This window comes from Saccoglossus kowalevskii, chromosome 5 (assembly GCF_978046115.1).
Source record: "Saccoglossus kowalevskii chromosome 5, keSacKowa6.1, whole genome shotgun sequence".
NCBI lineage: Eukaryota > Metazoa > Hemichordata > Enteropneusta > Harrimaniidae > Saccoglossus > Saccoglossus kowalevskii.
Genome location: NC_140645.1, coordinates 677,599 through 1,684,598, shown reverse-complemented (window position 1 = coordinate 1,684,598; position 1,007,000 = coordinate 677,599). Strand labels below are relative to the sequence as shown.

Below are 1,007,000 nucleotides of genomic sequence, written 5' to 3'. Positions count from 1 at the left end.
CGTAGTAATTTTAGTAGGAACAAACTAGCTTGGTGAGATTATATACTAAAAACCTTCAAGTAACCTTTAAATCTTGGTGTGTTTCCTGTGTCTGTACATAATTCTAATTGAATGGGTGTACATCAACGATCACTGTACCTCCACTGCTGAGTGAGTTTCCCCGACTCGAAGAATCCCACTCCCGATATCCCGACCACACAGCGAACAACACACACCCGACTCCTCATTACATTTACAATTGTGACAACGTGGATATGTAATAGATAACTGCTTTTAGCAAGGTGATATTGAGAACACATTGCTCACTTGCCACGCTCTCGGCATTCAGGCTTGATATTATGGCGTCGAGACGGAAGATAAAAGTTGTTTGTACCGTGTGCTGTTCCTGTCCTTAGTATACGTAAACAATAACAACATTCTTGTCGCAACGAGTAGCGCATCATATACATTTTGTAAATGTAATCTTTGCATATTAAACTGCGTAATAAATAAAATCAAATATATACAGATACATAATTACATGTTTGGTTTGTTTGAAAAACTCGAGTATCATTACGGCTGCCTGTCAATTTGCTTCTTCAACAGTTACTGCATAGTGTTGTTTACTTCGAACTGTTTACTATAGAAACGCAAGATTTATTTTTATTATTGTAATTATATAATCATACAATGATCGAAATCATTTTTGTATGTTGTAATATGTTGGTTATTAAGCCATATTACGAGTGCATTTGTTTCTGTCTAAATGCTCCAAGCCTGCTAGTTCGCTAGTCTATTGTGAGTGATAATAAATGGCGATAACCTGACTTGGTGGGTACGACGAGTGGTGGCGTCGTTTGGCCACCATAATCGTGGGTCATTTGTTATTTTCCTCACACATATAGGAGTAAGATACTTCCATGAAATACCTTTAGCAGTCGTAAAACCTTTGCTGACAGTTTTTTTTTTAATTAAAAATATATGACTCTTTAATTGTCGCTCTGTTGTCTAATAGGTTACAAGAGTATTCTCCGAGATCTCGTTCATTCCAATAACTACACACGACCCGTGCCTAGTAAGTAGAACGAAGTCACCCCAACCAACGCAAACCTAACCTTTTATTCACTTAAACTCTCAACGAAATCATTTAACATTATTCATTTGGAAGACTGACATAAAAATGCACTCACCAATCGCATGTTAGAACTCATCATTAGCATCCTTCAACATTAAAACAATCATAAACACTTTGTTGCCATTGTTAAAAGGCGGTAGTCGTCGTGCCACGCATACTTTGATTGTTGTGCAGATCAACGAGTACAAACTAAGATGTTACCCAGCTTTAATTAAATATGTTTTAGGTGATTGGATCACCGGCAGTAATTAGTGTAAGTTGCGGTAAAACATCTTACTTGTGACTCATTAGAAGAGCTCGTTATATTGTGGGAAAATCAATGTTTATCAAAGCAAATCTCGCACACGTGCAGCGCGACGTCCGCCGCCCTTTAAAAGCATATGATGTAACCTCTGAGATTTGTATTTACTTTACATATTGAACAGCATCTCAAATTTGACATAGAAAATGATGACAGCACATGTCAAACAATGACATCAAATCACACGAACAAATATATTGTTTAACTATCAAAATAATTATCATCACAAAATTTAAAGATTCCTTTCTGATGGACTTGAAATTTGGTATAGACTATCTATACATTGAGAGCACACTCTAAACTACAAGTCACGTGCTCATTAAAAGGTAACAAATTGTCAATATCTACTGCTACGTCTTCTCACATGTTACGCAGGTAACATTCACATCATCGAATAGGCGGAAACATTTTCGAGCAGTAGTATATTTTGCTGACGTAGTATGGTTCATATGTGACACATGTCATCGGTATATATGTTACATTAGCCTCTCTTCTTAAATTTCATACCATGTATCAGTGAGGAATGCGATATTGCGTATTTTGTCAAGAATAAACAAAACTCAGATACATTTATATTTTTCTATACCAGGTTTTGGTCCTTTTTTAATATCTGCATAATTTTAGATGCCTCTCAAATATTTGAGAAAACTTCATGTTCCAAACTCATATATGCTAATGTGTAAATGAATTCAGGGTAAATATTATTCAATCGCACACCTTTATTTTAGTCCAATGATAGAACGTTTCGCCGCACCTAGAGAAATCGCATCATATCAATCATACCAATACATTTATCAGTTTCTCAGTAGTTTTGACAGCTCAGGATGACAATTATCGAACATACTTTCCATCGGAAATACTTTTCTGAAAGGAAATTAAAACGTGTACTGAAATTCTCAACAACAAGCACCGCTGTCCTTTGATGAAAGTTTAAAGGTATCAGTCGTTTTTTTAAAAAATAAGACATTTCGAATATATTCCTACAAGATCAAACATAAACAAAAAGCTAATTTTAACAGCCACAGAAACCTAGAATTCAGTCTTCAAATGCACCTAAAATATACTGTTTATATGTTGATACATATGGTGAATGAAGGTGTGTATTTTGTATTATTGTCATATAAACTGTAGTATTTTTATGTTAAAGGGATTGTGTCTAAGTGTCTAAGCCACTCATCATTTGGCAGTTTGTAAGCAGTTAATAGGAAAAACACATGATGATATTTTGTTATACTCTCTATTATTAAAACTGGATTCCAAACACTTTTTTATTTAAATATTTGTGAATTTACGTCATCACTACTGTATATATAAAACTCGATGTTGATTGGTCCAGTGCAGTCATTGTTCAAGGGATTAACATACTGTATTATACCTTTACGAACGATGCCAATTATTAGTCAAATCTGTAACGAGAGCTCAATCCGACTCATCTAGTCCTCAAACATTGGTTAGAACTGTTCAGTGGCCTTGTTGTTCTTATGAACTTGTGTGACTAGGATTATGATCACTGTCTAGTTGAATAAAGGATTCAGTTTAACGCCTGACACTTGCTCGGATTGTTTACTTCTACTTTAATGTCCAATTTCCCGTGAGGGTTGAACTCGGGAAATTGCGATCAAAAGTCTTGACAACTACTACTATACCCACGGTGATTACCATAGTCTTCTAAGATCGCTGTGACGAATTAAATGACAATGGGTAATTTGATTCAAAGTGAAATGGTAATGACATTCGTTCTCTAATTACAAACACTGTCACGTGATTTAACTATGAGAGTGTCTTTCATACTATATCATTGGCCGAAGCCGCGCATGCGTTGATGTGATTTAACATTAATGTATTTCACTCACTATATCCAAGAGTTTCAGGGATCTGTATAACCTGCTCCACTGTCATAGCCGAGGTTTGTATACAAAAAGTGTCATCACAGATGAAGTGAAAGGTAAGCTTTTTACGCGACAATCAGTGACTTCATCTGACTTTTTGTTGTGAACATTCGGATTTGTAGGTGACACCACATACATTACGATAAATACCCGCTATTTCGGTGTACAAGTAGTATAGTCATTACTGTGATGTTCGCTGCTTTAATAAAATTACTTCTTTGTGACTGGTATCATTACTGCGACCACGCATATCAGCACGAGTTCCATTCTTGTTTTTTCTCGTTGTATCTTTCAACATGATTTGATGGTCGGTGATTGATGGCTTTAAATCTCCTGGCTTTAATACCTCTCAAAATAATTACAAGAAATAAAGCACAGAAAATTACAATGAATAAAGTCACTAAAATAGGGGATTGCTTAGGAAGTGTGCTAGTAAACACGTACTGCGAGCGTGACTGCACGTAATAAGCTCCGTTATTAGGCATCCTTTTTTGGGGATGCCCGGTGGCCGAGGGGAAGACGTGTAGTGGCGTGACGCTAGGCGATTAGGTGCAGTACGCGAGCGCCGGTTCGAGTCACGCACGCAGTACGTGTTTACTATAATTAGACATAGTCTTTACCTTGCCGTTTATTCGGTGTTATTTGCTTACCTTACTTCCTATGTCGACAGCAACTATGAGTTTAAAATTATTTCTCAGTACTTATTAACTTGCATGTTGTAGTGATTGATACACAATAACTCATCTGGTTTCCAGTTAAAGCGAATATTTACAGCTCCGCAGCCTTTGTTTACGTTAAAACAACCGTTTAGCGAGTAAAACTACTTAAGAGTTGTGGGAAACTGTATGAAACTAACTGTAAATATTTTACAGAGCGATGTAACTACGTTGTTACACCCTAAACGCCCTCTAGCGACCATTTTACGATGTTCCCCGGGATTACGTGACCAGTGTCCTGCAGTAGATATTCATTGATTTCATAATTTTCTCTAAAATTGAACACAAAATGTGCACGTGATCATCGAGTTATATATCTTATACAACAAATATTTCTATATTTAAAATTATTGTCCGTTTTGAAAAAAAAAAACATTTATTGTAACGTAATTTTATATTTTGCCTTTTTCGCACCAAAACTGATTTAGAATATCAATGAGGTAAATGGATGGGTACCTGACAGCACTATCATAGTGTGCTGACTTCATAGGTCAAGCTAATTTGAAATGTTATATGCATAACATAAGCCTCTTTTGTTAGAAATATTGCAGTGAACAAGATAAGAATTAGCTACAAAAATGAATTGTATGTGTATACACATTATACAGACCGTGAGTGTGTTCAGTTAATCGTAAATTGTGAACTATTGGAATAGACATGAGTTACTGAGTCTTCTATGTAGATATCTACTCCGTGTATGTGACAATGTAGTTCAGTTGGACATTACACGGTTGAGAAGACATCGCTTGTGGAACTCTATCCATATTTTGCATTCAATTATCTTTGAAACATATGGAAATGTACATTTCGAAAACAAACAAAAGTGTGTTCACTCGTTGTGTGCCAATGCATGACAGAAAGATTGTCTATAGCTATGTAACTTGTGTACGACTTACGGGTTGCTGAGATTCGTGTTTAGCATTTAATTGCGCGACATCGACAACGGTTGAATTAAACTGGAGTATTCCATTTTAAGATCATTGAGAACTAACATTAAGTAAGTACATGAAATAAATAATACTGTCTATTTGTTTATTTATTATTCGGGTTCATGAATGCTGCAACGTTTGAAACAACATATATCGTACGAACATTAATTTGAATTGTTGCTATGCGTTACAGCGTGGTATGTATCGTCATATATATAGCAATGGGATTGAACGAGTCAGTTATCACAGGTCGTTTAATTGAACAACAAATAAATTGCTATTAATGTCGGATCAACCTTTTATCCAATTTAATCTATAAATGCACATGTTCGTGACATTAACCTTGCCTTACTTAATTAATATCAATTATACACGACTTATCTAGATGGAGAGAAAAGAACGTACTCTCTTAAATCATGGGAAAGTGGCTCTTATTGTCGTTGACTATCTCAACATTGACAGTCACTAATCTTAAGATAGTAAATCCAATATATCTATGATAAATACAGAACATCCATTCTGTAATGTAGCTTGTACCACTTTGTTTCCTATACGTTGCTTGGCAACACTGTCCAAATACCATGCTCATTGCAACGCTACGCATGCATCTATAAATCCAAATATAGTGATGTCACACAAAGTGGGGATTATTAATTATGTCAAAAATATACCACATCATATTAATTCTTTGCGAGATAGACAAACACCTTAGTCATATTAAAATCATATATGCTATAAATATTGTATTTATTATTAATGTGCTAAAAGCCTTCGGTCTATAATAGGTATTTTAAGAGGCGCTAATAACAAATACATTTCGTGGTATGTGAATAAATTTAGCAAAATTGTGAAGAATCATATTTTGTGATTTCATAAGAGTGAATTATATAATTGGATTATTTAATAATGATGATGGATTGTCTGTGTTTGTAATATTCATATCTGTATTTATATCTTAAGTTATAATAAAAAAATGCATACCAGGTCGACATCAAATTCAGTGCAGATCCGACATGATCTCAATTCACGGTGAATATTCAGACTCCAGTCGAAGCTTCTTTGCAGAGACTCTGAATCTAGTGAACATGTGTGTATGCATATCGTGTGTGTTATGCAGTATCACACGTGTCTAAATAGTCTACGTGCTTTTCAGTACCACACATGCTATAATAACGTACATGCTTTGCGCCCTAAGTGCTAGCAATATAAAAACAAGTGAACATCTTAAATGGAAAAAAGTGTTTTTACACTATAGAACACTATAGATAATTAATTATAATTGATGTGATTGAAAACAAGCTACACCGACTCGTGTTTCACACAATAAGTCCATTCCATGGACGAACATGGTTCCTAGCATTCAGAAATGTACTAGTACTTGAATACAATAAATAGTATTGATGTCCTAACAAAGTTAATTACAGTACATAGCATTCGCCGATAGATTTGACTATGACATAGCAAGGATGTGTTTACACTAGTCAATTTATGAGACAACACCTTACGAGAATGCTATGCTATGATATGTATATGATATAATTGCATTGACAGTACGTCATCATTTCGTTTTTTCGTATACACAGTTGACTGATTTTGATCTCCGATTTGATTTATTTATTATGATTTATTTGTATTGCATATACAAATCACAACATACTAATAGTAAAATTGAAATGAATATATATCTATATATGTGAATATACACAAATAGATTTTCTCTCTACGTTTCTGTAACGCATTACACGCAAAGAAACGCATTTATAAACTACAATTACACTTGTAGTCCAAATATTGGGCACAATGAAGTTGATTTGTGAGACGCCATTGTACCTGCTTCATCATTATGTCGTACGGTGTATTCTGAATTTAACGATGAGATGCACCTTTTTAGGCATCCTAATGGCCCATGTATTCTAAACAACTAATTTAGTGCTTTATCGAATCGAACTGAAACATTTCTAAAATTACCCATAATACTCGTCCGAGTGAATAATAATAAATAATCAAACCTTACCCAACCGTAAATCCTGAATTCGTTTTCAAAATAGTATTTAGGTTATTTATATTTAATTGCCCAACTCATTTTCGTAAAATAAAACGACCTCTTGAAGGTTTATCAGTTTTATTGGTCGGATATTCCTTATTATGAGAAGTAATGTTAACTGAAATTCAAAATCGATTTTTGTTGCAATTCAGGTCTGTAATTTAGTATTCATTTAAAAATAGATGGAACGCTCATCAGATTAAATTATCAAAATTAATGTTAGTGTAGTACAAATAGCCAACATTCACCTATAATATACATCCAGAGTTAAACGATTGAAATTACACGGCAACGAATAGGCAATACGAGTGTCTTCTGCCAATGCATGGCTACGTTTGTTGTCCTTATTTGAACTGAACATGAACAATCTGACAACACATTATACAGTGATGTGAACTGATTATTGCCAGTTGTCGTTCCCACTTATTTAACAGATCACCAACGATCAACCAATCAGAAAACTATTTAATATCATTCAATGTATATACCGTACAATATATTAACTGTGTCCTCTATTCATAAAAAGGATGACAAGAATAATCCAAGTAACTATAGAAGCATCACTTTAATAAACACATCCGAGGAAGTAAATTAATTATCAATGAACAAATTGAATTTATTTAAATATTTAGTATACATGACGTCATATAATGTTTTGAAGCAGATTCTTACAAAGTAAGAATTAAGAGTTTAAAAGGAAATAAACCATTGCAGTTCCATTGACTTCAAAAACTGAATCTCAGGGAAACTGTAAAACCTACTATTATTTAGGCATAGAACTAAGTGTTTCGGGTAATCACAAAGTTGCATTGACAAAGAGAGAGTCATGAAAGAATGTTTTAAATTAAAACCTTTTTTCTGAGTCAAAAATGCCAGTCATTTTATGATTATTTTACACAGTGTAATCCACCATGGGTATGTGCAGATGACGCTTTGATGACGTCATACGTTGTAGTAGATATCATTCCCCTAATGACTCCACTCATTTCGTGATTAGATTTCCCCTACTATTCATTGCTTGTCATTTTACACGATATGTTTGAATGGACGTGACGGCAATGTTACATCCAATATGTTATAATACATTTTACTTGCAATCAATTACTATAAGTAGTGATAACACATGCAAACCATTGTCGTGAAGTGAATATCCACATGGCAACTAACTGTACCTGATCATCCCATTCACTGTACGAAATACAACATCCTATGAAAGAATTTAATCATAGGTTTAAGGAGAAGTAAATAATAATGACCAGCAAGAATGATACATTTAGTTTCATGAATTTTAAAACTCGAATTTATTGAAACGGTTGTTAGAAGATACACACTAGTTATTACTAATGCATAATGCATTCAAAACTTCATTAAAACTTGGGAGCTAAAATGTTGTGAAGCTGATTGAGGTGACATAGTTACTTGAACTTAACTGAGTTACTCGACATGCACTTTTAGTTTGAATATGCAAATGAACAGTACGCAAATCTGCCCTGTGCAATGATGTTAACTAACATTGAGCAGGTATGCCTAAGGGAGTCAGGACGCTCATCAAGGTCTATCCATGTTAGATAACTGTAATCAGACAATGACCTGGATAGCTCCAATTGAGCGTCTTTTGTTCAAAGAAGTCGATGACAAAACGCTATTTCTGTATCAATTCATGTCACGGGCGTGTGATATAACACAAGTTGCGTATGTATTAAAAAAACGAGTTACATCCGGAAAAATACCTATTACTTAATTCTAATCCTAAATTATTTAAGCTATGGCATACCTCCGTTATTTATGTTTACCGCTACATGTTAAAGTGGGACGACTTGAAAACATTGTTACCTTTTTTTCTTCAAACATGACCCATCTGTCGGGATTTGCGAATAAAATATTTAATGTGTCAGTATAGCAACAATCCAAACACAAGTAAATTGATATCTATATTACGCACTACAGATGCTAGTATGTGATGCGTTATTAGTTCTAAACTTTAACTGTCTGTCTGTGTATATTCACTTATATATGTCAATTGTACTATGTATGGACTGAAAGTCTTGCAATACAAATACATGATATTACACCACTAACGCGAGTCCCCCCCACGGGAGTTCTAGAGTAGAGAGTTCTATTAGTAGGAAGTATTTATGGGTGATACTTAAATCTTTTCATTCCACGCAATTCTACGTATTTTATGTATGACAGCCTATCAATGGTTTTAGTAAGTATGACGGTATATGTATAATAATAAAGCAGTACAACGATGACAAGAGCTGTTTAAATCCTATTTTATATTTGTACAAAATATTGCCGAGGTCACGTCAGCCATCAAATACATTTTTTACTTATTTTTGTTTAACGACCAATAGTTTTAATGTGAAAAACAAGGGTTGACTCATTGCCAGTACAGTGACAAGATTACATGAGCTACCTGTCTGACATTAATTCCTTTAATGTGCAATAGGATTTAATCTCCGTGTTATTGTCATGGTGACCAATATATCTAATACATTATGCATTTTAACTTATAAGGGCCATATAAAAAATATGTAAATTACAGTATGATAATCGCCAAACAATTAACAATTATAATTATATACAGTTAATATTGATGACCGATAAATGACGGCCCAAGACGTTGCTAATACACCAAAAACAGGTAAATTTATAACTAAATTTCTTAAAATTCAAAGAAAAAAGATGATGCATGGTTTGGGAAGAATGCAGCATTTTGGATTAGGGACGCATCTTTTGTAAATGGCCTGTTTGTGTAACGGCGCCCTCGCTAAATCCTAAACCGAGAGTTACCATGGATAGTTTGTTTGTCACTTCAAATGGTATGACGTCAAATTTTACCTGAGATTGCACCTAATCCAATCCAAAGTTACTTTCGTTTGTAAATTGATTCAATCCGTACTTATCCGGTGATTGACTATTGTCCCTCACTGTTCTTCTTGATGTATGACAAAGTACTGTAAAATGACTAATTTTCACTGGGTTTAAATTTCACTGATTTACCATTTCAGGCATATTCAGTGGGTTTTAAATTCACACGGTTTTATCATTTAGATAATATGTTTTATGCTAAATTTTACATATTCACTGGGTTTTAATTTAGCGCATTTTCCAGTCAGCGAAATAAGCCAAATTAAAACCCAGTGAATAATTAACCATTTTACAGTACATGGATCTATGCAAACATTTCAGCATTCCTACACATGTTCTAAACCTAATATTGTATCAGTAGTATATACGACTTGCCGTATATGTTTCAAGAAATTATTGTTCATGTTTCTGAGCGGTTTCTCTGAAAGAGCGTCTATTTTAAATCGTGTAATACTCGTTTTTACTGGTGTGTGGGGATATTTTAGTAGCTCTGTTAATAACTTCATCAATTCTTTTGATTTTACCCTTGTCCTCTTAACTTTGGAGAACAAATTGTTTCACTAATATTTTTGTGTAGTATTTTTGTTTTTGTTTTTTAATGTATTGTTCATTTGTCCAATTTGGCTATTTTTCTATTGGAACAATTACGAATAAAACCATAGACCCTCCGGAGGATCTATGATAAAACAAAGGGATTGCAGTTGTTTGTGCCATACGGTCTCCACTCCAGCGTTGTATTCAGAACAGTATGTAACACTATATAGAATATGCAAACTTAAGTTAAACTATGATAAGCACATGTCAACAAACAATAAGAATTCGCCAATTATTAATTAACTCCTCCGTCTCAGGCACTAACTAAAGTTCCATTGATAGAGACCTGTGTTCGACAATTTGAACTTTTCCACACAAATACCATTGCTATTTTAAAATTGTTTCGTCAAACGGATGTCCAACAAAATTAAAATCTCCAGTACAATAAGAACATTGTATATAGCAGTCATTAGAAGTCAGTTTGAGTTTGGTCTCCTAGCAACAGTACATCGTTAATACAATAGAGAGTATCTGAAATAAACACTATTACACACAAACTGCGTCGATTAGTAGGCCAAACTACTTCGACTTTTGTAAACTATTTAAACTTTTTTTTTATATGAAAGTTTATGATACAAATGCATTTTTCTCATTACCCTGTTCATGCCCTAGCATCCTTTCTGCAGTCATTTTACAGCGAAAACTGATGACACTATATTTTATGTATTTTACAATTATATTTTTACTTTTTTATTCATCAAGTTAATTTTAGTGTTGTAATTTTGTTAACTGGAACTGCAATTGTGCCTATGAGAAAAAATAGATTTTCTAATTAGATTAATTTCTTATTTTTTTAATTAATATATAATTTGCCTCTACCTGAATTTATTTGATAATATAGGTTTGGGTGTCACATGATTCATATGAACTACTTTAGATGACGAGTGAATCCATTTTACACAATTCGAATTCAATGTTCGAAATATGATTTATCTGTAAAACTGCCCAAACCCATAAGTAAGTATGGGCCTTATTTCACCGATAAACCGTTGATGTTGTTGATGTTGTCGATGTTGTTGTTATATTTATATTTGTTGGTTTTTATAATATTCTTTTTTAATATAGAAACGAGCTTTTAATTGTAAATGTTCTTTATCAAATCAAACTTTCTACTTCTCAGTAAATTCTATATTTAATATGTAATACCACTATACTTATGGTTTAATATTTTTTTTATTAAAAATCATGATTTTTGTTGTTGATGTATTTACTCTATTATACCGCAAGACGTCCACTTATACGTGGTCTGACATTGGTTTAGAATGTCATTTCCCTAAATATATAATTATGTTTAATCTATTATTTAATACAATTCGGTGGCTAACAAAATAATCCTTGACCCTGGCTACTTTAATAACATCAATGGCATCCAGAATTGTGCCGAGCAAGGTTTAGCAATGTGTATACTATAATATAGCACACTGGGTATAACCAGAGTTAGCGGGACCAGCGCAATATAAACGTGACCTTGATAATGGGATTCTGCTTTCTTGAGTGTTCAAATAATAGAAGCTGACATTTTTGGACTAACGTTTTGTAATTGAAACACAAGCCACAAGTATTAGATGGCTTACAAAAGAGGCTATAGTTAATATGGGCAAATGATTTGCTTGAGCCATTGGTAAATTTATGGAATTGATTTTACTGTGATAATGTATACATGTATGAACAATTATGTGAATATGGTGTTGTGTGTTATAGGAATTAGGTGATGTCTTAAGTCTCTGGTTATGTCATTTGAATCAAGAGGGGGAGGTTAAATGAATTGATCGGAAAGAATGATTATATTTGTTCTTTGGCAGTGAACGGCTTATTTGTACTTGACTGTGACCCACCCACCACTCGATTGTAATTTGGCCAGTTGCTATTAGACATCACTAGCATGACTAGTTGGAAGACAACCATGTAAAAATAGTGTGAATAAAATAATCGTCTGTAATGGACAAGGAAATAATAAAGTTTATATTTTTTATTTAAACCAACAATAAACAACAAGTTTAAAAAAACATTCGAGTAAAAATAAAGTAAAAATAATTATCAAGTTTAACCAGTAGGAGGTACAGGTGCTGGTTGAATTATCTCACCTGGAAGAAAATAAAAAACAAGTGGTAAGGATTATATAAAGGTAATGAATGATTTGAGTAAGGTGTTGATGTTCAATAGGAAGAACATTGTTGAAATAGATAATGCTTTAGAAATGAATGGACTTCCATAATTAAATCTTGAGGCACATTGTAAATAACTGGCGAGAGGATGCTGAAAACACTGCCGTGCATTCAAGCATCCTCTCATTGAAAATTAACATTATAATGAGGTAAATTAGTGTTGTCAACAGAGTTTCATGATTAAATCTCGTATGATGTGCATGAAACGACTCATGGTGCAAAAGCACACAAGTGTTGACGGAAGACCAAAATGATAGGTATCACCACCAACAACCAATTTGGTAGTAGTCATATTGCCGAAAATACTATATCTTGTTGTCTGTATATATGCAGCAACAATAAACTGTACAAAAGCAGTAGTTAACTGTTTACAACATTGTACAAGACAGTATTATAGACCCATATCATGCAAAGTTGCAGGGTGTCATACAAATATACCCCTTTACTTTTAGGGTATTGTATGTTCATGCAACTGTCCATTCAGAATGAATAAGAAATAAAGTAGGTGCAAAGAGACTATATGGAATGTAATTGTACTTCATGGGAATATCATTGATGATATCAATCCAATCAGACTGATATAACTCAGAAAAGTAATGAATTTAACGCATGGCAAAGGCAATGTGCCATCTGACATATAACCCAAGTCAATTGACCATGTGCAAAGACAGCATTGTTGGTTTGCATAAGACAGCCCACACATGCTGTAAGGAGTAAAATCCTGGTATCACCAATGACAGGGCTGTAAATGAGTCAACATCAAACCAGAAACATAGAATGTAAATGCATGGACCTGTTTGTACAGAATACCAGTTTATCTCTCATTATTTATGTGGACCATGTTGAAAAGATCTCAAACCATTATGAGGCCAATGAAAAACAAATTTGGTGTTTCCAGTATTAGAGTAAAAAATATTGGGTAGTTAGGCAGGGATTTTATTATTTTAGATTTATTTTTCCCCAACATGTTCAGTCTACATCAAATACAATCATTTTAAACAATTGTTTTTTTACATAATGATATTAATATCAACTTTTGTTCATTTTAGAAAAAGGTAACTCATTTCCATAAAAATAAAATTTGGCCTTAATAACAAATGACAACACATGTCTTTGTTTAAGGTTGAGATGAGTGGCATGAACTGTTGATCAATGGCACCATTTCAAGAATGGCAGCTGGTGACAGCAAAACTTTCACTGACGTACATGTGTATGTAGACATCAGCACAAGGAATTGGCCCCTATCAGTTACTGCCTGATAAATGACAGTTATGTACATTCCTGCTGTGGCCATTTACCTACAATAGCAACATCACAAGCATGATAAGAGCATTTTTGATGTACACATTGCAACTCTTGCTGTTTCTTGCATGTGACAAAAATCCGCCTAAATCACAAGAAAATTGTAGTGGGCCAAACAATGGTCATGAAAAAGTAAGAATGAGTACAGCCAGCCATGCCAATGTGGTGAATGAAATGCAGTTTTTACATGGCTTTCTGCTCAATATTATAGTGTGTGGTAGCCTATATAATCAATGGCGTGGTCACAAATGATTAATGATGATCACATACTTCATAGACACTATAACATTACATTAGTGTGTGACGACTATAAATCATATCCATGCCCTAGACATGGCTACATCCAAGGTCATCATTTTGCCAATGCCATTCTTGCATGTCATTATTGCTGGCTGCATAGACCAGACTAATTTACAAGTATTTACACATATCGGCCTTATTTTGGTTTTAGATGCTATTTTATTGAGATGCATCGTGACAACTACCGGTATGACGTGAAGGACCGCTAGGTTAGGTAATTGTTACTAGTCGCACCGTGCATGTGCACATTGCACAAATCATACGAGTTCACAGGCCATAGGCCTTGTAAATCGCTGTCATCATTTATGTACGATGCAATATTTGGCGATTTATTTTTGCCCATTAGATTCCCTGATTCCTGACATCATGTGCCAATAAATCCTGAAAATCGACTTTGCTAAGCGATGAGTCGTTTAGTTCAAAACACTGAATGATCATGGCACAGATCTAGAAGCAGTACCTACACACGAATTGGTGACGTCATAAAATACATGACCTTCAATCGGGGTCGTTTCCTCGGTATATACGAATTGGTATATACAAATTACAATAAAGATACTTAAGACATTACACATAAGGTAAAACAAATCACGTGACAATATAATGATAATAACGGTAATAAATCCTAGCTTAACAGTTGAAGAGAACGCTCATATAGTCAGTCGGGTGACGCCGAGGGTCACGAACTGTGTTGCAAAAGGGCCGTGTGGTTGAAACTGGGTCATGGCGTGACGGGTGAGGAAGACATCATTAAACACTCAAAATCACAATAAAACGGGGAAGTGGTTGCATATTACGGCGTAGCTACCATGGGAAATAAAAAAACGCCCAATACAAACGACATGGGTTCGAATCACACTAGATACACACTCACCAGAACCGAAGCAATCAGAAACCAGCAATCGTTTTGGCTTTTCCGTTCAACTCATCGGAACACTGGAGTAGTTAGAAAAATGAACACCACTTAACGACCAACGTCGTAGCGTGGTACACAAGCGTGCCATCAAAATAAAACAAAATTAGCTTGAAAAGACAGTGGGTTCGAGTCTCGCTCAGAGCTACCGTAAAAACGTAAATCAAATAAACTGAAATCTCTCAAACCGTAAACAAGTAAACAAAGAACGTCGCAAAAAATAATAAACCTCACAAAACTGCACCATACAAAACTGAATGAATAAATAATAAAATAACTAACGTCTTAAACTGGACGACGCGCAATTTGTTCAACAGTTTCCAGATTGTGACAAGAGATAAACAAGACCCAAGTCAAGGTAAGTTTTGTTAAAGTGTCGATGGCGTTCCCTATATTACGAAAACAATTCAGGCAACAGACGAATATCTTCTGTGGTGTTGTTGAATTTATACCGTGTCTGCGGAATTGTTGATTGAGGGTTCGAAGCCAGCAGTTAACGTTTTGTTAGAAAGTTTCACAATTAAATCAAATATCCAATGATACCAGTATATTTATTTCATTATTTTAACAACTTGCAATGGTGGAAGTTGGTCAAACACGAGTTCTTACACCTAAATAAGTATCAAATATTTGTCGACACATTTATTCTCTCAACCTTGTAGAGGTGGAAATTAATTAAACAACAGGTATTTACTCACAAATATAATGGTCAATATTTGTCCATACATTCATTCTGTCAATTTAAGAACTAGTAATTGTTGAAATTAATCAAATGAGAGTTGTCTACACCAAAATAAGTTTCAAATACTTGTCCATACATTTATTCTGTCAATTTAACAACTTGTAATGGTGTAAAATAATTAAACGAGAGTTGTCTACACCAAAATAAGTCTAAAATATTTGTCCGCACATTTATTCTCTCAATTTAACAACTTGTAATGGTGTAAAATAATTAAACGAGAGCTGTCTACACCAAAATAAGTCTAAAATATTTGTCCGCACATTTATTCTCTCAATTTAACAACTTGTAATGGTGTAAAATAATTAAACGAGAGCTGTCTACACCAAAATAAGTCTAAAATATTTGTCCGCACATTTATTCTCTCAATTTAACAACTTGTAATTGTGGGAATTAATCAAACGAGAGCTGTCTACACCAAAATAAGTCTAAAATATTTGTCCGCACACTTATTCTCTCAACCTTGTAGAGGTGGAAATTAATTAAACAACAGGTATTTACTCACAAATATAATGGTCAATATTTGTCCATACATTCATTCTGTCAATTTAAGAACTTGTAATTGTTGGAATTAATCAAATGAGAGTTGTCTACACCAAAATAAGTTTCAAATACTTGTCCATACATTTATTCTCTCAATTTAACAACTTGTAATGGTGTAAAATTATTAAATGAGAGTTGTCTACACCAAAATCAGTCTAAAATATTTGTCCATACATTTATTCTCTCAATTTAACAACTTGTAATGGTGTAAAATAATTAAACGAGAGCTGTCTACACCAAAATAAGTCTAAAATATTTGTCCGCACATTTAGTCTCTCAATTTAACAACATGTAATTGTGGGAATTAATCAAACGAGAGATGTCTACACAAAAATAAGTCTAAAATATTTGTCCGCACATTTATTCTCTCAATTTAACAACTTTTAATTGTGGGAATTAATCAAACGAGAGCTGTCTACACCAAAATAAGTCTAAAATATTTGTCTGCACACTTATTCTCTCAATTTAACAACTTGTAATGGTGTAAAACAATTAAACGAGAGCTGTCTACACCAAAATAAGTCTAAAATATTTGTCCACACATTTATTCTCTCAATTTAACAACTTGTAATGGTGTAAAATAATTAAACGAGAGCTGTCTACACCAAAATAAGTCTAAAATATTTGTCCGCACATTTATTCTTTCAATTTAACAACCTGTAATTGTGGGAATTAATCAAACGTGAGTTGTTTACATCAAACTAAGTATTAAATATTTGTTGAGACATTTATTCTCTCAATTTAACAACTTGTAATGGTGTAAAATAATTAAACGAGAGTTGTCTACACCAAAATTAATCTCAAATATTTGTCCACACATTTATTGTCACAATTTAACCACTTGTTAATAGTGGAAATTACTTAAACGCGACTTGTTTAATCAGTTGACATCAATGCAACTTACTCGCAGACAGTGCACAACAGAGTATCATTATTGAGCAATTATAAACAGGAACGTGTCTTGGCATTAGGGTAAGGGTCGGGTCAGGTATGGGCAACGGAATTATTAACAGGAACGTGTCTTGGCATTAGGGTTAGGGTCGGGTCAGGTATGGGCAACGCAAATGGCAAACACCCAATTGGCAAGATGTACACTAATGGGTTATGGCATGCATATAGTTTACACAAGTAAAAACACAAAATTGGCAATTTTTTGGACAATTGTAACTCAATAATAGAAATATGTTGTATTTCTATATATATATACACACTATATAGTCTTATCAAATGCAAATACATCCAGTCAATCCATTGTGGTCTTGTGGGTCAGTTCTCTACATAGTGATCAGGAGGACCTGGGTTCAATTCCCTTGCCTGCCCATCTTTTTTTCGCAAACACCATTTGGCAATAAAGCTAAATACAGTGGCCCCTCGCTAAGTCGCGCCTCGGTAAGTCGCGATTCGGCTAAGTCGCGGGTACTTGGATGGCTCCCAAAATTTCTATTGTGTTTTGACAGCAATTTTGAAGTACAAAGACTAATGTTTCGTGGCATAGTGTTTTTAACTAACCGTTAAAGAGACAACTTAACACCCACTGTCCGTCAATTGCTGAGATGCAATGGGTGACGGCGGCCTTACTCAAGGTGTCAACAGGGGTGTCGAGTAGTGACCGTACGTACTTCTTGGCCGGTCCCATTTTGGTATACCTCTACAAAAACTCGCTACAATGAGTTGAATTCATAGAATTCTGATCTCTATTTCTCAATTGAGCAGCATGTCAAAGCGAAAGCTATACAGCCTGTTCGTACGCCATAAATTCACGGCGATCGACCGTGTCAAACCAAGTTAAGGGTTGCACGTGGTTGAGCCCACTATTCGTGGGTGGGTAAAAAATGAAAAGTAAATTTGTTTTCAAAGTTGACCAAGAGGCGGGACTGAACAGAAAAACAAGCGAAAGTGTCCGACAATGATGACACCGATAAAGCTGTTTACGTTTCTTTAAGAACGGTCTCCCGGAACTCCACTATCTGGTCCCATCACCCAATGCAAAGCATACAACTCAGATATGACGACTTTGAATTTGAGGCCAGTTCAGGGTGGTTCTTGCGATGGCAAAGAAGACACGCTATCGACACACGCAGTCTCAATCCAAGGCGAAGCTCGATCTGGGAACATTGACGCTGTCGGAACTTTTCCCGAAAAACTGAGAGAAATTATCTATGAAGGTGGTTATTTTGACGAACATGTTTATAATTGCGATGAAACTGGTTTATGTTGGAAGCTGTTACCGTCGAAGTCGCAAGCAACAGCAAGCGGCCCACATAATATCAGACACAAACAAAATAATCAACGCAATGTTTACAGCAAACATAATCATGATTTTATTCGAATACTGCCTGACACATGTGATGATACATCAATTAACTAAACCGAGGGTTTATATGTGCTTTTTATATGTTTTTCAATGCACGACCTCCCTCTTTCACGACGTCCCTCGGTAAGTCGCGGCCCTCGATAAGTCGCGGTTTTTGCTTGGATCCCAACACCCGCGACTTAGCGAGGGGCCACTGTATGACAACAAATTATTTAGTTTGCATGACTACCCACATAGCTCAGTTGATTTGTACTATGTCAGCAATGTGAGCGATCGCTGGTTCGAATCCAGTATGTTTAGTTAGATTTTTGAATGCTAGTGAAGACAGTGTCCTATGAATAGGACTTAAATCCTAACTCCTGTGTGAAGACACTCGTGGTACAGTGGACAAGACAGTGCGCTGGGAACTCAAAGATCGCAAGTTCGAATCACGGATTGGACACTCCTACAAAAGACATGAAAGACGTTAAAATCATAAACAGCGGATTCAAAAACTCAAGTCAGGAAAACAGAACACAAGAATACTACCCCACGTGGAAGCCAGCCGAAGTCGTCGAAGAACGAACACAGTTGACAGCTGTAGGTCACGTGCAACAACAGACACGAGGAGCATGGCTGCTCTCCAAATGGGTCCCTTCTTTTGTATTGACCCCCTAAGGATTGCTAATCCCCCTTTCTAACTCTTCCCCCAAAAATAATATATCGCCCCTTTTAAAATGTAATGACCCACAAATTAATGAATATTCATGAGCACAGAAACTGCTACGTCATGAATAAATTAGCATAATTTTTAAAAAATTTGCATAAAGTGTAGGTACTCCTTCTGGAGCTCTGCCATGATCATAGCATGGTGTTCAGAGTTTTATAGGTAAAGCAATTGTTAAGAATATATTAAAATTTGTGGAAAAGGGCAAGAGCTCTTACCTTCTATTAGTACAATGTCTGTACGGCGCGGCGTCCTGGGCTGGCTAGAAAAATAACCTACGTCATCGAAAGATGCGTGTACGTGTACTGTAGACAATTTCCATGACGCTGCATTGCATGCGTAGAGTCGACGTCACGATTTGTGCGTATCAATTTTTCTCCGCTATTTTCAACAAATAATTCACTTTTTTCTCCTGGGAAAACGTCGTCAATTTCATTTTATTAACCTGAACTTTGTCTTGACAGCGCAAATTATACCGAAATAAGCGTCTTTGGTTGATTTCTGACACCCAAAATTGATTCTCGTCTCAGTCCTAATTACGCGTTTAGGAATGACCTGGTGATCCAAAATTGACCTCGCATGAAAATACTGCCGCCTACGGCGGATCCCGGGATCATTGCGTCGAGAGCCTGAGAGTCACGTGGCTACTTGTTCCTGTATACTAAAAGTCGCTTGTTCGAATCCCACACAAGGTGACTAGTAAAGTTTCACTTCTCATCTTCTTAATATGTTGTATTCTCATTCTGGATCTCTGTATTAACGATGAATCGTTTTTTACTTTTCTTGGTCAAATCTGAGAAAATATCCAATTTATGACAAAAATTATGTATTAATAACTCTGTTTGATTATTCGTTAATATAAAAAACTATGGACGACTAATTATGTATGCATATCACGTCACGTCCAATACCGTACTGTTGACACTAGTTTGTGGACAAATACAAGCCATTCAAATCGGAATGTTTAGAAAGACGTAATCAACTCTGGCGAACCATGGTTATAAATCTGCATAAATCAAGCCTGCATGGACTTCCAGGGGCTAATGAGAAGAAACGTTCAAAGACATTCGCCGGTCACAGAATAATGTATTAGTATATTTATAAACTATTAACAAAGTATGGTCCCCTACACAATGAACGTCCTTTTCGTCAATGACATTTTATCAACTGCGAAAATAGTTTGTGTACTTAGTAACCATGGTTACTAAGTCTGTGTGAATCGGAATTACAATTTTATGACACTAATAGTGACCGTTTTTATACAGATGTTTTGGTATAGTGTGCTGTTGATGATAGTAACTTTTATACATGGCGTCGTACCAGGTAACACATCATATTGTTCAGTATATACTCATACTACAAGTTCCCTTTTTTTTATAGCAAAACTTTGTTTGTAAATTTGTTGCGCAATAAATTTGTAATCACGTGACTGAGAATCTCCGGATATCAAGTTATATTGGGGATGCGTTATAACTGAACATGTTATAGATTGAGATGTAAATTAACCATTTCAATTCAACGCTTTTCTTATTATATATGTCCACTCTTCTCGCTAGAACCTGGGTTTCTACTGGAGCCGTCTAGTAGATCGCCCCCTACGGCCAGTACAGTTATATTGCAATGTGTTGTTGAAAATCTGCCCTCTAATTACCATGTGGTGTGGATAAAGGATAATGCGATAATTGCATACGATGCTTCGGGACTACTTCAACGACATTCAGTTTTCGGTGACCAATCACAAGGCGAGTACCACCTACAGATAGAAAACTCTCAAGTGGGTGATTCAGGAGAGTTTAACTGCGCTATCACTAATGAATTCAACACTCCCATTAAATGGGCCGAAGTTGCAATTATCACGTTTTATGGTAAGTGGAATCATATAAGTTGTTAAATAGCAGCTCCAGTGGCACCAATATAGTTAAATGTGAGATGCAGTGTACAATCAGAAACGTAGCAATGATTTTTATCCCAGATATCCCTTATTTATTGATTGACACCTTGGATCTAAGATAGCGCATTTAAGTCACTATCGCCGTCACAGCGGACATAATAAACATTGAGTGACACAGTAATGTGATATTCAAAGGTTGACAAAGTGGATATAATGAATAATAGTCGCCCGACGCCAATGCCAAATGTCGGTAGCATTGTCGAACTCCCTTAGTATACAAAAAAAAACATTATTTTTTTTATACAGCCGCAGCTATAACACAAAATATTATGTAGTCTATGTCATCAAATACAAAGTACTTTGCAGGTTTCAAAATCGTCACAAAACCCGGAACGACCACCAATATGTATTGTTATATTCTAGAGCATGGATTTCTGGAAGAACCAACCAATACTGAAATCAATTCAAGCAGTACTGTTACCTTACCATGTGTAGTATCCAGCATCCCTTTAGCAGGTCATGTAATCTGGATGATGAATGAAACATTGGTTGCCATGGATTCCAGTGGTGTGATTCCACGTTACTCTGTAGTAGGAGACCAGGGTTCTGGTCAGTATAATTTGCAAATATTAGACACAGTGACGTCAGATAGCGGTACATATACTTGTCGAATTCAGGATTCGTCCAATGTCATCGTTGCTACGTCAGTCGCTGCATTTCTTGATGTTCAAGGTGAGGTTCAGTAGTTTGACAAGGACTTTGTTTGTTTCTATATTCATATGCGTTCAAGCTACGTGTGCCCGTATACAAACTAAATAGAAATGTAAGTGTGTTAACAAAACCCAGGAAATAAAAAGTGGCAAAAAAGAAAACGAAGAAAAATCCAACTGTACACAGCACAATCAAAAGTAAGAAAACAAATAAAATACCATTCAAATATAAATATTATTCAGATGTAAGAAATATGGGAAGCACGGTAACAATGCATGTCAGAATACTACCAATAAAGCTGACAAGCACACGTAGAGATAATGAAACGACTAGGATTATTAGGATTGGAAAAGATAAAAACGTGCACAAAGAAGATGTGCAATAATGAGTGACTTAAAATACGTGATTAATGATCGTATTAAGAGTACCAGAGAGATCTTAAAAATCATGTTCATAAAACGAGAGAGTTGGCGATAGAGGTCTCCACACCATACAAAGACGGCACTCTTTATCCACACTCTTAAAGACTAATTTCTGATTACGTGACAAGGTACATAGCACATTAATATAACAAAAATTCAAAACACGACTATGGCCAGCTGGCGATGTCCAAAATGAGATTATTTGGATACAGGGACAGATGGTTCAGATAAGATCTGCTGTATTGTGACAGTTAAAAGATACTAACCGTAAGTGTCGCTGTCACGGTTGCCTGGCAACGAGTTATGTAAAATCTAACTCTTCTTATAATCCTTGGTTATTCCAACTGTACGTCGAACAAATACTGCTGTTGGGTTTTATTCCATACAGATCAAATAACTGATAATTGCAAGTACTACTCCATTCAATACAATATGGCCATCGCTCATTTTATGTATTTCCAGAGGCATTCAATTTCATAAAGAACGCAATTATAGAATTGTTCTTATAGCTATTTAATTCGGGGCAGTTCTATCTATAACTGCACAATGGTATAATACAACTGGCGATCCTTATCTGTTTAATTTACGGTGTATGAATTTAATTATACAGCTTAAAAATGGTAAGTGATATGTTTGTCATTTGCAGCAATGACTGTCACAGAGGGGCCGAACACATCGCCAGCAGAAATCTACACAAGTACCAAACTAGATGCCACTATGTCAATGTTATCAACTCAACTTTTGTATCACAATGAAACTATAACAACCAGAGGTGAATACATGTCGAGTTATAATTATTACTAAAAGTAAACAGTATATCATGGTTTTATTTATGCGTGTTATATACGGTAATATAAGCATTGTCTCTGCATGGTGGATATAATCGTAAATTTGTATTTTGTTCTGACCTTGAAATACTTATTCTGTTTAATACAAAAATGCCCATTGCATGTTGTTTGTGACGTCAGAGATTCAACTTATATCTGGTCACTGTAAGTCCGTGTTTGTTACACGCTATTTGATCTCATCTTGTTTGGAATGGTTACTGTGATGTAGCAGGGAACGTGTCCGCTTACAGTGGCAAGATGCTTGCCGTGGCCGTGACTTATATATATATATATATATATATATATAATTTATCCTAACGTAATTATTATATATATCGTTCATTTGTAGACGTGCCCACCCTTTCCAGTTTGCTTGTTCAGGTATGTTAATATCAGTAGAGCCAGCCAATACTGTCCATCAATAAACAAATGTTTTTAATAATACTATTTGGATTGCTCATTTGGTCTAGTCAGCAAAGCTAGCCATCGAGCCTAGTCTCTAATAGCAGTTATTTGGTCCAAACTATCGTCGCGCTACGCATGTTCAACAATTGTGTTGATAGACACCAATTTTCTCACAATCCAATGTTTTTTTCTAATGAAATCACGAATATGAGTTTTGACATAGGCGCAACGTACACTATTTGCAGTCGGCGACCTTTCAATCACCAACAAATAACTAATTAAAGGTTGGTAACGTCGCGTCAATGTATAAGAGACCCATATCTCGCGCATGCGTGGCGCGACGACCACCGCCCTTTAACCTTTTCAATGGAATCTGTCAATAGTAAATACCCGGTCTGTATGGTCAGTTTGCTATTGCTGCTGTTGTTAATAAATATATTTATTTCTAGCGTACACTACATTATTATAGTCACTGAAACCAAACTGACCTGTCCTTCTATACAGGTACAATCAGCGGGTGTGAATATCTCCATTCTGTCATCATCTAGTTTTATTGTTGCGTTGAATAATATTTTGGAAAGCGGTACTGTAGATGACAGTGATGAACTCAGTATTGTCACTATTGTCATGGCAACACTTGTGGATAACACACACATTCATGTTAATGTGGACCAAACTGATGTACACGATTTTATTAAGGTATTAATACTTCAAAACTGTCTGTGTATAATTGTGTTCGCTAATTTATTTTAATTGTAATGTTAAAGTGACAACATCTCCTTGAGACACGTGGTCTTCTTATGCTAAATAACTTGACAATTTGAATTATATTTAGGTTCCTTTGTTATATAGGAATTTAAGTCTTGTCGTGTAAAATTAGTCACTTCAATTTTCAAAAATATTGCCTGGTTGATCCTAACAAGCCAAAGTCACAATTTCAGCAGTTAATAGTTTGGTTTAGATGGGTAAGGGTTTTCATACTGTAGCACCATCAATCACTGGTGTTTCCATAGTGATCATTCTATCTTTCTGCTTATTATTATCAGGAAACCATGGAGATGAATAATTTATTAATAGACGCCACCTTTAGAAAACTCTGGGATTTGAACAATCAAGTAAGCAGTTACCTTGGTAATGTAGTGTCGTATTAGATTATTAATACAACGCTGTTATGTGATAGATCTGAGTAACTGTTTTTGGTTGTGTAAGTGTCTGCCTTTAAGCTATATATTTATTATTGGAATTGTCTTCTTCTTTTACTTTCTATTGATACCGCTTGCACTTGTTTGAAAAAAAAAACGCTGATAAGAATGTTTATTAATGTATTATAATGAATTGTCGTTCTGCGAAAAAAAACACGTTTCAAAACTTATCAGAGCTCATTCGAACGATCGAATGTTCCACAATGTGGAGGTAAACTATGTCACCAATGATTTTGGCGCGTTTCGGGTTTATTAACGTCACATGTCATTCGATACGATCCCCGTACTGTCTGTGTATATACATTGCTGTATTCTCGTGACAACTTTATAGTATGTACAGGTACTTTATAAAATTGTTAATGCTCACATGCTTCAGTGACCGTATTTGTTTTAGATTAGAAAAAAACGATATATTTTCAAAATGTCTTGCAATAGCTGCAAATTAGAAACTTTAATTTAAATAGTTCTATATATCCTACCACCTACCTACTACTTTCACATGAAAGACAAAATTCTATTTGAATGTAGTTTTTAGTATAGGATAACGTTGATCGGACTGAAATAAAAATATTGAAAAATACTTCAACGAAAAAAATGCGTAACAAATTATTATTTTTAACTCCTAAATTTGTTATTAGAATAGTATAAATGTATTAAATTATGTAAATAAGTATTTGAAGCAGTCGCATCATTTGGTAGTGTTCACCGCTTTATGCACACTAGAGAACTGTCGTACACTGGAAATACATGGTGTAATGATACATGATGTGATTAGATATGACGACATGTTTTACTATCAGTCACATATAAATTTAATTATGCCACTAATTGTATTTATATTATAAAGAACGTAAGTGTCATTGTATGCAATTAATTAACATTCGATTCGTATCATTCCATAGGATATTGTGTTGGATGGTGGAATGGTGGAAGAACGAGTGCCAATCATTGATCTCATTTTGGCCATTGACAGATTTATTAACACGATATCAGACTACTTGTATCACGTGATAGAAGACTCACTCATTTTACATTTATCTAACATTGGTATGTGAACACATATTTCAGCGAATCAAAATAAATACATTTTGTCATGATCTTAAAATTGAGCGACATTGAAATATGGCAATCAATAAATTAGACAAACATAAATGAATAACATAGTATAATAAGATGCCCAATGATTTGGAACATACTAATAAAATCATTGAAAGCTGATAAACCCATCCCGTCAAATATTAACATTGAGGGCGATGTCACAGATGTTATTTCTACAATGTCATATAAAAAAATGGTACAAATGGAAGTCTTATGTATACATTTGTTTTATTAATAGTCGTCTACAGTAGAAAATATGCCATACATGAACACTCAGACCCATTGGATATTGTCATATCGGACACAGCGACAATCAGTGTTCCAAAACATCTGCTACTGACTACAGGTATTGTCCATCTATTGTATTCAAAGTTATCATAATATCCTATGGACACACATCATGGTACTAGTATTGGGGATAGTATTGTTTTACAACAACATCAATTCCTAGTAAAATACATACAATTTTGCCAGTTTAACTTAATGTAACAAATGCTTAAAGTTTGTGATAGAAATGAGACAGTGTTCCATAGAAATACTATGGTGTTTAACCACGGTAAGAATTCATACGTGGTACCTTGTGTTTACAATTATAACCTTTTCTTTGTTCTTAGATATTAGGCACAGTGACGGTTACAATGATTTCGTCTGTGGATTGAGTGGAAGGGAAAAGTTCTGACCTAAGGAAAATTTAAACTTAACGCACACGCATGACACTGCTGAATTCAATATAAATTTGTATCAAAATGAATGAAAATGAAAAGATACTTATAGAAAGATCCCCTAATTAATATTCAACGAAATGTAACTCTGTTTGGATTTCATTAAAATTGATAACATATCAAAGTTATTATAACAAAAAGATTCCTGATAACAAATTGGTTGATATATCCAATTTAAAAGTGATTTTAAGTGATATCAAATTGGTTGATATATCCAATTTAAAAGTGATTTTAAGTGATATCAAATTGGTTGATATATTCAATTTAAAAGTGATTTTAAGTGATATCAAATTGGTTGATATATTCAATTTAAAAGTGATTTTAAGTGATATCAAATTGGTTGATATATCCAATTTAAAAGAGATTTTAAGTGATATCAAATTGGTTGATATATCTAATTTAAAAGTGATTTTAAGTGATATCAAATTGGTTGATATATCCAATTTAAAAGTGATTTTAAGTGATATCAAATTGGTTGATATATCCAATTTAAAAGTGATTTTAAGTGATATCAAATTGGTTGATATATCCAATTTAAAAGTGATTTTAAGTGATATCAATTTGGTTGATATATCCAATTTAAAAGTGATTTTAATTTTTAAAGGTATTTCTCTCTTCATATACTATACACAATTGACAGAAAAAATACTAATCAAATTTTAGACGGAAAATATAGTGATCCGAAATAATATGTCAGGTGCACAATCTAAATAACATCTTGGACAGAAAATGTTAGCCACATTATCCATATATTACGAATTATTTGTATGTGGAAGACACAAAAAATAAACTTGTTCAAAAGTTCATACTGATTAACAACAAATAAAAATCTTTTGAGTTATTGTCACCAAATGAAAAAATGCTTTTACTTTATTTGCTACACACAAGGTTCAACCAATTAAATTGTATAAATAAAGGAAATATGATTTGGAAATTTACATAAGTAAATGTTTCACATATACAATTTTTTATGTTTCACCGGTAGAAGTCGATGAAGTTATAATCACATACATTGAATATGACAGTATAAATGATATCATGCCCCAAAATTACTCATTGCTTGTGGAAGGCACAACTCATACGGTGGAAATTGGGAGCAAGCTAATAGCAATATCGATGTCTCCTATGCCCGAAGTACCTTTTACTGAAGCAATCACAGTTCGTTTCACCAAACTAACCGTAAGTTTATTTGAACTTTTATATTTCATATTTATTGTATGAATGTTAACATAGATGGTTATATTATGGGCGATGACGCAAATGTTTTTAAAAGCTATGATTTATGCAAATAAAATATATACAGACAGTTCCGTAAATGAGAATATTGATCCAATACATTAAGACATATTATTAAGACAGGGACTGTATAGTATACTCGCGTATAGTCTGGGAATAAACTGTGTTATTTTAAAGAATATATTTATTAGATTTCAATTTTCTGTCTTAGGGAAATGATGACATCTTCTGTGCGTTCATTGATGTATCGCATCCAAGCAGGTAACCTATATTTCTTACAAACTTAATTAAATTTTATTCACAGTTAAAAAAAAGAAAGAAATCAATTTTCTCCCAACATTGCCTTATTATATTATACACTAAACATTTGACTCACAAGCGAGAATCCGTTTTTCAGTAAGCATGTTAAGAATTTCCATTTCTTTAGAACGTTTTCTAATATAGGCTTAAGTAAAGCAAAAAACTGTCACCCAGCGAATTTGCTGTGATTATTTTCTCTAATGTGTAATAATTATTAAACTCACACCGTTGGCATCCCCTTTATGTACCTGAAATCAAACATGTGTATACTGAATTCAGTCTTCATCTACTTTCACTGCATCTCGCATTCATTTGAAATTTAATTCGACTCTGGCGTATCTACAACTGTACCCAGTGACATAATCAACTGGTGTGTCCAATCAAATATCACACTTTCTATCTTGGTGAAGCAACTTGGCTTTGGTCAGGCTTGGTTTTACATGACCATATTTTAGGTATAGACAATGTCCTCTTCTAATGTGTCATTATATTCATAGCTTATGGAGCACTGATGGGTGTGTTACAATCGTCCTGGATGATGTTGTTAACTGCCAATGTAATCATCTCACTAACTTTGCTCTTCTCGTTCAAGTTGTAGATTTTCAGGTGAATATTGTAGTAATAATAATAATAATAATTAAATCACACAGATATATCAATATAATCGATAATATATAATCCCGTCATTACAACTAGTGTATAATATAATACTAGTATAGGTTTAATGCAACTCACGGTTCTTCATTCTTGCCTTCAGACTGATAATTCACATGTACAAGCACTGTCTATCATAAGTCAGGTGGGATGTGCTATTTCAATTACGTGTCTTCTAATAACATTCATCACCATGGTGTGTTTAAGGTTTGTATTGTCATTACATGTGTGTTACAGTCTCGGTACTGTGTAACATCTAACTGACTCGGTCACTAGATGACGAATATAATGTTACTTTGACGCACGCACGACCACCTCGTCACTTCAGCATATTGCATGCCACGCATACACTCTCACCTCGTCACTTCAGAATATTGCATGCCACGTACATACGCCCACCTCGTCGCTTCAGCATATTGCATGCCACGCATACACGCCCACCTCGTCACTTCAACATATTGCATGCCACGCATACACGCCCACCTCGTCACTTCAGCATATTGCATGCCACGCATACACGCCCACCTCGTCACTTCAGCATATTGCATGCCACGCATACACGCCCACCTCGTCACTTCAACATATTGCATGCCACACATACACGCCCACCTCGTCACTTCAACATATTGCATGCCCCACATACACGCCCACCTCGTCACTTCAACATATTGCATGCCACACATACACGCCCACCTCGTCACTTCAACATATTGCATGCCACACATACACGCCCACCTCGTCACTTCAACATATTGCATGCCACGCACACACGTCCACCTCGTCACTTCAGCATATTGCATGCCACGCATACACGCCCACCTCGTCACTTCAACATATTGCATGCCACGCACACACGTCCACCTCGTCACTTCAGCATATTGCATGCCACGCACACACGTCCACCTCGTCACTTCAGCATATTGAATGTCACGCACACACGCCCCTCGTCACTTCAGCATAATGCATGCCACATATACACGCCAACCTCGTCACTTCAGCACATTGCATGCCACGCACACACGCCCACCTCGTCACTTCAGCATATTGAATGTCACGCACACACGCCTCCTCGTCACTTCAGCACATTGCATGCCACGCCCACCTCGTTACTTCAGCATATTGCATGCCATGCCCACACGCCCACCTCGTCACTTCAGCATATTGCATGCCAGGCCCACCTCGTCACTTCAGCATATTGCATGCCACGCATACACGCCCACCTCGTCACTTCAGCATATTGCATGCCACGCACACACGTCCACCTCGTCACTTCAGCATATTGCATGCAACGCATGCACGCCAACCCCGTCACTTCAGAATATTGCATGCCACGCCCACCTCGTCACTTCAGCATATTGCATGCCACACGTACACGCCCACCTCGTTACTTCAGCATATTGCATGCCACGCATACACGCCCACCCCATCACTTCAGAATATTGCATGCCACGCCCACCTCGTCACTTCAGTATATTGCATGCCACGCATACACGCCCACCTCGTCACTTCAGCATCTTGCATGCCACGCGTACACGTCCACCTCGTCACGTCAGCATCTTGCATGCCACGCATACACGCCCACCTCGTTACTTCAGCATATTGCATGCCGCGCATACACGCCCACCTCGTCACTTCAGCATATTGCATGCCACGCACACACGTCCACCTCGTCACTTCAGCATATTGCATGCAACGCATGCACGCCAACCCCGTCACTTCAGAATATTGCATGCCACGCCCACCTCGTCACTTCAGCATATTGCATGCCACACGTACACGCCCACCTCGTCACTTCAGCATATTGCATGCCACGCATACACGCCCACCCGTCACTTCAGAATATTGCATGCCACGCCCACCTCGTCACTTCAGCATATTGCATGCCGCACGTACACGCCCACCTCGTCACTTCAGCATCTTGCATGCCACGCATACACGTCCACCTCGTCACTTCAGCATCTTGCATGCCACGCATACACGTCCACTTCGTCACTTCAGAATATTGCATGCCACGCATACACGCCCACTTCGTCGCTTCAGAATATTTCATGCCACGCATACACGCCCACCTCGTCGCTTCAGCATATTGCATGCCAGGAATACACACCCACCTCGTCGTTTCAGCATATTGCATGCCACGCATACACGCCCACCTCGTCACTTCAGAATATAGCATGCCACGCATACACGCCCACCTCGTCGCTTCAGCATATTGCATGCCACGCATACACGCCAACCTCGTCACTTCAGCATCTTGCATGCCACACATACACGCCCACCTCGTCACTTCAACATATTGCATGCCACACATACACGCCCACCTCGTCACTTCAACATATTGCATGCCACGCACACACGTCCACCTCGTCACTTCAGCATATTGCATGCCACGCACACACGTCCACCTCGTCACTTCAGCATATTGAATGTCACGCATACACGCCCACCTCGTCACTTCAGCATCTTGCATGCCACACATACACGCCCACCTCGTCACTTCAACATATTGCATGCCACATATACACGCCAACCTCGTCACTTCAGCACATTGCATGCCACGCACACACGCCCACCTCGTCACTTCAGCATATTGAATGTCACGCACACACGCCTCCTCGCCACTTCAGCACATTGCATGCCACGCCCACCTCGTTACTTCAGCATATTGCATGCCATGCCCACACGCCCACCTCGTCACTTCAGCATATTGCATGCCAGGCCCACCTCGTTACTTCAGCATATTGCATGCCACGCATACACGCCCACCTCGTCACTTCAGCATATTGCATGCCACGCACACACGTCCACCTCGTCACTTCAGCATATTGCATGCAACGCATGCACGCCAACCCCGTCACTTCAGAATATTGCATGCCACGCCCACCTCGTCACTTCAGCATATTGCATGCCACACGTACACGTCCACCTCGTTACTTCAGCATATTGCATGCCACGCATACACGCCCACCCCATCACTTCAGAATATTGCATGCCACGCCCACCTCGTCACTTCAGTATACGCCCACCTCGTCACTTCAGCATATTGCATGCCACGCATACACGCCCACTTCGTCGCTTCAGAATATTGCATGCCACGCATACACGCCCACCTCGTCGCTTCAGCATATTGCATGCCAGGAATACACACCCACCTCGTCACTTCAACATATTGCATGCCACGCATACACGCCCACCTCGTCACTTCAGCATATTGCATGCCACGCATACACGCCCACCTCGTCACTTCAGCATCTTGCATGCCACGCATACACGCCCACCTCGTCACTTCAACATATTGCATGCCACACATACACGCCCACCTCGTCACTTCAACATATTGCATGTCACGCACACACGCCCCCTCGTCACTTCAGCATAATGCATGCCACATATACACGCCAACCTCGTCACTTCAGCACATTGCATGCCACGCACACACGCCCACCTCGTCACTTCAGCATATTGAATGTCACGCACACACGCCTCCTCGTCACTTCAGCACATTGCATGCCACGCCCACCTCGTTACTTCAGCATATTGCATGCCATGCCCACACGCCCACCTCGTCACTTCAGCATATTGCATGCCAGGACCACCTCGTCACTTCAGCATATTGCATGCCACGCATACACGCCCACCTCGTCACTTCAACATATTGCATGCCACGCATACACGCCCACCTCGTCACTTCAGTATATTGCATGCCACGCATACACGTCCACTTCGTCACTTCAGAATATTGCATGCCACGCATACACGCCCACTTCGTCACTTCAGCATATTGCATGCAACGCATGCACGCCAACCCCGTCACTTCAGAATATTGCATGCCACGCCCACCTCGTCACTTCAGCATATTGCATGCCACATATACACGCCCACCTCGTTACTTCAGCATATTGCATGCCACGCATACACGCCCACCCCATCACTTCAGAATATTGCATGCCACGCCCACCTCGTCACTTCAGTATATTGCATGCCACGCATACACGCCCACCTCGTCACTTCAGCATATTGCATGCCACGCATACACGCCCACCTCGTCACTTCAGCATCTTGCATGCCACGCACACATGTCCACCTCGTCACTTCAGCATATTGCATGCAACGCATGCACGCCAACCCCGTCACTTCAGAATATTGCATGCCACGCCCACCTCGTCACTTCAGCATATTGCATGCCACACGTACACGCCCACCTCGTCACTTCAGCATATTGCATGCCACACATACACGCCCACCCGTCACTTCAGAATATTGCATGCCACGCCCACCTCGTCACTTCAGCATATTGCATGCCGCACGTACACGCCCACCTCGTCACTTCAGCATCTTGCATGCCACGCATACACGTCCACCTCGTCACTTCAGCATCTTGCATGCCACGCATACACGTCCACTTCGTCACTTCAGAATATTGCATGCCACGCATACACGCCCACTTCGTCGCTTCAGAATATTGCATGCCACGCATACACGCCCACCTCGTCGCTTCAGCATATTGCATGCCAGGAATACACACCCACCTCGTCGTTTCAGCATATTGCATGCCACGCATACACGCCCACCTCGTCACTTCAGAATATAGCATGCCACGCATACACGCCCACCTCGTCGCTTCAGCATATTGCATGCCACGCATACACGCCAACCTCGTCACTTCAGCATCTTGCATGCCACACATACATGCCCACCTCGTCACTTCAACATATTGCATGCCACACATACACGCCCACCTCGTCACTTCAACATATTGCATGCCACGCACACACGTCCACCTCGTCACTTCAGCATATTGCATGCCACGCACACACGTCCACCTCGTCACTTCAGCATATTGAATGTCACGCATACACGCCCACCTCGTCGCTTCAGCATATTGCATGCCACGCATACACGCCAGCCTCGTCACTTCAGCATCTTGCATGCCACACATACACGCCCACCTCGTCACTTCAACATATTGCATGCCACATATACACGCCAACCTCGTCACTTCAGCACATTGCATGCCACGCACACACGCCCACCTCGTCACTTCAGCATATTGAATGTCACGCACACACGCCTCCTCGCCACTTCAGCACATTGCATGCCACGCCCTCCTCGTTACTTCAGCATATTGCATGCCATGCCCACACGCCCACCTCGTCACTTCAGCATATTGCATGCCAGGCCCACCTCGTTACTTCAGCATATTGCATGCCACGCATACACGCCCACCTCGTCACTTCAGCATATTGCATGCCACGCACACACGTCCACCTCGTCACTTCAGCATATTGCATGCAACGCATGCACGCCAACCCCGTCACTTCAGAATATTGCATGCCACGCCCACCTCGTCACTTCAGCATATTGCATGCCACACGTACACGTCCACCTCGTTACTTCAGCATATTGCATGCCACGCATACACGCCCACCCCATCACTTCAGAATATTGCATGCCACGCCCACCTCGTCACTTCAGTATACGCCCACCTCGTCACTTCAGCATATTGCATGCCACGCATACACGCCCACTTCGTCGCTTCAGAATATTGCATGCCACGCATACACGCCCACCTCGTCGCTTCAGCATATTGCATGCCAGGAATACACACCCACCTCGTCACTTCAACATATTGCATGCCACGCATACACGCCCACCTCGTCACTTCAGCATATTGCATGCCACGCATACACGCCCACCTCGTCACTTCAACATATTGCATGCCACACATACACGCCCACCTCGTCACTTCAACATATTGCATGTCACGCACACACGCCCCCTCGTCACTTCAGCATAATGCATGCCACATATACACGCCAACCTCGTCACTTCAGCACATTGCATGCCACGCACACACGCCCACCTCGTCACTTCAGCATATTGAATGTCACGCACACACGCCTCCTCGTCACTTCAGCACATTGCATGCCACGCCCACCTCGTTACTTCAGCATATTGCATGCCATGCCCACACGCCCACCTCGTCACTTCAGCATATTGCATGCCAGGCCCACCTCGTCACTTCAGCATATTGCATGCCACGCATACACGCCCACCTCGTCACTTCAGCATATTGCATGCCACGCACACACGTCCACCTCGTCACTTCAGCATATTGCATGCAACGCATGCACGCCAACCCCGTCACTTCAGAATATTGCATGCCACGCCCACCTCGTCACTTCAGCATATTGCATGCCACACGTACACGCCCACCTAGTTACTTCAGCATATTGCATGCCACGCATACACGCCCACCCCATCACTTCAGAATATTTCATGCCACGCCCACCTCGTCACTTCAGTATATTGCATGCCACGCATACACGCCCACCTCGTCACTTCAGCATATTGCATGCCACGCATACACGCCCACCTCGTCACTTCAGCATCTTGCATGCCACGCGTACACGTCCACCTCGTCACGTCAGCATCTTGCATGCCACGCATACACGCCCACCTCGTTACTTCAGCATATTGCATGCCGCGCATACACGCCCACCTCGTCACTTCAGCATATTGCATGCCACGCACACACGTCCACCTCGTCACTTCAGCATATTGCATGCACGCCAACCCCGTCTCTTCAGAATATTGCATGCCACGCCCACCTCGTCACTTCAGCATATTGCATGCCACACGTACACGCCCACCTCGTCACTTCAGCATATTGCATGCCATGCATACACGCCCACCCGTCACTTCAGAATATTGCATGCCACGCCCACCTCGTCACTTCAGCATATTGCATGCCGCACGTACACGCCCACCTCGTCACTTCAGCATCTTGCATGCCACGCATACACGTCCACCTCGTCACTTCAGCATCTTGCATGCCACGCATACACGTCCACTTCGTCACTTCAGAATATTGCATGCCACGCATACACGTCCACCTCGTCGCTTCAGCATATTGCATGCCAGGAATACACACCCACCTCGTCGTTTCAGCATATTGCATGCCACGCATACACGCCCACCTCGTCACTTCAGAATATTGCATGCCACGCATACACGCCCACTTCGTCGCTTCAGAATATTGCATGCCACGCATACACGTCCACCTCGTCGCTTCAGCATATTGCATGCCAGGAATACACACCCACCTCGTCGTTTCAGCATATTGCATGCCACGCATACACGCCCACCTCGTCACTTCAGAATATTGCATGCCACGCATACATGCCCACCTCGTCGCTTCAGCATATTGCATGCCACGCATACACGCCAACCTCGTCACTTCAGCATCTTGCATGCCACACATACACGCCCACCTCGTCACTTCAACATATTGCATGCCACACATACACGCCCACCTCGTCACTTCAACATATTGCATGCCACGCACACACGTCCACCTCATCACTTCAGCATATTGCATGCCACGCACATACGTCCACCTCGTCACTTCAGCATATTGAATGTCACGCACACACGCCCCCTCGTCACTTCAGCATAATGCATGCCACATATACACGCCAACCTCGTCACTTCAGCACATTGCATGCCACGCACACACGCCCACCTCGTCACTTCAGCATATTGAATGTCACGCACACACGCCTCCTCGCCACTTCAGCACATTGCATGCCACGCCCACCTCGTTACTTCAGCATATTGCATGCCATGCCCACACGCCCACCTCGTCACTTCAGCATATTGCATGCCAGGCCCACCTCGTTACTTCAGCATATTGCATGCCACGCATACACACCCACCTCGTCACTTCAGCATATTGCATGCCACGCACACACGTCCACCTCGTCACTTCAGCATATTGCATGCAACGCATGCACGCCAACCCCATCACTTCAGAAAATTGCATGCCACGCCCACCTCGTCACTTCAGCATATTGCATGCCACACGTACACGCCCACCTCGTTACTTCAGCATATTGCATGCCACGCATACACGCCCACCCCATCACTTCAGAATATTGCATGCCACGCCCACCTCGTCACTTCAGTATACGCACACCTCGTCACTTCAGCATATTGCATGCCACGCATACACGCCCACCTCGTCACTTCAGCATCTTGCATGCCACGCATACACGTCCACCTCGTCACGTCAGCATCTTGCATGCCACGCATACACGCCCACCTCGTTACTTCAGCATATTGCATGCCACGCATACACGCCCACCTCGTCACTTCAGCATCTTGCATGCCACGCATACACGTCCACCTCGTCACGTCAGCATCTTGCATGCCACGCATACACGTCCACCTCGTCACGTCAGCATCTTGCATGCCGCGCATACATGCCCACCTCGTCACTTCAGCATATTGCATGCCACGCACACACGTCTACCTCGTCACTTCAGCATCTTGCATGCCACGCATACACGTCCACCTCGTCACGTCAGCATCTTGCATGCCGCGCATACACGCCCACCTCGTCACTTCAGCATATTGCATGCCACGCACACACGTCTACCTCGTCACTTCAGCATCTTGCATGCCACGCATACACGTCCACCTCGTCACGTCAGCATCTTGCATGCCGCGCATACATGCCCACCTCGTCACTTCAGCATATTGCATGCCACGCACACACGTCTACCTCGTCACTTCAGCATCTTGCATGCCACGCATACACGTCCACCTCGTCACGTCAGCATCTTGCATGCCGCGCATACACGCCCACCTCGTCACTTCAGCATATTGCATGCCACGCATACACGTCCACCTCGTCACGTCAGCATCTTGCATGCCGCGCATACATGCCCACCTCGTCACTTCAGCATATTGCATGCCACGCACACACGTCTACCTCGTCACTTCAGCATCTTGCATGCCGCGCATACACGCCCACCTCGTCACTTCAGCATATTGCATGCCACGCACACACGTCTACCTCGTCACTTCAGCATATTGCATGCAACGCATGCACGCCAACCCCGTCACTTCAGAATATTGCATGCCACGCCCACCTCGTCACTTCAGCATATTGCATGCCACACGTACACGCCCACCTCGTCACTTCAGCATATTGCATGCCACGCATACACGCCCACCCGTCACTTCAGAATATTGCATGCCACGCCCACCTCGTCACTTCAGCATATTGCATGCCGCACGTACACGCCCACCTCGTCACTTCAGCATCTTGCATGCCACGCACACACGCCCACCTCGTCACTTCAGCATATTGAATGTCACGCACACACGCCTCCTCGTCACTTCAGCACATTGCATGCCACGCCCACCTCGTTACTTCAGCATATTGCATGCCATGCCCACACGCCCACCTCGTCACTTCAGCATATTGCATGCCAGGCCCACCTCGTTACTTCAGCATATTGCATGCCACGCATACACGCCCACCTCGTCACTTCAGCATATTGCATGCCACGCACACACGTCCACCTCGTCACTTCAGCATATTGCATGCAACGCATGCACGCCAACCCCGTCACTTCAGAATATTGCATGCTACGCCCACCTCGTCACTTCAGCATATTGCATGCCACACATACACGCCCACCTCGTTACTTCAGCATATTGCATGCCACGCATACACGCCCACCCCATCACTTCAATATATTGCATGCCACGCGCACCTCGTCACTTCAGTATATTGCATGCCACACATACACGGCCACCTCGTCACTTCAGCATATTGCATGCCACGCATACACGCCCACCTCGTCACTTCAGCATCTTGCATGCCACGCATACACGTCCACCTCGTCACGTCAGCATCTTGCATGCCATGCATACACGCCCACCTCGTTACTTCAGCATATTGCATGCCGCGCATACACGCCCACCTCGTCACTTCAGCATATTGCATGCCACGCACACACGTCCACCTCGTCACTTCAGCATATTGCATGCAACGCATGCACGCCAACCCTGTCACTTCAGAATTTTGCATGCCACGCCCACCTCGTCACTTCAGCTTATTGCATGCCACACGTACACGCCCACCTCGTCACTTCAGCATATTGCATGCCACGCATACACGCCCACCCGTCACTTCAGAATATTGCATGCCACGCCCACCTCGTCACTTCAGCATATTGCATGCCGCACGTACACGCCCACCTCGTCACTTCAGCATCTTGCATGCCACGCATACACGTCCACCTCGTCACTTCAGCATCTTGCATGCCACGCATACACGCCCACTTCGTCACTTCAGAATATTGCATGCCACGCATACACGCCCACTTCATCGCTTCAGAATATTGCATGCCACGCATACACGCCCACCTCGTCGCTTCAGCATATTGCATGCCACGAATACACACCCACCTCGTCGTTTCAGCATATTGCATGCCACGCATACACGCCCACCTCGTCACTTCAGAATATTGCATGCCATGCATACATGCCCACCTCGTCGCTTCAGCATATTGCATGCCACGAATACACACCCACCTCGTCGTTTCAGCATATTGCATGCCACGCATACACGCCCACCTCGTCACTTCAGAATATTGCATGCCACGCATACATGCCCACCTCGTCGCTTCAGCATATTGCATGCCACGCATACACGCCAACCTCGTCACTTCAGCATCTTGCATGCCACACATACACGCCCACCTCGTCACTTCAACATATTGCATGCCACACATACACGCCCACCTCGTCACTTCAACATATTGCATGTCACGCACACACGCCCCCTCGTCACTTCAGCATAATGCATGCCACATATACACGCCAACCTCGTCACTTCAGCACATTGCACACGCCCACCTCGTCACTTCAGCATATTGAATGTCACGCATACACGCCTCCTCGTCACTTCAGCACATTGCATGCCACGCCCACCTCGTTACTTCAGCATATTGCATGCCATGCCCACACGCCCACCTCGTCACTTCAGCATATTGCATGCCAGGCCCACCTCGTTACTTCAGCATATTGCATGCCACGCATACACGCCCACCTCGTCACTTCAGCATATTGCATGCCATGCACACACGTCCACCTCGTCACTTCAGCATATTGCATGCAACACATGCACGCCAACCCCGTCACTTCAGAATATTGCATGCCACGCCCACCTCGTCACTTCAGCATATTGCATGCCACACGTACACGCCCACCTCGTTACTTCAGCATATTGCATGCCACGCATACACGCCCACCCCATCACTTCAGAATATTGCATGCCACGCCCACCTCATCACTTCAGTATATTGCATGCCACGCATACACGCCCACCTCGTTACTTCAGCATATTGCATGCCATGCATACACGCCCACCCCATCACTTCAGAATATTGCATGCCACGCCCACCTCGTCACTTCAGTATACGCCCACCTCGTCACTTCAGCATATTGCATGCCACGCATACACGCCCACCTCGTCACTTCAGCATCTTGCATGCCACGCATACACGTCCACCTCGTCACGTCAGCATCTTGCATGCCACGCATACACGCCCACCTTGTTACTTCAGCATATTGCATGCCGCACATACATGCCCACCTCGTCACTTCAGCATATTGCATGCCACGCACACACGACCACCTCGTCACTTCAGCATATTGCATGCAACGCATGCACGCCAACCCCGTCACTTCAGAATATTGCATGCCACGCCCACCTCGTCACTTCAGCATATTGCATGCCACGCATACACGCCCACCCCATCACTTCAGAATATTGCATGCCACGCCCACCTCATCACTTCAGTATATTGCATGCCACGCATACACGCCCACCTCGTTACTTCAGCATATTGCATGCCACGCATACACGCCCACCCCATCACTTCAGAATATTGCATGCCACGCCCACCTCATCACTTCAGTATATTGCATGCCACGCATACACGCCCACCTCGTTACTTCAGCATATTGCATGCCATGCATACACGCCCACCCCATCACTTCAGAATATTGCATGCCACGCCCACCTCGTCACTTCAGTATACGCCCACCTCGTCACTTCAGCATATTGCATGCCACGCATACACGCCCACCTCGTCACTTCAGCATCTTGCATGCCACGCATACACGTCCACCTCGTCACGTCAGCATCTTGCATGCCACGCATACACGCCCACCTTGTTACTTCAGCATATTGCATGCCGCACATACATGCCCACCTCGTCACTTCAGCATATTGCATGCCACGCACACACGACCACCTCGTCACTTCAGCATATTGCATGCAACGCATGCACGCCAACCCCGTCACTTCAGAATATTGCATGCCACGCCCACCTCGTCACTTCAGCATATTGCATGCCACGCATACACGCCCACCCGTCACTTCAGAATATTGCATGCCACGCCCACCTCGTCACTTCAGCATATTGCATGCCGCACGTACACGCCCACCTCGTCACTTCAGCATCTTGCATGCCACGCACACACGCCCACCTCGTCACTTCAGCATATTGAATGTCACGCACACACGCCTCCTCGTCACTTCAGCACATTGCATGCCACGCCCACCTCGTTACTTCAGCATATTGCATGCCATGCCCACACGCCCACCTCGTCACTTCAGCATATTGCATGCCAGGCCCACCTCGTTACTTCAGCATATTGCATGCCACGCATACACGCCCACCTCGTCACTTCAGCATATTGCATGCCACGCACACACATCCACCTCGTCACTTCAGCATATTGCATACAACGCATGCACGCCAACCCCGTCACTTCAGAATATTGCATGCTACGCCCACCTCGTCACTTCAGCATATTGCATGCCACACGTACACGCCCACCTCGTTACTTCAGCATATTGCATGCCACGCATACACGCCCACCCCATCACTTCAGAATATTGCATGCCACGCCCACCTCGTCACTTCAGTATATTGCATGCCACACATACACGGCCACCTCGTCACTTCAGCATATTGCATGCCACGCATACACGCCCACCTCGTCACTTCAGCATCTTGCATGCCACGCATACATGTCCACCTCGTCACTTCAGCATCTTGCATGCCACGCATACACGCCCACCTCGTTACTTCAGCATATTGCATGCCGCGCATACACGCCCACCTCGTCAGTTCAGCATATTGCATGCCACGCACACACGTCCACCTTGTCACTTCAGCATATTGCATGCAACGCATGCACGCCAACCCCGTCACTTCAGAATATTGCATGCCACGCCGACCTCGTCACTTCAGCATATTGCATGCCACACGTACACGCCCACCTCATCACTTCAGCATATTGCATGCCACGCATACACGCCCACCCGTCACTTCAGAATATTGCATGCCACGCCCACCTCATCACTTCAGCATATTGCATGCCGCACGTACATGCCCACCTCGTCACTTCAGCATCTTGCATGCCACGCATACACATCCACCTCGTCACTTCAGCATCCTGCATGCCACGCATACACGCCCACTTCGTCACTTCAGAATATTGCATGCTACGCATACACGCCCACTTCGTTGCTTCAGAATATTGCATGCCACGCATACACGCCCACCTCGTCGCTTCAGCATATTGCATGCCACGAATACACACCCACCTCGTCGTTTCAGCATATTGCATGCCACGCATACACGCCCACCTCGTCACTTCAGAATATTGCATGCCACGCATACACGCCCACCTCGTCGCTTCAGCATATTGCATGCCACGCATACACGCCAACCTTGTCACTTCAGCATCTTGCATGCCACACATACACGCCCACCTCGTCACTTCAACATATTGCATGCCACACATACACGCCCACCTCGTCACTTCAACATATTCATGTCACGCACACACGCCCCCTCGTCACTTCAGCATAATGCATGCCACATATACACGCCAACCTCGTCACTTCAGCACATTGCACACGCCCACCTCGTCACTTCAGCATATTGAATGTCACGCACACACGCCTCCTCGTCACTTCAGCACATTGCATGCCATGCCCACCTCGTTACTTCAGCATATTGCATGCCATGCCCACACGCCCACCTCGTCACTTCAGCATATTGCATGCCAGGCCCACCTCGTTACTTCAGCATATTGCATGCCACGCATACACGCCCACCTCGTCACTTCAGCATATTGCATGCCATGCACACACGTCCACCTCGTCACTTCAGCATATTGCATGCAACGCATGCACGCCAACCCCGTCACTTCAGAATATTGCATGCCACGGCCACCTCGTCACTTCAGCATATTGCATGCCACACGTACACGCCCACCTCGTTACTTCAGCATATTGCATGCCACGCATACACGCCCACCCCATCACTTCAGAATATTGCATGCCACGCCCACCTCGTCACTTCAGTATATTGCATGCCACGCATACACGCCCACCTCGTCACTTCAGCATATTGCATGCCACGCATACACGCCCACCTCGTCACTTCAGCATCTTGCATGCCACGCATACACGTCCACCTCGTCACATCAGCATCTTGCATGCCACGCATACACGCCCACCTCGTTACTTCAGCATATTGCATGCCGCGCATACACGCCCACCTCGTCACTTCAGCATATTGCATGCCACGCACACACGTCCACCTCGTCACTTCAGCATATTGCATGCAACGCATGCACGCCAACCCCGTCTCTTCAGAATATTGCATGACACGCCCACCTCGTCACTTCAGCATATTGCATGCCACACGTAGACGCCCACCTCGTTACTTCAGCATATTGCATGCCACGCATACACGCCCACCCCATCACTTCAGAATATTGCATGCCACGCCCACCTCGTCACTTCAGTATATTGCATGCCACACATACACGGCCACCTCGTCACTTCAGCATATTGCATGCCATGCATACACGCCCACCTCGTCACTTCAGCATCTTGCATGCCACGCATACACGCCCACCTCGTTACTTCAGCATATTGCATGCCACGCATACACGCCCACCCCATCACTTCAGAATATTGCATGCCACGCCCACCTCGTCACTTCAGTATATTGCATGCCACACATACACGGCCACCTCGTCACTTCAGCATATTGCATGCCATGCATACACGCCCACCTCGTCACTTCAGCATCTTGCATGCCACGCATACACGCCCACCTCGTTACTTCAGCATATTGCATGCCACGCATACACGTCCACCTCGTCACGTCAGCATCTTGCATGCCACGCATACACGCCCACCTCGTTACTTCAGCATATTGCATGCCGCGCATACACGCCCACCTCGTCACTTCAGCATATTGCATGCCACGCACACACGTCCACCTCGTCACTTCAGCATATTGCATGCAACGCATGCACGCCAACCCCGTCACTTCAGAATATTGCATGACACGCCCACCTCGTCACTTCAGCATATTGCATGCCACACGTAGACGCCCACCTCGTTACTTCAGCATATTGCATGCCACGCATACACGCCCACCCCATCACTTCAGAATATTGCATGCCACGCCCACCTCGTCACTTCAGTATATTGCATGCCACACATACACGGCCACCTCGTCACTTCAGCATATTGCATGCCATGCATACACGCCCACCTCGTCACTTCAGCATCTTGCATGCCACGCATACACGTCCACCTCGTCACGTCAGCATCTTGCATGCCACGCATACACGCCCACCTCGTTACTTCAGCATATTGCATGCCGCGCATACACGCCCACCTCGTCACTTCAGCATATTGCATGCCACGCACACACGTCCACCTCGTCACTTCAGCATATTGCATGCAACGCATGCACGCCAACCCCGTCACTTCAGAATATTGCATGCCACGCCCACCTCGTCACTTCAGCATATTGCATGCCACACGTACACGCCCACCTCGTCACTTCAGCATATTGCATGCCACGCATACACGCCCACCCGTCACTTCAGAATATTGCATGCCACGCCCACCTCGTCACTTCAGCATATTGCATGCCGCACGTACATGCCCACCTCGTCACTTCAGCATCTTGCATGCCACGCATACACGCCCACTTCGTCACTTCAGAATATTGCATGCCACGCATACACGCCCACTTGGTCGCTTCAGAATATTGCATGCCACGCATACACGCCCACCTCGTCGCTTCAGCATATTGCATGCCACGAATACACACCCACCTCGTCGTTTCAGCATATTGCATGCCACGCATACACGCCCACCTCGTCACTTCAGAATATTGCATGCCTTGCATACACGCCCACCACGTCGCTTCAGCATATTGCATGCCACGCATACACACCAACCTCGTCACTTCAGCATCTTGCATGCCACACATACACGCCCACCTCGTCACTTCAACATATTGCATGCCACACATACACGCCCACCTCGTCACTTCAACATATTGCATGTCACGCACACACGCCCCCTCGTCACTTCAGCATAATGCATGCCACATATACACGCCAACCTCGTCACTTCAGCACATTGCACACGCCCACCTCGTCACTTCAGCATATTGAATGTCACGCACACACGCCTCCTCGTCACTTCAGCACATTGCATGCCACGCCCACCTCGTTACTTCAGCATATTGCATGCCATGCCCACACGCCCACCTCGTCACTTCAGCATATTGCATGCCAGGCCCACCTCGTTACTTCAGCATATTGCATGCCACGCATACACGCCCACCTCGTCACTTCAACATATTGCATGCCACACATACACGCCCACCTCGTCACTTCAACATATTTCATGCCACACATACACGCCCACCTCGTCACTTCAACATATTGCATGCCACACATACACGCCCACCTCGTCACTTCAGCATATTGCATGCCACACGTACACGCCCACCTTGTTACTTCAGCATATTGCATGCCACGCATACACGCCCACCCCATCACTTCAGAATATTGCATGCCACGCCCACCTCGTCACTTCAGTATATTGCATGCCACGCATACACGCCCACCTCGTCACTTCAGCATATTGCATGCCACGCATACACGCCCACCTCGTCACTTCAGCATCTTGCATGCCACGCATACACGTCCACCTCGTCACGTCAGCATCTTGCATGCCACGCATACATGCCCACCTCGTTACTTCAGCATATTGCATGCCGCGCATACACGCCCACCTCGTCACTTCAGCATATTGCATGCCACGCACACACGTCCACCTCGTCACTTCAGCATATTGCATGCAACGCATGCACGCCAACCCCGTCTCTTCAGAATATTGCATGCCACGCCCACCTCGTCACTTCAGCATATTGCATGCCACACGTACACGCCCACCTCGTCACTTCAGCATATTGCATGCCACGCATACACGCCCACCCGTCACTTCAGAATATTGCATGCCACGCCCACCTCGTCACTTCAGCATATTGCATGCCGCACATACACGCCCACCTCGTCACTTCAGCATCTTGCATGCCACACATACACGTCCACCTCGTCACTTCAGCATCTTGCATGCCACGCATACACGCCCACTTCGTTACTTCAGAATATTGCATGCCACGCATACACGCCCACTTCGTCGCTTCAGAATATTGCATGCCACGCATACACGCCCACCTCGTCGCTTCAGCATATTGCATGCCGCGCATACACACCCACCTCATCGTTTCAGCATATTGCATGCCACGCATACACGCCCACCTCGTCACTTCAGAATATTGCATGCCACGCATACACGCCAACCTCGTCACTTCAGCACATTGCACACGCCCACCTCGTCACTTCAGCATATTGAATGTCACGCACACACGCCTCCTCGTCACTTCAGCACATTGCATGCCACGCCCACCTCGTTACTTCAGCATATTGCATGCCATGCCCACACGCCCACCTCATCACTTCAGCATATTGCATGCCAGGCCCACCTCGTTACTTCAGCATATTGCATGCCACGCATACACGCCCACCTCGTCACTTCAACATATTGCATGCCACACATACACGCCCACCTCGTCACTTCAACATATTTCATGCCACACATACACGCCCACCTCGTCACTTCAACATATTGCATGCCACACATACACGCCCACCTCGTCACTTCAGCATATTGCATGCCACACGTACACGCCCACCTTGTTACTTCAGCATATTGCATGCCACGCATACACGCCCACCCCATCACTTCAGAATATTGCATGCCACGCCCACCTCGTCACTTCAGTATATTGCATGCCACGCATACACGCCCACCTCGTCACTTCAGCATATTGCATGCCACGCATACACGCCCACCTCGTCACTTCAGCATCTTGCATGCCACGCATACACGTCCACCTCGTCACGTCAGCATCTTGCATGCCACGCATACATGCCCACCTCGTTACTTCAGCATATTGCATGCCGCGCATACACGCCCACCTCGTCACTTCAGCATATTGCATGCCACGCACACACGTCCACCTCGTCACTTCAGCATATTGCATGCAACGCATGCACGCCAACCCCGTCTCTTCAGAATATTGCATGCCACGCCCACCTCGTCACTTCAGCATATTGCATGCCACACGTACACGCCCACCTCGTCACTTCAGCATATTGCATGCCACGCATACACGCCCACCCGTCACTTCAGAATATTGCATGCCACGCCCACCTCGTCACTTCAGCATATTGCATGCCGCACATACACGCCCACCTCGTCACTTCAGCATCTTGCATGCCACACATACACGTCCACCTCGTCACTTCAGCATCTTGCATGCCACGCATACACGCCCACTTCGTTACTTCAGAATATTGCATGCCACGCATACACGCCCACTTCGTCGCTTCAGAATATTGCATGCCACGCATACACGCCCACCTCGTCGCTTCAGCATATTGCATGCCACGAATACACACCCACCTCGTCGTTTCAGCATATTGCATGCCACGCATACACGCCCACCTCGTCACTTCAGAATATTGCATGCCACGCATACACGCCCACCTCGTCGCTTCAGCATATTGCATGCCACGCATACACGCCAACCTCGTCACTTCAGCATCTTGCATGCCACACATATACGCCCACCTCGTCACTTCAACATATTGCATGCCACACATACACGCCCACCTCGTCACTTCAACATATTGCATGTCACGCACACACGCTCCCTCGTCACTTCAGCATAATGCATGCCACATATACACGCCAACCTCGTCACTTCAGCACATTGCACACGCCCACCTCTTCACTTCAGCATATTGAATGTCACGCACACACGCCTCCTCGTCACTTCAGCACATTGCATGCCACGCCCACCTCCTTACTTCAGCATATTGCATGCCATGCCCACACGCCCACCTCGTCACTTCAGCATATTGCATGCCAGGCCCACCTCGTTACTTCAGCATATTGCATGCCACGCATACACGCCCACCTCGTCACTTCAGCATATTGCATGCCACGCACACACGTCCACCTCGTCACTTCAGCATATTGCATGCAACGCATGCACGCCAACCCCGTCACTTCAGAATATTGCATGCCACGCCCACCTTGTCACTTCAGCATATTGCATGCCACACGTACACGCCCACCTCGTTACTTCAGCATATTGCATGCCACGCATACACGCCCACCCCATCACTTCAGAATATTGCATGCCACGCCCACCTCGTCACTTCAGTATATTGCATGCCACGCATACACGCCCACCTCGTCACTTCAGCATATTGCATGCCATGCATACATGCCCACCTCGTCACTTCAGCATCTTGCATGCCACGCATACACGTCCACCTCGTCACGTCAGCATCTTGCATGCCACGCATACACGCCCACCTCGTTACTTCAGCATATTGCATGCCGCGCATACATGCCCACCTCGTCACTTCAGCATATTGCATGCCACGCACACACGTCCACCTCGTCACTTCAGCATATTGCATGCAACGCATGCACGCCAACCCCGTCACTTCAGAATATTGCATGCCACGCCCACCTCGTCACTTCAGCATATTGCATGCCACACGTACACGCCCACCTCGTCACTTCAGCATATTGCATGCCACGCATACACGCCCACCCGTCACTTCAGAATATTGCATGCCACGCCCACCTCGTCACTTCAGCATATTGCATGCCGCACATACACGCCCACCTCGTCACTTCAGCATCTTGCACGCCACGCATACACGTCCACCTCGTCACTTCAGCATCTTGCATGCCATGCATACACGCCCACTTCGTCACTTCAGAATATTGCATGCCACGCATACACGCCCACTTCGTCGCTTCAGAATATTGCATGCCACGCATACACGCCAACCTCGTCGCTTCAGCATATTGCATGCCACGAATACACGGCCACCTCGTCGTTTCAGCATATTGCATGCCACGCATACACGCCCACCTCGTCACTTCAGAATATTGCATGCCACGCATACACGCCCACCTCGTCGCTTCAGCATATTGCATGCCACCCATACACGTCCACCTCGTCACTTCAGCATCTTGCATGCCACGCACACACGCCCACCTTGTCACATCAGCATATTGCATGCCACATACACATGCCCACCTCGTCACTTCAGAATATTGCATGCCACGAATACACACCCACCTCGTCGTTTCAGCATATTGCATGCCACGCATACACGCCCACCTCGTCACTTCAGAATATTGCATGCCACGCATACACGCCCACCTCGTCGCTTCAGCATATTGCATGCCACGCATACACGCCAACCTCGTCACTTCAGCATCTTGCATGCCACACATATACGCCCACCTCGTCACTTCAACATATTGCATGCCACACATACACGCCCACCTCGTCACTTCAACATATTGCATGTCACGCACACACGCTCCCTCGTCACTTCAGCATAATGCATGCCACATATACACGCCAACCTCGTCACTTCAGCACATTGCACACGCCCACCTCTTCACTTCAGCATATTGAATGTCACGCACACACGCCTCCTCGTCACTTCAGCACATTGCATGCCACGCCCACCTCGTTACTTCAGCATATTGCATGCCATGCCCACACGCCCACCTCGTCACTTCAGCATATTGCATGCCAGGCCCACCTCGTTACTTCAGCATATTGCATGCCACGCATACACGCCCACCTCGTCACTTCAGCATATTGCATGCCACGCACACACGTCCACCTCGTCACTTCAGCATATTGCATGCAACGCATGCACGCCAACCCCGTCACTTCAGAATATTGCATGCCACGCCCACCTTGTCACTTCAGCATATTGCATGCCACACGTACACGCCCACCTCGTTACTTCAGCATATTGCATGCCACGCATACACGCCCACCCCATCACTTCAGAATATTGCATGCCACGCCCACCTCGTCACTTCAGTATATTGCATGCCACGCATACACGCCCACCTCGTCACTTCAGCATATTGCATGCCACGCATACATGCCCACCTCGTCACTTCAGCATCTTGCATGCCACGCATACACGTCCACCTCGTCACGTCAGCATCTTGCATGCCACGCATACACGCCCACCTCGTTACTTCAGCATATTGCATGCCGCGCATACATGCCCACCTCGTCACTTCAGCATATTGCATGCCACGCACACACGTCCACCTCGTCACTTCAGCATATTGCATGCAACGCATGCACGCCAACCCCGTCACTTCAGAATATTGCATGCCACGCCCACCTCGTCACTTCAGCATATTGCATGCCACACGTACACGCCCACCTCGTCACTTCAGCATATTGCATGCCACGCATACACGCCCACCCGTCACTTCAGAATATTGCATGCCACGCCCACCTCGTCACTTCAGCATATTGCATGCCGCACATACACGCCCACCTCGTCACTTCAGCATCTTGCATGCCACGCATACACGTCCACCTCGTCACTTCAGCATCTTGCATGCCATGCATACACGCCCACTTCGTCACTTCAGAATATTGCATGCCACGCATACACGCCCACTTCGTCGCTTCAGAATATTGCATGCCACGCATACACGCCAACCTCGTCGCTTCAGCATATTGCATGCCACGAATACACGGCCACCTCGTCGTTTCAGCATATTGCATGCCACGCATACACGCCCACCTCGTCACTTCAGAATATTGCATGCCACGCATACACGCCCACCTCGTCGCTTCAGCATATTGCATGCCACCCATACACGTCCACCTCGTCACTTCAGCATCTTGCATGCCACGCACACACGCCCACCTTGTCACATCAGCATATTGCATGCCACATACACATGCCCACCTCGTCACTTCAGAATATTGCATGCCACGCACACACGCCCACCTCGTCACTTCAGAATATTGCATGCCACGCACACACGCCCACCTTGTCACTTCAGAATATTGCATGCCACGCACACATGCCCACATCGTCACTTCAGCATATTGCAAGAGACGCTGTCTTCAGCTAACTTACTTCATACTGGCATGCAGAATTTATTTAATGTATTTATTTACGCAGCCCTATTAAACCACAACATCATTTATTATGATTTATTGTAGACTCAAGTCTGACCGTGCTATCATACTATTAAATCTTGTTGGTGCATTGTCTTTAGCACAGTTACTCTTTTTAGCTGGAGGCTCTGCTACTAAGAATGTGGTATGTTTTCCCATGCCTTGTATCAGAAAAATATTCCTGAAAATTATCAGTAAATTGTTTACATTTGCCCTGTAAAGTCAAGTGTCATAAATATTTGTAGATTTCTATAGAATTGTGTTATTGATAGAAATAGACATGTAGTATTGAGATTTTTGATGTTCAAAATATATTTGCTTACAGATGTTATGTCGAGTGATTGCCATTGCTTTACATTATCTATTCCTTGCCACATTTTTCTGGATGTTATCGGAAGGTATACAATTGTATATCAAAGTAAGCAGTGTATTTGCATCGTCACAGAATCTTTTGACATATTATGGAATTATTGGATGGATTCTGCCTATTATAATAGTGGTGGTCACAGCTGCTATGAAGTTTGAATTCTATGGTACACCATATATGTGAGTTTACATTCCTAATACACCATATATGTGAGTTTACATTCCTAATACACCATATATGTGAGTTTACATTCCTAATACACCATATATGTGAGTTTACATTCCTAATACACCATATATGTGAGTTTACATTCCTAATACACCATATATGTGAGTTTACATTTCTAATACACCATATATGTGAGTTTACATTCCTAATACACCATATATGTGAGTTTACATTCCTAATACACATATATGTGAGTTTACATTCCTAATACACCATATATGTGAGTTTACATTCCTAATACACTATATATGTGAGTTTACATTCCTAATACACCATATATGTGAGTTTACATTCCTAATACACCATATATGTGAGTTTACATTCCTAATAACCATATGTGGGAGTTTACATTCCTAATAACCCATATGTGGGAGTTTACATTCCTAATACCCCATATGTGTGAGTTTACATTCCCAATACACCATATGTGTGAGTTTACATTCCCAATACACCATATATGTGAGTTTACATTCATAATACCCCATATGTGTGAGTTTACATTCCGAATACACCATATGTGTGAGTTTAAATTCCCAATACACTATATGTGTGAGTTTACATTCCTAATACGCCATACGTGTGAGTTTACATTCCTAATACCCCATATATGTGAGTTTACATTCCTAATAACCCAAATGTGTGAGTTTACATTCCTAATACACCATATATGTGAGTTTACATTCATAATACCCCATATGTGTGAGTTTACATTCCTAATACCCCATATATGTGAGTTTACATTCCTAATAACCCAAATGTGTGAGTTTACATTCCTAATACACCATATATGTGAGTTTACATTCCTAATACGCCATACGTGTGAGTTTACATTCCTAATACCCCATATATGTGAGTTTACATTCCTAATAACCCAAATGTGTGAGTTTACATTCCCAATACACCATATATGTGAGTTTACATTCATAATACCCCATATGTGTGAGTTTACATTCCGAATACACCATATGTGTGAGTTTAAATTCCCAATACACTATATGTGTGAGTTTACATTCCTAATACGCCATACGTGTGAGTTTACATTCCTAATACCCCAAATGTGTGAGTTTACATTCCTAATACCCCAAATGTGTGAGTTTACATTCCTAATACACCATATATGTGAGTTTACATTCCTAATACACCATATATGTGAGTTGACATTCCTAATACACCATATGTGTGAGTTTACATTCCCAATACACCATATATGTGAGTTTACATTCATAATACCCCATATGTGTGAGTTTACATTCCGAATACACCATATGTGTGAGTTTAAATTCCCAATACACTATATGTGTGAGTTTACATTCCTAATACGCCATACGTGTGAGTTTACATTCCTAATACCCCATATATGTGAGTTTACATTCCTAATAACCCAAATGTGTGAGTTTACATTCCTAATACACCATATATGTGAGTTGACATTCCTAATACACCATATATGTGAGTTGACATTCCTAATACACCATATATGTGAGTTGACATTCCTAATACACTATATATGTGATATGACATTCCTAATACACCATATATGTGAGTTTACATTCCTAATACACCATATATGTGAGTTTACATTCCTAATACACCATATATGTGAGTTTACATTCCTAATACACCATATATGTGAGTTTACATTCCTAATACACCATATATGTGAGTTTACATTCCCAATACACCATATATGTGAGTTTACATTCCTAATACACCATATATGTGAATTTACATTCCTAATACACCATATACTAGTATGTGAGTTTACCTTGCTAATACACCATATATGTGAGTTTACATTCCTAATACACCATATATGTGAGTTTACATTCCTAATACACCATATATGTGAGTTTACATTTCTAATACCATATGTGTGAGTTTACATTCCTAATACCCCATATATGTGAGTTTACATTCCTAATACCCCATATGTGTGAGTTTACATTCCTAATACACCATATATGTGAGTTTACATTCCTAATGCACCATATGTGTGAGTTTACATTCCCAATACACCATATATGTGAGTTTACATTCCTAATACACCATATGTGTGAGTTTACATTCCCAATACACCATATATGTGAGTTTACATTCCTAATACCCCTTATGTGTGAGTTTACATTCCTAATACACCATATATGTGAGTTTACATTCCCAATACACCATATGTGTGAGTTTACATTCCCAATACACCATATATGTGAGTTTACATTCCTAATACCCCTTATGTGTGAGTTTACATTCCTAATACCCCATATGTGTGAGTTTACATTCCTAATACCCATATATGTGAGTTTACATTCCTAATACCCCAAATGTGTGAGTTTACATTCCTAATACACCATATATGTGAGTTTACATTCCTAATACCCCAAATGTGTGAGTTTACATTCCTAATACACCATATATGTGAGTTTACATTCCTAATACACCATATATGTGAGTTTACATTCCCAATAAACCATATATGTGAGTTTACATTCCTAATACACCATATATGTGAGTTTACATTCCCAATACACCATATATGTGAGTTTACATTCCTAATACACCATATATGTGAGTTTACATTCCTAATACACCATATATGTGAATTTACATTCCTAATACACCATATACTAGTATGTGAGTTTACCTTGCTAATACACCATATATGTGAGTTTACCTTGCTAATACACCATATATGTGAGTTTACATTCCTAATACACCATATATGTGAGTTTACATTCCTAATACCGTATGTGTGAGTTTACATTCCTAATACCCCATATATGTGAGTTTACATTCCTAATACCCCATATGTGTGAGTTTACATTCCTAATACACTATATATGTGAGTTTACATTCCCAATACACCATATATGTGAGTTTACATTCATAATACTCCATATGTGTGAGTTTACATTCCTAATACCCCTTATGTGTGAGTTTACATTCCTAATACCCATATGTGTGAGATAACATTCCTAATACCCCATATGTGTGAGTTTACATTCCTAATACCCCATATGTGGGAGTTTACATTCCTAATACACCATATATGTGAGTTTACATTCCCAATACACCATATGTGTGAGTTTACATTCCGAATACCCCATATGTGTGAGTTTACATTCCTAATACACCATATATGTGAGTTTACATTCCTAATACCCCATATGTGTAAGTTTGCTTTCCTAATACACCATATATGTGAGTTTACATTCCTAATACCCATATGTGTGAGTTTACATTCCTAATACCCCATATGTGTGAGTTTACATTCTTAATACACCATATGTGTGAGTTTACATTCCTAATACCCCATATGTGTGAGTTTACATTCCTAATACACCATATATGTGAGTGTACATTCCCAATACACCATATGTGTGAGTTTACATTCCCAATACACCATATATGTGAGTTTACATTCATAATACCCCATATGTGTGAGTTTACATTCCGAATACACCATATGTGTGAGTTTAAATTCCCAATACACTATATGTGTGAGTTTACATTCCTAATACACCATATATGTGAGTTTACATTCCTAATACACCATATATGTGAGTTTACATTCCCAATACACCATATATGTGAGTTTACATTCCCAATACACCATATGTGTGAGTTTACATTCCTAATACCCCATATGTGTGAGGTTACATTCCTAATACCCCATATGTGTGAGTTTACATTCCTAATACACCTTATGTGTGAGTTTACATTCCTAATACCCATATATGTGAGTTTACATTCCTAATACCCATAATGTGTGAGTTTACATTCCTAATACACCATATATGTGAGTTTACATTCCTAATACCCCAAATGTGTGAGTTTACATTCCTAATACACCATATATGTGAGTTTACATTCCTAATACACCATATATGTGAGTTTACATTCCCAATAAACCATATATGTGAGTTTACATTCCTAATACACCATATATGTGAGTTTACATTCCCAATACACCATATATGTGAGTTTACATTCCTAATACACCATATATGTGAGTTTACATTCCTAATACACCATATATGTGAATTTACATTCCTAATACACCATATACTAGTATGTGAGTTTACCTTGCTAATACACCATATATGTGAGTTTACATTCCTAATACACCATATATGTGAGTTTACATTCTTAATACACCATATATGTGAGTTTACATTCCTAATACCATATGTGTGAGTTTACATTCCTAATACCCCATATATGTGAGTTTACATTCCTAATACCCCATATGTGTGAGTTTACATTCCTAATACACTATACATGTGAGTTTACATTCCCAATACACCATATGTGTGAGTTTACATTCCCAATACACCATATATGTGAGTTTACATTCATAATACTCCATATGTGTGAGTTTACATTCCTAATACCCCTTATGTGTGAGTTTACATTCCTAATACCCATATGTGTGAGTTTACATTCCTAATACCCCATATGTGTGAGTTTACATTCCTAATACCCCATATGTGGGAGTTTACATTCCTAATACACCATATATGTGAGTTTACATTCCCAATACACCATATGTGTGAGTTTACATTCCGAATACCCCATATGTGTGAGTTTACATTCCTAATACACCATATATGTGAGTTTACATTCCTAATACCCCATATGTGTAAGTTTGCTTTCCTAATACACATTATATGTGAGTTTACATTCCTAATACACCGTGTATGTGAGTTTACATTCCTAATACCCCATATGTGTGAGTTTACATTCCTAATACACCATATATGTGAGTTTACATTCCTAATACGCATATGTGTGAGTTTACATTCCTAATACCCCATATGTGTGAGTTTACATTCCTAATACCCCATATGTGTGAGTTTACATTCCTAATACCCCATATGTGTGAGTTTACATTCCTAATACCCCATATGTGTGAGTTTACATTCCTAATACCCCATATGTGTGAGTTTACATTCCGAATACCCCATATGTGTGAGTTTACATTCCTAATACACCATATATGTGAGTTTACATTCCTAATACCCATATGTGTGAGTTTACATTCCTAATACCCCATATGTGTGAGTTTACATTCCTAATACCCCATATGTGTGAGTTTACATTCCTAATACACCATATATGTGAGTTTACATTCCCAATACACCATATGTGTGAGTTTACATTCCCAATACACCATATATGTGAGTTTACATTCAGAATACACCATATGTGTGAGTTTACATTCCTAATACACCATATGTGTGAGTTTACATTCCCAATACACCATATATGTGAGTTTACATTCCGAATACACCATATGTGTGAGTTGACATTCCTAATACACCATACGTGTGAGTTTAAATTCCCAATACACTATATGTGTGAGTTTACATTCCTAATACACCATACGTGTGAGTTTACATTCCTAATACCCCTTATGTGTGAGTTTACATTCCTAATACCCATATGTGTGAGTTTACATTCCTAATACCCCATATATGTGAGTTTACATTCCTAATACACCATATATGTGAGTTTACATTCCTAATTCCCCAAATGTGTGAGTTTACATTCCGAATACCAAATATGTGTGAGTTTAAATTCCCAATACACTATATGTGTGAGTTTAAATTCCCAATACACCATATGTGTGAGTTTACATTCCTAATACCCCTTATGTGTGAGTTTACATTCCTAATACCCATATGTGTGAGTTTACATTCCTAATACCCCATATATGTGAGTTTACATTCCTAATACACCATATGTGTGAGTTTACATTCCTAATACCCCAAATGTGTGAGTTTACATTCCTAATACCCATATGTGTGAGTTTACATTCCTAATATCCATATGTGTGAGTTTACATTCCTAATACCCCAAATGTGTGAGTTTACATTCCTAATACACCATATATGTGAGTTTACATTCCCAATACACCATATGTGTGAGTTTACATTCCGAATACCAAATATGTGTGAGTTTATATTCCTAATACACCATATATGTGAGTTTACATTCCTAATACCCCATATGTGTAAGTTTACATTCCTAATACACCATATATGTGAGTTTACATTCCTAACACACCATATATGTGAGTTTACATTCCTAATACACCATATATGAGTTTACATTCCTAATACACCATATATGTGAGTTTACATTCGTAATACACCATATATGTGAGTTTACATTCCTAATACACCATATATGTGAGTTTACATTCCTAATACCCATATGTGTGAGTTTACATTCCTAATACCCCATATGTGTGAGTTTACATTCCTAATACCCCATATGTGTGAGTTTACATTCCTAATACACCATATATGTGAGTTTACATTCCCAATACACCATATGTGTGAGTTTACATTCCTAATACACCATACGTGTGACTTTACATTCCTAATACCCCATACGTGTGAGTTTACATTCCTAATACCCCTTATGTGTGAGTTTACATTCCTAATACCCATATATGTGAGTTTACATTCCTAATACCCCAAATGTGTGAGTTTACATTCCTACTACATCATATATGTGAGTTTACATTCCTAATACACCATATATGTGAGTTTACATTCCTAATACACCATATATGTGAGTTTACATTCCTAATACACCATATATGTGAGTTTACATTCCTAATACACCATATATGTGAGTTTACATTCCTAATACCCCATATGTGTGAGTTTACATTCCTAATACCCCATATATGTGAGTTTACATTCCTAATACACCATATGTGTGAGTTTACATTCCTAATACACCATATATGTGAGTTTACATTCCTAATACACCATATGTGTGAGTTTACATTCCTAATACCCCAAATGTGTGAGTTTACATTCCTAAAACACCATTTGTGTGAGTTTACATTCCTAATACACCATATATGTGAGTTTACATTCCTAATACACTATATGTGTGAGTTTACATTCCTAATACCCCAAATGTGTGAGTTTACATTCCTAATACCCATATGTGTGAGTTTACATTCCTAATATCCATATGTGTGAGTTTACATTCCTAATACCCCAAATGTGTGAGTTTACATTCCTAATACACCATATATGTGAGTTTACATTCCCAATACACCATATGTGTGAGTTTACATTCCGAATACCAAATATGTGTGAGTTTATATTCCTAATACACCATATATGTGAGTTTACATTCCTAATACCCCATATGTGTAAGTTTACATTCCTAATACACCATATATGTGAGTTTACATTCCTAACACACCATATATGTGAGTTTACATTCCTAATACACCATATATGAGTTTACATTCCTAATACACCATATATGTGAGTTTACATTCGTAATACACCATATATGTGAGTTTACATTCCTAATACACCATATATGTGAGTTTACATTCCTAATACCCATATGTGTGAGTTTACATTCCTAATACCCCATATGTGTGAGTTTACATTCCTAATACCCCATATGTGTGAGTTTACATTCCTAATACACCATATATGTGAGTTTACATTCCCAATACACCATATGTGTGAGTTTACATTCCTAATACACCATACGTGTGACTTTACATTCCTAATACCCCATACGTGTGAGTTTACATTCCTAATACCCCTTATGTGTGAGTTTACATTCCTAATACCCATATATGTGAGTTTACATTCCTAATACCCCAAATGTGTGAGTTTACATTCCTACTACACCATATATGTGAGTTTACATTCCTAATACACCATATATGTGAGTTTACATTCCTAATACACCATATATGTGAGTTTACATTCCTAATACACCATATATGTGAGTTTACATTCCTAATACACCATATATGTGAGTTTACATTCCTAATACCCCATATGTGTGAGTTTACATTCCTAATACCCCATATATGTGAGTTTACATTCCTAATACACCATATGTGTGAGTTTACATTCCTAATACACCATATATGTGAGTTTACATTCCTAATACACCATATGTGTGAGTTTACATTCCTAATACCCCAAATGTGTGAGTTTACATTCCTAAAACACCATTTGTGTGAGTTTACATTCCTAATACACCATATATGTGAGTTTACATTCCTAATACACTATATGTGTGAGTTTACATTCCTAATACCCCAAATGTGTGAGTTTACATTCCTAATACCCCAAATGTGTGAGTTTACATTCCTAATACCCCTTATGTGTGAGTTTACATTCCTAATACCCATATGTGTGAGTTTACATTCCTAATACCCCTTATGTGTGAGTTTACAATCCTAATACCCCTTATGTGTGAGTTTACATTCCTAATACCCCAAATGTGTGAGTTTACATTCCTAATACCCATATGTGTGAGTTTACATTCCTAATATCCATATGTGTGAGTTTACATTCCTAATACCCCAAATGTGTGAGTTTACATTCCTAATACACCATATATGTGAGTTTACATTCCCAATACACCATATGTGTGAGTTTACATTCCGAATACCAAATATGTGTGAGTTTATATTCCTAATACACCATATATGTGAGTTTACATTCCTAATACCCATATGTGTGAGTTTACATTCCTAATACACCATATGTGTGAGTTTACATTCCTAATACCCCATATGTGGGAGTTTACATTCCTAATACACCATATGTGTGAGTTTACATTCCCAATACACCATATGTGTGAGTTTACATTCCGAATACACCATGTGTGAGTTTACATTCCTAATACACCATATATGTGAGTGTACATTCCCAATACACCATATGTGTGAGTATACATTCCCAATACACCATATATGTGAGTTTACATTCATAATACCCCATATGTGTGAGTTTACATTCCGAATACACCATGTGTGAGTTTACATTCCTAATACACCATATATGTGAGTGTACATTCCCAATACACCATATGTGTGAGTATACATTCCCAATACACCATATATGTGAGTTTACATTCCTAATACCCCATATGTGTAAGTTTGCTTTCCTAATACACCATATATGTGAGTTTACATTCCTAATACCCATATGTGTGAGTTTACATTCCTAATACCCCATATGTGTGAGTTTACATTCTTAATACACCATATGTGTGAGTTTACATTCCTAATACCCCATATGTGTGAGTTTACATTCCTAATACACCATATATGTGAGTGTACATTCCCAATACACCATATGTGTGAGTTTACATTCCCAATACACCATATATGTGAGTTTACATTCATAATACCCCATATGTGTGAGTTTACATTCCGAATACACCATATGTGTGAGTTTACATTCCCAATACACTATATGTGTGAGTTTACATTCCTAATACACCATATATGTGAGTTTACATTCCTAATACACCATATATGTGAGTTTACATTCCTAATACACCATATATATGAGTTTACATTCCTAATACCCCATATGTGTGAGTTTACATTCCTAATACACCATATATGTGAGTGTACATTCCCAATACACCATATGTGTGAGTTTACATTCCCAATACACCATATATGTGAGTTTACATTCATAATACCCCATATGTGTGAGTTTACATTCCCAATACACCATATATGTGAGTTTACATTCCCAATACACCATATGTGTGAGTTTACATTCCTAATACCCCATATGTGTGAGGTTACATTCCTAATACCCCATATGTGTGAGTTTACATTCCTAATACACCTTATGTGTGAGTTTACATTCCTAATACCCATATATGTGAGTTTACATTCCTAATACCCCTAATGTGTGAGTTTACATTCCTAATACACCATATATGTGAGTTTACATTCCTAATACCCCAAATGTGTGAGTTTACATTCCTAATACACCATATATGTGAGTTTACATTCCTAATACACCATATATGTGAGTTTACATTCCCAATAAACCATATATGTGAGTTTACATTCCTAATACACCATATATGTGAGTTTACATTCCCAATACACCATATATGTGAGTTTACATTCCTAATACACCATATATGTGAGTTTACATTCCTAATACACCATATATGTGAATTTACATTCCTAATACACCATATACTAGTATGTGAGTTTACCTTGCTAATACACCATATATGTGAGTTTACATTCCTAATACACCATATATGTGAGTTTACATTCTTAATACACCATATATGTGAGTTTACATTCCTAATACCATATGTGTGAGTTTACATTCCTAATACCCCATATATGTGAGTTTACATTCCTAATACCCCATATGTGTGAGTTTACATTCCTAATACACTATACATGTGAGTTTACATTCCCAATACACCATATGTGTGAGTTTACATTCCCAATACACCATATATGTGAGTTTACATTCATAATACTCCATATGTGTGAGTTTACATTCCTAATACCCCTTATGTGTGAGTTTACATTCCTAATACCCATATGTGTGAGTTTACATTCCTAATACCCCATATGTGTGAGTTTACATTCCTAATACCCCATATGTGGGAGTTTACATTCCTAATACACCATATATGTGAGTTTACATTCCCAATACACCATATGTGTGAGTTTACATTCCGAATACCCCATATGTGTGAGTTTACATTCCTAATACACCATATATGTGAGTTTACATTCCTAATACCCCATATGTGTAAGTTTGCTTTCCTAATACACATTATATGTGAGTTTACATTCCTAATACACCGTGTATGTGAGTTTACATTCCTAATACCCCATATGTGTGAGTTTACATTCCTAATACACCATATATGTGAGTTTACATTCCTAATACGCATATGTGTGAGTTTACATTCCTAATACCCCATATGTGTGAGTTTACATTCCTAATACCCCATATGTGTGAGTTTACATTCCTAATACCCTATATGTGTGAGTTTACATTCCTAATACCCCATATGTGTGAGTTTACATTCCTAATACCCCATATGTGTGAGTTTACATTCCGAATACCCCATATGTGTGAGTTTACATTCCTAATACACCATATATGTGAGTTTACATTCCTAATACCCATATGTGTGAGTTTACATTCCTAATACCCCATATGTGTGAGTTTACATTCCTAATACCCCATATGTGTGAGTTTACATTCCTAATACACCATATATGTGAGTTTACATTCCCAATACACCATATGTGTGAGTTTACATTCCCAATACACCATATATGTGAGTTTACATTCAGAATACACCATATGTGTGAGTTTACATTCCTAATACACCATATGTGTGAGTTTACATTCCCAATACACCATATATGTGAGTTTACATTCCGAATACACCATATGTGTGAGTTTACATTCCTAATACACCATACGTGTGAGTTTAAATTCCCAATACACTATATGTGTGAGTTTACATTCCTAATACACCATACGTGTGAGTTTACATTCCTAATACCCCTTATGTGTGAGTTTACATTCCTAATACCCATATGTGTGAGTTTACATTCCTAATACCCCATATATGTGAGTTTACATTCCTAATACACCATATATGTGAGTTTACATTCCTAATTCCCCAAATGTGTGAGTTTACATTCCGAATACCAAATATGTGTGAGTTTAAATTCCCAATACACTATATGTGTGAGTTTAAATTCCCAATACACCATATGTGTGAGTTTACATTCCTAATACCCCTTATGTGTGAGTTTACATTCCTAATACCCATATGTGTGAGTTTACATTCCTAATACCCCATATATGTGAGTTTACATTCCTAATACACCATATGTGTGAGTTTACATTCCTAATACCCCAAATGTGTGAGTTTACATTCCTAATACCCATATGTGTGAGTTTACATTCCTAATATCCATATGTGTGAGTTTACATTCCTAATACCCCAAATGTGTGAGTTTACATTCCTAATACACCATATATGTGAGTTTACATTCCCAATACACCATATGTGTGAGTTTACATTCCGAATACCAAATATGTGTGAGTTTATATTCCTAATACACCATATATGTGAGTTTACATTCCTAATACCCCATATGTGTAAGTTTACATTCCTAATACACCATATATGTGAGTTTACATTCCTAACACACCATATATGTGAGTTTACATTCCTAATACACCATATATGAGTTTACATTCCTAATACACCATATATGTGAGTTTACATTCGTAATACACCATATATGTGAGTTTACATTCCTAATACACCATATATGTGAGTTTACATTCCTAATACCCATATGTGTGAGTTTACATTCCTAATACCCCATATGTGTGAGTTTACATTCCTAATACCCCATATGTGTGAGTTTACATTCCTAATACACCATATATGTGAGTTTACATTCCCAATACACCATATGTGTGAGTTTACATTCCTAATACACCATACGTGTGACTTCACATTCCTAATACCCCATACGTGTGAGTTTACATTCCTAATACCCCTTATGTGTGAGTTTACATTCCTAATACCCATATATGTGAGTTTACATTCCTAATACCCCAAATGTGTGAGTTTACATTCCTACTACACCATATATGTGAGTTTACATTCCTAATACACCATATATGTGAGTTTACATTCCTAATACACCATATATGTGAGTTTACATTCCTAATACACCATATATGTGAGTTTACATTCCTAATACACCATATATGTGAGTTTACATTCCTAATACCCCATATGTGTGAGTTTACATTCCTAATACCCCATATATGTGAGTTTACATTCCTAATACACCATATGTGTGAGTTTACATTCCTAATACCCCAAATGTGTGAGTTTACATTCCTAATACACCATATGTGTGAGTTTACATTCCGAATACCAAATATGTGTGAGTTTATATTCCTAATACACCATATATGTGAGTTTACATTCCTAATACCCCATATATGTGAGTTTACATTCCTAACACACCATATATGTGAGTTTACATTCCTAATACACCATATATGAGTTTACATTCCTAATACACCATATATGTGAGTTTACATTCGTAATACACCATATATGTGAGTTTACATTCCTAATACACCATATATGTGAGTTTACATTCCTAATACCCATATGTGTGAGTTTACATTCCTAATACCCCATATGTGTGAGTTTACATTCCTAATACCCCATATGTGTGAGTTTACATTCCTAATACACCATATATGTGAGTTTACATTCCCAATACACCATATGTGTGAGTTTACATTCCTAATACACCATACGTGTGACTTCACATTCCTAATACCCCATACGTGTGAGTTTACATTCCTAATACCCCTTATGTGTGAGTTTACATTCCTAATACCCATATATGTGAGTTTACATTCCTAATACCCCAAATGTGTGAGTTTACATTCCTACTACACCATATATGTGAGTTTACATTCCTAATACACCATATATGTGAGTTTACATTCCTAATACACCATATATGTGAGTTTACATTCCTAATACACCATATATGTGAGTTTACATTCCTAATACACCATATATGTGAGTTTACATTCCTAATACCCCATATGTGTGAGTTTACATTCCTAATACCCCATATATGTGAGTTTACATTCCTAATACACCATATGTGTGAGTTTACATTCCTAATACCCCAAATGTGTGAGTTTACATTCCTAATACACCATATGTGTGAGTTTACATTCCTAATACACCATATATGTGAGTTTACATTCCTAATACACCATATATGTGAGTTTACATTCCTAATACCCCAAATGTGTGAGTTTACATTCCTAATACCCAAATGTGTGAGTTTACATTCCTAATACACCATATGTGTGAGTTTACATTCCTAATACCCCAAATGTGTGAGTTTACATTCCTAATACACCATTTGTGTGAGTTTACATTCCTAATACACCATATATGTGAGTTTACATTCCTAATACACTATATGTGTGAGTTTACATTCCTAATACCCCAAATGTGTGAGTTTACATTCCTAATACCCCAAATGTGTGAGTTTACATTCCTAATACCCCTTATGTGTGAGTTTACATTCCTAATACCCATATGTGTGAGTTTACATTCCTAATACCCCTTATGTGTGAGTTTACAATCCTAATACCCCTTATGTGTGAGTTTACATTCCTAATACCCCAAATGTGTGAGTTTACATTCCTAATACCCATATGTGTGAGTTTACATTCCTAATATCCATATGTGTGAGTTTACATTCCTAATACCCCAAATGTGTGAGTTTACATTCCTAATACACCATATATGTGAGTTTACATTCCCAATACACCATATGTGTGAGTTTACATTCCGAATACCAAATATGTGTGAGTTTATATTCCTAATACACCATATATGTGAGTTTACATTCCTAATACCCATATGTGTGAGTTTACATTCCTAATACACCATATGTGTGAGTTTACATTCCTAATACCCCATATGTGGGAGTTTACATTCCTAATACACCATATGTGTGAGTTTACATTCCCAATACACCATATGTGTGAGTTTACATTCCGAATACACCATGTGTGAGTTTACATTCCTAATACACCATATATGTGAGTGTACATTCCCAATACACCATATGTGTGAGTATACATTCCCAATACACCATATATGTGAGTTTACATTCATAATACCCCATATGTGTGAGTTTACATTCCGAATACACCATATGTCTGAGTTTAAATTCCCAATACACTATATGTGTGAGTTTACATTCCTAATACACCATATATGTGAGTTTACATTCCTAGTACACCATATATGTGAGTTTACATTCCTAATACACCATATATATGAGTTTACATTCCTAATACCCCATATGTGTGAGTTTACATTCCTAATACACCATATATGTGAGTGTACATTCCCAATACACCATATGTGTGAGTTTACATTCCCAATACACCATATATGTGAGTTTACATTCATAATACCCCATATGTGTGAGTTTACATTCCCAATACACCATATATGTGAGTTTACATTCCCAATACACCATATGTGTGAGTTTACATTCCTAATACCCCATATGTGTGAGGTTACATTCCTAATACCCCATATGTGTGAGTTTACATTCCTAATACACCTTATGTGTGAGTTTACATTCCTAATACCCATATATGTGAGTTTACATTCCTAATACCCCTAATGTGTGAGTTTACATTCCTAATACACCATATATGTGAGTTTACATTCCTAATACCCCAAATGTGTGAGTTTACATTCCTAATACACCATATATGTGAGTTTACATTCCTAATACACCATATATGTGAGTTTACATTCCCAATAAACCATATATGTGAGTTTACATTCCTAATACACCATATATGTGAGTTTACATTCCCAATACACCATATATGTGAGTTTACATTCCTAATACACCATATATGTGAGTTTACATTCCTAATACACCATATATGTGAATTTACATTCCTAATACACCGTATACTAGTATGTGAGTTTACCTTGCTAATACACCATATATGTGAGTTTACATTCCTAATACACCATATATGTGAGTTTACATTCTTAATACACCATATATGTGAGTTTACATTCCTAATACCATATGTGTGAGTTTACATTCCTAATACCCCATATATGTGAGTTTACATTCCTAATACCCCATATGTGTGAGTTTACATTCCTAATACACTATACATGTGAGTTTACATTCCCAATACACCATATGTGTGAGTTTACATTCCCAATACACCATATATGTGAGTTTACATTCATAATACTCCATATGTGTGAGTTTACATTCCTAATACCCCTTATGTGTGAGTTTACATTCCTAATACCCATATGTGTGAGTTTACATTCCTAATACCCCATATGTGTGAGTTTACATTCCTAATACCCCATATGTGGAAGTTTACATTCCTAATACACCATATATGTGAGTTTACATTCCCAATACACCATATGTGTGAGTTTACATTCCGAATACCCCATATGTGTGAGTTTACATTCCTAATACACCATATATGTGAGTTTACATTCCTAATACCCCATATGTGTAAGTTTGCTTTCCTAATACACATTATATGTGAGTTTACATTCCTAATACACCGTGTATGTGAGTTTACATTCCTAATACCCCATATGTGTGAGTTTACATTCCTAATACACCATATATGTGAGTTTACATTCCTAATACGCATATGTGTGAGTTTACATTCCTAATACCCCATATGTGTGAGTTTACATTCCTAATACCCCATATGTGTGAGTTTACATTCCTAATACCCCATATGTGTGAGTTTACATTCCTAATACCCCATATGTGTGAGTTTACATTCCTAATACCCCATATGTGTGAGTTTACATTCCGAATACCCCATATGTGTGAGTTTACATTCCTAATACACCATATATGTGAGTTTACATTCCTAATACCCATATGTGTGAGTTTACATTCCTAATACCCCATATGTGTGAGTTTACATTCCTAATACCCCATATGTGTGAGTTTACATTCCTAATACACCATATATGTGAGTTTACATTCCCAATACACCATATGTGTGAGTTTACATTCCCAATACACCATATATGTGAGTTTACATTCCGAATACACCATATGTGTGAGTTTACATTCCTAATACACCATATGTGTGAGTTTACATTCCCAATACACCATATATGTGAGTTTACATTCCGAATACACCATATGTGTGAGTTTACATTCCTAATACACCATACGTGTGAGTTTAAATTCCCAATACACCATATATGTGAGTTTACATTCCTAATACCCCTTATGTGTGAGTTTACATTCCTAATACCCATATGTGTGAGTTTACATTCCTAATACCCCATATATGTGAGTTTACATTCCTAATACACCATATATGTGAGTTTACATTCCTAATTCCCCAAATGTGTGAGTTTACATTCCGAATACCAAATATGTGTGAGTTTAAATTCCCAATACACTATATGTGTGAGTTTAAATTCCCAATACACCATATGTGTGAGTTTACATTCCTAATACCCCTTATGTGTGAGTTTACATTCCTAATACCCATATGTGTGAGTTTACATTCCTAATACCCCATATATGTGAGTTTACATTCCTAATACACCATATGTGTGAGTTTACATTCCTAATACCCCAAATGTGTGAGTTTACATTCCTAATACCCATATGTGTGAGTTTACATTCCTAATATCCATATGTGTGAGTTTACATTCCTAATACCCCAAATGTGTGAGTTTACATTCCTAATACACCATATATGTGAGTTTACATTCCCAATACACCATATGTGTGAGTTTACATTCCGAATACCAAATATGTGTGAGTTTATATTCCTAATACACCATATATGTGAGTTTACATTCCTAATACCCCATATGTGTAAGTTTACATTCCTAATACACCATATATGTGAGTTTACATTCCTAACACACCATATATGTGAGTTTACATTCCTAATACACCATATATGAGTTTACATTCCTAATACACCATATATGTGAGTTTACATTCGTAATACACCATATATGTGAGTTTACATTCCTAATACACCATATATGTGAGTTTACATTCCTAATACCCATATGTGTGAGTTTACATTCCTAATACCCCATATGTGTGAGTTTACATTCCTAATACCCCATATGTGTGAGTTTACATTCCTAATACACCATATATGTGAGTTTACATTCCCAATACACCATATGTGTGAGTTTACATTCCTAATACACCATACGTGTGACTTTACATTCCTAATACCCCATACGTGTGAGTTTACATTCCTAATACCCCTTATGTGTGAGTTTACATTCCTAATACCCATATATGTGAGTTTACATTCCTAATACCCCAAATGTGTGAGTTTACATTCCTACTACACCATATATGTGAGTTTACATTCCTAATACACCATATATGTGAGTTTACATTCCTAATACACCATATATGTGAGTTTACATTCCTAATACACCATATATGTGAGTTTACATTCCTAATACACCATATATGTGAGTTTACATTCCTAATACCCCATATGTGTGAGTTTACATTCCTAATACCCCATATATGTGAGTTTACATTCCTAATACACCATATGTGTGAGTTTACATTCCTAATACCCCAAATGTGTGAGTTTACATTCCTAATACACCATATGTGTGAGTTTACATTCCTAATACACCATATATGTGAGTTTACATTCCTAATACACCATATATGTGAGTTTACATTCCTAATACCCCAAATGTGTGAGTTTACATTCCTAATACCCAAATGTGTGAGTTTACATTCCTAATACACCATATGTGTGAGTTTACATTCCTAATACCCCAAATGTGTGAGTTTACATTCCTAATACACCATTTGTGTGAGTTTACATTCCTAATACACCATATATGTGAGTTTACATTCCTAATACACTATATGTGTGAGTTTACATTCCTAATACCCCAAATGTGTGAGTTTACATTCCTAATACCCCAAATGTGTGAGTTTACATTCCTAATACCCCTTATGTGTGAGTTTACATTCCTAATACCCATATGTGTGAGTTTACATTCCTAATACCCCTTATGTGTGAGTTTACAATCCTAATACCCCTTATGTGTGAGTTTACATTCCTAATACCCCAAATGTGTGAGTTTACATTCCTAATACCCATATGTGTGAGTTTACATTCCTAATATCCATATGTGTGAGTTTACATTCCTAATACCCCAAATGTGTGAGTTTACATTCCTAATACACCATATATGTGAGTTTACATTCCCAATACACCATATGTGTGAGTTTACATTCCGAATACCAAATATGTGTGAGTTTATATTCCTAATACACCATATATGTGAGTTTACATTCCTAATACCCATATGTGTGAGTTTACATTCCTAATACACCATATGTGTGAGTTTACATTCCTAATACCCCATATGTGGGAGTTTACATTCCTAATACACCATATGTGTGAGTTTACATTCCCAATACACCATATGTGTGAGTTTACATTCCGAATACACCATGTGTGAGTTTACATTCCTAATACACCATATATGTGAGTTTACATTCCTAATACCCCATATGTGTAAGTTTACATTCCTAATGCACCATATATGTGAGTTTACATTCCTAATACACAATATATGTGAGTTAACATTCCCAATACACCATATGTGTGAGTTTACATTCCTAATACACCATATATGTGAGTTTACATTCCTAATACACCATATATGTGAGTTTACATTCCTAATACACCATATATGTGAGTTTACATTCCTAATACACAATATATGTGAGTTAACATTCCCAATACACCATATGTGTGAGTTTACATTCCTAATATCCATATGTGTGAGTTTACATTCCTAATACCCCATATGTGTGAGTTTACATTCCTAATACCCCATATGTGTGAGTTTACATTCCTAATACCCCATATATGTGAGTTTACATTCCTAATACACCATATGTGTGAGTTTACATTCCCAATACCCCAAATGTGTGAGTTTACATTCCTAATACCCCTTATGTGTGAGTTTACATTCCTAATACCCATATATGTGAGTTTACATTCCTAATACACCATATATGTGAGTTTACATTCCTAATACACCATATATGTGAGTTTACATTCCTAATACCCCATATGTGTGAGTTTACATTCCTAATACCCCATATATGTGAGTTTACATTCCTAATACACCATATGTGTGAGTTTACATTCCTAATACCCCAAATGTGTGAGTTTACATTCCTAATACACCATATGTGTGAGTTTACATTCCTAATACACCATATATGTGAGTTTACATTCCTAATACACCATATATGTGAGTTTACATTCCTAATACCCCAAATGTGTGAGTTTACATTCCTAATACCCCTTATGTGTGAGTTTACATTCCTAATACCCAAATGTGTGAGTTTACATTCCTAATACACCATATGTGTGAGTTTACATTCCTAATACCCCAAATGTGTGAGTTTACATTCCTAATACACCATTTCTGTGAGTTTACATTCCTAATACACCATATATGTGAGTTTACATTCCTAATACACTATATGTGTGAGTTTACATTCCTAATACCCCAAATGTGTGAGTTTACATTCCTAATACCCCAAATGTGTGAGTTTACATTCCTAATACCCCTTATTTGTGAGTTTACATTCCTAATACCCATATGTGTGAGTTTACATTCCTAATACCCCTTATGTGTGAGTTTACAATCCTAATACCCCTTATGTGTGAGTTTACATTCCTAATACCCCATATATGTGAGTTTACATTCCTAATACACCATATATGTGAGTTTACATTCCTAATACCCATATGTGTGAGTTTACATTCCTAATACACCATATGTGTGAGTTTACATTCCTAATACCCCATATGTGGGAGTTTACATTCCTAATACACCATATGTGTGAGTTTACATTCCCAATACACCATATGTGTGAGTTTACATTCCGAATACACCATATGTGTGAGTTTACATTCCTAATACACCATATATGTGAGTTTACATTCCTAATACCCCATATGTGTAAGTTTACATTCCTAATGCACCATATATGTGAGTTTACATTCATAATACACCATATATGTGAGTTTACATTCCTAATACACAATATATGTGAGTTAACATTCCCAATACACCATATGTGTGAGTTTACATTCCTAATACACCATATGTGTGAGTTTACATTCCTAATACACCATATATGTGAGTTTACATTCCTAATACCCCATATATGCGAGTTTACATTCCTAATACCCATATGTGTGAGTTTACATTCCTAATATCCATATATGTGAGTTTACATTCCTAATACCCCTTATGTGTGAGTTTACATTCCTAATACACCATATATGTGAGTTTACATTCCTAATACACCATATGTGTGTGTTTAAATTCCCAATACACCATATGTGTGAGTTTACATTCCTAATACACCATATATGTGAGTTTACATTCCTAATACCCCAAATGTGTGAGTTTACATTCCTAATACCCATATATGTGAGTTTACATTCCTAATACCCCTTATGTGTGAGTTTACATTCCTAATACACCATATGTGTGTGTTTAAATTCCCAATACACCATATGTGTGAGTTTACATTCCTAATACACCATATATGTGAGTTTACATTCCTAATACCCCAAATGTGTGAGTTTACATTCCTAATACCCATATATGTGAGTTTACATTCCTAATACACCATATGTGTGAGTTTACATTCCTAATACACCATATGTGTGAGTTTACATTCCCAATACACCATATGAATGTACCGGTACATTGAGAGCCATTAGTACATCTGCATTGCTTCTTGTATGAAGTAATTGGTGACTGTGATTTTACCACAACCATCAACAGGTAATCAAATATTCATCATTTGGTTTTATATCACTTTCTATTGTCATTCATTTCTATTTCTGAAAATAAATTTTGTTGACTTTTTAATTTAGATGTTGGTTGTCTACTGCTGATGGTGTAATATATTCATTTGTTGGCCCAGTACTCGTGATAACCATGGTAACTATACCCAAACATTCATGTCTTTTTTAGTCCCCGTTCGGACGCAGTCCGAAAACGGGGACTTATATTTTGCCGTGTGCGTCCGTCCGTGCGTCCGTCCGTCCGTGATCACCTGTATCTCGAACATGCATGGACCGATTAAGTTCAAACTTCACTCATACATCACACATTATATGGGACATATGCACATGCATTTTTTTCATGATCCGATTAACGATAGCCGAATAGCGGCCATTTTAAGGCCGAAAATGCATCAAAATCGCACATTTTCACCATTCCGGACCCGGATCTCAGTTATGCATGGACGGATTTTGTTCAAATTTGGTACATACATTAAACATAATAGGACCTTGATGCACGTCATTTTTTTGGGGGATCGGGTTCGAAATGGCCGACTGGCGGCCATTTTGTTTTAAAGAATTCAGTTCTGGATCCGTATCTGAGACATGCTTGGATTGATCGAGTTCAAACTTCACACACACAATGTACATCATGTCACAAATATGTATGTGCATTTGTTTCATGATCTCATTAACGATAGCCAAATGGCGGCCGCTTTAAGGCCGAAAATGCATTGAAATCACACATTTTCACCATTCCGGACCCGGATCTCAGTTATGCATGGACGGATTTTATTCAAATTTGGTACATACATTAAACATAATAGGACCTTGATGCACATCATTTCTTTTTTCGGATCAAGTTCGAAATAGCCGACTGGCGGCCATTTTGTTTTAAAGAATTCAGTTCTGGATCCGTATCCGAGACATGTCTGGATTGATCAAGTTCAAACTTCACACACACAAGGTACATCATGTCACAAATATGTATGTGCATTTGTTTCATGATCTCATTAACGATAGCCAAATGGGGGCCGCTTTAAGGCCGAAAATGCATTGAAATCGCACATTTTCACCATTCCGGACCCGTATCTCAGTTATGCATGGATGGATTTTGTTCAAATTTGGTACATACATTAAACATAATAGGACCTTGATGCACGTCTTTTTTTTTCCCGGATCAAGTTCGAAATGGCCGACTGGCGGCCATTTTGTTAAAGAATTCAGTTCTGGATCCGTATCCAAGACATGTCTGGATTGATCAAGTTCAAACTTCACACACACATGGTACATCATGTCACAAATAGATATGTGCATTTGTTTCATGATCTGCTTAACAATAGCGGAATGATGGCCATTTTAAGGCCGAAAATGCATCAAAATCACGTATTTTCACAATTCCAGAACTGGATCTCAGTCATGCATGGATGGATTTTGTTCAGATTTAGCACAATGTGTTGTACATATGCAGGTGCATTTCGGTCATGATCTGCTTTGAATGTATATGTCACTCAAATATGAACGGAACGGGGATGTGTCATTGACAATGACTTGTTATTTTTTTATTCAAATTGTTTAGAAAATATCAATTTTAGATGTATTCTTATATACAGGTTACAGAAAATAAAAACTGCATTTTACATTTATAGTAAAAAAATAGGTTTTTACACTTTACGGATAAAGCAAATTCCTAAATACATTTTAGGTTTTTATAATTTTTTTGGATAATTTGAGTTTAAGAATCAAAATGGAAAAATAAGACATTTAACTTGGAAAATGCTTTATACGCTTACAAAAATTAATATCTTTGTACAAATTACAGACCTTACACCTTGCCCATGTCTACAAATTACGTTTTTTATTTATTTAAATTACATTATTACGAAAATATAAACAATTGAAAATACACTTTGCCTTATACACTTAAATACTTTTGATTTCTTGATACCCAAGGTGAATTTGTTTGTACTCGGTGCTGTCATGAGGGCGTTCTTCTCTGTACGTCTAAATGCCAAGAAAACAGAAATGCAGAAAGTCAAGTGAGTTATTAACTTTCTATAAACTTCTGAGCTAGTAAATTATATACAAAGTTATATATTACTGTGCATCCAGTGTGCCATGGGTTGCATTTCATGCACATGAGACAAATGGTACTGGAATTGCACTTTTTGTAACTACTCTTAATTGTGTGAATGCCTATGAGTGACTTACGTGGTAGTTATTGTGTGTACAGCTCAACAGTACTTGTTTGGTGTGTTAAAGCAGGGGAGTCATCACCTGCGCATGAGTCAGATGGCCATAGCTTGTCATTGTTTACAAACAAGCGTCTACCCATGACTTTACATTTTTAGCGTGTGTTTTTATTGTCACTTGGGACTTAATTCCCTTGTGCACAGGTGACGACCCTCCCGCTTTAATAAAATATAATTGAATTACACGGCTTTATATAATTATTATAGTACCTGTTCTACAGGGCTGGACTCCGTGCAAGCTTAATTCTAATACCTCTGCTTGGTGTCACATGGTTATTTGGTATATTTGCTGTCAATGAATCAACAATATTATTTCAATATGTGTTTGCTATACTCAACTCTCTGCAGGTAAGTAATGTCTTGAAGGGTTTACATCATGTGTACTATGCATAGATACCAGAAAAGGGTTTACAAGGTATTTTCAGAGGAAACCATCATGTGTACTATGCATAGATACCAGAAAAGGGTTTACAAGGTATTTTCAGAGAAAACCATCATGTGTACTATGCATAGATACCAGAAAAGGGTTTACAAGGTATTTTCAGAGAAAACCATCATGTGTACTATGCATAGATACCAGAAAAGGGTTTACAAGGTATTTTCAGAGAAAACCATCATGTGTACTATGCATAGATACCAGAAAAGGGTTTACAAGGTATTTTCAGAGAAAACCATCATGTGTACTATTGCATAGATACCAGAAAAGGGTTTACAAGGTATTTTCAGAGGAAACCATCATGTGTACTATGCATAGATACCAGAAAAGGGTTTACAAGGTATTTTCAGAGAAAACCATCATGTGTACTATGCATAGATACCAGAAAAGGGTTTACAAGGTATTTTCAGAGAAAACCATCATGTGTACTATGCATAGATACCAGAAAAGGGTTTACAAGGTATTTTCAGAGAAAACCATCATGTGTACTATGCATAGATACCAGAAAAGGGTTTACAAGGTATTTTCAGAGGAAACCATCATGTGTACTATGCATAGATACCAGAAAAGGGTTTACAAGGTATTTTCAGAGAAAACCATCATGTGTACTATGCATAGATACCAGAAAAGGGTTTACAAGGTATTTTCAGAGAAAACCATCATGTGTACTATGCATAGATACCAGAAAAGGGTTTACAAGGTATTTTCAGAGGAAACCATCATGTGTACTATGCATAGATACCAGAAAAGGGTTTACAAGGTATTTTCAGAGAAAACCATCATGTGTACTATGCATAGATACCAGAAAAGAGTTTACAAGGTATTTTCAGAGAAAACCATCATGTGTATTATGCATAGATACCAGAAAAGGGTTTACAAGGTATTTTTAGAGGAAACCATTATGTGTACTATGCATAGATACCAGAAAAGGGTTTACAAGGTATTTTCAGAGAAAACCATCATGTGTACTATGCATAGATACCAGAAAAGGGTTTACAAGGTATTTTCAGAGAAAACCATCATGTGTACTATGCATAGATACCAGAAAAGGGTTTACAAGGTATTTTCAGAGAAAACCATCATGTGTACTATGCATAGATACCAGAAAAGGGTTTACAAGGTATTTTTAGAGGAAACCATTATGTGTACTATGCATAGATACCAGAAAAGGGTTTACAAGGTATTTTCAGAGAAAACCATCATGAGTACTATGCATAGATACCAGAAAAGGGTTTACAAGGTATTTTCAGAGGAAACCATTATGTGTACTATGCATAGATACGAGAAAAGGGCTTACAAGGTATTTTCAGAGAAACCATCATGTGTACTATGCATAGATACCAGAAAAGGGTTTACAAGGTATTTTCAGAGAAAACCATCATGTGTACTATGCATAGATACCAGAAAAGGGTTTACAAGGTATTTTCAGAGAAAACCATCATGTGTACTATGCATAGATACCAGAAAAGGGCTTACAAGGTATTTTCAGAGAAAACCATCACGTGTACTATGCATAGATATGAGAAAAGGGTTTACAATGTATTTTCAGAGAAAACCATCATGTGTACTATGCATAGATACCAGAAAAGGGCTTACAAGGTATTTTCAGAGAAAACCATCATGTGTACTATGCATAGATACCAGAAAAGGGTTTACAACGTATTTTCAGAGAAAACCATCATGTGCACTATGCATAGATACCAGAAAATGGTTTACAAGGTATTTTCAGAGAAAACCATCATGTGTACTATGCATAGATACCAGAAAAGGGTTTACAAGGTATTTTCAGAGGAAACCATCATGAGTACTATGCATAGATACCAGAAAAGGGTTTACAAGGTATTTTCAGAGAAAACCATCATGTGTACTATGCATAGATACCAGAAAAGGGTTTACAAGGTATTTTCAGAGAAAACCATCATGTGTACTATGCATAGATACCAGAAAAGGGTTTACAAGGTAATTGCAGAGAAACCATCATGTGTACTATGCATAGATACCAGAAAAGGGTTTACAAGGTATTTTCAGAGAAAACCATCATGAGTACTATGCATAGATACCAGAAAAGGGTTTACAAGGTATTTTCAGAGGAAACCATTATGTGTAAGCTATGATATTTATTTATTTATTTATTTATTTTTATTTACTTATTGACTCTTACACAATCCCCGGAGGGAAAGAAAATGGTCACAAAGTACAAGGAGAAATATATATATAAAAAAACAAAACAAAAACACAATATACTAAATAACAAATAACAAATACAATCACTAAATTACTAAATAATACAAAATCTCTAAAATACAATCTAATATAAAATTACAAAATTGACAGCAGGCATTAAGATGTCAAGTAAGACCCTGCTTCCTGACTTCAAAGCTTTTACTTATGAACTGTGCTACTGGTATAATAATGTTTTCATTCTGTAACAATTCCATGAATTTTTTCTCTGCAGGTTTATTTTCAAATGCTGGGATCATATCCTTAGCTTTATTGAACAGTTTGGCACGCAACTCATTATATTTGTTGCATTCCAGCAGAAAATGCATTTCATCCTCAATTAGACCTTTGTTACACATGTCACAAACCCTGTTGTTTAGTGGGATTTTTTTATGACGACCCATTTCAATTTTGAGACTATGGTCACTAAGACGGAATTTGGTAAGCACACTACGCAGTTCAAAGTTTTTTAGCTTGACTAAATATGGCTCAAGGTTTAAATCTGATTTGATTAGCCGATATGTTCTTAGTTTGTTTTTCTCATTTGCTTTGGTGCGGTTATCATTATGGACCTCACCTTTCCATCTTGTTAGAAATAAATCCTTGATGCCCAAATCAATTTGTTTCATTTGTGCCGAGGTTAATTTATCACAGTTGTTAACTGAATGATATTGTTGGATATTGTTTAATAATGATGTCACTTCTAGATACCATTTACTTTTAATGCTTTGGTTAACCACAAAAGCTTCCTTGAGTAACGCATTATTAGAATTCATGGCCCGACTGTAATATTTAATTATTTGTTTTTTTTATAAATACGTCTAGGGGGTATCTGCCTAACTCGCTATACATGGCCATAATTGGTGTGTGTTGTGACACCCCCAGTAGATACCGACAATAACTTAATTGAACGTCTTCAATAGGTGATTTAGTGGAGAACTCATCACCCCAAACATCACAACCATAAATGAGGATAGGTCTGATGAGTTTGTCAAAAAGGGAAATTGAAACTTTTATACTTATGTTTTGTATTGAGCCAAGCTTTGCTTTCATTGAAAACAGAGCTTTTTGAGCCTTACGTTTAAGGTTTTTTAGGCCATCCTTAAATTTACCATTGGCACTAATGACTAGTCCTAGATAGTTATAAGATTTAACTGTATCAAGTTCGATACCTCCAAGAAAAAATGTATCATTATTCAAACGTCTGTTTGATTTATTGAAAATTAAAATTTTGGTTTTGTCAGTGTTGACAGAGAGCTTCCACGTTTTAGCATACAATGCCAAACTATCAAGACATGTCTGTAATCCTTGTTTAGTTTTAGAAAGTATCACAATATCATCGGCATAGAGTAGACAGCTGACATGCGAGTTTTCTAAATAAGGAGGATCACAGGTATTAGGATTGAAAATAGTGGGCAGGTCATTTAAAAAAAGATTGAAGAGAGTTGGACTAAGATTACATCCCTGTTTAACACCAATATTGGACTGAAATTGTTTTGTTAAGCCTTCTTTACATTTAACTTTATATTTTACTTTACTGTACATGTTTTTGATAGTTTTATACATTTTTCCAGTTATACCATATTTGATTAATTTTTTGAATAGACCATCATGCCAGACACTGTCAAAGGCCTTTCTAAGGTCAATAAAGCAGGCATATAATTTTTTTGATTTTTTAATATTTGTGTTATTTTGTTTATTGGCGCACTCTGACTTACCACTGTAGAGATATTTATTTACCAGGGTTTTTAGTATGAAAAGATTGTCTGTAGTTCGACAATCATGCCTGAATCCGAACTGTCGACCGGAAAGAATGTTATTAGAGTCTAAAAATGATGTCAGCCTAATATTTAGAATACTATTGAATAACTTGCCAAGACAGCTAGAGATGGCAATTCCCCTGTGGTTGGCCGGGTTATTTTTCGACCCAGATTTGTGGATTGGTACCAACAGGCCAGTGCTCCAAGAATGTGGATAGTTATTTGAACTATAAACAATATTAAAGAGTTTATATATTGCATCTAATAAGTGATGTTCACCGTATTTTAACAATTCATTGCAAATTCTATCTTCTGCCGAAGCCTTGTTACTTTTAAGAAGTCTAATGGCTTTAGTTATTTCATTTTTTAAGATTGGTCTGTCTAAATAGAGGTTGCTACTTGCAATCTTTTCACTATTCTCCAGTTCATTCGCAATCTCAGTGTTTGATGTACTGCTATCAGTATTAAGTAGGTTCTTAAAGTAAACCAACCAATCACCAGGTTGAACATTCCCATTATTATTACTGGGGTTCTCGCCATTCATATCACGAAGAATCTTCCAAAATTTAGATGTGTCTGATTTAGAATTTTCCAATTCTTTGAGTTGTGCAATCATTTTCTGATTACTTTTATGTTTGATTAGTTTTTTATACTGTTTACGGGTTTGAAAGAATTTCCCTCGGATATATGGATCTTGAGGATACTTTTGTAATAAACGTGATAGGCTCCTTAACTCCTTACGAAGGGACCAACAATCCTGGTCAAACCAGTTTTTTTGTTTACTTTTGCGTTTATTTTTTTTAAGTTTAGGAGTAATTTTCTTTAGACATTTGTCTGCAATATTTGTAATTAAATTTTCAAAATCTGTGACTGCAGTTTGTGACTCATAAATGCTATAAGGTTTGCTCATAAAATTCTTAATTTCATTATTAAACATGTACTATGCATAGATACGAGAAAAGGGCTTACAAGGTATTTTCAAAGAAACCATCATGTGTACTATGCATAGATACCAGAAAAGGGTTTACAAGGTATTTTCAGAGAAAACCATCATGTGTACTATGCATAGATACCAGAAAAGGGCTTACAAGGTATTTTCAGAGAAAACCATCATGTGTACTATGCATAGATATGAGAAAAGGGTTTACAAGGTATTTTCAGAGAAAACCATCATGTGTACTATGCATAGATACCAGAAAAGGGTTTACAAGGTATTTTCAGAGAACACCATCATGTGTACTATGCATAGATACCAGAAAAGGGTTTACAAGGTATTTTCAGAGAAACCATCATGTGTACTATGCATAGATACCAGAAAAGGGTTTACAAGGTATTTTCAGAGAAAACCATCATGTGTACTATGCATAGATACCAGAAAAGGGTTTACAAGGTATTTTCAGAGAAAACCATCATGTGTACTATGCATAGATACCAGAAAAGGGTTTACAAGGTATTTTCAGAGGAAACCATCATGTGTACTATGCATAGATACCAGAAAAGGGCTTACAAGGTATTTTCAGACGAAACCATCATGTGTACTATGCATAGATACCAGAAAAGGGTTTAAAATAATAACATTAATGAGACTGAGTAAATAATTGCCATTTTAAACAATAAAGTTCCATTGAAAAAACTGACTTTATACGCCAGAACAGCACTAATCAGAACTATACCCTGATTATTAACGCAACTTGGAATTTATGTTAAATTTCTTTCACCTTTAAAAATGCTCGATTATACTGTATTTATTTTATTTTCATTGACTTTTAAATGGTCTTTGATCATTTTATTACATTGTAAAAGTGTGGTAGCGACATATTTTGAATTGTATTTCATTTCAGGGGCTGTTTATCTTTATATTCCACTGTGCAATGAATGACGAGGTAAGTTAGTCATTATCTGAATCAGATATAAGTCTTGCAAAGTATTAAATTTTATCTTTAAAAAAACAATTTTAAAAATCTTGTGTGTGGTATAGGCAAACACCTGTCATATATATCACTTTACAATACGTGTCATGAGTGAATGTGGTACAATGTTATTAAACATGGTGCTCTATCAAGAAAATGTAACTGGCATACACATACTTATGTCGAATACACATGCGTCAAATACAAACTACTAATATATTGATTTAAATGATGCTAGGTTAAAAATGGCTGTCGCCGTCGACTTGGATCAAAGTTCCATTCCACTTCCTCAAGAACACATACATCATCAGCTTGGACAGAAGATTCCAAATCCAAGAAAACGACAACATCAAGAATTACATCGCCCTCGGTGAGTTTATTTATATAGCAAAATAGATTGATGAATGAAGTTACATAACATTATGATTATGATATCCCAATATCATAGAGGGATAACTAATGGAAACTTAATGCTATATCAATAAGAAAATACCACGTGAACTGAATTGATTCGAATCAGCCACATGGAACTTTCTTTTATTACGTTTCCCGGTATTTAGCAATTTGACTATGACCATCACAATTATATGGTATATTCTCTCCACGCAAATTCAACTTGGAAACACTATTATACTAGGAGATTTTAATAGTAGGACAGGGAGACTTGTTGACTTTATATACAATAGTGATGAATTCACATCCTTGCCACGTTATTTTCAAAATGATATCACTGATACATTCCGAAATAACAGATGTTATAACCAATACTTTGACAGACCTATGTAAAACTTTGACAGACCTATGTAAAACTTTGACAGACCTATGTAAAACTTTGACAGACCTATGTAAAACTTGTGATGTTAGAATTCTGAATGGCAGAATACCAGGTGATTGTAGTGGGAACTTCACATGTTATCATTACAACGGGGCTAGCATGGTAGATTATGCAATAGCTGGATCTAAACTCATTGAGGAATTTCTTTACTTTAAAGTACATAATTTTACTTATATGTCAGACCACTGCCAGATTTCCTGCCTTCTTAGACTTGATAAAAACATTAAACTAGATAGAATTAGTACAAATACAAATACTCTAAATAATCTGCCAAATAGTTATATATGGGATAAACTATCAGTGTTTAATTATCAAGATACCCTAGCCTCTAAAGCTATTCAAGATAAAATCAAAACTTTCCTAAATAATAATTACAATGAAGATAAAGACATAAATAAAGCAGTGGATGATTTTAACTCAATAGTCACCAGTTCAGCTAATCAGGTATTTCGTAGGAAAAATAATAAAAATAACAATAAAAAATTTAAACCAAGGAATAACAAAAGATGGTTTGATAAGGAGTGTAAAATTCTCAAAAAAGATGTATCTGAAACAGACAAACTACTTAATAAATTCCCTTATGACACTAAACTAAGAGAAGCATTTTTTGGCAAGAAAAAGAAATTCAAAAAAATGATTAAATACAAAAGAAAAAAGGAGGAAAATATAATCGTTAACAAATTGAAACAACTTAACAATAACAACCCTATAGAATTCTGGAAAATCATTAACAATTTAAGAGACTCAAATAAGGATCAGGATAATCCAATCTCACCAGAGAAATGGGTTGATTATTATAAAAAGTTAAACAGCAATGACAATATGAATGACTTTCAAAATCAATCTAATCCAATTCCACCAAAATGGAAAGAATTCTATGGACAATTAAATAATAATGCTATTGATTATAATAATACTGTTTTTCAAAAACAGATAATCTGTAACATCTCAGCTATGGAAGAAAAAGAACATTTTAAAAATTATAATTTAAATAATGAGATATCTGAAAAAGAAATTAGGCTGGCCATTAAAAAACTAAAGAGTAAAAAATCATCAGGATATGATGGTTATTGCCCAGAATTACTTAAATACAGTTCAGACTTCCTAATTCAGCCACTACATAAACTATTTAATATAATCCTGGACTCAGGTATTTATCCAGATCTTTGGAACATTAGTATTTAATCTCTCATATTTTCAAGAAAGGAGACAAAACTGACCCAGAAAATTATAGAGGAATAGCTGTATCTAGTTGTGTAGGTAAAACTTTCTGTAGTATAATTAACACTAGAATTAGTCAATATACTGAAGATAATAACATTATAAATAATAACCAGGCAGGATTTCGTAAGGGATATCGTACTACAGATCAGATATTTGTATTGAAAACTATTGTCAACAAATACTTGAAATCAAAGGGAAAATTGTATTCATGTTTCATAGACTTTCGAAAAGCATTTGATAAAATCTGGAGACAGGGGCTTTTCTATAAATTACTTAATAATGGTATAAATGGTAAAATCTATAACATCATTAAAAATATGTATCTAAATACAAAATCATGCATTCGTTTCAAAAATAAAATTACACCCTTATTTGAAACGACCAAGGGTGTTAGGCAGGGTTGTGTCATTAGCCCAATGCTTTTTAATTTGTTTGTTAATGACTTAAATAATTCACTAGAAGATGAATCATTAGATCCGGTTACATTGAATAACTGTAAAATTAGTTCCCTTTTCTATGCAGATGATCTAGTGTTAATATCTGAAACAAAAAATGGTCTACAAAATCCACTAAATAGTTTAGAAGTTTATTGTCATAAATGGAAACTTCAGGTAAATTTGACAAAAACAAAAGTTGTTATTTTCAGACGAGGAACACTAAAAAATACAGAAAAATTCTATTATAATGAACAAAATATTACCTGTGTAGACATGTACAACTACCTGGGTATAAACATAAAGTCAAATGGCTGCTACACTGAAGCCAAACAAAATTTAGCAGATAAAGCAGCCCGAGCAATGTATGCATTGAAACAGTTCCTACCACCAGAAACAAATTGTAGAACTTTCATCCATCTTTTTAAAAGGTGTATTCAACCAATATTATTGTACGGGTCTGAAATCTGGGGTCATGAAATTCAAGATTACAACAAATGGGACAAAACAATAACAGAGAAAACACAATTGAATTTTTACAAACAACCACTAGGATTGAACAAATTTGTGACAAACATTGCATGCAGAGCTGAAGTAGGAGAATTCCCACTCTTAGTAGACATTAGGATCAATTTAATAAAATACTGGACTCGTATCAGTAAATTACCAGGCAATAATATCACAAAACAAGCATACCTTGAACAAAAGAAATCAAATTTACAATGGTATTCTTCAATACAAAAAATTATGAACAACATGAATTTTTCACGAGAACAACAGAATGATTTGTTAACAAAACATATACAGCAAATTGGCAAAGTTGTCAAACAAAAATACATAAATTTCTGGAGAAAAAATATAACCGAAAAAACAAAACTGAGAACTTATGAAAAATTCAAAGACTCTTATAATTTTGAAAAATACTTGTATGTGTTGAATTTGAAGCAAAGAATTTCAATGACAAAATTTCGAACTAGTAATCACAATCTAGCAATAGAAAAAGGGAGGCATATGCAACCAAAAATACCCACTGAAAATAGAATTTGCAAACAATGTACACAGAATAAAATAGAAGATGAACTGCACTTTGTCATGATATGTCCACAATATAAAGTAATACGCCAACAAATCATTCAAGACATTACATTTCCAGAAGAAACACAGGATGATCTCCAGAAATTTAAGTTCTTGATGACTTCAAAAGATGATGTAATAATAAAAAAGATTGGCAATTATATTCATAACGCATTTCAATCAAGGAATGAAAATGCCATTTGATATGTAACACTTGCTTTATCCTATTAACAACTAACTTTCTTTTTGTAGTAGTAGTTATCACAACTAATCTTTATTGCTATTAACTGATAGAAACATTGTATTTCTAAGGATGCAATAAAGTTATTATTATTATTAAGTACCATAATATATTATATACTGAGTGTATGTGTTTCTATTATAGTACCATAATATATTATATACTGAGTGTATGTGTTTCTATTAAAGTACCATAATATATTATATACTGAGTGTATGTGTTTCTATTATAGTACCATAATATATCATATACTGAGTGTATGTGTTTCTCTTAAAGTACCATAATATATTATATACTGAGTGTATGTGTTTCTATTAAAGTACCATAATATATTATATACTGAGTGTATGTGTTTCTATTATAGTACCATAATATATTATATACTATAGTACCATAATATATTATATACTGAGTGTATGTGTTTCTATTATAGTACCATAATATATTATATACTATAGTACCATAATATATTATATACTGAGTGTGTGTGTTTCTATTAAAGTACCATAATATATTATATACTGAATGTGTGTGTTTCTATTAAAGTACCATAATATATCATGTACTGAGTGTATGTGTTTCTCTTAAAGTACCATAATATATTATATACTGAGTGTATGTGTTTCTATTATAGTACCATAATATATTATATACTGAGTGTATGTGTTTCTATTATAGTACCATAATACATCATATACTGAGTGTATGTGTTTCTCTTAAAGTACCATAATATATTATATACTGAGTGTATGTGTTTCTATTAAAGTACCATAATATATTATATACTGAGTGTATGTGTTTCTATTATAGTACCATAATATATCATATACTGAGTGTATGTGTTTCTCTTAAAGTACCATAATATATTATATACTGAGTGTATGTGTTTCTATTAAAGTACCATAATATATTATATACTGAGTGTATGTGTTTCTATTATAGTACCATAATATATTATATACTATAGTACCATAATATATTATATACTGAGTGTATGTGTTTCTATTATAGTACCATAATATATTATATACTATAGTACCATAATATATTATATACTGAGTGTGTGTGTTTCTATTAAAGTACCATAATATATTATATACTGAATGTGTGTGTTTCTATTAAAGTACCATAATATATCATGTACTGAGTGTATGTGTTTCTCTTAAAGTACCATAATATATTATATACTGAGTGTATGTGTTTCTATTATAGTACCATAATATATTATATACTGAGTGTATGTGTTTCTATTATAGTACCATAATACATCATATACTGAGTGTATGTGTTTCTCTTAAAGTACCATAATATATTATATACTGAGTGTATGTGTTTCTATTAAAGTACCATAATATATTATATACTGAGTGTATGTGTTTCTATTATAGTACCATAATATATCATATACTGAGTGTATGTGTTTCTCTTAAAGTACCATAATATATTATATACTGAGTGTATGTGTTTCTATTAAAGTACCATAATATATTATATACTGAGTGTATGTGTTTCTATTATAGTACCATAATATATTATATACTATAGTACCATAATATATTATATACTGAGTGTATGTGTTTCTATTATAGTACCATAATATATTATATACTATAGTACCATAATATATTATATACTGAGTGTATGTGTTTCTATTATAGTACCATAATACATCATATACTGAGTGTATGTGTTTCTCTTAAAGTACCATAATATATTATATACTGAGTGTATGTGTTTCTATTAAAGTACCATAATATATTATATACTGAGTGTATGTGTTTCTATTATAGTACCATAATATATTATATACTATAGTACCATAATATATTATATACTGAGTGTATGTGTTTCTATTATAGTACCATAATATATTATATACTATAGTACCATAATATATTATATACTGAGTGTATGTGTTTCTATTATAGTACCATAATACATCATATACTGAGTGTATGTGTTTCTCTTAAAGTACCATAATATATTATATACTGAGTGTATGTGTTTCTATTATAGTACCATAATATATTATATACTGAGTGTGTGTGTTTCTATTAAAGTACCATAATATATTATATACTGAGTGTGTGTGTTTCTATTAAAGTACCATAATATATTATATACTGAGTGTGTGTGTTTCTATTAAAGTACCATAATATATTATATACTGAGTGTATGTGTTTCTATTATAGTACCATAATACATCATATACTGAGTGTATGTGTTTCTCTTAAAGTACCATAATATATTATATACTGAGTGTATGTGTTTCTATTAAAGTACCATAATATATTATATACTGGTGTATGTGTTTCTCTTAAAGTACCATAATATATTATATACTGAGTGTATGTGTTTCTATTATAGTACCATAATATATTATATACTGAGTGTGTGTGTTTCTATTAAAGTACCATAATATATTATATACTGAGTGTATGTGTTTCTATTATAGTACCATAATATATTATATACTGAGTGTGTGTGTTTCTATTAAAGTACCATAATATATTATATACTGAGTGTGTGTGTTTCTATTAAAGTACCATAATATATTATATACTGAGTGTGTGTGTTTCTATTAAAGTACCATAATATATCATATACTGAGTGTACATGTTTCTCTTAAAGTACCATAATATATTATATACTGAGTGTATGTGTTTCTATTTTTCTACAGCACACCAAGGTTGCACCCATTGAGATTACCAAGGTGGACTTGGCATTGAGGTCAAAGCTGCGGAAACAGTGAAAATCTTCACTCATATACTCATTCTATCAATAATTACATCATAATTTACTGCACTAATATTATTATTGGATTCATACATTGTATGTATAGATTTATATCAAACTATAAGCTTCTAAGTGTGTATTGTATTTTATTTTATTACACTTATGACTTGAGATAGTATTTGCGTCTCACGATATTATACGCACATTGTGGATAACTGTTATTATGTACACACCCTGGCCCATCACACACACTACTGTTGTATACACGTGTTCATACCCAGAAGTTTAAGGTAATTTGCTATATGACAAGGAACACTAAATCTGTATTCTAAAAAAACAAGCAATTAACACATATAGGAAATATAACATAAACAGAATACCATTATTTTGATTAAATGCACTGCAAACAATACTGCTGAGGAATGTTATTATGAAACAAACAAACAAACATATCTCAACTAGTAATGATTCCGTTTGAAATCAACCATAAATGAAATTGTCATGTTTGATTTTCAATACAAAACAGTCAGGTTTATAGTAGATATAAACACGACTACAGTGTAGTGTAATGTTAAATGTACTTCTCAGAATGTTGTAAATATTTGTAAATCTTATGTATAAATTATAATAAATTGAATTGTAGATTATTGTTGTTTTACTCCTTCATTTACCGATTCTTCACAAACAAGTTTTCATTGTGCTTCGTCAATTTCCGACGCATTTATCTTAACTTTAAATAAATCTTTTTTTTTTTTAAATATATTTTTGTGCCAGGTGACAGTTTCATACATTGAGTGTCTCTCCTGACTTTTTTTTTCTGTATGTGCAAATTGCAAGTGCTAGTGACGACACATAGTGCATTTTGCCACAAAAGTCATATTCATGTTTGGCACTACATGACAGGGCTGTGTGGCCATCTCTCTGTCAAATGGCAATTTGTAATGCGCTATCCTGGTGTCAACCAGGCCTGGTCGCATTCGTAAGTGAATGAATCTCGGCCAGTGGAATTGGTCTGCCCATTGAGTTTGTGGCACACTCACCCAGGGTAGGGGGTTGACCCTTTGATGTTCAGCCTAAGGTAGGATTTGAACTTGGGTCTACCGATCATGAGTCTGGTGCAACAACCACTATGCTACCAGTGACCGGTTTTAAATAAATATTGTATGTTGAATGTGTGTTGCGGAAAAATGATATGTTGTGAAAAGTTGATAGTATGTTGTGGAAAGCCAATATGTTGTAGAAAGTCGATAGTATGTTGTGGAAAGTCGATAATGTGTTGTAGAGAGTCGATAGTATGTTGTGGAAAGCCAATATGTTGTGGAAAGTCGATAATATGTTGTGTAAAGTCGATAATGTGTTGTAGAGAGTCGATAGTATGTTGTGGAAAGTCAATAGTATGTTGTAGAATGTCGATAATATGTTGTGGAAAGTCGATAATGTGTTGTGTAGAATCGATAGTATGTTGTGGAAAGTATGTTGTGGAAAGTCGGTAGTATGTTGTGGAGAGTCGATAATGTGTTGTGGAAAGTCGATAATATGTTGTGGAAAGTCGATAATGTGTTGTGGAAAGTCGATAATATGTTGTGTAAAGTCAATGATGTGTTGTGTGGAGTCGATAGTATGTTGTAGAAAGTCAATATGTTGTAGAAAGTAAATATGTTGTGGAAAGTCGATAATGTGTTGTGGAAAGTCGATAATGTGTTGTGGAAAGTCGATAATATGTTGTGTAAAGTCAATGATGTGCTGTGGAAAGTCGATAGTATGTTGTGGAAAGTCGATAATGTGTTGTGTAAAGTCAATGATGTGTTGTGTGGAGTCGATAGTATGTTGTAGAAAGTCAATATGTTGTAGAAAGTAAATATGTTGTGGAAAGTCGATAATGTGTTGTGGAAAGTCGATAATATGTTGTGGAAAGTCGATAATGTGTTGTAGAGAGTCGATAATATGTTGTGGAAAGTCGATAATGTGTTGTGGAAAGTCGGTAGTATGTTGTGGAGAGTCGATAATGTGTTGTGGAAAGTCGATAATGTGTTGTGGAAAGTCGATAATGTGTTGTGGAAAGTCGATAATATGTTGTGGAAAGTCGATAATGTGTTGTGGAAAGTATGTTGTGGAAAGTCGATAGTATGTTGTGGAAAGTCGATAAAATGTTGTAGGAAGTCGATAATGTGTTGTGAAAAGTCAGTGTGTTGTGGAAAGTCGATAAAATGTTGTGTAAAGTCAATGATGTGTTGTGTGGAGTCGATAGTATGTTGTGGAAAGTCAATATGTTGTGAAAAGTCGATAATATGTTGCAGAAAGTCGATAATGTGTTGTGAAAAGTCGATAATGTGTTGTGAAAAGTCGATATTATGTTGTGGAAAGTCGATAATGTGTTGTGGAAAGTCGATAATGTGTTGTGAAAAGTCGATAATGTGTTGTGGAAAGTCGATAAAATGTTGTAGAAAGTCGATAATGCATTGTGAAAAGCTGATATGTTGTAGAAAGTAGATAATATGTTGTGGAAAGTCGATAATATGTTGTGGAAAGTCGATAATATGTTGTGGAAAGTCGATAATGTGTTGTGGAAAGTCGATAATGTGTTGTGGAAAGTCGATAATATGTTGTAGAAAGTCGATAATGTGTTGTAGAGAGTCGATAGTATGTTGTGGAAAGTATGTTGTGGAAAGTCGATAATATGCTGTGGAAAGTCGGTAGTATGTTGTGGAGAGTCGATAATATGTTGTGGAAAGTCGATAATGTGTTGTGGAAAGTCGATAATGTGTTGTGGAAAGTCGATATGTTGTAGAAAGTCGATAGTATGTTGTAGAATGTCGATAGTATGTTGTAGAATGTCGATAATATGTTGTGGAAAGTCGATAATGTGTTGTGTCGAATCGATAGTATGTTGTGGAAAGTCAATATGTTGTGAAAAGTCGATAATATGTTGCAGAAAGTCGATAATGTGTTGTGAAAAGTCGATAGTATGTTGTGGAAAGTCGATATGTTGTAGAAAGTCGATAATATGTTGTAAAAAGTCGATAATGTGTTGTGGAAAGTCGATAATATGTTGTGGAAAGTCAATAGTATGTTGTTGAGTCGATAGTATGTTGTAGAATGTCGATAATATGTTGTGGAAAGTCGATAATGTGTTGTGTCGAATCGATAGTATGTTGTAGAAAGTCGATAATATGTTGTGGAAAGTCGATAATGTGTTGTGGAAAGTCGATAAAATGTTGTAGAAAGTCGATAATGCATTGTGAAAAGCTGATATGTTGTAGAAAGTAGATAATATGTTGTGGAAAGTCGATAATATGTTGTGAAAAGTCGATAATGTGCTGTGTAAAGTCAATGATGTGTTGTGTGGAGTCGATAGTATGTTGTGGAAAGTAAATATGTTGTGGAAAGTCGATAATGTGTTGTGGAAAGTAAATATGTTGTGGAAAGTCGATAATATGTTGTGGAAAGTCGATAATGTGTTGTGGAAAGTCGATAATATGTTGTAGAAAGTCGATAATGTGTTGTAGAGAGTCGATAGTATGTTGTGGAAAGTATGTTGTGGAAAGTCGATAATATGCTGTGGAAAGTCGGTAGTATGTTGTGGAGAGTCGATAATATGTTGTGGAAAGTCGATAATGTGTTGTGGAAAGTCGATAATGTGTTGTGGAAAGTCGATATGTTGTAGAAAGTCGATAGTATGTTGTAGAATGTCGATAGTATGTTGTAGAATGTCGATAATATGTTGTGGAAAGTCGATAATGTGTTGTGTCGAATCGATAGTATGTTGTGGAAAGTCAATATGTTGTGAAAAGTCGATAATATGTTGCAGAAAGTCGATAATGTGTTGTGAAAAGTCGATAGTATGTTGTGGAAAGTCGATATGTTGTAGAAAGTCGATAATATGTTGTAAAAAGTCGATAATGTGTTGTGGAAAGTCGATAATATGTTGTGGAAAGTCAATAGTATGTTGTTGAGTCGATAGTATGTTGTAGAATGTCGATAATATGTTGTGGAAAGTCGATAATGTGTTGTGTCGAATCGATAGTATGTTGTAGAAAGTCGATAATATGTTGTGGAAAGTCGATAATGTGTTGTGGAAAGTCGATAAAATGTTGTAGAAAGTCGATAATGCATTGTGAAAAGCTGATATGTTGTAGAAAGTAGATAATATGTTGTGGAAAGTCGATAATATGTTGTGAAAAGTCGATAATGTGCTGTGGAGAGTCGATAGTATGTTGTAGAAAGTCGATAGTATTTGTGGAAAATTGATAATGTGTTATGAAAAGTTAATAGTATGCTGTGGAGAGTCGATAGTATGTTGTGGAAAGTCGATAGTATGTTGTAGGAAGTCGATAATGTGTTGTGAAAAGTCAGTGTGTTGTGGAAAGTCGATAAAATGTTGTAGAAAGTCGATAATGCGTTGTGAAAAGTCAATATGTTGTAGAAAGTCGATAATATGTTGTGGAAAGTCGATAATATGTTGTGGAAAGTCGATAATATGTTGTGGAAAGTCAGTGTGTTGTGGAAAGTCGATAAAATGTTGTAGAAAGTCGATAATGCGTTGTGAAAAGTCAATATGTTGTAGAAAGTCGATAGTATGTTGTGGAAAGTCGATAAAATGTTGTAGGAAGTCGATAATGTGTTGTGAAAAGTCAGTGTGTTGTGGAAAGTCGATAAAATGTTGTAGAAAGTCGATAATGCGTTGTGGAAAGTCGATAATATGTTGTAGAAAGTCGATAATGTGTTGTGGAAAGTCGATAAAATGTTGTAGAAAGTCGATAATGCATTGTGAAAAGCTGATATGTTGTAGAAAGTAGATAATATGTTGTAGAAAGTCGATAATATGTTGTGGAAAGTCGATAATGTGTTGTGGAAAGTCGATAAAATGTTGTAGAAAGTCGATAATGCATTGTGAAAAGCTGATATGTTGTAGAAAGTAGATAATATGTTGTGGAAAGTCGATAATATGTTGTGAAAAGTCGATAATGTGCTGTGGAGAGTCGATAGTATGTTGTAGAAAGTCGATAGTATTTGTGGAAAATTGATAATGTGTTATGAAAAGTTAATAGTATGCTGTGGAGAGTCGATAGTATGTTGTGGAAAGTCGATAGTATGTTGTAGGAAGTCGATAATGTGTTGTGAAAAGTCAGTGTGTTGTGGAAAGTCGATAAAATGTTGTAGAAAGTCGATAATGCGTTGTGAAAAGTCAATATGTTGTAGAAAGTCGATAATATGTTGTGGAAAGTCGATAATATGTTGTGGAAAGTCAGTGTGTTGTGGAAAGTCGATAAAATGTTGTAGAAAGTCGATAATGCGTTGTGAAAAGTCAATATGTTGTAGAAAGTCGATAGTATGTTGTGGAAAGTCGATAAAATGTTGTAGGAAGTCGATAATGTGTTGTGAAAAGTCAGTGTGTTGTGGAAAGTCGATAAAATGTTGTAGAAAGTCGATAATGCGTTGTGGAAAGTCGATAGTATGTTGTGGAAAGTCGATAGTATGTTGTGGAAAGTCGATAGTATGTTGTAGAAAGTCGATAATGTGTTGTGGAAAGTCGATAGTGTGTTGTGGAAAGTCGATAATATGTTGTGGAAAGTCGATAATATGTTGTGGAAAGTCAGTGTGTTGTGGAAAGTCGATAAAATGTTGTAGAAAGTCGATAATGCGTTGTGAAAAGTCAATATGTTGTAGAAAGTCGATAGTATGTTGTGGAAAGTCGATAAAATGTTGTAGGAAGTCGATAATGTGTTGTGAAAAGTCAGTGTGTTGTGGAAAGTCGATAAAATGTTGTAGAAAGTCGATAATGCGTTGTGAAAAGTCAATATGTTGTAGAAAGTCGATAATATGTTGTGAAAAGTCGATAATATGTTGTGAAAAGTCGATAATATGTTGTGGAGAGTGGATAGTATGTTGTGGAAAATCGATAGTGTGTTGTGGAAAGTCAATAATGTGTCGTAGAAAGTCAATAATGTGTTGTAGAAATTTGATAATGTGTTTTAGAAAGTCGATAATGTATTGTGGAAAGTCGATAATGTGTTGTAGAAAGTCGATAATGTGTTGTACAATGTATTCCTGTCAGGAATGACTTCACAGTCTATTTTAAATTGTTCAACTTCTGAGTCAAAACTTTAGACTTACAACAAACTGTTGCCACTCATTTTTAAGACTTTCTAAACAATTTATTTCACATTTTCATATTTCAACCATTTTCACTTTGAACCAAATGTTCACCAGCCAATTGTTGCTACATTTTACTAACTTTCCCTATTATTTCCAGGCTTTTCTACTACTTTCCATTTACTTTATTGAATTGGCAAAAAACTTTTAACATTTTCATCTTTTTCAACAACCTTTCCAGGTAACTTTTACAAAATTTCAACTACATATTTTGAATATCCATGCAACTTTTACTTCTTTCCAGCAAACATTTTGAATTTCTCAAGAATATTTACAACCCGCTGTATAATGCATTACTTTCAGGAATCCAAACGATGACTTGTAAAGACTGTAAGTCTATTTCAACAAATGTTCAGGTAAAGAACTTTTACAACATCTATACAATATTTACAATTTGATCGCTGTCTAGTTCAGTTCAACTTTCCGGGTAACTTTTCATTCTCCAAAATTTCATGTACCTCATCTCAATATTTACTGGCCAACAATTTGGATATTATTGATATTTTTGATATTACCGGTATCAGAGGTACATTACTTGGGGTTTGTTACTACGGTGACATGATACCAAGATCCTGTTACAATCTCGCTCTCGCATAAGCGTTCCAACTCAAAAAAATGCGAATGCGCATGCCCGAGGTAACTAGGATACTGGGATGTCCAGTTGGATCAAAATAGCTGCTCACGATATGATGGATTACGATAACTATATTTTCTATACATTTTCGATGTATTACATTTTTTCACTATGAATGTGGTAATACATGTTTTATTGTCATGTCAGAAGGTCGTAGCATCAGTCTCGCTATCTACGAGATGAGACTTGAATGTGATCTTGGCATGATGTCACCATACAGTACTATGCGCGTTGCAAACCCCAAGTAATGTACCTCTGCTGGTATTGATTCTGTACGTCATCAACTCAAACACAAAGCATGTACACCACACATTTAAAAATAAGTATACTAAATGTAATATTTATAAAGAATATTTATTAAAAAATATCTGGCTTTAGAAGCCATTGTCATCTTTTAAATTAGTGATCACTTAATAAAATAAAGTACATATACATATAAATCAATCAAAGAAAAATCAATGTCCCATGTTCATATGTAATAACACTGTGAAATTTACATACATGCAGGATATACCATTAACAGTGACATCTTTCAAAGCATGTTCAGTGTTAAAGTATAGTTTTATGCAAGGATACACACAACTCAGTTCACTATTATGAAGATTTAACACACATCTGGTTTAGGGAATACAAGCAAAGATTTACTGAAGACATGAGAGGCCATGAAATAATATACTAATATAAATCATACTACAATATCTATTATAATTACATATGCCTTGAATTGATGGGGTGTTTGTTCATTTCAGAAAACTCATCATTGACTGGTGATATCAACCATCAGTGACTGACTGACTACAGTAACTAGTCACTTATGATATCAACCATCAGTGACTGACTGACTACCGTAACTAGTCACTTATGATATCAACCATCAGTGACTGACTGACTACAATAACTATCAACCATCAGTGACTGACTGACTGACTACAATAACTACTCACTGATGATATCAACCATCAGTGACTGACTGACTACAGTAACTAATCACTTATGCTATCAACCATCAGTGACTGACTGACTGACTACAATAACTAGTCACTGATGATATCAACCATCAGTGACTGACTGACTGACTACAGTAACTAGTCACTTATGATATCAACCATCAGTGACTGACTGACTACAATAACTAGTCACTGATGATATCAACCATCAGTGACTGACTGACTACAGTAACTAGTCACTTATGATATCAACCATCAGTGACTGACTGACTACAGTAACTAGTCACTTATGATATCAACCATCAGTGACTGACTGACTACAATAACTAGTCACTGGTGATATCAACCATCAGTGACTGACTGACTACAGTAACTAGTCACTTATGATATCAACCATCAGTGACTGACTGACTACAATAACTAGTCACTTATGATATCAACCATCAGTGACTGACTGACTACAATAACTAGTCACTTATGATATCAACCATCAGTGACTGACTGACTACAATAACTAGTCACTTATGATATCAACCATCAGTGACTGACTGACTACAGTAACTAGTCACTTATGATATCAACCATCAGTGACTGACTGACTACAATAACTAGTCACTGATGATATCAACCATCAGTGACTGACTGACTACAATAACTAGTCACTGATGATATCAACCATCAGTGACTGACTGACTACAATAACTAGTCACTGATGATATCAACCATCAGTGACTGACTGACTACAATAACTAGTCACTGATGATATCAACCATCAGTGACTGACTGACTACAATAACTAGTCACTGATGATATCAACCACCAGTGACTGACTGACTACAATAACTAGTCACTTATGATATCAACCATCAGTGACTGACTACAATAACTAGTCACTGATGATGAATTGATGGGGTGTTTGTCTATTTCAGAAAACTCATCATTGACTGGTGATATCAGCCATCAGTGACTGACTGACTACAATAACTAGTCACTTATGATATCAACCATCAGTGACTAACTGACTACAATAACTAGTCACTGATGATATCAACCATCAGTGACTGACTGACTACAATAACTAGTCACTGATGATATCAACCATCAGTGACTGACTGACTGACTACAATAACTAGTCACTGATGATATCAACCATCAGTGACTGACTGACTACAGTAACTAGTCACTTATGATATCAACCATCAGTGGCTGACTGACTACAGTAACTAGTCACTTATGATATCAACCATCAGTGACTGACTGACCACAGTAACTAGTCACTGATGATATCAACCATCAGTGACTGACTGACTACAGTAACTAGTCACTTATGATATCAACCATCAGTGACTGACTGACTGCAATAACTAGTCACTGATGATATCAACCATCAGTGACTGACTGACTACAATAACTAGTCACTGATGATATCAACCATCAGTGACTGACTGACTACAATAACTAGTCACTGATGATATCAACCATCAGTGACTGACTGACTACAATAACTAGTCACTGGTGATATCAACCATCAGTGACTGACTGACTACAATAACTAGTCACTGATGATATCAACCATCAGTGACTGACTGACTACAATAACTAGTCACTGATGATATCAACCATCAGTGACTGACTGACTACAATAACTAGTCACTGATGATATCAACCATCAGTAACTGACTGACTGACTACAATAACTAGTCACTGATGATATCAACCATCAGTGACTGACTGGCTACAATAACTAGTCACTGATGATATCAACCATCAGTGACTGACTGACTACAATAACTAGTCACTTATGGTATCAACCATCAGTGACTGACTGACTACAATAACTAGTCACTTATGATATCAACCATCAGTGACTGACTGACTGACTACAATAACTAGTCACTGATGATATCAACCATCAGTGACTGACTGACTGACTACAATAACTAGTCACTGATGATATCAACCATCAGTGACTGACTAACTACAATAACTAGTCACTGATGATATCAACCATCAGTGACTGACTGACTACACTAGTCACTTATGGTATCAACCATCAGTGACTGACTGACTACAATAACTAGTCACTGATGATATCAACCATCAGTGACTGACTGACTACAATAACTAGTCACTGATGATATCAACCATCAGTGACTGACTGACTACAATAACTAGTCACTGACGATATCAACCATCAGTGACTGACTGACTACAATAACTAGTCACTGACGATATCAACCATCAGTGACTGACTGACTACAATAACTAGTCACTGACGATATCAACCACAGTGACTGACTGACTACAATAACTAGTCACTGACGATATCAACCATCAGTGACTGACTGACTACAATAACTAGTCACTGATGATATCAACCATCAGTGACTGACTGACTACAATAACTAGTCACTGATGATATCAACCATCAGTGACTGACTGACTACAATAACTAGTCACTGATGATATCAACCATCAGTGACTGACTGACTACAATAACTAATCACTGATGATATCAACCATCAGTGACTGACTGACTACAATAACTAGTCACTGATGATATCAACCATCAGTAACTGACTGACTACAATAACTAGTCACTGATGATATCAACCATCAGTGACTAACTGACTACAATAACTAGTCACTTATGATATCAACCATCAGTGACTGACTGACTACAATAACTAGTCACTGATAATGAATTGATGGGGTGTTTGTCTATTTCAGAAAACTCATCATTGACTGGTGATATCAACCATCAGTGACTGACTGACTACAATAACTAGTCACTTATGATATCAACCATCAGTGACTGACTGACTACAATAACTAGTCACTTATGATATCAACCATCAGTGACTGACTGACTACAGTAACTAGTCACTTATGATATCAACCATCAGTGACTGACTGACTACAATAACTAGTCACTTATGATATCAACCATCAGTGACTGACTGACTACAATAACTAGTCACTGATGATATCAACCATCAGTGACTGACTGACTACAGTAACTAGTCACTTATGATATCAACCATCAGTGACTGACTGACTACAGTAACTAGTCACTTATGATATCAACCATCAGTGACTGACTGACTATAATAACTAGTCACTGATGATATCAACCATCAGTGACTGACTGACTACAATAACTAGTCACTTATGGTATCAACCATCAGTGACTGACTGACTACAATAACTAGTCACTTATGATATCTACCATCAGTGACTGATTGACTACACCAATTTTTCACTGATTGACTACACCAACTAGTCACTGACAATATCAACCATCAGTGACTGACTACCTTAAACTAATCACACTCTTTTGGATTACTCCTAGGGCAGCTACGTATCAAGTTGAGTTGTTTTTGAGATATTTTTGAAAATGCTAATTTATGCAAGTTAGACATTTAATATACACAGATTTCATGCACAAAACACAGTGGCCCTGTGGAGTATCCCAGAAAACCTATGAACCAAATATCATTGAAATGAGATGATTATTTCTCAAGACATCAGTAAAGGGCTAAAAATTGGCTTATTATGATAATTAAAATAATAATAAGTGCACATTTCAATCAAAAACTAATCACGTCTTCACACAAGGAACTAAGCTTCATTAAAAAAGAGTTTCATTAAGAAAAGAACGTAAATTTTACATCTGAATCTCATTACCACCAGTATAAATGTCTGTGCACTTAATTCTAAGTATTTTATTTTAGCCAAAGTTTAACTCATGGCATGAAAATTATACATGCTAGTCAGGCACAAATTGAACTTTTTTGTGACTAGTAAAATTTCAGAATTTTTTTTTTAATTAATTGTGACCAGAAGAAATATTTTACTTGAAATTTCACTGATATTTGAAATATATACATACAACACATGCCAAAATGTAACTTGGCCAAAACCTGGTTTATAAAATATTCAAGCTTAAAACAGATCAGATAAAAACTGTTTGAGTTATTGTAACCACAAGAGATGATAAGAACAATGGCAAAATTTACAAGGAGATATTACCTTTAATAAACATTGCCCTTCATCAATGTTTCAGGAATGCTAAAAGCTTGGCTACAAGAGCTTTCCAGTATCAGACACCTCCAGTGCATCCTGAGGATAACTGGATCTTTCCTGGCCTACTAACTGGTCCATATTAAATGTTGCCATGGAAACAGCCCTGCCCATCTGCTTAGTATAGTGATCTAGCATTGATATGACTTCATCCGTATTTAAAATTGATAAATCTATCATTTGTGAGCGTGCACCACACTGCATGGCAGTATTTCCTGACTGATTGGCTGACCTGTCATCAAACAGCTTTCTGTCTTTAACAGGACCAAGATTTGTTCTATCATGCATTCTGATTGGCTGATGAAATCCTGGTATTTGATTGGTTGTATGTTCCATAGTTCCATTGCCAAATGCATTCATAGTTGATGAATATAAGATTGTTAACCTCTTTGTCAGTTCTTCTTGACACAACCTATTGTGAAAATAATAAGACTTAGTGTGATTGTTTGACATTATTGGAAATTGGAAAAGGTGGAAAGGGGGGAAAATGGTTATAGCGGTGAACATTTGAATTTAGGGGAAAATAGTGAGGTGTGATATGCATAGAAGGTAGTTGAGTGGGAATGCATGGAGGAGGAGGAAGTTGGTGGTGGAATGGGGGCATAATGTGAAAGTGGTTGTTGGAGGAAAGAGGTGGAGTGGGGAGTGGTGTTAATAATAGTGGTGGGAGGAAAGAGGTGGAGTGGGGAGGTGTGTTAATAATGGTGGTGGGAGGAAGATTGTAGAGAGGGGACAGGGTCTATAGCACCAAGAGCCAAATGATTTCCAAGACACTTCCAGACCTTTTCTCAAACTTTCTTGCATTTTTCCCAAAATATTTTGACCCTTAATTCGGGCAAAAATCATCACCAAAGCTCATCAAAGTTCTGAGGATATGGTAGTTCCCAGGAGAAAACGAGCCTTTCTAAAATGAATTAATAACTATAAAGAAATTTAAGAAAACGACGGAGTAGGGGAGGTGTGATGTAAAGGTGGTGGAAGAAAGATGTTGGCAGATAGGAGAGGTGTGATAATAATGGTGGTAGGGAGAAAATGGCGAAGTGGGGGTGGTGTGCTGTAAAGGTGGTGGGAGAAAGATGTTGGTGGAGTGGGGAGGTGTGATAATAATGGTGGCGGGGAGAAAATGGCAGAGTGGGGAGGTGTGATGTAAAGGTGGTGGGAGAAAGATGTTGGTGGAGTGGGGAGGTGTGATAATAATGGTGGTGGGGAGAAAATGGCAGAGTGGGGAGGTGTGATGTAAAGGTGGTGGGAGAAAGATGTTGGTGGAGTGGGGAGGTGTGATAATAATGGTGGTGGGGAGAAAATGACGGAGTGGGGAGGTGTGATGTAAAGGTGGTGGGAGAAAGATGTTGGTGGAGTGGGGAGGTGTGATAATAATAGTGGTGGGGAGAAATGGCGGAGTGGGGAGGTGTGATGTAAAGGTGGTGGGAGAAAGACGTTGGTGGATAGGGGAGGTGCGATAATAATGGTGGTGGGGAGAAAATGGCGGAGTGGGAAGGTGTGATGTAAAGGTGGTGGGGAGAAAATGACGGAGTGGGGAGGTGTGATGTAAAGGTGGTAGAAGAAAGATGTTGGTTGAGTGGGGAGGTGTGATAATAATGGTGGTGGGGAGAAAATGACGGAGTGGGGAGGTGTGATGTAAAGGTGGTAGAAGAAAGATGTTGGTGGATTGGGGAGGTGTGATAACAATGGTGGTGGGGAGAAAATGGCGGAGTGGGGGTGGTGTGCTGTAAAGGTGGTGGGAGAAAGATGTTGGTGGAGTGGGGAGGTGTGATAATAATGGTGGCAGGGAGAAAATGGCAGAGTGGGGAGGTGTGATGTAAAGGTGGTGGGAGAAAGATGTTGGTGGAGTGGGGAGGTGTGATAATAATGGTGGTGGGGAGAAAATGACGGAGTGGGGAGGTGTGATGTAAAGGTGGTGGGAGAAAGATGTTGGTGGAGTGGAGAGGTGTGATAATAATGGTGGTGGGGAGAAAATGGCAGAGTGGGGAGGTGTGATGTAAAGGTGGTGGGAGAAAGATGTTGGTGGAGTGGGGAGGTGTGATAATAATGGTGGTGGGGAGAAAATGACGGAGTGGGGAGGTGTGATGTAAAGGTGGTGGGAGAAAGATGTTGGTGGAGTGGGGAGGTGTGATAATAATGGTGGTGGGGAGAAAATGGCAGAGTGGGGAGGTGTGATGTAAAGGTGGTGGGAGAAAGATGTTGGTGGAGTGGGGAGGTGTGATAATAATGGTGGTGGGGAGAAAATGACGGAGTGGGGAGGTGTGATGTAAAGGTGGTGGGAGAAAGATGTTGGTGGAGTGGGGAGGTGTGATAATAATAGTGGTGGGGAGAAATGGCGGAGTGGGGAGGTGTGATGTAAAGGTGGTGGGAGAAAGACGTTGGTGGATAGGGGAGGTGCGATAATAATGGTGGTGGGGAGAAAATGGCGGAGTGGGAAGGTGTGATGTAAAGGTGGTGGGGAGAAAATGACGGAGTGGGGAGGTGTGATGTAAAGGTGGTAGAAGAAAGATGTTGGTTGAGTGGGGAGGTGTGATAATAATGGTGGTGGGGAGAAAATGACGGAGTGGGGAGGTGTGATGTAAAGGTGGTAGAAGAAAGATGTTGGTGGATTGGGGAGGTGTGATAACAATGGTGGTGGGGAGAAAATGGCGGAGTGGGGGTGGTGTGCTGTAAAGGTGGTGGGAGAAAGATGTTGGTGGAGTGGGGAGGTGTGATAATAATGGTGGCAGGGAGAAAATGGCAGAGTGGGGAGGTGTGATGTAAAGGTGGTGGGAGAAAGATGTTGGTGGAGTGGGGAGGTGTGATAATAATGGTGGTGGGGAGAAAATGACGGAGTGGGGAGGTGTGATGTAAAGGTGGTGGGAGAAAGATGTTGGTGGAGTGGAGAGGTGTGATAATAATGGTGGTGGGGAGAAAATGGCAGAGTGGGGAGGTGTGATGTAAAGGTGGTGGGAGAAAGATGTTGGTGGAGTGGGGAGGTGTGATAATAATGGTGGTGGGGAGAAAATGACGGAGTGGGGAGGTGTGATGTAAAGGTGGTGGGAGAAAAATGTTGGTGGAGTGGGGAGGTGTGATAATAATGGTGGTGGGGAGAAATGGCGGAGTGGGGAGGTGTGATGTAAAGGTGGTGGGAGAAAGACGTTGGTGGATGGGGGAGGTGCGATAATAATGGTGGTGGGGAGAAAATGGCGGAGTGGGGAGGTGTGATGTAAAGGTGGTGGGGAGAAAATGACGGAGTGGGGAGGTGTGATGTAAAGGTGGTAGAAGAAAGATGTTGGTTGAGTGGGGAGGTGTGATAATAATGGTGGTGGGGAGAAAATGACGGAGTGGGGAGGTGTGATGTAAAGGTGGTAGAAGAAAGATGTTGGTGGATTGGGGAGGTGTAATAACAATGGTGGTGGGGAGAAAATGGCGGAGTGGGGGTGGTGTGCTGTAAAGGTGGTGGGAGAAAGATGTTGGTGGAGTGGGGAGGTGTGATAATAATGGTGGCAGGGAGAAAATGGCAGAGTGGGGAGGTGTGATGTAAAGGTGGTGGGAGAAAGATGTTGGTGGAGTGGGGAGGTGTGATAATAATGGTGGTGGGGAGAAAATAACGGAGTGGGGAGGTGTGATGTAAAGGTGGTGGGAGAAAGATGTTGGTGGAGTGGAGAGGTGTGATAATAATGGTGGTGGGGAGAAAATGGCAGAGTGGGGAGGTGTGATGTAAAGGTGGTGGGAGAAAGATGTTGGTGGAGTGGGGAGGTGTGATAATAATGGTGGTGGGGAGAAAATGACGGAGTGGGGAGGTGTGATGTAAAGGTGGTGGGAGAAAGATGTTGGTGGAGTGGGGAGGTGTGATAATAATGGTGGTGGGGAGAAATGGCGGAGTGGGGAGGTGTGATGTAAAGGTGGTGGGGAGAAAATGACGGAGTGGGGAGGTGTGATGTAAAGGTGGTAGAAGAAAGATGTTGGTTGAGTGGGGAGGTGTGATAATAATGGTGGTGGGGAGAAAATGACGGAGTGGGGAGGTGTGATGTAAAGGTGGTTGAAGAAAGATGTTGGTGGATTGGGGAGGTGTGATAACAATGGTGGTGGAGAGAAAATGGCGGAGTGGGGGTGGTGTGCTGTAAAGGTGGTGGAAGAAAGATGTTGGTGGAGTGGGGAGGTGTGATAATAATGGTGGCAGGGAGAAAATGGCAGAGTGGGGAGGTGTGATGTAAAGGTGGTGGGAGAAAGATGTTGGTGGAGTGGGGAGGTGTGATAATAATGGTGGTGGGGAGAAAATGGCAGAGTGGGGAGGTGTGATGTAAAGGTGGTGGGAGAAAGATGTTGGTGGAGTGGGGAGGTGTGATAATAATGGAGGTGGGGAGAAAATGACGGAGTGGGGAGGTGTGATGTAAATGTGGTGGGAGAAAGATGTTGGTGGAGTGGGGAGGTGTGATAATAATGGTGGTGGGGAGAAATGGCGGAGTGGGGGGAGGTGTGATGTAAAGGTGGTGGGAGAAAGACGTTGGTGGATGGGGGAGGTGCGATAATAATGGTGGTGGGGAGAAAATGGCGGAGTAGGGAGGTGTGATGTAAAGGTGGTGGGGAGAAAATGACGGAGTGGGGGAGGTGTGATGTAAAGGTGGTAGAAGAAAGATGTTGGTTGAGTGGGGAGGTGTGATAATAATGGTGGTGGGGAGAAAATGGCGGAGTGGGGAGGTGTGATAATAATGGTGGTGGGGAGAAAATGACGGAGTGGGGAGGTGTGATGTAAAGGTGGTTGAAGAAAGATGTTGGTGGAGTGGGGAGGTGTTATAATAATGGTGGTGGGGAGAAAATGGCGGAGTGGGGGTGGTGTGCTGTAAAGGTGGTGGGAGAAAGATGTTGGTGGAGTGGGGAGGTGTGATAATAATGGTGGCAGGGAGAAAATGGCAGAGTGGGGAGGTGTGATGTAAAGGTGGTGGGAGGAAGATGTTGGTGGAGTGGGGAGGTGTGATAATAATGGTGGTGGGGAGAAAATGACGGAGTGGGGAGGTGTGATGTAAAGGTGGTGGGAGAAAGATGTTGGTGGAGTGGAGAGGTGTGATAATAATGGTGGTGGGGAGAAATGGCGGAGTGGGGAGGTGTGATGTAAAGGTGGTGGGAGAAAGATGTTGGTGGATGGGGGAGGTGTGATAATAATGGTGGTGGGGAGAAAATGACGGAGTGGGGAGGTGTGATGTAAAGGTGGTGGGAGAAAGATGTTGGTGGAGTGGGGAGGTGTGATAATAATGGTGGTGGGGAGAAAATGACGGAGTGGGGAGGTGTGATGTAAAGGTGGTGGGAGAAAGATGTTGGTGGAGTGGGGAGGTGTGATAATAATGGTGGTGGGGAGAAATGGCGGAGTGGGGAGGTGTGATGTAAAGGTGGTGGGGAGAAAATGACGGAGTGGGGAGGTGTGATGTAAAGGTGGTAGAAGAAAGATGTTGGTTGAGTGGGGAGGTGTGATAATAATGGTGGTGGGGAGAAAATGACGGAGTGGGGAGGTGTGATGTAAAGGTGGTTGAAGAAAGATGTTGGTGGATTGGGGAGGTGTGATAACAATGGTGGTGGAGAGAAAATGGCGGAGTGGGGGTGGTGTGCTGTAAAGGTGGTGGAAGAAAGATGTTGGTGGAGTGGGGAGGTGTGATAATAATGGTGGCAGGGAGAAAATGGCAGAGTGGGGAGGTGTGATGTAAAGGTGGTGGGAGAAAGATGTTGGTGGAGTGGGGAGGTGTGATAATAATGGTGGTGGGGAGAAAATGGCAGAGTGGGGAGGTGTGATGTAAAGGTGGTGGGAGAAAGATGTTGGTGGAGTGGGGAGGTGTGATAATAATGGAGGTGGGGAGAAAATGACGGAGTGGGGAGGTGTGATGTAAATGTGGTGGGAGAAAGATGTTGGTGGAGTGGGGAGGTGTGATAATAATGGTGGTGGGGAGAAATGGCGGAGTGGGGGGAGGTGTGATGTAAAGGTGGTGGGAGAAAGACGTTGGTGGATGGGGGAGGTGCGATAATAATGGTTGTGGGGAGAAAATGGCGGAGTAGGGAGGTGTGATGTAAAGGTGGTGGGGAGAAAATGACGGAGTGGGGGAGGTGTGATGTAAAGGTGGTAGAAGAAAGATGTTGGTTGAGTGGGGAGGTGTGATAATAATGGTGGTGGGGAGAAAATGGCGGAGTGGGGAGGTGTGATAATAATGGTGGTGGGGAGAAAATGACGGAGTGGGGAGGTGTGATGTAAAGGTGGTTGAAGAAAGATGTTGGTGGAGTGGGGAGGTGTGATAATAATGGTGGTGGGGAGAAAATGGCGGAGTGGGGGTGGTGTGCTGTAAAGGTGGTGGGAGAAAGATGTTGGTGGAGTGGGGAGGTGTGATAATAATGGTGGCAGGGAGAAAATGGCAGAGTGGGGAGGTGTGATGTAAAGGTGGTGGGAGGAAGATGTTGGTGGAGTGGGGAGGTGTGATAATAATGGTGGTGGGGAGAAAATGACGGAGTGGGGAGGTGTGATGTAAAGGTGGTGGGAGAAAGATGTTGGTGGAGTGGAGAGGTGTGATAATAATGGTGGTGGGGAGAAATGGCGGAGTGGGGAGGTGTGATGTAAAGGTGGTGGGAGAAAGATGTTGGTGGATGGGGGAGGTGTGATAATAATGGTGGTGGGGAGAAAACGACGGAGTAGGGGAGGTGTGATGTAAAGGTTGTGGAAGAAAGATGTTGGTGGAGTGGGGAGGTGTAATAATAATGGTGGTGGGGAGAAAATGGCGGAGTAGGGGAGGTGTAATATAAAGGTGGTGGGAGAACGATGTTGGCAGATAGGGGAGGTGTGATAATAATGGTGGCGGGGAGAAAATGACGGAGTGGGGAGGTGTGATGTAAAGGTGGTGGAAGAAAGATGTTGGTGGAGTGGGGAGGTGTGATAATAATGGTGGTGGGGAGAAAACGATGGAGTAGGCGAGGTGTGATGTAAAGGTGGTGGAAGAAAGATGTTGGTGGAGTGGGGAGGTGTGATAACAATGGTGGTGGGGAGAAAATGGCGGAGTGGGGAGGTGTGATGTAAAGGTGGTGGGAGAAAGAAGTTGGTGGATGGGGGAGATGTGATAATAATGGTGGTGGGGAGAAAATGGCGAAGTGGGGAGGTGTGGTGTAAAGGTGGTGGGGAGAAAATGACGGAGTGGGGAGGTGTGATGTAAAGGTGGTAGAAGAAAGATGTTGGTTGAGTGGGGAGGTGTGATAATAATGGTGGTGGGGAGAAAATGGCGGAGTAGGGGAGGTGTGATGTAAAGGTGGTGGAAGAAATATGTTGGCAGATAGGGGAGGTGTGATAACAATGGTGGTGGGGAGAAAATGGCAGAATGGGGGAGGCGTGATATTAAGGTGGTGGAAGAAAGATGTTGGCAGATAGGGGAGGTGTGATAATAATGGTCGTGGGAAGAAAATGACAGAGTAGGGGAGGTGTGATGTAAAGGTGGTGGAAGAAAGATGTTGGCAGATAGGGGAGGTGTGATAACAATGGTGGTGGGGAGAAAATGGCAGAATGGGGGAGGCGTGATATTAAGGTGGTGGAAGAAAGATGTTGGCAGATAGGGGAGGTGTGATAATAATGGTCGTGGGAAGAAAATGACAGAGTAGGGGAGGTGTGATGTAAAGGTGGTGGAAGAAAGATGTTGGCAGATAGGGGAGGTGTGCTAACAATGGTGGTGGGGAGAAAATGGCGGAATGGGGGAGGTGTGATATAAAGGTGGTGGAAGAAAGATGTTGGTGGAGTGGGGAGGTGTGATAATAATGGTGGTGGGGAGAAAACGACGGAGTAGGGGAGGTGTGATGTAAAGGTGGTGGAAGAAAGATGTTGGTGGAGTGAGGAGGTGTGATAACAATGGTGGTGGGGAGAAAATGGCGGAGTGGGGGAGGCGTGATATAAAGGTGGTGGAAGAAAGATGTTGGCAGATAGGGGAGGTGTGATAATAATGGTGGTGGGGAGAAAATGACGGAGTGGGGAGGTGTGATGTAAAGGTGGTGGAAGAAAGATGTTGGTGGAGTGGAAAGGTATGATAACAATGGTGGTGGGGAGAAAATGGCGGAGTGGGGGAGGCGTGATATAAAGGTGGTGGAAGAAAGATGTTGGCAGATAGGGGAGGTGTGATAATAATGGTGGTGGGGAGAAAATGACGGAGTGGGGAGGTGTGATGTAAAGGTGGTGGAAGAAAGATGTTGGTGGAGTGGGGAGGTGTGATAATAATGGTGGTGGGGAGAAAACGACGGAGTAGGGGAGGTGTGATGTAAAGGTGGTGGAAGAAAGATGTTGGTGGAGTGGGGAGGTGTGATAACAATGGTGGTGGGGAGAAAATGGCTGAGTGGGGGAGGCGTGATATAAAGGTGGTGGAAGAAAGATGTTGGCAGATAGGGGAGGTGTGATAATAATGGTGGTGGGGAGAAAATGGCAGAGTGGGGAGGTGTGATGTAAAGGTGGTGGAAGAAAGATGTTGGTGGAGTGGGGAGGTGTGATAATAATGGTGGTGGGGAGAAAACGACGGAGTAGGGGAGGTGTGATGTAAAGGTGGTGGAAGAAAGATGTTGGTGGAGTGGGGAGGTGTGATAACAATGGTGGTGGGGAGAAAATGGCGGAATGGGGGAGGCATGATATAAAGGTGGTGGGAGAACGATGTTGGCGGAGTGGGGAGGTGTGATAATAATGCTGGTGGGGAGAAAATGACGGAGTGGGGAGGTGTGATGTAAAGGTGGTGGAAGAAAGATGTTGGTGGAGTGGGGAGGTGTGATAATAATGGTGGTGGGGAGAAAACGACGGAGTAGGGGAGGTGTGATGTAAAGGTGGTGGAAGAAAGATGTTGGTGGAGTGGGGAGGTGTGATAACAATGGTGGTGGGGAGAAAATGGCGGAGTGGGGGAGGCGTGATATAAAGGTGGTGGAAGAAAGATGTTGGCAGATAGGGGAGGTGTGATAATAATGGTGGTGGGGAGAAAATGGCAGAGTGGGGAGGTGTGATGTAAAGGTGGTGGAAGAAAGATTTTGGCAGATAGGGGAGGTGTGATAATAATGGTGGTGGGAAGAAAATGGCGGAGGGGGAGATGTGATAACAATGGTGGTGGGAGAAAGATGATGAACATATTTAGTTTATAATCTTCTAGTACCTTATACTTTCATAAAGTAGTTTAATATCATAACATATTTTTCGTGTATCTGTGGCTAGTCCATGTACATGCTGCCAGGCTCTTTTATCTTCCATCAAGCATCCCTCAACAACATTCCGTAATTCCTTTTCTTGTAGTACCTGTGCAGTAGCTGTCTCTGTGTCTTTGATTGCCTGAATGAATCAAATTTATAATATTGTATACATTAGTATAGGGTGTGATGACACTGAGAATACAATGAATAGATGTCAATTATCACCTTATGTAATTGTATAGCCATTTCCTGCATCTCTGTTTCCACTCTGTCAGCATAGGCTTGTTCCAAGGAGTCACTAAATGGTCTTGATTGACTATGCCATCGGGCTATAGCTGATGTCATCTTTCGTCTTGGACCAAATAGCCTATAAATACACAATATTTTATTCATTGTCTTAATATCACATGTACAAACAAAGTTATTCTCATTGAACAGGAAAATTAGTTTCATCTCTCATAAATTATTAAAACAAACAAAAATAAGAAGTAATACATATAATAATAAGGTTATCACAAGAATACCACTACACAATCAATGCAACAATAATACACAATGAATGCTACATAGTGAATAATACACAATGAATGCTACACAGTGAATGCTACAGTGAATACTACACAATGAATGCTACACAATGAATGCTACACAGAGAATGCTACACAGTGAATGCTACAGTGAATACTACACAGTGAATGCTACACAATGAATGCTACACAGTGAATGCTACAGTGAATAATACACAGCGAATGCTACACAGTGAATGCTACATAGTGAATAATACACAATGAATGCTACACAGTGAATGCTACACAGTGAATGCTACACAGAGAATAATACACGGTGAATACTACACGGTGAATACTATACAGTGAATGCTACACAGTGAATGCTACACAGTGAATGCTACACAGTGAATAATACACAGTGAATACTACACGGTGAATACTATACAGTGAATGCTATACAATGAATGCTACACAGTGAGTGCTACACAGTAAATGCTACACAGTGAATAATACACAGTGAATGCTACAGTGAATGCTACTGAGCGAATGCTACACAGAATAGTACACTGTGAATGCTACACAGTGAATACTACACAGTGAATGCTACAGTGAATGCTACACAGTGAATGCTACACAGTGAATGCTACACTGAATGCTACACAATGAGTGCTACACAGTGAATACTACACTGAATACTACAGTGAATACTACACAGTGAATGCTACACAGTGAATGCTACACAGTGAGTGCTACACAGTGAATAATACACAGTGAATGCTACACAGTGAATGCTACACAGTGAATGCTACACAATGAGTGCTACACAGTGAATACTACACTGCATACTACACTGTGAATGCTACACAGTGAATGCTACACAGTGAATACTAGACTGTGAATACTACACGGTGAATACTACACAGTGAATACTACACAATGAATACTACACAGTGAATACTACACAATGAATACTACACAGTGAATACTATACAGTGAATGCTACACAGTGAATACTACACAGTGAATACTACACAGTGAATGCTACACAATGAGTGCTACACAGTGAATACTACACTGAATACTACACTGTGAATGTTACACAGTGAATGCTACACAGTGAATGCTACACAGTGAATACTAGACTGTGAATACTACACAGTGAATACTACACAGTGAATACTACACAGTGAATACTACACAGTGAATGTTACACAGTGAATACTACACAGTGAATGCTACACAGTGAGTACTAGACTGTGAATACTACACAGTGAATACTACACAGTGAATACTACACAGTGAATACTACACAGTGAATACTATACAGTGAATACTATAAAGTGAATGCTACACAGTGAATACTACACAGTGAATACTACACAGTGAATGTTACACAGTGAATGCTACACAGTGAATGCTACACAGTGAATGCTACACAGTGAATACTACACAGTGAATGCTACACAGTGAATACTACACAGTGAATGCTACACAGTGAATACTACACAGTGAATACTACACAGTGAATACTACACAGTGAATACTACACAGTGAATACTACACAGTGAATGCTACACAGTGAATGCTACACAGTGAATACTACACAGTAAATGCTACACAGTGAATGCTACACAGTGAATGCTACACAGTGAATACTACACAGTGAATACTACACAGTGAATGCTATACAGTGAATGCTACACAGTGAATGTTACACAGTGAATACTACACAGTGAATGCTACACAGTGAATGCTACACAATGAATACTACACAGTGAATGCTACACAATGAATGCTACACAGTGAATGCTACACAATGAGTGCTACACAGTGAATGCTACACAATGAGTGCTACACAGTGAATACTAGTGAATACTACACCGTGAATGCTACACAGTGAATGCTACACAGTGAATGCTACACAGTGAATACTAGACTGTGAATACTACACGATGAATACTACACAGTGAATACTACACAGTGAATGCTACAGTGAATGCTACACAGTGAATGCTACACAGTGAATGCTACATAATACACAATGAATAATACACAGTGAACGCTACAGTGAATACTACACAATGAATGCTACATAGTGAATAATACACAATGAATGCTACACAGTGAACGCTACAGTGAATACTACACAATGAATGCTACACAATGAATGCTACACAGAGAATGCTACACAGTGAATGCTACAGTGAATACTACACAGTGAATGCTACACAGTGAATGCTACACAGTGAATGCTACAGTGAATAATACACAGTGAATGCTACACAGTGAATGCTACATAGTGAATAATACACAATGAATGCTACACAGTGAATGCTACACAGTGAATGCTACACAGTGAATAATACATGGTGAATACTACACGGTGAATACTATACAGTGAATGCTACACAGTGAATGCTACACAGTGAATAATACACAGTGAATACTACACAGTGAATGCTACAGTGAATGCTACTGAGTGAATGCTACACAGAATAGTACACTGTGAATGCTACACAGTGAATACTACACAGTGAATGCTACAGTGAATGCTACACAGTGAATACTACACAGTGAATGCTACACAGTGAATGCTACACTGAATGCTACACAATGAGTGCTACACAGTGAATACTACACTGAATACTACAGTGAATACTACACAGTGAATGCTACACAGTGAATGCTACACAGTGAATGCTACACAGTGAGTGCTACACAGTGAATAATACACAGTGAATGCTACACAGTGAATGCTACACAGTGAATGCTACACTGCATACTACACTGTGAATGCTACACAGTGAATACTAGACTGTGAATACTACACGGTGAATACTACACAGTGAATACTACACAATGAATACTACACAGTGAATACTACACAGTGAATGCTACACAGTGAATACTACACAGTGAATACTACACAGTGAATGCTACACAATGAATGCTACACAGTGAATGCTACACAATGAGTGCTACACAGTGAATGCTACACAGTGAATGCTACACAGTGAATACTAGACTGTGAATACTACACAGTGAATGCTACACAGTGAATACTAGACTGTGAATACTACACAGTGAATACTACACAGTGAATACTACACAGTGAATGTTACACAGTGAATACTGTACTACACAGTGAATGCTACACAGTGAATACTAGACTGTGAATACTACACAGTGAATACTAGACTGTGAATACTACACAGTGAATACTACACAGTGAATACTATACAGTGAATACTATACAGTGAATGCTACACAGTGAATACTACACAGTGAATACTACACAGTGAATACTACACAGTGAATACTACACAGTGAATGCTATACAATGGATGCTACACCGTGGATGCTACACAGCGAATACTACACAATGAATGCTACACAATGAATGGTACAGTGAATGCTACACAGTGAATGCTACACAGTGAATGCTACACAGTGAATGCTACACAGTGAATACTACACAGTGAATACTACACAGTGAATGCTACACATTGAATGCTACACATTGAATGCTACACAGTGAATGCTACACAGTGAATGCTACACAGTGGATGCTACACAGTGAATGCTACACAGTGATTGCTACACAGTGAATGCTACACAGTGAATGCTACACAGTGAATGCTACACAGTGAATGCTACACAGTGAATACTACACAGTGAATGCTATACAGTGAATGCTACACAGTGAATGTTACACAGTGAATACTACACAGTGAATGCTACACAGTGAATGCTACACAATGAATACTACACAGTGAATGCTACACAATGAATACTACACAGTGAATACTACACAATGAATACTACACAGTGAATACTACACAGTGAATACTACACAATGAATACTACACAGTGAATACTACACAGTGAATACTACACAGTGAATGCTATACAATGGATGCTACACAGTGAATGCTACACAATGAATGCTATACAATGAATGCTACACAGTGAATGCTACACAGTGAATGCTACACAGTGAATGCTACACAGTGAATACTACACAGTGAATACTACACAGTGAATACTACACAGTGAATGCTACACAGTGAATGCTACACAGTGAATGCTACACAGTGAATGCTACACAGTGGATGCTACACAGCGAATACTACACAGTGAATACTACACAGTGAATGCTACACAGTGAATGCTACACAGTGAATACGACACAGTGAATACTACACAGTGAATACTACACAGTGAATGCTACACAGTGAATACTACCCAGTGAATGCTACACAGTGAATACTACACAGTGAATGCTACACAGTGAATGCTACACAGTGAATGCTACACAGTGAATACTACACAGTGAATACTACACAGTAAATGCTATACAGTGAATGTTACACAGTGAATACTACACAGTAAATGCTACACAGTGAATGCTTCACAATGAATACTACACAGTGAATGCTACACAATGAATGCTACACAGTGAATGCTACACAATGAGTGCTACACAGTGAATACTACACTGAATACTACACCGTGAATGCTACACAGTGAATGCTACACAGTGAATGCTACACAGTGAATACTAGACTGTGAACACTACACGGTGAATACTACACAGTGAATACTACACAGTGAATACTACACAGTGAATACTACACAGTGAATACTACACAGTGAATGCTACACAGTGAATGCTACACAGTGAATGCTACACAGTGAATACTACACAGTGAATGCTACACAGTGAATACTACACAGTGAATGCTACACAGTGAATGCTACACAGTGAATACTACACAGTGAATACTACACAGTGAATGCTACACAGTTAATACTACACAGTCGATGCTACACAGTGAATACTACACAGTGAATACTACACAGTGAATGCTACACAGTGAATGAATGCTACATAGTGAATACTACACAGTGAATGCTACACAGCGAATGCTACACAGTGAATACTACACAGTGAATACTACATAGTGAATACTACACAGTGAATGCTACACAGTGAATGAATGCTACACAGTGAATACTACACAGTGAATGCTACACAGTGAATGCTACAGTGAATACTATACAGTGAATACTACATAGTGAATACTACAGTGAATGCTACACAGTGAATACTACAGTGAATGCTACACAGTGAATGCTACATAGTTAATGCTACACAATGAATGCTACACAGTGAATGCTACACAATGAGTGCTACACAGTGAATGCTACACAATGAGTGCTACACAGTGAATACTAGTGAATACTACACCGTGAATGCTACACAGTGAATGCTACACAGTGAATGCTACACAGTGAATACTAGACTGTGAATACTACACGATGAATACTACACAGTGAATACTACACAGTGAATGCTACAATGAATGCTACACAGTGAATGCTACACAGTGAATGCTACATAATACACAATGAATAATACACAGTGAACGCTACAGTGAATACTACACAATGAATGCTACATAGTGAATAATACACAGTGAACGCTACAGTGAATACTACACAATGAATGCTACACAATGAATGCTACACAGAGAATGCTACACAGTGAATGCTACAGTGAATACTACACAGTGAATGCTACACAGTGAATGCTACACAGTGAATGCTACAGTGAATAATACACAGTGAATGCTACACAGTGAATGCTACATAGTGAATAATACACAATGAATGCTACACAGTGAATGCTACACAGTGAATGCTACACAGTGAATAATACATGGTGAATACTACACGGTGAATACTATACAGTGAATGCTACACAGTGAATGCTACACAGTGAATAATACACAGTGAATACTACACAGTGAATACTACAGTGAATGCTACTGAGTGAATGCTACACAGAATAGTACACTGTGAATGCTACACAGTGAATACTACACAGTGAATGCTACAGTGAATGCTACACAGTGAATACTACACAGTGAATGCTACACAGTGAATGCTACACTGAATGCTACACAATGAGTGCTACACAGTGAATACTACACTGAATACTACAGTGAATACTACACAGTGAATGCTACACAGTGAATGCTACACAGTGAATGCTACACAGTGAGTGCTACACAGTGAATAATACACAGTGAATGCTACACAGTGAATGCTACACAGTGAATGCTACACTGCATACTACACTGTGAATGCTACACAGTGAATACTAGACTGTGAATACTACACGGTGAATACTACACAGTGAATACTACACAATGAATACTACACAGTGAATACTACACAGTGAATGCTACACAGTGAATACTACACAGTGAATACTACACAGTGAATGCTACACAATGAATGCTACACAGTGAATGCTACACAATGAGTGCTACACAGTGAATGCTACACAGTGAATGCTACACAGTGAATACTAGACTGTGAATACTACACAGTGAATGCTACACAGTGAATACTAGACTGTGAATACTACACAGTGAATACTACACAGTGAATACTACACAGTGAATGTTACACAGTGAATACTGTACTACACAGTGAATGCTACACAGTGAATACTAGACTGTGAATACTACACAGTGAATACTAGACTGTGAATACTACACAGTGAATACTACACAGTGAATACTATACAGTGAATACTATACAGTGAATGCTACACAGTGAATACTACACAGTGAATACTACACAGTGAATACTACACAGTGAATACTACACAGTGAATGCTATACAATGGATGCTACACCGTGGATGCTACACAGCGAATACTACACAATGAATGCTACACAATGAATGGTACAGTGAATGCTACACAGTGAATGCTACACAGTGAATGCTACACAGTGAATGCTACACAGTGAATACTACACAGTGAATACTACACAGTGAATGCTACACATTGAATGCTACACATTGAATGCTACACAGTGAATGCTACACAGTGAATGCTACACAGTGGATGCTACACAGTGAATGCTACACAGTGATTGCTACACAGTGAATGCTACACAGTGAATGCTACACAGTGAATGCTACACAGTGAATGCTACACAGTGAATACTACACAGTGAATGCTATACAGTGAATGCTACACAGTGAATGTTACACAGTGAATACTACACAGTGAATGCTACACAGTGAATGCTACACAATGAATACTACACAGTGAATGCTACACAATGAATACTACACAGTGAATACTACACAATGAATACTACACAGTGAATACTACACAGTGAATACTACACAATGAATACTACACAGTGAATACTACACAGTGAATACTACACAGTGAATGCTATACAATGGATGCTACACAGTGAATGCTACACAATGAATGCTATACAATGAATGCTACACAGTGAATGCTACACAGTGAATGCTACACAGTGAATGCTACACAGTGAATACTACACAGTGAATACTACACAGTGAATACTACACAGTGAATGCTACACAGTGAATGCTACACAGTGAATGCTACACAGTGAATGCTACACAGTGGATGCTACACAGCGAATACTACACAGTGAATACTACACAGTGAATGCTACACAGTGAATGCTACACAGTGAATACGACACAGTGAATACTACACAGTGAATACTACACAGTGAATGCTACACAGTGAATACTACCCAGTGAATGCTACACAGTGAATACTACACAGTGAATGCTACACAGTGAATGCTACACAGTGAATGCTACACAGTGAATACTACACAGTGAATACTACACAGTAAATGCTATACAGTGAATGTTACACAGTGAATACTACACAGTAAATGCTACACAGTGAATGCTTCACAATGAATACTACACAGTGAATGCTACACAATGAATGCTACACAGTGAATGCTACACAATGAGTGCTACACAGTGAATACTACACTGAATACTACACCGTGAATGCTACACAGTGAATGCTACACAGTGAATGCTACACAGTGAATACTAGACTGTGAACACTACACGGTGAATACTACACAGTGAATACTACACAGTGAATACTACACAGTGAATACTACACAGTGAATACTACACAGTGAATGCTACACAGTGAATGCTACACAGTGAATGCTACACAGTGAATACTACACAGTGAATGCTACACAGTGAATACTACACAGTGAATGCTACACAGTGAATGCTACACAGTGAATACTACACAGTGAATACTACACAGTGAATGCTACACAGTTAATACTACACAGTCGATGCTACACAGTGAATACTACACAGTGAATACTACACAGTGAATGCTACACAGTGAATGAATGCTACATAGTGAATACTACACAGTGAATGCTACACAGCGAATGCTACACAGTGAATACTACACAGTGAATACTACATAGTGAATACTACACAGTGAATGCTACACAGTGAATGAATGCTACACAGTGAATACTACACAGTGAATGCTACACAGTGAATGCTACAGTGAATACTATACAGTGAATACTACATAGTGAATACTACAGTGAATGCTACACAGTGAATACTACAGTGAATGCTACACAGTGAATGCTACATAGTTAATGCTACACAATGAATGCTACACAGTGAATGCTACACAATGAGTGCTACACAGTGAATGCTACACAATGAGTGCTACACAGTGAATACTAGTGAATACTACACCGTGAATGCTACACAGTGAATGCTACACAGTGAATGCTACACAGTGAATACTAGACTGTGAATACTACACGATGAATACTACACAGTGAATACTACACAGTGAATGCTACAATGAATGCTACACAGTGAATGCTACACAGTGAATGCTACATAATACACAATGAATAATACACAGTGAACGCTACAGTGAATACTACACAATGAATGCTACATAGTGAATAATACACAGTGAACGCTACAGTGAATACTACACAATGAATGCTACACAATGAATGCTACACAGAGAATGCTACACAGTGAATGCTACAGTGAATACTACACAGTGAATGCTACACAGTGAATGCTACAGTGAATGCTACAGTGAATAATACACAGTGAATGCTACACAGTGAATGCTACATAGTGAATAATACACAATGAATGCTACACAGTGAATGCTACACAGTGAATGCTACACAGTGAATAATACATGGTGAATACTACACGGTGAATACTATACAGTGAATGCTACACAGTGAATGCTACACAGTGAATAATACACAGTGAATACTACACGGTGAATACTATACAGTGAATGCTATACAATGAAAGCTACACAGTGAGTGCTACACAGTGAATGCTACACAGTGAATACTACACAGTGAATGCTACAGTGAATGCTACTGAGTGAATGCTACACAGAATAGTACACTGTGAATGCTACACAGTGAATACTACACAGTGAATGCTACAGTGAATGCTACACAGTGAATACTACACAGTGAATGCTACACAGTGAATGCTACACTGAATGCTACACAATGAGTGCTACACAGTGAATACTACACTGAATACTACTGTGAATACTACACAGTGAATGCTACACAGTGAATGCTACACAGTGAATGCTACACAGTGAGTGCTACACAGTGAATAATACACAGTGAATGCAACACAGTGAATGCTACACAGTGAATGCTACACTGCATACTACACTGTGAATGCTACACAGTGAATACTAGACTGTGAATACTACACGGTGAATACTACACAGTGAATACTACACAATGAATACTACACAGTGAATACTACACAGTGAATACTATACAGTGAATGCTACACAGTGAATACTACACAGTGAATACTACACAGTGAATGCTACACAATGAATGCTACACAGTGAATACTACACAGTGAATGCTACAGTGAATGCTACACAGTGAGTGCTACACAGTGAATGCTACATAATACACAATGAATAATACACAGTGAACGCTACAGTGAATACTACACAATGAATGCTACATAGTGAATAATACACAATGAATGCTACACAGTGAACGCTACAGTGAATACTATACAATGAATGCTACACAATGAATGCTACACAGAGAATGCTACACAGTGAATGCTACAGTGAATACTACACAGTGAATGCTACACAGTGAATGCTACAGTGAATGCTACACAGTGAATGCTACAGTGAATAATACACAGTGAATGCTACACAGTGAATGCTACATAGTGAATAATACACAATGAATGCTACACAGTGAATGCTACACAGTGAATGCTACACAGTGAATAATACATGGTGAATACTACACGGTGAATACTATACAGTGAATGCTACACAGTGAATGCTACACAGTGAATAATACACAGTGAATACTACACGGTGAATACTATACAGTGAATGCTATACAATGAATGCTACACAGTGAGTGCTACACAGTGAATGCTACACAGTGAATACTACACAGTGAATGCTACAGTGAATGCTACTGAGTGAATGCTACACAGAATAGTACACTGTGAATGCTACACAGTGAATACTACACAGTGAATGCTACAGTGAATGCTACACAGTGAATACTACACAGTGAATGCTACACAGTGAATGCTACACTGAATGCTACACAATGAGTGCTACACAGTGAATACTACACTGAATACTACTGTGAATACTACACAGTGAATGCTACACAGTGAATGCTACACAGTGAATGCTACACAGTGAGTGCTACACAGTGAATAATACACAGTGAATGCAACACAGTGAATGCTACACAGTGAATGCTACACTGCATACTACACTGTGAATGCTACACAGTGAATACTAGACTGTGAATACTACACGGTGAATACTACACAGTGAATACTACACAATGAATACTACACAGTGAATACTACACAGTGAATACTACACAGTGAATACTACACAGTGAATGTTACACAGTGAATACTACACAGTGAATGCTACACAGTGAATACTAGACTGTGAATACTACACAGTGAATACTAGACTGTGAATACTACACAGTGAATACTACACAGTGAATACTATACAGTGAATACTATACAGTGAATGCTACACAGTGAATACTACACAGTGAATACTACACAGTGAATACTACACAGTGAATACTACACAGTGAATACTACACAGTGAATGCTATACAATGGATGCTACACCGTGGATGCTACACAGCGAATACTACACAATGAATGCTACACAATGAATGCTACACAGTGAATGCTACACAGTGAATGCTACACAGTGAATGCTACACAGTGAATGCTACACAGTGAATACTACACAGTGAATACTACACAGTGAATGCTACACATTGAATGCTACACAGTGAATGCTACACAGTGAATGCTACACAGTGGATGCTACACAGTGAATGCTACACAGTGATTGCTACACAGTGAATGCTACACAGTGAATGCTACACAGTGAATGCTACACAGTGAATACTACACAGTGAATGCTATACAGTGAATGCTACACAGTGAATGTTACACAGTGAATACTACACAGTGAATGCTACACAGTGAATGCTACACAATGAATACTACACAGTGAATGCTACACAATGAATACTACACAGTGAATACTACACAATGAATACTACACAGTGAATACTACACAGTGAATACTACACAGTGAATACTACACAATGAATACTACACAGTGAATACTACACAGTGAATACTACACAGTGAATGCTATACAATGGATGCTACACAGTGAATGCTACACAATGAATGCTATACAATGAATGCTACACAGTGAATGCTACACAGTGAATGCTACACAGTGAATGCTACACAGTGAATACTACACAGTGAATACTACACAGTGAATACTACACAGTGAATGCTACACAGTGAATGCTACACAGTGAATGCTACACAGTGAATGCTACACAGTGGATGCTACACAGCGAATACTACACAGTGAATACTACACAGTGAATGCTACACAGTGAATGCTACACAGTGAATACGACACAGTGAATACTACACAGTGAATACTACACAGTGAATGCTACACAGTGAATACTACCCAGTGAATGCTACACAGTGAATACTACACAGTGAATGCTACACAGTGAATGCTACACAGTGAATGCTACACAGTGAATACTACACAGTGAATACTACACAGTAAATGCTATACAGTGAATGTTACACAGTGAATACTACACAGTGAATGCTACACAGTGAATGCTTCACAATGAATACTACACAGTGAATGCTACACAATGAATGCTACACAGTGAATGCTACACAATGAGTGCTACACAGTGAATACTACACTGAATACTACACCGTGAATGCTACACAGTGAATGCTACACAGTGAATGCTACACAGTGAATACTAGACTGTGAACACTACACGGTGAATACTACACAGTGAATACTACACAGTGAATACTACACAGTGAATACTACACAGTGAATACTACACAGTGAATGCTACACAGTGAATGCTACACAGTGAATGCTATACAGTGAATACTACACAGTGAATGCTACACAGTGAATACTACACAGTGAATGCTACACAGTGAATGCTACACAGTGAATGCTACACAGTGAATACTACACAGTGAATACTACACAGTGAATGCTACACAGTTAATCCTCTTATGACCATTTGGTGTTTATTGTGATCACCAGAAAATTCAAGATGTTTCAACTCATTTGAAACCACTCTTGATTTAGTGTGATTGAGCCAAAAGTGAACATTAGACCTATAGTGATTAAGTGTGAACATATGTGGGAGTGGGGAATATGACACTGCTTTTATGATATCAGATTGAATTTCACTGTCCTTGAGCAGGAATGTTTAGTGTGAGCTAGTTGTTGTTTGACAGGAGTGCAGTCAATTTCCCTGTGTGCAAAAGTGGCAAAAAGAAGCATTTTCGCAATCCAGTGGAGAAAAATATTGGATTTAAAATATCATTTTCAGTCACAGTCGGACAATCATCCATTGACAGTAAGTACCAAATGGCTTGTATTCTAATCACAGTAAGTTGCAATCGGACAAGTTTACAATCACAGTGTATGTAGTGTGGGCACTGATTGAGTCACAGTAATGCCTATGCGGACAGTCCTTGAGTTCACAGTAAATACCATATGGACGGCAACTGATCACACAGAATAATAAATGGACAGAAGCAATTTCACAGTAAATGACAAATGGATAGACATACAAAATAAATCATGTTAATAACAAGCTTGTTTTTCAATTATTTTTTTTACTTAAATTTTCAGTGCCTTCCAGGAGAAAGAAAAAGCATATTGCCACTTTGGGTGAAAACATGACTCTGAGAGATTTAGCAGCCCTAAACCTTACTCAAGCCGAAAATACTCTGCTGATGGAGGGGAAAAGGACCAGATCAGGTGAGGTATCAAGGTTATATATGCATAAAGCTGATGCAACTGCTGATGCAACTGATGATGCCTCTCATGGCCCCTCAAGCAGTGGTAATTATAGTGCCTCAGTCAGTACTGCCAACACACAGTCAGATAATAAGAGAAAAAGTAGAAAAAGAAGGCGTGAGAAGAAAAAAGAAAAACGTATGGCGAGTACCACCTCACAGTCAGAAAGAGAGGAGAGTGAGCATAGGAGAAAAAAACATCGTAAGAAGAAAAAAAGTAGAAAAACAACAAAAAATGAATGCAGTAGTGTCCCTGAGCCAGACAGGGTAGAGGGTAGTGAAGGGCAAATTTATGACAGGAAAGATGGGGAAATTGTCTCAGAAGGAGACTATGACAAGCACCAGACAGGGGGAGAGTCAATGGACATTGATGAGTCGGGTAATGAAGAATTTAACCAAACTAAAATAGTGCAACATGGAGAGACTGAACATGGTGATGGGAAAGCAGGTGAAAAACCAAACCATAAAGAGCCTGAGCTTTGTGATGGGGAAGCAATTGAACAACCAGATAATGGGGAGGCTGAACATAGTGAAGGGGAAGTAAATACACAAACAGAAGCAGCAGAGACCACAGAAATAGAGTACGATACTGATGCTGGCAGTCTTGTTTTCCCCAGTGACTCAGGGGAATCAGAAGGATCTGATATGGATACAGTTAACCCCTATATTGGACTAAGCAATAGATCCAGGCAACGTATAGGCAAAAATATTGCTGTTAGAAGAATAGAAGACACATGGACACATAAATATAGGTATGATGAGCCACAGGAATATCCTAATGATAGCAGTGATGATGATGCAGATGATGAGGGGTGGTCATCACATTTGCATCGCCATTCAGAAAAACCATTCACTGGCCCTGAGCCTGGGCCAAACATACACATTGCTGAGAATAGCACTCCCCTTGATGCATTTCATACAATTTTCACTCATCGCTTAATGAAAAGACTTCGCAAAGAAACTAACAAGTATGCTGAATGGAAGCAAAATAAAAAACGCAAAAAAGATGTATCATGGTATCCTGTTACTGATGAGGAGATGCAAGCATTTTTGGGAATAGTCATAACCATGGGTGTTGATCCGAAAATGGCACTTAATGATTATTGGTCTACCACAGAAAGCCTAAGAAATGAATTTGTAGCCAAAACCATGTCCCGTAACAGATTTAAAAAAATAATGCAGTATTTTCACTGCAATGATGCTGACAAGGATCCAGCCAATATATCCATGCCTTTATTACGTGATGCTGGTAGACGGGCACAGCCATTGTACAAGGTAGCACCAGTGATGGATGAAATTATGGAAAAGTCATGTTCATCATACAACCTCCACAGACAAATTTCAATTGATGAAGCCATAGTGGGCTATAAAGGGAGCAAATCTGGTATTCCCACTGTATTCATCCATGGTAAACCTCGGGCCAAGGGGTTCAAAGTGTATGTAATGGCTGATGCAGTATCCAGCTATGTAGGTGCAATTGAGTTCATGACCACAACTGCAGCTGACCACACTAGAGCTGACAAAGTAACACTCAATTTATGTGTTGACTTGATTAGACATATCGGTGGACGTAACCACATCTTGTACACCGATAGTTATTACTCAAGCCCAGAGCTTGCAATGACCATGTTGAATGAACATGCTGTACTCACCATTGGTAGCACTCGCCAATCAAGGATAGGATTTCCTACTTGCCTCAGAGGGGAAAAAAAAAACCCAAACATGGCTAAAATAGAGCATTTAGAGCGGGGTCAGTTTGAAGCCAGACAAAAAGGAGAATTGGTTGCAGTGGTTTGGAAAGACTCCAAACTATTCAGTGCCCTAACAACATGCCATGATGGATTTCGCCATGGAGATAGTCGGGTAGTTAGATATGTGAAGGATAAGACGACTAGAAGACGTGTTGCATTTACTCTGCCTGCACCTGATATGATAGAAAACTACAATGAATATATGGGTGGAGTTGACAGGGCAAACCAGCTGAGATCATACTTTTCTGCACAGCGCCAGGCTCAGAAATGGTGGAAGTATGTTTTCTACTTTTTCTTGGATATTGCTCTGGTCAATAGTTTTGTAATATACAAGGAGGTGACAAAGAGCAAAATGGCACACAAGCAATACCAAGCTGAAGTGGGTATTTCTCTGGTAGGTGGTTATACATCTCGAAAACGACTGGTCCGAAATGCTGAACAAACCATTACAACATACAAAAACCATGTATTGGTGAAATTAGCAGGACGTGGCCACAGCTGCAGATTTTGTATAAAAATGGGGCGCAAGACAAGGGCTGGAGGATACCACATTACTAAGTACCTATGCAGGGAGTGTGGCATCAATCTGTGCAAAGATTGTTTTTTGCCATATCACCACGTATCCACAGGAAAAAGTACCATAACCTGTGAGACACAGTATGATGAAGCAGACCAAGCGCAGGCACAACAACTATGGGCAGATAGAAGACTCACGACAGGCAGAGGAAGAAACCCCACAGTGAGAGGAAGACCAACACTGAGAGATGCAGGCAAAAGGGGACAAAGACAGCGAGGAAGAGGAAAAAAAACATAAACCAGGATGGGCTCATTGGGGTGGGGGGACATGAACAAAAACATGGAGTAGGAACAAGGAGGTGGGGGATGGGGTTAGTGTTGGGGGCATATGAAAAAAAATTACCAAGAAAGTTGGGTTTTGGAGCAGGGACTTGGTCAGTATTATATAATCCTGACCATGTGCACTTATATTTTGCAGGATTTGAAGAAACGAAAAAGATACATCTGCCATAGTTGAAATTTAGCCTGTAGATACTAGGTAATAGCATTTATTTGTGGCAAAGCAAACATTATTTATTCAGTAAAAATTTATAATTTTGTGTGATTTAGTGTTCAAATTTGACTAACCATCTATTAACGTATCTAGTGATAACTTTTGACTAACCAATTGTGATTCACCATGATTTAGTGCCTGTCCAATTGTCATTTACTGTGATTCAATGCCTCCGATTGAGATTTACTGTGAATGAGTGACTGGCCACTCAAGATTTATTGTGACTCGATGTATGTCCAATTGGGTTTCACTGTGAAAATTTACCTGACCAGTTGTGACTCACTGTGAAGCCAAAAAGTCAAATGTAATAAAGTGTCTGCCTATTGTGATTTACTGTGATTCATTGCCTCTCCGATTGAGATTTACTGTGAATGGGTGTCTGTCCGATTGCGATTTACTGTGAATGAGTGACCGTCCGATTGAGATTTACTGTGAATGAGTGACAGTCCATTTGAGATTTACTGTGAAGCAACATAGGTAAGTGGAATACAGTGACTGCCTATCGTGATTTACTGTGATTCAATGCCTCTCCGATTGAGATTTACTGTGAATGAGTGACCGTCCGTTTGAGATTTACTGTGAATGAGTGACCGTCCGTTTGAGATTTACTGTGAAGCAACATAGGCAAGTGTGATACAATGACTGCCTATTGTGATTTACTGTGCCTGATGCCTGACCATTCAAAATTTACTGTGATTCAGCGTCTGTCCGATTGTGAATAATTGTGAGTTTGCCTGCCCAGTTGTGAATAAATGTGAACCATGTACAATGCCCGGTTGTGATTTAGTGTGTCGGTCTACAAGGCTCAAAAACCGGCCAGCCAAATCCCATTCACATTAAATCACAACTGGGCTAGAAAGAGTCTTACCCCCTGGTCATAAGAGAATTAATACTACACAGTCGATGCTACACAGTGAATACTACACAGTGAATACTACACAGTGAATGAATGCTACACAGTGAATACTACACAGTGAATGCTACACAGTGAATGCTACACAGTGAATACTACACAGTGAATACTACATAGTGAATACTACACAGTGAATGCTACACAGTGAATGAATGCTACACAGTGAATACTACACAGTGAATGCTACACAGTGAATGCTACACAGTGAATACTACACAGTGAATACTACATAGTGAATACTACAGTGAATGCTACACAGTGAATACTACAGTGAATACTACACAGTGAATGCTATACAGTGAATGCTACACAGTGAATGTTACACAGTGAATACTACACAGTGAATGCTACACAGTGAATGCTACACAGTGAATGCTTCAAAATGAATACTACACAGTGAATGCTACACAATGAATGCTACACAGTGAATGCTACACAATGAGTGCTACACAGTGAATACTACACTGAATACTACACCGTGAATGCTACACAGTGAATGCTACACAGTGAATGCTACACAGTGAATACTAGACAGTGAATACTACACGGTGAATACTACACAGTGAATACTACACAGTGAATACTACACAGTGAATACTACACAGTGAATGCTACACAGTGAATGCTACACAGTGAATGCTACACAGTGAATACTACACAGTGAATGCTACACAGTGAATGCTACACAGTGAATGTTACACAGTGAATGTTACACAGTGAATACTACACAGTGAATGCTACACAATGAATGCTACACAGTGAATGCTATACAATGAATACTACACAGTGAATGCTGCACAGTGAATACTACACAGTGAATGCTACACAATGAATGCTGCACAGTGAATGCTATACAATGAATGTTACACAGTGAATGCTACACAGTGAATACTACACAGTGAATGCTACACAGTGAATGTTACACAGTGAATGCTACAACAATACACAATGAATAATACAAAGTGAACGCTACAGTGAATACTACACAATGAATGCTACATAGTGAATAATACACAATGAATGCTACACAGTGAACGCTACAGTGAATACTACACAATGAATGCTACACAATGAATGCTACACAGAGAATGCTACACAGTGAATGCTACAGTGAATACTACACAGTGAATGCTACACAGTGAATGCTACAGTGAATGCTACACAGTGAATGCTACAGTGAATAATACACAGTGAATGCTACACAGTGAATGCTACATAGTGAATAATACACAATGAATGCTACACAGTGAATGCTACACAGTGAATGCTACACAGTGAATAATACACGGTGAATACTACACGGTGAATACTATACAGTGAATGCTACACAGTGAATGCTAGACAGTGAATGCTACACAGTGAATAATACACAGTGAATACTACACGGTGAATACTATACAGTGAATGCTATACAATGAATGATACACAGTGAGTGCTACACAGTGAATGCTACACAGTGAATACTACACAGTGAATGCCATAGTGAATGCTACTGAGTGAATGCTACACAGAATAGTACACTGTGAATGCTACACAGTGAATACTACACAGTGAATGCTACAGTGAATGCTACACAGTGAATACTACACAGTGAATGCTACACAGTGAATGCTACACTGAATGCTACACAATGAGTGCTACACAGTGAATACTACACTGAATACTACAGTGAATACTACACAGTGCATGCTACACAGTGAATGCTACACAGTGAGTGCTACACTGCATACTACACTGTGAATGCTACACAGTGAATGCTACACAGTGAATACTAGACTGTGAATACTACACGGTGAATACTACACAGTGAATACTACACAATGAATACTAGACAGTGAATACTACACAGTGAATAAAATACAGTGAATGCTACACAGTGAATACTACACAGTGAATACTACACAGTGAATGCTACACAATGAATGCTACACAGTGAATGCTACACAATGAGTGCTACACAGTGAATACTACACTGAATACTACACTGTGAATGTTACACAGTGAATGCTACACGGTGAATGCTACACAGTGAATACTACACAGTGAATACTACACAGTGAATGCTACACAGTGAATGCTACACTGTGAATGCTACACAGTGAATACTACACAGTGAATGCTACACAGTGAATGCTACACAATGAATGCTACACAGTGAATGCTACACAGTGAATGCTATACAATGAATACTACACAGTGAATGCTGCACAGTGAATACTACACAGTGAATGCTACACAGTGAATGTTACACAGTGAATACTACACAGTGAATACTACACAGTGAATACTACACAGTGAATACTACACAGTGAATGCTACACAGTGAATACTACACAGTGAATAATACACAGTGAATAATACACAGTGAATAATACACAGTGAATGCTACACAGTGAATGCTACACAGTGAATGCTACACAGTGAATGCTACACTGTGAATGCTACACAGTGAATACTACACAGTGAATGCTACACAGTGAATACTACACTGTGAATGCTACACAGTGAATACTACACAGTGAATGCTACACGGTGAATACTACACGGTGAATACTACACGGTGAATACTACACAGTGAATACTACACAATGAATACTACACAGTGAATACTATACAGTGATTGCTACACAGTGAATACTACACAGTGAATACTACACAGTGAATGCTACACAATGAATGCTACACAGTGAATGCTACACAGTGAATGCTACACAGTGAATACTAGACTGTGAATACTACACAGTGAATACTACACAGTGAATACTACACAGTGAATACTACACAGTGAATGTTACACAGTGAATACTACACAGTGAATGCTACACAGTGAATACTAGACTGTGAATACTACACAGTGAATACTACACAGTGAATACTACACAGTGAATACTACACAGTGAATACTACACAGTGAATACTATACAGTGAATGCTACACAGTGGATGCTACACACTGAATGCTACACAGTGAATGCTACACAGTGGATGCTACACAGTGAATGCTACACAGTGAATGCTACACAGTGAATGCTACACAGTGAATACTACACAGTGAATACTACACAGTGAATACTACACAGTGAATGCTACACATTGAATGCTACACATTGAATGCTACACAGTGAATGCTACACAGTGAATGCTACACAATGAATACTACACAGTGAATACTACACAGTGAATGCTACACAATGAATGCTACACAGTGAATGCTACACAGTGAATGCTACACAGTGAATACTACACAGTGAATGTTACACAGTGAATACTACACAGTGAATGCTACACAGTGAATACTAGACTGTGAATACTACACAGTGAATATTACACAGTGAATGCTACACAGTGAATACTACACAGTGAATACTACACAATACTACACAGTGAATGCTACACAGTAAATACTACACAGTGAATACTATACAGTGAATGATACACAGTGAATACTACACACTGAATGCTACACAGTGAATACTACACAGTGAATGCTACACTGAATGCTACACAGTGAATGCTACACAATGAATACTACACAGTGAATGCTATACAATGAATGCTACACATTGAATGCTACACAGTGAATACTACACAGTGAATACTACACAGTGAATACTACACAGTGAATGCTACACAGTGAATGCAAGACAGTGAATGCTACACAGTGAATATTACACAGTGAATATTACACAGTGAATGCTACACAGTGAATGCTACACAGTGAATGCTACACAGTGAATACTACACAGTGAATGCTACAGTGAATACTACACTGTGAATGCTACACAGTGAATACTACACAGTGAATGTTACACAGTGAATACTACACAGTGAATGCTACACAATGAATGCTACACAGTGAATGCTACACAGTGAATGCTATACAATGAATACTACACAGTGAATGCTGCACAGTGAATACTACACAGTAAATGCTACACAGTGAATGCTACACAGTGAATGTTACACAGTGAATACTACACAGTGAATACTACACAGTGAATGCTACACAGTGAATACTACACAGTGAATAATACACAGTGAATAATACACAGTGAATGCTATACAGTGAATGCTACACAGTTAATACTACACAGTGAATGCTACACAGTGAATACTACAGTGAATGCTACACTGAATGCTACACAGTGATTGCTACACAGTGAATGCCACACAGTGAATGCTACACAGTGAATACTACACTGTGAATGCTACACAGTGAATACTACACTGTGAATGCTACACTGTGAATGCTACACAATGAATACTACACAGTGAATGCTACACAGTGAATACTACTGTAAATGCTACACAGTGAATGCTACACAGTGAATACTACACAGTGAATGCTACACTGAATGCTACACAGTGAATGCTACACAGTGAATACTACACAATGAATACTACACAGTGAATGCTATACAATGAATGCTACACATTGAATGCTACACAGTGAATACTACACAGTGCATGCTACACAGTGAATACTACACAGTGAATGCTACACAAATAATACACAGTGAATGCTACACAGTGAATATTACACAGTGAATGCTACACAGTGAATGCTACACAGTGAATACTACACAGTGAATACTACACAGTGAATGCTACACAGTGACTGCTACACTGTGAATGCTACACAGTGAATACTACACAGTGAATGCTACACAGTGAATGCTACACTGTGAATGCTACACAGTGAATACTACACAGTGAATGCTACACAGTGAATACTACACGGTGAATACTACACAGTGAATACTACACAGTGAATGCTACACTGTGAATGCTACACAGTGAACACTACACAGTGAATGCTACACAGTGAATACTACACGGTGAATACTACACAGTGAATACTACACAATGAATACTACACAGTGAATGCTACACAATGAGTGCTACACAGTGAATACTACACTGAATACTACACTGTGAATGTTACACAGTGAATGCTACACAGTGAATGCTACACAGTGAATACTAGACTGTGAATACTACACAGTGAATACTACACTGAATACTACACTGTGAATGTTACACAGTGAATGCTACACAGTGAATGCTACACAGTGAACACTAGACTGTGAATACTACACAGTGAATACTACACAGTGAATACTACACAGTGAATACTACACAGTGAATGTTACACAGTGAATACTACACAGTGAATGCTACACAGTGAATACTAGACTGAATACTACACAGTGAATACTACACAGTGAATACTACACAGTGAATACTATACAGTGAATGCTACACAGTGAATGCTACACAGTGAATACTACACAGTGAATACTACACAGTGAATAGTACACAGTGAATACTACACAGTGAATGCTATACAGTGGATGCTACACAGTGGATGCTACACAGCGAATACTACACAATGAATGCTACACAGTGAATGCTACACAGTGAATACTAGACTGTGAACACTACACGGTGAATACTACACAGTGAATACTACACAGTGAATACTACACAGTGAATACTACACAGTGAATACTACACAGTGAATGCTACACAGTGAATGCTACACAGTGAATGCTACACAGTGAATACTACACAGTGAATGCTACACAGTGAATACTACACAGTGAATGCTACACAGTGAATGCTACACAGTGAATGCTACACAATGAATACTACACAGTGAATACTACACAGTGAATGCTACACAGTTAATACTACACAGTCGATGCTACACAGTGAATACTACACAGTGAATACTACACAGTGAATGCTACACAGTGAATGAATGCTACATAGTGAATACTACACAGTGAATGCTACACAGCGAATGCTACACAGTGAATACTACACAGTGAATACTACATAGTGAATACTACACAGTGAATGCTACACAGTGAATGAATGCTACACAGTGAATACTACACAGTGAATGCTACACAGTGAATGCTACACAGTGAATACTATACAGTGAATACTACATAGTGAATACTACAGTGAATGCTACACAGTGAATACTACAGTGAATGCTACACAGTGAATGCTACATAGTGAATGCTACACAATGAATGCTACACAGTGAATGCTACACAATGAGTGCTACACAGTGAATGCTACACAATGAGTGCTACACAGTGAATACTAGTGAATACTACACCGTGAATGCTACACAGTGAATGCTACACAGTGAATGCTACACAGTGAATACTAGACTGTGAATACTACACGATGAATACTACACAGTGAATACTACACAGTGAATGCTACAATGAATGCTACACAGTGAATGCTACACAGTGAATGCTACATAATACACAATGAATAATACACAGTGAACGCTACAGTGAATACTACACAATGAATGCTACATAGTGAATAATACACAGTGAACGCTACAGTGAATACTACACAATGAATGCTACACAATGAATGCTACACAGAGAATGCTACACAGTGAATGCTACAGTGAATACTACACAGTGAATGCTACACAGTGAATGCTACAGTGAATGCTACACAGTGAATGCTACAGTGAATAATACACAGTGAATGCTACACAGTGAATGCTACATAGTGAATAATACACAATGAATGCTACACAGTGAATGCTACACAGTGAATGCTACACAGTGAATAATACATGGTGAATACTACACGGTGAATACTATACAGTGAATGCTACACAGTGAATGCTACACAGTGAATAATACACAGTGAATACTACACGGTGAATACTATACAGTGAATGCTATACAATGAAAGCTACACAGTGAGTGCTACACAGTGAATGCTACACAGTGAATACTACACAGTGAATGCTACAGTGAATGCTACTGAGTGAATGCTACACAGAATAGTACACTGTGAATGCTACACAGTGAATACTACACAGTGAATGCTACAGTGAATGCTACACAGTGAATACTACACAGTGAATGCTACACAGTGAATGCTACACTGAATGCTACACAATGAGTGCTACACAGTGAATACTACACTGAATACTACTGTGAATACTACACAGTGAATGCTACACAGTGAATGCTACACAGTGAATGCTACACAGTGAGTGCTACACAGTGAATAATACACAGTGAATGCAACACAGTGAATGCTACACAGTGAATGCTACACTGCATACTACACTGTGAATGCTACACAGTGAATACTAGACTGTGAATACTACACGGTGAATACTACACAGTGAATACTACACAATGAATACTACACAGTGAATACTACACAGTGAATACTATACAGTGAATGCTACACAGTGAATACTACACAGTGAATACTACACAGTGAATGCTACACAATGAATGCTACACAGTGAATACTACACAGTGAATGCTACAGTGAATGCTACACAGTGAGTGCTACACAGTGAATGCTACATAATACACAATGAATAATACACAGTGAACGCTACAGTGAATACTACACAATGAATGCTACATAGTGAATAATACACAATGAATGCTACACAGTGAACGCTACAGTGAATACTATACAATGAATGCTACACAATGAATGCTACACAGAGAATGCTACACAGTGAATGCTACAGTGAATACTACACAGTGAATGCTACACAGTGAATGCTACAGTGAATGCTACACAGTGAATGCTACAGTGAATAATACACAGTGAATGCTACACAGTGAATGCTACATAGTGAATAATACACAATGAATGCTACACAGTGAATGCTACACAGTGAATGCTACACAGTGAATAATACATGGTGAATACTACACGGTGAATACTATACAGTGAATGCTACACAGTGAATGCTACACAGTGAATGCTACACAGTGAATACTACACGGTGAATACTATACAGTGAATGCTATACAATGAATGCTACACAGTGAGTGCTACACAGTGAATGCTACACAGTGAATACTACACAGTGAATGCTACAGTGAATGCTACTGAGTGAATGCTACACAGAATAGTACACTGTGAATGCTACACAGTGAATACTACACAGTGAATGCTACAGTGAATGCTACACAGTGAATACTACACAGTGAATGCTACACAGTGAATGCTACACTGAATGCTACACAATGAGTGCTACACAGTGAATACTACACTGAATACTACTGTGAATACTACACAGTGAATGCTACACAGTGAATGCTACACAGTGAATGCTACACAGTGAGTGCTACACAGTGAATAATACACAGTGAATGCAACACAGTGAATGCTACACAGTGAATGCTACACTGCATACTACACTGTGAATGCTACACAGTGAATACTAGACTGTGAATACTACACGGTGAATACTACACAGTGAATACTACACAATGAATACTACACAGTGAATACTACACAGTGAATACTATACAGTGAATGCTACACAGTGAATACTACACAGTGAATACTACACAGTGAATGCTACACAATGAATGCTACACAGTGAATGCTACACAATGAGTGCTACACAGTGAATGCTACACAGTGAATGCTACACAGTGAATACTAGACTGTGAATACTACACAGTGAATGCTACACAGTGAATACTAGACTGTGAATACTACACAGTGAATACTACACAGTGAATACTACACAGTGAATACTACACAGTGAATGTTACACAGTGAATACTACACAGTGAATGCTACACAGTGAATACTAGACTGTGAATACTACACAGTGAATACTAGACTGTGAATACTACACAGTGAATACTACACAGTGAATACTATACAGTGAATACTATACAGTGAATGCTACACAGTGAATACTACACAGTGAATACTACACAGTGAATACTACACAGTGAATACTACACAGTGAATACTACACAGTGAATGCTATACAATGGATGCTACACCGTGGATGCTACACAGCGAATACTACACAATGAATGCTACACAATGAATGCTACACAGTGAATGCTACACAGTGAATGCTACACAGTGAATGCTACACAGTGAATGCTACACAGTGAATACTACACAGTGAATACTACACAGTGAATGCTACACATTGAATGCTACACAGTGAATGCTACACAGTGAATGCTACACAGTGGATGCTACACAGTGAATGCTACACAGTGATTGCTACACAGTGAATGCTACACAGTGAATGCTACACAGTGAATGCTACACAGTGAATACTACACAGTGAATGCTATACAGTGAATGCTACACAGTGAATGTTACACAGTGAATACTACACAGTGAATGCTACACAGTGAATGCTACACAATGAATACTACACAGTGAATGCTACACAATGAATACTACACAGTGAATACTACACAATGAATACTACACAGTGAATACTACACAGTGAATACTACACAGTGAATACTACACAATGAATACTACACAGTGAATACTACACAGTGAATACTACACAGTGAATGCTATACAATGGATGCTACACAGTGAATGCTACACAATGAATGCTATACAATGAATGCTACACAGTGAATGCTACACAGTGAATGCTACACAGTGAATGCTACACAGTGAATACTACACAGTGAATACTACACAGTGAATACTACACAGTGAATGCTACACAGTGAATGCTACACAGTGAATGCTACACAGTGAATGCTACACAGTGAATGCTACACAATGAATACTACACAGTGAATGCTACACAATGAATACTACACAGTGAATACTACACAATGAATACTACACAGTGAATACTACACAGTGAATACTACACAGTGAATACTACACAATGAATGCTACACAGTGAATGCTACACTGTGGATGCTACACAGCGAATACTACACAATGAATGCTACACAATGAATGCTACACAGTGAATGCTACACAGTGAATGCTACACAGTGAATACTACACAGTGAATACTACACAGTGAATGCTACACATTGAATGCTACACAGTGAATGCTACACAGTGAATGCTACACAGTGAATACTACACAGTGAATGCTATACAGTGAATGCTACACAGTGAATGTTACACAGTGAATACTACACAGTGAATGCTACACAGTGAATGCTACACAATGAATACTACACAGTGAATGCTACACAATGAATACTACACAGTGAATACTACACAATGAATACTACACAGTGAATACTACACAGTGAATACTACACAGTGAATACTACACAATGAATACTACACAGTGAATACTACACAGTGAATACTACACAGTGAATGCTATACAATGGATGCTACACAGTGAATGCTACACAATGAATGCTATACAATGAATGCTACACAGTGAATGCTACACAGTGAATGCTACACAGTGAATACTACACAGTGAATACTACACAGTGAATGCTACACAGTGAATGCTACACAGTGAATGCTACACAGTGAATGCTACACAGTGAATGCTACACAATGAATACTACACAGTGAATGCTACACAATGAATACTACACAGTGAATACTACACAATGAATACTACACAGTGAATACTACACAGTGAATACTACACAGTGAATACTACACAATGAATGCTACACAGTGAATGCTACACAGTGAATACTACACAGTGAATACTACACAGTGAATGCTATACAATGGATGCTACACAGTGAATGCTACACAATGAATGCTATACAATGAATGCTACACAGTGAATGCTACACAGTGAATGCTACACAGTGAATGCTACACAGTGAATACTACACAGTGAATACTACACAGTGAATACTACACAGTGAATGCTACACAGTGAATGCTACACAGTGAATGCTACACAGTGAATGCTACACAGTGGATGCTACACAGCGAATACTACACAGTGAATACTACACAGTGAATGCTACACAGTGAATGCTACACAGTGAATACGACACAGTGAATACTACACAGTGAATACTACACAGTGAATGCTACACAGTGAATACTACCCAGTGAATGCTACACAGTGAATACTACACAGTGAATGCTACACAGTGAATGCTACACAGTGAATGCTACACAGTGAATACTACACAGTGAATACTACACAGTAAATGCTATACAGTGAATGTTACACAGTGAATACTACACAGTGAATGCTACACAGTGAATGCTTCACAATGAATACTACACAGTGAATGCTACACAATGAATGCTACACAGTGAATGCTACACAATGAGTGCTACACAGTGAATACTACACTGAATACTACACCGTGAATGCTACACAGTGAATGCTACACAGTGAATGCTACACAGTGAATACTAGACTGTGAACACTACACGGTGAATACTACACAGTGAATACTACACAGTGAATACTACACAGTGAATACTACACAGTGAATACTACACAGTGAATGCTACACAGTGAATGCTACACAGTGAATGCTACACAGTGAATACTACACAGTGAATGCTACACAGTGAATACTACACAGTGAATGCTACACAGTGAATGCTACACAGTGAATGCTACACAGTGAATACTACACAGTGAATACTACACAGTGAATGCTACACAGTTAATACTACACAGTCGATGCTACACAGTGAATACTACACAGTGAATACTACACAGTGAATGAATGCTACACAGTGAATACTACACAGTGAATGCTACACAGTGAATGCTACACAGTGAATACTACACAGTGAATACTACATAGTGAATACTACACAGTGAATGCTACACAGTGAATGAATGCTACACAGTGAATACTACACAGTGAATGCTACACAGTGAATGCTACACAGTGAATACTACACAGTGAATACTACATAGTGAATACTACAGTGAATGCTACACAGTGAATACTACAGTGAATGCTACACAGTGAATGCTACATAGTGAATGCTACACAGTGAATGCTACGCAGTGAATGCTACGCAGTGAACACTACACAGTGAATACTACACAGTGAATGCTATACAGTGAATGCTACACAGTGAATGTTACACAGTGAATACTACACAGTGAATGCTACACAGTGAATGCTACACAGTGAATGCTTCAAAATGAATACTACACAGTGAATGCTACACAATGAATGCTACACAGTGAATGCTACACAATGAGTGCTACACAGTGAATACTACACTGAATACTACACCGTGAATGCTACACAGTGAATGCTACACAGTGAATGCTACACAGTGAATACTAGACAGTGAATACTACACGGTGAATACTACACAGTGAATACTACACAGTGAATACTACACAGTGAATGCTACACAGTGAATGCTACACAGTGAATGCTACACAGTGAATACTACACAGTGAATGCTACACAGTGAATGCTACACAGTGAATGTTACACAGTGAATGTTACACAGTGAATACTACACAGTGAATGCTACACAATGAATGCTACACAGTGAATGCTATACAATGAATACTACACAGTGAATGCTGCACAGTGAATACTACACAGTGAATGCTACACAATGAATGCTGCACAGTGAATGCTATACAATGAATGTTACACAGTGAATGCTACACAGTGAATACTACACAGTGAATGCTACACAGTGAATGTTACACAGTGAATGCTACACAGTGAATGCTACACAGTGAATGCTACACAGTGAATACTACACAGTGAATACTACACAGTAAATGCTATACAGTGAATGTTACACAGTGAATACTACACAGTGAATGCTACACAGTGAATGCTTCACAATGAATACTACACAGTGAATGCTACACAATGAATGCTACACAGTGAATGCTACACAATGAGTGCTACACAGTGAATACTACACTGAATACTACACCGTGAATGCTACACAGTGAATGCTACACAGTGAATGCTACACAGTGAATACTAGACTGTGAACACTACACGGTGAATACTACACAGTGAATACTACACAGTGAATACTACACAGTGAATACTACACAGTGAATACTACACAGTGAATGCTACACAGTGAATGCTACACAGTGAATGCTACACAGTGAATACTACACAGTGAATGCTACACAGTGAATACTACACAGTGAATGCTACACAGTGAATGCTACACAGTGAATGCTACACAGTGAATACTACACAGTGAATACTACACAGTGAATGCTACACAGTTAATACTACACAGTCGATGCTACACAGTGAATACTACACAGTGAATACTACACAGTGAATGAATGCTACACAGTGAATACTACACAGTGAATGCTACACAGTGAATGCTACACAGTGAATACTACACAGTGAATACTACATAGTGAATACTACACAGTGAATGCTACACAGTGAATGAATGCTACACAGTGAATACTACACAGTGAATGCTACACAGTGAATGCTACACAGTGAATACTACACAGTGAATACTACATAGTGAATACTACAGTGAATGCTACACAGTGAATACTACAGTGAATGCTACACAGTGAATGCTACATAGTGAATGCTACACAGTGAATGCTACGCAGTGAATGCTACGCAGTGAACACTACACAGTGAATACTACACAGTGAATGCTATACAGTGAATGCTACACAGTGAATGTTACACAGTGAATACTACACAGTGAATGCTACACAGTGAATGCTACACAGTGAATGCTTCAAAATGAATACTACACAGTGAATGCTACACAATGAATGCTACACAGTGAATGCTACACAATGAGTGCTACACAGTGAATACTACACTGAATACTACACCGTGAATGCTACACAGTGAATGCTACACAGTGAATGCTACACAGTGAATACTAGACAGTGAATACTACACGGTGAATACTACACAGTGAATACTACACAGTGAATACTACACAGTGAATACTACACAGTGAATGCTACACAGTGAATGCTACACAGTGAATGCTACACAGTGAATACTACACAGTGAATGCTACACAGTGAATGCTACACAGTGAATGTTACACAGTGAATGTTACACAGTGAATACTACACAGTGAATGCTACACAATGAATGCTACACAGTGAATGCTATACAATGAATACTACACAGTGAATGCTGCACAGTGAATACTACACAGTGAATGCTACACAATGAATGCTGCACAGTGAATGCTATACAATGAATGTTACACAGTGAATGCTACACAGTGAATACTACACAGTGAATGCTACACAGTGAATGTTACACAGTGAATGCTACAACAATACACAATGAATAATACAAAGTGAACGCAACAGTGAATACTACACAATGAATGCTACATAGTGAATAATACACAATGAATGCTACACAGTGAACGCTACAGTGAATACTACACAATGAATGCTACACAATGAATGCTACACAGAGAATGCTACACAGTGAATGCTACAGTGAATACTACACAGTGAATGCTACACAGTGAATGCTACAGTGAATGCTACACAGTGAATGCTACAGTGAATAATACACAGTGAATGCTACACAGTGAATGCTACATAGTGAATAATACACAATGAATGCTACACAGTGAATGCTACACAGTGAATGCTACACAGTGAATAATACACGGTGAATACTACACGGTGAATACTATACAGTGAATGCTACACAGTGAATGCTAGACAGTGAATGCTACACAGTGAATAATACACAGTGAATACTACACGGTGAATACTATACAGTGAATGCTATACAATGAATGATACACAGTGAGTGCTACACAGTGAATGCTACACAGTGAATACTACACAGTGAATGCTATAGTGAATGCTACTGAGTGAATGCTACACAGAATAGTACACTGTGAATGCTACACAGTGAATACTACACAGTGAATGCTACAGTGAATGCTACACAGTGAATACTACACAGTGAATGCTACACAGTGAATGCTACACTGAATGCTACACAATGAGTGCTACACAGTGAATACTATACTGAATACTACAGTGAATACTACACAGTGCATGCTACACAGTGAATGCTACACAGTGAGTGCTACACTGCATACTACACTGTGAATGCTACACAGTGAATGCTACACAGTGAATACTAGACTGTGAATACTACACGGTGAATACTACACAGTGAATACTACACAATGAATACTAGACAGTGAATACTACACAGTGAATAAAATACAGTGAATGCTACACAGTGAATACTACACAGTGAATACTACACAGTGAATGCTACACAATGAATGCTACACAGTGAATGCTACACAATGAGTGCTACACAGTGAATACTACACTGAATACTACACTGTGAATGTTACACAGTGAATGCTACACAGTGAATGCTACACAGTGAATATTACACAGTGAATGCTACACGGTGAATGCTACACAGTGAATACTACACAGTGAATACTACACAGTGAATGCTACACAGTGAATGCTACACTGTGAATGCTACACAGTGAATACTACACAGTGAATGCTACACAGTGAATGCTACACAATGAATGCTACACAGTGAATGCTACACAGTGAATGCTATACAATGAATACTACACAGTGAATGCTGCACAGTGAATACTACACAGTGAATGCTACACAGTGAATGTCACACAGTGAATACTACACAGTGAATACTACACAGTGAATACTACACAGTGAATACTACACAGTGAATGCTACACAGTGAATACTACACAGTGAATAATACACAGTGAATAATACACAGTGAATAATACACAGTGAATGCTACACAGTGAATGCTACACAGTGAATGCTACACAGTGAATGCTACACTGTGAATGCTACACAGTGAATACTACACAGTGAATGCTACACAGTGAATACTACACTGTGAATGCTACACAGTGAATACTACACAGTGAATGCTACACGGTGAATACTACACGGTGAATACTACACGGTGAATACTACACAGTGAATACTACACAATGAATACTACACAGTGAATACTATACAGTGAATGCTACACAGTGAATACTACACAGTGAATACTACACAGTGAATGCTACACAATGAATGCTACACAGTGAATGCTACACAGTGAATGCTACACAGTGAATACTAGACTGTGAATACTACACAGTGAATACTACACAGTGAATACTACACAGTGAATACTACACAGTGAATGTTACACAGTGAATACTACACAGTGAATGCTACACAGTGAATACTAGACTGTGAATGCTACACAGTGAATACTACACAGTGAATACTACACAGTGAATACTACACAGTGAATACTACACAGTGAATACTATACAGTGAATGCTACACAGTGGATGCTACACACTGAATGCTACACAGTGAATGCTACACAGTGGATGCTACACAGTGAATGCTACACAGTGAATGCTACACAGTGAATGCTACACAGTGAATACTACACAGTGAATACTACACAGTGAATACTACACAGTGAATGCTACACATTGAATGCTACACATTGAATGCTACACAGTGAATGCTACACAGTGAATGCTACACAGTGAATGCTACACAATGAATACTACACAGTGAATACTACACAGTGAATGCTACACAATGAATGCTACACAATGAATGCTACACAGTGAATGCTACACAGTGAATACTACACAGTGAATGTTACACAGTGAATACTACACAGTGAATGCTACACAGTGAATACTAGACTGTGAATACTACACAGTGAATATTACACAGTGAATGCTACACAGTGAATACTACACAGTGAATACTACACAATACTACACAGTGAATGCTACACAGTAAATACTACACAGTGAATACTATACAGTGAATGATACACAGTGAATACTACACACTGAATGCTACACAGTGAATACTACACAGTGAATGCTACACTGAATGCTACACAGTGAATGCTACACAATGAATACTACACAGTGAATGCTATACAATGAATGCTACACATTGAATGCTACACAGTGAATACTACACAGTGAATACTACACAGTGAATACTACACAGTGAATGCAAGACAGTGAATGCTACACAGTGAATATTACACAGTGAATATTACACAGTGAATGCTACACAGTGAATGCTACACAGTGAATGCTACACAGTGAATACTACACAGTGAATGCTACAGTGAATACTACACTGTGAATGCTACACAGTGAATACTACACAGTGAATGTTACACAGTGAATACTACACAGTGAATGCTACACAATGAATGCTACACAGTGAATGCTACACAGTGAATGCTATACAATGAATACTACACAGTGAATGCTGCACAGTGAATACTACACAGTAAATGCTACACAGTGAATGCTACACAGTGAATGTTACACAGTGAATACTACACAGTGAATACTACACAGTGAATGCTACACAGTGAATACTACACAGTGAATAATACACAGTGAATAATACACAGTGAATGCTATACAGTGAATGCTACACAGTTAATACTACACAGTGAATGCTACACAGTGAATACTACAGTGAATGCTACACTGAATGCTACACAGTGATTGCTACACAGTGAATGCCACACAGTGAATGCTACACAGTGAATACTACACTGTGAATGCTACACAGTGAATACTACACTGTGAATGCTACACTGTGAATGCTACACAATGAATACTACACAGTGAATGCTACACAGTGAATACTACTGTAAATGCTACACAGTGAATGCTACACAGTGAATGCTACACAGTGAATACTACACAGTGAATGCTACACAGTGAATACTACACAATGAATACTACACAGTGAATGCTATACAATGAATGCTACACATTGAATGCTACACAGTGAATACTACACAGTGCATGCTACACAGTGAATACTACACAGTGAATGCTACACAAATAATACACAGTGAATGCTACACAGTGAATATTACACAGTGAATGCTACACAGTGAATGCTACACAGTGAATACTACACAGTGAATACTACACAGTGAATGCTACACAGTGACTGCTACACTGTGAATGCTACACAGTGAATACTACACAGTGAATGCTACACAGTGAATGCTACACTGTGAATGCTACACAGTGAATACTACACAGTGAATGCTACACAGTGAATACTACACGGTGAATACTACACAGTGAATACTACACAGTGAATGCTACACTGTGAATGCTACACAGTGAATACTACACAGTGAATGCTACACAGTGAATACTACACGGTGAATACTACACAGTGAATACTACACAATGAATACTACACAGTGAATGCTACACAATGAATACTACACAGTGAATACTACACTGAATACTACACTGTGAATACTACACAGTGAATACTACACTGAATACTACACTGTGAATGTTACACAGTGAATGCTACACAGTGAATGCTACACAGTGAACACTAGACTGTGAATACTACACAGTGAATACTACACAGTGAATACTACACAGTGAATGCTACACAGTGAATACTAGACTGAATACTACACAGTGAATACTACACAGTGAATACTACACAGTGAATACTATACAGTGAATGCTACACAGTGAATGCTACACAGTGAATACTACAGTGAATACTACACAGTGAATAGTACACAGTGAATACTACACAGTGAATGCTATACAGTGGATGCTACACAGTGGATGCTACACAGCGAATACTACACAATGAATGCTACACAGTGAATGCTACACAGTGAATGCTACACAGTAGATGCTACACAGTGAATGCTACACAGTGAATGCTACACAGTGAATACTACACAGTGAATACTACACAGTGAATACTACACAGTGAATGCTACACATTGAATGCTACACAGTGAATGCTACACAGTGAATGCTACACAGTGAATGCTACACAGTGAATGCTACACAATGAATACTACACAGTGAATACTACACAGTGAATGCTACACAATGAATGCTACACAGTGAATGCTACACAGTGAATGCTACACAGTGAATACTACACAGTGAATGTTACACAGTGAATACTACACAGTGAATGCTACACAGTGAACACTAGACTGTGAATACTACACAGTGAATATTACACAGTGAATGCTACACAGTGAATACTACACAGTGAATACTACACAATGAATACTACACAGTGAATGCTACACAGTAAATACTACACAGTGAATACTATACAGTGAATGATACAGTGAATACTACACAATGAATGCTACACAGTGAATACTACACAGTGAATGCTACACTGAATGCTACACAGTGAATGCTACACAATGAATACTACACAGTGAATGCTATACAATGAATGCTACACATTGAATGCTACACAGTGAATGCTATACAATGAATGCTACACAATGAATACTACACAGTGAATGCTATACAATGAATGTTATACAATGAATGCTACACAGTGAATACTACACAGTGAATACTACACAGTGAATACTACACAGTGAATGCTACACAGTGAATACTACACAGTGAATAATACACAGTGAATAATACACAGTGAATAATACACAGTGAATGCTACACAGTGAATGCTACACAGTGAATACTACACAGTGAATACGACACAGTGAATGCTATACAGTGAATGCTACACAGTGAATACTACACAGTGAATGCTACACAGTGAATACTACACAGTGAATGCTACACTGAATGCTACACAGTGATTGCTACACAGTGAATGCCACACAGTGAATGCTACACAGTGAATACTACACTGTGAATGCTACACAGTGAATACTACACTGTGAATGCTACACTGTGAATGCTACATGTACACAATGAATACTACACAGTGAATGCTACACAGTGAATACTACTGTAAATGCTACACAGTGAATGCTATACAGCGAATACTACACAGTGAATGCTACACAGTGAATACTACACAGTGAATGCTACACAGTGAATACTACACAGTGAATAATACACAGTGAATACTACACAGTGAGTGCTATACAGTGAATACTACACAGTGCATGCTACACAGTGAATACTACACAGTGAATGCTACACAGTGAATGCTACACTGAATGCTACACAATGAATACTACACAGTGAATACTACACAGTGAATAATACACAGTGAATACTACACAGTGAATAATACACAGTGAATACTACACAGTGAGTGCTACACAGTGAATACTACACAGTGAATTCTACACAGTGAATACTACACAGTGAATACTACACAGTGAATGCTACACAAATAATACACAGTGAATACTACACAGTGAATGCTACACACAATGAATACTACACAATGAATACTACACAGTGAATGCTATACAATGAATGCTACACATTGAACGCTACACAGTGAATACTACACAGTGAATGCTACACAGTGAATACTACACAGTGAATGCTACACAAATAATACACAGTGAATAATACACAGTGAATGCCACACAGTGAATGCTACACACAATGAATACTACACAGTGAATACTGCACAGTGAATACTACACAATGAATGCTATACAATGAATACTACACAGTGAATGCTAGACAGTGAATACTACACAATGAATGCTATACAATGAATACTACACAGTGAATGCTGCACAGTGAATACTACACAGTGAATGCTACACAGTGAATACTACACAGTGAATGCTACACAGTGCATACTACACAGTGAATGCTACACAGTGAATGCTACACAGTGAATGCTATACAGTGAATACTACACAGTGAATAATACACAGTGAATAATACACAGTGAATGCTACACAGTGAATACTACACAGTGAATACTACACAGTGAATGCTACACTGTGAATGCTACACAGTGAATACTACACAGTGAATACTACACAGTGAATGCTACACAGTGCATACTACACAGTGAATGCTACACAGTGAATGCTACACAGTGAATGCTATACAGTGAATACTACACAGTGAATGCTGCACAGTGAATACTACACAGTGAATGCTACACAATGAATGCTATACAATGAATACTACACAGTGAATGCTACACAGTGAATGCTACACAGTGAATGCTATACAATGAATGTTACACAGTGAATGCTACACAGTAAATACTACACAGTGAATGCTACACAGTGAATGTTACACAGTGAATACTACACAGTGAATACTACAGTGAATGCTACACAGTGAATACTACAGTGAATACTACACAGTGAATACTACAGTGAATACTACACAGTGAATACTACACAGTGAATGCTACACATTGAATACTACACAGAGAATACTACACAGTGAATGCTACACAGTGAATGCTACACAGTGAATACTACACAGTGAATGCTACACAGTGAATACTACAGTGAATGCTACACTGAATGCTACACAGTGAATGCTACACAGTGAAAACTACACAGTGAATGCTACACAGTGAATGCTACACAATGAATGCTACACAGTGAATGCTACACAGTGAATACTACACAGTGAATACTACACAGTGAATGTTATACAATGAATGCTATACAATGAATACTACACAGTGAATGCTGCACAGTGAATGATACAGTGAATGCTACACAGTGAATACTACACAATGAATACTACACAATGAATACTACACAGTGAATACTACACAGTGAATGCTATACAATACTACACAGTGAATACTACACATTGAATACTACAGTGAATGCTATACAATGAATACTACACCGTGAATACTACACAGTGAATGCTACACAGTGAATGCTACACAGTGAATGCTACACAGTGAATGCTACACAGTGAATACTACACAGTGAATACTACACTGTGAATGCTACACTGTGAATGCTACACAATGAATACTACGCAGTGAATACTACACAGTGAATACTACACAGTGAATACTACACATTGAATACTACGCAGTGAATGCTACACAATGAATACTACACAGTGAATACTGCACAGTGAATACTACACTGTGAATACTAGACTGTGAATACTACACGGTGAATACTACACAGTGAATACTACACAATGAATACTACACAGTGAATACTACACAGTGAATACTACACAATGAATACTACACAGTGAATACTATACAGTGAATGCTACACAGTGAATATTACACAGTGAATGCTACACAGTGAATGCTACACAGTGAATGCTACACAGTGAATCCTACACAGTGAATACTACACAGTGAATGCTATACAGTGAATGCTACACAGTGAATATTACACAGTGAATGCTACACAGTGAATACTACACAGTGAATGCTATACAGTGATTACTACACAGTGAATACTACACAGTGAATGCTACACAGTGAATACTACACAGTGAATGCTACACAGTGAATGCTACAGTGAATGCTACACAGTGAATACTACACAATGAATACTACACAGTGAATGCTATACAATGAATACTACACAGTGAATGCTACACAATGAATGCTACACAGTGAAAACTACACAGTGAATGCTACAGTGAATGCTACACAGTGAATGCTACACAATGAATGCTACAGTGAATGCTACACAGTGAATACTACACAGTGAATGTTATACAATGAATACTACACAGTGAATGCTATACAATGACTACTACACAGTGAATGCTGCACAGTGAATGCTACAGTGAATGCTACACAGTGAATACTACACAATGAATACTACACAGTGAATACTACACAGTGAATGCTATACAATACTACACAGTGAAAACTACACATTGAATACTACAGTGAATGCTATACAATGAATACTACATCGTGAATACTACACAGTGAATGCTACACAGTGAATGCTACACAGTGAATGCTACACAGTGAATGCTACACAGTGAATACTACACAGTGAATGCTATACAATGAATACTACACAGTGAATGCTGCACAGTGAATACTACACAGTGAATGCTACACAATGAATGCTATACAATGAATACTACACAGTGAATGCTACACAGTGAATGCTATACAATGAATGTTACACAGTGAATGCTACACAGTGAATACTACACAGTGAATGCTACACAGTGAATGTTACACAGTGAATACTACACAGTGAATACTACACAGTGAATGCTACACAGTGAATACTACAGTGAATACTACACAGTGAATACTACACAGTGAATACTACACAGTGAATGCTGCACAGTGAATACTACACAGTGAATGCTACACAATGAATGCTATACAATGAATACTACACAGTGAATGCTACACAGTGAATGCTATACAATGAATGTTACACAGTGAATGCTACACAGTGAATGCTACACAGTGAATACTACACAGTGAATGCTACACAGTGAATGTTACACAGTGAATACTACACAGTGAATACTACACAGTGAATGCTACACAGTGAATACTACAGTGAATACTACACAGTGAATGCTATACAATGAATGCTACACAGTGAATGCTACACAGTGAATGCTACACAGTGAATACTACAGTGAATACTACAGTGAATGCTACACTGTGAATACTACAGTGAATACTACACAGTGAATGCTACACAGTGAATACTACACAGTGAATGCTAAACAGTGAATGCTACACAGTGAATGATACACAGAATACTACAGTGAATGCTACACTGTGAATACTACAGTGAATACTACACAGTGAATGCTACACAGTGAATACTACACAGTGAATGCTACACAGTGAATACTACACAGTGAATACTACACAGTGAATGCTACACAGTGAATACTACAGTGAATACTACACAGTGAATGCTATACAATGAATGCTACACAGTGAATGCTACACAGTGAATACTACAGTGAATGCTATACTGTGAATACTACAGTGAATGTTACACAGTGAATACTACACAGTGAATGCTACACAGTGAATACTACAGTGAATGCTACACTGTGAATACTACACAGTGGATGCTACACAGTGAATACTACAGTGAATGTTACACAGTGAATACTACAGTGAATGCTACACTGTGAATACTACACAGTGAATGCTACACAGTGAATACTACAGTGAATGTTACACAGTGAATACTACACAGTGGATGCTACACAGTGAATGCTACACCGTGTATGCTACACTGTGAATACTACAGTGAATGCTATACTGTGAAAACTACACAGTGAATAATACACAGTGAATGCTACACAGTGAATAATACAGTGAATACTACACAGTGAATGCTACACAGTAAGTGCTATACAGTGAATACTACACAGTGAATTCTACACAGTGAATACTACACAGTGAATGCTACACAGTGAATACTACACAGTGAATGCTGCACAGTGAATACTACACAGTGAATGCTACACAATGAATGCTATACAATGAATACTACACAGTGAATGCTACACAGTGAATGCTATACAATGAATGTTACACAGTGAATGCTACACAGTGAATACTACACAGTGAATGCTACACAGTGAATGTTACACAGTGAATACTACACAGTGAATACTACACAGTGAATGCTACAGTGAATACTACAGTGAATACTACACAGTGAATACTACACAGTGAATGCTATACAATGAATACTACACAGTGAATGCTGCAGTGAATACTACACAGTGAATGCTACACAATGAATGCTATACAATGAATACTACACAGTGAATGCTATACAGTGAATGCTATACAATGAATTTTACACAGTGAATGCTACACAGTGAACACTACACAGTGAATGCTACACAGTGAATGTTACACAGTGAATACTACACAGTGAATACTACACAGTGAATGCTACACAGTGAATACTACAGTGAATACTACACAGTGAATGCTATACAATGAATGCTACACAGTGAATGCTACACAGTGAATGCTACACAGTGAATACTACAGTGAATACTATACAGTGAATGCTACACTGTGAATACTACAGTGAATACTACACAGTGAATGCTACACAGTGAATACTACACAGTGAATGCTACACAGAATACTACACAGTGAATGCTATACTGTGAATACTACACAGTGAATGTTACACAGTGAAAACTACAGTGAATACTACACAATGAATACTACACAGTGAATACTACACAGTGAATAATACACAGTGAATGCTACACAGTGAATAATACAGTGAATACTACAGTGAATACTACACAGTGAATGCTACACCGTGAATGCTACACTGTGAATGCTACACCGTGAATACTACACAGTGAATAATACACAGTGAATGCTACACAGTGAATAATACAGTGAATACTACAGTGAATACTACACAGTGAATACTACAGTGAATACTACACAGTGAATGCTACACCGTGAATGCTACACCGTGAATGCTACACTGTGAATACTACAGTGAATGTTACACAGTGAAAACTACACAGTGAATAATACACAGTGAATGCTACACAGTGAATAATACAGTGAATACTACAGTGAATACTACACAGTGAATGCTACACAGTGAATACTACACAGTGAATGCTACACAGTGAATACTACAGTGAATGCTACACAGTGAATACTACAGTGAATACTACACTGTGAATGCTACACTGTGAATACAATACAGTGAATACAACAGTTAATACTACACTGTGAATGCTATACAGTGAATGCTACACAGTGAATACTACACAGTGAATGCTACTGTGAATACTACACAGTAAATACTACACAGTGAATGCTACACAGTGAATGCAGGAATGAAACAATTAAATATCTTACTTGATTCCTACTTCTTTGAGATCCATATCTGTCAATGTCAGGAATAACCTAAGATCCACATCTTGTTCATCAAACACACGATGATATTTTGAAAGATTCAGACTTTCTAAGAGTTCAGATAAATCTTTATAATGCAGTGTCTGTCCTTTATTTTTTCCAGGGAGGTTGAAATTTTCACAATAAGCGTCTAAATTGATCCCTTCAAGAGGGTTTCCTCCACTTGCTGTTTCTTGAAGAGTATTGGCAGTAGATAGTACTGGTTTATTCTGGTTTGCAGTAGTTACAAGTGGTTTATTCTGGTTTGTACTGGTTACAAGTGATTTATTCTGGTTTGAACTGGTTACAAGTGGTTTATTTTGATTTTCAGTAGTTACAAGTGGTTTATTCTGGTTTGTAGCATCATTGACCTCACATTTAACAATCTGCTGTGATGTTTGTACTGATGTTTGTTCCCCATCTACAGAATGGGATGACTCTATATTGTCTGACTTGTCATACAGTTGTGTTTGTTTCTTCTCCTCACAATATTTCGCATGCATTACCATATCATCAGAAGTTGTGTCCATTGCAGTAGACTCCCTCTCTATACTTGGTGCTGCAGCATCATCTGCACTATCCACACTCAGCTGCTGTAACCCCAAAACTGCAGCAAGTCCTCCTGTACTACTACTACAACTACTGCTGGCACTTTTGATTGTAACAGCTCCAGAAACACAGAATGGCTCCTCGTCACCTCCACCATATTTCTCCAACCATAAACTATCTGTAACATACAAACTTCAATTACAAGCATCATACAGAATACATTAAGTAAAAGTAAAAATAATCCCTTGAGATACCATCACAACAATACAACGATTCGACAAACCAGACAATTAAATTAAATATAAGCAAATTGATGATAAAGGCCTATTTAAGAACATTTCTGAACAGAAATAGGATTGTTTTAACACTAGACAAAATGAAATTAATAAAAATGTATTTTTGTTTACATTTTATATGCATGTGGTATTATTTATTTTGCGATTGTACTATTGTTTGACTGTATTGTACTATTGTTTGACTGTATTGTACTATTGTTTGACTGCATTGTACTATTGTTTGACTTGACTGTATTGTCAATTTGTTTGTGCATAAAGTAATGTTATAAATAGCCTCCAAAGATAGACAACATGAATGGGAAAAACATGGGACTCTACTGGCAATGGGCTGATTTCATTTGGGCTTTCATGGGACTCCACTGGCAATGGGCTGATATCATTTGGGCTTTCATGGGACTCCACTGGCAATGGGCTGATTTCATTTGGGCTTTCATGGGCCATTCTTTGTATGGATATGTCCTTTATATTATGTTTTTTTGCTTGTAAGAAGCATATGATTTTAAATTTTATGCTCATACTGAAAAAACTACCAGTAAAGTGTAATCAAAGAAAGCTTAAAAAGAACTCTTGTGTGCAGAGAGTATTGAAGACACATTAAAAATTACTTTAAAATTACTTGTACTTGAGATATTGATGGAATAGCTGAAAACTAATTATGTAAATCAGGTAACTGATATGAACAGATTTGAGTGCCTGCCTGCGTAATGTAATATATATGTACTAAGTTTCATTGAAATGTGATTAGAACAAAAAAACTATGAATTATTATTAGAGAATTAATATGAACAAATTTCAACCCAAAATTAATCGGGCCTGTCTATTGTTCTAGAGCATTTATGTACCAAATTTTGAGGTATGTACGGTACCCTCTAGAAGGCATTTGAGACCAGTTTTGAGACTCTCCCACAGAGGAAGATGCCATTTGAGACCGTGTTTGAGACCGATTTAGAGACTCTCGGATGCCACATAGACCGGGAATGAGACCGTGTCTGAGACCAGCTTTAGAGACTCGCGGATGCCCCGCAGACCGGAAATGAGACCGTGTCTGAGACCAGCTTTAATGCCTTCTAGAGGGTACCGTACATACCTCAAATTTTATTCAAATGTGATGATCAGTAATTGAGATATCAGTGTTAATTAATTATTTTAATTAGGTGATTAATAAGCATAAATATTTACCAAAAACTAATTGGGTCTCTGCATAGTCCTAGGTTCATTGAAATGTGATGATGAATACTCTATAAAAGTTTCATTAAAATGCAATTAGTGGTTCTTTATATATCAGTGGAACATTCATTGAAAAAAATAACTAATTATGCGAATTAGCTAATTAATATCCACAATTATTTACTCTAAAACTAACCAGGTCTCTGCATAGTCCTAGAGGATCTATGTAGCAAGTCTCATTGAAATCAGTACTTGAGTTATCAGGCGAAAAGCTGAAAATGAACTAATTATGCACAAATATTTACCAAAAACTAATCAGGTCTGCACAGTCCTTAAGTAACTATGTACCAAGTTTCATTGAAATGTGATGATTACTACTTGAAAAAACAAAAGCTGAAAATTAATTAATTATGAAAATTAGGTAATTAATATGTACTGATATTACAGTAAAAACTATCAGGTCTGTATAGTGTCCTATGACATCTATGTACCAAGTTTTATTGAAATGTGATGATTACTAGTTGAGAAATCAAAAGCTGAAAATTAATTAATTATGCAAATTAGGTAATTAATATGTACTGATATTACACTAAAAACTATCAGGTCTGTACAGTGTCCTATGACATCTATGTACCAAGTTTTATTGAAATGTGATGATTACTAGTTGAGAAATCAAAAGCTGAAAATTAATTAATTATGCAAATTAGGTAATTAATATGTACTGATATTACACTAAAAACTATCAGGTCTGTACAGTGTCCTATGGCATCTATGTACCAAGTTTTATTGAAATGTGATGATTACTACTTGAGAAATCAAAAGCTGAAAATTAATTAATTATGCAAATTAGGTAATTAATATATACTGATATTACACTAAAAACTATCAGGTCTGTACAGTGTCCTATGACATCTATGTACCAAGTTTTATTGAAATGTGATGATTACTACTTGAGAAATCAAAAGCTGAAAATTAATTAATTATGCAAATTAGGTAATTAATATGTACTGATATTACACTAAAAACTATCAGGTCTGTACAGTGTCCTATGACATCTATGTACCAAGTTTTATTGAAATGTGATGATCACTACTTGAAATATCAAAAGCTGAAAATTAATTAATTATGCAAATTAGGTAATTAATATGTACTGATATTACCCTGAAAACTATCAGGTCTGTGCAGTGTCCTATGACATCTATGTACCAAGTTTTATTAAAATGTGATGATTACTACTTGAGAAATCAAAAGCTGAAAATTAATTAATTATGCAAATTAGGTAATTAATATGTACTGATATTACACTAATAACTATCAGGTCTGTACAGTGTCCTATGACATCTATGTACCAAGTTTTATTGAAATGTGATGATTAGTACTTGAGAAATCAAAAGCTGAAAATAAATTAATTATGCAAATTAGGTAATTAATATGTACCCATATTACCCTAAAACCTATTAGGTCTGTGCAGTGTCCTATGATATTTATGTACCAAGTTTTATTGAAATGTGATGATTAGTACTTAAGATATCAGTGGAAAAGCCAAAAATTGATTACTGTAAAATGACTAATTTTCACTGGGTTTAAATTTCACTGATTTACTATTTCAGGCATATTCAGTGGGTTTTAAATTCATGGTTTCGTCATTTAGATAATGTGTTCTATGCTAAATTTTACATATTCACTGGGTTTTAATTTAGCGCATTTTCCAGTCAGCGAATTAGGCTAAATTAAAACCCAGTGAATAATTAGCCCCTTTACAACTCATTATGCAAATTAGGTAATTAATCAGCATGGATTTTTACCAAAATCTAATCAAATCTGCCCATTGGCCCAGAGCATCTATGCACCAAGTTTCATCAAAAATCAATGTATGGTTCTTGAGATATCAGGGGAACAGACACACACACACACAGACACACACACAGACAGACAAACAGACACACACACTACTGCAAAGACTCCCTTTTTGTGCTTCGCACACAGGAGTCAAAAAATGAAATACAATACCTTTCCCAGTAGAGCTATCCAAGTCATGTTCACTGGGACTGATGGGGGAAGTGACATCACGATGCCGAATTGCATCCTGGGAAACAGAACCATCATCCTGAAAGGTCATGTAACCACTGGGTACAATAGGATCTAATGAAATCAAACAAAAGCAATGCATCGAAAGTGAATGTTTAAATCACACTGAATATGAAAAAGGCTGGCCCTGTCAGGTGAATAAAGTTCATTATTACATATGTACTGCAGTTTATTTTGATTCGTCCCTGGAATCAAAATCGGTATTTCCACACTCCATATCTAAATGAGGTCTGAGAGCAAACAAAGTAGTCCTTTCAGGAGTACCGTTTTTCAAAACATAGCAGAAATAAACAATATTTAGAAGTACGATATTTTTCCTTTGAGGTACATGAAAATACTTGCCGAGTGAAATGAAATTTGAACAACAGTAATGGTACTTTTAGGCAGTCACTTATTTTGACTAAAACTAATTTGCATATCACCCATGCAATAAATAATAATGTTTTTGGTATTTTCACGGTCTATATGCAAATGAACATGGTATTCCCAATAGCAACTATTTTTATTTTGTAAAAAAAAAATTTCCTCTTCTATTTGTATCTGGTTCAAATCGTTCAGCAACATTTTTGGCACATTTAGGTTTACATCACATGGAATTACGATTGGGAGAACTTAGTATGTGTTGACCACATCGAGGTATCAGGAGGTTTCTGCTGGCGATGTTGCGGCATTACTTGTGAAAGTACGGCCGGAGGATACACCTCATTACTCATGAAATTAACTTCTCTACGCAAAGAAAGCCATGGGGAGGGTGTGGGGTTCTGTCATATTATTATACATCTGTCACCGTAACGCCATAAGTTACAGCATGCCGTAATTTTGCTGTATTTTATGGGGAATTTTCATCCTACCATATTAAGAAATGCAAATCCCAAATATGGAATGTTTAAGCGTGTAAGTTTTAATAATAAAAACAAACCACTAGGGTTTGACCGGACTTCATACAGAGAAGTTCGCTGATTCTGTTCGGCATTCCCATGATGTATCCTTGGAAGAAAAAGATGTATAATAATAAGGTTATTACGAGGATACCTCAAAGTATGCACTCAGACAGTACACTATCGCATGAACCTCTGCTACAGGTCGGTTGATACTCTCGCTTGTACTGTCTTTGTGTATACTTTGAGGTATCCTTGTAATAACTTTATTACTATAATAAGTAATAAGAATATAATACTGTCCCTTCAAGATGAAACAAACATCTCGTTATTTGGGAAATATGTACAAATTATTTATTTCAAACAAAATTAAAATGACGCCCAGGTTTTTATATTTGTAATGATTCAGATTGCAATGCAGTTTGCCGGTGAAATGTACCGCTGTCTGCAGACTGTACGCCATCTCTCCGCCATCTCTCCGCTTCATGTTTGGTACAAAGTAACAGCAAGGTTGCATGAATCCACATCTACCGTTGGTTGACTGTCGGCATACCTTTGATGGTTCACACGATGTTTTGAAACTGTTTTCTATTTTCCACTGCAGCAATGCATTCACAGTGTAGCATTCACTGTGTAGCATTCACTGTGTAGTATTCACTGTGTAGTATTCACTGTGTAGCATTCACTGTGTAGCATTCACTGTGTAGTATTCACTGTGTAGTATTCACTGTGTAGCATTCACTGTGTAGTATTCACTGTGTATTATTCACTGTGTATTACTCACTATGTATTATTCACTGTGTAGTATTCACTGTGTATTATTCACTGTGTAGTATTCACTGTGTAGCATTCACTGTGTAGTATTCACTGTGTAGCATTCACTGTGTAGTATTCACTGTGTAGTATTCACTGTGTAGAATTCACTGTATAGCACTCACTGTGTAGTATTCACTGTGTAGTATTCACTGTGTAGCATTCACTGTGTAGTATTCACTGTGTATTATTCACTGTGTATTATTCACTGTGTAGTATTCACTGTGTAGTATTCACTGTGTATTATTCACTGTGTAGCATTCACTGTGTAGTATTCACTGTAGTATTCACTGTGTAGCATTCACTGTGTAGCATTCACTGTGTAGTATTCACTGTGTATTATTCACTGTGTAGTATTCACTGTGTAGTATTCACTGTGGAGTATTCACTGTGTATTATTCACTGTGGAGTATTCACTGTGTATTATTCACTGTGTAGCATTCACTGTGTAGTATTCACTGTATAGCACTCACTGTGTAGTATTCACTGTGTATTATTCACTGTGTAGTATTCACTGTGTAGCATTCACTGTGTAGTATTCACTGTGTATTATTCACTGTGTATTATTCACTGTGTATTATTCACTGTGTAGTATTCACTGTGTAGCATTCACTGTGTAGAATTCACTGTGTAGTATTCACTGTGTAGCATTCACTGTGTAGTATTCACTGTGTAGTATTCACTGTGTAGCATTCACTGTGTAGCATTCACTGTGTAGTATTCACTGTATAGCACTCACTGTGTAGTATTCACTGTGTAGTATTCACTGTGTAGTATTCACTGTGTAGTATTCACTGTGTAGCATTCACTGTGTATTATTCACTGTGTATTATTCACTGTGTATTATTCACTGTGTAGTATTGACTGTGTAGTATTCACTGTGTAGTATTCACTGTGTAGTATTCACTGTGTAGCATTCACTGTGTAGTATTCACTGTGTAGCACTCACTGTGTAGTATTCACTGTGTATTATTCACTGTGTAGTATTCACTGTGTATTATTCACTGTGTAGTATTCACTGTGTAGTATTCATTGTGTAGCATTCAGTGTAGCATTCACTGTGTAGCATTCACTGTGTAGTATTCACTGTGTAGCATTCACTGTGTAGCATTCACTGTGTAGTATTCACTGTATAGCACTCACTGTGTAGTATTCACTGTGTATTATTCACTGTGTAGTATTCACTGTGTATTATTCACTGTATAGCATTCACTGTGTAGCATTCACTGTGTAGAATTCACTGTGTAGTATTCACTGTGTAGCACTCACTGTGTAGTATTCACTGTGTATTATTCACTGTGTAGTATTCACTGTGTAGTATTCACTGTGTAGTATTCACTGTGTAGTATTCATTGTGTAGCATTCAGTGTAGCATTCACTGTGTAGCATTCACTGTGTAGTATTCACTGTGTAGCATTCACTGTGTAGTATTCACTGTATAGCACTCACTGTGTAGTATTCACTGTGTATTATTCACTGTGTATTATTCACTGTATAGCAGTCACTGTGTAGCATTCACTGTGTAGTATTCACTGTATAGCACTCACTGTGTAGTATTCACTGTATAGCACTCACTGTGTAGTATTCACTGTGTATTATTCACTGTGTATTATTCACTGTGTAGTATTCACTGTGTAGTATTCACTGTGTAGCATTCACTGTGTAGAATTCACTGTGTAGTATTCACTGTGTAGCATTCACTGTGTAGTATTCACTGTGTAGTATTCACTGTGTAGCATTCACTGTGTAGCATTCACTGTGTAGTATTCACTGTATAGCACTCACTGTGTAGTATTCACTGTGTAGTATTCACTGTGTAGCATTCACTGTGTATTATTCACTGTGTATTATTCACTGTGTAGTATTCACTGTGTAGTATTCACTGTGTAGTATTCACTGTGTAGTATTCACTGTGTAGTATTCACTGTGTAGAATTCACTGTGTAGTATTCACTGTGTAGCACTCACTGTGTAGTATTCACTGTGTAGTATTCACTGTGTAGTATTCACTGTGTAGTATTGACTGTGTAGTATTCACTGTGTAGCATTCACTGTGTAGTATTCACTGTGTAGAATTCACTGTGTAGTATTCACTGTGTAGCACTCACTGTGTAGTATACACTGTGTATTATTCACTGTGTAGTATTCACTGTGTATTACTCACTGTGTAGTATTCACTGTGTAGTATTCATTGTGTAGCATTCAGTGTAGCATTCACTGTGTAGCATTCACTGTGTAGTATTCACTGTGTAGCATTCACTGTGTAGTTTTCACTGTGTAGCATTCACTGTGTAGTATTCACTGTGTAGCATTCACTGAGCAGTTTTCACTGTATAGCACTCACTGTGTAGTATTCACTGTGTATTATTCACTGTGTAGTATTCACTGTGTATTATTCACTGTATAGCATTCACTGTGTAGCATTCACTGTGTAGAATTCACTGTGTAGTATTCACTGTGTAGCACTCACTGTGTATTATTCACTGTGTAGTATTCACTGTGTATTATTCACTGTGTAGTATTCACTGTGTAGTATTCATTGTGTAGCATTCAGTGTAGCATTCACTGTGTAGCATTCACTGTGTAGTATTCACTGTGTAGCATTCACTGTGTAGCATTCACTGTGTAGTATTCACTGTATAGCACTCACTGTGTAGTATTCACTGTGTATTATTCACTGTGTAGTATTCACTGTGTATTATTCACTGTATAGCATTCACTGTGTAGCATTCACTGTGTAGAATTCACTGTGTAGTATTCACTGTGTAGCACTCACTGTGTAGTATTCACTGTGTATTATTCACTGTGTAGTATTCACTGTGTAGTATTCACTGTGTAGTATTCACTGTGTAGTATTCATTGTGTAGCATTCAGTGTAGCATTCACTGTGTAGCATTCACTGTGTAGTATTCACTGTGTAGCATTCACTGTGTAGTATTCACTGTATAGCACTCACTGTGTAGTATTCACTGTGTATTATTCACTGTGTATTATTCACTGTATAGCAGTCACTGTGTAGCATTCACTGTGTAGTATTCACTGTATAGCACTCACTGTGTAGTATTCACTGTATAGCACTCACTGTGTAGTATTCACTGTGTATTATTCACTGTGTATTATTCACTGTGTAGTATTCACTGTGTAGTATTCACTGTGTAGCATTCACTGTGTAGAATTCACTGTGTAGTATTCACTGTGTAGCATTCACTGTGTAGTATTCACTGTGTAGTATTCACTGTGTAGCATTCACTGTGTATTATTCACTGTATAGCATTCACTGTGTAGCATTCACTGTGTAGAATTCACTGTGTAGTATTCACTGTGTAGCACTCACTGTGTAGTATTCACTGTGTATTATTCACTGTGTAGTATTCACTGTGTAGTATTCACTGTGTAGTATTCACTGTGTAGTATTCATTGTGTAGCATTCAGTGTAGCATTCACTGTGTAGCATTCACTGTGTAGTATTCACTGTGTAGCATTCACTGTGTAGTATTCACTGTATAGCACTCACTGTGTAGTATTCACTGTGTATTATTCACTGTGTATTATTCACTGTATAGCAGTCACTGTGTAGCATTCACTGTGTAGTATTCACTGTATAGCACTCACTGTGTAGTATTCACTGTATAGCACTCACTGTGTAGTATTCACTGTGTATTATTCACTGTGTATTATTCACTGTGTAGTATTCACTGTGTAGTATTCACTGTGTAGCATTCACTGTGTAGAATTCACTGTGTAGTATTCACTGTGTATTATTCACTGTGTAGTATTCACTGTGTAGTATTCACTGTGTAGCATTCACTGTGTAGAATTCACTGTGTAGTATTCACTGTGTAGCATTCACTGTGTAGTATTCACTGTGTAGTATTCACTGTGTAGCATTCACTGTGTAGCATTCACTGTGTAGTATTCACTGTATAGCACTCACTGTGTAGTATTCACTGTGTAGTATTCACTGTAGCATTCACTGTGTATTATTCACTGTGTATTATTCACTGTGTAGTATTCACTGTGTAGTATTCACTGTGTAGTATTCACTGTGTAGTATTCACTGTGTAGTATTCACTGTGTAGAATTCACTGTGTAGTATTCACTGTGTAGCACTCACTGTGTAGTATTCACTGTGTAGTATTCACTGTGTAGTATTCACTGTGTAGTATTGACTGTGTAGTATTCACTGTGTAGCATTCACTGTGTAGTATTCACTGTGTAGAATTCACTGTGTAGTATTCACTGTGTAGCACTCACTGTGTAGTATACACTGTGTATTATTCACTGTGTAGTATTCACTGTGTATTACTCACTGTGTAGTATTCACTGTGTAGTATTCATTGTGTAGCATTCAGTGTAGCATTCACTGTGTAGCATTCACTGTGTAGTATTCACTGTGTAGCATTCACTGTGTAGTTTTCACTGTGTAGCATTCACTGTGTAGTATTCACTGTGTAGCATTCACTGTGTAGTTTTCACTGTATAGCACTCACTGTGTAGTATTCACTGTGTATTATTCACTGTGTAGTATTCACTGTGTATTATTCACTGTATAGCATTCACTGTGTAGCATTCACTGTGTAGTATTCACTGTGTAGCACTCACTGTGTAGTATTCACTGTGTATTATTCACTGTGTAGTATTCACTGTGTATTATTCACTGTGTAGTATTCACTGTGTAGTATTCATTGTGTAGCATTCAGTGTAGCATTCACTGTGTAGCATTCACTGTGTAGTATTCACTGTGTAGCATTCACTGTGTAGCATTCACTGTGTAGTATTCACTGTATAGCACTCACTGTGTAGTATTCACTGTGTATTATTCACTGTGTAGTATTCACTGTGTATTATTCACTGTATAGCATTCACTGTGTAGCATTCACTGTGTAGAATTCACTGTGTAGTATTCACTGTGTAGCACTCACTGTGTAGTATTCACTGTGTATTATTCACTGTGTAGTATTCACTGTGTAGTATTCACTGTGTAGTATTCACTGTGTAGTATTCATTGTGTAGCATTCAGTGTAGCATTCACTGTGTAGCATTCACTGTGTAGTATTCACTGTGTAGCATTCACTGTGTAGTATTCACTGTATAGCACTCACTGTGTAGTATTCACTGTGTATTATTCACTGTGTATTATTCACTGTATAGCAGTCACTGTGTAGCATTCACTGTGTAGTATTCACTGTATAGCACTCACTGTGTAGTATTCACTGTATAGCACTCACTGTGTAGTATTCACTGTGTATTATTCACTGTGTATTATTCACTGTGTAGTATTCACTGTGTAGTATTCACTGTGTAGCATTCACTGTGTAGAATTCACTGTGTAGTATTCACTGTGTAGCATTCACTGTGTAGTATTCACTGTGTAGTATTCACTGTGTAGCATTCACTGTGTAGCATTCACTGTGTAGTATTCACTGTATAGCACTCACTGTGTAGTATTCACTGTGTAGTATTCACTGTGTAGCATTCACTGTGTATTATTCACTGTGTATTATTCACTGTGTAGTATTCACTGTGTAGTATTCACTGTGTAGTATTCACTGTGTAGTATTCACTGTGTAGTATTCACTGTGTAGAATTCACTGTGTAGTATTCACTGTGTAGCACTCACTGTGTAGTATTCACTGTGTAGTATTCACTGTGTAGTATTCACTGTGTAGTATTGACTGTGTAGTATTCACTGTGTAGCATTCACTGTGTAGTATTCACTGTGTAGAATTCACTGTGTAGTATTCACTGTGTAGCACTCACTGTGTAGTATACACTGTGTATTATTCACTGTGTAGTATTCACTGTGTATTACTCACTGTGTAGTATTCACTGTGTAGTATTCATTGTGTAGCATTCAGTGTAGCATTCACTGTGTAGCATTCACTGTGTAGTATTCACTGTGTAGCATTCACTGTGTAGTTTTCACTGTGTAGCATTCACTGTGTAGTATTCACTGTGTAGCATTCACTGTGTAGTTTTCACTGTATAGCACTCACTGTGTAGTATTCACTGTGTATTATTCACTGTGTAGTATTCACTGTGTATTATTCACTGTATAGCATTCACTGTGTAGCATTCACTGTGTAGAATTCACTGTGTAGTATTCACTGTGTAGCACTCACTGTGTAGTATTCACTGTGTATTATTCACTGTGTAGTATTCACTGTGTATTATTCACTGTGTAGTATTCACTGTGTAGTATTCATTGTGTAGCATTCAGTGTAGCATTCACTGTGTAGTATTCACTGTGTAGCATTCACTGTGTAGTATTCACTGTATAGCACTTACTGTGTAGTATTCACTGTGTATTATTCACTGTGTAGTATTCACTGTGTATTATTCACAGTATAGCAGTCACTGTGTAGCATTCACTGTGTAGTATTCACTGTATAGCACTCACTGTGTAGTATTCACTGTGTAGTATTCACTGTATAGCACTCACTGTGTAGTATTCACTGTGTATTATTCACTGTGTAGTATTCACTGTGTAGTATTCACTGTGTAGCATTCACTGTGTAGTATTCACTGTGTAGAATTCACTGTGTAGCATTCACTGTGTAGTATTCACTGTGTAGTATTCACTGTGTAGCATTCACTGTGTAGCATTCACTGTGTAGTATTCACTGTATAGCACTCACCGTGTAGTATTCACTGTGTAGTATTCACTGTGTAGTATTCACTGTGTAGTATTCACTGTGTAGTATTCACTGTGTATTATTCACTGTGTATTATTCACTGTGTAGTATTCACTGTGTAGTATTCACTGTGTAGCATTCACTGTGTAGTATTCACTGTGTAGAATTCACTGTGTAGTATTCACTGTGTAGCACTCACTGTGTAGTATTCACTGTGTATTATTCACTGTGTAGTATTCACTGTGTATTATTCACTGTGTAGTATTCACTGTGTAGTATTCATTGTGTAGCATTCAGTGTAGCATTCACTGTGTAGCATTCACTGTGTAGTATTCACTGTGTAGCATTCACTGTGTAGTATTCACTGTATAGCACTCACTGTGTAGTATTCACTGTGTATTATTCACTGTGTAGTATTCACTGTGTAGCATTCACTGTGTAGTATTCACTGTATAGCATTCACTGTGTAGCATTCACTGTGTAGTATTCACTGTATAGCACTCACTGTGTAGTATTCACTGTGTAGTATTCACTGTATAGCACTTACTGTGTAGTATTCACTGTATAGTATTCACTGTGTATTAATCACTGTGTAGTATTCACTGTATAGTATTCACTGTGTAGTATTCACTGTGTAGTATTCACTGTATAGCACTTACTGTGTAGTATTCACTGTATAGTATTCACTGTGTATTATTCACTGTATAGTATTCACTGTGTATTATTCACTATGTAGTATTCACTGTATAGTATTCACTGTGTATTATTCACTGTATAGTATTCACTGTGTATTATTCACTGTGTAGTATTCACTGTATAGTATTCACTGTGTAGTATTCACTGTATAGCACTTACTGTGTAGTATTCACTGTATAGTATTCACTGTGTATTATTCACTGTATAGTATTCACTGTGTATTATTCACTGTGTAGTATTCACTGTATAGCACTCACTGTGTAGTATTCACTGTGTATTATTCACTGTCACTGTGTAGTATTCACTGTGTAGTATTCACTGTGTAGTATTCACTGTGTAGCACTCACTGTATAGCACTTACTGTGTAGTATTCACTGTATAGTATTCACTGTGTATTATTCACTGTATAGTATTCACTGTGTATTATTCACTGTGTAGTATTCACTGTGTATTATTCACTGTGTAGCATTGCAATGGCTGTTTTTCCGTACATTTACATACCTGTACTTTAAGGTATTATCATACTGGTTGGTGAAGCTCATCAAATATGATAATTACTGTCACCACTTGTTTGGAACAGCAAAACAACAACAGTGTCGTTAAGTCGCTGACTGGTTTGTTATGCATGTCTTGAGAATGTTACATGATTAGAATTGGTTAGTTCGAACCACTTCTATGAGAGAGCGCCGTTCAGCTAAATGCACTTATTTATAACACACACCAGATACATCATCGATTGAATCCTGACAATTTGTACTGTATCAGTCTAAACATTTTGTTTGGATAACATTTATTATATACAAATTTATAGAATTAAATGAAATACATTGAAAGGCAAACACAATGAGATTGAGTTTGATTTCTCCGGTTTGTTTGACCCAGCTTGTTTTAATCCTGTAACGATCTCCAGGCACGCATAACAAATCAGTCAGTAACTCAGTTGGCAATGTTGCTGTTCTGGTGTTTGGAACAATATGGCGGTGACTGTAATATATGATTAGTTTACTAACTTGAGAATGCTAATTTATTGTCAGTGATGGCTTTAGATCTTGATTCATTCAATAACCTCGCCATTGCTTCTGGTGCATCCCGTATACTGGGACCTGTATTGTTAGCATGTTTTGAGCGACAACGTTGACTTTTAGTCGGGGGCCTTGTTGGTCTACGGTAGTATTCATCTGAGGAGCTGAGATCTTCATCCACATGAAGGCCTGCAATATATTGACAATCCATTATACGGTGACAGTCAAGAAATTGGATCATATTTGCTCAATTAGTAGAGATACACTTATATGTAAATGTATTTATGGTAAGCATACATAATGGCAATTGTAGGTTCATGTGTGCTACTAATAGAGCAAATATGGTTAGTAGTGTGAGCCCATGAGTGATATATAAAGTGCTCTGTAGACACTCTGCATACCTGGCTCAGCTCTGAGTAATGTCAATGGCAATGTCTGGTTATCAATTAAACTAACAATCTTCATATGTCCATTTAACAACGCCAATGACCGTGCTGTGTCACCATTATAATTCTTGGCTTCAATTTCAATTCCCTAGAAATAACAACAGATAGTTATTTTTATGCAATAGTGTTACATGATACTTTGAATTACAATCCATAGAAATGCAGTATCTTGTTAAAAGTACCGGTATGCTGTAAATGTTTTTGGTTTTCATTGGTAGCATTCACATTTTCTAAATCGATTTTCCACATACAATATTTACTGAACCATACAAAGCTATATATTTATGGAAAGCTAGATGTGAAGTCAACAAGATAATTGTGTGTGGAGGCATTTAGTCATGTGATCTCTGTGTTTACAAAAAGAAATTTCAGTAAAAAATAATTGAACCAAAAAAATAATTTAGTGGAACATTTGTAATAAAACGAATAGAACAGTATTTCCTGGTTAATGTCAAGATGCATATTTCAGTTTTGGTTTCAGTTTCACATTTAGAGACAACCAATGCTTTTTTACTGTAGACTTAAAAAGTTACATTCAAACAGAGAGACGCCATTGTAATTATTATAAACAGGATAACAGTAAGAACAGGATTTCCATAATATATGATAATTGTGTGACATTTTTACTTACATATTGAAGAAGGTTTTGAACAATAATTTCATGTCCTTCAGCCGCTGCCATCATCAAAGCAGTATTACCCACAGATGGCTCTCTATGGGAAAGACAAATATGACATATAAATAAAAAATGTATTGTCTGTAGGAAATGAAAACATGCCATATAAGTCAAACTATATATATACACCAGGGATGGAAGCAGGATGTTCTGTTTGGCCTTTACAATGACATGATTGCCACATTGTGGGATAAATTTGTATGAGTGAGGACAGTTTTAGGGGGTGATCGCCTAAACTTCCCTCTAAGTATGCCCCTCTTTTCTATGGAAATGATAAACTTTTTAGACATGTCAAATGTAGTTTTTACAGAAATGACATTTCTGCATACACTCACCTATGGTTGGCATTGCCATCATTGTTAAGAAGAAACTTTACCATATTCTGATGGCCAGCATTTGTTGCATGGAATAATGCAGTCCAACCACGGTTATCAACAGACTCTATATCTGCACCAGCCTATTATATTGAATAAATAAACATTTCAATGGTAAATAAGAGTTACTTTTTATAAATAATAACTTTATTACACTACTGAATCAATCTGAGAGTTTTACGCTCCTAGTGTTGTAGCACAAGTACACATCAATATTGTTGAGAAAAACATATTGTTGAAATAATTAATACTTGACGACACAAGAGATGTTGTAACTCTGTCCTTAGTTCAGCCAGTTCAGAATTTAGGTGGGAAGTTATAATTATTTTATTTTTTGAGTACACATTGGTAGGAGATGATATGTATGTCTAATTTCCATGAATGATTATCAAGTTGTTTTCTCTTATTTAAGTACTTTTCAAATGCGGACATATAGCACATTTTGCCACATAAACCATGTTTGGGACTACATGACAGGGCTGGGTGACCGTCTTCCTGTCATAATGGCATTTTAATGCCTTATCACAGTGTCAACCAGGCTTGGTCAAACACAGGCACTGCAGAGCATAGTTCCCACAAGGTAAAAAACCTGTTATTGAATAAATCTCATCCAAGCCATCCTAATGAGCCTTTGGCATACCTTTGGCATGACTACAATGTAACCACATAGCAACACAGTAACACATTGGTGACTACAATGTAACTAATAGCAACACAGTAACACATTGATGACTACAATGTAACCACATAGCAACACAGTAACACACTGGCGACTACAATGTAACTAATAGCAACACAGTAACACATTGGTGACTACAATGTAACCACATAGCAACACAGTAACACAATGGTGACTAAAATGTAACCACATAAGCAACGTAGTAACACATTGGTGACTACTATGTAACCACACAGCAACACAGTAACACATTGGTGACTACAATTTAACCACATAGCAACACAGTTACACATTGGTGACTACAATGTAACCACACAGCAACACAGTAACACATTGGTGACAACAATTTAACCACATAGCAACACAGTAACACATTGGTGACTACAATGTAACCACACAGCAACACATCGATGACTACAATGTAACCACATAGCAACACAGTAACACATTGGTGACTACAATGTAACTACATAGCAACACAGTAACACATTGATGACTACAATGTAACCACATAGCAACACAGTAACACAGTAACACAATGGTGACTAAAATGTAACCACATAAGCAACATAGTAACACATTGGTGACTACTATGTAACCACATAGCAACACAGTAACACATTGGTGACTACAATTTAACCACATAACAACACAGTAACACATTGGTGACTATAATGTAACCACATAGCAACACAGTAACACATTGGTGACTACAATGTAACCACACAGCAACACAGTAACACATTGGTGACTAAAATGTAACCACATAGCAACACAGTAACACATTGGTGACTATAATTTAACCACATAGCAACACAGTAACACAATACTGACTGAGATCTTCTTACCTGTAATAGAAAAAACACTACACTTTCATTACCACAACTTGCAGCTAACATCAATGCTGTACGTCCTTTATTTGATTTGATATTTACATCTACTCCAGCATCTAACAGTAAATTTACAATATTATCATGTCCAATATAACATGCATACATCAATGTTGTCCATCCACCAATATTCTTCTTGTTTAGATCTACCTCTCCACTGAAAAATAAATCATAAGAACATGGGAGGATGGTAACATTTAATGCAGATATTTTCTTAAAACAAATTTGTAAAAAAAAACAACTCAGTTGCATGCTGTTGCCCTGGAAATAAAAAAACACACTAAAGTATCCCACTTTCCATCAATAAATGAACTCAGTGGCCTTGTTTCACTAGAAACTCAAGACTCAAGGAAGTTTCTGTTTTATTCAAAGGACATATTTTTTAAGGCAAGTAATTCAAAACATTATATGGTCATTCAATAATAAGTGTGAAATTATGATGGATATTTACCTCACACTAAAATTAACACAATCATATTGACCAATAGATGATGCAGTGTATAGATCAGTGTGACATTATGATGGATATTTACCTCACACTAAAATTAACACAATCATATTGACCAATAGATGATGCAGTGTATAGATCAGTGTGACATTATGATGGATATTTACCTCACACTAAAATTAACACAATCATATTGACCAATAGATGATGCAGTGTATAGATCAGTGTGAGATTATGATGGATATTTACCTCACAATAATAGAATTAACACAATCATATTGACCAATAGATAATGCAGTGTATAGATCAGTGTGACATTATGATGGATATTTACCTCACAATAATAGAATGAACACAATTATATTGACCAATAGATGATGCAGTATACAGATCAGTGTGACATTATGATGGATATTTACCTCACAATAATAGAATTAACACAATCATATTGACCAATAGATGATGCAGTATATAGATCAGTGTGACATTATGATGGATATTTACCTCACAATAATAGAATTAACACAATCATATTGACCAATAGATGATGCAGTGTATAGATCAGTGTGACATTATGATGGATATTTACCTCACACTAAAATTAACACAATCATATTGACCAATAGATGATGCAGTATATAGATCAGTGTGACATTATGATGAATATTTACCTCACAATAATAGAATTAACACAATCATATTGACCAATAGATGATGCAGTATATAGATCAGTGTGACATTATGATGGATATTTAGCTCACACTAAAATTAACACAATCATATTGACCCATAGATGATGCATTGTATAGATCAGTGTGACATTATGATGGATATTTACCTCACACTAAAATTAACACAATCATATTGACCAATAGATGATGCAGTGTATAGATCAGTGTGACATTATGATGGATATTTACCTCACACTAAAATTAACACAATCATATTGACCAATAGATGATGCAGTGTATAGATCAGTGTGACATTATGATGGATATTTACCTCACACTAAAATTAACACAATCATATTGACCAATAGATGATGCATGTGTATAGATCAGTGTGAGATTATGATGGATATTTACCTCACAATAATAGAATTAACACAATCATATTGACCAATAGATAATGCAGTGTATAGATCAGTGTGACATTATGATGGATATTTACCTCACAATAATAGAATAAACACAATTATATTGACCAATAGATGATGCAGTATACAGATCAGTGTGACATTATGATGGATATTTACCTCACAATAATAGAATTAACACAATCATATTGACCAATAGATGATGCAGTATATAGATCAGTGTGACATTATGATGGATATTTACCTCACAATAATAGAATTAACACAATCATATTGACCAATAGATGATGCAGTATATAGATCAGTGTGACATTATGATGGATATTTAGCTCACAATAATAGAATTAACACAATCATATTGACCAATAGATGATGCAGTGTATAGATCAGTGTGACATTATGATGGATATTTACCTCACACTAAAATTAACACAATCATATTGACCAATAGATGATGCAGTGTATAGATCAGTGTGACATTATGATGGATATTTACCTCACACTAAAATTAACACAATCATATTGACCAATAGATGATGCAGTGTATAGATCAGTGTGACATTATGATGGATATTTACCTCACACTAAAATTAACACAATCATATTGACCAATAGATGATGCAGTGTATAGATCAGTGTGACATTATGATGGATATTTACCTCACAATAATAGAATTAACACAATCATATTGACCAATAGATAATGCAGTGTATAGATCAGTGTGACATTATGATGGATATTTACCTCACAATAATAGAATAAACACAATTATATTGACCAATAGATGATGCAGTATACAGATCAGTGTGACATTATGATGGATATTTACCTCACAATAATAGAATTAACACAATCATATTGACCAATAGATGATGCAGTATATAGATCAGTGTGACATTATGATGGATATTTACCTCACAATAATAGAATTAACACAATCATATTGACCAATAGATGATGCAGTGTATAGATCAGTGTGACATTATGATGGATATTTACCTCACACTAAAATTAACACAATCATATTGACCAATAGATGATGCAGTATATAGATCAGTGTGACATTATGATGGATACATGTATTTACCTCACAATAATAGAATTAACACAAACATATTGACCAATAGATGATGCAGTGTATAGATCAGTGTGACATTATGATGGATATTTACCTCACACTAAAATTAACACAATCATATTGACCAATAGATGATGCAGTGTATAGATCAGTGTGACATTATGATGGATATTTACTTCACAATAATAGAATTAACACAATCATATTGACCAATAGATGATGCAGTGTATAGATCAGTGTGACATTATGATGGATATTTACCTCACAATAATAGAATTAACACAATCATATTGACCAATAGATAATGCAGTGTATAGATCAGTGTGACATTATGATGGATATTTACCTCACAATAATAGAATTAACACAATCATGTTGACCAATAGATGATGCAGTATATAGATCAGTGTGACATTATGATGGATATTTACCTCACAATAATAGAATTAACACAATCATATTGACCAATAGATGATGCAGTGTATAGATCAGTGTGACATTATGATGGATATTTACCTCACAATAATAGAATTAACACAATCATATTGACCAATAGATAATGCAGTGTATAGATCAGTGTGACATTATGATGGATATTTACCTCACAATAATAGAATTAACACAATCATGTTGACCAATAGATGATGCAGCATATAGATCAGTGTGACATTATGATGGATATTTACCTCACAATAATAGAATTAACACAATCATATTGACCAATAGATGATGCAGTGTATAGATCAGTGTGACATTATGATGGATATTTACCTCACAATAATAGAATTAACACAATCATATTGACCAATAGATAATGCAGTGTATAGATCAGTGTGACATTATGATGGATATTTACCTCACAATAATAGAATTAACACAATCATGTTGACCAATAGATGATGCAGTATATAGATCAGTGTGACATTATGATGGATATTTACCTCACAATAATAGAATTAACACAATCATATTGACCAATAGATGATGCAGTGTATAGATCAGTGTGACATTATGATGGATATTTACCTCACACTAAAATTAACACAATCATATTGACCAATAGGTGATGCAGTATATAGATCAGTGTGACATTATGATGGATATTTACCTCACTATAATAGAATTAACACAATCATATTGACCAATAGATGATGCAGTGTATAGATCAGTGTGACATTATGATGGATATTTACCTCACACTAAAATTAACACAATCATATTGACCCATAGATGATGCAGTGTATATAGATCAGTGTGACATGATGGATATTTACCTCACAATAATAGAATTAACACAATAATATTGACCAATAGATGATGCAGTGTATAGATCAGTGTGACATTATGATGGATATTTACCTCACAATAATAGAATTAACACAATCATATTGACCAATAGATGATGCAGTGTATAGATCAGTGTGACATTATGATGGATATTTACCTCACACTAAAATTAACACAATCATATTGACCAATAGGTGATGCAGTATATAGATCAGTGTGACATTATGATGGATATTTACCTCACTATAATAGAATTAACACAATCATATTGACCAATAGATGATGCAGTGTATAGATCAGTGTGACATTATGATGGATATTTACCTCACACTAAAATTAACACAATCATATTGACCCATAGATGATGCAGTGTATATAGATCAGTGTGACATGATGGATATTTACCTCACAATAATAGAATTAACACAATAATATTGACCAATAGATGATGCAGTGTATAGATCAGTGTGACATTATGATGGATATTTACCTCACAATAATAGAATTAACACAATCATATTGACCAATAGATGATGCAGTGTATAGATCAGTGTGACATTATGATGGATATTTACCTCACACTAAAATTAACACAATCATATTGACCAATAGGTGATGCAGTATATAGATCAGTGTGACATTATGATGGATATTTACCTCACTATAATAGAATTAACACAATCATATTGACCAATAGATGATGCAGTGTATAGATCAGTGTGACATTATGATGGATATTTACCTCACACTAAAATTAACACAATCATATTGACCCATAGATGATGCAGTGTATAGATCAGTGTGACATTATGATGGATATTTACCTCACACTAAAATTAACACAATCATATTGACCCATAGATGATGCAGTATATAGATCAGTGTGACATTATGATGGATATTTACCTCACAATAATAGAATTAACACAATCATATTGACCAATAGATGATGCAGTGTATAGATCAGTGTGACATTATGATGGATATTTACCTCACACTAAAATTAACACAATCATATTGACCCATAGATGATGCAGTATATAGATCAGTGTGACATTATGATGGATATTTACCTCACAATAATAGAATTAACACATTCAATCATATTGACCCATAGATGATGCAGTATACAGATCAGTGTGACATTATGATGAATATTTACCTCACACTAAAATTAACACAATCATATTGACCAATAGATGATGCAGTGTACAGATCAGTGTGACATTGATGGATATTTACCTCACAATAATAGAATTAACACAATCATATTGACCCATAGATGATGCAGTGTGATCAGTATATAGATCAGTGTGACATTATGATGGATATTTACCTCACAATAATAGAATTAACACAATCATATTGACCAATAGATGACGCTGTACATAGATCAGTGTGACATTATGATGGATATTTACCTCACAATAATAGGATTAACACAATCATATTGACCAATACATGATGCAGTATACAGATCAGTGTGACATTATGATGGATATTTACCTCACACTAAAATTAACACAATCATATTGACCAATAGATGATGCAGTGTATAGATCAGTGTGACATTATGATGGATATTTACCTCACAATAATAGAATTAACACAATCATATTGACCAATAGATGATGCAGTATACAGATCAAGAGGTATGGGATCAAAGATCTCTTTTGACTCCAATGGATGCCAACCACCTCGCCATCTTGACAAACTGCTATCTAATAATTCAGACTCACTGGCTTCATCCGATGCTTCATATGGATAATCCATCACTGGCAAGAAACATCTGTATATAAATATGATATAATAATTTATTTAATAATGCATTATAGGTCATTGGCATTTTGTGCCAAAATACTCAGCAAAGATTATATACACTTTAGTAGGTTATTGTAAGTAAACAAATGTACAATGCATAGTATAAAAAAACAGGTTTATGAAGTACTTATTTCAACTTATCTCTTAAAGCATTTTTTTCTTGAGCGACAAATTATTGGGAAACAGTATTCTCTGACTTTATAGTAGTTCAGCAAGAACCCTAAATAACCCACATCCTGCAACGTTCTGGGGTAGTAACTGCACAATTTCCAATTATATACATTAATTTTTGTCATTTTGTATTCTAGGGGGAAGGGAATTTTTATTGATACATGTAGTGAATTTGTAACCCCAGTATGTTGCATGATGTACCTTTAGGAGGTGATACACAAGAGTATTGAGTTAGCTGGTCTTCCATCAACCTACTCATTCAGACATCATTTTACCTTTAATAAAACCCAAGTTTGCATTTCACCACAATGTGAGATGTTTAGACCCAGCTCCATTATTATTTATGCAGTAGAGTATTTAAAGGAGATACTGTATCTGTTTTATCATACTGGTTTGCATTAGTAAATACAGTGACCTCCCATATAGTCTGGTCATACATATAACTTAACTTTCAAGTTGGCTATCGACTGGCTTTCCCTTTCATAAAAACTTAATTATAAATTTAATTTAAATAATTTTTAACATTTATCTGGTCAAGTCGTTATGTGAAAGTACACAGAGCTGGCGGGATAAGGAGTACCATTGTCATTGTATTATTTCCCAACCTTACTAATATAAGACATATGTAGACAGATTACGCTGAATGCAAAGTAAACTAACTAAAAGTTGTGCTGAGAACATACAGTACGTATCTTAGATGCATAAATAATCAAAGAAAGCTTAGAAAGAACTCCCGTGTGCTGAGAGTATTGAAGACACATTAAAAATTAATTCAAAATTACTTGTACTTGAGATATTGATGGAATAGCTGAAAACTAATTATGTAAATCAGGTAACTGATATGAACAGATTTATGTGTAAAACTAATAAGGTCTGCACAATGTACCAAGTTTCATTGAAATGTGATTAGAACCCCAAAAATATTAATTATTATGCTAATTAGAGAGTTAATATGAACAGGAACAGATTTTAACCCAAAATTAATCAAGCTGTCTATTGTCCTAGAGCATTTATGCACCAAGTTTTATTCAAATGTGATGATCAATACTTGAGATATCAGTATTAATTAATTATGTTAATTAAGTGATTAAGAAGCATACATATTTACCAAAAACTAATATGGTGTATAGTCCTAGGTTCATTGAAATGTGATGGGTACTCTTTAAAAGTTTCATTGAAATCCAATGAGTGGTTTGTAGACATCAGTGCAACAGCCATAGAACAGCAAAAAATTAACTAATTATGCAAATTAGGTAATTAATAGGCACAATTATTTATCCCAAAATTAATCAGGTCTCTGCATAGTCCTAGAAAATGTCGCAAGTCTCATTGAAATGTGATGATTAGTAATTGAGATATCAGGTGAAAAGCTGAAAATTAACTAATTATGCTAATAAGGTGATTAATATGCACAAATATTTACCCAAAAAATAATTAGGTCTCTGCACAGTCCTCAAGTAACTATGTACCAAGTTTCATTGAAATGTGATCATTATTACTCGAAATATCAAAAGCTGAAAATTAATTAATTATGCAAATTAGGTAATTAATATGTACTGATATTACCCTAAACACTACCAGGTCTGTGCAGTGTCATATGACATCTATGTACCAAGTTTTATTGAAATGTTATGATTAGTACTTGAGATATCAGTGGAAAAGCCGAAAATTGATTAATCATTATGTAAATTAGGTAATTAATAATATTAACAGATTTTTACCCAAAACTAATCAAATCTGCGCATTAGTTCACAGAGCATCCATGTGCCAAGTTTCATTGAAATCCAATGAGTGGTTCTTCAAAAATCAGTGGAACAGTCATGGAACAGCTTGAAATCAGTTAATTGTCATTCAAATTAGATAATTAATATTTATAGATTTTTACCCAAAACTAATCAAATCTGCGCACTAGTTCAGAGCATCCATGTGCCAAGTTTCATCAAAAACCAATGAGTGGTTCTTCAAATATCAGTGGAACAGTCATGGAACAGCTTGAAATCAGTTAATTGTCATTCAAATTAGATAATTAATATTCATAGATTTTTACCCAAAACTAATCAAATCTGCGCACTAGTTCAGAGCATCCATGTGCCAAGTTTCATCAAAATCCAATGAGTGGTTCTTCAGATATCAGTGGAACAGTCTTGGAACAGCTAAAAATCAGCTAATTATCATGCAAATTAGGTAATTAATATTCATAGATTTTTACCAAAACCTAATCAACTCTGCGCATTATCCCAAAGCATCTATGTACCAAGTTTCACCAAAATTTGATTAGTGGTTCTTGAGATAACGGTGGAACAAAAAAAGTGACATACATACATACATACATACATACATACAGACATACAGACATACAGACAGGGTAACTGCAAAGACTCCCTTTTGTGCTTCGCACACGGGAGTCAAAAATTAGTGGTAGTATAATAAGATTAAATATCAAATAAATTGGATTTAATTTTAGTATTTAGGTTGCGGAAGGAAAATTTCAATATTTTTGGGGATTTTTCAAATATTGATAAAACTGTTACTTTAGACCTTTCAACCGATGACGGCACCGATACATCAGATAAGGAAGTGAGTGCCGGAAATCTGTTGCTCATTGATGTCTGCAAATAAATGAAGCCATTGTTTCCATTTACGCAGAGAACAAGCACCCATCTAATTTTCCTTTGACACCACCGTTTTAGTTTTCTATACTCAGCAGTGGTTTCAATCATATAGCTTTGATTGCCTCGATACAGTTTGATTCGGAGTTCAAAGTAATTAAAAGTAGTCATAACACATTATACTAAGTACATGCTAATGCTGAAGAAAGAACGTAACAGAAAAAAAACAGTAAACGTTTTAATTGAGAAACTGCAATCTTCATACTAATTTTGCGAAACAAACTTTGTAATCCATGAGAAAGCCCTAGTAACTGAGCGATACTTATCTTATGTACCAAGAAGAAAACAACATCATTCACCCAAATCAAGAAGGATTTCGTTCGAACCATAGAACAACAGACCACATTTTAACATTACACACAATTATCAAAAAGTATCAAACAAACAGCAAAAAGCTTTACTGCAGTCTTATAGATCTTAAGAAATGTTTTGACACTGTCTGGACAGAAGGACTTATGTACAAGCTGCAAACAAACAATATACAAGGTCATCAAACATATGTATCAGAACACACAGTGTGCAGTTAAACTATGCAAGAAAACATATGTATCAGAACACACAGTGTGCAGTTAAACTATGCAAGAAAACATATGTATCAGAACACATAGTGTGCAGTTAAACTATGCAAGAAAACATATGTATCAGAACACACAGTGTGCAGTTAAACTATGCAAGAAAACATATGTATCAGAACACATAGTGTGCAGTTAAACTATGCAAGAAAACATATGTATCAGAACACACAGTGTGCAGTTAACTATGCAAGAAAACATATGTATCAGAACACACAGTGTGCAGTTAACTATGCAAGAAAACATATGTATCAGAACACACAGTGTGCAGTTAACTATGCAAGAAAACATATGTATCAGAACACACAGTGTGCAGTTAACTATGCAAGAAAACATATGTATCAGAACACACAGTGTGCAGTTAACTATGCAAGAAAACATATGTATCAGAACACACAGTGTGCAGTTAACTATGCAAGAAAACATATGTATCAGAACACACAGTGTGCAGTTAACTATGCAAGAAAACATATGTATCAGAACACACAGTGTGCAGTTAACTATGCAAGAAAACATATGTATCAGAACACACAGTGTGCAGTTAACTATGCAAGAAAACATATGTATCAGAACACACAGTGTGCAGTTAACTATGCAAGAAAACATATGTATCAGAACACACAGTGTGCAGTTAAACTATGCAAGAAAACATATGTATCAGAACACACAGTGTGCAGTTAAACTATGCAAGAAAACATATGTATCAGAACACACAGTGTGCAGTTAAACTATGCAAGAAAACATATGTATCAGAACACATAGTGTGCAGTTAAACTATGCAAGAAAACATATGTATCAGAACACACAGTGTGCAGTTAAACTATGCAAGAAAACATATGTATCAGAACACACAGTGTGCAGTTAAACTATGCAAGAAAACATATGTATCAGAACACACAGTGTGCAGTTAAACTATGCAAGAAAACATATGTATCAGAACACATAGTGTGCAGTTAAACTATGCAAGAAAACATATGTATCAGAACACACAGTGTGCAGTTAAACTATGCAAGAAAACATATGTATCAGAACACATAGTGTGCAGTTAAACTATGCAAGAAAACATATGTATCAGAACACACAGTGTGCAGTTAAACTATGCAAGAAAACATATGTATCAGAACACACAGTGTGCAGTTAAACTATGCAAGAAAACATATGTATCAGAACACACAGTGTGCAGTTAAACTATGCAAGAAAATATATGTATCAGAACACACAGTGTGCAGTTAAACTATGCAAGAAAACATATGTATCAGAACACACAGTGTGCAGTTAAACTATGCAAGAAAACATATGTATCAGAACACACAGTGTGCAGTTAAACTATGCAAGAAAACATATGTATCAGAACACATAGTGTGCAGTTAAACTATGCAAGAAAACATATGTATCAGAACACACAGTGTGCAGTTAAACTATGCAAGAAAACATATGTATCAGAACACATAGTGTGCAGTTAAACTATGCAAGAAAACATATGTATCAGAACACACAGTGTGCAGTTAAACTATGCAAGAAAACATATGTATCAGAACACACAGTGTGCAGTTAAACTATGCAAGAAAATATATGTATCAGAACACATAGTGTGCAGTTAAACTATGCAAGAAAACATATGTATCAGAACACACAGTGTGCAGTTAAACTATGCAAGAAAACATATGTATCAGAACACATAGTGTGCAGTTAAACTATGCAAGAAAACATATGTATCAGAACACATAGTGTGCAGTTAAACTATGCAAGAAAACATATGTATCAGAACACACAGTGTGCAGTTAAACTATGCAAGAAAACATATGTATCAGAACACATAGTGTGCAGTTAAACTATGCAAGAAAACATATGTATCAGAACACATAGTGTGCAGTTAAACTATGCAAGAAAATATATGTATCAGAACACATAGTGTGCAGTTAAACTATGCAAGAAAATATATGTATCAGAACACATAGTGTGCAGTTAAACTATGCAAGAAAATATATGTATCAGAACACACAGTGTGCAGTTAAACTATGCAAGAAAACATATGTATCAGAACACACAGTGTGCAGTTAAACTATGCAAGAAAACATATGTATCAGAACACACAGTGTGCAGTTAAACTATGCAAGAAAACATATGTATCAGAACACACAGTGTGCAGTTAAACTATGCAAGAAAACATATGTATCAGAACACACAGTGTGCAGTTAAACTATGCAAGAAAACATATGTATCAGAACACATAGTGTGCAGTTAAACTATGCAAGAAAACATATGTATCAGAACACATAGTGTGCAGTTAAACTATGCAAGAAAATATATGTATCAGAACACATAGTGTGCAGTTAAACTATGCAAGAAAATATATGTATCAGAACACACAGTGTGCAGTTAAACTATGCAAGAAAACATATGTATCAGAACACACAGTGTGCAGTTAAACTATGCAAGAAAACATATGTATCAGAACACACAGTGTGCAGTTAAACTATGCAAGAAAACATATGTATCAGAACACACAGTGTGCAGTTAAACTATGCAAGAAAATATATGTATCAGAACACACAGTGTGCAGTTAAACTATGCAAGAAAATATATGTATCAGAACACACAGTGTGCAGTTAAACTATGCAAGAAAACATATGTATCAGAACACACAGTGTGCAGTTAAACTATGCAAGAAAATATATGTATCAGAACACATAGTGTGCAGTTAAACTATGCAAGAAAATATATGTATCAGAACACACAGTGTGCAGTTAAACTATGCAAGAAAATATATGTATCAGAACACATAGTGTGCAGTTAAACTATGCAAGAAAACATATATATCAGAACACATAGTGTGCAGTTAAACTATGCAAGAAAATATATGTATCAGAACACACAGTGTGCAGTTAAACTATGCAAGAAAATATATGTATCAGAACACATAGTGTGCAGTTAAACTATGCAAGAAAATATATGTATCAGAACACACAGTGTGCAGTTAAACTATGCAAGAAAATATATGTATCAGAACACACAGTGTGCAGTTAAACTATGCAAGAAAATATATGTATCAGAACACATAGTGTGCAGTTAAACTATGCAAGAAAACATATGTATCAGAACACACAGTGTGCAGTTAAACTATGCAAGAAAATATATGTATCAGAACACATAGTGTGCAGTTAAACTATGCAAGAAAACATATGTATCAGAACACACAGTGTGCAGTTAAACTATGCAAGAAAATATATGTATCAGAACACACAGTGTGCAGTTAAACTATGCAAGAAAATATATGTATCAGAACACATAGTGTGCAGTTAAACTATGCAAGAAAACATATGTATCAGAACACACAGTGTGCAGTTAAACTATGCAAGAAAATATATGTATCAGAACACACAGTGTGCAGTTAAACTATGCAAGAAAATATATGTATCAGAACACATAGTGTGCAGTTAAACTATGCAAGAAAACATATGTATCAGAACACACAGTGTGCAGTTAAACTATGCAAGAAAACATATGTATCAGAACACACAGTGTGCAGTTAAACTATGCAAGAAAACATATGTATCAGAACACACAGTGTGCAGTTAAACTATGCAAGAAAACATATGTATCAGAACACACAGTGTGCAGTTAAACTATGCAAGAAAATATATGTATCAGAACACACAGTGTGCAGTTAAACTATGCAAGAAAACATATGTATCAGAACACATAGTGTGCAGTTAAACTATGCAAGAAAATATATGTATCAGAACACACAGTGTGCAGTTAAACTATGCAAGAAAACATATGTATCAGAACACACAGTGTGCAGTTAAACTATGCAAGAAAACATATGTATCAGAACACACAGTGTGCAGTTAAACTATGCAAGAAAACATATGTATCAGAACACACAGTGTGCAGTTAAACTATGCAAGAAAACATATGTATCAGAACACATAGTGTGCAGTTAAACTATGCAAGAAAACATATGTATCAGAACACATAGTGTGCAGTTAAACTATGCAAGAAAACATATGTATCAGAACACATAGTGTGCAGTTAAACTATGCAAGAAAATATATGTATCAGAACACATAGTGTGCAGTTAAACTATGCAAGAAAACATATGTATCAGAACACACAGTGTGCAGTTAAACTATGCAAGAAAACATATGTATCAGAACACACAGTGTGCAGTTAAACTATGCAAGAAAACATATGTATCAGAACACATAGTGTGCAGTTAAACTATGCAAGAAAACATATGTATCAGAACACACAGTGTGCAGTTAAACTATGCAAGAAAATATATGTATCAGAACACACAGTGTGCAGTTAAACTATGCAAGAAAACATATGTATCAGAACACATAGTGTGCAGTTAAACTATGCAAGAAAACATATGTATCAGAACACACAGTGTGCAGTTAAACTATGCAAGAAAACATATGTATCAGAACACACAGTGTGCAGTTAAACTATGCAAGAAAACATATGTATCAGAACACACAGTGTGCAGTTAAACTATGCAAGAAAATATATGTATCAGAACACATAGTGTGCAGTTAAACTATGCAAGAAAACATATGTATCAGAACACATAGTGTGCAGTTAAACTATGCAAGAAAACATATGTATCAGAACACACAGTGTGCAGTTAAACTATGCAAGAAAATATATGTATCAGAACACACAGTGTGCAGTTAAACTATGCAAGAAAACATATGTATCAGAACACATAGTGTGCAGTTAAACTATGCAAGAAAATATATGTATCAGAACACACAGTGTGCAGTTAAACTATGCAAGAAAACATATGTATCAGAACACACAGTGTGCAGTTAAACTATGCAAGAAAACATATGTATCAGAACACACAGTGTGCAGTTAAACTATGCAAGAAAACATATGTATCAGAACACATAGTGTGCAGTTAAACTATGCAAGAAAACATATGTATCAGAACACACAGTGTGCAGTTAAACTATGCAAGAAAACATATGTATCAGAACACATAGTGTGCAGTTAAACTATGCAAGAAAACATATGTATCAGAACACATAGTGTGCAGTTAAACTATGCAAGAAAATATATGTATCAGAACACACAGTGTGCAGTTAAACTATGCAAGAAAACATATGTATCAGAACACATAGTGTGCAGTTAAACTATGCAAGAAAATATATGTATCAGAACACACAGTGTGCAGTTAAACTATGCAAGAAAACATATGTATCAGAACACATAGTGTGCAGTTAAACTATGCAAGAAAATATATGTATCAGAACACATAGTGTGCAGTTAAACTATGCAAGAAAACATATGTATCAGAACACACAGTGTGCAGTTAAACTATGCAAGAAAACATATGTATCAGAACACACAGTGTGCAGTTAAACTATGCAAGAAAATATATGTATCAGAACACACAGTGTGCAGTTAAACTATGCAAGAAAACATATGTATCAGAACACACAGTGTGCAGTTAAACTATGCAAGAAAACATATGTATCAGAACACATAGTGTGCAGTTAAACTATGCAAGAAAACATATGTATCAGAACACACAGTGTGCAGTTAACTATGCAAGAAAACATATGTATCAGAACACATAGTGTGCAGTTAAACTATGCAAGAAAACATATGTATCAGAACACACAGTGTGCAGTTAAACTATGCAAGAAAACATATGTATCAGAACACACAGTGTGCAGTTAAACTATGCAAGAAAATATATGTATCAGAACACATAGTGTGCAGTTAAACTATGCAAGAAAACATATGTATCAGAACACATAGTGTGCAGTTAAACTATGCAAGAAAATATATGTATCAGAACACACAGTGTGCAGTTAAACTATGCAAGAAAACATATGTATCAGAACACATAGTGTGCAGTTAAACTATGCAAGAAAACATATGTATCAGAACACATAGTGTGCAGTTAAACTATGCAAGAAAACATATGTATCAGAACACACAGTGTGCAGTTAAACTATGCAAGAAAACATATGTATCAGAACACATAGTGTGCAGTTAAACTATGCAAGAAAACATATGTATCAGAACACACAGTGTGCAGTTAAACTATGCAAGAAAACATATGTATCAGAACACACAGTGTGCAGTTAAACTATGCAAGAAAACATATGTATCAGAACACATAGTGTGCAGTTAACTATGCAAGAAAACATATGTATCAGAACACATAGTGTGCAGTTAAACTATGCAAGAAAACATATGTATCGGAACACACAGTGTGCAGTTAACTATGCAAGAAAACATATGTATCAGAACACATAGTGTGCAGTTAAACTATGCAAGAAAACATATGTATCGGAACACACAGTGTGCAGTTAAACTATGCAAGAAAACATATGTATCAGAACACATAGTGTGCAGTTAAACTATGCAAGAAAACATATGTATCGGAACACACAGTGTGCAGTTAAACTATGCAAGAAAACATATGTATCAGAACACACAGTGTGCAGTTAAACTATGCAAGAAAACATATGTATCAGAACACATAGTGTGCAGTTAAACTATGCAAGAAAACATATGTATCAGAACACATAGTGTGCAGTTAACTATGCAAGAAAACATATGTATCAGAACACATAGTGTGCAGTTAAACTATGCAAGAAAACATATGTATCGGAACACACAGTGTGCAGTTAAACTATGCAAGAAAACATATGTATCAGAACACATAGTGTGCAGTTAAACTATGCAAGAAAACATATGTATCGGAACACACAGTGTGCAGTTAAACTATGCAAGAAAACATATGTATCAGAACACATAGTGTGCAGTTAAACTATGCAAGAAAATATATGTATCGGAACACACAGTGTGCAGTTAAACTATGCAAGAAAACATATGTATCAGAACACACAGTGTGCAGTTAAACTATGCAAGAAAACATATGTATCAGAACACATAGTGTGCAGTTAAACTATGCAAGAAAACATATGTATCAGAACACACAGTGTGCAGTTAACTATGCAAGAAAACATATGTATCAGAACACATAGTGTGCAGTTAAACTATGCAAGAAAACATATGTATCAGAACACACAGTGTGCAGTTAAACTATGCAAGAAAATATATGTATCAGAACACATAGTGTGCAGTTAAACTATGCAAGAAAACATATGTATCAGAACACACAGTGTGCAGTTAACTATGCAAGAAAACATATGTATCAGAACACATAGTGTGCAGTTAAACTATGCAAGAAAACATATGTATCGGAACACACAGTGTGCAGTTAAACTATGCAAGAAAACATATGTATCAGAACACATAGTGTGCAGTTAAACTATGCAAGAAAACATATGTATCGGAACACACAGTGTGCAGTTAAACTATGCAAGAAAACATATGTATCAGAACACATAGTGTGCAGTTAAACTATGCAAGAAAATATATGTATCAGAACACACAGTGTGCAGTTAAACTATGCAAGAAAACATATGTATCAGAACACACAGTGTGCAGTTAAACTATGCAAGAAAACATATGTATCAGAACACATAGTGTGCAGTTAAACTATGCAAGAAAACATATGTATCAGAACACACAGTGTGCAGTTAAACTATGCAAGAAAACATATGTATCAGAACACACAGTGTGCAGTTAACTATGCAAGAAAACATATGTATCAGAACACATAGTGTGCAGTTAAACTATGCAAGAAAACATATGTATCGGAACACACAGTGTGCAGTTAAACTATGCAAGAAAACATATGTATCAGAACACACAGTGTGCAGTTAAACTATGCAAGAAAACATATGTATCAGAACACACAGTGTGCAGTTAAACTATGCAAGAAAACATATGTATCAGAACACATAGTGTGCAGTTAAACTATGCAAGAAAACATATGTATCAGAACACATAGTGTGCAGTTAAACTATGCAAGAAAACATATGTATCGGAACACACAGTGTGCAGTTAAACTATGCAAGAAAACATATGTATCAGAACACATAGTGTGCAGTTAAACTATGCAAGAAAACATATGTATCGGAACACACAGTGTGCAGTTAAACTATGCAAGAAAACATATGTATCAGAACACACAGTGTGCAGTTAAACTATGCAAGAAAACATATGTATCAGAACACACAGTGTGCAGTTAACTATGCAAGAAAACATATGTATCAGAACACACAGTGTGCAGTTAAACTATGCAAGAAAACATATGTATCAGAACACATAGTGTGCAGTTAAACTATGCAAGAAAACATATGTATCGGAACACACAGTGTGCAGTTAAACTATGCAAGAAAACATATGTATCAGAACACACAGTGTGCAGTTAAACTATGCAAGAAAACATATGTATCAGAACACACAGTGTGCAGTTAACTATGCAAGAAAACATATGTATCAGAACACATAGTGTGCAGTTAAACTATGCAAGAAAACATATGTATCGGAACACACAGTGTGCAGTTAAACTATGCAAGAAAACATATGTATCAGAACACATAGTGTGCAGTTAAACTATGCAAGAAAACATATGTATCGGAACACACAGTGTGCAGTTAAACTATGCAAGAAAACATATGTATCAGAACACACAGTGTGCAGTTAAACTATGCAAGAAAACATATGTATCAGAACACACAGTGTGCAGTTAACTATGCAAGAAAACATATGTATCAGAACACATAGTGTGCAGTTAAACTATGCAAGAAAACATATGTATCGGAACACACAGTGTGCAGTTAAACTATGCAAGAAAACATATGTATCAGAACACACAGTGTGCAGTTAAACTATGCAAGAAAACATATGTATCAGAACACACAGTGTGCAGTTAAACTATGCAAGAAAACATATGTATCAGAACACACAGTGTGCAGTTAACTATGCAAGAAAACATATGTATCAGAACACACAGTGTGCAGTTAAACTATGCAAGAAAATATATGTATCAGAACACACAGTGTGCAGTTAAACTATGCAAGAAAACATATGTATCAGAACACATAGTGTGCAGTTAAACTATGCAAGAAAACATATGTATCAGAACACATAGTGTGCAGTTAAACTATGCAAGAAAACATATGTATCAGAACACATAGTGTGCAGTTAAACTATGCAAGAAAACATATGTATCAGAACACATAGTGTGCAGTTAAACTATGCAAGAAAACATATGTATCAGAACACACAGTGTGCAGTTAAACTATGCAAGAAAACATATGTATCAGAACACACAGTGTGCAGTTAAACTATGCAAGAAAACATATGTATCAGAACACATAGTGTGCAGTTAAACTATGCAAGAAAACATATGTATCGGAACACACAGTGTGCAGTTAAACTATGCAAGAAAACATATGTATCAGAACACACAGTGTGCAGTTAAACTATGCAAGAAAACATATGTATCAGAACACATAGTGTGCAGTTAAACTATGCAAGAAAACATATGTATCAGAACACATAGTGTGCAGTTAAACTATGCAAGAAAACATATGTATCAGAACACATAGTGTGCAGTTAAACTATGCAAGAAAACATATGTATCAGAACACACAGTGTGCAGTTAAACTATGCAAGAAAACATATGTATCAGAACACACAGTGTGCAGTTAAACTATGCAAGAAAATATATGTATCAGAACACACAGTGTGCAGTTAAACTATGCAAGAAAACATATGTATCAGAACACACAGTGTGCAGTTAAACTATGCAAGAAAACATATGTATCAGAACACACAGTGTGCAGTTAACTATGCAAGAAAACATATGTATCAGAACACACAGTGTGCAGTTAAACTATGCAAGAAAACATATGTATCAGAACACATAGTGTGCAGTTAAACTATGCAAGAAAACATATGTATCAGAACACACAGTGTGCAGTTAAACTATGCAAGAAAACATATGTATCAGAACACACAGTGTGCAGTTAAACTATGCAAGAAAACATATGTATCAGAACACACAGTGTGCAGTTAACTATGCAAGAAAACATATGTATCAGAACACACAGTGTGCAGTTAAACTATGCAAGAAAACATATGTATCAGAACACATAGTGTGCAGTTAAACTATGCAAGAAAACATATGTATCAGAACACATAGTGTGCAGTTAAACTATGCAAGAAAACATATGTATCAGAACACACAGTGTGCAGTTAAACTATGCAAGAAAACATATGTATCAGAACACATAGTGTGCAGTTAACTATGCAAGAAAACATATGTATCAGAACACATAGTGTGCAGTTAAACTATGCAAGAAAACATATGTATCAGAACACATAGTGTGCAGTTAACTATGCAAGAAAACATATGTATCAGAACACATAGTGTGCAGTTAAACTATGCAAGAAAATATATGTATCAGAACACACAGTGTGCAGTTAAACTATGCAAGAAAACATATGTATCAGAACACACAGTGTGCAGTTAAACTATGCAAGAAAATAACACCAAGATTCAACCTGGAAAATGGTGTTAGGCAGTGATAGCCATTATAGCTGTGCTGAGAATTATTCGGACAGTCAGTTAGCAATATATCTTAGAACTTTGCAAAACACTTAGGTCTTTTCCAATCTAGACTTGATGGCACCATTGTCTTGTCCACAATTGGGATCATTCCATTATTTTGCTAGATGCGGGTAAAATTTGTTTTTTTTCAAAACAATACGCGTTGATTACCATACATTAACAGGTTGTATGTGCATTCAAAGTGTTATTTTAAATTGTTATAACCATACGAGTCCACCTGACATAACACAATTTACAAAACAACTCCCGAGTGTTGAGTAACCCCAGGTATTAATGAACTCGTCGTTGGCAGGAAGGCTCAATATAAAGTTTTTTAGCATTGGATGCGCTGCAGTTTTGCGAGTTGTTTTTACATTACTGGTGCTTTGTTTCAAATTCAGATTTTATAATAATAACTTTATTACACTACTAAAAACCTTCAGAGGGTTTTTGTATGGTAAGGAACATAAATACATACAATACATAAGAGATAAAAATAAAATGTTAGTAAAATAAAAGAAAAAAATAAATTAATTACTTTCTGTGGTTTTAAAAATTGTGCTCTTTAAGTATTTTGCTAAAGCTGTATTATTCTCCATAATCTTTTTAAATATGGAATTCACATCCACTGTGTATATTTTTATTGCACACTCATCAAACAGTTTTTTTCTTTGTTCTATATAGCCAGTACAAAATAGCAGGAAATGTTTTTCATCTCCTAATGCTTTAGTGTTACATTTATTACAGTGTTTATTTTCTAATTCTATTTTGGGCTTTGTTCTTCTACCTAATTCTATTTCTAAGTTGTGGTCACTCAGACGGAATTTTGAAAGCATTTTCCTGAGGCTGAAATTTGAAATGTTTTGCAAATAATTTTCCATATTATAGCTTACTTTGAATAGTTTGTATGTTCTCAGTTTTGTTCCCCTATTTTCATTGGTTTCACTGAAATTTAGTTCTTCTCTCCATCTTTGAATATAAATCTCAGATAGTCTGAGTTTTACTTTTTTTAGTATTTGATTCCAATTTTCCATATTGTGATCATTTTCTATTTTAATTAGATCATGTCCCAGTGTAGCATTAATAGTCCTTACCCAGTTTGAATTAATTTTTATCATTTCATCCAGGGCTAATTTTAAAATGTGATTATCTGGCAGACTATATAGTCTATGGCAGTATTTAATTTGAGCCAAATTAATTTTTAATTTTACTGGTAACCTACCAAGTTCTGCTTTCAAACCACTAATTGGCGTCATTTTACTCACTCCTAGGATAAACCTGTAAAAATGACTGCAAACTTGCTCTAAACTGTTACTGTCAGTTGTGATTTCATTGGCCCAGATTTCTGCACCATACGTGAGTATACGTGAAATTAATTGGTCGAATTATATCGAGGTGGGAGAGTACGTCAGGGACACATGGGCGGAAAACTTGATTATAACGGTTTGATGGACTTTGTCAAATCAAAAGTGCCTTCCTTGAGCGAATCACTTTTTCAACTGCAGTTTGAAAATGACGAGGGTAAAACGCCCGTTATTATGTCTAGTCCATTTTAGTAATAGGTACAACTGACCTGAATGAGCGAGGGGTTGACATTTTCAGACAAATTTAAATTTGCAATTTCTAAAATTACTGAAAACAAGCCATGGCACAGTCCCCATTAGTTATCAAACTTAAGATATATAATTTTTTTTATAGTAATATAGTTCAAACATAAACATGTCAAAGATATGGATCCAGAAGCTGATGCTCGATTATGGTGATTTTTTAACACTGAAATGATTGACATTCAGTCATCTTGTACCTGATTGTCACACAAGTACTTGTCCATATTGAGAGATATTACTGTGGAGCAGCATTAATTAAAACAAAATAGCCACCAGTCATTCATTTTGAATACATCTGTATATCTATAACATGCTGTAGAATGAATATATAAAAATTTAGCATAATCAGTGAAATCATGTCAGAGATACGGCTCCAGAACCACATTCAATAAAACAAAATGGCCACCAGTCAGCCATTTTGAATCAGATTTGAAAAAATAAAATGATGTGCATCAGGGACCCATAATGTCTTATATGAAATCCATCCATAAACGATCAAGATCCAGTTCCACAATGCCAGAAATGCTTTATTTTTGTTGATTTTTCAGCAGGCAAATGGCCACCATTTTGAATCAGATCGTCAAACAAATATATCTGTACATCTATGACATGATCTATAATGAATATATAAAATTTGAACATAATCAGTCAACGCATGGCAGAGATATAGCACTAGAACTGCATTCAAAATGGCCACCAGTCGGCCATTTTAAATCGGATCTGAAAAATAAAATGACGTGCATCAGGGTCCCATAATATCCAGTGTATGCACCAATTTTAAACAAAATCCATCAATAAATGCTTGATTTTGAATCTTGAATCAGATCGTGAAACAAATTGATGTGCATATGTATAATATCATGTATGATGTATGTGTGAAGTTTGATTGTGATTGGTCCAGGCATTTCTAAGACCATTTCCAGACGCACACAGGCACGCACGCACTGAGGTCAAAACATAAGTCCCCATTTTCGAACTGTGTTCGAACAAGGACTAATAATCACAATATAAATATAAAAAATAAATAATGGTTTGCTGTATGTTAAATAATACATGCAATTCACAATGCAGTTAACCCCTATGAAATAGTGAATCCCAAACCATGTGTCTGTCACTCAAATGGCGACAACAAGTCTAGATTTGGTAAAGACCAAAGTGTTATGCGAAGTTGCAAGTCATTTTGCTATCTGACTGTCTGAATAATTCTCAGAATGGCTGTAAGTCCTACACTTTTTAACATCTAAACTAGTAGCTTTGCAGTGAGTGGCTTTCGCGGTAATTGGGTTTCGTATCCGTAAGGTTTCACGGGTAGTAGGGCTTTGTCTCAGTAACTGGTCCATTCATCCTTGTTGAGAATTAAAGTTTTATGTTTCTTTAACCACTGGCGCTATTCTGGGAATATCATCCTAGCAGGAGTTCCAAAATGAGACCCATGCTCTGATAATAGCTCTAGTTTCAAAGACCAATAAACATTACCATTATAATCTTATTGGTGTTGGAAAAGATAGTTGAATATTGTTTATTGAAATTATCAATCCCCATAACTGTTTTCCAATATAGATAAATTGTAGTACGTAACAAACTGTATAACTCAGTTTCAACAATGAAATAAAAGAATGTATACATTTACATTATTTATACTTATTTATTATACATTTATTGCTACTGTACTTAGAAAAATACTGTATTTCTAAAGATGCAATAAATATTATTATTATTATTACTACTACTAATGCATTGCAATACAACTAATTCAAATTAAAAGAAATTGCCATATAAAGTATTCACCAGTAATACTTCTCAAAGGTGTATTTCATTTATAAACTTGCTTGGCAATACCCACCCCTAATTAGATATAATGTGTACATATTTTAATAAACAAGTCATTGAAAATGACACAGTCCCCGTTAAGTTCTCTTTGTGCTCGTCATATTAAAGCGAAGGGGTTGTCGCGAGTGTGTCCTTGAAACTTGAGTTCCAAGTGGCGTATACAACAGATTGTTTATTTACATCAAAACACGTGTTTCGTGTCATAGTAATATGGCCAAAATAAAAACAGCCGTTATTCGGCCATCTTTGATCTGATTATGAAACACACTGATATGTATGATGTGCCAAATACGAATGAAAATGGTACATAAATTGTGGAAATATAGTAGTAAGGCCAAAAAGTCAGATGGCTGTTAATCGGCCATCCTTGACCAGATTTTGAAACAAATTGTCATGGACATGCATCCTAACATGTATAAAGTACATGTATGTGCCAAATTTGAATGAAAACTGACAGAGCACGTCCAAGATACCGCATAAAAAAACAAAAACAAGATGCCTGCCAGTCGACCATCTTTGATCCAATTGTGAAATAAACCGTCATGGACATGTATCCTAATATGTATAATCTATGTACCAAGTTTGAATGACAACTGACAAAGCATGTCCAAAATACAACATTTTCAAAAAACAAGATGGCTGCCAGTCGGCCATTTTGAATCGAATCGCTAAACTACTGCATGTGCATATGTCCCACATAAGGTACTAGGCACATGCAAAGAATGAACGGAATCGGTCCACAGGATTCTAAAATATGACGGACAGACTGACGCACGGACAGACTGACACACGGACGGTCGGACGGACGGACAGACTCAGGAACTCACGGATGGTCGGGAACATGTATCCTAACATGTATGATCTATGTACTAAATTTGAATGAAAACTGACAAAGCATGTCCAAAATATTACATTTTCAAAAAACAAGATGGCTGCCAGTCGGCCATCTTTGATCCAATTGTGAAATAAATCATCATGGACATGTATCCTAACATGTATAATCTATGTACCAAGTTTGAATGAAAACTGACAAAGCATGTCCAAAATACAACATTTTCAAAAAACAAGATGGCTGCCAGTCGGCCATTTTGAATCGAATCGCTAAACTACTGCATGTGCATATGTCCCACATAAGGTACTAGGCACATGCAAAGAATGAACGGAATCGGTCCACAGGATTCTAAAATATGACGGACAGACTGACGCACGGACAGACTGACACACGGACGGTCGGACGGACGGACAGACTCAGGAACTCACGGATGGTCGGGAACATGTATCCTAACATGTATGATCTATGTACTAAATTTGAATGAAAACTGACAAAGCATGTCCAAAATATTACATTTTCAAAAAACAAGATGGCTGCCAGTCGGCCATCTTTGATCCAATTGTGAAATAAATCATCATGGACATGTATCCTAACATGTATAATCTATGTACCAAGTTTGAATGAAAACTGACAAAGCATGTCCAAAATACAACATTTTCAAAAAACAAGATGGCTGCCAGTCGGCCATTTTGAATCAAATCGCTAAACCACTGCATGTGCATATGTCCCACATAAAGTACTAGGCACATGCAAAGAATGAACGGAATCGGTCCATAGGATTCTGAGATATGACTCCGGACGGATGCACAGACGCACGGACACACGGACGGACGGAGACCGAATTATAAGTCCCCGTTTTCGGATTTCGTCCGAACGGGGAATAATAAAAATATACTAACAAAAATGAAATATTGATTATTTCATATTTTATTATATAACCTGCACAACAGTAATCAATATTTTTCCTTGCTAGAATGATGTTTAACTTCATACAGGAATCCTGATAAAGCTCACAACTGGCGATTTAGCAGTATTAGGAATTGTCAACTTCCTACATGAATTTGATTACCTAACATGCTGCAAGAGCCGATTTGGTTCAAACCTGGCAGGCAAATAATTATGGGATGATTTGTAGGCATAAGATTGTTATGTGAACTTCGTTCATTAATGGAATACTGTGCGATGACGCTATTTTCAGGGCCTAATTCAGACTCCTATATTGACTATGTCCCGGGCTGTTTACTAGTACAACCTACTTACTTGTCAGTGTCTGTTATATACAGCCCAGAACCATCAGAATAGTAAAAAAAAAGTCAGCTAATGTCAGTTGCCCCTGCCATGAGAGCCGGCCACAGAACCAAAACAATCTGTCAGCCTTCGCCGCCCACAGCATCGATATGATTTTATATTGCATAGAAATGAACACTAAATGCAGCTATCCCGGTCAGCAATCGAATTATCAATCTTAGAGGTTCGTAAGGGAATGTTGTCAAGTTCGAGAGTGTGTTTTACCGTACTTATCCGGGTAAGAGCCCATGCCTGGGCAAACGCCCACCCCCCACTTTTGACACAATAAAGAAGTTGAGGTCATATCCGGGCACACGCCCAGGGGTCTTTTTCAACACAAAAAAAAATATTTTCTATTCGTTGACTGTGGTTGTATTAACAGTTGACTTTCTTGAAGTCTCTCGTGATGCTTATAAAAATTCAAAATATAAAGGCTTTCTGCCTTCAGGGCAGCGCGTTCACCGTTGTTTTTTTTTCAGAATCATAACAGTCAGCAAGTCTATAAGAATATATATTAAAGCAGAAACGGTAGTTCTCTTTTTGAAATATGTCGTGGCCCTAAAAAGGGCCGGCCGTTTGGTTTGTGCTTCCTTAGAAACGATTCAAGCAAATCGTATAAGGAGAGCCGCTAAGCAAGTGTCGCACTCGTTCGGCTTTAGGGTCGTCAACAATGAAACCAATGTTGCAATATTGTAGCCAAGCGTACCTGGGAGAGTGGTTGAAATCACGTTATTTTGGCTTTATAAAATATTTTGTAGCAGCTTGCGAATCCATAACTGGGGCCAGCAATTTTGCAATGTCACGCCGAAGACTGTCAACTTTTTTACCATCTTTCATCACCGCTATTGCATTTCTGTCATGAAAACTATTCTTCTGTCGTTGGATAAAAAAAAACTTCCTATTTCGAGTCCACCGCAATATCCATATAATGAAACATTCCAGTCGCCGGAACTTGCTGAATGATAACTTTCACCGTGATTGATAAGCGTTGAGTCTGATAAGGAAGCAATGTCACGATTTGACGTTTTATGATGAAATACTAGTAGTGATGTCATTCTTAGCCAATCACTAAAGCAGATGCATAAAGGTAAAAGATGATTGCTAGACTGTAAACAAAAAGCATTGTGTGCCATCACTGCAGAGCGACCCAATTTTTCTTGTCTCTTTATTATGATTAGACATGAATGAAAAGTGCCAAGCTGACAGACTGCGAAATCCGTGGATTAAAAGTGCTAAGTCAGGGATTGAAATAGAATTTTTTCCCTGCATGCATAGTATGCATGTTGAATTTGAAATTTACCTGCACTAACTTGTTGTGAAATGCACCATTTTTAAAGTTTAAATAACATTTATGGGTTCTCAATTGATGCAATCATGAAAGAATTTGATTTTTTTTAGTTGTCTCACAATCTTGGTTGAACTTAATTTAGACTTAGTGAATATAATGAGAAAATGTTGTGTTAACTTCTACATGCACAGCGTGCACATTATATTTTGAGTTTACTTGCACAAGCTAATAATCTATGTGCATAGTGCAGTGCGCACCAGGGTATTTCGATCCCTGTAAGTCCAGATTGTGTGAGATATCGACGAACTTCAGGAATAAGTTGTAGGGATTTTGTTTTTCAAACAACTATGAATTTTTATAATTTTTAATGTGTAAATTTGTAAATTAGTATTGTTCTTGTATGACGGTTGATTCGCAATTTGTCGAGATCGGAAATCATTTTACGCAATTTAACCCCTGCATTTTTAGTTCACGCGTACGGCAGCAACAAAACGCAGGTTACAGGTCAGGTTGCAGGTCAGGTTACAGGTCAGGTTACAGGTCAGGTTACAGGTCAGGTTACAGGTTGTCAATCAATAAAATTTTTCTCAATATTTAACTTTAAAAATATTTTTTGAAATAAAAGAATGTGCATTGATTTATCATCGACGTACTAGATCAAGGGACCTCCATGGTTACTTATTAAAGTTACATACAAACCCCAATACAAACCCGGCCAACTGAATCATACCAAATGTACAGCGCCACCACACATCGTATGGAGTAAACTTTCCCGCCGCGAATACAAAATAATAAATGAAATGAAAGATTATTCTTATTTTCATTAAACTGTTTTCTATTTACACCTCCTTAAAAACTAATACATATTTTTCTAATTCATTTGTCTATCAGTCATGCTAAATTTTCAACAATAAATTTTTGTTTGAATTCCTAACTACAAGTTGACAACCTACTAAATAGACAGACACTTCAAACACATGAGGGCGCTCTTACTCGAGTTCAGTTTCAAACTTTGTTTCGTTTTGGAAGAAACCTAACAAACGACACATTAAAATTAGAAGTAATTAAAAACATTGAATTAAACTCAAATTAGAATCGTTAAGCTTACACATTCTTTCCCGCCATAAATCTTTGAATATTGCACTATCCTATGCATTTTGGACGACTTGTTGTTGTAAACATATTGAAAATTGTTGCTAATAAAAAAACAGACTCTAAAACTGTAGTTCAAAATAATCCAACAACCATGTGGAATACAACCGGAGTTACACAGTACAACGTGTCAGCAGTATTACGATGCGATAAAATACTATTTTGTAAGGTACAAAATAGTACAACTAGGGATTGTGGATAAGGTGCGGAATATTTGCAATCCGGGAAGGGGGGGGGGGGGGGGTTTGGAAGATTTTGGACAAACAAATGTCCATATCAATCCAAGTAGAAAAAATAGAACGTAATGATCATTTTAGGAAGCATAGGTATTAATGTAAAATAAAAAAGACACAAGATTTATACGAGAAAAAATTACAAACTTTTTATTTTCCAAGCCCTCCCCAAGATCTCAAATGGTTCACCCCTAAAGGCCGACTCAGACAGCTTCGCCCGACGTTCACAGGCGAATACGGATGTCGCGTCGCTTCAATGTGAGTTTTATGTTTATTTTAACTTCAAATTTTACAATCAATAGCAAATAGAATCCCTCAATTATGAACTCTTTATGAGACTTTAAAATTTACCTTTGTGCTGTTTTGATAACAGTTCATATTTATTTTACATTTTCTTAATTAACATTGAATACCACAAATCAGTGGTACAACTTATTTCCAATACGTTACATCTACCTTATTTTTTTTACCATGTCAAGACATGTATTATTATATTAATACTAATATGTTTAAAAACACACTTTTTCTATCGGTGCATAGCAATATGTATACATGTACATATGAATAGAATTGAGAAAGAATTGTGAATAAAATTACTTTTATCACTACTAGTCATTGTGTCGCATACGACTTGTTTACCACTTCCGTGTGACTGAGAATGTTCTAGAACCGTACTGTGTCTGGGTGGAATTTTTAGAAGTTGATTGAATAGGTAATAGGACACTGTAGAAGGCAATAGAAGGTAATGGAACATTCTAGAAATTTGTAGTAAGTTCCAGACTCATTATGTATGCTGATGTAATGGTCTATTTATAGACAGTGTGAGTATATATAGGGGAGTTGTTCAGCACTGAGATCAGATCGGAGATCTCGTTGAATTGTATTGGAGTTTAAGTATCTAGTTATTGGAGTAGTGGAGTTTTACCGCGTTATTGTACTTGATGTTTGCAGAGTATAATAATACCAGCACCAGTTGAAACCTCATCTGTTGGCTCTGTGTTCGTATTTTATCATCTCCGCCAGGGAAGTCTTTTTGTTACTGTTGCCATTTTGGTATTTGAACCATCAAACCTGTACTATACCAATTACGGTAATATTATGTTGCGTGTGACACATTGAATAAATGTAATAAATTGCTAAAGATTAGTGTTGGTTTCTTCGGGTATATTATTTTGAAACAAGTCATTGTCAATGACACGTCCCCGTTCCGTTCATATTTGAGTGACATATACATTCAAAGCAGATCATGACCGAAATGCACCTGCATATGTACAACACATTGTGCTAAATCTGAACAAAATCCATCCATGCATGACTGAGATCCGGTTCTGGAATTGTGAAAATACGTGATTTTGATGCATTTTCGGCCTTAAAATGGCCATCATTCCGCTATTGTTAAGCAGATCATGAAACAAATGCACATATCTATTTGTGACATGATGTACCATGTGTGTGTGAAGTTTGAACTTGATCAATTCAGACATGTCTTGGATACGGATCCAGAACTGAATTCTTTAACAAAATGGCCGCCAGTCGGCCATTTTGAACTTGATCCGGAAAAAAAAAAAGACGTGCATCAAGGTCCTATTATGTTTAATGTATGTACCAAATTTGAACAAAATCCATCCATGCATAACTGAGATACGGGTCCGGAATGGTGAAAATGTGCGATTTCAATGCATTTTCGGCCTTAAAGCGGCCGCCATTTGGCTATCGTTAATGAGATCATGAAACAAATGCACATACATATTTGTGACATGATGTACCTTGTGTGTGTGAAGTTTGAACTCGATCAATCCAAGCATGTGTCAGATACGGATCCAGAACTGAATTCTTTAAAACAAAATGGCCGCCAGTCGGCCATTTCGAACCCGATCCAAAAAAAAAAATGACGTGCATCAAGGTCCTATTATGTTTAATGTATGTACCAAATTTGAACAAAATCCGTCCATGCATAACTGAGATCCGGGTCCGGAATGGTGAAAATGTGTGATTTTGATGCATTTTCGGCCTTAAAATGGCCGCTATTCGGCTATCGTTAATCGGATCATGAAACAAATGCACATACATATTTGTGACATGATGTACCTTGTGTGTGTGAAGTTTGAACTTGATCAATCCAGACATGTCTCGGATACGGATCCAGAACTGAATTCTTTAAAACAAAATGGCCGCCAGTCGGCTATTTCGAACTTGATCCGGAAAAAAAATGACGTGCATCAAGGTCCTATTATGTTTAATGTATGTACCAAATTTGAATGAAATCCGTCCATGCATAACTGAGATCCGGGTCCGGAATGGTGAAAATGTGCGATTTCAATGCATTTTCGGCCTTAAAGCGGCCCCCATTTGGCTATCGTTAATGAGATCATGAAACAAATGCACATACATATTTGTGACATGATGTACCTTGTGTGTGTGAAGTTTGAACTCGATCAATCCAAGCATGTCTCAGATACGGATCCAGAACTGAATTCTTTAAAACAAAATGGCCGCCAGTCGGCCATTTCGAACCCGATCCCAAAAAAAAAATGACGTGCATCAAGGTCCTATTATGTTTAATGTATGTACCAAATTTGAACAAAATCCGTCCATGCATAACTGAGATCCGGGTCCGGAATGGTGAAAATGTGTGATTTTGATGCATTTTCGGCCTTAAAATGGCCGCTATTCGGCTATCGTTAATCGGATCATGAAAAAAATGCATGTGCATATGTCCCATATAATGTGCGATGTATGAGTGAAGTTTGAACTTAATCGGTCCATGCATGTTCGAGATACAGGTGATCACAGACGCACGGGCGGACGGACAGACGGACGGACGCACGGACGCACACAGGGCAAAACATAAGTCCCCGTTTTCGGACTGCGTCCGAACGGGGACTAAAAAACTTTCCTTAGGCGGGTTTGATAATTTGGACATTCTAACAATTTTCCATTTAGCTGAAGATATTTTAAACAATTGTTGCACAGTCCCTCTATAAAGGGACTGTGATTGTTGTCAGTGCAAAAATGTGAACTAGTTGTTGCTTTTACAGAAGCCAGCCTAGGTACTTATGATTTTATTTGTTTATGTACTAAGCTCACTTAACTTTTATAAACAAATCGTTTAAATTTTATAGTCCTGACTCTAAGATAAGTTAAATAGTTTATGTTATTATTAAGTAATCTACGCTGTATTTTGAACATTCAGGACATAAGCCATCACATCTTGTTGGTTTCTTTACTCTGAAGTTTCTTAGTACCGGTAACAGTTTTAATTTCTTTTTCTGTAATTATATACCCTATATATAAAATATGTTTTTGAAATGCAGTCCCTCGCCCCCTTGGACATTTTCGCCGATTTTTAGTCGCCGGAGTGATTCATGTCCCAAATTTTGGTTCTCCGGGCATCTCTAATAAATACCCTATCTAACCGTTGGACTGAATTAGCGAAATTATGAAAAATTCATAGAAAATTGGGCGAAAATCGATCGTTTTTTGGCTCAGAAACGCAAGGGCGATAAGACTCGATTTTCAAGAACGCAGGTCGCTCGGATCGGACGGTTTCTATTGTTTCGAGTCTGTTGTGTGTCTAGAAACATAACAACTTTGTTTTTTGGTGAATACAGAACATGCTCTGTTCCAATAAAGGATTTTGATATGCAAATCGAACAATTTTAATAGTTTCTTATTGTAACGTCTCCTACATAAATAGTCCTCTACTCCCCAGAATTTGACAATGGTACTAGCCCGGAATGGACTTTCTGCTCAGCGCGTCTTTGATTGTAGCAATGTTTACGCCACTGTACGAAAATACGCACACTCGCGAATTTGACAACATTCACTTTAGCGTTTTAGGATAGTGGGAATATAAGCAAATAGATGGAAATGCCAGTTACATCACTCATGAAGATTGATGATTCGATTGCTGGCCGGGATAGATGTATTAAGTGTCTATTTCTAACAATATGTCTACACATGCGATTCTCAATTTCGATGGGTAAAATCATATCGCTGCTGTGGACGGCAAAAGATTGTTTTGGTTTTGCGGCTCTCTTGGCATGGGCAACTGATTTTTAGGTTTCTGTTTTTATATATTCTGACGTTTACTTGGTCGTATTTTGTATATACCACTCAGACACTGACAACAAGTGAGTAAACGGACCGGGACATAGTCAACATGGGACTCTGAAGGCCCGGAGAAAGCGTCATCTTACAACATTAATAAACGAAATTTACAATATCATTCTTCCGAACAATCTGATATTTATGCTGGATAACAAAGTATACAAGTACTGTCTACGATATACTGCAAAATGGAAATAACATACTGTAGAATACTTTATTTTCGCTTGGAATTTATTTTCGCTATTTTCGCTGAAGCGATGATTCTGTGAAAATAAAATCCAGCGAATATACTTTTTTTCCTATATTTCACATTAAACTCATCAAAAATCAGTGAAAATAAATTCCAAGCAAAACGCCCAAAAAGCCTTTTCAGCGAAAATTTATTCCAGCGAAAATAAAGTATTCCACAGTACCTATTTAACCGTTGTTGATTTTTTTTACAAAATCCCAAGAACACAAAACAAACAACTGAGAACAATCGACAAAACAAAAATACTTCACAGTCACTGTAGCCACACCAGTAAGAAAAAGATACTGTGGAAACTCATTGCAAATGTAAATACAAAATAAATGTCAGTGAATACAATATTTATTAATTCAGCTTCCATGGACAAGTTCACAGAAGAATTAATACGTGAAAACACTGGAAATCACACATACAGACACACAAAATTGATTTATCCTAAATTTGTAGGAGATACATTTGGCACGAAGCTATCCAGTTTTTTGGCTGTTACTATGGCAACGGTGTGACCTGCTTGCCAAGTTTGAGGGAAATAGGCCAAGCCAAAAAACAATCACAGAAGAATTAATACGTGAAAACACTGAAAATCACACACACAGACACACAAAATTGATTTTAAGGGCAATCCTAGCGGAGCGGATCGTCAATAGTGAACAAAAATGTTCGTAAATATTACTGGCCGCAAAAGACGCTCATCGCGAAGTGACTTGTATTATCAAATGATATGTTTTACTACGGTAACCGTGCAGGTTTTACTGTATGAATGATAGCCCTGCGTACAGTGCTGTGTGTAAGGGGACGCGTTTGGTTGATAGATGCCCTGTCAACCAAACGCGTCCCCGTACACACAGCACTGTACGCAGAGCTATATGAATGAGTATTTTCACTTCCGGGATCGTCGTGAGCCGAACATACGAGATAAGGACATGTTTTCTCAGCTACATGGTATTGATTTGCATTGTAATACCAACCACACCACAACAAAATATCGAGAGAAACTTACATTATCTAGTGGAACTGAAAAGAACTCCCACTAAATCCATTTACGTCAAGTTTTGGATAGGAAGGCAGACATCTTGGAAGTGTAGCCTTTTTCGAGTTTCTAGTATTAATAACAATTTGTTTCATCGTAAGTTTATTCCAATGAGATATATTATCGAATGTGGGCTAATATGCAGTTCAAATAATTTGAATATGTTACGAACAATGAGTGAATAATGAAATAGTATTCAGATTTCAACGAGCGAGGATGTAAAAACAGGTTAAGGGTCAACTCGTTTCCCAGGCTGCAATGCAGCGTTCATCCGGGTTCTTACAATGGCGACTGAAATTCCTGAACTTTTCGGCTGACACTTTAAGTTGAATATTTTTCTTCAATCTCCGTCCAAAATATTGATGCGAATACAGAGTTTCACAAGGTTAGTGATAGCCCAGTAAGTATTGTTGCTGTCAAATAATATTGACATTCGCACTTGATACCAGATATTGTCTGGACTAAAACTGTTTACATCGGAAGTTGTTTGTAATGTTCATGGCGTATCGCAGACGTCTGCTCTATCAGCTGATTGTCATGTTGAGATTTCAACAACATACATAACAATGCAATACTTATCTGTTACGACCCTCTCCTCCATCGACGAGTCAGAAGATTTGTTTAACATTATTTCAAAAATTATATATATTATTTTACTATGACCGATATCACGAGTCGTGATTTTTTTTCGCTTCATAAAACTAAACTTTACTTTTAAACAATCAGTTGGATTTTTAACGTGGACCAACACACATATTTTAAAAAAAGCACATATATATATATATAAGTTCTATACAGAATTCGATATTTGAGTACCCGATTGGATATCAGTAATCGGATATGAAGTTAACATTTTAAAATGTCAGATGTCCTCACTTTAAACAATAAGTGAAATTTTACACTGGAATCGAAGCCATATACATTAATGAATTATAAACTCAAATTGCAGTTACACGCCAGTGATATTTTTCTTAAACTTAACACAAATCAGTAGGTAAACAGAGACTGCTTGAATGAAAAGAATAGCGTAAACATTTTCATAAAAAAAGTATACCAAGTGGTTCTTTAAGTCGTGAAAACAGGATTTGGCACCTCACAAGGTAACATGAATTTGGGCAGTTTTTTTAAACATTTCAAAAAGGACGGTTTAATAATTCAAGAATAACTGCAAACTGCCAATGATGTTAGTTTCTAATTTAATTTACATTTGTGAGAAGAAAACCCTGACTGTTATTGTTTAGACACACAAGGATTGTAATATTATTTGATCATGGTTGAGAAAGTGTCAACCAATCACCTGGCTATCTGATCAATGAATCAAATACCTCGTAGAATGAAATGAGGCACCTGCCTAGCCATTCTAATCATCAGTAATAAATTGCTAAACTGCCCAACATAACTTTACACAGAATTTACTGGGGTACTCCAAAGATTGATATCATTTTATTTAATTTTCTCTCATAAGTTTCATAAAATCAGTTCCATTAGGACACTCTGCAATACATATTTACTAAATAATTTTGCTGGAGGCTGCACAGTATGTGTATTTATGAGGTGCTGGATTGAAACACACACATTTACACCTATTCATCTACATTTCACAATTGCCACTTTCTAACCAGCAAGTACAGACACATCTCTTCTTCAGATCATTGAGTTATGCACCAAAGTATATATTGAGATGTAACCTTAGTAGACTTGAAAAGTGACAACAGTTTTTTTTATGTTCTTGTTTCGTTTCTTCTTGAAGGTAAAGTTTTGGTAAAATGTCTGGTAATAATCACACAATGGAGTTTGTCTCTTTGCCAGAAGGCACTGGATTGAAACCACAGTTAGATTCTATATTTGCCGAAGTACAAGCTAATCTTCCGTCCATTGACTTTGAACTCTCAGATGTAAGTACCGATATACCTCTTTACAAATTCATCTACTTGTACACAGTTACAGATTTACAAATTTTAACTACACCAAGCAAATTTTAATAAACTATGTTGGCCAAATTCCTAATTTTCAAGTTGTTAGTTTTCTACGGAATTCAGCTAGAGGGCGCATCCAAAATACCCGGATGACGAGCCTGAGTGGGGTTGTTTTTATTGAAGTTCTGTTTTCTTACATGCGTAAATCAATAGATTGGAAAAGCAAAAAAGTTCCAGAACTTCGCAAATTTCTTCAGGATTGTGGTATAACTTGCAGCAATGTTCGTAAAGCTAAACTTTTTGAACTTGTTGAGTTAGCAAACGAGTTAAATGTTCGCCAAAAATTAAACAATCGTCATCGTACTGTAAAACACAGTGAGTCGACGATGACTCTGGTAGATCCGTGTAACGTAAAAACTTGGCAAAAAAACCTTCATACTTTGCCTTTGTTTGAAATAGCTGATATGTTCGCATATTTGTTGCATCAAAGTGACTGGACAACAGCCAGACTGAAAGAATATTTACTTGATAATGGTTATTTACTTTCTGTAAAGCTTCATCATGTGCAGAATACAGAATTTAATTTCATTATGGCAGAGTGTATTCGGCAATGATCCATGAAGGAAAATCCTTACAAGCCATGGTTTATTATTAAATCAAACTCTAAAATAGTTTCTGGTGTTTGTAACTGTGTAGCGTAAGTTTGATTTAATATGATTCACCAGGCGATCAGCAGATGCAGTTATCATAAATGGACACACGTTTTTTCCTTCCTTAGTTATTTTAACATCAACTTCGAAACAAAAGCCATCATAAGGATTCTGAACAAAAAGATCAATCGGCAACGAGCGAATTTTCCATCAAATCCGGCTCAATGTTTTCGTTTGCGCTCGTCTCGGGAAGCTGACAGAGTCTTCGTTTTTCAATCGATGTATAACTGCGGTTGAAAGACGGCTATCTCCAATTATTGAACTAAAAAAATACTGGCGCTGGATGGAAAATGCCGTGAACAAACCCAGGAATATAGTTTGGCGTCCACTCAGGTTCCCGACGACGCATTCGAATCCACTGGCGTTGAGTATATTGCTTACAGCAGACGCCGCTCAAATTTCAACCCCACCACGAACGCTGAACGGACTGTCATCCAGGTACTTTGAGAACGACCTCTATCGAATTTCGTGAGAAAAATAGTAACTCGGAAATTAGGAATTAATGTTATTTTCCTATGAATTTGAAGCCCTGATAACTCAAGGAGTTGGTTGCTAAAGCACATTCCTTAAATTATTCAATCAGGATCGAGAGACATGGATTTTCAATGTTGGCAAAAACAAGTCAACAACTGCTAGAAACTGGACCAATATAAAAAATTTAAGCTTATTTTTCTGCAATAAATTCGAATTATGCAGATAATTTATTACATAGAATTGCTCTGACCAGAGTTTGACTGTCTCCACATAATTTAAAAAGGAAATCAGGAAGTCCATTTTGTATAAATAACTTCATTGAGGAAAAATACAATTCTTTCATGTTTCTGACCTTTTGTTAACCTTATATATCCAGTATATCCAATTAGATTATTGTCCACTATACCTAAAACAGCTTAATTTGTTTACCTCGCTTTAAGAAATGAAACACGTTTCTTATGAGTATAATAATTATTTTGTATATAGTGTGCTCCCTCTACTATTGTCTAATGATACCACTATTTTACTTTGGGGTCTATAGTATGAAATAAACATTATGACAGATTTAATGAGCTTGCCAATATTCATGTTTGTAAATCTGAACATACTAGTAGCAATGCACAGTATTCATGTCTGTTAAACTAAACACAGAACAGTATCCATAGAACTGTAGAGCATTACTCAATCACGTAAAATACCTGTATGGTATATGATTTCATACATTTTGTTGCAGGCCAGTTCTGATGAGGAGGTTTCAATATTCAGCAGATCATTAAAGGGAGATCTTGATATGCAAGATGGAGATGGGGTAACATGGGATTCACAAAAAGAACAGAATGACATATGTGATGGTTTTGAGTACATGCAAAGTTGGAATCATCATAATGATGGAGAGGTGAAAGAAAAGATGAAAAGCAAAGGAGTTGGAACTGAACAAATGCATGTAGTAGATGAAGACAAGGATGTGGTTAGCGAGGAGGAGGAAGTGGAGCAGGAAAAAGATTCATGTCAAGATGAAATCATTTTCACCAATAAATCATCACAGGAAGCCAAAATAAAAGAGAATCATTCAAACTCAACGTGGTATTGCACCTACCTGCCATCAGAGGCCCCAAAATTATCTCTGCAGGGATTGGGTAATGTTGATTTAGATGTACTGTTAGAAGAGATTAAACAGGAGAAGGGCAGCTCAGAAACAATAGAGGGAAGCAAAGAATCTACAATGATGTCAACTAATGTTGATAATTTTTCACCTAAAGAAGGTACGTGGTATGATGGCTTTCTTTCTGTTTTGAAATTTTTATTTTTAAGCAGATATTGTGTATTCAAAGCAAAAAATATTATCTGCTCAAATTTAATTAAAAGTGTGCACAGCAAACATAATCTCTTTGTTAAAAATTCACTCTTCCCTCAGAAACGAAAGTGTGATATAAGTGCACCAAACTACTATAGAATTATGCACTGTATTTAATTTTAGTATATTTGAAGTTGCAGAGATGTTTACTAGGTTTTAAATTCTCTGGATTATTTGTTGCGTTTGAATATTCAGAGGCTTTTGATTTAAGCTCATTTAGTCATTTAGCAAAATAACCTGTACACTGGGCAATTTGATGTTTGTGCTCAGTATTTGAAATCATTTTCAAACCAGCCCTATCCTAACAAAGATTACATGATGTGCCCACATTTTACTCGCACACCCCTAAAGTGGCTGTTCCTGCTAACACTAAATGTTATGTAGTAGTTTATTTTCTGACTTCAACACTCATTTGAAAAGGTAAAGTCACTAACGATTATAAAACAAATGTAAATTGAACATGTTGATTTGTAATGATTGTGTTCTAGTCTCAATTCTTGATTGAAAGTGAGGACTGCATGTTCTAATTTTAACTACATGTACCATATGTGCATGCTTGTCAGATCAGAATTTTTTTAATTTGATATCACATTTGCATTTTACTAGTCAATTCTTTAATATGCATCAAATAAATATCATATTTGTCATATTGGAAGCACTATAAACCAAAAATTTGCAACACACCTGTAACATACACAAATGCATGCCCTACTAATAAAGCAACTGCAGTGCCATATTTTCTAAAATAGAAGAGTTACTTTGATAGGGACACTTTACACAAAAGAAGATTTATTTGTCATATGCAAATACAGACTTCAGTAATTGTCAGTGACTGTTTTCCTGTGTTACAGATTATAAAAAAGACAGTGAATCATTGATGGACAAATTAACACAGCTATGTATACAACAATCAGGTGGTACATTAACACAAGACCAGTTACAACCACAACACCATTATGTCAGAACTATAAAAGAGGCATGGACTGAAGATACAAAGAAACCAACTGATTCTGGTGATGCTACACCAACACAAAGGTAAATCAGTTATCACATACTAGCTACTAAATATTTATTTGTAGAGTTGATTACATGAGTAGCAGTGCTCTTGCAAATGTAACAGCTACCAGTGTTCTCCACAACCCGAAAAAGCTGGTGGGCGGCCTAATTAGCATAAATTTGCATACTAATTTGCATATCATTTATGTACAACATTCTAGCATTTATGTCATGAACTGCAATACACACTAAGTTATTTACAATTTTTTAAAATTTAATTGAAACATGTTACAATCTTTTAAAATACAAACAGATTGGTCAATATCAATATTTACGAGATGCAAAGTTTGAAATCAGTGATTTATACGTTCTCAAAATATTCTGCATTCATGAAATGCAATTCGAGTAACGAAGAGCAAGTACAAAACATAATTGAGTTATAATGTAGAAAATATACGAGGTGATTTGTCCCCGAAGTCAAAACGAACGATTTGTCAAAATAAAACCCATATTTTTTTTTATTTATGGCATCAGTACTCACCCGTGCCGACGGACAGTACATTTTACGCATGTACGGTAACGACACGTTGCGTTTTCACACGTTGTTTTGGAATTCAAGAAAAAATGCTAGCAACCGGCAAAATAAAAGAATCTGCTATGTTCTCGAAAGATGATTCGGCATAAAAAATTGATAAATTGAAAAAAGTACGTGGAAAAGATAACTAAAATATGTATTCAATTACAAATACTTGCTGTAAACTTATCCGACAGCCATGTTTGATGTTTTTTACCGCTTTCCGAATTCAGTACACGAACACCCAGAATGCGCTGTTTCCCTATGCATCCTAGATACTAAATCGTTACAGCGCCAACAGCGGATGGATGGCCGACGGTCGCTGAATGGGGTAGGCCAAAAGGTCATCAGCTTGCCTTCTCCATGCTGTTTTCACGATGAAAATCGAGTGAACGTTGTAAATACGGCTAGAATTTTAATTTTTTTCGAGTTTACATGCAATCTGCTAATATATTTGTTTATTTTCTGTGCATATACATTTCGTTCGTATTTACTTCCTTCTTTCGTGATCGGAAGACGATTATTAAAAATACAGCTGTAAATTGAAACCACCGTAGTTGCGTATTGTGAGCATTAAGTGGCAACAATGTCGGGCGACAATGAATTCAAGCGATTGACACATTGCCATGAATACACTTGATAACTGCTTGCAGACTTCCAGTGGTCATTGTTTATGTCTGGACTCTTGAAACAATAGCAAAATAAAGGGTTGGGCAACTACTCTTTTGTTTAGCCTTGGGAAGAACAATGCAAGCTTTTTACAAATAATTTCAGCTGGATGTACATTGGTGGGCGGGTGTTGAGAGTAACTAGGCGGCCGTGAAACTTGATGGGCAGGCCGCCCGCCTAAAACCCCTTGTGGAGAACACTGAGCTACACTTAAACAGCATGGCTTCATTAATGACTTAAACCAGTCCAGTCTGACGAAAACATTAAATGAATACACACACTGCTTAATTAAATTGCTGTCAGTTGACTGGTATCATCTGCATGAACACAAAAAAAACGTCTCAAAAATACTATGTGCAAACAAACAAACACCACAAAGTAAATAAATACATGACAATTTCAATATTCTTTTGAGTAAAAATTTTAATTTAATGTAATAATAAAAATTGATTCAGTAAACAAAACACATTTGTTTTTGTCTTTTAATTATTACATTTTTCTTTTTTACTAGTGTTTTACAGACCACTCCAGATACAGTAATACCAGATGCACATACACAAAATGAGGAAAGAGAAACTGTATACTTAGATTTACGAAATTTTGGGAAAACAAATTCTGAGCAGGTAAGGTCTTACAGCTTATATATGGTGGAACTTGCATGTACAGTCAAAAGGTGCTGTGGAATTTGAAGTGGAAATGTTGCAGAACCTACATTGTACTTATATGAAAAATCTATCAAAAAGCTTTAACCTACAAATAAACACAAACTAGAAAAATGACAGACATGTTTGTACTTGTTATGCCAATGAAATAATTTAGAAAGAATTTTTTTGGTTCAGGTAATGAACTTCCACGGGTTGAATATTGCTTTTACTGTATATTTAATACTAACTCTGCGACATGATTGTACGACTCGCCGAATGTCGATTATCTGCGAAAGGGTCACAGTATTACTCAGTCTGCAAAGAGCATTCTAATTGGTTGGTTGGATGAAAAGTGTGAATCACAATGGTTGATCGATGCCCATATTACTTCTTTATTGCTGGGAAAGGATTGACCAGCTTTGTTATAGAAATTTGTTTAGCTTGGAATGTGTCTGAACCCCTCATTAGTATGCAAGAATGTAGGAATGTACCAAGAAAATTGTTTTTCTGGAGTAAATTGTAGTGTATTTTACTTATGAAAGGTCAAAAAGTGCATGGAGATTTTATGATAATTTGTGGATGTTAACAGAATGATGTCGTTTGGTCTCAGTTGCGCAATAAATGATTGACTATTTTGGGCATAGCTATAAAATGTGTCACCGAAGTACTCACACGTGTGCATGATTCCAATAGTTTGTGCTATGAAGAAACTCCGTTAGAAAATAAGTATTGTGTTATTTGTAGTGAGAATGTATTCAAATAGATTTATGTTTATGAATCTTGTTTCTTTTCGAATTGTATTTATATAATAAAAATTGTTTCGATGCATTGAATTTACCAATGATGAGTTATTTTGTTATACCGTCACTCAAATTATGTGTTACGAATTTCTGATAGTTTAGACTTGTGTTCTTGCGAACGGGAAGACATTTACTGGTGTACAGTGGACATCAATAAAAGCGAACGTGTTTCGAAAGTTGTGAAATCATGGTACTGTTTTGGCATTATACAACTTGCATTTCCCTTTTGATGGATTTTGTGTGACTGGCCGAGTTATCGAACTGTAGTATTATGGAAATCTGCAAGCAAAGTTATAACATGGAGTCGTCATCAAAGTATGCACAATTGTTCGTCTCGTGTTTCCCAATGCATTTAAAAATTCTGCAGACTGCAGGCAAGTCTAAATTAGTAAATACAATGTATGACCCTGTGTACTGTTGTTTTGTGGACCTCAAAAAGTGTTTTGACACAATTTGGAGGAAAGCATTGTACTATAAACTACTATGTAACAACATCAACGGAAAAGTATACAACATGATTAAGAACATGTACACTAATATGGATTTAGTAGTCAAATTAGGTGATGTAATAACAGAACAATTTAAAACTAAAAATGGAGTTAAGCAAGGTTGCCCTCTGAGTCCAACCCTGTTCAACATCTTTATAAATGACTTTATCACAGGACTCACAGAAATTGAAACAAATGCACCAGAACTGGATAATAAAACTATCAATAGCCTATTGTACGCCAATGACATTGCACTACTTTCAAAATCATATGAAGGATTACAAACTGCAAATAGACTTTCTCCATAAATACACTTCAGACTGGGGGCTACAAGTAAACACAAACAAAACGCAAGTGATGATATTCAGGAATTCGGGATGCAAACCAGATACAAGGCGATTTACATGTGGCAATGAAGAAATAAAAACTACAGGATTATACACATATCTTGGAGTAACATTTAAGGCCAATGGATCAATAACCTCTACTGCAGACAGACTGGCAGACAAGACCTACAAATCTGCAAGGATCCAGTCACACATATATCCAACAAACATGAACAGTATAAGGATAAAGGAAAAACTCCTAAATGTAACACAACTACCCATATTAACATATGCAGGTGAGATATGGGGAATTTTCCAAAATCAGACTAATTGGGACCAAACAGCAACAGAAAAATATCATCTACGCTTTTGTCGTCAAATTCTTAACATTGGCAACAGAGTGAGCAAAATTGGATGCAGAATGGAACTGGGAAGAGAGCCACTGATAAGCAGAATATACTGCTCAGCAATTAACTATTACAAACACCTCAAAGCGATAGACAATGACAATTTAGCTTTTTATGCTATAAAAGACATGGAAAACAATACTTACACAGGAGCATGGTTGACTACCTTAGAACGAAACTTGAAACTTTACAACAAAAACAATGTCACAGATTTCACAAAACAAAAACTAAATAATTCAATTAGACAATATTACATTAACAAATGGAATATAGACAACAAAAGGGAAAGTGCCAAATTACGCACATACAGAACATTCAAAGACTCCTTGGAACAAGAAGATTACATAAAAGTGATGAACAACCCACAACATGTCAAAACAATAGCTCAATTTAGATTAAGTTGCCATAAACTTGCCATCGAAAAAGGTCGTTATACAAAACCAAAAACACCAGTGGAAGACAGGTTATGCTCCCATTGTAATGAAGTTGAAAATGAGGAACATCATTTAATACATTGTAAATTGTACACAAAACAAAGAGACGCAATGTTTCACACTATCAACAGTGTAAATGCAAATTTCCTGAATTTGGATGAAGAAAAACAATTTAAACATATCTTACAATCAAAAGATAAAGATACTATTATAGCCCTCTATGTGTACTTGAGTAACAGTAAATGAACAAACAAAAGAATACACTCAGTCACACTTATTTAACTTTTTATTTACTCAACTTTCGCCTACTTACTTTTTTAGTTATTCATTATTAACTTTATTACATTTTAAACACCAAATTAGAAATGTAAAATTTTCTACACGGTTGTAATAAAGCTGTTATCTTATGAGTGATTGTTTGTCCAGTGTCCGTCGTCCGTGTCAATGTTTTACTTTTTCGACTTCTTCTTGAAAACTACAAGCTTGAATGCTTTGATACTTGGTGTATATGTACCTTGGGTAGACCTTTCTCAGATTTGTTCATTTCATGATCATATCTTCAATTCTCTAATTTTGGTGAATATTTTTGTCATTTTTGGTAAAAAGTGATATTTTCGACTTCTTATTAAAAACCACAAGTCCAATTGCTTTGATATTACATATATAGGTACTACATGTGGACCACTCTCAAATTTGTTCATTTTATGATGATATCTTCAATTCTCTAATTTTGATGAATATTTTTGTCATTTTTGGTAAAAAGTGTTATTTTCTTCTTGTTAAAAACCATAATAATTTGTGGTGAAAAATGATATTTTTGAATTCTGGTTGAAAACAGCAAGTCCCATTGCATTGATACTATGCACATTGTTAATTTTCTAATGATATCTTCTGTTCTTTAATTGAAATGTGCATTGCTAACAGCGGAGCTATCTCAGCCGAGAGGCTGCTTGTTTACTTTTTGACTCAGTGTGCGAAGCACAAAAACGGAGTTTTTGCAGTTAGTGTGTGTGTCTGTGTCTGTTCCACTGATATCTCAAGAACCATACATTGATTTTTGATGAAACTTGGTGCATAGATTTGATTAGGTTTTGGTAAAAATCCATGCATAATAATTACCTAATTTGCATGATAATTAGCTAATTTTTAACTGTTCCAGTTCCACTGATTTCTAAAGAACCACTCATTGGATTTTGATGAAACTTAGCACACAGATGCTCCTAACTAATGCACAGATTTGATTAGTTTTGGGTAAAAATCTGTGCAATATTAATTACCTAATTTGCATAACGATTAATCAATTTTGGGCTTTTCCACTGATATCTCAAGTACTGATCATCACATTTCAATAAAACTGGGTACATAGATGTCATAGGACACTGCAAAACCTGATAGTTTTTAGAGTAATATAGTACATATTAATTATCTAATTTGCATAATTAATTAATTTTCAGCTTTTGATATTTCAAGTAGTAATCATTACATTACAGCACTCAGGAGTTCTTTCTAAGCTTTCTTTGATTACAACTGTTACAAAGTATTTCATTTCTGATGGTTAAAATATCAGCTGATCGTAGACCACAAGTGTTTATTTTCATGTTTCGAGTCCATTTATGATCTAAACGAATGCAGACTCTTGCTAACAACTGTTGTCATGGCAAAACGTCAGCAGTGTGATGTGTCTAATCACTGTAAACCATGTGACATTTGTTTGGTCCCACAATTTGTCTTCCATGTGCTTGCCGATCACCGAACAGTGCGGCATGTCGCCGGTACATAGTCTTTATACACTTTTTTTACTGTACCATTTAAAACTTAATTTTTCTATAAGGCATATGATGAACCCTTGTACTGTCAATAAAAAGTAATATTATGGGCATCGACCATTGGAATCCACGCTTTTCGACCGACCAACCAAAGGGAATCGTGCTCTTCGCAGAGTGCAATAATCGACATTCGGCGAGTCGCACAATCGCGTTGCAGAGTTAGTTTTTTGACCCCCTTACATACATGAGGCCACTTAAAGAACAAATACTGTATTCTGTAAAGCAGAAAGCTTAACTGTCAGTAAACTGTGTTTAACGGAATGCCGTTTCTGTAATAAAATTAGGTAAAGTATTGCAATAACAGATTTTGAATTTTAGTAATATATTTCTTTTTACATTCAGTCACCAGGAGTTGATGCAATTCAAAGAATATTAGGTATTCAACAAGAAGGGTAAGATATCAGTTTTATTTCCTCTTTTTGAATGATTTTTTTGTTTAAACCAGTTCCATCAAGGATTGAATAAATTTAGAATGTCATTATTGTAACATTTATCATAAAAAAAACTTATTTAACATCAGCAATATAATTACTTTAAAATTTGGTAATTTTAGTAAATAATGAAACCTCATATTCAGGTAGAATAATTATCCCCATAGAATATGATGGCTTATATTATATACTGCATATGCTAAATATATTAAATATATTTTGTAAGTATGATGTCACTATGACATCATTTGTAAATCTTTTCAACTAACAATGTCTTGTTTTGTATGATCTTTCTATTGATAAAACATGTACCACACCATATGAATGTGTTATCAGTTTAGGAAATGTGGAAAAATGCTGCTTACTGTTTTGTTGCTCTGCAAATACATCAAATAGTATTGTTGTTTACGAGTGAATCAAAAGACAGTATTTTGAAAAAATAGATTAAAAAGATTGAATATTGGCTGCTAGACTGAGGTAAAAAATTTGGTTGCCGTCTGGGGAGGGGAAACAATTTTGCAATTTTCCAATGGTCTAAGCTTGCTTTGCGTAAAAACAAAAAAAAACAATGTATGATGTTTTGTTTTGTGATTTAATTAAAAATAGCCAGTCTCACCTACAAACGAAGACTACAGATATGTCATTGACAATGTTCGTTAACTTTTTAGTGATGATGTATCAGATGATAGTGATGATGACCATAATGATGCTATTTTATGGCATGAGCAGAGAAAACAGATCCGTGATAGAATCGTTCAAGGTCAAGTACCACCACCTGAAATGTGGGCAGCAAGACGACCTGCTGCTAATTATAAACCTACAAGGTAAATCATTGCAATCATTATATGTTGTGTAGCAATCTGAATGTATGTTTGACTACCATGATATGGTACTAATAACCCCAAAAAACTGTATCTCTCGATGAACAATACCTTCCCCAGTCAGTCTATCAGGTGGTTATTATCATGATCAACAACTACCAGCTACCCCCTTTTATGTAAATTCATGCATAGGATTCCATGGCGATGGTTGTCATTGCCATATTACTCTCTTAAAGGTTGACATTTTTACTTTGAGCTATAAAAAAAGAAATTCAAGTTCAAAATATTTTTTTATTGTGCTAGAGATTCAGTTCTTTCATGCAATATGCAAAATATTGTTGTAAATAGAAAATGTTGTCCGTTTACACCTATTTAATAAGAACACCAGGAAACTCTCATTATAACATCTCTTTATTTTCAGAAAAGTAACAAAAACCAGAACTAGTGAGTTACTTGCCAAGCAACAGAAAGAAAGAGAAATGGAGCCAGAAGAAAGTAGACCTGAAGACAAAGTGAGTTCTACTATATTATTACCTTTGACCAGTTAGACTTACTATATAATAATTTAATATAATCAGAAAAGTGATATACAAGTAGCTGGCTATAATTATGGAGTTAATTTAACATAAAAAGGCATGCATGCATACAGCATTCTTCATAACATTAATGATATCTGCAATTATTTGAGACGTATATAGTTATTGACTTCGAGAATATTACACTTGTGATGGTGTTTGTTTGAGAAAGTTGTCATAGGGTTGTGTAACACAATTACTTTTTGATTGACTGCTGAGACTGAATTCAGATAATAAAAATAAGTTTATATAAGTTTGTACACATAATGAACACTTTTGATTTAATAATTAGTGATTCATTTTTGGGGGGGTGTAAACGATAATTTAGCAGTTGTTATGATTCAAAATAGCGCCAACAGGTGACTGATGATGAAGTTTTTCAGACTGTTTACAGTAAGTAGCTTTAAAAAATGAAGTGGATACATGAATTAATAAAGACCACAAATTAATCAAGTTTTCAGAGCTAGAAGGATTGAGAAATTATTCTAATTAAAATGTTTATAGATTGTGGTAACTACTTCAACACTTGAACTGAAGTCACCGTTATCTGCACCAACTGAGCTAAAAAAGGAGGAAGAAAAAAAGGAAAGAATTGAAGCTGCTAAGAAATTACGTGAACAAAGAGAACAGGAAAGACAAACACGACTCCGATTACAACGTCAGTTGGAAACATTGCGGCCAAGATGTTCAGCTTCAGGAAAGAATACCAGTGCAGATTGTACACCAATAGTATTTGATATGGTAAGATACATCAGTATGTTTACTGGCTTAGTTATTTCTATAATTATTCGTTGGATATAGTCCTAAATTGGAACTATCTTTTGGATTTGCTTTTGTTCATATTCATGTGAAACCTTGATATCTTTATCATATTAACCTGTCCTAGCTATGATCTACCTGTCTGGGACAGATGGACAGGCTTCAATTTCACTCCTACATAATAGCCTGTGACAAGATATTTGTTTTTTTATTCACTTCACCAGATCATTGAGCTTTTGAATGCTTGGCACACCATCCAAGCTCAGCAATTGATACATATTACTTAATACCCTTCTTTGTCTATAATTGACACAGTTTCTAAAAACTGGGTGGGAGTATACTATTGACAATGACTTGGTATTATGACAGATACACAGTGTATTTTTAGCTCCGCTGTCGACTTCGTCAAGCAGAGCTTATCATATGAATGATTGTCCGTGTCAATGTTTTACTTTTTCGACTTCTTCTTGAAAACTACAAGCCTGAATGTTTTGATACTTGGTGTATATGTACTTTGGGTGGCCCTCTTTTAGATTTGTTCATTTCATGATGATATCTTCAATTCTCTAATTTTGGTGAATATTTTTGTCATTTTTGGTAAAAAGTGATATTTTCAACTTCTTGTTAAAAACAGCAAGTCCAATTGCTTTGATATTACATATATAGGTACTACTCTCAGATTTGTTCATTTTGTAATGATATCTTTAATTCTCTAATTTTGGTGAATGTTTTTGTCATTTTTGGTAAAAAGTGATATTTTCAACTTCTTGTTAAAAACCGCAAGTCCAATTGCTTTGATATTACATATATGTGTACTACATAAGATTTGTTCATTTTGTAATGATATCTTCAATTCTCTAATTTGGGTGAATATTTTTGTCATTTTTGGTAAAAAGTGATATTTTCCACTTCTTGTTGAAAACCGCAAGTCTGATTGTTTTGATACTATACATATTGTTCATTTTCTAATGATATCTTCTGTTCTTTAATTGAAATGTGCATTGCTAACAGCGGAGCTATCTCAGCTGAGAGGCTGCTTGTTAATATTTTGTTCAAAGATGATACAGTTCACATGTGTTGCCTCAGTTGTTTTCTCAGCCTAAGTGTCCCAAAATAATTCCTACAACAAATATGGTAGAAAGCTAAAATAGCTCTGTCATCGTGCACAGTGTCACTGATGGAGAGATTTATTGTCTAATTTCTTGCCTAATCTAGGAAGTACTAGTATGTGATCAGATTTTGGTGTTTATATTGCAGGAATCATCTTATGAACCATCACCAGAGACATTACCATCCATATTAAAGAAAGAACAAGAATGTCTTTTGTTAACAATTCATATGTCCAGCAATGGTGCAGTTATTGCACACCGTGGTAGTGGTAATAAAAGTATTGATAGTAACACAAGTATATCATCTACTCATGCTACACTGATTACCTGGCTATTATCATTAGTACCTGACAATTATGATTTCTTGCAACATGAAGTACTATCTGTCAAACCAGAAATATCAGAAGTTGCACCGTTTTATGTGATTGGTTTACAACAACTTTGGCAGGAAAACTATCTATCTTTGGTTGTTGCCATCACACCACGAGATAAATCCAAAATTAAAAACATACCAGCTAAAAAGAAATCCCGACTGAGAGATGAAATCAAAGATATTTCACCGTTCCAACATAGTGTTATGAAATATTTGACAACACACACATTGCATACAGTTTGTCCATGGTTGCAAGGTATATTTGCATGTGAAGTTAGTGCCAAAGGTGAACTGAAAGCAGCTGCACTTGATAACAGTGGAGTTCAAAGTGATGGTTCATATATTACATCTCTACCTGTAGTCACAAGCAAACCACTGTCTACGTTTATTGCCATAAGTCCTTATACACAGGCTATGTGGAAGATATTTAATGCTCCTGTTGGTTTCTTCTGGCAAACTGTAGATTCAGATGAAAATATTTTAGATCAAGATGTATGTAATGATTACAACAGTAATCCTGCTGTACAAATGACAATGAGTCTAATTTATAAGCATATCTACCGTACACCTGATGCTATGATGGGTATCATGCAAAGAGTTTTACAGGAAGGATTGGATTTAGCTGGTATTCGATTACTTTATCCTACTGGCAACTTGATACCTAGTATGCATGCCATACCCAGGAAAGAAGATACAAGTAATGACTTGGATATGCTCAATAATGTTGGTGGTATCATTGCATTAGCTTTACGTGGTCATTGTGCTAGAAGTAAATGGCTTGATGCAGTTGGGCCTTCAGATCCACAACTTGCCAGAAGAACTGATCCCAACTCACTGTGTGCTAAGTATGGTGGACAGAGTAGGGATGAATCGTGGCTTTTCTGTCCACGCAATCCTGCCAGGATCAATTCTGAATTGTCTCGCTGGTTTGGTGGCCGAGTGCCATCTAGTGGGTCCATTGATGTTGGTGTCACCAATCCAGTCGTGTCTGCTAAAGCTAAGAAAACTGCTCGTACTCAGAGCCCATCAAGGAGGAAGTCCAAGAAAGGCAATGTTAGTGAGGATCAATTGATGTGTTTACCAAACCGCCGTCCACCAGCCACCTTGACTGCTACAACACAAGGAGATATATTTCTTACAGTATCTCCTCTCATACCAACACATTGTATTGGTACTATTATTACTGTCTGTCACAATAGAGGATTTCAATTACGTGGTATTCGTAGGATGAGATTAAGTGTCAAAAGAGCCAACAGTATAGGTAAGCCTATAGAATACAAGTATTTTATGCTGGATCATAGATGCTTTTTTGCAAATATGCTACACTATTTTTGACAATGACACACCTATGTCACTTAAGTGAAGCGCTGCTCGAAAAATTACAGTTTGACACATTTCAGCTAAACACATCTATGTTATTTACATAAGCACATGTGCTACTAATGCTTGTAGAACAAATATGGTATGAACTATTCTTTATTATTATACATCTGTCACTGTAACGCCGTAAGTTACAGTGTGCCGTAATTTAGCAGTATTGCTCTGGGTATTTTCATCCTACTATATTACGAATCACAAATTCCAAATATGGAATTATTACGCGCGTAAGCGTTCTCTAATGATAAAAAACAAAGATGGCTGCTCCAAGGGTTTGACCGGACCCCACACAAAGAAGTTTGCTAAATCTTTTCTGAGCGTTTTAGCGCATTCTCATGATGTATTCCTAGGAGGGAAAGATGTATAATAAGGTTATTACGAGGATACTGCAAAATACACGATCGCATCAACTTCCGCTGCACTTCGGTCGATACTTTGCTGTACTGTCTCCATGCATACTTTGCAGTATCCTCGTAATAACCTCATATTGTAACTAGTTATTACAAACTTTTTTCTTTACAAACTTTTTTTACTAGGTATTGTTGGATCGCAGTTGTATGCATTCTGTCCAGTAGCATTTCATGAACCAGTGACACCAAAGAACTTAGATGATGCAATCTATGAACAGTTACATAATGGTAGCAGTGGATCTTATCGCCCTCCAAGACCAGCTACTATACTGTTACTAAGAAAAGAAAATGCTGCATACTTAATGTCTTCACTCAATGAGGCATTAATGGTTACTTTCTCTCTCATGGGTAAGTTCACAGTTTTAAATCAGACTAAGGTTTACAATCTGCTTAAAATATATTGTAGGTGTTTAGCTGGTTGATTGTAGATGCATGTAATATATAGTATGTATAGCTTTTTAGCATTTATTGCTTACCTCATTGCTTGCTCATTTGTATTTTTGTTGATTTTCTAATTTTACATTGTATGTACTTTATGTGGTTGTCACATCCCACAATCCAATCCAATTTATAAATGAAAATCAACTATGGACGCATTCGACCTGGGTGCAACATGCACTAATTACCGCTGGTGACTCCTTTGATACCTTCCAATCACCAAGGAAATTACCTAGGTAAAAGTTCGGGTAATGTCTTAGTTTGAGAAATAATCAGTCACCATATTTGTTTATTGTGTCTCACACATGCCTGGCGCAGCGACCACCACCCTTTAACTGTTACTACACTAATATTGAATTATTATTTCAAAGGTGTAGTTGATTTTAATTTTGATCTTGGTGAATAAATAAATGAAAAAGCTATCCTTGCCTACTTTCCAATTAGTATGTGTCTTGTTAGCTGTATCCAGTTAAACCACTGTCCTCTAATCAAAACTGTGATCTCTACCGACTCCTCGTGAAATAATGCCAGGGTATCTACCATCTGTGGTAGCTTTCTTGTTCAGTAAAGCCAGTAAAATGGGAATTGGATAAAAAAAAGTTTTGGGCTGGTTGAAACCATGATACTTAAACATGTGAATGTACCAACACAATATTTTGGGTGTTCAGCTGATGACAACTAATAATGTGTTTTTATTTGTATTTCAGGTTTACTAAGTGAAATTCAAAGTAGTTATGATGAAAGAATACAGTGCCATCATTGTTTTCATTCCACTCCATACACTGATAGTCTATTGCAGATCTTTGGAGGTGATTTTAGTCGTACACCGCATGAAGAATCCAGAACCATTATGCCCTCATCTGGTCATTTCTATTCTAATGCTGAGTTAGAACAAATAGTCGTGATCACATTAACTGGTGTTCAAGTCATGACAGATATTGGAAATACATTAAGACGTATACTAAGTGTCACAGATAAGGTATCATCATCAATAGTAATATAAGGTTATCACAAGAATACCGCAAAGTATGCACTCTGGCAGTACAGCTGAGCGTATGTTGTGATCCTGCACTGCCTGAGTGCATAGATTGCGGTATTATTGTGATCACATGATAGATCTTTTTCCTGCTTGTAGTCATAATTTAAGGATATTATAGTCTAAAACGACAACGTAAAATGTTTTGCACTGTGTAAATGTTTGCATTCGGAGACAGGATTATATTACTAATAGAAACAAAGAAAAGTGTTTGAATTTGATGTCAATGAACTTGAGCATGTCAAGGTTTGTGATGTGGTTTACCCCAATGTAGAGAGAAATTAGAACATTTCAATAAATGCTGATTTATTTTGTAACAAGTTTTTTTATAGAACAAAATTTTATATTGAAATGAAACAATGGAATATTTTATTGTACAGTGTTCAGACACATACATTTGTAGTGATCATAACCTCCATGTTACATAACATTTTAGAAATTTTTATTCCAAGGTGTTCTAAAATTTATAACTAATGTATTACAATTGATCTTTTATTTCCTAGAATATGGTAGTATTTCCTTTTTTGGCAGTGCAAAAATAAGTCAAATCAAATAAGTCCTAATAAGTCTATGTTCAAAATAAGCCAAATCTACGGTCATACTGAGTCTATGTTCAAAATAAGTCAAATCTATGGTCATAATGAGTCTATGTTCAAAATGAGTCAAATCTATGGTCATAATGAGTCTATGTTCAAAATGAGTCAAATCTGTGGTCATAATGAGTCTTATGTTCAAAATGAGTCAAATCTATGGTCATAATGAGTCTATGGTCAAAATGAGTCAAATCTATGGTCATAATGAGTCAAATCTATGGTCATAATGAGTCTATGTTCAAAATGAGTCAAATCTATGGTCATAATGAGTCTATGGTCAAAATGAGTCAAATCTATGGTCATAATGAGTCTATGTTCAAAATGAGTCAAATCTATGGTCATAATGAGTCTATGTTCAAAATGAGTCAAATCTATGGTCATAATGAGTCTATGTTCAAAATGAGTCAAATCTATGGTTATAATGAGTCAAATCTATAGTCATAATGAGTCAAATCTATGGTCATAATGAGTCTATGTTCAAAATAAGTCAAATCTATGGTCATGAGTCTATGGTCATAATGAGTCAAATCTATGGTCATAATGAGTCTATGCTCAAAATGAGTCAAATCTATGGTCATAATGAGTCTATGTTCAAAATGAGTCAAATCTGGTCATAATGAGTCTATGGTCATAATAAGTCAAATCTATGGTCATAATGAGTCTATGTTCAAAATGAGTCAAATCTATGGTCATAATGAGTCTATGTTCAAAATGAGTCAAATCTATGGTCATAATGAGTCTATGGTCAAAATAAGTCAAATCTATGGTTCTAATGAGTCTATGTTCAAAATGAGTCAAATCTATGGTCATAATAAGTCTATGGTCATAATAAGTCAAATCTATGGTCATAATGAGTCTATGGTCATAATGAGTCAAATCTAAGGTCATAATGAGTCTATGTTCAAAATGAGTCAAATCTATGGTCATAATGAGTCTATGTTCAAAATGAGTCAAATCTATGGTCATAATGAGTCTATGGTCAAAATAAGTCAAATCTATGGTTCTAATGAGTCTATGTTCAAAATGAGTCAAATCTATGGTCATAATAAGTCTATGGTCATAATAAGTCAAATCTATGGTCATAATGAGTCTATGGTCATAATGAGTCAAATCTAAGGTCATAATGAGTCTATGTTCAAAATGAGTCAAATCTATGGTCATAATGAGTCTATGTTCAAAATGAGTCAAATCTGTAGTCATAATGAGTCTATGGTCATAATAAGTCAAATCTATGGTCATAATGAGTCAAATCTATAGTCATAATGAGTCTATGTTCAAAATGAGTCAAATCTGTGGTCATAATGAGTCTGGTCATAATAAGTCAAATCTATGGTCATAATGAGTCAAATCTAAGGTCATAATGAGTATGTTCAAAATGAGTCAAATCTATGGTCATAATGAGTCTATGGTCATAATGAGTCAAATCTATGGTCATAATGAGTCTATGTTCAAAATGAGTCAAATCTATGGTCATAATGAGTCTATGTTCAAAATGAGTCAAATCTATGGTCATAATGAGTCTATGTTCAAAATGAGTCAAATCTGGTCATAATGAGTCTATGGTCAAAATGAGTCAAATCTATGGTTCTAATGAGTCTATGTTCAAAATGAGTCAAATCTATGGTCATAATAAGTCTATGGTCATAATAAGTCAAATCTATGGTCATAATGAGTCTATGGTCATAATGAGTCAAATCTATGGTCATAATGAGTCAAATCTATGGTCATAATGAGTCAAATCTATGGTCATAATGAGTCTATGTTCAAAATGAGTCAAATCTGTGGTCATAATGAGTCTATGGTCATAATAAGTCAAATCTATGGTCATAATGAGTCAAATCTAAGGTCATAATGAGTCTATGTTCAAAATGAGTCAAATCTATGGTCATAATGAGTCTATGTTCAAAATGAGTCAAATCTGTAGTCATAATGAGTCTATGGTCATAATAAGTCAAATCTATGGTCATAATGAGTCAAATCTATGGTCATAATGAGTCTATGTTCAAAATGAGTCAAATCTGTGGTCATAATGAGTCTATGGTCATAATAAGTCAAATCTATGGTCATAATGAGTCAAATCTAAGGTCATAATGAGTATGTTCAAAATGAGTCAAATCTATGGTCATAATGAGTCTATGGTCATAATGAGTCAAATCTATGGTCATAATGAGTCTATGGTCATAATGAGTCAAATCTATGGTCATAATGAGTCTATGGTCATAATGAGTCAAATCTATGGTCATAATGAGTCTATGTTCAAAATGAGTCAAATCTATGGTCATAATGAGTCTATGTTCAAAATGAGTCAAATCTATGGTCATAATGAGTCTATGTTCAAAATGAGTCAAATCTGGTCATAATGAGTCTATGGTCAAAATGAGTCAAATCTATGGTTCTAATGAGTCTATGTTCAAAATGAGTCAAATCTATGGTCATAATAAGTCTATGGTCATAATAAGTCAAATCTATGGTCATAATGAGTCTATGGTCATAATGAGTCAAATCTATGGTCATAATGAGTCAAATCTATGGTCATAATGAGTCAAATCTATGGTCATAATGAGTCTATGTTCAAAATGAGTCAAATCTGTGGTCATAATGAGTCTATGGTCATAATAAGTCAAATCTATGGTCATAATGAGTCAAATCTAAGGTCATAATGAGTCTATGTTCAAAATGAGTCAAATCTATGGTCATAATGAGTCTATGTTCAAAATGAGTCAAATCTGTAGTCATAATGAGTCTATGGTCATAATAAGTCAAATCTATGGTCATAATGAGTCAAATCTATGGTCATAATGAGTCTATGTTCAAAATGAGTCAAATCTGTGGTCATAATGAGTCTATGGTCATAATAAGTCAAATCTATGGTCATAATGAGTCAAATCTAAGGTCATAATGAGTATGTTCAAAATGAGTCAAATCTATGGTCATAATGAGTCTATGGTCATAATGAGTCAAATCTATGGTCATAATGAGTCTATGGTCATAATGAGTCAAATCTATGGTCATAATGAGTCTATGGTCATAATGAGTCAAATCTATGGTCATAATGAGTCTATGTTCAAAATGAGTCGAGTCTATGTTCAAAATGAGTCAAATCTGTGGTCATAATGAGTCTATGGTCATAATAAGTCAAATCTATGGTCATAATGAGTCAAATCTATGGTCATAATGAGTCTATGTTCAAAATGAGTTAATGTTCAAAATGAGTCAAATCTATGGTCATAATGAGTCAAATCTATGGTCATAATGAGTCTATGGTCATAATGAGTCAAATCTATGGTCATAATGAGTCTATGTTCAAAATGAGTCAAATCTATGGTCATAATGAGTCTATGTTCAAAATGAGTCAAATCTGTGGTCATAATGAGTCTATGGTCATAATAAGTCAAATCTATGGTCATAATGAGTCAAATCTATGGTCATAATGAGTCTATGTTCAAAATGAGTTAATGTTCAAAATGAGTCAAATCTATGGTCATAATGAGTCTATGGTCAAAATGAGTCAAATCTATGGTTCTAATGAGTCTATGTTCAAAATGAGTCAAATCTATGGTCATAATGAGTCAAATCTATGGTCCTAATGAGTCTATGTTCAAAATGAGTCAAATCTATGGTCATAATAAGTCAAAGCTATGGTCATAATGAGTCTATGGTCATAATGAGTCAAATCTATGGTCCTAATGAGTCTATGTTCAAAATAAGTCAAATCTATGGTCATAATGAGTCTATGGTCATAATGAGTCAAATCTATGGTCATAATGAGTCTATGTTCAAAATGAGTCAAATCTATGGTCATAATGAGTCTATGTTCAAAATGAGTCAAATCTATGGTCATAATGTGTCTATGGTCATAATAAGTCAAATCTATGGTCATAATGAGTCAAATCTAAGGTCATAATGAGTCTATGTTCAGAATGAGTTAAATCTATGGTCATAATGAGTCTATGTTCAAAATGAGTCAAATCTATGGTCATAATGAGTCTATGGTCAAAATGAGTCAAATCTATGGTTCTAATGAGTCTATGTTCAAAATGAGTCAAATCTATGGTCATAATGAGTCTATGGTCAAAATGAGATATATTTCTATTTAATTCTTGCTTTAAGTGTGCTTTTATTGGAGATGTGCTTCTTGTGGAGCAAATATTGTAATCTGATTTCTTTTTCTTTAATTCAGGGGTCAACTGCAGACACTGCTGATTGGTTTGAACTACTGGGTATTAAATGGCTACCTTCATTGTCTACTGTACAGGCTAAAGAGATTACACCATTTGAAGTTGGTGATAAGCAATGGCATCCAAGTATTAAAACACTGATGTCATCACCAGCATTGGTTTGTGTGTTAAGAGGAATTAATGCATTTCATAAATTACAGAGCCTGCTATCAATTCCGAGAACATATAGTAGTTTTTCAGGTAATCCATTAAATGTCTTGATGTCACCATCAGCTGAGGTTGCATACAGACAAACTGTTATGTTCTTCCATGATAAGGAGTGTTATGCCGATCCGACTATGAGACCCAATTTATGTTATCTACCACCTGTGAGGTCTGGTCATCTTGTAACACCTGGTACACCAGGAAGTCCCACTGATCTTTGGAATGATGATATGTCATTAAGTAAAGTACCCAAGAAAAGACGTAAAAGAAAATCACCAGAAGTTGTCTATATTGAGGAGTCCATATTTGGTACTATGTTGTCAGGTATGTACTTTGGATGCAGTATTCCAATTGCAATCTTGTCTTGTAATTCATTATCTCTTTCAACTTATCTTGTTTAGTATGATTATGAACGAATTATACTGGTGTTGTTTAATTTTCAAAAACTAAGTTTTTTTAGGTACTTTCATGTTATATTATTCTGTAAGGGACATTGAGATTAATACAGTATATGCAGTATTAATTAAGGAATACACAAATGTACATTAGCTAGTATTTTTCTTTTAAATTTTGCTAGATATGTTGCTGAACATATTTTTTTTATTGTGAATAATATGGTACATGTATTATTTGAGGAACATGAATTTCAATAAATGAAATTAGAATGAGCCTTTTAGCTAGTACTACAGTATGTTCTGTATATATTATAAATTTATAAATAAACCTACCAATAAAATAGTAACAACAAACTAAATGTCAGATAATGTAGAATACTTTATTTTCGCTGAAGGGATGATTCCGTGAAAATAAAATCCAGCGAATATACTTTTTTCCTATATTTCACATTAAACTCATCAAAAATCAGTGAAAATAAATTCCATACAAAACACCCAAAAAGCTGTTTCAGCGAAAATTAATTCCAGCGAAAATAAAGTATTTTACAGTAGTTGATATAATCAAAAACTTGTATTTTGTATTTGACAAACAGTTCATTTGAAAAAACATTTTTAGCTCCGCTGTCGACTTTGGCGAGCGGCGCTTATCATATGAGTGATTGTCCGTCGTCTGTCGTCCGTGTCAATGTTTTACTTTTTTGACTTCTTGAAAACTACGAGCCTGAATGTTTTGATACTTGGTGTATATGTACCTTGGGTAGACCTCTCTCAGATTTGTTCATTTCATGATCATATCTTCAATTCTTTAATTTGGGTGAATATTTTTGTCATTTTTGGTAAAAAATGATATTTTCGACTTCTTGTTAAAAACCGCAAGTGCAATTGCTTTGATATTACATATATAGGTGCTACATGTGGACCTCTCTCAGATTTGTTCATTTTGTAATGATATCTTCAATTCTCTAATTTTGGTGAATATTTTTGTCATTTTTGGTAAAAAGTGATATTTTCAACTTCTTGTTAAAAACCGCAAGTCCAATTGCATTGATATTACATATATAGGTGCTACATGTGGACCTCTCTCAGATTTGTTCATTTTGTAATGATATTTTTAATTTTGGTGAATATTTTTGTAATTTTTGGTAAAAAGTGATATTTTCAACTTCTTGTTAAAAACCGCAACTCCAATTGCTTTGATATTACATATATAGGTACTACATGGTGACCCCTCTAAGATTTGTTCATTTTGTAATGATATCTTTAATTCTCTAATTTTGATGAATATTTTTGGTAAAAAGTGATATTTTCGACTTCTTGTTAAAAACCACAATCATTTATGGTGAAAAATGATATTTTTGAATTCTTGTTGAAAACAGCAAGTCCCATAGCATTGATACTATGCATATTTTTCATTTTCTAATGATATTTTCTGTTATTTAATTGAAATGTGCATTGCTAACAGCGGAGCTATCTCAGCCGAGAGGCTGCTTGTTCTAATTTTGCTATTTTAAGAAAAATTTGCTAAATTAAATTTATGTGAAAATTTAAAATACCAATAAAACTCATTATTTCCTTGACAAATCCGCGAAATTAAAACACAATCAATATGCTCAAAACTGAAAATAGTGAAATTAAATGTCAGTAAAAATAAATGGTTTTACAGTAGGCTTTCAGTGGGCAAAGCTGTAATAGTTACTCTATGTTTTACTAAATGTTTATTTATAGGTGCTAGAATGTTGACAACAGTAGCTGTTATTAAACCTGATGCATTGCGTAAACATCTTGGAAAGATACTCAAAAGAATATGTCAAGAAGGATTTAATGTTGTTGGTATGAGATTAGATCTCTTGACTGAAGATGAAGCCAAATTATTGATTCCTAAGAGTGATCTACCGGTTAGTTTATTCCCACTGTACTGTACTGTTAAATGAACCTGTCTTAAATGCTAATGGTAGACTGCTGTTCCTGTCCTCAGTGCATATTAAAAATAACTGTATCATTTAGATGCCAACAAATGAACATATTCTGAATTGTATGTATTAATTTATTGGCAGAATGAAGTATTATGTAAGATGCATTGTGATTACCTAACATCAGGAGCAGTGTTGATATTATGTTTACAACGAGAAAATGCTGTCAAGAAACTATTAGATTTAATGGGACCATCCAATCCGCAGGAAGCAAAGAAGATGAATCAATTCTTGTGGAGAAGTTTGTTTGGTGTTGATCCAATCAACAATGGACTATATGGTATGTAGGCTTTATATGGCATCACAGTTTATTGACTGCTGCATGAAAAAATGTAATCCTCTCTGTTTTGAAAGCAACAACTTGATAACTCACAGGGGTTGTGTTACTTGTTTGGACTGGATTTCAGACATTGATAAATGGATTTTGTTCAAAGTAGACATATAAAATTAAGCATATGATAAAGTGTCTATTGATATGTGAATACACACTGCATCAATTGATATTAAAAAAATGTGTATAGATATATATATATATATATATATATATATCAGGGTTCTCCACGGTTTGAAAATTAAACAGGGCGCGCCAATGTGAAGTGGGCGTGGCACATTTGTAACGTGCATCATTGGCAAGGATGTTGAAAAATAGAAACCAAAAAATCTATTAATCTACATATTATTACATATGCATAATATATATTTATTATTACAAAATGAATAGGAATTTTGAAGAGCTATTATTAAGTAAACGTCAGCACGTACAATCAGCTGATTTTAGCTGCACGATTCCTCAAGCGGCGACATCAGTTGTTTACAAGTAATGATCGCGTCCAGAAAAAAACGTAACAAGTTTGTTAATTTATTTTCCCAAATAGATACATACATGCTTTATTTAATTATTAGCAAAAATTTATATTGATGATTATATTTTATTTTATTTTATATATTTTATTTTGCTTCGTCCAAATAAATATATGTCGCACAAACGTTCGCAATTGGTTCATTAAAAAACTTGCATGAATGGCACCAAAAACCAAGGTGATCAAACGAAATAAAATATACACAATAGAAGATTTTCGATCTGCAGTTAACAGTTACTATCAAAAATAATAGAATTAGGTATAAAAAAAACAAAATACATATTTAAAAGAATAATTTTCATTCGAATCGAAAGTTTGTTGATGTCTGCTTCGTTGAAAACATCTATGACCCGGAAACAGTTCATTTTACTGTGTGCACCCTGATACTATGCAACGATGCTTTTGATTGGCCAAAGCCACGCATTGACGCGAAAAACAACCAATCAGAATATTTGTTCCAAAAGAACACAAGTAAATTTATTTCTTCCACTTATGATGCGAGTTGAAAGCATGGCCGTTTTACCGGGGTTTTTAAATCGTGATTTAAAGAAAATTCAACTTTAAATAGTGACATTTAAATGTAAACATTTACATGTTCAAGCAAGCATTCGTGTGGACTTCTTGGTGATCAGCAATGTCTGTGATGGTACGTCGGCTGCGCTGGTCGTTTACCGATCATGCAAGTGCATAGCTGCCCAGTTGCTGCCTTTGTTCCACTCGGCGGTGACGATGTTGCCGCTACCTAGTCACGGCGTGAACTTGGGTTTAACCATAGACCTTATGTTTAACGAATGGTTTTACCGATAACAATTTTATATATTTGACGTCACCCTGGCAGTAAAAATATGGGCACGGTAATGCACTTTTCTGGGCCACATTATCATTTTTAATCGTGTTGAAACAACTTGTAACTTTTTGTTTGGTGGTGTTATCACCTCACGGTGACCTGCTACGATAACAAACCGGAATTTTCACAGTTGCACCTTAAAACAATGAACCAGTTACCCTGAGCACGATGAATCATCTTCGGAAGACAATGAGTGTTGGCCTGTTTTGTAAACAATTCTTTGTATGGGACCATGCAAGGGCGCACAGGAAATATAACAGGGCGCTGACAATTTAACCAGGGCGCCAGTTTATTACAGAGTATTGCATACTAACCCCTTTGGTTAATGAAATTTTAATTTCATAAACAAATGGGATAATTGCCAATTATCATATAATACTGGTTAAATAAAATCGAAATAACAGTGGATAGCTCCCGTAGGGGGCGTCCTTCCCCTGTCATCTGATTTGCATACTTCCACTTCCATTTTTAACCACGAGATTGATTCACGGTTGAAATTTGGGCTTGCCAAAATATCATTGTTTTTGCGGTGGAAATACATTGTTACCACCCATCAACACAGCCACCGAACTATTAGTGTGTCAGGAAGCTCTTGTGGACATCAAGAACTTCGTACTTAGTCACCTTGAGTAAAAAATTGTAGTTTTAGTAACGAAACTCAAAAGCCCGCCTTCAGTTTCAAGATGGCGGAAAATATGGATACCGGAGAATTGAACACCGTTCATCCCAGCACTTCGGATTCAAACACTTTCGGACGAAAGTGTGAAGAGTGCCATATATCGATGCTCACTTACGATGATCACCGTATTTGCATTCCATGTGGCAGAAAATGTAATGGGCACATCAACTGCGGTGTTTGCCTCGCCTGGCCGATAGAAACTTGGAACTGGGATTCCCGCCTACGCAAGTCAACGGGAAAATCAGGAAAGAAGAAATCCAAAAAACATCATTTGGAGGAGTCTTCGGTTTCATCGGTACCAACCAACGCTGAGGACGAACTATTGGCAGACGAACCCAGCCAAAAACGTCCAAAGGAGACTGACAATGAGCAAAGTGTTATAGCTCATTTACAGAACAAGGTGGATCTACTGACCAGAAAAATTAAAGTTTTGGAAAACCCAGTAGACGAAGAGGTACCACCAAAAGCATGGAGTGTCAGCGCTCTCCAGGCGGAAAAGAAAAAATCCTACACAACAGTGGTGCGAGAAAATGTTGAAGACGCACTGGCTGAGGCAGGCGTGATTTTTTCTACTGAAGATGCTACAAGCAACGCGGGGGAGGCCGGCTCGTCGAAAACCACAACAGCGAGTGGTACCGACAAGGAGGACCCCGAATTCAAAATCCGCTCCGATGCTATCACGAAAGGTTCGGTTATGGTCAAGAAAATCTTACCTCTACCGATTCCACCGATGGCGGACGCCCCACGTTTCTCGATCGGTTTGTCTACACTGCCAAAAAAGGACACTTTTACGACTTCAGCAATGCTACCATGGTCTCCCCGACTGACACAGGGCGCTGCTATAACACAACGCGTGATCGGAGGAGGCAAATGGGATCGTGAAGTTACCGAGAAAACCGCTACAGCCACCAAGGACGACTTCTTGGGGACGATTGGAGCAGACGCTACCAAAAAGTCATACCGCCCGCTGATGAGTGGAAAACACCGGTCGGTACCGACGCCAGCCTGCACGAACGACCTCTCGGCGTACAACCACCAGAACTGGAGCCATGCGTCCGGGAAATGGTCGCCGAAGGAAGTATAACGAAACATCCACTCGGCAAACCACAAGTTTACATCCCGTATTGCCTGTCCCAGTCAACGCTATGTAGATTGGAAAACAACGTTTGGGACACTTCTCTTGCATTAAGCCATAGAGAATTTTTCACTACTACTACACAAATTCAGTTAGCGAAATTCAAAACGGGCAACATCACCAAGGATGAACTGTTTAGCACATTAGAGCCGCTGTTGGTCGCGACTAACGTCGTCGACGCTGACATAATACAGAGTCACCTCCAGTTACGAGCGACTATTCAACACTCTCGCCGTGCAGCAGTTTGGTCCGCTATGCTAAAGACAGCCGCCAACGCTGAAATCAAGAACGAATTGGCGACGATCGATTTCAGAGGGACCAAATTATTCGACGGAAAACTCAGCGCTGTGAATTCTAAGTTGAATGAGAAAGCAGCGGCAAAAGTTAACCGTGTGATGATCGAAGGCGCCTTTAAAGCCAAGCAAGCCGCTAATAACAAACAGAGCATCGCGACCAAGGCGAAGCCAGTTAACCAAGCTACTACGGGTCAGCCCAAGGGAAACGCAAAGGCAAACCCGAATCAGGCAAAAGGAAAAAGTGAAAACCAGCAGCGACAGAATAAACAATTCTCGAAACAGACTGGTAACACTAAAAAGTCTTCCTGACTATACGTCAGCAAATATGGTAATGTATCAAAACAAGGTGCGATTAAACATGTCAAATATTACTCAAGTCTCCGAGTATTTTTGTCAAACAAATCAAACCACAGATCCCCTTACACATATACCACTTGCATTAAACGATTCGGTTCAGTGCCCAGGTCGGCGGGAACCAAGTCGTGCAAAACATCGTGCATTAAGCGATTTTGTTCAGTGCCCAGGATGGCGGGAACTCAATCGTGCACAACAAAAACACGGTCGGCCGCACCTCAGGTCGGTGGGCGATCGTATAAACAAACAACCGGCCGAATGCGTGGACCTAGGGAGAATGACGCATCGACCAGTGAAAAAACAGAAACCCGTAAGGCAGAGTCCCTACTCCCCTCCAGGTTTGAAAAAAAGGGGGGGAAGGACGTTAAACGGGGATATAACGCCGCATTCACTCCAGGGGGAAATGGAGAAATCGGCGATGTCAATGTATACCGCCACAAGCGACCGAGGGTTGGTGAGTCCCTCGACGCCGGTGGCACTGCGTCTGCAGAAATGTATTCCCCGGTGGAAAGAAACTATAAACGATCCGTATGTGATATCGATAATAACACACGGGTATCGAATACCGTTGATAAAAGAACCGAAATGCAAAAAAAGAACATGTATTTCGGGGAAACTGGGCTCTACTCAGTCAACAATACTGAAAGAAAGCGTGGAAATACTACTCGAAAAAAAAGGTAATTCAGCGGGTACAAAACCCGAAAAATTCTTTCATCTCGAGGTTATTTCCCGTCAAGAAATCCAACGGTGGGTACAGGCTTGTGCTGGATTTAAAGGAGTTGAACAAATTTGTGAAGAAAGAAACGTTCAAAATGTTAACTCCGGCACTAGTGAGAGCGTCAATTCAAAAAGGGGACTGGATGACGTCCCTCGACTTGGCCGACGCTTACCTGCCCATACCAATACACACAGAAAGCAGGCGCTTGTTACGATTCGTGGTGAACGGTGTAACGTATCAGTACACCGTCCTACCTTTCGGCCTGACGTCAGCCCCACTTCTGTTTACAAAAGTTCTACGCACAGTGGTGGCGTTACTGCACAAGAACGCAGCAGACGTCAACCCCTACTTAGACGACTGGCTGATAAAAAGTCAAAATCGGAACCTGATTTGTCAATCAACCGAGCGGACTGTCAGTCTACTGTTAAAGCTAGGTTTTCTGATAAATATGGAAAAATCAGAATTAATACCGACGCAGAAAATAGTCTTTCTGGGCATGGAACTGGATGCGGAGAAAGGCATGATCCGACCAGCCCAGCACAGAATCGACAATGTACAAAAAATGATACAATCATTTCTAAAACAAAAACAAGCCACACTACGCCAGGTAATGCGACTAGTGGGGATGTTAACTTCGATGAGGGGCTTAGTACCGAGAGTGGCGCTACAGTCCAGACCGATCCAACGCCTAGTGTTAGACGCACAGTTAAAAATGCGACTATCAAAGGACGGGATAAAATACGAAAAACCGGTACTGTTCACACCGGCCTTTCTGGAATCACTTCCGTGGTGGGGCAACCTCAAGAACCTCACGGCGGGGATTCCCATGGACAAGGCGAAACCGACAGTAACGTTGGTGACGGACGCATCCATGACGGGCTGGGGAGGGCACTGCATGGACGGGATTGCACACGGTCAGTGGAACGAAAAACAAAGGAAATTTCACATAAACCGACTGGGAATGCTAGCGGTGCAGTTCTCCCTGCAATCCTTCAAAAAAGCGGTAAAAAACCGGGCCGTGTTAATAAGATCCGACAATCAGACTGTAGTAGCTTACCTCAACAAGGAAGGGGGAACGAAATCACAGTCGTTAAACGACCATGCTGTAGCAGTGCTAAAGTGGTGTGCACAAAACAAAGTCGAGCTGATGTGCAAACATATACCGGGAGTCCAAAACGGTGTAGCGGACTCGCTATCCCGGGGGAAACCCTACGACGACACAGAATGGGAGCTGTCACAGACGGCAGTAAACCTAGTGTTCGACATGTGGGGGGAACCCCAGGTAGATCTGTTTGCAACACCGGAAAACAAAAAACGTCCCGTTTTTGTGACGCGTTATCCGGACAAACAGTCACTGACGTGGGACGCACTTCAGATGGAGTGGGGCGGAATGTTCAGTTACGCATTCCCACCATTTCCATTGATCCACCGAACGTTACAAAAACTGGAACAATCGGAGAACTCGCACATGATTCTAGTGGCACCGAACTGGCCGTCTCAGACTTGGTTTCCGTTACTGCTGTCTCTGCTAACGGACCATCCGAGAAGCCTGCCACAAGAAATCACGTTGACACAACCCGGCGGTTATACACCAACCAACCCGGAGCTGTACCAACTTCACGTGTGGAAACTATCCAGCAATTTAGAATTGCGCAAGGGTTTTCAAGCCAAGTGTCGCAAACAACGACGGCCGGGCTTAGGGATTCCTCAAATGGATTGTATCAATACCACTGGGAAAAATTTCGTAATTGGTGTCTTGCAGGGGATATACATCCACTCTATCCCTCTTTGCCCCAAGTAGCGGAGTTTTTTTTCTTATTTGATCAACGAAAAAAAGTTGAAACCGGGGACAGTAGAAAACTATAAATCGGCGATCAACTCTGTACTCAAACTAAGCCTAGACAAAAACATTTCGGATGACCCGACAATCTCCGATCTGTTCAAGGGCTTTATTACACAGGCGGGCCCCATTGAGAGGTACAAAGCACCTGCATGGAGCTTGTCAGTAGTCCTTGAAGCGCTACGACAATTCCCATACGAACCGAAGGAATTGGCGTCACTACAGGACTGGACGAAAAAGACTGTTTTTCTGCTAGCACTCGCTTCAGGGAGGCGAGTTAGCGAAATACACGCTCTGTCATTTGAAGACAATTTTACGGTGTTTTATCCCGATAAAGCGATTTTAATGACATCAGTAAAATTCAGAGGAAAAAATCAGAAACTGCACGAGACGGCGACTCCGATCGTTATCCCGGCACTGAGCAATATTTCCAATGAAAAACAAGACAGAATTCTTTGTCCGGTACGTGCGCTAGCTTATTATAAGAAACGTACTTCCGGGGTCAGAAGGGGTCAAAGGTCGATGTTCGTTTGTTACCAAAAAGGTAAACAAAGCTCAGCGGCGTCGAAATTCACGTTAGCGAGATGGGTAAAAGAGACGGTTTACCACGCTTACAGTGATAAGTATTTGAGCACAGAGGCAGGCAAAGTCACTGCCAAGATGCATGACTTAAGAGGCATAGGTAATACACTGGCATTTGCTAGCGGAGCTTCTTTAGCCCAGGTGCTAGCAGCCGGGTCCTGGAAAACTAGCAACACTTTTCTCTCTTATTACCTGAAAGACCTAGCGGCCGAGTCACAGGGCCTACACTTGTTAGGCTACCTAGTGACAGGCCAAGTTGTAACGAAACAATAGGGCATGTAACTTTCCGCAACTGCAAGAATTATTCAGTTAGCGGGAGTTATACAGTTGGGGGGATGGAATTTTTTCAATTCCATAATCAGGTGGGGTAGTATTTATCTGCCAAGAGATATTCTCTGGTAATCTGTCCCATTTGTTTATGAAATTAAAATTTCATTAACCAAAGGGGTTAGTATGCAATACTCTGTAATAAACTTTTAAAACTAGCGCCGAAGGCGCATATTAGTTTTTATGTTTATATAAGAGATTGCATACTTACCTTCCCACCCAAAACCACCCCAGATAAATAGCTACGAATCAATATCGTGGTCAAAAAGATCTGGAAGTATGCAAATCAGATGACAGGGGAAGGACGCCCCCTACGGGAGCTATCCACTGTTATTTCGATTTTATTTAACCAGTATTATATGATAATTGGCAATTATCCCATTTGTTTATGAAATTAAAATTTCATTAACCAAAGGTAAGTATGCAATCTCTTATATAAACATAAAAACTAATATGCGCCTTCGGCGCTAGTTTTAAAAATTTCAGATAACAGGGCGCGGCGCCCTGTAAAAACCCCTCGTGGAGAACCCTGTATATGCTGCTTTGTTATCTCAAGTTTTGGCTGTAAATAACCTCTATGGTATCTGATACTGTGAATATTAATACATTTCATATTTTTTCCTTTTAGCCTCGTGTAATTATGCATGTTCAGTGGTGGAACAGAAGTTACTTTTTTCAAACGGTTTATGCTGCCAAGAGACTCCCGAACTAAAATCAGAAAAGGTACAATTTATTATTTTGGTTAACTAGGGTGTCCACAATCTGTGCTGGGCTCTGGTTAGCTCACAAATTATGGTTTCCTTTACTTGATGTTCATAGTCTGTGTAGATTATTGGTTATACAGTAAAACCTGTCAAAACCGACCATGACTGGGACTGGGATCTATGGTCGGTTTTCAGAGGGAGTCGGTTTATTCAGGGTGGGCATAACTTCGATTGAAACAACAATTACATGTGCTGTAAACACGGGACAAATGAAAGACACCGGAGTTTGCCTCCGGTGATTATACATGTATTTACATTTATTGTATTGTTTCAATAAAATAATTTACCAAACAAGACAAGAATATTATGGTATGTACATGAAATCAATAAACATTAAAATAACTGTTGGAACAGACCGGGTAAGTATCGCGTATCGTAACTGAAGGCGTCCATTTTGAATGACATCACAACGTAAGTTCACGTGAGCTACATGTAATTATTATAATTTATGCAGACAGTTGATTTTGCTGTTAAGTCAATGAATCAAATTACGATGTAAAAAAATCATCAAGTTTTCACCGCTTTAAAGAACATCTTTTTTCAACGATTTTATTCGTTCGAATTATGAAATTTTGGATATCTGTCAAGTAGCTGGAGTCTTTGTTTATTGCGAAGTTTTGTAATCTTGTTAACATGTCTAGCACATCGCCATGCGTCAAGTCACGGTCATCGTGGGGGTCAATAATTTGACTATCGTTGTCTGTAGATTCATGGTTTTCTTTGTCTGCAATAAAATTCTCAACAATCTGTTGCTCCCACTCGCCGTCATACATTGCTTCAGTCAGTATACGTTCATCAAAGTGGAGGTATTCTACAACGCTATACTGTGTTTGCGGCTCTGCAACATGCTAAATAAGGTTTCCGAATTCTTTGTCATCGTCTGCTTCTTCGTCATCATAAATTTTAATCTTGAAGCCCCCTTTACGGAAACATTCGAAAGCACAAAATTGTCGATCAGAATCGTTATGGAAAGAAGAAAACTCAATGTTTTGATCGTTGAAGAAGTGATAATGCAGTGTGCTTCACCGCAATTGAAGTTGATGACCCCGATCATTTGTTTATATCCGGGGTCATTACACTGTCCAGACATCACGCGATGCGATGGCGTGTGGTGTGAAAAACTTAATCAGTTGCTATTGTTTTACACGGGACGTTACTTGTAGTGTGAGATTTGATATTGTTTCTGTGACGTTCACGGTAAATTCAACACAATGCACACTTTTTAGGTCGGGCAGACCGGATTACTAGACAGCGGACGTGGTGCAACTGGTCGGATGGTCGATGTATTCAGTGTGAATATTGGACTTGGGGCCGATCAATGCGGTCGGTGTTCGGAGTAGACAGTGGTCGGATTTCACAGGTTGTTTTAACATAGGCGTCTATGGAGAAATTTCGGGACTACATAAATCGGTCGGTTCTGACAGTAGGTCGGTTTATCCAGGGGTCGGTTTTGACAGGTTTTACTGTACTTCACAGGGTATATCTTCTAGTTTTCACATGCATAATGTATCTCCACAATGTTTGGAGTTTCTGACTTTTTATACTGCCCACTAACTACTGATTGTGGTAAAATTAGTTCATTTTAGCATACTCATGTGTGTATTTTTGGAATTATTATTCAGTCCCTTCAAAATATTGGTTGAAATTAAAAAAATTGTTATCCAATTAACAGCAAATATAATGAACAAGCTGAATTGCTACACAGCATACACAAAGCTAGACTATGCTTAAAGCGCGGCTCCGCAATCCCAGGAATTGCACCAGTGCATCATGGGAAATGTAATTTGCATGGTCCGCCCAGTTGTTTACTTGGTACACAGCTGTTATAATTTCAACTGAAGGCGTTAATTCCGTAAGCTAACGTCATGCATTACGCTATTATCTGATTTGAAAGGACTTGCTGAATCCCGTTGTTCGACGTTCACTGGGCCTACGCACTCTTTTGAAAGCCGTTTTCTGTGTTTGTTTCGCTCGTGGTCGACTGTAAAGCACAATTTCTGTAAATGGCGTGACGGCATTGTAAGGTTCTCTCTGAATTGAGCTCATGCCTTTGCTTTCTTGCTATTGTACTAATATGTTACAAGTGCGACCTTTTTATACAATGTATTTATTCATTCACTCGTACGTTACGAGTGCGACGTATTCATACTACGTACTGTGCTATGTTGCCGTGGGTTTATTTATAAATATAATTAGTACGTAGTTGCAACAAGCCAATTATTATTAAAAATCTAAATAGGCAAAGTTATGAGTAAATCAATATAGATACATCGAACATGCAACGTGCGGTTCATGAATAAATAGTTATAAGTAAACTTTTGGCAAAAATCCGTTGCCGAAAAGTCGGGGTATTAAATGGTGACCGAAACTTTCATTCACCACTTCTAACTTTAACAGATCAAAACAACATGGTAATTGTTGCCATTGCTTCCGCAAAATGGCTGACACAATAAAACAATGGACTACTCTGTTATATTAACTGTACATGTATTTTTTATTTAAAATTATCTTTACATCGTTTATGTTTTACTTGTTTTGTCTAAAACATTTGCTGCATCAATCTGTTCCAAATATTCGCACGCCAAATATACGTCTTCGAAGTCAGGTTTCGTTTACCCGACCTCCTCCTCGGACTGTATCCCAATCTTCCAGGCGTGCCTTATATGGGTCATCTCTGGTACTGCAAAAATATGTGTCTTTCATTGATACAAACGAACCAAACGGCCCTTTTCAGGGCCAAGAAATATTCCAAAAAGAGAACTACCGTATTGTCAATTACTTGCATCATGAAAAAAACTGTAGTTTATTTGAATGACCTACACAATGTAGTTGTCGTACAACGTTCGCCATAATGTGTCTTGTCGGCTCGGCAATAATGACGTTATGCAACGTCAAAAAAACAAAAACAAAAAAAAACTGTATTATACGTATACGGCTGTGCGGCACGGGTCCGACACCAAATATACATAAATATATGCGCGGCTCATACTAGTACGTGACAAAAAGGGCTAAATATTTCACTGCGGGGACATGTTTCAGGGAACATTATAATTTTTTGTGAGACCTTTCAATTTATTTATTTCGAGAACGAAGAGAAATTTGAGAAGCATACTCGACATATTGTAGGGGACGTATTTGGGACTCCCTCGACTCTTTTCATCGATATCAGAGTGAAACCCATTTTTTTTACAGCCCTGTAACCGCGAAATGTCTTTCTTTGCGCACACACACTACAGAAATTATTGGTATGTTTACGCAAAGTACCTCCCCTCTCGCGCACACCCCAGCTCGTGCGATTCGCACTCGCTCGGGTCGGACCGCATCGTGGAGCGCCGACGATGTCCCCTGAGATGAACGGACGGACAAACAGCTCACAGCATATCATTTCTTATTAGCTCCACGATATCACTTACATGATCAACTCCGTAATTACATAAACATACCTAGAGATTGAACAAATAACTCGGGATTAACACCTTACATTTGCATAAACCCATGACTGACAGCCAGTTTGAGCAGTCAAAACGACTGTTTGAATCATGCTTTTCCGTCGCTTTTACGCGGAAATCGCACTGACATCGCACCGAACTCGTAAATTAACATCGCAGTTGTATCGCGGACATATTCATGTTTGTGTACGACATGAAAATAAAGCACCACAGGCGTTAAGATTGCCGAAAAGAGTGATTTTGCGGAGCACCCCGAAGAGATGTTTCACGCTTGAGTGTCATTTGCATACTGAAAAGTGGCGGCCATCTTTCCTTTTATACACCCAGACCCGCGGTTTAATGGCACCAACGTAATTGTCATACAAGGCTGGTGTGATTTTTGTTTGTTTTCTTTTTGTTTTTTAATAATTCCACTTAACATTCCCCATTTAAAGGGGCACCTTCCAGTTAAGCCTAATCTCACAACAAATTTACTTCCTGGATTAAAATAACAATGGATAACAAAAGATAGATTAACATTGTAAACAACATAAACAATAGTGTCCCATAATTCTTTGGTGCAATCCATGGGATTGAGCAGTTCCCCTTTAACTTTTTTGGACTGCGGGAATATTCATGTGATAAATATATAATCCCATAATATTTTTTTTCAGATTGATGCTAGCAGACACACTGAGTGGCATCAATTCTTGTCTGTGACTCAGATTGATTCAAAATTGTGGCAGTAATCACTCATGTATGCTGACATCAACCTAAGAAAAAATATTATGAGATTATATAAAAAGCCAATAACATTGTGATTAAATAGAAGCACATATAAACCAAAACAGATTTGTATACTGAAACTTTAAATTATTAACCTATTTTGACCATAAAAACACCTCTGTAATTTATGGAAGTGTATGTGTTACTAATTATAGGAAATAAGTGCAAAATATAGGACAGAATGTTTGTGAAGTATGCACATGTTCAGATGTTTCTCAGACAGCATTTCCATTATCTACCAGTCACTCATATTATCTTGCAGATTATGTGTCCAGCTCATGATCCTATTGTTGATGACGGAATGAATTCCCAGCATAAATTTGAAATAAAAAGTAGTACAGAATGTGTTAATGGTAGCTCAATGAATGGTGAAGATACTTCCCCAACAACTACTAGAAGTATGGGTAAGATATTCTGACTGTTTATTTTCATGTCTGTAATAATAATGAATGCCAGGTGTTGTCATTACCATGTCTGTTCTTGTCAGCATTAACCATGGCCATAATAACACATAGTTCAGAACAAGGCTTGTTCTCAAATTTTGTACAAAGGCAAAATATATATATATATAATATTTTGTTTACCCCTATTTTGCAGGTACAAGTACTACAAAAAGTCATTTACTACCAATTCTTAGTAAACTAAGCCAGACCAACTGTCTTGTGTTCATGTCACAGTTACTTTTATCAACAAGTAAAACGCGTAAAGGTTATGTTCAGATTATTGATGGAATGTTATCAATGGGTTTTGATATAGTTGGATTACGAATGGTATGGTTAACATTACAACAAGCGCAGTATTTATTAAAGATCTCATCACTCACAAACCCTCATATGGTAAGATATAATAAACACATTACATGTTCTGTCTTGTTATTATATTTAGAGACAGACTTCCTACAAAAGAGCACATATGCATCATAGTATGCACATATATTGGCCTTAAACAGAGGCAAAATATTATTACCGGATTCGGCTGATACCCCGCCCTGGGCGATCTTATGGAGGATTTGATTTTTTTTTTTTTAAAATGGGGACCAAAAGATCGTCCGGGTGATGTTATGGCAGATATTACGAAGCGCATCTAGTCTGGAAAAATAACCCTGCATTGATAAAAATGGTCTCAAAGTCGAAACTGGGTGTATCATGGACATGACACAACACACGCTGCGACAACTGAGTGATCAGCGACATCATTTTGGGACGCAACTGAACTGAACTGGCACGTTACCTTAGCAACTTTTTAGCTCCGCTGTCGACTTTGTCGAGCGGAGCTTATCATATGAGTGATTGTCCGTCGTCGTCGTCCATGTCAATGTTTTACTTTTTTGACTTCTTCTTGAAAACTACAAGCCTGAATGCTTTGATACTTGGTGTATATGTACTTTGGGTAGACCTCTCTGAGGTTTGTTCATTTCATGTTGATATCTTCAAGTCTCTAATTTTGGTGAATATTTTTGTCATTTTTGGTAAAAAGTGATATTTTCGACTTCTTGTTAAAAACCGCAAGTGCAATTGCTTTGATATTACATATATAGGTACTACATGTGGATCTCTCTCAGATTTGTTCATTTTGTGATGATATCTTCAATTCTCTAATTTTGGTGAATATTTTTGTCATTTTTGGTAGAAAGTGATATTTTCGACTTCTTGTTAAAAACTGTAAGTCTGATTGCTTTGATACTATACATATTGTCCATTTTCTAATGATGTCTTTAGTTCTTTAATTGAAATGTGCTCCGTGCGTCGATCTAGTAAAATTATTATATCCGACGGTACTGTAATTGCGCAACTTGTATGCAACTCTGTACTGGCTTTGAATATATCAACGTCATTTACTTAGTGCACTGCTTTTCTAATTACGCAAATTTGTTTACAATATTGTACCGGCTGATTACGCAAACTCAAGTTATTTTTTACTGTTGTTAGGCCACTGACCCGGGATATTGGGTCTGTGAATATTTCAATATTACCGACTTGATAATGCGTTGCATTCGTAATAATTACGCAAACATAAACATGGGCGCATTCAAATCATTAAAAAGGATAGTAGTCAAGTATCTACGGAAATTCAATAAAATATTTTAAATACTTGTGATTCATCGATGTTCCAATGGTGAATTATTTTATTTGAAATGAAGTGAACATGTAATATAAACCATACCATGCGTCAAGTTAAATTTTACTATAATATAATAAACTCTGGGCAGCGCACTTCGATCGCATTATTCGCGTACATTTCGACTGAACTCTAATAACTACGTGTTTAAATTACTTGCGGCATTGGGCAATGATCTCCAGAGATCACGCACTGATATTTAAATTCGGGCCACCCAGCTTGACACAAATCAATATAGTTACTTGTCATTTGTTCAAAAAATCTTTCAACTCTCACAAATACCATGAACGCAAAGAGTTAACTGAAAGGGAACGTCACGCCGCATGTGAAACGCAGGAGACAATTTAGTTCGCCCATTTCTTGTTTACCGATCTTGAACTTTTTGTCTGGAATACAGACAAAGATTGAACATTACTGATACCTACCGTTGTTAAATCAACCAAGAAGCTCAGCTCAAATCAGGAAGTCTTGGCTATTTTAAACTAAATAGCATTCTTTTCAAGCGTAGACTTTATTCAAGTTTAATAAACGTAAGTGAAATGTATTAACGAGTCATAATACGCAACAACAATTCGAATACAGCATTGGATTTATTGGAGTTTTATGTTTTTCGACTTCACAGTGAATTATTTTTAGCGTCATATTTGATTTCGGACGGGAAAATTGGGGTCTGTAAAAATGTTTGTTGGTTCAGTCAGGCAATGTGTGGACCAAAACATCGCCCACTATTTGAAACATCACCCATCGGCGAAGTTTAGAATGGGCGGGTATCAGCTGAATCCGGTATATCATTATCAGAAATGTGAGCCACTTAGGATATGGATTAATGGGTAGCCACTCATTCACTGCCAGCAGTCAATGCTGCTCAGTTTTATAAATATCAAAGTAGTAAACTGATTGAAAATGTTTGAGGTTATTTTTTATTAAAATGGTACAAACAAAACATGATAGCCGGCATTGAAAGGTTCAAAATGGAAAACGCCACAATATTCAACATTTCAGTCATGTTTTCATTTCAGTTTTTCAGTGTATGTACACTATTATAATAATATTGTGTGAAAAATAAAAAATAAATATTTTAAAAAAAAGTATGCAAATATAGTCTTTCACTTTGACTTATTTGTTTTTACAGGCTGAAGTACTGTGTCAAGGTGCCTGTATTGTGATGGCTGTACAAAGAGATAATGCAATCACATGTTTTGATTCCTTACTAGATAGGTAAGTTACTATACTGTCTAGAAATATTTATGATAAGCACAATATTATTTGGTATTTTAACCGTCTCTTCTTGTCTTTTTTAAAGTCCGTACCAAGGTGATTCCTTACTTAAGAAATATGGTAAACTTATTATCAGACCAAAAGACTCCATTCAGGTTAGTTTATTCAAACATTATTACTGATCTAAATATAGAAAATAATGTTATTACACTTCATGATGGTATCACTATTTGGACAGAAAATGGTGCAGCCCTCAAAATGTTGTACAAACCAGGTGTAAACTAGCTGGCTTAGCATTTCTAGACTAAAATACAAACTAGAATAAGACTGAAAAATTTGGTTGGTGCAGCATAACTACGTGATGTTAAAATGGAATGGCAGATTGCAGCATGACTGCAACTGGAAGGTATAGGCAGCGAGTGCTGCAGCTACACCCTGGTTAGACAGCGGAGACTGCCTTTATCAACCAGTCAATATATGATGACTGTGTGTGGAGGAATATTAATTAGGCTGTTTCCTTTTATGGTTATTGATGTATCACCCTGTGTAGTACAAGCTAGCCATATTCAGTTAGTGATGTGATGCAAACAAGCTAAAATGTGTGTAGTCAAGCTATGCGAATAGCTAAAATAAAGCCACCTTTTATGTATGTGAAAACAGTGACATGTTAGCCATATTTAACTATGATTCATTTATTCACTATGTAACATTATCAGTCCCTGCACTTATATAATTCAGTCTCTATTAGTCTGTCCATTCGTCATATTTCAGAATCCTTTGGACCCTCTTCACATGGGCCTAGTACTTTATGTGAGAAATATTCCCATGCAGTGGTTCAGCGATTCGATCCAAATGGCCGACTGGCAGCCATTATTAGTCTCTGTTAGAACAAAATTTGTAATAGGGACTTATAATTCAATCTCCATCTGTCCAAAGTCATATTTCAGAACCCTGTGGTATCTTATGCATGCTTTGTCAGTTTTTGTTCAAATTTTGTACATACATTGTGTTAGGATACATGTCTACGGTGTATGAGGATTCGTTTTGTGATAAAGATGGCCGACTGGCAGTCATTTTTTTTTTTTTGAAAATGTGGTATCTTATGCATGCTTTGTCATTTTTTGTTAAAATACATAAATACACAAAATAGATTATATGTCCATTACCATTTGTTTTACAATCAGATCAAAAATGGCTTACTGGTGACCATCTTGATTTTGGACCATACTATTATATCTCCAAGGCTTATGGACCATTTTCATTCATATTTGGCACATACATCATACATGTTTGTGTCAGTTTGTTTCATAATCAGATCAAAGATTGCCAACCGGCATACATCTTGTTTTTTTCAAACTGAAGTTTGGCACCAAGTCACGTGCTGAACGGGCGCGTTACCTTAACAACCTTTTTCTTTCATGCAGCGCACATCGATCTAGTAAAATTGTTATATTGGCCGGTACTGTAATTACGCAACTTATAACTCTGTACTGGTTTTGAATACTTATTTCAATATCATTTACTTAGTGCGCTGCTTTTCTAATTAAGCAAATTTACCCGCTCTGAGTATTTCAACGTTGTAATGTATTGCTTTCATAATTATTACGCAAACTTATTAGACTTTTGTTTTGACCTTTGTGTGTCCATGCATCTGTGCGTGCGTCCGGACATGTATCATAGAAATGCCTGGACAAATCATAATCAAACTTCACACATACATCATACATGATATTATACATGTGCACATCAATTTGTTTCACAATCTGATTCAAGATGGCCGAATGGCGGCCATTTTTGTGCTAAAAAATCATCATAATTAAAGTGCATGTGAAATGGCTGCTATTTTCACGCCTAAAATTATCCATTGATACATAAATATTATTATTTTTTATGTTTCTAAGCATGAATTATTTTTTTAAGTGAAAAAGTGTTTTAAACTCAGTCTACGGCAACTTTATTTTTGTGTATTTTAAAACGAGGTTCCTCATTAGCTTCTCATTTGCATACAGAAATTCCCCTTGTGACATCAGAAGGGGAAGTCGCATGGCAGCTTGCATTGCCGATAAGTCTAAATAAGGCAAATTTCTTGTGCAGTTTTCTCGTCTTTGACTAAATTGTCTCTTATGTACTTGTTCGTCGAGGAAGAATGGACCATAATTAACACATAGTATCAATTTTTGTTACATGGGGTTGAGTTAGATGCGAAATATGTCCGTTCTGGTGTAGCTGGTCACCGTGATCGTCACCGACACCGGCGCACGTTTGTACACTGTCGCTGGACAAAATAGAATTTGACGTCAGAATTATCTCGTTATTTAGCAGGTTACTAGGCACGTCACTACACTGTTTTATTTCAATTAAAATAAAAGAGAACATTCTAAACATTAGACTATAGTGAAAAATGACCAATCACAGTTACTAAATAAATGACAGCCGCGTGGAAATAAATTGACATTTTGTTGAAATAGGTGAACGCGTCGGGTCACGACGAGGGCAAGAGCGTTTAAAAGTGGCGTTTAATTGGATAACAAAAATAATCGAGATCGACACACATACAGATAAATTCAGAGTGGACTCGAGTTAGCATGATCCATGGCGTGATTGTCATAATTATAACATCATATTAACACTTTACTTGGTGGTGGATTCTTATTTTATAAATTATTACGCAGATCAAGCTGCAAGCATGGAGGTAAAAAAAGAATAGAGGTGTGAATTCGACATTCAACACCAATCACCAAACAATTCAGAAACTTTTAGCCTTCGAAAATGAAAACAATTAGCAGTGTGTAAGGCTATGTAATTTCCTGTTTGTCCGATGCTTCATTTTCGTGTCACTGTCAAAACAGGGACTAAATGGTCTCTATAAAACGATAATCAGGATCGCAAAAAAACTCATTTGAAACACTTCTCTCTCTCTTCTGAAATCCGCCTCGGTGATCATTGCTGGTCCGGAATCTATTTATTTCAAAAGTGTTGTGCCAGGTTAACATTGTCGGCGTTTCTCTTTAAACCTAGTTGTTTTTTCATGAACGAGGACAGTTTTTTCAACAAAAAAAAGAATCTGAGGTTAAGTGACTTTCATCCACTGATGTCGCACCTTCGGATCGATTAGAAACGTATGAATACTTACACTATGACTATACGTTTCACTGCAACTGCCCACAACACAACATTAAAAAACTCCCTCTCAAAAAAAATAAAATAGACCGAAAAATGTATATCGTTTAAAAGTACAAATGTATACTAAATGACCAGTGTTATTATGGCTCAGGGGTATGACTTCCTCTCACATTTTGTCATTTGGTGGCGCACTTTCGGCGAGAGTCGGAAATCCGGAAACTGTCGACCGTTTCAGGATAGGTGGGCGTGGCTACAACACGAGAAATATCCCAAATTTACTTGGATACGAGTAATCATTTTCAGCAAAAAAATCATTAACTGCCCATTTCAGTGGGACACAGATCTAAAATGGGAAACGTGAGGGTGGGCATTGCACCGGCACTTTAAGCATTTCTCAGCTGTTTACAGATGGATTTTGTTCAAACTTGTTACTGTAAAATCTGTATTAGAAACCGCGGCTTCTATTAAAATGGTACAATGCAACAGAGGAAATGTGGCTTCTATTAGAGCATCTACACGTATGAGAAATGATGAATTTTTTGTTCTCAATTATTCAAAAAGAATGGGTGCGACTTCTATTAGGGATGCAGCTTGTAATACAGATTTTACGGTATATACATTAGACATTATGGGGCGTTGATGCAATCAATTTTATTTTTCAGATCGGATTCAAAATGGCTGACTGGCGGTCATTTTTAGTCCCCGTTCAGACGCAGTCTGAAAACGAGGACTTATGTTTTGCCCTGTGTGCGTCCGTCCGTCCGTGCGTCCGTCCGTCCATGATCACCTGTATCTCGAACATGCACGGACCGATTAAGTTCAAGCTTCACTCATACATCACACATTATATGGGACATATGCACATGCATTTTTTTCATGATCCGATTAACGATAGCCGAATAGCGGCCATTTTAAGGCCGAAAATGCATCAAAATCGCACATTTTCACCATTCCGGACCCGGATCTCAGTTATGCATGGACGGATTTTGTTCAAATTTGGTACATACATTAAACATAATAGGACCTTGATGCACGTCATTTTTTTGGGGGGGATCGGGTTCGAAATGGCCGACTGGCGGCCATTTTGTTTTAAAGAATTCAGTTCTGAATCCGTATCTGAGACATGCTTGGATTGATCGAGTTCAAACTTCATACACACAAGGTACATCATGTCACAAATATGTATGTGCATTTGTTTCATGATTTCATTAACGATAGCCAAATGGCGGCCGCTTTAAGGCCGAAAATGCATTGAAATCGCACATTTTCACCATTCCGAACCCGGATCTCAGTTATGCATGGACGGATTTCATTCAAATTTGGTACATACATTAAACATAATAGGACCTTGATGCACGTCACTTTTTTTTTCGGATCAAGTTCGAAATAGCCGACTGGCGGCCATTTTGTTTTCAAGAATTCAGTTCTGGATCCGTATCCGAGACATGTCTGGATTGATCAAGTTCAAACTTCACACACACAAGGTACATCATGTCACAAATATGTATGTGCATTTGTTTCATGATCTCATTAACGATAGCCAAATGGGGGCCGCTTTAAGGCCGAAAATGCATTGAAATCGCACATTTTCACCATTCCGGACCCGTATCTCAGTTATGCATGGATGGATTTTGTTCAAATTTGGTACATACATTAAACATAATAGGACTTTGATGCACGTCTTTTTTTTTTCGGATCAAGTTCGAAATGGCCGACTGGCGGCCATTTTGTTAAAGAATTCAGTTCTGGATCCGTATCCAAGACATGTCTGGATTGATCAAGTTCAAACTTCACACACACATGGTACATCATGTCAAAAATAGATATGTGCATTTGTTTCATGATCTGCTTAACAATAGCGGAATGATGGCCATTTTAAGGCCGAAAATGCATCAAAATCACGTATTTTCACAATTCCAGACTGAGATCCGGATCTCAGTCATGCATGGATGGATTTTGTTCAGATTTAGCACAATGTGTTGTACATATGCAGGTGCATTTCGGTCATGATCTGCTTTGAATGTATATGTCACTCAAATATGAACGGAACAGGGACGTGTCATTGACAATGACTTGTGTTTTAATAAATGGGCTTCTAGACCCATATCTCTGACTTGCTTTGATTGATTATGTTCAAATTTTTTTATATTCATTATACATCATGTCATAGATATACAGATATATTGGTTTTACGATTCTATTCAAAATGGCCAAATGGTAACCATTTTTGTGCTAAAAGAATCATCAAATATCAAGCATTTCTGGCATTTATGGATGGATTTCATTCAAACTTGATACATACATTAGACATTACGGGTTTCTGATGCACGTCGTTTTATTTTTCAGATCCTATTCAAAATGGCTGACTGGCAGCTATTTTGTTTTAATGATTGGGCTTCTAGAGCCATATCTCTGACATGCTTTGACTGATTATGTTCAAATTTGATATTTGTTATACATCATGTTATAGATGTTATAGATGTATACATGTATTCAAAATGGCTGATTTTTAATGCTGTTCCATATCTCCCAATATGGACAAGTCCTTGTTTGACCATCAGATACAAATGTCAATCATTTTAATGTTAAACAATCATCATATTCATATTCCTGACATGGTTATATTCCAGCTATATTACTATAAACAAAACTATATATCTTAAATTTGATAACTACGGGGACCGTGCCATGCATGGCTTGTTTTTACTATTGTTAGGGCACTGACCCGGGGTATTGGGTCTGTGAATATTTCAATATAACCGACTTGATAATGTGTTGCATTCATAATAATTATGCAAACATAAAAATTGACGCATTTAAATCTCTGAAAAAAATAGTACATGTAGTCAGGTGTTTACCGAAAGTCAAGAAAATATTTTTAATATTTGTGATTTGATGTTCCCATGGTGAATTATTTTATTTGACATGAAGTGAATATATAATATAAACCATACAATAACTTACCATGCGTAATGTTCAATTTTACTATAATATAATAGACTCGATCACATTATTCATGTGTTTGAATTATGTGCGGCAATGGGCAATGACCTCCAGAGTTCAGAGTTCGATTTTATACATCTAATTTCTGTTGAAACTGGACCAGCCAATTATTCACTCTCAATTACAAACTATGCTTTTGTAATAGCTTATTACTTTATTTTTGGCATGAATAAAATTTCCCATAATTCCAATAGGGACTATGTCATTAACAGTGACTCGTGTTTTTTTTTTTAAATGAGGTTGTTTTAGACATCCTTTGGCATTTTTTAGTACATTATTCATGTTAGGACTAATGTCTTTGACAATTTGTTTCATAATCAGATCAAAAATGGCCAACTGGCAGCCATCTTGGTTTTTGAAAATGCATTATTAGTCCCCTTCAGACACAGTCCGAAAACTTCATTTGGTTTCACGATCTGATTCAAGATGGCCAAATAGCGGCCATTTTTTTTCTAAAAATCATCAAAATCAAACATTTCTCAGCTGTTTACAGATGGATTTTGTTCAAACTTGGTATATACGTTGGACATTATAGGACCTTGATGCACATCTTTTTTTTTCAGATAAGATTCAAAATGGCCGCCAGTCGGCCATTTTGTTTTAATGAATGTGGTTCTAGTGCCATATCTCTGACTTGCTGTGACTGATTATGTTCAAATTTTGAATATTCATTATACATGTATTCAAAATGGCTGATTTTGTTTTAATTAATGCTGTTCCAGAGCAATATGTCTCAATACTCGTTTGACGATCAGATACAAATGTCAATCATTTAAATGTTAAACAATCATCATAATCATATTTCTTACATGTTTATAATCCAGCTATATTATTATAAACAAAACTATATATCTTAAATTCGATAACTAACAGGGACTGTGTCATGCATGGCTTGTTTTTGTATAATTTATTCTATTGCATCACATGCATCATAATACACACACATGTTTATATTTTTTAAAAGTGGTATTTAATGTTCATAGTCAAAAAATAAAAATTCCTCCTGAAATACATATAAGCTCCTACAACAGATTACGACTATGAGTGTGATTTTAGCTGACACACCACAAGTTGGGTATTCTATTTTGTATGTTAGTCACCTGATACATGTTCATAATTTGACTTATGATTCATAAAGTGCCTTAATTTCCCGTCATAATTTGCATATCTAATTTTATTGCATATATTATGCATGTAGCAATACATGTCTATAACAGTTTAAATTGTGTTTAAATAAAAAACGACAGACTTGCAGCCATCTTGCTTTTTGGCCATGATACTTTATCTTAGGAATGAATAATTTTATTGCGATGGAGACTGTGTCATTAACAATGACTTGTTCATTTTATTGCAGGCTACAAAGTTCCTGGAGTTGTTCTTTGACAAGTTAATGCCACATTGCCAGGGTCAAATAACATATACACACTGAGTGCACATTGATGGACATTGCATCATTCTAGAACAATTGTCTTCCATTGAACATTAATTTGCTCACTATATATAGCTGTATATTTGCTGATTTTAATATTTCTCAACAATGAAAACAGTACATCACATCAGTACATTATTTATAGAATTTTTTGAGGACACTTAAGTTCCCTTCCATTTGCAACTATTTCAGAGGATTGCTTAATGTGCAATAATGAAGTTGAAATGTACATTTTGTTATTTGTTGTATATATTTACATTTCCAAATTAATTTTACATAATTAATTAATTAGCTTTGCTAACAAGTTAAGCATGCAGTATTTGACAGCTCAATGATTTCAATGTTTTTATGTGTATGTACATTTAACAGTTGACTATAGAGAGAAGACCTCTTACTTTGTTGTAATTCACCAGAACAGTTCAAAATGATAAAAACATTTATTGTATAAATCTGACATAAATGTACTGTATTGTGAGTATCCCAGATTTAAAATAGATATGAAAGGTTATCAAATCAAAGAAATCAATTTAACCAGTTCACCCTCTCAATTTAGTAAAAAAAAACTGTCCCAATGAAACTAAATTCTAAGTGTATGTGACTATGGTACAGTACATAGATCATTGCTGACCTAGTTCACACAATATGTTACAGGCTGTTGTATTTATACATGAATGTACAAACCTTGTTATTATAATTGTGCCAATCTGCCTCTCTATAATCTGGTAATCTTGTGTGCTGGTTTAATTAGTTCAGCCATGCATCTACAGGAATAGCTATTACTGTATGTTATTACCTCAAAACTTATCATAGAATTATTTTCACACACCGAATCTGCATCCTTATTTAACACTGTAAAATAAACCTTGGTTCAGGATGACCAAATAATTTGAGATATTTCACATTTAGTATTTGTATGAATTCCTTGTAATTACAAATGTATTCATTCTTGTATTATATTATTGTACAGGTTGATTTTTATAATTTTAAATATTAAAATTTGGAAATAAATTTGTTTGTGTATGTGAATATATAAGCATGTTAGATTGGTGAAGTTAGTAAAGGAATTTTATTTTAATTTTTAATTAAGGTTAATTTACATAAAACATAAGGTTAATTTACATAAAACAAAAGGTCACTTGTATGATATGTTGTTTGCTCATTATAAATTCCATACATACCACGTGACCTAGAACCTCCATTGGAATTCACAATACCCAGGCATTATCTGTTTTATCTGATGTGATTGAACCCAACTCTTGCCAACTTGTTAAACAGTGATGAATTGTCTGGTGCAAGACGATCTACTGGTTTGCCATTACCTGCACACGTATTATTTGCTTCAATGCCAATAGATGTTAACAGTAAAGTATATATACTAGTATACATCTAAAATAATACATGTTACTTTCTGATGTACGTAGTCACTGTTCTTATAATTCTAAATATTTTGTCTTTTGTTTGTGAAAAATTTGTTCAACTTTGTTATATATGCGGATATCGTAGTATAATGCTTTATACACTTCATTATCATTAATGAGTTGTTTCCTTAATTCATCTACCATGTCCGTCTTAGTAACTGTAGAATTGTAACGCGTGTTCTCATTGTGTTTACTACTGGGATCACACAGGGTAGCGAACGGTAGCTTGACAGCTTCCTGTAGTAGAGTCAGTGTCATGCTGTATTCATTTAACAAACCAACAACCGTAAACCAGTCTTCTAAATGTTCGAGTACATATTGCAACATTGCTTCATGTTCTGATGACGTCATATAATAATCTAGGTATAATTTGTGTTTATACCAACATTGCATTTCAGCCATGTTTAATTGTGTAGTTGTAGATATAAGTTCACCTCTCACAGTCCTGGCATATGGTAATCCAAGTGCTGCCTTTCTGATATAGTGCTCATAATTTGTAGTACACAGCAAAACATTGTTAAATAATTGTCTAAAGACATAACTTCCAACGTGTATGGCCCACTGTTTAACAGTCACCTCCTTGGCATTCATATGCAAACATATATGGTCTTTGGTATTACGTGTACGGCAGTGTTCGTAATGGGAAATAATCCGATCGTACGGTTCTCTCAGCACAAGAAAATAAGCAAACGACAAATTACTAATATCAGCCAACCCAAATGAAAAGCCACCGAGTACAAGTGGTGGAAAAGGTTTTTCAAGAGTTCGATATTTCATGTATTTTTCTGGTATGTCCTTATAGGTAAATGTTGCCATAGTTAAAGACATATTCTTTTTTATTTTCCTCATACAACCCTTCATTGTACCACTGGCTATTTTGGGTACCTGCATGTAATCCACTGTGTGTATGTGCAGTGGCTTCCCGTGTCCTGTGTAGTAATTGTGCAAGGTATTGTTTCGTTTCATCCAGGGACATTTTAAAAGTAATCCAGGTAGTATATTATCGTGACTGCAAGACAAAATATTATAAACTTGTAAATAAATATAAGAGCAAAAAGTATTTGCAAAGTATTTCAGAAAGCCATGAGCAATTATTATGATTTATAAAACGTTTGCCGCGAAGAACCCTCGCGCTACATTCAAATCAGCAAAAAGTTTCCATTGGCTAGAAGATTCTTTTGTAATAACAATTATTGTCATTGCTTCTGCCCATTTATGCGAAACATAAATTATTGAACAAATTCATTTTCAGATAGCAAGAACAATGTTTTGATGGGTCAAACGTCACATTGACTTGCATACCGGCAGTATTTATGGCATAGTGATCGATCAAGTAGTTTTCAACCTTGAAATTTATAAAACATTTATTAATATTTATATAGAAACGACATTCGCGGCTTTATGAAATGCATTATATTCATTGTCAAGTAAATAAACCACATATAGTCTATCACTAATTTAAATAACATGTTCTGGCATAAGTGGAGTTTAGTCAACATATTCGTAAACGAGTAAACATTTAAACTGTACCTGCTGTTCATTATCAGCCGATGCTTTGATCTGTTATCACGTGACTCTTTGTTGTGCCATTCTATGAGAGTAATAGTGCAAATCATGCTACAAACAATGAGAGCATATACACAACATCGAATACATTGCATCATTCTTGTCTTTATGTGCAGTCCCTTTGAATAAAATAAATCCATATATTATATTGTGTCTATGAAGCAGTGTGCCCGGCGTCAAAGTCAGGTCTGGACAAGTGTGAAGCACATCGCTGACTGTCATGGAGCGTCATTAAAAATAATCAGAAGTCTGATTGCACAGCCCATTTGCTAATTGTGATGAAACAACGCACACAAGTTAGTAAATACCAACCAAAATGTCCACCTTCAAATTTATTTCAGCGAAAACGTCATATTTGGGCGAAATTGTCAAATACAGTCAGTCTAAATCTTGCGTTCCAATATTACAATCTGCGTTTTTTTTTTATTGCTAGGACATAGAAAGAACAAAAAATCAGCAAAAATATGTGCTTTTAAGGTTCCAGGAGAAACTCTATAAATCTAAAAAACGAAAACACGGTCACACAAATAATGTATCTACGAGTACTTAACATGTCCTCAATAAATTATGTAAGAAGTTGAATATATTAAAAAGTATTGTCATCTTGAGTGGTTTCAAAGATAAAAAGGTGGCCATAAAAAGTCTGTAAAGGACCCCCTCCCAGAAATGTAGTTTTGCTTAGCTTTGTTCTGCTTATTTTTTTAATTAACATCATTGTAATATATTTCTTGAGAATGTGTGAACTACTATCTTATTTTCAAACTTCTGTTGTTGTTTTTTTGTAATACTTTACAGATTTTTCGGGAAGGCACATCGATTGTGCACCTGCTGTGTCTTTAGAAGATCTACAGCTTGGGATGTCCATTGGTCTTACTCACCTAGAGCTTATTCACGTCAATTTCCACAACAGCAATATGCCTGTCAAAGTCAGGCCTAGCTAAGCAATTAGTCTCCTTGTTATTTGAATGACACTGAGTTCAATATGGGTTAATAATTTATGAGAATGAACATGCCTGTTTTAAACTTAGTATTGAAACTAACTGTTTTCTATTAGTCGACCTACAATGCTGTTATAAATTATTCATCAATCTAAATAATTGTAAACTCAAACGTAAGTTACCATCGACACAACAAACTAATTTCCTGCATGTTTAACTTATCTGTGACATCGTTATTGATCTCGGCCTAGTTCGAATTTGATATATGGTATATGTATATTTTTCAAGATATTTATTAAATCTCACTTCAAATTTCTTTTTTTGAGTGGTTACAATAACTCAACCAATTTTTATCTTCAAATTTAGGAACTTATTAATCGTTTGTTTAATTTTGATGTAACTAGCAAATGTAATAGTATGTTTAGAATGTTTTTCAAGATTTGTCAAGTAGATATAAATAAAAAATGAAACAAATATAGTGTACTTTTCTCGCTCTTTTCAAAACTGGCTAGTATTTATTTAGCTTATATATATATATATTATATATTATTGCACACTTATCTTATGTACAACTCATGTTCTATTACTCGTATTCAATATAGGGCATTGGGATTAATAGAGTATATGTAGTATTATTTGTGGAATACATTGGTTAGTATTTTGCTGCGCTCGTTTATTAGCTTGTTTGGATTGTTGTGTTAATGGTGCATGAGTATATTCACCTTCATTTAAACAATAATATGTAATTGTGAGTGTCTGTACACCTATCACGATGACAGCAGGCACAGGTTGAATATCAAGGGCAAATATAATATATATATCATTTAATCAACACTATCATTTGTATGTAACAATTGTTTGCAGCTATCATATTAATGAACACATCATACAAATTGCACGTACGAGTCCAATGCCGCAGCGAGTAACAACAGTCATGTTAATTAATCGGTTTAATTATATTTCGACTTATACATGGTGAAATCTATGCAGTATAAACATATATACTACGGTATAGTATACAATAGAATATAATAGAATTGCTACTATACCTGCTATGTTGACGTGTAAGACTGTAATATACACTGTATTGTAGATAGCGTGACGTACTTATTATGGTAATGTACGTACACGTTGTGACGTATTAGGTTGGGGGCATTTGTAGCTACCGTCAATGTTGTTGTTTGTTTTCGATTGACGAGATCATACATAACTGTAGCATAGACAAGTTTCACATTTATGAAAATAGAAAGTGTACAACATTCAGGTATGTACACACTGAACGGTTATTAGTGAACCATGTGAACTGTAAAACGAATAACGAGACAACGTACACACATGTGTTACGACCTGCTTTGTGTGTATTAATATCCCCAGGAGAAGATAAAAAATTATCATACAATATAATAGCAGCAAATAAATGAAAACACGGATTTAAACAAAAATCTATAAGAAAGTGGATGTCTCTGTCTGATATTAAGGACGACCTTTGAACTATTGGATCATACGTACGTCTGCTGCTCACTATCACTACTGAGCACAATTGTTTATGTTTTCCTCTTCGTTGAATAAGTGCAGTCTATGTTCCCTGTATGCTGGGCAACTTATAACAAAGAATTTATTCGAACAAATTTATCACACGTTCTAGTATTTTTTTATTTACAGTATGGACATCATTGATTAAAATATTTGATGATTTACTGAATCTATTAAATGAATTACTGAATCTATTAAATGAATTACTGAATCTATTAAATGATTGACTGAATCTATTAAAAGAATTACTGAATCTATTAAATGATTTACTGAATCTATTAAATGAATTACTGAATCTATTAAATGATTTACTGAATCTATTAAATGATTTACTGAATCTATTAAATGAATTACTGAATCTATTAAATGATTTACTGAATCTATTAAATGAATTACTGAATCTATTAAATGATTTACTGAAATGTTTTAATGAATATGTCAAATGAGTATCTCACCTTGTTCACCGCACATGATATGTGTTTAGAAGATACAAAGTAAAAATCTGTAGAATGATACAGTCGCTCCCCCAAATTGCTCACACAACGTCACACCGAATATACCCTGGGCACCCAGCAAACCTGGTGAATGGACACTTGGGTATAGCATAGCATCGCTCACACAACGCCACAGCGAATATACCCTGAGCACCCAGCAAACCTGGTGAATGGACACTCGGGTATAGCATAGCATCGCTCACACAACGCCACAGCGAATATACCCTGAGCACCCAGCAAACCTGGTGAATGGACACACGGGTATAGCATAGCATCGCTCACACAACGCCACAGCGAATATACCCTGAGCACCCAGCAAACCTGGTGAATGGACACTCGGGTATAGCATAGCATCGCTCACACAACGTCACACCGAATATACCCTGGGCACCCAGCAAACCTGGTGAATGGACACTCGGGTATAGCATAGCATCGCTTACACAACGCCACAGCGAATATACCCTGGGCACCCAGCAAACCTGGTGAATGGACACTCGGGTATAGCATAGCATCGCTCACACAACGTCACACCGAATATACCCTGGGCACCCAGCAAACCTGGTGAATGGACACTCGGGTATAGCATAGCATCGCTCACACAACGCCACAGCGAATATACCCTGAGCACCCAGCAAACCTGGTGAATGGACACTCGGGTATAGCATAGCATGGCTCACACAACGCCACACCGAATATACCCTGAGCATCCAGCAAACCTGGTGAATGGACACTCGGGTATAGCATAGCATCGCTCACACAACGTCACACCGAATATACCCTGGGCACCCAGCAAACCTGGTGAATGGACACTCGGGTATAGCATAGCATCGCTCACACAACGTCACACCGAATATACCCTGGGCACCCAGCAAACCTGGTGAATGGACACTCGGGTATAGCATCGCTCACACAACGTCACAGCAAATAAACCCTGAGCACCCAGCAAACCTGGTGAATGGACACTCGGGTATAGCATTGCTCACACAACGTCACAGCGAATATACTATCAGGGGTAAATTCTCCTCTATGGGGATCTCCACACGTGTCAGGGGGGAATCTCGTATCGTCTCTATATCGCGTCCCTTTGAGGTATGGGATCGGGAAAGTCACTTAAGCTTTACAGTCAAATAAGACACACACAACGAAATACGTTTCAGCTCTTGTCTTAGTCGATCAGTCGAGCACTCTATAAGACACAGCGCCCTGGGGAAAAATCCCCAAGACTATCACAAGGCTGACCCAAGACTCTTTTAGACTGCGTCAAGGCTCGCCCCAAGTCTCTCCAGGACCGGACTCTCGACTGCGTCTATCGTGCTGTGCTCCCAAAGACCAACTCAAACTCTCTTTATTCATTTTCAAAACTCTAACCAATTACAAAACAGTAAAAAGATTCTAGGGCGTAACCTTCAATCATAAAGCCAATCACACTAAGTACTGAATACGTCATATCTTTTGATTAATCGTTCACTACATTAATAACTACAAATACTAACTGTCAGAATGAGTAGTCAGAATAGCGACGGTTATCTCGTAATTAGTTCCAAATCACTGAGCCAAGTTCCGTCCAGGACCTCGCCTGCCTAAACGATGACAGACATAACACAGCAATTCGCTCGTAATCAGTTAATTAAGTCGACCAACAGATACGCAAAAACAAATTCATGACAATACCCTGAGTACCCAGCAAACATGGTGAATGGACACTCGGGTATAGCATCGCTCACACAACGCCACAACGGATATACCCTGAGCACCCAGCAAACATGGTGAATGGACACTCAGGTATAGCATAGCATCGCTCACACAACGCCACAGCGAATATACCCTGAGCACCCAGCAAACCTGGTGAATGGACACTCGGGTATAGCATTGCTCACACAACGTCACACCGAATATACCCTGAGCACCCAGCAAACATGGTGAATGGACACTCGGGTATAGCATTGCTCACACAACGTCACACCACAGGGAGCCCAGGAACTATAATCAACTGTAATACGGAGTCTCTATGAGCGGGGGGGGGGGGGGGTATCGGCTGGTATCTAGTGTAAGAAATAGACAAGGGATGAAGGTTCCAGCCAGCTCACATTTTTTAAACTCGGAAAAAACAGACGAAAAAAATAAAAAATAAAATCTAAAAAAAATACCAGGTTGAAGAATATTAGTTGCTCCTTCGAATTTCGCCAAAGCCTTACCTACATTTTACCGATATCTGCAGAATAAATCAAGAAAACTACACAAATTTACTCCATTTAGGAATTCCTAACGGTTAGTCCGAACGCACGACACCGTTGGAGGCGTGGCCTGGTCAGCATTTGTCAACAACCAATCACAAGATTGGTTACGAACCAGTTGAGCAAGGCTAACCGAGTCGTGACCTCGATGTGGTTCGTAACCAGTCTTGTGATTGGTTGTTGATAAATGCTGAACAGGCCACGCCTCCAACTATGCCATGCGTTCGGGCAAACCGTTAGGAATTCCTAAATGGAGTAAATTTGTGTAGTTTTCTTGATTTATTCTGCAGATATCGGTAAAATGTAGGTAGGGCTTTGGCGAAATTTGAAGAAGCAACTAATATTCTTCAACCTGGTATTTTTGTTATATTTTATTTTTCATTCTTTTCGTCTGTTTTTTCGAGTTTAAAAAATGTGAGCTGGCTGGAGCCTTCATCCCTTGTCTATTTCTTACACTAGATACAAGCCGATACCCCCCCCCCCCCCGCTCATAGAGACTCCGTATTACAGTTGATTATAGTTCCTGGGCTCCCTGTGGTCCATATACGTGTGTTGTGTACCGGTATCTCAAGTTATTGTCGTGATGTTGAATATGACTGTAAAATAGAATGGCGTGATGATAATATTTACGAAACCATTCGTTTACAGAGCAATGTCATATTCATTCCAACTCAGATTAAACAACCAATAACTATTGCATCCTAGCACTACTAATTATCTATGTATGACACAAGCAATTATAACGTTTTGGTTAATCACAGCAGCCGTGTGTTTAGAGTAACGAACGCCATGAAATTAACACTGACAACAGCTGTGCGCAATGCCACATGTTGTCATACGTACAACGCTTAACAATGGCTAGAATAAAAGTAATTTTTATGTCTAGCGCTGTTCTCATTGCGTTTATCACCTTGATAACTCACAGTAGGCTGCTCATGAAAAGTGATACTTTACCACGTGATACATTAGCACACATTACGTAAGTATTCTATATCATTTACTATAACAGTAACACACCAATGTCACACTGCATGCATACACGTATTCTATATCTGACACTTACTATAACAGTAACACACCAAATGTCATGTACACACGTCACAGTATACATACAAAGCTTTACAATGAAACTTCTTAACGTGATTCTGATTAGGTCATTACGTTAATGTCTCTTGGAATGGTACGGATTATTCCCCGGGGGGGGGGGCTACTTGCATAGAAGTGCAATACGGTTATGTGCTGCCCGACTGGGGTGTCATTTCACGTTATTTTGTTTAGAAGTGGGTAGTCATTTATCAATGGTTTGGTTTAGAAGTGTGTAGAATTTATTTACTTTTTCACAGGTCCTTATATTAAAAGCCAAATACCGGAAAATGCTGAATAAAACGCATCGCCCGGATGCGCTCACTGGTTGTGAAAGTTCGGGTGTTTTTTTTTTGTTGCTGAAAACACTTGTGTTTAGAAGTGGGTATATAAATAGAAAAAATGGTTTAGAAGTGAGTATGGTTTACGAGAGGTGGGCTGCACACCCTTACCCACTTAATGCGGAAGTAGCCCCCTCCCCGGCGGATTATGTGTTTCATCCACACTGGATACCAAGTTTACAAATCAAATCAATTCAGTATGGTTCGTGAAATGATGTCAATATAGGCCACAAGCTCGTGTTGTTATATTATTTTCGCCTTGAACTATATACCTTTCAGACTCCATGCCTAAGACAACACCGGTTTACATAATTAGTTGGAACTGTTAAACTAGACATGATTTTCTCCTTCGCAGGTTACAAACAATGTTGATCCACGATGACACATCGATCCAATCGCATAGCGGCGATGAATTAGAAAGTGTCTTGCGGAAATATCCGTGGCTGGAACGGAAGTACTGGCAACCAAATGTGTTTATTAACATTGGCGAGCTTGACAGATTTCCGTCACATTGCAGAGGAAGAAATATCGTGTTCTTTCATAATCCTAAATCAGGTGGAACCACAGTTAAAAGGTGTAGCAGAAAGATGGACGAACAGGGTTTGATACGACTTGGACAGCCCTATGTTGGTAACTGGAATTCGCTGCATCTCCAAAAAGTAGAACCGTCGACTGTCAGCGGACTGTGTACACTGTATATTGGAGAAGCATCCATGGGCGTGTGTGACTTCATAGATGACCCTGCGTGTTCCTACTTTGCCATTTTAAGGGATCCATATGAACGGGCTATTTCCAGTTACAGATACTGTTCTTCGAGGAAAGGTGACAGAGACCCACTGTGTGTGACAACTGACGCTTCCAGTATAACATTGAAAGAATGGATTGTACATCAGGGCAGTTACGTATTTCGTCAACTACAATTTAATTATGTTGATATATGCTCTGTTGCGACACTGAAACAAGTAATCCTGCCAATTATGGAGAATATTACATACGGAGGACGGCACAAATCCTATCCGCCGTGCTGGTTTAGACATAAACTCCTCCTGGACGATATGAGTCGCCATGAAAAAGATTTGCTCTTACAATATTTTCTGGACAATTTAGAAAACTGGTTTGCAGTGATTGGAATTCTAGATGAATACAACCTTTCGCTGAAACTACTGCAATACGTATACGGGATCAACTATTTTGACCGTTGCAAGGGTAAGGTATTTAGAAAATCCTTCTACCCAGACAGTCTTACAGCTACATCCGGGAAACAAACTAAGACAAATTATGTGAATGATCTTAAACGTGAGATTGAATCCGATCCAGACATTGCCAATATATTAAGGTACGATGTAGAAATTTATAAGAAAGCTGTAGAGATTTTTCAGCGACAAAAGAGTGCATACAGACATATGCGCTTATCTAACTGGACGAAATAAATAAATAAATAAATAGCGCCCCCAGGAGTGCATCAACCACAATATCGTCAATGCAATTGTTCTGCAACACATACGGGTAAGCAAGTAACAGTTAAGACATTACGAAATTGCGTTGAAGCCACCAGGATACGAATTCAGTGAAGGCTCGTGTGATTTTTAGTTGAGAAAACGAATGGTGTCCAGTCATCCTTATCCCAAATCGAATCAGATAAACCGTGGTATACCTGTAACTTGCTTCACAGCAGTTATTAGTGTACCATCATTAAATAAAGCAAGTTACCCACAAACGTGTGCTTTATCCACAAATTCTGGTGAAAAAATATTATTCACAACAAATTGTATAATGACATTTTTTATTTATTTGTGATCCCTTATTTTTAGCTTAATGAAATGATTTTTTTGCAAAATTGAATTTGTTTTAACACATTGGCACTGCTAACTTCATTGTTTCAGTGAAGTGTGATACATTTCAGATATTATTTTGGATTATCAATAGTATTGTTTTAGTGTGATGTTATAATTGTTATTGCATATTTCATAATATACTTGAACGTGTATTTTATTATTTTATTTTTTATTTATTTTAGTAGATGATACAGGTTTTTTGCATAATGTGATTTTGCTTTTCTTATGTATCTTCCTTATTCGATACGGAATGCGAATTTCTATATACTATATACTATATGCGATATTTGAATAATACATAAATATAACAAGAAAATGGTGTAAAGTCTAAAGATACACATTGTGACGGATGTATTATGTTCAAACACCATTATATTATGTACATTCGCAATGTTATTGAAATTAAATGCGATTATATTATGTACATTCGCTATGTTATTGGAATTAAATACGATTATATTATGTACATTCGCTATGTTATTAGAATTAAATGCGATTATATTATGTACATTCGCTATGTTATTGAAATTAAATGCGATTATATTATGTACATTCGCTATGTTATTGGAATTAAATACGATTATATTATGTACATTCGCTATGTTATTGGAATTAAATGCGATTATATTATGTACATTCGCTATGTTATTGAAATTAAATGCGATTATATTATGTACATTCGCTATGTTATTGGAATTAAATACGATTATATTATGTACATTCGCTATGTTATTGGAATTAAATGCGATTATATTATGTACATTCGCTATGTTATTGGAATTTAATGCGCTTATATTATGTACATTCGCTATGTTATTGGAATTAAACACGATTATATTATGTACATTCGCTATGTTATTGGAATTAAACACGATTATATTATGTACATTCGCTATGTTATTGGAATTAAATGCGATTATATTATTACATTCGCTATGTTATTGGAATTAAACACGATTATATTATGTACATTCGCTTTGTTATTGGAATTAAACACGATTATTTTATGTACATTCGCTATGTTATTGAAATTAAATGCGATTATATTATGTACATTCGCTATGTTATTGGAATTAAACACGATTATATTATGTACATTCGCTATGTTATTGGAATTAAATGCGATTATATTATGTACATTCGCTATGTTATTGGAATTAAACACGATTATATTATGTACATTCGCTATGTTATTGGAATTAAACACGATTATATTATGTACATTCGCTATGTTATTGGAATTAAACACGATTATATTATGTACATTCGCTTTGTTATTGGAATTAAACACGATTATATTATGTACATTCGCTATGTTATTGAAATTAAATGCGATTATATTATGTACATTCGCTTTGTTATTGGAATTAAACACGATTATATTATGTACATTCGCTATGTTATTGGAATTAAATGCGATTATAATATGTACATTCGCTATGTTATTGGAATTAAACACGATTATATTATGTACATTCGCTATGTTATTGGAATTAAATGCGATTATATTATGTACATTCGCTATGTTATTGGAATTAAACACGATTATATTATGTACATTCGCTATGTTATTGGAATTAAATGCGATTATATTATGTACATTCGCTATGTTATTGGAATTAAACACGATTATATTATGTACATTCGCTTTGTTATTGGAATTAAACACGATTATATTATGTACATTCGCTATATTATTGGAATTAAATGCGATTATATTATGTACATTCGCTATGTTATTGAAATTAAATGCGATTATATTATGTACATTCGCTTTGTTATTGGAATTAAACACGATTATATTATGTACATTCGCTATGTTATTGGAATTAAATGCGATTATATTATGTACATTCGCTATGTTATTGGAATTAAACACGATTATATTATGTACATTCGCTTTGTTATTGGAATTAAACACGATTATATTATGTACATTCGTTATGTTATTAGAATTAAATGCGATTATATTATGTACATTCGCTTTGTTATTGGAATTAAACACGATTATATTATGTACATTCGCTATGTTATTGGAATTAAACACGATTATATTATGTACATTCGCTTTGTTATTGGAATTAAACACGATTATATTATGTACATTCGCTATGTTATTGGAATTAAATGCGATTATATTATGTACATTCGCTATGTTATTGAAATTAAATGCGATTATATTATGTACATTCGCTATGTTATTGAAATTAAATGCGATTATATTATGTACATTCGCTTTGTTATTGGAATTAAACACGATTATATTATGTACATTCGCTATGTTATTGGAATTAAATGCGATTATATTATGTACATTCGCTATGTTATTGGAATTAAACACGATTATATTATGTACATTCGCTTTGTTATTGGAATTAAACACGATTATATTATGTACATTCGTTATGTTATTGGAATTAAATGCGATTATATTATGTACATTCGCTATGTTATTGGAATTAAATGCGATTATATTATGTACATTCGCTATGTTATTGGAATTAAACACGATTATATTATGTACATTCGCTTTGTTATTGGAATTAAACACGATTATATTATGTACATTCGCTATGTTATTGGAATTAAACACGATTATATTATGTACATTCGCTTTGTTATTGGAATTAAACACGATTATATTATGTACATTCGCTATGTTATTGGAATTAAACACGATTATATTATGTACATTCGCTTTGTTATTGGAATTAAACACGATTATGTTATGTACATTCGCTATGTTATTGGAATTAAATGCGATTATATTATGTACATTCGCTATGTTATTGAAATTAAATGCGATTATATTATGTACATTCGCTTTGTTATTGGAATTAAACACGATTATATTATGTACATTCGCTATGTTATTGGAATTAAACACGATTATATTATGTACATTCGCTTTGTTATTGGAATTAAACACGATTATATTATGTACATTCGTTATGTTATTGGAATTAAATGCGATTATATTATGTACATTCGCTATGTTATTGGAATTAAACACGATTATATTATGTACATTCGCTATGTTAAGGGAATTAAACACGATTATATTATGTACATTCGCTATGTTATTGGAATTAAACACGATTATATTATGTACAATCGCTTTGTTATTGGAATTAAACACGATTATATTATGTACATTCGCTATGTTATTGGAATTAAACACGATTATATTATGTACATTCGCTATGTTATTGGAATTAAATGCGATTATATTATGTACATTCGCTATGTTATTGGAATTAAACACGATTATATTATGTACATTCGCTTTGTTATTGGAATTAAACACGATTATATTATGTACATTCGCTATGTTATTGAAATTAAATGCGATTATATTATGTACATTCGCTTTGTTATTGGAATTAAACACGATAATATTATGTACATTCGCTATGTTATTGGAATTAAATGCGATTATATTATGTACATTCGCTATGTTATTGGAATTAAACACGATTATATTATGTACATTCGCTTTGTTATTGGAATTAAACACGATTATATTATGTACATTCGCTATGTTATTGGAATTAAATGCGATTATATTATGTACATTCGCTATGTTATTGAAATTAAATGCGATTATATTATGTACATTCGCTTTGTTATTGGAATTAAACACGATTATATTATGTACATTCGCTATGTTATTGGAATTAAATGCGATTATATTATGTACATTTGCTATGTTATTGGAATTAAACACGATTATATTATGTACATTCGCTTTGTTATTGGAATTAAACACGATTATATTATGTACATTCGTTATGTTATTGGAATTAAACACGATTATATTATGTACATTCGCTTTGTTATTGGAATTAAACACGATTATATTATGTACATTCGCTATGTTATTGGAATTAAACACGATTATATTATGTACATTCGCTTTGTTATTGGAATTAAACACGATTATATTATGTACATTCGTTATGTTATTGGAATTAAATGCGATTATATTATGTACATTCGCTTTGTTATTGGAATTAAACACGATTATATTATGTACATTCGCTTTGTTATTGGAATTAAACACGATTATATTATGTACATTCGTTATGTTATTGGAATTAAATGCGATTATATTATGTACATTCGCTTTGTTATTGGAATTAAACACGATTATATTATGTACATTCGCTATGTTATTGGAATTAAACACGATTATATTATGTACATTCGCTTTGTTATTGGAATTAAACACGATTATATTATGTACATTCGTTCTGTTATTGGAATTAAACACGATTATATTATGTACATTCGCTTTGTTATTGGAATTAAACACGATTATATTATGTACATTCGCTATGTTATTGGAATTAAACACGATTATATTATGTACATTCGCTTTGTTATTGGAATTAAACACGATTATATTATGTACATTCGTTATGTTATTGGAATTAAATGCGATTATATTATGTACATTCGCTTTGTTATTGGAATTAAACACGATTATATTATGTACATTCGCTATGTTATTGGAATTAAACACGATTATATTATGTACATTCGCTTTGTTATTGGAATTAAACACGATTATATTATGTACATTCGCTATGTTATTGGAATTAAATGCGATTATATTATGTACATTCGCTATGTTATTGAAATTAAATGCGATTATATTATGTACATTCGCTATGTTATTGAAATTAAATGCGATTATATTATGTACATTCGCTTTGTTATTGGAATTAAACACGATTATATTATGTACATTCGCTATGTTATTGGAATTAAATGCGATTATATTATGTACATTCGCTATGTTATTGGAATTAAACACGATTATATTATGTACATTCGCTTTGTTATTGGAATTAAACACGATTATATTATGTACATTCGTTATGTTATTGGAATTAAATGCGATTATATTATGTACATTCGCTATGTTATTGAAATTAAATGCGATTATATTATGTACATTCGCTATGTTATTGGAATTAAACACGATTATATTATGTACATTCGCTTTGTTATTGGAATTAAACACGATTATATTATGTACATTCGCTATGTTATTGGAATTAAACACGATTATATTATGTACATTCGCTTTGTTATTGGAATTAAACACGATTATATTATGTACATTCGCTATGTTATTGGAATTAAATGCGATTATATTATGTACATTCGCTATGTTATTGGAATTAAACACGATTATATTATGTACATTCGCTATGTTATTGGAATTAAACACGATTATATTATGTACATTCGCTTTGTTATTGGAATTAAACACGATTATATTATGTACATTCGCTATGTTATTGAAATTAAATGCGATTATATTATGTACATTCGCTTTGTTATTGGAATTAAACACGATTATATTATGTACATTCGCTATGTTATTGGAATTAAATGCGATTATAATATGTACATTCGCTATGTTATTGGAATTAAACACGATTATATTATGTACATTCGCTATGTTATTGGAATTAAATGCGATTATATTATGTACATTCGCTATGTTATTGGAATTAAACACGATTATATTATGTACATTCGCTATGTTATTGGAATTAAATGCGATTATATTATGTACATTCGCTATGTTATTGGAATTAAACACGATTATATTATGTACATTCGCTTTGTTATTGGAATTAAACACGATTATATTATGTACATTCGCTATATTATTGGAATTAAATGCGATTATATTATGTACATTCGCTATGTTATTGAAATTAAATGCGATTATATTATGTACATTCGCTTTGTTATTGGAATTAAACACGATTATATTATGTACATTCGCTATGTTATTGGAATTAAATGCGATTATATTATGTACATTCGCTATGTTATTGGAATTAAACACGATTATATTATGTACATTCGCTTTGTTATTGGAATTAAACACGATTATATTATGTACATTCGTTATGTTATTAGAATTAAATGCGATTATATTATGTACATTCGCTTTGTTATTGGAATTAAACACGATTATATTATGTACATTCGCTATGTTATTGGAATTAAACACGATTATATTATGTACATTCGCTTTGTTATTGGAATTAAACACGATTATATTATGTACATTCGCTATGTTATTGGAATTAAATGCGATTATATTATGTACATTCGCTATGTTATTGAAATTAAATGCGATTATATTATGTACATTCGCTATGTTATTGAAATTAAATGCGATTATATTATGTACATTCGCTTTGTTATTGGAATTAAACACGATTATATTATGTACATTCGCTATGTTATTGGAATTAAATGCGATTATATTATGTACATTCGCTATGTTATTGGAATTAAACACGATTATATTATGTACATTCGCTTTGTTATTGGAATTAAACACGATTATATTATGTACATTCGTTATGTTATTGGAATTAAATGCGATTATATTATGTACATTCGCTATGTTATTGGAATTAAATGCGATTATATTATGTACATTCGCTATGTTATTGGAATTAAACACGATTATATTATGTACATTCGCTTTGTTATTGGAATTAAACACGATTATATTATGTACATTCGCTATGTTATTGGAATTAAACACGATTATATTATGTACATTCGCTTTGTTATTGGAATTAAACACGATTATATTATGTACATTCGCTATGTTATTGGAATTAAACACGATTATATTATGTACATTCGCTTTGTTATTGGAATTAAACACGATTATGTTATGTACATTCGCTATGTTATTGGAATTAAATGCGATTATATTATGTACATTCGCTATGTTATTGAAATTAAATGCGATTATATTATGTACATTCGCTTTGTTATTGGAATTAAACACGATTATATTATGTACATTCGCTATGTTATTGGAATTAAACACGATTATATTATGTACATTCGCTTTGTTATTGGAATTAAACACGATTATATTATGTACATTCGTTATGTTATTGGAATTAAATGCGATTATATTATGTACATTCGCTATGTTATTGGAATTAAACACGATTATATTATGTACATTCGCTATGTTAAGGGAATTAAACACGATTATATTATGTACATTCGCTATGTTATTGGAATTAAACACGATTATATTATGTACAATCGCTTTGTTATTGGAATTAAACACGATTATATTATGTACATTCGCTATGTTATTGGAATTAAACACGATTATATTATGTACATTCGCTATGTTATTGGAATTAAATGCGATTATATTATGTACATTCGCTATGTTATTGGAATTAAACACGATTATATTATGTACATTCGCTTTGTTATTGGAATTAAACACGATTATATTATGTACATTCGCTATGTTATTGAAATTAAATGCGATTATATTATGTACATTCGCTTTGTTATTGGAATTAAACACGATAATATTATGTACATTCGCTATGTTATTGGAATTAAATGCGATTATATTATGTACATTCGCTATGTTATTGGAATTAAACACGATTATATTATGTACATTCGCTTTGTTATTGGAATTAAACACGATTATATTATGTACATTCGCTATGTTATTGGAATTAAATGCGATTATATTATGTACATTCGCTATGTTATTGAAATTAAATGCGATTATATTATGTACATTCGCTTTGTTATTGGAATTAAACACGATTATATTATGTACATTCGCTATGTTATTGGAATTAAATGCGATTATATTATGTACATTTGCTATGTTATTGGAATTAAACACGATTATATTATGTACATTCGCTTTGTTATTGGAATTAAACACGATTATATTATGTACATTCGTTATGTTATTGGAATTAAACACGATTATATTATGTACATTCGCTTTGTTATTGGAATTAAACACGATTATATTATGTACATTCGCTATGTTATTGGAATTAAACACGATTATATTATGTACATTCGCTTTGTTATTGGAATTAAACACGATTATATTATGTACATTCGTTATGTTATTGGAATTAAATGCGATTATATTATGTACATTCGTTATGTTATTGGAATTAAATGCGATTATATTATGTACATTCGCTTTGTTATTGGAATTAAACACGATTATATTATGTACATTCGCTATGTTATTGGAATTAAACACGATTATATTATGTACATTCGCTTTGTTATTGGAATTAAACACGATTATATTATGTACATTCGTTCTGTTATTGGAATTAAACACGATTATATTATGTACATTCGCTTTGTTATTGGAATTAAACACGATTATATTATGTACATTCGCTATGTTATTGGAATTAAACACGATTATATTATGTACATTCGCTTTGTTATTGGAATTAAACACGATTATATTATGTACATTCGTTATGTTATTGGAATTAAATGCGATTATATTATGTACATTCGCTTTGTTATTGGAATTAAACACGATTATATTATGTACATTCGCTATGTTATTGGAATTAAACACGATTATATTATGTACATTCGCTTTGTTATTGGAATTAAACACGATTATATTATGTACATTCGCTTTGTTATTGGAATTAAACACGATTATATTATGTACATTCGTTATGTTATTGGAATTAAATGCGATTATATTATGTACATTCGCTTTGTTATTGGAATTAAACACGATTATATTATGTACATTCGCTATGTTATTGGAATTAAACACGATTATATTATGTACATTCGCTTTGTTATTGGAATTAAACACGATTATATTATGTACATTCGTTCTGTTATTGGAATTAAACACGATTATATTATGTACATTCGCTTTGTTATTGGAATTAAACACGATTATATTATGTACATTCGCTATGTTATTGGAATTAAACACGATTATATTATGTACATTCGCTTTGTTATTGGAATTAAACACGATTATATTATGTACATTCGTTATGTTATTGGAATTAAATGCGATTATATTATGTACATTCGCTTTGTTATTGGAATTAAACACGATTATATTATGTACATTCGCTATGTTATTGGAATTAAACACGATTATATTATGTACATTCGCTTTGTTATTGGAATTAAACACGATTATATTATGTACATTCGCTATGTTATTGGAATTAAATGCGATTATATTATGTACATTCGCTATGTTATTGAAATTAAATGCGATTATATTATGTACATTCGCTATGTTATTGAAATTAAATGCGATTATATTATGTACATTCGCTTTGTTATTGGAATTAAACACGATTATATTATGTACATTCGCTATGTTATTGGAATTAAATGCGATTATATTATGTACATTCGCTATGTTATTGGAATTAAACACGATTATATTATGTACATTCGCTTTGTTATTGGAATTAAACACGATTATATTATGTACATTCGTTATGTTATTGGAATTAAATGCGATTATATTATGTACATTCGCTATGTTATTGGAATTAAATGCGATTATATTATGTACATTCGCTATGTTATTGGAATTAAACACGATTATATTATGTACATTCGCTTTGTTATTGGAATTAAACACGATTATATTATGTACATTCGCTATGTTATTGGAATTAAACACGATTATATTATGTACATTCGCTTTGTTATTGGAATTAAACACGATTATATTATGTACATTCGCTATGTTATTGGAATTAAACACGATTATATTATGTACATTCGCTTTGTTATTGGAATTAAACACGATTATATTATGTACATTCGCTATGTTATTGGAATTAAATGCGATTATATTATGTACATTCGCTATGTTATTGAAATTAAATGCGATTATATTATGTACATTCGCTTTGTTATTGGAATTAAACACGATTATATTATGTACATTCGCTATGTTATTGGAATTAAACACGATTATATTATGTACATTCGCTTTGTTATTGGAATTAAACACGATTATATTATGTACATTCGTTATGTTATTGGAATTAAATGCGATTATATTATGTACATTCGCTATGTTATTGGAATTAAACACGATTATATTATGTACATTCGCTATGTTATTGGAATTAAATGCGATTATATTATGTACATTCGCTATGTTATTGAAATTAAATGCGATTATATTATGTACATTCGCTATGTTATTGAAATTAAATGCGATTATATTATGTACATTCGCTTTGTTATTGGAATTAAACACGATTATATTATGTACATTCGCTATGTTATTGGAATTAAATGCGATTATATTATGTACATTCGCTATGTTATTGGAATTAAACACGATTATATTATGTACATTCGCTTTGTTATTGGAATTAAACACGATTATATTATGTACATTCGCTATGTTATTGGAATTAAACACGATTATATTATGTACATTCGCTTTGTTATTGGAATTAAACACGATTATATTATGTACATTCGCTATGTTATTGGAATTAAACACGATTATATTATGTACATTCGCTATGTTAGTGGAATTAAATGCGATTATATTATGTACATTCGCTATGTTATTGAAATTAAATGCGATTATATTATGTACATTCGCTTTGTTATTGGAATTAAACACGATTATATTATGTACATTCGCTATGTTATTGGAATTAAACACGATTATATTATGTACATTCGCTTTGTTATTGGAATTAAACACGATTATATTATGTACATTCGTTATGTTATTGGAATTAAATGCGATTATATTATGTACATTCGCTATGTTATTGGAATTAAACACGATTATATTATGTACATTCGCTATGTTAAGGGAATTAAACACGATTATATTATGTACATTCGCTATGTTATTGGAATTAAACACGATTATATTATGTACAATCGCTTTGTTATTGGAATTAAACACGATTATATTATGTACATTCGCTATGTTATTGGAATTAAACACGATTATATTATGTACATTCGCTATGTTATTGGAATTAAATGCGATTATATTATGTACATTCGCTATGTTATTGGAATTAAACACGATTATATTATGTACATTCGCTTTGTTATTGGAATTAAACACGATTATATTATGTACATTCGCTATGTTATTGAAATTAAATGCGATTATATTATGTACATTCGCTTTGTTATTGGAATTAAACACGATAATATTATGTACATTCGCTATGTTATTGGAATTAAATGCGATTATATTATGTACATTCGCTATGTTATTGGAATTAAACACGATTATATTATGTACATTCGCTTTGTTATTGGAATTAAACACGATTATATTATGTACATTCGCTATGTTATTGGAATTAAATGCGATTATATTATGTACATTCGCTATGTTATTGAAATTAAATGCGATTATAGTATGTACATTCGCTTTGTTATTGGAATTAAACACGATTATATTATGTACATTCGCTATGTTATTGGAATTAAATGCGATTATATTATGTACATTTGCTATGTTATTGGAATTAAACACGATTATATTATGTACATTCGCTTTGTTATTGGAATTAAACACGATTATATTATGTACATTCGTTATGTTATTGGAATTAAACACGATTATATTATGTACATTCGCTTTCTTATTGGAATTAAACACGATTATATTATGTACATTCGCTATGTTATTGGAATTAAACACGATTATATTATGTACATTCGCTTTGTTATTGGAATTAAACACGATTATATTATGTACATTCGCTATGTTATTGGAATTAAACACGATTATATTATGTACATTCGCTATGTTATTGAAATTAAATGCGATTATATTATGTACATTCGCTTTGTTATTGGAATTAAACACGATTATATTATGTGTATTCGCTATGTTATTGGAATTAAATGCCATTATATTATGTACATTCGCTATGTTATTGGAATTAAATACGATTATATTATGTATATTCGCTATGTTATTGGAATTAAACACGATTATATTATGTACATTCGCTTTGTTATTGGAATTAAACACGATTATGTTATGTGCATGCGCTATGTTATTGGAATTAAATGCGATTATATTATGTACATTCGCTATGTTATTGGAATTACATACGATTATATTATGTACATTCGCTATGTTATTGGAATTAAATACGATTATATTATGTACATTCGCTATGTTATTGGAATTAAACACGATTATATTATGTACATTCGCTATGTTATTGGAATTGAACACGATTATATTATGTACATTCGCTATGTTATTGGAATTAAACACGATTATGTTATGTACATTCGCTATGTTATTGGAATTAAATGCGATTATATTATGTACATTCGCTATGTTATTGGAATTAAATGCGATTATATTATGTACATTCGCTATGTTATTGGAATTAAACACGATTATATTATGTACATTCGCTATGTTATTGTAATTAAGCACGATTATATTATGTACATTCGCTATGTTATTGGAATTAAACACGATTATATTATGTACATTCGCTATGTTATTGGAATTAAATGCGATTATATTATGTACATTCGCTATGTTATTGGAATTAAATGCGATTATATTATGTACATTCGCTATGTTATTGGAATTAAACACGATTATATTATGTACATTCGCTATGTTATTGGAATTAAACACGATTATATTATGTACATTCGCTTTGTTATTGGAATTAAACACGATTATATTATGTACATTCGTTATGTTATTGGAATTAAATGCGATTATATTATGTACATTCGCTATGTTATTGGAATTAAACACGATTATATTATGTACATTCGCTATGTTAATGGAATTAAATACGATTATATTATGTACATTCGCTATGTTATTGGAATTAAACACGATTATATTATGTACATTCGCTTTGTTATTGGAATTAAACACGATTATATTATGTACATTCGCTTTGTTATTGGAATTAAACACGATTATATTATGTACATTCGCTTTGTTATTGGAATTAAACACGATTATATTATGTACATTCGCTATGTTATTGGAATTAAACACGATTATATTATGTACATTCGCTATGTTATTGGAATTAAATGCGATTATATTATGTACATTCGCTATGTTATTGGAATTAAACACGATTATATTATGTACATTCGCTTTGTTATTGGAATTAAATGCGATTATATTATGTACATTCGCTATGTTTTTGGAATTAAATACGATTATATTATGTACATTCGCTATGTTATTGGAATTAAATGCGATTATATTATGTACATTCGCTATGTTATTGGAATTAAATGCGATTATATTATGTACATTCGCTTTGTTATTGGAATTAAACACGATTATATTATGTACATTCGCTATGTTATTGGAATTAAATGCGATTATATTATGTACATTCGCTATGTTATTGAAATTAAATGCGATTATATTATGTACATTCGCTTTGTTATTGGAATTAAACACGGTTATATTATGTACATTCGCTGTGTTATTGGAATTAAATGCGATTATATTATGTACATTCGCTATGTTATTGGAATTAAACACGATTATATTATGTACATTCGCTATGTTATTGGAATTTAATGCGATTATATTATGTACATTCGCTATGTTATTGGAATTAAATGCGATTATATTATGTACATTCGCTATGTTATTGGAATTAAACACGATTATATTATGTACATTCGCTATGTTAATGGAATTAAATACGATTATATTATGTACATTCGCTATGTTATTGGAATTAAACACGATTATATTATGTACATTCGCTTTGTTATTGGAATTAAACACGATTATATTATGTACATTCGCTTTGTTATTGGAATTAAACACGATTATATTATGTACATTCGCTTTGTTATTGGAATTAAACACGATTATATTATGTACATTCACTATGTTATTGGAATTAAACACGATTATATTATGTACATTCGCTATGTTATTGAAATTAAATGCGATTATATTATGTACATTCGCTATGTTATTGGAATTACATACGATTATATTATGTACATTCGCTATGTTATTGGAATTAAATACGATTATATTATGTACATTCGCTATGTTATTGGAATTAAACACGATTATATTATGTACATTCGCTATGTTATTGGAATTGAACACGATTATATTATGTACATTCGCTATGTTATTGGAATTAAACACGATTATGTTATGTACATTCGCTATGTTATTGGAATTAAATGCGATTATATTATGTACATTCGCTATGTTATTGGAATTAAATGCGATTATATTATGTACATTCGCTATGTTATTGGAATTAAACACGATTATATTATGTACATTCGCTATGTTATTGTAATTAAGCACGATTATATTATGTACATTCGCTATGTTATTGGAATTAAACACGATTATATTATGTACATTCGCTATGTTATTGGAATTAAATGCGATTATATTATGTACATTCGCTATGTTATTGGAATTAAATGCGATTATATTATGTACATTCGCTATGTTATTGGAATTAAACACGATTATATTATGTACATTCGCTATGTTATTGGAATTAAACACGATTATATTATGTACATTCGCTTTGTTATTGGAATTAAACACGATTATATTATGTACATTCGTTATGTTATTGGAATTAAATGCGATTATATTATGTACATTCGCTATGTTATTGGAATTAAACACGATTATATTATGTACATTCGCTATGTTAATGGAATTAAATACGATTATATTATGTACATTCGCTATGTTATTGGAATTAAACACGATTATATTATGTACATTCGCTTTGTTATTGGAATTAAACACGATTATATTATGTACATTCGCTTTGTTATTGGAATTAAACACGATTATATTATGTACATTCGCTTTGTTATTGGAATTAAACACGATTATATTATGTACATTCGCTATGTTATTGGAATTAAACACGATTATATTATGTACATTCGCTATGTTATTGGAATTAAATGCGATTATATTATGTACATTCGCTATGTTATTGGAATTAAACACGATTATATTATGTACATTCGCTTTGTTATTGGAATTAAATGCGATTATATTATGTACATTCGCTATGTTTTTGGAATTAAATACGATTATATTATGTACATTCGCTATGTTATTGGAATTAAATGCGATTATATTATGTACATTCGCTATGTTATTGGAATTAAATGCGATTATATTATGTACATTCGCTTTGTTATTGGAATTAAACACGATTATATTATGTACATTCGCTATGTTATTGGAATTAAATGCGATTATATTATGTACATTCGCTATGTTATTGAAATTAAATGCGATTATATTATGTACATTCGCTTTGTTATTGGAATTAAACACGGTTATATTATGTACATTCGCTGTGTTATTGGAATTAAATGCGATTATATTATGTACATTCGCTATGTTATTGGAATTAAACACGATTATATTATGTACATTCGCTATGTTATTGGAATTTAATGCGATTATATTATGTACATTCGCTATGTTATTGGAATTAAATGCGATTATATTATGTACATTCGCTATGTTATTGGAATTAAACACGATTATATTATGTACATTCGCTATGTTAATGGAATTAAATACGATTATATTATGTACATTCGCTATGTTATTGGAATTAAACACGATTATATTATGTACATTCGCTTTGTTATTGGAATTAAACACGATTATATTATGTACATTCGCTTTGTTATTGGAATTAAACACGATTATATTATGTACATTCGCTTTGTTATTGGAATTAAACACGATTATATTATGTACATTCACTATGTTATTGGAATTAAACACGATTATATTATGTACATTCGCTATGTTATTGAAATTAAATGCGATTATATTATGTACATTCGCTTTGTTATTGGAATTAAACACGATAATATTATGTACATTCGCTATGTTATTGGAATTAAATGCGATTATATTATGTACATTCGCTATGTTATTGGAATTAAACACGATTATATTATGTACATTCGCTTTGTTATTGGAATTAAACACGATTATATTATGTACATTCGCTATGTTATTGGAATTAAATGCGATTATATTATGTACATTCGCTATGTTATTGAAATTAAATGCGATTATATTATGTACATTCGCTTTGTTATTGGAATTAAACACGATTATATTATGTACATTCGCTATGTTATTGGAATTAAATGCGATTATATTATGTACATTTGCTATGTTATTGGAATTAAACACGATTATATTATGTACATTCGCTTTGTTATTGGAATTAAACACGATTATATTATGTACATTCGTTATGTTATTGGAATTAAACACGATTATATTATGTACATTCGCTATGTTATTGGAATTAAACACGATTATATTATGTACATTCGCTTTGTTATTGGAATTAAACACGATTATATTATGTACATTCGTTATGTTATTGGAATTAAACACGATTATATTATGTACATTCGCTATGTTATTGGAATTAAATACGATTATATTATGTATATTCGCTATGTTATTGGAATTAAACACGATTATATTATGTACATTCGCTTTGTTATTGGAATTAAACACGATTATGTTATGTGCATGCGCTATGTTATTGGAATTAAATGCGATTATATTATGTACATTCGCTATGTTATTGGAATTACATACGATTATATTATGTACATTCGCTATGTTATTGGAATTAAATACGATTATATTATGTACATTCGCTATGTTATTGGAATTAAACACGATTATATTATGTACATTCGCTATGTTATTGGAATTGAACACGATTATATTATGTACATTCGCTATGTTATTGGAATTAAACACGATTATGTTATGTTCATTCGCTATGTTATTGGAATTAAATGCGATTATATTATGTACATTCGCTATGTTATTGGAATTAAATGCGATTATATTATGTACATTCGCTATGTTATTGGAATTAAACACGATTATATTATGTACATTCGCTATGTTATTGTAATTAAGCACGATTATGTTATGTACATTCGCTATGTTATTGGAATTAAACACGATTATATTATGTACATTCGCTATGTTATTGGAATTAAATGCGATTATATTATGTACATTCGCTATGTTATTGGAATTAAATGCGATTATATTATGTACATTCGCTATGTTATTGGAATTAAACACGATTATATTATGTACATTCGCTATGTTATTGGAATTAAACACGATTATATTATGTACATTCGCTTTGTTATTGGAATTAAACACGATTATATTATGTACATTCGTTATGTTATTGGAATTAAATGCGATTATATTATGTACATTCGCTATGTTATTGGAATTAAACACGATTATATTATGTACATTCGCTATGTTAATGGAATTAAATACGATTATATTATGTACATTCGCTATGTTATTGGAATTAAACACGATTATATTATGTACATTCGCTTTGTTATTGGAATTAAACACGATTATATTATGTACATTCGCTTTGTTATTGGAATTAAACACGATTATATTATGTACATTCGCTTTGTTATTGGAATTAAACACGATTATATTATGTACATTCGCTATGTTATTGGAATTAAACACGATTATATTATGTACATTCGCTATGTTATTGGAATTAAATGCGATTATATTATGTACATTCGCTATGTTATTGGAATTAAACACGATTATATTATGTACATTCGCTTTGTTATTGGAATTAAATGCGATTATATTATGTACATTCGCTATGTTTTTGGAATTAAATACGATTATATTATGTACATTCGCTATGTTATTGGAATTAAATGCGATTATATTATGTACATTCGCTATGTTATTGGAATTAAATGCGATTATATTATGTACATTCGCTTTGTTATTGGAATTAAACACGATTATATTATGTACATTCGCTATGTTATTGGAATTAAATGCGATTATATTATGTACATTCGCTATGTTATTGAAATTAAATGCGATTATATTATGTACATTCGCTTTGTTATTGGAATTAAACACGGTTATATTATGTACATTCGCTGTGTTATTGGAATTAAATGCGATTATATTATGTACATTCGCTATGTTATTGGAATTAAACACGATTATATTATGTACATTCGCTATGTTATTGGAATTTAATGCGATTATATTATGTACATTCGCTATGTTATTGGAATTAAATGCGATTATATTATGTACATTCGCTATGTTATTGGAATTAAACACGATTATATTATGTACATTCGCTATGTTAATGGAATTAAATACGATTATATTATGTACATTCGCTATGTTATTGGAATTAAACACGATTATATTATGTACATTCGCTTTGTTATTGGAATTAAACACGATTATATTATGTACATTCGCTTTGTTATTGGAATTAAACACGATTATATTATGTACATTCGCTTTGTTATTGGAATTAAACACGATTATATTATGTACATTCACTATGTTATTGGAATTAAACACGATTATATTATGTACATTCGCTATGTTAATGGAATTAAATACGATTATATTATGTACATTCGCTATGTTATTGGAATTAAACACGATTATATTATGTACATTCGCTTTGTTATTGGAATTAAACACGATTATATTATGTACATTCGCTTTGTTATTGGAATTAAACACGATTATATTATGTACATTCGCTTTGTTATTGGAATTAAACACGATTATATTATGTACATTCGCTATGTTATTGGAATTAAACACGATTATATTATGTACATTCGCTATGTTAATGGAATTAAATACGATTATATTATGTACATTCGCTATGTTATTGGAATTAAACACGATTATATTATGTACATTCGCTTTGTTATTGGAATTAAACACGATTATATTATGTACATTCGCTTTGTTATTGGAATTAAACACGATTATATTATGTACATTCGCTTTGTTATTGGAATTAAACACGATTATATTATGTACATTCACTATGTTATTGGAATTAAACACGATTATATTATGTACATTCGCTATGTTATTGGAATTAAATGCGATTATATTATGTACATTCGCTATGTTATTGGAATTAAACACGATTATATTATGTACATTCGCTATGTTATTGGAATTAAACACGATTATATTATGTACATTCGCTATGTTAATGGAATTAAATACGATTATATTATGTACATTCGCTATGTTATTGGAATTAAACACGATTATATTATGTACATTCGCTTTGTTATTGGAATTAAACACGATTATATTATGTACATTCGCTTTGTTATTGGAATTAAACACGATTATATTATGTACATTCGCTTTGTTATTGGAATTAAACACGATTATATTATGTACATTCGTTATGTTATTGGAATTAAATGCGATTATATTATGTACATTCGCTATGTTATTGGAATTAAACACGATTATATTATGTACATTCGCTATGTTATTGGAATTAAATGCGATTATATTATGTACATTCGCTATGTTATTGAAATTAAATGCGATTATATTATGTACATTCGCTATGTTATTGAAATTAAATGCGATTATATTATGTACATTCGCTTTGTTATTGGAATTAAACACGATTATATTATGTACATTCGCTATGTTATTGGAATTAAATGCGATTATATTATGTACATTCGCTATGTTATTGGAATTAAACACGATTATATTATGTACATTCGCTTTGTTATTGGAATTAAACACGATTATATTATGCACATTCGTTATGTTATTGGAATTAAATGCGATTATATTATGTACATTCGCTATGTTATTGGAATTAAATGCGATTATATTATGTACATTCGCTATGTTATTGGAATTAAACACGATTATATTATGTACATTCGCTTTGTTATTGGAATTAAACACGATTATATTATGTACATTCGCTATGTTATTGGAATTAAACACGATTATATTATGTACATTCGCTTTGTTATTGGAATTAAACACGATTATATTATGTACATTCGCTATGTTATTGGAATTAAACACGATTATATTATGTACATTCGCTATGTTAGTGGAATTAAATGCGATTATATTATGTACATTCGCTATGTTATTGAAATTAAATGCGATTATATTATGTACATTCGCTTTGTTATTGGAATTAAACACGATTATATTATGTACATTCGCTATGTTATTGGAATTAAACACGATTATATTATGTACATTCGCTTTGTTATTGGAATTAAACACGATTATATTATGTACATTCGTTATGTTATTGGAATTAAATGCGATTATATTATGTACATTCGCTATGTTATTGGAATTAAACACGATTATATTATGTACATTCGCTATGTTAAGGGAATTAAACACGATTATATTATGTACATTCGCTATGTTATTGGAATTAAACACGATTATATTATGTACAATCGCTTTGTTATTGGAATTAAACACGATTATATTATGTACATTCGCTATGTTATTGGAATTAAACACGATTATATTATGTACATTCGCTATGTTATTGGAATTAAATGCGATTATATTATGTACATTCGCTATGTTATTGGAATTAAACACGATTATATTATGTACATTCGCTTTGTTATTGGAATTAAACACGATTATATTATGTACATTCGCTATGTTATTGAAATTAAATGCGATTATATTATGTACATTCGCTTTGTTATTGGAATTAAACACGATAATATTATGTACATTCGCTATGTTATTGGAATTAAATGCGATTATATTATGTACATTCGCTATGTTATTGGAATTAAACACGATTATATTATGTACATTCGCTTTGTTATTGGAATTAAACACGATTATATTATGTACATTCGCTATGTTATTGGAATTAAATGCGATTATATTATGTACATTTGCTATGTTATTGGAATTAAACACGATTATATTATGTACATTCGCTTTGTTATTGGAATTAAACACGATTATATTATGTACATTCGTTATGTTATTGGAATTAAACACGATTATATTATGTACATTCGCTTTCTTATTGGAATTAAACACGATTATATTATGTACATTCGCTATGTTATTGGAATTAAACACGATTATATTATGTACATTCGCTTTGTTATTGGAATTAAACACGATTATATTATGTACATTCGCTATGTTATTGGAATTAAACACGATTATATTATGTACATTCGCTATGTTATTGAAATTAAATGCGATTATATTATGTACATTCGCTTTGTTATTGGAATTAAACACGATTATATTATGTGTATTCGCTATGTTATTGGAATTAAATGCCATTATATTATGTACATTCGCTATGTTATTGGAATTAAATACGATTATATTATGTATATTCGCTATGTTATTGGAATTAAACACGATTATATTATGTACATTCGCTTTGTTATTGGAATTAAACACGATTATGTTATGTGCATGCGCTATGTTATTGGAATTAAATGCGATTATATTATGTACATTCGCTATGTTATTGGAATTACATACGATTATATTATGTACATTCGCTATGTTATTGGAATTAAATACGATTATATTATGTACATTCGCTATGTTATTGGAATTAAACACGATTATATTATGTACATTCGCTATGTTATTGGAATTGAACACGATTATATTATGTACATTCGCTATGTTATTGGAATTAAACACGATTATGTTATGTACATTCGCTATGTTATTGGAATTAAATGCGATTATATTATGTACATTCGCTATGTTATTGGAATTAAATGCGATTATATTATGTACATTCGCTATGTTATTGGAATTAAACACGATTATATTATGTACATTCGCTATGTTATTGTAATTAAGCACGATTATATTATGTACATTCGCTATGTTATTGGAATTAAACACGATTATATTATGTACATTCGCTATGTTATTGGAATTAAATGCGATTATATTATGTACATTCGCTATGTTATTGGAATTAAATGCGATTATATTATGTACATTCGCTATGTTATTGGAATTAAACACGATTATATTATGTACATTCGCTATGTTATTGGAATTAAACACGATTATATTATGTACATTCGCTTTGTTATTGGAATTAAACACGATTATATTATGTACATTCGTTATGTTATTGGAATTAAATGCGATTATATTATGTACATTCGCTATGTTATTGGAATTAAACACGATTATATTATGTACATTCGCTATGTTAATGGAATTAAATACGATTATATTATGTACATTCGCTATGTTATTGGAATTAAACACGATTATATTATGTACATTCGCTTTGTTATTGGAATTAAACACGATTATATTATGTACATTCGCTTTGTTATTGGAATTAAACACGATTATATTATGTACATTCGCTTTGTTATTGGAATTAAACACGATTATATTATGTACATTCGCTATGTTATTGGAATTAAACACGATTATATTATGTACATTCGCTATGTTATTGGAATTAAATGCGATTATATTATGTACATTCGCTATGTTATTGGAATTAAACACGATTATATTATGTACATTCGCTTTGTTATTGGAATTAAATGCGATTATATTATGTACATTCGCTATGTTTTTGGAATTAAATACGATTATATTATGTACATTCGCTATGTTATTGGAATTAAATGCGATTATATTATGTACATTCGCTATGTTATTGGAATTAAATGCGATTATATTATGTACATTCGCTTTGTTATTGGAATTAAACACGATTATATTATGTACATTCGCTATGTTATTGGAATTAAATGCGATTATATTATGTACATTCGCTATGTTATTGAAATTAAATGCGATTATATTATGTACATTCGCTTTGTTATTGGAATTAAACACGGTTATATTATGTACATTCGCTGTGTTATTGGAATTAAATGCGATTATATTATGTACATTCGCTATGTTATTGGAATTAAACACGATTATATTATGTACATTCGCTATGTTATTGGAATTTAATGCGATTATATTATGTACATTCGCTATGTTATTGGAATTAAATGCGATTATATTATGTACATTCGCTATGTTATTGGAATTAAACACGATTATATTATGTACATTCGCTATGTTAATGGAATTAAATACGATTATATTATGTACATTCGCTATGTTATTGGAATTAAACACGATTATATTATGTACATTCGCTTTGTTATTGGAATTAAACACGATTATATTATGTACATTCGCTTTGTTATTGGAATTAAACACGATTATATTATGTACATTCGCTTTGTTATTGGAATTAAACACGATTATATTATGTACATTCACTATGTTATTGGAATTAAACACGATTATATTATGTACATTCGCTATGTTATTGAAATTAAATGCGATTATATTATGTACATTCGCTTTGTTATTGGAATTAAACACGATAATATTATGTACATTCGCTATGTTATTGGAATTAAATGCGATTATATTATGTACATTCGCTATGTTATTGGAATTAAACACGATTATATTATGTACATTCGCTTTGTTATTGGAATTAAACACGATTATATTATGTACATTCGCTATGTTATTGGAATTAAATGCGATTATATTATGTACATTCGCTATGTTATTGAAATTAAATGCGATTATATTATGTACATTCGCTTTGTTATTGGAATTAAACACGATTATATTATGTACATTCGCTATGTTATTGGAATTAAATGCGATTATATTATGTACATTTGCTATGTTATTGGAATTAAACACGATTATATTATGTACATTCGCTATGTTATTGAATTAAATGCGATTATATTATGTACATTTGCTATGTTATTGGAATTAAACACGATTATATTATGTACATTCGCTTTGTTATTGGAATTAAACACGATTATATTATGTACATTCGTTATGTTATTGGAATTAAACACGATTATATTATGTACATTCGCTATGTTATTGGAATTAAACACGATTATATTATGTACATTCGCTTTGTTATTGGAATTAAACACGATTATATTATGTACATTCGTTATGTTATTGGAATTAAACACGATTATATTATGTACATTCGCTATGTTATTGGAATTAAATACGATTATATTATGTATATTCGCTATGTTATTGGAATTAAACACGATTATATTATGTACATTCGCTTTGTTATTGGAATTACACACGATTATGTTATGTGCATGCGCTATGTTATTGGAATTAAATGCGATTATATTATGTACATTCGCTATGTTATTGGAATTACATACGATTATATTATGTACATTCGCTATGTTATTGGAATTAAATACGATTATATTATGTACATTCGCTATGTTATTGGAATTAAACACGATTATATTATGTACATTCGCTATGTTATTGGAATTGAACACGATTATATTATGTACATTCGCTATGTTATTGGAATTAAACACGATTATGTTATGTTCATTCGCTATGTTATTGGAATTAAATGCGATTATATTATGTACATTCGCTATGTTATTGGAATTAAATGCGATTATATTATGTACATTCGCTATGTTATTGGAATTAAACACGATTATATTATGTACATTCGCTATGTTATTGTAATTAAGCACGATTATATTATGTACATTCGCTATGTTATTGGAATTAAACACGATTATATTATGTACATTCGCTATGTTATTGGAATTAAATGCGATTATATTATGTACATTCGCTATGTTATTGGAATTAAATGCGATTATATTATGTACATTCGCTATGTTATTGGAATTAAACACGATTATATTATGTACATTCGCTATGTTATTGGAATTAAACACGATTATATTATGTACATTCGCTTTGTTATTGGAATTAAACACGATTATATTATGTACATTCGTTATGTTATTGGAATTAAATGCGATTATATTATGTACATTCGCTATGTTATTGGAATTAAACACGATTATATTATGTACATTCGCTATGTTAATGGAATTAAATACGATTATATTATGTACATTCGCTATGTTATTGGAATTAAACACGATTATATTATGTACATTCGCTTTGTTATTGGAATTAAACTCGATTATATTATGTACATTCGCTTTGTTATTGGAATTAAACACGATTATATTATGTACATTCGCTTTGTTATTGGAATTAAACACGATTATATTATGTACATTCGCTATGTTATTGGAATTAAACACGATTATATTATGTACATTCGCTATGTTATTGGAATTAAATGCGATTATATTATGTACATTCGCTATGTTATTGGAATTAAACACGATTATATTATGTACATTCGCTTTGTTATTGGAATTAAATGCGATTATATTATGTACATTCGCTATGTTTTTGGAATTAAATACGATTATATTATGTACATTCGCTATGTTATTGGAATTAAATGCGATTATATTATGTACATTCGCTATGTTATTGGAATTAAATGCGATTATATTATGTACATTCGCTTTGTTATTGGAATTAAACACGATTATATTATGTACATTCGCTATGTTATTGGAATTAAATGCGATTATATTATGTACATTCGCTATGTTATTGAAATTAAATGCGATTATATTATGTACATTCGCTTTGTTATTGGAATTAAACACGGTTATATTATGTACATTCGCTGTGTTATTGGAATTAAATGCGATTATATTATGTACATTCGCTATGTTATTGGAATTAAACACGATTATATTATGTACATTCGCTATGTTATTGGAATTTAATGCGATTATATTATGTACATTCGCTATGTTATTGGAATTAAATGCGATTATATTATGTACATTCGCTATGTTATTGGAATTAAACACGATTATATTATGTACATTCGCTATGTTAATGGAATTAAATACGATTATATTATGTACATTCGCTATGTTATTGGAATTAAACACGATTATATTATGTACATTCGCTTTGTTATTGGAATTAAACACGATTATATTATGTACATTCGCTTTGTTATTGGAATTAAACACGATTATATTATGTACATTCGCTTTGTTATTGGAATTAAACACGATTATATTATGTACATTCACTATGTTATTGGAATTAAACACGATTATATTATGTACATTCGCTATGTTAATGGAATTAAATACGATTATATTATGTACATTCGCTATGTTATTGGAATTAAACACGATTATATTATGTACATTCGCTTTGTTATTGGAATTAAACACGATTATATTATGTACATTCGCTTTGTTATTGGAATTAAACACGATTATATTATGTACATTCGCTTTGTTATTGGAATTAAACACGATTATATTATGTACATTCGCTATGTTATTGGAATTAAACACGATTATATTATGTACATTCGCTATGTTAATGGAATTAAATACGATTATATTATGTACATTCGCTATGTTATTGGAATTAAACACGATTATATTATGTACATTCGCTTTGTTATTGGAATTAAACACGATTATATTATGTACATTCGCTTTGTTATTGGAATTAAACACGATTATATTATGTACATTCGCTTTGTTATTGGAATTAAACACGATTATATTATGTACATTCACTATGTTATTGGAATTAAACACGATTATATTATGTACATTCGCTATGTTATTGGAATTAAATGCGATTATATTATGTACATTCGCTATGTTATTGGAATTAAACACGATTATATTATGTACATTCGCTTTGTTATTGGAATTAAATGCGATTATATTATGTACATTCGCTATGTTTTTGGAATTAAATACGATTATATTATGTACATTCGCTATGTTATTGGAATTAAATGCGATTATATTATGTACATTCGCTTTGTTATTGGAATTAAACACGATTATATTATGTACATTCGCTATGTTATTGGAATTAAATGCGATTATATTATGTACATTCGCTATGTTATTGAAATTAAATGCGATTATATTATGTACATTCGCTTTGTTATTGGAATTAAACACGGTTATATTATGTACATTCGCTGTGTTATTGGAATTAAATGCGATTATATTATGTACATTCGCTATGTTATTGGAATTAAACACGATTATATTATGTACATTCGCTATGTTATTGGAATTTAATGCGATTATATTATGTACATTCGCTATGTTATTGGAATTAAATGCGATTATATTATGTACATTCGCTATGTTATTGGAATTAAACACGATTATATTATGTACATTCGCTATGTTAATGGAATTAAATACGATTATATTATGTACATTCGCTATGTTATTGGAATTAAACACGATTATATTATGTACATTCGCTTTGTTATTGGAATTAAACACGATTATATTATGTACATTCGCTATGTTATTGTAATTAAGCACGATTATATTATGTACATTCGCTATGTTATTGGAATTAAACACGATTATATTATGTACATTCGCTATGTTATTGGAATTAAATGCGATTATATTATGTACATTCGCTATGTTATTGGAATTAAATGCGATTATATTATGTACATTCGCTATGTTATTGGAATTAAACACGATTATATTATGTACATTCGCTATGTTATTGGAATTAAACACGATTATATTATGTACATTCGCTTTGTTATTGGAATTAAACACGATTATATTATGTACATTCGTTATGTTATTGGAATTAAATGCGATTATATTATGTACATTCGCTATGTTATTGGAATTAAACACGATTATATTATGTACATTCGCTATATTAATGGAATTAAATACGATTATATTATGTACATTCGCTATGTTATTGGAATTAAACACGATTATATTATGTACATTCGCTTTGTTATTGGAATTAAACACGATTATATTATGTACATTCGCTTTGTTATTGGAATTAAACACGATTATATTATGTACATTCGCTTTGTTATTGGAATTAAACACGATTATATTATGTACATTCGCTATGTTATTGGAATTAAACACGATTATATTATGTACATTCGCTATGTTATTGGAATTAAATGCGATTATATTATGTACATTCGCTATGTTATTGGAATTAAACACGATTATATTATGTACATTCGCTTTGTTATTGGAATTAAATGCGATTATATTATGTACATTCGCTATGTTTTTGGAATTAAATACGATTATATTATGTACATTCGCTATGTTATTGGAATTAAATACGATTATATTATGTACATTCGCTATGTTATTGGAATTAAATGCGATTATATTATGTACATTCGCTTTGTTATTGGAATTAAACACGATTATATTATGTACATTCGCTATGTTATTGGAATTAAATGCGATTATATTATGTACATTCGCTATGTTATTGAAATTAAATGCGATTATATTATGTACATTCGCTTTGTTATTGGAATTAAACACGGTTATATTATGTACATTCGCTGTGTTATTGGAATTAAATGCGATTATATTATGTACATTCGCTATGTTATTGGAATTAAACACGATTATATTATGTACATTCGCTATGTTATTGGAATTTAATGCGATTATATTATGTACATTCGCTATGTTATTGGAATTAAATGCGATTATATTATGTACATTCGCTATGTTATTGGAATTAAACACGATTATATTATGTACATTCGCTATGTTAATGGAATTAAATACGATTATATTATGTACATTCGCTATGTTATTGGAATTAAACACGATTATATTATGTACATTCGCTTTGTTATTGGAATTAAACACGATTATATTATGTACATTCGCTTTGTTATTGGAATTAAACACGATTATATTATGTACATTCGCTTTGTTATTGGAATTAAACACGATTATATTATGTACATTCACTATGTTATTGGAATTAAACACGATTATATTATGTACATTCGCTATGTTAATGGAATTAAATACGATTATATTATGTACATTCGCTATGTTATTGGAATTAAACACGATTATATTATGTACATTCGCTTTGTTATTGGAATTAAACACGATTATATTATGTACATTCGCTTTGTTATTGGAATTAAACACGATTATATTATGTACATTCGCTTTGTTATTGGAATTAAACACGATTATATTATGTACATTCGCTATGTTATTGGAATTAAACACGATTATATTATGTACATTCGCTATGTTAATGGAATTAAATACGATTATATTATGTACATTCGCTATGTTATTGGAATTAAACACGATTATATTATGTACATTCGCTTTGTTATTGGAATTAAACACGATTATATTATGTACATTCGCTTTGTTATTGGAATTAAACACGATTATATTATGTACATTCGCTTTGTTATTGGAATTAAACACGATTATATTATGTACATTCACTATGTTATTGGAATTAAACACGATTATATTATGTACATTCGCTATGTTATTGGAATTAAATGCGATTATATTATGTACATTCGCTATGTTATTGGAATTAAACACGATTATATTATGTACATTCGCTTTGTTATTGGAATTAAATGCGATTATATTATGTACATTCGCTATGTTTTTGGAATTAAATACGATTATATTATGTACATTCGCTATGTTATTGGAATTAAATGCGATTATATTATGTACATTCGCTTTGTTATTGGAATTAAACACGATTATATTATGTACATTCGCTATGTTATTGGAATTAAATGCGATTATATTATGTACATTCGCTATGTTATTGAAATTAAATGCGATTATATTATGTACATTCGCTTTGTTATTGGAATTAAACACGGTTATATTATGTACATTCGCTGTGTTATTGGAATTAAATGCGATTATATTATGTACATTCGCTATGTTATTGGAATTAAACACGATTATATTATGTACATTCGCTATGTTATTGGAATTTAATGCGATTATATTATGTACATTCGCTATGTTATTGGAATTAAATGCGATTATATTATGTACATTCGCTATGTTATTGGAATTAAACACGATTATATTATGTACATTCGCTATGTTAATGGAATTAAATACGATTATATTATGTACATTCGCTATGTTATTGGAATTAAACACGATTATATTATGTACATTCGCTTTGTTATTGGAATTAAACACGATTATATTATGTACATTCGCTTTGTTATTGGAATTAAACACGATTATATTATGTACATTCGCTTTGTTATTGGAATTAAACACGATTATATTATGTACATTCACTATGTTATTGGAATTAAACACGATTATATTATGTACATTCGCTATGTTATTGGAATTAAATGCGATTATATTATGTACATTCGCTATGTTATTGGAATTAAACACGATTATATTATGTACATTCGCTTTGTTATTGGAATTAAATGCGATTATATTATGTACATTCGCTATGTTATTGGAATTAAACACGATTATATTATGTACATTCGCTATGTTAATGGAATTAAATACGATTATATTATGTACATTCGCTATGTTATTGGAATTAAACACGATTATATTATGTACATTCGCTTTGTTATTGGAATTAAACACGATTATATTATGTACATTCGCTTTGTTATTGGAATTAAACACGATTATATTATGTACATTCGCTTTGTTATTGGAATTAAACACGATTATATTATGTACATTCACTATGTTATTGGAATTAAACACGATTATATTATGTACATTCGCTATGTTATTGGAATTAAATGCGATTATATTATGTACATTCGCTATGTTATTGGAATTAAACACGATTATATTATGTACATTCGCTTTGTTATTGGAATTAAATGCGATTATATTATGTACATTCGCTATGTTTTTGGAATTAAATACGATTATATTATGTACATTCGCTATGTTATTGGAATTAAATGCGATTATATTATGTACATTCGCTATGTTATTGGAATTAAATGCGATTATATTATGTACATTCGCTTTGTTATTGGAATTAAACACGATTATATTATGTACATTCGCTATGTTATTGGAATTAAATGCGATTATATTATGTACATTCGCTATGTTATTGGAATTAAACACGATTATATTATGTACATTCGCTTTCTTATTGGAATTAAACACGATTATATTATGTACATTCGCTATGTTAATGGAATTAAATACGATTATATTACGTACATTCGCTATGTTATTGGAATTAAACACGATTATATTATGTACATTCGCTTTGTTATTGGAATTAAACACGATTATAGTATGTACATTCGCTATGTTATTGGAATTAAACACGATTATATTATGTACATTCGCTATGTTATGGGAATTAAACACGATTATATTATGTACATTCGCTATGTTATTGGAATTTAATGCGATTATATTATGTACATTCGCTATGTTATTGGAATTAAATGCGATTATATTATGTACATTCGCTATGTTATTGGAATTAAATGCGATTATATTATGTACATTCCCTATGTTATTGGAATTAAATACGATTATATTATGTACATTCGCTATGTTATTGGAATTAAACACGATTATATTATGTACATTCGTTATGTTATTTAAATTAAATACGATTATATTATGTACATTCGCTATGTTAATGGAATTTAATGCGATTATATTATGTACATTCGCTATGTTGTTGGAATTAAACACGATTATATTATGTACATTCGCTATGTTATTGGAATTAAATGCGATTATATTATGTACATTCGCTATGTTATTGGAATTAAATGCGATTATATTATGTATATTCGCTATGTTATTGGAATTAAATGCGATTATATTATGTACATTCGCTATGTTATTGGAATTAAATACGATCATATTATGTACATTCGCTATGTTATTGGAATTAAATGCGATTATATTATGTACATTCGCTATGTTATTGGAATTAAATGCGATTATATTATGTACATTCGCTATGTTATTGGAATTAAATACGATTATATTATGTACATTCGCTATGTTAATTGAATTAAATACGATTATATTATGTACATTCGCTTTGTTATTGGAATTAAACACGATTATATTATGTGCGATCGCTATGTTATTGGAATTAAATGCCATTATATTATGTACATTCGCTATATTATTGGAATTAAATACGATTATATTATGTACATTCGCTATGTTAATGGAATTAAATACGATTATATTATGTACATACGCTTTGTTATTGGAATTAAACACGATTATATTATGTGTATTCGCTATGTTATTGGAATTAAATGCCATTATATTATGTACATTCGCTATGTTATTGGAATTAAATACGATTATATTATGTATATTCGCTATGTTATTGGAATTAAACACGATTATATTATGTACATTCGCTTTGTTATTGGAATTAAACACGATTATATTATGTGCATGCGCTATGTTATTGGAATTAAATGCGATTATATTATGTACATTCGCTATGTTATTGGAATTACATACGATTATATTATGTACATTCGCTATGTTATTGGAATTAAATACGATTATATTATGTACATTCGCTATGTTATTGGAATTAAACACGATTATATTATGTACATTCGCTATGTTATTGGAATTGAACACGATTATATTATGTACATTCGCTATGTTATTGGAATTAAACACGATTATGTTATGTACATTCGCTATGTTATTGGAATTAAATGCGATTATATTATGTACATTCGCTATGTTATTGGAATTAAATGCGATTATATTATGTACATTCGCTATGTTATTGGAATTAAACACGATTATATTATGTACATTCGCTATGTTATTGTAATTAAGCACGATTATATTATGTACATTCGCTATGTTATTGGAATTAAACACGATTATATTATGTACATTCGCTATGTTATTGGAATTAAATGCGATTATATTATGTACATTCGCTATGTTATTGGAATTAAATACGATTATATTATGTACATTCGCTATGTTATTGGAATTAAATGCGATTATATTATGTACATTCGCTATGTTATTGGAATTAAACACGATTATATTATGTACATTCGCTATGTTAATGGAATTAAATACGATTATATTATGTACATTCGCTATGTTATTGGAATTAAACACGATTATATTATGTACATTCGCTTTGTTATTGGAATTAAACACGATTATATTATGTACATTCGCTATGTTATTGGAATTAAACACGATTATATTATGTACATTCGCTATGTTATTGGAATTAAATACGATTATATTATGTACATTCGCTATGTTATTGGAATTAAATGCGATTATATTATGTACATTCGCTATGTTATTGGAATTAAATACGATTATATTATGTACATTCGCTATGTTAATTGAATTAAATACGATTATATTATGTACATTCGCTTTGTTATTGGAATTAAACACGATTATATTATGTGCGATCGCTATGTTATTGGAATTAAATGCCATTATATTATGTACATTTGCTATATTATTGGAATTAAATACGATTATATTATGTACATTCGCTATGTTAATGGAATTAAATACGATTACATTATGTACATTCGCTTTGTTATTGGAATTAAACACGATTATATTATGTGTATTCGCTATGTTATTGGAATTAAATGCCATTATATTATGTACATTCGCTATGTTATTGGAATTAAATACGATTATATTATGTATATTCGCTATGTTATTGGAATTAAACACGATTATATTATGTACATTCGCTTTGTTATTGGAATTAAACACGATTATATTATGTGCATGCGCTATGTTATTGGAATTAAATGCAATTATATTATGTACATTCGCTATGTTATTGGAATTACATACGATTATATTATGTACATTCGCTATGTTATTGGAATTAAATACGATTATATTATGTACATTCGCTATGTTATTGGAATTAAACACGATTATATTATGTACATTCGCTATGTTATTGGAATTGAACACGATTATATTATGTACATTCGCTATGTTATTGGAATTAAACACGATTATGTTATGTACATTCGCTATGTTATTGGAATTAAATGCGATTATATTATGTACATTCGCTATGTTATTGGAATTAAATGCGATTATATTATGTACATTCGCTATGTTATTGGAATTAAACACGATTATATTATGTACATTCGCTATGTTATTGTAATTAAGCACGATTATATTATGTACATTCGCTATGTTATTGGAATTAAACACGATTATATTATGTACATTCGCTATGTTATTGGAATTAAATGCGATTATATTATGTACATTCGCTATGTTATTGGAATTAAATACGATTATATTATGTACATTCGCTATGTTATTAGAATTAAATGCGATTATATTATGTACATTCGCTATGTTATTGGAATTAAATGCGATTATATTATGTACATTCGCTATGTTATTGGAATTAAATGCGATTATATTATGTACATTCGCTATGTTATTGGAATTGAATACGATTATATTATGTACATTCGCTATGTTATTGGAATTAAACACAATTATATTATGTACATTCGCTATGTTATTGGAATTAAACACGATTATATTATGTACATTCGCTATGTTATTGGAATTAAATACGATTATATTATGTACATTCGCTATGTTATTGGAATTAAACACAATTATATTATGTACATTCGCTATGTTATTGGAATTAAACACGATTATATTATGTACATTCACTATGTTATTGGAATTGAATGCGATTATATTATGTACATTCGCTATTTATTGGAATTAAATGCGATTATATTGTGTAATATTATGTTCTCCATTTTCTTAGTTTCAAATTATATTTTATCGTCGATCATTTATAATGTACATCAAAAACGACAATATTCACTGTCTGTAGTGTATATACGCTGTACACATTCTAATATACCGAGGGCGTATATCATGTTTACATGTGCATCGAATATTTATTCATATTTTTAACAAAGGATGGTCGATAACGAACAAACGTGTTTTTTTTTCTAGGGGGCGCCCTTTTTCATTAAGTTAGCTTTTTGTTCGAGTGTGCTCGCTGTTTGCACGATGTAAACAGCTCTTGGACGCCTTGGCTTAGCGACTTTGTTCAAACGAGTTGTCAGCGTGGAATTTTAAGGCTGATACAGTGTTGTGCATTACAGATGATGAGTTATGAATCAGTCTGGAGTAAGATGCATGAATATTTTGTCAAAACAATATTATTATGATTATTATATGTACATTTTATGTAATATACATAGTATTTTCAAATATATCAATGCCACAAGTTCCCAAAATGCATCCCATGCTTTATTTTATTGAAATCAAATACCATTATATTATGGTGGTGTGTGTTATCGCGTTTTCGTTGCTCTGCTCATTGTCTCAGGATTGGAACCGACAGGGAAAATGGTATTGAAAGTACAATGACCTACTGACTCCCTAGCACAAGTGTCATTCTTAATATATTACATTTCTCCTTCCTTAATTTGTAATTGCCCGAACTGAAAATATAATTTATATACGTCTTATCTTAATCGAAAAATGCCTATTAAAATTAAATCTTATTATTACAAACCTATACAAGTTACGTTACTCAAATACATCATTCCCATGAATGGCCCAGCAAAATCAACGTGAATTCTTTGCCACACTTTAGTAGGCCAATTCCATGGATGCAAAGGTTGTGCCGGTGGGTTGTTTCTGACAACTTGACAAGCAGGACACCCTTTTATTAACTCTTCAATGTCTCTATCAATACCTGGCCACCAAACATGTATTCTTGCAAGCGATTTCATCTTTACAATTCCAAGGTGACCTTGATGGAGTTCTTCTAACACACGATGACGAAATTTTGCTGGGATTACTACCCGAATACCCCAGAACAAACAATTAGTTTCCACAGTCAATTCGTATTTCCTTCTAAAATATGGTTGCAATTCTTCACTAACTCTATTTGGCCAACCATTCTGTGTAAAATGCCGTACTTTAGACAAAATTGGATCTGATCTGGTAGACTGTTGTATTTGTTTTTCAGTAACTGGTAACAATTCAATTTGCTGAATGTTCAACATGCTTGACTCTGACAATTTTGAGTTGCAGTACATATTTAGTGGTAACCGTGATAATGCATCTGCATTTGCATTTTTCGCAGTTGGTTTGTATTCAATGGTGTAATTATAGGCCGAAAGTTGAATAGCCCACCATTGTAATCTAGCGTCTTTGGCCCAAGAATTTTAATTAACGGTTGATGATCTGTAATTAGTACAAATTCTCTACCATAAAGATATTGGTGAAATTTCTTAATTCCAAACACTAATGCGAGTGCTTCTTTTTCTATTTGAGAATAATTTTTCTCTGACTGTGAAAGTGTTGTAGATGCAAAAGCGATGGGTCTTTCTTCGCCATTTATAACATGCGATATAACAGCCCCCACACCATATGGTGAGGCATCACAAGCTAATTTCAATGGCAGTTTTTCACTGTAATGGACTAAGACATGGGCTGAACTCAGTTCATCTTTCAGTGATCGAAAGGAAGCATCGCACTCATCTGTCCATTTCCAGGGCACATTTTTCTCCAGTAGATGGTTGAGTGGATGGGCTAACATTGCCAAATTTGGAATGAATTTGCCATAATAGTTTAAAATTCCTAGAAAGGATTTCAATTGGTGTAAATTCTGTGGTTTAGGTGCGTTGTTTATCGCCTCGACTTTCTTCCTCGTAGTGTGAATACCTTCAGCATCAAATATATACCCCATAAATTCAACACTATCTTTCATAAATTGACACTTACTTTTGTTAAGTCGCAAACCATAATCTTGCAGTCGTTGTAAAACTGTATTCAGGTTGTCTATGTGTTCCGCGTCATCCTTTCCAGTTATTAACAAATCAATTCGACACACCACTCCAGTTAACCCTTGTAGTATTTTTTCCATAGTTTTCTGAAACAACGCTGGGGCAGAAGCAACTCCAAACGGCAACCGTGTATAGCTATAAAGTCCTTTATGAGTGTTGATGGTTACATATGCTTTTGATTTATCATCAAGTGGTATTTGTTGATATGCATGGGTTAAATCTAATTTAGTAAATTTCTTTCCGCCATTCAAGGTTGCAAACATATCCTCTGGGCTAGGTAGTGGATATTGGTCGATACATAATACAGGGTTGATTGTTACTTTATAGTCACCACATATTCTAATGGCACCATTGGGTTTTGGTACAGGAACAATCGGTGCTGCCCAATCACTATAATCAACTTTTTCAATTACTTTCATTCTTTCCAACCTATTCAAGTCGTTCTCAATTGCCGTTCGCAAGGCATATGGAACAGGTCTAGGTTTGAAAAATGTAGGCGTAGCATCTGACTGTACGACCAATTCAGCTTTAATACCCTTTAGTGTACCTAATTCATCCTGAAACAATACTTGGTACTGATCTAACACACTTCCAATATCGCTTGATACGCGATTAACACTTGACCAATCTATCTTTAATTTTGACAACCAGTCTCTGCCGAATAAAGAAGGACTCGAACCCCGAATTACGGTAAGTGGTAAATATACTTGCTGTTCATTATACTGTACTTTCGCTGTCATCTGACCAAGTATTTTCAATGGCTCTCCAGTATACGTTTTAAGCGACACTGTGGGTTTGTTTAATTTGACACTGCCCAACCTGTGTTTCCATGTTTCTTCAGAAATAATAGAGACGGAAGCACCAGTGTTCAATTCCATTCCAAGTTTAACACCATTCACTTCTGGATGTAAAACTATATTAGCTGTAGAATTATTAGTATTATGAACACAACCAATATAATATTCAGGAATATCGTCCCCCTCAGTATCACTGTCCGAAGAAAGTGAATTATCTTGCCAAACACATTTTATACGCGAATTCCTTTTGTTCACTGATGTACGTGATTGAGTGGCACGGCAAACAATGGCTATGTGACCTCTTTTGTTACACTTCCTGCACAACTTCTCTTTGTAATAACACTTGTCTGGAAAATGGTTTGTCTTGCCACAACAAAAACAGGGTTTTTTAGCATAGCTCTTTGTTTTGGAATACACTGCACATACTTCATGCTCTTTTGTATTGGCTTGCAACTCACTGGCTTGTTTATTTGCAGTTTCATAACTCTGAGCAAGTTCAAACGCACGATCATAGGTTAGACCTGACACAGTTAACAATTTCTTTTGTGTAACAGAATCCCGCATTCCACACACAAACCTGTCACGCAGAGCTTCATTCAAAAAGGTTCCGAATTCACATTTTTCAGCAAGGTGTCTGAGCTCGGCTAAAAATTTAGTAACAGATTCTCCAACCAGTTGGTTGCGACCATGGAATTTAAATCGCTCCGCAATTGTTAATGGCCTTGGGTTAAAATAAGTATTCAATATTTCCACGAGTTCAAAGAACGGTTTGGTTGAGGCTTTCACTGGAGCTAACACATTTCTGAGAACATCGTACGTCTTAGGACCAATGACGGTAAAAAATATGGCGACCTGCTTACCCTCGTCAGTAACTTCATTTGCTTTGAAGTATTGGTCCAGTCTTTCTGTATACGAACCCCAATTTTCGCCTTCTGTAAACTCTTCTATTTTCCCTAGTAAAGCCATGCTGGTTTCTTCATTCAACCAATCATATTTCAAACGTCTACCAGGTTTATGACATTCTGCCGACTACGCCATTATAATGTTTGTGAGTCAATAAAGACAGACACTGTTGCAACACGTGTGGCCACGTCCAAACTTTATTCCAGACTGCCCAGTCTGCCCTTTATTGTAATAATTCTGAAATTGAAGACGAATACCATTATATTATGGTGGTGTGTGTTATCGCGTTTTCGTTGCTCTGCTCATTGTCTCGGGATTTAAACCGACAGGGAAAATGGTATTGAAAGAAGTGACTGAGTCTGCCCTTTATTGCAATAATTCTGAAATTGAAGACGAATACCATTTACTATTAATTTGTCAATTTGTTGATGTCATTAGAAAAATACATTCTATGGCAGCATATTTGTATCATTCCCTAAAATTAAAATATGAAATTCACAAAAACATTGAGTGACTTTACTTCATTTTGTTTTCTTTTGTTTGTGCCTTGAACTACAATAAAGATCATTCATATATTCACATATTGTAATATTGCGTGTTCCATGACCCCCAGAGCTCCAGATTGTTGTAAAGCAATAGCATAATGCAGGTAATAACTACCCTAACCCGTGTTCTCCTTAAATCGGTCCAAGGGTCACTTGGCTGAAAGTTAGGTACACATAATCTTGAAAGAGAAAAAACGCGTAAATATGGCCAACTATTCTTATGCTAGACACATTACATGTTTAAGGATAAAAATTGCCGTTTTTAATTCATATCATGCCTACTAGAAAAAAAAACATACTTATAGCAATGCACATAACGCGTGTAAAATACATTGTTTGTTTACATAAAATTCGAACACGCGCTGCGCGACGACCAATTCTTAATAGCGGAAATTAAACTACCCCCCCCCCCCCCGGTCATCATATTGGACATTCTACTCAATTAATCGAGCGACCATTTGTTTATAACTCCTGTATATGAAAAGGATGTGGAATAAATTCATTCTTTAATCTTTGAAAATATAAGTACTGTATTTGAACATCATCGAAGAGTAATGTGCATAAAATATGTTGGTTATCTTTTACATTCACCTTTAATAATACAATCGAACACGCCGTGTGTCACAAATTATAGATACTCATATATACTCACCTAGCCTGAGCACTCAGTCGTATGTGAACGAATTTCAGATCGGATTTAAAATGGCCGACTGGCAGCCATTTCTGTTTTAACAATTGCTGTTAATGCCATATTTCTGACATGCCATGACCGATCATATCAAACTTTATAGTATAGTATATTGTATTTGACTCAAATTAATGAATTGGAAATATCAGATCATGACGCAATTATTTTGGCTTTTGCTGTTGATAAACGGGAACAGAGAGAACCCGGTTTTTGGTAGACTGTCGCCAGTCGGTCGTACCTCATCTTAATCTGTTATTATTAATAAATATTGTGTATAAAAGTAATAGAAGTGAATAAATTGCGAGCACCGGGACAGGAAGTATGGAGTGCTGTTAGGCACGACCGACTCTCGGGACTAATGTCCCTCGCGTGAAATAGTTTGCAGAAAATTAACCAATTAATTTCAAAAATCCTTCGGGACACTGTGCTACTTGGCGATCAGGCCCGTTTTGAATTTCTGAAATATAAAATTCGGGATGCTACGGTTGGATTTTCAAAACAACCGGCGAGGGAACAACGAGACAGGGAAACTGAACTGTTAACGGTTGGTGTTAATTGAGTTGCAGAAGCTGGAGCAAACAATTTATGAAAATTTGGATGGATATGTTTTAATACAATATGAGGCTTTAAAACAGGAGCTTAATAAAACTATGGATCAGCAAATTCAAGGTTCAGCGGTACAGTTCGTTCGCGTATAAAATGGTATCAGGACGGCGAGAAAAGTACTAGGTATTTTAAAAAATCGGGGAGCTGAAAAAAAAATAATAACAAAGCTGAATGTAGGTCAAACGAAAGTGACTAATCAGAGTGACATTCTTATGCAAATTATGAAGTATTATTCGGCATTGTATCATAACCTTTCCCCTGATTTGGAGGCAGGCGATGTTTTTGGCTTTTTTTGACGAAAAGAATATTCTGTGATAGGTATTTTTGATGTTTGAAAACCTTTCACTTAGGTAACCGGGATTCGATTGTTCCCCACGCTGGACTCACAAAAACACACACACGCATAAGTTTGAAATCGCAAACACCAAGTTTTGGGTTACGACCACCGTACCGTGTAATCTTAAAAGTTGCAAACTCATGAGATGTCTCGGCTGATTTCGACTAGTTCGCCATCTGGCCTCATCATTAACCTTTATCAGTAATTTAACCTTTATCAGTAGATGCCATGGCAACCACCATTAAGCTGAAATATAAATCATGATACAACCCCCTTTTCAAATTCTGCTATGCTCTCCGAGCATAATGTTCCCATATCAAAGATGTCGTCACATTTATAATTCACACATACATCAACAATCGTTATGCAAGTAAAATATATAGTTTCAAATGAGTAAAAACAATGATTACATATGATGACTGTAATTTCAAATAAAAAGTTATAAATTTAAACACAACTGTTATGATTCTAGAATACAATGGTTATATATATTCAAACAAAAAGATTATAATTCTAAATACATTGATTATACTTTCGAATATTCTATTCTATCAAGGAGAGGTGCCAGCACTTCACTTGCTACCCAAATATTCAGCATTTGGTTCCCTATCCAATGCATACCAGTAATATCTCTGGGAATCTCGGTATATATTTCAGATAGACCCACTAGCAATCTGTAATGATTCCCTTCTACAGCTATGCACACGCTATCTTTCCATTTTGGTACCTTAACGGCCTTGGGCAAAGGATTACACGTTCTTCGCCATGAAGTTTGTATTTTAAATCACCCCATTCAATATTTAACACAGACGAAATTATGCCCCGTTCAATTGTTAAATTCTCGATCACGGGTCGCTTTGCAAAGGGCAAATGACTCGGAGACACGTACAGGGTCATGACATTCACCAAGACATACAGCTTGTCATTGGATATCTCTAAAATTAACTTAGTACGGGGCAATTTAGGTGCAGGATACATTATAGAGCGGTTACGATAACACTAAAATCAAAATTAAGGTTTCGTTTCGAAGTTGAATCACGGAACTCTTCAAATCTCGCAAGGGATGGCCCGTAATTAACTCATCTACTGGCAAATATAAGCCCGGGCCCTGGGAAGGGTTGCAACCAATATACTCAAAGTTCTCACCTTACAAATTGTATATTCTGACAGAATCAGCGACCCTGTACATATAATAGCCATAATGGTTTCAATTATAGTAATAGTTTTGACCTCCAAAAACGGTAAGGCAGGAGTTTCATCAATTGTGTCGCTAAATAATTTGTCCGCCATAGAATAATAAATTGGTTTGTTTTTCTTTAATAAATCTGCCGCCCTGTTTAAATCCACGACCAAACGAGTGTCAGAACGTACAATTTCATCGAAATTTCCTCTGTTAATGGTGCTGTTAGGGAGTTGCACTCGCCACGGATTTTCATACATTGATTCTCCTGTAATTTCTGTCAGATCGTCTGGGTCATAAAAGGGTATTAAGAATGGCAAATTTACCAGATGCAGAAACGTGGGGGCCTCATCTTCTGTGCAACTAGTTAGAAACGGCGATATATAGAAATTGTCTGATTGTATAGTGCATCCACGTGGCAATTTAATTATACACATTGTACAACCTTCAATAGACTCTGGGCTTTTATCCCCACATTCTATCAACCATTTTGTATCATTGCTATTCACTAAAATATTCCCCTGTCTGATTTCGAGAATCTTTGGGTCGTATACAGGATTAATTATTAAATCTATTTTACATGTATTATGAATTTCCTCTTTATTATCATAGAACAAGGCCTTCGTACACGACGACTTATGCATATTTATCATGGTAATTACAGAGGGACAATCTTTTACTGTCAGACCACTACAAAACGAAATTTGGTCCGTACTCATTTCAATATAGGAAGTTTCATCTTCATTAACCCCAAAATACTCTGCAACTGACGTCACCTTCGTGTGCCCGTTCTTTGCTGTATTATTGTTGAAATGCTGAGGTTTATCACCTAAATCATAAGGGAGGGGCATAGGCATGACTATCACCTTATACACCTTGAATATGTCGTTTCTTATTGTAATGGGGATACTAACCTTTATGTACACATTTTTGTCTGTACGCCGAAATGTCACTCTCGCATTATGGTAATAATAATTCAAATTTGTATATGCTATATCAAAATTAGGATATTTCCTTCGTACTTTCTTCCGCACCGCCCTTAAAGCATCCCCTAACACCTTCGGTCCAACCAACTGCAAAGGTAACCTTTCTTGTAATAACACGTCAATTGAACCCACCCTACGTTGTGTCTCCCTTTCAAGTAATTGTAACGCTTGCAGCCGTTGAACAGCATATCGAAACATTAAATGTGTGGATCGTCGTTCATAATTTAATTCTTTTTCTAACGCCTCTTGATTGAGTTCCATGTTGTTTAAACGTTCTCTCCATTGCGATAAATCAGATACGATCGAATAAATGGCCTCATGATTTTCCTTAATCCCATTCAAAGCATTTCCTATTCTCTTATTCGTCGTGAAAACATATGAATTTAAATTATCGTCGTATGCAACAATTTGATCTGTCATAAATTCGGTGGAACTTTCCAATGCCGCCACATGTCGTCTCAAAATATTTACGTCGTTCGATGTGGCCGTTCCAAATAAAGATTTCGATACCTTCCCTACAAAGTCTAATAATCCCCTCTTCTGTCGTTCATCGCCCAAATCTTTTCTCTCTATCTTTGGAAATAACACACGAATCGCCCGCTCATCCCTTGAAATGTGATACATATAAAACTTATTCTGTTGCTCAATTAATTTCCCCGTATTCCTCACAAAACTTCGGAATGAGGTGAACTGTTACATTTAAACATAATGACCCGTTCACACTCATCATAGGAGTATCTAAATAAGGTATTGTGAACGTATGGTGCCAATAAGCTAAACCGTTATCGATGTCCGCTACTCGTTCAAACAATACTCCATAATTGGGGCGCAGAACATAATCTCTCGTCTGCACAGACGGTTTCCATCGTACGACCAGTAATACACTAATAAATATCAACGCTATTCTCATCTTGACATCAATTTCTCGGGAGACGCACTATAAATTAGTAATGAAATGAAAAGAAAAGAAAGGGGTATGACACATGATAAATGATAAATCCGCGGTCATTTCTCAATTTGCGTGATCGAATGGTAGCATTAAGTACCCACCTAAAACGTTTCCTATGTTCTCATCAAAATGCCCACGGCATCACCGCCCGTCGTCTTCATGAAGGTGTGACCCCCAACACCAAACCCGTACGTAGTTAAAGTGCGGGTATCACACCACTACTTAGCGCCGCCCACTCTCCTTGTAACTTAATCATGGGTTTTATCATGGATTCTCTCCACGCTTCTTGAGAAATGATCTCGTATGAATGAATTCGTTAAGTATTATTGTTAGTAATGAATGACGTGCGTCCCAGGGTCTAAATAACATTCGTCTTGTTACACACTAATCTCTTTTTAATATACTTCTAAACTATTAATTAACTTCTTCCGCCTTCTCTTATTCACCTTTGTCGACCCCATGAGGGGTATCGGATGGTTTTCTAAAAATAATCTCGCTTGTTCGTTTAAATTTTCTTAACATTCCCAAGAATTTTGATCTTTTGGGTAACCCACGCCCGTCTCCCATATGTTAAGTAAAATGGTGTTTCTTGAATCGTTTCCTGTTTAGTTACTCTATACGCAAATAACGCGGCCGGTATAAATACATCCCAATCTTCCTGTCTAGAGTCGTAAAACATACTTAATATTTGAATTAATGTCTTATTAAAACGTTACGTATTCACGTTACATTGTGGGTTATATGGCGTCGTGTTTGCTTTTCTGATTCCAAACATTTGGCAGGTCGCTCTGATTACTTCCGACACGAAATTTTGACCCCTGTCTGATAAGAGACATCTTGGTGCTCCGTACCTGCATATAATTTCATTAAATAGAATTCTAGCTGTTGTTCGAGCATTCATATTTTCCGTCGCAAAAGCCTCAGCCCATTTCGTGAAATAATCAGTAAATACGATAATATACCGATTTCCCGCTCGAGTTTTATGCATGGGTCCAATAAAATCAACTTTGACCCTATGCCAAGGGGCTTCTATTTTTAACGGTATTAATGGGGCCTTGGAGCGTAGTTTAGGAGATTTCCTAGTAGCGCAATCTACACACGTAGACACCCAACTGTGGATTTCGGAAGCCATTTTTGGCCAATAATAACGCTGTCTGATTGAAGCATAGGTTTTTGCAAACCCAAAATGACCTGCCGTCACTTCATTGTGAAATTGTTCTAAAACGCGATTTCTTAATTTATGTGGAATGACTAACTGTTTTACACAATCCTGTTCTTTACTAAATTTACCCTTGGGGAACCAGAGGTGATATAATTTTTCATTTTCCATAACATATTCGTCCCTAGTATATGCTAATATTCGCGCCTTGCGCGGTTCAGGCGGTAGGGCCCCGTTTGTTAAATAATCTATTATTTGGCTTATCTCTGGGTCGGCTCGTTGCATTTCGCTAACACTACACCAGCCTGTGTCTGCAGGCGTTCCACCGACCATATTCCCCTCGCAATTTACGTCTACTGGTCTTTCATTATTAATTTTTGGTTGGGCTTTATCAGTCACTAAGGATATTATTCCAATTAAATCATCATCTTCCTTTAATTCTGTAGGTGTTTGGGGCCCCTCATAGGTACGCCTAGACAATACATCGGCGTTTTGGTGAATCTTACCGGGCCTATGTACGACTTCAAAATCATACTGTTGTAGCGCAATGACCCACCTTCCGATTTGGCCCTTACTAACCCGAATATATACTTTAAACTTGAATGATCCGTTATTACCTTGAACTTTGCGTGCCTTAAATACGGGTCAAAATATTTAATACCTACCACTACGGTCAAAGCCTCTAATTGTGTTATAGGATAATTACGTTCCGCTGGGGTTAACGCCTGTCCGCCATATGCAATTACTCTCTCACGTCCGTCCTGCAATTGTGATAAAATAAACCCGATGGCTTGCCCAGAGGCGTCACAACTTAATATAAATGGTTTCTCGAAATCAGGGTATGCCAATATAGGTGAATTTGTTAGCGCTTCTTTCAGCTGTTCGAATGCCCGTTGACATTCTTCCGTCAATTCAAACGTTATATTTTTGCTAGTCATCGTGTTCAAGGGCCTCGCTATCTTTGCATATTGGAACACTAACTTTTTATAATAATTACAAATACCTAAGAATCCTCTCAAACTTCTTACGTCACGTGGAACGGGGAAATCCCTTATAGCTGCACATTTATCTGGATCTGCTCTGATACCGTCTTTACTTATTAAGTGACCTAAATACTTTACATCCTTACATGCAAATCTACATTTCGATAACTTCAGTTTTAAATTAGCCTTTCTTAACCTTCGAAATATTTAGGTCCTCCAAATGTTTCTCAAAAGTATCGGAAAACACGATTATATCATCTAGATAAACTAAAGAACTCTTCCAATTTAATCCTCTAAGCACAACATTCATGAGCCGTTGAAATGAATGTCCACTCCCAGCAACTCCCATTGGACATCGGTTAAATTGATAATTCCCAGCATGGGTCGTAAATGTAGTGAGTTCATCACTATCTGGATGTAGGTCTAATTGGAAATATCTACTTTTTAAATCAAGCGTCGAAAAATAGTTGGGTTTGGCTATTTCTAAGGAGTCAAACAATCTACAATTAAGGGAAATGGATATGGCTCTAGTTTCGTGATTGCATTTAGCTTCCTATAGTCGACACAGAATCTGTAAGTACCCCAGGTTTCGTAACCAAAACAACCAGAAAACTCCATTCTGAGACAGAAGGGGAAATTATATCTTCACACAACATATCATTAATTTGTTTTTCAATTTCCGACCTTTTTTGAGGAGTAACTCTGTATGGTCGACAACTAATTGGGTCGGGGTCGCCCATCAATCTTATTTTATGTTGTATTATTTTCGTGTGGCCCATATGACCGGCAATCTCTGCAAATACATCTCCATTCATATTTAAGAATTTCCTTAATGTTTCTTTTTGTTCAGAGTCTAAATCAGCCCCCGCCATGTCAACATTAAAAGGGTTTACAGTTTCACTAGGGTAATCATCATACTTAAACTCATTCAAATTTAAGGGTTCTCTCTCTGAGCCAACGTCAATTATGCCAGTATCCGGGGTCAAACATTGTATCATTCCAACCCTAATGCCTCGGGGAATTTGAATTTCTGTGTCTAACGGATTCATTATTCTAATTGGCACCTTATTCTTATGTATTTCAAAAATGCCTTTTACAGTCAATAACCCGTACTTAGATAAATTATTCACGCACCTATTCTCTGCAATCACGCCATTGGGATAATGTGACCGAGTTTTACAAGTTATAATTTGCTGTGTCTTGGGAGGCATCGTAATACTACACTGTGTCCATATTGGTGACTTTGGTCTCAAGTGAAACTTTTGGGCTGAGAAATCAATAACTGCTTTATGTTCCGCAAGAAAATCTGTTCCAATTATCACATTACTTTTCGTATAGTCAACAATGTGAAAAGGAATGGTCACTTTTTGATCCGCTATTTCTGTCTTGACATAGATTCGACCTCTGAGCGGAACTATTTGACCGTTCACAGTACGCGCTGAACTTCAAAAGGGGGATATATTTTACGATTTCTCAAGCTTGGAAAATTTCGCATGAAACTCTTTGAAATAACTGAAATTTCTGCTCCCGTGTCTACCAATGCCTAAACATATCTACCATCTATCCCCACCTTAATTAAACTGCTACTATATATATCGGTTGATATTGAACACAAAAAAGGGCTTTCTACCATTTTTTCCCATGGCTAGTTGGTCTATTTTCCGCCCTTCCTAAAATAGACTTTTTGGGTTTAAATTGCCCCCCTGTTTTTAGTTGTCACAATTTCTAGCAATATGGCCTTTCGCCCCACAACTATAACAAATTATATCTCTCAAATCCCTTTTTGTGCCCCTCCCCAACATTCTTTTGCAACATGACCTCTTTTGCGACAATTATAACAATTATCAACTTTCACGGCTGTAACAGCAGGCTGCAGAATGACCCTTCTTATTACAAATGCCACAAATCGGAATTGTATTGAATTTCCTACCCTGGTAAGTTAGACTTGCTGTACCAGTTTGGCCCTCATCCAATCTGGGTCCCTGGAACTGCGGCGGGTTGTATACGTACTGCGGTCGATGTTGCTGTAATAATTGTTCAGTTTTCTGTGCTAACCTTTCCACACTTAGTTCAATCGCTGATAAATCTGCGCCACTCTTTTTCTTCTCTTCATCTTGCATATGACAAACTATTTCACTCAGTCGGCCCTTCATCGCGCTTCATCAGTCGTTTGAAGCTGATGCACAATCACCTGACTCTTGATGTCATTCCGTAGCCCGGCGCGAAAATAACGTAATTGTTCTTCGGGCGTCTTACGAAGTCGGGCACAACGCGACTTGATATTTGCTGTGTAATCTTCTACAGATTCATCGGCTCCCTGTTTTCGCTCAGACAGTTCTTGTTCAAGCACCCAGTCTAAATCAGCGTTCTCAAAATATGCAATGAAGGCTGTCGTCAAAGCTTCATAATCATCTCTCACTTGGGCTGGCAATTCATTTACCCATATCTCGGCCGGACCGGTCATCAGCATCCTGAAACCTACAGCCTTTCTATCATTCGGTAGTTGGTTAAAGTCTGCATATGCATTGAATTTCTGTAACCAATTTGTTGCATTCTCTGTTTGTTTACCTCTGTTTGTTTAACAGAGCTGGGACGATCCCCATGTTGACAGGTGTTGGACGATTTTGCAGACCTTCGACAGCTTCCTGTATCTCTTCTACTGCCTGTTGTGTAATTCTCTGATCTCCAGCAATAGCTTGTGTCATTTGTCCAAGATGTTCTGTCAAAACCTCACGGATTCCTTCCATTATGTGTGTTCTTTGTCTTGTTATCATACAGTTTTCACAAGATGTCTTTTTTGTGTTAAACACAGTGCCCAAGGGTTATCCACCACGTGTGATAGGTATTTTTGATGTTTGAAAACCTTTCACTTAGGTAACCGGGATTCGATTGTTCCCCACGCTGGACTCACAAAAACACACACAAGCTCCGTTCATGTCCATACGATTCTCCGCTTGTCCCCAGCTTTCACCCGAGACAGCTTCAAATCACTCTTTATTACTTGTCACTCATTAGCCAATTACAATACAGTATAAGAGACTTCAAGGCCTTGCCTTCAAACAAACAGCCAATCACATGAAAGTTTTACACATCATAATCAATTGATTAATCGTCACTCTATTAAGAAAACTACTATCATATTGTCAACGTCAATTTATATTTATGGGTTTAATAGTCTTGCAATAACATTCCATAAAGACACCGCATAAGTTTGAAATCGCAAACACCAAGTTTTGGGTTACGACCACCGTACCGTGTAATCTTAAAAGTTGCAAACTCATGAGATGTCTCGGCTGATTTCGACTAGTTCGCCATCTGGCCTCATCATTAACCTTTATCAGTAATTTAACCTTTATCAGTAGATGTCATGGCAACCACTATTAAGCTGAAATATAAATCATGATACTTCCGTCTGTTGATCCAATGAAGATCAATGCTTGCGAAGGGAGTTTAACTAAAATATGAAGTTGTTTCTGCCTTGAAAAAATCTCCGCTCAATAAATCTCCTGGTAGTGATGGGTTTCCCCTGAATTTTACCTTAAATTTTGGGATCAGATTGGGGATGCTCTGGTGGCCTCTTTAAATTATAGTTATATGCATGGACTGATGTCTAACACTCAGAAGCAGGCAATAACTTTATTACCAAAGCCAGATACAAATATTTTGGAACTTCGGTGTATAGCCAAGCGTCTTGAAGACATTTACCCTCCATTAACCACGAAAATCAGTCTGCTGTTATTAAAGGAAGAACTATTTTCGATAACATTAGACTCATTGGTGATATTATTGACTATTGTGAAGACGGTGGGCAGCCTGGTGCACTTTTATTTGTAGATTTTATGAAAGCGTTTGATTCTTTGGAGTGTTTTTTTTTTTTGCACAAAGCTATTGACATGTTTAAGAAATGTTAGTAGAAATGTTAGTAGAAGGTAAATCATTATTTTATAGTGAATGGTTAAGTCAGGAGTAGAGTGTATATGTTATATGAACAATTTATTGATAAGTGTAAAACCAACACAGATTTGTTGACATACTATGGTGTGACACATGCAATCCCAGCAAAATGAAAGGTAAAGTTAGGTAACAATATCGGTGCAACTGATCATCTGACCCAACACTTTTAAACGGTAAAACTCGAGATTTTGTTATAATGCCATGGTAACGAAACGTTTTGAAAAGCCAACGTTGATCTTGAAATGGGAAAAGAGTGATTGTGAGAGCCCAGGTGAGGTAGGCTGGACATATATTTGGGAACTTCTATATGCGACCACGACAGAAGAAAAATTGAAAGTTTTCCAGTTTCAAATCTTGCACCGAATTGTTGCTACAAATAACTACCTTTACAAAATAAGCTTAAAATTGATTATCTCTGTAAATATTGTAAACAAAAAGAAACAATACCACACCTTTTCTGGGAATTCAATACTGCTAATTTATTTTGGCTATCCTTTCTAGACTGGTGGAAAAATCTAACGCAAAGTGATGACCATGCATTGACTTGTATAAATGTAGTCTTTGGAATGCCAGAGCAGTGTGTACTGCTTAACCATCTTATTTTGTTAGGTAAATATGTTCTATATACAATTCGTTACACAAATGCAACCCCGATTTAACCCATTTTATTAAAAATATAAAGGAGAAAATGAGTACTGAAAAACATATTTTAAGTGAAAATAATTTTATTCAAAAATGGGTCCCGCTGCAGCACCATTTTGATTAGTATTTAAAAAAATTTCTTGTACATTACATATTATTTGTTTATTGTGTTGTGTACGCTGTATCTTTTGTTATTTAATGTGATGTACCTTTTTTGTTGTTGTTGTTGTTGTTGTTGTTGTTGTTGTTGTTGTTGTTATTGCTGTAAACAATAATTAAACATAAACATTAAGAAAAAAACATAGTAATATACATGTATACTCCATGTCGTACTTAATAAGCATATATATTTATTTTGTGGTGGTCGCGCGCGACATATTTTGTTGAAATGGGTATGTACATTGAGCTGTATGGCACATTAAATAAATACAGAGGTATCCATAGTCACGGTAGCTGCTGACATAGAGAAAGTGAAGCAAGTAAATAACATAAAATAAACGATTTGAGGGACAGCGCCCCAATGTCTACACTGCGTGGCGTAGATCAACGTGGACGGGTTTCACACTTTCTGCAACTCGGTTATTAAGAATTATTTTTAAGGGATAACCAGTGGCCGAATGGAAGATGTGTCGCGTCGTGACGTGAAGCTAAGCGATAATGTGCCGTACTTCTTATCTCACGTACATCAGTCAAAGTAAGTCATACCCATTGTTCTGATTAGGATGAGGCGTTATTGTGAGTATTCTTAGCACAATACACGATTTAGTTTTGTTTTTCTCAGTCCTAGATAAACCCAAGTAGTTCATAACCAGAATGCGAAAGGGTCATTATTGTTATTATCATAAGACACGTTTCTAATCAATTTTCATTTTCTTGGTTCGGGTCATGTCAGTTGAAAAAAAGGTTTACGAGGATCTTTAATTCTAAAATCGTAATATAAAATACTCCGTAACCAGTGCTATGAATGGGATGACTTGGGGGGTAGGTAACTTGTTAAAAATCGCATTTCATGGCCATTATGTCTACTAGTGAAATGTTTTTTTTTTTTACAATTGTATCACCCTCATGACGTCATTTAGAACGTATAATCTAGGGCACATTCATCAATTTTGGCAAATAATTTAATCATTATAATTTGATATGATCTAATAATAATTCCAATAGTAATATTATAATATGACTAGTATATTTGCTACTCCATATGTCAAAAATTGTAATGACATTTGAATCGCTAGTCTATGATGTTACGTATTATGGTGATGAACGCCCACGAAATCACGTGATCGCGGTTGCCACATACTGCGAAACACCCAGTTTTACCAACTAAAAAACAAATAATAAAATTTAAAAACAGTTAAGCATGTCGTGTACCATTTTTCGTGGGGTTGCAACCTTGTCGTGGTCGGGAAGCTTATGTGATATTTATTCGTGTAGTGGTCTGGGGTCAGTGACCTCTAGAGCTATACCTGTGGGAGATTTAGTTCTTCTATGTATGTCGAAAGGTAGGGGCGAGAAAACAAGCAATTCAACTGGTCCTCCGGGTTGGGGTTTGGCACAGGACTAAAAACGCTGTTACGGAAACAACAACACACGGAATCAATATTACTCGGCATGATGGACTTCCAGGGATATCTAGCCACCAACTTGAATTATAGAGGTAATTGTCCATTAAATCCCTCAAGAATGGTAAAGCTCATGTGTAATTGCAAGGCGACCTCGAGCGCAGAGTTGTTCAAGGCAGACCAAGACTTTGCTGCTAAATACTTTTCACAGGCATCTAATTTAAATATGACATAGAATTGTATCCCTTGGTGGAGGCCAGCCTTTCCTGTGTCTCGTTGTTCCATGGATGTTGGACTAGGACTATGCCTTGGTTGGACTCTTCTCAGATGCTATTGTGAAGGCAAGTATATCCTTGGTTACATAGCAACAAGGGACACGGTGATAAGAGTTGGGAGTATAAAGGGAAAAAAACAAATATTTTTATTTTTCACATTTTTTAAAATTAAAATTACAACTCACTTGTTGCGAGCTTTCACTGACATTACAAAGTTAGTATATCTCCTCTGGAAACTCATGTGTATCTAGGCTATAACAATATAGGCTTTGACAGTTGGTACACAATAAGTCACCCCATGTAGGGGCGGATACAGGATGTTAGGTTAGGGGAGCAGTGGGATATATGTGTACGTGGTAATCTTGGGGAAAGCTGTCATTAGCCATATGGTTGCCATTATGGTCACTGGGAACAACTCTCTACAAACAAGTTTTTACAAAACCATCTGGTACGTGCAAAGGAAGCAATTATGTTGAATCAGTGGATGAGTGTTTTACTAAAATTAAAAAGGAAAAACAAGATGTCAATTTGATTTGGACCGTGGATCGTTCCCGGGGGAGGCACTGGCCTTTCAGTTGGGTAAGGGTGTGCGGCCGGGAAGTAAAACCCCAGACCCCACCATAGACCATTTTCATCTCAAAAACCATACCCCCATTATAGACCAAATAGTGATTTTCTATATCCCATCAGAGACCAAATTTTCACTAAATGTATTTAGTTATAGGTTGAATCTACTTATCACCCGGACTCATCAATCTGAATGAATGATCAATCCAAGGAAAATTACTGACTACAAAACTACTTACTTTTCAACACACATCATTTTGTTTGATTCACAAAAAGTTGTTGTTTGACAAAGAGACCAGAGACTGAAAACAGACCCCATCCCCATCAGGCAAATCTGATATTGAACCAAAAAGTTGTTGTTTGACAAAGAGACCAGAGACTGAAAACAGACCCCATTCTAGACCGGCAAATCTGACATTGAACCAAAAAGCAAGCAAATCTATACCCCATTCTAGACCAAAAATCTGAAATTTACGATCCCAAGGGGCGGCACGTCTCCATAATGTGATTTGCATTAAGCGACCCCCGGGGATCACTTTAGTCCGTTTAGTGGTCTTTCACATTATCCAATCCAGTTTGTTGAGGATCTACGCCCTCACATACACAACTTCGATGTTCAACACCTAAATAGGAATTAATTAAACTTAAACTTTAATAATACAAATAATAACATTGGGATTATATGCAGTGAGTTTCAAGAAGATATGGATGTTTTCATGGAAATTTATGAAATATTTGTAAAACATCATTTGCCCTTGATTCCAATCAAAAGAAAACACCTGTCGAGTACGAGTCTCTGACTTCCTTCCGTCTTTGGTCGATTTACTGCCACGACACACTCGTCAACGTGTTGTGATTGTTCAAGTTGTTTTCAAACTCAAAACATTAACGCTATGAAAATCACTGTATATTCCGGGACTTACTAAACAATAAAAGCTATTATGGTAGTCCCACTCTACTTTTGTATTGTATTATTATTTTTCATGCAGTTTACAACTGCGTTGTCATGGAAAATGATAAAACTTTGTTCATCTGTATTTCGGCCACCGGAATTTTGTCGTACTCTTTCACGCACCTTTTCAAAATCTTTGCTTCGGAATGTAGCAAAACAAGTATAATATAGTTGTTGGCATGACAACGGATACTGAACTGAAATCACGAACTTCGTTTTGATAGTTCTCGCCCTATACAAAATGTGAAAATGACAGTTTCAGTGGAATAACATCCTACCATGTCTTATTCTGTTCCTATGACTTAGTGGGCGAGTCATTGCCATTGAGTTTTTTTTTTTATTTCCACACGGTGATTCCACTTGCACTGGAGAGCTGGTCGTTTATAACAAAGCTTCTCATTGGTTGGTTTGTTTATAGTGCGCGACAGAAAGTATTATTTGATTGGTCGCTGTGATAATACCTGAAAGGACAACACGCGTCTCATTGTGGATTACTTTCATTTAGGGAGGAAGCCGTGCTGTTTCCAGATAGTTATGTTGCTATTATAACCCCATACCACTACGCTCGGCTCGGTTTTTCACACTACACAGGATATTTGTGCCATGTATAACCGTCAAAAACTATGGATTCAGCATACCACACAATTGTTTATATTTTTTGCCATTTTAGGTAAGTTGTATGTTCGTTCGTCGTGAAGTGCACCTTCCATTAGCTGGACATTACCCTTTGGTTCGTACATTAACGTATTGCTTGATATTCCCCTGCACATATCGCGCTTTCATTCCCTGTTTTCGAGCATATCTGCGAGTAATAAGTTCAGTTATCTGAACTGAGTCTGAACTGTTCATGTACCGTGTCGAGTTTCAGGCTGGAGTCGCAGTGTATTGTTACTCAGATTGGGGTCAGTCCAACCACCGATGTCAGGCTCCTATCTTCTGTTGAGGACTGTTATTACAAAATCAACGACCGTTTCGTAAAACTTGCCATATCTGAATTTTGACATTTTCATAGATCCCGCTGCAATCCTTTCTCTATTTCTCTTTGTGTTATTGAATATAGCGGACTAAGCTTTTAATTGTCCTTGAATGGGACTCGTAATTAGCTTATTGTTTTATGTTGTAGTTTTAAATAAGACCGTGTCTTTCAGGGAACAAATTATCAAGCATGTCTATACATATCATTGTTTAAAGTTTACCAACAAGACACTAGAGTATTAAAGACTGGTTGGTTTATTCTCAGACTAGTAATACAAGTCTATCACTAGTCTGAGGTTTATCACATATTGTTGGAGGGTCAACCTCATTCTCCTCATTTGAAGGCTGTATTCTAGCCTCTTAATCTATTATTTATTGACACTATAAATTACAAGTATAACAAAGTAAAATCTGGTTTTCATTTATGTACTTAACAGTAGTCACCCTCCTGTCATAGCTGTATTGCCAGCCTTCAGCACCATGCTGCAGTGAGTAATGTTCCATCCTCCAGGAAAGTCATGTTAATAATTAGTTTTGTTAATTAAAATGCTTTGCAATATATCTACAATTTTATAGCAAATCCCACCTGCACCAAATATCAATTAGTGTTGCATAATTTAATTAAAAAATTGAAACTCATTTTTAACAAATTCACAATTTTGTTGACTTTGCATACATGCACTATATGTACACTCACAAAAATAACAAATATCCTGTGGTCATTTATTATAGATGCCCAGGAAAGCAAAATTCAGGATGCAACACGCTCAAAGTCATTAACTTTTTTTTTTTGGGGGGGGGGGTTGTTTTTATATTCAGTTTATAGTTTTTTGTTGGTGTTTCATTTTACTTTATTATATATTTCCGTTACTAACTTCAATTTAGTCTGTTTTTGGTTGTCTTTAAACTATTAGCCATTGTAATTTGATTAATTTTTTTCTGTAATTTTTGTTGTTGTTGTAACCTTTAACCTCCTTCAGTAGGTTGTTATGAGTTAATAAAATTGTTGTTGTAGTACAGACACGGTTTCAATATTTATATAATAATTCTGCACTAATGATTATACTCCAGGGAAATACTGACAATTAACTTTTACACTTCATCAATCATTGCTGAATTTATTACCATGCAAAGTATCATATCCAGTCTTTATTATATCCACCAAGGTACATGTAGTTGTTTTCAGTTGTCATAAAACATTTATGAATATTTGTTATAGAAACAACACATGAAATGTATTGAATAAAATATAGCTTGATGTGTACAGATATTAGGACTACTGTTATTCACTTTATAAGTAATAAATATGATTTCATAAATGGCTAATATAACAAATATTTTGAATGATACATGTAGTATACAATACTATCATTTAGGGATTGGGATTGGTCAGTTACCTCGGCCTAGGGGGGTCGGCAGATTCCATTTTGCCAGCTGTAAATCTCAGTTGACCCACCCCCTATCAAATAAAAAAAAGTGGATGACCCCCCCCCCAAAAAAAAACATATTTTAAAACTTAAAACATGCTGACCCCCCTACAAAAACAAAGAAACATTAACAGTTTTGGCTTTGACATGATTACAAAATGTATATATGTAACCCCCCCTACTGATCCACCGACCCCCCCCCCAGCCGAAGTAACTGACCAATCCCTTAATGAAAATGAAGAGAAAATGTATTGGGAGTTGGGACTTCTTCTTGTTCCAAAATGGGGTGTCTCTCTAATAATGTGGCTCTAGCATGTCTCTGTTATCCAATTTGTATTTGTTTCACCAGACAATAAGTACATTTGATTAATGCTTGTGAAACAACTTAGATGTGTATTGTGTTAGGGAATGTGATAAAACCTTTTATTCTACCAAGTAATAAATCATGTCTTACATGTACAATAGTCATTGTACTGAAGATTTTTCAGAAAGATTTATATGAAACCGAATTGCCAATACCTTCATTTGTGCTTGCTTTGTCTGCTTTGTCCAATCCAAAATTTCTTGTTATACAGTTTTTTGACATTTTTCCAGTGAAATTGGGAACTACGCAGAGAATCTACATTTTGTACAAGGCTAAATTGAATAGATTGACAGACTTTACATTTTGAAGGCAAGGCATTGTTGCTCACCTACCACTCACTCAGGTCAACACCCTGAACATTTCAGTTGATAACACAGCTCTCAATCACTAGTATTACTCTGTTCACCACTGTCGACACAGCGGAGCTCATTCTGATTAAAATCTAGTGTATAGGCTTTAATTATTTTGGCTATAAACTTTTTTTTAATTTTATTTTTCCTTACCTCTGTTATCAATGCCTTTTTATTTTATTATTTTACTTTGATTTTGCGATTTTTTTTTTTAAAATTCCGCCCTACATACATCTGATCCGACGCATATGTAAGTCCCGTTCAAATCTCGCGCAAGTAACAGCCAATCACAGCCCCACTTTTATACAGGCTGTCAGTTGCTTACTTTTCAGTGTAGCGATACTCTACGAGCAATCTTTCTGTACATTATATTTTGCTCGCTTGAATAAACCATTAATAGAAAATTGCTAGTATATTTTATTTACAAAAGAAATTCCACAGCATTTTACAATTTTGGTCATTATAGCCAAAACAAGGCCAGCTTGGACGTTCAGTTGCGATACGTAACAAAAAAACGCAGCCAGTGATACATTTTGAAAATAAAAATACAAAATAAATGCAATCAGAGGCGCCGTGCCGACAGCGCGTTGGAAATAAATAGAATGCATTGTGACACAGTATCACCAGCCTCTTTCACTGACCCAATATAATTATTTCCCAATGCACCTATATTTAATACATTGACAAAAAAAAACCACAAGAAAAATGTAAATCAAGCTTGTAATTATAAGTAACTCAACTCGAACGCAATATTCATCACTGTAAAAGTGGATAAATTCGAACCAGCCAGCTCATGATCTGGGACGTCCTGTCATCTTCGTTGATAACTCGCCAATTCACCATAATCGTGGTGGTGAACTGTTTAGCTGATTTTTAAAAGATGGACATTCAATTCATGTTCATGATCCTAACTTATTTGAATAGTCTTTCGGAAATTTAAGACATTGTTAAAAAATCCTGTACAGGGTTATGTTTGATGTCAACTAATAATACGCAATTATCCAGGCAATACTAGAAATTATTGCAGATACTAATCATGTTTTGTATTGGGAAGTTGGATACTTGAACGTGTAGTCCCGGGGCATGTAGTAGACTAGCATAATCGTACTGTCACATGTTTTTCGTCTTAGCCTTGTCTTTTCGTCTTAACCGTCGCAGTCCGCTTCATTTAATGTTTAGTTTGATAATTGATAAACATATATTCATTGTGAGACTGTTGCTTTCAAAGATGATTTAAACTTGTCCCTTCCGTTGTCAACGTATTCAATATACGAAAATAGCATGTGTGTGTGCATTTGCGCGAGTGAAAGATGCAGGCGAGATTCCACGTCGCAACGTGTTCTATTTATTTCCAACGCGCGTGGTCGGCGCCTTTGATTGCGTTTATTTTGTTCTTTCATACTCGAAATCTATCGCTGGCAATGTTTATTTTGTCATGCCTCACAACTGAACGTCCAAGCTGACTTTGTTTTTTGCTGTACATTGAATATTTTTTCACTTCCAACAAATGTGTACACTTCCTGATGCATCTTCGCCAGCCAAGGTTCGTTTATTCAGTCATCGCTTCATTTTTACATCAAACACTGAGCATAATTATCTAGAATAGAAGCAAAAATATAAGTAAACAGCTATATGATTTTAAATTGTATAACGGTTACCGGCCCACGGTATCGATGCAAAAAATTGGAGCAAAAAAATATTTCCTGATCAATTGCGATGTGTTCCAATAAAAAATATTTTATTCCAGTCCAAATCAGCTCAATTACTTTAATAAAGAGTTATTGTATAATGTACAAAATGTTGATACATTTTGATGAATATTTACAGCTACGGCTTCAATGCCGTAGACGATTCTGGCCCGATCGTCAACAAAACATCACCCGTCTCCAGGGCAAACGACTGGAAAAAGACACCAGTGTTCGGTCAAACTGGTGGAAACAAAATCGTCACTCCCAGAATAACTACGCAAAATAACGATCTAAACTCGAACCATTCGAGCCACAATATAAACATAAAAAAATGACTTTCGTTGTGTTGACAATGATAAACTTACCGAAAAGCTGTGTTTTTCTCGGTCGCTAACGTCGGTATAATCCGCCATTTTATTTGAGTGTGTTTGCCACCTGACTCTGCCCAGTGACGTCATCATGTGCGCTATAGAAGGTCTGTGATTCGTTGACTAAAATCATCGATAGTGGGTCTCGTTGAAATCATGTTACATAGGCATCGGGTCAGATGTATGTAGGGCGGAATTAAAAAAAATCACAAAATCAAAGTAAAATAATAAAATAAAAAGGCATTAATAACAAGAGTAATAAAAAATAAAAATAAGTTTATAGCCAAAATAATTAAAATAATTATTACTGATTGTCCGTCGTCATCAACTTTACAATTTCAACTTCGAAACCGCAAGTCAGAATGTTTTCAAATTTGATATACAAGTACTTTTGATGGTTCTTTTTCAGATTTGTTCATTTCATGTCAAAATCCAAAATTCTCTAATTTTGGTGAATATTTTTGTAATTTTTGGTAAAAAGCGATATTTTCAACTTAAAAACCGCAAGTCCAATTGTTTTGATATTGATATTGATATTACATATATAGGTACAACATGTGGACCTCGCCCAAATTTGTTCATTTTGTGATGATATCTTCAATTCTCTAATTTTGATGAATATTTTTGTAATTTTTGGTAAAAAGTGATATTTTCGACTTCTTGTTAAAAACTGTAACTTCAATTGCTTTGATATTACATATATAGGTACCCACTGCATGTGGACCTCTTTCAGATTTGTTCATTTCATGATGTTATTTTTGGTGAAAAGTGATATTTTTGAATTCTTGTTGAAAACTGTAAGTCCGATTGCTTTGATACTATACATATTGTTCATTTTCTAATGATATCTTCTGTTCTTCTATTGAAATGTGCATTGCTAACAGCGGATCTATCTCAGCCGACTGGCTGCTTGTTAATGATATGTAAAATGTCAAAATCGAAGACAAATATTGGTTCATTTCAATCACCCCAAAACCAAACACAAAACATTTCTGGGTAAAGGTATGAAAATGTGTCACTGCTGGTAAAATATATGAATTAAAACCTACTCGATGGCTAAAATATGACCTTATGTACAGATATCTTGAACAAGTTCAATTTTTTGAATAAACAACCAAGTTTTAAAAAAAACACATAGCACTGACCATAGTATAGTGAGAGACTGTGTACTGATCACGTGACAATGCTTTGCAGATACCCGCAACGCACCTTTGCCAGGGAAGGAGGTCAATTTACACCTTAATACAATGACCATTTCCAGACCGGGGATAGAGGGACTGTGACTGGTGTTATGATTTAGATATTTTGAATAAACAGGATACATAGCAGCTAAAATACACTGATTGTGATACAGCCTATTTGCATAAGTTATTGTCATGCAAATTACCATTTTGTAATTGTTCAACTGTTGTAATATGTGTAACAGTTGTCAACCTATATCTAGTATGAACACTTCGCTGTGGCGTGACCACTTCTAAGATTTTTATCTTCAGTGTCTTTAAAAAGTTTCTTCAATTTTGATTAGATCAGTTGTCCTTTCAAGTTTTTGTCACATAATTTCGTATACCATTTTTCTTTTTCCTGTTGAGCTATCAATCTATTGCAGTATTTCTTTACTCTGCCAAATGGATACATGCATTTGGGTGCGTACCTCTTCGTCAAGCAAGAAATTAGGTAAAATTACAAACTATGTTGTCTCTACCATAATTGAAATGAGAAGTTACTTGAAGAAGATGATTGAAGGTGTGATTTTGGTTCCGATAGTTGGGCCCGGATGCGTATACATGGTCGGGGCTCAACCCTATCAGAGTTCAACCTAAAGGTTCATCGATGGGCTTTGATAAAACGCTATCGTGTAAATGTAGGGACTTCAGGATTAACCTCTGCATGCATCTGTGCACACGTGGTTAAGTTCAAAATTCACACCTACCTAATACATTATACACTTGCATTAGTTTCATAATTCAAGATGGCCAAAAGACAGCAGTTTTAAGGCCAAAAATGTATCAAAATCAAACATTTTTCACCTTTCAAAATTAAATCACAGTTGTGCTTGGAACTTTGATGTGCACTATTTTAATTTTTGGGATCAAGTTCAAAATGGCTGACTGGCAGTCATTTTTTTTAAAAGAATGCAGTTTGGCATGCCTAGACTGCTAAAAAATTCATGCATACATAATACATCAGGTCATATATATCTCGCGCCTAATATACTAAATACACAACAAGTCATTGACTTGTGAATGTAATTGAAATGTATTTAATTTCAAAAATCTAATACTTTGTCCATTGGTAATTGCATGACATTACTATAGTGTTCATTTTGGTCACAAGAATGAGGAGTAAGTCTATGACATGCCACTGTCTTGATCTTTAGATCTGCTCACTGATGACATCCCATGTACATGCATTAACAAATTCAACTGGTGTTGTTCTCATAATCTATTGCCATGACAACATAGGATTAATATTTTAGGTTACTTTTGATCTCATCAAAATAGGATTAGTGTAGCAGATGGTTGGTAGTAATGGAATTCAGAGTTTTGCATGTTGATGTCATTTTCTGCATTTTCTTTTTTGGTTTAAATAGTGACCTGTTATGTGTCTTTGTGACCATGGGTTCATGTATCCCATACATCCTTAAACAGATTCTTTTCAAATTTTACACATAACTGGTACCTTAGTTATTATATCTGGAACATACAATGTATGCACAAGCACTGATTTCATGATGAAGAATTTTATAATTTTTGTTCAGTATGGTTATAGAATAATAATTGTAAAAATCAGTGTATGGTTTGGACTTTATAGTTGTATACATTAAAGTCTACTTGTTATGATATATCACCAATGTATAATCATACATTTGTACCTATGATATAACAATTCCCAGCCAACTCGAGCAAAATTGTTATTTTTGTGACAGTTCTGGATTCTCTCCTGACTTTGCATACATGTAAATTCAATTTTGCCACAGAAACGACATTGCATGTTCAAATCTGTGACAGGGCTGTGTGGCTACCATTAACACTTAGTGTCAGATTTTCATAATTCTTGTCATATGGTAATAATACTAAATAGTACATGTAATAACTTTATTGCATTTAGAAATGCACATGTTTATATCAGTAATTAGCAACAAAGAATGAAATGAAATAAATTTAAAAGTATGATCACCTAAATACATTTTATACAAAATATATATTGCAAGTTTTCTGACAGTATTTCTCCAAAACAATATTTCTCACTGAGTAAAAAAAGCTCAGAAGTCAATGACATGTATCTGGTCAACAACAACAATATTTTTGTAGCACTTATTTAATATCATGCAGTGTCCAATATGTTATATTATCTAGTTCTGCTGTCAGATTATTCCATGCTAAATAGTGTGATTGTCATACATACAATTATTTCTTTTCAAATGTGGGTGAAGAGGGACATAAGAAATGTTTATTAGTTTAGACAAGGTCTTACTTTACACAGGATTGGGTTCAGACAGGTTTCCAATTCACCTTCCCTCACACTTCATGACAGCAGCTTATTTCAAAACTCTGACAAGCAACATGTTCTTATTAGCTGCTAGTGAATTTGTCTCAATTATATCGCTGTCGCGTACACGAGACTCCAACTTAATTTATGGTATAGGGTATCTGAAAATGTACTTTCAATACTTAATATGCGAGTTTTTGATTTGTAAGAAAGTGTTGGTCATCATTTTATGAAATTAGGCAAGTCAAAAACACTGAAATTTATATAGAACAGAAACTGCGTAAATATGCACACACAGTCTGACTAACAACAGTATTAGGTTGTGGGAAGGTGAATTTTCACACTGTTTTGTTTAGACAGGTTTTTATTTCAGTTCACACAGGGTTTATCCCAGTGGCACAGGGGAAACAGTTGATGGACTGTGTGAAAGCAATTTCTAAGCAATCCATACATTCAATTGTCTATTTGAAGTGAGGTTTTATAAAGAATAGCTGTTTGCGCTTATCACTTATATGGAATAAAACACTAAACAAAGACATATTAAAGGATTATCAGGAACAGATGTCGCTATTGTAACAAGCATAATGTGGTTTTCATTAAATACAACAAAATATTAAAAATATGTTTCTGTTATCAACACATTCCTTTACCAGTGTTATTCTCACATGTGTATGTATGGATCTTATTTTTTTCCCAAAATAGTTTTGTCCACAAAATCTAAAAATGTCCTTGAAACGCACTGCAGGCTTGTTTGTAACAGGGGGAGGGGTAATTCTCCCATGTTTAGGCAGGGGGAGGGGTAATTCTCCCATGTTTAGGCAGGGGGAGGGGTAATTCTCCCATGTTTAGGCAGGGGGAGGGGTAATTCTCCCATGTTTAGGCAGGGGGAGGGGTAATTCTCCCATGTTTAGGCAGGGGGAGGGGTAATTCTCCCATGTTTAGGCAGGGGGAGGGGTAATTCTCCCATGTTTAGGCAGGGGGAGGGGTAATTCTCCCATGTTTAGGCAGGGGGAGGGGTAATTCTCCCATGTTTAGGCAGGGGGAGGGGTAATTCTCCCATGTTTAGGCAGGGGGAGGGGTAATTCTCCCATGTTTAGGCAGGGGGAGGGGTAATTCTCCCATGTTTAGGCAGGGGGAGGGGTAATTCTCCCATGTTTAGGCAGGGGGAGGGGTAATTCTCCCATGTTTAGGCAGGGGGAGGGGTAATTCTCCCATGTTTGTAACAGGGGGAGGGGTAATTCTCCCATGTTTGTAACAGGGGGAGGGGTAATTCTCCCATGTTTGTAACAGGGGGAGGGGTAATTCTCCCATGTTTAGGCAGGGGGAGGGGTAATTCTCCCATGTTTAGGCAGGGGGAGGGGTAATTCTCCCATGTTTAGGCAGGGGGAGGGGTAATTCTCCCATGTTTAGGCAGGGGGAGGGGTAATTCTCCCATGTTTAGGCAGGGGGAGGGGTAATTCTCCCATGTTTAGGCAGGGGGAGGGGTAATTCTCCCATGTTTAGGCAGGGGGAGGGGTAATTCTCCCATGTTTAGGCAGGGGGAGGGGTAATTCTCCCATGTTTAGGCAGGGGGAGGGGTAATTCTCCCATGTTTAGGCAGGGGGAGGGGTAATTCTCCCATGTTTAGGCAGGGGGAGGGGTAATTCTCCCATGTTTAGGCAGGGGGAGGGGTAATTCTCCCATGTTTAGGCAGGGGGAGGGGTAATTCTCCCATGTTTAGGCAGGGGGAGGGGTAATTCTCCCATGTTTAGGCAGGGGGAGGGGTAATTCTCCCATGTTTAGGCAGGGGGAGGGGTAATTCTCCCATGTTTGTAACAGGGGGAGGGGTAATTCTCCCATGTTTAGGCAGGGGGAGGGGTAATTCTCCCATGTTTAGGCAGGGGGAGGGGTAATTCTCCCATGTTTAGGCAGGGGGAGGGGTAATTCTCCCATGTTTAGGCAGGGGGAGGGGTAATTCTCCCATGTTTAGGCAGGGGGAGGGGTAATTCTCCCATGTTTAGGCAGGGGGAGGGGTAATTCTCCCATGTTTAGGCAGGGGGAGGGGTAATTCTCCCATGTTTGTAACAGGGGGAGGGGTAATTCTCCCATGTTTAGGTTGAAGGTTTTTTTACCAAAATTGATTATTTCTAAGTTCACTTATAACATATTCTTGTTTAATTTGCATGTGAATGTCAGACAGCTGATTGATTTTATCTTAAACATTGTCATGGTAACAACAAATTTCGTATGTATGTTTTGTATTTTTTTATGGTACAATTGCATCAGTAAATTTTGTCGCACTACTTCATTTATGTCTGACTTTTTTAGTCTTGGTTTTCATAAAGTAATAAAACAGACTATATGAAAACCAAAAGTAATCAAAAAGACTAGATTACTGGTACTATATCATCACTGTGTCCACACATGCCTTGACAATCACATTCAAACTACACATACATATCAAATATCTCGCGAAACATGTCAGGGTTTGCCCTAGTGTCTCCGCAAGACGAGTCCCACTTACAAAATTTTAAGAAATAGAAATTCATCCTGGATAACCTTATTAGAGAATGGACCCCAGCTTGCTGAAAAACTGGGTCCCTCTTCAATAATATGAGTCAGGGAAGCAAAATATGGGGTTAACGCAATCCCTGCATGTGCATTCATTTTGTAATCAAGATGGCCAAATAGTCACAATTTTTGTGCAAAAACTCATCGAAATCAAGCATTTTGTTTTTCCGAAACCATATCTTGGTTGTGTATGAACATTATAAGACGTTGACACAGTTTGGATATTAAATGGGCAAATATGTCCATTTTGTTTTAACAAACAAGTTTCCTGAGCTACATCTTGAACATGCCTGAACTGATCATGTTTTAAACTTCACACACACATTGAGCTCCATCTTGAACATGCCTGAACCGATAATGTTTAAACTTCACACACACATACTTTATATACCTTAGTATATTATGATTTGATCTATTAGCATGTTACTTTAGCATGTTACAAAAAATGAATAAACTGGTTTAAATATCTAAGTGAATTAAGATCACACAGCTGATCAAAACTGCAAATCCTTGTACAAGTACTATTGCTAATTATTACGGTCGATATTGTCACTAGTTGAAATATACCAAGCACTAGAATTGTTGATTTTGTCATGCCCCTCACCTGTCCATGTGTACATTTTGTACAGCTATTTTGTCATGCCCCTCGCCTGTCTATGTGTACATTTTGTACAGCTATTTTGTTGTGTATTTCTTATGTAAGCATGTTATGAGGTTTTAAGTGATACACTGTTATTATCCTCACCAAATATGCTAATTTTCCCCTAGAGAGGTCTTGCATCTGCTACAAAATTGCTGTTTATAATATGAACAGGTGCACAAAGTCCGGAAAGGGGCTTATATTATAGTTTTGCCTTCTTCCATCAATCTGTCAGGAGTGATTTCTCGAAGATGGCTGAACAGGTTTTTTTGAAACTTGGTACAAAGACATAGTGGTCAACCATACATGTGCACGTCAATTTATTTCCCGATTCAATTAAATATGGCCGAATGGCGCCATTTTAATGCCAAAATTCAGTCAAATTTGGTCCTTGTGTGTCCATCGTCATTTCTCGGAGATGGCTTGACCGATTTTGTTGAGACTTGTTACCCATACAGATGCGCATTGTTTAACTTTTTTGAAATGATCAAATATGGCTGACTGGCAGCCATTTTGAATGTCGAAGTCCTGTAATATTCTGTCTTTTAGGTGTGTCCATCATCATTTCTCAGAGATGCCTGGACCGATTTTGCCGAGACTTGGTACAAAGACAAAGTGATCACTGGTACGGATGCACATTGATTTTTTTTCAAGGAATCAATTAATGAGCTCATTTGCAAATTTAATTATTAATTTGAATTCTTGTTAATATCTTGTGAACTAATATCCAAATCAGACCAAACTTGGTAGAGACTTGATTTGTCAATATAAGATGTATGCTATGCAATTGAGTTTCAACTTAATTAACAAGCTCATTTGCATATTTAGTTTTGAATTTTTCTTAATATCTTGTGAACTAATTGTCAGAATGAGATCAAACTTGGTATATACTTGATCTGTCAATATGTGTGATATGCAATATGGAATTTCAACCTAATTAATGAGCTTATTTGAATATTTAAATTATTTTGAATTTTAATATCTTGTGAATAGTTCATGTATTTGCTATTTAATATTGACTCAATTGAATTTTCATAGTCAATTGATGTCCTAGCTGTTAACTTTGAGTATGTTACTTAACATACTTTAGATTTTCAACTTAGTCTTCCTACCCGATTTTATACATGTACATTCAAACTTTGTAATTCATAGCCAACTACATGTATAATGACATCTGACAAGTGGGGGCTGTGTCATCTTCAGATGATTTGTTATGTCTTGTGCTTAAAGTGATGAATTCTGAATGATCAGTGTTGAAATGTTTGTAATTTAATTCCTCTTGTACCTAGTAATTTGTGAAAGAAATTAGTTAATCTATGCATATAGTTCTGACAAATGTGTAAGAACATCATACAGTGAATACTTCTTGTGCATAGGGCATACTGAATGCCATGTGATTACATTACACTCCAAGCATAACTTCACATAAACTGGCTTATACATCACAAATATAACCCTGTTAAAAACTGTATTGACATTTTACATCTCTACTGCATGCAGAAAGGATTTAGAAATGAAACCTTTTAGACCCCACAAAACCATAACATCGTTCTCAGAAATGCTTCACCTTGGGAATATTTTTTGTCTACTAAACATTCCATGCTAATTTGTTTTCCACAAAATTTCCAGCCCCCTCCCCTACATATGATAGACATCTACCTGCTCTATTCTCAATTACATATATGCTCAAAAGAACCAAAACTTAGATTTCCCACAACATACTTGGACATAGATGCAGCAGGTGTAATAGCGCAGACACTTTGCCCTTATATCTAACAAGCAGGGCAGACAACGCATGTCATTGAAATGGACAATACATCAGAAAGTCATTACTCATGCATCATTTATCAAACCAATTAATTATCAGTTGAAGCATGGAGCTTTAAAAAAAAAAATCTTTTTGTAGCTCACTCCATTGACTGTTGCTATAGTTATGAGATTATGTGTAACTGGTATGCCAAATGAAAACCAAACCTCCCCCTCCTATCCCCTCAACTCCACATATCTAAATTTGTATACCTAAATAGATTTTGATGTCAAAGTTCATGTTAACTGTGTGTTAACCAATGCAATTATTTTGGCAGTATTTTATACAAATTGAAAATTGAATACAGTTATTTTAAGATAAGATAAAGCATTGATGTTATATGCTATGTAATTTCATTAGTTATTATTCACTTAGTGAGGTCAGCTGAAATAAGTCTCTGTAACACATAATTTCACTTAAACATGGATCATTTAATGAAAATTTATAAAAAGCTTGTCCTGGAAGAGACCCACGTTACATTAAAAAACCTATTGCTCATTTAAAATTTAGTATATTTCTGCAGTTTCAATTCTTAGGTCACAGGAAAATTTGTTGTGGTACTATGTGTGTGTGTGTGTGTGTGTGTGTATATATATATAGGTAAAATTAATCCACTAAGACATTAACAGGTTTTCAAGTTTTTATATAACTGTTGATGTCTATTGTCTAGGTACTTAACTACTCTATTTGTGCATTGCATTCTGGGTTTCCATAGAAATTTCAAGTATTGTAATGTGCATAATTTGAAGCATTAACATTATTAAATCTAAAAAATTACAACAAAACTAAATACTGTTACAGTAATACTTTCATAAGAGACCAAATCTTTGGGAATTTTGTGAGTCTGACAATCACAAAATTTTGTAGCAGTGAAAATCCAGCAGAGTGTCGGTCTCCTTTTATTTTGCCTTCAGAAATGCTATAAAATCCTTCAATTGTAAAAATTTCAAAATCATTTACTGTAATGCAAACAGTGACCAAATTTGGATTCAATGACAGATTAGAATTCCAAATTTCAAAATGGTTTACTGTAATGCAAACATTGACCAAATTTGGATTCAATGACAGATTAGAATTTCCAAATTTCAAAATGGTTTACTGTAATGCAAACATTGACCAAATTTGGCTTCAATGACAGATTAGAATTTCAAAATGGTTTACTGGAATGCAAACATTGACCAAATTTGGATTAAATGACAGATTAGAATTTCAAAATGGTTTACTGTAATGCAAACATTGACCAAATTTGGATTCAATGACAGATTAGAATTTCAAAATGGTTTACTGTAATGCAAACATTGACCAAACTTGGCTTCAATGACAGATTAGAATTTCAAAATGGTTTACTGTAATGCAAACATTGACCAAATTTGGCTTCAATGACAGATTAGAATTTCAAAATGGTTTACTGTAATGCAAACATTGACCAAATTTGGTATCAATTACAGATTAGAATTTCAAAATGGTTTACTGTAATGCAAACATTGACCAAACTTGGCTTCAATGACAGATTAGAATTTCAAAATGGTTTACTGTAATGCAAACATTGACCAAACTTGGCTTCAATGACAGATTAGAATTTCAAAATGGTTTACTGTAATGCAAACATGGACCAAACTTGGCTTCAATGACTGATTAGAATTTCAATATGGTTTACTGTAATGCAAACATTGACCAAACTTGGCTTCAATGACAGATTAGAATTTCAAAATGGTTTACTGTAATGCAAACATTGACCAAACTTGGCTTCAATGACAGATTAGAATTTCAAAATGGTTTACTGTAATGCAAACATTGACCAAATTTGGCTTCAATGACAGATTAGAATTTCAAAATGGTTTACTGTAATGCAAACATTGACCAAACTTGGCTTCAATGACAGATTAGAATTTCAAAATGATTTACTGTAATGCAAACATTGACCAAATTTGGCTTCAATGACCATTAGAATTTCAAAATGGTTTACTGTAATGCAAACATTGACCAAATTTGTATTCAATGACAGATTAGAATTTCAAAATGGTTTACTGTAATGCAAACATTGACCAAATTTGGCATCAATGACAGATTAGAATTTCAAAATCGTTTACTGTAATGCAAACATTGACCAAATTTGGCTTCAATGACAGATTAGAATTTCTAAATTTCAAAACGGTTTACTGTAATGCAAACATTGACCAAATTTGTATTCAATGACAAATTAGAATTTCAAAATGGTTTACTGTAATGCAAACATTGACCAAACTTGGCTTCAATGACAGATTAGAATTTCAAAATGGTTTACTGTAATGCAAACATTGACCAAACTTGGCTTCAATGACAGATTAGAATTTCAAAATGATTTACTGTAATGCAAACATTGACCAAATTTGGCTTCAATGACAGATTAGAATTTCAAAATGGTTTACTGTAATGCAAACATTGACCAAATTTGGCATCAATGACAGATTAGAATTTCAAAATGGTTTACTGTAATGCAAACATTGACCAAATTTGGCATCAATGACAGATTAGAATTTCAAAATGGTTTACTGTAATGCAGACATTGACCAAATTTGGCTTCAATGACAGATTAGAATTTCTAAATTTCAAAATGGTTTACTGTAATGCAAACATTGACCAAATTTGGCTTCAATGACAGATTAGAATTTCAAAATGGTTTACTGTAATGCAAACATTGACCAAACTTGGCTTCAATGACAGATTAGAATTTCAAAATGATTTACTGTAATGCAAACATTGACCAAATTTGGCTTCAATGACCATTAGAATTTCAAAATGGTTTACTGTAATGCAAACATTGACCAAATTTGGCATCAATGACAGATTAGAATTTCAAAATGGTTTACTGTAATGCAGACATTGACCAAATTTGGCTTCAATGACAGATTAGAATTTCTAAATTTCAAAATGGTTTACTGTAATGCAAACATTGACCAAATTTGTATTCAATGACAGACTAGAATTTCAAAATGGTTTACTGTAATGCAAACATTGACCAAACTTGGCTTCAATGACAGATTAGAATTTCAAAATGGTTTACTGTAATGGAAACATTGACCAAATTTGGCATCAATGACAGATTAGAATTTCAAAATGGTTTACTGTAATGCAAACATTGACCAAATTTGGCTTCAATGACAGATTAGAATTTCTAAATTTCGAAATGGTTTACTGTAATGCAAACATTGATCAAATTTGGCTTCAATGACAGATTAGAATTTCTAAATTTCAAAATGGTTTACTGTAAGTGTAATGCAAAAATTGACCAAATTTGGATTCAATGACAGATTAGAATTTTCCATTTGTGTTTGGGCAAGCAGTAATTTAGTTCTTGTCCCTCCAATATATCCACAACTGAAGCCTTACTCACATTTCACTAAATCCTAGTAAGATATCTGATTAACTGTCATGTGACTATACAGCAGGCACTGTTTGAATACAGCCATTTATGTGTATATCTACAGTCATTGTATAAATATCATATGGTATGTTAAAATGCTTTGATTTGATTTACTTTTGGTATACCTATATACTAATGGGTGTGTTGTTCAGTCAAAATAAACATACGTCTATGAGGAGAGCTATTGTCAAATGAATAAACTAGTTTGGCCACCACATTTTATTCAAGATTTATTCAATAACTGCCATGACTTGACAACGAAAGGTGTTTTACGTGTGGGTACAATGTATGTACGTAATCTATATCATGAATTTATCTTGCAGTCATGGAGAGAATAGTATTGCCATGAAACCTCATAACTTTTCACTTTTACAGCAGAAAGGTTGAGACAATTGTTTGGTAGATACTGTAACTAAAGGGAGATGTAAATAGTTATTTTGGTTTACTAACTGTTTGGTATTTGTGACATTGACCTTCATTGTAAATGGACACCATTATGCACACAAAGGTGTAATATAAAGAGAGATTGATGACTAGACCAGTAAATACAATTATGGAATATAACTGAGGGAAATAATTGAGCCATAGGTTGACAGTCAGACTAGCCCGGGGTTATAACGGATGTGATCGCATACACAGTCTAGCTCACCTGTATTTATATCAAATTCAACAAATGTGTAGATATCTGAGATATTTTTGTACTTTGTTCAAATCGTACATACTTGCATAGAGACTCGCAGGAAGTCACAATAGAAGTTTTTTTTTTTTTATATCTGAACTAAAAAATATGTTAATGAGAAAAAAATGAGTTTCAAATTTGCTGTCAATCAGTCATTTATTGGTTCCTCATTTGCATGCAAGTAAGCTTTGATGACGTCACCAAGGGACATTGCTGTACAGCATAGATATGACATGGTTGTTATGGAGAATACTTCTAATTGCAGTTTCTCTTTTTTTGACCTTTAAAAAGCCTTAATTATCAGTGTATTATCAGTGCTGTTAAAACTTGTTTATTTAACACAAGAAAATGTGCAAGATTGATAGACCTTCACCGAATATTGTCGCCATTTTGAAAGGTGAACATTGAGTTCATCGCCACCATATATGGTCGTATTCAATGACTTGACACGTGAATGCTCTCAGTATATTTCCCATGAAACTAAAAGGTGTCTTTGTAGCTCCATCTGTGCTTCCGCTGAGGGTAAAATAGTTTTAGCCATTGTGGCTTATATTACCCAAGTTCTTTGCCAATTACCAACCCATTTAGTCAGTTGTAAACTGAGGCAGATAAAATTAAATTAACAATCACAATAATTATAACATTCTGATTTTAGTTCAGGACCATTGTCCTTGGCATAGTTTTGGTTTGAAATTAGTTTCAGCCATTTTCACAACCAAACCTAAATGCCATTGACACTTTGGATAGGTTATCAGAATCCCCATCTTCATATTTTTGTTTGTGTTAGGCAAACATTTAGTTACCAGACTATTTATTTTTGTTACTAGTTTTCACCCATCACCAACAGTGACATGTATCAGTGATTGCTTAATGGGCCACCTACTGTATATTTGTGTGCAGTATTTACAATAGTTTTTACGATATGCAACGATATACATAGCACTTGCATGGCTTCCTATTATTGTCTGTTTGGTGGCGCAGTTTCACTTTATCAGTTTTTTAAAGTATTGGAATAACCATAATATTAAAATAGGAGGAAAATCCTTCTATCAGCAAAGATTTAACGCAATTGGAATTAAATATATATCAGAGAAATTACATTAACTAATGCAGGAGATAAATTGAGTAATTTTATATTTTTGATGAGCAACAAGGACTCCAATGCAATTAAATGTATGGGGACCTATCTACTTAAAGCCATGGAGTACAGAAAACTTTAACGTATCTATTTATATTGTATTGTAATTGTGTTGTGTATGGATATATTTATTGCTTTTTACCCAAAGAAATATTGTAATTTCTAAGGATGCAATAAAACTTGATTAGGATTATGACTTGTATAAAAATGGAAAATTAAAACCATGGGTAGACTATGAACAGAAAGGCATGACAACGATAGATAAACTCAAATGGATAGGAATGATTCAGGCAATTCCGGAGGATCTGAAACACGATCCACATGTGGACCAGGTAGAAGTAAGTGTACAAATACAAAATACAAATGTGGAAATAAGCAATGTGACAAAGAAAGATCTGAAGCGGGAGCTGGTGAGTCGAGTTCTTTTAAGGCCTAGGAGTGAAAGAACTATAGAACAGAATTTAAACGAAAAAAATGTATAAAATGATCATAAAACTATCTATCGAAACTAGGTCTAGGGAATTCCACTTCAAGCTACTGCACAATATACTATACACAAACCAGCGTTTACACAATATGAACCCACAGAAACCACAGAAAAAAGTATGATTTATTGTGCATGTAGTACTAAAACATTATAATTTGTCATTCCATCAAAATGCTACACTAGCACTAGCAAATGTATCTTAAGCACGTGTTGGTGGAATTCTTCTACTTGGTGGACAGAGTAACCTTTATGAGTAGTTAATTTGTCACTCAAGTAGTGTAACATCTTATTTTTTGCAATTCTTAAAGCTATACATTAGCAATGTAAAAAATGTTCACTATGCACATAACTAGGAGATTAATTTATATTCAAATATGTATAGTGTTGAGGTCGCACACAAATAAAGTATGTGCTTCGGTATTTCATGAGTCTCGATGATTATGAATAAGACATTTGTTTTCTTTCTATGAAAGTGATATCATTCAATCATTCATTGTCACATGCATAACATGTGTACCTTCATAGCGATACCAAAGATATAGCTTTTTACTCTGCTGTTCTATACTAAAACACACACCAGAACTACTCTTATTATCCACTTTATAACAGACAACAGAATTCTATATGCTTATGGTCTTTAACATTAAGTACACAACAGGGACTGTGCATTGCAAAGTGCTTGTTTACTTTCAACACAGAACTACTATAACTCATTAGAAATAGTATCCTGTTACTAAATGCAAATGTTTGCACATCACAAAATGTATTGCATTGCAATTTAAGGCTACAATCTGTCATTAGCTGTTAACATTAACTTATCTGGTCATGTCAATGTAAAAGTACATAGGGTTGGTAGGGTAAGGGTTAAACCTTATCTGGTCATGTCAATGTAAAAATACATAGGGTTGGCAGGATAAGGGTTAAATCTTACCTAGTCAAGTCAATGTAAAAGTACATAGGGCTGGTAGGGTAAGGGTTAAACCTTATCTGGTCAATGTAAAAGTACATAGGGCTGGTAGGATAAGGGTTAAATCTTATCTGGTCATGTCAATGTAAAAGTACATAGGGTTGGTAGGGTAAGGGTTAAACCTTATCTGGTCATGTCAATGTAAAAATACATAGGGTTGGCAGGATAAGGGTTAAATCTTACCTAGTCAAGTCAATGTAAAAGTACATAGGGCTGGTAGGGTAAGGGTTAAACCTTATCTGGTCAATGTAAAAGTACATAGGGCTGGTAGGATAAGGGTTAAATCTTATCTGGTCATGTCAATGTAAAAGTACATAGGGCTGACAGGATAAGGGTTAAATCTTATCTGGTCATGTCAATGTAAAAGTACATAGGGCTGGCAGGATAAGGGTTAAATCTTATCTGGTCATGTCAATGTAAAAGTACATAGGGCTGGTAGGGTAAGGGTTAAACCTTATCTGGTCATGTCAATGTAAAAGTACATAGGGCTGGTAGGGTAAGGGTTAAACCTTATCTGGTCATGTCAATGTAAAAGTACATAGGGCTGGTAGGATAAGGGTTAAATCTTATCTGGTCATGTCAATGTAAAAGTACATAGGGCTGGTAGGATAAGGGTTAAATCTTATCTGGTCATGTCAATGTAAAAGTACATAGGGTTGGCAGGATAAGGGTTAAATCTTATCTGGTCATGTCAATGTAAAAGTACATAGGGCTGGCAGGATAAAGGTTAAATCTTATCTGGTCATGTCAATATAAAAGTACATAGGGTTGGCAGGATCAGGGTTAAATCTTATCTGGTCATGTCAATGTAAAAGTACATAGGGCTGGCAGGATAAAGGTTAAATCTTATCTGGTCATGTCAATATAAAAGTACATAGGGTTGGCAGGATAAGGGTTAAATCTTATCTGGTCATGTCAATGTAAAAGTACATAGGGCTGGCAGGATAAAGGTTAAATCTTATCTGGTCATGTCAATGTAAAAGTACATAGGGCTGGTAGGATATGGTTTAAATCTTATCTGGTCATGTCAATGTAAAAGTACATATGGCTGGCAGGATAAAGGTTAAATCTTATCTGGTCATGTCAATGTAAAAGTACATAGGGCTGGTAGGATATGGTTTAAATCTTATCTGGTCATGTCAATGTAAAAGTACATAGGGCTGGCAGGATAAAGGTTAAATCTTATCTGGTCATGTCAATGTAAAAGTACATATGGCTGGCAGGATAAGGGTTAAATCTTATCTGGTCATGTCAATGTAAAAGTACATAGGGCTGGTAGGATAAGGGTTAAATCTTATCTGGTCATGTCAATGTCCAAATCCAGCAGAGTGTCGGTCTCCTTTTATTTTGCCTTCAGAAATGCTATAAAATCCTTCAATTGTAAAAATTTCAAAATCATTTACTGTAATGCAAACAGTGACCAAATTTGGATTCAATGACAGATTAGAATTCCAAATTTCAAAATGGTTTACTGTAATGCAAACATTGACCAAATTTGGATTCAATGACAGATTAGAATTTCCAAATTTCAAAATGGTTTACTGTAATGCAAACATTGACCAAATTTGGCTTCAATGACAGATTAGAATTTCAAAATGGTTTACTGGAATGCAAACATTGACCAAATTTGGATTAAATGACAGATTAGAATTTCAAAATGGTTTACTGTAATGCAAACATTGACCAAATTTGGATTCAATGACAGATTAGAATTTCAAAATGGTTTACTGTAATGCAAACATTGACCAAACTTGGCTTCAATGACAGATTAGAATTTCAAAATGGTTTACTGTAATGCAAACATTGACCAAATTTGGCTTCAATGACAGATTAGAATTTCAAAATGGTTTACTGTAATGCAAACATTGACCAAATTTGGTATCAATTACAGATTAGAATTTCAAAATGGTTTACTGTAATGCAAACATTGACCAAACTTGGCTTCAATGACAGATTAGAATTTCAAAATGGTTTACTGTAATGCAAACATTGACCAAACTTGGCTTCAATGACAGATTAGAATTTCAAAATGGTTTACTGTAATGCAAACATTGACCAAACTTGGCTTCAATGACAGATTAGAATTTCAAAATGGTTTACTGTAATGCAAACATGGACCAAACTTGGCTTCAATGACAGATTAGAATTTCAAAATGGTTTACTGTAATGCAAACATTGACCAAACTTGGCTTCAATGACAGATTAGAATTTCAAAATGGTTTACTGTAATGCAAACATTGACCAAACTTGGCTTCAATGACAGATTAGAATTTCAAAATGGTTTACTGTAATGCAAACATTGACCAAATTTGGCTTCAATGACAGATTAGAATTTCAAAATGGTTTACTGTAATGCAAACATTGACCAAATTTGGCTTCAATGACAGATTAGAATTTCAAAATGGTTTACTGTAATGCAAACATTGACCAAACTTGGCTTCAATGACAGATTAGAATTTCAAAATGATTTACTGTAATGCAAACATTGACCAAATTTGGCTTCAATGACCATTAGAATTTCAAAATGGTTTACTGTAATGCAAACATTGACCAAATTTGTATTCAATGACAGATTAGAATTTCAAAATGGTTTACTGTAATGCAAACATTGACCAAATTTGGCATCAATGACAGATTAGAATTTCAAAATCGTTTACTGTAATGCAAACATTGACCAAATTTGGCATCAATGACAGATTAGAATTTCAAAATCGTTTACTGTAATGCAAACATTGACCAAATTTGGCTTCAATGACAGATTAGAATTTCTAAATTTCAAAACGGTTTACTGTAATGCAAACATTGACCAAATTTGTATTCAATGACAAATTAGAATTTCAAAATGGTTTACTGTAATGCAAACATTGACCAAACTTGGCTTCAATGACAGATTAGAATTTCAAAATGGTTTACTGTAATGCAAACATTGACCAAACTTGGCTTCAATGACAGATTAGAATTTCAAAATGATTTACTGTAATGCAAACATTGACCAAATTTGGCTTCAATGACAGATTAGAATTTCAAAATGGTTTACTGTAATGCAAACATTGACCAAATTTGGCATCAATGACAGATTAGAATTTCAAAATGGTTTACTGTAATGCAAACATTGACCAAATTTGGCATCAATGACAGATTAGAATTTCAAAATGGTTTACTGTAATGCAGACATTGACCAAATTTGGCTTCAATGACAGATTAGAATTTCTAAATTTCAAAATGGTTTACTGTAATGCAAACATTGACCAAATTTGGCTTCAATGACAGATTAGAATTTCAAAATGGTTTACTGTAATGCAAACATTGACCAAACTTGGCTTCAATGACAGATTAGAATTTCAAAATGATTTACTGTAATGCAAACATTGACCAAATTTGGCTTCAATGACCATTAGAATTTCAAAATGGTTTACTGTAATGCAAACATTGACCAAATTTGGCATCAATGACAGATTAGAATTTCAAAATGGTTTACTGTAATGCAGACATTGACCAAATTTGGCTTCAATGACAGATTAGAATTTCTAAATTTCAAAATGGTTTACTGTAATGCAAACATTGACCAAATTTGTATTCAATGACAGACTAGAATTTCAAAATGGTTTACTGTAATGCAAACATTGACCAAACTTGGCTTCAATGACAGATTAGAATTTCAAAATGGTTTACTGTAATGGAAACATTGACCAAATTTGGCATCAATGACAGATTAGAATTTCAAAATGGTTTACTGTAATGCAAACATTGACCAAATTTGGCTTCAATGACAGATTAGAATTTCTAAATTTCGAAATGGTTTACTGTAATGCAAACATTGATCAAATTTGGCTTCAATGACAGATTAGAATTTCTAAATTTCAAAATGGTTTACTGTAAGTGTAATGCAAAAATTGACCAAATTTGGATTCAATGACAGATTAGAATTTTCCATTTGTGTTTGGGCAAGCAGTAATTTAGTTCTTGTCCCTCCAATATATCCACAACTGAAGCCTTACTCACATTTCACTAAATCCTAGTAAGATATCTGATTAACTGTCATGTGACTATACAGCAGGCACTGTTTGAATACAGCCATTTATGTGTATATCTACAGTCATTGTATAAATATCATATGGTATGTTAAAATGCTTTGATTTGATTTACTTTTGGTATACCTATATACTAATGGGTGTGTTGTTCAGTCAAAATAAACATACGTCTATGAGGAGAGCTATTGTCAAATGAATAAACTAGTTTGGCCACCACATTTTATTCAAGATTTATTCAATAACTGCCATGACTTGACAACGAAAGGTGTTTTACGTGTGGGTACAATGTATGTACGTAATCTATATCATGAATTTATCTTGCAGTCATGGAGAGAATAGTATTGCCATGAAACCTCATAACTTTTCACTTTTACAGCAGAAAGGTTGAGACAATTGTTTGGTAGATACTGTAACTAAAGGGAGATGTAAATAGTTATTTTGGTTTACTAACTGTTTGGTATTTGTGACATTGACCTTCATTGTAAATGGACACCATTATGCACACAAAGGTGTAATATAAAGAGAGATTGATGACTAGACCAGTAAATACAATTATGGAATATAACTGAGGGAAATAATTGAGCCATAGGTTGACAGTCAGACTAGCCCGGGGTTATAACGGATGTGATCGCATACACAGTCTAGCTCACCTGTATTTATATCAAATTCAACAAATGTGTAGATATCTGAGATATTTTTGTACTTTGTTCAAATCGTACATACTTGCATAGAGACTCGCAGGAAGTCACAATAGAAGTTTTTTTTTTTTTATATCTGAACTAAAAAATATGTTAATGAGAAAAAAATGAGTTTCAAATTTGCTGTCAATCAGTCATTTATTGGTTCCTCATTTGCATGCAAGTAAGCTTTGATGACGTCACCAAGGGACATTGCTGTACAGCATAGATATGACATGGTTGTTATGGAGAATACTTCTAATTGCAGTTTCTCTTTTTTTGACCTTTAAAAAGCCTTAATTATCAGTGTATTATCAGTGCTGTTAAAACTTGTTTATTTAACACAAGAAAATGTGCAAGATTGATAGACCTTCACCGAATATTGTCGCCATTTTGAAAGGTGAACATTGAGTTCATCGCCACCATATATGGTCGTATTCAATGACTTGACACGTGAATGCTCTCAGTATATTTCCCATGAAACTAAAAGGTGTCTTTGTAGCTCCATCTGTGCTTCCGCTGAGGGTAAAATAGTTTTAGCCATTGTGGCTTATATTACCCAAGTTCTTTGCCAATTACCAACCCATTTAGTCAGTTGTAAACTGAGGCAGATAAAATTAAATTAACAATCACAATAATTATAACATTCTGATTTTAGTTCAGGACCATTGTCCTTGGCATAGTTTTGGTTTGAAATTAGTTTCAGCCATTTTCACAACCAAACCTAAATGCCATTGACACTTTGGATAGGTTATCAGAATCCCCATCTTCATATTTTTGTTTGTGTTAGGCAAACATTTAGTTACCAGACTATTTATTTTTGTTACTAGTTTTCACCCATCACCAACAGTGACATGTATCAGTGATTGCTTAATGGGCCACCTACTGTATATTTGTGTGCAGTATTTACAATAGTTTTTACGATATGCAACGATATACATAGCACTTGCATGGCTTCCTATTATTGTCTGTTTGGTGGCGCAGTTTCACTTTATCAGTTTTTTAAAGTATTGGAATAACCATAATATTAAAATAGGAGGAAAATCCTTCTATCAGCAAAGATTTAACGCAATTGGAATTAAATATATATCAGAGAAATTACATTAACTAATGCAGGAGATAAATTGAGTAATTTTATATTTTTGATGAGCAACAAGGACTCCAAGGCAATTAAATGTATGGGGACCTATCTACTTAAAGCCATGGAGTACAGAAAACTTTAACGTATCTATTTATATTGTATTGTAATTGTGTTGTGTATGGATATATTTATTGCTTTTTACCCAAAGAAATATTGTAATTTCTAAGGATGCAATAAAACTTGATTAGGATTATGACTTGTATAAAAATGGAAAATTAAAACCATGGGTAGACTATGAACAGAAAGGCATGACAACGATAGATAAACTCAAATGGATAGGAATGATTCAGGCAATTCCGGAGGATCTGAAACACGATCCACATGTGGACCAGGTAGAAGTAAGTGTACAAATACAAAATACAAATGTGGAAATAAGCAATGTGACAAAGAAAGATCTGAAGCGGGAGCTGGTGAGTCGAGTTCTTTTAAGGCCTAGGAGTGAAAGAACTATAGAACAGAATTTAAACGAAAAAAATGTATAAAATGATCATAAAACTATCTATTGAAACTAGGTCTAGGGAATTCCACTTCAAGCTACTGCACAATATACTATACACAAACCAGCGTTTACACAATATGAACCCACAGAAACCACAGAAAAAAGTATGATTTATTGTGCATGTAGTACTAAAACATTATAATTTGTCATTCCATCAAAATGCTACACTAGCACTAGCAAATGTATCTTAAGCACGTGTTGGTGGAATTCTTCTACTTGGTGGACAGAGTAACCTTTATGAGTAGTTAATTTGTCACTCAAGTAGTGTAACATCTTATTTTTTGCAATTCTTAAAGCTATACATTAGCAATGTAAAAAATGTTCACTATGCACATAACTAGGAGATTAATTTATATTCAAATATGTATAGTGTTGAGGTCGCACACAAATAAAGTATGTGCTTCGGTATTTCATGAGTCTCGATGATTATGAATAAGACATTTGTTTTCTTTCTATGAAAGTGATATCATTCAATCATTCATTGTCACATGCATAACATGTGTACCTTCATAGCGATACCAAAGATATAGCTTTTTACTCTGCTGTTCTATACTAAAACACACACCAGAACTACTCTTATTATCCACTTTATAACAGACAACAGAATTCTATATGCTTATGGTCTTTAACATTAAGTACACAACAGGGACTGTGCATTGCAAAGTGCTTGTTTACTTTCAACACAGAACTACTATAACTCATTAGAAATAGTATCCTGTTACTAAATGCAAATGTTTGCACATCACAAAATGTATTGCATTGCAATTTAAGGCTACAATCTGTCATTAGCTGTTAACATTAACTTATCTGGTCATGTCAATGTAAAAGTACATAGGGTTGGTAGGGTAAGGGTTAAACCTTATCTGGTCATGTCAATGTAAAAATACATAAGGTTGGCAGGATAAGGGTTAAATCTTACCTAGTCAAGTCAATGTAAAAGTACATAGGGCTGGTAGGGTAAGGGTTAAACCTTATCTGGTCAATGTAAAAGTACATAGGGCTGGTAGGATAAGGGTTAAATCTTATCTGGTCATGTCAATGTAAAAGTACATAGGGCTGACAGGATAAGGGTTAAATCTTATCTGGTCATGTCAATGTAAAAGTACATAGGGCTGGCAGGATAAGGGTTAAATCTTATCTGGTCATGTCAATGTAAAAGTACATAGGGCTGGTAGGGTAAGGGTTAAACCTTATCTGGTCATGTCAATGTAAAAGTACATAGGGCTGGTAGGGTAAGGGTTAAACCTTATCTGGTCATGTCAATGTAAAAGTACATAGGGCTGGTAGGATAAGGGTTAAATCTTATCTGGTCATGTCAATGTAAAAGTACATAGGGCTGGTAGGATAAGGGTTAAATCTTATCTGGTCATGTCAATGTAAAAGTACATAGGGTTGGCAGGATAAGGGTTAAATCTTATCTGGTCATGTCAATGTAAAAGTACATAGGGCTGGCAGGATAAAGGTTAAATCTTATCTGGTCATGTCAATATAAAAGTACATAGGGTTGGCAGGATCAGGGTTAAATCTTATCTGGTCATGTCAATGTAAAAGTACATAGGGCTGGCAGGATAAAGGTTAAATCTTATCTGGTCATGTCAATATAAAAGTACATAGGGTTGGCAGGATAAGGGTTAAATCTTATCTGGTCATGTCAATGTAAAAGTACATAGGGCTGGCAGGATAAAGGTTAAATCTTATCTGGTCATGTCAATGTAAAAGTACATAGGGCTGGTAGGATATGGTTTAAATCTTATCTGGTCATGTCAATGTAAAAGTACATATGGCTGGCAGGATAAAGGTTAAATCTTATCTGGTCATGTCAATGTAAAAGTACATAGGGCTGGTAGGATATGGTTTAAATCTTATCTGGTCATGTCAATGTAAAAGTACATAGGGCTGGCAGGATAAAGGTTAAATCTTATCTGGTCATGTCAATGTAAAAGTACATATGGCTGGCAGGATAAGGGTTAAATCTTATCTGGTCATGTCAATGTAAAAGTACATAGGGCTGGTAGGATAAGGGTTAAATCTTATCTGGTCATGTCAATGTAAAAGTACATAGGGCTGGTAGGATAAGGGTTAAATCTTATCTGGTCATGTCAATGTAAAAGTACATAGGGCTGGCAGGATATGGTTTAAATCTTATCTGGTCATGTCAATGTAAAAGTACATAGGGTTGGCAGGATAAGGGTTAAATCTTATCTGGTCATGTCAATATAAAAGTACATAGGGCTGGTAGGGTAAGGGTTAAACCTTATCTGGTCATGTCAATGTAAAAGTACATAGGGCTGGCAGGATCAGGGTTAAATCTTATCTGGTCATGTCAATGTAAAAGTACATAGGGCTGGCAGGATATGGTTTAAATCTTATCTGGTCATGTCAATGTAAAAGTACATGGTGCTAGCAGGATGAGGGTTAAACCTTATCTGGTCATGTCAATGTAAAAGTACATAGGGCTGGCAGGATATGGTTTAAATCTTATCTGGTCATGTCAATGTAAAAGTACATAGGGCTGGCAGGATATGGTTTAAATCTTATCTGGTCATGTCAATGTAAAAGTACATAGGGCTGGCAGGATAAGGGTTAAACCTTATCTGGTCATGTCAATGTAAAAGTACATAGGGCTGGCAGGATATGGTTTAAATCTTATCTGGTCATGTCAATGTAAAAGTACATAGGGCTGGTAGGGTAAGGGTTAAATCTTATCTGGTCATGTCAATATAAAAGTACATAGGGCTGGCAGGATAAGGGTTGAATCTTATCTGGTCATGTCAATGTAAAAGTACATAGGGCTGGCAGGATAAGGGTTAAACCTTATCTGGTCATGTCAATGTAAAAGTACATAGGGCTGGTAGGGTAAGGGTTAAACCTTATCTGGTCATGTCAATGTAAAAGTACATAGGGTTGGCAGGATAAGGGTTAAATCTTATCTGGTCATGTCAATGTAAAAGTACATAGGGCTGGTAGGGTAAAGGTTAAATCTTATCTGGTCAAGTCAATGTAAAAGTACATATGGCTGGCAGGATAAAGGTTAAATCTTATCTGGTCATGTCAATGTAAAAGTACATAGGGTTGGCAGGATAAGGGTTAAATCTTATCTGGTCATGTCAATGTAAAAGTACATAGGGCTGGTAGGGTAAAGGTTAAATCTTATCTGGTCAAGTCAATGTAAAAGTACATATGGCTGGCAGGATAAGGGTTAAATCTTATCTGGTCATGTCAATGTAAAAGTACATAGGGCTGGCAGGATATGGTTTAAATCTTATCTGGTCATGTCAATGTAAAAGTACATGGTACTGGCAGGATAAGGGTTAAATCTTATCTGGTCATGTCAATGTAAAAGTACATAGGGCTGGCAGGATAAGGGTTAAACCTTATCTGGTCATGTCAATGTAAAAGTACATAGGGCTGGCAGGATATGGTTTAAATCTTATCTGGTCATGTCAATGTAAAAGTACATAGGGCTGACAGGATAAGGGTTAAATCTTATCTGGTCATGTCAATGTAAAAGTACATAGGGCTGGTAGGGTATGGGTTAAACCTTGTCTGGTCATGTCAATGTAAAAGTACATAGGGCTGGTAGGGTAAGGGTTAAACCTTATCTGGTCATGACAATGTAAAAGTACATAGGGCTGGTAGGATAAAGGTTAAATCTTATCTGGTCATGTCAATGTAAAAGTACATAGGGCTGGTAGGATAAGGGTTAAACCTTATCTGGTCATGTCAATGTAAAAGTACATAGGGCTGGTAGGATAAGGGTTAAACCTTATCTGGTCATGTCAATGTAAAAGTACATAGGGCTGGTAGGGTATGGGTTAAACCTTATCTGGTCATGTCAATGTAAAAGTACATGAGGTTGGTAGGGTAAGGGTTAAACCTTATCTGGTCATGTCAATGTAAAAGTACATAGGGCTGGCAGGATAAGGGTTAAACCTTATCTGGTCATGTCAATGTAAAAGTACATAGGGCTGGTAGGGTATGGGTTAAACCTTGTCTGGTCATGTCAATGTAAAAGTACATAGGGCTGGTAGGGTAAGGGTTAAACCTTATCTGGTCATGTCAATGTAAAAGTACATGGTGCTGGCAGGATATGGTTTAAATCTTATCTGGTCATGTCAATGTAAAAGTACATATGGCTGGCAGGATAAAGGTTAAACCTTATCTGGTCATGTCAATGTAAAAGTACATAGGGCTGGTAGGGTAAGGGTTAAACCTTATCTGGTCATGTCAATGTAAAAGTACATAGGGCTGGTAGGGTAAGGGTTAAACCTTATCTGGTCATGTCAATGTAAAAGTACATAGGGCTGGTAGGATAAGGGTTAAATCTTATCTGGTCATGTCAATGTAAAAGTACATAGGGCTGGTAGGATAAGGGTTAAATTTTATCTGGTCATGTCAATGTAAAAGTACATAGGGCTGGCAGGATATGGTTTAAATCTTATCTGGTCATGTCAATGTAAAAGTACATAGGGCTGGCAGGATAAGGGTTAAATCTTATCTGGTCATGTCAATGTAAAAGTACATAGGGCTGGTAGGATAAGGGTTAAATCTTATCTGGTCATGTCAATGTAAAAGTACATAGGGCTGGCAGGATATGGTTTAAATCTTATCTGGTCATGTCAATGTAAAAGTACATAGGGCTGACAGGATAAGGGTTAAATCTTATCTGGTCATGTCAATGTAAAAGTACATAGGGCTGGTAGGGTAAGGGTTAAACCTTATCTGGTCATGTCAATGTAAAAGTACATAGGGTTGGCAGGATAAGGGTTAAATCTTATCTGGTCATGTCAATGTAAAAGTACATAGGGCTGGCAGGATAAAGGTTAAATCTTATCTGGTCATGTCAATATAAAAGTACATAGGGTTGGCAGGATCAGGGTTAAATCTTATCTGGTCATGTCAATGTAAAAGTACATGGGGCTGGCAGGATAAAGGTTAAATCTTATCTGGTCATGTCAATATAAAAGTACATAGGGTTGGCAGGATAAGGGTTAAATCTTATCTGGTCATGTCAATGTAAAAGTACATAGGGCTGGCAGGATAAAGGTTAAATCTTATCTGGTCATGTCAATGTAAAAGTACATAGGGCTGGTAGGATATGGTTTAAATCTTATCTGGTCATGTCAATGTAAAAGTACATATGGCTGGCAGGATAAAGGTTAAATCTTATCTGGTCATGTCAATGTAAAAGTACATAGGGCTGGTAGGATAAGGGTTAAATCTTATCTGGTCATGTCAATGTAAAAGTACATAGGGCTGGTAGGATAAGGGTTAAATCTTATCTGGTCATGTCAATGTAAAAGTACATAGGGCTGGCAGGATAAGGGTTAAATCTTATCTGGTCATGTCAATGTAAAAGTACATAGGGCTGGCAGGATATGGTTTAAATCTTATCTGGTCATGTCAATGTAAAAGTACATAGGGCTGGTAGGATAAAGGTTAAATCTTATCTGGTCATGTCAATGTAAAAGTACATATGGCTGGCAGGATAAGGGTTAAATCTTATCTGGTCATGTCAATGTAAAAGTACATAGGGCTGGTAGGATAAGGGTTAAATCTTATCTGGTCATGTCAATGTAAAAGTACATAGGGCTGGTAGGATAAGGGTTAAATCTTATCTGGTCATGTCAATGTAAAAGTACATAGGGCTGGCAGGATATGGTTTAAATCTTATCTGGTCATGTCAATGTAAAAGTACATAGGGTTGGCAGGATAAGGGTTAAATCTTATCTGGTCATGTCAATATAAAAGTACATAGGGCTGGTAGGGTAAGGGTTAAACCTTATCTGGTCATGTCAATGTAAAAGTACATAGGGCTGGCAGGATCAGGGTTAAATCTTATCTGGTCATGTCAATGTAAACGTACATAGGGCTGGCAGGATATGGTTTAAATCTTATCTGGTCATGTCAATGTAAAAGTACATGGTGCTAGCAGGATGAGGGTTAAACCTTATCTGGTCATGTCAATGTAAAAGTACATAGGGCTGGCAGGATATGGTTTAAATCTTATCTGGTCATGTCAATGTAAAAGTACATAGGGCTGGCAGGATATGGTTTAAATCTTATCTGGTCATGTCAATGTAAAAGTACATAGGGCTGGTAGGATAAGGGTTAAACCTTATCTGGTCATGTCAATGTAAAAGTACATAGGGCTGGCAGGATATGGTTTAAATCTTATCTGGTCATGTCAATGTAAAAGTACATAGGGCTGGTAGGGTAAGGGTTAAATCTTATCTGGTCATGTCAATATAAAAGTACATAGGGCTGGCAGGATAAGGGTTGAATCTTATCTGGTCATGTCAATGTAAAAGTACATAGGGCTGGCAGGATAAGGGTTAAACCTTATCTGGTCATGTCAATGTAAAAGTACATAGGGCTGGTAGGGTAAGGGTTAAACCTTATCTGGTCATGTCAATGTAAAAGTACATAGGGCTGGCAGGATATGGTTTAAATCTTATCTGGTCATGTCAATGTAAAAGTACATATGGCTGGCAGGATAAAGGTTAAATCTTATCTGGTCATGTCAATGTAAAAGTACATAGGGTTGGCAGGATAAGGGTTAAATCTTATCTGGTCATGTCAATGTAAAAGTACATAGGGCTGGTAGGGTATGGGTTAAACCTTGTCTGGTCATGTCAATGTAAAAGTACATAGGGCTGGTAGGATAAGGGTTAAACCTTATCTGGTCATGTCAATGTAAAAGTACATAGGGCTGGCAGGATAAGGGTTAAACCTTATCTGGTCATGTCAATGTAAAAGTACATAGGGCTGGCAGGATATGGTTTAAATCTTATCTGGTCATGTCAATGTAAAAGTACATAGGGCTGACAGGATAAGGGTTAAATCTTATCTGGTCATGTCAATGTAAAAGTACATAGGACTGGTAGGATAAAGGTTAAATCTTATCTGGTCATGTCAATGTAAAAGTACATAGGGCTGGTAGGATAAGGGTTAAACCTTATCTGGTCATGTCAATGTAAAAGTACATAGGGCTGGTAGGATAAGGGTTAAACCTTATCTGGTCATGTCAATGTAAAAGTACATAGGGCTGGTAGGGTATGGGTTAAACCTTATCTGGTCATGTCAATGTAAAAGTACATGAGGTTGGTAGGGTAAGGGTTAAACCTTATCTGGTCATGTCAATGTAAAAGTACATAGGGCTGGCAGGATAAGGGTTAAACCTTATCTGGTCATGTCAATGTAAAAGTACATAGGGCTGGTAGGGTATGGGTTAAACCTTGTCTGGTCATGTCAATGTAAAAGTACATAGGGCTGGTAGGTTAAGGGTTAAACCTTATCTGGTCATGTCAATGTAAAAGTACATGGTGCTGGCAGGATATGGTTTAAATCTTATCTGGTCATGTCAATGTAAAAGTACATATGGCTGGCAGGATAAAGGTTAAACCTTATCTGGTCATGTCAATGTAAAAGTACATAGGGCTGGCAGGATCAGGGTTAAATCTTATCTGGTCATGTCAGTGTAAAAGTACATAGGGCTGGCAGGGTAAGGGTTAAACCTTATCTGGTCATGTCAATGTAAAAGTACATAGGGCTGGCAGGATATGGTTTAAATCTTATCTGGTCATGTCAATGTAAAAGTACATATGGCTGGCAGGATAAAGGTTAAATCTTATCTGGTCATGTCAATGTAAAAGTACATAGGGCTGGTAGGGTAAGGGTTAAATCTTATCTGGTCATGTCAATGTAAAAGTACATAGGGTTGGCAGGATCAGGGTTAAATCTTATCTGGTCATGTCAATGTAAAAGTACATAGGGCTGACAGGATAAGGGTTAAACCTTATCTGGTCATGTCAATGTAAAAGTACATAGGGCTGGCAGGGTAAGGGTTAAACCTTATCTGGTCATGTCAATGTAAAAGTACATAGGGTTGGCAGGATAAGGGTTAAATCTTACCTAGTCAAGTCAATGTAAAAGTACATAGGGCTGGTAGGGTAAGGGTTAAACCTTATCTGGTCAATGTAAAAGTACATAGGGCTGGTAGGATAAGGGTTAAATCTTATCTGGTCATGTCAATGTAAAAGTACATAGGGCTGACAGGATAAGGGTTAAATCTTATCTGGTCATGTCAATGTAAAAGTACATAGGGCTGGCAGGATAAGGGTTAAATCTTATCTGGTCATGTCAATGTAAAAGTACATATGGCTGACAGGATAAGGGTTAAATCTTATCTGGTCATGTCAATGTAAAAGTACATAGGGTTGGCAGGATCAGGGTTAAATCTTATCTGGTCATGTCAATGTAAAAGTACATAGGGCTGGCAGGATATGGTTTAAATCTTATCTGGTCATGTCAATGTAAAAGTACATAGGGCTGACAGGATAAGGGTTAAATCTTATCTGGTCATGTCAATGTAAAAGTACATAGGGCTGGTAGGGTAAGGGTTAAACCTTATCTGGTCATGTCAATGTAAAAGTACATAGGGTTGGCAGGATAAGGGTTAAATCTTACCTAGTCAAGTCAATGTAAAAGTACATAGGGCTGGTAGGGTAAGGGTTAAACCTTATCTGGTCAATGTAAAAGTACATAGGGCTGGTAGGATAAGGGTTAAATCTTATCTGGTCATGTCAATGTAAAAGTACATAGGGCTGACAGGATAAGGGTTAAATCTTATCTGGTCATGTCAATGTAAAAGTACATAGGGCTGGCAGGATAAGGGTTAAATCTTATCTGGTCATGTCAATGTAAAAGTACATAGGGCTGGTAGGGTAAGGGTTAAATCTTATCTGGTCATGTCAATGTAAAAGTACATAGGGTTGGCAGGATCAGGGTTAAATCTTATCTGGTCATGTCAATGTAAAAGTACATAGGGCTGGTAGGGTAAGGGTTAAATCTTATCTGGTCATGTCAATGTAAAAGTACATAGGGCTGGCAGGATAAGGGTTAAACCTTATCTGGTCATGTCAATGTAAAAGTACATAGGGCTGGTAGGGTAAGGGTTAAATCTTATCTGGTCATGTCAATGTAAAAGTACATAGGGTTGGCAGGATCAGGGTTAAATCTTATCTGGTCATGTCAATGTAAAAGTACATAGGGCTGGTAGGGTAAGGGTTAAATCTTATCTGGTCATGTCAATGTAAAAGTACATAGGGCTGGCAGGATATGGTTTAAATCTTATCTGGTCATGTCAATGTAAAAGTACATATGGCTGGCAGGATAAGGGTTAAATCTTATCTAGTCAAGTCAATGTAAAAGTACATAGGGCTGGCAGGATATGGTTTAAATCTTATCTGGTCATGTCAATGTAAAAGTACATGGTGCTAGCAGGATGAGGGTTAAATCTTATCTGGTCATGTCAATGTAAAAGTACATAGGGCTGGCAGGATATGGTTTAAATCTTATCTGGTCATGTCAATGTAAAAGTACATAGGGCTGGCAGGATAAGGGTTAAACCTTATCTGGTCATGTCAATGTAAAAGTACATGAGGCTGGTAGGGTAAGGGTTAAACCTTATCTGGTCATGTCAATGTAAAAGTACATAGGGCTGGTAGGGTAAGGGTTAAATCTTATCTGGTCATGTCAATGTAAAAGTACATAGGGTTGGCAGGATCAGGGTTAAATCTTATCTGGTCATGTCAATGTAAAAGTACATAGGGCTGACAGGATAAGGGTTAAACCTTATCTGGTCATGTCAATGTAAAAGTACATAGGGCTGGCAGGGTAAGGGTTAAACCTTATCTGGTCATGTCAATGTAAAAGTACATAGGGTTGGCAGGATAAGGGTTAAATCTTACCTAGTCAAGTCAATGTAAAAGTACATAGGGCTGGTAGGGTAAGGGTTAAACCTTATCTGGTCAATGTAAAAGTACATAGGGCTGGTAGGATAAGGGTTAAATCTTATCTGGTCATGTCAATGTAAAAGTACATAGGGCTGACAGGATAAGGGTTAAATCTTATCTGGTCATGTCAATGTAAAAGTACATAGGGCTGGCAGGATAAGGGTTAAATCTTATCTGGTCATGTCAATGTAAAAGTACATATGGCTGACAGGATAAGGGTTAAATCTTATCTGGTCATGTCAATGTAAAAGTACATAGGGTTGGCAGGATCAGGGTTAAATCTTATCTGGTCATGTCAATGTAAAAGTACATAGGGCTGGCAGGATATGGTTTAAATCTTATCTGGTCATGTCAATGTAAAAGTACATAGGGCTGGCAGGATAAGGGTTAAACCTTATCTGGTCATGTCAATGTAAAAGTACATAGGGCTGGCAGGATATGGTTTAAATCTTATCTGGTCATGTCAATGTAAAAGTACATAGGGCTGACAGGATAAGGGTTAAATCTTATCTGGTCATGTCAATGTAAAAGTACATAGGACTGGTAGGATAAAGGTTAAATCTTATCTGGTCATGTCAATGTAAAAGTACATAGGGCTGGTAGGATAAGGGTTAAACCTTATCTGGTCATGTCAATGTAAAAGTACATAGGGCTGGTAGGATAAGGGTTAAACCTTATCTGGTCATGTCAATGTAAAAGTACATAGGGCTGGTAGGGTATGGGTTAAACCTTATCTGGTCATGTCAATGTAAAAGTACATGAGGTTGGTAGGGTAAGGGTTAAACCTTATCTGGTCATGTCAATGTAAAAGTACATAGGGCTGGCAGGATAAGGGTTAAACCTTATCTGGTCATGTCAATGTAAAAGTACATAGGGCTGGTAGGGTATGGGTTAAACCTTGTCTGGTCATGTCAATGTAAAAGTACATAGGGCTGGTAGGTTAAGGGTTAAACCTTATCTGGTCATGTCAATGTAAAAGTACATGGTGCTGGCAGGATATGGTTTAAATCTTATCTGGTCATGTCAATGTAAAAGTACATATGGCTGGCAGGATAAAGGTTAAACCTTATCTGGTCATGTCAATGTAAAAGTACATAGGGCTGGCAGGATCAGGGTTAAATCTTATCTGGTCATGTCAGTGTAAAAGTACATAGGGCTGGCAGGGTAAGGGTTAAACCTTATCTGGTCATGTCAATGTAAAAGTACATAGGGCTGGCAGGATATGGTTTAAATCTTATCTGGTCATGTCAATGTAAAAGTACATATGGCTGGCAGGATAAAGGTTAAATCTTATCTGGTCATGTCAATGTAAAAGTACATAGGGCTGGTAGGGTAAGGGTTAAATCTTATCTGGTCATGTCAATGTAAAAGTACATAGGGTTGGCAGGATCAGGGTTAAATCTTATCTGGTCATGTCAATGTAAAAGTACATAGGGCTGACAGGATAAGGGTTAAACCTTATCTGGTCATGTCAATGTAAAAGTACATAGGGCTGGCAGGGTAAGGGTTAAACCTTATCTGGTCATGTCAATGTAAAAGTACATAGGGTTGGCAGGATAAGGGTTAAATCTTACCTAGTCAAGTCAATGTAAAAGTACATAGGGCTGGTAGGGTAAGGGTTAAACCTTATCTGGTCAATGTAAAAGTACATAGGGCTGGTAGGATAAGGGTTAAATCTTATCTGGTCATGTCAATGTAAAAGTACATAGGGCTGACAGGATAAGGGTTAAATCTTATCTGGTCATGTCAATGTAAAAGTACATAGGGCTGACAGGATAAGGGTTAAATCTTATCTGGTCATGTCAATGTAAAAGTACATAGGGCTGGCAGGATAAGGGTTAAATCTTATCTGGTCATGTCAATGTAAAAGTACATATGGCTGACAGGATAAGGGTTAAATCTTATCTGGTCATGTCAATGTAAAAGTACATAGGGTTGGCAGGATCAGGGTTAAATCTTATCTGGTCATGTCAATGTAAAAGTACATAGGGCTGGCAGGATATGGTTTAAATCTTATCTGGTCATGTCAATGTAAAAGTACATAGGGCTGACAGGATAAGGGTTAAATCTTATCTGGTCATGTCAATGTAAAAGTACATAGGGCTGGTAGGGTAAGGGTTAAACCTTATCTGGTCATGTCAATGTAAAAGTACATAGGGTTGGCAGGATAAGGGTTAAATCTTACCTAGTCAAGTCAATGTAAAAGTACATAGGGCTGGTAGGGTAAGGGTTAAACCTTATCTGGTCAATGTAAAAGTACATAGGGCTGGTAGGATAAGGGTTAAATCTTATCTGGTCATGTCAATGTAAAAGTACATAGGGCTGACAGGATAAGGGTTAAATCTTATCTGGTCATGTCAATGTAAAAGTACATAGGGCTGGCAGGATAAGGGTTAAATCTTATCTGGTCATGTCAATGTAAAAGTACATAGGGCTGGTAGGGTAAGGGTTAAATCTTATCTGGTCATGTCAATGTAAAAGTACATAGGGTTGGCAGGATCAGGGTTAAATCTTATCTGGTCATGTCAATGTAAAAGTACATAGGGCTGGTAGGGTAAGGGTTAAATCTTATCTGGTCATGTCAATGTAAAAGTACATAGGGCTGGCAGGATAAGGGTTAAACCTTATCTGGTCATGTCAATGTAAAAGTACATAGGGCTGGTAGGGTAAGGGTTAAATCTTATCTGGTCATGTCAATGTAAAAGTACATAGGGTTGGCAGGATCAGGGTTAAATCTTATCTGGTCATGTCAATGTAAAAGTACATAGGGCTGGTAGGGTAAGGGTTAAATCTTATCTGGTCATGTCAATGTAAAAGTACATAGGGCTGGCAGGATATGGTTTAAATCTTATCTGGTCATGTCAATGTAAAAGTACATATGGCTGGCAGGATAAGGGTTAAATCTTATCTAGTCAAGTCAATGTAAAAGTACATAGGGCTGGCAGGATATGGTTTAAATCTTATCTGGTCATGTCAATGTAAAAGTACATGGTGCTAGCAGGATGAGGGTTAAATCTTATCTGGTCATGTCAATGTAAAAGTACATAGGGCTGGCAGGATATGGTTTAAATCTTATCTGGTCATGTCAATGTAAAAGTACATAGGGCTGGCAGGATAAGGGTTAAACCTTATCTGGTCATGTCAATGTAAAAGTACATGAGGCTGGTAGGGTAAGGGTTAAACCTTATCTGGTCATGTCAATGTAAAAGTACATAGGGCTGGTAGGGTAAGGGTTAAATCTTATCTGGTCATGTCAATGTAAAAGTACATAGGGTTGGCAGGATCAGGGTTAAATCTTATCTGGTCATGTCAATGTAAAAGTACATAGGGCTGACAGGATAAGGGTTAAACCTTATCTGGTCATGTCAATGTAAAAGTACATAGGGCTGGCAGGGTAAGGGTTAAACCTTATCTGGTCATGTCAATGTAAAAGTACATAGGGTTGGCAGGATAAGGGTTAAATCTTACCTAGTCAAGTCAATGTAAAAGTACATAGGGCTGGTAGGGTAAGGGTTAAACCTTATCTGGTCAATGTAAAAGTACATAGGGCTGGTAGGATAAGGGTTAAATCTTATCTGGTCATGTCAATGTAAAAGTACATAGGGCTGACAGGATAAGGGTTAAATCTTATCTGGTCATGTCAATGTAAAAGTACATAGGGCTGGCAGGATAAGGGTTAAATCTTATCTGGTCATGTCAATGTAAAAGTACATATGGCTGACAGGATAAGGGTTAAATCTTATCTGGTCATGTCAATGTAAAAGTACATAGGGTTGGCAGGATCAGGGTTAAATCTTATCTGGTCATGTCAATGTAAAAGTACATAGGGCTGGCAGGATATGGTTTAAATCTTATCTGGTCATGTCAATGTAAAAGTACATAGGGCTGGTAGGGTAAGGGTTAAACCTTATCTGGTCATGTCAATGTAAAAGTACATAGGGCTGACAGGATAAGGGTTAAACCTTATCTGGTCAATGTAAAAGTACATAGGGCTGGTAGGATAAGGGTTAAATCTTATCTGGTCATGTCAATGTAAAAGTACATAGGGCTGGCAGGATAAGGGTTAAATCTTATCTGGTCATGTCAATGTAAAAGTACATATGGCTGACAGGATAAGGGTTAAATCTTATCTGGTCATGTCAATGTAAAAGTACATAGGGTTGGCAGGATCAGGGTTAAACCTTATCTGGTCATGTCAATGTAAAAGTACATAGGGCTGGTAGGGTAAGGGTTAAACCTTATCTGGTCATGTCAATGTAAAAGTACATAGGGCTGACAGGATAAGGGTTAAATCTTATCTGGTCATGTCAATGTAAAAGTACATAGGGCTGGTAGGGTAAGGGTTAAATCTTATCTGGTCATGTCAATGTAAAAGTACATAGGGTTGGCAGGATCAGGGTTAAATCTTATCTGGTCATGTCAATGTAAAAGTACATAGGGCTGGTAGGGTAAGGGTTAAATCTTATCTGGTCATGTCAATGTAAAAGTACATAGGGCTGGCAGGATAAGGGTTAAACCTTATCTGGTCATGTCAATGTAAAAGTACATAGGGCTGGTAGGGTAAGGGTTAAATCTTATCTGGTCATGTCAATGTAAAAGTACATAGGGTTGGCAGGATCAGGGTTAAACCTGGTCTGGTCATGTCAATGTAAAAGTACATAGGGCTGGTGGGGTAAGGGTTAAATCTTATCTGGTCATGTCAATGTAAAAGTACATAGGGCTGGTAGGGTAAGGGTTAAATCTTATCTGGTCATGTCAATGTAAAAGTACATAGGGCTGGCAGGATATGGTTTAAATCTTATCTGGTCATGTCAATGTAAAAGTACATATGGCTGGCAGGATAAGGGTTAAATCTTATCTAGTCAAGTCAATGTAAAAGTACATAGGGCTGGCAGGATATGGTTTAAATCTTATCTGGTCATGTCAATGTAAAAGTACATGGTGCTAGCAGGATGAGGGTTAAATCTTATCTGGTCATGTCAATGTAAAAGTACATAGGGCTGGCAGGATATGGTTTAAATCTTATCTGGTCATGTCAATGTAAAAGTACATAGGGCTGGCAGGATAAGGGTTAAACCTTATCTGGTCATGTCAATGTAAAAGTACATGAGGCTGGTAGGGTAAGGGTTAAACCTTATCTGGTCATGTCAATGTAAAAGTACATAGGGCTGGTAGGGTAAGGGTTAAATCTTATCTGGTCATGTCAATGTAAAAGTACATAGGGTTGGCAGGATCAGGGTTAAATCTTATCTGGTCATGTCAATGTAAAAGTACATAGGGCTGACAGGATAAGGGTTAAACCTTATCTGGTCATGTCAATGTAAAAGTACATAGGGCTGGCAGGGTAAGGGTTAAACCTTATCTGGTCATGTCAATGTAAAAGTACATAGGGTTGGCAGGATAAGGGTTAAATCTTACCTAGTCAAGTCAATGTAAAAGTACATAGGGCTGGTAGGGTAAGGGTTAAACCTTATCTGGTCAATGTAAAAGTTCATAGGGCTGGTAGGATAAGGGTTAAATCTTATCTGGTCATGTCAATGTAAAAGTACATAGGGCTGACAGGATAAGGGTTAAATCTTATCTGGTCATGTCAATGTAAAAGTACATAGGGCTGGCAGGATAAGGGTTAAATCTTATCTGGTCATGTCAATGTAAAAGTACATATGGCTGACAGGATAAGGGTTAAATCTTATCTGGTCATGTCAATGTAAAAGTACATAGGGTTGGCAGGATCAGGGTTAAATCTTATCTGGTCATGTCAATGTAAAAGTACATAGGGCTGGCAGGATATGGTTTAAATCTTATCTGGTCATGTCAATGTAAAAGTACATAGGGCTGACAGGATAAGGGTTAAATCTTATCTGGTCATGTCAATGTAAAAGTACATAGGGCTGGTAGGGTAAGGGTTAAACCTTATCTGGTCATGTCAATGTAAAAGTACATAGGGTTGGCAGGATAAGGGTTAAATCTTACCTAGTCAAGTCAATGTAAAAGTACATAGGGCTGGTAGGGTAAGGGTTAAACCTTATCTGGTCAATGTAAAAGTACATAGGGCTGGTAGGATAAGGGTTAAATCTTATCTGGTCATGTCAATGTAAAAGTACATAGGGCTGACAGGATAAGGGTTAAATCTTATCTGGTCATGTCAATGTAAAAGTACATAGGGCTGGCAGGATAAGGGTTAAATCTTATCTGGTCATGTCAATGTAAAAGTACATAGGGCTGGTAGGGTAAGGGTTAAACCTTATCTGGTCATGTCAATGTAAAAGTACATAGGGCTGGTAGGGTAAGGGTTAAACCTTATCTGGTCATGTCAATGTAAAAGTACATAGGGCTGACAGGATAAGGGTTAAATCTTATCTGGTCATGTCAATGTAAAAGTACATAGGGCTGGTAGGGTAAGGGTTAAATCTTATCTGGTCATGTCAATGTAAAAGTACATAGGGTTGGCAGGATCAGGGTTAAATCTTATCTGGTCATGTCAATGTAAAAGTACATAGGGCTGGTAGGGTAAGGGTTAAATCTTATCTGGTCATGTCAATGTAAAAGTACATAGGGCTGGCAGGATATGGTTTAAATCTTATCTGGTCATGTCAATGTAAAAGTACATAGGGCTGGTAGGGTATGGGTTAAACCTTGTCTGGTCATGTCAATGTAAAAGTACATAGGGCTGGTAGGGTATGGGTTAAACCTTGTCTGGTCATGTCAATGTAAAAGTACATAGGGCTGGTAGGGTATGGGTTAAACCTTGTCTGGTCATGTCAATGTAAAAGTACATAGGGCTGGTAGGGTAAGGGTTGAATCTTATCTGGTCAAGTCAATGTAAAAGTACATAGGGCTGGTAGGATGTTAAGTAAACAAAACCTACCTTGAGTTGAACACTCATGAACCAAATTGAACTCTGGAACTGAGTAGACCTGTCACATTTTTATTATTTTATAAATGTGATTAAAATGTTGTCAACTACATGAGGGTGTTACTTCATTTTTAATAATGTTGTGTCAGAATCATAATTTTTACAGTATCATCCAAGAAGATAAACCATTAATCTTCTTTCAATAAACTAAATTGATACTCAGGTGCTCTGGGAGAATGCACGGATGTGATTAGTTTTCTAATTTACATATTTAAAATAAATGCACTGCTATACAATCAAATTTACTGTTTTTGTAACTATAATATTACCTACTTTAAAATTGTGAATCGCAGTGCTTTCATAGTTTTCTTCTCAAACAGCAGACCTATAATAGTCTAAATTTTGCCCATTAATTACAGTAAGCATTAATATTTAATAAATTGTTATTTTTTTTACAGTTGTTGTAACCTCAGTAGAGACTGTGTATCATGTAGAGACAGGAGACACTGTGGTGTTAGAGTGCAGTTTAGACAACCAAGGAGCTGATTTTCCATATGTCATAGAGTGGTATAAACGTACAATTGATGTGCCAATATTTATTAAGTATGGTAACTATCCAGCTCACATTGATCCCCAGTTTGAAGGAAGAGCTAGTTTAATTAATGATGTTTCATTACGTATTGAAAATATTCAAGCAGATGATGATGGCTTCTATGACTGTAGAATTGGATTCCTAAATGGACAAAATGACAAACTGAAAAATAACACATGGGTACAGCTGATTGTCAGTGGTAAGAATTGTTCTTTCAGTACACACTAAAAAATAACACATGGGTACAGCTGATTCCGTGGTAAGAATTGTTCTTTCAGTACACACTAAAAAAATAACACATGGGTACAGCTGATTCAGTGGTAAGAATTGTTCTTTCAGTACACACTAAAAAATAACACATGGGTACAGCTGATTCAGTGGTAAGAATTGTTCTTTCAGTACACACTAAAAAATAACACATTTGTACATGTTGCATGCAATAGACAAGATAAATGATATATAATAAATGTGCTGTCAAAAAGCACTGTATGGTTAAATAACGAATTCTGAAGGGATAGATTGTTACAATGTACATCACGAAATATTATTTTTTACGCTCTATCCCCCTCTCCATTCAAGTTACTGATTTATACATTGTGTTTTCAGATACTTTGCTACTTGCATGCTACAAGTCATAATTCATGATATTAAAACTTTCTTTTTCTTCAGCTCCACCAACTTTCTCTGAAACCTCGCCTTCAAGGGTGACTTTCACACCTGGAAGTGATATGGTTTTGCATTGCCAGGCAACAGGAAATCCACCACCATCAGTATTGTGGAAGAAAGGTGGTACTGTATTAGTGACATCATTAAGAACAACAGTGACTGCTAATTCTTTGACTGTGCATAAAGTTGGTCCTTCTGACAATGGAGCATATACATGTACAGCACAGAGTAGTCAGGGATCATCTACTCATACTATAAGGGTTGTTATAGAAGGTGAGATAAATTTATAGCACAGAGTAGGTAGGGATCATCTACTCATACTATAAGGGTTGTTATAGAAGGTGAGATAAATTTATAGCACAGAGTAGGTAGGGATCATCTACTCATACTATAAGGGTTGTTATAGAAGGTGAGATAAATTTATAGCACAGTGTAGTCAGGGATCATCTACTCATACTATAAGGGTTGTTATAGAAGGTGAGATAAATTTATAGCACAGAGTAGGTAGGGATCATCTACTCGTACTATAAGGGTTGTTATAGAAGGTGAGATAAATTTATAGCACAGAGTAGGTAGGGATCATCTACTCATACTATAAGGGTTGTTTTAGAAGGTGAGATAAATTTATAGCACAGTGTAGTCAGGGATCATCTACTCATACTATAAGGTTTGTTATAGAAGGCGAGATAAATTTATAGCACAGAGTAGATAGGGATCATCTACTCATACTATAAGGGTTATAGAAGGTGAGATAAATTTATAGCACAGTGTAGTCAGGGATCATCTACTCATACTATAAGGGTTGTTATAGAAGGTGAGATAAATTTATAGCACAGAGTAGGTAGGGATCATCTACTCATACTATAAGGATTGTTATAGAAGGTGAGATAAATTTATAGCACAGAGTAGGTAGGGATCATCTACTCATACTATAAGGGTTGTTATAGAAGGTGAGATAAATTTATAGCACAGAGTAGGTAGGGATCATCTACTCATACTATAAGGGTTGTTATAGAAGGTGAGATAAATTTATAGCACAGAGTAGGTAGGGATCATCTACTCATACTATAAGGGTTGTTATAGAAGGTGAGATAAATTTATAGCACAGAGTAGGTAGGGATCATCTACTCATACTATAAGGATTGTTATAGAAGGTGAGATAAATTTATAGCACAGAGTAGGTAGGGATCATCTACTCATACTATAAGGGTTGTTATAGAAGGTGAGATAAATTTATAGCACAGAGTAGGTAGGGATCATCTACTCATACTATAAGGATTGTTATAGAAGGTGAGATAAATTTATAGCACAGAGTAGGTAGGGATCATCTACTCATACTATAAGGATTGTTATAGAAGGTGAGATAAATTTATAGCACAGAGTAGGTAGGGATCATCTACTCATACTATAAGGTTTGTTATAGAAGGTGAGATAAATTTATAGCACAGAGTAGGTAGGGATCATCTACTCATACTATAAGGGTTGTTATAGAAGGTGAGATAAATTTATAGCACAGAGTAGGTAGGGATCATCTACTCATACTATAAGGATTGTTATAGAAGGTGAGATAAATTTATAGCACAGAGTAGGTAGGGATCATCTACTCATACTATAAGGATTGTTATAGAAGGTGAGATAAATTTATAGCACAGTGTAGTCAGGGATCATCTACTCATACTATAAGGATTGTTATAGAAGGTGAGATAAATTTATAGCACAGAGTAGGTAGGGATCATCTACTCATACTATAAGGATTGTTATAGAAGGTGAGATAAATTTATAGCACAGAGTAGGTAGGGATCATCTACTCATACTATAAGGGTTGTTATAGAAGGTGAGATAAATTTATAGCACAGAGTAGGTAGGGATCATCTACTCATACTATAAGGATTGTTATAGAAGGTGAGATAAATTTATAGCACAGAGTAGGTAGGGATCATCTACTCATACTATAAGGGTTGTTATAGAAGGTGAGATAAATTTATAGCACAGAGTAGGTAGGGATCATCTACTCATACTATAAGGATTGTTATAGAAGGTGAGATAAATTTATAGCACAGAGTAGGTAGGGATCATCTACTCATACTATAAGGGTTGTTATAGAAGGTGAGATAAATTTATAGCACAGAGTAGGTAGGGATCATCTACTCATACTATAAGGATTGTTATAGAAGGTGAGATAAATTTATAGCACAGAGTAGGTAGGGATCATCTACTCATACTATAAGGGTTGTTATAGAAGGTGAGATAAATTTATAGCACAGAGTAGGTAGGGATCATCTACTCATACTATAAGATGAGATATGTGTGCAGTGCTGAGAATCGGGGATCATCTATGCATATTTGGACTGTACATGTACATGTGTTTACAGTGATCACACATTTTTAGCAAGGATAATAGTATCAAGAAATATTGATATTTAAGGTATCTTCTTATTGCTGTAGTATTAAATATTAATTTAATGTATTTGATATCATAGGTGCACCACACTTTGTGGTGATGCCAGCTAATTTAACAGTTAATGAAAATGCTGAAGCAATATTAGAATGTGAAGCGGAAGGATCACCATCCATAATAACTTATCATTGGTTTAAAAATGGCAATGAGATAGAATCCTATTCTAATATGAGAGAGCGATTAGAGTATTTATTGGATGGTACATTATTAATACATAGTGTACAACCGAGTGATGAAGGATGGTTTACATGCAGACCGACTAATGGTGTTGGAAACCCACCTGTAGCTACTGCTTATTTACAAGTCTTATGTGAGTATTCACTCTTATCCAATATGTTTTTGTCATGTATAACAGAATAATAAGTTTTTGTCTATGACACAGACTCTCTAAATGATCTGCATAAATAAAAAAAAAAACTGTTCCCAGCTTTATTCTGACTATGCCCAACTGCGCCCTGAGTGCATCCTAACTGCCCGCCTGTGCCCCGACTCCCAAATGCGTTCCGACTGTGCCCAAATGGGTCCCCCGACTGTGCCCGACTTGAACAAATATTTGAAATAATTCTAATTAAAAATCTAAATGGGACAATTAGCTAAGCAACTACAAACTACAACTTTGAAAGTTACTTAATTATACTGAATCTAAAACATAGAATTTCTGTCTCTAGATTCCGAACAAGTAATCACAGCCTAGCAATAGAAAAGGGTAGACATACCCAACCTAAAATTTCTTTGGAAAACAGGATTTGTAAACAATGTACTTTAGCAGACATAGAAGATGAAATGCATCTCCTCATCAAATGCCCAAAATATCACACACTGCGAATGGACATATTCTCAAATATACAGTTTCCTGATGAAACAAAAACTGACCAACAGAAATTTACATACTTAATGAAAAATTCTAACACAAATGTAATCAAACTTGTTGGAGAATTTATACACAGCTCGTTCTTAATGAGAAACGAGAAAGATACTTAACAAAAACACTAAAATCTATCATTTATTATTTGCTATAGTTATTTTGTTATTTTGTTTTTTTTAATATCTTACTTTTGTTGCTATAAACTGATGGAAACACTGTATTTCTAAGGATGCAATAAATTATCTTTATTTAAGCAGGTACTTATCTCAGTACAGTCTTTCCTTCCTGTCCATTATTTTGTGTTGATACTTTGAATGCTATCAATTTTCAGTTCAATGATTAATGTAACAATTTTCAATAAATAGGAGCAAACATTTATTATGTTTTTGTTTTGAAAGTGTCACATAGTTATTTATTTTGACTTTTATGTTTGTTTGGAAAAGTTACAAAAATGGCCATTCGTAGGAAGCCATATTAAAGCATTATTAGTCCCCGCTCGGACGCAGTCCGAAAATGGGGACTTATGTTTTGCCCTGTGTGCGTCCGTCCGTCCGTGCGTCCGTGCGTCCGTGATCACCTGTATCTCGAACATGCATGGACCGATTAAGTTCAAACTTCACTCATACATCACACATTATATGGGACATATGCACATGCATTTTTTTCATGATCCGATTAACGATAGCCGAATAGTGGCCATTTTAAGGCCGAAAATGCATCAAAATCGCACATTTTCACCATTCCGGACCCGGATCTCAGTTATGCATGGACGGATTTTGTTCAAATTTGGTACATACATTAAGCATAATAGGACCTTGATGCACGTCTTTTTTTTTTTTTTTTGGATCGGGTTCGAAATGGCCGACTGGCGGCCATTTTGTTTTAAAGAATTCAGTTCTGGATCCGTATCTGAGACATGCTTGGATTGATAGAGTTCAAACTTCACACACACAAGGTACATCATGTCACAAATATGTATGTGCATTTGTTTCATGATCTCATTAACGATAGCCAAATGGCGGCCACTTTAAGGCCGAAAATGCATTGAAATCGCACATTTTCACCATTCCGGACCCGGATCTCAGTTATGCATGGACGGATTTCATTCAAATTTGGTACATACATTAAACATAATAGGACCTTGATGCACGTCATTTTTTTTTTCGGATCAAGTTCGAAATAGCCGACTGGCGGCCATTTTGTTTTAAAGAATTCAGTTCTGGATCCGTATCCGAGACATGTCTGGATTGATCAAGTTCAAACTTCACACACACAAGGTACATCATGTCACAAATATGTATGTGCATTTGTTTCATGATCTCATTAACGATAGCCAAATGGGGGCCGCTTTAAGGCCGAAAATGCATTGAAATCGCACATTTTCACCATTCCGGACCCAGATCTCAGTTATGCATGGACGGATTTCATTCAAATTTGGTACATACATTAAACATAATAGGACCTTGATGCACGTCATTTTTTTTTTTCGGATCAAGTTCGAAATAGCCGACTGGCGGCCATTTTGTTTTAAAGAATTCAGTTCTGGATCCGTATCCGAGACATGTCTGGATTGATCAAGTTCAAACTTCACACACACAAGGTACATCATGTCACAAATATGTATGTGCATTTGTTTCATGATCTCATTAACGATAGCCAAATGGGGGCCGCTTTAAGGCCGAAAATGCATTGAAATCGCACATTTTCACCATTCCGGACCCGTATCTCAGTTATGCATGGATGGATTTTGTTCAAATTTGGTACATACATTAAACATAATAGGACCTTGATGCACGTCTTTTTTTTTTTCGGATCAAGTTCGAAATGGCCGACTGGCGGCCATTTTGTTAAAGAATTCAGTTCTGGATCCGTATCCAAGACATGTCTGGATTGATCAAGTTCAAACTTCACACACACATGGTACATCATGTCACAAATAGATATGTGCATTTGTTTCATGATCTGCTTAACAATAGCGGAATGATGGCCATTTTAAGGCCGAAAATGCATCAAAATCACGTATTTTCACAATTCCAGAACCGGATCTCAGTCATGCATGGATGGATTTTGTTCAGATTTAGCACAATGTGTTGTACATATGCAGGTGCATTTCGGTCATGATCTGCTTTGAATGTATATGTCACTCAAATATGAACGGAACGGGGACGTGTCATTGACAATGACTTGTTTTCCTAATATCAATGATGCATTTCCTATTTTTTACATCACCTTTGTATATCAATGATGCATTTCCTATTGTTTACATCACCTTTGTATATCAATGATGCATTTCCTATTGTTTACATCACCTTTGTATATCAATGATGCATTTCCTATTGTTTACATCACCTTTGTATATCAATGATGCATTTCCTATTGTTTATATCACCTTTGTATATCAATGATGCATTTCCTATTGTTTACATCACCTTTGTATATCAATGATGCATTTCCTATTGTTTACATCACCTTTGTATATCAATGATGCATTTCATATTGTTTACATCACCTTTGTATATCAATGATGCATTTCCTATTGTTTACATCACCTTTGTACATCAATGATGCATTTCCTATTGTTTATATCACCTGTGTATATCAATGATGCATTTCCTATTGTTTACATCATTCTCCTCGGTGATTCATTATACAAAAAAACATGATATTAAAAAATGCTAAAAGTTGGCAAATTATGTCTTTCTATCTCAGCCATCATTATGACTTAGATTAGATGTGTCATCAGTGATAACAAGCCATCATTATGACTTAGGTTAGATGTGTCATCACTGATAATAAGCCATCATTATGACTTAGGTTAGATGTGTCATCAGTGATAATAAGCCATCATTATGACTTACGTTAAATGTGTCATCAGTGATAACAAGCCATCATTATGACTTAGGTTAGATGTGTCATCACTGATAATAAGCCATCATTATGACTTAGGTTAGATGTGTCATCAGTGATAACAAGCCATCATTATGACTTAGGTTAGATGTGTCATCAGTGATAACAAGCCATCATTATGACTTAGGTTAGATGTGTCATCAGTGATAACAAGCCATCATTATGACTTAGGTTAAATGTGTCATCAGTGATAACAAGCCATCATTATGACTTAGGTTAGATATGTCATCAGTGATAACAAGCCATCATTATGACTTGCGTTAAATGTGTCATCAGTGATAACAAGCCATCATTATGACTTAGGTTAAATGTGTCATCAGTGATAACAAGCCATCATTATGACTTAGGTTAGATGTGTCATCAGTGATAACAAGCCATCATTATGACTTAGGTTAGATGTGTCATCAGTGATAACAAGCCATCATTATGACTTAGGTTAGATGTGTCATCAGTGATAACAAGCCATCATTATGACTTAGGTTAGATGTGTCATCAGTGATAACAAGCCATCTTTATGACTTAGGTTAGATGTGTCATCAGTGATAATAAGCCATCATTATGACTTACGTTAAATGTGTCATCAGTGATAACAAGCCATCATTATGACTTAGGTTAGATGTGTCATCAGTGATAACAAGCCATCATTATGACTTAGGTTAGATGTGTCATCACTGATAATAAGCCATCATTATGACTTAGGTTAAATGTGTCATCAGTGATAATAAGCCATCATTATGACTTAGGTTAGATGTGTCATCAGTGATGATACGCATAAAATAAAGACAACAATTTGGTTAAGCCCAGGATGCACATGTTGAGGACTATATATGCATCCTTTGAGATGTATAAATAAAAGGTTAGCATAGCCACTGTAAAAACTGCATGGTCTGCATGGTCTAAAAGTCACCATTTTCATGGATGTTTCTTCTGTGTTTTGTGCTGACCATATATTTCTATTTGTACAGCATAAAGGAAAAAAGCAAAGTAACTGTCATGGATCATTTGTTTTAATGGAAGCCAATTATTTTGAGGCAGACACATAATGACTTGTAAAAAACTTTGATTATTGTAAAATCATTGTCATTCATGACTTATTGTTGGTTTGACATTTATTTGTGGGTGGTCACTTGGTAATTAATGATTCAATAAAATAAATGTTGTCAGCTGTTATTAAACTAATGTTGTAATCCCATGTAGTTGCTGCATATGTGGATGAGATGCCAGCACACACCTATTAAACTAATGTTGTCTTCCCATGTAGTTGCTGCATATGTGGATGAGATGCCAGCACACACCTATATCCCAATTGGATTGAAAGGAACTATTACATGCAATATAAGGGCTAATCCGCCATTCACTGAGGTAGTTTGGACCAAGGATTGGGTGCAGTTAGATAATTTAAATGGTTACAATATAGTTGCTAATGGTAATTTGGTCATAATGGAAGTGGGATTACAAAATGAAGGACGATATACTTGTACGCCGTATAATAATCTTGGCAGTCGTGGTGAATCCCTGCCAACTAATGTACATGTAAGAGGTAAATCTACCTTACTGGTTCTAATTAAAACCCATTCTCAGATAAACCACACCCGACCCACTTTTGGGGGTAACAGTCCACTATGCGTTCATGACTTTCATCATTCCTTAAACTGTCTATTCATAAAAGCTGATTATTAGATATTGTTTGACTTTTCTGGTAATTAAATTACAGCATGGATATCAACTGCTGTGAATATGGTGTAAACTATGTGTGAAAGTGAACCAGTGAAATTCATTCCACAAAAGTTTACCTTTCAAAAATTTTTGATCACCATTAACAGATCAATAATTGACTTTTGCATTGCATTACAAGAATGCTGTTCTATGTGCCCACCCTCTAAAACCCTGGGTGTTATGTCAAATGAGTATGGTATGATATTTTAGCAGAACTCCAAACCATACTCGGTGTAGGGTTTAAGTTTTCTTATGATGGATCTTTTTCCAACACATAATTTGTTTTTTTAGATCCTCCTGTATTTATAACTAGACCAAGATCTATATACCAAAGAGAGCTGGGTCAGCAAGTCACCTTCCAGTGTGCAGCTCAAGGAGATCCCAAACCAACTATTAAATGGACGAAGGTGACAGTTGTTTTTATACACTGTTAAATCTTATTACATGCAATTTCTCTCAAACATTTCTCTTCAAAACATGTCAGTGTAGTTCAAAAAAAAATTGAACATGATTGAAATTGAAGCATAATAGAAATTATTGCTATTTTATATTTGTGAGCTTTAGGGATCATACACTGTGGCATCATTGTTTACATTTTTGTCAACTATCATATGAATGTTTGATACCAAATGTCACGTAAGCTTGTGTTCTGCAATAACATTGCCTATAAGTTCTTTTATTAACAGAACACATACATGTGTAATAACAACAGCACACAACACTGTTATTTTATTTTCAAGTACAAGTGATAGGTTCTTGTCAACCAATGTAAGCAACTGAGGAAGCTTATTATTCGCATTCTTCAGATTATTCAACAATTTGAAGTATGTAAATGTATGGAAAAACGGCCATTGCGAGTGTCGCTGCGAGTTCACAATGGCAAAAAAACAGTCGACTGAGAGTTCACAATAACACATAAAACAAAAGGCTGATTTATATTGTTGAGCATTGCTGCAGTGGAAAATAGAAAACAGTTTGAAACGTTGTGTGAACCATCAAAGTTTAGCCGACTGTCAACCAATGGTAGATGTGGATTCACGCAACCCTGCTGTTACATTGTACCAAACATGAAGCGGAGAGATTTGACACAGCGTAATAAAAGTCAAACTCTCTTGCGAGGACGTTTCATTTGGTGAATTATTTGAGGGAAAAAAACGTTGTGACAGGATGTAATTCACAGCGTTCCACACAGCCATTGTATTCATAGTTTGAATTACAAAACGACCCGAATGTGGCGTGCAGTCTGCAGACAGTGATACGTCTCACCGGCAAACTGCACTGCAATCTGAAATACAAATATAAAAACCTGGGCGTGATTTTATTTTTGTTGTCCCGTTGCTCCATGGTCTAACCTATGATTGTTGCGAAAAAGTCAACTCGGTTCCCGGGGTAGTTGTTTATTTGAGGTGTTACTAATCACTTCCATGTGTTGCAGAAACCCTCGTAATTTATTTATTTACAAGCTAACACTAATCACCAGAAGTCAGAGATGCTTCAATAAAATATTGATCAGAGCTACGCAGACACTCCGTAAAGACAGAACTTATAACGGAGCTAATACGTATACTGTTACGTATCATATATATTTGCCATCCTCTTATCGTTGAACTATATCGTTATTACCATGTGGATACATATATTTTTCATGTTATTCAACCATAACTTCGCTTCTTTTTATCTGATTTATTTCATTGTTGTATGTAATTATCAGTGTCTTTTATCTTTAGTTATGTTATCAAGATTGAGTAGTTGCAGCCAAATTTCCTATAGATTTATTCCGTTTTCGTGACACAAAGAAACACATTTTGGCCTGTAATCAGCCATTTCTATCATTTTACATAAGTGTGTTCTCCCTGATTGGCTCAATTAAAACAACCAATCATATTAATTGACGCCAAGGATTGAAATTCTTGTCTTTAAATAGACAAAGAATGTTAATTAGGACAGACTTCATTCTTTGTACTCTAAGTGATACATTGTTCCAATTCGTCCTAGCGTATGTAGTTTTTCAACTAGCTTTATCTCTTTCCTGCACAACCGAATAAATGTGTGTTACCTATTAGATCATTGCACATTAGTATACCATCTACTGCTTGATGTATCTACAGTCTATCTGGTGAGATTTAAAGATCCTATACTGTTTGTGGCAGTTTCCCCCACAAACTACGATGCCACGGCCATGACCGGTAATATATGCACGCACGCTCTATATGGCGCTGGTGCGTTCGCTATGGTAAACAATAAGCAAACTCTTCACTCTCGGTCGCAGCAAAATTGTAACATTACTGACTGGCGACATAAATACTGATGCATAGAAATAGTAAAGATAATATATATTTGAGACGATGTTTCGTGAAAAATACGGTTAGAAAGCTACACATCAAAAGATCAAGTTGAGTTCATCGCCTGCTACAAATGTATGTGAATTCACGTCTGTGATTGGATAATCATTTGACACGTTGGTGAGATCCCATGCCCAGTTGATAAGTTTTATTTTTAGCATATAGTTTTTTCCCGAACGATTGTTTTCTGCATATGGCTCGCGATCGATCTTTTTTCGATGAGATAGTTGTTGGGTGTTTACTAACTACATACTTCAAGTTTCAGAAACAGATCATATAGGACTATGTGCATTCGTCATGACACAAAAACTGAACAGGAAACATCGAAGCTACGTTTGGAATTGACCTACATTTACTTCCCATGGTATGGGCGGAGCTTAGTTTTTTAGCTCCGCTGTCGACTTTGTCGAGCGGAGCTTATCATATGAGTGATTGTCCGTCGTCGTCGTCTGTCGTCCGTGTCAATGTTTTACTTTTTCGACTTCTTCTTGAAAACTACAAGCCTGAATGCTTTGATACTTGGTGTATATGTACCTTGGGTAGACCTCTCTTAGGTTTGTTCATTTCATGTTGATATCTTCAATTCTCTAATTTTGGTGAATATTTTTGTCATTTTTGGTAAAAAGTGATATTTTCGACTTCTTGTTAAAAACCACAAGTGCAAATGCTTTGATACTACATATATAGGTACTACATGTGGACCTCTCTCAGATTTGTTCATTTCGTGATGATATCTTCAATTCTCTAATTTTGGTGAATATTTTTGTCATTTTTGGTAAAAAGTGATATTTTCGACTTCTTGTTAAAAACCGCAAGTGCAAATGCTTGGATATTACATATATAGGTACTACATGTGGACCTCTCTCAGATTTGTTCATTTTGTAATGATATCTTTAATTCTCTAATTTTGGTTAATGTTTTTGTCGTTTTTGGTAAAAAGTGATATTTTTGACTTCTTGTTAAAAACCGCAAGTCCAATTGCTTTGATACTACATATATAGTACTACATGTGGACCTCTCTCAGATTTGTTCATTTCGTGATGATATCTTCAATTCTCTAATTTTGGTGAATATTTTTATCATTTTTGGTAAAAAGTGATATTTTCGACTTCTTGTTAAAAACCGCAAGTGCAAATGCTTTGATATTACATATATAGGTACTACATGTGGACCTCTCTCAGATTTGTTCATTTTGTAATGATATCTTTAATTCTCTAATTTTGGTGAATATTTTTGTCATTTTTGGTAAAAAGTGATATTTTCGACTTCTTGTTAAAAACCGCAATTGCAAATGCTTTGATACTACATATATAGGTACTACATGTGGACCTCTCTCAGATTTGTTCATTTCGTGATGATATCTTCAATTCTCTAATTTTGGTGAATATTTTTGTAATTTTTGGTAAAAAGTGATATTTTCGACTTCTTGTTAAAAACCAATAGTTCAATTGCTTTGATATTACATATATAGATACTACATGTAGACCTTTCTCAGATTTGTTCATTTTGTGATGATATCTTCAGTTCTCTAATTTTGGTGAATATTTTTGTCATTGTTGGTAAAAAGTGATATTTTCGACTTCTTGTTGAAAACTGTAAGTCCGATTGCTTTGATATTACATATATAGGTACTACATGTGGACCTCTCTCAGATTTGTTCGTTTTGTGATGATATCTTCAATTCTCTAATTAATTTATTTTGGTGAATATTTTTGTAATTTTTTGGTAAAAAGTGATATTTTCGACTTCTTGTTAAAAACTGTAAGTCCGATTGCTTTGATACTATTCATATTGTTCATTTTCTAATGATGTCTTCAGTTCTTTAATTGAAATGTGCATTGCTAACAGCGGAGCTATCTCAGCCGATAGGCTGCTTGTTTTTTAATTCGACTGATTATTCAAGTACAGCAAATGTTCTTTGTGCACAGATAGTCAGCATACGTGCTTATTGTTTGTGTGTACATGTATAAACTGTGTGAAGTAAAATAAACATGTCAAGTAATTTCTGGCGACAAGACAACTTGTGAGAATCCGAATTCAAGTCGGGTATATTCACAGTGCCATCTAGAGTGACGTGGTCTACGCTGCTGTATTCAGTTTTAGGACCTGACGTCTTTATTAGCGAGCCGACACTCTCCTAAATTTGTTATACCAGTTGCCTTAATATTTACAGTTCGTTCAAGCTTGCAGTTTGTATCATGGGTGACATAAAAATAAATGGGCCAGGCAACAACGTTTCTATTTGTGACAACAGGCATTTTCAAATGAATAATTACTACAGAAATGACACACATTGAAACATGGTCTTCCAAATTACAAAACGATGCAGTCTACGGTCATGGCAGTAACTTTTTAAAATAAATGTTAAAATATTATACGTATTAGATACTCTGAGTAAGCAGGTGAAAATCTCCCTCTGCATTTCAAAATAGAGTTTTATCATCTCTTCTGAACTATAAAATTGCTGCTTGAACATATTTTTACAAATGCTCAAATGCATATTCAGTTTATTTGTATTATTGCGAACTGGAACATTGTTGCCTGGCCCATTTATTTTGACTTCTATTACAATACAAACTGCAAGCTCAAGTGAAAGGGGCTGTAGCTAGTTCATGTAGCTGAAATGAGCTCATGTGGACTAGATTACGTGTACCGCTAATTACGGCTCATTACGGGTGTTGTACTCGGGCAAAAAAAACAAACAAGTTACTGACTTGTAAACATCTAAACCGTTTACATATTTCATGCAAAAATTACGGTTTGTCGTGCCTTATTTTTGTTGTGCATTTTTTATTAGATACTATTATCATCGTTCAATTCCTTTCTAGTTCATGGTATCCAAACTGACCAGAGGGTAAATTTGCGGAGACAAATGGCAATTTCACATTTCCACTTGCGTTCGCAAATGAATTGAACCGCTTGGGAAATCCCATTTCTGCATCAAACCTGAGACTGCTTAAAATTATCAATTTCGTAAAAAAAGACGCGTCAGAGATGAATGTCATATATTGGACTACTTAGTAGGGCCACTCATTACTATTACGTGTGATCTCAGGAATATAATACCGTCCCTTCCTGATGAAACAAACATCTCGTTATCTGGGAAATGTGTACAAATTATTTATTTCTAACAAAAATTAAATGTTTTTCTATTTGTAATAATTCAGATTGCAGTGCAGTTTGTCGGTGAAACGTATGGCAGTCTGCAGACTCCACGCCACTTTCAGGGTCCTTTTGTAATTCAAACTATGAATACAATGGCTGTGCGGAACGCTGTGAATTACATCCTGTCACAACGTTTTTTTCCTCAGATAATTCACCAAATGAAACGTTTGACTTTTATTATACTGTGTCAAATCTTTCCGCTTCATGTTTGGTATAATCTTTTGTTGAGCTCCATGGTTACAATGTAACAGCAATGTTTCGCGAATCCACATCTACCATTGGTTGACAGTCAGCATAACTTTGACGTTTCACACGACGTTTCAAAACTGTTTTCTATTTTCCACTGCAGCAATGCTCAAAAATATAAATCAGTCTTTTGTTTTATGTGTTACTGTGAACTCTCAGTCAACTGTTTTTGTGGCATTGCAAACTCTCAATCGTTGGTTTTTTGCTATTGCGAACTCGCAGTGATGCTCACAATGGCTGTTTTACCGTACATTTACATACCTCAACAATTTTGAACATTTTCACGTACTCGTCAAAATGAGATGTATTTTTTTTTCCAAACAGATATTGAGGTTAATTTATGAAATCATTTTTAATCAAAAATTTTAAAATAACCCTAAAACTGCGGCATATGTTAATCTAAAATGAAATTCGCTAGTTAAAAAGTTATCTTTTTTCAGTTAATTAATTAGAGAGCAAAAACTCTGACATACTAAAGATATTATTTGTGGTATTGGTACTAATTTCTGATCACCGAGATCCTCCAGAAGTGAAATTGAGCACTTTTTGTTTTCTTTGAACCAATATGGCCACCACACCATGTGACCAATCAAAATGCTAGGTCAGGTGAACAGTTCAAATTGGTCCAATCCGCAGATTTCAGCAGTTTTTTCAAACAAGCTCAGTAAAAGTGGAAAAATATAGCTACATAGAAGCAATTATCAGATCCCATGGTTTTAAGCTGTAGTTGATCAGTAGAAAATGCAAAAAAGTGACAGTTGTACATTTATTATTATTTAGGTAAATGGTGACATTCCTATTGACAGAGCTTATTCTCAAAATGGCTATCTTACAATATCTTACCTACACAAAGAGGATCATGGGAAATATGAATGTCTGGCGGAGAATGTTGTAGCTACTGTTGCTACAAGTACAAATCTTATTATAGAAAGTAAGTACAAAGAGGAGATTGGAGATTTAAACTGGCCAGTGATTTTGTGTTCAATGTGTTTTCAAGAGTTGGGTGTTGCTATTAGTAAATGGTTTTTACTCTTGTAGGTACAACACCACATGCACCTACGAATATCACAGTCTTGTCAAGTTCATACGCAGTTTTAGTCTCATGGTTACCAGCATACAATGGTGGACTATCTCAATACTATATTATATGGTAAGACCTCACATTGGTATGTGTAGATTTCATTACCTGTCTCACTATTATATGGTAAGACATCACATTGGTATGCATAGATTTCATTACTTGTCTCACTATATTATATGGTAAGACATCACATTGGTATGCATAGATTTCATTACTTGTCTCACTATATTATATGGTAAGACATCACATTGGTATGCATAGATTTCATTACTTGTCTCACTATATTATATGGTAAGACATCACATTGGTATGCATAGATTTCATTACTTGTCTCACTATATTATATAGTAAGACATCACATTGGTATGCATAGATTTCATTACTTGTCTCACTATATTATATAGTAAGACATCACATTGGTATGCATAGATTTCATTACTTGTCTCACTATATTATATGGTAAGACATCACATTGGTATGCATAGATTTCATTACTTGTCTCACTATATTATATGGTAAGACATCACATTGGTATGCATAGATTTCATTACTTGTCTCACTATATTATATGGTAAGACATCACATTGGTATGCATAGATTTCATTACTTGTCTCACTATATTATATGGTAAGACATCACATTGGTATGCACAGATTTCATTACTTGTCTCACTATATTATATGGTAAGACATCACATTGGTATGCATAGATTTCATTACTTGTCTCACTATATTATATGGTAAGACATCACATTGGTATGCACAGATTTCATTACTTGTCTCACTATATTATATGGTAAGACATCACATTGGTATGCACAGATTTCATTACTTGTCTCACTATATTATATGGTAAGACATCACATTGGTATGCACAGATTTCATTACTTGTCTCACTATATTATATGGTAAGACATCACATTGGTATGCACAGATTTCATTACTTGTCTCACTATATTATATGGTAAGACATCACATTGGTATGCATAGATTTCATTACTTGTCTCACTATATTATATGGTAAGACATCACATTGGTATGCATAGATTTCATTACTTGTCTCACTATATTATATGGTAAGACATCACATTGGTATGCATAGATTTCATTACTTGTCTCACTATATTATATGGTAAGACATCACATTGGTATGCATAGATTTCATTACTTGTCTCACTATATTATATGGTAAGACATCACATTGGTATGCACAGATTTCATTACTTGTCTCACTATATTATATGGTAAGACATCACATTGGTATGCACAGATTTCATTACTTGTCTCACTATATTATATGGTAAGACATCACATTGGTATGCACAGATTTCATTACTTGTCTAACTATATTATATGGTAAGACATCACATTGGTATGCACAGATTTCATTACTTGTCTCACTATATTATATGGTAAGACATCACATTGGTATGCATAGATTTCATTACTTGTCTCACTATATTATATGGTAAGACATCACATTGGTATGCACAGATTTCATTACTTGTCTCACTATATTATATGGTAAGACATCACATTGGTATGCACAGATTTCATTACTTGTCTCACTATATTATATGGTAAGACATCACATTGGTATGCACAGATTTCATTACTTGTCTCACTATATTATATGGTAAGACATCACATTGGTATGCACAGATTTCATTACTTGTCTCACTATATTATATGGTAAGACATCACATTGGTATGCATAGATTTCATTACTTGTCTCACTATATTATATGGTAAGACATCACATTGGTATGCATAGATTTCATTACTTGTCTCACTATATTATATGGTAAGACATCACATTGGTATGCATAGATTTCATTACTTGTCTCACTATATTATATGGTAAGACATCACATTGGTATGCACAGATTTCATTACTTGTCTCACTATATTATATGGTAAGACATCACATTGGTATGCACAGATTTCATTACTTGTCTCACTATATTATATGGTAAGACATCACATTGGTATGCATAGATTTCATTACTTGTCTCACTATATTATATGGTAAGACATCACATTGGTATGCATAGATTTCATTACTTGTCTCACTATATTATATGGTAAGACATCACATTGGTATGCATAGATTTCATTACTTGTCTCACTATATTATATGGTAAGACATCACATTGGTATGCACAGATTTCATTACTTGTCTCACTATATTATATGGTAAGACATCACATTGGTATGCACAGATTTCATTACTTGTCTCACTATATTATATGGTAAGACATCACATTGGTATGCATAGATTTCATTACTTGTCTCACTATATTATATGGTAAGACATCACATTGGTATGCACAGATTTCATTACTTGTCTCACTATATTATATGGTAAGACATCACATTGGTATGCATAGATTTCATTACTTGTCTCACTATATTATATGGTAAGACATCACATTGGTATGCACAGATTTCATTACTTGTCTAACTATATTATATGGTAAGACATCACATTGGTATGCACAGATTTCATTACTTGTCTCACTATATTATATGGTAAGACATCACATTGGTATGCACAGATTTCATTACTTGTCTCACTATATTATATGGTAAGACATCACATTGGTATGCATAGATTTCATTACTTGTCTAACTATATTATATGGTAAGACATCACATTGGTATGCACAGATTTCATTACTTGTCTCACTATATTATATGGTAAGACATCACATTGGTATGCATAGATTTCATTACTTGTCTCACTATATTATATGGTAAGACATCACATTGGTATGCACAGATTTCATTACTTGTCTCACTATATTATATGGTAAGACATCACATTGGTATGCACAGATTTCATTACTTGTCTCACTATATTATATGGTAAGACATCACATTGGTATGCACAGATTTCATTACTTGTCTCACTATATTATATGGTAAGACATCACATTGGTATGCACAGATTTCATTACTTGTCTCACTATATTATATGGTAAGACATCACATTGGTATGCATAGATTTCATTACTTGTCTCACTATATTATATGGTAAGACATCACATTGGTATGCATAGATTTCATTACTTGTCTCACTATATTATATGGTAAGACATCACATTGGTATGCATAGATTTCATTACTTGTCTCACTATATTATATGGTAAGACATCACATTGGTATGCACAGATTTCATTACTTGTCTCACTATATTATATGGTAAGACATCACATTGGTATGCACAGATTTCATTACTTGTCTCACTATATTATATGGTAAGACATCACATTGGTATGCATAGATTTCATTACTTGTCTCACTATATTATATGGTAAGACATCACATTGGTATGCATAGATTTCATTACTTGTCTCACTATATTATATGGTAAGACATCACATTGGTATGCACAGATTTCATTACTTGTCTCACTATATTATATGGTAAGACCTCACATTGGTATGCACAGATTTCATTACTTGTCTCACTATATTATATGGTAAGACATCACATTGGTATGCATAGATTTCATTACTTGTCTCACTATATTATATGGTAAGACATCACATTGGTATGCACAGATTTCATTACTTGTCTCACTATATTATATGGTAAGACATCACATTGGTATGCACAGATTTCATTACTTGTCTCACTATATTATATGGTAAGACATCACATTGGTATGCACAGATTTCATTACTTGTCTCACTATATTATATGGTAAGACATCACATTGGTATGCATAGATTTCATTACTTGTCTCACTATATTATATGGTAAGACATCACATTGGTATGCATAGATTTCATTACTTGTCTCACTATATTATATGGTAAGACATCACATTGGTATGCACAGATTTCATTACTTGTCTCACTATATTATATGGTAAGACATCACATTGGTATGCACAGATTTCATTACTTGTCTCACTATATTATATGGTAAGACATCACATTGGTATGCACAGATTTCATTACTTGTCTCACTATATTATATGGTAAGACATCACATTGGTATGCACAGATTTCATTACTTGTCTCACTATATTATATGGTAAGACCTCACATTGGTATGCACAGATTTCATTGTAACTTCCATTTTTAGGTACAAAAAGCTGAATCAGGGTCCTGATGAGTGGAATCAAATCCCTGTTGCCGATGAATCTGCAACCTCTGTCATTATATACAATTTAGAACCAAGTACTATGTATGAAGTCAGTGTATTATCTAAGAATTCCTTGGGAGAGAGTTTATTTAGTGAAGTCATATTTGCAACTACAAAAGGTTTGTTCATCATGTTTGGTCTTTTATTCTGACCTATCCTCAAGAAAATCAAATTGATGTACAGTCACATTCATTGTGAATTTGAATACTGGATGTACAAATGTTAGAAGAACTTAACTTCATGTGATAAATCATAATTTAAATAGTTGTGTTTATATTCATTACAGATGCAGGTCAGTATGTTGCCTTGCCAACTGAGATAACAGGTTTACTGCCAGCTCAGCCACCGCAGCATGGTCCCACAGGTATCCTAGAATCCATCCCATAATACTATCCCATGGTGTTAAATTTTAGTGGTGTTGTGAGATCAAAGTGGACAATCTAACAAGCAGCCTATCGGCTGAGATAGCTCCGCTGTTAGCAATGCACATTTCAATTAAAGAACTGAAGATATCATTAGAAAATGAACATTATGTATAGTATCAAAGCAATTCTCTAATTTTGGTGATATTACATGTATAGGTACTACATGTGGACCTCTCTCAGATTTGTTCATTTTGTAATGATATCTTTAATTCTCTAATTTTGGTGAATATTTTTGTCATTTTTGGTAAAAAGTGATATTTTCGACTTCTTGTTGAAAACCGCAAGTCCAATTGCTTTGATATTACATATATAGGTACTACATGTGGACCTCTCTCAGATTTGTTCATTTTGTAATGATATCTTTAATTCTCTAATTTTGGTGAATATTTTTGTAATTTTTGGTAAAACGTGATATTTTCGACTTCTTCTTGAAAACCGCAACTCCAATTGCTTTGATATTAAATATATAGGTACTACATGTGGATCTCTCTCAGACTTGTTCATTTCATGATGTCTTTAATTCTCTAATTTTGATGAATATTTTTGTAATTTTTGGTAAAAAGTGATATTTTCGACTTCTTGTTGAAAACCGCAAGTCCAATTGCTTTGATATTACATATATATGTACTACATGTGGACCTCTCTTAGATTTGTTCATTTTCTAATGATATCTTCTGTTCTTTAATTGCCATTTGCATTGTTAACAGCGGAGCTATCTCAGCCGACAGGCTGCTTGTTCACAAGACTAAAGTCAGATTAGACAACTGAGACATAAAACACATTTAGCATTAGTAAAGACAATTCAGACTACTTACAACCAGAGGAAACATAGACATTTTTATCCTAATATTAGAATATAATAAATTGGGAACTTGTATTGGTGGATTGAGTTAATGCATGAAAGGCTTCTCTCCTTCCTTCTTGGTGTCCATTATATAAAGAATTATGCATATAAACGAGGTGTGCATGATCTGCATGAGGAATATGGTGATTTCTAATTTGTTTCACTGTTTTTCAAGCTTACATTGAAATTCCACCAATACATTATAGGTATTGTGCTGTATTTTAATTATTGACAGAATTTATTGCCAGTTAATTTATGAGCAAAATGTTCTTTATTTAATTTTTGACTCGCATGTGCGAAACACAAAATGGGAGTCTTTGCAGTTAGTGTGTTTGTATGTGTGTGTGTGTGTGTGTGTGTGGGTGTGTGTATGTGTGTATGTGTGTCCGACTGTTCCACTGCTATCTCAAGAACCATACATCAGTTTTTGATGAAACTTGGTGCATAGATGCTCTGGGCCAATGCGCAGATTTGATTTGATGACTGTTCTACTGATATCTAAACAACCACTCATTGGATTTTGATGAAACTTGGTACATAGATGCTCTGAACTAATGCTAGGTTTTGATTAGTTTTTGGTAATAATCCGTGGATACTAATTACCTAATTTGCATAATGATTAGTCAATTTTCGGTTTTTCCACTGATATCTCAAGTATTAATCATCACATTTCAATGAAACTTGGTACATAGATGGTCATATGACACTGCACAGACCTGATAGTTTTTATGGTAGTATCAGTACATATAATTACCTAATTTGCGTAATTAATTAATTTTCAGCTTTTGATATAAGTAGTGAGCATTACATTTCAATGAACTTGGTACTGACATGCTCAAGGACTATGCAGAGATTGTTTCGGATAAATATTTGTGCATATTAATCACCTAATTTGCATAATTATTTAATTTTCAGCTTTTCCACGGGTATCTCAAGTACTAATCATCGCATTTCAATGAAACTTGGTATATAGATCCTTTAGGACTATGCAGAGACCTGATTAGTTTCAGGGTAAATAATTGTGCATATTAATTACCTAATTTGCATAATTAATTTTCAGCTTTTCTACTGATATCTAAAGTACTAATCATCACATTTCAATGAATCTAGAATTATGCAGAGACCCAATTAGTTTTTGGTAAATATTTGTGCATATTAATCACCTAATTTGCATAATTAACCAATTTCCAACTTTCACACTGATATCTCAGGTACTAATTTCCATTTTAATGAAACTTAGTACAAAGATGCTCTAAGACAATGTACAAACCTAATTAGTTTGGCGTAAAACTCTGTTCATATTATTTTCCTAATTAGCATAATAATTCATAATTTTTTGGTTATAATCACATTTCAATTAAACTTGGTACATAGAGTTTTTGTTACATTGCGCAGACCTCATTAGTTTTACAATCAAATTTGTTCATGTTAATTTTCTGATTTGCATAATTAGTTTTCAGCTAAGTAATTTCAAATTATATTTAATGTGTCTCCAATACTCTCAGCACATGGGAGTTCTTTCTAAGCTTTCTTTGATTATTTAAGTGAAGACTGCTGGTAAAATGTTGTACTGTCCACATGTTTTCATATTGATCATTTGAAGACAATGCTATGTAAATGTTTTAACTTGTACCAGATATATGTTTTGGTGTAACTGAATGTGAAAGGTACTGCGACTATGGCAATGTGAGGGGTGTGCTACTATGGCAATGTGAGGGGTGTGCAACTATGGCTATGGTGAGGGGTGTGCTACTATGGCTATGTGAGGGGTGTGCTACTATGGCTATGTGAGGCGTATGCGACTATGGCTATGTGAGGCGTATGCGACTATGGCTATGTGAGGCGTATGCGACTATGGCTATGTGAGGCGTATGCGACTGTGGCTATGTGAGGCGTATGCGACTGTGGCTATGTGAGGCGTATGCGACTGTGGCTATGTGAGGCGTATGCGACTGTGGCTATGTGAGGCGTATGCAACTGTGGCTATGTGAGGCGTATGCAACTGTGGCTATGTGAGGCGTATGCGACTGTGGCTATGTGAGGCGTATGCGACTGTGGCTATGTGAGGCGTATGCGACTGTGGCTATGTGAGGCGTATGCGACTGTGGCTATGTGAGGCGTATGCGACTGTGGCTATGTGAGGCGTATGCGACTGTGGCTATGTGAGGCGTATGCGACTGTGGCTATGTGAGGCGTATGCGACTGTGGCTATGTGAGGCGTATGCAACTGTGGCTATGTGAGGCGTATGCAACTGTGGCTATGTGAGGCGTATGCGACTGTGGCTATGTGAGGCGTATGCAACTGTGGCTATGTGAGGCGTATGCAACTGTGGCTATGTGAGGCGTATGCGACTGTGGCTATGTGAGGCGTATGCGACTGTGGCTATGTGAGGCGTATGCGACTGTGGCTATGTGAGGCGTATGCGACTGTGGCTATGTGAGGCGTATGCGACTGTGGCTATGTGAGGCGTATGCGACTGTGGCTATGTGAGGCGTATGCGACTGTGGCTATGTGAGGCGTATGCGACTGTGGCTATGTGAGGCGTATGCGACTGTGGCTATGTGAGGCGTATGCGACTGTGGCTATGTGAGGCGTATGCGACTGTGGCTATGTGAGGCGTATGCGACTGTGGCTATGTGAGGCGTATGCGACTGTGGCTATGTGAGGCGTATGCGACTGTGGCTATGTGAGGCGTATGCGACTGTGGCTATGTGAGGCGTATGCGACTGTGGCTATGTGAGGCGTATGCGACTGTGGCTATGTGAGGCGTATGCGACTGTGGCTATGTGAGGCGTATGCGACTGTGGCTATGTGAGGCGTGTGCGACTGTGTGAGGCGTGTGCGACTGTGTGAGGCGTGTGCGACTGTGGCTGTGTGAGGCGTGTGCGACTGGCTGTGTGAGGTGTGTGCGACTGTGGCTGTGCGACTGTGGCTGTGGCTATGTGCAAACAAGAGACACTGTTACTATGGCTACATATGTTGGGCTCAGAATGTCAATAACATTTTCTCCAATTGAATTTTCAACAGGTAAACGCCCTGGTCCACCACATAATGTGTTAGTAAATGAAACAAGATCTGGATTGATTTTATACTGGAGTAAGCCAGTTAATACAGCCAATGAGATAGTAGGATATGTTGTGGAGTATAAAGAAGTTGGTAAAGAGTGGGCAATCTTAGAAGACAATATAGCTGCCAGTGAGTTGATGTATACAGCACAGAATCTATTGCCTGATACACATTACTCATTTAGAATATTTGCATTGACACAGACAGCGTTCAGTGAACCCAGTGAAGTGGTCATAGCATATACTGGAGGTAGGTAAACAAAATGGTTGTTACGGTCCACTGAGGGTCGGGTCAAAGGTCATATGAGCACAATAGTACATTGTGTGTGGCATATTTGAAACTGGCTCAACACATAGCAGGTCTTACTATAAATATGTATAATGGATGTTGAAAGAAAGTAGTGTGTTAATATCATTAGTTACCGTAATAAGACCATCAGTTGGATTACTTTATCTGAACTGACAAATTAAGGTAGTCAGAAATAATCTAATTATTAGAATTGATGCCATTTTAATCACTTGTAGAATATGTCCCTCTGATTTATTGGATGAGTTTGCACACAAGATATTCAAATACTTAAAGGTTAAAAAAAAAACAGAATTACTACAATATCTAGGAACAATGAATTTAGTTTGGAAAACAAATCTAATGCAAATCCTCTTTGAAATTAGCATTTTATCTTTGAGTGGGTTAGCAATCCCTGGCAGTGATCAGTCTGTTTTGACTCGTATGGGACTTGTCAGGACCTTTTGGCCAATAAGAACTAGGATTCTATATTGCCACTTACTATTTATCCAATCAGAGGACTCATATTATCAACATTCATAATGGCTGAGTTTACATGATGTTTTGTAGTCTTGATTATCAAGTTCTTTGGAATTGATAATGTTAAAAAATTTACTGGCAAGCTTTTCAATCTAACCATCAATGTCATCTTTGCATGCATAGTTTCTGATTTCTTGTTGTGAAAACGTGTCTTGACTGACTGGAACAACATCAACTCCAAACACAACAAGTTTTCTTGCATGTAAACTCTTAAGAACTAACGACATAAATACAAAATCCATAACTCTTATAGCTGAATCTGTTAGGTGCAGTATGTACATTACTGAACACTTCAGAAATCATAGACTGTAACAATGTCTTCTCCTTTTTCCACAGATATACCTGTATATTATGGTCGTACTGGTTTCCCTACACCAATCACAGCAGCCATTGTCGGTGCTTTGTGTTTTCTGATTGTCATATCCTTACTATTTTCACTGGGTGTTTATAGAGTTCATAAAAAGAGAAAAGAAAAGAAACGTGTAACATTTGGTGAGTAATATTGCACCAGTTTTGGTAAAATTTTGTGTGGAGGAAATTCAGGAATATTCAGGAAAGCTTAGGTCAATAATATTTGTATTATCTGAATAAAAAACACAACATAAATTAAACAATGGATAACAGCGTTTTGTTATTTGGAATTATTATCACAACTGTTCATGTGCAATAAAGATAATGGTGTCAATGTGTTTTATTCAACATCACATTACTGCATTTTGACAAATCAACTTTATGATATGTGAGAAATGTTTTAATCTTATTTGTTTACTTATCATTTGAATATGGCCTGCACAATGCAGGGTGCTTTAATTTACCCTTAATATTCATGTCAATTTACCCAGATGTTTAGTACTTGTATTGTTATTCCAATATATCTCCTGCTGCTAAATATTTATATTGTTTTTTTATAAATCATGTTATGTTTATTTGTGTAGAAACTGGAAAGCCATCCACAAGACCACTGACTACTACAAAGTAAGTACAACAGCATTTTACCTACATTATATATACAGGTACTCATAATATAGATAACAGTAATGATAATGTTACAAGATGTCTTATTGGTCAATACAGTAATGATAATATTACAAGATGTCTTATTGGTCAATACAGTAATTTTAATGTAACAAGATGTCTTATTGGTCAATACAGTCATAATGTTACAAGATGTCTTATTGGTCAATACAGTAATTTTAATGTTACAAGATGTCTTATTGGTCAATACAGTAATTATAATGTTACAATATGTCTTATTGGTCAATACAGTAATTATAATGTTACAAGATGTCTTATTGGTCAATACAGTAATTCTAATGTTACAAGATGTCTTATTGGTCAATACAATAATTCTAATGTTACAAGATTGGTCAATACAGTAATTCTAATGTTACAAGATGTCTTATTGGTCAATACAGTAATTCTAATGTTACAAAATGTCTTATTGGTCAATACAGTAATTCTAATATTACAAGATGTCTTATTGGTCAATACAGTAATTCTAATGTTACAGGATGTCTTATTGGTCAATACAGTAATTCTAATGTTACAAGATGTCTTATTGTTCAATACAATAATTCTAATGTTACAAGAAGTCTTATTGTTCAATACAATAATTCTAATGTTACAAGATGTCTTATTGGTCAATACAATAATTCTAATGTTACAAGATGTCTTATTGGTCAATACAATAATTCTAATGTTACAAGATTGGTCAATACAGTAATTCTAATATTACAAGATGTCTTATTGGTCAATACAGTAATTCTAATGTTACAAGATGTCTTATTGGTCAATACAGTAATTCTAATGTTACAAGATATCTTATTGGTCAATACAGTAATGATAATGTTACAAGATGTCTTATTGGTCAATACAGTAATTCTAATATTACAAGATGTCTTATTGGTCAATACACTAATTCTAATGTTACAAGATGTCTTATTGGTCAATACACTAATTCTAATGTTACAAGATGTCTTATTGTTCAATACAATAATTCTAATGTTACAAGATGTCTTATTGGTCAATACAGTAATTCTAATGTCACAAGATGTCTTATTGTTCAATACAATAATTCTAATGTTACAAGATGTCTTATTGGTCAATACAATAATTCTAATGTTACAAGATGTCTTATTGGTCAATACAGTAATTCTAATGTTACAAGATGTCTTATTGGTCAATACAGTAATTCTAATGTTACAAGATGTCTTATTGGTCAATACAGTAATTCTAATGTTACAAGATGTCTTATTGGTCAATACAGTAATTCTAATGTTACAAGATGTCTTATTGGTCAATACAATAATTCTAATGTTACAAGATGTCTTATTGGTCAATACAATATTTCTAATGTTACAAGATTGGTCAATACAGTAATTCTAATATTACAAGATGTCTTATTGGTCAATACAGTAATTCTAATGTTTTATTGGCATTTTCAAATTTTAAAAACCATTAAAACCATCATTTCCAGCATAAAACATCCAGTACATATTTGTTGTGTGCAAGTTGCAAACTGTATGTGTTGATATGAAGACATCTTGTCACAGAAACCAACAATATATATTTGGGTCCACCTAAATATTCCACATTGAATGTGACAATTTCAAAAAAATGTTTGTTTTATTGCAAACTAAATTTTACTGAATACATGTAAATGAATAAAGATGTATAAATTAGTAAATTTTTATAAAAAAACTCTTTCAAATTACAGGGACTATGACATTCATGTCTTGTTTTATTTTTTCAGACCAAAATCTCAAAGTTCAGCAGAAAATAAGCATCAAACCCGTCCCAAACTGCCAGAACTGAAGCCAGTCTTAGTCCCATTTTTTGCAAGGTTAAAAAGAAGTTACAGTCGCCGCAAAAAAGCCAAACCAAATGAGAAAATGACTTCAAATAAAGGTGTTACTGTGAGTGAATCTTTATTTGCCAGAAAATCTAAAGTACCTGTGTATAAAGTAGAGGTTGATTATTCAAGTCCTATCAGTCAGATTAGTCGTACTATTGATGGTAAGTTTGTATTGGGTCAAGACACACCAACTATGTGTGCGACCAGCAGTGAAGAATCTACATACACTACCACTGATAGTGAAACAACGGTTGATTCCACTCAAGAAATTGTATATCGTCGTGGTTTATGTACAAGTAGTCCTGAAGACGTAATTTATAAGAAACCCTTTATTGTGCCGAATGTGAGAAATGTGAATCCCTGTGATGAACCACGACATCATTCTGGTATCAGTATCAAGGATATTTGGAAAGCAAAAGCTGAATTTGACAAGTTAAATCAACTATTTGAAACAAATCATTCTGATCTGAAACAAAGTCCCAAGAAAACAGATTCCCTTCCTCAGTTTTCTCGGCCAAGTGAAATATTAAGTGGCGAGACACAAGGACGAGCAAGAAGGCCTCAGACAGCAGATAACTGGAGACCTAATCATTCAGCCATGCAACTGTTGTCAAGGAGACCATCACAAAGAACACCGATTTATTCTACAGCTAGCACCCCTTCTACATTACGAGACATCAGTTCCATATCAGGAACTCCACAACGGACAGTGAGTGTTGAAATACACAGAAGCAATGAAGAACCAATGGATAAGGGTGAATATGTCAGTATATGCCCACCACAACGATTGGAAGAAAACTTATTAAGTACACCACGTAGAAGGGGAGAAGAAACCCCCATTGCACCAATCAAACCAATGAGATATAATATAACTCCAGTAGATTCCTTAGAAACTCTTGTAGCAGATCATAATTCAACCACAAATCAACAAACAATTAAAGATTCTGACATTACTTTAACCAATCTACAAGACACTTCATCAAAGTTACAAATAATTCGTGATATGCTTCCTAAAATTGGAGATTGCTCTTCTCAGAATCGTAATAGTATTACATCTATGAGTAGTGGAAGGGGAAGCCGCACAACCACGCTGTCCAGATCATCGCGCGGTGGATCATTTAAACAACAAGAATCGTCTTCACCAGGTGTGAGCAGTGGAATTGGTAGTCGTACTGCATCACACAGTACTATGTCATCACATCAACGATCTGCATCAATACCTAGTGATCAAATAAGCTTAGACTCTCCATTCTCAGATAGTCTAACTATTTTTAGTTTGCAAAAAGATGGTTCAATTGATGAAAATTATGAATTTGATAAGCCACCAGAATCTGAACTCCTACATGCATTGAAACAAATTCAATGTAAATCATCAACCATGAAACCCCATTCCTTGAAAGATGTGAAATCAAGCAGTGACTTGATGCCAAGACCCAGGTCATCCCCACAATATGAAGATAATGAGGCAAGATGCGCTAAACTAAAAGAGGAATTTTTAGAATTCCAAAAACAACAACAAACAGGTGGCTTGACTTCACAAAAGAAAATCGGGAAACACTATGAACAGACAACAATGGTTTAAATAAACTCTTGCAACTAGAGCATTGTTTGGTGAACTTTTGCAATGGCCATGATGGGTAATACTATATAACAATTGACAAATGTTTGAGCCAATTGTAAAACAGGGAGATAACATTTTGTAAGATTGATATAGCAAATTGTACATACCACTACACTAAATATATTAAGCAATAAGTTTTCCAGATATTTAATTTACTTGTATAGGGATGATGCCAGGTTAATTCATGATTTGAATATTCTTGTTATAGCATCACCAATTCAATGACCAGTGCTTCAACTTGTAAGAGGAGAGTTCAGTGTGCCTTAACTTTGGTAGCTCACACGAGATACCAGAATAGTGTGAAGTAGGCAAGAGGTTTACTGTGCCTTAACTTAAGGGTAGGGTCTCTCATCCTCGTAGCCCAGTGTTAGGGGAATGAACCATAATGTGTGGGGACCAGAATAGGACCTAAACAAACAGGTATAAACTTCTATTATTGTGATAAGATAGTAAGTACTGTATGTATATATTGCATGATAAATATTATATTTTATATATTTAAAGCAAATATTTTACTGTAAAGTGTGTGGTTCACTGCCAACTCAATAACTTGTGGTTGGACCAAGCTGCATGTTTTATTTTATTTTATTTTATTTTTAATAGCTTTACATATTGTTTTATGCAAATTAGCTTAAACATACAAGATACATGTATGGAATTGTGGAATGGAGTATTTTTTGGATTGGATGCTTTTTGTTTTAAGCCACAAGTACAATTGCTTGTAAGCCCAGTTTAACTTGATATCCGTTTGATCCAATAGTGTGCAACCCAGAGTATTGTTCATCAGTTCAACACAATTGTCTATAACATAATGTAATGGTTTATGTGAATACATAGCTAAAGTGTACTCTCCTTGCATGTCAACCTTAAAATCAGTCGCACATTGGAGTTTTAATTTCAATGAATCCTTTTATTTCCAGCAATAAAATTATAAGTTACAAACTGAAAAACTGTGTTGTATGATGACATGTGAACTTAAAAAATTTAGAATCATAAAATGACATAATTCCTGTTGTATATTCATTTGAGTAAACAAAGGGGAGAAAGAAAATGTCATCAAAGCAATAGGAACTGAACAATAAGTCCATACAATCAGGTTAGCGGTCAAAAATAAACTTAATATCCTGCAGTAGACTAATCTGATATGAACTAATCTCAATGTTTCTCATATGAAACCATACAGCTGACCTTAAAATGTCAGATGTATAGGTCCATTGTCAACGAAGCTAAACATTGATATGCACATGAAATCATAGTATTGTTTTTTTGTCAAAGAATTGGTTGAATTTCTTTAAAGCCCAAAATAAAACACTTGCAACAGTATTTAGTACCGTAAAATCTGTATTAGAAGCCGCATCCCTAATAGAAGCCGCACCCATTCTTTTTGAACAATTGAGAACCAAAATTCACAATTTGTCATATGTGTAGATGCTCTAATAGAAGCCACACCCCCTCGGTTGAATTGTACCATTTTAATAGAAGCCGCAGCTTCTAATAGAGATTTTATAGTAGTATGATATTCATGTTTGCCTGAACATGTATGAAAAAACATTGCTTTTCAGGGTAAAAATGGTTTATAAAATGTCAGTTATGTAACTAAGACAATGTAGCAATCACACAATGAAAGTATGGCTGGTTTACTATTAGCATAAAGATTTACAAGAATGAATGTTAGGACAGAACAATTGGTCACATGACCAAGAGTGGTATAAAATATGCAGAAACTTTGGCTAATCTTCAATAAGTTGAAGCATTTTTTTTTACCAAAAATAAAGAATTTAACACTTCATTAAGGTACATTTGAATATGAATATTCACTTTATATACATTAATATGCATGTCTTAAGACATTCATGTAATATGATAATTAGTACTTGAGATATCAGTCGAAATTTGATAAATCATTATACATGGGATTTGCATCTAAAAATAATCAGGTCTGTGCATTGTCCCAGAGCATCTATGTACCAAGTTTCATCAAAATCCAATGAGTGGTTCTTTGAGATATCAGTGGAACAGACACACACACACTGGCTAACTGCAAAGACTCCCATTGTGTGCTTTGCACATGGGAGTCGTAAAGAAGAGCATACTGATGAAGCATTATGACAAAAAGATGAAAATTAGCTAAATTATATGGACAACCCAAACTAATGAGATTTGTGCATTGTCCCAGAGATATGTGAATGGTTTTCGAGATGTTGGGAAAAGCTAAAAATTGGTAAAATATCATGCAATGCATGGGTTTTTACCAACAACTTCAGTAGTTCTTAAGATATTGGCAGACAGACCATATAGACTCCCATTGTGTGCATTACACACAGGAGTAAAACAAAATGTAACGTTTATTGCACTCAATTACTCCTTAAGGTTTTGGGAGAGGTAATGTTTTCAGATTTGAATCGCATTCTTCACTAATTTGCAAAGTTTGATATCTGCTCCAGATGAATGAAGCCCACTTTTCACTGAATGTGAACAGGGAAAATCAAGTAGAAAGCCAATTTAAAAGTAAATTTTGTCTGTCAATGTCGGCTTCTTGGCTCTAAGAACAGCAACTCAAAAAAGATGCAAGTAACATTGTGATTTCTGTATTAATTTTCATGGTTGTGAGGGACAACAACCAACCTTGATCTCTATATACTGTGAAATATTTTATTTTAGCTGGAATAAATTGTTGGCTAAAATGACTCTTTGGGTGTTTCATATGGAATTTATTTTCACTGATTTTTGACAAGTTTAATGTAAAATATAGGAAAAAAGGTATATTCGCTGGATTTTATTTTCACCGAATCATTCCTGAAGCGAAAATAAAGCATTCTACAGTACATGAGAGTCCAAAATGTTCTGAATATTGTACATGGATTGTTCTCACTTGGTGCAGTGCATCTTTTAAATCATGGCTTTACTTCTCTTTTTATCTGACATAATTTTCCTATTATGGTTAGCCCTAGATGCTTTGTGTTTATCCTTGTCATGTCTCTTTCGTTCAGTTTGAGCACTTTGACCTTTGCCTTTAGGTTGACCTTTTAGAATATCTTTATTACGACTTTCATATTTTGACCTTCTAGTAGCTTCCTGTCTTGCCCTTACTTCAGCAGGATTTGGTATGAACATGTCTAATGGTTTTGTTTTGACTTCCTCTTCAGAACTCTAATAAAATGAAAGAATACATTACTCGGCAAATACAACACTGAAACACTTTGATGAGACAAGACTCTGTGTTAATTTATGCAAGCCCTGGTTACACAGATGAATGCACAAAAAATACTGGCTAAAATTTTAGTGGGACAGTCCTTACCAAAAATGGACAATAACAATGGAGACCTCATAATCATGTTCTTCAAATAATACTTGTACTAATCTCAATGTTTCTCATAACCTAAATTGTACAAGAGTTCCTAAACAAGAAATCTGTCGGCTGATATAGTTTCACTGTTTCAGAAGCATAGTAGACGAGAATTATCCAATCAATCAGCCAATTTGAAAATAACGATACTGGATATTAACTAAAATAAGAAAATTTTAATTATTGATACTAAATGAATCAATCTGAAAGAGGATGAGGTCTACCCAAGGTATACCGGTATATACTTGCAAGCAATTGTCTGGAAGAAGTGAAAAATGGTAAAAATTTATGTGGCAGGTGTCTATGACAATGAATAATGACTGGCTCTGCTCGACAAAGTCAACACCATATCTTGAAAGTTACTTTTAGTTGAAATTTCATAGATTTAAAATTGTTTAATTCACTATAATAACAAAATAAATGTTCACGATGATGACAAATAATTTTTATCTATGATAAAGACAAAATTAAAATAGTCGCTGGTATGAGAAAGGATACTTGTTAGTTTGAAACAGAAGGGGAAATCATGTGTGTGTGCCCCCATGTTTGAATGGAGTGTATTTCCCCCCATTACAGGGTCACATCCATTGTACATTTCTGTATTGTTTTACATTGCTGCTCTACCCATAGATATTAAGATATGAATTGAAACTGTATGACTAAATACGGTTATAAACTCACTGGATTGATACCTCCCACCTTTTTCTATATACCCTGGTATACCAATAACATTTATTTGTTCTAGCAGCTTTCTAAAATTTTAGAATTAATTTAATATATTCATGGTATATTATCCTAGAATTACTTGTAATATCTATTGATACAATGTACTATACATACCTCACTAGCCCCTGATGCGTCCTTAGCACTAACAGTTAGTATTCTTGGAGTTGTAAAAGGCCTGAATTAAAAAACAAAAAATATACAATACTACAACTGTAACCAGAATGTGTTACAGCAGAATTAGTAGTTGGACAGTCAGTTGAGTTGACCATCCCAACAAAAAGTAAATCTTGCACAATATGTGCCTGAAAAGTAAACAGTGATCAGTACAAGGTTTTAGCAAGACATTTTGTTAACTTTCCCAACAATTTATAGAATTGCTTGCACCAGACAATCTCCTTAAGCTGACTACTCACTTAGGGTAATGGCATTTCATTGTTTTTTTCAAATCACCTAAGCCAGGTATACATTCTCAGTTATGATCACATATAAGTGGGTGTGTTTGCCTTTCAGTGGGGGGGGGGGGGGTAAGCTAGCTGCTAATTCACAGTCATGACATGACAGTTAGTGAGGAGGACCCCCCAGTAAGCATGCATACAGCAAGTTTAAGAGAATCATAAAACATAAAATTAGTCTACAAAACAAAAAACAGACACATTATCTGATATTCAACTACACATGCTGGTAGCAAAAAATATTAAATTAGCTCTAAAATCTGATGTAGAATGTTTTAACATAAAGCCATACATACCTTCTCGTTGTGAGTTCATCAGCTGAGTCATTGTCATTAGCACCAATATCATTATCATCATATGTATCATCATATTCATCATCATATACATCATTATATTCAGCATAGTGAGACTTAATGTCACGCAATTCACTTTTGTTTTCAAACATTTCAATGTAGTCTTTGCTCCTGGCAAACATGTAATGATGGTGATATATAAAGCAATATCTGGTAATGCAGCAATACAATGGGAGGTGACTGACAGTAAACAATATAGATACACAAGAATGCTGACTTGATGACATCACAATGTATGTGTAATGACATCTCGCATATAATAATAAAGATAATGAAAACTTACTTTTTTCCTTTGTGAATTTTGGTTGTATCAATCGTATCTCTATTGAATACATCAAATTCATCATTATCATAGACACTTTGACGTTGAGATAACAGAGTTTCATCTTCTTTTGTTTCCACCCTGTACATATTTAACACCATCAATATTTTAGAAATTTATCACACTGACAACTTATCAAACCCATGTTTCATCACGCTGACAACTTATCAAACCCATGATTCATCACACTGACAACTTATCAAACCCATGTTTCATCACACTGACAACTTATCAAACCCATGATTCATCACACTGACAACTTATCAAACCCATGATTCATCACACTGACAACTTATCAAACCCATGATTCATCACACTGACAACTTATCAAACCCATGTTTCATCACACTGACAACTTATCAAACCCATGATTCATCACACTGACAACTTATCAAACCCATGATTCATCACACTGACAACTTATCAAACCCGTGTTTCATCACACTGACAACTTATCAAACCCGTGATTCATCACACTGACAACTTATCAAACCCATGATTCATCACACTGACAACTTATCAAACCCATGATTCATCACACTGACAACTTATCAAACCCATGTTTCATCACACTGACAACTTATCAAACCCATGATTCATCACACTGACAACTTATCAAACCCATGATTCATCACACTGACAACTTATCAAACCCATGATTCATCACACTGACAACTTATCAAACCCATGTTTCATCACACTGACAACTTATCAAACCCGTGATTCATCACACTGACAACTTATCAAACCCATGATTCATCACACTGACAACTTATCAAACCCATGTTTCATCACACTGACAACTTATCAAACCCATGTTTCATCACACTGACAACTTTCAAACCCATGTTTCATCACACTGACAACTTATCAAACCCATGTTTCATCACACTGACAACTTATCCAACCCATGTTTCATCACACTGACAACTTATCAAACCCATGATTCATCACACTGACAACTTATCAAACCCATGATTCATCACACTGACAACTTATCAAACCCATGTTTCATCACACTGACAACTTATCAAACCCATGATTCATCACACTGACAACTTATCAAACCCATGTTTCATCACACTGACAACTTATCAAACCCATGTTTCATCACACTGACAACTTATCAAACCCATGTTTCATCACACTGACAACTTATCAAACCCATGTTTCATCACACTGACAACTTATCAAACCCATGATTCATCACACTGACAACTTATCAGACCTGTGTTTCATCACACTGACAACTTATCAAACCCATGTTTCATCACACTGACAACTTATCAAACCCATGTTTCATCACACTGACAACTTATCAAACCCATGATTCATCACACTGACAACTTATCAAACCCATGTTCCATCACACTGACAACTTATCAAACCCATGATTCATCACACTGACAACTTATCAAACCCATGTTTCATCACACTTACAACTTATCAAACCCATGATTCATCACACTGACAACTTATCAAACCCATGTTTCATCACACTGACAACTTATCAAACCCATGTTTCATCACACTGACAACTTATCAAACCCATGTTTCATCACACTGACAACTTATCAAACCCATGATTCATCACACTGACAACTTATCAAACCCATGTTCCATTACACTGACAACTTATCAAACCCATGATTCATCACACTGACAACTTATCAAACCCATGATTCATCACACTGACAACTTATCAAACCCATGATTCATCACACTGACAACTTATCAAACCCATGATTCATCACACTGACAACTTATCAAACCCATGATTCATCACACTGACAACTTATCAAACCCATGTTTCATCACACTGACAACTTATCAAACTCATGTTTCATCACACTGACAACTTATCAAACCCATGTTTCATCACACTGACAACTTATCAAACCCATGTTTCATCACACTGACAACTTATCAAACCCATGTTTCATCACACTGACAACTTATCAAACCCATGTTTCATCACACTGACAACTTATCAGACCTGTGTTTCATCACACTGACAACTTATCAAACCCATGTTTCATCACACTGACAACTTATCAAACCCATGATTCATCACACTGACAACTTATCAAACCCATGATTCATCACACTGACAACTTATCAAACCCATGATTCATCACACTCACAACTTATCAAACCCATGTTTCATCACACTGACAACTTATCAAACTCATGTTTCATCACACTGACAACTTATCAAACTCATGTTTCATCACACTGACAACTTATCAAACCCATGATTCATCACACTGACAACTGATCAAACCCATTATTCATCACACTGACAACTTATCAAACCCATGTTTCATCACACTGACAACTTATCAAACCCATGTTTCATCACACTGACAACTTATCAAACCCGTGATTCATCACACTGACAACTTATCAAACCCATGTTTCATCACGCTGACAACTTATCAAACCCATGATTCATCACACTGACAACTTATCAAACCCATGTTTCATCACACTGACAACTTATCAAACCTATGATTCACCACACTGACAACTTATCAAACCCATATTTCATCACACTGACAACTTATCAAACCCATGATTCATCACACTGACAACTTATCAAACCCATGATTCATCACACTGACAACTTATCAAACCCATGTTTCATCACACTGATAACTTATCAAACTCATGTTTCATCACACTGACAACTTATCAAACTCATGTTTCATCACACTGACAACTTATCAAACCCATGATTCATCACACTGACAACTGATCAAACCCATTATTCATCACACTGACAACTTATTAAACCCATGTTTCATCACACTGACAACTTATCAAACCCATGTTTCATCACGCTGACAACTTTCAAACCCATGTTTCATCACACTGACAACTTATCAAACCCATGTTTCATCACACTGACAACTTATCAAACCCATGTTTCATCACACTGACAACTTATCAAACTCATGTTTCATCACACTGACAACTTATCAAACCCATGATTCATCACACTGACAACTGATCAAACCCATTATTCATCACACTGACAACTTATCAAACCCATGTTTCATCACACTGACAACTTATCAAACCCATGTTTCATCACACTGACAACTTATCAAACCCGTGATTCATCACACTGACAACTTATCAAACCCATGTTTCATCACACTGACAACTTATCAAACCCATATTTCATCACACTGACAACTTATCAAACCCATGATTCATCACACTGACAACTTATCAAACTCATGTTTCATCACACTGACAACTTATCAAACCCATGATCCATCACACTGACAACTTATCAAACCCATGTTTCATCACACTGACAACTTATCAAACCCATGATCCATCACACTGACAACTTATCAAACCCATGTTCCATCACACTGACAACTTATCAAACCCATATTTCATCACACTGACAACTTATCAAACCCCTGATTTATCACACTGACAACTTATCAGACCTGTGTTTCATCACACTGACAACTTATCAAACCCATGATTTATCACACTGACAACTTATCAGACCTGTGTTTCATCACACTGACAACTTATCAAACCCATGTTTCATCACACTGACAATTTATCAAACCCATGTTTCATCACACTGACAACTTATCAAACCTATGATTCATCACACTGACAACTTATCAGACCTGTGTTTCATTACGCTGACAACTTATCAAACCCATGTTTCATCACACTGACAACTTATCAAACTCATGTTTCATCACACTGACAACTTATCAAACCCATGATTCATCACACTGACAACTGATCAAACCCATTATTCATCACACTGACAACTTATCAAACCCATGTTTCATCACACTTACAACTTATCAAACCCATGATTCATCACACTAACAACTTATCAAACCCATGTTTCATCACACTGACAACTTATCAAACCCATGTTTCATCACACTGACAACTTATCAAACTCGTGATTCATCACACTGACAACTTATCAAACCCATGTTTCATCACGCTGACAACTTTCAAACCCATGATTCATCACACTGACAACTTATCAAACCCATGTTTCATCACACTGACAACTTATCAAACCCATGATTCATCACACTGACAACTTATCAAACCCATGTTTCATCACACCGACAACTTATCAAACCCATGATTCATCACACAGACAACTTATCAAACCCATGATTCATCACACTGACAACTTATCAAACCCATGATTCATCACACTGACAACTTATCAAACCCATGTTTCATCACACTGACAACTTATCAAACTCATGTTTCATCACACTGACAACTTATCAAACTCATGTTTCATCACACTGACAACTTATCAAACCCATGATTCATCACACTGACAACTGATCAAACCTATTATTCATCACACTGACAACTTATCAAACCCATGTTTCATCACACTGACAACTTATCCAACCCATGTTTCATCACACTGACAACTTATCAAACCCGTGATTCATCACACTGACAACTTACCAAACCCATGTTTCATCACGCTGACAACTTATCAAACCCATGATTCATCACACTGACAACTCATCAAACCCATGTTTCATCACACTGACAACTTATCAAACCCATGATCCATCACACTGACAACTTATCAAACCCATGATTCATCACACTCACAACTTATCAAACCCATGTTTCATCACACTGACAACTTATCAAACTCATGTTTCATCACACTGACAACTTATCAAACTCATGTTTCATCACACTGACAACTTATCAAACCCATGATTCATCACACTGACAACTGATCAAACCCATTATTCATCACACTGACAGCTTATCAAACCCATGTTTCATCACACTGACAACTTATCAAACCCATGTTTCATCACACTGACAACTTATCAAACCCGTGATTCATCACACTGACAACTTATCAAACCCATGTTTCATCACGCTGATAACTTATCAAACCCATGTTTCATCACACTGACAACTTATCAAACCTATGATTCACCACACTGACAACATATCAAACCCATATTTCATCACACTGACAACTTATCAAACCCATGTTTCATCACACTGACAACTTATCAAACCCGTGATTCATCACACTGACAACTTATCAAACCCATGTTTCATCACGCTGACAACTTATCAAACCCATGTTTCATCACACTGACAACTTATCAAACCTATGATTCACCACACTGACAACTTATCAAACCCATATTTCATCACACTGACAACTTATCAAACCCATGATTCATCACACTGCCAACTTGTCAAACCCATGATTCATCACACTGACAACTTATCAAACCCATGATTCATCACACTGCCAACTTATCAAACCCATGATTCATCACACTGACAACTTATCAAACCCATGTTTCATCACGCTGACAACTTATCAAACCCATGATTCATCACACTGACAACTGATCAAACCCATTATTCATCACACTGACAACTTATCAAACCCATGTTTCATCACACTGACAACTTATCCAACCCATGTTTCATCACACTGACAACTTATCAAACCCGTGATTCATCACACTGACAACTTATCAAACCCATGTTTCATCACGCTGACAACTTATCAAACCCATGATTCATCACACTGACAACTTATCAAACCCATGATTCATCACACTGACAACTTATCAAACCCATATTTCATCACACTGACAACTTATCAAACCCATGTTTCATCACACTGACAACTTATCAAACCTATGATTCATCACACTGACAACTTATCAGACCTGTGATTCATCACGCTGACAACTTATCAAACCCATGTTTCATCACACTGACAACTTATCAAACCCATGATTCATCACACTGACAACTTATCAGACCTGTGTTTCATCACACTGACAACTTATCAAACCCATATTTCATCACACTGACAACTTATCAAACCCGTGATTCATTACACTGACAACTTATCAAACCCATGTTTCATCATACTGACAACTTATCAAACCCATGATTCATCACACTGACAACTTATCAAACCCATGTTTCATCACGCTGACAACTTATCAAACCCATGATTCATCACACTGACAACTGATCAAACCCATTATTCATCACACTGACAACTTATCAAACCCATGTTTCATCACACTGACAACTTATCAAACCCATGTTTCATCACACTGACAACTTATCAAACCCGTGATTCATCACACTGACAACTTATCAAACCCATGTTTCATCACACTGACAACTTATCAAACCCATGTTTCATCACACTGACAACTTATCAAACCCATGATTCATCACACTGACAACTTATCAAACTCATGTTTCATCGCACTGACAACTTATCAAACCCATGATCCATCACACTGACAACTTATCAAACCCATGTTTCATCACACTGACAACTTATCAAACCCATGATCCATCACACTGACAACTTATCAAACCCATGTTCCATCACACTGACAACTTATCAAACCCATATTTCATCACACTGACAACTTATCAAACCCCTGATTTATCACACTGACAACTTATCAGACCTGTGTTTCATCACACTGACAACTTATCAAACCCATGATTCATCACACTGACAACTTATCAAACCCATGATTTATCACACTGACAACTTATCAGACCTGTGTTTCATCACACTGACAACTTATCAAACCCATGATCCATCACACTGACAACTTATCAAACCCATGATTCATCACACTCACAACTTATCAAACCCATGTTTCATCACACTGACAACTTATCAAACTCATGTTTCATCACACTGACAACTTATCAAACTCATGTTTCATCACACTGACAACTTATCAAACCCATGATTCATCACACTGACAACTGATCAAACCCATTATTCATCACACTGACAACTTATCAAACCCATGTTTCATCACACTGACAACTTATCAAACCCATGTTTCATCACGCTGACAACTTATCAAACCCATGTTTCATCACACTGACAACTTATCAAACCTATGATTCACCACACTGACAACTTATCAAACCCATATTTCATCACACTGACAACTTATCAAACCCATGTTTCATCACACTGACAACTTATCAAACCCGTGATTCATCACACTGACAACTTATCAAACCCATGTTTCATCACGCTGACAACTTATCAAACCCATGTTTCATCACACTGACAACTTATCAAACCTATGATTCACCACACTGACAACTTATCAAACCCATATTTCATCACACTGACAACTTGTCAAACCCATGATTCATCACACTGACAACTTATCAAACCCATGATTCATCACACTGCCAACTTATCAAACCCATGATTCATCACACTGACAACTTATCAAACCCATGTTTCATCACGCTGACAACTTATCAAACCCATGATTCATCACACTGACAACTGATCAAACCCATTATTCATCACACTGACAACTTATCAAACCCATGTTTCATCACACTGACAACTTATCAAACCCATGTTTCATCACACTGACAACTTATCAAACCCGTGATTCATCACACTGACAACTTATCAAACCCATGTTTCATCACACTGACAACTTATCAAACCCATGTTTCATCACACTGACAACTTATCAAACCCATGATTCATCACACTGACAACTTATCAAACTCATGTTTCATCGCACTGACAACTTATCAAACCCATGATCCATCACACTGACAACTTATCAAACCCATGATTCATCACACTGACAACTTATCAGACCTGTGTTTCATCACACTGACAACTTATCAAACCCATATTTCATCACACTGACAACTTATCAAACCCGTGATTCATTACACTGACAACTTATCAAACCCATGTTTCATCACACTGACAACTTATCAAACCCATGATTCATCACACTGACAACTTATCAAACCCATGTTTCATCACGCTGACAACTTATCAAACCCATGATTCATCACACTGACAACTGATCAAACCCATTATTCATCACACTGACAACTTATCAAACCCATGTTTCATCACACTGACAACTTATCAAACCCATGTTTCATCACACTGACAACTTATCAAACCCGTGATTCATCACACTGACAACTTATCAAACCCATGTTTCATCACACTGACAACTTATCAAACCCATGTTTCATCACACTGACAACTTATCAAACCCATGATTCATCACACTGACAACTTATCAAACTCATGTTTCATCGCACTGACAACTTATCAAACCCATGATCCATCACACTGACAACTTATCAAACCCATGTTTCATCACACTGACAACTTATCAAACCCATGATCCATCACACTGACAACTTATCAAACCCATGTTCCATCACACTGACAACTTATCAAACCCATATTTCATCACACTGACAACTTATCAAACCCCTGATTTATCACACTGACAACTTATCAGACCTGTGTTTCATCACACTGACAACTTATCAAACCCATGATTTATCACACTGACAACTTATCAGACCTGTGTTTCATCACACTGACAACTTATCAAACCCATGATCCATCACACTGACAACTTATCAAACCCATGATTCATCACACTCACAACTTATCAAACCCATGTTTCATCACACTGACAACTTATCAAACTCATGTTTCATCACACTGACAACTTATCAAACTCATGTTTCATCACACTGACAACTTATCAAACCCATGATTCATCACACTGACAACTGATCAAACCCATTATTCATCACACTGACAACTTATCAAACCCATGTTTCATCACACTGACAACTTATCAAACCCATGTTTCATCACGCTGACAACTTATCAAACCCATGTTTCATCACACTGACAACTTATCAAACCTATGATTCACCACACTGACAACTTATCAAACCCATATTTCATCACACTGACAACTTATCAAACCCATGTTTCATCACACTGACAACTTATCAAACCCATGTTTCATCACACTGACAACTTATCAAACCCGTGATTCATCACACTGACAACTTATCAAACCCATGTTTCATCACGCTGACAACTTATCAAACCCATGTTTCATCACACTGACAACTTATCAAACCTATGATTCACCACACTGACAACTTATCAAACCCATATTTCATCACACTGACAACTTGTCAAACCCATGATTCATCACACTGACAACTTATCAAACCCATGATTCATCACACTGCCAACTTATCAAACCCATGATTCATCACACTGACAACTTATCAAACCCATGTTTCATCACGCTGACAACTTATCAAACCCATGATTCATCACACTGACAACTGATCAAACCCATTATTCATCACACTGACAACTTATCAAACCCATGTTTCATCACACTGACAACTTATCAAACCCATGTTTCATCACACTGACAACTTATCAAACCCGTGATTCATCACACTGACAACTTATCAAACCCATGTTTCATCACACTGACAACTTATCAAACCCATGTTTCATCACACTGACAACTTATCAAACCCATGATTCATCACACTGACAACTTATCAAACTCATGTTTCATCGCACTGACAACTTATCAAACCCATGATCCATCACACTGACAACTTATCAAACCCATGTTTCATCACACTGACAACTTATCAAACCCATGATCCATCACACTGACAACTTATCAAACCCATGTTCCATCACACTGACAACTTATCAAACCCATATTTCATCACACTGACAACTTATCAAACCCCTGATTTATCACACTGACAACTTATCAGACCTGTGTTTCATCACACTGACAACTTATCAAACCCATGATTTATCACACTGACAACTTATCAGACCTGTGTTTCATCACACTGACAACTTATCAAACCCATGATCCATCACACTGACAACTTATCAAACCCATGATTCATCACACTCACAACTTATCAAACCCATGTTTCATCACACTGACAACTTATCAAACTCATGTTTCATCACACTGACAACTTATCAAACTCATGTTTCATCACACTGACAACTTATCAAACCCATGATTCATCACACTGACAACTGGTCAAACCCATTATTCATCACACTGACAACTTATCAAACCCATGTTTCATCACACTGACAACTTATCAAACCCATGTTTCATCACGCTGACAACTTATCAAACCCATGTTTCATCACACTGACAACTTATCAAACCTATGATTCACCACACTGACAACTTATCAAACCCATATTTCATCACACTGACAACTTATCAAACCCATGTTTCATCACACTGACAACTTATCAAACCCGTGATTCATCACACTGACAACTTATCAAACCCATGTTTCATCACGCTGACAACTTATCAAACCCATGTTTCATCACACTGACAACTTATCAAACCTATGATTCACCACACTGACAACTTATCAAACCCATATTTCATCACACTGACAACTTGTCAAACCCATGATTCATCACACTGACAACTTATCAAACCCATGATTCATCACACTGCCAACTTATCAAACCCATGTTTCATCACACTGACAACTTATCAAACTCATGTTTCATCACACTGACAACTTATCAAACTCATGTTTCATCACACTGACAACTTATCAAACCCATGATTCATCACACTGACAACTGATCAAACCCATTATTCATCACACTGACAACTTATCAAACCCATGTTTCATCACACTGACAACTTATCCAACCCATGTTTCATCACACTGACAACTTATCAAACCCGTGATTCATCACACTGACAACTTATCAAACCCATGTTTCATCACGCTGACAACTTATCAAACCCATGATTCATCACACTGACAACTTATCAAACCCATGATTCATCACACTGACAACTTATCAAACCCATATTTCATCACACTGACAACTTATCAAACCCATGTTTCATCACACTGACAACTTATCAAACCTATGATTCATCACACTGACAACTTATCAGACCTGTGATTCATCACGCTGACAACTTATCAAACCCATGTTTCATCACACTGACAACTTATCAAACCCATGATTCATCACACTGACAACTTATCAGACCTGTGTTTCATCACACTGACAACTTATCCAACCCATGTTCCATCACACTGACAACTTATCAAACCCATGATTCATCACACAGACATCTTATCAAACCCATGATTCATCACACTGACAACTTATCAAACCCATGATTCATCACACTGACAACTTATCAAACCCATGTTTCATCACACTGACAACTGATCAAACTCATGTTTCATCACACTGACAACTTATCAAACTCATGTTTCATCACACTGACAACATATCAAACCCATGTTTCATCACACTGACAACTTATCAAACCCGTGATTCATCACACTGACAACTTATCAAACCCATGTTTCATCACGCTGACAACTTATCAAACCCATGTTTCATCACACTGACAACTTATCAAACCTATGATTCACCACACTGACAACTTATCAAACCCATATTTCATCACACTGACAACTTATCAAACCCATGTTTCATCACACTGACAACTTATCAAACCCGTGATTCATCACACGGACAACTTATCAAACCCATGTTTCATCACGCTGACAACTTATCAAACCCATGTTTCATCACACTGACAACTTATCAAACCTATGATTCACCACACTGACAACTTATCAAACCCATATTTCATCACACTGACAACTTGTCAAACCCATGATTCATCACACTGACAACTTATCAAACCCATGATTCATCACACTGACAACTTATCAGACCTGTGTTTCATCACACTGACAACTTATCAAACCCATGTTTCATCACGCTGACAACTTATCAAACCCATGATTCATCACACTGACAACTTATCAAACCCATGATTCATCACACTGACAACTTATCAAACCCATGTTCCATCACACTGACAACTTATTAAACCCATGATTCATCACACTGACAACTTATCAAACCCATGTTTCATCACACTTACAACTTATCAAACCCATGATTCATCACACTGACAACTTATCAAACCCATGTTTCATCACACTGACAACTTATCAAACCCATGATTCATCACACTGACAACTTATCAAACCCATGTTTCATCACACTTACAACTTATCAAACCCATGATTCATCACACTGACAACTTATCAAACCCATGTTCCATCACACTGACAACTTATCAAACCCATATTTCATCACACTGACAACTTATCAAACCCCTGATTTATCACACTGACAACTTATCAGACCTGTGTTTCATCACACTGACAACTTATCAAACCCATGATTTATCACACTGACAACTTATCAGACCTGTGTTTCATCACACTGACAACTTATCAAACCCATGATCCATCACACTGACAACTTATCAAACCCATGATTCATCACACTCACAACTTATCAAACCCATGTTTCATCACACTGACAACTTATCAAACTCATGTTTCATCACACTGACAACTTATCAAACTCATGTTTCATCACACTGACAACTTATCAAACCCATGATTCATCACACTGACAACTGATCAAACCCATTATTCATCACACTGACAACTTATCAAACCCATGTTTCATCACACTGACAACTTATCAAACCCATGTTTCATCACACTGACAACTTATCAAACCCGTGAATCATCACACTGACAACTTATCAAACCCATGTTTCATCACGCTGACAACTTATCAAACCCATGTTTCATCACACTGACAACTTATCAAACCTATGATTCACCACACTGACAACTTATCAAACCCATATTTCATCACACTGACAACTTATCAAACCCATGTTTCATCACACTGACAACTTATCAAACCCGTGATTCATCACACTGACAACTTATCAAACCCATGTTTCATCACGCTGACAACTTATCAAACCCATGTTTCATCACACTGACAACTTATCAAACCTATGATTCACCACACTGCCAACTTATCAAACCCATATTTCATCACACTGACAACTTGTCAAACCCATGATTCATCACACTGACAACTTATCAAACCCATGATTCATCACACTGACAACTTATCAAACCCATGTTTCATCACACTGACAACTTATCAAACTCATGTTTCATCACACTGACAACTTATCAAACTCATGTTTCATCACACTGACAATTTATCAAACCCATGATTCATCACACTGACAACTGATCAAACCCATTATTCATCACACTGACAACTTATCAAACCCATGTTTCATCACACTGACAACTTATCCAACCCATGTTTCATCACACTGACAACTTATCAAACCCGTGATTCATCACACTGACAACTTATCAAACCCATGTTTCATCACGCTGACAACTTATCAAACCCATGATTCATCACACTGACAACTTATCAAACCCATGATTCATCACACTGACAACTTATCAAACCCATATTTCATCACACTGACAACTTATCAAACCCATGTTTCATCACACTGACAACTTATCAAACCTATGATTCATCACACTGACAACTTATCAGACCTGTGATTCATCACGCTGACAACTTATCAAACCCATGTTTCATCACACTGACAACTTATCAAACCCATGTTTCATCACGCTGACAACTTATCAAACCCATGTTTCATCACACTGACAACTTATCAAACCTATGATTCACCACACTGACAACTTATCAAACCCATATTTCATCACACTGACAACTTGTCAAACCCATGATTCATCACACTGACAACTTATCAAACCCATGATTCATCACACTGCCAACTTATCAAACCCATGTTTCATCACACTGACAACTTATCAAACTCATGTTTCATCACACTGACAACTGATCAAACTCATGTTTCATCACACTGACAACTTATCAAACCCATGATTCATCACACTGACAACTGATCAAACCCATTATTCATCACACTGACAACTTATCAAACCCATGTTTCATCACACTGACAACTTATCCAACCCATGTTTCATCACACTGACAACTTATCAAACCCGTGATTCATCACACTGACAACTTATCAAACCCATGTTTCATCACGCTGACAACTTATCAAACCCATGATTCATCACACTGACAACTTATCAAACCCATGATTCATCACACTGACAACTTATCAAACCCATATTTCATCACACTGACAACTTATCAAACCCATGTTTCATCACACTGACAACTTATCAGACCTGTGATTCATCACGCTGACAACTTATCAAACCCATGTTTCATCACACTGACAACTTATCAAACCCATGATTCATCACACTGACAACTTATCAGACCTGTGTTTCATCACACTGACAACTTATCCAACCTATATTTCATCACACTGACAACTTATCAAACCCGTGATTCATTACACTGACAACTTATCAAACCCATGTTTCATCACACTGACAACTTTCAAACCCATGATTCATCACACTGACAACTGATCAAACCCATTATTCATCACACTGACAACTTATCAAACCCATGTTTCATCACACTGACAACTTATCAAACTCATGTTTCATCACACTGACAACTTATCAAACTCATGTTTCATCACACTGACAACTTATCAAACCCATGTTTCATCACACTGACAACTTATCAAACCCAAGATTCATCACACTGTCAACTTATCAGACCTGTGTTTCATCACACTGACAACTTATCAAACCCATGTTTCATCACACTGACAACTTATCAAACCCATGATTCATCACACTGACAACTTATCAAACCCATGATTCATCACACTGACAACTTATCAAACCCATGTTTCATCACACTGACAACTTATCAAACCCATGTTTCATCACACTGACAACTTATCAAACCCATGATTCATCACACTGACAACTTATCAGACCTGTGTTTCATCACACTGACAACTTATCAAACCCATGTTTCATCACACTGACAACTTATCAAACCCATGATTCATCACACTGACAACTTATCAAACCCATGTTTCATCACACTTACAACTTATCAAACCCATGATTCATCACACTGACAACTTATCAAACCCATGTTTCATCACACTGACAACTTATCAAACCCATGTTTCATCACACTGACAACTTATCAAACCCGTGATTCATCACACTGACAACTTATCAAACCCATGTTTCATCACGCTGACAACGTTCAAACCCATGATTCATCACACTGACAACTTATCAAACCCATGTTTCATCACACTGACAACTTATCAAACCCATGATTCATCACGCTGACAACTTTCAAACCCATAATTCATCACACTGACAACTTATCAAACCCATGTTTCATCACACTGACAACTTATCAAACCCATGATTCATCACACTGACAACTTATCAAACCCATGTTTCATCACACTGACAAGTTATCAAACCCATGTTTCATCACACTGACAACTTATCAAACCCATGATTCATCACACTGACAACTTATCAAACCCATGATTTATCACACTGACAACTTATCAAACCCATGTTTCATCACACTCACAACTTATCAAACCCATGTTTCATCACACTGACAACTTATCAAACTCATGTTTCATCACACTGACAACTTATCAAACCCATGTTTCATCACACTGACAACTTATCAAACCCATGATTCATCACACTGACAACTTATCAATCCCATGTTTCATCACACTGACAACTTATCAAACCCGTGATTCATCACACTGACAACTTATCAAACCCATGATTCATCACACTGACAACTTATCAAACCCATGTTTCATCACACTGACAACTTATCAAACCCATGTTTCATCACGCTGACAACTTTCAAACCCATGTTTCATCACACTGACAACTTATCAAACCCATGTTTCATCACACTGACAACTTATCCAACCCATGTTTCATCACACTGACAACTTATCAAACCCATGATTCATCACACTGACAACTTATCAAACCCATGTTTCATCACACTGACAACTTATCAAACCCATGATTCATCACACTGACAACTTATCAAACCCATGTTTCATCACACTGACAACTTATCAAACCCATGTTTCATCACACTGACAACTTATCAAACCCATGTTTCATCACACTGACAACTTATCAAACCCATGTTTCATCACACTGACAACTTATCAAACCCATGTTTCATCACACTGACAACTTATCAAACCCATGATTCATCACACTGACAACTTATCAGACCTGTGTTTCATCACACTGACAACTTATCAAACCCATGTTTCATCACACTGACAACTTATCAAACCCATGATTCATCACACTGACAACTTATCAAACCCATGTTCCATCACACTGACAACTTATTAAACCCATGATTCATCACACTGACAACTTATCAAACCCATGTTTCATCACACTTACAACTTACCAAACCCATGATTCATCACACTGACAACTTATCAAACCCATGTTTCATCACACTGACAACTTATCAAACCCATGTTTCATCACACTGACAACTTATCAAACCCATGTTTCATCACACTGACAACTTATCAAACCCATGATGCATCACACTGACAACTTATCAAACCCATGTTCCATCACACTGACAACTTATCAAACCCATGATTCATCACACTGACAACTTATCAAACCCATGATTCATCACACTGACAACTTATCAAACCCATGATTCATCACACTGACAACTTATCAAACCCATGATTCATCACACTGACAACTTATAAAACCCATGTTTCATCACACTGACAACTTATCAAACTCATGTTTCATCACACTGACAACTTATCAAACTCATGTTTCATCACACTGACAACTTATCAAACCCATGTTTCATCACACTGACAACTTATCAAACCCATGTTTCATCACACTGACAACTTATCAAACCCATGATTCATCACACTGACAACTTATCAGACCTGTGTTTCATCACACTGACAACTTATCAAACCCATGTTTCATCACACTGACAACTTATCAAACCCATGATTCATCACACTGACAACTTATCAAACCCATGATTCATCACACTGACAACTTATCAAACCCATGTTTCATCACACTGACAACTTATCAAACCCATGTTTCATCACACTGACAACTTATCAAACCCATGATTCATCACACTGACAACTTATCAGACCTGTGTTTCATCACACTGACAACTTATCAAACCCATGTTTCATCACACTGACAACTTATCAAACCCATGATTCATCACACTGACAACTTATCAAACCCATGTTTCATCACACTTACAACTTATCAAACCCATGATTCATCACACTGACAACTTATCAAACCCATGTTTCATCACACTGACAACTTATCAAACCCATGTTTCATCACACTGACAACTTATCAAACCCGTGATTCATCACACTGACAACTTATCAAACCCATGTTTCATCACGCTGACAACTTTCAAACCCATGATTCATCACACTGACAACTTATCAAACCCATGTTTCATCACACTGACAACTTATCAAACCCATGATTCATCACGCTGACAACTTTCAAACCCATAATTCATCACACTGACAACTTATCAAACCCATGTTTCATCACACTGACAACTTATCAAACCTATGATTCACCACACTGACAACTTATCAAACCCATATTTCATCACACTGACAACTTATCAAACCCATGATTCATCACACAGACAACTTATCAAACCCATGATTCATCACACTGACAACTTATCAAACCCATGATTCATCACACTGACAACTTATCAAACCCATGTTTCATCACACTGACAACTTATCAAACTCATGTTTCATCACACTGACAACTTATCAAACCCATGATTCATCACACTGACAACTGATCAAACCTATTATTCATCACACTGACAACTTATCAAACCCATGTTTCATCACACTGACAACCTATCCAACCCATGTTTCATCACACTGACAACTTATCAAACCCATGATTCATCACACTGACAACTTATCAAACCCATGTTTCATCACGCTGACAACTTATCAAACCCATGATTCATCACACTGACAACTCATCAAACCCATGTTTCATCACACTGGCAACTTATCAAACCCATGATCCATCACACTGACAACTTATCAAACCCATGATTCATCACACTCACAACTTATCAAACCCATGTTTCATCACACTGACAACTTATCAAACTCATGTTTCATCACACTGACAACTTATCAAACTCATGTTTCATCACACTGACAACTTATCAAACCCATGATTCATCACACTGACAACTGATCAAACCCATTATTCATCACACTGACAACTTATCAAACCCATGTTTCATCACACTGACAACTTATCAAACCCATGTTTCATCACACTGACAACTTATCAAACCCATGTTTCATCACGCTGACAACTTATCAAACCCATGTTTCATCACACTGACAACTTATCAAACCTATGATTCACCACACTGACAACTTATCAAACCCATATTTCATCACACTGACAACTTATCAAACCCATGTTTCATCACACTGACAACTTATCAAACCCGTGATTCATCACACTGACAACTTATCAAACCCATGTTTCATCACGCTGACAACTTATCAAACCCATGTTTCATCACACTGACAACTTATCAAACCTATGATTCACCACACTGACAACTTATCAAACCCATATTTCATCACACTGACAACTTGTCAAACCCATGATTCATCACACTGACAACTTATCAAACCCATGATTCATCACACTGCCAACTTATCAAACCCATGTTTCATCACACTGACAACTTATCAAACTCATGTTTCATCACACTGACAACTTATCAAACTCATGTTTCATCACACTGACAACTTATCAAACCCATGATTCATCACACTGACAACTGATCAAACCCATTATTCATCACACTGACAACTTATCAAACCCATGTTTCATCACACTGACAACTTATCCAACCCATGTTTCATCACACTGACAACTTATCAAACCCGTGATTCATCACACTGACAACTTATCAAACCCATGTTTCATCACGCTGACAACTTATCAAACCCATGATTCATCACACTGACAACTTATCAAACCCATGATTCATCACACTGACAACTTATCAAACCCATATTTCATCACACTGACAACTTATCAAACCCATGTTTCATCACACTGACAACTTATCAAACCTATGATTCATCACACTGACAACTTATCAGACCTGTGATTCATCACGCTGACAACTTATCAAACCCATGTTTCATCACACTGACAACTTATCAAACCCATGATTCATCACACTGACAACTTATCAGACCTGTGTTTCATCACACTGACAACTTATCCAACCCATGTTCCATCACACTGACAACTTATCAAACCCATGATTCATCACACAGACATCTTATCAAACCCATGATTCATCACACTGACAACTTATCAAACCCATGATTCATCACACTGACAACTTATCAAACCCATGTTTCATCACACTGACAACTGATCAAACTCATGTTTCATCACACTGACAACTTATCAAACTCATGTTTCATCACACTGACAACATATCAAACCCATGTTTCATCACACTGACAACTTATCAAACCCGTGATTCATCACACTGACAACTTATCAAACCCATGTTTCATCACGCTGACAACTTATCAAACCCATGTTTCATCACACTGACAACTTATCAAACCTATGATTCACCACACTGACAACTTATCAAACCCATATTTCATCACACTGACAACTTATCAAACCCATGTTTCATCACACTGACAACTTATCAAACCCGTGATTCATCACACGGACAACTTATCAAACCCATGTTTCATCACGCTGACAACTTATCAAACCCATGTTTCATCACACTGACAACTTATCAAACCTATGATTCACCACACTGACAACTTATCAAACCCATATTTCATCACACTGACAACTTGTCAAACCCATGATTCATCACACTGACAACTTATCAAACCCATGATTCATCACACTGCCAACTTATCAAACCCATGTTTCATCACACTGACAACTTATCAAACTCATGTTTCATCACACTGACAACTTATCAAACTCATGTTTCATCACACTGACAACTTATCAAACCCATGATTCATCACACTGACAACTGATCAAACCCATTATTCATCACACTGACAACTTATCAAACCCATGTTTCATCACACTGACAACTTATCAAACCCATGATTCATCACACTGACAACTTATCAGACCTGTGTTTCATCACACTGACAACTTATCAAACCCATGTTTCATCACGCTGACAACTTATCAAACCCATGATTCATCACACTGACAACTTATCAAACCCATGATTCATCACACTGACAACTTATCAAACCCATGTTCCATCACACTGACAACTTATTAAACCCATGATTCATCACACTGACAACTTATCAAACCCATGTTTCATCACACTTACAACTTATCAAACCCATGATTCATCACACTGACAACTTATCAAACCCATGTTTCATCACACTGACAACTTATCAAACCCATGATTCATCACACTGACAACTTATCAAACCCATGTTTCATCACACTTACAACTTATCAAACCCATGATTCATCACACTGACAACTAATCAAACCCATGTTCCATCACACTGACAACTTATCAAACCCATATTTCATCACACTGACAACTTATCAAACCCCTGATTTATCACACTGACAACTTATCAGACCTGTGTTTCATCACACTGACAACTTATCAAACCCATGATTTATCACACTGACAACTTATCAGACCTGTGTTTCATCACACTGACAACTTATCAAACCCATGATCCATCACACTGACAACTTATCAAACCCATGATTCATCACACTCACAACTTATCAAACCCATGTTTCATCACACTGACAACTTATCAAACTCATGTTTCATCACACTGACAACTTATCAAACTCATGTTTCATCACACTGACAACTTATCAAACCCATGATTCATCACACTGACAACTGATCAAACCCATTATTCATCACACTGACAACTTATCAAACCCATGTTTCATCACACTGACAACTTATCAAACCCATGTTTCATCACACTGACAACTTATCAAACCCGTGAATCATCACACTGACAACTTATCAAACCCATGTTTCATCACGCTGACAACTTATCAAACCCATGTTTCATCACACTGACAACTTATCAAACCTATGATTCACCACACTGACAACTTATCAAACCCATATTTCATCACACTGACAACTTATCAAACCCATGTTTCATCACACTGACAACTTATCAAACCCGTGATTCATCACACTGACAACTTATCAAACCCATGTTTCATCACGCTGACAACTTATCAAACCCATGTTTCATCACACTGACAACTTATCAAACCTATGATTCACCACACTGCCAACTTATCAAACCCATATTTCATCACACTGACAACTTGTCAAACCCATGATTCATCACACTGACAACTTATCAAACCCATGATTCATCACACTGACAACTTATCAAACCCATGTTTCATCACACTGACAACTTATCAAACTCATGTTTCATCACACTGACAACTTATCAAACTCATGTTTCATCACACTGACAATTTATCAAACCCATGATTCATCACACTGACAACTGATCAAACCCATTATTCATCACACTGACAACTTATCAAACCCATGTTTCATCACACTGACAACTTATCCAACCCATGTTTCATCACACTGACAACTTATCAAACCCGTGATTCATCACACTGACAACTTATCAAACCCATGTTTCATCACGCTGACAACTTATCAAACCCATGATTCATCACACTGACAACTTATCAAACCCATGATTCATCACACTGACAACTTATCAAACCCATATTTCATCACACTGACAACTTATCAAACCCATGTTTCATCACACTGACAACTTATCAAACCTATGATTCATCACACTGACAACTTATCAGACCTGTGATTCATCACGCTGACAACTTATCAAACCCATGTTTCATCACACTGACAACTTATCAAACCCATGTTTCATCACGCTGACAACTTATCAAACCCATGTTTCATCACACTGACAACTTATCAAACCTATGATTCACCACACTGACAACTTATCAAACCCATATTTCATCACACTGACAACTTGTCAAACCCATGATTCATCACACTGACAACTTATCAAACCCATGATTCATCACACTGCCAACTTATCAAACCCATGTTTCATCACACTGACAACTTATCAAACTCATGTTTCATCACACTGACAACTGATCAAACTCATGTTTCATCACACTGACAACTTATCAAACCCATGATTCATCACACTGACAACTGATCAAACCCATTATTCATCACACTGACAACTTATCAAACCCATGTTTCATCACACTGACAACTTATCCAACCCATGTTTCATCACACTGACAACTTATCAAACCCGTGATTCATCACACTGACAACTTATCAAACCCATGTTTCATCACGCTGACAACTTATCAAACCCATGATTCATCACACTGACAACTTATCAAACCCATGATTCATCACACTGACAACTTATCAAACCCATATTTCATCACACTGACAACTTATCAAACCCATGTTTCATCACACTGACAACTTATCAGACCTGTGATTCATCACGCTGACAACTTATCAAACCCATGTTTCATCACACTGACAACTTATCAAACCCATGATTCATCACACTGACAACTTATCAGACCTGTGTTTCATCACACTGACAACTTATCCAACCTATATTTCATCACACTGACAACTTATCAAACCCGTGATTCATTACACTGACAACTTATCAAACCCATGTTTCATCACACTGACAACTTTCAAACCCATGATTCATCACACTGACAACTGATCAAACCCATTATTCATCACACTGACAACTTATCAAACCCATGTTTCATCACACTGACAACTTATCAAACTCATGTTTCATCACACTGACAACTTATCAAACTCATGTTTCATCACACTGACAACTTATCAAACCCATGTTTCATCACACTGACAACTTATCAAACCCAAGATTCATCACACTGTCAACTTATCAGACCTGTGTTTCATCACACTGACAACTTATCAAACCCATGTTTCATCACACTGACAACTTATCAAACCCATGATTCATCACACTGACAACTTATCAAACCCATGATTCATCACACTGACAACTTATCAAACCCATGTTTCATCACACTGACAACTTATCAAACCCATGTTTCATCACACTGACAACTTATCAAACCCATGATTCATCACACTGACAACTTATCAGACCTGTGTTTCATCACACTGACAACTTATCAAACCCATGTTTCATCACACTGACAACTTATCAAACCCATGATTCATCACACTGACAACTTATCAAACCCATGTTTCATCACACTTACAACTTATCAAACCCATGATTCATCACACTGACAACTTATCAAACCCATGTTTCATCACACTGACAACTTATCAAACCCATGTTTCATCACACTGACAACTTATCAAACCCGTGATTCATCACACTGACAACTTATCAAACCCATGTTTCATCACGCTGACAACGTTCAAACCCATGATTCATCACACTGACAACTTATCAAACCCATGTTTCATCACACTGACAACTTATCAAACCCATGATTCATCACGCTGACAACTTTCAAACCCATAATTCATCACACTGACAACTTATCAAACCCATGTTTCATCACACTGACAACTTATCAAACCCATGATTCATCACACTGACAACTTATCAAACCCATGTTTCATCACACTGACAAGTTATCAAACCCATGTTTCATCACACTGACAACTTATCAAACCCATGATTCATCACACTGACAACTTATCAATCCCATGTTTCATCACACTGACAACTTATCAAACCCGTGATTCATCACACTGACAACTTATCAAACCCATGATTCATCACACTGACAACTTATCAAACCCATGTTTCATCACACTGACAACTTATCAAACCCATGTTTCATCACGCTGACAACTTTCAAACCCATGTTTCATCACACTGACAACTTATCAAACCCATGTTTCATCACACTGACAACTTATCCAACCCATGTTTCATCACACTGACAACTTATCAAACCCATGTTTCATCACACTGACAACTTATCAAACCCATGATTCATCACACTGACAACTTATCAGACCTGTGTTTCATCACACTGACAACTTATCAAACCCATGTTTCATCACACTGACAACTTATCAAACCCATGATTCATCACACTGACAACTTATCAAACCCATGTTCCATCACACTGACAACTTATTAAACCCATGATTCATCACACTGACAACTTATCAAACCCATGTTTCATCACACTTACAACTTACCAAACCCATGATTCATCACACTGACAACTTATCAAACCCATGTTTCATCACACTGACAACTTATCAAACCCATGTTTCATCACACTGACAACTTATCAAACCCATGTTTCATCACACTGACAACTTATCAAACCCATGATGCATCACACTGACAACTTATCAAACCCATGTTCCATCACACTGACAACTTATCAAACCCATGATTCATCACACTGACAACTTATCAAACCCATGATTCATCACACTGACAACTTATCAAACCCATGATTCATCACACTGACAACTTATCAAACCCATGATTCATCACACTGACAACTTATAAAACCCATGTTTCATCACACTGACAACTTATCAAACTCATGTTTCATCACACTGACAACTTATCAAACTCATGTTTCATCACACTGACAACTTATCAAACCCATGTTTCATCACACTGACAACTTATCAAACCCATGTTTCATCACACTGACAACTTATCAAACCCATGATTCATCACACTGACAACTTATCAGACCTGTGTTTCATCACACTGACAACTTATCAAACCCATGTTTCATCACACTGACAACTTATCAAACCCATGATTCATCACACTGACAACTTATCAAACCCATGATTCATCACACTGACAACTTATCAAACCCATGTTTCATCACACTGACAACTTATCAAACCCATGTTTCATCACACTGACAACTTATCAAACCCATGATTCATCACACTGACAACTTATCAGACCTGTGTTTCATCACACTGACAACTTATCAAACCCATGTTTCATCACACTGACAACTTATCAAACCCATGATTCATCACACTGACAACTTATCAAACCCATGTTTCATCACACTTACAACTTATCAAACCCATGATTCATCACACTGACAACTTATCAAACCCATGTTTCATCACACTGACAACTTATCAAACCCATGTTTCATCACACTGACAACTTATCAAACCCGTGATTCATCACACTGACAACTTATCAAACCCATGTTTCATCACGCTGACAACTTTCAAACCCATGATTCATCACACTGACAACTTATCAAACCCATGTTTCATCACACTGACAACTTATCAAACCCATGATTCATCACGCTGACAACTTTCAAACCCATAATTCATCACACTGACAACTTATCAAACCCATGTTTCATCACACTGACAACTTATCAAACCTATGATTCACCACACTGACAACTTATCAAACCCATATTTCATCACACTGACAACTTATCAAACCCATGATTCATCACACAGACAACTTATCAAACCCATGATTCATCACACTGACAACTTATCAAACCCATGATTCATCACACTGACAACTTATCAAACCCATGTTTCATCACACTGACAACTTATCAAACTCATGTTTCATCACACTGACAACTTATCAAACCCATGATTCATCACACTGACAACTGATCAAACCTATTATTCATCACACTGACAACTTATCAAACCCATGTTTCATCACACTGACAACCTATCCAACCCATGTTTCATCACACTGACAACTTATCAAACCCATGATTCATCACACTGACAACTTATCAAACCCATGTTTCATCACGCTGACAACTTATCAAACCCATGATTCATCACACTGACAACTCATCAAACCCATGTTTCATCACACTGGCAACTTATCAAACCCATGATCCATCACACTGACAACTTATCAAACCCATGATTCATCACACTCACAACTTATCAAACCCATGTTTCATCACACTGACAACTTATCAAACTCATGTTTCATCACACTGACAACTTATCAAACTCATGTTTCATCACACTGACAACTTATCAAACCCATGATTCATCACACTGACAACTGATCAAACCCATTATTCATCACACTGACAACTTATCAAACCCATGTTTCATCACACTGACAACTTATCAAACCCATGTTTCATCACACTGACAACTTATCAAACCCGTGATTCATCACACTGACAACTTATCAAACCCATGTTTCATCACACTGACAACTTATCAAACCCATGTTTCATCACACTGACAACTTATCAAACCTATGATTCACCACACTGACAATTTATCAAACCCATATTTCATCACACTGACAACTTATCAAACCCATGTTTCATCACACTGACAAATTATCAAACCTATGATTCATCACACTGACAACTTATCAGACCTGTGTTTCATCACGCTGACAACTTATCATACCCATGTTTCATCACACTGACAACTTATCAAACCCATGATTCATCACACTGACAACTGATCAAACCCATTATTCATCACACTGACAACTTATCAAACCCATGTTTCATCACACTGACAACTTATCCAACCCATGTTTCATCACACTGACAACTTATCAAACCCGTGATTCATCACACTGACAACTTATCAAACCCATGTTTCATCACGCTGACAACTTATCAAACCCATGATTCATCACACTGACAACTTATCAAACCCATGATTCATCACACTGACAACTTATCAAACCCATATTTCATCACACTGACAACTTATCAAACCCATGTTTCATCACACTGACAACTTATCAAACCTATGATTCATCACACTGACAACTTATCAGACCTGTGATTCATCACGCTGACAACTTATCAAACCCATGTTTCATCACACTGACAACTTATCAAACCCATGATTCATCACACTGACAACTTATCAGACCTGTGTTTCATCACACTGACAACTTATCCAACCTATATTTCATCACACTGACAACTTATCAAACCCGTGATTCATTACACTGACAACTTATCAAACCCATGTTTCATCACACTGACAACTTTCAAACCCATGATTCATCACACTGACAACTGATCAAACCCATTATTCATCACACTGACAACTTATCAAACCCATGTTTCATCACACTGACAAATTATCAAACTCATGTTTCATCACACTGACAACTTATCAAACTCATGTTTCATCACACTGACAACTTATCAAACCCATGTTTCATCACACTGACAACTTATCAAACCCATGATTCATCACACTGACAACTTATCAGACCTGTGTTTCATCACACTGACAACTTATCAAACCCATGTTTCATCACACTGACAACTTATCAAACCCATGATTCATCACACTGACAACTTATCAAACCCATGATTCATCACACTGACAACTTATCAAACCCATGTTTCATCACACTGACAACTTATCAAACCCATGTTTCATCACACTGACAACTTATCAAACCCATGATTCATCACACTGACAACTTATCAGACCTGTGTTTCATCACACTGACAACTTATCAAACCCATGTTTCATCACACTGACAACTTATCAAACCCATGATTCATCACACTGACAACTTATCAAACCCATGTTTCATCACACTTACAACTTATCAAACCCATGATTCATCACACTGACAACTTATCAAACCCATGTTTCATCACACTGACAACTTATCAAACCCATGTTTCATCACACTGACAACTTATCAAACCCGTGATTCATCACACTGACAACTTATCAAACCCATGTTTCATCACGCTGACAACGTTCAAACCCATGATTCATCACACTGACAACTTATCAAACCCATGTTTCATCACACTGACAACTTATCAAACCCATGATTCATCACGCTGACAACTTTCAAACCCATAATTCATCACACTGACAACTTATCAAACCCATGTTTCATCACACTGACAACTTATCAAACCCATGATTCATCACACTGACAACTTATCAAACCCATGTTTCATCACACTGACAACTTATCAAACCCATGTTTCATCACACTGACAACTTATCAAACCCATGATTCATCACACTGACAACTTATCAAACCCATGATTTATCACACTGACAACTTATCAAACCCATGTTTCATCACACTCACAACTTATCAAACCCATGTTTCATCACACTGACAACTTATCAAACTCATGTTTCATCACACTGACAACTTATCAAACCCATGTTTCATCACACTGACAACTTATCAAACCCATGATTCATCACACTGACAACTTATCAATCCCATGTTTCATCACACTGACAACTTATCAAACCCGTGATTCATCACACTGACAACTTATCAAACCCATGATTCATCACACTGACAACTTATCAAACCCATGTTTCATCACACTGACAACTTATCAAACCCATGTTTCATCACGCTGACAACTTTCAAACCCATGTTTCATCACACTGACAACTTATCAAACCCATGTTTCATCACACTGACAACTTATCCAACCCATGTTTCATCACACTGACAACTTATCAAACCCATGATTCATCACACTGACAACTTATCAAACCCATGTTTCATCACACTGACAACTTATCAAACCCATGATTCATCACACTGACAACTTATCAAACCCATGTTTCATCACACTGACAACTTATCAAACCCATGTTTCATCACACTGACAACTTATCAAACCCATGTTTCATCACACTGACAACTTATCAAACCCATGTTTCATCACACTGACAACTTATCAAACACATGTTTCATCACACTGACAACTTATCAAACCCATGATTCATCACACTGACAACTTATCAGACCTGTGTTTCATCACACTGACAACTTATCAAACCCATGTTTCATCACACTGACAACTTATCAAACCCATGATTCATCACACTGACAACTTATCAAACCCATGTTCCATCACACTGACAACTTATTAAACCCATGATTCATCACACTGACAACTTATCAAACCCATGTTTCATCACACTTACAACTTATCAAACCCATGATTCATCACACTGACAACTTATCAAACCCATGTTTCATCACACTGACAACTTATCAAACCCATGTTTCATCACACTGACAACTTATCAAACCCATGTTTCATCACACTGACAACTTATCAAACCCATGATTCATCACACTGACAACTTATCAAACCCATGTTCCATCACACTGACAACTTATCAAACCCATGATTCATCACACTGACAACTTATCAAACCCATGATTCATCACACTGACAACTTATCAAACCCATGATTCATCACACTGACAACTTATCAAACCCATGTTTCATCACACTGACAACTTATCAAACTCATGTTTCATCACACTGACAACTTATCAAACTCATGTTTCATCACACTGACAACTTATCAAACCCATGTTTCATCACACTGACAACTTATCAAACCCATGTTTCATCACACTGACAACTTATCAAACCCATGATTCATCACACTGACAACTTATCAGACCTGTGTTTCATCACACTGACAACTTATCAAACCCATGTTTCATCACACTGACAACTTATCAAACCCATGATTCATCACACTGACAACTTATCAAACCCATGATTCATCACACTGACAACTTATCAAACCCATGTTTCATCACACTGACAACTTATCAAACCCATGTTTCATCACACTGACAACTTATCAAACCCATGATTCATCACACTGACAACTTATCAGACCTGTGTTTCATCACACTGACAACTTATCAAACCCATGTTTCATCACACTGACAACTTATCAAACCCATGATTCATCACACTGACAACTTATCAAACCCATGTTTCATCACACTTACAACTTATCAAACCCATGATTCATCACACTGACAACTTATCAAACCCATGTTTCATCACACTGACAACTTATCAAACCCATGTTTCATCACACTGACAACTTATCAAACCCGTGATTCATCACACTGACAACTTATCAAACCCATGTTTCATCACGCTGACAACTTTCAAACCCATGATTCATCACACTGACAACTTATCAAACCCATGTTTCATCACACTGACAACTTATCAAACCCATGATTCATCACGCTGACAACTTTCAAACCCATAATTCATCACACTGACAACTTATCAAACCCATGTTTCATCACACTGACAACTTATCAAACCTATGATTCACCACACTGACAACTTATCAAACCCATATTTCATCACACTGACAACTTATCAAACCCATGATTCATCACACAGACAACTTATCAAACCCATGATTCATCACACTGACAACTTATCAAACCCATGATTCATCACACTGACAACTTATCAAACCCATGTTTCATCACACTGACAACTTATCAAACTCATGTTTCATCACACTGACAACTTATCAAACCCATGATTCATCACACTGACAACTGATCAAACCTATTATTCATCACACTGACAACTTATCAAACCCATGTTTCATCACACTGACAACCTATCCAACCCATGTTTCATCACACTGACAACTTATCAAACCCATGATTCATCACACTGACAACTTATCAAACCCATGTTTCATCACGCTGACAACTTATCAAACCCATGATTCATCACACTGACAACTCATCAAACCCATGTTTCATCACACTGGCAACTTATCAAACCCATGATCCATCACACTGACAACTTATCAAACCCATGATTCATCACACTGACAACTTATCAAACCCATGTTTCATCACACTGACAACTTATCAAACTCATGTTTCATCACACTGACAACTTATCAAACTCATGTTTCATCACACTGACAACTTATCAAACCCATGATTCATCACACTGACAACTGATCAAACCCATTATTCATCACACTGACAACTTATCAAACCCATGTTTCATCACACTGACAACTTATCAAACCCATGTTTCATCACACTGACAACTTATCAAACCCGTGATTCATCACACTGACAACTTATCAAACCCATGTTTCATCACACTGACAACTTATCAAACCCATGTTTCATCACACTGACAACTTATCAAACCTATGATTCACCACACTGACAATTTATCAAACCCATATTTCATCACACTGACAACTTATCAAACCCATGTTTCATCACACTGACAAATTATCAAACCTATGATTCATCACACTGACAACTTATCAGACCTGTGTTTCATCACGCTGACAACTTATCATACCCATGTTTCATCACACTGACAACATATCAAACCCATGATCCATCACACTGACAACTTATCAAACCCATGTTCCATCACACTGACAACTTATCAAACCCATATTTCATCACACTGACAACTTATCAAACCCCTGATTTATCACACTGACAACTTATCAGACCTGTGTTTCATCACACTGACAACTTATCAAACCCATGATTTATCACACTGACAACTTATCAGACCTGTGTTTCATCACACTGACAACTTATCAAACCCATGATCCATCACACTGACAACTTATCAAACCCATGATTCATCACACTCACAACTTATCAAACCCATGTTTCATCACACTGACAACTTATCAAACTCATGTTTCATCACACTGACAACTTATCAAACTCATGTTTCATCACACTGACAACTTATCAAACCCATGATTCATCACACTGACAACTGATCAAACCCATTATTCATCACACTGACAACTTATCAAACCCATGTTTCATCACACTGACAACTTATCCAACCCATGTTTCATCACACTGACAACTTATCAAACCCGTGATTCATCACACTGACAACTTATCAAACCCATGTTTCATCACGCTGACAACTTATCAAACCCATGATTCATCACACTGACAACTTATCAAACCCATGATTCATCACACTGACAACTTATCAAACCCATATTTCATCACACTGACAACTTATCAAACCCATGTTTCATCACACTGACAACTTATCAAACCTATGATTCATCACACTGACAACTTATCAGACCTGTGATTCATCACGCTGACAACTTATCAAACCCATGTTTCATCACACTGACAACTTATCAAACCCATGATTCATCACACTGACAACTTATCAGACCTGTGTTTCATCACACTGACAACTTATCCAACCTATATTTCATCACACTGACAACTTATCAAACCCGTGATTCATTACACTGACAACTTATCAAACCCATGTTTCATCACACTGACAACTTTCAAACCCATGATTCATCACACTGACAACTGATCAAACCCATTATTCATCACACTGACAACTTATCAAACCCATGTTTCATCACACTGACAAATTATCAAACTCATGTTTCATCACACTGACAACTTATCAAACTCATGTTTCATCACACTGACAACTTATCAAACCCATGTTTCATCACACTGACAACTTATCAAACCCATGATTCATCACACTGACAACTTATCAGACCTGTGTTTCATCACACTGACAACTTATCAAACCCATGTTTCATCACACTGACAACTTATCAAACCCATGATTCATCACACTGACAACTTATCAAACCCATGATTCATCACACTGACAACTTATCAAACCCATGTTTCATCACACTGACAACTTATCAAACCCATGTTTCATCACACTGACAACTTATCAAACCCATGATTCATCACACTGACAACTTATCAGACCTGTGTTTCATCACACTGACAACTTAACAAACCCATGTTTCATCACACTGACAACTTATCAAACCCATGATTCATCACACTGACAACTTATCAAACCCATGTTTCATCACACTTACAACTTATCAAACCCATGATTCATCACACTGACAACTTATCAAACCCATGTTTCATCACACTGACAACTTATCAAACCCATGTTTCATCACACTGACAACTTATCAAACCCGTGATTCATCACACTGACAACTTATCAAACCCATGTTTCATCACGCTGACAACGTTCAAACCCATGATTCATCACACTGACAACTTATCAAACCCATGTTTCATCACACTGACAACTTATCAAACCCATGATTCATCACGCTGACAACTTTCAAACCCATAATTCATCACACTGACAACTTATCAAACCCATGTTTCATCACACTGACAACTTATCAAACCCATGATTCATCACACTGACAACTTATCAAACCCATGTTTCATCACACTGACAACTTATCAAACCCATGTTTCATCACACTGACAACTTATCAAACCCATGATTCATCACACTGACAACTTATCAAACCCATGATTTATCACACTGACAACTTATCAAACCCATGTTTCATCACACTCACAACTTATCAAACCCATGTTTCATCACACTGACAACTTATCAAACTCATGTTTCATCACACTGACAACTTATCAAACCCATGTTTCATCACACTGACAACTTATCAAACCCATGATTCATCACACTGACAACTTATCAATCCCATGTTTCATCACACTGACAACTTATCAAACCCGTGATTCATCACACTGACAACTTATCAAACCCATGATTCATCACACTGACAACTTATCAAACCCATGTTTCATCACACTGACAACTTATCAAACCCATGTTTCATCACGCTGACAACTTTCAAACCCATGTTTCATCACACTGACAACTTATCAAACCCATGTTTCATCACACTGACAACTTATCCAACCCATGTTTCATCACACTGACAACTTATCAAACCCATGATTCATCACACTGACAACTTATCAAACCCATGTTTCATCACACTGACAACTTATCAAACCCATGATTCATCACACTGACAACTTATCAAACCCATGTTTCATCACACTGACAACTTATCAAACCCATGTTTCATCACACTGACAACTTATCAAACCCATGTTTCATCACACTGACAACTTATCAAACCCATGTTTCATCACACTGACAACTTATCAAACCCATGTTTCATCACACTGACAACTTATCAAACCCATGATTCATCACACTGACAACTTATCAGACCTGTGTTTCATCACACTGACAACTTATCAAACCCATGTTTCATCACACTGACAACTTATCAAACCCATGATTCATCACACTGACAACTTATCAAACCCATGTTCCATCACACTGACAACTTATTAAACCCATGATTCATCACACTGACAACTTATCAAACCCATGTTTCATCACACTTACAACTTATCAAACCCATGATTCATCACACTGACAACTTATCAAACCCATGTTTCATCACACTGACAACTTATCAAACCCATGTTTCATCACACTGACAACTTATCAAACCCATGTTTCATCACACTGACAACTTATCAAACCCATGATTCATCACACTGACAACTTATCAAACCCATGTTCCATCACACTGACAACTTATCAAACCCATGATTCATCACACTGACAACTTATCAAACCCATGATTCATCACACTGACAACTTATCAAACCCATGATTCATCACACTGACAACTTATCAAACCCATGTTTCATCACACTGACAACTTATCAAACTCATGTTTCATCACACTGACAACTTATCAAACTCATGTTTCATCACACTGACAACTTATCAAACCCATGTTTCATCACACTGACAACTTATCAAACCCATGTTTCATCACACTGACAACTTATCAAACCCATGATTCATCACACTGACAACTTATCAGACCTGTGTTTCATCACACTGACAACTTATCAAACCCATGTTTCATCACACTGACAACTTATCAAACCCATGATTCATCACACTGACAACTTATCAAACCCATGATTCATCACACTGACAACTTATCAAACCCATGTTTCATCACACTGACAACTTATCAAACCCATGTTTCATCACACTGACAACTTATCAAACCCATGATTCATCACACTGACAACTTATCAGACCTGTGTTTCATCACACTGACAACTTATCAAACCCATGTTTCATCACACTGACAACTTATCAAACCCATGATTCATCACACTGACAACTTATCAAACCCATGTTTCATCACACTTACAACTTATCAAACCCATGATTCATCACACTGACAACTTATCAAACCCATGTTTCATCACACTGACAACTTATCAATCCCATGTTTCATCACACTGACAACTTATCAATCCCATGTTTCATCACACTGACAACTTATCAAACCCGTGATTCATCACACTGACAACTTATCAAACCCATGATTCATCACACTGACAACTTATCAAACCCATGTTTCATCACACTGACAACTTATCAAACCCATGTTTCATCACACTGACAACTTATCAAACCCATGATTCATCACACTGACAACTTATCAATCCCATGTTTCATCACACTGACAACTTATCAAACCCGTGATTCATCACACTGACAACTTATCAAACCCATGATTCATCACACTGACAACTTATCAAACCCATGTTTCATCACACTGACAACTTATCAAACCCATGTTTCATCACGCTGACAACTTTCAAACCCATGTTTCATCACACTGACAACTTATCAAACCCATGTTTCATCACACTGACAACTTATCCAACCCATGTTTCATCACACTGACAACTTATCAAACCCATGATTCATCACACTGACAACTTATCAAACCCATGTTTCATCACACTGACAACTTATCAAACCCATGATTCATCACACTGACAACTTATCAAACCCATGTTTCATCACACTGACAACTTATCAAACCCATGTTTCATCACACTGACAACTTATCAAACCCATGTTTCATCACACTGACAACTTATCAAACCCATGTTTCATCACACTGACAACTTATCAAACCCATGTTTCATCACACTGACAACTTATCAAACCCATGATTCATCACACTGACAACTTATCAGACCTGTGTTTCATCACACTGACAACTTATCAAACCCATGTTTCATCACACTGACAACTTATCAAACCCATGATTCATCACACTGACAACTTATCAAACCCATGTTCCATCACACTGACAACTTATTAAACCCATGATTCATCACACTGACAACTTATCAAACCCATGTTTCATCACACTTACAACTTATCAAACCCATGATTCATCACACTGACAACTTATCAAACCCATGTTTCATCACACTGACAACTTATCAAACCCATGTTTCATCACACTGACAACTTATCAAACCCATGTTTCATCACACTGACAACTTATCAAACCCATGATTCATCACACTGACAACTTATCAAACCCATGTTCCATCACACTGACAACTTATCAAACCCATGATTCATCACACTGACAACTTATCAAACCCATGATTCATCACACTGACAACTTATCAAACCCATGATTCATCACACTGACAACTTATCAAACCCATGATTCATCACACTGACAACTTATCAAACCCATGTTTCATCACACTGACAACTTATCAAACTCATGTTTCATCACACTGACAACTTATCAAACTCATGTTTCATCACACTGACAACTTATCAAACCCATGTTTCATCACACTGACAACTTATCAAACCCATGTTTCATCACACTGACAACTTATCAAACCCATGATTCATCACACTGACAACTTATCAGACCTGTGTTTCATCACACTGACAACTTATCAAACCCATGTTTCATCACACTGACAACTTATCAAACCCATGATTCATCACACTGACAACTTATCAAACCCATGATTCATCACACTGACAACTTATCAAACCCATGTTTCATCACACTGACAACTTATCAAACCCATGTTTCATCACACTGACAACTTATCAAACCCATGATTCATCACACTGACAACTTATCAGACCTGTGTTTCATCACACTGACAACTTATCAAACCCATGTTTCATCACACTGACAACTTATCAAACCCATGATTCATCACACTGACAACTTATCAAACCCATGTTTCATCACACTTACAACTTATCAAACCCATGATTCATCACACTGACAACTTATCAAACCCATGTTTCATCACACTGACAACTTATCAAACCCATGTTTCATCACACTGACAACTTATCAAACCCGTGATTCATCACACTGACAACTTATCAAACCCATGTTTCATCACGCTGACAACTTTCAAACCCATGATTCATCACACTGACAACTTATCAAACCCATGTTTCATCACACTGACAACTTATCAAACCCATGATTCATCACGCTGACAACTTTCAAACCCATAATTCATCACACTGACAACTTATCAAACCCATGTTTCATCACACTGACAACTTATCAAACCTATGATTCACCACACTGACAACTTATCAAACCCATATTTCATCACACTGACAACTTATCAAACCCATGATTCATCACACAGACAACTTATCAAACCCATGATTCATCACACTGACAACTTATCAAACCCATGATTCATCACACTGACAACTTATCAAACCCATGTTTCATCACACTGACAACTTATCAAACTCATGTTTCATCACACTGACAACTTATCAAACCCATGATTCATCACACTGACAACTGATCAAACCTATTATTCATCACACTGACAACTTATCAAACCCATGTTTCATCACACTGACAACCTATCCAACCCATGTTTCATCACACTGACAACTTATCAAACCCATGATTCATCACACTGACAACTTATCAAACCCATGTTTCATCACGCTGACAACTTATCAAACCCATGATTCATCACACTGACAACTCATCAAACCCATGTTTCATCACACTGGCAACTTATCAAACCCATGATCCATCACACTGACAACTTATCAAACCCATGATTCATCACACTCACAACTTATCAAACCCATGTTTCATCACACTGACAACTTATCAAACTCATGTTTCATCACACTGACAACTTATCAAACTCATGTTTCATCACACTGACAACTTATCAAACCCATGATTCATCACACTGACAACTGATCAAACCCATTATTCATCACACTGACAACTTATCAAACCCATGTTTCATCACACTGACAACTTATCAAACCCATGTTTCATCACACTGACAACTTATCAAACCCGTGATTCATCACACTGACAACTTATCAAACCCATGTTTCATCACACTGACAACTTATCAAACCCATGTTTCATCACACTGACAACTTATCAAACCTATGATTCACCACACTGACAATTTATCAAACCCATATTTCATCACACTGACAACTTATCAAACCCATGTTTCATCACACTGACAAATTATCAAACATATGATTCATCACACTGACAACTTATCAGACCTGTGTTTCATCACGCTGACAACTTATCATACCCATGTTTCATCACACTGACAACATATCAAACCCATGATCCATCACACTGACAACTTATCAAACCCATGTTCCATCACACTGACAACTTATCAAACCCATATTTCATCACACTGACAACTTATCAAACCCCTGATTTATCACACTGACAACTTATCAGACCTGTGTTTCATCACACTGACAACTTATCAAACCCATGATTTATCACACTGACAACTTATCAGACCTGTGTTTCATCACACTGACAACTTATCAAACCCATGATCCATCACACTGACAACTTATCAAACCCATGATTCATCACACTCACAACTTATCAAACCCATGTTTCATCACACTGACAACTTATCAAACTCATGTTTCATCACACTGACAACTTATCAAACTCATGTTTCATCACACTGACAACTTATCAAACCCATGATTCATCACACTGACAACTGATCAAACCTATTATTCATCACACTGACAACTTATCAAACCCATGTTTCATCACACTGACAACCTATCCAACCCATGTTTCATCACACTGACAACTTATCAAACCCATGATTCATCACACTGACAACTTATCAAACCCATGTTTCATCACGCTGACAACTTATCAAACCCATGATTCATCACACTGACAACTCATCAAACCCATGTTTCATCACACTGGCAACTTATCAAACCCATGATCCATCACACTGACAACTTATCAAACCCATGATTCATCACACTCACAACTTATCAAACCCATGTTTCATCACACTGACAACTTATCAACTCATGTTTCATCACACTGACAACTTATCAAACTCATGTTTCATCACACTGACAACTTATCAAACCCATGATTCATCACACTGACAACTGATCAAACCCATTATTCATCACACTGACAACTTATCAAACCCATGTTTCATCACACTGACAACTTATCAAACCCATGTTTCATCACACTGACAACTTATCAAACCCGTGATTCATCACACTGACAACTTATCAAACCCATGTTTCATCACGCTGACAACGTTCAAACCCATGATTCATCACACTGACAACTTATCAAACCCATGTTTCATCACACTGACAACTTATCAAACCCATGATTCATCACGCTGACAACTTTCAAACCCATAATTCATCACACTGACAACTTATCAAACCCATGTTTCATCACACTGACAACTTATCAAACCCATGATTCATCACACTGACAACTTATCAAACCCATGTTTCATCACACTGACAACTTATCAAACCCATGTTTCATCACACTGACAACTTATCAAACCCATGATTCATCACACTGACAACTTATCAAACCCATGATTTATCACACTGACAACTTATCAAACCCATGTTTCATCACACTCACAACTTATCAAACCCATGTTTCATCACACTGACAACTTATCAAACTCATGTTTCATCACACTGACAACTTATCAAACCCATGTTTCATCACACTGACAACTTATCAAACCCATGATTCATCACACTGACAACTTATCAATCCCATGTTTCATCACACTGACAACTTATCAAACCCGTGATTCATCACACTGACAACTTATCAAACCCATGATTCATCACACTGACAACTTATCAAACCCATGTTTCATCACACTGACAACTTATCAAACCCATGTTTCATCACGCTGACAACTTTCAAACCCATGTTTCATCACACTGACAACTTATCAAACCCATGTTTCATCACACTGACAACTTATCCAACCCATGTTTCATCACACTGACAACTTATCAAACCCATGATTCATCACACTGACAACTTATCAAACCCATGTTTCATCACACTGACAACTTATCAAACCCATGATTCATCACACTGACAACTTATCAAACCCATGTTTCATCACACTGACAACTTATCAAACCCATGTTTCATCACACTGACAACTTATCAAACCCATGTTTCATCACACTGACAACTTATCAAACCCATGTTTCATCACACTGACAACTTATCAAACCCATGTTTCATCACACTGACAACTTATCAAACCCATGATTCATCACACTGACAACTTATCAGACCTGTGTTTCATCACACTGACAACTTATCAAACCCATGTTTCATCACACTGACAACTTATCAAACCCATGATTCATCACACTGACAACTTATCAAACCCATGTTCCATCACACTGACAACTTATTAAACCCATGATTCATCACACTGACAACTTATCAAACCCATGTTTCATCACACTTACAACTTATCAAACCCATGATTCATCACACTGACAACTTATCAAACCCATGTTTCATCACACTGACAACTTATCAAACCCATGTTTCATCACACTGACAACTTATCAAACCCATGTTTCATCACACTGACAACTTATCAAACCCATGATTCATCACACTGACAACTTATCAAACCCATGTTCCATCACACTGACAACTTATCAAACCCATGATTCATCACACTGACAACTTATCAAACCCATGATTCATCACACTGACAACTTATCAAACCCATGATTCATCACACTGACAACTTATCAAACCCATGATTCATCACACTGACAACTTATCAAACCCATGTTTCATCACACTGACAACTTATCAAACTCATGTTTCATCACACTGACAACTTATCAAACTCATGTTTCATCACACTGACAACTTATCAAACCCATGTTTCATCACACTGACAACTTATCAAACCCATGTTTCATCACACTGACAACTTATCAAACCCATGATTCATCACACTGACAACTTATCAAACCCATGTTTCATCACACTGACAACTTATCAAACCCATGTTTCATCACACTGACAACTTATCAAACCCATGATTCATCACACTGACAACTTATCAGACCTGTGTTTCATCACACTGACAACTTATCAAACCCATGTTTCATCACACTGACAACTTATCAAACCCATGATTCATCACACTGACAACTTATCAAACCCATGTTTCATCACACTTACAACTTATCAAACCCATGATTCATCACACTGACAACTTATCAAACCCATGTTTCATCACACTGACAACTTATCAAACCCATGTTTCATCACACTGACAACTTATCAAACCCGTGATTCATCACACTGACAACTTATCAAACCCATGTTTCATCACGCTGACAACTTTCAAACCCATGATTCATCACACTGACAACTTATCAAACCCATGTTTCATCACACTGACAACTTATCAAACCCATGATTCATCACGCTGACAACTTTCAAACCCATAATTCATCACACTGACAACTTATCAAACCCATGTTTCATCACACTGACAACTTATCAAACCTATGATTCACCACACTGACAACTTATCAAACCCATATTTCATCACACTGACAACTTATCAAACCCATGATTCATCACACAGACAACTTATCAAACCCATGATTCATCACACTGACAACTTATCAAACCCATGATTCATCACACTGACAACTTATCAAACCCATGTTTCATCACACTGACAACTTATCAAACTCATGTTTCATCACACTGACAACTTATCAAACCCATGATTCATCACACTGACAACTGATCAAACCTATTATTCATCACACTGACAACTTATCAAACCCATGTTTCATCACACTGACAACCTATCCAACCCATGTTTCATCACACTGACAACTTATCAAACCCATGATTCATCACACTGACAACTTATCAAACCCATGTTTCATCACGCGGACAACTTATCAAACCCATGATTCATCACACTGACAACTCATCAAACCCATGTTTCATCACACTGGCAACTTATCAAACCCATGATCCATCACACTGACAACTTATCAAACCCATGATTCATCACACTCACAACTTATCAAACCCATGTTTCATCACACTGACAACTTATCAAACTCATGTTTCATCACACTGACAACTTATCAAACTCATGTTTCATCACACTGACAACTTATCAAACCCATGATTCATCACACTGACAACTGATCAAACCCATTATTCATCACACTGACAACTTATCAAACCCATGTTTCATCACACTGACAACTTATCAAACCCATGTTTCATCACACTGACAACTTATCAAACCCGTGATTCATCACACTGACAACTTATCAAACCCATGTTTCATCACACTGACAACTTATCAAACCCATGTTTCATCACACTGACAACTTATCAAACCTATGATTCACCACACTGACAATTTATCAAACCCATATTTCATCACACTGACAACTTATCAAACCCATGTTTCATCACACTGACAAATTATCAAACCTATGATTCATCACACTGACAACTTATCAGACCCGTGTTTCATCACGCTGACAACTTATCATACCCATGTTTCATCACACTGACAACTTATCAAACCCATGATCCATCACACTGACAACTTATCAAACCCATGTTCCATCACACTGACAACTTATCAAACCCATATTTCATCACACTGACAACTTATCAAACCCCTGATTTATCACACTGACAACTTATCAGACCTGTGTTTCATCACACTGACAACTTATCAAACCCATGATTTATCACACTGACAACTTATCAGACCTGTGTTTCATCACACTGACAACTTATCAAACCCATGATCCATCACACTGACAACTTATCAAACCCATGATTCATCACACTCACAACTTATCAAACCCATGTTTCATCACACTGACAACTTATCAAACTCATGTTTCATCACACTGACAACTTATCAAACTCATGTTTCATCACACTGACAACTTATCAAACCCATGATTCATCACACTGACAACTGATCAAACCTATTATTCATCACACTGACAACTTATCAAACCCATGTTTCATCACACTGACAACCTATCCAACCCATGTTTCATCACACTGACAACTTATCAAACCCATGTTTCATCACACTGACAACTTATCAAACTCATGTTTCATCACACTGACAACTTATCAAACTCATGTTTCATCACACTGACAACTTATCAAACCCATGTTTCATCACACTGACAACTTATCAAACCCATGTTTCATCACACTGACAACTTATCAAACCCATGATTCATCACACTGACAACTTATCAGACCTGTGTTTCATCACACTGACAACTTATCAAACCCATGTTTCATCACACTGACAACTTATCAAACCCATGATTCATCACACTGACAACTTATCAAACCCATGATTCATCACACTGACAACTTATCAAACCCATGTTTCATCACACTGACAACTTATCAAACCCATGTTTCATCACACTGACAACTTATCAAACCCATGATTCATCACACTGACAACTTATCAGACCTGTGTTTCATCACACTGACAACTTATCAAACCCATGTTTCATCACACTGACAACTTATCAAACCCATGATTCATCACACTGACAACTTATCAAACCCATGTTTCATCACACTTACAACTTATCAAACCCATGATTCATCACACTGACAACTTATCAAACCCATGTTTCATCACACTGACAACTTATCAAACCCATGTTTCATCACACTGACAACTTATCAAACCCGTGATTCATCACACTGACAACTTATCAAACCCATGTTTCATCACGCTGACAACTTTCAAACCCATGATTCATCACACTGACAACTTATCAAACCCATGTCTCATCACACTGACAACTTATCAAACCCATGATTCATCACGCTGACAACTTTCAAACCCATAATTCATCACACTGACAACTTATCAAACCCATGTTTCATCACACTGACAACTTATCAAACCTATGATTCACCACACTGACAACTTATCAAACCCATATTTCATCACACTGACAACTTATCAAACCCATGATTCATCACACAGACAACTTATCAAACCCATGATTCATCACACTGACAACTTATCAAACCCATGATTCATCACACTGACAACTTATCAAACCCATGTTTCATCACACTGACAACTTATCAAACTCATGTTTCATCACACTGACAACTTATCAAACCCATGATTCATCACACTGACAACTGATCAAACCTATTATTCATCACACTGACAACTTATCAAACCCATGTTTCATCACACTGACAACCTATCCAACCCATGTTTCATCACACTGACAACTTATCAAACCCATGATTCATCACACTGACAACTTATCAAACCCATGTTTCATCACGCTGACAACTTATCAAACCCATGATTCATCACACTGACAACTCATCAAACCCATGTTTCATCACACTGGCAACTTATCAAACCCATGATCCATCACACTGACAACTTATCAAACCCATGATTCATCACACTCACAACTTATCAAACCCATGTTTCATCACACTGACAACTTATCAAACTCATGTTTCATCACACTGACAACTTATCAAACTCATGTTTCATCACACTGACAACTTATCAAACCCATGATTCATCACACTGACAACTGATCAAACCCATTATTCATCACACTGACAACTTATCAAACCCATGTTTCATCACACTGACAACTTATCAAACCCATGTTTCATCACACTGACAACTTATCAAACCCGTGATTCATCACACTGACAACTTATCAAACCCATGTTTCATCACACTGACAACTTATCAAACCCATGTTTCATCACACTGACAACTTATCAAACCTATGATTCACCACACTGACAATTTATCAAACCCATATTTCATCACACTGACAACTTATCAAACCCATGTTTCATCACACTGACAAATTATCAAACCTATGATTCATCACACTGACAACTTATCAGACCTGTGTTTCATCACGCTGACAACTTATCATACCCATGTTTCATCACACTGACAACTTATCAAACCCATGATCCATCACACTGACAACTTATCAAACCCATGTTCCATCACACTGACAACTTATCAAACCCATATTTCATCACACTGACAACTTATCAAACCCCTGATTTATCACACTGACAACTTATCAGACCTGTGTTTCATCACACTGACAACTTATCAAACCCATGATTTATCACACTGACAACTTATCAGACCTGTGTTTCATCACACTGACAACTTATCAAACCCATGATCCATCACACTGACAACTTATCAAACCCATGATTCATCACACTCACAACTTATCAAACCCATGTTTCATCACACTGACAACTTATCAAACTCATGTTTCATCACACTGACAACTTATCAAACTCATGTTTCATCACACTGACAACTTATCAAACCCATGATTCATCACACTGACAACTGATCAAACCTATTATTCATCACACTGACAACTTATCAAACCCATGTTTCATCACACTGACAACCTATCCAACCCATGTTTCATCACACTGACAACTTATCAAACCCATGATTCATCACACTGACAACTTATCAAACCCATGTTTCATCACGCTGACAACTTATCAAACCCATGATTCATCACACTGACAACTCATCAAACCCATGTTTCATCACACTGGCAACTTATCAAACCCATGATCCATCACACTGACAACTTATCAAACCCATGATTCATCACACTCACAACTTATCAAACCCATGTTTCATCACACTGACAACTTATCAACTCATGTTTCATCACACTGACAACTTATCAAACTCATGTTTCATCACACTGACAACTTATCAAACCCATGATTCATCACACTGACAACTGATCAAACCCATTATTCATCACACTGACAACTTATCAAACCCATGTTTCATCACACTGACAACTTATCAAACCCATGTTTCATCACACTGACAACTTATCAAACCCGTGATTCATCACACTGACAACTTATCAAACCCATGTTTCATCACACTGACAACTTATCAAACCCATGTTTCATCACACTGACAACTTATCAAACCTATGATTCACCACACTGACAATTTATCAAACCCATATTTCATCACACTGACAACTTATCAAACCCATGTTTCATCACACTGACAAATTATCAAACCTATGATTCATCACACTGATAACTTATCAGACCTGTGTTTCATCACGCTGACAACTTATCAAACCCATGTTTCATCACACTGACAACTTATCAAACCCATGATCCATCACACTGACAACTTATCAAACCCATGTTCCATCACACTGACAACTTATCAAACCCATATTTCATCACACTGACAACTTATCAAACCCCTGATTTATCACACTGACAACTTATCAGACCTGTGTTTCATCACACTGACAACTTATCAAACCCATGATTTATCACACTGACAACTTATCAGACCTGTGTTTCATCACACTGACAACTTATCAAACCCATATTTCATCACACTGACAACTTATCAAACCCGTGATTCATTACACTGACAACTTATCAAACCCATGTTTCATCACACTGACAACTTATCAAACCCATGATTCATCACACTGACAACTTATCAAACCCATGTTTCATCACGCTGACAACTTATCAAACCCATGATTCATCACACTGACAACTGATCAAACCCATTATTCATCACACTGACAACTTATCAAACCCATGTTTCATCACACTGACAACTTATCAAACCCATGTTTCATCACACTGACAACTTATCAAACCCGTGATTCATCACACTGATAACTTATCAAGGCCATGTTTCATCACACTGACAACTTATCAAACCCATGTTTCATCACACTGACAACTTATCAAACCTATGATTCACCACACTGACAATTTATCAAACCCATATTTCATCACACTGACAACTTATCAAACCCATGTTTCATCACACTGACAAATTATCAAACCTATGATTCATCACACTGACAACTTATCAGACCTGTGTTTCATCACGCTGACAACTTATCATACCCATGTTTCATCACACTGACAACTTATCAAACCCATGATCCATCACACTGACAACTTATCAAACCCATGTTCCATCACACTGACAACTTATCAAACCCATATTTCATCACACTGACAACTTATCAAACCCCTGATTTATCACACTGACAACTTATCAGACCTGTGTTTCATCACACTGACAACTTATCAAACCCATGATTTATCACACTGACAACTTATCAGACCTGTGTTTCATCACACTGACAACTTATCAAACCCATGATTCATCACACTCACAACTTATCAAACCCATGTTTCATCACACTGACAACTTATCAAACTCATGTTTCATCACACTGACAACTTATCAAACTCATGTTTCATCACACTGACAACTTATCAAACCCATGATTCATCACACTGACAACTGATCAAACCTATTATTCATCACACTGACAACTTATCAAACCCATGTTTCATCACACTGACAACCTATCCAACCCATGTTTCATCACACTGACAACTTATCAAACCCATGATTCATCACACTGACAACTTATCAAACCCATGTTTCATCACGCTGACAACTTATCAAACCCATGATTCATCACACTGACAACTCATCAAACCCATGTTTCATCACACTGGCAACTTATCAAACCCATGATCCATCACACTGACAACTTATCAAACCCATGATTCATCACACTCACAACTTATCAAACCCATGTTTCATCACACTGACAACTTATCAACTCATGTTTCATCACACTGACAACTTATCAAACTCATGTTTCATCACACTGACAACTTATCAAACCCATGATTCATCACACTGACAACTGATCAAACCCATTATTCATCACACTGACAACTAATCAAACCCATGTTTCATCACACTGACAACTTATCAAACCCATGTTTCATCACACTGACAACTTATCAAACCCGTGATTCATCACACTGACAACTTATCAAACCCATGTTTCATCACACTGACAACTTATCAAACCCATGTTTCATCACACTGACAACTTATCAAACCTATGATTCACCACACTGACAATTTATCAAACCCATATTTCATCACACTGACAACTTATCAAACCCATGTTTCATCACACTGACAAATTATCAAACCTATGATTCATCACACTGATAACTTATCAGACCTGTGTTTCATCACGCTGACAACTTATCAAACCCATGTTTCATCACACTGACAACTTATCAAACCCATGATCCATCACACTGACAACTTATCAAACCCATGTTCCATCACACTGACAACTTATCAAACCCATATTTCATCACACTGACAACTTATCAAACCCCTGATTTATCACACTGACAACTTATCAGACCTGTGTTTCATCACACTGACAACTTATCAAACCCATGATTTATCACACTGACAACTTATCAGACCTGTGTTTCATCACACTGACAACTTATCAAACCCATATTTCATCACACTGACAACTTATCAAACCCGTGATTCATTACACTGACAACTTATCAAACCCGTGATTCATCACACTGACAACTTATCAAACCCATGTTTCATCACGCTGACAACGTTCAAACCCATGATTCATCACACTGACAACTTATCAAACCCATGTTTCATCACACTGACAACTTATCAAACCCATGATTCATCACGCTGACAACTTTCAAACCCATAATTCATCACACTGACAACTTATCAAACCCATGTTTCATCACACTGACAACTTATCAAACCCATGATTCATCACACTGACAACTTATCAAACCCATGTTTCATCACACTGACAACTTATCAAACCCATGTTTCATCACACTGACAACTTATCAAACCCATGATTCATCACACTGACAACTTATCAAACCCATGATTTATCACACTGACAACTTATCAAACCCATGTTTCATCACACTCACAACTTATCAAACCCATGTTTCATCACACTGACAACTTATCAAACTCATGTTTCATCACACTGACAACTTATCAAACCCATGTTTCATCACACTGACAACTTATCAAACCCATGATTCATCACACTGACAACTTATCAATCCCATGTTTCATCACACTGACAACTTATCAAACCCGTGATTCATCACACTGACAACTTATCAAACCCATGATTCATCACACTGACAACTTATCAAACCCATGTTTCATCACACTGACAACTTATCAAACCCATGTTTCATCACGCTGACAACTTTCAAACCCATGTTTCATCACACTGACAACTTATAAAACCCATGTTTCATCACACTGACAACTTATCCAACCCATGTTTCATCACACTGACAACTTATCAAACCCATGATTCATCACACTGACAACTTATCAAACCCATGTTTCATCACACTGACAACTTATCAAACCCATGATTCATCACACTGACAACTTATCAAACCCATGTTTCATCACACTGACAACTTATCAAACCCATGTTTCATCACACTGACAACTTATCAAACCCATGTTTCATCACACTGACAACTTATCAAACCCATGATTCATCACACTGACAACTTATCAAACCCATGATTCATCACACTGACAACTTATCAGACCTGTGTTTCATCACACTGACAACTTATCAAACCCATGTTTCATCACACTGACAACTTATCAAACCCATGATTCATCACACTGACAACTTATCAAACCCATGTTCCATCACACTGACAACTTATTAAACCCATGATTCATCACACTGACAACTTATCAAACCCATGTTTCATCACACTTACAACTTATCAAACCCATGATTCATCACACTGACAACTTATCAAACCCATGTTTCATCACACTGACAACTTATCGAACCCATGTTTCATCACACTGACAACTTATCAAACCCATGTTTCATCACACTGACAACTTATCAAACCCATGATTCATCACACTGACAACTTATCAAACCCATGTTCCATCACACTGACAACTTATCAAACCCATGATTCATCACACTGACAACTTATCAAACCCATGATTCATCACACTGACAACTTATCAAACCCATGATTCATCACACTGACAACTTATCAAACCCATGATTCATCACACTGACAACTTATCAAACCCATGTTTCATCACACTGACAACTTATCAAACTCATGTTTCATCACACTGACAACTTATCAAACTCATGTTTCATCACACTGACAACTTATCAAACCCATGTTTCATCACACTGACAACTTATCAAACCCATGTTTCATCACACTGACAACTTATCAAACCCATGATTCATCACACTGACAACTTATCAGACCTGTGTTTCATCACACTGACAACTTATCAAACCCATGTTTCATCACACTGACAACTTATCAAACCCATGATTCATCACACTGACAACTTATCAAACCCATGATTCATCACACTGACAACTTATCAAACCCATGTTTCATCACACTGACAACTTATCAAACCCATGTTTCATCACACTGACAACTTATCAAACCCATGATTCATCACACTGACAACTTATCAGACCTGTGTTTCATCACACTGACAACTTATCAAACCCATGTTTCATCACACTGACAACTTATCAAACCCATGATTCATCACACTGACAACTTATCAAACCCATGTTTCATCACACTTACAACTTATCAAACCCATGATTCATCACACTGACAACTTATCAAACCCATGTTTCATCACACTGACAACTTATCAAACCCATGTTTCATCACACTGACAACTTATCAAACCCGTGATTCATCACACTGACAACTTATCAAACCCATGTTTCATCACGCTGACAACTTTCAAACCCATGATTCATCACACTGACAACTTATCAAACCCATGTTTCATCACACTGACAACTTATCAAACCCATGATTCATCACGCTGACAACTTTCAAACCCATAATTCATCACACTGACAACTTATCAAACCCATGTTTCATCACACTGACAACTTATCAAACCTATGATTCACCACACTGACAACTTATCAAACCCATATTTCATCACACTGACAACTTATCAAACCCATGATTCATCACACAGACAACTTATCAAACCCATGATTCATCACACTGACAACTTATCAAACCCATGATTCATCACACTGACAACTTATCAAACCCATGTTTCATCACACTGACAACTTATCAAACTCATGTTTCATCACACTGACAACTTATCAAACCCATGATTCATCACACTGACAACTGATCAAACCTATTATTCATCACACTGACAACTTATCAAACCCATGTTTCATCACACTGACAACCTATCCAACCCATGTTTCATCACACTGACAACTTATCAAACCCATGATTCATCACACTGACAACTTATCAAACCCATGTTTCATCACGCTGACAACTTATCAAACCCATGATTCATCACACTGACAACTCATCAAACCCATGTTTCATCACACTGGCAACTTATCAAACCCATGATCCATCACACTGACAACTTATCAAACCCATGATTCATCACACTCACAACTTATCAAACCCATGTTTCATCACACTGACAACTTATCAAACTCATGTTTCATCACACTGACAACTTATCAAACTCATGTTTCATCACACTGACAACTTATCAAACCCATGATTCATCACACTGACAACTGATCAAACCCATTATTCATCACACTGACAACTTATCAAACCCATGTTTCATCACACTGACAACTTATCAAACCCATGTTTCATCACACTGACAACTTATCAAACCCGTGATTCATCACACTGACAACTTATCAAACCCATGTTTCATCACACTGACAACTTATCAAACCCATGTTTCATCACACTGACAACTTATCAAACCTATGATTCACCACACTGACAATTTATCAAACCCATATTTCATCACACTGACAACTTATCAAACCCATGTTTCATCACACTGACAAATTATCAAACCTATGATTCATCACACTGACAACTTATCAGACCTGTGTTTCATCACGCTGACAACTTATCATACCCATGTTTCATCACACTGACAACTTATCAAACCCATGATCCATCACACTGACAACTTATCAAACCCATGTTCCATCACACTGACAACTTATCAAACCCATATTTCATCACACTGACAACTTATCAAACCCCTGATTTATCACACTGACAACTTATCAGACCTGTGTTTCATCACACTGACAACTTATCAAACCCATGATTTATCACACTGACAACTTATCAGACCTGTGTTTCATCACACTGACAACTTATCAAACCCATGATCCATCACACTGACAACTTATCAAACCCATGATTCATCACACTCACAACTTATCAAACCCATGTTTCATCACACTGACAACTTATCAAACTCATGTTTCATCACACTGACAACTTATCAAACTCATGTTTCATCACACTGACAACTTATCAAACCCATGATTCATCACACTGACAACTGATCAAACCTATTATTCATCACACTGACAACTTATCAAACCCATGTTTCATCACACTGACAACCTATCCAACCCATGTTTCATCACACTGACAACTTATCAAACCCATGATTCATCACACTGACAACTTATCAAACCCATGTTTCATCACGCTGACAACTTATCAAACCCATGATTCATCACACTGACAACTCATCAAACCCATGTTTCATCACACTGGCAACTTATCAAACCCATGATCCATCACACTGACAACTTATCAAACCCATGATTCATCACACTCACAACTTATCAAACCCATGTTTCATCACACTGACAACTTATCAACTCATGTTTCATCACACTGACAACTTATCAAACTCATGTTTCATCACACTGACAACTTATCAAACCCATGTTTCATCACACTGACAACTTATCAAACCCATGATTCATCACACTGACAACTTATCAATCCCATGTTTCATCACACTGACAACTTATCAAACCCGTGATTCATCACACTGACAACTTATCAAACCCATGATTCATCACACTGACAACTTATCAAACCCATGTTTCATCACACTGACAACTTATCAAACCCATGTTTCATCACGCTGACAACTTTCAAACCCATGTTTCATCACACTGACAACTTATCAAACCCATGTTTCATCACACTGACAACTTATCCAACCCATGTTTCATCACACTGACAACTTATCAAACCCATGATTCATCACACTGACAACTTATCAAACCCATGTTTCATCACACTGACAACTTATCAAACCCATGATTCATCACACTGACAACTTATCAAACCCATGTTTCATCACACTGACAACTTATCAAACCCATGTTTCATCACACTGACAACTTATCAAACCCATGTTTCATCACACTGACAACTTATCAAACCCATGTTTCATCATACTGACAACTTATCAAACCCATGTTTCATCACACTGACAACTTATCAAACCCATGATTCATCACACTGACAACTTATCAGACCTGTGTTTCATCACACTGACAACTTATCAAACCCATGTTTCATCACACTGACAACTTATCAAACCCATGATTCATCACACTGACAACTTATCAAACCCATGTTCCATCACACTGACAACTTATTAAACCCATGATTCATCACACTGACAACTTATCAAACCCATGTTTCATCACACTTACAACTTATCAAACCCATGATTCATCACACTGACAACTTATCAAACCCATGTTTCATCACACTGACAACTTATCAAACCCATGTTTCATCACACTGACAACTTATCAAACCCATGTTTCATCACACTGACAACTTATCAAACCCATGATTCATCACACTGACAACTTATCAAACCCATGTTCCATCACACTGACAACTTATCAAACCCATGATTCATCACACTGACAACTTATCAAACCCATGATTCATCACACTGACAACTTATCAAACCCATGATTCATCACACTGACAACTTATCAAACCCATGATTCATCACACTGACAACTTATCAAACCCATGTTTCATCACACTGACAACTTATCAAACTCATGTTTCATCACACTGACAACTTATCAAACTCATGTTTCATCACACTGACAACTTATCAAACCCATGTTTCATCACACTGACAACTTATCAAACCCATGTTTCATCACACTGACAACTTATCAAACCCATGATTCATCACACTGACAACTTATCAGACCTGTGTTTCATCACACTGACAACTTATCAAACCCATGTTTCATCACACTGACAACTTATCAAACCCATGATTCATCACACTGACAACTTATCAAACCCATGATTCATCACACTGACAACTTATCAAACCCATGTTTCATCACACTGACAACTTATCAAACCCATGTTTCATCACACTGACAACTTATCAAACCCATGATTCATCACACTGACAACTTATCAGACCTGTGTTTCATCACACTGACAACTTATCAAACCCATGTTTCATCACACTGACAACTTATCAAACCCATGATTCATCACACTGACAACTTATCAAACCCATGTTTCATCACACTTACAACTTATCAAACCCATGATTCATCACACTGACAACTTATCAAACCCATGTTTCATCACACTGACAACTTATCAAACCCATGTTTCATCACACTGACAACTTATCAAACCCGTGATTCATCACACTGACAACTTATCAAACCCATGTTTCATCACGCTGACAACTTTCAAACCCATGATTCATCACACTGACAACTTATCAAACCCATGTTTCATCACACTGACAACTTATCAAACCCATGATTCATCACGCTGACAACTTTCAAACCCATAATTCATCACACTGACAACTTATCAAACCCATGTTTCATCACACTGACAACTTATCAAACCTATGATTCACCACACTGACAACTTATCAAACCCATATTTCATCACACTGACAACTTATCAAACCCATGATTCATCACACAGACAACTTATCAAACCCATGATTCATCACACTGACAACTTATCAAACCCATGATTCATCACACTGACAACTTATCAAACCCATGTTTCATCACACTGACAACTTATCAAACTCATGTTTCATCACACTGACAACTTATCAAACCCATGATTCATCACACTGACAACTGATCAAACCTATTATTCATCACACTGACAACTTATCAAACCCATGTTTCATCACACTGACAACCTATCCAACCCATGTTTCATCACACTGACAACTTATCAAACCCATGATTCATCACACTGACAACTTATCAAACCCATGTTTCATCACGCTGACAACTTATCAAACCCATGATTCATCACACTGACAACTCATCAAACCCATGTTTCATCACACTGGCAACTTATCAAACCCATGATCCATCACACTGACAACTTATCAAACCCATGATTCATCACACTCACAACTTATCAAACCCATGTTTCATCACACTGACAACTTATCAAACTCATGTTTCATCACACTGACAACTTATCAAACTCATGTTTCATCACACTGACAACTTATCAAACCCATGATTCATCACACTGACAACTGATCAAACCCATTATTCATCACACTGACAACTTATCAAACCCATGTTTCATCACACTGACAACTTATCAAACCCATGTTTCATCACACTGACAACTTATCAAACCTATGATTCACCACACTGACAATTTATCAAACCCATATTTCATCACACTGACAACTTATCAAACCCATGTTTCATCACACTGACAAATTATCAAACCTATGATTCATCACACTGACAACTTATCAGACCTGTGTTTCATCACGCTGACAACTTATCATACCCATGTTTCATCACACTGACAACTTATCAAACCCATGATCCATCACACTGACAACTTAGCAAACCCATGTTCCATCACACTGACAACTTATCAAACCCATATTTCATCTCACTGACAACTTATCAAACCCCTGATTTATCACACTGACAACTTATCAGACCTGTGTTTCATCACACTGACAACTTATCAAACCCATGATTTATCACACTGACAACTTATCAGACCTGTGTTTCATCACACTGACAACTTATCAAACCCATGATCCATCACACTGACAACTTATCAAACCCATGATTCATCACACTCACAACTTATCAAACCCATGTTTCATCACACTGACAACTTATCAAACTCATGTTTCATCACACTGACAACTTATCAAACTCATGTTTCATCACACTGACAACTTATCAAACCCATGATTCATCACACTGACAACTGATCAAACCTATTATTCATCACACTGACAACTTATCAAACCCATGTTTCATCACACTGACAACCTATCCAACCCATGTTTCATCACACTGACAACTTATCAAACCCATGATTCATCACACTGACAACTTATCAAACCCATGTTTCATCACGCTGACAACTTATCAAACCCATGATTCATCACACTGACAACTCATCAAACCCATGTTTCATCACACTGGCAACTTATCAAACCCATGATCCATCACACTGACAACTTATCAAACCCATGATTCATCACACTCACAACTTATCAAACCCATGTTTCATCACACTGACAACTTATCAACTCATGTTTCATCACACTGACAACTTATCAAACTCATGTTTCATCACACTGACAACTTATCAAACCCATGATTCATCACACTGACAACTGATCAAACCCATTATTCATCACACTGACAACTTATCAAACCCATGTTTCATCACACTGACAACTTATCAAACCCATGTTTCATCACACTGACAACTTATCAAACCCGTGATTCATCACACTGACAACTTATCAAACCCATGTTTCATCACACTGACAACTTATCAAACCCATGTTTCATCACACTGACAACTTATCAAACCTATGATTCACCACACTGACAATTTATCAAACCCATATTTCATCACACTGACAACTTATCAAACCCATGTTTCATCACACTGACAAATTATCAAACCTATGATTCATCACACTGATAACTTATCAGACCTGTGTTTCATCACGCTGACAACTTATCAAACCCATGTTTCATCACACTGACAACTTATCAAACCCATGATCCATCACACTGACAACTTATCAAACCCATGTTCCATCACACTGACAACTTATCAAACCCATATTTCATCACACTGACAACTTATCAAACCCCTGATTTATCACACTGACAACTTATCAGACCTGTGTTTCATCACACTGACAACTTATCAAACCCATGATTTATCACACTGACAACTTATCAGACCTGTGTTTCATCACACTGACAACTTATCAAACCCATATTTCATCACACTGACAACTTATCAAACCCGTGATTCATTACACTGACAACTTATCAAACCCATGTTTCATCACACTGACAACTTATCAAACCCATGATTCATCACACTGACAACTTATCAAACCCATGTTTCATCACGCTGACAACTTATCAAACCCATGTTTCATCACACTGACAACTTATCAAACCCATGATTCATCACACTGACAACTTATCAAACCCATGTTTCATCACGCTGACAACTTATCAAACCCATGATTCATCACACTGACACCTCATCAAACCCATGTTTCATCACACTGACAACTTATCAAACCCGTGATTCATTACACTGACAACTTATCAAACCCATGTTTCATCACACTGACAACTTATCAAACCCATGATTCATCACACTGACAACTTATCAGACCTGTGACAACTTATCAAACCCATGTTTCATCACACTGACAACTTATCAAACCCATGATTCATCACACTGACAACTTATCAAACCCATGATTCATCACACTGACAACTTATCAAACCCATGTTTCATCACACTGACAACTTATCAAACCCATGTTTCATCACACTGACAACTTATCAAACCCATGATTCATCACACTGACAACTTATCAGACCTGTGTTTCATCACACTGACAACTTATCAAACCCATGTTTCATCACACTGACAACTTATCAAACCCATGATTCATCACACTGACAACTTATCAAACCCATGTTTCATCACACTTACAACTTATCAAACCCATGATTCATCACACTGACAACTTATCAAACCCATGTTTCATCACACTGACAACTTATCAAACCCATGTTTCATCACACTGACAACTTATCAAACCCATGATTCATCACACTGACAACTTATCAAACCCATGTTTCATCACACTGACAACTTCTCAAACCCATGATCCATCACACTGACAACTTATCAAACCCATGATTCATCACACTCACAACTTATCAAACCCATGTTTCATCACACTGACAACTTATCAAACTCATGTTTCATCACACTGACAACTTATCAAACTCATGTTTCATCACACTGACAACTTATCAAACCCATGATTCATCACACTGACAACTGATCAAACCCATTATTCATCACACTGACAACTTATCAAACCCATGATTCATCACACTGACAACTTATCAAACCCGTGATCCATCACACTGACAACTTATCAAACCCATGTTTCATCACACTGACAACTTATCAAACCCATGTTTCATCACACTGACAACTTATCAAACCTATGATTCACCACACTGACAACTTATCAAACCCATATTTCATCACACTGACAACTTATCAAACCCATGTTTCATCACACTGACAAATTATCAAACCTATGATTCATCACACTGACAACTTATCAGACCTGTGTTTCATCACGCTGACAACTTATCAAACCCATGTTTCATCACACTGACAACTTATCAAACCCATGATTCATCACACTGACAACTTATCAGACCTGTGTTTCATCACACTGACAACTTATCCAACCCATATTTCATCACACTGACAACTTATCAAACCCATGATTCATCACACTGACAACTGATCAAACCTATTATTCATCACACTGACAACTTATCAAACCCATGTTTCATCACACTGACAACTTATCAAACTCATGTTTCATCACACTGACAACTTATCAAACTCATGTTTCATCACACTGACAACTTATCAAACCCATGATTCATCACACTGACAACTGATCAAACCCATTATTCATCACACTGACAACTTATCAAACCCATGTTTCATCACACTGGCAACTTATCAAACCCATGTTTCATCACACTGACAACTTATCAAACCCGTGATTCATCACACTGACAACTTATCAAACCCATGTTTCATCACACTGACAACTTATCAAACCCATGTTTCATCACACTGACAACTTATCAAACCTATGATTCACCACACTGACAACTTATCAAACCCATATTTCATCACACTGACAACTTATCAAACCCATGTTTCATCACACTGACAACTTATCCAACCCATATTTCATCACACTGACAACTTATCAAACCCGTGATTCATTACACTGACAACTTATCAAACCCATGTTTCATCACACTGACAACTTATCAAACCCATTATTCATCACGCTGACAACTTATCAAACCCATGTTTCATCACGCTGACAACTTATCAAACCCATGATTCATCACACTGACAACTTATCAAACCCATGTTTCATCACACTGACAACTTATCAAACCCATGTTTCATCACACTGACAACTTATCAAACCCGTGATTCATCACACTGATAACTTATCAAGCCCATGTTTCATCACACTGACAACTTATCAAACCCATGTTTCATCACACTGACAACTTATCAAACTCGTGATTCATCACACTGACAACTTATCAAACCCATGTTTCATCACGCTGACAACTTTCAAACCCATGATTCATCACACTGACAACTTATCAAACCCATGTTTCATCACACTGACAACTTATCAAACTCATGTTTCATCACACTGACAACTTATCAAACCCATGATTCATAACACTGACAACTGATCAAACCTATTATTCATCACACTGACAACTTATCATACCCATGTTTCATCACACTGACAACTTATCCAACCCATGTTTCATCACACTGACAACTTATCAAACCCATGATTCATCACACTGACAACTTATCAAACCCATGTTTCATCACGCTGACAACTTATCAAACCCATGATTCATCACACTGACAACTCATCAAACCCATGTTTCATCACACTGACAACTTATCAAACCCATGATCCATCACACTGACAACTTATCAAACCCATGATTCATCACACTCACAACTTATCAAACCCATGTTTCATCACACTGACAACTTATCAAACTCATGTTTCATCACACTGACAACTTATCAAACTCATGTTTCATCACACTGACAACTTATCAAACCCATGATTCATCACACTGACAACTGATCAAACCCATTATTCATCACACTGACAACTTATCAAACCCATGTTTCATCACACTGACAACTTATCAAACCCATGTTTCATCACACTGACAACTTATCAAACCCGTGATCCATCACACTGACAACTTATCAAACCCATGTTTCATCACACTGACAACTTATCAAACCCATGTTTCATCACACTGACAACTTATCAAACCTATGATTCACCACACTGACAACTTATCAAACCCATATTTCATCACACTGACAACTTATCAAACCCATGTTTCATCACACTGACAAATTATCAAACCTATGATTCATCACACTGACAACTTATCAGACCTGTGTTTCATCACGCTGACAACTTATCAAACCCATGTTTCATCACACTGACAACTTATCAAACCCATGATTCATCACACTGACAACTTATCAGACCTGTGTTTCATCACACTGACAACTTATCCAACCCATATTTCATCACACTGACAACTTATCAAACCCGTGACTCATTACACTGACAACTTATCAAACCCATGTTTCGTCACACTGACAACTTATCAAACCCATGATTCATCACACTGACAACTTATCAAACCCATGTTTCATCACGCTGACAACTTATCAAACCCATGATTCATCACACTGACAACTGATCAAACCCATTATTCATCACACTGGCAACTTATCAAACCCATGTTTCATCACACTGATAACTTATCAAACCCATGTTTCATCACACTGACAACTTATCAAACCCGTGATTCATCACACTGATAACTTATCAAGCCCATGTTTCATCACACTGACAACTTATCAAACCCATGTTTCATCACACTGACAACTTATCAAACTCATGTTTCATCACACTGACAACTTATCAAACCCATGATCCATCACACTGACAACTTATCAAACCCATGTTTCATCACACTGACAACTTATCAAACCCATGATCCATCACACTGACAACTTATCAAACCCATGTTCCATCACACTGACAACTTATCAAACCCATATTTCATCACACTGACAACTTATCAAACCCCTGATTTATCACACTGACAACTTATCAGACCTGTGTTTCATCACACTGACAACTTATCAGACCTGTGTTTCATCACACTGACAACTTATCAAACCCATGATTTATCACACTGACAACTTATCAGACCTGTGTTTCATCACACTGACAACTTATCAAACCCATGTTTCATCACGCTGACAACTTATGCAACCCATGTTTCATCACACTGACAACTTATCAGACCTGTGTTTCGTCACACTGACAACTTATCAAACCCATGTTTCATCACACTTACAACTTATCAAACTCATGTTTCATCACACTGACAACTTATCAAACCCATGATTCATCACACTGACAACTGATCAAACCCATTATTCATCACACTGACAACTTATCAAACCCATGTTTCATCACACTGACAACTTATCAAACCCATGTTTCATCACACTGACAACTTATCAAACCCGTGATCCATCACACTGACAACTTATCAAACCCATGTTTCATCACACTGACAACTTATCAAACCCATGTTTCATCACACTGACAACTTATCAAACCTATGATTCACCACACTGACAACTTATCAAACCCATATTTCATCACACTGACAACTTATCAAACCCATGTTTCATCACACTGACAAATTATCAAACCTATGATTCATCACACTGACAACTTATCAGACCTGTGTTTCATCACGCTGACAACTTATCAAACCCATGTTTCATCACACTGACAACTTATCAAACCCATGATTCATCACACTGACAACTTATCAGACCTGTGTTTCATCACACTGACAACTTATCCAACCCATATTTCATCACACTGACAACTTATCAAACCCGTGACTCATTACACTGACAACTTATCAAACCCATGTTTCGTCACACTGACAACTTATCAAACCCATGATTCATCACACTGACAACTTATCAAACCCATGTTTCATCACGCTGACAACTTATCAAACCCATGATTCATCACACTGACAACTGATCAAACCCATTATTCATCACACTGGCAACTTATCAAACCCATGTTTCATCACACTGATAACTTATCAAACCCATGTTTCATCACACTGACAACTTATCAAACCCGTGATTCATCACACTGATAACTTATCAAGCCCATGTTTCATCACACTGACAACTTATCAAACCCATGTTTCATCACACTGACAACTTATCAAACTCATGTTTCATCACACTGACAACTTATCAAACCCATGATCCATCACACTGACAACTTATCAAACCCATGTTTCATCACACTGACAACTTATCAAACCCATGATCCATCACACTGACAACTTATCAAACCCATGTTCCATCACACTGACAACTTATCAAACCCATATTTCATCACACTGACAACTTATCAAACCCCTGATTTATCACACTGACAACTTATCAGACCTGTGTTTCATCACACTGACAACTTATCAGACCTGTGTTTCATCACACTGACAACTTATCAAACCCATGATTTATCACACTGACAACTTATCAGACCTGTGTTTCATCACACTGACAACTTATCAAACCCATGTTTCATCACGCTGACAACTTATGCAACCCATGTTTCATCACACTGACAACTTATCAGACCTGTGTTTCGTCACACTGACAACTTATCAAACCCATGTTTCATCACACTTACAACTTATCAAACCCATGATTCATCACACTGACAACTTATCAAACCCATGTTTCATCACACTGACAACTTATCAAACCCACGTTTCATCACACTGACAACTTATCAAACTCGTGATTCATCACACTGACAACTTATCAAACCCATGTTTCATCACGCTGACAACTTTCAAACCCATGATTCATCACACTGACAACTTAACAAACCCATGTTTCATCACACTGACAACTTATCAAACTCATGTTTCATCACACTGACAACTTATCAAACCCATGATTCATCACACTGACAACTGATCAAACCTATTATTCATCACACTGACAACTTATCATACCCATGTTTCATAACACTGACAACTTATCCAACCCATGTTTCATCACACTGACAACTTATCAAACCCATGATTCATCACACTGACAACTTATCAAACCCACGTTTCATCACACTGACAACTTATCAAACTCGTGATTCATCACACTGACAACTTATCAAACCCATGTTTCATCACGCTGACAACTTTCAAACCCATGATTCATCACACTGACAACTTAACAAACCCATGTTTCATCACACTGACAACTTATCAAACTCATGTTTCATCACACTGACAACTTATCAAACCCATGATTCATCACACTGACAACTGATCAAACCTATTATTCATCACACTGACAACTTATCATACCCATGTTTCATAACACTGACAACTTATCCAACCCATGTTTCATCACACTGACAACTTATCAAACCCATGATTCATCACACTGACAACTTATCAAACCCATGTTTCATCACGCTGACAACTTATCAAACCCATGATTCATCACACTGACAACTCATCAAACCCATGTTTCATCACACTGACAACTTATCAAACCCATGGTCCATCACACTGGCAACTTATCAAACCCATGATTCATCACACTGACAACTGATCAAACCCATTATTCATCACACTGACAACTTATCAAACCCATGTTTCATCACACTGACAACTTATCAAACCCATGTTTCATCACACTGACAACTTATCAAACCCGTGATCCATCACACTGACAACTTATCAAACCCATGTTTCATCACACTGACAACTTATCAAACCCAAGTTTCATCACACTGACAACTTATCAAACCTATGATTCACCACACTGACAACTTATCAAACCCATATTTCATCACACTGACAACTTATCAAACCCATGTTTCATCACACTGACAAATTATCAAACCTATGATTCATCACACTGACAACTTATCAGACCTGTGTTTCATCACGCTGACAACTTATCAAACCCATGTTTCATCACACTGACAACTTATCAAACCCATGATTCATCACACTGACAACTTATCAGACCTGTGTTTCATCACACTGACAACTTATCCAACCCATATTTCATCACACTGACAACTTATCAAACCCGTGACTCATTACACTGACAACTTATCAAACCCATGTTTCATCACACTGACAACTTATCAAACCCATGATTCATCACACTGACAACTTATCAAACCCATGTTTCATCACGCTGACAACTTATCAAACCCATGATTCATCACACTGACAACTGATCAAACCCATTATTCATCACACTGGCAACTTATCAAACCCATGTTTCATCACACTGATAACTTATCAAACCCATGTTTCATCACACTGACAACTTATCAAACCCGTGATTCATCACACTGATAACTTATCAAGCCCATGTTTCATCACACTGACAACTTATCAAACCCATGTTTCATCACACTGACAACTTATCAAACTCATGTTTCATCACACTGACAACTTATCAAACCCATGATCCATCACACTGACAACTTATCAAACCCATGTTTCATCACACTGACAACTTATCAAACCCATGATCCATCACACTGACAACTTATCAAACCCATGTTCCATCACACTGACAACTTATCAAACCCATATTTCATCACACTGACAACTTATCAAACCCCTGATTTATCACACTGACAACTTATCAGACCTGTGTTTCATCACACTGACAACTTATCAGACCTGTGTTTCATCACACTGACAACTTATCAAACCCATGATTTATCACACTGACAACTTATCAGACCTGTGTTTCATCACACTGACAACTTATCAAACCCATGTTTCATCACGCTGACAACTTATGCAACCCATGTTTCATCACACTGACAACTTATCAGACCTGTGTTTCGTCACACTGACAACTTATCAAACCCATGTTTCATCACACTTACAACTTATCAAACCCATGATTCATCACACTGACAACTTATCAAACCCATGTTTCATCACACTGACAACTTATCAAACCCACGTTTCATCACACTGACAACTTATCAAACTCGTGATTCATCACACTGACAACTTATCAAACCCATGTTTCATCACGCTGACAACTTTCAAACCCATGATTCATCACACTGACAACTTAACAAACCCATGTTTCATCACACTGACAACTTATCAAACTCATGTTTCATCACACTGACAACTTATCAAACCCATGATTCATCACACTGACAACTGATCAAACCTATTATTCATCACACTGACAACTTATCATACCCATGTTTCATAACACTGACAACTTATCCAACCCATGTTTCATCACACTGACAACTTATCAAACCCATGATTCATCACACTGACAACTTATCAAACCCACGTTTCATCACACTGACAACTTATCAAACTCGTGATTCATCACACTGACAACTTATCAAACCCATGTTTCATCACGCTGACAACTTTCAAACCCATGATTCATCACACTGACAACTTAACAAACCCATGTTTCATCACACTGACAACTTATCAAACTCATGTTTCATCACACTGACAACTTATCAAACCCATGATTCATCACACTGACAACTGATCAAACCTATTATTCATCACACTGACAACTTATCATACCCATGTTTCATAACACTGACAACTTATCCAACCCATGTTTCATCACACTGACAACTTATCAAACCCATGATTCATCACACTGACAACTTATCAAACCCATGTTTCATCACGCTGACAACTTATCAAACCCATGATTCATCACACTGACAACTCATCAAACCCATGTTTCATCACACTGACAACTTATCAAACCCATGATCCATCACACTGGCAACTTATCAAACCCATGATTCATCACACTCACAACTTATCAAACCCATGTTTCATCACACTGACAACTTATCAAACTCATGTTTCATCACACTGACAACTTATCAAACTCATGTTTCATCACACTGACAACTTATCAAACCCATGATTCATCACACTGACAACTGATCAAACCCATTATTCATCACACTGACAACTTATCAAACCCATGTTTCATCACACTGACAACTTATCAAACCCATGTTTCATCACACTGACAACTTATCAAACCCGTGATCCATCACACTGACAACTTATCAAACCCATGTTTCATCACACTGACAACTTATCAAACCCATGTTTCATCACACTGACAACTTATCAAACCTATGATTCACCACACTGACAACTTATCAAACCCATATTTCATCACACTGACAACTTATCAAACCCATGTTTCATCACACTGACAAATTATCAAACCTATGATTCATCACACTGACAACTTATCAGACCTGTGTTTCATCACGCTGACAACTTATCAAACCCATGTTTCATCACACTGACAACTTATCAAACCCATGATTCATCACACTGACAACTTATCAGACCTGTGTTTCATCACACTGACAACTTATCCAACCCATATTTCATCACACTGACAACTTATCAAACCCGTGACTCATTACACTGACAACTTATCAAACCCATGTTTCATCACGCTGACAACTTATCAAACCCATGATTCATCACACTGACAACTTATCAAACCCATGTTTCATCACGCTGACAACTTATCAAACCCATGATTCATCACACTGACAACTGATCAAACCCATTATTCATCACACTGACAACTTATCAAACCCATGTTTCATCACACTGACAACTTATCAAACCCATGTTTCATCACACTGACAACTTATCAAACCCGTGATTCATCACACTGATAACTTATCAAGCCCATGTTTCATCACACTGACAACTTATCAAACCCATGTTTCATCACACTGACAACTTATCAAACTCATGTTTCATCACACTGACAACTTATCAAACCCATGATCCATCACACTGACAACTTATCAAACCCATGTTTCATCACACTGACAACTTATCAGACCTGTGTTTCATCACACTGACAAATTATCAAACCCATGATTTATCACACTGACAACTTATCAGACCTGTGTTTCATCACACTGACAACTTATCAAACCCATGTTTCATCACGCTGACAACTTATGAAACCCATGTTTCATCACACTGACAACTTATCAAACCCATGTTTCGTCACACTGACAACTTATCAAACCCATGTTTCATCACACTTACAACTTATCAAACCCATGATTCATCACACTGACAACTTATCAAACCCATGTTTCATCACACTGACAACTTATCAAACCCATGTTTCATCACACTGACAACTTATCAAACTCGTGATTCATCACACTGACAACTTATCAAACCCATGTTTCATCACGCTGACAACTTTCAAACCCATGATTCATCACACTGACAACTTATCAAACTCATGTTTCATCACACTGACAACTTATCAACCCCATGATTCATCACACTGACAACTGATCAAACCTATTATTCATCACACTGACAACTTATCAAACCCATGTTTCATCACACTGACAACTTATCCAACCCATGTTTCATCACACTGACAACTTATCAAACCCGTGATTCATCACACTGACAACTTATCAAACCCATGTTTCATCACGCTGACAACTTATCAAACCCATGATTCATCACACTGACAACTTATCAAACCCATGTTTCATCACACTGACAACTTATCAAACCCATGATCCATCACACTGACAACTTATCAAACCCATGTTTCATCACACTGACAACTTATCAAACCCATGTTTCATCACACTGACAACTTATCAAACCCATGATTCATCACACTGACAACTTATCAAACCCATGTTTCATCACACTGACAACTTATCAAACCCATGATTCATCACACTGACAACTTATCAAACCCATGATTCATCACACTGACAACTTATCAAACCCATGATTCATCACACTGACAACTTATCAAACCCATGTTTCATCACACTGACAACTTATCAAACCCATGATCCATCACACTGACAACTTATCAAACCCATGTTCCATCACACTGACAACTTATCAAACCCATATTTCATCACACTGACAACTTATCAAACCCATGTTTCATCACACTGACAACTTATCAAACCCCTGATTTATCACACTGACAACTTATCAGACCTGTGTTTCATCACACTGACAACTTATCAAACCCATGATTTATCACACTGACAACTTATCAGACCTGTGTTTCATCACACTGACAACTTATCAAACCCATGTTTCATCACACTGACAACTTATCAAACCCATGTTTCATCACACTGACAACTTATCAAACCCATGATTCATCACACTGACAACTTATCAAACCCATGTTTCATCACACTGACAACTTATCAAACCCATGATTCATCACACTGACAACTTATCAGACCTGTGTTTCATCACACTGACAACTTATCAGACCTGTGTTTCATCACACTGACAACTTATCAAACCCATATTTCATCACACTGACAACTTATCAAACCCATGTTTCATCACACTGACAACTTATCAAACCTATGATTCATTGAACTGACAACTTATCAAACCTATGTTTCATCACACTGACAACTTATAAAACCTATGATTCATTAAACTGACAACTTATCAAACCTATGTTTCATCACACTGACAACTTACCATGCCACTGTTTCGTCACACTGACAACTTATCAAACCCATGTTTCATCACACTGACAACTTATCAAACCCATGTTTCATCACACTGACTACAGCAGTGTTTCAATACATTGACTAATTAAGCATTCCAGTGTTTCTCCACACTGATCACATATCAGGCCACTGTTTCATCACACTGACTACAGCAGTGTTACAATACATTGACTAATTAAGCATTCCAGTGCTTCTCCGCACTGATGACTCACCATGCCTCTGTTTCATCACACTGACTACAACATTGTTTTGTTTAATACATTGACTAATTAAGCATTCCAGTGTTTCTCCACACTGACCACTCACCAGGCCACTGTTTCATCACACTGACTACAGCAGTGTTTCAATACATTGACTAATTAATCATTCCAGTGTTTCTCCACACTGACCACTCACCAGGCCACTGTTTCATCACACTGACTACAGCAGTGTTCCAATACATTGACTAATTAAGCATTCCATTGTTTCTCCACACTGACCACTCACCAGGCCACTGTTTTATCACACTGACTACAACAGTGTTTCAATACATTGACTAATTAAGCATTCCAGTGTTTCTCCACACTGACCACTCACTAGGTCTCTGTTTCATCACACTGACTACAGCAGTGTTTCAATACATTGACTAATTAACATTCCAGTGTTTCTCCACACTGACCACTCATCATGCCACTGTTTTATCACACTGACCACTCACCAGACCACTGTTTCATCACACTGACCATTCACAAGATCACTGTTTTACCACACTGACCATTCACCAGGCCACTGTTTCACCACACTGACCACTCACCAGACCACTGTTTCATCACACTGACCATTCACCAGGCCACTGTTTCACCACACTGACCATTAATCAGGCCACTGTTTCACCACACTGACCACTCACCAGACCACTGTTTCACCACACTGACCATTCACCAGGCCACTGTTTCACCACACTGACCACTCACCAGACCACTGTTTCACCACACTGACCATTCACCAGGCCACTGTTTCACCACACTGACCATTCACCAGACCACTGTGTCACCACACTGACAATTCACCAGACCACTGTTTCACCACACTGACAACTTATCAAACCCATGTTTCATCACACTGACAACTTATCCAACCCATGTTTCATCACACTGACAACTTATCAAACCCATGATCCATCACACTGACAACTTATCAAACCCATGTTTCATCACACTGACAACTTATCAAACCCATGTTTCATCACACTGACAACTTATCAAACCCATGTTTCATCACACTGACAACTTATCAAACCCATGATTCATCACACTGACAACTTATCAAACCCATGATTCATCACACTGACAACTTATCAAACCCATGTTTCATCACGCTGACAACTTATCAAACCCATGATTCATCACACTGACAACTTATCAAACCCATGTTTCATCACACTGACAACTTATCAAACCCATGATCCATCACACTGACAACTTATCAAACCCATGTTTCATCACACTGACAACTTATCAAACCCATGTTTCATCACACTGACAACTTATCAAACCCATGATTCATCACACTGACAACTTATCAAACCCATGTTTCATCACACTGACAACTTATCAAACCCATGATTCATCACACTGACAACTTATCAAACCTATGATTCATCACACTGACAACTTATCAAACCCATGATTCATCACACTGACAACTTATCAAACCCATGTTTCATCACACTGACAACTTATCAAACCCATGATCCATCACACTGACAACTTATCAAACCCATGTTCCATCACACTGACAACTTATCAAACCCATATTTCATCACACTGACAACTTATCAAACCCATGTTTCATCACACTGACAACTTATCAAACCCCTGATTTATCACACTGACAACTTATCAGACCTGTGTTTCATCACACTGACAACTTATCAAACCCATGTTTCATCACACTGACAACTTATCAAACCCATGTTTCATCACACTGACAACTTATCAAACCCATGATTCATCACACTGACAACTTATCAAACCCATGTTTCATCACACTGACAACTTATCAAACCCATGATTCATCACACTGACAACTTATCAGACCTGTGTTTCATCACACTGACAACTTATCAGACCTGTGTTTCATCACACTGACAACTTATCAAACCCATATTTCATCACACTGACAACTTATCAAACCCATGTTTCATCACACTGACAACTTATCAAACCTATGATTCATTGAACTGACAACTTATCAAACCTATGTTTCATCACACTGACAACTTATAAAACCTATGATTCATTAAACTGACAACTTATCAAACCTATGTTTCATCACACTGACAACTTACCATGCCACTGTTTCGTCACACTGACAACTTATCAAACCCATGTTTCATCACACTGACAACTTATCAAACCCATGTTTCATCACACTGACTACAGCAGTGTTTCAATACATTGACTAATTAAGCATTCCAGTGTTTCTCCACACTGACCACATATCAGGCCACTGTTTCATCACACTGACTACAGCAGTGTTACAATACATTGACTAATTAAGTATTCCAGTGCTTCTCCGCACTGATGACTCACCATGCCTCTGTTTCATCACACTGACTACAACATTGTTTTGTTTAATACATTGACTAATTAAGCATTCCAGTGTTTCTCCACACTGACCACTCATCAGGCCACTGTTTCATCACACTGACTACAGCAGTGTTTCAATACATTGACTAATTAATCATTCCAGTGTTTCTCCACACTGACCACTCACCAGGCCACTGTTTCATCACACTGACTACAGCAGTGTTCCAATACATTGACTAATTAAGCATTCCAGTGTTTCTCCACACTGACCACTCACCAGGCCACTGTTTTATCACACTGACTACAACAGTGTTTCAATACATTGACTAATTAAGCATTCCAGTGTTTCTCCACACTGACCACTCACTAGGTCTCTGTTTCATCACACTGACTACAGCAGTGTTTCAATACATTGACTAATTAACATTCCAGTGTTTCTCCACACTGACCACTCATCATGCCACTGTTTTATCACACTGACCACTCACCAGACCACTGTTTCATCACACTGACCATTCACAAGATCACTGTTTTACCACACTGACCATTCACCAGGCCACTGTTTCACCACACTGACCACTCACCAGACCACTGTTTCATCACACTGACCATTCACCAGGCCACTGTTTCACCACACTGACCATTAATCAGGCCACTGTTTCACCACACTGACCACTCACCAGACCACTGTTTCACCACACTGACCATTCACCAGGCCACTGTTTCACCACACTGACCACTCACCAGACCACTGTTTCACCACACTGACCATTCACCAGACCACTGTTTCACCACACTGACCATTCACCAGACCACTGTGTCACCACACTGACAATTCACCAGACCACTGTTTCACCACACTGACAACTTATCAAATCCATGTTTCATCACACTGACAACTTATCCAACCCATGTTTCATCACACTGACAACTTATCAAACCCGTGATTCATCACACTGACAACTTATCAAACCCATGTTTCATCACGCTGACAACTTATCAAACCCATGATCCATCACACTGACAACTTATCAAACCCATGTTTCATCACACTGACAACTTATCAAACCCATGTTTCATCACACTGACAACTTATCAAACCCATGTTTCATTACACTGACAACTTATCAAACCCATGATTCATCACACTGACAACTTATCAAACCCATGATTCATCACACTGACAACTTATCAAACCCATGATTCATCACACTGACAACTTATCAAACCCATGTTTCATCACACTGACAACTTATCAAACCCATGATCCATCACACTGACAACTTATCAAACCCATGTTCCATCACACTGACAACTTATCAAACCCATATTTCATCACACTGACAACTTATCAAACCCATGTTTCATCACACTGACAACTTATCAAACCCCTGATTTATCACACTGACAACTTATCAGACCTGTGTTTCATCACACTGACAACTTATCAAACCCATGATTTATCACACTGACAACTTATCAGACCTGTGTTTCATCACACTGACAACTTATCAAACCCATGTTTCATCACACTGACAACTTATCAAACCCATGTTTCATCACACTGACAACTTATCAAACCCATGATTCATCACACTGACAACTTATCAAACCCATGTTTCATCACACTGACAACTTATCAAACCCATGATTCATCACACTGACAACTTATCAGACCTGTGTTTCATCACACTGACAACTTATCAGACCTGTGTTTCATCACACTGACAACTTATCAAACCCATATTTCATCACACTGACAACTTATCAAACCCATGTTTCATCACACTGACAACTTATCAAACCTATGATTCATTAAACTGACAACTTATCAAACCTATGTTTCATCACACTGACAACTTATAAAACCTATGATTCATTAAACTGACAACTTATCAAACCTATGTTTCATCACACTGACAACTTACCATGCCACTGTTTCGTCACACTGACAACTTATCAAACCCATGTTTCATCACACTGACAACTTATCAAACCCATGTTTCATCACACTGACAACTTATCAAACCCATGTTTCATCACACTGACTACAGCAGTGTTTCAATACATTGACTAATTAAGCATTCCAGTGTTTCTCCACACTGACCACACATCAGGCCACTGTTTCATCACACTGACTACAGCAGTGTTTCAATACATTGACTAATTAAGCATTCCAGTGCTTCTCCGCACTGATGACTCACCATGCCTCTGTTTCATCACACTGACTACAACATTGTTTTGTTTAATACATTGACTAATTAAGCATTCCAGTGTTTCTCCACACTGACCACTCACCAGGCCACTGTTTCATCACACTGACTACAGCAGTGTTTCAATACATTGACTAATTAATCATTCCAGTGTTTCTCCACACTGACCACTCACCAGGCCACTGTTTCATCACACTGACTACAGCAGTGTTTCAATACATTGACTAATTAAGCATTCCAGTGTTTCTCCACACTGACCACTCACCAGGCCACTGTTTTATCACACTGACTACAACAGTGTTTCAATACATTGACTAATTAAGCATTCCAGTGTTTCTCCACACTGACCACTCACTAGGTCTCTGTTTCATCACACTGACTACAGCAGTGTTTCAATACATTGACTAATTAAGCATTCCAGTGTTTCTCCACACTGACCACTCATCATGCCACTGTTTTATCACACTGACCACTCACCAGACCACTGTTTCATCACACTGACCATTCACAAGATCACTGTTTTACCACACTGACCATTCACCAGGCCACTGTTTCACCACTCTGACCACTCACCAGACCACTGTTTCATCACACTGACCATTCACCAGGCCACTGTTTCACCACACTGACCATTAATCAGGCCACTGTTTCACGACACTGACCACTCACCAGACCACAGTTTCACCACACTGACCATTCACCAGGCCACTGTTTCACCACATTGACCACTCACCAGACCACTGTTTCACCACACTGACCATTCACCAGGCCACTGTTTCACCACACTGACCACTCACCAGACCACTGTTTCACCACACTGACCATTCACCAGACCACTGTTTCACCACACTGACCACTCACCAGACCACTGTTTCACCACACTGACCATTCACCAGGCCACTGTTTCACCACACTGACCACTCACCAGACCACTCTTTCATCACACTGACCATTCACCAGGCCACTGTGTTACCACACTGACCATTCACCAGACCACTGTTTCACAACACTGACCATTCACCAGGCCACTGTTTCACCACACTGACCACTCACCAGACCACTCTTTCATCACACTGACCATTCACCAGATCACTGTTTCACCACACTGACCATTAACCAGACCACTGTGTCACCACACTGACCATTCACCACATCACTGTTTCACCACACTGACCATTCACCACATCACTGTTTCACCACACTGACCATTCACCAGACCACTGTGTCATAACACTGACCATTCACCAGATCACTGTTTCACCACACTGACCATTCACCAGACCACTGTTTCACCACACTGACCATTCACCAGACCACTGTTTCATCACACTGACCATTCACCAGACCACTGTTTCACCACACTGACCATTCACCAGATCACTGTTTCACCACACTGACCATTCACCAGACCACTGTTTCACCACACTGACCATTCACCAGACCACTGTGTCACCACACTGACCATTCACCAGATCACTGTTTCACCACACTGACCATTCACCAGACCACTGTTTCACCACACTGACCATTCACCAGGCCACTGTTTCACCACACTGACCACTCACCAGACCACTGTTTCATCACACTGACCATTCACCAGGCCACTGTTTCACCACACTGACCATTCACCAGACCACTGTTTCACCACACTGACCATTCACCAGGCCACTGTTTCACCACACTGACCACTCACCAGACCACTGTTTCATCACACTGACCATTCACCAGGCCACTGTTTCACCACACTGACCATTCATCAGGCCACTGTTTCACCACACTGACCATTCACCAGGCCACTGTTTCACCACACTCACCACTCACCAGACCACTGTTTCACCACACTGACCATTCACCAGGCCACTGTTTCACCACACTGACCATTCACCAGGCCACTGATTCACCACACTGACCACTCACCAGACCACTCTTTCATCACACTGACCATTCACCAGGCCACTGTGTCACCACACTGACCATTCACCAGACCACTGTTTCACCACACTGACCATTCACCAGGCCACTGTTTCACAACACTGACCACTCACCAGACCACTGTTTCATCACTCTGACCATTCACCAGATCACTGTTTCACCACACTGACCATTAACCAGACCACTGTGTCACCACACTGACCATTCACCAGATCACTGTTTCACCACACTGACCATTCACCAGATCACTGTTTCACCACACTGACCATTCACCAGACCACTGTGTCACAACACTGACCATTCACCAGATCACTGTTTCACCACACTGACCATTCACCAGACCACTGTTTCACCACACTGACCATTCACCAGACCACTGTTTCATCACACTGACCATTCACCAGACCACTGTTTCACCACACTGACCATTCACCAGATCACTGTTTCACCACACTGACCATTCACCAGACCACTGTTTCACCACACTGACCATTCACCAGACCACTGTTTCACCACACTGACCATTCACCAGACCACTGTTTCACCACACTGACCATTCACCAGACCACTGTTTCACCACACTGACCATTCACGAGACCACAGTTTCACCACACTGACCATTCACCAGACCACTGTGTCACCACACTGACCATTCACCAGACCACTGTGTCACCACTGACCATTCACCAGACCACTGTTTCACCACACTGACCATTCACCAGGCCACTGTTTCACCACACTGACCACTCACCAGACCACTGTTTCATCACACTGACCATTCACCAGGCCACTGTGTCACCACACTGACCATTCATCAGACCACTGTGTCACCACACTGACCATTCACCAGACCACTGTTTCACCACACTGACCATTCACCAGATCACTGTTTCACCACACTGACCATTCACCAGACCACTGTGTCACCACACTGACCATTCACCAGACCACTGTTTCACCAGACTGACCATTCAACAGACCACTGTTTCACCACACTGACCATTCACCAGACCACTGTGTCACCACACTGACCACTCACCAGACCAGTGTGTCACCACACTGACCATTCAACAGACCACTGTGTCACCACACTGACCATTCACCAGACCACACTGTCACCACACTGACCATTCACCAGATCACTGTTTCACCACACTGACCATTCACCAGACCACTGTGTCACCATACTGACCATTCACCAGACCACTGTTTCACCACACTGACCATTCACCAGATCACTGTTTCACCACACTGACCATTCACCAGACCACTGTGTCACCACTGACCATTCACCAGACCACTGTTTCACCACACTGACCATTCACCAGACCACTGTGTCACCACACTGACCATTCACCAGACCACTGTTTCACCACACTGACCATTCACCAGACCACTGTTTCACCACACTGACCATTCATCAGACCACTGTGTCACCACACTGACCATTCACCAGACCACTGTGTCACCACACTGACCATTCACCAGACCACTGTTTCACCAGACTGACCATTCAACAGACCACTGTTTCACCACACTGACCATTCACCAGACCACTGTGTCACCACACTGACCACTCACCAGACCACTGTGTCACCACACTGACCATTCAACAGACCACTGTGTCACCACACTGACCATTCACCAGACCACACTGTCACCACACTGACCATTCACCAGGCCACTGTTTCACCACACTGACCATTCATCAGGCCACTGTTTCACCACACTGACCATTCACCAGGCCACTGTTTCACCACACTCACCACTCACCAGACCACTGTTTCACCACACTGACCATTCACCAGGCCACTGTTTCACCACACTGACCATTCACCAGGCCACTGTTTCACCACACTGACCACTCACCAGACCACTCTTTCATCACACTGACCATTCACCAGGCCACTGTGTCACCACACTGACCATTCACCAGACCACTGTTTCACCACACTGACCATTCACCAGGCCACTGTTTCACCACACTGACCACTCACCAGACCACTGTTTCATCACTCTGACCATTCACCAGATCACTGTTTCACCACACTGACCATTAACCAGACCACTGTGTCACCACACTGACCATTCACCAGATCACTGTTTCACCACACTGACCATTCACCAGATCACTGTTTCACCACACTGACCATTCACCAGACCACTGTGTCACAACACTGACCATTCACCAGATCACTGTTTCACCACACTGACCATTCACCAGACCACTGTTTCACCACACTGACCATTCACCAGACCACTGTTTCACCACACTGACCATTCACCAGACCACTGTTTCACCACACTGACCATTCACCAGACCACTGTTTCACCACACTGACCATTCACGAGACCACAGTTTCACCACACTGACCATTCACCAGACCACTGTGTCACCACACTGACCATTCACCAGACCACTGTGTCACCACTGACCATTCACCAGACCACTGTTTCACCACACTGACCATTCACCAGGCCACTGTTTCACCACACTGACCACTCACCAGACCACTGTTTCATCACACTGACCATTCACCAGGCCACTGTGTCACCACACTGACCATTCATCAGACCACTGTGTCACCACACTGACCATTCACCAGACCACTGTTTCACCACACTGACCATTCACCAGATCACTGTTTCACCACACTGACCATTCACCAGACCACTGTGTCACCACACTGACCATTCACCAGACCACTGTTTCACCAGACTGACCATTCAACAGACCACTGTTTCACCACACTGACCATTCACCAGACCACTGTGTCACCACACTGACCACTCACCAGACCACTGTGTCACCACACTGACCATTCAACAGACCACTGTGTCACCACACTGACCATTCACCAGACCACACTGTCACCACACTGACCATTCACCAGATCACTGTTTCACCACACTGACCATTCACCAGACCACTGTGTCACCATACTGACCATTCACCAGACCACTGTTTCACCACACTGACCATTCACCAGATCACTGTTTCACCACACTGACCATTCACCAGACCACTGTGTCACCACTGACCATTCACCAGACCACTGTTTCACCACACTGACCATTCACCAGACCACTGTGTCACCACACTGACCATTCACCAGACCACTGTTTCACCACACTGACCATTCACCAGACCACTGTTTCACCACACTGACCATTCATCAGACCACTGTGTCACCACACTGACCATTCACCAGACCACTGTTTCACCACACTGACCATTCACCAGATCACTGTTTCACCACACTGACCATTCAACAGACCACTGTGTCACCACACTGACCATTCACCAGACCACAGTGTCACCACACTGACCATTCACCAGACCACTGTGTCACCACACTGACCATTCACCAGACCACTGTTTCACCACACTGACCATTCACCAGACCACTGTTTCACCACACTGACCATTCACCAGACCACTGTGTCACCACACTGACCATTCACCAGACCACTGTTTCATCACACTGACTACAACAGTGTTTCAATACATTGACTAATTAAGCATTCCAGTGTTTCTCCACACTGACCACTCACTAGGTCTCTGTTTCATCACACTGACTACAGCAGTGTTTCAATACATTGACTAATTAAGCATTCCAGTGTTTCTCCACACTGACCACTCATCATGCCACTGTTTTATCACACTGACCACTCACCAGACCACTGTTTCATCACACTGACCATTCACAAGATCACTGTTTTACCACACTGACCATTCACCAGGCCACTGTTTCACCACACTGACCACTCACCAGACCACTGTTTCATCACACTGACCATTCACCAGGCCACTGTTTCACCACACTGACCATTAATCAGGCCACTGTTTCACCACACTGACCACTCACCAGACCACTGTTTCACCACACTGACCATTCACCAGGCCACTGTTTCACCACACTGACCATTCACCAGGCCACTGTTTCACCACATTGACCACTCACCAGACCACTGTTTCACCACACTGACCATTCACCAGGCCACTGTTTCACCACACTGACCACTCACCAGACCACTGTTTCACCACACTGACCATTCACCAGACCACTGTTTCACCACACTGACCACTCACCAGACCACTGTTTCACCACACTGACCATTCACCAGGCCACTGTTTCACCACACTGACCACTCACCAGACCACTCTTTCATCACACTGACCATTCACCAGGCCACTGTGTTACCACACTGACCATTCACCAGACCACTGTTTCACCACACTGACCATTCACCAGGCCACTGTTTCACCACACTGACCACTCACCAGACCACTGTTTCATCACACTGACCATTCACCAGATCACTGTTTCACCACACTGACCATTAACCAGACCACTGTGTCACCACACTGACCATTCACCACATCACTGTTTCACCACACTGACCATTCACCAGATCACTGTTTCACCACACTGACCATTCACCAGACCACTGTGTCACAACACTGACCATTCACCAGATCACTGTTTCACCACACTGACCATTCACCAGACCACTGTTTCACCACACTGACCATTCACCAGACCACTGTTTCATCACACTGACCATTCACCAGACCACTGTTTCACCACACTGACCATTCACCAGATCACTGTTTCACCACACTGACCATTCACCAGACCACTGTTTCACCACACTGACCATTCACGAGACCACTGTGTCACCACACTGACCATTCACCAGATCACTGTTTCACCACACTGACCATTCACCAGACCACTGTTTCACCACACTGACCATTCACCAGGCCACTGTTTCACCACACTGACCACTCACCAGACCACTGTTTCATCACACTGACCATTCACCAGGCCACTGTTTCACCACACTGACCATTCACCAGACCACTGTTTCACCACACTGACCATTCACCAGGCCACTGTTGCACCACACTGACCATTCACCAGATCACTGTTTCACCACACTGACCATTCACCAGACCATTGTTTCACCACACTGACCATTCACCAGACCACTGTGTCACCACACTGACCATTCACCAGATCACTGTTTCACCACACTGACCATTCACCAGACCACTGTTTCACCACACTGACCATTCACCAGGCCACTGTTTCACCACACTGACCACTCACCAGACCACTGTTTCATCACACTGACCATTCACCAGGCCACTGTTTCACCACACTGACCATTCACCAGACCACTGTGTCACCACACTGACAATTCACCAGACCACTGTTTCACCACACTGACAACTTATCAAACCCATGTTTCATCACACTGACAACTTATCCAACCCATGTTTCATCACACTGACAACTTATCAAACCCGTGATTCATCACACTGACAACTTATCAAACCCATGTTTCATCACGCTGACAACTTATCAAACCCATGATCCATCACACTGACAACTTATCAAACCCATGTTTCATCACACTGACAACTTATCAAACCCATGTTTCATCACACTGACAAATTATCAAACCCATGTTTCATTACACTGACAACTTATCAAACCCATGATTCATCACACTGACAACTTATCAAACCCATGATTCATCACACTGACAACTTATCAAACCCATGATTCATCACACTGACAACTTATCAAACCCATGTTTCATCACACTGACAACTTATCAAACCCATGATCCATCACACTGACAACTTATCAAACCCATGTTCCATCACACTGACAACTTATCAAACCCATATTTCATCACACTGACAACTTATCAAACCCATGTTTCATCACACTGACAACTTATCAAACCCATGATTCATCACACTGACAACTTATCAGACCTGTGTTTCATCACACTGACAACTTATCAGACCTGTGTTTCATCACACTGACAACTTATCAAACCCATATTTCATCACACTGACAACTTATCAAACCCATGTTTCATCACACTGACAACTTATCAAACCTATGATTCATTAAACTGACAACTTATCAAACCTATGTTTCATCACACTGACAACTTATAAAACCTATGATTCATTAAACTGACAACTTATCAAACCTATGTTTCATCACACTGACAACTTACCATGCCACTGTTTCGTCACACTGACAACTTATCAAACCCATGTTTCATCACACTGACAACTTATCAAACCCATGTTTCATCACACTGACAACTTATCAAACCCATGTTTCATCACACTGACTACAGCAGTGTTTCAATACATTGACTAATTAAGCATTCCAGTGTTTCTCCACACTGACCACACATCAGGCCACTGTTTCATCACACTGACTACAGCAGTGTTTCAATACATTGACTAATTAAGCATTCCAGTGCTTCTCCGCACTGATGACTCACCATGCCTCTGTTTCATCACACTGACTACAACATTGTTTTGTTTAATACATTGACTAATTAAGCATTCCAGTGTTTCTCCACACTGACCACTCACCAGGCCACTGTTTCATCACACTGACTACAGCAGTGTTTCAATACATTGACTAATTAATCATTCCAGTGTTTCTCCACACTGACCACTCACCAGGCCACTGTTTCATCACACTGACTACAGCAGTGTTTCAATACATTGACTAATTAAGCATTCCAGTGTTTCTCCACACTGACCACTCACCAGGCCACTGTTTTATCACACTGACTACAACAGTGTTTCAATACATTGACTAATTAAGCATTCCAGTGTTTCTCCACACTGACCACTCACTAGGTCTCTGTTTCATCACACTGACTACAGCAGTGTTTCAATACATTGACTAATTAAGCATTCCAGTGTTTCTCCACACTGACCACTCATCATGCCACTGTTTTATCACACTGACCACTCACCAGACCACTGTTTCATCACACTGACCATTCACAAGATCACTGTTTTACCACACTGACCATTCACCAGGCCACTGTTTCACCACACTGACCATTAATCAGGCCACTGTTTCACGACACTGACCACTCACCAGACCACTGTTTCACCACACTGACCATTCACCAGGCCACTGTTTCACCACATTGACCACTCACCAGACCACTGTTTCACCACACTGACCATTCACCAGGCCACTGTTTCACCACACTGACCACTCACCAGACCACTGTTTCACCACACTGACCATTCACCAGGCCACTGTTTCACCACACTGACCACTCACCAGACCACTCTTTCATCACACTGACCATTCACCAGGCCACTGTGTTACCACACTGACCATTCACCAGACCACTGTTTCACAACACTGACCATTCACCAGGCCACTGTTTCACCACACTGACCACTCACCAGACCACTCTTTCATCACACTGACCATTCACCAGATCACTGTTTCACCACACTGACCATTAACCAGACCACTGTGTCACCACACTGACCATTCACCACATCACTGTTTCACCACACTGACCATTCACCACATCACTGTTTCACCACACTGACCATTCACCAGACCACTGTGTCACAACACTGACCATTCACCAGATCACTGTTTCACCACACTGACCATTCACCAGACCACTGTTTCACCACACTGACCATTCACCAGACCACTGTTTCATCACACTGACCATTCACCAGACCACTGTTTCACCACACTGACCATTCACCAGATCACTGTTTCACCACACTGACCATTCACCAGACCACTGTTTCACCACACTGACCATTCACCAGACCACTGTGTCACCACACTGACCATTCACCAGATCACTGTTTCACCACACTGACCATTCACCAGACCACTGTTTCACCACACTGACCATTCACCAGGCCACTGTTTCACCACACTGACCACTCACCAGACCACTGTTTCATCACACTGACCATTCACCAGGCCACTGTTTCACCACACTGACCATTCACCAGACCACTGTTTCACCACACTGACCATTCACCAGGCCACTGTTTCACCACACTGACCACTCAACAGACCACTGTTTCATCACACTGACCATTCACCAGGCCACTGTTTCACCACACTGACCATTCATCAGGCCACTGTTTCACCACACTGACCATTCACCAGGCCACTGTTTCACCACACTCACCACTCACCAGACCACTGTTTCACCACACTGACCATTCACCAGGCCACTGTTTCACCACACTGACCACTCACCAGACCACTGTTTCACCACACTGACCATTCACCAGACCACTGTTTCACCACACTGACCACTCACCAGACCACTGTTTCACCACACTGACCATTCACCAGGCCACTGTTTCACCACACTGACCACTCACCAGACCACTCTTTCATCACACTGACCATTCACCAGGCCACTGTGTCACCACACTGACCATTCACCAGACCACTGTTTCACCACACTGACCATTCACCAGGCCACTGTTTCACCACACTGACCACTCACCAGACCACTGTTTCATCACACTGACCATTCACCAGATCACTGTTTCACCACACTGACCATTAACCAGACCACTGTGTCACCACACTGACCATTCACCAGATCACTGTTTCACCACACTGACCATTCACCAGACCACGGTGTCACAACACTGACCATTCACCAGATCACTGTTTCACCACACTGACCATTCACCAGACCACTGTTTCACCACACTGACCATTCACCAGACCACTGTTTCATCACACTGACCATTCACCAGACCACTGTTTTACCACACTGACCATTCACCAGACCACTGTTTCACCACACTGACCATTCACCAGACCACTGTTTCACCACACTGACCATTCACCAGACCACTGTTTCACCACACTGACCATTCACCAGACCACTGTTTCACCACACTGACCATTCACCAGACCACTGTTTCACCACACTGACCATTCACCAGACCACTGTTTCACCACACTGACCATTCACGAGACCACAGTTTCACCACACTGACCATTCACCAGACCACTGTGTCACCACACTGACCATTCACCAGACCACTGTGTCACCACTGACCATTCACCAGACCACTGTTTCACCACACTGACCATTCACCAGGCCACTGTTTCACCACACTGACCACTCACCAGACCACTGTTTCATCACACTGACCATTCACCAGGCCACTGTGTCACCACACTGACCATTCATCAGACCACTGTGTCACCACACTGACCATTCATCAGACCACTGTGTCACCACACTGACCATTCACCAGACCACTGTTTCACCACACTGACCATTCACCAGATCACTGTTTCACCACACTGACCATTCACCAGACCACTGTGTCACCACACTGACCATTCACCAGACCACTGTTTCACCACACTGACCATTCACCAGACCACTGTTTCACCACACTGACCATTCACCAGACCACTGTGTCACCACACTGACCACTCACCAGACCACTGTGTCACCACACTGACCATTCAACAGACCACTGTGTCACCACACTGACCATTCACCAGACCACTGTGTCACCACACTGACCATTCACCAGATCACTGTTTCACCACACTGACCATTCACCAGACCACTGTGTCACCATACTGACCACTCACCAGACCACTGTTTCACCACACTGACCATTCACCAGATCACTGTTTCACCACACTGACCATTCACCAGACCACTGTGTCACCACTGACCATTCACCAGACCACTGTTTCACCACACTGACCATTCACCAGACCACTGTGTCACCACACTGACCATTCACCAGACCACTGTTTCACCACACTGACCATTCACCAGACCACTGTTTCACCACACTGACCATTCATCAGACCACTGTGTCACCACACTGACCATTCACCAGACCACTGTTTCACCACACTGACCATTCACCAGATCACTGTTTCACCACACTGACCATTCAACAGACCACTGTGTCACCACACTGACCATTCACCAGACCACTGTGTCACCACACTGACCATTCACCAGACCACTGTGTCACCACACTGACCATTCACCAGACCACTGTTTCACCACACTGACCATTCACCAGACCACTGTTTCACCACACTGACCATTCACCAGACCACTGTGTCACCACACTGACCATTCACCAGACCACTGTTTCATCACACTGACTACAACAGTGTTTCAATACATTGACTAATTAAGCATTCCAGTGTTTCTCCACACTGACCACTCACTAGGTCTCTGTTTCATCACACTGACTACAGCAGTGTTTCAATACATTGACTAATTAAGCATTCCAGTGTTTCTCCACACTGACCACTCATCATGCCACTGTTTTATCACACTGACCACTCACCAGACCACTGTTTCATCACACTGACCATTCACAAGATCACTGTTTTACCACACTGACCATTCACCAGGCCACTGTTTCACCACACTGACCACTCACCAGACCACTGTTTCATCACACTGACCATTCACCAGGCCACTGTTTCACCACACTGACCATTAATCAGGCCACTGTTTCACCACACTGACCACTCACCAGACCACTGTTTCACCACACTGACCATTCACCAGGCCACTGTTTCACCACACTGACCATTCACCAGGCCACTGTTTCACCACATTGACCACTCACCAGACCACTGTTTCACCACACTGACCATTCACCAGGCCACTGTTTCACCACACTGACCACTCACCAGACCACTGTTTCACCACACTGACCATTCACCAGACCACTGTTTCACCACACTGACCACTCACCAGACCACTGTTTCACCACACTGACCATTCACCAGGCCACTGTTTCACCACACTGACCACTCACCAGACCACTCTTTCATCACACTGACCATTCACCAGGCCACTGTGTTACCACACTGACCATTCACCAGACCACTGTTTCACCACACTGACCATTCACCAGGCCACTGTTTCACCACACTGACCACTCACCAGACCACTGTTTCATCACACTGACCATTCACCAGATCACTGTTTCACCACACTGACCATTAACCAGACCACTGTGTCACCACACTGACCATTCACCACATCACTGTTTCACCACACTGACCATTCACCAGATCACTGTTTCACCACACTGACCATTCACCAGACCACTGTGTCACAACACTGACCATTCACCAGATCACTGTTTCACCACACTGACCATTCACCAGACCACTGTTTCACCACACTGACCATTCACCAGACCACTGTTTTATCACACTGACCATTCACCAGACCACTGTTTCACCACACTGACCACTCACCAGACCACTGTTTCATCACACTGACCATTCACCAGATCACTGTTTCACCACACTGACCATTAACCAGACCACTGTTTCACCACACTGACCATTCACCAGGCCACTGTTTCACCACACTGACCACTCACCAGACCACTCTTTCATCACACTGACCATTCACCAGGCCACTGTGTTACCACACTGACCATTCACCAGACCACTGTTTCACCACACTGACCATTCACCAGGCCACTGTTTCACCACACTGACCACTCACCAGACCACTGTTTCATCACACTGACCATTCACCAGATCACTGTTTCACCACACTGACCATTAACCAGACCACTGTGTCACCACACTGACCATTCACCACATCACTGTTTCACCACACTGACCATTCACCAGATCACTGTTTCACCACACTGACCATTCACCAGACCACTGTGTCACAACACTGACCATTCACCAGATCACTGTTTCACCACACTGACCATTCACCAGACCACTGTTTCACCACACTGACCATTCACCAGACCACTGTTTTATCACACTGACCATTCACCAGACCACTGTTTCACCACACTGACCATTCACCAGATCACTGTTTCACCACACTGACCATTCACCAGACCACTGTTTCACCACACTGACCATTCACGAGACCACTGTGTCACCACACTGACCATTCACCAGATCACTGTTTCACCACACTGACCATTCACCAGACCACTGTTTCACCACACTGACCATTCACCAGGCCACTGTTTCACCACACTGACCACTCACCAGACCACTGTTTCATCACACTGACCATTCACCAGGCCACTGTTTCACCACACTGACCATTCACCAGACCACTGTTTCACCACACTGACCATTCACCAGGCCACTGTTGCACCACACTGACCATTCACCAGATCACTGTTTCACCACACTGACCATTCACCAGACCACTGTTTCACCACACTGACCATTCACCAGACCACTGTGTCACCACACTGACCATTCACCAGATCACTGTTTCACCACACTGACCATTCACCAGGCCACTGTTTCACCACACTGACCACTCACCAGACCACTGTTTCATCACACTGACCATTCACCAGGCCACTGTTTCACCACACTGACCATTCACCAGACCACTGTTTCACCACACTGACCATTCACCAGGCCACTGTTTCACCACACTGACCACTCACCAGACCACTGTTTCATCACACTGACCATTCACCAGGCCACTGTTTCACCACACTGACCATTCATCAGGCCACTGTTTCACCACACTGACCATTCACCAGGCCACTGTTTCACCACACTCACCACTCACCAGACCACTGTTTCACCACACTGACCATTCACCAGGCCACTGTTTCACCACACTGACCACTCACCAGACCACTGTTTCACCACACTGACCATTCACCAGACCACTGTTTCACCACACTGACCACTCACCAGACCACTGTTTCACCACACTGACCATTCACCAGGCCACTGTTTCACCACACTGACCACTCACCAGACCACTCTTTCATCACACTGACCATTCACCAGGCCACTGTGTCACCACACTGACCATTCACCAGACCACTGTTTCACCACACTGACCATTCACCAGGCCACTGTTTCACCACACTGACCACTCACCAGACCACTGTTTCATCACACTGACCATTCACCAGATCACTGTTTCACCACACTGACCATTAACCAGACCACTGTGTCACAACACTGACCATTCACCAGATCACTGTTTCACCACACTGACCATTCACCAGACCACTGTTTCACCACACTGACCATTCACCAGACCACTGTTTCATCACACTGACCATTCACCAGACCACTGTTTCACCACACTGACCATTCACCAGATCACTGTTTCACCACACTGACCATTCACCAGACCACTGTTTCACCACACTGACCATTCACCAGACCACTGTTTCACCACACTGACCATTCACCAGACCACTGTTTCACCACACTGACCATTCACCAGATCACTGTTTCACCACACTGACCATTCACCAGACCACTGTTTCACCACACTGACCATTCACCAGACCACTGTGTCACCACACTGACCATTCACCAGATCACTGTTTCACCACACTGACCATTCACCAGACCACTGTTTCACCACACTGACCATTCACCAGGCCACTGTTTCACCACACTGACCACTCACCAGACCACTGTGTCACCACACTGACCATTCACCAGACCACTGTGTCACCACTGACCATTCACCAGACCACTGTTTCACCACACTGACCATTCACCAGACCACTGTTTCACCACACTGACCATTCACCAGACCACTGTGTCACCACACTGACCATTCACCAGACCACTGTGTCACCACTGACCATTCACCAGACCACTGTTTCACCACACTGACCATTCACCAGACCACTGTGTCACCACACTGACCATTCACCAGACCACTGTTTCACCACACTGACCATTCACCAGACCACTGTTCCACCACACTGACCACTCACCAGACCACTCTTTCATCACACTGACCATTCACCAGGCCACTGTGTTACCACACTGACCATTCACCAGACCACTGTTTCACCACACTGACCATTCACCAGGCCACTGTTTCACCACACTGACCACTCACCAGACCACTGTTTCATCACACTGACCATTCACCAGATCACTGTTTCACCACACTGACCATTAACCAGACCACTGTGTCACCACACTGACCATTCACCCCATCACTGTTTCACCACACTGACCATTCACAAGATCACTGTTTCACCACACTGACCATTCACCAGACCACTGTGTCACAACACTGACCATTCACCAGATCACTGTTTCACCACACTGACCATTCACCAGACCACTGTTTCACCACACTGACCATTCACCAGACCACTGTTTCATCACACTGACCATTCACCAGACCACTGTTTCACCACACTGACCATTCACCAGATCACTGTTTCACCACACTGACCATTCACCAGACCACTGTTTCACCACACTGACCATTCACGAGACCACTGTGTCACCACACTGACCATTCACCAGATCACTGTTTCACCACACTGACCATTCACCAGACCACTGTTTCACCACACTGACCATTCACCAGGCCACTGTTTCACCACACTGACCACTCACCAGACCACTGTTTCATCACACTGACCATTCACCAGGCCACTGTTTCACCACACTGACCATTCACCAGACCACTGTTTCATCACACTGACCATTCACCAGATCACTGTTTCACCACACTGACCATTAACCAGACCACTGTTTCACCACACTGACCATTCACCAGGCCACTGTTTCACCACACTGACCACTCACCAGACCACTCTTTCATCACACTGACCATTCACCAGGCCACTGTGTTACCACACTGACCATTCACCAGACCGTTTCACCACACTGACCATTCACCAGGCCACTGTTTCACCACACTGACCACTCACCAGACTACTGTTTCATCACACTGACCATTCACCAGATCACTGTTTCACCACACTGACCATTAACCAGACCACTGTGTCACCACACTGACCATTCACCACATCACTGTTTCACCACACTGACCATTCACCAGATCACTGTTTCACCACACTGACCATTCACCAGACCACTGTGTCACAACACTGACCATTCACCAGATCACTGTTTCACCACACTGACCATTCACCAGACCACTGTTTCACCACACTGACCATTCACCAGACCACTGTTTCATCACACTGACCATTCACCAGACCACTGTTTCACCACACTGACCATTCACCAGATCACTGTTTCACCACACTGACCATTCACCAGACCACTGTTTCACCACACTGACCATTCACGAGACCACTGTGTCACCACACTGACCATTCACCAGATCACTGTTTCACCACACTGACCATTCACCAGACCACTGTTTCACCACACTGACCATTCACCAGGCCACTGTTTCACCACACTGACCACTCACCAGACCACTGTTTCATCACACTGACCATTCACCAGACCACTGTTTCACCACACTGACCATTCACCAGACCACTGTTTCATCACACTGACCATTCACCAGATCACTGTTTCACCACACTGACCATTAACCAGACCACTGTTTCACCACACTGACCATTCACCAGGCCACTGTTTCACCACACTGACCACTCACCAGACCACTCTTTCATCACACTGACCATTCACCAGGCCACTGTGTTACCACACTGACCATTCACCAGACCACTGTTTCACCACACTGACCATTCACCAGGCCACTGTTTCACCACACTGACCACTCACCAGACTACTGTTTCATCACACTGACCATTCACCAGATCACTGTTTCACCACACTGACCATTAACCAGACCACTGTGTCACCACACTGACCATTCACCACATCACTGTTTCACCACACTGACCATTCACCAGATCACTGTTTCACCACACTGACCATTCACCAGACCACTGTGTCACAACACTGACCATTCACCAGATCACTGTTTCACCACACTGACCATTCACCAGACCACTGTTTCACCACACTGACCATTCACCAGACCACTGTTTTATCACACTGACCATTCACCAGACCACTGTTTCACCACACTGACCATTCACCAGATCACTGTTTCACCACACTGACCATTCACCAGACCACTGTTTCACCACACTGACGATTCACGAGACCACTGTGTCACCACACTGACCATTCACCAGATCACTGTTTCACCACACTGACCATTCACCAGACCACTGTTTCACCACACTGACCATTCACCAGGCCACTGTTTCACCACACTGACCACTCACCAGACCACTGTTTCATCACACTGACCATTCACCAGGCCACTGTTTCACCACACTGACCATTCACCAGACCACTGTTTCACCACACTGACCATTCACCAGGCCACTGTTGCACCACACTGACCATTCACCAGATCACTGTTTCACCACACTGACCATTCACCAGACCACTGTTTCACCACACTGACCATTCACCAGACCACTGTGTCACCACACTGACCATTCACCAGATCACTGTTTCACCACACTGACCATTCACCAGACCACTGTTTCACCACACTGACCATTCACCAGGCCACTGTTTCACCACACTGACCACTCACCAGACCACTGTTTCATCACACTGACCATTCACCAGGCCACTGTTTCACCACACTGACCATTCACCAGACCACTGTTTCACCACACTGACCATTCACCAGGCCACTGTTTCACCACACTGACCACTCACCAGACCACTGTTTCATCACACTGACCATTCACCAGGCCACTGTTTCACCACACTGACCATTCATCAGGCCACTGTTTCACCACACTGACCATTCACCAGGCCACTGTTTCACCACACTCACCACTCACCAGACCACTGTTTCACCACACTGACCATTCACCAGGCCACTGTTTCACCACACTGACCACTCACCAGACCACTGTTTCACCACACTGACCATTCACCAGACCACTGTTTCACCACACTGACCACTCACCAGACCACTGTTTCACCACACTGACCATTCACCAGGCCACTGTTTCACCACACTGACCACTCACCAGACCACTCTTTCATCACACTGACCATTCACCAGGCCACTGTGTCACCACACTGACCATTCACCAGACCACTGTCTCACCACACTGACCATTCACCAGGCCACTGTTTCACCACACTGACCACTCACCAGACCACTGTTTCATCACACTGACCATTCACCAGATCACTGTTTCACCACACTGACCATTAACCAGACCACTGTGTCACCACACTGACCATTCACCAGATCACTGTTTCACCACACTGACCATTCACCAGATCACTGTTTCACCACACTGACCATTCACCAGACCACTGTGTCACAACACTGACCATTCACCAGATCACTGTTTCACCACACTGACCATTCACCAGACCACTGTTTCACCACACTGACCATTCACCAGACCACTGTTTCATCACACTGACCATTCACCAGACCACTGTTTCACCACACTGACCATTCACCAGATCACTGTTTCACCACACTGACCATTCACCAGACCACTGTTTCACCACACTGACCATTCACCAGACCACTGTTTCACCACACTGACCATTCACCAGACCACTGTTTCACCACACTGACCATTCACCAGATCACTGTTTCACCACACTGACCATTCACCAGACCACTGTTTCACCACACTGACCATTCACCAGACCACTGTGTCACCACACTGACCATTCACCAGATCACTGTTTCACCACACTGACCATTCACCAGACCACTGTTTCACCACACTGACCATTCACCAGGCCACTGTTTCACCACACTGACCACTCACCAGACCACTGTGTCACCACACTGACCATTCACCAGACCACTGTGTCACCACTGACCATTCACCAGACCACTGTTTCACCACACTGACCATTCACCAGACCACTGTTTCACCACACTGACCATTCACCAGACCACTGTGTCACCACACTGACCATTCACCAGACCACTGTGTCACCACTGACCATTCACCAGACCACTGTTTCACCACACTGACCATTCACCAGACCACTGTGTCACCACACTGACCATTCACCAGACCACTGTTTCACCACACTGACCATTCACCAGACCACTGTTCCACCACACTGACCACTCACCAGACCACTCTTTCATCACACTGACCATTCACCAGGCCACTGTGTTACCACACTGACCATTCACCAGACCACTGTTTCACCACACTGACCATTCACCAGGCCACTGTTTGACCACACTGACCACTCACCAGACCACTGTTTCATCACACTGACCATTCACCAGATCACTGTTTCACCACACTGACCATTAACCAGACCACTGTGTCACCACACTGACCATTCACCCCATCACTGTTTCACCACACTGACCATTCACAAGATCACTGTTTCACCACACTGACCATTCACCAGACCACTGTGTCACAACACTGACCATTCACCAGATCACTGTTTCACCACACTGACCATTCACCAGACCACTGTTTCACCACACTGACCATTCACCAGACCACTGTTTCATCACACTGACCATTCACCAGACCACTGTTTCACCACACTGACCATTCACCAGATCACTGTTTCACCACACTGACCATTCACCAGACCACTGTTTCACCACACTGACCATTCACGAGACCACTGTGTCACCACACTGACCATTCACCAGATCACTGTTTCACCACACTGACCATTCACCAGACCACTGTTTCACCACACTGACCATTCACCAGGCCACTGTTTCACCACACTGACCACTCACCAGACCACTGTTTCATCACACTGACCATTCACCAGGCCACTGTTTCACCACACTGACCATTCACCAGACCACTGTTTCACCACACTGACCATTCACCAGGCCACTGTTGCACCACACTGACCATTCACCAGATCACTGTTTCACCACACTGACCATTCACCAGACCACTGTTTCACCACACTGACCATTCACCAGACCACTGTGTCACCACACTGACCATTCACCAGATCACTGTTTCACCACACTGACCATTCACCAGACCACTGTTTCACCACACTGACCATTCACCAGGCCACTGTTTCACCACACTGACCACTCACCAGACCACTGTTTCATCACACTGACCATTCACCAGGCCACTGTTTCACCACACTGACCATTCACCAGACCACTGTTTCACCACACTGACCATTCACCAGGCCACTGTTTCACCACACTGACCACTCACCAGACCACTGTTTCATCACACTGACCATTCACCAGGCCACTGTTTCACCACACTGACCATTCATCAGGCCACTGTTTCACCACACTGACCATTCACCAGGCCACTGTTTCACCACACTCACCACTCACCAGACCACTGTTTCACCACACTGACCATTCACCAGGCCACTGTTTCACCACACTGACCACTCACCAGACCACTGTTTCACCACACTGACCATTCACCAGACCACTGTTTCACCACACTGACCACTCACCAGACCACTGTTTCACCACACTGACCATTCACCAGGCCACTGTTTCACCACACTGACCACTCACCAGACCACTCTTTCATCACACTGACCATTCACCAGGCCACTGTGTCACCACACTGACCATTCACCAGACCACTGTTTCACCACACTGACCATTCACCAGGCCACTGTTTCACCACACTGACCACTCACCAGACCACTGTTTCATCACACTGACCATTCACCAGATCACTGTTTCACCACACTGACCATTAACCAGACCACTGTGTCACCACACTGACCATTCACCAGATCACTGTTTCACCACACTGACCATTCACCAGATCACTGTTTCACCACACTGACCATTCACCAGACCACTGTGTCACAACACTGACCATTCACCAGATCACTGTTTCACCACACTGACCATTCACCAGACCACTGTTTCACCACACTGACCATTCACCAGACCACTGTTTCATCACACTGACCATTCACCAGACCACTGTTTCACCACACTGACCATTCACCAGATCACTGTTTCACCACACTGACCATTCACCAGACCACTGTTTCACCACACTGACCATTCACCAGACCACTGTTTCACCACACTGACCATTCACCAGACCACTGTTTCACCACACTGACCATTCACCAGATCACTGTTTCACCACACTGACCATTCACCAGACCACTGTTTCACCACACTGACCATTCACCAGACCACTGTGTCACCACACTGACCATTCACCAGATCACTGTTTCACCACACTGACCATTCACCAGACCACTGTTTCACCACACTGACCATTCACCAGGCCACTGTTTCACCACACTGACCACTCACCAGACCACTGTGTCACCACACTGACCATTCACCAGACCACTGTGTCACCACTGACCATTCACCAGACCACTGTTTCACCACACTGACCATTCACCAGACCACTGTTTCACCACACTGACCATTCACCAGACCACTGTGTCACCACACTGACCATTCACCAGACCACTGTGTCACCACTGACCATTCACCAGACCACTGTTTCACCACACTGACCATTCACCAGACCACTGTGTCACCACACTGACCATTCACCAGACCACTGTTTCACCACACTGACCATTCACCAGACCACTGTTCCACCACACTGACCATTCATCAGACCACTGTGTCACCACACTGACCATTCACCAGACCACTGTTTCACCACACTGACCATTCACCAGATCACTGTTTCACCACACTGACCATTCACCAGACCACTGTGTCACCACACTGACCATTCACCAGACCACTGTTTCACCACACTGACCATTCACCAGACCACTGTTTCACCACACTGACCATTCACCAGACCACTGTGTCACCACACTGACCACTCACCAGACCACTGTGTCACCACACTGACCATTCAACAGACCACTGTGTCACCACACTGACCATTCACCAGACCACTGCGTCACCACACTGACCATTCACCAGATCACTGTTTCACCACACTGACCATTCACCAGACCACTGTGTCACCATACTGACCATTCACCAGACCACTGTTTCACCACACTGACCATTCACCAGATCACTGTTTCACCACACTGACCATTCACCAGACCACTGTGTCACCACTGACCATTCACCAGACCACTGTTTCACCACACTGACCATTCACCAGACCACTGTGTCACCACACTGACCATTCACCAGACCACTGTTTCACCACACTGACCATTCACCAGACCACTGTTTCACCACACTGACCATTCATCAGACCACTGTGTCACCACACTGACCATTCACCAGACCACTGTTTCACCACACTGACCATTCACCAGATCACTGTTTCACCACACTGACCATTCAACAGACCACTGTGTCACCACACTGACCATTCACCAGACCACTGTGTCACCACACTGACCATTCACCAGACCACTGTGTCACCACACTGACCATTCACCAGACCACTGTTTCACCACACTGACCATTCACCAGACCACTGTGTCACCACACTGACCATTCACCAGACCACTGTGTCACCACACTGACCATTCACCAGACCACTGTGTCACCACACTGACCATTCACCAGACCACTGTGTCACCACACTGACCATTCACCAGACCACTGTTTCACCACACTGATCATTCACCAGACCACTGTGTCACCACACTGACCATTCACCAGACCACTGTTTCACCACACTGACCATTCTCCAGACCACTGTGTCACCACACTGACCATTCACCAGACCACTGTGTCACCACACTGACCATTCACCAGACCACTGTGTCACCACACTGACCATTCACCAGACCACTGTGTCACCACACTGACCATTCACCAGACCACTGTTTCACCACACTGATCATTCACCAGACCACTGTGTCACCACACTGACCATTCACCAGACCACTATTTCACCACACTGACCATTCACCAGGCCACTGTTTCACCACACTGACCACTCACCAGACCACTGTTTCATCACACTGACCATTCACCAGGCCACTGTTTCACCACACTGACCATTCACCAGACCACTGTTTCACCACACTGACCATTCACCAGGCCACTGTTGCACCACACTGACCATTCACCAGATCACTGTTTCACCACACTGACCATTCACCAGACCACTGTTTCACCACACTGACCATTCACCAGACCACTGTGTCACCACACTGACCATTCACCAGATCACTGTTTCACCACACTGACCATTCACCAGACCACTGTTTCACCACACTGACCATTCACCAGGCCACTGTTTCACCACACTGACCACTCACCAGACCACTGTTTCATCACACTGACCATTCACCAGGCCACTGTTTCACCACACTGACCATTCACCAGACCACTGTTTCACCACACTGACCATTCACCAGGCCACTGTTTCACCACACTGACCACTCACCAGACCACTGTTTCATCACACTGACCATTCACCAGGCCACTGTTTCACCACACTGACCATTCATCAGGCCACTGTTTCACCACACTGACCATTCACCAGGCCACTGTTTCACCACACTCACCACTCACCAGACCACTGTTTCACCACACTGACCATTCACCAGGCCACTGTTTCACCACACTGACCACTCACCAGACCACTGTTTCACCACACTGACCATTCACCAGACCACTGTTTCACCACACTGACCACTCACCAGACCACTGTTTCACCACACTGACCATTCACCAGGCCACTGTTTCACCACACTGACCACTCACCAGACCACTCTTTCATCACACTGACCATTCACCAGGCCACTGTGTCACCACACTGACCATTCACCAGACCACTGTTTCACCACACTGACCATTCACCAGGCCACTGTTTCACCACACTGACCACTCACCAGACCACTGTTTCATCACACTGACCATTCACCAGATCACTGTTTCACCACACTGACCATTAACCAGACCACTGTGTCACCACACTGACCATTCACCAGATCACTGTTTCACCACACTGACCATTCACCAGACCACTGTGTCACAACACTGACCATTCACCAGATCACTGTTTCACCACACTGACCATTCACCAGACCACTGTGTCACAACACTGACCATTCACCAGATCACTGTTTCACCACACTGACCATTCACCAGACCACTGTTTCACCACACTGACCACTCACCAAACCACTGTTTCATCACACTGACCATTCACCAGACCACTGTTTCACCACACTGACCATTCACCAGATCACTGTTTCACCACACTGACCATTCACCAGACCACTGTTTCACCACACTGACCATTCACCAGACCACTGTTTCACCACACTGACTATTCACCAGACCACTGTTTCACCACACTGACCATTCACCAGACCACTGTGTCATCACTGACCATTCACCAGACCACTGTTTCACCACACTGACCATTCACCAGACCACTGTGTCACCACACTGACCATTCACCAGACCACTGTTCCACCACACTGACCATTCACCAGGCCACTGTTCCACCACACTGACGATTCATCAGACCTCTGTGTCACCACACTGACCATTCACCAGACCACTGTGTCACCACACTGACCATTCATCAGACCACTGTGTCACCACACTGACCATTCACCAGACCACTGTTTCACCACACTGACCATTCACCAGATCACTGTTTCACCACACTGACCATTCAACAGACCACTGTGTCACCACACTGACCATTCACCAGACCACTGTGTCACCACACTGACCATTCACCAGACCACTGTTTCACCACACTGACCATTCACCAGACCACTGTGTCACCACACTGACCATTCACCAGACCACTGTGTCACCACACTGACCATTCACCAGACCACTGTGTCACCACACTGACCATTCACCAGACCACTGTGTCACCACACTGACCATTCACCAGACCACTGTGTCACCACACTGACCATTCACCAGACCACTGTTTCACCACACTGATCATTCACCAGACCACTGTGTCACCACACTGACCATTCACCAGACCACTGTTTCACCACACTGACCATTCACCAGACCACTGTGTCACCACACTGACCATTCACCAGACCACTGTGTCACCACACTGACCATTCACCAGACCACTGTGTCACCACACTGACCATTCACCAGACCACTGTTTCACCACACTGATCATTCACCAGACCACTGTGTCACCACACTGACCATTCACCAGACCACTGTTTCACCACACTGACCATTCACCAGACCACTGTGTCACCACACTGCCCATTCACCAGACCACTGTGTCACCACACTGACCATTCACCAGACCACTGTTTCACCACACTGACCATTCACCAGACCACTGTGTCACCACACTGACCATTCACCAGACCACTGTGTCACCACACTGACCATTCACCAGACCACTGTGTCACCACACTGACCATTCACCAGACCACTGTTTCACCACACTGATCATTCACCAGACCACTGTGTCACCACACTGACCATTCACCAGACCACTGTTTCACCACACTGACCATTCACCAGACCACTGTGTCACCACACTGCCCATTCACCAGACCACTGTGTCACCACACTGACCATTCACCAGACCACTGTTTCACCACACTGACCATTCACCAGACCACTGTGTCACCACACTGACCATTCACCAGACCACTGTGTCACCACACTGACCATTCACCAGACCACTGTGTCACCACACTGACAATTCACCAGACCACTGTTTCACCAGACTGACCATTCACCAGACCACTGTTTCTTCAGACTGACCATTCACCAGACCACTGTGTCACCACACTGACCATTCCCCAGACCACTGTTTCACCACACTGACCATTCACCAGACCACTGTTTCACCACACTGACCATTCACCAGACCACTGTTTCACCACACTGACCATTCACCAGACCACTGTTTCACCACACTGACCATTCAGCAGACCACTGTGTCACCACATTTACTGAACACATGTTTCACCTCACCTAGCCATTGTTCTGTCTAACTCCTGCAATGATGACATCAGTTTATCTTCTAATAAATCATTTATTATTTTTTCACTATCATAATTATATTCTTCTAAGCATACCTTGGAAAAATAGAAAACAATTTTAGACTCACCTACTGTAAAATACTTTATTTTCACCCATTGTGCTGAAGTGATGATACAGCAAATATAAAATCCAGTGAATATACCCATTTCCTATAAGCATTCCAGTGCTCATAGAAAATCATTGGAAATAAACTTCATACAAAACACTCAAATAGTCTTTTAATAAAAATAAAATATTTTACAGCATTTAACAAAAAGCCTTTGAGATGCAAATTTTGATTCAGAGAAATTATAATAACTCACTCAAGAATTTTTATTCTAGAAAAGAGATTTGTGGCTTATGAACCATGTGTTTTTTGTCAGAGCATATATGGTTCCACCAAACTCATTGAACTGAAATATCTGCAGTAAAAATTACCTAATTTATGAAAATGAGGTTATGAATATGGATCTCAGAATACTTGTGTACCAAAGTGTTTAAATATGGTGAGTGGTACTTGAGATGGAAAAGCAATAACACAACCTTGATATGATAGCGGGTAATACACTTCCGGTATCAGCTAAACTTAAGTTTTGATAGCAGGTAAACATAGTGGCACGATTGAAGATACTGTCTCTGAATTGACACAGGCATATCTGTGCTGAAGACACTTTGAAATGCACAAACTTACCTCAATAAATCCTTCTCCTAACTCAGGAAATAAATCTTTTATTGCTGATATGAGTGACTCTAATTCCACACCAGTTACACTGGCTGCACATGCACCCTCCTGAAATGAAAAATGCTTTCCCATTCAGTAAATGTATGTCAATGAACATTTAAAAATTGTAAGCCATATTTTATATCTTATACAGCACCATTACTATAATCACAGCCACTGTGACATGCCATTACTATAATCACAGCCACTGTGACATGCCATTACTATAATCATAGCCACTGTGACATGTCATTACTATAATCACAGCCACTGTGACATTCCATTACTATAATCACAGCCACTGTGACATTCCATTACTATAATCACAGCTACTGTGACATTCCATTAAATTAATATAATCACAGCCACTGTGACAAGCCAATACTATAATCACAGCTACTGTGACATTCCATTAATATAATCACAGCTACTGTGACATTCCATTACTATAATCACAGCTACTGTGACATGCCATTAAAATAATCACAGCTACTGTGACATTCCATTACTATAATCACAGCCACTGTGACATGCCATTACTATAATCACAGCCACTGTGACATTCCATTAATATAATCACAGCTACTGTGACATTCCATTACGATAATCACAGCCACTGTGACATGCCATTACTATAATCACAGCCACTGTGACATTCCATTAATATAATCACAGCTACTGTGACATGCCATTAAAATAATCACAGCTACTGTGACATTCCATTAATATAATCACAGCCACTGTGACATGCCATTACTATAATCAGAGCCACTGACATTCCATTAATATAATCAGAGCCACTGTGACATGCCATTACTATAATCATAGCCACTGTGACATTCCATTAATATAATCACAGCCACTGTGACATGCCATTATTATAATCAGAGCCACTGTGACATTCCATTACTATAATCACAGCCACTGTGACATTCCATTAATATAATCACAGCCACTGTGACATGCCATTAACATAATCACAGCCACTGTGACATTCCATTAATATAATCACATCCACTGTGAAATGCTATTACTATAATCACAGCTACTGTGACATTCCATTACTATAATCACAGCTACTGTGACATTCCATTAATATAATCACAGCTACTGTGACATGCCATTAATATAATCACAGCTACTGTGACATTCCATTACTATAATCACAGCTACTGTGACATGCCATTAATATAATCACAGCTACTGTGACATTCCATTACTATAATCACAGCTACTGTGACATGCCATTAATTTAAACACAGCCACTGTGACATGCCATTACTATAATCACAGCCACTGTAACATGCCATTACTATAATCACAGCCACCGTGACATGCCATATAAATACTATAATCACAGCCACTGTGACATTCCATTACTATAATCACAGCCACTGTGACATGCCATTACTATAATCAGAGCCACTGACATTCCATTAATATAATCAGAGCCACTGTGACATGCCATTACTATAATCATAGCCACTGTGACATTCCATTAATATAATCACAGCCACTGTGACATGCCATTATTATAATCAGAGCCACTGTGACATTCCATTAATATAATCACAGCCACTGTGACATGCCATTATTATAATCAGAACAACTGTGACATTCCATTAATATAATCACAGCCACTGTGACATGCCATTACTATAATCAGAGCCACTGTGACATTCCATTAATATAATCACAGCCACTGTGACATGCCACTAACATAATCACAGCCACTGTGACATTCCATTACTATAATCACAGCCACTGTGACATGCCATTAATATAATCACAGCCACTGTGACATTCCATTACTATAATCACAGCCACTGTGACATGCCATTAATATAATCACAGCCACTGTGACATTCCATTACTATAATTACAGCTACTGTGACAAGCCATTACTATAAACACAGCCACTGTGACATGCCATTAATATAATCACAGCCACTGTGACATGCCATTACTATAAACACAGCCACTGTGACATGCCATTAATATAATCACAGCCACTGTGACATTAATATAATCACAGCCACTGTGACATTAATATAATCACAGCCACTGTGACATTCCATTAATATAATCACAGCCACTGTGACATTGCATTACTATAATCACAGCCACTGTGACATGCCACTACTATAATCACAGCCACTGTGACATGCCATTACTTATAAACACAGCCACTGTGACATGCCATTACTATAAACACAGCCACTGTGACATGCCACTACTATAATCACAGCCACTGTGACATGCCATTACTATAATCACAGCCACTGTGACATGCCATTAATATAATCACAGCCACTGTGACATGCCATTACTATAATCACAGCCACTGTGACATGCCATTACTATAAACACAGCCACTGTGACATGCCATTACTATAAACACAGCCAGTGACATGCCATTAATATAATCACAGCCACTGTGACATGCCATTACTATAATCACAGCCACTGTGACATGCCATTACTATAATCACAGCCACTGTGACATGCCATTACTATAATCACAGCCACTGTGACATGCCATTACTATAATCACAGCCACTGTGACACGCCATTACTATAATCACAGCCACTGAGACATTCCATTAATATAATCACAGCCACTGTGACATGCCATTACTATAATCAGAGCCACTGTGACATGCCACTACTATAATCACAGCCACTGTGACATGCCATTACTATAATCACAGCCACTGTGACATGCCATTACTATAATCACAGCCACTGTGACATGCCACTACTATAATCACAGCCACTGTGACATGCCATTACTATAATCACAGCCACTGTGACATGCCATTACTATAATCACAGCCACTGTGACATGCCATTACTATAATCGCAGCCACTGTGACATGTCATTACTATAATCACAGCCACTGTGACATGCCATTATTATAATCACAGCTACTGTGACATGCCATTACTATAATCACAGCCACTGTGACATGCCATTACTATAATCACAGCCACTGTGACATGCCATTACTATAATCACAGCCACTGTGACATGCCATTAATATAATCACAGCCACTGTGACATGCCATTAATATAATCACAGCCACTGTGACATGCCATTAATATAATCACAGCCACTGTGACATGCCATTAATATAATCACAGCCACTGTGACATGCCATTACTATAATCACAGCCACTGTGACATGCCATTACTATAATCACAGCCACTGTGACATGCCATTACTATAATCACAGCTACATGTACTGTGACATGCCATTACTATAATCACAGCCACTGTGACATGCCATTACTATAATCACAGCCACTGTGACATGCCATTACTATAATCACAGCCACTGTGACATGCCACTACTATAATCACAGCCACTGTGACATGCCACTACTATAATCACAGCCACTGTGACATGCCATTACTATAATCACAGCCACTGTGACATGCCACTACTATAATCACAGCCACTGTGACATGCCATTACTATAATCACAGCCACTGTGACATGTCATTACTATAATCACAGCCACTGTGACATGCCATTACTATAATCACAGCCACTGTGACATGCCATTAATATAATCACAGCCACTGTGACATGCCATTAATATAATCACAGCCACTGTGACATGCCATTACTATAATCGCAGCCACTGTGACATGCCATTACTATAATCACAGCCACTGTGACATGCCATTACTATAATCACAGCTACTGTGACATGCCATTACTATAATCACAGCCACTGTGACATGCCATTACTATAATCACAGCCACTGTGACATGCCATTAATATAATCACAGCCACTGTGACATGCCACTACTATAATCACAGCCATTGTGACATGCCATTACTATAATCGGAGCCACTGTGACATGCCATTACTATAATCACAGCCACTATGACATGCCATTACTATAATCACAGCTACTGTGACATGCCATTACTATAATCGCAGCCACTGTGACATGCCATTACTATAATCACAGCCACTGTGACATGCCATTAATATAATCACAGCCACTGTGACATGCCACTACTATAATCACAGCCACTGTGACATGCCATTACTATAATCACAGCCACTGTGACATTCCATTAATATAATCGCAGCCACTGTGACATGCCACTACTATAATCACAGCCACTGTGACATGCCATTACTATAATCACAGCCACTGTGACATGCCACTACTATAATCACAGCCACTGTGACATGCCATTACTATAATCACAGCCACTGTGACATGTCATTACTATAATCACAGCCACTGTGACATGCCATTACTATAATCACAGCCACTGTGACATGCCATTAATATAATCACAGCCACTGTGACATGCCATTAATATAATCACAGCCACTGTGACATGCCATTACTATAATCGCAGCCACTGTGACATGCCATTACTATAATCACAGCCACTGTGACATGCCATTACTATAATCACAGCTACTGTGACATGCCATTACTATAATCACAGCCACTGTGACATGCCATTACTATAATCACAGCCACTGTGACATGCCATTAATATAATCACAGCCACTGTGACATGCCACTACTATAATCACAGCCATTGTGACATGCCATTACTATAATCGCAGCCACTGTGACATGCCATTACTATAATCACAGCCACTGTGACATGCCATTACTATAATCACAGCTACTGTGACATGCCATTACTATAATCGCAGCCACTGTGACATGCCATTACTATAATCACAGCCACTGTGACATGCCATTAATATAATCACAGCCACTGTGACATGCCACTACTATAATCACAGCCACTGTGACATGCCATTACTATAATCACAGCCACTGTGACATTCCATTAATATAATCGCAGCCACTGTGACATGCCACTACTATAATCACAGCCACTGTGACATGCCATTACTATAATCACAGCCACTGTGACATGCCACTACTATAATCACAGCCACTGTGACATGCCACTACTATAATCACAGTCACTGTGACATGCCACTACTATAATCACAGCCACTGTGACATGCCACTACTATAATCACAGCCACTGTGACATGCCATTACTATAATCACAGCCACTGTGACATGCCATTACTATAATCACAGCCACTGTGACATGCCATTACTATAATCACAGCCACTGTGACATGCCATTACTATAATCACAGCTACTGTGATATGCCATTACTATAATCACAGCCACTGTGACATGCCATTACTATAATCACAGCCACTGTGACATGCCACTACTATAATCACAGCCACTGTGACATGCCATTACTATAATCACAGCCACTGTGACATGCCATTACTATAATCACAGCCACTGTGACATGCCATAGTATAGTAATATAGTATGAGTACTTGTCCATACTGAGAGATATTGCTCTTGAACAGCATTAATTAATCTGTATATCTATGACATGATGTATAATGAATATATTAAATTTGACAACAGTCAAAGCATGTCAGAGATATGGCTCTGGATCACTTTCATTAAAAAAAATGGCCACCAGTCTGCCATTTTGTATTCGATCTGAAAGACATAATGACATGCATCAGGGACCATAATGCCTAATGTATGTACCAAATTTGAACAAAATCTGTCCATGAACAACAAATTTCCAAGCCCTGTATTGTCCAATGTATGCACCAAGTTTGAACAAAATCCAACTTTAAACAGCAGAGAAATGCTTGATTTTGATGATTTTTTCAGTACAAAAATGGCCGCCATTCGACCATCTTGACTCAGATTGTGAAACAAATTGATGTGCATATGTATAATATTATGTATGATGTATGTGTGAAGTTTGAATGTAATCAATCCAGGCATGTCTAGGTTTGAACACATGCACAGGGATCAATTCATAGGTCCTAATTTTAAGTAGTCACAGATTTTAATTGTCATAAAATGATAAAAACTGCACATAATATATAAACACAATCTAACATAATGTAAGGTATCAAATTCACTTACTAATTCACAATAAGGTGTAGATTCAAACTCTTCTGGTAGTGCTTTTATTTGCTGATCAGTCACTGTTTTATCTTGACATGGCTTTTTTTCTTCCAATGTTTTCTTTCCAAACATTAAACCAGCATTACTTATAGCATCCAATATGAACCATATTCGAGTCTCATCACTGAACACACATAGTTAAGAAATCATACAAGTTACTGGTATAGAACTTTTATGCAATATTCTTTATTTTTAAATGAGTGTAGTCATTTTCATGTCTGCTTGACAGCTTTGAACACACACAAATTAAAGGGAAATCATAATTATTTGAGCATGTAGCAAAGACTCCATAGATCATCTGTTTTGCATAAACCATCAGAGTTCATGAACACTGATCCAGGTAGTTCGTGATTAAACAGGATTGTGTTTTCTTGCCAGAATCCTTCTTTAGAATTCACAGTTTACTGTGACTTTTATCTTGTATATGATGTATTATAAAGTGGTTAGTCTGAATCTAGACACCGAAGCAAGGTTTTATGCCTGGCACTAGAAAGACCTGTGATCCCAAACTGAATAAACTGATCACAACACTGTGATGATTGTGAGTGTATGATCAACTGATTAAAATAGGGAAAGTAATGACCAAATTAATTATTGCCATAAAATGTTGATATTATTGCACATTTTGAGAGAAAATTTACCGCAAGGAATGTGCATGCTACTTGCTGGAAGTGTCGTCTATTTCACAAAACGGTGTAAATGCAAAAAATCCCAATTTAAAAATGTCATATTTTTTCCTGTTTTAGCTTTTTTCATGTGCAAAAGTTGCTGTCATGCAAGTTTTATTTAGGGATTACCATACAAGCCATGGAATTTGAATACAAAATTTAGAATGCACACTACATGGTGAGTAAATTGTCATCCCTGAATGCATTAGAAGTTTACACAAATAGAAACCAAAATTCAGGTGGAAATCATTTTATAACTGAAAATATTGTAAAATTTTGTAAAAACCGATGGCTCTTAATCACCCCTTACAAAAGTAGTATGAAAAGATGGGTTGAAAATTTACACACAGCAACATGATGTGAACTAAATTTTGTATTTAGTGAGAGCATCTTATAATGAAGTTATACATGGTAGGCTTCGGTATTATTTAGCAAATACAAGATCTTTCTGGGAGATATTTTATTACCTTTTGGCCATCATTTTCCCACTCAAATTTTGACAACTGTATTATATGAAAAGTAAAAAAAAAAACACCCTTTATGAATAGCTATCATGTTGCAAGCTCTGCTTTGTATGCAAATCAACTTAAATAGTTGGTGTCCAGTGGAGGGAGAAGTCAACAGTACTGTTGCCTCCTAAGAAACTACATCTTCAAACACTGCAATCTCTGAAGTGCATTTTTAAACTAGTATTATAAAAACTATCATTCTGTTCTAATAACTGAAACATATTCCTGTGAGTTTTCATTTGTCGAATGAACTGTTTGTCAAATACAGAATACATATATTTTAGAATAATTTTCTTTTTAAAATGTGGATGAAATGTTTTGCTTTTAATGTATTTTTTATGTATTGTTTTTGATTTGATAACTTTTGACTAAACAGATTTTCTATTAGCTTCAGATCTTGATCAAAGTTTGGCACCCAGTTCATAGCAGTGCTTATATTGATTTTCTGACATCTTGTTTTCTGTAAAGATTTTATTGGTAGGTTTGCAAATGTGTATCAGACTGTGCAATCTCTCCATGAGTTGGTTTTGAAACCCAGTATGGGATTCTGAGATACATTACCAAGGATATTATTACAAGATAAATCATTTGCTTCATACAACAATGCATATTTCCACTGAGATCAGTGACCTTTGATGTGTATCACCAGTGATCAGTCAAGTAGAAACAGTCAAAATATTTTATCAGATTTTCTCAATTTTTTCATGATATTTTCATACAGGACATCTGTTGTTCAAACTCAGGGAAGACTTTATACTGATGAATAAGGTGACCAAGTTTGATAAAGTTTTGAATAGAATTAGTAAAGTTATTATGCACACAATAACAATTATTAACGACGACGACGACAACGACGACGACGACGACGACAACGCCGGACAAAATTTTTCCCTTAATATACCTTTCCCTTCCATCTTTAATGGTACGGGCAAGGTAAAAATGCTTAAAATCACATAATACATGTATGCATGACTGATCTTTTTTGCACAAGTGATTTTTAGACTTGCACAGAATATAGGTAACAAATGATGGAGTATGTATTAATACCTGTATGATGACATTTTGATAACATGTGAGGCCTAAATTTTGTAAACCTATTGCAGGAATCATATCTAAGCAATCTGATTGAAGAATATTATTTCTATAATGCTCAAAATGTTCAAACAATTTTAAAGTATCTAATGGAATTTCAGAGCAATTCATAAGATATCTAATGTCATGAATAATCTGGTCTGTAAAATTAGAAAATGCACAAAAGAAAAATAAAAAAAAAATAATAAAAGTAAGGATTATCTTTTAATTGGATGTTCTGTTCTGATGTCAAATATGGCATATACATATTCACCCACTTGCCTTATAATTTCAACATCATTGCAACTCATCAGGTATATAAATTTCTGATTAATGTTGTGGGCTGTGTTTGGAATTATTACATCTCTCAATAGTTTTTGCCTGTTATTGTAATATTTTGGACATTTCATGAAAAAATGTACCTCATTTTCTATTTTGTTCTCTGAACAATGTATACATAATCTGTTTTCTTTGGGTGTTTTTGGTTGAGTACAGTATGTCTGCCTTTCTCTATTGCTAATGGATGGTTGCTAATTCTAAATCTGGACATGCAATGTCTTTGTTTTAAATTAAGAGTGTCTGAATATTTTTTTTTTACTTTGATGTTGTTGGTAATTAATTTAATATCCCTGAGTGATAAGTCTGACTGGTTATTCATCGAGATATTTTCTTTTATCAATTTTTGAACAGAATTCATCCATGGCAAGTTTAACTTCTTCTCTTCATGAAAGGCCTGTTTTGTGAGATTGTGTTCTGGAAGCTATTTGATACGAGACCAGTATTTTATAAGATTTCCCTTAATATCAATCAACAGTGGGAATTCACCAAGTTCAGTTCTACTTGCTGCATTTGAAGAGAGCTTATTTACCTCCAATAACCTTTTGCGACATTTGTTATATGTATTTGTTCAATACTTGTTTTGTCCCATTTTGAGTTTTCCAAAATGTCACCACCCCAAACGTCACAACCATACAACAGTATTGGTTTTATACATGCTTGAAATAAGTGTAGATATGTTCTACAGTTAGCCTCTTTGGGTAATGATTTCAATAACACTACACATTGATTACCTTGTATTACTCTGTGTCATGATTTCTCAATATGCAATGCAATTAATGGCCAAACTTGTCTGTTTTAAATTCATAGTATACAGACAAGGCTTATACAGTTTCTTTATGTTAAGTACATACTGGTAATATGAAAATATCAAACATATTTGTAAAGGATACATGTTAGTTGAGATTTGTGTAACAATATGTATATCATCTTCTATTGGAAACAGATCATTGTAGTAAACCAGGAAATGTTTTTCAGATAAAAAGGCACTTAAAATTTGTAGATAATCTTCAATATAAACATTTAATCCTTCCTCCTGTCCACTGAAAATATTAACATATACAAACATTGTTTTCAACGCATATGAAATATGGTGTTTACCAACAAGAACAAGTTGTATATATATGCAACGCAAGAAATCATGTTGGTCTACCATTGCATGTTGTATACAGCCAGCACTGCATCTGAAAACATTACCTATTCTCCAATATTGGTTGTACACAGCAAGTTGACAGTATATTGTGACAAGTTTTAACCAGTGCTTTCTTTGCTTGACACAACCTTGATTTCAGTAATACACACAAACTGAAACATAAGACATAAACACATTTTTATTGAATTTCCATCCTTAGTTAAAACTACAAATACAAAAGTGACTCCCGCGACGAAAGGATGTAGTCACATTAGACATTGGCAAGGATGTAGTCACAGTAGACATTGGCAAGGATGTAGTCACAGTAGACATTGGTAAGGATGTTGTCACAGTAGACATCGGTAAGGATGTAGTCACAGTAGGCATTTGTAAGGATGTAGTCACATTAAACATTTGTAAGGATGTAGTCACATTAGACATTGGCAAGGATGTAGTCACAGTAGGCATTTGTAAGGATGTAGTCACAGTAGACATTTGTAAGGATGTAGTCACATTAGACATTGGCAAGGATGTAGTCACAGTAGGCATTGGCAAGGACGTAGTCACAGTAGACATTGGCAAGGATGTAGTCACATTAGACATTGGCAAGGATGTAGTCACATTAGACATTGGCAAGGACGTAGTCACATTAGACATTGGCAAGGACGTAGTCACAGTAGACATTGGCAAGGATGTAGTCACATTAGACATTGGCAAGGATGTAGTCACATTAGACATTGGCAAGGACGTAGTCACAGTAGACATTGGCAAGGACGTAGTCACAGTAGACATTGGCAAGGATGTAGTCACAGTAGGCATTGGTAAGGATGTAGTCACAGTAGGCATTGGCAAGGATGTAGTCACAGTAGGCATTGGCAAGGATGTAGTCACATTAGACATTGGCAAGGATGTAGTCACAGTAGACATTTGTAAGGATGTAGTCACAGTAGGCATTTGTAAGGACGTAGTTACAGTAGACATTTGTAAGGATGTAGTCACAGAAGGCATTTGAAAGGATGTAGTCACAGTATGCATTTGTAAGGATGTAGTCACAGTAGGCATTTGTAAGGATGTAGTCACAGTAGGCATTTGTAAGGATGTAGTCACAGTAGGCATTGGCAAGGATGTAGTCACAGTAGGCATTGGCAAGGATGTAGTCACAGTAGGCATTGGCAAGGACGTAGTCACAGAAGGCATTTGTAAGGACATAGTCACAGAAGGCATTGGTAAGGATGTAGTCACAGTAGGCATTTGTAAGGATGTAGTCACAGTAGACATTTGTAAGGACGTAGTCACAGAAGGCATTTGAAAGGATGTAGTCACAGAAGGCATTTGTAAGGATGTAGTCACAGAAGGCATTTGTAAGGATGTAGTCACAGAAGGCATTTGTAAGGATGTAATCACAGTAGACATTTGTAAGGTTGTAGTCACAGAAGGCATTGGCAAGGATGTAGTCATAGTAGACATTTGTAAGGTTGTAGTCACAGTAGACATTTGTAAGGACGTAGTCACAGTAGACATTGGCAAGGACGTAGTCACAGAAGGCATTTGTAAGGATGTAGTCACAGTAGACATTTGTAAGGATGTAGTCACAGTAGACATTTGTAAGGATGTAGTCACAGTAGGCATTGGCAAGGACGTAGTCACAGTAGACATTGGCAAGGACGTAGTCACAGTAGACATTGGCAAGGATGTAGTCACAGTAGACATTGGCAAGGATGTAGTCACATTAGACATTGGCAAGGATGTAGTCACATTAGACATTGGCAAGGACGTAGTCACAGTAGACATTGGCAAGGACGTAGTCACATTAGACATTGGCAAGGATGTAGTCACAGTAGGCATTTGTAAGGATGTAGTCACAGTAGGCATTGGCAAGGATGTAGTCACAGTAGGCATTGGCAAGGCTGTAGTCACATTAGACATTGGCAAGGATGTAGTCACAGTAGGCATTTGTAAGGATGTAGTTACAGTAGGCATTTGTAAGGATGTAGTCACAGTAGGCATTTGTAAGGATGTAGTCACAGTAGGCATTGGCAAGGATGAAGTCACAGTAGGCATTGGCAAGGATGTAGTCACAGTAGGCATTGGTAAGGATGTAGTCACAGTAGACATTGGCAAGGACGTAGTCACAGAAGGCATTTGTAAGGACGTAGTCACAGAAGGCATTGGTAAGGATGTAGTCACAGTAGGCATTTGTAAGGATGTAGTCACAGTAGACATTTGTAAGGACGTAGTCACAGAAGGCATTTGAAAGGATGTAGTCACAAAAGGCATTTGTAAGGATGTAGTCACAGAAGGCATTTGTAAGGATGTAGTCACAGAAGGCATTTGTAAGGATGTAATCACAGTAGACATTTGTAAGGTTGTAGTCACAGAAGGCATTGGCAAGGATGTAGTCATAGTAGACATTTGTAAGGTTGTAGTCACAGTAGACATTTGTAAGGACGTAGTCACAGTAGACATTGGCAAGGACGTAGTCACAGAAGGCATTTGTAAGGATGTAGTCACAGTAGACATTTGTAAGGATGTAGTCACAGTAGACATTTGTAAGGATGTAGTCACAGTAGGCATTGGCAAGGACGTAGTCACAGTAGACATTGGCAAGGACGTAGTCACAGTAGACATTGGCAAGGATGTAGTCACATTAGACATTGGCAAGGATGTAGTCACATTAGACATTGGCAAGGATGTAGTCACATTAGACATTGGCAAGGACGTCGTCACAGTAGACATTGGCAAGGACGTAGTCACAGTAGACATTGGCAAGGAGGTAGTCACAGTAGGCATTTGTAAGGATGTAGTCACAGTAGGCATTGGCAAGGATGTAGTCACAGTAGGCATTGGCAAGGATGTAGTCACATTAGACATTGGCAAGGATGTAGTCACAGTAGGCATTTGTAAAGATGTAGTCACAGTAGGCATTTGTAAGGATGTAGTCACAGTAGGCATTTGTAAGGATGTAGTCACAGTAGGCATTGGCAAGGATGTAGTCACAGTAGGCATTGGCAAGGATGTAGTCACAGTAGGCATTGGCAAGGATGTAGTCACAGTAGGCATTGGTAAGGATGTAGTCACAGTAGACATTGGCAAGGACGTAGTCACAGAAGGCATTTGTAAGGACGTAGTCACAGATGGCATTGGTAAGGACGTAGTCACAGTAGGCATTTGTAAGGATGTAGTCACAGTAGACATTTGTAAGGACGTAGTCACAGAAGGAATTTGTAAGGACGTAGTCACAGAAGGCATTTGTAAGGATGTAGTCACAGAAGGCATTTGTAAGGATGTAGTCACAGAAGGCATTTGTAAGGATGTAGTCACAGAAGGCATTTGTAAGGATGTAATCACAGTAGACATTTGTAAGGTTGTAGTCACAGAAGGCATTAGCAAGGATGTAGTCATAGTAGACATTTGTAAGGTTGTAGTCATAGTAGACATTTGTAAGGTTGTAGTCACAGTAGACATTTGTAAGGATGTAGTCACAGTAGACATTGGTAAGGACGTAGTCACAGTAGACATTTGTAAGGATGTAGTCACAGTAGACATTGGGAAGGACGTAGTCACAGAAGGCATTTGTAAGGATGTAGTCACAGTAGACATTTGTAAGGATGTACTCACAGTAGACATTTGTAAGGATGTAGTCACAGTAGACATTGGCAAGGACGTAGTCACAGAAGGCATTTGTAAAGATGTAGTCACAGTAGACATTTGTAAGGACGTAGTCACAGTAGACATTTGTAAGGACGTAGTCACAGTAGACATTTGTAAGGACGTAGTCACAGTAGACATTGGCAAGGACGTAGTCACAGAAGGCATTTGTAAGGATGTAGTCACAGTAGACATTTGTAAGGACGTAGTCACAGTAGACATTGGCAAGGACGTAGTCACAGAAGGCATTTGTAAGGATGTAGTCACAGTAGACATTTGTAAGGACGTAGTCACAGTAGACATTGGCAAGGACGTAGTCACAGAAGGCATTTGTAAGGATGTAGTCACAGTAGACATTTGTAAGGATGTAGTCACAGTAGACATTGGCAAGGACGTAGTCACAGAAGGCATTTGTAAGGATGTAGTCACAGAAGGCATTTGTAAGGATGTAGTCACAGAAGGCATTTGTAAGGATGTAGTCACAGTAGACATTGGCAAGGACGTAGTCACAGAAGGCATTTGTAAGGATGTAGTCACATTAGACATTTGTAAGGATGTAGTCACATTAGACATTGGCAAGGATGTAGTCACAGTAGACATTGGTAAGGATGTAGTCACAGTAGACATTGGTAAGGATGTAGTCACAGTAGACATCGGTAAGGATGTAGTCACAGTAGACATTTGTAAGGATGTAGTCACAGTAGACATTGGTAAGGATGTAGTCACAGTAGACATTGGTAAGGATGTAGTCACAGTAGACATCGGTAAGGATGTAGTCACAGTAGGCATTTGTAAGGACGTAGTCACAGTAGACATTGGGAAGGACGTAGTCACAGAAGGCATTTGTAAGGATGTAGTCATATTAGACATTTGTAAGGTTGTAGTCACAGTAGACATTTGTAAGGACGTAGTCACAGTAGATATTGGCAAGGACGTAGTCACAGAAGGCATTTGTAAGGACGTAGTCACAGTAGACATTGGCAAGGACGTAGTCACAGAAGGCATTTGTAAGGATGTAGTCACAGTAGATATTTCTAAGAACGTAGTCACAGTAGACATTGGCAAGGACGTAGTCACAGAAGGCATTTGTAAAGATGTAGTCACACTAGGCATTTGTAAGGATGTAGTCACAGTAGACATTGCCAAGGACGTAGTCACAGAAGGCATTTGTAAGGATGTAGTCACAGTAGGCATTGGCAAGGACATAGTCACAATAGACATTTGTAAGGATGTAGTCACAGTATGCATTTGTAAGGATGTAGTCACAGTAGGCATTTGTAAGGATGTAGTCACAGTAGACATTTGTAAGGATGTAGTCACAGTAGACATTTGTAAGGACGTAATCACAGAAGGCATTTGTAAGGATGTAGTCACAGAAGGCATTTGTAAGAATGTAGTCACAGTAGACATTGGCAAGGATGTAGTCACAGTAGGCATTTGTAAGGACGTAGTCACAGAAGGCATTTGTAAGGATGTAGTCACAGATGGCATTTGTAAGGACGTAGTCACAGAAGGCATTGGTAAGGATGTAGTCACAGTAGGCATTTGTAAGGATGTAGTCACAGTAGACATTTGTAAGGATGTAGTCACTTGTAAGGATGTAGTCACAGAAGGCATTTGTAAGGATGTAGTCACAGTAGGCATTTGTAAGGATGTAGTCACAGAAGGCATTTGTAAGGATGTAATCACAGTAGACATTTGTAAGGATGTAATCACAGTAGACATTCGTAAGGATGTAGTCACACTAGACATTGGTAAGGACATAGTCACAGTAGACATTTGTAAGGATGTAATCACAGAAGGCATTTGTAAGAATGTAGTCACAGAAGGCATTTGTAAGGATGTAGTCACAGTAGACATTAGTAAGGACGTAGTCACAGTAGACATTGGCAAGGACGTAGTCACAGAAGGCATTTGTAAGAATGTAGTCACAGTAGACATCGGTAAGGATGTAGTCACAGTAGGCATTTGTAAGGATGTAGTCACATTAAACATTTGTAAGGATGTAGTCACATTAGACATTGGCAAGGATGTAGTCACATTAGACATTGGCAAGGATGTAGTCACAGTAGGCATTTGTAAGGATGTAGTCACAGTAGACATTTGTAAGGATGTAGTCACAATAGACATTGGCAAGGATGTAGTCACAGTAGGCATTGGCAAGGACGTAGTCACAGTAGACATTGGCAAGGACGTAGTCACATTAGACATTGGCAAGGATGTAGTCACATTAGACATTGGCAAGGACGTAGTCACAGTAGACATTGGCAAGGACGTAGTCACAGTAGACATTGGCAAGGATGTAGTCACAGTAGGCATTGGTAAGGATGTAGTCACAGTAGGCATTGGCAAGGATGTAGTCACAGTAGGCATTGGCAAGGATGTAGTCACATTAGACATTGGCAAGGATGTAGTCACAGTAGGCATTTGTAAGGATGTAGTCACAGTAGGCATTTGTAAGGATGTAGTCACAGTAGGCATTGGCAAGGATGTAGTCACAGTAGGCATTGGCAAGGATGTAGTCACAGTAGGCATTGGCAAGGATGTAATCACAGAAGGCATTTGTAAGAATGTAGTCACAGAAGGCATTTGTAAGGATGTAGTCACAGTAGACATTAGTAAGGACGTAGTCACAGTAGACATTGGCAAGGACGTAGTCACAGAAGGCATTTGTAAGAATGTAGTCACAGTAGACATCGGTAAGGATGTAGACACAGTAGGCATTTGTAAGGATGTAGTCACATTAAACATTTGTAAGGATGTAGTCACATTAGACATTGGCAAGGATGTAGTCACATTAGACATTGGCAAGGATGTAGTCACAGTAGGCATTTGTAAGGATGTAGTCACAGTAGACATTTGTAAGGATGTAGTCACAATAGACATTGGCAAGGATGTAGTCACAGTAGGCATTGGCAAGGACGTAGTCACAGTAGACATTGGCAAGGACGTAGTCACATTAGACATTGGCAAGGATGTAGTCACATTAGACATTGGCAAGGACGTAGTCACAGTAGACATTGGCAAGGACGTAGTCACAGTAGACATTGGCAAGGATGTAGTCACAGTAGGCATTGGTAAGGATGTAGTCACAGTAGGCATTGGCAAGGATGTAGTCACAGTAGGCATTGGCAAGGATGTAGTCACATTAGACATTGGCAAGGATGTAGTCACAGTAGGCATTTGTAAGGATGTAGTCACAGTAGGCATTTGTAAGGATGTAGTCACAGTAGGCATTGGCAAGGATGTAGTCACAGTAGGCATTGGCAAGGATGTAGTCACAGTAGGCATTGGCAAGGACGTAGTCACAGAAGGCATTTGTTAGGACATAGTCACAGAAGGCATTGGTAAGGATGTAGTCACAGTAGGCATTTGTAAGGATGTAGTCACAGTAGACATTTGTAAGGACGTAGTCACAGAAGGCATTTGAAAGGATGTAGTCACAGAAGGCATTTGTAAGGATGTAGTCACAGAAGGCATTTGTAAGGATGTAGTCACAGAAGGCATTTGTAAGGATGTAATCACAGTAGACATTTGTAAGGTTGTAGTCACAGAAGGCATTGGCAAGGATGTAGTCATAGTAGACATTTGTAAGGTTGTAGTCACAGTAGACATTTGTAAGGACGTAGTCACAGTAGACATTGGCAAGGACGTAGTCACAGAAGGCATTTGTAAGGATGTAGTCACAGTAGACATTTGTAAGGATGTAGTCACAGTAGACATTTGTAAGGATGTAGTCACAGTAGGCATTGGCAAGGACGTAGTCACAGTAGACATTGGCAAGGACGTAGTCACAGTAGACATTGGCAAGGACGTAGTCACAGTAGACATTGGCAAGGATGTAGTCACATTAGACATTGGCAAGGATGTAGTCACATTAGACATTGGCAAGGACGTAGTCACAGTAGACATTGGCAAGGACGTAGTCACATTAGACATTGGCAAGGATGTAGTCACAGTAGGCATTTGTAAGGATGTAGTCACAGTAGGCATTGGCAAGGATGTAGTCACAGTAGGCATTGGCAAGGATGTAGTCACATTAGACATTGGCAAGGATGTAGTCACAGTAGGCATTGGCAAGGATGTAGTCACAGTAGGCATTGGTAAGGATGTAGTCACAGTAGACATTGGCAAGTACGTAGTCACAGAAGGCATTTGTAAGGATGTAGTCACAGTAGACATTTGTAAGGATGTAGTCACAGAAGGCATTTGTAAAGATGTAGTCACAGTAGACATTGGTAAGGACGTAGACACAGTAGACATTTGTAAGGATGTAGTCACAGTAGACATTGGGAAGGACGTAGTCACAGAAGGCATTTGTAAGGATGTAGTCACAGTAGACATTTGTAAGGATGTAGTCACAGTAGACATTTGTAAGGATGTAGTCACAGTAGACATTTGTAAGGACGTAATCACAGAAGGCATTTGTAAGGATGTAGTCACAGAAGGCATTTGTAAGGATGTAGTCACAGTAGACATTTGTAAGGACGTAGTCACAGTAGACATTGGCAAGGACGTAGTCACAGAAGGCATTTGTAAAGATGTAGTCACAGTAGACATTTGTAAGGATGTAGTGACAGTAGACATTTGTAAGGACGTAGTCACAGTAGACATTGGCAAGTACGTAGTCACAGAAGGCATTTGTAAGGATGTAGTCACAGTAGACATTTGTAAGGACGTAGTCGCAGTAGACATTGGCAAGGACGTAGTCACAGTAGACATTGGCAAGTACGTAGTCACAGAAGGCATTTGTGAGGATGTAGTCACAGTAGACATTTGTAAGGATGTAGTCACAGAAGGCATTTGTAAAGATGTAGTCACACTAGGCATTTGTAAGGATGTAGTCACAGTAGACATTGGCAAGGATGTAGTCACAGAAGGCATTTGTAAGGATGTAGTCATAGAAGGCATTTGTAAGGATGTAGTCACAGAAGGCATTTGTAAGGATGTAGTCACAGTAGGCATTTGTAAGGATGTAATCACATTAGACATTTGTAAAAATGTAGTCACATTAGACATTGGCAAGGATGTAGTCACAGTAGACATTGGCAAGGATGTAGTCACAGTAGGCATTGGCAAGGATGTAGTCACAGTAGACATTGGCAAGGATGTAGTTACAGTAGGCATTTGTAAGGATGTAGTCACAGTAGACATTTGTAAGGATGTAGTCACATTAGACATTGGCAAGGATGTAGTCACAGTAGGCATTGGCAAGGACGTAGTCACAGTAGACATTGGCAAGGATGTAGTCACATTAGACATTGGCAAGGACGTAGTCACAGTAGACATTGGCAAGGACGTAGTCACAGTAGGCATTTGTAAGGATGTAGTCACAGTAGGCATTTGTAAGGATGTAGTCACAGTAGGCATTGGCAAGGATGTAGTCACAGTAGGCATTGGCAAGGATGTAGTCACAGTAGGCATTGGCAAGGACGTAGTCACAGTAGACATTTGTAAGGATGTAGTCACAGTAGGCATTTGTAACGACGTAGTCACAGTAGACATTGGGAAGGACGTAGTCACAGAAGGCATTTGTAAGGATGTAGTCACAGTAGACATTTGTAAGGATGTAGTCACAGTAGACATTTGTAAGGACGTAATCACGGAAGGCATTTGTAAGGATGTAGTCACAGGAGGCATTTGTAAGGATGTAGTCACAGTAGACATTAGTAAGGACGTAGTCACAGTAGACATTGGCAAGGACGTAGTCACAGAAGGCATTTGTAAGAATGTAGTCACAGTAGACATTTGTAAGGACGTAGTCACAGTAGACATTGGCAAGGACGTAGTCACAGAAGGCATTTGTAAGGATGTAGTCACAGTAGACATTTCTAAGAACGTAGTCACAGTAGACATTGGCAAGGACGTAGTCACAGAAGGCATTTGTAAAGATGTAGTCACACTAGGCATTTGTAAGGATGTAGTCACAGTAGACATTGCCAAGGACGTAGTCACAGAAGGCATTTGTAAGGATGTAGTCACAGTAGGCATTGGCAAGGACATAGTCACAATAGACATTTGTAAGGATGTAGTCACAGTATGCATTTGTAAGGATGTAGTCACAGTAGGCATTTGTAAGGATGTAGTCACAGTAGACATTTGTAAGGATGTAGTCACAGTAGACATTTGTAAGGACGTAATCACAGAAGGCATTTGCAAGGATGTAGTCACAGAAGGCATTTGTAAGAATGTAGTCACAGTAGACATTGGCAAGGATGTAGTCACAGTAGGCATTTGTAAGGACATAGTCACAGAAGGCAATTGTAAGGACGTAGTCACAGATGGCATTTGTAAGGATGTAGTCACAGATGGCATTTGTAAGGATGTAGTCACAGAAGGCATTTGTAAGGATGTAGTCACAGAAGGCATTTGTAAGGATGTAATCACAGTAGACATCTGTAAGGTTGTAGTCACAGAAGGCATTGGCAAGGATGTAGTCATAGTAGACATTTGTAAGGTTGTAGTCACAGTAGACATTTGTAAGGACGTAGTCACAGTAGACATTGGCAAGGACGTAGTCACAGAAGGCATTTGTAAGGATGTAGTCACAGTAGACATTTGTAAGAATGTAGTCACAGTAGACATTTGTAAGAATGTAGTCACAGTAGACATTTGTAAGGATGTAGTCACAGTAGACATTTGTAAGGATGTAGTCACAGTAGACATTGGTAAGGACGTAGTCACAGCAGACATTTGTAAGGATGTAGTCACAGTAGACATTGGGAAGGACATAGTCACAGAAGGCATTTGTAAGGATGTAGTCACAGTAGACATTTGTAAGGATGTAGTCACAGTAGACATTTGTGAGGATGTAGTCACAGTAGACATTTGTAAGGACATAATCACAGAAGGCATTTGTAAGGATGTAGTCACAGAAGGCATTTGTAAGGATGTAGTCACAGTAGACATTTGTAAGGACGTAGTCACAGTAGACATTGGCAAGGACGTAGTCACAGAAGGCATTTGTAAAGATGTAGTCACAGTAGACATTTGTAAGGATGTAGTGACAGTAGACATTTGTAAGGACGTAGTCACAGTAGACATTGGCAAGTACGTAGTCACAGAAGGCATTTGTAAGGATGAAGTCACAGTGGACATTTGTAAGGATGTAGTCACAGAAGGCATTTGTAAAGATGTAGTCACACTAGGCATTTGTAAGGATGTAGTCACAGTAGACATTGGCAAGGACGTAGTCACAGAAGGCATTTGTAAGGATGTAGTCACAGAAGGCATTTGTAAGGACGTAGTCACAGTAGGCATTTGTAAGGATGTAGTCACAGTAGGCATTTGTAAGGATGTAGTCACAGTAGGCATTGGCAAGGATGTAGTCACAGTAGGCATTGGCAAGGATGTAGTCACAGTAGGCATTGGCAAGGACGTAGTCACAGTAGACATTTGTAAGGATGTAGTCACAGTAGGCATTTGTAAGGATGTAGTCACAGTAGACATTTGTAAGGATGTAGTCACAGTAGACATTTGTAAGGACGTAATCACGGAAGGCATTTGTAAGGATGTAGTCACAGGAGGCATTTGTAAGGATGTAGTCACAGTAGACATTAGTAAGGACGTAGTCACAGTAGACATTGGCAAGGACGTAGTCACAGAAGGCATTTGTAAGAATGTAGTCACAGTAGACATTTGTAAGGACGTAGTCACAGTAGACATTGGCAAGGACGTAGTCACAGAAGGCATTTGTAAGGATGTAGTCACAGTAGACATTTCTAAGAACGTAGTCACAGTAGACATTGGCAAGGACGTAGTCACAGAAGGCATTTGCAAAGATGTAGTCACACTAGGCATTTGTAAGGATGTAGTCACAGTAGACATTGCCAAGGACGTAGTCACAGAAGGCATTTGTAAGGATGTAGTCACAGTAGGCATTGGCAAGGACATAGTCACAATAGACATTTGTAAGGATGTAGTCACAGTATGCATTTGTAAGGATGTAGTCACAGTAGGCATTTGTAAGGATGTAGTCACAGTAGACATTTGTAAGGATGTAGTCACAGTAGACATTTGTAAGGACGTAATCACAGAAGGCATTTGTAAGGATGTAGTCACAGAAGGCATTTGTAAGAATGTAGTCACAGTAGACATTGGCAAGGATGTAGTCACAGTAGGCATTTGTAAGGACGTAGTCACAGAAGGCATTTGTAAGGATGTAGTCACAGATGGCATTTGTAAGGATGTAGTCACAGAAGGCATTTGTAAGGATGTAGTCACAGAAGGCATTTGTAAGGATGTAATCACAGTAGACATCTGTAAGGTTGTAGTCACAGAAGGCATTGGCAAGGATGTAGTCATAGTAGACATTTTTAAGGTTGTAGTCACAGTAGACATTTGTAAGGACGTAGTCACAGTAGACATTGGCAAGGACGTAGTCACAGAAGGCATTTGTAAGGATATAGTCACAGTAGACATTTGTAAGGATGTAGTCACAGTAGACATTTGTAAGGATGTAGTCACAGTAGACATTTGTAAGGATGTAGTCACAGTAGACATTTGTAAGGATGTAGTCACAGTAGACATTGGTAAGGATGTAGTCACAGTAGACATTTGTAAGGATGTAGTCACAGTAGACATTGGGAAGGACGTAGTCACAGAAGGCATTTGTAAGGATGTAGTCACAGTAGACATTTGTAAGGATGTAGTCACAGTAGACATTTGTAAGGATGTAGTCACAGTAGACATTTGTAAGGACGTAATCACAGAAGGCATTTGTAAGGATGTAGTCACAGAAGGCATTTGTAAGGATGTAGTCACAGTAGACATTTGTAAGGACGTAGTCACAGTAGACATTGGCAAGGACGTAGTCACAGAAGGCATTTGTAAGGATGTAGTCACAGTAGACATTTGTAAGGATGTAGTCACAGAAGGCATTTGTAAAGATGTAGTCACAGTAGACATTGGTAAGGACGTAGTCACAGTAGACATTTGTAAGGATGTAGTCACAGTAGACATTGGGAAGGACGTAGTCACAGAAGGCATTTGTAAGGATGTAGTCACAGTAGACATTTGTAAGGATGTAGTCACAGTAGACATTTGTAAGGATGTAGTCACAGTAGACATTTGTAAGGACGTAATCACAGAAGGCATTTGTAAGGATGTAGTCACAGAAGGCATTTGTAAGGATGTAGTCACAGTAGACATTTGTAAGGACGTAGTCACAGTAGACATTGGCAAGGATGTAGTCACAGAAGGCATTTGTAAAGATGTAGTCACAGTAGACATTTGTAAGGATGTAGTGACAGTAGACATTTGTAAGGACGTAGTCACAGTAGACATTGGCAAGTACGTAGTCACAGAAGGCATTTGTAAGGATGTAGTCACAGTAGACATTTGTAAGGACGTAGTCGCAGTAGACATTGGCAAGGACGTAGTCACAGTAGACATTGGCAAGTACGTAGTCACAGAAGGCATTTGTAAGGATGTAGTCACAGTAGACATTTGTAAGGATGTAGTCACAGAAGGCATTTGTAAAGATATAGTCACACTAGGCATTTGTAAGGATGTAGTCACAGTAGACATTGGCAAGGACGTAGTCACAGAAGGCATTTGTAAGGATGTAGTCACAGAAGGCATTTGTAAGGATGTAGTCACAGAAGGCATTTGTAAGGATGTAGTCACAGTAGGCATTTGTAAGGATGTAATCACATTAGACATTTGTAAAAATGTAGTCACATTAGACATTGGCAAGGATGTAGTCACAGTAGACATTGGCAAGGATGTAGTCACAGTAGGCATTGGCAAGGATGTAGTCACAGTAGACATTGGCAAGGATGTAGTTACAGTAGGCATTTGTAAGGATGTAGTCACAGTAGACATTTGTAAGGATGTAGTCACATTAGACATTGGCAAGGATGTAGTCACAGTAGGCATTGGCAAGGACGTAGTCACAGTAGACATTGGCAAGGATGTAGTCACATTAGACATTGGCAAGGACGTAGTCACAGTAGACATTGGCAAGGACGTAGTCACAGTAGGCATTTGTAAGGATGTAGTCACAGTAGGCATTTGTAAGGATGTAGTCACAGTAGGCATTGGCAAGGATGTAGTCACAGTAGGCATTGGCAAGGATGTAGTCACAGTAGGCATTGGCAAGGACGTAGTCACAGTAGACATTTGTAAGGATGTAGTCACAGTAGGCATTTGTAACGACGTAGTCACAGTAGACATTGGGAAGGACGTAGTCACAGAAGGCATTTGTAAGGATGTAGTCACACTAGGCATTTGTAAGGATGTAGTCACAGTAGACATTGGCAAGGACGTAGTCACAGAAGGCATTTGTAAGGACGTAGTCACAGAAGGCATTGGTAAGGATGTAGTCACAGTAGGCATTTGTAAGGATGTAGTCACAGTAGACATTTGTAAGGACATAGTCACAGAAGGCATTTGTAAGGATGTAGTCACAGAAGGCATTTGTAAGGATGTAGTCACAGAAGGCATTTGTAAGGATGTAGTCACAGAAGGCATTTGTAAGGATGTAATCACAGTAGACATTTGTAAGGTTGTAGTCACAAAAGGCATTGGCAAGGATGTAGTCATAGTAGACATTTGTAAGGTTGTAGTCCCAGTAGACATTTGTAAGGACGTAGTCACAGTAGACATTGGCAAGGACGTAGTCACAGAAGGCATTTGTAAGGATGTAGTCACAGTAGACATTTGTAAGGATGTAGTCACAGTAGACATTTGTAAGGATGTAGTCACAGTAGACATTTGTAAAGATGTAGTAACAGTAGACATTTGTAAGGATGTAGTCACAGTAGGCATTTGTAAGAACGTAGTCACAGTAGACATTGGGAAGGACGTAGTCACTGAAGGCATTTGTAAGGATGTAGTCACAGTAGACATTTGTAAGGATGTAGTCACAGTAGACATTTGTAAGGATGTAATCACAGAAGGCATTTGTAAGGATGTAGTCACAGAAGGCATTTGTAAGGATGTAGTCACAGTAGACATTAGTAAGGACGTAGTCACAGTAGACATTGGCAAGGACGTAGTCACAGAAGGCATTTGTAAGAATGTAGTCACAGTAGACATTTGTAAGGATGTAGTCACAGTAGACATTGGCAAGGACGTAGTCACAGAAGGCATTTGTAAGGATATAGTCACAGTAGACATTTGTAAGGATGTAATCACAGAAGGCATTTGTAAGAATGTAGTCACAGAAGGCATTTGTAAGGATGTAGTCACAGTAGACATTAGTAAGGACGTAGTCACAGTAGACATTGGCAAGGACGTAGTCACAGAAGGCATTTGTAAGAATGTAGTCACAGTAGACATTTGTAAGGATGTAGTCACAGTAGACATTGGCAAGGACGTAGTCACAGAAGGCATTTGTAAGGATGTAGTCACACTAGGCATTTGTAAGGATGTAGTCACAGTAGACATTGGCAAGGACGTAGTCACAGAAGGCATTTGTAAGGATGTAGTCACAGTAGGCATTGGCAAGGACATAGTCACAGTAGACATTTGTAAGGATGTAGTCACAGTATGCATTTGTAAGGATGTAGTCACAGTAGGCATTTGTAAGGATGTAGTCACACTAGGCATTTGTAAGGATGTAGTCACAGTAGACATTGCCAAGGACGTAGTCACAGAAGGCATTTGTAAGGATGTAGTCACAGTAGGCATTGGCAAGGACATAGTCACAATAGACATTTGTAAGGATGTAGTCACAGTATGCATTTGTAAGGATGTAGTCACAGTAGACATTAGTAAGGATGTAGTCACAGTAGACATTGGCAAGGACATAGTTACAGAAGGCATTTGTAAGAATGTAGTCACAGTAGACATTTGTAAGGATGTAGTCACAGTAGACATTGGCAAGGACGTAGTCACAGAAGGCATTTGTAAGGATGTAGTCACAGTAGGCATTGGCAAGGACATAGTCACAGTAGACATTTGTAAGGATGTAGTCACAGTATGCATTTGTAAGGATGTAGTCACAGTAGGCATTTGTAAGGATGTAGTCACACTAGGCATTTGTAAGGATGTAGTCACAGTAGACATTGCCAAGGACGTAGTCACAGAAGGCATTTGTAAGGATGTAGTCACAGTAGGCATTGGCAAGGACATAGTCACAATAGACATTTGTAAGGATGTATTCACAGTATGCATTTGTAAGGATGTAGTCACAGTAGGCATTTGTAAGGATGTAGTCACAGTAGGCATTTGTAAGGACGTAGTCACAGTAGGCATGTGTAAGGATGTAGTCACAGTAGGCATGTGTAAGGATGTAGTCACAGTAGGCATTTGTAAGGATGTAGTCACAGTAGACATTTGTAAGGACGTAGTCACAGTAGACATTGGCAAGGACGTAGTCACAGAAGGCATTTGTAAAGATGTAGTCACAGTAGACATTTGTAAGGATGTAGTGACAGTAGACATTTGTAAGGACGTAGTCACAGTAGACATTGGCAAGTACGTAGTCACAGAAGGCATTTGTAAGGATGAAGTCACAGTAGACATTTGTAAGGATGTAGTCACAGAAGGCATTTGTAAAGATGTAGTCACACTAGGCATTTGTAAGGATGTAGTCACAGTAGACATTGGCAAGGACGTAGTCACAGAAGGCATTTGTAAGGATGTAGTCACAGAAGGCATTTGTAAGGACGTAGTCACAGTAGGCATTTGTAAGGATGTAGTCACAGTAGGCATTTGTAAGGATGTAGTCACAGTAGGCATTGGCAAGGATGTAGTCACAGTAGGCATTGGCAAGGATGTAGTCACAGTAGGCATTGGCAAGGACGTAGTCACAGTAGACATTTGTAAGGATGTAGTCACAGTAGGCATTTGTAAGGATGTAGTCACAGTAGACATTTGTAAGGATGTAGTCACAGTAGACATTTGTAAGGACGTAATCACGGAAGGCATTTGTAAGGATGTAGTCACAGGAGGCATTTGTAAGGATGTAGTCACAGTAGACATTAGTAAGGACGTAGTCACAGTAGACATTGGCAAGGACGTAGTCACAGAAGGCATTTGTAAGAATGTAGTCACAGTAGACATTTGTAAGGACGTAGTCACAGTAGACATTGGCAAGGACGTAGTCACAGAAGGCATTTGTAAGGATGTAGTCACAGTAGACATTTCTAAGAACGTAGTCACAGTAGACATTGGCAAGGACGTAGTCACAGAAGGCATTTGCAAAGATGTAGTCACACTAGGCATTTGTAAGGATGTAGTCACAGTAGACATTGCCAAGGACGTAGTCACAGAAGGCATTTGTAAGGATGTAGTCACAGTAGGCATTGGCAAGGACATAGTCACAATAGACATTTGTAAGGATGTAGTCACAGTATGCATTTGTAAGGATGTAGTCACAGTAGGCATTTGTAAGGATGTAGTCACAGTAGACATTTGTAAGGATGTAGTCACAGTAGACATTTGTAAGGACGTAATCACAGAAGGCATTTGTAAGGATGTAGTCACAGAAGGCATTTGTAAGAATGTAGTCACAGTAGACATTGGCAAGGATGTAGTCACAGTAGGCATTTGTAAGGACGTAGTCACAGAAGGCATTTGTAAGGATGTAGTCACAGATGGCATTTGTAAGGATGTAGTCACAGAAGGCATTTGTAAGGATGTAGTCACAGAAGGCATTTGTAAGGATGTAATCACAGTAGACATCTGTAAGGTTGTAGTCACAGAAGGCATTGGCAAGGATGTAGTCATAGTAGACATTTTTAAGGTTGTAGTCACAGTAGACATTTGTAAGGACGTAGTCACAGTAGACATTGGCAAGGACGTAGTCACAGAAGGCATTTGTAAGGATATAGTCACAGTAGACATTTGTAAGGATGTAGTCACAGTAGACATTTGTAAGGATGTAGTCACAGTAGACATTTGTAAGGATGTAGTCACAGTAGACATTTGTAAGGATGTAGTCACAGTAGACATTTGTAAGGATGTAGTCACAGTAGACATTGGTAAGGACGTAGTCACAGTAGACATTTGTAAGGATGTAGTCACAGTAGACATTGGGAAGGACGTAGTCACAGAAGGCATTTGTAAGGATGTAGTCACAGTAGACATTTGTAAGGATGTAGTCACAGTAGACATTTGTAAGGATGTAGTCACAGTAGACATTTGTAAGGACGTAATCACAGAAGGCATTTGTAAGGATGTAGTCACAGAAGGCATTTGTAAGGATGTAGTCACAGTAGACATTTGTAAGGACGTAGTCACAGTAGACATTGGCAAGGACGTAGTCACAGAAGGCATTTGTAAGGATGTAGTCACAGTAGACATTTGTAAGGATGTAGTCACAGAAGGCATTTGTAAAGATGTAGTCACAGTAGACATTGGTAAGGACGTAGTCACAGTAGACATTTGTAAGGATGTAGTCACAGTAGACATTGGGAAGGACGTAGTCACAGAAGGCATTTGTAAGGATGTAGTCACAGTAGACATTTGTAAGGATGTAGTCACAGTAGACATTTGTAAGGATGTAGTCACAGTAGACATTTGTAAGGACGTAATCACAGAAGGCATTTGTAAGGATGTAGTCACAGAAGGCATTTGTAAGGATGTAGTCACAGTAGACATTTGTAAGGACGTAGTCACAGTAGACATTGGCAAGGATGTAGTCACAGAAGGCATTTGTAAAGATGTAGTCACAGTAGACATTTGTAAGGATGTAGTGACAGTAGACATTTGTAAGGACGTAGTCACAGTAGACATTGGCAAGTACGTAGTCACAGAAGGCATTTGTAAGGATGTAGTCACAGTAGACATTTGTAAGGACGTAGTCGCAGTAGACATTGGCAAGGACGTAGTCACAGTAGACATTGGCAAGTACGTAGTCACAGAAGGCATTTGTAAGGATGTAGTCACAGTAGACATTTGTAAGGATGTAGTCACAGAAGGCATTTGTAAAGATGTAGTCACACTAGGCATTTGTAAGGATGTAGTCACAGTAGACATTGGCAAGGACGTAGTCACAGAAGGCATTTGTAAGGATGTAGTCACAGAAGGCATTTGTAAGGATGTAGTCACAGAAGGCATTTGTAAGGATGTAGTCACAGTAGGCATTTGTAAGGATGTAATCACATTAGACATTTGTAAAAATGTAGTCACATTAGACATTGGCAAGGATGTAGTCACAGTAGACATTGGCAAGGATGTAGTCACAGTAGGCATTGGCAAGGATGTAGTCACAGTAGACATTGGCAAGGATGAAGTTACAGTAGGCATTTGTAAGGATGTAGTCACAGTAGACATTTGTAAGGATGTAGTCACATTAGACATTGGCAAGGATGTAGTCACAGTAGGCATTGGCAAGGACGTAGTCACAGTAGACATTGGCAAGGATGTAGTCACATTAGACATTGGCAAGGACGTAGTCACAGTAGACATTGGCAAGGACGTAGTCACAGTAGGCATTTGTAAGGATGTAGTCACAGTAGGCATTGGCAAGGATGTAGTCACAGTAGGCATTGGCAAGGATGTAGTCACAGTAGGCATTGGCAAGGACGTAGTCACAGTAGACATTTGTAAGGATGTAGTCACAGTAGGCATTTGTAACGACGTAGTCACAGTAGACATTGGGAAGGACGTAGTCACAGAAGGCATTTGTAAGGATGTAGTCACACTAGGCATTTGTAAGGATGTAGTCACAGTAGACATTGGCAAGGACGTAGTCACAGAAGGCATTTGTAAGGACGTAGTCACAGAAGGCATTGGTAAGGATGTAGTCACAGTAGGCATTTGTAAGGATGTAGTCACAGTAGACATTTGTAAGGACATAGTCACAGAAGGCATTTGTAAGGATGTAGTCACAGAAGGCATTTGTAAGGATGTAGTCACAGAAGGCATTTGTAAGGATGTAGTCACAGAAGGCATTTGTAAGGATGTAATCACAGTAGACATTTGTAAGGTTGTAGTCACAAAAGGCATTGGCAAGGATGTAGTCATAGTAGACATTTGTAAGGTTGTAGTCCCAGTAGACATTTGTAAGGACGTAGTCACAGTAGACATTGGCAAGGACGTAGTCACAGAAGGCATTTGTAAAGATGTAGTCACAGTAGACATTTGTAAGGATGTAGTCACAGTAGACATTTGTAAGGATGTAGTCACAGTAGACATTTGTAAAGATGTAGTAACAGTAGACATTTGTAAGGATGTAGTCACAGTAGGCATTTGTAAGAACGTAGTCACAGTAGACATTGGGAAGGACGTAGTCACTGAAGGCATTTGTAAGGATGTAGTCACAGTAGACATTTGTAAGGATGTAGTCACAGTAGACATTTGTAAGGATGTAATCACAGAAGGCATTTGTAAGGATGTAGTCACAGAAGGCATTTGTAAGGATGTAGTCACAGTAGACATTAGTAAGGACGTAGTCACAGTAGACATTGGCAAGGACGTAGTCACAGAAGGCATTTGTAAGAATGTAGTCACAGTAGACATTTGTAAGGATGTAGTCACAGTAGACATTGGCAAGGACGTAGTCACAGAAGGCATTTGTAAGGATATAGTCACAGTAGACATTTGTAAGGATGTAATCACAGAAGGCATTTGTAAGAATGTAGTCACAGAAGGCATTTGTAAGGATGTAGTCACAGTAGACATTAGTAAGGACGTAGTCACAGTAGACATTGTCAAGGACGTAGTCACAGAAGGCATTTGTAAGAATGTAGTCACAGTAGACATTTGTAAGGATGTAGTCACAGTAGACATTGGCAAGGACGTAGTCACAGAAGGCATTTGTAAGGATGTAGTCACACTAGGCATTTGTAAGGATGTAGTCACAGTAGACATTGGCAAGGACGTAGTCACAGAAGGCATTTGTAAGGATGTAGTCACAGTAGGCATTGGCAAGGACATAGTCACAGTAGACATTTGTAAGGATGTAGTCACAGTATGCATTTGTAAGGATGTAGTCACAGTAGGCATTTGTAAGGATGTAGTCACACTAGGCATTTGTAAGGATGTAGTCACAGTAGACATTGCCAAGGACGTAGTCACAGAAGGCATTTGTAAGGATGTAGTCACAGTAGGCATTGGCAAGGACATAGTCACAATAGACATTTGTAAGGATGTAGTCACAGTATGCATTTGTAAGGATGTAGTCACAGTAGACATTAGTAAGGATGTAGTCACAGTAGACATTGGCAAGGACATAGTTACAGAAGGCATTTGTAAGAATGTAGTCACAGTAGACATTTGTAAGGATGTAGTCACAGTAGACATTGGCAAGGACGTAGTCACAGAAGGCATTTGTAAGGATGTAGTCACAGTAGGCATTGGCAAGGACATAGTCACAGTAGACATTTGTAAGGATGTAGTCACAGTATGCATTTGTAAGGATGTAGTCACAGTAGGCATTTGTAAGGATGTAGTCACACTAGGCATTTGTAAGGATGTAGTCACAGTAGACATTGCCAAGGACGTAGTCACAGAAGGCATTTGTAAGGATGTAGTCACAGTAGGCATTGGCAAGGACATAGTCACAATAGACATTTGTAAGGATGTATTCACAGTATGCATTTGTAAGGATGTAGTCACAGTAGGCATTTGTAAGGATGTAGTCACAGTAGGCATTTGTAAGGACGTAGTCACAGTAGGCATGTGTAAGGATGTAGTCACAGTAGGCATGTGTAAGGATGTAGTCACAGTAGGCATGTGTAAGGATGTAGTCACAGTAGGCATTGGCAAGGACATAGTCACAATAGACATTTGTAAGGATGTAGTCACAGTATGCATTTGTAAGGATGTAGTCACAGTAGACATTAGTAAGGATGTAGTCACAGTAGACATTGGCAAGGACATAGTCACAGAAGGCATTTGTAAGAATGTAGTCACAGTAGACATTTGTAAGGACGTAGTCACAGTAGGCATTGGCAAGGACATAGTCACAGTAGACATTTGTAAGGATGTAGTCACAGTATGCATTTGTAAGGATGTAGTCACAGTATGCATTTGTAAGGATGTAGTCACACTAGGCATTTGTAAGGATGTAGTCACAGTATGCATTTGTAAGGATGTAGTCACAGTAGGCATTTGTAAGGATGTAGTCACACTAGGCATTTGTAAGGATGTAGTCACAATAGGCATTTGTAAAGATGTAGTCACACTAGGCATTTGTAAGGATGTAGTCACAGTAGACATTGCCAAGGACGTAGTCACAGAAGACATTTGTAAGGATGTAGTCACAGTAGGCATTGGCAAGGACATAGTCACAATAGACATTTGTAAGGATGTAGTCGCAGTATGCATTTGTAAGGATGTAGTCACAGTAGGCATTTGTAAGGATGTAGTCACAGTAGACATTTGTAAGGATGTAGTCACAGTAGGCATGTGTAAGGATGTAGTCACAGTAGGCAATGGTAAGGATGTAGTCACAGTAGGCATTGGCAAGGATGTAGTCACAGTAGGCATTGGCAAGGATGTAGTCACAGTAGACATTTGTAAGAATGTAGTCACAGTAGGCATTTGTAAGGATGTAGTCACAGTAGGCATTTGAAAGGATGTAGTCACAGTAGGCATTAGTAAGGATGTAGTCGCAGTAGGCATTGGTAAGGATGTAGTCACAGTAGGCATTGGTAAGGACATAGTCACAGTAGGCATTTGTAAGGATGTAGTCACAGTAGGCATTTGTAAGGATGTAGTCACAGTAGACATTGGCAAGGACGTAGTCACAGAAGGCATTTGTAAGGACGTAGTCACAGAAGGCATTGGTAAGGATGTAGTCACAGTAGGCATTTGTAAGGATGTAGTCACAGTAGACATTTGTAAGGATGTAGTCACTTGTAAGGATGTAGTCACAGTAGGCATTGGCAAGGATGTAGACACAGTAGACATTTGTAAGGATGTAGTCACATTAGACATTGGCAAGGATGTAGTCACATTAGACATTGGCAAGGACGTAGTCACAGTAGACATTGGCAAGGACGTAGTCACAGTAGACATTGGCAAGGACGTAGTCACAGTAGACATTGGCAAGGACGTAGTCACAGTAGACATTGGCAAGGACATAGTCACAGTAGGCATTGGCAAGGTTGTAGTCACAGTAGGCATTGGCAAGGATGTAGTCACAGTAGGCATTGGCAAGGATGTAGTCACAGTAGGCATTGGCAAGGATGTAGTCACAGTAGGCATTTGTAAGGATGTAGTCACAGAAGACATTGGCAAGGACGTAGTCACAGAAGGCATTTGTAAGGACGTAGTCACAGTAGGCATTGGTAAGGATGTAGTCACAGTAGGCATTTGTAAGGATGTAGTCACAGTAGACATTTGTAAGGATGTAGTCACTTGTAAGGATGTAGTCACAGAAGGCATTTGTAAGGATGTAGTCACAGAAGGCATTTGTAAGGATGTAGTCACAGAAGGCATTTGTAAGGATGTAATCACAGTAGACATTTGTAAGGATGTAATCACAGTAGACATTTGTAAGGATGTAGTCACACTAGACATTGGTAAGGACGTAGTCACAGTAGACATTTGTAAGGATGTAGTCACAGTAGGCATTTGTAAGGATGTAGTCACAGTAGGCATTTGTAAGGACGTAGTCACAGTAGACATTGGGAAGGACGTAGTCACTGAAGGCATTTGTAAGGATGTAGTCACAGTAGACATTTGTAAGGATGTAGTCACAGTAGACATTTGTAAGGACGTAATCACAGAAGGCATTTGTAAGGATGTAGTCACAGAAGGCATTTGTAAGGATGTAGTCACAGTAGACATTAGTAAGGACGTAGTCACAGTAGACATTGGCAAGGACGTAGTCACAGAAGGCATTTGTAAGAATGTAGTCACAGTAGACATTTGTAAGGACGTAGTCACAGTAGACATTGGCAAGGACATAGTGACAGAAGGCATTTGTAAGAATGTAGTCACACTTGGCATTTGTAAGGATGTAGTCACAGTATGCATTTGTAAGGATGTAGTCACAGTAGGCATTTGTAAGGATGTAGTCACAGTAGGCATGTGTAAGGATGTAGTCCAGCAGAGATTTGTAAAGATGTAGTCACAGTAGGCATTGGTAAGGATGTAGTCACAGTAGGCATTGGCAAGGATGTAGTCACAGTAGGCATTGGCAAGGATGTAGTCACAGTAGGCATTGGCAAGGATGTAGTCACAGTAGACATTTGTAAGAATGTAGTCACAGTAGGTATTTGTAAGGATGTAGTCACAGTAGGCATTTGTAAGGATGTAGTCACAGTAGGCATTTGTAAGGATGTAGTCACAGTAGGCATTTGTAAGGAAGTAGTCACAGTAGGCATTTGTAAGGAAGTAGTCACAGTAGGCATTTGTAAGGAAGTAGTCACAGTAGGCATTAGTAAGGATGTAGTCACAGTAGGCATTGATAAGGATGTAGTCACAGTAGGCATTGGTAAGGACGTAGTCACAGTAGACATTGGTAAGGACGTAGTCACAGTAGGCATTGGTAAGGATGTAGTCACAGTAGGCATTTGTAAGGACGTAGTTACAGTAGGCATTGGTAAGGACGTAGTCACAGTAGGCATTGGTAAGGATGTAGTCACAGTATACATTGGTAAGGACGTAGTCACAGTAGGCATTGGTAAGGATGTAGTCACAGTAGGCATTGGTAAGGATGTAGTCACAGTAGGCATTGGTAAGGATGTAGTCACAGTAGGCATTGGTAAGGACGTAGTCACAGTAGACATTGGTAAGGACGTAGTCACAGTAGGCATTGGTAAGGATGTAGTCACAGTAGGCATTTGTAAGGACGTAGTTACAGTAGGCATTGGTAAGGACGTAGTCACAGTAGGCATTGGTAAGGATGTACTCACAGTAGGCATTGGTAAGGATGTAGTCACAGTAGGCATTGGTAAGGACGTAGTCACAATAGACATTGGTAAGGACGTAGTCACAGTAGGCATTTGTAAGGATGTAGTCACAGTAGGTATTGGTAAGGATGTAGTCACAGTAGGCATTGGCAAGGATGTAGTCACAGTAGGCATTGGCAAGGATGTAGTCACAGTAGACATTTGTAAGAATGTAGTCACAGTAGGCATTTGTAAGGATGTAGTCACAGTAGGCATTGGTAAGGATGTAGTCACAATAGACATTGGTAAGGACGTAGTCAAAGTAGGCATTGGTAAGGATTTAGTCACAGTAGGCATTGGTAAGGACGTAGTCACAATAGACATTGGTAAGGACGTAGTCACAGTAGGCATTGGTAAGGATGTAGTCACAGTAGACATTTGTAAGGACGTAGTCACAGAAGGCATTTGTAAGGACGTAGTCACAGAAGGCATTTGTAAGGACGTAGTCACAGAAGGTATTTGTAAGGATGTAGTCACAGAAGGCATGCGTAAGGATGTAGTCACAGTAGGCATTGGTAAGGATGTAGTCACAGTAGGCATTGGCAAGGATGTAGTCACAATAGACATTGGTAAGGACGTAGTCACAGTAGGCATTGGTAAGGATGTAGTCACAGTAGGCATTTGTAAGGACGTAGTTACAGTAGGCATTGGTAAGGACGTAGTCACAGTAGGCATTGGAAAGGATGTAGTCACAGTAGGCATTGGTAAGGATGTAGTCACAGTAGGCATTGGTAAGGATGTAGTCACAGTAGGTATTTGTAAGGATGTAGTCACAGTAGGCATTGGTAAGGATGTAGTCACAGTAGGCATTGGCAAGGATGTAGTCACAGTAGGCATTGGTAAGGACGTAGTCACAATAGACATTGGTAAGGACGTAGTCACAGTAGGCATTGGTAAGGATGTAGTCACAGTAGGTATTTGTAAGGACGTAGTTACAGTAGGCATTGGTAAGGATGTAGTCACAGTAGGCATTGGTAAGGATGTAGTCACAGTAGGCATTGGTAAGGATGTAGTCACAGTAGGCATTGGTAAGGATGTAGTCACAGTAGGTATTTGTAAGGATGTAGTCACAGTAGGCATTGGTAAGGATGTAGTCACAGTAGGCATTGGTAAGGATGTAGTCACAGTAGGCATTGGTAAGGATGTAGTCACAGTAGGCATTGGTAAGGATGTAGTCACAGTAGGCATTTGTAAGGATGTAGGCACAGTAGGCATTGGCAAGGATGTAGACACAGTAGACATTGGCAAGGACGTAGTCACAGAAGACATTGGCAAGGATGTAGTCACATTAGACATTGGCAAGGACGTAGTCACAGTAGACATTGGCAAGGACATAGTCACAGTAGACATTGGCAAGGATGTAGTCACAGAAGGCATTTGTAAGGATGTAGTCACAGAAGGTATTTGTAAGGATGTAGTCACAGAAGGCATTTGTAAGGATGTAGTCACAGAAGGCATTTGTAAGGATGTAATCACAGTAGACATTTGTAAGGTTGTAGTCACAGAAGGCATTGGCAAGGATGTAGTCATAGTAGACATTTGTAAGGTTGTAGTCACAGTAGACATTTGTAAGGACGTAGTCACAGTAGACATTGGCAAGGACGTAGTCACAGAAGGCATTTGTAAGGATGTAGTCACAGAAGGCATTTGTAATGATGTAGTCACAGTAGACATTTGTAAGGATGTAGTCACAGTAGACATTTGTAAGGATGTAGTCACAGTAGACATTTGTAAGGATGTTGTCACAGTAGACATTGGTAAGGACATAGTCACAGTAGACATTTGTAAGGATGTAGTCACAGTAGGCATTTGTAAGGACGTAGTCACAGTAGACATTGGGACGGACGTAGTCACTGAAGGCATTGGGAAGGATGTAGTCACAGTAGACATTTGTAAGGATGTAGTCACAGTAGACATTTGTAAGGACGTAATCACAGAAGGCATTTGTAAGGATGTAGTCACAGAAGGCATTTGTAAGGATGTAGTCACAGTAGACATTAGTAAGGACGTAGTCACTGTAGACATTGGCAAGGACGTAGTCACAGAAGGCATTTGTAAGAATGTAGTCACAGTAGACATTTGTAAGGACGTAGTCACAGAAGACATTGACAAGGATGTAGTCACAGAAGGCATTTGTAAGGATGTAGTCACACTAGGCATTTGTAAGGATGTAGTCACAGTAGACATTGGCAAGGACGTAGTCACAGAAGGCATTTGTAAGGATGTAGTCACAGTAGGCATTGGCAAGCACATAGTCACAGTAGACATTTGTAAGGATGTAGTCACAGTAGGCATTTGTAAGGATGTAGTCACAGTATGCATTTGTAAGGATGTAGTCACAGTAGGCATTTGTAAGGATATAGTCACAGAAGGCATTTGTAAGGATGTAGTCCAGCAGAGATTTGTAAAGATGTAGTCACAGTAGGCATTTGTAAGGATGTAGTCACAGTAGGCATGTGTAAGGATGTAGTCACAGTAGGCATGTGTAAGGATGTAGTCACAGTAGGCATTGGCAAGGATGTAGTCACAGTAGGCATTGGCAAGGATGTAGTCACAGTAGGCATTGGCAAGGATGTAGTCACAGTAGGCATTGGCAAGGATGTAGTCACAGTAGGCATTGGCAAGGATGTAGTCACAGTAGGCATTGGCAAGGATGTAGTCACAGTAGGCATTGGCAAATAAGTAGTCACAGTAGACATTTGAAAGAATGTAGTCACAGTAGGCATTTGTAAGGATGTAGTCACAGTAGGTATTTGTAAGGATGTAGTCACAGTAGGCATTAGTAAGTATGTAGTCACAGTAGGCATTTGTCAGGATGTAGTCACAGTAGGCATTTGTCAGGATGTAGTCACAGTAGGCATTTGTAAGGATGTAGTCACAGTAGGCATTTGTAAGGATGTAGTCACAGTATACATTTGTAAGGATGTAGTCACAGTAGGCATTTGTAAGGATGTAGTCACAGTAGGCATTTGTAAGGATGTAGTCACAGTAGACATTTGTAAGGATGTAGTCACAGTAGGCATTTGTAAGGATGTAGTCACAGTAGACATTTGTAAGGATGTAGTCACAGTAGACATTTGTAAGGATGTAGTCACAGTAGGCATTTGTAAGGATGTAGTCACAGTAGGCATTTGTAAGGATGTAGTCACAGTAGGCATTTGTAAGGATGTAGTCACAGTAGGCATTTTAAAGGATGTAGTCACAGTAGGCATTTTAAAGGATGTAGTCACAGTAGGCATTTGTAAGGATGTAGTCACAGTAGGCATTTGTAAGGATGTAGTCACAGTAGGCATTTGTAAGGATGTAGTCACAGTAGGCATTTGTAAGGATGTAGTCACAGTAGGCATTGGCAAGGACGTACGCATGTGTAAGGATGTAGTCACAGTAGGCATGTGTAAGAATGTAGTCACAGTAGGCATTGGTAAGGATGTAGTCACAGTAGGCATTGGCAAGGATGTAGTCACATTATGCATTGGTAAGGACGTAGTCACAATAGACATTGGTAAGGACGTAGTCACAGTAGGCATTGGTAAGGAAGTAGTCACAGTAGGCATTTGTAAGGACGTAGTTACAGTAGGCATTGGTAAGGATGTAGTCACAGTAGGCATCGGTAAGGATGTAGTCACAGTAGGCATTGGTAAGGATGTAGTCACATTAGACATTGGCAAGGATGTAGTCACAGTAGACATTGGCAAGGACGTAGTCACAGTAGACATTGGCAAGGACATAGTCACAGTAGACATTGGCAAGGATGTAGTCACAGTAGGCATTTGTAAGGATGTAGTCACAGTAGGCATTGGCAAGGATGTAGTCACAGTAGGCATTTGTAAGGACGTAGTCACAGAAGGCATTGGTAAGGATGTAGTCACAGTAGGCATTTGTAAGGATGTAGTCACAGTAGACATTTGCAAGGACGTAGTCACAGAAGGCATTTGTAAGGATGTAGTCACAGAAGGTATTTGTAAGGATGTAGTCACAGAAGGCATTTTGTAAGGATGTAGTCACAGAAGGCATTTGTAAGGATGTAATCACAGTAGACATTTGTAAGGTTGTAGTCACAGAAGGCATTGGCAAGGATGTAGTCATAGTAGACATTTGTAAGGATGTAGTCACAGAAGGCATTTGTAAGGATGTTGTCACAGTAGACATTGGTAAGGACGTAGTCACAGTAGACATTTGTAAGGATGTAGTCACAGTAGGCATTTGTAAGGACGTAGTCACAGTAGACATTGGGAAGGACGTAGTCACTGAAGGCATTGGGAAGGATGTAGTCACAGTAGACATTTGTAAGGATGTAGTCACAGTAGACATTTGTAAGGACGTAATCACAGAAGGCATTTGTAAGGATGTAATCACAGTAGACATTTGTAAGGATGTAGTCACAGAAGGCATTTGTAAGGATGTTGTCACAGTAGACATTGGTAAGGACGTAGTCACAGTAGACATTTGTAAGGATGTAGTCACAGTAGGCATTTGTAAGGATGTAGTCACAGTAGGCATTGGTAAGGATGTAGTCACAATAGACATTGGTAAGGACGTAGTCAAAGTAGGCATTGGTAAGGATTTAGTCACAGTAGGCATTGGTAAGGACGTAGTCACAATAGACATTGGTAAGGACGTAGTCACAGTAGGCATTGGTAAGGATGTAGTCACAGTAGACATTTGTAAGGACGTAGTCACAGAAGGCATTTGTAAGGACGTAGTCACAGAAGGCATTTGTAAGGACGTAGTCACAGAAGGTATTTGTAAGGATGTAGTCACAGAAGGCATGCGTAAGGATGTAGTCACAGTAGGCATTGGTAAGGATGTAGTCACAGTAGGCATTGGCAAGGATGTAGTCACAATAGACATTGGTAAGGACGTAGTCACAGTAGGCATTGGTAAGGATGTAGTCACAGTAGGCATTTGTAAGGACGTAGTTACAGTAGGCATTGGTAAGGACGTAGTCACAGTAGGCATTGGAAAGGATGTAGTCACAGTAGGCATTGGTAAGGATGTAGTCACAGTAGGCATTGGTAAGGATGTAGTCACAGTAGGTATTTGTAAGGATGTAGTCACAGTAGGCATTGGTAAGGATGTAGTCACAGTAGGCATTGGCAAGGATGTAGTCACAGTAGGCATTGGTAAGGACGTAGTCACAATAGACATTGGTAAGGACGTAGTCACAGTAGGCATTGGTAAGGATGTAGTCACAGTAGGTATTTGTAAGGACGTAGTTACAGTAGGCATTGGTAAGGATGTAGTCACAGTAGGCATTGGTAAGGATGTAGTCACAGTAGGCATTGGTAAGGATGTAGTCACAGTAGGCATTGGTAAGGATGTAGTCACAGTAGGTATTTGTAAGGATGTAGTCACAGTAGGCATTGGTAAGGATGTAGTCACAGTAGGCATTGGTAAGGATGTAGTCACAGTAGGCATTGGTAAGGATGTAGTCACAGTAGGCATTGGTAAGGATGTAGTCACAGTAGGCATTTGTAAGGATGTAGGCACAGTAGGCATTGGCAAGGATGTAGACACAGTAGACATTGGCAAGGACGTAGTCACAGAAGACATTGGCAAGGATGTAGTCACATTAGACATTGGCAAGGACGTAGTCACAGTAGACATTGGCAAGGACATAGTCACAGTAGACATTGGCAAGGATGTAGTCACAGAAGGCATTTGTAAGGATGTAGTCACAGAAGGTATTTGTAAGGATGTAGTCACAGAAGGCATTTGTAAGGATGTAGTCACAGAAGGCATTTGTAAGGATGTAATCACAGTAGACATTTGTAAGGTTGTAGTCACAGAAGGCATTGGCAAGGATGTAGTCATAGTAGACATTTGTAAGGTTGTAGTCACAGTAGACATTTGTAAGGACGTAGTCACAGTAGACATTGGCAAGGACGTAGTCACAGAAGGCATTTGTAAGGATGTAGTCACAGAAGGCATTTGTAATGATGTAGTCACAGTAGACATTTGTAAGGATGTAGTCACAGTAGACATTTGTAAGGATGTAGTCACAGTAGACATTTGTAAGGATGTTGTCACAGTAGACATTGGTAAGGACATAGTCACAGTAGACATTTGTAAGGATGTAGTCACAGTAGGCATTTGTAAGGACGTAGTCACAGTAGACATTGGGACGGACGTAGTCACTGAAGGCATTGGGAAGGATGTAGTCACAGTAGACATTTGTAAGGATGTAGTCACAGTAGACATTTGTAAGGACGTAATCACAGAAGGCATTTGTAAGGATGTAGTCACAGAAGGCATTTGTAAGGATGTAGTCACAGTAGACATTAGTAAGGACGTAGTCACTGTAGACATTGGCAAGGACGTAGTCACAGAAGGCATTTGTAAGAATGTAGTCACAGTAGACATTTGTAAGGACGTAGTCACAGAAGACATTGACAAGGATGTAGTCACAGAAGGCATTTGTAAGGATGTAGTCACACTAGGCATTTGTAAGGATGTAGTCACAGTAGACATTGGCAAGGACGTAGTCACAGAAGGCATTTGTAAGGATGTAGTCACAGTAGGCATTGGCAAGCACATAGTCACAGTAGACATTTGTAAGGATGTAGTCACAGTAGGCATTTGTAAGGATGTAGTCACAGTATGCATTTGTAAGGATGTAGTCACAGTAGGCATTTGTAAGGATATAGTCACAGAAGGCATTTGTAAGGATGTAGTCCAGCAGAGATTTGTAAAGATGTAGTCACAGTAGGCATTTGTAAGGATGTAGTCACAGTAGGCATGTGTAAGGATGTAGTCACAGTAGGCATGTGTAAGGATGTAGTCACAGTAGGCATTGGCAAGGATGTAGTCACAGTAGGCATTGGCAAGGATGTAGTCACAGTAGGCATTGGCAAGGATGTAGTCACAGTAGGCATTGGCAAGGATGTAGTCACAGTAGGCATTGGCAAGGATGTAGTCACAGTAGGCATTGGCAAGGATGTAGTCACAGTAGGCATTGGCAAATAAGTAGTCACAGTAGACATTTGAAAGAATGTAGTCACAGTAGGCATTTGTAAGGATGTAGTCACAGTAGGTATTTGTAAGGATGTAGTCACAGTAGGCATTAGTAAGTATGTAGTCACAGTAGGCATTGGTAAGGATGTAGTCACAGTAGGCATTTGTCAGGATGTAGTCACAGTAGGCATTTGTAAGGATGTAGTCACAGTAGGCATTTGTAAGGATGTAGTCACAGTATACATTTGTAAGGATGTAGTCACAGTAGGCATTTGTAAGGATGTAGTCACAGTAGGCATTTGTAAGGATGTAGTCACAGTAGACATTTGTAAGGATGTAGTCACAGTAGGCATTTGTAAGGATGTAGTCACAGTAGACATTTGTAAGGATGTAGTCACAGTAGACATTTGTAAGGATGTAGTCACAGTAGGCATTTGTAAGGATGTAGTCACAGTAGGCATTTGTAAGGATGTAGTCACAGTAGGCATTTGTAAGGATGTAGTCACAGTAGGCATTTTAAAGGATGTAGTCACAGTAGGCATTTTAAAGGATGTAGTCACAGTAGGCATTTGTAAGGATGTAGTCACAGTAGGCATTTGTAAGGATGTAGTCACAGTAGGCATTTGTAAGGATGTAGTCACAGTAGGCATTTGTAAGGATGTAGTCACAGTAGGCATTGGCAAGGACGTACGCATGTGTAAGGATGTAGTCACAGTAGGCATGTGTAAGGATGTAGTCACAGTAGGCATTGGTAAGGATGTAGTCACAGTAGGCATTGGCAAGGATGTAGTCACAGTAGGCATTGGTAAGGACGTAGTCACAATAGACATTGGTAAGGACGTAGTCACAGTAGGCATTGGTAAGGAAGTAGTCACAGTAGGCATTTGTAAGGACGTAGTTACAGTAGGCATTGGTAAGGATGTAGTCACAGTAGGCATCGGTAAGGATGTAGTCACAGTAGGCATTGGTAAGGATGTAGTCACATTAGACATTGGCAAGGATGTAGTCACAGTAGACATTGGCAAGGACGTAGTCACAGTAGACATTGGCAAGGACATAGTCACAGTAGACATTGGCAAGGATGTAGTCACAGTAGGCATTTGTAAGGATGTAGTCACAGTAGGCATTGGCAAGGATGTAGTCACAGTAGGCATTTGTAAGGACGTAGTCACAGAAGGCATTGGTAAGGATGTAGTCACAGTAGGCATTTGTAAGGATGTTGTCACAGTAGACATTAGTAAGGACGTAGTCACTGTAGACATTGGCAAGGACGTAGTCACAGAAGGCATTTGTAAGAATGTAGTCACAGTAGACATTTGTAAGGACGTAGTCACAGAAGACATTGACAAGGATGTAGTCACAGAAGGCATTTGTAAGGATGTAGTCACACTAGGCATTTGTAAGGATGTAGTCACAGTAGACATTGGCAAGGACGTAGTCACAGAAGGCATTTGTAAGGATGTAGTCACAGTAGGCATTGGCAAGCACATAGTCACAGTAGACATTTGTAAGGATGTAGTCACAGTAGGCATTTGTAAGGATGTAGTCACAGTATGCATTTGTAAGGATGTAGTCACAGTAGGCATTTGTAAGGATATAGTCACAGAAGGCATTTGTAAGGATGTAGTCCAGCAGAGATTTGTAAAGATGTAGTCACAGTAGGCATTTGTAAGGATGTAGTCACAGTATGCATTTGTAAGGATGTAGTCACAGTAGACATTGGCAAGGACGTAGTCACAGAAGGCATTTGTAAGGATGTAGTCACAGTAGGCATTGGCAAGCACATAGTCACAGTAGACATTTGTAAGGATGTAGTCACAGTAGGCATTTGTAAGGATGTAGTCACAGTATGCATTTGTAAGGATGTAGTCACAGTAGGCATTTGTAAGGATATAGTCACAGAAGGCATTTGTAAGGATGTAGTCCAGCAGAGATTTGTAAAGATGTAGTCACAGTAGGCATTTGTAAGGATGTAGTCACAGTAGGCATGTGTAAGGATGTAGTCACAGTAGGCATGTGTAAGGATGTAGTCACAGTAGGCATTGGCAAGGATGTAGTCACAGTAGGCATTGGCAAGGATGTAGTCACAGTAGGCATTGGCAAGGATGTAGTCACAGTAGGCATTGGCAAGGATGTAGTCACAGTAGGCATTGGCAAGGATGTAGTCACAGTAGGCATTGGCAAGGATGTAGTCACAGTAGGCATTGGCAAATAAGTAGTCACAGTAGACATTTGAAAGAATGTAGTCACAGTAGGCATTTGTAAGGATGTAGTCACAGTAGGTATTTGTAAGGATGTAGTCACAGTAGGCATTAGTAAGTATGTAGTCACAGTAGGCATTGGTAAGGATGTAGTCACAGTAGGCATTTGTCAGGATGTAGTCACAGTAGGCATTTGTAAGGATGTAGTCACAGTAGGCATTTGTAAGGATGTAGTCACAGTATACATTTGTAAGGATGTAGTCACAGTAGGCATTTGTAAGGATGTAGTCACAGTAGGCATTTGTAAGGATGTAGTCACAGTAGACATTTGTAAGGATGTAGTCACAGTAGGCATTTGTAAGGATGTAGTCACAGTAGACATTTGTAAGGATGTAGTCACAGTAGACATTTGTAAGGATGTAGTCACAGTAGGCATTTGTAAGGATGTAGTCACAGTAGGCATTTGTAAGGATGTAGTCACAGTAGGCATTTGTAAGGATGTAGTCACAGTAGGCATTTTAAAGGATGTAGTCACAGTAGGCATTTTAAAGGATGTAGTCACAGTAGGCATTTGTAAGGATGTAGTCACAGTAGGCATTTGTAAGGATGTAGTCACAGTAGGCATTTGTAAGGATGTAGTCACAGTAGGCATTTGTAAGGATGTAGTCACAGTAGGCATTGGCAAGGACGTACGCATGTGTAAGGATGTAGTCACAGTAGGCATGTGTAAGGATGTAGTCACAGTAGGCATTGGTAAGGATGTAGTCACAGTAGGCATTGGCAAGGATGTAGTCACAGTAGGCATTGGTAAGGACGTAGTCACAATAGACATTGGTAAGGACGTAGTCACAGTAGGCATTGGTAAGGAAGTAGTCACAGTAGGCATTTGTAAGGACGTAGTTACAGTAGGCATTGGTAAGGATGTAGTCACAGTAGGCATCGGTAAGGATGTAGTCACAGTAGGCATTGGTAAGGATGTAGTCACATTAGACATTGGCAAGGATGTAGTCACAGTAGACATTGGCAAGGACGTAGTCACAGTAGACATTGGCAAGGACATAGTCACAGTAGACATTGGCAAGGATGTAGTCACAGTAGGCATTTGTAAGGATGTAGTCACAGTAGGCATTGGCAAGGATGTAGTCACAGTAGGCATTTGTAAGGACGTAGTCACAGAAGGCATTGGTAAGGATGTAGTCACAGTAGGCATTTGTAAGGATGTAGTCACAGTAGACATTTGCAAGGACGTAGTCACAGAAGGCATTTGTAAGGATGTAGTCACAGAAGGTATTTGTAAGGATGTAGTCACAGAAGGCATTTTGTAAGGATGTAGTCACAGAAGGCATTTGTAAGGATGTAATCACAGTAGACATTTGTAAGGTTGTAGTCACAGAAGGCATTGGCAAGGATGTAGTCATAGTAGACATTTGTAAGGATGTAGTCACAGAAGGCATTTGTAAGGATGTTGTCACAGTAGACATTGGTAAGGACGTAGTCACAGTAGACATTTGTAAGGATGTAGTCACAGTAGGCATTTGTAAGGACGTAGTCACAGTAGACATTGGGAAGGACGTAGTCACTGAAGGCATTGGGAAGGATGTAGTCACAGTAGACATTTGTAAGGATGTAGTCACAGTAGACATTTGTAAGGACGTAATCACAGAAGGCATTTGTAAGGATGTAATCACAGTAGACATTTGTAAGGATGTAGTCACAGAAGGCATTTGTAAGGATGTTGTCACAGTAGACATTGGTAAGGACGTAGTCACAGTAGACATTTGTAAGGATGTAGTCACAGTAGGCATTTGTAAGGACGTAGTCACAGTAGACATTGGGAAGGACGTAGTCACTGAAGGCATTGGGAAGGATGTAGTCACAGTAGACATTTGTAAGGATGAAGTCACAGTAGACATTTGTAAGGACGTAATCACAGAAGGCATTTGTAAGGATGTAGTCACAGAAGGCATTTGTAAGGATGTAGTCACAGCAGACATTGGCAAGGACGTAGTCACAGAAGGCATTTGTAAGAATGTAGTCACAGTAGACATTTGTAAGGACGTAGTCACAGTAGACATTGACAAGGACGTAGTCACAGAAGGCATTTGTAAGGATGTAGTCACACTAGGCATTTGTAAGGATGTAGTCGCAGTAGACATTGGCAAGGACGTAGTCACAGAAGGCATTTGTAAGGATGTAGTCACAGTAGGCATTGGCAAGCACATAGTCACAGTAGACATTTGTAAGGATGTAGTCACAGTATGCATTTGTAAGGATGTAGTCACAGTAGGCATTTGTAAGGATGTAGTCACAGTAGGCATTTGTAAGGATGTAGTCACACTAGGCATTTGTAAGGATATAGTCACAGAAGGCATTTGTAAGGATGTAGTCCAGCAGAGATTTGTAAAGATGTAGTCACAGTAGGCATTTGTAAGGATGTAGTCACAGTAGGCATGTGTAAGGATGTAGTCACAGTAGGCATTTGTAAGGATGTAGTCACAGTAGGCATTGGTAAGGATGTAGTCACAGTAGGCATTGGTAAGGATGTAGTCACAGTAGGCAATGGTAAGGATGTAGTTACAGTAGGCATTGGCAAGGATGTAGTCACAGTAGACATTTGTAAGGATGTAGTCACAGTAGGCATTTGTAAGGATGTAGTCACAGTAGGCATTTGTAAGGATGTAGTCACAGTAGACATTTGTAAGGATGTAGTTACAGTAGGCATTTGTAAGGATGTAGTCACAGTAGGCATTTGTAAGGATGTAGTCACAGTAGACATTTGTAAGGATGTAGTCACAGTAGGCATTTGTAAGGATGTAGTCACAGTAGGCATTTGTAAGGATGTAGTCACAGTAGACATTTGTAAGGATGTAGTCACAGTAGACATTTGTAAGGATGTAGTCACACTAGGCATTTGTAAGGATGTAGTCACAGTAGGCATTTGTAAGGATGTAGTCACAGTAGGCATTTGTAAGGATGTAGTCACAGTAGGCATTGGCAAGGACGTAGTCACAGTAGGCATTGGCAAGGACGTAGTCACAGTAGACATTTGTAAGCATGTAGTCACAGTAGGCATTTCTAAGGACGTAGTCACAGTAGACATTGGGACGGACGTAGTCACTGAAGGCATTGGGAAGGATGTAGTCACAGTAGACATTTGTAAGGATGTAGTCACAGTAGACATTTGTAAGGACGTAATCACAGAAGGCATTTGTAAGATGTAGTCACAGAAGGCATTTGTAAGGATGTAGTCACAGTAGACATTAGTAAGGACGTAGTCACTGTAGACATTGGCAAGGACGTAGTCACAGAAGGCATTTGTAAGAATGTAGTCACAGTAGACATTTGTAAGGACGTAGTCACAGTAGACATTGACAAGGACGTAGTCACAGAAGGCATTTGTAAGGATGTAGTCACACTAGGCATTTGTAAGGATGTAGTCACAGTAGACATTGGCAAGGACGTAGTCACAGAAGGCATTTGTAAGGATGTAGTCACAGTAGGCATTGGCAAGCACATAGTCACAGTAGACATTTGTAAGGATGTAGTCACAGTATGCATTTGTAAGGATGTAGTCACAGTAGGCATTTGTAAGGATGTAGTCACAGTAGGCATTTGTAAGGATGTAGTCACACTAGGCATTTGTAAGGATATAGTCACAGAAGGCATTTGTAAGGATTTAGTCCAGCAGAGATTTGTAAAGATGTAGTCACAGTAGGCATTTGTAAGGATGTAGTCACAGTAGGCATGTGTAAGGATGTAGTCACAGTAGGCATTGGCAAGGATGTAGTCACAGTAGGCATTGGCAAGGATGTAGTCACAGTAGGCATTGGCAAGGATGTAGTCACAGTAGGCATTGGCAAGGATGTAGTCACAGTAGGCATTGGCAAGGATGTAGTCACAGTAGGCATTGGCAAAGAAGTAGTCACAGTAGACATTTGAAAGAATGTAGTCACAGTAGGCATTAGTAAGGATGTAGTCACAGTAGGCATTGGTAAGGATGTAGTCACAGTAGGCATTTGTCAGGATGTAGTCACAGTAGACATTTGTAAGGATGTAGTCACAGTAGGCATTTGTAAGGATGTAGTCACAGTAGGCATTTGTAAGGATGTAGTCACAGTAGACATTTGTAAGGATGTAGTCACAGTAGGCATTTGTAAGGATGTAGTCACAGTAGGCATTTGTAAGGATGTAGTCACAGTAGGCATTTGTAAGGATGTAGTCACAGTAGACATTTGTAAGGATGTAGTCACAGTAGGCATTTGTAAGGATGTAGTCACAGTGGACATTTGTAAGGATGTAGTCACAGTAGACATTTGTAAGGATGTAGTCACAGTAGGCATTTGTAAGAATGTAGTCACAGTAGACATTTTAAAGGATGTAGTCACAGTAGGCATTTGTAAGGATGTAGTCACAGTAGGCATTGGCAAGGACGTAGTCACAGTAGGCATTGGCAAGGACGTAGTCACAGTAGACATTTGTAAGGATGTAGTTACAGTAGACATTTGTAAGGATGTAGTCACAGTAGGCATTGATAAGGATGTAGTCACAGCAGGCACTGGCAAGGACGTAGTCACATTAGACATTTGTAAGGATGTAGTCATAGTAGGCATTGGCAAGGACATAGTCACAGACATTTGTAAGGATGTAGTCACAGTAGGCATTTGTAAGGATGTAGTCACAGTAGGCATTGGCAAGGACGTAGTCACATCCTTACAGTAAGCATTTGTAAGGATATACTAGTAGTCACAGTAGGCATTTGTAAGGATGTAGTCACAGTAGGCAATGGCAAGGACGTAGTCACATTAGACATTTGTAAGGATATAGTGAGAGTAGACATTTGTAAGGATGTATTCACAGTAGGCATTGGTAAGGATGTAGTCGGAGTAAATATTTGTAAGGATATAGTCACAGTAGGCATTGGTAAGGATGTAGTCACAGTAGGCATTGGTAAGGATGTAGTCACAGTAGGCATTGGCAAGGACATAGTCACAGTAGGCATTTATGAGGATGTAGTCACAGTAGGCATTTGTAAGGATGTAGTCACAGAAGGCATTTGTATGGATGTAGTGCAGTAGAGATTTGTAAGGATGTAGTCACAGTAGGCATTTATAAGGATGTAGTCACAGTAGGCATTGGTAAGGATGTAGTCACAGTAGGCATTAATAAGGATGTAGTCACAGTAGGCATTGGTAAGGATGTAGTTACAGTAGGCATTGGCAAGGATGTAGTCACAGTAGACATTTGTAAGGATGTAGTCACAGCAGGCATTTGTAAGGATGTAGTCACAGTAGGCATTTGTAAGGATGTAGTCACAGTAGGCATTGGGAAGGATGTAGTCACAGTAGGCATTGGTAAGGATGTAGTCACAGTAGACATTTGTAAAGATGTAGTCACAGCAGGCATTTGTAAGGATGTAGTCACAGCAGGCATTTGTAAGGATGTAGTCGGAGTAAATATTTGTAAGGATATAGTCACAGTAGGCATTGGTAAGGATGTAGTCACAGTAGGCATTGGCAAGGACATAGTCACATTAGACATTTGTAAGGATGTAGTCACAGTAGGCATTTGTAAGGATGTAGTCACAGTAGGCATTTATAAGGATGTAGTCACAGCAGTCATTTGTAAGGATATAGTCACAGAAGGCATTTGTATGGATGTAGTCCAGTAGAGATTTGTAAGGATGTAGTCACAGTAGGTATTTATAAGGATGTAGTCACAGTAGGCATTTATAAGGATGTAGTCACAGTAGACATTGGGACGGACGTAGTCACTGAAGGCATTGGGAAGGATGTAGTCACAGTAGACATTTGTAAGGATGTAGTCACAGTAGACATTTGTAAGGACGTAATCACAGAAGGCATTTGTAAGGATGTAGTCACAGAAGGCATTTGTAAGGATGTAGTCACAGTAGACATTAGTAAGGACGTAGTCACTGTAGACATTGGCAAGGACGTAGTCACAGAAGGCATTTGTAAGAATGTAGTCACAGTAGACATTTGTAAGGACGTAGTCACAGAAGACATTGACAAGGATGTAGTCACAGAAGGCATTTGTAAGGATGTAGTCACACTAGGCATTTGTAAGGATGTAGTCACAGTAGACATTGGCAAGGACGTAGTCACAGAAGGCATTTGTAAGGATGTAGTCACAGTAGGCATTGGCAAGCACATAGTCACAGTAGACATTTGTAAGGATGTAGTCACAGTAGGCATTTGTAAGGATGTAGTCACAGTATGCATTTGTAAGGATGTAGTCACAGTAGGCATTTGTAAGGATATAGTCACAGAAGGCATTTGTAAGGATGTAGTCCAGCAGAGATTTGTAAAGATGTAGTCACAGTAGGCATTTGTAAGGATGTAGTCACAGTAGGCATGTGTAAGGATGTAGTCACAGTAGGCATGTGTAAGGATGTAGTCACAGTAGGCATTGGCAAGGATGTAGTCACAGTAGGCATTGGCAAGGATGTAGTCACAGTAGGCATTGGCAAGGATGTAGTCACAGTAGGCATTGGCAAGGATGTAGTCACAGTAGGCATTGGCAAGGATGTAGTCACAGTAGGCATTGGCAAGGATGTAGTCACAGTAGGCATTGGCAAATAAGTAGTCACAGTAGACATTTGAAAGAATGTAGTCACAGTAGGCATTTGTAAGGATGTAGTCACAGTAGGTATTTGTAAGGATGTAGTCACAGTAGGCATTAGTAAGTATGTAGTCACAGTAGGCATTGGTAAGGATGTAGTCACAGTAGGCATTTGTCAGGATGTAGTCACAGTAGGCATTTGTAAGGATGTAGTCACAGTAGGCATTTGTAAGGATGTAGTCACAGTATACATTTGTAAGGATGTAGTCACAGTAGGCATTTGTAAGGATGTAGTCACAGTAGGCATTTGTAAGGATGTAGTCACAGTAGACATTTGTAAGGATGTAGTCACAGTAGGCATTTGTAAGGATGTAGTCACAGTAGACATTTGTAAGGATGTAGTCACAGTAGACATTTGTAAGGATGTAGTCACAGTAGGCATTTGTAAGGATGTAGTCACAGTAGGCATTTGTAAGGATGTAGTCACAGTAGGCATTTGTAAGGATGTAGTCACAGTAGGCATTTTAAAGGATGTAGTCACAGTAGGCATTTTAAAGGATGTAGTCACAGTAGGCATTTGTAAGGATGTAGTCACAGTAGGCATTTGTAAGGATGTAGTCACAGTAGGCATTTGTAAGGATGTAGTCACAGTAGGCATTTGTAAGGATGTAGTCACAGTAGGCATTGGCAAGGACGTACGCATGTGTAAGGATGTAGTCACAGTAGGCATGTGTAAGGATGTAGTCACAGTAGGCATTGGTAAGGATGTAGTCACAGTAGGCATTGGCAAGGATGTAGTCACAGTAGGCATTGGTAAGGACGTAGTCACAATAGACATTGGTAAGGACGTAGTCACAGTAGGCATTGGTAAGAAGTAGTCACAGTAGGCATTTGTAAGGACGTAGTTACAGTAGGCATTGGTAAGGATGTAGTCACAGTAGGCATCGGTAAGGATGTAGTCACAGTAGGCATTGGTAAGGATGTAGTCACATTAGACATTGGCAAGGATGTAGTCACAGTAGACATTGGCAAGGACGTAGTCACAGTAGACATTGGCAAGGACATAGTCACAGTAGACATTGGCAAGGATGTAGTCACAGTAGGCATTTGTAAGGATGTAGTCACAGTAGGCATTGGCAAGGATGTAGTCACAGTAGGCATTTGTAAGGACGTAGTCACAGAAGGCATTGGTAAGGATGTAGTCACAGTAGGCATTTGTAAGGATGTAGTCACAGTAGACATTTGCAAGGACGTAGTCACAGAAGGCATTTGTAAGGATGTAGTCACAGAAGGTATTTGTAAGGATGTAGTCACAGAAGGCATTTTGTAAGGATGTAGTCACAGAAGGCATTTGTAAGGATGTAATCACAGTAGACATTTGTAAGGTTGTAGTCACAGAAGGCATTGGCAAGGATGTAGTCATAGTAGACATTTGTAAGGATGTAGTCACAGAAGGCATTTGTAAGGATGTTGTCACAGTAGACATTGGTAAGGACGTAGTCACAGTAGACATTTGTAAGGATGTAGTCACAGTAGGCATTTGTAAGGACGTAGTCACAGTAGACATTGGGAAGGACGTAGTCACTGAAGGCATTGGGAAGGATGTAGTCACAGTAGACATTTGTAAGGATGTAGTCACAGTAGACATTTGTAAGGACGTAATCACAGAAGGCATTTGTAAGGATGTAATCACAGTAGACATTTGTAAGGATGTAGTCACAGAAGGCATTTGTAAGGATGTTGTCACAGTAGACATTGGTAAGGACGTAGTCACAGTAGACATTTGTAAGGATGTAGTCACAGTAGGCATTTGTAAGGACGTAGTCACAGTAGACATTGGGAAGGACGTAGTCACTGAAGGCATTGGGAAGGATGTAGTCACAGTAGACATTTGTAAGGATGAAGTCACAGTAGACATTTGTAAGGACGTAATCACAGAAGGCATTTGTAAGGATGTAGTCACAGAAGGCATTTGTAAGGATGTAGTCACAGCAGACATTGGCAAGGACGTAGTCACAGAAGGCATTTGTAAGAATGTAGTCACAGTAGACATTTGTAAGGACGTAGTCACAGTAGACATTGACAAGGACGTAGTCACAGAAGGCATTTGTAAGGATGTAGTCACACTAGGCATTTGTAAGGATGTAGTCGCAGTAGACATTGGCAAGGACGTAGTCACAGAAGGCATTTGTAAGGATGTAGTCACAGTAGGCATTGGCAAGCACATAGTCACAGTAGACATTTGTAAGGATGTAGTCACAGTATGCATTTGAAAGGATGTAGTCACAGTAGGCATTTGTAAGGATGTAGTCACAGTAGGCATTTGTAAGGATGTAGTCACACTAGGCATTTGTAAGGATATAGTCACAGAAGGCATTTGTAAGGATGTAGTCCAGCAGAGATTTGTAAAGATGTAGTCACAGTAGGCATTTGTAAGGATGTAGTCACAGTAGGCATGTGTAAGGATGTAGTCACAGTAGGCATTTGTAAGGATGTAGTCACAGTAGGCATTGGTAAGGATGTAGTCACAGTAGGCATTGGTAAGGATGTAGTCACAGTAGGCAATGGTAAGGATGTAGTTACAGTAGGCATTGGCAAGGATGTAGTCACAGTAGACATTTGTAAGGATGTAGTCACAGTAGGCATTTGTAAGGATGTAGTCACAGTAGGCATTTGTAAGGATGTAGTCACAGTAGACATTTGTAAGGATGTAGTTACAGTAGGCATTTGTAAGGATGTAGTCACAGTAGGCATTTGTAAGGATGTAGTCACAGTAGACATTTGTAAGGATGTAGTCACAGTAGGCATTTGTAAGGATGTAGTCACAGTAGGCATTTGTAAGGATGTAGTCACAGTAGACATTTGTAAGGATGTAGTCACAGTAGACATTTGTAAGGATGTAGTCACACTAGGCATTTGTAAGGATGTAGTCACAGTAGGCATTTGTAAGGATGTAGTCACAGTAGGCATTTGTAAGGATGTAGTCACAGTAGGCATTGGCAAGGACGTAGTCACAGTAGGCATTGGCAAGGACGTAGTCACAGTAGACATTTGTAAGCATGTAGTCACAGTAGGCATTTCTAAGGACGTAGTCACAGTAGACATTGGGACGGACGTAGTCACTGAAGGCATTGGGAAGGATGTAGTCACAGTAGACATTTGTAAGGATGTAGTCACAGTAGACATTTGTAAGGACGTAATCACAGAAGGCATTTGTAAGATGTAGTCACAGAAGGCATTTGTAAGGATGTAGTCACAGTAGACATTAGTAAGGACGTAGTCACTGTAGACATTGGCAAGGACGTAGTCACAGAAGGCATTTGTAAGAATGTAGTCACAGTAGACATTTGTAAGGACGTAGTCACAGTAGACATTGACAAGGACGTAGTCACAGAAGGCATTTGTAAGGATGTAGTCACACTAGGCATTTGTAAGGATGTAGTCACAGTAGACATTGGCAAGGACGTAGTCACAGAAGGCATTTGTAAGGATGTAGTCACAGTAGGCATTGGCAAGCACATAGTCACAGTAGACATTTGTAAGGATGTAGTCACAGTATGCATTTGTAAGGATGTAGTCACAGTAGGCATTTGTAAGGATGTAGTCACAGTAGGCATTTGTAAGGATGTAGTCACACTAGGCATTTGTAAGGATATAGTCACAGAAGGCATTTGTAAGGATTTAGTCCAGCAGAGATTTGTAAAGATGTAGTCACAGTAGGCATTTGTAAGGATGTAGTCACAGTAGGCATGTGTAAGGATGTAGTCACAGTAGGCATTGGCAAGGATGTAGTCACAGTAGGCATTGGCAAGGATGTAGTCACAGTAGGCATTGGCAAGGATGTAGTCACAGTAGGCATTGGCAAGGATGTAGTCACAGTAGGCATTGGCAAGGATGTAGTCACAGTAGGCATTGGCAAAGAAGTAGTCACAGTAGACATTTGAAAGAATGTAGTCACAGTAGGCATTAGTAAGGATGTAGTCACAGTAGGCATTGGTAAGGATGTAGTCACAGTAGGCATTTGTCAGGATGTAGTCACAGTAGACATTTGTAAGGATGTAGTCACAGTAGGCATTTGTAAGGATGTAGTCACAGTAGGCATTTGTAAGGATGTAGTCACAGTAGACATTTGTAAGGATGTAGTCACAGTAGGCATTTGTAAGGATGTAGTCACAGTAGGCATTTGTAAGGATGTAGTCACAGTAGGCATTTGTAAGGATGTAGTCACAATAGACATTTGTAAGGATGTAGTCACAGTAGGCATTTGTAAGGATGTAGTCACAGTGGACATTTGTAAGGATGTAGTCACAGTAGACATTTGTAAGGATGTAGTCACAGTAGGCATTTGTAAGAATGTAGTCACAGTAGACATTTTAAAGGATGTAGTCACAGTAGGCATTTGTAAGGATGTAGTCACAGTAGGCATTGGCAAGGACGTAGTCACAGTAGGCATTGGCAAGGACGTAGTCACAGTAGACATTTGTAAGGATGTAGTTACAGTAGACATTTGTAAGGATGTAGTCACAGTAGGCATTGATAAGGATGTAGTCACAGCAGGCACTGGCAAGGACGTAGTCACATTAGACATTTGTAAGGATGTAGTCATAGTAGGCATTGGCAAGGACATAGTCACAGACATTTGTAAGGATGTAGTCACAGTAGGCATTTGTAAGGATGTAGTCACAGTAGGCATTGGCAAGGACGTAGTCACATCCTTACAGTAAGCATTTGTAAGGATATACTAGTAGTCACAGTAGGCATTTGTAAGGATGTAGTCACAGTAGGCAATGGCAAGGACGTAGTCACATTAGACATTTGTAAGGATATAGTGAGAGTAGACATTTGTAAGGATGTATTCACAGTAGGCATTGGTAAGGATGTAGTCGGAGTAAATATTTGTAAGGATATAGTCACAGTAGGCATTGGTAAGGATGTAGTCACAGTAGGCATTGGTAAGGATGTAGTCACAGTAGGCATTGGCAAGGACATAGTCACAGTAGGCATTTATGAGGATGTAGTCACAGTAGGCATTTGTAAGGATGTAGTCACAGAAGGCATTTGTATGGATGTAGTGCAGTAGAGATTTGTAAGGATGTAGTCACAGTAGGCATTTATAAGGATGTAGTCACAGTAGGCATTGGTAAGGATTTAGTCACAGTAGGCATTAATAAGGATGTAGTCACAGTAGGCATTGGTAAGGATGTAGTTACAGTAGGCATTGGCAAGGATGTAGTCACAGTAGACATTTGTAAGGATGTAGTCACAGCAGGCATTTGTAAGGATGTAGTCACAGTAGGCATTTGTAAGGATGTAGTCACAGTAGGCATTGGGAAGGATGTAGTCACAGTAGGCATTGGTAAGGATGTAGTCACAGTAGACATTTGTAAAGATGTAGTCACAGCAGGCATTTGTAAGGATGTAGTCACAGCAGGCATTTGTAAGGATGTAGTCGGAGTAAATATTTGTAAGGATATAGTCACAGTAGGCATTGGTAAGGATGTAGTCACAGTAGGCATTGGCAAGGACATAGTCACATTAGACATTTGTAAGGATGTAGTCACAGTAGGCATTTGTAAGGATGTAGTCACAGTAGGCATTTATAAGGATGTAGTCACAGCAGTCATTTGTAAGGATATAGTCACAGAAGGCATTTGTATGGATGTAGTCCAGTAGAGATTTGTAAGGATGTAGTCACAGTAGGTATTTATAAGGATGTAGTCACAGTAGGCATTTATAAGGATGTAGTCACAGTAGGCATTGGTAAGGATGTAGTCACAGTAGGCATTTGTAAGGATGTAGTCACAGTAGGCATTGGTAAGGATGTAGTTACAGTAGGAATTGGCAAGGATGTAGTCACAGTAGGCATTTGTAAGGATGTAGTCACAGTAGACATTTGTAAGGATGTAGTCACAGTAGGCATTGGTAAGGATGTAGTCACAGTAAGCATTGGTAAGGATGTAGTTACAGTAGGCATTGGCAAGGATGTAGTCACAGTAGACATTTGTAAGGATGTAGTCACAGCAGGCATTTGTAAGGATGTAGTCACAGTAGGCATTTGTAAGGATGTAGTCACAGTAGGCATTGGGAAAGATGTAGTCACAGTAGGCATTGGTAAGGATGTAGTCACAGTAGACATTTGTAAGGATGTAGTCACAGCAGGCATTTGTAAGGATGTAGTCACAGTAGACATTTGTAAGGATGTAGTTACAGTAGGCATTTGTAAGGATGTAGTCACAGTAGGCATTTGTAAAGATGTAGTCACAGTAGACATTTGTAAGGATGTAGTCACTGTAGACATTGGCAAGGACGTAGTCACAGAAGGCATTTGTAAGAATGTAGTCACAGTAGACATTTGTAAGGACGTAGTCACAGTAGACATTGACAAGGACGTAGTCACAGAAGGCATTTGTAAGGATGTAGTCACACTAGGCATTTGTAAGGATGTAGTCACAGTAGGCATTTATAAGGATGTAGTCACAGCAGGCATTTGTAAGGATATAGTCACAGAAGGCATTTGTATGGATGTAGTGCAGTAGAGATTTGTAAGGATGTAGTCACAGTATGCATTTGTAAAGATGTAGTCACAGTAGGCATTTGTAAGGATGTAGTCACACTAGGCATTTGTAAGGATATAGTCACAGAAGGCATTTGTAAGGATGTACTGCAGCAGAGATTTGTAAAGATGTAGTCACAGTAGGCATTTGTAAGGATGCAGTCACAGTAGGCATTGGCAAGGATGTAGTCACAGTAGGCATTGGCAAGGATGTAGTCACAGTAGGCATTGGCAAGGATGTAGTCACAGTAGGCATTGGCAAGGATGTAGTCACAGTAGGCATTGGCAAGGATGTAGTCACAGTAGGCATTGGCAAAGAAGTAGTCACAGTAGACATTTGTAAGAATGTAGTCACAGTAGGCATTTGTAAGGATGTAGTCACAGTAGGCATTTGTAAGGATGTAGTCACAGTAGGCATTTGTAAGGATGTAGTCACAGTAGGCATTTGTAAGGATGTAGTCACAGTAGGCATTTGTAAGGATGTAGTCACAGTAGGCATTAGTAAGGATGTGGTCACAGTAGGCATTGGTAAGGATGTAGTCACAGTAGGCATTTGTCAGGATGTAGTCACAGTAGACATTTGTAAGGATGTAGTCACAGTAGGCATTTGTAAGGATGTAGTCACAGTAGGCATTTGTAAGGATGTAGTCACAGTAGGCATTTGTAAGGATGTAGTCACAGTAGGCATTTGTAAGGATGTAGTCACAGTAGACATTTGTAAGGATGTAGTCACAGTAGGCATTTGTAAGAATGTAGTCACAGTAGGCATTTGTAAGAATGTAGTCACAGTAGACATTTGTAAGGATGTAGTCACAGTAGGCATTTGTAAGGATGTAGTCACAGTAGGCATTTGTAAGGATGTAGTCACAGTAGGCATTTTAAAGGATGTAGTCACAGTAGGCATTTGTAAGGATGTAGTCACAGTAGGCATTGGCAAAGACGTAGTCACAGTAGGCATTGGCAAGGATGTAGTCATAGTAGACATTTGTAAGGATGTAGTTACAGTAGACATTTGTAAGGACGTAGTTACAGTAGGCATTGGTAAGGACGTAGTCACAGTAGGCATTGGTAAGGATGTAGTCACAGTAGGCATTGGTAAGGACGTAGTCACAGTATACATTGGTAAGGACGTAGTCACAGTAGGCATTGGTAAGGATGTAGTCACAGTAGGCATTTGTAAGGATGTAGTCACAGTAGGCATTGGTAAGGATGTAGTCACAGTAGGCATTGGTAAGGACGTAGTCACAGTAGACATTGGTAAGGACGTAGTCACATCCTTACAGTAAGCATTTGTAAGGATATACTAGTAGTCACAGTAGGCATTTGTAAGGATGTAGTCACAGTAGGCAATGGCAAGGACGTAGTCACATTAGACATTTGTAAGGATATAGTGAGAGTAGACATTTGTAAGGATGTATTCACAGTAGGCATTGGTAAGGATGTAGTCGGAGTAAATATTTGTAAGGATATAGTCACAGTAGGCATTGGTAAGGATATAGTCACAGTAGGCATTGGTAAGGATGTAGTCAAAGTAGGCATTTATGAGGATGTAGTCACAGTAGGCATTTGTAAGGATGTAGTCACAGTAGGCATTTATAAGGATGTAGTCACAGCAGGCATTTGTAAGGATATAGTCACAGAAGGCATTTGTATGGATGTAGTGCAGTAGAGATTTGTAAGGATGTAGTCACAGTAGGCATTGGTAAGGATGTAGTCATAGTAGACATTTGTAAGGTTGTAGTCACAGTAGACATTTGTAAGGACGTAGTCACAGTAGACATTGGCAAGGACGTAGTCACAGAAGGCATTTGTAAGGATGTAGTCACAGAAGGCATTTGTAATGATGTAGTCACAGTAGACATTTGTAAGGATGTAGTCACAGTAGACATTTGTAAGGATGTAGTCACAGTAGACATTTGTAAGGATGTTGTCACAGTAGACATTGGTAAGGACGTAGTCACAGTAGACATTTGTAAGGATGTAGTCACAGTAGGCATTTGTAAGGACGTAGTCACAGTAGACATTGGGACGGACGTAGTCACTGAAGGCATTGGGAAGGATGTAGTCACAGTAGACATTTGTAAGGATGTAGTCACAGTAGACATTTGTAAGGACGTAATCACAGAAGGCATTTGTAAGGATGTAGTCACAGAAGGCATTTGTAAGGATGTAGTCACAGTAGACATTAGTAAGGACGTAGTCACTGTAGACATTGGCAAGGCCGTAGTCACAGAAGGCATTTGTAAGAATGTAGTCACAGTAGACATTTGTAAGGACGTAGTCACAGAAGACATTGACAAGGACGTAGTCACAGAAGGCATTTGTAGGGATGTAGTCACACTAGGCATTTGTAAGGATGTAGTCACAGTAGACATTGGCAAGGACGTAGTCACAGAAGGCATTTGTAAGGATGTAGTCACAGTAGGCATTGGCAAGCACATAGTCACAGTAGACATTTGTAAGGATGTAGTCACAGTAGGCATTTGTAAGGATGTAGTCACAGTATGCATTTGTAAGGATGTAGTCACAGTAGGCATTTGTAAGGATATAGTCACAGAAGGCATTTGTAAGGATGTAGTCCAGCAGAGATTTGTAAAGATGTAGTCACAGTAGGCATTTGTAAGGATGTAGTCACAGCAGGCATGTGTAAGGATGTAGTCACAGTAGGCATTGGCAAGGATGTAGTCACAGTAGGCATTGGCAAGGATGTAGTCACAGTAGGCATTGGCAAGGATGTAGTCACAGTAGGCATTGGCAAGGATGTAGTCACAGTAGGCATTGGCAAGGATGTAGTCACAGTAGGCATTGGCAAAGAAGTAGTCACAGTAGACATTTGAAAGAATGTAGTCACAGTAGGCATTTGTAAGGATGTAGTCACAGTAGGCATTTGTAAGGATGTAGTCACAGTAGGCATTAGTAAGTATGTAGTCACAGTAGGCATTGGTAAGGATGTAGTCACAGTAGGCATTTGTCAGGATGTAGTCACAGTAGGCATTTGTAAGGATGTAGTCACAGTAGGCATTTGTAAGGATGTAGTCACACTAGACATTTGTAAGGATGTAGTCACAGTAGGCATTTGTAAGGATGTAGTCACAGTAGGCATTTGTAAGGATGTAGTCACAGTAGGCATTTGTAAGGATGTTGTCACAGTAGACATTTGTAAGGATGTAGTCACAGTAGACATTTGTAAGGATGTAGTCACAGTAGACATTTGTAAGGATGTAGTCACAGTAGGCATTTGTAAGGATGTAGTCACAGTAGGCATTTGTAAGGATGTAGTCACAGTAGGCATTTGTAAGGATGTAGTCACAGTAGGCATTTGTAAGGATGTAGTCACAGTAGGCATTTTAAAGGATGTAGTCACAGTAGGCATTTGTAAGGATGTAGTCACAGTAGGCATTTGTAAGGATGTAGTCACAGTAGGCATTGGCAAGGACGTAGGCATGTGTAAGGATGTAGTCACAGTAGGCATGTGTAAGGATGTAGTCACAGTAGGCATTGGTAAGGATGTAGTCACAGTAGGCATTGGCAAGGATGTAGTCACAGTAGGCATTTATAAGGATGTAGTCACAGTAGGCATTGGTAAGGATGTAGTCATAGTAGACATTTGTAAGGTTGTAGTCACAGTAGACATTTGTAAGGACGTAGTCACAGTAGACATTGGCAAGGACGTAGTCACAGAAGGCATTTGTAAGGATGTAGTCACAGAAGGCATTTGTAATGATGTAGTCACAGTAGACATTTGTAAGGATGTAGTCACAGTAGACATTTGTAAGGATGTAGTCACAGTAGACATTTGTAAGGATGTTGTCACAGTAGACATTGGTAAGGACGTAGTCACAGTAGACATTTGTAAGGATGTAGTCACAGTAGGCATTTGTAAGGACGTAGTCACAGTAGACATTGGGACGGACGTAGTCACTGAAGGCATTGGGAAGGATGTAGTCACAGTAGACATTTGTAAGGATGTAGTCACAGTAGACATTTGTAAGGACGTAATCACAGAAGGCATTTGTAAGGATGTAGTCACAGAAGGCATTTGTAAGGATGTAGTCACAGTAGACATTAGTAAGGACGTAGTCACTGTAGACATTGGCAAGGACGTAGTCACAGAAGGCATTTGTAAGAATGTAGTCACAGTAGACATTTGTAAGGACGTAGTCACAGAAGACATTGACAAGGACGTAGTCACAGAAGGCATTTGTAAGGATGTAGTCACACTAGGCATTTGTAAGGATGTAGTCACAGTAGACATTGGCAAGGACGTAGTCACAGAAGGCATTTGTAAGGATGTAGTCACAGTAGGCATTGGCAAGCACATAGTCACAGTAGACATTTGTAAGGATGTAGTCACAGTAGGCATTTGTAAGGATGTAGTCACAGTATGCATTTGTAAGGATGTAGTCACAGTAGGCATTTGTAAGGATATAGTCACAGAAGGCATTTGTAAGGATGTAGTCCAGCAGAGATTTGTAAAGATGTAGTCACAGTAGGCATTTGTAAGGATGTAGTCACAGCAGGCATGTGTAAGGATGTAGTCACAGTAGGCATTGGCAAGGATGTAGTCACAGAAGGCATTTGTAAGGATGTAGTCACAGTAGACATTAGTAAGGACGTAGTCACTGTAGACATTGGCAAGGACGTAGTCACAGAAGGCATTTGTAAGAATGTAGTCACAGTAGACATTTGTAAGGACGTAGTCACAGAAGACATTGACAAGGACGTAGTCACAGAAGGCATTTGTAAGGATGTAGTCACACTAGGCATTTGTAAGGATGTAGTCACAGTAGGCATTTGAAAGAATGTAGTCACAGTAGGCATTTGTAAGGATGTAGTCACAGTAGGCATTTGTAAGGATGTAGTCACAGTAGGCATTTGTAAGGATGTAGTCACAGTAGGCATTAGTAAGTATGTAGTCACAGTAGGCATTGGTAAGGATGTAGTCACAGTAGGCATTTGTCAGGATGTAGTCACAGTAGGCATTTGTAAGGATGTAGTCACAGTAGGCATTTGTAAGGATGTAGTCACAGTAGACATTTGTAAGGATGTAGTCACAGTAGGCATTTGTAAGGATGTAGTCACAGTAGGCATTTGTAAGGATGTTGTCACAGTAGACATTTGTAAGGATGTAGTCACAGTAGACATTTGTAAGGATGTAGACACAGTAGACATTTGTAAGGATGTAGTCACAGTAGGCATTTGTAAGGATGTAGTCACAGTAGGCATTTATAAGGATGTAGTCACAGTAGGCATTTGTAAGGATGTAGTCACAGTAGGCATTTGTAAGGATGTAGTCACAGTAGGCATTTTAAAGGATGTAGTCACAGTAGGCATTTGTAAGGATGTAGTCACAGTAGGCATTTGTAAGGATGTAGTCACAGTAGGCATTGGCAAGGACGTAGTCACAGAAGGCATTTGTAAGAATGTAGTCACAGTAGACATTTGTAAGGACGTAGTCACAGTAGACATTGACAAGGATGTAGTCACAGAAGGCATTTGTAAGGATGTAGTCACACTAGGCATTTGTAAGGATGTAGTCGCAGTAGACATTGGCAAGGACGTAGTCACAGAAGGCATTTGTAAGGATGTAGTCACAGTAGGCATTGGCAAGCACATAGTCACAGTAGACATTTGTAAGGATGTAGTCACAGTATGCATTTGTAAGGATGTAGTCACAGTAGGCATTTGTAAGGATGTAGTCACAGTAGGCATTTGTAAGGATGTAGTCACACTAGGCATTTGTAAGGATATAGTCACAGAAGGCATTTGTAAGGATGTAGTCCAGCAGAGATTTGTAAAGATGTAGTCACAGTAGGCATTTGTAAGGATGTAGTCACAGTAGGCATGTGTAAGGATGTAGTCACAGTAGGCATTTGTAAGGATGTAGTCACAGTAGGCATTGGTAAGGATGTAGTCACAGTAGGCATTGGTAAGGATGTAGTCACAGTAGGCAATGGTAAGGATGTAGTTACAGTAGGCATTGGCAAGGATGTAGTCACAGTAGACATTTGTAAGGATGTAGTCACAGCAGGCATTTGTAAGGATGTAGTCACAGTAGGCATTTGTAAGGATGTAGTCACAGTAGACATTTGTAAGGATGTAGTTACAGTAGGCATTTGTAAGGATGTAGTCACAGTAGGCATTTGTAAGGATGTAGTCACAGTAGACATTTGTAAGGATGTAGTCACAGTAGGCATTTGTAAGGATGTAGTCACAGTAGGCATTTGTAAGGATGTAGTCACAGTAGACATTTGAAAGGATGTAGTCACAGTAGACATTTGTAAGGATGTAGTCACAGTAGGCATTTGTAAGGATGTAGTCACACTAGGCATTTGTAAGGATGTAGTCACAGTAGGCATTTGTAAGGATGTAGTCACAGTAGGCATTTGTAAGGATGTAGTCACAGTAGGCATTGGCAAGGACGTAGTCACAGTAGGCATTGGCAAGGACGTAGTCACAGTAGACATTTGTAAGGATGTAGTCACAGTAGGCATTTGTAAGGACGTAGTCACAGTAGACATTGGGACGGACGTAGTCACTGAAGGCATTGGGAAGGATGTAGTCACAGTAGACATTTGTAAGGATGTAGTCACAGTAGACATTTGTAAGGACGTAATCACAGAAGGCATTTGTAAGGATGTAGTCACAGAAGGCATTTGTAAGGATGTAGTCACAGCAGACATTGGCAAGGACGTAGTCACAGAAGGCATTTGTAAGAATGTAGTCACAGTAGACATTTGTAAGGACGTAGTCACAGTAGACATTGACAAGGACGTAGTCACAGAAGGCATTTGTAAGGATGTAGTCACACTAGGCATTTGTAAGGATGTAGTCACAGTAGGCATTGGCAAGCACATAGTCACAGTAGACATTTGTAAGGATGTAGTCACAGTATGCATTTGTAAGGATGTAGTCACAGTAGGCATTTGTAAGGATGTAGTCACAGTAGGCATTTGTAAGGATGTAGTCACACTAGGCATTTGTAAGGATATAGTCACAGAAGGCATTTGTAAGGATGTAGTCCAGCAGAGATTTGTAAAGATGTAGTCACAGTAGGCATTTGTAAGGATGTAGTCACAGTAGGCATGTGTAAGGATGTAGTCACAGTAGGCATTTGTAAGGATGTAGTCACAGTAGGCATTGGTAAGGATGTAGTCACAGTAGGCATTGGTAAGGATGTAGTCACAGTAGGCAATGGTAAGGATGTAGTTACAGTAGGCATTGGCAAGGATGTAGTCACAGTAGACATTTGTAAGGATGTAGTCACAGCAGGCATTTGTAAGGATGTAGTCACAGTAGGCATTTGTAAGGATGTAGTCACAGTAGGCATTTGTAAGGATGTAGTCACAGTAGACATTTGTAAGGATGTAGTCACAGTAGGCATTTGTAAGGATGTAGTCACAGTAGGCATTTGTAAGGATGTAGTCACAGTAGACATTTGTAAGGATGTAGTCACAGTAGGCATTTGTAAGGATGTAGTCACAGTAGGCATTTGTAAGGATGTAGTCACAGTAGATATTTGTAAGGATGTAGTCACAGTAGACATTTGTAAGGATGTAGTCACAGTAGGCATTTGTAAGGATGTAGTCACACTAGGCATTTGTAAGGATGTAGTCACAGTAGGCATTTGTAAGGATGTAGTCACAGTAGGCATTTGTAAGGATGTAGTCACAGTAGGCATTGGCAAGGACGTAGTCACAGTAGGCATTGGCAAGGACGTAGTCACAGTAGACATTTGTAAGGATGTAGTCACAGTAGACATTTGTAAGGACGTAATCACAGAAGGCATTTGTAAGATGTAGTCACAGAAGGCATTTGTAAGGATGTAGTCACAGTAGACATTAGTAAGGACGTAGTCACTGTAGACATTGGCAAGGACGTAGTCACAGAAGGCATTTGTAAGAATGTAGTCACAGTAGACATTTGTAAGGACGTAGTCACAGTAGACATTGACAAGGACGTAGTCACAGAAGGCATTTGTAAGGATGTAGTCACACTAGGCATTTGTAAGGATGTAGTCACAGTAGACATTGGCAAGGACGTAGTCACAGAAGGCATTTGTAAGGATGTAGTCACAGTAGGCATTGGCAAGCACATAGTCACAGTAGACATTTGTAAGGATGTAGTCACAGTATGCATTTGTAAGGATGTAGTCACAGTAGGCATTTGTAAGGATGTAGTCACAGTAGGCATTTGTAAGGATGTAGTCACACTAGGCATTTGTAAGGATATAGTCACAGAAGGCATTTGTAAGGATTTAGTCCAGCAGAGATTTGTAAAGATGTAGTCACAGTAGGCATTTGTAAGGATGTAGTCACAGTAGGCATGTGTAAGGATGTAGTCACAGTAGGCATTGGCAAGGATGTAGTCACAGTAGGCATTGGCAAGGATGTAGTCACAGTAGGCATTGGCAAGGATGTAGTCACAGTAGGCATTGGCAAGGATGTAGTCACAGTAGGCATTGGCAAAGAAGTAGTCACAGTAGACATTTGAAACAATGTAGTCACAGTAGGCATTAGTAAGGATGTAGTCACAGTAGGCATTGGTAAGGATGTAGTCACAGTAGGCATTTGTCAGGATGTAGTCACAGTAGACATTTGTAAGGATGTAGTCACAGTAGGCATTTGTAAGGATGTAGTCACAGTAGGCATTTGTAAGGATGTAGTCACAGTAGACATTTGTAAGGATGTAGTCACAGTAGGCATTTGTAAGGATGTAGTCACAGTAGGCATTTGTAAGGATGTAGTCACAGTAGGCATTTGTAAGGATGTAGTCACAGTAGACATTTGTAAGGATGTAGTCACAGTAGGCATTTGTAAGGATGTAGTCACAGTAGACATTTGTAAGGATGTAGTCACAGTAGACATTTGTAAGGATGTAGTCACAGTAGGCATTTGTAAGAATGTAGTCACAGTAGGCATTTTAAAGGATGTAGTCACAGTAGGCATTTGTAAGGATGTAGTCACAGTAGGCATTGGCAAGGACGTAGTCACAGTAGGCATTGGCAAGGACGTAGTCACAGTAGACATTTGTAAGGATGTAGTTACAGTAGACATTTGTAAGGATGTAGTCACAGTAGGCATTGATAAGGATGTAGTCACAGCAGGCACTGGCAAGGACGTAGTCACATTAGACATTTGTAAGGGTGTAGTCATAGTAGGCATTGGCAAGGACATAGTCACAGACATTTGTAAGGATGTAGTCACAGTAGGCATTTGTAAGGATGTAGTCACAGTAGGCATTGGCAAGGACGTAGTCACATCCTTACAGTAAGCATTTGTAAGGATATACTAGTAGTCACAGTAGGCGTTTGTAAGGATGTAGTCACAGTAGGCAATGGCAAGGACGTAGTCACATTAGACATTTGTAAGGATATAGTGAGAGTAGACATTTGTAAGGATGTATTCACAGTAGGCATTGGTAAGGATGTAGTCGGAGTAAATATTTGTAAGGATATAGTCACAGTAGGCATTGGTAAGGATGTAGTCACAGTAGGCATTGGTAAGGATGTAGTCACAGTAGGCATTGGCAAGGACATAGTCACAGTAGGCATTTATGAGGATGTAGTCACAGTAGGCATTTGTAAGGATGTAGTCACAGAAGGCATTTGTATGGATGTAGTGCAGTAGAGATTTGTAAGGATGTAGTCACAGTAGGCATTTATAAGGATGTAGTCACAGTAGGCATTTATAAGGATGTAGTCACAGTAGGCATTGGTAAGGATGTAGTCACAGTAGGCATTAGTAAGGATGTAGTCACAGTAGGCATTGGTAAGGATGTAGTTACAGTAGGCATTGGCAAGGATGTAGTCACAGTAGACATTTGTAAGGATGTAGTCACAGCAGGCATTTGTAAGGATGTAGTCACAGTAGGCATTTGTAAGGATGTAGTCACAGTAGGCATTGGGAAGGATGTAGTCACAGTAGGCATTGGTAAGGATGTAGTCACAGTAGACATTTGTAAGGATGTAGTCACAGCAGGCATTTGTAAGGATGTAGTCACAGCAGGCATTTGTAAGGATGTAGTCGGAGTAAATATTTGTAAGGATATAGTCACAGTAGGCATTGGTAAGGATGTAGTCACAGTAGGCATTTGTAAGGATGTAGTCACTGTAGACATTGGCAAGGATATAGTCACAGAAGGCATTTGTATGGATGTAGTCCAGTAGAGATTTGTAAGGATGTAGTCACAGTAGGTATTTATAAGGATGTAGTCACAGTAGGCATTTATAAGGATGTAGTCACAGTAGGCATTGGTAAGGATGTAGTCACAGTAGGCATTTGTAAGGATGTAGTCACAGTAGGCATTGGTAAGGATGTAGTTACAGTAGGAATTGGCAAGGATGTAGTCACAGTAGGCATTTGTAAGGATGTAGTCACAGTAGACATTTGTAAGGATGTAGTCACAGTAGGCATTTATAAGGATGTAGTCACAGCAGTCATTTGTAAGGATATAGTCACAGAAGGCATTTGTATGGATGTAGTCCAGTAGAGATTTGTAAGGATGTAGTCACAGTAGGTATTTATAAGGATGTAGTCACAGTAGGCATTTATAAGGATGTAGTCACAGTAGGCATTGGTAAGGATGTAGTCACAGTAGGCATTTGTAAGGATGTAGTCACAGTAGGCATTGGTAAGGATGTAGTTACAGTAGGAATTGGCAAGGATGTAGTCACAGTAGGCATTTGTAAGGATGTAGTCACAGTAGACATTTGTAAGGATGTAGTCACAGTAGGCATTGGTAAGGATGTAGTCACAGTAAGCATTGGTAAGGATGTAGTTACAGTAGGCATTGGCAAGGATGTAGTCACAGTAGACATTTGTAAGGATGTAGTCACAGCAGGCATTTGTAAGGATGTAGTCACAGTAGGCATTTGTAAGGATGTAGTCACAGTAGGCATTGGGAAGGATGTAGTCACAGTAGGCATTGGTAAGGATGTAGTCACAGTAGACATTTGTAAGGATGTAGTCACAGCAGGCATTTGTAAGGATGTAGTCACAGTAGACATTTGTAAGGATGTAGTTACAGTAGGCATTTGTAAGGATGTAGTCACAGTAGGCATTTGTAAAGATGTAGTCACAGTAGACATTTGTAAGGATGTAGTCACTGTAGACATTGGCAAGGACGTAGTCACAGAAGGCATTTGTAAGAATGTAGTCACAGTAGACATTTGTAAGGACGTAGTCACAGTAGACATTGACAAGGACGTAGTCACAGAAGGCATTTGTAAGGATGTAGTCACACTAGGCATTTGTAAGGATGTAGTCACAGTAGACATTGGCAAGGACGTAGTCACAGAAGGCATTTGTAAGGATGTAGTCACAGTAGGCATTGGCAAGCACATAGTCACAGTAGACATTTGTAAGGATGTAGTCACAGTATGCATTTGTAAAGATGTAGTCACAGTAGGCATTTGTAAGGATGTAGTCACACTAGGCATTTGTAAGGATATAGTCACAGAAGGCATTTGTAAGGATGTACTGCAGCAGAGATTTGTAAAGATGTAGTCACAGTAGGCATTTGTAAGGATGCAGTCACAGTAGGCATTGGCAAGGATGTAGTCACAGTAGGCATTGGCAAGGATGTAGTCACAGTAGGCATTGGCAAGGATGTAGTCACAGTAGGCATTGGCAAGGATGTAGTCACAGTAGGCATTGGCAAGGATGTAGTCACAGTAGGCATTGGCAAGGATGTAGTCACAGTAGGCATTGGCAAGGATGTAGTCACAGTAGGCATTGGCAAAGAAGTAGTCACAGTAGACATTTGTAAGAATGTAGTCACAGTAGGCATTTGTAAGGATGTAGTCACAGTAGGCATTTGTAAGGATGTAGTCACAGTAGGCATTTGTAAGGATGTAGTCACAGTAGGCATTTGTAAGGATGTAGTCACAGTAGGCATTTGTAAGGATGTAGTCACAGTAGGCATTTGTAAGGATGTAGTCACAGTAGGCATTGGTAAGGATGTAGTCACAGTAGGCATTTGTCAGGATGTAGTCACAGTAGACATTTGTAAGGATGTAGTCACAGTAGGCATTTGTAAGGATGTAGTCACAGTAGGCATTTGTAAGGATGTAGTCACAGTAGGCATTTGTAAGGATGTAGTCACAGTAGGCATTTGTAAGGATGTAGTCACAGTAGACATTTGTAAGGATGTAGTCACAGTAGGCATTTGTAAGAATGTAGTCACAGTAGGCATTTGTAAGGATGTAGTCACAGTAGACATTTGTAAGGATGTAGTCACAGTAGGCATTTGTAAGGATGTAGTCACAGTAGGCATTTGTAAGGATGTAGTCACAGTAGGCATTTTAAAGGATGTAGTCACAGTAGGCATTTGTAAGGATGTAGTCACAGTAGGCATTTGTAAGGATGTAGTCACAGTAGGCATTGGCAAAGACGTAGTCACAGTAGGCATTGGCAAGGATGTAGTCATAGTAGACATTTGTAAGGATGTAGTTACAGTAGACATTTGTAAGGACGTAGTTACAGTAGGCATTGGTAAGATGTAGTCACAGTAGGCATTGGTAAGGACGTAGTCACAGTATACATTGGTAAGGACGTAGTCACAGTAGGCATTGGTAAGGATGTAGTCACAGTAGGCATTTGTAAGGATGTAGTCACAGTAGGCATTGGTAAGGATGTAGTCACAGTAGGCATTGGTAAGGACGTAGTCACATCCTTACAGTAAGCATTTGTAAGGATATACTAGTAGTCACAGTAGGCATTTGTAAGGATGTAGTCACAGTAGGCAATGGCAAGGACGTAGTCACATTAGACATTTGTAAGGATATAGTGAGAGTAGACATTTGTAAGGATGTATTCACAGTAGGCATTGGTAAGGATGTAGTCGGAGTAAATATTTGTAAGGATATAGTCACAGTAGGCATTGGTAAGGATATAGTCACAGTAGGCATTGGTAAGGATGTAGTCACAGTAGGCATTTATGAGGATGTAGTCACAGTAGGCATTTGTAAGGATGTAGTCACAGTAGGCATTTATAAGGATGTAGTCACAGCAGGCATTTGTAAGGATATAGTCACAGAAGGCATTTGTATGGATGTAGTGAAGTAGAGATTTGTAAGGATGTAGTCACAGTAGGCATTGGTAAGGATGTAGTCATAGTAGACATTTGTAAGGTTGTAGTCACAGTAGACATTTGTAAGGACGTAGTCACAGTAGACATTGGCAAGGACGTAGTCACAGAAGGCATTTGTAAGGATGTAGTCACAGAAGGCATTTGTAATGATGTAGTCACAGTAGACATTTGTAAGGATGTAGTCACAGTAGACATTTGTAAGGATGTAGTCACAGTAGACATTTGTAAGGATGTTGTCACAGTAGACATTGGTAAGGACGTAGTCACAGTAGACATTTGTAAGGATGTAGTCACAGTAGGCATTTGTAAGGACGTAGTCACAGTAGACATTGGGACGGACGTAGTCACTGAAGGCATTGGGAAGGATGTAGTCACAGTAGACATTTGTAAGGATGTAGTCACAGTAGACATTTGTAAGGACGTAATCACAGAAGGCATTTGTAAGGATGTAGTCACAGAAGGCATTTGTAAGGATGTAGTCACAGTAGACATTAGTAAGGACGTAGTCACTGTAGACATTGGCAAGGCCGTAGTCACAGAAGGCATTTGTAAGAATGTAGTCACAGTAGACATTTGTAAGGACGTAGTCACAGAAGACATTGACAAGGACGTAGTCACAGAAGGCATTTGTAGGGATGTAGTCACACTAGGCATTTGTAAGGATGTAGTCACAGTAGACATTGGCAAGGACGTAGTCACAGAAGGCATTTGTAAGGATGTAGTCACAGTAGGCATTGGCAAGCACATAGTCACAGTAGACATTTGTAAGGATGTAGTCACAGTAGGCATTTGTAAGGATGTAGTCACAGTATGCATTTGTAAGGATGTAGTCACAGTAGGCATTTGTAAGGATATAGTCACAGAAGGCATTTGTAAGGATGTAGTCCAGCAGAGATTTGTAAAGATGTAGTCACAGTAGGCATTTGTAAGGATGTAGTCACAGCAGGCATGTGTAAGGATGTAGTCACAGTAGGCATTGGCAAGGATGTAGTCACAGTAGGCATTGGCAAGGATGTAGTCACAGTAGGCATTGGCAAGGATGTAGTCACAGTAGGCATTGGCAAGGATGTAGTCACAGTAGGCATTGGCAAGGATGTAGTCACAGTAGGCATTGGCAAAGAAGTAGTCACAGTAGACATTTGAAAGAATGTAGTCACAGTAGGCATTTGTAAGGATGTAGTCACAGTAGGCATTTGTAAGGATGTAGTCACAGTAGGCATTAGTAAGTATGTAGTCACAGTAGGCATTGGTAAGGATGTAGTCACAGTAGGCATTTGTCAGGATGTAGTCACAGTAGGCATTTGTAAGGATGTAGTCACAGTAGGCATTTGTAAGGATGTAGTCACAGTAGACATTTGTAAGGATGTAGTCACAGTAGGCATTTGTAAGGATGTAGTCACAGTAGGCATTTGTAAGGATGTTGTCACAGTAGACATTTGTAAGGATGTAGTCACAGTAGACATTTGTAAGGATGTAGTCACAGTAGACATTTGTAAGGATGTAGTCACAGTAGGCATTTGTAAGGATGTAGTCACAGTAGGCATTTGTAAGGATGTAGTCACAGTAGGCATTTGTAAGGATGTAGTCACAGTAGGCATTTGTAAGGATGTAGTCACAGTAGGCATTTTAAAGGATGTAGTCACAGTAGGCATTTGTAAGGATGTAGTCACAGTAGGCATTTGTAAGGATGTAGTCACAGTATGCATTTGTAAGGATGTAGTCACAGTAGGCATTTGTAAGGATATAGTCACAGAAGGCATTTGTAAGGATGTAGTCCAGCAGAGATTTGTAAAGATGTAGTCACAGTAGGCATTTGTAAGGATGTAGTCACAGCAGGCATGTGTAAGGATGTAGTCACAGTAGGCATTGGCAAGGATGTAGTCACAGTAGGCATTGGCAAGGATGTAGTCACAGTAGGCATTGGCAAGGATGTAGTCACAGTAGGCATTGGCAAGGATGTAGTCACAGTAGGCATTGGCAAGGATGTAGTCACAGTAGGCATTGGCAAGGATGTAGTCACAGTAGGCATTGGCAAAGAAGTAGTCACAGTAGACATTTGAAAGAATGTAGTCACAGTAGGCATTTGTAAGGATGTAGTCACAGTAGGCATTTGTAAGGATGTAGTCACAGTAGGCATTAGTAAGTATGTAGTCACAGTAGGCATTGGTAAGGATGTAGTCACAGTAGGCATTTGTCAGGATGTAGTCACAGTAGGCATTTGTAAGGATGTAGTCACAGTAGACATTTGTAAGGATGTAGTCACAGTAGGCATTTGTAAGGATGTAGTCACAGTAGGCATTTGTAAGGATGTTGTCACAGTAGACATTTGTAAGGATGTAGTCACAGTAGACATTTGTAAGGATGTAGTCACAGTAGACATTTGTAAGGATGTAGTCACAGTAGGCATTTGTAAGGATGTAGTCACAGTAGGCATTTGTAAGGATGTAGTCACAGTAGGCATTTGTAAGGATGTAGTCACAGTAGGCATTTTAAAGGATGTAGTCACAGTAGGCATTTGTAAGGATGTAGTCACAGTAGGCATTTGTAAGGATGTAGTCACAGTAGGCATTGGCAAGGACGTAGGCATGTGTAAGGATGTAGTCACAGTAGGCATGTGTAAGGATGTAGTCACAGTAGGCATGTGTAAGGATGTAGTCACAGTAGGCATTGGTAAGGATGTAGTCACAGTAGGCATTGGCAAGGATGTAGTCACAGTAGGCATTTATAAGGATGTAGTCACAGTAGGCATTGGTAAGGATGTAGTCACAGTAGACATTTGTAAGGACGTAGTCACAGAAGGCATTTGTAAGGATGTAGTCACAGAAGGCATTTGTAATGATGTAGTCACAGTAGGCATTTTAAAGGATGTAGTCACAGTAGGCATTTGTAAGGATGTAGTCACAGTAGGCATTTGTAAGGATGTAGTCACAGTAGGCATTGGCAAGGACGTAGGCATGTGTAAGGATGTAGTCACAGTAGGCATGTGTAAGGATGTAGTCACAGTAGGCATGTGTAAGGATGTAGTCACAGTAGGCATTGGTAAGGATGTAGTCACAGTAGGCATTGGCAAGGATGTAGTCACAGTAGGCATTTATAAGGATGTAGTCACAGTAGGCATTGGTAAGGATGTAGTCACAGTAGACATTGGCAAGGACGTAGTCACAGAAGGCATTTGTAAGGATGTAGTCACAGAAGGCATTTGTAATGATGTAGTCACAGTAGACATTTGTAAGGATGTAGTCACAGTAGACATTTGTAAGGATGTAGTCACAGTAGACATTTGTAAGGATGTTGTCACAGTAGACATTGGTAAGGACGTAGTCACAGTAGACATTTGTAAGGATGTAGTCACAGTAGGCATTTGTAAGGACGTAGTCACTGAAGGCATTGGGAAGGATGTAGTCACTGAAGGCATTGGGAAGGATGTAGTCACTGAAGGCATTGGGAAGGATGTAGTCACAGTAGACATTTGTAAGGATGTAGTCACAGTAGACATTTGTAAGGACGTAATCACAGAAGGCATTTGTAAGGATGTAGTCACAGAAGGCATTTGTAAGGATGTAGTCACAGTAGACATTAGTAAGGACGTAGTCACTGTAGACATTGGCAAGGACGTAGTCACAGAAGGCATTTGTAAGAATGTAGTCACAGTAGACATTTGTAAGGACGTAGTCACAGAAGACATTGACAAGGACGTAGTCACAGAAGGCATTTGTAAGGATGTAGTCACACTAGGCATTTGTAAGGATGTAGTCACAGTAGACATTGGCAAGGACGTAGTCACAGAAGGCATTTGTAAGGATGTAGTCACAGTAGGCATTGGCAAGCACATAGTCACAGTAGACATTTGTAAGGATGTAGTCACAGTAGGCATTTGTAAGGATGTAGTCACAGTATGCATTTGTAAGGATGTAGTCACAGTAGGCATTTGTAAGGATATAGTCACAGAAGGCATTTGTAAGGATGTAGTCCAGCAGAGATTTGTAAAGATGTAGTCACAGTAGGCATGTGTAAGGATGTAGTCACAGTAGGCATTGGCAAGGATGTAGTCACAGAAGGCATTTGTAAGGATGTAGTCACAGTAGACATTAGTAAGGACATAGTCACTGTAGACATTGGCAAGGACGTAGTCACAGAAGGCATTTGTAAGAATGTAGTCACAGTAGACATTTGTAAGGACGTAGTCACAGAAGACATTGACAAGGACGTAGTCACAGAAGGCATTTGTAAGGATGTAGTCACACTAGGCATTTGTAAGGATGTAGTCACAGTAGGCATTTGAAAGAATGTAGTCACAGTAGGCATTTGTAAGGATGTAGTCACAGTAGGCATTTGTAAGGATGTAGTCACAGTAGGCATTTGTAAGGATGTAGTCACAGTAGGCATTAGTAAGTATGTAGTCACAGTAGGCATTGGTAAGGATGTAGTCACAGTAGGCATTTGTCAGGATGTAGTCACAGTAGGCATTTGTAAGGATGTAGTCACAGTAGGCATTTGTAAGGATGTAGTCACAGTAGACATTTGTAAGGATGTAGTCACAGTAGGCATTTGTAAGGATGTAGTCACAGTAGGCATTTGTAAGGATGTTGTCACAGTAGACATTTGTAAGGATGTAGTCACAGTAGACATTTGTAAGGATGTAGTCACAGTAGACATTTGTAAGGATGTAGTCACAGTAGGCATTTGTAAGGATGTAGTCACAGTAGGCATTTGTAAGGATGTAGTCACAGTAGGCATTTGTAAGGATGTAGTCACAGTAGGCATTTGTAAGGATGTAGTCACAGTAGGCATTTTAAAGGATGTAGTCACAGTAGGCATTTGTAAGGATGTAGTCACAGTAGGCATTTGTAAGGATGTAGTCACAGTAGGCATTGGCAAGGACGTAGTCACAGAAGGCATTTGTAAGAATGTAGTCACAGTAGACATTTGTAAGGACGTAGTCACAGTAGACATTGACAAGGACGTAGTCACAGAAGGCATTTGTAAGGATGTAGTCACACTAGGCATTTGTAAGGATGTAGTCGCAGTAGACATTGGCAAGGACGTAGTCACAGAAGGCATTTGTAAGGATGTAGTCACAGTAGGCATTGGCAAGCACATAGTCACAGTAGACATTTGTAAGGATGTAGTCACAGTATGCATTTGTAAGGATGTAGTCACAGTAGGCATTTGTAAGGATGTAGTCACAGTAGGCATTTGTAAGGATGTAGTCACACTAGGCATTTGTAAGGATATAGTCACAGAAGGCATTTGTAAGGATGTAGTCCAGCAGAGATTTGTAAAGATGTAGTCACAGTAGGCATTTGTAAGGATGTAGTCACAGTAGGCATGTGTAAGGATGTAGTCACAGTAGGCATTTGTAAGGATGTAGTCACAGTAGGCATTGGTAAGGATGTAGTCACAGTAGGCATTGGTAAGGATGTAGTCACAGTAGGCAATGTTAAGGATGTAGTTACAGTAGGCATTGGCAAGGATGTAGTCACAGTAGACATTTGTAAGGATGTAGTCACAGCAGGCATTTGTAAGGATGTAGTCACAGTAGGCATTTGTAAGGATGTAGTCACAGTAGACATTTGTAAGGATGTAGTTACAGTAGGCATTTGTAAGGATGTAGTCACAGTAGGCATTTGTAAGGATGTAGTCACAGTAGACATTTGTAAGGATGTAGTCACAGTAGGCATTTGTAAGGATGTAGTCACAGTAGGCATTTGTAAGGATGTAGTCACAGTAGGCATTTGTAAGGATGTAGTCACAGTAGGCATTTGTAAGGATGTAGTCACAGTAGGCATTTTAAAGGATGTAGTCACAGTAGGCATTTGTAAGGATGTAGTCACAGTAGGCATTTGTAAGGATGTAGTCACAGTAGGCATTGGCAAGGACGTAGTCACAGAAGGCATTTGTAAGAATGTAGTCACAGTAGACATTTGTAAGGACGTAGTCACAGTAGACATTGACAAGGACGTAGTCACAGAAGGCATTTGTAAGGATGTAGTCACACTAGGCATTTGTAAGGATGTAGTCGCAGTAGACATTGGCAAGGACGTAGTCACAGAAGGCATTTGTAAGGATGTAGTCACAGTAGGCATTGGCAAGCACATAGTCACAGTAGACATTTGTAAGGATGTAGTCACAGTATGCATTTGTAAGGATGTAGTCACAGTAGGCATTTGTAAGGATGTAGTCACAGTAGACATTTGTAAGGATGTAGTTACAGTAGGCATTTGTAAGGATGTAGTCACAGTAGACATTTGTAAGGATGTAGTTACAGTAGGCATTTGTAAGGATGTAGTTACAGTAGGCATTTGTAAGGATGTAGTCACAGTAGACATTTGTAAGGATGTAGTCACAGTAGACATTTGTAAGGATGTAGTCACAGTAGGCATTTGTAAGGATGTAGTCACACTAGGCATTTGTAAGGATGTAGTCACAGTAGGCATTTGTAAGGATGTAGTCACAGTAGGCATTTGTAAGGATGTAGTCACAGTAGGCATTGGCAAGGACGTAGTCACAGTAGGCATTGGCAAGGACGTAGTCACAGTAGACATTTGTAAGGATGTAGTCACAGTAGGCATTTGTAAAGACGTAGTCACAGTAGACATTGGGACGGACGTAGTCACTGAAGGCATTGGGAAGGATGTAGTCACAGTAGACATTTGTAAGGATGTAGTCACAGTAGACATTTGTAAGGACGTAATCACAGAAGGCATTTGTAAGGATGTAGTCACAGAAGGCATTTGTAAGGATGTAGTCACAGTAGACATTAGTAAGGACGTAGTCACTGTAGACATTGGCAAGGACGTAGTCACAGAAGGCATTTGTAAGAATGTAGTCACAGTAGAAATTTGTAAGGACGTAGTCACAGTAGACATTGACAAGGACATAGTCACAGAAGGCATTTGTAAGGATGTAGTCACACTAGGCATTTGTAAGGATGTAGTCACAGTAGACATTGGCAAGGACGTAGTCACAGAAGGCATTTGTAAGGATGTAGTCACAGTAGGCATTGGCAAGCACATAGTCACAGTAGACATTTGTAAGGATGTAGTCACAGTATGCATTTGTAAGGATGTAGTCACAGTAGGCATTTGTAAGGATGTAGTCACAGTAGGCATTTGTAAGGATGTAGTCACACTAGGCATTTGTAAGGATATAGTCACAGAAGGCATTTGTAAGGATGCAGTCCAGCAGAGATTTGTAAAGATGTAGTCACAGTAGGCATTTGTAAGGATGTAATCACAGTAGGCATGTGTAAGGATGTAGTCACAGTAGGCATGTGTAAGGATGTAGTCACAGTAGGCATTGGCAAGGATGTAGTCACAGTAGGCATTGGCAAGGATGTAGTCACAGTAGGCATTGGCAAGGATGTAGTCACAGTAGGCATTGGCAAGGATGTAGTCACAGTAGGCATTGGCAAAGAAGTAGTCACAGTAGACATTTGAAAGAATGTAGTCACAGTAGGCATTAGTAAGGATGTAGTCACAGTAGGCATTTGTCAGGATGTAGTCACAGTAGACATTTGTCAGGATGTAGTCACAGTAGGCATTTGTAAGGATGTAGTCACAGTAGGCATTTGTAAGGATGTAGTCACAGTAGACATTTGTAAGGATGTAGTCACAGTAGGCATTTGTAAGGATGTAGTCACAGTAGGCATTTGTAAGGATGTAGTCACAGTAGGCATTTGTAAGGATGTAGTCACAGTAGGCATTTGTAAGGATGTAGTCACAGTAGACATTTGTAAGGATGTAGTCACAGTAGGCATTTGTAAGGATGTAGTCACAGTAGACATTTGTAAGGATGTAGTCACAGTAGACATTTGTAAGGATGTAGTCACAGTAGACATTTGTAAGGATGTAGTCACAGTAGGCATTTGTAAGAATGTAGTCACAGTAGGCATTTTAAAGGATGTAGTCACAGTAGGCATTTGTAAGGATGTAGTCACAGTAGGCATTTGTAAGGATGTAGTCACAGTAGGCATTGGCAAGGACGTAGTCACAGTAGGCATTGGCAAGGACGTAGTCACAGTAGACATTTGTAAGGATGTAGTTACAGTAGACATTTGTAAGGATGTAGTCACAGTAGGCATTGATAAGGATGTAGTCACAGCAGGCACTGGCAAGGACGTAGTCACATTAGACATTTGTAAGGATGTAGTCATAGTAGGCATTGGCAAGGACATAGTCACAGACATTTGTAAGGATGTAGTCACAGTAGGCATTGGCAAGGACGTAGTCACATCCTTACAGTAAGCATTTGTAAGGGTATACTAGTAGTCACAGTAGGCATTTGTAAGGATGTAGTCACAGTAGGCAATGGCAAGGACGTAGTCACATTAGACATTTGTAAGGATATAGTGAGAGTAGACATTTGTAAGGATGTATTCACAGTAGGCATTTGTAAGGACATAGTCACAGTAGACATTGGGACGGACGTAGTCACTGAAGGCATTGGGAAGGATGTAGTCACAGTAGACATTTGTAAGGATGTAGTCACAGTAGACATTTGTAAGGACGTAATCACAGAAGGCATTTGTAAGGATGTAGTCACAGAAGGCATTTGTAAGGATGTAGTCACAGTAGACATTAGTAAGGACGTAGTCACTGTAGACATTGGCAAGGATGTAGTCACAGAAGGCATTTGTAAGAATGTAGTCACAGTAGACATTTGTAAGGACGTAGTCACAGTAGACATTGACGAGGACGTAGTCACAGAAGGCATTTGTAAGGATGTAGTCACACTAGGCATTTGTAAGGATGTAGTCACAGTAGACATTGGCAAGGACGTAGTCACAGAAGGCATTTGTAAGGATGTAGTCACAGTAGGCATTGGCAAGCACATAGTCACAGTAGACATTTGTAAGGATGTAGTCACAGTATGCATTTGTAAGGATGTAGTCACAGTAGGCATTTGTAAGGATGTAGTCACAGTAGGCATTTGTAAGGATGTAGTCACACTAGGCATTTGTAAGGATATAGTCACAGAAGGCATTTGTAAGGATGCAGTCCAGCAGAGATTTGTAAAGATGTAGTCACAGTAGGCATTTGTAAGGATGTAATCACAGTAGGCATGTGTAAGGATGTAGTCACAGTAGGCATGTGTAAGGATGTAGTCACAGTAGGCATTGGCAAGGATGTAGTCACAGTAGGCATTGGCAAGGATGTAGTCACAGTAGGCATTGGCAAGGATGTAGTCACAGTAGGCATTGGCAAGGATGTAGTCACAGTAGGCATTGGCAAAGAAGTAGTCACAGTAGACATTTGAAAGAATGTAGTCACAGTAGGCATTAGTAAGGATGTAGTCACAGTAGGCATTGGTAAGGATGTAGTCACAGTAGGCATTTGTCAGGATGTAGTCACAGTAGACATTTGTAAGGATGTAGTCACAGTAGGCATTTGTAAGGATGTAGTCACAGTAGGCATTTGTAAGGATGTAGTCACAGTAGACATTTGTAAGGATGTAGTCACAGTAGGCATTTGTAAGGATGTAGTCACAGTAGGCATTTGTAAGGATGTAGTCACAGTAGGCATTTGTAAGGATGTAGTCACAGTAGACATTTGTAAGGATGTAGTCACAGTAGGCATTTGTAAGGATGTAGTCACAGTAGACATTTGTAAGGATGTAGTCACAGTAGACATTTGTAAGGATGTAGTCACAGTAGACATTTGTAAGGATGTAGTCACAGTAGGCATTTGTAAGAATGTAGTCACAGTAGGCATTTTAAAGGATGTAGTCACAGTAGGCATTTGTAAGGATGTAGTCACAGTAGGCATTTGTAAGGATGTAGTCACAGTAGGCATTGGCAAGGACGTAGTCACAGTAGGCATTGGCAAGGACGTAGTCACAGTAGACATTTGTAAGGATGTAGTTACAGTAGACATTTGTAAGGATGTAGTCACAGTAGGCATTGATAAGGATGTAGTCACAGCAGGCACTGGCAAGGACGTAGTCACATTAGACATTTGTAAGGATGTAGTCATAGTAGGCATTGGCAAGGACATAGTCACAGACATTTGTAAGGATGTAGTCACAGTAGGCATTTGTAAGGATGTAGTCACAGTAGGCATTGGCAAGGACGTAGTCACATCCTTACAGTAAGCATTTGTAAGGATATACTAGTAGTCACAGTAGGCATTTGTAAGGATGTAGTCACAGTAGGCAATGGCAAGGACGTAGTCACATTAGACATTTGTAAGGATATAGTGAGAGTAGACATTTGTAAGGATGTATTCACAGTAGGCATTTGTAAGGACATAGTCACAGTAGACATTGGGACGGACGTAGTCACTGAAGGCATTGGGAAGGATGGAGTCACAGTAGACATTTGTAAGGATGTAGTCACAGTAGACATTTGTAAGGACGTAATCACAGAAGGCATTTGTAAGGATGTAGTCACAGAAGGCATTTGTAAGGATGTAGTCACAGTAGACATTAGTAAGGACGTAGTCACTGTAGACATTGGCAAGGACGTAGTCACAGAAGGCATTTGTAAGAATGTAGTCACAGTAGACATTTGTAAGGACGTAGTCACAGTAGACATTGACGAGGACATAGTCACAGAAGGCATTTGTAAGGATGTAGTCACACTAGGCATTTGTAAGGATGTAGTCACAGTAGACATTGGCAAGGACGTAGTCACAGAAGGCATTTGTAAGGATGTAGTCACAGTAGGCATTGGCAAGCACATAGTCACAGAAGGCATTTGTAAGGATGTAGTCACAGTAGACATTGGCAAGGACGTAGTCACAGAAGGCATTTGTAAGGATGTAGTCACAGTAGGCATTGGCAAGCACATAGTCACAGTAGACATTTGTAAGAATGTAGTCACAGTATTCATTTGTAAGGATGTAGTCACAGTAGGCATTTGTAAGGATGTATTCACAGTAGGCATTGGTAAGGATGTAGTCGGAGTAAATATTTGTAAGGATATAGTCACAGTAGGCATTGGTAAGGATGTAGTCACAGTAGGCATTGGCAAGGACATAGTCACAGTAGGCATTGGCAAGGACATAGTCACAGTAGGCATTTATGAGGATGTAGTCACAGTAGGCATTTATAAGGATGTAGTCACAGTAGGCATTTATAAGGATGTAGTCACAGTAGGCATTGGTAAGGATGTAGTCACAGTAGGCATTTATAAGGATGTAGTCACAGTAGGCATTTATAAGGATGTAGTCACAGTAGGCATTGGTAAGGATGTAGTCACAGTAGGCATTTATAAGGATGTAGTCACAGTAGGCATTTATAAGGATGTAGTCACAGTAGGCATTTATAAGGATGTAGTCACAGTAGGCATTGGTAAGGATGTAGTCACAGTAGGCATTAGTAAGGATGTAGTCACAGTAGGCATTGGTAAGGATGTAGTTACAGTAGGCATTGGCAAGGATGTAGTCACAGTAGACATTTGTAAGGATATAGTCACAGCAGGCATTTGTAAGGATGTAGTCACAGTAGGCATTTGTAAGGATGTAGTCACAGTAGGCATTGGGAAGGATGTAGTCACAGTAGGCATTGGTAAGGATGTAGTCACAGTAGACATTTGTAAGGATGTAGTCACAGCAGGCATTTGTAAGGATGTAGTCACAGTAGACATTTGTAAGGATGTAGTTACAGTAGGCATTTGTAAGGATGTACTCACAGTAGGCATTTGTAAGGATGTAGTCACAGTAGACATTTGTAAGGATGTAGTCACTGTAGACATTGGCAAGGACGTAGTCACAGAAGGCATTTGTAAGAATGTAGTCACAGTAGACATTTGTAAGGACGTAGTCACAGTAGACATTGACAAGGACGTAGTCACAGAAGGCATTTGTAAGGATGTAGTCACACTAGGCATTTGTAAGGATGTAGTCACAGTAGACATTGGCAAGGACGTAGTCACAGAAGGCATTTGTAAGGATGTAGTCACAGTAGGCATTGGCAAGCACATAGTCACAGTAGACATTTGTAAGGATGTAGTCACAGTATGCATTTGTAAAGATGTAGTCACAGTAGGCATTTGTAAGGATGTAGTCACACTAGGCATTTGTAAGGATATAGTCACAGAAGGCATTTGTAAGGATGTACTGCAGCAGAGATTTGTAAAGATGTAGTCACAGTAGGCATTTGTAAGGATGCAGTCACAGTAGGCATTGGCAAGGATGTAGTCACAGTAGGCATTGGCAAGGATGTAGTCACAGTAGGCATTGGCAAGGATGTAGTCACAGTAGGCATTGGCAAGGATGTAGTCACAGTAGGCATTGGCAAAGAAGTAGTCACAGTAGACATTTGTAAGAGTGTAGTCACAGTAGGCATTTGTAAGGATGTAGTCACAGTAGGCATTTGTAAGGATGTAGTCACAGTAGGCATTTGTAAGGATGTAGTCACAGTAGGCATTTGTAAGGATGTAGTCACAGTAGGCATTTGTAAGGATGTAGTCACAGTAGGCATTTGTAAGGATGTAGTCACAGTAGGCATTTGTAAGGATGTAGTCACAGTAGGCATTTGTAAGGATGTAGTCACAGTAGGCATTAGTAAGGATGTAGTCACAGTAGGCATTGGTAAGGATGTAGTCACAGTAGGCATTTGTCAGGATGTAGTCACAGTAGACATTTGTAAGGATGTAGTCACAGTAGGCATTTGTAAGGATGTAGTCACAGTAGGCATTTGTAAGGATGTAGTTACAGTAGGCATTTGTAAGGATGTAGTCACAGTAGGCATTTGTAAGGATGTAGTCACAGTAGACATTTATAAGGATGTAGTCACAGTAGGCATTTGTAAGAATGTAGTCACAGTAGACATTTGTAAGGATGTAGTCACAGTAGACATTTGTAAGGATGTAGTCACAGTAGGCATTTGTAAGGATGTAGTCACAGTAGGCATTTGTAAGGATGTAGTCACAGTAGGCATTTGTAAGGATGTAGTCACAGTAGGCATTTGTAAGGATGTAGTTACAGTAGGCATTTGTAAGGATGTAGTCACAGTAGGCATTTGTAAGGATGTAGTCACAGTAGACATTTGTAAGGATGTAGTCACAGTAGGCATTTGTAAGAATGTAGTCACAGTAGACATTTGTAAGGATGTAGTCACAGTAGACATTTGTAAGGATGTAGTCACAGTAGGCATTTGTAAGGATGTAGTCACAGTAGGCATTTGTAAGGATGTAGTCACAGTAGGCATTTGTAAGGATGTAGTCACAGTAGGCATTGGCAAAGACGTAGTCACAGTAGGCATTGGCAAGGATGTAGTCATAGTAGACATTTGTAAGGATGTAGTTACAGTAGACATTTGTAAGGATATGGTCACAGTAGGCATTGATAAGGACGTAGTCACCGCAGGCACTGGCAAGGACGTAGTCACATTAGACATTTGTAAGGATGTAGTCATAGTAGGCATTGGCAAGGACATAGTCACAGACATTTGTAAGGATGTAGTCACAGTAGGCATTTGTAAGGATGTAGTCACAGTAGGCATTTGTAAGGATGTAGTCACAGTAGGCATTGGCAAGGACGTAGTCACATCCTTACAGTAAGCATTTGTAAGGATATACTAGTAGTCACAGTAGGCATTTGTAAGGATGTAGTCACAGTAGGCAATGGCAAGGACGTAGTCACATTAGACATTTGTAAGGATATAGTGAGAGTAGACATTTGTAAGGATGTATTCACAGTAGGCATTGGTAAGGATGTAGTCGGAGTAAATATTTGTAAGGATATAGTCACAGTAGGCATTGGTAAGGATATAGTCACAGTAGGCATTGGTAAGGATGTAGTCACAGTAGGCATTGGCAAGGACATAGTCACAGAAGGCATTTGTATGGATGTAGTGCAGTAGAGATTTGTAAGGATGTAGTCACAGTAGGCATTTATACGGATTTAGTCACAGTAGGCATTTATAAGGATGTAGTCACAGTAGGCATTGGTAAGGATGTAGTCACAGTAGGCATTTGTAAGGATGTAGTCACAGTAGGCATTGGTAAGGACATAGTCACAATATACATTTGTAAGGATGTAGTCACAGTAGGCATTTGTAAGGATGTAGTCACACTAGGCATTTGTAAGGATGTAGTCACAGTAGGCATTTGTAAGGATGTAGTCACAGTAGGCATTTGTAAGGATGTAGTCACAGTAGGCATTTGTAAGGATGTAGTCACAGTAGGCATTTGTAAGGATGTAGTCACAGTAGGCATTTTAAAGGATGTAGTCACAGTAGGCATTTGTAAGGATGTAGTCACAGTAGGCATTTGTAAGGACGTAGTCACAGTAGGCATTGGCAAGAACGTAGTCACAGTAGGCATTGGCAAGGACGTAGTCACAGTAGACATTTGTAAGGATGTAGTTACAGTAGACATTTGTAAGGATGTAGTCACAGTAGGCATTGATAAGGATGTAGTCACAGCAGGCATTAGCAAGGACGTAGTCACATTAGACATTTGTAAGGATGTAGTCACAGTAGGCATTGGCAAGGACGTAGTCACAGACATTTGTAAGGATGTAGTCACAGTAGGCATTTGTAAGGATGTAGTCACAGTAGGCATTTGTAAGGATGTAGTCACAGTAGGCATTGGCAAGGACGTAGTCACAGTAGGCATTGGCAAGGACGTAGTCACAGTAGACATTTGTAAGGATGTAGTTACAGTAGACATTTGTAAGGATGTAGTCATAGTAGGCATTGATAAGGATGTAGTCACAGCAGGCATTGGCAAGGACGTAGTCACATTAGACATTTGTAAGGATGTAGTCACAGTAGGCATTGGCAAGGACGTAGTCACAGACATTTGTAAGGATGTAGTCACAGTAGGCATTTGTAAGGATGTAGTCACAGTAGGCATTGGCAAGGACGTAGTCACATCCTTACAGTAAGAATTTGTAAGGATATACTAGTAGTCACAGTAGGCATTTGTCAGGATGTAGTCACAGTAGGCATTGGTAAGGATGTAGTCGGAGTAAATATTTGTAAGGATATAGTCACAGTAGGCATTGGTAAGGATGTAGTCACAGTAGGCATTGGCAAGGACATAGTCACATTAGACATTTGTAAGGATGTAGTCACAGTAGGCATTTATGAGGATGTAGTCACAGTAGGCATTTGTAAGGATGTAGTCACAGTAGGCATTTATAAGGATGTAGTCACAGCAGGCATTTATAAGGATGTAGTCACAGTAGGCATTGGTAAGGATGTAGTCACAGTAGGCATTTGTAAGGATGTAGTCACAGTAGGCATTGGTAAGGATGTAGTTACAGTAGGAATTGGCAAGGATGTAGTCACAGTAGGCATTTGTAAGGATGTAGTCACAGTAGACATTTGCAAGGATGTAGTCACAGTAGGCATTGGTAAGGATGTAGTCACAGTAGGCATTGGTAAGGATGTAGTTACAGTAGGCATTGGCAAGGATGTAGTCACAGTAGACATTTGTAAGGATGTAGTCGCAGCAGGCATTTGTAAGGATGTAGTCACAGTAGGCATTTGTAAGGATGTAGTCACAGTAGGCATTGGGAAGGATGTAGTCACAGTAGGCATTGGTAAGGATGTAGTCACAGTAGACATTTGTAAGGATGTAGTCACAGCAGGCATTTGTAAGGATGTAGTCACAGTAGACATTTGTAAGGATGTAGTTACAGTAGGCATTTGTAAGGATGTACTCACAGTAGGCATTTGTAAGGATGTAGGTAGTCACAGTAGACATTTGTAAGGATGTAGTCACTGTAGACATTGGCAAGGACGTAGTCACAGAAGGCATTTGTAAGAATGTAGTCACAGTAGACATTTGTAAGGACGTAGTCACAGTAGACATTGACAAGGACGTAGTCACAGAAGGCATTTGTAAGGATGTAGTCACACTAGGCATTTGTAAGGATGTAGTCACAGTAGACATTGGCAAGGACGTAGTCACAGAAGGCATTTGTAAGGATGTAGTCACAGTAGGCATTGGCAAGCACATAGTCACAGTAGACATTTGTAAGGATGTAGTCACAGTAGGCATTTGTAAGGATGTAGTCACAGTAGGCATTTGTAAGGATGTAGTCACAGTAGGCATTTGTAAGGATGTAGTCACAGTAGGCATTTGTAAGGATGTAGTCACAGTAGACATTTGTAAGGATGTAGTCACAGTAGGCATTTGTAAGAATGTAGTCACAGTAGGCATTTGTAAGAATGTAGTCACAGTAGACATTTGTAAGGATGTAGTCACAGTAGGCATTTGTAAGGATGTAGTCACAGTAGGCATTTGTAAGGATGTAGTCACAGTAGGCATTTTAAAGGATGTAGTCACAGTAGGCATTTGTAAGGATGTAGTCACAGTAGGCATTTGTAAGGATGTAGTCACAGTAGGCATTGGCAAAGACGTAGTCACAGTAGGCATTGGCAAGGATGTAGTCATAGTAGACATTTGTAAGGATGTAGTTACAGTAGACATTTGTAAGGACGTAGTTACAGTAGGCATTGGTAAGGACGTAGTCACAGTAGGCATTGGTAAGGATGTAGTCACAGTAGGCATTGGTAAGGACGTAGTCACAGTATACATTGGTAAGGACGTAGTCACAGTAGGCATTGGTAAGGATGTAGTCACAGTAGGCATTTGTAAGGATGTAGTCACAGTAGGCATTGGTAAGGATGTAGTCACAGTAGGCATTGGTAAGGACGTAGTCACATCCTTACAGTAAGCATTTGTAAGGATATACTAGTAGTCACAGTAGGCATTTGTAAGGATGTAGTCACAGTAGGCAATGGCAAGGACGTAGTCACATTAGACATTTGTAAGGATATAGTGAGAGTAGACATTTGTAAGGATGTATTCACAGTAGGCATTGGTAAGGATGTAGTCGGAGTAAATATTTGTAAGGATATAGTCACAGTAGGCATTGGTAAGGATATAGTCACAGTAGGCATTGGTAAGGATGTAGTCACAGTAGGCATTTATGAGGATGTAGTCACAGTAGGCATTTGTAAGGATGTAGTCACAGTAGGCATTTATAAGGATGTAGTCACAGCAGGCATTTGTAAGGATATAGTCACAGAAGGCATTTGTATGGATGTAGTGCAGTAGAGATTTGTAAGGATGTAGTCACAGTAGGCATTGGTAAGGATGTAGTCATAGTAGACATTTGTAAGGTTGTAGTCACAGTAGACATTTGTAAGGACGTAGTCACAGTAGACATTGGCAAGGACGTAGTCACAGAAGGCATTTGTAAGGATGTAGTCACAGAAGGCATTTGTAATGATGTAGTCACAGTAGACATTTGTAAGGATGTAGTCACAGTAGACATTTGTAAGGATGTAGTCACAGTAGACATTTGTAAGGATGTTGTCACAGTAGACATTGGTAAGGACATAGTCACAGTAGACATTTGTAAGGATGTAGTCACAGTAGGCATTTGTAAGGACGTAGTCACAGTAGACATTGGGACGGACGTAGTCACTGAAGGCATTGGGAAGGATGTAGTCACAGTAGACATTTGTAAGGATGTAGTCACAGTAGACATTTGTAAGGACGTAATCACAGAAGGCATTTGTAAGGATGTAGTCACAGAAGGCATTTGTAAGGATGTAGTCACAGTAGACATTAGTAAGGACGTAGTCACTGTAGACATTGGCAAGGCCGTAGTCACAGAAGGCATTTGTAAGAATGTAGTCACAGTAGACATTTGTAAGGACGTAGTCACAGAAGACATTGACAAGGACGTAGTCACAGAAGGCATTTGTAGGGATGTAGTCACACTAGGCATTTGTAAGGATGTAGTCACAGTAGACATTGGCAAGGACGTAGTCACAGAAGGCATTTGTAAGGATGTAGTCACAGTAGGCATTGGCAAGCACATAGTCACAGTAGACATTTGTAAGGATGTAGTCACAGTAGGCATTTGTAAGGATGTAGTCACAGTATGCATTTGTAAGGATGTTGTCACAGTAGGCATTTGTAAGGATATAGTCACAGAAGGCATTTGTAAGGATGTAGTCCAGCAGAGATTTGTAAAGATGTAGTCACAGTAGGCATTTGTAAGGATGTAGTCACAGCAGGCATGTGTAAGGATGTAGTCACAGTAGGCATTGGCAAGGATGTAGTCACAGTAGGCATTGGCAAGGATGTAGTCACAGTAGGCATTGGCAAGGATGTAGTCACAGTAGGCATTGGCAAGGATGTAGTCACAGTAGGCATTGGCAAGGATGTAGTCACAGTAGGCATTGGCAAGGATGTAGTCACAGTAGGCATTGGCAAGGATGTAGTCACAGTAGACATTTGAAAGAATGTAGTCACAGTAGGCATTTGTAAGGATGTAGTCACAGTAGGCATTCGTAAGGATGTAGTCACAGTAGGCATTAGTAAGTATGTAGTCACAGTAGGCATTGGTAAGGATGTAGTCACAGTAGGCATTTGTCAGGATGTAGTCACAGTAGGCATTTGTAAGGATGTAGTCACAGTAGGCATTTGTAAGGATGTAGTAACAGTAGACATTTGTAAGGATGTAGTCACAGTAGGCATTTGTAAGGATGTAGTCACAGTAGGCATTTGTAAGGATGTTGTCACAGTAGACATTTGTAAGGATGTAGTCACAGTAGACATTTGTAAGGATGTAGTCACAGTAGACATTTGTAAGGATGTAGTCACAGTAGGCATTTGTAAGGATGTAGTCACAGTAGGCATTTGTAAGGATGTAGTCACAGTAGGCATTTGTAAGGATGTAGTCACAGTAGGCATTTGTAAGGATGTAGTCACAGTAGGCATTTTAAAGGATGTAGTCACAGTAGGCATTTGTAAGGATGTAGTCACAGTAGGCATTTGTAAGGATGTAGTCACAGTAGGCATTGGCAAGGACGTAGGCATGTGTAAGGATGTAGTCACAGTAGGCATGTGTAAGGATGTAGTCACAGTAGGCATTGGTAAGGATGTAGTCACAGTAGGCATTGGCAAGGATGTAGTCACAGTAGGCATTTATAAGGATGTAGTCACAGTAGGCATTGGTAAGGATGTAGTCATAGTAGACATTTGTAAGGTTGTAGTCACAGTAGACATTTGTAAGGACGTAGTCACAGTAGACATTGGCAAGGACGTAGTCACAGAAGGCATTTGTAAGGATGTAGTCACAGAAGGCATTTGTAATGATGTAGTCACAGTAGACATTTGTAAGGATGTAGTCACAGTAGACATTTGTAAGGATGTAGTCACAGTAGACATTTGTAAGGATGTTGTCACAGTAGACATTGGTAAGGACGTAGTCACAGTAGACATTTGTAAGGATGTAGTCACAGTAGGCATTTGTAAGGACGTAGTCACTGAAGGCATTGGGAAGTTTGTAGTCACAGTAGACATTTGTAAGGATGTAGTCACAGTAGACATTTGTAAGGACGTAATCACAGAAGGCATTTGTAAGGATGTAGTCACAGAAGGCATTTGTAAGGATGTAGTCACAGTAGACATTAGTAAGGACGTAGTCACTGTAGACATTGGCAAGGACGTAGTCACAGAAGGCATTTGTAAGAATGTAGTCACAGTAGACATTTGTAAGGACGTAGTCACAGAAGACATTGACAAGGACGTAGTCACAGAAGGCATTTGTAAGGATGTAGTCACACTAGGCATTTGTAAGGATGTAGTCACAGTAGACATTGGCAAGGACGTAGTCACAGAAGGCATTTGTAAGGATGTAGTCACAGTAGGCATTGGCAAGCACATAGTCACAGTAGACATTTGTAAGGATGTAGTCACAGTAGGCATTTGTAAGGATGTAGTCACAGTATGCATTTGTAAGGATGTAGTCACAGTAGGCATTTGTAAGGATATAGTCACAGAAGGCATTTGTAAGGATGTAGTCCAGCAGAGATTTGTAAAGATGTAGTCACAGTAGGCATTTGTAAGGATGTAGTCACAGCAGGCATGTGTAAGGATGTAGTCACAGTAGGCATTGGCAAGGATGTAGTCACAGAAGGCATTTGTAAGGATGTAGTCACAGTAGACATTAGTAAGGACGTAGTCACTGTAGACATTGGCAAGGACGTAGTCACAGAACGCATTTGTAAGAATGTAGTCACAGTAGACATTTGTAAGGACGTAGTCACAGAAGACATTGACAAGGACGTAGTCACAGAAGGCATTTGTAAGGATGTAGTCACACTAGGCATTTGTAAGGATGTAGTCACAGTAGGCATTTGAAAGAATGTAGTCACAGTAGGCATTTGTAAGGATGTAGTCACAGTAGGCATTTGTAAGGATGTAGTCACAGTAGGCATTTGTAAGGATGTAGTCACAGTAGGCATTAGTAAGTATGTAGTCACAGTAGGCATTGGTAAGGATGTAGTCACAGTAGGCATTTGTCAGGATGTAGTCACAGTAGGCATTTGTAAGGATGTAGTCACAGTAGGCATTTGTAAGGATGTAGTCACAGTAGACATTTGTAAGGATGTAGTCACAGTAGGCATTTGTAAGGATGTAGTCACAGTAGGCATTTGTAAGGATGTAGTCACAGTAGGCATTTGTAAGGATGTAGTCACAGAAGGCATTTGTAAGGATGTTGTCACAGTAGACATTGGCAAGGACGTAGTCACAGAAGGCATTTGTAAGGATGTAGTCACAGTAGGCATTTGTAAGGATGTAGTCACAGTAGGCATTTGTAAGGATGTAGTCACAGTAGGCATTTGTAAGGATGTAGTCACACTAGGCATTTGTAAGGATGTAGTCGCAGTAGACATTGGCAAGGACGTAGTCACAGAAGGCATTTGTAAGGATGTAGTCACAGTAGGCATTGGCAAGCACATAGTCACAGTAGACATTTGTAAGGATGTAGTCACAGTAGGCATTTGTAAGGATGTAGTCACAGTAGGCATTTGTAAGGATGTAGTCACAGTAGGCATTTGTAAGGATGTAGTCACACTAGGCATTTGTAAGGATGTAGTCGCAGTAGACATTGGCAAGGACGTAGTCACAGAAGGCATTTGTAAGGATGTAGTCACAGTAGGCATTGGCAAGCACATAGTCACAGTAGACATTTGTAAGGATGTAGTCACAGTATGCATTTGTAAGGATGTAGTCACAGTAGGCATTTGTAAGGATGTAGTCACAGTAGGCATTTGTAAGGATGTAGTCACACTAGGCATTTGTAAGGATATAGTCACAGAAGGCATTTGTAAGGATGTAGTCCAGCAGAGATTTGTAAAGATGTAGTCACAGTAGGCATTTGTAAGGATGTAGTCACAGTAGGCATGTGTAAGGATGTAGTCACAGTAGGCATTTGTAAGGATGTAGTCACAGTAGGCATTGGTAAGGATGTAGTCACAGTAGGCATTGGTAAGGATGTAGTCACAGTAGGCAATGGTAAGGATGTAGTTACAGTAGGCATTGGCAAGGATGTAGTCACAGTAGACATTTGTAAGGATGTAGTCACAGCAGGCATTTGTAAGGATGTAGTCACAGTAGGCATTTGTAAGGATGTAGTCACAGTAGACATTTGTAAGGATGTAGTTACAGTAGGCATTTGTAAGGATGTAGTCACAGTAGGCATTTGTAAGGATGTAGTCACAGTAGACATTTGTAAGGATGTAGTCACAGTAGGCATTTGTAAGGATGTAGTCACAGTAGGCATTTGTAAGAATGTAGTCACAGTAGACATTTGTAAGGATGTAGTCACAGTAGACATTTGTAAGGATGTAGTCACAGTAGGCATTTGTAAGGATGTAGTCACACTAGGCATTTGTAAGGATGTAGTCACAGTAGGCATTTGTAAGGATGTAGTCACAGTAGGCATTTGTAAGGATGTAGTCACAGTAGGCATTGGCAAGGACGTAGTCACAGTAGGCATTGGCAAGGACGTAGTCACAGTAGACATTTGTAAGGATGTAGTCACAGTAGGCATTTGTAAGGACGTAGTCACAGTAGACATTGGGACGGACGTAGTCACTGAAGGCATTGGGAAGGATGTAGTCACAGTAGACATTTGTAAGGATGTAGTCACAGTAGGCATTTGTAAGAATGTAGTCACAGTAGACATTTGTAAGGATGTAGTCACAGTAGACATTTGTAAGGATGTAGTCACAGTAGGCATTTGTAAGGATGTAGTCACACTAGGCATTTGTAAGGATGTAGTCACAGTAGGCATTTGTAAGGATGTAGTCACAGTAGGCATTTGTAAGGATGTAGTCACAGTAGGCATTGGCAAGGACGTAGTCACAGTAGGCATTGGCAAGGACGTAGTCACAGTAGACATTTGTAAGGATGTAGTCACAGTAGGCATTTGTAAGGATGTAGTCACAGTAGGCATTGGCAAGGACGTAGGCATGTGTAAGGATGTAGTCACAGTAGGCATGTGTAAGGATGTAGTCACAGTAGGCATTGGTAAGGATGTAGTCACAGTAGGCATTGGCAAGGATGTAGTCACAGTAGGCATTTATAAGGATGTAGTCACAGTAGGCATTGGTAAGGATGTAGTCATAGTAGACATTTGTAAGGTTGTAGTCACAGTAGACATTTGTAAGGACGTAGTCACAGTAGACATTGGCAAGGACGTAGTCACAGAAGGCATTTGTAAGGATGTAGTCACAGAAGGCATTTGTAATGATGTAGTCACAGTAGACATTTGTAAGGATGTAGTCACAGTAGACATTTGTAAGGATGTAGTCACAGTAGACATTTGTAAGGATGTTGTCACAGTAGACATTGGTAAGGACGTAGTCACAGTAGACATTTGTAAGGATGTAGTCACAGTAGGCATTTGTAAGGACGTAGTCACTGAAGGCATTGGGAAGGATGTAGTCACAGTAGACATTTGTAAGGATGTAGTCACAGTAGACATTTGTAAGGACGTAATCACAGAAGGCATTTGTAAGGATGTAGTCACAGAAGGCATTTGTAAGGATGTAGTCACAGTAGACATTAGTAAGGACGTAGTCACTGTAGACATTGGCAAGGACGTAGTCACAGAAGGCATTTGTAAGAATGTAGTCACAGTAGACATTTGTAAGGACGTAGTCACAGAAGACATTGACAAGGACGTAGTCACAGAAGGCATTTGTAAGGATGTAGTCACACTAGGCATTTGTAAGGATGTAGTCACAGTAGACATTGGCAAGGACGTAGTCACAGAAGGCATTTGTAAGGATGTAGTCACAGTAGGCATTGGCAAGCACATAGTCACAGTAGACATTTGTAAGGATGTAGTCACAGTAGGCATTTGTAAGGATGTAGTCACAGTATGCATTTGTAAGGATGTAGTCACAGTAGGCATTTGTAAGGATATAGTCACAGAAGGCATTTGTAAGGATGTAGTCCAGCAGAGATTTGTAAAGATGTAGTCACAGTAGGCATTTGTAAGGATGTAGTCACAGCAGGCATGTGTAAGGATGTAGTCACAGTAGGCATTGGCAAGGATGTAGTCACAGAAGGCATTTGTAAGGATGTAGTCACAGTAGACATTAGTAAGGACGTAGTCACTGTAGACATTGGCAAGGACGTAGTCACAGAACGCATTTGTAAGAATGTAGTCACAGTAGACATTTGTAAGGACGTAGTCACAGAAGACATTGACAAGGACGTAGTCACAGAAGGCATTTGTAAGGATGTAGTCACACTAGGCATTTGTAAGGATGTAGTCACAGTAGGCATTTGAAAGAATGTAGTCACAGTAGGCATTTGTAAGGATGTAGTCACAGTAGGCATTTGTAAGGATGTAGTCACAGTAGGCATTTGTAAGGATGTAGTCACAGTAGGCATTAGTAAGTATGTAGTCACAGTAGGCATTGGTAAGGATGTAGTCACAGTAGGCATTTGTCAGGATGTAGTCACAGTAGGCATTTGTAAGGATGTAGTCACAGTAGGCATTTGTAAGGATGTAGTCACAGTAGACATTTGTAAGGATGTAGTCACAGTAGGCATTTGTAAGGATGTAGTCACAGTAGGCATTTGTAAGGATGTAGTCACAGTAGGCATTTGTAAGGATGTAGTCACAGAAGGCATTTGTAAGGATGTTGTCACAGTAGACATTGGCAAGGACGTAGTCACAGAAGGCATTTGTAAGGATGTAGTCACAGTAGGCATTTGTAAGGATGTAGTCACAGTAGGCATTTGTAAGGATGTAGTCACAGTAGGCATTTGTAAGGATGTAGTCACACTAGGCATTTGTAAGGATGTAGTCGCAGTAGACATTGGCAAGGACGTAGTCACAGAAGGCATTTGTAAGGATGTAGTCACAGTAGGCATTGGCAAGCACATAGTCACAGTAGACATTTGTAAGGATGTAGTCACAGTAGGCATTTGTAAGGATGTAGTCACAGTAGGCATTTGTAAGGATGTAGTCACAGTAGGCATTTGTAAGGATGTAGTCACACTAGGCATTTGTAAGGATGTAGTCGCAGTAGACATTGGCAAGGACGTAGTCACAGAAGGCATTTGTAAGGATGTAGTCACAGTAGGCATTGGCAAGCACATAGTCACAGTAGACATTTGTAAGGATGTAGTCACAGTATGCATTTGTAAGGATGTAGTCACAGTAGGCATTTGTAAGGATGTAGTCACAGTAGGCATTTGTAAGGATGTAGTCACACTAGGCATTTGTAAGGATATAGTCACAGAAGGCATTTGTAAGGATGTAGTCCAGCAGAGATTTGTAAAGATGTAGTCACAGTAGGCATTTGTAAGGATGTAGTCACAGTAGGCATGTGTAAGGATGTAGTCACAGTAGGCATTTGTAAGGATGTAGTCACAGTAGGCATTGGTAAGGATGTAGTCACAGTAGGCATTGGTAAGGATGTAGTCACAGTAGGCAATGGTAAGGATGTAGTTACAGTAGGCATTGGCAAGGATGTAGTCACAGTAGACATTTGTAAGGATGTAGTCACAGCAGGCATTTGTAAGGATGTAGTCACAGTAGGCATTTGTAAGGATGTAGTCACAGTAGACATTTGTAAGGATGTAGTTACAGTAGGCATTTGTAAGGATGTAGTCACAGTAGGCATTTGTAAGGATGTAGTCACAGTAGACATTTGTAAGGATGTAGTCACAGTAGGCATTTGTAAGGATGTAGTCACAGTAGGCATTTGTAAGAATGTAGTCACAGTAGACATTTGTAAGGATGTAGTCACAGTAGACATTTGTAAGGATGTAGTCACAGTAGGCATTTGTAAGGATGTAGTCACACTAGGCATTTGTAAGGATGTAGTCACAGTAGGCATTTGTAAGGATGTAGTCACAGTAGGCATTTGTAAGGATGTAGTCACAGTAGGCATTGGCAAGGACGTAGTCACAGTAGGCATTGGCAAGGACGTAGTCACAGTAGACATTTGTAAGGATGTAGTCACAGTAGGCATTTGTAAGGACGTAGTCACAGTAGACATTGGGACGGACGTAGTCACTGAAGGCATTGGGAAGGATGTAGTCACAGTAGACATTTGTAAGGATGTAATCACAGTAGACATTTGTAAGGACGTAATCACAGAAGGCATTTGTAAGGATGTAGTCACAGAAGGCATTTGTAAGGATGTAGTCACAGTAGACATTAGTAAGGACGTAGTCACTGTAGACATTGGCAAGGACGTAGTCACAGAAGGCATTTGTAAGGATGTAGTCACAGTAGACATTTGTAAGGACGTAGTCACAGTAGACATTGACAAGGACGTAGTCACAGAAGGCATTTGTAAGGATGTAGTCACACTAGGCATTTGTAAGGATGTAGTCACAGTAGACATTGGCAAGGTCGTAGTCACAGAAGGCATTTGTAAGGATGTAGTCACAGTAGGCATTGGCAAGCACATAGTCACAGTAGACATTTGTAAGGATGTAGTCACAGTATGCATTTGTAAGGATGTAGTCACAGTAGGCATTTGTAAGGATGTAGTCACAGTAGGCATTTGTAAGGATGTAGTCACACTAGGCATTTGTAAGGATATAGTCACAGAAGGCATTTGTAAGGATGCAGTCCAGCAGAGATTTGTAAAGATGTAGTCACAGTAGGCATTTGTAAGGATGTAATCACAGTAGGCATGTGTAAGGATGTAGTCACAGTAGGCATGTGTAAGGATGTAGTCACAGTAGGCATTGGCAAGGATGTAGTCACAGTAGGCATTGGCAAGGATGTAGTCACAGTAGGCATTGGCAAGGATGTAGTCACAGTAGGCATTGGCAAGGATGTAGTCACAGTAGGCATTGGCAAAGAAGTAGTCACAGTAGACATTTGAAAGAATGTAGTCACAGTAGGCATTAGTAAGGATGTAGTCACAGTAGGCATTGGTAAGGATGTAGTCACAGTAGGCATTTGTCAGGATGTAGTCACAGTAGACATTTGTAAGGATGTAGTCACAGTAGGCATTTGTAAGGATGTAGTCACAGTAGGCATTTGTAAGGATGTAGTCACAGTAGACATTTGTAAGGATGTAGTCACAGTAGGCATTTGTAAGGATGTAGTCACAGTAGGCATTTGTAAGGATGTAGTCACAGTAGGCATTTGTAAGGATGTAGTCACAGTAGACATTTGTAAGGATGTAGTCACAGTAGGCATTTGTAAGGATGTAGTCACAGTAGACATTTGTAAGGATGTAGTCACAGTAGACATTTGTAAGGATGTAGTCACAGTAGACATTTGTAAGGATGTAGTCACAGTAGGCATTTGTAAGAATGTAGTCACAGTAGGCATTTTAAAGGATGTAGTCACAGTAGGCATTTGTAAGGATGTAGTCACAGTAGGCATTTGTAAGGATGTAGTCACAGTAGGCATTGGCAAGGACGTAGTCACAGTAGGCATTGGCAAGGACGTAGTCACAGTAGACATTTGTAAGGATGTAGTTACAGTAGACATTTGTAAGGATGTAGTCACAGTAGGCATTGATAAGGATGTAGTCACAGCAGGCACTGGCAAGGACGTAGTCACATTAGACATTTGTAAGGATGTAGTCATAGTAGGCATTGGCAAGGACATAGTCACAGACATTTGTAAGGATGTAGTCACAGTAGGCATTTGTAAGGATATAGTCACAGTAGGCATTGGCAAGGACGTAGTCACATCCTTACAGTAAGCATTTGTAAGGATATACTAGTAGTCACAGTAGGCATTTGTAAGGATGTAGTCACAGTAGGCAATGGCAAGGACGTAGTCACATTAGACATTTGTAAGGATATAGTGAGAGTAGACATTTGTAAGGATGTATTCACAGTAGGCATTTGTAAGGACATAGTCACAGTAGACATTGGGACGGACGTAGTCACTGAAGGCATTGGGAAGGATGTAGTCACAGTAGACATTTGTAAGGATGTAGTCACAGTAGACATTTGTAAGGACGTAATCACAGAAGGCATTTGTAAGGATGTAGTCACAGAAGGCATTTGTAAGGATGTAGTCACAGTAGACATTAGTAAGGACGTAGTCACTGTAGACATTGGCAAGGACGTAGTCACAGAAGGCATTTGTAAGAATGTAGTCACAGTAGACATTTGTAAGGACGTAGTCACAGTAGACATTGACGAGGACGTAGTCACAGAAGGCATTTGTAAGGATGTAGTCACACTAGGCATTTGTAAGGATGTAGTCACAGTAGACATTGGCAAGGATGTAGTCACAGAAGGCATTTGTAAGGATGTAGTCACAGTAGGCATTGGCAAGCACATAGTCACAGAAGGCATTTGTAAGGATGTAGTCACAGTAGACATTGGCAAGGACGTAGTCACAGAAGGCATTTGTAAGGATGTAGTCACAGTAGGCATTGGCAAGCACATAGTCACAGTAGACATTTGTAAGAATGTAGTCACAGTAGGCATTTGTAAGGATGTATTCACAGTAGGCATTGGTAAGGATGTAGTCGGAGTAAATATTTGTAAGGATATAGTCACAGTAGGCATTGGTAAGGATGTAGTCACAGTAGGCATTGGCAAGGACATAGTCACAGTAGGCATTGGCAAGGACATAGTCACAGTAGGCATTTATGAGGATGTAGTCACAGTAGGCATTTATAAGGATGTAGTCACAGTAGGCATTTATAAGGATGTAGTCACAGTAGGCATTGGTAAGGATGTAGTCACAGTAGGCATTTATAAGGATGTAGTCACAGTAGGCATTTATAAGGATGTAGTCACAGTAGGCATTGGTAAGGATGTAGTCACAGTAGGCATTTATAAGGATGTAGTCACAGTAGGCATTTATAAGGATGTAGTCACAGTAGGCATTTATAAGGATGTAGTCACAGTAGGCATTGGTAAGGATGTAGTCACAGTAGGCATTAGTAAGGATGTAGTCACAGTAGGCATTGGTAAGGATGTAGTTACAGTAGGCATTGGCAAGGATGTAGTCACAGTAGACATTTGTAAGGATGTAGTCACAGCAGGCATTTGTAAGGATGTAGTCACAGTAGGCATTTGTAAGGATGTAGTCACAGTAGGCATTGGGAAGGATGTAGTCACAGTAGGCATTGGTAAGGATGTAGTCACAGTAGACATTTGTAAGGATGTAGTCACAGCAGGCATTTGTAAGGATGTAGTCACAGTAGACATTTGTAAGGATGTAGTTACAGTAGGCATTTGTAAGGATGTACTCACAGTAGGCATTTGTAAGGATGTAGTCACAGTAGACATTTGTAAGGATGTAGTCACTGTAGACATTGGCAAGGACGTAGTCACAGAAGGCATTTGTAAGAATGTAGTCACAGTAGACATTTGTAAGGACGTAGTCACAGTAGACATTGACAAGGACGTAGTCACAGAAGGCATTTGTAAGGATGTAGTCACACTAGGCATTTGTAAGGATGTAGTCACAGTAGACATTGGCAAGGACGTAGTCACAGAAGGCATTTGTAAGGATGTAGTCACAGTAGGCATTGGCAAGCACATAGTCACAGTAGACATTTGTAAGGATGTAGTCACAGTATGCATTTGTAAGGATGTAGTCACACTAGGCATTTGTAAGGATATAGTCACAGAAGGCATTTGTAAGGATGTACTGCAGCAGAGATTTGTAAAGATGTAGTCACAGTAGGCATTTGTAAGGATGCAGTCACAGTAGGCATTGGCAAGGATGTAGTCACAGTAGGCATTGGCAAGGATGTAGTCACAGTAGGCATTGGCAAGGATGTAGTCACAGTAGGCATTGGCAAGGACGTAGTCACAGTAGGCATTGGCAAGGATGTAGTCACAGTAGGCATTGGCAAAGAAGTAGTCACAGTAGACATTTGTAAGAATGTAGTCACAGTAGGCATTTGTAAGGATGTAGTCACAGTAGGCATTTGTAAGGATGTAGTCACAGTAGGCATTTGTAAGGATGTAGTCACAGTAGGCATTTGTAAGGATGTAGTCACAGTAGGCATTTGTAAGGATGTAGTCACAGTAGGCATTAGTAAGGATGTAGTCACAGTAGGCATTGGTAAGGATGTAGTCACAGTAGGCATTTGTCAGGATGTAGTCACAGTAGACATTTGTAAGGATGTAGTCACAGTAGGCATTTGTAAGGATGTAGTCACAGTAGGCATTTGTAAGGATGTAGTTACAGTAGGCATTTGTAAGGATGTAGTCACAGTAGGCATTTGTAAGGATGTAGTCACAGTAGACATTTGTAAGGATGTAGTCACAGTAGGCATTTGTAAGAATGTAGTCACAGTAGACATTTGTAAGGATGTAGTCACAGTAGACATTTGTAAGGATGTAGTCACAGTAGGCATTTGTAAGGATGTAGTCACAGTAGGCATTTGTAAGGATGTAGTCACAGTAGGCATTTGTAAGGATGTAGTCACAGTAGGCATTTGTAAGGATGTAGTTACAGTAGGCATTTGTAAGGATGTAGTCACAGTAGGCATTTGTAAGGATGTAGTCACAGTAGACATTTGTAAGGATGTAGTCACAGTAGGCATTTGTAAGAATGTAGTCACAGTAGACATTTGTAAGGATGTAGTCACAGTAGACATTTGTAAGGATGTAGTCACAGTAGGCATTTGTAAGGATGTAGTCACAGTAGGCATTTGTAAGGATGTAGTCACAGTAGGCATTTGTAAGGATGTAGTCACAGTAGGCATTGGCAAAGACGTAGTCACAGTAGGCATTGGCAAGGATGTAGTCATAGTAGACATTTGTAAGGATGTAGTTACAGTAGACATTTGTAAGGATATGGTCACAGTAGGCATTGATAAGGACGTAGTCACCGCAGGCACTGGCAAGGACGTAGTCACATTAGACATTTGTAAGGATGTAGTCATAGTAGGCATTGGCAAGGACATAGTCACAGACATTTGTAAGGATGTAGTCACAGTAGGCATTTGTAAGGATGTAGTCACAGTAGGCATTTGTAAGGATGTAGTCACAGTAGGCATTGGCAAGGACGTAGTCACATCCTTACAGTAAGCATTTGTAAGGATATACTAGTAGTCACAGTAGGCATTTGTAAGGATGTAGTCACAGTAGGCAATGGCAAGGACGTAGTCACATTAGACATTTGTAAGGATATAGTGAGAGTAGACATTTGTAAGGATGTATTCACAGTAGGCATTGGTAAGGATGTAGTCGGAGTAAATATTTGTAAGGATATAGTCACAGTAGGCATTGGTAAGGATATAGTCACAGTAGGCATTGGTAAGGATGTAGTCACAGTAGGCATTGGCAAGGACATAGTCACAGAAGGCATTTGTATGGATGTAGTGCAGTAGAGATTTGTAAGGATGTAGTCACAGTAGGCATTTGTAAGGATGTAGTCACAGTAGGCATTTGTAAGGATGTAGTCACAGTAGGCATTGGCAAGGACGTAGTCACAGAAGACATTGACAAGGACGTAGTCACAGAAGGCATTTGTAAGGATGTAGTCACACTAGGCATTTGTAAGGATGTAGTCACAGTAGACATTGGCAAGGACGTAGTCACAGAAGGCATTTGTAAGGATGTAGTCACAGTAGGCATTGGCAAGCACATAGTCACAGTAGACATTTGTAAGGATGTAGTCACAGTAGGCATTTGTAAGGATGTAGTCACAGTATGCATTTGTAAGGATGTAGTCACAGTAGGCATTTGTAAGGATATAGTCACAGAAGGCATTTGTAAGGATGTAGTCCAGCAGAGATTTGTAAAGATGTAGTCACAGTAGGCATTTGTAAGGATGTAGTCACAGCAGGCATGTGTAAGGATGTAGTCACAGTAGGCATTGGCAAGGATGTAGTCACAGAAGGCATTTGTAAGGATGTAGTCACAGTAGACATTAGTAAGGACGTAGTCACTGTAGACATTGGCAAGGACGTAGTCACAGAACGCATTTGTAAGAATGTAGTCACAGTAGACATTTGTAAGGACGTAGTCACAGAAGACATTGACAAGGACGTAGTCACAGAAGGCATTTGTAAGGATGTAGTCACACTAGGCATTTGTAAGGATGTAGTCACAGTAGGCATTTGAAAGAATGTAGTCACAGTAGGCATTTGTAAGGATGTAGTCACAGTAGGCATTTGTAAGGATGTAGTCACAGTAGGCATTTGTAAGGATGTAGTCACAGTAGGCATTAGTAAGTATGTAGTCACAGTAGGCATTGGTAAGGATGTAGTCACAGTAGGCATTTGTCAGGATGTAGTCACAGTAGGCATTTGTAAGGATGTAGTCACAGTAGGCATTTGTAAGGATGTAGTCACAGTAGACATTTGTAAGGATGTAGTCACAGTAGGCATTTGTAAGGATGTAGTCACAGTAGGCATTTGTAAGGATGTAGTCACAGTAGGCATTTGTAAGGATGTAGTCACAGAAGGCATTTGTAAGGATGTTGTCACAGTAGACATTGGCAAGGACGTAGTCACAGAAGGCATTTGTAAGGATGTAGTCACAGTAGGCATTTGTAAGGATGTAGTCACAGTAGGCATTTGTAAGGATGTAGTCACAGTAGGCATTTGTAAGGATGTAGTCACACTAGGCATTTGTAAGGATGTAGTCGCAGTAGACATTGGCAAGGACGTAGTCACAGAAGGCATTTGTAAGGATGTAGTCACAGTAGGCATTGGCAAGCACATAGTCACAGTAGACATTTGTAAGGATGTAGTCACAGTAGGCATTTGTAAGGATGTAGTCACAGTAGGCATTTGTAAGGATGTAGTCACAGTAGGCATTTGTAAGGATGTAGTCACACTAGGCATTTGTAAGGATGTAGTCGCAGTAGACATTGGCAAGGACGTAGTCACAGAAGGCATTTGTAAGGATGTAGTCACAGTAGGCATTGGCAAGCACATAGTCACAGTAGACATTTGTAAGGATGTAGTCACAGTATGCATTTGTAAGGATGTAGTCACAGTAGGCATTTGTAAGGATGTAGTCACAGTAGGCATTTGTAAGGATGTAGTCACACTAGGCATTTGTAAGGATATAGTCACAGAAGGCATTTGTAAGGATGTAGTCCAGCAGAGATTTGTAAAGATGTAGTCACAGTAGGCATTTGTAAGGATGTAGTCACAGTAGGCATGTGTAAGGATGTAGTCACAGTAGGCATTTGTAAGGATGTAGTCACAGTAGGCATTGGTAAGGATGTAGTCACAGTAGGCATTGGTAAGGATGTAGTCACAGTAGGCAATGGTAAGGATGTAGTTACAGTAGGCATTGGCAAGGATGTAGTCACAGTAGACATTTGTAAGGATGTAGTCACAGCAGGCATTTGTAAGGATGTAGTCACAGTAGGCATTTGTAAGGATGTAGTCACAGTAGACATTTGTAAGGATGTAGTTACAGTAGGCATTTGTAAGGATGTAGTCACAGTAGGCATTTGTAAGGATGTAGTCACAGTAGACATTTGTAAGGATGTAGTCACAGTAGGCATTTGTAAGGATGTAGTCACAGTAGGCATTTGTAAGAATGTAGTCACAGTAGACATTTGTAAGGATGTAGTCACAGTAGACATTTGTAAGGATGTAGTCACAGTAGGCATTTGTAAGGATGTAGTCACACTAGGCATTTGTAAGGATGTAGTCACAGTAGGCATTTGTAAGGATGTAGTCACAGTAGGCATTTGTAAGGATGTAGTCACAGTAGGCATTGGCAAGGACGTAGTCACAGTAGGCATTGGCAAGGACGTAGTCACAGTAGACATTTGTAAGGATGTAGTCACAGTAGGCATTTGTAAGGACGTAGTCACAGTAGACATTGGGACGGACGTAGTCACTGAAGGCATTGGGAAGGATGTAGTCACAGTAGACATTTGTAAGGATGTAATCACAGTAGACATTTGTAAGGACGTAATCACAGAAGGCATTTGTAAGGATGTAGTCACAGAAGGCATTTGTAAGGATGTAGTCACAGTAGACATTAGTAAGGACGTAGTCACTGTAGACATTGGCAAGGACGTAGTCACAGAAGGCATTTGTAAGGATGTAGTCACAGTAGACATTTGTAAGGACGTAGTCACAGTAGACATTGACAAGGACGTAGTCACAGAAGGCATTTGTAAGGATGTAGTCACACTAGGCATTTGTAAGGATGTAGTCACAGTAGACATTGGCAAGGTCGTAGTCACAGAAGGCATTTGTAAGGATGTAGTCACAGTAGGCATTGGCAAGCACATAGTCACAGTAGACATTTGTAAGGATGTAGTCACAGTATGCATTTGTAAGGATGTAGTCACAGTAGGCATTTGTAAGGATGTAGTCACAGTAGGCATTTGTAAGGATGTAGTCACACTAGGCATTTGTAAGGATATAGTCACAGAAGGCATTTGTAAGGATGCAGTCCAGCAGAGATTTGTAAAGATGTAGTCACAGTAGGCATTTGTAAGGATGTAATCACAGTAGGCATGTGTAAGGATGTAGTCACAGTAGGCATGTGTAAGGATGTAGTCACAGTAGGCATTGGCAAGGATGTAGTCACAGTAGGCATTGGCAAGGATGTAGTCACAGTAGGCATTGGCAAGGATGTAGTCACAGTAGGCATTGGCAAGGATGTAGTCACAGTAGGCATTGGCAAAGAAGTAGTCACAGTAGACATTTGAAAGAATGTAGTCACAGTAGGCATTAGTAAGGATGTAGTCACAGTAGGCATTGGTAAGGATGTAGTCACAGTAGGCATTTGTCAGGATGTAGTCACAGTAGACATTTGTAAGGATGTAGTCACAGTAGGCATTTGTAAGGATGTAGTCACAGTAGGCATTTGTAAGGATGTAGTCACAGTAGACATTTGTAAGGATGTAGTCACAGTAGGCATTTGTAAGGATGTAGTCACAGTAGGCATTTGTAAGGATGTAGTCACAGTAGGCATTTGTAAGGATGTAGTCACAGTAGACATTTGTAAGGATGTAGTCACAGTAGGCATTTGTAAGGATGTAGTCACAGTAGACATTTGTAAGGATGTAGTCACAGTAGACATTTGTAAGGATGTAGTCACAGTAGACATTTGTAAGGATGTAGTCACAGTAGGCATTTGTAAGAATGTAGTCACAGTAGGCATTTTAAAGGATGTAGTCACAGTAGGCATTTGTAAGGATGTAGTCACAGTAGGCATTTGTAAGGATGTAGTCACAGTAGGCATTGGCAAGGACGTAGTCACAGTAGGCATTGGCAAGGACGTAGTCACAGTAGACATTTGTAAGGATGTAGTTACAGTAGACATTTGTAAGGATGTAGTCACAGTAGGCATTGATAAGGATGTAGTCACAGCAGGCACTGGCAAGGACGTAGTCACATTAGACATTTGTAAGGATGTAGTCATAGTAGGCATTGGCAAGGACATAGTCACAGACATTTGTAAGGATGTAGTCACAGTAGGCATTTGTAAGGATATAGTCACAGTAGGCATTGGCAAGGACGTAGTCACATCCTTACAGTAAGCATTTGTAAGGATATACTAGTAGTCACAGTAGGCATTTGTAAGGATGTAGTCACAGTAGGCAATGGCAAGGACGTAGTCACATTAGACATTTGTAAGGATATAGTGAGAGTAGACATTTGTAAGGATGTATTCACAGTAGGCATTTGTAAGGACATAGTCACAGTAGACATTGGGACGGACGTAGTCACTGAAGGCATTGGGAAGGATGTAGTCACAGTAGACATTTGTAAGGATGTAGTCACAGTAGACATTTGTAAGGACGTAATCACAGAAGGCATTTGTAAGGATGTAGTCACAGAAGGCATTTGTAAGGATGTAGTCACAGTAGACATTAGTAAGGACGTAGTCACTGTAGACATTGGCAAGGACGTAGTCACAGAAGGCATTTGTAAGAATGTAGTCACAGTAGACATTTGTAAGGACGTAGTCACAGTAGACATTGACGAGGACGTAGTCACAGAAGGCATTTGTAAGGATGTAGTCACACTAGGCATTTGTAAGGATGTAGTCACAGTAGACATTGGCAAGGATGTAGTCACAGAAGGCATTTGTAAGGATGTAGTCACAGTAGGCATTGGCAAGCACATAGTCACAGAAGGCATTTGTAAGGATGTAGTCACAGTAGACATTGGCAAGGACGTAGTCACAGAAGGCATTTGTAAGGATGTAGTCACAGTAGGCATTGGCAAGCACATAGTCACAGTAGACATTTGTAAGAATGTAGTCACAGTAGGCATTTGTAAGGATGTATTCACAGTAGGCATTGGTAAGGATGTAGTCGGAGTAAATATTTGTAAGGATATAGTCACAGTAGGCATTGGTAAGGATGTAGTCACAGTAGGCATTGGCAAGGACATAGTCACAGTAGGCATTGGCAAGGACATAGTCACAGTAGGCATTTATGAGGATGTAGTCACAGTAGGCATTTATAAGGATGTAGTCACAGTAGGCATTTATAAGGATGTAGTCACAGTAGGCATTGGTAAGGATGTAGTCACAGTAGGCATTTATAAGGATGTAGTCACAGTAGGCATTTATAAGGATGTAGTCACAGTAGGCATTGGTAAGGATGTAGTCACAGTAGGCATTTATAAGGATGTAGTCACAGTAGGCATTTATAAGGATGTAGTCACAGTAGGCATTTATAAGGATGTAGTCACAGTAGGCATTGGTAAGGATGTAGTCACAGTAGGCATTAGTAAGGATGTAGTCACAGTAGGCATTGGTAAGGATGTAGTTACAGTAGGCATTGGCAAGGATGTAGTCACAGTAGACATTTGTAAGGATGTAGTCACAGCAGGCATTTGTAAGGATGTAGTCACAGTAGGCATTTGTAAGGATGTAGTCACAGTAGGCATTGGGAAGGATGTAGTCACAGTAGGCATTGGTAAGGATGTAGTCACAGTAGACATTTGTAAGGATGTAGTCACAGCAGGCATTTGTAAGGATGTAGTCACAGTAGACATTTGTAAGGATGTAGTTACAGTAGGCATTTGTAAGGATGTACTCACAGTAGGCATTTGTAAGGATGTAGTCACAGTAGACATTTGTAAGGATGTAGTCACTGTAGACATTGGCAAGGACGTAGTCACAGAAGGCATTTGTAAGAATGTAGTCACAGTAGACATTTGTAAGGACGTAGTCACAGTAGACATTGACAAGGACGTAGTCACAGAAGGCATTTGTAAGGATGTAGTCACACTAGGCATTTGTAAGGATGTAGTCACAGTAGACATTGGCAAGGACGTAGTCACAGAAGGCATTTGTAAGGATGTAGTCACAGTAGGCATTGGCAAGCACATAGTCACAGTAGACATTTGTAAGGATGTAGTCACAGTATGCATTTGTAAGGATGTAGTCACACTAGGCATTTGTAAGGATATAGTCACAGAAGGCATTTGTAAGGATGTACTGCAGCAGAGATTTGTAAAGATGTAGTCACAGTAGGCATTTGTAAGGATGCAGTCACAGTAGGCATTGGCAAGGATGTAGTCACAGTAGGCATTGGCAAGGATGTAGTCACAGTAGGCATTGGCAAGGATGTAGTCACAGTAGGCATTGGCAAGGACGTAGTCACAGTAGGCATTGGCAAGGATGTAGTCACAGTAGGCATTGGCAAAGAAGTAGTCACAGTAGACATTTGTAAGAATGTAGTCACAGTAGGCATTTGTAAGGATGTAGTCACAGTAGGCATTTGTAAGGATGTAGTCACAGTAGGCATTTGTAAGGATGTAGTCACAGTAGGCATTTGTAAGGATGTAGTCACAGTAGGCATTTGTAAGGATGTAGTCACAGTAGGCATTAGTAAGGATGTAGTCACAGTAGGCATTGGTAAGGATGTAGTCACAGTAGGCATTTGTCAGGATGTAGTCACAGTAGACATTTGTAAGGATGTAGTCACAGTAGGCATTTGTAAGGATGTAGTCACAGTAGGCATTTGTAAGGATGTAGTTACAGTAGGCATTTGTAAGGATGTAGTCACAGTAGGCATTTGTAAGGATGTAGTCACAGTAGACATTTGTAAGGATGTAGTCACAGTAGGCATTTGTAAGAATGTAGTCACAGTAGACATTTGTAAGGATGTAGTCACAGTAGACATTTGTAAGGATGTAGTCACAGTAGGCATTTGTAAGGATGTAGTCACAGTAGGCATTTGTAAGGATGTAGTCACAGTAGGCATTTGTAAGGATGTAGTCACAGTAGGCATTTGTAAGGATGTAGTTACAGTAGGCATTTGTAAGGATGTAGTCACAGTAGGCATTTGTAAGGATGTAGTCACAGTAGACATTTGTAAGGATGTAGTCACAGTAGGCATTTGTAAGAATGTAGTCACAGTAGACATTTGTAAGGATGTAGTCACAGTAGACATTTGTAAGGATGTAGTCACAGTAGGCATTTGTAAGGATGTAGTCACAGTAGGCATTTGTAAGGATGTAGTCACAGTAGGCATTTGTAAGGATGTAGTCACAGTAGGCATTGGCAAAGACGTAGTCACAGTAGGCATTGGCAAGGATGTAGTCATAGTAGACATTTGTAAGGATGTAGTTACAGTAGACATTTGTAAGGATATGGTCACAGTAGGCATTGATAAGGACGTAGTCACCGCAGGCACTGGCAAGGACGTAGTCACATTAGACATTTGTAAGGATGTAGTCATAGTAGGCATTGGCAAGGACATAGTCACAGACATTTGTAAGGATGTAGTCACAGTAGGCATTTGTAAGGATGTAGTCACAGTAGGCATTTGTAAGGATGTAGTCACAGTAGGCATTGGCAAGGACGTAGTCACATCCTTACAGTAAGCATTTGTAAGGATATACTAGTAGTCACAGTAGGCATTTGTAAGGATGTAGTCACAGTAGGCAATGGCAAGGACGTAGTCACATTAGACATTTGTAAGGATATAGTGAGAGTAGACATTTGTAAGGATGTATTCACAGTAGGCATTGGTAAGGATGTAGTCGGAGTAAATATTTGTAAGGATATAGTCACAGTAGGCATTGGTAAGGATATAGTCACAGTAGGCATTGGTAAGGATGTAGTCACAGTAGGCATTGGCAAGGACATAGTCACAGAAGGCATTTGTATGGATGTAGTGCAGTAGAGATTTGTAAGGATGTAGTCACAGTAGGCATTTATAAGGATGTAGTCACAGTAGGCATTTATAAGGATGTAGTCACAGTAGGCATTGGTAAGGATGTAGTCACAGTAGGCATTTGTAAGGATGTAGTCACAGTAGGCATTGGTAAGGACATAGTCACAATATACATTTGTAAGGACGTAGTCACAGTAGGCATTTGTAAGGATGTAGTCACAGTAGGCATTTGTAAGGATGTAGTCACACTAGGCATTTGTAAGGATGTAGTCACAGTAGGCATTTGTAAGGATGTAGTCACAGTAGGCATTTGTAAGGATGTAGTCACAGTAGGCATTTGTAAGGATGTAGTCACAGTAGGCATTTGTAAGGATGTAGTCACAGTAGGCATTTTAAAGGATGTAGTCACAGTAGGCATTTGTAAGGATGTAGTCACAGTAGGCATTTGTAAGGACGTAGTCACAGTAGGCATTGGCAAGAACGTAGTCACAGTAGGCATTGGCAAGGACGTAGTCACAGTAGACATTTGTAAGGATGTAGTTACAGTAGACATTTGTAAGGATGTAGTCACAGTAGGCATTGATAAGGATGTAGTCACAGCAGGCATTAGCAAGGACGTAGTCGCATTAGACATTTGTAAGGATGTAGTCACAGTAGGCATTGGCAAGGACGTAGTCACAGACATTTGTAAGGATGTAGTCACAGTAGGCATTTGTAAGGATGTAGTCACAGTAGGCATTTGTAAGGATGTAGTCACAGTAGGCATTTGTAAGGATGTAGTCACAGTAGGCATTGGCAAGGACGTAGTCACAGTAGGCATTGGCAAGGACGTAGTCACAGTAGACATTTGTAAGGATGTAGTTACAGTAGACATTTGTAAGGATGTAGTCATAGTAGGCATTGATAAGGATGTAGTCACAGCAGGCATTGGCAAGGACGTAGTCACATTAGACATTTGTAAGGATGTAGTCACAGTAGGCATTGGCAAGGACGTAGTCACAGACATTTGTAAGGATGTAGTCACAGTAGGCATTTGTAAGGATGTAGTCACAGTAGGCATTGGCAAGGACGTAGTCACATCCTTACAGTAAGAATTTGTAAGGATATACTAGTAGTCACAGTAGGCATTTGTCAGGATGTAGTCACAGTAGGCATTAGTAAGGATGTAGTCACAGTAGGCATTAGTAAGGATGTAGTCACAGTAGGCATTGGTAAGGATGTAGTCACAGTAGGCATTTGTCAGGATGTAGTCACAGTAGACATTTGTAAGGATGTAGTCACAGTAGGCATTTGTAAGGATGTAGTCACAGTAGGCATTTGTAAGGATGTAGTCACAGTAGACATTTGTAAGGATGTAGTTACAGTAGGCATTTGTAAGGATGTAGTCACAGTAGGCATTTGTAAGGATGTAGTCACAGTAGGCATTTGTAAGGATGTAGTCACAGTAGGCATTGGCAAGGACGTAGTCACATCCTTACAGTAAGAATTTGTAAGGATATACTAGTAGTCACAGTAGGCATTTGTCAGGATGTAGTCACAGTAGGCATTGGTAAGGATGTAGTCGGAGTAAATATTTGTAAGGATATAGTCACAGTAGGCATTGGTAAGGATGTAGTCACAGTAGGCATTGGCAAGGACATAGTCACATTAGACATTTGTAAGGATGTAGTCACAGTAGGCATTTATGAGGATGTAGTCACAGTAGGCATTTGTAAGGATGTAGTCACAGTAGGCATTTATAAGGATGTAGTCACAGCAGGCATTTATAAGGATGTAGTCACAGTAGGCATTGGTAAGGATGTAGTCACAGTAGGCATTTGTAAGGATGTAGTCACAGTAGGCATTGGTAAGGATGTAGTTACAGTAGGAATTGGCAAGGATGTAGTCACAGTAGGCATTTGTAAGGATGTAGTCACAGTAGACATTTGCAAGGATGTAGTCACAGTAGGCATTGGTAAGGATGTAGTCACAGTAGGCATTGGTAAGGATGTAGTTACAGTAGGCATTGGCAAGGATGTAGTCACAGTAGACATTTGTAAGGATGTAGTCGCAGCAGGCATTTGTAAGGATGTAGTCACAGTAGGCATTTGTAAGGATGTAGTCACAGTAGGCATTGGGAAGGATGTAGTCACAGTAGGCATTGGTAAGGATGTAGTCACAGTAGACATTTGTAAGGATGTAGTCACAGCAGGCATTTGTAAGGATGTAGTCACAGTAGACATTTGTAAGGATGTAGTTACAGTAGGCATTTGTAAGGATGTAGTCACAGTAGGCATTTGTAAGGATGTAGGTAGTCACAGTAGACATTTGTAAGGATGTAGTCACTGTAGACATTGGCAAGGACGTAGTCACAGAAGGCATTTGTAAGAATGTAGTCACAGTAGACATTTGTAAGGACGTAGTCACAGTAGACATTGACAAGGACGTAGTCACAGAAGGCATTTGTAAGGATGTAGTCACACTAGGCATTTGTAAGGATGTAGTCACAGTAGACATTGGCAAGGACGTAGTCACAGAAGGCATTTGTAAGGATGTAGTCACAGTAGGCATTGGCAAGCACATAGTCACAGTAGACATTTGTAAGGATGTAGTCACAGTAGGCATTTGTAAGGATGTAGTCACAGTAGGCATTTGTAAGGATGTAGTCACAGTAGGCATTTGTAAGGATGTAGTCACAGTAGGCATTTGTAAGGATGTAGTCACAGTAGACATTTGTAAGGATGTAGTCACAGTAGGCATTTGTAAGAATGTAGTCACAGTAGGCATTTGTAAGAATGTAGTCACAGTAGACATTTGTAAGGATGTAGTCACAGTAGGCATTTGTAAGGATGTAGTCACAGTAGGCATTTGTAAGGATGTAGTCACAGTAGGCATTTTAAAGGATGTAGTCACAGTAGGCATTTGTAAGGATGTAGTCACAGTAGGCATTTGTAAGGATGTAGTCACAGTAGGCATTGGCAAAGACGTAGTCACAGTAGGCATTGGCAAGGATGTAGTCATAGTAGACATTTGTAAGGATGTAGTTACAGTAGACATTTGTAAGGACGTAGTTACAGTAGGCATTGGTAAGGACGTAGTCACAGTAGGCATTGGTAAGGATGTAGTCACAGTAGGCATTGGTAAGGACGTAGTCACAGTATACATTGGTAAGGACGTAGTCACAGTAGGCATTGGTAAGGATGTAGTCACAGTAGGCATTTGTAAGGATGTAGTCACAGTAGGCATTGGTAAGGATGTAGTCACAGTAGGCATTGGTAAGGACGTAGTCACATCCTTACAGTAAGCATTTGTAAGGATATACTAGTAGTCACAGTAGGCATTTGTAAGGATGTAGTCACAGTAGGCAATGGCAAGGACGTAGTCACATTAGACATTTGTAAGGATATAGTGAGAGTAGACATTTGTAAGGATGTATTCACAGTAGGCATTGGTAAGGATGTAGTCGGAGTAAATATTTGTAAGGATATAGTCACAGTAGGCATTGGTAAGGATATAGTCACAGTAGGCATTGGTAAGGATGTAGTCACAGTAGGCATTTATGAGGATGTAGTCACAGTAGGCATTTGTAAGGATGTAGTCACAGTAGGCATTTATAAGGATGTAGTCACAGCAGGCATTTGTAAGGATATAGTCACAGAAGGCATTTGTATGGATGTAGTGCAGTAGAGATTTGTAAGGATGTAGTCACAGTAGGCATTGGTAAGGATGTAGTCATAGTAGACATTTGTAAGGTTGTAGTCACAGTAGACATTTGTAAGGACGTAGTCACAGTAGACATTGGCAAGGACGTAGTCACAGAAGGCATTTGTAAGGATGTAGTCACAGAAGGCATTTGTAATGATGTAGTCACAGTAGACATTTGTAAGGATGTAGTCACAGTAGACATTTGTAAGGATGTAGTCACAGTAGACATTTGTAAGGATGTTGTCACAGTAGACATTGGTAAGGACATAGTCACAGTAGACATTTGTAAGGATGTAGTCACAGTAGGCATTTGTAAGGACGTAGTCACAGTAGACATTGGGACGGACGTAGTCACTGAAGGCATTGGGAAGGATGTAGTCACAGTAGACATTTGTAAGGATGTAGTCACAGTAGACATTTGTAAGGACGTAATCACAGAAGGCATTTGTAAGGATGTAGTCACAGAAGGCATTTGTAAGGATGTAGTCACAGTAGACATTAGTAAGGACGTAGTCACTGTAGACATTGGCAAGGCCGTAGTCACAGAAGGCATTTGTAAGAATGTAGTCACAGTAGACATTTGTAAGGACGTAGTCACAGAAGACATTGACAAGGACGTAGTCACAGAAGGCATTTGTAGGGATGTAGTCACACTAGGCATTTGTAAGGATGTAGTCACAGTAGACATTGGCAAGGACGTAGTCACAGAAGGCATTTGTAAGGATGTAGTCACAGTAGGCATTGGCAAGCACATAGTCACAGTAGACATTTGTAAGGATGTAGTCACAGTAGGCATTTGTAAGGATGTAGTCACAGTATGCATTTGTAAGGATGTTGTCACAGTAGGCATTTGTAAGGATATAGTCACAGAAGGCATTTGTAAGGATGTAGTCCAGCAGAGATTTGTAAAGATGTAGTCACAGTAGGCATTTGTAAGGATGTAGTCACAGCAGGCATGTGTAAGGATGTAGTCACAGTAGGCATTGGCAAGGATGTAGTCACAGTAGGCATTGGCAAGGATGTAGTCACAGTAGGCATTGGCAAGGATGTAGTCACAGTAGGCATTGGCAAGGATGTAGTCACAGTAGGCATTGGCAAGGATGTAGTCACAGTAGGCATTGGCAAGGATGTAGTCACAGTAGGCATTGGCAAGGATGTAGTCACAGTAGACATTTGAAAGAATGTAGTCACAGTAGGCATTTGTAAGGATGTAGTCACAGTAGGCATTCGTAAGGATGTAGTCACAGTAGGCATTAGTAAGTATGTAGTCACAGTAGGCATTGGTAAGGATGTAGTCACAGTAGGCATTTGTCAGGATGTAGTCACAGTAGGCATTTGTAAGGATGTAGTCACAGTAGGCATTTGTAAGGATGTAGTAACAGTAGACATTTGTAAGGATGTAGTCACAGTAGGCATTTGTAAGGATGTAGTCACAGTAGGCATTTGTAAGGATGTTGTCACAGTAGACATTTGTAAGGATGTAGTCACAGTAGACATTTGTAAGGATGTAGTCACAGTAGACATTTGTAAGGATGTAGTCACAGTAGGCATTTGTAAGGATGTAGTCACAGTAGGCATTTGTAAGGATGTAGTCACAGTAGGCATTTGTAAGGATGTAGTCACAGTAGGCATTTGTAAGGATGTAGTCACAGTAGGCATTTTAAAGGATGTAGTCACAGTAGGCATTTGTAAGGATGTAGTCACAGTAGGCATTTGTAAGGATGTAGTCACAGTAGGCATTGGCAAGGACGTAGGCATGTGTAAGGATGTAGTCACAGTAGGCATGTGTAAGGATGTAGTCACAGTAGGCATTGGTAAGGATGTAGTCACAGTAGGCATTGGCAAGGATGTAGTCACAGTAGGCATTTATAAGGATGTAGTCACAGTAGGCATTGGTAAGGATGTAGTCATAGTAGACATTTGTAAGGTTGTAGTCACAGTAGACATTTGTAAGGACGTAGTCACAGTAGACATTGGCAAGGACGTAGTCACAGAAGGCATTTGTAAGGATGTAGTCACAGAAGGCATTTGTAATGATGTAGTCACAGTAGACATTTGTAAGGATGTAGTCACAGTAGACATTTGTAAGGATGTAGTCACAGTAGACATTTGTAAGGATGTTGTCACAGTAGACATTGGTAAGGACGTAGTCACAGTAGACATTTGTAAGGATGTAGTCACAGTAGGCATTTGTAAGGACGTAGTCACTGAAGGCATTGGGAAGGATGTAGTCACAGTAGACATTTGTAAGGATGTAGTCACAGTAGACATTTGTAAGGACGTAATCACAGAAGGCATTTGTAAGGATGTAGTCACAGAAGGCATTTGTAAGGACGTAGTCACTGTAGACATTGGCAAGGACGTAGTCACAGAAGGCATTTGTAAGAATGTAGTCACAGTAGACATTTGTAAGGACGTAGTCACAGAAGACATTGACAAGGACGTAGTCACAGAAGGCATTTGTAAGGATGTAGTCACACTAGGCATTTGTAAGGATGTAGTCACAGTAGACATTGGCAAGGACGTAGTCACAGAAGGCATTTGTAAGGATGTAGTCACAGTAGGCATTGGCAAGCACATAGTCACAGTAGACATTTGTAAGGATGTAGTCACAGTAGGCATTTGTAAGGATGTAGTCACAGTATGCATTTGTAAGGATGTAGTCACAGTAGGCATTTGTAAGGATATAGTCACAGAAGGCATTTGTAAGGATGTAGTCCAGCAGAGATTTGTAAAGATGTAGTCACAGTAGGCATTTGTAAGGATGTAGTCACAGCAGGCATGTGTAAGGATGTAGTCACAGTAGGCATTGGCAAGGATGTAGTCACAGAAGGCATTTGTAAGGATGTAGTCACAGTAGACATTAGTAAGGACGTAGTCACTGTAGACATTGGCAATGACGTAGTCACAGAACGCATTTGTAAGAATGTAGTCACAGTAGACATTTGTAAGGACGTAGTCACAGAAGACATTGACAAGGACGTAGTCACAGAAGGCATTTGTAAGGATGTAGTCACACTAGGCATTTGTAAGGATGTAGTCACAGTAGGCATTTGAAAGAATGTAGTCACAGTAGGCATTTGTAAGGATGTAGTCACAGTAGGCATTTGTAAGGATGTAGTCACAGTAGGCATTTGTAAGGATGTAGTCACAGTAGGCATTAGTAAGTATGTAGTCACAGTAGGCATTGGTAAGGATGTAGTCACAGTAGGCATTTGTCAGGATGTAGTCACAGTAGGCATTTGTAAGGATGTAGTCACAGTAGGCATTTGTAAGGATGTAGTCACAGTAGACATTTGTAAGGATGTAGTCACAGTAGGCATTTGTAAGGATGTAGTCACAGTAGGCATTTGTAAGGATGTTGTCACAGTAGACATTTGTAAGGATGTAGTCACAGTAGACATTTGTAAGGATGTAGTCACAGTAGACATTTGTAAGGATGTAGTCACAGTAGGCATTTGTAAGGATGTAGTCACAGTAGGCATTTGTAAGGATGTAGTCACAGTAGGCATTTGTAAGGATGTAGTCACAGTAGGCATTTTAAAGGATGTAGTCACAGTAGGCATTTGTAAGGATGTAGTCACAGTAGGCATTTGTAAGGATGTAGTCACAGTAGGCATTGGCAAGGACGTAGTCACAGAAGGCATTTGTAAGAATGTAGTCACAGTAGACATTTGTAAGGACGTAGTCACAGTAGACATTGACAAGGACGTAGTCACAGAAGGCATTTGTAAGGATGTAGTCACACTAGGCATTTGTAAGGATGTAGTCGCAGTAGACATTGGCAAGGACGTAGTCACAGAAGGCATTTGTAAGGATGTAGTCACAGTAGGCATTGGCAAGCACATAGTCACAGTAGACATTTGTAAGGATGTAGTCACAGTATGCATTTGTAAGGATGTAGTCACAGTAGGCATTTGTAAGGATGTAGTCACAGTAGGCATTTGTAAGGATGTAGTCACACTAGGCATTTGTAAGGATATAGTCACAGAAGGCATTTGTAAGGATGTAGTCCAGCAGAGATTTGTAAAGATGTAGTCATAGTAGGCATTTGTAAGGATGTAGTCACAGTAGGCATGTGTAAGGATGTAGTCACAGTAGGCATTTGTAAGGATGTAGTCACAGTAGGCATTGGTAAGGATGTAGTCACAGTAGGCATTGGTAAGGATGTAGTCACAGTAGGCAATGGTAAGGATGTAGTTACAGTAGGCATTGGCAAGGATGTAGTCACAGTAGACATTTGTAAGGATGTAGTCACAGCAGGCATTTGTAAGGATGTAGTCACAGTAGGCATTTGTAAGGATGTAGTCACAGTAGACATTTGTAAGGATGTAGTTACAGTAGGCATTTGTAAGGATGTAGTCACAGTAGGCATTTGTAAGGATGTAGTCACAGTAGACATTTGTAAGGATGTAGTCACAGTAGGCATTTGTAAGGATGTAGTCACAGTAGGCATTTGTAAGAATGTAGTCACAGTAGACATTTGTAAGGATGTAGTCACAGTAGACATTTGTAAGGATGTAGTCACAGTAGGCATTTGTAAGGATGTAGTCACACTAGGCATTTGTAAGGATGTAGTCACAGTAGGCATTTGTAAGGATGTAGTCACAGTAGGCATTTGTAAGGATGTAGTCACAGTAGGCATTGGCAAGGACGTAGTCACAGTAGGCATTGGCAAGGACGTAGTCACAGTAGACATTTGTAAGGATGTAGTCACAGTAGGCATTTGTAAGGACGTAGTCACAGTAGACATTGGGACGGACGTAGTCACTGAAGGCATTGGGAAGGATGTAGTCACAGTAGACATTTGTAAGGATGTAGTCACAGTAGACATTTGTAAGGACGTAATCACAGAAGGCATTTGTAAGGATGTAGTCACAGAAGGCATTTGTAAGGATGTAGTCACAGTAGACATTAGTAAGGACGTAGTCACTGTAGACATTGGCAAGGACGTAGTCACAGAAGGCATTTGTAAGAATGTAGTCACAGTAGACATTTGTAAGGACGTAGTCACAGTAGACATTGACAAGGACGTAGTCACAGAAGGCATTTGTAAGGATGTAGTCACACTAGGCATTTGTAAGGATGTAGTCACAGTAGACATTGGCAAGGTCGTAGTCACAGAAGGCATTTGTAAGGATGTAGTCACAGTAGGCATTGGCAAGCACATAGTCACAGTAGACATTTGTAAGGATGTAGTCACAGTATGCATTTGTAAGGATGTAGTCACAGTAGGCATTTGTAAGGATGTAGTCACAGTAGGCATTTGTAAGGATGTAGTCACACTAGGCATTTGTAAGGATATAGTCACAGAAGGCATTTGTAAGGATGCAGTCCAGCAGAGATTTGTAAAGATGTAGTCACAGTAGGCATTTGTAAGGATGTAATCACAGTAGGCATGTGTAAGGATGTAGTCACAGTAGGCATGTGTAAGGATGTAGTCACAGTAGGCATTGGCAAGGATGTAGTCACAGTAGGCATTGGCAAGGATGTAGTCACAGTAGGCATTGGCAAGGATGTAGTCACAGTAGGCATTGGCAAGGATGTAGTCACAGTAGGCATTGGCAAAGAAGTAGTCACAGTAGACATTTGAAAGAATGTAGTCACAGTAGGCATTAGTAAGGATGTAGTCACAGTAGGCATTGGTAAGGATGTAGTCACAGTAGGCATTTGTCAGGATGTAGTCACAGTAGACATTTGTAAGGATGTAGTCACAGTAGGCATTTGTAAGGATGTAGTCACAGTAGGCATTTGTAAGGATGTAGTCACAGTAGACATTTGTAAGGATGTAGTCACAGTAGGCATTTGTAAGGATGTAGTCACAGTAGGCATTTGTAAGGATGTAGTCACAGTAGGCATTTGTAAGGATGTAGTCACAGTAGACATTTGTAAGGATGTAGTCACAGTAGGCATTTGTAAGGATGTAGTCACAGTAGACATTTGTAAGGATGTAGTCACAGTAGACATTTGTAAGGATGTAGTCACAGTAGACATTTGTAAGGATGTAGTCACAGTAGGCATTTGTAAGAATGTAGTCACAGTAGGCATTTTAAAGGATGTAGTCACAGTAGGCATTTGTAAGGATGTACTCACAGTAGGCATTTGTAAGGATGTAGTCACAGTAGGCATTGGCAAGGACGTAGTCACAGTAGGCATTGGCAAGGACGTAGTCACAGTAGACATTTGTAAGGATGTAGTTACAGTAGACATTTGTAAGGATGTAGTCACAGTAGGCATTGATAAGGATGTAGTCACAGCAGGCACTGGCAAGGACGTAGTCACATTAGACATTTGTAAGGATGTAGTCATAGTAGGCATTGGCAAGGACATAGTCACAGACATTTGTAAGGATGTAGTCACAGTAGGCATTTGTAAGGATATAGTCACAGTAGGCATTGGCAAGGACGTAGTCACATCCTTACAGTAAGCATTTGTAAGGATATACTAGTAGTCACAGTAGGCATTTGTAAGGATGTAGTCACAGTAGGCAATGGCAAGGACGTAGTCACATTAGACATTTGTAAGGATATAGTGAGAGTAGACATTTGTAAGGATGTATTCACAGTAGGCATTTGTAAGGACATAGTCACAGTAGACATTGGGACGGACGTAGTCACTGAAGGCATTGGGAAGGATGTAGTCACAGTAGACATTTGTAAGGATGTAGTCACAGTAGACATTTGTAAGGACGTAATCACAGAAGGCATTTGTAAGGATGTAGTCACAGAAGGCATTTGTAAGGATGTAGTCACAGTAGACATTAGTAAGGACGTAGTCACTGTAGACATTGGCAAGGACGTAGTCACAGAAGGCATTTGTAAGAATGTAGTCACAGTAGACATTTGTAAGGACGTAGTCACAGTAGACATTGACGAGGACGTAGTCACAGAAGGCATTTGTAAGGATGTAGTCACACTAGGCATTTGTAAGGATGTAGTCACAGTAGACATTGGCAAGGATGTAGTCACAGAAGGCATTTGTAAGGATGTAGTCACAGTAGGCATTGGCAAGCACATAGTCACAGAAGGCATTTGTAAGGATGTAGTCACAGTAGACATTGGCAAGGACGTAGTCACAGAAGGCATTTGTAAGGATGTAGTCACAGTAGGCATTGGCAAGCACATAGTCACAGTAGACATTTGTAAGAATGTAGTCACAGTATTCATTTGTAAGGATGTAGTCACAGTAGGCATTTGTAAGGATGTATTCACAGTAGGCATTGGTAAGGATGTAGTCGGAGTAAATATTTGTAAGGATATAGTCACAGTAGGCATTGGTAAGGATGTAGTCACAGTAGGCATTGGCAAGGACATAGTCACAGTAGGCATTGGCAAGGACATAGTCACAGTAGGCATTTATGAGGATGTAGTCACAGTAGGCATTTATAAGGATGTAGTCACAGTAGGCATTTATAAGGATGTAGTCACAGTAGGCATTGGCAAGGATGTAGTCACAGTAGGCATTGGCAAGGATGTAGTCACAGTAGGCATTGGCAAGGATGTAGTCACAGTAGACATTTGAAAGAATGTAGTCACAGTAGGCATTTGTAAGGATGTAGTCACAGTAGGCATTCGTAAGGATGTAGTCACAGTAGGCATTAGTAAGTATGTAGTCACAGTAGGCATTGGTAAGGATGTAGTCACAGTAGGCATTTGTCAGGATGTAGTCACAGTAGGCATTTGTAAGGATGTAGTCACAGTAGGCATTTGTAAGGATGTAGTAACAGTAGACATTTGTAAGGATGTAGTCACAGTAGGCATTTGTAAGGATGTAGTCACAGTAGGCATTTGTAAGGATGTTGTCACAGTAGACATTTGTAAGGATGTAGTCACAGTAGACATTTGTAAGGATGTAGTCACAGTAGACATTTGTAAGGATGTAGTCACAGTAGGCATTTGTAAGGATGTAGTCACAGTAGGCATTTGTAAGGATGTAGTCACAGTAGGCATTTGTAAGGATGTAGTCACAGTAGGCATTTGTAAGGATGTAGTCACAGTAGGCATTTTAAAGGATGTAGTCACAGTAGGCATTTGTAAGGATGTAGTCACAGTAGGCATTTGTAAGGATGTAGTCACAGTAGGCATTGGCAAGGACGTAGGCATGTGTAAGGATGTAGTCACAGTAGGCATGTGTAAGGATGTAGTCACAGTAGGCATTGGTAAGGATGTAGTCACAGTAGGCATTGGCAAGGATGTAGTCACAGTAGGCATTTATAAGGATGTAGTCACAGTAGGCATTGGTAAGGATGTAGTCACAGTAGACATTTGTAAGGTTGTAGTCACAGTAGACATTTGTAAGGACGTAGTCACAGTAGACATTGGCAAGGACGTAGTCACAGAAGGCATTTGTAAGGATGTAGTCACAGAAGGCATTTGTAATGATGTAGTCACAGTAGACATTTGTAAGGATGTAGTCACAGTAGACATTTGTAAGGATGTAGTCACAGTAGACATTTGTAAGGATGTTGTCACAGTAGACATTGGTAAGGACGTAGTCACAGTAGACATTTGTAAGGATGTAGTCACAGTAGGCATTTGTAAGGACGTAGTCACTGAAGGCATTGGGAAGGATGTAGTCACAGTAGACATTTGTAAGGATGTAGTCACAGTAGACATTTGTAAGGACGTAATCACAGAAGGCATTTGTAAGGATGTAGTCACAGAAGGCATTTGTAAGGATGTAGTCACAGTAGACATTAGTAAGGACGTAGTCACTGTAGACATTGGCAAGGACGTAGTCACAGAAGGCATTTGTAAGAATGTAGTCACAGTAGACATTTGTAAGGACGTAGTCACAGAAGACATTGACAAGGACGTAGTCACAGAAGGCATTTGTAAGGATGTAGTCACACTAGGCATTTGTAAGGATGTAGTCACAGTAGACATTGGCAAGGACGTAGTCACAGAAGGCATTTGTAAGGATGTAGTCACAGTAGGCATTGGCAAGCACATAGTCACAGTAGACATTTGTAAGGATGTAGTCACAGTAGGCATTTGTAAGGATGTAGTCACAGTATGCATTTGTAAGGATGTAGTCACAGTAGGCATTTGTAAGGATATAGTCACAGAAGGCATTTGTAAGGATGTAGTCCAGCAGAGATTTGTAAAGATGTAGTCACAGTAGGCATTTGTAAGGATGTAGTCACAGCAGGCATGTGTAAGGATGTAGTCACAGTAGGCATTGGCAAGGATGTAGTCACAGAAGGCATTTGTAAGGATGTAGTCACAGTAGACATTAGTAAGGACGTAGTCACTGTAGACATTGGCAAGGACGTAGTCACAGAACGCATTTGTAAGAATGTAGTCACAGTAGACATTTGTAAGGACGTAGTCACAGAAGACATTGACAAGGACGTAGTCACAGAAGGCATTTGTAAGGACGTAGTCACACTAGGCATTTGTAAGGATGTAGTCACAGTAGGCATTTGAAAGAATGTAGTCACAGTAGGCATTTGTAAGGATGTAGTCACAGTAGGCATTTGTAAGGATGTAGTCACAGTAGGCATTTGTAAGGATGTAGTCACAGTAGGCATTAGTAAGTATGTAGTCACAGTAGGCATTGGTAAGGATGTAGTCACAGTAGGCATTTGTCAGGATGTAGTCACAGTAGGCATTTGTAAGGATGTAGTCACAGTAGGCATTTGTAAGGATGTAGTCACAGTAGGCATATGTAAGGATGTAGTCACAGTAGACATTTGTAAGGATGTAGTCACAGTAGGCATTTGTAAGGATGTAGTCACAGTAGGCATTTGTAAGGATGTTGTCACAGTAGACATTTGTAAGGATGTAGTCACAGTAGACATTTGTAAGGATGTAGTCACAGTAGACATTTGTAAGGATGTAGTCACAGTAGGCATTTGTAAGGATGTAGTCACAGTAGGCATTTGTAAGGATGTAGTCACAGTAGGCATTTGTAAGGATGTAGTCACAGTAGGCATTTTAAAGGATGTAGTCACAGTAGGCATTTGTAAGGATGTAGTCACAGTAGGCATTTGTAAGGATGTAGTCACAGTAGGCATTGGCAAGGACGTAGTCACAGAAGGCATTTGTAAGAATGTAGTCACAGTAGACATTTGTAAGGACGTAGTCACAGTAGACATTGACAAGGACGTAGTCACAGAAGGCATTTGTAAGGATGTAGTCACACTAGGCATTTGTAAGGATGTAGTCGCAGTAGACATTGGCAAGGACGTAGTCACAGAAGGCATTTGTAAGGATGTAGTCACAGTAGGCATTGGCAAGCACATAGTCACAGTAGACATTTGTAAGGATGTAGTCACAGTATGCATTTGTAAGGATGTAGTCACAGTAGGCATTTGTAAGGATGTAGTCACAGTAGGCATTTGTAAGGATGTAGTCCAGCAGAGATTTGTAAAGATGTAGTCACAGTAGGCATTTGTAAGGATGTAGTCACAGTAGGCATGTGTAAGGATGTAGTCACAGTAGGCATTTGTAAGGATGTAGTCACAGTAGGCATTGGTAAGGATGTAGTCACAGTAGGCATTGGTAAGGATGTAGTCACAGTAGGCATTTGTAAGGATGTAGTCACAGTAGACATTTGTAAGGATGTAGTCACAGTAGGCATTTGTAAGGATGTAGTCACAGTAGGCATTTGTAAGAATGTAGTCACAGTAGACATTTGTAAGGATGTAGTCACAGTAGACATTTGTAAGGATGTAGTCACAGTAGGCATTTGTAAGGATGTAGTCACACTAGGCATTTGTAAGGATGTAGTCACAGTAGGCATTTGTAAGGATGTAGTCACAGTAGGCATTTGTAAGGATGTAGTCACAGTAGGCATTGGCAAGGACGTAGTCACAGTAGGCATTGGCAAGGACGTAGTCACAGTAGACATTTGTAAGGATGTAGTCACAGTAGGCATTTGTAAGGACGTAGTCACAGTAGACATTGGGACGGACGTAGTCACTGAAGGCATTGGGAAGGATGTAGTCACAGTAGACATTTGTAAGGATGTAGTCACAGTAGACATTTGTAAGGACGTAATCACAGAAGGCATTTGTAAGGATGTAGTCACAGAAGGCATTTGTAAGGATGTAGTCACAGTAGACATTAGTAAGGATGTAGTCACTGTAGACATTGGCAAGGACGTAGTCACAGAAGGCATTTGTAAGAATGTAGTCACAGTAGACATTTGTAAGGACGTAGTCACAGTAGACATTGACAAGGACGTAGTCACAGAAGGCATTTGTAAGGATGTAGTCACACTAGGCATTTGTAAGGATGTAGTCACAGTAGACATTGGCAAGGTCGTAGTCACAGAAGGCATTTGTAAGGATGTAGTCACAGTAGGCATTGGCAAGCACATAGTCACAGTAGACATTTGTAAGGATGTAGTCACAGTATGCATTTGTAAGGATGTAGTCACAGTAGGCATTTGTAAGGATGTAGTCACAGTAGGCATTTGTAAGGATGTAGTCACACTAGGCATTTGTAAGGATATAGTCACAGAAGGCATTTGTAAGGATGCAGTCCAGCAGAGATTTGTAAAGATGTAGTCACAGTAGGCATTTGTAAGGATGTAATCACAGTAGGCATGTGTAAGGATGTAGTCACAGTAGGCATGTGTAAGGATGTAGTCACAGTAGGCATTGGCAAGGATGTAGTCACAGTAGGCATTGGCAAGGATGTAGTCACAGTAGGCATTGGCAAGGATGTAGTCACAGTAGGCATTGGCAAGGATGTAGTCACAGTAGGCATTGGCAAGGATGTAGTCACAGTAGGCATTGGCAAAGAAGTAGTCACAGTAGACATTTGAAAGAATGTAGTCACAGTAGGCATTAGTAAGGATGTAGTCACAGTAGGCATTGGTAAGGATGTAGTCACAGTAGGCATTTGTCAGGATGTAGTCACAGTAGACATTTGTAAGGATGTAGTCACAGTAGGCATTTGTAAGGATGTAGTCACAGTAGGCATTTGTAAGGATGTAGTCACAGTAGACATTTGTAAGGATGTAGTCACAGTAGGCATTTGTAAGGATGTAGTCACAGTAGGCATTTGTAAGGATGTAGTCACAGTAGGCATTTGTAAGGATGTAGTCACAGTAGACATTTGTAAGGATGTAGTCACAGTAGGCATTTGTAAGGATGTAGTCACAGTAGACATTTGTAAGGATGTAGTCACAGTAGACATTTGTAAGGATGTAGTCACAGTAGACATTTGTAAGGATGTAGTCACAGTAGGCATTTGTAAGAATGTAGTCACAGTAGGCATTTTAAAGGATGTAGTCACAGTAGGCATTTGTAAGGATGTAGTCACAGTAGGCATTTGTAAGGATGTAGTCACAGTAGGCATTGGCAAGGACGTAGTCACAGTAGGCATTGGCAAGGACGTAGTCACAGTAGACATTTGTAAGGATGTAGTTACAGTAGACATTTGTAAGGATGTAGTCACAGTAGGCATTGATAAGGATGTAGTCACAGCAGGCACTGGCAAGGACGTAGTCACATTAGACATTTGTAAGGATGTAGTCATAGTAGGCATTGGCAAGGACATAGTCACAGACATTTGTAAGGATGTAGTCACAGTAGGCATTTGTAAGGATATAGTCACAGTAGGCATTGGCAAGGACGTAGTCACATCCTTACAGTAAGCATTTGTAAGGATATACTAGTAGTCACAGTAGGCATTTGTAAGGATGTAGTCACAGTAGGCAATGGCAAGGACGTAGTCACATTAGACATTTGTAAGGATATAGTGAGAGTAGACATTTGTAAGGATGTATTCACAGTAGGCATTTGTAAGGACATAGTCACAGTAGACATTGGGACGGACGTAGTCACTGAAGGCATTGGGAAGGATGTAGTCACAGTAGACATTTGTAAGGATGTAGTCACAGTAGACATTTGTAAGGACGTAATCACAGAAGGCATTTGTAAGGATGTAGTCACAGAAGGCATTTGTAAGGATGTAGTCACAGTAGACATTAGTAAGGACGTAGTCACTGTAGACATTGGCAAGGACGTAGTCACAGAAGGCATTTGTAAGAATGTAGTCACAGTAGACATTTGTAAGGACGTAGTCACAGTAGACATTGACGAGGACGTAGTCACAGAAGGCATTTGTAAGGATGTAGTCACACTAGGCATTTGTAAGGATGTAGTCACAGTAGACATTGGCAAGGATGTAGTCACAGAAGGCATTTGTAAGGATGTAGTCACAGTAGGCATTGGCAAGCACATAGTCACAGAAGGCATTTGTAAGGATGTAGTCACAGTAGACATTGGCAAGGACGTAGTCACAGAAGGCATTTGTAAGGATGTAGTCACAGTAGGCATTGGCAAGCACATAGTCACAGTAGACATTTGTAAGAATGTAGTCACAGTATTCATTTGTAAGGATGTAGTCACAGTAGGCATTTGTAAGGATGTATTCACAGTAGGCATTGGTAAGGATGTAGTCGGAGTAAATATTTGTAAGGATATAGTCACAGTAGGCATTGGTAAGGATGTAGTCACAGTAGGCATTGGCAAGGACATAGTCACAGTAGGCATTGGCAAGGACATAGTCACAGTAGGCATTTATGAGGATGTAGTCACAGTAGGCATTTATAAGGATGTAGTCACAGTAGGCATTTATAAGGATGTAGTCACAGTAGGCATTGGTAAGGATGTAGTCACAGTAGGCATTTATAAGGATGTAGTCACAGTAGGCATTTATAAGGATGTAGTCACAGTAGGCATTGGTAAGGATGTAGTCACAGTAGGCATTTATAAGGATGTAGTCACAGTAGGCATTTATAAGGATGTAGTCACAGTAGGCATTTATAAGGATGTAGTCACAGTAGGCATTGGTAAGGATGTAGTCACAGTAGGCATTAGTAAGGATGTAGTCACAGTAGGCATTGGTAAGGATGTAGTTACAGTAGGCATTGGCAAGGATGTAGTCACAGTAGACATTTGTAAGGATGTAGTCACAGCAGGCATTTGTAAGGATGTAGTCACAGTAGGCATTTGTAAGGATGTAGTCACAGTAGGCATTGGGAAGGATGTAGTCACAGTAGGCATTGGTAAGGATGTAGTCACAGTAGACATTTGTAAGGATGTAGTCACAGCAGGCATTTGTAAGGATGTAGTCACAGTAGACATTTGTAAGGATGTAGTTACAGTAGGCATTTGTAAGGATGTACTCACAGTAGGCATTTGTAAGGATGTAGTCACAGTAGACATTTGTAAGGATGTAGTCACTGTAGACATTGGCAAGGACGTAGTCACAGAAGGCATTTGTAAGAATGTAGTCACAGTAGACATTTGTAAGGACGTAGTCACAGTAGACATTGACAAGGACGTAGTCACAGAAGGCATTTGTAAGGATGTAGTCACACTAGGCATTTGTAAGGATGTAGTCACAGTAGACATTGGCAAGGACGTAGTCACAGAAGGCATTTGTAAGGATGTAGTCACAGTAGGCATTGGCAAGCACATAGTCACAGTAGACATTTGTAAGGATGTAGTCACAGTATGCATTTGTAAGGATGTAGTCACACTAGGCATTTGTAAGGATATAGTCACAGAAGGCATTTGTAAGGATGTACTGCAGCAGAGATTTGTAAAGATGTAGTCACAGTAGGCATTTGTAAGGATGCAGTCACAGTAGGCATTGGCAAGGATGTAGTCACAGTAGGCATTGGCAAGGATGTAGTCACAGTAGGCATTGGCAAGGATGTAGTCACAGTAGGCATTGGCAAGGACGTAGTCACAGTAGGCATTGGCAAGGATGTAGTCACAGTAGGCATTGGCAAAGAAGTAGTCACAGTAGACATTTGTAAGAATGTAGTCACAGTAGGCATTTGTAAGGATGTAGTCACAGTAGGCATTTGTAAGGATGTAGTCACAGTAGGCATTTGTAAGGATGTAGTCACAGTAGGCATTTGTAAGGATGTAGTCACAGTAGGCATTTGTAAGGATGTAGTCACAGTAGGCATTTGTAAGGATGTAGTCACAGTAGGCATTAGTAAGGATGTAGTCACAGTAGGCATTGGTAAGGATGTAGTCACAGTAGGCATTTGTCAGGATGTAGTCACAGTAGACATTTGTAAGGATGTAGTCACAGTAGGCATTTGTAAGGATGTAGTCACAGTAGGCATTTGTAAGGATGTAGTTACAGTAGGCATTTGTAAGGATGTAGTCACAGTAGGCATTTGTAAGGATGTAGTCACAGTAGACATTTGTAAGGATGTAGTCACAGTAGGCATTTGTAAGAATGTAGTCACAGTAGACATTTGTAAGGATGTAGTCACAGTAGACATTTGTAAGGATGTAGTCACAGTAGGCATTTGTAAGGATGTAGTCACAGTAGGCATTTGTAAGGATGTAGTCACAGTAGGCATTTGTAAGGATGTAGTCACAGTAGGCATTTGTAAGGATGTAGTTACAGTAGGCATTTGTAAGGATGTAGTCACAGTAGGCATTTGTAAGGATGTAGTCACAGTAAACATTTGTAAGGATGTAGTCACAGTAGGCATTTGTAAGAATGTAGTCACAGTAGACATTTGTAAGGATGTAGTCACAGTAGACATTTGTAAGGATGTAGTCACAGTAGGCATTTGTAAGGATGTAGTCACAGTAGGCATTTGTAAGGATGTAGTCACAGTAGGCATTTGTAAAGATGTAGTCACAGTAGGCATTGGCAAAGACGTAGTCACAGTAGGCATTGGCAAGGATGTAGTCATAGTAGACATTTGTAAGGATGTAGTCATAGTAGGCATTGGCAAGGACATAGTCACAGACATTTGTAAGGATGTAGTCACAGTAGGCATTTGTAAGGATGTAGTCACAGTAGGCATTTGTAAGGATGTAGTCACAGTAGGCATTGGCAAGGACGTAGTCACATCCTTACAGTAAGCATTTGTAAGGATATACTAGTAGTCACAGTAGGCATTTGTAAGGATGTAGTCACAGTAGGCAATGGCAAGGACGTAGTCACATTAGACATTTGTAAGGATATAGTGAGAGTAGACATTTGTAAGGATGTATTCACAGTAGGCACTGGTAAGGATGTAGTCGGAGTAAATATTTGTAAGGATATAGTCACAGTAGGCATTGGTAAGGATATAGTCACAGTAGGCATTGGTAAGGATGTAGTCACAGTAGGCATTGGCAAGGACATAGTCACAGAAGGCATTTGTATGGATGTAGTGCAGTAGAGATTTGTAAGGATGTAGTCACAGTAGGCATTTATAAGGATGTAGTCACAGTAGGCATTTATAAGGATGTAGTCACAGTAGGCATTGGTAAGGATGTAGTCACAGTAGGCATTTGTAAGGATGTAGTCACAGTAGGCATTGGTAAGGACATAGTCACAATATACATTTGTAAGGACGTAGTCACAGTAGGCATTTGTAAGGATGTAGTCACAGTAGGCATTTGTAAGGATGTAGTCACAGTAGGCATTTGTAAGGATGTAGTCACAGTAGGCATTTGTAAGGATGTAGTCACAGTAGGCATTTGTAAGGATGTAGTCACAGTAGGCATTTGTAAGGATGTAGTCACAGTAGGCATTTGTAAGGATGTAGTCACAGTAGGCATTTGTAAGGATGTAGTCACAGTAGGCATTTGTAAGGACGTAGTCACAGTAGGCATTGGCAAGAACGTAGTCACAGTAGGCATTGGCAAGGACGTAGTCACAGTAGACATTTGTAAGGATGTAGTTACAGTAGACATTTGTAAGGATGTAGTCACAGTAGGCATTGATAAGGATGTAGTCACAGCAGGCATTAGCAAGGACGTAGTCGCATTAGACATTTGTAAGGATGTAGTCACAGTAGGCATTGGCAAGGACGTAGTCACAGACATTTGTAAGGATGTAGTCACAGTAGGCATTTGTAAGGATGTAGTCACAGTAGGCATTTGTAAGGATGTAGTCACAGTAGGCATTTGTAAGGATGTAGTCACAGTAGGCATTGGCAAGGACGTAGTCACAGTAGGCATTGGCAAGGACGTAGTCACAGTAGACATTTGTAAGGATGTAGTTACAGTAGACATTTGTAAGGATGTAGTCATAGTAGGCATTGATAAGGATGTAGTCACAGCAGGCATTGGCAAGGACGTAGTCACATTAGACATTTGTAAGGATGTAGTCACAGTAGGCATTGGCAAGGACGTAGTCACAGACATTTGTAAGGATGTAGTCACAGTAGGCATTTGTAAGGATGTAGTCACAGTAGGCATTGGCAAGGACGTAGTCACATCCTTACAGTAAGAATTTGTAAGGATATACTAGTAGTCACAGTAGGCATTTGTCAGGATGTAGTCACAGTAGGCATTGGTAAGGATGTAGTCGGAGTAAATATTTGTAAGGATATAGTCACAGTAGGCATTGGTAAGGATGTAGTCACAGTAGGCATTGGCAAGGACATAGTCACATTAGACATTTGTAAGGATGTAGTCACAGTAGGCATTTATGAGGATGTAGTCACAGTAGGCATTTGTAAGGATGTAGTCACAGTAGGCATTTATAAGGATGTAGTCACAGCAGGCATTTATAAGGATGTAGTCACAGTAGGCATTGGTAAGGATGTAGTCACAGTAGGCATTTGTAAGGATGTAGTCACAGTAGGCATTGGTAAGGATGTAGTTACAGTAGGAATTGGCAAGGATGTAGTCACAGTAGGCATTTGTAAGGATGTAGTCACAGTAGACATTTGTAAGGATGTAGTCACAGTAGGCATTGGTAAGGATGTAGTCACAGTAGGCATTGGTAAGGATGTAGTTACAGTAGGCATTGGCAAGGATGTAGTCACAGTAGACATTTGTAAGGATGTAGTCGCAGCAGGCATTTGTAAGGATGTAGTCACAGTAGGCATTTGTAAGGATGTAGTCACAGTAGGCATTGGGAAGGATGTAGTCACAGTAGGCATTGGTAAGGATGTAGTCACAGTAGACATTTGTAAGGATGTAGTCACAGCAGGCATTTGTAAGGATGTAGTGACAGTAGACATTTGTAAGGATGTAGTTACAGTAGGCATTTGTAAGGATGTAGTCACAGTAGGCATTTGTAAGGATGTAGGTAGTCACAGTAGACATTTGTAAGGATGTAGTCACTGTAGACATTGGCAAGGACGTAGTCACAGAAGGCATTTGTAAGAATGTAGTCACAGTAGACATTTGTAAGGACGTAGTCACAGTAGACATTGACAAGGACGTAGTCACAGAAGGCATTTGTAAGGATGTAGTCACACTAGGCATTTGTAAGGATGTAGTCACAGTAGACATTGGCAAGGACGTAGTCACAGAAGGCATTTGTAAGGATGTAGTCACAGTAGGCATTGGCAAGCACATAGTCACAGTAGACATTTGTAAGGATGTAGTCACAGTATGCATTTGTAAAGATGTAGTCACAGTAGGCATTTGTAAGGATGTAGTCACACTAGGCATTTGTAAGGATATAGTCACAGAAGGCATTTGTAAGGATGTACTGCAGCAGAGATTTGCAAAGATGTAGTCACAGTAGGCATTTGTAAGGATGCAGTCACAGTAGGCATTGGCAAGGATGTAGTCACAGTAGGCATTGGCAAGGATGTAGTCACAGTAGGCATTTGTAAGGATGTAGTCACAGTAGGCATTTGTAAGGATGTAGTCACAGTAGGCATTAGTAAGGATGTAGTCACAGTAGGCATTAGTAAGGATGTAGTCACAGTAGGCATTGGTAAGGATGTAGTCACAGTAGGCATTTGTCAGGATGTAGTCACAGTAGACATTTGTAAGGATGTAGTCACAGTAGGCATTTGTAAGGATGTAGTCACAGTAGGCATTTGTAAGGATGTAGTCACAGTAGACATTTGTAAGGATGTAGTTACAGTAGGCATTTGTAAGGATGTAGTCACAGTAGGCATTTGTAAGGATGTAGTCACAGTAGACATTTGTAAGGATGTAGTCACAGTAGGCATTTGTAAGAATGTAGTCACAGTAGACATTTGTAAGGATGTAGTCACAGTAGACATTTGTAAGGATGTAGTCACAGTAGGCATTTGTAAGGATGTAGTCACAGTAGGCATTTGTAAGGATGTAGTCACAGTAGGCATTTTAAAGGATGTAGTCACAGTAGGCATTTGTAAGGATGTAGTCACAGTAGGCATTTGTAAGGATGTAGTCACAGTAGGCATTGGCAAGGACGTAGTCACAGTAGGCATTGGCAAGGACGTAGTCACATCCTTACAGTAAGCATTTGTAAGGATATACTAGTAGTCACAGTAGGCATTTGTAAGGATGTAGTCACAGTAGGCAATGGCAAGGACGTAGTCACATTAGACATTTGTAAGGATATAGTGAGAGTAGACATTTGTAAGGATGTATTCACAGTAGGCATTGGTAAGGATGTAGTCGGAGTAAATATTTGTAAGGATATAGTCACAGTAGGCATTGGTAAGGATATAGTCACAGTAGGCATTGGTAAGGATGTAGTCACAGTAGGCATTGGCAAGGACATAGTCACATTAGACATTTGCAAGGATGTAGTCACAGTAGGCATTTATGAGGATGTAGTCACAGTAGGCATTTGTAAGGATGTAGTCACAGTAGGCATTTGTAAGGATGTAGTCACAGTAGGCATTTATAAGGATGTAGTCACAGTAGGCATTTGTAAGGATGTAGTCACAGTAGGCATTTGTAAGGATGTAGTCACAGTAGGCATTTATGAGGATGTAGTCACAGTAGGCATTTGTAAGGATGTAGTCACAGTAGGCATTTATAAGGATGTAGTCACAGCAGGCATTTGTAAGGATGTAGTTACAGTAGGCATTTGTAAGGATATAGTCACAGAAGGCATTTGTATGGATGTAGTGCAGCAGAGATTTGTAAGGATGTAGTCACAGTAGGCATTTATAAGGATGTAGTCACAGTAGGCATTTATAAGGATGTAGTCACAGTAGGCATTTATAAGGATGTAGTCACAGTAGGCATTGGTAAGGATGTAGTCACAGTAGGCATTTGTAAGGATGTAGTCACAGTAGGCATTGGTAAGGATGTAGTTACAGTAGGCATTGGCAAGGATGTAGTCACAGTAGACATTTGTAAGGATGTAGTCACAGCAGGCATTTGTAAGGATGTAGTCACAGTAGGCATTTGTAAGGATGTAGTCACAGTAGACATTTGTAAGGATGTAGTTACAGTAGGCATTTGTAAGGATGTAGTCACAGTAGGCATTTGTAAGGATGTAGTCACAGTAGGCATTGGCAAAGACGTAGTCATAGTAGGCATTGGCAAGGACATAGTCACATTAGACATTTGCAAGGATGTAGTCACAGTAGGCATTTATGAGGATGTAGTCACAGTAGGCATTTGTAAGGATGTAGTCACAGTAGGCATTTGTAAGGATGTAGTCACAGTAGGCATTGGCAAGGACGTAGTCACATCCTTACAGTAAGCATTTGTAAGGATATACTAGTAGTCACAGTAGGCATATGTAAGGATGTAGTCACAGTAGGCAATGGCAAGGACGTAGTCACATTAGACATTTGTAAGGATATAGTGAGAGTAGACATTTGTAAGGATGTATTCACAGTAGGCATTGGTAAGGATGTAGTCGGAGTAAATATTTGTAAGGATATAGTCACAGTAGGCATTGGTAAGGATATAGTCACAGTAGGCATTGGTAAGGATGTAGTCACAGTAGGCATTGGCAAGGACATAGTCACATTAGACATTTGCAAGGATGTAGTCACAGTAGGCATTTATGAGGATGTAGTCACAGTAGGCATTTGTATGGATGTAGTGCAGTAGAGATTTGTAAGGATGTAGTCACAGTAGGCATTTGTATGGATGTAGTGCAGTAGAGATTTGTAAGGATGTAGTCACAGTAGGCATTTATAAGGATGTAGTCACAGTAGGCATTTGTATGGATGTAGTGCAGTAGAGATTTGTAAGGATGTAGTCACAGTAGGCATTTATAAGGATGTAGTCACAGTAGGCATTGGTAAGGATGTAGTCACAGTAGGCATTTGTAAGGATGTAGTCACAGTAGGCATTGGTAAGGACATAGTCACAATATACATTTGTAAGGATGTAGTCACAGTAGGCATTTGTAAGGATGTAGTCACACTAGGCATTTGTAAGGATGTAGTCACAGTAGGCATTTGTAAGGATGTAGTCACAGTAGGCATTTGTAAGGATGTAGTCACAGTAGGCATTTGTAAGGATGTAGTCACAGTAGGCATTTGTAAGGATGTAGTCACAGTAGGCATTTTAAAGGATGTAGTCACAGTAGGCATTTGTAAGGATGTAGTCACAGTAGGCATTTGTAAGGACGTAGTCACAGTAGGCATTGGCAAGAACGTAGTCACAGTAGGCATTGGCAAGGACGTAGTCACAGTAGACATTTGTAAGGATGTAGTCACAGTAGGCATTGATAAGGATGTAGTCACAGCAGGCATTAGCAAGGACGTAGTCACATTAGACATTTGTAAGGATGTAGTCACAGTAGGCATTGGCAAGGACGTAGTCACAGACATTTGTAAGGATGTAGTCACAGTAGGCATTTGTAAGGATATAGTCACAGTAGGCATTTGTAAGGATGTAGTCACAGTAGGCATTGGCAAGGACGTAGTCACAGTAGGCATTGGCAAGGACGTAGTCACAGTAGACATTTGTAAGGATGTAGTTACAGTAGACATTTGTAAGGATGTAGTCACAGTAGGCATTGATAAGGATGTAGTCACAGCAGGCATTGGCAAGGACGTAGTCACATTAGACATTTGTAAGGATGTAGTCACAGTAGGCATTGGCAAGGACGTAGTCACAGACATTTGTAAGGATGTAGTCACAGTAGGCATTTGTAAGGATGTAGTCACAGTAGGCATTGGCAAGGACGTAGTCACATCCTTACAGTAAGAATTTGTAAGGATATACTAGTAGTCACAGTAGGCATTTGCAGGATGTTGTCACAGTAGGCATTGGTAAGGATGTAGTCGGAGTAAATATTTGTAAGGATATAGTCACAGTAGGCATTGGTAAGGATGTAGTCACAGAAGGCATTGGCAAGGACATAGTCACATTAGACATTTGTAAGGATGTAGTCACAGTAGGCATTTATGAGGATGTAGTCACAGCAGGCATTTGTAAGGATATAGTCACAGAAGGCATTTGTATGGATGTAGTCCAGTAGAGATTTGTAAGGATGTAGTCACAGTAGGTATTTATAAGGATGTAGTCACAGTAGGCATTTATAAGGACGTAGTCACAGTAGGCATTGGTAAGGATGTAGTCACAGTAGGCATTTGTAAGGATGTAGTCACAGTAGGCATTGGTAAGGATGTAGTTACAGTAGGAATTGGCAAGGATGTAGTCACAGTAGGCATTTGTAAGGATGTAGTCACAGTAGACATTTGTAAGGATGTAGTCACAGTAGGCATTGGTAAGGATGTAGTCACAGTAGGCATTGGTAAGGATGTAGTTACAGTAGGCATTGGCAAGGATGTAGTCACAGTAGACATTTGTAAGGATGTAGTCACAGCAGGCATTTGTAAGGATGTAGTCACAGTAGGCATTTGTAAGGATGTAGTCACAGTAGGCATTGGGAAGGATGTAGTCACAGTAGGCATTGGTAAGGATGTAGTCACAGTAGACATTTGTAAGGATGTAGTCACAGCAGGCATTTGTAAGGATGTAGTCACAGTAGACATTTGTAAGGATGTAGTTACAGTAGGCATTTGTAAGGATGTAGTCACAGTAGGCATTTGTAAGGATGTAGTCACAGTAGACATTTGTAAGGATGTAGTCACTGTAGACATTGGCAAGGACGTAGTCACAGAAGGCATTTGTAAGAATGTAGTCACAGTAGACATTTGTAAGGACGTAGTCACAGTAGACATTGACAAGGACGTAGTCACACTAGGCATTTGTAAGGATGTAGTCACAGTAGACATTGGCAAGGACGTAGTCACAGAAGGCATTTGTAAGGATGTAGTCACAGTAGGCATTGGCTAGCACATAGTCACAGTAGACATTTGTAAGGATGTAGTCACAGTATGCATTTGTAAAGATGTAGTCACAGTAGGCATTTGTAAGGATGTAGTCACACTAGGCATTTGTAAGGATATAGTCACAGAAGACATTTGTAAGGATGTACTGCAGCAGAGATTTGTAAAGATGTAGTCACAGTAGGCATTTGTAAGGATGCAGTCACAGTAGGCATTGGCAAGGATGTAGTCACAGTAGGCATTGGCAAGGATGTAGTCACAGTAGGCATTGGCAAGGATGTAGTCACAGTAGGCATTGGCAAGGATGTAGTCACAGTAGGCATTGGCAAGGATGTAGTCACAGTAGGCATTGGCAAAGAAGTAGTCACAGTAGACATTTGTAAGAATGTAGTCACAGTAGGCATTTGTAAGGATGTAGTCACAGTAGGCATTTGTAAGGATGTAGTCACAGTAGGCATTTGTAAGGATGTAGTCACAGTAGGCATTTGTAAGGATGTAGTCACAGTAGGCATTTGTTAGGATGTAGTCACAGTAGGCATTAGTAAGGATGTAGTCACAGTAGGCATTGGTAAGGATGTAGTCACAGTAGGCATTTGTCAGGATGTAGTCACAGTAGACATTTGTAAGGATGTAGTCACAGTAGGCATTTGTAAGGATGTAGTCACAGTAGGCATTTGTAAGGATGTAGTCACAGTAGACATTTGTAAGGATGTAGTTACAGTAGGCATTTGTAAGGATGTAGTCACAGTAGGCATTTGTAAGGATGTAGTCACAGTAGACATTTGTAAGGATGTAGTCACAGTAGGCATTTGTAAGAATGTAGTCACAGTAGACATTTGTAAGGATGTAGTCACAGTAGACATTTGTAAGGATGTAGTCACAGTAGGCATTTGTAAGGATGTAGTCACAGTAGGCATTTTAAAGGATGTAGTCACAGTAGGCATTTGTAAGGATGTAGTCACAGTAGGCATTTGTAAGGATGTAGTCACAGTAGGCATTTGTAAGGATGTAGTCACAGTAGGCATTGGCAAGGATGTAGTCATAGTAGACATTTGTAAGGATGTAGTTACAGTAGACATTTGTAAGGATGTAGTCACAGTAGGCATTGATAAGGATGTAGTCACAGCAGGCACTGGCAAGGACGTAGTCACATTAGACATTTGTAAGGATGTAGTCATAGTAGGCATTGGCAAGGACATAGTCACAGACATTTGTAAGGATGTAGTCACAGTAGGCATTTGTAAGGATGTAGTCACAGTAGGCATTGGCAAGGACGTAGTCACAGACATTTGTAAGGATGTAGTCACAGTAGGCATTTGTAAGGATGTAGTCACAGTAGGCATTTGTAAGGATGTAGTCACAGTAGGCATTTGTAAGGACGTAGTCACAGTAGGCATTGGCAAGGACGTAGTCACAGTAGGCATTGGCAAGGACGTAGTCACAGTAGACATTTGTAAGGATGTAGTTACAGTAGACATTTGTAAGGATGTAGTCACAGTAGGCATTGATAAGGATGTAGTCACAGCAGGCATTGGCAAGGACGTAGTCACATTAGACATTTGTAAGGATGTAGTCACAGTAGGCATTGGCAAGGACGTAGTCACAGACATTTGTAAGGATGTAGTCACAGTAGGCATTTGTAAGGATGTAGTCACAGTAGGCATTGGCAAGGACGTAGTCACATCCTTACAGTAAGAATTTGTAAGGATATACTAGTAGTCACAGTAGGCATTTGCAGGATGTTGTCACAGTAGGCATTGGTAAGGATGTAGTCGGAGTAAATATTTGTAAGGATATAGTCACAGTAGGCATTGGTAAGGATGTAGTCACAGAAGGCATTGGCAAGGACATAGTCACATTAGACATTTGTAAGGATGTAGTCACAGTAGGCATTTATGAGGATGTAGTCACAGTAGGCATTTGTAAGGATGTAGTCACAGTAGGCATTTGTAAGGATGTAGTCACAGTAGGCATTTATAAGGATGTAGTCACAGCAGGCATTTGTAAGGATATAGTCACAGAAGGCATTTGTATGGATGTAGTCCAGTAGAGATTTGTAAGGATGTAGTCACAGTAGGTATTTATAAGGATGTAGTCACAGTAGGCATTGGTAAGGATGTAGTCACAGTAGGCATTTGTAAGGATGTAGTCACAGTAGGCATTGGTAAGGATGTAGTTACAGTAGGAATTGGCAAGGATGTAGTCACAGTAGGCATTTGTAAGGATGTAGTCACAGTAGACATTTGTAAGGATGTAGTCACAGTAGGCATTGGTAAGGATGTAGTCACAGTAGGCATTGGTAAGGATGTAGTTACAGTAGGCATTGGCAAGGATGTAGTCACAGTAGACATTTGTAAGGATGTAGTCACAGCAGGCATTTGTAAGGATGTAGTCACAGTAGGCATTTGTAAGGATGTAGTCACAGTAGGCATTGGGAAGGATGTAGTCACAGTAGGCATTGGTAAGGATGTAGTCACAGTAGACATTTGTAAGGATGTAGTCACAGCAGGCATTTGTAAGGGTGTAGTCACAGTAGACATTTGTAAGGATGTAGTTACAGTAGGCATTTGTAAGGATGTAGTCACAGTAGGCATTTGTAAGGATGTAGTCACAGTAGACATTTGTAAGGATGTAGTCACTGTAGACATTGGCAAGGACGTAGTCACAGAAGGCATTTGTAAGAATGTAGTCACAGTAGACATTTGTAAGGACGTAGTCACAGTAGACATTGACAAGGACGTAGTCACACTAGGCATTTGTAAGGATGTAGTCACAGTAGACATTGGCAAGGACGTAGTCACAGAAGGCATTTGTAAGGATGTAGTCACAGTAGGCATTGGCAAGCACATAGTCACAGTAGACATTTGTAAGGATGTAGTCACAGTATGCATTTGTAAAGATGTAGTCACAGTAGGCATTTGTAAGGATGTAGTCACACTAGGCATTTGTAAGGATATAGTCACAGAAGGCATTTGTAAGGATGTACTGCAGCAGAGATTTGTAAAGATGTAGTCACAGTAGGCATTTGTAAGGATGCAGTCACAGTAGGCATTGGCAAGGATGTAGTCACAGTAGGCATTGGCAAGGATGTAGTCACAGTAGGCATTGGCAAGGATGTAGTCACAGTAGGCATTGGCAAGGATGTAGTCACAGTAGGCATTGGCAAAGAAGTAGTCACAGTAGACATTTGTAAGAATGTAGTCACAGTAGGCATTTGTAAGGATGTAGTCACAGTAGGCATTTGTAAGGATGTAGTCACAGTAGGCATTTGTAAGGATGTAGTCACAGTAGGCATTTGTAAGGATGTAGTCACAGTAGGCATTTGTAAGGATGTAGTCACAGTAGGCATTGGTAAGGATGTAGTCACAGTAGGCATTTGTCAGGATGTAGTCACAGTAGACATTTGTAAGGATGTAGTCACAGTAGGCATTTGTAAGGATGTAGTCACAGTAGGCATTTGTAAGGATGTAGTCACAGTAGACATTTGTAAGGATGTAGTTACAGTAGGCATTTGTAAGGATGTAGTCACAGTAGGCATTTGTAAGGATGTAGTCACAGTAGACATTTGTAAGGATGTAGTCACAGTAGGCATTTGTAAGAATGTAGTCACAGTAGACATTTGTAAGGATGTAGTCACAGTAGACATTTGTAAGGATGTAGTCACAGTAGGCATTTGTAAGGATGTAGTCACAGTAGGCATTTTAAAGGATGTAGTCACAGTAGGCATTTGTAAGGATGTAGTCACAGTAGGCATTTGTAAGGATGTAGTCACAGTAGGCATTTGTAAGGATGTAGTCACAGTAGGCATTGGCAAGGATGTAGTCATAGTAGACATTTGTAAGGATGTAGTCACAGTAGGCATTTATGAGGATGTAGTCACAGCAGGCATTTGTAAGGATATAGTCACAGAAGGCATTTGTATGGATGTAGTCCAGTAGAGATTTGTAAGGATGTAGTCACAGTAGGTATTTATAAGGATGTAGTCACAGTAGGCATTTATAAGGACGTAGTCACAGTAGGCATTGGTAAGGATGTAGTCACAGTAGGCATTTGTAAGGATGTAGTCACAGTAGGCATTGGTAAGGATGTAGTTACAGTAGGAATTGGCAAGGATGTAGTCACAGTAGGCATTTGTAAGGATGTAGTCACAGTAGACATTTGTAAGGATGTAGTCACAGTAGGCATTGGTAAGGATGTAGTCACAGTAGGCATTGGTAAGGATGTAGTTACAGTAGGCATTGGCAAGGATGTAGTCACAGTAGACATTTGTAAGGATGTAGTCACAGCAGGCATTTGTAAGGATGTAGTCACAGTAGGCATTTGTAAGGATGTAGTCACAGTAGGCATTGGGAAGGATGTAGTCACAGTAGGCATTGGTAAGGATGTAGTCACAGTAGACATTTGTAAGGATGTAGTCACAGCAGGCATTTGTAAGGATGTAGTCACAGTAGACATTTGTAAGGATGTAGTTACAGTAGGCATTTGTAAGGATGTAGTCACAGTAGGCATTTGTAAGGATGTAGTCACAGTAGACATTTGTAAGGATGTAGTCACTGTAGACATTGGCAAGGACGTAGTCACAGAAGGCATTTGTAAGAATGTAGTCACAGTAGACATTTGTAAGGACGTAGTCACAGTAGACATTGACAAGGACGTAGTCACACTAGGCATTTGTAAGGATGTAGTCACAGTAGACATTGGCAAGGACGTAGTCACAGAAGGCATTTGTAAGGATGTAGTCACAGTAGGCATTGGCAAGCACATAGTCACAGTAGACATTTGTAAGGATGTAGTCACAGTATGCATTTGTAAAGATGTAGTCACAGTAGGCATTTGTAAGGATGTAGTCACACTAGGCATTTGTAAGGATATAGTCACAGAAGACATTTGTAAGGATGTACTGCAGCAGAGATTTGTAAAGATGTAGTCACAGTAGGCATTTGTAAGGATGCAGTCACAGTAGGCATTGGCAAGGATGTAGTCACAGTAGGCATTGGCAAGGATGTAGTCACAGTAGGCATTGGCAAGGATGTAGTCACAGTAGGCATTGGCAAGGATGTAGTCACAGTAGGCATTGGCAAGGATGTAGTCACAGTAGGCATTGGCAAAGAAGTAGTCACAGTAGACATTTGTAAGAATGTAGTCACAGTAGGCATTTGTAAGGATGTAGTCACAGTAGGCATTTGTAAGGATGTAGTCACAGTAGGCATTTGTAAGGATGTAGTCACAGTAGGCATTTGTAAGGATGTAGTCACAGTAGGCATTTGTAAGGATGTAGTCACAGTAGGCATTAGTAAGGATGTAGTCACAGTAGGCATTGGTAAGGATGTAGTCACAGTAGGCATTTGTCAGGATGTAGTCACAGTAGACATTTGTAAGGATGTAGTCACAGTAGGCATTTGTAAGGATGTAGTCACAGTAGGCATTTGTAAGGATGTAGTCACAGTAGACATTTGTAAGGATGTAGTTACAGTAGGCATTTGTAAGGATGTAGTCACAGTAGGCATTTGTAAGGATGTAGTCACAGTAGACATTTGTAAGGATGTAGTCACAGTAGGCATTTGTAAGAATGTAGTCACAGTAGACATTTGTAAGGATGTAGTCACAGTAGACATTTGTAAGGATGTAGTCACAGTAGGCATTTGTAAGGATGTAGTCACAGTAGGCATTTTAAAGGATGTAGTCACAGTAGGCATTTGTAAGGATGTAGTCACAGTAGGCATTTGTAAGGATGTAGTCACAGTAGGCATTTGTAAGGATGTAGTCACAGTAGGCATTGGCAAGGATGTAGTCATAGTAGACATTTGTAAGGATGTAGTTACAGTAGACATTTGTAAGGATGTAGTCACAGTAGGCATTGATAAGGATGTAGTCACAGCAGGCACTGGCAAGGACGTAGTCACATTAGACATTTGTAAGGATGTAGTCATAGTAGGCATTGGCAAGGACATAGTCACAGACATTTGTAAGGATGTAGTCACAGTAGGCATTTGTAAGGATGTAGTCACAGTAGGCATTTGTAAGGATGTAGTCACAGTAGGCATTGGCAAGGACGTAGTCACAGACATTTGTAAGGATGTAGTCACAGTAGGCATTTGTAAGGATGTAGTCACAGTAGGCATTTGTAAGGATGTAGTCACAGTAGGCATTGGCAAGGACGTAGTCACAGTAGGCATTGGCAAGGACGTAGTCACAGTAGACATTTGTAAGGATGTAGTTACAGTAGACATTTGTAAGGATGTAGTCACAGTAGGCATTGATAAGGATGTAGTCACAGCAGGCATTGGCAAGGACGTAGTCACATTAGACATTTGTAAGGATGTAGTCACAGTAGGCATTGGCAAGGACGTAGTCACAGACATTTGTAAGGATGTAGTCACAGTAGGCATTTGTAAGGATGTAGTCACAGTAGGCATTGGCAAGGACGTAGTCACATCCTTACAGTAAGAATTTGTAAGGATATACTAGTAGTCACAGTAGGCATTTGCAGGATGTTGTCACAGTAGGCATTGGTAAGGATGTAGTCGGAGTAAATATTTGTAAGGATATAGTCACAGTAGGCATTGGTAAGGATGTAGTCACAGAAGGCATTGGCAAGGACATAGTCACATTAGACATTTGTAAGGATGTAGTCACAGTAGGCATTTATGAGGATGTAGTCACAGTAGGCATTTGTAAGGATGTAGTCACAGTAGGCATTTGTAAGGATGTAGTCACAGTAGGCATTTATAAGGATGTAGTCACAGCAGGCATTTGTAAGGATATAGTCACAGAAGCATTTGTATGGATGTAGTCCAGTAGAGATTTGTAAGGATGTAGTCACAGTAGGTATTTATAAGGATGTAGTCACAGTAGGCATTGGTAAGGATGTAGTCACAGTAGGCATTTGTAAGGATGTAGTCACAGTAGGCATTGGTAAGGATGTAGTTACAGTAGGAATTGGCAAGGATGTAGTCACAGTAGGCATTTGTAAGGATGTAGTCACAGTAGACATTTGTAAGGATGTAGTCACAGTAGGCATTGGTAAGGATGTAGTCACAGTAGGCATTGGTAAGGATGTAGTTACAGTAGGCATTGGCAAGGATGTAGTCACAGTAGACATTTGTAAGGATGTAGTCACAGCAGGCATTTGTAAGGATGTAGTCACAGTAGGCATTTGTAAGGATGTAGTCACAGTAGGCATTGGGAAGGATGTAGTCACAGTAGGCATTGGTAAGGATGTAGTCACAGTAGACATTTGTAAGGATGTAGTCACAGCAGGCATTTGTAAGGGTGTAGTCACAGTAGACATTTGTAAGGATGTAGTTACAGTAGGCATTTGTAAGGATGTAGTCACAGTAGGCATTTGTAAGGATGTAGTCACAGTAGACATTTGTAAGGATGTAGTCACTGTAGACATTGGCAAGGACGTAGTCACAGAAGGCATTTGTAAGAATGTAGTCACAGTAGACATTTGTAAGGACGTAGTCACAGTAGACATTGACAAGGACGTAGTCACACTAGGCATTTGTAAGGATGTAGTCACAGTAGACATTGGCAAGGACGTAGTCACAGAAGGCATTTGTAAGGATGTAGTCACAGTAGGCATTGGCAAGCACATAGTCACAGTAGACATTTGTAAGGATGTAGTCACAGTATGCATTTGTAAAGATGTAGTCAAAGTAGGCATTTGTAAGGATGTAGTCACACTAGGCATTTGTAAGGATATAGTCACAGAAGGCATTTGTAAGGATGTACTGCAGCAGAGATTTGTAAAGATGTAGTCACAGTAGGCATTTGTAAGGATGCAGTCACAGTAGGCATTGGCAAGGATGTAGTCACAGTAGGCATTGGCAAGGATGTAGTCACAGTAGGCATTGGCAAGGATGTAGTCACAGTAGGCATTGGCAAGGATGTAGTCACAGTAGGCATTGGCAAGGATGTAGTCACAGTAGGCATTGGCAAAGAAGTAGTCACAGTAGACATTTGTAAGAATGTAGTCACAGTAGGCATTTGTAAGGATGTAGTCACAGTAGGCATTTGTAAGGATGTAGTCACAGTAGGCATTTGTAAGGATGTAGTCACAGTAGGCATTTGTAAGGATGTAGTCACAGTAGGCATTTGTAAGGATGTAGTCACAGTAGGCATTAGTAAGGATGTAGTCACAGTAGGCATTGGTAAGGATGTAGTCACAGTAGGCATTTGTCAGGATGTAGTCACAGTAGACATTTGTAAGGATGTAGTCACAGTAGGCATTTGTAAGGATGTAGTCACAGTAGGCATTTGTAAGGATGTAGTCACAGTAGACATTTGTAAGGATGTAGTTACAGTAGGCATTTGTAAGGATGTAGTCACAGTAGGCATTTGTAAGGATGTAGTCACAGTAGACATTTGTAAGGATGTAGTCACAGTAGGCATTTGTAAGAATGTAGTCACAGTAGACATTTGTAAGGATGTAGTCACAGTAGACATTTGTAAGGATGTAGTCACAGTAGGCATTTGTAAGGATGTAGTCACAGTAGGCATTTTAAAGGATGTAGTCACAGTAGGCATTTGTAAGGATGTAGTCACAGTAGGCATTTGTAAGGATGTAGTCACAGTAGGCATTTGTAAGGATGTAGTCACAGTAGGCATTGGCAAGGATGTAGTCATAGTAGACATTTGTAAGGATGTAGTTACAGTAGACATTTGTAAGGATGTAGTCACAGTAGGCATTGATAAGGATGTAGTCACAGCAGGCACTGGCAAGGACGTAGTCACATTAGACATTTGTAAGGATGTAGTCATAGTAGGCATTGGCAAGGACATAGTCACAGACATTTGTAAGGATGTAGTCACAGTAGGCATTTGTAAGGATGTAGTCACAGTAGGCATTTGTAAGGATGTAGTCACAGTAGGCATTGGCAAGGACGTAGTCACAGTAGGCATTGGCAAGGGCGTAGTCACAGTAGACATTTGTAAGGATGTAGTTACAGTAGACATTTGTAAGGATGTAGTCACAGTAGGCATTGATAAGGATGTAGTCACAGCAGGCATTGGCAAGGACGTAGTCACATTAGACATTTGTAAGGATGTAGTCACAGTAGGTATTGGCAAGGACGTTGTCACAGACATTTGTAAGGATGTAGTCACAGTAGGCATTTGTAAGGATGTAGTCACAGTAGGCATTGGCAAGGACGTAGTCACATCCTTACAGTAAGAATTTGTAAGGATATACTAGTAGTCACAGTAGGCATTTGTCAGGATGTAGTCACAGTAGGCATTGGTAAGGATGTAGTCGGAGTAAATATTTGTAAGGATATAGTCACAGTAGGCATTGGTAAGGATGTAGTCACAGTAGGCATTGGCAAGGACATAGTCACATTAGACATTTGTAAGGATGTAGTCACAGTAGGAATTTATGAGGATGTAGTCACAGTAGGCATTTGTAAGGATGTAGTCACAGTAGGCATTTATAAGGATGTAGTCACAGCAGGCATTTGTAAGGATATAGTCACAGAAGGCATTTGTATGGATGTAGTCCAGTAGAGATTTGTAAGGATGTAGTCACAGTAGGTATTTATAAGGATGTAGTCACAGTAGGCATTTATAAGGATGTAGTCACAGTAGGCATTGGTAAGGATGTAGTCACAGTAGGCATTTGTAAGGATGTAGTCACAGTAGGCATTGGTAAGGATGTAGTTACAGTAGGAATTGGCAAGGATGTAGTCACAGTAGGCATTTGTAAGGATGTAGTCACAGTAGACATTTGTAAGGATGTAGTCACAGTAGGCATTGGTAAGGATGTAGTCACAGTAGACATTGGTAAGGATGTAGTCACAGTAGTCATTGGTAAGGATGTAGTCAGTGTAGGCATTGGTAAGGATGTAGTCACAGTAGGCATTTGTAAGGATGTAGTCACAGTAGGCATTGGTAAGGATGTAGTCACAGTAGGCATTGGCAAGGATGTAGTCACAGTAGACATTTGTAAGGGTGTAGTCACAGTAGGCATTTGTAAGGATGTAGTCACAGTGGGCATTGGTAAGGATGTAGTCACAGTAGGCATTTGTAAGGATGTAGTCACAGTAGGCATTGGTAAGGATGTTGTCACAGTAGGCATTGGCAAGGATGTAGTCACAGTAGACATTTGTAAGGATGTAGTCACAGTAGGCATTCGTAAGGATGTAGTCACAGTAGGCATTTGTAAGGATGTAGTCACAGTAGGCATTGGCAAGGATGTAGTCACAGTAGACATTGGCAAGGATGTAGTCACAGTGGGCATTGGTAAGGATGTAGTCAAAGAAGGCATTGGTAGGAATGTAGTCACAGTAGGCATTTGTAAGGATGTAGTCACAGTAGGCATTGGCAAGGATGTAGTCACAGTAGGCATTGATAACAATGTAGTCAGCACATGGACAGGGATTTAGGTACTAGTACAGATTTAGTACAAAATATGGGTTGCAATCACAATGAGTGCCCGTAGAGGTGAAGTATTACAGCTGTTGTATTCATTTCTTACCTTGGATGATCAGATTTCCGTTGCTTCAAAGATTTCTCAAGTTCAGGTACAAGTGTTTCATAGCATGCAGAAAGCCTGAAATAATAAATTCACATGCATTATCTATAGTAAGAGTTGTATGTTAATGTAAATAAATATAAATGTTAATTCAATTAAATTATTAATTGCAGAAGCAAGTCAATGTGCCCTATCATGTATTTGAACTTGACATTAAACAATAACCTACAGCATGTATTGATAACTGTACATTGAAGGGACACTCAAAGTTCACATTGATTTGTAACTGAGTTGATATATTTTCTGATTACATATATAATCATAGCATAACTATTACATCACATTACATTACATCAATTACTCATAATTGTAATCCTTTCACAAAGTTTGAAGAAAATGATCCAACACATGCCCAAGATCTGCTAAAATACCTGATGCTAATTTTATGAGAAAAATGATATCCAATCTCCTATCTTTGATCAAATCTAAAAATTACCACAAAGTATTAAGTATGTGAGAGGTTTGGTCAAGGGTTATCTGAAATAAGGTTGTCTCTGGACAGGCGCACACATTGGTCCAGACATGATGAAATACAGGTGGAGATGCATTAAAACACACATGCAAGTTAACCTTTTCACCACCAAACTTTCTCATCCCCATTTTTTGCCCTTTTTTCTTTATATTTTTCATTATTTCTGGAAATGAACCCTAATTTAGAACCCAACAGACAAAATTTGACTCAACTTTCTGTTTTTACTCAAAAATTTGGCTATTTTTGTGCCAATCTTCTGAAGGAAAGTGCAGACTATGAACAGGACTAGTTTTGTGAATTTGTGATGAAAAGAGGGAACTGGTGGTGAAAAGGTTAAAACAACATAATCACCAGTTCGCCATTTTGAATCAAATTTCAAAAATAAAAAATAGGCGTGCACCAGCAACTCATTCTGGGTGCATGCTTTAATATGTTGAAATGTTGTGTTTTGAGGCAAAAATTAGACTTAGACAATCAACAGGTCAACAGAATGAAATACAAATTGACATGAATATGTATACCGGTATGTTTTACCTTTAACCAAGTCTGAATCATTTGGACAAGGTATGTCCAAGAAATGATGATGGCCACACACAGATTTCATCCAATAGAGACTAACAAAATATATACCTTGACACAAAAGTATGTTGATGAAATATACAACTTGCTTCTGGATAAATTTCTAGGAATGCTAATAATGTCATACCAATGTCTGATAAATAAAATATAATGTCACGAAAGTCATCACTGCTAAGTGTGAAAACAGACCTAGGAAAAAGAAAACATTTATATAGCAATCATGCATGGTTCAAAGTTTTGGATGATTTGATGTGTCTTATTAGAGTACAATTTGGGTTTGAGACCATCAGTTATGGTATTAGGTCATCAGTTATGGTATGAAGTCATCAGTTATGGTATGAAGTCATCAGTTATGGTATTAGGTCATCAGTTATGGTATGAGGTCATCTGTTATGGTATGAGGTCATCAGTTATGGCATGAGGTCATCAGTTATGGCATGAGGTCATCAGTTATGGTATGAGGTCATCAGTTATGGCATGAGGTCATCAGTTATGGTATGAGGTCATCAGTTATGGTATGAGGTCATCAGTTATGGTATGAGACCATCAGTTATGGTATGAGGTCATCAGTTATGATATGAGGTCATCAGTTATGGTATGAGGTCATCAGTTATGGTATGAGGTCATCAGTTATGGTATGAGGTCATCAGCTATGGTATGAGGTCATCAGTTATGGTATGAGGTCATCAGTTATGGCATGAGACCATCAGTTGTAGTTTGAGGTCATCAGTTATGGTATGAGGTCATCAGTTATGGTATAAGGTCATCAGTCATGATATGAGGTCATCAGTCATGATATGAGGTCATCAGTTATGATATGAGGTCATCAGTTATGGTATGAGACGATCAGTTGTAGTTTGAGATGATCAGTTATGGTATGAGGTCATTAGTTATGGTATGAGGTCATCAGTTATGGTATGAGGTCATTAGTTATGGTATGAGATGATCAGTTGTAGTTTGAGGTCATCAGTTATGGTGTGAGGTCATCAGTTATGATATGAGGTCATCAGTTATGGTATGAGACGATCAGTTGTAGTTTGAGATGATCAGTTATGGTATGAGGTCATTAGTTATGGTATGAGGTCATCAGTTATGGTATGAGGTCATTAGTTATGGTATGAGATGATCAGTTGTAGTTTGAGGTCATCAGTTATGGTGTGAGGTCATCAGTTATGGCATGAGATCATCAGTTATGGTATGAGACCATCAGTTGTAGTTTGAGGTCATCAGTTATGGTATGAGGTCATCAGTTATGGTATGAGGTCTTCAATTGTAGTGTGAGGTGGGCAGTTATGAAACTAAAAGTGACATTGTTGAATCCAAACTTTATTGAATACAGAGTGAGTTAAATGATTTTCATCTTTCATTGAATGAAATGGATCAGCTTGTTTTACAGGTTATTTTTGGGTTTCAATAAATTTCAATAACAATACTCACTTCACATTGTCAGCAGACAGTATCTGTGGTTCATCACTAATATCACCCAAACCACACTTCTCTTTAATATTCTCAAATATCTATATAAAAAAAATTACAGAATATGTGAGGAAATCCTAGTTTGTAACGAAGTCATCTCTGGTGATTAGGAAAATATGCAGTTGTGGAATAAAATGGATCATTTTTAGAAAAAAATATGAATTGCTTTTCAATTATTTTTTTTCTTCTCTGAAGCATTTAATAAGCCTTATGCATGATCTCCACAAAGTCACACATCCTGATATTTCTAGAAGTATGAATTAATTCACCATCAATGAAGTTCTGTATTATTATCATGGAACTTCACTTTAGCAACAATTGATGTACAATATCTGAAATGGAGTACACATACCTGAATGATCATTGGTACAATATCATTAAGATCATCATTATATCTTGGTTGCTGGCTGAATATATTACTAATCATTTTACTTAAGATGGCATTATTTCCTCCACCATATAAAATACACAGATCAAATAACTTAGGGATATCAAAGATGAAGTTGTCATAAATCATTTCACCATAGGCACTGGGTGTTATGTAACAGTCCTGAAATCAACAAAACACTATGATTAACATGTGTACATGGACACATGACTATGAAACTTGTATATGTTTATGATGCACAACAATTTCAAAATATTATGGGAACTTATAAATGTGAGAAAGGTCCAGAGTTTAACTCCAAACACTGCAAGAAATTCCTTTGTTGGACCATACCTGATCAAACTGTGGATTTGTTGCTTATAACATTTTAAAATGCTTTTTGCTAAGATCTATGAAAATTATAGGAAATAAAACTGAATGATGTAATATAATAGCAACAAGTTATTGTCAATGAACACAATGCTTGATCAATAATCAACATGCACACTGTTGTGTGTGCCTAAAAAACGGTTGATGACATGTTCAGATTTTGCAATTTTATTCATTTTTCATAAAAAAGGCCGCCATTTCACTAAATTTCATTGAAATACAAAAATAATTAAAAACAAATATTTAACCCATTATATCTTGCCTTTGTACCAAATTTAAACCCAATCTGTAAAATTGTAAAACAAAATGGCCACCAGTCGGCTATTTTGAATCGAATAACGAAAAACAATGACATGCATCAGTAACCCACTATGACTGATGTCAATGCCAAGTTTGAATGTAATCTGTCAAGGCATATTTTAGAAACAGTTGATGACTTGTTTGAATTTTGTGATTTTATTAGTTTTTTAATGAAAATGGCTGCCATTCAACTAAATTTCAAGAAAAACGAAAAATAACTGAAAACAACATTTAAGCCATTATATCTTGCCTTTGTACAAAATTTAACTCAAATCTGTACAATCATCTCTGTAAAACAAGATATGAATGTCACAGTCCCCGTTCATTTAATTATAAAATACTCATGTTAAAATAATACATAGAACATCTGCAAACACTATGTGGGTACATCTCATCATAAAGTGATTTCCCATAATCTAGTATTGTACTGATAACTGAAAACTTCCATTGACCCATGTCCGAAATTCCAGAGTACACAAGTGCAATCAAACTATGTCACATACATGTATACATGCTCAAGAAACTGCATTCATAAATCTGAGTAAACCTTGATGTACCTTTAATAACAACTTGACTTCTTTGTTAATTCAGGTATTTGGGTTTCTTTCAGTATCACCACTATAATTTCCATCAAAATGTAGCCCTGACACTTCTCTACAGTTTCTAGAGATTGGTAATGGTATGACCCATCTGTCACTGATTCAGATCAAGGTCATGACCATGTCATGACATCACTAAAAACCCAAGCATTACAATCTAAGCTAATTGTTTATTCTGAGCATGCTCAGTTGTTCTCATAGTGGTGTTAGGAGAGGTAATTTTGGATGAAAATCATGAAAAAGACCAACTTAGAATTTTCAGATCTGCAAAAAAAAATTACGTGCATATTTGGATTGTGAGTTGAAGTAGGGGAATATACAGACCAGAAACTGGAATAAAATGTCTCTACTGTAGGAATAAACAAATTGAAAATGATGTCAATTCATTCTTAATTGCAGTCTATACAATAAATAATTTCAGAAGTGATAATCATGAAAAGATTCAGTGAAGTGATTCCATTTCCATTAAAGGTTACAATGAGGTAAACAAAGTAAAATCTTAAAATGTGGTACATATTTTCTAAATAAGGAAGACACTCATTGCTTTGTCATCCCATGGTATACTGGGCAATTGTTTAAGTTTAGGCAGCATACCTTAGATTCCTTGTGCGTTGACATCCTCAAAAAGGTCATAAAAACAAGTCTGTGAACTGATTTCAACATTGACCTGGCAGAATCTGGAAGTCTGATTGCATGGTCATATGCTCTAGGTGCCAATTTTAAATATGAATCCAAACATCGGTGAAGAGTATCATCAAAAAGAACCTGAGAAATAATTAATCATTCTGTTAAAATTTAGATTTAAATAATGGCAACAAGCAAACTAATCTTTCACAGCTTAACATCAACTGAGGGCCATTAAGTTATGAACAAAACAATCCATCAACTCCAACATACAAACATTGCATTCTGGTTGCTTTATTCACCTCACACCAGATGTCAATCCAAGCCAATCTACTACTTCATGAAAAGTTTTGTATTTAAGTTTCAAATAACTTATCGTTGGAATCGGTGATACTGTAATCAGTGATATTGGAATTGGTGAAATCCAGAAGCGGACTAGTATTGTATATTTATTTAATAATGTAACAACTTTTGCAATGGATGATCAGACCAGACCTGTGCCATTCAGACTGGTGACATTGTACATTCAGACTGGTGACATTGTACATTCAGACTGGTGACATTGTACATTCAGACTGGTGACATTGTACATTCAGACTGGTGACATTGTACATTCAGATTGGTGACATTATACATTCAGATTGGTGACATTATACATTCATATTGGTGACATTGTACATTCAGACTGGTGACATTGTACATTCAGACTGGTGACATTGTACATTCAGATTGGTGACATTATACATTCAGATTGGTGACATTATACATTCATATTGGTGACATTATACATTCATATTGGTGACATTGTACATTCAGACCATTGACATTGTACATTCAGACCATTGACATTGTACATTCAGACCATTGACATTGTACATTCAGACCATTGACATTGTACATTCATATTGGTGACATTGTACACTCAGACCATTGACATTGTACACTCAGACCATTGACATTGTACATTCAGACCATTGACATTGTACACTCAGACCATTGACATTGTACATTCAGACCATTGACATTGTACATTCATATTGGTGACATTGTACACTCAGACCATTGACATTGTACACTCAGACCATTGACATTGTACATTCAGACCATTGACATTGTACATTCATATTGGTGACATTGTACACTCAGACCATTGACATTGTACATTCATATTGGTGACATTGTACACTCAGACCATTGACATTGTACATTCAGACTGGTGACATTGTACACTCAGACCATTGACATTGTACATTCAGATTGGTGACATTGTACATTTGGTCCATTGACATTGTACATTCAGACTGGTGACATTGTACATTCAGACTGGTGACATTGTACATTCTGATTGGTGACATTGTACATTCAGACCATTGACATTTTACATTTGGTTCATTGACATTGTACATTCAGATTGGTGACATTGTACATTCAGACTGGTGACATTGTACATTCAGACTGGTGACATTGTACATTCAGACTGGTGACATTGTACATTCAGACCATTGACATTGTACATTCAGACAATAGACATTGTACATTCAGACTGGTGACATTGTACAATCAAACTGGTGACATTATACATTCAGATTGGTGACATTGTACATTCAGACTGGTGACATTGTACATTCAGATTGGTGACATTGTACATTTGGTCCATTGACATTGTACATTCAGACTGGTGACATTGTACATTCAGACCATAGACATTGCAAATTAAGATTGGTGACATTGCACATTCAGATTGGTGACATTGTACTTTCAGACCATTGACATTGTACATTCAGACTGGTGACATTGTACATTCAGACTGGTGACATTGTACATTCAGACCATAGACATTGTACATTCAGGCTGGTGACATTGTACATTCAGACCATTGACATTGTACATTCAGACTGGTGACATTGTACATTCAGCTTGTGACATTGTACATTCAGACTGGTGACAGTGTACTTTCAGACCATTGACATTGTACATTCAGACTGGTGACATTGTACATTCAGACCATAGACATTGTACATTCAGACTGGTGACATTGTACATTCAGACTGGTGACATTGTACATTCAGACTGGTGACATTGTACATTCTGATTGGTGACATTGTACATTCAGACTGGTGACATTGTACATTCAGACTGGTGACATTGTACATTCAGACCATTGACATTGTACATTCAGACCATTGACATTGTACATTCAGACCATTGACATTGTACATTCAGACTGGTGATATTGTGCATTCAGACCATTGACATTGTACACTCAGACCATTGACATTGTACATTCAGACCATTGACATTGTACACTCAGACCATTGACATTGTACATTCAGATTGGTGACATTGTACATTTGGTCCATTGACATTGTACATTCAGACTGGTGACATTGTACATTCTGATTGGTGACATTGTACATTCAGACCATTGACATTGTACATTCAGACTGGTGACATTGTACATTCAGACTGGTGACATTGTACATTCAGACTGGTGACATTGTACATTCAGACCATTGACATTGTACATTCAGACCATAGACATTGTACATTCAGACCATTGACATTGTACATTCAGACTGGTGACATTGTACATTCAGACTGGTGACATTGTACATTCTGATTGGTGACATTGTACATTCAGACCATTGACATTTTACATTTGGTCCATTGACATTGTACATTCAGATTGGTGACATTGTACATTCAGACTGGTGACATTGTACATTCAGACTGGTGACATTGTACATTCGGACTGGTGACATTGTACATTCAGACTGGTGGCATTGTACATTCAGACTGTTGACATTGTACATTCAGACTGGTGATATTGTACATTCAGACTGGTGACATTGTACATTCAGACCATTGACATTGTATATTCAGACCATTGACATTGTACATTCAGACCATTGACATTGTACATTCAGACCATTGACATTGTACATTCAGACCATGAACATTGTACATTCAGACCATTGACATTGTACGTTCAGACCATTGACATTGTACATTCAGACTGGTGACATTGCACATTCAGACCATAGACATTGTACATTCAGACCATAGACATTGTACATTCAGACCATTGACATTTTACATTCAGACCATTGACATTGTACATTCAGACTGGTGACATTGTACATTCAGACCATTGACATTGTACACTCAGACCATTGACATTGTACATTCAGATTGGTGACATTGTACATTTGGTCCATTGACATTGTACATTCAGACTGGTGACATTGTACATTCAGACCATTGACATTGTACATTCAGACCATTGACATTGTACATTCAGACTGGCGATATTGTACATTCAGACCATAGACATTGTACACTCAGACCATTGACATTGTACATTCAGATTGGTGACATTGTACATTTGGTCCATTGACATTGTACATTCAGACTGGTGACATTGTACATTCAGACTGGTGACATTGTACATTCTGATTGGTGACATTGTACATTCAGACCATTGACATTTTACATTTGGTCCATTGATATTGTACATTCAGATTGGTGACATTGTACATTCAGACTGGTGACATTGTACATTCAGACTGGTGACATTGTACATTCAGACCATAGACATTGTACATTCAGACCATTGACATTGTACATTCAGACCATTGACATTGTACATTCAGACCATTGACATTGTACATTCAGATCATTGACATTGTACATTCAGACTGATAACATTGTACATTCAGACCATAAACATTGTACATTCAGACCATTGGCATTGTACATTCAGACTGGTGACATTGTACATTCAGACCATAGACATTGTACATTAAGACCATAGACATTGTACATTCAGACCATTGACATTGTACATTCAGACCATAAACATTGTACATTCAGACCATTGACATTGTACATTCAGACAGGTGACATTGCACATTCAGACCATAGACATTGTACATTCAGACCATAGACATTGTACATTCAGACCATTGACATTTTACATTCAGACCATTGACATTGTACATTCAGACTGGTGACATTGTACATTCAGACCATAAACATTGTACATTCAGACCATAGACATTGTACATTCAGACCATTGGCATTGTACTTTCAGACCATTGACATTGTACTTTCAGACCATTGACATTGTACTTTCAGACCATTGACATTGTACTTTCAGACCATTGACATTGTACACTCAGACCATTGACATTGTACATTCAGACCATTGACATTGTACACTCAGACCATTGACATTGTACATTCAGACCATTGACATTGTACATTCAGACCATTGACATTGTACACTCAGACCATTGACATTGTACATTCAGATTGGTGACATTGTACATTTGGTCCATTGACATTGTACATTCAGACTGGTGACATTGTACATTCAGACTGGTGACATTGTACATTCTGATTGGTGACATTGTACATTCAGACCATTGACATTTTACATTTGGTCCATTGACATTGTACATTCAGATTGGTGACATTGTACATTCAGACTGGTGACATTGTACATTCAGACTGGTGACATTGTACATTCAGACTGGTGACATTGTACATTCAGACCATTGACATTGTACATTCAGACAATAGACATTGTACATTCAGACTGGTGACATTGTACAATCAAACTGGGGACATTATACATTCAGATTGGAGACATTGTACATTCAGACTGGTGACATTGTACATTCAGATTGGTGACATTGTACATTTGGTCCATTGACATTGTACATTCAGACTGGTGACATTGTACATTCAGACCATAGACATTGCAAATTAAGATTGGTGACATTGCACATTCAGATTGGTGACATTGTACATTCAGACAGGTGACATTGTACTTTCAGACCATTGACATTGTACATTCAGACTGGTGACATTGTACATTCAGACTAGTGACATTGTACATTCAGACCATAGACATTGTACATTCAGGCTGGTGACATTGTACATTCAGACCATTGACATTGTACATTCAGACTGGTGACATTGTACATTCAGCTTGTGACATTGTACATTCAGACTGGTGACAGTGTACTTTCAGACCATTGACATTGTACATTCAGACTGGTGACATTGTACATTCAGACTGGTGACATTGTACATTCAGACTGGTGACATTGTACATTCAGACTGGTGACATTGTACATTCAGACCATTGATATTGTACATTCAGACTGGTGACATTGTACATTCAGACTGGTGACATTGTACATTCAGACTGGTGACATTGTACATTCAGACTGGTGACATTGTACATTCAGACCATTGACATTGTACATTCAGACCATTGACATTGTACATTCAGACCATTGACATTGTACATTCAGACTGGTGATATTGTACATTCAGACTGGTGACATTGTACATTCAGACCATTGACATTGTACATTCAGACTGGTGACATTGTACATTCAGACCATAGACATTGCAAATTAAGATTGGTGACATTGTACATTCAGACTGGTGACATTGTACATTCAGACCATTGACATTGTACATTCAGACCATAGACATTGCAAATTAAGATTGGTGACATTGTACATTCAGACTGGTGACATTGTACATTCAGACTGGTGACATTGTACATTCAGACCATTGACATTGTACATTCAGACCATTGACATTGTACATTCAGACCATTGACATTGTACATTCAGACTGGTGATATTGTACATTCAGACTGGTGACATTGTACATTCAGACCATAGACATTGTACATTCAGATTGGTGATATTGTACATTTGGTTCATTGACATTGTACATTCAGACTGGTGACATTGTACATTCAGACTGGTGACATTGTACATTCAGACTGGTGACATTGTACATTCAGACCATTGACATTGTACATTCAGACTGGTGACATTGTACATTCAGCTTGTGACATTGTACATTCAGACTGGTGACAGTGTACTTTCAGACCATTGACATTGTACATTCAGACTGGTGACATTGTACATTCAGACCATAGACATTGTACATTCAGACTGGTGACATTGTACATTCAGACTGGTGACATTGTACATTCAGACTGGTGACATTGTATATTCAGACCATTGATATTGTACATTCAGACTGGTGACATTGTACATTCAGACCATTGACATTGTACATTCAGACTGGTGACATTGTACATTCAGACCATTGACATTGTACATTCAGACTCGTCACATTGTACATTCATATTGGTGACATTATACATTCATATTGGTGACATTGTACATTCAGACTGGTGACATTGTACATTCAGACTGGTGACATTGTACATTCAGATCATTGACATGGTACATTCAGACCATTGACATTGTACATTCAGACCATTGACATTGTACATTCAGACTGGTGATATTGTACATTCAGACCATTGACATTGTACACTCAGACCATTGACATTGTACATTCAGATTGGTGACATTGTACATTTGGTTCATTGACATTGTACATTCAGACTGGTGACATTGTACATTCAGACTGGTGACATTGTACATTCTGATTGGTGACATTGTACATTCAGACTGGTGACATTGTACATTCAGACTGGTGACATTGTACATTCAGACCATTGACATTGTACATTCAGACCATTGACATTGTACATTCAGACCATTGACATTGTACATTCAGACTGGTGATATTGTGCATTCAGACCATTGACATTGTACACTCAGACCATTGACATTGTACATTCAGACCATTGACATTGTACACTCAGACCATTGACATTGTACATTCAGATTGGTGACATTGTACATTTGGTCCATTGACATTGTACATTCAGACTGGTGACATTGTACACTCAGACCATTGACATTGTACATTCAGACCATTGACATTGTACACTCAGACCATTGACATTGTACATTCAGATTGGTGACATTGTACATTTGGTCCATTGACATTGTACATTCAGACTGGTGACATTGTACATTCTGATTGGTGACATTGTACATTCAGACCATTGACATTGTACATTCAGACTAGTGACATTGTACATTCAGACTGGTGACATTGTACATTCAGACTGGTGACATTGTACATTCAGACCATTGACATTGTACATTCAGACCATAGACATTGTACATTCAGACCATAGACATTGTACATTCAGACCATTGACATTGTACATTCAGACTGGTGACATTGTACATTCAGACTGGTGACATTGTACATTCTGATTGGTGACATTGTACATTCAGACCATTGACATTTTACATTTGGTCCATTGACATTGTACATTCAGATTGGTGACATTGTACATTCAGACTGGTGACATTGTACATTCAGACTGGTGACATTGTACATTCGGACTGGTGACATTGTACATTCAGACTGGTGGCATTGTACATTCAGACTGTTGACATTGTACATTCAGACTGGTGATATTGTACATTCAGACTGGTGACATTGTACATTCAGACCATTGACATTGTATATTCAGACCATTGACATTGTACATTCAGACCATTGACATTGTACATTCAGACCATTGACATTGTACATTCAGACCATGAACATTGTACATTCAGACCATTGACATTGTACGTTCAGACCATTGACATTGTACATTCAGACTGGTGACATTGCACATTCAGACCATAGACATTGTACATTCAGACCATAGACATTGTACATTCAGACCATTGACATTTTACATTCAGACCATTGACATTGTACATTCAGACTGGTGACATTGTACATTCAGACCATTGACATTGTACACTCAGACCATTGACATTGTACATTCAGATTGGTGACATTGTACATTTGGTCCATTGACATTGTACATTCAGACTGGTGACATTGTACATTCAGACCATTGACATTGTACATTCAGACCATTGACATTGTACATTCAGACTGGTGACATTGTACATTTGGTCCATTGACATTGTACATTCAGACTGGTGACATTGTACATTCAGACTGGTGACATTGTACATTCTGATTGGTGACATTGTACATTCAGACCATTGACATTTTACATTTGGTCCATTGATATTGTACATTCAGATTGGTGACATTGTACATTCAGACTGGTGACATTGTACATTCAGACTGGTGACATTGTACATTCAGACCATAGACATTGTACATTCAGACCATTGACATTGTACATTCAGACCATTGACATTGTACATTCAGACCATTGACATTGTACATTCAGATCATTGACATTGTACATTCAGACTGATAACATTGCACATTCAGACCATAAACATTGTACATTCAGACCATTGGCATTGTACATTCAGACTGGTGACATTGTACATTCAGACCATAGACATTGTACATTAAGACCATAGACATTGTACATTCAGACCATTGACATTGTACATTCAGACCATAAACATTGTACATTCAGACCATTGACATTGTACATTCAGACAGGTGACATTGCACATTCAGACCATAGACATTGTACATTCAGACCATAGACATTGTACATTCAGACCATTGACATTTTACATTCAGACCATTGACATTGTACATTCAGACTGGTGACATTGTACATTCAGACCATAAACATTGTACATTCAGACCATAGACATTGTACATTCAGACCATTGGCATTGTACTTTCAGACCATTGACATTGTACTTTCAGACCATTGACATTGTACTTTCAGACCATTGACATTGTACTTTCAGACCATTGACATTGTACACTCAGACCATTGACATTGTACATTCAGACCATTGACATTGTACACTCAGACCATTGACATTGTACATTCAGACCATTGACATTGTACATTCAGACCATTGACATTGTACACTCAGACCATTGACATTGTACATTCAGATTGGTGACATTGTACATTTGGTCCATTGACATTGTACATTCAGACTGGTGACATTGTACATTCAGACTGGTGACATTGTACATTCTGATTGGTGACATTGTACATTCAGACCATTGACATTTTACATTTGGTCCATTGACATTGTACATTCAGATTTGTGACATTGTACATTCAGACTGGTGACATTGTACATTCAGACTGGTGACATTGTACATTCAGACTGGTGACATTGTACATTCAGACCATTGACATTGTACATTCAGACAATAGACATTGTACATTCAGACTGGTGACATTGTACAATCAAACTGGGGACATTATACATTCAGATTGGAGACATTGTACATTCAGACTGGTGACATTGTACATTCAGATTGGTGACATTGTACATTTGGTCCATTGACATTGTACATTCAGACTGGTGACATTGTACATTCAGACCATAGACATTGCAAATTAAGATTGGTGACATTGCACATTCAGATTGGTGACATTGTACATTCAGACAGGTGACATTGTACTTTCAGACCATTGACATTGTACATTCAGACTGGTGACATTGTACATTCAGACTAGTGACATTGTACATTCAGACCATAGACATTGTACATTCAGGCTGGTGACATTGTACATTCAGACCATTGACATTGTACATTCAGACTGGTGACATTGTACATTCAGCTTGTGACATTGTACATTCAGACTGGTGACAGTGTACTTTCAGACCATTGACATTGTACATTCAGACTGGTGACATTGTACATTCAGACTGGTGACATTGTACATTCAGACTGGTGACATTGTACATTCAGACTGGTGACATTGTACATTCAGACCATTGATATTGTACATTCAGACTGGTGACATTGTACATTCAGACTGGTGACATTGTACATTCAGACTGGTGACATTGTACATTCAGACTGGTGACATTGTACATTCAGACCATTGACATTGTACATTCAGACCATTGACATTGTACATTCAGACCATTGACATTGTACATTCAGACTGGTGATATTGTACATTCAGACTGGTGACATTGTACATTCAGACCATTGACATTGTACATTCAGACTGGTGACATTGTACATTCAGACCATAGACATTGCAAATTAAGATTGGTGACATTGTACATTCAGACTGGTGACATTGTACATTAAGACCATTGACATTGTACATTCAGACCATAGACATTGCAAATTAAGATTGGTGACATTGTACATTCAGACTGGTGACATTGTACATTCAGACTGGTGACATTGTACATTCAGACCATTGACATTGTACATTCAGACCATTGACATTGTACATTCAGACCATTGACATTGTACATTCAGACTGGTGATATTGTACATTCAGACTGGTGACATTGTACATTCAGACCATAGACATTGTACATTCAGATTGGTGATATTGTACATTTGGTTCATTGACATTGTACATTCAGACTGGTGACATTGTACATTCAGACTGGTGACATTGTACATTCAGACTGGTGACATTGTACATTCAGACCATTGACATTGTACATTCAGACTGGTGACATTGTACATTCAGCTTGTGACATTGTACATTCAGACTGGTGACAGTGTACTTTCAGACCATTGACATTGTACATTCAGACTGGTGACATTGTACATTCAGACCATAGACATTGTACATTCAGACTGGTGACATTGTACATTCAGACTGGTGACATTGTACATTCAGACTGGTGACATTGTATATTCAGACCATTGATATTGTACATTCAGACTGGTGACATTGTACATTCAGACCATTGACATTGTACATTCAGACTCGTCACATTGTACATTCATATTGGTGACATTATACATTCATATTGGTGACATTGTACATTCAGACTGGTGACATTGTACATTCAGACTGGTGACATTGTACATTCAGATCATTGACATGGTACATTCAGACCATTGACATTGTACATTCAGACCATTGACATTGTACATTCAGACTGGTGATATTGTACATTCAGACCATTGACATTGTACACTCAGACCATTGACATTGTACATTCAGATTGGTGACATTGTACATTTGGTTCATTGACATTGTACATTCAGACTGGTGACATTGTACATTCAGACTGGTGACATTGTACATTCTGATTGGTGACATTGTACATTCAGACTGGTGACATTGTACATTCAGACTGGTGACATTGTACATTCAGACCATTGACATTGTACATTCAGACCATTGACATTGTACATTCAGACCATTGACATTGTACATTCAGACTGGTGATATTGTGCATTCAGACCATTGACATTGTACACTCAGACCATTGACATTGTACATTCAGACCATTGACATTGTACACTCAGACCATTGACATTGTACATTCAGATTGGTGACATTGTACATTTGGTCCATTGACATTGTACATTCAGACTGGTGACATTGTACACTCAGACCATTGACATTGTACATTCAGACCATTGACATTGTACACTCAGACCATTGACATTGTACATTCAGATTGGTGACATTGTACATTTGGTCCATTGACATTGTACATTCAGACTGGTGACATTGTACATTCTGATTGGTGACATTGTACATTCAGACCATTGACATTGTACATTCAGACTGGTGACATTGTACATTCAGACTGGTGACATTGTACATTCAGACTGGTGACATTGTACATTCAGACCATTGACATTGTACATTCAGACCATTGACATTGTACATTCAGACCATAGACATTGTACATTCAGACCATTGACATTGTACATTCAGACTGGTGACATTGTACATTCAGACTGGTGACATTGTACATTCTGATTGGTGACATTGTACATTCAGACCATTGACATTTTACATTTGGTCCATTGACATTGTACATTCAGATTGGTGACATTGTACATTCAGACTGGTGACATTGTACATTCAGACTGGTGACATTGTACATTCGGACTGGTGACATTGTACATTCAGACTGGTGGCATTGTACATTCAGACTGTTGACATTGTACATTCAGACTGGTGATATTGTACATTCAGACTGGTGACATTGTACATTCAGACCATTGACATTGTATATTCAGACCATTGACATTGTACATTCAGACCATTGACATTGTACATTCAGACCATTGACATTGTACATTCAGACCATGAACATTGTACATTCAGACCATTGACATTGTACGTTCAGACCATTGACATTGTACATTCAGACTGGTGACATTGCACATTCAGACCATAGACATTGTACATTCAGACCATAGACATTGTACATTCAGACCATTGACATTTTACATTCAGACCATTGACATTGTACATTCAGACTGGTGACATTGTACATTCAGACCATTGACATTGTACACTCAGACCATTGACATTGTACATTCAGATTGGTGACATTGTACATTCAGACTGGTGACATTGTACATTCAGACTGGTGACATTGTACATTCAGACCATTGACATTGTACATTCAGACCATTGACATTGTACATTCAGACTGGCGATATTGTACATTCAGACCATAGACATTGTACACTCAGACCATTGACATTGTACATTCAGATTGGTGACATTGTACATTTGGTCCATTGACATTGTACATTCAGACTGGTGACATTGTACATTCAGACTGGTGACATTGTACATTCTGATTGGTGACATTGTACATTCAGACCATTGACATTTTACATTTGGTCCATTGATATTGTACATTCAGATTGGTGACATTGTACATTCAGACTGGTGACATTGTACATTCAGACTGGTGACATTGTACATTCAGACCATAGACATTGTACATTCAGACCATTGACATTGTACATTCAGACCATTGACATTGTACATTCAGATCATTGACATTGTACATTCAGACTGATAACATTGTACATTCAGACCATAAACATTGTACATTCAGACCATTGGCATTGTACATTCAGACTGGTGACATTGTACATTCAGACCATAGACATTGTACATTAAGACCATAGACATTGTACATTCAGACCATTGACATTGTACATTCAGACCATAAACATTGTACATTCAGACCATTGACATTGTACATTCAGACAGGTGACATTGCACATTCAGACCATAGACATTGTACATTCAGACCATAGACATTGTACATTCAGACCATTGACATTTTACATTCAGACCATTGACATTGTACATTCAGACTGGTGACATTGTACATTCAGACCATAAACATTGTACATTCAGACCATAGACATTGTACATTCAGACCATTGGCATTGTACTTTCAGACCATTGACATTGTACTTTCAGACCATTGACATTGTACTTTCAGACCATTGACATTGTACTTTCAGACCATTGACATTGTACACTCAGACCATTGACATTGTACATTCAGACCATTGACATTGTACACTCAGACCATTGACATTGTACATTCAGACCATTGACATTGTACATTCAGACCATTGACATTGTACACTCAGACCATTGACATTGTACATTCAGATTGGTGACATTGTACATTTGGTCCATTGACATTGTACATTCAGACTGGTGACATTGTACATTCAGACTGGTGACATTGTACATTCTGATTGGTGACATTGTACATTCAGACCATTGACATTTTACATTTGGTCCATTGACATTGTACATTCAGATTGGTGACATTGTACATTCAGACTGGTGACATTGTACATTCAGACTGGTGACATTGTACATTCAGACTGGTGACATTGTACATTCAGACCATTGACATTGTACATTCAGACAATAGACATTGTACATTCAGACTGGTGACATTGTACAATCAAACTGGGGACATTATACATTCAGATTGGTGACATTGTACATTCAGACTGGTGACATTGTACATTCAGATTGGTGACATTGTACATTTGGTCCATTGACATTGTACATTCAGACTGGTGACATTGTACATTCAGACCATAGACATTGCAAATTAAGATTGGTGACATTGCACATTCAGATTGGTGACATTGTACATTCAGACAGGTGACATTGTACTTTCAGACCATTGACATTGTACATTCAGACTGGTGACATTGTACATTCAGACTGGTGACATTGTACATTCAGACCATAGACATTGTACATTCAGGCTGGTGACATTGTACATTCAGACCATTGACATTGTACATTCAGACTGGTGACATTGTACATTCAGCTTGTGACATTGTACATTCAGACTGGTGACATTGTACATTCAGACCATTGATATTGTACATTCAGACTGGTGACATTGTACATTCAGACTGGTGACATTGTACATTCAGACTGGTGACATTGTACATTCAGACTGGTGACATTGTACATTCAGACCATTGACATTGTACATTCAGACCATTGACATTGTACATTCAGACCATTGACATTGTACATTCAGACTGGTGATATTGTACATTCAGACTGGTGACATTGTACATTCAGACCATTGACATTGTACATTCAGACTGGTGACATTGTACATTCAGACCATAGACATTGCAAATTAAGATTGGTGACATTGTACATTCAGACTGGTGACATTGTACATTCAGACTGGTGACATTGTACATTCAGACTGGTGACATTGTACATTCAGACCATTGACATTGTACATTCAGACCATTGACATTGTACATTCAGACCATTGACATTGTACATTCAGACTGGTGATATTGTACATTCAGACTGGTGACATTGTACATTCAGACCATTGACATTGTACATTCAGATTGGTGATATTGTACATTTGGTTCATTGACATTGTACATTCAGACTGGTGACATTGTACATTCAGACTGGTGACATTGTACATTCAGACTGGTGACATTGTACATTCAGACCATAAACATTGTACATTCAGACCATTGACATTGTACATTCAGACCATAAACATTGTACATTCAGACCATTGACATTGTACATTCAGACTGGTGACATTGTACATTCAGACTGGTGACATTGTACATTCAGACTGGTAACATTGTACATTCAGACTGGTGACATTGTACATTCAGATTGGTGACATATTGCTTAAGTTTTCCTATTAATTAACTTTACCTGGCACCAAAACTGTTGGTGTGGTTGTTGAAGTAACCAATGTAAATCTCCTTTAATGTTTGTTAGCAGAAAAATCCATTCCTCCAATGATGCCACATCATTTATTTCATCAGGTGGCACTGAATACTTCATAAAGTTGATTTGTTCAGACCACTTAGGATGCTGTAATTAAAAAGCAGACCACTTAGGATACTGTGAAAAAACAGCAGACCACTCAGGATGTTGCAGGTAATAGTGGCCCACCTAGGATACATTAAAGAGCAGATCTGCAGGTATGATGTAAGTAAACAGCAGACCACTTAGGATTTTGCAAGTAAATAGCAGACTGCTGAAGATGCTAGAAGTAAACAAAATTTAGGACTATTTAGGACTAGATTATTAATAGCAGATTACTTAGTACACTGTAAGAAAACAACATATTAACAAGCAATGCTTGGCATAGTCCCTGTTAGTTATCAAATTTAAGATATACAGTTCTGTTTATAGTAATATAGTTGGAACATAAACATGTCAGAAGTATGGATCCAGAAGATGATGCTTGATTATAATGATTTTAATTGCTCCGGAAAAGCATTAATTAAAACAAAATGGCCACCAGTCGGCCATTTTAAATACATCTAAATATCTATAACATGATGTAAAACAAATATATATAATTTGAACATAATCAGTCAAAGCATATCAAAGATATGGCTCGAGAAGCACATTCATTTACACTAAATGTCCCCCAGTCAGCCATGTTGAATTTGATCTGAAAAATAAAATGACGTGCATCAAGGTTCCATAATGTCCAATGTATGTATCAAGTTTGACTAAAATCCATCCATAAACGCCAAGATCCAGTTCTGGAATGTCAGAAATGCTTGATTTTTGATGGGCTGCCATTTGGCCATTTTGAATCAGATAATCAAACCAATATATCAATGTCATGATGTACAATGAATATATAAAATTTGAACATAATCAGTCAAAGTATGGCAGAGATATTGCACTGGAAGTGCAATCATTAAAACAAAATGGCCGCCAGTCAGCCATTTTAAATTGGATCTGAAAAATAAAATGATGTGCATCAAGGTATTCAATGTCCAATGTATGTACAAAGTTTTAACAAAATCCATCCATAAATGCTTGATTTTGATGACATTTTAGCACAAAAGTGGACATCATTCGGCAATCTTGAATCAGATCTTGAAACAAATTGACGTGCATTTATGTATAATATTATGTATGATGTATGTGTGAAGTTTGATTGTGATTGGTCTAGGCATATCTAAGATGAAGGTTCGGACGGACGCACAGACGCATGGACAAACGCACAGATGCTCAAAGGTCAAAACATAAGTCCCTGTTTTCGGACTATATCCAAACAGGGACTAATTACATTTCTGCAATCAAAGAGCAGATCTGTGGAATGCTATCAGCTAAGACTAAGACTACTTAGTTTGTTGAAAGCAGAGCTTACAATGCGTGCTTGTAAGAGAGTACATACCAAAGCTTCTATTGTCTCTTTTCTACCATCTTTTCCACCACTCAGAGGGATAAACTGCTTATCCAGTGGTAAGCTGCAATCTGCAACTGTTGCCATAACTATGGTTACCTGAAAAATTGAAAATGTGAAAATTATTTTACGTTGTATTTACACATTATGTGGCCAAGATTGTAATCAGATATATGTCAACCCAAATATGTAAATGACATTTATCTTATTATACTGCATGAAAACACAATTCGCAAAATAAACTTTTGCCATAGTTTTCACATCCACCTTTTCTGAATGCAGGTCTGCCAAATTTATGTAATTTCCACCTAAAATTGATTTTAATCACTCATATACAGTGTGATCAGATAATACGGTCTAATACAAACTTATATTGATTAATTTTAATGTTGTTTTTTTTGTTACAAAAACTAATTATTTGTGCTCTGAGTGGCAGTAACATAAACATTAGAATTTTACAACTTACTCAGTAGTTTTTAGATGAGCGAAAACCAAACAGCTTTCAAATGACACAAATATCTCCAAATTAACTTCCTGTCACAAACAATACTGGCAAATTTAGATTCATTTAACTCCTTTATTTATTTACTACAAGATTCTGTCTTAAATTCGCTTTGGGTCATTAAACGGCAGTTTGGGTTTTTAAAAAAATAAATAAAATGGGACACAAAAATTGCCCAGGACAATTTTTCGGCATCTTTTTAATATGTTTTTTTAATATTTTGGTGTTATTTTTATTTCAATCTTTTCTGACACCTAAAATAGAATCCAATTTAAGTTTTATCATAGTCATTGACGCCTATTTAAGAGCATTATGTTAATAGCTTTGTTTCAACAATGACCTGTTACATGTATCACTGTAACCAATGTTACATTATTCTTCAAATCTTTTGAAAACAACTTATTTTGTATTTAAAAAAAACACGCCGTTTTTCCATCAAAATCCAAGCCAAAAGATGTACTACAACATCAGCAAATTTTATCCGTGTTGTGTTCAAACATATTTAAATGAGCTAAGGTAATTTGTTAGCATCATCCATCATTATAATTGGTTAATTAGTGATTTGACCTATCAGGTCAAAGAATACCGTCCCTGCAGGGGGGAGTTGCATGAGACGATTGGTTGAAATAATTGTATCATTTGCATAAATTAATATTCATGAGCAATGAAAAGACTATTTTTAGTAAAATTATGCCAAAATGCTTTCCAATAGCACAAATGATAGTTCTAAATTGACTGATCCCATCGCTACGGGCTTAAAAATAATCAAAAAAACTGATGTAAAAGTGTTTTTTGAGACACATTTTTTATTAGACTCCAGCAAACTGTTGAAAGTAACCACAGGTTTTTTCTTTACCATATCTAGAATGCAGAGGCACATTGATATTTCACTCTAGTACTATTGCTCAAAAATTGTGCAAAATGTTTTCAGTAACTTTTATTAGTGGCAAGTTACCTAATTAGTATGCATTTCGAGAATCCACTGTGTGTGCAAGCGCAGTTTGAAATGAACGTTGACCTCAGGCTTCAGCAAGAAATTGTGGTGTCAAACTGATTGTCAGTTGAATTGTTTTGCAATAGACATAATTTTAGAGCCTGTACATGTATTTATCTATGTGATGTTTTGTTCTGTAAAGAAATTGCTGAAATTATTTCATCTGTTTTTAAAAGGGACGTTGTTGCTTCCACAATGGCCTATGAACGACTGACTTGATCCAGATCAGACAGTGCCAATCCCCACTGCGTCCCAGGCCAAAAACATGGCAGATATCCTACAGCATCAAGCATTCATATATGACTGGAATCATTCCCTTATGATGAAACTTCAAACAGAACTGTGATTTATCAAAATACGAACATCCAAAAGAAAAACTAACCACATCACCAAAAAGTAAATGTACCGGTACATATCTATTCACATGAAAAAAAATATGATGGTTGAATGCTGTTTTCTTACTATAAAAGGGTAAACCCGCTGACAACTCTTTGATTAAGTTCAGTAAATCAAAAACAAAATGGCGCCTGTGAAAAAATTCTCCTCAGGGCAAAAAAAAGTCTCCCTAATCAATTCCTGGCAGTGCTAAAGAATTGATACTGCAGGATGTTATTCATAGAGACATGATGTCACCAGCATTGTAAAATACACTCCAAATATACTGTATGCTTGAAAACAAAAATAATTACTCGAACATTCGAATAGCAATGAATGAATCAATAAAGCCAACTTTATTTTGAACGGAAAAAGTGAATGAAAAATATGATATGTATACTGTATATAATATAAAAGAAGCACAATAAACCAATCCATCAACTACAACTAGGTTTAAGCTATCCAATAAATAAAAGAACATTGAATATGCCACTATAGAAAGATTTGCCGGCTAAAGAATTGTGCTGAGCTTCTAAATCTATATATAAAAGTATCAAAATATACATGTATGGTCTTTTTCGGTTGTAAAAACTAGATTATGCAGGGAACAATGAATCAATCGTTTCAATAGAATGCTTTGCTTTAGATTAGCTTCTGCACTAGTTTATTTCGTCTTGGGTGGTCCAAAGTCGGTGTACATGTAGGTGGAGATTTCAATGAAAATAGAAGTCCCAACCAAATATTTGATGATCATTTTTTGAAATTTTGAACCCCCAAATAAGAGCCCACCAGCGGTGTAATTGCTCAGGGTGATTTTTTGGATGGGCCAATTTAGAGCAGATCCAGTAGTAATAATAATAATACGAGGTTATTACGATACCAAAAAGTATGCATGAATACGGTACACCGAGAGAAACGAACGGCGCACATGCAACGACGTACTGTCTGAGTGCATACTTTGTGATATCATTGTAGTAACCTTATTATTATTATACATCTTTTCCTCCCAATGATACATGATGGGAATGCCGAAATCCAAAAAGGTTAATGAACAGATTTATCAAACTTTGTGTGGTCAAACCCTGGGGGCCGCCATGTTTGTTTTTATTATTAAAGGACGCTCATGCATGCAATCGCTCCTTATTTGGAATTTGTATTTTCTAATATGAAATGAAAATACCCACTGCAATACCGCAAAATGACGACAGGCTGTAACTTATGGCGTTACGGTAACAGATAACCTTTATTGATATCGTATCCACTACGGGATTTTGACTATAACATACATTACCAACCTGTAAAAATTCACATATTTAATGAAAAGTACCAGTCTGGTAATGACAGAAATAAAATAAAACCTATAGGGTTATTTTTACATAAATCATTTATTTTAAGAAATGAGCTTTCTTTGGATATAATACCTTGACTCTTTTTTTTTTTTTCTATTTTTTTACGTTATCATACTTTGATATTATTTTAATCACTTATATATTTATTGCTGTAAAGCAATAGAACATTTGTACTTCTAAGGATGCAATAAAGTTATTATTATTATTATTATTAAGAACACTTCACTAATCAAAGAAACCATAAAGTACATCGAAGAGTGTTACAACATAAGAAATACATTACCGGCATAAATAAACAACATATGCCATATTCCTACGTATTGTAAATTGTCTTACTATTCACGGATAGTTTTATGTTCGCTCAACTATGTAAAAACGTTATTAACTCGTTAACCAAAAAAGAAATGTCACATTATCTTTACGGTATTAATAAAGAATTCTATTCTATTCTATTCTATTCTATTCTATTCTATTCTATTCTATTCTACATATAGCATAATAAATCAAAATAAATTATTACCGGATAAATTTTTCAAACAAAGCATCTCTTTTAATGTTGTACAGATTACAATTGAAGAGGAAGTGTGCTTCATCTTCAATTTCATTGGAGTCACAGACAGGACATGTTCTATTTAAGATATCTATATTGTGATATCGCCCAACTTCAATCTGAAGTATGTGGGCACTTATCCTCAGTTTACCACAAACGGTGTTCTAATAAGCGATCACTAAACTCTGATTATCGCTTCCAAAATAAAAACAAATTTTCGCCTTACCGTGAACAGGAATCAACAAGGAGTGTAATAATTAAATCATGAAATGATGTACTCAGACTGGTTACAACGATCGCCAGGTTGAGGAGAAAGCAGTCGCGTATTGTGCTCGCGTACTGGGACACTAACTGTACTCAGTTAGGTCAACTTTTACATTATTGCTTCAATCACTGATACTTGGTGAAAATCAATTTGTCGTAAAATCGTGGACGTGATGACAGATGTGCATGTTGTTTATTTGCTCTGACAATTACGAATAATTACGATTACGATAATATTGTGCAACATGTTCCAGCAGTCTTTGTATGTTGCCGTTTTAGCTGATAGTAATGTGCGAACCCCTCAGAGAAATGATACGAAAACAAAAAATCTTACTTAGTTTATCTCCATCAGCAGTAGCCAGCGGGGAGGAAAATCACATACCCCAGGTGTAATCGCTGGTGACGACAATAAATCCTTCGTGTTAAAGGTCAAAGGTGAAATAGAATGCATTGTGGGAGTTAAAATGGCTGCGCTCAGTAAAGAAGAGTATCTAAAACGTTATTTAGAGTCAGGGGACAATGAATCGACGAAAAAGAAGAAAAAGAAGAAAACTAAACCTTCTATAAAGAGATCAGGGTAAGAATTATGCAAGGGATCAACATTATTATTTACGGTTTGTTTTTTATGGTCTTATCTGCTCATGTAAGTTTGACTAGCCGGTTATAGTGCATACCCTTGTGTATTTTTGTGAAATTTTTTGGCAGAATCTTGTAAACCAATTTTATTTTACTAAGTACATAGCAACATTTAAAAAAAAATATGGTTTACATTTTTTTGGCGGCCATCTTAGTATGTTGGCGGCCATCTTGAAATATGTCACCCGAAAACCACATTTTCCTCGAAATTTCATATTTGATTTCCATTTTACTTGTCTTAAGCAATAACCCCTACCGAAGGCGGGTATACCACGAGATATTGCACAATTCACGACATATATACACGAGCCGCAGGCGAGTGCATATATGGAGTGAATTGTGCAATATCAAGTGGTATACCCAACTTCGGCGGGGGGTTATTGCTATTATATTATACCAGTATATTGACAATTCGATAAAACTTGTAAAAAAAGAGTTTACTTTCATCTCCTAAAAGATCATGATTATGGCCCTTGAACATGAATATTTATAAAAATAGTATGTAGTTGTATGCTGAATGCATCCAAAAATTACATGCGCAACACAGTTCAAATTGAATACAAACTAATTTTTATTCCACATGAAAAAAACTACATATCCACGTTGAATAGAACAGCGTAAACACACAAATTAGCATAACAAAGGATGACCATTCTGACCTTTTACTGACGCACAACACGATTTGAAATACAGGGTCGTGTATAGTTTGGATCATTTAAACAACGGATTTTCCACGTTTTCATTCTGGTTTTTGTACAATTTGGACTGTAATTTGCCCATTGAAAGTACAGTTGTGAAATAAACCGGTTTTGTGACTCATCATACTACTTGGATATATGACGTTCAGCGGTACGCGGCGTATCATGTACGGCGACCGGCACAGCGACCTCAGTTCCAACATCTGACCTGGATACCTTTGGTATAACCAAGTTTTGTGACAGTATGACTGACAAGTTTTGTCGTTGTTCTGGGGTAAGTTTGATGGTGTAAGATCGGATTTTTGCATCGTTTTTGTGACACGTACATGATATGCCTTGTCTCAACTCCGGCCGAAAGACTTTGCACGCCGTCACTCTAATACAGTGGTTGGTGTACACTCGGCACAAATCTGTAGCTTTCGAAATTACCTTCATCATCTCCTGTAATTTATTTACTCATAGTGAAGAATTACAATACCATATATCGTCGTCGAATCCTGCGTTGTCCCGTGTTTTTTGAAACAGATGGCAATTACCCGGGTGCACTACAATTTTGTCAGCTGCCGCTACCAGACGCCGGTTGTACTTAAAGATTATGTTTTTTTTGTTGGAAGTTCGCAATCCATCTCAAAGTAACAACACTGAGAACATAGCTTTCTGGCGTTCGTGTAGGCACCTCACGGTGTTAAGGGACGGTGGTTTAGGTTTGTGTGGCGAACGACAATAACCCAACGACCGACGCTCACAACTTGGATCCCACCATTGACAAAAAGCAATATTATAGTTATATAACTTTTCAGATGTTTTTAATTCTGTATTTTTTTAATATTCTTCTAAAATTCAACCACTATATTTCCCTAAAAATCAAATAATACCGGTTTTATGTATTTCCGTATTAAACCTGTAGTCAATTCATGTTCCAGGGCCATTTGGTTTAGCCGTGCATTATCAGCCAATATACCATGGATTGCATATGCAAATTTTGTGTTTATACTGGTATAATATAATTTGTAATAATCCATGTTTCTCAAAGCTGTATGAATTCTTGGTTAATGCACATGGATAAAAATAATTCAAGATGGCTGCTTAATTCAAAATGGCCATACAAATTCAATATGGCTGCCATATCCAGGTATGATACTATTGCAAAATTTAATCAGCCAACTATCATAGACCATTTCAGGTTAGTAGATTTGTGTCTACCATAGTAAAACCACTTGACTTCAACCATACTAAAATCACTTTCTATATCATGAAATTACATACAAATGTTATTGCGATTCAGCCATTTTGTTACAGTGTCGGCCATCTTGAAATAGGACATGTGAAAATCATCTATTGCGCAGTTATTTCACATGTTTTGTCTTTAATATATCTTTGTATAGATCTTTTTTCTAAAGCATGCCAATTTCTGTTATACCACAGATTTTTTTTTATATAATTTAAGATGGCTGTAAAATTTAAAATGGCTGTACATGTACCTTTGGAATTACAACATAATAATATAGTATGTTACTATTTCATATAAAAGTATAAAAAGTATATGGCTGTGTAATGATATCACTTTATTTAGTCAATCTTCTTCTGTCTCTGAAGCAAATTCTGAGTCAGAGTCTTGTGTTACTTGTGTATTGTTTTTACACTTTTCATAGTTGGCTTCACACATGCACATTTCAGTGCAATTGACATCGTTCTGTCTACACGTGCAGCGTCCATGACATTGGCATGCCACTTTTGACTAACTGAACTAGTGATTCTGATGCTGAAGGAAGTCTTGTCAGAACTGGCATCAGTTCATTATTTGGCTCACGTGACCAACCTAGCACAGTGGCTTTAAGTTTCTGTGATTTAGCAACAAGAACCTGCTGCCAAATCCTACATTGCAGGTGTGCTCTTCGTGTATGTTCATGAATGGCACCTTGTGTTGGTGGAAGTTTTTCAGTCCCCTGATTAGCCTTCAGTGCCAGAAAGTGAGACCATCCTGCATCCTTTGCCTATGTATGTAAGGACTTCTTTGTTTTATACAGCTAACATACAAGCTCTTTGCATCCTTTAAGTACCATTTCACTGGGTTCATCGTCAATACCTAAGACAGAGAGGGCACTGCTGACATTGTCACTAGCTGTAAGGAAGGCATTCCACCATGTATTTTTGCTTTTGCCATGAATGTGACCAGTGATGTCACAACCACTGATTGCATATAGACCTCTCAATGCTGCTACTTTGCATCTCCCAAGTACATTGTAGATAGGCTTTAGTCTTACAAGGTGTCGTTTTTCATCCGTTCCAATGATCAATGATGCTTCTGAACCCAAGCTGGGCTGTGTAGATATTGTTAGAACCATCACATCCGTAATTGAGGAATAGATGTGAACATTTAACCCAGAGCCACGAACCTCGGCAGCATAAAGTATAAGTAAGGTATCTGCCTCTTCCTGAGTGCTCTGGACCTCTACAATATCTGATTTTTGCTGATTTGAATAGACACCTTGACATGTCAACGAAATAACTAATGAATTGAAGTGCTCTTTCAGCAAGGTACAAGGTTAACTGGTCCTTTGTTTTAGTACCACTGAGAAAAGTGCCCAAATCTTTTATAGAAGTTGTGTCTTCTACTTTGTAACATGGCTGCTGTTGCAACTTTTCTTTTGTGCGAAGCTTTCTGGTTGCATCCTTCAGAGAAGACTGAACACTGTAGTCATCAAATACAACGTATGTGCATATATATCCTTGCGACTTCCTTTAAATTGCTTTAACAAACTGTTTGACAAAGTCATTACAATTCTTGATGACCGATTTACTGCCATTGCATCAAACAGAATATACGTCTGGTCAGCAATCTCTGTACTTGTGCTATTAGATATTGAATTTGCTATTGGTTCTGCTAGTAAACGCTTCAACTGGTGCATGAGTTGTGCTTTGTCTTGACATGGATGTAGTCTACCATCACATGTCATTAACTGCTGATTGGTGGTGGATAACTCATATGTTCTAATTACTTCTTTCATGTCAAGTTCTCTTGAGGACCTCGCAATTACTAGAAGACGTGCCATGAGTGAGTTGGATGCCTGTAGACTTGTCTGTTCCATCTCTGTGTTGGTTTTTAATGGCTTACAACCAGCACTCCACCCAAGAACTTTTACCTTGCTCATATTTTCCCACAGATTTTTATTTCCATAAATCCATTCTCCAACAAACAATCTGTAAGCCCTTTCTCCACGAGATTCTGTTCCAAGTATGTTTTCTGCTACAATGTCAGGAAGTATTACTTTTGTCATCCAATTGAACAACTTAAGTTCAGTTCCATCATCTGAATCACCCACTCTGAATGGATTTGAGTTTGATAGCACTTTTTTAAGGTCATGCATATACTTCTCTTTTCGGTTTAATTTAGTGTCTGTCATTTGGTGGTGTGAAGTTCTTGTAAACTTTGTCACTCCTAACATGTTCTCCAACTCAGTGGATAGTCTTGTTAATTCAGGAGCACTTACATGTAGGCAATACCTAAATAGAGCTTCAGGATTTATGGTTATTCTAGATACTCCTTTATCACCTTTGTGACCTTTGTGACCTTTGTTGACATATTCCTATGCTTGGTCCACTCCAATAGCTGTAAATGCTACAAGGTTGGTCTTCACAGTGAAGTTGCCCTGGGCAAAGTCATCCAAGATCCATTTATTTGAAAATTGAGTTGGATCCAGGTAGGCAAGTTTAATAACTTTTTTGTAAAGACTCACATCAAGCCAAACACACAGTGGTTCATGGAAAACATTACTTCTGACAAGCTCATTCAGTTCATGTAGCTGTAAGAGTGAGGTAGTCAACGTCGACCATTCATGGGCTGGTGCATTAATAAGTGTTTTATGATTATCTGATATTGAATCTGCATTGATTGAGTTGTAAGCAGCCCACACAGGTATAAATTGTTTTGCTGGGGTAGCTTCCTGGGTGGCTTCCTGCACCATGATCTGGAGGTCAGTATCTCCATTGACATTTGACTGTGCTACTGCTGTAGTTTCTGTATTGGCGTCTGGGTGTTCCATGGTCTGTGTTTCTGCACTGATACTTGACTGTGTTGGTAAGAGAGCATGTCCAACTCATGTATACTAGATACGCATTGGGTAGCTTTGCTGGTGGATGCCTGCTTATTAGTATGTGTGTACTGTGTTACATGACTGTGTTACAACTGTAGTTTTTTCAGTGGTGGGTGGTTGTTCCATGATCATAGTGTCTGTACTGATACATTTGTGTACAGAAGAATCGTGCCAGCAACCAAGCAGTGATACAATGTTGTGACTCCAGTAGCTTATTGAGATGATGGAAAACTTGAAATTCAGTACAATGCTTTGGGTTTAGGTGCTCCGATAATATTACATGACAATAACTCTACACCAGTTAGAGGTGAATCACATTAGCACGTAATACTGTCTGGGGGTACAGTATGTCCCTGTATTATCCATCTCAGTAATATGTCAAGTTCAGACGGTCCTTTTGTTGCTGCTAGTGAACCACTAAATGTCCATGTCTTGGCTTGTTTGATGGTCCTGCGCACAATTTGTGCACATTGAAATATTACTTGCACCTCTTCAATGCCATTCTTGTGTGCTGCAGCATCTACTGCTGCAACTTGTGCTGCTCTTGAGTGAATCATTGTCGGCCAAGACCTAACTTTTGGACGTGTGAATTCTACATTCTCTGTTTCTATGGCAGCCATTTTGAATTTGGTAGCCATTTTGAATTTTCACTGCCATTTTTAGTTATATCTCATCAATGTAAATTGACATAGTATTGAAGTAGAATTGAAAAATCATAAATTATTACGAAGAAATGTGGTAAAATAATGAGCAATATGTGTTTTTCATGTCAAATTCAAAATGGCTGCCACAAATCCAAGATAATTTTATGATGTACTAAATGCAAAAAAATTGATTTGCAAGATTCTACCCAAATTTTTCACGGGATTTGTTATTGTGACACAAGGGTATGCACTATTACACAAGATTTGTTTATTTCTTCAAATCTCAGTAATACATAGTTTATTGCATCTTTAGTTTATATCAGTATGCAGCAATAACAGTTTGTGAAATAACTAGTACATGTACATAAATATTGAATGAAAAATAAAAACTAAGGAGATAAGTTTACATTTTTTATTGAAAGCAGTGACAGTGTGAATCACAGTCAGCTGGCATCGGTGTCTCTGGGTGTATATGATAGAGGGAAGTTGTGCAACCAAATTTGCCGAGTTCGCAGTTTTTCGTCAATAAAAAAATAACTAAGGCAAAAACTCGCGGTTTTTCAGCATTTTTGTAATAAAGACATTATTCTCTATCAATAATCCGCCCAAAACAGGAACATTTTTACTAATTCTTGTGTTTTTTCGACGTTTTTTGAAAAACCTGTGATTAGGCTTCGAAAGTAGAACATTCCGGAGGGGGTGAAACAGAAGAGCCAAACTTAACGCCTAAAACTCGAAAAAACAGTCAAGCAAAATGAAAAATACCAGCTTGAAGAATATTGGTTGTTCTTTCAAATTTCGCCAAAGCCATACCTATATCTTACGGATATCTGCAGAATAAATCAAGAATACTACACAAATTGACTCCATTTATGAATAATTAACTGTTGCCCGAATGTACGGCACAGTTGTAGGCGTGGTCTATTCAGATAGTGTCAACAACCAATCACTTTACCACTCGGTTAGCCTCGCTGAACTGGTTCAATATTCTTCAGGCTGGTATTTTTTTTAGATTTTTTTTTTTTCTTTTCGACTGTTATTTTTAGTTATGTGGACTGGTTGGAGCCTTCATCCCTTGTCTGTTTCTTACACTGGATACCAGCCGATACCACCTCTCATAGAGACTGCGTCGTGGTTGATCATAGTTCCTGGGCTCCCTGTCCGAACACAAGTGAAGACAGCCGGGTGTCCGCCGAACACGGCCAGATTTGAACTCTGTCAGCGGTTAAAGTCGGCCGATCTGTGTGGGTGTTAAACGTCTGCGGGTGTTGATTTCAGTCATATCATGGTAAAAAATTTAATACTACCGGATTCGCCGTAAATTCGCCCTGGGCCGTTAAATGGCAGTTCTGGTTTTTGACTCCTGTGTGCGAAACACAAAAAGGGAGTCTTTGCAGTTATGTGTCTGTTTGTCTGTGTGTGTGTGTGTGTGTGTGTGTGTGTGTGTGTGTGTGTGTGTGTCTGTCTGTGTGTGTCTGTGTGTGTGTCTGTCTGTTCCATCAATATCTCAAGAACCAATGTTCGGATTTCAATGAATGTATATAGCTTGTCTGGGGCAATGCGCAGATTTGATTAGTTTTTGGTTGACATGAGCTCATCCACATACATGTAATGTGTGAATTTTAAGCTATTTCAGTTATACTGTATCTCAAGAAGCATTAAAACGATTTTTATATAACTTGGTAAGAATGTTACTAATGATTGGCTGCTACAATTAATTATATTATTTTACATTTTAATTAAAATTTAGCATTTTTTATGTATTTTTTATTATATTTTTTTTTAAATTTTTTCTGCCCAATTGCATGAATACAACTAATAGGAATCGGTGAGTGGACTAATTTGCATAATGTTGCGCATGCGTATTCTATTTTTTATGACCAGCAATTTATGATGGTGTCAGCCATTTTGTTATTTCCAGTGTGTTGTGCAAAAACAAAGCAAACGCCCGCAAGATGAAATGTATGTATCAGTTTACATTATGAAAAGGTCTAAGAAATTACATGTATGATTTTTTATTATCCTATAAGTAAATAAATAAGTAATTAAACAAATATATATCCTCAATGACTGTGAAACGAATTACTGTGCAAGCTAGTTTACATTCACGTGTGGTGTACAATTACATTCAAGCCACGGAACATTGAAACCTGTGTGAGCCCAGTTAAGAAAATAATGAATGTGAGATTCATCCTCGCCAAAACCATGGCAGTGTTGAAGATATGAAAATGGTTGGTAGGTTCGAATTCATGGTAAAATGTTGTGTAAATTCGTTGTACTTGAATCCTGATTTATCACCGTATTATTGAACGCGAAAACAAATATGGTGACCTCCAGCATCAATGTAGTTGTATCAAGTCGCTGCCGTAAGGAGATATTTCCTTTGTATCGCTTACCAACATTGTATTGTACTTCTTTCCTTTATTTTCCTTTACACATTTGGAAACTTGCATGGTGCACTTTCACCCCCCACCCTCTCCAAATTACGAAGCTATCAAGTCGATTAGTAGGTATAGGATGTCTATGTGTGTTGATGACTACGTCGTTGTGTAAGGGCTTCTCGTACGTAAAATTGGGCACATTCCCAGTAAAAATATCTATTTACACAGAGCTGACAAAATTCGCTTACATGTGTAAATATATGTTGGGATTTGGAGAGAAAAAAACTCGTAAAACATACTGAATTTACCGTGACAGCTGTGATCAATTTTGGTGCCGATTATTGGTGTGCTGATCAGCATGTCGGATTATTTCTGAGAACGTTCTTCGTGTGGGAAATCACAAAATCATTAGCACTAAGTAGACTGGTTTACCTTATTTTTGTGTCAGAGTACCCTGTACAAATGACATGAATCGACATGCGATGATTACCAAAACAATTTGACAATTGCTTGAGTTACTGTTCCTATTAAGTTAAGCCATGGAGCAAAAAAAGAAAATATGGTTAAGCTGAATACCATGCTTCATGTGGAATGTATAGACCGTGATGTCGGCATTAACTACTGGATGCACAGTGGAAACCACTGTGGCAACGCCACGCTGACCGGCGTCTCCTGCCTGGTAAAAAAAAACATGCAGGACAGGGTGCAGGGTTTTAAGCCGTCGTAGATGTTTTCGAAACGAAAATTAGCGAATAGGTTTTGTTTCGAGCCACTTAAAATGCCTTGTGTGTATTTTTGGTTGGTACTCATCGCGTGCGACGTGCCCCAGATAGTGTCAATTTATACGCAGTAACAAATAAGACGCGTTGGGGATTACTTTGAATTTTATGTACCGAGAAGTAAATTATTATTTGTTATGGTACTGAGCTGTACGATGGTTGTAATTTTACCATGTCGATTTTCGGGATATACGAACCAATATACGTAACTAAAAATAAATAAATATAATATTTATTGACACACATATTGATAGTGGTTTGAATTTTAGATATTTAGATTGTGATTGTTTGTCAGAAATTTACATACATGTAGTTGTTCTTGCCACTTTACGTTTTCCGTGTTAACTAAATTTCTAAAATATTTTTAAATGCCCTATAAGTTTATTTTGGGCATTTATTTGTTCACTATTTACTTTGCATTTCATTTTCCCCAATGTTTTATGAATTATTTCAGTTTTCTTTTTAATGTTTCAATTTTGTGTAGACTTTTTATGCATATTTTTAAGTAGGCTTATTGTAGGTATATGATGTCTATGTGTGTAGATGGTGGCTCCTTATTTAATAGATTATTCATAATTTGTTTATCATTTTCAAATATTCCCGAATATTACATCATGATCCCTATTTCTTCAGCACACGGGAGTTCTTTCTAAGCTTTCTTTGATTAAAAAAATATAATGGGACCAAGAAATCGCTCATGGCAATTTTTCAGCAGCAGGTGTTACTTTAAGCTTTTCTGATGCTTAAAAGTTTCACAATTCACACACCACCACCCCCCACCCCCGCCGTCTTCCATCCATAACGGTTTGGTGAGCCACGTCGTTTGGGTGATGCGGAGTATCATCGATCCTAGTGATACAATGTATATACCCCACCCTTGATCCTAAGGCAACCACTTACTGTTGTTTCAACGCTGATGGGATCACGGGCGTCAGGATCCAAAGCAACCCCGTCGGCACGTCTCCCCCTGTCCGGCCGGATGCTGAGTCGGGCGCAGGGCGCGCAAACAGTGTTAATGAGTGGTCGTTGGTCAGCCGCGGAGGAGGTAAAGCTTAAGGCCCCCGGGTGGAGTAAATCTTATGCAACACTTTCCACTGGACCAAACGCTACCCACTACTGAGGTGTGGTTTCGGGATCAGACCCCAAAGTGTGGGATGAGACCAAAATGCTCTCAACCGGATCCCAAGGCTCCTTCCCCGGACCCCGGTACCACGAATTTCCGTTTGGCAAACCGGGTAAAGGGGGACGGTCGCGTTCCATGGGCGTTCTCGCCAGCTCAGTCTGAGACCATCCATCACACCCTGAGGGCAGGGTTGCTTGGGCAACTGTGCAACGAGACGCGGTCTTAGACGCGTGTTTTCACCAGCAAACTGAGTCAGGGGTACGTCCCTACCTCAGTGACACAGACTGGACATCTTCCACCCTCTTTGTTGGGGAGATGGTGGGTGTGGTCTTGGAGCATCGTAGTGTACTGAACCAGATGGTTCAGATCGAATCCGCTAGCCATTTGGCCACTGCCATGGGAGGGTGCCCCAAGCACAGAAAACACAACGTCCTAAGGCGATGTCCGCTAGCCAGAGTCTGCTTCTAATTTGCATAATTAGATGGAAATATTACATACATGTATCTACTTGATGTGATTTCTCAAATGAAAAGTATTTGGATGTACAATGTGTTTTTGAAATGACATAATCTGAGTAGGTGTATGTAAATTATTTCTTTTACTGTGATTTGGGCAAAAATTACCCACATCTACTCAAATCAGTTTAATTTAACTCAAGTGAAAGTTATTAAACTGTTTTCTGATACTTGAAATGAATAATATAGATACAGTATTATAACTTGGCATAACCTAGTGCGATTACCATCATAGCATCATCTTCAATAAACGTTCCATTAACCATCAAAGACATATCTTTATATAATTAATGTTATAGAGCAAAAAAGTTATAAATATTATGCTGAGAACACAATAATGGTGAAAACTGTTTAATAATCCATTGAATTAATGCTTTGTTTCACATTACAAATAACATGTATAATAATTTTCTCTTTCACGCCTGTGTCAGGGTAGTATTGGCTCACTCTTTTTGAAAGGCAAGGCATCAACTCTTGCCTGGTTATCAGGTTCTCTCTCTGACTGTGTTGTACTGTGCTGTATTTTTCCCTTTGAAACATAATTTCTGAAATTAAACACTTTTACCCAAAATAGATATTATATTCATGATGGTGCCGATAACATGGATTATTACATATGTATTGCAGTTTACTTTTATTCGTCCCTGAAATCAAAATCGGTATTTCCACACCTCATATGCAAATGAGGTCTGAGATCAAACAAAGTAGTCCTTTCGGGAGTACCGTTTTTTCGAAACTTAGCAGAAATAAACAATATTAAGAAGTACAATATTTTTCTCTTGGGGTACATGAATATACTTGCCGAGTGAAATGAAATTTGAACAACAGTAATGGCACCTTCAGCCAGTCACTTATTTTGACAAAAACTAATTTGCATATCACCCATGCAATAATGTTTTCGGTATTTTCACTGTCATTATGCAAATGAACATGGTATATCCATCGGCTACCGAACTATTTTTATTTTGTAAACACATTTTCGTCTGCTGTTTTTGTCCGGTTCAAATCGTCAGGCAACATTTTTGGCGTGTTAGGTGTTACATCACATGGAATACTACGATTGTGAGAACTTAATGAGAATGTATATTGACCACCTGGAAACTGAGTTTTATAAACCTTGAAGGGCTCTCGGAAGATCCACCAGCAGTAAACTCAGCGATTACTATGCAGCCGCAACCATCAACATTGAGATACCAGGTTTCTGCTGGCAACGTTGCGGCGTTACTCAGTTCCAAATAAAAATTACCAATGCCAAAAGAGCAACATTTTAACCGGTAACCAAGACTCAGTCAATCCACGACCAGCAAGCAACATCGCACATGAAGTTGTAGCGTGCAGCTCAGCGACAACCGCTGTCGGCGAAAGTCATCCCGTCAGTGGAGTACCGCAGTTGCACGGCATGTTTGCCAATGCACAATTCTGTGGCACAACTTTTAACTTCAACATAAACTGTGTATCATAGTCGTCCAGTTCAAGTTCTGTCGTAGTCCCAACTAAACGTCAATGAGTTATTTATTCGGACAGTGACTCAGATTAGACGTCTGATTATTTTAATTTCAAACTGTCGCATACAAATGTACGACTTATTTACTACTTCTGTGTCACTGAGAATGTTCTAGAACCGTACTGTGTCTGGGTGGAATATTCTAGATTTTGTTTAGAAACTGGTTGAATAGGTAATAGAACACCGTAGGAGGCAATAGAAGGTAATTGAACATTCTAGAAATTTATAGTAAATTCCAGACTCATTATGTATGCTGATGTAATGGTCTATTTATAGACAGTGTGGGTATATATAGGGGAGTTGTTCAGCACTGAGTTCAGATCGGAGATCTCGTTGAATTGTATTGGAGTTTAAGTATCTAGTTATTGGAGTAGTGGAGTTTTACCGCGTTATTGTACTTGATGTTTGCAGAGTATAATAATACCAGTACCAGTTGAAACCTCATTTGTTGGCTCCGTGTTCGTATTTTATCATCGCCGCCAGGGAAGTCTTTTTGTTACTGTTGCCATTTTGGTATTTGAACCATCACACCTGTACTATACCAATTACGGTAATATTACGTTGCGTGTGACACAAACAAACAGTGACACTCGTTCTCCGGGCGCGTTCTACACTGACATGCGCTGCTGGAGCGTAACACTTATATTGGAACATATTAATGGGCAATGGGGTTCCCCGACCTAAATTCCATCTCGGTTTGTTGCACGTTCTTTCTTTAATATGAAATAATCAAATATGGAACATATGTAATAATAACAGAACCCCACACCCTGCCCGTGGCTTTCGTTGCGTATGGAAGTTATTTTCACTCGAGATGTGTATTCGCTTCGCTCGTGAAAGTACGGCCACAGGATACATTTGTACACCGCATCACTCGTGAAAATAACTTCCATACGCAACGAAAGCCGCGGGCAGCGTGTGGGGTTCTGTCATATACCAATTCAAGAATCTTATACAATAATGCTTGTAGTAGCCCCAATATACCTATGGATTGTTGTCAACAGTTTGTCACCTTTTGATTTCTTTTGATTGTCTTCACTTTAGAATTCTTGGTTTGTTGCTTTTTGTCATTCCTTCTTTCTCACAAAAATATCATTTTGTACCTGTCTGATGACCGCTTCTTGTGGCTGATGACAGACAAGTGCAAGTAAATTCCCATACATCCCAGGTAGAATTCACAAATAGTGTAAAACTGTCTAAGATTATATTTATAATATGCTGGTTTAGGTAAATGCACTAATCTCTTCATATTCTGAATGTTAATTGCTCAGATCATCCATAACATTGAACTACTCAAACAATACAAACGTCTATGTAACTATTAAGAGTGAATATTACTTGTTGAATAACTGCACAACAAAAGCAAATTATATGATATTCACAACGATATTCGTGATGTTTTATGCATACATGTATTTATTAGCATTGGATAATGCATACATACACATTTTGACTTATTAGCATTATGAGTATCATTTTTGTAAAGTTGTTCAAAAATAAATAAATTGATAATGCCAATACTGAAGAGTCAATCAGCATGCAAACTTTGACAAAATCAGAGTACTCTAACAAAAACCACTATTCTAATAGACAACACATATTAGATGGTTTAGAAAACATTCACATATAAATTTAAAAAAAAAACTGATAAAATATTACATTATAATTTTGATGCGATTGCAGCATGAATGTTAAAACGGCCAACTAATGTATGTAGCTTTCCATGTGTACTTGCTCTCTTTGATAACTTGGTAGTAAGTTGGTAGCGTCAGCTGCCAACTAAAAATACACCTGCTTTGCACTGTGCCATGGCTGTCAAAACAAAGCCTGAGAGGATAAATTATGTGTAACTTTTCATCCAGATCTCAGTATACACATCTTAAATAGTATTACCAGATATGTTTGTTTATTCTGGTAGAGTGTTGATAGTGGATGATGATATTAACATACAAAGCATTGCACCAAAAATAGAAGATATTGAAGAAGCCCCATTTCTGGATGAAGCTCCACAGGTAGCTGGTATGACAGATGATAGACCAGAGGATATAATTGTAATAGAAAAGTACAGATCGGATGGAAGATGGAAAACAATGGGAGAGGGTAAAAAAAAAACATATTATGTGTACACTGAGAGTATTCATTGTTATTCATCATACCTTATTGTGTGAATACCTAATAGTGATTTTGATTTAACAGGGATTGCCTTAACCCCATATTGTGCTTCCCTGACTCCAATTATTGAAGAGGGACCCAGTTTTCAGGCAAGCTGGGGTCCAATCTCCAATAAAGTTATCCAGGGTCAAATTTCAATTTCTTAAAATTTTGTAAGTGGGACTCGTCTTGCCGAGATACCCTGGATTATATTGCTGTACTTATTTAAAGTGATTTGTTTGTTTACTTATTTAAAGTGATTTGTTTGTTTACTTTTTTAAGATAAAAAGCCTAGTATAGCTGTTCAGGATTCTGGTTCTGATGATGATTTGCCGCTGCCAAAAAGGAAACCAACACGACATGACTCTGACTCAGATTTATCACCTCCAAGAATACGACTTGATTCGGACTCAGACTTGTCTCCTCCTAGAAGCAACTCACAAAAAAGATTACAATCTTGTAAAAATAATAATTCTGATAACTGGGATTCAGATCAAAGTCCTCCAAGGAAATCCAAACCTAGTAAGACCCTGTCTGGAAATAGAGCAGGATTGTCTGATGCTGCAACACTACGACGTGAAAATGATCAAAGAAGACAAAGAGATAACCAAACATTTGATAACTTATCAGCGGAGATCTCTGGAAGAAATGCAGGCAAGTTACTGTGATCCTATCCAAACAACTTATTGTATCAGGTCATTTAAGGTAGAGATGCAGTTTATTTGGCTTGCTTTTTAATTGAGTAATTAGACAATGAAGATGATATTATATATATCCAACATGTTATATATTTTCTGAAAGCTTATTATACAAACTTTGTAAAACTTGTCTTTATTTTAAATATTCAGAATGCGTTTTTGATTTTGGGTCAAAAATATGCTTTTTTGGGGCAAAAGTGGTTAAAAACAATTAGCTTAAAAACTTCAAGTCCGTTTGTGGGTAAAATTACATCACTGGATACCTTGGTATACTACTAATTCAAATGCGTCCACTCATCTCTCTAACGGCTTTCAAAGTCGCACAGCATGACCTCAAAGTTCACTCTTTTCTATTTTTGCATAATTTATATATGTATATTAATTGCGGACTTGTTATTTTTGTTCTACTCGCCGTAATAAACTGTCCGGATGCATTTTGAAGGGGGAGCACCTTGTCAATAATGTGTGAAAATTTCAAGGCAAATGGCCAAATCATCTATCAGCTATTTCAATTTAAAACGAAAGAATTTACCAAAAATAGAAGACGAGAAAAAGGCTAATTTGCATATTTGTGCGTCAAACCGGGAATTACTGCTTTGTCATACTTTGTCATACTTTCTAGACTATTGAAATTGAATGTTAACATATAGACATATACATTTGATGTAAAATCGTTGGACCAGAACAACTGCTCTTGAATATATAAATCAGAAACACGTCATTCGTACCAGTGGCAAACGCGTGGCAATGCCCAGTAAATATTACGTCCTCTCATGAATTATTAAACAGGGGGCGGTCCTAAGAAGGTGACTTTTTATCACAACCAAAACATCATGGCTTCTCTTCGATGTATTTTCAATAAAAAATCTACGAGTATTTCAGAGCCTATGGTTTACCATGAAGAATACAAAGTGGGATATTAAATTATTTATTCGCGATGATTTTTACGTAGTATTAAGAACCAACTCCAGGAAGCGAAAGCACAATAATGAATAATCGCGTAACCCTAGAATTGAAACGCGAGGCACAGAAGTTTTGTTCAGCGTTTCACATCCCATTTTTCCCACTGCAACATATTTGTTAAAAGAAATATTTTAATTCTGTTCGTTTTTTACGGAGGCAATTTTTTTTTTTTGATTTCGGTACGCACTATTCAGGGATTTTCTAAGACAGTCGCAGACAATCAGCTCACGGATGTACATACAAAACATGCTGCTGTACTATCGGCGACGACCGCCTGCAAGAAGAGAGCTCCTGCACCTACCATAAAAGTTCTAAAATTTAGACGGTTTTAAATAATTAGTGTTGGAAATCTGGAAATGTTTTAGAGTGCAAAATTAAGGTGCATTTTCAAACGGTTGAATTTTTCAGAATAGAAATCAGCAAATAAAAAAAATGGGGATGCTAGACAGTGTGCTTTGTTAGTTTAAACAAAATGGAATGTCCGTCAAATTGACATAAACTTCCCCATGTTTCACGGTAAAAGCAAAGGTCGTGGCCAAGTTGTAGACTAAAAAAAAATCAAAATCAAAACAAAGTCATCAATCAGTAAGTATTATGACAAGGAAAACAAAACATCAGACAGAGAAGAGTTAATGTATCAAGTCACCTCTGTCTGTGATTTATTTTTCATGGAAATTATTTGCTTGTTTTCAATTAATTTTAGCGTACCTCTGCAATTTATTCCGGTTACGGACAAAGCTGTCTCGCACTACCTAGCAAAACTTGCGAATGATCGAACTACCATTGACCCATTGACAAAAGATTCATGAAAGTTTGTATCTCCTCGACCCAGTGCAATATATCCAGTTAGAATCAAAGCTCACATGTTCCTCATTTGAGGGACCAGATTCTGCCGTAAATTTGGGATGGGATTTGGAAAAAATAAAATGGGACTTTTAAGGTGTATTTTTGTGCTATTTTTCGGATATTTCAATCATTTCTGATGCCTAAAATAGAGTCTAAGTTGTACCGTAGTCACTGACGCCTATTTAAGAGTACGATGTTTATCATGACTGGCGTGAATGGGTAAGCTTCGTTTCGACAATGAGCTGTTATCACTGTAAACAATGTTAAATTATTCTTCACATGCTAAGTTTTTTTTGGGAAAATAATTATTTAAAAATAAAGTCTCTCAGTCAATCAGAAACTCGGATTCACGCCTTCAGGGAAAGTCACGTTTGGACGCTCACATTGATTTTGTTTTTCGTTTGGCGGTCTGATGCATTCAGTGTAGCTTTTGCCGCTTCCGACATAGAAATCTTCTGAATCTTCTTTCTACCTCTCTTTCTCTTCCCACCACGCATAATGTAATGATAAAAATTAGGAAAAAAACGCTGAGGAAATATAAAATATAATGTTTGGTTTGCTAGCGAGCGAGAACTGATTTGAGAATAATTGCACATGCGCGTGATTGTCAATCAAAAGTCCTGTTATTTGCTTACTCATGCAAATTAGGCAATTGGATATAAACATTGCCTTGTGTGAGTGCTTATTATTTTTATCCAGAAAATAACTAGCAATTTTAACGGTGTTCCAATAAGAATTCATTGGTCAAATTTTCACAGAATCTTCTTTAGATAAAAATCTATATAAAAAACGAAAAAAACGAAAAAAACTAATTTTTAATTGAAATTCACAAATAAACTACATCTCTACCTTAACTGAAGACTCCTTTTAGAGGTTATAAACAGCAATCACAATCAAACCTCACACATACATCATACATGATATTATACATATGCACATCAATTTGTTTCATTTCATTGGCTGCTGTGCTGTCCCTGGATACCACATTTCATTGGCTGCTGTGCTGTCCCTGGATACCACATTTCATTGGCTGCTGTGCTGTCCCTGGATACCACATTTCATTGGCTGCTGTGCTGTCCCTGGATACCACATTTCATTGGCTGCTGTGCTGTCCCTGGATACCACATTTCATTGGCTGCTGTGCTGTCTCTGGATACCACTTTTCATTGGCTGCTGTGCTGTCCCTGGATACCACATTTCATTGGCTGCTGTGCTGTCCCTGGATACCACATTTCATTGGCTGCTGTGCTGTCCCTGGATACCACATTTCATTGGCTGCTGTGCTGTCCCTGGATACCACATTTCATTGGCTGCTGTGCTGTCCCTGGATACCACATTTCATTGGCTGCTGTGCTGTCCCTGGATACCACATTTCATTGGCTGCTGTGCTGTCCCTGGATACCACTTTTCATTGGCTGCTGTGCTGTCCCTGGATACCACATTTCATTGACTGCTTTGCTGTCCCTGGATACCACATTTCATTGACTGCTTTGCTGTCCCTGGATACCACTTTTCATTGGCTGCTGTCCTGTCCCTGGTTATAGCATATGCATGCTTGTGATACACTGGATCCCATGTCAGATCGTTCTTCCGTGTGAGAAATGAAATGAATCTTACTCTATTTTGTTGTATTTGAAACATGATTCTTATGTCACATTTTTCTCAATAGAAACTGTTTTTCGAGACAAAGGAGGTCGAAAAAGAAACTTGAAAACTGAGAAAATTAAACAGCGTGAAGAAGAGGCTAAGAAAGCTGAAGAAGCAGAACAATATATGCAGTGGGGTAAAGGGTATGTACAATTTCAATTTGTTTAGTTGTTGCCAAGGAGACCATACAACAGATATACATCTGATATTTGGGTAGTGGGGATTAGGGAAAGCTTAGTAGAATGACTGGTACAACTGTAATATCTTTGGGTGTCTGTTGAGACTGGGCAACTCTGGGAATCAGAAAATACACGACAGTGCCTCCCACAAGAAAAATGGGGTCGCTCTGCTGCGATGGCACACGATACTTTTACAGTCTTGCAATCATCTTTGACCTTTATGCATCTGCTTTACTGATTGGCTAAGAATGACATCACTACTAGTATTTCATCATAAAGGTCAAATCATTACATTGCTTTCTTATCAGACTCGATGCTTATCAATCACGGTGAAAGCAAGCAAGTTTCGGCGGTTGGAATGTCTCACTATATGAATATCGCAGTGGGCTTGAAATAGGAAGTTTTTTTTTCCAACGACAGAAGAATAGTTTTCATGACAGAAATGCAATAGCGGTGATGAAAGATGGTAAAAAAGTTGGCAGTGTTCGGCGTGACATTGCAAAATTGCTGCCCCCAGTTATGGATTCGCAAGCTGCTACCAAATATTTTATAAAGCCAAAATAACGAGATTTCAACCACTCTCTCCCAGGTACATTGGTTTCATTGTCAACAACGACGCTAAAGCCAAACGAGTGCGACACTTGCTTCGCAGCTCTCCTTATACGATTTGCTTGAATCGTTTCTGAGGAAGCACAAACCAAACGGCCGGCCCTTTTTAGGGCCACCACATATTTTTAAAAGAGAACTACCGTTTCTGCTTTAATATATATTTTTATAGACTTGCTGACTGATTCTGAAAAAAAATCTTGAAAAATGTAAATTAGCGTTGAACACGCTGCCCTGAAGGCAGAATGCGAAATACCTATTTTGCTGTTATAGCTATTTCACGTTCACCCCTTGTTTTACGCAATATTAACAATTATATTTAAAGAATTTCTATAACCATCACGACAGACTTCAAGAATGTCAAATGTTAATACAACCACAGTCAATGAATAGAAAATAGTTTTTTGTTATTTTTTGTGTAGAAAAACACCCCCTGGGCGTGTACCCGAATATGACCTCAACTTCTTTATTAGTCCCCGTTCAGGCGCAGCCTGAAAAGGGAACTTTATACTTCAGGTTTTGTCCTTTTTTCGTCTCCAACATTTTCTCAGAAATTCTACAGCAGGTATCAGTGAAACTTGGCAGGTTGATGAACAAGCGTCTTTCGAGTATGCACGTAACTTGTTTTCCAGATCTGAAAATCCCAAGTGGGTCTTTTTCACGATTTTTATCAAAAATTACCTCTCCCGGCAACATTGACAGAACATCTGCGCATGCTCAGAATAAATTAATTACTGTAAAATACTTTATTTTTGCTTGCAACATTTTTTTGCTAATTTCGCTGAAGGAATGTTTCAGTTAAAATAAAATCCAGCGAATATTCCCTTTTTCCTATATTTTACAGTCAAACTTGTCAAAAATCAATGAAAATAAATTCAATACAAAAAACAGCCAGAAAAAGTCTTTTCAGCGAATGATAATTCCAGCTGAAATAAAATATTTTACAGTAGATTAGATCTGTGAGTAACGCTACAGCACGTGATTTCTCCATTGCATGCAATTTATTATAGTACTGTTTATACATGTATTCTGTTCGGCTCAGTGGTCTCATTCACTAGTTACTAGAAGAACTAGTAACCTTATTTGATTTCAAGAACTTCAAGAAGGCGGCATAAAAGATGTGTTTGCAAAGGTAAGTTCTCCAGTTTCTACAAAATTGAATGTATTTTGGGGTACGATTGGTGTACATTCCGTGACGTACGTACGGACGTGATTATTATGATGATTGCCAGCTTTATATTCTTGTGAAAAGCCAAAAAAGAAAACAATTGTCTCCAATCTACAAAACTAGTTTGTAAATTGTATACCCTGTCAAATTATTGTACACGGACGATTAATTCATGGGGACATAGTTTCAAGTTAGTAAATCGTTATCCGGTCTTTTGCTTGTGTCGCGATTTCCGAAATATCCACAACTCGGGGGGGGGGGGGGGGGGGGAAGAATGTCCCTGTGTCGATCAACTTATTCATTATATAATAGTAGGTTGCATATGATTATATTCGTATTTTTATGTTGTGAGCATTAAACTGTTAGTTGTAATGAAGATTTTGCCGATCTCGTACGATTCAACATGGCCGATGTGCAGTGACAACACGTGTATGGATGTTCAGTCGAGTAGTCTGCAACAGACCATGAAATCGCCCGGCATTTTTTCGGCATTTTTTTTTAGTTTTTTTTTAAAAATATTTTAGATATTTCATTCACTCCTGGCGCCTAAAAGAGTCTACTTTATATTTTACCATAGTCATTGACACCTATTGTGAATAGCCCGACAATGAGCTGTTATTTTTACGAACAATGTTAAATTATTCTTTGAATGCTCAGTTTATATTTTGAAAACAACTAATTTTTTGATTAAAAAAAAATGCAGTTTTCCCTGTCAAAATCAAAGCATAAAGATTTTGCCAGAACATCGGTAAATCTACTACTTCGTTGCGTTCACCATGAGGTCACTGAACCGTCATTAACATATTTAAATGAGCCACGTGTAAATGAGAACATGGCGGATATCGTATCGCTTCGCGCATTTACATTCGACCGAAATCATTCGTTTACGATGAAACTAAGTTGAATATTACTTCCAATTTATAAAAATTCAACGGATTAAATTTTTGTGCGTTATTATAATCATTACTGAATAATAGTCAACAATTGCAATACTTTGAAAACAAGTAAATTATTCACTTGCAAAACACAGAATGACCAGATTGTGCTACCGTGATCATTCGCTAACGGTACTAACCACTAAGCAATGTATTCGTGTTTGTATTTATTCAAAACTGCTTTTAGAACATACTTTACTTTTCGTTATCAACAAGATTATAAAAAAAATAATGGATATTACAGTATTTGAATTATTTGGGGGGATTCAATTCCAAGATTTCGCAATGCCTATGAACCAAAGGCCTTTCACTCTTCTCCGAGTGTGACACCTAAACCAGAGGTTTTATGGTGTATAAACTGGCACTAAATGAAAAGGCTGTTGAACCTTACTTATTCAAATTTATAAGTACATGTTATTATGCATTTCATTATGAAAACTGACTAATTTAATGTGATCTTATTTTTAATTGTTTGAACAGAATGATTTATATCGGTAATGACGTTTTCATCCAATATTAATTGTGCAATTGTTAAAATGCCTACCTACACATTTATTGTTTTTGTTTCTGTTGCTCTGAAATAGACATTTGTAAAAAAAAAAAAAATAATTTAAAAAATCATGCTTGATTAAAATTCAAAAAAAAAAGATGTAGTCATGTAGCCCCTTCCTGTTACCTGTTTTCAACTTCTTCCAAAGTAAAACTGGCGAAGCCTTGTAATTGCCATACAATCATCAACTGTGGGAAAACCTGTATGTTATTGAAAATCTTTATTTTGTTGTCTGTGAATTAATATAATATTTGAAATGGCGTAATGGTGCAAAATATTCTCAAACAATCAGTCTTCTGATGACACTACACTGCGCATTTATGCACAGTCAGTATCCCAATGCGCGATCACAGCTTACTAAGTGATGATTGTGGTTGAAATGGAAAACTGAATACAAAAATCCAGTAATATCTCAAACGAATTTTCGTCTGCTGTGAATGCATGTTTCGTTGCATCAAATAAATAACCCAATTTTATGATAGAAGCTTGCAATCTTGTGCCATACAGGGTCAAGTGATTGAGCAATAACAAATGTGATTTTATGTATTAGGTCATTGAATGTATCCAAAAACATGGTACCAATGATCTGAAATTTCAGGAGTGCTCGCGGAAGGTTTATCAATCCTGCGTATTGTCTTGTTCTTTTTCAATCCTGCATTTCAGTTACTACGATTTATACTAAAAAAAATAGTTTCTGTTTTTCTTCTAATAATTCGTCCACTTTCAAAAACAAAGATTTTTCCATTGTCGAAATGCTAGAAGAATACAAAACTACTGTGATTTCATAGCGATACCTGTAGGGCCATTGTCAATTAGTTCGCCTGATCAACACACCGTTATACATAGGACTGATATTGAATCACGGAGAGTAAAATCTGGTGATACTAATCCCTAGAACCACTCAGATTGGGACATATGTCTTATGAACCCACATGTGTATGTCTTTGACTATACTCATTTTAACCTTTTTTTTTTTTTTTTTGACAGTGGTGCTGTGAACTGCTTCAATTTCGCAAGGCAATTTTTTCTGGGTTCCTACAACATGGAGTGTCAGGGACTTTATTGAAATGTTGTACACAAATTTCACAAAATCCTGAATATATCTAGAAGTGAAAATTAAATGGTTTACAGTATTTTATACCCATTAATAATAATTGAAATGCAATAATATCACTGCACTAAAAAGACTTGAAACAACTATTGTTACTTCTCCATTGAATGGAATGAGCAGACCAACCTTTACTTGCTCTGAAAACATAGCTCTTACAATTGTTTAAATTAACAGATGTTGTTCCATGTACAATGAATACATTTTAAATAATAAACCTTACTGTGTTAATAACAAATTGTATTTGACAACATGAGAATGATTCTGATGCCCAGTGGTGATGTTGAAACAAACCCAGGTCTTGGTAATATACTAAGACCTGATTAACAAAGAAGTCATGTACATCAAGGTTCACTCAAATTTATGAATGCAGTTTCTTGAGCAAGTATACATGTATGACAAATAGTTTTGTTGCACTTGTGTACTCTGAGATTCTCAACATGGGTCAGTGGAAGTTTTTAGTTGTCAGTACAAAACTAGATCATCGGAAATCACTTTATGATGAGTTGTAACCACATAGAGTGCATATTTATTCACCTGTTTGCAGATGTTCCTTGTACAACTTTATATTCAAATAACGGGGACTGTGACATTTCATGTCTTGTTGTGTCAAAAGTGAGGGGTGGGCGTTTGCCCCGGCATGGGCTCTTACCCGGATAAGTACGGTAATTTGTATAAAGAAACTCCTGACTGACTAAATACATAAATGGTGTCCCCAGCCATTCACAAATTGACTTGACGTAATTCTAGCCCTGGCATCTACCGGTATTTGGAACTTTTACATGCTCCAGCTTCAACGTAGGGTCATTCTGTGTAAATAGTCAAAAAGTGTGGTGCAAAAACCTTTCTGAACAACATGATTTATGTCCCATACATCTATGTTATGTTTATAAAATTCACATCAAAGAAACCAAATGAAGCCAAGGAATCAAGGGTTAGGATGATTAAATCAAACTAGAACAGGAATATGTTATTTTTACCTTGCTGGAAAGGAAGGGGAAAATGTCTGTTGTTGTCGTTGTTAATAATTGTTAATGTGTACACAATAACTTTGCTAATTTATCAAACTTGGTCATTCATCAGTATAAAATCTTCCCTGAACGACAGATGTCCTGTGTGAAAATATCATGCAAAAATTGAAAAAATCTGATAAAATATTTTGACTGTTTCGACTTGAATTCACTGGTGATACACATCAAAGGTCACTGATCCAAGTGGGAATATGCATTGTTCTATGTGTTCAATGAAGTAAATCATTTCTCTTGCAAAAATATCATTGGTAATGTATCAAATGCCATGGGAATACTAGACTGAGTTTCAATACCAACTCATGGAGAGAGTTATTGCACATTCTGATACACATTTACAAACCTACCAATAAAAACAAGATGTCAGATAATCAATATAAGCACTCCTATAAATTGGGTGCCAAACTTTTGATCAAGATCTGAAGCTAATAGAAAATCTGTTTAGTCCAAATTTATCAAATCAAAAACAATACATAAAAAGCAAAATATTGCATCCACATTTTGAAAGGAAAATTGTACTAAGAAATATGTATTCTGTATTTGACAAATAGTTCAATCGACAAAACATTTTGCAAAATCAAAATTCATAGGAATTTGATTCAGCTATTAGAACAGAATTATAAAGCTTTTATAAAACTAATTTAAAAACGCACTTCCATAATATTTGCATCCTAATTTTTTTCAATAAATTTTACTTGAATTTGTATTGATCTAGGGTTGTACAATCCAAGGAAAGACAGAGTACTGTAGAAGAAAACTTGTATGAAATGTCCAAACCATTAGCTCGGTTTAAAGACGATGTTGATCTTGATGCAATGTTAAAAGAAAAAGACAGAGATGAAGATCCCATGTTAGCATTTGTAAAGAAGAAACGTGCAAAACAAGCTCTGAAAGCTGGCATCAAAGGTGATATTATATTTCATGTTCAACATATCTGATTTATCATAGGCTTTAGGGTCTTTGCTTAAACTGTATTTGAATCTGATTTTTTCAATATTTCTGATGACATTTCCAATAACCTTGTTGTTTCTGGTAGCATTGTGATTTTAATAACTTTGTTGTTTCTGGTAACATTGTGAATATCCAATAACTTTGTTGTTTCTGGTAAGATTGTGATTTCCAATAACTTTGTTGTTTCTGGTAACATTGTGATTTCCAATAACTTTGTTGTTTCTGGTAGCATTGTGATTTCCAATAAATTTGTTGTTTCTGGTAACATTGTGATTACCAATAACTTTGTTGTTTCTGGTAAGATTGTGATTTCCAATAAATTTGTTGTTTCTGGTAACATTGTGATTTCCAATAACTTTGTTGTTTCTTGTAACATTGTGATTTCCAATAACTTTGTTGTTTCAGGTAGCATTGTGATTTCCAATAACTTTATTGTTTCTGGTAACATTGTGATTTCCAATAACTTTGTTGTTTCTGGTAGCATTGTGATTTCCAATAACTTTGTTGTTTCTGGTAACATTGTGATTTCCAATAACTTTGTTGTTTCTGGTAACATTGTGATTTCCAATAACTTTGTTCTTTCTGGTAACATTGTGATTTCCAATCACTTTGTTGTTTCTGGTAACATTGTGATTTCCAATAACTTTGTTGTTTCTTGTAACATTGTGATTTCCAATAACTTTGTTGTTTCAGGTAGCATTGTGATTTCCAATAACTTTGTTGTTTCTGGTAACATTGTGATTTCCAATAATTTTGTTGTTTCTGGTAACATTGTGATTTCTAATAACTTTGTTGTTTCTGGTAACATTGTGATTTCCAATAACTTTGTTGTTTCTGGTAGCATTGTGATTTCCAATAACTTTGCTGTTTCTGGTAACATTGTGATTTCCAATAACTTTGTTGTTTCTGGTAGCATTGTGATTTCCAATAACTTTGTTGTTTCTGGTAACATTGTGATTTCCAATAACTTTGTTGTATCTGGTAACATTGTGATTTCCAATAACTTTGTTGTTTCTGGTAACATTGTGATTTCCAATAACTTTGTTGTATCTGGTAACATTGTGATTTCCAATAACTTTGTTGTTTCTTGTAACATTGTGATTTCCAATAACTTTGTTGTTTTTGGTAACATTGTGATTTCCAATAACTTTGTTGTATCTGGTAACATTGTGATTTCCAATAACTTTGTTGTTTCTGGTAACATTGTGATTTCCAATAACTTTGTTGTATCTGGTAACATTGTGATTTCCAATAACTTTGTTGTTTCTTGTAACATTGTGATTTCCAATAACTTTGTTGTTTCTGGTAACATTGTGATTTCCAATAACTTTGTTGTTTCTGGTAGCATTGTGATTTCCAATAACTTTGTTGTATCTGGTAACATTGTGATTTCCAATTACTTTGTTGTATCTGGTAACATTGTGATTTCCAATTACTTTGTTGTTTCTGGTAACATTGTGATTTCTAATAACTTTGTTGTTTCTGGTAACATTGTTATTTCCAATAACTTTGTTGTTTCTGGTAGCATTGTGATTTCCAATAACTTTGTTGTTTCTGGTAACATTGTGATTTCCAATAACTTTGTTTCTGGTAACATTGTGATTTCCAATAACTTTGTTGTTTCTGGTAACATTGTGATTTCCAATAACTTTGTTGTTTCTGGTAGCACTGTGATTTCCAATAACTTTGTTGTTTCTGGTAGCATTGTGATTTCCAATAACTTTGTTGTTTCTGGTAACATTGTGATTTCCAATAACTTTGTTGTTTCTGGTAGCATTGTGATTTCCAATAACTTTGTTGTTTCTGGTAACATTGTGATTTCCAATAACTTTGTTGTATCTGGTAACATTGTGATTTCCAATAACTTTGTTGTTTCTGGTAACATTGTGATTTCCAATAACTTTGTTGTTTCTGGTAACATTGTGATTTCCAATAACTTTGTTGTTTCTGGTAACATTGTGATTTCCAATAACTTTGTTGTTTCTGGTAACATTGTGATTTCCAATCACTTTGTTGTTTCTGGTAACATTGTGATTTCCAATAACTTTGTTGTTTCTTGTAACATTGTGATTTCCAATAACTTTGTTGTTTCAGGTAGCATTGTGATTTCCAATAACTTTGTTGTTTCTGGTAACATTGTGATTTCCAATAATTTTGTTGTTTCTGGTAACATTGTGATTTCTAATAACTTTGTTGTTTCTGGTAACATTGTGATTTCCAATAACTTTGTTGTTTCTGGTAGCATTGTGATTTCCAATAACTTTGCTGTTTCTGGTAACATTGTGATTTCCAATAACTTTGTTGTTTCTGGTAGCATTGTGATTTCCAATAACTTTGTTGTTTCTGGTAACATTGTGATTTCCAATAACTTTGTTGTATCTGGTAACATTGTGATTTCCAATAACTTTGTTGTTTCTGGTAACATTGTGATTTCCAATAACTTTGTTGTATCTGGTAACATTGTGATTTCCAATAACTTTGTTGTTTCTTGTAACATTGTGATTTCCAATAACTTTGTTGTTTTTGGTAACATTGTGATTTCCAATAACTTTGTTGTATCTGGTAACATTGTGATTTCCAATAACTTTGTTGTTTCTGGTAACATTGTGATTTCCAATAACTTTGTTGTATCTGGTAACATTGTGATTTCCAATAACTTTGTTGTTTCTTGTAACATTGTGATTTCCAATAACTTTGTTGTTTCTGGTAACATTGTGATTTCCAATAACTTTGTTGTTTCTGGTAGCATTGTGATTTCCAATAACTTTGTTGTATCTGGTAACATTGTGATTTCCAATAACTTTGTTGTATCTGGTAACATTGTGATTTCCAATTACTTTGTTGTTTCTGGTAACATTGTGATTTCTAATAACTTTGTTGTTTCTGGTAACATTGTGATTTCCAATAACTTTGTTGTTTCTGGTAGCATTGTGATTTCCAATAACTTTGTTGTTTCTGGTAACATTGTGATTTCCAATAACTTTGTTGTTTCTGGTAACATTGTGATTTCCAATAACTTTGTTGTTTCTGGTAACATTGTGATTTCCAATAATTTTGTTGTTTCTGGTAACATTGTGATTTCCAATAACTTTGTTGTTTCTTGTAACATTGTGATTTCCAATAACTTTGTTGTTTCTGGTAGCATTGTGATTTCCAATAACTTTGTTGTTTCTGGTAACATTGTGATTTCCAATAACTTTGTTGTATCTGGTAACATTGTGATTTCCAATAACTTTGTTGTTTCTGGTAACATTGTGATTTCCAATAACTTTGTTGTATCTGGTAACATTGTGATTTCCAATAACTTTGTTGTTTCTTGTAACATTGTGATTTCCAATAACTTTGTTGTTTTTGGTAACATTGTGATTTCCAATAACTTTGTTGTATCTGGTAACATTGTGATTTCCAATAACTTTGTTGTTTCTGGTAACATTGTGATTTCCAATAACTTTGTTGTATCTGGTAACATTGTGATTTCCAATAACTTTGTTGTTTCTTGTAACATTGTGATTTCCAATAACTTTGTTGTTTCTGGTAACATTGTGATTTCCAATAACTTTGTTGTTTCTGGTAGCATTGTGATTTCCAATAACTTTGTTGTATCTGGTAACATTGTGATTTCCAATAACTTTGTTGTATCTGGTAACATTGTGATTTCCAATTACTTTGTTGTTTCTGGTAACATTGTGATTTCTAATAACTTTGTTGTTTCTGGTAACATTGTGATTTCCAATAACTTTGTTGTTTCTGGTAGCATTGTGATTTCCAATAACTTTGTTGTTTCTGGTAACATTGTGATTTCCAATAACTTTGTTGTTTCTGGTAACATTGTGATTTCCAATAACTTTGTTGTTTCTGGTAACATTGTGATTTCCAATAATTTTGTTGTTTCTGGTAACATTGTGATTTCCAATAACTTTGTTGTTTCTGGTAACATTGTGATTTCTAATAACTTTGTTGTTGCTGGTAACATTGTGATTTCCAATAACTTTGTTGTTTCTTGTAACATTGTGATTTCCAATAACTTTGTTGTTTCTGGTAGCATTGTGATTTCCAATAATTTAGTTGTTTCTGGTAACATTGTGATTTCTAATAACTTTGTTGTTTCTGGTAACATTGTGATTTCCAATAACTTTGTTGTTTCTGGTAACATTGTGATTTCCAATAACTTTGTTGTTTCTGGTAACATTGTGATTTCCAATAACTTTGTTGTTTCTGGTAACATTGTGATTTCCAATAACTTTGTTGTTTCTGGTAACATTGTGATTTCCAATAACTTTGTTGTTTCTGGTAACATTGTGATTTCCAATAACTTTGTTGTTTCTGGTAACATTGTGATTTCCAATAACTTTGTTGTTTCTGGTAGCATTGTGATTTCCAATAACTTTGTTGTTTCTGGTAGCATTGTGATTTCCAATAACTTTGTTGTTTCTGGTAACATTGTGATTTCCAATAACTTTGTTGTTTCTGGTAGCATTGTGATTTCCATTAACTTTGTTGTTTCTGGTAACATTGTGATTTCCAATAACTTTGTTGTATCTGGTAACATTGTGATTTCCAATAACTTTGTTGTTTCTGGTAACATTGTGATTTCCAATAACTTTGTTGTATCTGGTAACATTGTGATTTCCAATAACTTTGTTGTTTCTTGTAACATTGTGATTTCCAATAACTTTGTTGTTTCTGGTAACATTGTGATTTCCAATAACTTTGTTGTATCTGGTAACATTGTGATTTCCAATAACTTTGTTGTTTCTGGTAACATTGTGATTTCCAATAACTTTGTTGTATCTGGTAACATTGTGATTTCCAATAACTTTGTTGTTTCTTGTAACATTGTGATTTCCAATAACTTTGTTGTTTCTGGTAACATTGTGATTTCCAATAACTTTGTTGTTTCTGGTAGCATTGTGATTTCCAATAACTTTGTTGTATCTGGTAACATTGTGATTTCCAATAACTTTGTTGTATCTGGTAACATTGTGATTTCCAATTACTTTGTTGTTTCTGGTAACATTGTGATTTCTAATAACTTTGTTGTTTCTGGTAACATTGTGATTTCCAATAACTTTGTTGTTTCTGGTAGCATTGTGATTTCCAATAACTTTGTTGTTTCTGGTAACATTGTGATTTCCAATAACTTTGTTGTTTCTGGTAACATTGTGATTTCCAATAACTTTGTTGTTTCTGGTAACATTGTGATTTCCAATAATTTTGTTGTTTCTGGTAACATTGTGATTTCCAATAACTTTGTTGTTTCTGGTAACATTGTGATTTCTAATAACTTTGTTGTTGCTGGTAACATTGTGATTTCCAATAACTTTGTTGTTTCTTGTAACATTGTGATTTCCAATAACTTTGTTGTTTCTGGTAGCATTGTGATTTCCAATAATTTAGTTGTTTCTGGTAACATTGTGATTTCTAATAACTTTGTTGTTTCTGGTAACATTGTGATTTCCAATAACTTTGTTGTTTCTGGTAGCATTGTGATTTCCAATAACTTTGTTGTTTCTGGTAACATTGTGATTTCCAATAACTTTGTTGTTTCTGGTAGCATTGTGATTTCCAATAACTTTGTTGTTTCTGGTAACATTGTGATTTCCAATAACTTTGTTGTATCTGGTAACATTGTGATTTCCAATAACTTTGTTGTTTCTGGTAACATTGTGATTTCCAATAACTTTGTTGTATCTGGTAACATTGTGATTTCCAATAACTTTGTTGTTTCTTGTAACATTGTGATTTCCAATAACTTTGTTGTTTCTGGTAACATTGTGATTTCCAATAACTTTGTTGTATCTGGTAACATTGTGATTTCCAATAATTTAGTTGTTTCTGGTAACATTGTGATTTCCAATAACTTTGTTGTATCTGGTAACATTGTGATTTCCAATAACTTTGTTGTTTCTTGTAACATTGTGATTTCCAATAACTTTGTTGTTTCTGGTAACATTGTGATTTCCAATAACTTTGTTGTTTCTGGTAGCATTGTGATTTCCAATAACTTTGTTGTATCTGGTAACATTGTGATTTCCAATAACTTTGTTGTATCTGGTAACATTGTGATTTCCAATTACTTCATTGTTTCTGGTAACATTGTGATTTCTAATAACTTTGTTGTTTCTGGTAACATTGTGATTTCCAATAACTTTGTTGTTTCTGGTAACATTGTGATTTCCAATAACTTTGTTGTTTCTGGTAACATTGTGATTTCCAATAACTTTGTTGTTTCTGGTAACATTGTGATTTCCAATAACTTTGTTGTTTCTGGTAACATTGTGATTTCCAATAACTTTGTTGTTTCTGGTAACATTGTGATTTCCAATAACTTTGTTGTTTCTGGTAGCATTGTGATTTCCAATAACTTTGTTGTTTCTGGTAGCATTGTGATTTCCAATAACTTTGTTGTTTCTGGTAACATTGTGATTTCCAATAACTTTGTTGTTTCTGGTAACATTGTGATTTCCAATAACTTTGTTGTTTCTGGTAACATTGTGATTTCCAATAACTTTGTTGTTTCTGGTAACATTGTGATTTCCAATAACTTTGTTGTTTCTAAATGCTTTTAAAACTTGTTTTGATATGTTATTTTTGTAACCATTACCAATTATATTTTTTGATTTCACAGAGAGACCACGTTACAAGGGTACGCAACCACCTCCAAATAGATTTAACATATGGCCTGGATATCGATGGGATGGTGTTGATAGATCAAATGGATTTGAAAAGAAGTGGTTTCAACGAATGAGTGACAAAAAAGCAATGTCAGAAATATCGTATAAATGGAGTATAGAAGAAATGTAACTGGAAACAGTGATACATACATACATGTACTAAAATACGACACAAATGTAACTGGAAACAGTGATACATACATGTATTAAAATACAACAGAAATGTAACTGGAAACAGTGATATAGACATGTACTAAAATACAACAGAAATGTAACTGGAAACAGTGATATAGACATGTACCAAAATACAACAGAAATGTAACTGGAAACAGTGATATAGACATGTACTACAATATAACAGAAATGTAACTGGAAACAGTGATATAGACATGTACTAAAATATAACAGAAATGTAACTGGAAACAGTGATATAGACATGTACTAAAATATAACAGAAATGTAACTGGAAACAGTGATATGGACATGTACTAAAATACAACAGAATGTAACTGGAAACAGTGATATAGACATGTACTAAAATACAACAGAAATGTAACTGGAAACAGTGATATATACATGTACTAAAATATAACAGAAATGTAACTGGAAACAGTGATATAGACATGTACCAAAATACAACAGAAATGTAACTGGAAACAGTGATATAGACATGTACTAAAATACAACAGAAATGTAACTGGAAACAGTGATATAGACATGTACTGAAATATAACAGAAATGTAACTGGAAACAGTGATATAGACATGTACTAAAATATAACAGAAATGTAACTGGAAACAGTGATATAGACATGTACTAAAATACAACAGAATGTAACTGGAAACAGTGATATAGACATTTACCAAATACAACAGAAATGTAACTGGAAACAGTGATATATACATATACTAAAATACAACAGAAATGTAACTGGAAACAGTGATATAGACATGTACTGAAATATAACAGAAATGTAACTGGAAACAATGATATAGACATTTACTAAATACAACAGAAATGTAACTGGAAACAGTGATATAGACATGTACTAAAATACAACAGAAATGTAACTGGAAACAGTGATATAGACATGTACTGAAATATAACAGAAATGTAACTGGAAACAATGATATAGACATTTACTAAATACAACAGAAATGTAACTGGAAACAGTGATATAGACATGTACTAAAATACAACAGAAATGTAACTGGAAACAGTGATATGGACATGTACTAAAATACAACAGAAATGTAACTGGAAACAGTGATATAGACATGTACTGAAATATAACAGAAATGTAACTGGAAATAATGATATAGACATTTACTAAATACAACAGAAATGTAACTGGAAACAGTGATATAGACATGTACTAAAATACAACAGAAATGTAACTGGAAACAGTGATATAGACATGTACTAAAATATAACAGAAATGTAACTGGAAACAGTGATATAGACATGTACTAAAATATAACAGAAATGTAACTGTAAACAGTGATAAATACATGTATTAAAATACAAAATGAACAAAGGCTTTTCAACTGGGTATTTTAACATGAATCGAGGTGTAAGACAAGGTGACCCTTTATCTCCTGCTTTGTTTATTTTAAGTTTGGAACCTTTACTAAATGCTATATCTGAAAATAATAAAATAAATGGTATTCAGATTGGTCCAAATCAAGTGAAATACACTGCTTATGCAGATGATCTCACCACTTTTGTTAGAGACTTGGCTTCTGCTACGGAACTATTTAGCAAATTGGACTGTTTTAGTACTGTATCTGGGCTGAGGGTAAATGCGGATAAAACTGAAGCAATGTGGATAGGTAGCTGGAGACACCGAAAAGACAAACCTTTAAAATTAAAATGGTGTTCAGATTGTGTTAAAATTGTCGGTATATATTTTTCATATAACGATGATCTTGCGACTTCAATGAATTGTGAAAAATATCTTGTGTCAGTTGGAAAGCTTTTAAAATTTTGGGCTTGTCGTAATTTATCTTTACTCGGTAAAATACAAGTTATTAGATCCTTAGCTATTTCCAAATTACTGTATACGTTTAACCTTATTTCCGTTCCTAAATCAGTATTAGTTAAACTCAACTCGATGTTTTATAATTTCCTCTGGAACGGTCCTGATAAGATCGCCAGAAACACTGTGATTGGTAATATGTTAAATGGGGGTTTGGCTATGCCGGATTTATTGAGCATGTGTGTTGGAGCAAAAGCAAATTGGGTTAAAAAGTTTTTTGATAAAAATTACCATCCATGGAAACAAGTTTTTGATTGGTATCTTAATTCGGTAGGTGGAGCAAATTTTTTGTTCCAGTGTAATTTTAATAGGGAAATGTTACCGATAAACTTGCCACCCTTTTATGAGTCTGTTCTTCATGCATGGTCGTCAGTAAATTTACATAAACCCCCGGAAAATCTTCAAGAAATCGCAAGTGAGATTATTTGGAACAATCAAAATATTATTATTCAAGGAAAATCTATCTTTTATAGGGAATTGTATAACATAGGTATAGTTTATATTACGGATTTATATGATAAGAATGGTAAATTTCTGTCTTGGGATCTATTGATTAATCGTTTGGAAGGCACGACAATTTTTTTAAAATGGTTTGGTCTTGTGGATTCAATTCCGAAAACTTGGCATATTAAACGTTCTTATGTTGTTAGACCCACTCTCCCGGTAAGTGTTCCTAGTGATGGTAAAATTATAGTTATTAGCAAAATGTCTACTAGAATATTTTCCCAAATACTAGTTAAAAGGAAATTTTCCCCCCCGAAAAGCGAAATATACTACCAAAATTTGTTTCCTACTATAATTTTAGACTGGAAAAAATTGTATGCAGTTCCGTACAAGGTTACAATAGAATCTAAGTCACGTGCATTTTATTGTAAAATTTTGAGAAATATTCTATATATTAATTTTATTTTATTTAAAATGCATCATCTCCCCTGTGTACTTTTTGTAAAAAAACAGATGAAACTTTACTACATTTATTTGTAGACTGCCAATATTCAAAGGAGCTTTGGGGTAAAGTATTTCATAACTGGGGCAAATTTTTAAATCTAAACAGTCTTCCAGATAAACATCAATTACTACTTGGGGATGGAAATTTGAGTACTATTACAAATCAGGTTATATTACTTGCTAATATACACTGCTAGGGGTCAAGATACCTTACCCAGTTTCATAGTATTAAAACATTTAGTATTGAATATTTATAAAATTGAAAAATATATTGCAACTCGTAAAAATATTATGGAGCATCATGTTAATAAATGGAGTGATTTTCCAGTCGAATAGGTCAAATTTTATGTACTTTACCTTACTCTGATAATTTGTTGTATTTGTGATTGTGTTGTACTTTTAGTTCTGTTTCCTTTTCATGTATTGTTAATTGTATAATAATAAAAAAAAAAAAAGAAAAAAAAATATAGACATTTACCAAATACAACAGAAATGTAACTGGAAACAGTGATATAGACATGTACTGAAATACAACAGAAATGTAACTGGAAACAATTGTATTAGAACGGATTGCTCTACAATGAAGTATTGTCAGCAAATAATTTGCAGTTAAATCATTTGTGAAAAGATTTAAATGTTTAGATGACACTACTTTGTGGTATAAACTGTACATCTCGTTCCATCAGTATAATCTGTTTTTATACATATGCATTTACATACTTAAAATATTTTTTTTTTTATTGAGTGTTGTACTCGTGCGTACTTACTTGCTGGTATTTTGGTTTAGTGTACAATTTGTCCTGCAAACATACAGATTGTGACATGTTACATGGTGAGTTAGGGAATTAGTGGGTAATCCACAATTTACCATGAAAAAAAAAAAACGGTCTTTCTTGAGGTCTGAAATTTAAAGATCTGTGTGAACTTTACAGAGCTGATCAATATTTATTTTTTTCAGGTGCTTGAAAAATGTGAGATCAGAAGTTTGAAAAAGTTGTTAATTGGACGATCTTTTTCTGGAGAAGTAAAAGCATTTCCCCCAGATTTCTATACAATTATAAATATAATAATATAGCTAAGGTTGGATGAGATTAAAGTATTATACATCAGAATTAGGATAGATTTGGGAAGACAGTGATGAAGTTTTGATATGATTTTGGGGCAATCGTTTTACAAACTCTTATTACATATGCTTGACCTTTGTGCGTTCGTGTATATCAATCACAATCAAACTTCTCACATACATCGTACATGATATTATACATATGCACATTAATTTGTTTCACAATCTGATTCAAGATGGCCGAATGGCGGCCATTTTTGTGCTAAAAAATCATCAAAAATCAAACATTTCTGACATTCCAGAACTGGATCTTGGCGTTTATGGATGGACGTTGTTCAAACTTGCTACATACATAATAGACATTTTGGGTTACTGGTGCATGTTATTTTATTTTTCATATCGAATTCAAAATGGCTGACTGACGGCTATTTTGTTTAAATGAATGCGCTTTGAGAGCCATATCTCTGATATGCTTTGATTGATTATGTTCAAATTTTATATATTAGTTTTACATCGTGTTATAGATATATAAATGTATTCAAAATGGCCAACTGGTTGCCATTTTGTTTTAATTAATGCTGTTCCAGAGCAATATTTCTCAATATGGACAAGTACTTGTTTGACGATCAGATACAAGATGTCAATCATTTTAATGTTAAAAAAATCATCATAATCAAGCATCATCTTCTGGACCCATACTTCTGACATGTTTATGTTCCAACTATATTACTATAAACAATACTATATATCTTAAATTTGATAACTAACAGGGACTGTGCCATGCATGGCTTGTTTTTATATGGCCTTCCAGTTTGTGTTTATCAATGCTCATTCCAAACAAATTTGTGAAATTGACGTCCCCAAAAAGTTAGCCAAACACATTAATATTCCTCTCCATTCTCGCAATCCTGTGTGGGTTTTTATTATCATGTAGTGGGTTCTTTCCCAATAATTATACATATTATAATTATAAGTTTGTTAGCACTGCACCATTTACACACTCTTTGAAAGTCGTTAATTTCAGATAGGTTAATTGTATTGTTGTTCTTCATAAGTTTTAATAAATTTGTGTCTTTGGCAAATAATCAAATATTAAACAAAATGGTTAAATTGTCAATATCATTGATGTAAACAGAAACAAAATGGGGCCCAGAATCGATCATTGTGGAATTTCACAAGCGATGTTACACATCAATGAGATGTTGCTGAGATTATTGTAATGAATTGGAGGCGTTTATAAAGAGTTTTTCAACCATGCCAGTGGCAACCCTTTTTGTAATGCTCAAGTTTTGATAGGATATTATGATTGTGTCAAATGCTTTTTTTGATCAATAAATATACAGAAAGTAATCATGCCATTATCCAAGTTGTTGGTTATATAATATTTTATATTTATACACTGCTATAATTAAAAGCATGTCATACAATTGCAATGGATTAGGGAATAATCCGAAATGAAGGGAAACATTTATCTGATTACAGGATAACATTGCAATGTTTGCATGAACTCCACTCTGTTATTAACAATGAGCTTATGTGGAAAAATTGGTTGGCAATATGTTAATCATGATACAAAATACTAGCACCTGATTCTAAAGGGTATATATAGCAAGCTCCCATAAACTGAGGGGGAAACATACATGAAGGCGCGACAATGTCATATCAGTCATTATCGGATAATTATCGTCTCATAAAATCTAATGAAATGTTGGCAGAGATGTCTAACTTTGACATTATTAGATGATTTTATCGATATTATTGATAATAGCGAAGAAAAACGAACTGTCCTAATAGTTGCTCAGACAGACCTGTCTAACTCAGTTACTTTTAGACATTGTTAGACGATATTATTGATAATATCGGAGAAAAACGAACTGTCCCACTAATGTCTAATAAAGTCTTAGTTAGGCACCCATGTCTAAGCAACTACTGGGAAGATCGTTTTTCTCCGATATTATCGGATAATTATCATCTAATAAAATCTAATGAAGTATTGGCATCAATAACTCGTGTTATGGTTTTTCTTCGATATTATCGTCTAAAAAAAGTTAGACAACCATGTGCGGGCAACTATTGGGTAAGATAGTTTTTATCCGATATTATCGATAATATCGTCTAAGAATGTCTAAGTTAGACAGGCACTTAGACATTTTTAGACATTGTTGGACGATATTATCGATAATATCGGTGAAAAACGAACTGTCCCAATAGTTGTCCAGACAGACCTGTCTAGCTTAGACATTAGATGATATTATCGATAATAGCGGAGAAAAACGAAATGTCCCAATAGTTGCCGAGACGGACCTGTCTAACTTAGATATTTTTAGACATTGTTAGATGATATTATCAATAATATCGGAGAAAAACGAACTGTCCCAATAGTTGTCCAGACAGACCTGTCTAGCTTAGACATTAGATGATGTTATCGATAATAGCGGAGAAAAACAAAATGTCCCAATAGTTGCCGAGACGGACCTGTCTAATTTAGATATTTTTAGACATTGTTAGATGATATTATCAATAATATCGGAGAAAAACGAACTGTCCCTCTAATAATGTCTAATAAAGTCTAAGTTTGATAGCCATGCATAGCAACTACTTGGAAGATCGTTTTTTTTTTCGAAATTATCGGATAATTATCGTCTAATAAAATCTAATGAAATATTGGCATCAATAACTCTTGTTACGGTTTTTCTCTGATATTATCGTCTATTAAAGTCTAAGTTAGACAACCATGTGCGGGCAACTATTAGGTAAGATAATTATCATCCGATATTATCGATAATATCGAAATTATCGATAATATCGAAATTATCATCTAAGAATGACTAAGATGGACACTTAGACATTTTTAGACATTATTAGATGATTTTATCGATAATATCGGAGAAAAACAAACTGTCCCAATAGTTGCCCAGACAGACCTGTCTAACTTGGACATTTTTAGACGATAATATCGGATAACGTTAAAAAGTGCAATGTCGCGCCTTCCTTGAAACGTACTTATCTAGCATTCTTAGAGTTTAGAAAAGCCTAAGACCGCATCTGGTGAGAAGGTCTATGGTATGCTTTATGGTGTAATGATATCCAAAGATAATTATGACATGTGATCATTGAAAGTAATATATCATTTGAGTCAGAGTCATTAGAAGGTCTGACGAGATCAGGGGGGTACTTGAAATTAATTTCAGTTGCTGAGGGGGAGGGGGCTTGAAATAAACTGTACTGTTCAGGGGGGACTTGAAAGTTTGTTTAATATCAGAGGACAGAAAAAATGCAAAGTAAATTCTTATCTATGTACTTAAAACAACTCATCCCCAAAAAGATGGACATTTGTAGCAGACAACAAAAGATTGAACTAGCATGTTCAATTACATATGTATTAATACAATGAATTGAAGGGGTTTTTGTGATTTACCTGTGAATGTTCTTGAGGAAATATCATATAAATATAAATTTACCAGTTTCAATATGTCAATAATGGTTTTCTGTCTTCATTGAAATGAATGTATCGTTAAAAAAATTGTACCATTGTTCAATTAAGCCACTGCATATCTCCATTGTTTAATTAGTAAATATGGTATATGATGTATACACAACTTGGCCAGATTAAGTTCCCTTCTCTGTGAACTTTTCATCATCATAGAATAATTCATTTCTCTTCCTATGGGTCTAGTTGCATTTTATAAATGAACTTAGAAAAACAAATTTTTTTTTTCTCCAAAAAATTACAGATTTGAGACTTAAAGCTCTTATACTCATGTTTCATAGATTTCAGAAAAGCTTTCGACAGCATCTGGAGGAAGGCAAAATTTAGAAATAAATGGTCATTTCTGTGAAATCATTAAATCCATGTACAATAACATAAACTACAAGGTCAATATGTTAAATGGTTTAACACTAATTCTCATTAAGGTGTGTCATTGATGCTTATAATTACATATGTCATATACTTTGTATCATTTTGCGGTTACTTTTGTTTCAGGTTCGTTGTTGTTTTGGGTGAATATAGAACATCTTAAAGCCCAAAATTGTAGCAATAATGTTCACGTCGCTGTGTGTCAAAACACATTCTCGAACTTGGCAACATTCACTTACGGATCACTAAGCAAATAGGTGGAAATACTAGTTACATCACTCATGAAGATTGATGATTCGATTGTTGACCGGCCGGGGATAGCTGCATTTAGTGTTCATTTCTATGCAATGTAAAATCATATCGATGCTGGTGGATGTTTGGAGTACTAACAAATTCTCACTTCTGGTCCGATTAGACTTAAAATACACACGGATATTTCAGCTTCATCGTCCCGTACTTCATTTAGTAATTCAAACTTCCCAGATTGTGTAAAAACAGAGAGTATCCTGATTTCGATATCGAAACCGCCTTGGCTTAATTATTTGCTGGGGACGGTTGCTTAGGTGTTCTGTAATTTGCAGCGCGTAAACCTAAAAAAGTTAGGAAAAATATTGATTACTTTTCTGCAGGTTATATAATAAAATATGAAATAATTAATATTTTATTTTTATTTATTAAAATATGTACACATTATATCTAATTGGGGTGGGTATTGCCTAGCAATTTTATAAACTTATAAACAAATATTTCGTAAATAACACTGACCGCGAAATACGCCTTTGAGAAGTATTACTGATGGAATATTTTATATTGCAATTTCTTTCAATTTGAATTAGTTGTACTACAATGTATCAGTAATAATGTAAATATATATATACATTCCTTTATTTCATTGTTGAGACTGAGTTATACAGTTTATTACGTACTACAATTTATCTATATTGAAAAACGGTTATTGGAATTATTAATTTCAACTATCCTTTGCAACACCAATAAGATCATAATGATAATGTTTATTGGTCTTTGAAACTAGAGCTATTATCAGAGCATGGGTCTTATTTTGGAACTCCTGCCAGGATGGTATTCCCAGAATAGCGCCAGTTGTTAAAGAAACATAAAACTTTAATTCTCAACAAGGATGAAAGGACTAGTTACTGAGACAAAGCCCTACTACCCGCGAAACCCACTTATCGCGAAAGCCACTCACCGCGAAGCTACTAGTTTATTTAACAATATGTGTATTCTGAATCCGTGGCTTATAGTAATAATAATAATTTTATTCAACACGAAAATCTACTACAGAGAGTAATTTTATGATTGTAAAACAAAAACAGAAATAATACTTCACACAAATAATATCACAAATAGCACATTAAACATAAGCTAATGTTATAGTTTAGTACAAAGCAAAACTGAAGTACAGTTCAATTCACCAGAATCACGAATAAAACATTGAATACATGTAACTAAGAATGGAAGAAAAAATACATGAAAATTAGTATAACAATAAAACTACTAAGCTACTAAATATGCCATTGCATTAAAACTACCTGCAGACTAATTTGATGGAGTTGCTATGTTTCATCTCTTAAGTTCATGCTTGTATGTATGAATTGTGCAGTTTCTGTTCTTGCAAAGCTTGTCATAATTAATCGAAATTTTTCGTCTTCATTCATTTTCAAGAAGTCAGATTTTTTGCCTTGTATATATTTAAATAATTTATTACGGAGTATGTCATATTTACTGCATCCTATTAAGAAATGGTACTCTTCTTCTATTTTATCATCTGTGCAGAGTTTACATATTGTTTCGTTTCTAGGAATTTTCTTTTGTCTGCCATTCTCAATGAGTAGTTTATGATCAGTAATTCTAAATTTGCAAAATAATCGCCTTAATTTTAATTTTTTTATATCATTTAAATAGTTCTCCAAATTGAAGGTATGGTGGCCATAAAGTTTCGAATTCCAAATGTTGAAATTGTACAGAACTCATTGGTGGGCATGGCTTCAATGACAAGTTTCAACTTTTAATCAATAGATAATTTCACAATTAAAGTATCAACCAATGACAATATTTTCTACACTTCTGACTAATTAGCATAAAATGCGCCGTTTTCTTTTCCCATGCTTACATTGTATCTATCAGCGTCTTTGTGGTCTGAGCGACCTTTTTGTAACAGTATATCATATTTATATCATAAGTCACCAATATTTTCATGACCTCTAATTAGTCTATTGTTGTGATGAAAACCCAATAACCGAGTGGCAACCAAATGCACCTCAGCCGGCAATAATTTCAAAAGTGTAAATGTTTGTTTTGTTGTAATAAATAAAACAGCAAAATATTGGCGTTTTTGAAAACTTGTGCATTGTTTTTAACATGAAATTTGATTCTTTGCCCTGATTTCAAAAGTCACTAAATAAATGCATTGTACAATACAGTAAACTTGTGGTCACCATATGCCACGGACTATGTGACTGTCTATCGCACACATTCAATCAGGTCCAAAAAACTGTGAGCACTGTGATTGTGTAATGGTAACACAAGTAAGGGACCATGGTAGACTGTAATATACGTCGTTTATTTCGGAAGACAAGTCTGGCATCATTGTACAATGAGAACAATCCACACTAAACATGCACTAAAACACCCTTTATATACGGTTAATAGGATTCACATCTCGGATTTTAAAATTGGATGGAAACACTGTGATTGTACCCCAGACCATTCGTCCCGGTGTTATCGCTATCGCCACACGAGACTCCAGCTTGTCTCCTATACAATTTTCCTTCCGCCCACTTAATTTTAATATTCATATGACCTTTGCACTGACATCGATAGCCAATCGCATTCGACCGCGGACGTCACTCTAAATAAACAACTGAATAAATTAATATACCATATTTGGAATATAGCAGGTAAATTCAACGTTGTTGGTGTGTTCCTTCGGGTTCCGAAGTCGCACGAAACGAGTTCATGTTCCGTTATCTTTCGCAAGTAAAACAGGTCGATATGTATTAAACATGGCATTTGTTTTCTTGTTTTAACCCCCTTATTACGCAAGCTTCCGTCGAAGTGGTGTTTTTTTCGACGATCTGTGGCAAAACGAACAAAACATTGCGGCATTCTTAGCGGTGGATAAGGGATCGACTATGTCGTCACATTTATGTCTCGTTTGAAAGAGAATAAACAACCGCTCAGAAAAATATGTTGCTAATATTTAAGTGCGGTGCCTTGAAATCGCCTGCCCGACGTCCAAATTTCAAAAGGATGTTCGATTTGCAATGACGACCGTTCATATGTACTAGGCGACGTTACTAATTACTACTAGGGTCGGTGTTTGCATTAAGAATTATAGAACAAAAGATCAGCAAAGCGGTGCTTTTGTCGGCGATTTTGTCAAAGGGAATATTGATAAAATGTTGCAAAACAGAATCGCGAGTTGGGTGAAAAATTGCGCCGGCGACACCCCAGAAACACCGTGTCACGGTGCATTCGTGCATCAGTACACCGAAGAAATACATACATATTGTTGCGGACGACTATTGTAGACTGTGTTCGTGTAGTATTCGAGTTTGTGGACAGTTAAAGTCGTGTGTGAATTTATTCAAGCCAGGAAAAGCAGGAGGGATAACTTATGGAAATCGTCTTTCCAATTTGATCCAGTGCGACGTTGTGAAAGGAGCGACTCTGTCGTCTCATCTATGTCTAGTTTGTAAGAGAAAGATTGATAGCGCAGAATTAAAATCCGCCAATAATGTAAAACAGTGGCGTGAAATTGTCAGTCATTCTAATATCTCCCAACCTGTGAACGAAACGGTTAAGCGTGCTGCCTTGAAATCGCCTGCCAAAACTAAAATGGCGCGTGTCACGTGACTTTGTTTACTAAAGATAGCGTGGGCGTTTGATTGACACTCAACTCATTAGTATTCCACCAATCACAGCTACATCTACTTTCTGGATGTGCGCAGTCAAATTGTATAGGAGACAAGCTGGAGTCTCGTGTGGCGATAGCGATAACACCGGGACGAATGGTCTGGGGTACTGTGATTGGTTTGCCAGGCGAGAAGGGTTGCGACTTAATCCGCTACAAAGTCGCGACTTCTCTTTCGTTCGCTGTGATAAGAGCGTATTTGTGACCATTAGTTACGTAAATGCCTTACATAAACTGATTTGTGTTTCTTTGTAATAGAGATACATGCATTGTGAGGTGAAATCAAACATGAAACGAGTTTTAACGAATAAATCTCAGTAAATAATGCTTGGAATCGAATGAAACGAAAACGAACAATACAGAAAATCATTGTCTATCGATACAAACTGAAAAACGAATGAAAAATAACAATTACAATTAAACAACAACAAATATTAATAAATCAAAAAACACACGTGGATAAACATCCACGATAGATTATTCGGTTATTTACAACACTTTGTTTTTGTGTACAACTTTTATGCAGCTGCTATTCTTGGTAGATTAGTGAGCCCCTGTTGTTAAAGGGCAGCAGCAAATAAATAATTTAGAAAATAAAAATACATAAATTAAATAGAATAATTAAATTAAATAAATAAATTATGCCCGGGCCAACGAAACAATAAATTGTTAGAAATCAGCCATACCATCAAAATGGAAAAATTTCATAGCTGGTTCTGCTGGGAACAGATTACATGTAATAACCCAAACATGGATAACAGTAAAGTGGCTAAGTGGTGCTAAAATTAATAAAAAGGTATACTTTCTTTTTCAAACCATTTTTAAGTGAAGAAATTCCAAGACCTATCCAGCACTATTGGCGTGACATTCTGGATATTGTAATTCCGTGGAAAACTGTTGCATAATTCCTTACACGATCAACACTGTTCCCAAAATAAGGAATTTCCAGCACAAACTTACTATAAAATGTGTATCATCTAATCAACTGCTGTTTGCACGGAGTCTCATTAAGTCGATAATCATTCGGTGTAGTGGCTATACTAGTATTTGATTACAGAATGTAATGTTTCAATTAGTGTTACAAAATGTATTCTAGGTAACATTGATGACCAGGCTAGTATATTGCTCAACTATATCCTACTAATGGAGCGTCATTATTTATGTAAGTGAAAGTTACAACGAAATATTAAATGTGAATATTAAATCATACATGAAATAAATGTCTGAGTTGGGAAATATCATCCTCAATGTACAGAACAAAAGAAAGAGAAAACAAATTGGTAGTTGTATTTTATGTTTCAATATAATTTTTCATTTGTAAAAGTATACACATACATTGTCTGTTTACATGATAAAATACTAATCTTACACTCAGAATGTCACTAAAATAAATTCATGGTGACACATTTTCGCCATCAATTATTGCAATTTTCAATGGAATTTAAAACTGTTGCTTGAAAAAAATGTCTGTCTAGTCAATTGTGAAAATGAAAGCACTACATTTTAGTTAGATTTGACGTCATGTCATAAATTTATATGAATAAATTAGTATAAATTTCTTGAAAACAAGCTCCTGTATCTCTTCCATGAGCGTCCAATTAATGACGACGTCCAGTGTAAGTGCGCCCTCTATATGCTAGTTGGCCCAGCGAGAAGACGAGTGCTGTTAACATGGCGACGGAAAGTCGTGTAAGTGAATTGATTGGTGCCATCGACCAGGGAACCAGCAGTACACGGTTTTTGGTAGGTAGAATAGAGAGTGCCATCACATTTTATCTTGTAGGTCTATATGGGCATAACGTGTGTATCTTGTATATCATTGGAAGTCGCACATGGGAGGCACCGAACGACACACGCTGATATTTTTCAAAACACTATTGAGACGATACTTTGATAGCAAGGTGGCTCGTTTGGGATTATTCGCATCTTTTCTCTATTTTAAATGCTAAGCATGGACCCCCAAAGTCACGCATTGGTAATAGTAATTTTCCGAATCGGAACATCAGAACACGGTTACTAACTAACCGTGATCAGAACCACAGAGGGCAACTTTTCAGAAACTCAGAACCCAATGCGCCCTCTATCACCGGAAGTTTAGTTTAGTTTCCAGCTGTTTAGTTCCAGGGTCATTTCTAAATCAATTTATAATAATTATGTACAATATTTCAAAGTTGATAGATTAACCCACATTTCGGATCACTGTCCCATTATCCTATCTTTATGCTTAAATCCAGACCTCCCAAATAATTCTCAAAGAAATCATAGTAATAGATTGGATCCCTTACCAACTAAATATATTTGGGACAGTGACTCAAAAAATAAATTTTTATCTGCTTTAGAGTTAGCAAAATGTAATGAAATCAAAACATTTATGTCGGCAAACCATGAGAACTCTGACAAAATGGTATCAGATTTTTCTTCACTGCTATGTCAATTGGCAGAAAAAAGCCTTTAAAAAATCCACTTCAGAAGAATAATAAAAAATAAAATAAATAAAAAAACAAACAACCAAAGATGGTTTGATAAAGATTGCCATTTATTACGTAATGAACTTAAAATGCATACTAAATTAATTCAGAGATTTCCTAATGACCCTATTGTTAGAGGTAGATTCTTCAAAACACGTAAACAATTCAAAAAAATCCTCAAATACAAAAAAAAACAATTTAAAGTACACCAGCTTAATGAAATTGAGAGTCTTCAAGGTAACAATTCATCATTCTGGAAAAAAATGAGTTAACTCAACAATGACGCGAATACACAAAAGTCAGAGACTGATTGCATAGCACCAGATAAATGGTTGACACACTTCAAAGATCTATTAAATTCTAAACCTGGTAAAAACACTGAAGAATAAGACGATATTATATCAGATCTTAGAAATAGGGAAATTAAAGAACTTGATGCTAAGAAAACTGCAACTCAAATCAACTGCAGAAGACCAGTTTTGTAATGAGATGCTAAAATGCGGTGAACATTACCTCATCAAACCTATTAAAAAAATATTTAACTCTATTTACAATGCAAATATCTTCCCACATGCATGGAGTACAAGTTTAATAATACCCATACATAAAGCAGGATCTAAATTAAATCCCTCAAACTTTTTATTATCCAAACAGTCTTGGCTATATACTGTTGAAATTTTGTAGAATTGTGAATAGTGGAACATACTCAAAAAACAATTTTAAAATATAGATAACAGGTGCAAACATTCTCTTTTTTGAATGCTTAGCAAGATTTAGCAAGGTTGTACATAAATAATAAAAAAAGAAACATGGTGAAAAAAAGAAATGACGGGATCTCCGTATTATGCACTATATTTAATATTTTACAAATTGATAATACATTTAAATTTTAAACTGTTACAGCCATTTTAATTATGAGCATTAGCAAACTTCTTACTGAGTGAATTGTTATGCAAATTAGCAATTATCTCAGCTTCTTTTTAGTGCACATCCCAGAACTTTAAAAAAAATAGCTCCGAGACGCTTTGACCTTTTGTTTTGAAATTTTCACTAATGATTGACAATGTGTTTATCTTCAAAACGCTGTCGGGGCATTGTTTATGGTTCAACAGTGATACAACAATGTACAGACAACTAGCCTGGGTGTTAATTTATGCATAAACTTGAAGAAGTGAAATTTGAGCTGCTGCCCTGCAAAATTGACAACTGGTAGACAGTTTTCAAGATGGCACTTTCTTCATAGTAAACAGATGTACCCATAAACCAGTTTTGACAGGAAACAGAAGCATGGTTTAGAAGCTAATTTTTTTTAAATCACTTTTGACCAAAAAAGCACATTTTTGTGCTTATTTCAAACTACAGTGTCCATAACAAAAAAATACTAACAAAATTTTAAAATTCATACAATAAGCTTTCCGAAAATATATTGTTTTGTGGACAAGGGAGGTCATCTTGGTTTCCTAATTAACTAATTAAAATACCTGTCAGATAAACTGCATCTCTACCGTAATACAAGGCTAACCACTTTTATTGAGAAAAATAACATTCTGTCACACCAACAGTTTGGTTTCAGAAAAGGTTGTCGTACAACTGACAACCTATTTATATTGAAAACAATTATTGAAAAAACACACCAACAACAATCAGCATGAAAATACAGTGAATGAAAAAAAAAAGAAGCTAAAGCGAACAAACAAAATTTATGCCTGTTTTGTAGACCTGAAAAAGGCTTTTGATAGTGTTTGGCATGATGGTTTATTCCTGAAACTATTAAACAATGGGGTGACAGGTAAAATGTATCAAATTAATAAAAGTATGTACAGTAATATAAAATAAAAATGAAAGATGGACTAACCAATCAATTTAATTCAACACTGGGTGTCAAGCAAAGGTGTAATCTGAGTCCTTCACTCTTTAACATTTTTATTAATGACATAACTAATACCCTGGACCATGAATCATGTGATCTACCAAATTTAAATAACACACCAATCAGCTGTCTAATGTATGCAGATGATATAGTTATTCTTTCTAAATCCAAAAGTGGTCTCCAGAATGCCCTTGATAATGTCTCAAAATACACACAGAAATGGAAACTCGCTGTGAACACAGAAAAAACAAAAATTATGGTTTTTAATAAAAATAATAAACTCTATGACAGTGATTTATTCTTTTTTGAAGGGAATGAGATTAACATCGTGAGAAATTATAATTATTTAGGTATTGTTCTCAACCCTACTGGAATATTTAAAGTGCCTGTGAAATGGCTGCTATTTTCACGCCTAATATTATCAATTGATACATAAATATTATTAATTTTTATGTTTCTAAGCATGAATTATTTTTTTTAAGTGAAAAAATGTGTTTTAAACTCAACTTTATTTTTGTGTATTTTAAAACGAGGCTCCTCATTAGCTTCTCATTTGCATACAGAAATTCCCCTTGTGACGTCAGAAGGGGAAGTCGCATGGCAGCTTGCATTGCCGATACGTGTAAATAAGGCAAATTTCTTGTGCAGTTTTCTCGTCTTTGACTAAATTTTCACTTATGTACTTGTTCGTCGAGGAAGAATGGACCATAATGAACACATAGTATCAATTTTTGTTGCATGGGGTTGAGTTAGATGCGAAATATGTTCATTCTGGTGTAGCTGGTCACCGTGATCGTCACCGACACCGGCGCACGTTTGTACACTGTTGCTGGACAAAATAGAATTTGACGCCGGAATTATCTCGTTATTTAGCAGGTTACTTGGCACGTCACTACACTGTTTTATTTCATCGATCGTCTGAGTAAAACTTTCAAAATTAAAATAAAAGAGAACATATTTTGACATTCTAAACATTAGACTATAGTGATCACTATAAAATAATTAAAAAAACGACAGTTACTAAATAAATGACAGCCGCGTGGAAATAAATTGACATTTTGTTGAAATAGGTGAACGCGTCGGGTCACGGCGAGGGCAAGTGCGTTAAAAGCGGCGTTTAATTGGATAACAAAAATAATCGAGATCGACACACATACAGATAAATTCAGAGTGGATTCGAGTTAGCTTGATCTATGGCGTGATTGTCATAATTATAACATCGTATTAAAACTTTATTTGGTGGAAACACATTGACCAAGCCCGGATTCTTATTTCATAAATTATTACGCAGATCAAGCTGCAAACATGGAGGTAAAAAAGAACAGAGGTGTGAATTCGACATTCAACACCAATCACCAAACAATTCAGAAACTTTTAGCCTTCGAAAATGAAAACAGTTAGCAGTGTGTAAGGGCTGTGTAATTTCCTGTTTGTCCGACGCTTCGTTTTTGTGTCACTGTCAAAATTATTGCTACCTTTTACTTAACAGGGACTAAATGGTCTCTATAAAATGATAATCAGGATCGCAAAAAAAGTCAACTGATTTGAAACACTTGCCGGACGTCTCTCTCTCTTCTGAAATCCGCCTCGGTGATCATGGGCTGGTCCGGAACCTATTTCTTTCAAAAGTGTTGCGCCAGGTTTACGTTGTTGGCGTTTCTCTTTAAACCTAGTCATTTTTTTTATGGACGAGGACAGTTGAATGAATCTAAGGTTAAGTGATGTCGCATCTTCGGATCGATTAGAAACGTGTGAATACATACACTATGGCTATACGTTTCACTGCAACTGCCAACGACACAACATCTAAAACCTCTCTCAAAAAAAAAAAAATAGACACAAAAAAAAGAAAAAACGCCAACCGAAAAATGTATATCGTTTAAAAGTATACTGAACGTCCAGTGTTATTATGGCTCAGAGGTATGACTTCCTCTCACATTTTGTCATTTGGTGGCACACTTTCGGCGAGAGTCGGAAATCCGGAAACAGTCGACCGTTTCATGATAGGTGGGCGTGGCTACAACACGAGAAATATCCAAAATTTACTTGGATACGAGTAATTATTTTCAGCAAAAAAATCAATAACTACCCCTTTCAGTGGGACACAGATCTAAAATGGGAAACGTGAGGGTGGGCATTGCACAGGCACTTTAAAGCTGCTATGTAACATCTGAAATACAAAGGAATGAAAGCATTATTCTCTTTGAAAGCCAAATTTGGTCATAATAAAAGCCTCAGTCCCTCATTATTGTTATCATTGTTTAATAAACTAATAAGACTAATTCTTATATATGGATGTGAAGTCTGGGCTGAAGAAAGTTCATTCAACTCTACTATAGAAGATGTACACCTCAGCTTCTGTCGCTTCATCCTAGGCGTTTCAAAAAACACTCCGAAATTGGGAATTTATAGTGAGTTGGATAGATATCGTATCGATCCATTTATTAAAAAGCAGTTAATAAAATATACAAACCACCTAAACAAAACTCAAAACCCCATTATTAAGGAAGCCTTCCTACTTAACAAGACTGTAAAAAGTAAGTGGTACAATGAACTGAACTCGGTACTGAAATCTACAAATACAACACTATCAGATATTGACAATAATGAGCTAAAATAGTCACAAATGTCACGGATATATGATAAAACAAAAAATGTATTTATAAAGCATTGGATTAACTCAATTAATGATGATAACAGACAAAACACTAATACAAAAAACAAACTGAGGACTCACAAAAAATTTAAAACAAACTTCATTTTGGAAAACTACTTAATTAAGCTAAAAAATAAAGAACTGAAAAGTACCATAACTAAATTCAGACTGAGCAATCACAGTTTAGAAATTGAAAAAGGAAGACACAACAGAATCAAAAGTAGCGACAGAATCTGCAAATTGTGTAATAAAAATGATATTGAAGATGAACATCACTTCCTCATAATATGCCCAGTATATAGTAAAGAGAGGGTCATTTTATACAATGAAGCTGAAAAGATTATTCCTGACTTTACTAATCTCACACCTGAAAATAAATTCATAAAAATAATGTCAAATAATAACTTAACAATTCCTCTGGCACAATATCTGAAATACAGCTTTGTTATTAGACAGCAGCACCTACTTAGTCATTGACTTTTTTTTTTTAATACCTATTATGTGTTCATTGGGTTCTTGTTTTTATATTCAGTTTATAGTTTTTTGTTGGCGCTTCATTTTATTTTATTATATATTTCCATTACTAATTTAGTCTGTTTTTGGTTGTCTTTTAAACTATTAGCCATTGTAATTTGATTAATTTTTATCTGTAATTTGTTGTTGTTGTTGTTGTTGTTGTTGTTGTTGTAACCTTTAACCTCCTTCAGTAGGTTATGAGTTAATAAAATTGATTGTTCCGGGTTCGTGTGTACTTAGGGTTCGGCGAGGGGTTGCAAAAATGAGGGTAACCCGAATCTCTGGCCCCGGCCAATGGATCCGGCCAAATTGAATGGCCCCCAGGCCAAATTAATTGGCCACTGGTCAATGAGTTATTAATTTACATGTGTTTCTCGCATATTTTTATATATTTAATGCCACTGGCCAATGTACGTAAAACGCAGAAGTGAATGTCAGAATATTGAAAGAGAGCCACAGAATATGATTTTACACATCGAAATTGAGAATTGCAAGTGTAGACATATTGCATAGGTATGAACACTAAATACATCTATCCCGGCCAGCAATCCAATCATCAATCTTCATGAGTGATGTAACTGGCATTTCCATCTATTTGCTTCTATTCCCCCACTATACTAAAACGCTCAAGTGAATGTTGTCAAATTCGTGAATGTGCGTATTTTCGTACAGTAGCGTCAACATTGCTACAATCAAACACGCGCTGAACAAGAAGTCCATGCTGAGCTAGTACCATTGTAAATTTTTGGAGAGTAGAAAACTATTTATACAGGGGACGCTCCAGTAAGAAATTGTTAAAATTGCCTGATTGGCATATCAAAATCCTTTATTGAAACAAAACATATTCTATATTCACTAAAAAATAACATTGTTATATCTCTAGACTCGCAACGAACTCGAAACAAAAGAAACATTCCGATCCAAACAACCTGCGTCCTTGAAAATGGAGTCTTATCGCCATTGCGTTTCTGAGCGAAAACACGTCGATGCCAAAAACGGCCGATTTTCGCCAAATCTTCAATGATTTTTTGATAATATCATTAATTCAGTCCAGCGGTTAAATAGGTTATTTATTTGAGACGCTCGGGAAACAAAATTGATGATGTAAATCACTCTGGTGACGAAAAATCTGCGATAATAGCCAAAGGGGTGAGGGACTGAATTTCAAAAACATATTTTATATGTATGCCATTCAATTTTGCTGGTGGCCAGAGATTCGGGTTACCCCAAAGATGATTCTTTCCCAAGAATAGTCATTTATTTGTCATGACGCTGTGAACAACCGTGTCACTACTAAACATGATAGGTATCTAAATAAACTTTCTTCTTGTAGTTTTGTGCTCATATATTTTCCTCATGATGAATTTGCTGTCATTTTTTTTCTCAAATATATTTTTCCTGCAAAATTTACGCACACAGAAATTTTTATTCTGTTATTGCAGTGTATATGTTTTCATGATTTTTTCCTGTGTAATTTCTTTCACTAATTCTGCCATCAACCTGCTCCTTCTTAAGAGCTTCTCAATGGCCCACCCCTTAGAAAAATAGTACTTTGAAAGCAGTGCAGAACATCTGTTTGGTACAAATCACACACTACACAATGTTTTGCACACAATGGCTACAGAAAATGCAGTGAATTATCAGTTCAGCCATCGTAGAAGTAGAGGCATGTTAAATTTGTAATATCTATTCAAATCACTGATATACATCTTCTCGTCAAAATATCTGGAAAATTGGTTGACATATATATATAAAAAACAAACACAAATTTTCCAGGATACTGTTATGTTTTTTACTGTACAACAGAAAAGTCAAAGGAATGTGATGTTGGTGATGTACGTATGACATTGTGAAGTTTATAATACTGTATTTCAACCAAGTAAAGATATGACATTTTATGAAATACTAATTTTATTCTGATTGATAATTTTAGGTTTTTGATGCTAAAACGGCTGAACTCATTAGCTTCCAACAAGTTGAAGTAACTCAGATTTTTCCCAAGGAAGGGTAAGTAAATATTGTTAACCGCGTTTCGCAGTATAGCGATTAACTATTGTCTGTTCGAGATGGCAAACAGACGGGTATGGTATGTGGGGTCATGTGACAAGGGGTATTTAAGTGGAGGACAGAAGGTTGAATGTCAATCTAGGCCAGTCTCGCTACAGTGCAGTTTTCAACTTGTTGTTTTGTAAGTGTGTTGTATAATGCAGGGCGACACCCGCCACCTTCCCCTGGGCACGATCGACAGTGGGACGGGTACAGGTTTCCAGGTATTTTTTCCTCAAAGGGTTTTTTATTCCTGGTTTTTCCTGGGCGGTCGGCGTGTCAGTAACGGGGATTACTATTTTGTCGATGTTTTTTGTCAGTTATTTTAAATGTTTCTTTAACCGAGTACAGTAATGTTGATGCCATTTTTCGAGCATCAATAGTCGATCTTTTTTGCAGTTCATGTAAGTTATTTTTTCTCTCATTTAGTTTATTTCAATTTGAACACTACATGCAATGTAATGGCAGCCGTTTTTAGTCGGCTTTATTAGTATGTTTTGTTAAATAAATATGGCCGAACCTGGCATGAACCGTACCTTATGTAAGTGTGTGTTGTACATTGTCGGATGTGACAAGTCTAGTAAAGACATGTTATTTTTTAATGTGTTGGAATGAGTGATGTCATTGACTGTATTGGTATGAGTGATGTCATTGACTGTATTGGTATGAGTGATGTCATTGACTGTATTGGTATGAGTGATGTCATTGACTGTATTGGTATGAGTGATGTCGTGATGTCATTGACTGTATTGGTATGAGTGATGTCATTGGCTGTATTGGTATGAGTGATGTCATTGGCTGTATTGGTATGAGTGATGTCATTGGCTGTATTGGTATGAGTGATGTCATTGGCTGTATTGGTATGAGTGATGTCATTGGCTGTATCAATATGAGTGATGTCATTGGCTTTATTGGTATGAGTGATGTCATTGGCTGTATCAATATGAGTGATGTCATTGGCTGTATTGGTATGAGTGATGTCATTGGCTGTATCAATATGAGTGATGTCATTGGCTGTATCAATATGAGTGGTGTCATTGGCTTTATTGGTATGAGTGATGTCATTGACTGTATTGGTATGAGTGATGTCATTGACTGTATTGGTATGAGTAATGTCATTGACTGTATTGGTATGAGTGATGTCATTGACTGTATTGGTATGAGTGATGTCATTGGCTGTATCGATATGAGTGATGTCATTGACTGTATTGGTATGAGTGATGTCATTGGCTGTATCAATATGAGTGATGTCATTGACTGTATTGGTATGAGTGATGTCATTGACTGTATTGGTATGAGTGATGTCATTGACTGTATTGGTATGAGTGATGTCGTGATGTCATTGACTGTATTGGTATGAGTGATGTCATTGGCTGTATTGGTATGAGTGATGTCATTGGCTGTATTGGTATGAGTGATGTCATTGGCTGTATTGGTATGAGTGATGTCATTGGCTGTATTGGTATGAGTGATGTCATTGGCTGTATCAATATGAGTGATGTCATTGGCTTTATTGGTATGAGTGATGTCATTGGCTGTATCAATATGAGTGATGTCATTGGCTGTATTGGTATGAGTGATGTCATTGGCTGTATCAATATGAGTGATGTCATTGGCTGTATCAATATGAGTGGTGTCATTGGCTTTATTGGTATGAGTGATGTCATTGACTGTATTGGTATGAGTGATGTCATTGACTGTATTGGTATGAGTAATGTCATTGACTGTATTGGTATGAGTGATGTCATTGACTGTATTGGTATGAGTGATGTCATTGGCTGTATCGATATGAGTGATGTCATTGACTGTATTGGTATGAGTGATGTCATTGGCTGTATCAATATGAGTGATGTCATTGACTGTATTGGTATGAGTGATGTCATTGGCTGTATTGGTATGAGTGATGTCATTGGCTTTATTGGTATGAGTGATGTCATTGGCTGTATCAATATGAGTGATGTCATTGGCTTTATTGGTATGAGTTATGTCATTGGCTGTATCAATATGAGTGATGTCATTGGCTGTATTGGTATGAGTGATGCCATTGGCTGTATCAATATGAGTGATGTCATTGGCTGTATCAGTATGAGTGATGTCATTGGCTGTATCAATATGAGTGATGTCATTGACTGTATTAATATGAGTGATGTCATTGGTTTTATTGGTATGAGTGGTGTCATTGGCTGTATCAATATGAGTGATGTCATTGGCTGTATCGATATGAGTGATGTCATTGACTGTATTGGTATGAGTGATGTCATTGGCTGTATTGGTATGAGTGATGTCATTGACTGTATCAATATGAGTGATGTCATTGACTGTATTGGTATGAGTGATGTCATTGGCTGTATTGGTATGAGTGATGTCATTGACTATATCGGTATGAGTGATGCCATTGACTATTGGTATAAGAGATGTCATTGACTGTATTGGTATGAGTGATGTCATTGGCTTTATTGGTATGAGTGATGTCATTGGCTGTATCAATATGAGTGATGTCATTGGCTGTATTGGTATGAGTGATGCCATTGGCTGTATCAGTATGAGTGATGTCATTGGCTGTATCAATATGAGTGATGTCATTGACTGTATCAATATGAGTGATGTCATTGGTTTTATTGGTATGAGTGGTGTCATTGGCTGTATCAATATGAGTGATGTCATTGGCTGTATCAATATAAGTGATGTCATTGGCTGTATCAACATGAGTGATGTCATTGGCTTTATTGGTATGAGTGATGTCATTGACTGTATTGGTATGAGTAATGTCATTGACTGTATTGGTATGAGTGATGTCATTGACTGTATTGGTATGAGTGATGTCATTGGCTGTATCGATATGAGTGATGTCATTGACTGTATTGGTATGAGTGATGTCATTGGCTGTATTGGTATGAGTGATGTCATTGACTGTATCAATATGAGTGATGTCATTGACTGTATTGGTATGAGTGATGTCATTGGCTGTATTGGTATGAGTGATGTCATTGGCTTTATTGGTATGAGTGATGTCATTGGCTGTATCAATATGAGTGATGTCATTGGCTTTATTGGTATGAGTTATGTCATTGGCTGTATCAATATGAGTGATGTCATTGGCTGTATTGGTATGAGTGATGCCATTGGCTGTATCAATATGAGTGATGTCATTGGCTGTATCAGTATGAGTGATGTCATTGGCTGTATCAATATGAGTGATGTCATTGACTGTATCAATATGAGTGATGTCATTGGTTTTATTGGTATGAGTGGTGTCATTGGCTGTATCAATATGAGTGATGTCATTGGCTGTATCAATATAAGTGATGTCATTGGCTGTATCAATATGAGTGATGTCATTGGCTTTATTGGTATGAGTGATGTCATTGACTGTATTGGTATGAGTAATGTCATTGACTGTATTGGTATGAGTGATGTCATTGACTGTATTGGTATGAGTGATGTCATTGGCTGTATCAATATGAGTGATGTCATCGACTGTATTGGTATGAGTGATGTCATTGGCTGTATTGGTATGAGTGATGTCATTGACTGTATCAATATGAGTGATGTCATTGACTGTATTGGTATGAGTGATGTCATTGGCTGTATTGGGATGAGTGATGTCATTGGCTGTATCAGTATGAGTGATGTCATTGGCTGTATCAATATGAGTGATGTCATTGGCTTTATTGGTATGAGTGATGTCATTGACTGTATTGGTATGAGTAATGTCATTGACTGTATTGGTATGAGTGATGTCATTGACTGTATTGGTATGAGTGATGTCATTGTCTGTATCAATATGAGTGATGTCATCGACTGTATTGGTATGAGTGATGTCATTGGCTGTATTGGTATGAGTGATGTCATTGACTGTATCAATATGAGTGATGTCATTGGCTGTATCAGTATGAGTGATGTCATTGGCTGTATCAATATGAGTGATGTCATTGACTGTATCAATATGAGTGATGTCATTGGCTGTATTGGTATGAGTGATGTCATTGGCTGTATTGGGATGAGTGATGTCATTGGCTGTATCAGTATGAGTGATGTCATTGGCTGTATCAATATGAGTGATGTCATTGGCTGTATTGGTATGAGTGATGTCATTGGCTGTATTGGTATGAGTGATGTCATTGACTATTGGTATGAGTGATGTCATTGTCTGTATCAATATGAGTGATGTCATTGGCTGTATTGGTATGAGTGATGTCATTGACTGTATTGGTATGAGTGATGTCATTGGCTGTATTGGTATGAGTGATGTCATTGGCTGTATCAGTATGAGTGATGTCATTGGCTGTATCAATATGAGTGATGTCATTGGCTGTATTGGTATGAGTGATGTCATTGGCTGTATTGGTATGAGTGATGTCATTGACTGTATTGGTATGAGTGATGTCATTGGCTGTATCAATATGAGTGATGTCATTGGCTGTATCAATATAAGTGATGTCATTGGCTGTATCAATATGAGTGATGTCATTGGCTTTATTGGTATGAGTGATGTCATTGACTGTATTGGTATGAGTGATGTCATTGGCTGTATTGGTATGAGTGATGTCATTGACTGTATTGGTATGAGTGATGTCATTGATTGTATTGGTATGAATGATGTCATTGGCTGTATTGGTATGAGTGATGTAATTGACTGTATTGGTATGAGTGATGTCATTGACTATTGGTATAAGTGATGTCATTGACTATATCGGTATGAGTGATGCCATTGACTATATCGGTATGAGTGATGCCATTGACTATTGGTATAATAGATGTCATTGACTGTATTGGTATGAGTGATGTCATTGGCTGTATTGGTATGAGTGATGCCATTGGCTGTATTGGTATGAGTGATGTCATTGACTATTGGTATGAGTGATGTCATTGAATGTATTGGTATGAGTGATGTCATTGATTGTATTGCTATGAATGATGTCATTGGCTGTATTGGTATGAGTGATGTCATTGACTATTGGTATAAGTGATGTCATTGACTATCGGTATGAGTGATGCCATTGACTATTGGTATAATAGATGTCATTGGCTGTATTGGTATGAGTGATGTCATTGGCTGTATTGGTATGAGTGATGTCATTGGCTTTATTGGTATGAGTGATGTCATTGGCTGTATCAATATGAGTGATGTCATTGGCTGTATCAATATAAGTGATGTCATTGGCTGTATCAATATGAGTGATGTCATTGGCTTTATTGGTATGAGTGATGTCATTGACTGTATTGGTATGAGTAATGTCATTGACTGTATTGGTATGAGTGATGTCATTGACTGTATTGGTATGAGTGATGTCATTGGCTGTATCGATATGAGTGATGTCATTGACTGTATTGGTATGAGTGATGTCATTGGCTGTATTGGTATGAGTGATGTCATTGACTGTATCAATATGAGTGATGTCATTGACTGTATTGGTATGAGTGATGTCATTGGCTGTATTGGTATGAGTGATGTCATTGGCTTTATTGGTATGAGTGATGTCATTGGCTGTATCAATATGAGTGATGTCATTGGCTTTATTGGTATGAGTTATGTCATTGGCTGTATCAATATGAGTGATGTCATTGGCTGTATTGGTATGAGTGATGCCATTGGCTGTATCAATATGAGTGATGTCATTGGCTGTATCAGTATGAGTGATGTCATTGGCTGTATCAATATGAGTGATGTCATTGACTGTATTAATATGAGTGATGTCATTGGTTTTATTGGTATGAGTGGTGTCATTGGCTGTATCAATATGAGTGATGTCATTGGCTGTATCAATATAAGTGATGTCATTGGCTGTATCAATATGAGTGATGTCATTGGCTTTATTGGTATGAGTGATGTCATTGACTGTATTGGTATGAGTAATGTCATTGACTGTATTGGTATGAGTGATGTCATTAACTGTATTGGTATGAGTGATGTCATTGGCTGTATCAATATGAGTGATGTCATCGACTGTATTGGTATGAGTGATGTCATTGGCTGTATTGGTATGAGTGATGTCATTGACTGTATCAATATGAGTGATGTCATTGACTGTATTGGTATGAGTGATGTCATTGGCTGTATTGGGATGAGTGATGTCATTGGCTGTATCAGTATGAGTGATGTCATTGGCTGTATCAATATGAGTGATGTCATTGGCTTTATTGGTATGAGTGATGTCATTGACTGTATTGGTATGAGTAATGTCATTGACTGTATTGGTATGAGTGATGTCATTGACTGTATTGGTATGAGTGATGTCATTGGCTGTATCAATATGAGTGATGTCATCGACTGTATTGGTATGAGTGATGTCATTGGCTGTATTGGTATGAGTGATGTCATTGACTGTATCAATATGAGTGATGTCATTGACTGTATTGGTATGAGTGATGTCATTGGCTGTATTGGGATGAGTGATGTCATTGGCTGTATCAGTATGAGTGATGTCATTGGCTGTATCAATATGAGTGATGTCATTGGCTGTATTGGTATGAGTGATGTCATTGGCTGTATTGGTATGAGTGATGTCATTGACTGTATTGGTATGAGTGATGTCATTGTCTGTATCAATATGAGTGATGTCATTGGCTGTATTGGTATGAGTGATGTCATTGACTGTATTGGTATGAGTGATGTCATTGGCTGTATTGGTATGAGTGATGTCATTGGCTGTATCAGTATGAGTGATGTCATTGGCTGTATCAATATGAGTGATGTCATTGGCTGTATTGGTATGAGTGATGTCATTGGCTGTATTGGTATGAGTGATGTCATTGACTGTATTGGTATGAGTGATGTCATTGGCTGTATCAATATGAGTGATGTCATTGGCTGTATCAATATAAGTGATGTCATTGGCTGTATCAATATGAGTGATGTCATTGGCTTTATTGGTATGAGTGATGTCATTGACTGTATTGGTATGAGTGATGTCATTGGCTGTATTGGTATGAGTGATGTCATTGACTGTATTGGTATGAGTGATGTCATTGATTGTATTGGTATGAATGATGTCATTGGCTGTATTGGTATGAGTGATGTAATTGACTGTATTGGTATGAGTGATGTCATTGACTATTGGTATAAGTGATGTCATTGACTATATCGGTATGAGTGATGCCATTGACTATATCGGTATGAGTGATGCCATTGACTATTGGTATAATAGATGTCATTGACTGTATTGGTATGAGTGATGTCATTGGCTGTATTGGTATGAGTGATGCCATTGGCTGTATTGGTATGAGTGATGTCATTGACTATTGGTATGAGTGATGTCATTGAATGTATTGGTATGAGTGATGTCATTGATTGTATTGCTATGAATGATGTCATTGGCTGTATTGGTATGAGTGATGTCATTGACTATTGGTATAAGTGATGTCATTGACTATCGGTATGAGTGATGCCATTGACTATTGGTATAATAGATGTCATTGGCTGTATTGGTATGAGTGATGTCATTGGCTGTATTGGTATGAGTGATGTCATTGGCTTTATTGGTATGAGTGATGTCATTGGCTGTATCAATATGAGTGATGTCATTGGCTTTATTGGTATGAGTGATGTCATTGGCTGTATCAATATGAGTGATGTCATTGGCTGTATTGGTATGAGTGATGTCATTGACTGTATTGGTATGAGTGATGTCATTGACTGTATTGGTATGAGTGATGTCATTGACTGTATTGGTATGAGTGATGTCATTGACTATATCGGTATGAGTGATGCCATTGACTATTGGTATAAGAGATGGCATTGACTGTATTGGTATGAGTGATGTCATTGACTGTATTGGTATGAGTGATGTCATTGACTGTAGTGGTATGAGTGATGTCATTGACTATATCGGTATGAGTGATGTCATTGACTATATCGGTATGAGTGATGCCATTGACTATTGGTATAAGAGATGGCATTGACTGTATTGGTATGAGTGATGTCATTGACTGTATTGGTATGAGTGATGTCATTGGCTGTATTGGTATGAGTGATGCCATTGGCTGTATTGGTATGAGTGATGTCATTGACTATTGGTATGAGTGATGTCATTGAATGTATTGGTATGAGTGATGTCATTGATTGTATTGCTATGAATGATGTCATTGGCTGTATTGGTATGAGTGATGTCATTGACTATTGGTATAAGTGATGTCATTGACTATCGGTATGAGTGATGCCATTGACTATTGGTATAATAGATGTCATTGGCTGTATTGGTATGAGTGATGTCATTGGCTGTATTGGTATGAGTGATGTCATTGGCTTTATTGGTATGAGTGATGTCATTGGCTGTATCAATATGAGTGATGTCATTGGCTTTATTGGTATGAGTGATGTCATTGGCTGTATCAATATGAGTGATGTCATTGGCTGTATTGGTATGAGTGATGTCATTGACTGTATTGGTATGAGTGATGTCATTGACTGTATTGGTATGAGTGATGTCATTGACTGTATTGGTATGAGTGATGTCATTGACTATATCGGTATGAGTGATGCCATTGACTATTGGTATAAGAGATGGCATTGACTGTATTGGTATGAGTGATGTCATTGACTGTATTGGTATGAGTGATGTCATTGACTGTAGTGGTATGAGTGATGTCATTGACTATATCGGTATGAGTGATGTCATTGACTATATCGGTATGAGTGATGCCATTGACTATTGGTATAAGAGATGGCATTGACTGTATTGGTATGAGTGATGTCATTGACTGTATTGGTATGAGTGATGTCATTGACTGTATTGGTATGAGTGATGTCATTGACTATATCGGTATGAGTGATGTCATTGACTATATCGGTATGAGTGATGCCATTGACTATTGGTATAAGAGATGGCATTGACTGTATTGGTATGAGTGATGTCATTGGCTTTATTGGTATGAGTGATGTCATTGGCTGTATCAATATGAGTGATGTCATTGGCTGTATCAATATGAGTGATGTCATTGGCTTTATTGGTATGAGTGATGTCATTGGCTGTATCAATATGAGTGATGTCATTGGCTGTATTGGTATGAGTAATGTCATTAGCTTTATTGGTATGAGTGATGCCATTGGCTGTATCAATATGAGTGATGTCATTGGCTGTATCGGTATGAGTGATGTCATTGGCTGTATCAATATGAGTGATGTCATTGGCTGTATCAATATGAGTGATGTCATTGGCTGTATCAATATGAGTGATGTCATTGGCTTTATTGGTATGAGTGATGTCATTGACTGTATTGTATGAGTAATGTCATTGACTGTATTGGTATGAGTGATGTCATTGACTGTATTGGTATGAGTGATGTCATTGATTGTATTGGTATGAATGATGTCATTGGCTGTATTGGTATGAGTGATGTCATTGACTGTATTGGTATGAGTGATGTCATTGACTATTGGTATAAGTGATGTCATTGAGTATATCGGTATGAGTAATGCCATTGACTATTGGTATAATAGATGTCATTGACTGTATTGGTATGAGTGATGTCATTGGCTGTATTGGTATGAGTGATGCCATTGGCTGTATCAATATGAGTGATGTCATTGGCTGTATCAATATGAGTGATGTCATTGGCTTTATTGGTATGAGTGATGTCATTGGCTGTATCAATATGAGTGATTTCATTGGCTGTATTGGTATGAGTGATGTCATTAGCTTTATCGGTATGAGTGATGCCATTGGCTGTATCAATATGAGTGATGTCATTGGCTGTATCGGTATGAGTGATGTCATTGGCTGTATCAATATGAGTGATGTCATTGGCTGTATCAATATGAGTGATGTCATTGGTTTTATTGGTATGAGTGGTGTCATTGGCTGTATCAATATGAGTGATGTCATTGGCTGTATCAATATGAGTGATGTCATTGGCTGTATCAATATGAGTGATGTCATTGGCTTTATTGGTATGAGTGATGTCATTGACTGTATTGTATGAGTAATGTCATTGACTGTATTGGTATGAGTGATGTCATTGACTGTATTGGTATGAGTGATGTCATTGATTGTATTGGTATGAATGATGTCATTGGCTGTATTGGTATGAGTGATGTCATTGACTGTATTGGTATGAGTGATGTCATTGACTATTGGTATAAGTGATGTCATTGACTATATCGGTATGAGTGATGCCATTGACTATTGGTATAATAGATGTCATTGACTGTATTGGTATGAGTGATGTCATTGGCTGTATTGGTATGAGTGATGCCATTGGCTGCATTGGTATGAATGATGTCATTGACTATTGGTATGAGTGATGTCATTGAATGTATTGGTATGAGTGATGTCATTGATTGTATTGCTATGAATGATGTCATTGGCTGTATTGGTATGAGTGATGTCATTGACTGTATTGATATGTCATTGACTATTGGTATAAGTGATGTCATTGACTATCGGTATGAGTGATGCCATTGACTATTGGTATAATAGATGTCATTGGCTGTATTGGTATGAGTGATGTCATTGGCTGTATCAATATGAATGATGTCATTGGCTTTATTGGTATGAGTGATGTCATTGGCTGTATCAATATGAGTGATGTCATTGGCTGTATTGGTATGAGTGATGTCATTAGCTTTATCGGTATGAGTGATGCCATTGGCTGTATCAATATGAGTGATGTCATTGGCTGTATCGGTATGAGTGATGTCATTGGCTGTATCAATATGAGTGATGTCATTGGCTGTATCAATATGAGTGATGTCATTGGTTTTATTGGTATGAGTGGTGTCATTGGCTGTATCAATATGAGTGATATCATTGGCTGTATCAATATGAGTGATGTCATTGGCTGTATCAATATGAGTGATGTCATTGGCTTTACAGTCAATGAGTGATGTCATTGACTGTATTGTATGAGTAATGTCATTGACTGTATTGGTATGAGTGATGTCATTGACTGTATTGGTATGAGTGATGTCATTGATTGTATTGGTATGAATGATGTCATTGGCTGTATTGGTATGAGTGATGTCATTGACTATTGGTATGAGTGATGTCATTGGCTGTATCAATATGAGTGATGTCATTGGCTGTATCAATATGAGTGATGTCATTGGCTGTATCGGTATGAGTGATGTCATTGGCTGTATCAATATGAGTGATGTCATTGGCTTTATTGGTATGAGTGATGTCATTGGCTGTATCAATATGAGTGATTTCATTGGCTGTATTGGTATGAGTGATGTCATTGGCTGTATCAGTATGAGTGATGTCATTGGCTGTATCAATATGAGTGATGTCATTGGCTGTATTGGTATGAGTGATGTCATTGGCTGTATTGGTATGAGTGATGTCATTGACTGTATTGGTATGAGTGATGTCATTGGCTGTATCAATATGAGTGATGTCATTGGCTGTATCAATATAAGTGATGTCATTGGCTGTATCAATATGAGTGATGTCATTGGCTTTATTGGTATGAGTGATGTCATTGACTGTATTGGTATGAGTGATGTCATTGGCTGTATTGGTATGAGTGATGTCATTGACTGTATTGGTATGAGTGATGTCATTGATTGTATTGGTATGAATGATGTCATTGGCTGTATTGGTATGAGTGATGTAATTGACTGTATTGGTATGAGTGATGTCATTGACTATTGGTATAAGTGATGTCATTGACTATATCGGTATGAGTGATGCCATTGACTATATCGGTATGAGTGATGCCATTGACTATTGGTATAATAGATGTCATTGACTGTATTGGTATGAGTGATGTCATTGGCTGTATTGGTATGAGTGATGCCATTGGCTGTATTGGTATGAGTGATGTCATTGACTATTGGTATGAGTGATGTCATTGAATGTATTGGTATGAGTGATGTCATTGATTGTATTGCTATGAATGATGTCATTGGCTGTATTGGTATGAGTGATGTCATTGACTATTGGTATAAGTGATGTCATTGACTATCGGTATGAGTGATGCCATTGACTATTGGTATAATAGATGTCATTGGCTGTATTGGTATGAGTGATGTCATTGGCTGTATTGGTATGAGTGATGTCATTGGCTTTATTGGTATGAGTGATGTCATTGGCTGTATCAATATGAGTGATGTCATTGGCTTTATTGGTATGAGTGATGTCATTGGCTGTATCAATATGAGTGATGTCATTGGCTGTATTGGTATGAGTGATGTCATTGACTGTATTGGTATGAGTGATGTCATTGACTGTATTGGTATGAGTGATGTCATTGACTGTATTGGTATGAGTGATGTCATTGACTATATCGGTATGAGTGATGCCATTGACTATTGGTATAAGAGATGGCATTGACTGTATTGGTATGAGTGATGTCATTGACTGTATTGGTATGAGTGATGTCATTGACTGTAGTGGTATGAGTGATGTCATTGACTATATCGGTATGAGTGATGTCATTGACTATATCGGTATGAGTGATGCCATTGACTATTGGTATAAGAGATGGCATTGACTGTATTGGTATGAGTGATGTCATTGACTGTATTGGTATGAGTGATGTCATTGACTGTATTGGTATGAGTGATGTCATTGACTATATCGGTATGAGTGATGTCATTGACTATATCGGTATGAGTGATGCCATTGACTATTGGTATAAGAGATGGCATTGACTGTATTGGTATGAGTGATGTCATTGGCTTTATTGGTATGAGTGATGTCATTGGCTGTATCAATATGAGTGATGTCATTGGCTGTATCAATATGAGTGATGTCATTGGCTTTATTGGTATGAGTGATGTCATTGGCTGTATCAATATGAGTGATGTCATTGGCTGTATTGGTATGAGTAATGTCATTAGCTTTATTGGTATGAGTGATGCCATTGGCTGTATCAATATGAGTGATGTCATTGGCTGTATCGGTATGAGTGATGTCATTGGCTGTATCAATATGAGTGATGTCATTGGCTGTATCAATATGAGTGATGTCATTGGCTGTATCAATATGAGTGATGTCATTGGCTTTATTGGTATGAGTGATGTCATTGACTGTATTGTATGAGTAATGTCATTGACTGTATTGGTATGAGTGATGTCATTGACTGTATTGGTATGAGTGATGTCATTGATTGTATTGGTATGAATGATGTCATTGGCTGTATTGGTATGAGTGATGTCATTGACTGTATTGGTATGAGTGATGTCATTGACTATTGGTATAAGTGATGTCATTGAGTATATCGGTATGAGTAATGCCATTGACTATTGGTATAATAGATGTCATTGACTGTATTGGTATGAGTGATGTCATTGGCTGTATTGGTATGAGTGATGCCATTGGCTGTATCAATATGAGTGATGTCATTGGCTGTATCAATATGAGTGATGTCATTGGCTTTATTGGTATGAGTGATGTCATTGGCTGTATCAATATGAGTGATTTCATTGGCTGTATTGGTATGAGTGATGTCATTAGCTTTATCGGTATGAGTGATGCCATTGGCTGTATCAATATGAGTGATGTCATTGGCTGTATCGGTATGAGTGATGTCATTGGCTGTATCAATATGAGTGATGTCATTGGCTGTATCAATATGAGTGATGTCATTGGTTTTATTGGTATGAGTGGTGTCATTGGCTGTATCAATATGAGTGATGTCATTGGCTGTATCAATATGAGTGATGTCATTGGCTGTATCAATATGAGTGATGTCATTGGCTTTATTGGTATGAGTGATGTCATTGACTGTATTGTATGAGTAATGTCATTGACTGTATTGGTATGAGTGATGTCATTGACTGTATTGGTATGAGTGATGTCATTGATTGTATTGGTATGAATGATGTCATTGGCTGTATTGGTATGAGTGATGTCATTGACTGTATTGGTATGAGTGATGTCATTGACTATTGGTATAAGTGATGTCATTGACTATATCGGTATGAGTGATGCCATTGACTATTGGTATAATAGATGTCATTGACTGTATTGGTATGAGTGATGTCATTGGCTGTATTGGTATGAGTGATGCCATTGGCTGCATTGGTATGAATGATGTCATTGACTATTGGTATGAGTGATGTCATTGAATGTATTGGTATGAGTGATGTCATTGATTGTATTGCTATGAATGATGTCATTGGCTGTATTGGTATGAGTGATGTCATTGGCTGTATTGGTATGAGTGATGTCATTGACTGTATTGGTATGAGTGATGTCATTGACTATTGGTATAAGTGATGTCATTGACTATCGGTATGAGTGATGCCATTGACTATTGGTATAATAGATGTCATTGGCTGTATTGGTATGAGTGATGTCATTGGCTGTATCAATATGAATGATGTCATTGGCTTTATTGGTATGAGTGATGTCATTGGCTGTATCAATATGAGTGATGTCATTGGCTGTATTGGTATGAGTGATGTCATTAGCTTTATCGGTATGAGTGATGCCATTGGCTGTATCAATATGAGTGATGTCATTGGCTGTATCGGTATGAGTGATGTCATTGGCTGTATCAATATGAGTGATGTCATTGGCTGTATCAATATGAGTGATGTCATTGGTTTTATTGGTATGAGTGGTGTCATTGGCTGTATCAATATGAGTGATATCATTGGCTGTATCAATATGAGTGATGTCATTGGCTGTATCAATATGAGTGATGTCATTGGCTTTACAGTCAATGAGTGATGTCATTGACTGTATTGTATGAGTAATGTCATTGACTGTATTGGTATGAGTGATGTCATTGACTGTATTGGTATGAGTGATGTCATTGATTGTATTGGTATGAATGATGTCATTGGCTGTATTGGTATGAGTGATGTCATTGACTGTATTGGTATGAGTGATGTCATTGGCTGTATCAATATGAGTGATGTCATTGGCTGTATCAATATGAGTGATGTCATTGGCTGTATCGGTATGAGTGATGTCATTGGCTGTATCGGTATGAGTGATGTCATTGGCTGTATCAATATGAGTGATGTCATTGGCTGTATCAATATGAGTGATGTCATTGGCTTTATTGGTATGAGTGGTGTCATTGGCTGTATCAATCTGAGTGATGTCATTGGCTGTATCAATATGAGTGATGTCATTGGCTGTATCAATATGAGTGATGTCATTGGCTTTATTGGTATGAGTGATGTCATTGACTGTATTGGTATGAGTGATGTCATTGGCTGTATCAATATGAGTGATGTCATTAGCTTTATTGGTATGAGTGATGTCATTGACTGTATCAGTATGAGTGATGTCATTGGCTGTATCGGTATGAGTGATGTCATTGGCTGTATCAATATGAGTGATGTCATTGGCTGTATCAATATGAGTGATGTCATTGGCTTTATTGGTATGAGTGGTGTCATTGGCTGTATCAATCTGAGTGATGTCATTGGCTGTATCAATATGAGTGATGTCATTGGCTGTATCAATATGAGTGATGTCATTGGCTTTATTGGTATGAGTGATGTCATTGACTGTATTGGTATGAGTAATGTCATTGACTATTGGTATGAGTGATGTCATTGACTGTATTGGTATGAGTGATGTCATTGGCTGCATTGGTATGAGTGATGTCATTGACTGTATTGGTATGAGTGATGTCATTGACTGTATTTGTGTGAGTGATGTCATTGACTGTATTGGTATGAGTGATGTCATTGACTGTATTGGTATGCGTGATGTCATTGGCTGTATCGGTATGAGTGATGTCATTGGCTGTATCAATATGAGTGATGTCATTGGCTGTATCAATATGAGTGATGTCATTGGCTGTATTTGTATGAGTGATGTCATTGGCTGTATCAATATGAGTGGTGTCATTGGCTGTATTGGTATGAGTGATGTCATTGACTGTATTGGTATGAGTGATGTCATTGGCTGTATTGGTATGAGTGATGTCATTGGCTGTAATAATATGAGTGATGTCATTGGCTGTATTGGTATGAGTGATGTCATTGACTGTATTGGTATGAGTGATGTCATTGGCTGTATTGGTATGAGTGATGTCATTGGCTGTATTGGTATGAGTGATGTCATTGACTGTATTGGTATGAGTGATGTCATTGGCTGTATCAATATGAGTGATGTCATTGGCTTTATTGGTATGAGTGATGTCATTGACTGTATTGGTATGAGTAATGTCATTGACTGTATTGGTATGAGTGATGTCATTGACTGTATTGGTATGAGTGATGTCATTGACCTTATTGGTATGAGTGATGTCATTGATTGTATTGGTATGAATGATGTCATTGGCTGTATTGGTATGAGTGATGTCATTGACTGTATTGGTATGAGTGATGTCATTGACTGTATAGGTATGAGTGATGTCATTGACTATATCGGTATGAGTGATGCCATTGACTATTGGTATAAGAGATGTCATTGACTGTATTGGTATGAGTGATGTCATTGGCTGTATTGGTATGAGTGATGTCATTGGCTGTATTGGTATGAGTGATGTCATTGACTATTGGTATGAGTGATGTCATTGGCTGTAATGTTATGAGTGATTTCATTGGCTGTATTGGTATGAGTGATGTCATTGGCTGTATCGGTATGAGTGGTGTTATTGGCTGTATCAGTATGAGTGATGTCATTGGCTGTATCAATATGAGTGATGTCATTGGCTGTATCAATCTGAATGAGTGATGTCATTGGCTGTATCAATATGAGTGATGTCATTGGCTTTATTGGTATGAGTGATGTCATTGGCTGTATCAATATGAGTAATGTCATTGGCTTTATTGGTATGAGTGATGTCATTGACTGTATTTGTATGAGTAATATCATTGACTGTATTGGTATGAGTGATGTCATTGGCTGTATCAGTATGAGTGATGTCATTGGCTGTATCAATATGAGTGATGTCATTGTATTGGTATGAGTGATGTCATTGGCTGTATCAATATGAGTGATGTCATTGTATTGGTATGAGTGATGTCATTGGCTGTATCAATATGAGTAATGTCATTGGCTGTATCAATATGAGTGATGTCATTGGCTGTATCAATATGAGTGATGTCATTGGCTTTATTGGTATGAGTGATGTCATTGACTATTGGTATGAGTAATGTCATTGACTGTATTGGTATGAGTGATGTCATTGGCTGTATCAATATGAGTGATGTCATTGGCTTTATTGGTATGAGTGATGTCATTGACTGTATTGGTATGAGTAATGTCATTGGCTGTATTGGTATGAGTGATGTCATTGGCTGTGTCAGTATGAGTGATGTCATTGGCTGTATCAATATGAGTGATGTCATTGACTGTAATGGTACGAGTGATGTCATTGGCTGTATCAATATGAGTGATGTCATTGGCTGTATTGGTATGAGTGATGTCATTGGCTGTATCAATATGAGTGATGTCATTGGCCTTATCAATATGAGTGATATCATTGGCTGTATCAATATGAGTGATGTCATTGGCTTTATCAGTATGAGTGATGTCATTGGCTGTATCAATATGAGTGATGTCATTGGCTGTATTGGTATAAGTGATGTCATTAGCTTTATTGGTATGAGTGATGTCACTGGCTGTATCAGTATGAGTGATGTCATTGGCTGTATCAATATGAGTGATGTCATTGGCTGTATCAATATGAGTGATGTCATTGGCTTCATTGGTATGAGTGGTGTCATTGACTGTATTGGTATGAGTAATGTCATTGACTATTGGTATGAGTGATGTCATTGACTGTATTGGTATGAGTGATGTCATTGACTGTATTGGTATGAGTGATGTCATTGGCTGCATTGGTATGAGTGATGTCATTGACTGTATTTTTATGAGTGATGTCATTGACTGTATTGGTATGAATGATGTCATTGGCTGTATTGGTATGAGTAATGTCATTGGCTGTATTGGTATGAGTGATGTCATTGACTGTATTGGTATGAGTGATGTCATTGGCTGTATTGGTATGAGTGATTTCATTGACTGTATTGGTATGAGTGATGTCATTGGCTGTATTGGTATGAGTGATGTTATTGGCTGTATCGGTATGAGTGATGTCATTAGTTGTATTGGTATGAGTGATGTCATTGGCTGTAATAATATGAGTGATGTCATTGGCTTTATTGGTATGAGTGATGTCATTGACTGTAATGGTACAAGTGATGTCATTGGCTGTATTGGTATAAGTGATGTCATTGGCTGTATCAATATGAGTGATGTCATTGGCTTTACTGGTATGAGTAATGTCATTGACTGTATTGGTATGAGTGATGTCGTTGGCTGTATCAATATGAGTGATGTCATTGGCTGTATCAATATGAGTGATGTCATTGGCTGTATTTGTATGAGTGATGTCATTGGCTGTATCAATATGAGTGGTGTCATTGGCTGTATTGGTATGAGTGATGTCATTGACTGTATTGGTATGAGTGATGTCATTGGCTGTATTGGTATGAGTGATGTCATTGGCTGTAATAATATGAGTGATGTCATTGGCTGTATTGGTATGAGTGATGTCATTGACTGTATTGGTATGAGTGATGTCATTGGCTGTATCAATATGAGTGATGTCATTGACTGTATTGGTATGAGTGATGTCATTGGCTGTATTGGTATGAGTGATGTCATTGACTGTATCAATATGAGTGATGTCATTGACTGTATTGGTATGAGTGATGTCATTGGCTGTATTGGTATGAGTGATGTCATTGGCTGTATCAGTATGAGTGATGTCATTGGCTGTATCAATATGAGTGATGTCATTGGCTGTATTGGTATGAGTGATGTCATTGGCTGTATTGGTATGAGTGATGTCATTGACTGTATTGGTATGAGTGATGTCATTGTCTGTATCAATATGAGTGATGTCATTGACTGTATTGGTATGAGTGATGTCATTGGCTGTATTGGTATGAGTGATGTCATTGGCTGTATCAATATGAGTGATGTCATTGGCTGTATCAATATGAGTGATGTCATTGGCTGTATTGGTATGAGTGATGTTATTGGCTGTATCAATATGAGTGGTGTCATTGGCTGTATTGGTATGAGTGATGTCATTGGCTGTATCAATATGAGTGATGTCATTGGCTGTATCAATATGAGTGATGTCATTGGCTGTATTTGTATGAGTGATGTCATTGGCTGTATCAATATGAGTGGTGTCATTGGCTGTATTGGTATGAGTGATGTCATTGACTGTATTGGTATGAGTAATGTCATTGGCTGTATTGGTATGAGTGATGTCATTGGCTGTAATAATATGAGTGATGTCATTGGCTGTATTGGTATGAGTGATGTCATTGACTGTATTGGTATGAGTGATGTCATTGGCTGTATCAATATGAGTGATGTCATTGACTGTATTGGTATGAGTGATGTCATTGGCTGTATTGGTATGAGTGATGTCATTGACTGTATCAATATGAGTGATGTCATTAACTGTATTGGTATGAGTGATGTCATTGGCTGTATTGGTATGAGTGATGTCATTGGCTGTATCAGTATGAGTGATGTCATTGGCTGTATCAGTATGAGTGATGTCATTGGCTGTATCAATATGAGTGATGTCATTGGCTGTATTGTATGAGTGATGTCATTGGCTGTATTGGTATGAGTGATGTCATTGACTGTATTGGTATGAGTGATGTCATTGTCTGTATTAATATGAGTGATGTCATTGGCTGTATTGGTATGAGTGATGTCATTGACTGTATTGGTATGAGTGATGTCATTGGCTGTATTGGTATGAGTGATGTCATTGGCTGTATCAGTATGAGTGATGTCATTGGCTGTATCAATATGAGTGATGTCATTGGCTGTATTGGTATGAGTGATGTCATTGGCTGTATTGGTATGAGTGATGTCATTGACTGTATTGGTATGAGTGATGTCATTGGCTGTATCAATATGAGTGATGTCATTGGCTGTATTGGTATGAGTGAGGTCATTGGCTGTATCAATATGAGTGATGTCATTGGCTGTATTGGTATGAGTGATGTCATTGGCTGTATTGGTATGAGTTATGTCATTGGCTGTATCGGTATGAGTGATGTCATTGGCTGTATTGGTATGAGTGATGTCATTGGCTGTATTGGTATGAGTGATGTCATTGGCTGTATCAATATGAGTGATGTCATTGGCTGTATTGGTATGAGTGATGTCATTGGCTGTATTGGTATGAGTGATGTCATTGGCTGTATCAATATGAGTGATGTCATTGGCTGTATTGGTATGAGTGATGTCATTCATGTAATTCACATGATGGATAGATAGAGCAGATAATGATGTCCTTAAACAATTATTTTCAATATTGAAATCTGTAATTTTTTTCTTTATTTGATGTTGATTTTATTTATAGACAATTTTTACTCCCAGTTCAGGCGCAGCCTGAAAAGGGGAGTATAGTTTCTTATTTCCAGTTACCGTCTGTCTTGTTTCCTTTACATCTCTAACATTTTCTCAGAAATTCTGCAGCAGATATCAATGGAACTTGGCAGGTTGATGAACAAGTCTCTGTCGAATATGCACATAATTTTTATTCCAGATCTGAAAATCCTAAGTGGGTCTCTTTCATGATTTTCATCCATCCTTGATTTGAATCAGTGACAGAAATGGTCCACAATCCGGCTTTTGTTTGGTTTTATGAAATATTAATGCTGAAATCATAAAAGTGGTCAGAAATGTTGTTGTATATTATAAACTGAAATACCTGGTCACACAGTTGAAGATCAGTGAAAACGCTTTGCCGTTACTGTTCATAAATCTTGGTCAGGCACATTGTCTCATGTGGTCTAAATATAGCTTCAGTTGTCAGTGACTCGTGGATAAATGGGTCATACCATTACCAATCTCAGTGGAAACTGTAGAAGGGGGTCAGGGCTACATTTGATAGGAATTATAGTGGTGATACTTAAACAAACCCAGGTCCTGGTATTATACAAAGACCTGAATTAACAAAAAAGTCAAGTTGTTATTAAAAGTACATCAAGGTTTACTCAGATTTATGAATGCAGTTTCTGGGAAATCACTTTATGATGAGTTGTACCCATATAGAGTACATATTAATTCACCTGTTTGCAGATGTTCCATGTATTATTTTAACACAAGTATTTTATAGTTCAATGACGGGGACTGTGACATTCATGTCTTGTCTTTTTAAATGTCCTCTCTTTTATTCAGTTCTGAATACAGTATTCTATTTATATACTTGTTCAATAATAAAATATGTTCACTTATGTCATAAAATTTACAGTTATTGATATTGTAATAATAAAGTAAATAATGTTTCTCTCTTTGTAGATGGGTTGAAGAAGACCCTCAGGAAATCTTATCATCTGTCTATGACGTGATGCAGAAAACCATTCAGAATTTGAATGATTTGGACATTGATGCCAGCAATATCAAAGCTATTGGTATAACTAATCAAAGAGAAACCACTGTAGTCTGGGATAAAACAACTGGAAAACCCTTATTCAATGCATTAGGTGTGTATTACAAATCAACATAGCTTTCAATATTTTGATTATTATTATGTTCGTCCCCGTTCAGACGCAGTCCGAAAATGGGGACTTATGGTGTTTGACCTCTGTGCGTCTATGTGACCGTGTGTGTTTCTTTGACATACCTGGACTGATTACATTCAAACTTCACACATACATCATACATAATATTATACATATGCACATCAATTTGTTTGAATATCAGATTCGAAATGGCCGAATGGTGGCCATTTTTGTGCTGAAAGATCTATTTATGGTTGGATGATGGGTGGATTATGTTCAAACTTGGTACATACATAAGACATTATGGGTCCTTGACACACGTCATTTTACTTTTCAAATCTGATTCAAAATGTTGTTCTAGAGCTGTATCTCTGACATAATTTGACTGATTATGTTAAAAGTTTATGAATTCATTCTACATCATGTTATAGATATACAGATGTATTAAAAATGGATGACTAGTGGCTATTTTGTTTTAATTAATGCTGTTCCACTGCAATATCTCTCAATATCGAAAAGTACTCATTTGATGATCAGATACAAGTAGACTGAATGTCAATCATTTCAGTGTTAAAAAATCACCATAATCAAGCATCAGCCTCTGTCCATATCTCTGACATGTTGATGTTCCAACTATATTACTATAAGCAAAATTATATATCTTAAGTTTGATAACTAACGGGGACTGTGCCATAGTTGGCTTGTTTAGCCACATATATATTAACTGTGTTTATTGTCAGCATCTTTTATTCTATGTTTTTGTCATATTACCTCAAACCCTGCAAATGGAAGTGTGCATGGAATCATGGGAAAAAACGGTGTGCATTGGCATGTGATATGTCATAAAGGTGATTGACAGGTCATACTTGTTTACCACTTTGGAAGGACAGTGGAATCTACAAAGTGTGCTTGAGATTTGCATAACAAAGGATGTTTATAACTTTGGAAGGACAATTGGAATCTACCAGGTGTGCTGTTATTTGAATAACAAAGGATGTTTATGATCTATGTGAGACAGCTGCTAGCAGAAACACATTCTGATTGGCTCATGTGGAAACCCAGATGGTGTCCCTGAATCTGGGCCATTCAGGCCTATAAATAGGCTACACTGAGGACAGTTGGGGTCCATCATTTCAACTTAATGCCCTGGGTGTTTCAGCTGCGATATTGTAAGACAATTGATACAGGCTTCAATCATCATTCTGTGAGACTTGTATATGAACTGCTCTTCGATCTCCTGCTTTCAGCAGTGCCAACCAGAATACCAGCATTCCTCTGCAAGCAAGACTCGGCAGAGCTCCAGAAGGAGTACTTACACTTTATGCAATTTTTTTTTTTAAATTATGCTAATTTATTCATGACGTAGCAGTTTCTGTGCTCATGAATATTCATTAATTTGTGGGTCAATACATTTTAAAAGGGGCGATATATTATTTTTGGGGGAAGAGTTAGAAAGGGGGATTAGCAATCCTTAGGGGGTCAATACAAAAGAAGGGACCCATTTGGAGAGCAGCCATGCTCCTCGTGTCTGTTGTTGCACGTGACCTACAGCTGTCAACTGTGTTCGTTCTTCGACGACTTCGACTGGCTTCCATGTGGGGTAGTATTCTTGTGTTCTGTTTTCCTGACTTGAGTTTTTGAATCCGCTGTTTATGATTTGTTTATGATTATGATAACGTCTTTCGTGTCTTTTGTAGGAGTGTCCAATCCGTGATTCGAACTTGCAATCTTTGAGTTCCCAGCCCACTGTCTTGTCCGCTGTACCACGAGTGTCTTCACACAGGAGTTAGGATTTAAGTCCTATTCATAGGAGCACTGTCTTCACTAGCATTCAAAAATCTAACTAAACATACTGGATTCGAACCAGCGATCGCTCACATTGCTGACATAGTACAAATCAACTGAGCTATGTGGGTAGTCATGCAAATTAAATAATTTGTTGTCATATTTAGCTTTATTGCCAAATGGTGTTTGCGAAAAAAAGATGGACAGGCAAGGGAATTGAACCCAGGTCCTCCTGATCACTATGTAGAGAAGACCCACAAGACCACAATGGATTGACTGGATGTGTTTGCATTTGATAAGACTATATAGTGTGTATATATATAGAAATATTTCTATATTGAGTTACAATTGTCCAAAAAATTGCCAATTTTGTGTTTTTACTTGTGTAAACTATATGCATGCCATAACCCGTTAGTGTACATCTTGCCAATTGGGTGTTTGCCATTTGCGTTGCCCATACCTGACCCGACCCTAAACCTAATGCCAAGACACGTTCCTGTTAATAATTCCGTTGCCCATACCTGACCCCACCCTAACCCTAATGCCAAGACACGTTCCTGTTAATAATTCCGTTGCCCATACCTGACCCGACCCTAACCCTAATGCCAAGACATGTTCCTGTTAATAATTCCGTTGCCCATACCTGACCCGACCCTAAACCTAATGCCAAGACACGTTCCTGTTAATAATTCCGTTGCCCATACCTGACCCGACCCTAACCCTAATGCCAAGACACGTTCCTGTTTATAATTCCGTTGCCCATACCTGACCCCACCCTAAACCTAATGCCAAGACACGTTCCTGTTAATAATTCCGTTGCCCATACCTGACCCCACCCTAACCCTAATGCCAAGACACGTTCCTGTTAATAATTCCGTTGCCCATACCTGACCCGACCCTAACCCTAATGCCAAGACACGTTCCTGTTAATAATTCCGTTGCCCATACCTGACCCGACCCTAACCCTAATGCCAAGACACGTTCCTGTTAATAATTCCGTTGCCCATACCTGACCCCACCCTAACCCTAATGCCAAGACACGTTCCTGTTAATAATTCCGTTGCCCATACCTGACCCCACCCTAACCCTAATGCCAAGACACATTCCTGTTAATAATTCCGTTGCCCATACCTGACCCCACCCTAACCCTAATGCCAAGACATGTTCCTGTTAATAATTCCGTTGCCCATACCTGACCCGACCCTAACCCTAATGCCAAGACACATTCCTGTTAATAATTCCGTTGCCATACCTGACCCGACCCTAACCCTAATGCCAAGACACGTTCCTGTTAATAATTCCGTTGCCCATACCTGACCCCACCCTAACCCTAATGCCAAGACACGTTCCTGTTGATAATTCCGTTGCCCATACCTGACCCGACCCTAACCCTAATGCCAAGACACGTTCCTGTTAATAATTCCGTTGCCCATACCTGACCCCACCCTAACCCTAATGCCAAGACACGTTCCTGTTAATAATTCCGTTGCCCATACCTGACCCTAACCCTAACCCTAATGCCAAGACACGTTCCTGTTAATAATTCCGTTGCCCATACCTGACCCGACCCTAACCCTAATGCCAAGACACGTTCCTGTTAATAATTCCGTTGCCCATACCTGACCCGACCCTAACCCTAATGCCAAGACATGTTCCTGTTAATAATTCCGTTGCCCATACCTGACCCCACCCTAACCCTAATGCCAAGACATGTTCCTGTTAATAATTCCGTTGCCCATACCTGACCCGACCCTAACCCTAATGCCAAGACACGTTCCTGTTAATAATTCCGTTGCCCATACCTGACCCCACCCTAACCCTAATGCCAAGACACGTTCCTGTTAATAATTCCGTTGCCCATACCTGACCCCACCCTAACCCTAATGCCAAGACACGTTCCTGTTAATAATTCCGTTGCCATACCTGACCCGACCCTAACCCTAATCCCAAGACACGTTCCTGTTAATAATTCCGTTGCCCATACCTGACCCGACCCTAACCCTAATGCCAAGACGCGTTCCTGTTAATAATTCCGTTGCCATACCTGACCCGACCCTAACCCTAATGCCAAGACATGTTCCTGTTAATAATTCCGTTGCCCATACCTGACCCCACCCTAACCCTAATCCCAAGACACGTTCCTGTTAATAATTCCGTTGCCCATACCTGACCCGACCCTAACCCTAATCCCAAGACACGTTCCTGTTAATAATTCCGTTGCCCATACCTGACCCTAACCCTAACCCTAATGTCAAGACACGTTCCTGTTAATAATTCCGTTGCCCATACCTGACCCGACCCTAACCCTAATGCCAAGACACGTTCCTGTTAATAATTCCGTTGCCCATACCTGACCCCACCCTAACCCTAATGCCAAGACACGTTCCTGTTAATAATTCCGTTGCTCATACCTGACCCGACCCTAACCCTAATGCCAAGACGCGTTCCTGTTAATAATTCCGTTGCTCATACCTGACCCGACCCTAACCCTAATGCCAAGACGCGTTCCTGTTAATAATTCCGTTGCCCATACCTGACCCCACCCTAACCCTAATGCCAAGACACGTTCCTGTTAATAATTCCGTTGCCCATACCTGACCCCACCCTAACCCTAATGCCAAGACACGTTCCTGTTAATAATTCCGTTGCCCATACCTGACCCGACCCTAAACCTAATGCCAAGACGCGTTCCTGTTAATAATTCCGTTGCCCATACCTGACCCGACCCTAACCCTAATGCCAAGACACGTTCCTGTTAATAATTCCGTTGCCCATACCTGACCCCACCCTAACCCTAATGCCAAGACACGTTCCTGTTAATAATTCCGTTGCCCATACCTGACCCGACCCTAACCCTAATGCCAAGACACGTTCCTGTTAATAATTCCGTTGCCCATACCTGACCCGACCCTAACCCTAATGCCAAGACACGTTCCTGTTAATAATTCCGTTGCCCATACCTGACCCGACCCTAACCCTAATCCCAAGACACGTTCCTGTTAATAATTCCGTTGCCCATACCTGACCCGACCCTAACCCTAATCCCAAGACACGTTCCTGTTAATAATTCCGTTGCCATACCTGACCCGACCCTTACCCTAATGCCAAGACACGTTCCTGTTAATAATTCCGTTGCCCATACCTGACCCCACCCTAACCCTAATGCCAAGACACGTTCCTGTTAATAATTCCGTTGCCCATACCTGACCCGACCCTAACCCTAATCCCAAGACACGTTCCTGTTAATAATTCCGTTGCCATACCTGACCCGACCCTAACCCTAATGCCAAGACACGTTCCTGTTAATAATTCCGTTGCCCATACCTGACCCGACCCTAACCCTAATGCCAAGACACGTTCCTGTTAATAATTCCGTTGCCCATACCTGACCCGACCCTAACCCTAATGCCAAGACACGTTCCTGTTAATAATTCCGTTGCTCATACCTGACCCGACCCTAACCCTAATGCCAAGACGCGTTCCTGTTAATAATTCCGTTGCCATACCTGACCCGACCCTAACCCTAATCCCAAGACACGTTCCTGTTAATAATTCCGTTGCCCATACCTGACCCGACCCTAACCCTAATGCCAAGACACGTTCCTGTTAATAATTCCGTTGCCCATACCTGACCCCACCCTAACCCTAATGCCAAGACACGTTCCTGTTAATAAATCCGTTGCCCATACCTGACCTGACCCTAACTCTAATGCCAAGACACGTTCCTGTTAATAATTCCGTTGCCCATACCTGACCCCACCCTAACCCTAATGCCAAGACACGTTCCTGTTAATAAATCCGTTGCCCATACCTAACCTGACCCTAACCCTAATGCCAAGACACGTTCCTGTTAATAAATCCGTTGCTCATACCTGACCCGACCCTAACCCTAATGCCAAGACGCGTTCCTGTTAATAATTCCGTTGCCATACCTGACCCGACCCTAACCCTAATGCCAAGACACGTTCCTGTTAATAATTCCGTTGCCCATACCTGACCCCACCCTAACCCTAATGCCAAGACACGTTCCTGTTAATAATTCCGTTGCCATACCTGACCCGACCCTAACCCTAATGCCAAGACACGTTCCTGTTAATAATTCCGTTGCCCATACCTGGCCTGACCCTAACCCTAATGCCAAGACACGTTCCTGTTAATAATTCCGTTGCCATACCTGACCCGACCCTAACCCTAATCCCAAGACACGTTCCTGTTAATAATTCCGTTGCCCATACCTGACCCGACCCTAACCCTAATGCCAAGACACGTTCCTGTTAATAATTCCGTTGCCCATACCTGACCCGACCCTTACCCTAATCCCAAGACACGTTCCTGTTAATAATTCCGTTGCCCATACCTGACCCGACCCTAACCCTAATCCCAAGACACGTTCCTGTTAATAATTCCGTTGCCCATACCTGACCCGACCCTAACCCTAATCCCAAGACACGTTCCTGTTAATAATTCCGTTGCCCATACCTGACCCGACCCTAACCCTAATCCCAAGACACGTTCCTGTTAATAATTCCGTTGCCCATACCTGACCCGACCCTTACCCTAATGCCAAGACACATTCCTGTTAATAATTCCGTTGCCCATACCTGACCCGACCCTAACCCTAATCCCAAGACACGTTCCTGTTAATAATTCCGTTGCCCATACCTGACCCGACCCTAACCCTAATGCCAAGACGCGTTCCTGTTAATAATTCCGTTGCCCATACCTGACCCGACCCTAACCCTAATGCCAAGACGCGTTCCTGTTAATAATTCCGTTGCCCATACCTGACCCCACCCTAACCCTAATGCCAAGACACGTTCCTGTTAATAATTCCGTTGCCCATACCTGACCCGACCCTAACCCTAATGCCAAGACACGTTCCTGTTAATAATTCCGTTGCCCATACCTGACCCGACCCTAACCCTAATGCCAAGACGCGTTCCTGTTAATAATTCCGTTGCCCATACCTGACCCGACCCTAACCCTAATGCCAAGACGCGTTCCTGTTAATAATTCCGTTGCCATACCTGACCCGACCCTAACCCTAATCCCAAGACACGTTCCTGTTAATAATTCCGTTGCCCATACCTGACCCCACCCTAACCCTAATCCCAAGACACGTTCCTGTTAATAATTCCGTTGCCCATACCTGACCCGACCCTAACCCTAATCCCAAGACACGTTCCTGTTAATAATTCCGTTGCCCATACCTGACCCGACCCTAACCCTAATGCCAAGACACGTTCCTGTTAATAATTCCGTTGCCCATACCTGACCCGACCCTAACCCTAATCCCAAGACACGTTCCTGTTAATAATTCCGTTGCCCATACCTGACCCCACCCTAACCCTAATCCCAAGACACGTTCCTGTTAATAATTCCGTTGCCCATACCTGACCTGACCCTAACCCTAATGCCAAGACACGTTCCTGTTAATAATTCCGTTGCCCATACCTGACCCGACCCTAACCCTAATGCCAAGACACGTTCCTGTTAATAATTCCGTTGCCCATACCTGACCCCACCCTAACCCTAATGCCAAGACGCGTTCCTGTTAATAATTCCGTTGCCCATACCTGACCCCACCCTAACCCTAATGCCAAGACACGTTCCTGTTAATAATTCCGTTGCCCATACCTGACCCGACCCTAACCCTAATGCCAAGACACGTTCCTGTTAATAATTCCGTTGCCCATACCTGACCCCACCCTAACCCTAATGCCAAGACACATTCCTGTTAATAATTCCGTTGCCCATACCTGACCCGACCCTTACCCTAATGCCAAGACACGTTCCTGTTAATAATTCCGTTGCCCATACCTGACCCCACCCTAACCCTAATGCCAAGACACATTCCTGTTAATAATTCCGTTGCCCATACCTGACCCCACCCTAACCCTAATGCCAAGACACGTTCCTGTTAATAATTCCGTTGCCCATACCTGACCCGACCCTTACCCTAATGCCAAGACACGTTCCTGTTAATAATTCCGTTGCCCATACCTGACCCCACCCTAACCCTAATGCCAAGACACATTCCTGTTAATAATTCCGTTGCCCATACCTGACCCGACCCTTACCCTAATGCCAAGACACGTTCCTGTTAATAATTCCGTTGCCCATACCTGACCCCACCCTAACCCTAATGCCAAGACACATTCCTGTTAATAATTCCGTTGCCCATACCTGACCCCACCCTAACCCTAATGCCAAGACACGTTCCTGTTAATAATTCCGTTGCCCATACCTGACCCGACCCTAACCCTAATGCCAAGACACGTTCCTGTTAATAATTCCGTTGCCCATACCTGACCCCACCCTAACCCTAATGCCAAGACACATTCCTGTTAATAATTCCGTTGCCCATACCTGACCCTAACCCTAACCCTAATGCCAAGACACATTCCTGTTAATAATTCCGTTGCCATACCTGACCCCACCCTAACCCTAATGCCAAGACACGTTCCTGTTAATAATTCCGTTGCCCATACCTGACCCGACCCTAACCCTAATGCCAAGACGCGTTCCTGTTAATAATTCCGTTGCCCATACCTGACCCCACCCTAACCCTAATGCCAAGACACGTTCCTGTTAATAATTCCGTTGCCCATACCTGACCCGACCCTAACCCTAATGCCAAGACACGTTCCTGTTAATAATTCCGTTGCCCATACCTGACCCGACCCTAACCCTAATGCCAAGACACGTTCCTGTTAATAATTCCGTTGCCCATACCTGACCCGACCCTAACCCTAATGCCAAGACACGTTCCTGTTAATAATTCCGTTGCCCATACCTGACCCGACCCTAACCCTAATGCCAAGACACGTTCCTGTTAATAATTCCGTTGCCCATACCTGACCCCACCCTAACCCTAATGCCAAGACACGTTCCTGTTAATAATTCCGTTGCCCATACCTGACCCCACCCTAACCCTAATGCCAAGACACGTTCCTGTTAATAATTCCGTTGCCCATACCTGACCCGACCCTTACCCTAATGCCAAGACACGTTCTTGTTTATAATTGCTCAATAATGATACTCTGTTGTGCACTGTCTGCGGGTAAGTTGCATTGATGTCAACTGATTAAACAAGTCGCGTTTAAGTAATTTCCACTATTAACAAGTGGTTAAATTGTGACAATAAATGTGTGGACAAATATTTGAGATTAATTTTGGTGTAGACAACTCTCGTTTAATTATTTTACACCATTACATGTTGTTAAATTGAGAGAATAAATGTGCGGACAAATATTTTAGACTTATTTTGGTGTAGACAGCTCTCGTTTAATTATTTTACACCATTGCAAGTTGTTAAATTGAGAGAATAAATGTATGGACAAGTATTTGAAACTTATTTTGGTGTAGACAACTCTCATTTGATTAATTCCAACAATTACAAGTTCTTAAATTGACAGAATTACCTGTTGTTTAATTAATTTCCACCTCTACAAGGTTGAGAGAATAAATGTGTCGACAAATATTTGATACTTATTTAGGTGTAAGAACTCGTGTTTGACCAACTTCCACCATTGCAAGTTGTTAAAATAATGAAATAAATATACTGGTATCATTGGATATTTGATTTAATTGTGAAACTTTCTAACAAAATGTTAACTGCTGGCTTCGAACCCTCAATCAACAATTCCGCAGACACAGTATAAATTCAACAACACCACAGAAGATATTCGTCTGTTGCCTGAATTGTTTTCGTAATATAGGGAACGCCATCGACACACGCAAGTTGTTAAAATAATGAAATAAATATACTGGTATCATTGGATATTTGATTTAATTGTGAAACTTTCTAACAAAATGTTAACTGCTGGCTTCGAACCCTCAATCAACAATTCCGCAGACACAGTATAAATTCAACAACACCACAGAAGATATTCGTCTGTTGCCTGAATTGTTTTCGTAATATAGGGAACGCCATCGACACTTCAACAAAACTTACCTTGACTTGGGTCTTGTTTATCTCTTGTCACAATCTGGAAACTGTTGAACAAATTGCGCGTCGTCCAGTTTAAGACGTTAGTTATTTTATTATTTATTCATTCAGTTTTGTATGGTGGAGTTTTGTGAGGTTTATTATTTTTTTTGCGACGTTCTTTGTTTACTTGTTTACGGTTTGAGAGATTTCAGTTTATTTGATTTACGTTTTTACGGTAGCTCTGAGCGGGACTCGAACCCACTGTCTTTTCAAGCTAATTTTGTTTTATTTTGATGGCACGCTTGTGTACCACGCCGCGACGTTGGTCGTTAAGTGGTGTTCATTTTTCTAACTACTCCAGTGTTCCGATGAGTTGAACGGAAAAGCCAAAACGATTGCTGGTTTCTGATTGCTTCGGTTCTGGTGAGTGTGTATCTAGTGTGATTTGAACCCATGTCGTTTGTATTGGGCGTTTTTTTTATTTCCCATGTTAGCTACGCCGTAATATGCAACCACTTCCCCGTTTTATTGTGATTTTGAGTGTTTAATGATGTCTTCCTCACCCGTCACGCCATGACCCAGTTTCAACCACACGGCCATTTTGCAACACAGTTCGTGACCCTCGGCGTCACCCGACTGACTATATGAGCGTTCTGTTCAACTGTTAAGCTCGGATTTATTACCGTTATTATCATTATATTGTCACGTGATTTGTTTTACCTTATGTGTAATGTCTTAAGTATCTTTATTGTAATTTGTATATACCAATTCGTATATACCGAGGAAACGACCCCGATTGAAGGTCATGTATTTTATGACATCACCAATTCGTGTGTAGGTACTGCTTCTAGATCTGTGCCCAAGACTCCTGTATTTCTTCGTTGTTGTGTTGCAGAAGCCATTGACTGTCGTCCATTAATACATCCTGGAACTGTGAGTTATCACCCATGCACACTTCCCTAGCAATCCCCTATTTTAGTGACTTTATTCATTGTATTTTTCTGTGCTTTATTTCTTCTAATTATTTTGAGAGGTATTAAAGCCAGGGACTTTAACTCGATATTTTGGTGTATGTATATTTCATTTCCAGTACTATTGTCTTGTCTACCCCATTCTAGCAGTGAAAGAACCCCCTGTCCAGTGTGAGTTCTGTGGGTGGCCCTCTGAATTGCAATAAGCAGGCCTTACACTGTGACATTTATCCTGCAATCTTATTCACATTACCTGAGCAGGCAGGCAGGCAGGCAGGCAGGCAGACAGACAGACAGACAGACAGACAGACAGACAGGCAGGCAGGCAGGCAGGCAGGCAGGCAGGCAGGCAGACAGGCAGACAGACAGACGAACAGACAGACGAACAGACAGACAGACGAACAGACAGACAGACAGACGAACAGACAGACAGACGAACAGACAGACAGACAGACAGACAGACATACATACAGACAGATGAACAGAGAGACCAACTGGTTAATATTACCACTAGATTATTTATTGTGACACTCCATTTTCTTTTCAAATCAGTTTGGTTGGACTCTCGGACAGGTGAGACTGTAGAAAGACTAATTAGCAAAACACCAGGACAGAATAAGGACTATCTACAAGCAATGTGTGGTCTACCATTGAGTACATATTTTAGTGCTGTTAAGTTACGATGGTTGATTGACAACGTAGAGGCTGTCCAACAAGCGGTGCATGATAATCGATGCATGTTTGGAACTGTAGATTCCTGGCTCTTATGGGTATGTAGGTTTATACACCTTCAGAGTTAATTAAAAGTGTTCTTTTTTATCCCCATTTAGATGTGTGCATGTATTTGCCAACCTTTAGTTGGGCATACTTGTACACTGGGATTGCATCCATCTATATCTTGCACATGCCTCAACTTCACACTTACTTCATACAATTTTGGATACATATGAACATCCATTTCATGATCGAATTCAAGATGACCGAATGGCATACATGTTTGTCATTATGGAACTGGTTTTCTTTCAAACTTCATATGTGTACTTGGACATTATAGGATCTTAATAAATATCATTTTGTTTTTAAGTTTGGATTCAAAATGTCCGGCTACCACTGTTTTTTTGAGCGATATTTCCGAAATGCTATTCCTAGCACACTATATGTATAACTGTTGTGGACTTTGTATACAATTACTTGTTTTATTCTAAAAGTTACAATATGCACCATATATATATATATATGTATAATTATGGTTCAATCAATGAAGGCTGTCTTGTATGGTGTGTGTTTTTAGAACATGACAGGTGGTTTAAATGGAGGACTGCATATCACAGATGTCACTAATGCAAGTAGAACTATGTTAATGAATATAAATACACTGCTGTGGGATAAAACACTTTGTAAGTAAGTATATCTGCTGATAATGAATGTTTCAAATCTAACTCATCTGATTGGCTGGTGTATATTTAGAATGGTAGATATTGTCATGACTTAAAGTACTTTGGTTGTAATATTTAGATTCTTTGACATTCCGATGAATGTGTTACCAGAAATTAGAAGTTCTGCCGAACTATATGGTACATTGTGTGATGGACCTCTAGCAGGACTTCCCATAGCAGGGGTGAGTTTGTAATTTATAACGACCACTAGCTTCCTTTGCACATTTTACTAATAAATATATGTATTGATTCTAAGAAATGCCCTGATGTATTGTAGTGTCTTAACATCCCCTGTTGTAAGCCTCGATAAATGGCAAGAATGAATAGAGCAGTGAAAATTGAATTGAAAAGTTTATAAATTGAACACTGACTATAATTGTTTATATAATTGTTTTAGGAATTGAGTATAATTTTAAATCAAGTAAGCTGGTAAATAGATTGGGATGTTCAGCATGCACATAATATTGAGATTACATGTATATCATTTATTGACATTGATTTAATTTTCAGATTCTAGGTGACCAGCAGGCTGCCTTGGTGGGCCAGACATGTTTTACCAAAGGAATGGCAAAAAATACGTGAGTAATAAAATTACAGATAATCCAACACTGTGGTACAGGAATTAACTACCATTTATATTGTAACTTTCATGTATTCTGCACTGCATTACTTAATCAGGGTTGTTGTATTGTCCATTGTCTTGCATTTCATTATGCTTGTACCCCACATTGCAGCAGTCTAAACATGCTCTGTGAAGACACAGATATAATTTCTTTGATCGCTTACAGTATGTGTACAATATATTCAGAACCATTTTGCTGTAAAATATGTCCTTACAGTACCAAGGAAACTTAAAAATTCTGCATTCAATGAATTCTGTAATAATAGTGCTATGATCTTAATCACATTACAGGTATGGTACTGGTTGTTTTCTCTTGTACAACACAGGAGAAGAAGCTATCCTGTCTAGGAATGGTTTACTTACTACGGTTGCATACAAACTTGGAAAAGATAAAGCTACTGTTTATGCCTTAGAGGTAAGATGTGTCTTCAAATGAATGAACATAATCTAACAAGTTGAACTAGTAAAATAGTGTGTGTGTAACTTAATATTTAGCTACCTTTTACTAGTAAAATAGTGTGTGTGTAACTTAATATTTAGCTACCTTTTACTAGTAAAATAGTGTGTGTGTAACTTAATATTTACCTACCTTTTACTAGTAAAATAGTGTGTGTGTGTAACTTAATATTTACCTACCTTTTACTAGTAAAATAGTGTGTGTGTGTAACTTAATATTTACCTACCTTTTACTAGTAAAATAGTGTGTGTGTAACTTAATATTTACCTACCTTTTACTAGTAAAATAGTGTGTGTGTAACTTAATATTTACCTACCTTTTACTAGTAAAATAGTGTGTGTGTAACTTAATATTTACCTACCTTTTACTAGTAAAATAGTGTGTGTGTAACTTAATATTTACCTACCTTTTACTAGTAAAATAGTGTGTGTGTAACTTAATATTTAGCTACCTTTTACTAGTAAAATAGTGTGTGTGTAACTTAATATTTACCTACCTTTTACTAGTAAAATAGTGTGTGTGTAACTTAATATTTACCTACCTTTTACTAGTAAAATAGTGTGCGTGTAACTTAATATTTACCTACCTTTTACTAGTAAAATAGTGTGTGTGTAACTTAATATTTACCTACCTTTTACTAGTAAAATAGTGTGTGTGTAACTTAATATTTACCTACCTTTTACTAGTAAAATAGTGTGTGTGTAACTTAATATTTAGCTACCTTTTACTAGTAAAATAGTGTGTGTGTAACTTAATATTTACCTACCTTTTACTAGTAAAATAGTGTGTGTGTAACTTAATATTTAGCTACCTTTTACTAGTAAAATAGTGTGTGTGTAACTTAATATTTAGCTACCTTTTACTAGTAAAATAGTGTGTGTGTAACTTCATATTTACCTACCTTTTACTAGTAAAATAGTGTGTGTGTAACTTAATATTTACCTACCTTTTACTAGTAAAATAGTGTGTGTGTAACTTCATATTTACCTACCTTTTACTAGTAAAATAGTGTGTGTGTAACTTAATATTTAGCTACCTTTTACTAGTAAAATAGTGTGTGTGTAACTTAATATTTAGCTACCTTTTACTAGTAAAATAGTGTGTGTGTAACTTAATATTTACCTACCTTTTACTAGTAAAATAGTGTGTGTGTAACTTCATATTTACCTAACTTTTACTAGTAAAATAGTGTGTGTGTAACTTAATATTTAGCTACCTTTTACTAGTAAAATAGTGTGTGTGTAACTTAATATTTACCTACCTTTTACTAGTAAAATAGTACCCCAGTAGTAAAATAGTGTGTGTGTAACTTAATATTTACCTACCTTTTACTAGTAAAATAGTGTGTGTGTAACTTAATATTTACCTACCTTTTACTAGTAAAATAGTGTGTGTGTAACCTAATATTTACCTACCTTTTACTAGTAAAATAGTGTGTGTGTAACTTAATATTTACCTACCTTTTACTAGTAAAATAGTGTGTGTGTAACGTAATATTTACCTACCTTTTACTAGTAAAATAGTGTGTGTGTAACTTAGTATTTACCTACCTTTTACTAGTAAAATAGTGTGTGTGTGTAACTTAATATTTACCTACCTTTTACTAGTAAAATAGTGTGTGGTGTAACTTAATATTTACCTAAGCAAATAACACCGAATAAACGGCAAGGTAAAGACTATGTCTAATTATAGTAAATATTTACCTACCTTTTACTAGTAAAATAGTGTGTGTGTAACTTAATATTTACCTACCTTTTACTAGTAAAATAGTGTGTGTGTAACTTAATATTTACCTACCTTTTACTAGTAAAATAGTGTGTGTGTAACTTAATATTTACCTACCTTTTACTAGTAAAATAGTGTGTGTGTAACTTAATATTTACCTACCTTTTACTAGTAAAATAGTGTGTGTGTAACTTAGTACCCCAGTGTAGACGTGTAGTGGCGTGAAGCTAGGCGATTAGGTGCCGTACGCGAGCGCCGGTTCGAGTCACGCACGCAGTACGTATTTACTATAATTAGACATAGTCTTTACCTTGCCGTTTATTCGGTGTTATTTGCTTACTTTACTTCCTATGTCGACAGCAACTATGAGTTTAAAAATTATTTCTCAGTACTTATTCACTGTTAAAATGCTGTACCATTACTTTCACCATCCTACTACAGCCAGATCTGAAGGCCTTTGCTGCATTCTGGCCATGCTGTGTGGCGCGTATCGCGTGGACGGGTTTCACGTTCTCTGCACGTAATAAGCTCGGTTATTAAGCATCCTTTATTGGGGATGCCCGGTGGCCGAGGGGAAGACGTGTAGTGGCGTGAAGCTAGGCGATTAGGTGCCGTACGCGAGCGCCGGTTCGAGTCACGCACGCAGTACGTATTTACTATAATTAGACATAGTCTTTACCTTGCCGTTTATTCGGTGTTATTTGCTTACTTTACTTCCTATGTCGACAGCAACTATGAGTTTAAAAATTATTTCTCAGTACTTATTCACTGTTAAAATGCTGTACCATTACTTTCACCATCCTACTACAGCCAGATCTGAAGGCCTTTGCCGCATTCTGGCCATGCTGTGTGGCGCGTATCGCGTGGACGGGTTTCACGTTCTCTGCACGTAATAAGCTCGGTTATTAAGCATCCTTTATTGGGGATGCCCGGTGGCCGAGGGGAAGACGTGTAGTGGCGTGAAGCTAGGCGATTAGGTGCCGTACGCGAGCGCCGGTTCGAGTCACGCACGCAGTACGTATTTACTATAATTAGACATAGTCTTTACCTTGCCGTTTATTCGGTGTTATTTGCTTACTTTACTTCCTATGTCGACAGCAACTATGAGTTTAAAAATTATTTCTCAGTACTTATTCACTGTTAAAATGCTATACCATTACTTTCACCATCCTACTACAGCCAGATCTGAAGGCCTTTGCCGCATTCTGGCCATGCTGTGTGGCGCGTATCGCGTGGACGGGTTTCACGTTCTCTGCACGTAATAAGCTCGGTTATTAAGCATCCTTTATTGGGGATGCCCGGTGGCCGAGGGGAAGACGTGTAGTGGCGTGAAGCTAGGCGATTAGGTGCCGTACGCGAGCGCCGGTTCGAGTCACGCACGCAGTACGTATTTACTATAATTAGACATAGTCTTTACCTTGCCGTTTATTCGGTGTTATTTGCTTACTTTACTTCCTATGTCGACAGCAACTATGAGTTTAAAAATTATTTCTCAGTACTTATTCACTGTTAAAATGCTGTACCATTACTTTCACCATCCTACTACAGCCAGATCTGAAGGCCTTTGCCGCATTCTGGCCATGCTGTGTGGCGCGTATCGCGTGGACGGGTTTCACGTTCTCTGCACGTAATAAGCTCGGTTATTAAGCATCCTTTATTGGGGATGCCCGGTGGCCGAGGGGAAGACGTGTAGTGGCGTGAAGCTAGGCGATTAGGTGCCGTACGCGAGCGCCGGTTCGAGTCACGCACGCAGTACGTATTTACTATAATTAGACATAGTCTTTACCTTGCCGTTTATTCGGTGTTATTTGCTTACTTTACTTCCTATGTCGACAGCAACTATGAGTTTAAAAATTATTTCTCAGTACTTATTCACTGTTAAAATGCTGTACCATTACTTTCACCATCCTACTACAGCCAGATCTGAAGGCCTTTGCCGCATTCTGGCCATGCTGTGTGGCGCGTATCGCGTGGACGGGTTTCACGTTCTCTGCACGTAATAAGCTCGGTTATTAAGCATCCTTTATTGGGGATGCCCGGTGGCCGAGGGGAAGACGTGTAGTGGCGTGAAGCTAGGCGATTAGGTGCCGTACGCGAGCGCCGGTTCGAGTCACGCACGCAGTACGTATTTACTATAATTAGACATAGTCTTTACCTTGCCGTTTATTCGGTGTTATTTGCTTACTTTACTTCCTATGTCGACAGCAACTATGAGTTTAAAAATTATTTCTCAGTACTTATTCACTGTTAAAATGCTGTACCATTACTTTCACCATCCTACTACAGCCAGATCTGAAGGCCTTTGCCGCATTCTGGCCATGCTGTGTGGCGCGTATCGCGTGGACGGGTTTCACGTTCTCTGCACGTAATAAGCTCGGTTATTAAGCATCCTTTATTGGGGATGCCCGGTGGCCGAGGGGAAGACGTGTAGTGGTGTGAAGCTAGGCGATTAGGTGCCGTACGCGAGCGCCGGTTCGAGTCACGCACGCAGTACGTATTTACTATAATTAGACATAGTCTTTACCTTGCCGTTTATTCGGTGTTATTTGCTTACTTTACTTCCTATGTCGACAGCAACTATGAGTTTAAAAATTATTTCTCAGTACTTATTCACTGTTAAAATGCTGTACCATTACTTTCACCATCCTACTACAGCCAGATCTGAAGGCCTTTGCCGCATTCTGGCCATGCTGTGTGGCGCGTATCGCGTGGACGGGTTTCACGTTCTCTGCACGTAATAAGCTCGGTTATTAAGCATCCTTTATTGGGGATGCCCGGTGGCCGAGGGGAAGACGTGTAGTGGCGTGAAGCTAGGCGATTAGGTGCCGTACGCGAGCGCCGGTTCGAGTCACGCACGCAGTACGTATTTACTATAATTAGACATAGTCTTTACCTTGCCGTTTATTCGGTGTTATTTGCTTACTTTACTTCCTATGTCGACAGCAACTATGAGTTTAAAAATTATTTCTCAGTACTTATTCACTGTTAAAATGCTGTACCATTACTTTCACCATCCTACTACAGCCAGATCTGAAGGCCTTTGCCGCATTCTGGCCATGCTGTGTGGCGCGTATCGCGTGGACGGGTTTCACGTTCTCTGCACGTAATAAGCTCGGTTATTAAGCATCCTTTATTGGGGATGCCCGGTGGCCGAGGGGAAGACGTGTAGTGGCGTGAAGCTAGGCGATTAGGTGCCGTACGCGAGCGCCGGTTCGAGTCACGCACGCAGTACGTATTTACTATAATTAGACATAGTCTTTACCTTGCCGTTTATTCGGTGTTATTTGCTTACTTTACTTCCTATGTCGACAGCAACTATGAGTTTAAAAATTATTTCTCAGTACTTATTCACTGTTAAAATGCTGTACCATTACTTTCACCATCCTACTACAGCCAGATCTGAAGGCCTTTGCCGCATTCTGGCCATGCTGTGTGGCGCGTATCGCGTGGACGGGTTTCACGTTCTCTGCACGTAATAAGCTCGGTTATTAAGCATCCTTTATTGGGGATGCCCGGTGGCCGAGGGGAAGACGTGTAGTGGTGTGAAGCTAGGCGATTAGGTGCCGTACGCGAGCGCCGGTTCGAGTCACGCACGCAGTACGTATTTACTATAATTAGACATAGTCTTTACCTTGCCGTTTATTCGGTGTTATTTGCTTACTTTACTTCCTATGTCGACAGCAACTATGAGTTTAAAAATTATTTCTCAGTACTTATTCACTGTTAAAATGCTGTACCATTACTTTCACCATCCTACTACAGCCAGATCTGAAGGCCTTTGCCGCATTCTGGCCATGCTGTGTGGCGCGTATCGCGTGGACGGGTTTCACGTTCTCTGCACGTAATAAGCTCGGTTATTAAGCATCCTTTATTGGGGATGCCCGGTGGCCGAGGGGAAGACGTGTAGTGGCGTGAAGCTAGGCGATTAGGTGCCGTACGCGAGCGCCGGTTCGAGTCACGCACGCAGTACGTATTTACTATAATTAGACATAGTCTTTACCTTGCCGTTTATTCGGTGTTATTTGCTTACTTTACTTCCTATGTCGACAGCAACTATGAGTTTAAAAATTATTTCTCAGTACTTATTCACTGTTAAAATGCTGTACCATTACTTTCACCATCCTACTACAGCCAGATCTGAAGGCCTTTGCCGCATTCTGGCCATGCTGTGTGGCGCGTATCGCGTGGACGGGTTTCACGTTCTCTGCACGTAATAAGCTCGGTTATTAAGCATCCTTTATTGGGGATGCCCGGTGGCCGAGGGGAAGACGTGTAGTGGCGTGAAGCTAGGCGATTAGGTGCCGTACGCGAGCGCCGGTTCGAGTCACGCACGCAGTACGTATTTACTATAATTAGACATAGTCTTTACCTTGCCGTTTATTCGGTGTTATTTGCTTACTTTACTTCCTATGTCGACAGCAACTATGAGTTTAAAAATTATTTCTCAGTACTTATTCACTGTTAAAATGCTGTACCATTACTTTCACCATCCTACTACAGCCAGATCTGAAGGCCTTTGCCGCATTCTGGCCATGCTGTGTGGCGCGTATCGCGTGGACGGGTTTCACGTTCTCTGCACGTAATAAGCTCGGTTATTAAGCATCCTTTATTGGGGATGCCCGGTGGCCGAGGGGAAGACGTGTAGTGGCGTGAAGCTAGGCGATTAGGTGCCGTACGCGAGCGCCGGTTCGAGTCACGCACGCAGTACGTATTTACTATAATTAGACATAGTCTTTACCTTGCCGTTTATTCGGTGTTATTTGCTTACTTTACTTCCTATGTCGACAGCAACTATGAGTTTAAAAATTATTTCTCAGTACTTATTCACTGTTAAAATGCTGTACCATTACTTTCACCATCCTACTACAGCCAGATCTGAAGGCCTTTGCCGCATTCTGGCCATGCTGTGTGGCGCGTATCGCGTGGACGGGTTTCACGTTCTCTGCACGTAATAAGCTCGGTTATTAAGCATCCTTTATTGGGGATGCCCGGTGGCCGAGGGGAAGACGTGTAGTGGCGTGAAGCTAGGCGATTAGGTGCCGTACGCGAGCGCCGGTTCGAGTCACGCACGCAGTACGTATTTACTATAATTAGACATAGTCTTTACCTTGCCGTTTATTCGGTGTTATTTGCTTACTTTACTTCCTATGTCGACAGCAACTATGAGTTTAAAAATTATTTCTCAGTACTTATTCACTGTTAAAATGCTGTACCATTACTTTCACCATCCTACTACAGCCAGATCTGAAGGCCTTTGCCGCATTCTGGCCATGCTGTGTGGCGCGTATCGCGTGGACGGGTTTCACGTTCTCTGCACGTAATAAGCTCGGTTATTAAGCATCCTTTATTGGGGATGCCCGGTGGCCGAGGGGAAGACGTGTAGTGGCGTGAAGCTAGGCGATTAGGTGCCGTACGCGAGCGCCGGTTCGAGTCACGCACGCAGTACGTATTTACTATAATTAGACATAGTCTTTACCTTGCCGTTTATTCGGTGTTATTTGCTTACTTTACTTCCTATGTCGACAGCAACTATGAGTTTAAAAATTATTTCTCAGTACTTATTCACTGTTAAAATGCTGTACCATTACTTTCACCATCCTACTACAGCCAGATCTGAAGGCCTTTGCCGCATTCTGGCCATGCTGTGTGGCGCGTATCGCGTGGACGGGTTTCACGTTCTCTGCACGTAATAAGCTCGGTTATTAAGCATCCTTTATTGGGGATGCCCGGTGGCCGAGGGGAAGACGTGTAGTGGCGTGAAGCTAGGCGATTAGGTGCCGTACGCGAGCGCCGGTTCGAGTCACGCACGCAGTACGTATTTACTATAATTAGACATAGTCTTTACCTTGCCGTTTATTCGGTGTTATTTGCTTACTTTACTTCCTATGTCGACAGCAACTATGAGTTTAAAAATTATTTCTCAGTACTTATTCACTGTTAAAATGCTGTACCATTACTTTCACCATCCTACTACAGCCAGATCTGAAGGCCTTTGCCGCATTCTGGCCATGCTGTGTGGCGCGTATCGCGTGGACGGGTTTCACGTTCTCTGCACGTAATAAGCTCGGTTATTAAGCATCCTTTATTGGGGATGCCCGGTGGCCGAGGGGAAGACGTGTAGTGGCGTGAAGCTAGGCGATTAGGTGCCGTACGCGAGCGCCGGTTCGAGTCACGCACGCAGTACGTATTTACTATAATTAGACATAGTCTTTACCTTGCCGTTTATTCGGTGTTATTTGCTTACTTTACTTCCTATGTCGACAGCAACTATGAGTTTAAAAATTATTTCTCAGTACTTATTCACTGTTAAAATGCTGTACCATTACTTTCACCATCCTACTACAGCCAGATCTGAAGGCCTTTGCCGCATTCTGGCCATGCTGTGTGGCGCGTATCGCGTGGACGGGTTTCACGTTCTCTGCACGTAATAAGCTCGGTTATTAAGCATCCTTTATTGGGGATGCCCGGTGGCCGAGGGGAAGACGTGTAGTGGCGTGAAGCTAGGCGATTAGGTGCCGTACGCGAGCGCCGGTTCGAGTCACGCACGCAGTACGTATTTACTATAATTAGACATAGTCTTTACCTTGCCGTTTATTCGGTGTTATTTGCTTACTTTACTTCCTATGTCGACAGCAACTATGAGTTTAAAAATTATTTCTCAGTACTTATTCACTGTTAAAATGCTGTACCATTACTTTCACCATCCTACTACAGCCAGATCTGAAGGCCTTTGCCGCATTCTGGCCATGCTGTGTGGCGCGTATCGCGTGGACGGGTTTCACGTTCTCTGCACGTAATAAGCTCGGTTATTAAGCATCCTTTATTGGGGATGCCCGGTGGCCGAGGGGAAGACGTGTAGTGGCGTGAAGCTAGGCGATTAGGTGCCGTACGCGAGCGCCGGTTCGAGTCACGCACGCAGTACGTATTTACTATAATTAGACATAGTCTTTACCTTGCCGTTTATTCGGTGTTATTTGCTTACTTTACTTCCTATGTCGACAGCAACTATGAGTTTAAAAATTATTTCTCAGTACTTATTCACTGTTAAAATGCTGTACCATTACTTTCACCATCCTACTACAGCCAGATCTGAAGGCCTTTGCCGCATTCTGGCCATGCTGTGTGGCGCGTATCGCGTGGACGGGTTTCACGTTCTCTGCACGTAATAAGCTCGGTTATTAAGCATCCTTTATTGGGGATGCCCGGTGGCCGAGGGGAAGACGTGTAGTGGCGTGAAGCTAGGCGATTAGGTGCCGTACGCGAGCGCCGGTTCGAGTCACGCACGCAGTACGTATTTACTATAATTAGACATAGTCTTTACCTTGCCGTTTATTCGGTGTTATTTGCTTACTTTACTTCCTATGTCGACAGCAACTATGAGTTTAAAAATTATTTCTCAGTACTTATTCACTGTTAAAATGCTGTACCATTACTTTCACCATCCTACTACAGCCAGATCTGAAGGCCTTTGCCGCATTCTGGCCATGCTGTGTGGCGCGTATCGCGTGGACGGGTTTCACGTTCTCTGCACGTAATAAGCTCGGTTATTAAGCATCCTTTATTGGGGATGCCCGGTGGCCGAGGGGAAGACGTGTAGTGGCGTGAAGCTAGGCGATTAGGTGCCGTACGCGAGCGCCGGTTCGAGTCACGCACGCAGTACGTATTTACTATAATTAGACATAGTCTTTACCTTGCCGTTTATTCGGTGTTATTTGCTTACTTTACTTCCTATGTCGACAGCAACTATGAGTTTAAAAATTATTTCTCAGTACTTATTCACTGTTAAAATGCTGTACCATTACTTTCACCATCCTACTACAGCCAGATCTGAAGGCCTTTGCCGCATTCTGGCCATGCTGTGTGGCGCGTATCGCGTGGACGGGTTTCACGTTCTCTGCACGTAATAAGCTCGGTTATTAAGCATCCTTTATTGGGGATGCCCGGTGGCCGAGGGGAAGACGTGTAGTGGCGTGAAGCTAGGCGATTAGGTGCCGTACGCGAGCGCCGGTTCGAGTCACGCACGCAGTACGTATTTACTATAATTAGACATAGTCTTTACCTTGCCGTTTATTCGGTGTTATTTGCTTACTTTACTTCCTATGTCGACAGCAACTATGAGTTTAATATTTACCTACCTTTTACTTGTAAAATAGTGTGTGTGTAACTTAATATTTACCTACCTTTTACTAGTAAAATAGTGTGTGTGTAACTTAATATTTACCTACCTTTTACTAGTAAAATAGTGTGTGTGTAACTTAATATTTAGCTACCTTTTACTAGTAAAATAGTGTGTGTGTGTGTGTAACTTAATATTTAGCTACCTTTTACTAGTAAAATAGTGTGTGTGTAACTTAATATTTACCTACTTTTTACTATTAAAATAGTGTGTGTAACTTAATATTTACCTACCTTTTACTAGTAAAATAGTGTGTGTGTGTGTGTGTAACTTAATATTTAGCTACCTTTTACTAGTAAAATAGTGTGTGTGTAACTTCATATTTACCTACCTTTTACTAGTAAAATAGTGTGTGTGTAACTTAATATTTACCTACCTTTTACTAGTAAAATAGTGTGTGTGTAACTTAATATTTAGCTACCTTTTACTAGTAAAATAGTGTGTGTGTGTGTAACTTAATATTTAGCTACCTTTTACTAGTAAAATAGTGTGTGTGTAACTTCATATTTACCTACCTTTTACTAGTAAAATAGTGTGTGTGTAACTTAATATTTAGCTACCTTTTACTAGTAAAATAGTGTGTGTGTAACTTAATATTTAGCTACCTTTTACTAGTAAAATAGTGTGTGTGTAACTTAATATTTACCTACCTTTTACTAGTAAAATAGTGTGTGTGTAACTTAATATTTACCTACCTTTTACTAGTAAAATAGTGTGTGTGTAACTTTACCTACCTTTTAGCTGGTATAAAGCTAGCTCAGCTTTCTGTCAAAATATCTCTCATATTACCAATATGAGTAAATACTACAAAGAACAAGTTGAATTTGTTGTTGACACTCAAACAAGAGCTGTTTTCAATGAAACTTGCGATATGATAGGCTAGGGAATATTAACCAATTTACATAATTTCTCCAATTTTCAGGTGTTCTGTTATCTCAAAACCAAAAATTTTGTTTTAACATTTTCAGCATTTTCTGTTAGTTTTATAAATGTCAATACTGTGGATGTGAACAGAATATTTTTGACAAGCTTATTGTTTAAATTTTAAATATTTCTTTCTTCTAGCTGGTATAAAAATATTTTTAATTTGTAGTTAAATTAATCAAATGTTATCAAATTTATTTCATCAATATGTACTGTATTGCATTTTGATGTGACTTGCTTGAACCTGAGGTCCCATGAAAGTTTATATAATACTTCTATTGATGTAGCTGGCATTGATTTGCAGGGTTCTATCGCAATAGCTGGTGCATGTGTTCGATGGTTGAGAGATAATATTGGGATTATCAAAGATGCTCCAGAAATTGGCAAGTAACAAGAGATATTCATATGACTAATCATTCAGTCTTTATTACATTTTAGGCAGTGTAGTATATAATCTTCATGTTTAGGAGGTCCACATCACTAACTAATGTGTTAACCTTCCAGTCATACACAGTAATGATTACAGTAGTTTCCACCAAACCTCGAACGTTGACTTTGTATAAAATGTTAACACACTACTAAAGTTGTTTTGTAACATTGCGAGTAAATGTTTACAAGTTGCTCCAGATATTATCAAAGTTGCGGTAAAATCAAAGACTTGTTTATATTGGGAATATAACGATAACCAATCGACACAAAGATCGTGATTTTACCCGGGATAGTCTCAAACTGAATGCTGAGGGCAAAGTTTCAGAAGACGTACCTAGACTTTATGTTATGCTAATTATGCAGTCCGAAAACGGTCTGTCCGTGTGTGTGCGTCTGTGCGTCCGTGCGGACCTGTATTTTAGAAATGCCTGGACCAATCACAATCAAACTTCACACGTACATCATGCATGATATTAAACATATGCGATGTAATGTCCACTATACTAGTACACATTTATATTCATGTAATTGTTATTTGTGAAGTGCGCCCTCACAGGCAATATGTAGGACAGTGTTTACAATATGGCTGCCATGTTCATGCAGTGAATAAATGAAGCTCAAGTTTGTGTTCCCACCATTGTATTAATTTCTGTCTCACGATTTTACATGCATGTCAATTTGTTTCACGATCTGATTCAAGATGGCCGAATGGCGGCCATTTTTGTGCTAAAAATCATCAAAATCAAGCATTTCTCGGCTGTTTACAGATATTCAAACTTGGTATATACGTTAGACATTATGGGACCTTGATGCAAATAATTTTATTTTTCAGATCAGATTCGAAATGCAGCCATTCAAAATGCAGCCATTCTGGCGGCCATTTTGTTTTAATGAATGGGCTTCTAGAGGCATATCTCCGACTTGTTTTGACTGATTATATTCAAATTTTTAATATTCATTATACATGTCATAGACAAATGGATATATTGGTTTGACAATCCTATTAAAAATGGCCAAATGGTGGTCATTTTTGTGCTAAAAAATCATCAAATATCAAGCATTTCTGGATGGATTTCGCTCAAACTTGGTACATACATTAGACATTAGGGGTTCCTGATGTACATCATTTTATTTTTCAGATTGGATTCAAAATGGATGACTGGCGGCCATTTTGTTTCAATGATTGGGCTTCTAGAGCCATATCTCTTTTAAATTTATAATTTTTCCAAGATGCGGCAAACCCTGCTCATGACCGGAGATGTCGTCTTCGTTGATAACTTGCCAATTCACCATAATCGTGGTGGTGAACTGTTTAGCTGATTTTTCAAAAGATGGATATTCAATTCATTCATATATTTGGGCGTGTGCGCGGGTGTGGGGTGGGTATTTGGGTGGGTGGGTTGGCGTGGCTGACTTTGTTTTGGCTTTAAGTGAACTACGTACAGTTCATGAAAGTATTTCGCCCAGAGTTCGCAAAACTGTATACCCTGCAAAATTTGAATCCTTTGTTTTATAACGAGACATTGGACGCAAAAATAAAAACCATAATTGTTATTCAATAAGTTAAAAAACTCGATCTCCATTGATGTCGGCTTCTACAACTTCGGACAAGTAAGATTTTATTTGCAAGTATTGTATTTGTTTGACAAATTGTACAGTACGGTCATTAAATAACAATCGATTGATCGATTTTGTTTCCACAGTCTTACTATTCCTGCAGATATTCTTCAATTTTTATAGGTGCCATGGATTTACATAACTACATCTTGACTCGTGTTAAACTCAAACCATGCCTGCATGTCAACCGTCACCTTATACATGGTTACTCGAAGAATACAGTAGACATTTTTTGCTCTCCACCATGTCTTTTTATTTTTCAGATTGGATTCAAAATAGCTGACTGGCGGCCATTTTGTTTTAATGATTGGGCTTCTCGAGCCATATCTCTTAAATCCTTTGACTGATTATATTCAAATTTTATATATTCGTTATACATCATGTTATATATATATATATATATATATATATATATATATATATATATATGTATTCAAAATGGCTGATTTTGAATGCTGTTCCAGAGCAATATCTCTCAATATGAACAAGTACTTGTTTGACGATCAGATACAGATGTCAATCATTTTAATGTTAAAAAAATCATATTCCTGACATGGTTATATTCCAGCTATATTACTATGAACATAACTATATATCTTAAATTTGATAACTAACGGGGACTGTGCCATGCATGGCTTGTTTCACATAAGTTGTGTCAGTGCCGTATTTGATTTCACATGTTTGGTCCGATCTTGTTTATGGTGGACAATATTACTACGCGTATGTATTAAAAATTTTATATGGCAGTGTGATCCACCGTATTTTTTCAATGGACGTTCTATAAATTTCTGATTGTATTTATTCTTCTTTTAACATCATAAAAATCAAAAATGATACACTTGTACATAAAACAATAGTTAATGAACTGTAAATGCGGGCGGTTGCGCTGTCAGGTGAGCAAGCAAGAAGATATTTCCGGATTTGTGCGATCAAAAAAAAAAACGGGAATTGTCCGTTCGAATTGAACAAAGAGAGTGAAAAAAAAGCAATGGAAATCCAGAAGCGGGCAGGAGGTTGGGCGAAATGAGTACTGTATGTAGACAACTGACCCACAAGACCAGGATGGACTGACTGGTTGTCGTTGCATTTGATGAGACTATCTAGTATGTATATATAAAGATATACAACATACTAGTATTTCTATTATTGAGTCACAATTGTCAATAATATTGCCAATTTGGTGTTTTCTCCTTGTGTAAACTATATGCATGACATAACCCGTTAATGTGCATCTTGCCAATTTGGTGTTTGCCATTTGTTAGGTTCAGCTGAACGTTGTGCCGGAGTTTCAGGTACGGGGGACATTTTCCTAACTTTGCGAAACACCTCCATTTGGTCACTGCTGGAAGAGTCGTCTTCATGAGTATTTCTATAAATGTGAGTTTTCAATTTTGCTGCCTGCATAAGTTTAGGAAACTGCACAGCATCATTCATATTTTGCCTGAGAATCTTACTATCCAAAGCAATTTTCAACAATCGTATATCCGCAAGTAATTTACCTTGTCCATGAGGGCCAATGTATAGATGCTCTGAACTTGTGTTTCAAGTAGTAAGCATTACATTTCAATGAAACTTGGTACATAGATACTCAAGGACTATGCAGAGATTGATTGTTTTTGAATAATTATTTGTGCATATTAATTACCTAATTTGCATAATTAGTTAATTTTCAGCTTTTCCACATATCTCAAGTACTAATCATCACATTTCAATGAAACTTGGTGCATAGATCCTTTAGGACTATCCAGAGACCTGATTAGTTTTAGGGAAAATAATTGTGCATATTAATTACCTAATTTGCATAATTAATTAATTTTCACCTTTCACACTGATTTCTCAAGTACTAATCATTACATTTCAATGAAACTTTGTACATGGATGCTGTAGGACAATAGACAGACCTGGATAATTGTGGGTTAAAATCTGTACATATTAATTACTAATTTGCATAATTAACCACTTTTAAGCTATCACACTGATATCTAAAGTACTAATTATTCCATTTCAATGAAACTTAGTACAAAGATGCTCTAGGACAATGTACAAACATGATTAGTTTGGGGTTAAATACTGTTTATATTATTTCCCTAATTAGCATAATAATTCATAATTTTTTGGGGTTCTAATCACATTTCAATAAAACTTGGTACATAGATGGTCTATTACATTGCGCAGGCCTCATTAGTTTTACACTCAAATCTGTTCATATCGGTTTGTCATATTAATTTTCTGATTTGCATTATTAGTTTTCAGCTTTTCCATCACTATCTCAATCAAGTACAAGTAATTTTGAATTATATTTAATGAGTCTCCAATACTCACAGCACATGGGAGTTCTTTCTAAGCTTTCTTTGATTTTCTGTTGTAAAGAAAAATAAATTATAAAGCCGTCATGATTGCAAACTGGCCTTATAAAACAACATCAAAATACGACTGCAAATCTTTATTTTCCTCCACAGAAACATCAGTGTAACTTAATTTAGGTTGTTTGTAGTTCTGTCAATGGATGTAGAAAAGTCGTGTCACGGGTCAACCTGTTCGTAAAATCTTCGTAACTCATTTGATGAAAATCGTCTTCTCTAATAAATACAGGTACTATTCTAGCTTCAGAGTAGCAAATAAACTCCATTTTGAACAGGTATTCTGCCAGATTTTTAGATTGATACTGGCAAAATAAAATGCTTCTTTTAGCATTTACCAACCACGTGTTCTAGTCGTCTCTTTTGGATTTGGTGTGGCTACAGTGAAGACCGCTGTCTGGTTTATAATATAAACAACTCTTTGATTTTTACCGCAACTTTGATATCTGGAGCAACTTGTAAATATTTACTAGCAATGTTACAAAACAACTTTACAAGTGTGTTAACATTTTATACAAAGTCAACATTCAAGGTTTGGTGGAAACGACTGTAATAATGGTGTCGCATACGACTTATTTACCACTGTATTATCCTCGTGGAGCGGGCACATGGTGGCAAAGCATAAAGGAAACACACATACACACAGTTGGCTTAATATCAAATGAACACCAGTTCAAGTTTATTCAATTACTTATATTGGTTCTTAATTTATGCATACAATTCATTCAGGTGGGAATGCCATTCATATGTAAACTAGATCACTACATTTCCCTTCACCTTAGAATAAGACTTGTAAATCTGAAATATACATGACATTTGATACTCAATTTTCTTAATGCGATACATTAACGTTATACACAAATTACATATATATTTTTTTTTATTTCATTTTATAATATTTATTTATTTTAAATTTATAGATTATTATATTCAAAACATACATTTAAATACAATTCCATGATACATAGTCATTTGAATTCAATAGTATAAATAATCAGGTTTAACATTGGGTTTCCTACTTCTCCCAGACCTTCTAAGTACGATTGGTTCTTCTTCAGTGTGTGTGTCTACTTGTGGTGTGGAATCGGTGTTTTGTTGCGTACTTAATGCGTGTGGTGATTGTGAAATGTCTTTCTGTGCAGGCGTAAAATTAGCTTTACAATCGGCCATTTCTCGCAGAATTCTTTCAATTTCAAGATCTTCATCAAACTCATTTATATTAATATTACTATTATCACAACCATGGTAAGTTTTCAAATGCGATTTATCACACGTTATATTTTTACCTTGTTTATTTGTCGTGCTTCCTTTCACATTATCAATTTCAAATATTTCTTTCCTATAACGTGGTTCATATTTTGTTCGTCTTGTGTTTCTGACTAATACTCTCTCTCCTTCTTTGAACTTTGTGAATTTAACTCTGCTGTGGCAACGTTTGTTTTTTAGCATGCTTTTATTATGCATTCGTCTTTCCTCGTTTTCGATACTAAATTTATCAGAATCTCGCAGTTCGAAATCAGGTAATTTTACTTTGATTTGGCGACCAAACATTAATTCAGCTGGTGTTTTGCCAGTTGACGGGCGAGAGGTAGCACGATAATTCATCAACATTTTAAGCATTTCAAATTTCCAATCTTTCCTCTCGATAAGAGAACATCGAATGACTTTGCCAAGATTTTTCATAAAATTCTCAGCCAAACTATTAGCTCTTGCAAACTATGGTGTTTGAAACCAGAACGTCGAGCATATAATTTAAACTCCCAGGAATTGTATGGAGGCCCATTATCACTTTTTAAATTTGCCGGGTATCCGTAGGACGTGAACATTTTTTCCAGCTTTGGTACAACTTCCGCCGTACTTGTAGAAATTGTTATTTCTACTTCTGGAAATCAAGAATATTCATCATTTACCACCACCAAATATTGGCCTGATTGTAAAGGACCGTACATATCTGTTGCCAGATGTGACCACACTAATTTCGGTAATGGTGTCGGTTTTAGTGGTTCACTGACTTTCATGTCTACATTTAATTGGCACGCGTGACAATTGGCTACAGCGTTTTCAACTAACTAGTCCATTGCCAGGAACAACACTTTCTCTCGCATCAACGCTTTCGTTTTTGAAGCGCCTTAATGACCTTCGTGCGCCGTACAAATCATTTGAGTTTGGAGTGAAGACAGTACAACGATTCGCGAACCTCTAAGTAAAATTCCGTCGGAAAAGCATAGTTCGTGTTTAAGTTGTTTAAATATACGAACCCTCTCACCGTTTACGCTTACCAGGATTTTATGCCAATTATTAGTTTCCAAACAATTTATAACAAACATTAGAGTTGGATCGTTGTTTGTAGCAAATTTAATTTCACCCAAACTAATTGCACGAGGTTTTGTATTTTCTTGTACGAATGAAACATATTCGTCAGACCCTTTGTCAGTAGAACAAGTTTGACGTAGAGGGTGCCGGGACATATAATCACTAGGATTGTTAACTCTGGGTCTGTACATCGTTCAACACGACTCGACATTTTATGTAATTCTTTGCAGTTAAAGATATTTATAAGCGGTTTATGATCACTTTCAACAACGAATTCTGGAGAACCATCAAGATACAAACGATGGTGATTCATTCCCCAGTAAATGGCTAACGCTTCTCTTTCGAGTTGACTGTAACGTTTTTCAGTTTCCGAAAGGGATTTGCTGGCACAGCTAATTAAGGTGTCGCCTTGCCTTAATATTGCACCCAAACCGACAGGGCTTGCGTCGACGGTAAGTGTTGTAGGTTTGCTCACGTCAAAATAACCAAGTGATATGTCAGAACACAATGCATTTTTGATGGAGTTGAAGGAATTCATTTGAGACTCTCCCCAAATGAATGGAACGCCCTTTTTCGTGAGATGTCTTATTGGTTCACTCAATGTACTGAATTGTGGTACCATCATTGACGGAAGTCCTAAAATGCCCAAAAATGACCTAACTATAGAAATATTCTCAGGATAATTCAATTCGCGAATGGCTTTAATGCGTTTTTCATCGCATCGCATACCATGTTTGTTAAACAAGAATCCAAAAAATGTAATCTCTGGTACCGAAAATTTAAACTTTGACAAATTTAGTGTCGGATTATTACTGGCAAGACAAGACAAACACTTTCTCAAAGCCGCATCGTGTGCTTGTTGATCTTGGCCATGAACAATAATATCGTCAGAGATGCTCTCAACACCTGCCATATCTTGCAACAGCAAGGACATCTGATTTTGACATGCCTCAGCGCCTGCATTGATACCAAATGGCAAACGTTTATATCTCCTCAGACCTATATGTGTACTAATTGTTGTCAAATTTCGAGATTCCTCATCAAGCTCAAACTGTAAATAATGCTTAATATTTGCATCCAACTTACTGAATACAGTTGCGCCATTTAATTTCGCATGTATTTCCTGAACAGTGGGTGTTACGTGGCGCTCTCTTTGTATGGCTTTATTGACGGCTCGGTAATCGCCACATATTCGAACATTTTCAGTGCCAGCTTTCGGAACCACCACTATTGGGCTTATCCATGGGGTTGGACCTTCAACCCTTTCTAAAATATCGGCCTTTTCCAAAGAATCTATTTCCGTCTCTACCTTTTTTCGCAAGTGATATGGAATACGTCGATGACTCTGGCGTACAGGATTTATTTTGGGATTGATATGTAACTTTACTTTCTTACCGTTAAATTTTCCTACTCCTTTAAATACATCGGCGTGATTATTTATGATTTCTTTGACAGAGGAAGGACCATCTGGAATACTTAAATTAGATGTTATTTCAGTTACATGTGTGGAAAGTGTACGTGTCTTGGTGTTTTTAACATTACTCTCATAATGAGGATGTACTTGTATGAAACCAAGTTGAGTTGCTGAAGAATATCCTAAAAGGAACGAATCATCAGTATTAACCACAATAAATTTCAAGTTTTGATCATCATTCTGCAAATTCAATTTGGCTTCAACAGTACCTAAAACATCAACCTTCTTTTGTTTACCATATGCAAATACATTTCTGTGTATTGGCATTAAAGTAACCGACTCGCTAATAGTATCAAAATCTTGACGATTCAAAATATTACATGTCGCACCAGAATCTAGCATCAAACGAATTAATTTGTTATTTATAGACAGCTCAGCAAATGGATGTTTTCCTCCGTAATTCTTACAAATGTGAATATTGAACAAGTATTCAGCACTAGTATCAGAATCTTGCTCATTTACATGTTTAACTTCTGAATTCACACATGATCTAAATTTACCACTTGATCGATTCTTATTGCGTAATTTGCGACAACATGAAATAAAGTGTCCAATTTCATGACAATAATGACATTCTTTGTCTTTTGCTGGACACAAATTTGTATGTGGGTACCACAGTTAAAACATGTTCGATTTGGATTAGTTCCAGACTTGAAGTTTCGATCTTCCCTTGAATGATTGTCACGACCAGAACGTTGGTTACGTCTTTTCACCCATGAAGATGAATTGTGACTTTGAGTCTGCTTTAACGGCTTGGAGTAATGGGAAACTTCATTCACAGAGTTTGTAGTCTGCACGTCAAATTCTATTCTATGAGCTTCTCTTTCAGACACTTCTAAACTTTGAGCGAAAATGATGATTTTCTCTAGGGTCATTTCTTCCAAAAGCGCATGTCTACGAACTTTCCCGTTTTTTCCTCCTTGTATAATTTGATGTTTTATCTCATTGTCTCTCGTTGTTTGGTCACCATAGCCACAATTTACAACCAGTTTGCGAAGACGGGTAACAAAATTGTCAATTGTTTCTCCGTCATGTCGTACAGTACGCCTAAATTGAAAAATTTCATACTCTGGATTCTTTTTCGGCAAAAAATAATCTTCAAAAGCTTTAACAATTTTCTTGTAAGCGTTGTCATACTGTTCTTCAGTAGGCATCATTAAAGTTTCATAAATTTCAAACAAGTCGTCGCCACCTCTGTCTAAAAGCATAGCTTTTTTACGCTCCGCATCTGTAATATCCCAGGCCACACAACTATTTTCAAAACGGGCTAGCCAACGTTTCCATCATGGAGCTAATGTACCAGAATCTCCATGCACGTCAATGGGACCAATTTGTGAAAAAACGAAACCAGTCTGAGCAGCCATGATAGCTAGAAGTTCAACTTCACATTAAATATCAGACTTTCATTGAAATAGCGTTGTCAAACAACATGTATCTTTAGATTGACTCACGGGTCCATCGGGTTGGGATCCTCGTCGCCAGTGTACTATCCTCGTGGAGCGGGCACATGGTGGCGGGCACATGGTGGCAAAGCATAAAGGAAACACACGTACACACAGTTGGCTGAATATCAAATGAACACCAGTTCAAGTTTATTCAATTACTTATATAGGTTCTTAATTTATGCATACAATTCATTCAGGTGGGAATGCCATTCATATGTAAACTAGATCACTACAACCACTTCCGTGTCACTGAGAATGTTTTGAACCGTACTGTGTCTGGGTGGAATATTCTATATTTTTTAGAAACTGGTTGAATAGGTAATAGAACACTGTAGGAGGCAATAGAAGGTAATGGAACATTCTAGAAATTGGTAGTAAGTTCCAGACTTATGTATGCTGATGTAATGGTCTATTTATAGACAGTGGGGGTATATATAGGGGAGTTGTTCAGCACTGAGATCAGATCGGAGATCTCGTTGAATTGTATTGGAGTTTAAGTATCTAGTTATTGGAGTAGTGGAGTTTTACCGCGTTATTGTACTTGATGTTTGCAGAGTATAATAATACCAGTACCAGTTGAAACCTCATCTGTTGGCTCCGTGTTCGTGTTTTATCATCGCTGCCAGGGAAGTCTTTCTGTTACTGTTGCCATTTTGGTATTTGAACCATCACATCTGTACTATACCAATTACGGTAATATTACGTTGCGTGTGACAAATGGCAAATTTATTTATTTGTATCAATCATTCATGTTACAAGCCAACAATATCTGTGAATTTATCAACAAGTCATTACTCATACCATGCATGGAATCTTGCAACTTGTCATTCTTGAAATTGAGGATAAATACAAGCGTACACCATTTTTTATTAAGGGTATAGTATACACTGTTTTTGTGACTCTAATTTATAACATTTTCTGGCTCTCACTGGCACCGGCATGATTTCGTACACTCCCCTCAATTGAATTCTTTAATTTAATTGGAGCAAAAAATCCACTGCCTATGTAAACTCATGTACTTACACATTCAACCAACTAATTGTCCATTCATATACATTTTTTTTTATCACAGAGACATTAGCAGCTACAGTGGAAAGCACACATGGTACTTATTTTGTTCCTGCATTTTCCGGTTTATATGCTCCATATTGGCAGAGTGATGCTAGAGGGTATGTGTAATAACTTTTATGATGTGAAGCTACAAGGAGCTACATACAGTGTCACATTCACTACATTCAATTACCCACTATAGACTCCGGTCAGTCAAAATGACTATTTTGAACTGTAGGCATTAATCTGCGATTCAGTCAATGACAGGGAAACAAATCTAGGTAAGGAGAAGCCCCATGACCTCAAAATTTCCCTCACGTCACGAACCACGTGACCGATGCAATGAGGCATTTTTTCTCACTGTTTTAGTGCCCGTTCGGACGTTTTGCCCTGTGTGCGTCCGTGCACCCGTGATCACCTGTATTTCGAACATGCATGGACCGACTTCACTCGTACATAACACATTATATGAGACATATGCACATGCATTTATTTCATGATCCAATTAACGATAGCCGAATAGCGGCCATTTTAAGGCCGAAAATGCATCAAAATCGCACATTTTCACCATTCCGGACCCGGATCTCAGTTATGCATGGACAGATTTTGTTCAAATTTGGTACATACATTAAACATAATAAGACCTTGATGCACATCATTTTTTTGGGGGGATCGGGTTTGAAATGGCTGACTGGTGGCCATTTTTTTGTAAATAATTCAGTTCTGGATCCGTATCTGAGACATGTCTGGATTGATCGAGTTCAAACTTTACGCACACAAGGTACATCATGTCACAAATATGTATGTGCATTTGTTTCATGATCTCATTAACGATAGCCAAATGGCGGCCGCTTTAAGGCCAAAAATGCATTGAAATCGCACATTTTCACCATTCCGGATCTCAGTTATGCATGGACGGTTTTTGTTCAAATTTGGTACATACATTAAACATAATAGGACCTTGATGCACGTCATTTTTTTTTCGGATCAAGTTCGAAATGGCCGACTGGCGGCCATTTTGTTTTAAAGAATTCAGTTCTGGATCCGTATCTGAGACATGCCTGGATTGATCGAGTTCAAACTTCACACACACAAGGTACATCATGTCACAAATAGATATGTGCATTTGTTGCATGATCCGCTGAACAATAGCGGAATGATGGCCATTTTAAGGCCCAAAATGCATCAAAATCACTTATTTTCACAATTCCGGAACCGGATCTCAGTCATGCATGGATGGATTTTGTTCAGATTTAGTACAATGTGTTGTACATATGCAGGTGCATTTCGGATCAGACCACTGAAAGTGTCTGAGATTTTGGTCATGATCTGCTTTGAATGTACAAAATGTATATGTCACTCAAATATGAACTGAACGGGGACGTGTCATTGACAATGACTTGTTTTTCTCTGCATTCGGTGTGGATCGATGAAAACGGTGTGCTTCAGTCTTCAAGATTTGTTTTTCCTGTAGGGGTTTTTGCTCTGGCTTGATGCTTCAATTAGGTGACTGGTAGGGTGAGTCTTTCTTATTTTTTACCCCTGTGTCGCCTTTTTTGTGTGTATATATTTACAACAAAGGTTGTCGTTGGTTCTCTTTGTGTCAGCTTTCAACTGTAATTCAGTTTCCTCATGCATGTATTGTTCATTTTTACCAATGTGTTTTTAGAAATGGATAGGAGAAAGGGTAAACACGCGAGAAGCTCCTCTCCCCCCTGTTTTATCGCTTCAAACATCGAGGTGGTTGTGTAGCAGTTGCAGTAAGGAATTACCAGCTTGAAACCCACATACAAAATGCTATGTGTTTAGACTGTGTTCAGGGTTTTGCCGAAAAAATATTTGTAACAACTGGGATTCCGAGGCCTGCGTAGCATTCCAGGGCTGCGTGCAAATTGCTGAGACTGACAGCGTCGCTTGGGTTCGTAGCAGTCGCTAGAAAGTCCTCCCACTCGTCTACCAGTGCCTTGTGTACCACGGCAATCAGTGAAAGGCCCGACAGTGAAGGTCACAAGATTTCGCAGGCCCCTTCTAATCGGAGGGCTTACTCACAAGTCTGCTTCTGCAGGTGGTGGTTTGCCTGATCATACCAGCAACGGTGAGGCTGTGCCCCTAAAGGTATTTACTCCAATGGAACCTGTTGCGGGTCCCTCTGTGGATCAGGCCTCTGGGTTTGGAGGGGACCAAGCAGGGCAGGGATTTGTACATTGACATGTCCGCTTGCGATGAGGGGAATGGGCATAGGTTTTGGACTCTCACCAAACATATCGACTTCTACAGGCCCCACGAGGGTCTCACCTCGGCAGAGGAGAGATCACCCCCGATGTAGGCGGCCGAACCCACACATCTGTCGCATTGATTGCGCCGTTGTATTCAGGCTCGGAGGCAGTGTGTAACCGATTCCTGGACTCTCCAGGTTACATAGTTACAAGATCCCGCTGCATTATCCACCCCTTCTGGCATCAGCCTCCATTCGGGGCACTACCAGGGGATCCCTGCAAAGCGGAAGTAATTCGACCGGAGGTAGTCAGTTCGCTCACAAAGGGCTCTATACACAGGATAGAGGACCCAGCTTTAAGTCCAGGCTTTTACTTGCAAGTGCTGGTGGTTCAAAGACTACAGGTGGCTGCGCCCCGTTCTGGACTTAAGCAGATTAAATCAGTATGTGCTTCCTGGAAACAGCAAGCACCGTATTACTCCCCGTGCTCTGTTTCTACTGGTTAGCCTGCTAGATTTGAGCGATGCTTACCTACACATACTGATACACCCAATGAGTCAGCGACTCCCTCAATCTGCCCAGTTGGCCCAAGTACAGTGTGCAGCCCTTCGGGTTTTGCATGGCTCCATACATATTCACCAGAGTTGTGGAAACAGGTGGTGCTACTGCTGTGCATTACTACACATCAACCGGTACCTATACGACTGGTTGCTACACAACAAAAGCAAGGGGTGGTTAGTTGAACAGTAAGGCTAACGCATGATTTACTACACCAGTTGGGCTGGTCCCATCATCGGCCAACACAACAGTTGGTCTTCCTGGGCATGGAGTTCGACACGAAGGGGGGCTTGGTACGGTCATTGCAGGCCCGTTGCCTAAGCTACCTAGCCGAACCCCTAGTCAGCCTGTCCCTCCGAGAACTGATGTGGATCATCGGAATTATGACCTCGGTTCGCAAGGGTACTAGTAGTTCCCCCAGGCCGCGTTATGCAGGCGGCAGGCGTCCGATACAGCCCACTTTGTCACAACACCAGGCTCACTTACGAGAACTGGAGAGGCGAGTAACACTCTCGGACCACACAAGGGATGCTTTGTCCTGGTGGTCGGCAATGGCCAACCTCAGGCAGGAGTCCCCTCGGACCCACTCGCCACGGCTATCACTCTGGTAACGGATGCCTCCCCACAGGTTGGGGAGCGCACCTATTGGACGAACAAGCCCAATGAATATGGCCCCTGCATTGGGTTCAGGACTGCCATATCAACTAGCTCAAACTGAAAGAATTGCACTTAGCACTGATGCATTTTCTACCCATAGTTCGAGACCACTGAGTCTTGCTTTGCACGAACAACACAGCGGTGGTCTCCTACAGCAACAAGGAAGGGGGACAAGATACCCATCATTGTCAATCCTAGTGGAGCAAATTCTCCAGTCAAGCGGATGCACTCTCGCGGCAGCTCAGTCTCTAGAATGCAGAGTGACAGTCTCCAGACTTTCGTTGGTGGGACGGTCCAAGGTAAGACCTATTCACCACACCCCGGAATGCCAAGCCATCGACATGCACGACACTCCTGCCGACTTGGACGTGTAAGCCTTACCTTCCTTCCAACTATTCACTGGGTACTGGAGAAACTTTCACAAGAGTGCACCTGCACTTTGACATGGGTGGCGTCCAACGGGCCAAGTAAGGTCTGGTTTTCACCACTGTTGGAAATGTTAGCAGCAAGCACATGTTTATGTGTTATGGCCAGGGTAAGCAGGACAGACCAGCCTCCCCAACTTTCATTGCCAGGTGGATCACTGTGACCAGGTTCAAGCTTTTTAACTGTTTGGGTTCCTCGCGCAGAGTTTACGCGGACACCAAGAACGAGCGCATGAGGTTCGCTCGATTGCTAACTCCTTAGCTTTTGCGTCAGGTGCCTTTTTCGAACATGTGCTGAGGGCAAGCTTCTGGAGAACACAAAATGTCTTTACCACTTCTACCTAAGAGATACCCAATCCATTGGGGAGGGTCTTGTCATATTGGGTCAGGCTTTGGTTACTGACCCAGCCAGGATGACCTCAGGGATCCCTGCGCATAGGAGATAGAGTATTCTCTGCTAGCGATTTGTATGCTAGCTACATTCATTATGGTGTCATGTGAAATGTACATGGCTACTTTCAGTACAGTACCACATGAAATGTACAGAGCTACATTCGGTATGGTACTACATGAATTGCACAGAGCCACATTTAGTATGGTGTCATGTGAAATGTACAGAGCTACTTTCAGTATAGTACCACATGAAATTCAGTTACATTTAGTGTGATGACACATAAAATGCAGAGCTACACTCAGTATGGTGTCACATGAAATGCACAGCCACATTCATTATGGTAACATGAAATTCACAGCTACATTCAGTATTGTGCCACGTGAAATGTACTGAGCTACATTCAGTATTGTGCCACGTGAAATGTACTGAGCTACATTCAGTATGGTGCTACATGAAATGTACTGAGCTACATTCAGTATTGTGCCACGTGAAATGTACTGAGCTACATTCAGTGTGACGACACATAAAATGCAGAGCTACGCTCAGTGTAGTGTCACATGAAATTATGCAGAGCTACATTGTACATTCAGTATGGTACCACATGAAATGTACAGAGCTACATTCAGTATGGTGTCATGTGAAATGTACAGAGCTACATTCAGTATGGGGTCACATGAAATTCACAGAGCTACACAGTATGGTACCATATGAAATGTACTGAGCTACATTCAGTATTGTGCCACGTGAAATGTACTGAGCTACATTCAGTATGGTGCTACATGAAATGTACTGAGCTACATTCAGTATTGTGCCACGTGAAATGTACTGAGCTACATTCAGTATGGTGTCATGTGAAATGCACAGTACATTCAGTGTGACGACACATAAAATGCAGAGCTACGCTCAGTGTAGTGTCACATGAAATTATGCAGAGCTACATTGTACATTCAGTATGGTACCACATGAAATGTACAGAGCTACATTCAGTATGGTGTCATGTGAAATGTACAGAGCTACATTCAGTATGGTGTCACATGAAATTCACAGAGCTACACAGTATGGTACCATATGAAATGTACAGAGCTAAATTCAGTATGGTACCATATGAAATGTACAGAGCTACATTCAGTATGGTGTCATGTGAAATGTACAGAGCTACATTCAGTATGGTGTCATGTGAAATGTACAGAGCTACATTCAGTATGGTGTCACATGAAATGCACAGAGCTACATTCAGTATGGTACCACATGAAATGTACAGAGCTACATTCAGTATTGTGCCACATGAAATGTACTGAGCTACATTCAGTATGGTGTCATGTGAAATGTTACAGAGCTACATTCAGTATTGTGTCATGTGAAATGTTACAGAGCTACATTCAGTATGGTGTCATGTGAAATGCACAGTACATTCAGTGTGACGACACATAAAATGCAGAGCTTCGCTCAGTGTGGTGTCACATGAAATGCACAGAGCTACATTCAGTATGGTACTACATGAAATGTACAGAGCTACATTCAGTATGGTGTCACATGAAATTCACAGAGCTACATTCAGTATGGTGTCACATGAAATTCACAGAGCTACACTCAGTATGGTACCATATGAAATGTACAGAGCTACATTCAGTATGGTACCACATGAAATGTACAGAGCTACATTCAGTATTGTGCCACATGAAATGTACTGAGCTACATTCAGTATGGTGTCATGTGAAATGTTACAGAGCTACATTCAGTATGGTGTCATGTGAAATGTACAGAGCTACATTCAGTATGGTGTCACATGAAATTCACAGAGCTACACTCAGTATGGTACCATATGAAATGTACAGAGCTACATTCAGTGTGATGACACATAAAATGCAGAGCTTCGCTCAGTGTGGTGTCACATGAAATGCACAGAGCTACATTCAGTATGGTACCACATGAAATGTACTGAGCTACATTCAGTATGGTGTCATGTGAAGTGTTACAGAGCTACATTCAGTATTGTGCCACATGAAATGTACTGAGCTACATTCAGTATGGTGTCATGTGAAATGTACAGTACATTCAGTGTGACAACACATAAAATGCAGAGCTTCGCTCAGTGTGGTGTCACATGAAATTATGCAGAGCTACATTGTACATTCAGTATGGTACTACATGAAATGTACAGAGCTACATTCAGTATGGTACCATATGAAAGGTACAGAGCTACATTCAGTATGGTACCACATGAAATGTACAGAGCTACATTCAGTGTGATGACACATAAAATGCAGAGCTACATTCAGTATGGTGTCACATGAAATGCACAGAGCTACATTCAGTATGGTACCACATGAAATGTACAGAGCTACATTCAGTATTATGCCACATGAAATGTACTGAGCTACATTCAGTACGGTGTCATGTGAAATGTTACAGAGCTACATTCAGTATTGTGCCACATGAAATGTACTGAGCTACATTCAGTATGGTGTCATGTGAAATGTTACAGAGCTACATTCAGTATTGTGCCACATGAAATGTACTGAGCTACATTCAGTATTGTGTCATGTGAAATGTTACAGAGCTACATTCAGTATGGTGTCATGTGAAATGCACAGTACATTCAGTGTGACGACACATAAAATGCAGAGCTTCGCTCAGTGTGGTCACATGAAATGCACAGAGCTACATTCAGTATGGTACTACATGAAATGTACAGAGCTACATTCAGTATGGTGTCACATGAAATTCACAGAGCTACATTCAGTATGGTGTCACATGAAATTCACAGAGCTACACTCAGTATGGTACCATATGAAATGTACAGAGCTACATTCAGTATGGTACCACATGAAATGTACAGAGCTACATTCAGTATTGTGCCACATGAAATGTACTGAGCTACATTCAGTATGGTGTCATGTGAAATGTTACAGAGCTACATTCAGTATGGTGTCATGTGAAATGTACAGAGCTACATTCAGTATGGTGTCACATGAAATTCACACAGCTACACTCAGTATGGTACCATATGAAATGTACAGAGCTACATTCAGTGTGATGACACATAAAATGCAGAGCTACATTCAGTATGGTGTCACATGAAATGCACAGAGCTACATTCAGTATGGTACCACATGAAATGTACTGAGCTACATTCAGTATGGTGTCATGTGAAGTGTTACAGAGCTACATTCAGTATTGTGCCACATGAAATGTACTGAGCTACATTCAGTATGGTGTCATGTGAAATGTACAGTACATTCAGTGTGACAACACATAAAATGCAGAGCTTCGCTCAGTGTGGTGTCACATGAAATTATGCAGAGCTACATTGTACATTCAGTATGGTACTACATGAAATGTACAGAGCTACATTCAGTATGGTACCATATGAAAGGTACAGAGCTACATTCAGTATGGTACCACATGAAATGTACAGAGCTACATTCAGTGTGATGACACATAAAATGCAGAGCTACATTCAGTATGGTGTCACATGAAATGCACAGAGCTACATTCAGTATGGTACCACATGAAATGTACAGAGCTACATTCAGTATTATGCCACATGAAATGTACTGAGCTACATTCAGTACGGTGTCATGTGAAATGTTACAGAGCTACATTCAGTATTGTGCCACATGAAATGTACTGAGCTACATTCAGTATGGTGTCATGTGAAATGCACAGTACATTCAGTGTGACGACACAAAATGCAGAGCTTCGCTCAGTGTGGTGTCACATGAAATTATGCAGAGCTACATTGTACATTCAGTATGGTACTACATGAAATGTACAGAGCTACATTCAGTATGGTGTCATGTGAAATGTACAGAGCTACATTCACTATGGTACCATGTGAAATGTACAGAGCTACATTCAGTATGGTGCCACATGAAATGCACAGAGCTACATTCAGTATGATGTTGTGTGAAATGTACAGAGCTACATTCAGTATGGTACCACATGAAATGCACAGAGCTACATTCAGTATGGTGCCACATGAAATGCACAGAGCTACATTCAGTATGGTGCCACATACTGAAATGAGCGAACTAAAATGTCTCCTGCATTTCACATTGGAAACCCTGCCCATGAGCGAGGTATCTGCCAAATCCAGTAATTAAATTTTAAATATAAAACTAGAATTTTGCTTTTTTTTATCTAACAGTATTATATGTGGATTGACACAGTTTACCACTAAAGCACATATAGCAAGAGCAGCATTAGAAGCTGTTGCATTCCAAACAAGAGAGGTAGGTGTTTGACTTCCATATGTGAAATACATAAAAATGAATACAGTTCACCATATGTGTATGTTGCCACCATACAACTGTTTTTACCTTTCTTTAATTGAAAGCTTCACCACACAGCACTTCTTTCTAACCTTTCTTTCAATATTATTTTGATCATTAAGGAAATATTAAAAATGTTGACACTTATTTGGTAAATGTAAAAATATGGCTGTATGATACCAAAGATAAAGGTTTGAATATATACTTTGGTATGTTTGGTTTCATCCCTGAATATATACTTTGGTGTGTTGGTGTCATCCCTGAATATATACTTTGGTGTGTTGGTTTCATCTCTGAATATATACTTTGGTGTGTTGGTTTCATCCCTGAATATATACTTTGGTATGTTGGTTTCATCCCTGAATATATACTTTGGTGTGTTGGTTTCATCCCTGAATTTATACTTTGGTGTGTTGGTTTCATCCCTGAATATATACTTTAGTATGTTTGGTTTCATCTCTGAATATAAAGTTTGGTATGTTTGGTTTCATCCCTGAATATATACTTTGGTGTGTTGGTTTCAGCTTTGAATATATACTTTGGTATGTTTGGTTTCATCCCTGAATATATACTTTGGTGTGTTGGTTTCATCCCTGAATATATACTTTGGTGTGTTGGTTTCAGCCCTGAATAAATACTTTAGTATGTTTGGTTTCATCCCTGTATATATACTTTGGTATGTTGGTTTCATCCCTGAATATATACTTTGGTTTGTTGGTTTCATCCCTGAATATATACTTTGGTATGTTTGGTTTCATCCCTGAATATATACTTTGGTGTGTTTGGTTTCATCCCTGAATATATACTTTGGTATGTTTGGTTTCAGTCCTGAATATATACTTTGGTGTGTTGGTTTCATCCCTGAATATATACTTTGGTATGTTTGGTTTCAGCTCTGAATATATACTTTGGTATGTTTGGTTTCAGCCCTGAATATATTCTTTGGTATGTTTGGTTTCATCCCTGAATATATACTTTGGTGTGTTTGGTTTCAGCTCTGAATATATACTTTGGTGTGTTTGGTTTCATCCCTGAATATATACTTTGGTATGTTTGGTTTCATCCCTGAATATATACTTTGGTGTGTTGGTTTCAGCTCTGAATATATACTTTGGTGTGTTGGTTTCATCCCTGAATATATACTTTGGTATGTTTGGTTTCATCCCTGAATATATACTTTGGTGTGTTGGTTTCAGCTTTGAATATATACTTTGGTATGTTTGGTTTCATCTCTGAATATATACTTTGGTGTGTTTGGTTTCATCTCTGAATATATACTTTGGTGTGTTTGGTTTCATCTCTGAATATATACTTTGGTATGTTTGGTTTCATCTCTGAATATATTACTTTGGTATGTTTGGTTTCAGCTTTGAATATATACTTTGGTATGTTTGGTTTCAGCTTTGAATATATACTTTGGTGTGTTTGGTTTCATCTCTGAATATATACTTTGGTGTGTTGGTTTCATCCCTGAATATATACTTTGGTATGTTTGGTTTCAGCTTTGAATATATACTTTGGTGTGTTGGTTTCAGCTCTGAATATATACTTTGGTGTGTTGGTTTCATCCCTGAATATATACTTTGGTATGTTTGGTTTCAGCTCTGAATAAATACTTTGGTATGTTTGGTTTCATCCCTGAATATATACTTTGGTATGTTGGTTTCATCCCTGAATATATACTTTGGTATGTTGGTTTCATCCCTGAATATATACTTTGGTATGTTTGGTTTCAGCTTTGAATATATACTTTGGTATGTTTGGTTTCAGCTTTGAATATATACTTTGGTATGTTTGGTTTCAGCTCTGAATATATACTTTGGTATGTTTGGTTTCAGCTTTGAATATATACTTTGGTATGTTTGGTTTCAGCTTTGAATATATACTTTGGTATGTTTGGTTTCAGCTCTGAATATATACTTTGGTGTGTTGGTTTCAGCTCTGAATATATACTTTGGTGTGTTGGTTTCATCCCTGAATATATACTTTGGTATGTTTGGTTTCATCCCTGAATATATACTTTGGTATGTTTGGTTTTATCCCTGAATATATACTTTGGTATGTTTGGTTTCAGCTTTGAATATATACTTTGGTGTGTTGGTTTCATCCCTGAATATATACTTTGGTATGTTTGGTTTCATCCCTGAATATATACTTTGGTATGTTTGGTTTCATCCCTAAATATATACTTTGGTATGTTTGGTTTCATCCCTGAATATATACTTTGGTGTGTTGGTTTCATCTCTGAATATATACTTTGGTGTGTTGGTTTCATCCCTGAATATATACTTTGGTATGTTGGTTTCATCCCTGAATATATACTTTGGTGTGTTGGTTTCATCCCTGAATTTATACTTTGGTGTGTTGGTTTCATCCCTGAATATATACTTTAGTATGTTTGGTTTCATCTCTGAATATAAAGTTTGGTATGTTTGGTTTCATCCCTGAATATATACTTTGGTGTGTTGGTTTCAGCTTTGAATATATACTTTGGTATGTTTGGTTTCATCCCTGAATATATACTTTGGTGTGTTGGTTTCATCCCTGAATATATACTTTGGTGTGTTGGTTTCAGCCCTGAATAAATACTTTAGTATGTTTGGTTTCATCCCTGTATATATACTTTGGTATGTTGGTTTCATCCCTGAATATATACTTTGGTTTGTTGGTTTCATCCCTGAATATATACTTTGGTATGTTTGGTTTCATCCCTGAATATATACTTTGGTGTGTTTGGTTTCATCCCTGAATATATACTTTGGTATGTTTGGTTTCAGTCCTGAATATATACTTTGGTGTGTTGGTTTCATCCCTGAATATATACTTTGGTATGTTTGGTTTCAGCTCTGAATATATACTTTGGTATGTTTGGTTTCAGCCCTGAATATATTCTTTGGTATGTTTGGTTTCATCCCTGAATATATACTTTGGTGTGTTTGGTTTCAGCTCTGAATATATACTTTGGTGTGTTTGGTTTCATCCCTGAATATATACTTTGGTATGTTTGGTTTCATCCCTGAATATATACTTTGGTGTGTTGGTTTCAGCTCTGAATATATACTTTGGTGTGTTGGTTTCATCCCTGAATATATACTTTGGTATGTTTGGTTTCATCCCTGAATATATACTTTGGTGTGTTGGTTTCAGCTTTGAATATATACTTTGGTATGTTTGGTTTCATCTCTGAATATATACTTTGGTGTGTTTGGTTTCATCTCTGAATATATACTTTGGTGTGTTTGGTTTCATCTCTGAATATATACTTTGGTATGTTTGGTTTCATCTCTGAATATATTACTTTGGTATGTTTGGTTTCAGCTTTGAATATATACTTTGGTATGTTTGGTTTCAGCTTTGAATATATACTTTGGTGTGTTTGGTTTCATCTCTGAATATATACTTTGGTGTGTTGGTTTCATCCCTGAATATATACTTTGGTATGTTTGGTTTCAGCTTTGAATATATACTTTGGTGTGTTGGTTTCAGCTCTGAATATATACTTTGGTGTGTTGGTTTCATCCCTGAATATATACTTTGGTATGTTTGGTTTCAGCTCTGAATAAATACTTTGGTATGTTTGGTTTCATCCCTGAATATATACTTTGGTATGTTGGTTTCATCCCTGAATATATACTTTGGTATGTTGGTTTCATCCCTGAATATATACTTTGGTATGTTTGGTTTCAGCTTTGAATATATACTTTGGTATGTTTGGTTTCAGCTCTGAATATATACTTTGGTGTGTTGGTTTCAGCTCTGAATATATACTTTGGTGTGTTGGTTTCATCCCTGAATATATACTTTGGTATGTTTGGTTTCATCCCTGAATATATACTTTGGTATGTTTGGTTTTATCCCTGAATATATACTTTGGTATGTTTGGTTTCAGCTTTGAATATATACTTTGGTGTGTTGGTTTCATCCCTGAATATATACTTTGGTATGTTTGGTTTCATCCCTGAATATATACTTTGGTATGTTTGGTTTCATCCCTAAATATATACTTTGGTATGTTTGGTTTCATCCCTGAATATATACTTTGGTATGTTTGGTTTTATCCCTGAATATATACTTTGGTATGTTTGGTTTCAGCTTTGAATATATACTTTGGTGTGTTGGTTTCATCCCTGAATATATACTTTGGTATGTTTGGTTTCAGCCCTGAATATATTCTTTGGTGTGTTGGTTTCAGCTTTGAATATATACTTTGGTATGTTGGTTTCATCCCTGAATATATACTTTGGTGTGTTGGTTTCAGCTCTGAATATATACTTTGGTGTGTTGGTTTCAGCTCTGAATATATACTTTGGTATGTTTGGTTTCATCCCTGAATATATACTTTGGTGTGTTTGGTTTCAGCTTTGAATATATACTTTGGTATGTTTGGTTTCAGTCCTGAATATATACTTTGGTATGTTTGGTTTCATCCCTGAATATATACTTTGGTGTGTTGGTTTCAGCTCTGAATATATTCTTTGGTGTGTTGGTTTCAGCTTTGAATATATACTTTGGTATGTTTGGTTTCAGCTTTGAATATATACTTTGGTGTGTTGGTTTCATCCCTGAATATATACTTTGGTATGTTTGGTTTCAGCCCTGAATATATTCTTTGGTGTGTTGGTTTCAGCTTTGAATATATACTTTGGTATGTTGGTTTCATCCCTGAATATATACTTTGGTGTGTTGGTTTCAGCTCTGAATATATACTTTGGTATGTTTGGTTTCATCCCTGAATATATACTTTGGTATGTTTGGTTTCATCCCTGAATATATACTTAGGTGTGTTTGGTTTCAGCTTTGAATATATACTTTGGTATGTTTGGTTTCAGTCTTGAATATATACTTTGGTATGTTTGGTTTCATCCCTGAATATATACTTTGGTGTGTTGGTTTCAGCTCTGAATATATTCTTTGGTGTGTTGGTTTCAGCTTTGAATATATACTTTGGTGTGTTGGTTTCAGCTCTGAATATATACTTTGGTATGTTTGGTTTCATCCCTGAATATATACTTTGGTATGTTTGGTTTCATCCCTGAATCGATACTTTGGTATGTTTGGTTTCATCCCTAAATATATACTTTGGTGTGTTTGGTTTCATCCCTGAATATATACTTTGGTGTGTTGGTTTCAGCTCTGAATATATACTTTGGTATGTTTGGTTTCAGTCCTGAATATATACTTTGGTATGTTTGGTTTCATCCCTGAATATATACTTTGGTATGTTTGGTTTCATCCCTGAATATATACTTTGGTATGTTTGGTTTCAGTCCTGAATATATACTTTGGTGTGTTGGTTTCAGCTCTGAATATATTCTTTGGTGTGTTGGTTTCAGCTCTGAATATATACTTTGGTGTGTTGGTTTCAGCTCTGAATATATACTTTGGTATGTTTGGTTTCATCCCTGAATATATACTTTGGTATGTTTGGTTTCATCCCTGAATATATACTTTGGTATGTTTGGTTTCATCCCTAAATATATACTTTGGTGTGTTGGTTTCAGCTCTGAATATATACTTTGGTATGTTTGGTTTCAGCTCTGAATATATACTTTGGTGTGTTTGGTTTCATCCCTGAATATATACTTTGGTGTGTTTGGTTTCATCCCTGAATATATACTTTGGTGTGTTTGGTTTCATCCCTGAATATATACTTTGGTGTGTTTGGTTTCATCCCTGAATATATACTTTGGTATGTTTGGTTTCAGTCCTGAATATATACTTTGGTATGTTTGGTTTCAGCTTTGAATATATACTTTGGTGTGTTGGTTAAAGCTCTGAATATATACTTTGGTATGTTTGGTTTCATCCCTGAATATATACTTTGGTGTGTTTGGTTTCATCCCTGAATATATACTTTGGTGTGTTGGTTTCAGCTCTGAATATATACTTTGGTATGTTTGGTTTCAGTCCTGAATATATACTTTGGTATGTTTGGTTTCATTCCTGAATATATACTTTGGTGTGTTGGTTTCAGCTCTGAATATATACTTTGGTGTGTTGGTTTCATCCCTGAATATATACTTTGGTGTGTTGGTTTCAGCTCTGAATATATACTTTGGTGTGTTGGTTTCAGCTCTGAATATATACTTTGGTATGTTTGGTTTCATCCCTGAATATATACTTTGGTATGTTTGGTTTCATCCCTGAATATATACTTTGGTATGTTTGGTTTCATCCCTAAATATATACTTTGGTGTGTTTGGTTTCATCCCTGAATATATACTTTGGTGTGTTTGGTTTCAGCTCTGAATATATACTTTGGTATGTTTGGTTTCAGTCCTGAATATATACTTTGGTATGTTTGGTTTCAGTCCTGAATATATACTTTGGTGTGTTGGTTTCAGCTCTGAATATATACTTTGGTATGTTTGGTTTCAGCTCTGAATATATACTTTGGTGTGTTTGGTTTCATCCCTGAATATATACTTTGGTGTGTTTGGTTTCATCCCTGAATATATACTTTGGTGTGTTTGGTTTCATCCCTGAATATATACTTTGGTGTGTTTGGTTTCATCCCTGAATATATACTTTGGTATGTTTGGTTTCAGTCCTGAATATATACTTTGGTATGTTTGGTTTCAGCTTTGAATATATACTTTGGTGTGTTGGTTAAAGCTCTGAATATATACTTTGGTATGTTTGGTTTCATCCCTGAATATATACTTTGGTGTGTTTGGTTTCATCCCTGAATATATACTTTGGTGTGTTTGGTTTCATCCCTGAATATATACTTTGGTATGTTTGGTTTCAGTCCTGAATATATACTTTGGTATGTTTGGTTTCAGTCCTGAATATATACTTTGGTGTGTTGGTTTCAGCTCTGAATATATACTTTGGTGTATTGGTTTCATCCCTGAATATATACTTTGGTGTGTTTGGTTTCATCCCTGAATATATACTTTGGTATGTTTGGTTTCAGTCCTGAATATATACTTTGGTATGTTTGGTTTCAGTCCTGAATATATACTTTGGTGTGTTGGTTTCAGCTCTGAATATATACTTTGGTGTGTTGGTTTCATCCCTGAATATATACTTTGGTATGTTTGGTTTCAGTCCTGAATATATACTTTGGTATGTTTGGTTTCAGTCCTGAATATATACTTTGGTGTGTTGGTTTCAGCTCTGAATATATACTTTGGTATGTTTGGTTTCAGCTCTGAATATATACTTTGGTGTGTTTGGTTTCATCCCTGAATATATACTTTGGTGTGTTTGGTTTCATCCCTGAATATATACTTTGGTGTGTTTGGTTTCATCCCTGAATATATACTTTGGTGTGTTTGGTTTCATCCCTGAATATATACTTTGGTATGTTTGGTTTCAGTCCTGAATATATACTTTGGTGTGTTTGGTTTCATCTTTGAATATATACTTTGGTGTGTTTGGTTTCATCCCTGAATATATACTTTGGTATGTTTGGTTTCATCCCTGAATATATACTTTGGTGTGTTTGGTTTCATCCCTGAATATATACTTTGGTATATTTGGTTTCAGTCCTGAATATATACTTTGGTGTGTTTGGTTTCAGTCCTGAATATATACTTTGGTGTGTTTGGTTTCATCTCTGAATATATACTTTGGTGTGTTTGGTTTCAGCTTTGAATATATACTTTGGTATGTTGGTTTCATCCCTGAATATATACTTTGGTATGTTTGGTTTCATCCCTGAATATATACTTTGGTATGTTTGGTTTCATCCCTGAATATATACTTTGGTATGTTTGGTTTCATCCCTGAATATATACTTTGGTGTGTTGGTTTCATCCCTGAATATATACTTTGGTGTGTTGGTTTCATCCCTGAATATATACTTTGGTATGTTTGGTTTCAGCTTTGAATATATACTTTGGTATGTTTGGTTTCATCCCTGAATATATACTTTGGTGTGTTTGGTTTCATCCCTGAATATATACTTTGGTGTGTTTGGTTTCATCCCTGAATATATACTTTGGTATGTTTGGTTTCATCCCTGAATATATACTTTAGTATGTTTGGTTTCATCCCTGAATATATACTTTGGTATGTTTGGTTTCAGTCCTGAATATATACTTTGGTGTGTTGGTTTCATCCCTGAATATATACTTTGGTATGTTTGGTTTCAGCTCTGAATATATACTTTGGTATGTTTGGTTTCAGCCCTGAATATATTCTTTGGTATGTTTGGTTTCATCCCTGAATATATACTTTGGTGTGTTTGGTTTCAGCTCTGAATATATACTTTGGTGTGTTTGGTTTCATCCCTGAATATATACTTTGGTATGTTTGGTTTCATCCCTGAATATATACTTTGGTGTGTTGGTTTCAGCTCTGAATATATACTTTGGTGTGTTGGTTTCATCCCTGAATATATACTTTGGTATGTTTGGTTTCATCCCTGAATATATACTTTGGTGTGTTGGTTTCAGCTTTGAATATATACTTTGGTATGTTTGGTTTCATCTCTGAATATATACTTTGGTGTGTTTGGTTTCATCTCTGAATATATACTTTGGTGTGTTTGGTTTCATCTCTGAATATATACTTTGGTATGTTTGGTTTCATCTCTGAATATATTACTTTGGTATGTTTGGTTTCAGCTTTGAATATATACTTTGGTATGTTTGGTTTCAGCTTTGAATATATACTTTGGTGTGTTTGGTTTCATCTCTGAATATATACTTTGGTGTGTTGGTTTCATCCCTGAATATATACTTTGGTATGTTTGGTTTCAGCTTTGAATATATACTTTGGTGTGTTGGTTTCAGCTCTGAATATATACTTTGGTGTGTTGGTTTCATCCCTGAATATATACTTTGGTATGTTTGGTTTCAGCTCTGAATAAATACTTTGGTATGTTTGGTTTCATCCCTGAATATATACTTTGGTATGTTGGTTTCATCCCTGAATATATACTTTGGTATGTTGGTTTCATCCCTGAATATATACTTTGGTATGTTTGGTTTCAGCTTTGAATATATACTTTGGTATGTTTGGTTTCAGCTCTGAATATATACTTTGGTGTGTTGGTTTCAGCTCTGAATATATACTTTGGTGTGTTGGTTTCATCCCTGAATATATACTTTGGTATGTTTGGTTTCATCCCTGAATATATACTTTGGTATGTTTGGTTTTATCCCTGAATATATACTTTGGTATGTTTGGTTTCAGCTTTGAATATATACTTTGGTGTGTTGGTTTCATCCCTGAATATATACTTTGGTATGTTTGGTTTCATCCCTGAATATATACTTTGGTATGTTTGGTTTCATCCCTAAATATATACTTTGGTATGTTTGGTTTCATCCCTGAATATATACTTTGGTATGTTTGGTTTTATCCCTGAATATATACTTTGGTATGTTTGGTTTCAGCTTTGAATATATACTTTGGTGTGTTGGTTTCATCCCTGAATATATACTTTGGTATGTTTGGTTTCAGCCCTGAATATATTCTTTGGTGTGTTGGTTTCAGCTTTGAATATATACTTTGGTATGTTGGTTTCATCCCTGAATATATACTTTGGTGTGTTGGTTTCAGCTCTGAATATATACTTTGGTGTGTTGGTTTCAGCTCTGAATATATACTTTGGTATGTTTGGTTTCATCCCTGAATATATACTTTGGTGTGTTTGGTTTCAGCTTTGAATATATACTTTGGTATGTTTGGTTTCAGTCCTGAATATATACTTTGGTATGTTTGGTTTCATCCCTGAATATATACTTTGGTGTGTTGGTTTCAGCTCTGAATATATTCTTTGGTGTGTTGGTTTCAGCTTTGAATATATACTTTGGTATGTTTGGTTTCAGCTTTGAATATATACTTTGGTGTGTTGGTTTCATCCCTGAATATATACTTTGGTATGTTTGGTTTCAGCCCTGAATATATTCTTTGGTGTGTTGGTTTCAGCTTTGAATATATACTTTGGTATGTTGGTTTCATCCCTGAATATATACTTTGGTGTGTTGGTTTCAGCTCTGAATATATACTTTGGTGTGTTGGTTTCAGCTCTGAATATATACTTTGGTATGTTTGGTTTCATCCCTGAATATATACTTTGGTGTGTTTGGTTTCAGCTTTGAATATATACTTTGGTATGTTTGGTTTCAGTCTTGAATATATACTTTGGTATGTTTGGTTTCATCCCTGAATATATACTTTGGTGTGTTGGTTTCAGCTCTGAATATATTCTTTGGTGTGTTGGTTTCAGCTTTGAATATATACTTTGGTGTGTTGGTTTCAGCTCTGAATATATACTTTGGTATGTTTGGTTTCATCCCTGAATATATACTTTGGTATGTTTGGTTTCATCCCTGAATATATACTTTGGTATGTTTGGTTTCATCCCTAAATATATACTTTGGTGTGTTTGGTTTCATCCCTGAATATATACTTTGGTGTGTTGGTTTCAGCTCTGAATATATACTTTGGTATGTTTGGTTTCAGTCCTGAATATATACTTTGGTATGTTTGGTTTCATCCCTGAATATATACTTTGGTATGTTTGGTTTCATCCCTGAATATATACTTTGGTATGTTTGGTTTCAGTCCTGAATATATACTTTGGTGTGTTGGTTTCAGCTCTGAATATATTCTTTGGTGTGTTGGTTTCAGCTCTGAATATATACTTTGGTGTGTTGGTTTCAGCTCTGAATATATACTTTGGTATGTTTGGTTTCATCCCTGAATATATACTTTGGTATGTTTGGTTTCATCCCTGAATATATACTTTGGTATGTTTGGTTTCATCCCTAAATATATACTTTGGTGTGTTTGGTTTCATCCCTGAATATATACTTTGGTGTGTTGGTTTCAGCTCTGAATATATACTTTGGTATGTTTGGTTTCAGTCCTGAATATATACTTTGGTATGTTTGGTTTCATCCCTGAATATATACTTTGGTGTGTTGGTTTCAGCTCTGAATATATACTTTGGTGTGTTGGTTTCATCCCTGAATATATACTTTGGTGTGTTGGTTTCAGCTCTGAATATATACTTTGGTGTGTTGGTTTCAGCTCTGAATATATACTTTGGTATGTTTGGTTTCATCCCTGAATATATACTTTGGTATGTTTGGTTTCATCCCTGAATATATACTTTGGTATGTTTGGTTTCATCCCTAAATATATACTTTGGTGTGTTTGGTTTCATCCCTGAATATATACTTTGGTGTGTTTGGTTTCAGCTCTGAATATATACTTTGGTATGTTTGGTTTCAGTCCTGAATATATACTTTGGTATGTTTGGTTTCAGTCCTGAATATATACTTTGGTGTGTTGGTTTCAGCTCTGAATATATACTTTGGTATGTTTGGTTTCAGCTCTGAATATATACTTTGGTGTGTTTGGTTTCATCCCTGAATATATACTTTGGTGTGTTTGGTTTCATCCCTGAATATATACTTTGGTGTGTTTGGTTTCATCCCTGAATATATACTTTGGTGTGTTTGGTTTCATCCCTGAATATATACTTTGGTATGTTTGGTTTCAGTCCTGAATATATACTTTGGTATGTTTGGTTTCAGCTTTGAATATATACTTTGGTGTGTTGGTTAAAGCTCTGAATATATACTTTGGTATGTTTGGTTTCATCCCTGAATATATACTTTGGTGTGTTTGGTTTCATCCCTGAATATATACTTTGGTGTGTTTGGTTTCATCCCTGAATATATACTTTGGTGTGTTTGGTTTCATCCCTGAATATATACTTTGGTATGTTTGGTTTCAGTCCTGAATATATACTTTGGTATGTTTGGTTTCAGTCCTGAATATATACTTTGGTGTGTTGGTTTCAGCTCTGAATATATACTTTGGTGTATTGGTTTCATCCCTGAATATATACTTTGGTGTGTTTGGTTTCATCCCTGAATATATACTTTGGTATGTTTGGTTTCAGTCCTGAATATATACTTTGGTATGTTTGGTTTCAGTCCTGAATATATACTTTGGTGTGTTGGTTTCAGCTCTGAATATATACTTTGGTGTGTTGGTTTCATCCCTGAATATATACTTTGGTATGTTTGGTTTCAGTCCTGAATATATACTTTGGTATGTTTGGTTTCAGTCCTGAATATATACTTTGGTGTGTTGGTTTCAGCTCTGAATATATACTTTGGTATGTTTGGTTTCAGCTCTGAATATATACTTTGGTGTGTTTGGTTTCATCCCTGAATATATACTTTGGTGTGTTTGGTTTCATCCCTGAATATATACTTTGGTGTGTTTGGTTTCATCCCTGAATATATACTTTGGTGTGTTTGGTTTCATCCCTGAATATATACTTTGGTATGTTTGGTTTCAGTCCTGAATATATACTTTGGTGTGTTTGGTTTCATCTTTGAATATATACTTTGGTGTGTTTGGTTTCATCCCTGAATATATACTTTGGTATGTTTGGTTTCATCCCTGAATATATACTTTGGTGTGTTTGGTTTCATCCCTGAATATATACTTTGGTATATTTGGTTTCAGTCCTGAATATATACTTTGGTGTGTTTGGTTTCAGTCCTGAATATATACTTTGGTGTGTTTGGTTTCATCTCTGAATATATACTTTGGTGTGTTTGGTTTCAGCTTTGAATATATACTTTGGTATGTTGGTTTCATCCCTGAATATATACTTTGGTATGTTTGGTTTCATCCCTGAATATATACTTTGGTATGTTTGGTTTCATCCCTGAATATATACTTTGGTATGTTTGGTTTCATCCCTGAATATATACTTTGGTGTGTTGGTTTCATCCCTGAATATATACTTTGGTGTGTTGGTTTCATCCCTGAATATATACTTTGGTATGTTTGGTTTCAGCTTTGAATATATACTTTGGTATGTTTGGTTTCATCCCTGAATATATACTTTGGTGTGTTTGGTTTCATCCCTGAATATATACTTTGGTGTGTTTGGTTTCATCCCTGAATATATACTTTGGTATGTTTGGTTTCATCCCTGAATATATACTTTAGTATGTTTGGTTTCATCCCTGAATATATACTTTGGTATGTTTGGTTTCATCCCTGAATATATACTTTGGTGTGTTGGTTTCAGCTTTGAATATATACTTTGGTATGTTTGGTTTCAGCCCTGAATATATTCTTTGGTATGTTTGGTTTCATCCCTGAATATATACTTTGGTGTGTTTGGTTTCATCCCTGAATATATACTTTGGTGTGTTTGGTTTCAGCTCTGAATATATACTTTGGTATGTTTGGTTTCATCCCTGAATATATACTTTGGTATGTTTGGTTTCAGCTCTGAATATATACTTTGGTATGTTTGGTTTCAGCTCTGAATATATACTTTGGTATGTTTGGTTTCAGCTCTGAATATATACTTTGGTATGTTTGATTTCAGCCCTGAATATATACTTTGGTATGTTTGGTTTCAGCCCTGAATATATTCTTTGGTATGTTTGGTTTCATCCCTGAATATATACTTTGGTATGTTTGGTTTCATCCCTGAATATATACTTTGGTATGTTTGGTTTCATCCCTGAATATATACTTTGGTATGTTTGGTTTCAGCCCTGAATATATTCTTTGGTATGTTTGGTTTCATCCCTGAATATATACTTTGGTGTGTTTGGTTTCATCCCTGAATATATACTTTGGTGTGTTTGGTTTCAGCTCTGAATATATACTTTGGTATGTTTGGTTTCATCCCTGAATATATACTTTGGTATGTTTGGTTTCAGCTCTGAATATATACTTTGGTATGTTTGGTTTCAGCTCTGAATATATACTTTGGTATGTTTGGTTTCAGCTCTGAATATATACTTTGGTATGTTTGATTTCAGCCCTGAATATATACTTTGGTATGTTTGGTTTCAGCCCTGAATATATTCTTTGGTATGTTTGGTTTCATCCCTGAATATATACTTTGGTATGTTTGGTTTCATCCCTGAATATATACTTTGGTATGTTTGGTTTCATCCCTGAATATATACTTTGGTGTGTTTGGTTTCATCCCTGAATATATACTTTGGTGTGTTTGGTTTCATCCCTGAATATATACTTTGGTGTGTTTGGTTTCATCCCTGAATATATACTTTGGTGTGTTTGGTTTCATCCCTGAATATATACTTTGGTATGTTTGGTTTCATCCCTGAATATATACTTTGGTATGTTTGGTTTCATCCCTGAATATATACTTTGGTATGTTTGGTTTCAGCCCTGAATATATTCTTTGGTATGTTTGGTTTCAGCCCTGAATATATTCTTTGGTGTGTTTGGTTTCAGCTCTGAATATATACTTTGGTGTGTTTGGTTTCATCCCTGAATATATACTTTGGTATGTTTGGTTTCATCCCTGAATATATACTTTGGTGTGTTTGGTTTCATCCCTGAATATATACTTTGGTATGTTTGGTTTCATCCCTGAATATATACTTTGGTGTGTTGGTTTCAGCCCTGAATATATACCGCATGTTATCATGTGATATTATTTGGTTGGTTTCAGATATTAGATGCTATGAATGAAGACTGTGGAATACCAATGCAGAAAGTACAGGTGGATGGTGGCATGACAGCAAACAACCTTCTAATGCAGCTACAGGCTGATTTATTAGGAATACCTGTAGGTGAGTGGATAAGCCAATCGGGTAAGGGACAACATCAAAAGTTCAATGTAGGATAAAAAACTTAATTCATTTAGTCCCCCCCCCCCCCATTCCCTACTGAAACTTAATTGATAAATATTGATCATGGCCTAAAACTACATTCACCATTAAATACAAATTGATAATCGGACAGTAGTATGGCATAGCAGTTGGTTGTCAGGTGGGTGTAAAAAGACTTTACAAATGCACCAAGAACAGAGAAAAACAAGTTTTATTTTTACCTTCTTTTTAAGGAGTACACTTAATTTACAAAGATAGGACCTCATTTGACGCACATATTTACACTCTTACCAAACCATTCTCTTGTCTTGGATGTTTTTTTGTTTTTTTTTCTGTTATTTTTGTCCATGATTGGATAGAAAAAAAACTACAAATACTCCAAGATTTTTTTGTAGGATGGAAACTTTTTGAGGTCAAACCCCCCTCTCCCACACCAAACTAAACCAAATAAGTTTTTTATCCGACATCGATCTTTTGACGTTATCCCTTCAAGTGCCTGTGAAATGGCTGCTATTTTCACGCCTAAAATTATCCATTTATACATAAATATTATTATTTTATGTTTCTAAGCATGAATTATTTTTTTAAGTGAAAAAATGTGTTTTGAACTCAATCCGCGGCAGTTTTATTTTTGTGTATTTTAAAACGAGGCTCCTCATTAGCTTCTTATTTGCATACAGAAATTCCCCTTGTGACGTCAGAAGGGGAAGTCGCATGGCAGCTTGCATTGCCGATACGTGTAAATAAGGCAAATTTCTTCTGCAGTTTTCACGTCTTTGACTAAATATTCACTTATGTACTTGTTCGTCGAAGGAATGGACCATAATGAACACATAGTATCAATTTTTGTTGCATGGGGTTGAGTTAGATGCGAAATATGTTCGTTCTGGTGTAGCTGGCCACCGTGATCGTCAGCGGCGCACGTTTGTACACTGTCGCTGGACAAAATAGAATTTGATGTCGAAAATATCTCGTTATTTAGCAGGTTACTAGGCACGTCACTACACTGTTTTATTTCATTGATCGTCTGAGTGAAACTTTCAAAATTAAAATAAAAGAGGACATATTTTGACATTCTGAACATTAGACTATAGTGATCACTATAAAGTAATTTAAAAAACGACAAATCACAGTTACTAAATAAATGACAGCCGCATGGAAATAAATTGACATTTTGTTGAAATAGGTGAACGCGTCGGGTCACGACGAGGGCAAGTGCGTTAAAAGCGGCGTTTAATTGGATAACAAAAATAATCGAGATCGACACACATACAGATAAATTCAGAGTGGATTCGAGTTAGCGTGATCCATGGCGTGATTGTCATAATTATAACATCATATTAAAACTACATTTGGTGGAAACACATAGACCAAGCCCGGATTCTTATTTCAGAAATTATTACGCAGATCAAGCTGCAAACATGGAGGTAAAAAAGAACAGAGGTGTGAATTCGACATTCAACACCAATCACCAAACAATTCAGAAACTTTTAGCCTTCGAAAATGAAAACAATTAGCAGTGTGTAAGGCTGTGTAATTTCCTGTTTGTCCGACGCTTCGTTTTCGTGTCACTGTCAAAATTATTGCTACCTTTTACTTAACAGGGACTAAATGGTTTCTATAAAACGATAATCAGGATCGCAAAAAAGTCAACTAATTTGAAACACTTGCTGGACGTCTCTCTCTCTTCTGAAATCTGCCTCGTTGATCATGGTCAGGAATCTATTTCTTTCAAAAGTGTTGTGCCAGGTTTATGTTGTCGGCGTTTCGCTTTAAACCTAGTTGTTTTTTTCATAGACGAGGACAGTTTTTCCAAAAAATGAATCTGAGGTTAAGTGGCTTTCGTCCACTGATGTTGCACCTTCGGATCGATTAGAAACGTGTGAATACTTACACTATGACTATACGTTTCACTGCAACTGCCCACAACACAACATCTAAAAACTCTCTCTCTCAAAAAAAAAAGAAAATAGACAAAAAAAGAAAGAAAAAAAAACAAAAAACGCCGACTGAAAAATGTATATTGTTTAAAAGTATACTGAATGACCAGTGTTATTACGGCTCAGGGGTATAACTTCCTCTCACATTTTGGCATTTGGTGGCGCACTTTTGGCGAGAGTCGGAAATCCGGAAACAGTCGACCGTTTCAGGATAGGTGGCGTGGCCACCTCATCCATGCCGCTGAAAAAAGATGCACTATGCGAGTTTGACCTAGAGTTATTCATTGGCAGATGTGATATGCCTGATTGATGCTATTGTCACAAGGCTTGTTTTCAGTTAAATAATAATGGTAGCCAAAGGAGGACCAAAAGACCTTGCCTTGTGTTGTGGGTTCTTTACCCATTGTTGGAGTGACCAGGTTTGGAAATGTACACGAATTCGACACACACGCTTGCAATGACAACGCGAAGATGTATTAACTTTCAACTCAATATTTAATAACACAACTATAAATAAAGGGGGGAATAATACAAAGAGGGCATATACGGAACAACTGATATATACACACGGCTTCAAGTTCCAGTCAAGAGTGACAAGTGACTGGAGTATGTAGAGCCAAAAGTAAGAAAAATATGTAGAGTTTAACAAAACTATTTGGTGTTTCAACCAAGTGAACCGTTCATACCAGAGTTGGCAAAAGTATGAAACCCAACAAAGCATTGAACAAAATAACACTACGACTCTAAAATAATTCTAAAATAATTATGCATACCATGTCGACAGTACAGTTTATGTGGAAGCGTAGACCTGCTGTGCACGCTGTCGAAGTGGAGATGGACACGCCCTATTCCAGCTGGCAACGGAGCATTGAACCTGTTACACTCGACGAACCAAAGGCTTCTTGGCAAGGTGGTTTAGATTATTGTTCCCAGGAAATTTACTCAGCTCGCAAAACCATTGGTGACATCCACTAGAAAACTGCATCCATGGCGATTTCTTAAAAAAGGATAAAAGAGCTGGGCCTTCTGACGCACGAATGATGTGCACACTCAGCAACTGCGTGGCAGGAAAGACGTTGACAATAAATTTTCCATTTATTAAATACCTTGCATGAATTAGCATAACAGACAATTAGCATGTAGATCCTCTTCAGTAAGCAATTAGTTGGTTCGTTGACATTGGTGGCGTCTTTATTACTTCACTTAAAAATAGCAGACGTACGTGCATTTCACTTTGAGTAGGGAATCGACGTCCCACATACTCAACACAATTCGTTGCTGGGATTATTCTGCCCAGGTTATATTTATCATTGCAAATTTGCATGCTTCATGGAATTAATTTCATAATAATTACATTACTATGATCTGAAATTACATATGTATATTGGAACCTTGTGACAGCTATGGTATCACATAGTTATAGCATGAAGTACTGTGCCGGGACTTGGGCAGTATTATTTTGCAATCAGGCAGGAATGCATGTCCCCGCTAAAAGACCGTAAATTTAACTAAACAAATTATATCAGAAAAAAAAAATCTAGACTTTGCAAGTTAAGTTTGGCTCAAGCAAAAAAGAGGCTGTTTAGTTTGGATGTTCCATTGAAAGATACATATTTGTCAATTCAATTACCCACCATAGACTCCGGTCAGTCACAATGACCATTTTGAACTGTAAGCATTAATCTGCGATTCAGCCAATGACGGAGAAACAAATCTAGGTCATGGGAAGCCCCATGATCTCAAAATTTCCTTTCATGTCACAAACCATGGGCCGAGACAACGAGGTGTAGCCATATTGCCTTGTTCGTTTTCTTTGTGCCGAATGGCAGCCATTTTTGTGCTAAAAATGAATGGATTTTGTTTAAACTTGGTATATATGTTGGACATTATAGGACCCTTCATGCACATCATTTTGTTTTTCAGATAAGAATAAAAATGTTTTGTTTTAATGAATGTGGTTCTAGTGCCATATCTCTGACATGCTTTGACTGATTATGTTCAAATTTTGTATATTAACAGGGATCGAAATACCCTGGTGCACACTGCACTATGCACATAGATTATTAGCTCGTGCAAGTAAACTCAAAATATAATGTGCACGCTGTGCAAGTAGAAGTTAACACAACATTTTCTCATTATATTCACTAAGCCTAAATTAAGTTCAACCAAGATTGTGAGACAACTAAAAAAAATCAAATTCTTTCATGATTGCATCAATTGAGAACCCATAAATGTTATTTAAACTTTAAAAATGGTGCATTTCACAACAAGTTAGTGCAGGTAAATTTCAAATTCAACATGCATACTATGCATGCAGGGAAAAAATACATGTTTTCAAAATGGCTGATTTTGTTTTAATTAATGCTGTTCCAGAGCAATATCTCTCAATACTCGTTTGACGATCAGATACAAATGTCAATCATTTTAATGTTAAATAATCGTCATATTCCTGACATGTTTATGTTCCAGCTATATTACTACATGTATAAACAAAACTATACATCTTAAATTCGATAACTAACGGGGACTGTTACCAATGTGTTTTTAGAAATGCATAGAAGCTAGGGCAGGCACGCCAGAGGCTCATCGCCGCCGGTTTTGTCCCCTCAATTTACGAGGTGACTGTGTAGTGGTTGTGATCATAATTTGCCAGCATGGAACCCGCATTCAAAATGCTACGTGTGCTTAGACTGCGTGCGGGGTTCGGTGTTTTGCCGGGTAGGCGTTTGTGTCGCGCGCAGTTATCTAACATGAACAAATTTTACTTTCTGTATGATGTTCTCCAAGCTAGTTTGTAATTTCAGACATTGTTTTGATAACCACGAGTTGAGTCCTGAGAGACTAGATCGGTTTCTGTAGCAACCGTGACGCTATATCCAAACGTTCGCTACATTGTTTCCCATTGCGTTCACGTGGTACTTGTCTGTTTACCGCCCAAGATTCCCACCAAAGTTCTGCCTCGTGTTAGTCGCGTGTCACTCCTAATATGGAATGACAGCGCTATGTTTCGTTTGTATGCGCCAATCATTAGCGTTGTTTTATTTTCGGAACGTTTTGACATGATATATTCTAGAGTACAAACACGTGTTTGGCTCTTCTCCGATTAGCTGTCACCGAGACAAATGCCGCTCTAATGTTGACAATTACATTAACCAGGCAAAGCGCTGTCGTGAGAAGTCCGATTCAGGCCGTCGCTGTAATTCCTTCTATGGTAGCTTCGCAACTTGATGCTCGTTATGCACACCCTCTTTTCTATGCTCTCTACGATGTCAACTCCTCATGGAGCTATTATTTAACGATCTATATTTTATACCAAGAAGTATTTGCTGTACAACGTATTGATGTTCATGTTGAGTACAAATAAACCAATTTGAATTATATCTCACGTCTGTTCAACTCAAGAAAACACAACGCAATCGATGTCCGTTTCAATAACAATTCCGCATGATTAGTCAGTTCGTTTTATGTGACGAAAAGAACACCCCAACGCCTAGTTTTGCGATATAAACTTATCCACCACATAAATTTGGTGCCGAGACCAGGATATTCAATACTGATTCATCATGCCTCGAAGAATCCTGAACAAAGCAATAGATAGACTGAACAAAGTTGTGACTCAATTAAATATCGCGTTGACACTTGCTGAGGATAGAATCCAAGACTTTGAAGTCACTGACAACAAATCTGAAGTATATCGGCTGATCAAAGTAAGCATACTAGCACTTGACAATCGTATCTCAAACTTACAAAAGGCCTGCGATGAAGTCAGAAATTACGCCGATGTTCTGGACGCAGAGTTTACGGAAACTGAAGAAATCGAACTCAAATTACTAGAGAGGTTTAGTTCGATCAATTTATTCCTGACAGTAAACAAGCCAGCGAAGCAAGAATTACATCCAGTCCCACAACTTGGTCAACACGAAGTAAATCAACAACCAATCCCTCCAGATGATCAACAAGCACCGGTCCAACAGCTCGTACCGCCGCCGACACCTCAAGTCGCACTGCCGCCGACACCTCAAGTCGTACCACCGCCGACACCTCAAGTCGTACCGCCGCCGACACCTCAAGTCGTACCGCCGCCGACACCTCAAGTCGTACCGCCGCCGACACCTCAAGTCGTACCGCCGCCGACACCTCAAGTCGCACTGCCGCCGACACCTCAAGTCGCACTGCCGCCGACACCTCAAGTCATACCGCCGCCGACACCTCAAGTCGTACCGCCGACACCTCAAGTCGCACTGCCGCCGACACCTCAAGTCGCACTGCCGCCGACACCTCAAATCGTGCTGCCGCCGACACCTCAAGTCGTACCGCCGTCGACACCTCAAGTCGCGCCCCCAGTACCGACGTTTCAAGTCGCGTTTCAACCACCTGTACAACAGTTCGATCAACCCGCTAATGCACCAGTGCCTCAAGTAGAAGTTACACAAAATAACTTTTTGAACAATTCAATTCCAACAGCTCATATTTCAGGTATGAATCCACAATACACAAAATTTAATTCTGTTCAATTGCCACGTATTGATTTGCCCGTCTATTCAGGCGAGTATACGGGGTGGGCTGAATTTTGGGATATGTTCAATGCTGCTGTAGGTTTAAATCCACAACTTAGTCCTATAATCAAATTTGCTTATTTGAAAAGGTCGTTAGAGGGGGAAGCTCTAGAAGTAATAACCGGCTTAGATCTTACTATAGTAAATTACAGTTTGGCACTCCAGCTTTTGACCGAACGATTCGGCCAGCCACATCAAATTATCGCTGCTCACATGCGTGCATTACGCACAGCAGACGCACCCAATTATGATGCCAATTCTTTACGGAAATATCATGATACCCTGAAAAAGCACATCAGGGCACTTCGTTTATTAGGTGTACCAGAGGCGGGCTATGAGAAACTCCTCATACCCATGATACTGGATACATTCCCAGTTCAATTTCAACAAAGTTTAGCGCGATCCAACCCAAGCGGGGAATGGACATTAGTCACACTCAGTCAGCACATGTTACACGAGGTTAAAATCCTCGCCATAGGTCAGGTAGATTACGACACAAACCCTTCAGCAATACATGCTTTCACCCAGAGTACACATGACTCAACACAGTTCAAGTCCAAACGATATGGGCGTCGTAATTACAATAATACTGACAAATCTTACAGTGGTACCACATATTCTGATCAACAGAAACAAAACCATGTCACACAAACTGATCACACTCATGGTAGAACACAAATTGGTGACAGAACCCCACATTGCATATACTGCAAAGGCAAGCATTACACCACAAATTGTACAAATATTTCAACTAGAAAGGATCGAGTCGAATTTATTACCCAAAATAAACGATGCTTTAATTGTTTGGGAAAGCACATGTTGTCTCAATGTAAGTCTCATTTCACTTGCCGTGTTTGTAAGAGTAAACATCATACGTCGATTCATTTTGATAAATCTGGAACTGCGCAAACAAATTCAACGAATTCTAGCAGGGCAAACTCGCATTTTTCACATTCAGCAAATACTGGTGAACAATCGCGTTTTACCGGTAGTGACTCAAAAATTAACTCTGACAGTCCGCGACGCGCAATGCTTCAAACCGCACGAGTTAGTACGCATTTTCGAGGTACTAAATGTGTTGCTACCCTCCTATTTGACAATGGCAGTGATAGAAGCTTTGTCACAAACTCTTTCGCACGTAAACTAGGTGTAATCCCAAATTATAACGAATTATTGAGTCTGAATTCGTTCTCCAATCCGCGTTCCGGTGTGCAGTCCATACCGAGAACCACGCTGTCACTACAAAGCAAAGATGGCATTAAATCCCTGATCGATGTACTGATGGTCGACTGTATTTCCGAGGGATTGGAGAACACTGTAACTTACGATATTGCACGTTTGCCACATTTGAGAGGTCTATCGTTGGCCTATCCGCCGTCAAATCGATCCACATTAAACATCGATATTTTGATAGGCGCCGATCACTATTGGGATTTTGTTACACACAACTCACGCATAGTTAGGGGCAAACCAAACGCTATACCGACTGTCTTTGGGTACCTATTGTCAGGGCCTTTCACTACACACAACAGGACAAACAAAACAAATTCATTCACCATTGCTTCTATCCGAGCACATGGCAGTGTAATGGATAAAATGATTGCTAGTTACTGGGACCTGGAGTCAGTGGGTGTTAAAGATACGATTACAAGACAACATGCACTCAACATTACACATGAACAACAATACAAAGAATATACCGAAAAATCCAAAATTGAAAATAATATTTCGACCCCAAAAGTGTCCGAGAAATGTGCCCAGTGTCCGACCACTGGTACGAGTGACACCGTTAGCGATCGACCGCTACTTTGTACGCCCCCAAGTCAATCCAGAGGACATGTCAATTCGGAGAACGAAATTAGTCCTCATTTCCATAAATCAGCAGAAGATTTCATAAAAACTGCTGAAACAGTGTCAGGAGATATCATCGATACAAACCGCGAACCTCCTGAGCTACAAAACTCCAAAATTAATGATCAGATCGTTTCGTTACATGTCGCCTCTGAATCTGACAATTTACTCGGCCACCATTTTGAACTTCACAATGAGCCAAACATCGCACCGAAGGAGATTATTCACGCAACTGAATCAAACTCAGAACCTAGTCTTGAAAAGATTATCGATATTCGCCGTTTCAACGATCTACATCGTCTGTTGAAAGCAACTGCTTATATATTTCGTTTCATTTCGAAACTCAAATCCAAATTGAACCACACTCCGAGTAATTTGTCAAGTAGACTTGCTCTCTCAACACAGGAGATATACGACGCGGAACACGCTTGGTTGACATCGATTCAGTCAACACATTTCGGAGACGTTGTCAGTTCTATTCGGAGACAACAATTTAGACATGGCGTACTTCAAAAACAACTTAAACTATTTCTTGACGATAAGTCAATACTGCGAATTGGTGGTCGGCTTCAGAATACCGACTTTCCTTTCGAAACCATGCATCCAATACTCCTTCCTGGTAAACATCGGTTTACTACGCTCATAATTCTTGATGCTCATCATTTATTAAACCACGGTGGGCCGTTAACCACAGTTAACAAAATTCGGGAAAAATATTGGATCACCGCGATTCGCAGACATGTGAATTCTACATTGAGATCTTGTGTCGTTTGTAAGAAGGTCGATGGAACTCCATTTCCCCTTCCTACTCAAGCTCCACTTCCTGATTTTCGAGTGAAGGAAGCAGTCCCATTCGAATTCTGCGGAACAGATTACACGGGACATTTGTTCGTTAGGGACCAACACACTGGTCTTTCTAGTAAAGTTTATGTACTAATTTTTACGTGCGCCTCAACTCGATGTATTCACTTAGAATTAACTCAAGATTTGACCGCCGCATCATTCATTTTGGCTATGCGACGTTTCACTGCTCGACGGTCAACGCCCCGGAAAATGATCTCAGATAACGGTTCCACATTTATAGCCGCCGCTAAGATTTTGAAAGGACTCGAGTCCAGTCCTGAGGTACAAAACTATCTTACCAAAAATCGTATATCGTGGCGTTTTAATCCTAAACGAATGGCGTGGGCCGGAGGCCTATTCGAGAGAATGATAGCCATAACAAAAAATTGCTTGAAGAAAATTCTAGGTCGTGCCAACGTGACTTTTACCGAACTATCCACAATTTTAGTCGAAGTCGAGTCGTCAATAAATGACCGCCCATTAACTCATCTCTCCGCAAGTGTCGAAGATTTAGCTCCACTGACTCCATCCCACTTGTTAAATGGACGTCAGATTAGAATGTTACCCCCAGCTATTCCTAGTGTTTCTGAACCCAATTTTGAGATTGATAATATTACTGCAAATAAAAGAGCTATGTATTTATCCTCCCTTCACAATGCTTTTAGTAAGAGATGGCAAAGAGAATATTTGACGTCACTTACTGAGCGTCACTTGAATCAAATCAAAGGGACAACCAATAATTGTATAAAGGTGGGGGATATTGTCCAATTACACCAGGACATCAAAAAACGATGTCATTGGTTACTAGGTCGTGTAACTAAATTGCTTCCAGGCAAGGACGGTATCGTCCGAGTAGTGGAAATACAAACCAAAAACGGCTCAACAAATCGTTCTATACACCATCTTTATCCACTCGAACTAAATGCAGAAACACCAGAGAATACACTCTCAATTCCCGAGGAAGTTATTGGTAGTCCCTCCGTTGAAAATGAATTTTCTAGTCAAATCCACGACTTTTCTAGTCGGCCCGAACCAAGGGCTTCAGCGCTCAAAGCGAGCGAAAGTATACGGCAAATGTGCCGTGATGGTGTTGTATAACTTTGTAGAATTTTGAACTTTGTATTGCACTGTAACTTTATTTCAAGTTTTCAATGAGAATCATTTGTTCCGTGCAGTAAATCAAAACCTGCAATGTGTTCATGATATACTGTATTGATATACCGTGTTATTTGCTGTTTAGCTAAGATTGAAACTCACAATTCATATCTGATGTTCAATGTGATTGACATGTGTTTATTGTTGAGAGTCTGTCATTTAAATTTCAGAGATTTATTCAAGTTAATTTTAAAATTTATCATGTTCGATTCAGGTTATCCCGAGATCTTCTCGTGATTTTTGCGCCCCGGAGTATGTCGCGCGCAGTTATCTAACATGAACAAATTTTACTTTCTGTATGATGTTCTCCAAGCTAGTTTGTAATTTCAGACATTGTTTTGATAACCACGAGTTGAGTCCTGAGAGACTAGATCGGTTTCTGTAGCAACCGTGACGCTATATCCAAACGTTCGCTACATTGTTTCCCATTGCGTTCACGTGGTACTTGTCTGTTTACCGCCCAAGATTCCCACCAAAGTTCTGCCTCGTGTTAGTCGCGTGTCACTCCTAATATGGAATGTCAGCGCTATGTTTCGTTTGTATGCGCCAATCATTAGCGTTGTTTTATTTTCGGAACGTTTTGACATGATATATTCTAGAGTACAAACACGTGTTTGGCTCTTCTCCGATTAGCTGTCACCGAGACAAATGCCGCTCTAATGTTGACAATTACATTAACCAGGCAAAGCGCTGTCGTGAGAAGTCCGATTCAGGCCGTCGCTGTAATTCCTTCTATGGTAGCTTCGCAACTTGATGCTCGTTATGCACACCCTCTTTTCTATGCTCTCTACGATGTCAACTCCTCATGGAGCTATTATTTAACGATCTATATTTTATACCAAGAAGTATTTGCTGTACAACGTATTGATGTTCATGTTGAGTACAAATAAACCAATTTGAATTATATCTCACGTCTGTTCAACTCAAGAAAACACAACGCAATCGATGTCCGTTTCAATAACAATTCCGCATGATTAGTCAGTTCGTTTTATGTGACAAAAAGAACACCCCAACGCCTAGTTTTGCGATATAAACTTATCCACCACAGTTTGTAATAACTGGGGTTCTAAGGCCTGGGATATTTTTCAGAGCCACGTTAAAATTGCTAAGACTGACCACGTCGCTCGGGCTGGCTGGCGGTCAAGCCTCAGAGTTCTGAGAGGACCAAGCAGGGCAGGGATTTATACATTGACATTTACCCCCCCCCCCACATTCTGTCAGCCAGGGATCATCTGTTGGAGCCAGCAACAAGGGATTAATTTTGTTTTTCCATCAGCGATTGTTGACTATAGGTCAGTCTTGTCACTGGACATTGGGATTCTCTGGGGACAAGGCTAGCCAGTTGTCCTACCATTAGGAGACTGTTTACTGTTGAATTGGAGGCCGAGACCCTGAACGAGGGAACCAACCAATTTGGAACTTATCGGTTGTGTTGGCCTCTCCAGGCAGACTTCCTTTTGAGTCTCTCCTATCAGCACCACTCAATACTTTGAAAACAGTCTTCCTACTCGCCCTTTCCTCAGGCAAGTGTCGGGCTGAACTAAGGTCCCTGTCCTTCTCGGACGGGTGTGTTGCCTTTATGGACAATCAAGTCGTGATAAAGACACAAATCGGGTTTCTCGCCAGGAAGCAGAGCCCATAATGCGTTCCATAACCGATCGTCGTCCCCAGGCTGGCAACATTCGAGCACAGAGTTGCTACGAAAGTACAGGTTTATATGTGGCCAGGGTAAGCAGGGACAGACCAGCCTCCCTGACTTCCATGGCCAGGGTAAGCAGGGACAGACCAGCCTCCCTGACTTCCATGGCCAGGGTAAGCAGGGACAGACCAGCCTCCCTGACTTCCATGGCCAGGGTAAGCAGGGACAGACCAGCCTCCCTGACTTCCATGGCCAGGGTAAGCAGGGACAGACCAGCCTCCCTGACTTCCATGGCCAGGGTAAGCAGGGACAGACCAGCCTCCCTGACTTCCATGGCCAGGGTAAGCAGGGACAGACCAGCCTCCCTGACTTCCATGGCCAGGTTGATCACTGTGACTAGGCTTGAGGTTTTAACCGTTCGGCTTTCTCGACACAGGGTCTACAGAGACACCAAGTACGGGCGCACAAGTTGCATGCGATTACTAACTCACTAGCCTCCCTCGAACATATTTTGAAGGCAGGCTTCTGGAGAACGCAGAACGTTTTTATCAACCACTACCTAAGAAATACTTGATTCATTGAGGAGGGTTTCTTTAGGATGGGTCCCGTCGTAGCGAGTCAGACTTTGGTTGTTGACCCAGCCCGAACGACAACAGTGCTCCCTTCGCATAGGTGATAAGTAAGTCTCAGCAATTTTGCGGACCGATTTCTACCATCGGCACTCCCTGGAACTTCAAGGTCTCGCTTTCGGCCTATGCCCTATTGCAGAACTGTTTCGGCCTTTATTTCAAGCTAGTTACCCAAGAATTGGGGTTGGGGTCTAGCATTCTCGGGTACACCAAACCCCCTCACTGTGGCAGCATTTGGCTTCTGCTCCTGGGAAGGCACAGGCAAGGTAAGACACCATTTCCTGCATTGATCTTCACTAGGTGGTAGTCTATTACTGGAGAGCATTATCCCGGACTGGGACACCCTTTTCATCACTTTCTGTTTACTCTGAAACCCGCCACCTATCTGCGTCTGACTCTGCCTACAGTTCAAAATAGTCATTTTGACTGACCGGAGTCTAGGATGGGTAATTGAACGTAGTGAATTTAGGCAGAGGGTTCTCGGAATCCGCCTATTAACATAGTTCATACCCACCATAGACTCCTGGTCCCGCCCAACCACCCCACTTTTTCCGTAGCTTTGGCTTAGTCCTCGGTGCAGAAAAAGGAGTCAGAGTGTTCTAGAAGGCAATATGGCTACGTCTCATTGCCTCGATCACATGGTTCGTGATGTGAGGGAAATTTTGAGGTCATGGGGCTTTTCCTTACCTAGATTTGTTTATCAGTCATTGGCTGAATCGCAGATTAATGCCTACAGTTCAAAATAGTCATTTTGACTGACAAGTTCAGTGACATATGTACATTCTGAGATAAAACGTCCAGCAGAGAAGGCAATTGAAATGGCATTACTGGGGGTAGTTGCATTGTTAATTAGGTTGCACAGCGCATGTTGTGAAAAACTAGCAAAACACACTTACATGTATGATCATAGCAACACTGTAGCAGTTTACAACAATAGTGTTTCACTGTTGACCATGAGCAAAACTAACCTAGAAAAACTACATTTAATAGATTGAGTGGAATCCTTGATTGTTGAACAAATCATTTCAATTCAATATGTCATGTGGGATTAACGTCTCTAATTGAAATGCTTTACCCATGATGCACTGGTGCATACCCGGTACTACATGTATTTGTACATGCATACTATTTGTGTAGTTGAATGTTGAACACTACTTTGGAATTAAACTACATGTAGTTGATTAGATAATTTGCATATTAATTAACCAACAAAAATACATGTTTTTGATCAATCTATGATGCAGCATGAGCATATATACCATGTAGCTGGTATATAGTTACTGTAATTTTTTTTTAGCTGTGGCTGCTGTAGTCAAGTGTCATCATACAGCAACAATTAGTCTCTTATACAAGTCTCAGTCGGATGCATGGCCTTGTGATCGTTGCATTGTCCTAGGCATAGAGCATAGTTGTCTGAAGCATGCTGAGACAGAAACTGTTATATGTTAATTGGTTGTTCAGCAAACATTAAAGAATATTCAATCTATACTAGTCCACAGATTACACTCAACGCTTTTGTAATTTTTCCAAATATTTTTAGAAAGAATTTGTCGCCAATTCGAAACTATATCTATTGGTCAAAAATTAACATCAAATTTGCAGAGCAATACATAACAATGTGCAAACTTTTGGCAAAAAACAAATTCACATTCAAAGGTTTATTTTGACCTAGTTATTTACAATGTCTTTTTGTTATTTCAGTGAAACCGTCCATGCCAGAAACCACAGCCTTAGGTGCTGCCATGGCTGCCGGTTATGCTGTTGGTTTATGGAGTCTACACCCTGAAGATTTAACAGCTATTACTACAGAGACTTATACACCATCCATTACACAGGAAGGTAGGATCACATTATATAATGTTACACTATATGAGATATTACAGTCATTACTACAGAGACTTATACACCATCCATTACACAGGAAGGTAGGCTCACATTATATAATGTTACACTATATGAGATATTACAGTCATTACTACAGAGACTTATACACCATCCATTACACAGGAAGGTAGGCTCACATTATATAATGTTACACTATATGAGATATTACAGTCATTACTACAGAGACTTATACACCATCCATTACACAGGAAGGTAGGCTCACATTATATAATGTTACACTATATGAGATATTACAGTCATTACTACAGAGACTTATACACCATCCATTACCCAGGAAGGTAGGCTCACATTATATAATGTTACACTATTAGAGATTACAGTCATTACTACAGAGACTTATACACCATCCATTACCCAGGAAGGTAGGCTCACATTATATAATGTTACACTATTAGAGATTACAGTCATTACTACAGAGACTTATACACCATCCATTACCCAGGAAGGTAGGCTCACATTATATAATGTTACACTATATGAGATATTACAGTCATTACTACAGAGACTTATACACCATCCATTACACAGGAAGGTAGGCTCACATTATATAATGTTACACTATATGAGATATTACAGTCATTACTACAGAGACTTATACACCATCCATTACCCAGGAAGGTAGGCTCACATTATATAATGTTACACTATATGAGATATTACAGTCATTACTACAGAGACTTATACACCATCCATTACCCAGGAAGGTAGGCTCACATTATATAATGTTACACTATATGAGATATTACAGTCATTACTACAGAGACTTATACACCATCCATTACACAGGAAGGTAGGCTCACATTATATAATGTTACACTATATGAGATATTACAGTCATTACTACAGAGACTTATACACCATCCATTACACAGGAAGGTAGGCTCACATTATATAATGTTACACTATATGAGATATTACAGTCATTACTACAGAGACTTATACACCATCCATTACCCAGGAAGGTAGGCTCACATTATATAATGTTACACTATATGAGATATTACAGTCATTACTACAGAGACTTATACACCATCCATTACACAGGAAGGTAGGCTCACATTATATAATGTTACACTATATGAGATATTACAGTCATTACTACAGAGACTTATACACCATCCATTACCCAGGAAGGTAGGCTCACATTATATAATGTTACACTATATGAGATATTACAGTCATTACTACAGAGACTTATACACCATCCATTACCCAGGAAGGTAGGCTCACATTATATAATGTTACACTATATGAGATATTACAGTCATTACTACAGAGACTTATACACCATCCATTACACAGGAAGGTAGGCTCACATTATATAATGTTACACTATATGAGATATTACAGTCATTACTACAGAGACTTATACACCATCCATTACACAGGAAGGTAGGCTCACATTATATAATGTTACACTATATGAGATATTACAGTCATTACTACAGAGACTTATACACCATCCATTACCCAGGAAGGTAGGCTCACATTATATAATGTTACACTATATGAGATATTACAGTCATTACTACAGAGACTTATACACCATCCATTACACAGGAAGGTAGGCTCACATTATATAATGTTACACTATATGAGATATTACAGTCATTACTACAGAGACTTATACACCATCCATTACACAGGAAGGTAGGCTCACATTATATAATGTTACACTATATGAGATATTACAGTCATTACTACAGAGACTTATACACCATCCATTACACAGGAAGGTAGGCTCACATTATATAATGTTACACTATTAGAGATTACAGTCATTACTACAGAGACTTATACACCATCCATTACACAGGAAGGTAGGCTCACATTATATAATGTTACACTATATGAGATATTACAGTCATTACTACAGAGACTTATACACCATCCATTACACAGGAAGGTAGGCTCACATTATATAATGTTACACTATATGAGATATTACAGTCATTACTACAGAGACTTATACACCATCCATTACCCAGGAAGGTAGGCTCACATTATATAATGTTACACTATATGAGATATTACAGTCATTACTACAGAGACTTATACACCATCCATTACACAGGAAGGTAGGCTCACATTATATAATGTTACACTATATGAGATATTACAGTCATTACTACAGAGACTTATACACCATCCATTACACAGGAAGGTAGGCTCACATTATATAATGTTACACTATATGAGATATTACAGTCATTACTACAGAGACTTATACACCATCCATTACACAGGAAGGTAGGCTCACATTATATAATGTTACACTATTAGAGATTACAGTCATTACTACAGAGACTTATACACCATCCATTACACAGGAAGGTAGGCTCACATTATATAATGTTACACTATATGAGATATTACAGTCATTACTACAGAGACTTATACACCATCCATTACACAGGAAGGTAGGCTCACATTATATAATGTTACACTATATGAGATATTACAGTCATTACTACAGAGACTTATACACCATCCATTACACAGGAAGGTAGGCTCACATTATATAATGTTACACTATATGAGATATTACAGTCATTACTACAGAGACTTATACACCATCCATTACACAGGAAGGTAGGCTCACATTATATAATGTTACACTATATGAGATATTACAGTCATTACTACAGAGACTTATACACCATCCATTACACAGGAAGGTAGGCTCACATTATATAATGTTACACTATTAGAGATTACAGTCATTACTACAGAGACTTATACACCATCCATTACACAGGAAGGTAGGATCACATTATATAATGTTACACTATATGAGATATTACAGTCATTACTACAGAGACTTGTACACCATCCATTACACAGGAAGGTAGGCTCACATTATATAATGTTACACTATATGAGATATTACAGTCATTACTACAGAGACTTATACACCATCCATTACACAGGAAGGTAGGATCACATTATATAATGTTACACTATATGAGAGATTATAGTCATTACTACAGAGACTTATACACCATCCATTACACAGGAAGGTAGGATCACATTATATAATGTTACACTATATGAGATATTACAGTCATTACTACAGAGACTTATACACCATCCATTACACAGGAAGGTAGGCTCACATTATATAATGTTACACTATATGAGATATTACAGTCATTACTACAGAGACTTATACACCATCCATTACACAGGAAGGTAGGCTCACATTATATAATGTTACACTATATGAGATATTACAGTCATTACTACAGAGACTTATACACCATCCATTACACAGGAAGGTAGGCTCACATTATATAATGTTACACTATATGAGATATTACAGTCATTACTACAGAGACTTGTACACCATCCATTACACAGGAAGGTAGGCTCACATTATATAATGTTACACTATATGAGATATTACAGTCATTACTACAGAGACTTATACACCATCCATTACACAGGAAGGTAGGCTCACATTATATAATGTTACACTATATGAGATATTACAGTCATTACTACAGAGACTTATACACCATCCATTACACAGGAAGGTAGGATCACATTATATAATGTTACACTATATGAGATATTACAGTCATTACTACAGAGACTTATACACCATCCATTACACAGGAAGGTAGGCTCACATTATATAATGTTACACTATATGAGATATTACAGTCATTATTACAGAGACTTATACACCATCCATTACACAGGAAGGTAGGATCACATTATATAATGTTACACTATATGAGATATTACAGTCATTACTACAGAGACTTATACACCATCCATTACACAGGAAGGTAGGCTCACATTATATAATGTTACACTATTAGAGATTACAGTCATTACTACAGAGACTTATACACCATCCATTACACAGGAAGGTAGGATCACATTATATAATGTTACACTATATGAGATATTACAGTCATTACTACAGAGACTTATACACCATCCATTACACAGGAAGGTAGGCTCACATTATATAATGTTACACTATATGAGATATTACAGTCATTACTACAGAGACTTATACACCATCCATTACACAGGAAGGTAGGCTCACATTATATAATGTTACACTATTAGAGATTACAGTCATTACTACAGAGACTTATACACCATCCATTACACAGGAAGGTAGGCTCACATTATATAATGTTACACTATATGAGATATTACAGTCATTACTACAGAGACTTATACACCATCCATTACACAGGAAGGTAGGCTCACATTATATAATGTTACACTATATGAGATATTACAGTCATTACTACAGAGACTTATACACCATCCATTACACAGGAAGGTAGGCTCACATTATATAATGTTACACTATATGAGATATTACAGTCATTACTACAGAGACTTATACACCATCCATTACACAGGAAGGTAGGCTCACATTATATAATGTTACACTATATGAGATATTACAGTCATTACTACAGAGACTTATACACCATCCATTACACAGGAAGGTAGGCTCACATTATATAATGTTACACTATATGAGATATTACAGTCATTATTACAGAGACTTATACACCATCCATTACACAGGAAGGTAGGATCACATTATATAATGTTACACTATATGAGAGATTACAGTCATTACTACAGAGACTTATACACCATTCATTACACAGGAAGGTAGGATCACATTATATAATGTTACACTATATGAGATATTACAGTCATTACTACAGAGACTTATACACCATCCATTACACAGGAAGGTAGGCTCACATTATATAATGTTACACTATATGAGATATTACAGTCATTACTACAGAGACTTATACACCATCCATTACACAGGAAGGTAGGCTCACATTATATAATGTTACACTATATGAGATATTACAGTCATTACTACAGAGACTTATACACCATCCATTACACAGGAAGGTAGGCTCACATTATATAATGTTACACTATATGAGATATTACAGTCATTACTACAGAGACTTATACACCATCCATTACACAGGAATGTAGGATCACATTATATAATGTTACACTATATGAGATATTACAGTCATTACTACAGAGACTTGTACACCATCCATTACACAGGAAGGTAGGCTCACATTATATAATGTTACACTATATGAGATATTACAGTCATTACTACAGAGACTTATACACCATCCATTACACAGGAAGGTAGGCTCACATTATATAATGTTACACTATATGAGATATTACAGTCATTACTACAGAGACTTATACACCATCCATTACACAGGAAGGTAGGCTCACATTATATAATGTTACACTATATGAGATATTACCGGTACAGTCATTACTACAGAGACTTATACACCATCCATTACACAGGAGGGTAGGCTCACATTATGTAATGTTACACTATATGAGATATTACAGTCATTACTACAGAGACTTGTACACCATCCATTACACAGGAAGGTAGACTCACATTATATAATGTTACACTATATGAGATATTACAGTCATTACTACAGAGACTTATACACCATCCATTACACAGGAAGGTAGGCTCACATTATATAATGTTACACTATATGAAATATTACAGTCATTACTAAAAGTAAAAAGCAAAACAAGTAATTTGGCAAGCCTACTAGAGTTGGGAAGATATCCACTCCTAGCAACAAGCTTATAATATATCATCTAATATTGGATCAAAATAAATAATTCTAACAACTGGGTAACGGATATAAAACAAATTTTAGAAAATTTAAATATGGGAAATATTTCAGAAAACCATAAATCTCTTGATGACAAAAAAATCACTGAAACAGTAACGCGCAAACTAGAACAATCCTTTAAAATATATAGCACAGAAACATTACACGATGACAATAAAGGTAAAAACCACAAAAACAAGTTACGAACCTATCGGAAAATTAAAACAGAATTTGCATATGAAAAATATCTCACTACAATCAAAAATTCAAATCATAGTGTTGCAAAGACGAAACTCGGAATTAAGGGCTCATACCCTTCAAATCGAAAGGTACAGATATAATAACCTTTTAGCGGAGGACCGAATTTGCTTAGTTTGTGACAAACAGAAAATTGAGAATGAAAAACATTTTCTTCTCAATTGTAATGAGAAGGAGAAATGAGAAATCATGATCAAGAATATTAAATACAATAAAAGCAACTTGAGAACGGATGATGAACACCTTACAGATATACTAAAAAGTAAAAATGACAAAACAATCATTGAGCTAGGAAAATTCATCCACACTTGTTTCAAATTACGACAAGAAAAAATCCTAAAATGCCATATGCCTCAACCAACCACCAAATAATTAAAAAAAATTTTTTTCCTCTTTTCTTTATTCAAATGTCTGTGATTGTCTTGTGTTTTTTTGTTTGCTAATTTTTGTCTGTGTTACTTTATTGTATTTTCAACTAAGATCCCACTCGGGATACGATTTTAATATAGATTATTATTATTACTACAGAGACTTGTACACCATCCATTACACAGATAGTAGTATTGTTTGACTGTGTTTATTTTTTTAGAACGTGATACAAGATATGGTAAATGGAAACTAGCTGTACAAAAGTCAATGCAGTGGGAAGGACATACATCAAAAGAACAACAGAAGGAAGGTAATGTAAATGTCCTATCAGAAGTGCCTCTCCAATAGTAATTGACAATCAACAGTCCTAGTTTTTACCACATGTCTAAAATCATATGTAAAAATCACAAACTGAAAGTGCCTCATCTTCATCTGTATAGTATGTCGATTTCAATGCAGTATTCTGTGAAGTGCATAGAATGAGAAATCAAAGAAAGCTTAGAAAGAACTCCCATGTGCTGAGAGTATTGGAGACACATTAAATATAATTTGAAATTACTTAGCTGAAAACTAATTATGCAAATCAGAAAATTAACATGAACAGATTTGATTGTAACAAAAACTCTATGTACCAAGTTTAATTGAAATGTGATTAGAACCAAAAAATTATGAATTATTATGCTAATTGGGGAAATAATATGAACAGAGTTTTACCCCAAACTAATTAGGTTTGTACATTGTCCTAGAGCATCTTTGTACTAAGTTTCATTAAAATGGAAATTAGTACTTTAGATATCAGTGTGAAAGCTTAAAATTGGTTAATTATGCAAATTGGGTAATTAATATGTACAGATTTTAACCCACAATTATCCAGGTCTGTCTAGAGTCCTACAGCATCCATGTATAAACATTCATTGATATGTGATGATTACCGGGGTAGTACCTGAGATATTAGTGTGAAAGTTGGAAATTGGTTAATTATGCAAATTAGGTGATTAATATGCACAAATATTTACCAAAAACTAATTGGGTCTCTGCATAATTTTAGATTCATTGAAATGTGATGATTAGTACTTTAGATATCAGTAGAAAAGCTGAAAATTAATTATGCAAATTAGGTAATTAATATGCACAATTATTTACCCTGAAACTAATCAGGTCTCTGCATAGTCCTAAAGGATCTATGTACCAAGTTTCATTGAAATGCGATGATTAGAACTTGAGATACCCGTGGAAAAGCTGAAAATTAACTAATTATGCAAATTAGGTGATTAATATGCACAAATATTTATCCGAAACAATCAATCTCTGCATAGTCCTTGAGTATGTAAGTACCAAGTTTCATTGAAATGTAATGCTCACTACTTATATCAAAAGCTGAAAATTAATTAATTATGCAAATTAGGTAATTACATGTACTGATATTACCATAAAAACTATCAGGTCTGTGCAATGTCATATGACATCTATGTACCAAGTTTCATTGAAATGTGATGATTGGTACTTGAGATATCAGTGGAAAAACCGAAAATTGACTAATCATTATGCAAATTAGGTAATTAGTATCCACGGATTATTACCAAAAACTAATCAAAACCTAGCATTAGTTCAGAAAATCTATGTACCAAGTTTCATCAAAATACAATGAGTGGTTGTTTAGATATCAGTGGAACAGTCATGGAACCACTAAAAAATAGCTAATTATCATGCAAATTAGGTAATTAATATGCACGGATATTTACCAAAAACTAATCAAATCTGCGCATATGTTCAGAGCATCTATGTACCAAGTTTCATCAAAATCCAATGAGTGGTTCTTTAGATATCAGTGGAACAGTCATAGAACAGCTAAAAATTAGCTAATTATCATGCAAATTAGGTAATTAACGAGCATGGATTTTAACCAAAACCTAATCAAAACCTAGCATTAGTTCAGAGCATCTATGTACCAAGTTTCATCAAAATCCAATGAGTGGTTCTTTAGATGTCATAGAACAGCTAAAAATTAGCTAATTATCAGGCAAATTAGGTAATTAACGAGCATGGATTTTTACCAAAACCTAATCAAATCTGCGCATTGGCCCAGAGCATCTATGCACCAAGTTTCATCAAAAACCGATGTATGGTTCTTGAGATAGCAGTGGAACAGTCGGACACACATACACACATACACACATACACACACACACACACATACAGACAGACACACTAACTGCAAAGACTCCCATTTTGTGCTTCGCACATGGGAGTCAAAAATATAGCAAGTATAATTGCTATAATTATAGAAACTAGCATGGGTATCATAAAAAAAAAAAAAAATAAAGAAGAAAATGGTCATAATACAGACTTTAGGATTTTGAACATCAACATCAATGTTTCCCATTACTAATAGACACCAAGAAAAACCTTATCAAGTATTGGTTACGCATACAAGGGCTTCCAGATAAATATCTTACAAAACAAGCATATTATGAACAAGTGAAATTCAATTTACCATGGTGTTCATCGGTTCAGAATTTAGTTATTGACTCAAGAATTCAAACTAGTAAAACAGATTTGAATATGAAGAACATTGATAAGACTTTAAAAGAAAACTATATTACATTTTGGAAACAGAATGTCAATCAAGAAAACACAAAACTAAGAACATATGCAAAATTCAAAAACACTTATAATTTTGAGTCATTGTTTGGCTATTGAAAAAGGAAGGCACACAGCCAAAAACTCCCATTGAAAAACAAATTTGTAATTTGTGTTCCCAAAATAAAATAGAAGATGAAGTTCACTTCCTTTTAGAATGTGATCGGTACAAATATATTAGACATGAATTGCTCACAGAAATTACATTAACTAATGCAGGAGATAAATTGAGTAATTTTATATTTTTGATGAGCAACAAGGACTCCAAGACAATTAAATGTATGGGGACCTATCTACTTAAAGCCATGGAGTACAGAAAACTTTAACGTATCTATTTATATTGTATTGTAATTGTGTTGTGTATGAATATATTTATTGCTTTTTACCAAAAGAAATATTGTAATTTCTAAGGATGCAATAAAACTTGATTATTATTATTATTCAACAAATTTGATCACATCACAAAATAACACAATCTATGGTATTACATAAGAGTATAGTTATTGTATTTAAATTTTTATATGAATCAGGCGATAAATTAGTGAGGAATTAATTCATTTTTGTTTGAATATCAAATAGAATATGATATGCACCTGTAACTCCTGTAACCTGAAATTATCCTATTCATCTTTGAGACACTGTCGCAAAATGGCTAGTCAGCCAAATTTTCTCAAATTAAAAATCAACGTGAATATGTGCATATACATGGTATTTGTGTTACGTTTGTATAGACTGACTGCAAACTTGCTGGTCAGCTGGTTCAATTCCTCATGGACCAAGACTGTTAAGTAATTGTTAGGAGATCAATTTTTAGTTCCCGTTCGGACGCAGTCCGAAAACGGGGACTTATGTTTTGACCTTTGTGCGTCCGGACCTGTATCTTAGAAACGGCTGGACCAATCACAATCAAACTTTACACATACATCATACATGAGAGTATACATATGCACGTTAATTTGTTTCACGATCTGATTCAAGATGGCCGAATGGCGACCATGTTTGTGCTAAAAATCATCAAAAACAAGCATTTCTCAGCTGTTAACAGATGGATTTTGTTCAAACTTGGTATATACATTAGACATTATAGGACCTTGATGAACATCGTTTTGTTTTACGATCTGATTTAAGATGGCCGAATGGCGGCCATTTTTGTGCTAAAAAATCATCAAAATCAAGCATTTCTCAGCTGTTTACAAATGGATTTTGTTCAAACTTGGTATATACATTAGACATTATAGGACCTTGATGCAAATAATTTTGTTTTTCAGATAAGATTCAAAATGGCCAACTGGCGGCCATTTTGTTTTAATGAATGTGGTTCTCGTGCCATATCTCCAACTTGTTTTGACTGATTATGTTCAAATTTTAAATATCCATTATACATCATGTCATAGATATACAGATATATTGGTTTGACGATCCTATTAAAAATGGCCGAATGGTGGCCATTTTTGTGCTAAACAATCATCAAATATCAAGCATTTCTGGATGGATTTCATTCAAACTTGGTACATATATTAGACATTACAGGTTCCTGATGCACATCATTTATTTTTCAGATCGGATTTAAAATGGCTGTCTGGCGGCCATTTTGTTTTAATGATTGGGCTTCTAGAGCCGTATCTCTTAAATGCTTTGACTGATTATATTCAAATTTTATATATTCGTTATACATCATGTTATATATATATACATGTATTCAAAATGGCTGATTTTGAATGCTGTTCCAGTACTTTTTTGACGATCAGATACAAATGTCAATCATTTTAATGGGAGGCAGTGAAGTCTCTTTGAAGGCTTCGCAGGCTGCCTGGACATAGATGGAGGTACGACTCTGGGTCTCCCTCCCCGGGGTCCTCGAGCTCAGTCTCCCCCTCGTCCTCCCTTTCGGGAAGATGGAGTTCGGGAAGCACTAGCTCCTTCCCGTGGGATCGCGCCTTATGCAGCACATACCAGCTTGGCGCAGGAGGGTTTCCGATCCCTGGACGCTCGTAGTAGTGTCGCATGGGTATCAGATTCCTCTTCGGTCTATTCCTCCTCTGACTCCTCACCCTCCCTCAGGTCTTTTGCCGAGGGACGAGGTCAAGGCAGTGATGATCCAACAGGAAATAGCAAGCCTTCTGGAGAAAAGGGCGATACGCCAAGTGGGAAACCCTTCATGTATCACCAGGGTTATATTTTCGCATCTTCCTCGTTCTTAAGAGTTCAGGGGGGTGGCGTCCAGTCCTAAACTTCAGTCGGCTGAACGGGTTTGTGGAACTCAAGCACTTCTGAATGGAAACACCGGCTTCGGTACTTCGGTCAGTGCGATTGGTTGGCGTTGCTGGATTTGAGCGACGCTTACCTCCACATTCCCATTCACCTCTCATGCAGCCGGTATCTCAGACTCCCATTAGAGGGCAAAGTCTATGAGTTTACCGCCTTCCCCTTCGGTCTGTGCATGGCACCGTATGTCTTCACCAGAGTGCTAAGACAGGTGACCCAGCTGCTATACCGGTTGTCTGTCTATCTGCACCCATATCTCGACGACTGGTTAATACACAACCGAGACAGGGAGGTCTTAGTGGAGCATGTGCGGTTGACGCAGACGCTCCTACACGAGTTGGGCTTTTTTATTAACTAAAGTCCAACCCATTACCGTCCCACAGCCTGGTTTTTCTGGGTATGCAGTTCGATACTGAGCAAGGACGTGTTCGCCCCTCGCAGAAGCGATGCGGCAATATGTCATCCGCATATTTGGGCCGACACATCTATTGGTAGGAGATGCAGACTGTCTTACTGTCTGATATTTTTTTCAGGAAGTCGCACACCACCACAGAGTCCTGCTTCGGACAGACAACACCACAGTAGTGTCGTACATCAAGGAGGGGGGACGCGTTCCCCCATGTTGTCGAAGCTAGCGGAGGAGATTCTCCTTTGGTTCCTGGATAACCAGGTTGAGCTATCGGATTACCATCTTCCGGGGGTACGCAACAGCGGCGGGCTCCTTCTAGAGACGTATTTGGTTCTAGAACATGGAGTAGCAGACCATCCTAATGAGTGGCGGACCGGCAGTTTTGTCTCTGGGACGGGCCCCAGATAGTTCTGTTTGCCAATCCTGGAGTGCCAAGCTCCCGACGTACGTGTTACTCCTCCTGGAGACCATCGATCTCTAAGAGTCACAGGGACGCTTACACTTTTTGCACTTCAACTGGGCACCAAGTGTTGGAGTAATTAGCAATTAGCCTGTGAAGGTCTGGCTCAAAATGTTGCTGGAACTTGTAGTCGAGTCTCTCGTAGAGTTGCCAGATCTTCCGGATCTGTTGTCCCAGCCGGACGGCACTCTATCGATGAGCCCTGCTCTATTCCATATTCACGCGTGGAGGCTATCAATAAACTCGTGCAAGCACTAGGCTTTTCTGCCGAGTTCTCCAAGTTCCTCGTTTTGGCACAGTCGGACGGCACCAGATGTTTGTACGAATCCAGATGGAGACCATACATTGATTGGTGTGACGGAAGGGAGATTGATCATCTCAGTCCCTGTATTAGCGAGGTAACCGATTGTTTCCTATATCTTTGATCAAGGAAAATCTATATCGACAATTCTTGGATATCGGTCAGTTTTATTCCCAGTTTTATAGAATCTGCTGGACTGAAACTGGTTTTGAGTTCTATTATGTTACAATTGTTTTAGTCTTTCCGCTCGAAGGGTCCACGCGCCAAGGGGCTAGCTAATCCTCCTGACTGCGTTACGACACCCCCTCCTTCGAGCCTATGGATAAGGCAGACCCTAGTATGTCACTATGTAAACAGTTTTTCTTTTGGCTCTAGCGTTAGGTAGGCGGCACTCGGAGATGGGGGCACTGTCCTTTAGTGGCGGATGTGCCTCCTTTATGAACTCACTAGTTATTTTGAAGACTCGGCTGGGCTTTCTTGCCAGGAATCCCAGGGCGCATGACCCTGAGCCGACCGTCATCCCGTGTCGCACTTTCATAGTGGGCAAGGAGGGCCGTCTGGGGTGGATTCTATGCCCGGTCCGAGCTCTGAGCTGGTACTGCGACTGCACCAAGGTGTCTAGGGGCAGTGAGAAGCGCATGTTTGGCTTTTACGGGCGGGGCAAACAGAGCCACCCTGCTTTGAATATCACCATTTCGCGGTGGATTGTTTATACGGTCGTGGAAGCATATACTTAACTGCTTCTTTATCGGTTCGTTGAAGGCACACAGGTGAAGGCACACGAGGTGCGCGGGGTAGCTAACTCATTGGCTCTGATGTTTGGGGCCTCGCTCAAGCAGGTGCTTAGAGCAGAGTTCTGGAGATCTCAGAATGTCTTCATTAACTATTACCTGAGAGACCTCTACAGGTTGGGTCCAGTGGTGACGGGTCAGACAGTGTTCCTTGACCCAGCATGCACCACCTAGGGGCCCTATGCGTGAAAGCGGTAGCCCGATAGTGTCTTTAGTCGAAACCAGCCTCCTTTGCTTGACGCGGTCGGTTTTGTTCAGCGCTATCAAACCCCAGCAATACACTGTTTTGATGCATTAAAATTGTTGGCGCCCTATTTTATTGTTCAGTCAACCAGCTTTAGTGAGCCTCTCCATATTGGGGGGTCTACTTTCGAGGCACCCAGTCCCTGAAAAGTCGCCTAAGTCGTTTATCCTGGGCCAAGACTACTATCCTTGTTAGTGAGTAGTTTTATATTTCTCTCAGGTTTTTTTACCTTTCTTTTTTGTGTCGAAAAATATATACATTTCAGCCGTCGGAGCTTCCCCAGCTCCGGTGAGCGTGCTACTCTGCCTAACGAGTAATAAATGGAATTTATTATTTCCACGGACTTTCTGGTAGGTGATGTACGATAGTAAACTATTAGGGTTGTACAAACCCGTTTGTTTACCTAATCGTACCTACCAGAAAGTTCGTGGAAACCGCCCACCTCCCTACAACTTCCGGCAGCCCGGAAACGTTTGTGAGAATAGGATCGGTCAGACCTCGCGAGCGTGAGCCTCCTGAGAGTGACCCCTTAGGAGAGGCCTTTTTTCTATATTGAATGCTACCTTAAGGTGTTCTTTGTAAACAGGGTATATTCTCTAATAGTTTCCGATCAGGGCTGTAATCTGTAGTTCAGCCTAACGAGTAATAAATGGAATTTATTATTTCTACGGACTTTCTGGTAGGTATGATTAGGTAAACAAACAGGTTTGTACAACCCTAATATTCAGTCACATTCAATCACAATAATTCAGTTTAGCATGCTTTTGTTCTGTGAACATCCTCTCGCCATCAATACAACTGATAATCGCATCAAGCCTTGGAAAAGGTAAAGTGACACACTGGTTTACAATGTTCAGCATTGAATTGGCTGTCAAGACATGAAGGCCCAACGCCTGCCCTACAAAAACATTTGTAATCAGTGGTGGTAGAATAACAGGGTCACTATATCATGCCTTGTGATAATGTAAATCTGAATTTGAAAATCACTCACTTAATTTTCAAGGCTTAGTTGTCTGCTATCATCACTGCATCCAGCAGTCTCTGTAGCTGACGTAATTGCTGAACCTGTGCTAGTTTGAGTTGTTTAGTTTTTAATTGTGAATTTTCGCACTAGAATCTGTGCAGTTCCCACACTGGTACCAGGATTCAGAATTATCTACTTGCAACCTAGCTGAGTCTGTCCAAGTCCTAGTCATTGCACCCTCTTGTGCTCACATTTTTATAACGTAATAAAAACCCAAAATTTTGATCAGTAGTACCCACCCCTACTGGTGTGTTACTTACATGTATGTTGATAATTCAAGCTAATTGCAGCATGCAAAAGATTACCGTACTCATAGTCTCATTACACTCCAATTCCGATGCCTTGGCATACTGATGAATCATGTTCTTAGTGACCCTGCTAGCCTAGTCTTTGGTGACTTGATCCATGTGGTGTTATATAACACCCCACCTAACCGACATGAAGTAATAATGCTTCCCCATCTAAAGCGAGTGGGAAGCATTCTTGTCTTTGTATGGATTGTATCCTTCACTTCAGAATCTTCTAAAAGGTACTTTTCAGGCTCTACTTTTGGACTTTTGTAAAACTCTTAAATTTCGGCCACTTTTAAATTTGTTGGGGTGGTTGTGTTTTTGAAATCAAAATTTCATTGAACTGGTTGAATTTTTGGAGTGAATACAAAAACAAAACTTCTGTTGAAACTCATTCATTTGCAACATTTATGTGCAAAAGAAAACAGATTAAAAATAGGTTAGCACGGCTGAAAAAACTTGCAGAATTAATGCATTTCATTTGTTATCATGAAAGCTGTTAAAACACTATCAGTTTTACCTTTAAATATAGGCTAATCAGTAATCACCTCTTTAAAAAACGTCAAACCAATGCCAACAGGTCATACTTTGATAACTGGATGGATTCTTTGTGATCTCCACTACTCTGAATATGTCGGTAATACCATGTTAGTTAGTTGGTTGGTTAGTTGAGGGCAACATGGTAGATCAACTCTTGTTCTGGATAACATAGCAGATTTCAGCATTTATACAGGATAGATTGTGTGTCCAAAAACATGCTTATATGATAGAAAAAACTTGAATTACATATATTTCATAGCAAACCAAAGAAATATCAAACCATGCCTGAATAATAAGCAATGCTGTTAGAACTTTGGAAAAATAAGTTATTTTTGTGTGTATGTTTACGGGAGTAGTGATAGTTTGTGTGATGTTTACATTCTTCCAGTGTCACTAACACCATGTCCAGTCAGTTTAATAGTTTCTGTTTTCATTAATTAAAACCAGGGTCAAACCACAGGTCTAAGAAGACAAATCTGAGGTTGACAAAATTAGTTACAAACAGCGCTATTCAGTTGAAATTTTAAAAGCCAATAAACCAGCAAAATAATTAGGTGGTCGGAAATTTGGAGTTTTTACGGTAGCTTTCTCTTGGGGGGAAAAATAGAACAAGGGATAGGAGACACTGAACCCCTGAGGTGGCTGATTTTATTAGGATTCTAACATTCTGAACTAGGGCTGAACAGTTAGCCCATTGAGTTTATCCAATGCTCTGAATGGATAGAGATAAGGTAGCGCAGTAAAAGCAGTATTGTATGATGGATCATTAAAATGTGTATTTAAACTGTCTGTTATTCAAATCTTCCAAGAGGAAAAGGTTCATAAACAAAAATAATTTTGAAATGAAAACAATTTAAAAAAGTAGTTTTTCCATTTGTCAAGTAATTATTTGTGTACTTAAAGTCTCTTTGATATAGTATAATCTAGCATTATTGTGATGTTGATATATTATTAATCTATGTTTTGTTTTCTGGTTAGGTTAGATCTTCGCTATCTATGTTTACCTGGTGCCATATACTTGATGACATCACTAGGACTAATGATACTATCTGCCAATCAAAGATGACCTCATTTACTGGAACTCAGACATGCTATCTGCCAATCAAAGATGACCTCATTTACTGGAACTCAGACATGCTATCTGCCAATCAAAGATGATCTCATTTACTGGAACTCAGACATGCTATCTGCCAATCAAAGATGATCTCATTTACTGGAACTCAGACATGCTATCTGCCAATCAAAGATGATCTCCTTTACTGGAACTCGGACATCTTGTCATCTGTACAGTTGTGATTGCTGTGGTATATTTTTCTGCTACACACCAAATATACTCTAGCATAACTATACTGACAATGCCTGGATGTGGGACCTATGATTTGAATTAGAAAATGACTAACCAGAACAAAAATGTGAATTGATTCTCTGTAATGGAAATAACCACACTGATTGATAGGTGTATTTTATCACGTCTTAAAGTAGAATCCTACTCAAAAATGAAATTGTATTTTTTGCAATAAACTGTACTCCAAGGCAATGGGTCACCAGCCTTTTTTTCGAGAAATTGATGGCTATATTTTAATGGATAGTGGCCATTTTGGCACTATTATAGTGCATTTACCATAGGTTCTTATGGCAGAAATATGCAATACAGTATCTCAAAATCTAGCCTGGTGACATAGACAATCATATATTGTTAATAATGATGGAGTACTTCTTGTTCTGAATTTTTTCAAAAATTGGGGTTTTAAAGTATCAAAAAAATGCAATTTTTTTTAACAGTGTCTTCTATGGAATTGTTCAAAAAAATATTAGGACAAGTTACTCAAATGCTATTTCACTGTGCTATTTGGACAATAGCTTCATAATTGTACATAATAAACCAATGATCAATTTTGTCAAATTTATGAGTAGACTTCTACCTTAACCATCAGGTTCTGCAAAGAGAACATGGTATTATGACTGGTGTATTTGTAGGACAAATGAGATTTTCAGGAATTAAGATGATGTCATCTGTAAGACATGATACTCGTTTATAACTCTATTAATACCACTAATGACACAAACAAGAAATAAAGAATGATGTAAGTAAGGACTAATTACATGTATTTTGTTTTATTAAATAATTACAAACAAGCATTGACAAGGCTCAGAAATTGATACCATGTTTGTCTGATAAATTTTGCATTCAAAACCTCACCAATGGACAATGTTTTGGCAGGTGGGTCTTTTGGTTGAAAAAAAATGCTTAATATTTTCGCAGAAATAAATGCCAAAAGATCACACTGAAAAAACATCACCATGAGCAGGCGGGGTATAGGGCAAAATGTGGTATACATATACTGTAGAATGAGAGGGACTTTGTTACATTGAAATATTGTGGTAAATAGGCATAACATTTCTTTGTTAATCTGGAGAGTTTTGTTGACAGTACAAATACACATATGTTAAATGGATTGAAAGCTTATTTTGAGGAACTGGAAACACCAGAGCTGCCCTGACCCTCTCATTCCAAGGTCTATGGAACAAGATCATAAAATACATTCTGAATAATGTAGATCTTCAATCTATCTCAACACCTGCAAGCTTGATATTTGAAAAAAATTTATTCACAAGGTCAACATGTTGGTAAGGGAACTGCCATAAACAAATTTGTCATGACTGCAAAAACATAGTAAATCTATTGATCACTTTGCCAATGATTTGTGAACTATACTATGATTCATGTCGTAATGATTGCAAACTCAATAAAATAACTGTTAAATCAAATGAATTTATTTTTGGGGGTAGAGGATAGAAGCAGGGGCATTTGTTGGGAATTCACTGGACTTTCAGTTCAGTAGAGAACTGCATTATGGGCAGAAGAAATTACACAAATAAACAGGCTTCACTTTTGTATCATGTCTGTCATACGAGTGTAAATAATTATTTAGCAATAATGTTGACAGTCACTAAAAAGTGGAGGATGACTTGAATTGACAAGTGAATATCTGACTCGATCCATGGAAACATAAATTTAATAACATTAATCTCATGGTCTCTCAAAGAATGACAGGAAAATATAAAAATGGCGTCAATAATGATTGACACGTGACTTGGTTACTATGTTATAAAAGTAACTGGTCTTCAGCAGTTCAAGTGTCTTCATTTCTGCACTTATTTTAGTCCAATATTCACATACAGCTTGAAAAGTGAGTTATTATAACTACAAGAAACAATTATTTAAGACGAAAACAAAAATGCAGAAAAAAACATTTCCCTCTCATGAACCTTCCCTTCATCAAATACAGGCAAGGTAAATATAAAGATGTACATTATCCACATTATGTTTTCTTTTTTCTATACTTAAGTTGAACTTTCAAGACAGTCAGTATCCATTAGCACTTGTTGTTTACATGTTTCCATTCAGAGTCAAACATCTGTTACATTATTATTCTCCTCCTATTTTAGCTAATGAGGCACATTTTTATCAATACCTCCAAAAATATACAAGTTGTGTACACCAAACTCTTGCTGTACCAAGATTATACATTGGTCAATACGATTGGAAAGTTTGAGAAAGACTGGGGAGAAATTACTCAAGTTAATCTAGTCACAAAAAATGTAATGATGACAATGACATACCACACCACTTCATTATCATTAGAAGTAAAAATGTATTGTAATCTATAGATATTAATTACAACAATTCTCATCAACGCAATCTAATTCAAACATAAATTATAAACGCTTAATCTTTTTTTTTAGCTGCACATTCTTGCAGTTTCAATACATCAGTTAATGGTCCAGTGCCCTCAAAAGCAGATGGATAACGAAACGATCCACCAAATCTATCCCATAAAGTGAAAAACTGACCATAGTTATAATTGAAAAACAGATGATGATCTGTGTGGTGTGCTGATCCATTTATAATTGGTTCAATCACTTTAGGAACTCTGAAGTCACCATCGTGAATACTGACTGTCCAAATATTGACAAATACAAATAATGCCAGGTAAACATACTTATGTAATGGGAAGAGAAATGGATAAATATGGTATGGGCAACTTTGTAGGAAACCATCGATTGGATGGAAAGCATGACTTGCAAATGGTGTAGGTATCTTCCATTTATGATGGGGTTTATGTATATAACGGTATAACCATGGATGGTGTAGGTAGCGATGAATCCAATATATTAACATATCTGTGAAGAACAGGAAACTTACTGTATCAACCACAATACTGAAATGACCTGAAACAAAACAGTACATTTTATTAGTCCCCGTTCGGACGTAGTCCGAAAACGGGGACTTATGTTTTGCCGTGCGTGCGTCCGTCCGTGCGTACCTGTATCTCTAACATGCATGGACTGATTAAGTTCAAACTTCACTCATACATCACACATTATATGGGACATATGCACATGCATTTTTTTCATGATCCGATTAATGATAGCCGAAAAGCGGCCATTTTAAGGCCGAAAATGCATCAAAATCACACATTTTCACCATTCCGGACCCGGATCTCAGTTATGCATAGACGGATTTCGTTCAAATTTGGTACATACATTAAACATAATAGGACCTTGATGCACGTCATTTTTTTTTCGGATCAAGTTCGAAATGGCCGACTGGCGGCCATTTTGTTTTAATAAATTCAGTTCTGGATCCGTATCCAAGACATGTCTGGATTGATCAAGTTCAAACTTCACACACACATGGTACATCATGTCACAAATAGATATGTGCATTTGTTTCATGATCCGCTTAACAATAGCTGAATGATGGCCATTTTAAGGCCGAAAATGCATCAAAATCACGTATTTTCACAATTCCGGAACCTGATCTCAGTCATGCATGGATGGATTTTGTTCAGATTTAGAACAATGTGTTGTACATATGCAGGTGCATTTCGGTCATGATCTGCTTTGAATGTATATGTCACTCAAATATGAACGGAACGGGGACGTGTCATTGACAATGACTTGTTTTAGTTGAATTGAATTTTACTTAGGCCTTTTACTTTAAAATATTTACACCAGAAAGTCTATTGCAATTATACATTATATCAGCAGATAAAGTTGTCATTTGGTAATGCACAAGAATACTTTACCTTTTGTGGCCATTTACAAGGAACATATCAAATGAAATTTAATATTCCGTTTATAATTCAATCTCTGTCCGTCCAAAGTCGTATTTCAGAACCCTCTAGACCAAATCATTCATTTCCATTCATGTACTTTCATCCAATTTACTTCCCCCCCCCCCTACTTTTATTTGTTTGTCAGTTTATTTTCCTCTGTGTATTTTCATTCTCACTTTAATTGTTTTTGTCTTTATTCACATCTGTATTGCATTTTAGTTAAAATGCTAATAGGGATACGAACGCAATAAAGATAATTATTATTACATAATGTGGAACATGTGGATATGCAGTGGTTTAGTGATTCCATCAAAGGTGGCCGACTGGCAGCCATCTTTTTTTGAAAATGTGGTATCATAGGCATGCTTTGTATTTAAACCATTCATATTTGGCACATTCATCATAAATATAGGAGTTCATGTTTTATGAAAATTGAATACTATCGGTACACAATGAAGTATTGGTCTTCTGAGCGCACCGGGGGTGCTGACTCCAAACATTAATGTGGTACATCTCTCTGACCATGATCTTGACTAATTTTTTAATTTTGTTTATAAGGCTCATAGTGGGAAATTTCATAATGTACAACATTTAAAGGTAAACTGGTTTACATGTCCATAATAGTATTATATTTCTGACACACAAGAAGAAGGCATCAACACCACTTACCCAACTTTGACTGGTGAATGTCGTCATACAAGTTGCTATACCCATGGACTTCCAGTAAAAAAAGGAGACATGTTGGAAAACTCATCCATATTAATGACTTTAAAGTGTATGATATTTCCTTAGCAACTTGATTCTGGAAAATAATGAATCATTTACATAGACATAGTTTCTATCTGATAGTTAAGTAGACAGTGGGTGTGAATATAGCTGAGAGATACGTAGACATTGGGTGTGAATATAGCTAATAGATACGTAGACATTGGGTGTGAATATAACTGATAGATAAGTAGACAGTGGCTGTGAATATAACTGATAGATAAGTAGACAGTGGGTGTGAAAATAGCTGATAGATAAGTAGACATTGGGTGTGAATATAACTGATAGATAAGTAGACAGTGGGTGTGAATATAGCTGATAGATACGTAGACAGTGGGTGTGAATATAGCTGATAGATACGTAGACAGTGGGTGTGAATATAGCTGATAGATATGTAGACAGTGGGTGTGAATATAGCTGATAGATATGTAGACAGTGGGTGTGAATATAGCTGATAGATAAGTAGACATTGGGTGTGAATATAGCTGATAGATAAGTAGACATTGGGTGTGAAAATAGCTGATAGATATGTAGACAGTGGGTGTGAATATAGCTGATAGATAAGTAGACATTGGGTGTGAATATAGCTGATAGATAAGTAGACATTGGGTGTGAAAATAGCTGATAGATATGTAGACAGTGGGTGTGAATATAGCTGATAGATAAGTAGACAGTGGGTGTGAATATAGCTGATAGATAAGTAGACATTGGGTGTGAATATAGCTGATAGATACGTAGACAGTGGGTGTGAATATAGCTGATAGATACGTAGACAGTGGGTGTGAATATAGCTGATAGATATGTAGACAGTGGGTGTGAATATAGCTGATAGATATGTAGACATTGGGTGTGAATATAACTGATAGATAAGTAGACAGTGGATGTGAATATAGCTGATAGATACGTAGACATTGGGTGTGAATATAGCTGATAGATATGTAGACAGTGGGTGTGAATATAGCTGATAGATATGTAGACATTGGGTGTGAATATAACTGATAGATAAGTAGACAGTGGATGTGAATATAGCTGATAGATACGTAGACATTGGGTGTGAATATAGCTGATAGATACGTAGACATTGGGTGTGAATATAACTGATAGATAAGTAGACAGTGGATGTGAATATAGCTGATAGATATGTAGACAGTGGGTGTGAATATAGCCGATAGATATGTAGACATTGGGTGTGAATATAACTGATAGATAAGTAGACAGTGGATGTGAATATAGCTGATAGATATGTAGACAGTGGGTGTGAATATAGCTGATAGATATGTAGACATTGGGTGTGAATATAGCTGATAGATATGTAGACAGTGGATGTGAATATAGCTGATAGATATGTAGACAGTGGGTGTGAATATAGCTGATAGATACGTAGACATTGGGTGTGAATATAGCTGATAGATACGTAGACAGTGGATGTGAATATAGCTGATAGATACGTAGACAGTGGATGTGAATATAGCTGATAGATATGTAGACAGTGGATGTGAATATAGCTGATAGATATGTAGACATTGGGTGTGAATATAGCTGATAGATATGTAGACAGTGGATGTGAATATAGCTGATAGATATGTAGACATTGGGTGTGAATATAGCTGATAGATATGTAGACATTGGGTGTGAATATAGCTGATAGATAAGTAGACAGTGGATGTGAATATAGCTGATAGATACGTAGACAGTGGGTGTGAATATAGCTGATAGATAATAAAACAAGCAGCCTGTCGGCTGAGATAGCTCCGCTGTTAGCAATGCACATTTCAATTAAAGAGCAGAAGTTATCATTAGAAAGTGAACAATATGTACAGTATTAAAGCAACAGGACTTGTTTTTCAACAAGAATTCAAAAATATCACTTTTCACGAAAAATGACAAAAATAATCATCAAAATTAGGTAATTGAAGATATCACCACGAAATTGACAAATCTGAAAGAGGTTCACATGTAGTACCTATATATGTATTATAAAAGCAGACGGTTTTTAACAAGAAGTTGAAAATATCTCTTTTTACCAAAAATGACAAAAATATTCACCAAAATTAGAGAATTGAAGATATCATTATGAAATGAGCAAATCTAAAAGAGGTCTACCCAAAGTACATATACACCAAGTATCAAAGCATTCAGGCTTGTAGTTTTCAAGAAGTCGAAAAAGTAAAACATTGACTTGGACGGCGAGGACAAAATCGACAGCGGAGCTAAAAACTTACCTCGAGAATCTGTGGATGTTTTAATAATCGATGATCATAAATAAAAAAGTAACTGAGTGTTGCAGTTGATAAATATAGCACATAGCCACCAATATTTACTATTATTAATAAACTAATAAACTGCCGAATCAAATCATTCTCTGGCCAACTGGAAGGATATATATATGGAGTGAAAATATAGTAATCAGCCAAATCCAAAGCAATGTCCATGGTTATCTGCAAACATACAATTATTGAGAAGATTATGGAAAGTAGTAAAAATAAAATTGTAACATAAAACATGTGTTCAACCTAATCAATAGAGGCAATATATATATGACAATTTTCAGTTTAAAAGTATAATTATTGATTTTGACTTATGTCATCATTACTAACGATTTTGAGTATTTTATCAGTAAGCACTATAATGGTCTAAAATATATGGCTAGCGAGATTAAAACATATTTAAGTAATGGGGATAGAGAAGTATTTCTTAAGTTATTCACTTTATTATATGCCGATGATACCATTGTACTGTTTGAATCTGAAGCAGAATTGCAATCTGCACTAAATGCTGTTTATACTTATTGCAATAAATGTAAATGCTAATAAAACGAAGGTTGTTATTTTCTCGCGTGGGAGAGTTAAAAAGTATACTGCGTTTAAGTTTGGCAATGAAACTATTGAAGTAACATTTGACTATATTTATCTTGGCATAACATTCAGTTATAATAACAAATTCAGGAAAGCAATATGTAAACAGACAAACCAGGCCAGACGTGCCATGTTTAGCTTACTGATGAAGGCAAAAAAATTATGTCTACCCATCGACATTATTGTATGGATGTGAAATATGGGGGTCATGCTGATCTTTCTCAGATAGAATCTTTTTATCTAAAGTTTTGTAAACGGCTTCTCAATGTACACAAAAATACTGCAAATTGTATGGTATACGGTGAACTTGGGGTATGTCCCCTTCGTAAGTAGGTGGAAATTAGAATGATACATTTTTGGAGTAGTATTATACAAAGTAAATCTTGCAAATTATCACATAGAATAGAATGTTACATGACAGAGATATATACAAATCAGCCTGGATGTTAAAAATTAAAGGTGTTCTGGATACGGCTGGTATGTCAAATCTTTGGCAGATTGGATCAAATGTAAATAGAACGTGGCTTAAGCAAGCGATAAAACTTAGATTATCGGACATGTATACACAAAACTGGAATGCCGATCTGCTAGAAAATGGGTTGTGTACCACTTATAGAATAATCAAGTAATCAAAGCTGGGATTAGACCGTCGTGAGACTGATAATCAGTAGGGTAAAACTAACCTGTCTCACGACGGTCTAATCCCAGCTCACGTTCCCTGTTGGTGGGAACATTCTGATACTCGATCCAGTACATCACATTCAATTATGTAAATTTAGATGTGGGAACCACAATTTGCCCATTGTCACTGGTCGCTATCAAAATAAGGCCGTTCATGATAGAACTTGTACCTTATGCCAAAGTAACCACCTTGGTGATAAATTTCACTATATCTTTGAGTGTCTGGCCTTGAGTAAAGAACGGGAGAGATTTTTGAAATCATATCATAGAATTAGACTTAATAATTTAAAAATGTATCGGCTATTTAACACATCTAATGAATTGGAGTTGTTAAATCTTTCTAGATTCTGTAAAGATATAATGAAGTGGTTTTTAATTCAGCCAGGTCATTTCTGACCACCGATTCAGTGCCATGTATGTTTATTTATTTACTTGCTTTTTGTAATTTTGGGCTGGTGCCTTATTATGCATTTTTTCTAATTTATAAATTTATTTCGTGTGACGCTTCCATGTACATGCTTTTTTCGTTTGTATTATGTAATGTATATTATTTAGTTCTCTCATACCTCTATCGGAGGAAGCAAAGGAAATACATTATTATTATTATTATTATTATGGGAATAAAAGACAGTTTCATTGCCAATAGTCTAGGAAAGTTTATTAACATAATTTTACAATGTAATACCTAATAGTTGTTAGTGCTATCTGTTTTAACATTTTATTTTATTTTTAATATCTGTATTTCTTGTTATTATTTATTTATTTTGTGTATGATTATTGACTATGGTTAATGTATTTCCAATTCATTAATTAGACTACACTACACTACACTACACTACACTACATTTCATTTCACCCTATGTAACCAAACAAAGAGAACTTGTTAACATAGAAATCAATTATAAATGGCCCAAAACCAATTTCATGGCTGTTTGTTTTTGTGTATAAAGTAGTTTGCTGACCATACATTTTTATTATAAGAACATCAAATAAAACCATACATGTAGTATATAGAGGTCAAAGAAATCATTGTTTTAATGGTAGGTAACTACTTTAAATAGAATGATCATTACAAATAATGGCATGGTATTCAGACACACATACATGTAATGATATAGGTATTCAGACACACATACATGTATTGATATAGGTATTCAGACACACATACATGTAATGGTATAGGTATTCAGACACACATACATGTAATGGTATAGGTATTCAGACACACATACATGTAATGATATAGGTATTCAGACACACATACATGTAATGATATAGATATTCAGACACGCATAAATGATATAGGTATTCAGACACACATACATGTAATGGTATAGGTATTCAGACACGCATACATGTAATGATATAGGTATTCAGACACGCATACATGTAATGATATAGGTATTCAGACACACATACATGTAATGATATAGGTATTCAGACACACATACATGTAATGATTTCGGTATTCAGACACACATACATGTAATGATATAGATATTCAGACACGCATAAATGTAATAGGTATTCAGACACACATACATGTAATGGTATAGGTATTCAGACACGCATACATGTAATGATATAGGTATTCAGACACGCATACATGTAATGATACAGGTATTCAGACACACATACATGTAATGATATAGATATTCAGACACACATACATGTAATGATTTCGGTATTCAGACACACATACATGTAATGATTTCGGTATTCAGACACACATACATGTAATGATTTCGGTATTCAGACACACATACATGTAATGATATAGGTATTCAGACACGCATAAATGTAATAGGTATTCAGACACACATACATGTAATGGTATAGGTATTCAGACACGCATACATGTAATGGTATAGGTATTCAAACACACATACATGTAATGATATAGGTATTCAGACACGCATACATGTAATGATATAGGTATTCAGACACGCATACATGTAATGATATAGGTATTCAGACACACATACATGTAATGGTATAGGTATTCAGACACACATACATGTAATGATATAGGTATTCAGACACGCATACATGTAATGATATAGGTATTCAGACACACATACATGTAATGGTATAGGTATTCAGACACACATACATGTAATGGTATAGGTATTCAGACACACATACATGTAATGATATAGGTATTCAGACACGCATACATGTAATGATATAGGTATTCAGACACACATACATGTAATGATATAGGTATTCAGACACACATACATGTAATGATATAGATATTCAGACACGCATAAATGTAATAGGTATTCAGACACACATACATGTAATGGTATAGGTATTCAGACACGCATACATGTAATGGTATAGGTATTCAGACACGCATACATGTAATGATATAGGTATTCAGACACGCATACATGTAATGATATAGGTATTCAGACACACATACATGTAATGATATAGATATTCAGACACACATACATGTAATGATATAGGTATTCAGACACACATACATGTAATGATTTCGGTATTCAGACACACATACATGTAATGATATAGGTATTCAGACACGCATAAATGTAATAGGTATTCAGACACACATACATGTAATGGTATAGGTATTCAGACACGCATACATGTAATGGTATAGGTATTCAGACACACATACATGTAATGATATAGGTATTCAGACACGCATACATGTAATGATATAGGTATTCAGACACGCATACATGTAATGATATAGGTATTCAGACACACATACATGTAATGGTATAAGTATTCAGACACACATACATGTAATGATATAGGTATTCAGACACGCATACATGTAATGATATAGGTATTCAGACACGCATACATGTAATGATATAGGTATTCAGACACGCATACATGTAATGATATAGGTATTCAGACACGCATACATGTAATGATATAGGTATTCAGACACGCATACATGTAATGATATAGGTATTCAGACACACATACATGTAATGATATAGGTATTCAGACACGCATACATGTAATGATATAGGTATTCAGACACACATACATGTAATGATATAGGTATTCAGACACACATACATGTAATGGTATAAGTATTCAGACACACATACATGTAATGATATAGGTATTCAGACACGCATACATGTAATGATATAGGTATTCAGACACGCATACATGTAATGATATAGGTATTCAGACACGCATACATGTAATGATATAGGTATTCAGACACGCATACATGTAATGATATAGGTATTCAGACACGCATACATGTAATGATATAGGTATTCAGACACACATACATGTAATGATATAGGTATTCAGACACACATACGTGTAATGATATAGGTATTCAGACACACATATACATGTAATGATATAGGTATTCAGACACACATACATGTAATGATATAGGTATTCAGACATGCATACATGTAATGGTATAGGTATTCAGACACACATACATGTAATGATATAGGTATTCAGACACACATACATGTAATGATTTCGGTATTCAGACACACATACATGTAATGATATAGATATTCAGACACGCATAAATGTAATAGGTATTCAGACACACATACATGTAATGGTATAGGTATTCAGACACGCATACATGTAATGATATAGGTATTCAGACACGCATACATGTAATGATACAGGTATTCAGACACACATACATGTAATGATATAGATATTCAGACACACATACATGTAATGATATAGGTATTCAGACACACATACATGTAATGATTTCGGTATTCAGACACACATACATGTAATGATTTCGGTATTCAGACACACATACATGTAATGATATAGGTATTCAGACACGCATAAATGTAATAGGTATTCAGACACACATACATGTAATGGTATAGGTATTCAGACACGCATACATGTAATGGTATAGGTATTCAAACACACATACATGTAATGATATAGGTATTCAGACACGCATACATGTAATGATATAGGTATTCAGACACGCATACATGTAATGATATAGGTATTCAGACACGCATACATGTAATGATATAGGTATTCAGACACGCATACATGTAATGATATAGGTATTCAGACACACATACATGTAATGGTATAGGTATTCAGACACACATACATGTAATGATATAGGTATTCAGACACGCATACATGTAATGATATAGGTATTCAGACACACATACATGTAATGGTATAGGTATTCAGACACACATACATGTAATGGTATAGGTATTCAGACACACATACATGTAATGATATAGGTATTCAGACACACATACATGTAATGATATAGATATTCAGACACGCATAAATGATATAGGTATTCAGACACACATACATGTAATGGTATAGGTATTCAGACACGCATACATGTAATGATATAGGTATTCAGACACGCATACATGTAATGATATAGGTATTCAGACACACATACATGTAATGATATAGGTATTCAGACACACATACATGTAATGATTTCGGTATTCAGACACACATACATGTAATGATATAGATATTCAGACACGCATAAATGTAATAGGTATTCAGACACACATACATGTAATGGTATAGGTATTCAGACACGCATACATGTAATGATATAGGTATTCAGACACGCATACATGTAATGATACAGGTATTCAGACACACATACATGTAATGATATAGATATTCAGACACACATACATGTAATGATTTCGGTATTCAGACACACATACATGTAATGATTTCGGTATTCAGACACACATACATGTAATGATTTCGGTATTCAGACACACATACATGTAATGATATAGGTATTCAGACACGCATAAATGTAATAGGTATTCAGACACACATACATGTAATGGTATAGGTATTCAGACACGCATACATGTAATGGTATAGGTATTCAAACACACATACATGTAATGATATAGGTATTCAGACACGCATACATGTAATGATATAGGTATTCAGACACACATACATGTAATGGTATAGGTATTCAGACACACATACATGTAATGATATAGGTATTCAGACACGCATACATGTAATGATATAGGTATTCAGACACACATACATGTAATGGTATAGGTATTCAGACACACATACATGTAATGGTATAGGTATTCAGACACACATACATGTAATGATATAGGTATTCAGACACGCATACATGTAATGATATAGGTATTCAGACACACATACATGTAATGATATAGGTATTCAGACACACATACATGTAATGATATAGATATTCAGACACGCATAAATGTAATAGGTATTCAGACACACATACATGTAATGGTATAGGTATTCAGACACGCATACATGTAATGATATAGGTATTCAGACACGCATACATGTAATGATATAGGTATTCAGACACACATACATGTAATGATATAGATATTCAGACACACATACATGTAATGATATAGGTATTCAGACACACATACATGTAATGATTTCGGTATTCAGACACACATACATGTAATGATATAGGTATTCAGACACGCATAAATGTAATAGGTATTCAGACACACATACATGTAATGGTATAGGTATTCAGACACGCATACATGTAATGGTATAGGTATTCAGACACACATACATGTAATGATATAGGTATTCAGACACGCATACATGTAATGATATAGGTATTCAGACACGCATACATGTAATGATATAGGTATTCAGACACACATACATGTAATGGTATAAGTATTCAGACACACATACATGTAATGATATAGGTATTCAGACACGCATACATGTAATGATATAGGTATTCAGACACGCATACATGTAATGATATAGGTATTCAGACACGCATACATGTAATGATATAGGTATTCAGACACGCATACATGTAATGATATAGGTATTCAGACACGCATACATGTAATGATATAGGTATTCAGACACACATACATGTAATGATATAGGTATTCAGACACGCATACATGTAATGATATAGGTATTCAGACACACATACATGTAATGATATAGGTATTCAGACACACATACATGTAATGGTATAAGTATTCAGACACACATACATGTAATGATATAGGTATTCAGACACGCATACATGTAATGATATAGGTATTCAGACACGCATACATGTAATGATATAGGTATTCAGACACGCATACATGTAATGATATAGGTATTCAGACACGCATACATGTAATGATATAGGTATTCAGACACGCATACATGTAATGATATAGGTATTCAGACACACATACATGTAATGATATAGGTATTCAGACACACATACGTGTAATGATATAGGTATTCAGACACACATATACATGTAATGATATAGGTATTCAGACACACATACATGTAATGATATAGGTATTCAGACATGCATACATGTAATGGTATAGGTATTCAGACACACATACATGTAATGATATAGGTATTCAGACACACATACATGTAATGATTTCGGTATTCAGACACACATACATGTAATGATATAGATATTCAGACACGCATAAATGTAATAGGTATTCAGACACACATACATGTAATGGTATAGGTATTCAGACACGCATACATGTAATGATATAGGTATTCAGACACGCATACATGTAATGATACAGGTATTCAGACACACATACATGTAATGATATAGATATTCAGACACACATACATGTAATGATATAGGTATTCAGACACACATACATGTAATGATTTCGGTATTCAGACACACATACATGTAATGATTTCGGTATTCAGACACACATACATGTAATGATATAGGTATTCAGACACGCATAAATGTAATAGGTATTCAGACACACATACATGTAATGGTATAGGTATTCAGACACGCATACATGTAATGGTATAGGTATTCAAACACGCATACATGTAATGGTATAGGTATTCAAACACACATACATGTAATGATATAGGTATTCAGACACGCATACATGTAATGATATAGGTATTCAGACACGCATACATGTAATGATATAGGTATTCAGACACGCATACATGTAATGATATAGGTATTCAGACACGCATACATGTAATGATATAGGTATTCAGACACACATACATGTAATGGTATAGGTATTCAGACACACATACATGTAATGATATAGGTATTCAGACACGCATACATGTAATGATATAGGTATTCAGACACACATACATGTAATGGTATAGGTATTCAGACACACATACATGTAATGGTATAGGTATTCAGACACACATACATGTAATGATATAGGTATTCAGACACACATACATGTAATGATATAGATATTCAGACACGCATAAATGATATAGGTATTCAGACACACATACATGTAATGGTATAGGTATTCAGACACGCATACATGTAATGATATAGGTATTCAGACACGCATACATGTAATGATATAGGTATTCAGACACACATACATGTAATGATATAGGTATTCAGACACACATACATGTAATGATTTCGGTATTCAGACACACATACATGTAATGATATAGATATTCAGACACGCATAAATGTAATAGGTATTCAGACACACATACATGTAATGGTATAGGTATTCAGACACGCATACATGTAATGATATAGGTATTCAGACACGCATACATGTAATGATACAGGTATTCAGACACACATACATGTAATGATATAGATATTCAGACACACATACATGTAATGATTTCGGTATTCAGACACACATACATGTAATGATTTCGGTATTCAGACACACATACATGTAATGATTTCGGTATTCAGACACACATACATGTAATGATATAGGTATTCAGACACGCATAAATGTAATAGGTATTCAGACACACATACATGTAATGGTATAGGTATTCAGACACGCATACATGTAATGGTATAGGTATTCAAACACACATACATGTAATGATATAGGTATTCAGACACGCATACATGTAATGATATAGGTATTCAGACACGCATACATGTAATGATATAGGTATTCAGACACACATACATGTAATGGTATAGGTATTCAGACACACATACATGTAATGATATAGGTATTCAGACACGCATACATGTAATGATATAGGTATTCAGACACACATACATGTAATGGTATAGGTATTCAGACACACATACATGTAATGGTATAGGTATTCAGACACACATACATGTAATGATATAGGTATTCAGACACGCATACATGTAATGATATAGGTATTCAGACACACATACATGTAATGATATAGGTATTCAGACACACATACATGTAATGATATAGATATTCAGACACGCATAAATGTAATAGGTATTCAGACACACATACATGTAATGGTATAGGTATTCAGACACGCATACATGTAATGATATAGGTATTCAGACACGCATACATGTAATGATATAGGTATTCACACACACATACATGTAATGGTATAGGTATTCAGACACACATACATGTAATGATATAGGTATTCAGACACGCATACATGTAATGATATAGGTATTCAGACACACATACATGTAATGGTATAGGTATTCAGACACACATACATGTAATGGTATAGGTATTCAGACACACATACATGTAATGATATAGGTATTCAGACACACATACATGTAATGATATAGATATTCAGACACACATACATGTAATGATATAGGTATTCAGACACACATACATGTAATGATTTCGGTATTCAGACACACATACATGTAATGATATAGGTATTCAGACACGCATAAATGTAATAGGTATTCAGACACACATACATGTAATGGTATAGGTATTCAGACACGCATACATGTAATGGTATAGGTATTCAGACACACATACATGTAATGATATAGGTATTCAGACACGCATACATGTAATGATATAGGTATTCAGACACGCATACATGTAATGATATAGGTATTCAGACACACATACATGTAATGGTATAAGTATTCAGACACACATACATGTAATGATATAGGTATTCAGACACGCATACATGTAATGATATAGGTATTCAGACACGCATACATGTAATGATATAGGTATTCAGACACGCATACATGTAATGATATAGGTATTCAGACACGCATACATGTAATGATATAGGTATTCAGACACGCATACATGTAATGATATAGGTATTCAGACACACATACATGTAATGATATAGGTATTCAGACACGCATACATGTAATGATATAGGTATTCAGACACACATACATGTAATGATATAGGTATTCAGACACACATACGTGTAATGATATAGGTATTCAGACACACATATACATGTAATGATATAGGTATTCAGACACACATACATGTAATGATATAGGTATTCAGACATGCATACATGTAATGGTATAGGTATTCAGACACACATACATGTAATGATATAGGTATTCAGACATGCATACATGTAATGATATAGGTATTCAGACACGCATACATGTAATGATATAGGTATTCAGACACACATACATGTAATGGTATAGGTATTCAGACACACATACATGTAATGATATAGGTATTCAGACACGCATACATGTAAGTAAGTAAGTAATTCTTTATTGCTATCGTATCCCATTTGAGATCTTGACAAAAAGTACAATAAAGTCAAAAACATGTAATAATAAAAAAATGAAAATAAAAGGAAATACTAAAAATACAGTAAATGAATGAAATAAATACACATCTCACAATAAGAGATAAATGAATAATTGTAATATAATGTAAATAAATGTAAATCTGTGTTTTGTGGGTTTTTTTTTTTTTTTTTTGAGGCAGCTGGTACTGAAGTTATTGTTTGATTTTTTGCTCCCTAAGCATAAAGCAAGTATAAATGTGTTTTGAAATGTCTTTAATTATGTGATCGTTTTTATTATTTAATATGTTTATTAATGTCTCTCCATGCATTTTATGTTTAGTAAAAAGGCTGGTTCTTTCTTTATCATATAGCTGGCACGTGAAAAGGAAATGTTTCTCATCTTCAATTTCTCCAAGATCACAGACAGGGCATATTCTATCAGAGATGGAGATGTTTTTGTATCTGCCTGATTCAATCTGTAAACGGTGGGCACTTATTCTAAGTTTAGTCATTGCAGCACGATATAGTGGATTTTTAATTATTTGGAGGTATTTCTCAAAAGAAAAATCAGTTTTTATTTCTCTGTATGTTCTCAATTTGTTTTTGTGATGCACGCCCTTATCATCATCAAACATGCATTCTTTACTTTTTTTCTGGAATTGCATTTTAAGTTTTTCTGTGATGTCTTCAATAGTAGCATTGCTGTATTTAATTTGCCCATCTTTCCAGATATTACTTAAATTTAGGTTTTCCAAAATCTTTTTCACACCAGATACCCAGTTTTTAGTACCAGAATCATGCATCTTAATACCAAGCTTGTATGCTTCACATACTAATGTATTTTCAGGCATTTCCTGAACCCTCATCCAATATTTTAACAATTGTTTTGTACCCTGTATTGTAAGAGGGTACCTCCCTAATTCAATTAAACATGGCAAGTTTGAGGCTCTGCTGTTCACCTTTAATAAAAACTTGCAGAATTTGGTATGGAGTTTTTCCATGGGTGTTGACAAATTCCAAAGCTGTTTTGTGTGGGCAATAATATCACTAGACCATATTTCAGTGCAGTATAAGAGAATTGGTCTAACTACTGCGTCAAACATCTTCAAATGAATTCTGAGTGGTATACAAGTTGCCGAAAATAATAGCTGATTCATTTTGAAGCAGGCCTTAAGAGCTTTGTTTTTTAGGTCTATCTGGGCTTTTTCTAATTTCCCTGTTGTATTTAAATTTATGCCAAGGTAGGTGTATGATGTCACTCTTTCTAGTACATCCTGGTTTATAAAAAATTTATATTTGTCTAGGCGTCTACCTGCTTTGTTAAATATGATTGTTTTAGATTTTTTAATGTTGATCTCCAACTTCCATTTGTGGCAGTATAATTGCAGGGAATTAATCGCATTCTGAAGTCCTGTATTGGTTTCTGAAAGGAGAAGCAAGTCATCTGCATAAAGTAAACATGGAAGTTGGTTATTTAATAAAGTTGGTGGGTCATTGTTTGATGCATTTATATGACTTTTAATATCATTTAAGTATATATTAAAAAGCAGCGGACTTAGACCATCGCCCTGTCTGATGCCTTTCTCAATTGGGAAAGTATTGGTCAAGCCGTTTTTAACCTTCACACATCCAGTAGAGTTTGTATAGATTGCTTTAATAATATTATAAAATTTACCAGTGACTCCATTGTTTCTGAGCTTGTGTAAAAGGCCCACATGCCAGATGGAGTCAAAGGCCTTTTTGAAATCGATAAAGCATGAAAACAGGTACTTTCCATTGGTAGTATATTTTGTTAGCAACTGTTTTAACACAAAAATGTGATCGCGGGTCCCAAATTTTGGCATGAATCCTATCTGCTCTTTGATTATTAAATTTTTTTCCAAGAGATAGTTGCTTAAACGCTGTTTGAGAATGGATGTAAACAATTTGCTTAAAGTGTTGAGGAGAGTTATCCCCCTGTAATCATGTAATGATATAGGTATTCAGACACACATACATGTAATGATATAGGTATTCAGACACGCATACATGTAATGATATAGGTATTCAGACACACATACATGTAATGATATAGGTATTCAGACACACATACATGTAATGGTATAGGTATTCAGACACACATACATGTAATGGTATAGGTATTCAGACACACATACATGTAATGATATAGGTATTCAGACACGCATACATGTAATGGTATAGGTATTCAGACACACATACATGTGATGGTATAGGTATTCAGACATGCATACATGTAATGATATAGGTATTCAGACACGCATACATGTAATGATATAGGTACATGTATTCAGACAGGCATACATGTAATGGTATAGGTATTCAGACATACATACATGACGGGACGGATGACGAAAAATTTACAAATATACTAAAAATTAAAAATGACAAAACAATCATTGAACTAGGAAAATTCATCCACACTTGTTTCAAATTACGACAAGAAAAAATCTTAAAATGCCAGTTGCCTCAACCAACCGCCAAATAATTTAATTTTATTTTTTATTTTCTATTGTCTTTGAATGTCTTGTGTTTTTTTGTTTTTTTTGTTTGCCATCTTTTTTGTATTACTTTATTGTATTTTCAACTAAGATCCCACTCCGGGATACGGTTTCAATAAAGATTATTATTATTATTATTATTATTACATGAAGGACGATAAGACTCAGTTTTCAAGGATGCAGCAGTTTCATTTGTTTTTAGAGCTCTATAATTTTTACTTATCAAACATTTTTTGGGTCACATTTTCTAAGTAAGTAAACGGCCAGATCAACATGGGACTTGAGAGACGAAAGTCATATAGAAACAAAACAACTGACAACAATCAAAAACACATTCCATAAGAACAGCATAGTTAAATCAGTAAAGAAAGATATAGAGACCCCATGGTATACATGAAAATGTAAATATAAAATAAATATCAGTGAATACAATTTTTCCTCAAAAATTCTTCAGTCACCAATATTACAAAATTAGTCAGTTGAGCACTTTAAATCTTATTTATTAGGATTCCTGCATGAAGTTACAGAGATGGGAATAATAGTTATGGCACTGGAAATCACTTACTAATATTTGATGGATATTTTTGTGAGTGTACATGTACTAAAATATATATACCCATTATATCATCTAAACTTTAAATGCAACCACAGTACAATTAATTGTTAAGTCAGTTAGGTATAAAAGGTCTATAGAGTTGTGAACAAATATCACTGACTGCATGTAAAAGATGTCTATCGCAAAGTGTCTTGTTGCTTTTAATTGTTTTCTTAATGTGTCATGATGATTCCAAATCTGAAAATTTGTCAAATCACTTTAGAAATAAACTCATACCATTTAAAGATTGTTTATATGTAAGTTCATGGGGTATGATAAATTCAATGCAAAATTACCTTATTCAAGAGTGCCAGTTATTTCAAAATATTTTAATTATAATATTATTTCTGTTTAGATTATTCAGCTTTTCCTGATATTTTGAAAAGTGCATAGTTTAAGGGAGCAATTTAACAAGTTTTGCCTGCTATGTCAAAAGTTATCAAAGAACTCAAACTAATTTTTGAAAACTAGGCTGACTATACACTCATGTAAAAATGTTTTGCTTCGCATCACGGATTAATCATTTGATTAAGATATTGACAAAAACAACCTAATTGCCATTCCCTTTATTACTATTGAAAACTTTCATCTGAAAAGATTTACAGTCTTTATGAGACTTTATGCTACAATAGAAATAATGCACACCATAACAATGATTGGATAATTAATGCACAAACTTTCCATGAGTGGCTATGCTAGAGGATTTCCTATGAACCCTTGTACATTGTTTTCAACAAATTTGGAAAAAATTAAGATGCAATGTTTCTAAAGAAAAATGTTCACTGTATAGTTTGATAATATTATTTTAAAATTATGGTAACTTGAACAAACACATTTGTAGGTATAAGATGGAATGTGGTATTCAATAATTCACTTGTTTTACAAATAAACTTTCATTCCGAAATATATCAAAAACATATACTCCCTAAAGGCTAGTATGAACATAAATAATTATACAACCAAGCCATTTAATATTAGAAGAGGGATGAAACAGGGATGTGTCATAAGCTCCATTTTTAGTCCTCATTCGGATGCAGTCCGAAAACGGGGACTTATGTTTTGACCTCCATGCACCCGTCCGTGCATATCTTAGAAATGTCTGGACCAATCACAATCAAACTTCAAACAGATATCATACATGATATTATACATATGCACATCAATTCTGATTCAAGATGGCCAAATGGCAGGCATTTTTGTTAAAAAAATCATCAAAATCATTCAAACTTGGTATATACGTTGGTCATTATAGGTCCTTGATGCACATCATTTTGTTTTCAAATAAGATTCAAAATGGCCGACTGGAGGCTGGTGTTTTAATAAATGTGGTTCTAGTGCCATATCTCTGACTTGTTTTTAATATTTTTATTAATGATTTAAAAGATAATTTGGACAATGATTCCCCCTTACTAAATCATACAATAGTTAACTCAATTCTGTATGCTGATGATCTAGCAATAATTTCCACCTCCTGGTTTGTATGCAGACAATGTTAAATACACTGAATAAATACTGTTCAAAGTGGAAACTGGCCGTGAATCTATCAAAAACACAGGTTGTAATTTTCAGTTCATACACACTGAGGAAACAATATCATTTCAATTATGAAAAAAATCAAATCAAATCCAAAACATCAAATAGTTAAAATTATCTTGGAATTGTTATTAAAACAAATGGCAGTTTCAATTATGTAATGTCACACGTGGCAAGTAAAGCAACCAAATCAATTCACATAATGAATAATGTTATGGAAATATAGACATTGAACTTAAAAATGAAATTATTTAACACTTATATTAAATTCATTTTATTTTATGGATCAGAAATATGGGCATTACATATTAATGACAATAAATGGGACAAAAAAACAGCTGAAAAAATTAATATTAAATTTTGTAATCAAATTTCGTAAGTAAACAAAAATTCCTGTAACAAGGCATCTGGAGCAGAGGTGGGCTAATTTCTACAGGTCTTAATTAATACTGCCTGCACATAAAGGAACTCCCAGATGATAATTTAACAAAACAGGCTTACCGAGAAAAAAAATTACCCAATAATATGAAATACAAATGGTTAAATGCTATATAATCATTTTACAAGAAAACTCACTACTAAATTTCATTCAAGAAAAACAAACAAGAAATTAGTAAACAAAAAAGTCAAATCAATTACTTAAAAATCTCTTTGGAATATAAAGATGTGAATTCATGGAGTGAAATTATTTCAAACGAAAAAGTAAACTGAGAAATTACACAAAATTTAAAACAGACTACAAGTTAAAGACATATTGAATAAGTTAGAAAAGATAAACATGAGAAAAGGAAATGGTATATCAAATTTTGAATTAGAAACCACAATTAGGAAGTAGAAAAAGGTAGACACACACAACCCAAAACTCTAGTAAAAGACAAGATATGCCAAAGATGTAATGACAATTTAATCAAAGATGAGGAACACTTTCTAATGACTTGTCAGAAATATGATACTTAACAAAAAATATTCTGTTTGCTATAACGCAATGTAAAATTATTTTCAAGGAGGCAATAAAGTTATTATTATTTTATTATTCAATGTAAACTACACACAGATGAACAAAAACTTATGTATTCTATGTTTTCTCATTTACAAGCTTTTAATTCCGGATGTGATACTTATAATGAGCAGCAATGATTCATGGGTAACTATACATTCATGCTGCCTATAAAAAAAGTTTAAAAAACAGTTTCCTTCAGAGTTAATTCATTCATTGTTATTTTAAATTGTTATAACCATACGAGTCCATCTGACATAGCGCAATGTACAAAACAAGTGTTGAATAACCCCAGGTATTAATGAACTCGTCGTTGGCGGGAAGGCTCAAAGTAAAGTTTCTCAGCGAACGCGCTGCAGTTCTGCGACAGTTTTGGGCCAAAGTAAAGGTTGTTTTCACATTACTGGTCATTATGTATCAAATTCAGATTTTATACCGAGGTGGGAGAGTACATCAGGGATACACAGACGGAAAACTCGATTATAACGGTTTGATGGACTTTGTCAAATCAAAAGTGCCTTCCTTGATCAAATCAATTTTTCAACTGCAGTTTGAAAATGACGGGGTATAACGACTGTTATTATGTCTAGTCCATTTTTGTAATGGATTGGGCAAAGACAAAAATGTTTTGCAAAGTTGCAAGTCATTTTGCTAACTGACTGTCCGAATAATTCTCAGAACGGCTGTAAATTGTTTTCTAACAAAATTATTTTCATGTATATACCAAAAATTGGATGTCAAACTTTTTAATGCTAATAATAAAGTCTTCCTCATGGGGATTTAAAATTAGCAAACCTTACATACTACCTTACTAATTACCCAGTAAATAATTAATTAATGTGTTTACAGTATAATTTGGCTGCATTCTGTTTATTTAATTTCTTCTGTAGTTAGCTTGAAAATCCTGTTGCTTATTTTGGTGGTTAGTTACCAAAATTTCATAATGAGATTATTTAAAATTATTTTTTCTCCCATTATGACATCAAAGAAGTCAGTTGTCGGCATGTTAGTTCCCGTCTCATTTTAGTGCATTTAGTATTATAGGTTTATTGAAACACTTAAAATTCCTCAGAAGGAATTAAAATGGTTACACTAACTGCTAAAACACATATATAAAACATACAAATTTTACAAGAATTACTGTCTAAAGCACAACAATGGTTTAAAAAATAAATCAACAGACTACAATTACAAAAAAAAACTATTGATATATGTTGGTAATAATATTGGGAAAAAAATAGATGAAATAATAATAATAAAAAAAGCAATAAACAGAAAATCAATGAAAGATGGAAATGAGAAAAAAAAAAAAAAAAACGTATTAAAGGAGAAAAGTATTTATGTTAATTTGCCAGAAGATGTTGCTGTCTAAGGTTTGTGTTATTTTTGATAAATTGGGCAACTGGTATTTGTACATTCAGATTTGTATCACCCATTAATTTTAAAAATTTGTTGTAGTCACTCATATTCATGAATGTGCTTAGTAGTCTCTTCAAATAATGCTTTCCGAGATTTTTCGTAAAAGGGGCATTCAATCATGAAATGGTACTCATCTTCTGCTTTGTTATTTGAACACAGTTCGCAGATTCTTTTTCCTATTTCGGTTTTTGGTTTGGTGTACCTCCCTGTTTCAATTTTTAGTTTATGATTGCTCAGACGGAACCTACTTAGACATTCACGTAGTTCGACATTCTTTATTTTGATCACATAATTTTCTAAAGTAAATTCATTTTTGAAATTTTTGTACGTTCTCAGTTTATTTCTTCTGTTATTGTTATTTTGGTTAACATCAGTCCCTATGTTAATTTCCCTTTTCCAGTATAATTTATATATTTTTTCAACTTCCAAACCTAATTTCTTGGTTTCTCTCTTGTTCAGTATAGTTGTTGTTTCGATAATTTGTGGTTGGTTTATTTGAGTTAACAGTGTAGTCATGGCACTGTACCATTTGCTGTTTAATTGTTTGTTCATAATTGCTGCCTCCCTTATCAATTCATTTGATGTATTCATTACTCTGTTGAAGTATTTAATTAATTGTTTTTTGATGAATATGTCAAGTGGGTATTTTCCCAGTTCCCCATAAATACCCAAGATAGATGTGTACTTCCCGACTCCTAAAACAAAACGACAAAAGTTTGGGTGAATTTCTTCCACACCTGATTTGTATGTGCTTTCGTGACCCCAGATGTCACTTCCGTAAACTAGTATGGGTCTAATTATCTTTATCGAAAAGGGACTGCATTGTAAGTGGATTTAAATTTGTCTTATGTCCAAGTTTTGCTTTTAAACTAAATAAAGCTTTTTGGCCTTTCTTTTAGATTTCTGTTATGATGTAGGTACTTATTAATTATTGTTTTTAAAATGAAGAGGTTGTCTGATGTGCGACAATCTCTCCTAAATCCAAATTGTTTTTTAGAAATAATATTATTTTTTTCTAGGTATGATGTTTATTCTTTGGTTAATTATACTTGTAAATAATTTCCCCAGACAGCTTGATAGGGCTATATGTCATGACCAAGAAACTTCGGTTGCTATCTTGTCATATTTATATATTTCAGGTTTAAATATTATTGGTTAATTTTGAGTAATGTAAAATTCACTGTATTTTGATTTTGCTTATTTCGCTGACTGGAAAATGCGCTAAATTAAAACCCATAATGAATATGTAAAATTTAGCATCATAGAACACATTATCTAAATGATAAAACCGTGAATTTAAAACCCACTGAATACGCCCGAAATGCTAAATTATAGAAATTTAAACCAAGTGAAAATTACTGTCATTTTACAGTATACTTTGCGTTACATTAAAACATAGATTTATTCACTCACCTTAGCCTATGGGCACACCTGTCAAAAAAACAGTAAGATGACTTTCATGTACTGCGTCGCGTCCAGATGAAATACTGTATACCTATAAATAGAAACGGGGAACAACCTCACGTGACTGAACACTATACGTTGATTGGATGTGCCGGATGGTTCGATACACCAGCGATATCTCGATCACAAACCTGTGTCTCAAAGGCCCAACGTTATCTGTGAGTATCAGATTCGTCCAAAACGAAATACGGCAAACAAATATGTTGCCGCTGTTGTTGTTATTACCAAAACGGTCTGGGGCATCGGCCAGGGTTATCCCTTAAATATGTTTGCAGGAAACGTCCTCAAGTCGAAGAAGGTGCTGCGAACAGTCGCTTCCGGTTTTCGACCTCTCACGAAAGCGGTCCCTGGCGATTTAAATAATATGCATCAGAACGCCGTGGCAGCACCCATTTTCCATCAGATTATTTATCCGATAAATCAGATCGTGTACCGTGTATCTGTGTGTATCGGCCATTAGAATGAAGGTTGACTGATAGATACGGCAAAATCGACTTTGACCATTTGAAATTGCCGAAGCGTCTCACCGAATACAATCGAACTCGGCCAGATTTCAACTCGGCCAAGAAAAAAATGCACAACTCTGCCAGTTGTGAATGTCGAGGTGTAAACTGGTCATTGGTCAACAATTGTCACCTTCTTTCACGTCTGTTGCCGTGGCGGCATTTTATTTCCAGATGGTAGGTATATGCTACACAACACACCCAGTGACGCATCCGTTTCACTGACTGTTTTTGACTAACTCCCGTGACTGTTTTATTGTCAATTTCAACAACGCAAGTTTACATACACACACAAACGCTGCTGGTTCTCCGACGTGTTCAAGTTGTTGATTTAAACATTGGCTGAACATTGTCGATTTCAGTGACGCAAATTTTCTTTTCAAAGAAAAAACCACAGACATTACATCGGAATCACAGACATCACATCGGCGACCGTCTGGCTACGCTGTGTAACAACACAACACACAAAAAAAGAAACGCTCCTGTTTCCCCGACTGTTGTCGATTTCAGTGACGCAAGTTTTCAAAGAAAAAGCTCTGCTATGTAAAAACACTAAAACTATGTTTCAATTTGTAGCAGTTTTGTATGGCGCAACATTTTATTGTGTGATCCTTAATGCATTTTATTTTTCAGATCCATTACACAATATTGTAAAGATTTACGAGTTGCTTCTATTATAGATAAACTCTATGTTATGGTAAAATAAACTACTAGTATATATAATAATGGACTATGCTTGAGTACGATTCACATGCGTCTTGACTCATGTCACCGTGATAATAAACCATTTGACAAGGCTACAAGTGTGATTCACAATCGGCCCTAACCCATGGTGTGTTTAAATGAACTAAGGCAGTAGTGTTTTAGATCGATTCACGGATGGCTTTGTAGTGGGTAGTTTTTTATTAAACAAGATTTATGCAAGATTTACTCACCAAAGGTTCTTTATTAGGGGCCCAAGCCCGAAGGGCGAGGCCCCTATTCTTATTGTCCGGTTTTTTTAGGGGCCCAAGCCCAAAGGGCGAGGCCCCTATTATTATCGTTCAGTTTTTTCTTTCTTTCTTTCTTTCTTTCTTCCGTAACTTTTTTCGTCAAGTCGTTTGAGAAAACCGCTGAACGGAATGGTCTGATAATGCTCTATACTGATAGTCCCTAATGTGAACTGGTGCAACATGCTTTCAGAATTTCGATTGGTCAATTAGTTTGGCAGCCATATTGGATTGAAATAAAATCGGAAGTGGCTGTTTGACCACTTTCTGAGGGTCTAGGCGTCTAGATTTTTTTATGGTATATAGTACAACTCATGTGTAATAAATATCAGCAATAAAAACTTTAGCGGTCATGTGACTTTTCCCGCCATTTTGTTTTTCGTAAAAACGGCAAAAAACACTTAAAAATCTTCTTCTTCAGAACCACCAAGTAGAATGCTCTCATATGTAGTATTTAGCTTCTATATATGAATCCCATTTAGGTTTGATAAAATTTTTACGATTGGTCACGTGGTTTGGCCACCATTTTGGATTTCTTCTAAACAGGAAGTAGTTTTTTACTATGGCAACACTTGAGGGATTATTTTCAATTTTGCTTCATGGCATCTGTATATCTATCTCTTTCAGAAACCTAAAAAAGATTTCAGATCAGTCACGTGGTTTGGCCGCCATCTTGGATTTTAAGCAAAATTGCCCAAAAGTTTGGGCATTTGTTTCTCAGAGGTGATTCAACCAATCTACCAGATGTTTTTATATTTACCATGCCTGGCCTTAGCTCCATATGAGAAAAATAATATTATTTTGATCAGTCACATGGTTTGGCCGCCATCTTGGATTTTATGAAAACAGATCTTGTGCAATTACATGTGTTGTATTGGTCCGATTTGGCTAAAATTGTATATGTGCATTCTACTCTTGAGATGCATTTTTTCAACCGAATGGCACGTGGCTGGGTTTTGTCGATGGGCGCCTAAGGGGTGGGGGCTTCTAACCTCATTAATATGCATTACTGATATATCTCAAGCACTGTTGGAGTTAGGAAGATGAAACCTGTGTTATTATGACAACATTAAACAATTGATTTCATTAAAATAACAGATTACCATATATGGTCATGTGAACTCATTAATATGCATAACCATTATATCTCAAACACTGTTGTAGTTAGGAAGATGATTCCTGTGTTATCATGACAACAGTGAACAAGAGATTTGATTAAAATAACAGATGACCATATATGGTCATGTCAACTCATTAATATGCATAACCATTATATCTTAAGCACTGTTGCAGTTAGGAAGATGAATCCTGTGTTATTATGACAACAGTGAACAAGAGATTTGATTAAAAATAACAGATGACCATATATGGTCATGTGAACTCATTAATATGCAAAGCAGTCATATCTAAAACACTGTCGCAGAGCAGGACGTGTAACAAGTGTCATTACGAAGACATTGAATGAAAGATGTAACTGACATTAGAAATGGCTATATATGATTATGTAATCTCATTATTAAGAACATGGCTCATTATATATCCTGAAAACCATATTTCGATAACCAAACCAGGTAAATACATGGTACCAACTTCATTTTGACCTCATGTTACTGATAATTCAAGCTACCTGATTGTCTAACATGTGACCACATTAATTATGAAACAGAATCTTGTCAGCTTGGGCCCCGGTGACGCCGCTTGCGGCTTTAATCTTCTTCATCATCTTCTTCTTTCTTCCGTAACTTTTTTCGTCAAGCCGTTTGAGAAAACCGCTGAACAGAATGGTCTGATAATGCTCTATACTGATAGTCCATAATGTGAACTGGTGCAACATGCTTTCAGAATATCGATTGGACAATTAGTTTGGCAGCCATATTGGATTGAAATAAAACCGGAAGTGGCTGTTTGACCACTTTCTGAGGGTCTAGGCGTCTAGATTTTTTTATGGTATATAGTACAACTCATGTGTAATAAATATCAGCAATAAAAACTTTAGCGGTCATGTGACTTTTCCCGCCATTTTGTTTTTCCTAAAAACGGCAAAAAACACTTGAAAATCTTCTTCTTCAGAACCACCAAGCAGAATGCTCTCATATGTAGTATTTAGCTTCTATATATGAATCCCATTTATGTTTGAAAAAATGTTTACGATTGGTCACGTGGTTTGGCCACCATTTTGGATTTCTTCTAAACAGGAAGTAGTTTTTTACTCTGGCAACACTTGAGGGAATATTTTCAATTTTGCTTCATGGCATCTGTGTATCAAGCCCTTTCAGAAACCTAAAAAAAAATTCAGATCAGTCACATGGTTTGGCCGCCATTTTGGATTTTAAGCAAAATTGACCAAAAGTTTGGGTATTTGTTTCTCAGAGACGATTCAACCAATCTACTAGATGTTTTTATATTTACCATGCCTGGCCTTAGCTGCATACGAGAAAAATAATATTATTTTGATCAGTCACGTGGTTTGGCCGCCATCTTGGATTTTGTGAAAATAGAAATTATGCAACTACATGTTTTGTATTAGTCTGATTTCTTTCAAATTTTGTATGTGCATTTGTGTTATCAGATGCATCATTTTGCCCCAATAGCACACTGTTAGGCCACGTGGCTGGGCACCCATGGGGTGGGGGCTTCTAACCTCATTAATATGCATAACTGTTATAACTCAAGCACTGTTGTAGTTAGGATGATGAATCCTGTGTTATTATGACAACCTTGAACAAGAGATTCGATTAAAATAACAAATGACCATATATGGTCATGTGAGCTCATTAATATGCATAACTGTCATATCTCAAACACTGTTGCAGTTAGGAAGTGGAATCCTGTGTTATTATGACAACAGTTAACAAGAGATTTGATTAAAATAACAGATAACCATATATGGTCATGTGAACTCATTAATATGCATAACCATTATATCTTAAACACTGTCGCAGTTAGGAAGATAAATCCTGTGTCATTATAACAACAGTGAACAAGAGATTTGATTAAAATAACAGATAACCATATATGGTCATGTGAACTCATTAATATGCATAGCAGTCATATCTAAAACACTGTCGCAGTTAGGAAGATGAATCCTGTGTTATTATGACAACAGTGAACAAGAGATTTGATTAAAATAACAGATGACCATATATGGTCATGTGAACTCATTAATATGCATAACCATTATATCTTAAACACTGTTGCAGTTAGGAAGATGAATCCTGTGTTATGACAACAGTGAACAAGAGATTTGATTAAAATAACAGATAACCATATATGGTCATGTGAACTCATTAATATGCAAAGCAGTCATATCTAAAACACTGTCGCAGAGCAGGACGTGTAACAAGTGTCATTATGAAGACATTGAATGAAAGATGTAACTGACATTAGAAATGGCTATATATGATTATGTAATCTCATTATTAAGAACATGGCTCATTATATATCCTGAAAACCATATTTCGATAACCAAACCAGGTAAATACATGATACCAACTTCATTTTGACCTCATGTTACTGATAATTCAAGCTACCTGATTGTCTAACATGTGACCACATTAATTATGAAACAGAATCTTGTCAGCTTGGGCCCCGGTGACGCCGCTTGCGGCTTTAATTTTTAATTTGTCATTGTGCTTGGCAAACAGGAAAAGGCTCATGCGCGGAACCAAGCTATGTATACATTGCTTATATATTTAAAAACACAACGCGGTTACTACCAGATTATTACATCATCTATACCATTTTTCTCACCCAGTGTGATTACACTCACACATATATATTGTCTGTAGCTGGGGGAGCAGTATATATGAATGAAAATAAAAATAGTAAGAATATAACGGTTAATCACTGGGAAAAAAACCATGGATTTAATAAATACCTCCAAGGAATAACAAAAACATTTTGGCAAAGCATCCCGCGCCCTCTAGCGGCTGATATCCATAAGCATAATTCTTTGCCAAATTCTGCTAGGAATGAAAACACCTTTACACGACTTGTTACTTTCAAAAAAATAGTTTTATTTGGGAAAAGTACAGACCAATTTGAACACTGCAATTGGTAAATAAATGCAAATGCACCGTTCTTGTAAGATACGAGTTATTGGTGAATAAATGCAAATACATCGTTCTTGTAAGATACGAGTTATTGGTAAATAAATGCAAATACATCGTTCTTGTAAGATACGAGTTATTGGTAAACAAATGAAAATACATCGTTCTTGTAAGATACGAGTTATTGGTAAATAAATGTTAATACATCTTTCTTGTAAGATTTGAGTTATTGTAAATAAGTGCAATTACGCCGCGCTTATAATGTACAAGTTGTTGTACATAGGGGAAATTCTATTTTAGTTGTTGAAAGTCACGGACAACCTGGCAATATCATGAGTGTTTGTGTTTAATGTTTGTGCGTATCTTGAGAGATCGACGCAACCCATAAAATATAAACCAGCAGTAATAAGTTGTGTGTTTCAATAAAAGAATGGACATATTTGGCATAAAAATCACAATGGAAATACTGTTGATAACTACACGTGGTCACACCTTTTACCGACTTGTTAAAGAAGAGCTCCCCTGTCGTATGCCACCAGTCACATTAAAACAAAGGAAAGCTTCTAACATTAATCGCGCCTCGCACGAGATGTTTGTTTATTCATCCATGTCTATCGATTACAAGTTAGTATGCCCACGCTTGTAGCTATGAAGTATTTTACGCACCGATCACGCGAACCCCAATGTTTTTGTGACCATAAAGTTGAAAAAAAAACATGACACAAATTGATAATATACATGTAAATGTGAAAACAGTGAAAACTGTTATTTCGAATAACGATTGCGCCATATTTAAAAAATAAATTAAGAAACATAATGTGAATTAAAAAACAATTTTGCTTTAGAAACCTACCTTGTTACCCTGCAACATATTGAGATGCGCGAAAATCTAACTAAATTCTACCTCAGTGACCATAACTTGAAAAATGAGACACAAAGAAACACCCCCGAAAGAAATGTCCTATTTGAAATGGCAAAAACCAAAATCCAAAACTTTGCCACCAAAGACACAATTCATAGATTTGCTAAACAACAGTGGTCTAACACTCCCTGTGGCGAGGTACCCGGAAAGAAATATTTTGAAAAAAGACACCAACCCCAGTGACAATTTTAGTTTGTTTTATTTTATTTATTTGTTGTAACCTTTTCTATTGCAAACTATGCCTCGAAAGCGACATGTCGAAGTTTAGTACAGGCGGTATCATCAATTACGTACTCGCTTCTATTCATGTTGTTAACATGTGATTTTTTTCTTTAAACAATGATCTGCCGCCAATCGAAAGGTCATTGTTTGCAATTTGACGTATAAAGTACAAGAAGTCGGGCATTTAACTTGGCGACAGAGTGGGACATCTTGCTACATTGTTACATTCCGACTTCAGTTCTTAATTTATTCACGTAATTCCCCATGAAAACACATCCTAACAAACCACAAAAATGCGGACCCTGAAATGTATTGCTCAACAACCAGAAGAAACAGTTTATTTGTTTATTCACTGATAGACCAATACAGACTATTTTGTCTGCCTACATAAACTGCTACACTCTTTTCTTCTTTCCTTCAAGGTTCTCAATTCATCACGCGACAAACCACAAATGAGCTTTCGAGCCCTGACTGAAACAGATTTGTATTAGATGTATATTCTAGTTATCTGCCTGCCAGCCACACAGGTCCACTGCACAGTGTCAATCACTCGGGACCACATGGTGTCTATGTGACATATTGCTACATAATGAAGTATTAAGTATCGTCATTATCATAATATAGAAAGAAAATAGTCAGAATAAATTCATTTTGATTATGGCAAACCATACTCTAGCACCAGTCTTAGCTGTCTTCTTAAAAAACAGCTATGGAACAAAACAGCAACAACTATCAGTGTATTAGGCCACATTTTGTGTTCATTCTATATTCTGTATTCACCATTGGCTGCAAATTGTATTTTTTTGTTTTTGACTTGTTTTTTTTTTTTTTTTTTTAGAAAAGTTTTTATTTTTTGTTTTATTTTTTAGATTGTAGTTTTTTGTGTTTTTTTTTTTTAATTTCTTTCTGTAAGACCCTTTTTATCCTTTCCTAAGGATTTTATGCGTCTAATAAAAAAAAAAAATAAAAAAAAAAAAAATAATATATTAATGTATTTATCACATGACTGTATGTATCACATGACTGTAGAGTTCAAGTACAATAAAAGTTGTTAGTTGTAAGCTAGGCACTGAATACTATAAAGCCTCCTGTTTTATGTTCATTGGAATATAAACATTACATGGGGTCAGAAGTGGAAAATCAACGTGGAAAAGTCTCAAGTTCTTCACGATGGCAAATGCACCACCTATGTTACAACTCAAGGCGCCTGATCCTCTTTCATTGGAAGGAAATTTAGCAGAAAACTGGCGCAGATTTGAACGGAAATTCATGATCTACTTGAAGGCATCAGGAGCAGATGCAAGTGCTGATGAAGGTACGAAAATTGCTATATTACTGCATTGTTTGGGTGAAGAGGCTATTGAATTGTATGATACTTTCAATTTCGACCCAGCAGAAGACAAGAACAAATTTGATGCCAACATAGCCAAATTTAAAGAACATTGCAATCCGCGCAAAAACACATTGTTTGAGCGATACAGTTTTTGGGAATGTTCTCAAAGTGATGGCGAGACTATTGATCAATTTGTGACTGAATTGAAAAAAAGAGCAAAATCATGCGAATTTAATAAAGGCAATCAAGAAGATCTGAACATTTTGGATAGAATTGTACAAGGGATCAGAGATGTGCATTTGAAAGAAAGATTGCTAAGAGAGGCACCAAATACACTAGAAAAGGCTGTTGATATGTGTCGTGCTGCAGAAACTAGCAAATCTCAAATTGAAGCAATGACAGGCCGGGATAAACAGGTCCATTCAGTCTATAATAATAAGAAATGGTCTAAAGGAAAGCCCGCCAAAAAGTCTGTGGAAACGTATGGAAAAGGGAAGGACAAATTATTTAAGTGTAGGAAATGTGCACCCTACATGGGCCTCGGTCATGTCCAGCTTTTGGTAAAGAATGTCATTTATTGGCGATCCGCTCCGCTAGGATTGCCCTTATAATCACTTTTGTCGTTTTGTGTGTGTGTGTGTCTGTGTGTGTACATTTCCAGTGTTCCATAGTTCACGTATTATTTCTTCTGTGATTTTTTTGGCTTGGCCGATTTCGTTCAAACTTGGCAGGTAGGTCACACCTTAACCCTAGTTATAAGGAAAAATCTGGAAAATTTTTTTGGCCCACCGTTGCCATAGCAACAGCCAAAAAACTGATTTTTGGATAGCTTCGCGCCAAATGTATCTCTTCCTACAAATTTGGGATAAAATACTTCAAACATAGCTCATTCTACTCAGCTTGAGTGTGGGCACAAAGTTACCATTTGAATTTTTGATATCTGTTTTCATTACCGAGAAATTTGACCCCAAAGTTGGGGTAACTTTTCACCAGCAACGGCTCGGCTGGTTTTGTTCATACTTCAAAGGTAGGTCGTGCCGTCACTAATTGGAAAAAAATCCTGGCCCACCACTGCCATTGCAACATCCAAAAACTGATTTTTGAATACTTTCGCCCCAAATGTATTACCTCCTACCAGTTTTGTACACAGTCAGCTGGCATCGGTGCCGCTGGGTGTATATGATAAAGGGAAGTTGTGCAACCAAATTTGCCGAGTTCGCAGTTTTTCGCCAATAAAAAAATAACTAAGGCAACAACTCACGGTTTTTCAGCATTTTTGTAATAAAGACATTATTGTCTATCAATAATCCGCCCAAAACAGGAACATTTCTACTAATTCTTGTGTTTTTTAGACGTTTTTCGAAAAACCTGCTATTAGGCTGCAAAAGTAGAACATTCCGGAGGGGGCGAAAGGGAAGAGCCAAATTTAACGCGTAAAAATAGAATGCGTATTTTGACCTCTATGCGGTCGTTGCCAAAGAGCCCTGCGTCCATCGCCTGGCGATGCTCTTCTGTTTCACCAGTTGCGTTTTTTGACTAAAATTTGGGCAGTACTGTCAGTCACGAAAATTGATGAATAAATTAATACACATAAAATATGAATCACGGGCTAATTCAATGGTCACCGAACACTCCACTACTAAACAATCTGTGGCAAGATAGTAGCGTACTGTATATTTGACCCAGATTTGACAAGCGTGGTACAGTTTTTTGCGCGTGTCCGTAATAACGCGCACAAAGGATTGTGGGACTGCAGTTCTTTTTTTATATTTTAGAGTAAATGCTTCTGATATGCTCTTAGGTTGCTTAATATCCGTCTGAAATTCTGGACTGTGGTCATATTTTTCGATTAGGAGTCGTATATTTAAATTACTCACTGTGACTAGTGTTTTGCATTATGAAGTATATTGTTATGAAGGTCAACACACTGCAATTTAGGTAAATATTTACCATTTCGTTATTTCATTATTTCGCTTTCCAGCATTTCCAGGAAACGCTTCATTCTAAAAAATGCTATCGCAAAACGGTTGGAAATAATAAATGTAACAGCAGAATACGTCCTAGCACAGTCACTCTACTAGGAGAGAGTAACTGTGGTCCTAGTACTAAACTAAGTGACTTCTAAAGACTGAATGGTGTTTGCGAACTTCGTATTAGTTATAAACCGACGTCAGCTTCACGTTTATGTCACCATGGAAACAGCCAAAAAACATGTTGCTTGTTTTTGAGCGGAGCAGATCGCCAACCAGCCTACCGGCTTGTGCAAAGAGAAAGTCACTTTGCAAGGGTTTGCAAGAGGAAACGTGTACACACCCTTGATGTGGACTCAGATGACAGTGATGATAAGGATAGCCAGCTGTTTGTTGGTGAACTGACTACTGTTGATGTACATGGTTGTCAAGGCAACAATAGTGACAGGGCATGGTATACACCACTGATGATTTATGGGTTGAAAGTGAAGATAAAACTTGACTCTGGATCTAGTGCTAATGTACTGCCAATGAAGATATTTAAACAAATACAGCCAACCTTGAAACCTAAGATAAACTTACAGCCAACTAAAACTGTGTTGTCTGTCTATGGGAACAGTAAAGTGATACCCCATGGGACTGCCATATTAAAATGTGTCATTAAATACAAAACTGAAATGTTGGAATTCTACATAGCAGATGTAGACTCTCCACCACTATTGGGTCTTCAAGATTGTTTAAAGTTAAACTTGATCCAACGAATTGATGCAGTGGGTGATAATAAATACCTCACTAAGGAGTCACTAATAGAAGAGTTCAGCGACCTCTTCACTGGGCTTGGTCAACTGCCTGGAGAATATCACATTGAGTTAAATGATGATATACAGCCAGTGATTCACCCTGTAAGGAAAGTCCCTTTCAGCATACAAAATAAACTGAAGGAGAAATTGTTGACAATGGAAGCTAGTGGAGTAATTGCAAAAGTAGACAAACCAACAGATTGGGTAAACAGTCTTGTAATTGTGGAGAAGCCAGATGGGACTCTGAGAGTTTGTCTTGATCCAAGAGATCTAAACAAGGCGATAAAAAGGGAACATTTTCGGATTCCAACGCCAGAAGATATAGCAACCAAATTGCATGGGAAGAAAGTTTTTTCTATACTGGATATGAAGGATGGGTACTGGCATGTTAAACTTGAAGACAGTTCATATCTCTGCACATTCAACACACCATTTGGTCGATATCGCTTCAAAAGACTACCATTTGGAATATGCTCAGCCAGCGAAGTATTTCAGAAAAGAAATGAACAAGTGTTTGGAGACATTCACAGTGTTCAAGTCATCGTAGATGATATAATAATCGCAGGCAAAGATGAGACAGAGGCAGATGAGATACTGAGGAAAGTGATGCAGAGAGCTAGAGAAAACAACGTCAAATTAAATAAGAAGAAAATAACTTTACGCGTTACTGAGGTTAAATACGTGGGAAATATCGTCACAGCTGATGGACTGAAACCGGATGACGATAAAGTTAAAGCGATAGTTGAGATACCACGACCTGAATGTAAAGAAGACCTCAGACGTCTACTTGGTATGGTCAACTATTTGTCTCAGTTCGTCCCAAATAAGTCTGAAATGACAGCACCATTACAAGAGCTTCTTACTGAAAAAGTTCAGTGGAGTTGGGGACATGAACAAGACAAAGCATTACAGCGCATTAAAGAAAGTCTAACCAGCAAGCCAGTGTTAAAATTCTTCGATGTAAACAAACCAGTGAGAATACAAACAGATGCATCACAGAGAGGACTTGGAGCATGTTTGTTTCAGGATGACCACCCAATAGCATATGCATCACGTTCGCTAACCCAAGCAGAGCAAAACTATGCACAGATAGAAAAAGAAATGCTTGCTATTGTGTTCTCGTGTGAACGATTCAACCAGTACGTGTATGGGAAAAATGATTGATGTACAATCAGATCATAAGCCACTGGAAACAATACTGAAGAAACCATTATGCAAGGCATCACCTAGACTACAACGCATGTTGATGAGACTGCAAAAATATCAACTCAATGTCAGATATGTGGCTGGGAAAGAAATGTATGTTGCCGACACTCTGTCGAGAGCATACCTGAAACACAATAAAGATGATGAAAAGCTAGATGCAGAAATGAATGTGGTAATTCATTCATTAGTGGACAATTTTCCCGCCACACCCAACAGGTTAGATGAGTTGAGAGCAGCGACTGCAGAAGATGAAACCCTTCAAGCATTAAACAAAGTTGTGAAGGAAGGATGGCCACTACACAAATACCATTTACGTGGTCCTGTAACGGCATATTGGTCACTGAGAGATGAAATACATGAAGCAGATGGTCTCATGTTTGTTGGAGAAAGAATGATAATACCAACATCATGGAGAAAGCGAATGTTAGAGATCATTCATGAAAGCCATCTAGGCATTGAAAAATGCAAGTCAAGAGCAAGATCTGTATTATATTGGCCAGGAATGTCAACAGACATTGAGGACATTGTATCTCGATGTGGAACATGTACCAAACATAGAAGAGCGAATCAGAGAGAGCCAATGATACCACACCCAATACCAGAAAGAGCATGGCAAAAGATTGGAAGTGACATATTTCATCTGAATGGCAAGGATTACTTATTAATCACTGATTATTTCTCTAAATTTCCAGAGATAAGCTTGCTGACAGCTAAGACAGCAGACGCAGTGATCACTCGAATGTCTTCAATCTTTTCACGTCATGGAATACCCGATGAAGTATTCGCTGACAATGTACCATTCGCAAGTCAACGATTCCGCAAGTTTGCAAATGACTGGGGATTTAAGCTAACTACATCAAGTCCGACCTATGCTCAATCAAACGGAATGAGTGAAAGAGCAATACAAACCATTAAACGGCTGATGAAGAAAGCTAAGGAAGACGGGAAAGATCCATATTTAGCATTGCTGAACTACCGAAACACACCTGTGTCAGGTATGACTGCATCACCAGCATAATTACTAATGAGCAAAATGTTGAAATCTAAACTACCAGTTTCACCTGAGATGCTAAAACCAAAGATTGTTCATGACGCCAGAGCTCAACTAGTCAAGCGCCAAGAAAAGCAAAAGAAATATTACGATAGACACACCAAACAACTACCTGAGATCAAAGTAAACGACACTGTAGGAATAAGATCTGACAAGATTTGGAAGCCAGCAATCATGACAAGACAGCATGAAAATCCAAGATCCTACATAGTAACAACACCAGAAGGTCAACAATACAGGCGTAATAGAAAACATCTGTTAAAAGCACAAATGCCAAAATCAAGTATGATACCATCATACCAGGATGAAATTCAACCAACTGAAAAAGAGTCTGTAGAAGAACCAGAATCAATAACATCCCCAATTAAAGATGTTACCGTGACAACACCACCAGACCAGAAACGCACAGCAAGTGGGCGAGTAATGAAATTACCACTGAGATATAGGAATGATTATGAGGTTAATGGGTAGTCGGTGAACTTCTACTCCAAAGGCAGGTCAAGTACTAGCGACCTCTGACCTCATAATTAGTGATTGTTTTATGATGAGTGGATGGTAAAGATCCTCTCCACCGGAAAGTCAAGTGCTGGAACCTCTGACTTCAATAATTAATTGCATGTTTAAAAAAATTATTTTTAGTACAATTCGCATAATCGCATTTTTTATTGTATTTTATTATTTTGTTGTTTTGTTTGTTTCTATGATGAAACCGGACTCTTATGTGAACATGATACAATGACATCAGAAGTTTTAGTTTTGTAATACAATTTAAAAAACAATCATGAATGGACAGTGAACATTCAGTTATGTTAGACGTATTGAAATATTATTCAAATTTAATACCTTCCATTAGCAAGAACTACTTTGAATGGGGAGATGTGACATATTGCTACATAATGAAGTACTGGTATTAAGTATCGTCATTATCATAATATATTAATGTATGTATCACATGATTGTATGTATCACATGACTGTAGAGTTCAAGTACAATAAAAGTTGTTAGTTGTAAGCTAGGCACTGAATACTATAAAGCCTCCTGTTTTATGTTCATTGGAATATAAACATTACAGTCTAGTACAAAGGCGGTGGCGAGTAAATAAAAAAAACATCTGCTGCATTGTGTAAAATAGGGTGTTAAATCGTGAAAATGCCCTGCAAAAGACGAAAAATAAAGCTGTGAGTAAGATAGTCATACATTCGTTGTGCATTTAATATATTAACATTAGATATGAACGCATATCGAATATAATTTATACCCAATCTGTTTTGGATCGTCCAAACCAGGACCGGATCGTCATGGCAATATGTTGCTTGTTTGAGTGGAGTGGATCGCCAACAGCCTACCGGTTTGTATATACAATAACATGGCATAGTGTCAAAACTCTTGTATTTCATTTCCACTGAAGATTACTACATGCCTCTCACCATTCTTGATTCAACCCTTGCCGTCCGTGCAGTATTTATTTTTTACATAAATAACACGGCGCTCGTTGCTGCCGCTTGTGACACGGAAACAATAACAAGCGTCTAACAAAAGAATCACACCTTGCACGATGTGTTAATTAACCATGAGGGTTACACCACGGTTACTAACCGTGGTTACACAAACCCCAACGTTTTTGTACCCATAAAGCACTGCGTCACTGAAACCGATAACCCTTGTGGCCATATTTTATTTTTTAACAATCGACAACCCTTTTTTATTAACAAAGCGCGATAAGCATCACTGAAATCGACACCCTTTGACGCCCGTACATTTTTTTATATTTTATTGTGATATGACTCTGGCAGTCTGTAATACAGCGCTCGATGTTGCGTCACTGAAATCGACAACCCTTTTTTTATTAACAAAGCACATAGGCATCACTGAAATCAACACCCTTTACATTTTATTGTAATATGACTCTGGCAGTCTGTAATACAGCGCTCACTGTTGCATCACTGAGATCGACACCCATTGACCACGGTTAGTAACCGTGCTTTGACCAAAGACTATAGTCTTTGCTTTGACAAACCATTAACATATATGCTGGCCGAGTGCGGTCACTGGCCGTGATCGGTCACCGGCCGAGTAGAAATCTGGCCGAGTTTGGTGGTCACCGTCTCACTTTTATTTTTACCACGAAAAAAAAAAGTGTGTTTACACATGTTTACAGTGCTGAAGTTTCGTTGACAAGTGTTAATTACTTCAACAAACACTTTTCCTAAAATATCAAACCAATGGTGCTTAACTGAGGGAGCGGCTCGTAATTTTCCATGGGGGGGGGGGGGCGAGATCTGCTCACCAACCTTACTAGGGGTCCGTGGCATGCCCCCTTAAAAATGTTGAAATCTAGACCATTTGAAACGATATTTCCTGCATTTTGAGAGGCAAATTTTGTGCAAAATTTGTGCCCCTCTGCCCCCTGTGCTGCCGCCACTGGCTTTGATTGATTAGAAAATGAATATTTGCGATCCGCTCCGCTAGGATTGCCCTTATAATCACTTTTGTTGGCGATCCGCTTCGCTAGGATTGCCCTTATAATCACTTTTGTTGGCGATCCGCTCCGCTAGGATTGCCACTTATAATCACATTTCCAGTGTTTTCACGTATGATTTCTTCTGTGATTTTTTTGGCTTGGCCGATTTCGTTCAAACTTGGCAGGTAGGTCACACCTTCACCCTAGTTATTAGGAAAAATCTGAAAAAAAATTTTGGCCCACCGTTGCCATAGCAACAGCCAAAAAACTGATTTTTGGATAGCTTCGCGCCAAATGTATCTCCTACAAATTTGGGATAAAACACTTCAGACATAGCTCATTCTACTCAGCTTGAGTGTGGGCACAAAGTTACTATTTGAATTTTTGATATCTGTTTTCATTACCGAGAAATTTGACCCCAAAGTTGGGGTAACTTTTCACCAGCAACGGCTTTTAACTCCTCTGTGATTTTTTTGGCTCCACTGCTTTTGTTCATACTTCACAGGTAGATCGTGCCATCACTAATTGGAAAAAAACCCTGGCCCATCACTGCCATTGCAACATCCGAAAACTGATTTTTAAATACTTTCGCCCCAAATGCATACCTCCTACCAGTTTTGTACACAGTCAGCTGGCATCGGTGTCGCTGGGTGTATATGATAAAGGGAAGCTGTGCAACCAAATTTGCCGAGTTCGCAGTTTTTCGCTAATAAAAAAATAACTAAAGCAACAACTCACGTTTTTTTCAGCATTTTTGTAATAACGACATTATTCTCTATCAATAATCCGCCCAAAACAAGAACATTTCTACTAATTCTTGTGTTTTTTCGACGTTTTTCGAAAAACCTGCGATTAGGCTGTGAAAGTAGAACATTCTGGAGGGGGCGAAACGAAAGAGCCAAATTTAACGTGTAAAAATAGAACGCGTATTTTGACCTCTATGTGGTCGTTGCAAAAGAGCCCTGCGTCCATCGCCTGGCGATGCTCTTCCGTTTCACCAGTTGCGTTTTTTTGACTAAAATTTGGGCAGTACTGTCAGTCACGAAAATTGATGAATAAATTAATAAACATAAAATATGAATCACGGGCTAATTCAATGGTCACCAAACACTCCACTGCTAAGCAATATGTGGCAAGATAGTAGCGTACTGTATATTTGACCCAGATTTGACAAGCATGGTACAGTTTTTTGCACGTGTCCGTAATAACGCGCACAAAAGATTGTGGGACAGAGTCCTTTATTTGCTGGCATTCTTGACTTTTGACTGCAGTTCTTTTTTATATTTGAGAGTAAATGCTTCTGATATGCTCTTAGGTTGCTTAATATCCATCTGAAATTCTGGACTGTGGTCATATTTTTCGATTAGGAGTCGTATATATTTAAATGACTCACTATGACTAGTGTTTTGCATTATGAAGTATATTGTTATGAAGGTCAACACACTGCAATTTAGGTAAATATTTACCATTTCGTTATTTCATTATTTTGCTTTCCAGCATTTACAGGAAACGCTTCATTCTAGAAAATGCTGTCGCAAAACGGTTGAAAATAATAAATGTAACAGCAGAATACGTCCTAGCACAGTCACTCTACTAGGAGAGTGACTGTGGTCCTAATAATAAACTAAGTGACTTCTAAAGACTGAATGGTGTTTGCGAACTTCGTATTAGTTATAAACCGACGTTAGCTTCACGTTTATGTCACACCATGGAAACAGCCAAAAACATGTTGCTTGTTTTTGAGCGGAGCGGATTGCAAACCAGCCTACCAGCTTGTAAGGTTATTACTTATTCCTCAGCTCCTGAGAGCGAGGTTATTTGTAGATATGTTGGCGATCGCCACTGTGTCTGCGGAAGTACTATGGGAGATTGCATGATGGGAGTGAAAAGTCTTTTGATCAATAAAATAATTTTAGAAAAGTGAAAACTAAAGTGACTGTGAAATAAAGGTTGGTTTTAAATATTAAATATCATGAAATTTGGATGTAATAATGAAAGGAAACTGAACTGGTATGAAAGGGCAGTAAATGTAGCCAGAATGCAAGGTCAGAATCCGGGGTCAAAATGTAACAATACATCCATCAAGGCAGTTGCTAAGTGTCAACAACTATGGATGAGGTAAAAGACTTCGTTTGCAGTTTGCGTGAATGACCAGGGAGAAAAATCATGCAAATTCTGTGCTTCAGTAAAGTATTTGCTACTTTTTTTGTGCAATGGAAATTAATACAAGAAATGCTGCCAAAAGACATGTCCTTCTAGTAAACAAAACAACCTTGGGACGTTTATCTTGAGAAATTGAGAAGACGAAATTCCCTTGGGACAGTCGTTGTGAAACAATAGACCAGGGTATCAAGGTTATTTTGATTATTTGAAGATGGAAACTGCTGCTTTATGGAAGAGCAAAGTTCAATGTCATTGGCACAGTAGTGACCTTTTTAGAGGGGTGACTCGCTAAAAGTATTCACCGTGATTCCGGACTTTTCATTCGGGTTTATACAACACTAACTTGTTACTATCAGGAAGGTTTAATGTCTTGTTTGTATTTGCACAATGTGAATGAGGGGGTTATTGTAAAAGAAATACAGGTGCTTGTATGCCTATTGAAACTATACAAAATTCGACCAATGCACATCCGTTTCATGTGTTAAAAGAACATTGCGATGTTCTTGTGGAATTGTTAACTCTTGGTATCATTCCGAACTGTCACCAAACTGTATGTTTTGACGACTCGTATGCACTTCTGGGACTTGTAATAATTTTCTGGAAACTACAGCAAATCACATATTTACTTATTAATTGTTCATAGTTTTTCTAAATTTCAGTTTTTGATGTTCATAATTATTTACAGTAATAACATATTTTTCCGATTGTGTGCATGACAGCTTTGCCCACACACAATAAGACAGGATGATATGTGTGAGTATGTTTCATGGATTAATATGCCACTCCTTCAATTCCAACTACATCTCTGGAAATATCACTTGCTGTTTATCGTCCATATTTCGATATCCCACAATGTGTCGATTGCGTATCTGCAAATTCTAACTACTATTTCGCAAAATTTGACCAGCCTTGCTTCTGCCAGTCATTTAAGTCAACTCCCATATTGTCCTTCACAGTGAAGGTTAATGCAGATATATTGTAAATTACACAGAGGTAACACTACAATACATACCCCTTCACATTCCCCTGTATTACATAACAATCTTTGAGCTGAGGCAGTTATGGTTCTATAACCATCACCAGTTCTCTTGATATTAATTGTACTTGTGTGGATTTACAGTCGCCCAAAGTCGAGACAGAAACAGTAAGGATTGATCGTTCAAATGTACAGTCGCCAACAATACAAACAGATTATGGCTATGATTGTGTCAATATCGACGAGTCCCCCGAGTCACTAACACGAAAAACACCAACTACTGGTCGATCACACTCCAAGTCAACTTTATTAAATAAGGCAAGAAATATCATACAGCAAAAAGAGACAAGTTTCCTGGAGACAATTGAAGACACAGAGACAAGTTACGCGAATTTGTCAAACAAAATAGACAAAGTACAACAGGACAAAATGGACAAAATAGCAAATTTTCAAGATCAGATTACTGCTAATTACCAGAAAGAATTTACTGAAGTAAGGGGATCAATTGGTAAACTAAATACAGTCGCAATGCAATATAAAAAAGAAATAGCACAAGTTAAGAAAGGCATCATGAAAATAGAAGAAACACAGACCAACATCCTTGAAGTTCTAAAAGAAATCAAAACTTCATTAGTACTGATAACACCAAAACCAACAAAAGTCTGTGCATCTACACAAACAACTGAACTTGAGATTCCAGCAAACAGTAAATCAAATAATGAACAACTCGAAAATACAAATTCTGCCGCAGACTGTGTTATACCCAACGTACCAGTTGATAACCATTATAAAGTCTTGGACAAAAATAACTCAGATATGCAAAAGTCAACCACCAAGGCAACTGAGACATATAGCCATCATACAGCCAACACTAACCCAACACCAAAATCGTCAACAAGCTCTGACACCACTAAATCTACAGCCGAGTTGAGACCAACTACAAAGTACAAACCGATACAAGCCATAGTAAAGGTAGATACAATACTATAATTGGGCCATTCCAGTTTATATCTGCACCCCCCCCCCCCCCCCTGTTGATGAGGTCGGATTTCCAGCACTGTATGATGGGGAAAATACCCCGGAATTCCAACTGTATATGGAGAAACAGAATCTGGAAATCCAGACGTGTATGTAAAAATTTTTCCTGGAAATCCAGGCAGTTATGGCTACTAAATTAAATGTGGCCTTGTTTGATGAGGTTGGATTTCCAACACTGTATGACTAAAAAAACTTGGAATTCTGATTGTATATGGTAACACAATTTGGCCAGTATGAAATATTTATTACTGAAATTAGATAAGGATGGCCGCTCAACAGAATGGGTCTAATAATTATCTTTACATAGCAGTTGATGAGGTTAGCTTTCCAACATTGTATGGCAAAAAGGCAAGCTATGGCAGTATTTAAGCTATATCTTTGAACTCAAGTTTAGCTGCCACTATATCAAATGGGAATCTGTTTTTAAAGTTATCTAAGTTTAAACTTAGGAAAAAGATGAAGGAAAAGATGATTGAATCTGTCTGACAGGTATATTTTTTAATCCACCAATTTGTTACATGTATCATGAAATAAATTGCAAACTATCTCCTGCAGGAGCCATAGGGTAGCCACACATCAAATACTCCATGGTTATCGTAACTGTGTTTAATTAAGACTGTTATAAAACACACAAATGATACTACATTGTATTTGATGAAATATTTGTAACTAGTTAACACACTTAATTTGTGGCAGGCATGGGTAATAATATACACCGCCTTTTGGTTTAAAAGTGGTATATGAAATAGTCTGTGCTTATAATATTAATATCATTGTTATATTGCTTCGTTTGTGATGTTACTAATGTCATATAATGTTATAGTCTTCATAGTAAGACTTTTAAACATTATATTGACATTGTAGACACTCTGAAATCATTATAACATCACAAAGACTAAGGAAGTAAACAATTTCATGACTTCAATACTAGTACGGTATATGCACCAGACCAGTGTTTTTTTTAAGGGCAGTAAGCAGGTAAATGTTACCGCAGTTCTGCCATTTCACCCCACCCCCGAAATAGATGTAAGGATAGGATATGAATATTTTACGTGTTTCCTCCAAATTGTTACTTATGTTTCCCTACCTTAGCAAAACCACTGCATGTTGTAAGACAGGTTGCTCAAATATTTAGAATATTCTTGTGTGCTCACTGGCCAAAATAACACTTTTTACATACCATGTTTTATTTATTCAGCTTTAGGGGAGAGTAGGAAATCAAACGAATGGTGATCACATTTTATGCAAATGTATGCATAGATTCCATGATGCCAGTTGACCACAGTCGTCTTGTATGTTATAGTTGCGCGTGGAAAAGGTGAGGCGCAGTTTTATATATGCCACTCAGCGCGTACGCGCAAGTCAGACTTTCGCATGGCATTCTAATCATAATCACCGCGCAAACCAGACTTGCGTGCGGCAATAAAATACAAGTTAGAACAAAGGAAATGTACGCGAAAATGAAATGAAAGCACAAAGGATCCAGAAAGACATAGAAATCAACATAATATAAAATATGATCGCACGATTATGTGAATATACATCATGCATAGTCTAAGAAAATGTTTACAAAGATTAATGTTTCGCGTAGACCATAATCACGCAAAGTATAAATTCAAAGTGTTTTAATGCATTGGTGAGAGATCGCATTTTACGTGAACAAGAACATGCACTAAGAAGGAAAAGCAAGCCAAAGTCGAAACGGGGTGTATCATGGATTACAAAATATGCTGCGACATCATTTTGGAGCGCAAATGAACTTCAAGTACGTCTTTGCGAAACTTGCTTCAGGCGATGCTGACATCAAGTGTGTGTTGGCCGAAGTTTGACCTCCAAGTCACGCGCTGAACTGGCGCGTGACCTTAGCAACCTTTTTCTTTCGTGCTCCGCGCGTCGATCTAGTGAAATTGTTATTATATCTCACAGCACTGTAATTACGCAACTTTGTACTGGCTTTGAATATTTCAAAATCGTTTACTTAGTGCGCTGCTTTTCTATTTAGGCAAATTTGTTTACAATATTGTACCGGCTCTGAATAGTTCAACATTCTAATTGCTTTCATAATAATTACGCAAACTCAACGTATTGGGTCTGTGAATATTGATATATTACTGACTTGACAATGCGTTGCATTCGTAACAATTATGCAAACTTAAACATGGAGCATTTAATGCCAATAACATATGAAGATATAAAATATTATAATAAAATGTATACAAGTGTTGTAATGTTCGGTGTAATAGCTAGATGTTGAGTTGAGTTTTAAATTTGAATGTGAACTATTCCAGTTCATGAGTGCCAATAAAAGTTGAGAAAAACTGAAAGGTACAAGTCGGACTCTTTGAAAGGAATGAATCAAGAGTATACACATGACTTATTTGCCCCAACACATTGGTTTATTCTAAGTTGCGTCCGTATAAATAAGTATCGGCAGTCGAACTTTTCGGAGTTGTCAACGTATTTGCCAACACCGAAAATCTGGGGAAAATCGCAAAGAGGTGCAAAATAGCTGCCTGCATCGTAAAAAAATAAATAAGTAAACAATCTCTTCTATAATCACACCGAAAACATGCAGAGATGGCTGTTGATTCATTTGCCCAATGCACTGATGTTGCGTTCTCCCAGTGATAGTTCGCAAAGAACATTCAGTTTTCAGGAGTCACTTCTCTTACCAGCGCGTCCAGGGAGCGCGTCCTTCGTTAAAATTGTATTCACGCAACTTGACCTTTTGACATAGATTTGATGATGATTATTTTATTTCAGCAATATTCTGTTTGCATTGTTGAAAAGTTTTTATATTCGATATCGTGGAAGTCGTGGAATACTATTGTTGTTGCGATAAATATACATTCCTCTATTCGCCGAGTTTATCAAACAATGTTTTATTCATTGTTATCGTACACTTTATTATTTCATGGACGCATATACTCCACATTTTAATAAATTAATTTCATTTTGAACGTTTTATAAAAATAATAAACTCGTTTATTTTTAAGGAAGACATCTAAAATATAATAGAATCGCCAAGGCATTGTGCAACACTTCCGTCCCAGGCTGGTTTGGTTACGTCCCAGCAAGAGCAGCGGCCGACGTCAGCTAGCCTTATTATAAAATTTTCGAATTAACTGTATTTTGTTATGCATTCAAAATGTCGTTGTTGCAAAACATGATATCGGAGGGTACATCGCGATGGTATAGAGGTGAAACTAAAAGTAAGATATTCCAAGGAAAAATTGACTGGCAATGGGACATGCCATTAAACGTGAAACTGAGTACCTGACACTCGCAAACTAATATTACCATAGACCTTAATGATATTACTAATACAAAGTAAATGACAACATCAAATATCAACAAACTGCCAATTACTGTTGCTTTTTAATATCCATTCTCAGTGTTAAAGCAATGTTTCGTATACCCATAAAAGCAATGGGATAGTCCAACTACGCCGTCACAAACGACCTCACATCAAAGGCATACCGCGTCCGGTGTTTTGAAGTTCTCAGCGTTTGCAACTACAAGTATTTTGCGCCAGCTTTCCCCACATGCTTGTTCGCGCTATACCAGCCCGGTAGCTATAGGACCGAAGTTGTTTATTTTAACAAGTCTTGTTTCGCCAACAAGCCTGGAACAAATCAGTTGTAAATAATTCACAGGCCACTCGAACTAGTAATGTTAATACTGCAAGGCAAAAAAGTGGCGCGGTGATAAATGTTTCTGCGAATGACAGGCATGAAACACTGTCAAATCAAACGAGTGGATGTGTATCATATTTGATACACATACATTTTACCTACAGCTGAAATTCATTCATCTCCACAATTAAGAATGAGTAAAGCGGACCACTGTGTTGTATTTCGTGATTGACTGAAATAATAATTGGAAGCTTACCAAAGCTTAGGGATTGGTCAGTTACTTCGGCCTAAGGGGGTTACCCTGTTTTTGATTGTGCGAATAGGGGGGTCACCCTGTTTTTGATATCATGTTTTCCAGAATTAACACGTGCTCATGCATATATTTATACAAATTTTATTTCAGAACAAACGATAAAAAAGTTAGTCGTACAAATGTATTCTTAATAATAACTATTACCTATATTGCCTATAAATTTGTTGATGCAAAAAATTTTATAGGCTAAATATTTTGAGGTTAAAGTTGCCAAATAACTAACAGATTATGCAATGCGGCTAGAACCCCAATTATACAGTTAAGTTTTAAACACATCCCAAGTCCATGTGCTGCTGATATCAGATTATTTTATTTAAATCTGTAGTCACTCACCATTGTATAAGATATTTACTGGATTTATCCAATTATAACAGGAGACGGAAAGACAACACAGCAATTAGTACAAAGAGCAGTGACAGTTTTTGTTCAGCAAGTCAAAAAAGTTAAATTTGTGAAAATGCTGATATATAAATTAAAATATAAGGGCGTATATCGAGTGAGTACTCCACAGCTTTGCTTTTATTTACTATCTTTAGCAACATAGATTTCCCTCCTTCCTGCAGCCTTTTCTGTAGTTGTTTTTTGGCTTTATGCTTCCCCTCCCCTCTTAAGGTCTATTAAATGCAAACGCTAAAAATTATGTCAAAATTATGGCAAACCATGATATTTTCAATGCACATATAATACATTTTGTAATCATGTCAGAGTCAAAACTGTTAATGTTTCTTTGTTTTTTTTTAGGAGGGGGGGTCAGCATGTTTTAAGTTTTAAAATATGTTTTGGGGGTGTCACCCACTTTTTTTTATTTGATAGGGGGTGGATCAACTGAGATTTACAGCTGGCAAAATGGAATCTGCCGATCCCCCCTAGGCCGAAGTTACTGACCAATTCCTTATGTATAATATTGTATCAATAAGGATCTTTAACCAAATGGGTGGTGCACCTCTCTTAGATTATTCATTTCATGATGATATCTTTAATTCTCTTATTTTGGTGAATATTTTTGTCATTTTTGGTAAAAAGTAATATTTTCGACTTCTTGTTAAAATCCGCAAGCTCGATTTCTTTGATATTACATATATAGGTACTACATGTGGAACTCTCTCAGATTTGTTCATTTCATGATGATACCTTCAATTCTCTAATTTTGGTGAATATTTTTGTCATTTTTTGTAAAAAGTGATATTTTCGTCTTCTTGTCATGTCCGATTGCTTTGATACTATACATATTGTTCATTTTCTAATGATACATGTATCTTCAGTTCTTCAATTGAAATGTATATTGCTAACAGCAGAGCTATCTCAGCTGACAGGCCACTTGTTTTAAAATGCTAATTCTGTGACTAATATGATGTCCCTCCCCTTTACCGCAGTTGGAGTTTGAACTTGGAAAATTGGCATCATATGACGAGAGTTATATTTGGAAATCCTGCTCTGTATGATGGCACAAATGAGCTCATCAACACCGTGAATCAGGACTAGTTTGGATTTCTATTATCAAATATAAAATTTTGAACTTGGTAAATTAGCATATGATGAGAGTTATATTTGGAAATCCTACTCTGTATGGTGGCACAAAGGAACTCATCAACACCATAAGTAGGAACTATAGTTTTGGATTTCCATTACTGTATGGTGAATGGTGATTTGGAAATACAACTTTGTATGACTTATACACCCATGGAAATTATACCGTGTATGAACTAAACACACAAACTCATCAACAGGGGGGGTGCAGATATAAACTGGAATGGCCCATTGTGGGAGAGTACACAATCAAACACATAGACTCACAAAAGTTCTCATCTGCTAGGAAAACATATGATAAAACACTACATGGAAAAGGAATAGATGAAGTTACTACTTACATAAAAAATTCCAGCCTCAAAGATCCCAAAAATATAATCCTACATATTGGATCAAATAACATTGATAGGGAAACTTTGCTTTCAACATGTCACCAAAAATACGAAGAACTCCTTGAAACAACATGCAATGCTTACCCAAAGAGCAACATCTTCATATCTAGCATCTTACCCAGACAAAACAACCATTCCTTCAACCTTGCCAGCACCAAATTCAATTCTGCACTACAAGAAATAAGCCTGAATATACCCAATGTCTACTACATACACAACAACTTCCAGGATAAAGGAAACCAGGTTAAGTCGCTTCTGTTTGAGGATAATGTCCATCCAAACTCCAAGGGTACTTTAACACTACTGTATAATATTTCAATAATGAATAACCTACAATCAGTGGGTAGATCCACGTTAAAATTTATTACGTGGAACATCTATGATAGTTTAGAACATAAAATTAGTGATAGTAGTTTTATAGATAGCATTAACACTTTTGATTTTATAAGTTTAGTAGAAACAAAAACTAACATTCATTCCAAATTAGATATCCCAAACTACAACTATTTTCACTCATTCAGATCAACAAAACATAAAAATGCTCGCTCACACTCTGGTGGTGTAGTCTTATACTACAAAAATATATACAAACATGGTATAAAACAAATGGAAAGTAGTTGCGAGGATTTTATTTGGATACGCCTTAATAAAAGGGTATTTGACTTAGAAAAAGATGTTTTCCTATGAACGATCTACATGAGCCCTCAAACCTCTAGTATTTTCAGTTGGAAAGATACTAATCTCTACCAACTTTTAGAAAAGGATGTCACAAAATACGCAAAATTTGGCTCTATAATTCTTACAGGTGATTTCAATGCACGTACTAAGATGGAACAAGATGTGGCTATTTATAATAACATAGATTACCACTCATCAGAGCCAAATTATACATTCAAAAAAAAGAAACTCCCAAGATCTAGCAGTAAAAAACCAATATGGTGATTTACTGCTAGACCTATGTATCTCTTCAGAGATCAGACATAGTAATTCTTAATGGTCGCTGCATGGGAGACATAATAGGAAGGTATACATGTCATCAGAGTAGAGGCAGCAGCACAGTGGACTACACTATTGTTAGTCATGCTATTTACAACAAAATAAGCCAGTTTTGTATCCATCCTTTAAATCTGACCCTATCTGATCACTGTCAGATCTCTTTTAGACTGGATACTAATGCAATATCTAACAACATAGTATCACATTCTAATGACAACAGTCAGCAATCAAATATTTCTTATTTATGGGATGGGGACTCGCACTATAACTTTTATAATGCTTTACAAAGTAAAGATTCTTTATCACTTAGAAATAAATTTAACAAAGAAATAATTAATCTTTCAAAGCAGTCAATTGATACTGCTGGTGCTATGTAGAAACTAATATTCTCAAATCAACTAATCTTGACCAACCAATATCAGTTAGAAATACAAAAGGCAATAAGCAACCTAAAAAATGGAAAATCACCCGGAATAGATAAAATCACCAATGAAATGATAAAAGCAAGTAGAAACATACTGATAAATGAAATCCAAACACTGTTTAACCTAATATTGGAAAGTGGCCATTTTCCTAGCTGTTGGAATATGGGAATAATAACCCCAATCCATAAAAAAGGGGATAAAACAGACCCCAACAATTACAGAGGCATAACCCTTATAAATACCATGAGTAAATTATTTACACTTGTTCTAAACCAGAGACTCCTTGATCGCATTGACAAGGAAAAAATTATAATTAAAGAACAGATTGGTTTCCTACCTAAATTTAGTACAAGTGACCATATTTTTGTTCTTAACCAGCTACTTACAAAATATTTATGCAAAGGAAAATATATTTTTGCTTGTTTCGTTGACCTAAAGAAAGCTTTCGACTCCATATGGCATGAGGGTCTTATGTTTAAACTTGTCCAAAATGGCATTACTGAAAAATTCTACAAAATCATTAGATCAATGTATTCAAATTCCACAGGATGTGTAAAAGTAAAAGAAAGCCTAACTAAGCAATTTCCAATCCAGAAAGGTATTAGACAAGGTGATGGACTAAGTCCTTTGCTATTCAATATATTCATAAACGACATCAAAAGACACATTGATCTATCACAAAATGACCCACCAACTCTACTAGACAGTCAGTAGATCTTCTTCTGATGTCAAAGTCACACACTGGATTACAAAATCCATTAAACACACTTGAGATTTATTGTAAAAAATGGCAACTAGAGATAAACATCTCAAAATCAAAAACTATCATTTTCAATAAATCAGGGAAAAGTCTAAACAAGTTTAAATTTTATGTAAATAAAATAGAACTTGAAAAAGTTTCTTCTTATACATATCTGGGTATAAAAATTAATTCCACAGGAAAACTTCATTGTTGTAGCGATTATGAACAAACTCCAAGATTACTGGGGTCCAATATGTGTAATGTGACCCATGAAAATGTTCACTGCTACTAGAAGGTCAGCTGAGTGTCTCTCATCAATGCGTCCCTTGCCAACGGATGAAACAAATCAATATACACAAATATGACTTGCAACTAATTTATTCCAGTCTCAATATCGCATGACAAGTAACGATTGACTGCAAACAAACAAAAACAGTCAATAAGCAAATTGCTGTACATAACAATTCATACAGTAAAATACAGCATACAATAAACTACACGACTTAGGAAACAGCGCCCTCAAGCGGGTGAATTCACATTCACTAAATTCTTACAGTAAATATTCATACAGAGCAAAAATCTGACATAAACACAGAAAACAGTGAATTAATAAAGCATTCAAGTGTAACATCAACGAGAATGAATAAATGTGCTGTAAATAGCTGATAGTTTAATTGATCATACGCAATTATATGATGTAGTGTTCTCTGCCCAAGTTATTGCATCATAATCCATAGGCACTTGTATCGAGCAGCAGGGAAAGTTACAGCACATATAAAACACAGCAAATTGCAAGAAACGTTATTCTCACCGTATTTATAGATTGACCCAGCAACCAACACAATTCTGAGACTTTCAACCAGTCAGGATTAGGAGTGCTCGATGGCAGTAAAGCAGACGACTTTCACGGAGCTTCACGCACAACTTTCTCTGTCAGCCATCATTTTGGAGTCACTGACTTCTGACCTTGGCTTACCCAAACCTGCCACTAGAGGCGCTGTTTACTTAAACTAACAATTACATACATATGCATGTTGTATAATAAAGTACACTAACTATTTTTGTGGCGACTAAACATAGTCTGAATAACAAACATAATAACAATGAATAAATCTATATTTGGCCATAACATCCCGGCCCCCTAATTGTTGAGATACTCGAAACAATTACACAAACATCACCTAACTCAAAGGCCAAAAATACCCCCAAAATAACAAGTCTGGCTGAATTCAAGAATGACACAGGCAAACGCAAAGCAGGGGAAACAGCAGTGCAAACACAGACGGCGCACAAGAACAGCACAGACGCACAGCAAAGAATGGTCACAGCGGCAAAGGCTACCATACCACAAACCACATGCAGGAATGTCAAATTTAGACATCACTCACAGGAAGCTAGGAATTATTTACGTCACAATCCATATCTGCCTCCAAAAGCAGACAAAGTTTGTCGGCTGGCCGCATCAATACATTTGTCTTTGTCTTCACCTTTCCAATACGAACTAACCCATTTCGGTCTTTTATGGTCTCCACAATCTTTCCCATCGGCCAGGCATTTCTTGGCACTGAGTTGTCAGCAATTAAGACTACATCACCAATTGCAAGATTTCTACGGGGGTGCATCCATTTTTGTCACTCCTGTAATAGCGGTAAGTACTCTTTAACCCATCTTAGCCAAAATATATCAGCTAGATATTGAACTTGACGCCATCTACGATGTACATATGTATCATTTTTACTAAACATTCCTGGTGGTAAGCTCTGATTCGTATGAAGCAGTAACAAATGATTTGGGGTCAATGCTTCATAGTCATTTGGGTCATCTGATATCACAGTGATAGGTCGGCCATTTATTATAGATTCCACTTCACAGAAGAGAGTGTGTAAAGCCTCATCGTTGAGATGGATTGTCTGCTCCTTAAAAAGTGAAAAAAGAATCTTCCTTATTGTTCTGATATGCCGCTCCCATACACCACCAAAGTGTGACCCAGCAGGTGGATTGAATTTCCATATTAAGTCTTCCTGACGAAGAACTTCACCAATCTTTGCTTGGTTCCATTTACCAATTTCGTCCTGCAACTCACGTTTTGCCCCCACAAGGTTGGTTCCATTGTCTGACCTGATGGATTTGACACAACCTCTTCTGGCCTTGAATCTTCTAATTGCATTAATGCAAGAATCTGTATCAAGTGAGTGTGCAACCTCAAGGTGGACCGCACGCATAGACATACATGTAAAAATGACACAGTACCTCTTCACGACACAACGACCACGCTTGACTTCAAATGGCCCCAAATAATCAACCCCAGTGTGTGTAAAGGGTGGCATGTCAGGTGTTATTCTCTCAATGGGCAGATCAGCCATCTTCTGCTCTCCAACCTTTGCTCGATAGCGTCGGCAAACAATACATTTCGACACGATCTGTCTTATTGCAGTATTCGCACACAAGATCCAATATCTCTCTCGCAACTTACTTAGCATTGCATTTCTGCCTAGATGCCCCACTGACTTGTGAATGTCTTCTAAGATAAGATGTGATATTGGGGAATCCTTTGGTAGCACAACAGGATGTTTCATGCTATCCGGTAATCTGGCACGCTCTAGACGTCCTCCAACTTGTATGAGCCCATCTTTCATAATAGGATCTAATTTGTACAAAAACCTTGAGCGTTTTAGTCTGGTGTTGTACGTCAATGCTTCAATTTTTTCAGGAAAGCACTGACGTTGAACATATGCGATTATTGCTTGTTCTGCTCTTCTTAATATTTCCACTGTAACAGGTGTGAGTTTTAAACCTTTCTTTGAGTCAGACTGTGACATCATCATCAGTCTTTTCATCTTGTCGTTGATAGTTGTGTCTTGCTCATCTAAATCATTTCCAGTACTGCTGAGGCTCTTCTTTAATGCCTTGCGTATGCCAACCAATCGTTGAAGATTCCTTTTACCTACTAACAACCAACCAACAGTTATCTTCAGTTTCCTCCAGTTCGAAAAGTGTGATAACAGCCTGTCCGTACCAAACTGCTTGTTGACAATCAAAGAATGCACCTGTTTCTTGACCTCGGGGTCCCCATCGTGGATAACCATAGACACGGTTTCATCTCTAGGCCATTCTGTTTCTGATTTCCAAAGGAATTGAGGACCATTCAACCATCTCTTCGTATCTTGGTATCATCAACACGGAGACCTCTGGATGAGTCATCAGCTGGATTGGATTTCGTATCTACATATTTCCATTGTGACAATTGTGACCCTTCACGAATCAGATTGATACGGTTTGCTACAAATGTATGGAAACTAGTTGTTTCATTAACACAGTACCTGATGACTGACAAACTGTCGGTCCAAAAGAACGTTTCATCTATATCATACTCAAGCTCTATTTTGATCATTTTATCCATACGTACAGAAATAGCAGCGGCCATCAACTCCATGCGTGGTATGGTAACTTTTTTCAACGGTGCCACTCTGGCTTTGCCCATTAGAAGTGCACAGTGGACCATTCCCTTTCCATTTATGAACCGAAGATATGAAACCGTTCCATAACCTTTCTCACTTGCATCTGAAAAATGATGGATTTGGCACAAAGTCACCCTTCCAAACCCAACAGGCTTGAAACACCTCGGCACGAATATTGATTTCAACTGTGGCAGATCTGAAACCCAGTTTTGCCATTTCTGCAGGTCTCTGCTATTGAGTTTGTCATCCCAACCAGTTCCACGGTGGCACAAGTCTTGTAGAATTATTTTGCCAGGTAGGATAAATGGTGCAGCAAGTCCGAGTGGATCGTAAATTGAACTGATAACAGATAAAATACCTCTACGAGTAGAAGGTCGATTCTGAATATCGATGTTGAATCCTAGTACATCAGATTCCACTGCCCAGTATACACCAAGTGCCCACTGTGTCGGAAGATCATCACAACCTAATTGTAACTGCTTTACATCTTTGGCTCTTTTTTCACAGGGACAGTTTCCAACACAGTATAACTATTACTGATCCACTTCGTTAAATTGAACCCACCAACCTGACAAATACTGATGAGATTCTGCACCAGTGATATTGCTTCTGTACGGCAAGACTTAAGGCAGTCATCTACATAAAAATTATTCACCAGTACATCACTAACTTCTGGTTTAAACCTATCACTGTTGTCCTCAGCTGTCTTGCGCAGTGCTGTATTAGAACAACTTGGCGATGATACAGCACCAAACAGATGAGCAGTCATTCTGTATACTTCTGGCTGGTTGTCTAGATTGCCATTTGGCCACCAGTAAAAACGTAGACAATCCATGTCCCTTTCTGGAATTTTCACTTGATGGAACATGGCCTCCACATCTGCCATTAACGCGACTGGTTCCTGTCTGAAACGTAATAGTACACCAACAAGACTATTTGTTAAATCGGGACCTTGTAATAAAAGGTCATTTAGGGATACACCGGAATACTTAGCCGAACAATCAAAAACAACTCAAATCTTGTCTGGCTTCTTTGGGTGGTACACTCCGTGATGTGGTATATACCACACTCTACCATCATCTCGATCTAGCATCACTTCCGGGACATGCACAGCATACTTCTTGTTGATTAGGTCCACCATACCGTTAAAGTCCTAATATAAACCGCATACGTAATAGTAACCGCACCCCCAATTCCGGCTTCGGGGTTAAAGAGTTCTTAACAAAAATTGAAAACTTGAAAAGTACCTATTACTAACCGCACCCCCAATTCAACAAGACCGTGACTGTCTTCATTGTTTCAACCAGCTGTTCCAAAACGGCATTGTTCCTAATTCTATTCTTTGTTTCGACAACATGCCTAAAAATATTCACACCTATTTATTGTTCAGCGGTGATAAGATGTCAGACAGGCAATGAAACTGCTTTTGTTCTGGCGGCGACCTCTGTCAATACTCTTTCTGAATACGTCTGTGTTTCGTAAGTTTTAGACAATGAGCTTTTATCACCGTAAAAGTGTTAAACTGAGCATTGAAGAATAATTTATCTTTCGAAAACAAATAATTTCTTGATTTAAAAAAAAAATCATGCCGTTTTCCCATGGAAATCAAAGGAAAAAGATCGCACTACATTATCGGTAAATCTCTTCCGTGTTGCGTTCACCATGAGGTCGCTGAACTGTCATTAACATATTTAAATGAGCTATGTAATTTAGACACGTGGGCACCATCCAGCATTTTGATTGGTTAATTAGCGACTTGACCTATCCGGTCAATAATACGTCACGTGAGCATTCAAAAGCATGGCGGATATCGTATCGGCTGTTTACATGTGACTGAAATCATTCGCTTACGGGGAAACTAAGTTGAATTTTACTTGCATTTTATAACAATTCAACGAATTTATTTTTCGTGCGTTATTATAATCACTACTAAATAATAATCACCAATATCAACACTTCGAAAACAAGTAAGTTATTCACTTGAGACCAGCAGCATGGCCGGATCGAGCTACCGTTATGTGATCATTTGCTACTAAGCAGTGCATTCGTGTTTTTATTTGAAACTTCTGTTAGAATATACTTTTCGTTACCAAGAAAATTAAAAAAAATAAATGCATATTACATTAAAAATACTGAGTATTTTTTGTATCATGTAGAATTTTTTTTTTATTGTAATTTTTCAACATTTCGTAACGCCTATTTTAGAACCAAAATAAGGCCTTTCACTCTTCCCCGACGCCTATTCAAGAGATTGTACGGTGTATTGTTTGTTTTGTGCATGTGCTGTGGACAAAAAATGACCACGCCCATTTAGTGATTGCAATATGTACGTAATAGAAACCGCACCCCGAACTTGAGCTTTTGATCCCAATTTTTAAATTGATACATTGTAATATAAACCGCGGTTTATAATAGGACTTTAACGGTACATTAAATGCCTTGTAATCAGAGTGGAACTTTGAATCCTTTCTCATTCTCCTTTCAAGGCCCTTGAGACGCAGGCTTGCATATCCTTTATTGTCAGGTAACTTGATGCCGTCTTGGCGAAATGGCAATCCAATTTCATAGTGTCCATCCACATGTTTGATTGTATTCTTCACTTTCTCTACAAATATTTTATCTTCTTGGGAATATTCCCGTTTATCATCAATACTGCGTTCCGGAAAGTCAAATTTCATAGACTTCCTTAGCAACTGATCGAGTTCTTTGAATTCTTCCATTCTTTCTATGGCACTCACTTCTGCTCTGTTGACAGTCATACAGTTTTGTATGCTACACATTCTGTCTCCACTTGCATCACGAACAACATTCCATGCAACCCATCCTAGGAGTGTTTTGGATGCATGGGGACTACCACATGGACCAGTTAATATCTCCATGGGTGTATATGCGTCTGGTACGCCATTTCCAATTAACAAGCCAACCTCTGCATTTATCTGGGGAAGATCAACATTGTGCATATGAGGCCATCTTGAAATGTCTTCTTTAGTGGGCATGTGGTGTTGAGAAACTGGCATTTTGTCTTTGGTGTATACCGTAGGGATCTTGACTATATTTTCACATTTCAGATCACACACCTCCAGGCCTTTAACAATATATGTGCTCATGGTGTGGGGTATACCCATAGTATCAATAGTAATTTTAGCTTTGCTACCAGTTACTCCAAGTTTCCTCATCAAGTTTTCTGTACAAAATGAGACACTACTCCCAGGATCAAGAAACGCATACGTCTCAACAGCCACACTACCATTCTTGGCTTGAACCAATACAGGAATTATTGCCATGGTGCACTCAGTGTCACCGGCCCCCATATGACTACCTGGTTCCTGGTTAACACTTGCACATGCACTCATTGCTTGGCTGCTTGGTTTTGTACATGATGTGTCTTTCATCGGTTGATCAGTTGTCTTGTACTTTTCATTGTGCAAAATGGTAGGGCGACGTTCCTGGTATCGAGTGCACACTGCCTTGTTACGACAAACTCTCTTTTGATGTCCTGGCTTCAGACATCCAAAACAGACACCACTGGTTCTCAGAAACTTCAGTTTAACATCATAAGACTGCCCTGTAAGGCGTTCACATTTATCAAGAGCGTGGTTAGCATTCTTGCAGTAGGCACAAGGTTTTTCAAATGCCATTTTAACAGAAAATTTAATTTGATCATGTGACTCACTACCAATCAGATCATTTGGGCTTGTGGAATACACCCCATCTTTATTTTCTGGTTTTATGGCTGCAACATCAGTGGCAAAACTTCCCTTGCCTCGGACGGCTTTCCTGTTACCTTTCCAGTTACCAGTGTTGTGCTCAACATGCATGGCCTCTCGTCCATACAAGGGATCATTTGCCTTTTTGGATTCCAATTTCACAAGCTCCACCAGTTGTTTGAACACAACCGTTTTCCCTTTCTGCTTGGTATCATATACTCTGTTTCTCCATTTTTCATGAAAGTGAGGTGGCAACTTCTTAACCAGTTTCATCATATTCTCAGAGTATTCCATTATCTTCATTGCCTCGATACTTTGTATTGCATACTCACATTCAGAAAGAAAGATTGAAAATTCATCCAATGCTCTAGGGTCGTCAACTTTTATAGATGGCCACTCCATGGCTTTCTTTACGTATGCATTGGCAATCAACTCTATGTCACCATATCTCTCATCTAGCTCTTTAAAAGCGGCAAGATATCCCACATCCGCATCCAGGTAGCTATAGCCCGTCACGATTCTATTTGCCTCTCCTATGGTATATTGCTCAAGATAATTCATTCTCTCTTCATTGCTCTCTGTTATTGCTACAATTCTTGTTTGGAATTGGCGGACAAATTTGTTGTAATCCATGCAGTTACCTCCAAACTTTTTGATATCAGATTGTGGTTTCTTTAATTCTTTTACCACTGCCAGGATAACTTCATCAGACGATCCACTACTTGTGACTGAGGACCTGCAACCAGTATTGCCACGGTGACCATCAAAGCAATGCAGACCATGCGCATCATGCAAACCGCCCAAATCAGCACTACCGTCAACACCACCGCGCGCAGGGGACCCTATCATGCCAGAATTCAACACACGACCCTGACCTAAATCTAAATGAACATCAGTTCCCCCCACATAAGATTTTGGAATAACATTACCAACATGTGAATGATCAAAATTATGTTTCTGTTCATTGTTCACTGTGTGATGTTGTTCTTTAGAGACTGTACTTTGGATATCGCCCGTATGTTGTTGTCCAAACTCTTTGGTTTCTAGGTCGGCAAGGACTTTCTGTCTTGCGTCAGTTACAGCAATTTCAGTTTCCAATTCTAACTGCTCTTCCTTAATTTTCAACTGCAGCCTGGCTTGCTCCAACTCCTGGCATTGCCTCAATTTAGCAGCTCTGGCTAGCAATTCTGCTTTAAATTCTTCTGGTCCTCCATCGCCTTTGCCATAGCAAGTGAGCTACTAAGTGATGAGGTAGTGCTGATGTGAGATTTCTTAGAATGCCTTGAATTTCTACTCACTTGAGAAACACTGTCTTCTGGCGTTACGTGGACATCACCAAACTGCTGTGGCTTATGCTCCCTTCTCTGTATCCACTCTCTCACCTTCACTTTAAATTCCCCGAAGGACTCATTATGGTTTTCAAACCAACCCTGGTTATCTGCATGTTGGTCATCAAAGGAAAGCATTTGTTGATATGCATCATGACTAATTAAAAAGTCCTCATATATCACCATCCAGTGTGTGTAGGCCTTTCGTAATAAGTTCAAGTCTGCTTCATCTGTCATTAATTGTAAGACTTGACCTGTCTTTCTATTTAACTGCTTACATGGCTCGTTACGTTTTCTTTGCCTCATCTCTGTAAAGTATGCCTTTCCTTTCTCAGTTTGGTTTGTTTGTCTGTCACCCATGTTTGAGACCTGTGATGCATTCCCATCATTTTCTGTGACTTCTGTTGTGTACCTTTTCTCCATATTGTCAGCAGTACTTGATATCTCTGACATCGTATCTTGAGACTAGCAACCAAATACGTCAATGAATGATGTAGCGATTATGAACAAACTCCAAGATTACTGGGGTCCAATATGTGTAATGTGACCCATGAAAATGTTCACTGCTACTAGAAGGTCAGCTGAGTGTCTCTCATCAATGCGTCCCTTGCCAACGGATGAAACAAATCAATATACACAAATATGACTTGCAACTAATTTATTCCAGTCTCAATATCGCATGACAAGTAACAATTGACTGCAAACAAACAAAAACAGTCAATAAGCAAATTGCTGTACATAACAATTCATACAGTAAAATACAGCATACAATAAACTATAACAGCGTCTGGATTACTTTCGGAAATTCCCTCGCGTTTCGGAAAGTTTTAATTTTCAAAATCTTTGAATATTTATTTGTGCTTTTAGGTTAGTGAGGAGGTTATAATAATTTTTCATTTCACTTTAACTCTGTTTTTTTCACCCCTCAGACCCCTTTAAAAAGTCACTTCTGGCCATTGTAATGGCCACTATTATCTTAATGGCCAGAATATTGACCAGAATTTTTTAAGTGGCCAAAATATTTACCAGCGTTTTTAAAATGGTGGTTTTAATGACCCATGTTTTTTATACTGGTCAGAATAATTACAATTGCTTTTTAAATGATTGAGTTGATGACATTTTTTTTTGATGGGCAGTATAATGGTCATTTTATTTTTCATTACATACATAACATGACCAGTATTTTTGTTCATGTCACTAATATAATGGCCCAGAAAAAAACCTTCTACCTCATGTGAGTCAATATACATGTGGGAATTTATTTTTCCAAGTTTTACTTGCAAGTACACGAATAATGCCTCGATCCCCAGTGAAATTTTATAGTAACGTTGATGCCAGTGACTGCTGGTGGACTACATAACCTGCGGAGTATTTAGATGCTGTTGAATCATAGGACGATTGCAGTACTGCAACTGGCACATCAAGGTATGAATTTGTAATTATTTTACCATTTTACAATGACTTCAATACAATATTAGATACTTTTGTTGCTGTTTATGTAGCAGGATAGTCTTTTGGCGCCCCCGTTTTTGTTTTTCAAAAATTATATAAATTAAAAAACACTGTGGCATTTGCTTTATGTACTATCATACCTATTTTTTGGAAAAAAATAAATGCGCAATTTTTTGTTCAGTCATGGCTCACTGTGTAAGTACTGTTTCATTATCATTCATAATTGTCAAACAACAAGCTCAAGTAGGTGTTAATGAGGATTAGCTCCTATGTTTGTTAATACAAGAAAAGTATAAACAAAGGTTATTTCCAACTCCTGAAATCTGCAAAAAACATCAACGTAAATTTGTTTCCATTCATGACCATGTTTTCAAATTATTAATATAATTTAACTGACTGCAAAATGTTTTTTTTTTTTAAATTTTCAAAGATTATGTATATTGTTTTTTTTTCTCTTTAGACAATACCAACAATAGTGTACTGTACATTGAGAAATCTAATTTAGTAACCATGTATGAACTATATATGTTATGCCCATAACCATACAGAATCCCTTTTTCCTGTAAACTAGTATAAGATGATATATGCCCACAGTATGCAACAGTTCATTTTCTTTGCGCACAAAAAAACCTCCCATACACAAAATAACTTTTAATTTAGCATGAATTTAAACTAAATTTCAATTAAATTTAATAATCTTTGCCCATCTTTGAGCCCAATTTGGTTTGAATGAGTTGTAGAGATCAATATAAAAGGGAAGTGAACCTAAATGTATGCGCCTAAGGAAGGAATAAACAGAAGACACTTATTAGTAGTATTCACGCAGAGCTCTTTAGCAAAGGCTAAGAGGTCCAATACCTTAGCCTGTGCTAGAAAAAATTTGCATGAACACAGGCTAAGAAATACTAAGTACAGAGTAAATCTGGTCAGTCCACAGCCTTAGCACAGGCAAAACAAAACATGCATGAGCACTTAGCTCGGCTAAAAAAACCATTGTATTCAATGTTCATTTAGGAGATTTACTACTATATTCATAACTTTTTATTTCGGTGTGCCATTTCCTGCATGACAATCAACGTTAACACTTATAGAGAAATTTACTCAAGAAAAAAATGAACTGCTGATGAGACTGTGCTACTTCCTGTTATTCTGCAATTTGCACTTTCTGAATTTGCTTTGGTATTGTTTTATAGCTGTAGAACTAACCTTCCTAGTTACTCTAACTGAGCAATCATAATTAAAATTCCTTCAGATTTTGCCTATTCTTAATAAGTTTGGGCGTTCCTTACCCCGTGCTAACCATCGTTTCCTTCTGTGCATGAACTCAAACATACGAGATTAGCTTAAATCTTAGCCCGTACATTGTGTAGCATGAACACTACTATTGAAGATCCAGGGAGCAAATGGGTGAAAATTAAACAAATTATAATGAAGGTGTAATATGCAGCAGTAAAAGTCCTGAGCATTTCTGGGTCCGTCAAATTGATCATGGGTACCGTACTCTGGCTCAACTTGGACAAAAAAATATTTAGTCTAGTATATGATTTAGGAAACAGCGCCCTCGAGCGGGTGAATTCACATTCACTAAATTCTTACAGTAAATATTCACACAGAGCAAATCTGACATAAACACAGAAAACATTGAATTAATAAAGCATTCAAGTGTAACATCAACGAGAATGAATAAATGTGCTGTAAATAGCCGATAGTTTAATTGATCATACGCAATTATATGATGTAGTGTTCTCTGCCCAAGTTATTGCATCATAATCTATAATATGCATTTCATCGATTATCTATAGAAAGAATGACCCAGCTGTCAATCATACTATTGCTAACATCAACAAGAAGCTGAGGAATATTGACAACAGCACATACATTGATAACAGCAACATTGAAAGTGATGTACACCTAGTAGATACAGTACATCTAACTGATAAAGGCACAGCAACATTAGTGAAGAATATTAAAGATATTATTGGACCACTCATTGGGGTCAACAGATCATATAGAAAGGGTCGACACTTCAAAACATACAACCAGAGGAATACAGGAAATCAGTATAAAAACAAAAACAACATGCCATACCCAACAAGAGGAAACCCATATCAGTCTCCAATGACTCACTTCGCAGGTATGCCATTCCATTTTGACTGGGCAAGTATATATGGTCAAAGACCAAACTTCAACTGATGATGGACATGACAACAAACAAGAAAACAAATCATTCTTCAGCTACAAGAAAAAGAAAAATTTCCCAGAAAAATGCACTATCACTGTCATACTGGAACATACAAAATGTGAAAAGAAAACTTGACGATGGTGACTTTATAAAAAACATAACATGCCATGATATCATCGGTCTTGGTGAGACATGGTTGAATAAAAATTCTCACAGTTCCCTTTCAATACCAGGATACTATACCTTTTCAGTTACTAGGAACAACCAACAAGGAGGAGGAATATCTATACTGGTGAAACAAGATCTAAAACAAGGAATAACAATTGAAAAGAACATTTTTGATGATATACTATGGTGTAAACTTAAAAAAGAATTCTTCAGTTTAAAAAAAGACATATATCTTTCTTTCATTTACAATCCTCCTTCAAATTCAAAACACTGCCGAACTGACTTTTTTGATTACTTGGAAGCAGATATTTGTAATTATTCTAAATGTGGAGATATTATAATACTTGGAGACTTTAATAGTAGGACAGGGAATATGACTGACTTTGTAAATACCGATGGCGATTCATTCATGCCTATTCCAAACTGTTATACAAATGATGATACCATATTACAACGTAGTAACAGAGACACACTTATAAACACACACGGTAAATCACTATTGGAACTATGTAAGAGCACTGGCATTAGAATCCTAAATGGAAGAATTCCTGGTGACTCGTGTGGTAACTTCACATGTTATCATTACAACGGCAATAGCACAGTAGATTATGCCTTAGCTTCATCAAACTTGCTCTGTAATTTTAAATATTTCCAAGTTCATAATTTTACCATCCTGTCAGATCACTGCCAGATATCATGTTTATTTACATTAGAAAAATTCATCAATTCTAAGAAAATTAATTCAAAATATAACAAAAATAACCTCCCTAAAAGTTGGATCTGGGACAAACTGTCTATCTTTGATTATTATGAAAACTTATCATCTGAAAAAACTCAAAATTTAATTAAAACTTTCTTAGACAACAAATATAACTTGGATAACGATGGAATACATGATGCAGTACTGAATTTCAACTCAATTATTGGTGATGTAGCTGATCAAACCTTTAAAAAGAAGAAATCAAACATCAAAACAAAACAAAAACATAAACAAAAAAAGTGGTTTGACAAAGATTGTAGAACCCATAAGAAAGATTTGATTTATTGTGCTAAACTGATTAGTAAACAACCTTTTGACAAAAAGTTAAGAGAAATATATTTTGTGAAGAAAAAGAAATATAAAAAATTGATCAAAACTAAACAAAAAAAGGGAGAGCTGTTAATTGTAAATAAATTAACACATTTGAGAAATGCAAATCCCAATCAATTTTGGAAAATCATTAATGAATTGAAAAAAAATTCTCATAAAAATCAATCTAATCCTATTTCTGTAGAACAGTGGGAAGAATACTATAAAATATTAAACAAAGCTGATCAGAACAACAATTTGCAAAATAATATCATTTCTGATATGTCAGAAATGGAAAACAGAAATGAATCTAATAAACTTATTAACAATAAAATAACAGAAAAAGAGATAAAAAATGCTATTAAAAAACTTAAAAATAAAAAAGCACCTGGTTATGATGGCTTCTGCTCTGAGCTTTTGAAATGCAGCTCAGATTCGTTGATAAAACCATTAAAAAAACTTTTTAACCTTATTTTAGAGTCCGGAATTTATCCAAAGTCGTGGAATATTAGTATTATTTCACACATCTATAAAAAGGGTGATTCACACGACCCAGGAAACTACCGGGGAATAGCTGTATCAAGTTGTATGGGAAAAACATTCTGTATTATAATAAATAATAGAATTACCCAATACCTTGAAACAAATAACATAATTAACAATAATCAAGCAGGGTTCCGTAAAGGTCACCGCACAACAGACCACATTTTTGTACTGAAAACAATTGTTAAAAAATATCTCCAGCTAAATGGAAAATTATATGCATGCTTTATAGACTTCCAAAAAGCCTTCGATAGTGTCTGGCGTAATGGATTGTTTTATAAATTACTCAAAAATGAAATAAATGGCAAAATCTATAATATTAATAAAAATATGTATTGTAATACAAAAGCATGCATTCGTTTAGAAAACACAATCACGGATATATTTGAGACAACAAAAGGTGTGAGACAAGGCTGTGTTATAAGCCCCACACTATTTAATTTATATGTTAATGATATGAGTAAATACTTGGGAGACAGATTCCTTGATCAGGTCACACTACAAAACACAAAAATTAACTCGCTACTTTACGCCGATGATCTGGTGCTAATTTCAATAACAGAAAATGGCCTACAAAATGCATTAAATAAACTGCAAGATTATTGCCAAAAATGGAAAATCAAAGTAAATCTTGCGAAAACTAAAATTCTTGTATTCAGAAGGGGAACACTACAAAGAAATGAACAATTCTATTATCAAAATGAAAAACTTTGCTGTGTCAACTCATATAATTATCTTGGAATAATCTTTCAGTCAAATGGTAAATTTACAGAAGCTAGAGACAACCTAGCAGATAAAGCAATCAAAGCCATGTATGCACTAAAGCAGTCTTTACCAAAAGAAACAGACTGTAAAACGTACATCCATCTGTTTAATATATGTATCAAACCAATTTTACTGTATGGATCTGAAATTTGGGGAATGGAAAATATGAGTAACAATAACTGGGACAAAACTAAAACAGAAAAAGTGCATCTAAAATTCATTAAACAACTACTTGGGCTTAATAAATACACAGCAAATAGTGCATGTCGGGATGAAATTGGAGCATTTCCATTGATAACTGAAGTGAAAATCAATATGATTAAGTTCTGGTCCCGTGTCACAGACAAGTCACAAAATAATTATACAAAGATAGCGTTAAGCGATCAGACTTTGTCAAAAGCACAATGGGAAACATCAGTCAAAAATATCTTGAAAGATGTAGACCTCTCTAAAACATCACAACTATCACATCAAAATATTAAGGAAATTAGCAGCACTATTAAACAACAATACATAACATACTGGAGAGAGAATATGACAAATGAAAAAACAAAACTGAGAACATACATTAAATTTAAAATTAATTACAATCTGGAAAATTACATTAATGTTTTGGATAATAATCAAAGAATATCAATGGCTAGATTCAGGACAAGTAGTCACAATCTAGCCATTGAAAAAGGCAGACATACCAATCCAAAAACCCCATTAGAAAATAGAATTTGTAAACAATGCCCATTACAGGAGATCGAAGACGAATTACACTTTCTTTTAGTTTGCCCACGATATCAAACAGATAGAAATGATTTTATTTCCAATATTTTATTCCCCAAAGAAATCATTACCAACCTGCAAAAATTCACATATTTAATGAAAAGTAATGACAGAAATATAATAAAACTTTTAGGGGAATTTTTACATAAATCATTCATTTTAAGAAATGAGCTTTTTTTGGATATAATACCTTGACTCTTTTTTTCTATTTTTTACGTTATCGTACTTTGATTTTTTTTAATCACTTATATATTTATTGCTGTAAACCAATAGAACATTTGTAATTCTAAGGATGCAATAAAGTTATTATTATTATTATTATTATTATTATAGGCACTTTTATCGAGCAGCAGGGAAAGTTACAGCACATATAAAACACAGCAAATTGCAAGAAACGTTATTCTCACCGTATTTATAGATTGACCCAGCAACCAACACAATTCTGAGACTTTCAACCAGTCAGGATTAGGAGTGCTCGATGGCAGTAAAGCAGACGACTTTCACGGAGCTTCACGCACAACTTTCTCTGTCAGCCATCATTTTGGAGTGACTAACCTCTGACCTTGGCTTACCCAAACCTGTAAATATATTTACCAGTGCTTTATTATGAGGGAAGACAGTTTAAAAAAAAATTACCAGCTGCCTCATAACAAAGAAATACTATTTTCTTTTTGTACTATACATGTCTTTATAAATTATCTTCTTTTCTCTAACTGTTATGTATTTTAGTAGTTTTAGTTATATCTGTAATTTTGTTTTGTCATTATTGTTATACACATTACCTTTATTGTATGTATCAATGCCCCATTGTGGATACGATTTCAATAAAGTTATTATTATTATTATTATGAAGATACCTCATACAGCGGCAGTATCGACCGACGCGCAGCGGAGGTCGATGCGACAGCGTACTGTCTGAGTGCATAGTTTGAGGTATCTTCGTAATAACCTTATTATTATTATACATCTTTTCCTTCCAAGGATACATCATGGGAATGCCGAAATCCAAAAAGTTTAGAACAGAATTAGCGAACTTCTTTCTATGGAGTCCGTTCAAATCCTGGTAGTAGCCATGTTTGTTTTTATTATTAAGGACGCTTACGCGCGTAATTATTCCATATTTGGAATTCGCACCTCCTAATATAGTAGTAAAATACCGCAAAATTACGGCACGCTGTAACTTATGGCATTACGGTGACAGGTGTATAATAATGTCTTTTAAAATACAATACGTGTTTTATTCAAAAACATGAAAGTGCTTCCCAGATTTGTAGTGTAGTAATGCGGCAATCAGATCAGACTAGATCACGGGGCTCTAAACATGAATGCATGGAATTTACACATATTGAATATTTGAATAATGCATGTTAATATTTAAAAAAAAAAAAATGCCATATGTTATGTATTATAAGCCCTCAATCATAATGTTATTATTTTCCAGGTTTTGTTGATCGTACATCATTGCTATATCTCATCGGACATAAACTGTTTATAATTCACATTTATCGTAAGAACATACTTACTAGTACCACTCGGATCAATGATCTGACATTATATCTTATAATAGCTGATACTTGGGACGAAAATATGACCAATAACAAAAATCTAATTATTAGATTAAAGAAAAGTTGAAATGTACTAATATCAAAAATACATTAAATAATAAAGGAACTACCAAAATACATACATTACGTACATACAGAACTATTATTGAAGACAACACTGACGGTTACTAACCGTAAAGACAATTTAAGTTGTAATAACCTCGAGCGTATCTACATTTGTTGAAAGGCTAGCGAGGATGTACACCTAAACCATGACTACTGTTGGTTTAAATAAGCGAGGATGTACACCTAAACCATGACTACTGTCGGTTTAAATAAGCGAGGATGTACACCTAAACCATGACTACTGTCGGTTTAAATAAGCGAGGATGTACACCTAAACCATGACTACTGTCGGTTTAAATAAGCGAGGATGTACACCTAAACCATGACTACTGTCGGTTTAAATAAGCGAGGATGTACACCTAAACCATGACTACTGTCGGTTTAAATAAGCGAGGATGTACACCTAAACCATGACTACTGTCGGTTTAAATAAGCGAGGATGTACACCTAAACCATGACTACTGTCGGTTTAAATAAGCGAGGATGTACACCTAAACCATGACTACTGTCGGTTTAAATAAGCGAGGATGTACACCTAAACCATGACTACTGTCGGTTTAAATAAGCGACGATGTACACCTAAACCATGACTACTGTCGGTTTATACTTGGCATCCCCCAAAAAATACCCCCAACAATTGCCGGAGAACTCTCGACATATACCAATTAGATAAATTCATTAAGAGACTAAAATGTCAGGCCACTGGTCTGATCAGGCTGATGAGACCATTATTAGTTTATGGCAACGATATCTGCGAGATGAAAGTAGTTACAAATCTGCTGTCGAGGACACCTAAACTAATGCAGGTTTATACTTTGCGTCTCAAAAAAAAATACTTCCAATTTAAATGGGCATTTACGGAGAACTCGACATATGCCCATTAGATATATTCATCAAGATATCACTAATACAATCATATTACAGTCGAATAATAAATACAAATAAAATACCACCAGTAGTTACTTGATTTAGGCTTTTATTAATTAACTGAAAAGCTTCTTTATTTTGTAAGAAAAACATTTTTAGTATTTAATGCGGTTGTAATATTTTATTAATTGATTTTTAATAAATTATATATTCAAATATAATCTCATTAACTCGCTGTAAATAATAATTTGGGTTCTTTGAGAGACTCAGATGATTTAATGTGATTTGGATGAGAACTCGTCAGCCCACACATCACTACCATAAACAAGTATCGATCGTATCAATTTGTAAAAGAATGATAGTGACAAGGTGTCGATGGACAAATATTGTATTGCGCCTAATTTAGTTTTGAGAGAAAACAGTGCTTTTGAGTCTTTCTTGTAAGGTGCCTTAGAGCTTCTTTAAATTTTCCATTTGTACTGATTATGAAGCCCAGATAATTAAATGTTTTGACTGTCACAATTTCACTTTCCCTTAGAATGAAAGTGTCACTTTTCAGACATCTGTTTGATTTGTGAACAACCAATACTTTTTTATGGGTTTACAATGACAAGTTATCCAGACATAAATAGAGTCTATGCTTTGTTCTAGAAAGAAGGACAAGGTCATCAGCATAAAGTAGGTAGTTGGCAGGCGAATTTTCAAGAATTGAAGGATCATAATTGAAGTGTTGTGAAGGACATTTCGAAAAAGGTTAAACAGAGTTGGATTGAGATTACAGCCTTTTTTGACACCAACCTTGGAGTTAAATGGTTCTGTTTTTACATGTTCCTATTTACTTAATTTTACTATACATGTTTTTAAATAATTTTATACATGTCAGCTGATTAGTAGTTCAAAATCAAGTGGTGCAGGAGAAGTGAGATTGTCACAAAACGTAACAAATCGTTTTCATCATAACATTATATCATTTGCCAATAGGAAAGTACATCGATAGTTTGCTAACTCCCCGCACAAATCTTGTTCGGCACAATATTGTATATTGTTTGTTGTGTCAAAAAATGTTATTTCTTCGAAAATATTTAACTTTTTTTACTTTGTGGTTTTATCTTTCCAAGCCGTGTTGTGCTCTTTTATGTCTTAGTTTTAATTTTTAAGATAATACTACTCTATTGTGTTGTGTCAATAAAATATTGTGAAAATTAAGGTAGAAGCCTAGTCATTATTTTTGACAAAATTGGTCATATAAATCGCACGATAATGTTCATTAGTTTATTATGTACAATCATGAAGCTAATGTCTCATGGTACAATGAAATAGCATTATTTTGTGTGTTACAGTTATGCTTTTTGAGAAACATGTCCTAATATTTCTTGAAAATTGCTATTTTTAGAACAATTCCATAGAACACAATGATAAAGAAAAAAATGCATTTTTGACACTTTTTAAAACCCAGATTTTCTAAATAATTCAAAAAGTACAAAAAGTACTCCATCATTAACAATATATTATTTTTTTCAGCCTATGTCACCAGGCTAGATTTTGAGATATTGCATAATATCTCTGCCATAGGAACCCGTGGTAAAAGTGTTATAATACTGTGACAATGGCGACTTTCCACTAAAATACAACCATCAATTTCTCGAAAAAAAGGCTGGTGACCCCAAACTTGTTTTAGGTCAATAATCTTATATTGCCTTGAAGTACAATTTGTTGCAAAATGAATAAATTCTGGGTTTTTGAATTTATGAGTAGGCTTCTACCTTAACAGTTCCGGGTCAAACGGTCACGCATGCGCAACGTGTCTTTTGGTTCACCAGTGGCTTCGATCCCGAGGTTTCAACATGTCAGGCTTCGTTGGTAAAATGGCTAGTGCTGGCACCCGTGCAGTGACAGTAAGCGGACCAAAATTGGCACTCAGTAAGTGTTTGGTTAGTTCGTTTGAATTCTGATTAGCTGTTAATATGTTTGAGGAACTGAAATTCCGCAATTAAGTACGTGCCGTTTATAAATCCAAGATGGCCGCCAGTGCACACTATAAACGATGCTGAGTACTGTGAAACTAATAAAGTCAGTGCTAATATAATCGTTTCCATAGTTTCGCGTTGCTCTAGGTCCAAATAGGCTTCGTCTGTCATTATACACGTCAGCGTCGGTGTATAGGCCAGACCATATTTACGGCAAAAGTTGTGAGTGTTTATTTCACAACGCCGGTCTCGGTAAGACCAGGCCGGAAAACAAAATAAATTTCGGCCCAACAAAATACCGTCAAGCGAAGATTACATGCTATTAGTCACTCGACGGCAACTTGGACTTGTGTCTTCGTTTTTCAATGGATTTTGGACAGTTTCTGATAAAAACAATATTTTGATGCCCGAAAAGGCTATTCGCGAATAACAGATCTATTTCCACTATCAATTCGTCCAGCTATCAAATCAACCAATGGAATCACCTATTATGAAATTGAGTATATATAGCCAATCACATTAGTCCTCTATTGTGGCATGGTAAGTCTGTTCGTTACAATGTTCTTTTCTCTCAGCTTCTTACCGGGTTCCAGTTTTTTCGACGAAAGGAAAAATATCCCGATAAATTTGCGTACACTTCAGTGATGTACACATGCAAACATTTTGGTTAACCGAGAAAGGAGGGTCTTGGACAAGAGTGAGATTGGTTAGATTTTGAAATGCTTACAAAATACAACTTTCAAAAAACAAGCTAACTCTGGTTTTATGTCATTCTGAAATAAGGATTGGGCGCAGTTCCAATAATTTCGTGTACAGTCTCACGCAAAACTGGGTCAAGAGGATGAATAGTGGAAATAAATGGGTTATTCGCACAGCCGCATGGCGAATTGTGGAAGTAAATCTTTTATTCGCACAGCCGCGGGCGAATAGTCACCACCTTTGATGCCCGCATGGTTTCGATAGATCTTGGGGTTTTCTGGGAAAGATTCAAAATGGCTGACATGCCAGCGTAAAACCACGCCTCTATAGATACCGACAGGTCAGCCATTTTAAATTATTCCTCGACACACTGCGATCTGTCAATATCAAACGACATGTATCGTTAAATACTGGAGATGTTGGCCAGTTATGACGTCAGTCACTACACTCTAAACTACAATGAGGGAAGCTCATAATTCTCAATGCCATACATTTCACTGTGTTTTTCTGTGATTTTCATCATTTTACTAGTAAAACTGCCGAAATTTGCCGGAAAAATTTGAGTTTTAACGACATCTCGCAAGAGAAATGGCAATACCGTATTGCGCCAGTCTAACCGCTGAGGAAATAAGCGTTATTTTTAGTCCCCGTTCAGGCACAGCCTGAAAAGGGAACTTATAATTCAGGTTATGTCATATGTCCATTTTCCGGTTTCAGTTTTCCATATTCCATTTTCTTTCTCCAACATTTTCCCAGAAATTCTACAGCAGATATCAGTGAAACTTGGCTGGTTGATGAACAAGTCTCTGCTGAGTATGCACATAATTTTTTTTCCAGATCTGAAAATCCCAAGTGAGTCTTTTTCACGATTTTCATCAAAAATTACCTCTCTCGGCAACATTGACAGAACTTCTGCGCATGCTCAGAATAAATTAATTACTGTAAAATACTTTATTTTTGCTTGCAATATTTTTTTGCTATTTTCGCTGAAGGAATGTTTCAATTAAAAAAACATCCAGCGAATATACCCTTTTCTTATATTTTACAGTCAACTTGTCAAAAATCAATGAAAATAAGTTCATTACAAAACACCCAGAAAAAGTCTTTTCAGCGAATGATAATATTTCAGCTGAAATAAAATATTTTACAGTAGATTAAATCTGTGAGTAACGCTGCTGTTATTACGGCACGTGATTTCTCCATTGCGTGCAATTTATTATACATGTAGTACTGTTTATACATGTATTCTGTTCGGCTCAGTGGTCTCATTCTAGTTACTAGAAGAACTAGTAACTTTATTTGATTTCAAGAACTTCAAGAAAGCGGCATAAGAGACGTGTTTGCAAAGGTAAGTTCTCCAGTTTCAGCAAAATTGAATGTATATTGGGGTACGATTGGTGTACATTCCGTGACGTACGGACGTGAATATTATGATTGCCAGCTTTATATTCTTGTGAAAAGTCAAAAAAGCAAATAAAATATTTTGACTGTTTCTACTTGACTGATAACTGGTGATACACATCAAAGGTCACTGATCTCAGTGGAAATATGCATTGTTGTATGTGTTCAATGAAGCAAATGATTTATCTTGTAATAATATCCTTGGTAATGTATACCAGAATCCCATACTGGGTTTCAAAACCAACTCATGGAGAGATTGCACAGTCTGATGCACATTTGCAAACCTACCAATAACATCTTTACAGAAAACAAGATGTCAGAAAATCAATATAAGCACTCCTATGAACTGGGTGCCTAACTTTGATCAAGATCTGAAGCTAATAGAAAATCTGTTTAGTCAAAAGTTATCAAATCAAAAACAATACATAAAAAATACATTAAGCAAAACATTTCATCCACATTTTAAAAAGAAAATTATTCTAAAATATATGTATTCTGTATTTGACAAACAGTTCATTCGACAAATGAAAACTCACAGGAATATGTTTCAGCTATTAGAACATAATGATAGTTTTTATAATACTAGTTTAAAAATGCACTTCAGAGATTGCAGTGTTTGAAGATGTAGATTCTCAGGAGGCAACAGTACTGTTGACTTCTCCCTCCACTGGACACCAACTAACTATTTAAGTTGATTTGCATATAAAGCAGAGCTTGCAACATGATAGCTATTCATAAAAGGTGTTTTTTTTTTACTTTTCATATAATACAGTAGTCACACAAATGAGGCAGTTCATATTTGTCTCAGTTAATCATTAATTTTTGACAGACAAGTGTACAAAATACTTGAACTAAAGCCATCTAAAATTTTCTGTTATCTTGCATGTTTTATGAATCTATTCACATCTAAATGCAGCACTTTTTTTTTGCAATGAGATATTTGTTATTATACTAAAATATCTGAATTACTTTGAATAAAACTGGAAATTATGTCCCTTAAAATAATTAAACAAATAAGGCACCAATGTTTTTGTAAGATATTTACATCTTTTAAGGACATTCGGTAGACTGATTCCCCACTGTTGGTTCAACCCCAAAACTTGTTTGTATTCAAAATTAATTATGACAATGCATATTTATATTGAATCAAACTATGATAAAGGGAATTATATTATATAACAAAGGGCAAGGTCACCAGAGTTCAACTATCTTTTATGTTGTGAGCATTAAACTGTTAGTTGCAATGAAGATTTTGCAGATTTCGTGCGATTCAGCATGGCGGATGTTCTGTGACAACATGTGTATAGACGGTCGGTCGAGTATAGTCTGCAACGGACCATGAAATCGCCCTGCGTTTTTTCGGCAGTTTTTTAGTGTTTTTTTTTAATACCTAACAGTCTAATTTATATTTGACTGTAGTCATTGACACCTATTCAAGAGTATGATGTTATTGTAAATAGCGTGAATGGGTAAGCTTCGTTTCGACAATGAGCTGTTATTTCTGTGAACAATGTTAAATAATTCTTTGAATGCTCAGTTTAGTTGTTAAAAACAACTAATTGTTTGATTTAAAAAAAAAATCGTGCTGTTTTCCCCGTCAAAATCAAAGCATAAAGATCTTGCTACAACATCGGTGAATCTCTACAGTACCGCGTTGCGTTCACCACGAGATCACTGAATCGTCATTAACATATTTAAATGAGCCACGCGTGTTGAAAACATGGCGGATATCGTATCACATCGAGCATTTACGTTCGACCGAAATCATACTTCCAATTCATAAAAATTCAACGAATTACATTTTTGTGCGTTATTATAATCATTACTGAATAATAATCAACAATTTCAATACTTCGTAAACAAGTAAGTTATTCACTTGCGAAACACAGAATGACCGGATTGTGCTACAGTGATCATTTGCTACCAGTACGGTACTAACCACTAAGCAATGTATTAGTGTTTGTATTTATTCGAAACTTATTTATGAACATACTTTACTTTTCGTTATCAACAAAATTATAAAAAAATAATGCATATTACATTATGTGAATTTTTTTTTTGGGGGGGGGATTCAATTCCAACATTTCGCGATGCCTCATGCCTATGAACCAAAGGCCTTTCACTCTTCTCTGAGTGTGACACCTAAACCAGAGGTTTTATGGTGTATAAACTGGCACTAAATTAAAAAGCTGTTAAACCTTATTCAAATTTATAACTACATACATGTTATTATGTATTTCATAATGAAAACCGATTAATTAAATGTGATCTTATTTTTAATTGTTTGAACAGAATGATTTATATCGGTAACGACGTTTTCATTCAATATTAATTGTGCAATTGTTAAAATGCCTACCTAACACATTTATTGTTTTTGTTTCTGTTGCTCTGAAATAGACATTTGCAAAAAAAAAATTAAAAAATCATTCAAAAAATGATATGTTTCCAACGTCTTCCAAAGTAAAACTGGCGAAGGCATGTAATTGCCATACAATCATCAACTGTGGGAAAACTTGTATGTTATTGAAAATCTTTATTTTGTTGTCTGTGAATTAATATAATATTTGAAATGGCGTAATGGTGCAAAATATTCTCAAGCAATTGGTTTTCTGGTGGCACTACACTGTGCATTTATGCACAGTCAGTATCCCCATGCGCGATCTCAGCTTACTAAGTGATGATGGTGGTTAAAATGGAAAACTGAATACAAAAATCCAGTAACATCTCAAACGAATTCCCGTCTGCTGTGAAATGCATGTTTCGTTACATCAAATAAATAACCCAATTTTATGATAGAAGCTTGCGATCTTGTGTCATACACTGTCAAGTGATTGAGCAATAAAAATTGTGGTTTTATGTATCAGGTCATTGAATGTATCCAAAAACATGGTACCAATGATCTGAAATTTCAGGAGTGCTCGCTGAAGGTTTATCAATCTTGTGTATTGTCTTGTTCTTTTCCAATCCTGCATTTCAGTTACTAGAATTTATACTATTTCTGTTTTTCTTCTAATAATTAGGCCACTCTCAAAAACAAATATTTTTCCATGGTCGAATAGCAAGAAGAATACAAAACTACTGTGATTGCATAGTGATACCTTTAGGGCCATTGTCAATTAGTTAGCCTGATCAACATTAGAATCCTGTATATATCTAGAAGTGAAAATTAAATGGTTTACAGTATTTTATACCCATTAATAATGATTGAAATGCAATAATATCACTGCACTAAAAAGACTTCAAATAATTATTGTTACTTCTCCATTACTAGAAGGTTATGAGTAGACCAATCTTTACTGGCTTCCTTAATTATTACATGTACTTGCTCTGAAAACATAGCTTTTACAATTGTTTAAATTAACAGATGTTCTTCTATGTACAATGAATACATTTTAAATAATAAACCTTACTGTATTAATAACAAATTGTATTTGACAACACGAGAATGATTCTGATGCCCAGTGGTGATGTTGAAACAAACCCAGGTCCTGGTAATATACCAAGACCTGATTAATAAAGAAGTCATGTACAACAAGGTTCACAAACTTCACTCAGATTTATGAATGCAGTTTCTTGAGCAAGTATACATGTATGACAAATAGTTTTGTTGCACTTGTGTACTCTGAGATTCTGAACATGGGTCAGTGGAAGTTTTTAGTTGTCAGTACAAAACTAGATTATGGGAAATCACTTTATGATGAGTTGTACCCACAAAGAGTACATATTTATTCACCTGTTTGCAGATGTTCCTTGTACTACTTTACAATCAAATAACGGGGACTGTGACATTTCATGTCTTGTTGTCTGAGGATATTGTATTCCAGGACTGTATCTTTCTTTGCACAAGGCTTATATAGATTAAATTCTATCTCAAGGGCAAGAAACTGTGCTTGTGGTATTTATTATGAACTTTGATTTATCCTTTTGTGTCCTGACTTTGGTGAAAAACTAGCGGTCGCAAGGTGTCACACTTTGCCAGAAAAACAGTCCTGCTATCAGTTCAAGAACTGGTTATGAAACGTGTAAATCAAAAGTTTATTTCGTCATTTCAGAGGCTTGGGAATAACGTTTGGCATATAAAATACTGGAATAACAAGTAACCTGTAGAATGCTGTGTGGGTCATATTTTTATATTGATTTTTGTTGCATATGTAGCAAATAGTTACCAAACAATGAGAAATCTATATATAGAATTGAATATTAGACCTCTCAGGTGGTGTCACATGCATAGTTCAAGACTGCCTAACCATTGCTTACACCAGGTTTTAGTTACAGCACCTAGACGGTCTGTGGGTACAGCTTCATGTTCCGAGTAATCGCAAGAAATTGACATGACAATAGAAATTCATGAAAGACTGGCACTCCCATGCAATTAACAGCGAGTGAAATTCTTGGGATTGAAACATATATGTTGAAGTCACTGATGTAGGCAATGAAAAACTTCAAGTTGACATAAAGACAAGGTAGTTTATTTAATCAGTGCTCAACTAGATTATAATTAATTTGTTTATTTCAATTTCTCCTGAAGTCAAATAGAATACACTGGTGAAACACGGTACCGGTAGTAACCGTGGGTGAAAGGATGTTTTGGGGTGTAGTTTACATTATGTATGGAGTGGTAGGGTCGGGTGTAGTTTGTTCATTTCCAACTCTTATGAAGTCACGTAGAATTTCACTTAATTTATTTTTGCTGACATGTTTTCAAGCATTACATGTGAATCCAATTTTCACTGTGCTGTGTCTCAATAGAGTATGAGGGAAATGGAATTTTCACTGAAATTTATTTCAGGGGAAAAATGTTTTTAGTGATAATGAAGTATTATGACAGAATCCCATACCCTCGCCGTGGCTTTCAATGCGTATGGAAGTTATTTTCACAAGTGATGCGGTGTATCCTGCTGCCGTACTTTCACGAGCGAAGCCACGGGGAGGGCGTGGGGTTCTGTTATTATTACATATGTCCCATATTTTATTATTTGATGTTAAAGAAAGAACGTGCAACAAACCGGGATAGAAATTTAGGTCGGGGAACCCAATTGCCCATTAATATGCTCCAAGACAGTACTGCGACCTAGCAACGCGTGTCAGTGTAGAACGCGTGTCACTGTACGTGTGAAAATAAAATAATCATGATGTTGCTTGCTGGCCGTGGATAGACTGAGTCTTGGTTACCGGTAAATGTTGCTCATTTGACGTTGGTAATCTTTATTTGGAACTGAGTAACGCCGCAACGTCGCCAGCAGAAATCTCCTGGTATCTCGAAGTTGATAGTTGCGGCTCCATAGTAGTAATCGCTGATTTTACTGCGGGTCCAGGCTGCAGGTGAATCTTCCGAGAGCCCTTTAAGATTTATAGAACTCAGTTTCCAGGTGGTCAACATACATTAAGTTCTCCCAATTCTAGTTTTCTATGTGATGTACATGTAACATGCCAAAAATGCTGGTGAATGATTTGAACCTAACAAAAATAGCAGACTGAAATGTGTTTACAAAATAAAAATAGTTCGGTAGCCAATGGAAATACCATGCTCATTTGCATGTCGACCGTGAAAATATCGAAAACATTATCGCGTGGGTGACATGCAAATTAGTTTTAATCAAAATAAGTGACTGCCTAAAATTACCATTACTGTTGTTCAAATTTAATTTCACTCGGCAAGTATATTTATGTACCCTAAGGGAAAAATATCGTACTTCTAAATATTGTTTATTTCGAAAAACAGTACTCCTGAAGGGACTACTTTATTTGCGCTCAGACCTCATTTGCATGCATTTGCATATTAATGCGAGATGTAGACGCACCCTATTATAGTAAAAATATCTATATATCCACAGTCCCTCTAGAGGGACTGTGTTATATCCTATATATGTGTCTACATCGCGCATTAAAATCTGCATATAACATTGGCGGGTAACAAAGATTGTGATGAAGGAAAGAGTGGTATAAACAAATATCAGTGATTACTTGAAATAGATACCAGGAAGGGAGGGGGGGGGGGTAAAAGAAAAGTTATATAGCATTTTATTATTCAATAATTTATTAAAATACATCGGTTTGCCCAACTATCTGTGATACAACACCTCAGACATAGCTCATTGTACTCGGCTTGAGTGTTGGCACAAAGTTACTATTTGAATTTTTGACATCTTTTTTCATTAATGAGAAAGTTGACCCCAAAGTTGGAGTAACTGTTCACCAGGAATGGCTTTTTAACTCTTCTGTTATTTTTTTTGGCTTGGCTGATTTTGTTCATACTTGACAAGCAGGTCGTACCATCACTAATTGGAAAAACAATCCTGACCCATCGCTACCATGCCAACAGCCAAAATCTGTTTTTTTGAATACTCTCGCCTCAAATGTATTACCTCCTACCAGTCTTGTAACAGCAGTGTTCAAATGATCTTGCCTTTTATTCTGGCTACGTTGCGCACTGATCACCGGCGCCGACATTGTTACACTGTATCAACGTAATCCCAACGCAACTTTGAATAAACTGTAAATGCTGCCTCCAATCTAAAAAATACTATCGCAAAACGGTTGGAAATAATACATTTAACGGCTGAATACGTCCTAGCAATAAAATAAAGTGACTTTTAAAGACTGAATGTTATTTTGCGAACCTCGTATAAGGTGCCCGGTTTTAGTTATAAACAGACGTTAGCTTCACGACGTTCATGTCCTACCATGGTAACAGCCGAAAACATATTGCTTGTTTTTTACCGGCTTGTTTTCATTGGCAACCTAAGTATTTTTATTTTGTAAACAAATTTTCATCTGCTATTTTTATCCAGTTCAAATCGTTCAGCAACATTTATGGCATATTAGGTGTACATCACATGGAATACTACGATTGAGCATCGTCCGCCTGCATGGTGTTGTTCCGTTCGAACATTCCTCCCTCTACAACACCGTGCAGTAATACCATTCATAATCGTGTATGTCACGTGGTTGCGCGATAGAAAGTTTACCGACCAATAGAAAGCTTTGTTACAAAGACTGCCAGAAAACGCTCGGAGCTCTGCATTTCTGATATTTCGGCTTCATTACTGCCTATATGTGTTGCAGTGATATCACGAGCTTTGGGGTATAACACCTACTCTTCTATAATAGTCAACAGTGGTGACAACACTATTACCACTATTATTAAGTAAAGCTTGAATAGCTTTGGTCTGAATATCAGTGAGTTGCATGATGTATGGATATTGTCGCTGTATCGCCTCGACATCCAAGCCAACACAGCTTTACCTGTGCCCAGCGACATTTATTCTCGGGTCAGGCATTTTCACCGCCTGGCAACCATCATGGTGAAACAAAGACCAATAAATTCTCAGAAAACGGTATTATGGGATGGTTGTTGTCACCCCCTACATATGCAAACTATTTAATATATTGGTTGGATTTCTTCAAAGTTAAGTTTGTGCTGTTTTCTCGATTTTTTTACCAGTGCACAGCAGCTTGCGCAGAGTCCATAGAAATACATGGTATTGTGGTGCGCGTCTTAAATAGCAACGTGGAGCGTTTAGTGACTTAGCTCTGCCTCGAAGATTTTGATAGCTTGGCCAAGCGCGTTGAAGAAAGAAGTTATATGATTGGCTGTTGTTAAACTGATTCTAAACTGTGAGGGCATTGTCACATACACATAGTCCTAATGAAATACTTCAAGGTGATATAGAGTGGAGTGCTTTGCCGGAACATTCACCTTGAAAATTCAAGATGCGATTGAGAGAACTTGATGTATGTTGACTGAGTTTTATCATAGTACGAAGTACCAGAAGGCTTCTGCTGGCAACGTTGCGGCGTTACCCAGTTCCAAATAAAGATTACCAACGCCAAATGAGCAACATTTTAACTGGTAATCAAGATTCATTTAATCCATGACTAACAAGCAACATCGCAAGCGAAGTTGTAGCATGCAGAACTAGCAAGTCATCCGTGGAGTACCGCAGTAGCACGGCATGTTTGCCTTCAGCATTGTATGCAAACGAATCACGTGGTGTGCCGTTCTCGTTCAAACCCGGGATTCGATCAATAGGGGAGTTTCAATAAAAAAACACATTACAAATCATGCAAGTTCAACATTTTCAAACCAATATACTAAAACAGAAATGCTCAGCAATGCAAAAAAGGATAGATATTACTTTTCAGTATACACATCTCTGATTTTACAATCCCTCACATATTCTACTCCCAATTATTCCTGCATAAAATAGAATAGCCTCTTTCCATGTTGACATTCTCAGTAAAATCATGTGATAGGCTGTTACAATTGGCTGTTACATACTATTTCGCCGATCTGGAAAATGTGTTTAATTAGCTCTCATTCAAGCGACAATGCACATTTCCCAGTGTGAGTGAACCTAGCTCGAATCTGCCATTGAAAAATAGGGGTGTTTTCAGCAAAAAACGAATAATCCTTGAGTGCACACAATACACTTAATTTTAGAACAAATGTTGCATTAGTTACAGCAGCAGAATACCACAGAAATATCAGAGGAAACATGAAAACACGATATATTGTATTTCGACCTGAACCCTCTCTATTGCAATTCCAGGGATTACCCCCATATGTGCAACCATTTTCCACCTTCGTATCACCCAACCCTGAAAACAAATTCTTAATACCACGCTGAAGCGTTTGGTAATAAAAACGTAAAAGTTTAGAACACGCTGATTGTGATTCTGTTATGCATGATTGCTATTTCCGGTGTTCAACTGCTAGAAGATTGAAAGAAAGTGTGAAACTTGGTTTCGTTACGACATATTAGACTAGAATTATCCAGAAAACACAAGTCAAGTTAGGCCAACTGTGACTGCTTGAAAGCAATGATGAAATTGAGAAGTACTGTTATTCAATATCAATGAATCTATCATCACTTTTAAATTACCTTTGAAGAGTGCGTTACCGGGACGTCCATGCCAGGACCTACCTGTGTTGAAGTTTATCGGTAAATCAAACCTCTGTCAACAGACACATTTTCCCAATCAGCTATTTATTTCGGTACTGAAGTCAGAATGGCAATTTCAATGTTTAGCTACCATAATTTATCTCCATTATGAGCAGGAAAATAAATTGCGGAACTCGATTGAGATGGATTTAACGGCAGCTATGATTTAATTGTTGACATTGTGCAGTATGCAAATTACCAGCATAGGCGCGAAACTATTAAGGGATATGTGAAACAATATTAGGGAGAGGGTCAAATTCACGTAATCCTCAATTTTAATGATGTTCACTTTAATAGTCTTAATTTTTTTTCTTCAAAACTACGGATATTATTTTATATATTTTAATACAACTACAATATGTTAATTAGTATGCAAATTAATATGCAAATTAGAAGCCAATCTGAGACAATTTTCTGGAATGAACACTGCAATCCAGTTCAAAGGAAATTTGACATACACTTAGGTTACATGATCACTACCTCTGCTGATTAGTTTTTTATGCACTTCTATCTGCTTTTATATTAAATGTATTATTATTTTTTTGTATTTTTCTCAATAATATTTTTTTATTTCTTTTGATAGCTTGGCATCCATTTGGTTCAGCTCAAGTGAAATTTTCTGCATATCCCTGGTCAGATTTTAATGACAATGAAAACACAAGTACTCTGGCTTTTTTCACATTCTTAATATTTTATTTTTGCAGAATCTCGTGAATATTAATTTGACAACTTTGTAGAGTGGAAACAGACTGTTGAATTAGTTCATCCTAGACTTTGGTAGAACATGTTTAAAATAGTACAGTGTGAACTGCAATTTCTTTCTGGCTGGTATAAATTTATTAAAGTGCCTGTGAAATGGCTGCTATTTTCACTCCTAAAATTATCCATTGATACATAAATATTATTAATTTTTATGTTTCTAAGCATGAATTAATTTTTTAAGTGAAAAAAAATGTGTTTTAAACTCAGTCTACGGCAACTTTATTTTTGTGTATTTTAAAACGAGGCTCCTCATTAGCTTCTCATTTGCATACAGAAATTCACCTTGTGACGTCAGAAGGGGAAGTCGCATGGCAGCTTGCATTGACGATACATGTAAATAAGGCATATTTCTTGTGCAGTTTTCTCGTCTTTGACTAAATTTAAACTTATGTACTTGTTCGTCGAAGAAGAATGGACTATAATTAACACATAGTATCAATTTTTGTTGCATGGGTTTGAGTTAGATGCGAAATATGTTCGTTCTGGCGTAGCTGGTCACTGAGATCGTCACCAACACCAGCACACATTTGTACACTGTCGCTGGACAAAATAGAATTTGACATCGGAATTTTCTCGTTATTTAGCAGGTCACTAGGCACGTTACTACACTGTTTTATTAAAACTTTCAAAATAAAATTGAACACATTTTGACATTCTAAACATTAGACTATAGTGATCACTATAAAATAATTAAAAAAACGACAAATCACAGTTACTAAATAAATGACAGTCGCATGGAAATAAATTGACATTTTGTTGAAATAGGTGAACGCGCCGGGTCACGGCGAGGGCAAGTGCGTTAAAAGCGGCGTTTAATTGGATAACAAAAATAATCGAGATCGACACACATACAGATAAATTCAGAGTGGATTCGAGTTAGCGTGATCCATGGCATGATGACAATCATGCCATGGATCACGCTAACTCGAATCCAACATCGTATTAAAACTTTATTTGGTGGAAACACATTGACCAAGCCTGGATTCTTATTTCATAAATTAATACCCAGATTAAGCTGCAAGCATGGAGGTAAAAAAAGAACAGAGATGTGAATTCGACATTCAACACAAACCACCAAAAAATTCAGAAACTTTTAGCCTTCGAAAATGAAAACAATCAGCAGTGTGTAAGGGCTGTGTAATTTCCTGTTTGTCTGACGCTTCGTTTTCGTGTCACTGTCAAAATTATTGCTACCTTTTACTTAACAGGGACTAAATGGTCTCTATAAAACGATAATTAGGATTGCAGAAAAAGTCAACTGATTTGAAACACTTGCCGGACGTCTCTCTCTCTTCTGAAATCTGCCTCAGTAATCATGGGCTGGTCCGGAATCTATTTCTTTCAAAAGTGTTGCGCCAGGTTTACGTTGTCGGCGTTTCTCTTTAAACCTAGTCGCTTTTTTTCATGGACGAGGACAGTTTTTCCAAAGATTTATGTATATCGTTTAAAAGTATACTGAATGGCCAGTGTTATTACGGCTCAGGGGTATGACTTCCTCTCACATTTTGTCATTTGGTGGCGCACTTTCGGCGAGAGTCGGAAATCCGGAAACAGTTGACCGTTTCACGATAGGTGGGCATGGCTACAACACGAGAAATATCCCAAATTTACTTGGATATGAGTAATCATTTTCAGCAAAAGAATCAATAACTACCCATTTCAGTGGGACACAGATCTAAAATGGGAAACGTGAGGGTGGGTATTGCACATGCACTTTAAGTAATATTTTTTCGTACTAAAAAGAATCAAATATCTTTTTTAATTAAATCTAACAACCAATGGGAGCACATATGCTACAACCTCTGCTTACTTTGCACTAAATGTTTTGTTTGTTTTTTTCAGGTGCAGAGCCAGAATTTTTTTCTCAGAAAGCAAAGCCACTGGAACTGCATGTATTACAAAAGCATACCGATACTATTCGCTGCGTGTCTGACAATTGTATAAAGTTTCGCAGGTCCTCTCTTTTTTTTTTTTTTTACTTCGAGAAGTGCTGTCAACCAAAGCATAAATATGTGTTTCTCTGTACATAAAATTTCACACGATTTGTTAATATCGATAATGATAATAAAAACTTGATAATATTTTTCTGGATTTTTGCACTTAATTTGTGACATGAATAAAAGTTGCTGATACCTGTCTCACTTAGTGACATTAATAAAAGTTGATGATACCTGTCTCACTTAGTGACATTAATAAAAGTTGATGATACCTGTCTCACTTAGTGACATGAATAAAAGTTGCTGATACCTGTCTCACTTAGTGACATTAATAAAAGTTGCTGATACCTGTCTCACTAAGTGACATTAATAAAAGTTGCTGATACCTGTCTCACTTAGTGACAATTATAAAAGTTGCTGATACCTCTCTCACTAAGTGACATTAATAAAAGTTGCTGATACCTCTCTCACTAAGTGACATTAATAAAAGTTGCTGATACCTGTCTCACTAAGTGACATTAATAAAAGTTGATGATACCTGTCTCACTTAGTGACATTAATAAAAGTTGCTGATACCTCTCTCACTGAATGGCATTAGTAACAATTGCTGACACCTCTCTCACTGAATGGCATTAGTAACAATTGCTGACACCTCTCTCACTGAATGGCATTAGTAACAATTGCTGACACCTCTCTCACTGAATGGCATTAGTAACAATTGCTGACACCTGTCTCAATGTGACAGTTTTGTATTTGTAGTAGGTTGCACTAATTATAACATGTTAATCTAATTTTCAGATGTTGCCAATTGGTCTAAACCTCGACTCAGCAAATTTTGGTACTATGCAAAGGTGGAACTAATTCCTCCTACTCCAGCAGAATTTCCCAAAATATCCAAAGGAATTTCAGATATAGTGGCATCGGCCAAAACAGGAAAATGGAAACAGCTAACAGTTAGGGTATGTATAGAATGGAAAGGTGGCATCATGAAATAAAGTAACTAATTGAAAGTTTTGTCATGCTCAACTTTTGTCACCCCTATAATATTATTAAGGTTTATAGGATCTATCGGCTATACGGTCATAGACTTTACTACATACAGGAGTTTGCTTTCATAAGGAACATGTACTATTCCCAATCCCTTCCTAAATGTATCCTGTCAGGTGACTACTATGACCATGATGTCATTACAATGTCTCAATTTCACTAAATTGTGCAATCTTGTACCTAACTTGTCAAAAATGCTCCCCTAGCTACACACTTGTACTACATGTGGACCTCTCTCAGATGTGTTCATTTCGTGATAATATCTTGAATTTTCTAATTTTAGTGAATATTTTTGTAATTGTTGTTAAAAAGTGATATTTTTGACTTCTTGTTAAAAACCCCATTCAGATTGCTTTGATATTGCATATATAGGTACTACATGTGGACCTTTTTCAAAATTATTTTTGTCTACATACTGTGGAATACTTTATTTATGCTGGAATTAATTTTCGCTGAAAAGGTCTTTTTGGGCGTTCTTTACGGAATTTATTTTCACTGATTTTTGATGAGTTGAATGTGAAATATGGGAAAAAAGTATATTCGTTGGATTTTATTTTCACAGAAATAGTGAAAATAAATTCCTAGCGAAAATAAGATATTCTACAGTATTGTTCATTTTCACTACAGTATTGTTCGAACACAGTCTGAAAACTGGGACTTGTGTTTTGACCACTGTGCGTGCATGAGTGCGCCCCTGTATCTTAGAAATGCCTGGGCCAATCACAATCAAACTTCACACATACATCATACATGATATTATACATATGCACGTCAATTTGTTTCACAATCTGATTCAAGATGGCCGAATGGCGGCCATTTTTGTGCTAAAAAAATTATAAAAATCAAGCATTTCTCGGCTGTTTACAGATGGATTTTGTTCAAACTTGGTATATACATGTACATTAGAATTACGGGTTATAGGACCTTGATGCAAATAATTTTGTTTTTCATTAAAGTTTCAAAATTTTGTTTTAATGAATGTGGTTCTCGTGTCATATCTTTGACTTGCTTTCACTGATTATGTTCAAATTTTAAATATTCATTATACATCATGTCATAGATGGACAGCTCTATTGGTTTGACGATCCTATTCAAAATGGTGGCCATTTTTGTGCTAAAAAATCCTCAAATATCAAGCATTTCTAGCATTTATGGATGGATTTCGTTCAAACTTGGTACATACATTAGACATTACAGGTTCCTGATGCACGTAATTTTATTTTTCAGATTGTATTCAAAATGGCTGACTGGCGGCCATTTTGTTTTAATGATTGGGCTTCTAGAGCCATATCTCTTAAATGCTTTGACTGATTATATTCAAATTTTATATATTTGTTATACATCATGTTTTATATATATATATATATATATACATGTATTCAAAATGGCTGATTTTTAATGCTGTTCCAGAGCAATATCTCTCAATATGGACAAGTACTTGTTTGACGATCAGATACGAATGTCAATCATTTTAATGTTAAAAAATCATATTCCTGACATGGTTATATTCCAGCTATATTACTATAAACAAAACTATATAATTGAAGAATATAAAAAAAAAAGTGCAGAACAATTTGGGCAAGAAAGTGTCGTGATGAAAAGTTTAAAAGAGTACATTAGCTAAGACCTCGTCCAAAATATAACTCAATGAACAGTTAACATAACTTTGAGTTATGGGCAACATACACCTCATAAATCAAACAGTTGGCCAAACATCAAGCAAGTTACGGGCAACATAGATTTTTGACTCTTCTCAAATGGGAGTCTTTGCCGTTAGTCTGTATGTATGCATGTACCGTAAAAACTCCAAAATTTCGACCGGTTTTAAATAATTGGTGTTGGGAATCTGACATGTTTTTAGAGTCAAAATTAAGGTGCATTTTCGAACGGTCAAGTTTTTCAGAGTAGAAATTAGCAAATGAAAAAAATGGGGATGACAGACAGTGTGCTGGAATGGAATGTCGGTCAAATTGACATAAGCTTCCCCATGTTTCACGGTAAAAGCAAAGGTCATGGCCGAGTTGTAGGCTAAACAACTCAAAATCAAAACAAAGTCATCAATCACTATGTATTATGATAAGGAAAACAAAACATCAAGATGCGGAGAAGAGGTCAACATAAAACTAATAGGTCAAAAGGCAAAGCTGTCTCGCACCACCTAGAAAAACTTGTGAATGTCCGAAGTACAGGTACAGGTGGAAGTTTAGCAATGAGACAATTTGTAACTCCCAACCCAGTGCAATATATCCGGGTTAGAATCAAAGCTCACATGTCCCTTACTTGAGGTACCAGATTCTGCCGTAAATTTGCTCTTGGATTAAAAAATAAAATTGGGTTTAAAAAAATGAAATGGGACTTTTAAGGTATATTTTGGCATAATTTTTCAGACATTTCAATCATTCCTGACGGCTAAAATAGTCCAAGTTATACCGTCGTCATTGACGTCTATTCAAGAGTATGATTTTTATCAAGACTAGCGTGAACGGGTAAGCTTCGTTTCGACAATGAGCTGTTATCATGTTATCATGTTTACAGCAATGTTAAATTATTCTTCTAATGCTCAGTTTATTAGTCCCCGTTCGGACAAAGTCCGAAAACGGGTACTTATGTTTTGACCTCCGTGTGTCTGTGCGTGCGCGTGCGTGCGCGTGCGCGTGCGTGTGCGTGCGTGCGTGTGCGTGCGTGCGTGCGGACCTGTATCTTAGAAATGCCTGGACCAATCACAATCAAACTTCACTCATACATTATACATGATATCATACATATGCACATCAATTTGTTTCACGATCTGATTCAAGATGGCCGAATGGCGGCCATTTTTGTGCTAAAAATCATCAAAATCAAGCATTTCCCGGCAGTTTACAGATGGATTTTGTTCAAACCTTGTATATACGTTGGACATTATAGGACCTTGATGCAAATAATTTTGTTTTTCAGATAACATTCAAAATGGCCGACTGGCAGCCATTTTGTTTTAATGAATGGGTTTCTAGACCCATATTTCCAACTTGTTTTGACTAATTATGTTCAAATTTTAAATATTCATTATACATCATGTCATAGATAGACGGATATATTGGTTTGACGATCCTTTTCAAAGTGGCCTAATAATGGCTATTTTTGTGCTAAAAAACTTGTTTTATTTTTTAGATCGAATTCTGAACGTCTGACCAGTGGCCATTTTGTTTTAATGAATGGGCTTCTAGAGCCATATCTCTGACGTGCTTTGACTGACTATGCTCAAATTTCATATATTCATTATACATGTATTCATAATGGCTGATTTTGTTTTAATTAATGCTGTCCAGAGCAATATCTCTCAATACTCATTTGACGATCAGATACAAATGTCAATCATTTAAATGTTAAACAATCATCATATTCCTGACATGTTTATATTCCAGCTATATTACTATAAACAAAACTTTATATCTTAAATTTGATAACTAACGGGGACTGTGCCATTCATGGCTTGTTTTTTAAAAAGAACTAATTTTTTAATTTAAAAAAAATCATGCCGTTTTCCCATCAAAATCCAAGCCAAAAGATTGTACTACAACATTGATCTCTTTCGCATTGCGTTCAATAACATTAATATATTTAAATAAGCTATGGTAATTTGAACACATGGACCTCATCCAGTTTTTTGATTGGTTAATTAGTGATTTGACCTATTTGACCTAAGAGAACATGGCAGATATCCTACAGCATCGAGCGTTTATGAGACCAGAATCATTTGCTTACGATGAAACTAAGTTGACTTTTATTTGTATTTCATAACAATTCAAAGAATTTATTTTGTGTACATTATTATAATCACTACTAAGTAATAATCAACAATTGTGGAACACAGCATGACCGGATTTCGCAACCATGATCATTTGCTTCTACACGATGCAGGTGTGTACATTTTTATTTGAAACTTCGTTTAGAATATACTTTCGTTACCAATAAAATAAAAATCTCTCAGTCAATCAGAAACTCGGATTCACGCCTTCGGGGAAAGTCCCGTTTGGACACTCACATCGATTTTTTTTTTATGTATGTATGTATCCATGCATGCATGCATGTGTATCAGTCTGTTCCACTGATGTCTAAAGAACCACACATCGGTTTTTGATGAAACATCATATGGTAGATTGTTCCAGGTAGCGGGGCCAATATCAGCAAATGTGCGTTCACCATATGTTTTGGTTGTAACGCACAGTTTCAAGGAAATACGGGGGCTGTGGATGAACGAAGTTATCTGGCAGGAGTATATACCATACTCGATCGGATTTTTTTAGGGGTGGGTGCTTACCCGAGCACCCCCCTTCGAAAAAAAGTGCGAATGAAAATTTTGATTCATCATGTTACGGATTACGTCTTTGAGGGAAATCAAATTACCAAATTAGTTGCATCGTCATTGATTTTCACAGTAAAGAAACAGAAATGATCACAAAAAATATGCACATTTTATTACAATATTAATTACGTACCACCAGAATTTACAAAATTAAAAACATTAGTCTGTTGGAACACAGGGGGGTGTGATATCTCAAGAACCATACATTGATTTTTGATGAAACTTGGTGCATAGATGCTCTGGGCCAATGCGCAGATTTGATTAGGTTTTGGTAAAAATCCATCCATATTAATTACCTAATTTGCATGATAATTAGCTGATTTGTAGCTGTTCCATGACTATTCTACTGATATCTAAAGATCCACTCATTAGATTTTGATGAAACTTGGCACATATATGCTTCAAACTAATGTGCAGATTTGATTAGTTTTGGGTAAAAATCTGTGCAATATTAATTACCTAATTTGCATAATGATTAATCAATTTTCGACTTTTCCACTGATCTCAAGTACAAATCATCAATGAAACTTGGTACATAGGTCCTCTTGGTCTATGCAGAGACCTGATTAGTTTTGGAATATATAATTGTGCATATTAATTACCTAATTAGTTAATTTTCAGCCTTTTCACTGATATCTTGAATACTAATCACAACTATCGAAGTTATGTTAACTGTTAATTAAAGTTTGTGTTACTAAATGTGGTTGTTCAACAACAGTAAAAATTTATGTTGCTCGTAACTTGAAATTTAGTCAACTGGTAATTGAACATTGAGTTACAATTTGGGAATGGTTTTGCAAAAGCATGGTTTTTAAAATAACAGCTTCAGTATTATTATCACTTGATATACATATATATATATATATATATACGTGTAAAAGAAAACTAACCTCTCATTTAAAATGTTAATATGACAGAAATGTTAATATGCTGCAACTTCGTTTATGATGTTGCTTGCTGGTCTTGGATTGACTGAGTCTTGCTTCCTGCTTAAAATGTTGCTCATTTGGTGTTGGTAATATTTATTTGGAAGTGAGTAACGCCTCAACAACGCCTCCTGGTATCTTGATGCCAGGTGGTCAACATAAATTATGTTCTCCCAATCGTTATATTCCATGTGATGTACACCTAATATGCCAAACATGTTGCTGAACGATTTAAACCAGGAAAAAAATAGCAGATGAAAATGTGTTTACAAAATAAAAATAGTTCAGTAGCCAATGGAAATACGATGTTCATTTGCAAATCGACTATGAAAATACCAAAAACATTATTGCATGGGCGATATGCAAACTAGTTTTAGTCAAAATAAGTGACTGTCTAAAAGTACAATTACAAGTATATTTATGTACCCCAAGGGAAAAATATCATATTTCTAAATATTGTTTATTTCTGCCACGTTTCGAAAAACGATACTCCTGAAGTAACTACTTTGTTTCTTTCAGACCTCATTTGCATATGCGGTGTGGAAATACCGATTTTGATTACAGAGACGATTCAAAATAAACTGCAGTACATATGTAATAAATCAATTTATTAGTGATTTGCAATTACAATTTGCATCATTATGAAAACAATATTTGCAACCAAGCTGGTGAAAACTGAATTTTATGTACTCATACATGTTGTTTTTTACTTTGGCTTGTGATCCAAAATTTTGTTTTTTTATTTTAACTATTGTAGTAACAAAGACTCATTCACAGAACTATGAACATTTTGACTTGTAATTAACAATATTCTTAATGTAATACACAAGTGTATTTTTTCCTAAATCTTAAGTCAAAATTATAGTACAGAAAAAAAAATAGGCTGCTCATATATATTTTTATTTATTTAACATCCTTTAGAATGAATAATAATGGATACAATACACAAAACGCTGACAAATATTGTCAAACCTTAAAAAAAACAGAAAATGAAAAAAAAAAAACTTCCATGTAACTAGAAAATCTGGTATATAGGACAAGTTGCTGTCTTGATCGAATCAGATGCTCAAATATCGGCCTAAATGGAGTGAAATAGTTTTGTATTGTTTAAGATAAAGCTGAATTAGTCATTAAGGTTTATTTCGTTGAAATTTGTGGATATTTTCATGCTTCTATGTCTTCTTTGTTGATCATAGACAGGGTGAGATGATCTGTTTTGTGTTAATTCCCATGTTCAATATTTTAATGTTTATTCATTAACCTTCTAAACAATTGTTGCCAGTTTATTTTTTCACTGTTACCTTTTCTGCTACTGTTGAATATTTGATTTTCCCAATGTACTGAAAATACATTTTATTTTCTCTTCACAGGAAGCATGGTTGAACACGCTTGTTGCAGTTGAAGTCTGTTTTTGGTTTTTTATTGGTGAACAAATAGGAAGACGTAGTCTGATTGGTTATAATATTGATTTAGCTGTGGAACCACCAAAGCATAACATTATTTAAATATTTCCCTTGCTATTATCTGAAAACTGATTGTGTTCTGTTGTGTATAGCATCCATTGTTTGCCTTTCAATTTTTTCTGACATGTTTATGAGTTTAAGTGTTAGAATAAAATAATATTCAATTTGAAATATATTTCTGTGACTATGCTGCTGATAATTATGCATATTGAAATACTGAAGCGCAAAGAATTCACCAGCTGTAACAGAACACTAATTCTCTTGCCTTTCTTCCTAACAAAGTAATATTCTGATGTAGTTTTGTCTGAATTATAGCAGTTCGTACTGAGATGCTTGCCTTGCAGTTCTGAGTGTTAAAACTACTACATATACTACAAAAACAAACAAGGTTTATTTAATACTGGGTTCTTGGACGTCTGTATAAAAATTATGATTGCTCCTGAAGCCAAATCAATTTCCACATTACTATATTGGATAGATGAGATGTTGGCTGAGAGGGTTCCCTGGCAAATGGCTATGGGGAATTTTCTAGGACATGAAATCTGATCCGAAATTAAATGTTTGGATCCTAGGCAGAGATATTTATCGCAGATTGAACTTTATATCCTCTAAGAGCCGAAGTTGGGTTACCGGTATACTTGTACTTAAAACCCAACACCAAATATCGTTTATTTTTGGAAATTGGGCTAGTTCTGTATTGCACAAAATTTGTAATGAGACCCAAGACCATTCCTCTATACTTTTAAAGTATTCAAACATTAGAACAGGAAGGGTTTGGTAGCACTGCAGGTGTCATGTTATCAAAGGACATGAAATTGTTCATCTGACATCTCATTGTTTCTTTCAAGCGAACTCCGAAACATACACTGCGAATAGTAGTAAGGTGTTGCCCCTGAAACCATTCCACAGAAACCCTGGAATTTACTCCAGTGAAAATCTGAGAATTTTGATGGCAATTTTTAGCTCCGCTGTCGACATTGAGTGATTGTCAGTTGTCGTCCGTGTCAATGTTTTACTTTTTCGACGACTTCTTGAAAACTACAAGCCTGAATGCTTTGATACTTGGTGTATATGTACCTTGGGTAGACCTCTCTCAGGTTTGTTCATTTCATGATCATATCTTGAATTCTCTAATTTTGGTGAATATTTTTGTCATTTTTGGTAAAAAGTGATATGTTCTACTTGTTAAAAACAGCATGTCCAATTGCTTTGATATAACATATATAGTACTACATGTGGACCTGTCTCAGATTTGTTCATTTTGTAATAATATCTTTAATTATCTAATTTTGCTGAATATTTTTGGTAAAAAGTGATATATTCTTATGGTTAAAAACCGCAATCATTTATGGTGAAAAATGATATTTTTGAATTCTTGATGAAAACCGCAAGTCCCATTGCATCGATACTATGCATATTGTTCATTTTCTAATGATATCTTCTGTTCTTTAATTGAAATGTGCATTGCTAACAGCAGAGCTATCTCAGCCGAGAGACTGCTTGTTTTGGTAAACCCAATGTTTACATGTTTGATGGTTGTCATCGATAGACATGTGTAATGTTTCTATTTGCTGGTCTTATCCAAATCGATAAAGTGAGGTGGTCAAGTTATTGAAATGAGACTGCAAACAAGGGGTATAAGTGCCTGTCTATCTTGTGGCGCATACGTAAAATGGCAGTAAACTAAAATTTGTCAAAAAAAATCTGGTACGACAAAGCTGGCTGATCACTAAATCTCACTGATGACAGACATGCTAGGATTGCAAAGGTACCATTTGCTGTTGGGTCCCACTGGAGAGTTGCTAGGATTGGGAAGGTACCATTTGCAGGGGTCTCACTGGAGAGTTGCTAGGATTGGGAAGGTACCATTTGCAGGGGTCTCACTGGAGAGTTGCTAGGATTGGGAAGGTACCATTTGCTGTTGGGTCCCACTGGAGAGTTGCTAGGATTGGGAAGGTACCATTTGCAGGGGTCTCACTGGAGAGTTGCGAGGATTGGGAAGGTAGCATTTGCAGGGCTCTCACTGGAGAGTTGCTAGAATTGGGAAGGTACCATTTGCAGGGGGTCTTACAATAGAGTTGCTAGGATATGGAAGGTACCATTTGCAGGGGGTTTCACTGGAAAGTTGCTAGGATTAGGAAGGTACCATTTGCAGGGCTCACACTGGAGAGTTGCTAGGATTGGGAAGGTAACATTTGCAGGGAGTCTCACTGGAAAGTTTCTGGGATTGGGAAGGTAGCATTTGCTGGGGTCTCACTGGAGAGTTACTAGGATTGGGAAGGTACCATTTGCAGGAGGTCTCACTGGAGAGTTGCTGGGATTGGGAAGGTACCATTTGCAGGAGGTCTCACTGGAGAGTTGCTAGGATTGGGAAGGTACCATTTGCAGGGGGTCTCACTGGAGTGTTCCTAGAATTGAGAAGGTACCATTTGCAAGGGGTCTTCCTGGAGAGTTGCTAGGATTTGGAAGGTACCATTTGCAGGGGGTCTCACTGGAGAGTTGCCAGGATTGAGAAGGTACCATTTGCAGGGGGTATCACTGGAGAGTTGCTAGGATTGGGAAGGTACCATTTGCATGGGGTCTCAATGGAGAGTTGCTATGATTGGGAAAGTACCATTTGCAGGGGGTCTCACTGGAGAGTTGCAAGGATTGGGAAGGTACCATTTGCAGGGGGTCTCACTGGAGAGTTGCTAGGATTGGGAAGGTACCATTTGCAGAGGGTCCCACTGGAGAGTTGCTAGGATTAGGAAGGTACCATTTGCAGATGCAGAGGGTCTCACTGGAGAGTTGCTAGGATTGGGAAGGTACCATTTGCAGGGCTCACACTGGAGAGTTGCCAGGATTGGGAAGGTACAATTTGCAGGCGTCTCACTGGAAATTTGCTAGGATTGGGAAGGTACCATTTGCAGGGGGTCTCACTGGAGAGTTGCAAGAATTTGGAAGGTACCATTTGCAGAGGGTCTCACTGGAGATTTGCAAGGATTGCGAAGGTACCATTTGCAGGGGGTCTCACTGGAGAGTTGCCAGGATTGGGAAGGTACCATTTGCAGGGAGTCTCACTGGAAAGTTTCTGGGATTGGGAAGGTAGCATTTGCAGGGGTCTCACTGGAGAGTTACTAGGATTGGGACGGTACCATTTACAGGAGGTCGCACTGGAGAGTTGCTGGGATTGGGAAGGTACCATTTGCAGGAGGTCTCACTGGAGAGTTGCTAGGATTGGGAAGGTACCATTTGCAGGGGGTCTCACTGGAGTGTTCCTAGAATTGAGAAGGTACCATTTGCAAGGGGTCTTCCTGGAGAGTTGCTAGGATTTGGAAGGTACCATTTGCAGGGGGTCTCACTGGAGAGTTGCCAGGATTGAGAAGGTACCATTTGCAGGGGGTATCACTGGAGAGTTGCTAGGATTGGGAAGGTACCATTTGCATGGGGTCTCAATGGAGAGTTGCTATGATTGGGAAAGTACCATTTGCAGGGGGTCTCACTGGAGAGTTGCAAGGATTGGGAAGGTACCATTTGCAGGGGGTCTCACTGGAGAGTTGCTAGGATTGGGAAGGTACCATTTGCAGAGGGTCTCACTGGAGAGTTGCTAGGATTGGGAAGGTACCAATTGCAGGGGGTCCCACTGGAGAGTTGCTAGGATTAGGAAGGTACCATTTGCAGATGCAGAGGGTCTCACTGGAGAGTTGCTAGGATTGGGAAGGTACCATTTGCAGGGCTCACACTGGAGAGTTGCCAGGATTGGGAAGGTACAATTTGCAGGCGTCTCACTGGAAATTTGCTAGGATTGGGAAGGTACCATTTGCAGGGGGTCTCACTGGAGAGTTGCAAGAATTTGGAAGGTACCATTTGCAGAGGGTCTCACTGGAGATTTGCAAGGATTGCGAAGGTACCATTTGCAGGGGGTCTCACTGGAGAGTTGCCAGGATTGGGAAGGTACCATTTGCAGGGAGTCTCACTGGAAAGTTTCTGGGATTGGGAAGGTAGCATTTGCAGGGGTCTCACTGGAGAGTTACTAGGATTGGGACGGTACCATTTACAGGAGGTCGCACTGGAGAGTTGCTGGGATTGGGAAGGTACCATTTGCAGGAGGTCTCACTGGAGAGTTGCTAAGATTGGGAAGGTACCATTTGCAGGGCTCTCACTGGAGAATTGCGAGGATTGGGAAGGTAGCATTTGCAGGGCTCTCACTGGAGAGTTGCTAGAATTGGGAAGGTACCATTTGCAGGGGGTCTTACAATAGAGTTGCTAAGATATGGAAGGTACCATTTGCAGGGGGTTTCACTGGAAAGTTGCTAGGATTGGGAAGGTACCATTTGCAGGGCTCACACTGGAGAGTTGCTAGGATTGGGAAGGTAACATTTGCAGGGGGTCTCACTGGAGAGTTGCAAGGATTGGGAAGGTATCATTTGCAGGGGGTATCACTGGAGAGTTGCTAGGATTGGGAAGGTACCATTTGCATGGGGTCTCAATGGAGAGTTGCTATGATTGGGAAAGTACCATTTGCAGGGGGTCTCACTGGAGAGTTGCAAGGATTGCGAAGGTACCATTTGCAGGGGGTCTCACAGGAGAGTTGCTAGGATTGGGAAGGTACCATTTGCAGAGGGTCTCACTGGAGAGTTGCTAGGATTGGGAAGGTACCAATTGCAGGGGGTCCCACTGGAGAGTTGCTAGGATTAGGAAGGTACCATTTGCAGATGCAGAGGGTCTCACTGGAGAGTTGCTAGGATTGGGAAGGTACCATTTGCAGGGCTCACACTGGAGAGTTGCCAGGATTGGGAAGGTACAATTTGCAGGGGTCTCACTGGAAATTTGCTAGGATTGGGAAGGTACCATTTGCAGGGGGTCTCACTGGAGAGTTGCAAGAATTTGGAAGGTACCATTTGCAGAGGGTCTCACTGGAGAGTTGCAAGGATTGCGAAGGTACCATTTGCAGGGGGTCTCACTGGAGAGTTGCCAGGATTGGGAAGGTACCATTTGCAGGGAGTCTCACTGGAAAGTTTCTGGGATTGGGAAGGTAGCATTTGCAGGAGGTCTCACTGGAGAGTTGCTGGGATTGGGAAGGTACCATTTGCATGGGGTCTCAATGGAGAGTTGCTATGATTGGGAAAGTACCATTTGCAGGGGGTCTCACTGGAGAGTTGCAAGGATTGCGAAGGTACCATTTGCAGGGGGTCTCACAGGAGAGTTGCTAGGATTGGGAAGGTACCATTTGCAGAGGGTCTCACTGGAGAGTTGCTAGGATTGGGAAGGTACCAATTGCAGGGGGTCCCACTGGAGAGTTGCTAGGATTAGGAAGGTACCATTTGCAGATGCAGAGGGTCTCACTGGAGAGTTGCTAGGATTGGGAAGGTACCATTTGCAGGGCTCACACTGGAGAGTTGCCAGGATTGGGAAGGTACAATTTGCAGGGGTCTCACTGGAAATTTGCTAGGATTGGGAAGGTACCATTTGCAGGGGGTCTCACTGGAGAGTTGCAAGAATTTGGAAGGTACCATTTGCAGAGGGTCTCACTGGAGAGTTGCAAGGATTGCGAAGGTACCATTTGCAGGGGGTCTCACTGGAGAGTTGCCAGGATTGGGAAGGTACCATTTGCAGGGAGTCTCACTGGAAAGTTTCTGGGATTGGGAAGGTAGCATTTGCAGGAGGTCTCACTGGAGAGTTGCTGGGATTGGGAAGGTACCATTTGCAGGGGGGTCTCACTGGAGAGTTGCAAGGATTTGGAAGGTACCATTTGCAGACTGTCTCACTGGAGAGTTGCAAGGATTGGGAAGATACCATTTGCAGGGGGTCTCACTGGAGAGTTGCTAGGATTGGGAAAGTACCATTAGCAGGGGTCTCACTAGAGAGTTGCTAGGATTTGGAAGGTAACATTTGCAGCAGGTTTCACTGGAGAGGTACTAGGATTGGGAAGGTACCATTTGCAGGGCTCTCACTGGAGAGTTGCTAGGATTGGGAAGGTACCATTTGCAGGGGGTCTCATTGGAGAGTTGCAAGGATTGCGAAGGTACCATTTGCAGGGGGTCTCACTGGAGAGTCGCCAGGATTGGGAAGGTACCATTTGCAGGGAGTCTCACTGGAAAGTTTCTGGGATTGGGAAGGTAGCATTTGCAGGGGTCACACTGGAGAGTTACTAGGATTGGGAAGGTACCTTTTGCAGGGGGTCTCACTGGAGAGTTGCTAGGATTTGCAAGGTACCATTTGCAGATGCAGAGGGTCTCACTGGAGAGTTACAAGGATTGGGAAGGTACCATTTGCAAGGGGTCTCACTGGAGAGTTGCTAGAACTGGGAAGGTACCATTTGCAGGGGGTTTCACTGGAGAGGTACTAGGATTGGGAAAGTACCATTTGCAGGGCTCTCACTGGAGAGTAGCTAGGATTGGGAAGGTACCATTTGCAGGGGGTCTCACTGGAGAGTTGCAAGGATTGGTGAGGTACCATTTGAAGGGGGACTCACTTGGGATTTGCTACGTTTGGGAAGGTACCATTTGCATGGGGTGTCACTGGAGAGTTGCAAGGATTTGGAATGTACCATTTGCAGAGGGTCTCACTGGAAAGTTGCAAGGATTGGGAAGGTACCATTTGCAGGGGGTCTCACTGGAGAGTTGCTAGAATTGGGAAGATACAATTTGCAGGGCTCTCACTGGAGAGTTGCTAGGATTGGGAAGGTACCATTTGCAGGGGGTCTCACTGGAGAGTTGCTAGGATTGGGAAGGTACCATTTGCATGGGGTCTCAATGGAGAGTTGCTATGATTGGGAAAGTACCATTTGCAGGGGGTCTCACTGGAGAGTTGCAAGGATTGGGAAGGTACCATTTGCAGGGGGTCTCACTGGAGAGTTGCTAGGATTGGGAAGGTACCATTTGCAGAGGGTCTCACTGGAGAGTTGCAAGGATTGGAAAGGTACCATTTGCAGGGGGTGTCACTGGAGAGTTGCTAGGATTGGGAAGGTACCATTTGCAGGGGGTCCCACTGGAGAGTTGCTATGATTATGAAGGTACCATTTGCAGATGCAGAGGGTCTCACTGGAGAGTTGCTAGGATTGGGAAGGTACCATTTGCAGGGCTCACACTGGAGAGTTGCCAGGATTGGGAAGGTACCATTTGCAGGGGTCTCACTGGAGATTTGCTAGGATTGGGAAGGTACCATTTACGGGGGGTCTCACTGGAGAGTTGCAAGGATTTGGAAGGTACCATTTGCAGGGGGTCTCACTGGAGAGTTGCAAGGATTGGTAAGGTATCATTTGCAGGGGCTCTCACTGGAGAGTTGCTAGGATTGGTAAGGTGCCATTTGCAGGGCTCACACTTGAGATTTGCTAGGATTGGGAAGGTACCATTTGCAGGGGGTCTCACTTGGGATTTGCTACGTTTGGGAAGGTACCATTTGCAGGGGGTCTCACTAGAGAGTTGCAAGGATTGCGAAGGTACCATTTGCAGGGGGTCTCACTGGAAAGTCGCCAGGATTGGGAAGGTACCATTTGCAGGGAGTCTCACTGGAAAGTTTCTGGGATTGGGAAGGTAGCATTTGCAGGGGTCTCACTGGAGAGTTACTAGGATTGGGAAGGTACCATTTGCAGGAGGTCTCACTGGAGAGTTGCTGGGATTGGGAAGGTACCATTTGCAGGAGGTCTCACTGGAGAGTTGCTAGGATTGGGAAGGTACCATTTGCAGGGGGTCTCACTGGAGTGTTCCTGGAATTGAGAAGGTACCATTTGCAGGGGGTCTTCCAGGAGAGTTGCTAGGATTTGGAAGGTACCATTTGCAGGGGTCTTACTGGAGAGTTGCTAGGATTTGGAAGGTACCATTTGCAGGGGGTTTCACTGGAGATTTGCTAGGATTGGGAAGGTACTATTTGCAGGGCTCTCACTGGAGAGTTGCAAGGATTGGGAAGGTACCATTTGCAGAGGGTCTCACTGGAGAGTTGCAAGGATTGGTAAGGTACCATTTGCAGGGGGTCTCACTGGAGAGTTGCTAGGATTGGGAAGGTACCTTTTGCAGGGGGTCTCGCTAGAGAGTTGCAAGGATTGGGAAGGTACCATTTGCAGAGGGTCTCACTGGAGAGTTGCAAGGATTGGGAAGGTACCATTTGCAGAGGGTCTCACTGGAGAGTTGCAAGGATTGGGAAGGTACCATTTGCAGGGGGTCTCACTGGAGAGTTGCTAGAATTGGGAAGGTACCATTTGCATGGGGTTTCACTGGAGAGGTACTAGGATTGGGAAAGTACCATTTGCAGGGCTCTCACTTGAGAGTTGCTAGGATTGGGAAGGTACCATTTGCAGGGGTCTCACTGGAGATTTGCTAGGATTGGGAAGGTACCATTTGCAGGGGGTCTCACTTGGGATTTGCTACGTTTGGGAAGGTACCATTTGCAGGGGGTGTCACTGGAGAGTTGCAAGGATTTGGAACGTACCATTTGCAGAGGGTCTCACTGGAGAGTTGCAAGGATTGGGAAGGTACCATTTGCAGGGGGTCTCACTGGAGAGTTGCTAGAATTGGGAAGATACAATTTGCAGGGCTCTCACTGGAGAGTTGCTAGGATTGGGAAGGTACCATTTGCAGGGGGTCTCACTGGAGAGTTGCTAGGATTGGGAAGGTACCATTTGCATGGGGTCTCAATTGAGAGTTGCTATGATTGGGAAAGTACCATTTGCATGGGGTCTCTCTGGAGAGTTGCAAGGATTGGGAAGGTACCATTTGCAGGGGGTCTCACTGGAGGGTTGCTAGGATTGGGAAGGTACCATTTGCAGGGGTCTCACTGGAGAGTTACTAGGATTGGGAAGGTACCATTTGCAGGAGGTCTCACTGGAGAGTTGCTGGGATTGGGAAGGTACCATTTGCAGGAGGTCTCACTGGAGAGTTGCTAGGATTGGGAAGGTACCATTTGCAGGGGGTCTCACTGGAGTGTTCCTGGAATTGAGAAGGTACCATTTGCAGGGGGTCTTCCAGGAGAGTTGCTAGGATTTGGAAGGTACCATTTGCAGGGGTCTTACTGGAGAGTTGCTAGGATTTGGAAGGTACCATTTGCAGGGGGTTTCACTGGAGATTTGCTAGGATTGGGAAGGTACTATTTGCAGGGCTCTCACTGGAGAGTTGCAAGGATTGGGAAGGTACCATTTGCAGAGGGTCTCACTGGAGAGTTGCAAGGATTGGTAAGGTACCATTTGCAGGGGGTCTCACTGGAGAGTTGCTAGGATTGGGAAGGTACCTTTTGCAGGGGGTCTCGCTAGAGAGTTGCAAGGATTGGGAAGGTACCATTTGCAGAGGGTCTCACTGGAGAGTTGCAAGGATTGGGAAGGTACCATTTGCAGAGGGTCTCACTGGAGAGTTGCAAGGATTGGGAAGGTACCATTTGCAGGGGGTCTCACTGGAGAGTTGCTAGAATTGGGAAGGTACCATTTGCATGGGGTTTCACTGGAGAGGTACTAGGATTGGGAAAGTACCATTTGCAGGGCTCTCACTTGAGAGTTGCTAGGATTGGGAAGGTACCATTTGCAGGGGTCTCACTGGAGATTTGCTAGGATTGGGAAGGTACCATTTGCAGGGGGTCTCACTTGGGATTTGCTACGTTTGGGAAGGTACCATTTGCAGGGGGTGTCACTGGAGAGTTGCAAGGATTTGGAACGTACCATTTGCAGAGGGTCTCACTGGAGAGTTGCAAGGATTGGGAAGGTACCATTTGCAGGGGGTCTCACTGGAGAGTTGCTAGAATTGGGAAGATACAATTTGCAGGGCTCTCACTGGAGAGTTGCTAGGATTGGGAAGGTACCATTTGCAGGGGGTCTCACTGGAGAGTTGCTAGGATTGGGAAGGTACCATTTGCATGGGGTCTCAATTGAGAGTTGCTATGATTGGGAAAGTACCATTTGCATGGGGTCTCTCTGGAGAGTTGCAAGGATTGGGAAGGTACCATTTGCAGGGGGTCTCACTGGAGGGTTGCTAGGATTGGGAAGGTACCATTTGCAGAGGGTCTCACTGGAGAGTTGCTAGGATTGGAAAGGTACCATTTGCAGGGGGTCTCACTGGAGAGTTGCTAGGATTGGGAAGGTACCATTTGCAGGGGGTCCCACTGGAGAGTTGCTAGAATTACGAAGGTACCATTTGCAGATGCAGAGGTTCTCACTGGAGAATTGCTAGGATTGGGAAGGTACCATTTGCAGGGCTCACACTGGAGAGTTGCCAGGATTGGGAAGGTACCATTTGCAGGGGTCTCACTGGAGATTTGCTAGGATTGGGAAGGTACCATTTACGGGGGGTCTCACTGGAGAGTTGCAATTATTTGGAAGGTACCATTTGCAGGGGGTCTTCCTGGAGAGTTGCTAGGATTTGGAAGGTACCATTTGCAGGGAGTCTCACTGGAGAGTTTCTGGGATTGGGAATGTGGCATTTGCAGGGGTCTCACTGGAGAGTTACTATGATTGGGATAGTACCATTTGCAGGAGGTCTCACTGGAGAGTTGCTAGGATTGGGAAGGTACCATTTGCAGGGGGTCTCACTTGGGATTTGCTACGTTTGGGAAGGTACCATTTGCAGGGGGTGTCACTGGAGAGTTGCAAGGATTTGGAATGTACCATTTGCAGAGGGTCTCACTGGAGAGTTGCAAGGATTGGGAAGGTACCATTTGCAGAGGGTCTCACTGGAGAGTTGCAAGGATTGGAAAGGTACCATTTGCAGGGGGTCTCACTGGAGAGTTGCTAGGATTGGGAAGGTACCATTTGCAGGGGGTCCCACTGGAGAATTGCTAGGATTACGAAGGTACCATTTGCAGATGCAGAGGTTCTCACTGGAGAGTTGCTAGGATTGGGAAGGTACCATTTGCAGGGCTCACACTGGAGAGTTGCCAGGATTGGGAAGGTACCATTTGCAGGGGTCTCACTGGAGATTTGCTAGGATTGGGAAGGTACCATTTACGGGGGGTCTCACTGGAGAGTTGCAATTATTTGGAAGGTACCATTTGCAGGGGGTCTCACTGGAGAGTTGCAAGGATTGGTAAGGTATCATTTGCAGGGGCTCTCACTGGAGAGTTGCTAGGATTGGTAAGGTGCCATTTGCAGGGCTCACACTTGAGATTTGCTAGGATTGGGAAGGTACCATTTGCAGGGGGTCTCACTTGGGATTTGCTACGTTTGGGAAGGTACCATTTGCACGGGGTCTCACTGGAGAGTTGCAAGGATTGCAAAGGTACCATTTGCAGGGGGTCTCACTGGAAAGTCGCCAGGATTGGGAAGGTACCATTTGCAGGGAGTCTCACTGGAAAGTTTCTGGGATTGGGAAGGTAGCATTTGCAGGGGTCTCACTGGAGAGTTACTAGGATTGGGAAGGTACCATTTGCCTGAGGTCTCACTGGAGAGTTGCTGGGATTGGGAAGTTACCATTTGCAGGAGGTCTCACTGGAGAGTTGCTAGGATTGGGAAGGTACCATTTGCAGGGGGTCTCACTGGAGTGTTCCTAGAATTGAGAAGGTACCATTTGCAGGGGGTCTTCCTGGGGAGTTGCTAGGATTTGGAAGGTACCATTTGCAGGGGGTCTCACTGGAGAGTTGCAAGGATTGGTAAGGTATCATTTGCAGGGGCTCTCACTGGAGAGTTGCTAGGATTGGTAAGGTGCCATTTGCAGGGCTCACACTTGAGATTTGCTAGGATTGGGAAGGTACCATTTGCAGGGGGTCTCACTTGGGATTTGCTACGTTTGGGAAGGTACCATTTGCAGGGGGTCTCACTGGAGAGTTGCAAGGATTGCGAAGGTACCATTTGCAGGGGGTCTCACTGGAAAGTCGCCAGGATTGGGAAGGTACCATTTGCAGGGAGTCTCACTGGAAAGTTTCTGAGATTGGGAAGGTAGCATTTGCAGGGGTCTCACTGGAGAGTTACTAGGATTGGGAAGGTACCATTTGCAGGAGGTCTCACTGGAGAGTTGCTGGGATTGGGAAGTTACCATTTGCAGGAGGTCTCATTGGAGAGTTGCTAGAATTGGGAAGGTACCATTTGCATGGGGTTTCACTGGAGAGGTACTAGGATAGGGAAAGTACCATTTGCAGGGCTCTCACTTGAGAGTTGCTAGGATTGGGAAGGTACCATTTAAGGGGGGTCTCACTGGAGAGTTGCAAGGATTGGTAAGGTATCATTTGCAGGCGCTCTCACTGGAGAGTTGCTAGGATTGGGAAGGTAACATTTGCACGGGGTCTCACTGGAGAGTTGCAAGGATTGGGAAGGTATCATTTGCAGGGGGTCTCACTGGAGAGTTGCTAGGATTGGGAAGTTACCATTTGCAGGGGGTATCACTGGAGAGTTGCTAGGATTGGGAAGGTACCATTTTCAGGGGGTCTCACTGGAGAGTGTCTAGGATTAGGAAGGTACCATTTGCATGGGGTCTCAATGGAGAGTTGCTATGATTGGGAAAGTACCATTTGCAGGGGGTCTCACTTGAGAGTTGCAAGGCTTGGGAAGGTACCATTTGCAGGGGGTCTCACTGGAGAGTTGCTAGGATTGGGAAGGTACCATTTGCAGAGGGTCTCACTGGAGAGTTGCTAGGATTCGGAAGGTACCAATTGCAGGGGGTCCCACTGGAGAGTTGCTAGGATTAGGAAGGTACCATTTGCAGATGCAGTGGGTCTCACTGGAGAGTTGCTAGGATTGGGAAGGTACCATTTGCAGGGCTCACACTGGAGAGTTGCCAGGATTGGGAAGGTACAATTTGCAGGGGTCTCACTGGAGATTTGCTAGGATTGGGAAGGTACCATTTGCAGGGGGTCTCACTGGAGAGTTGCAAGAATTTGGAAGGTACCATTTGCAGAGGGTCTCGCTGGAGAGTTGCAAGGATAGCGAAGGTACCATTTGCAGGGGTTCTCACTGGAGAGTTGCCAGGATTGGGAAGGTACCATTTGCAGGGAGTCTCACTGGAAAGTTTCTGGGATTGAGAAGGTAGCATTTGCAGGGGTCTCACTGGAGAGTTACTAGGATTGGGAAGGTACCATTTGCAGGAGGTCTCACTGGAGAGTTGCTGGGATTGGGAAGGTACCATTTGCAGGAGGTCTCACTGGAGAGTTGCTAAGATTGGGAAGGTACCATTTGCAGGAGGTCTCACTGGAGAGTTGCTGGGATTGGGAAGGTACCATTTGCAGGAGGTCTCACTGGAGAGTTGCTAAGATTGGGAAGGTACCATTTGCAGGACTCTCACTGGAGAATTGCTAGGATTGGGAATGTACCATTTGCAGGGATCTCACTGGAGAGTTGCAAGGATTGGGAAGGTATCATTTGCAGGGGGTGTCACTGGAGAGTTGCTAGGATTGGGAAGGTACCATTAGCAGGGGTCTCACTACAGAGTTGCTAGGATTTGGAAGGTAACATTTGCAGCAGGTTTCACTGGAGAGGTACTAGGATTGGGAAGGTACCATTAGCAGGGCTCTTACTGGAGAGTTGCTAGGATTGGGAAGGTACCATTTGCAGGGGGTCTCACTGGAGAGTTGCAAGGATTGCGAAGGTACCATTTGCAGGTGGTCTCACTGGAGAGTCGCCAGGGTTGGGAAGGTACCATTTGCAGGGAGTCTCACTGGAAAGTTTCTGGGTTTGGGAAGGTAGCATTTGCAGGGGTCTCACTGGAGAGTTGCTAGAATTGGGAAGGTACCATTTGCAGGGGGTTTCACTGGAGAGGTACTAGGATTGGGAAAGTACCATTTGCAGGGCTCTCACTGGAGAGTTGCTAGGATTGGGAAGGTACCATTTGCAGGGGGTCTCACTGGAGAGTTGCAAGGATTGGTGAGGTATCATTTGCATGGCTCACACTTGAGATTTGCTAGGATTGGGAAGGTACCATTTGCAGGGGGTCTCACTTGGGATTTGCTACGTTTGGGAAGGTACCATTTGCAGGGGGTGTCACTGGAGAGTTGCAAGGATTTGGAATGTACCATTTGCAGAGGGTCTCACTGGAAAGTTTCTGGGATTGAGAAGGTAGCATTTGCAGGGGTCTCACTGGAGAGTTACTAGGATTGGGAAGGTACCATTTGCAGGAGGTCTCACTGGAGAGTTGCTGGGATTGGGAAGGTACCATTTGCAGGAGGTCTCACTGGAGAGTTGCTAAGATTGGGAAGGTACCATTTGCAGGAGGTCTCACTGGAGAGTTGCTGGGATTGGGAAGGTACCATTTGCAGGAGGTCTCACTGGAGAGTTGCTAAGATTGGGAAGGTACCATTTGCAGGACTCTCACTGGAGAATTGCTAGGATTGGGAATGTACCATTTGCAGGGATCTCACTGGAGAGTTGCAAGGATTGGGAAGGTATCATTTGCAGGGGGTGTCACTGGAGAGTTGCTAGGATTGGGAAGGTACCATTAGCAGGGGTCTCACTACAGAGTTGCTAGGATTTGGAAGGTAACATTTGCAGCAGGTTTCACTGGAGAGGTACTAGGATTGGGAAGGTACCATTAGCAGGGCTCTTACTGGAGAGTTGCTAGGATTGGGAAGGTACCATTTGCAGGGGGTCTCACTGGAGAGTTGCAAGGATTGCGAAGGTACCATTTGCAGGTGGTCTCACTGGAGAGTCGCCAGGGTTGGGAAGGTACCATTTGCAGGGAGTCTCACTGGAAAGTTTCTGGGTTTGGGAAGGTAGCATTTGCAGGGGTCTCACTGGAGAGTTGCTAGAATTGGGAAGGTACCATTTGCAGGGGGTTTCACTGGAGAGGTACTAGGATTGGGAAAGTACCATTTGCAGGGCTCTCACTGGAGAGTTGCTAGGATTGGGAAGGTACCATTTGCAGGGGGTCTCACTGGAGAGTTGCAAGGATTGGTGAGGTATCATTTGCATGGCTCACACTTGAGATTTGCTAGGATTGGGAAGGTACCATTTGCAGGGGGTCTCACTTGGGATTTGCTACGTTTGGGAAGGTACCATTTGCAGGGGGTGTCACTGGAGAGTTGCAAGGATTTGGAATGTACCATTTGCAGAGGGTCTCACTGGAAAGTTTCTGGGATTGAGAAGGTAGCATTTGCAGGGGTCTCACTGGAGAGTTACTAGGATTGGGAAGGTACCATTTGCAGGAGGTCTCACTGGAGAGTTGCTGGGATTGGGAAGGTACCATTTGCAGGAGGTCTCACTGGAGAGTTGCTAAGATTGGGAAGGTACCATTTGCAGGAGGTCTCACTGGAGAGTTGCTGGGATTGGGAAGGTACCATTTGCAGGAGGTCTCACTGGAGAGTTGCTAAGATTGGGAAGGTACCATTTGCAGGACTCTCACTGGAGAATTGCTAGGATTGGGAATGTACCATTTGCAGGGATCTCACTGGAGAGTTGCAAGGATTGGGAAGGTATCATTTGCAGGGGGTGTCACTGGAGAGTTGCTAGGATTGGGAAGGTACCATTAGCAGGGGTCTCACTACAGAGTTGCTAGGATTTGGAAGGTAACATTTGCAGCAGGTTTCACTGGAGAGGTACTAGGATTGGGAAGGTACCATTAGCAGGGCTCTTACTGGAGAGTTGCTAGGATTGGGAAGGTACCATTTGCAGGGGGTCTCACTGGAGAGTTGCAAGGATTGCGAAGGTACCATTTGCAGGTGGTCTCACTGGAGAGTCGCCAGGGTTGGGAAGGTACCATTTGCAGGGAGTCTCACTGGAAAGTTTCTGGGTTTGGGAAGGTAGCATTTGCAGGGGTCTCACTGGAGAGTTGCTAGAATTGGGAAGGTACCATTTGCAGGGGGTTTCACTGGAGAGGTACTAGGATTGGGAAAGTACCATTTGCAGGGCTCTCACTGGAGAGTTGCTAGGATTGGGAAGGTACCATTTGCAGGGGGTCTCACTGGAGAGTTGCAAGGATTGGTGAGGTATCATTTGCATGGCTCACACTTGAGATTTGCTAGGATTGGGAAGGTACCATTTGCAGGGGGTCTCACTTGGGATTTGCTACGTTTGGGAAGGTACCATTTGCAGGGGGTGTCACTGGAGAGTTGCAAGGATTTGGAATGTACCATTTGCAGAGGGTCTCACTGGAAAGTTGCAAGGATTGGGAAGGTACCATTTGCAGGGGGTCTCACTGGAGAGTTGCAAGGATTGGGAAGGTACCATTTGCAGAGGGTCTCACTGGAGAGTTGCAAGGATTGGAAAGGTACCATTTGCAGGGCTCTCACTGGAGAGTTGCTAGGATTGGGAAGGTACCATTTGCAGGGGGTCTCACTGGAGAGTTGCAAGGATTGCGAAGGTACCATTTGCAGGGCGTCTCACTGGAGAGTCGCCAGGGTTGGGAAGGTACCATTTGCAGGGAGTCTCACTGGAAAGTTTCTGGGATTGGGAAGGTAGCATTTGCAGGGGTCTCACTGGAGAGTTACTAGGATTGGGAAGGTACCTTTTGCAGGGGGTCTCACTAGAGAGTTGCTAGGATTTGCAAGGTACCATTTGCTGATGCAGAGGGTCTCACTGGAGAGTTGCAAGGATTGGGAAGGTACCATTTGCAAGGGGTCTCACTGGAGAGTTGCTAGAATTGGGAAGGTACCATTTGCAGGGGGTTTCACTGGAGAGGTACTAGGATTGGGAAAGTACCATTTGCCGGGCTCTCACTGGAGAGTTGCTAGGATTGGGAAGGTACCATTTGCAGGGGGTCTCACTGGAGAGTTGCAAGGATTTGTGAGGTATCATTTGCAGGGCTCACACTTGAGATTTGCTAGGATTGGGAAGGTACCATTTGCAGGGGGTCTCACTTGGGATTTGCTACGTTTGGGAAGGTACCATTTGCAGGGGGTGTCACTGGAGAGTTGCAAAGATTTGGAATGTACCATTTGCAGAGGGTCTCACTGGAAAGTTGCAAGGATTGGGAAGGTACCATTTGCAGGGGGTCTCACTGGAGAGTTGCTAGAATTGGGAAGATACAATTTGCAGGGCTCTCACTGGAGAGTTGCTAGGATTGGGAAGGTACCATTTGCAGGGGGTCTCACTGGAGAGTTGCTAGGATTGGGAAGGTACCATTTGCATGGGGTCTCAATGGAGAGTTGCTATGATTGGGAAAGTACCATTTGCAGGGGGTCTCACTGGAGAGTTGCAAGGATTGGGAAGGTACCATTTGCAGGGGGTCTCACTGGAGGGTTGCTAGGATTGGGAAGGTACCATTTGCAGAGGGTCTCACTGGAGAGTTGCTAGGATTGGAAAGGTACCATTTGCAGGGGGTCTCACTGGAGAGTTGCTAGGATTGGGAAGGTACCATTTGCAGGGGGTCCCACTGGAGAGTTGCTAGAATTACGAAGGTACCATTTGCAGATGCAGAGGTTCTCACTGGAGAATTGCTAGGATTGGGAAGGTACCATTTGCAGGGCTCACACTGGAGAGTTGCCAGGATTGGGAAGGTACCATTTGCAGGGGTCTCACTGGAGATTTGCTAGGATTGGGAAGGTACCATTTACGGGGGGTCTCACTGGAGAGTTGCAATTATTTGGAAGGTACCATTTGCTGGGGGTCTTCCTGGAGAGTTGCTAGGATTTGGAAGGTACCATTTGCAGGGAGTCTCACTGGAGAGTCTCTGGGATTGGGAATGTGGCATTTGCAGGGGTCTCACTGGAGAGTTACTATGATTGGGATAGTACCATTTGCAGGAGGTCTCACTGGAGAGTTGCTAGGATTGGGAAGGTACCATTTGCAGGGGGTCTCACTTGGGATTTGCTACGTTTGGGAAGGTACCATTTGCAGGGGGTGTCACTGGAGAGTTGCAAGGATTTGGAATGTACCATTTGCAGAGGGTCTCACTGGAGAGTTGCAAGGATTGGGAAGGTACCATTTGCAGAGGGTCTCACTGGAGAGTTGCAAGGATTGGAAAGGTACCATTTGCAGGGGGTCTCACTGGAGAGTTGCTAGGATTGGGAAGGTTCCATTTGCAGGGCTCACACTGGAGAGTTGCCAGGATTGGGAAGGTACCATTTGCAGGGGTCTCACTGGAGATTTGCTAGGATTGGGAAGGTACCATTTACGGGGGGTCTCACTGGAGAGTTGCAATTATTTGGAAGGTACCATTTGCAGGGGGTCTCACTGGAGAGTTGCAAGGATTGGTAAGGTATCATTTGCAGGGGCTCTCACTGGAGAGTTGCTAGGATTGGTAAGGTGCCATTTGCAGGGCTCACACTTGAGATTTGCTAGGATTGGGAAGGTACCATTTGCAGGGGGTCTCACTTGGGATTTGCTACGTTTGGGAAGGTACCATTTGCATGGGGTCTCACTGGAGAGTTGCAAGGATTGCAAAGGTACCATTTGCAGGGGGTCTCACTGGAAAGTCGCCAGGATTGGGAAGGTACCATTTGCAGGGAGTCTTACTGGAAAGTTTCTGGGATTGGGAAGGTAGCATTTGCAGGGGTCTCACTGGAGAGTTACTAGGATTGGGAAGGTACCATTTGCCTGAGGTCTCACTGGAGAGTTGCTGGGATTGGGAAGTTACCATTTGCAGGAGGTCTCACTGGAGAGTTGCTAGGATTGGGAAGGTACCATTTGCAGGGGGTCTCACTGGAGTGTTCCTAGAATTGAGAAGGTACCATTTGCAGGGGGTCTTCCTGGGGAGTTGCTAGGATTTGGAAGGTACCATTTGCAGGGGGTCTCACTGGAGAGTTGCAAGGATTGGTAAGGTATCATTTGCAGGGGCTCTCACTGGAGAGTTGCTAGGATTGGTAAGGTGCCATTTGCAGGGCTCACACTTGAGATTTGCTAGGATTGGGAAGGTACCATTTGCAGGGGGTCTCACTTGGGATTTGCTACGTTTGGGAAAGTACCATTTGCAGGGGGTCTCACTGGAGAGTTGCAAGGATTGCGAAGGTACCATTTGCAGGGGGTCTCACTGGAAAGTCGCCAGGATTGGGAAGGTACCATTTGCAGGGAGTCTCACTGGAAAGTTTCTGGGATTGGGAAGGTAGCATTTGCAGGGGTCTCACTGGAGAGTTACTAGGATTGGGAAGGTACCATTTGCAGGAGGTCTCACTGGAGAGTTGCTGGGATTGGGAAGTTACCATTTGCAGGAGGTCTCACTAGAGAGTTGCTAGAATTGGGAAGGTACCATTTGCATGGGGTTTCACTGGAGAGGTACTAGGATAGGGAAAGTACCATTTGCAGGGCTCTCACTTGAGAGTTGCTAGGATTGGGAAGGTACCATTTGCAGGGGGTCTCACTGGAGAGTTGCAATTATTTGGAAGGTACCATTTGCAGGGGGTCTTCCTGGAGAGTTGCTAGGATTTGGAAGGTACCATTTGCAGGGAGTCTCACTGGAGAGTTTCTGGGATTGGGAATATGGCATTTGCAGGGGCCTCACTGGAGAGTTACTATGATTGGGATAGTACCATTTGCAGGAGGTCTCACTGGAGAGTTGCTAGGATTGGGAAGGTACCATTTGCAGGGGGTCTCACTTGGGATTTGCTACGTTTGGGAAGGTACCATTTGCAGGGGGTGTCACTGGAGAGTTGCAAGGATTTGGAATGTACCATTTGCAGAGGGTCTCACTGGAGAGTTGCAAGGATTGGGAAGGTACCATTTGCAGAGGGTCTCACTGGAGAGTTGCAAGGATTGGAAAGGTACCATTTGCAGGGGGTCTCACTGGAGAGTTGCTAGGATTGGGAAGGTACCATTTGCAGGGGGTCCCACTGGAGAATTGCTAGGATTACGAAGGTAGCATTTGCAGATGCAGAGGTTCTCACTGGAGAGTTGCTAGGATTGGGAAGGTACCATTTGCAGGGCTCACACTGGAGAGTTGCCAGGATTGGGAAGGTACCATTTGCAGGGGTCTCACTGGAGATTTGCTAGGATTGGGAAGGTACCATTTACGGGGGGTCTCACTGGAGAGTTGCAATTATTTGGAAGGTACCATTTGCAGGGGGTCTCACTGGAGAGTTGCAAGGATTGGTAAGGTATCATTTGCAGGGGCTCTCACTGGAGAGTTGCTAGGATTGGTAAGGTGCCATTTGCAGGGCTCACACTTGAGATTTGCTAGGATTGGGAAGGTACCATTTGCAGGGGGTCTCACTTGGGATTTGCTACGTTTGGGAAGGTACCATTTGCATGGGGTCTCACTGGAGAGTTGCAAGGATTGCAAAGGTACCATTTGCAGGGGGTCTCACTGGAAAGTCGCCAGGATTGGGAAGGTACCATTTGCAGGGAGTCTTACTGGAAAGTTTCTGGGATTGGGAAGGTAGCATTTGCAGGGGTCTCACTGGAGAGTTACTAGGATTGGGAAGGTACCATTTGCCTGAGGTCTCACTGGAGAGTTGCTGGGATTGGGAAGTTACCATTTGCAGGAGGTCTCACTGGAGAGTTGCTAGGATTGGGAAGGTACCATTTGCAGGGGGTCTCACTGGAGTGTTCCTAGAATTGAGAAGGTACCATTTGCAGGGGGTCTTCCTGGGGAGTTGCTAGGATTTGGAAGGTACCATTTGCAGGGGGTCTCACTGGAGAGTTGCAAGGATTGGTAAGGTATCATTTGCAGGGGTTCTCACTGGAGAGTTGCTAGGATTGGTATGGTGCCATTTGCAGGGCTCACACTTGAGATTTGCTAGGATTGGGAAGGTACCATTTGCAGGGGGTCTCACTTGGGATTTGCTACGTTTGGGAAAGTACCATTTGCAGGGGGTCTCACTGGAGAGTTGCAAGGATTGCGAAGGTACCATTTGCAGGGGGTCTCACTGGAAAGTCGCCAGGATTGGGAAGGTACCATTTGCAGGGAGTCTCACTGGAAAGTTTCTGGGATTGGGAAGGTAGCATTTGCAGGGGTCTCACTGGAGAGTTACTAGGATTGGGAAGGTACCATTTGCAGGAGGTCTCACTGGAGAGTTGCTGGGATTGGGAAGTTACCATTTGCAGGAGGTCTCACTAGAGAGTTGCTAGAATTGGGAAGGTACCATTTGCATGGGGTTTCACTGGAGAGGTACTAGGATAGGGAAAGTACCATTTGCAGGGCTCTCACTTGAGAGTTGCTAGGATTGGGAAGGTACCATTTGCAGGGGGTCTCACTGGAGAGTTGCAATTATTTGGAAGGTACCATTTGCAGGGGGTCTTCCTGGAGAGTTGCTAGGATTTGGAAGGTACCATTTGCAGGGAGTCTCACTGGAGAGTTTCTGGGATTGGGAATGTGGCATTTGCAGGGGTCTCACTGGAGAGTTACTATGATTGGGATAGTACCATTTGCAGGTGGTCTCACTGGAGAGTTGCTAGGATTGGGAAGGTACCATTTGCAGGGGGTCTCACTTGGGATTTGCTACGTTTGGGAAGGTACCATTTGCAGGGGGTGTCACTGGAGAGTTGCAAGGATTTGGAATGTACCATTTGCAGAGGGTCTCACTGGAGAGTTGCAAGGATTGGGAAGGTACCATTTGCAGAGGGTCTCACTGGAGAGTTGCAAGGATTGGAAAGGTACCATTTGCAGGGGATCCCACTGGAGAATTGCTAGGATTGGGAAGGTACCATTTACGGGGGGTCTCACTGGAGAGTTGCAATTATTTGGAAGGTACCATTTGCAGGGGGTCTCACTGGAGAGTTGCAAGGATTGGTAAGGTATCATTTGCAGGGGCTCTCACTGGAGAGTTGCTAGGATTGGTAAGGTGCCATTTGCAGGGCTCACACTTGAGATTTGCTAGGATTGGGAAGGTACCATTTGCAGGGGGTCTCACTTGGGATTTGCTACGTTTGGGAAGGTACCATTTGCATGGGTTCTCACTGGAGAGTTGCAAGGATTGCAAAGGTACCATTTGCAGGGGGTCTCACTGGAAAGTCGCCAGGATTGGGAAGGTACCATTTGCAGGGAGTCTTACTGGAAAGTTTCTGGGATTGGGAAGGTAGCATTTGCAGGGGTCTCACTGGAGAGTTACTAGGATTGGGAAGGTACCATTTGCCTGAGGTCTCACTGGAGAGTTGCTGGGATTGGGAAGTTACCATTTGCAGGAGGTCTCACTGGAGAGTTGCTAGGATTGGGAAGGTACCATTTGCAGGGGGTCTCACTGGAGTGTTCCTAGAATTGAGAAGGTACCATTTGCAGGGGGTCTTCCTGGGGAGTTGCTAGGATTTGGAAGGTACCATTTGCAGGGGGTCTCACTGGAGAGTTGCAAGGATTGGTAAGGTATCATTTGCAGGGGCTCTCACTGGAGAGTTGCTAGGATTGGTAAGGTGCCATTTGCAGGGCTCACACTTGAGATTTGCTAGGATTGGGAAGGTACCATTTGCAGGGGGTCTCACTTGGGATTTGCTACGTTTGGGAAAGTACCATTTGCAGGGGGTCTCACTGGAGAGTTGCAAGGATTGCGAAGGTACCATTTGCAGGGGGTCTCACTGGAAAGTCGCCAGGATTGGGAAGGTACCATTTGCAGGGAGTCTCACTGGAAAGTTTCTGGGATTGGGAAGGTAGCATTTGCAGGGGTCTCACTGGAGAGTTACTAGGATTGGGAAGGTACCATTTGCAGGAGGTCTCACTGGAGAGTTGCTGGGATTGGGAAGTTACCATTTGCAGGAGGTCTCACTAGAGAGTTGCTAGAATTGGGAAGGTACCATTTGCATGGGGTTTCACTGGAGAGGTACTAGGATAGGGAAAGTACCATTTGCAGGGCTCTCACTTGAGAGTTGCTAGGATTGGGAAGGTACCATTTGCAGGGGGTCTCACTGGAGAGTTGCAATTATTTGGAAGGTACCATTTGCAGGGGGTCTTCCTGGAGAGTTGCTAGGATTTGGAAGGTACCATTTGCAGGGAGTCTCACTGGAGAGTTTCTGGGATTGGGAATGTGGCATTTGCAGGGGGTCTCACTTGGGATTTGCTACGTTTGGGAAGGTACCATTTGCAGGGGGTGTCACTGGAGAGTTGCAAGGATTTGGAATGTACCATTTGCAGAGGGTCTCACTGGAGAGTTGCAAGGATTGGGAAGGTACCATTTGCAGAGGGTCTCACTGGAGAGTTGCAAGGATTGGAAAGGTACCATTTGCAGGGGGTCTCACTGGAGAGTTGCTAGGATTGGGAAGGTACCATTTGCAGGGGGTCCCACTGGAGAATTGCTAGGATTACGAAGGTACCATTTGCAGATGCAGAGGTTCTCACTGGAGAGTTGCTAGGATTGGGAAGGTACCATTTGCAGGGCTCACACTGGAGAGTTGCCAGGATTGGGAAGGTACCATTTGCAGGGGTCTCACTGGAGATTTGCTAGGATTGGGAAGGTACCATTTACGGGGGGTCTCACTGGAGAGTTGCAATTATTTGGAAGGTACCATTTGCAGGGGGTCTCACTGGAGAGTTGCAAGGATTGGTAAGGTATCATTTGCAGGGGCTCTCACTGGAGAGTTGCTAGGATTGGTAAGGTGCCATTTGCAGGGCTCACACTTGAGATTTGCTAGGATTGGGAAGGTACCATTTGCAGGGGGTCTCTCTTGGGATTTGCTACGTTTGGGAAGGTACCATTTGCATGGGGTCTCACTGGAGAGTTGCAAGGATTGCAAAGGTACCATTTGCAGGGGGTCTCACTGGAAAGTCGCCAGGATTGGGAAGGTACCATTTGCAGGGAGTCTCACTGGAAAGTTTCTGGGATTGGGAAGGTAGCATTTGCAGGGGTCTCACTGGAGAGTTACTAGGATTGGGAAGGTACCATTTGCCTGAGGTCTCACTGGAGAGTTGCTGGGATTGGGAAGTTACCATTTGCAGGAGGTCTCACTGGAGAGTTGCTAGGATTGGGAAGGTACCATTTGCAGGGGGTCTCACTGGAGCGTTCCTAGAATTGAGAAGGTACCATTTGCAGGGGGTCTTCCTGGGGAGTTGCTAGGATTTGGAAGGTACCATTTGCAGGGGGTCTCACTGGAGAGTTGCAAGGATTGGTAAGGTATCATTTGCAGGGGCTCTCACTGGAGAGTTGCTAGGATTGGTAAGGTGCCATTTGCAGGGCTCACACTTGAGATTTGCTAGGATTGGGAAGGTACCATTTGCAGGGGGTCTCACTTGGGATTTGCTACGTTTGGGAAGGTACCATTTGCAGAGGGTCTCACTGGAGAGTTGCAATGATTGCGAAGGTACCATTTGCAGGGGGTCTCACTGGAAAGTCGCCAGGATTGGGAAGGTACCATTTGCAGGGAGTCTCACTGGAAAGTTTCTGGGATTGGGAAGGTAGCATTTGCAGGGGTCTCACTGGAGAGTTACTAGGATTGGGAAGGTACCATTTGCAGGAGGTCTCACTGGAGAGTTGCTGGGATTGGGAAGTTACCATTTGCAGGAGGTCTCACTGGAGAGTTGCTAGAATTGGGAAGGTACCATTTGCATGGGGTTTCACTGGAGAGGTACTAGGATAGGGAAAGTACCATTTGCAGGGCTCTCACTTGAGAGTTGCTAGGATTGGGAAGGTACCATTTGCAGGGGGTCTCACTGGAGAGTTGCAAGGATTGGTAAGGTATCATTTGCAGGCGCTCTCACTGGAGAGTTGCTAGGATTGGGAAGGTAACATTTGCACGGGGTCTCACTGGAGAGTTGCAAGGATTGGGAAGGTATCATTTGCAGGGGGTCTCACTGGAGAGTTGCTAGGATTGGGAAGTTACCATTTGCAGGGGGTATCACTGGAGAGTTGCTAGGATTGGGAAGGTACCATTTTCAGGGGGTCTCACTGGAGAGTGTCTAGGATTAGGAAGGTACCATTTGCATGGGGTCTCAATGGAGAGTTGCTATGATTGGGAAAGTACCATTTGCAGGGGGTCTCACTTGAGAGTTGCAAGGCTTGGGAAGGTACCATTTGCAGGGGGTCTCACTGGAGAGTTGCTAGGATTGGGAAGGTACCATTTGCAGAGGGTCTCACTGGAGAGTTGCTAGGATTCGGAAGGTACCAATTGCAGGGGGTCCCACTGGAGAGTTGCTAGGATTAGGAAGGTACCATTTGCAGATGCAGTGGGTCTCACTGGAGAGTTGCTAGGATTGGGAAGGTACCATTTGCAGGGCTCACACTGGAGAGTTGCCAGGATTGGGAAGGTACAATTTGCAGGGGTCTCACTGGAGATTTGCTAGGATTGGGAAGGTACCATTTGCAGGGGGTCTCACTGGAGAGTTGCAAGAATTTGGAAGGTACCATTTGCAGAGGGTCTCACTGGAGAGTTGCAAGGATAGCGAAGGTACCATTTGCAGGGGTTCTCACTGGAGAGTTGCCAGGATTTGGAAGGTACCATTTGCAGGGAGTCTCACTGGAAAGTTTCTGGGATTGAGAAGGTAGCATTTGCAGGGGTCTCACTGGAGAGTTACTAGGATTGGGAAGGTACCATTTGCAGGAGGACTCACTGGAGAGTTGCTGGGATTGGGAAGGTACCATTTGCAGGAGGTCTCACTGGAGAGTTGCTAAGATTGGGAAGGTACCATTTGCAGGGCTCTCACTGGAGAATTGCTAGGATTGGGAAGGTACCATTTGCAGGGATCTCACTGGAGAGTTGCAAGGATTGGGAAGGTATCATTTGCAGGGGGTGTCACTGGAGAGTTGCTAGGATTGGGAAGGTACCATTAGCAGGGGTCTCACTACAGAGTTGCTAGGATTTGGAAGGTAACATTTGCAGCAGGTTTCACTGGAGAGGTACTAGGATTGGGAAGGTACCATTTGCAGGGCTCTTACTGGAGAGTTGCTAGGATTGGGAAGGTACCATTTGCAGGGGGTCTCACTGGAGAGTTGCAAGGATTGCGAAGGTACCATTTGCAGGGGGTCTCACTGGAGAGTCGCCAGGGTTGGGAAGGTACCATTTGCAGGGAGTCTCACTGGAAAGTTTCTGGGTTTGGGAAGGTAGCATTTGCAGGGGTCTCACTGGAGAGTTGCTAGAATTGGGAAGGTACCATTTGCAGGGGGTTTCACTGGAGAGGTACTAGGATTGGGAAAGTACCATTTGCAGGGCTCTCACTGGAGAGTTGCTAGGATTGGGAAGGTACCATTTGCAAGGGGTCTCACTGGAGAGTTGCAAGGATTGGTGAGGTATCATTTGCATGGCTCACACTTGAGATTTGCTAGGATTGGGAAGGTACCATTTGCAGGGGGTCTCACTTGGGATTTGCTACGTTTGGGAAGGTAACATTTGCAGGGGGTGTCACTGGAGAGTTGCAAGGATTTGGAATGTACCATTTGCAGAGGGTCTCACTGGAAAGTTGCAAGGATTGGGAAGGTACCATTTGCAGGGGGTCTCACTGGAGAGTTGCTAGAATTGGGAAGATACAATTTGCAGGGCTCTCACTGGAGAGTTGCTAGGATTGGGAAGGTACCATTTGCAGGGGGTCTCACTGGAGAGTTGCTAGGATTGGGAAGGTACCATTTGCATGGGGTCTCAATGGAGAGTTGCTATGATTGGGAAAGTACCATTTGCAGGGGGTCTCACTGGAGAGTTGCAAGGATTGGGAAGGTACTATTTGCAGGGGGTCTCACTGGAGAGTTGCTAGGATTGGGAAGGTACCATTTGCAGAGGGTCTCACTGGAGAGTTGCAATTATTTGGAAGGTACCATTTGCAGGGGGTCTTCCTGGAGAGTTGCTAGGATTTGGAAGGTACCATTTGCAGGGAGTCTCACTGGAGAGTTTCTGGGATTGGGAATGCGGCATTTGCAGGGGTCTCACTGGAGAGTTACTATGATTGGGATAGTACCATTTGCAGGAGGTCTCACTGGAGAGTTGCTAGGATTGGGAAGGTACCATTTGCAGGGGGTCTCACTTGGGATTTGCTACGTTTGGGAAGGTACCATTTGCAGGGGGTGTCACTGGAGAGTTGCAAGGATTTGGAATGTACCATTTGCAGAGGGTCTCACTGGAGAGTTGCAAGGATTGGGAAGGTACCATTTGCAGAGGGTCTCACTGGAGAGTTGCAAGGATTGGAAAGGTACCATTTGCAGGGGGTCTCACTGGAGAGTTGCTAGGATTGGGAAGGTACCATTTGCAGGGGGTCCCACTGGAGAATTGCTAGGATTACGAAGGTACCATTTGCAGATGCAGAGGTTCTCACTGGAGAGTTGCTAGGATTGGGAAGGTACCATTTGCAGGGCTCACACTGGAGAGTTGCCAGGATTGGGAAGGTACCATTTGCAGGGGTCTCACTGGAGATTTGCTAGGATTGGGAAGGTACCATTTACGGGGGGTCTCACTGGAGAGTTGCAATTGTTTGGAAGGTACCATTTGCAGGGGGTCTCACTGGAGAGTTGCAAGGATTGGTAAGGTATCATTTGCAGGGGCTCTCACTGGAGAGTTGCTAGGATTGGTAAGGTGCCATTTGCAGGGCTCACACTTGAGATTTGCTAGGATTGGGAAGGTACCATTTGCAGGGGGTCTCACTTGGGATTTGCTACGTTTGGGAAGGTACCATTTGCATGGGGTCTCACTGGAGAGTTGCAAGGATTGCAAAGGTACCATTTGCAGGGGGTCTCACTGGAAAGTCGCCAGGATTGGGAAGGTACCATTTGCAGGGAGTCTCACTGGAAAGTTTCTGGGATTGGGAAGGTAGCATTTGCAGGGGTCTCACTGGAGAGTTACTAGGATTGGGAAGGTACCATTTGCCTGAGGTCTCACTGGAGAGTTGCTGGGATTGGGAAGTTACCATTTGCAGGAGGTCTCACTGGAGAGTTGCTAGGATTGGGAAGGTACCATTTGCAGGGGGTCTCACTGGAGCGTTCCTAGAATTGAGAAGGTACCATTTGCAGGGGGTCTTCCTGGGGAGTTGCTAGGATTTGGAAGGTACCATTTGCAGGGGGTCTCACTGGAGAGTTGCAAGGATTGGTAAGGTATCATTTGCAGGGGCTCTCACTGGAGAGTTGCTAGGATTGGTAAGGTGCCATTTGCAGGGCTCACACTTGAGATTTGCTAGGATTGGGAAGGTACCATTTGCAGGGGGTCTCACTTGGGATTTGCTACGTTTGGGAAGGTACCATTTGCAGGGGGTCTCACTGGAGAGTTGCAAGGATTGCGAAGGTACCATTTGCAGGGGGTCTCACTGGAAAGTCGCCAGGATTGGGAAGGTACCATTTGCAGGGAGTCTCACTGGAAAGTTTCTGGGATTGGGAAAGTAGCATTTGCAGGGGTCTCACTGGAGAGTTACTAGGATTGGGAAGGTACCATTTGCAGGAGGTCTCACTGGAGAGTTGCTGGGATTGGGAAGTTACCATTTGCAGGAGGTCTCACTGGAGAGTTGCTAGAATTGGGAAGGTACCATTTGCATGGGGTTTCACTGGAGAGGTACTAGGATAGGGAAAGTACCATTTGCAGGGCTCTCACTTGAGAGTTGCTAGGATTGGGAAGGTACCATTTGCAGGGGGTCTCACTGGAGAGTTGCAAGGATTGGTAAGGTATCATTTGCAGGCGCTCTCACTGGAGAGTTGCTAGGATTGGGAAGGTAACATTTGCACGGGGTCTCACTGGAGAGTTGCAAGGATTGGGAAGGTATCATTTGCAGGGGGTCTCACTGGAGAGTTGCTAGGATTGGGAAGTTACCATTTGCAGGGGGTATCACTGGAGAGTTGCTAGGATTGGGAAGGTACCATTTTCAGGGGGTCTCACTGGAGAGTGTCTAGGATTAGGAAGGTACCATTTGCATGGGGTCTCAATGGAGAGTTGCTATGATTGGGAAAGTACCATTTGCAGGGGGTCTCACTTGAGAGTTGCAAGGCTTGGGAAGGTACCATTTGCAGGGGGTCTCACTGGAGAGTTGCTAGGATTGGGAAGGTACCATTTGCAGAGGGTCTCACTGGAGAGTTGCTAGGATTCGGAAGGTACCAATTGCAGGGGGTCCCACTGGAGAGTTGCTAGGATTAGGAAGGTACCATTTGCAGATGCAGTGGGTCTCACTGGAGAGTTGCTAGGATTGGGAAGGTACCATTTGCAGGGCTCACACTGGAGAGTTGCCAGGATTGGGAAGGTACAATTTGCAGGGGTCTCACTGGAGATTTGCTAGGATTGGGAAGGTACCATTTGCAGGGGGTCTCACTGGAGAGTTGCAAGAATTTGGAAGGTACCATTTGCAGAGGGTCTCACTGGAGAGTTGCAAGGATAGCGAAGGTACCATTTGCAGGGGTTCTCACTGGAGAGTTGCCAGGATTGGGAAGGTACCATTTGCAGGGAGTCTCACTGGAAAGTTTCTGGGATTGAGAAGGTAGCATTTGCAGGGGTCTCACTGGAGAGTTACTAGGATTGGGAAGGTACCATTTGCAGGAGGACTCACTGGAGAGTTGCTGGGATTGGGAAGGTACCATTTGCAGGAGGTCTCACTGGAGAGTTGCTAAGATTGGGAAGGTACCATTTGCAGGGCTCTCACTGGAGAATTGCTAGGATTGGGAAGGTACCATTTGCAGGGATCTCACTGGAGAGTTGCAAGGATTGGGAAGGTATCATTTGCAGGGAGTGTCACTGGAGAGTTGCTAGGATTGGGAAGGTACCATTAGCAGGGGTCTCACTACAGAGTTGCTAGGATTTGGAAGGTAACATTTGCAGCAGGTTTCACTGGAGAGGTACTAGGATTGGGAAGGTACCATTTGCAGGGCTCTTACTGGAGAGTTGCTAGGATTGGGAAGGTACCATTTGCAGGGGGTCTCACTGGAGAGTTGCAAGGATTGCGAAGGTACCATTTGCAGGGGGTCTCACTGGAGAGTCGCCAGGGTTGGGAAGGTACCATTTGCAGGGAGTCTCACTGGAAAGTTTCTGGGTTTGGGAAGGTAGCATTTGCAGGGGTCTCACTGGAGAGTTGCTAGAATTGGGAAGGTACCATTTGCAGGGGGTTTCACTGGAGAGGTACTAGGATTGGGAAAGTACCATTTGCAGGGCTCTCACTGGAGAGTTGCTAGGATTGGGAAGGTACCATTTGCAGGGGGTCTCACTGGAGAGTTGCAAGGATTGGTGAGGTATCATTTGCATGGCTCACACTTGAGATTTGCTAGGATTGGGAAGGTACCATTTGCAGGGGGTCTCACTTGGGATTTGCTACGTTTGGGAAGGTACCATTTGCAGGGGGTGTCACTGGAGAGTTGCAAGGATTTGGAATGTACCATTTGCAGAGGGTCTCACTGGAAAGTTGCAAGGATTGGGAAGGTACCATTTGCAGGGGGTCTCACTGGAGAGTTGCTAGAATTGGGAAGATACAATTTGCAGGGCTCTCACTGGAGAGTTGCTAGGATTGGGAAGGTACCATTTGCAGGGGGTCTCACTGGAGAGTTGCTAGGATTGGGAAGGTACCATTTGCATGGGGTCTCAATGGAGAGTTGCTATGATTGGGAAAGTAGCATTTGCAGGGGGTCTCACTGGAGAGTTGCAAGGATTGGGAAGGTACTATTTGCAGGGGGTCTCACTGGAGAGTTGCTAGGATTGGGAAGGTACCATTTGCAGAGGGTCTCACTGGAGAGTTGCAAGGATTGGAAAGGTACCATTTGCAGGGCTCTCACTGGAGAGTTGCTAGGATTGGGAAGGTACCATTTGCAGGGTGTCTCACTGGAGAGTTGCAAGGATTGCGAAGGTACCATTTGCAGGGCGTCTCACTGGAGAGTCGCCAGGGTTGGGAAGGTACCATTTGCAGGGAGTCTCACTGGAAAGTTTCTGGGATTGGGAAGGTAGCATTTGCAGGGGTCTCACTGGAGAGTTACTAGGATTGGGAAGGTACCTTTTGCAGGGGGTCTCACTAGAGAGTTGCTAGGATTTGCAAGGTACCATTTGCTGATGCAGAGGGTCTCACTGGAGAGTTGCAAGGATTGGGAAGGTACCATTTGCAAGGGGTCTCACTGGAGAGTTGCTAGAATTGGGAAGGTACCATTTGCAGGGGGTTTCACTGGAGAGGTACTAGGATTGGGAAAGTACCATTTGCCGGGCTCTCACTGGAGAGTTGCTAGGATTGGAAAGGTACCATTTGCAGGGGGTCTCACTGGAGAGTTGCAAGGATTTGTGAGGTATCATTTGCAGGGCTCACACTTGAGATTTGCTGGGATTGGGAAGGTACCATTTGCAGGGGGTCTCACTTGGGATTTGCTACGTTTGGGAAGGTACCATTTGCAGGGGGTGTCACTGGAGAGTTGCAAGGATTTGGAATGTACCATTTGCAGAGGGTCTCACTGGAAAGTTGCAAGGATTGGGAAGGTACCATTTGCAGGGGGTCTCACTGGAGAGTTGCTAGAATTGGGAAGATACAATTTGCAGGGCTCTCACTGGAGAGTTGCTAGGATTGGGAAGGTACCATTTGCAGGGGGTCTCACTGGAGAGTTGCCAGGATTGAGAAGGTACCATTTGCAGGGAGTCTCACTGGAGAGTTTCTGGGATTGGGAATGTGGCATTTGCAGGGGTCTCACTGGAGAGTTACTATGATTGGGATAGTACCATTTGCAGGAGGTCTCACTGGAGAGTTGCTAGGATTGGTAAGGTACCATTTGCAGGGAGTCTCACTGGAGAGTTTCTGGGATTGGGAATGTGGCATTTGCAGGGGTCTCACTGGAGAGTTACTATGATTGGGATAGTACCATTTGCAGGAGGTCTCACTGGAGAGTTGCTAGGATTGGGAAGGTACCATTTGCATGGGGTCTCAATGGAGAGTTGCTATGATTGGGAAAGTACCATTTGCAGGGGGTCTCACTGGAGAGTTGCAAGGATTGGGAAGGTACCATTTGCAGGGGGTCTCACTGGAGAGTTGCTAGGATTGGGAAGGTACCTTTTGCAGAGGGTCTCACTGGAGAGTTGCAAGGATTGGAAAGGTACCATTTGCAGGGGGTCTCACTGGAGAGTTGCTAGGATTGGGAAGGTACCATTTGCAGGGGGTCCCACTGGAGAGTTGCTAGGATTACGAAGGTACCATTTGCAGATGCAGAGGGTCTCACTGGAGAGTTGCTAGGATTGGGAAGGTACCATTTGCAGGGCTCACACTGGAGAGTTGCCAGGATTGGGAAGGTACCATTTGCAGGGGTCTCACTGGAGATTTGCTAGGATTGGGAAGGTACCATTTAAGGGGGGTCTCACTGGAGAGGTACTAGGATTTGGAAGGTACCATTTGCAGGGGGTCTCACTGGAGAGTTGCAAGGATTGGTAAGGTATCATTTGCAGGAGCTCTCACTGGAGAGTTGCTAGGATTGGTAAGGTGCCATTTGCAGGGCTCACACTTGAGATTTGCTAGGATTGGGAAGGTACCATTTGCAGGGGGTCTCACTTGGGATTTGCTACGTTTGGGAAGGTACCATTTGCAGGGGGTCTCACTGGAGAGTTGCAAGGATTGCGAAGGTACCATTTGCAGGGGGTCTCACTGGAAAGTCGCCTGGATTGGGAAGGTACCATTTGCAGGGAGTCTCACTGGAAAGTTTCTGGGATTGGGAAGGTAGCATTTGCAGGGATCTCACTGGAGAGTTGCTAGGATTGGGAAGGTATCATTTGCAGGAGGTCTCACTGGAGAGTTGCTGGGATTGGGGAGGTACCATTTGCAGGAGGTCTCACTGGAGAGTTGCTAGGATTGGGAAGGTACCATTTGCAGGGGGTCTCACTGGAGTGTTCCTGGAATTGAGAAGGTACCATTTGCAGGGGGTCTTCCTGGAGAGTTGCTAGGATTTGAAAGGTACCATTTGCAGGGGTCTTACTGGAGAGTTGCTAGGATTTGGAAGGTACCATTTGCAGGGGGTTTTACTGGAGATTTGCTAGGATTGGGAAGGTACTATTTGCAGGGCTCTCACTGGAGAGTTGCAAGGATTGGGAAGGTACCATTTGCAGAGGATCTCACTGGAGAGTTGCAAGGATTGGGAAGGTACCATTTGCAGGGGGTCTCACTGGAGAGTTGCTAGGATTGGGAAGGTACCTTTTGCATGGGGTCTCACTAGAGAGTTGCTAGGATTTGCAAGGTACCATTTGCAGATGCAGAGGGTCTCACTGGAGAGTTGCAAGGATTGGGAAGGTACCATTTGCAGGGGGTCTCACTGGAGATTTACTAGGATTGGGAAGGTACCATTTGCATGGAGTCTCACGGGAGAGTTGCAAGGATTTGGAAGGTACCATTTGCAGAGGGGTTCACTGGAGAGTTGCAAGGATTGGGAAGGTACCATTTGCAGGGGGTCTCACTGGAGAGTTGCCAGGATTGAGAAGGTACCATTTGCAGGGAGTCTCACTGGAGAGTTTCTGGGATTGGGAATGTGGCATTTGCAGGGGTCTCACTGGAGAGTTACTATGATTGGGATAGTACCATTTGCAGGAGGTCTCACTGGAGAGTTGCTAGGATTGGTAAGGTGCCATTTGCAGGGCTCACACTTGAGATTTGCTAGGATTGGAAGGTACCATTTGCAGGGGGTCTCACTTGGGATTTGCTACGTTTGGGAAGGTACCATTTGCAGGGGGTGTCACTGGAGAGTTGCAAGGATTTGGAATGTACCATTTGCAGAGGGTCTCACTGGAGAGTTGCAAGGATTGGGAAGGTACCATTTGCAGGGGGTCTCACTGGAGAGTTGCTGGGATTGGGAAGGTACCATTTGCAGGAGGTCTCACTGGAGAGTTGCTAGGATTGGGAAGGTACCATTTGCAGGGGGTCTCACTGGAGTGTTCCTAGAATTGAGAAGGTACCATTTGCAAGGGGTCTTCCTGGAGAGTTGCTAGGATTTGGAAGGTACCATTTGCAGGGGTCTCACTGGAGAGTTGCCAGGATTGAGAAGGTACCATTTGCAGGGGGTATCACTGGAGAGTTGCTAGGATTGGGAAGGTACCATTTGCATGGGGTCTCAATGGAGAGTTGCTATGATTGGGAAAGTACCATTTGCAGGGGGTCTCACTGGAGAGTTGCAAGGATTGGGAAGGTACCATTTGCAGGGGGTCTCACTGGAGAGTTGCTAGGATTGGGAAGGTACCATTTGCAGAGGGTCTCACTGGAGAGTTGCTAGGATTGGGAAGGTACCAATTGCAGGGGGTCCCACTGGAGAGTTGCTAGGATTAGGAAGGTACCATTTGCAGATGCAGAGGGTCTCACTGGAGAGTTGCTAGGATTGGGAAGGTACCATTTGCAGGGCTCACACTGGAGAGTTGCCAGGATTGGGAAGGTACAATTTGCAGGCGTCTCACTGGAAATTTTCTAGGATTGGGAAGGTACCATTTGCAGGGGGTCTCACTGGAGAGTTGCAAGAATTTGGAAGGTACCATTTGCAGAGGGTCTCACTGGAGATTTGCAAGGATTGCGAAGGTACCATTTGCAGGGGGTCTCACTGGAGAGTTGCCAGGATTGGGAAGGTACCATTTGCAGGGAGTCTCACTGGAAAGTTTCTGGGATTGGGAAGGTAGCATTTGCAGGGGTCTCACTGGAGAGTTACTAGGATTGGGAAGGTACCATTTACAGGAGGTCGCACTGGAGAGTTGCTAGGATTGGGAAGGTACCATTTGCAGGAGGTCTCACTGGAGAGTTGCTAAGATTGGGAAGGTACCATTTGCAGGGCTCTCACTGGAGAATTGCGAGGATTGGGAAGGTAGCATTTGCAGGGCTCTCACTGGAGAGTTGCTAGAATTGGGAAGGTACCATTTGCAGGGGGTCTTACAATAGAGTTGCTAGGATATGGAAGGTACCATTTGCAGGGGGTTTCACTGGAAAGTTGCTAGGATTGGGAAGGTACCATTTGCAGGGCTCACACTGGAGAGTTGCTAGGATTGGGAAGGTAACATTTGCAGGGGGTCTCACTGGAGAGTTGCAAGGATTGGGAAGGTATCATTTGCAGGGGGTATCACTGGAGAGTTGCTAGGATTGGGAAGGTACCATTTGCATGGGGTCTCAATGGAGAGTTGCTATGATTGGGAAAGTACCATTTGCAGGGGGTCTCACTGGAGAGTTGCAAGGATTGGGAAGGTACCATTTGCAGGGGGTCTCACTGGAGAGTTGCTAGGATTGGGAAGGTACCATTTGCAGAGGGTCTCACTGGAGAGTTGCTAGGATTGGGAAGGTACCAATTGCAGGGGGTCCCACTGGAGAGTTGCTAGGATTAGGAAGGTACCATTTGCAGATGCAGAGGGTCTCACTGGAGAGTTGCTAGGATTGGGAAGGTACCATTTGCAGGGCTCACACTGGAGAGTTGCCAGGATTGGGAAGGTACAATTTGCAGGGGTCTCACTGGAAATTTGCTAGGATTGGGAAGGTACCATTTGCAGGGGGTCTCACTGGAGAGTTGCAAGAATTTGGAAGGTACCATTTGCAGAGGGTCTCACTGGAGAGTTGCAAGGATTGCGAAGGTACCATTTGCAGGGGGTCTCACTGGAGAGTTGCCAGGATTGGGAAGGTACCATTTGCAGGAAGTCTCACTGGAAAGTTTCTGGGATTGGGAAGGTAGCATTTGCAGGGGTCTCACTGGAGAGTTACTAGGATTGGGAAGGTACCATTTGCAGGAGGTCTCACTGGAGAGTTGCTGGGATTGGGAAGGTACCATTTGCAGGAGGTCTCACTGGAGAGTTGCTAAGATTGGGAAGGTACCATTTGCAGGGGGGTCTCACTGGAGAGTTGCAAGGATTTGGAAGGTACCATTTGCAGACTGTCTCACTGGAGAGTTGCAAGGATTGGGAAGGTACCATTTGCAGGGGGTCTCACTGGAGAGTTGCTAGGATTGGGAAAGTACCATTAGCAGGGGTCTCACTAGAGAGTTGCTAGGATTTGGAAGGTAACATTTGCAGCAGGTTTCACTGGAGAGGTACTAGGATTGGGAAGGTACCATTTGCAGGGCTCTCACTGGAGAGTTGCTAGGATTGGGAAGGTATCATTTGCAGGGGGTCTCACTGGAGAGTTGCAAGGATTGCGAAGGTACCATTTGCAGGGGGTCTCACTGGAGAGTCGCCAGGATTGGGAAGGTACCATTTGCAGGGAGTCTCACTGGAAAGTTTCTGGGATTGGGAAGGTAGCATTTGCAGGGGTCTCACTGGAGAGTTACTAGGATTGGGAAGGTACCTTTTGCAGGGGGTCTCACTGGAGAGTTGCTAGGATTTGCAAGGTACCATTTGCAGATGCAGAGGGTCTCACTGGAGAGTTACAAGGATTGGGAAGGTACCATTTGCAAGGGGTCTCACTGGAGAGTTGCTAGAATTGGGAAGGTACCATTTGCAGGGGGTTTCACTGGAGAGGTTCTAGGATTGGGAAAGTACCATTTGCAGGGCTCTCACTGGAGAGTAGCTAGGATTGGGAAGGTACCATTTGCAGGGGGTCTCACTGGAGAGTTGCAAGGATTGGTGAGGTATCATTTGCAGGGCTCACACTTGAGATTTGCTAGGATTGGGAAGGTACCATTTGCAGGGGGTCTCACTTGGGATTTGCTACGTTTGGGAAGGTACCATTTGCATGGGGTGTCACTGGAGAGTTGCAAGGATTTGGAATGTACCATTTGCAGAGGGTCTCACTGGAAAGTTGCAAGGATTGGGAAGGTACCATTTGCAGGGGGTCTCACTGGAGAGTTGCTAGAATTGGGAAGATACAATTTGCAGGGCTCTCACTGGAGAGTTGCTAGGATTGGGAAGGTACCATTTGCAGGGGGTCTCACTGGAGAGTTGCTAGGATTGGGATGGTACCATTTGCATGGGGTCTCAATGGAGAGTTGCTATGATTGGGAAAGTACCATTTGCAGGGAGTCTCACTGGAGAGTTGCAAGGATTGGGAAGGTACCATTTGCAGGGGGTCTCACTGGAGAGTTGCGAGGATTGGGAAGGTACCATTTGCAGGAGGTCTCACTGGAGAGTTGCTAAGATTGGGAAGGTACCATTTGCAGGGGGGTCTCACTGGAGAGTTGCAAGGATTTGGAAGGTACCATTTGCAGACTGTCTCACTGGAGAGTTGCAAGGATTGGGAAGGTACCATTTGCAGGGGGTCTCACTGGAGAGTTGCTAGGATTGGGAAAGTACCATTAGCAGGGGTCTCACTAGAGAGTTGCTAGGATTTGGAAGGTAACATTTGCAGCAGGTTTCACTGGAGAGGTACTAGGATTGGGAAGGTACCATTTGCAGGGCTCTCACTGGAGAGTTGCTAGGATTGGGAAGGTACCATTTGCAGGGGGTCTCACTGGAGAGTTGCAAGGATTGCGAAGGTACCATTTGCAGGGGGTCTCACTGGAGAGTCGCCAGGATTGGGAAGGTACCATTTGCAGGGAGTCTCACTGGAAAGTTTCTGGGATTGGGAAGGTAGCATTTGCAGGGGTCTCACTGGAGAGTTACTAGGATTGGGAAGGTACCTTTTGCAGGGGGTCTCACTGGAGAGTTGCTAGGATTTGCAAGGTACCATTTGCAGATGCAGAGGGTCTCACTGGAGAGTTACAAGGATTGGGAAGGTACCATTTGCAAGGGGTCTCACTGGAGAGTTGCTAGAATTGGGAAGGTACCATTTGCAGGGGGTTTCACTGGAGAGGTACTAGGATTGGGAAAGTACCATTTGCAGGGCTCTCACTGGAGAGTAGCTAGGATTGGGAAGGTACCATTTGCAGGGGGTCTCACTGGAGAGTTGCAAGGATTGGTGAGGTATCATTTGCAGGGCTCACACTTGAGATTTGCTAGGATTGGGAAGGTACCATTTGCAGGGGGTCTCACTTGGGATTTGCTACGTTTGGGAAGGTACCATTTGCATGGGGTGTCACTGGAGAGTTGCAAGGATTTGGAATGTACCATTTGCAGAGGGTCTCACTGGAAAGTTGCAAGGATTGGGAAGGTACCATTTGCAGGGGGTCTCACTGGAGAGTTGCTAGAATTGGGAAGATACAATTTGCAGGGCTCTCACTGGAGAGTTGCTAGGATTGGGAAGCTTCCATTTGCAGGGGGTCTCACTGGAGAGTTGCTAGGATTGGGAAGGTACCATTTGCATGGGGTCTCACTGGAGAGTTGCTAGGATTGGGAAGGTACCATTTGCAGAGGGTCTCACTGGAGAGTTGCAAGGATTGGAAAGGTACCAGTTGCAGGGGGTCTCACTGGAGAGTTGCTAGGATTGGGAAGGTACCATTTGCAGGGGGTCCCACTGGAGAGTTGCTAGGATTACGAAGGTACCATTTGCAGATGCAGAGGGTCTCACTGGAGATTTGCTAGGATTGGGAAGGTACCATTTGCAGGGCTCACACTGGAGAGTTGCCAGGATTGGGAAGGTACCATTTGCAGGGGTCTCACTGGAGATTTGCTAGGATTGGGAAGGTACCATTTACGGGGGGTCTCACTGGAGAGTTGCAAGGATTTGGAAGGTACCATTTGCAGGGGGTCTCACTGGAGAGTTGCAAGGATTGGTAAGGTATCATTTGCAGGGGCTCTCACTGGAGAGTTGCTAGGATTGGTAAGGTGCCATTTGCAGGGCTCACACTTGAGATTTGCTAGGATTGGGAAGGTACCATTTGCAGGGGGTCTCACTTGGGATTTGCTACGTTTGGGAAGGTACCTTTTGCAGGGGGTCTCACTAGAGAGTTGCAAGGATTGCGAAGGTACCATTTGCAGGGGGTCTCACTGGAAAGTCGCCAGGATTGGGAAGGTACCATTTGCAGGGAGTCTCACTGGAAAGTTTCTGGGATTGGGAAGGTAGCATTTGCAGGGGTCTCACTGGAGAGTTACTAGGATTGGGAAGGTACCATTTGCAGGAGGTCTCACTGGAGAGTTGCTGGGATTGGGAAGGTACCATTTGCAGGAGGTCTCACTGGAGAGTTGCTAGGATTGGGAAGGTACCATTTGCAGGGGGTCTCACTGGAGTGTTCCTGGAATTGAGAAGGTACCATTTGCAGGGGGTCTTCCAGGAGAGTTGCTAGGATTTGGAAGGTACCATTTGCAGGGGTCTTACTGGAGAGTTGCTAGGATTTGGAAGGTACCATTTGCAGGGGGTTTCACTGGAGATTTGCTAGGATTGGGAAGGTACTATTTGCAGGGCTCTCACTGGAGAGTTGCAAGGATTGGGAAGGTACCATTTGCAGAGGGTCTCACTGGAGAGTTGCAAGGATTGGGAAGGTACCATTTGCAGGGGGTCTCACTGGAGAGTTGCTAGGATTGGGAAGGTACCTTTTGCAGGGGGTCTCACTAGAGAGTTGCTAGGATTTGCAAGGTACCATTTGCAGATGCAGAGGGTCTCACTGGAGAGTTGCAAGGATTGGGAAGGTACCATTTGCAGGGGGTCTCACTGGAGAGTTGCTAGAATTGGGAAGGTACCATTTGCATGGGGTTTCACTGGAGAGGTACTAGGATTGGGAAAGTGCCATTTGCAGGGCTCTCACTTGAGAGTTGCTAGGATTGGGAAGGTACCATTTGCAGGGGTCTCACTGGAGATTTACTAGGATTGGGAAGGTACCATTTGCATGGAGTCTCACGGGAGAGTTGCAAGGATTTGGAAGGTACCATTTGCAGAGGGGTTCACTGGAGAGTTGCAAGGATTGGGAAGGTACCATTTGCAGGGGGTCTCACTGGAGAGTTGCCAGGATTGAGAAGGTACCATTTGCAGGGAGTCTCACTGGAGAGTTTCTGGGATTGGGAATGTGGCATTTGCAGGGGTCTCACTGGAGAGTTACTATGATTGGGATAGTACCATTTGCAGGAGGTCTCACTGGAGAGTTGCTAGGATTGGGAAGGTACCATTTGCAGGGGGTCTCACTTGGGATTTGCTACGTTTGGGAAGGTACCATTTGCAGGGGGTGTCACTGGAGAGTTGCAAGGATTTGGAATGTACCATTTGCAGAGGGTCTCACTGGAGAGTTGCAAGGATTGGGAAGGTACCATTTGCAGAGGGTCTCACTGGAGAGTTGCAAGGATTGGAAAGGTACCATTTGCAGGGGGTCTCACTGGAGAGTTGCTAGGATTGGGAAGGTACCATTTGCAGGGGGTCCCACTGGAGAATTGCTAGGATTACGAAGGTACCATTTGCAGATGCAGAGGTTCTCACTGGAGAGTTGCTAGGATTGGGAGGGTACCATTTGCAGGGCTCACACTGGAGAGTTGCCAGGATTGGGAAGGTACCATTTGCAGGGGTCTCACTGGAGATTTGCTAGGATTGGGAAGGTACCATTTACGGGGGGTCTCACTGGAGAGTTGCAATTATTTGGAAGGTACCATTTGCAGGGGGTCTCACTGGAGAGTTGCAAGGATTGGTAAGGTATCATTTGCAGGGGCTCTCACTGGAGAGTTGCTAGGATTGGTAAGGTGCCATTTGCAGGGCTCACACTTGAGATTTACTAGGATTGGGAAGGTACCATTTGCAGGGGGTCTCACTTGGGATTTGCTACGTTTGGGAAGGTACCATTTGCACGGGGTCTCACTGGAGAGTTGCAAGGATTGCAAAGGTACCATTTGCAGGGGTCTCACTGGAAAGTCGCCAGGATTGGGAAGGTACCATTTGCAGGGAGTCTCACTGGAAAGTTTCTGGGATTGGGAAGGTAGCATTTGCAGGGGTCTCACTGGAGAGTTACTAGGATTGGGAAGGTACCTTTTGCAGGGGGTCTCACTGGAGAGTTGCTAGGATTTGCAAGGTACCATTTGCAGATGCAGAGGGTCTCACTGGAGAGTTACAAGGATTGGGAAGGTACCATTTGCAAGGGGTCTGACTGGAGAGTTGCTAGAATTGGGAAGGTACCATTTGCAGGGGGTTTCACTGGAGAGGTACTAGGATTGGGAAAGTACCATTTGCAGGGCTCTCACTGGAGAGTAGCTAGGATTGGGAAGGTACCATTTGCAGGGGGTCTCACTGGAGAGTTGCAAGGATTGGTGAGGTATCATTTGCAGGGCTCACACTTGAGATTTGCTAGGATTGGGAAGGTACCATTTGCAGGGGGTCTCACTTGGGATTTGCTACGTTTGGGAAGGTACCATTTGCATGGGGTGTCACTGGAGAGTTGCAAGGATTTGGAATGTACCATTTGCAGAGGGTCTCACTGGAAAGTTGCAAGGATTGGGAAGGTACCATTTGCAGGGGGTCTCACTGGAGAGTTGCTAGAATTGGGAAGATACAATTTGCAGGGCTCTCACTGGAGAGTTGCTAGGATTGGGAAGGTACCATTTGCAGGGGGTCTCACTGGAGAGTTGCTAGGATTGGGATGGTACCATTTGCATGGGGTCTCAATGGAGAGTTGCTATGATTGGGAAAGTACCATTTGCAGGGAGTCTCACTGGAGAGTTGCAAGGATTGGGAAGGTACCATTTGCAGGGGGTCTCACTGGAGAGTTGCGAGGATTGGGAAGGTACCATTTGCAGGAGGTCTCACTGGAGAGTTGCTAAGATTGGAAAGGTACCATTTGCAGGGGGGTCTCACTGGAGAGTTGCAAGGATTTGGAAGGTACCATTTGCAGACTGTCTCACTGGAGAGTTGCAAGGATTGGGAAGGTACCATTTGCAGGGGGTCTCACTGGAGAGTTGCTAGGATTGGGAAAGTACCATTAGCAGGGGTCTCACTAGAGAGTTGCTAGGATTTGGAAGGTAACATTTGCAGCAGGTTTCACTGGAGAGGTACTAGGATTGGGAAGGTACCATTTGCAGGGCTCTCACTGGAGAGTTGCTAGGATTGGGAAGGTACCATTTGCAGGGGGTCTCACTGGAGAGTTGCAAGGATTGCGAAGGTACCATTTGCAGGGGGTCTCACTGGAGAGTCGCCAGGATTGGGAAGGTACCATTTGCAGGGAGTCTCACTGGAAAGTTTCTTGGATTGGGAAGGTAGCATTTGCAGGGGTCTCACTGGAGAGTTACTAGGATTGGGAAGGTACCTTTTGCAGGGGGTCTCACTGGAGAGTTGCTAGGATTTGCAAGGTACCATTTGCAGATGCAGAGGGTCTCACTGGAGAGTTACAAGGATTGGGAAGGTACCATTTGCAAGGGGTCTCACTGGAGAGTTGCTAGAATTGGGAAGGTACCATTTGCAGGGGGTTTCACTGGAGAGGTACTAGGATTGGGAAAGTACCATTTGCAGGGCTCTCACTGGAGAGTAGCTAGGATTGGGAAGGTACCATTTGCAGGGGGTCTCACTGGAGAGTTGCAAGGATTGGTGAGGTATCATTTGCAGGGCTCACACTTGAGATTTGCTAGGATTGGGAAGGTACCATTTGCAGGGGGTCTCACTTGGGATTTGCTACGTTTGGGAAGGTACCATTTGCATGGGGTGTCACTGGAGAGTTGCAAGGATTTGGAATGTACCATTTGCAGAGGGTCTCACTGGAAAGTTGCAAGGATTGGGAAGGTACCATTTGCAGGGGGTCTCACTGGAGAGTTGCTAGAATTGGGAAGATACAATTTGCAGGGCTCTCACTGGAGAGTTGCTAGGATTGGGAAGGTTCCATTTGCAGGGGGTCTCACTGGAGAGTTGCTAGGATTGGGAAGGTACCATTTGCATGGGGTCTCAATGGAGAGTTGCTATGATTGGGAAAGTACCATTTGCAGGGGGTCTCACTGGAGAGTTGCAAGGATTGGGAAGGTACCATTTGCAGGGGGTCTCACTGGAGAGTTGCTAGGATTGGGAAGGTACCATTTGCAGAGGGTCTCACTGGAGAGTTGCAAGGATTGGAAAGGTACCAGTTGCAGGGGGTCTCACTGGAGAGTTGCTAGGATTGGGAAGGTACCATTTGCAGGGGGTCCCACTGGAGAGTTGCTAGGATTACGAAGGTACCATTTGCAGATGCAGAGGGTCTCACTGGAGAGTTGCTAGGATTGGGAAGGTACCATTTGCAGGGCTCACACTGGAGAGTTGCCAGGATTGGGAAGGTACCATTTGCAGGGGTCTCACTGGAGATTTGCTAGGATTGGGAAGGTACCATTTACGGGGGGTCTCACTGGAGAGTTGCAAGGATTTGGAAGGTACCATTTGCAGGGGGTCTCACTGGAGAGTTGCAAGGATTGGTAAGGTATCATTTGCAGGGGCTCTCACTGGAGAGTTGCTAGGATTGGTAAGGTGCCATTTGCAGGGCTCACACTTGAGATTTGCTAGGATTGGGAAGGTACCATTTGCAGGGGGTCTCACTTGGGATTTGCTACGTTTGGGAAGGTACCTTTTGCAGGGGGTCTCACTAGAGAGTTGCAAGGATTGCGAAGGTACCATTTGCAGGGGGTCTCACTGGAAAGTCGCCAGGATTGGGAAGGTACCATTTGCAGGGAGTCTCACTGGAAAGTTTCTGGGATTGGGAAGGTAGCATTTGCAGGGGTCTCACTGGAGAGTTACTAGGATTGGGAAGGTACCATTTGCAGGAGGTCTCACTGGAGAGTTGCTGGGATTGGGAAGGTACCATTTGCAGGAGGTCTCACTGGAGAGTTGCTAGGATTGGGAAGGTACCATTTGCAGGGGGTCTCACTGGAGTGTTCCTGGAATTGAGAAGGTACCATTTGCAGGGGGTCTTCCAGGAGAGTTGCTAGGATTTGGAAGGTACCATTTGCAGGGGTCTTACTGGAGAGTTGCTAGGATTTGGAAGGTACCATTTGCAGGGGGTTTCACTGGAGATTTGCTAGGATTGGGAAGGTACTATTTGCAGGGCTCTCACTGGAGAGTTGCAAGGATTGGGAAGGTACCATTTGCAGAGGGTCTCACTGGAGAGTTGCAAGGATTGGGAAGGTACCATTTGCAGGGGGTCTCACTGGAGAGTTGCTAGGATTGGGAAGGTACCTTTTGCAGGGGGTCTCACTAGAGAGTTGCTAGGATTTGCAAGGTACCATTTGCAGATGCAGAGGGTCTCACTGGAGAGTTGCAAGGATTGGGAAGGTACCATTTGCAGGGGGTCTCACTGGAGAGTTGCTAGAATTGGGAAGGTACCATTTGCATGGGGTTTCACTGGAGAGGTACTAGGATTGGGAAAGTGCCATTTGCAGGGGTCTCACTGGAGATTTACTAGGATTGGGAAGGTACCATTTGCATGGAGTCTCACGGAGAGTTGCAAGGATTTGGAAGGTACCATTTGCAGAGGGGTTCACTGGAGAGTTGCAAGGATTGGGAAGGTACCATTTGCAGGGGGTCTCACTGGAGAGTTGCCAGGATTGAGAAGGTACCATTTGCAGGGAGTCTCACTGGAGAGTTTCTGGGATTGGGAATGTGGCATTTGCAGGGGTCTCACTGGAGAGTTACTATGATTGGGATAGTACCATTTGCAGGAGGTCTCACTGGAGAGTTGCTAGGATTGGGAAGGTACCATTTGCAGGGGGTCTCACTTGGGATTTGCTACGTTTGGGAAGGTACCATTTGCAGGGGGTGTCACTGGAGAGTTGCAAGGATTTGGAATGTACCATTTGCAGAGGGTCTCACTGGAGAGATGCAAGGATTGGGAAGGTACCATTTGCAGAGGGTCTCACTGGAGAGTTGCAAGGATTGGAAAGGTACCATTTGCAGGGGGTCTCACTGGAGAGTTGCTAGGATTGGGAAGGTACCATTTGCAGGGGGTCCCACTGGAGAATTGCTAGGATTACGAAGGTACCATTTGCAGATGCAGAGGTTCTCTCTGGAGAGTTGCTAGGATTGGGAGGGTACCATTTGCAGGGCTCACACTGGAGAGTTGCCAGGATTGGGAAGGTACCATTTGCAGGGGTCTCACTGGAGATTTGCTAGGATTGGGAAGGTACCATTTACGGGGGGTCTCACTGGAGAGTTGCAATTATTTGGAAGGTACCATTTGCAGGGGGTCTCACTGGAGAGTTGCAAGGATTGGTAAGGTATCATTTGCAGGGGCTCTCACTGGAGAGTTGCTAGGATTGGTAAGGTGCCATTTGCAGGGCTCATACTTGAGATTTACTAGGATTGGGAAGGTACCATTTGCAGGGGGTCTCACTTGGGATTTGCTACGTTTGGGAAGGTACCATTTGCACGGGGTCTCACTGGAGAGTTGCAAGGATTGCAAAGGTACCATTTGCAGGGGTCTCACTGGAAAGTCGCCAGGATTGGGAAGGTACCATTTGCAGGGAGTCTCACTGGAAAGTTTCTGGGATTGGGAAGGTAGCATTTGCAGGGGTCTCACTGGAGAGTTACTAGGATTGGGAAGGTACCATTTGCAGGAGGTCTCACTGGAGAGTTGCTGGGATTGGGAAGTTACCATTTGCAGGAGGTCTCACTGGAGAGTTGCTAGGATTGGGAAGGTACCATTTGCAGGGGGTCTCACTGGAGTGTTCCTAGAATTGAGAAGGTACCATTTGCAGGGGGTCTTCCTGGAGAGTTGCTAGGATTTGGAAGGTACCATTTGCAGGGGGTCTCACTGGAGAGTTGCAAGGATTGGTAAGGTATCATTTGCAGGGGCTCTCACTGGAGAGTTGCTAGGATTGGTAAGGTGCCATTTGCAGGGCTCACACTTGAGATTTGCTAGGATTGGGAAGGTACCATTTGCAGGGGGTCTCACTTGGGATTTGCTACGTTTGGGAAGGTACCATTTGCAGGGGGTCTCACTGGAGAGTTGCAAGGATTGCAAAGGTACCATTTGCAGGGGGTCTCACTGGAAAGTCGCCAGGATTGGGAAGGTACCATTTGCAGGGAGTCTCACTGGAAAGTTTCTGGAATTGGGAAGGTAGCATTTGCAGTGGTCTCACTGGAGAGTTACTAGGATTGGGAAGGTACCATATGCAGGAGGTCTCACTGGAGTGTTGCTGGGATTGGGAAGTTACCATTTGCAGGAGGTCTCACTGGAGAGTTGCTAGAATTGGGAAGGTAACATTTGCACGGGGTCTCACTGGAGAGTTGCAAGGATTGGGAAGGTATCATTTGCAGGGGGTCTCACTGGAGAGTTGCTAGGATTGGGAAGTTACCATTTGCAGGGGGTATCACTGGAGAGTTGCTAGGATTGGGAAGGTACCATTTTCAGGGGGTCTCACTGGAGAGTGTCTAGGATTAGGAAGGTACCATTTGCATGGGGTCTCAATGGAGAGTTGCTATGATTGGGAAAGTACCATTTGCAGGGGGTCTCACTTGAGAGTTGCAAGGCTTGGGAAGGTACCATTTGGAGGGGGTCTCACTGGAGAGTTGCTAGGATTGGGAAGGTACCATTTGCAGAGGGTCTCACTGGAGAGTTGCTAGGATTCGGAAGGTACCAATTGCAGGGGGTCCCACTGGAGAGTTGCTAGGATTAGGAAGGTACCATTTGCAGATGCAGTGGGTCTCACTGGAGAGTTGCTAGGATTGGGAAGGTACCATTTGCAGGGCTCACACTGGAGAGTTGCCAGGATTGGGAAGGTACAATTTGCAGGGGTCTCACTGGAGATTTGCTAGGATTGGGTAGGTACCATTTGCAGGGGGTCTCACTGGAGAGTTGCAAGAATTTGGAAGGTACCATTTGCAGAGGGTCTCACTGGAGAGTTGCAAGGATAGCGAAGGTACCATTTGCAGGGGTTCTCACTGGAGAGTTGCCAGGATTGGGAAGGTACCATTTGCAGGGAGTCTCACTGGAAAGTTTCTGGGATTGAGAAGGTAGCATTTGCAGGGGTCTCACTGGAGAGTTACTAGGATTGGGAAGGTACCATTTGCAGGAGGTCTCACTGGAGAGTTGCTGGGATTGGGAAGGTACCATTTGCAGGAGGTCTCACTGGAGAGTTGCTAAGATTGGGAAGGTACCATTTGCAGGGCTCTCACTGGAGAATTGCTAGGATTGGGATGGTACCATTTGCAGGGATCTCACTGGCGAGTTGCAAGGATTGGGAAGGTATCATTTGCAGGGGGTGTCACTGGAGAGTTGCTAGGATTGGGAAAGTACCATTTGCAGGGGGGTCTCAATGGAGAGTTGCAAGGATTTGGAAGGTACCATTTGCAGACTGTCTCACTGGAGAGTTGCAAGGATTGGGAAGGTACCATTTGCAGGGGGTCTCACTGGAGAGTTGCTAGGATTGGGAAGGTACCATTAGCAGGGGTCTCACTACAGAGTTGCTAGGATTTGGAAGGTAACATTTGCAGCAGGTTTCACTGGAGAGGTACTAGGATTGGGAAGGTACCATTTGCAGGGCTCTTACTGGAGAGTTGCTAGGATTGGGAAGGTACCATTTGCAGGGGGTCTCACTGGAGAGTTGCAAGGATTGCGAAGGTACCATTTGCAGGGGGTCTCACTGGAGAGTCGCCAGGGTTGGGAAGGTACCATTTGCAGGGAGTCTCACTGGAAAGTTTCTGGGATTGGGAAGGTAGCATTTGCAGGGGTCTCACTGGAGAGTTGCTAGAATTGGGAAGGTAGCATTTGCAGGGGGTTTCACTGGAGGGGTACTAGGATTGGGAAAGTACCATTTGCAGGGCTCTCACTGGAGAGTTGCTAGGATTGGGAAGGTACCATTTGCAGGGGGTCTCACTGGAGAGTTGCAAGGATTGGTGAGGTATCATTTGCAGGGCTCACACTTGAGATTTGCTAGGATTGGGAAGGTAACATTTGCAGGGGGTCTCACTTGGGATTTGCTACGTTTGGGAAGGTACCATTTGCAGGGGGTGTCACTGGAGAGTTGCAAGGATTTGGAATGTACCATTTGCAGAGGGTCTCACAGGAAAGTTGCAAGGATTGGGAAGGTACCATTTGCAGGGGGTCTCACTGGAGAGTTGCTAGAATTGGGAAGATACAATTTGCAGGGCTCTCACTGGAGAGTTGCTAGGATTGGGAAGGTACCATTTGCAGGGGGTCTCACTGGAGAGTTGCTAGGATTGGGAAGGTACCATTTGCATGGGGTCTCAATGGAGAGTTGCTATGATTGGGAAAGTACCATTTGCAGGGGGTCTCACTGGAGAGTTGCAAGGATTGGGAAGGTACTATTTGCAGGGGGTCTCACTGGAGAGTTGCTAGGATTGGGAAGGTACCATTTGCAGAGGGTCTCACTGGAGAGTTGCAAGGATTGGAAAGGTACCATTTGCAGGGCTCTCACTGGAGAGTTGCTAGGATTGGGAAGGTACCATTTGCAGGGGGTCTCACTGGAGAGTTGCAAGGATTGCGAAGGTACCATTTGCAGGGCGTCTCACTGGAGAGTCGCCAGGGTTGGGAAGGTACCATTTGCAGGGAGTCTCACTGGAAAGTTTCTGGGATTGGGAAGGTAGCATTTGCAGGGGTCTCACTGGAGAGTTACTAGAATTGGGAAGGTACCTTTTGCAGGGGGTCTCACTAGAGAGTTGCTAGGATTTGCAAGGTACCATTTGCTGATGCAGAGGGTCTCACTGGAGAGTTGCAAGGATTGGGAAGGTACCCTTTGCAAGGGGTCTCACTGGAGAGTTGCTAGAATTGGGAAGGTACCATTTGCAGGGGGTTTCACTGGAGAGGTACTAGGATTGGGAAAGTACCATTTGCAGGGCTCTCACTGGAGAGTTGCTAGGATTGGGAAGGTACCATTTGCAGGGGGTCTCACTGGAGAGTTGCAAGGATTGGTGAGGTATCATTTGCAGGGCTCACACTTGAGATTTGCTAGGATTGGGAAGGTACCATTTGCAGGGGGTCTCACTTGGGATTTGCTACGTTTGGGAAGGTACCATTTGCAGGGGGTGTCACTGGAGAGTTGCAAGGATTTGGAATGTACCATTTGCAGAGGGTCTCACTGGAAAGTTGCAAGGATTGGGAAGGTACCATTTGCAGGGGGTCTCACTGGAGAGTTGCTAGAATTGGGAAGATACAATTTGCAGGGCTCTCACTGGAGAGTTGCTAGGATTGGGAAGGTACCATTTGCAGGGGGTCTCACTGGAGAGTTGCTAGGATTGGGAAGGTACCATTTGCATGGGGTCTCAATGGAGAGTTGCTATGATTGGGAAAGTACCATTTGCAGGGGGTCTCACTGGAAAGTTGCAAGGATTGGGAAGGTACCATTTGCAGGGGGTCTCACTGGAGAGTTGCTAGGATTGGGAAGGTACCATTTGCAGAGGGTCTCACTGGAGAGTTGCAAGGATTGGAAAGGTACCATTTGCAGGGGGTCTCACTGGAGAGTTGCTAGGATTGGGAAGGTACCATTTGCAGGGGGTCCCACTGGAGAGTTGCTAGGATTACGAAGTTACCATTTGCAGATGCAGAGGGTCTCACTGGAGAGTTGCTAGGATTGGGAAGGTACCATTTGCAGGGGTCTCACTGGAGATTTGCTAGTATTGGGAAGGTACCATTTAAGGGGGGTCTCACTGGAGAGTTGCAAGGATTTGGAAGGTACCATTTGCAGGGGGTCTCACTGGAGAGTTGCAAGGATTGGTAAGGTATCATTTGCAGGAGCTCTCACTGGAGAGTTGCTAGGATTGGTAAGGTGCCATTTGCAGGGCTCACACTTGAGATTTGCTAGGATTGGGAAGGTACCATTTGCAGGGGGTCTCACTTGGGATTTGCTACGTTTGGGAAGGTACCATTTGCAGGGGGTCTCACTGGAGAGTTGCAAGGATTGCGGAGGTACCATTTGCAGGGGGTCTCACTGGAAAGTCGCCAGGATTGGGAAGGTACCATTTGCAGGGAGTCTCACTGGAAAGTTTCTGGGATTGGGAAGGTAGCATTTGCAGGGGTCTCACTGGAGAGTTACTTGGATTGGGAAGGTATCATTTGCAGGAGGTCTCACTGGAGAGTTGCTGGGATTGGGGAGGTACCATTTGCAGGAGGTCTCACTGGAGAGTTGCTAGGATTGGGAAGGTACCATTTGCAGGGGGTCTCACTGGAGTGTTCCTGGAATTGAGAAGGTACCATTTGCAGGGGGTCTTCCTGGAGAGTTGCTAGGATTTGAAAGGTACCATTTGCAGGGGTCTTACTGGAGAGTTGCTATGATTTGGAAGGTACCATTTGCAGGGGGTTTTACTGGAGATTTGCTAGGATTGGGAAGGTACTATTTGCAGGGCTCTCACTGGAGAGTTGCAAGGATTGGGAAGGTACCATTTGCAGAGGATCTCACTGGAGAGTTGCAAGGATTGGGAAGGTACCATTTGCAGGGGGTCTCACTGGAGAGTTGCTAGGATTGGGAAGGTACCTTTTGCAGGGGGTCTCACTAGAGAGTTGCTGGGATTTGCAAGGTACCATTTGCAGATGCAGAGGGTCTCACTGGAGAGTTGCAAGGATTGGGAAGGTACCATTTGCAGGGGGTCTCACTGGAGAGTTGCTAGAATTGGGAAGGTACCATTTGCATGGGGTTTCACTGGAGAGGTACTAGGATTGGGAAAGTACCATTTGCAGGGCTCTCACTTGAGAGTTGCTAGGATTGGGAAGGTACCATTTGCAGGGGGTCTCACTGGAGAGTTGCAAGGATTTGTAAGGTATCATTTGCAGGGGCTCTCACTGGAGAGTTGCTAGGATTAGTAAGGTATCATTTGCAGGGCTCACACTGGAGAGTTGCTAGGATTGGGAAGGTACCATTTGCAGGGGTCTCACTGGAGATTTACTAGGATTGGGAAGGTACCATTTGCATGGAGTCTCACGGGAGAGTTGCAAGGATTTGGAAGGTACCATTTGCAGAGGGGTTCACTGGAGAGTTGCAAGGATTGGGAAGGTAACATTTGCAGGGGGTCTCACTGGAGAGTTGCCAGGATTGAGAAGGTACCATTTGCATGGAGTCTCACTGGAGAGTTTCTGGGATTGGGAATGTGGCATTTGCAGGGGTCTCACTGGAGAGGTACTATGATTGGGATAGTACCATTTGCAGGAGGTCTCACTGGAGAGTTGCTAGGATTGGTAAGGTGCCATTTGCAGGGCTCACACTTGAGATTTGCTAGGATTGGAAGGTACCATTTGCAGGGGGTCTCACTTGGGATTTGCTACGTTTGGGAAGGTACCATTTGCAGGGGGTGTCACTGGAGAGTTGCAAGGATTTGGAATGTACCATTTGCAGAGGGTCTCACTGGAGAGTTGCAAGGATTGGGAAGGTACCATTTGCAGGGGGTCTCACTGGAGAGTTGCTAGAATTGGGAAGATACAATTTGCAGGGCTCTCACTGGAGAGTTACTAGGATTGGGAATGTACCATTTGCAGGGGGTCTCACTGGAGAGTTGCTAGGATTGGGAAGGTACCATTTGCATGGGGTCTCAATGGAGAGTTGCTATGATTGGGAAAGTACCATTTGCAGGGGGTCTCACTGGAGAGTTGCAATGATTGGGAAGGTACCATTTGCAGGGGGTCTCACTGGAGAGTTGCTAGGATTGGGAAGGTACCATTTGCAGAGGGTCTCACTGGAGAGTTGCAAGGATTGGAAAGGTACCATTTGCAGGGGGTCTCACTGGAGAGTTGCTAGGATTGGGAAGGTACCATTTGCAGGGGGTCCCACTGGAGAGTTGCTAGGATTACGAAGGTACCATTTGCAGATGCAGAGGTTCTCACTGGAGAGTTGCAAGGATTGGTAAGGTATCATTTGCAGGGGCTCTCACTGGAGAGTTGCTAGGATTGGTAAGGTGCCATTTGCAGGGCTCACACTTGAAATTTGCTAGGATTGGGAAGGTACCATTTGCAGGGGGTCTCACTTGGGATTTGCTACGTTTGGGAAGGTACCATTTGCAGGGGGTCTCACTGGAGAGTTGCAAGGATTGCGAAGGTACCATTTACAGGGAGTCTCACTGGAAAGTCGCCAGGATTGGGAAGGTACCATTTGCAGGGAGTCTCACTGGAAAGTTTCTGGGATTGGGAAGGTAGCATTTGCAGGGGTCTCACTGGAGAGTTACTAGGATTGCGAAGGTACCATTTGCAGGAGGTCTCACTGGAGAGTTGCTGGGATTGGGAAGGTACCATTTGCAGGAGGTCTCACTGGAGAGTTGCTAGGATTGGGAAGGTACCATTTGCAGGGGGTCTCACTGGAGTGTTCCTAGAATTGAGAAGGTACCATTTGCAGGGGGTCTTCCTGGAGAGTTGCTAGGATTTGGAAGGTACCATTTGCAGGGGGTCTCACTGGAGAGTTGCCAGGATTGAGAAGGTATCATTTGCAGGGAGTCTCACTGGAGAGTTTCTGGGATTGGGAATGTGGCATTTGCAGGGGTCTCACTGGAGAGTTACTATGATTGGGATAGTACCATTTGCAGGAGGTCTCACTGGAGAGTTGCTAGGATTGGTAAGGTGCCATTTGCAGGGCTCACACTTGAGATTTGCTAGGATTGGGAAGGTACCATTTGCAGGGGTCTCACTTGGGATTTGCTTCGTTTGGGAAGGTACCATTTGCAGGGGGTGTCACTGGAGAGTTGCAAGGATTTGGAATGTACCATTTGCAGAGGGTCTCACTGGAGAGTTGCAAGGATTGGGAAGGTACCATTTGCAGGGGGTCTCACTGGAGAGTTGCTAAAATTGGGAAGATACAATTTGCAGGGCTCTCACTGGAGAGTTGCTAGGATTGGGAAGGTACCATTTGCATTGGGTCTCACTGGAGAGTTGCTAGGATTGGGAAGGTACCATTTGCATGGGGTCTCACTTGGGATTTGCTACGTTTGGGAAGGTACCATTTGCAGGGGGTGTCACTGGAGAGTTGCAAGGATTTGGAATGTACCATTTGCAGAGGGTCTCACTGGAGAGTTGCAAGGATTGGGAAGGTACCATTTGCAGGGGGTCTCACTGGAGAGTTGCTAGAATTGGGAAGATACAATTTGCAGGGCTCTCACTGGAGAGTTACTAGGATTGGGAATGTACCATTTGCAGGGGGTCTCACTGGAGAGTTGCTAGGATTGGGAAGGTACCATTTGCATGGGGTCTCAATGGAGAGTTGCTATGATTGGGAAAGTACCATTTGCAGGGGGTCTCACTGGAGAGTTGCAATGATTGGGAAGGTACCATTTGCAGGGGGTCTCACTGGAGAGTTGCTAGGATTGGGAAGGTACCATTTGCAGAGGGTCTCACTGGAGAGTTGCAAGGATTGGAAAGGTACCATTTGCAGGGGGTCTCACTGGAGAGTTGCTAGGATTGGGAAGGTACCATTTGCAGGGGGTCCCACTGGAGAGTTGCTAGGATTACGAAGGTACCATTTGCAGATGCAGAGGTTCTCACTGGAGAGTTGCAAGGATTGGTAAGGTATCATTTGCAGGGGCTCTCACTGGAGAGTTGCTAGGATTGGTAAGGTGCCATTTGCAGGGCTCACACTTGAAATTTGCTAGGATTGGGAAGGTACCATTTGCAGGGGGTCTCACTTGGGATTTGCTACGTTTGGGAAGGTACCATTTGCAGGGGGTCTCACTGGAGAGTTGCAAGGATTGCGAAGGTACCATTTACAGGGAGTCTCACTGGAAAGTCGCCAGGATTGGGAAGGTACCATTTGCAGGGAGTCTCACTGGAAAGTTTCTGGGATTGGGAAGGTAGCATTTGCAGGGGTCTCACTGGAGAGTTACTTGGATTGCGAAGGTACCATTTGCAGGAGGTCTCACTGGAGAGTTGCTGGGATTGGGAAGGTACCATTTGCAGGAGGTCTCACTGGAGAGTTGCTAGGATTGGGAAGGTACCATTTGCAGGGGGTCTCACTGGAGTGTTCCTAGAATTGAGAAGGTACCATTTGCAGGGGGTCTTCCTGGAGAGTTGCTAGGATTTGGAAGGTACCATTTGCAGGGGGTCTCACTGGAGAGTTGCCAGGATTGAGAAGGTATCATTTGCAGGGAGTCTCACTGGAGAGTTTCTGGGATTGGGAATGTGGCATTTGCAGGGGTCTCACTGGAGAGTTACTATGATTGGGATAGTACCATTTGCAGGAGGTCTCACTGGAGAGTTGCTAGGATTGGTAAGGTGCCATTTGCAGGGCTCACACTTGAGATTTGCTAGGATTGGGAAGGTACCATTTGCAGGGGTCTCACTTGGGATTTGCTACGTTTGGGAAGGTACCATTTGCAGGGGGTGTCACTGGAGAGTTGCAAGGATTTGGAATGTACCATTTGCAGAGGGTCTCACTGGAGAGTTGCAAGGATTGGGAAGGTACCATTTGCAGGGGGTCTCACTGGAGAGTTGCTAAAATTGGGAAGATACAATTTGCAGGGCTCTCACTGGAGAGTTGCTAGGATTGGGAAGGTACCATTTGCAATGGGTCTCACTGGAGAGTTGCTAGGATTGGGAAGGTACCATTTGCATGGGGTCTCAATGGAGAGTTGCTATGATTGGGAAAGTACCATTTGCAGGGGGTCTCACTGGAGAGTTGCAAGGATTGGGAAGGTACCATTTGCAGGGGGTCTCACTGGAGAGTTGCTAGGATTGGTAAGGTACCATTTGCAGAGGGTCTCACTGGAGAGTTGCAAGGATTGGAAAGGTACCATTTGCAGGGGGTCTCACTGGAGAGTTGCTAGGATTGGGAAGGTACCATTTGCAGGGGTTCCCACTGGAGAATTGCTAGGATTACGAAGGTACCATTTACAGATGCAGAGGTTCTCACTGGAGAGTTGCTAGGATTGGGAAGGTACCATTTGCAGGGCTCACACTGGAGAGTTGCCAGGATTGGTAAGGTACCATTTGCAGGGGTCTCACTGGAGATTTGCTAGGATTGGGAAGGTACCATTTACGGGGGGTCTCACTGGAGAGTTGCAATTATTTGGAAGGTACCATTTGCAGGGGGTCTCACTGGAGAGTTGCATGGATTGGGAAGGTACCATTTGCAGGGGGTCTCACTGGAGAGTTGCTAGAATTGGGAAGATACAATTTGCAGGGCTCTCACTGGAGAGTTGCTAGGATTGGGAAGGTACCATTTGCAGGGGGTCTCACTGGAGAGTTGCTAGGATTGGGAAGGTACCATTTGCATGGGGTCTCAATGGAGAGTTGCTATGATTGGGAAAGTACCATTTGCAGGGGGTCTCACTGGAGAGTTGCAAGGATGGGGAAGGTACTATTTGCAGGGGGTCTCACTGGAGAGTTGCTAGGATTGGGAAGGTACCATTTGCAGAGGGTCTCACTGGAGAGTTGCAAGGATTGGAAAGGTACCATTTGCAGGGCTCTCACTGGAGAGTTGCTAGGATTGGGAAGGTACCATTTGCAGGGGGTCTCACTGGAGAGTTGCAAGGATTGCGAAGGTACCATTTGCAGGGCGTCTCACTGGAGAGTCGCCAGGGTTGGGAAGGTACCATTTGCAGGGAGTCTCACTGGAAAGTTTCTGGGATTGGGAAGGTAGCATTTGCAGGGATCTCACTGGAGAGTTACTAGAATTGGGAAGGTACCTTTTGCAGGGGGTCTCACTAGAGAGTTGCTAGGATTTGCAAGGTACCATTTGCTGATGCAGAGGGTCTCACTGGAGAGTTGCAAGGATTGGGAAGGTACCATTTGCAAGGGGTCTCACTGGAGAGTTGCTAGAATTGGGAAGGTACCATTTGCAGGGGGTTTCACTGGAGAGGTACTAGGATTGGGAAAGTACCATTTGCAGGGCTCTCACTGGAGAGTTGCTAGGATTGGGAAGGTACCATTTGCAGGGGGTCTCACTGGAGAGTTGCAAGGATTGGTGAGGTATCATTTGCAGGGCTCACACTTGAGATTTGCTAGGATTGGGAAGGTACCATTTGCAGGGGGTCTCACTTGGGATTTGCTACGTTTGGGAAGGTACCATTTGCAGGGGGTGTCACTGGAGAGTTGCAAGGATTTGGAATGTACCATTTGCAGAGGGTCTCACTGGAAAGTTGTAAGGATTGGGAAGGTACCATTTGCAGGGGGTCTCACTGGAGAGTTGCTAGAATTGGGAAGATACAATTTGCAGGGCTCTCACTGGAGAGTTGCTAGGATTGGGAAGGTACCATTTGCAGGGGGTCTCACTGGAGAGTTGCTAGGATTGGGAAGGTACCATTTGCATGGGGTCTCAATGGAGAGTTGCTATGATTGGGAAAGTACCATTTGCAGGGGGTCTCACTGGAGAGTTGCAAGGATTGGGAAGGTACCATTTGCAGGGGGTCTCACTGGAGAGTTGCTAGGATTGGGAAGGTACCATTTGCAGAGGGTCTCACTGGAGAGTTGCAAGGATTGGAAAGGTACCATTTGCAGGGGGTCTCACTGGAGAGTTGCTAGGATTGGGAAGGTACCATTTGCAGGGGGTCCCACTGGAGAGTTGCTAGGATTACGAAGGTACCATTTGCAGATTCAGAGGGTCTCACTGGAGAGTTGCTAGGATTGGGAAGGTACCATTTGCAGGGGTCTCACTGGAGATTTGCTAGTATTGGGAAGGTACCATTTAAGGGGGGTCTCACTGGAGAGTTGCAAGGATTTGGAAGGTACCATTTGCAGGGGGTCTCACTGGAGAGTTGCAAGGATTGGTAAGGTATCATTTGCAGGAGCTCTCACTGGAAAGTTTCTGGGATTGGGAAGGTAGCATTTGCAGGGGTCTCACTGGAGAGTTACTAGGATTGGGAAAGTACCATTTGCAGGAGGTCTCACTGGAGAGTTGCTAGAATTGGGAAGATACAATTTGCAGGGCTCTCACTGGAGAGTTGCTAGGATTGGGAAGGTACCATTTGCAGGGGGTCTCACTGGAGAGTTGCTAGGATTGGGAAGGTACCATTTGCATGGGGTCTCAATGGAGAGTTGCTATGATTGGGAAAGTACCATTTGCAGGGGGTCTCACTGGAGAGTTGCAAGGATTGGGAAGGTACCATTTGCAGGGGGTCTCACTGGAGAGTTGCTAGGATTGGGAAGGTACCATTTGCAGAGGGTCTCACTGGAGAGTTGCAAGGATTGGAAAGGTACCATTTGCAGGGGGTCTCACTGGAGAGTTGCTAGGATTGGGAAGGTACCATTTGCAGGGGGTCCCACTGGAGAGTTGCTAGGATTACGAAGGTACCATTTGCAGATGCAGAGGGTCTCACTGGAGAGTTGCTAGGATTGGGAAGGTACCATTTGCAGGGGTCTCACTGGAGATTTGCTAGTATTGGGAAGGTACCATTTAAGGGGGGTCTCACTGGAGAGTTGCAAGGATTTGGAAGGTACCATTTGCAGGGGGTCTCACTGGAGAGTTGCAAGGATTGGTAAGGTATCATTTGCAGGAGCTCTCACTGGAGAGTTGCTAGGATTGGTAAGGTGCCATTTGCAGGGCTCACACTTGAGATGTGCTAGGATTGGGAAGGTACCATTTGCAGGGGGTCTCACTTGGGATTTGCTACGTTTGGGAAGGTACCATTTGCAGGGGGTCTCACTGGAGAGTTGCAAGGATTGCGAAGGTACCATTTGCAGGGGGTCTCACTGGAAAGTCGCCAGGATTGGGAAGGTACCATTTGCAGGGAGTCTCACTGGAAAGTTTCTGGGATTGGGAAGGTAGCATTTGCAGGGGTCTCACTGGAGAGTTACTTGGATTGGGAAGGTATCATTTGCAGGAGGTCTCACTGGAGAGTTGCTGGGATTGGGGAGGTACCATTTGCAGGAGGTCTCACTGGAGAGTTGCTAGGATTGGGAAGGTACCATTTGCAGGGGGTCTCACTGGAGTGTTCCTGGAATTGAGAAGGTACCATTTGCAGGGGGTCTTCCTGGAGAGTTGCTAGGATTTGAAAGGTACCATTTGCAGGGGTCTTACTGGAGAGTTGCTAGGATTTGGAAGGTACCATTTGCAGGGGGTTTTACTGGAGATTTGCTAGGATTGGGAAGGTACTATTTGCAGGGCTCTCACTGGAGAGTTGCAAGGATTGGGAAGGTACCATTTGCAGAGGATCTCACTGGAGAGTTGCAAGGATTGGGAAGGTACCATTTGCAGGGGGTCTCACTGGAGAGTTGCTAGGATTGGGAAGGTACCTTTTGCAGGGGGTCTCACTAGAGAGTTGCTAGGATTTGCAAGGTACCATTTGCAGATGCAGAGGGTCTCACTGGAGAGTTGCAAGGATTGGGAAGGTACCATTTGCAGGGGGTCTCACTGGAGAGTTGCTAGAATTGGGAAGGTACCATTTGCATGGGGTTTCACTGGAGAGGTACTAGGATTGGGAAAGTACCATTTGCAGGGCTCTCACTTGAGAGTTGCTAGGATTGGGAAGGTACCATTTGCAGGGGGTCTCACTGGAGAGTTGCAAGGATTTGTAAGGTATCATTTGCAGGGGCTCTCACTGGAGAGTTGCTAGGATTGGTAAGGTATCATTTGCAGGGCTCACACTGGAGAGTTGCTAGGATTGGGAAGGTACCATTTGCAGGGGTCTCACTGGAGATTTACTAGGATTGGGAAGGTACCATTTGCATGGAGTCTCACGGGAGAGTTGCAAGGATTTGGAAGGTACCATTTGCAGAGGGGTTCACTGGAGAGTTGCAAGGATTGGGAAGGTACCATTTGCAGGGGGTCTCACTGGAGAGTTGCCAGGATTGAGAAGGTACCATTTGCAGGGAGTCTCACTGGAGAGTTTCTGGGATTGGGAATGTGGCATTTGCAGGGGTCTCACTGGAGAGGTACTATGATTGGGATAGTACCATTTGCAGGAGGTCTCACTGGAGAGTTGCTAGGATTGGTAAGGTGCCATTTGCAGGGCTCACACTTGAGATTTGCTAGGATTGGAAGGTACCATTTGCAGGGGGTCTCACTTGGGATTTGCTACGTTTGGGAAGGTACCATTTGCAGGGGGTGTCACTGGAGAGTTGCAAGGATTTGGAATGTACCATTTGCAGAGGGTCTCACTGGAGAGTTGCAAGGATTGGGAAGGTACCATTTGCAGGGGGTCTCACTGGAGAGTTGCTAGAATTGGGAAGATACAATTTGCAGGGCTCTCACTGGAGAGTTACTAGGATTGGGAAGGTACCATTTGCAGGGGGTCTCACTGGAGAGTTGCTAGGATTGGGAAGGTACCATTTGCATGGGGTCTCAATGGAGAGTTGCTATGATTGGGAAAGTACCATTTGCAGGGGGTCTCACTGGAGAGTTGCAATGATTGGGAAGGTACCATTTGCAGGGGGTCTCACTGGAGAGTTGCTAGGATTGGGAAGGTACCATTTGCAGAGGGTCTCACTGGAGAGTTGCAAGGATTGGAAAGGTACCATTTGCAGGGGGTCTCACTGGAGAGTTGCTAGGATTGGGAAGGTACCATTTGCAGGGGGTCTCACTAGAGAGTTGCTAGGATTTGCAAGGTACCATTTGCAGATGCAGAGGGTCTCACTGGAGAGTTGCAAGGATTGGGAAGGTACTATTTGCAGGGCTCTCACTGGGGAGTTGCAAGGATTGGGAAGGTACCATTTGCATGGAGTCTCACGGGAGAGTTGCAAGGATTTGGAAGGTACCATTTGCAGGGGTCTTACTGGAGAGTTGCTAGGATTTGGAAGGTACCATTTGCAGGGGGTTTTACTGGAGATTTGCTAGGATTGGGAAGGTACTATTTGCAGGGCTCTCACTGGAGAGTTGCAAGGATTGGGAAGGTACCATTTGCAGAGGATCTCACTGGAGAGTTGCAAGGATTGGGAAGGTACCATTTGCAGGGGGTCTCACTGGAGAGTTGCTAGGATTGGGAAGGTACCTTTTGCAGGGGGTCTCACTAGAGAGTTGCTAGGATTTGCAAGGTACCATTTGCAGATGCAGAGGGTCTCACTGGAGAGTTGCAAGGATTGGGAAGGTACCATTTGCAGGGGGTCTCACTGGAGAGTTGCTAGAATTGGGAAGGTACCATTTGCATGGGGTTTCACTGGAGAGGTACTAGGATTGGGAAAGTACCATTTGCAGGGCTCTCACTTGAGAGTTGCTAGGATTGGGAAGGTACCATTTGCAGGGGGTCTCACTGGAGAGTTGCAAGGATTTGTAAGGTATCATTTGCAGGGGCTCTCACTGGAGAGTTGCTAGGATTGGTAAGGTATCATTTGCAGGGCTCACACTGGAGAGTTGCTAGGATTGGGAAGGTACCATTTGCAGGGCTCACACTGGAGAGTTGCTAGGATTGGGAAGGTACCATTTGCAGGGGTCTCACTGGAGATTTGCTAGTATTGGGAAGGTACCATTTAAGGGGGGTCTCACTGGAGAGTTGCAAGGATTTGGAAGGTACCATTTGCAGGGGGTCTCACTGGAGAGTTGCAAGGATTGGTAAGGTATCATTTGCAGGAGCTCTCACTGGAAAGTTTCTGGGATTGGGAAGGTAGCATTTGCAGGGGTCTCACTGGAGAGTTACTAGGATTGGGAAAGTACCATTTGCAGGAGGTCTCACTGGAGAGTTGCTAGAATTGGGAAGATACAATTTGCAGGGCTCTCACTGGAGAGTTGCTAGGATTGGGAAGGTACCATTTGCAGGGGGTCTCACTGGAGAGTTGCTAGGATTGGGAAGGTACCATTTGCATGGGGTCTCAATGGAGAGTTGCTATGATTGGGAAAGTACCATTTGCAGGGGGTCTCACTGGAGAGTTGCAAGGATTGGGAAGGTACCATTTGCAGGGGGTCTCACTGGAGAGTTGCTAGGATTGGGAAGGTACCATTTGCAGAGGGTCTCACTGGAGAGTTGCAAGGATTGGAAAGGTACCATTTGCAGGGGGTCTCACTGGAGAGTTGCTAGGATTGGGAAGGTACCATTTGCAGGGGGTCCCACTGGAGAGTTGCTAGGATTACGAAGGTACCATTTGCAGATGCAGAGGGTCTCACTGGAGAGTTGCTAGGATTGGGAAGGTACCATTTGCAGGGGTCTCACTGGAGATTTGCTAGTATTGGGAAGGTACCATTTAAGGGGGGTCTCACTGGAGAGTTGCAAGGATTTGGAAGGTACCATTTGCAGGGGGTCTCACTGGAGAGTTGCAAGGATTGGTAAGGTATCATTTGCAGGAGCTCTCACTGGAGAGTTGCTAGGATTGGTAAGGTGCCATTTGCAGGGCTCACACTTGAGATGTGCTAGGATTGGGAAGGTACCATTTGCAGGGGGTCTCACTTGGGATTTGCTACGTTTGGGAAGGTACCATTTGCAGGGGGTCTCACTGGAGAGTTGCAAGGATTGCGAAGGTACCATTTGCAGGGGGTCTCACTGGAAAGTCGCCAGGATTGGGAAGGTACCATTTGCAGGGAGTCTCACTGGAAAGTTTCTGGGATTGGGAAGGTAGCATTTGCAGGGGTCTCACTGGAGAGTTACTTGGATTGGGAAGGTATCATTTGCAGGAGGTCTCACTGGAGAGTTGCTGGGATTGGGAAGGTACCATTTGCAGAGGGTCTCACTGGAGAGTTGCAAGGATTGGAAAGGTACCATTTGCAGGGGGTCTCGCTGGAGAGTTGCTAGGATTGGGAAGGTACCATTTGCAGGGGGTCCCACTGGAGAGTTGCTAGGATTACGAAGGTACCATTTGCAGATGCAGAGGGTCTCACTGGAGAGTTGCTAGGATTGGGAAGGTACCATTTGCAGGGGTCTCACTGGAGATTTGCTAGTATTGGGAAGGTACCATTTAAGGGGGGTCTCACTGGAGAGTTGCAAGGATTTGGAAGGTACCATTTGCAGGGGGTCTCACTGGAGAGTTGCAAGGATTGGTAAGGTATCATTTGCAGGAGCTCTCACTGGAGAGTTGCTAGGATTGGTAAGGTGCCATTTGCAGGGCTCACACTTGAGATGTGCTAGGATTGGGAAGGTACCATTTGCAGGGGGTCTCACTTGGGATTTGCTACGTTTGGGAAGGTACCATTTGCAGGGGGTCTCACTGGAGAGTTGCAAGGATTGCGAAGGTACCATTTGCAGGGGGTCTCACTGGAAAGTCGCCAGGATTGGGAAGGTACCATTTGCAGGGAGTCTCACTGGAAAGTTTCTGGGATTGGGAAGGTAGCATTTGCAGGGGTCTCACTGGAGAGTTACTTGGATTGGGAAGGTATCATTTGCAGGAGGTCTCACTGGAGAGTTGCTGGGATTGGGGAGGTACCATTTGCAGGAGGTCTCACTGGAGAGTTGCTAGGATTGGGAAGGTACCATTTGCAGGGGGTCTCACTGGAGTGTTCCTGGAATTGAGAAGGTACCATTTGCAGGGGGTCTTCCTGGAGAGTTGCTAGGATTTGAAAGGTACCATTTGCAGGGGTCTTACTGGAGAGTTGCTAGGATTTGGAAGGTACCATTTGCAGGGGGTTTTACTGGAGATTTGCTAGGATTGGGAAGGTACTATTTGCAGGGCTCTCACTGGAGAGTTGCAAGGATTGGGAAGGTACCATTTGCAGAGGATCTCACTGGAGAGTTGCAAGGATTGGGAAGGTACCATTTGCAGGGGGTCTCACTGGAGAGTTGCTAGGATTGGGAAGGTACCTTTTGCAGGGGGTCTCACTAGAGAGTTGCTAGGATTTGCAAGGTACCATTTGCAGATGCAGAGGGTCTCACTGGAGAGTTGCAAGGATTGGGAAGGTACCATTTGCAGGGGGTCTCACTGGAGAGTTGCTAGAATTGGGAAGGTACCATTTGCATGGGGTTTCACTGGAGAGGTACTAGGATTGGGAAAGTACCATTTGCAGGGCTCTCACTTGAGAGTTGCTAGGATTGGGAAGGTACCATTTGCAGGGGGTCTCACTGGAGAGTTGCAAGGATTTGTAAGGTATCATTTGCAGGGGCTCTCACTGGAGAGTTGCTAGGATTGGTAAGGTATCATTTGCAGGGCTCACACTGGAGAGTTGCTAGGATTGGGAAGGTACCATTTGCAGGGGTCTCACTGGAGATTTACTAGGATTGGGAAGGTACCATTTGCATGGAGTCTCACGGGAGAGTTGCAAGGATTTGGAAGGTACCATTTGCAGAGGGGTTCACTGGAGAGTTGCAAGGATTGGGAAGGTACCATTTGCAGGGGGTCTCACTGGAGAGTTGCCAGGATTGAGAAGGTACCATTTGCAGGGAGTCTCACTGGAGAGTTTCTGGGATTGGGAATGTGGCATTTGCAGGGGTCTCACTGGAGAGGTACTATGATTGGGATAGTACCATTTGCAGGAGGTCTCACTGGAGAGTTGCTAGGATTGGTAAGGTGCCATTTGCAGGGCTCACACTTGAGATTTGCTAGGATTGGAAGGTACCATTTGCAGGGGGTCTCACTTGGGATTTGCTACGTTTGGGAAGGTACCATTTGCAGGGGGTGTCACTGGAGAGTTGCAAGGATTTGGAATGTACCATTTGCAGAGGGTCTCACTGGAGAGTTGCAAGGATTGGGATGGTACCATTTGCAGGGGGTCTCACTGGAGAGTTGCTAGAATTGGGAAGATACAATTTGCAGGGCTCTCACTGGAGAGTTACTAGGATTGGGAAGGTACCATTTGCAGGGGGTCTCACTGGAGAGTTGCTAGGATTGGGAAGGTACCATTTGCATGGGGTCTCAATGGAGAGTTGCTATGATTGGGAAAGTACCATTTGCAGGGGGTCTCACTGGAGAGTTGCAATGATTGGGAAGGTACCATTTGCAGGGGGTCTCACTGGAGAGTTGCTAGGATTGGGAAGGTACCATTTGCAGAGGGTCTCACTGGAGAGTTGCAAGGATTGGAAAGGTACCATTTGCAGGGGGTCTCACTGGAGAGTTGCTAGGATTGGGAAGGTACCATTTGCAGGGGGTCTCACTAGAGAGTTGCTAGGATTTGCAAGGTACCATTTGCAGATGCAGAGGGTCTCACTGGAGAGTTGCAAGGATTGGGAAGGTACTATTTGCAGGGCTCTCACTGGGGAGTTGCAAGGATTGGGAAGGTACCATTTGCATGGAGTCTCACGGGAGAGTTGCAAGGATTTGGAAGGTACCATTTGCAGAGGTCTTACTGGAGAGTTGCTAGGATTTGGAAGGTACCATTTGCAGGGGGTTTTACTGGAGATTTGCTAGGATTGGGAAGGTACTATTTGCAGGGCTCTCACTGGAGAGTTGCAAGGATTGGGAAGGTACCATTTGCAGAGGATCTCTCTGGAGAGTTGCAAGGATTGGGAAGGTACCATTTGCAGGGGGTCTCACTGGAGAGTTGCTAGGATTGGGAAGGTACCTTTTGCAGGGGGTCTCACTAGAGAGTTGCTAGGATTTGCAAGGTACCATTTGCAGATGCAGAGGGTCTCACTGGAGAGTTGCAAGGATTGGGAAGGTACCATTTGCAGGGGGTCTCACTGGAGAGTTGCTAGAATTGGGAAGGTACCATTTGCATGGGGTTTCACTGGAGAGGTACTAGGATTGGGAAAGTACCATTTGCAGGGCTCTCACTTGAGAGTTGCTAGGATTGGGAAGGTACCATTTGCAGGGGGTCTCACTGGAGAGTTGCAAGGATTTGTAAGGTATCATTTGCAGGGGCTCTCACTGGAGAGTTGCTAGGATTGGTAAGGTATCATTTGCAGGGCTCACACTGGAGAGTTGCTAGGATTGGGAAGGTACCATTTGCAGGGCTCACACTGGAGAGTTGCTAGGATTGGGAAGGTACCATTTGCAGGGGTCTCACTGGAGATTTGCTAGTATTGGGAAGGTACCATTTAAGGGGGGTCTCACTGGAGAGTTGCAAGGATTTGGAAGGTACCATTTGCAGGGGGTCTCACTGGAGAGTTGCAAGGATTGGTAAGGTATCATTTGCAGGAGCTCTCACTGGAAAGTTTCTGGGATTGGGAAGGTAGCATTTGCAGGGGTCTCACTGGAGAGTTACTAGGATTGGGAAAGTACCATTTGCAGGAGGTCTCACTGGAGAGTTGCTAGAATTGGGAAGATACAATTTGCAGGGCTCTCACTGGAGAGTTGCTAGGATTGGGAAGGTACCATTTGCAGGGGGTCTCACTGGAGAGTTGCTAGGATTGGGAAGGTACCATTTGCATGGGGTCTCAATGGAGAGTTGCTATGATTGGGAAAGTACCATTTGCAGGGGGTCTCACTGGAGAGTTGCAAGGATTGGGAAGGTACCATTTGCAGGGGGTCTCACTGGAGAGTTGCTAGGATTGGGAAGGTACCATTTGCAGAGGGTCTCACTGGAGAGTTGCAAGGATTGGAAAGGTACCATTTGCAGGGGGTCTCACTGGAGAGTTGCTAGGATTGGGAAGGTACCATTTGCAGGGGGTCCCACTGGAGAGTTGCTAGGATTACGAAGGTACCATTTGCAGATGCAGAGGGTCTCACTGGAGAGTTGCTAGGATTGGGAAGGTACCATTTGCAGGGGTCTCACTGGAGATTTGCTAGTATTGGGAAGGTACCATTTAAGGGGGGTCTCACTGGAGAGTTGCAAGGATTTGGAAGGTACCATTTGCAGGGGGTCTCACTGGAGAGTTGCAAGGATTGGTAAGGTATCATTTGCAGGAGCTCTCACTGGAGAGTTGCTAGGATTGGTAAGGTGCCATTTGCAGGGCTCACACTTGAGATGTGCTAGGATTGGGAAGGTACCATTTGCAGGGGGTCTCACTTGGGATTTGCTACGTTTGGGAAGGTACCATTTGCAGGGGGTCTCACTGGAGAGTTGCAAGGATTGCGAAGGTACCATTTGCAGGGGGTCTCACTGGAAAGTCGCCAGGATTGGGAAGGTACCATTTGCAGGGAGTCTCACTGGAAAGTTTCTGGGATTGGGAAGGTAGCATTTGCAGGGGTCTCACTGGAGAGTTACTTGGATTGGGAAGGTATCATTTGCAGGAGGTCTCACTGGAGAGTTGCTGGGATTGGGGAGGTACCATTTGCAGGAGGTCTCACTGGAGAGTTGCTAGGATTGGGAAGGTACCATTTGCAGGGGGTCTCACTGGAGTGTTCCTGGAATTGAGAAGGTACCATTTGCAGGGGGTCTTCCTGGAGAGTTGCTAGGATTTGAAAGGTACCATTTGCAGGGGTCTTACTGGAGAGTTGCTAGGATTTGGAAGGTACCATTTGCAGGGGGTTTTACTGGAGATTTGCTAGGATTGGGAAGGTACTATTTGCAGGGCTCTCACTGGAGAGTTGCAAGGATTGGGAAGGTACCATTTGCAGAGGATCTCACTGGAGAGTTGCAAGGATTGGGAAGGTACCATTTGCAGGGGGTCTCACTGGAGAGTTGCTAGGATTGGGAAGGTACCTTTTGCAGGGGGTCTCACTAGAGAGTTGCTAGGATTTGCAAGGTACCATTTGCAGATGCAGAGGGTCTCACTGGAGAGTTGCAAGGATTGGGAAGGTACCATTTGCAGGGGGTCTCACTGGAGAGTTGCTAGAATTGGGAAGGTACCATTTGCATGGGGTTTCACTGGAGAGGTACTAGGATTGGGAAAGTACCATTTGCAGGGCTCTCACTTGAGAGTTGCTAGGATTGGGAAGGTACCATTTGCAGGGGGTCTCACTGGAGAGTTGCAAGGATTTGTAAGGTATCATTTGCAGGGGCTCTCACTGGAGAGTTGCTAGGATTGGTAAGGTATCATTTGCAGGGCTCACACTGGAGAGTTGCTAGGATTGGGAAGGTACCATTTGCAGGGGTCTCACTGGAGATTTACTAGGATTGGGAAGGTACCATTTGCATGGAGTCTCACGGGAGAGTTGCAAGGATTTGGAAGGTACCATTTGCAGAGGGGTTCACTGGAGAGTTGCAAGGATTGGGAAGGTACCATTTGCAGGGGGTCTCACTGGAGAGTTGCCAGGATTGAGAAGGTACCATTTGCAGGGAGTCTCACTGGAGAGTTTCTGGGATTGGGAATGTGGCATTTGCAGGGGTCTCACTGGAGAGGTACTATGATTGGGATAGTACCATTTGCAGGAGGTCTCACTGGAGAGTTGCTAGGATTGGTAAGGTGCCATTTGCAGGGCTCACACTTGAGATTTGCTAGGATTGGAAGGTACCATTTGCAGGGGGTCTCACTTGGGATTTGCTACGTTTGGGAAGGTACCATTTGCAGGGGGTGTCACTGGAGAGTTGCAAGGATTTGGAATGTACCATTTGCAGAGGGTCTCACTGGAGAGTTGCAAGGATTGGGAAGGTACCATTTGCAGGGGGTCTCACTGGAGAGTTGCTAGAATTGGGAAGATACAATTTGCAGGGCTCTCACTGGAGAGTTACTAGGATTGGGAAGGTACCATTTGCAGGGGGTCTCACTGGAGAGTTGCTAGGATTGGGAAGGTACCATTTGCATGGGGTCTCAATGGAGAGTTGCTATGATTGGGAAAGTACCATTTGCAGGGGGTCTCACTGGAGAGTTGCAATGATTGGGAAGGTACCATTTGCAGGGGGTCTCACTGGAGAGTTGCTAGGATTGGGAAGGTACCATTTGCAGAGGGTCTCACTGGAGAGTTGCAAGGATTGGAAAGGTACCATTTGCAGGGGGTCTCACTGGAGAGTTGCTAGGATTGGGAAGGTACCATTTGCAGGGGGTCTCACTAGAGAGTTGCTAGGATTTGCAAGGTACCATTTGCAGATGCAGTGGGTCTCACTGGAGAGTTGCAAGGATTGGGAAGGTACTATTTGCAGGGCTCTCACTGGGGAGTTGCAAGGATTGGGAAGGTACCATTTGCATGGAGTCTCACGGGAGAGTTGCAAGGATTTGGAAGGTACCATTTGCAGGGGTCTTACTGGAGAGTTGCTAGGATTTGGAAGGTACCATTTGCAGGGGGTTTTACTGGAGATTTGCTAGGATTGGGAAGGTACTATTTGCAGGGCTCTCACTGGAGAGTTGCAAGGATTGGGAAGGTACCATTTGCAGAGGATCTCACTGGAGAGTTGCAAGGATTGGGAAGGTACCATTTGCAGGGGGTCTCACTGGAGAGTTGCTAGGATTGGGAAGGTACCTTTTGCAGGGGGTCTCACTAGAGAGTTGCTAGGATTTGCAAGGTACCATTTGCAGATGCAGAGGGTCTCACTGGAGAGTTGCAAGGATTGGGAAGGTACCATTTGCAGGGGGTCTCACTGGAGAGTTGCTAGAATTGGGAAGGTACCATTTGCATGGGGTTTCACTGGAGAGGTACTAGGATTGGGAAAGTACCATTTGCAGGGCTCTCACTTGAGAGTTGCTAGGATTGGGAAGGTACCATTTGCAGGGGGTCTCACTGGAGAGTTGCAAGGATTTGTAAGGTATCATTTGCAGGGGCTCTCACTGGAGAGTTGCTAGGATTGGTAAGGTATCATTTGCAGGGCTCACACTGGAGAGTTGCTAGGATTGGGAAGGTACCATTTGCAGGGGTCTCACTGGAGATTTACTAGGATTGGGAAGGTACCATTTGCATGGAGTCTCACGGGAGAGTTGCAAGGATTTGGAAGGTACCATTTGCAGAGGGGTTCACTGGAGAGTTGCAAGGATTGGGAAGGTACCATTTGCAGGGGGTCTCACTGGAGAGTTGCCAGGATTGAGAAGGTACCATTTGCAGGGAGTCTCACTGGAGAGTTTCTGGGATTGGGAATGTGGCATTTGCAGGGGTCTCACTGGAGAGGTACTATGATTGGGATAGTACCATTTGCAGGAGGTCTCACTGGAGAGTTGCTAGGATTGGTAAGGTGCCATTTGCAGGGCTCACACTTGAGATTTGCTAGGATTGGAAGGTACCATTTGCAGGGGGTCTCACTTGGGATTTGCTACGTTTGGGAAGGTACCATTTGCAGGGGGTGTCACTGGAGAGTTGCAAGGATTTGGAATGTACCATTTGCAGAGGGTCTCATTGGAGAGTTGCAAGGATTGGGAAGGTACCATTTGCAGGGGGTCTCACTGGAGAGTTGCTAGAATTGGGAAGATACAATTTGCAGGGCTCTCACTGGAGAGTTACTAGGATTGGGAAGGTACCATTTGCAGGGGGTCTCACTGGAGAGTTGCTAGGATTGGGAAGGTACCATTTGCATGGGGTCTCAATGGAGAGTTGCTATGATTGGGAAAGTACCATTTGCAGGGGGTCTCACTGGAGAGTTGCAATGATTGGGAAGGTACCATTTGCAGGGGGTCTCACTGGAGAGTTGCTAGGATTGGGAAGGTACCATTTGCAGAGGGTCTCACTGGAGAGTTGCAAGGATTGGAAAGGTACCATTTGCAGGGGATCTCACTGGAGAGTTGCTAGGATTGGGAAGGTACCATTTGCAGATGGTCCCACTGGAGAGTTGCTAGGATTACGAAGGTACCATTTGCAGATGCAGAGGTTCTCACTGGAGAGTTGCAAGGATTGGTAAGGTATCATTTGCAGGGGCTCTCACTGGAGAGTTGCTAGGATTGGTAAGGTGCCATTTGCAGGGCTCACACTTGAAATTTGCTAGGATTGGGAAGGTACCATTTGCAGGGGGTCTCACTTGGGATTTGCTACGTTTGGGAAGGTACCATTTGCAGGGGGTCTCACTGGAGAGTTGCAAGGATTGCGAAGGTACCATTTACAGGGAGTCTCACTGGAAAGTCGCCAGGATTGGGAAGGTACCATTTGCAGGGAGTCTCACTGGAAAGTTTCTGGGATTGGGAAGGTAGCATTTGCAGGGGTCTCACTGGAGAGTTACTAGGATTGGGAAGGTACCATTTGCAGGAGGTCTCACTGGAGAGTTGCTGGGATTGGGAAGGTACCATTTGCAGGAGGTCTCACTGGAGAGTTGCTAGGATTGGGAAGGTACCATTTGCAGGGGGTCTCACTGGAGAGTTGCTAGGATTGGGAAGGTACCATTTGCAGGGGGTCCCACTGGAGAATTGCTAGGATTACGAAGGTACCATTTACAGATGCAGAGGTTCTCACTGGAGAGTTGCTAGGATTGGGAAGGTACCATTTGCAGGGCTCACACTGGAGAGTTGCCAGGATTGGTAAGGTACCATTTGCAGGGGTCTCACTGGAGATTTGCTAGGATTGGGAAGGTACCATTTACGGGGGGTCTCACTGGAGAGTTGCAATTATTTGGAAGGTACCATTTGCAGGGGGTCTCACTGGAGAGTTGCATGGATTGGTAAGGTATCATTTGCAGGGGCTCTCACTGGAGAGTTGCTAGGATTGGGAAGGTACCATTTGCAGGGGGTCTCACTGGAGTGTTCCTAGAATTGAGAAGGTACCATTTGCAGGGGGTCTTCCTGGAGAGTTGCAAGGATTTGTAAGGTATCATTTGCAGGGGCTCTCACTGGAGAGTTGCTAGGATTGGTAAGGTATCATTTGCAGGGCTCACACTGGAGAGTTGCTAGGATTGGGAAGGTACCATTTGCAGGGGTCTCACTGGAGATTTACTAGGATTGGGAAGGTACCATTTGCATGGAGTCTCACGGGAGAGTTGCAAGGATTTGGAAGGTACCATTTGCAGAGGGGTTCACTGGAGAGTTGCAAGGATTGGGAAGGTACCATTTGCAGGGGGTCTCACTGGAGAGTTGCCAGGATTGAGAAGGTACCATTTGCAGGGAGTCTCACTGGAGAGTTTCTGGGATTGGGAATGTGGCATTTGCAGGGGTCTCACTGGAGAGGTACTATGATTGGGATAGTACCATTTGCAGGAGGTCTCACTGGAGAGTTGCTAGGATTGGTAAGGTGCCATTTGCAGGGCTCACACTTGAGATTTGCTAGGATTGGAAGGTACCATTTGCAGGGGGTCTCACTTGGGATTTGCTACGTTTGGGAAGGTACCATTTGCAGGGGGTGTCACTGGAGAGTTGCAAGGATTTGGAATGTACCATTTGCAGAGGGTCTCACTGGAGAGTTGCAAGGATTGGGAAGGTACCATTTGCAGGGGGTCTCACTGGAGAGTTGCTAGAATTGGGAAGATACAATTTGCAGGGCTCTCACTGGAGAGTTACTAGGATTGGGAAGGTACCATTTGCAGGGGGTCTCACTGGAGAGTTGCTAGGATTGGGAAGGTACCATTTGCATGGGGTCTCAATGGAGAGTTGCTATGATTGGGAAAGTACCATTTGCAGGGGGTCTCACTGGAGAGTTGCAATGATTGGGAAGGTACCATTTGCAGGGGGTCTCACTGGAGAGTTGCTAGGATTGGGAAGGTACCATTTGCAGAGGGTCTCACTGGAGAGTTGCAAGGATTGGAAAGGTACCATTTGCAGGGGATCTCACTGGAGAGTTGCTAGGATTGGGAAGGTACCATTTGCAGATGGTCCCACTGGAGAGTTGCTAGGATTACGAAGGTACCATTTGCAGATGCAGAGGTTCTCACTGGAGAGTTGCAAGGATTGGTAAGGTATCATTTGCAGGGGCTCTCACTGGAGAGTTGCTAGGATTGGTAAGGTGCCATTTGCAGGGCTCACACTTGAAATTTGCTAGGATTGGGAAGGTACCATTTGCAGGGGGTCTCACTTGGGATTTGCTACGTTTGGGAAGGTACCATTTGCAGGGGGTCTCACTGGAGAGTTGCAAGGATTGCGAAGGTACCATTTACAGGGAGTCTCACTGGAAAGTCGCCAGGATTGGGAAGGTACCATTTGCAGGGAGTCTCACTGGAAAGTTTCTGGGATTGGGAAGGTAGCATTTGCAGGAGGTCTCACTGGAGAGTTACTAGGATTGGGAAGGTACCATTTGCAGGAGGTCTCACTGGAGAGTTGCTGGGATTGGGAAGGTACCATTTGCAGGAGGTCTCACTGGAGAGTTGCTAGGATTGGGAAGGTACCATTTGCAGGGGGTCTCACTGGAGAGTTGCTAGGATTGGGAAGGTACCATTTGCAGGGGGTCCCACTGGAGAATTGCTAGGATTACGAAGGTACCATTTACAGATGCAGAGGTTCTCACTGGAGAGTTGCTAGGATTGGGAAGGTACCATTTGCAGGGCTCACACTGGAGAGTTGCCAGGATTGGTAAGGTACCATTTGCAGGGGTCTCACTGGAGATTTGCTAGGATTGGGAAGGTACCATTTACGGGGGGTCTCACTGGAGAGTTGCAATTATTTGGAAGGTACCATTTGCAGGGGGTCTCACTGGAGAGTTGCATGGATTGGTAAGGTATCATTTGCAGGGGCTCTCACTGGAGAGTTGCTAGGATTGGGAAGGTACCATTTGCAGGGGGTCTCACTGGAGTGTTCCTAGAATTGAGAAGGTACCATTTGCAGGGGGTCTTCCTGGAGAGTTGCTAGGATTAGGAAGGTACCATTTGCAGGGGTCTTACTGGAGAGTTGCTAGGATTTGGAAGGTACCATTTGCAGGGGGTTTCACTGGAGATTTGCTAGGATTGGGAAGGTACTATTTGGAGGGCTCTCACTGGGGAGTTGCAAGGATTGGGAAGGTGCCATTTGCAGAGGGTCTCACTGGAGAGTTGCAAGGATTTTGAAGTTACCATTTGCAAGGGGTCTCACTGGAGAGTTGCTAGGATTGGGAAGGTACCTTTTGCAGGGGGTCTCACTAGAGAGTTGCTAGGATTTGCAAGGTACCATTTGCAGATGCAGAGGGTCTCACTGGAGAGTTGCAAGGATTGGGAAGGTACTATTTGCAGGGCTCTCACTGGGGAGTTGCAAGGATTGGGAAGGTACCATTTGCATGGAGTCTCACGGGAGAGTTGCAAGGATTTGGAAGGTACCATTTGCAGGGGGGTTCACTGGAGAGTTGCAAGGATTGGGAAGGTACCATTTGCAGGGGGTCTCACTGGAGAGTTGCCAGGATTGAGAAGGTACCATTTGCAGGGAGTCTCACTGGAGAGTTTCTGGGATTGGGTATGTGGCATTTGCAGGGGTCTCACTGGAGAGTTACTATGATTGGGATAGTACCATTTGCAGGAGGTTTCACTGGAGAGTTGCTAGGATTGGTAAGGTGCCATTTGCAGGGCTCACACTTGAGATTTGCTAGGATTGGGAAGGTACCATTTGCAGGGGGTCTCACTTGGGATTTGCTACGTTTGGGAAGGTACCATTTGCAGGGGGTGTCACTGGAGAGTTGCAAGGATTTGGAATGTACCATTTGCAGAGGGTCTCACTGGAGAGTTGCAAGGATTGGGAAGGTACCATTTGCAGGGGGTCTCACTGGAGAGTTGCTAGAATTGGGAAGATACAATTTGCAGGGCTCTCACTGGAGAGTTGCTAGGATTGGGAAGGTACCATTTGCAGGGGGTCTCACTGGAGAGTTGCTAGGATTGGGAAGGTACCATTTGCATGGGGTCTCAATGGAGAGTTGCTATGATTGGGAAAGTACCATTTGCAGGGGGTCTCACTGGAGAGTTGCTAGGATTGGGAAGGTACCATTTGCAGGGGGTCCCACTGGAGAGTTGCTAGGATTATGAAGGTACCATTTGCAGATGCAGAGGTTATCACTGGAGAGTTGCAAGGATTGGTAAGGTATCATTTGCAGGGGCTCTCACTGGAGAGTTGCTAGGATTGGTAAGGTGCCATTTGCAGGGCTCACACACACAATTATTTGGAAGGTACCATTTGCAGGGGGTCTCACTGGAGAGTTGCTAGGATTGGTAAGGTGCCATTTGCAGGGCTCACACTGCAGAGTTGCCAGGATTGGGAAGGTACCATTTGCATTGGTCTCACTGGAGATTTGCTAGGATTGGGAAGGTACCATTTACGGGGGGTCTCACTGGAGAGTTGCAATTATTTGGAAGGTACCATTTGCAGGGGGTCTCACTGGAGAGTTGCATGGATTGGTAAGGTATCATTTGCAGGGGCTCTCACTGGAGAGTTGCTAGGATTGGTAAGGTGCCATTTGCAGGGCTCACACTTGAGATTTGCCAGGATTGGGAAGGTACCATTTGCAGGGAGTCTCACTGGAAAGTTTCTGGGATTGGGAAGGTAGCATTTGCAGGGGTCTCACTGGAGAGTTACTAGGATTGGGAAAGTACCATTTGCAGGAGGTCTCACTGGAGAGTTGCTGGGATTGGGAAGGTACCATTTGCAGGAGGTCTCACAGGAGAGTTGCTAGGATTGGGAAGGTACCATTTGCAGGGGGTCTCACTGGAGAGTTGCTAGGATTGGGAAGGTACCATTTGCATGGGGTCTCAATGGAGAGTTGCTATGATTGGGAAAGTACCATTTGCAGGGGGTCTCACTGGAGAGTTGCTAGGATTGGGAAGGTACCATTTGCAGAGGGTCTCACTGGAGAGTTGCAAGGATTGGAAAGGTACCATTTGCAGGGGGTCTCACTGGAGAGTTGCTAGGATTGGGAAGGTACCATTTGCTGGGGGTACCACTGGAGAGTTGCTAGGATTACGAAGGTACCATTTGCAGATGCAGAGGTTCTCACTGGAGAGTTGCAAGGATTGGTAAGGTATCATTTGCAGGGGCTCTCACTGGAGAGTTGCTAGGATTGGTAAGGTGCCATTTGCAGGGCTCACACTTGAGATTTGCTAGGATTGAGAAGGTACCATTTGCAGGGGGTCTCACTTGGGATTTGCTACGTTTGGGAAGGTACCATTTGCAGGGGGTCTCACTGGAGAGTTGCAAGGATTGCGAAGGTACCATTTGCAGGGGGTCTCACTGGAAAGTCGCCAGGATTGGGAAGGTACCATTTGCAGGGAGTCTCACTGGAAAGTTTCTGGGATTGGGAAGGTAGCATTTGCAGGGGTCTCACTGGTGAGTTACTAGGATTGGGAAGGTACCATTTGCAGGAGGTCTCACTGGAGAGTTGCTGGGATTGGGAAGGTACCATTTGCAGGAGGTCTCACTGGAGAGTTGCTAGGATTGGGAAGGTACCATTTGCAGGGGGTCTCACTGGAGTGTTCCTAGAATTGAGAAGGTACCATTTGCAGGGGGTCTTCCTGGAGAGTTGCAAGGATTTGGAAGGTACCATTTGCAGGGGGTCTCACTGGAGAGTTGCCAGGATTGAGAAGGTACCATTTGCAGGGAGTCTCACTGGAGAGTTTCTGGGATTGGGAATGTGGCATTTGCAGGGGTCTCACTGGAGAGTTACTATGATTGGGATAGTACCATTTGCAGGAGGTCTCACTGGAGAGTTGCTAGGATTGGTAAGGTGCCATTTGCAGGGCTCACACTTGAGATTTGCTAGGATTGGGAAGGTACCATTTGCAGGGGGTCTCACTTGGGATTTGCTACGTTTGGGAAGGTACCATTTGCAGGGGGTGTCACTGGAGAGTTGCAAGGATTTGGAATGTACCATTTGAGAGGGTCTCACTGGAGAGTTGCAAGGATTGGGAAGGTACCATTTGCACGGGGTCTCACTGGAGAGTTGCTAGAATTGGGAAGATACAATTTGCAGGGCTCTCACTGGAGAGTTGCTAGGATTGGGAAGGTACCATTTGCAGGGGGTCTCACTGGAGAGTTGCTAGGATTGGGAAGGTACCATTCGCATGGGGTCTCAATGGAGAGTTGCTATGATTGGGAAAGTACCATTTGCAGGGGGTCTCACTGGAGAGTTGCAAGGATTGGGAAGGTACCATTTGCAGGGGGTCTCACTGGAGAGTTGCTAGGATTGGGAAGGTACCATTTGCAGAGGGTCTCACTGGAGAGTTGCAAGGATTGGAAAGGTACCATTTGCAGGGGGTCTCACTGGAGAGTTGCTAGGATTGGGAAGGTACCATTTGCAGGGGGTCCCACTGGAGAATTGCTAGGATTACGAAGGTACCATTTGCAGATGCAGAGGTTCTCACTGGAGAGTTGCTAGGATTGGGAAGGTACCATTTGCAGGGCTCACACTGGAGAGTTGCCAGGATTAGGAAGGTACCATTTGCAGGGGTCTCACTGGAGATTTGCTAGGATTGGGAAGGTACCATTTACGGGGGGTCTCACTGGAGAGTTGCAATTATTTGGAAGGTACCATTTGCAGGGGGTCTCTCTGGAGAGTTGCATGGATTGGTAAGGTATCATTTGCAGAGGCTCTCACTGGAGAGTTGCTAGGATGGGTAAGGTGCCATTTGCAGGGCTCACACTTGAGATTTGCTAGGATTGGGAAGGTACCATTTGCAGAGGGTCTCACTTGGGATTTGCTACGTTTGGGAAGGTACCATTTGCAGGGGGTCTCACTGGAGAGTTGCAAGGATTGCAAAGGTACCATTTGCAGGGGGTCTCACTGGAAAGTCGCCAGGATTGGGAAGGTACCATTTGCAGGGAGTCTCACTGGAAAGTTTCTGGGATTGGGAAGGTAGCATTTGCAGGGGTCTCACTGGAGAGTTACTAGGATTGGGAAGGTACCATTTGCAGGAGGTCTCACTGGAGAGTTGCTGGGATTGGGAAGGTACCATTTGCACGAGGTCTCACTGGAGAGTTGCTAGAATTGAGAAGGTACCATTTGCAGGGGGTCTTCCTGGAGAGTTGCTAGGATTTGGAAGGTACCATTTGCAGGGGTCTTACTGGAGAGTTGCTAGGATTTGGAAGGTACCATTTGCAGGGGGTTTCACTGGAGATTTGCTAGGATTGGGAAGGTACTATTTGCAGGGCTCTCACTGGGGAGTTGCAAGGATTGGGAAGGTGCCATTTGCAGAGGGTCTCACTGGAGAGTTGCAAGGATTTTGAAGGTACCATTTGCAAGGGGTCTCACTGGAGAGTTGCTAGGATTGGGAAGGTACCTTTTGCAGGGGGTCTCACTAGAGAGTTGCTAGGATTTGCAAGGTACCATTTGCAGATGCAGAGGGTCTCACTGGAGAGTTGCAGGGATTGGGAAGGTACTATTTGCAGGGCTCTCACTGGAGAGTTGCTAGGATTGGGAAGGTACCATTTGCAGGGCTCACAGTAGAGTGGCTAGGATTGGGAAGGTACCATTTGCAGGGGTCTCACTGGAGATTTACTAGGATTGGGAAGGAACCATTTGCATGGAGTCTCACGGGAGAGTTGCAAGGATTTGGAAGGTACCATTTGCAGAGGGGTTCACTGGAGAGTTGCAAGGATTGGGAAGGTACCATTTGCAGGGGGTCTCACTGGAGAGTTGCCAGGATTGAGAAGGTACCATTTGCAGGGAGTCTCACTGGAGAGTTTCTGGGATTGGGAATGTGGCATTTGCAGGGGTCTCACTGGAGAGTTACTATGATTGGGAAGGTACCATTTGCAGGGGGTTTCACTGGAGAGGTACTAGGATTGGGAAAGTACCATTTGCAGGGCTCTCACTGAAGAGTTGCTAGGATTGGGAAGGTACCATTTGCAGGGGGTCTCACTGGAGAGTTGCTAGGATTGGGAAGGTACCATTTGCAGGGGGTCTCACTGGAGTGTTCCTAGAATTGAGAAGGTACCATTTGCAGGGGGTCTTCCTGGAGAGTTGCTAGGATTTGGAAGGTACCATTTGCAGGGGGTCTCACTGGAGAGTTGCCAGGATTGAGAAGGTACCATTTGCAGGGAGTCTCACTGGAAAGTTTCTGGGATTGGGAATGTGGCATTTGCAGGGGTCTCACTGGAGAGTTACTATGATTGGGATAGTACCATTTGCAGGAGGTCTCACTGGAGAGTTGCTAGGATTGGTAAGGTGCCATTTGCAGGGCTCACACTTGAGATTTGCTAGGATTGGGAAGGTACCATTTGCAGGGGGTCTCACTTGGGATTTGCTACGTTTGGGAAGGTACCATTTGCAGGGGGTGTCACTGGAGAGTTGCAAGGATTTGGAATGTACCATTTGCAGAGGGTCTCACTGGAGAGTTGCAAGGATTGGGAAGGTACCATTTGCAGGGGGTCTCACTGGAGAGTTGCTAGAATTGGGAAGATACAATTTGCAGGGCTCTCACTGGAGAGTTGCTAGGATTGGGAAGGTACCATTTGCAGGGGGTCTCACTGGAGAGTTGCTAGGATTGGGAAGGTACCATTAGCATGGGGTCTCAATGGAGAGTTGCTATGATTGGGAAAGTACCATTTGCAGGGGGTCTCACTGGAGAGTTGCAAGGATTGGGAAGGTACCATTTGCAGGGGGTCTCACTGGAGAGTTGCTAGGATTGGGAAGGTACCATTTGCAGAGGGTCTCACTGGAGAGTTGCAAGGATTGGAAAGGTACCATTTGCAGGGGGTCTCACTGGAGAGTTGCTAGGATTGGGAAGGTACCATTTGCAGGGGGTCCCACTGGAGAATTGCTAGGATTACGAAGGTACCATTTGCAGATGCAGAGGTTCTCACTGGAGAGTTGCTAGGATTGGGAAGGTACCATTTCCAGGGCTCACACTGGAGAGTTGCCAGGATTAGGAAGGTACCATTTGCAGGGGTCTCACTGGAGATTTGCTAGGATTGGGAAGGTACCATTTATGGGGGGTCTCACTGGAGAGTTGCAATTATTTGGAAGGTACCATTTGCAGGGGGTCTCTCTGGAGAGTTGCATGGATTGGTAAGGTATCATTTGCAGAGGCTCTCACTGGAGAGTTGCTAGGATGGGTAAGGTGCCATTTGCAGGGCTCACACTTGAGATTTGCTAGGATTGGGAAGGTACCATTTGCAGGGGGTCTCACTTGGGATTTGCTACGTTTGGGAAGGTACCATTTGCAGGGGGTCTCACTGGAGAGTTGCAAGGATTGCGAAGGTACCATTTGCAGGGGGTCTCACTGGAAAGTCGCCAGGATTGGGAAGGTACCATTTGCAGGGAGTCTCACTGGAAAGTTTCTGGGATTGGGAAGGTAGCATTTGCAGGGGTCTCACTGGAGAGTTACTAGGATTGGGAAGGTACCATTTGCAGGAGGTCTCACTGGAGAGTTGCTGGGATTGGGAAGGTACCATTTGCAGGAGGTCTCACGGGAGAGTTGCAAGGATTTGGAAGGTACCATTTGCAGAGGGGTTCACTGGAGAGTTGCAAGGATTGGGAAGGTACCATTTGCAGGGGGTCTCACTGGAGAGTTGCCAGGATTGAGAAGGTACCATTTGCAGGGAGTCTCACTGGAGAGTTTCTGGGATTGGGAATGTGGCATTTGCAGGGGTCTCACTGGAGAGTTACTATGATTGGGAAGGTACCATTTGCAGGGGGTTTCACTGGAGAGGTACTAGGATTGGGAAAGTACCATTTGCAGGGCTCTCACTGGAGAGTTGCTAGGATTGGGAAGGTACCATTTGCAGGGGGTCTCACTGGAGAGTTGCTAGGATTGGGAAGGTACCATTTGCAGGTGGTCTCACTGGAGTGTTCCTAGAATTGCGAAGGTACCATTTGCAGGGGGTCTTCCTGGAGAGTTGCTAGGATTTGGAAGGTACCATTTGCAGGGGGTCTCACTGGAGAGTTGCCAGGATTGAGAAGGTACCATTTGCAGGGAGTCTCACTGGAAAGTTTCTGGGATTGGGAATGTGGCATTTGCAGGGGTCTCACTGGAGAGTTACTATGATTGGGATAGTACCATTTGCAGGAGGTCTCACTGGAGAGTTGCTAGGATTGGTAAGGTGCCATTTGCAGGGCTCACACTTGAGATTTGCTACGTTTGGGAAGGTACCATTTGCAGGGGGTGTCACTGGAGAGTTGCAAGGATTTGGAATGTACCATTTGCAGAGGGTCTCACTGGAGAGTTGCAAGGATTGGGAAGGTACCATTTGCAGGGGGTCTCACTGGAGAGTTGCTAGAATTGGGAAGATACCATTTGCAGGGAGTCTCACTGGAAAGTTTCTGGGATTGGGAATGTGGCATTTGCAGGGGTCTCACTGGAGAGTTACTATGATTGGGATAGTACCATTTGCAGGAGGTCTCACTGGAGAGTTGCTAGGATTGGTAAGGTGCCATTTGCAGGGCTCACACTTGAGATTTGCTAGGATTGGGAAGGTACCATTTGCAGGGGGTCTCACTTGGGATTTGCTACGTTTGGGAAGGTACCATTTGCAGGGGGTGTCACTGGAGAGTTGCAAGGATTTGGAATGTACCATTTGCAGAGGGTCTCACTGGAGAGTTGCAAGGATTGGGAAGGTACCATTTGCAGGGGGTCTCACTGGAGAGTTGCTAGAATTGGGAAGATACAATTTGCAGGGCTCTCACTGGAGAGTTGCTAGGATTGGGAAGGTACCATTTGCAGGGGGTCTCACTGGAGAGTTGCTAGGATTGGGAAGGTACCATTCGCATGGGGTCTCAATGGAGAGTTGCTATGATTGGGAAAGTACCATTTGCAGGGGGTCTCACTGGAGAGTTGCAAGGATTGGGAAGGTACCATTTGCAGGGGGTCTCACTGGAGAGTTGCTAGGATTGGGAAGGTACCATTTGCAGAGGGTCTCACTGGAGAGTTGCAAGGATTGGAAAGGTACCATTTGCAGGGGGTCTCACTGGAGAGTTGCTAGGATTGGGAAGGTACCATTTGCAGGGGGTCCCACTGGAGAATTGCTAGGATTACGAAGGTACCATTTGCAGATGCAGAGGTTCTCACTGGAGAGTTGCTAGGATTGGGAAGGTACCATTTCCAGGGCTCACACTGGAGAGTTGCCAGGATTAGGAAGGTACCATTTGCAGGGGTCTCACTGGAGATTTGCTAGGATTGGGAAGGTACCATTTACGGGGGGTCTCACTGGAGAGTTGCAATTATTTGGAAGGTACCATTTGCAGAGGGTCTCTCTGGAGAGTTGCATGGATTGGTAAGGTATCATTTGCAGAGGCTCTCACTGGAGAGTTGCTAGGATGGGTAAGGTGCCATTTGCAGGGCTCACACTTGAGATTTGCTAGGATTGGGAAGGTACCATTTGCAGGGGGTCTCACTTGGGATTTGCTACGTTTGGGAAGGTACCATTTGCAGGGGGTCTCACTGGAGAGTTGCAAGGATTGCGAAGGTACCATTTGCAGGGGGTCTCACTGGAAAGTCGCCAGGATTGGGAAGGTACCATTTGCAGGGAGTCTCACTGGAAAGTTTCTGGGATTGGGAAGGTAGCATTTGCAGGGGTCTCACTGGAGAGTTACTAGGATTGGGAAGGTACCATTTGCAGGGGGTCTCACTGGAGTGTTCAAAGAATTGAGAAGGTACCATTTGCAGGGGGTCTTCCTGGAGAGTTGCTAGGATTTGGAAGGTACCATTTGCAGGGGTCTTACTGGAGAGTTGCTAGGATTTGGAAGGTACCATTTGCAGGGGGTTTCACTGGAGATTTGCTAGGATTGGGAAGGTACTATTTGCAGGGCTCTCACTGGGGAATTGCAAGGATTGGGAAGGTGCCATTTGCAGAGGGTCTCACTGGAGAGTTGCAAGGATTTTGAAGGTACCATTTGCAAGGGGTCTCACTGGAGAGTTGCTAGGATTGGGAAGGTACCTTTTGCAGGGGGTCTCACTAGAGAGTTGCTAGGATTTGCAAGGTACCATTTGCAGATGCAGAGGGTCTCACTGGAGAGTTGCAGGGATTGGGAAGGTACTATTTGCAGGGCTCTCACTGGAGAGTTGCTAGGATTGGGAAGGTACCATTTGCAGGGCTCACAGTAGAGTGGCTAGGAATTGGGAAGGTACCATTTGCAGGGGTCTCACTGGAGATTTACTAGGATTGGGAAGGAACCATTTGCATGGAGTCTCACGGGAGAGTTGCAAGGATTTGGAAGGTACCATTTGCAGAGGGGTTCACTGGAGAGTTGCAAGGATTGGGAAGGTACCATTTGCAGGGGGTCTCACTGGAGAGTTGCCAGGATTGAGAAGGTACCATTTGCAGGGAGTCTCACTGGAGAGTTTCTGGGATTGGGAATGTGGCATTTGCAGGGGTCTCACTGGAGAGTTACTATGATTGGGAAGGTACCATTTGCAGGGGGTTTCACTGGAGAGGTACTAGGATTGGGAAAGTACCATTTGCAGGGCTCTCACTGGAGAGTTGCTAGGATTGGGAAGGTACCATTTGCAGGGGGTCTCACTGGAGAGTTGCTAGGATTGGGAAGGTACCATTTGCAGGGGGTCTCACTGGAGTGTTCCTAGAATTGAGAAGGTACCATTTGCAGGGGGTCTTCCTGGAGAGTTGCTAGGATTTGGAAGGTACCATTTGCAGGGGGTCTCACTGGAGAGTTGCCAGGATTGAGAAGGTACCATTTGCAGGGAGTCTCACTGGAAAGTTTCTGGGATTGGGAATGTGGCATTTGCAGGGGTCTCACTGGAGAGTTACTATGATTGGGATAGTACCATTTGCAGGAGGTCTCACTGGAGAGTTGCTAGGATTGGTAAGGTGCCATTTGCAGGGCTCACACTTGAGATTTGCTAGGATTGGGAAGGTACCATTTGCAGGGGGTCTCACTTGGGATTTGCTACGTTTGGGAAGGTACCATTGCAGGGGGTGTCACTGGAGAGTTGCAAGGATTTGGAATGTACCATTTGCAGA

At 38.5% G+C, this 1,007,000-nt stretch overlaps 13 protein-coding genes and 2 long non-coding RNA genes across 19 annotated transcripts; 7 read left to right on the top strand and 8 right to left on the bottom strand.

Annotated features, from left to right (window-relative positions):
* Positions 1 to 12,415: 12,415 nt before the first annotated feature.
* LOC146742800 (uncharacterized) lies at positions 12,416 to 19,961 on the bottom strand. Its single transcript, XR_014929460.1, has 2 exons — positions 19,662 to 19,961; positions 12,416 to 12,545 (listed from the first exon to the last, which is right to left on the bottom strand). It is a non-coding gene; the product is annotated as an uncharacterized LOC146742800 (long non-coding RNA).
* A 7,876-nt stretch (positions 19,962 to 27,837) lies between these two features.
* On the top strand, positions 27,838 to 88,229 carry LOC146742799 (adhesion G protein-coupled receptor D1-like). The gene is made up of 12 exons (XM_085499471.1): positions 27,838 to 27,900; positions 28,169 to 28,218; positions 28,755 to 28,863; positions 29,015 to 29,118; positions 51,261 to 51,360; positions 51,541 to 51,761; positions 73,182 to 73,248; positions 75,045 to 75,130; positions 75,565 to 75,691; positions 81,601 to 81,642; positions 81,908 to 82,039; positions 88,158 to 88,229. The coding sequence occupies exons 1-12, from the start codon at positions 27,838 to 27,840 to the stop codon at positions 88,227 to 88,229; spliced, it is 1,173 nt and encodes a 390-aa protein (XP_085355597.1).
* Positions 88,230 to 99,218: 10,989 nt separating this feature from the next.
* On the bottom strand, positions 99,219 to 202,697 carry LOC102806883 (ankyrin repeat and SAM domain-containing protein 3-like). Its single transcript, XM_085499496.1, has 12 exons — positions 202,615 to 202,697; positions 174,889 to 175,089; positions 169,349 to 169,547; positions 167,783 to 167,904; positions 167,403 to 167,484; positions 166,727 to 166,859; positions 166,314 to 166,514; positions 156,205 to 156,336; positions 152,147 to 152,909; positions 109,415 to 109,556; positions 109,156 to 109,328; positions 99,219 to 100,442 (listed from the first exon to the last, which is right to left on the bottom strand). Exons 2-12 carry the CDS (start codon positions 175,071 to 175,073, stop codon positions 100,031 to 100,033), a joined length of 2,544 nt encoding a protein of 847 aa, XP_085355622.1. The 5' UTR covers positions 175,074 to 175,089; positions 202,615 to 202,697; the 3' UTR covers positions 99,219 to 100,030.
* Positions 202,698 to 202,869: 172 nt separating this feature from the next.
* Positions 202,870 to 253,446, top strand: LOC100371374 (dynein axonemal assembly factor 8-like). Of its 2 annotated transcripts, none has more exons than XM_085499039.1 (21): positions 202,870 to 203,029; positions 204,395 to 204,539; positions 206,478 to 207,006; positions 207,950 to 208,133; positions 209,849 to 209,960; positions 214,605 to 214,654; positions 215,362 to 215,517; positions 215,936 to 216,026; positions 216,594 to 216,830; positions 218,106 to 219,591; positions 220,244 to 220,465; positions 221,263 to 221,534; positions 226,365 to 226,890; positions 228,687 to 228,856; positions 229,016 to 229,211; positions 237,198 to 237,292; positions 241,810 to 241,951; positions 242,145 to 242,383; positions 244,798 to 244,883; positions 244,969 to 245,038; positions 252,364 to 253,446. In XM_085499039.1, exons 2-21 carry the CDS (start codon positions 204,411 to 204,413, stop codon positions 252,436 to 252,438), a joined length of 5,067 nt encoding a protein of 1,688 aa, XP_085355165.1. In that variant the 5' UTR covers positions 202,870 to 203,029; positions 204,395 to 204,410; the 3' UTR covers positions 252,439 to 253,446. The 2 variants fall into 2 exon arrangements, with proteins under 2 accessions (XP_085355165.1, XP_085355166.1); XM_085499040.1 differs by having other exon boundaries at positions 202,870 to 203,044.
* On the bottom strand, positions 251,957 to 257,551 carry LOC100371222 (uncharacterized). Its single transcript, XM_002738242.3, has 3 exons — positions 257,410 to 257,551; positions 255,387 to 255,541; positions 251,957 to 254,865 (listed from the first exon to the last, which is right to left on the bottom strand). The coding sequence occupies exons 2-3, from the start codon at positions 255,518 to 255,520 to the stop codon at positions 253,869 to 253,871; spliced, it is 1,131 nt and encodes a 376-aa protein (XP_002738288.1). The 5' UTR covers positions 255,521 to 255,541; positions 257,410 to 257,551; the 3' UTR covers positions 251,957 to 253,868.
* Positions 257,552 to 317,873: 60,322 nt separating this feature from the next.
* Positions 317,874 to 391,498, top strand: LOC102810268 (protein turtle homolog B-like). Its single transcript, XM_085499035.1, has 14 exons — positions 317,874 to 318,057; positions 361,179 to 361,511; positions 361,982 to 362,251; positions 364,459 to 364,746; positions 369,470 to 369,748; positions 370,216 to 370,331; positions 376,458 to 376,608; positions 376,716 to 376,827; positions 380,853 to 381,031; positions 381,199 to 381,276; positions 385,210 to 385,497; positions 386,410 to 386,565; positions 387,009 to 387,048; positions 388,826 to 391,498. Exons 1-14 carry the CDS (start codon positions 317,991 to 317,993, stop codon positions 390,507 to 390,509), a joined length of 4,041 nt encoding a protein of 1,346 aa, XP_085355161.1. The 5' UTR covers positions 317,874 to 317,990; the 3' UTR covers positions 390,510 to 391,498.
* Positions 391,438 to 667,036, bottom strand: LOC144360400 (activating signal cointegrator 1 complex subunit 2-like). The gene is made up of 17 exons (XM_085499036.1): positions 666,940 to 667,036; positions 662,563 to 662,670; positions 661,074 to 661,235; positions 646,199 to 646,369; positions 644,301 to 644,498; positions 643,910 to 643,989; positions 642,524 to 642,661; positions 641,365 to 641,439; positions 506,221 to 506,328; positions 505,917 to 506,066; positions 502,398 to 502,563; positions 496,393 to 496,491; positions 495,654 to 495,757; positions 395,709 to 395,828; positions 395,369 to 395,536; positions 394,735 to 394,795; positions 391,438 to 393,698 (listed from the first exon to the last, which is right to left on the bottom strand). Exons 2-17 carry the CDS (start codon positions 662,656 to 662,658, stop codon positions 393,438 to 393,440), a joined length of 2,157 nt encoding a protein of 718 aa, XP_085355162.1. The 5' UTR covers positions 662,659 to 662,670; positions 666,940 to 667,036; the 3' UTR covers positions 391,438 to 393,437.
* Positions 666,992 to 703,893, top strand: LOC100377203 (BUD13 homolog). The gene is made up of 6 exons (XM_085499038.1): positions 666,992 to 667,182; positions 680,898 to 681,079; positions 681,413 to 681,784; positions 685,307 to 685,427; positions 691,574 to 691,764; positions 698,438 to 703,893. The coding sequence occupies exons 1-6, from the start codon at positions 667,070 to 667,072 to the stop codon at positions 698,611 to 698,613; spliced, it is 1,155 nt and encodes a 384-aa protein (XP_085355164.1). The 5' UTR covers positions 666,992 to 667,069; the 3' UTR covers positions 698,614 to 703,893.
* Positions 703,894 to 711,969: 8,076 nt separating this feature from the next.
* LOC102805844 (glycerol kinase-like) lies at positions 711,970 to 831,035 on the top strand. Of its 3 annotated transcripts, none has more exons than XM_085499030.1 (15): positions 711,970 to 712,068; positions 719,769 to 719,842; positions 741,082 to 741,266; positions 752,526 to 752,743; positions 753,265 to 753,374; positions 753,489 to 753,591; positions 753,920 to 753,987; positions 754,323 to 754,446; positions 765,618 to 765,696; positions 776,024 to 776,120; positions 784,401 to 784,485; positions 798,956 to 799,076; positions 813,430 to 813,567; positions 820,153 to 820,242; positions 829,880 to 831,035. In XM_085499030.1, exons 1-15 carry the CDS (start codon positions 711,997 to 711,999, stop codon positions 829,960 to 829,962), a joined length of 1,647 nt encoding a protein of 548 aa, XP_085355156.1. In that variant the 5' UTR covers positions 711,970 to 711,996; the 3' UTR covers positions 829,963 to 831,035. The 3 variants fall into 3 exon arrangements, with proteins under 3 accessions (XP_085355156.1, XP_085355157.1, XP_085355158.1); XM_085499031.1 differs by having other exon boundaries at positions 829,875 to 831,035; XM_085499032.1 differs by lacking the exon at positions 813,430 to 813,567.
* On the bottom strand, positions 830,982 to 856,429 carry LOC100375039 (lathosterol oxidase-like). Of its 2 annotated transcripts, none has more exons than XM_085499033.1 (4): positions 856,334 to 856,429; positions 837,007 to 837,222; positions 834,689 to 834,821; positions 830,982 to 833,129 (listed from the first exon to the last, which is right to left on the bottom strand). In XM_085499033.1, the coding sequence occupies exons 2-4, from the start codon at positions 837,214 to 837,216 to the stop codon at positions 832,627 to 832,629; spliced, it is 846 nt and encodes a 281-aa protein (XP_085355159.1). In that variant the 5' UTR covers positions 837,217 to 837,222; positions 856,334 to 856,429; the 3' UTR covers positions 830,982 to 832,626. The 2 variants fall into 2 exon arrangements, with proteins under 2 accessions (XP_085355159.1, XP_085355160.1); XM_085499034.1 differs by having other exon boundaries at positions 830,982 to 833,081.
* A 48-nt stretch (positions 856,430 to 856,477) lies between these two features.
* On the top strand, positions 856,478 to 876,019 carry LOC146742798 (uncharacterized). Its single transcript, XM_085499470.1, has 2 exons — positions 856,478 to 856,542; positions 875,174 to 876,019. The coding sequence occupies exons 1-2, from the start codon at positions 856,480 to 856,482 to the stop codon at positions 876,017 to 876,019; spliced, it is 909 nt and encodes a 302-aa protein (XP_085355596.1). The 5' UTR covers positions 856,478 to 856,479.
* Positions 876,020 to 884,113: 8,094 nt separating this feature from the next.
* Positions 884,114 to 885,040, bottom strand: LOC146742797 (uncharacterized). Its single transcript, XR_014929458.1, has 2 exons — positions 884,909 to 885,040; positions 884,114 to 884,513 (listed from the first exon to the last, which is right to left on the bottom strand). It is a non-coding gene; the product is annotated as an uncharacterized LOC146742797 (long non-coding RNA).
* Positions 885,041 to 885,728: 688 nt separating this feature from the next.
* On the bottom strand, positions 885,729 to 887,183 carry LOC144349654 (uncharacterized). Its single transcript, XM_078008159.2, has one exon. It carries the CDS (start codon positions 887,181 to 887,183, stop codon positions 885,729 to 885,731), a length of 1,455 nt encoding a protein of 484 aa, XP_077864285.2.
* A 59-nt stretch (positions 887,184 to 887,242) lies between these two features.
* LOC102807396 (uncharacterized) lies at positions 887,243 to 888,441 on the bottom strand. The gene is made up of 2 exons (XM_085499469.1): positions 888,124 to 888,441; positions 887,243 to 887,998 (listed from the first exon to the last, which is right to left on the bottom strand). Exons 1-2 carry the CDS (start codon positions 888,439 to 888,441, stop codon positions 887,243 to 887,245), a joined length of 1,074 nt encoding a protein of 357 aa, XP_085355595.1.
* A 15,413-nt stretch (positions 888,442 to 903,854) lies between these two features.
* LOC100376172 (ATP synthase F(0) complex subunit g, mitochondrial-like) lies at positions 903,855 to 925,747 on the top strand. The gene is made up of 3 exons (XM_078010942.1): positions 903,855 to 904,000; positions 918,590 to 918,750; positions 925,480 to 925,747. Exons 1-3 carry the CDS (start codon positions 903,925 to 903,927, stop codon positions 925,612 to 925,614), a joined length of 372 nt encoding a protein of 123 aa, XP_077867068.1. The 5' UTR covers positions 903,855 to 903,924; the 3' UTR covers positions 925,615 to 925,747.
* The last annotated feature ends 81,253 nt before the right edge of the window (positions 925,748 to 1,007,000 follow it).

What these genes read in the sequence shown, in the direction of transcription:
- LOC146742799 (XM_085499471.1), top strand. Translation starts at nt 27,838, where the DNA reads ATGTCTCCTATGCCCGAAGTACCTTTTACTGAAGCAATCACAGTTCGT. An exon ending in CAGTACTCGTGATAACCATG is followed by an intron (nt 73,249 to 75,044) that starts GTAACTATACCC and finishes TTGATACCCAAG; the next exon opens with GTGAATTTGTTTGTACTCGG. An exon ending in ACTGTGCAATGAATGACGAG is followed by an intron (nt 81,643 to 81,907) that starts GTAAGTTAGTCA and finishes AAATGATGCTAG; the next exon opens with GTTAAAAATGGCTGTCGCCG.
- LOC102806883 (XM_085499496.1), bottom strand. Translation starts at nt 175,073, where the DNA reads ATGGATTATCCATATGAAGCATCGGATGAAGCCAGTGAGTCTGAATTA. An exon ending in ATTACTCAGAGCTGAGCCAG is followed by an intron (nt 166,515 to 166,726) that starts GTATGCAGAGTG and finishes AATATATTGCAG; the next exon opens with GCCTTCATGTGGATGAAGAT. An exon ending in CTCAAAGAAGTAGGAATCAA is followed by an intron (nt 109,557 to 152,146) that starts GTAAGATATTTA and finishes GTGTATTTATAG; the next exon opens with GCTATTTGGTCCAAGACGAA.
- LOC100371374 (XM_085499039.1), top strand. Translation starts at nt 204,411, where the DNA reads ATGTCTGGTAATAATCACACAATGGAGTTTGTCTCTTTGCCAGAAGGC. An exon ending in TTCCTAAGAGTGATCTACCG is followed by an intron (nt 228,857 to 229,015) that starts GTTAGTTTATTC and finishes ATTTATTGGCAG; the next exon opens with AATGAAGTATTATGTAAGAT. An exon ending in CCGAACTAAAATCAGAAAAG is followed by an intron (nt 237,293 to 241,809) that starts GTACAATTTATT and finishes ATTATCTTGCAG; the next exon opens with ATTATGTGTCCAGCTCATGA.
- LOC100371222 (XM_002738242.3), bottom strand. Translation starts at nt 255,520, where the DNA reads ATGATGCAATGTATTCGATGTTGTGTATATGCTCTCATTGTTTGTAGC. An exon ending in CGGCTGATAATGAACAGCAG is followed by an intron (nt 254,866 to 255,386) that starts GTACAGTTTAAA and finishes TTTGTCTTGCAG; the next exon opens with TCACGATAATATACTACCTG.
- LOC102810268 (XM_085499035.1), top strand. Translation starts at nt 317,991, where the DNA reads ATGTATAACCGTCAAAAACTATGGATTCAGCATACCACACAATTGTTT. An exon ending in TATATTTTTTGCCATTTTAG is followed by an intron (nt 318,058 to 361,178) that starts GTAAGTTGTATG and finishes TTTTTTTTACAG; the next exon opens with TTGTTGTAACCTCAGTAGAG. An exon ending in TACAAATCTTATTATAGAAA is followed by an intron (nt 376,609 to 376,715) that starts GTAAGTACAAAG and finishes TTACTCTTGTAG; the next exon opens with GTACAACACCACATGCACCT.
- LOC144360400 (XM_085499036.1), bottom strand. Translation starts at nt 662,658, where the DNA reads ATGGCAACAGTTGCAGATTGCAGCTTACCACTGGATAAGCAGTTTATC. An exon ending in CGGAAATCTGATCATCCAAG is followed by an intron (nt 506,329 to 641,364) that starts GTAAGAAATGAA and finishes CTTATGTTTCAG; the next exon opens with TTTGTGTGTATTACTGAAAT. An exon ending in CTACACCTTATTGTGAATTA is followed by an intron (nt 496,492 to 502,397) that starts GTAAGTGAATTT and finishes TTTTCATTTCAG; the next exon opens with GAGGGTGCATGTGCAGCCAG.
- LOC100377203 (XM_085499038.1), top strand. Translation starts at nt 667,070, where the DNA reads ATGGCTGCGCTCAGTAAAGAAGAGTATCTAAAACGTTATTTAGAGTCA. An exon ending in ATGGAAAACAATGGGAGAGG is followed by an intron (nt 681,080 to 681,412) that starts GTAAAAAAAAAA and finishes TACTTTTTTAAG; the next exon opens with ATAAAAAGCCTAGTATAGCT. An exon ending in TCTGAAAGCTGGCATCAAAG is followed by an intron (nt 691,765 to 698,437) that starts GTGATATTATAT and finishes TTGATTTCACAG; the next exon opens with AGAGACCACGTTACAAGGGT.
- LOC102805844 (XM_085499030.1), top strand. Translation starts at nt 711,997, where the DNA reads ATGGCGACGGAAAGTCGTGTAAGTGAATTGATTGGTGCCATCGACCAG. An exon ending in CAGGACTTCCCATAGCAGGG is followed by an intron (nt 753,592 to 753,919) that starts GTGAGTTTGTAA and finishes TTTAATTTTCAG; the next exon opens with ATTCTAGGTGACCAGCAGGC. An exon ending in TTTATTAGGAATACCTGTAG is followed by an intron (nt 799,077 to 813,429) that starts GTGAGTGGATAA and finishes TTGTTATTTCAG; the next exon opens with TGAAACCGTCCATGCCAGAA.
- LOC100375039 (XM_085499033.1), bottom strand. Translation starts at nt 837,216, where the DNA reads ATGGACATTGCTTTGGATTTGGCTGATTACTATATTTTCACTCCATAT. An exon ending in AACATCCACAGATTCTCGAG is followed by an intron (nt 834,822 to 837,006) that starts GTAAGTTTTTAG and finishes ATTATTTTCCAG; the next exon opens with AATCAAGTTGCTAAGGAAAT. An exon ending in CATTCACCAGTCAAAGTTGG is followed by an intron (nt 833,130 to 834,688) that starts GTAAGTGGTGTT and finishes GTTTTGTTTCAG; the next exon opens with GTCATTTCAGTATTGTGGTT.
- LOC146742798 (XM_085499470.1), top strand. Translation starts at nt 856,480, where the DNA reads ATGGTTCGATACACCAGCGATATCTCGATCACAAACCTGTGTCTCAAA. An exon ending in TCAAAGGCCCAACGTTATCT is followed by an intron (nt 856,543 to 875,173) that starts GTGAGTATCAGA and finishes GTGGATTTACAG; the next exon opens with TCGCCCAAAGTCGAGACAGA.
- LOC144349654 (XM_078008159.2), bottom strand. Translation starts at nt 887,183, where the DNA reads ATGGTTATCCACGATGGGGACCCCGAGGTCAAGAAACAGGTGCATTCT.
- LOC102807396 (XM_085499469.1), bottom strand. Translation starts at nt 888,441, where the DNA reads ATGGCAGATGTGGAGGCCATGTTCCATCAAGTGAAAATTCCAGAAAGG. An exon ending in ATCTCATCAGTATTTGTCAG is followed by an intron (nt 887,999 to 888,123) that starts GTTGGTGGGTTC and finishes CTTCCGACACAG; the next exon opens with TGGGCACTTGGTGTATACTG.
- LOC100376172 (XM_078010942.1), top strand. Translation starts at nt 903,925, where the DNA reads ATGTCAGGCTTCGTTGGTAAAATGGCTAGTGCTGGCACCCGTGCAGTG. An exon ending in CGGACCAAAATTGGCACTCA is followed by an intron (nt 904,001 to 918,589) that starts GTAAGTGTTTGG and finishes TCTAATTTTCAG; the next exon opens with ATGTTGCCAATTGGTCTAAA. An exon ending in GGAAACAGCTAACAGTTAGG is followed by an intron (nt 918,751 to 925,479) that starts GTATGTATAGAA and finishes TTCTCTTCACAG; the next exon opens with GAAGCATGGTTGAACACGCT.